General features: G+C 34.8%; 11 protein-coding genes and 2 non-coding genes across 29 annotated transcripts; 4 read left to right on the top strand and 9 right to left on the bottom strand.

Moving 5' to 3' along the window:
- Window positions 1–21,997: 21,997 nt before the first annotated feature.
- Window positions 21,998–34,461, top strand: LOC128992280 (2-oxoisovalerate dehydrogenase subunit alpha, mitochondrial-like). Its single transcript, XM_054415771.1, has 9 exons — window positions 21,998–22,419; window positions 23,249–23,434; window positions 23,797–23,992; window positions 25,710–25,871; window positions 26,784–26,928; window positions 27,474–27,677; window positions 32,914–33,082; window positions 33,929–34,023; window positions 34,169–34,461. Exons 1-9 carry the CDS (start codon window positions 22,375–22,377, stop codon window positions 34,245–34,247), a joined length of 1,281 nt encoding a protein of 426 aa, XP_054271746.1. The 5' UTR covers window positions 21,998–22,374; the 3' UTR covers window positions 34,248–34,461.
- Window positions 34,462–47,473: 13,012 nt separating this feature from the next.
- LOC128991836 (single-minded homolog 2-like) lies at window positions 47,474–78,075 on the bottom strand. The gene is made up of 11 exons (XM_054415044.1): window positions 78,053–78,075; window positions 63,484–63,660; window positions 58,505–58,590; window positions 58,284–58,373; window positions 56,814–56,934; window positions 56,187–56,272; window positions 51,986–52,188; window positions 49,947–50,053; window positions 49,420–49,567; window positions 48,694–48,868; window positions 47,474–48,086 (listed from the first exon to the last, which is right to left on the bottom strand). The coding sequence occupies exons 1-11, from the start codon at window positions 78,069–78,071 to the stop codon at window positions 47,802–47,804; spliced, it is 1,497 nt and encodes a 498-aa protein (XP_054271019.1). The 5' UTR covers window positions 78,072–78,075; the 3' UTR covers window positions 47,474–47,801.
- A 27,701-nt stretch (window positions 78,076–105,776) lies between these two features.
- Trnaw-cca (transfer RNA tryptophan (anticodon CCA)) lies at window positions 105,777–105,848 on the top strand. Its single transcript has one exon. It is a non-coding gene; the product is annotated as a tRNA-Trp (tRNA).
- Window positions 105,849–107,489: 1,641 nt separating this feature from the next.
- On the bottom strand, window positions 107,490–107,563 carry Trnat-agu (transfer RNA threonine (anticodon AGU)). Its single transcript has one exon. It is a non-coding gene; the product is annotated as a tRNA-Thr (tRNA).
- Window positions 107,564–111,768: 4,205 nt separating this feature from the next.
- On the bottom strand, window positions 111,769–125,577 carry LOC128992142 (CCR4-NOT transcription complex subunit 2-like). Of its 3 annotated transcripts, none has more exons than XM_054415576.1 (8): window positions 125,016–125,215; window positions 121,284–121,555; window positions 120,871–121,103; window positions 116,871–117,049; window positions 115,619–115,712; window positions 114,118–114,379; window positions 113,517–113,624; window positions 111,769–112,205 (listed from the first exon to the last, which is right to left on the bottom strand). In XM_054415576.1, the coding sequence occupies exons 2-8, from the start codon at window positions 121,541–121,543 to the stop codon at window positions 111,992–111,994; spliced, it is 1,350 nt and encodes a 449-aa protein (XP_054271551.1). In that variant the 5' UTR covers window positions 121,544–121,555; window positions 125,016–125,215; the 3' UTR covers window positions 111,769–111,991. The 3 variants fall into 3 exon arrangements, with proteins under 3 accessions (XP_054271551.1, XP_054271550.1, XP_054271553.1); XM_054415575.1 differs by lacking the exon at window positions 125,016–125,215 and adding an exon at window positions 125,373–125,577 and having other exon boundaries at window positions 111,770–112,205; XM_054415578.1 differs by lacking the exon at window positions 125,016–125,215 and adding an exon at window positions 125,373–125,574 and having other exon boundaries at window positions 111,771–112,205; window positions 116,871–117,028.
- Window positions 125,578–125,662: 85 nt separating this feature from the next.
- LOC128992143 (V-type proton ATPase subunit E-like) lies at window positions 125,663–131,860 on the top strand. Its single transcript, XM_054415579.1, has 5 exons — window positions 125,663–125,796; window positions 127,650–127,825; window positions 128,549–128,717; window positions 129,525–129,617; window positions 130,910–131,860. Exons 1-5 carry the CDS (start codon window positions 125,764–125,766, stop codon window positions 131,117–131,119), a joined length of 681 nt encoding a protein of 226 aa, XP_054271554.1. The 5' UTR covers window positions 125,663–125,763; the 3' UTR covers window positions 131,120–131,860.
- A 2,042-nt stretch (window positions 131,861–133,902) lies between these two features.
- Window positions 133,903–142,218, bottom strand: LOC128992322 (bis(5'-nucleosyl)-tetraphosphatase [asymmetrical]-like). Its single transcript, XM_054415832.1, has 3 exons — window positions 141,919–142,218; window positions 138,577–138,692; window positions 133,903–134,124 (listed from the first exon to the last, which is right to left on the bottom strand). The coding sequence occupies exons 1-3, from the start codon at window positions 142,022–142,024 to the stop codon at window positions 133,927–133,929; spliced, it is 420 nt and encodes a 139-aa protein (XP_054271807.1). The 5' UTR covers window positions 142,025–142,218; the 3' UTR covers window positions 133,903–133,926.
- A 4,922-nt stretch (window positions 142,219–147,140) lies between these two features.
- LOC128992473 (protein ECT2-like) lies at window positions 147,141–180,761 on the bottom strand. 3 transcript variants are annotated; one of them, XM_054416061.1, is made up of 19 exons: window positions 180,455–180,761; window positions 177,867–177,943; window positions 174,582–174,712; window positions 173,871–174,006; window positions 172,739–172,951; window positions 171,527–171,670; window positions 158,569–158,703; window positions 157,327–157,585; window positions 156,650–156,774; window positions 156,111–156,299; window positions 154,377–154,584; window positions 153,780–153,940; window positions 152,893–153,012; window positions 152,538–152,694; window positions 151,478–151,632; window positions 150,693–150,781; window positions 149,648–149,819; window positions 148,561–148,694; window positions 147,144–148,112 (listed from the first exon to the last, which is right to left on the bottom strand). In XM_054416061.1, exons 1-18 carry the CDS (start codon window positions 180,546–180,548, stop codon window positions 148,584–148,586), a joined length of 2,676 nt encoding a protein of 891 aa, XP_054272036.1. In that variant the 5' UTR covers window positions 180,549–180,761; the 3' UTR covers window positions 147,144–148,112; window positions 148,561–148,583. The 3 variants fall into 3 exon arrangements, with proteins under 3 accessions (XP_054272038.1, XP_054272036.1, XP_054272037.1); XM_054416062.1 differs by having other exon boundaries at window positions 147,145–148,112; window positions 157,327–157,555; XM_054416063.1 differs by lacking the exons at window positions 171,527–171,670; window positions 172,739–172,951; window positions 173,871–174,006; ... (1 more) ...; window positions 177,867–177,943; window positions 180,455–180,761 and adding an exon at window positions 164,639–165,416 and having other exon boundaries at window positions 147,141–148,112.
- A 3,484-nt stretch (window positions 180,762–184,245) lies between these two features.
- LOC128993398 (E3 ubiquitin-protein ligase Siah2-like) lies at window positions 184,246–190,853 on the bottom strand. Its single transcript, XM_054417284.1, has 3 exons — window positions 190,837–190,853; window positions 185,839–186,086; window positions 184,246–184,855 (listed from the first exon to the last, which is right to left on the bottom strand). Exons 1-3 carry the CDS (start codon window positions 190,837–190,839, stop codon window positions 184,288–184,290), a joined length of 819 nt encoding a protein of 272 aa, XP_054273259.1. The 5' UTR covers window positions 190,840–190,853; the 3' UTR covers window positions 184,246–184,287.
- An 8,092-nt stretch (window positions 190,854–198,945) lies between these two features.
- On the bottom strand, window positions 198,946–655,613 carry LOC128993297 (TLD domain-containing protein 2-like). Of its 12 annotated transcripts, none has more exons than XM_054417094.1 (22): window positions 655,554–655,613; window positions 654,916–655,097; window positions 373,982–374,088; window positions 328,467–328,555; window positions 304,709–304,952; window positions 289,317–289,453; window positions 288,369–288,556; window positions 287,439–287,630; window positions 285,986–286,127; window positions 285,020–285,176; window positions 282,399–282,499; window positions 281,402–281,608; window positions 280,379–280,527; window positions 279,068–279,262; window positions 276,894–277,024; window positions 273,115–273,277; window positions 272,414–272,618; window positions 271,355–271,435; window positions 208,031–208,184; window positions 203,198–203,319; window positions 201,252–201,421; window positions 198,946–200,210 (listed from the first exon to the last, which is right to left on the bottom strand). In XM_054417094.1, the coding sequence occupies exons 2-22, from the start codon at window positions 654,999–655,001 to the stop codon at window positions 200,075–200,077; spliced, it is 3,156 nt and encodes a 1,051-aa protein (XP_054273069.1). In that variant the 5' UTR covers window positions 655,002–655,097; window positions 655,554–655,613; the 3' UTR covers window positions 198,946–200,074. The 12 variants fall into 12 exon arrangements, with proteins under 12 accessions (XP_054273069.1, XP_054273066.1, XP_054273070.1 ...); XM_054417091.1 differs by lacking the exons at window positions 654,916–655,097; window positions 655,554–655,613 and adding exons at window positions 381,363–381,425; window positions 465,270–465,744; XM_054417095.1 differs by lacking the exons at window positions 654,916–655,097; window positions 655,554–655,613 and adding exons at window positions 381,363–381,425; window positions 411,350–411,407.
- A 64,737-nt stretch (window positions 655,614–720,350) lies between these two features.
- On the bottom strand, window positions 720,351–756,439 carry LOC128992185 (transcription factor E2F3-like). Of its 2 annotated transcripts, none has more exons than XM_054415645.1 (10): window positions 756,116–756,439; window positions 744,525–744,594; window positions 743,961–744,097; window positions 743,239–743,347; window positions 742,287–742,497; window positions 741,318–741,418; window positions 739,009–739,184; window positions 737,892–738,095; window positions 736,684–736,882; window positions 720,351–724,490 (listed from the first exon to the last, which is right to left on the bottom strand). In XM_054415645.1, the coding sequence occupies exons 2-10, from the start codon at window positions 744,592–744,594 to the stop codon at window positions 724,345–724,347; spliced, it is 1,353 nt and encodes a 450-aa protein (XP_054271620.1). In that variant the 5' UTR covers window positions 756,116–756,439; the 3' UTR covers window positions 720,351–724,344. The 2 variants fall into 2 exon arrangements, with proteins under 2 accessions (XP_054271620.1, XP_054271621.1); XM_054415646.1 differs by having other exon boundaries at window positions 736,684–736,879.
- Window positions 756,440–760,810: 4,371 nt separating this feature from the next.
- LOC128993277 (E3 ubiquitin-protein ligase Siah2-like) lies at window positions 760,811–768,787 on the top strand. The gene is made up of 3 exons (XM_054417067.1): window positions 760,811–760,882; window positions 762,025–762,278; window positions 767,972–768,787. The coding sequence occupies exons 1-3, from the start codon at window positions 760,880–760,882 to the stop codon at window positions 768,561–768,563; spliced, it is 849 nt and encodes a 282-aa protein (XP_054273042.1). The 5' UTR covers window positions 760,811–760,879; the 3' UTR covers window positions 768,564–768,787.
- A 29,988-nt stretch (window positions 768,788–798,775) lies between these two features.
- On the bottom strand, window positions 798,776–802,869 carry LOC128991686 (probable cytochrome P450 6a13). The gene is made up of 5 exons (XM_054414784.1): window positions 802,698–802,869; window positions 800,731–801,688; window positions 799,893–800,108; window positions 799,406–799,651; window positions 798,776–798,962 (listed from the first exon to the last, which is right to left on the bottom strand). Exons 2-5 carry the CDS (start codon window positions 801,683–801,685, stop codon window positions 798,781–798,783), a joined length of 1,599 nt encoding a protein of 532 aa, XP_054270759.1. The 5' UTR covers window positions 801,686–801,688; window positions 802,698–802,869; the 3' UTR covers window positions 798,776–798,780.
- Window positions 802,870–810,547: the final 7,678 nt, after the last annotated feature.

Here is an 810,547-nt window from a genome sequence, read left to right as displayed (position 1 = left end):
CTTGATTACAAGGCGAGTACAGCAGTACTATAATCACTCAACCACCAAGCTGACATAAAAACCGTCGTCGTCGTCGTCGTCGTCGTCGTCGTCGTCGTCGTCGTCGTCGTCGTCGTCGTCGTCGTCGTCGTCGTCGTCGTCGTCGTCGTCGTCGTCGTCGTCGTCGTCGTCGTCGTCGTCGTCGTCGTCGTCGTCGTCGTCGTCGTCGTCGTCGTCGTCGTCGTCGTCGTCGTCGTCGTCGTCGTCGTCGTCGTCGTCGTCGTCGTCGTCGTCGTCGTCGTCGTCGTCGTCGTCGTCGTCGTCGTCGTCGTCGTCGTCGTCGTCGTCGTCGTCGTCGTCGTCGTCGTCGTCGTCGTCGTCGTCGTCGTCGTCGTCGTCGTCGTCGTCGTCGTCGTCGTCGTCGTCGTCGTCGTCGTCGTCGTCGTCGTCGTCGTCGTCGTCGTCGTCGTCGTCGTCGTCGTCGTCGTCGTCGTCGTCGTCGTCGTCGTCGTCGTCGTCGTCGTCGTCGTCGTCGTCGTCGTCGTCGTCGTCGTCGTCGTCGTCGTCGTCGTCGTCGTCGTCGTCTTCTACATTTTTACATTTTACATATTTATATGTTACATTTTAACATTTTTTATGATCAAGTCTTTCCCTTGCAACTGACCTGGTAGCCTCGTCTAGTATGAGGATGGATGGGATTTTCAGTAGAGCGCGGGCGATAGCTATCCTCTGTTTCTGGCCCCCAGACACGGTAACTCCTCTCTCCCCCAGAATGGTACTGTAGCCATCAGGGAACTGTCGGATAAAACTGTCAGCATTGGCCAGCCCAGCAGCCACGTACACCTGTGACAAAGATTAATTAAATTAGTAATACCAAACTAGTGACAGGTAATACAAACAAAGTAACGTAGAATCAAACCAGCTACCTTCTTGATTACAAGGCGAGTACAGCAGTACTATAATCACTCAACCACCAAGCTGACATAAAAACCGTCGTCGTCGTCGTCGTCGTCGTCGTCGTCGTCGTCGTCGTCGTCGTCGTCGTCGTCGTCGTCGTCGTCGTCGTCGTCGTCGTCGTCGTCGTCGTCGTCGTCGTCGTCGTCGTCGTCGTCGTCGTCGTCGTCGTCGTCGTCGTCGTCGTCGTCGTCGTCGTCGTCGTCGTCGTCGTCGTCGTCGTCGTCGTCGTCGTCGTCGTCGTCGTCGTCGTCGTCGTCGTCGTCGTCGTCGTCGTCGTCGTCGTCGTCGTCGTCGTCGTCGTCGTCGTCGTCGTCGTCGTCGTCGTCGTCGTCGTCGTCGTCGTCGTCGTCGTCGTCGTCGTCGTCGTCGTCGTCGTCGTCGTCGTCGTCGTCGTCGTCGTCGTCGTCGTCGTCGTCGTCGTCGTCGTCGTCGTCGTCGTCGTCGTCGTCGTCGTCGTCGTCGTCGTCGTCGTCGTCGTCGTCGTCGTCGTCGTCGTCGTCGTCGTCGTCGTCGTCGTCGTCGTCGTCTTCTACATTTTTACATTTTACATATTTATATGTTACATTTTAACATTTTTTATGATCAAGTCTTTCCCTTGCAACTGACCTGGTAGCCTCGTCTAGTATGAGGATGGATGGGATTTTCAGTAGAGCGCGGGCGATAGCTATCCTCTGTTTCTGGCCCCCAGACACGGTAACTCCTCTCTCCCCCAGAATGGTACTGTAGCCATCAGGGAACTGTCGGATAAAACTGTCAGCATTGGCCAGCCCAGCAGCCACGTACACCTGTGACAAAGATTAATTAAATTAGTAATACCAAACTAGTGACAGGTAATACAAACAAAGTAACGTAGAATCAAACCAGCTACCTTCTTGATTACAAGGCGAGTACAGCAGTACTATAATCACTCAACCACCAAGCTGACATAAAAACCGTCGTCGTCGTCGTCGTCGTCGTCGTCGTCGTCGTCGTCGTCGTCGTCGTCGTCGTCGTCGTCGTCGTCGTCGTCGTCGTCGTCGTCGTCGTCGTCGTCGTCGTCGTCGTCGTCGTCGTCGTCGTCGTCGTCGTCGTCGTCGTCGTCGTCGTCGTCGTCGTCGTCGTCGTCGTCGTCGTCGTCGTCGTCGTCGTCGTCGTCGTCGTCGTCGTCGTCGTCGTCGTCGTCGTCGTCGTCGTCGTCGTCGTCGTCGTCGTCGTCGTCGTCGTCGTCGTCGTCGTCGTCGTCGTCGTCGTCGTCGTCGTCGTCGTCGTCGTCGTCGTCGTCGTCGTCGTCGTCGTCGTCGTCGTCGTCGTCGTCGTCGTCGTCGTCGTCGTCGTCGTCGTCGTCGTCGTCGTCGTCGTCGTCGTCGTCGTCGTCGTCGTCGTCGTCGTCGTCGTCGTCGTCGTCGTCGTCGTCGTCGTCGTCGTCGTCGTCGTCGTCGTCGTCGTCGTCGTCGTCGTCGTCGTCGTCGTCGTCGTCGTCGTCGTCGTCGTCGTCGTCGTCGTCGTCTTCTACATTTTTACATTTTACATATTTATATGTTACATTTTAACATTTTTTATGATCAAGTCTTTCCCTTGCAACTGACCTGGTAGCCTCGTCTAGTATGAGGATGGATGGGATTTTCAGTAGAGCGCGGGCGATAGCTATCCTCTGTTTCTGGCCCCCAGACACGGTAACTCCTCTCTCCCCCAGAATGGTACTGTAGCCATCAGGGAACTGTCGGATAAAACTGTCAGCATTGGCCAGCCCAGCAGCCACGTACACCTGTGACAAAGATTAATTAAATTAGTAATACCAAACTAGTGACAGGTAATACAAACAAAGTAACGTAGAATCAAACCAGCTACCTTCTTGATTACAAGGCGAGTACAGCAGTACTATAATCACTCAACCACCAAGCTGACATAAAAACCGTCGTCGTCGTCGTCGTCGTCGTCGTCTTCTACATTTTTACATTTTACATATTTACATGTTACATTTTAACATTTTTTATGATCAAGTCTTTCCCTTGCAACTGACCTGGTAGCCTCGTCTAGTATGAGGATGGATGGGATTTTCAGTAGAGCGCGGGCGATAGCTATCCTCTGTTTCTGGCCCCCAGACACGGTAACTCCTCTCTCCCCCAGAATGGTACTGTAGCCATCAGGGAACTGTCGGATAAAACTGTCAGCATTGGCCAGCCCAGCAGCCTCGTACACCTGTGACAAAGATTAATTAAATTAGTAATACCAAACTAGTGACGGGTAATACAAACAAAGTAACATAGAATCAAACCAGCTACCTTCTGATTACAGCAGTACTATAATCACTCAACCACCAAGCTGACATAAAAACTTTTACTCATACCAGTACTCATAACGTTTTTAATATGTTACATTTTAACAAGTTACCTTTAAGCATGTTACATTTTAAAAGGTTACAATTTTACATGTTACATTTTTACATGTTACATTTTAATATGTTACATTTTAACACGTTACATTTAAGCATGTTACATTTTAAAATGTTACATTTTAACACGTTACATTTTAACATGTTACATTTTAACTTCTTATATTTCCACATGTTACATTTTTACATGTTACATTTTAACATGTTTTACGATCAAGTCATTCCCTTGCAACTGACCTGGTAGCCTCGTCTAGTATGAGGATGGATGGGATTTTCAGTAGAGCGCGGGCGATAGCTATCCTCTGTTTCTGGCCCCCAGACACGGTAACTCCTCTCTCCCCCAGAATGGTACTGTAGCCATCAGGGAACTGTCGGATAAAACTGTCAGCATTGGCCAGCCCAGCAGCCTCGTACACCTGTGACAAAGATTAATTAAATTAGTAATACCAAACTAGTGACGGGTAATACAAACAAAGTAACATAGAATCAAACCAGCTACCTTCTGATTACAGCAGTACTATAATCACTCAACCACCAAGCTGACATAAAAACTTTTACTCATACCAGTACTCATAACGTTTTTAATGTGTTACATTTTAACAAGTTACCTTTAAGCATGTTACATTTTAAAAGGTTACAATTTTACATGTTACATTTTTACATGTTACATTTTAATATGTTACATTTTAACACGTTACATTTAAGCATGTTACATTTTAAAATGTTACATTTTAACACCGTACATTTTAACATGTTACATTTTAACTTCTTATATTTCCACATGTAACATTTTTACATGTTACATTTTAACATGTTTTACGATCAAGTCATTCCCTTGCAACTGACCTGGTAGCCTCGTCTAGTATGAGGATGGATGGGATTTTCAGTAGAGCGCTAAGAGCGCTTGTAGCGGCGATAGCTATCCTCTGTTTCTGGCCCCCAGACACGGTAACTCCTCTCTCCCCCAGAATGGTACTGTAGCCATCAGGGAACTGTCGGATGAAACTGTCAGCATTGGCCAGCCCAGCAGCCACGTACACCTGTGACAAAGATTAATTAAATTAGTAATACCAAACTAGTGACAGGTAATACAAACAAAGTAACGTAGAATCAAACCAGCTACCTTCTTGATTACAAGGCGAGTACAGCAGTACTATAATCACTCAACCACCAAGCTGACATAAAAACCGTCGTCGTCGTCGTCGTCGTCGTCGTCGTCGTCGTCGTCGTCGTCGTCGTCGTCGTCGTCGTCGTCGTCGTCGTCGTCGTCGTCGTCGTCGTCGTCGTCGTCGTCGTCGTCGTCGTCGTCGTCGTCGTCGTCGTCGTCGTCGTCGTCGTCGTCGTCGTCGTCGTCGTCGTCGTCGTCGTCGTCGTCGTCGTCGTCGTCGTCGTCGTCGTCGTCGTCGTCGTCGTCGTCGTCGTCGTCGTCGTCGTCGTCGTCGTCGTCGTCGTCGTCGTCGTCGTCGTCGTCGTCGTCGTCGTCGTCGTCGTCGTCGTCGTCGTCGTCGTCGTCGTCGTCGTCGTCGTCGTCGTCGTCGTCGTCGTCGTCGTCGTCGTCGTCGTCGTCGTCGTCGTCGTCGTCGTCGTCGTCGTCGTCGTCGTCGTCGTCGTCGTCGTCGTCGTCGTCGTCGTCGTCGTCGTCGTCGTCGTCGTCGTCGTCGTCGTCGTCGTCGTCGTCGTCGTCGTCGTCGTCGTCGTCGTCGTCGTCGTCGTCGTCGTCGTCGTCGTCGTCGTCGTCGTCGTCGTCGTCGTCGTCGTCGTCGTCGTCGTCGTCGTCGTCGTCGTCGTCGTCGTCGTCGTCGTCGTCGTCGTCGTCGTCGTCGTCGTCGTCGTCGTCGTCGTCGTCGTCGTCGTCGTCGTCGTCGTCGTCGTCGTCGTCGTCGTCGTCGTCGTCGTCGTCGTCGTCGTCGTCGTCGTCGTCGTCGTCGTCGTCGTCGTCGTCGTCGTCGTCGTCGTCGTCGTCGTCGTCTTCTACATTTTTACATTTTACATATTTATATGTTACATTTTAACATTTTTTATGATCAAGTCTTTCCCTTGCAACTGACCTGGTAGCCTCGTCTAGTATGAGGATGGATGGGATTTTCAGTAGAGCGCGGGCGATAGCTATCCTCTGTTTCTGGCCCCCAGACACGGTAACTCCTCTCTCCCCCAGAATGGTACTGTAGCCATCAGGGAACTGTCGGATAAAACTGTCAGCATTGGCCAGCCCAGCAGCCACGTACACCTGTGACAAAGATTAATTAAATTAGTAATACCAAACTAGTGACAGGTAATACAAACAAAGTAACGTAGAATCAAACCAGCTACCTTCTTGATTACAAGGCGAGTACAGCAGTACTATAATCACTCAACCACCAAGCTGACATAAAAACCGTCGTCGTCGTCGTCGTCGTCGTCGTCGTCTTCTACATTTTTACATTTTACATATTTACATGTTACATTTTAACATTTTTTATGATCAAGTCTTTCCCTTGCAACTGACCTGGTAGCCTCGTCTAGTATGAGGATGGATGGGATTTTCAGTAGAGCGCGGGCGATAGCTATCCTCTGTTTCTGGCCCCCAGACACGGTAACTCCTCTCTCCCCCAGAATGGTACTGTAGCCATCAGGGAACTGTCGGATAAAACTGTCAGCATTGGCCAGCCCAGCAGCCTCGTACACCTGTGACAAAGATTAATTAAATTAGTAATACCAAACTAGTGACGGGTAATACAAACAAAGTAACATAGAATCAAACCAGCTACCTTCTGATTACAGCAGTACTATAATCACTCAACCACCAAGCTGACATAAAAACTTTTACTCATACCAGTACTCATAACGTTTTTAATATGTTACATTTTAACAAGTTACCTTTAAGCATGTTACATTTTAAAAGGTTACAATTTTACATGTTACATTTTTACATGTTACATTTTAATATGTTACATTTTAACACGTTACATTTAAGCATGTTACATTTTAAAATGTTACATTTTAACACGTTACATTTTAACATGTTACATTTTAACTTCTTATATTTCCACATGTTACATTTTTACATGTTACATTTTAACATGTTTTACGATCAAGTCATTCCCTTGCAACTGACCTGGTAGCCTCGTCTAGTATGAGGATGGATGGGATTTTCAGTAGAGCGCGGGCGATAGCTATCCTCTGTTTCTGGCCCCCAGACACGGTAACTCCTCTCTCCCCCAGAATGGTACTGTAGCCATCAGGGAACTGTCGGATAAAACTGTCAGCATTGGCCAGCCCAGCAGCCTCGTACACCTGTGACAAAGATTAATTAAATTAGTAATACCAAACTAGTGACGGGTAATACAAACAAAGTAACATAGAATCAAACCAGCTACCTTCTGATTACAGCAGTACTATAATCACTCAACCACCAAGCTGACATAAAAACTTTTACTCATACCAGTACTCATAACGTTTTTAATGTGTTACATTTTAACAAGTTACCTTTAAGCATGTTACATTTTAAAAGGTTACAATTTTACATGTTACATTTTTACATGTTACATTTTAATATGTTACATTTTAACACGTTACATTTAAGCATGTTACATTTTAAAATGTTACATTTTAACACCGTACATTTTAACATGTTACATTTTAACTTCTTATATTTCCACATGTAACATTTTTACATGTTACATTTTAACATGTTTTACGATCAAGTCATTCCCTTGCAACTGACCTGGTAGCCTCGTCTAGTATGAGGATGGATGGGATTTTCAGTAGAGCGCTAAGAGCGCTTGTAGCGGCGATAGCTATCCTCTGTTTCTGGCCCCCAGACACGGTAACTCCTCTCTCCCCCAGAATGGTACTGTAGCCATCAGGGAACTGTCGGATAAAACTGTCAGCATTGGCCAGCCCAGCAGCCACGTACACCTGTGACAAAGATTAATTAAATTAGTAATACCAAACTAGTGACAGGTAATACAAACAAAGTAACGTAGAATCAAACCAGCTACCTTCTTGATTACAAGGCGAGTACAGCAGTACTATAATCACTCAACCACCAAGCTGACATAAAAACCGTCGTCGTCGTCGTCGTCGTCGTCGTCGTCGTCGTCGTCGTCGTCGTCGTCGTCGTCGTCGTCGTCGTCGTCGTCGTCGTCGTCGTCGTCGTCGTCGTCGTCGTCGTCGTCGTCGTCGTCGTCGTCGTCGTCGTCGTCGTCGTCGTCGTCGTCGTCGTCGTCGTCGTCGTCGTCGTCGTCGTCGTCGTCGTCGTCGTCGTCGTCGTCGTCGTCGTCGTCGTCGTCGTCGTCGTCGTCGTCGTCGTCGTCGTCGTCGTCGTCGTCGTCGTCGTCGTCGTCGTCGTCGTCGTCGTCGTCGTCGTCGTCGTCGTCGTCGTCGTCGTCGTCGTCGTCGTCGTCGTCGTCGTCGTCGTCGTCGTCGTCGTCGTCGTCGTCGTCGTCGTCGTCGTCGTCGTCGTCGTCGTCGTCGTCGTCGTCGTCGTCGTCGTCGTCGTCGTCGTCGTCGTCGTCGTCGTCGTCGTCGTCGTCGTCGTCGTCGTCGTCGTCGTCGTCGTCGTCGTCGTCGTCGTCGTCGTCGTCGTCGTCGTCGTCGTCGTCGTCGTCGTCGTCGTCGTCGTCGTCGTCGTCGTCGTCGTCGTCGTCGTCGTCGTCGTCGTCGTCGTCGTCGTCGTCGTCGTCGTCGTCGTCGTCGTCGTCGTCGTCGTCGTCGTCGTCGTCGTCGTCGTCGTCGTCGTCGTCGTCGTCGTCGTCGTCGTCGTCGTCGTCGTCGTCGTCGTCGTCGTCGTCGTCGTCGTCGTCGTCGTCGTCGTCGTCGTCGTCGTCGTCGTCGTCGTCGTCGTCGTCGTCGTCGTCGTCGTCGTCGTCGTCGTCGTCGTCGTCGTCGTCGTCGTCGTCGTCGTCGTCGTCGTCGTCGTCGTCGTCGTCGTCGTCGTCGTCGTCGTCGTCGTCGTCGTCGTCGTCGTCGTCGTCGTCGTCGTCGTCGTCGTCGTCGTCGTCGTCGTCGTCGTCGTCGTCGTCGTCGTCGTCGTCGTCGTCGTCGTCGTCGTCGTCGTCGTCGTCGTCGTCGTCGTCGTCGTCGTCGTCGTCGTCGTCGTCGTCGTCGTCGTCTTCTACATTTTTACATTTTACATATTTATATGTTACATTTTAACATTTTTTATGATCAAGTCTTTCCCTTGCAACTGACCTGGTAGCCTCGTCTAGTATGAGGATGGATGGGATTTTCAGTAGAGCGCGGGCGATAGCTATCCTCTGTTTCTGGCCCCCAGACACGGTAACTCCTCTCTCCCCCAGAATGGTACTGTAGCCATCAGGGAACTGTCGGATAAAACTGTCAGCATTGGCCAGCCCAGCAGCCACGTACACCTGTGACAAAGATTAATTAAATTAGTAATACCAAACTAGTGACAGGTAATACAAACAAAGTAACGTAGAATCAAACCAGCTACCTTCTTGATTACAAGGCGAGTACAGCAGTACTATAATCACTCAACCACCAAGCTGACATAAAAACCGTCGTCGTCGTCGTCGTCGTCTTCTACATTTTTACATTTTACATATTTACATGTTACATTTTAACATTTTTTATGATCAAGTCTTTCCCTTGCAACTGACCTGGTAGCCTCGTCTAGTATGAGGATGGATGGGATTTTCAGTAGAGCGCGGGCGATAGCTATCCTCTGTTTCTGGCCCCCAGACACGGTAACTCCTCTCTCCCCCAGAATGGTACTGTAGCCATCAGGGAACTGTCGGATAAAACTGTCAGCATTGGCCAGCCCAGCAGCCTCGTACACCTGTGACAAAGATTAATTAAATTAGTAATACCAAACTAGTGACGGGTAATACAAACAAAGTAACATAGAATCAAACCAGCTACCTTCTGATTACAGCAGTACTATAATCACTCAACCACCAAGCTGACATAAAAACTTTTACTCATACCAGTACTCATAACGTTTTTAATATGTTACATTTTAACAAGTTACCTTTAAGCATGTTACATTTTAAAAGGTTACAATTTTACATGTTACATTTTTACATGTTACATTTTAATATGTTACATTTTAACACGTTACATTTAAGCATGTTACATTTTAAAATGTTACATTTTAACACGTTACATTTTAACATGTTACATTTTAACTTCTTATATTTCCACATGTTACATTTTTACATGTTACATTTTAACATGTTTTACGATCAAGTCATTCCCTTGCAACTGACCTGGTAGCCTCGTCTAGTATGAGGATGGATGGGATTTTCAGTAGAGCGCGGGCGATAGCTATCCTCTGTTTCTGGCCCCCAGACACGGTAACTCCTCTCTCCCCCAGAATGGTACTGTAGCCATCAGGGAACTGTCGGATAAAACTGTCAGCATTGGCCAGCCCAGCAGCCTCGTACACCTGTGACAAAGATTAATTAAATTAGTAATACCAAACTAGTGACGGGTAATACAAACAAAGTAACATAGAATCAAACCAGCTACCTTCTGATTACAGCAGTACTATAATCACTCAACCACCAAGCTGACATAAAAACTTTTACTCATACCAGTACTCATAACGTTTTTAATGTGTTACATTTTAACAAGTTACCTTTAAGCATGTTACATTTTAAAAGGTTACAATTTTACATGTTACATTTTTACATGTTACATTTTAATATGTTACATTTTAACACGTTACATTTAAGCATGTTACATTTTAAAATGTTACATTTTAACACCGTACATTTTAACATGTTACATTTTAACTTCTTATATTTCCACATGTAACATTTTTACATGTTACATTTTAACATGTTTTACGATCAAGTCATTCCCTTGCAACTGACCTGGTAGCCTCGTCTAGTATGAGGATGGATGGGATTTTCAGTAGAGCGCTAAGAGCGCTTGTAGCGGCGATAGCTATCCTCTGTTTCTGGCCCCCAGACACGGTAACTCCTCTCTCCCCCAGAATGGTACTGTAGCCATCAGGGAACTGTCGGATAAAACTGTCAGCATTGGCCAGCCCAGCAGCCACGTACACCTGTGACAAAGATTAATTAAATTAGTAATACCAAACTAGTGACAGGTAATACAAACAAAGTAACGTAGAATCAAACCAGCTACCTTCTTGATTACAAGGCGAGTACAGCAGTACTATAATCACTCAACCACCAAGCTGACAGTCGTCGTCGTCGTCGTCGTCGTCGTCGTCGTCGTCGTCGTCGTCGTCGTCGTCGTCGTCGTCGTCGTCGTCGTCGTCGTCGTCGTCGTCGTCGTCGTCGTCGTCGTCGTCGTCGTCGTCGTCGTCGTCGTCGTCGTCGTCGTCGTCGTCGTCGTCGTCGTCGTCGTCGTCGTCGTCGTCGTCGTCGTCGTCGTCGTCGTCGTCGTCGTCGTCGTCGTCGTCGTCGTCGTCGTCTTCTACATTTTTACATTTTACATATTTATATGTTACATTTTAACATTTTTTATGATCAAGTCTTTCCCTTGCAACTGACCTGGTAGCCTCGTCTAGTATGAGGATGGATGGGATTTTCAGTAGAGCGCGGGCGATAGCTATCCTCTGTTTCTGGCCCCCAGACACGGTAACTCCTCTCTCCCCCAGAATGGTACTGTAGCCATCAGGGAACTGTCGGATAAAACTGTCAGCATTGGCCAGCCCAGCAGCCACGTACACCTGTGACAAAGATTAATTAAATTAGTAATACCAAACTAGTGACAGGTAATACAAACAAAGTAACGTAGAATCAAACCAGCTACCTTCTTGATTACAAGGCGAGTACAGCAGTACTATAATCACTCAACCACCAAGCTGACATAAAAACCGTCGTCGTCGTCGTCGTCGTCATCGTCGTCTTCTACATTTTTACATTTTACATATTTACATGTTACATTTTAACATTTTTTATGATCAAGTCTTTCCCTTGCAACTGACCTGGTAGCCTCGTCTAGTATGAGGATGGATGGGATTTTCAGTAGAGCGCGGGCGATAGCTATCCTCTGTTTCTGGCCCCCAGACACGGTAACTCCTCTCTCCCCCAGAATGGTACTGTAGCCATCAGGGAACTGTCGGATAAAACTGTCAGCATTGGCCAGCCCAGCAGCCTCGTACACCTGTGACAAAGATTAATTAAATTAGTAATACCAAACTAGTGACGGGTAATACAAACAAAGTAACATAGAATCAAACCAGCTACCTTCTGATTACAGCAGTACTATAATCACTCAACCACCAAGCTGACATAAAAACTTTTACTCATACCAGTACTCATAACGTTTTTAATATGTTACATTTTAACAAGTTACCTTTAAGCATGTTACATTTTAAAAGGTTACAATTTTACATGTTACATTTTTACATGTTACATTTTAATATGTTACATTTTAACACGTTACATTTAAGCATGTTACATTTTAAAATGTTACATTTTAACACGTTACATTTTAACATGTTACATTTTAACTTCTTATATTTCCACATGTTACATTTTTACATGTTACATTTTAACATGTTTTACGATCAAGTCATTCCCTTGCAACTGACCTGGTAGCCTCGTCTAGTATGAGGATGGATGGGATTTTCAGTAGAGCGCGGGCGATAGCTATCCTCTGTTTCTGGCCCCCAGACACGGTAACTCCTCTCTCCCCCAGAATGGTACTGTAGCCATCAGGGAACTGTCGGATAAAACTGTCAGCATTGGCCAGCCCAGCAGCCTCGTACACCTGTGACAAAGATTAATTAAATTAGTAATACCAAACTAGTGACGGGTAATACAAACAAAGTAACATAGAATCAAACCAGCTACCTTCTGATTACAGCAGTACTATAATCACTCAACCACCAAGCTGACATAAAAACTTTTACTCATACCAGTACTCATAACGTTTTTAATATGTTACATTTTAACAAGTTACCTTTAAGCATGTTACATTTTAAAAGGTTACAATTTTACATGTTACATTTTTACATGTTACATTTTAATATGTTACATTTTAACACGTTACATTTAAGCATGTTACATTTTAAAATGTTACATTTTAACACGTTACATTTTAACATGTTACATTTTAACTTCTTATATTTCCACATGTTACATTTTTACATGTTACATTTTAACATGTTTTACGATCAAGTCATTCCCTTGCAACTGACCTGGTAGCCTCGTCTAGTATGAGGATGGATGGGATTTTCAGTAGAGCGCGGGCGATAGCTATCCTCTGTTTCTGGCCCCCAGACACGGTAACTCCTCTCTCCCCCAGAATGGTACTGTAGCCATCAGGGAACTGTCGGATAAAACTGTCAGCATTGGCCAGCCCAGCAGCCTCGTACACCTGTGACAAAGATTAATTAAATTAGTAATACCAAACTAGTGACGGGTAATACAAACAAAGTAACATAGAATCAAACCAGCTACCTTCTGATTACAGCAGTACTATAATCACTCAACCACCAAGCTGACATAAAAACTTTTACTCATACCAGTACTCATAACGTTTTTAATGTGTTACATTTTAACAAGTTACCTTTAAGCATGTTACATTTTAAAAGGTTACAATTTTACATGTTACATTTTTACATGTTACATTTTAATATGTTACATTTTAACACGTTACATTTAAGCATGTTACATTTTAAAATGTTACATTTTAACACCGTACATTTTAACATGTTACATTTTAACTTCTTATATTTCCACATGTAACATTTTTACATGTTACATTTTAACATGTTTTACGATCAAGTCATTCCCTTGCAACTGACCTGGTAGCCTCGTCTAGTATGAGGATGGATGGGATTTTCAGTAGAGCGCTAAGAGCGCTTGTAGCGGCGATAGCTATCCTCTGTTTCTGGCCCCCAGACACGGTAACTCCTCTCTCCCCCAGAATGGTACTGTAGCCATCAGGGAACTGTCGGATAAAACTGTCAGCATTGGCCAGCCCAGCAGCCACGTACACCTGTGACAAAGATTAATTAAATTAGTAATACCAAACTAGTGACAGGTAATACAAACAAAGTAACGTAGAATCAAACCAGCTACCTTCTTGATTACAAGGCGAGTACAGCAGTACTATAATCACTCAACCACCAAGCTGACAGTCGTCGTCGTCGTCGTCGTCGTCGTCGTCGTCGTCGTCGTCGTCGTCGTCGTCGTCGTCGTCGTCGTCGTCGTCGTCGTCGTCGTCGTCGTCGTCGTCGTCGTCGTCGTCGTCGTCGTCGTCGTCGTCGTCGTCGTCGTCGTCGTCGTCGTCGTCGTCGTCGTCGTCGTCGTCGTCGTCGTCGTCGTCGTCGTCGTCGTCGTCGTCGTCGTCTTCTACATTTTTACATTTTACATATTTATATGTTACATTTTAACATTTTTTATGATCAAGTCTTTCCCTTGCAACTGACCTGGTAGCCTCGTCTAGTATGAGGATGGATGGGATTTTCAGTAGAGCGCGGGCGATAGCTATCCTCTGTTTCTGGCCCCCAGACACGGTAACTCCTCTCTCCCCCAGAATGGTACTGTAGCCATCAGGGAACTGTCGGATAAAACTGTCAGCATTGGCCAGCCCAGCAGCCACGTACACCTGTGACAAAGATTAATTAAATTAGTAATACCAAACTAGTGACAGGTAATACAAACAAAGTAACGTAGAATCAAACCAGCTACCTTCTTGATTACAAGGCGAGTACAGCAGTACTATAATCACTCAACCACCAAGCTGACATAAAAACCGTCGTCGTCGTCGTCGTCGTCGTCGTCGTCTTCTACATTTTTACATTTTACATATTTACATGTTACATTTTAACATTTTTTATGATCAAGTCTTTCCCTTGCAACTGACCTGGTAGCCTCGTCTAGTATGAGGATGGATGGGATTTTCAGTAGAGCGCGGGCGATAGCTATCCTCTGTTTCTGGCCCCCAGACACGGTAACTCCTCTCTCCCCCAGAATGGTACTGTAGCCATCAGGGAACTGTCGGATAAAACTGTCAGCATTGGCCAGCCCAGCAGCCTCGTACACCTGTGACAAAGATTAATTAAATTAGTAATACCAAACTAGTGACGGGTAATACAAACAAAGTAACATAGAATCAAACCAGCTACCTTCTGATTACAGCAGTACTATAATCACTCAACCACCAAGCTGACATAAAAACTTTTACTCATACCAGTACTCATAACGTTTTTAATATGTTACATTTTAACAAGTTACCTTTAAGCATGTTACATTTTAAAAGGTTACAATTTTACATGTTACATTTTTACATGTTACATTTTAATATGTTACATTTTAACACGTTACATTTAAGCATGTTACATTTTAAAATGTTACATTTTAACACGTTACATTTTAACATGTTACATTTTAACTTCTTATATTTCCACATGTTACATTTTTACATGTTACATTTTAACATGTTTTACGATCAAGTCATTCCCTTGCAACTGACCTGGTAGCCTCGTCTAGTATGAGGATGGATGGGATTTTCAGTAGAGCGCGGGCGATAGCTATCCTCTGTTTCTGGCCCCCAGACACGGTAACTCCTCTCTCCCCCAGAATGGTACTGTAGCCATCAGGGAACTGTCGGATAAAACTGTCAGCATTGGCCAGCCCAGCAGCCTCGTACACCTGTGACAAAGATTAATTAAATTAGTAATACCAAACTAGTGACGGGTAATACAAACAAAGTAACATAGAATCAAACCAGCTACCTTCTGATTACAGCAGTACTATAATCACTCAACCACCAAGCTGACATAAAAACTTTTACTCATACCAGTACTCATAACGTTTTTAATGTGTTACATTTTAACAAGTTACCTTTAAGCATGTTACATTTTAAAAGGTTACAATTTTACATGTTACATTTTTACATGTTACATTTTAATATGTTACATTTTAACACGTTACATTTAAGCATGTTACATTTTAAAATGTTACATTTTAACACCGTACATTTTAACATGTTACATTTTAACTTCTTATATTTCCACATGTAACATTTTTACATGTTACATTTTAACATGTTTTACGATCAAGTCATTCCCTTGCAACTGACCTGGTAGCCTCGTCTAGTATGAGGATGGATGGGATTTTCAGTAGAGCGCTAAGAGCGCTTGTAGCGGCGATAGCTATCCTCTGTTTCTGGCCCCCAGACACGGTAACTCCTCTCTCCCCCAGAATGGTACTGTAGCCATCAGGGAACTGTCGGATAAAACTGTCAGCATTGGCCAGCCCAGCAGCCACGTACACCTGTGACAAAGATTAATTAAATTAGTAATACCAAACTAGTGACAGGTAATACAAACAAAGTAACGTAGAATCAAACCAGCTACCTTCTTGATTACAAGGCGAGTACAGCAGTACTATAATCACTCAACCACCAAGCTGACAGTCGTCGTCGTCGTCGTCGTCGTCGTCGTCGTCGTCGTCGTCGTCGTCGTCGTCGTCGTCGTCGTCGTCGTCGTCGTCGTCGTCGTCGTCGTCGTCGTCGTCGTCGTCGTCGTCGTCGTCGTCGTCGTCGTCGTCGTCGTCGTCGTCGTCGTCGTCGTCGTCGTCGTCGTCGTCGTCGTCGTCGTCGTCGTCGTCGTCGTCGTCGTCGTCGTCGTCGTCGTCGTCGTCGTCGTCGTCGTCGTCGTCGTCGTCGTCGTCGTCGTCGTCGTCGTCGTCGTCGTCGTCGTCGTCGTCGTCGTCGTCGTCGTCGTCGTCGTCGTCGTCGTCGTCGTCGTCGTCGTCGTCGTCGTCGTCGTCGTCGTCGTCGTCGTCGTCGTCGTCGTCGTCGTCGTCGTCGTCGTCGTCGTCGTCGTCGTCGTCGTCGTCGTCGTCGTCGTCGTCGTCGTCGTCGTCGTCGTCGTCGTCGTCGTCGTCGTCGTCGTCGTCGTCGTCGTCGTCGTCGTCGTCGTCGTCGTCGTCGTCGTCGTCGTCGTCGTCGTCGTCGTCGTCGTCGTCGTCGTCGTCGTCTTCTACATTTTTACATTTTACATATTTATATGTTACATTTTAACATTTTTTATGATCAAGTCTTTCCCTTGCAACTGACCTGGTAGCCTCGTCTAGTATGAGGATGGATGGGATTTTCAGTAGAGCGCGGGCGATAGCTATCCTCTGTTTCTGGCCCCCAGACACGGTAACTCCTCTCTCCCCCAGAATGGTACTGTAGCCATCAGGGAACTGTCGGATAAAACTGTCAGCATTGGCCAGCCCAGCAGCCACGTACACCTGTGACAAAGATTAATTAAATTAGTAATACCAAACTAGTGACAGGTAATACAAACAAAGTAACGTAGAATCAAACCAGCTACCTTCTTGATTACAAGGCGAGTACAGCAGTACTATAATCACTCAACCACCAAGCTGACATAAAAACCGTCGTCGTCGTCGTCGTCGTCTTCTACATTTTTACATTTTACATATTTACATGTTACATTTTAACATTTTTTATGATCAAGTCTTCATTTTTTATGATCAAGTCTTTCCCTTGCAACTGACCTGGTAGCCTCGTCTAGTATGAGGATGGATGGGATTTTCAGTAGAGCGCGGGCGATAGCTATCCTCTGTTTCTGGCCCCCAGACACGGTAACTCCTCTCTCCCCCAGAATGGTACTGTAGCCATCAGGGAACTGTCGGATAAAACTGTCAGCATTGGCCAGCCCAGCAGCCTCGTACACCTGTGACAAAGATTAATTAAATTAGTAATACCAAACTAGTGACGGGTAATACAAACAAAGTAACATAGAATCAAACCAGCTACCTTCTGATTACAGCAGTACTATAATCACTCAACCACCAAGCTGACATAAAAACTTTTACTCATACCAGTACTCATAACGTTTTTAATATGTTACATTTTAACAAGTTACCTTTAAGCATGTTACATTTTAAAAGGTTACAATTTTACATGTTACATTTTTACATGTTACATTTTAATATGTTACATTTTAACACGTTACATTTAAGCATGTTACATTTTAAAATGTTACATTTTAACACGTTACATTTTAACATGTTACATTTTAACTTCTTATATTTCCACATGTTACATTTTTACATGTTACATTTTAACATGTTTTACGATCAAGTCATTCCCTTGCAACTGACCTGGTAGCCTCGTCTAGTATGAGGATGGATGGGATTTTCAGTAGAGCGCGGGCGATAGCTATCCTCTGTTTCTGGCCCCCAGACACGGTAACTCCTCTCTCCCCCAGAATGGTACTGTAGCCATCAGGGAACTGTCGGATAAAACTGTCAGCATTGGCCAGCCCAGCAGCCTCGTACACCTGTGACAAAGATTAATTAAATTAGTAATACCAAACTAGTGACGGGTAATACAAACAAAGTAACATAGAATCAAACCAGCTACCTTCTGATTACAGCAGTACTATAATCACTCAACCACCAAGCTGACATAAAAACTTTTACTCATACCAGTACTCATAACGTTTTTAATGTGTTACATTTTAACAAGTTACCTTTAAGCATGTTACATTTTAAAAGGTTACAATTTTACATGTTACATTTTTACATGTTACATTTTAATATGTTACATTTTAACACGTTACATTTAAGCATGTTACATTTTAAAATGTTACATTTTAACACCGTACATTTTAACATGTTACATTTTAACTTCTTATATTTCCACATGTAACATTTTTACATGTTACATTTTAACATGTTTTACGATCAAGTCATTCCCTTGCAACTGACCTGGTAGCCTCGTCTAGTATGAGGATGGATGGGATTTTCAGTAGAGCGCTAAGAGCGCTTGTAGCGGCGATAGCTATCCTCTGTTTCTGGCCCCCAGACACGGTAACTCCTCTCTCCCCCAGAATGGTACTGTAGCCATCAGGGAACTGTCGGATAAAACTGTCAGCATTGGCCAGCCCAGCAGCCACGTACACCTGTGACAAAGATTAATTAAATTAGTAATACCAAACTAGTGACAGGTAATACAAACAAAGTAACGTAGAATCAAACCAGCTACCTTCTTGATTACAAGGCGAGTACAGCAGTACTATAATCACTCAACCACCAAGCTGACATAAAAACCGTCGTCGTCGTCGTCGTCGTCGTCGTCGTCGTCGTCGTCGTCGTCGTCGTCGTACCTCTAGTAATTTCAGCAATAAAAAGTTTGGGAATTGATATGTAACATAATTTTATTATCCGTCGAATGTTTTCTCGATTTTCCAGAGTGAGCGGTATATAAATGATTAGGGTAACTTTAACCTATTTTCCACCACTTTTATTTTGTTATAACATATGTACACTTTTAGGTTACATGTACCTCAACTAATTTCAGCAATAAAAAGTTTGGGAATTGATAAGGAACATTATTTTATTACCCGTCGAAAGTTGAGTGAGTTCTACAGATTGAATGGTAAGTAAATGGTTAGGGGAACTTTAACCTATTTTCCACCACTTTTATTTTGTTACAACATATGTACACTTTTAGATTACATGTACCTCTACTAATTTCAGCAATAAAAAGTTTGGGAATTGATAAGGAACATAATTTTATTATCCGTCGAAAGTTGACTGGATTTTTCAGCGTACGCGGTATGGAAATGATTAGGTGAACTTTAACCGATTTTCCACCACTTTTATTTTCTTTTAACATATGTCCACTTTTAGGTTACATGTACCTCAACTAATTTCAGCAATAAAAAGTTTGGGAATTGATAAGGAACATTATTTTATTACCCGTCGAAAGTTGAGTGAGTTCTACAGATTGAATGGTAAGTAAATGGTTAGGGGAACTTTAACCTATTTTCCACCACTTTTATTTTGTTATAACATATGTACACGTTTAGATTACACGTAACTCAACTAATTTCAGCAATAAAAAGTTTGGGAATTGATAAGAAACATAATTTTATTACCCGTCGAAAGTTGACTGGATTTTTCAGCGTACGCGGTATGGAAATGGTTAGGAGAACTTTAACCTATTTTCCACCACTTTTATTGTCTTATCACATATGTCCACATTAAGGTTACATGTACTTTGACTAATTTCAACAATAAAACGTTTGGGAATTGATAAGGAACATAATTTTATTATCCGTCGAAGGTTGACTGGATTTTTCAGCGTACGCAGTATGAAAATAGTTAGGGTAACTTTAACCTATTTTCCACCACTTTTATTTTGTTATAACATATGTACACTTTTAGGTTACATGTACCTCAACTAATTTCAGCAATAAAAAGTTTGGGAATTGATATGTAACATAATTTTATTATCCGTTGAAAGTTTACTAGATTTTTCAGCGTACGTGGTATGGAAATGGTTAGGGCAACTTTAACCTATTTTCCACCAATTTTAATTTGTTATAACATATGTACACTTTTAGATTACATGTAACTCAACTAATTTCAGCAATAAAAAGTTTGGGAATTGATATGTAACATAATTTTATTATCCGTCGAAAGTTTTCTCGTTTTTCCAGAGTGAGCGGTATATAAATGATTAGGGTAACTTTAACCTATTTTCCACCACTTTTATTTTGTTATAACATATGTACACTTTTAGGTTACATGTACCTCAACTAATTTCAGCAATAAAAAGTTTGGGAATTGATAAGGAAGATTATTTTATTACCCGTCGAAAGTTGAGTGAGTTCTACAGATTGAATGGTAAGTAAATGGTTAGGGGAACTTTAACCTATTTTCCACCACTTTTATTTTGTTATAACATATGTACACTTTTAGGTTACATGTACCTAAACTAATTTCAGCAATAAAAAGTTTGGGTATTGATAAGGAACATAATTTCATAACCCGTCGAAAGTTGACTGGATTTTTCAGAGTACGCGGTATGGAAATGGTTAGGAGAACTTTAACCTATTTTCCACCACTTTTATTGTCTTATCACATATGTCCACCTTAAGGTTACATGTAATTTAACTAATTTCAGCAATAAAAAGTTTGGGAATTGTTAAGGAACATAATTGTATAACCCGTCGAAGGCTGACTGGATTTTTCAGCATAAGCGGTATGGAAGAGATTAGGGGAACTTTGACCTATTTTCCACCACTTTTTATTTTGTTATAACATATGTAAGGCTACATATTTACAATTAAAGCTTACATATAGACCTACCTCTATATATATGTATATAATTAATGTATATAATTAATATAATTATAATATATAATAATATAGTGTATATTGAGATTTTGAAATAAAAAATTTATTTATACTGAGTTTTTATAGTTACTTTTATATTTCAAACAGTAGCTTTAGATAGAAACGAGTTTATACATTATTTAGGTAATATATGTATATTGCGATAAAAGTAAATAACTATATAATTTTCCACTAGTATACTTTGTCGTAATACATATATTATTTAAGTATATTCACTACTTAATAAATAAGTATAGCGAATTAGTTTTGGTTTGGAAATCTGTAAATTATCCGTAGTAGGTAGTTGCATATGCGAGGTCTCTTTTTTGAACATCGACTGTACTACTCTAAGCTAGGCGGTATCTGATTGGTCGAGAGGGAGAAGAGGGGAAGTCGTTGTGGGAGGGGAAAAAATGTAGGGTCGACAGCTGGCGATAGCTGTCTTCACGGTCGTCCTACGCCAGGGTAATGCAAAGCCTAGCCAAGGCCTAAGTTATTTAAATGTTAGTTAGTTAGCCTAGCCTACACATTTAATTGGCTTAAGGACCATATTTAGTCTACGGCATAGACTTTTTTCCAAACAGATAATGGTTTACAGGCTATAGGTTTAAATGTGTCAACCTAAAGATTAGTAGGCCTTTATACAACTCACCCAAGGGTTTCTAATACAAAAGTTACACCGCTTGGTAACTTATTTTTAAGTGCCTTTTACCACACAGCCTAGACAGTTATATAATTATAAGATTTGTCCTTTTGCAATGTTTATGGGAAATGTCGGTACTGTAGTCCTAACTGTGTGACCCTACAGGGGTACAACAGTTTCTTAACTGGGCTACGCTAATATCGATTGGAACTATCGAATTGAAATCTTGATTAATAATCGATATCTTAAAATATAATGTCTATTATAAAATTAATCTGTCATAACCTAACCTAACTTGTTGATGGTGAAAAAATCGCAGTTTACTAATCGAATCGATAGTTTCAATCGTTATTAGTGTAGCCCAGTTAAGAAACTGTATCCTTGTTTTATTTGGACAACACTTGGAACAAAACACAACAAACACTTTTAAAGACTAGGCCTACAGTATAAAAACTAACTTTAACTTACAAGGGTGCACGGGGATGGCACGGTAGAACGCATAACAATAAACACTCTTTTATACACTTAAATCTTAAATCCGACTTCAAAACATATACGATACTTCGATAAAACCTCAAATTATTAAAAAAAAAAAAAACACAGCTTAAAGACTTTGAAAACTACAATCGCTGGGGCACGGCAGGGGCAGAGAGATGATGACAGAACGACAGAACGAGAAAAGTAAACAACTCTTTTGCTTCAATTTTGTGAGAGTACTGAGAGTCGTTCATTTGAGATCAGCTCAATTTTACGGTTTGCGCATGCGCAGTAGGCTAGTCCAATTCCTGCCCCGAAACGCTCGCCATTTTTTTAGTCGTCACTCGCCTGTCAATATTATCATCATTCTTCTCTCTCACTCACTCCCACTCTACTGAAGAGAAGAACTAAAACTGCGTGGAGCCGCAGAGTGACGCATCGAAATTACTGAGCGCGAAACGAAAACAAGTTGTTTTGGTTTTGGTTTTACTTTCATACTATATTCAACCTAAAATCGTCTGGTTTAAAATTGTCAAATTCAGTGAAATGATGTCAAATAGACTCGCAATTTGAAATCGCGCAGATGAAGTTTAGATAATACTGCCTGACGCTCCCAAACTTTGAATTGTTGTCCATTGACGTGGGGAAATTTAAATTAAAAAGTGATAAAGCAAAATGTAGAGTAAACAATCTCATTATCAGTTATCAGAAGCACTGTGTTATGCAGACACTCGTTATCACCACCGAAGGTCGTTGTGCTCTGACTCTAATTTTGTGGATTATCCCCTTACCTAAGTGTGTTGTACAAAATTATACTTTTAAAGTTATTTAAGCTAAGTTAACTAATTAGGAATCGTTTTCACTTTATTATAATGAACAATATTACAAGAAGAGGATTACTATCCACTGTCACCAAGGTAAGTTTATTAGCCTAAGGCATCTAAGACAATATTCTCAAATTTACATAGGTATCTTAGTATTTTATTATTTTACAGTTACAAAAGATATTATTATGAATTCAGACATTTAAAGCATGCAATAACACATTGCAATCCCTCCTAAAAGTTTAACCTATTTTTGCTGAGAATAGGCTGAACACCTGAATAGGAATAACTTAGAACACGTACCTTTCAATTAGAGTGTTGAACAAAATGTGCAAAAGTACAAAAGAACCTTTCCCTACCACAGTTGATTTTCTTACATTTTGTACTGGAATCACAAAAAATACTTCCTGTTGGATTAAGTTAATTTAATTTACCAATAAGTTACCATCTTTATAGCTGTGTTTATCAGCATTGTTCATGGGAGCCATCCCCAGCCCCTCTCATCCTCATCCCTCCCACATACCATCAGAGCTGGCCTTATAGGCTCGTGCGAAAGGTGCGGCCGCACATGACTCTGCACCTCGGGGCCCCCGCGCTTGGTGAAAATATATAAAAAAATGTAAAATGTCATTGAAGTTTATCTCAGTTATGAAGAAAGAAAAAGGGGAGAGTAAACTTAGCAGTATTAACATTACTGTATACATTGATATAATTTTGTTTTAAGTATTTTTGGGATACAACTTTTTTGGTAGTAAGGGCCCCGCTCTGAATGTTGGCACTGGGCTCCGCACTACCCAAGGCCAGCTCTGCATGCCATCTTAATTTACACCATCTAAATATCTAATCTAAATTAACCAAAATTAAAAATAAATGTATTTATTGAAAAATGTAGGCCTATTTTATGAACAATTTTGTTTGTCAGTTCAGCACTTCGGTATCCGTAGCTTCGCAGCCTACTTCTGCTGTGTCTCCTCTACCAAGCAAAGTTCTAAACACACCATGGACCGACAAATTTGTACTGTTGAGGCCAGAAGACTACACCACGATGCCCATGTACAGAGTTTTAGACTTGCAAGGTCGCATTCTCAACTCTTCTCAAGATCCCCAGGTTAGTAATAGGATAGGCTATTACATTACATTCAAGGTTAAAACATTTGTTTTAAAAGTAGTGAAAATAGTCAGCATGACGAGCATTATTTGTGTTTTCCTATATCAGCAGCATTTGTTACGTTGGGAGGGATCCAAACCCTCTTCTTGTTACTAGCGTTGACCTGCAACTGCTTCTTGGCGGACTGTCAAGTTGGGTCTTCTTGTGTAACCAATCCATCCAAACTTTCTTTGTTTGATGGTTGTATGTACCTGTAGTTCCTATTTTTTAGGCAAAAAACTATTTTATAACACTGTGTAGGTATCACTAATGTTTTACATGCCTAGTTCTATGATTTCCTCTAAACCTGTGTCAAATTTCAGTTGGAGCCAACCACCTACTTGAAGATGTATAAGTGCATGGTGCTGCTCAACACAATGGATCGCATTTTGCACGATGCTCAGAGACAAGGTCGCATCTCTTTCTACATGACTCATTACGGAGAGGAAGCCAATTGTGTGGGCAGCGCTGCGGCTCTACATGACTCCGACTGGATCTTCAGCCAGTATAGAGAGGCTGGTGAGTGTGTTCCAAATTTGTTTTTATATTTGGTTGCTGTCGCTAATATCTCTAGGAGATAGACAAATGAAAGAAGGTGGTGTAAGACCTCTTATTATATGTTATTACTCAAGGTAGACGGTATTGTACATGATCAGGCCCTGCATTCAACGTTGGACTAATAAGACGAGGGTTTTGACCACTCCCTTTTAAAAATGTAAAAAATGCCAGTAGAAAAAATAATACCGAAATAAACAAATGTGGTCTAGGGACTCTGCTTTTGGCTAGCTGGGTAGCAGCTGAGTGGTTATTTATAGTGCTTGCTTAGCAATCAAGAGGTTTTCTGTTCGATCCTGAGTTAGAAAAATATCCTGAAAAATTTGCCTGGCTTTTTGTTATGGTTAGAAACTTGACCCAGCTGTCCCTAATCATTGGGCTTTAATCTATAAGTATAAAAGAGGATGTTTGTATATATATTCGTTTGTTTGTTTGTTTGGGGGTGATAAACTCGGACACCGCTGAACCGATTGCCACGAAACTTGGTACATAAGTGTAGAATGTCATGGAATAGGTTTATACACCATCAATTTCGTGATCCGTCCAATAGGCTCCGCCCCAGTGGCTCTGGAGTTTCCCATGTTAACCTTATGAGAAATGGAATTAATGAATCTTAACAGCTGTTTCAATTAAACAAGTTGGTTCTGTTCTATGATGTTCAATAGCATTAAAGTTACAAGGATTACCAACAGGGTGCAGCACTATTATTTCTTTTACATATTTATGACAACAGCTAATTTGCAACCAAAAAGGTGAGTGAGCGTAGCGAACGAGCTAACCTGAAGGCAAGTGAGCGTAGCGAGCGAGCTAACCTGAAGGCAAGTGAGCGCAGCGAACGAGCTCCAACCTAAAGGTGAGTGAGCGTAGCGAACGAGCTCCAACCTAAAGGTGAGTGAGCGTAGCGAACGAACTTCAACCAGGACGTGATTGAGCCATGCGAACGAGATCATCTTGAAAATTAAGAAGTTAAACGGGGCAAAGCCCGCGGGTTACAGCTAGTTAATTATAAAGAAACATAATTGTATCTTAAAGTAATCATAATGAATTATTGCACGTCAACCTGTTGGCTTTTATTGTACCATCACCTCAAAGGATTGTGTCATCATAAAGTCGAGCTTTATACAGCTCAAGTTAAAGCATTATTCCTTGCTATAGCCAGCTTGCATTCTCTTATGAGAAGTGTTGCAGTTTTATCCAACTGGCCGTGTCCATTTGCAGGTATGAATCTCTTTCTTGCAGCTTGGGTCTTTCTTCTTCAGAGTGAGAAGTTATTTAGATAAGGTTTGGATATGCTTTTGTGTATGTTTATTGGCTCAGTCAGCTTAACTTCTTTTGTCATTATTTCATGTTTCTCGTTATTTCTGGACAGTCTCAACTTTGTTTACTTCCTAGGCTATATTTTGTAGTCACATTTGCAGACTCCCTGTTTTTACAACGCCACACTTACCTAAATTTGTCTTGACCACTTGTCCCTAAAGTAGTTATTGGAAAAGCTACAGTGAACCTTTGATTTTTTCCAGAGTGAATAAGGATATGGAAGGAAAACAATTTCTTAGCACCGACATTTCATTCTAATGAACTTCTTGTGTAGAAGATCTTGTGACACCTTTCTTTTGGGCTTTATGTAGATTTTTCAGAAACTCTGATTTATTAAACATATTACTGTTGTAATTGGTTTCAGGAACTCTGATGTACAGAGGGTTCGATCTAGAGGCATTTATAAATCAGTGTTATGGCAACTGTGAGGACAAAGGCAAAGGTAGGCAAATGCCAATCCACTACGGCTCCAAGAAGCATAAGTTTGTAACTTTGTCTTCTCCCTTAGCCACACAGATTCCTCAAGGTAAGTTTCACTTATAGTCTATATGTATAGTGTAGGTATCTATTTTCTATGTAGTATATGATGTAAAGTATCGTATCTTACTTGCCCGGTAAGCTTTACCGTACTTGCACGAAAATCCCGCTGGTAAAACACCACTTACTAGGCTAGTAACGTAACATACTATTATGAGGTACAAAATGATATCATGTGCAGTTAATTAAATTAGTGACCTGTGGCTTTGCCCATTGTTCCATTTGGAATTTTCTGACTACGGATAAATCAGGCAATTCAATCAGAAGTGATAAAATAGAAGAATTACCTTATCCAACCACAGTTGCTAATCACGCTGCTTGGATAAGGTAATTCTTCCATTTGATCAATTTTATATTCCAACCAAGGTTCACAATGAATAACATAATCAATCAGAAGTTCAATAAATTGTAATAACAGTACATTTTATAGTACAGTAAATGCTGTAGTTGTATAGCTACATCCAGTTTTTATACCCAGGGCTCAATTAAGCTTTTTAGGACCTTTCTTGAGTAATTATTTTAACTATATTTGGTACAAATAATTCTAATCAGATTTTTGTTTTTGTGGCACTATACAGTTTGAATGTTTATGGATAGGAGAAAATTCAAAGGGTTGAAAAGGGAGGATGAAGAGAAACTGTAAGTCTATCTATATTTTTTAGTGTTCACACTATTGTGGCATTTTGGATTAAATACCAACACTTTTAAGAGGTAGCTGTCAAAACCCCTTAGTTTTGTGGACATGCTGGGAATCAAAATCATTGCTCTTTGCACCAAAGTTCAAGTTTCTCAAATTCGATAAATCAAGCTATGGTTATACCTAGTTCACGTGTAGCTTTACTAGTCTATTTTCATTCACACATTGGGTGCTTAAAGATTAAATTGTACCAACTTCCTGCAGCCGTGGGGGCAGCGTATGCACTCAAGAGGTCTGGCCAGGGAGGCTGTGTGATTGTGTACTTCGGGGAGGGAGCGGCTAGCGAGGGAGACACTCACGCAGCATTCAACTTCGCTGCTACCCTCCAGTGTCCCATCATTTTCTATTGGTAACGTAACAAACTGGTAGTTTTTTTCTTTGATAGTATGTAGTATGTTTTGGTTGGTAAAAACGGTATGTCTAGCGTTGAGTCTAAATCCAAAGCAATGTACCAATGATCAATGAATGATCCTATGGCTTTTTGTGTTGGGGAGTTCTCAAATGTGAGGAAGTTCTGTCTTGGGGATCTTTTTCATTCCCTAGATAGGTTTACCTACAACAGTTTAAGGTTTTTTCCGATCTATATGAGGTTACGCTTTTATAACAACTAAAAGTTACAGGTTTGGAGATTGCAGTGTTAATAATCTGGGTGTTTGACATTTAGTGAAGATTTTAAAGAATGTTCAAGATTTAAATGAGAGACAAACTTTGAGCCATTTATCTTCAAGAAATCTGTTTTAATTTAATAATTTGTAACATGTTTGCAATGGATTTTTTACAATTTTCCGTTTTATCCAACCGTTCTGCCAATCAGACTTTGCCTCAGGTAAGATATTATTCAGCAACTGACATATCATTTGATAGCCATAACCTATTTTCACACAATGGTTCCAGCAGAAACAACGGCTACGCAATATCAACCCCTAGCAAGGAGCAGTATGCTGGAGATGGCATTGTAGCGAGAGCCGAGGGCTATGGTATAGCGGCTGCTAGGGTGGACGGCAATGATGTTTTGGCTGTTTACAACGGCACAATGGCTGCCCGTCAGTATGCGATCACGGAGAACAAACCTGTCATTCTGGAAGCCATGACTTACAGGTATTGTTCAGATTGTAGACAGCTTTAAAATGCTAATTTAAGATGCAGTTTAAGATTGTGGCTCATCGTTGATTCAGTGGCGGCTATAGCAGGCCCGCGGTGCGTGGGGGCCCACGAGCTAGGGGGGCGCGTGAGCCTTGACCGGTATTTTTCGGGAAATTTTACAGGGACACGGGTCCGCAATTGTGTGACAGGCTCAGCCACATGGGTCCCCTATCAAAACAATATTTATATGAGAATTACCATACTTTTTATGACAAAAATTTGTTAAACCCAGTACGAGCTCTAGGACAATGCTACAACAGCTTAACTGACACTACTGTATTACTTAGCTGATCGATATCAATTCCCTACCAACCTAAGTAAAAGAATTGTCATCAGTAATGCTGGTTGCATCAACTGTCCTCCTCGTGGACTGTGTGAAGGTGCTATATATAATAGGGCCGTATTTAGAACTAATGTGGCCCCGGGCCGAGGAGGATAAAACATTAATGTTAATCCTCCTAGCCCTTGGCGGGTCATATCAGAGAGGGCCCTCCCCATGTGGAAAAAAATTTTCTGGGCCAGTAAAAAAATTTTCTGGCCCAGGTTCTGGGCACTTCCAAAATTGGCAAGAACTGGCCAGTACTGGCCAGAACCTGGGAAGTACTGGGCCAGAACCTGGGAAGTACTGGGCCAGAACCTGGGCATTACTGGGCCAGAACCTGGGCAGTACTGGGCCAGAACCTGGGCAGTACTGGGCCAGAACCTGGGCAGTACTGGGCCAGAACCTGGGTAGTACTGGGCCAGAACCTGGGAAGGACTGGACCAGAACCTGGGCATTACTGGACCAGAACCTGGGCAGTACTGGGCCAGAACCTGGCCAATACTGGACCAGTATCTGGATCATACAGTAGTGAGAATTGAACCAATATGGAAGATGAATTAATAAGACACCTTTAGCAATAAACAATTTGTATTTGAAAATTACATATGCTAAAATACAAATTATGTTAACAAAAATCAAGGTTAGGTAATAAATTATTTTTTTTGCAAAATTACAATAAAAGTTGTATGAAAAAGTAAAATCACCAAAAAGAATACTATTGATAATACCCTACAATACTAAATTTAATTTTATATTGAAAATGTAAAAAATTAAACAATCAAAATATCCAATGAATCTAATTTGTCGGGGTTATAATTATTAATCAAATTAATAATGTCAGATTTATAGTATTAACACAATGGTCTTTAGAATATAAATGTAGTACAGTAGTTGTCATAAAGTTTTTTTTACCTGAAACAGACAAGTTACAACTATAAAAAATGGTGAGCTGATGTAAGTATATTTGTATCTCCAGAGCTCAGCTTGGCCTTTATGTTGGGTTGTCTTTAAGTTTGGGCTAATTCGCTTTCAATGTACATGTGCAGACTTGAACAACTCCATTATTTTTAATGTATAGCCGCATAAGCTGCGCAGTTCCTAATGCGGGCTAGGCTAGATTTATATTGAATAGAAATGAGATTGTACATATCTCAATAATCAAATTAAAACTTGATTTTGTAAAATAACCTGGCAATAGGCCTACACCATTTAGAATCAATATAGGACCTAATAGGTAATCTAGTTTTATCCCAATTCAGGTTAACTTAAGCGGCCATCTTAAAATTTTACTGTAATAGGCTACGTAACTTATATAAGTATAATGAAAAATCATTTCAAAGGCCATAAATAAAGTTAAATAGGTAGGCCTACTTAAATACTCAGTTATAGGGACTTAAAATAAAAAGACTAAAAAAAAATGTTATAGCCTATCTTTCTTGTTACCGTACTTTTTTCATGTTGGCACTTCCAAGGGTGCAGTTCCGTAGAGAACCTACTATATTCTGTAGTTATATTGTATCGGATGAGTTTGCTTTCATGTAAATATCCATTGTAACAATTGTATCAATATTGTTGTTTCAAGAAGACTTTTTCCACACATTCTGCGGCGGTTAGGTTGTTTTAGTTTAGTTTATGATAGTAGCAATCAAAGTAAAATTGTTGGTAGGTATTAGAGTTGATATTACTTTGGTTTGTTTAACAGATTACAATCACAAAGACATCAATTTGTAGGCCTATTCATATAGTTTTTTAATAAGTTTCATAAACTAAACTAGGTAGGTAACCTAACCTAAACGCCATAACTTACTGTAAACGAAAATCAATATTGAAATTCAATATTTATATCGATTGAAACATGTTAATCGATAGTTAGGCCTAAGTTATATCGAAGTAGACTATTTTAATATTTAATCCGTTAATGTAACCCATCATGGGTTCTCTGCCTTAGGCCTACCTTAGCACTTAAGCTAAGACCTATTTATCATATTATTTACATAATCAGGGCTAACTTAGTAGGCTTCTTATTATAAAATACAACAGCAAACATAACCAAACATCAAGTTAAGTTAAGTTAGTCCGGCCTAAGATAACTTACTTAACGAAACAATCTGTGAATAAAAATAGCCGCCCATTCAAATGAAAAACAATGTTTTTGTGTAGGCTCTAACTTATTCATTAGGTAGTTTTGCATTTTGATGTTTAAGCCTAAGTTACTTTTGATCTAGGCATAAGTTAAGTAGGCGGGTACAGTTTCTTAACTGGGCTATGCTAATATTGATTGAAACTATCGATTCGATTAGTAAGCCTTCATGCGATTTTTTCACCATCAGCAAGTTTGGTTGGTTAGGTTAGGTCATGATAGTTTAATTATAAAATAGGCCTAGATATATTTCAAAATCGATTATTAATCAATATTTTCCATTTGATAGTTTCAATCGGAAACTGTACCCAAATGTAGCCCCAAACGGAACCTACGCTGAACAAAAGTTAGGCTACCGGTACTAAAAATTGACTTAATTGCAATCGAATCTCATCATTAATTTACAAATCCAATCAAGGTTTGCTTTACTTGTAGGCCTAGTCATAGGCCTAGGCTATCAAGGCCTAAACTTACCGTACCGTACACAATTTGTGAGATCAAATAATGAAGTAACATACTGACTAAATACTTCACAACTCCAAATTTAACACTTCAATGAGTAGAAAATCGTTAAAATTGGAACTAGGCCTAGGCTAGTTTATTTTGTTGCACTGAATAAGGTAGGCCTAAGTTAAAGTTTACCTAGGCCTATACTAGGTACTGGACACATAAAAACTAAACCTAACAGCCACCTCAACATATATAATATATATAATATATATATATAATATATAATATATATATATTATATAATATATTATATAATATATATATAACATATATAATATATATAATATATATAACATATATAATATAAACATATATATGGGGTTAAGGCATATTATGAGTTTAATATGACAACTTAATAATATGACACTTATGCTAACCTGTGGTGCATTACTTACAACTTTTTGCTAAAATGAGGCCTGTGAACTCAGTTGTCTATAAACCTGATGGTTTGCCAAGTTCGACCTGATTCTTTGTCGATAATCCATTCTGATTCCACACGAATAGATATTTTTCACAGCAAATTAGGTAGAACGTCGTTCTACGATTAATATTAAGATATAACTAAGACAAGAACACCTTAGTTAGAAATTAACTGTTAATAAAGATGTCGAGACCAAAACTGAACTGACCAACTGACAGGTTGAGATTTGAGGTTAGTTAGTAACAACTCCGCTCCGCTCCGGCGTGCGTCACGTTGGATTGGATCGGATTTGATTTTGGAATGGAATGGAACTCGTACAAAAAAAAATAGTTATCTTCGTCTTTGCTCTTCTCACTTCTGTCTTGTCCTCGTCTTAATTATTGTCCTCTTGTGTTAGATTTTTGTTGGCGATGTGTTGAGCTTAAAAAAACGTTAAATTGTGTATTCGTATTCATTGGTCAAAGGTCAAAGCCATTGCCAAACCCAAACCTTCAATTGGACTAACTGGACTGGATCCAAATCCAGAGAGGTTTAAAACCATGGTGGGGGGGGGGGGAGCGAGTTCAAGTTGAGTCAATATTATTGATGGTAAAAGTTTTTACCCTTGAAAATTATCTAAACATGTAGGCCTATAAATTTTGTCTTGCTTTAAACTTAATTTTTCAATAAATATAGGTTTAACTAATTGACTAGTTTTTACTTCAAATATCTGTATTTTATTACCTTAACCTCGGTTCCTTTATTTACATACTGTACTCTGTCAAGATTGATTATTGGTCTAGAATCTACAAGTACTAGCCAGTTACTGGTAAGTTCTGGCCAGTACTGGCAAGTTCTGGCCAGTACGGGTGAGTTCTGGCCAGTACTGGTGAGTTCTGGCCAGTACTGGCCGGTTCTGGTCCAGGTTCTAACCAGTACTGGCCAGGACCTGGACATTACTGGCCAGAACCTGGACATTACTGGCCAGAACCTGGGAAGTACTGGCCAGAACCTGGGCAGTACTGGCCAGAACCTGGGAAGTACTGGGCCAGAACCTGGGCAGTACTGGCCAGAACCTGGGCAGTACTGGCCAGAACCTGGGCAGTACTGGACAGAACCTGGGTATTACTGGCCAGTACTGTAGCAGTACTGGCCAGTACTGTACCAGTACTGGCCAGAACCTGGGCCAGAATTAGATTTCTACATGGGTCAATGCTGATTCAACTAAATGAACATTTTTTTACTATCAAATCAGTGAATTAATTTAGGTGGCTAAGGCACTAGCTAATAAATAATTCCATTCTTTCATTGATGCTAAAGAAGGTTTCTCATTTAATTTCATTTCTTACTATTAGGAGGCTGCACTTCAGATTTGTTTACTTCTCACTTTAGATTTGTTTACTTCGAGTCAGGTAAAAAATGTTTTTTTACCTATAGGCTTCAGTCCAAGATCGGTTAAAAATCGGGTTGCTTTGTAAACTGTTGATTTCCATACAATGTCGATTTTTGAGTAAATCAGTGCCTACAAGCTTGAGAGATCAATCACAAAGTCAGATAATCAAGCTCGAGCCGATTTTTTCATTTCTCAATACAATAATGACCGATTGAAAGTAAAAGCTTTATGTCAGCGAGGATCACCCTCAAGAAATTGAAAGATTAACCCTACGTTTTTAATTATGAAAAACTCTTATCGCCGCCACTGAGTTGATTGTGTTTTAACAAGTTATTCTAATTCATTTTCCTGTTTTGATGTCTGCTTGTATTCATGAATTTAAGAACTACATAGCTTTGTCTACATTTGGTTTATCTTTGTTCGCAGAGTGAGTGCTCACAGTACGTCCGATGACAGTAGCGCTTACAGGCAGACTGAGGAGATGGAGCAGTGGCAGCTGTACAACCCCATAGATCGTCTACGGCTGTTCCTAGAGGCTCGCAACTTGTGGGACTCTGAACAGGAACAACAGTTTGTGGCGGCCTCTAAGAAACAGGTATTAACAATAATGAAGTTAGTTAAATACTGTCAGAAGCTAAGGACACGAATAAATCAGAAGCTGAGGTGTTTGTTATAGTAGGAAACGTATTTGAGGGTGGGGCAGAATGTATTAAGCAGTATGACTCGCATAGTACTCCAGCTGTAGAAGGCAGACACCATAAGTCATCGGCCACTCAAACCATTTCAGTCCCCGCCATGGATTGAACTGGACAGCATCGAGGATCTGTTGTGCAAGAGTATTTCTAAAACAACTGAATGATTGTCTCTCAAAGAGCTTTTCACCAGCAGTTTTTTATTCAGTGCAACAAAGTTGTTCCTACACAATACTATGTTGTAGAAAAGAGCGCTTGGCTTAGCAACACATGAAGCAAGAAAGAATGGATACACAGCTAACTTACCCAATAAAAGAGTTCCTGGCAGTTTACAAAAATAAAAAGTCCATAACAAAATCAATTTGATTGGCTACTTTTCCCCCACAAGGAGGACTCTTCAGAAGGAGGTGAAAAGGGGAAATGCTTTCTCCTGAAGAAGCAGTTTAGAAATTCCTTCTACCTTAAAGTATTGTATTTCTCATTTTATCTTATTTTATTTTTTAATCAATTTCTAGGTGTTTTTTTTCTACCTGCCTCCATTGCTAAACAAACTCATATGCTTCTTGCTTTCTTCTCTTCTATATATGAGAAAATCTTACCGTAGATTCATTGTTTCTACGATAGCTTTTCTTTTATACTGTTAAATTATTCTGATTAAACCTAACAATTTTTATTTTATAACTGTTTTTAATTGTGAAAATGTTAATCTAGTATTTAAATCTGAATGTAATCAAGAACTCGCTTTTCAGGTTCTCGAAACGTTTATTAGCTCAGAGAAAAAGCTGAAACCAGAGTGGAAAGAAATGTTCACAGACGTTTACCATGAAATGCCAAAGCACATTGCGTAAGTAGTGTACAATGTTATAATATTAAAATAAAATTCCATGTGTTCTTGTTAATTTGAGTAGTGTTACATAAACTACTTACATTACATAGCGTGTAAGTTGATAAATATCACTCCGTAATTATTGTTTCCCTCTTTGTTTTAGGAAACAAATGGAGTACATGGACAACCACCTGAAAACCTACAAGAATAACTACCCTCTCAAGGATTTCAAACAAAACTAATTTAATTCAGTAGGTTGTTTGTAAAATCAGAATCTTTGAAAATATTAAGTTGTACATAACTATTTTTCAGTGGCAGTTCTAGGACCTTGTCAAGGGAAGGCTACCGAGGGGGGAGTGTTATAAGAGAGGAGGGGGTCTGGGGGACCTCCCCTGAAATTTTTTTTATTTTAAAGTAGTTTTGTGTTTTTCTAAAGCCTTTTTAGCGAATTTCCCTATAGGGAAGTAGCTATTACCGTAGGTGGCACGGTAAGACCTAGACCCGGGACCGATTTACTTTTTCATTTTGATGTCCCCAGAGGCCAAAAACACCATTCGTTCAAATTTTTATATATATATATATATATATATATAGACTTATATATATATACGTCCGTGAACGCGATAACTTGAGTAATTTTTGTCCGATTTTGATGAAATTTTGTTTAAAGGTGTAAAGTGGGATAAACTTGAATGAGTTCGCGAACCAGCAAGATCGGACCATGGGAACGGGGCTTTACGGGGGGTTTTATGGGGTAAAAATTGGTTTTCCTCACTTTTGACCCTCAAAACACAAAATTTCCCGATTTCTCTTTAGACCATAAAGAGCATAAAAAAAACAAATATTTTAGTGTATAAAAGTATTTTTGTTCGATTATTAGTAACGGAGAAAATTAAAAAAATTGTAAATTTAAAATTCCCATGTTATTCTTATGGAGAATATTGTCAAATGTTGTAGTTTGCTTGTTTATGGATATATTTTGATCAAACTTGGCAAATTTATTTATTTTGTACTAAGCTATCAATATTTTACTCAAAAACACACTTTATTAGTTTCCTTGTAGCAGCAAACCTAGGTACTCGTTAAACCTAATGTTATTAAAATATATTTAACTGAAAATCAATTCAGACAAATGGAAATTCGCTTAGTCGGCAGGTTTGCTGCGGCGGGGGTATTTTTACATCTACATCTATTTCCAAAAACCTCTGTTACGCTGTTAAGACAAAATGTTTGAATATATTTTGCCAGGGTCCAATGGGGGGGGGGGTTTGACCCCTACAGCCCCCTCCTCCCTACCACCCACTTGGAACTGCTACTGCAATTTCATAGGTATCATTGGTTGTTTAAGTTTTAGATTTAAGTTTTTTTTATTTTGTAATTTGGTTGTTTTACCTATGGTTTTTTAGCACTATAATATTTACAGGGTAAAAGTGTATTGTCTGTGATGAAAGATAATTTAGAATCGTGGTAGAATAAGTAAAAGGTTATAAATAAAAACTTTTATTATTCATTGCACTCATATGTTTGTACCTACCATGTTTTTATTTACCTGTTTGTGTTCATCCCTACCATTATGAATTAAACAGAACAAAAACTTATAAAAAACTGTTTTATAAGATTATTTTTTATATTTTTGTGATGTAAATTACTTCAGTTGTTTAAATCGCTCATCTAAAAATATAAATTTTTTTGTCTATCATTTTAGTGATAAAATTAAATATCATTCTACATAAAACAATTTATCTTTGTATGAATAAGGTATTTGTTAATTTAATAAATAAAAATAATTTCTCTTCTTATATCAAGTCTAGTTAACTGTATCAAAGGGGTTTAAATTTAATTCATAGACTTAAACTACAGTAACGATGATTTAGTATGTGATAATAAGGTATATGGTGTGAATTGAATAAATTTATATTTTTCTACTTTTCCATTATTATTACCTTTATCTTTTCTAAACTGTACAGTTTGCTGGACATAGATCAACAGCAGACAGCTGAGTTAAAAAGTCTTAAAGGATTTAAAAGGGGAAAAAAAGTTTACACATAATAGCTCCCATCGCTAGCTGTAGGCATATTTGAAAGCAATCAACAGATGTCATTAAAAAATCTATACAATTAAATGCCAAAAAAATTAATATTTTGAGTAAAAAAACTTACTTACCGGCAGGCCATTTTGGCCTATCCAACCCTAAAGGGCTAAAGATACATTAAATATAACCCATAGGACAACACTGTAGCATATAATATAAAATATTTTTTGGAAGCTCAAGGTTTATAAAAATTGGATGGAAAATAATATCATTGACTATATCTACACAGTGTAGATATATAAAGTCAATGAGATAGATTTAGTGATAAATTCAGAAGAAGAACTGGCACAAATTAAGTTAAAAATTATTGCTTTGAAAAGCTCGTAGGTTTTGATGAGTATAATAAGTCAGTTAATTTAATATTTTTCTGAATTTTTTTCCTTCACATTAATATCCTCATACAGCATTCAAGCATTTGAATAAGTCTGAAATCATAACAAAGTTAAACATTTTTCTACAGATAAATGTGAGGTAGACTATAAAAATATTTAAAAGATACAATCTATTGTATTGATTTGAACACTGACAAAATAAACACTGTGTTGGAATGTTTATAATGTAAAATTCAAATTGTAAAACATCTTAGAAGCTTAGCAGAGATTAGAGAAGGTAAGTACCTATTTAAACTGCAAAGATAAGGCATGGCAGTGAGGCAGGTACTTGGAAAACATGGGCCAGGTAAGCTTATACTTATAACTTTAAAATAATGTATAAATATTAAATATATGAGGTTTAGGAGTTAATAGTTCAGTTAAAATTAAGATCAATGCAAATAAAGTGGTTTGTTGTAATAACAAGAGATGTAAAACTTCTAGACTACCTACTAGACTTAACATTATTAAGATATTGTTAAAATACTGAACTGTTATTTGTCTACCAAAGTTCTAGTTCAAGTCTGTCAGTTATTGTGGTTTTTTACCCTCATTAATATTCTAGGTCGCCCCCATCCTTGACAACTAGTTTCAAACTCTAGTTTTAGCCGTACACTTATCTTCATTCACATCAGGGTGTCATTCGTAGTTGGTGGGAGTGTCGATTTCCCCTCAAAACGTTATTGGATTCTACAAAGAGACATTTTAAAGGGGTTTTAAATATATTGTGATTAAAAAGTTTTTTGTAAAATACACGATACCACTGATACCAGCAAACCGACACACACTTTCTCCTATTAGCTTGTGAATGACCCTTATAATGGGTAAGTGGTGGGAGTAACTATGCAGGACAAAATCTCAAAAACGCAATTACTTTTGAACCGTAATTTTTATAGCATTGTAATCAAAATCGGCCAAGCAGTTTTGTGAAAATTTTATTTTTATCTTGTGGGAAAATCGCCATAACAAATAAAGTTTCAAAATTGAGAAATACCTGGGGATACCTTGCAGATTAGTACTTACATTCAAAATTTCATCAAAATCTGACCGCGTACACACACACACACAAAAGATACATCACTTCGAAATCCACTTTTTTTGTGGGACGCAATGTTGATATTTTCACCCAAAATTCTGACTCGAAAATTTTGACAAAAACATATTTTCTCCACATACTATGTAAAGGAGGAGAAAGTAAAAAGAAATTGGCCACTTTATTTAGCAGCAGGTTTGTCGATTGCTCCATAGTTCATTTTACTTTAAAACTGACCAGTGACTAAAGCCTTAACATGGGGATGTAATGTACTGTATTAATCTAAAATTGTGCATATCATCTAGAATTCTTGTTGTAACCTGCTCGCTTCTGGTTACAGATCAAGCTGGACTTGCAGATGCAGATGTATGTCCTCGCAGGCTTAGCGTTAGCATCAATTATAATATCCTTCATAACTCTACTGCTCTACAGTTTGTTACTCGTCAAAGTCAAAAGGTACAGTTTCAATTTTACCATCTAAACATCTGGACTGCCCACTAGTGGTTTCATATTGTCTGAGATTATCAAATACTTTCAGATTTTTCCTGCAGGATTAAATTGTACTCCAAATTTATTTTTTGCAAAACATTTTTATATTTCGTTTACCACTAGACCACTTTGGGAAGAAGACATATGCATTCTTCATAAGTAACATTTTTTATATATTTTTACTCTGTATATTAGTAAACTAAAAGAGGATAACATAAATATAATTATACCCATAAATTTTAGACATGATAAACAAAACACCAAATTGTATTAAAACAATTTTTTGCATTGAATAATTGATTGAATATATCACCATTCACTATATGGTATAGTTGATAATTTTTTTGTCAATAATACCATAGACAAAAAGAATTAAATATTAAATATAAATATTTAATTCTTTTTGTCTATGATAATATACAGTACCATTATAATACCACTGGAATGAAACAACAATCTGCATTACCGATGCTGTAACATAGCGCACGTGGTGGCCAATCGTAGAACTACTTGCTAACGTTGAGAGAAGATCAATATTTAGATTGGCTCTCCCGCGACTAGTGCTGCTACCTGGGAGCAATCTGTACAACAATAAAGCACAACAATCCAATGCCTCATTGATTTATGTCAACCAATTTTAACCACATCGATAACTGTGTTTTATTTTCGGGTGTCTCCAAAGATTTGTATAGTATTTAGTGTGTGAATAAGGAAAAAACTGAACTATTTTTTATACTCTCATGTACATTTTTAGACACTTTTTCCTAGTGTATATTGACCAGATTTAAATAAGTATACTTAACTCTGATAATAATTTTTCAAGGGCTAACTGCGGTATTTATATTTATTAAGCTTGTTACATATCAAAATTTAATCGCCAAAACTGTTTGAATGAAATCAAAAAGATGATTTATGGTATAATTATTAACTGATATAATTAGAATATATATTATATTCACCCATGATTGAGACTAAACAATTCTTTTGCGTGGTTGATTCCTTAAGAGCGCACTATGAATACATTTTTTTTTCTGTAGATTTTACAAAAGTAGGCTTTGTAAAATTTTATCAAATTGTGTATGAATTTAAACGGATTGTGTTTTTGGCCTCTGGGGACATCAAAACGAAAAGGTAAATCGGTCCCAAGTGAAGGTCTTACCATACCATGAGACCTACAGTAGCTTACCCCATAAGAAAAATCCCTAATAAGGTAGAAAATAGAATTTTACACACTAGCACTCTGTGAATGGCTCATTCAATTGTGTTCTTTGTAAATAAAAAATACCCCCGCCGCAGCAAACCTGCAGACTAAGCGAATTTCCATTTGCCTAACTGGATTTACACTGAAATGTCTCCTTTAAAATATCACATTTATTCCCTATTTAAATAACATTAGTTTAACGAGTACTTAGGTTTGCTGCAACAGGGAGGGTAAAAAGGTATTTTTTGTAAAATGTAATAGTTTAGTATGAAATGAATGCATTTTCCAAATTTGATCAAAATATGTTCATAAACAAGCAAACTACAACAGTTTACTTATTCTCCATAAGAATAACATGGGAATTTAAAATTTACAGATTTTGTAATTTTCTCCGTAACCATTAGGCACATAATAACGCTTCAATATACTAAATTATTTGTTTTTTAAGCTCTACAAAATGGTTTGGAAAGAAATTGCTAAATTTTAAGTTTTAGGGTCAAAAATTGGAAAAACCTATTTTTACCCCATAAAACCCCCCATAAACCCCTGTTCCCATAGTCCGATGATGCTGGTTCGCGAACTCGTTCGAATAAACGTAGGTTTACACGCGTGTACCAAATTCCATCAAAATCGGATGATTTTTGCTCGAGTTATCGAGCTAACGGACACACATATAAATAAATATATATATATGAATTTGAACGGATGGTGTTTTTGGTCTCTAGGGACCTCAAAACAAAAAAGTAAATCGGTCCTGGGTCCAGGTCTTACCATGAGTACTACGGTAATAGCTTATTCCCTATGGGAAATTCGCTAAAATGGCGACAGCTGATCCATATAGATGGGATGTCTACTTTACTACTTCAGTATCCAAAGTCAATGGTTCTAAGGTTAAAATTATCAGCTGTCTTCCAAAATGACCTAAAACATTTTCTTAGTCTCTGATAAGTCCGCCACTTCTAGGTTGACCCGGAGACTCCAGGCGGGAGTGAATGCCCAGAGGTCGCCGCCGGAGAGGGTCGTGGTAGAACCGCAGTTCCAGAGTTCCAGAATACACCCCCAAGAGGAGTTGGGGATGAGAGGCTTCGTCAAGCTTCCTACAGTCACGGTCAAGGTCGACCGTAAGATTACGTGACGGTCGTGACGGCCCTTCACCTAGGACTACCTCAATATATATAGCAAATCAAAGCTAGAAACTTTGAGGACATTAAGTTTGCGTCATGATGTGATTATAACCGTAAAAAAGTGTTTGATTCTTGAGGTTTTTTATTCAACGATTTAATGCAAAACAGTTTCTATGGTGCATAATAAATCAGCTGTTTAACTCTGCTAGAGACTTGGATTTTTTTATACCACAACATCTCTCAACTTCTATCTGTACAACATCCTTTTTTAACAGATTTTTACGGTTGAGGTGTAATTCTATAGCTTAGCTTATGGTCTAGCGCATCCCCCTTTCAATTATGTCTGTGCCCCTTGAGTTTCAATTAATTATAGTGTTGACTTTGAAAGATTTAGTGTTGCTGACAAGCTTTCTTCAAACAGTAACGAGATGTAATATGAATGTATTCTAACATATTATTCATTCTGATAGCCCTCTATTCATACTATTCATTCTGATAAGTCAGTATTCTAACAGCTGATACTTCAGTTGACAGTCAGACCGTAAACAAAGAGATGGACGAAACAGTTCATAAAAATTGAGGCTATATTTTTATTATTTTGCAACCTACCGATGATCATTAGAAGGTTAGTTTTATGATATAGGTGTAAAATTTAACACAATTTTTACTGTAAGTAGGCCTACCGTATGTTGTTTATTTATTATATTTTTTTAAGCAAACATGGTATTCGTTTTGCCTCGGAAACAAGTGTCTACCCAATTAAAATGCGCAATTTGCGCACTCTTCACCTCGTTATTTATTTATTCTGAGTAACGATTTCGTTGACTTTTCTTTGTATTTTGCAGGAATATTTTTACCCACTGTAAAATCTCAGGAATTTTTTGGTTTGATAAATGTCTCGTGATGATTAAGTGCGCTGATTTAAATTAAATATTTTCTCAAATAGGCCTATTATATTTACATTTTGATTTATTGATACTGACACATCAGCTTTCGTATTTTAAGGCGAAGGGTAAATACGTGATTCATAATTACCCAGGTACATACAACATTAAATACTACAGCATTTTCATACACCCCTCCGCCCTCCAGGACTATTTTTCACAGTTGGCAGCCCTGTAAACAAGCTGTTATCAGCTGACTCCAGACGCGGTAGTTGCCAAGCTACGGCACGCGCCGCGTCGTCTGCCTCCCGCCAATTCCGCATGTACCGTATTGTCTTTAGCAAACGCAACGGAAAATGGCGCCCATTGTTTTCGGCGTGGGAGAAGCCCCGGGATGTCGCTTTTTGAGTTTTGATCTGTAGAACTAATTCCCACAATCGTTTGTGATCAGGATTGAAAATATCCGACAACGTAGATCCCCCTTCCCTCTCTTTTCTTTCTTGATAGGAAACGTTTACTGAGTAGTGTTTCCAAACAACTGAAGTTGCCGATTTTGATAGAAATCAAAATCGATATTTCAACCAATTTAGCACAAGGATCTTTAAACGTTCACTGATAGGTTTGCTAATGCTGTTTTATAATTGACATTTATTTTATTGGATTACCATAACCAACACGTCTGAATGTTGTTTTGGGCCGTGCCGTAGTGATGTCAGGAAACTTTTTACCTCTTTCGTACTGGACGGTTGATGTTAAAATGAACAAATATATCAACTCTAGGAACGCCGTTGAACGATGCAAATACCCATGTTTCAATTATTTGCGGATATCTTTATTGCTAGATACTTTTTTGTAGGGCTTTTGGAGAGGCAGTTCTGCCGTGATCTTCGCCTGGGATTCCTGCAGTTTTATTTACGAAATTACCTATTAATATGGTTTCTGAACTACTGAGTCAAGTCATTATCTATTTCTCATATCTGAAAGCTATTCGTGTTTGCCAAGATTCGAACCCGAGTGTAAACAAGTAGTCAAGTAGACCCTTCCAAGTACTAAGTTCTAGTTTTATTTTATCCACTAGAACAATCCAAGCCAGTCCTATTTCAGTATTACCCCTACTTTTACTGTTCCTTCTTTATCAATATGTATCACTCCCTTCTTTTTCTAAGTCTACTGTTTTAAATATACTTAAAACAAAATATTACATCTACGCACGAAAACGTCGACTATTCTAGCGAATGTTTAGTCTGGTTTACGAGCAAGTAAGGGCGTGGTGGGTCTGCACAAATCAATTTGTCTGTCACAAATATTCAAATATTTCCTTGGTCGTAAAGTTAGTTGTTGAGTGGTTCGGTCACGGGGCAGGTGTTGCGTGGCACAGCTGTTCGGTGTCGGGTGGCGGTCAAAGGTCACATAACCTCAAACTCTCCCGCGCCCGCGCTACGCCGCCACAGAGTATAGTGGCGAGGGTCGGCTGGACTGCAGACATAAATGAACATCTGTGCAGTTTCATGTAAATCGCTCAAAAACTGTGCATTTATGCAAGAGTTTCCTCCTATTATTTTGATAAAAGTGGAAAAATATTTTGTTGCTGCATTTCGTCCTAAAGAAATAATTAAATAGGCCTACCATACTGCATTATGTAATCTTCGTGGCTTTTACGGTAAAATGCTGAAGATTCGTAGGATTCGTGATTCGAGCGACGACCGTTAAAAATTGGTCGATCACTTCTGTTCTACTTTTCTGGTGCTTTTGCGTTGAGACTATTCTACCTAGACCTAGACATTCCGTCGAACATTCCATCCCTATGTTCAATTGATTTAGATTTAGATTAAAAGTAAATATATCATAGGGGAATTGAGCCAAGATCTTGGAATTAAGCAACCAACAAAGTATGAATAACATTTGCCTATTGGGTCTGATGATGATTGGAGAGTCCAATCGAAATCAATCACCACTAACCATCTTTTATGTATTTTAATTGCCGTCTTGTGAGTATAAGCGTAAATATATATTTTAAGTGTTATAAGACGTATTTTTTATTTACTTTCCGTATAGGATATCTTACACTTTATATTTGGTTTTATGAAACAATAAATGATAAATAGACCGACCTCTGCCCAAATAATATGATGTAGAGGTGACGACAGGTCTAGGGGCGGGAAGGGGGAGGTACAAGTCATTAGGGAGTCAACAACGTCCCCCCTCCCCCTCACACCAGGGGGTAACACTAATTGAGCGTGCGCCTTGACAAGAAAATGATCATTGGACAGTTTGACCCGCGGCGGAAACTGGGGGGAACTCGCGCTTGGAATTAAATGCATTTTATCTTTGATCTTTTTGAAAGGTTTGCTCTCTTTTGCGTAAAAATAACTCGAGTAATTTTTGTCCGATTTTGATAAAATTTGGTTTAAAGGTGTAAGGCGGGATAAATTTGAATGAGTTCGCGAACCAGCATAATCGGACCATGGGAACGAGGTTTTAAGGGGGGAGGGTTTATGGGGTAAAAATTGGGTTTTCTCATTTCTGACCCTCAAAACACAACATTTCCCAATTTCTCTCTAGACCTTTTAAAGAGCTTTAAAATACTCCACTAGTTCGTTGGAATTTAGTATATCAAAGTGTTTTCGTACGGTTATAGGCTACGGAGAAAATTCAAAATTTGTCAATTTAAAATTCCCATGTTATTCTTGTGGAGAATATTGTAAAATGCTGTTGTTTGCTTGTTTATGGATATATTTTGACCAAACTTGGCAAATATTTATTTTATACCAGGCTATTTACTAATAATTTATTTTTGTAAAAAATACAACCGACTTCAAAACGCTTAAAAAAGAATGAAATAATATTAATAAATTAAACTTTTATATTAGGCAAGCTCACGTAAGTTATTTTAAGTCGGCGCGGCTCTATGATGATTTTTGATACAAAATTGAAAGAGGGTGTCCATATTGCAGGTGACTATCTATAACTAAAGGTGTTAATCTGCATGTCTTTTTCATAGTTATGCGTTAAGTGTTATTTTATTACCGAAATCAGAGATCGGCATTATAGTGGTATTAACGAGTATCTTCAAAAAGATTATAACGCATTTAAATGTTTCAAACTTGGAAAAGTAACGTTTTAATACTAAACTAGCTTCTTTTCCCTATCATAATATCAAACTAAATTATTTTCCTATTCATATATAACATTTGTGTGTGTTATTTTCATAATGCATTTATTCTGAAGTAAACATAAAATACAAGAAAATATTTCCTTTAATATATAAACAAAAAGGTTCAGTAGGAAACCTAGATACTCGTTAGTTAAACCTAATGCCATTTAAATAGATTTACAATGGATTTAAATTAAATCTATTTAAATGGCATTAGGTTTAACCATAGATAAAACATACTCCCTTAGTCGATTTCTCATCCTAATGGAACAGCTGAAGACAATTTTATTGTTAGTTCTGTACGGTTTATGTTAGAGGTCGTGTTTTGTTTACAATTTGTTTCCCGTTAATACAGTCATTTAAAACCTCGTTTAGCCAAATAATACGATCTAATCATAAACAATAAATTGTCCCCTAGTTATTTAACCAAACAGTAAAGCACAAATCAAGAAATTGACCCTAAAATAATAGAAACAAAATTTCGTCGACACTAGCGCCCAGTGTGGCATACATGAACTAGACATGAAAAACGAGCTTCAAAATTTACAATGGGATGAGAAGTCTACTTGTGTTTGGTTAGTCTATGGTTTAACTAATTATTAGGTTAAACATTCTAAATCTGCTCTTTCTTTTTTAAACTCCCTGTAAGTATGTAAGTAGGGAGACAAATAACATTTGATTTTCTAATTAAATTTGATTTTAATCAAAAGTAAGAAGAAATAATGCATAGAGTTTTTTGTTTAAGTTATGTAGGACTAGTAATCTACCATGCATTTGTGTATTTGTGCTATGTATTGGCTAGAGTAAAGAACAGAGTTTATTTCCCATACCAGCTGATCACCTGTTATTATTTACTACAAAACGTTTATTTATTTTTATTACAGTCTTGAAATTGAAAATATCCCTGCCGCAGCAAACCTGCCGAATAAGCGAATTTCCATTTGTCTAAATTGATTTTCAATTAAATCTATTTAAATGGCATTAGGTTTAACTAAAACATCTGTTCTTTCTTTTTGAAACTCCCTGTAAGTATGTAAGTAGGGAGACATTTGATTTTCTAATTAAATTTGATTTTAATCAAAAGTAAGAAGAAATAATGCATAAAGTTTTTTGTTTAAGTTAGGTAGGACTAGGAATGAAACAAGACAGTAACAAAATAGAAAAATCAATATGTTTATTATTGTACAGTATATATTTACAGGTTATACAATATAAGACTTAAATTCTAGTAAAAACTAATATTAAAAATTTACATGACATTCATTTGGGTTGGAAGACATTTTTACAAAGATATAAATTACTTAAATGATTCACATATGATACGTTGGGTTATCACGACTTTTTTACAAAAATACTGTAAAAATATTTAATAATGTATTATTTTGTTTGGAATTAAGAAAATTTGTTAAAAAAAAAATATAAATATATATATTTAAGTGTGATTTTTTACTACCGATTGATTACACACTTCTATCATAATTTTGAGTATTATATTAACAATAATTAAAAATAATTAACTAAATTAATTGAAAGATTAAAATATTAATTTATTAAAATAAAAAAATAATATATTAAAATCAAAATTAATAAATAATAATATAATTAAAATAGCTTATTCCCAGGGAAACTTGTTAAACAAAAACAAAATTTCTGTGCTAATGAACATAACATTAATACGAATAGAAGTAACACTGTTATAACTTTTTACTTTACACATTGTATTTAAATATTAAATTTGAAGCTAAAAAAAGTTTGAACAAAGTTTAATTATGATGTTAGTTAAGTTTAAGTATTAAGTTTGAAATTTCATGTAAAAATATTTGTTTTATTATTTTTTAAACAAATTAATAGACAAAATAGCATTTTTGAACTGTTGAATTTATATCATAAAATAATGTACACTTTACCATTACAGTTTCACCGAGATTGATTAACACTACGTACTAATAAAAAATAAATATAGTCTTATAGCTTACACAGTTTACCATATCAAAGGTCTTAACTTCGATATGTTAATACAATTTGTACAGTTATTTACAAAATTACAAGTATAGTTATATTAGGTTATTCATTTGTGTTTTCTCGGTGAACACTTTTGAATTTTGTTTATTTCATCATAGTTAAGGTGATTATGTTTTCAACGAATTTTTAACTTCAATAATATTACCTATAAAAAACATAGATTCAAAACGTATCGCCCAATTTTTACAAGAATAATGTTACCCGTTCTTGATTCTACTATAAAAAAAAAACAAATAAATAACCTAATAACACTATTTTACATAATCATTATAACACATACACTATGTCTTTGGTAATATTTTAATACTTAAAATTATTTTCTACTAATTTCGATTGGGCTGAAAGACACATTTTTACTAAAATAACACATAGAAAAATCTATTGTTTCAATGATTCTAGGTAAAAAATAACAGAGATAATAAAAAATAATTACAGTTACGTTTTGTTTTAGTATACATTGTTATTTTGTTTTGAGTACATAATAACTAAATAATCTCTTGTGGATAATACAGCTATTGTGAGTATTTTTATGTCAAAAGTATATTCAAACGTTAAAAAATTGGAGTTAGTAAAACTTAAAATATACAATAAGCATATTGAAAACCTATAAATATTTTCAGTGTCTTTCATGATGGGCATAATGATTAAAAATATCATATTGTTACATGTTTAAAATGTAGGCTACAAGGATTATAAGGATACATAGATTGAGATAAAATTCTAAATTAGTTCTGAGCATTTAAACCTTGTCTGTCTGTTATCTATCACAGTCAATAATCTGGGCCTGCAAAACTGGTGTACTTCGTAAGATGTCTAGAAATAACTTTAAATAAACAAATAAAACTTTTGAAAATGTAAATGTTTTACCGTATTAGAATTTAAAGAGATTTATATTCTTTAAAATGTAAAAAATGCTGAGTTTTCTTGAGTTTTTGAATTATTTAGTAATTTTAAAACTTCCACAGAAATAATCAGGTTGCAGGAAACTTGATAGTACAACTTTTAGAATGACCATTAAACACAATTAACACATGTTTCAAGTAAATTTTTAAATGTGTTGATAAACAAAGTTTTCAAAGGATATACGTTGGCTACTGAGGAAAATATTAACTCGTAAAACTTGTTCTGTTTAATTTTATATATTTTAGAAGACCCTAAAGATTTTCTTTCATGGAACATTATGCAGAAATACACCAGTTTTGGATTTAACAGCTATCGATTTTCTTCATTTGTAGCATTACGTGGCCAGTATTGAATCCATAGCAGTTTTGTGTCAGTTGGAATTTCAGTAGGCTGAGACTGAAGATGAAGATAAGTCTCAGGCTGACCTACAAAGGACTCTTCAACATGAGTGAAACATCGCAGCATTCTCCAACTTGACGCCAAAACCCACTTTGGATCAGCTTGCGAGAATATTTCAGTTACCTCAATGCACATACTCATTGACATACTGCTGAGTGTCGACGATGACGCTGGTGTATCCGGGTCCAGCAGCCACGGTCGGTTCAGCATATTGAGGCTGCTGGGGAGTGAAGGCGCAAGATGCTGCTAGCAGATGATGGTCACTCTCGCTGCTGCAGCTGCTGCTGTTGCTGCTGAAGGGACTCACCGTAGAGGTCGGCTGCTGATACTGGTACAGCAGGTCTGGATAGTGCTGATACTCCTCTGGGTAGTACTGCGGCTGAGCTATACCTCCCATGCCAACTAGGTCCTGCAAGAGAAAAGACAGTTGATTGGTCAATTCCTGACAAAGTTTTCCGGAAAAGGATAGTGATTTAGAACCACTTTAGATGAAGAATTAAATTGACGAAAATTATTTTCCAAAAGCATGAGAGTCTACAGAGGAGAAGTGGGCAATTCAACAAAACTACTGAATACTGATCTGACTGGACTATAATTATTTTAAACAAAGATTGATCATAATCATAAGCCAACCAAGTCTGGTAGATCAATGAAATGTCTGTTCTTCTCCCATCCTGAACTTCCAAGGTTTCAAGGTTTACATTATCTTTGTTTACAATTTGACAGAGTTTCTTTGGTTTCATTTAATTAATTCTGCACTACATATAGTTAATTGAACCAAAAGTAATTCTTCAAAACGAAGAGGTTCCATTTAGTTTTATTCCATAACCAATGGAGAATATGTGACAGTTTACTTTTGTAGTCTTAAAAATACAAATTAAGTGTCTTGGAATATAGTGTAGCTAGCTGCTAAGAAATACGAGTGTATTTTGGTTGGGAAAATTGGTTAGATTGGTGTTTACACAAGTACGCAGTAAAGGCTAAATAAAATCTTAGGTAACAACCTGAAGACATACCACATTTGTGGTGTAGTCGTTGTACAAGGGCGTGCCGTTGTCGCTGTAGTCATCTTCTGGTCTCTGGTATTTGAGCGGAACAGTCCTGGACCTGAGTTTGCTGGCTCCTGAGTCTATAGATAGAGCCTCCTCAGTGCAGCATGTGGATAACAACAACTCCTTGGCCTCCAGGTCACTGAACATCAACATCAGTCAAACTACAGAAATATAGCAGCACCTTGGTGGGAGAAATGAGTCCACTTTGACTTTTCGATACTGGAGTTGGAATGCTTGGATTGCTTGAGATTACTTTTCATAATTTTGAGCAATGATGCAGATTCAAGTTAAAGTTATAATTTTTTTTACTTATCCTTCAATTTTATTGTTGTTGAAACATTGCATTTCTTTCAAAAATTTGCAGGATAATCTAATCTTCTTTATCTAGGAGTTTACTCAAAAGGAAAAGGAAAACTTTTCAGAGGACCTTCTCAACTGGCTTTACCTAAAAGATTAACGTAAAAAAATGATTTAGACTGATACAACAATATATTTCACTCTTTGACCTCCAATTGTGTGCTAAACTACTCTCTCCTACTGTCTAGTTTGATAATAAGTCAAAATTAAACTTCAAGACATGGATAAGATTTTTTTTTAATTTTCAAGTTAAATTTCAAGAAGCCAATTCAAAATCAGATTGTCTTGGATGACATGAACAACAAGCGGTGATTTTGAGCCTAGAATACCCACCTGAGCACATAGTTGACGCTGACGATACAATGAGGCCTGGAAGACCTGCTGTTGTGAACGATGGTAGCGTAACTCTGCATCCACACCCAACCTCCATCTTTGGCCAGGAACCTGTAGTACTTGGTGGTCACCTGACCTTTGTTGAGCACTACAACAAACATTGATGCCAATCAAAACCAAAACAAAAATTGTTTCATGATCTTCTTGCAATTACGTGATTTGTGTTGATAATGATTTTATGAGATGAATTATGTGGTGATGTGTTCTGCTGGACCAAAGCAGAGAAGGGATTCTTTTAGCTAATTTTGAAAACTTTCTAAAGAGCCAGGTAATGATTAAGTAAAATCGAGATTGTTCAAAGCACTAAACTCTAGCATAAAATGCCATGTGCAAGCCCAGAATATTTAGGCTGTTATCCATTACATAAGTTAATTCTATGGCCCAAAACCAATCACCGTGTGACACAAGGGTTTTGATTTTGATGCTGAATTATTTGAATAAAGTTGAGAATTGCAAATGTAACTCACGTATATAGTGGGAGAACCGCATATGCATAATGTCACAGGCATGGATGTAGTGGTAGAGGGTCTTCTCTATCAAGTCTTGAGGTTCGTAGCCTGTCAGCTGAGCCACTCTAAAATAGAAGAAATCTATCAATACAATGTGAGAGATTTTCATTATATAGACCCATCATCATCATCATCTTCTTCTTCTTCTTAAGTTAAACACAGAGGTGAAGACATTTTTAATGAGGAAATGCTCCCCATCATCTGAGAGCTGGCTGACTAATATTGGAGATATTCACTAGTTCATCGCGATCGCGGGATGATTTTGTCGCGACCGCGGAGGAAGTGGAGGAGGATGATGTCCACGTGACCGTGGAAGATGTTCATTATTTCAACAGAAGTTCGCGATTACACCGCGGTAGCAAATGTTCACGATATCGCAGGCGACGTTTACGATTTTACCACTACTAAAAGTAGGCTACTATGATAATTTAATTATCAAACCACAATTACACTAAAGTCAAACATTCAGTCGAGAAAATAATGACAGCGCAAACCAAAAAATTCTCTCAGCACAAATGAACAGTGGAAAATACACAGAAGCGATCTCCTTGCTTCTAGTTCTAGTTTACTACATATTGTTATGAATTTTGAACGAAGTAGAACCTTGTTCTAAACTTCATCATACGATAAAAATCTAAATTATTACAATCGTGGTTCATTCTGGAAACGCTCCAAAATATCTCCAAAATAAAATAATGTAACACGCGTGCCATGCCTCCATTTTAACGCCGCGACATCAACGCCACATGTCCGTTGTAAATAATACGAGTGGGTAGACCTAGAAAAATATACGAGGTCTGAGATCGTGGATATTTTAAAATAAAAATATTACGGATTTTGTTCAATTAGAATCACATGCGATATCAAGTGGTGCCCGTTGAGTCAGCCAGTGGATACTGGAGAGTGGCGATCGGCGTAGATTTACAAAACAAACAGTCAACAGCTGGGCGGGATTACGCGATGCGTTGGCGGGATGGCGGGTGTTTGACGAGACTGGTGCTTCCCACACTGGGATTTGGCGCGAAAATCTCCCAACTCGATGGTTATGCACGGTCCGCAAGTGGAAAAACTATAAAAAGGGAAAATTTATTCTAGTTGAATTTGTAATGTAAGGTTCAAAGGTAGAATTTGTAGAGGATATTTCTGTAAGATGTTTTAACTAATGGAAAATCCTGTTTGTGTGTTCGTTCACAAATTAAAATAAAAAAAAAATTAATATACTAATTAGCTATACCCGATGTATTCAATTTTATGATAAATAACTATTCTCGTAAGGAAGACTATGGGAAATAAAAGATTTTATTACCACTATATATGAGGTTTTGACTAATTTTAAAATATTTTGAATTGACCTACCTACTAATAATTTGAACGAATTTCCAACCAAATCTTAATGTGATTTGAGAGCTATTAATTATTCGACTTCACAAAAATTTATTAACATTTATGATAACACTATAGGTTAAGTTCTCATTCCACTGTCGGACTAAAAGTTATTCGCCGACTGAGAGTGGAAAATCAGGATATATTTTTTTAGAAGATTGAGATAAAATCAGAGCACATTGTTTGCGTGTTAATTAGCTATACAAGGGAAAATTGATAAACAAAAACGGTCACATAAATACGATAAATATCAATAAAGTTGTGAACAATCGATGAAGTATTTAAAATACTCATTCATACAGTATTTGCAAAATCTTATGTTTGATACGAAAATAGCGATCCTTATAAAGACGACAATACTTATGGAAACACAATTAACAATCCATTTTAAACCAGTTATAACTCATTTAGAAATGTTGTAAATCTTATTTGATTATTTTTATCAAATTCTTTATGTGATGCAGTAATTAAAGATTTACGACTTCATAAACATGTATGTCTTATGGACTCGCAATGGATAAATTGATTGGTAATTGTTAAGCTGAAAAAAATCAGTGAACAAATAATTGGGACTCGATCTTTAAATGATGGATAAATTTACAATCATCACTAACCTGGCATCCAGAAAAATGAGCTTGAGATCAAGACTTGCACGAAACATGAACATGTTACAATGTAGCTTGATCTCCGTGATGGCACTAGGAGGTAAAGAGTGACCTACAGCCACTAAACCAACGTTCTGGTAGCAGGCGTCGTAGGGAGTGGCAGGGTCAGCCCCTAGCTGCTTCATCTTGAGATATCCAGAGCAATGGATCACCTACAACATGAACATGTTACAATGTAGCTTGGTCTCCGTGATGGCACTAGGAGGTAGAGAGTGACCTACAGCCACTAAACCAACGTTCTGGTAGCAGGCGTCGTAGGGAGTGGCAGGGTCAGCCCCTAGCTGCTTCATCTTGAGATATCCAGAGCAATGGATCACCTACAACATGAACATGTTACAATGTAGCTTGATCTCCGTGATGGCACTAGGAGGTAGAGAGTGACCTACAGCCACTAAACCAACGTTCTGGTAGCAGGCGTCGTAGGGAGTGGCAGGGTCAGCCCCTAGCTCCTTCATCTTGAGATATCCAGAGCAATGGATCACATGAACATGTTACAATGTAGCTTGATCTCCGTGATGGCACTAGGAGGTTGGTAGCAGGCGTCGTATGGAGTGGCAGGGTCAGCCCCTAGCTGCTTCATCTTGAGATATCCAGAGCAATGGATCACCTACAACATGAACATGTTACAATGTAGCTTGATCTCCGTGATGGCACTAGGAGGTTGGTAGCAGGCGTCGTAGGGAGTGGCAGGGTCAGCTTCTGTATTTGTTAGACAAGCTACTTAATGTTAATATTTATGACCTGATCAGCATCTTTCAATATTCATGACTATATAACATAAAGTGACTAAATTTAAAATATCCAACGATAAAAATTGACGATGTCAACTTTTTTCTAATCATAGTCTAATAACCCCTAGTGTTCATAGTGTTTAACCCCTGCAGATTTATGGTTATCTGTTAAACCTTTATCCACAAAATATTTTAATTTGATAAATGTCATAAAATTCAATTATCACGTCTCAATCTAGATTTCTGTGGCACACAGCGATATGGTCTGCAAAAAGCAAAGCCAACGAACACAATTCTAACTTCTGACCGTAATCAAATACCTTTGTTCTGGATTCCATATTAAATTTTTACAACGCATCTTTCCCAGTCGAAAATCATAAAAAAATCCAATCCAGTGTAAGATGTCAGCCAAGATCTCGGGAAGAAGAAGAAGAAGCACAGACAGTGGTCTCAATTTGAACTTATTTTTGGACGAGCCAAATACCTATGCAGAATGCATTTTCAAAATTCATTCATCAGCATTGAAATTCACCCGAAATTCTAAATCACGTTCCCACCACATTGACTTTACACACTTTACAACCGCATTCCGCCCATTCACCAATACACATTGAATGAAACCTTCCTCAAGTCGGAGTCCAGGAACCCATGAACCTCTGGACAAAAACAAAGCCCGTCCAAACACCTTCGGGCATGGCGAGGAATAAAATGGCCCCTAATGCGCAGGGGCGGCGCGCCGCGGCATATATTACTGGGCTCACCTGTGATTTATCATTCCCACCTTCAATCACTCCCTTCACACAAATATTTCACACGCGCGTGTCATTGTTTTTGGTCACGTTGAGCATTATGTCCCCCACCCCACCCTTGTTTGCAGGGTGTTCTGTTCTATTTGCAGGGTGACGCACGTTTTGTCGAGTTTCGAAAAAAGCGTAGGAGAGAAATGGGTCGGTAATTGATTGGTTTGATTTTTTACCAAACAAATACATTTTGGTTCGAAGGTTGGCGTTTGTAAAAAAAAATGTAAGAGAGACATAGGTTGATAATTGGTTTAATTAATTTCTTAATTTTTAAAGACGTAGCCTACATTTTGCTGCTCTTGGCACCAACATCAGGTTGGTGTTAGTTTAAAACACAGACAATGAATATTATATTGTCTGTGGTTAAAAGTATAAACGTTTTGCAGTTGGGTTGGTGTTTGTAAAAAGGTGTAAGAGTGAAATCGATCGGTAATTGATTGATTTGATTTCTTTATTTATAAACGTTTTGTAGTTTGGTTTATATTGAAAGAAAGTGTAGCGAAGAAATCGGGCGGCGATTGGTTGTTTTAATTTATTTATTTAACGAGGCAATAAAGGAATCATGGTTTTGCTAGAATATGACCGGTGTTTATGTGTATCAAGTTGAAGAGTGTGATTTTAAATTCATATTTTTAAAATCCATAAAGTTGTTTGGAGGCGTTTGCCATAATTGGATAAGAAAATGTAAAACCCACGGTTTACTAATCCAATATAGAAAATGTCCGCAATTAACCTTTAAATAATCCAAATACATAACACATGTGTACATACATATGTTAATTAATTAAAAGTAGTTACATATTTATGTGTTCTACGCCAATGGCATTTTTTGCGGTTTGAAAGGAAATTGCCCTTGTTACGATCTAACGTCGACCTTTTTTGTTAGATAGCATAATTAATTCTTTGTTACTAATAAGAACTGGACTAATGTAAACTTACATTTCTTTGATAGTATTCACATTTTATCTAAAGTTTATTCATGTATTTCCTCAGAGAAATTACTGTACTAATAGTTTAATTGTTTGAATTTAGATGAAGAACATACTTCAAACGTTATCAAGTTGACTTATAAACAAAAAATATATCTCTCAAGAAGATGCATTGACGGTTGTTGTGTTTTTTTTTTGTCGGCTATAGCCTCCGTCCCAAACGACCGAACCTCACTTCAGTGACTTTACATTTTTAGGTAATCAGGATTCTAACCAAGCTAAGGTAAAACGAAACTTATTACATTATTGAAACCAGTAGATTATTCAAAATGCAAAAATACCTTTGAATTGGAATATAAGTTAAGTTTGCATAACAAATTATTAAACCATACGAAATAAAAATGATAATAATATAATTTAAACACCCTTTGTCTATAGGCTCGATTCTAAATAAATACAACCGCTGTCAAGACGCAAACAAAGAATTTATTGATATGAAGATTAAGAGAATAATAATCATCATGATTCACCTCAATAAAAAAAGGAACGTGCATTTAAATGTTCTATCATTTTAATGCACGTTCCTTTTTTTATTGAGGTGAATCATGATGATCATAAATGATTTGAAGTCAAATCATCATTTTGATGAATTCATCATTGATGAATTATATAGTAAAAATACACCTAATTAAACAACTCTCATGAAATAAAAAATCCACAGAAACACCCTCTGCCCTGCTTGATTCGAAGTCAAATCATCGTGTTGTCAAAACGCAAACTGCTATAAATCAACAATAGTGTGGAGAACAATTCACTGATGACAAAGGGAATCACAAAATAATGATGTGAACAATAAGTCCCGTGATATTCTAGCGTGTGCCAAACAATAGCACGGCCGTGGGAGCCTGCCTACTTGATCACGGCGCGCCTGCCCTAGCTGAGGATATCCTGGAGCCTGCCTCTTGGATCATCCCTTGATCCCTTGAAAAACATCACGTTGTCTCTCCAACCGTCGTTAATTACAGTTCGTCTAGAGACTAGAAATTCAAGAGGCAGTGAAAATAGGATTGTCGGTTTGCTAATGTGAACATGTTTTTTCCTATTTACATTCTAGTAATTATTGATGACAATGTTGATGTTTCAACAATAACTTATTGATTTATTGTATCTCCACGTAGTGTTGTTGCAATTAAAAATATTGTGGATGACTTTGCTTACAATATAATGTCAAAATGGGTTATAAAAAGCATGGTTTATGAGTAGTACATGTAGTGGAATCTCGTTATTTTAATAAAATATTATTTGACGTATTTTCGTTCCAAAAATATTTACAACACATGTTAAGCTATTAAATTTAAGTCGATTTGCCTACAGATGTGGCAATAACGGGGTTGTTATAAAGATCATGTTTGAATATAAACCAAGTAGAAGGGAACATTTGATCATTATTTGTATATCTTTTCGTAAAAGGCAATCAAAATAGTGCAATACGGTATTCATAATACTTTATGGAAACCCCTAATTTTGACACTCAATAAATATACAGTACCACATGCACCTCAGCAATTAATAACTTAATTTTTACTAACCAATAAAAGGGTTAGTATGTAACAAAAACAAAGCATTATTCATGCAGTTGTAAAACAATTAAAAACACCATAAAACTCATATAATATAAATAATAGGTTACCTTATATCCAGCTGTTGTTAGCCCTGCGTTTCTTTTCGCTAGAACACATTTCATGCGGAGGAAAAACGCTCTTTCCAGCTCGAACTCTGTAAATACAAACAGAAGATTCAATTTAACAAAACTGATTGAGAAGGAAAGTACGTTATAAAAGAGAAGTGCATTATTTGAGAAAGGTAAAAAGAGAAAATATAACTATAGTAGCTTTTCACGTTTTCATAAAACCCAATCAACTCTCTTAAAGTTTCATCATAGAACTCTAAAAGCTCAGGGACCGAGACATAGGACGATACATGAATGGGAATATGCTTATAGTAATACTCTTAGGTTGGTAAAGTATCTCTCTGTAAAATTTCAGTTGGTACAGGGGTTCACGTGATGGAAAGAAAAATAAATGCCTCATCTTTAGAACATAGCCGAGTATTCTATAACTATTATTCAATTGAGTAAATATTATTAAGCAATTAATAGCCTAATAATAACTGTTATTATTGCGAAAAATTACCTACAACTTGACCAACAAGCCACTTGGTCGACAAGCCAGTTGACCGACACAAGCGATAAACTGGCTTGTCGAACAAGTGGCATGTCGGTCAAATGGTGTGCCTATGCGAAAGGGCAGTCACTAACCTGTAGCCAGCGGGGAGTGTGTGGATGACGGCTGGAGCTGATGGGGATTGAGAACAGCCGTCATCTCGGGGTGATCCTCGGTGTGGATATACTCGAATATAGAGTTACCTGTCAGCTCCACCTGTAAAACAATATAGGGATCAGTGAGGAGGGCGAGCTTTGCTACAGTAAGGTATATATCCTAGGCCGAATATATTAGAAAGTAATTAAAATACTGTAAAATGAAGTTAATCCGCAAAACAGCAGCATAAGGATCAGCTGGGGAATAAGCTTTGCTACAGGAAGGTATACATCGTAGTCATATTATATTTGAAGGTAATTTAAATAACTAACTAAATAAAGAGTACGCTGCGAAAAAACAAGTGTGTTTTATTACATGCATAGGGAGATGTAATGACGTTGTTAAAGGTTATAGAGTTCGCCTAGCAATCAGTAGGACGCCGGTACGATCCTAAAAAAAGTATTTTTTATGGTTCGAAATTTGATCCAGCTGTCATTGCTTATATAAATTATTTTTGGCTAAAGAAATAGCTGTAGTTTATGAAAAATGTTAACAAATCGTCTCACTAAATTCCACAACACCCTGCATTTATAACCTTAGGCCTGGCGCACACGGTCGATTTTTTGTTCGGCTGATAAAAAAAACGGCCAAAAATAAATCGCCCTTGTTTTATGTCTAGGCGCACACGTGGCGATTTTTTAGTCGAGAAATGGATTTTTTGAGTGCGTTTAAGCTATCCTAAAATGGACTTTGTTGAATTAACCTGTGTTTGTGCTCTTCTAATTAGATCAAAGAAGACAACTTAAATATTGGGTTCATCCGATAGTAAGTCAGAGACTTTTAAATCGACAGTTTTATAAACTATACACTTTACGTGATGAAAGTAAAAATTTCTTTAATTACTTTAGAATGTCTGTTGAAAGTTTCAGTTTTTATTATAACAGCTGTGGCCTTTTTTAGCAAAGAAAACAACACAACTCACACTGAAGTTCACTGACTCCTGTGGAGAACAAGCGACTGGCCGATTTTTTAATTAGTCGACCGTGTGCGCGGACTGATAACATTATAGATGTTCTGTACGTTATAGATTTTCGGGCGACAATCGCCTCGCCTATAAATCTGTGGCAAATCCCAAATTTTAAAATCGGCGCAATTTTCCATCGTCTTTGTGCGCGCTTCCATTCAAATACATGATACACAGATCGGCCGATGAAATAGTCGCCTCAAAATAATCGCTCGTGTGTGACTAGCCCAAATGCGTAAGCATAGAACGGAGGACGTCTGTCTTGAAGTGAAATGAAAACGCGTAGTAGGTACCAATCAACTAAATTGTTTCCAAAAATCCGCTGGTCATTTTTAATAATATTTGACCACCAAATAATATCGTGTGCAGCACATTAATTTTTATAGGGGGCAAACAATATTCATACAAACCCTAAACAAAAATGTAATGCGACATTTCGCCGTACCTGAGATAATCCTAAGTGCACAGAGGCAGTCTCAGAGATGTACATTATCTTTCCGTCTGGAGCGACGACGAAAATGAAGCCATCAAGAGTCTGTAAACAAAATATTAACCAGGATTAATTATACACAATTTTAGTAGTTCAAGATTAAGCCGTGAATTTGATTGATTTGTGAGTATTTTTGCTTGAGTCACTATTTTAGGTTTCATGGTTGAAAAGTTTACCTGTAGTAAATGTGATCCAAGTTCCTTGATACAGGCTTCTCTGGGGTGTATGGGCGGCGGCGCAGCACCCCAGGCGTCGCCTAGACCTGAAAAAATAAGAAAATTTACTTAAAACTATTTAATTCCCTGAAACTCATTATTGGTAATGGTAAGTTTATGATATTTGAGAAATTATTGTGGACACTTTCCATTACATCGTTGTTTCAAGATTTATTTCCAGTTGTGATGCAGTTTAGAGTTTTCTATGAGATTGTCATTGCAATTTCAAGATTTGTTTGAGTTTCTGTAAATATCTTGTATGATTCGGAGACTGTATCACATGAGGACGTGATAAATCATATCAAACGTGAAAACTGTTGTAATCGTAATGAGAACTGTCCGCAACTGATGATATAGGCTAACAAGTAGTATTGACTATGTTGGTTATTTGTACAAAAAAAAAAAAACAGTCACCAATTTGGTAACTAGTTTACAAAGAAAAATACCCCCACCACAACAAACCTACAGACTAAGCCAATTTCCTTTTGCCTGAATTTTTAAATTAAATTTATTTAAATAACATTAGGTTTAACGAGTATCTAGGTTTGCTGCTACAGGGAGGCTAATAAAGTTGGTTTTTTTAGTAAAATAATAGTAGCTTAGTATAAAATAAATAAATTTGCCAAGTTGAATCAAAATATTTCCATAAAACAAACTACAATATTTTACAATATTCTCCATAAGAATAACATGGGAATTTTAAATTGGCAATTTTTTTAAATTTTCTCCTTAGCCAATACCCGTACAAAAACACTTTGGTATACTAAATTATTGGTTTTTAAGCTCTTTAAAATGGGCTAGAGAGAAATTGGGAAATTTTGCGTTGCACCTATAAAACCCCATTGTAAAACCCTGTTTCCATGATCCGATCATGCTGGTTCGCAAACTCATTCGAAAGTGTATCCCGCCTTACACCTTCAAACCAAATTTCATGAAAATCGGACAAAAATTACTCAAGTTATCGCGTTCATGGACGTGTATACACACATATGACATATAACGAATTTTTGGCCTCTAGGGGCATCAAAATGAAAAGTATATCGGTCCCGGCTCCAGGTCTTACCGTGCCACCTGTAATAGCTACACCATAGGGAAATTTGCTAAAATATACAATATTGTTGTTGCATAAAGAATAGTGAAGTAGGCCTATACTGTATATCGAAAATTATAGAAAGCCTATGTCACTGGGGCTGGAAGTGTATTTTTTACCTGTGCCTATTTTCGTTGAACTTGACATGAAACTCTAAGTAAAACTTGTCATTGAAATCACTTTTTTACTATCTTTAGAGCCAGTGTTTATAAATACATTACAGTATAAACGTTTGAACGCTAGCTGAAGCTAATACAGCTACAAATAGTTCCAACAGGTCGTTTCATGTTCTCCTTTGTACCGCAGTTACGGCCGTGGTAATGTGCGCATAAAATTACGGTTTTGATGTCGTCGTTGCCAAAACATTATCAATTGTTACATTCTGCGAGATTTATGATTTAGCAACACTGCCATCATAAACCAACCATTACCAGACATTGTTGTACTGTTTTGCTGTCTGTGCCAAGAGCTGGGCTTTGAATGGTGCAAGTAAACCTTTCATCGTAGAGTAAAATCGGAAGGATTTTATGTGTGATTCGTGTTAAGTAACTTGTTGATGTCAACTAAATAGCTCTCTCTAATTTTGGGTGGATTTAACGATTTTTTAAGTTAATGCGGTTTTATTGACTACCTGTGTGAATAACATTGGCTTTGAACAGTGCTAGTCTTACTAATATTAATATTATAAAAAAATGTGAAAGTTTGTGTGTTTGTTTGTTTGTTTGTTTGTGTGTTTGAAGTTCAATCACGCATAAACCACTGGACGGATTGGGCTGAAATTTGGCATGATGATAGTTTACATTCCCGATTAACATAGGCATATTCTTATCTCAAAAATCCTTTCGGGCTCCGCCCCAGTGGCTCTGTAATTCCCCATGTAAACCTTATGAATATTCATATTTAAAGGGAATTAAAGAATTTAGTCAGCTGTTTCAACTAAAAAAGTTGGTTCTATGATATGGAAAAGCATTAAAAAGTTATAAGATTTACCAACAGGGTGCAGCACTATATTTTTTTGCATTTTTTTATGAAAACAGCTAATTTGAACTAAGCAGCAACAAAAAACTGTGATTCGCAATGAGAACTGTCAAAGTAGGATAGTTTACAGTTATGTTTATGTTTTTCATTTCATGAATAATTTGTGATATTTTGCGAATTGTTGATAATTTATTTTTCTCTATTGTTTAGGTGAAGTGGTAGAACATTATGGCTATGGTAGATGTGTAATACTATAGAATACTGTAAATTTAAAAAAGCAAATTTGACCAAACTTTCTCCTCCCCCATTGCAAACGCAAAGCTTGAGTATAACTGCAATAAGCATTTTATACTTATATGCCAACCCCGTACGAAGGACGGGTACTCTGCTAGTAGTTCATAATATTGTAAAATCTTAATTATTTTTGGCGTGTGCGAAGTCGACTAAATTCTTCTTCGCGGTAGATATTACGATTTGGATTTACAGTTTGGCTATAAAACTAGATAACAATTTGTATATGCAGTACACAGTTACCTTTTTTCGATTAGTAAACATTTTTTCAATTGTTTCATTATCAGCAAGTTTGGTTAGTTTGGTTAGGTTATGGCAGTTTAATTCAATTTAACTTAAATTTAACCTACTGTACAAACGAACGATACGTTTTGACAGTGACAGTGATAGAGATAACAATTTGCTGCGAACCGCAAACAGTTTAGGCGCCGTAATATAAAAATTACGTATTTTATATCACCCAGAACTTTACTACAACTACCCCTTAACCGCATACTATTTACACCGAAAAAAACCTATACAAACCCTCTTTCTTGCCCGACGTTAGGCTCTAGTTCGGCATCGTTTTCACATTGATTAGAGCCTAGACTAATATGCGGAATTATCACTTAGATAACACAGATTGGTGATTTTTTGGGATTTGAACCCGGTCTCAAGGACCGAAGTCTCCCGCACAAGACCAGCTCCCCTAAACCCCCATTCTCCAGTAAAACAACTACAGTATTTACGGACGTGTGCTCCCGCTATCTCCGCGTTCCGCCACCTACGAACCCAAATCTGTCCCGCCACCTCCGAATTCTCGAGTGACCCTAAAATCCCGTCATTGCCTTGTTGGTAGCTGGTATTGCATCCACGGCTGCAAAGCCCCGTGGATGGAAGATTTGATGAAAATTTAACCCGTGGGTTAAGTTAGGTTAGGTTAAGTTAGGTTAGGTTAGGTTAAGTTAGGTTAGGACGGAAAGTCTTAACGCAGGTAGTAACCGAGGATTATAGGGGTTACTCTGAAATTCGGAGGTGGCGGGACACGGAGGTGCCGGGACGCGGAGATAGCGGGAGGTAACCATTTACGGATTCCCCGGACAGAACTAACCCTCCGCCCCTAGGGGGTAGTTTAGTTAGAGCACAAATGACGCATGTAAGGGGGTGCAATCACCGTGCAGCCGCATCTATTAATTCGATTCTCTGATTGTTATACGTGTGATTAGCGTCGTTTAGTGTTAAGGGCACGACGTGTCATTGGGGTGTCTGTCCGTCCGTGTTATCACCCTTATCTCTAGGCAGGCTCTGCTGCATAAACATGAGGCCGTGAAAAGGTTACTCGAGACGTTTGGTTTGATTAGGGTGAAGATGTTTGATTGTTATTCATAACCGGGTGAATTTTAGGTTTGTATAGTTTCGTGTTTCTTATTTGTAAAAACACTTAAACTCGGCTAGGATTTGTTGGGGTATCTTTAAATTAAATTTATCTAAACTTACAAAGGTGACAATTAAATTCAATGTATCTCGGGTGATGGTAAAGGAACTATTTAGTCGAAATCAGCCTTAATGATGATGGACATGCAATTTAATAACCTCCCACCCACCGGTTACCGCGTAAAGATGGTCCTAAAAAAATAATATCGTGGCACTATAAAAGTGATTATAGAGTTAAAATAAACTGTAAAATATTCACAAAGATCCTAATTATGAAATGAACGAACTGAAACTTCGTAATTATTTCTTTATGTAATTACAAAACAATTTTGAAAATCCGAAAATTAGTCTTTTTCACATGTGATTTTAATTTCTAAATAATATTTATAAATCAATTTTCCCCATCCACTGTAAGCTCTGTTGTAAGAAAAAAAAACACACACAAACTCAATCATTTAAAACAAATTAGTTTAGAATGTTAAGAGCTTTTACAATATAGGCATGTTCAATCCCGAACTATATGTCCATCCATATAATCCACCATCTTGAATTGAAAATTGAAATTCAGGCTGCCGGGTAGAAACCCTTTAGCTATTTCATAAAAATACGATTTTTGCGCTACTGTTGTCTATATTGTATTGTCAAAATAAAAATTACGTTTTAAAGATAGTTGCCTGCTGTCAATGAGTAAAAAAAAAACTCTTAGTAGTTTAAATCTAGTTCATACAACAATTTTACTTAATCCTCTGAAAAAAATTACTAGTTACAAACGGGCATGAGCATGACTACAATATTATATTTTCCAAACAATATTAGTGACATGCATGAACATAAACATTTTACAGTAATGCTGTACTTATTTTTCCGATATCAGACAGAACCACCATAGCAGAAAACGGAGTTACTGTTTGACAAACAAATGTATAGAGATTTTCGGCATCAATCGTGGCGTCAAAAAGATTGCTGCCAAACTGTTCGCCCTTACTGTACTTTGAAGACACATCTTGGTAGTTTACTTATTCGCATCCAGCTAAGTAAAAGTTGCACTGAGGATACTTCTAGAGTAAGGGCCTAGCAGCAATCCGGAACTGACGCGGTTGACGACAAAACCTCTGGATGCCGATGACTTTGCTAGTGAAATATTTGACATGCTAGGATCAATACTGACCGTCTGGGAAGACATGTCTCATCTTGAGGTAACTGGTCGTCAGTCTGATGATGGATGCCTTGTCCAGCTGTGAGGTGATGGCAGCAGGGAGTGGCAGAAGTTTGGCCAACTCCAGAAACTCTGCGTTCTCCTTCTCTCGCCGACTGCGGGCAGCGTTTTTGCTCTTCTCCTTCATACCTAAACACAAACACAGTAAGTGATAGGAGTTACTATGCAAGTAGTGTAGTGGGACGGTAGAAGAGTTCTTTTTTCGTCCCCTCAGGGAAATGTTGGTCTCAACGCGAGGAACGCGTCATACATTGAGATGAAGAAATTAAAGAACATGAAAGTGACATGTAACTCCACAGAGTTGTTTTGGCGCAAAAGGTCAAATACTGCAGCGAGAGGGACAACAAAGAACAACCTTTTACACTAAAACCGTTTTCCATTTAATTTTGCATACTCTTAGGAAGTGGATTTAGTGTATTTTTAACAGTTTTTTTCGTATAAACGCTGTGTAAATGTGAAAATGAGGCTTGGGATGAACTTTGTTAGACTTCTTGGAATTGTTTGACGGAAAATCGGCAAAGATTTAAGAGTGTGGATATTGTAAAAGGAATATAAAAAAATAGGGTGGCTTGTCAAATTAAAACCAGCCTTTTTGGTATTGAAACCATCCCATAAAGATTAGCTAAATTTTAAACTTTCTACATATATGGTCACATATTTTAAGTGTACCATTCGTCCGCCCAATATGCCAATTATTCACAAAAACACAGTTTAATCTTTCTGACATAACTTCTTTTCCACGAAAAGTATTTGGAAAATCCGGCAGCAAGAGGCAAGAAAACAAAATGGCGGAGTCGAGAGTCGTTGAGACAACAGAGCGTATAATTGACAACATGTTGAATATTTATAGCGACTCCGCCACTGTCAAATGTCGCGCTGAGTTTCTCTGTGGAAATCAGCGTTGCGTCTTACTCTATGGAAATTACAAATTAGCATTGCAGAGTGGCAAGGGAATCTAGGGTAGCCGGGAACATTAGTCTTTTTGAAATACTGTGTTTAGAGTATTTTATCTATTTATTAAGAACTAATCGAATGTATTGTGGTTTTCTCGGTATCTAATACATTTGTTTTTCCAAATCGACGCACCCTCTCTTATGTAATAATTTTATATCAGTGCATATGAAACTAAACCACCTTTACATGTAATAAATAGTGAGAATAGCCGCTAGAATTATGTAAACTAAATACGTGTGTGTAAAATAAACTTTTATGATGAAAACGCTGAGCGTTTTAATTGTTTATTATATACTTACACACGGCTTTTATCATTTATAGCATGTTATAATGAGAAGACGAAAAACGGTGATAACAACGCACTGAGCCCTCGATTATACGGTGAAATTAATTAAAAAAGTGTTTTTCTTAGTTATAACCGTGTACAATTAAGGCCACACTAAATTAATGCATACTCTTCTTCCTCTCTCGTGGGGCTTTTTAATTGATGCTTCAAAGTGTTGCTGGTTTAATTCCGACCGGACCAGATTATGAACTATGCACCACTGGTTATTGGAGTATTTACAAATTAATTATGATGTTACATAAAAAATGCAGATGCCATAGAACAGAGACGATGGTGTAGACCGTTTCCTTATTCAAAGACGTAACAAATTATAATGACGTAGTAAAAAAAAATAATTAATTATGAAAATATAAATCCTAAAAACTTTAACTTTTAAAAAGTCCACCCTGATATTCATTTTCACAACGAACACGTTTCACGTCAATATAATATAGATAAATATAATATAGAAGCGAGACCAGGGTATGGACCCTGCCAAAAGACGTAGAAAATGTCGATGGCGTAGAAAAAACAATAATATTGATAATTATCTATACTAAAAAAAACTCAAATACCATTCACTGATCACTGTATCTCAAAAATTACAAGCCAGAGGCTTCTGGCTTGTAATTTTTGAGATACAAGAACTCAGGAATTGGGCATAGTGATTCCAATCTATCTATAGTCTTAGCATTTTGCCAATGTCCCTGGACGCCAGGTCAGTTCCCTTCACACGCACGCACACTCACCCTCACGAGCAGAGAGGATTAGGACCGACCCTCGCCACCCTAGACCGGCCGCTAATTAGTTCTTTTAGATACCACATGTAATCAAAATGTCTCTTTTTAAAGTTGTAATTTTAAATAGAAACGGTTAACACATTTTAATTCCCCTGAAAATTACAATAAAAATGATACCAAACAACCCATGATTTACTTAAATATTCCTTTACAAAACATAACTGGAATATATTTCAGGCCGCTGATGACTAACGCTGATGACTAATAGAATTATTAGAATCAATGTGAGTCATAAGCTTCTAACGGTTCTAGCCCAACAAATAAGCTCCTCAGTACTACACCGGACTCCGGAGTAAACGGTTGCCAAGTTTTATACAGTTGTTCGTGTTCTGACAGTATGTGAATTAGTTTGTTTTAGTGTATAATAAAGTTGTTGTGTTTTTTACTCGTGCGTTTGTTTGTAGTCATGGCGTCAGTCAAAAAACGCCAAATAATTCATTCACAAGCCAGAAATATGATAGTAAGTGTTATTGATTATTTTGAGCGAGAGAAAAACAACAATGGACCTTTGATCGACGTAAAAAAAATCTTACAACGTACTGCAGACGCATGTGGAATATCTATGAGTACTGTCAAGAATATAAAAGCTGAAGTTCGCGGAGTGATTAGGACTCTTAGTGATGCCGAGAAAGAAGACCCTACGGGAGCAGCTGTGGCCGTTGCGGAAGATCAGTTACCACTTCAACCTATTCAACCCAACGTCAACGTAGTTCTACGTACACCGAAGAAGGGCACACCAAAAGAAAAGCGAATCACAGGTTTGGATGATTTTGACAAGGCAGCAATTAGGCGTCACATTATGGCCTATTATGACAGAAAAGATGTACCTACTTTATTTAAATTATCACAGTCATTGAAAGAAGCAGCTTTGTTCAACGGTAGTTATGGCTCTTTACGGAAGGTTATAAAAGATCTTGGTTTTAGGTACAAAAAGTTTCAAAAACGGAAGATTTTACTTGAAAAATCCTCAGTAGCATTGCTAAGGTGTGTTTTCCTACGAAAAATGCGTGACGTAGATCTATCGAAAACATACTTTTTGGACGAAACCTGGTTAAACCAAAATGAATGCAAAGAAAAGGGATGGACGGATGATTCAATTAAATGTACCCTAGCAGCACCATTAGGAAAAGGGAAACGCCTCATCATCTGCCACGCAGGGAGTTCGAAGGGATGGATCAAAGCCCCGCCGTTGATTTTTCAATCTAAGAAGACTGGGGATTACCACGAAGATATGAACAGTGCAGTTTTTGAAAAATGGTTTTTCAATACCCTAATACCCGTTCTTCCTCGTGGAGCCACAATAGTAATGGATAATGCCCCGTACCATTCGAGAATTAAAGAGAAGACACCGACTTCTTCGTCGACCAAATCAGTAATGATCGAGTGGCTACAAAAGCGGGGATTTGCAGTTTCAGGCGAGCTTAAGAAACCTGAATTGTACGAGTTGGTTCGTCTGAACAAACCTCCAGCACCCTCGTACGTAATAGACGAAAAGGCTGCAGAACTGGGATTTAAAGTCATTCGTTTACCACCATACCATTGCCACTATAATCCCATCGAGATGGTATGGAGTTACCTCAAAGGATTTGTCAGGGAACGAAACACCACATTCAAAATTACAGATGTTGAGGACCTATTCTACGAAGCTTGTAGTACGGTGAGAGCAGATCAGTGGAGCAAATACGTCGAACACGTAAAGAAGGTGATAGAAGGAGATTGGATGAAGGAAGGTCTGGACCAGAATGATGTGCGGCAGTTTCTCATCACCTTACTCCCAGATGATGAAGACAGTGATGAAGACAGTGGCAGTGAAGATGATTTAGGTGTAGATTTACTAGAGTAAGTGTAAGTCTATGATTCCGCTTAGCTATTTTTAATAACACAAGCATCTGTAAATATTTGGCTAATTCTTATTTATGCATATTTTTAACCCGGTCATAGTCTTGCCACAATATTAACAATTAATTATTCTACGATTTATTTTCACACTTTTATTTCATTAGTTTATTTGCATCTTTAAATTTAAATTTCCTACATTTATATTATAAACCGGCCATAGTACGACAATGTTACCAAATATTAATACATTATTGATTTAACGCTTTTACTATAGGTAGTTGTTTTTTTGCATTTGTATATAACAGTTTTCGTGTATTTTTATTTTTAAACTGGCCATAGTACGACAAAGTTACCATAGTAATCCATTATTTTTTTACGCTTTCACTATAGTTGTTTATTTGCATTTGTATAGATTAGTTTTCGTGTATTTTTATTTTTAAACCGGCCATAGTACGACAATGTTACCATATTAATCTATTATTTTTTTACGCTTTCACTGTATTTGTTTATTTGCATTTGTATATAATAGTTTTCGTGTATTTTTATTTTTAAACTGGCCATAGTACGACAAAGTTACCATAGTAATCCATTATTTTTTTACGCTTTCACTATAGTTGTTTATTTGCATTTGTATAGATTAGTTTTCGTGTATTTTTATTTTTAAACCGGCCATAGTACGACAATGTTACCATATTAATCTATTATTTTTTACGCTTTCACTGTATTTGTTTATTTGCATTTGTATATAATAGTTTTCGTGTATTTTTATTTTTAAACCGGCCATAGTACGACAATGTTACCATATTAATCTATTATTTTTTTACGCTTTCACTGTATTTGTTTATTTGCATTTGTATATAATAGTTTTCGTGTATTTATATTTTTAAACTGGCCATAGTACGACAAAGTTACCTTACAGTAATCCATTAATTTTTTATGCTTTCACTATATTTGTTTATTTGCATTTGTATATATTAGTTTTAGTGTGTTTATTTTTTTTACCGGCCATAGTACGACAATGTTACCATATTAATCCATTATTTTTTTACGCTTTCACTATATTTGTTTATTTGCATTTGTATATATTAGTTTTAGTGTTTATTTTTTTTAACCGGCCATAGTACGACAATGTTACCATATTATTCCATTATTGTTTTAACGCTTTCACTATAGTTGTTTATTTGCATTTGTAAATATTAATTTTCGTGTATTTATAGCCGGGTGTAGTCATAATACAATGCCTCCAATTATTCCATTGTTTCTTTTCACACTTTTATCATCGTTGTAAATGTCCGTTTTAATGTATGTGTTTTATAAAATCGTCTTCACAGACTGTTACGGATTATTTATTTATTTATGTTTTACACGGTTTTGTAACTTTCCTTATTTACCATTTATAAACTAAAATTATGTGCATAGTTAGTTGACTTTGGCAACTGTAAATATTTTGGTATTATAATTGTGCCTATAATCATGTAAATAATTTATACTTAATAAATAGTAAGACAATATGGTTTATTCATTTGTATTTCTTGGTATTCCCACTACTATTGTTTTTATAAATGCTACATTGTGTTTGGTATCTATTTTATCGTGTTGATGAGCAGAATCAATTACTGCTAACTGTTTTAATCTTAATATTTAAGTTAACAATTTTTACATTTGATAAAGGAATTGCCACTTGTGACATGCTTGTGACTAATTAACGGAGCGCGGGACAGTATGGGGCCGGTCCTAATCCCCTGTCCTTGTGTGTGTGAGGACTGAGTGTGTGTGCGTGAGCCTACCTGGGGTTCAGGGACACTCCCGAACTGCTAAAGGTATAGGTGTGCAATAAGAAGCATTTTCAAGAAATTCCATCGGACTCTGCCCCAGTGGCAATTAAAGTTCCCTTGTTAACCTCATGAACAAAAGATTAGTTTACATTTGAACTCATGAATAATTTGAATCTGCACTAAAGGGAACAGCTGGTTATATGTTATTACATAAAATGAAAATATTTACATTAGTTTTGTGGCTTGAAAAAGTGTTTTACTGCATAACAGATTTTTAATAGTTACTAGGTGTGCGATGTGCTCCGCGCCTTAAGACAGTAGTTACATATATTTCCGCAATATTTAGTGGTTTCCGCACCTTAAAAAATGTGTTAAAGATATTTTTACGTTTAGGATCGTAGGAATGGTTTAGGAAGGTTTAGAAGAAAAGTCCAGAAAGTTTGGAAATACCCAAATGAATTAAAAAATCAAGAAGTGTAGGCCCTCTTCAGGTTGAACATTTAACTTTTTTAAATTTTCGTGAGCGAAGCCACGACGGGTTTGCTAGTAAACATATAAAAACTAAAAGCTCGAACTTATACGAATATAATTTACCCCAATTTCACGACGAAAACGGTTCCCACGCAGTGACTCATGGAATAAAAAATTTCGCGACTAATAAACCTGTAGAGACCATTGACGGGACCAACGATGCCGATGTGATTTACACCTTTACACCAAGGTCCGCGGTCCCCAGTTCCTCCGCAGTTGCAGTTCTGTTCCGACATTCCCACGTCTAGAACGGTGACCTTGCACTCGGGAACCCCCGTAATCCTGTCCACATGTGTACAACCTCCTACATTGTCACCTGCAGACATCAGGGCTTCCAGGAACTGGACGGCTCGCCCATGGGAATGGAACTCGCATACGGAAAGTTGGCGTTGGAAGAATTGTGTAAAAATGTAGAGTGGAATAACAATTTTTTTACCCGAGATTTAAAGAGGATTTGCTGGCTAGATTGTTAGATATGGGAATTATTTAATGTGTCCACGAAATTGTTAATTTTATTTTTAAGGAAACCCTCTAAAGGTATTGTTACGTAGTGATGTCAATCTTGTGTCTAAAATGCATTAATTTATTGCCAAATACCAAATGGCGGAATTGATCTAGCTTGAAATGGATCTAGCTACCTTCAGATTTGTCTTTTGTTTTATACAGTAAAAATGCATACCTGTTAATGGGTAGACATTTTAGGTTTACCATGACCAAAAATTATTATTTGAAAATGGCAACTTATTGTGTAAAAGAGTGTTTAAAATAACTCCTCAATTACCCACTGCTGAATGCTAAGCCAAGTTGTCAAGTTTCATTTTAATTTAAAACTGATTCATGGAAAAATACATTAACTTATATCCTGCAAAATATAGTTAACATTATGATCAATTGGCGATTTGGGTTCGTGCTGAAAGATAACCAAAATATATTTGGAATAAGGGATATATTTCTGTTAATTTTGGTTTATTTTGGTTAATTTTGGTTTATTTAGGTACTTTAACCCCACTAGAATAAATATGACATAATAAAACGGGTGTTCAAGCATAATAAAAAAATTCTACCTTTCAATTGTTACTGAACACCTACTAAGTGAATTTTACGACAGTTAGTATATTTGGGATAAAATGTACCAAATTAGCGTTTTAAAAATCTTTGTAGTCAAAAGTCGTATAAAATAATAATAATATTGGTTACTAAATTCGTTGTCTTAATAATGTTTATGAACAATTTGTTAGGGAAATTAAGAACCTTTGGCTAAACCATAAAACCATATTTTGGACAAAAAATTACAAACTTTTTCAGTCGTGCGTAATTGGCATTGGTTAAACAATGCATAGGACTGCTTTATTTTGGTTGAGAATCAGAACTGTTAAAACTAGCAGTGTTTCGTATCTGTTAAATGTATTCTAAAAAAATACTTTTTTACAACTGCGACTGTAATACAGTCCAAAACAAAAGCCAACAAAAGAAACAAAGAGTTGAAAGAATCGTCAAGTTCCTAGCTCACCAGTTGCGCAGTCTCTTTATCTCAAGCGTGTTACTTCCAACAACAATGGCATCAGCTGATAAAATGAACAGCTGGTGTTAGTAATCAAGTAGGACTAAAGTGACGTAGTAAATAGGCTGAGTAACCTAGAAAACTAATTACTAAACCCTTGCCATATGATTGCTACGCGAACAATTAAACAGTTAACAGCTGATTATAAGTTGAAGTATCTATGAAGGATATGTAATAGAATTATAATAACACATCTGATCACCCTATTAACATCTCAAATAAGCTGTTTAGTGTTTATATTGATTGTTGAATCATCGTCTATTTCACATGCGTGTAATTGATAGGCCTATCTTTAATCATTTTTGTGTTTTTTGTTTCAAGTGTAAAACGTGCATAGCTTATTATGACGTCACCTCAAGAAGTGGATCATTTTCTTATCCTAAAAATGGCGGAGTTATATAAACCCGCCGAAAAAAATGTAGCAAGCTATGAACGTCACAGCAGTACGTAAAGTTAAGGATTGTATGACAAAAAGGTACGTTTTAGACATTATTTGTCGAAATAGATATTAACTCCCAACCAATAATACTAATTTAATACAAACTTACTTTTTTGAACTAATGGAAGGAATATAGACTAGAGACGTTGAACAATGATTGAAGCCAAAACAATGTTTATAGAGGGAAAGCTCTTTCTTTATACAGGGAACCAACGTTATTCCACCATGTCAAAAGAAACAGAAAATGTAATATAACATGTGTCCTATCTCATTCCGTTTTCGGTATATCTGTCTGTATGTGATTTTTACAAAAACATTCATAAATAAGGAGTTTTTCAACAGGAGCTAAAGAGCTGCTTGAGCTTGAAATTTTGTAAAAATGTTTATCTTATTGACCACTATTTTCCTGCAAAATATGAATAAAAATTCTTTACCGTTAAAAAATTGCAGCTTTTAAAAACTCAAACATTTGATGCCAAATTCCATAAAAACCGTTAATTTTACAAAATGTTAACAGAGTTCATGCAACAATGGAGAAATGTTAACATTATTTAAATGGAGAAAACTGTAGGTATGGCAAGAAGAAAAATTAATTTCTTAGTTATACTTTGTCCAAAATAAGCTTATAAGATAGATTTTACATCTCCTCCAGATATTTTGTAAAACTAACTGTTTTCATGGAATTCAGCACCAAATATTTTTAAAAGCCGCCATTTTTAAACGGTTCAAGACATTTTTTCATATTTTGCAGAAACATAGTGGTCAATAAGATAAATACTCTCACAGAATTTCTACTCTGTAGCTCAAGCAGCTAAGGAGCTATGAACGTTTTTTTAAGTTAACCACTCAATGTTAAATTGGTTTCATTACCTCACCGAGTGAGTTTTTTCAACTTTACATCACTCGTGAAGTAAAAAAGATTTATACATCACGCTTGGGATAGGGAAGTTTAACATGGCGGGTTAGGTAAAAATCATAGACATACAGATAGACCGAAAACGGAGAAATTTACGTAATGACATTTTTTGTTTCTTTTGACATGCTGGAATAACGTGACAAAGTTTGTTCATATTGTTGCAAGACATTACTCTAATGCGAAACGTTACCAAAACATTTCAGAGGGGAGAATTTAAGTGTTTAACTGATGTACTGACTTAAGACCATATGTGTATGTGAATTAATGATCACCTGTTATTTTGTATTTGTTTTGTTTGTATTAATTTTTCTGTTTACATTAAAGTATGAGTTTGATTCAACTGAACTAATTTACTTATTATTTGATAATGCAACATTATATCCTCGGTTCCAGTTATCAAAATAATATGTCGAATCTTATAGAACTGTTTATATTGATGTTTTCATAAAAGTGTTTTATTTTGTTTAGCTATTATTTAAATATTTTTCAGCAAATAAGGCATAAAGTATGCTTAGACAATTGTGAACAACTTAGATGCAAAGATACATAAAATCGACTTTTTGAGGGGTGTTCTAATATTTTACCAAGATCGGTTACGTTTTTTTTACTTTAATCACTTTATTTGAAACATGAATGTGAAACAGACAGTCACAGTCAAATAAGTCAAGACAGACATATTAATGGGAAAATGGAAAGATATATTTTATTCTATGAAAAGAATTTTAACGGTTCTATTATTTTGCTTTCTCCGTTATATTACTAATGGCTAGTTTCTAAAACAAGGTATAGTTTACAAAATAATTCATCGATAGTGCTAAAAAAACACTATATAAAAATATTAGCTTAGAAACATTAATTTATACACGTCAGAAATAAAACTAAAACGTTTTTAAATGAGTGGTCAATCGTTATATGTCCTTCAATTTTTACCATGGATATTTTTATGAACTTATTGTTCATACCATGTGACTAATACTTTTTTACATAAAAAATATATTTCCATAAATGTCAATAAATATAAAACCAAGACAAATTATCATTAGCTAGAACACCAACTTACAGAAGCACATTTCAAATAATATGCTGAGGTCAATTCTGATCAATTCTGCAAGTCTAGCACAAAGTTAAAGTGTTAAGTAAGTTTTGACACAAGTTCGTAACAAAAATAGTCCAACGGTAAAAATACATAAAATCGTTGAACTATTAGTTGTACACGGTTCATTACTTAGGTATCACGTACAATACATTATTTAGTATAGCACAAAAGTATATAAAACCATCTTGGACGCATTTATCGTTTCTAAAAATAATAGGAAGTATTATTACGTAGAGTCCTAACATTTGAAGGTATACTACTTCAGGGATGAAATACATTAAAACTACCCTTAACACTCAAGTACTGTTTAAAACTTCAAAATACACTTCCACGTTCAAAGACAAGGCATCGTGTTTAATCTTGATTTTGACGAAAGTATATGAATACTTCAGAGATGAAATATATTAAAACTACCTTTAAAAACTCAAGAAACGTTGAAAATACGCACATAGTGGCGTCCCCATCTTAATTAATTGATAATTGATATAAACTTCAAAATACACTTCCACGTTCAAAGACAAGGTATCGCGTTCAGTCTAGAACGAAAGTATTCGAAACTATCTTTGACACAATAGTAATGTATCGTTTCTACCACATATCAGGAAGTATGTTGCCTCATAAACTTATGTAGGTATCTACTTCAGGGACATATTTTCAAAAATACTCCAAAAATAAAACCAAGTACCGTAAAAGTATTTACTTCTACGACGAAAGACAAGGTTTATAACGAAAGTATTGTAAACTATCGCGGACAAAACTGTAATGTATCGTTTCTACCATATCACGAAGCAAGTAGTCTTATCAACCTAAGGTATATCTACATAGGTATACTTCTACCTAAAAGATACAGAAATCTAGCGATTTAATCAATGATGTATATGATTTGAAAACGATCATATTTGTTGGTGAATAGTAACTGGTGTACTTAGGATTTTCTTGATACTTACGTGTTAAAATACCACAAAACTCAAGTTCCGAACTCAAAATACACTTTCACGTAAAGAAAAGATCAAACAACTCACCTATCACACAGAGCCGCTCCAATTCGCGGGTAAACAACAAGTTGAACACTAAACACACACTAACACAAACACCACACTGGAGATGGACCCTGGAAGTATGTCAAGGAGTGGTCTAGGACAGTGGTCGCTAGACGGCGTGGCGTCGCCCGGGGAAACCCCAGGGAGGATCACAGTTCCGGAAACAGAGGGTGGGATTTACCCCGCCAGGTAGAAGGTTCAGGACTTCCCAGCCCAGACAGCTTGTCGCCAGACCACGGGTGCGATCAGGTGTAAACTTTCTATACACTGTTTGGAGAAAGAGTTATGTAGAAGTTAATTGTGTAGAACACATAGGCTACAGGCTGTTTTACGTGAGAAATAATTACAACTACTTCAATACATGTGTTTTCTTGATTTTATTGCCGACCATTGCATTGTTGCATTGATATCTATAATGTACTAGCAGTTACCCGGCGCGCGTTTCTTCGCTTAACAACTATTATTCAAATGGAAATTTGTTCTGTACGATCAATAATAAAAATGTATACCAAAAACAAAAAAAGAATACCTATTTATTTTGCTTGGTTGTCAGTGGATAAACAATGTTTTTGGTTTTTTCATTAGGTATATAAATATATAACTTTTTAGACGTAAGTTACCCATTTATGTTTATATTTAATAGTGGAGAATATAAAAGTTGTTGAGTGCACAGGTGTGCTGCGATTGGGGCTTAATATATTTAGACTTATCCTAAAGTAAAATAGTTTTCTGTGCTGCATTCTGTGGAAACAGTGTGACACTATTTCACATCATGACTAATACAAAATGTGCTTATTCAAACCTACAAAACAGTTTATAAAAGTAAACATCTGCTTATTATATTTATTTGTAAACATTGTAGTTCCAAAAGTCTGATATTGGACCCCTTAAAACCCTCTGGGGAGCCCTTTTGACGGATCTGCGCCAAACTTCACACAAACCATCCTTGAATAATGTCTAATAATGCCTGAAAGTTTCATTACAATCTGTCGAGCGGTTTTGGAGTCCATGGTACATTCTTACACAGTTCCTCTTTTATAGATATAGATTTTAAGGTTGCTCGCCAATTGTGTAATAGACAAGTTGCTGTAGGAACTGATTAGATATAGCTTGTTTTGTTTGGTGATGCGTTGGTAATAGAACTCTTTCTAGCGTCTTAAACCGATGTTCGATGATGATTAGAGTAAATAATATTTAAATCTCGTTATTGCGTAGTGTGAATCGTGATAGGCTTTGTATATAACGTAGCATTAATAGAAATGCTACATATGTATACATATTCTATAGATGTAGATCTTTGTTTGTCTCTCATAATGTACATAACTATCACTCATCTCTTTATAATCTAAATCTATAAAAGAGGAAGTATGTATTTATGTATCCTATGGACTGTGAAATCACTCGACAGATTGCAATGCATTTCAGGCATTATTAAGAATTATTCAAGGATGGTTTGTGTGAAGATTGGTGCAGATCCGTCAAAAGGGCTCCGCCCCATTGGCTCTGGAATTCCCCATGTTAACCTTACGAGTACTCATATTTAAATGCAATTAATGAATCTCAACAGCTGTTTCAACTAAACAATTTGATTCTGTGATGATCAATAGCATTACCAAGTTACAAGGTTTCTTAACAGGGTGCAGCACTATTAATTGTTTAAATTTATGACAACAGCTGCTAATTTCAACCAAGCAGCTGTGATACAATATGAGAACTGTCAAAGTAGGATTGTTTACAGTTATGTTTATGTTTCTAATTTAATAAATACTTTTTGATAGTGTGCGAATAAGGCGTTTTATTTTTTATGTGCGTGATTCATTAATTTATTGACTTTCTTTTTTCCAAAATGTGTATAAAAACCTGTGTTTGAATGGTTTATTCCCCCAAAATAATGTCTGGGAAACATAGTAGCCAGTTAATACTTTTATTTGATTACTAAAAGTTTATCTACATACAACAGATCTATGGAATAATTGATAATTATTTTCTTTAGCGTTCTCTTCCTGTTGCAAAGCACGGGTATGGCGGCTAGTTTTGTTTAGCATAAATGCTACGTTTCCACTGTAGCATAAATAGTCTTTCCCTTTATAATGTTATAACCTCTTCATTCTGCGCTGACACGTCGAAACGTCCGAGAAACTTTCAGAGCCCAGCACGACTCTTTGAAAACCCATAAAATGCTGTTCTTATTGTCATAACTTCGACACGGACAAAACCCATTCTTGGCGGAGTTCATTGACAGAATGGACCCGGTCCATGCGACAAACGTTACCATAAACAATGCTGTTATTGTGGCTACGCGGTCGACACGAGTCGTAAAACACGCGCGCACGCACGCGCATGCGCAGTGCTTGGTGCGCAACGCCGGGTGTCGTATTGCTTACGCAGTACTACAATAATGACTCACTGAGTGTAGCTAGTGACGCGTCGCTATTGTTTTGAGTAAAAAAGTCTAACAATGGAATTTGTGTGAAAAAGTGTTGGAATAAATGGTTCATGGAATAATTTTATCGGCTAAGCTGTCGGAGAGTTGAAGATTTAAGTTGAAATCTCTATCTCTTCACATGTAAATTGACAGCTTCAGTTTCGCTCTCAACCATCGTCAGTCACAATACGAATACTAGTTTGAGATTACGCAGTTTTATGATGGTGTATACATACAGTATTGTTACTTTCCGAGTAATTTCTGCAAAATTAATATTCTTCACCTAATAGTATTTTTTATATATAAAATGGGAAACTCCAAGTTGATCTACAGATAATGAAAATTGTAAGCAACAAATCGCCTTCTTTCAACATTACAAAAAATTATCGAAAATAATCTACAAGCAAAATAAGTCATCAAACGCCTAAAGAGTCAAGATAGTTTTTAACTGCATACAAAAATGATGGGATATTTAAGCAACCATAATCGGCGTAATGACATAATACATTGTAATTTCGCATGGATAGCAAAGACTCTCCTTTGAACCACACACAAAGGATTTTAAGCAACACATCTGCAACTTAAACCCCCAAAAAGAGCAATAAACTATCCCTAGCAACAACTCTTGCTCCAGAATAAAAAGTAGTCAGTTCAGTTGTGTAATCTTAATTCAGTGATTCAGGCACAACACAATGACGACTGTCAACAACTCGCCACTAACTCTTGCAAAGACAAAAGAAAAACCTCTGAAAATAAACAACCCTCATTAAAAATCTTAAAATAAAATCAATTAAAAACAATAAAATACCTAGTGCACTACCTTGTATGAACTCTGCCATATCGTCTCGGTGCCACTGCCACTACTGAGGTGTCTGTCAGTTTTTGATGATAACCCTGAGTGCAAGGCTGCAGCAGATATGCTGACGCTACAACCTTCTATCAGCACCGCGCTGCCGCCGTGAGTCAGACAACCTAGACATCCGCTCTGCACTTACTTACCGGCAACTTACTCGGTAATCGTAATTTTCAAAAAGAGTGAAAATATGCAAACAGTTCAACAAAACACAAAAAATTTCGGTACTTATCATTTGGACACAGAAGAAGACATCCCCAATAAATGGAACAGCCAATCGTTTTATTTTCTTCTATACATAGTATATGGAAAAAGTCGTTAAAAATTTCGAGCTTGAGTTTTGAGTGGATATATCCGTTTTGGGACCCCTGAAACCAAGAAATGCTTCTCGAAGCGATGTCTGTCCGTGTGTGTGGATGTGTACGTAGCTACAAACCACACCAGTGGTCCGATTTTGATGAAATTTTGTATGTAGGTACTATCCATTGTATCTTTGGTGGTAGGTATGCTAATCCATTGTAACTTCAGGCGTTTTTTCTCATTTTTTTAAAAATTTTGAATTTTGATGGTGATTTTTCCATAAAACCCATAAAATAACGGAAAATCGTATTTTCTCGAAAATGGCCCAAACGATTTTGATAAAACTTTAGTATGTTATAGTCCTTTAAATTCCGAACAAAGATGTACAAATCCCACTTCCGTAAAAATTACGGTTCAAAATTTATTGTAACTTATGTTATTTTCCCATAAAAACCCCATTAAATAAATCAAAAATGGATTTTCAAAATAAAAATGGTTCTGATTGAAATTCCTTATAATTCTAAACAAAATAGTGCAACCCCCCATTGCTGTAGAAATTACTGTTCAAAAGTTAATGCAATTGTTGTGATTTAACTATTAATATCATAGTTAATGGTTTTATCCATCCATAATATGTATGGATGCCTTCTGCACTCTACTTCAGTATCCAATCGTCTTTACAGTGTTTCAGTAAATTAACAAAATTACAAATGTTTGTTGACGGCGGATGTTAATTGAGCAATTTTCACCTTCAGTGTTTCTACACCGGAAGTATGAAAGAACAAAGCAATAACGAGTTGAGTCAACGGTTTGATATCAGTTGTTCCGGTTCCAAACCGTCAGAAATGTATCACTCTTTGTTTCCGTTGTGACAACACCGACTTGACTCAGGGACATGGTCCAACGATGGTTAATACGTTATTTCATACATAGACATTTCCTGGTATAGTGGTACTATTATTATAGTAAACATATTGGGTTGGTTAGTCTTCATCCTAGAACAGCTGATAATTAATTAATTTTAAGGTTAGTTCCGTCCAATGTGTCGAAACTGGTATGGTAGTTTGGTTAACAATTTTCAGTTTTAACCAAATAAAACCCCCACCGTACCAGCAGAATGAGCAAATTTCCTTTTGTCCGATTATAGTGTCCCACAGAAATCCCCTTTAAAATGTCAGAACGATTATTTAAATAAAATTGGTTTAAAGGATATTCAGGTTTGCTGCTACAGGGAAAGCAATAGAGGTAGTGAAATGTTGTTTCGTAATGGATAAATGTTCTAAATTTGATCAAAATAAGTTCATAAACAAGCAAACTACAACAGTTTACTTATATAAGCATACCAAGGGAATTAATTTTTTTTTTCTCCATAACCATTTATGCGTAGCTTTACAAATGCAACAGCAACACATACATTCACTGGATTCATGTCCTTTAGTATTGCCAACGTAACAGATGCATGTACCTCCCATATGTCGTGAGTTCTCCCTTATTCTCGGTAATGTTGGCAATAAGCCTGTATAAATGTCTAGGAGTGACAATGCTAAGCTCTTTACAGTCATAAAGAGAGCTTACGTTAGACAAATGGATCGGACAACTACACTACCGCAGTTTAGCAGAACATTTTGTGAGTCAGTAAAAAGGTTTTTTGTAAAAATGTTTTGAATTTTGAGGGCAAATCTAAATATTTTGAGTAAACTCTTTGAAAAATCAGATTGTTGAAAAGAAACAAAAGATTGATGAAACTCGAAGGCAAACCTCGCTTAACAATAGAAAAATATTCGTAGATAGATATTCTTTATTTACTCAAAAAGCGTAAAAACTCTCTTTTTTCATATTTGTTTGCCAAAAAATATTAAACCCTACGTTGCCTTAAGTATTCACAATTTCTAAGCTCGGTGTACTTTTGTATTGTAGGTATTTGGATGACTTTACACTACTAATTCGATTGCAGGTATGACGTAATAGATTGTCAAAAGTGATTTGAAGGATGAACATACACCATGATGGATATCATTTGTTGACGTTGAACAATTTTACTCCTTTTCCAGACCTTTTTATTTCAATTCTTCGTCTCGTATTGTAAAATATTCACTATCTTTAGTCTCTTGATTTAGTATAAGTGAAACAGCTCTATATAACTATTTTTTATAGTAAAGAGTAGTCGCATTCACATATTTTATTTGTAATTAATTGTTACCTGGCCATCGCTAGATGAATCGCATTCTAGTAATGACAACAACATTTAGTTTGCAACTTAATAAAGAGCTTTAAGCGACTCTTATTACGTATTCTGATCAAAACAAAACATTAAGGGTAGATGAAACACAAGGGTTGAATGTTAAAGCAGACCACATAAATCATATAAACGAAAAAATGGAGGGAAAATCAACCCCTTGGCTCCAATTTCCCGCCGGATTCCAGGCTTTGACAGACGCCATTGCGGCACCCTAGGTGTGAAAGTGTGTTTGCTCACCTGATGCCGCCAAAAGGGCCGCCTCCGAGACCGATTTGGCGCGAAACCGATCTCTTCCTCTAAATTATAAATAATTCGGAGAACATTATTAGCATTGTTTATTTGAAAGGCGGTGGAAATGACGATAAATCTTCGTCGCCACAGCTGCGAGATCACTCACACACGCGCACGTAAAAAACACGCACACACACAAACAGTCTGTCAGTTCGGGTTACGACAGGGTCACTTTGGGGCAGTGGTGGAAATGAAAACGATAGCTTGTTTTTGCCTCACGCTCAACACTAGCAACTGTGTTCCCTTTCGTAAAATTTCCTGATACAGTAATTTAATAGTGATTACTATAAATAATGATGTGGAAACAGTGAATTAATCTATATAAATCTCCGTAAACTACTTTTTGTTTATCCTATGCTATACGCATTTATTTTAGGTTTTACAAGGGAACGGTCCAAGCCCTCTTGTCACAATCTAACGTTGACCTGTGGGCTATTTGATAACCCAAATGGTACTGTATATGAGTCCATAAATGATCTCTCGTGATCGAACCAGCAACCTTAAGATTTGAAGGCGAGCACAATAACCAATCGACTACTCAAACAATATTTTATACAGGATTTTGGTTTTTCAAAACCTCAAAAAGAAGTTTATGTATATCATAAAATGTTATACATTGTCTGGCTGTAGGTGATATTATGGGTGTATATTGTATGCATAACCTTCTCTTCCGGCATTTGTGTACTTAATCACTCGAATTAGGTAAAAATACTATTTCACCCCTATAAGATAAATTTAAATGATATGAACAACGATGTAAAAAACTAACTCAGTTGTTTATATTGTTGTAAACGAGATCCCAGATACATAAACATACATTGAACCTGTGTTAAAATAATATAATACACATTTAAAGGTTCATTAATACATTTCATTGTAATATCTAAGAAACCAAAGTCTACAGGATTGACCATTCTCTATTGAAAGTTGTTGATTCGATTTCAAACGAGAATGATTTTAGGTCCAGATACAATCGTTGGCATGGGGTTAATCAACTAGCAGAGGACATAACGTACGGGGTTGGCATATAAGTATAAAATGCTTATTGCAGTTATGGGAGAGGACACAGTTTAAGAAAAGTTCGTTCTTTTAATTTATACGGAATGCTAAATAGTATAGCACATCTACCATAGCCATAATGTTCTACCACTGCACCTTAACCGTAGAGAAAAGTAAAGTTCTCATTGTGTACCACAGCTTTTTGTTGCTATTTGACTCATTAGCTGTCGTCATAAATGCCAAAAAATAGTGCTGCACCCTGTTGTTAAACCTTATAACTTTTTAATGCTATTTAATATCATAGAACCATCTTGTGTAGTTGAAACAGCTGACAAAATTACTCATAAGGTTAACATGGGAAACTCTAGAGCCACTCACTGGGGCGGAGCCCGAAAGGATTTTTGAGATAACAATACGTCTATATGTTGATCGGGAATGTGAGCTATCATCATACCAAATTTTAACCCTGTCGGTTTAGTATTTTTCACGTTTACTTGTCACAAACATTCATACATCCAAACTTTCTCAATTACCATAATAGTAGGATAATCTTACTAATATTATAAATGTGAAAGTTTGTGTGTTTGTTTGTTTGTTTGTTTGTTTGTTTGAAGTTCAATCACGCATTAACTACTGGACGGATTGGGCTGAAATTTTGCATGATGATACCTCATATTCCCGATTAACATATAGGCATATTCTTATCTCAAAAACCCTTTTGGGCTCCGCCCCAGTGGCTCTGTAGTTCCCCATGTTAACCTTATGAGTATTCATATTTAAAGGGAATTAAAGAATTTAGTCAGCTGTTTCAACTAAAAAAGTTGGTTCTATGATATGGAAAGTATTAAAAAGTTATGAGATTTACCAACAGGGTGCAGCACTATTAATTTTTTGCATTTATGAAAACAGCTTATTTGAACTAAGTAGCAACAAAAAACAGTGATTGGCAATGAGAACTAACTGTCAAAGTAGGATTGTTTACTGTTATGTTTATGTTTTTAATTGCATGAATAATTTGTGATGTTTTGCAAAGTTTTAATTATTTATTTTTCTCTATTGTTTAGGTGCAGTGGTAGAACATTATGGCTATGGTAGATGTGTAATACTATAGTATAGCGTAAATTTTATTATAGTAAACAGTTTTGTTCAAATGTATCCTACCCCATTGCAAAAGCTAAGTTAGAGTACACTACAATAAACATTTTGCACTTATATGCCAACCCCGTACGAAGGACGGGTACTCAGCTAGTGGTATCATAGATAAAACATACTCCATATAGAAAAACACAAAAATAATACAAAAGTAAATAGTATACACAACAGCAATACATTCCAACGCTGTGGGTGGCAACGCGGGTTTACAAGATCAATGAAGGGGTGCACCAGTAACAGCTGTAGCGTTCAGCGCCCCTAGCGACCGCCCCCACTACTACCGGAAGTGGTTAAGTCCTCGTGTTGAGAGGAAACACGACCCCCCGTGTTCCGGAGTGAGTGATGGCCCCAGAGACGTTTACGGAGTGAAATAGCTTCACTCTGGAGCGAATATATTGGAGCGTTCATAGGCCGCTGAAACCAAAATATATCTCTAACGACTCCTCTACGGAAGAGGGGTTAGGTGAGATAAATGGTTTGGTAAGCTAGGAAATAGTACGTGTAGGAATAAATGTGCAACAGCAATGGGGGTTGGACAAAATGGTAGCCTAATGAGTTTTTAGTCTCTAATTTGACAAGAGTTGTAATGAAAAATGTATCGTTTAGGATTCTATCGTTTAGGACTTGGGATACGGTTTTCTAGGGTATAAGTTACATTAATAGGTGTTTGTAATAAATATGTACGAGAGGTCGTCCAGTGGTCGAAACTCGACCAAAAATGTCCAATGTACTGTACTCACTTATCTATTTTTACCCCACACTGTAAATAAAACATGTGATTGGAGTTTCTTCCATTTGTTTTGATTTTCTGTTTATATTTCGTTGTTATTTCGTCACCATGGCAACGCATAAGATCCATGTTAATTTTTTTCAAATTTTTAAACTCATTTTTCGTGCTTATCTTTGAGCCTATTTAAATTTATAAAGGGATTCTGCACACCTAGAGGAAAATAGCTTTCTAACGGTATGCGTAGATTTCACCTACGATGCACACGAGCTGAGAAAAAAAGTTTTAAAGAAACATGCTCGCCTATTAATATATAGATAGATTGTCGGGACCACGTAAGTTTGCAGTTGGTGGCAGCCAATCACAAGACGAGGCTAGTGCGACGTTGCCACATCACCCATTGACAACACTAATAAAAATATACAAAGCTATATTTTCATATCAGCTGGTATTGTTAGATTTGGCAACACTACACCGTTCTCATTGGTTCATTGAAAACCATATGGTAAATAGGCTCCTCCCTCAACTGCAAACTTATGTGGTCCGGACAATAGGGTTCTAGTGGTTATTCGGGTAGCTTTATAACATTTTATGCTGTGATTTAAAACTAGGAGAACATTGAAATTCATTGTTCTTTGAGCCCAGAATACTGTTGTACAACCATTGTAGAATACATCGTACTGTCAAGCTATTTTATGAAGAACTACTGTATATAGTAGCTTTGAAATGGGTACAAGTAGATTCTATTACAATGGCGAAGCTTTTACAACAAATTTGCATGGGGTTTTGAACAAATCTAACCAACGACCTAAGGTAAAATGCCACCATTTTCTGCAGACGTTTGATTACACGCGACCTTGTTTGTACTAATTAGCGTTTGTTCAGGATGCTTAGTTAATTAGTTTTGTATATGTAATCTCTGTTGTTTTTCTCTTGCAGTTTCGAAGCTTTCGAATGAGTATTGTGTATATTCTGGTAGTACAGTGCTCTATTCACCTCCTTACCTAAGGACGGTATCATAGTTCAGGTCTGGAAAAGTGGTGAACCCTTTTTCCCCGTAATGGAAAATGTCCCCAATATCCCTTAGACAGCCTTATACTTGGATCTTCCCTTTCGAAATAAAACAAAACCATCGATTTCGTAAAAAATAAATAACTGTATAACTTCTAGTTTGTTTCCCAAAGAGCAACAAACCCCATGCTCTACATATTGCCAATCAGTATCCAAACAACTGAACTCAGCCACTCTAATCCTATAAACTCAGGTTTCCCACAACGAGAGTCAACAAAAACCGTCTGTTTAAAAGAAACAGGACGATTTGGACGAGTGCCCAACTATTGTGAGTGTGAGGCGGTGTTTGTACAAGGGCGGCAGCGAGAGGGGCTTAAATGGTGGAGAAGCACTTGAAATTAAGCTCCAAGTGCTGTAGGGGTGAGGGGGGGGGTGCTGACGAGGCTTTGCTGACGGTCGATGCAGCATCAAACGAGGGGGGGGGCACCCCTTAGATAAGTTACAGTATTGAACTGAACAAGATCAAAAGTTCGCAATGTGCAAGTTGTAAGCTTCTAACGAGTTTGAAAGACCTCACAAAAGTTGTAGCTTTTGGATAGTGTGTCGGAAATCATTTAGTAGTCTATCATTGACTCTTGGATGGACCAGCTGTTGCCTATCCTAACCTAGACTTTAACAAGCGCGTGTACTAAACTTTTATTTTCTTCCAAGGATTTAATTTTTTGGTTGTTTATCATGAGGTATTTGGCCACGAGAAATCATTGGAGTTTGTCACAAAACTGGGAAAAATCCAGTTACCGTCCTACAGCCCTTCGATACCTTTTTGTAGCTGCAGTTAATAAAAACAGCTGATACAGGTAGTTGCAATAAATGTATTTATAGAGGTGTATTAAAATGATTTCTTTAATTAATCAAAAATTTGTTCTCATTGATTATCGTACATCCTACTAATATTATAAATGAGAAAGTTTGGATGTATGGATGTATGGATGTATGTTTGTGACAAGTGAACGCGAAAAATACTGGTCGGATTGGGCTGAAATTTGGCATGATGATAGCTCACATTCCCGATTAACATATAGGCATATTCTTATTTCAAAAATCCTTTCGGGCTCCGCCCCAGTGGCTCTGAAGTTTACCATGTTAACCTTATGAGAAATGGAATTAATGAATCTTAACAGCTGTTTCAATTAAACAAGTTGGTTCTGTTCTATGATGTTCATTAGCATTAAAGTTACAAGGATTACCAACAGGGTGCAGCACTATTATTTCTTTTACATTTATGACAACAGCTAATTTGCAACCAAAAGGTGAGTGAGCGTAGCGAACGAACTTCAACCTGGAGGCGAGTTAGCGTAGCGAACGAGCTAACCTGAAGGCAAGTGAGCGCAGCGAACGAGCTCCAACCTAAAGGTGAGTGAGCGTAGCGAACGAGCTCCAACCTAAAGGTGAGTGAGCGTAGCGAACAAACTTCAAGCAGGGCGTGATTGAGCCATGCGAACGAGATAATCTTTAAAATTAAGAAGATAAACGTGGCAAAGCCCGCGGGTTACAGCTAGTAATAAATATATCTTATTAAACTAAATAACTTATCTAATAAATTTAATGTTTTATTCAATCCGAGCAAAGCTCGGTCTCCTGGTACTTTTTTATTAAAAAATAACATAATTGAACTACGCATAGGGTGCAATACAATTCTATTATCTGCCTTAGCTGTTATAAAATAGTTTAAGTGAGATGGTGCTAAACTTAGAATTAGTTTTCCTATCAGTTTTACTGGTTAAAAAGTTGACGTATTCTACATAAATCAGTCATTTACGTCAGCGCAATCTGTCGGTGGATGAATTAAAATACGTGAATTTTGATTAGGAATTTGCGATAACCTTATCATGGATGGGATTTATAGTTCTGCCAATAGTCAAAGTTAGTAAACGAAGTAAAAAAACGCAAACTAAGTAGGCCTATGAATTACTGGGTATTAATAACGCATCGTTGGTTAGGTTCTCCATAAAGGCCCCGTTTATGCACCAAGAGCGGGAGCGGTAGCGACAGCGGGAGCGATTTCTAACACCATTGAGTTAAATGGGGCTGTTTATGCACCAAGAGCGATAGCGATAGCGGTTGATCTCCCGCTGCTGTTTCTAATTCGCCCGCTGTGTAGTTAGAAATCGCAGCGGTTGCTTGGGATAGAGCGGTTTTCAACTACATTGAGTCAAATGAGACTGTTTATGCACGGCGGGAGCGGAAGCGGCTGAAGCCAGGGTTGCCAACTTGACCCACGCGCACGTGCACTTAGGACAAATAGTTGTGTTAATTATTTGGCAGAGTTTGAGTTGGCAAGACTGTGTCCCCCTTCCATTCTCCTTTAACCAACCGCTACCGCTATCGCTCTTCGTGCATAAACAGCCCCGTTCATAGCGGGAGCGGGCCCGCTATCGCCCCGCTCCCGCTCTTGGTGCATAAACGGGGCCTTAAAGCTCATAACAGAAAAAGTAACATCTGATTAGAATTTCACTTCAAATATCATCAAATTGACCTTTGTAACACAACCGTACCCAGACGTGGGAGGGAGACTCAAGGTAAAGTGCAGAGCATAAATGTGAATAAGTAAAGATTTTCCACTTGATATACGAGGAAAAGTTGTTCTGTCAGATTGAACTGCAAACGTACAATAAAAGGTTCTCGATCTCGAATTTTGTAAGTGAGTTAACACAGATGCTAACTTCCCAAGTTTTAACAGCAGATTCAAAGTGAGTGTGAAATTATTTAGTGGTGCTGAATAAACAGTTTGAATTTAATGTCCATCCTGTTGTTTAACATGTCTAACATGTGAACAGGGAAGCGATATCATCTAGTCGGGGAAGCTAGGACGTTTATACCTTAAGCCTCGGGTTCAATTCCCACCAACCACCATTTATGTGCTAATGCCACGACGTACTATGCATAACCTAAAATGGGTAAAATAGTTTCCTAAAACCTGTGTGGTTTCGGGGGCGTCCTAGTATGTTGAGATTAGATTAGTTTAGATTAGATTAGTTTAGATTACAGCGACGCCTCACCACCAGTGTCCGTATTTTAGACGAAAATTACTCAAATGAAACACTCATCAAAGTTTCAGATTTCACAAAAAGATCGAACTATATACATTATTAAAAGTCAATGCTTCTAATATTACTTTACTTGCAGTACCCCACAGTGTTGTTGATATGAAGCTTACAACATTGTTTACTTTCTCCCCCTATACATATGGTAAAAGTATTGCTTTCGTCAAAATTTTCGAGTTTGAATTTCGGTCGGATATATCCTTTTTGGACCCCCTGAACCCAAAAAGGGGGTAATCTATTTTATATCAAAGGTTTTTATTTTTTTGAAATTTTGATTTTTGATGATGATTTTTCCATAAAAACCAATAAAGTACTGTAATGGTGAAATTGGATTCTAAAAAAAAGGCTCAACCGATTTTGATAAAAATTTAGTATCTTGTGGTTCTAGTAACTCTACACAAAATGGCGTAATCCCCAATACTGTAAAAATTACCATTCAAAGTTATTGAAACTTATGTGATGTTGAAAGTATATTATTTTCATGATAAGGCAAGGGTTGAGAAGCTAATGGGAGAAAGTATATGTCAGTACTGATACCGTTTATTCCGTTTGACTCCAAACCCCCCCCCCACCACCCCCCCCCCCCCCAATTTCTTCCAATAGAGTCGAAGCCAAGCCCCAAGCCTGCCACACACGATTCTCAGTACTGCAGTATTTCCAACTGACATTTATCTCCAGAGAAATCGTCGTTATACACAATAGGACACTAAACATCCCAGTTTTATCTCGTCACACTTGCAGCTCCATTATGGGGTTCCCCAGGGCCCCATAGGGGCTACCTGCCTCTTCCGGGATGGGGGCCCCACATCCTATCGAACTGTATCGGGTAACATCTCTTGGGGTGCGAATTAATCTTTGATCAAACTCAAATTTGGTCAAGACGTGACGTGAATCGCTGGTGATCGCTATCAAGGTTGTAGTTTTGGACACGTGGAGAGTGAGAATATCAAAATAGATAAGCGAGAGAGTCGCGTTGAATACGTGTAAGATTGAAGTTTTGATTTTATTTTTGGATTATGTCTTGTCCCATTATCATATTCATATTCAGTATTTTCTCTGAATGGTGGTAGACTTGTCATCATATTGTAAATTTTGATCCATTCATCTCTATGGTGATTAGCAGCGTTTTCATAATGCACTATACAATTTTGAGGTTAGCGAACAGAAAAATTGACCATATGTTTTTTCGGTTCCCTATTTGAAGTTGCCCGAAAACCACGATTTTTGCTGACGATTTGGTGAACTAAAAACGGGCGTTTTCCGTTTTCCGACAGTGTGATTAAAAATTTGTTTGCGGCTCATAAATTATATATTAAGTAATGTTTGTAGACAACATAAATGTGAACACTGATGACGACTTTATATAACCTCAAATTATGTGGTATCAACTAACAATAGCTTGTAAATAAATAATTTTATCTGGTTAAACGAGCAGAAACAAATAAATTTTATGTAAATACCTGCATTAATAAAATCTAGACGTTGCAGAAACGTTTTAAATCAATTAAATGCAATGACATGAAGAAACAAATAGCAAACAATAACTGCATCCTCTACATAGCCCAACACATAACCTGACGAGGAGTAAACGGTTAAAACGCATACACAAGTGATCAGGAAGAAAAATATGTTAAAACTTAAAATTTTCTTATTAGATGTCCCAACAGTTCTTAGACAATCGAAAACCCCAAATCTCGAGTTTAAATAAATAATAAGCTACTGTGCTGCATTTTACACATATCTGTTTCCTACAGTAATAACTTGAAACATGACCAGTTCTACAGTGTATGCTTGCGATGTCGTATTGGTCTATTGATACAAAGGTCGGCCCCCAGTCACCAACAATGCAAGTCATATTATCAAACATTCTACAGACTTGACTTGACCTTGGCGATCCGACAAAACATTATTGGAGTAAACCACATAGGGAGTGACTAGCAAAATGGAAGTTGCATTTTGGATTAGCTTTAGAGAGTTGAGCGTGTAGATAAAATTTTAAAAATCATTCGGCTATGCATTTGGGAGTTTTGAGATAGTTATTTGTGTAACTATTCGTGTTTCACATTACATTTTTCCTACAGTTACTATCTAGCATATAAATAATTAGTGTTTCAAACACTATACTACAACACGTTTTTAGGTTAGGTTAAATCCAATCGTACGATATGGGAAACACTGCAACAGCTGATCGTAGTCGTAGTATTTTTAAGTGTTGCCAACCTATTTCTTAGCGTATACGAATTACGTGACTAATAAACACACGTTGTTTTGTGTTATTTGATTGGAATTTTGGAGTGAGGAAAAAAGAGTGCGGCAAAAAAAGAGTGCGGCAAAAAAAGTGTGGCAAAAAGTAAGTAAATTTAGCAATCAGCAGCTTTCTGTAGGCCTACTATTATCAATGCGCGGCTCAAGTTAGTAAATGCAGCAATTCAGCTTTCTGTACTATAATGCAAGGAAACCTACTTTTTCGGGTGTAGGAAAATCTATTTGAATCACATTCCCACGCTACATTACTATGGATAATTTGATAATGAGAAACTACTTAAAAAATAACATTTGTATTGCCTTACACAATACACATAGACAATAAAACACATCAATATAGTAAGATGTAATTTTGAAAATCATTCAACAACGGAAGAAAATAAAACGGGGTTTTGGGGCTTGTAGATAAAATGGGCATGTAATGAGTTTTCAATGCAGTATTGTAGTTAGGTACGTTAAAAAAAATTGTGAATTTAATTATTATTGAATACAGAATAGTATTTTGGAAAACATGCCTTTTGGTGGTTCTAAACCTCGCCCAGCTATCAGTAATTTGGATCGTAACAAATAATTATGGTTAAGAACCAAAAATAACTCATTTAAAATTATGTTATTCATTCACCAATTATCCTTCATTTATTGTAGACTAGAATAAACATCTTTGAAAAATCCACATCATATTTCATCAATATAATAAATCATACTATCAAACAACAAATAAATAGAAAATTATTCAGTGAATATGTTTGTAGTACCGTCAAAGGTTTTCTTACTAGAGAGATTCTAATAATTACTCTTCTATTAAGACTTTTTCACTGTATACATTTCCCCACTTCAAAATTAATTGATTTCTCATGATATTCCAAGTTTAGCCCTTCAATACGTACTTTTATACACGTATTTTGAGGAATGGCGAATTTAATCAATCAATTACACTTACTATTTTATTTAACCTTTATTTACATTTTTCTCCCTGATAATCATGAATCGCTTCCTAATTTGCTATTCAAAATTTGCAGCTCAAATACTTGGTTGAAAGTATATAATCAAAATTGTTTGCTTAAGTAACAGAAAATAGTCATTTCCGGTTGTAAATTTTCACAAAAAATAAAATTCAAAACTGTTATGCGCAAACATGTACAATAATGATCGAGTTGACCGCAAGGTGTAGAGTAGCGTACTATAGAGTATTTATGTTTACAATCGGATCGTCCGCCAAGTTAGCAGAATGTTAGCATAGTCAGCATTGCCAGTTCAAGGTCATCACTATATCACTGAGTCAACAGTTTTATCATAATTGTGATTTTATGCTGGATTTCATAGTAATCGCTTTATGTAAAATATTGGTGAGAGTTGTTAATAGAGCTTTGAAAATTGTACAATATTTATTTCTGTACAACTGTTTGTTTTTGTCGTTCTGTTTGTGCAAAAGTATGGGCAGTAGCAATACAATACTAAAGTTAACATGACAACAATGTAATCAGCTGATCAGCTGAAGTTTACCATAGAGTAAATAAATAATACATTTTCATTTGGAATACAATTGCTTAGGTTTATGGTGACTATAATAATGTAATAGGGGAATTAAAAATGATTTGAATTTTAAAAAATGTGTTTTTGAATGTATAATGTTTTTAATCATTGTTTTTTAAATCGTATCTCTTCAAGTAAATTTTAAAAACGTTTTTTGATATGCATTTTCCTAGAACTCATCATGACTAATGTTTATTCTAACTTACTTATTGGTAAATTGTAAAAGGTGTTGTACCTATCGGCTACAATAACAGTGGATCAGCAATAATTTGCAAGTAGATGGTTAAATTTGGTAAAATAATTTAGCCGATAAAAAGAAAACAGTCTTCAACATTGCAACTAATGAGCTAATAAGAAAATTAGAGCAATTGTGCTTCAGCTGGTCCATGATAAATGACCAATCTACAATTCTAAAAAAAGTTCCAGTCAAATCTACACATTAGTAAAACAACGTTTTAATGCAGATACTGTATGCGGTGCATTGCTCCGAAAATATGTTATTTAAGTATTGCTTTGGAATTAATGACATGCTAAGGCTTTTCTCCGAAAATAATGTCATGCTGAGGCACTGCTCCGAAAATAGTTCTATGTTGAGGCACAGTTCCGAAAATAATATCAAGCTGAGGCACTGCTCCGAAAGTAGTGCCATGTTGAGGCACTGCTCCGAAAATAATGCCATGCTGAGGCACAGTTCCGAAACTAATGTCATGTTGAGGCACTGCTCCAATAGGACTGCTCCGATATATAGTATAATAATTTCTCAAGTACACAGTGCAAAGTTGTGTACATGTAATCGTATATATATATTTTTTTTTTTTACTTTATGCAACTTGACACTTTATGAGCAAAAATGTATTTATACAATACCTCGAGCTTCAGCACCTTCAGCCTACTTGTATTATATACTAATTCCAGTTTCACCTCAAACCGCTTACTCTATGGCGTGTACTGTGTAAACAGCTGATGTTTGTAATGCTAGACTGCACAAGCAGTGTCTGGTGTACTTCTGAGAAGCTGATAACATTGCGACGACTTTGCTACCGTGTTATCACGTGGTCTGCTCCAGCCTCCAGGAGCAGCCCGCGTCCTCGATACCCTACAAGTACACTGGCAACAGTATATCTACTCAGCAGAAGAAGAATTTTAGCCGTATTATGCAGTTACGAAAAAATATCTTACATGTAGAAGGACCTTACATGCCAGTTTGAAAACTGAAAAGTATTAGTGGTGTTGACAGTATTTGGTATAAATTGAGACGTGAGCAGTATCAATTGTCATACTACTGTCATTTCATAATGTATTGTACACTAAAGTATGTGGAGTCGGGTTGTAAGTGTGATGAGCAGTAGTGCCATACTTTCTGAAAATGTATTTGGAGTCAATTTGTAAAACTGATTAAGTATGGTAAGAAGTTATCTTACTTGGAATAAGTACTGTAAACAGTATTGCCATCAATTTTTAAAACTTTGTGAGTCTGTAGAAACGAAGACGTAGGCCTATTTTGAGCAGTAACAACATAAATATAAAAACCAGAGTCGGTAAGAATAAATATTTTAAGTATTGCTATAGTTTGTTGAAAAATATATAGAGAATCCGCTAAACTGAAAAAAATCTAGAAAGCGGTAATGTGACAATATGGTTTTCCTCTGACGCATTCGCAAAATATTTTGAAAAATATTACAAATCCTTAAAAATTATTATTAGACATTAAAGGACATTATATTGTAGTTTTATTTTTTTTTAAATTAACGTAGCAAATTAATTATTGTATTTTTACTGCTTTGAAAGAAGTTGTAAACGGAATTGGGATGAATCTGAAAAACAGCTATTTCTGATATGACTAACATCGGTGACATCAAAAATTTCCCTTCTTTATTTGAAAGTGCACGGAGGAAATTATCACTTAAAAATTGTATATTTAATTGTTACACCTAAGAAATGGGAAATGCTGTTCATTAAACTTATCTAATTTGCAAATATGTTAACTCTTGGTCTTAAAGAATTTTTGTCAAGTCCAACCAATGAAATTCCAACCTAGTGTTTACAATTAATTAGTGTTTTGACCTGTTGTGTACATAGATATTTTTATTTGTTTTCTTTACAAGTTTTTTTGTAAATCGTAGTCATCTCTGTGCCATTTAAATAGTTTATGCATCTATTTTATGCTTAACACATTGTATACTATTTTTTTTCCTTTTTTTTACTTCTGTGTTTCAGCATGTAATAATCTACTATCGAACTAAAGATTGAGCCTGATCCTAAAACTTGTTAGGAAAATTGTTGGACCCTATTATTTTCATCAAGTTTGATCAAGGTTTGATATCTTTGAAAATTATCTTTGTTTACAATTAAAATACGAGTTTTATCAAAATGGTTTAGAATAATAATAAAATCTGATACTCTGGAGTAAGTTAATTAACTTGTTGCGACTCGCGAACGATAATAAAATGACTATTAATATTGTATAGTGTTAAAGTTATTGTTGTTTTGGCATTATTATCCTACATAATTTGCTTGGTTGTAAATCATAGTTAATGTTGTGTTTTCCTGTCAATTAAGCTACTTTTGTTATTGCTTGCTAATTGTATTATATGCTGTTGTATTTATATTTATATAGAAGAGTTATTTACATTTTTGTTAGTTTGTATATTTTTATCCCTTGCTACTTATATTAGGCTATATTAGATGAGTTTACTGTTTCATAATGGTTTTTAATTCACAATTTTTACAGCTACACTGTGTTTTAACTTTGTATGTGTTTATGTTTTTAGTATGAAGCTATGAGTTCCTTGTCTCTTGATAGTTTCAATCTAACACTCTAACAATCTAATATCCCAGCAAATATTAATAGGTAAATGATTATACATGTTGATAGTTATTAAAATTTAAAGTGGAAAGTTTATATTATAAAGGTTATAATCTATGAATTTGATTATCTTTATGGTTCTGTTTTTATTTATATACTACACTTTCAATTACATAATTATTGAAATTAATCGTTATTCTTGAACATGGAGTAATTTTGATTATACAAAATACATGCATATTTTTATGTCTGATAAAGTTCTGACTTCAGTTATTTGTTTGTTATTTATTTGTATTTATCTGTTTTATTTATTTATTTCATTCCAACGGAAAATACCAATACATAATAGGAAGCATTCATACAAAAATAAAATGGTTGCGATTGCAAAAATATCAAGAATAGTTACACAACAAATGCAAAAAACAAACAAAAATAATTACATACAAGAGACTCGTTATTTATTTATTGGTTTTGTTTTACTGCACTGGATTATTTAATAATGGAAGTCTTTTAAAACAGGTGCTTTGTCATTAATAGGTAAAGTAATACCCCCGCCACAGCAAACCTGCAGACTAAGCGAATTTACATTTTCCTGATTGGATTTATACTAAAATGTCTCCTTAAAAATATCACATTTATTTCCTATTTTAAACATAAGTTTAGCGAGTAGCCTACTTAGGTTTGCCGCAACAGGGAGGGTAAAAAGGTGTTTTTTGTATGTTGATAGTTTAGTATGAAATGAATGCATTTTCCAAATTTGATCAAAATATGTTCATAAACAAGCAAACTACAAAAGTTTACTTATTCTCCATAAGAATAACATGGGAATTTTAAATTTACAGTTTTTTGAAATTTTTTCCGTAACCATTGGGCGCATAATAACGCTTAAATATACTAAATTATTTGTTTTTTTAGCTCTACAAAATGGTTTGAAAAGAAAATTCTAAATTTAAAGTTTTAAGGGTCAAAAATAGGAAAAATCAATTTTTACCCCATAAAACCCCCCATAAACCCCTGTTCCCATAGTCCGATCATGCTGGTTCGCGAACTCGTTCGAATAAACGTAGGTTTACACGTTTGTACGAAATTTCATCAAAATCGGATCAATTTTGCTCGAGTTATCGCGCTAACCGCTAACGGACACATTTATATAAATATAGATATTGTATTTGATAATGTTCACGTTTAGGGCTACTGTAATTAATATTAATAAATAATACACCATAGTACCCTTTTTTAATATTTTAATATTTAATATTTTAATAATAAAAAATAATTTAAAAAAGGGTACTATGGTGTATTATTTATTAATAAAAATATAGATATATATGTACTGTATATTTATAATTATTTTTACTATTACTATTTATAATTTTTTTTAAATTTAAGAATATTTAACAAAACGCCAAATTAACGCCGAATGAATTTGAACGGATGGTGTTTTTGGCCTCTAGATACCTCAAAACGAAAAAGTAAATCGGTCCTGGGTCCAGGTCTTACCACGAGTACTACGGTAATAGCTTATTCCCTATAGGGGAAATTCGCTAAAAAGAAATTAAATTAACATACAATTTGAAGAAGTATATTGGAAAAACCCTTCATCCTAAAAATAATAACATGTTTTACAAAATTATCACTTACTCGAATAAATCAATTAATTTTTTGACACTGTCTGAAAGAAATCGAAAAATATATAGCTAATTAATTGTATAAAATTTATTTACACACAAAAATATAGCGTCAACAATTCTTAACCACAAAACAAAAACGTCTGTTAAATTAAAAATATACTGTTACAAAAATCTTGTAATTAGTTCAATGATTCACAATCTTTTTTTCGTTATATAAAAATCATTGACGCGGTAATAGGTAATACTAGTCTAGAGGTTTAAGTAGAACTATAGCGAAGACTCCTACCATTTTATTTATTGATTTATTCTAACAGCAAAAGCCAATTTCCACAGTTCTTATAACACAAATGAATAAAATGATGCAATATTAACAGTAAATTATCAACAATAGTAGGTAGAGGAATTTGTCGAAAATTGTTGAATAAAAAACTAGGCTATGTGCAAAATATTTCTTAGTTATATCGTCAATGTACGTAATATTCTTTGAAATATTACACTTGTAATGGGAGGATAATCAACGCAGAATCAACCCATAAAAAGGAAGAGAAATAGTTAGTTGAATAATACTTGTCATAAATACAACACGATTTTATAATATGTAGGTGGCATTATATCTTAGCAATAATAGGTCTTGACTTCAAATCAAGATATAAACACTTACGCAAATAGAAAGGCAAGTTATTTAATAAATATAAATATATTGTAAGGAATGAGGAGGAGGGCACACCCAAACGTCTTCGGTGGAGGTATGTCCCCAATCGAATTCATTTACGTTGAATTTATTTTTATCACATAAAGTAATTAACTATGTAATATTTAAATCAAAACACACGGACTATTTTGTGCAATTGTCTAAGCTTAATTTAACACGTTTATGAATTTTATTAGCAAAGCCATAGAGTTCTTAATTGTCGAATAAAAAACTACTGTATTAGTTACGTAGTTAGACCTATGTGTGTAACATTCTTTGAAATATTAACTACTTTAAAAAATACACACATTTGACATCTCTTATATAGCCTACTAAAAGACTTTTGCAAATCTTATGACAGCTAGCCTGACTATACTACTACACCGAATTACACGCGGTTGGTACCAAATGAAAGACATTTTCCTGTAGATGTGCAGAATCCTTCTATAAATTAAAATAGGCTAAAAATAGGCACACAAAATTAATTTGAAATTTTAAAAAATTAACATGGGCTATGGGTTGCTATGTTGGTGACGAAATAACAGCAAATACCAAAGAGAAAATCAAAACAAATGGAAGAAATTCCAATCAAATGTTTTATTTACAGCGAGGGGTGAAAATAGAGAAGTTTGCACAATACATACTTTTGGTCGAGTTATCGACCACGGGGCGAGGTCTCTTTAAATTATTCTTTTATCCTACAATGGTGTGTTAACAGTTCAAATATAACCTAAATATACTGACTATTAACGATTAATTTAAAGTAACATACATAACTGTGGTGGGCTACGTTGAAGGCACAAATATAGACACACTTATTATAGACACATTTCCACAGTCAAAGTGACACAAACTCTTCCGGTAGACATGAACGGTGGGCTAGACGCGGCGCGGAAGCACTATCTTGCCAACTAAATATAACTTCTATTAAAAGATCGCGCATACAAGCGAAGGTACGTGCATGCCAAGGAATTGATTAAACTAACTCTATGCTAGACTAAAACAAAGTACAACGTGTACGTGTGTTCCTTAGGGCATGATGGACTTTATGGTCGAAATTAATTTGTGAAGTGTCCACGTACGTGCCTTTGCACTTACCTTTGCCGCTTAAGTAGACCGTTGTCGTCGGTGGAGATTGCCGGAGCACGTTCTAGTTAAATCTGAGAGTCCGAGTCGGCAGCATGCACTGCAGCGGCGGGCGTTGATTGGTCGCGCGGGGCGTGGCCGGCCAATAGCGCGGCGAGGAATGGCTGCGGTTTGGACCAATGGGAGCGCGTGCTCGGCATTGTTGTCCCGGACGCTCCAGTCCCCGGGTGGCTGCATTTGAATAACACTACAGCCACTGCCGCACTTGGTGATTTATCGTGTGGAATAGAAAATGGACACACTATTGTGAAATTTGAGTTATTTTATAGTTGCCAGGTGGTGAAGGTTTGTCGGTGATTGTGATAGTGACGATGATTTAGTGTTTAGCCGTTTGAACGCTTCAATCGTTCTTGCATGTCCAGTCGTACTTGCCTATTCACTATACATAACTATAATATTCCACATTTGAGTAAGATACTACTTTTAACTTAAGCTTTAAAATAGTTTGCTTTTAACCATTGACTATAAACCTCTACTTTTAGAGGTAGAGGTGTATAGTCAATGCTTTAACATATGAAGAGTTAGCCCACAAAAGTCGAATATTTGTTTATTTAGCCTTAAACGGCATCAACCAGTTTATACAGAGAAACAGTTCATAATTTAAAATTCTAAATTTTTCTAACAATCAAAGTGTTAAGCATACAGCAAAAAATACTACAAACAGTCTAATGATAGACTATAAAGAAAAACACTATGTAAATATTTTTAAAATAATGTAACAATATAATATAGTATGGCAATATAAACTAGCAATCTAACAAATGTGCATAAGCAATCTAAAAGAAATAGGGTAATCTAGTTGATGGCACTTGAAGTACAACAAAATCAAGTTGTATAATGCATACATACATTTTCATATTCTATCAATTCATTTGCATTACCATTATACGAATACAATCAATCGGAAATGCGATGAATTGAAGACATATCTACGTACAGTAAATATTTTGATAAAGAATGTTTGACTATGATAACAATATCAAACTGTAGGCCTGTCAGCATTGTTATTCTTACCAGAATTGCTTTCGATATCTTCACCAAATCAGTTCGGTTAATCGTCAGGTTTCATCCTAACCAGTTTATAATTGAAACAAGACTACTTATTGATAGTGGGGAAGGGTGTGGACCTGCATGGAGAAAATAGTCCATAAGTTTAAAACAAGGTATGACGGCAAACACATCTACATCAACAGCCATGTAAAGGTTATTTTCTTTGTGTCGATGGACTGCACAGTTCTAATGATTAGTTTAGTTTTGACTCAATCTATCCAACAACTGCTGGTCAAAGATGAAGAAAAGACGTATGAAGAATACAACAATAAATCTGTAATAAGATAGCAAAATGGTACATTATTAAATACGCGAAAATGGCTAATAATGTCCATTTAAAAAGTGGATTCCATTTAATTTATAGGTACCATTTAATTATGGTACTATGACTAGGGCATTAAAGTCTTATTCCGTTCATTTGGTAGAAATATAAAATACTAAGCTTTATTAAATCTGTCTATATCTATTGTTTGATGGCTTTTCTTACCTTAGCTAATATCATTTAACTTTAATTACTGTATAGAGGTGATGTTTATTAGACCTACTCATTTATAAACAATGGACCAAAGGGACAAATTCTACCAAAACTTTTTGGATACCAAAAAGGTGAAATGCAATTCTTGGTTACCAAAAAGGTGAAATGCAATTCTATCACCCAGTAGTTTTAGGATTTTTATATTAACCTTTAATATTGCCTGAATTAGAAAAACAATGTTTTGTCAATTAGTACGAACTAGTTGTGTTTTCTGCGGACGGGTTTTTTATCAGTTGAAACCTTAATTATCAGATAATCAGTTGGATTGCATATAAAGTTTGCAATTTTCCAGATATGCATTCAAAACTATTAGCTCTATGTGAATATGCTACTCATGACCTTCGCAAACACAATAAACAGTTTCAAGCCAAACCAAAATATCGTTCGCGATTAAATTTCACAATTTTAATTTTAATTACACTAATAGAATGGTCAACACATTTCTAAACGTCACACGAGTTATAATACATTATTTAAATGTTTATCATCTTCAATCTTTGGACATATATTATTTAGTTTATAGTCCTACTATATATTTTTCAAATTACCCATATAATTATCTCTATAGGTATTATAATCGTTGTGTCATTGTATTGCTGGGATTAAGAGTAAAAAAAATCAAATACAAGACGAAATTAGGAAGGATAAATGTATACGAAGTTTACAAAAGATTAACCAGTTTTGTGATTCATGAAAACTACATACTGAAGAGAGATTCTATTCTTTAAATTGCAGGAAATATGTTTAACTAGGAACAAATGTGAAATAAGTAATTATTTATATACAACACGAAAAAACTGTTTAAAACAATAAAATAAACAAGTATAGATGATAAGAAATAAAATAGTAAATGATGAATAAGCCACAGACATTTTTAGCAATATTTTTACTTATGTTGTGTACTAGTTTGTGTTAGTACGTTTTAAAAATAAATATATAAATAATTTCAATAGCAAAATAACTGCTTGGTAATATGGATACCATTGAAATGCTTATAAAGCGGGGTTTAAACAAATAAATTAAACCAGTGTTGAAAGTAGTAACAACATTACTTTCACATCAAACAACACCCAATTGCTATATAGAATAAATTAAAACATTAGACATATTAGAAATATTATACAACTTTTTCAACGAATGGTATGAAAATTGCTACATATAAGTCATAGACATCATCTTAGCGAAGTGGACTACAGTACTAAAAATTGTTTTTGTGCAAAAAATTGTCTCCAACACAAAAACATTCTGCTAAAAATTCTGTAAAAAATTGGTAAATATGATAACTATCCAAGTCAGCTTCGTCAGCGAATCAACGACAACAACAAAAACAAAAACAACAACACCGCCAGCAAGATCAGCAGAGCAGCGTCAGCAACATAACAACAACAGCCAGAGCATAGACACTGGAGCTGCAACTAGAAAAATTAACAATAAATTAAGGCTTTCTTCATTCAAGAGTATCTCAGGATATCTCAGTACACTGACTGAATGCTGACGAAACTAAAACCACACACTTAAACTACTAATCAGAAAACTTATCAGAAATTTTAGTTCATTTTTTTGCGTTGGCAAATTTACTTTATCTAAGATACGTTCTGTATCCACTCCTATACTTTTCTGTCATTCTATAGACATGTCGGCTACAACCAATTAAATCAATCGATACAAGTGGTTGCTTACAATCGAAGTTTACAACTGACATAGCTGACTTAGCATGGACTAAAAGGGTATTTAATCTCTAGGGAGTACAACAGCAACTTTGGACCTGCAATGTGTTAAAACGGCTGCTTTTTCTGCAGTATGACGAAAAAATAGATTTTGTTGTATATTTGTTATATATTCTGATTTTTTTAGATTACTAGCACAGGCTAGTAGGCGGCTTCGCCCGCGAGGGTATAACAATTGACTTTATTTCTATAAAATCAATGGTATAACCATGATAAAATACAACATCATGATTAATTAACATCATGATTCATGACTCCTATAGCAGGCCGTACCCCTGAGAAGTTAGCGTATCGAATTATGTTTTAAAGACCTATGACATTGTACAAAGTTGTTTAGCTCTCCATATATAATGCTTAAAAAAAATATTTTTATCTATCAGACGGATTTTAATTTAAATTTGCTTAGCATGCAGGTCTGCTGCGGCGTGGGTATTTTGTATTTGAATATTCCAGAAGTTCCCCTAACGGCCCTAACTGCTTTCTTCTGCTCTGTGTTGTCAGTATCAACTACAGCTGTTTATATTGAAAATTAATACCAACACTGCAGCACTCTGTTGGTAAACCTTGTAATTTTTTAATTTAACGTTATAGAACCAACTTGTTTAGTTTACACAGCTGTTCAATTCCTTTTAAATTTGAATACGCATAAGGTTTACATGGGAAACTCCAGTCGTGCTGCAGCATGGCCTGTTTTTTTTCCGGGGCCTTGCGCCACTGGGGTGGAGCCCGAAAGGATTTTTCAGATGATGATAGCCTATGTTAATCGGGAATGTGAGCTATCATCATGCCAAATTTCAGCCTAATCCGACCAGTTAGCTTGATGGAACCCCAAACTAACACATAAACTTTCACATTTATTATATAATAATAAGATCTAAGATTGTATGAAGATCTAATCAAACGGGCTTATTAGCTCTTACCCTCCCCCACCAAACAGGTAAAGTTTATTAAAAAAACTACAAGTTTACAAACAAAAACCCCCGGTCGGTAACCACCCCGACTCCGGGATTTCCGCCCCGCCCGCGCACCTGTTAGCCCAATAAATCAAAAGCGCTGTTTAGCGGCGGCAATATTCACGGCACGCAGTGTGAAATATTTCGCCAAAATGTTTCCCACGCACAGGCCTACTTTCGTTTTCATAGCTTCCTGTGTTCAGACAAAGCTTTGGTGGCAGCGAGGACGACTAGCGAAGGTGTCAACAAAGCGAAGGTGTGTAGCCAAGGTTCCTCGAACCTTGTTAGAAATAACACCAAGTGTAAATCTGTAGATTGTATGGGTCGTACACAGACACATGGTCTATTGTAGTCGTATAGATTGTTGCTATTATGGATTGTACAGAAATAATAAACGGTATCAGCATCAGCAAACTGACTGTAGCTTGTCAACAACCCATGCAGAAAGCAGAAGGAGTTGGTATTTTATGGGTAAAATCACAAAGGCTGCAATATTGCATTATTTAATAATATTATTATATTATTTAATATTATAATACAATAACGAGCTGTTGGCCCGTCCTACGTACGGGAATCGAGTAGTCAATTAAAACTGAATATGATTCAGAACAGCTAGTTTACAACTTGTTGGCCGATTCACACACACACTGGCTTTGAGTACAGTAGCTACATACCACCTTCCACTGCATAGGCCTACTATCACTTACCGTACCATATTTTACCACCTTGGCCACTGAAACCTCTAAAATGATCCTGGCCTCCCGTTCTCTTCTATCCCCTGCCATTTCTGGATGACATGAAGACAGGAAGATACCAGTCTGAAGTTGTCTTTCATTACTTGGTCTTCCAAGTGGTCGTCTACCTTGTAGTACTCCTTGGAATACACTTTTAAAAGTTGAAGTATCTTCTCTCCGCCATGCAAAGCCTGCCCAGCCCATCCGAGATCCGAGCCTTTTGGTCTACTTTTGGAATGTACCCCTGTTCTTGTTTTTGTGAAAATCTGATTTTCCTTTATTTTTACTTTCTCCCCCTGGCCCTATACCATAATACATATGTGAAGAACTTATTGTTGAGGACCCAAAAAAGTGGTTTTCGAAGTGATGTGTGTATGTGTGGATGTGTACAGAGCTACAGACTACACCTGTGGTCTGATTTCGATGAAATTTGGTGTGTAGGTTCTAATTCATGGTATTTCCAAGCGTTTTTTTTTTTAATTTTTTTGAAATTTTGATTTTAAATGTTGATTTTCCCATGATGAACGATTTTGATATAAATTTAATATGTTGTAGTCCTTTAAATTCTGAACAAAATGTCACAAATCCCTTTTCCGTAAAAATTACGGTTCAAAAGTTATTGTAACTTTTGTAATTTTTAACTATAAAATATCATATTTACTCTAATCGCTTACCCATGATAAAGGTTGTTGACAAGCTTATGGGAGGAAGTATATGTGTTAATGTGTTAGAACGCTGATACCGTTTATTACGAGTTGTAATGGGAAAATCACCTTCAAACATCTTATAAAAAAATTCTCTGGAAATATTATGGAACAAGTTGCCTGACTTTACATACTAAATTTTATCAAAATCGGACCACAGGTGTAGTCTGTCTGTAGCTATGTAGGTACACAAGTCTACTGAATCATGAACGCCACAATGTGAAAAAAAATCTGCGTTGAATTTTAACTGTCAAACTAATCTTCTTTGATAGGCGAAAATTTGAAGGTCTGGTGGTAGTGCTTTGTGTACAAAGAAAATGTGTTAGGATAATCGGTTTTTTCTGTTAATACCTAAACGTTATTAGATAAACGTACTAGAGCGAGAGCAATTTTGTAGGTGGATAATTTGATTGACAAGGCACTTTCTTGACTTCTTCATGATAAGACTACGTAAGGAATAAGTGCCACTTGCCACTGTCTTGATTGGAAAAAATGTGCTGTGGGTTTAGTGCAGTCTTTTGTGGCATGACTACACAACGTGTCGCACGCATTTAACACTTGTACTCTAAACAAAATTTGATTGATAAAGCTGTTACTGAGTCGCCGTTTCAGTTAAAATTATTTAAAGTAAATTAAAATTATTATAATAACCGTCTGGCGTTTACAGAAACATAATATGTGATGTGGAAAGCGAAAAGGTACCTCTTTTTGGCGATGCAAACTTTTTAGTACGGCCGATATAAGTAATAAATGTCGAAAATATCGAAATTCGGGTTACCTCATTTAACATAGAACAGGACAGTATCGGTTAAAATATCGAATTGATGGTGTAAAAGGTCGAAATGTTGGCCGAAATAAATAACTTTGCTAGCCTCTGCACGGTCTGAGAAAAGGTACCTCTTGTCCTCTTGTCGCTCAATGTTATTTTGCCATAACATGAGGTCGAGGTCCCATTTCTAATATTGACTTTATAAACAGACTTCAACGTCAAAGCTTTAACTTAGTCCAATAAATGAATTGTCCTGCATTCTAGTGGAAATTTAGAAAACTACAACAAAGTTCAGTTTACGGAGAACAAAATATTTTAAATTTCACGGTCCCGACAAGAGGTACCTATGGAGAAACAACTGTACAGCCGACAAGAGGTCCCTTTTCTAAACTGCGAATTTTACGACATGCATGCTACAATAAAACAATTATTTAAATGAAAACTATCGTGAGTTAAGACAAAAATTGGTAAAATGCCTCCAAAGAGGACATTAGGTTTTTTCAAAATGACCCTTTTCCATAACAAAAATACCCCCGCCGCAGCAAACCTGCCGACTAAGCGAATTTCCATTTGTCTGAATTGATTTCCATTTAAATATATTTTAATAACATTAGGTTTAACGAGTACCTAGGTTTGCTGCTACAAGGAAACTAATAAAGTGTGTTTTTGAGTAAAATATTGATAGCTTAGTACAAAATAAATAAATATGCCAAGTTTGATCAAAATATATCCATAAACAAGCAAACTACAACATTTGACAATATTCTCCATAAGAATAACATGGGAATTTTAAATTTATAATTTTTTTAATTTTCTCCATTACTAATAATCGAACAAAAATACTTTTATATACTAAATTATTTGTTTTTTTAAGCTCTTTAAAAAGGTTTAAAGAGAAATCGGGAAATTTTGTGTTTTGAGGGTCAAAAGTGAGAAAAACCAATTTTTACCCCATAAAACCCCCCGTAAAGCCCCGTTCCCATGGTCCGATCGTGCTGGTTCGCGAACTCATTCAAGTTTATCCCGCTTTACACCTTTAAACCAAATTTCATCAAAATTGGACAAAAATTACTCAAGTTATCGCGTTCACGGACGTATATATATATATATATATAAGTCTATATATATATATACAAAATGAAAAAGTAAATCGGTCCCGGGTCTAGGTCTTACCGTGCCACCTACGGTAATAGCTACTTCCCTATAGGGAAATTCGCTAAAATTGAAAATTCCCGACAAGAGGTCCCCTATTCGCTTTCCAATCATGTTAAATTTCTCTAGAGTTCATATTTTTGTTCGACTATTTCTCCTCGGTTTCTCAACCGACCTCGTGGCGCAACGGTAGCGCGTCTGACTCCAGATCAGAAGGTTGCGTGTTCAAATCACGTCGGGGTCACTAACTTTTTATCCGAAAACTTTCACAAATTAGTAAAAATACCCCCGCCGCAGCAAACCTGCAGACTAAGCGAATTTCCATTTTACTGATTGGATTTATACTGAAATGTCTACTTAAAAATATAACATTTATTCCCGATTTAAATAGAATTTTTTTAACAAGTACTTAGGTTTGCTGCATCAGGGAGGGTAAAACTGTTATTTTGTAAAATGTTAATAGTTAGTAAAAAATTAAAACATTTTCCAAATTTGATCAAAATATGTTCATAAACAAGCAAACTACAACAGTTTACTTATTCTCCATAATAATAACATGGGAATTTTAAATTTACAATTTTTTGGAATTTTCTCCGTAACCATTAGGCGCATAATAACACTTCAATATACTAAATTATTTGTTTTTTTTAATCTTTACAAAATGGTTTGGAAAGAAATTGCTAAATTTTATGTTTTTTGGGTCAAAAATGGGAAAACATATTTTTACCCCATAAAACCCCCCGTAAACCCCCGTTCCCATAGTCCGATCATGCTGGTTCGCGAACTCATTCAAGTTTATCCCGCCTTACACCTTCAAACCAAATTTGATCAAAATCGGACAAAAATTACTCAAGTTATCGTGCGGATGGACACACACACACACATATATATATATATATATCTATATATATATATAAAAATTTGAACGAATGGTGTTTTTGGCCTCTGGGGACATCAAAATGAAAAAGTAAATCGGTCCCAGGCTTAGGTCTTACCATGAGACCTACGGTAATAGCTACTTCCCTATAGGGAAATTCGCTAAAAACTGCTAATTTTGTAAGATACTCCAACTCACCTATGATTTTTTATCAAAAAAATTTTAAATTAATATTTTGGAAAACGTTGGTAGTTTGATTGTGTCTAACACAATACTTTATAGCAATACTGTACCTAAGTTTAAGTTACTTAGAAACGTGTGAAAAAATCCAAATATTTTACTAAACTTTGAACAAACGCTAACAAGTTTATTTGTTTGGTTCTGTAAGTTACAAGAGTAGGCTAATCTAATATATAAAATTATTATTGAAGAATGAATAATGACAGCGCAATTGCAAGCCCAATTCCCATACTCCAATTTATTTTAAAGCTATAGTCTATAGTCATTAAACATTAAATGCCCGCAACTACAAAAAAATATTCGTTTAATAGTCTATAAGCAAGACACAACAGATACATCAACATCTTTGTCTTTAAAACTGGGAATAAAAAATACAATTAACAATATAAGTTGACACATTAAATCAAATGTGTTTCTGTATAAAACGTTAATAGTAATAGATAAAAATTAATTATCGTAATTAAGCTAATGAAGGAATTTAAAATCCACTTACAATAAATTACCTATGCACAATTTATTTTATAACGTTGCTTATCAAAAGTTATCTCCGCAATAAAGTTAATTGATATAGTATGGTTGATAAGGCACAATAAATACAGCAATAATCGTAACTTAATCTTTGATAAAAATCTATTTAAATATTTATACATTTATAAACATGAATTATTCTTAAAAATGAATTAAATAAAACCTATTATTGTTTAAACATTTATAACAGCATTTGAATACACAGACTTTCTTGTAGTAAAAATATCGTCGAACAAAAAGAGGCACCGGAGGGATTCGAACCCTCGATCTCCTGTTTACTAGACAGGCGCTTTAACCAACTAAGCCACGGCGCCGTTGGTGGGAGAGGCCGAAATAGCAACTGTTGAGACCGACCCCCCAAACGACGCATTGAAACATAATTTTGAAACGAGTCGATTATTATCAATGTAAAATACAAATTTGGCGGTGTAAAGTACTTGTACCACTATTTTATTCATCGACTTTAGATACTGAATTATACAAATGTGCTTCCTGATTTAAAAAAAATTGTTGGATGGTTACTTCATTAGATAATGCAACCACAACAAACATAATAAAATGTGCAAATGGTGAAGTTGTACTGGTAACATGGTGGACTATTTCAGTTCTCATTACTAGACGCACTGAATCCTTCTCAAATCCCACTCATTGAAGTACTGAAGTACTCAACATAAGTTACAGTTAGTTTAATACACTGTATAGTAAGTGCATCGTTGATTTTAAGTGTGGGTCCTTACTTCAGGAATAGATGTGTGGGCTTAAATTTTAGAAAATTAACTTTTTCAAAATAATGTTAAGTTATTAGCGTTTTTACATGTTTACAGGACCTCTTTGAACACTGTGTTTGAAGTAGACCTATAATAATATGGCCATATATGATTTTTGTGTTGATGGCTTTGCTTTTACACAGAAAGCCACAATCAACTGAATGTGTAAAATGAAACGGGTTGGCACCCTTCCTTCTGTGTCTGTCCATGTGCCTTTTAAAGTCATGGCAAAGGCAACTTTTACAGAAATTCCTTCTTAGTCAGTTTAGTCAGCCAACTTGGCTTTGATAGTTTAGATGCCCAAGTGAGCTACAACCAATCTTCAACCTTTTTAGCATGAGTTTATGTGGTGACAAACCTAAAGGGCTTAATGAGTTCCAATCTCTAAAACTGGATTCTACAGAACGTTCTACGTCCCTTGGTAAAGAACTGAATCAAAATTGTCGGTAACAAATTCGACTATAATTTAAGGTACATACCTTCACGTCCACAGTTCATAAATGAATGGTCAAACCCACTACATGTTTCGCCTATACATAGGCATTGTCAAGTGGTCCTTCAAGAACGTTTCGTCCATTGTAGACTCGTCAAAAAACATTTAAATAAATACACAAAACACGATATGCCTATGTATAGGCGAAACATGTAGTGGGTTTGACCATTCATTTATGAACTGTGGACGTGAAGGTATGTACCTTAAATTATAGTCTAATCAACAGTTCAGGGGCTACACAATGAATTTTAAAACAAATTCGACTCAACATAACCATTCATTGAAACCTGTAATAACGAAAATATAAGAGGTGATGTTTGAAGATGGAATTCTTAAATGTAGATAGAATGGTTGGTAGGTGTGTCAAAAGGAAGGCTATGTGTTAAATAAAGAAATATAAAAGCTAAGTATCCATGTGGTACTTACTTTTGAGTTGATCTTGTTCAGACTTCTTCAAAGTGAATAATCTGATTTCATCCCCAAGTTATTTATTGAAGAAAGCAAAGACAAGTTTGTTGGTCGTCTTGGATGACAAAAACAAAACACTCGTATTTGAAAAATAAATATTCGTTCCTTTTGATTAATTTAATTCACATTTTTCAGCTGATCAAATAACGTAAATAAACATTGCAAGTCTAAATTACTTGCAGAATGATAAAATAGATAGTTTTTACAAAAAACAAGTGATTTCTTATATTTTACCGTTGTAGCGGGTAAAAAAGGCTTTAAAATGATGCCTCATTTGTGAAAATTGGTGAAGAAATAAGGAAGTTATGGTGTACCGGTACCGACAAAGAAATAAATTAGAATGCTTAGAAATGAAATTAGAGCTTTTCAATTAAGATGGTGGGGAAGATAAGAGAAAACCAGATATTAATAAAAAATGGCCCAATTAACAGAGAATAATGTAAAAAGACTTGTTGTCTTAAGGTAATTTGTTTTGGAGACTGTTTTGAAAATTTGTTTTATGTTGGTGGTGACAATTAAGTGTTACAATGTCAACTATATGTTTCCCTAATATTTTAGGGTGGATTTTGATTCGGCGTCACTCTTTAGTTTAATACCAAAGGACAAGTACAGTAAAACCGCAACTCAACAATTTGTAGACCCAGAGGTAGTCGAGTTATCCAGAACATTAAAATGTTTAATGGGGTTTAAATTAATACATAACAGACAAATTTTTACATATATATGTATTACTTACGTGAGCATTTTTACATTGAGTAAGCAATCTTCAAAGAATTGTCAAATATTCAACAATTGGAATTGAAACTACAGTTCTGAAAAAATTGTTTTTTTTGCTTGCACCCTGTCAGCTGTTTAGTTGGTGAGGTTTACTTTAAATGATGTTAAACAAACCAAATTTTGTTATATAGAAAAGAAGAATCATACCTACCGTATTAATATTATAATATGAGTATTTGACCAGCAGACTTTTTACTGTACTCTTACAGTTTACATAGCATATTTCATTTCCCCATAGCTTTATTCGAGTTTCTAAGGTTTTTGTTATTCTGGGCCATGGTACAGTATTCCAACTATATTTCTAAAAGCTATGTAAATGTTGATAAGCTTGGTGGAGGGGGCTTACCAAAATGGTGGAAGACTCAGGGGTAATTATTTGTGAGTTTTAGGCGCGCACTAGCTTAACTACGATCCCAATTGGTCCGATGCGGCCAGTTTTACAATAGGTGTTAATCAGTGCACAATGGCCGACTGGTTGGAGGGCCAAACTCTGCGGATTTTGGTTTGGCCCGACTGTTGTGACAGCGAAAAAATTGAACACATTGAAATGGCGACAGACTGCAGGACCTGATCAGTAGGTAGTCCTGGTTCAAGTGAACGGTTTGCACTTGTTTTTTGTGTGGGGAGCAAAATAACTTCTTTTATAATGTTGTAGTTACATTTTGAATGAGAATTTTGTTACGGCTATTAAAGAAATGTCTTCTATCGTCAGAAGGTTGTGCCCAAGAGGCGCAAAGAAGGCAGCTTGGGAGGATGTTTGTCAACTTCGGGAGATTGACAAAGATACAACTTTCTTGTTGGTGGGTATTTTTCTTTTTCTTCTGTTATATAAAAAATTGAGATGGGGACGGCCCCCAAATTAAAGATCGAAGATAGCTGAGAAAAATAGACCTTTGTGAACATTAAAAGTCAAAAGACCAACAATGAAACTGATTCCTTTCAAAACAAAAGCATGAAACTTCACAGATCTACAACTCAGATAAAATAACATGGAAAAACATAGAAGTTCATAAAAGAAAAAATTCTGACTTCTACTAAAATTCAAACTAAATTCTCCTGGAAATACTAATAATCAGCAAAATCTGTGGCAAATAATCTTAGTAATTAGCATGAAATGTTTTCTGCCTTGTCACCAACAAACTAACTCATATGAATATGGTATTGATGTTTTTGTTGATGGAAAATATGAAGTTAATTATTTTTGAACGAGGATGTACCTTCATTAGACGCGTGGTTTTGGTCTTTACCTTCACCTAAATTGTCTTACGACAAACTCTACTCTTTATGTGGGAACTATCTGCTATAGTAAATACACAACTAGGTCTACATCCAAAAATAACTTCTCAAACGACTCATGGACTATGGCTAAGTCAGGACCTTGGATGTTGAAAATATACACTTGTGGCATTCCCTTGAATTGCTTACAGCAACAAGTTTCAGCGTAATTTTCAAGCTGACATCATCATTGCTGAAGACTGTCAAAGAAAAAAAATAGACCTAAAGTTGAGTCTAGACTCTCTAGTTTTTCTGTCGTCTCCCAAATTGACAAAATGGATTCTCCAGAAAAAATATTTTCATGATGACATAAATTCACTGATTTTATGTGTTGACTTTTGAATGGCTCAGAGAGATAACATAGCCAGATCTTTGCAGATAGGTTAAAACATTGAATCTAATGCACAGTTTGCCTAATTCTTTCAAGCTTTTTGCCAGATTGGTTACAGATTGACAGATTCTCCCAAAGATTGGGCACAGTTTGCCTAATTCTCCCAATGTCATCAATATGAAGTCCTTCAGTCAAAATTTCAGTCGAGTAACCTTAGTAGTGATTGTTTCTTAACTCTTGTTGTACTTCCATAGCATAGATCTGATTACTTAACATAGACGTTTAACATATTCAGTTTCAAAATCACTACTTCGATCATGCACTCGGACTTGCTACAAACAACTACAGTACAGGAAAGAGACAGAGGGCAAGATAAAAAATGTATTACAAAATGTGCAATTTTTATATATAATTATACGTTTTATTTAACTTAAAGAAATTATTAACATATCCTAAAAAGTCTTTTGAACGATAGATCGGTTCACAAATAAAATAAAATAATATTCAACACGTTTCTTAAAAAACTATGAAAATTGATCATTTTTTTACAGGAATGGTAATTCTTAATGAATTTAGAGATAAAAATTAGGACAACAAAAAACCTGAGAACAATTCGTAAACTTAGAGTCTGTCATACAGAATGCAACTGTTGCGGGATGCTGGGCCTGTTCTCTAGTTTGCTGTAGTCCAGGTGAAACTCTTTGGGCACTTTACGCCAGTTCTGTGCGTCGAAGAAGTAGTAAGTGCCTCGCTCGTACGTAGACGTCTTCTCCACAGCTCCGTACCCTGGTGCCTGCGTAATCCACACCTTCTCTTCCATGTGGTACCTCCATTCTCTTGTGTAACTGAAACATCATACTCTGTTTAAACAAAAGATGCGTATGAGAACACCGATGTTAGATAGGCTAAACAAATAAGATTAACCCATTGGTAAAGGTACCGAAGTTGCACTAACTGATTACACACAGGAATTCCTATTTTTTTCTCTTTTAGTGAGTAACAAAAAGAGCTATAACTTCTATATTCATTATTTTGTCTTGAATTATTATCTTACTTCTTAAAAAGATTGGGAAGGAAATTAGCAATTATCTACAGATAGGTCTATTTCACTTGACCATGAAAGAGAGACTGTTGTGTCATTTTGACACAAAACATAACATCAACAGTCCCATTTATTATTTACTATTTTACTTACATATTTGTTTTCCAAAACATGTTAGGCAACCAAGGAAACTGAAAATACTTGCAATAACTATACCAGATTCACGAACAGATGGGCGTAATAGTTCCGTCTAAGAATGTTAGAGTACATTTAGCAGCAGGGCAGAAACGTTACGGCCTAAGGATACCAGTGAGTTAAATAGAGTAAAGCATTTACCAATAAATAACTTTCAGAAGAATGAAAATAGTGTAATGGTGTACATAAAAAGAAAACGCAGAGGATACGCGTCCGGTAACCGGACCTGGATTAGGCGTCCGGCAGTTACTGTCATAACCTAACCTAACCAACCAAACTTGCTGATAATGAAAAAATTCAAATGAAGGCTCAATTCTCTTGATAACATAAAATTACAAATGCCAAAAATTCTAACAAAAGATGTACAGTTAAGAAGGAATTACATTCAAAGCAAAATCTGGGACAAAAAGTTAAAGAAACCGGTAGGAAAGAAACCAAGGACCTCTTGGTTATCAGCCGAGCACTCTATCCACTACACCATGAACAACGCTGGCCGAATATCGTATCGTTGTGATAATGGCGTTCCGGGACCCCACAACCCGGTGACGTCACTACCGGACGCCTAATCCACGTCTGGTTACCGGACGCGTATCCTCTGTGAAAATAAAAATCTGTATATGCGGTCTCCCGCAGTTACGGAAACGTTATTGTCGTCTTGAGAAATCACAGCAATTTTACTATAGCATGATCTTCGCGAACGAGTTGAGTATCGGTGGTATCGATAATTGACACATCCCTACTCTTGATCAAGCAGGGGGCAAACAGCTGCTTTCCCAACGAATTCCTAGTGTGGAAAGTTTACTAAAACTAAAGTAGCCCAGTGTGGCAAAAAATCTCTCCGACACCATCATCTGTATGATTTATAACACTATACTATTTAAGGCTAATAACTAAAATCTCTCAAGCCATAAAAACTTACAGTTCTGCTGCTGCAGCGATTTGAAGTACATCTCCCATGTTGGTATAATACATAAAGAATAAGAGATCATCTTTATACCTCGACAACTTGATTGGGGCGAGTTTTTCCCTGGAACACATCATTTTCTGTTGTTTAGAAAGAAACATGTTGATTATTTCAATTGATAATCAACAACTAAACAATATTGTGAAACTTGTTTAGTATTCTTAGTCCACAAGTAGTGTTATTTTTTTATGTATTTTTTATATTTACATTACTGCTTCTAGTAGCTGAATAATATGACATACGTATTACATTTTTACAAAAAGAGGATGTTGGTTAGTAATTTGCATGTTGTGATGGACACATTTTTAATTTTACAATTAAATGTGCAAAACGGTGTCTAGCTCAGGTTGAAGTAAACAGTATCAGTGTGTTTATTAGTAATTGCGCTCACAAAACCTGTTTTGCTTCTGTTTATATCAGTATAGAAGAGTAAAAGAAACATAGTGGTAAATTAACGGAAACGGTCCAAATTGTTTGCTCATCTCAAAACGACTAACGAAACGATTATACCAAAATTTATTAGTTTAGATATGTTTTTCATTTCCCGTTGTCTCACCGAATGCTGTGGTTGATGATATACTCGGGAGGGACGTGGTAGTCAATATCCTGTGGCCTGCAAGGCATTTCCGCCCAGGGACCACCGAAGGTCGGGTACAGGTTGTCTGGAGAGTTAAGGTTGAGCCCCAGAGCTGTCAGGTCTTGACCCAGCGCTAGAGACACGAGGTTGGGGTCCGTCTCCGCCGCTCTGATGAACGTCAGCAGCCCCACCATGCCAAACTGGTCCTTCACCATGCTGGATGGGATATTCGTTACCTTGCCTGTAACAATTTTACTGGTAATTTATACTCTGTTGCCTTACAACATTTAGTATCAAACACTTGATTTAATACTAGATGTCAAGTTTATAGATTAACACACAATCAAAAAATGGAATGACTTGTCTGGGTGGCAGTGTTGTAGTAATCGCCTTCAATTTTTAATCAGGGATTTTGGACCCAGAAGAAGCCATTTGTCTTTTAGTTACAATCAATGATATTAACTATCAAAAGGTTGAAGTTAAATGGTATCAAGACCAGGGCATGGACAGTTTCCTTACAAATTAAATTAGGCCTACAGTACATACAAAGTTCAAATGGGGGAGAAAAAAATTGATCAGTTTGATTTGATTAGCAAAGTTTTGCTGGGCAATAAGAATTTCATCCAAGGTTACAAGAAGTATTTATCATATTTTATTTTAAAAACAATTCCTTTAGAGAGAAATAGGCCTATAATACATATTTGAATATTTAAGTAGAACTAAAAAATTATAGGTTGGGTAATAACATGTTATTTCACTAAAACACAGAGAAGACATGCACACAAAAAATACAGAGGAAACATGTTACGGAACAACTGTGCGCTCTTAGCTCTGGAATGGCGGGGCGGTAACATACTAGTATCGAGCATGGAAGAGCCCGAACGGCAATTGATTACAACAGCAGTTGTAGCGCACAGGCTTTTCCTACAGTGTGAGCTATGTAGTATGACGGTGAGGGGGGAGAGGAGAGCGGAACGGGGCAATTAATAGAACTAGACAAGACTTAACCTTACTTAAAAATGAGATAATAATGAAGTAAACCATTGAATGTTTCCTCTGTACCGTATCTTACTTCTGTATGACTAAAAACATTTAAGATTAGCAATGGCTATAAAAAGACAAATAATCTACTAAATACAAAATATTGCATTTCACCCAAAAAAATTTTTATTTTAAATTTTGCCCAAAAAACCAAGTAGGAAAAATACAAATTAACTGATTGGTCTTGGACCTTTCTACACAATACACAGCAGAACTGTAGTTCCATGATTCAGGAACAGAACGTTTAATCAGAACAAGAAACAATAACATAAGTTATTCTTCCAAAACTTTATCTAAGGATAATCGTCGGTTTTCAGAGATAAAGGTTTTTCTTAGTTGGAAAAGGTAAGAAAAGGGATTAAAACTATTCAAACTACAAGTCAATTAAGTGACTTAAGCAAATCTTAAGTAATAAATTATTACAATTATGAAGTCTTACCGTCCGGTGAAGTTTGGATGCCTCGTTTTAAAGCTAAGCTCTTGTCATTGCTGAGTACTAGCCTGCTGTTGACCAGGTCTTGACTAGCAGGTGGCTGTGTACAGAATAATACATCATTATACACTTAAATCTAACTGGAAATATAAGCAACACAAAAAACAATAGTAAATAAACAGGAATTACTAAGGAAATTGACAGGAAAGCAGGCTTACCGTTAAATAAGTCCATTGAGACACATAAAATATACAACACAAAAGTTGAAATTTTCCTGGAGAAAGTGGTTTTAAAAAGTGGTCAGTGACAAAAAAAATTCTTCTTTTGTGTTGTACAGTATTTTTTATCCGTCTCTATAGACTTATTTAAAGGTAAGCCTGCTTTCCTGTCAATTTCCTTAATAATTCTTGGCAAATGCCCCATCTTTTAATCGAATAGTAAATAAACAGATTTGATATTTCAGTAGCATAGCAATGTTATACAAAAACAGTATTGGTTCCATTGATGATATAACATGCATTTTGCAAGTTAACTTTGAATGTGTGACCAAAATTTGGCAATTTTGTAAGGATTCAAATTCTGCTTCTAACCTTGTTCAGCAGCTCGCTTTGAGCAATCAGTTTTGAAGTTATTACTGTGTTTATACCACTATTTCAATTGTACAAAAATATTTTCCTGCTCAACTCGATTCATTAATTATGGCTTAATAAACTGCATCATAATCTAACCTAACTTCAAAACCCTTATACAGTCAAAATCTTCAGTGTGAAAAAACTGTAAGTAGACACACAAAAATAATCAGTAAAACTATATTTAGCTTTTGCCCAATCATCAAATATTACTTATTCAGAGTTTTCCATTATCAATTGTCAATTTGACTTATTCAGAGTTTTTAATCATCAACTTTTGCTTATTTAGAAATTTTTATCACCTGCTATTATGATTATGTTACCTTGCATCGTCAAGGATCCTTTGTATACACTACTATAGTTTCAGACTTATGGAGTCCATAATCAGGTGTGATAAATTATCGGATCCAATTTGGTTTGATCCGTCATTACCAATGTAAAACACACAATTCTTACGATAAACAAATATAATACTGAAAAACGGTTATCTTGGGAGACACATGCAGGGAAGCAATTGAAGTCATTTATTGCTTATTCAGAGTTTTCAATCAACTTTTTGTTATTCCAAGTTTTTAACCAACAGCAATTGCTTATTCAGAGTGTGCCAACCACGTAGGCAGGGTATTTACCTGGTCGGAGGCGGGGGTAGTCTTGTCTCCTCCACCACTAACCACAGACCCGCCGGGCGAAGGACCCTCCGTACTGGCCGTGCCGGGTAGTGCGGGGAAGTCCTCACTGCTCATGGTGAACTCACTCGACTCTGACGTCGGCTGCTTCACCATACCCACTGCGACACCAACGGAATTCACTTCAGAGTCATTCAACAATAAGGATTACGTCAAACATGTGTGGTAAATAAGGTTTAACGAAAATAAAAAGTAACAAACTAAAAACCAGTTGATTGATCGAGTTGTGATTTGTCGGTGTAAATGTTAAGATCTGTTACACTCGTTTACAGTGATTTTAGCTACAGCCTACTCCTTTCTATGTTCACTTAGAGTACAGCTCTTATGGGTCATAGTTGTGCTATTAACATAATTAGAAACGTCATGTGATTACTGGTACTAGCACACTTTATCAAATATGGAAAAGTGACCCACTGGGGAGAAGACCACGAGGGAGACCAAGGAAACACTGGGCGGATGAAGTAAAGAAAGATATGGCCAGGATGGAAGTCATTGAAGATACCACAAGAGACAGGGCGACGTGGAGGCAGTGTGTTGGTGAGGCCAAGTACCACTTCAGGTACAAATGGCCATGGGAGTAAGTAAGTACCTAAGTATGTTTACTGGGTACAGGTAAAATATCATAGTCAAGTCATAGTTGTGCTCCGTCATTTTGTACATTACTATCAAAATGTTGAGTCAACTTTCCTTGTGATTCTCGTGAAGGTACTAAAGTCATTTTACATTATGCTTTTTAAAGATTGATATTTTAACATGTAATATGTAGGTACTTTGTATTTTGATATTGGTATGGTAGTAATTATAGTTTAAAAACGTAAGCAAATTAAAAATATATGGAGTAATGCGGGGCTTAATGTTCTTAGTGTCGCGTACTGCCATTTGAAATACATCCTATAGAATCCTACGGCTAACTCTTCAGCAACTCGATTTATTGGTTATTTCTTGGTTAAACTTTTAAACATAAACCTTACAAGCATACATTCTAAGGCAATGTGTAATGGTTTTCAAAATTAAGGATAACTAATGTAAATTAATTTCTATAGGCTACTCATGACAGCACCTTATGTTACAGCACCAAAACCATTAGCTTGCATTGAGTTGGATAAATTTAGTATTTTTTTATGTATGAGCAAACTTAGGTAGGTAGAAATATGTGATGGAAACCTCAATCATTGTGAATTCATAGCTCATTCTTTAAACCTAGGATTAAAAAAGTTTCTTGAAACAACAAATTCAGGCAAACGTGTAGGCAAAGCTCAATCGTACTCATTGATTATTTAAATGCAGATTTATTAATGTATTACCATCACTTTATATAGTGTATTGCATTTAAAATATATGCAACAGTCTAATTCATTGACCACATGGCACCAAGAAACAAATCTTCATTAATCTTAATTGATTGGTTAAGTTAAGATGAAATAAACAAAACAGAATACAGTAATGGTAATACAAACAAATAATAACAGCTGTGGTATTTTTAACATTAGGTAAATGGAAAGTTCCCTTTGGAAAGCAATTACGACCTTATAGGGCAATTTATGAAATAATGGATAATTTTGCGCAAGGTTTCTCGTCATGACGAACATTTTAAGTATATGGTTTATGGGGGTGTGACTTGTAGTTTTCTCAAAAGTTCATGGGTACTTTTGTCTTTATACAGTGTGTAAATTAAGTCTGGCACACATTTTTTATCTTTTTTTCTATAGTAGATAGATAGAAGAAATCAATTTGCAGGACTGATTAATAACAAATGTTAGGCACTTTTTGCACATTTTGAAAATAAAAATTCCCTTAAGGGCAAGGGGGGTGGGGGGTAACTAAAAATTTTCAAATGACAACCCCCATCTTGTGACCCCTCATTTTAAAGGTGTTTTGAAGACAAATTTAACGATGTGTCTGAAAATTTTTTAATATGTTTCAGACTTAATTCACCCGTTCAACCCTAAGTACATTTTAAGCCGCCATATTAGACAGGATGCAAAAAAAAAAACATTTTCAGACACGTCGTTAAATTTGTCTTCCAAATACCTTTAAAATGAGGGGTCACAAGATGGGGGTTGTCATTTGAAAATCTTTAGTTACCTCCCACCCCCCCTTGCCCTTAAGGGAATTTTTATTTTCAAAATTTGTAAAAAGTGCCTAGCATTTGTTATTAATCAGTCCCGCAAATTGATTTCTTCTATCTACTATAGAAAAAAAGATAAAAAATGTGTGCCAGACTTAATTTACACACTGTATATAGATAGTTGAATCTTTATATATAATACATGAAGGTGATTTCTACGAAACACTACTCCTCCGTTAATAATGGACAGATTTGTACAAACAATGTGTCAAAATTAAGTATTTTTTGTTTAGACGCCCCCTTTCACCAATTCCTCTAATAAAAGTCCTCGGCCTTTGCCCCACAGGCCATCAAAATCCCAATGTATTTCTTATGAAAAAAATATTTTGTTTACTTAAACAAACGAATAATTTGTATTGATTACAGCTGTTCATAGTAAACACGTGATACCCACAAGAGCATCCGTTTTCAGAGTGAGTTTGTTTACAGTTTCGATAACTGGAGTGGAGTGATTTATAACATTATCTTTGAGTTGACTCTTCAGAAATTAACTATGACTGTTATTCGTTTTGAAATAACGCCTGTACGGTAATACCATACTTTTCAATTGCTCGAATTCGAGCAACAGGTGCACTCGTTTAATTAAATAGCTGAACGAAGCATAACAGCTGGGTTAGTATATTTTCTTCATAAGAAATGTACATTGGGATTTTGATGGCCTGTAGGGCAAAGCCTGAGGACTTTTATTACAGGAATTGGTGAAAGGGGGCGTCTACACAAAAAAATACATAATTTTGACACGTTGATTTTAAAAATCCTTCCATTATTAACGGAGGAGTAGTGTTTCATAGAAAATTTGTATGCCTTACATGTGAGTTGTATAAAACTGTTCATGTAATTGTTATTAGCATTGAATTAAAATAATATGAAGCATCACAAGTTTCGCCATAGTGAAAACCTCTTTCAAAAATCAAATGACAAAGCTTTTTATGTGTTTTTGTAGGTAAATTCTGTAATTAACTGACAAATAAAAAAAAGACACATATTTTAATCTTCAAGAAGCACTGGTAATATTGAAATGAATATAAATAAAAAATAAAAACTTCACCAATATCTTAAAAGTTTTTGATTTCATGAGGTCTTTTGCCAGCTATACTGGCGAAAGGCCTAATGAAATTAAAAATTTTGAAAATATTGGTGAAGTTTTTATTTTAAAATTATACATATTTTAATACTTAGTGTCTCAGAATAAACAAAACAAAATAGATTAACAGACAAAACTATTCCAAAACTAAGCTGATAAACCGTAGCTTGGTAGCGAGCGATTAAGCTGCTTTGCCTAAAATATCTGTAGGTCGGCCGTTCAATCCTGATAAAGAGACATACAATTTCTGATGGAGTAAACCCCGTTGTACTTAACTATTGTGCTTTTAATAAATTGTGCAGGCTAAAGAATCGCTGGTCTGGGTCAGTAACAACGCTAAACAACAAAGTGTTTTACTTATCCTAATCTCATTGTCTTTTTTCTTGGCACCTTAGTTAATCATCTGCTCAAAATAATGATAGCCTATTGATATAAAAAAATATTTTGTCCATCAAAAAAACATCCGCCGTTAACCGGTAGGCCTATAATAGACAGAATCACTTTACGTAATGTTAAACAATTAATAATCTTTTCAACAATAACTATTAGTGTGAGACAAAATATATCATTGCGTACGTTTTTCACTGACTACTGATTTTTCATTAGCTTTCCTGACAGTTGCATAGCTTTTTACTTACTCTGAAATTCAGGGAAACCACGCATTCAGTCTGATCATATTCGTTGTTTCAAGGTTTGATTTAGTTAGTTGTAAGGAACATGCTGCTACTTACCATAAGGTTGTTTGCCAGGCATGGTGCTAGGTTGTGGCATGGAGTCGCCTTGCCCTCGATTGGTTAACGACGGAAACTCAGAGAGAGACAAGTCTAATAGTGGAGGTGTGCTGGTATCTCCTCCGCCTCCTCCTCCGAACACAGAGTGGAAGTTGCTCATAGCACCTTGAGATCCGAACGTTCTATTCTGGGGAATCCCAAAACTCCCCATACTTCCCATTGGGTTTGAACTCCTGCAAAAATCAAGCTCAAACATTATAAAAATGAAGTGTGGAAGTGAAAAATCTGTGACAAACAGCGCCAATGCAAAATATCTTTATGGACTGACTTTGTATAATATGTACTGAAACTAGCACCTAATTGCATCAATCCTGGAGACAAAAAGATTATTATATTATTTTCGTAAAACTCACCATTCTTGCATCACAGAACTTAGCGCAGGTACAGGCCTCCTCTCCGGAAAAGCTCGTTGGCCAAACAAATTTCTGTTGGTCATTGGAGGGAGGTTTCTGTTCGGAGACAGTTGTTGAGGAGTGAACGAGCTGCTTGAACCTTGGAACATTCCAGACGTAGGCGTAACATGACCAGAGAGAGAACTTGTACCAAAGCCTGTCCTCGAAAGACCTTGGTTCGCAATACTTCTAGGCGGTTGTTGAAAATTAAGGTTGGCCATGGCCACCGATATCTAAAACAAACATTAAACATAAATAAAACAAGCATAAACCAGAGTATCAAGTACCCTGTTAAATAGGCCTACATTATGTCCTATGTATTTAACGTCCGGACTACAAATAATTTTATAAGTTATCGTATGCTACCGTATTGTATCAAAGTGGAGAACTTAGTTATCTTAACTTAGTTTTCCCAATGGAAAACAAGTGTAATCATATAATAAGCTAACTTAACCCTCCATTACACGCGCTGCGGTCTCTGAGTCTGCGCATTTGAAAAAGTGCGCCGAAATAAGTGAATTATTTTGAAATTTATCTATATCTATATTACCTATATTCAAATATAGGTACAGTACCTATATTTGGATTATTTGAAATGTTTATGTTATATGAACTTAGGTATATATAAAAGAGCGTTTCCAGTTTTTAACAATTTTGTAAGGCCAATGAAGTATCGAATCATAAACTGTCACGAACTGGACTAGACTTAGATAAGAGTAGAGTGCCAAAAGCAAATTCATTTGTAATGAATTTCTCTTAAAAGCACTAGAAAGAGCTACACAATCAAATTATTGCACACCCGGAAAGAAATAACATAATCACGTCATGCCAACATGGATTCAGAAAAAAACTTATAGTACCACAACAGCCATAGCAGACCTTTGTAACAAAATTGCGGAAATCTGGGAAGAAAAACAAACGGCCACTGGCAAATTCATCAATCTGCAAAAAGCATTTGACTCCTTAGACTGGAAAATACTTAGGCCTATACGAAAATTAGAAAAATACAAAATTCAAAATCAAGCCATAAAATGGATCAAAAGCTATCTTACAGACCGAACTCAATACCGGTACACAGAAATAAATCATTACAGCCTCAAATCAATCAATATAGTAAAATCATCAATCAAACAAGTGACAAGAGGTGTACCTCAGGGCTCAATATTAGGACCTCTACTATTCCTCATATACATAAATGACTTCCCAGACAAACTAAACAGCACCCAAAAACGTGTGCTCTTTGCAGACGACACTACAATAATAACCCCAACTGTGAGAAATGGAAATAGAAAGTCGCATCATCAACTCAACAATAGATCAAGTAGCCTACGGTAACAACCATCTGTAAACCCTACAACTAATAATAAATAACAAAGCAACTTTGCATATCAACTTCACACCCACATGCACAAAAAATACTGAAACCAACAATTGAAAACTCGTAGAAGCAGGCTCAACTAAATTCCTTGGCATCATAGTTGACCAACACCTCAGCTGGCATCAACACATATAGACCACCTCTGCAAGAAGCTATCCAAGGTGTTATTTGCAATAAAAAGAATAAGAAGCATAACTGATGAAAAAACAGCCCTTATGGTATATCATGCACTGTTTGCCAGTCACATTAGATACGGCATTGTGGCTTGGGGATCTTCAGCCAGAACAAATTAGACCAATTACTCGTGATTTAGAAGGCCATTAGAACAATATTCCGGAAAAATTACCAAGAACACTGCAAGCCGCTCTTCAAGAACCACAAGATCCTGACCATCACATCCACATACATCCTGGAGACCATAATCCTCATAGTAAATTCAAATCCAATCCTTTGATCCAGTCACACAACCACAACACCCACAACAAAAACAACATTCACCTTCCACACCACAGACTGAACAAAACCAGTAAATCACCATCTCACTCGGGATCATCCCTCTACAATCTCCTGCCACAACCCATAAAACAGATAAACAAGCGAAGCATCTTCATTAAGTCACTATAAGGGTACTTAACAGAAAGACCCTACTACTCACTATCAGAATACACTGAAGAACACACACACGCCAACACCTCAAATAGGGCTCATCAAGCTACTTCAATAAAATATTGACGATTCCCCAATCACCAGATTGTGGAGAAGACATCGAAGGTAAAGGTAAAGGTAAGGTAAAGGCAGCATCACTCCAGGCCCTGCATAACTTTTAATCAATTACGTCAGATATTTTGATTTTTGGAAATGTGGAAGAGAAACTGCCTGTCTAGAACACAAATTCTGTTTTTAAACGACAGGTTTATTTTTTTAGGTCTGACCTATTAAATATTGGTAGGTACCTTACACAAGAATTAAACATTAAATTTGCTAACCTAACTTATTAACTTAATGTCATAGCCAACAATTTTTGTAAGAAGGTAGGCCTAAGTTAAGTACTTAGGCCTAGAACTAAACTGATAAGTTAAATGCCGAGGAGATAATAAATAAAGAACCTGAGCGGTCTTAGCTTAGAATCTAACATCAGAATCTCGATGTCTAAGTTAGAACATAAATCTAGCGTTAGAAACTAACTTAAGTTAAGTTACCAACGCTTAGCCAAACGTCTGTGTTGTTGTAACTTTAGTAAAAAACCATAGCCTACAATAAAATATCAAATATCTATGTTCTTGCGCAGAAAATATCGATGATTTCGGTAGGCTACATCGAAGGTTAACTTAAGTTAAACTTAAAACCGACGTTGCCAGTACCGTACCATAAACGGTGAGCATCGAGAGGGTTCCAAGAACTCATCTCTTCAATACAAAACTATTTAAGTTAGGTAAGTACATGTAAGTTTAGGCTACTAACTTTGGTAATTCTGAGCAATTACTTGGTCAACCCAAATTTTTTTCATATTTTGCTACGGTCATACTTAAGGATGTTATCAGAAATCAAGAAACATATAATTCAAGCGCCGCAAGGCCATTGTACAGGTTGCCGGGCAATAAGTTAAGAAGGTTCAAAGTCAAACTTACGCGATAACAGTGGCTTGCGGGAGACGCGCGGAAGGCCAGTTGTGACAGTACCGTTATGTTATGTTAGGTAAGGTTAATTCATACATTAACCTATCATATAGGCCTAATATAATTCATATACCTCCAGGATCATTATGAATTAACCTAAGTTTAACCTAACCTTGCGGGACTTGAATTATAGCCTAAGTTAAGTTATGTTTCTTGTTTTCTAAGAACATCCTAACTTAATGACCGTAGTAAAATATGAAAAAGTTTGGGGTTGACCAAGTAATTGCTCAGAATTACCCTAACTTTTAATGTTTTGTCCTTGTTTGAAAGAAGACTGCTTAAGTTAGGCCTAATCAGATTAAAGAGTCAAATAAAACTCAATATTTTTAATACACCTTCAAATTAATCCAATAATAATTTATTTTGCACTGATAATCAAGATAAAATAATAGGCTGTGGCTCAAATCTAGTCTAAAACTAAACTTACAGAGGTAGCCTACTCAAAAAGAGATATGGACAAAGCCTAGCCTATTTTTTGTCTAGTCCCTGGAATTATTACTTCTTAGGGTTTGAAATCGTACATGGTTGCGTGAGTGAGTTAGATTATAATATGAAAATATCCGGTACATTTTAAACGCATATTGAAAGAGTACATCTATGTTAAGCCCTGCTGCAGTTTTATAAACCTAAGTAACTTACACTTAGGCCTAGGCCTACTCAATGAAATCCTACCACGGTTCTACGAAGAAAATAAAGGTTAAAACTATTTGTGACACCATTAAAATGTGTAAAAATGAAGCGGGGAATTTTAAGAAAATAACCCTTTTTGAACTTTTAAAATTTTGACAGGACTACGCAAATACTTAAAAAGAAAATACAACAATAGCAAAATTATACGCGTATTCTGGACAAGCAGGAAGTCTCAAAGATGGAAGCTGTGTACCCAACCTTTTAGGCTACCCCTCCATTAATAAGTAACAGAACGATGAAACTATATTTTTAATTTAAAATTGAGTCACGCATGATTAAAAAAGCACACTAATACAAAAAACTTACATTATGATCGAGAGTTTCTATTTTCAATTAACTGTTAACTGTAACTCCACATCAAGAAACCATCCATGTTTTTCACTGCTTGCCAAATACCACTGAGTTCAGTTAACTACCAAAAATATTACGTAAAAATAAAAGGTTTTCTTATAACATTTTTAGTTGTAACTTGAAAACTAACTATTATCTTAACTGATTTATTTTTAACAAGCCAATAAAAAATATAAAACAAAATATTGATTGAAACCAAACTAACCTTGAGTACAGTATTCCAGCTCGATCATATGATTTTTCTTCTGCCTGTCTGTCTGTGACATCGTCTTCTTCAGGGCTTGGTCTACATTCTCAGACAATTTTATTTATATTTCTAGAAATTCGTATTTAACTTCAATCAATCATGGCTTTAAGCGATGCGGACGTACAAAAGCAGGTATGTTTTCCAGTTACGCTAAAAATTTTACTAATTTTATATCCAAAATAAGCAATAAATATCCTTTCCCTAATCAGTTGTTCCAACTGGGTGTCTGTACTAAGACCCGAAATTTCAGCTTCTATTTTAGACGCTTTTATCTTCTTCGACTATTCTGGCATTAAGTCAAACACGATTATTTTATGATTACAAAAATAATTTTTAATGGCATTTGTTGCAAAAAGTTAGGAATTTGATTGACGGGGATACTTCTTTTCTAATGGGAAGATAGGCTCTCCCAAGTCATGTGACTGTCAGGATAGTCCAAAGCCACATCATTTTTGTTAGAAGATAAGTTAGGCTACCTACATATCTGACTCCTGATAAAAAATCTCATTATCTTTGTACCCTCAAACATTTGACTGAGAATCAACATTTTAAGTTGCTGATGTTGCATGATTTTTTATATAATAAATGTTAGCCTAATTCAAGCCTACTAAGTTATGATGGCCTTGAAATGTAGGTTAGAGCTTGTATTCTCTATCTAGACCAAAGACTTGAGAATTTTTTGGTTAGAAAAGATTTGGTTTACCACTACTGCGGATACTTATTTTTATCTATGCCCTATTAAAAATCCAATTAGGTAAATTTAATAGGACGGGTCAACATTTATAAAAGCTGATTTTAAACTTTGTGATTTATAAAGTGAACTGTCTTAAAAATCCTCTCATTGGAAAAAGACTGGCTAACTTAGAGCATGGTTGTAAAAAGCGCAGCTTTCACTTAGGACCCGACTGGGGTTTGTGGAAGAACTTAATTTAACTTTATTCACAAACAACGGCTTCTTGACTCTAATTGTGGTTCATTCAAGTTAAAATTGAATCGCTAATGCATACACACTTATAGGTAAGCCGGTTAGAAAACGACCTGCGCGAAATTTTAAGCGCATGTAGGGGAGGTAACGGCGAGGGAGGGTATGTTCCCCCTCTCTGCCAATGGCCGTTTTCACACTGCACGACACCACACCGGCACGACACCGACACGTCGCCGCCCCGGTGTCGTGGGAGTTGGAATCCTGTGTTACCAAATGGAACTGCTTACACAATGATAAATAACATTTCATGATGCTCAATTTCAAATATTGGTGCGATTTTGGCTATACAATATTTTTTGCAGGACCTATTTTTCTCAAGTTATGAAGAACGTAATTGTTTACATTTTGATAAAAGCTGTATAATTTAATTGCTGTTAATATTTAAGGTGTTCGGGAAGGGTGGGGGTGGGGCGGTAGCGGAGTGGGGGAAGAGCCATAGTCTGTCTCACGCCTACAGCTCGGTATCTCTCTCTCTCGCACCAATGCTACGAGGAGGTAGTTTTCTAACCGGCCGACCTATAGCATCCACGATGATAACATTTTATGGAATAAATGTGTTTTTGGCCAGTGGTACCAGTATTGCTGGCCAACACTCTTAGTGTTAAACGGGTAAGTATTTTTTTTGCAACACCACTGTCCTGTGTGGCAGGGAAAACCTATGTGAAATAGGCTATATCTCAAGTTTGCTTAAAAAAAACAGGGGGCATTACAGCCAGCCACCTGAGTGATCAAAACTACAAATTATGTTTTATTATATTGTAATAAATATTAAAATGGTACATTTAATCAATGGTAAGTTAATTTTTAGGTCAAACAGTATATTTTTTATCTTATTTACAGTAGCCTACTACATTTTGTAGACTTTAAAATAACTTTCACTGCAGTCCATTTAAATAGACAGGCTTTTAAGCCATTTAAGAACTTTCTGACTCACTTCCAGCAAAGTTTTTAAGACCTAACAATGTCAACCCCTTTTTAACTAGGCCTATTCTGTTTATAGATCAAACATATGATGGCTTTCATTGAGCAAGAAGCCAATGAAAAGGCCGAAGAGATCGATGCAAAGGCTGAAGAAGAGTTCAACATTGAGAAGGGAAGGCTTGTTCAGCACCAACGTCTCAAGATCATGGAATACTATGAAAGAAAAGAGAAACAAGTTGAACTTCAGAAAAAAATGTATGTTTGTTAACTTCTCAACCTTTCCTAAACCTTTGTTTCCTTCTTTTCCCACCTTCCTGGCAGTGTAAGTGGTTTGTAATATAGAAACTAATAGATTGTTAAGTTTCATTCTATAGCGTAAAAACCTAATTAAGTTATACAACATTTTTCAATGCCTTGGCGATACCCAGTGCTTATTTTTCAGCGGATTGCGGTGGAATTGAATACTGTACTGGTTCATCTCTTTCGAAAAGATAAAACTATTGGCGTAGGCTAAATAGATACAAATCACATTAAATAGGGCCTTGGTTACAGTTCCGGCACATCATTTTTTTAAATCGAGCACTGGCGATACCAAAACCATTATAAATGCTGCTATTGGACAAATGTAGAAGTTAATTTGGCAAAAATATATCAGCATCAATAAATAATGATAGTTGATTAATCATTTATTAGCTTTTGTTTCCAGGATTGATGCAATGACTACAATAGAATAGATTAGAACTACTTAATAGTCCTCGTCACTCAAATTTTTAGTTGTTTTAGTTGTACTGTTCATCTGTTCTAGTCACTTCTTAAATTTAATGTATTGTAGGCCTAGTAATTTAATTAAATATTAATAGATTAACCGTAGGCTTACTCTAATTTTTAGTGCTGAAATGCATTTTAACTAGATAACAAAAACAGTGTTTCAGTGCTAATAGATCTTTTTTTATCCACAAATATGCATTTGGCTTACAGTCAGTCATCAAACATGCTGAACCAAGCTCGACTGAAGGTGTTGAAAGTGAGAGAGGATCATGTTCGTACCGTGTTGGATGAAGCACGCAAGAGGCTGTCTGAGTTTAGCCGCAACACAGCAAAATACTCAGAGGTTCTTAAGGCCTTGACCGTTCAAGGACTGTTACAGGTTTGTAAATTTTCTGTCAAGCCATTTATGATTGCAACTTTTCTTAAGGCTCTTTAATGGACGTAGCTTATTGGTTAGAGCAAGAGAATTCTGTGTCGGATGTCCGGTTTCAAACCCTACCTATGATGATTGATTGTGAGTTACTGATGTAGACATTTCATCTACAAGGACCAACTGTAGAACATTTATATTTAAAAAATAACATTGATGAACCTACTTTATAGTGTTCTAGAGTCTAAAATTCAATTTCTCCTTTAACAACTGTGGTTACTGTAATGACTGGTATGGCATACAAACTTCTACAATGTCATAAGTTAGTAATTAAATAAATTTAATACATGTTGCAACGGTTTTACAATTCTTTGGTTGTAGTGGCTAAGGATAGGCCTATTCGGGATATTGTAAATAAATCAACTATTTTATTTTACTAAAATACCAAACCCCTCTCAGAAGTAGGGCCTATTTATAACTCGACTCTTTAACCTTTCTTTGGCTGGCCAATAAGGCAACACATTTAACTTACATTAAGCATGTAACGTAGAGCACAATGGTCCATTGTTCTTAAGAAACTATAACTGTTAAATATTGAATCTTATTTTAATATTAAATAAAAAAAATCAAAAGAGACCATCCCGGCTCATGCTTTGTATAGGAGTTTGTTCAATATTGGAATGATCAATGTCTCAACCATTTTGAACACTATCTGTAGTTTCAGGGTCAAACTTAGTAACAGTAGAAAACTGACAAAAGTTTACCGTGTAAATTAAACAAATGTTGTAAATTAAATGCTGATTTGATGTTTTCTAGCTGTTGGAACCAAACGTGCTCCTGCGAGTGCGTGAAGCTGATATTCCTTTGGCTGAGAGCATCGTCCCTGCCATAGCTGAAGAATTCAGCAAGGTAAAAGCTAGTAATACCCTATTTGTTGGGTTGGCAAACAAATACGTTTGTATTGTTCTCGTCAACACCTATGGTTAGATTTTGATGACATTTGGTGTGTGCGTACTAATCTATGGGATCTCCAGGCGCATTTCTTCATTAAAAAATGTTTAGTGAGCTACCCATATAATAATAGGGAAAAAAGATTTCTACAAAAACGGCTCTTATAATTTTAGTAAAAATTTAGTAGGTTATAGTCCTTTAGACCCTCAAAACAACGGTATAACCCCCAATGCCGTAACAGTTAGAGTTCTAAAATTATTAACATTTTTGTGATTTTCCCCAAAACAACTCATAGTAACTCCCTCGGTTTACCAATATAATTAAGCAAATGGGAGGATCATATATCAGTATGTTGATCGATACCCTTTATTTAAAATGTTAGGCTGTAAACACATTCTGACTCAACTTTTAGCGAATTTCCCATATAGGGAATAAGCTATTACCGTAGTACTCATGGTAAGACCTGGACGCGGGACTGATTTTTTTTTTTCGTTTTGAGGTCCCTAGAGGCTAAAAACACCATTCGTTCAAATTCATATATATATATATATATATTTATATATATATATATATATATGTGTACGTTAGCACGATAACTCGAGCAAAAATGATCCGATTTTGATGAAATTTGGTACAAACGTGTAAACCTACGTTTATTCGAACGAGTTCGCGATCCAGCATGATCGGACCATGGGAACGGGGGCTTATGGGGGTTTTTATGGGGTAAAAATAGGTTTTTCCCATTTTTGACTCAAAAAACATAAAATTTTGCAATTTCTTTCTAAACCATTTTGTAGAGCTTAAAAAAACAAATAATTTAGTATATTGAAGCGTTATTATGCGCCTAATGGTTACGGAGAAAATTTCAAAAAAATTGTAAATTTAAAATACCCATGTTATTCTTATGGAGAATAAGTAAACTGTTGTAGTTTGCTTGTTTATGAACATATTTTGATCAAATTTGGAAATTTTTTTATTTCTTACTAACTATTAACATTTTACAAAAAAAAAAAAAAAAAAAAAACAGTTTTACCCTCCCTGATGCAGCAAACCTAAGTACTTTTTAAACTAATTCTATTTAAATCGGGAATAAATGTTATATTTAAGTAGACATTTCAGTGTAAATCCAATCAGTCAAATGGAAATTCGCTTAGTCTGCAGGTTTGCTGCGGCGGGGGTATTTTATATTTTAGAAACAATTAAGGATGATCCCACTATTTCTAATCTACTAAGTTTTTACTGTTCTATAGGTTTCTGGCCAGGAGATCAACCTGAAGGTGGACTCGGAGAGTTTTCTGCCGCAAGACAGCTGTGGAGGTGTTGAATTGCTCGCTCAACGAGGCAAGATAAAGATCTCCAACACTCTGGAAGCCAGGTTGGACCTCATAGCACAACAGTTGGTGCCTCAGATACGTAACGCACTCTTCGGCAAGAACACCAACAGAAAGTTTACCGATTAGATTGCCTACGAGAACTTTCTCAACATTCCTTTGCTTTACTCAGAATAGAATCCAGATAGTCCATGCCTAACAATTTTGAGATTTTTAGTTAAAATTATAAATTATATTGATCCATTGGTGAAAAGTCTAAATGGAAAAAGATTAAGCATGGGATAGTTTGACTAGTGTTATTCGCCCTGAATATATTCAGCCTTTTATTAGTTTCCCCTTTTGAGTCTTCCTGCACTTTTAGGTTATTTAAGTTTTTAGTACATTTTATCCTAGTTTCCAGTTTGTTTAGTAATTTTACATCAATTAAACTGCCAAGAAACCACCAATAGACGAAAGCTATTTACTAGTTGCCAAAAAAACTATATTTTAATTTTTAGGAAGTGTGTTTTACAAGTTTACTGTGTTATACACATCTACTCATATTTATTGTATTGTTGATTAAACTGATTTTAAATAGCATGAATTTTATTTTAGCTGTAAATGGAACAGTATTCTTTAACTTATAATCCGTTTAGGGATGTTAAATAGGGTGGTATGAGCTATGCATGTTTGTGATTTAAGTATTTTTTCCGGTTAATTGTAAACCAGAACCAGTGTTAACACAATACTTTATTCAAAAAAATTATAGGTGTTGGATTTGGTGCCATCTTAAAGTTGTCAGAAAATCTGCTTCATAGTAAAATTTGAATTGTATATATGTACATGTCGTAAAGATTTTTGTTGATTAGTAAAAAGTTTATTGGGCACTAATTTTTGTTTTTATTTTCCTTGGAAATATTCTTGGAATACCAGTCCATTGGTTTGACTGGTGATTGTTAGTGATGTATTTGGTTGCTGCGCTACAAGCTTAAGTAGAAGTACTGAAGTATAGAAGTACTGTAGATACTTGATAATCCGGCAAAAACCTTGACATAACAAACTTTAAAAATAAGTTATTATTCATCAATTCCCTGATTACATAAACAGTCTGTGAAACTCAATAGTTATTTGTGTAACTAGTGGGCAAAGTGGCACTTTGCTGCACACAAGAGCAATGTTTACGAGAGGAATGATCTCGAGTGCAGCAAAGGCGTTTTGTCGTGTTACACATTATATTTTTCCTACAGTCACTATAAAGCATATAAATAATTAGTCCTTCAAACACTATACAACACGTTTTTAGGTTCAGCTGGCAACACAAATAGGTGCCCTAGAGAAAGTAGTCCCCGGCCCGTATCACTCCGCTATTTTTCCTCGGCAAGAAATGTGCTACGCGACTTGAGAATATAGTTCCGTATGTTTTTGTAATTAGAAGTGGTTTATGCGCCTAAAAAAAATGCTTTAAAGGTTTTTTCTTGTTTATTAAGATAGTAGGAATGTTTTAAAAACGTTTAAAAGAAAAGTCCAGAAAGTTCAGAAATACCGAAACTATAAACACGAAATGACAGGTTAAATCGTAGTTATAATAGTCAATCAGCTGCTCATAGTATTATTATCAAGTGTTGCCAACCTATTTCCAAGCGTACACGGATTACGTGCATAATAGAACCACGCTGTTTTGTGTTGTTTCGTTGGAATCCTGATGTGTGCCAAAGTATAAACCGTACGACAAAGTATAAATATGCAGCAATTAGCAGCTTTCTGTACTATAAACAGTACAAGGAAGCCAACTTTGTGGGGTGACTGTAGGAAAAAACATTTAATTTGTTTTGGAGTAATCACAAATTAAAGAATTGGCAACAAAGAAATTTTTTTTTCTGAATTATTAAAATATAAGATGAAGCAATACGAAATGTCCACTCAGTCACAGATCTCTGTTACCAGTGGTACTAGGTCAAGGGTACAAGTGTGAGTGAGGGGTCCACAAACTGTGGTAAACGCAGCATGCAAAAGCAAAGAGAAGCAAAGTCAAGTGCTGGCTAGTATCTTCCAAGTTCAGCTGAGGGCAGCAGAACTGTTTGTCTTTTCTCAACCTAAGTCCTATAGGTCAAAACAGGCTATACATTTTACAAAAAAAGAAGAGTCAACTTGGAAAATAGTAAGTCTATGATACTACATGTTTAACAACAATGGCTTCATCACGTAAAATTTCCCAGCTTTGTCACCTCCTACAAAATAATTAAAATGTTCAAATTGTGTTGTGTGTTTTAAATGTGTAATTTTTAAATCTTAAATTTCATACGTTTAACACGTTCGCTGCGGGTCACTCGGTGTGTGCTCTAGTTCGTTTCTGCCACCCTGAGCGCTCGCCCGTGAGTGGTGACATTGCCTACATTCCATTCAATTTCTCCGCAGCAGCACACCGGGAGGAACGGGCATTTTTAAGTCTGCGTTTAGCTAGGAAAGGGTGCTTTATTGTGGTATAGGTTGGTAGTACATTTCCCTGTAAAATCACTGACAAGCTTAGAAATCATTAATCAACTTGTCCCGTCTTGCTACTTCCAATTGGCAATACAATGAGACCGGCTAGTTCCAGACGGTGCTGCTATCTGTGAGTATTTAAGCAATCTACGTTGACTTTCGTCTTAAAGCTGAACATCGTTTGCTATTTGTCAGACTGAAATATTTTAAAGCCAAACTGGTTCGCTCGACTATGCCGTTGTTGGTACACAGTGAATGTGTTAAAGTAAAGGTTGAGCATTTAATTAGAAAGTTTGTTTCAGTACATAAAATAGGTAACAAAACTTAGGCACAAAAACACTAGCTTTCAAACTTGTCCTCCGTGTAGAAATGTTCTTTTTACTTTAGGTTGGTAAATAAGTTTCAAAAGCTGGAAATGGGTATATAAGAATAATTTTATTTAACGTTTAAGGTATGAAAAAATTATTACTAATAAATCACAGGCTTTTACAAATGAACTCCTGACATTCTTTCAGAAGATCGGCAAAGTCCTTGAAACCAGACAACTCGCAAGCTTTTTCCAGAGGCAGCCACTTGAAGTCTTGATGCTCCTTTGACATTTTAATTTCTTTGTCTTTGTCAACAAGCTCAGCCAGCCAATAGATGACAATTTTTGGTTTATTGTTCACATTGTACTGAAAACAGAATAATCCTACTGATATTTTTATTATTCAATAGGTGTCTAAAATACTAAGTGAAAAGAGATATTGTAACAAAATGACGTATGCATCCGGTGATAATAAGACAAAAACATATGATTTACTCCCACTAAATGCTTTAGCAGAAGATACAATAAAAATGATTATTTCGGCAAATTGTGCTGACAAAATACAACTAAAAGTGTATCACCGCCTTCATTTTAATTTCAACAAACATTAACAATAGAAAAAATGACAATGCCCATTGTTTTAACAGATACTATTAAAGAGTCTTCATAAATTAAAGATACAGTATTTAGATACAGATTTCAGTGATAGATTTGTCTGATTTTTAATTTATGCATAAACCAATCTAGCTCAACAGCGCGACTGCTATGTATTAAACACAAAACCAGTAATAGTGCTAAATAAACCATAATAGCTGTATAATAACTCTGTGTGCATACACATCAGATCCCTGAACCGCTTAGTTCTATTATAGCCTTACACATAAACAATAAACTCGGTTAGAAACAACAAAATGTTCTCCATGATCATACTTTATTCATTACTCCTTTCGTATTCGCACATTGATAGACTCAACCCTAAGTATCGTATTCCATTCTAACAGGAGATCTCCAGTTCCTCAGCCGTCAGCGCCTCGGCAAATCGCTTTGGTAAAAGTGCTGTAATCGCCGTCCTTTTCCTGGACATTGATCTCGAGCACGATTGATGTTCCATGGTAACCCTCTTCACTCGTCATTCACTCTTTACTCTTCTCTAAAGTGTTTAACTTGTTGTAGAGACATAGGTATTGTATTCTGTAAAAGGACAAATGAAGCAATATGTGGCAAACTAAAATATGTAAGATTTAAAATGTTGTTGGATGATCACTTGTTTAGTATAATACAGTAATCACAACATTCCAGACAATCGAATGATAGTGATACTATATATTGAATTTGTAAAAACAAGCAAGAACAGCACGAAAACATTCTCAAATTATAAAAGATCAAATATTGTGAAGTTACTGTTCACAAACATAAACATTTATAAACTTTAATGTTGAAATATACCTCCAAGCTTACAAATGTGAAGGAACAAATACAAAGGTCGAGTAAGAGACCACAGCTACTAAGAGTTTGTATTGTTACAAGATAAAACAATAAATGTCAAACGCCATGAAATGTACAAAAGCAATGAGACGTAACAGAAAACACAATATGCAATACGATGAATAGGTGCTGAGTTGCATTACAGCTAGGAAGTATTAGCATTAAACCATACGCATACAGTAGGCCTCCTCTTAACCGACCCAAATGGGACCGGACCTAGGTCGGATAACTCAAAGGGTCGGTTAAAACGGGCAATCCCTAAAATCAATAATCATAACATAATGAAGTGCTATTCATTTGTAATTATATATTCATTATTTTGAAGTCATACTTGCATTATTTATAAAATAAACTACTCTTATCTCCTTTTTCGTATAGATAGAAAAGTCACAAATAAACACAAAACACGGTTATGTCAAATAGGCCTACTTTCAGTGGAATATATTATAATACTAGGCAAGAGTCAATAAAAATTCCTATTTTAAAAACTTTAGTACTGTTATGTATTAATTGATGCTTTCCAAATCCATTGTAATACAGTACAGAACCTTTTGTCGAAATTAAAGATACAAGCAACCATTTTGTTACAAGACAGGATGTTTATTTATAGCCTCTCACTGGAGGCTCCAGGCACAAAACTATCTTGACCTGGAGTTGTTAACCCCTCTTCCCTTCCCTCCCTACAAGTTGCGTTAACAAGATAATCAGTTCTCAAAATCGTAACGCACTTTATGATGTTATAAATTTGCCGCACAGATAACAAATCAGATCAGATGTGCTCGGGCTACGAACGATGATGACAAACTGACATTAGGCTATGCTATATTTTTTGTGACCAATACAAAATAATTTATTCTTAGTCATATCCTGAGGAGATAAGCGCATGGTTCAGTTCTCATCGGCCAGCGTGGGAACGGAAATGCCGAGATTCCAAGAAAGTGGCGGTTAAACCGAACTGCTCTCAAAGCAAGGTCGGTTAAAACAAGGCGGATAATCCGATTGTCGGTTAATACGAGGTCGGTTAAGAGGGGGTCTACTGTAACAGTAAAATGTGTACAAAATGTAACAGTGAATTGTAACTTCAATTTTGAAGTGTTAACTGTTACAACTAAAACAAAAAAACTTCACTGTATTCCTAAATTAAAATAGTAAAATGATTCTTGGCTACAGACACACACACACGAGCAAATGTTCAGAGTAAATATTGCAGATGCTAATAATGGCAAAGTGTGAGCAAGGCCCAGGTACTCACCTGTTCGGTTGCACAGGCAATTTTGAAGTGTTAACTGTTACAACTAAAACAAAAAAACTTCACTGTATTCCTAAATTAAAATAGTAAAATGATTCTTGGCTACAGACACACACACACACACACACACGAGCAAATGTTCAGCGTAAATATTGCAGATACTAATAATGGCAAGGTGTGAGCAAGGCCCAGGTACTCACCTGTTCGGTTGCACAGGCAGTACGGTACTGACACTGGCTATTGGGTGCTAATAAAGCAATTGAAAGGTCAACTTTCCACTCTTGATCATGCCTCAACCTTTTAAAAGCGGCCCTCTAAAACTGCAAAGGCGCATCTGAGCTCCAGTATCATGACACTTGAGGTCTCAACTGAATCCTGAACTGAATGTTTTTTTGTATCTTATTGTGTAAAATCCAGCTCAGCTACAAAGCGTAGTTTTTTATATCCAAGATTCATGTGGCCTTGTTCATCTTGTCGCTGGTCCTATCGATAGAGCGAGTGGCAAAAACTTATCCATAATGTGTATCAACACGGTCTCACACAAGGTGACTGGAATCTATCTACCTTTTTCTTTAATCCCCATCACTTGACTAGATAATTTTTTTTTCTTTGATCACTTTTTCTACCAGACAAATGACAGAATAGTTTTTACATTTTAGACTCGTAAAAAGCACCTTTCACAATGTCCCCATGTTCATCTAGCAAGTTGTACACAGGCAAGGTGTGTCGCACACGGTTAACCACAAAAAATTCTGTACTACCTCGAAGGTATACGCCTATTCAAAAAGAGTTTTATACTTTGATATTCTCACTACATCGTCGAGTGCAAATTTGGGCTTTTTGGTGTTGTCACACATGGTGAGAACCAACATAAGTTCCTTTTTTGGGTTTTCTAATAACGTAATTTGGTCACAATTTATTGTCCTATGTAAACGGGAGTTGTATTTGTCAACGAGCTCCGGTAGCATAGCCTTACTTGGTCATAGGTTTCCTTGTTCGGAAAACCTTCTCCACATCCACCCTTGAATCGTTTGGTTAAACCGTTACATAATAGACACATTCAAATGTGAGAACGTACTGTAGTGAGTTATCCCAATCGTTTCATGAATGGCTGGAACTCCTTTTTGTAAAATCACGTACCAAAATCAGATTGTATGTTGAATGGCTTTCTAGGGGTGCTTGGTTTTTTTAAGACCTTCTTCATTGCAACAGTGATAGTGTGTGTCACAAACTTTTTTAGCAATGAAGATGAAGCAGCTAAGGGTAACAAAAAATCTTCTGATGCGGTTCAACCGTCATGGCAGGACAAAACTTGAATCTGGAAACGTCTGCGGTATCAGGAACCCTTTCACTTGTTAGCAGTTTACAGAAACTAAGAATATTTTTTTAGGATATTTAACTTTTGTTTTCATTTTACCTTTAAGATCACAGTTGTATTTTCTCAAAGCTAGCTGCAAGCATTAGCACCCTCACGCACTGGGTGTCATTACCCGCGGCAGACACGGTGACGAAACAAGCAAGTCGTGCTGTTGAGCTCAAACGATTTATGCATGAATTTAAAAAAAACCAGGGAGATCTTCCTACTGAAGGCTGTTAGTATAGTAATATAGTCTTAATTAAATTTTAATAATGGCTACATGTGTGAAGTAATTGACTCGAGGTATGTGTATACTATTTTCTAAATTCCAGATTTTTTTAAGGGTAGCACAGTGGCCCCAAGTAACTATTAGAAAGTCTACGATTCGATCCTTAGTAAAGTCAGTAGCTTTTTGGTGGTTTGAAACTGGACCCAGCTGTCCCTGATCGTTAGGCTTTCAATACATGATCCTGACTGGTGAAACAGCTGATCTTAGTCAGTAACAAAGCTACACAGATCATCTCCCAACAATCTAAACTAATCCTTTACTCGTATTTGGGTTAAAATATGCAATATGCACCTAGGTGGCGTTCCCATCTCATTTTGATACTGATAATTAAAGTGAAAATGAAATAAAACGTGTTGGAGACACATAATATGTTCTGTCAAATAGTTGAAGTACCAAAAACGCAATACCACGGCATATATAAAACCAGGGTACAACTTACATTCAAAGTTCTTTCAAATTGTTTAAATACTTTTAAATCCTTTTCTGATAAGCCAGCTTCTTCTTCTGTTTCTCTTAGTGCAGTCGTAAAGTCTGTCTCTCCTGGGTCTACATGTCCTGGAAGAAAATGTGACGCATGAGTGTTTAATTTGAATCATTTATGCGTCATAACACTACAATACTTATTAATGTATTACCAATAATCTACTTTAAGAATTCAGCTTAAGGGGGGAGGACTTATGGCAAAAACTTTTATATCCAACTCCATATTAACAAGCATAAAAGTATTGATTGATCAATAGCCTAACCAAATTTAGCCTAGACTAGAACCAAAAACCATACTTCTATATCTATTGAATCAAATATCAAAGTTCTGCCGAAATGTCATCCTTGCCCTAGTAACAAAAAAAGGAGTAAAGTTAAACCTAATCGGTTTCCAGGCCTCAGTAAAAGGTAACTTACTGGGCTATCAACCTAAAGGTAGGGGAAACACCAGATATGATGTTATGAATAACTCCTTAGTCAGCAATCAGCATTGCCCATGTTATTAGTCATTTACTGAAAATACATAAAAATACATCTAATAATACTTGAACCATATGTGACCATTGGGTTTGATAATGATTGACGTGTCCAATCAAAATCGATCATCACTTACCATCCTTAGGCCTATATGTATTTACCACTCGTGAGTCAACAGTATTATGTGAAAATACCGTTATATGTTCCAAGTGGATGTGTTGCTAGCCAAGTGGTTAGCATCTTGGACTTCGGTGCAGGAGGGACGGGTCCAATTACCGCCACATCCACAAAACCTAAATGGATTTGACCGCTTGATTAAGCGTTTGATTTCTTCCGACTTTAATTAAAAATGCCACTGGCGTGGAAAAGAGTTTTATTACACACATTATTATATAGGTAGGTGGTACTTTCAATAATTTTTATTGTACACTTTCATATAGGTCAATGCTAAAAACACCTCTATACAACGTAGTAATTAAGTTAAAAACCTCCATAAGACGAATTTGTTTGTGACATGGGCTAGGACTGATTAACCTCTATACAACGAATATTCTTAGCACAAAACCTCTACAAGACGAACGTGACCTCTATAAGACGAATTTATCATAATCTTAACCTCCATAGTACGTAGTTTTCAAAACAAACAGAAGCTTGTCTCAACATGAAACCCCCACCCATCCCTCCTCCTTCCTCAATCATTGTTTGGAAAAACCTTGGAGCAAGGAGAAACCTCTATAAGAAGAATAACAGCAGCATTAAACCTCGATAAAACGACCCTCTTTATTAAGAATACCTCTATTGTACGAATATTTCCCGTACCCCTTGAAATTCGTCTTATAGAGGTTCAACTGTAGAGCCTAAATTTAGATTTCGTAACAAATTCTAAAGAAAAATGATTTGACGGTTGGAATGAATAAAATAAAATATGTCGAGAGAAAATAAAACTAGCTTACCCGTCAACCATTGCTGCGATTTTAAGAAAGTTAACCATTCAATATTGAATCTCTGGAAGGTCTCTTATATTTCAGAGCAATCCATTTTATGTTAGGCCTACTTTTAATATTATTTATTAACTTATGTTTTACAATTAGAACAGTAAAACGTCACTATACAGTAAACAATTGATGAAGGGCTTTTTTGTAAACAATATTTTTTTTTGTTCAGTTTGGTGCGTAAACAAAGTGGCCTAGGCTAGATTATTTGATTTTCCAACGCGAGAGCATGTCACATAAAGAAAGTTGTCCATGCGAGAAACATGGTTTTTTAAAGTCACATCCACACACTTGCAATGGTTGCCCTTGAGATTTGTTTATGGTTACCGGTATTGCAAATGCGAGTCGCACAGGAAACTGTAAACGTTTGAATTCAAAGGGCACATCTGTAGGGATTGTTGAAATAGGTGGCAAGAGAATTTCTCCTCCCTTAACCCTCCAAGTGTCTCTAGTTTTGATCTTAATGTTTGCCCATTTATTGTGCAATCGCAGGGTTTTATTAAAATGTATCTTAGAAACTTAAAAACAATGTAAAGTATACTGTTTTATATAGGTATAATTTTGTTTGGAAAATTATGGGCTTCAATGTAACATATAAAACATTACACAAAACATGTTCAACAATTTTTGTGGGGTTAACATTTCTCAAAAATTATAAAATAAATGAAAAAAATTTATGTTTGCGCTCAATAAATTGTTATAATTTATAGGTCTACAAATATTTTAAAATAGCCACTTTGTTCAGAATTTTATGAGGATTCCAAAAATATAATAATATAAGGAAGTAACTTAGGTTTGCAAATAAATAAGTTATGGGCAAAAAACAGATTTCGGTACATAGCGTTTTGCTAAGAATGCATAGCCTAACCATAGCTAGGAATCTGGCTGATAATTTACATCAATACCACTACCTACTTCTTCAGGATCATCAACCAGCCCTTCAAAATCACTTAAATCTTCTTATAATGCACCAGGTATATCACTACTTTTGATTTTTAACACTAAAACAATGATAAACGTAATAAAAATAAAACACATCAGTCATCGGTGCGAGGTTAACCAAGCTGTTTACAAATACGCACGTCAGCTGTCTGCTACAATATTTTCGGAATTAAAATGAAAAGCGCATAGAAACAGACATCAGGAGAAAGCTCTGAATCTGCTGAAAAAAAACTATACCTAACTCGATCCAGTTCAATCCGATTCAGTCAGTCCCAGAGCCGTCGCCGTAAACAGTGTTTGTGAGTCGCAAATGCGACACATAACACTACAGCGGATGTGTTATGAATCGCTTTTACGACACATAACACTAGTAGGGTTAAATTTGCCACTTAAAATTTTTGATTCTATTAGATTAGTCATCAGTTTCTTTACTATTTAAGTTAGTGAGTTACATTATTGTGGAAAGTTGAACTAGGCCTAGGTCTTTTCAATTAAAATGGAAAACATTGATATTTCAATAGGCTTACTGGTATGGTACTTTGGCCAAAAACATCCATGTTCGTAAAAACACATTGATATAGGCCTAGGCAGCTAAGAAAAGAACCTGTGCGCTAATGCTTCCTAAGTTGAACTAACAAAATCATTGGTAACTTAACTTAACCTACTATCTATGTAACTTTAAAAACATCGAAAATAGATATATCGAAAACATCATTGATGCTCATTCCAAGCCTAACTTAACTTAGACCCTATGACAAAGTTAACTTTTTAATGGGTTCCGGTTAGACTTACTAGGAGGATTAACTCCTATGACCTGAGCAGACAAGGAATATTTTAAATCTTACAACAGTAACAACTCATTATCAAAAAACTTAAGTCGTGTTTACCTTTCGGTGGAGTCCAATGATGTTTCCCATAAGAAGTTTGCATTAATAAATATTCTATATCTGGGTTTCTGCGAAAAATTACAAATCCTGCTGCTCTGACAGCCATTTTGCAATAAATATTTTTTAAGAAAACCTACAAAACATTGACAATGACAATAATTGACAGATATGTATCTTATCACGGGTTAATGTAAGTTATAGAACTTTTAGCTCATACCCTAAAATAGTGAAAGTGAACTGAAAACTCGTATAAATAAATTAAATTAACACACGCTCGCTAATTTAGGTTATGTTTATGTTATGACGTGACTGAAAAGTGGCTAGAATAATTTAGGTTATGTTCATTATTGGTTTTGTTATGCGTGTTTTTTTTCCAAAATTGTCCGGCTTTGCTGCACATAAAATGCAGCTGTTCAGGTCAATGCCGACACATTAATTTCAGGCTGCATGTCATAGTGCATAATCTTACAGTATCTAATGTGAAAAATGGTTTCATAGTGCATAGATTTTCCTTCCACCATGGCATAGAAAGGAAAAATGTGTCGTACATATATATACAGTGTATAATTTGGTTTGTTAAGTTTAAAATAAATGTATGAATAAACATATTAGTGTGTCCAAAGATGTAGTGATTGTAACCCTTAACACTCGTTAAAGATTTCTAAGAGCTGTATTGATAACATCCTTTTTTATCTGTTGATTCATTCTATTATTAATATTACTATACTGTATATTCTAATAAAGATGGATGTGACTGAGTGTACTAGCTAGTACTTTTAGCTATTGGATAATGTAGTTGTAAAGTTTGAGCTTTAACCCAGATATGAGTAATAGCTATTTACATTACAAGTGTAGTAAGAGCGTTTTTACATCACGCAGGTGAATGTTGTGCAACGAGCGAAGGCGAGTTGCATAATTCACCGAAGTGATGTAAACACGCTCTTGCGTAACGTGTAACGTACAAGATTTTACCTGACCCGACAATATTCAGGAGGTCACGAGCAATATGCTTCATTATCAATTTTACTCATCTTCTAACAGTAACGTTCATTTACAAACAAAAGCTAGGTTAGGAAAATTCTTCAAAGCATAACAATAAAATTCAAACACACAGCTGATTTCTAGCGTTGAACGTCGTTGGCTCCATAGAGGTATATTTTTTCAGTTATCCACTCAATGTTATTTAAATGGGTTTCATTACATCACCGAGTGAGTTTTTTTCAACTTTACATCACTCGAGAAGTAAGGAAGTTGTATACATCACGCTTGGGATAGGGAAGTTTAACATGGCGGGTTAGGTAAAGTATTATTTCAGCCTCGTTGACAATGAGATCAGCTGTTTCCTTATCCATAAGAATGTTTGCAAAACGGCACTTAAAAAAAAAATTGTTAAGTTCAATGTTCAAATACCTTCTAGCAAAACTCCAGAAAAATTTCTATTTGCCAGATTAGATTTTCACAAAAATATCTCCTTAAAAATTGTCATATTTAATACCTATTACAATAATATTAGTTTATTGAGTAGGTAAAATTCGTTCGAATAAACATATGTTTACATGTTTGTACCAAATTTCACCAAATTGTATAACTTTTGCTTGTTTTAACTTACACACATACATATATCCCTCCAAGTGTCAATGGTCACAGAAAACATACACTAAACATAATAATAGTGTGTTTTCTGTGCTAGTTCTTGATGTTGGCCATTGTTTATGTATTGCACATGCAGGGTTTTATCAGACTAAGGAGAATTGGTTTTATCAATGAATACAAAAAAGGTTTGTATTCATAAGTTTTACTAAAATGTAACAGACTGAGAAACTTGTTTTACATATAATTTTGTTTGGAAAATCATAGGCCTCAATTTCATAAAACATAAGCCTATAAAAAATGTTCGACAAATTTTGCAAGGTTAAAATTTTTTGAAGATTATTATAAAAAAATTGAAAAACTTTTAGGATTGCACTCAATAAAATTGTATGGTTGAAAATAGCCAGTGTTTTCTTCATTTTATGAGGATTTCAATCTTAAAGGGAGATAAATTTGCAAAATGCAAATACATAAGTTGTGGGTGAAAAACTTATTTTGCGTAATTTTAACTCCCTGACAAAAAATCTAGCAACGATAGTTCGGAGCCTGAAGGATAATTTACATGAACATCACTTCTCACCACTTCTATCATCAACCATCACTTTAACTTTGGTAATGTCTTATTCACTACAGTAGACTCCCTCTTATCCGAACTCCTAGGGACCGAGGCCAGTCCGGATAACGGGTTTTCCGGTTAAGCCGACGTCCCCAAAAACTCATTAAAACGGACCGTTTACGGTGATATTTGACTTAAATTTAGGAGAGCATTGTATTTAGACATGGGATTACTGTTCTCAAATCTTTCCCACAAGAACAGTCGCTTCAGTACCGGCCACTTCATGCCGATCTAGTCCGGTTAAACCAATGTGCTGATAATAATTGTCCGGTTAAAGAGATTTAATTTCAGTCAAGCTGTAGTCCGGTTAAAAGGTGTCCGGAAAAGAGGGAGTCTACTGTATATGGGAAATTCACTAAAAAGTCACATTGCACACAAATTGCACAGTCTATTCCCAACAGTGGTTATGCAAAACAAAAGAACATTTGGTGCAAATAACACTGTTGTAATTAGACATACATATTATGTTTTATATGGAATGTTTCATAAGGGACATATTAAAAAAATAAGACTTAATTGATGTAAATTTATTTTACAAAAGAAAATACAATATGGTGATCCTACAAATAAAATACAATGTGTATCACACAAATCAAATTTACCCCTAGTTGAATATTGCTGCTAGAAATTCATCTGTTAGAGAAAATCCAAAAATACTAAATTAGGTTAAAGACAATACAACACATAGAGAGCTAAATCTACATCACAAAGGCTGACTTATTTTTTCATCAATATGAAAATGTGACGTTTAAATATGCCCTGTTGAAAACTGACAATTATTTCAAATACAACTAAAGGTACAAGTCTTAATTTAATGAAATGAAAATGTATCTAGAGTGCAAATAAATGAAAACTTGATATTCTAACAAAATTTTATTTCATAAGCGAAATGTTGGCTTGGAAGGTGGGCCTTGTATTGTTTTACAGAAAAGCAATTTTAAAACATGCAAGTCTTCATACTGCTAAATATTACCGCTATATGTGACTTAGATAACAGAGTATACTTTTTACCGTGTAAACATCAATAGAAATTCTGTATGTTTAAAGTTTTAGTTAGGTGGGTAAAGAAAACACAAATATCCTGTTAACAAACTGCCTTCAAATTGAAAAAAGTAGGCTACGTAGAAAAATTGGTTGGTACAAAAAATATAAGAATTAAAATGTATACATATTGAGATTTTGTTTTTGCCAGTAATTAAGGTTTGAAGTATTAATTAATTTTAATCTCTTCTTAAACTATTAATCTCAACCCATTGTAAATATATGATTTAGATTTCAATATACAAATAGGTAAAATCCACAAATACTAGAAAAAAACCGGTATGGATCATGGTGGAAGGAAAATACATAGGTGTGCTATTCCCGTCATATGCTGACGTCACCCAGATTGCAAACAAATGATCACCTGATTGTATTACCATACAAGTAAATTTGTTTTGATTTGATTGTTATTGTTTTTATTATTTTTTTTAATGGTGAATTGGTGTTTGCAATCTGGGTGACGTCAGCATATAACGGGAATTGCATACCTATGTAGTCATAAACATAAATGGCGTTTTTGGCCCGAAAGTAAACAAAACCCCTATACTAATAGCATTAATTAACATATTGTTTTGTTTACTTTCGGGCCAAAAACATAATTTGTTTATGTTTATGATCCATACCGGGTCTTTTGCAGTGTTCGTGGTAAAATCTAAGAATTTTAAATCTAATTCCATCCATATTTAAATCTTAAGAAACCTTTAATATTTTAAATTTCAACTGTTAAAAGTTACAAATAAATCATGATACGCACAAATTAATTTCAATGAATAATCAAATTGTATTGTTATAAAACCATTTGAAAAAGGTGATAAAAAAAAGGTAACTTTCTGTTACACCGAACTCACCCGGTTTTATCTGTTATACCCACGACACCAGGATAGGTTAGGTTAGGTTATTTAAACATAAAAAATACAATTACTTTAATTTAAAAATTCGGTTACTTAACCTAACCTAATGTAGTTAATAAAAGACAAGAGTACCTAAAAAAAACATTGAAAATAACCTGAATACTAAAAAAACGTTTCAGTTTCTCTCAAATCTAATTTCAAAATAGAAATCACATTAACATTATTTGTAAATAAAATGACTAATCCCTTTATCATAAAAAGCTAGAAACTTGACTTAAAATCAACACCAATATCTTTACCGGTATAATAAGTAAATTATATTCAACATAGAGCAACTTGTGGTCAAAGTATACCTACATATACTTTCAATAACAGGTTTGTAAAATATATAACATTTTTTATAATTCTTACTTGATTATGAAGTAGAGAGCTTATTAAAACTACTATACACAGTTAAAAGGTTAAAAATACAACAATTGTCATTAAAATATACAGTAATAACAGTCTATAACTGTAACTCAAATAATTAGAAATAGCTGGTTTTCCCTGAATGGGAAATTCGCTAAAAAGAGAGCAAGGGTTGTTCTTAAATATTTACACAACTAAGAAACTAAAAACCGTAGCATTTTATATACATTGTCAATTATGTTGCATATTATGTAAAAAACTATACCTAGCAACATAGCTTTGGATACAGTACAGAAAATACTGTGTTTTATATTGTCCGTTTTAGTACTAGACTTATTTGCTTTCATATTGTGATTAAGGCCTGTTTGCTGTAGGCTTTTAAAAATGAAACTGAAGAAATAAAACTCATTGAAATAATATGAGAAAAGAAATCAAATCGTAAAAAAAGCCTTAGAATATAAATAACCCATCATAACCTAACAGAGGTCCTATAAATTAAATTATATTTATATATAATATTTCATTAACAGATAAAGCATACTTATGCAGAGGTCTATCTTCTAGTTAAATTGTGAATAATTATGAAGGGTAAATAAAAGATATCCTGAACAAAAGGGAAGGTTATTAAATTAAATAAAATTCAGTAAGAATTCTTACAGTGTAAAATACTCAAAAGAATTGTTTTTATTTTCACACTTTTAAAAATGGCTTTGCTATTCACCAAAAGTTTGAAATGAATTTTTAATCAGTTAGGCTATGTTGGGTTACTTAAAGGCTATACTTGAGAAATTTCTTTCCAGAAATTTGATTTCCGTCTTCAATCATTTATGAGCAGTAACTAACTAAACATAGACAAAACTGTTAAAATCATTATTACCAAAAAACTCTTTTTTTTACTCAGCAATTGGACTAAAAATTAACGAACTTGGTAAATTAACTTGAACAGATAAACAGTTTTGAATAATATATATTTTTGTATACAAACACCTTTGTAAGTTGTAAAAAAATTAAACCACAAACTTGTATAACACCATAATAAAGAACATCATCTAAGTTTCAGATTCTAGATATTAGTCAAAGTTGAAAACATCCAGAAGTTAAAAATACTTTGAAACATACATAAATGAGGTAGATTGAAATACTAATTTGTAATTGCATTGCAAACAGAAAAAAAACATATGCCTTAGGTAAAAGTGGTTGAAAAACATAAAAAACTAAAAAATGACTGCAGTTGTAAGAATTATGACCATAAACATTATCAATATGAAAACCACAGTTATGTAGTTTAAATATCAAGTTGTTTTAATGGAGACTAGTTTTGCACTTTTTTCCAGTCAACTCCTATCCAAATACCTGTTATTCTTTTTCATTAAATCTCAGGACGTATCCACTTTTACAACAAAAACTCACAAACCTTACTTTAGACAGACAATCGACACCTATCACTATAATACTGCATTCCGTACTTCTGGACTGTTCAACTTTAAACTACTATTTACAATAACAGGTATTGCGATAAACTTCTTAGAGAAGCACCGAGAAAGCACTCAATCGGCAGGAACGGTTAAACACAGCACCTAATTGTTGTATTGTCCTTGAACTAGATCAGATCTAGATAGTGGAAGTAGCAAGAACTAGGACGGCCGGACCAATATACATATGTACATTCCGAGACTAACCCACACTTTCTGAAACAAACAATGTATTGTAACGACACATTTAGTGAAGGTCGATGTATTTCAGTGATTGTTATAAACGGACAAGATGGGAAATGTCTGCATTAATCTCTGTAACACAAACCTACTATGCAAATTGTAGAATCATCATTGGATCAGTGCCACAAATGGTAAAAATGTTGGTAACTGCAATACTCAGACTTTCTTTTTATGCACAGGAAAAAATCTCGTCCCAAAAATCGGGAAGGAAATAAAAATCCTGTCCTGTCCCGAACTAAAAATTCAATCCCATCCATTCCTACTAGAAATTTTGGTTTTAATTAAGTTACAAAGGACTTTGCCTACGCTAAGTATTTTAAATAAATTAGGAAATAAGTTCATTTACCTAAAGTTAAAATAGTTATCCTATGCTGAAAAACTGATGTTCAATAACCAAACAGAAAACAAAGAATATACTTACAAAAATGTGGGTCAATAGATGTGTCATAAGCGCCGCAGGGACGCGACAGACAGAGAAGGGTGTTTGTTTCGTCGGGTTGGCTGCACTGAGAGAGGAGGAGCGGCAGGGGGAGGGGGTGTGGCTGATCCTAGCTCCTGAAACCAAAAGTACATACTACACTTGACACTGACTGTAATTGAGAACTTACTTTAGTAAAACCTCACTAACTTGACTATTTGTGGACCCAGAGATTGTCAAGTTTGGTTGTGGACTCTGCGTTGTAGAGTTATCCAGAACATTAAAATGTCAAGTATTATAAATTTAATTAAAATTACCACTACATGTTCCATAAAAGTTGCTTATTTTTGCGTGCGCCCAGTCAGCTGTTGATGGTTGAGTTACACAGACTGTTGAGTTACCGGGTGTTGAGTTAGTGAGGTTCTACTGTACTGAAGTAGACCAGTGGTAGTGAGGTCTATTAGAACCATTTGTAGTTGTAGAACATAAAACATAGTTCAATGATTTAACTTACTCATTAAAGTATTAATTTTTGTATTTATAGTAGAGATGGATGAAATTTTGTGTAACTTTCAGGAAAAACACATTACCGATCATCGGGAAAGATTACATTAAATTTGGGATTTTTTAACGTCAGCGATTTTGCCACGTGGCAAGTGACAATGATGCTGGTATTATGGGTGACGAATCATATCTTGGCAATGGCAGGAGATTTTCACGATGGTTCTGAAACCCAGGGTCATCTATGTGATCATGATATCATTGTGAAAATCTTCTGCAGTCATGGCGCCATCTTGAACATGGCTCGAGGTCACGGCACCAGTGTGAAGATCTCCTGTGATCATGGAGATATCATTATTCTCCTGGGTTCGGAACTATCGTGAACAGCTTTCAAAATCACGGAGATATCATACCACTGATATTTCCGGTGGTTGCAGAAATGTCACCCCTGATGCCATGAGGTTGATGACGATGGAAAAAATCCTGAATCAAGTGCAATCCTGTTTCGATGATCAACATATTATAAACAGAATATATTATTCCGTGCATTCCCAGTTAAAGAAAAGGGTAAACAAAGTATTCCACTCACATTGAGGTTGTTACAACTAGCCAGCCGCATCTGAGCTAACTGTGAGGCAGGTGTCAAGTTACTAGTGCTGCCAAACGGACTCATCATTGTGCTCATCGCCCTCTTCAGCTTGTTAGGGGTCTTGTTGAAGCTGAACGCTCGTCCCACCTTTATACGAGTCCTTGACGCAAATCTACAAAAACAAGACAGGAGATAAAAAACAATACAAGAAAATCTTACAAAAACAATAGGGATGGTCAAGTCTCGAAATTTCGGGAAATTTTCGGGAAATTTTAAATCTTGTTACACGAGACGAGATTTCTTTTTGGCCGAGATTTTGATCGAGACAAGAATTAAAAAAAAAAAAAAAAAAAAAAAAAAAAACGCCTGCAGAAAGTCAATGCAATACCCGCAATACAGGAGCGCGTTGTAGTTGCGTTTCCTTTGCGAAGGCGTTCTTGTTTAATTACTTCTTTAAATGTAAATATTACTTTAATTTTTTTAATAATATTACTTTAATAACATTAGAGAAGTTTTGTTAAGTGTAAGGAATGTTTTATTACTATAAAAAAAGTCAAAACAAGTAACTATTTTATAAAAATTAATATTACTTTTATTTTATGATTTAATTTATTTTAGGATAAGTTGAACTCTATCCTAACTGATATCACTATGTTTCCTAATCGTAGGCATTTATAATATGTTAGGCGTGATTGATAAAAAAAATGTTATGCTGATGTTTTTTAATAAAAGTTTGTAAATATTCTTGTCTATTATCATTATTTTTGTATTTAAACAGTCATCTAACAATGTTACAAAATCAGGTAAAGATTTTCAACGTGTATTTCCCGTTGTGTATGAGAAGGCAAATCCCGTCTCGATCTCGTCTCGAAATTTTATGAGAAATAAAAAAATCTTGTCTCGTCTCGTCTCGAACTAAAAATCCAATCTCGTCCATCCCTAAAAAACAAGATACAAAATAATCTCAAAAGAGTAACGTTAACGTCTTGGCAACTATGTTTTTATTTCTTACAATTCAGGTTGGTACTAATGATAAAACACTTACTTTGCCGCTTTACTTTTTAGTGTTCCCACACCAATATCACTTGTGTCTATGTCCAATTCCTCTTGATTCAAAGAGGCCAAGAAGTTTTCCTGTAAAAGATTAAATAAATAATACCAAAATGTAAAGTCAATTTTAGTTAGCTGTGGTTAACTTACAATAGCTGAATGGTTAGATAGCTTAACGATGCAGTGATAATGCTTGCCGGTTTAATCCTGAGAGAATTCTAGTAGCTTTTAATTAATGATTTTCAGCACAGTTGTCATAGCAAGTATCGAGGTAGAAACATCTGTATTGTTGCGTTGTTTATTACAAGGTCAACACCCTGTGGGAACTCAAATCTACAATTAGTGACTGTTGAAGCCTATCCAGAAAGCTCAAAAAACTCAATGTTGTTAAATGGAAAAACCTTTAGGTAAAAGGGGACTCTTTGTAGGACTGAGAAACAGGGTTGTGGTGCTAGTCTATTTCCGAACATGGCCTGTTTGCTCCTGAAAAAAGTCAATAGCTTTAAGAAGGTTCAAAACTGGAGACAGCTGCTTTAGATTGGGCTTCTAACAAAATGGTCTTATTTCTAAAGCTAATCTTAGTCAATAATAACAGGGTTATTACTCCATTTCCACACCCATCCTTCCTCATATTCAGTTAAAATACAAAACCATTGAGTTCCTGTCTCACTGCAATAATATTGACGATAATGGCTTAAAAACTTACAGGATATTTGGAAATCACAAGGAAGTTTTGAACAGTTCTAAAAGCTACCACACATAGGCTTGAATGAGTCTTACCGCGTCCGGCCTACAAAGTGTGTTGGCCATTTGACGGCACAACGTCCGCAGAAACGTCATCTTGTCCGTCCCCTCGTCTGTGATTCTGAAAGAGTATCGCTTCTCTCTCAACTCTTGGTTACTTTTCACCACCAACGCAAACTTGTTGTGACAATCTGGGAAGAAAATTAAGGCTATGAATATAGTAAGAGCTATCTTCAATGTTATGAACAGAACTCTTAATCAGACAGGTGATTAGGTGACTGAAACAAATAGTTTTCAAAACTATAAAACACTAAAGGACAGTCCATTTGATCAATGATAGAAGTAGAAACGCTATTTCGATGTTAAAGCTGTGTAGTCAAGTGAATTGAGCTCACACAGTGCAGATGTAAACTTTGTCAACAATAGATTTTTTTTAAACCCCTAACTGAAGGGACAAAACCCCCTGTTGATATCATAATCTATGTCATTTTTTACATCATAGGCCTATATGAAAATTACAGTAACAAAAAATAACAGAAAATTTAATTTAGACTTAAGCTCACTCAGGGCTTAACAACCGTTTTCTTTATTGGTAAAAAATTGGCTACAACTGGTCCACATTAATGGTACATGTCGATTGTTGACTTCGCTATCTAAAGTTCAATGCTCAAACCCTTCAACAATAGATTACTTCTCAGACTATTACAGAACCAAAGATGTGTTTCTCATTGGGTTGGCAAAGCTGATAAGGCAAACAAAAAGATTACATTTTTAGCTTAGCATTTGGACAGTATTGATTGGTTTATGCAAAGGTAAGCAAACTCAACTGCTGACCCTTTGACAAGCTAATATCTTCTAGAAAACCAGTTTAAAGCTGTCACTAATGATCATGATCTGCTGACTAATTATTAACATTTTGTGAAAGAGCAAGTACGAACAAGTAAAGGTCAACTTTAGTACCTAGAAAAACATAAATAGGTATTTTTATATAGTAGGTAGGTAAGAGAAAGGAAACAATTTTCAAACCACCACTATATATCTCTATCTAAGATCCAAAAACTATCGTAAATTGAAACAATCATCGTAAATCAATCACCTTCAGTCTCCGTGATGTCAATAACCATCTTGATGTGGGAGAGAGGCATCAGTCGGACGTGTTTGAAGGAAGCCGGGCGAGTCTTGTCTTGACCATTCAACTTGGCTGTGTTTGGACTCTTGAGGGAGTTGAAAGCTTTTGAGCGCTTTTTACATACCTAGGAACAAAAAATCAAGAACTTGATGAAAAGTCTGAAATGAATATTTAGAATAATTATACTCAGGCTTATATCTTATGAGAAAGCTATACCGCTGAATAACGCATTCACTGCCAGTACTGAAGAATTAACTTATTATGAATATGGAAACTCATACTTAACATAATGTTCTATCTAAAGCCAAACTGACTACTTCACCTCCACTATGTCAGAGAAGAGGAAGAACGCAAGTGCATCGCCGCGTCCGCTGAGACCATCACTGAGCTCCGTGATGTCACAACGTGTGATGAAACTGCGATGGGACGACACTAGGTGGGGCTGCAAAATCAGTAACATTCAGGTTATTTTTTCACTTCATCAACCTTTGTCACCCAGACCCGGAGATAACCGGATAATAATGTATATTGTTGTTCTATAGTATAGAAGAGACAAATATCTTTCAACAGTACAATTAATTACACATTCGCTTTGCACAGCTTCAGTGATACCAACAAATTATTGCAAAGCTAAACCTGTGATATATGCAGCTTTTTTTAATTTATCAAATATTGTGAAGAGGAAGAGATTGGCAATGGTGTGCGAGTAGCTGAAAGTGTTGTTAAACAGTAACTTGGTGTGCTGGCTTACAGAAGGCTGTTTTTTAAAGTTGGCCAATTGCACTTGATCAGGGGGTCAGTTTTGTGTGTAGCTGTTGGTTTTTGTGTTGGAGGACTGGGGAAACAGGAGGCCAAGGAATTGTGGTCCTGGGGGGGTGAGGTCATCTTAAAAATCTTTGAAGTAAAGTGATTTAAAAAATTGGGGTTTAGAGTGTTTTTCCAAATTGTGGTTTCTATTTCAAACTAATCAAAATTAATCTTTGTATGTTTTGTGGGGGTTTTTCCAAGGTATTTTACATGATTCAGTAGTTAATTTTAACTCTCCTTTAAGGTTATCTGAAAAGGAATCTCATGTAGGCAGTTAAGAGAAATGTTACCAGGATGTAAAGCAATAAAAATAAAATTAAAGGAGAGTTCCAAACTTCCAAGTTGAAAACACACAATTTCTGTGTCAAAGATCAAACAGATAAAAAGCTACAGTGTACTCACCGGACAGTTTTCAATGTCGTTGAAGATGTCAAACATAACCATCTGGCCTTCCGTGCGTCTCTTGTCCTCGTTGATATGAGTGGTGACCTCACGAATAGACGCGGCTGCTGCTTGCAAGGCACTGTGGTCTGGGTTGCTTTTGTTTGTGTGTTTCAATATGTCTGCCAACAAACATTAAGAATGTGTAACTTCTTTTATCACATCTAACTCAATACAGCCCAGTATATTTTCAAAAAAATAATTTACATGTAGACTATTTAATTGGGAGATCGGGTCAAACCTTTTGTGCACTGGATTCTTTTAGTAAAAATTATTATTTGGGTTAAAATACGCACATAGTGGCGTCCCCATCTTAAATAATTGATTTAATTGATTCTGTGACGTGACTAGATCTTAAAGCTGGACAAGCGATATAGCAATGCAAATGCAAGTTTAAAAGTGGCCGGCAACCTCTTTTCACTTATCCAATTTTGCAGCAGCTGGTTAGGTTGAACAATCGAGACTCTAGCACCCCAAGTTATAGAAATCAAGCTCTAATACCAGTCTAACACCATACAATCACACAATATTTCTTCTAGTTCACTAATTTATGTTTACCATTGAGCAGCAGGTTGATGCTGGGCAGCCGCTGCACTGGTCGTATCAGCAGATCCAGTAGACTCTGCCGGCCACACTCTGGCTTGGTCTGGCCTATCTTGAGGAAGGCGTGGAACCTGGGCATGGTCTGGTCACATCTCAGCAACATCTCTCTGGTGGTCTCGTAGAAGTTGACGTACGGAGGGTACGCCTTCACTAGGTCTCCCGACTGCAGACAAACAAGTTGCTTTAGGGCTGTAAAGTAGACTCCCATCCACAGTAATGAGTGGCTGAGTTGCAGATAACGCAAACCTAACCTCAAAATTCTGGGAAATATCTAATACACGTATAGTTAATAAGGAAACAATTTAAAATGTAATGTATATACCTTGTAACTTTGTTTTACATGCATATATTTCGGAAGCAAATGATATTGGGGAGCCTATGTAAAGGCCTAGTAATAACAAATAATAAAGGAAACAATTTAAAATGTAATGTATATACCTTGTAACTTTGTTTTACATGCATATATTTACGAAGCAAATGATATTGGGAAGGCCTATGTGAAGGCCTAGTAATAACAAATATTAATATACACACAAACTGTAACTAATTGAATCTGTTGTGCTTTTGGAAATGATGTAACTCATCGGTGGTCGTTGAAGATGTCTTCTTGTGAGATGATGGACATTTTCACCCTTAACACCTAGATCGTTACTGTATAAGGTACATTTAATGTGTATAGTATATTTTTGATTTTGATTTTTTTTTGCGATGGTGGCTAATCTACCTGTGAATAGTGTGTCTACTGTAGTTCAATATTGCGATATGATTTGACATTAGCACAGTTGTATATATGCAATGAAGGTTAGTCTTTATAAGCCAGGAGGCCTGCTGGAAGGGTTTTAGACTACCTACCTGAGGTTAGGAAGAGGGACAGTCAGCCGGGGCGGGGTGCCCAATGAACCAAGGAAAGGTTAGGCGAGTACTGGTGACATGTAATTTGGCAAAGGCCCTTACATTAAGTGTTGATTGGAGAAGTTTTGGTCAAAAGGGGCTTTCAGTCAAAAAGTTCTTTATATGTTTAGTTATTGACAGTTAGGCTATTAGTCTTGACAATGTCTGTTGTATTTGTTGAGTGACTAATAAATGTCTTATTGAATCCTAGGGATTAGCCTGGTGTTTATTTTTGGAGCTAAATAAAAGAGTTAGACTCTGAAGGAAAATAAAGTGTTTGAAGGAAATATGATCAATAGGTTGAGCTCCTCCAAAAAGCTTCTCATATCAAATCATACTGTAATCGTACTGTATAACTTAGTGAATTCTAGTTAGGTTAGACAATTTTTTTTTAGGGTTGACAATTTGTTGTGACAAGCCTTATATGAATAAGAATAAGAAATATTTATTTCCATAGATCTTTAAAAAAGAAATAGGACACGTCATTTGTTATACATAGTTACAAGGCGATTCAGTGTTTACAGTACAATATCTAAATTTAAATAGCCACTTACATGAAAATAAAAGCTTTATTTCAACTTACTCTTCAAAATCTAATATTTATTTCACAACTTAAAAAGTCATCAATTTTGTAAAAGGGATTTTTAACAATCCAGTCATACAGTTTATTTTTAAAAATACCGTAAGAAACTAATTTTGCTTCTTCAGGCAGCTTATTAAAAAACGTTATACAATTTAATTACCTACCTAATTCAATTATATTCCTATTACAGTTAGCCAACTCCTGTTACAACTTACAAAGTTGAGTATGATGTTGCCGATGCTCGTGTCCTCCGTCCAGTGACTAGCAGCATGACGAAGTTGCTCCAGCATGCGACAGTGAGTCTCATAGATGGGCGGCAGATGGCCAAAGATGATCTTCACCTCTGTAGGACTCAACAGCTGGTCGGGCGTCTCACACATCTGTTCCAGTGGTTCCTTGTACAGCTGTCAACAACACCTCAGTCTCAATTCATTGTTAGTTAGACACAGATTAAACCATTTTAAATACATTCTTTGAAGGGATAAAGTACCTCATGAGCGGAGGGAGTCAAAAATATCAGAAGTACAATTTTCTCACAAAAAACTTCAATATTGAGAATATTTAACAGCATTGGTATTATTGATTGTTGTTCATCATCAACACATTCTTGTTGGCTTACATGTAATTATGTAAATATTGTGACCACTAACTAACAAGTAACGACCAAACAGTACAATATTAAGGTTATATGTTTATTTACGTTGTTATAAGCTTATCTTACTGAATTAATGTTACCAATCTGAAGTAGACTTACCGTCATGATAGTCTTGAGGGTGTTGACATAGTTGAACTCTGTCTGGACCAGTTCCAGGAACACCTGGTGTCTAGGGCTGAGGTTCTTGAGTGGAGTCTCTACCTTGGTAGGTTCTGCATCTCCTACTGAACACAACAAATCTTTACTGTGAGCGGATCAGCAATCACAATAACTAGGGATTCTGATATTTATTATGAACCAAAGATGAGATGTGTGTAGCTTAAAGTATACACAAAAGAAACAGAAAACACACAACACTTTATCTCCTAGGGGACTTGCCTACATTTTACCAAGTCCCACAATATTGAGTGATTTCTGTGTGTACTACCTGGAATTTTTCAAGCAGTAAGCTAGCTGCTATCCATTTGTTCTAAAACTTAAGCAAGGGCTGTTTATTTAGACTACCACTGTAAGTAAAAATTGATTTCACAATTCTAATAAGTTACAGTTTCGCTCAGTTAAAAATCAGAAAATTGAAAATTACATCACAGTTACATCTCTGTGAGTGGTTCAATTCAAGTTAATTTACACACTAAAACTGGTAACAGCCTCAAAACGGTAATGGAAATCTTACTTCTATCAATAATCAAAGAAGTTAATGATAATAAAGAGTTAATCAATACACAATGGCCAAATAGGTCAGACAACGGTTTAATGAAAAACGTTTCTCAACTCACCATCGGAGAGGTTAGTGGCCGGACTATTGGTGCAGTCGAGGAAGCTGCCGCTAACACTGAGCAGCCCTGCGTCGCTGACTGAGCTCCTCCGCTTGTTGGTGGCCGGTGACACGCCAGCGCCACTAGCTAGCCTGGCCACTGCCTCCTGCAGCCGTTTGCGCTTACGAGCACGTGACGTTGGCGCCAGGGGAGTTGTGCGACGCGACGGACTCACCAGACTCTCCAGGTACTGAGCACACAACCAGGTTACCTCTGTGTTCTGCCCAGGACAGAGGAGTGGGGGATAAGGATACAGTTGGGGTATAGGAGAAGATGGAACAAGGCCGGTGTAATTTAATTTAAACTAGTGTCCCTGTTGCTCGAATTCGAGCAATTGCTAAGTATTACAGGCGTTATTTTAAAACGAACTTCAACCAAGTCAGCAAATATTTGCAGCAACCTGTTTTATTAGCAAACTTATTGACTGTTTACAATTAACCTATGCTCTTCTTCTCACTTTTGATTTCTGACAACAGCTGGAGTTTCATAACAATTTTTGTTTCCCATGTTAATCTTATGGAGAAATAAGAAACTTTAAAGGGCTCCAGGGCCTCACTCTCTCACTATTTCCCTAAAAAGAAAGTTTCCTGCACAACTTCACGCTACGCTCTTTCCAATGACACCAAAAACATGACAATCGGTTCAGTAGTTTCGGAGGAGTAATTGTCACAAAAGATCTGCTTGCGTATTAAATAAGTATATATAGATAAAAGGTTATCAAGCAAATTTTTACATATATTTGTTTCCTTGTTTTATTGTATAAATTCATGACCAGAAGACTAGGCCTAACTAGACCGCATTATTTTATAGATACAACATGTACAAAAGTTCAGCTGTCTCAAGCTTTTCCAAAAGCTAAGCTAGTTGGTAAATTTCAGTCTCACATACATCTAATAAAAATATTTTTTTTTAAATGTATAAATTATTGTACTATTTCGTACTGAGTAGTTTCATTAGAGACACAATCGACAAAATACAAATAACCCACATCCACTTGACCGTAGGCCCCTATGTTAATTTTCAGTGGAGGAAAAATTGAAGGCATTCAAATTAAAATCTGTGACCTTTTTATGATCCAGGTAAAAATTGAGACTTATAGTAAGCCTAATCCTAGTGGACAACGTGAACTATCTATTATACGCCATGTTTAAAAAAAAAAAAACTTAGAAAATAACCCAAAACAGTATTAACGTTAGTACTCACATCTTCGAAGAGGTAGTCTTTCTCATCGACGCAGCCCTCATTCTGTACCGATGCCCAGAACCACTCGGCCTTGACTATGGAAGCATGCTGGGGAGCCTGATCTGGGAGTTTACTGACTGTAGACTCGTCTACGACCTGTCATTTACAAACATTGTCTGATTATGTCAGGATATACAACCGACTACACTTTACTCTTTACTCCTGAGTGTGTACAAATGTTGTAGACACTATGCATAATCATAGCTAAAAGCTTTAGTTAAAATCAGTTACTAGTAGAGCTAGAATACCTACAAAGTAGGCTAGAAAATATCAGACGTTACACAAGTTACATTTAACAACAAAAAGATTGTAAGCGAAAGTAAGTAGACAGAAGATTTTTTGCGGATCTAGCAACACACATAAGCATTTCTAACACAAGCTTCTTTTAACCTACCTGTACAAGGATTTTATAAATCTAAGCTCTATTTTAATAAATAAATGAAATTTCAAAACATCAATTGATCAGACTTAAGGTTACTCGTTGTCATATAATAAAAATTCAAAGTGCAGTCATTAAATTAATCAGTACTTATAAAAGGTCTAAGGATTTTCTTATCTCCAGTCATAAAGCAGTTAAGGAATAAAAGGGTTTCAATAAATATTTTTCAACAAAAAAAACCAAAAACATTAGATACGTTATTTCAAAATTTCAAAAGCTGGACAGAAAAGCAAAAACAAAACTTAAGAACAAATGTTTTTGAAATGCTGAAAAATGAACAAAATAGATTGTACTTTGTACCTTAAAAGGTGTGCAAATTCTTAAATAACAGTTCCGGGCTCAAAGAATAGAGTGCTATTCACAGCACAAAAAGACCCAAGATGCACAACTATTACAGTCTCATGTTCCACAATTAAAAAATTAGTTTTACTGGAACAAAAACAATTTTAATAATGAAATAGTGGTGTCTAAATAAATAATTTACGTAGTGATCATTAAAACAGACAAAGTACCTAACATTTGGTGTATTTTCAGTACTCACATTATCCTATCATAACGAGATAAGTATCCGATTTTCTTTGCCAAAGCAATCCTTGCGTAAAGCACTATCTCATTGATAAAAAATGTTTTACTTAATTGTTTTATATTCTACATTTTCAAGATTTTTTCATAAAGATTTGCCTGTACTGGAACAGTCTAAAAATAAAATACTTCACAACTTTTAATTTTTTTTATCACTCTGTGTTTCGTTCCTCGATTTGTTGTCACATACTGGTACCGAAGTGGTGGTTTTTGGTTTTGAGTATGATTAATTACTGTACATACAATACAATAATACATAGTGTATAGTACTGAATGTATGTGTGTCATTTCATATTGCAGTAAAGTGTAATGTATTATACTGTACTTAAATATGAAATTAAATACCCTAAATTTGTTAAGCATTTTTTTCATAGATGCAATCAAGCCAGATTATTGGAGCGTTTAAGCTATTAAGGGCTGAATTATGTAACTTCTACTTAAATTTAGCTTTTAAAAGCAACTACAGACAGGTAAAGAAGAATAAAAAAAAGTACCTCACAGTCATAAAAAAATAAAAATCAACATACTTTGGACTTCAGGTTAAAAACAAATCTTTGAACCTTATACGGCAAGAATACAGTGCACCACTACATGCATATCTACATATTAATAAAATTAACATTTACAAAAGTTTGGTTTGAAAATAAAGAGAAACTGAATTTAAAGCGCTATTTCAGAGTCTGTAAAATATACTTAACACATAACCAAAATCTTGTTCAAAATTATATATTCAAAATTCTGTCCTAAGTATTTTTTAATTTTCAACATAAATTGACTAATAGAAAAATTAATCACAAGGATTAAAAAAATTGCTGATTGCTATTTTTAATCGGCTAAACGATAGTAAGAGTGTTTCTGTGGTTAAATAGTAGATAATAGTTGATAAATCATTTAAGACAAAGGCAAAATCACCGAACAGCCCTGAGGGCAGCCAGCCAACTGGCACACGGTCCTGACCCCGTAATCTAACATCACACCTTGCACATGGGCTGGAATGTCAACTACCTGTTATCATGACAGGAAATTATTGACAGTAAAAGTACCTATACAGGGTGATCAACTCAAGGAGGCCACCATTGGGATATCGGAAACGGTAAGAATTAGAGAAAACTTTAAATGGGGGACATTCCTTTATTTTTTGTGGCAGTTAAAAATATGATTTTATTTTTTCGAAATTCAGCCGCCATTTTCCAAAATGGCGGCCAACTTTGAAATTTTTTATAGAACACCATATATTTTATGATGTTTTCGGATAGAACAGGCAATTTAAAAACTTTTTTATTCTTGACATTTTTTTGATAAACCCACTCGTTTAGGAGTTACAGTCTATGGAAAAATGACTTCCGGTGTACATTTTACATCATGTAGCTCCTAAACAAGTGGGTTTATAGCGAAAATGCGAAAAGTAAATAAGTCAAATAAGTCTTAAAATTGCATCCACATTCCAAAAAGACCATAAAATTCGTTAAAACTACTAATTCTATTATTTTAAAAATGGCGGCCATTTTCCAAAATGGCGGCAAACTTGAAAAGTGGAAAACTGTGTATTTTATGGTCTTTATGGAATGTGGATGCAATATTAAGACTTCTTTGACTTGTTTACTCTTTGCTATACACAGTTTTCCACTTTTCAAGTTTGCTGCCATTTTGGAAAATGGCCGCCATTTTGGAAAATGGCCGCCATTTTTGAAATTGATAGAATTAATAGTTTTACCGAATTTTATGGTCTTTTTGGAATGTGGATGCAATTTTAAGACTTATTTGACTTATTTACTTTTCGCATTTTCGCTATAAACCCACTTGTTTAGGAGCTACATGATGTAAAATGTACACCGGAAGTCATTTTTCCATAGACTGTAACTCCTAAACGAGTGGGTTTATCAAAAAAATGTCAAGAATAAAAAAGTTTTTAAATTGCCTGTTCTATCCTAAAACATCATAAAATATATGGTGTTCTATAAAAAATTTCAAAGTTGGCCGCCATTTTGGAAAATGGCGGCTGAATTTCGAAAAAATAAAATCATATTTTTAACTGCCACAAAAAATAAAGGAATGTCCCCCATTTAAAGTTTTCTCTAATTCTTACCGTTTCCGATATCCCAATGGTGGCCTCCTTGAGTTGATCACCCTGTATATCTTCTAATTATATTAGAAAATCATCCCGAGTGACTGACAAGGAATTATGTTGAAAAGGTTGTGTTCAACCATACCTGAGAACATTACAGGCTAGGGGCTAATATACAAATAGATCACTAAATATACCACTGATGTTTTGTGTTTACACCGAGTTTTTAAAATATTGGGGTTTAACTAAACAGGTAAACTACCATAGATAAAACCTTTGACTATTAATACAACAACATAGTCCCTTAGTAGATTTCCCATCCTTATGGAACAGCTGAAGCCAATTTTATTGTTAGATCTGTCCGGTTTTCTGTAGATGTTTGTTTGCAATTTGTTTCTTGTTATTTCAGTAATTTAAAACCTCGTTTAACCAAATAAAACTATCTAATCATAAACAATAACTCGTTCACTAGATATATAAGTTATGTAAGTCTAAATAACCAAACAGTGAGACACAAATAATGAGAAACCAACCCTAAAATAATAGAAACAAATTGTAAACAAAACCTGGTATCTACAGAAAACCGGACAGAACTAACAATAAAATTGGCTTCAGCTGTTCTATAAAGATTGGAAATCTACTAAGGGACTATGTTTTATCTATGGTACTACTTCATTAACTGTGACAGCCTTGTTTATTAAATGCCTATCACCACAGAAAACATACTACTATAACCCAGAATGCCAACCGCATGGTAAAAAGCATTAAGTGTTTTGAGAGAGCTTTGCCTGTCAATTGTAGGCAGCGCCACCAGCGTTGCTATGCTGAGTGCATGGCAACGCTGGTGGCGCTGCCTACGATTGACAGGCAAAGCTCTCTCAAAACACTTAATGCTTTTTACCATGCGGTTGGCATTCTGGGTTATAGTAATATGTTTTCTGTGCTATCACATAGCAAAAAAGGTGTTTTTGTGTATCGGTTCACTCAAACTGGATCCGTCATGTGCTAATGTCCACACCCAACATATGCAGTAACATCTAGAATTCTTTCTGAAGTATCCTAGGACGTTTCATTTGACAGCTCCAGTTTGAGCAAACACCAATACACAAAACAAATGTGTATAATAAACAAGTCTGCCACAGTTTATGAAGTAGCCAACACAAGATGCACCACATCAAAACAAAAATCAAAACATGCTCTTTCCATTGTTGGTATCAACAGCTGTTAATCACTAAAAAAAAAAACACACAAAAATATGTGTTTAGTTTAGCACCATTATTTGTTTTCCCCCTTTGAAACATCAATGTCGTGTTTTGTGATCTATTTGTGTATCTTCTAGCCCTTCGACTCTAATTTTCACAGACTCTAAACCGTTACCAACTAATTAAAAATAACCTGAGTTATTATTTAATTAAAAATTTAAGAATTGATAAGAGTACATTGTAGGAAATAAGTGCAATAGATAGTAAACATCGAAAAGCTGTCACCACTATGTTACCAACGAGCTTTAGAAGGCTACCACAGTTAACAAAATACATAGTGCAAAACCAAACATAGTGTTAGTTTTAGAATAAAGTAACATTCCTCTACAAACCAGCAAATAAGAGTAAACTTTTCGTCTCAAGCTAACCTACTTTAAATTATTAAATAAATACCAATAATTCACAGTTAAAATATTGTTTGTATCATATTTCTAAAATGCTACCAATTAAAAATTTTTAATTGGCAAAATGTGCGTTTTAACATGAAAAGTTAAAAGCATTTCTGAAGTTTTGAATATACTACCCAAAGAGCAAGTTTACATGAATTGATCAAATAACAATTCCTAATTTGTAAAATATTTCACCAAACTGTTTACAATTGGGACATGAACTAAAAATAACTCACTACCACAATTATAAAAAATAATATTGAACAATTGACTTTTCAACTACTATTCTGTAACAAATTTAGACAAATTGTATAAGAAAAACAATTAGGGAACAAACAAGTAACATTCAATTACTGAACAATTAACAAACAACATGACATTCACACTAACCAGTTAGAGTTAGAAGTTTCCTCTTCCTTGAAAGCAGAAAACCAGTTTTATAAGTAACTTTACTAACGAATTAATAGAACTCAAATTGTATTTTTATTTGATAATCACTACTTTTCAATGAAAACTATGAAGTTAAATTTCAAAATCAAATTTGATTTGCACACTGCATTACACTATAAACTTTTAAACCCCACACCAAAGCAGAAAATGTTTTAATTAAAAAGTTGTGATAATTTTAAACTTAAGGAAGTTAGTTTTTCCATAATCCAGTGCATTGAACTTAACAGTAGGTTGTAGATTCTAATCCGCATTAGTTGGGAACAATGACAACATGCTGACTAAAATATGACTAAATATGTATTTCTTAATCATATCAACAATACATGACTCAGTCAGTACATAGCAAACTTTCGAAACCAGTCTAGCTCTATACGAATATCACAGTAGATTAGAAAATTCCACTGATACTATAAACTAATTTAGTTTGTAAGATTTTCGTTAGGCTTTAGTAACAACCTTCATATCGAGGCATTTCACTTTATTGAAAGACAATCAACCAAATTCCAACTTTTCCCAAAAAATATTACTCTCCCAAGACAAGTTATTATTGATCCTATAACAAGACCTGGTAACCCATCAAGGTAGTGACAGGATTTATTACAAAATGAATATGAACATTTTATGATATTAAAATATGATAAATGATGGTTAGCATGAGACATTAATGTGCTTTCTACAGACCAAGGTTTTCTTTATCGGTAAATTTCAACATATTGGAACACTCAATGAGCATGCACTGTTATAACACTGTTATAATGTGCATACGTTATAACAGTGTTGAACAGAAAACCTTGATCTGTGGGATGAAATGAACGTTGTGAGATAGCAAACTCAAGATAAGTACCATAGGCATGCCGTGAGACTCCTCTTGTCCAGTGATGTTTCCCAGAGAAGGGGATGAGGCTAGGAGAGGGGTGGGAGGGGGTGGGGGAGGCATGGACTTGTCATTCACTCTAGGAGAGGCTTTCATACAAACATCACTGCTAGAGATCCACCTAGCCAACGTGTGCGTCTTCATTTTGAACGACTTCCGCAGAGAAGAATGAGCAAACTTTTTAAACCCTTGACTCGGGGACTTTTTAAATTTCCGGTTTTGATTCAACTCAGAAGGACTCATCGTTTTCCGCCTTTTTGCATCAAACTTGGGGGAGGCGCATTCGTCATTGTCGGAAAAGTCCAGTTCCTTTTTTGCACAAATTTTATTGGGCGAAATCGTAAGCGGGGAAGATTCCTTGATGGGTGTCAAATCCGTTTTGTTCTTGCGATTTGAAAAAGGAGAATTGTAACCCGGAGAAGTTGGCGTGAGGGACAATCTTCTTCCGATCTTTTCGCTGGAAGTTTTCATCAGTTCGATTTTAGCCTGGGCGATTTCTTTGTGGAACGGATGATCGGGGGAGATATCCATGGCCGAGATAGCCTCGGACTTGGTCGGGGATATGTCCATAGCCTCGCTACAAGGAGTGGATGTTGAGGGGAGAGGGGTGCAGGGGGGTGGGCTTTGAGGCACCCATGCTCCTGCTTTGATCAAGTCATACGTTACGGCACTATCCAGAACCTGGTAGGAAGCAAGCATGGTGTACATTAGTCAGGCTAACTATGGCATCGTCTAGGCCTTTCTTCTACAAGTCACAACTTTCCATGGTATTCTTTTGGGAATTAAAATATTTTACATGTTACATAAAGAGGAGAACCATTATTTTAGTAAAATTAAGGCTACAACGCCTGACACACTTCTTGTGAACTCAGATAATTATTGTACCCATCCCAACGTTAACACTTCTGAAAATTTTACTATGATTTTTAGACTGTTGCAAGTTCAAGAATTAAGATTTAACATTGTAAAAGAAAGACCTTGACGAAAAGCTAAAACTGTTAAATAAAAATAACATTCTGTAGAAATAAAATTAACTCAAATGTCACTGTCATGCATGGGGAAATGCCGGTGGTTCACTAGCGTTTAGGGATGGACGGGTCCCGAAATTTCGGGAAATTTTCGGGAATATTTAATTCCCGATCATCGGGACGGGATTACTTTCAATTCGGGATTTTCTCGGGACGGGATTTGTTCTGTCAGTTTATTTTTTCAACTATGCGCAATTTAATCACGCCACGGTTAAATCAACATTCTGAAGATTCTATTAAACTATTGAGAACTATTGTTGACTATTTATTTTCCCATTTTATCCCAATACTGTTTACATATCCAAGTTTTAATGCATTGAAAGTATCAAGATTGCAACTGATTGAATAACAACAGACAGTAGACGACGAGACGGCATTGAGAGACTGACGACGACAGTTGAGTCTGCTTTGATCATGAAGACGACAAGGTAAGGTTAGTTAGTTACCAACTGTACAACAATGAATAAAAGGAGAGTGGATAACATATTGTATGTATATTTGGATGAAATAACACTCTTTTACACTGTAGTAAAAATGACTGGAGTCACAATTACTTTAAACTAAATATCTTTGATTTAAAGTCTGTTGCCAATTAATTCTTAAAAATTAACATAGTGTTATGTAATTTATGTGAAAATTAAAACTATTATTTTTCTCTGAACATAGTATGAATGACGTCTGCAAATTATTTTTTTACAAACAGTTTTAGTTTACTTTACAGGATTACTTTTCCGTTGTCTTAGATATATAATACATATATATGTATATATATTATGACCAGAGAAAACAGGACACGTTATTTTACTGGGTTGTCTGTCTAAAAACAAAAACATTTATATTGTTATTATTAGGGAGCTCAAACAAGCATTAAAGACACAATTCTCATTTGTAGATATTTTTGTACTTGTTAATAACTTTGATAAGAATACTCAATGCTCATGTAGGCCTACTCACTTTCCACGGCAAAAAGATTCCATTAGTGTTATAATGGTGTTATATAGTCAATGATTCTATGTACGTATCTATTCTCTATGCATGAATTGCTTAAAATTGAGGTTAGTTATTTGTTGTTGTTGATACTAAGGAGACTGCCGACTGATGTGATTATCTTTTGAAGTGTTTAAGGCTGAATTGTTTCGTTTAAGATCCTATTACTGTGATAACTAATACATTTATTTTTTAGTATAGCCTAGTTGAAGATGATTATTTGCTAAATAGGAATAGGCCTAACTAATTTGATGTTTATAGTCACGTTTTGTGGAAGATTCACTAGCGGTGTTTTTATTGAACAACGTCGGATTCATTTGATATTGTTTCACAAGTTATAGAATAGTAATGAATGAAACTGAGGAAGAAACAACTAGGGTTGAAACATCAGCCACCAAAAAGGCTCCCATTTGGGACCATTTCAGGACCATTAGTGTTGCACAATCATCGTCATCATCAGCTCCTGCAGGTGAGGTTGCCAAATGTATATATTGCAATCAGGTAATAAAAACAAACTTTGGGAATACCACTGGAATGAGGAGGCATCTAGAGAATAAACACTTTTCAAAATTCTTGCTGTTCAAAAAGACTCAAAGTGAATATGAGGCGAAAAAATCTAAAACACGACTGAAACCCCTTCCAGGGTCATCTGCAGGCCTAGTAAGAAAAACCCCTGATCAGACTAAACAGTCAAAGCTAACCGACCTCAATAAATGGGACAGAACCAATCCTAAGGCCATTGTACTAACCAAAGAAATTGGAAAATGGATGGCTTCCAGTCTACACCCCTACTACAGCCTTGTTGAGGAACAGGGTTTTAGAAAAGTTCTCGGCATAGCACAACCCTTATATAATGTCCCTTCCTCCAAAACATTTAGTCGTAGAGTGATCCCTGATCTGTACAGAGATGTCAAAACTGTGATCAGCTCTTCAATACAGCAACAAAAATCAGTCTTGACATCAATATCTCTTACCTTGGACATGTGGACTTCCTTGTCAAACAATGCCTATTTAGCAGTTACAACCCATTTCATGGACAAAGACTTCCATATCCAAAATTATTGTTTGGGGTGCTATTCATTTATTGGTGAACATAAGGGCGAACATATAGCTCAGAAAGTTCGAGAGAGCCTGAAATATTGGGATTTGGCAAACCTAGGCATTCCAATGTATGTGATTACAGATAACGCCAAAAACATGAAGTTGGCAGTAAGCCAGTGTAAAGAGCTAACACCCTTGAGCTGTTTTGCCCATTCTTTACAATTGGCAATAGGGGATGCGAAAAAAGAAACCCAAGGCATGGCCGACCTAGTAGCAAAAGCCAGGAAAATAGTAGGCCACTATAAGCATAGTTCTACAGCTTCTGAACGGCTACACCAAATACAGGAAGAGATGGGCAAGGAGGTGTTGAATCTTATCCAAGATGTTGAAACCCGATGGAATTCGGAGTATTTAATGCTCAATCGACTTATCAAGAACAAGGAACCAGTTTCAAGGGATCTAGTGTCATTTGGAAAAATTGATAATTTGACGGTTTCAGAGTGGCGTCTAGCAGAAGCCTATGTCAAAATTCTCGAGCCACTTTATGAAGCAACAGTCGAGATGTGCTCTTCCATAATGCCGACTGCTTCATTAGTTATACCAATTTTATATTGCATCCAGGAAAAACTTAGTGCAATCATTAATGACGAAGAAGGGGTTGGGAAAATGTTTTCACGCCAATTGCTCAAGAGCTTAAGATCTCGATTTCCTAACTCATTGAAAGTTGATCCATATGTGACAGCAATGCTGACTGATCCACGATTTAAGGATGTGGCACTGGAGCCTTTTGAAAGAGCTATTTCATTGGGCTCACTAAAGCAAAGAATCATGACAGCCATAGGACAATCGCCTTCAGAAACAAATCAGTCAAAAGGTTAGTAGGATCTCTCCAATAATAGTCTATAAAATCCACCCATAAAAAAAACTTTTTATTTTAGAACTAAGGTATTTTGAAATTATTGAAAAAATGTTTGAGCTTAACAAATCAGTCATTAGCCTGTAGGCTAATTAAGGCCATATTTTAATATGGGTCTATAAAAAAATTGTGACTATTTTTTAAGGGAACATCCCAACTCTCTTTCAAAATACTGTAGGTGTGTTTTTTTGGCTAAAGTAGGCCTATTGGAATATTTAAACTAAGCTCACCTACCTTTTACAGTGAGATATTTCTGGATATGCTCTGGGAAATGGCTATGGGCCTGGGCTACAATAATTAGGTAGATAGCCAAATTTTCATAGGTGGAAAGAGCAAAGGAAATGTGATTAGGATGTACGCTACATAAAAAAAACAACTGTGATATAAATTGAAACATAATATTGTGAAGGTACTCCAATTCAAAGGGTAAGGCATAATAATAAAACACATATTGCATATTTTTTTAAACAGTGTGATTTATTTTGTTTTTTATCAAAATCTTGTCTTTCTAGCCCAAGATGAAGAAGACAAATCAAAATCGTTGTGGTCGATCTTCAAAAAAGCTGCAGCACAGAAGGCTTCAGAACCACAGGAAAGCACCCAGCTTGAAATCCAGGTGGACAATGAGTTTAAAATCTACTTTGCTGAACAAACCATTCCACCATCGGAGGATCCCTGTGCATGGTGGAGGGAAAACGAAGGACGGTTTCCCCTTTTGAAGTCCATCGTTCGTCAGTACTTAGGAATACCGGCGACAGAAGTAGCAAGCGAAAGGACATTCTCAAGTGCGGGTAACGTTGTTTCACCATTAAGGCAAAGACTTTCGAATGAACATGTAGAGGAGTTGGTGTTTCTACATCAAAACGCGAAACTATTGTATGATAAGTTGAAATAAGTCATACATTTGACCAACAGGCTTACCTCTTTAACAGTCTTATTTTGATATCTTGACTGACAGCACCTACCAAATTTGATAGGCCTACTATGTAAATGACAAATGTGTCCCTCAATCTCTATGAAAACTAGTAGGCCTACAGTCAAACTATTGTGAATGTCAATGTAGCTGTTATATTAATGCTTATAAAATATTAAATATCATTTATGTTCTTTAGTTTTGGTTTTTGAGTTTATTTAGGATAGATATTTTAGCAACATATTCTTTCAGTGTGATTTTTAGTCAGAGCTTGTGATGGAGCTTAAATGATGCGTTTGCTTGCAATAAATGTGATAAAATGCAAATAAAATTAGGTTGTTCAATGTTAATACATTGTTATTAATTTTTATGTTTGCAATCATCTCTTGGTTAATGTTTATTTTTGTTTTGATGCTTTGAGTTTTCTTAGCTTAAGATGACTATTTGAGTACATATTTTAGTGTTAGATTTCTTTTCAGTTGTAGAGTTTGTGGTAATTTGCACTAAATGTGATAAATAAAAGGCAAATCAAATAAGATGGTTTGATCTCATAATATCTTAAGAAGATATATTGTTAATGATTTGTTTACTATTTCTTTGTTGGTGTTTATTTTTTAGTTTTGATGCTTTGAGTTTATTTAGGATAAGTAGGCTAAGTATTTTGACAACATTACATATTCTTTAGTGTTACCCAGCGTGTGATAATTGCAATAAATGTGATATAATGCAAGCCAAATAAGATGGTTTGATCTCATAATATCTTAATATTTAGGCTAAGTATTTTGACAACATGACATATTCTTCAAGTGGTAATTTTTAATCACAGATTGTGATAGTTTGCAATGAATTTGATTTGATATAAATCAAATCAAATAAGATGGTTTGATCTCATAATATTTTAAGATATATTATTATTGCTATTGATTTTTTACCATTTCGTTGTTAGTATTTATCTTTTGTTTTGATGCTTTGAGTTTATTTAGGATAAGTAGGCTATTTTGACTACATGGCATATTCTTTCAGGGTAAATTTTTAATCATAGCTTGTGATAGTTTGCAAAAAATGTGGTATATAAATCAAATTAGGCACTTTGAAATTATAATGTGTTACAATATAGGCCTACTGTTATTGTTATTAATCTGATGTTAAATTTGCCACTACTATTTTAAATTATGTTTCCCTCTTTTGTCACCATTTCATATAAAATAATAAGTTTGGTATCTAAGCTATATTTTTGATGAAACATTACAGTAATTTATGTAAAGTCCAGGGCTTTTAAAAATAAATGATACTTTTAGGCCCTAATGTCACATAAAATTAAGACTGATGCACCATAGTTCAAAAGCATAAAATGTGTACTTTTTCTTTTTATATTTGGTGAACTTGTATTTTTAGGTAGGTATTATATCATTTTAGTTTGCTTAGAGTTTTTTGGTTGTGTTTGTTGCCTAGATGTTTTTACCCTTTGTTTGATTGCATTTAGTACAGTTGAGAAAGACTGATCAATAAAGACTGAACACTGCTTTTGTTTGTCATTGTTGCCTTTTCCAAACATTTTACTTACATTTTAAAGTAAACCAAAGTTTTGATCGTCTTACACAAAAAAATCCCGTCCCGTCCCGTCCCGAAAATTGGGAAGGAAATAAAAATCCCGTCCCGTCCCGTCCCGAACCAAAAATTCAATCCCGTCCATCCCTAAAGGAAACCAAACATTACAACGGAAACTATTCACATTTTACAACAAAACGCTTGTTTGCAAAACCTTTTTTAATATAACAAAACTGTCATGTGTAGATCTAAAATTAATAAAAACTAAACAAAACATTGTGAAATCAAATTTGAAAATCAGGCCAAGCTATCAAAACTGAGTACATTTTCAACATTATTGCCAAATACAAAAATGTGTTCAAATTGTCAAAGTGAACCACTAAAACTCAACAAGATAGACTTGAAAACAAAATGATCAGATTTACCATGTGACTGCACATTGCGTCTTCGTGGTCCGTCAATGTTCCCCCGTTCTGGACGAGTACTTCAGCCATGTGCTTCTGCTCGTCCTCTGGGAACCCCAGGAAGCACACTCTTGCACCTTGGAAAGGCTTCAGTTTGTGACAGGTCTAAAACAGGAGTGAAACAAGGAATTATCTCTGTTTCAGTCAAGCAATAAAATGTAAATACCCCCGCCCCAGCAAACCTGCAGACTAGGCGAATTTCAACTTGTCTGATTACATTTTTACTAAAATATTTCTATAACTAAGACATATTTATTCCCAATTCAAATAATATTAGATTTAACGAGTGCTTAGGTTTGCTGCTACGGGGAAGGTAAAAAGTGTTTTTTGACCATACGTCAATAGTATAGGATGAAATAAATAAATTTGCCAAATTGTATCAATACATATCCATAAACAAGTAAACTACAACAGTTTTCATTTTCTCCATAAGAATAACATGGGAATTTTAAATTACACTATTTTTGAATTTTCTCCGTGACCATTAGGCATACAACAGCGCTTCAATATACTAAATTATTTATTTTTTTTAAGCTCTAAAAAACGGTTTAAAAGAAATTGGAAATTTTTTTTTAGGGTGAAAAATGGGAAAATCCCATTTTTACCCCATAAACCCCCGTTCCCGTGGTCCAATTATGCTGGTTCGCGAACTCGTTCAAATAAACATAGGTATACATGTTTGTACCAAATTTTATCAAACGGATCATTTTTGCTCGAGTTATCGCGCTAACGGACACTTATATATATATGAATTTGAACGGATGGTGTTTTTGGCCTCTAGGGACCTCAAAACAAAAAATTAAATCGGTCCCGGGTCCAGGTCTTACCACAAGTGAGTAATACAGTAATAGCTTATTCCCTATATGGGAAATTCGCTAAAAAAAAAACACTTTATTAAAGTAAAATTTATTTCCTAAAGTAAAAAAAAGTGCAACTTATTAATGCAGTGGAATAGAAAAGCAATTTAACTTAATCCAAACTGATGAATACAGTGCCCATACCTCTGAAATAATAATTAACAACCATCAGATATATTTAGCCTAAAACAAAAACAAACTCTTATCACCCATGTCAAAACCATGGAAGACGCAAAATATGGTCAAAGTAGGTTGAATACTAGATGGCGGCTAAACTGTTATTTAAATAAAGTATTGAATGAGAACCAAAACTTACGATGACACTGGAATCAGCAGCAGAATACTCTGGTTGCGATCTCATTGCCCATGCGTCGTGCACCCAGGTGGCTGCCACGATCGGCACACGGAACGTCATGGCGTACTGGTACTTGGAGCCACCACAGCGCTGAGCCACTAGATGCGTCACCTTACTGTTCATCTCGCTGCGGATACTGCCTCCCATGTTGTGGATCTTCTGTATCAGCCGCTTCTACACAACAATAACATTGGTTTTTTCCTATGAAATTATTTTTAATTATTTGTGGAGGCCTATTTAAGAGAACAAGGGTGTGATAGGCTACAAGGAACTAAGTTTTAAAGATAGTTTGTAAAGATAAAAGGCTTAAATGAATGGAACAGAGTCTGTCCTGGCACAAAAAATACAAAACTTAACACTGTACACAAATTAGAATATTTATTCAATATTTCCCTATCACTGACAATTTTAGTAACAAACATCCAACAAATAATAATAATCGTTTTACTGTCGCAAAACAATTAGCATTGAAAAAATGTTTGTATACCTCTATGAGATGTAATCCCAAAGTATTAAGTATATTCTGGTGCAATAGGAATCTGAAATCTTGTGTATTTTTTCAAAACAACAGTGTGTTCAATGTCATTAGCTGACTCAATGCTTATCCGAAAATACTATGAATAATTTGAAATTTGAAAATACATCATCATTGTTTAAACAATGGTGTTAAGGTCCATTTCCTATCCTGCGACTGATACGACTCTAGCCGCGCGGCTCTAGCCACGCGTCTAGACACACCTCAAAATTCGTATGTATAAACTATAAATTCGTTACAGCCACGCGACTGAACTGCTCACGGAGCAGTCCAGTCGCGCGGCTGTTTTTCAGGGAATGTACTCAAAATATGCGTTTACTCTTTCTTTTTAGATATTCAATAAATAGCAACAGGTTGACTATCATTAAAAAATCATCTCAGAAGTCACTCAGGTATTCCCACCTCCTGCAACCAAGTCGCGAATAAGTCACAGTGACCAAGTCGCCAAGTGTGCCCATAGCCATAGGGTGAAAGCAGTGGAAAATAAACAACAAGGCTTTAAACTTTAAATTAAGTTGGCGGTAAAATAAGTTTTCAAAGGATAATATAAATGTTTACCAGTTCTTCTTTCTTGCGGAAGCCGGTGAACGCCACGATGAGACCCCACATAGCCAGGCTGTATAGAGGCCTGTTGTTGTGGGGTAGTGGCTCCTGTCTAGCAGCCAACTCCCGCAGTGCTGTGGTCCCGAGCAATCTGTCACAAACATTCAACCAATCACTTTCAGTCTGGTTGTATAAAACATCTTGCGAAAAATGCATTGACATCTTTTATAATCAAAATTTTCTAGTATGGACTATTTTCTTGTCTTTCGTAAGTGGGGACATGCAGGCCAAACCTTTTATACAAAAAAACTGTTTGGGTTGTTGTTACAAAAAAACCTTGTGAGAAAAATTTACGTTTGTGTCTCGGTTTAAAATAGGGTCAAGCCAAAATCAGACTGCTTGGGAAAGTATTGATTACTTAAAATGTCAATAGTTAAAATACAATTGGGTTTATAATAGGCTTACATTGTATATTAATCGCGCAATCTTTATAGACGCTTCTGCCATTGCGAGAATAAAAGCTGGGATCCAAAACATCCTTCAATAAATTAGCCAGCTTCAACAAATATAATAAGCTTGAATAAATCAAACAGTCTCTTGGACAGACTGTTGGCCTAAAACGACCCAAAGATTTCAGGGACCCTGCAGCCATACAACTTTCTGGCAGCTCCCTTGATTGCTTGTAATTGTTAGTATACTCAACAAAAGATGCAAATTCTTTCATACCTGTGACCAAGTTTGTGCAGATTATCAAACACATTGCCTTCAAACTCTTCCAGAACGAAGTATATTGTGTTGACAGGTAAATCATGCCATTCAGATCCATCTTCTGACGTCAGCACTTCCAAGCCAAACTCCTGAGACAATTGTTAAAATATTAGGGCATAACAAAAATATTTGTCAGTTAATAAACAAATATTGAGCCTAGAAACAAAAGTTTCAAATAGTTTCTAGTGTGAAAATCACAAAAATGAATATATGTGTAATTATATAGGCCTATATTAAACAATAACTATACTATTTCGAATCACAAAGCTTAAAAAAATTTTTTGCCATGCAGCAGAACCTCGATTACAAGTCTCTCATGGTAATTATTGCAAAATAATTGTTATCACGGTTGACTGCTTATTGAGATTTTTCAATTACACATGTGATTCAGGTAGGGTCTGACTTAGGGGAGGTACGATTGAGGCATTAGTTCAAAATTCCTCCGTGAACAGCGCTGTAGTAGAGAGCATTTTGGCAATGAAGGTTTACTAATCGCAAAAATAGTTCTGTTCATAAAATAAAATTATAAATGCCTCAAATTCAATTTTATAATTTTTTATTATAAAATTACTATCATAACCTAACCAAACTTGCTGATAATGAAATAATAACAAAAAATTTATTAATAGAAAAATAATTCTGATCATTAAATAAAACTAGAAATTGCTCAATTAAAATTTTATAATGACTTAATAATAAAATTAAACTGTCAAACCGAACCAAACTTGCTGATAATTATAAAATCTTAGTCAAAAAGTTAATGCCACCAACGAGATTCAAACCCGGGACTCTTAGCATATCAGCCCGGCACGCTAACCACTAGACCACCGAGGCCTATGGCTGAAATCCGTATTGTTACGGTTATGGTGTTCCCTCTGCTAATGAGAAGCCCACAGCTGTCATCGTAACATCATCTATACCTCCCCTGAATTAATACCATTCAGGTAGTATAAAAAGTGAGAAGGCCTATTTGAAAATGACACCGTTATCAAGGGTCTTCTTATCAAGATTCCACTGTACTGTATTATTCTTTTCCATGCACAATAAGCAATGGTTTAAGATCTTGGTCCTAGAGTAGGCCTATGGCCCTCACAAAAAACACATTTTATTTTTCAACTCAAAATGATACAATATAGAATGTTTTTGTATCATCAGCTGGCTAGAATTGTTATTAATCAAATGATACATCTTTAACTACAAAGAGTGTTTTCTGCCAATGGCTTGTACAATATTTTGTTGATTTAAGCTAAGTAAGTAGGTTTACATAACAATTTTAACCTCTTGTAATTCAGTTAACTTTTTCAAATCTAAAAGATCAAATAAATTAATGGCCTAAAGTTTAATAGTTCTAATAACTCAAGCTTTAGTTAGATTCCCAAGATTTATCTACTAGGTACAGAAAAAATGGAGAAAATCTAATTTTTAAAGAGACTGATAAAAAGATAATTTAAAATAAAAAGAGAATTATTTTCAACAACTGTAACATATTTAACACTTTGTAACTGGAGTAATCTTAATGTTATCACACTAAACAAACATATCGTTTAGCTAAGTTGTGCAATTTCAAAACAAATATGTCATTGTAGTGACAACAGTCTGCACTTTGTGCTTCAACAGAAGTTATATTGATTGTTTTTAATTAGGTTCGTGGAACTGTAACTCATTAGTTCTGACGGCTTCCGTTTGCAATATGTAAAAACAAATGGGACTGTTCACCAAGCAATTGACCGCAACTTTTAGAAACAATCTTGAGTTGAAAAGTAAAGTACAACCAGCCAAACACGAATTGGTGAAAGAAATACCCCCCACGCAGCAAAACCTGCAGACTAAGCGAATTTTCACTTGTCTGATTAAATTTTTACTAAAATATTTCCATAAATAAGACATATTTATTCCCAATTTAAATAGCATTAGGCCTAGCCTAGATTTAACGAGTGCTTAGGTTTGCTGCTACGGGGAAGGTAAAAAGTGTTTTTTGACCAAAGGTCAATAGTATAGTATGAAATAAATAAATTTGCCAAATTTTCCCAACATAACTTATATCCATAAACAAGTAAACTACCTACAACAGTTAAATAATTTTCTCCATAAGAATAACATAGGAATTTTAAATTTACAATTTTTTTTAATTTTCTCTGTAACCATTAGGCATACAACAATGCTTCAATATACTAAAGTATTTCTTTTTTTTTAGCTCTACAAAATGGGTGGGAAAGATATTCCAAAACTTTATGTTTTTAGGGTCAAAAATGGGAAAACCCCATTTTTACCCCCCATAAACCCCCATTCCCATCGTCCGATCATGCTGGTTCGCAAACTCGTTTGAATAAATGTAGGTTTACATACCAAATTTCATTAAAATCGGATCATTTTTGTTCGAGTTATCGTGCTAACGGACACAAACACACACATATATATATATATATATGAATTTGAACGGTTGGTGTTTTTGGCCTCTAGGGACCTCAAAAGGAAAAAGTAAATCGGTCCCGGGTCCATGTCTTACCATGAGACCTACGGTAATAGCTTTTTCCTTATTATGGAAAACTATCTAAAATGATACTAAAACAGTTTATTTCAGCATAATTAATCATTAATCAAAATCAAGTTAACACAAATTATAATCCTTATTATGCCATTATAGTAGGCCTAGTCCTGAAAATACTGAACACCCATTACACACAAATTCTTATCAGGTACCTACCTAAGTTAATTTTTCACAAGAAGCAACAAATCATCAAATAAACTAAAAATACAAAGTTTAGTTTCATTTATACATATGTTCATACTTTTCATGTTTCACCGACCCAAAACACATCTCTATTCTTCATTCACGACAAGAAATATATAAGTCACTGGGCATTTCTATCAAGAAATAAATAAATCTTATTTAGAAAAATCAAATTTGTTGTAGCTTACTTCAAAATTACAAAACAATCTAATTAACTACCCTAATTAATTAAATTCTCTCGTTAGCGCAGCAAAACTACTACAAGGTAAATGTAGAGCGTAACATTAAGCTAACCATGACTGAGCCACATTATGAGTGAGGAATCATTACTGAATCAAACTGCCCAGTAAACAACTTGATACGGAATGCTCACTCATAATAAACCTACTATAAAAAAGACAAGAATTATACAGTAGCCAGAATTATTGTATACCTATGTCTTCATAGTAACATTTATTCATAGAAACAAACAGTGCACGTAGCTTTAGCATAAGAAAGAAGCACAAAATTACCTTTGCTGCTTTTTCAACTTCTACATCCAAACTCGCGGCTCCAACAAGACACAACTTTGATCCTGTTGTTAAGACACCTGAAAAAATAAAAAATATTAACAAACGATAAGCATTTTAGATGCGGTCACATTCAGATAATTTGATGGAATTTTGAGTTTTTTAGATTTCATTTCGTGTGTGTTTAGCCTAACCGTTGGTTCTTTTATGTTCTTCTAAAGGAACAGTTGAACTAGGGTCAACAAGGGTAATTGTGAACGCCAATGACAAATTTTTCAGATAAACGCAATTTACAAAAAAATTGTAAGCAATTTAAAAATGTGGTCAGTGTTAAGGCATTAGGCCTATACATATTTTGGGCTTAATATTTCATATAAGCTGATTTCATACCCTATTTAGTGAAGGAGTTTCACAATTGCCCGGATGGCATTCACAATTGCCTACAATTTTGGGGTAAATGTGAACTCAGTTGAGAAAAATATTAAGTTACATACTACAGCATAGATAGCCTAATTCAAACTGTTCACAAATTCCCCACTTTCAATGGCATGTGACAAAAAATAAGCGTACTTAAATGAGATTTTTACGTGGTACTTTGAAATAGTTAGAAAATCAGGTAGGCCTAGATGTAAAAATAATAAAAACTGGTCAGAATGATTAAAATTAATTTATTTAATGGGTAAAATAGTATTCTTATACGAGAAAATAATATAGAGTAGTTATTTGATACAGTAGACCTAAAGTAAAAATTTAAAGGAAATGACAAAATAATCTCACTTTAATCAACGAAAGAGCACAAATTTGTTTCTTCAAATTATTGAAATCCTACTGTAAAAACAATCAACCTTGGTTGAATAAAATATTAGGCACTTTCCTTTTAGGCTAACACAAAATATTAGTTGAACTAAAAATGTTTTTTTTTTATATTGAAAAAACCTAAAAAAACTACCTAGCCTATTTAGAAATCAAATTACTAACAGATGTACAACTGTCCTGTCTGCCTACATCTCAAAAAATGGAACACAACTGGAAACTTGTAGGTACCGGTAAGTAATCTGTGTTTCTTTTACAGGTGGGGTAAAAGTGAACAGCGTTCACAATTTCCCCAAGATTAGGTTCACAATTACCCCCACATAGTGAAATATTGAAGGGTAATTGTGAATTTATAAAATAAAAAGAGAATTGCTTACAAGATCGTCCCAGAATATCCTTTGGTTTGAGATTGTAATTAGTTTTCACGCTTATGGCATTGATAGATTCAGTTTTAAAGTTAGGGGCCTTTAAATGATGTTAATGAAGTTGGCATAATTTAAAACTTAACTAAATGGACCAAGATGTACATACTCACCTCAGTGGAAGTAAAGGTACCGGTAGCCTAAATAAATTACCACCTAACCTCTACGGTACTGAGAGTGAGGTGGGCTTGTGTAACATTGGTGCATTCAGTTGATTTTAGCTGCACATTTTAAGATCAAGTTTTTATCACGTATGTAGGCCTACCTATGTTTTTTGAGAAGTTCCTTGCATTATTATAAACAAATTTTTGGTTGATAAGTTTGTAACTTAGCACGTTGTTGTTTATCTAGTTAAGTTACCTACATTTGTCAGGCAGAGCTTAATAAGTTAGGTTAGATAGTGATGGTCCAAGATGGGATTTGGAGCCTAAACTTACTCCCACCGTTTATCTATGATAAAAGTTGTTGACAAACTAATGGTGAGAAAGTATGTGTCAGATCGATAATACCGTTTATTTTATAATGGTGTAAAATCCATTCAATGCATGTGTTTGTGGCGAGGGTGTCAAGTTACTAACTTAAGTTAGTTAGGTAACTTAGCCTACTTACTGATATTTGTCTACTAACTTAGCCTATGGCACTCATGTTTGGTTTAAGGAAGTTCTCTAGGTTTAGTTATGTTTCGGTCCAGTACTCTGGTAAAGGATGTTGAAGTTCGCATCGCCAAGGATGACCTATGACTTAAGTTAAGTACCTAGGCCTACGGTACTTAAAGACTCTTGGAGGGTTAAATAAATGGGTAGGCTTCTTAGCCAAGGTGGGCCTACATCAAAATCTAGCATACAAAACCTATGGTTGTTGGGGAGCTTATCAGCACAAAAGAGGTCTTGCTTGGGTGTACGTTTTTAGTCTATTAAGCTAAAACTTATTAACTTAATGGGCCTAAGTTAGGCTATTGTAGTTGGGCTACCTAGGCTAACTTAACTTGTTTTAGCCAGAATGAAATGAAGAACAAGACCAAGCTTAGCTCAAAAGTTGTGGGTTTGAATGACTTGGGACTAGGCCTAATCCAAGGCCAGTGTGTTAGCCTAGTAGCCTAGGGCCTAGTTTCGTTGACAACACTAAACGTAACTAGCCTAGCTTACTTAAAAGTTAAGATCAAATTGACATAGGTAGGCATACGTTGTAGCGAAAACGCGAATAAGCTGTAGGTAAGCCTAAGCCAAGGCCGATCTAATAACACTTTGGAAAAACGACTGTTGGCCGAGGCAGACGGATTATCTTTTGTGTAGATAAACTACATTAGATGTAAAATGTTAATGAACAATAATTAGTACTCAGGATAAGCAAACTTACTATCTTTGGAGTTTTCATCATCAAGGTCGCTGCTTTCAACAGATTTCAGTTGTTTAATAGTATTTTTACTGCTACTATCATTGGCCTCCTCCATCTTGAAAATCGTGTAAAAAGAAACATAAATTGAGACTTTAATGCTCTCAAAACAAAAACACTGCACTTTCCTATCACTACACACTCACTCTACAAATGTAAAACAATAATCCTCCGTTATATTCGCAACATTATCACGTCACCAAACACAACGCCTACTCAAATAAGATAAAAATTTACAAATATTTCAATGCCACATTAATGAATGGAACTGAGCGCAACCGTGCAAAAGCTTCAAAATGTTGTAGAAACATTTTGATTGGTTAGTTGTTGGTTAAGAATTGGTCACGTGATTATAATTTTAAAATCACCTTGGCGGTTGATGACTTTCAAGGACGACTAAACTGAAATGAGTTGAGTAAATATCTTATTTGTTGAATACATGTAATAGCATACCTGTGTATGATGAAAATGATATCACTGAACGTTTGTTGTTAGATTTCACGATTTAAATTGAAGAAGAAACGAGTCAATGACCATAGTAAAATAAATTATCAATGAGTGACTGTGCAAGTTGTTGGCGGCCTGTTAGTACCTGTTGAGTTGACCCATTGTTTATGTATTGTTTTTATTGTTTTATATATATTGAATCTTGCTACATATTCATCTATTGTTGTATTCATTTCTTGTTAAACTTACTGTTATACAGTATTACCTGTTCCTGGTAGACATGCCGCCCCTGTGTTAAAATCGAAAATAACTATAGCAAGCACAAAGAAATGCTACGCTGTATAACTATTTCTTGGATATTTAATCTGTTTTTACTTTCCCAGTAAACTTCCTACAACTGTGGTCAATTGGGAATATCTATTTTTCATAATTAAAAATAATCGTTGAATAATTGGCTCTTTTGGTCTTTTGGTTTTGAAAAGCTATTGTTTCAAAGCGCGCAGATGACAAGAGTTTTTTTCTGTACTGGGAACACAGCACTCAAAAAATAGTTTAATACATAAATATCAGTGGGAATATTTTTTATTATTCCGCCATATTTCAGACAAACATCGTCCAAGTGAGCAATGGGGTGACTTTAGGGTGGCTAATCAATTGTGTTGCATTTGCAGTGGAGGGAAAATTTTAAAACGTACGTTTTCAGGAAAAGCACTTTTAAAATTTTTTGTTCCGTTTTTTGAAACTTTTTTTATTTCAATGACATTTGAAGTTTCATAAAATGTCCATGGTAACGCAATATCTTTGGTGATTTTTTATTAATTAGAGCATCTTTGATGGAAAAACACAAAATTTTGTCATGACCATCACGGACATAAAACTGAATATTAAAAATAGTTAATATTATTTTTATAACAAACTATGTTTTGTTATAAATTAATTTACTTTTATGGCCATTATACAATAAACAGCTCACTAAGCTTTTGGTATATTTGGTCTTTCTAGAAAAAAAATTAATAAAAAAATTGAAAGACAATAAAATCTTTTAAGTTTGTATAACTCCGAAAAAACTTACCTGAGACCCGAAAAATCGTTATGTTTTTATAGAGGTGTGCTTCTTTTGTGTATAAAACATTAAAATATGATGATATTTTAATTTTTGCAATTTTTATGTTAGAAATCATAAACGTGATGGTCAGGGACAAGCGGTACGGTCGTGAATTGTCTGGAATAAACTAAATCTTTCTAAACAATCCTTCAATTATACTGTTAGTTATAATAAAAATATGTGTTTCAATTGAACTAAACTGTTCAATTTACAATGATATTTAAGTAATTGTCACGACCAAACACAGTATAATCCAAAAGGCTGGATTGGTCGTGAAAAAATCCGCGATGGTCGTGAATCTTTGGTCGTGACATTATGTGTTATTTGGCTCTGTTCTGGCTGTAGCCCTGCACCTCATGTTCGAGGATACAAAGTTGACTTCAAGGTTAATGTAGCAATTGAAATATCATATCAACAAAAATTAACACCACATCTACTTCATCAAATGACTGTACGATCATGGACACACCAAAATTACAAAAAAACACAAACTCACCTTTATTAATCTTGTAACTAATTCTTTCAACACAAAACGACCGGCACAACAAACTTGACGTACCAAATTGAGGGACAGACTTATTTTGTCATGGTACCTAGTCAGTTTGCAATGACAATAAAATTATAATATGCTTCTTTTTTGTAAGTTTAATAACTATTGTTAACATAAAAATATGGCTTTATATATTTCGGCATTAATAATTAGTCTAAAAACAGCGTGAAAGTTGGAAAATGTACCCTAGGGACACATCATGGTTGTGAATTTAGAGACTTTGAAAATACAAAAAAAAATACCTAGAACCTATTTAAAACCAAATAAATGTGTGTAACATGTTGCCCCCGTCCCAAAAAATATTAAAATACATAATAATAAACTACAAATCCAGTATCTACGAATTAAAAGGCCAGGGACATAAAAACGTACGTTTTTAAAATTTCACTCAGTGATGGTACCTGTAAAATGATCATCAAGTTAACAAGCCAATTAACCCAGTGTACAGTGCAGAGAGAAGTGAGGTGCAGAGGAAACATTCAATGGGGCGTCTACTAGCACTACTCACTGCGGTGTCTAGCACCAGTCTCGCTTCTCGCAACCCCCCTGGCACTCCTTTCCCCGACCCCACTTGCCATCAGTGGTGTAGTGGGGCAGGAATGTAAAGGTGTTGCCACTCTACTTTTTTTCAAAACAATCTTTATATATCTTCATATTTTTCCTCAACCTTGGTGGGCTTTCCTACAGTAACAAATTTATCACTACCCTGCTCGCCATTAACATGTACATACTACTACAACTCTCATGTTAGAGGAATACCGTTATGCCTTGTGCGATAGGAACTTCTGGGTGCATGAAGATAGAACAGATTACCTTTTTGTAAATTATAATTTAAGTTATAAAATTTACACTGAAAATTGAAATATTTTTGTTTTAAGGCTAATTTTAATATCCTATGTCAAGTTAACAGCATAGTGGATATCTTTAAGAGAGATTTGATTAAATTTTTACATCTATGAATTTTTTCCGTTTCTTTATCAAAATTTACTAATTAATCTAGAGCAAAAGTCAAAGACATTCAAAATTAGTGGTAATGCTTCTCAGTGAACAAATGATTAAACACAAATAATGCAATTTGGATTCCATTTTCAATGCAGTTATTTTTATTGAAATAGTATGATGACATTTTACAACAATTAAAAAGTGCATGAATAATGTAAGTAACTTACAGATGGTACAATAATTAATTGTGAATATTTAAATGCATTCATAAAGAAGGAATGGATCAGTGACCCAACTTAACTCGTCCATGAAAAGTGTTCCAGGTGGTTAACAAAATACAACCTCCTGGTCAACACAATACCTGGAGGATTTGATGTAGTAGGGTGTCAACACAATTATTTTTATATTATTGCGCCCATACAAGGGGCTTCTTCAGAGGAAAGTATTAGAAAATCAACCACTTCCTTCTCCGAAGAAGGCACTTGTAAGGGCAAACTAATCAAATAATTTGTTAACTGCCTGGAACTTTTTTCTTGGATAATTTAGATGTGAATCTATTCCTTCTTAGTAAACCAAGTGCTCTTCTCTACAAAAACTAACCTAACGAATATCTAAGTAAAAAATTCCTTAAAAAGTGATTAGGTACATAAATGTTTTTCATACTAAGAAAATGTAGCAAGGATATCACAAACTCAATCATATCGCTTTCAGTTCTTTTGACCTTGGAAGCACTGAAGCACTCTCACCAACTACCTATTTTTTGAAGATCTCCAAAGTTGACTGCACAAAGCCGTACATAGATTCCAGCTTCATCTTGGTAACGGTGATTCTGTACTCAAACCTGTTGTGAGAAGTAAACTTGTGTAGGATTGATGTCGGGATAGAGATACAGTTTTCTACAGATGCGTTTGCCTCAGGGTCCATGTTTATCTTCACATCTGCCCGATAAGATCCTGAACGGTTTAATTTCACCGAGGCTCTGAACACAGACGTTGTCTTCCCTGAAGGCAAAGGGTGGAATATTGCTGTCAACTTCCCAGCTTCCGGTTCGTTTTTCATCTCTCCCCAAAAGAAATGACCGTCGGCTATGATTGGAGTGAAGACGGATACTTCCTCCATTGGGTTAAATCCCATTCCGAGTTCACCCATGGATTCTGGTGCCAGAAACATATTCACCCACTTCCCATGAGCGTCTGAAAGATGAGCGAGGATAGAGTTTGAAGGCCCTGTCCAGTCACAGTAGCGGCAGCTGGTGCATTTGTAGGGGCAAAACTTCTCATGGTCGTCTTTGGTTTTGACAAAGTAATTGCAGCCTTGATGCCTGAAAAATGTCACATACTTTAATGGTTTAGTAATCTCATAAACTAAATTAATAGTTGAGTAGAATAGGATGATTGAACGAGGACATTGGAAGTATTCCGGGATGTACACATTGAGGCAATGGGCACCATATTTATTTACTGTCTCATGATAAATATTGCAACAATAAATGAACAGCTGATTGTAATCTCAATTAAACTATGGAATTTTAGTAAACATATATAGTGCTAACTAGTCGTGAACACTATGTGTTTTGCTGTAGAAACTTTCTTAAGAATAATGATTGTTTTGCAAAACTCAGCAGAAAAACAGCTAAATCCCATACCTCTAAACATCCCTAAAGTGGTTGTGATGTGTGTAGTTACAACACAGAGAGAATATTTCAAGACCGTTCCCTTTCAAAACGTAAAGAATACCACTGGCATAAATACACACAAAAAATTTCACTTTTTCGAGATAGTGATGGAAACACAGTAACCATAAATTCATTTGAACATGGATACGATACATCTAACACCAATCGAAAGTTTTACCACTTTCTTTCAACTTTTTAACTCATAATTGCATTGTGTTTGTGTAGCGAAGGAAACAAAAACCGTCATCAAAAGCTGTTTGAATCATAATCACTGACTTGTAGTTTTTGAAATATGTACACACAGCATAACCCATAGGTGTTGTGCTGTCCAAACCATGATAGCGACTGAAAACGATATGAGATGAAACAAGACCAACAGTGTTAACCAACCCTCTTAACACTTTGCGAGTGAAACATTTTATTGATACATTCTATTGTATTATAATATATTAAAAGGTTACTGACAAAACACAGCATATGGGTCCAGAGTTGATCCTGGTCAAACTAGCTACTATAGCTACTTTCAGATTAGTGGGTAGGTTCTATCTTGACTAATAGTTCCATACTCGACTACCCAGATAATATTTTAATACTCAGTTAATGTTTAACAATAATTAGAAGAGAATCACCTGCAAGGGTGAGGCAATGACTCGATGACTTGTTGGATGAACACAGACTGGTTGTCGCTGAAGTCTCCTCGACACTGGGGACATTTCTGTTGTGCTCTGGGCAGCGCATCGTGACAGCCGGCGCACACTGGATGTCCCCGCACACACTGCACTACAGCCGGCGTCAGTGTCTCGTGGCATACAGGACATAGCGCTAGCTGTAGCAGCCAGTCCAAGGAATGGCGCAGCTCCTTGGTCGACAACTTATCCTGTACAGTGTGATTCATTCATTACAATTTTAAGCGTTGACCTTTGGATACTGATGTAGATATCTAATCTATATTGACAGATGTAGCCTTGTATTCAATTCTTCATAAAAACAATTCTTGAAATGAAAAAAAAACAAAAACATCTATATATTAATGGGCAATCATGTTTCTTTAAAACCTTTTTTCTCAGCTTGTGTGCATCGCAGGGAAAATCTACGCATACTGTTAGAAAGATATTTTCCTGTAGATGTGCAGAACACCTTTATGAATTAAAATAGGCTCAAAAATATAAGCACAAAAAATGAATTTAAAAATTAAGAAAAAATTAACATGGGGCTTATGGGTTGCCATGCTGGGTGATGAAATAACAACGAAATAAACAACACACAATGCAATGACAAAGCAATGAGTTTGTACAAGCCTCTATAACTTATTTCAACTCCTCGAGGAGTGGTTTACAGTGTAAATAGCCTGTCCATGAATATGGTAGAAACTCAACTAATCCAGTTTTCTGCATCCAATATTAACCAAGAAAACATCTACAGTATCTATCTATATTATTAATAATGCTACATGAAACTTTGTGAACAAAAAGGTTTTTTTGTTTTAAGATTTAACCCCACATATTATATACGAAAATATTCGTCTAGGTGTAGATTTGCAAACTGACCTTACATTTTTGAAAAAGTCCCTTGGGCTCTGCCCCTGTGGCTTTTAAAGTTCCCATATGTTATCCTTATGAAGAACACTTGTTTACATTTTGATCAGCTGGATAATTTAATTTCTGTTAATATTTAGTTGCAATTTTAAGGAAACCTGTGCTACAAACATTTCCTCCACATGTGCAACCCACTGACTCACTGAATGACTAATTATTCAAATTCAAATATACTTCTAGAAGAGCTAGGCTGAAATTTGGTACGGTTATAGGTCTCGGTCCTTCAATCAGAAAACTTCAAAGTGTTACACTTTCCTATTTTAAACCCCCTAAAAAATTCCCAAAAAGCCCCTTAAAAAAAAACATGTTTTCTTAAAACGATTAACTCAAAAACTGTAAGAAATAACAACAATTTGAAACAATTTTAATGGTTAGGAGTTAAATGTTCTACAATACACTCTTCAGCCTTTTATGAAAATGACACCTCTTCACTCCTAAAAAACGCCCTACTTCTTCAACCTGTAAAACTTCTTGGAATTTCGCTGTTTTTAATTTTTTAAATTACTTTTCCGACATAAACTTGTAACGCTAAACTTGTATTTGTAAACTTGTATGCTCCCTACTTTGAAAGAAAATACACAAAAGTTACATTTTAAAACTTTCAAAAAAAAAAAAAAAATTAAAATGATGGATTTTTTAAAGTAAGTCTATGATTAATTAATTTTAGTTGCTGTCTATAATTAATCATATCTATAAACTGAAATGTCTGACCATGGGATTATTCATCCAATGAAGGTTACAGGTTTCTTCCCAAAATATGACAATTTTGGCTCAAAAGCCATTGTACTTGGATCAGTTGACTATTTTACTAACATAAGGTCTACATGTTTTGGAGGAGGTTTTGGACTGTTTTCTTACCAAAAAACAAAAAAAAAACTTGACTGATGTAAAGACACAAAATAATAATAATAAAAACTAGCAACCTGTGTCACTTCGTGACTTCAAAATCCGTGACATATTTGATAAGGGATGAAAACTATTAAGTCTAATCATATCCCTATTATTTGCATTGTGAGCCCTATTTGCATTGCGAGCCCTATTATTTTCATTGCGTGTGCGATCTCTTTGAGACATCTTAGAACAATTACAAATACTATAGTAATAACAGAAACAAAAGAACCCTGGGCCGTTTCGAGCCGCGCAGGTTTGAATGTACCATTCAAACCTGCGCGGCTCGAAATGGAATTTGTAATTTTGTTTTTGTAATTAGCGTACCGCCACACCTACCGGCGCGAACCACGTGATCTTTTCGTTTCTGCGCAGGTTGTTTTGTTTGTGGTATGTCTATAACAAATACTATGAAAACATCAAATCTAACGTACCGGTAAGTGATTTTTTTTTACATTTTACACAACTAACATTACATTATTTTACCTGAATTTCCTTGAACACCAATAAAACCTACTATGAAGACACAAAATCCTCTCACAACACAATATCTAACGTAAGTCATTTTATTCCTTACATTTTATACAGATAACTTAACTTTACAACATATTTTATGTGAATTCACTGAAACACCACCAACCACAGATAACCCCATTTTCGTATGGATGTAATAGTATATTTCGTACCTAGGGCCGAAAATGAGGTTTTGCCGGCTCGAGATAGTTTTTAAGCTCGAGACGAAGTCGAGAACTTAAATCGATCGAGAGCTGCAAAACCATTTCGGTCCGTGGTACGAACGCTACTTTTCACCACACTATACCCTATTACCACTATAATAATGCACACTGATAGTCAACACAACTACAACTTTAAGGTTATGTAAAGAAATAATTTGAGGAATCAGCAAAAATAAAAATAAATAGTTGCTATGCAACGGTGACAATAACACAATTCTATTGCAATGCTATGGATTTTGATTGTGTATTTAAAATGCATTCATGTTTTAAGTAAGTAAGCGGACAGCTGATTTTGCGGCCCCGGCCTGTAAAAACCTGCTCGGTCCCCAAATTACGACGACAGCTGGCATGGCCAGCAAAACGTAACTTTCAGCCACCAATTAACGTATGTAATACAGCCAAAAACATCATAGTGTGGTGAAAACAAAATTGCATTACAACGCTGGTGGCGCTGCCTACGAATTGACAGGCAAAGCTCTCTCCGAGTACTTAACGCTTTTTACCATGCGGTTATCATTCTGGGTTATAGTAGTATTTTTTCTGTGACCTGGGGCAATGGCCCAGGCCAACTTACAGAGGGTCAGGAGACAAGTTCCATCATACAGACTATAATATTACTTCTTACTAATATTATAAATGTGAAAGTTTGTGAGTTTGTGTGTGTGTTTGTGTGTGTGTGTGTGTGTGTGTGTTGCTCAATCACGCATAAACTACTGGACGGATTGGGCTGAAATTTGGCATGATGATAGCTCACATTCCCGATTAACATTAAAGCATATTCTTATCTCAAAAATCCTTTCGGGCTCCGCCCCAGTGGCTCTGTAGTTCCCCATGTTAACCTTATGATTTTTCATATTTAAAAGGAATTAATGAATCCTAACAGCTGTTTCAATTAAACAAGTTGGTTCTGTTCTATAATGTTCAATAGCATAAAAGTTACAAGGATTACCAACAGGGTGCAGCACTATTAGTTTTTTTTTTTAATTTATGACAACAGCTTAACCAACCAAAAGGTGAGTGAGCGTAGCGAACGAGCTAACCTGAAGGCAAGTGAGCGCAGCGAACGAGCTCCAACCCTAAGGTGAGTGAGCGTAGCGAACGAACTTCAACCAGGACGTGAATGAGTCATGCGAATACTTATGAAGTTAAACGGGGTAAAGCCCGCGGGTACAGCTAGTTTGGTATAATTTCAAGTTTAGAGTGACTTATCCCAAGGATTGCATCAGAAAATATGAATATTGAATAACATAACCATTGAAATACACAGTCCTATTTCTTGAAACTTTGCAAAACAATTAATCTTAGTTTTATAAAATTGATAATACTTTACCATTGTTGAAGAGTAGAAATAGAACTTAGCACACCAAAATAATGTCAGACTTTAGTGTTACTGTTCTGGAAGGAAGTGATTCCTCTGTCTGTTGATAAATAATGTCACCATGTAGCTTATCATATAATCATGCAGCCTCCAACATCTCTGTGTAGCTGAACGAGGCTACATAGACTAAACTGTGATGTCACCAACATGGCAACATGAACCAGTTATGCCAATAGAACTTTTAGTGTTTCGTCTTCATTAGTTTAAATTGGATAAACTTGCATTTCTTGGTGTGAAGCTAAATCAACTAATGAAATAAATTGTATGATTTTGGTAAAAAAAATATTAGTATTAGTATTGTTTAGGATGATTTTTAAGTAAAATTGTTTATAAGTGTAAGCAAATAAGTTTTAATAAATTATTTAAAAAATTACTGCTATCTATATAAACAATATATTTTTACGAATAGTAATTTATTAGAACATGGCTTGGTTCTCTAAGACTTTTTATTTTGCGCTAAGTTGTGTTTATAAAACAATTGAATACCAATAAAAAATATAGATATTAAAAAAAAAAAATAAACCTTGAAGAATATGGTAGATTATGGTAGTCCCTTACTGTAATTGTATCTTTTCTCACTACTTATCAGATATTCAAAGTTGGATTTTGAATAATTTTCTTTTCATCTATACATCCATCTTTGATTCATTAAACATTGAATTTTCACAAATAATAATACAATGTTCAAACAATTGTTGCATTCAATTAAGGCAAAAAGGCAAATTTTGAATGTAAACAAAACATGGAAGGTATAAGAACAGAATCATTTTTTGGACAGCCTGAAACTTAATTATGTTATTGTCATTGTTGTAAATTTTGTATAAGTTTGAATTCAAATGGAAACTTCAAATAGGAAATACAATGTTACTTATTCCAACTAAAATTAATATAAATTTAAAATTTTCTAAAAAGGTAGTTCTTAAAATAAAATAAAACTAAAAATCATTGAAAGAGATATTAAATCCTTAAGATAATATTGGTAGATCACACAACATTAATTTTCCAAACTAACCTCCCAACTACACCTACCATGCCACAATACAGTACTGTGTCTCACAATTTGTGTTGGCTGCATTGCAGGTCTCAAACAGCTGATTCCAGGAAAGGCATCTGCTGACTCCACACACTGCAACCCCAGCATATTTACTTGAGACCACCTTACGCCTCTTTCACACGAAGCGGCGCGCGCCGTACGGCGTCCGCCGCGCGGCGCTGCGCCGGACAAGCGTGTGTCTTCACACTAGTACGGTTTCGTGCGGCGCGCGCCGTACGGCACTCCTAAATATTTATTATTTTCTGTTCAGTTATGGCTTTTAAATGAATACTCCACTTAAAAGTTCAAATTAAATGAATAGGATAATTTTAAATATAATAAACTAGTGCACCTGTTGCTCGAATTTGAGCAATTGCAAAATATTAAAGGAGTTTTTTTACGAATAACTGTCACTATTTCCGTTGACGTGTGAGAGTCAACTCAAAGATAATGTAACTAATCACTCCACTCCAGTTATCGAAACTGGAAACGAACTCACTCTGAAAACGAACGCTCACTCCACTCCATCTATCGAAACTGAAAACGAAAACTCTTGTGTGTATCATGTGTGTACTATGAACAGCTGTAATTAATACAAATTATTCGTCCGTTTAACTAAACAAAATCTTGTCTTCATAAGATATACATTGGGATTTTGATGGCCTGAAGGGCAAAGCCCGAGGACTTTTACTACAGGAATTGGTGAAAGGGGGCGTGTACACAACAAATACTTAATTTTGACACATCGTTTGTAAAAATCGGTTCATTATTAACGGAGGAGTAGTATTTCGTAGAAATCATCTTCACGTATTATATATAAGTATTCGTCATATCTGAAAATATTGTATTTTAGAAGTTAATAAAATGTTTCATTACGTATAAATTACTAAATTATTAATTTAATACTAAATATTCTCCTCTAGTTATTAAAGGAAAATTTTTGTTTTAATACTTTAAGTTGGTTGATTTGCATGGGATTAACATAAAAATGTATGTTTTGTAATAACTTTAAATATATTATTTTCCGATACAACGATATATAATTTCTTAATTAACTGTTGCACCCTCTTGGTCAGGTAGTTTGCCTAAAATGAGGCAGCGTAGGGGTTGGGCCGTGCGGCGCGCGCCGCACCGTGTGAAAGCTCCCATAAGAACCAATGCACCTTCACCGAGTTGTCCGGCGAGGACGCCGCGCGGCGCTGTCGTCCGGCTCAAGGTGCATCCGGCGGTAACTCGCGCGCCGTGCGGCGAATTCGCCGCGCGGCGCGCGCCGGACATAGTGTGAAAGGACTCATATACTCCCATAGCCCTACGCCGGATCCGGCGGGCGCCGCACGGCGCGCGCCGCGTCGTGTGAAAGAGGCGTTAGCTTTACCACTTTGCCTTGTACAAAATACTGGCTCGTCTGAACAAAAAATGTTGAAACTGAAACCAATATTTTACTTTCATATGGCTTTTAGGTTTCATTAGATGGAAACGACACAATGAAAATTCTCCATGCATTTGACCCTATGGTACCTTTTTACTTTCTCCCCCTAGAGAAAGTATTGTCATTACTGTATTAAAATTTTTTCTTGAGTCTGAGTTTTGGTGGGAAATCTGTTTTGGGTCCCCTGAACCCAAAAAGGTGGTCTTCGGATGATGCTGTGTGTGTGTGTGTGGATGTGTACAGTGCTATAGTACAGACCACACATATGGTCCGATTTTGATTAAATTTGGTATGTCAGCCTATCAACATACATTATAGTATCTCCAGGCTTTTTTATAATTTGTTTAGAAATTTAGATTTTTAATCCAGATTTATCCATAAAACCCATAAAATAGCTGTAAAATTTGATTTAGATATAAAAACAAAGAAATGCTTGAACGATAATTATAAAAATTCAGTTTATTATGTTCCTTTTAACTCTATAAAAAAATTGTACAACCCCCAATGCTGTAAATTTTACAGAGTTCAAAAGCTAAGCCTTTGTAATTTTACCCAAGATATCATAGTTACGTTGGAGTGATTCTGGATACAAATATAACCTTGGAAAGATTAGTTTTATTTAGTGAGAATAGGAAGTTTAATTTCATTAAAAGTGTTTGTGATTCCTCTTTATTGGGATTTCTTTACTTTACTACTTCTTTACTTACTCAAGATTTAAGACTGCACTTTCTAAGCCCCCCAGATTGACCACTCAAACCATATTGTAAAGCTATTGAATGTACACAGAGAATCAGATTTATCACAACATAGTAAACAAACAGTATCAGAAATCTGACAAATACTATCTCCCATTAGCTTATCAACAATCCAATATGGGTAAGTGGTGGGAGTAACTATGATATTTTCTAGGGAAAAGTCACCAAAGTTGAAGTATTTTAGTACCCTAACTTTTACAGCATTGGGAGTTGTACCATTTTGTTTAAAATTAAAAGGTCTATAACATGCTAAATTTTGATCAATTTGCTCAGATGATGGCATTTTAGTGCAAATCTGATTTTCCATTATTTTATAGGTTGTTTGGGAAAATCACCATTAAAAATTTAAACAAACAAAAAAAACTAAAAACATTCCTGCAGACAGTACTCGCACACATACCAAATTTCATCAAAATTGGACCACAGGTGCAGTCTGTAGCTCTGTATACTGTATACTTATATTTACCTCTATACTGTTGTTTCATAATCAAATTCACCCCTATTAGAGTATCGATGATATTATCTTTTTATGTACATAAAAAATAAAAATAAATTTAGAAATTATGATTTGGGTAAAAACATAACTTATCCTTCACTCAGATACCTAGGTGGCGAAACTAAACCTAGGTGGCTAGTGGGTAAACTAAAAGGTGACTAAAACAGCTGAGACGGTGAGACACGTTCAAGTTTAAGGCCGAGCTAGGCCAGTCCCGCTTAGACTGAGGGTCAGGATACAGCTCCGATCGTATAGACTATATACCATGTCTTCAGCTGAATAATCCATTAGGAGGGATCTATGAGACTATGAGCACAGAAAACGTACTACTATAACCCAGAATGCCAACCACATGGTAAAAAGCATTAAGCGTTTTAAGAGAGCTTTGCCTGTCAATCCGTAGGCAGCGCCACCAGCGTTGCTATGCTATTGCATGGCAACGCTGGTGGCGCTGCCTACGATTGACAGGCAAAGCTCTCTCAAAACGCTTAATGCTTTTTACCATGTGGTTGGCATTCTGGGTTATAGTAGTACGTTTTCTGTGCTGTGAGATGGAGTATGTGCAGTCATTGACTTTTGGATTCTGAAGTAGTCATCTCACTGCATAGACCAGCTGTCACCAGTTCTTTGGTTCAAATCTATATCTATAATACATGAAGCCGTTTTTTGTGAACACTACTACCCTACTCCTCCCTTACTAACAAACTAACCAATTTTAACATTTGAGGTGTCAAAAAAATTGTCTCAATTTGTAGTTTTTCTTGTAGAGAACACAAAAAATAAGGCCAGCTTCTGAAAAATGATAAAATATTTACAAGAAGTGTTTATTCATTATTATAATATCAAAATGTTTTAATAGTGTGATTATTTCCATTAGTTACATTTTGTAGATGAGTCTTTCAAACTCATCGAAAATTATGACTGTTGTTAGTTTTAAAATAACTCCCGTATAATACCGATACTTGACAATTGCTCGATTTTAAGCAATAGGTGCACTAGCAGTAGTACATAATTCATAATTCATATTCCACTTGCAGAGCACTACTGTATAAATTTAATTTTCTCCTTTATTTTTTTGTACAATGACATTTTAGTTTACAGTAAATTTTCTTTTCCATTTAGTTTTGTTAAAAAGTTTGCATATTCAATGAAATTCTGTAATTCACCTCACTTTGTCAGTGGATTAATTCAACTCTATCCATTTAAATTTTAAAATCTAAAATTGGCTACAGTTTACCATTGGAATGGGACATCTACTTCTATCCCGACTGGGACGGTGGTGTCGTTCTGTAATCCAGCAACTAGGAGGTCACGATTTGTGGATATATTTATAGGCACGTACTGTGGATGTGATACTCCCTGGTGTGGTTTAACATCCGCACTAGTGAGTACTATGACTATCCGCAGTGCTATCCTGATAATTAGACCAATTCGTTAATTACAAGGAAAAATTGTTGTTCGGATTCCACTATAAACTGTAGGTCCCTTAATTGCCATTGGCTGTATGGGCTATTGATTAACAGCTGTGTCCAAGGAAAAATGTCGGCCTTAGTCACTAACAAGACTACAAGATCGCGCCACTCCTACACTCATCTCCATTACTTGGCTTAAAATACCTACATTCGTATGGTCGCCATTTCAGATTTAATTATTAAAGTATCAATATTCAATTGTCAATATCTATGAATGAATTAAGGTGGTGTAAGGATAGTAATAAAACAAGACATTACATAATCACCAATATATTAAAGGCCCTCCTGTTGAATATTCTATACAGGTCAGGTTATCTATCAAGCTGACACACAGGTGTAACAGATGCAACGAAAACTCTGTCCGTTTGAGCGAGAATCAGAAGGCATCGTTTAGATATTACACTATTAGTTTGTTAATTTGTAGTTTATAGGGTCACCTTGAATTGGCATCTTTCATTCTAGTGTGAACTGTTTTACTCAGTGTCCAAATATTATCAACACTCGGATAAAAAAACAAAGAAGAAGGTATTACTAGTTCTCAACCGACTAAGTTGGTTTCAGGGTAGAAAGTTTCCCAAAGTTAATTTTTGGAGAAAATAGCCTTGAAAATTGTAGCTAAACATTGTTTTGATTGTAAATCTCAGTTAAGTGTATTTAACTGCATGGATGAAAGTGAAAATTAACAATTTAAAGTAAAGAAACGGTAGGTCAACACAGTGCCGGATTTAACACCAAGCAAAAGGACTCCCCAGCGTTTTGTAAAAAAGTAATAAAGGACGCCCCAGCGTTTTGTACAAAAGTAATTTCTTATAACACATTTCTTTTGTGATAGTGACGCCTCAGTGATCATGGGAAATATTCACGATTTTACCGCGATCGGAGCGAAATTCATCAAAGGAGCCACTGAGGTTATTTCACCTCGGGTTGCAATTACCCTAAATCCGACCCTGGATCAACTACTAGGGTAAATCACATAAAGAAATTCCTATAAACTGTAACTTCTGGTTTAACAGAAATTCAACATTACATCAACTTCCATCAGACCAATTCTATAAGGTCTATTCGAGCTCGTCTTACTATGTAGAACAATATGAATGATGAAGGAACAGAAAGGTAACCAAACAATATTTACACCAAAAAGTAATATCGAGTCTTAAAAATCAAAGATTACTCATTATTTAGAATTTCATTAACAATAACGTCACAAATTGACAAGTTGGAAGACCATATCTTTCAAGCGTGTAAAACGCTCAAATTTCTTTCTTTTCCGCATTTGCTCTAACCTCTCTTTAACCAAGAGGGTAAAGGCAATTTTAAGGCAAAACTTTTAACAAAATAAAATAGTTACTTATGTAGGTGGTATTAAGATCCCACCACGATTAACCGACCAGGGTGAACAAAACAGTAGAAATGCCAATTCAAGGTAAATAGCCTTTATATTGATTATTGCATTAGTCTAAAATACATATAAAATACCTATACAGTTTCAATTGAATGTTATATGAAAATAGACAATCTTATAAAGAAATGGTCATAGGTATACTGATTCTTAAAGCTCGCAAGAAACCACTGGCAAATTTTAGGAAACTTTAGTTCATATTGTCTCTTAGTCTAAGACCCTGTGTGAACGATTCCAGAGATACGTTTTGGATTGTCTTATCTTCTTAAGTGAGCATATTTCTTGATATTACATAGATAACAAGTTATCTTTCAATATTTTAAATAATTACCGCAAATGAACATAAAACTAAACCAATGACAGTCATTTTATTGGATTTAAAACAATAAAAAATCTTGAGACATGTTACACTAAAACACATCATCCTGAATTCAAGAAATAATTCATTAGTATAATGTTAAATGTAGGTTTGAATTAAGCCCTACAGTTAAAACTTACAGCCCATGGTCATACCAACTCATTTAAAATCAAACAAAATGTTTGGTTCCATAATCATTCAACTGACCCTGCACATTAGGTGGTCATCCTGATCCTAAACTTATATAAAATCACTTCAATATTTTTTACCGAAATAAGAGACAAAAAACTTAAAAATTCATATTCAATAAGATTTGCCCAATGGTTTCTTGACAATCCAGTGGATCCCACGAAAACGTTCCAAAATGCTTATTAGATACCTGTAGCAAGTCTAGTATCTGGTTAAAATTCAGCAAACTAGTGAAAGTTTTGGTTCTTTTCAAATAAACATAACAAAACTGTAATGTAAAACGTTCGGTTCACAACCCTTCTTTAACTGAAACTAAACACGGCAAATGCACAACAGCTATGCGTACTACGCTAGAGCAGCTACACAGTTAGGCCTATCCTCTAACATTGGTAAAAATAACATGTATTCGTTGCAAGCAAACTGTTAACTCAAAATAAGGAACAGTTTTGGGAGCTAAAATAAGTTGATATTGAGTTAGGAGATTTTAATCTTATGTTGAATATTATGAGCAAGTACTAGAAGACAAAGCTTATGTGTTTATTTCAGTTTAGTTTAGTTTTCGGAGTGGAAATGTTTCATATTGACTACTGAGGTAACAAATGCTGGTTTTTTGCCTCGTTGAAGATTGATTTTAAGGGCAGTAACGGAGCAGTACATAGTATACAGTATTGCTCCATACTACTATGAAAATGCCCATCAAAGCTAGGCTGAAACGTCAGCTCAAATGTCTTGTAACATTATTTTACCCCGAAGAATTGCAGTTAAGTGTGACCATAGAAGCCTTACTTCTAGTATTTATGCAAGTTAATAAGCATATTTTTTTCAAATGTAAATTATTCACTGAACTGAAATCAGTTTTAAGTTAAATACTCTACTACAATATAATGTGTTTAATGTTTGAGGTACAGTGGACTTCCTTGTTCGGTTCAGACTGTGATCTGGGAAACACACATACTTGGCTAAGAATAAAACACACTTTGCATGCGATTTATACTTAGCCACGTCAACTAACATATTGTTAAATATGTTCAGAAAAGCGTGACACGTAAGTTTTTACTCTCCAAAAGCACACTTGGCAACTTCTGCGGAGGATGTGATCGGAACTGGGACAAGATCACATGAGATGTGGAAATACATGAAGAGAACTGTCGCCGTCACTTGCTCTGCTACAAGTTTGCGCACACCTAGCAACCCGACTGGCATGGCACACCGAAATGAAAATCTTCCACTTCGAATTACCTCCGGCAAATTTGAGAAGTTTTAAACCGTGCTTCCATGAGTTGCCAAGTGTCCTTTAAGCTTTTTTTATTGTATATGTTTAGTTTAGCAAACAAATTGCACATAATGGTGGTTGTATTGTCTTATCATCATTCAGATTTTTTGTAAGGTTTCCAAACAAGAAACAGCCCTCTGTACCTGAATATGTATTAGATTCCAATTAAAGAAGTTAATTATAGTTTGGTATAACATTTACACTTGTTTGATTAAAACATTAAAAATGTAACTAAAAATGTGATGTTAAGTTCACTAAGAATTCAATTAATTAAAAGTTAAAGGTATGGCGTAAATGGTTACAAGACCACAGTATGGATTGCAAAAAATTTAAATTTAATAATACAAGGGCTCAATCTGTAAATTTGACTTCCTGAGGAACCAACATGTATTTACACTATATCTATTCTTAATATATCCTAGCACAAAATGGTTTGAAGTCAGTAATTTATGTAAATGAGCCAAAGGTAATTAATTTAATTTTCAACCAATTAAAGTTTACGTTGAATATCATTATTTAACTGTTAATTTTTTCATTAAAAATTGTCTTATTCAAATGTTTTTTTTTTACTTTAAAAATGTATTTGTAATATTTAAAAAAACCCTAACAATATTAATTCTCCCATCCAAATCTGTTCTTAAATAAATAAAAGTAATAGCTGAATTAAGTAAGCAATAAAACTTAATACAACTTAAAAATAAAACAACCAAAAAGGAAAAACAAAACAAAACATAAACTTTTAAAGGTTTTAATACAAAATATTACGATATATTACATACAAACAGTTAATTAATGAGAGTATTGCAAACAATTTGCGGACTGATGCCGTTTAACAGGTCCGATTAAAGCGCAAACTAGGTTTCGCAACGGTTTAAAAATAAATTACAAATTTCAACGCTAAAATATCCCCCCTACGAATTTAACATTTACTGTTGGTGGGTACGACACTCATACAACTAAACTATGACAACAGATGGCATGAACATTCTATTTTGGCATTACCATTAATATAACCCACTATAAATAACAGATCTCGACATTTTGACCATTAGAAAATATCTTCACCATAACGCAATGACTAGTTAAGATTAACGCAATATTTACATTTACAGCGGCCAAACCCGGTAACACCTACGCTAATCAGTTCTCAACGTCTTGGCCAGGCACACAAACGCAACAACGCCTGAAACTCGAATGTACAACAGTGCGGAAAGCTGGGTAAAGGAAAGGTCATAAATAAGCAATTCAACAATCGTAATCAGTAGAAACAATGTAGAATATAGGCTCAGGGTGGAAAACAATGTTCATGTGCCTGGCTAAAACTATAAATATGCTTTCACATTCGAAAACAAGACAAACTTAATGTGAAAACAGGAGACAAAATAATTTTAGTGTATTTAAAATATTTAAATAATATCGGCTCTAAGAAAATGTATTTAAAAAGTTGAAAAACTGAAATAAAAAATTCCAATCATAATTCTCGGCTATTCAAAACCAAATAACAATGATACATGTTTTACAAAAACATAGTATCCATACTAATTAAAAAAATATATAAAAAGCTTCCGAAACAATAATAAGTGATATAGAAATCCTTCGAATTGTAAACAGTCGGGTCCGAAATTACATATCACACCATACGATTTGGCCGGCCTAAAAACTATCTGACAAAAATATACATCCTATATTAAGATAACAGTAAACTCTAACTATATATTTATATCCTATATCATATGAATTGACTGACGGCTATGCAGCTAAGACCTAACCTACAAATCATTCATCTTCTCAGACTAAACTGTCTATAATAATAAATAATACAACAAATATAGATCGTGTCGGTAACGTCGGTAACTGTACAGGTTATATGAATGCCCAGCACTCGAGTGTTTTGACGACAAAGTCCACGGAAGGCGTGAGGGGATCGTTGCCGTAAGTGTTGCAAGGCTCTGTCCGTCCCTGGTAGAGATCTCCATCCAGCCACAGTCCGAACTTGCCACTGCAAAAAAACAGTCATTAAGTTTGTGTCATTGGCTTTTGGATGGTGCAGTAGAATTCCCATCTACATGGACCAGGTGTTGCAATTTTTTTTAATGAACTTTGAATGAGCCAGTCACTGAGTTTTGATTGTACTAATCTAGTCTACTATAATTCTCCCTTAGTTTTTGTTTCTGTGATAGTTGATATGATAAAATATGTTATTACAGTTGACTCTCGCTAATCCGGACTAATGTGGTGGACATCTGGTCCAGATTACGAAAAATTTGGACTATCGAGAGTCGAGCAAATACAGTACTGTATATAGCCGTTTTTTTCAATTTTGTTTCAGGTCCATAGTATTTATAGCCGGGCAAATGAAGTTCCACCGGTAATAATTTTTACCACCGTGTTGTCCGAGTTTTTGACTATCCGAGATAGTCTCGGTCCGGTTTAGCTCGTATAATCGGACTTCTACTGTACTGTGCCACTAAAAAAAAATCACAAATGCCGATCCGGATGAGCGAGAGTCTATTGTACAACCACTTGTCCTATCAGTTTGGCTTGGTTATAAAGGTTGCTGCGTTTGACATAAATCAGTAGTTTATATCAGTGCACTCTGGGGGTGGCTCGATTTAACACAATTAATTTTGTTCTAAAACTGACCAAAACATAAGAATAAAAACTCTTGTTCTATCTATGATGAAAGTTTGAATTAAAGTTAAAATATTAAAAATAAACAGCAGCTTGGATAACAAATAGTTAAAACCAGGATATGATTTGAATATGAACAAATTAGAACAATGTTCCGTGGCCTCTCTCTTTAGAGAAAATACTTTAAACAGTACTGGCATTACCAGTGGTTTTACTTTGTTTGCCCAATATGGTTGAAATCTATCTAAGCTGGGGTAGTGCATGACCTACCCTTGGTTATTGTGTAAAATTTCATCCCAGTTGGTAGAGTAGTTTTTCCTTAATTCAGAAATCACCTGTATTTTTCAATACCATGCAAATATTGAACGGCTTAAAATTTAGCAAAATAACAGTTTAAGATTTCACTCACTCTCCAGCGCCTATTGACAGGGACTCGTTGTTGCCCTTGATGAAGTAGAGGTTGTCGCCCGTCCAGTTGTACACTTGACATTCGGGGGCGAACCTGAACAGCAGCGACTCCCCGGTGCCGTAAAAGTGGTCAGACATCTTCAGTGCGCAAGACGTCAGGGCGCCAAACACCTGTGAGTCACATCAGATCACGTAGAATCATTGAAATATTGCACAAATCAGAAATAGTCATTTTATATTTTATGTCTTTTATTTGTTGAGTATACTGTATGTTGAGTAATGGAATACTTGTTAGTGTTAACCTGCCAAAATAAATAAATAGTAAAAATTATGAAGCATTGAGTTTAGGTTTGACACTAGGGACGGACGCTAGGTTCTTTACACATCACTTCAGACTATTAGGTGACAGCCATATAGCTTAATACATTTTTGTGTATAGTAAAGTTTTGTGCATATTAGAATCTTTCCCATTCAGATAAGCTTGCTATCTTCACAGAACTTCATATTATGAAAACAGTTGCACAAAAGTGTACGGTGCGGCGGTTTTAGTTATTTTTATGTCTTGAGAATGATTCATCATTTATCATCACAGTCTTAATATTAATTATATTTCAACTTCAAATTTACATTGACCCAACATTTTGCCACACCTTTGCCATTTAAAAGTGAAACTTCACACATGTAAATAAGTCACTGCGCCCATACATTGCGATGGAAGCACATAAAGATTAAGGTAATGCACACAATACAACTACCATTAGCATAAATGGTTTATCCAGTTGTTAAAGAGCCATTACCAATGTAGATGAAGGAAAACCTTCCCTCATTGACCCGTGATGAGTTTGACTCAACAATAATGAGTGCAGACATTCGACAGGTGTTATTGTGTGCAAATATCGATCTGTCAGCATCTTTTTTCCTGTCGAGACTTATTGGTAATATCTCAGTTTGAAAGAGCAATAGCTGCTACTGTCAATTATCCTGTATTCATTACACAAGGTTGTTCTTATTGAACATCCAGATAATGACAACACTCATACATTTCCTCTACAGTAATCATTTGCATTTGCATCACAATCGTGCTCATTTACATTTTAAATACTTAACCATCTACATTGCAGGATGTAAAGAGTGTTTATTTTTAGCCACGTAAAATCAGCCTAAAGAATTCATTTGATTTGAGTTTCAGTGAAAGTTGTTGTCAAAAGTTTCTTATCCAGGATAATACTAGCGACCGCGCTTGTGTAAATACTTTTGCAAATATAGACTATAGTGTTAGTGATAAGAAAATAAATTAAGAAGAACCCTGAAGATGCCACAAAAGCTGACAAAATGCATAGGGTGACACAAACATCTTATCTAGTCAAGAACACAGGCAAAAACAACAAAGGTAATCTAATATGACAAAACAAAATCTCATAACAAATTTAAAATGTTAACAGCGAAAAAAGGATAGGTACAAAACCTTTAGTTAACCTTCCTCAGTTAAATTTAAAATACAATTATTAACCTATAATGGCTGCACAGTAGAGGTTTTAAGGGATATATTTGTGCTGAAAACATCAAGATTATTGTCATGTGGGTTGCTTGCGTAAACTGTTCTCACGACCATCATAATGGCGCTGAATTACATTTCACTTATGTAACTCATGCTTTTTATAGATTGGTTAACTGTTTCGATGATTTAATTTTAGACTTAACTATAGTCAAACTTAATAGTAAAGGAAAGTAGGAAAAGAGTAAATGAACATATTGCGAGTCCTGATGATTTAGGATAGCTAGTATCGTTGAAACTGTTTGAATCAAATGGCTTATGGACGCTCCGTATTGTACGGTGAATGTGGTATGGAGTCTAGTTTCAGTTTAAAAGGTTTAGACTCTGGTACAGACCCGATTTTGTTTCAAGTGCTTTTATTATACAGTTACGTAAAGTTAACGTCAACTTACGTTGTTATCCGTGTCCTGGATGACCATCAGGATCGGACTCTCTATCCTTGTCATCTTGCGGTACATGGAGTTGAGGGAGAAGCCATGCTGTGAGGTGCTGAACACCAACGTCCAGACATATCCTGCAAAATGACAACAACATTTAGAAAACAATTCCAACAACAGACTCTGTATTATTGTATTAACAAATGGACCCCATTAATTTACATTCGGGCAAAATATATGGAGTTTACTGGCAGTGTCAATGTATATTACTTTTTTAAAATGTTGAAAAAGAGGTAGGCGACCTCTTTAAATTTTAAATTAGTCTCTCCACATGGACCTCATGACTGAGCATGGACGTTTTAAGCAAAGCAAGGAGTAAGCTCGTACAGTAACCAAATTAAATGTTCTGACAAATTTTAAGTGTGTTCTACAGGTTGTGAACCCACAACATCACATGGCTTGGTCTTACGTCCTACCATCCGAGGCACCGACCCACAAAACTAACCAATTAAAGCTGGGATAGCAGATTTTGTGACTTGTTTCAAGTTTGCATTAAAGTTTCTATTGATTTCGTAGTATAACACACTTTTTATGTCTTTGATATTGTGAAAGAGTCATAAGCCAATGATTAGGAAGTTGATGTAAGTCTTGTTAAATAACTAATTAAAATATTGATTTAACAATATTATATTCACATTACAGTACTAATGGCTGTAAGTGGCAGAAGCAAGTCACTAGAAATGGTCTCAAATTACATTCTAAACTTGTCTGGCTTCTTCGGAGTTAGTCAATTTTCCACACTTCGAGTGCCAACTCATTAGCAGATGATAAAACAATAACCAACCAATTAATTGGACTTTATCACAGAGAAAATAAAAATAACAAAAAAATTTCCAGGATACCTGACCAGAGATATATGTAAAACATCATAAAACTTTAACTAACTTACGGCTGGTTAATATGAGTTAATATGAAAGTTGAAGTTCCCTTGGAGTTCAAAGAGTGGTATAAATACATTACAAGCAAACTAATAATTATTAGCCTACAGAATTATTTTGTACGAACTAATACACTTTTTTTTGTTTAGACAATGAATCATTAATAATTAGCGAAGGGGAGAGGACAATTTTAATTATTTAGTACACGGCTAAAACGTGGGGCGTTTTTTAATGCTCAAGGTATAATTTGGGAGAACTTTATATCGATTGAAACTATAAAAAAAAATTCCAAACAAATACCTATGCTGCATATTTTTAACTGCTTTCATTGCTCCAATCAGGATTGCCGATGTGTCAAAGGAATTAGAGGATAATTGGAAATACATCTATAGGAGTGGTTAAAGTTCTCGGTAAATTCCACTTCCAGTAATTTAACTTTTAAAAATTTAACCACTCTCAATCAATATTAAAAAATAAAAATAATTCATCAAAGTTTAATAATACACTCAAAGGTATTATTTTTCCATCTCACGTGTGTGATTGCGTGATAGGTGAACAACAACAGTTACAATCGTAAACAACCATGACACACAACGCAGATTGCAACCAACTGTTTACGAACTTAACCCAGCTTCTCGATAATATTGCACCACTACAATTCACTTACATACTGAGTTGAAGATGATTCACTGCAAAATAAGGAATCAAGTTTGTTTTGCGTGTATTTTTGTAATAGGCCTACATAGAATATAATCACAAGATATTAAATATGAAATTATATAAATACGAAAGAATTACAATAAGTCTCGGTTTGCTAAAAACTTTCTGACCAATGTTCGCAACACCTTCACTACTAGTTACAATCGGGTTGGACCTGATTTAGATTCAAGGGCTTCTTTCAATCAAGTTAACTAATTTGTTTTTGTACTTGTTATCCTTACAAACTAATGATGCTGAATAGAAAACGATTAGATTGAAATACACTTTCTAATTTTAATATCCAACTTTGTAAATGGCCATAAGAAGGTTAAATGGTTTAGTTCCCTATTTAGAAATTAGAGTTTGTAAAAACATTTTAACCATTGTCTTTTGAATTATTTTGGTCAGTAATAGCCATGTTTTGTACCTAGATAAGATATATATTTGGATACAAAATATAACAAACTTAATGAAAATATGTAGTTAAAGGTATTAATATTTTGGTTACTCATGACATATATCGATAGTATGTCACTCTTTCCAATTTGTTATGAATATAAATATATTACATTTACACATAAATGTGTTCTCAAACAGATACAACTAAACAACCCGGATATGCAAATAATATAAATAGGTAAGCAATAACACTTTGAATAATAAACTAATTTACACAGCAAATAAGATAAACATGTTTACAACCGGCTTCATGGAAATAAACCAAAGTACCTCCTGGCAATTAAAAACTGTTTTGCAAAAAAATTGGGACAATATCTGTGTAAAGCTAAATTATCGTCCCAACTGAGAGGTCAGATTTTAGGTTATCTAGGGTCAAAAACATATCAATATCAGCACTGAACGGTCTAATGATCTAGCTAGACTCTTGAGTTCACTATCAGATTTACGCTTAGAATAAATAAACAGTATAATCAATCTGACACATGCTTTCTCCCATTAGCTTGGCAACAACCCTTACAATGGGTAAGGGGTGGGAGTAATTTTTGCAGTAATAAGGGTTGAAAACCGTCGCTTTGAAAACCGATATTTAGGATTCAGGGAGATAAAAAACGGATATTTCCAGTCAAAATTCAAACATTCAAAAATGTTGACCATAACAATACTTTCTCCATATACTCCATGTATAGGGGGAGAACGTAAAAAAAAACTGATAGTCAAAGCCTAAGGTACTAAATAACTACAACTGTATATAAAGTGTAATTATCATAAACAGGCTTTGATTTATATTGAGATTGATGAAAATGAAAGTAACCAGTCTTTTTTGTTTTTGTCCAATAATTATTATTGTTCATAAATTTGTTTTCGTGATAAAACTTTAAAGTGGTGACAGTGTATTTCAAGTCATAGATTAGACACATTCCAAACAAATGTTAGTTCACAAATAGGCGTTTGGTAAACAACATTGTATATGCAGAGTCATCCGGTTTCATAAGGAAATACAACTGATATTCTTTGATTAACCTTTGAACTGTTTGTTGCTAACATGAAAGTAATGGGTTACTTGGATAAGGAGTTCTTGAATGACTAGTGATTTTGACTATGGATGGATATTCAATATCTGAACGTTATTGCAAGTGTTGTACGAACTGCAGAACTGGTTATAGCCGTGGATAAGAGTTATTACTTAAGGATCTTTCCATCACAGGTTCAGTAAAAAGTTCAATAAATTTAAAGGCCGGTCCACATGCAAGGATTTCTCGTATGTTTTACCTGCGCAGGTAAAATGTTGCAGTCAAGTCGTTGCATGTGGACAGCAAAACTGCATTTTTTAGAACTGCGCAGAGACGGAAACCGGAGAGATAAAGCTTTTGAGGAGAGCATAGTTTTGACGTATTCAGACAAGTCGTTGCGTGTGTACACTGTCATCCCTTTCGATACTGTTGTCACGCTTAAAACCTCATTCTCCAGTCTTCACGTGCTGTCAGAAGGATAGGTGTTTTTTGATGGCAGATCCTTGCCAATCTTCCTGTCAGTTTATTGTCAAATTCAACGAACTACAGAAGTTTTCTTGTTTATGAAAGGTCAAGAGTAAGGATCATAGTGACCGTAATAAGAAGAACCAGGCTTAGAGTCTTGTTGAAAACTACAGTAGATTCAAACGTGAACAGAGAAACGATTATGAAAATGTTTGTCTTTTTACTAAAGTCTTGACCATAGTGAGCGTCGTCGTCGATCAGACTTATTTATTTGCTTTCTTGCAACACTGACTGCAAAAATTGACCACAACACATCTTCCATGATATTAAGTGCACATAAACTGAAATTATCACAAAACTACTTTAAGGAGGCCTAGTTAAATTATTGTCCACAACTGTAGATTGAAGGGAACTATAACCATAATTCCCAACACCCTGTCCTACAGGGAGAGCTGATCTAGTGGTAGGTACGGGACTTTGGTCCCCTATGTCCTGGGTTCAAAAACTTTCGATAAAAATAGATTTTATCCAAGTGATAATGCCGCAACCTATTGACATGATATACAGTAATGTGGAAATCAATCCCAAGTCTAGTTGAAAAAAAAAAAAAAAAACACCCTGTACTTCAGTCCTATGAACATGAGCATGTTCGCTTATTGTATCGCTCTAATGCCTAAAAATTCGAGCTTTATACAGCTCAAAAAAAGCATTACAATACAATAGACTCCGGAAAACTTTTAACTGGACATCAGCTTAACCCGACTACACTCGGCAGAAATGACATCTCTTTAACCAGACAATTTTTATCAGCCCATCGGTTTAAACGGACTGGATCGGCAGGAAGTGGTCAGTACTGAAACAACTTTTCTCGTGGGAAAGAATTCAGATCAGTGTTAACAGCTTGTGTAAATACAATGCTTTCTAAAATGTAAGTAAATAGTTTTTGATTGATTGATATAGTATGCATTAAACGTTCCTAATATATAGTTTTATGGGACGTTGGTTTAACCGGGAAAACCGTTATCCGGACTGGCCTCGGTCCCGAGGAGTCTAAAGTATGGGTAAAATTTAATGTGTTTATCTCAGAAGTTTCAAAGAACCTACTTCTTGATCGTAGTAGAGCCTCACACTCTCTAAAGAGACTTGTGGCAGTTTCACAAAAAACAGAGTTACTTTCAACTACTCAAGTTACTGTCCGTAAGTACTTCCTAAAATGGCTGTGACCAGTAGTGCTACAAACAACCTTATATTATTTTCTTAGAAATTTGAAGCTTTACCTTCGGCTCTGGCGGGTAGATGGCGACACAGAGACTTGCGATGGTCCTCGGAGAGTATCTCGGTGACTCCGTTGAGGTCGGGAAGGCAAAGCTCGAGGTCAAGAGAAGAACTTGCATACAGCGCCCTCCGCAGCTCTTCACTCATAGACAACACCTGGAGACAAACAGGACAGGTCAGATTGAACGTACTATAGTGGGGTACAGTGTACATGCTGTACATGCTGAAACAGGGGGTACTAAAAGTAAGACTAAAAGTGAACGAATGTCTGGATTGAAAAAGATAACAAAACTTATTTGGATTTGGTGTTACACAAGATTTAGTTACTGCCATGTTCTGAACAGTGATTCCAGATGTTGTAACAATTAAAAATCACTACTAGTGCTTAAAAATTATGCAACGTTATTTGATTCATCTTTGAGTGCCGATTAATATTCAATTTATAATATACAGAATATAATTCAATAAAAATATCATTCAAAGAACCTGTGCAATTACAAAAATGACCATTGGATTTTGAATATTACAAAAAAAGTCATTTTTAATTTCATTACAATGATTAAAGTAGTAAGCACGTAAACTCTTTCATTTACTCCTTGTGTAAGAAATATTTTCAAACACTTGTACAACTCACAATCATCATATACGATTTACCTTACATTTCTCGAGAACCACAACAATCTTGTCTAACCGAAAGAAACAAACAGAAAGCATTTTATGTACAAATTTACAAGTATTTTTCCAGCACAACCAACACACACATCTTGCTTGTAATAACCACATCTTTGCCTGTGACTTGATTATGATTGCGAAGTCTCATCACTTACATATGTGACGATGATGTTGTTATAGTTTAACGTCACCAGTCAACATCGTTAGCCATTGATTATATACTGTATACACAGTACATCTACAGTCAATGGTGTTGCTTTCTTGTTAATTGAATGATACAATTGCACTACTGATGAAGTAAAGTATTGTAGTTGTATTAATGAGAGCTAGTAAAAATAATTTTATTAATTTAGCGACACATTGTTGTGTATAGGCAAAATAAGAGAAGAGGATGAGCCTAGAATGAAATAAGATGATCTTATTCACTATAGACAATCGACAAACATTATGTATAATTTCTTTATGAAACACACTGTCAAAATAAACAAAATATAAAGTAGTTCTTGCTTTACAATCATTGGTTTTATATTATCTTCTAAGATAAAAAATTCCTTTACTGAGTACACTGAACTAAGATAATCCAAAAAGCTCACTGTTATTTTAACTAGGACCTTTCCCAACTAAAACAAAAATTTATTAGCAATATGATAAAAATGTCCATTAATGGACAATCATAAAGCTAATTAATTTATCTAAAATTGTGAATATTTGTTTACAGGACTGGTGTTAAGCTGTGTTTACACGACAGTGGATAACGTTCTGGTATGAAATTACAAACATTATGTTCTTCAGGTATGGTAATTGCTAATTTGTTGTTTTATAATATTTATTCTATATGTTCCTTTAAGAGCGTTGATTAAATTCAAGGAAAACTGCTAGTGTAGAATCATAAATACTTAGTCGAGAATGAAGAAAAACTATGATAAAATCCAGATCAATAATGTAAATATGCATAATGGTACAGCGGTACAGTAACAGATTCCTTTTCTATTAGGACCATCCACAACGATTGAAAAGAAAAAACTTTATGTATTTATTTAGCCACAAACTATGTATAGGTACTTTTATGTTGTTATCTACAAAACAAGGAAGTTAATCAGCAAATGCAACACAGTTGCTCAGCTTATCTGGTACTAATTACTGATGTTGAACACGCATAGAGATAAGTTAAAATAGTAATAACAGATAAAACGGTAACGCTCCATGAGAGCAGGTACTTTTCATTACAGACTAGAGATAATGAACCTTCAGATAACTTCAGCGCAAGTTCTGTTCAACACACGCATAGAGATAAGCCAAACAATAAATACTGTAGTGATATCAGTTGAAATGTTGAAAACCGCAACGACACTCAAAGAGAAGGGATACTTTTCATTACAAATGATTGTTAACTTTGAAATAACCATAATATATATATATAACTACGGTTAACTTCCATACGTGCTAATAAGTTCTTCAAAGAACCAGAAGTCAAAATATATATTATGAACAAGTTTTCAAAAAAATGTGAAAATACACATAAAGGAAACACACCGACAAAGGAAAGCCGGGCAACGTGTATTACAGTATGGGCGTTCCTTTCAAAGTCCTTGAGCCCTCATACTCTACTAAACACCCATGTGGCGTGGCACCGTACGTTGTGCAGTGTGCAGACTGAAATTTATGGTTTAAACAACCAATAAGTAGATCAAATTTAGGAAACCACAATCCATGAATTTTTAAATCGATGGAGTGTGATTTAAAACAATGGTTTATTACTCAATTCAAGTCACCTACACAATTGTCTTTTGTCAATTAAGAATCATAGATTCGTTCGTTATTTAACAAAAAGGAAATTTTACTATGATTTAAGTTCATCATTAAAACACATTTAAGTAATAAGGTTTATGGAAACTAATATGAGAGGATGATTCAAATTCGGCAAAATATGGGAGTAACTTCGACCTATTCAAGTTATGATTTAGTTGTGTTTAGAAAATTCATGCAACAATAAATTCATACGAAGAATTACCAAAACCACTATTTTGAAATTTTGTCCTATACTGTACACATAACCTAACCTAACTCAAACATAACCTAGTACAGTATAGAATAGTTGCGACGAGTTACCCATATAGCTGCGAGATTCTGCTAGAAAAGACGCGAAAGTAATTTCTTGATCGAAAACTGTTTGGTAGGAAAAACCTCGCTGAAAACAGCTTCTTATCTTACTCATATCTTGTAATCGTCAGCTAAAATCTAAACACGTGAATTACCTCCATCTTGCTTTTCGTAGGATGAACCGGTTTGCGTATAAAACTGTCAACCTTCATAAATTTGTCAACAGCAAATTCCTCGAGTTGTCTAAGTCGGAAGCGTCTTTTGATGGATTTCATGATTCGAGACAAAAAGCACTGAAGTAATTTGTAACGTTTTTGCCAAAGTAAACAACAGTGTATCACTAACCAGCTGAGCAATGATTGACAGATGTTTTGTTGACGTCATGATGCCACGGCCAACACGATATCGTGGCAGGTAAATCTATATATCGATTATGATATGACTATTTCACTAGGCCCGAAAAGAGTTTATCTTCAATAATTTAACAATACTACTTTGCATTGTAACATTTTCTTTGTAAATGAAATGTTAAGTAGGGAATATTTAAGATTTTATGAGCATACGAATGTTGCGTGAAGGGAAAACCCCTATTGACATTCGTAGGTAAACACAAATATTTACTGGTAGCATTATTGAATAAGATACGACAAGAAATAAAACCATTGTTAGCTTTTTGCCGATTATCGTCGTCAATGACAAAATATTTATTTAGATAATATGTATTGAAGGGGGGGGGGGTCTTAAAGATGACACGGTGGAAAGTACAAAGATGGACGTAAATTTAAAACAAAGAGAATACCACAAACGAATTTTGTGGGGGTAGCCAAGTGGTTATTGCGCTCGCCTTCAAAACTGAAGGTTGCTGGTTCGTTCCTGAACGATGTCAATTCCGTACACAGATGATATTTGTCATAGGAGTATCAAATAATTTTGCTATCAAAACGCCCATCCTAGATACAATACTGGAGTTAGGACAGTTTCCTAGCAGAAATGTAAATAATAAACGATATCAGCAATCTACCATTAGCTTGTAGTTGTCAACAATCTTTATCACGGCCAAACATCGAATACTTCGTGGTACTATGGAATGTGGATACAGTATTCATTACGTAAATACATTCATAGAGATTAAAATACATTTAAATTCATGCTTAATTGAAGCTAAAAAGAGTTTCGATTACTGGATACAGAATCTCGTGGAGTGAGGGTGAACTTAATATTTGACAAGGGTAGTTTTGCCATTGAAATTCTTTAGTGCAGCGAAAATAATATTCAGTTATATTCACCATTTTCAGTTCGAGGTAGATTGACCTTTAGCTTTGTCACGACTGTGTGTTTGTTGAACATGTACAGTTCAACTCCTTTCACTGACCTATTCTATGCTATGTACAATACTGTATAATCAAATTACAATGTTCATTCAGTATTCTAAAACACCTGATCATCATCATATCTGAGAATGAGTTCTTGTAGAAGTTGATTGAGAGTACAGTAGGCTCCATAGTCTTTTTCGTCGCAATCGCGTCAGACAAAATTCAATGCCTGACATTTCGCTCTTCTGCACTGTAATATCAAGATGTGCACTGTAATTGCCAAGTGGATATGCAAGACTCTTGCATATCCACTACGATATGCAAGAGTATATGCTATTTTACTCTCGCAACAAGAGTAATATAGCAACTGAGGATAGTAATGGTTGATAAATTTCGTCTGGCAACACGATTGAGGCTGAAAATTGATTCTGTCACTGACCGTACGTCTGAAGATGGTACAGAATTTCCATATCGACAAGATGAGAATCATCTGGAATTTTTAATAATCTTTACGTTGAAGCTATCAAACATGCGAATACTAAATACAAAGCAAATTTTAAGGGGTGTAAGAAATTTTTTCAACAGTTACAGTGAAAAAAAAAATTGAGGTATAGAGCCCTACAAGTTATCACGGACGTGAACTGTCGTATGGTGGATTAGTTCCGTGACTAAAACTGTCACGTGCTTGTCAAGCGAAGACGAATTTAACGTAAAAACATGGAAAATACGAACCCAGCAGCTGTAACTTCATATCTAGTCAATTCAGCTACAAGTAGCTTCAAAGATGTAATAATACATGTAGCACACATTTAACTCTTTCAAAATGTACCAGATATTCCTAAACTTCTTAACTGCCCTTTTCGGAAGCGTGTGCCACGTCAGCTGATGTATTTAAAAATTTCACCACTAAGTAAATTGTCATTAATGATTAGCGATTGTTCAGATTTGAACCCAGACGCGCTGTGGACAGAAACTCTGTGCTTTAACCTTAAGATCGACCACGCCTTTTAGTAATGTGTTAATGTGTGGTGTGTGTGGTAATGTGTTTTAGTTATGACATTTAGACCCATTGCGTTCGTATGAACACGGCTATTCCAAAGACTGCCGTTATAGTCTGTGTAATGGAACCTGTCTCCTTACTCTTCGTCTACCTGGGACTGGCCCGGGCTTTGAACCATTGGCAAGTCCCCAGGTAGACAGGTTCCACCATACAGACTATAGTGAGGTGTCCAGCAAGGACGGCAGAAGAGACTCAAATGATGTCCAACGGTTGTTCTCAAGGACATCAGGACTCCGTCTGACTTCTCACTAGCCATCCTTGACACACTAAAGACTGCAGTCATGTGTTGTGTCACATGTCACTGCAATTAACCACTAATGCAAACTCCATCAAACATCACACTTGCGATGATTGTCTTGAAATTCGCACTTTTGCAAGGTTGTTTGCAAGTTGTGTTTAAAAATGCCAAGGAGAAAAAAAATGCAGAAATACATCTGGGAGAACACGTAAAGTGCTCGCTGAAGAATCGGAAGGTTGGCGATTCGATAAAAAAAAGAAAAGAAAAGCCAGTAGAGATTTTTGATAGCTTTAAACTGAACTATGTTGACCTAAAGGTGCACCTAAGGATACTTAGGTAATAATTGAGCACATATATAAAATACATTTACGTTAATGAAAGCGTTAGGTTGTCCATTGACCAACCTAACAAAAGCAAGTGGTGATGTGTTAGAATAGAAAATCTCATTGAAGCTTTTGATCTCAATAAAGAAATATAGCATTCCCAACCCTCATTGTCGACTTTGATGTTCACGTTTACTCGTTTACAGATTTGGAATGGAAAGTCTTTAATGATGGTACAAAAATAGCCCATTTGAGAAACAACAAATCCTCCTACCTTAAATACCTTTCATTGAGCGATGCGTGAACTTCACGAGGTGTTGTGAAGGAATCCGAGATGATCTGTGATGTAAACAAGAGACAGGCCTATCTGCCTCGAGGACAACTCATTATACGAAACACTTTCACTTCTGGAGTTTTCCATTTCCTTCTCATCTCCAGAAATATTCCAAGAATGAATGGTTAACACTTGATGAAAGAAATAGTGTCTGAACCAGTGAAATAGTGTAATCAAATCTTTTTATCGATAGGTAATTCTCGAATGACCAAATGATCGAGTTATCGAATCTAACGCCGGATGCCCGAGGTACTTTTCAAACCCCTGTGCAAGGACGCCTGTCAACCACAAGAGTCTGTTTGTTGTCTGGTTTTGACGAGAGCACTCATTGCAAATTAGTTGTCTTTCAGTTCCATTCATAGAGCCCACAAGGTCGTCTCATCAATCGTCGATGTTATTACAGCCAATAAATAATCGCGAAGTCTCTAAACTCGCAAACAGCGGATGTGGCTATGAATAAGTCTTTTGAGTTAAACACTCATGGCCTCAAGGCCGCGGCGAGAAGTGGCAACGCCGCACTACCGGCCTACCGAAACAGCTGTAGCACTATAATGGATCGTCTCCGCAAGGTTTATGTTTACAAGTTTGTTATTACCATGGCAATATGCCGACACACCACACACCACTACAGTTTTCCTATGATAAATTGTTTACCAGCCAATTTGAAACACTGTATAACGCAGGTCTGTCATTTCGCTGATTGTTTAAAGGAGAAAAACAAGTTACACAGTACTTTCTACTAGCGCTTTGCAACATCTTCTCAAATTAGCTGTTTCTCCTTTTTTAGTTAAGTGTTTGTTCCCAGATTATGATTGATTATAGATTATAGGATATTATCTGTTTTTTTCCCAACGTTATCTTCAGCTTCCTTCTAAAATTCTTAATACAAATTCCGGTAGCATGTTCATAATGCGTCAGTCAAACGGTGTATCTACAACGGTAAAAAAAAAAAAAAAAATGTTCATGTTAACTACAGTATAACTAAATTGAGTTTTGAAAGAGAAAAATGACACGGAAATCGAAAGGGACCGACATTGCAACACGGGGCACGTTTGTAAAGTACAAACAGCTAAATGGGCAATTACTGTATGAATGGGAGGCAACAAGTTAACCGTGCAGCCGTGAATAGGTAGAGGTAACAAACCGGAAGTGGATGATCTGAGCACGACTTCCGGTCACTACTACTGCGCAGCATCCCGCAGCTCCCAACGCAGCATTAGGGAGGTTACAAATTTGCAAAATACATAACAAGATTTTTCTAATATGAAATAGTAATTTTAACACACTTGGGAGTGTGAATGTTTAACCCTGGTGTAGAGATTCCCGTTCCTAGCAAAACCCAAGGGCATGCGTGACATCTCAAGAGCAGCAAGTATAGAAACACAAGCAAAGGCTAAACAGACGAACCGACAGTTGTGAATGGACGAGTATGCATCAAAGAGTTGACTAAATTTCCCGGCTAGACATATGAAAATAGTACCAGGTAGCATACATAAACCTTGTATTGTTTTTATGACATAAAAGCAATAATAATAAATGTAAGTTGGGAGAGCGAACGAGACTCCAAGAATTATTATACTATAACATAAAAGAATCAGCATCTAAGTAGCCTAATTAATCTAAAAAAATTAAATGCACATGATTTTTCTAAAACGCCTGACCCACTCTGTCTACATAAAATGCATTAATTTGCGATAAACGAAACGACAACCCTAATTTAAAACAAAAACGCCCATAGTATTTTAATGCATATGTGCATTTACACATTTACACTCTGAATGAAAAACACTTACTTTCGTCCTTCATCATACTCATTTTCCAAATTCGTAAACGTGATTCATAAATTACATACAACTATTTGTCCCCAATTAGGGTATAAACAAACCTAAGTTGACAAGTGAGCGGAGAGTAGTCCTAATTTCGAAATCAGAAACAGGAAGAAAACATATTGACTTAAAGTGGGAATATTCGGATGGCGCAATAAGGAGGTACTGGATGCTTAAATTGTTTTCTACCTCCAGAAACTCCTGTGCGATGTTTGTTTTCCAACGCGGGTACATCTGATTTAGAAGAATTATTGTGAGCAGTTCAAAACACGTTTACAACCACTCAATCATTCAGAAAATTGATCTTCCATGTTCTTACAAGTAAACACAAGAAACTGCCAAAACTTATCTAGATAGTCCGGCGTAAACACGTAAACATTTTCGATTGGTAAATTTGGTTAATTACTGTTAATCGTAAACGGTCACTAGAGCTGCGGTTATAAGATAGGATTTTGAGAACCTTCAATGATTCTGAAAGATTAAATCCAGAATTCAAAGGCGAACCTAAAATTTTCAATACGAGTTTTGTTCAAACCACCAATAATTTTTCACAATGATAGTACAGTTTTGGGAGATCAAGTTGATTCACTACCTAGATATTTTAAAAGCGTAGACTGAGTTTAACGTGCGTGCAGCCATTTGCCAAGGGCACAACTGCGAGATGGATAGTTCAGATTGTACCTGGCTTGAACGCAGAAACTCAAGGCACAATGCCAAAGGAAAGTGAAACCCCAGACTGTCCAGGAGAATTCGTTATATCTGGCAAGATGTTCATGTTTAATCGCGTGTCTCAGCTCCTTTGCCAGTTAAATGTCAGACGTCGGAAGATGTCACTTTCGCTTTTAGTTCGACTTGTTTTGTAACGGATTCACGAAATGAAATTGTTGACTGAACCTCTTGTGTGTATGTAATGGAACTCCTGAAAAGAAGCAAGGCAATGTCGCTGGATCTAGTGATTTAGAAATTGTGAGGAATGTAAGCCTTGAAATATGGATATGCCTCTTAAGAGATTCTTAGCTAAATTTGTGTTTACTAACAACAAAATTGAGATTTCCACGAGTCATGATGACTTTTACAGGTCCACACGCAAGAGAAGGAGCGCCTAAGGTGGCTGATGCAAGGTTTCAATATCCTTGCAGCAGAAGCTAGTGGGTGTCTGTCTGATGACCAGTACTTCATTCCTCAGCTGTGACGAGTTTGTGAGTAATCACACCCGAAAGTCTAGCTGATGCAATCTTGACGCCTCTTTCTATAGCGAAAACATAATGCTGATAGCAAACATACCTATACGAAATGTGCAGTGGGAGAACGTCAATGAAACTTCCACTATTAGAGACTGAGCAATTTTTATGAGGCGCATTTACCAAAATATTGACGTGCAAATTTTTTTTTTTTTTTTTTAAGAGGTTGGCGGCCTCTTTTAACCTTGCATTTGCCCGTCCACATAGACTAAGCGCCCGTGCGTGGATCGTTTACACCAAAGCAAGGAGTGAGCCGGTACAGTACGAAGGTGAACTGTACTGATAAAATGTTATCGGCAGTGACCAGGATCCGAACCCACGACATCGCTGCCTTGGGCCCGAAGTCCGCGACGCTACCGACTGAGCCACCGACTCACTATTTTTATTTATCATCAACTCTTAGATTTTATTCATAGACGATTTGGAAACGTATTTAATGACCATCATTGGCAATCATTGTTTCTTTTCTGCAAAGGCCATCATGGCCGAAATGATGCAGAATCCTTGCATCAATATTACAGAAACTCGGTTGAGATTCCCAGACACTGTCGCAGCCACGATGGTCACGAACCATCCAATCACCAATCTGGCTCTGCTCCAAAGTACAAACTGGTTTAGCGTGTTAAGCACCAGATAAGCCCAGTTTGGTCTGCAAGTGCTGATTTATGGGATGGAATGTCTCGCAACCCATTAGGCAACGTAGTGGTCTAAATACTCTCTGGTGACATGGAATTCTGAATTCTTCGCAGCATTTAACAAAACACGTCAAACTGAAACATGTTGAGCTCCAAGTATGAAATATCGGACGCCGGTACCGGCATTTCATAACAAAAATTCTAAAAATTTGCTACGACCTGGGAGTTCAGAATTGTTGTGTTCCTTTGAGGGTAAACATGATGAACTAGACATTGCAAAATCACAGACATTCACTGAGCTTAAGTGCTAAGCCTTTGTCATAGGATACCAACCTTTCTCACATCCGATTAATTCTATAACAAACTCTCACAGCTATCAATTCTGCAACGAGTCTACGAAACACAAAATTCCTTTTAAGTCAATGTGTAAACTAACATCCTAAAATAATTTTTTTCCAAAGCTAAGTAGTTGTAAAGTGAGTGAATTTCTTTACCAGCAAAACTTTAAGCATTGAATGAGAGGTTTTATGTAACGTATTCTTTCTTCACCCCCGCATTCCTGCAGTGAAACAGACAGAGGAGTGGACATGACTCAATAGGATCTCGCTAACGAAGATACAGCTGTAAACAACAAACATCTGTCAATTTGTAGATGTTTGTATTCAGTGAACTGTTGCAACATACGTGGCCAGCCTGCAAGAGACGGTGGCGACAGGGCAAAGTTGTCGAAATGTTTCGTCCTTGCCCTCTTTACGTGTCCTTCCTGTATTGTAGAAAGGTACAGTAGCCGGAGTAGCCCCAACTGATTTGGGACGAAAACGTCGGTGTGTGTGCATGAATTTACTTTAGCTTAACACTCGCCAATCCTCAAGACTGGAACTTAAGATAACATTTCCGAGCAGATTAAAAGATATCAGCACGCAGGAGACGGATATACGACCTCAAAGGCCCCTCAAAAGGAACCTCATAGGGTCCCAAAAAAGTAGGGGCGAGTTGCCGGCAGAAGGAAGTAATGTTTAAGTGTCATCATAACATAACCTAAGCTAACCTAACCAAACCTAACTTAACCTACTCGATTATACAGTCAAAAAGGAGCGTAGTTAATGAACGTATAGGGTTCCCTGGAGTACTTGGCTCAATCCAGGAATACCCGACTACCTGTTTCAGGTCAGTTGGCGCAATTAATGCCCTCCCACTTTTAACATTTAAGTAAGTAACCTTGCATTAAGTTATGAACTCCTGTCCAACCGAGGTTTTTATTTATACCCAATCTTTATCTAAAAAGACAGCCAACAATATGAGTTTTCGCTATAGATATGAAGTACAGCAACATTACTAAAATATTTTATACTGTACCAACGTTTTTCATCTATCTAGACATGTCATGAAAACTCCATGGTATTAATTTTGAACAATGTCTAACCTAAATTGCTATATCCAAACAGATTCTCTGCCATGTCCAAACTTCGTATATGGGACAAGGTTATATTTTGGCCAGTTAACATATTGGAATTTGCATTTCTATGGAACGACTGTGTGTAAATTGAGACTGATTGAGGAAACCAGCAAACCATGACCTCCAAGCCGATTCTCGTTTAGGTTTAAATACAATGAAACCGCGGTTGAAATGTCAATCTAATATACTAAATATACAACAGCAAAACGAAACAAAAGTTATTCAAAACACACGTGAATGTTTTAACGAGCGCATCGTTCGGAACAAGAATTCAAATGATCCAGAAACCAATCTAAATCAAGGTCCTACTGATTTCTTAGTTTCAGACTCTCATTGAAACACTAGTACTGCATTAGGTAAAACATGTTACTACCGCAGTGCTTAATAGGTATCATATTAAAGCAGGTAACTTGAGTTGAGCTATTTCAGCCTCCTTGCTGATGGCCATCATAAAAGCGGTAATATGAGGCGTGATTGTAGTATATGTGACTGTTGAAACCATACATTTATGACAACGATATAAGAACAGTGTCTTCTAAAACTCGAAACAAAAGCAAACACCAAGTTGGATCAGGATACACAAGTGGGGGTTTCATTTTGTCTAGAGCTACTTTAATCTCTCATGCAGCAAATTTACACATTGAGGATGAACCATCGAAAGCAGGTACATTGGTATTATACCGATCACACCTAAATTGGTTACAGTTAAGTTAGGTTAGGTTAGGTTATCTTGTGGTTATCTTATCCCAACCTAACCTAAACTTATCCAATTTAGATGTGGTCAGTATAGTACCAAAGCACCGAAAAACATATTAAACATAAAATCGTCATTTCAAACTCGCTACGGTATCGACCTTGACATTGTGTAAACTGACCTGAACAATCCAAACGAGATATTGTGGAAGGCACGCGTTAATTGTTAATGTACAAGCAGTTAATTATCGAAGTGTGAATTACGGAAAATCGCCAAGAATAACTGTGTACGATCTCCGCTCCAATAATAGCCTCAGATCCGGCAACAGTGGAAGCGGGAAACCCTAATGTGGTATCCTTGAAACGAGATGAAGAGGTAAACAGAAACAGACAACATACAGCATCCGTGGGATCTACGTGGCTCAGGTGGCGTGAAAAAGCTTGGGGAATCACGGAGAAACATCGGGACCCAACACGACTGTGGCGAATGTGGTTTTGTAGCAATTTGAATTTCAGGTACCCGTTATAAAACGATTCTGTGAACGCGACTCCGCCGTAGAATTCTACCTGATGAATAAAAGTTTTATATTTTGAAATCCTCGCTTTAAACGATATAATCGAAAAACTATGAATGTAGCAGATGAATAGGTGAGTGTAGTTTTCTAGCAATTTGAATTGCAGAGGGCTGCTACTAAAAAAAAACGTGAACAGCCAAAGGAATTGTACTTAAGAACTTCAATGACTGTAAAAAGTTGATCTTTAGAAAAATAAGCATTAGAACGATCAAATTGAAAAATTGTAAAAGTAGGAGATCGATAAGTGCTTGTGCGGATCAATCAATCAATCAATCAATTATTTGATTAGGGGAGGCCACCTAGGTGCGTATTTAAACCCAAATATGAGTGAAGGATGAGTGTAGAATGGTGTGAGATGATCTGTATAGCTTTGTTACTGACTAAGATACGCTGGTTCATCACTCAGTCAGGATTATTTATTTCAAGCCCATTGATCAGCTGAGTCCAGTTTTATCAAAAAGCTAATGACTTTTCTCGGGATCGAAGCGGCAACCTTTTGATTGTTATGCGAGCAACTTAACCACTCAGCTACCCAGCCAGTGTATTAATACATGTGAGTTCCCATTTCAAATATCATTTGACCGTAATTCTACATCAAATTATAATGAATCGTGAATTTTGCATCCAGCGTCCTAGAAAATGTCTTGCAGTCTCACAGAAAAGCTCTATTAGTGTAGGTTTTGCAGCATTTGGCTGTATCTGTTAAGTTTTTGCGTTGCCACAAATGTGACTGCACTCACAACCAAAGCGCGGTACATCCATCCAAAAGAAGAGTTTTCCACCAATTCCAACGGAAAAGTGGAGAACAAAGATAAATAAATGCTGAAGAAACTTCGGCAACTCGTAAAGATTCCTGGTCAAGTTGGGAAAGGTCATGAGAAGACCAAACAAGCGTGAGAGAACGAGTCTCAGTCCAGCTGAGAGATGTTTACAACAAATGACCTTGACCTTCAACAGTGACATCATTGATAGCCGGAGGTCACTCACCCACCCACTGATAAGTCGACAGCGAACAGGATGATTGATTGATGCATTGTCTATTCTTTGGATATAAGGAATAAGGATTACGTCTTGATGAAGAAAACAAGGAAGAGGATTCCTGAAATGGCAAAGGTGGAATAATTTGAATGGAAGTCTTTCGAAGTACGATTTCGGAATTAAAATCGGATGAATAGTTACAAGCTGGGACATGTGGGACAGAATTGTCTTGAAAACTCTGGAATTCTGAATATTCACTATCCATTCAAACCCTTTGCAGAACCCTGAGCACACTTAATGAAAATCATCCTGATAAACTATAGTTTATTGAATAATATCAACATTACTAGTCGGAAAAGTAATCATGACAACTCTTCGATAGATTTTCCTCTGCTTTGATAAAATTATACTGGCAGCCAGCCAGTTGAAGCAATTTGCAGAGTATTTAAAAATGTGACATTCAGCATCAAACATTACAGGAAATGTAGAAACTGGTTTTGAAAAACTCTATGACCGTGACCTTGACATCTACGATCATCATAGATGGAAACAGATTTGATCAATTTGCATGAACATTGTTGCTATCTATTCCATGCCATCTCGATTTTTGAACAAAGAATACAATAAAATGCTTAAACATTATCACGTGCCAATATAATAATCTTGGGGTTACTTAAAAATATTGTTCAAACATCAGTTAATTGCACTAAACTAATTGCTTAGATGATAAATTAAAAAAGCACATACAAAACTGGCTGTAAAAACTTCCAAGATTTTTTTTCTTTTAGAAGGAAAACAATTACACAATTATGTCTAAGGACACAGAATATTCGGGCGAATTTAGTACGCAAACTAATTGAAGGAAACAAAGGTGTTTACGGAATAAAGGGACTAACGTCCGGAACATGATGCAAACATGTATTGGCTTTTAACTCCAAGGCTGTGGCTAAACCCTCAAACAAATGGGTGCTTATTTAGAGGGAAACCTAAGTGTTTAACAACTCTTTTGGTGATGTAGATAAAACAGATGACCATTCATTAATCCAGGATCGAAAAGTAGATTACACTATAAGTTCTACGAGTTCTACTGAATGGTAAATGGTGTTGCGAAGTCTTTAAATACTGTTGTTAGAATTCTACAAATTTAACTAGGTGTTTAATATAAATAATTAAAGACCGGTAATTGAACTTAAATAATACATATTCTGAAAACATAAAAAATACATTCAGTAACCAACCTAAAATGTCGTATCATCCACGTCATAAAATAATTAAATCGCAAGTTAGTTAATTTAAAGAAGAAAAACAACCAAAAATGTTGTAACTAGTTTGTTTAATGGCCAAATAATGCACGAAAAACTGTATGATAACGTTTAATTTACTGAATGAGTAAACTGTACCCACTAATGTTGGACACATTACACACACTTCCAATCTGGTCCTTAAGGAAAATCGCACAGATCACAAAATACAATAAAATCATACAAAATAAATATCGATATCCCATTTCCAAATACAAAAAACATACCTTAGTCTTCATCTTCAGATATTTCGCCAGTTTCATGATGGCCTGTCCGGGTGTTTTCGGTTTCGGCATGGCGACCAAAAAGCGCACAACACAGACCGAATGGACCAATGAGCGCACAGACTGAATGGACCAATAGCAACACAACACTGGCGGAACTAAATCGTACAGTTCAGATTTCACCGCGATTTTTCGTAACAGGAAAAATAGCCTTATCGCAACCGACGGACACACAAGATGCTATCGTTCAATCTTGACAAACTGATCGTTCCGGTGTGCGATTGTGACAGGACGAAGAACATAGTCACACGGCAGAGCTGCAAGATAACCAACGGATAATGTGTGCTTTGTGGCTGTAGGCTAAACCAACTGTTATTTTTGGATTGTTTAACACCTGTGATTCACTGTAGATATGATTCAGTTGAGCAAACTAGTTTGCAATGTGATAAGGTAAATCTGCATGACCGTGGGAAGTTGTGGCGATGGTGAAATAAAACGTTTCAACATGAGAAAATCAGATGATTGCTGAATAAGCGAAAGTAAACACCTATATTGTACCTAAAGTGTCTGAAACGATACACCAACATATTTATTCTAAACTTTCAAACTTAAAATTTCAAATAGGGACTAATACTTCTAAATCTAAATCCTAAAATGTATTCATTCATAGCCAAATTACCATATACAAATAATAAAAGTACCCAGAAATCAGCAAATTTATCATACTCGAACCTTTTTTTTTCACGAGGTCATGTGATATACCAAGTAGTAACAATTAACTGTGTCCAGCACACACGAAATATTTCGTTAAGTACTCCAAACAATATGCATGCACGATTTCGCCATAGCAATCACTTTTATAGCCAAATGTCCATTTTCACTCCAAACGTCACGTGACCAACAATGGCAGCCAATGAGGGACGTGAGGAGTTGATGAATGGTTGAAACGACCGTAAACGGGGATCACGATTCTCAATCCACTCTCTGAATTCGGATCAGACTGAGTGAAACAACAAAGAAGGCTGCCCAATACGACCAGGAATGCCACAACGTCGCTTTCACAGTCTGTTACTTTCGGTTTTGTCACTTTCGCGGATTTTCTGACAGTTCTCAAAAGTCGATCTTCAAAAACAATTTTTAATTCGTCCAGCTCGTCGGACAAGAAATCGCATAGGAAATTTAGCAGTTTTGATCAAAATCAGAAATGTTAAATGTTTTTAAATAGGTTGCACAAGAAGTTTTAGTAGAAGGAAATGTCTTGGGGTAAAATTGAAACCGAGTTCAATGTCTCTATTATGATCTTTATTACTCTCGAAGAAACGACTTTCCATAATGTCTATATCGAAGTCAATAAGTCAAATGACAGCAACACGAGAAAACTGATGATCCCGAGAAAATTGGAAAAGAGAAACTCATGACCACCAACTCAACAGAACGTTTATAATACTTTACGGTAAGAAAAATATCCCGTAAATTTTACTGGAGATAGTTCAATACTACGAAAACACTCTCAAACCACCAAATCGTAGGTGAAACACATTACATTTGAGTCTTTCTAAGAAGAAGGTCATCTCTGTTAAATTTTGCCCAATACAAGAGGTCAGGTTAGGTTAGGTCAGGTCAGGTTAGGTTTGTTTACATCACCTTCATTTGTATAGAGCACATTCCGACAGTGGCGACCCTCTTTTTGAAAAGACACCTAAATCTCAAGCATTTCCATCCAAAAAGCAAATACATTTCCACCTTACCGTTAGAAACGTAGCCCTCATGGTACACGGTGCGCGCTCCGAGACCGACAGGCACCGACTAAAGCATGACTATGGTTGCCGCTTGCATGGAATAATCGCATACAATTAGCATCAGCAACGCTGGCTGTATTCCCAAGGCCTGATCCTTTATCCCGATACTTTCATGACTAGTCAGTCGATCAACGCGTGGTCCAGACAGGAACCGGGAGCAAAAACTGGAACTTGCAATGCTAAGCTGCGTAGGCAAAAGAAATCCTGGACAGTTGCAATACAACGCAATACTCATTTGAAACCGGTTGGTACAGTCTGCGGTCTGCACTGAGGCAAACGTGATGTTTAGCAATCAGCATATTAATTTTCATACCTTGGTACATATGTCTCCAAGACTTGTAGCCGATTGTCATAAAGAAGGAAAGGAAAAGAAAAATATAACATGACAGTCAATTATTTTACGGATTCCGCTCACTCTTTGCTTTATACGTTCCAAGTCCCAAATCCAATGGGAAAATCGGCGGCAAATCTCTTTAAAATAACTATACTGAAGAGTTATTGAAGAAATAACCATCCTTTAAAATTCCCAAAGAAGTCATTGAGGCTATGTCAAAGAAATTATAATAAAACAATTTTATATACGAAGATAAATTTATACTAATCTGACTATATTAAATTTCGCCAGTCTGTTATGCAAACAAGCTATTCATCTCGTCCAGGGAGACAGCTTCAGCACATATTTTTTTAATTACCAACGGTTAAAACACGAATTGTGCATTAAGTGACCTTCATGGCCATGGAATAATCAACAACACTGACTTCCATCGCAATCATCAAATCAAACCCCACAGCCGCAGTCAGACAAAAGCCAGCTTGAACCCGAGACTACCAGCTGTGATGAACGGTTCTCGGGACAACCAATTGTTAACCTATGCGAACTTGACTGTCGATGAACCCTCGGCGACAATACCGTCGAGGACAACAGAGAGATGTCTGTAGACAGACAAGACCAGGTGACTGAGCAACGAGGTCAGCGAACCCAGAGCTATTTCTGTCCGCCGCTCCAAGCCACTTTCACACAGCCGCGACTCCCGCCCGGAACTTTCCACCCGTGCGTCTGAGGAGAGGAGGAACGGGAAAGCGGAGGCAGGAACAGCTACAGCACCTGTTGGACGACCTTGATAAGATCAGGAGGTTCCCAGGTGGATATCACAGGAGGTGCGAGATGTTGCAGCCATTTTTAGTTTTTCCGGAAGAAAGGTTAGGATTTGTTTTGGGGTGACGAATTGAATTATAGACTTTTAATACGGTTATCTATTTGGAAGGACAATATTGTAACATTCACACTTTGTTTAAGCACGAATTGTTATAAAAACGCACAAACGAAAAGTGTCAACTAAAATTAAGAGCCAAAATCTCGGTTTTGACAAATTTGATAATTTATTGTATGGAAAGAGACTAATATGATTGATCAATTCATATGGATGTTTTATACCCAGTTTATCGGTGCCTAATTTGTTCGTGAGACTCTAAAGATTTGAAATTATAACAACACCATTACGAAATTGGCAACTAATGTTTATGGATAGCTGGAACGACCAAAGCGATTGGAAATACGTTCCAAAAATAATGCTCCTTCTGTAGGTTTTCAGCAGAAACTTTTAAGCCTGCTTTGAAGTAATAATAAAAGCACCTGGCGAGAACAAGTGTAAACGTGAGCTTAATTTATTCCTCGTCAATTACTTGGATTTAATTATTCAGTGTCGGCTAGTTGGAAACAAATGGTGGACGGTCCAATACAATTCACGCTCTGTTTACATTCATCTCCTGTACCCGGAATATTCAAACTGTGAACAGTACAGTGTTAATACAATTTTCTAAAGTGAACTTAATTATAGTAAAAATTCGACAATAGTATACAATGATAGTCACTGCAGTAAAAAACCAACACTTTTTATACATTTTATCACAGCGAAGAGTATCCGAGGTTCTGTGTGTGTCTAGTTAGGATGTAGGTACAAATTGGAAATTTTGTACCTCAAACATCTGTCAGGAAGGACGAGTTTGACGCAACTTAAGTGTTAACTGTCAAATGTTTCCGGGTAAACGTTTTGAGTTTTGACTCAAGGTTTCCCAACAGCAAGAGAACTAAAACGACAGCTGTGTATTCGTTCAATATACAGTATTTGAATTTGTATAATGAACTCAGATTCACTTTATATTGCTCATTTAGATTCTCTCTCGAGGACGGGATCAGATTCCACATCCCAAAACATGAAAACTTGGGTTTTACAAATGGTGATGGCGAATTCCCGCAATGATCCCTCAAATTACATCAGTGTAAGCACATTCCAGACGAGAAAGCTCCTGAACTTCTGACATTACTTTGCAAAACCAACCTCTTTCGTCCAGATATCGTCCTGCAGACCAAGGCCTCAAGGTGATGGCGTATTTTCAACAATATACATTTTGCAACCTTCCTGTCTTCCCGCCCGGCAATTAACAATAACTTGGCTGAACAACACGATGTTCAACGGACGCACGTGTTCGTGAGGACGATCTTCTTCCTTCCAGCCAAGGATTCTGGCGTAAATAGTTTAGATGTGAAGGGCGATTCAAGTAATAATACATTTAGGAAGCTCATTTGTTTTAATTGTCTGAAGAAACCTAAGATTATGTTAATCTGAAGAAACATAGAGATTGTGTATCTGAATAAATTTTACGATGGTGTGACATGTAATTTACCTCTTTGCATCGTTTTTAGAGATAAATAATTTTGATAATGTCAATTGAAGGATTTAGTTTAGAATGAAATTTTAAATGCGACTTGGAAAACACCCCTATTGCTTTTGGGAGTTGTAAAAACGAAGTTTAATATTCATTATCAACACAGTAGGTGCTTAATTATTATTTTTAAGTTGGAGCATGTTTTAGAACAAAATATAATTTAGTTAAATTTTTATGCTGAGACACGAGTACCTCATAAATGTTAGAAGCAACATTAAAAAATAGCAAAATAATATCTGATTGTAATGTACTAATTTGGAAGCATTTACTAGCAGACCATTGTTTATATTTTCACCAACGAAAGTAGCACTAGGCTAGATTTATATTTAGGTCAAAGTGAAATGGAAAGTGAAGTGAACTAGTAGATTTATATTTAGGTCAAAGTGAAATGGAAAGTGAAGTGAACTAGAAAGTTCGAAGAAACGCATTTCAAACACTTTTCACGACATAATGTAAACAAGCCAGCAACAGCACTAACATTGAACATTATTAATAAAATAGATACAAATATCAAAATCACTTACTTTGACCATTTTGACAACTCGTTCAACACAATATAATACAACTGCTCTGCACGGAAGTTTCCAGATAACTACCTATACGCAATTGTGATGCTATGCTGCAAATGTTATCATTGTTGTCTACGTCATACACAGAGCAAGCAAAGCGTATCACGACAATCTGATAGCTGTTCTTACTCTATGATTCACCCGTAGGCCTCAGTCATGGAAAAATACCAATACTACCGTGAGTAAGTTTAGTTTTAACAATTCAATTTTAAGATCCAGCTATCCTTAACCTAAACAAATCAAGCCATGTTAAACCCAAACGGAATTAACTCATCATAGTTTTTGCGTTGCATACATTAGTTGCACATAAACACGAAACAACAGGTTAAGTCGTAGTATCAATACCAAAAGGCGATGCACCAGGTGATCGAGGACGTAGTATCTTTAAATGTTGCCAACTTATTTTCATTTCAAGCGTACACGTATTACGTGCCTTGTAAAAGCACAGGTTTGTGTTGTTACGTTACAATATTGGAGTGCGGCAAAATAAAATGAGTGCGGGAAAAGTAGGTAAATGAGAAATTAGCTACTTTGCGTGCTACAATCAGTGCAAAGAAGCCTGCTTTGTTAGGTAACTGTAGCAAAAAATATGTATGTACTAAGGGAGATTCTCAATACAAATTCTAGTCTGTTTTCAGTTTCTTGTCGGCAGAAATAAGGAATGTAAAAAGTGTAAACTCTCCCGTAAATTACGAAAAGCCGGAGAGCTGAATTTAGAATCTGTAAAACCAAAAGTAAACTAAACGGATATGGGAAACACAATAAAACTCCCTTTTAAACGTCAATTCAAGTGGGACTACGCATTTTTTACGCTAAGTTACGTCGCAAACAATCCATTTAATCTCTGTGTTACTAATTAACCACTAATTAATAAAACAGTCGCACCAACCACTTAAAAATGTAGGCCGATTTTCAAGTTTAGTCACTACATACAGCGTCACCATATCGTCTACGAAAAGATTGACCGCCTAGTGTTTTTCAACACGATCCCAGCGCCAACTGAGAAGATGAAGATGGCAACATCACACACCACGACACTATACCGGACATCCTTGGCTTGGCGAGAGAGAGGGTAGACGAGGCTGCAGCAACGATGCTGATGCACTAACTGTCAACATTCCCGTTATGGCGATGTTTAGTGTCTACTGTTCATCAAAAGTTGGCTGGCGTTCAACAATACACCTAATCGATTATTGGCCAAGCGTGTACATTGCAGCCAAAGGCCAGTAGAAGACGTGGAGTTTTCATAAAGATTCCCTTATATTTTAACCTTGTGAACTCAATAGCTATGCGAAAGATTTGTACGCCTACTGTACTTAAAGTATTGGCCATCGTTCAACAATTGAACAACCCAATTTTCCTATTTGTAAGCAGGTAGCTTAATTAACAATTATTTTTCGCCCTATTGATGTTAATTTTCAACCGATACCCGGTGTTCTGTTAATGTTCCTAGACAAATTTAGTGATTCCAGTGTATCAAACACTGACTAGACACTGAAAATAAAATCGACTACTGTCCACAGATTGCGAATCGTATACTACCGAACTATTTCCGTATCTTTTGTCAAAAACAACCGAAAGAAAAATTATTCGATATATCGATTTTTTAATTCGATATATCGTTTGTTTAGTTATGTACCTAACTAACCAAACGATACATCGAATGAAATAATAGATATATCGAATAATTTTTCATTCGGTTGTTTTTGATAACAGATACGGAAGTGCACCCAAGCCACTGACTACACAATATCGATTGTCGATTGATGTACAATTGATCGAAATTATCTGTTATGTGTCAAATATATATTTAATCTCTTCAATAATGTGCCATTGCGAAGGAGTTTCAACGGACCGGTTCGATTTCGAGTAAAGCCAATAGCATGTTGATCACTCGACACTAGCGCTGTCCTTATAATTGAACGTTTAATGTGTGAACCTGGCTAAACAGCTGATCAGTAAGTAACGAAGTGACGACCTTCTCACCCCATTCAACTCCCATCTTATATATTCAGCAAAACTTAGTTAGGTGGCGTTGCTGTCTCCGAAAGCAATGATAATGACAATGCAGATCAAAACGAGTGTAAACTCACTAAGTGCGGGGGACGGCTCTAGGCGGCGCTAAGTGCTTATGCTAAGTGGTCACAGCAGTGGGTGTGTTTACAGTCAATGTTTGCCTACATAAACAACCATATGTGTGTAGTGTCAGGGACGGTAAGTTGCCGGTCATTGTATTGAGAAACTATTGTGCATAATTGACAGGATTCGCGAAGATTTTCATATGTGACGATTCAGATAGCAAATTTCTGCTAGTTTCAATCAATTGATTGGGACGAATTTGGCGAAACTTGCAATGAAAATACATAAGGAAGACCTTTTCGTTATCCTAACCTAACATAATTTTCAGGAGCACTGTATGTAAATAACGTTTTGGGGGTACTGTATATGGTTTCTTGAAAATTATAGTAGTCTTCGTGAAAATAACTATTCGAGTTTAACTGGTTGTTATCGATTGTTGTTAGAAAATCAACGACATGTGCACGTGTTTGAACGAATATCTACATAAAATGAATTACTTCAGTGGCGGAGGGAGACAGGGGTTCTTTGAGTTCCTTTAAAAAATAGTGGCTCAGAAAACATTTACATAAAAATGGTAGAAATTAGATTTTATTGTGAAATTAAACATTATCGTAAACAGCTCTGGTATGAAGCCTTTAAAGTAAATATATTAGCAATTGAGCATATCAATTCGGTAGTTATGTAAAATTTAGTGTAATTTGAATCTGGATTATTCCACCATTACAACCGTAAGCGTACCACACCATAATGAACCATATGTTATCGATGGATAATCGACAGTCTACTAATTATTAATGCAATTATCTAAATTATTGTCGTTACGAAAATGCAATTGACTTTGGTTATTGCAAAATACACCTAATATATAGTAAATTTTAAGCCCTTTTAGATATTTCCCTATAGAGTAGTAGCTGTTGCCGTAATTGGCACGGTAAGACCTAGACCCGGGACCGATTTACTTTTTAATATTGATGTTTTGAGAGGTTCGTCAATCGGCAAGATTGGGTCATGGGAGGTTTAAATTTTAAAAATGTATTTTTTCAAGTATTCACCCTTTAAACATGGAAGTGCCAAATTACAACCATCGTGTAGAGCTAGAAACAAATAATGTTGTATATTGAAATAACTCGGTAAAACTAATGTTCTTTAAATGGGGAATAAATATGTCTTGTTTATGGAAAATGTTTAGTCAAAATCCAATCAAATTTAAATTTGGTTAGTCTGCAGGTTTGCTGCAACGGGGACTACTCTACTTCTACATTACTGAAGAACTGCTTTAGACGAGTTTTCGCATTTACAGCAGTTAGTTGGGCGCGCCTGCATACAGTTGTTGGTTGGCTGGGATCCAACTCTCCTATCAGAACGCTGCCAACTTTGTCGGGTGTGTTTGTTTTTGTTGGCATTCCTGTGAGTACGTTGCGAAACGTTAACTTGTTAAGCCTGTTTGCAATTTGAACAAATTTTACTTTACCACAACTATATGTAGTGACTACAATTGAGCGCAAAAGTACGGTTCTACGCACAGAGTAAGGTAAAACTTTGGGCATTGACTGAGACACTTCTTTAGCATGCTGGAGCTGTTCCATGTAAAAATTAAAGTAGAATTGACCAACTAGTGAGCTCTGTAAACTAATTTTTTCTTTGTAAGACCAAAATTTTTAACCAGACAAACTTAAATTTGTATATCGCATCTATTTTGTCACACAAACCAACGCAGGAGTAAAAACTAAGGGAGAAAACAGAATTGCTCAATATCTTCAATTTGAATTAACATTCGGCTTAGGCTGGTCTAAATAGATGAGATGTCTAATTATGTATGTAAAAGTCAATGTTACATTATCTTAAGCTACTGGAGGTTTATACTATGATTTATAAATGCGTGTGTCTTTCAACTCATTGAACAACTAAAAGATCTTTTATTGTGGATCTGTAGCACGTCAAAGCAGAAGCAACATATTCAAGTCTGTGTGTTTTTTAATTATTTTCAAAAAGCTAAAAATTTGCCACTGAGCTAGAAATACAACTTGAGGTAGCACTAAAAATAAATTATTTGTTTTTTGAGCTCTACAAAAAGGTTTGGAAAGTAATTGCAAATTTTTAGGTTTTTAGAGTAAAAAAATGGGGAAACCAATATTTTCCCCATAAAACCCCCTTAAACCACCCTTTCCATAGTCCGATCATGCTGGTTCGCGAACTCGATCGAATAAATGTAGGTTTACACGTTTGTACCAAATTTCATCAAAAGAGGGCAACTCTGCTAATAATTTTGTGATACTTCAGTCCAGGGAGCCGAACCCCAATCGGACTGGGGCTGTTACAGGACCAGGTTCTCTTCAGGGAAATCTACACGTTGCAATTTTGTTAGCATACGTCCCAATTAGGGGAATTAGCTTATTGGCTCATTCATTTATGTATGTATGCACAATCCCACAATCCCTTAGTTCAAAAAAGTATTATCTTGTCTAGTACAAATGGCGGCCAACATATCGCAATTCTCAGTGCTACCCCCTAGCTCTAGCTCAGTGGTACACGAAACATACAGAGAAACAATTCATTTGAGTAATTTTTTTGAAGCGCAAACGAACCCTGTGACGTCATATTTCTAGAAGATTCAAGACGTACAAATGGTAATCAGTGTCGTTTGTTTAGGTGTGTCACCAGCTGGCGGCGACTGGCGACTTGTCATTGGTGCAAGTCTGCGACAGTTGGAAGCTGTGGTTCATGTAACTGCACTCTGAGACTAGAAACTGTGCAACTAGGAAACTAGGGACAAAACACCACACAGGCAACTGCATGGGAAGCGTAAAAATAAATACAGGGTGATTCAAAAAGGACTTGACAACTTTGAAAATTCATATAAATCTTATTAAACAAGGTACAGAGCTAGTTTTGGTGTTGTTTTATAGGAAAACACTTAAAAATTTTTTTTTTACCTTAAAATAAGATGTTCTATGTGACTTCCGTTGGATTTGGGGGAAATAATTATTTAGGTATGAAAAAGTAGTGAAAACCGTTAAAAATTTGAGAGAAATTGATAAAACTTTGAAAGTAGGGCGTTTTTTGAAGGTGAAGGAGTGCGATTTTCGAAAAACGCATAGTTGGTGTCTTGTAGGAAATTTAATTCCGAACCTACGTTTTTTCCTCAAATCCTTTATAGCTCTTACCGTTTTCAAGCTATAGCCGTTTGAAAAACACGTGTTTTGTCGTTTTCAGAGGTACGCCATTTTGGACTTTTGGTGGGGTTAAAATTTGAAAATGCGACTTTTTGGAATTTTATGGGTGGTTTGGGACCAAAAACTACTAGTGTGCGAAATTTCAACTCCCTAGCACATCTAAAAAGTTGTTTAGTTGTGGGTGTATCGCACTCCTTCACCGTCAAAAAACGCCCTACTTTCAAAATTTTGTAAATTTCTCTCACATTTTTTACGGTTTTCACTATTTTTTTCATACCTAAATAATTATTTTCCCCAAATCCAACGGAAGTCACATAGAACATCTTTAGTTTAAGGTAAAAAAACTTTAAGTGTTTTCCTTTAAAACAACACCAAAACCAGCTCTGTACCTTGTTTAATAAGATTTATATGAATTTTCAAAGTTGTAAAGTCCTTTTTGAATCACCCTGTACAAATCTAAAGATTTGGGCGTTTGATCAAAAATTAAATTTCCGGTTTTTAAGTTGGATTGATTTTTGCAATGTATTAAAACAAAATTGATGTTTAAGGATTTTTTGTACCAACAATCAAAACAATCATTGGGAATTTGTAGCCTAATGAAAAAAAATCGCCTTTTCAATTTCTTCATGTAAGCAGTGAATAGAAGTATTAAGGAATTTTTTTATTTTACGTCTTGGGGAACTGAAAACTGTACAAAATATGATGCCAAACCTCTATAGGGAGTATTATTACACCTTGCTTAGATCTAATACTATGTGGTTTATGAAATATAGAATAATTTACATATTGCATAAACACGACTGCTATGCCAATTATGTCATTAAATAGAAGTTATTTTAAAAGATAACTGACAACTTATACGTTGAGTATTGTAAGTAAATTTTGCCCTTGTCAAACCGCATCTATCAAGTAGGTCACATTAGAAATATATTTTCCAATAAACCCGGTGACATCCAACTGAACTTTTTACAGATGAGTAATAGTTTAATGATCGTTAACAATTGGTACAGCTCAGCGTAATTACATGACTAAGCGATCAACGAAATATTACAAATTATGTCGATAACAATCTAGATGTTTTGGGAAATAGCATGTAATTGTACTGGTTTGAATATTTTTGACCAACAAACCATTAAAGTAAAATATAATGCTTTAACATTTATAAACAATAAAAATGAGAAGTACAAAAAATTGGTAACTTATTTATGTTCTAGCAAAAAATGGAGTACAAAAATATCATAGTAAATACCATACCGCGCTCTATACATCTACCAAATTAACAGCAATGGTAGTTTCATTGAATTTGGTTGGACTGTTAATTATTTTGTAAAATATAAAGCCATTTTTTTGGTTTGCTATTCTTTATTAAGTCTCTATTACTCTATTATAAAATATTATATTTAGATCGGTATTTGACTGAAATAGTTTCGAATTAGAAGAATTAAAATTGTACCCTATATAAGTTACAATAAATACAGATTTTCTAACAGACACAAACATTGTCTAGACGATCAAAGGAAATATGTTTAAAGCGTGGTTTGTTTTGTAGGTTTGTTGGGAACACGATACTCGACGTTATGTCACATGGTCATGCTTTCTGGGTACATCGGTCACCTACAGACATACAAGCACCCAACTCCTACATTGAAGCGATGTTTAGCTCAACTGAAAATGCACCTTTAATGTGGACCATGAACACTTACTAGTGCGGGTGGTATCCCAAGCCTAAGTGACGTTGCAATAGATCAGCTGTTTACATTGTTACAACAATACATTGTAACAAGACGTTTAACTCAAATGTGAATTGGAAAATAATTTACATCATGAGAGCAAAACTCGAATAATCCAATCTGTACGTCCCATTAAATGTTTCATTTGTGCAACCAATCAATTCATACTGACAGAACAGTTTTTGACCCCTTTTAACTATTAAAAATAATAAAAATATTCAGTGTATTTTTTACCCTTGAATTGGAGGTTATCTGTGATTGTTATTTTGAATAAACTAATTTAATAGCATCTGGAATTTTTCCGAGTTGAAAAAACATTTACGCAAATCTAAAGATTTGCTAATGAGTGATATTAAACTCCCGCGGCTATTCTTAATGGAACTTGGCTGATGTTTTTGTTTTCAAAATGAAAATTGAGATTTTATTTTTACCAAAAAACACCACCACTTAACGTAAAAAATACTAGTGATCGGCACAAATTCATATTAGATGTACAAGTTTATTCAAGTTAACAACTGTAAATCCACAGATAATCTATACATTGATACTTCAATAAAAAGGCCCTCGATAACGAGTCAACCTTGATAGCAAATTTGATAATCCCAATGAAAAGCTTGCTATCGAGGCTACAAACTTTCTATAAATTAATATTTTAGAGACAATTAAGTCTAGCAACCACCAAACGACGCTACACAAGTTAAACAAGGGAATTCCGAACGAAATTCCAAGTTCAAAGTTCATATGTGAACAACAAACACTATCCTGTGTGATTAGGCCCTACTCACCCATGTCAAACATAACATGACTTGTATCATAGAATAAATGAACACCAATGGTGTTTATGGTGTTTATTCTATGCTTTTATTGTACCATTGAGTATAAACCTAACCTCAATGATTGTACGCAGTTGGTCTAGAGCGCGGGATACAATATATGCGTAAACGTATTTATTTCGTTTTTTTTTATTTGTGCGAGTACTGTATTGGTGTGTGCGTGTGTGTGAAACAACTGGTTGCCATTCCGGTATTCGACCAATGGATTCGGATGGAACAGGCAATGAATACAGTATTCATTGGAACAGGTGGCCACGCCAATGGCGACGGTGCGACAACATCACCAAAACCACAACCGAGAGCGTGGATAAAACATAGATCTCTATATAATACATATAGAGATCTATGGGATAAACACTACAAACTAAGTCGACAAGTTTTTTACTCAATATGACAAATATTTGTGAAGTTTGGATTGTTGTAGTATTTCTGTATTTATAACAATGCCGCGTCGGAAATATGATAATATCAGCCACAGTAACCGTGCCCAGCTGATTCGGATAAAAAATGTCGCTTGTTAACATTATTTGCAGACAGCTGACCCGGCTGATACCCGGGTTTCATATTCTCGTTTTCATAAGATATCAAATTGAATATACAATTATATAAGTGTATTTTAAATGAGTTTTTTTTGCCGATGGTGCATAATATCTTCCAAAGATTCGTAAACAGTGTTTAAGATCGGTTGGTTGTCGTGTCAAATACAATTAGTAGTTTAATCACTATAAAAAATGACAAAAGTTGTTAATTGTTCAATGGCAGATTCAAACTTAATTAAGTATCTATCTCTTTCAATAGCTTAAATATCTAATAGACTGTTTTTATACAATACATTATGAAATTACCCGTTTTCTAACTCAATAAAATTCAAGATATATCGATATCCTGTTGCAAGGAGACGCAGCGTCGCCCGAGCAAAGTTTCTACTTTCTACCATAAATATTCAAGCTCTTGGCTTAAGCCTTGGATCCGGCTTCCTCCTCAGCTTGTCATTGTAATGTTAAGTTACTGTACAAGAAGTATGGAAATATGAGCGTGAGTTGTATTGTCGTGTAAAACCTTAATTAAAGACCTTGTTTAAAATACGAATTCAAAATAGTCTAAGTATGAATTATGTTTGTTAATTCGTTCAATCAGATTTATTATTATTGAGATGTGATAGAATTTAAGTTATAAAAAACAAAACATAATAACAAGATATGCCTATTTATCATAGGTAAGTAAATTTGTTGTAGAAAAACCCTGTCGATTTGATATATCGTTTAAATATTGGACAAACAATAAAAAAATAATAAAAAAAACACATGGTCATGCAGAAAACTATGCGTACAGCGTCATAATAATGGGGGGGGGGGGGTTATTGATTCGTCGATCCATTTTAAAAACAAAAGGGTAATTAGAAATTTCATTTAAATATGTAAACGAAAAAATGGTCATGCAGATAAAAACAGAATTGTACGATTAAAGCAAAATAAATTTAAATTAGTTCAATAAAAGAAGGAAACACTGTTAGGTATGTGCCACTTCCAAAAGAAATATCAGAAATGACACATTGTTTTCTAAAAAAAACATTCAATTATGGTAACCACCAAAGTTCACGTGGTGTTAGTCAAAACACACAGACTACTACTCCAAACAATCCAAAACTAACAAAATGGTGAGAATTTCAATAAAAACTACAACGAAAAGTAAACAACAGCCAACAAAAGCACACACACCATTTACCGAAAAAACACTAGCTTCATACACAAGGCACTTTGAACAGAGTAAGATGTAAACTGAACCGTGTTTCGATTGTTGCCACGGTTGTTGCGAGCAGCGCTCAGTGTGGTCGGAACGGGAACTAGCGGCGTGTGTGCTAAAAACAGCACACCGCACGCCTCCATCTATCTATAATATTAAAACGTAACAGGGTTTTTTTATTTCACGATTCTGAATCAACCACTCAACGGATTTTCATGATTTTTGTGTTGAAAGAAAGATAATTTTGAGAACTAGGGAATGTCGAAGCCATAATTTTAATTTAGGGTCCCAGTTTTTTAGAAATTAAGTTCAAATTTTTAAAAAGTCTAGCAGCCGACGCTAACATTCTAAACTAGATTTTGGCATAATATAATTTGCTTAATATAACAGCTGTAAACATTAAGCGTGTGTGACACGAATTCAGCATTTGGATAATAATGACATGCATAGGGTTGACTTATTTATACTATGTGTAATGCTATACTCATTGATTAGTTCATTTATTTGGTAAGAGGATGACAGACTATTTAAATATACATGGTAAAATGCTATATGTTCTAATTTATTTTTTAGAGTTGTCTTTAACATTTTAAGTTTGTTTTAGTGAAATATAATTTGTTTTAACTAACAGCTGGATGAATATAAAAATACTCTATAGAACTATAAGGTTAGTTTATTATTATGTGATTTTGCCATTGATTATAGGAAACAAGTAAGATTATATAACCACTGATGTATACAAATTAAGGCTCTGCCCCCGAGTCTTCAAAGGAAATGTTATGCAAATTATTTTTCTGTTCGACTTTTTAAGGAAAGAATAGGAAAATAACAATGTTTACATATTTGAAGTCATCTTGACAGCTTTTTGTTTACAATAAAAGTTTAACCGCTTAACTTTGCTTGGATTAGAAATGGAAATATTGACATAACTCCAGTTTTAGTTGACTACTAAATTCCCGTACGTAGTACGGGCCAGCAGCTCGTTCTGGATTATTTATTGTTGTTTTCCAGTCCGTTGTATATTGTAACCAGTAAAGGACATTGACGAAATCATGGAATTTGCACTTCTAATGAATTTAATCATCAAACCTATGAGTGGTAACCCTTGAACTAATTACAGTAATGTATTCTCTTATGGTAAGGTTATCGATATCTTAATATTGAAGCAGGGACACAGTTCTCAGTTAAAGTTATTACTACTAAAACAAACGATCAATTATTAAAACTGCAGATTGTCTTATGGACTAAACTCACAGTAAAATTAACCATAACACGAGAGAAAAGTATTAATTGAGAAATCATTAATTAATAAATCAACTATAATAATAATTAATTAATAAATCAACAAATTTAAACATTATAGAATATGAAGCACACCAAAACAGACTTGGGTTTACTGTACTAAGTGGGAAATCTACTTGCTGCATCTAAAGTCAATTATATATAAAAAAATTGCTCGTGCTTTTCGATTATATCACAACTGTTTAATGCTTTTCGTAAACCTTTATTGCGAAAAATGTTTGTAAAATACTACAAGTACATTATGATAATGTATTGTAATAAAAATAGCCGATATCATGAGTAGAATTTGAGCTTTTTACAAATTTAAACGTCAAACCAAAACTTTGTTCAATCTAAAATCATTATAACATTAATTAACAATTATATTAGCAAATATTTTGGTTCATAAGTAATTTTAAAATGCATATTCACGACATTAGACAAAATATTTCCGCTCTCAAAACATTACAAAGTTAATAAGTCCATAAACTGTCAAATATAATATTCTACAAATGGCAAAGGTTTAAAATAACTAGACAATTCATTATATAATATATTGTTTACCAAAATCACGTTGTAAAACCAAATTGAACAAATCGCATAATCACTAGTATAATATTTTATATTCTTTACTAAATTTTTTTGGTTATTTATCCAAAATAATACTCTCTGCAATGATGGAATTTAGAACACAGTTAGCTCAATTGAAATCAAGCTGCAAAATCAAAGTTTGTAAAATTACAAGCGTAAACAACCAATCTATTACTTGTGGGGAAGTGACGCAACAATCTACGCACATTTTTCCAAAACAAGGACACCGCCCGAAACAGGACGCAGGATTTCAGGACCGGTTACGGTGTAAACAGACCAATAAACAACAATTGTGGGGGGGGGGGGGGGAAGGCGCGAAATTTTAAATTTGTCCCTACAACACCTGACTGTACGCACGTATATACCCGTGCGTCCAAGGTAAACCCGTTCACTTCTAGACTTCTAGGTGAATGTCCATTGAAAGGTTGTTTCACGATGCAATGATGAAACTACTTGGTACAATTATTTTCATTTGTTATTTACTGAGCTGCAAATCTGGAAAATCAGATTATCAATACAGAAATAATTCTTTTAAGTAAACACTTGCGTTTAATCACTGTTGACAATTAATTATTCTTGTAGCCTTTCAGCCATGCGATACAAAATAATAAATTTTTAACTGATTATTAAATGGCCCTTGATTAATGAATATTGTATAGTTTACAATTTCTTTAATATGGAGAAAACAGTATAGTAAAAATATGGAAAATCAATAGAACTAATGTGTTTAAAAATACATTATCTAAAGCGGTATCACTGAATAATCTTCCTTGAACGTTTTTGCTTCGGATATAGAGATGATAAGTCGGTCCCTTGTTCAATGTCATATTATTGAACCCTATAACATTGAAATATTTTCCTTTGATATTGAGTTATTACATTGTTTCGATGTGATAAGTTTGTTTCTTGAAACAACAGTTAAATAAGTTGTCCTTGTGGTTAGTTGGATAGTTTCAAATTTAATTTTCTTATTACCTTATAGGTAACTGTAGAATAACGTGTGGTAGATCGTATGTGGTAGTCTCACTGGTTTTGTGTACTAATCTATATTACGTATTAGTAGACAAATCCGTTTACGTATTTCATCTAGGGATTAGATTTCAGACCCCAAAATTTAGCGAAAATTCATACGTATATACGTATGTATGATGTACGTATGTATACATTTCGTACATGTATCCGTGGACACGATAACTCGAGAAATTTTGGTCCGATTTTGATGATATTTGGCTTGAATGTGTAGCACTGGATAAAATTGGGCGAGTTCGCGATCAGCACTTGTCATGGGAACACGGTATTATGGAAAGACAAAATTGGTTAATCAAATGTGTACCCAATTTTTAAAATGCCCAATTATCATGTCAGCCATCGTGTACAGAGTTAAGAAGACAAATACATTTGTATATTGAACCATTTGATGTACGATTACAAAAGGGTAATGGAGGAATAAAACTGTACATTTTAAATTCGTATGTTTTTACCGTTTGCTCCCGCTATCTCCGCGTTCCGCCATCTCCGAACCCAAATCTGTCCCGCCACCTCCGAATTCTCGAGTAACCCTTATAATCCCGTCACTGCATGCGTTGTTAGCTGTCATTGTATCCACGGCTGCGAAGCCCCGTGGATGGAAGATTTAATACAAATTTAACCCGTGAGTTAGGTTAGGTTAGGTTAGGTTCGGACGGAAAGTATTAACGCAGGAAGTAACCGAGGATTATAGGTGTCACTCTGAAATTCGGAGGTAGCGGTACACGGAGGTGGCGGGACGCGGAGATAGCGGGAGGTAACCTGTTTTTACGGAAAAATACGGTTGTAGTTTGCTTGTTTATGGGTGGATTTAGATAAAATTTTGCAAATGTATTTATTTTATCCAATATCATTATTACCAAACCTGTTTTCCTTCCACGTTGCAGCAAACCTAAATCTCGTTAAATCTAATGTAATTTAAATAAGGACTAAATATGACCTATGGAAATATTTTGGTAAAAATCCAATCAGAGTAATTAAAACTCGCTTAGTCTGCAGATTTGCTGCCGCGAGGGTATTTTAAAACTTGTTTCATTTTATTTTACATATCAACGGACATCTCCGTTTTTGACAAACTATACATACAGTATTTTAACTTTCCCAAATTGCCGTACTTGATTATATTTTTTTAGTATTTCGTTCACTCGAGATGAAAAGACCGCAAATCCCTCAAATCAAAGTACGTATAGCCACTGCTACGGAGCACTCTTCGCACACTACCGTATGCAATATGCAATGCAGGGAGACAGCATTGCATATGCAAGCCTAGACATTGCGTCACTCAGCGCGTTGCCAAGTGCGTCGTTGAAGGCTGAAGCTATAAAACGGACAAAAGCGTCTTCGACATAATTAGTACGGTGTGTACACAAAAAAAGCTGCACTTTTTGATTGAGATATGGCACTTTCAGTGGTCATAGCTGATACCAAAAGGGAACTTTTCAGATAGGGAGCCACTTCAAATTCCGTGTAGGACAACAAAATGGCGGCCATTAAAGATGGCCGCCATATGCCCTCGTACTGTTGCACAATATTTGTTGTATCTCAGCTTCTAATGGTCTGATTTCAATAATCTTTTTTTATATCAAAGCTGTTTTGTAGAGGAAACTTTTTATATTTGACATTTAACTGTAAAACTTAATCGTTCTGTAGAATCTTTATAAAAACTAAAAAAATAATATTTTATGAAAGTTTTGGTCAGTAACATTATAGTTGTGCTAAAAATAATCAGATTTTTATTAAATTTGGTATAAACACGTATACCTACATTTATTCTAAACAAGTTTTTGAACCAGCATGACCGGACCATAAGAACGGCGAATTATGGGGGGTTTTACGGGGTTAAAAATCGGTTGTCGAGTGTTTCCTACACTGAGCATGCACGACCCCAAACCTGGCCTGCCCTGATGCTGATTGAAGGCAGCGCTGCCTTAGTGCCTCTCTAGTTGGGGGTAGACTTTGTATATCACGATTCTTTGAGTAAAGAGAAACTTTCTAATACCATTAACTCAAAAATCATCAGCATCTTTGTAGTAAAGCAAGAAGATAAACTTCTCCAGGACTTGTAAAGTTTTGTCATAAATTGACTGTTGTGGTAGAGAGATTGCATGAAAGGCTGTAGTAGCTTCAGTAAATGATTTCCACACAGTTCAAGCTGTCATTTTTCCTTTAATTGAAAATTATGACGTCACATCTGATCCTGTGAATGCATGAAAACCTCTCAATGCAACGGCTTTGTGCTCACCCATACCATAGACAATTTTTTTTGTCCATCCCCATACTCTCAAATATTGCATTAATATTTATAAATCTTTGACTCTTCCCAGCACCAAAGAGAACCCACATCTCCTGAAGTCCAGCAGTTTTGAGGATGTGGAAAAAGGATATTGCTAAAACAACCATCAGTAGCCTATCTGCTGTAAAAATAAAGACATATTTGCTCCATGTTCGACATTGTCTTTGGCGTGGTGGAAAGTCCTGCCGTCAGCTTCTTCCTGTTGCTTGCATTTGACTCCATCAATTGAAGATTCATCAGGCCGAGCCGCACGAATAATGTCATCGATCTCAGTGATGATATGTGTCCTTTGAAAATTGGAAAGTGCATGTTCTCCAAGTAACTTGAAGATTTTTGTCTTATTTTGATCGTAGCCGAGGAAATCACTCCAATTGATTGGTAACATATTTCTTTATGACACTTGCTGACGAATACCAACGCCTCTCTTATTTCGAACATCTTTCTTGAGACAGGCTTTTGAGTAAGTATCCCATGAAATATGTATTCTATTTACATGGAACCTCTCAGCATAATTGAAAATTATGTTTTTGAATTCCGAACTGCAGTATTCTCCAAAGGTGCGTGATGTTTTTGGTGGAATAGCATGTACTAGTGCAGCTCCATCGAAAATAATTGTATCCCCAAATCCTTCAAATTGTGGTTGGTCAACGGTTTCTTCAAGGATTTTCAAAAGCTGAGATTTCTAACATGATCTAAGAACGCCATTTGAAGAAAGCGATGATGGTGCACTGGTATTTTTCGTGTTGAAAAAAGTTTTCCAAATCCAACCTTCTGTTATGGCTTACAATAAAAACCCTAGAAAATAGTTCATCATAATTTTTTAGGTCAGTAATATTGGGCTGTAAACTGTTTTTGGTTCAAAATTGGTTTAATTTTTTTAATAGGAGCAAATACACTTACATTTTATCAGTTGACTGTTAGAGACACGAAAAAAGCGAAATGCCACAATAATTATAGTTTAAGCAATTTGACTATTGACATTTCTAACAGAATGAAACAAATGGTATGAAATAGAAACACCCCCCTGCAGAAAACCTGCTAATAAGCGAATTTCAACTTGTCTGATTACATTTTCACTCAAATTTTCCATAAATAAGTCATATTTATTCCCAATTTAAAAATAACATTAGATTAAACGAGTGCTTAGGTTTGCTGCTACGCGGAAGGTAAATAGTGTTTTTTGACCAAACGTTAGTAGCATAGGATTAAATAAATAAATTTTACCAATTTAATCAACATAAACAAGTAAACTACAACAGTGTCCATTTACTCTATAAGAATAACATGGGATTTTTTTAAATTTACGCTTGTTTTTAATTTTCTCTGTAACCGTTAGGCATACAACAGTGTCAGTATACTCAATTATTTCTTTTTTTAAGCTGTAAAAAATAATGGTTTAGAAAGAAATTGCAAAATTGTATGTGTTTAGGTTCGAGAATGGTAAAAACCGAATTTTACCCCATAAAACCCCCCATAATTCGCCGTTCTTATGGTCCGGTCATGCTGGTTCAAAAACTTGTTTAGAATAAATGTAGATATACGTGTTTATACCAAATTTCATAAAAATCTGATTATTTTTAGCACAACTATAATGTTACTGACCAAAACTTTCATAAAATATTATTTTTTTAGTTTTTATAAAGATTCTGCAGAACGATTAGGATTTACAGTTAAATGTCAAATATAAAAAAGTTTCCTCTACAAATCGGCTTTGATATAAAAAAAAGATTATTGAAATCAGACAATTAGAAGCTGAGATACAACAAATATTGTGCAACAGTACGAGGGCATAAGGCGGCCATCTTTAATGGCCGCCATTTTGGTGTCCTACACGGAATTTAAAGTGGCTCCCTATCTGAAAAGTTCCCTTTTGGTATCAGCTATGACCACTGAAAGTGCCATATCTCAATCAAAAAGTGCAGCTTTTTGTCATATATGGCCCTGTACACAACGTACTAAATGTCCATGTCACAACACAGACAGGTGACGTGACCGCTAACTAGGAAATAGGATAGCATACAAAGTGGAGAATCCTACAATGTAGAAGAAAATCCGGACAAGATTAGCATTAATTCGATAGATTTGGCGAAGTTTGTATAACATGCGAGGGTGGGTGGCCATTTTGAAATTCCAAATTTGAAACAACTACTAACGTACTTCTGTTCTACCTTAAAAGACATACAAAGTTTAATATAGCTCCATTGGAATAATTTAAAGATAAAAATGTTTATTTAAAAAACAAATAGTGGTTAAAGAAGCATTTTTTTGTAGTTCATATTATTTTCTTTATTATTTTAACCCATAGAACCATTTTGTGGTGTTTGGCTGTTCGTTTTTTATGTAGTTCATATTATTTTATTTATTTTAACCCATAGAACCATTTCGTGGTGTTTGGCTGTTCGTTTTTTATGTAGTTCATATTATTTTCTTTATTTTAATCCATATAGAACCATTTCGTGGTGTTTGGCTGTTCGTTTTTTATGTAGTTCATATTATTTTCTTTATTTTAATCAGTAGAACCATTTCGTGGTGTTTGGCTGTTCATTTTGTATGTAGTTCATATTATTTTATTTATTTTAATCCATAGAACCATTTAGCGGTGTTTAAACTGTTAACATACGATACACTCTGCATTTAGTCTATGATATAACTTTCCTTTGTGTAATCGACGTTCTGTACAAGTATCAATGCTTCATCATTCATGATGTTCATCTTTGATATTTTAAGTACAGTAAATAAGGAATTTGTATTTAAGTCCATTGGGGGAAATCTGTAAAATAATAATTGATTATACATTTTTTCACCCAGTAAAGTTACGAGCCGATGTTATAAATACTATGTAGTATAATTATGAGATTGGAACGATTCTTGTGCGCCTTCCAAGTCAAGAATACCTTGCCAGATACACATCCGTATTGTGTGAAGTTAGCTATGGAACTGCGGGCGACGTATATTGCGACTCTGTTTTATGTTTAAACTTTGGAAGTTTTCAAGTTCAGGTAACTTAAACTTGCAATGTGTATTGTCTTATGCCACATTACTCACGTGTATACTGTAATACAACATATAAATAATGAAATATTGCAATTTGTTCACTACATCGTTAAACCAATCGTGCCTGTTTTTAGAATAAAAATCAACTGATTATGTTAGAAACTGTTTAGCCATGATAATCGGTTTAATGACATTTAATATAGTCTATTAAAATGGTACATAGTTTGTGAATTGTGTACGTTGGAGAGAAGTTTCACAAACACTGACATTTATTAGGTTTTTATTAGAATTTTCATTGCATTCAATTAATCAACAGGGAATTTCAATTTGATTTATATTTAAACATTTTCATTGCCTTCAATTAATTATCAGGGAATTTCAATTGGATTTAGATTTAATTTCTCAATGTTAGTAAGTTGTGTGTAAACAATTTAGTTTAAAATATAACACGTAATTTTAAACCAGCTATAGTACGGCTGTTGAATTGTATTAAATAAACTCTCATAATCCTAACTATCTGCTTTTGATTCGTGTTTTGGTGGACTGATATAAAATAAATGTTTTCTAAAGGTATATTTGATAGTGATTGCTTTACTCAATCGCTAAAAGGACAAACGAGAATTCATAAATATATAGTTTTATTCAGGTTTTAACATTGGTAAAATGGCAACAAATAAATAGTAAGATACACTCTTTTATTTAAAATAGAAGCATACTTTAACATATTATGGCATCTGATCCATGGGAAAATATGCAAAAATAGGAGTATTTGGTGTTCCGAGATAGGCACGAATTTTAAGATTACTCCGCGTGTAAGATTTTCCTAAACAATGACTTAAATAGAAAACTTGTAACTGCAGCTTTTTACTTAGCCACGAAAAAACGGAAGAGGTTCGTACCACGCCCTCTTACGCAAAATCCTTGACATTTTGAATGAGAAATGAAATTGCTCTAAAACCCAAACATTACCCTAATCTGAGACTAGTTTCAATCCATATTTTCTCAGTAGTCGATCACAACATCTAACAGATCAGAAGGGAAGATACACACAGTTATGGTTGGAATCATTCGGGCATCAAAGTTTGGTTGGGAAATACAGAAGGCTTAATAATTAATTAAATAGAATAGTAAATGTATTTCGAATCATTTCAAGATTACTGGGGTTTCCTACGTGCCCGGGGGTTTCCCACGGAAGTCGAGAATAACATTAAATGCTTAGAGGTACACGAATATGTAATCTGGGATCTATTGTGGCAGAAAGAACTCCCCTATTAGGAAAGCTAATAAAAACAAAACCAAGTAAGATATGACATTTTTATTGCTATTAACCAAAAACACACATTATGCCATTTTAAAAAATATAAAATTATAGTGCTTTAAAATAAAATGTCGTTTTAATAATCGATAATTTAAAATTATCGTGTTTTAAATAAAATGCCATTTAAAATGGCGGCCTCCAGTGTTAACACATTGGTTCAAACGTTCCCGGTAGTTGTCCATTGCCTTTCGGGTCATGTCGGGTGAGATGGCTGCAACTTCATGCCTTATTCTTTCCTTGAGGGCTTCCAAACTTTGAGGGCGGAACGTTTGAACCAATGTGTTAACACTGGAGGCCGCCATTTAAATGAAATTTTATTTAAAACACGATAATTTTAAATTATCGATTATTAAAACGACATTTTATTTAAAGCACTATAATTTTATATTTTTTTAAATGGCATAATGTGTGTTTTTGGTTAATAGCAATAAAAATGTCATATCTTACTTGGTTTTGTTTTTATTAGCTTTCCTAATAGGGGAGTTCTTTCTGCCGCACCCTTTATTAAAGTAGAGAAGAGAATATATTACTACTTTTAGGACTCCTCTTAAGTATTGTAAACATTGTAGTTGATTTAAATAAAAAATGAATCAAAATTTGTTAACAAATATAACAATTGGTGATCTATTCTACCTATATATACTTGACCTACATATGACGTTGTCGACATAGAGGTTGATGAGAAAAAAAACACCATAAGAATATAGAGGTGAAATATAAAATAAAATAAAATAACGACCTTCAATAAACTTTATCAATAAATAAGTAAACGTGAGAAAAACTCAATTGAAAATACAGACTAGACAGAAATAAATAACAATTTAACAAATATTTTCACATTACAAAGCACAAACGCATTTTTATGTTCACTAGTTGCATCATAAAACTGATTTCTCAAGAGACCGCGCACTACAACAGTTTTATCGTCTTTGTCCGTGCTCAACAAAATCCAGGAGTTTGTCATAAATAACAAAACGACCAAGAAGTTAGGTGATAAATAAAAGAGGAAGTCAAAAGTTAAAACTGCAGTCCAAGCTTAGTCGTACCCGTTTGTTTCTGTAGATATATTTATATTATGACTTCACTTTGTTATAAATACACGTTTTTAACCTTTAAATACCATGTATTATATCTACACAAAATGTACAAAATGTAACAAAATGTACTGTTTATTGTCGACAGACACTAAGCCAAGATAAATTTAAAAGATATAAGAGTCAGTTGCAACTTATTTGTGGTATTAAGTGAAGCAAGTCTTTAATTTTTGCAGCTTTTTACATGTTTTTACCAAAGATTTTTTTTAATAAACGTTGTATTGTTCAACCACGAACTACAAAAAATCACGTTTCTAGAGCTCGACCTTAGTATACAGTACAAATGAAAACCACAAGGCGGAGTCAATTTTGCTCACTAATTATCAACTGACAGCTAACGTCATATATTTGGCATGTTAAACGAAATAATATTTTTACATTAATGTTATCGTACTATCGAACCGGCAACGATGTTTAGAAAAAAATAAACCATTTAACCATTTAAAACTAAACAAAAGTAGAATGTAGTTTTAGTAGATTTGCAGATGTTTCTGAATTTAATCCTCAAAATCATTCAAATTCACTGTGTCAATTTCTATGGTTTAAATCGAACATTTAACGCCAAAACACATTGGGAAAAACGCGTGTTTTTATATACAGAAGGGTCAAGTCCTAAAACAAATTAACGTTATAAATCATGTAGCCTGTGATGTTGAGCATTCAATTATAGTCTGAATGATGTAACCTGTCTCCTCCAACTCGTTCTAACTAAGGACCAATGGGCAGACTACTAGCCCGGGCCACTATCGATAGGAGGTAAGGAGACAGGATCCACCATACAGACTATAACGCCTGCTAGCGCCGGCCGAGGCCCGCACAGCTAGCTGTAGTGTGGGTTGCCGGTGACATGATGAAGGCCCATTGTTGTGTGCAGGTTGGCGGTACTGTAGTGATTATTGTTATCAATCAACTGTATATTCCGTATGCCAACAACTGCCTACCTGATGCTTTCACTCTTTGAATAATGGCACAGTTTATAATGCAGCGTACAAATGAAGTCACTTAGTGTTATGATTTATTTCTCACGTTTAGATGTGAATAAAAACACAATGCTGTTATTTGGTGTTTAATTTGTAAAAAAATGATTTGCTTGACAATTCTGATTGGAATTTCTTTTATTTAGTTAGTTCGATTAGATTCGTACTAGCTAATACAACGGACTACGAAGTACGAATCGACTTCTCTCATAAACAGGTTTTCTATCAAAATAGAAGTTTTTATCGAGATAAAAATGCATTTTTGTCCAGATAAAACGGACTTTTGTTAAGAACGGACGATTTTTAAAGGACAAATAGATCCGTACACTACAAATATAATGTGTCAAATAGAACGAACGGAATTTTTTACCAGAAATAGAATTAATTTTATCAACATCGAATGAATTTTCCCCAAGATTAAACGGATTTTAGTGAACGAATATTTGTCACGAACAGATTTTTGTCAAATAAAATAAATTCTAGCAAGATTGGGCATTTTTTAGACAAGGTTCAACGGATTTTTGTGACGATAAGGTTTCTTAAAAATCTAATTTGCAATTTAAAATTCGTGCGTGAACACCATAACCATCCTAAACATCCATTTATCCTCAGATTAATTCTAAGGTCGATAAAATGGTTAATTTTAAATTTTTAAATTCTTCATCAGACGGCTTCCAAGTGACTAGTCGTCCAGGACCTGCCCAAGGCATATAGGAGTGTCGCAGTCTATCTTTTTACATCTGAACCACGCCCTCACCCGCCCAGCATTGTCCAACAAGATTAAACAAGAACAAAACTAGCAATTAAACATTCAACAGTGTAAACAATGTACGAGTGAAAATACAGGACAATGCGTGGAGCTTAAAACAATCTAAACTTTACAAATTCAGTTATACTATATAGTCTGTGGTTATACCAGATATCTTCTTGATCAGTAAAGTACGTGTTATTAAATTACCTGAAAGTACAAAAAAATTGTCAAATAACACTTTCGAAAGTGTTGGTTGACGTATTTTTGTACTTTCAAGTTATACCAGAACATAAGACATTTTACGAACGTTTCCATTATACAGGGAGTCCCGTATGTAATCCATAAGTTTAATAAAAACGACGAAAATAAAGAGTAATTTTTTTCAAACCCGTTAGCGAGATAGCCACCACTTTGTTTTCTGTATTCTAAATTTATATTAAAAAAACTATTTAAGATATCTTTGTAAAAATTGGTAAGATTTTAAAAAAACTATAAGATGTTGCAAACTAATCATAAAAATATATTTATTGTTTTGAAATGACGACCAATTCAATTTTTATAACCCTAATAACAAAAATGCAAATTTTATGAAAATAATTAAAAATGGCAAGAACATTTAGTTAATTATCAAGCAACACCAAATTCAAAAAGATCAAATAATAAATAGCTGAGCACTCACGATTTTTAGTTGTACAGGCCAAACAAAAGACCAAGCTGTTATGGCGCGCCTCATTTTGCACCTAGGCCCCGTTTATGCACCAAGTGCGGTAGCGGTAGCGACAGCGGGAGCGATTTCTAACACCATTGAGTTAAATGGGGCTGTTTATGCACCAAGAGCGATAGCGATAGCGGTTGACCTCCCGCTGCGATTTCTAATTCGCCCGCTGTGTAGTTAGGAATCGCAGCGGTTGCTTGGGCTGAAGCCAGGGTTGCCAACTTGACCCACGCGCACGTGCACTTAGGACAAATAGTTGTGTTAATTATTTGGCAGAGTTTGAGTTGGCAAGACTGTGTCCCCCTTCCATTCTCCTTTAACCAACCGCTACCGCTATCGCTCTTCGTGCATAAACAGACTCATTTACAGCGGGAGCGGGCCCGCTATCGCACCGCTCCCGCACTTGGTGCATAAACGGGGCCAAGTGACCAATACTACAGGTATTTGATACCTAAATCAATTAAAATAGTTTATCCTAACGTTATTGGCGGCTAAGTGGGAATATAACAGCGTACTCGATTTCTACAAGTCGATTTTGTCCATACAAGGAGGCTACTACGACTTGTAGTTTTTGTGAACTACGGGACACAAGTGTGACCAGTGACCAGTCCAGTGGACGGTGGTGAGTTAATTGTACGGGAAAGTAGCCTTTTTGCGAGCGAAGCCCCAGGCAAGGTCCGGCGAATGTGGAACACTACGCAGCATTCTGCACCAACACATATAATGTACGAATACCACGGCAAATATATCGGGTCTTTGGGGAAAAGAGCTAGCCCTATCCAGGCGATGTTGACATGACAAATAATTTAGCTTACGCATACTAAGCAATAAAAGTAGACTTCTCATCCCATTGTAAATTCTGAAACTAGTTTTCGTGCCTAGTTCATGGTGAAACTTCGCAAGTGTCGACGAAAAGTTGTTTCTATTTTTACGGTTAATTTCATGGTTTGTGCTTTACTGTTTGGTTATATAACTAGGAGACGAGTTATTGATAATAATAAAATCGTTTTGTTTGGTTAGACGACGTTTTAAATGACTGAAATAACAAGAAACAAATTGTAAACAAACCACGACCCCTAGTGCACCGGACAGAACTAACTTGATCAGGATTTGAGGATGCAGAAAGAGGAGCCAACCCACATAAACCAACGGTCGGGAATCTCGTGTGCTCCCACTATCTCCGCGTTCCGCCACCTCCGAACCCAAATCTGTCCCGCCACCTCCGAATACTTGAGTGACCCTTATAATCCCGTCACTGCCTGCGTTGTTAGCTGTCATTGCATCCACAGCTGCGAAGCCCCGTGGATGGAAGATTTAATGACAATTTAACCCGTGGGTTAGGTTAGGTTAGGTCAGGTTAGGTTAGGTTACGTTAGGTTAGGTTTGGACGGAAGGTCTTAACGCAGGAAGTAACCGAGGATTATATGGGTCACTCTGAAATTCGGAGGTAGCGGTACACGGAGGTGGCGGGACGCGGAGATAGCGGGAGGTAACCGAGAATCTACGTAGCCTTACCTAAACAATAAATATTTTGTCACACCTTTCATTAGCATGTGAAAAATTTTAAAGGTGGCAATGTTCTTGAAAATACCCAACTTATTTTGATACGTAGCTTAAAACTCAAGTGAGATTTAAATACCCCCGCCGCAGCAAACCTGCCGACTAAGCGAATTTCCATTTGTCTGAATTGATTTTCAGTTAAATATATTTTAATATAACATTAGGTTTAACGAGTACCTAGGTTTGCTGCTACAAGGAAACTAATAAAGTGTGTTTTTGAGTAAAATATTGATAGCTTAGTACAAAATAAATAAATTTGCCAAGTTTGATCAAAATATATCCATAAACAAGCAAACTACAACATTTGACAATATTCTCCATAAGAATAACATGGGAATTTTAAATTTACAATTTTTTTAATTTTCTCCGTTACTAATAATCGAACAAAAATACTTTTATATACTAAATTATTTGTTTTTTTAAGCTCTTTAAAAAGGTCAAAAGAGAAATCGGGAAATTTTGTGTTTTGAGGGTCAAAAGTGAGAAAAACCAATTTTTACCCCATAAAACCCCCCGTAAAGCCCCGTTCCCATGGTCCGATCATGCTGGTTCGCGAACTCATTCAAGTTTATCCCGCTTTACACCTTTAAACCAAATTTCATCAAAATCGGACAAAAATTACTCAAGTTATCGCGTTCACGGACGTATATATATATATATATATATATAAGTCTATATATATATATATATATATATACATATATAAAAATTTGAACGAATGGTGTTTTTGGCCTCTGGGGACATCAAAATGAAAAAGTAAATCGGTCCCGGGTCTAGGTCTTACCGTGCCACCTACGGTAATAGCTACTTCCCTATAGGGAAATTCGCTAAAACACAAAAAGTATTTTAACCTCTTAAAACTATATTGAGCATTAATTCGGATTTTAAAATGCCCTTTTTATGGCGTGATTATTTGTTTGTATTACTGTATTCTGTTTTGTTTATTTCAGCTTAACTTAACCAATCAATAGTTTTATTAATACTTATAAAGTTTAACGAGGTCAAGTGGGTAATTGCTAGTATTGAATAAATACCCTTCTCAAGTATCAATCCAATAAATAATTAATTGTAATGATTGTTATTTCAGTCGTGTAACGTTCCCTTCTCTATGTTATTACATATGAAACTTGGGATACCTTGAAACAGTAAATTGCCTCGTCCACCTTGGAGTTTTGATGCTTTCATTCATCAGCTGTTATGTCAATTTTACAAAACTTTTCAGACCAAGATAAAATTTAATGGTAGTGATAACATCATGATTGGTTATGTAATAACTTTGTTCCAAAGATAACTACAACTCAGGCGGGTTTTAGTTTGGAGTGATTAATGACTTAATACGCACCCTAAACTTATGTATAAACAAGTTTTCACATAATATGTTCGTTAAAAAATCCTCACAAATGACTTTAACGGGAGGGGCAAAAGTGTAACTATCTATTTTTTAACATCAATTAGGGATTACACTAAATTTAATCATATAGTAACCCTTTCCGATACCTGGTTTCTATGTTTAAATTCTCACTAAACAATTATTATTGTGAGAAAACTTTTGCTAATTCAACTATAAGAGACACGACATTAAGAAATGCTTCAAAATGTTTTTCTTAATCATTGGTTGTTTTTTAAGATGGTTTTGACTGATATTGGGGACATGTTAACTTGACCTAACCATGAAACACAAATTTAGAACTAAATGGTATAGAGTTTTCCTCTTCCGGCACAAAATCGGCTAAACTAAAAACGTAGTAGGCCTGCCTACAAAATTTTAAGTACTTTGGACAACAATATTTCTTAACTTAAATATTTTGTTTTAATGGAAAGAGACAATATTTTTACTTCATTTTCAAGAATATTTTAAACACGTTTGTACACCACTATTATTTATTTAGCCCTTTATTAGACACTTAAGCCAAACTCGAGTAATCAGAAAATGAATAAGAATATTTTAGAACGTATGAAATTCTCACTTATTATGAAATAGAGACTAGTTTTTGTAATATCACACTCGACATTAACATAGTTTAAATTGTGCTGTTGCAACTTTATTTCTAATCACGAAATCAGACCTAAGACCAACAAAAGACCTCAATAAGTAGGGAAATTAAGGAAAATTCTAAACAACCTGAATTACAACTCCCACTTCGAACCACCAATCCACTGACAGCTTATAATCGTATGTAGAAAGGGGCAGAATACAATTAAACCAGTTTGATTGTTGTGGATGTGGACCGCCTAATGCTTGACTCTGTGCCAAAAGCTATTGTATAAGCTGACAATCAGCCGTCAAACAATTGATCGAACACAAATTAAGTCAGCTGTTGCCACTACACAACTTCTGCTACTGTATGTGTCAAAAGAAATACCTATTGTGAAATTTAAAATGTTATATTTTTCGGTATACTGCAGTGAAACAGCTGTTTTGTTTGCTATAGAAATATAAGCATTTATCAGGAGGTCGGTGCGTCAGAGGGTGTTATAATTGTACAAACAAAAACTAAAAAGTCAATATTTTAATTGTTCAAACGTTGGATGTTTGACTATTTAGTAATCGAATAACCTTTGATTTCAAGGCGTAAATGAATCATTGAAGACAAAAGGGGGAAAACAGTGTGATAAACCGGACTCAGCATGGGCACGAAATGTATAGTTTTGAAAGGTCATATGTTAAAATGGTACAAAACTATATCATTTAACACATCCAAAATTTGACCTCATCTCCAGATCTCCTGGCCAAATGAATTGGAGAAACTATCACAGACTAGTCGGCCTTGTGGTAGGGATTAAGAGCAACAAAATAAGATTTGAGTCTCCATGGCATGGTAAACGTTTAAAAATGAAAATCCGAAGACCTTATCAAACAGTCGAGGAAGGATATAAATTCGAGTGATAAGCGTGTTACGGCTTCGTGGTTGACTAATTAGATTGCAGTAAATAATTCAATACCAATCTAGTTTTTAGTATTACAGTACTCAATAGTAAGCTTCTTGCATATTAATGAAGTCTCGACGTATCAAAACTTTGAATATGAGTTAATTGAATTAAATATGAATGAAAACTCTAAAAACGGTCTAATGCGAAATATGAAGCAATTGTCCCAAAAGAAAAACTAATATTTTAAACGAACATATTTATGTTCCATTGATACGAAATAAGTTCTTATTGAGTTTATCTTTGTCCTTACAAGCTGATTTACGACAGCTCCATGTTTGGTGGCTGATTTTCGCATACGGAGTAAAAGAAAGGCGAAACCTTGGCGGGAAATATGCGATTTGGCGGGAGTGACCCAGCTGTAGCCGTGAACACGTAATAGCCATCATCAGAGACATCTAGCGGGGTTGCGAAAACTGTGGTCCTGACAACACAATCTCTACCACTCTAACAGGCAAAGCCCATATGGAAACATAAGATGAATTGGCGGGGATGTGCGATTTGGCGGGAGTGACCCAACTCCGAGCTGTGGCCGTGAACACGTAGATTTTGAAATAGTTGTGTTATTTATGTCTAATACGCCGGCACACTAACAATTAATTTTGTTACAAGATTGCATTAACCATATAAACTATACAATTGACTTTGAATGGTGCAAGTAGGCTAATGGGGCACAAAGTTCTTGTTCCTAAGTCAAAAATTCTAAAAAAATCTTAAATTTGAGCATTTTTTAAAAGCAATACTAATGTTACTACTGTATTAAGAGTCAAAGTTATATTATTAGTTTAGTTTTTTTTTCTATAGGTAAAAGAACGACTATCAAAATAGATAATGTACAGTTTTTTATTGTGTCAAAATTTACACGTTTTTAAAAATACAAACGAATTACAGCTCAACCTAAACACTTCCAAGAACCAAATTAATTACACAATCAACCACCCACGCAATGACGGACGTAGATGTAACTTTGGGTAATTTGAACGACACGGTTTGACCTTGAGCATTGGAGCGATACTGATAAACAGCCTTGATATCAACTCTGGGCAAAGCCTGCGCAGACAATGGTTATGACAACCACGCAAGCGTACAATCAATTCCATCGAAACTGACTGTTTTAGATTAAACAACGCATTGAACAAGGAGAATTTCGGAGCCAATTAGAGAATTTAGGGATATATGGAAAGAAATTATTAATTGAAAGGACTTATCTCAACTGAAGGATAACTTAACAAGTAGCAGAAAAAAAATTGTATCAAGTACAATATTTAACACATTCACTATCAGGTCTCAGGTCTCATAATGCCTCTCATACAGAGGAGTGTGTCGGCTGATAGGGAACGTGTTAAATTAGAATAATGACTATTCATAACGAAAATACCTGTAAAGAAATGACTCGTAATTTAGCTTAAATTTACTCAAAGACTGTGTTAAACATTTTACCCTTTGTTTCTTGTACAAGCATTAATTGTGTGTGATAGCATGTTTTATTTCAGTAAAATTTAATAATCAATTACGTTTATCCTTGCACAGAGCATAAGCTGAGTTATATTAATTTATCATGGTTTATTTTATCATTTGATTCAGATACATTGAGAAATTTAACTTTCATAAACTATGTTGAAGAATACCATAGTCTACTGAAACAAAAAAAATCCCGAACTAGATAAAACTTGGGACACTATTTTTCCTACTAAATTCTGTATGTTTTGATACCCAAATTTATAATAATGTTTGCCTTTCTTTCTTTACAGAAAGTTTTCCATCCCAATTTTTTTTTTTTTTTTAGTTACCGTAACTTTAACTCTTGTGAATATCTATTACTCCGTCATCCAAATGAGCATTGAACGAATTACCTTTCCAACCTCCGTACAAGGAGGTGTATTAAACCAATTTACTGGATTGAGACTGTAAGTGGTGAGGCATGTGATAAATTCCTCCACCACGAGCTATGGAATGGCACCAGTAGCTAAAGGTGCTCCATTTTCCCTTAATCGGCTACCAAGGGCTATTCCTTGACATTTATACTTTCCGAGTCAGGAGGGTCAATTTTCTTGGTGTTCCTTCAATTTTACATTCACTTCCATTCAACAAAAGATTGTATAGTTAATTTGCGAGAAAAAAAGTTTTTAAATGAGTTCTGAAAATTGAATAATAATGACTAATATCTTCAACTACAAACAGAACTATTCCAAGTTAAGCTGTAGCTAGGTTCATAAAAATGGACGTACATACAATTGCATCAGAATTTGTTCGAATACACCAACTTTTATCAAGAACGATAAAAAACCTTCTTGAGTAAGGAAATAAAATGTTTTTCATGTGTATGTAATTTATTACTGTTACAAGACCCAATTTTCTTCGACGTAGATGAGTACAACTCTATACATCCAAAAAGAAAATAAAAATAAATGTTTTGTAGTGACAAAGAAAAATTTAAAACCTTATTAATTGGGTTGGATGCCTTTTGTATATAAGATTTGACCAGTATTAGACTTGTTTCAAAAGTGTATTAATCAAATAATAATTTTCTATAACAAATTATTTTTAAGTTAGGGTGAACTGTTGTAAAAAAAAAAATACTTACTTTGCTTAATCTGTACTGTGTTATCATTATAGATAGACTTAATTAGGTACCATTCATCTTACTAATATTATAAATGTGAAAGTTTTGTGTGTTTGTTTGTTTGTTTGTTTGTGTGTTTGAAGTTCAATCACGCATAAACCACTGGACGGATTGGGCTGAAATTTGGCATGATGATTGCTTACATTCCCGATTAACATATAGGCATATTCTTATCTCAAAAATCCTTTTGGGCTCCGCCCCAGTGGCTCTGTAATTCCCCATGTTAACCTTATGAGTATTCATATTTAAAGGGAATTAAAGAATTTAGTCAGCTGTTTCAACTAAAAAAGTTGGTTCTATGATATGGAAAAGCATTAAAAAGTTATAAGATTTACCAACAGGGTGCAGCACTTTTTTTTTTTTGCATAATGAAAACAGCTAATTTGAACTAAGCAGCAACAAAAAACTGTGATTCGCAATGAGAACTGTCAAAGTAGGATTGTTTACAGTTATGTTTATGTTTTTCATTTCATGAATAATTTGTGATATTTTGCGAATTGTAATTTATTTTTCTCTATTGTTTAGGTGAAGTGGTAGAACATGGCTATGGTAGATGTGTAATACTATAGAATACTGTAAATTAAAAAAAAGCAAATTTTATCAAACTGTGTCCTCCCTTATTGCAAATGCAAAGCTTGAGTATAACAGCAATAAGCATTTTATACTTATATTCCAACCCCGTACGAAGGACGGGTACTCTGCTAGTAACTTATATATCTGAGAGAAAATGAATGTACAGACTTTCAACAGCTTTGCCAAGATGTTAGCTTTTATAAATGCATTACCACACAACCTAATGATCCTTATAAACAGGAATTACATTCATTACCATGATTCATGTTTCCTCTAACCTTGAAAAACTAATGAATAACGTATAATGTAATAATATAACGTGTATAATAAACCTTAAAAACCGTATTATACATTTTAAAAAGCTTGATGGCAAAAATCGTAAGTTGTTCATTATCAGAATTATGGAACAGTTTTACTTTTCCTAAGCTGAAAAATTATCAAATGAATTCCAAGGAGAAATTATCAATTTTAACAACTAATTTACTTACGATGGTGACGATTTTCCTCCCTAGTTCATCCATGTTGACGATGTTAGTTTAGTTACAAAGCACAATCACATCACTGATCACACAAATGTTTTGTTCACTTCTTTACAATGAATCACACTGTAAAATTAAACTTTTAATGGGTTTTCAGTTGGTTATAAATGTAATGGAATAAGTTATTTAAAAAACCGCTAAAGAAAGATTAGTAATGCGTTTCTTCAATACCTTTTAACTACAGAAATAATTATTTTCAATGTTTTACTACATCACAATGTTTAGTAATGAGCTTCCTTAACACGTAAAGCCTATCTAGCTGCTGAATAACTATTGAGAGTGATGTGGATATTATTGTAATTCAGAGTTAAATTCTGTCCGTGCTCTAGTTTTCCTTGAAAGGAGGGAGCTAAATTTCTATTAACCACTGAGAGACCAGGAATACATCATTCACTTACGTAAAAAAAAGAAAAAAATGCAATTCACGTAGATAACAAAATAAAATAAACTTATTTTGTTGTGTTTGGATGAAACAAAAGAAAACTATTTTTTGCCATCCCAGTATCAAGAACTTGAAATATATTCGATTTACCCTCAGAAACAAAAAAGAAGACTACACCAGCTTTACAATTTACAAATTAATATACAACATTGAAATAGACAAAACTGGAAACACAGCAACAAATCAGCCCCTACAGAAAACCTACAGAGATCAAACAAAGAACCTGCCCGATCATAAACCCAGGAAGTCCAAAATACCCTTAACAGTCAAACGGCCCAAACGCCAACACTCCCAGTCCAAGAAATGAAACGGAGGAAGAAAGACAGCCCGTGACTCTACCACGTGTCCGTTGCCATGTTGTTCAATTGAGTCGACCGCGATACTAGTGATCGTGTCTAGACTTTACCGTAATGTTAAAGAAGATGAATTCAAGAAGACCTCCGATGATGCCACACGAGGTGAAGAAATGCATAGGGTGACACAAATATCATACCTAAATAACTCTGGCAACAACAAAGGTAAATCTAACAAAATAATTTAAAAAAACCTCTAAAGAATCCCCCTAACCCACCTGCTTCCAGAGGTGCTATTGCCAACTTTCCCAACACACTATAACTTCACAAACATCGCTCTACAATGTACACCCCTGACCTAGATGAAGTAAGCGTGTTTGCTATGTTTGCTATTCAATAAAACCTAATCGCCTCGTGTAAGGGACAATAGCTTGTTAGTTGTTATTATTGTTATTGTCGCGGTCAAATTGGCCTCCTCGGATCATTAGCGGAACAATACTGTAATAGACAGAGTTATTGATTGTGGTGCTTTTCCAATCAGCCGCGCAGATTGTCTAGCTGACGGCTGAAGATCTGTGCGGAGGCTGTTGTGATTTAGACCAATAGCTGTCAGTGTTGTGAGTGATGGTGTGATGGATGTGTTTGAAAGTGTAGTGTTAGATTGATTGAACATAATTTTATTTGTAAGTGCGAAATCGTGAAAATCGATAATATTATACGATAGACTTGGTTTTTTGAAAATGGTTATTCATAGTCTATACAAAAACTGATGTGGCCTAAAACTTCTAGCGATTCTCAGCAATTGCTACCCTTTGATCTATATTTTGGTTAAAAAGTAAACCTACATAAATTCTCAACTAAATTGTCTCATTTAACTTTAAGAATTCTTTCTATACTTGTTACACTTGTATAACAGTAGATTGACAAGAAACTTTTACAAGGAAAAAGAAAAAAAAACAATAAAACTTTTCTCTTTTATTGATCAACTGGGTGAATTTAGCCAGAAAATATGATTACTTGGCTAACTAAGTCTGTTTTTTTTGCTTAATTTTTATTTACACAGTTGGCAATAAAGATAAAAGTGGTTTAATGTTTCATGACCTGAGAGAAAAAGCACAGGTAAACAACTGAACTCACTGGACTTTCCTTCGCGGAATTCAAGGAACTAACATCATGGATAAAGGGAAAAAGGTTTCAGTGTAACCTTTCCTACTAGAAATTGAATTAACATTGTAGAGGAAACGTAACATCAACTTTTAATATCGCGTTCCTATTGTGTTATTAAATTCAAATTCCGAACATAGTTAGCTCTCTGGATCTGATTCCAACAACTGATTATATTTGTCTGTATTTTTAATAGAAGGACTTAAAAGTCTATGTAGCCAAGTGGTTATAGTATGGTGCACACCTTTAAATCTAAAGTTGGCTGGTTCAATCCTAGCTGTGGTAGATTCCTAACCCAGATACCAGTTTCTGGGCTATCAATTAATGATGCTTACAAACAAAAGTTTACGTTAGATAGGGTTAAGATCAGGGTTTGAATTTTACCCGTAAAATGTAAAATACAAAAAAAAAAACATAAAGTAGCAAAAAGTAATCTTACTTGAACATTATAAGAAAATGACAAACATCACGTTAAGGTGATGAACTTCTTTTTTTCCTAGCATATAAAATAAATAACTGGAGATATCCCAAGTTGTTCATAACTATGATCATTGAGTGATACACATTAGATTGGTATTAAAAGGTGTTGAGTAGTTGGAATGATCAAAAACTAACTTAATTACGACTACTTTGTTGACATAGCTTCAAATGGGTTAGTTAGCCTATCAAGCTATCGACAGATACTAATTCATCAATATTAATGAATCAGGGGCACATGACTAATGACTACCTATATAGGCTTACACTGCTGTAGAAAAGGTGAATCTGATAAGGTAGGTGAACAACAAAGCCAATTAAAGCGTTCATGAAATCACACAGATTGTCAGTGCAACAAGAAACAATGTTGCAACAATATAACACAACTGTAATGCTGCAACAAAGGTTAAACAATACCTTCACAAGCCTGCCCTATTGAAGAGTTTAGGAAATAAAACCAATGAAGTCAACTTTAGGTTTCATATACAGTATATATTACACTGTTGTTAGGGTTGTGTTGGCAATGTATATTAGTTTATTTTCAAGTTAGTTTTTTGTTTTTCTACGCTATAGGCATTTTAACATATTTTTTAAGAGAACGGACCTAACCCCAGTATTGTTACTATCTAATGCCAACCATTTTGTTAGAGAACACCATTATTTGATAGAAAAAGAATAATTGGATCTGGGTGAGGAATCAATACTGTAAAAATCGACCTGGAGTCTTTTTATTTGAAGGCATTTTCTAGCACCATGAGCTCTGCCTTATCCTATAAGCGCTGAACACTGATGTAAATATATAATCGTATTATTCATATTTGTTTGAGATGGAGACGCCACCTATGTCCATATATTAACGCAAATATGAGTGAAGGATGGGTGTAAAATGGAGTGTGATGCCTTGTGGCTAACTAACTAAGATTGTTGTTGTTGTTGTTGTTGTTAGGTTGTTAAGATTGTTACTAACTAAGATAAGCTGTTTCATTAGTCAGGATCATTTATTGAAAGCCCAGAATGATCAAGGTCAGCTGGGTCCAGTTTCGAACCATCAAAAAAGTTGTCAACTTTTCTCAGGATCGAATCGTATCAACCAATTAATTAATTACTAGGCAAGCACTGTAACACTAAGCAGTCCATACTTATTTGTGGGACTTTTAACAATACGTCAGACATTTACAGCAAAAAGGAGCAGTCATTGAAATTCCTCAAGTTACAAGACTATTATCCTAATGTGAACAATTCTGTAAGCCGATCCCTACAGAACCAGAAGTCACTCTGCCTTTTAGCTCAGTCACTGTAATGGGAACTAAGTGAACTTAAAGGACACTACAGCTGGACTTTCCTGAACGTCATCAAATTATATGGTTTTAATAATGCAAAAAACAATCCTAACCTTGAGACTCGACAGTACAGTTTCACAATGTCTTTGACGAAATCCAAAGGAATGTAAGTTATTGCAGGTTATTATGAAATTGTACCTGTGTCTTGTTACTGAGTATAGTTAAAGATAACTATAGGCCTATACCAATTCATAATATAACTGACATTCAAGAGTTGAGCACTTAACTCAATGTAGTAGTTATACAGAATTTTTTCACAAAGCATCCCTTGCTTTTGGCTATATAGTTTCAATTGAATTTTTAGCATGATTAGCATCAAAGCGAAGCACATATAATTACATTTGCCTGAGTTATAAAAACTACTCTGTAAACATAAAATCTTAGGAAATCCTCTCTAAGATCTTGTTGAAACTTCCCTACTGTATTATTTTTCAACTTTGTCAGTGGCCGTTTAACCTGAAGATCCCAAAAATAAACATAACATGATGTAGCTCAACATTATTATAGCTTCTGACAATATAACTTTGATTTCGGGTTTTAAAAAAATTGTTTAAGGGTGAATAGAAATCCTGTACATATTGTGAAAAGGGGAAAACACTTAAGCCGATAGTACGAGAGTACGACATTATTTGACTGAATTAGACAGAGTTGTGTATGACAACAAATATTACTAAAGCAAAGATGTATTTGTAACATACTGTTTTTTAAATAAGATATTCAAACAACAAAACAAAAATGCATCAAATAAAATAATAGGATATTTATCGAAACCCGATCAAAATGGAAAAGTTTCATAGAAAATTATCATTAATAACAAAATAATTATAAATGATTATAGACCAACTAAAATCCAAAACACATGTAACTGAAGGAACTTAAGAAATATGTATGAAAATTAACACAAATCAACACAACAAAACCACAACAATCACAGGAGAGTTAAAGAACACAACTGATAAGAGAGACTGGACCTGGTAGAGGCAATGGTAGAGAGAGAGAGAGGGAGAGGGAAGAGGGGTCAAGAGAGAAGAGTGGCTGGGGAAGGGGTAATAACAGGACACTATGGTAATTACAAACCCACTACATCACAGACTGATCCTGATCACCACAACATGCATGGGAACATACAATCTGCTATCCGGTAACCTACATGTGCTGAAAATCATGAAGTGGTGACACAATCTAAGTAGAATGACCAACCGGTAACATTTATGAGCTGAAAATAATGAAGTGGTGACACAATCTAAGTAGAATGACCAACCGGTAACATTTATGAGCTGAAAATCATTAAGTGGTGACACAATCTAAGTAGAATGACCAATCGGTAACATTTATGAGCTGAAAATCATAAGGTGGTGTCACAATCTAAGTAGATTGACCAACCGGTAACATTTATGAGCTGAAAATCATGAAGTGGTGACACAATCTAAGTAGAATGATGACCAACCGGTAACGTTTATGAGCTGATAATCATGAAATGGTGACAAAATGTGATAGGTAACCTACTGTGCTGAAATGCATGAAGTGGTGGCAAAATCTGACAGGTAACCTACAGTTCTATAAATCATAAAGTGGTGACAAAATCTAAGTACTTAAAGACCAACCGGTTAGCTTCTTGAGCTGAAAATCATGATATAGTGACAAAACCTGGTAGGTAACCTACAGTTCTTTAATTCATGAAGTGGTTTCAAAATCTAAGTAGAATGGCCAAACGATCGATAACATTCATAAGCTGAAAATCATGAAGTGGTAAAAAAATCTGATAGGTAACATACTGGGCTGAAAATTATGAAGTAGTGACAAAATCGCCAGAATTACGTTTAATTTTCAATGATTGAACAACCACAAAACCAATGAAACAATGCCTAAAATGAGCAATATTAATTTTTTTCGATCTATAAACAACTAAACCACTTTTTCTGGTACCTTTACTCCACCACCTTTACTCAGTAGTGGATAGCTAAGAAGTTGTGCTTGTCTAATTATCACAAAGTTGCCAATTCCTGAGAAAAGTCAGCAAGGTTTGGCCTGTTTGAAACTGAACCATGGGAATATTTTATATTCTATATACGGTAACCTACATAAAAAAAATCAAACAGTGATAAAATAACGTAAGAACAGTGATCAACTATCAATTAAAAAAATTAAAACAGACCCCCAAATAAGTTTACCCAAATTAAATCAATTAAGTTTTTGTGGCTCAGTTTTGACGTTTTGTGTATTTGTTACCATTGCCATTGTACGTATTTATTGTTGGTAGGCCTAGCCATTTTAAATTCCTACTGATGGAGTTTTATTTGAGAAAATTAAGGTCAAAATTAACAGCATTGAGGTTGTATATTACAACTGCTATGATATTGTTTTACAAGGCTTAAAAACTGTCTTGAAAAATGTTTCAAAACTGTAAAAACATAACTACTATACAACAATTAGTTAAAGAACTTTTGATGAAAAAAACACTAAATGAAAAAAAAAAACCAACAATATTTAGTCCAGGATAAATAAGGTTTCAAAATCAATTTAAACGTAACACAAGCTGATGCTGACTAGTTTTCTGTTTATTAGATAAAAATAAACACTATTAACTGTTACCTGAAGAAAAGTCATGATGGAAATATATTCCAGCACGTCCAAGAGATGCAAACCCCATTGAATGTTTTGGCAGACTATGTAGTGAGAGGGAGGGGATCAGTGATCTCCGGACCGGTTCTCAACTTGGAATATTCCTACATAGACTCACCGCAAAACCAAAACAAAAGCACAGTAAGTTTCCGAAAAAGCTGTTCCTACCCACCTAGAAAGAAACCGGTTCCAAGTTGTATTACCTTCACAAGCTGAAGGTACTAAGCTTCATTTATATATTTCAAGGGTCGTCATAAGTTCAAATTAGTTTTATATCTTTTGAGATAGCATATAAACTCCTGATCAGACAGCTAAACTAGTTAAATTTCATCATTGACACAGGAATCTTACGACAACTACACTGGATTGGAAAAAACTACATTTTGATTAAAATACAACTCAATTGTGTAAACAAAGAATTATTATAGATTTTTAACAAACACAACGAAATAACAAAATAAATAAGGGAATAAATAACTAACATACTTAGTAAATTAAAGACCTCATCACATTGATGCATTATTAGACATAAGACAAAACTGCTAGGGTGGCTGAGTTATTACTTGCCTTCATATCTGAAGGTTATTGGGTCAATCCTAAGATGCCATTTTTCATTTGGCATTTAACTAATATAATGCTACCTAAATAAAGGTCAAGGTTAAACAGTAACAAGACCCGGGTTTGGACCTATCATATCCCTTACAAAAAAGCAACAAAAGAAAAATAACCTGAAACAATAACAACAAAGTAGAAACACACAACATACCAAAAATATGTCTCCAGCTTTTCTACATGGATGATAAATCTTCATTAAACAAAAGCAGGTTTATTTCCATGATTATTGATTTAACTTGCCAAATCAATACTTTGTAAATATCCAAATATTGAAATACATTTTTACTTTCAATGAATGAATGTTATACAGATTTATAACCCAAAAAGAAAATAACATCGTTAAGATTTGAAGAGAAGTTTAGGTTTTATTTCAAAACGGAGACAAGTTTAAGAAATTTTTCAATTCAATTATCCTTCCTCACAAAGTTGTAGACCTGTTTCTCATGATGCTGTGTCTATAGCCTTGATCAGGGAGAAGTGAGTGTCCATCTGACTACATTCCCCCCCACTCACTCTTTCTCTCCCCCCCTTGAACGTATCCTTGCTACCATCTCTGTGGTTTCAGAATGAGATTATCACTCCACAAAACCTCTCAACCTACACCTTACTCAACTCGATAGAAAGAAATTCACAATACACCGCCAAAAGTTGTACAGTATTAACATTTTAAGTCTTTTTATTACAACACTATAGCTGTAAGGCCTAATGCATTTGTCTGTGTACAAGGTAGGTAGTTATAAAGAAGTGATTAATGAGTGAGTACCAACAAGTTCCATCTTGCATTTGTGTCACAAGCTACATCTTGGCCCACACACACATCTATAGTAATAAAGCAGAACTTCGATTGAAAATCTATATTTTAACCATCACTCTCTCTGTTATCTTCACCCCGCTATAGTAAATGTTATTTTATTTTACGAACATTGAACAAGTACAACACACATATAACTGTTCAGTATTACTCTTGTATATAAGTAATTTAAATATAAATAAGTATTATTCACTTGTACAGAATTTCTGATTATCCGTCTTTTCGCTTAACCGTTACACTCCCGGACCCGAGAGGAGGTGCGGGGGGAGGGGGGAGGCTTAGAGGTTCTACTGTAAGCTGATCTCAACGTTTGAAGTGTAAAATAGGATGTCTTAACTTATGATTGATACGTTTTTAATCAAAAGCAGAGACTCCGTACTGTCGAAGATTTTGCTTCTAGTAATGTAAACAATTAGCGTTTGCGTCATTGTAACTACATGGTCTTCATCATTGCTTTATTTTTATTTTTATGTATTGTCCATTATAATTAGCAATCCATTTAGTGTGTGATCAGCGGTCAAATTGAGTCGTCCTTTATTCTTACAACTAGATTGCACACACAAGTGTGGCACAAATACCATTGGGAACATACCAATTTCAATTTCAAATTCCCAAGAAGGTTTAAAAAAACACACAATCCGGTTGGTCTTTAAGTACTTAGATTTTGTCACCACTTCATGCATTTCAGCACAGTAGCTTAAATGAACTTGATCAGGTTTGGAATCCATTATAAAGTAAAAGGCATAATTTAATTTTGGGATATTAATAGAAAAAATTTTTTGTATCGAAGCCTGTTGCATTTTGAAGCATTAAAATTAAACACTTTTGAGGGGAAAGCGGTAAAGTCATTAAGTCAAGTAAATTTTGTTGGAATGCCAAGGATTTAACTGGTCTTTTCCGCACTGGAGCCCTAGACGCTAACCACTAGGACACACACCCAGGACCTGACACATGGACTTAATTTTATACATAGATTTATTTCAACTATGCAACAAATAGTTGGAAACGTATTGTTTTTATTTTATAAACACCATCAGTAATGTGGAGAAAACTATACGCTTTTGAAGCAAGGAGGTCAGAACCAGCAGATCTTTTTGAGGATACACACCAGTAATCAAACATGTTTATCTTGTTCTAAAGTTCAAAACTACAACCACAAAAAACACATTCTATTTTGCTATTCATATTATTATAACAAAGAGATAACTTCATGACATTCTTAAGTTGACACACAAACGCAGGACTGGGTGACTGTTGAGATAAGATGTGAAAAATGGTGGATAATAGTCTTGTACAGGTTAATTCACGCTGAGGGTGGGTGTTCACGCTGAGGGTGGGTGTTCACGCTGAGGGTGGGTGTTCACGCTGAGGGTGGGTGTTCACGCTGAGGGTGGGTGTTCACGCTGAGGGTGGGTGTTCACGCTGAGGGTGGGTGTTCACGCTGAGGGTGTCAACCCTGGTAATAGATTATTCAGAATGCCCTATTATTTTAGTAACGTCATAAAGTTTAAAGTTTAAACAAACAAATGAAATAATCAAGTCCCACTAATCAAGTCTTCCTATTAACAGCGAGCATCATGAAATAACAGTACCTCAGTAATAGTTTACTGAGTATACAATTATTTTTTTTACCTCGTTTGAACTGTTAGAACGAGCGAGTAAAATAACGCTGATCATGTCTTTCTATACACGTCGAGCAGCACGAAATAATATAGTACCTTGGTAATATGATTATTTTTGCTACGTCGTCTGACCTGTTAGTTTGAGCAAGTAAAATGACTCTGATCGTGTCTTTCTAATAACGCCGAGGATCACGAAATAATAAAGTACATTGGTAATATGATTATTTTTGGAACGTCGTCTGACCTGTCAGTTTGAGCAAGTAAACTTTGATTGTGTGTTCCTATCAACAACAAACCGGCTTAAATGTTCTAGACAAGGAAGTGATAGGTGACAAAAATAATAGTATTATTTCACTTGTAACCGAAAAGCTAAAGAACGATCCTTACTATTATTAAAGTAACCGTGTTTCCTATCTCTAAATCATACTCAAGCTTAGACGTGATAGATCTCACAATAATATCCAAAACTATACACTGCGTTGGTAGACTTCTTCTTGTTATGGATAAAGTCTTGTCCGTACTAAAAAAGTTTGAAAAGTAAAATTTTCAATATTAGAATGAAATGATTCAAAGTTTAAATATACAGATTTGTGTACATAAAATTGTAATTACAGCAGTAAAATGTGCATGTACTAGATGAGCAAGTTGTACTAGTGTTGACTTGTTTGTTTACTTTTCTATACGAAACGTCACCCCAGTCAAATGCAGACGGATGTTTGAGCCATCAACCATCAAAAGTTGTAATCAAACAAAATAAAGTCTACTGTATTTTCTTCGTTTCTGTTTTTCATTCCCTTCAAAATTAGAGAAGTCATTGTATCACTTTATAATTCATATTGTAGGCAATATCATTTTAATATAAGATTTTATTTGAATATCTAGGCAGCTGCAAAAGATGTAATTTAACTAAAGGATATCTGTTAAAACGCCGAGATCAGATGATGTTGTAACTCCACAATAACTTACACATTTACAATCCAAAGGTCAAAACCAACGATTCATGTTTCAAAGATTTTACCTTAAACGTAGTTCAAGTAGGATTGATAATATTTGTTAATTCTAGATACTAATTTCTAACACACATTTCTAATAGTTTTTTCCAACCAAACTATCCACTTACGAATCCGTCTGAAACGATTAAAACATCCATGCAACTCTAAAACCTAACTAACATCAGACAAAGACCTCTAAAACAGAACATCCAACAGAGACTAAAAGTCTAGAGGGTCAGGGGTACCAACATCGGAACATCCAGTGCTACATAACAATCAGGTGCTGTACAGCTACAAGTGCCAACACGACGGCAGGAACAAACGTGTCCACGTACTTTTTTAATGTTTTGGACATTTATGTAGCCTTAATCAAAAGTATTACCAATTTTTAGGCTGGTTAAGTTTTTAAGAATATTTCATTAAACTCCATATTTAAGGTGGCATTAAGAACTTGAAATACAATGAATCTCCAAACGGAAAAGGAACAAGCTAAGTAAATATCGTGGGGAAACATTTATTACAAGGAGAGTTTGTTGAAATACAGTAGAACCCCGTATTTTAGAACCGGATAAGTCCGACCTCGGCTGGTCCGAATAGTTGCTTGATCCGACCGTGCCATCGCTTACCGATGACAAATGTTATCGCAGTAATACAGTGACTATTTGCCATGGTCATGTGGAGATCTTTACCGTCTCCCATTGCGGCAAAATTTTTGTTTATTTAACCGCGATACAGAGACATCATTCTTTTCCGCGATTGTTGTAAAATATTGAACGTCTACCAATGGTCATGGGAAAACTATAATCGTGTTCTATGATCGTAAAACATTCCTTGACAAATACCACTAAAAACCAAGTGTATAAATCTGGTAATAACGACTGTGAAGTCTAAATAAAAAACAATTTTCTGCTCATTGCATTGGTTTTGAAATAATTTCATCACAAGTTCAACAATTTAGTACGTAACACGTTTGTTCCTAGGGAAGGCATTTTTCAGACGAAAGTTTCATGACAGTGCTATACTACACTAATTGGTGGCCCACCGTTTTACTTGTTAAAAATTTTTCAATTTAATTTTGGTATTATTAAGGATAGTAAAAGACTGTTAAATTATCCCTGAACTTGTGTACAAATTATAATTAAATTAGTAATATCAACAGAAACTGAATGTGTATTAAACAATTGATCAACTTTTGACGAAATAATAATTTTAAAAATTTAAAAGTTATTTATTTGTGTTGAGCATGTATTTTCTTATTGATCGAAATGGGCCACCTTCTAGGGGGTCTAAAGCCTCACAACAATCAACCAAGCTCTACTTCTTTGGCCTTTGTTCCTTTTAATATAAAAACAGTTTTGAACTAAAATGATTATATTTATATTCTAATTATAATTATTATTAACTTGTTGGAAAATAAATAGTTCAAAGATTATGAAAACAAAACTACTATACCAATGAAATTTTGTTTCTGTTTTGATGTTGATTAAAATGGGTGCAGGCTATCAGTGGGTTTAGATTTTTTTGTTGGTCCACAATTAAGTGGAACCTCGATAATAAGTGTAATTTTGAAATACCATTGATTTCATATTTTATTCCTAGTTACATACTGGAAACCTCATATTACTATCTGTGTATTTTCTTGCTATTGCTATTGGTTTATTAATGATTGGAGAATCCAATGTAGTTATTTAAGACTTGTTTTGTAACAGTGAGTTAGTTTAGTTTCACCTTTTCACAAAAACTCTATAAATGCAGATTAGAGCTCAAATTAAATGTCAAAGTTTAATTGTTTTGATGTAATATTTATTCTAATTTGAATGAAAAACTTAACTGTCTGCAGTGGTAAAATGAAAATGGGCATGTTTTCTTAATACACATAAAATTAGTAGTGATGCAGGAATTGTATAAATATTTTTTTCTATTTACAACTTTTATTCCTTAATATCTAGTTTAACATAAAAATGCTAACAACTTATTTACAAAATCAAAATAACGCCTTTTAATTTTAGGTCAAAACACAAAACTTTGCGGGAATAAAGGCCAAAAGAAGATTAGAGCCCCACCTCATCGCCTGTTTCAGTGGAACCCATTGTTGCCTGGGTCTTCAATATAGTGTAGAGCTTACAGTACGGCGCCTTGAGAACCTACAATAACACAATAGGTACTGCCAACCGCACAACCGAAAACTACCCTAAAGTCCCTACAGGTAAAAACATTCTCACTTTGTATAGTACCAAAAATAGTGGTTCCATGATAACTCAGGAAATTCTCGGCTACAACCAAAAGGTTTTTGTACAAAGTTTGTTGTACTGAGAAAGAAAATGTTTATGATTTATCTAACAACATTCTTTAGCCATAAAATAAGTATCACTATTCAACCAACTAAATTAGTAGAAAAGATTTCATAGCAAACATTCTTAGCAGTTTAAGATATAAACAACATTATTTCTGGTGTCATCATGAACCTCTTGTAACAACTAATTATATACAATTAAATCTTCAGAATGTATTTCAGCCTTAAAAATACCTTCATTCTATACAACACAAGAAATACTTGGTGGTACAACCATATTTTTTTTGTTAATAGATTTTAAAACCTGATAAAAAAATCTAATAATTTGTGTATTAATGAAGTTAGGAGAAAATATTTATTAAGTAGAGAAAAGAGTTGAGAAATTTAATTATCAATACTTAAGTGCTGCAGTAAAATAAATATACCCACCTTAGAAAAAAATCTTAACTAGCAAAATAAAAGGAAAGTTAAGACAACTGACAACACTTTTTAGAAATATTTGCTGGATTTAAATATTTTTAGTATCCGTCCATATTTTCCAGCGTTAAACATGTCCTCCGATAAGAATTTCACTGTCATTCATTTGGCACTAGCTCAGTGGCATTCAGCAAAATTTGTTGATCACTTGGACTACTTTATAGTAAAAGCTCACATAGCATTACTTTTATAAACGCCAAGTAGTAGTAGTCTTCAAACACCAAGCAGTAAGTTATCTTCCCTCAATATTCACACCGTCCGTACCACAAATTAACTTTCTCCAACAACTTCGCAATGTTGGACAACCAAGCACTCAACTAACCCCACCACCAGTAACAACGCAGTCTCTTACCTCCCAACTCTCGCGTGTGAGGTCCGCGATGTCGTCGTCGTCGCTGCCTCGTCGTCCGTCCTGTCGCGCCGTAGCGTCCTCCGTTTCCCACAATTCCGTGTCAGAGTCAACCAGCTCGTAGCCTCTGTCGGCCACTGTAGTCTCGTCCAGATCTCCGTACAACTGAGGCACCCACACCATTAGGAACCGGTACAAGTCGTCCACCCTGCGAAATAATAGGTTGATATACAATCTTATGACGTTGATGTTTTGTGATTTTATTACAAGTTCCAAGAGAACGACAACAATTTTCCAAGTTTATTATCGTATTAGATAAGCGTGTCAAACCATTCAATAAGTCACTTTACAAGTCACTTTACATCTTCTCATAGTTTATCCCTATTTCTATTTCACCAACTAATAAGATAAGGACATAATTGACAGGACTCTTACAATAGAAACCCTCTTATAGGGATATATTGGCACCAAACTCTCATAAAAAAGTAATTCACTTAAAACCTGAAGAATACAAATATGATACATAGGCCTAATAGTCAAATTCATTTTTCTGACGATTGATTTTGCCAATTTGTCAAAGAGTTTTCTTTTTGCGCTGATACTGCACAAAAGCTTGACAATCTGTAAATAAAGTACCAATTCGTTTAATTCTCCTGAGAAACCTAACCTATAAAATCACTTAAACATCTGACTTGTTCCCTCACCGTTCTCGCGGCACACTGAACCAATATTCAGGCCTCATCTTCTTCTTGCCGTAGGACATGATTGGGGTGCTCTTTGGTATTTTCTTGTCCTTTGGTTTGCCCATCCGCAGCCTCAGGTAAAGTGGAGGGTCATCACATGACTGCGCTGGCCGAGGTATCAGTTCTGCCAACACAACATTCACCGGTCAACAAAATTCCCTTCAAACTCTTTAGATCCAAAAAACTTATATATTAAATCAGTTAATGTATCAATGTATGAATTAGTTTTAACACGGATATTTTAGTTTTGAGTTTATATTCTGAAACTTGTAACTACTATTATTTCGACTACTAGAGGACTAGAGGTAAATCATCTTTTATGTATTTTGAACGATTAAACAAAAAACTGGATCTGAACCACTGTTAATAGAACCAAGCTAATCAGGTATCCAGTCAGAAATACATTTAAACTTATATTTACAAAAGTAACTATAACTGATATTTTTTTGAATTTATAGTAAACCAATCTCCATCTTTACAAAAACGTTTAGCAAGAGAAGAGTTAATTTGTATAATTGTATTACAAGTTTTATAGGTTGTCAATATTTATAATAGGAACATTAAAAAAAAATTAAAAATAGGATTTTTTCTAACCCAACACTCTAACATTTTTTAAAGATTAACAAAACTAGCCAAATACTATATATGAATAATGATTACTCTTAAATGTGCACAGCAGCTATCATGCAGGAAACATGCTTGCATTTAAACTGTCATGTCAGTTTTTGAAAATAAATAAACAGGGTGAAACAAAATTTTGAACAATAATTATTTAAATAAAATTTATCTGAAGCTAATTACAAAATAAATTTCATTCTCAGTAGGCTCCTGGTAATTTAAATAAGCTTCAAGAATAATATTAAATTCGAAAAACTATAAGAAGAATAGTAGCAGTTTTTCTTACTATTGTTATGTATGGATTGCAATTAAGTAAAATAATAATTAAGTGTACTAAGAAAATTGAATTGCTTTTGAAGAAGTCACATTAATTAGGACCGCAAACATTTCAAGTGATTTTGTACAATTTAAGATAGGCCTACTACAACAATTACTCTATACTTTATAAACTAACTTTATAAATTAACTTGACTTTTTATAAAATTGTATACAACACCAGAAAAAGTGAACACTTAGAATCCAAAATTTTGCCGACTTCCCATACAACATAAGAAATTAAATTATTAGTTAAACCTTTAAGAAAAATGTAAACTTATTTTTATATTGAGACAAACATTAAATAACTTAGTCAACTGATTGGCAAACCAAGTTTTAACAGGAAGCACAGTAGTTAGTGTGTGAACTGTGAACGTACCCAACACTTCTAGTTGCGGAAATAGTGGGGCATGTACTGAGGGAGGAATCAACAAAAACATACGTGTTAGTGTATGTATGTCCACACATGCAGTAGTTGCTGCATTTAACTGTACGTTAAACCATTGACTTGGACACTATACTCCGTGCTCAACATTTAGGCGGTTTTAGGGGAAGAAATCTATCCTCTCCACGTGTTGATCCTAACATTAAAACACAGCTCAATAGCTGAGATTTGTCAAAATTTCAATCAGCAGAAAAAAGTGTTTGGGGACCCCTCAACCTGCTTAAATATTATTAATGGACTATAAAAGGGACATCTCATCTATATGGACCAGATTCAAATTTTTTTTAAAGAATATAATTGAATGAAACATTTCATAGAGTGCTAAGTCTAAAATTTTCAATCGATTACCTTCGTTATTGTTACTAGAGAGCGTTGATTATGCAAAGCCCGGTAACCAAAAATAAGAATGAAATACAACATCTATAGTAAAATATAGGTCAAAGTGAGGTAAAACCAGTCTTCGCAATAGAAGTACAAGATAGAAGGTAAATAGTTTACTAAACATAAAACGTCGTTAATATAGATACAAAATAAATGGTTATTTGACTTTGAATTATTATTCTTGCTAAAATATTAGTGTTTAAAAATTTGCAATAAAAAAACTGTATCTTTTAATTTTCTTAAAATAATATTTTTATTAGTATTATTTTTAAGAAGGTTTAACGATAATTTACATAACTTGGTAAACACATTTAAATGCAGCAACCATCAAATATAACACAGTAATTTCAAGCTCTTGTTTAAATAGAGTTGAGCAAATGGAAGGAAAAGGCATTTTGGCATTACCGGTAATTCAAATTTTACTTTCAAAAAAATTTTAGTAGAACTAACAGCACCTCAAGTATTTAAAACAAGAGCTTTAAGTTGTTCCACTCAGAATGTAACAAGATCAAATGGTCGTAAAATGTTAGAATTTGGACATTAAGTAGGGTTTAGATAGTACTTTGAAATCATTGAAATCACAAATTTGCCATTTTCAAAGGTAGAAATGGTGTAGTAAAAAAATGATCTGTAAGAAACCTAATTAATTGTTCTTCAAACCCCTCATCTTAAATTTTAACTATGAATGTAATTGGCAAAAGAATCTCACTATTTATATCATAGCCATATCACATGATTTTAATTTTTTTTTTTAAGAAAATTATCATAAAATTATACAGTTTTCTTGGAAATAAACAACACTTGAAAAACAAAAATAAACAATTTAATTAGTATATAGCATTCTGAGAGAAACAACACACAATAAACAGTGTATATTCAAAGCATCTAAACTACCACACAGCTATAAAGCAGTGATTTAAATTATCCTACATATAAAACTGTTTAGCATTACTAAATATTTTCTAAATGTAATGAAACAAATTTAACCATTTTTTGTTACAGTATTTTGATAACCAGATAAAAATGTCAACAACTACTGTTTTCTTATTGCATACCAATAATTGTCATAATTTTACCAACTGGTTTTAAAGTATCTTAATTTAAATACAAACCCATTTCAATCATGACATTTTTGAATTCCAACAATAATTTGACGCTTGCAAGACGAAGGGGGAGCATATGATAAGCCTAATTACGTCTCATCTTGCGAGCATCAAATTGTCAATTTTATACAAAGTAATAAAGGGTAAAAAGTATTTTATAATTTGTACCCTAAGACATTTTTGTGTTGGTATCACAGTGTCAAACTACTAATTAGTCCTAACTCACTGTTAATTGCTTGTGAATTATTAATCATTACCAATTGAGATGTGGATGAAACTGGGTGTATTTTGTCCCAAATGTGAGAGAAGGATGAGTGTAGGATGGAGAAAAATGTCTTGTGTAAGCAGAACCATTTATTAAAATATCAAGAACAAATCAGGGTGCATCCGGTTTTTAATCCTCAGTTTCTAACTTGGCACCAGAAACCTTTTGATTGAGTACTCACCTATAACTGTACCTATCAGTATAAGTACAGTAGAACGTCAATAATACAGATTAATTGGGACCGGACCCCGTCCAGATTATCAAAATAACCCTAAAAAAGGCCAGCCTGCACTATATGAGAAGAAAAGATTTTAAATTGTATACTTTCTACTAGGTACACTAAAGGGTATAAAACATAAATGAACATAAAGCATTTGATAACCAGCGTTAGTGGTTTTATTTACAGCAAAGTCCTCAATTTGTTTCAAAAGACAGTATAAAGTTTTATTTCTTGCCTGACACAAACCTGGATTGTTGACGGTCCCGATTTTACGTCTGAATTATCGACGTTCTACTGTCGTATGAGCTACCCACTACAAGCAAAGGGTACCATTGTTTTTGTCTAACAACTCCATGGACCAGTATATCAGAGTACAATTTGTGCAATACTTACTGTCAAAGGAGACAAAGAGTTCGGGCATGTCCTCTACGCTGACCATGCTGCGATAGTCCAGCTTGGGGCCGGTCTTGTCTTTGTGATGCGGCTGATGTTGTTGTCTGATGAAGGTGCCGACTGAGGAACGCCTGAACAACACCATCATGATAAACAACATAAAACACAACAACTGAGTACTGAACGATATCTTTATTGATAGAAGTAGACATACTAGTCCTATGTAGCTGTAACAAGTTTTAGAATATAAATGGTTGTAGTTTTTTTTTATTAAATTTTATAAAAAAGAGATTTGCGGCCTATATTAACATTGCAATTGCCCATCCACAAAGGGCCTGAGCGGGTAACGTATCCATCTATTTGGAATGTCAACTATCCTGATAAAAAAGACCACACAATCTGAAGATTTTTAGTAGACAATTAATAGACATCAATTAAATATATTTCATAACAATAGTAGAAAATGGGTTATTAAATTTTTGAGACCATACTTTATGTATGAAGTGTAAGGACTTTAAATATTGTTGAGAATAGGCAAAGACCACTTTTACTCGTGTTTAGAACGTTACTTTTCGCTAGGCAAAAAAGACTCTATTCAAAAAATAAAAAAAAGGACATTGGAAAGTTAGGAACATTTAAAAACCAATAGCATTATTTTTTATAGAAAGTTAGGCCTTCTATTTAAAGTTTGAATTTAGATTGATTGTACAGTTTTGGTTGTTGCAATTTGAAACAGAAAAAAATATTTTGCAATCGGCAAAATTCCAAAAAGATAGAAAACATTCTTTTTGCGAAGTAAACAATGTGATGATGAAGTTTCACAGGTGATAAACATATATAACGATATCAGGTGATTTCACAGTAGTGTAGCAAAGTAGTTAAAGTAGTATTTTTCTAGTCATTTTTTTTCTTTAGTTTAGTCATTTACATTTTGTACAGTTAATTTATACTACCGTGTATGCTTTTACCACATTTTTACTTTTTTTGCATTATGACATTATTTGTTGCTTTGTACATTATCTATAAACAATTTATGTGTCTTATAATATTGAAGCTTGTCCATGCACTGTTTTTGTGTTTATGACAATAAAAAATCTTGAATCTTGTTATTTAGTTGACAGCTAACATATAGACATATACACATACACATTACACAATAATATCTACAAACATAAATTTGATTATTATTTTATTTTTTATTTTTTTTTCAAACACAGTTGAGATTAGTTGTACTCTGGTTGCAAGACTGTATTTCACAAAATTAGCTTATTTACTTATAACCCAATTAGAATTTAGAATTTATTTCCAACCTCAATGACTAACTGATATAGGGTAGGCTACATAATTTACAACACTTACAAAATATACTTACAACGTTTACATATATTGTGAATTAACAAAATAAGTTTGTTATAAAATTGTTTTGTCTGCGGTCGTGTCCACTCTCTATTATCTACCATCTAACATAAAATCTGATCTAACATTAAATTCGTGCAAAAACTTAGTGTTTTACTATTTTTACAGCCACAAAATAAGGTTATGCAATAGTGTATCTATCTGCCAATTAATTATTATAATTTAAAATTTAAAATAGTGATGTTAGATAAAAAATAACAGTAGGCCTACTGCTACATGAAAAGAATTAATCAGATATGTAGTGTGATAATTTTTTACCAAACACAAGAAGTATCACTGTTTTTCTGATTTGGTGGCCGCAAAATAATTTATCGTTAACAGAACTATATTTTCTTTTGCAGCTAAAATATTGTCTACCATTTCCATGCTGTTGTCTATGGCCAGAGCAAATAAAATTAACAGGTTCAAAATGATGATCACTCAAGGAATATGAATGAGTGATACTACGGTAGTAAATATATTTTATTTTACTATGTTACAGCACTTGTTTCAAACACTGGACTAAATTCAACGATTATGCCATTTATATTCACCAGAACTATAGATTTCAATGTGGTAGGAGCAAAATTAACTTTTTAATAAACAATAACACTATCGAAAAACCCCTAAAAATACACACAGTGACCAAAAGGGTAACATAAAAAAAAAACACACACACAGTGTTCACGAGCAAAAGAAAAGTGCGGTAAAAGAAAACTGAAGAGGACAAAACGACGTTAACAATCAAAAACACAATACTCAACACTCAACCGACTTACCCTACGTTAGTAATGGCGCTAGTGATATTTGATGGCGAGAAGCTTGCTAGACCTTGGGGTTTGGAAGGGTCTGCAGAGGCTGGAGTGGGGGGAGGCTCGGGGGTGGAGGGGGGAAAGGGGAAACGACCTCCCTCTTCGCTCGGAGTCTTGGTGAAAAGTCCGGAACTAAAATCCGTCACCATGTTAATGGGAGAACTACTCGCAGTTGGAAGAGAAATAACAGCGAGAAGAGCGAAAAGGGGATGAAAGTATGAAGAGGATCAGCGAGAAGGAAGCGGGGGGAAAACAGAGAAAAAGCACAGAATTAATGAAGATTAAGCCAAGCGTAAAAGTAAGAAGTTAGTAACACATTAGTAAGTTACAACACTAGTAATATCTTACTCAGTTCCAAAATGCAGTTGATTTTGTAACACTTTCTAATATTGTTGGATAACTATATTTATCAGTGATTATTTTAACGTTAACAATACTATGGATCAAATAAAATTAAGTACTGTAGGTTTAGAAGTGAAAAAATATTATTTATTGTTCGTTAATTTTTGATAATTGAAAGTCATTCTAATCAAGTCTGTATAATGATTACGTACCATCAAACAAAAAATAGTTTCAGTTTTTTACTTTTTTGTATAGGAATCAAAGTGGGTTTCTGTTTGGAGTCAATTATCCGTAGTACATTTCAAGGAACATTTTACACTTTTATTATTAGTATTAGGGTGATTTTTGAACTATTTTTTTTGAACTATTGTGGGCAAAAGTAATATGTTAAAAAAGTTCTAATCAAAAGCTACTACAACTGCTAGCATATAATTGGAATGAAATTGAAAATGTCTTTTATTCATTTTGATTTTAAAATATTTTTAAACTATTGTGGGCAAAAGTAATATGTTACAAAACTTTCTCATCAAAAGCTACAACTGCTGGCATATAATTGGAATGAAAATGCAAATTTATTTTATTCATTTTGATTTTAAAATATGCAGATTTGTTAGTTTAAGTTTTCATAAAATGTTGTAAGTTATCATTGAAAGGTGTTTTGGGATCGTTCCAGACAAGAGAAACTTAAATTAAATTTAATTTTGCAAATATCAAATGTATATGTCCCAATTGCTGTAATCATCTAGATTTGTAAAGAATATTTGATTTGTCATTACAAAATTCACATTTAAACAATTACTCATTTGAAATTTCACATTTTCACAAAAATTTGAAACTGCCCACCATTAATTCAAAAGGTTACGTGTTAGTTGTACAATCCCAGTGAGTTCCAAACCTCAAACCCATGCTGCTAGTGTCGAACGCTAGAATGCTTACCTAGAGAACACTTTCGAGAACACACTGGAGGACGCAGAGTGTGAGGAGGGGGGATGGCTCTCGGCGGAGGAGGGGAGGGAATCCTTCTCCTCCTTATCTCCTGAGAGACCTTCCATCCAAGAGAGAGGGTAAGAGAGTCGCTTCAACATCTAAACAGAGATAAAACAAAGTTTGAGTCCCACTAGTCTTAATACGATAATTCTGAAAGTCTGAGCCCTTGTTCCCATATCATAAACTCCAGTCGAGTGAACTGGTCTGGCCCCCATGATCCACCACCCCTATGTCACGGGGATTCAGTGAGCTCACATCCTAATGACCGTAAAGTAAAGTCTGAAGTAATGTGTAAAACAGTACCAGGCTAAGTCTGGTGTCCTAGGGTGTGAAGGTTAACAATTTAAAGAATCCCTACACATACTTTATTTCAGATTCACCAGTACGCAAAATTCATACAAATTTCAATTTTCAATTGGTAGTCTCGGCAATAACATCCTAAAACTATGAAAATCTGTGAAACGCTACATTGTTTAAGAAGGCCGTGAGGACAGTTGACGTGACCAAAATAACCAAATCTTCAAAAAGCAAGATATTTTCTGTGATGTGAATAACACTACAATCTCCCATAAAAATAGTTCGTAAACAATTATATTCGCGATTGTATGGCATATATGGAATTAAATTTAACTTTGTGTTGGGTAGCATTATTAGGTGATATCCAAAAAAAGAAAAAACATCTGGGTCAACATCATCGGACGAAACCAGGAAATTTCAGATTTAAAAAAATAATCATATTGTATCGAGTTAGCAAGAAAAACTAATTTATCTTTAAGAGTTACAATTTATTTGTAAATAGTTGCGTGTTAAGCATGAACATTAATAAACCTGTGCACAGATAAATAAAACAGTATATGTATAGGGGACACCTAACTTTAAAACTATGCCAGAAAGTTTTGAAGCAGTCTTTGACACAGTGCTATAAAAAACACACCTGTTTATAGGAAGCTAACCAACTGTCTCTGCTCATACCTTGTTTTTCTTGGTCTCTTTCTCGTGGTCGTCCTTATCCCTGAGGTTGATGCCGTCGTGACTCTCGGAGACAGATCTCTCCTGTGATTGGTCGAGACTGAAGCTAACGGCGGCACCAGTTGGTCGTAAAGGTTGTATTGGCACCGGTGGCACAAACTCATCACTCAACAACACGTCTGCGTCTGAATATGTCGACTTGCGTGGTACCTAAAACATGTTACAAATCTCAGTAGGCTTTTCAAAAATAGTTTTTGGAAGATAAGATTGGTTTAGTAATCTATAGTATCTTTCGTTAAATAACACATTATTTTTACAAATCTATTTTTAAGATTTTGAACCAACTGATTGAAAGTGAAATGGATAGAGTTTGAGAAATGAGGAAAAAACTAAAGATTATTTTTCTTTTAGTGTTGGAGTCCGATCAAAATTTACTATGAAAGCTAAACTTTAGAATTTTTAAAGAATAATAAAAACAAAGACCTAGTTTGACATGCAACAAAACAGGAATCAGTCTATAATTCTATATAATAAATATATTGATTTGTGCAAAGTTAAAAGTTAACTGGTCAAGTAGTTTATGCGAGACGGAAAGACCTTTTATCAAAACTATATTATATTACTGTCATGTAAATAGTAGTTAATAGATTACATCAGAAATGTGTAAACACATTTGATCTCATCCGTATGGAATTGAATTAATGTTGGATTAACCATAGAGAATTAAGGAACAGAGAAAACCTTCAACAATGCACTACATGTGGTATCTAGCACAAGTCACTTCTCATAACACCCCTCTCTCTCCTTTCCCCCTTGCCATCACGTACTACAATGCTGAAGAAAGACTTTGTGCCTTAAGCAACAGGAGCTTCCGCACAGTGCTCGCCAATCGGGCTCGGGCGCACGCACGACATACTAGAGCTGATAGCGCTGAGGTCGTCCCATTAGCAAGTTTTCCTCTGTACCTTACTTCTCTGGGTTCGCTAAGGTCGACACTGACCTGTGGTACTACAGGCGGTGGGTCTCTGATGTCAATGCCCGAGTCATGGCAAGACAGTTTGACCAGAAGGCCCTCACTGTTCCGTCTATTGTTGTCCATCACTGTCAACAAAGCATTATGCATGTATTACAAGGTCTGGTGGGTTATTACAAGGCTTGTCCAGAAAGTAAGTACCGTTTGTTCTACCACCGGCACAGCGCTAACAACGATGTTACGTGCATGCACACTAGTCTCCTTGGTTCATTGTTGAACAGCTGACGCAATAACGGCAAAATTAAGTTGTGTTTACATTAGTTAGTGTGCACTCAAAATTTTTGAAACAATTTCTGATCCCGCGGATTGTAAAGTGCGTTCTATAATACGATTTTTGAACACAAGGAACGTGAAGCCAGCTAAAATTCATCGCCGACTTACAGAAGTTAATGGAGAAAAAATCTATCTGATAAGTAAATGTTAAGATAATGGGTTTTGACAATTCAATGATGGGCAAACCAATGTTCATGACGAGGCTTCCAGCAGGCAGCCATCTGTTGTGAGTCGGGAATTAATTGAAAAAATTTGTGAAAACAAACATTTCACCATCAGAATGTTTTCTTATGAATTCCCACAAATTTTTGAAAGTCTCTTTTGCATGATAGTGTGGTTAGTCGCTGAATTATCGCAAGATATGTTCCCGCTGGGTTCCAAAAATGCTTACGGAAATGTTTCTCTTCAGTGGCATCTTTATGTGAAGAGGGCATAGAAAAGTTGGTTCCTCCCTACGGCAAATGCCTTTTAAATGGTAGAAACCATGTAGAAAAATAGTTTAAGATATCCTCTTTCTTGTAGAAATAAATTTTGTTGAAAAAATTATCTGAATTTTTTTCTAAAACGGTACCTACTTTCTAGACAAGCCTCGTACAATAGCCAAGATTGCTGTTATTAATTCTTCTCTGATTAATTAAAATGGGATCGGCGTAAGATTGATCACAAAGTGCATATTTTCTGATGGATACTATCCTGTCACAAATGGTTGTGTTTTGTGTCCAAAGGATGCATTATCTCACAAATGGGTTATTATATTAACCCTCCAAGTGTCCATAGTTTAGGCCTTAATGTCCACCTATTTTTGGCGCATTTGCAAGGTTTTATTAAAACGGATCTGAGAAGCTTAAAACAATGTTAATTCTAATGTTCTATATACCATTTTGTTTGGAAAATCATGGGCTTCAATATTATATATAAAACATAAGGAACATTAAAAAAAAAAAAAAATTTTAGGTAAAACAAAAAAAATTTCGAAAATTTTCAAAAAAAATAAGTTCGCGCTCAATGAAATTGTATAAATTATAGGCCTATAAATATTTGAAAATAGCCACTTTGTTCTAAATTTTATGAGGATTACAAATATATAATAATATAAGGAAGTAGATTTGCAAATAAATAAGTTATGGGCAAAAAACAGATTTCAGTACATAGCGTTTAGCTAAGAATGCATAGCCTAACCATAGCTAGGAATCTGGCTGATAATTTACATCAATATCACTACCTACTTCTTCAGGATCATCAACCAGCACTTCAAAACCACTTAAATCTTCTTATAATGCAACACGTATATCACTACTTTTGATTTTTAACACTAAAACAATGATAAACGTAATAAAACACATCAGTCATCGGTCCGAGGGTACCTAGCTGTTTACAAATACACGCACGTCAGCTGTCTGCTACAATTACGATCGGCTCAGAGAACGTACAGCGCTGAGACAGACCTCTGGAGAAAGCTTAGAATATTACGGAAAGAACGATACCTAACTCGATCCAGTTCAATCCGATTCAGTCAGTCATAGAGCCTTCGCCGTAAACGATGTCTGCGTGTCGAAAAATCGACAAGTAACACTACACAAAGTGTGCTGCTTGTCGAATTTTCGTCAAGTAACACTGGGAGGGTTAAGAGTTTGTCTAATATTTTAATCTCATAAAATGTTTAAGGAATTTGTCGGCTTCAGATTTTAACACTTCAGTTTTTATTAAATCAACTGTCAACTATTAGCTATTGTTTTAAATAGATAAAACCGAGAAAAGTATGCGGTGATTGCGCAATAATTTCCTAATTGTAACCAATTTGTTGAATAGATAGCCCCAATAGATTGAAACCAAAATTTACCATCGATTCAAAAGTTTAGTTTTTTGTTTTTTTTTTTATAAAACTTTTAAAACCATAAACTTAATTTTTAAACAAACCCAACAGGCAAGAACAGTTTTCACAGTCAGGCAAAGTGTCACGTAGTGTTCAAACTACCTTCCTACCACAAAATGTTCTTATGTACTAATATCAAATAAGTCCATCTCATCAACTATTCATCAAACAGGAGCTCTTATATCAATTATGGATTATCAATCATTTAACACGGGGAAGCTACTATGTGCGTATTTTAAACCAAATATGAGTGAAGGATGAATGGCTCAATCTTGTAGTCTTGTTAGTGACTAAGGCCGACTAGTTCATTAGATACAGCTTTTAATTACAAGCTCATACAGCCAATGTCAACTAAGGGACCTACAGTTTATAGTGGAATCTGAACCACTTTTTCCCTTGTAAAAATCACAAATGCGTCAATCTACCGGAAAAGTTTACTCACCTTGTGTGTCTGACACACTAGCACTCTGCTCCTCCAGCGACCTGACCTTGCTAGGCACAGCCCAGTGATGGTCCAGGGAAGATTTCCTTCTCTCTTCCAGAGATCTTATCAACGCCACACTCTCGTTTTTGGGCGTAGGGTCTTCTGCTTCAGATTCCTAGAGAGTAATAACAAAAATTGTATTGTACATAATCATTTCGGTCGTAGGAATAATTTTGTCATCCTAATTCTACGCTGATTGAAGCCTGCCCAGATTTACATTCTAAGAAAATCAGCTGATCAGCAATCTATCCGTTGGTCTAACTGTCATGGCCATTATTCGTCATTAAACACTAGGTTTTATATCGGTATTGTTGTTTAAACATTTGGAAATACAGTAAAATGGTATCAATCCTGTGTCAAAGTGAAGTCTGATACAGCTGGTTTGGAATGTGTTAACAAATAAATATATAGTGTGAATGTGTTACTTTATTGTAACCTATTTGAGCTTGACTATGATGCTTGGTAGATGTAGGATGAATTGAGTTTAAATGGATAAAGTTCAGTGTTTGTTTACTCACGGTACGACTTAACTTTGTTTAAAATTTGGTATACTAGAGTCCCGATAGTCCGAAATGGTTGGGACTGAACCCATTTCGGATTAAGCAAAATGTTTGCTATAATGCTCATAATTATGAAATACACAACGTTTAAGTTGACACATTGGCCTACTACAACAATTCTATCTCGCCCGGCCGCTCGGACGCTACAGACTACTTCAACGAGGTACAACTAACTGTGGTCACACAACAAAACTAAAAACAACTGACAAAAAAAAAAAAAAATAATTTTCTGTTTTGAATTAAGCGGACTTATTGGATTACTGAAGTTCAGATTATTGGGACTCCACTGTACGTTATATATTCACTCAAGTTTTACCGTTAATTAGTGTTTTAGGCTAAATGTTATAGAACCTAAACACAATACCTGTTTTTCAGTGGTGGTGGACAAGTTGGTCGGGGTGACTAGGTCCCTGTCAAAGGCCTTAGGGAAGGCGTCTCCCTCCCTCGGCACACTACAGGAGCACAGACTTCCTGCATCCTCCTCCTCCTCATCCTCAGTCGAGGACCTGAAACATGACCAAGGATCTTGGTAAACCTGCATCAATGAGGCAAAAGTGTCTTCAGTGGTGGTTTCAACAACCACCACCCTTACATATTTCTTAGTAAAAAGTTCACGTTTGGTCATAGTAAGTTTATTTCAGATTTTGGATCCTGAAAACGTGTGTTCTTTTTACCAATTGTGAAGGAAAATGTCCATAACTTAACACTTTTAGAAAGTCGGCTATACAGACAAAATAATACATGAACAAAACAATCTAGGGTGATGAAAATCTCGATTTAACTATCCCATCCTAACTACGTAGGTCAAGCACTAATCAAAACTATGAATGCTTGTCTGGCTCTTAAGGTTAAAAGTATTTAAAAATGCAAACACCTAGGAACAACTTAGGCAATCTTTTTGACACATTAAATGTTTAAAATACCTTGATTATTACAGATTAATGATTGCAAGAGACAGCACCAACTAGTAATCATCACTACTTGCCTCTTGCTAATTGATCCCTTCCTAAACCATGCTGTTTTATTAGGCATTGCTTTCCGTTATTGATTAAGTGAAGTACAAATATAAGGTACATTCCTTTAAGTCGACAGTTAATGTTGTAGTAAGTAAAACTCACATGTTTCGCCTATTGATAATAGGTGAACATTTGAACTGTCAACGTAAAGGTATGTACCTTATATTTGTCTAATTAAACAGTTCAGGGGTTATATCATGAATTATAATAAGTGAATAACTTCTTGATCAGAATCGTACGTGTTATTAAATTACCTGAAAAAACATATACGTCTAATAACACTAGTAATAACCCTATAACACTTTCATATGTATTTACCGTCTTGTCAAGAGTATAAGTGTAAATATATTATTACTAGTGTTATTACACGTTTATATTTTTGTTTTTTTCTTAAAATAAGTGTAGTAATTAACTGATAAATTGTCCTTCAGAGATACCTGGTTCAATCTTGAGAATGGTTAATCCTCCTCAAGGTCTATTCTCCTTCCATGTCATTTATAATTTAGTTCATGATTATAACTATAACTACAGTTCCAAGCAAACATTCAACATTACGTTGGTAATAAGGGAAACTTATAAGTTATGACATGAAAAGTACAATGTCAAAGTACAATAAAATTATCTTGTCGGAATATGGTTCCAGGATTGAAATAGACCAAATTTCTGGATGAAATCATTTTCATCGAGAATTCAGGGAAACCTCTCACCTGATTTTCTTAACCATACATCCACATGAGTCACAAGTTTGTAGGATACCACCGTAAGAGGATCCATGGAGCGGAATGCGTCTAAGTGTCTCACCTGAGCTCAGGGAACGTCTCATCCTTGGCCAGTAGAGAGTCCTCCCTAGCGGAGGGCGAGTGGTGAGGATCGCCACTGTCTATCGAGTCTCCTTGGTTGATAGTCAACAGAGTGCCACTGCTGCCTTCTCCGTCAGTGGCGGGGGGAAACGGCTCCTTCAGATGGTACACCTCAGGCTTGGGCCAGTCAGGTCTGCAAGGTCATTGAAATTCCAATGTACAACTATTCAGCCAACCGAGAATAATACATCAATTTTATTCACAAAAAATCAGTGAAATAAGGACTGGAAAGTTATAACTTTTGAATAATCACCGCCAATAACTTATGGTCACACAATTTGCACTAATGTTCTATAAATTCTCTTCCAACATTGATTCGAAGTAAAAAATTTGTAACAGCAGTAAATAATGTCAATATTGCTGCGATTCCAGGGGATAGACACGGATTTTGCCGTGATGCAAGAGTATTTAAGTGTTTCATCATCAGACCGTGCTGTCAATAAGCCCGCCCCATTAAGATATCAAAGTACCGATACTGACGTTTTAACACAGATTTTTTGTAGCAGTACTTTTTCCAAGGACTGGTGATACAGAGAATTTTCTTCAGGTAACATCATATTCCATACCACTACTAAAGAAGCATCTTGAGCCAAAGAAAAAAGTTTCAGACATCTTGTGATAGCTTATTATAAAGATTTTGAAACCTTAAAGTCAATCCAAGTATATAAGTTCTCTAGATGTAAAACCTCACACTTACTAATAGTACCAATAGTACTTCTCTTTCTGTTCAATATCTTCTCTTCTTTCTGTTCTACCTTACTAGTAGTGATACATTACATTACTGCTCTGAAAATGGCCATCTGCAAAAGGGTCACATAACCCGTAGCATAATATGGTTCGCTCCAAAAACTACGTTACTAAAGTTACTCACCTAAACTGGTCGTGTGAGCCGACCCTCATGTGAGCGATGTCATGGTATATCGCTACATTGACAACGTACTCCATAGGGGCGATCACACCGTAGGACTCTGGTCCGTGCTCTATTACCAGCGGGTCCGAGACATTGGGGTCGAACATGACAGCATTGGAAGTCACTAGCAGCACTCCGCTCACAACTCCCTGTACAAGTAATGGATGACAGCTTTCGATTTTATTGTTGGATTATGTTTAAATTTAAGAAGTTGTAAAACAAATATCTAGAAAAAATAATGAAACCTGTTGCAATTGTAGTAATTAAAATTCCCAATCAAGCTTCTTCTCATCGAGAATATCTGGTTAAAGGGTAAATTTAGATATGATATTGCAGTTGATATTTCATTGCTATCCTACATGATTTCTTGTAGTAAGGAAGGGAGGTGGGCAAGCGATAGAAATTTTTTTGGCCCTAGGACGCTAGACACGAGCCCGGGATTGTTTTTCACATTACTGCATGCTAGACCTAGGGGTTGCGACATTATTACTTTGATAAAATCCATTGGTGACTTGGCAGGATTTGAACCTAGGACCTCAGGGACTGAAGTCCCACACACTAACCACTACACCAGCTCGCTCCCCAAGCGATAGAAATGGCATGTTTGTAAGAAATAACAAACAATTTAACCAAGATAAACTTTTAGCTGGTCAAGTATCACAGTTAGAATAAAAAAAGATTTTCAAAGATTTTTACATTTACAATACTATAATCCTCTTGTGTTATTGGGGTGACAATGAAAGTGAGGGGGTAACTACCCACCCTGCTAGGGTTAAAACCGCCAATGGACCATCATCGAAGGTTGGCTTATCATTACAACACCCTTGTTAGTTTGGTAACCTACTTTCTTGCTGGCTCATTCGAAAGTGATAAACAATTGTAGCCTTTGGCTTTTCTATCATTATTCACCTGTCCGTCAGTGATGTGGCGTACGTTGATCTTGAGGAAGCGTTGGTGAGAGGTGTCAGGGGTGGGAGACAGAGGGGTCCGCACTCTCTCTGCATGTCCAGGCTTGGGTGACGTCAGTCTCAGCTTCTCCAACATGTCTGCAACAAACAACATGGATAGTGAACATGGACGCTGAACATTGTGAAACATGGATGCCAAAGGAAAATCATTGCCGACAATATAAAAAAAAATTTCATGGTGGAATGGCCTCTGGATCGTCTGAATTAACTATATAGTGGTTTAAATTACCTTGTTACTGTCAAAACGATCCTTTGTAGTTAGTAGACTACAGCTGTTTCATGCTACGAATGGAGCACATCATCAGGTCAGAAGAATGTCAAGTAGTCTTCATATTCCTCGCAGTGGAGTTTGTCAAATTATTTAACTTATTAAATTACTAAACTTTTGACGAACTCCACTGCGAGGAATATGAAGACTACTTGACATTCTTCTGACCTGATGATGTGCTCCATTCGTAGCATGAAACAGCTGTAGTCTACTAACTACAAAGGATCGTTTTGACAGTAACAAGGTAATTTAAACCACTATATAGTTAAAAAAAATATAAATGTTTGAATAGAAATATTTTCCTATGGCGCATGTGATCACTTTGTCGACTATTAGGGTCGGTACACGGAAGCGATTCTGGTTCCCTTCTCCCGAGGCTTGAGAACTTTGACGACTGTAGTTGCAACCAAAAGGTTAATGCAGGTAGACAAGTAGTTATTACTCCTTCTTTTTCACAAGCAGAAACAACGTAAAAATTTAAAGTGAGCACGTTTGTCATTTTTATTCTTGAAAGTGATACAAAAGGTCAGCTCATAAAATGGATTTGATAACATGAAAAAAGAACATGAATCACAACTGAATCCAGCTCACTTGCATCAGAATTGCTTGTGCCAGGTGCAGCGCCTCCACTCAACATCTCTGCAGTCAAAACGCAGCCTTCCATATCAACAAACAACGAGTAAGGGGCCTTGTGCAGTGTTGACTTGTAGTCGTGTTGCGCTCACGTTACATCCCTAGCACGACTACATGTAAAACATCGCCTCAGGACCGATTTGACCAGTCTTGGGAGTAAGCGACCAAAGTTGCGTCTGTGTGTATCGGTACCAGGCCGATGTTCTAACAGCATGTCAAAGGTGGCATTACCCATTGTGATAATACAGTAGTTGTTACCCTTACTATTAGTAAGAGGTAAAGTCTACAGTGTGACACACTTAAGGCATTGATGTTGTGAGCTGTCAACAACGGCTCAAGGCATGAGTGCTGTATTGGCTCAAACATCGCTTTGTTTATATGTTCCAAGCACAGGCCTTTGAAGCAGGTAAAAGCAAGGTAAGAAGGATCACTAACCTTTAGAGAGGAAAACATCTCAGCATTTTTTCAGTTTATAGGAAAACCAGCCCACTACGTAATCCGCAGATTAAAGATATTGTAGGAAAATTTCCTTGATCAACTATCAATATTCAACTTGATCGGACTGATCTGAGAATTATTTTAAGAGCGATAATGTTTCTACGGTTCATAGCTTGTGTGGGATCTTGTGTGTTTTAACTCCATTTTTTTACATTATATGCGTAAGCCCTGGTATTTTACCACCAAAGATCAACACTACCCAGATAATTTGTGTTGTTATGTACAGATGTTACAGTGCTTCTACCTACAAGGTGAAGAACAAGAACTAAATACAAAGAGAACATATTTCCTCAATGAGTAGTGTGACAGTATGAAGCAGGGTTGCCACCCGTCCCGATTCTGTCGGGACTGTCCCGATTTTGGTTCCTTATGCCCGTATTTAAGCCTATGTTAATCCGGGGGGAGGGGGGCCATGTTCCAATTTTTCAGTGATCTGACCAAACTAATCCAGCACACTCAAACTACCACATGTCACATCACTATTTCTAAGCTAGATAAAACCATTTTTCGGTACCATTTTGTGTGTTTTTTAGCTTTGACAAGACTTGGATTACAAAAATTTTCAGAACAGTAATTCTTAACAAATCACAAATCACTTTGATTTCCACAGTGGTATACATTCAAACTAAGTGTATCCGTTCTGAGCCTACACTTTTAACCGCTAAGTGTACAGTAGTCACAGCCAGTCTGGGCGCGCGGCCGCGCTAGGGCGGGGGGTGTAGAGGGGAGTGTTTATTGCCCTTTTCCAAAAACATCTGGCCCTCACGGCTCTCTGGGGCTGTTCAGCGAGGCTGTGGGGGTGAGCGAGCCGTTACTCTCAGCACGGCTAGTACACAAGGGTCCGCGCGCCCAGACTAGCTGCGACTACTGTAACTATTGCATGATGCAAAAACATTGTGTTTCAAAAACAGTTACTCCTGTAACCTCTAAAGGCAATGCCCAAAAGTGTTTTCACTCAGAGAAAATACCACCACACCACTGTTGAATTTTTAACAATTACACAATATGTTATTTTATTCATTCATTTTCAGTAACAGCATTACTAAGGAAAATGTTGGATCTTGATTGTCCAATAGACAAAAACCTGACAATGAAATTTAAAAATAGGTAGTAAAAAGTAAATGTTAAAGTAATTTTAAATGCATTTTTCGATGCTTACGTTTGAGAATCTTGACGGACAATAAAGATCTTTTCTTGCAGTCATCCATGAGTAAAACAAAGAGGGTCTAATTGAACACAGCTAATTTAACAAAATCAGCTGAATACACAATAAGGGTCACCAATCAAAAGAGGTAATGTACCGAACAGTTACTAACTAGTCTATTTCACTGTAACCAATTGCTACATTAAGTTTCAAACAGTTGCAGAGCAATCGTCAAACTGACGTTGAAACACACTTGTGCAAAACAAACATTGCGTGAACTAGGCTGTGAAAGATTCAAATGTAGTTTTTAGTAGACAAAATTCATAATCTTCCATAGAAAATGTTTTACAGTATGAGTATGTTTTGTTATTGATTGGAATCAAAAGGAAAACTTTATTCTAAGAACTATTTTAAGTGGATTTTCTACATGGAAAATATATCATCGATTGCATGATACATCTGAAGAAAATGTGGTTAAAATAAAGTTTGACAGTTAGGAATGAGATTTTTATCGCGTAATGTACTTCTTGTCGAACGTAACTTCACATTATCTACAGTGGTTTTAGGTCACGAGAAGCTAATGAGTCAGTAGAGACGGATAAAGAAACGAGACATTGCATTAACTGTTTTAAACATACCAAATGAACAGTCTACACAAATAACTATTTACAATGTTTGACGATAGCCTATTGTGATCTAATTTTTAAAAGTGAAGTAAGATTAAAATGTATTTTATGTATAAAATGTTTGAATTTAATCTTTTTCTAAGTTTAAATTATATATTTTGGAATGTGAGGTAGATATAGACTAATCTTCAGCGAAAGTTGATTTGAAAATGAATAGTTAATATTTTTGAATATGTATTTGAACGAATAGTTAATTTATAATATTTTTATACAAAATGAGCCAAATATGTTAGTTTTTGGTGGTAACATATTTTATTGTTTTAGGATGCGCAAATCAAACGTATTTAACTTCGTAGCTCCATAGAAATAATTAAAGCAATTACAAATATTCCAGCAAAATAATTCTTTTATATTCGTGATCTGCTCGTTATTCCGGTTAATTTGCGTATCCACATGAAGTGTTTTCGTAAAAAAGGTTTTTTGGTAGTTTTTCGGGGTTATGTCGTTTTCCGTAAGAAAAGAACGTCATTTTTGGAATCAGCATTGAATTTAGAGTAGAATGAAAACTAATTTTAAAAATCTTGTGCAAATACTTAAGTGCATATTACCAAATTTTCTAAATAGGACTACCGTATAGTTTAAAATTAGTGAGAAAAGTGAGAAAATTAGTTCTCACTTACGACAAATTTCTTAATTTTTTCGATTACATTTATGAGTAAAACCATATGTAAATAGGTAATGCCAACTCATAATAAAAAATATTTGGCAACATCTTTAAGCTAAATCTGACACTGAAGAAGTCCCATTTATTCTCAAAACAACTACTGGCTTTTTATTAACCATTTAACAGAAACAAAAAACACTGAAAATCATTTATGGATGACAGATATTGAAAACCCTTCACAATTAAATATACAAAACACCAACAATTTCAATTGGACATGCTAACCGCGCTGTTGAAGCGGCCTGCTCAGTATGCACATATGCACACATGTTAATACTAAATGGCCCCATTCGCTGAGAGCCCTTGTTGCGGATGGCTCTACTAGTGGATTACAATTCTATTCATGTTTTTGAAAGCAGTTTTGCGCCATTGCGACCCTAACGAGTTCTGCGACCCTAATTTGAAACTGTGTGAACAGGTCGTGTACAAAGGTAACATTTTAATATGCTAATATGAAATTAGTTTGTTTTATTAGTACAAGTAAGATATGCCTAATAGTCAACTTCAACCTTTGCAGAATTAGGTACAGTATATATTCTAAGCTTAGTTAAAGCATTTAATCGTATATTATTTAAACATAGGTGTACGGATCAATTAATAAAATACCATTTACCTACGACCATTTTTTTAAAGTAGCCGTTTCAGTTCAGTTCTTAGAATTGAAAAGTTTCACATAAACAGCATTGTTTACTTTCATAACAGCATAGTTTTACTCATAACAACACGGGTAACGGACCAATGAGGTTCAAGGATTTATAGAGAAGAATTAAAATTGTAATGATTTGAACTTCAACTATCAGCTGTTCAGGCCAATTTAATTGTTGAGTGGTGCAATTAGTGTTTGGTTCAATGTTTCGTTGCATCACTGTCAGTGGCAATGAAAGGTTATAAACAAAAACATAACCTCTCTTAGAAATTATGAGTGGCGATTTTTAGTAAATGAAACTTAGGTAAAGTAGTACGCAACTCACGTAAGTAGTGTTCACGACACTCGTAGAAGATTTTAAGATTCGTACAGATTTTAAGATTCGTACATTATATTTTCTACTCGTGTCGTTAACACTATCCTTAGGCCTACACAATCATTGCGTAAAGTACTATTACAGAACATCATCAAACAATTTTCCCCTAAGGAACATGGAGACAAAATACTTTGTTTTGCATTTTTGGCAGTCGTTTGTATGTGTAAGCTAATTTGAACAGTGAGAAAATGATTCCAAAATCTTTCGGAATAAAAAAAAATAGAGAAATATTATCACGCCGAACCATATTCTGTAGTGAAAATGAGTGAACGATAAGTATTGCATGGATGACATTTTATGGGGTACAACCCCACCACTCTTCCCATATAGTATGGTTAAGCCAGTTCTAAATCAAGTCTATAATTTGGTTAAGATGTTTTGTCCCAATTTCATCAAAATCCAAGAATTTATAAAGTATTGTACTCTTGTGTTCCTTACACAAATGTACAATATCCTGCTCCAAGGTTTTACCGACAGACTACAGTAATAGACACAAATACTTCTTTACAATAAAATTGGCTAATACTACTTACAGCTTGCCCATGCTTGCGTAGTATCATAGATGCTTGTAAATGAAAATATTTCTGGCAGTTGAACACCCCACGACATTGTACTGACACTAACATAGTGTGACTAAGACAGTCTTGTGATAAGCTATCAGTCACACCAGTTGACAGATATACACACTACCTGTCTCAGGTCTACCAACTACTACAAGTGGAAACAGGCTTGAAACTGTTCTAATTGACCAACAGTTGTAGTTGAAAATGCTAAGTGAATGTTAAGTTAAACAAGCACTTTTACATGTAGTGAGTATTTTGGGATCTGTATGTCTAATATAGCTGGGTAAATGAGTTGTTATAGTGCTTGGCCTAGCACTGATAATTTGAGTTCAAAACATTGCTGACTTGATCCTAACAAGATTTTGATGGCTCAAATTGAGCTAACCTATTACCTTGAACATTGAGCTTTTAATAATCGGACCAGTCTAAAGAAACATATAAAGCTATACATGGCACCTTACTTTATTCTATATTCATTTTTCAATTTAACTAGTTTTAAAAGATAATATACAGTATGTGTTATATTATGTCTATCTTTGTGTTTGTTTTAGGCGGATGCATACATTACTGACCCAACTGCACTAACATTTTGAACGAAGGGCATAAACCCAGTTATCATGTAAGCGCATCTTTTTAATATTCTTGGGCCCTTGAATGCCAAAAGATTCATAATAGAAATATTTCCAGTGAATACTAAGAAGTTTGTATAAATTAACTCTATTTACTCACTTTATAGTTTGATAACAATTTATTGATTTGAAATTTACACACAGCTTATTGAAATAAACCAATAAAGATCTTGATTTTACCTAGATAAGCTGTATTACTGTGTATTAATTTTACTTTTGAATAAACGATGGTTGGGGTGTACCTGTTTAGTTTTTACTGTAGATTTTAAACAATTCAATTATTTATTTTTATTAGTTAATAGATTTATACATGCAGATTCTATTATTCTAATATTTTCAAACAACATATTGATATAATAAAACTACACCTAAAATACACTCTTTAAATACAAGAACCTTCCGACTTCCACAAATCGATCCCAAAAACCCCACTTAAAAAAGGCAAGCTTAAAAAACAACACCACTGCATAAAATGTCTCTCCACTAAATGAGTGCTATTCCGCAAATACATAAAACAAGAGTTTTAAACAAAGCGTTTAGCTAACGCAACCCTCACTTGTTTTGGCATCCATAAAAAAAGTACTTGCGGAAAAGCCGTAAACAGTGTTGTTAAACGGGAGCTGCCACAAAGCGGAAATTAATTAAGGCGAGCGATTGCGTAAGCACGGTGTTAAATTTACTACTAGTGACATTGCAGTATAAAAACTAGTTTACCTTGTGAAAATATTGTTTATGAATTTGACTTTTTAGCGAACAAGAATAAGTATTTCCTCCAAAATTTAGATTTAGATATTCATTTTTATATATTTTTCCAAATGAAATATCCACATCATGAAATATTTTTAAATTAACCCCACCACTTTGTAGCTCTGTTTAGAGTTGGACATAGAGACTCAACTCACATTATCATAAAGTAGTCATTCCATATTACTGATTTTGCCTATAAATAAAAGAAATAGTACAATTGAGACACCCACAGAATGTAATTTTGTAAAATACCACTTTTCTTTCTGAAACCAAATTTGCTAAACGGAAGGATCAATAATTTATTGTAAATAACCGTAAGTTATTTTCCCCGTATCGACTTAAATACCCAAAGCAAATTTTACTATTCTGATTACAAATCCTAAACAAATTTGTTTAATCCTTCACATAATTTAAACCAGTACATAAGATTCACCAGGTGTTTTAAAAATTACAAAATAATCTTCACAATCTTCTGAACCCTAAGAGGCGATAGGACCCCAAATAGCAACAAAAATTAAAAACTTAAAAATTGATTTGAAATTTAACTTTCCAAAACTTGTCAACCTTGATAAAACTATTGCAACCCCCTGAGAAGTACTCAAAGTACATTTTCCTGAGAAAACACGGGGTAACTTCATCCTTTTATAACACTCTGGCATGAAGTTGACCTGAATAATATCTGAATGAAAGACTTGCCTCCCTCACCCCCTAGACGAGCTCACACCCTGGGGGACAATTACAACACCTCACCTACCCTGTCACTGCTGTATCTGTCGTCTGCCTTCTGATGTTCTGATCTGATAGGGATTCGTGTGAAGATGATTTGCAAGCGTGATTATTATGATAAAGTAAGAGTAATTTAAAATTTTTAAGAGGGCTGTAATCTATATATATATATATATAAATTTTGACATAATGGCCGAGTAGTTAAAGGCCACACCAAAGATTGAAGGTTCAAATCCCAGCTTCGAGTGAAAGAAATTGTTGTGTTTGGGACCAAACACTTTTTTTAGTTTAGGATGTGTCGGGGATTGAACCCATCCCTCTCGCACCGAAGTATGAGACGCTAACCACTTGGCTAGCAACACATGTGTAAAACTTTAATGAATAGCGTTTGTTGCTTCTGGAGAACCTAAAATAATCAATTACACCAATCCAGGACCTAGATCATACCACAATGAGTAATAAGTACAAGTACAATGAGTAAGTAGTAATAGCTGCGTACTATTAGTGCACATTGACTTTTAAATACTGAAGTGAACATCCCATCTATATGAACTAGTTGCTGCAAATTTTCAATTAAAAACAAACATATTTGAATAAGCCAGAGTGCGCTTGAGTCTAAATTATATTTTAATGTTTTGCATTTTTGTTTATTGAGAGAAGTAGATGTGATATAAAAGACAACAAGTCATCTTACCAGTTTTCCTTGGCTGTAAAGTCTTCATATTACACAAAAATATGTAATTTATATCAGCGCAATCTGTCAGTTGCTTCATTTAACCACGCCAATTTTTATTTTAAAACTGGCAAAAACTTTAATATGGGGATCCATGAAATATCTGTTTCTATTAATATTCAAAGGTACTTGTGGGAAGCTAAGCAGACAATTTTTTTCAAAACTTCCCTCTAAAAAATTTAGTAAAAAGATTTCATAAATTAAACTCAACAGAAGTTAATAACTTTTGTACAGTTAGAAAACAAATCTTGTCAGTGTTGACGACACTAACTCACGAGACTTAAATTTACAGCTGCGATAAATTTTATAGGGAACTGTACCTGGCTTAGTTTGTTGTGACGAAGCGAATATTGCAGCTTTTACAGTAAATAACAATGAAGCGCTAAGTGAATAAAACCTTCAGTAGCACAGCTATGTGTTTTACTTTATTATACTCCAATGAATCAATGTCAGTATTACAACTTGAACAAAATAAAAATGTTAAAGGACATATAAAAAAGGTATGAGAACGTTTTAGGAAAATCAAAAACTGTGAACTTGACTGTATTATCCTTTGCATGATTTTTCAGGAATTAAATTTTCAACAAAACACTCTTGAGTGTTTTCCAAAAATCACACTCTTTCACCTTCAAAAATCGCCCTACTTCTAAAATTTGTAAAATTTCTCAAATTGTTACGGGTTTTTTATTGAACAAGCATGACAGCTACTCACACCATTGAAAAATGCTACAGAAAATGCTAATACAAGCAACAGTATCAATCAAAATTTATCCAAAACCTTATTAAAAGATTAACAGGGACATTTACACCAACTGTCTAAACTCAAAGCTTAGCTAGTGAGTTAACACACACAATGGAGTTGAGCTTGAATTAATTTCCTGTTAATGAGACGCTTAACTCAAACTCTACAACTCTACACTGTTGTTATTCCCAGGTACGGACTTGGCAAGTGTTGGTGTTAAAAGTTTGCCCTCGTATGTGCACTAATTCTCCACACTCACGGAAGTTAAGTGTATGAGCGTGCTAATGTTATATTGAGATCAAAACATTAGTTTTTATGTTGTCACTCATTTGTATGAAATTGTTAATGGTGTTTTAAGAAGTATTTTATTAAAACATTAAAATTTAGATCAAAAGTATTTTAAAATTTTTTTTGTGATTTTACAAAATATATTTTGGTGAAGGGTTTGCCATACATGCAGCAGTTATCCAGGAGGGTCACCAGTTGTCATAAAAATGTTCGATGTCCCAAAAAAGTTCTCAGGAAAGTTAATTCTTCCAATTCCAATAAATTTGTTTAATTGACGTTTTATGTTTATATTGAAATTATAACTGTATACAACAATAGAGTTTTTGATTGTAGAAAACTGCAAGAGTGAGCCATTGTAAAAAAACTTAACTTAGCTGGTCCAAATAGATCGGATGTCTACTTGAGTACCAGTCAATGGTTCCTCGCACATGCTTTTGAGGTGAATTAGGATATGAAGAGGCTTTTAACCTAAAACAAATTCTCAATGGATTTTTATGGAGATTTCTGAAAGACAAACACTTTTCTTATCAATGAAACTTTGTTCTCACATTGCAACAGCCTCTGTATCAATGCAATAAAAAAGATTAACGTACCGTACCTTAAACTTAAAAATTTTTTAAACATTTTTCATACTTGAAAAGTATGCAGAAAATCAACAAATAGTTAGCGTTATTCACAAGCTCACAGTTGCAACAGTGAGAGCAACATATATTGATTTGTAACCAAGGCCGCAGTTTAAAGGCAGGCTAACGAGTCCCTGGGCTATACGACTTGATGCTTTGTTTTATGTGGCAGTGTTGCCAAAACGTGGACTCAAGAGGCTCTTCAACTTGAGAGGTGCGTGCGGTTGGCAGCATTGATTGGCTAAAGACTGACCCAGCATTTTTATTATAATTTCAAGTGGCTTTAGAGATTAAAAATGTGCCAACACTGCAAACTTTAGATTAGGACCATAATCTTTTAACTAAGACTATAATCTTTTAACTACTGTATCACTGTAGAATGAAAAAGTAGGGATTGCCTATGCTCAATTTACTGATAGTGATCTTAACCGATCTCGGATTTTCTGTTGCATGAATTAAACCTAGCAAGACGATAAAGAAATATTAAGGCTAGTTAATCAAATTTTAATTTGCAGCATGATAGAAGTTTGTAGTAGAATTTTAAACATTGGGTGTTATATTTTATTAGTTTGTGGCATTAATCAATTGACTTTGAATGAAAATCAACCTAAAACATTCGATGTAGTACAAACAGATAATCTTTTTTCTCAAGACCGAATAGTGTTACAGTGAAGAAACAATTTAAAGAGTATTCCCTCAAATTTGCAGCTTGAGCCAATATAAACAATAATGCGTTCTTTCACTGTATGTCCTTCTTGATCTCCTCACATTAGGTCATAATGTCAAACAGGTGAACTATAGTAAAAGCATCAAAGATATAATCTAGGAATGTGGCACAAAAACACTTCAGTTGGGTCTTTGACAGAAGGCAGAAAGTGGCAGATCTTACACCCCCATAGAAGTTATGTTGCATTGGGTGGAATGGTGAGGGGGTGGGGTGGACATCCAACACAGGTGTTTGGGTTCTTGCAAATTTTTACTGAAGCATGTCGACCTTTTATTTGTGTTTCATAGCTTTATATTTTTATTCAATTTAATCATTAGGCCTATATATTTTCAAAGAGCGTTTAACTTCATATTAACTGATTAAATGTGTTTGAAAACATATATTTTATTATGAATAATCCTGAAAAGGGGACTCCATTAAAACCCATAAGAAAATTTAACATAACCCAATTGAAAACACTAACATGATTCCCTTATACCCCTTTATGGAATTTCACCAATTGTTCACAAAATTTAGCTGGCTTTAGGAGAAGTTCCCCCACTACTTATTTATTTAATACATATATTGCAGCTGATTGAAGTTTTGACAACAGCTGTTGAGCTATTGTTTGAAATATAGAAGTGAAGGAGATATACTACCACCTGAGTTTTATAAACAAAGTATAATCCTCACAAAATTATCTTCCCAGAATAATACTTCATTTCGCACTATAACTTATCATTGAACATAATACTCATGGTATAGAGCCGGCAATATATAACGGCCAGCCAATAGTCGTGAACTGGGTCAGTGGGGGGAGGGGGGGACGTCAGAATGTAACGTTAACCACCCTGACGGAGACAAATGATGCTCAGGGTACAAGTACAGCTTAATGGATACAAAATGTATGCAACTTTTTGCGCATTGCAACAGAAACAACTAGGGTGGTTATTAATAGGTGAATTTTCCCAGGGGAAGAAGCTATAACCGTAGAAGTCATGGAGAGACCTGGGAAAGATTTACTATTTCATTTCGATGTCCCAAGAGTCTAAAGCACTTCCGTTCAAATTTATACATGGTGTCCGTGACCACAAAGAGTAATTTTGGCCTTATTTTGGTCGAATTTTTTCCACATTTTCCGGCGAATTTAGCTTGCCATTCAAGCAGTCAGGAAAATGGTGCCCAGCAACCTATACTCTCCATTCGACAAAAAAAAAATAACTTTTTGATTTTTGATTTTTTTTTTTTTTGGGTCCTTGTAGGTTGCCATTTTTGAGCAGTCGGCAAAATGGCGGGCGGCGACCTATACTCGCCATTCGACCGCAAAGGGTTACATTCGGCATTAATATGTAGAGCTGGATAAAATTGATTGATTTTGCAAACCAGCAGGTTCGGGTAATATGAACAATGTGTTAATGAGGTTTTCAAACCTTTAAAATATTTGTTTTTTAACATTTTTACCCTTATGGAGGAAATGCCCCCAATTTTTACTGCAGCAATTTAGTAAAACAAAAAATTGTATATTGAAGCATTGTTGTACGATTAAAAGTTACAGAGAAAATTTCAAAGAAACTATACATTTAAAATGACTATGTTATTCTTGTGGAGAAAAACTAAACTCTTCTAGTTAGCTCGTATATGGATATATTTTAATTACATTTTTAAGGTTGTCCCAGGGCTAAGCCCTAAAAGTTATCACAAAATTGATGGTGTATAAACCTATTCCATGAAATTCTACATGTATGTATCAAGTTTCGTGGCCATCGGTCCAGCGGTGTCTGAGTTTATGACTGTCAAATATATATACAAATATACAACCCAACATCCTCTTTTCTCTCTCGTACTAATAAGATATTTTAATCAAATTTATTTATTTTATCCTATCCTATTGACATTGGATCTCAAAAACACTTTTTATCTCTCCGTTGCAGCAAACCTAAGTCTTTTTAAACATAATGTACATTGGGAATAAATAAATTATCTATTGTAATATTTTTAGTAAAAATCCAACCGGACAGATTAAAATTTGCTTAGTCTGCAGGTTTGCGGCGGTTGGGTTATTTTTAAAATTTTTTGTTACGAGGAACAACTAATACATTGTTGGGTTTAGAGTGTATTTCAAAGTTAAATTTCTTTATACTGACATTACCACAAATCCTCCCCAACCCTCACTGAGCAGGACTTGGCTGTATAAACTAAAGCTCAATAGAAAGGGCATATATAACAATACTGTTGAAATAAATGTACTGTACCATATAATAAAAAAAAGCTCATAGTTTGATACAATAATTAAGTTATTGATTATCGATTTTAAAAATTATTCTAAGCAATAGCGAATAATAAAAATAAAATAAAATATTTTACATTTCATTAGGCTGATTTCAAAGCAGTTAACTAAAATGCAACGACTAAATAGCTTATTTTCTATAACAGAGGTAAATACCCTACAAATATAATTACAAGTTTCGCTGGTATCTTATCATCAAGCACTAAGAAATAAACTTTAGAAAAAGCGATTACTTCACTAATTACAAAAGAGACTAATTGCTTTTTACCGCAAAGCCAATTAACCTATTTTTACGTTTGGAGCAAACTAGGTTGAAATATAAATCTGATTTATTAAGAGAATACTTTTACAGTTTGTTGTCAAACTACCTTCATTATTAAAATGAAGTGGTGGTTTTCAGTACTATCTAGAACAGAATGTAATCAGTTCTCTTTATGCACATTGTGGCTCTGTCTTTTTGTTGAGTCTTTGGTGAGTTATACTGAGTTATTATGCTATTGTACTGGTAAGTTATTATAACTAATGGTACCTACTATTGCAACTGGAACTTCTAAAATCGTTCAAATTTTTTGTAAGAATTATTATGTATTACTAGCTGCTGTACTCGTGCTTTGCAACGGGGAATAGTGACTGCACTCTATTATTAAAGCTTGTATCTTTTCCCATGGAACATCATACAACCATGTATTCATTGATAGAATCCAAATTGTTGGTTTATTTGAAACAGCTGTAAATATTGTTTGATTTTTTTTTAATGAATACCCATAATGTAAACATGGGATACTTTAGAGCCACTGGGGCAGAGCTCCAAGGCAGTTTAAGAAGGGGAATGGTATAGAAACCTTTTTGGGGGTGTATAGAATAACTTCCCAAAAATTCATCAAGATCGGATGGCCAGTTTAGTAACACATAAAGGACAAACAAACATAGGACAGACAACAACCGACAAACGGCATAAATTGGATTTTAAATAAATATATAGATGAACAAAATCCACAACAATTCAATATACAGTGATAATTCTTTAACAACAAGGCAATGGTGAGTTTAAGGCATATAAGGGGAAGGATAATCAGAATGAACAATATAACTATGACAAAGATAATGATTTTGTAAAATAAAAACTATTAGCAAACTGATATTTATATTCTATGGGGAAAATCGCATGTGCAATAGCTTTTTATAACTGAATGTTTTTTTGTACTGGTTGTTTGTTCAGATCTGTTCAGAGTTAAAAGAACCATAACATACAAAATCTTTATAAAAATCTTTGAAGCCGATTTTGTACAAAATAAATTTTTTCTGTCATTTTATGGAAAAACCAACATAAAAAATCACTTTAAAAAAATAAAAAAAAAAACGCCTGGAGATACCATATTGGTACTCTCATACCAAATTTCATATAACTCGGACCACAGGTGTAAACTGTTTCTCTGTACCTACATTACAAACATTCACAGGCTTCAAAAACACTTTTTGGGTTCAGGGGGACCAACAAATTTTTAAATAATACTTTCTGCATATAGTATGTGTAGGGGGGAAAGCTAAAGTGGTTAGTGGCATCAATTAATCATTTAATACTTAATACTTTTCTTTGAAATGGCGACCATACAAAGTAGGTATTTTAAGACAAGTAGGAATGGAGATGAGTGTAGAATGAGTGGCACGATCGCCGACATATTCCTTAGACACAGCTGTTAATTAATAGCCCATACAGCTAATGGAGACCAAGGGACCTACAGTTTATAGTGGAATCCGAACCACTTTTTTTCCCTTGGTATATACGAATTGGTCTAATTATCAGGATAGCACTGCGGATAGTCGTAGTACTCATCCGTGCGGACGTTAATCCACACCAGGGAGTATCGCATCCACAGTGCATGCCTATGAATATCCACAATTCGCCCAACTACCTGGGCCCCTGGCCACTTTGTGGAACATAACAAGCAAGGCATGGGATGAGCTGGTACGGTAAAGGGATGAACCTACTGATAAAGTGGTGACAATTAGGGTATGAACCCACAACATTACTACCATGAACTCATAGCCCATTGCACTATCAACTGATATTTATAAATTGTGCTCAATTTTAAGTAACAATAAAATTTTCATCTCCAGATTAGATGCACTTACCATGTGATCCAAATCTGATAAACAGGATGTATAAGTATGACTTTTACCTAACACTAAACCGTTAGCGGTGTAGTTTGGTTCAGACATCATGTGGGAACCACTATAGTCTGACTTAAATGTGCTAGTGCTAGTGCAACAATTACGTTGTTTCACTATAGTGCATTCATGTTTACAAAACTTTCACAAGGACTTTTAACAAAGTGTTATTACAAAATAATTAAAAAAGATAATTTCAACTCACCCATTTCCTCATCGCACACTTCACTCTTGTCATCTTTCTCTTTGTCATCGCCCTTGTCCGACTCCGGGTTGTCCTGTTTGTTCTCCTTATCCTCGGAGTCCTGGTCGCGTCGCCGCTTGTCCGGAACCCGGATGACTTGTCCTGGGAACACAGTCCGGGACGGCAACCGGTTCAGGATGGCCAACTCGGAGGGCGTGATGTCAAAATGGGCCGCAACCGATGCCAAGGTGTCATTTGGCTCGACCTGCAAACAAAGTTGAGTTTTACTTTTGTGATAAAAAAAAGGTTTGATTTTGGAAATTATATCGTACATGGTCATAATTTTAGATATGCTTATAACAACAGGGAAGTAAGGTACAGTATAGAGGAAACTTGCTTATGAGACAATGGTGTTTTTGATCACTAATTTATTGTGTCGGAAATATACTTATGACAAACAAGGAGTGTCCAAGCCAAGAGTAGAGCACTGTGCGGACACAGGAGACATGGTTTTCCTCCACCGTGAGCATTGTAGTACATGGGGTTAGAGGATAGTGTTGGGCTTTTTGCTAGACACTAGCAACTAGTGCGTGGTGTGGCTAGTGGTGTCTAGCGGCTAGTGCTAGACACCACTCAAGTGTACCATTGCATTTTTCCTCACCTTACTTCTCTGTGGTATATTCCAAATTTAGCTGGATAGCTGAGTAATTATACTCGTCTGACAATAAAAGGATGAAGGTTTGATCCTGAGGTCTACAGTTCTAAGCTGGACCAAGCTCACTCACTGTCCTTTTTCATTGGGCTTTAAAGAAATAGTAATAGCTGAAGGAACAGCTGATCAGTCAGTAACAAAGCATAGGTCATCCATCTTTCTGTCACTTATCCTGCATCAATTCAACTCAAATGGATCTTATTAATAGTAAACATTGAAACCAAATAATTTCTCAAAAACTATTTTTTACCACCCTAAAAGTAACAAAAATATTTACATTTGGTACACAAGGACTGCACTGTTGTAAATTGTATTAAGAACAAAAATAAACCAGAAAAAACGGATATGCAAAGAAAAATATAAAAATAAACTGATATTGCATTAGAGATCTTGTGTTTTTTTATTTGTTTTTGGCTTTGATAGTGATATGTTTGTGTTTAAAAATCTATTTATAATTTATTCATAGCATAAATCAGGTTTGTATATAAATTAAATCAATTAATTATATACATAATAAAGTATCAAACTAACACAAAGTAGTATTAAAATCAAGGTTTTGTCTGTTTTCTAAACAAAAATTGAAAATAATTTCATAAATTTGCTAGCTGTCCAAACAGAAAATAAAATACGTAAAAATATTTTGTACAAAAAATATTAAAAAATATCCAAATAAATGCAATACACACAGTCTTTGTATTACACTTGGTAAAAAAGCTGAAATTATAAAAAAATAAAACTAAACACGAAGAAACATTTAGCAGTGCTTGCACTTTGTCAAATAACCTTGCATCCCCCCTTCCTATCTGCACCCCCACGCATTAGGAAATGACTGCCTCGGATCAAAATGCTCTCAACTGTTGTCACTTCTTAGTGCTCTGGAGTTGAAACGCAAGAGTAGAACAAAATAAAATAAATATAAAACAGTTTATTTCAGCATATACAGGGTGTTTCAGAATTCGTGTCGGATATTTTAGGGTATTGTTCCTGGGTAAGAAACAAATACAAATATCATATTTAGATTGACCGGAAGTCCTTAGTTACTCACACAGCCGCCATTTTGTTTTTTCGCTTATTAATTGTTTTCTACAAAAATGGTAAGAGATACGAAATTGTAACCTTGCAAAAACATTTATGATAACTAGACAAAGCTACAAAAAAATTATGAACATTTTTAAGATTCATAAAACAAAATGGCGGCCATTTAAAATTTTGTTTCTTAAATTACTCAAAAACCGTTGAGTTTACAAAAAGTTTACAAGAATAACTTTTTTAAGACAATTTAATTACAAATCGATTGAAACCTTAATCTTTAAGATTAGAAGAATGTTAACTGAGATATGGCAGCTTAAGTAATACGTGACCGCTGGAGGTTAGATGTAGTGCATGCCGAGGCATGCAGCCTAAGGCTTGTCGCACACTACGGCAGACCAGCTCAGGCAGATCAGGTCAGACCGCTCAGGTCCGGCAGTTTTCCCACACACTACGTCCGGTCAGTCCGCTCAGCTCAGGATGGCTTAAAAATTGCACACCTATTTACTGTTTTTAAAATTCACACTAAACGCCCTAATTTTTTAAATGCACTACATCTAACCTCCAGCGGTCACGTATTACTAAAGCTGCCATATCTCAGTTAATATTCATCCAATCTTAAAGATTAAGGTTTCAATCGATTTGTATTTAGATTATCTTAAAAAAGTTATTCTTGTAAATTTTTTGTAAACTCAACGGTTTTTGAGTAATTTAAGAAACAAAATTTTAAATGGCCGCCATTTTGTTTTATGAATTTTAAAAATTTTCATAATTTTTTTGTAGCTTTGTCTAGTTATCATAAATGTTTTTGCAAAGTTTCAATTTCGTATCTCTTACCATTTTTTAGAAAACATGCGAAAAAAACAAAATGGCGGCTGTGTGAGTAGCTAAGGACTTCCGATCAATTTAAATATGATATTTGGATTTGTTTCTTACCCAGGGAACAATACCCTAAAATATCCGACACAAATTCTGAAACACCCTGTATATATATTGTGAGGAATAAATCTTATCAAATGAATCCAAGCCTTCTTAAGTTATCTTGACGGTCATGAACAGTATTCACATTTTATGAGGTCATTCTGTATGCTTATGCTTTCAGCAAGAATGTGCAAGAATTTTAACAGAAAGAATGCTATTAAGCCTTTCATTCCATACATTACATTCTCTTTAAGTAAAAGCAGTTTTCATTAAAAAATGATGCCCCTCATAAAAAAACTACTTTTCACCGTGGTTGCTAAATAATAATAATAATTATTATTATGTATTTCAATAGTGTGAAATCTTCATTCTATCATCATTGTCAAAGTTAAGTACTACACAGTTATGAGATACTATTTTTATAAATTACGGTACTCAAAATTAATTATAATTTGAATGGGTACAAATCTTGGTCCTGATATAAAAAGAAAAGATTGCATACTTTGAAAAAATGTGGTTGAAATTTTTGCTTTTGGAAACTAATAATTTTAATCGGAAAGCCAAATAAATGTTTATAGCCTAGGATATTAGTTTAGAATATGGTATTCACCAATTCAATTTAATCACATATTTACAGCATATACATTTTTATATACATATAAATTTTTTTAACTGTATAATTTTCAGTAACTAACCAAAGGGCAAAGAGTAGACAATACTAGATGCATAAAAATTACTGGAAAACTAAGAGATAAACAACAATAAAAACAAAGGATAAAATCTGTACCAAAGAAAGCTTTTGTCTCTTCAAATTATAAAGAACGTCTCAACTTTCGTACTTCGTTACTTTAAATTAATCCAAAGTTTCTTCTCATTGCTTTTTACTTAATTGTGATGGATGCAATTTGTTGTTTCAAGAAAAGAATTAAATCGTCTATCTTGAGTAATATAAATAGAAACTTTTAACTTTTATAAAATAAAATTTAAATGTTTAGTTCTAGCCTAGGTAGGTTACTATTAAGATAACAGTTTTAAAACGGAATAATCAATTTATGTAATATTTACCGTCTTCTTTTCTTATATGCTTTCTCTTTCCATACCCATTGCCTTTCTGATCAAACAATAATTATCCAATTATTATTGAGAATAATAAGTAAACGCTACAATTCAAAAAGTCACTCTGCAAACCATCTCATTACCAATTGAGATTAGAACCCAACTGGGCATAATTTAACCCCAAATGAGTGAAGGATGAGGGTGAAATAAAGCAATATGATTTGTGTAGCTTATTACCTTTTTCGAGCCAGGACTGTTTATTAAAAAGTCTAAAGACCAAGGACAGCTGGTTCGGTTCAAAATCATCAAAAACTACTGTATATTCTCAGGATTGAATCGGTAACCTCTGTAAGCGCCATCAGAGAGGAGTAAGGAGGCCAAGCCCTCTCCTGGAGCAGTGAAATTACAAAAAAAATAGCTGTGGTCAGATGTTGGAAAATATATGACCGACAATGGTTTTGGTACGCAAAATCTTCTAAAAAATATGTTAAAAACTAAGTACCTAATCTTAAATTTTCCATAGGGGACTTTCAAACCCCCCTTTTTTCTGAACGCCTTAACCCTGGTAAGTGCCCCCCTCCCAATTTTTGTGGTGCCCTTGAACCACTCAATTGTAGCTCCAAAAGTAAAACGGAAAGAACCATGATAAAACCCAAGAAAGAGAGAAAAGAAGAAGAAAATAAAAATTTTATAAGTGTAAAACCGACAAGGCTTATGCCACACATGAAACTACGCAAATCAGCATACTCGAGCATAACACGTTTTACAAAATGCCTTGTCAAATTACGTCTGACCCGAGCTGGCAAGTTGGGACTTGTTATGCGTAATGTGCATCTCATTTGTAGAACCCTTACACAACGTGAACACATTTGGACAGAGTTTAATCGGTTGTGTGTGTTAGTTTGAACACGTTAACATTGTAAAATCATAGTTTGTTATTAGAGGAAAACAATTTGTCATAAGAAAACTGGGGAAATCTATTATCTGGGTAGGCAATTGATGGCCTTTAAATATGAGGGTTGCTGGTTCGATTCTGAACTATACCAACCGATTCTGGACTTATATGCCATTTGTTATTGTGCTATCAATTATTACCTCACAAAGGTAGGTTGAACAAATCCAGGGTTTGGACCGTATAAAAAACGTAAAGTGCCAATATAGAAACCACAAAAATGTTGAATATTATAAGAAATTAGGAAATTTTATTCCAAAATTATAGAAAAACTTATAAAGCGAGAGTGGTTAAAATAACAAGATTTCACAACTTTTATGTTTGACAACAAAATGATTTTGGTATCCATTATTCTGTAAACATAAAAGTGGAAGTGGAATCGAAGCAAAGGCCAAACTGTAACACCTAGAAACACAAAAAGTTGGATTCGTGATATTTTCATAAATAAGCAATAAGAAGGACTTTTTCAAATTCTTGGAAAACGCACTGCTTGTTCATCGTTTTCATGCTATACATATAGAGATATCAAATTAGTTGAATAGACCAACCAACACAAGTCGACTTCTCATAATATTTAAAAATTTGAAGCTGGTTCTACGTGTCCAGGATAGTGTAAACTGAATTTTGTTTCTATTATTTTAGGGTCAATTTGATGATTTGTAATTTACTGTTTGATTAACTAGGAGACAATTTATTAATTATGATTTTATTTTTTTATTGCCCTCGGACGGAACCAACAATAAATTTGTCTTCAGCTGCTGATCCGATGACAAATCTACTAAGGGAGTATGTTTTGTCCATCATGGTCAAATCGTTTGGTAAAATAAATTAGTTCATTTAAACAATTTGAATCAAGCAGTAACAACCATTGCTGGGTTTCAACAGAACTACATTTTAAACATTAGCTCCAGTGATTGCAATTCGGACCTTCACAGACACAAAAGTTATAGATTAAAGTAAATTTCACTGCAACTTTAAATAAAATATGAATTTTTCGAGTTACCTCCACTCAATCCAAAATAGATGACATCCACATAAAAAAAAATCAGCTGATATCCCTCAATAATAAAGTTATCATCTTGTACACTCATCCTTCTCTCCTCTTCTCACAAACTAACCTGCTTTAACACCAAAGTTAATTAACTAATCAATCAAACAATCTAAACGGTTGATTGGACATTGATTTTAGCCCGTAACCATCAAACAAGGCTGCATTTGGGTGTCCAATCTTAAAGCTCGACAAACACTTTAATTCTTCAAAGGAAACTAAAACTTCCTTTGGACAAATTTGACTACTTAACATCTATTACACTAACATCCCTAAACATTTGTGTTTCTTCAAAATTAACCAGGCAGAACATGATAATAATGTAAGTTCGATCAATATTTATAACACATATTTATTCGGTAATATTATTTAGTAACTGCTTTAATGTAATATGGTGAATAATTTAACTTCCTTCTGTATTAAACTCCCACCCTAAGGTAATAAATTGAGTTTCAACAATAAATGTCCGAACAGGAAAAGACAAAGCTTCACCCAAGGGACTACGGGTAATCTGAGCAGACGAAATCAGTTTTAATTTTTTATCTCAGCTTCCAAAGCCTTTACTTTGTTACCATTACTTTGGAAATGAGCAGAGGCTCATCGCTAAACATAGAACGAATCACTAAAACAAAATGGATTAGAGGTAACATTTTATCAAAATGTAAAAATATTGAAATCCAATTTCTTAAAAATAATTATATGTGTTTAAAACGGTTTTAACTTTTATCTAACTTTCGGTTTTCACATTTTGGTTCTGTTTTTGATGAGAAGAAAATGGTAATCGTAGGAAAAAATACATCAGAAATAACCACTAAGTTTATATTCAAGAGCTAATAGGAAAATATTAGTATCAGATAAATTTGATAGGCCTAGGGTCTAAATTAAATTTTTTACAGTCTCACACATTTACCATAATTTCCTATAAATTAACCTTTAACAAATTCTAGATAATAAATGTGCCTAACCTTGGATCTAAACAAGTGCATTCCCTTGTTACAAGTTCAAGATAATTTTGACATGGATTGGAAATCATATATCTAAGCAAATTAAAATTATTTTAATTTGCTATTTTTATTTTAATTTGTAAGATTGTTCACATACAAACTTGTTTATGTGAACAATCTTACTCCTTAAATAAGTTTTCTAGCTAGAATATTTCGAGATAGTAGAACAAATTTGTCTTCAGCCTCTGTAAAAGAACTTTTTCACATGAATACAAGTCGGCCTTTTTCCACTAATTGAAACTTTGCCATTTATAAAACTGACACGAGAATAACACAAAGAAAGAGAAACACATTTATCACAGTCTTGAATTACCTCTCACTTCAACTTTCCAACTTTTATTTTCCACGGTGATTTACTGGTGTTTTCTACTTCATAAGTCTTTTCAAAGCGGGTTTGATCATTGGGAAAAACAATAAGGGCGGAGTTAGTATTGGAAAATGTGTAATGAAATATTTCATCGGTCTAATCGAAGATGAAAATCGACTCCTACCTTTATTAACCTTTGCCTTTTGATGTTTTTTTTTAGTTGCGAATTTATTAACGAGTTGAAATATTTGTCTTTACTATAGAACATAGATTGTATTCTATGAATACTATACAGTAGTGCAATAGGTACATGCCAAGTTTTGTGTATGGTTTTTTTACTATACCCAACTATCTGAGGAATAAAATGGTTTTGTAAACTATCGTTCACCTTCTTTGTGTTGTCTACTCTTAAAACAATGTGTTGATTCCAAAAAAGCCTGATTCGAATAAAAAGTAAAACTCAATTGGTGTCCTTTTATTATGTTGTAGGATTTGTGTGGCAAATTACCCTATAATCTTGCAAAGATGTTTCATGGCTTGGAGATAAGACCTCTTACATTCACTTTTCCCCACTTGTTTTCAGACTTCAAAAATAAAATGCAGCTTAATGAAACTGACCTACATAGTTATTGAATTACACCAAAAATACACCATTTTTGAGCTGTTCCACGTGGAAATCCATTGCTTAAAAAAGGGTTCCACAAATGTGTTGTCCAATATGTCTAGTAAACCTTTTGAAAATGATTTGTTTTTCTAAATAAACTATCGTAATAGAAACATTATAATTTTTGTATACTTACAGAATCTTTCTTACAATAGTTTGTAGTGAACTCCTCAGAAAATTTAAGTTCAATTTAACTTTTAGGAGATTTATCAATTATGTTTCTTTTAACTTACATTTTAATACTCTTTTCCACTAAAAGAGCATTTAAAACTAATTACTTCTATTTGTGACAGTTAATTATTGGATCCAGCTTGGTTTATTGGCAGTTGATTGGAAAAGACTTCACTTCATAACAGTTTGAGTTCTAATATTGCTCGGAGAGTTTGCAAACTCCAATTAAAAATGATTAAACCCCATTAGTTTCAGAGTAATTAATTTGCTAGTAGTCTCAGGCATAAAATTTAGAATTATGTAGTTAACCATCAAAAAAAGTAAATAGATATAAAGTTTTATATTTATAATTTAATAATAAAATGCACTATTTATTCATATTGATTATGAACAGTTATAACCACATTAAGATGAAATGCGAAGTAGTTTTAAGTTTATTATGGAACTAGCTGTGTGTCCGTTCTAGCACGGGAATCTTATAGTAGTCAGTTGAAACCTTCTTATATAAAGAACAGCAGTTGGTTTGTATATTTTAAATTTCTCAGCCATATACAACACTGATTCAAGGTCTTTTTACCGGTTATCAAAACTCAAGAGCAAGTTTATGCACAAAGAATCTCTATTTTCATTTACGGTTACCCTACACATTATTGCACTTGCGATTAATTAAATCCGTTATGTAAGGAAAAAGTTTTGAATTAATCTCACTTGGTTTGGATTTGCTTTCAAAACGTGATCGGAAATGGTTGCGGTATTTGTAAACAACATTCAATGTAAACATATCAGTGACAATAATCTTGATCCGAACAGCTGTTCGTTATTTCATAGATGATTATGTGATAAACATTGGAAGAAAACTTGACAAAAATCGCACAAAATTGGGTTTTATACGTCCGTAATTTTATTTACAAAGTAGTGAGGCCATATTTTAATAGCGAAAGACATTCTCACCAATCCAGTGAATACATTAAAATGATTTGGATCTTGATAGGCACTCTAGTTTTTCAGAAGGCCACATGGCTCTTGGGCCGTGACAGACAGACAGAAATTGAGATGAGACTTGTTTCGGCTTGTTTAATGTACAAAACGTAAAAATAACTTAAACATTTATAATTCTGAGCAATGTACAGACAAAATTCTAATTTTATTTACTAAGGAATAAAATTAAACTATGGAAAATCAGGAATGAAAAATAAGCAACTTTTTTCAGTGATTATAGTGATATTAGTTCCACTCTTCAAGTATTTTTTTTCTTAAAAAACTTGCAGAATTGCATTTCAATCTATTTATGGAAAAAGTCCTAAGGTTGGGGACCCGAACAATTTCATAAAGTAGACTGAAAATGTTTAACAGCTATTGCTTAGATTCCAAGGGACAATCGGGTCTTAAATACCAATCAACTCTGCTCGTGATATCTTTCATCAATATCGGTTTACCCCACTGTCTTCTGTTACGTTCGTGTCTGGCTTTAATTTATGAAACATTTAAAATTTATATGTTTTGTTTTCAACAAGGAGCCTTTATAATCCATGCTGCTTCTTAAATCAACCGTTTTACCACTTTAATCGATATACCTCCTATAGTACTGTAGTAGATTTCAATGTATCGGTTCATGGTGGAAGGAAAATACATAGGTGTGCTATTCCCGACGTCACCCAGATTACAAATACCAATTTTACCATTTATAAAAAATAATAAAAACAAAAACAATCAAATCAAAACAAATATACTTATATGGCAATAGAATCAGGTGATTTTTTGTTTGCAATCTGGGTGACGTCATCATATGACGGGAATAGCACACCTATGTATTTTCCTTCCACCATGGTATCGGTTAATAGCTATGCATTTCAGCACATCTGACTTAGATTATTGTGCTTTTGGATTAATCTTGGTCAAAGAAACAGCTGATTTTATATATCTTATAGAACAGCTGCTATACAGATCATATAATTTTATTCTACATTCATGCATCCATATTCAGCTTAAAATATGTATCTAGTTGTGCACCGTCTTAAAAAGTAATGAGTTAAAGTAAAACACAAAAGACCATGCAAAAAGTAGTTGAATTATACAATTGGAATGATTAGAAAATTGTGACTGAGTACAGTATATTAGGTTTAAAAAAGACACATTTGTTTAAAACATGTTGTCCGTACGGCACTTTGGCAATTTATGCTGCCTACTCTGGGAAAACTAGAGCAACTATAAATAATTAAACTCATGTTTTCCTTTAATCAATAACATTTTAAGAATGTCTTTGGATATTTAAACTGGCCTTACTTATTTAATAACACCAGTTTTTAGCGATATTAGTAGTAGGGCCTATTTGTTTCTTGAGGGATTTTCTTCAAATGTGTAATGATAGTAAATATGCCGGCTGTTTTTGTAACAGCTTGAAAAGTCTTAATTTTGGTAATGTGACTCGAGGCTGATTGTAAAGCAGGAGCAAATCTAATACTGTAATTCAATCATGAAATGTCAGTTGCAAATAAGTTTGAAGTTTAAGAACTAAGATACAGAAGCGTGGGTGGATGCTGAGGAACATTGATTAGCTTAGCAGATTCAGCACTGCTGATCTCACCGCTGACAAGCAGCAAATTAACCTCAGCATGTCGAAGCAGCTAGCGTCAGCCACGTTCACAAAATATTGGTTAAGATGTAACTTTTGAAGCATTCAGTTAGTTGACAGCTTACAAACCTGTAACTCGATACGTATTTTTGATGTTTTTCTAGAAGAAAGATTTTAATTCAAAGCAGTTTTCCTGTTTTTTATTAAATCAATATTGTCCAAAGTGTTTAAAATCATAAAATAAAGTAACTGTTGCTTATAATCCCAAAAATAGACAATACCCCCGCCGCAGCAAACCTGCAGACTAAGCAAATTTCCATTTGCCTGATTGGATTTACAATGAAATATCTTCAAAAAAATATCACATTTATTTCCTATCTAAATAGCATTAGTTTAATGAGTACTTAGATTTGCTGCAACAGGGAGGGCAAAAAGTGTTTTTTTTTTAATGGTAATAGTTTAGTAGAAAATAAATGCATTTTCAAATTTTGATCAAAATATGTTCATAAACAGTCAAACTATTATTCTTCATAAGAGTAACATGGGAATTTTAAAATTACAATTTTTTGAAATTTTTTGTAAGCATTAGGAGCATGATAACACTTCAACATTCTAAATGATTTGGTTTTTAAGCTCTACAAAATGGTTGTAAAAAAAATTGCAAAATTTTATGTTTTTAGGATAAAAAGTGGAAAAAACCCCCATAAAACACCGTTGCTATAGACCGATCATGCTGGTTCGCGAACTCGCTTAAATAAATGTAATAAATAAATTTCAAATGAACAAATTCTAACCACAATGAACGGAATTCACCCTAGCCCTCCTAAAGTAAAAACCTTCCTCTATTACTATTATTCTATATTTTCAGAATTTTAAAATTTAATAAAATAAAGACAAAATTTTTCAACTATAGTCCGTTAAAAAATTTCAGGCAATTTGAGGGTGAGTTCCTCCTCTATTTAATACTTTTTACTTATCTAATATGGTGCAGCTGATTTATATTTTGGCAAACCTCAGCTGTTGAGCTATTATTTTAAAGGTCAAGTGGAGGGAATAGATTTCTTCCCCTAAACCGCCTAAATTTTGTGAAGGCAGTATAGTGATTTATGATGTTGTCCAAGGAAACCTTGTGGTCTAAAAAAAACCCTTTGAAATATTGATAACACTTAAAGTTAATATTTAATTTCCTTTGTATTTTTTATTTGTTTTTTCAGTCTGACTAAATAGCACACTTAAGGAAAGGATTTTTCTTTTATTCAAACAATTATCACACAGGGCAAGTGTTATTTTTATGTTGAGCTAGGTTAGATTAATGTTTATTTTGAGCAAGTAGGCCTATTTGAGCCAACTTGCTTAAGTGGTCAGTTAGTATTTCTAACTACAAGATTGTTTGTACTATGTTAAGTTAATACTACTTTATTAATTATTTATTTTAATACTACTTTATTAATTATTTATGTTAATACTACTTTATTAATTATTTATTAAGGATTTGTATATCACATGACTGATAACAGCAAAGTATTCAAAACCGATGAAGCGTTAAACTTTTTTTTACTTTGATACTTAAACACCATTATATTGAATATGCTAAAGTTTTTGGTGCGTAAACCTCCCAATATCTTTAACAAAAGAATATTTAAGAACACAAAGTAACGACATAAATATGAGAATAAACTGAAGCCGTGTGAGTTATGTGCCGCATAACCAGCCACTTCTCACCGAGGAAACAAATCGTAATCATTTCCGTCAACCTGGAGCAATAGTTGTCGTCAACATTAGTCTTACGTTCCTTCGGAGATTTGAGCACATTACATATTTGTTCACGTCTATTCACCGTCAATTCAACACCGAGCCCTATACAAAATAAAAACTATTAAAAAACACTGCTGGATGTCAGTGAATACAAAATAACACGCTTCAGTAGTGTATGAGTAAATTACATTTTAGCTTCAACATTTACTATACTTATACTTATTGTTTCTTCATAATATTGCCAAACGGCTTAATCATTTTCAAAATAAACTTATCACTCATCAATTAATACTTAAATCTAAAACACCTTCCGGTCTAAATTTGAGATAGTATATATATACATATATATATAAATTTTTTCACTCATCAATTAATACTTAAATCTAAAACACCTTCCGGTCTAAATTTGAGATAGTATATATATACATATATATATAAATTTTTTTCTTTCTTTCTATCAAAACATTTTCTTTTTTACTTCTTCATAAATTATATGTATTTTGGATTTTTGCTAAAACCATATGATTCAGAGTGGTAAACACTTCTATTTGTTATTGTGTTTGTTCCTGAAGAAGGCTAATGCCGAAATATAGAAATTTCTATAAAAGTGTGTGATAAGTTTATATACTTATACTTAATGATTAATAATGCTAGAATTATTTATCAATACCCCCGCCGCAGCAAACCTGCAGACTAAGCAAATTTCCATTTACCCGATTGGTTTTACAATCAAATCTCTCCTTAAAAATATCACATTTATTCCCTATTTAAATATAATTTAGTTTAACGAGCAATTAGGTTTGCTGCAACAGAGAGGGTAAAAAGTGTTTTTTGTCAAATGTTAATAGTTTAGTAAGACATGAATGCATTTTCCAAATTTGTTTAAAATATGCTCATAAACAAGTAGACCAAAACAGTTGACTTATTCTCCATAAGAATAACATGAGAATTTTAAATTTAAAGTTTTTTTTTCATTACCTCCGTAACCGTTAGGCATACAAAAACTTCAATATACAAAATTTCTTTTTTTAAGGTCTACGAAATGATCTGGAAAGAAATTGTAAAATTTTATGATTTTAGAGTCAAAAATGGGAAACCCCAATTTTACCCCATAAAATAATAATTTTCACTATAAACCACTGTTCCCATAGTTCGAACTCATTTGAATGAATGTAGGATTACTCGTTTATTAAAAATTTCATCAAAATCGGATAATTTTTGCTTAAGCTTGAACGGACATGTTATATATAATATATATATATATATGTACAGTATATACATAAATTTGGACGGATGGTCTCTTTGGCCTCTGGGCCACATTTACAAAAAAGTAAATCGGTCCCGGGTCCAGGTCTTACCAAGAGTACTACGGTAATAGCTTATTCAATATATGGGAAATTCGCTAAAAGCGCAATGATCAATGATAGCTGGGACCACTTTTGAACCATCAAAAACCAATAACTCTTCTCAGGATCTAACCAACAATCTTCCACTAGAGAACTATCACTTAGCTGTATGAAAATGACACAATAAAATAAACATTGACAGTAAAATTCAATTTTAAATCATTACACAAATCTTAGAACAAAGGAAACTCATTTAAAACAGATAAAACAAGCAACAGGCAAAGTGTTTTGAATGAATTAGTCCAAGTGTTGTAATGGGGCTTAATTAAATTCCTTTATCAAAAGACTGAGAGGCTAAGATGCTCAGTGATACTACAATAGCTTTGGGCTTTAATATTACAAGCCCCCCCACCCCCACCGTGGTTAAAGACCATCTTGGGGAGGTACATAAATAAAACATGCAGACAGACGGAGTCACAATCAATATCATATGCATGTTGCAAAACCATTTAATTCCTACTGTCTTTCCTTTGAAAATATTATAATCTACATTTTAAAATAAGTTCCAAACCTAAAATATCCTGTCTGACTTAACAGGATATGTATTTTTCTTGTTCCTTGTGAAATTAATCGATCAGATTATTTAGTTGTTACTTTTCTAATTTCAATTCTGAGACAATAGATATTTGTGTACTGGCGTTACGCATTATATTTTTTACACAGTTACTGTAAAGCATATAAAAAATTACAGTACGGTCCACGAGAGTGTGCAGTTGAGGGAGCCTATGAGGACAGCGCGGTGTTGTCAAATCTAATAATACCAGCTGATTTAAAAATATTGTTTAGTATATTTTAATTAGTGTAGAAAAGTAGTGAACGGGTTATGTTGCAACGTCGCGCTACTCCAGTGTAGTCTTTCAAACACTATAAAAATAGGTTAGGTTAAATCAAAACATTGAACGAAATGGGAAACGCTGGAGCAGGTGATCGTAGCCAGTGATCTTTAAGTGTTGCCAGCCTATTTCCAAGCGTACACGGATTACGTGCCTAATAAAAGCACGCTGTTTTGTGTTGTTTGGTTGGAATGGAGGTGTGCGGCAAAAGTAAGTAAATGCAGCAATAAGCAACCTTCTGTATATAAACAGTGCAAGGAAGTCCACTTTGTCAGGTGACTGTAAGAAAACATCTTTCTTTGTTATTTCTTAAATAAATACATAAGCGTCAAAACGGGGAGTACGAGTATGAGTGTAAATATGAACGGAGATGCTTTGTGTATGTTAACTCCTAAGATCAGCTGTTTCTTTAGTCACTTGTTAAAGACCACTGATAAAGAACAGCTGGGTCCAGCTTTTGACCATCGAAATCTACTGATTTATTTCAGGATTTATTGAACTATCAACATACTAATTATGAGACCAGCACTACATAATGTGCACCATAAGATCCGATTATCCTTGATTTATATAAAAAAACTGTAAAATTGAGCTTTAATCCCCTAAGAATGTAAAGCAAGTGGAAATTAAAAAATGGTTTTCTAGTACACTGTAGCATTAACTATTGGATGCTGAATAGGCATCTCTTCTATATGGACCAGTTGTCACCATTTTTTAATTAAAAAGAACACATGGTTGAGCCAGTCACAGATTGGCCTAGTGTCTACAATTCTATTTTCTAACTTATATTTTGTTGCTGATATAGTTGATGGGATAGCTTATAATAAGTCGTTCCATCAGTTTGGCTCCAGTAAAAAGGTTTGAATATTGGAATGCAATCAGTTATTTTCATCAACACAATCTGTCAGTGGCTCACATAAACTACTGTAGACGGTTGTGAGTTAAAAACTGTCGACAACTTTAACATGAGGATGAAATGTCTAGTAGTATCAGTAGTCAAGGACAATATAGCTTTTGTTTGAAAATTGTTGTTATCTTTACAGGACATTAATGTAATATGTTATCAATAGGGAGGAACATTAACTGAATTTGGTAGCTAACCAATAGTTATTCAGAATAACACAGCATTTAGCACAAAGCCAAGTGCAACATCAAATTAAACTAATTGGTTGGAATCACTATAATTGTGCAAAATCAAAGGCTTATGAGTTTCCATATGAATTGGTTCGAGAGTGATCTGATTTATCATTAAGGATAAGTGAGATGTACATCCCAATATAATAATCCATTCATAAATAAGTGGAGTGATAGCAATCCACTGTTTAATTTGACGTTGCATTACTATAATAAAAAAAAACCACACCAATATTGTGGACATTGTGCGAAGCTAGACACATTGCATATTGGAAATCCCATCGTAAACACAACTCCCCATAAACACCATCAGATTAAGCCGTTAACCGTAAACTGTAGTCAGACTGATACATGCAGTGTTAATCACCTGTGGCTTAAAGCCTCAGTTTGATTCATTTATGTTCAGCACAACTTTAATTTCCATGTAAACAGTGTTTTCATTATTGAAAAATGTCTTGTAATAAATTCTGTGTGTTGAAATTCAAATAGCGTTATTTGAGAATTGACAGCTTGGCGAATCACAGTACCCTGGTATTGTTATCAGGTACAGAAAACGAAATTGCAAGCCATCCTTTTAGGATAATGGCTTGTATGTTTCTCCGGAAAAATCTACATAATAATTTGCAAAGTATTCAATCTAAACAGGAAAGTAAACAAAATTTGACTGATAAAAAGCATAACACCATCATGAATAAAAAAAACAGCTTTCTTGATTACCTTAATTCTCTTTTGGGTACCTCGAAGCTATCTTATAGAAAGCTGTGATAACCGAATCAGGTTTTTATGATAAGCCTACCTGTGAATTAAGTGTTTATACATAAAGTGTGTTAACATCAAAATCAGAAGGTCGCCGGTTTAATCCCAAGACAAGCCAAAAGAGTTTTTACGATTCAAAACCGTGTCTAGTTGTCCCTTAACATTGGGCTTTTAGTAAATGGTCTTGACTAATGAAACAAAATCTAATCTTTATAAGTAACAAAACTACACAGACCATCTCCCTCCATTCTATATGCATCTTGCATTATATTCGGCTTAAATAACAGGTAGCATTGATGTCTCTTAAATAATAATGATTATGATGATGATGATGGTTATTATTTCAATATGGTTTTTTTTATGCCAATACAAGGTTGGATACCAACAGATGTTTTACAACACACTTCAACTCTTAGCAGAAATCTGCGCTGAACTACTTTTACTGGTTATTAGTTCCTACTGATACCAGATATCTCTTATCAGTCTCATGACACTCTCATAACAGCTCTCACTGCACCATCAAGGTCACAACATTGACAACATATTTGATAGGAAAAATGAAAGCTGTTGAAAGAAAACCAAATGCATTTTATCTTTGAAAGAGGGTCTTTATCAATTCAATCACTCAACCGAATTTCACTTTGGACCTACTGTAAAGAAGAATGGAATTTCAATGTAGATTTGAAAATTCAAGTTATACTATTTTTTGTGTGTGTAAACATTTTAATTTTTAATGTGAATAATTCAAATTTGTTGTGTTACGTATTTCTTGCCCTACATTCTGTTGAAAAACAACAGATCAATGCAAATCTACATAAAAATAACATGAAAATTTAAACTCGTACAATGCTATTCATGAAGTTTTGAAATTTACTAAGCATTTACAAATTATCTTACCATTACCAATTGAAATGGGGTTGCCACCTAGGTGTGTATTTTATCTCAAATATCAGTGAAGGATGAGTGTAAAATGAAGTGAGGCCTTGTATAGATGTTACTGGCTAAGACCAGCTGTTTCATTATCCAGGATCGTTTATTTAAGCCCAATAATCGGGGACAGCTGGGTCCAATTTTGAATCTGCAAAAAGCTACTAAATTTTCTCTGGAATGAACCAGTGACCTGATTACTAGGTGAACACTATAACCACCCAGCTACCCAGTTATTACGACCTATGTTAATTACAATCAGTGATAATACAGTAACATATATGCTTCTCACCTACTCCTTCAAAATATTTAACCGATCACATTTGTGTTACCGTTAATTGCCATTGAAGATTATAAATAAATAAAAACAAAAGCAGAATGACTCACAATTCTGAGAAGAGTGTTATCCCAAGCTCCTTTCCAAGGCTCAGCAAGCACTGTGGGGATCTTGATAGTCACAGGGACAGTCTGTCCAAGATGTCCGTGAGACCGAGATCTCTGAGTCTTCGCAGGTATCGCTTTCGTCTCAACAGAAACATTTTCATCGCCGGTGCTCAGAGTCCTTTGCTTTTTCGGCGGAAGTTTAATCGGTCCCAAAAACCCTTCTATTACATCTCTGTTGAAGTCATCTCTCTCGGTAAGTTTCAACACAAGACTACTCTGTGACTCCAACCGTCTTCTCGTCGGTTCCGAACATGTACTCTCACTACCGCTGCTGACTGTTCGTTTCCTCTCCCGTCTCAAAGAGTTCCTCAACGCTTTCAATTTCTTGTGAGCAAAAGCCGCCAATACTGCTTTGTTGGTGAAGATGTCTTCGTTGTTGACAGCTCTATCTGATTTCAACTCTTTCTTTGCTTTCATGTCGAAGCCGAAATCGTCGTTTGGCGCTTCAGGACTCACCACTCCTTGGTATGAAATCAAATCGTAAACAACTTTTTTACCTTTGACGTCTATTTGAATAGGTCTGGATTTGTGAACAGAGGGTATGTCGTCATCGCTGATGCTCCCTCCACTTCTGTATCTTGTTTTCACTCGTCCTCTCTCTGATGAGGATTGTAATGCCTCTAAGAGGTCAATACTTTCTGGGGGTTTCTTAAGTTCTTCATTCTGCAGGACATAATTTTGCACCTTTGAAACATAGTCCATTGTTGGTAATGTTTCCATTTTGAAGGAATTGCCTTTATCTGCGGTTTCCAACAATACTTTAGAACTTCCTCCAGTAATACTGGGATTACTTTTAGACTGTGTAGAAACTAACGGATGGTTATCTTCAAAGACAAGTGGATGCTTTTGAATAGGAGCAGAATGTTTTCTGTACCTTCTAGGAATCGGCGAGGGACTTCTACTTCTTCCTTCTTTTTCGTGTTTCTTCATGAAAATACCAGTGCTTCTCCGTCCAACTCGAGTTTCACTTTGGTAATTAAAATCTTCATTAATGGTGTTGTGAGACAAAATGCTACTGGCAATCTCTACACTCGTTTTTGAAAAGGAAGATTTATGCTCTTCTTTGACAATATTTCCAAGTTCGAAATCCTCATCGCCTTCAATGCTAGTAATGGTATCCTCAACAATATTTTCAAGTTTAAGATCATCTTCACCTTTGTTACTAGCAATCGTGTCAAGTCTTCTGAAAACTCTCAAATTGGATTCAACATTGTCTAAGAAAACAGGTTCATTTTCAGGGCTGTGTCTTGCATATTCTTTATTAACGAACATAATAAATTGGGCGCATGTCATTGTTTCATCATTAGAAACAGCACCGACTTGAATCTCATCATTATCCTCATCATCAAAATCCTCAGAACTATTGTTATTTCTGTCAGAGCCATCTGCATTATCCACTTTTCCGTTTCCCAGCAATATTGTATCAGCGATGCCATTTTTTTGTTCTGCATCTCTTTGAAAACCTTCTACCACATCTAGATACTGGAATTCATCATGAATTACTTCTACTTTACCATAGTTGATGTCAAGATCACTCCGCCTACCTGAAGCAGTTCCATGAATATTCATCGCTTCCACTACACCTTCATTCTCTGATCCTCGCATCGCTTCGGCCTCTTCGAAGAACACATCTTCGCCTTTAACCGTCTCCACGTTTCCGATTACATCATCAAACTTATCAGACACAACAGTCGTGCAGGTTGACACTGATATTTCACTTTCACACTCACTTAACATGTCAACACTTCTCTTAGGATTGATCATACCGTCGTTATTAAAATGAATCAAGTGAATATCCTCAGAATCATCTATTATTATTACAACATTTCCCCTGTTAGAAGCTTCTGGGATCAAATTGTTATCTGCGACATCGCCACTACCGGACTCTTCACCAACACTTGTCACTGCTTTTGAATCGTCTGAAGCAGTCGATTCTGCTAGTTTTGCATTTTCCGCGTCACAATCCGCGTCCACGTCCACACTCCGCGTATCCATTCTGCGTACTGACATGTTTTTCTATGACACACAACTGAGCTTATCAGTCTTATCTGTCAAGCGCCATTAATCTGTAAAGCTCTCAATGGTTGATAAGCACTTCAAAGTGGATTCATATCGACTGCAATTTCAATACAAAGTCTAGTCGATATTGAAGAAATTATGTAAAATAACTTGCATACTATAGAAAGTTTACTATGATGCAGTATTAAATCCTGCATTGAATTAAAACCTCTTAAAACCTGTTTTTGTACAAGGAGTTTTAAAGAGGGGATATTCTAATCTAATATGTTGCTTTGTGAATGTTATTATGATAGTAAATTAAACTGCTATCTTCAGAAAAGTATGGTGTACATGAAATGCTTGAATTGCAAATTATGAATTAAAATATATGACAGATAGTTTTTAAAAAACTTTTTACCCCACAACACATCTTGTATGAAAATCACTTTTAAAGCAGTACAGCGTAAAATAACTTTTATATTTGTAACTAGAAACCTTGCTTTTCAATGCTGAAATTAGGTCATGCATGTTTACTACTAAAACACAAAAATTCACCTTAAATTAAAAATCACCTTATGAAGGCAGTCAATTATATTCTACAAATACAGTTTCCTTTGAGCAACACAAAATGATTGTCATGCAAACCAGGACAAAACACCATCAATAACAGCACGTTAAGATTAACGACATTGAGAGAGTGGAGATTGGGGGTGACACTGTTGACATTACAAGGTTTAACTATTGAGTCTTTGCATTTTACCGACTTCAGCGTTAGAACGATGTTAGCCTATGTAAGTTTTTATTTTAGACTAACCAACCAGTTAAAATACCTATTTAAATACAAATTTGAAAGGTGAAAAAAATGGAATAGGGAAATGTGCTGTGTATGAAAATTTTAAAAGAATAGTTCATTTTAGCGAATTTTCCATATAGGAAATAAGCTATTACTGGTCCCCAGAGGTAAAAAAAAAATAGTTGAACAATTAAGTTTTATATACTTACTTTCCGTGTCCGGAAATCAGACTTCGCTTTTCCAAAAATTAGCTACCGATATGGCTTTGTCATTCGCATGTAAAAGATCATCTAATGTGCAAGACTGGTCTAGGCGTGGGCAGATCAGCAGATAACCAGGATCCTCTGCTTAAGTAAGTTTTATATAACTAAACATTAAAAGGATTTTGCATCAAATAAAGTTACAAATTGTGGAGCTACACAATTAAACTCTTCGTAAAAAATATAGAAGAAAAAACTTTACTGGCCACCTACTAGAGCCCCAGGACTCAATAACCTTCTCATTGCTTACTTTTCACTTCTCATTGTTATTGTACCTTGCGGCACCAATGAGATGGAGCTATCGTTACAGTCCTTGTACTTTATAAGTGTATTTTAGATGAGAGAATTGGAAAATGTTAAGATATTATGACATTATCATTATCACTGAGACAGGACAATTGTGTAATCCTTTACTCTTTATGAAATTTTTTTATTTATGTGTGCTTGCACAAAGATCTAGAAAACGGCTTTGACAATTTCTTTCAAATGTAAGTAATTTATATCTGACCTAAAAACGTGTTTACTGCAGTTAAAACTGCCAACAAAAATCTAACTACTTAAAAAATGAAATTGAAAGTCAAATTTAACATTAGCCTTGTGGGTTGCCAAGTAACCATGTTGGTTGAACAAAATAACAAGGATTAAGTAAACAAAAGACTTGTAACATGTGTTTATAACAAGCCATCCACAGTATACCAGCAAATTACTAAATTACAAAGGGAAAAATCTGTTGTTACTATTGAACAAAGATTACACTGAAGATTACTCAATATACGGGTACAATGGAAATGAACTATACCGAGCCATGGCTTGGTCCCCAGGTACTTTAATTTTAATATGAGAACAAGGTGAGAACAAAATTGGGTGATATGCCTTGTGTAGCTTTTAGATCAGCCGTTTCTTATGCCAGGATCAATTTATCAAAAGCCCAATGATTAAGGAAGCTGGGTTCAGTTTCAAACCATCAAAAAGCTAGATTGCCTTTCCTCACGAATTGAACCATTAACCACCAGATTGTTAGGTGAGAAATTTTAAGATTTTTTTATGTACGCGCTTATAAATATTATATATCAAATTTTACCTGAGGAACGTTTTTTCAAACTGCAATTTTCTGTACAGCTCATCTATTATTCTACAATTATTGTTGTATTTTTGCATTCTCAGAAAATGAACAAACAAATGAGCAACTCAGGTAAAACAACCTTGATTAGCCAGGCCACAGAAAATCCATAAGGATTACAAATATACAAGGGGGTAAGCTTAATCGGCACTAGCAAATATGCTATTCCAAAAAATATGATACATATCTTTTGTAAGCTTTTACATTAAATCTACTAATCACAAAGATTTTCCACGGTGAAGCTGAAGTGCACAATGTAACAAAACTGATGTGTGCCGACAGTAATTTCCCTATACAAGGCCCTTGTCTAGGGTAGGAGGGGGGTGAACACCACCACAAGCCTGATAATGTAAGCTAAGAGCTGTTCCGATTAATGACATAGGATTAGAACCATGTTACTACTATCCGATCTGACTCTTGACTCTGTGATTTTGCATTCTTGTGTGTCAGCATAGACAATTTGTGTGTCACCGTGTTTTAAAATCAAAGACACAGACAATGGGTGATTTTCCCATAAACCTACCAAAAAATCAAATTGGCCCTAACGATTTTACTCCTTTAGACTCAGAACCAGATGGTAACCCTTATTGCTTTAAAAATTACAGTTCAAAAGTGATTGTATTTTTTGTGATTTTTTCCATAAAAACCCATTAAAAAGCGGATTTTTTTTGACACAACCTATTTTTATTCATATTGTGTCTATAACATATAGTCATTTAAACTCAAAACGAAATGGTACAACCCCGATTGCTGTAAAAATTACGGTTCAAAAGTTAATTGCAACTTTTGTGATTTCCCCAGTAAAATGTCATAGTTACTCCTCCCCCACTTACCCATGGTAAGGGTCGTTGACATGCTAACGGGAAAGTGTCTATTTTTCTCTTCATGAATGAAATTTTTGCAATAATAGGGGAACAGTATAGTTTTTTTCCTGGCATTACAAGGTTTTGAGGAAAGCCTTGTGATTCAGAAGAGAAGAAGGGATGAGATATTTAAACCTCTTTGTCAATGGCTGTATCCCAACTAAAAGTAAGTTACTTTACTACCTTTATAGAAATGAATTTTATGATGGTCACATATCTTGTCATTCTCAAATCATTGTATATTATAGGTGAGTAGTTTTAGAACTTCATAGCTTCATGTTAAAATCTGACTGTCTCAAATGTCAACATGTTGAAATAGTTATTACGCAGATAGCAATCAAATAAAAATGTACGGACATTTATTTGAGAGATAATACACAATTTTTTGATAATTTTAAAGTGGTGTAACAAAGCTCAAAGCTTGTAATAAATGTAAATGGACAGTGGATTGACAATAACAAGGTAACTATTCTAACAACTAGACATTTAATCCTTATATTGAAGTTGTCCCCAGTTATTAAATCAATAGTCATTTTGATGTGAGCCACCAACAGATTGTGCTGGTGTAAATTATTAATTTCTGTTGAAACACAAACTTTTTTACAAAGTCAAACTGATAGAACTACTTTTTGTGAGCTATAGCGACTGTCATGTGGGGGGGAGGGGAGGACATATGACCCATCAACCATGTCAGCAAAAAAAAATTAAGGTAGAAAATATAATTTTAGACACTAGCCCATTCTGTAACTGGCTCACTCAACTATGTTTCTTATTTAATAAACACATTTTAAAGAAAAGAAATAACATTTTTTATTCCAAAATGTTGAATTTTGTAAAATTAATAGATTTTTGTTAAGGAAAGGTCCAAACAATGATTTTGTCTCAATAAACAGATGTTAGAAATCATAAATAATGTTCTGGATCCTTAATCAACCTTTTTGTAGATATAAATATTACTTTTGAAGGCCAGAAAACCACTTGGTTACTCAGAATGGTTTTATAGGTGTAACAATATAACAAAGGTAACAACATCAGCAAAATTGACGTAACTCACCGTATAAGTGATGGTATTAACAGGTGGTGACAATTTCCCCTGCATTTTCTTTTCGGAAAGGCTCGAATTACTGCCAGTAGTGCTGCCATCTAAAACAAAAAATAAAAACAACGTAAGAAGAAGAAATCACAATCAACGCTTACAGCTGATCATACAATCGTACTTATAAAGAGTACATATCGAGGATATTACGTGACTACATTTGAATGAAACTTAACAACACATTGTCTTCTATAAAGAATTTAACTCATAGTATGAACATTAGAGCAGAGGTAGTATGGATCATAAACATAAACAGATTATGACACTGCCACTAATGTCTATACTATAGCAAAAGCTACAAACAGCTGGTGAATATGGAGGGGGTGTATACACTTGTATCTAGTAACCAATGATTTTATTGGTTTACAAGCAATTTTATCCATGTGTTTGGTAATAACAAATATTACAATTAAGACAAACAATTTTAATAAACCCATTTCAAAACATAATGCTTTAGCAAAAAATTTGACCAATGATAACATTAACAACAATTTACATTGTTTAGATCAATAATTTCATATTGAAATTAATTTACTGGTACGTACTGTACTTAAACATTATGTAAGACTATCATACAGTGTTAGATATTTAAAGTGTTAATTTTGCCATTATATAAAAAACGTTATTACTGATAATATATGGAAAGCAAATTCAAAGGTGATCTTTCATTAAATATATACAGTACCTACCAATGTGTATTTCTTAAAACATGATAGAACTCATTATAACTTGTATTTGAAATTACTAATTAGGAACAGATTTTAACCTTTTATTATAATATTGGGTGACTAAATTTCACTTTACGCTGTGCAGTAAAAAAATCCCACTTTTCCTATAGACTCAATCAAGATAATAACCTAAAATAATAATAGTCACAATGAACACAACTTATCACACATTCAAAACCACCAACGGCAACAAAGTCGACCGAAACAACAACACGAAAACCCAGCTTCGACTGATGTGGTATACGATGACAATATCCACCGATTCTGTGGTCCAATAAAACATCTAACGGATATATAAGAATGGGAAGGGTGGAGAGATGAAGCTATATGACAAGAGAAGATAGATATGACAGCTGGGAAAATGACATACACTGTATTGATGTGGCTATAACACAGTGTAAATATGCATGTTGTTCAACAACCGACTAGAGCTGCGATTTACTGACAGTATTCAAAGTACGTTGGTTTTTTTATGAATAAAAATGCCCTTATTAACCTAGCCCTTCTCAGTTCATTACCACTTTTCAGAACAATGGTTGTATTACAAATAAAAATAACCACAAATCAAATGTAAAAGACAAACGATGAGTTTATTCCCTATCACGATTATTAAAAACAAAGTTTTCAAGACATTTTGGGGTAAGTGTGAATAATTGTGTCCTCTTTATTTTGTTTGTTACCATTATACTGTTGTAAAAGTCCACAATAATATTTTAAAAAACATAAACTCCCCATCACCAAAAACTAACTTAAAAAAAGATAGTTTGAATATACTATCACCTTATAACAATCCATTAATAACCTAACAACCTTAACTTAACAATCAAACAACTTAAGCAAGTAAAGTTCTTTAATTTTTTTCTAAAAAATAAACAAGAACAGTTTTTGGGACTAAAGGGGAAGTTGTTATTAAAATTTGGATCAAAGAACCGAAGTTTATTTAAAAAAATTCAAGTCCCTTTTTTTGTTTGTTCTTTTTCTTTGCCATAAAGTTTTGTGGACGTGCTGGGAATTTAACCTGTCCCTGTCACACCCAAGTCCAAGATGCTAACTACTAGGCTGGCAACACCAATCACACCTACAGAGTGTGACACATACACTATGTCACATATAGTTTTTCATATAGTATAGTTCATACAGTAGTCACCCTTTCTGGGAAGTAAAATGGGAGAATTTAAAGGCGGGTACTACGCTGAGAGACCTCCTCCTGAAATTAGAGCCTCTCAAGTTACTGTGGCTACTGAAAGACAAGAGTCTAGTGCACCATGCATTTGCAGCACTCCATAATCTTAAAACTACTGTTGTCATCCCTGCTGCAGATCTGTATGGAATAAGATGTTTTCGCTGATTGTTTCAACTTTAAAAGTTCAAAGTATTTAGGGCGGTTGGTAATTACTGAAAACATTGGACCCCTTAAAACCCTCTAGGGCGAAGCCCTTTTGACGGATCTGCACCAAACTTCACACAAACCATCCTTGAAAAATGCTTAATAATGCCTGAAAGTTTCATTATAATCTGTCAAGCGGTTTCAAAGTCCGTAAGGTATACATACATACAGGGTGAATTTTAAATGAGTTCCCCCCCTACTTTTTTCTACATTTCTTAAGATATCATCTCCGGACCACGTCAGATCATTGTTGAGTAGTAAGTACTTCATTTTGACTGGGTATACATTTTTGGCCGCCATCTTGGATCCGCCATATTGGATACAAAGTTTTATTTTCAAATGTAAAGGTAGGGTTGTGACCCATTATTTCAAACTAGAATTTTACGCTGATTACAATGCCGCAATTAGTTTTCAAATATCTTGATCCGTTCTAAAGTTATGAGGACTTTTTATAACTTTATTTTTAGCGCATTTTAACATTGTGCATTTACAAACTAAGGCCATAATCTCAAAATAGTGCTAGATAAAGATAAGTATACACCACCATTCATTGTCGACATATTTTCACTTGGTTATAACGGATGTAGTTTTTTCAGCCGCCATCTTGGATCCGCCATTTTGAAATGTGATGAATTAATTTAAATATGAAGGTGGTGTTGTGACCCATCATTTTGAGTTACTTTTTTATGCTGAACTCAATGCCGCAATCCGTTTTTCATTTGCATCTTTGCATTTTGAAATATTGAAATTTTAAATAAGAGTATTTTAATATTTCATCAAGAAAGCTTGATAACCAAAAACGGATTGTGGCATTGAGTTCAGCATAAAAAAGTAACTCAAAATGATGGGTCACAGCACTACCTTCATATTTAAATTAATTCATCACATTTCAAAATGGCGGATCCAAGATGGCGGCTGAAAAAACGACATCCGTCATAACCAAGTGAAAATATGTCGACAATGAATAGTGGTGTATACTTATCTTTATCTAGCACTATTTTGAGATTATGGCCTTAGTTTGTAAATGCACAATGTTAAAATGCGCTAAAAATAAAGTTATAAAAAGTCCTCATAACTTTAGAACGGATCAAGATATTTGAAAACTAATTGCGGCATTGTAATCAGCGTGAAATTCTAGTTTGAAATAATGGGTCACAACCCTACCTTTACATTTGAAAATAAAACTTTGTATCCAATATGGCGGATCCAAGATGGCGGCCAAAAATGTATACCCAGTCAAAATGAAGTACTTACTACTCAACAATGATCTGACGTGGTCCGGAGATGATATCTTAAGAAATGTAGAAAAAAGTAGGGGGGGAACTCATTTAAAATTCACCCTGTATATACATACATACATATGGCCTAGTTCCTCTTTTATAGATATAGATTTGTACAGGTTTTTTATTGTTAAGCTTAGAATAGTATGGCGTAAAATATCGTATGTTACTCGTCCAAAATGTGTTTACCGGACTTGTATTGTAATCCTGAACTTGACTTCGTCTCGAATAGGACGACCACACTCATCCGGGAAACACCTATTTTCAGGACTAGTATCGTATTATACTATTTCGTAACTACTTTCGTTTCGTTTCGTTTTGTGTCGAAAGAGCCAAAAGCCCCTCGAATTCAACCCGGTACTTATAATTAAACATACCCGGGCCCCATGGTGTAGGCCGGAGCATACGCACCAACCTTGGCACACCATGGGCGGATGACTTAAGGTCATCAGGCTCACCGGCTGCCGAAGCACCCCTTCGGAAAGAGGGTTGCCCCTCAACCCTAACCAGGGAAACCGGTTACTTGGTCTTACGTCCCTCCAACTGGGTTCCCCCAGGGCCGAAACCCCCGACAGACCATTATGGAGTCTCTGGACGCAACATAGTGCAAGCGACACTCGGGACCTATCTAATCCCTGACAGGCCATAACCCCCCATCAAAGCCAGGAGGAAGGGGACCGTCGGCGAACCCCAACCCCCTATTTACACCACTACCCGATCGAGGCCATCCCATTCGCTAGGAAACCATGGATAACCAGGGCGATAGATCCCTAGATACCCCCAGCGGGCTTGATCCCAGCACCCGATCTACTTCATTTGCCCATCTTCATTTTGTAACTACTAGGTATTTCTCAAAATTTGAAAGAAACATTAAATAAATAGCTAAATTCCTTCAGCTATGTCCCACCTGTGAACCCTTTGCCCAAGCCACAGCTTGACAAGTGTAACATTTCTGGTAATAGTTATATCATAAGTGAGTCATGCCACCATGTGTCATACCGCCTAATTTATTATGATCAATAGCCATATGGCTGATATACAGTTACACAATTATCTCACTGAACACACATCAGTATTATTCCATGGGATTAAGCAATCTTATGCAATACTTGGTATAAACACTTGAAAACAAATAACACTTTATCATGCCCTAATATTAGTTTATTTTGAAAACACATTGATAAATCTCCTATAAATACTGATATTCTTTAAACACACATGCTTCTCACAGACATTTAAACCATAGTTGAACAAGCTGTAGTTTATATATTTAATAGGACGATTTCTTGTACATTTCTGTACATTAGATGATAGCTGTGGTTATAGAGTTTGTCTAGTAATCAAAAGGTCGACGGTTCTAGCCTGAGAAAAGCCAGTAGCTTTTATTAAATCTTTTCCCACCTGTTCACCTTACCATCCGGCTTTTAACTAATAGTACTGGCTGAAAAAAACAGCTGATCTTAGCCAGATACAATACAGTACACTTCACACTGTTGCATTAATACAACTCCTAATATTTATACTCTTATATGAGCAATGTTTGCTTGTATGTTTGCATGTATGTAAGTATGCTTGCACAAAGACCTTGAAAACGGCTTTGACAATTTCTTTCAAATGTGGTAAATAATTTACATCTCACCTAAAAACGTGTTTACGGAAATTAAAACTGCCATCAAAATCTAATAATGTAAAAAATTAAATTGTAAGTAAATTTTTTTTACATTGGCCTTATTATGCCAAGTAACCATGTTGGTTCAGCTAAATAACAATAACAGTAAAAAAAGGATTTAACATGTGTTTATAACAAGCCATCCACAGTATACTAGCAAATTACAAAATACAGTACAAAGGGAAATACATCAGTTGTTACTATTGAGATATTACACTGAAGATTACTCGATATAGGGGTAAAATGGAAATAAACTTTACCGTCCGTCCCCAGGTTCTATATTTAATACAATAAGGGTTTTCTATGTAACACCCCTTTTCCAGTAACCCTACTAAACCATTTTTTACGATCAAGGTTTAATTTTAAAGTTAACCAATGGAGAGGAATAGCATCTAAATATGTAATTTAATGACCACACAATTTTCACAGCATCCCCCTTGTCATTCATATTTGGGTTAAAATACTAAATACACCTTTGACAGTTGCAACCCCACCTTGAATGTTAACCATGTAAACTAAGATCAACTGTTGGATCTATGGACAGGGTATTTTTTAGTGTAAAAACATACAGACAGCGTAGCGTAGCGCAGCGCAGCGCATGTTTTAAATCAAAACCGTGCATTGAAATGAGGTATGACATACTAGTAGCGTATTTCGGCGTAGCGTAGCGCAGCGCAGCGCAGCGTACGACCGAGGAACAAACTATTTTGTTTTTCTCAGAGCGTATTGGAGCGCATTCGGCTGCAGACATGCTTAAAGTCAATACTAGTCTCTGTTCTGCACCAATTGGTCTCCTCCAATTAGTTGTCAGCTTCTCTCAATCATCCTTCACCAAACTAAATATGTAATCGAACGTTGTAGTCGACATTCTTGTGTAATTCTTAAACCAAGACTCATATTTCCTAAGGTTTGGAAATAAGATGTATTCACCATGTTTGCCCCTGCCTTTACACACTTCATGCAACCCCGACACTTCTCCTACAGATCAAAACTGCCACCTTAAGGTATTTTCGACAAAACTAATACGAACCGTCTTCGACAGAGCCATCGTCTATACTGATGTACCCTATTAAGACCGTCTACAACCTATGTTGCGCTACGCTACGCTGCGCTCTCTGTGTGTATTGGATAACGCTGCGCTGCGCTACGTTGCGCTACGCGACGCTGTCTGTATGTTTCTACACTTACAGAAATTAACCTGGTATAACAGTTACGCGTATAATTGTTTACTAACTGAGAATATTTTAGAGGATGAAATGCTTTTCCAAATAATTATGCATAGCAACAACTCCCATGGGTATCTGCAATACCACGCACTAATTGAAGGGGGAAATTTCCCAAAGCGGTTTTTAACAAATTACCCATCCCCCAGGAATTTTACTTACAAATTGTTTAATTTTATTAAATAAACTTTTAGATTTTCAGAGCCTTTGCCGGGTTTTAGTTTCATGAAACATTAAAGTTTTAACGTCTTTAATAGGCTAAATGAACGGTACAATGTTTTCAGATACATAGCATTCAATCGAAACAATATTGTTATTGTTTCTGTTGTCTGTGCTTCAGGTCCAAACTCTGGTTGTAGCCTAATTTTATTGTTTTACTATTGTAGTAAAAAATAAACGGTATCAGCATTCTGACACATACTTTCTCCCATAAGTTTGTCAACAACCTTTATCATGTGTAAGTGGTGAGAGTAAATATACGCAAATGGGATTTGTACAATTTTGTTCAGAATTTAAAGGACTATAACATACTAAATTCTTTTCAAAATCGTTCGGGCCATTTTTGGGAAAATCTCATTTTTCTGTTATTTTATGGGGTTTTTTTTATGGGAAAATGACATAATTTGCAATAACTTTTGAACCGTAATTTTTACAGAAATGGGATTTGTACAATTTTATTCGGAATTTAAAGGGCTACAACATACTAACATCAAAATCGTTTGGGCCATTTTTGAGAAAATCCGATTTTTCAGGTTTTTTTATGGGTTTTTATGGGAAAATCCCCATTAAAAATAAAAACTTCAAAAAAATTAAAAAAAACTATCAAAATTGTAAGGACCAAAACATACTATGTTAAATCAAAACCAGATTTTTTTCTAAAATCCTATTTTTCGTTATTTTATGGAGTTTTTATGGGAAAATAACAAATTTGACCATAACTTTTGAATTGTAATTTTTACAGAAATGGGATTTATACCATTTTATTCAGAATTCAAAGGGCTACAACATACTAAATTTTTATCAAAATCGTTCGGGCCATTTTTGAGAAAATTCGATTTTTCAGGTTTTTTATGGGTTTTTATGGGGAAATCCCCATTAAAAATCAAAATTTCAAAAAAATGAAAAAAACGCCTGGAGATACCATGGATTAGAACCTACATACCAAATTTCATCGAAATCGGACCACAGGTGTAGTCCCTAGCTCTGTACACATCCAGACACACAGACACACAGACACACACACTGACACACACATCCCCGGTTACAAATCTTTGTCGGGACACCTGTATAAATCACAGTTGTCGGGACTTTTGAACCAAACAGCATTATGTTCCCACTGCTGTTCGTACATTAACTACGTAAAGGTAGATTTTCTTTACACTCCATTTAAATGTCAAAAAATCTTAAAACTGACTGTCGGGATGTCCCGACAAACATACAAGTGTGTTAATAGCCCCGACAATAGTAAAAGTGTGTTTGTCTGCCCGACAAACATATAAATCAAGAACTTGACACTTTCTGTGTGAACCAACTGCAGATGAGTCATTCCAACGTTGCCACATCGCCTGGTTTCTCAGCGCCTAGGCTACGCACCCCTCGCGCGCTTTCATGAGTGGACTGCCGGGCTCACGTTGCATTCTATTTCGCAACGTTTACGATCAACCCCCTCCCCAACGTCCTTGTATACGTCATAGTTGTGTTTTTGCTTAACGCTTTTCGACATGCAGCATCTTTGATTGCTGTCTATATTATGTTAGGGAAAAATTTATGTTTAAAATCGTTCTGTATGTGTGTCATTTTATACATGTACAGGGTGTCCCGTAATTAAACAGCAAAACTCCTGGAAATTGTTTTATGTGTCAAAACAAGGTGAAAATCAAGAATAATTTTTTTTCCAAAATCGCTTTTTGGCCAGATATCTACTATTTTGTATTTGTTTGTAAACATTTGTAGCTTTGGCGTTTTTAACCGATGTTTATGAAACTTGGTATGTACGTTAAGGTATACAAGACCAGTCTGAGATAAAAAATCTATCATCTTGATTTGACGAAAAATAATACAATGGCGGTCATTTTAATGTTTAAAACTCGAATTACTCAAAAACGGCAAATTGTATGAAAAGATGTCACGAATACTTATATTTAGCATTATTAATTTCCTATCAAACAATAACCAAGTTCAAAAATTTGGAATAAGAAATGGCTTAAATATAACGATTTTTAGTGGTAAAATGGGACCAACAGGAATATTTTAGCCTTTTTAACCCATTAAAAGTATTCTTGGCATTTTTCATAAAATGTTTCGTTTTTGAGTAACTTAAGTTTTAAAAATTAAAATAGCCACCATTTTAAAATTTTGAGTTGAATCAAGATGATTTGTTTTTCTAACACTAGTCTTGTTTATCTTAAAGTAAATACCAAGTTTCATAAAGATCGGTTAAAAAACGTCAAAGAAATCAAATGTTTAAAAATACAAAATGGCGTATAGGCCTATCTGGTTAACGAAGTGATTTTGGAAAAAATGTTATTCTTTATTTTCGACTTATTTTGACCCATAGAACCATTTCCCGGAGTTTTGCTGTTTACTTACGGGACATTCTGTATACAAGGTATCCACTGACCGGAAAACTTTGAAAAACATTATGCGCAAATTTGTGTTTCAACAGGGAATTTTCAAATTCGTGATTTGCCACATAAATTCCGTTCTTGATCAAACTCGTAGCTGCAGTAAATTTCGCCGCTATTATATACTGTGTGTTTGAAAAGTCCCGGAACTGTGTAATGCATTTTTTTAAAATATTTTTTCAATGTTATGTTCACTTTTTAGTGCTACTTTGGGGGGTCCATCAGGAGTTAGACAAAATTCACAATGCCACAAACCCAATCCAAGCGGACAATGGAGTAAAAAATTACAGTTGTTCAAAGATGCCTGTGATTTATGCGCCCGCTAGAAGCCGGAAGAAAGTCATTATGAAAGCATAGGTCAATGCACATAAGAGGGGTTGACTCTATTAGTGAATAGACATGCCTCATTTAACTATTAACAAAATAAATAAGTAATTAAAAAGTTACAAAAGAAAATATAGGCCTACAATTAATTGTTGCCTAATACTCTAAGTTTCATAATGTGAGTTGTAAAAAATGTGAGGGAAGAATTTAAAAACTCAGCATAAAAAATTCAGCCATTCAAATGTATGAAACTAGCTAATTTTTTTAAATAAATTTTTCATTATATGACCAAAACAGTCATAAAACCACTCAGAGTTCATTTTCCTACTACTGGATATTGAAGATTTAAATAATAAAATAAGATAAACTTGTTGCCTTGTTTACATAGGTAACACGCAACAAGGTAACAAGGTAACAAATTTATTCTATTATTATTATTTATTTTATTATTTATTATTATTTATAGCTTCAATATCCGGTAGTAGGGAAATGAACTCTGGTCAATTTGCGAGCAAATAAAATATTCCTACGATTACAATACTTAAAGTTAAAGTTACTGAACACTATCGAGAACATCAAATTTAACAAACTATGCCTGAAGAACAAAGTTGTGCCTAACTGCGTTAAAGTGACCATTAACAATAAATCAAAATCAGCACAAATTGCAAAATTAAAAGCAGACATTATGGATTACAGGAGAAATATATAATCACTTTATGGCAAAAAAGACATGATTAATCAGGAACTATATAGAACATCTACTTATCTAGCCAACATGTTAGGTCCTGAGAACACAATAGGCCTAATAGAAAATATTAATGACAAACTGAATAATATAATCAGCAAGAAAAAACAAAGTCAGAAGAACAAATAAACAAAGCTTATCGACAAATACAACAAATTTAACACTAACAACAATACTGAATGCAAACATGAGTTTTTTCCAAAACTTTTAAACAAAACTGACATATTATTTGAAGAGAAAGAGACTAATCTTCTGAATAAAGGATTTAAACATTGTCTGTCGCCTCCCCCAAACGTGAAGAACCTAGTTAACGAAGTCATATATACAATTATGTATAGTTTTAGTAAATGACAAATTAACCAGATACAGTACATAGTCCCCAAAATTAGACAAAATGCAAAACGTCATAAAAACCAAGACCATCTAATAAATAAGCTCCCCCAAACGTGAAGAACCTAGTTAACGAAGTCATAAATACATAGAGTTTTAGTAAATGACAAATTAACCAGATACATAGTCCCCAAAATTAGCCAAATTGTAAAACGTTATGAAAACTAAGACCATCTAATAGCTAAGAATATAAAAAAAAAAAAAAAAAAAAACTAACTGAGAACCACGCAATAGTAACCAAGCTGACAAGAGAAATACAACTGTCACAATGTACGAAAGTGATTATGATATGAAAATAAACCAGTTCATAGCCAAAAACAATATTGAAATTGTAAAAAATGCCCCAACCCCCAAATTTCTTAAAGAAATAAATTCTAACATTAACGGATAGAAACACCTACTTTGTGAAAAAATAAAAAGACAACTCAAATTAACAGCCCTCTACGCACCAAAATTCAAAGGCTTACCAAAGGTTCACAAGCCCATACCCATCAGAACCCTTGTAAACTACACGTCAGCACCAGTATATAGAATAGCCAAGAAAATAGACAGAATAATTAGTAAATAGGGTGAGTTTTAAATGAGCCCCCCCCCCTACTTTTTCTTCATTTCTTAAGATTTCAACTCCGGAACACGTCAGATCATTGTGGAGTAGTAAGTACTTGATTTTGGCTGGGTATACATTTTTGGCCGCCATCTTGGATCCGCCATATTGGATGCAAAGTTTTTTTCAAATTTAAAGGTAGGGTTGTGACCACAATTCGTTAAAAAAAATCTTGATCCATAGTGCTAGATAAAGATAAGTAACACCCCCAGCCATTGTCGACCTATTTTCACTTGGCTATGATGGATGTATTTTTTTCGGTCTCCATCTTGAATCCGCCATTTTGAAATGTGATAAATTATTTTAAATATGAAGGTGGTGTTGCGACCCATCATTTTGAATAGATTTTTTATGCTGAACTCAATGCCGCAATCAATTTTTTGTTATCAAGCTTTCTTGATGAAAAATTATAACTATTTTATTTACAATGTCAATATTTCAAAAAAATAAATATGTAAATGAAAAACGGATTGCTGCATTGAGTTCAACATAAAAAATTAATTCAAAATGATGGGTCATAACACCACCTTCATATTTAAAATAATTTATCACATTTCAAAATGGTAGATCCAAAATGGCGGCCGAAAAATATACATCCGTCATAGCCAAGTGAAAATAGGTCAACAATGACTGGTGGTGTTACTTATCTTTATCCAGCACTATTTTTTTTTTATTAAATGGTCTTGGTTTGTAAATGCACAATGTTAAAATGGGCTAAAAATAAAGTTATAAAAAGTCCTCATAACTTTAGAATGGATCAATATTTAAAAAAAAATTGTGGCATTGTAATCAGCGTAAAATTTAATTTGAAATGATGGATCACAACCCTACCTTTACATTTGAAAACAAAACTTTGTATCCAATATGACAGATCCAAGATGGCGGCCAAAAATTTATACCCAGTCAAAATGAAGTACTTACTACTCCACAATGATCTGACGTGGTCCGGAGTTGATATCTTGAGAAATGTAGAAAAAAGTAGGGGGGAACTCATTTAAAACTCACCCTGTATGTTTTAAGTGTTATAAGATGTTTCTTGTATTTACTTATTGTAAATTTAATAACACGTACAATGCTGATCAAGAAGTAATTTAACTAAGTTAGTAACATTTAACATTGTTTCAATAATTCAGTTATCATTGTTATCTTTCTAATTTTATCTTGTTGAAAACCTTAATTTTTTTTGTTAACTCTACACCGTTTTTCTTTGTTAATGTATTGTTAACGAATTTAAACTTTATTTTTTTTTAAATAAATAAATAAGTAAAACACTTCAATAGTTTCACTTGGGCTACCTAATTAAATAAATAAATAAAAATGCATTTTATTAGCAAGCGCTCCTCAGTACAAACTGTTTTACAGGATGACTCTTGTCAATTAACTAATCCTAACTTAAAACTAAAGACAAAACAAAATACTGATCCCCCTATATACAAGATTTTAGCTATTTACAAAAATACATTTTCTTTAGTCTATATCTAAAAGTTGGCACACCCAGCATCTTTTGGTCACAGGGGAGGTCATTGTACATTTTAGGCCTAAAGTACGAAAAACCTCTCTTTCCTACTTCCAACCTCACCTTCGGGAAATGAAGCTTTTTGTCTTGTCGGGTATTGCGCTAAGACACCCGATCGCGGGTGACCATTCTTTCAATGAGGTATAGATTTTATTAGAGGTAAATAGCTTGGTATATGATTAATTATTTTTCATTATTTTTTAAACTTAATATTTCATTTAAATACATCCCTGTACCTATTAAAATAAATAAGAAAACGACATGTAAGTTAAATAAAACCCTCCTAAATATAAATATAGGCTATTTAATATTTTGGGTACAGTTTCTTAACTGGGCTACGGTAATATCGATTGAAACCATCAATTGAGAATATCTCTTAGTAATGAATATATTTAACCTACTTATATAGGTTTTAAAATGAAACTATAATAATATAACCTAACCAACCAAACTTACCGACAGTGAACAAATCGATTTAAGGTTTACTAATCGAATTGATAGTTTCAATATATATTAGCGTAGCCCAGTTAAGTTAAGAAACTGTACCCAATATTTTATATAACAAATATATGGTAAGATATAATAAATATTTTAACTATAGAAAATTAATTACAAAACTAATTGGAATTAATTACAAATTAATTAAATTGATTGCAAGTTAGCAAGGCCCCTAAGTTTAACTAAATTGGTTCTATAAATTACTTAACCTATCAATTGTATGATTTGCCATAAACGTAAATAACTGAATTTATTTGATTATTTTATTCCACTGATAGTTTTTCAGTATTTGGTGATCTTTTTGTACGGGAATAATCGGAATAACTGACTGAAAGTTATTAAATTCCTCACCGACATAAACAATAACAATAACATAACCTCAACTAACTTCAGTGAGTAGCTCTCAGTGAGTTGAGAGCTACTACAGTAGAAGAAAATATATCGCAATTAGGCAGACAACAGCTCCAACTAAAACGCTGTCTAATTCAGAGGAGCAACCGCATCATGCAAGGTCAAGTCCGCTCCACTCCACGACACGACCACCAGCAGTCAGCACTAGATGATGCAAAAAACGGTTGGAACTTCGAACTGGCAACATTGCATCTCTTCAACATGAAACCTGCATTTGAAGTGAATGTCGGGACAACCACACACTTCATTAGTTCCGCAAATCACCACTGCCGCGCCACCGTACGTGTGAGATATAGGGCCCGACAAAGATAGACATCACTGACTCCGGGGGCGTACATTGACTGTCGGGACATTTACAACAAAATTTTCTAAGTGATACTGGGACCCGATTACAACGTTTCAGGTATTCTTTGCTTGTCGGGACGTGTGTGAGTCCCGACAACCGTGTGTTAGCCCGACTGTCTGGCCGTATGCAGGCGTGTGTCCCGACAATGATATGCAAACGTACGCACACACACACACACACACACACACAGACATCACTTCGAAAACCACTTTTTTGGGTCCAGGGGGACCCAAAATGAATATATCCACTCAAAACTCAAACTCGAAAATTTTGACGAAAACAATACTTTCTCCATATACTATGGTATAGGGGGAGAAAGTAAAAATATTCGTCATTCTTCCTTTTGTCTAATGTAGCAATTAAATGCTGCCGCTGCAGCAAACCTGCGGACTAAGCGAATTTTCATTTGCCTCCTTTGATTTTCACTTGAAACTTGAAACTATTTCAATAACGTTAGGATTTACGAGTACATAGGTTCGCTGCCACAGGAAGGGTAATTAAGTGTGTTGTGTAAAATATAAATAGCTTATATAACTTATATTGGAGATATTGGCATTAATAATGAAATGTATAATTAAATTTACAAGTTCAACAAGGCCAATATATAATAATTTTATTTTTATTCATATATAAAAATAATTTAAATTATAAGTGAATAAAAATAAAATGATTATATATTGGCCTTGTTGAACTTGTAAATTTTACATTTCATTATAAGTAGCTTAAACAAGCAAACTACAACAGTTTACTTATTCTCCCTTTGGACATGGGAATTTTAAATTGACAGTTTCATTGAATTTTCTACGTAACTAATAACCGTACAAAAACACTTCAATGTCAAAATTATTTTTTTTTTTAATCTCTTCAAAATTGTTTAGAGAGAAAATGGGAAACTTTATAATTTCAGGGTAAAAAATAAGAAAAATCCCATTTTCACCCCATAAAACCCCCCCATGGTTCGATCATCTTAGTTCGTGAACTCGTTCGAATAAACGTTTAAGTTTACACGTTTGTATACAATTTCATCAAAATGGGAAATTCGCTAAAACTGCCTTACAGATTTTAGTGTACAGCCTTGTAATTGATAAGCACAGCTATTAAATCTGTTTTTAAATTGTATCATAAAGATTTCAACACTGTACCGCTGGTTGCCAATGAAATATTACACAATGTATACAAGTAAATAACAAACATTGTTTCACAATCAAAAATATACTGCCTACAACATCAGTGACTCTATAATTTCCAACAACAATAATTTAACAATAATTTCCAGCCATCCAGCAGCGCCAGACAAACCGCATAATATTTACGATTCTGTATCAGTAGTGCAGCGGCAAGTTTGAAGGCGTTCTTCAAATTCCAATCTACTGTCGGGGAAAAAGTTTGGACACTTCAGTTTGGAACTTAAAGTGATAAAAGCATACAAATCAATTCATTATGTATGTGTCTATATAGTAGCAAAGTTTGATGAAGATCTGATGTTTAGTAGTCTATACATTGTGCGAATGTTCAAAAGATGGTATTTGAAACTGTATAAAAACAAGGGGTTCCTTTCGTCTGTTATAAAACATTTATAATCGAGGTAAGAAAATTTATTTTATAGAAATATGTCAAAACAAAGCAAAGGGAATTTTGAAATACTCAGTTGTTTTAAGTAGTTTGGTTACTTTTCTGTAGAACTCAAAACTCGAATGTCCAAACTTTTTCTCCGACAGTAACTAGTTCAATGTACCATTCACTATGGCAATTTTTAACATCACAAGCTAAAGGTTACAAATGTACTAAAAATGTATATTCTGGTTATTGTAGTAGGTTTTCTATGCCACGAAAGTGCTATTTGTTAGTATTTATTTAAACAGACTTCCCTACTGTATATTGACCTAATAATCAAGTGAAAATGTCCGATGTCTTAAATTTATATCAATTTCCATTATGAAAATCGCAACGGTGGTATTTTCTGGCCGATCAATTTGGCAGTAAAAATAATATTATTTTGCAGAAACACAGATATTTCATTGTAAATATTGATTTGAAAAAAATTAGCGTGTATACAAGTAGTGGGAGATGATTCTGGAGTACAGTATCTCATGCTAGTCAACTTTAATCTCTCTATCATAGATAACCCAATTAAAATTTTGAAATGTTGCAAATGTTTTAGGATAAAAACTAGCATTAAACTAGATGTCTTACAAATGTTTAGCAAGTGAGATTCTACTTAATACGAATTCCAATACCCATAGCCATTAAACATGTTCAAAATGTTCCCAGACTGAAACTTTATATAGGGCAGTTATAAACAAGATGTGGTAGACAATAAATCAATACAGCACAAACATTCGACCTGGCTGGCTTTGCTGAGGTGATTCTGAACAGTTTTGTGAGAAAGGTTTCATGTTTCAGGGCAGTTTCGGAACTATTCAGTACTCACAACTGAGTGAAACTCAAATCAATTCAGTTAAATTTGACGAAACGTTATAAATTTACTACTGTAAATATTTGACGGCAATATGATCGTTTATGTTCAATTTTACGGCATAAATTTAATGTTAGGGGGTATGTGTACATTTACCATCATACTGATGATAAGGTTTCAAGAGTACCTGCTCAAATCTGAAGGTCGCTGGTTCAATTCCAAGCGAAGCCATTTGTCATTGCGCTATGAATTTGAATTATGCTTAAAAAAGGTTTTACATCAGAGAATAACAAGACCAGGTTTTGGACCGTTCCCTCTCAACTCGTAAAAAATTCCATTGGCGTAGAACAGTTTTTTTTTTTATTGATCCGTTATATAGCCACAATAGAGTACGCTTAATATGATTTTAGTGAATAAAATGATCAATTCAGGAGTCTCACACTACAGGCTCGCCACCTGTGCGAAAAATCATTTTCATTTTCCTCTCCTTATGAGTTAAAGGTTTCAGGTTTTTGGACTTTTGCTGAAACAAACATCCTTTAGAACTTTAATGACAATTCAGTATTTGGATTTAGCTAGACAAAATAAGGATGATATTGTGGTTATACGAAACCTTAGTAGTGGATGGTTTGTGAATTAAACTAAAACATGGTAGAAGGGTCAGGAGTTAAAGAATTTTCAAACCCAATTCGTTTTACAAATTTTGAAAAGTAAACAATGCATTTCAAAATATAGAAGAGAAAAATGCAATTTAATGATTTGAAAAGACAAAAATAATCTGAATCGTGACTAAATATGGATTTGTTAATTTTTTTATCTGTAAACTCAATTAGTTTCAACTTCCACAAAATATGCATAACCTATCAGAAAAACCAATATCGCAATCCTAAAATCTGATGACGTTTTAAAAACGTTTTTCAATTACATATAGAGAATTCTTGCCATACACTTTGATCGAAACTCAACATTATTTCCCAACATTGCGACGTAGATGTTTGAAACATTGCACGTGATGCGGGGGCGGCCGATAGAAGCTGCTAAATAAGAGCTTCCCTTGTGATCGTAATAAGTTTTTAATTGCGCTCCGAGCTAGGGAAGTGGCGGCAGCGCCCTTATCACATTTATTGACAAGGCGGTTATAATTAATGGCTGCCAAAGTTGGGTTCATTAAGTTTACTGACAAAAATTGCCTACGAAAATAAACTAAACATACCATCACTATTCTTGAATGGCAGTAAATGTAATTTGAATTAAAAGTATCACACGTTTATCTAAATTAGGTATACATTTTTTATCACCACAAAATAATGGTAACCATTCACATTCTTAACGTACCGGTACAGTTTAAAATCTCTTCAAATTGTTTTTTTCTAAACAAATAATCAATTCAGTTTGCAAATTTGATTACTGAAAATATATTTTAGTTCCGACATAAATGGAATGTCTTGTATCCCTTCAAGTCAGTGACTTCGTTGTTTTGAAGTAATACGGTAAGTTTTTTTTTCTATTTCAGTATCCCTGACTTGAGCCCAGTTCAGAGCCCTCCAAAAGAATGTGTTCATGCTGAGGTCATAAACCTCAAATGACATAACGTCAGAAAACTATGACAATATTAGGCATAATAGACCGAACTAATTTAAAATCGCAAATTAAAATTTCACAAAAAATCTATAGATCGTTCACACTTCACACATTTATTTTATACTCAAAGAGAGTGCGTGAGGAAAAACAAACAGCAATGACCTCTAGGCTCCGGACAAAAATTCAAGGTCAAACATGGCAAGGATGATTTGATAGAGGCGATGGTGATGAGTAATAATTCATAGTCGTACAGACATAGACTAGGTAGGGCTCCCAAAAATACACGAGAGAGGGAAATTACAAATGTTTTACCTACTAAAATGTAACATAAACGATTTAGGTACGTATAGGCAAAGTTGACCGAAAGGTGGTCTTAAATGTAGGAACTTTGTGTAGCTTTGTGACTGACTAGACTTATATATATATATATATTAAGGTTTTTGTTTGGCTCGGCCCATTTTCTCATCACCAAAAGACCGGCGACAGCTGTGTCCAGTTTCGAACCATAGACCTCTGTCAGGATTGAACCAGGTGACCTTGACCTATCCACCTATCACTCACATTCAAGCTATATGGCACAAACCACAAATTATAAAAAGGCTATGTGTAGGTACTGTATGAATACGGGTACTGTAGTTTGATAGTTTATTTTGTAGCGTTTCAACTGATTTTCTTCCTTCCCAATGTGAACTAAACTCACTGTAAAATCCAAGGTTTAACACAATGTTTAAGACACGCTAAAATAATATGCATGACCTCATAAATATTGTAAGTGTAGTTTTTCTCGTGACTTTGCCTAAGTTACGACTTTTACGAATAACATGGTGATAACAATAACATGATTAGTTTAGATAAAACCTACAGTAACATTGCGGGTGGTTAAACACGTATTAATATTTTTGAAAAATCGTTTCTAATTCAATGTCAGGTAGCGTCAATGTCAAAGAAGTACAAATTCTCGGTAGTAACCAACCTATGTGGAAGACCAGATGATATTAAGGCTTTCACCAAAAATGAACCTTTAAACAAACAAACATTAACACATTCAGTGCTACTGTATAATTTAAATAGCCTACACACCCGAAAACTGAAATTTTTGATTTAATAAAAAGTAACATTTTGATGATAGAAATACATAGCGACAAAATTGAAACCAAGGTCGCCGTGTTCACTCAACAGTGTCTACACAGGTGGCTACAAAGAATTAGTTCGAAATAACGAACGACTGGGCCACAGGAAAATATCTAAGTTTGGGCCGTTCCAAGTATCCATTAGGATACCGTCGCCACTTAGTGATGGACTCCTGATATCCATGTGGATACCGTCGCACTGAAAAATCTAGTAAAATAAAGCTAAATCGATTTCACACCCTATGAAATTTAAGCACGTACACAACTTGGCTATCATAAGGTAAAACTGATTTCAAGTTCAAAATTGTATGTCACCTCGAAAATTAAATTTAGTAATGATCAAATAAACAATAGCGGATATAAATTGCTCACCTACACTGGGGTAGGCAGTACGAATGGGTCCTATAAAAATCAGGCCTTACCTAATTTAAGGTTATTGTTTTGGATCCACACGTCACTTATAACGTTCTAAAAACGTTTTTAAAACTATTCTTTGACATCAACACTACAACTTTGTTAGGCAACCTTTTGGGGGAATTCGAATACATTATATTAATCCCTATTAGCCTAAATCATTTTCATGCTGTGTGCAAAGGTGATGAAGTTGTGAAAGGTGTGATTGTTGTATGAAGTGAAAGAGAATTAAGAGAAAAGAGTAATTGTTTAGTGAATAATTAACGACGAAACAATAAACAGTGAGAAAACCCCTCACACCCAGGGGGAACGGGACGATTGGCACACATTTTTGGATCTTCTGCTCATGGCAGTATTGGCACAATCATTTGAGCGGAATAAGTAGGGTCAACTCGCCTGCTTGGAAAAGGCACGATTGGCACAACCGCTCGACCAGGTAAACGCCATCGAACGAGGGAAAACAGGAAGAATAAAATTCTCCGTCAACTCTGCTACGTCAGTCATTTGCCGGTAATATCGCGTATTTTCAATGGTTAGGTTAGGTTGTTAGCTTAGGCTAGGTTAGGTTAGGTTAAGTTAGGTTAGGTTAAGTAAGGTTAGGTTAAGTTAGGTTAGGTTAAGTTAGGTTAGTTAAGTTTAAGTGAGTTAGGTTAAGTTAAGTTAGGTTGGGTTAGTGTAGTTTTATATGGGTCCAGCTGGGGCAGTGACCGTAGCAGCAGATTTGTCGCTCAAACTTACACCATGGATGAAGTAATTGCTAACTCTAATAAGCACTACAGCAGGGACTTTGTGGGGACAAAACAATTTCCATTTTCCCGCATTCTGGTTACCTGCCTACTACTTCCTTACCGGTCTGTTGTGCCAATCGTGCCTTTCCGAACCTTACAGTTTGGCCCTTCTTAATCCTTTCTAATGATTGTGCCAGTCGTGCTATTCCAAATCGGCTAAAAATGTGTGCCAATCGTTCTACGGCCCACCCAGGATGTGTAAGGTGTTTTAACTTTTCTTGAGAAAAAAATAAACTGAAAAAGTAATTAAGAACCTCATTAAGTTTCACACTTGTATTTTGCCAAGACGCCGGCTAGTAAACAAATAGGCCTACTGGCGCAATTACGTACCTTTGCCGTTTGCCAAGTAGAACACCACGAAATCGTTCAGTTCTGTCTCGTAGATTTGGACATGAGGAGAAGCGTCGTAATACTCGTCCGATTCCATCCTCAGAGGGGGTTTGTAGTCAAAACTGAACATCGCCGAACACAACGCACTGATTTTGGAGGTTATGTTTCTGACAGTTCGCTATCCACAGCTGTCGTTGTCAGCTGGCGCAGTACTGCCAACTCACTGTTATACAAACACTAATTGTCCCTGCGATGTGAAACTGAACATCGTCGAACATGAATCCACTATGCACTGTTTACTTTTGATTTGAGGTTAGTTTGCTACAGCTGCCGTAACCAGCTGGCGCAGTACTGCCAACTCACTGTTCTACAAAACAAACACTAGTTGCGTTCCATATAACAATATGTTCGTAGAACGGGTCAGACAGATAAACATAGCGTATGTTATTGTTTGTAAAAGCTTTGTTGATTTGTTTCACTCAATGTATACAGGAAACACTTGCAGATATCTGATTGAATGACCCCAGTTACATTATCATTAAGATTAGGCCTATATCCTAATCACTATGTTGGAAATAACTCAAGATAACATAACGATACTGTCACCAAAGTAAACTCTATGCTGATATGCTATTGCTGTAATTTACGATGAGCAAATTTGATGCAATAAGAGTATCCTTTATTAATTACTAGCAGAGTACCCGTCCTTCGTACGGGGTTGGAATATAAGTATAAAATGCTTATTGCAGTTATACTCAAGCTTTGCGATTGCAATGGGTGGAGGACACAGTTTGATAAAATTTGCTTTTTTAAATTTACAGTATTCTATGGTATTACACATCTACCATAGCCATAATGTTCTACCATTTTACCTAAACAATAGAGAAAAATAAATTATCAATTCGCAAAATATCACAAATTATTCATGAAATGAAAAACATATACATAACTGTAAACAATCCTACTTTGACAGTTCTCATTGCGAATCACAGTTTTTTGTTGCTGCTTAGTTCAAATTAGCTGTTTTCATAAATGCAAAAAAATATAGTGCTGCACCCTGTTGGTAAATCTTATAACTTTTTAATGCTTTTCCATATCATAGAACCAACTTTTTTAGTTGAAACAGCTGACTAAATTCTTTAATTCCCTTTAAATATGAATATTCATAAGGTTAACATGGGGAATTACAGAGCCACTGGGGCGGAGCCCGAAAGGATTTTTGAGATAAGAATATGCCTATATGTTAATCGGGAATGTAAGCTATCATCATGCCAAATTTCAGCCCAATCAGTCCAGTGGTTTATGCGTGATTGAACTTCAAACAAACAAACAAACAAACAAACAAACAAACAAACACACAAACTTTCACATTTATAATATTAGTAAGATAATTTCTAGTGACTTATGTAAGAGTGTGTAATTGCATTCTTTTTTTGTTAGGGCCTTTGTATGTAAAACTCGATTACATAGTAGAATATTTGGGAAGTCTAATAAAAATATGAAAAGATTAGTTACGTTATCGACTCTCTGTTTAGACTTTTTACACGCTGCAACCATACACTCAACACAACATTCGATTACCACTTACCATCTTTTTTGTATGTTTGTGTGCAACAGTAAGCGTAAATATATGTTTTATGGGAAGAGGTTTCTTTTATTTACTTTCCTTAACATCATTGTAATATGCAATGACCTAGAAAGGGACTAAAAATCAACATACAACACAGGCTCAACTATCAGTAACCTACACAAACATTATCCATCAAATCTCAAGATAGCCAACGCGACGTGCAATATATTGTAGGGAGCCACTTGTAAAATACATATAGAGCATACACACTTTTACACACTGTGGCCACCACTGGGTATGATTGAGAAATATTAAGATAACTAAACGAGACGTGTTTTAAAGATATTTTCCTTTTCATACGATCAGGATTATCGTACATGTACCTATCCAAGAAATCGTTAGTAGGCCTACCTTGGATTAATATGGGAAAACAGTGAACAAATTTAGAACTTGAACACGTTAGTTTAGTCATAGACATTTAGAACTAAAAAACCCGACAGCAGTGCTGCGGTTAGCATAAGCTCTGGCGTCCACTGCTAGGAGTGCCGTGAAGTTAAGTAGAGAGTAAACGGTGACTACACGGCACTCCAAGCTGTGGACGCCAGAACTTATGCTAACCGCAGCACTGCCGTCGAGGGTTTAAATTCTATTTGTCTACGGTTTAGTACAGCAATTCTAATGTAAACCCCGTTGTATTCATACAGCTGAGGCAAAATACAAATAAAGTTAACTTGGAAAGGCGTTACTGGTAACTGATAAGTTGGGAAGAAAACAGCTGATAAGATGTATTTATAGAATATCACATGAAGCAGTAGCATAGCTTCCGGAAGATATTGTTATGATGTTGAACGGGATAGTGATTTAATACGTCATAAACATGAATCACCACAAGCTAGTTTAACCGTGGGTGGGATTTTCTGGTTTACTTATGCAAATTGTAATGAAAACTCTGATTACGTCGACTAACACCTGTCAGTGTACGTATGGAGACTAATAATTTTATTTATATTTATGGGTTTGGATTTTGTTAAAAATACGTATTTTTGGTCGCTGACGCCAAAAATGATCCTATTTACTAATCCTAACTTCACTAGAAACACAAATTAAAGACTTTAATCCTATACCTATGGTTTTTTGTGGTGTTGGATCTAGAGTTTATCTTAGGATGAGTTTTCTGCCGAAATTTAATTAATTTACAACTTAAATAACATAAACTAAAATTTGAAACTTTAAATTATATTACGACATTATAAATGTATCCATTTTAATTTAATACTGAGACGGTTATTCAAGAAGACATAGGTCTAAGTTAATCAATGTAATATTTGCCACTTCGGCAACCAAAACGTGATAAAATTACGTCCAAAACCAAAAGTTTGTGGAGTTAAATGCATTTAATATACTCAAAAAAACTTTTAAGTATTCAACAGAAATTGGAAAAACTTGCAAATCGACTCAGTGAAGCTGCCAAAGAAGATTTAATCTTTTGTCACCATTTGAATGGCAATAATCTCATCAGGACCGGTGAATTTTTAACTGACAGATGGCGACGTTTGATTGCGATGACGTCATACCAGTCAGCTGATTGATCTATTATATCAGCTGTGTGATGGGATAATATCACATATCAGCTGTTAGTGTGTCTACGGAAACTACACCTTTCTACGTTTATGATGTAATTGACTTTATTTTGTACCTGTTCCTGATTGATTTGAATGTTAGTTTTTGGGTTGGTAAAAAAATAAATAAATACCGGTACTAGTGTTTGAAACATACTACTTATAGATTTATTATCGATTCGATTCCGGCTGGAGACAATTTTAACATTCTTTCCGCGGTTAGGCTACTATACTGATTGTTTCTTGTGTTTTTAACTTATTTATAAACAATAAAACGATCTAGTTATGGACAATAACTTGTACAATGGTTCTATATAAAATATACTTGCAATATTAAAATTCAAAGACACTAAACCTAACCTAAATGAGAACGGTAAATATGCTACAGCGTATAGAGATTATGAAAGGAAATACAGTATGAATGAGGATCTTCTAAAACACTAAATTTACTTGTAAATTACATGTTTTGCAAAAATGGATCTCTTTTCCTGGAATTATTTTCTACTCTAACATTTTTTAAAGTTTTTACTAAAATAGTACATCGGTAGTTTTACAAGTACACCAAGGTATTGTAGTTATTATGTTATACCTACTTTTTTAATTTTTGTATTGTCTATTCTGGGCCTAGCCTTTGGTATTGTGATGAAACTGGATTGTGTTTTAGTATTTTTAATTGTCTTTGGGTACGGTATGCATTGTACATTTTTACGGAAAATAAAAGATTTGATTTGAGTTCCCTCTGAATAAACAAAGCGTATCCTGATACCAACTAAACCCGCTGTTTGGTTGAGTAACAAAATATACCCATCTGTTATTTCATTATTACATTATTTCACTAACCGCAGAATTTGAGAACTTCGCGTATCGTGACTTCCTAATTTTTTTTATCATCCAGTTTGGTAGCTCAATTAGGTTTTTTATGGTATTTGCTTTCTATTTTGTCTTCCAGAACGGGTTCTTCCACTTCGCATAAAAATATCCACTCTGACGTCCACTCGTCCAGACGTAGACGGGTTCAGTGGTTGGTATGTCGAGGAAATGCGACGGCTGTCGGCAGAGAAATGCTGACAGCTGATGTGACATCAGTATCAGCTGTTGACTCAGCGCCGGCGCTGATAACCTCTAGGTCAGCATGGAAATACATAGAAACAAACAAGTCACCGATAGTCAACTGCATCATTTTATGGTGCAAGAAACGAGCTCACATTGTAAAAAGATGCGGTCATTATTTATAGAATAGGGGAAATTCGCATTACTGTATAACTAAAACAGAAGGACGATATCCTACTGATATTATAAGTGAGAAAGTTTGGATGTACATACTTTTTGTATGTATGGATTTGAGACTGTTAAAGTAAACGCGAAAAATACTGGTCTGATTGGGCTAAAATTTGGTGTGACGATAGCTCACATTCCCGATTAACATATAGGCCTACACGCATTATTATATCAAAAATCCTTTCGGGCTCTGTCCCAGTGGCTCTAGAGTTTCCCATGTTAACCTTATGAGTATTCACATTTAAAAGGAATAAAATAATTTTGTCAGCTGTTTCAACCACACAAGTTTGATATTAAATAACATTAAAAAGTTATAAAGTTGACCAACAGGGTGCAGCACTATTATATATTTTTTTGCATTAACGACAACATCTAATTTGAACCAAATTGCAACAAAAAGCTGTGAAGAATGAGAATTTCACTTTTTTATTGTTTAGAGGCAGTGGTCGAACATTATTGCTATGGTAGATGGGCTATACTATAGTACCGTAAATTGAGAGAACCAAATTTTATTAAACCGTGTCCTCTCCCATTGCAAACGCAAAGCACCAGTATAACCAGTATAAAATGCAATAAACATTATATATACAGTACCACAAAAAATATACGCGTTTTATATACGCTAACCCCGTACGAAGGACAAACGAAGGACATCTTTAACAAAACGTCAACAATTGCCACTGACGTAGACACAACAAATATGTATTTAGAATCCCGAAAGGAAAATCAATGAACAATTTTACAAGGAAAAACCAAAGGCATTCCATTCCACTACGATTTAAACCCAAACACACACTACCGTCCAGATTAGGTTATTCATGATATTGTTTGAACTAATATTAATCAGTTGCGCGTGTGATATCAAACTTATTGGAGGGATGGTCAATAAATACAACACGTGCCTTTTACCCTAGACAACTTTACATTGCTCATCGCCTGGGGTCGCCCTATGGGAAATGTGTCAAACATTGTCAGACAGTACGAACATTTCATCTCGCAAAGAGGTTGGTACTTCAATTTCACAATTGGACAATTTTATCTTACTACAATCACTTTTAATATTACAAGTCATCGATGTATATAGTCTAAATTAGGCTGGAAGATATATACATCGGTGGTACAAGTAGACTGGGGTTGTCTTTTTGTACAATCTGAAGCCAGTTTATGTTTAATTTGAGTTGGTAACATTTCTCTCGATGTCATTATTTGTGCCTTGAAGTCATACAATTAAAATATGTTTTAATAGTTGCGATATCCAATTTCTACATTAGTCCTTAGACTTTCAATATTACAAGAGGACGAAATACTTCCTTCTGTTATGAAATCTTAAGCATGTTTTGTTTTGTTTTTAAAAAGACTACTGCAATTCACCATGCTTTACTGTTTGTAGACTATCTATATATAAAAGGCAAAGCCCTCACTGACTGACTGACTCACTCATCACTAATTCTCCCACTTCCCACTTACCTAGGAGGCTGAAATTTGGTACACTGATTCTTTAGGCATTAAATAGGAAAACTGAGTGGTTTTTATTCTGATCGGACTCTCGGGCTCCGCCCCAGTCGCTCTTGAGTTTCCCATGTTAACCTAATGAGTACTCATATTTAAATGGAATTAATAAATCATAACAGCTGTTTTATTTAAACAAGTTGGTTCTGTTCTGTGATGTTCAATAGCATTAAAGTTACTAGGATTACCAACAGAGTGCAGCACTATTATTTTTTTTAATTTATGACAACAGCTAATTTGCAACCAAAAGGTGAGTGAGCGCAGCGAACGAACTTCAACCCGGAGGCGAGTTAGCGTAGCGAACGAGCTAACCTGAAGGCAAGTGAGCGCAGCGAACGAGCTCCAACCGTAAAGGTGAGTGAGCGTAGCGAATGAACTTCAACCAGGACGTGTGTGCGCAGCGAACGAGCTCCAACCTAAAGGTGAGTGAGCGTAGCGAACGAACTTCAACCAGGACGTGATTGAGCCATGCGAACGAGCTCACATATGAAGTTAAACGGGGCAAAGCCCGCGGGTACAGCTAGTGTACAAATAAAACTGTTTTCTATGTAACCTACGCTAGTCCTGATCTACAAAGCATATTTAATTTATATTCAAAACCTAGGGTACATTTTAACTAAATCGAATCACTTGTACAATGTGTAATCAACAACACCTAAGAGGAGGATTCGAATTGAAAACAACCTATACAGTGCAACAGACACGAGCTGCATGCACGTGGAGAGAAATACATTGCAATACAACAATACAATACAGCGGAATACAATGGATTCGCTACACGAGGCTGGCGTTATTGACGTCGCTAGTTCGTTACCGTCCATTGCCAGTTTGTTTGTGGTGTATGACGCAGCTCGTTTTGGGTTTGCATAAGGAGGGGTTTCGTTTTGAGGAGGAAGGCGTTTAAAATAAATTTTATTTTAATTCGAACAATTGCACTACCATGTTTTTGATAAAGTGTATATACTCCTCGCCTTGTGATCACAAGGTTGTCTGTTCAATCCTGAGCAAAGTCAATTTTTTAGCACTCTTTGCTCATTGGGTAATAAGTAGCTCTATATAATGAACCAAATTATATTAGCCAGCAACAAAGCTTTCGTCTAATTAATTCAACACGTATCCCTGGTGTTCCGGCATGGTACAAATACTCTCTAAATCTTTATCTTAATGTAATTCGTGGTGATTGTAGAACCAATGCATCTATTGACTTAAATATAAAGAGCAGAAGTCATACAGTATTATTTTAACTAAATTTCATACCTAATTTTTGTATGAAAATTGTAGAAGATGAATTGAGGCGACAAAAGGCACTGCTGATATAATTGACTGAGGTACTGACGAATATCCCTTTATCCAAACTAAACGTATCGGTAAATATTACATTACTTTACCCAAATCGCCAAATATTCGGATAAATTAACTATACAACACGAACTATTTTAGCGAATTCCCCTACAGGAAAATAGCTATTACCGTAGGTGGCACGGTAGACCTGGGCCCGGGACCGACATAGGTAATCTTGATGTCTCTAGAGGCCAAAAACACTATTCGTTCAAATGTTTATATATATACGTCCGTAAACGCGATAACCTGAGTAAATTTTGTCCAATTTTGACGAAATTTGTTTTGAAGGTGTAAAGCTAGGCGCCCACCGGGCAACTCAGCGGGTGACGCGGCGCGGAGAAAAACTTCCGTCCGCTTCTCCAGGGTTCGCGCCCACCAAGCAACTCTAGCGGAAGCGCGGGGCAGCGCTGAGAATTATTCTTTTGGAGGGGATGCACAGTGCACTTCGATTCGGACCCGAACACTCCCGAAGGGCTCACGATACTTTCCGAAAACACCCGAATGAGCGGCAGACGAGGGGCAGACGCCGTTTCCGTGCATATACCCCGCACCCACCAGGCAACTCAACGGAGGCGCCGCAACACGAGAGGAAGAAATTCTCCACCGAATTCTCACTGCCGGATTCGAGAAGAAGTTTTTTTTCCGCGCCGCGTTGCGCCACCCGCTGGGTTGCTAGGTGGGCGTCAGTCCATAAGATAACATGGCACGGATACGTGGCAACTTTTTTCCACGGCGTCGCGCCGCGCCGCGTCACCCGCTGAGTTGCCCGGTGGGCGCCTAGCTTAAGGCGGCATAAACTTGAATGAGTTCGCGAACCAGCATGACCATAGGAACAGGGTTTTACGGGGTTAAAATTGGTTTTCTCATTTTTAACCCTTAAAACACAAAATTTCTTAATTTCTCTCTAGACCATTTTAATGAAACAAACAATTTAGTACACCATCGTATTTTTGTACAATTATTGGTTACGGAGAAAATTCCTAAAATTGCAGATTTAAAATTCCCATGTTATTCTTATGGAGAATAATGTAAAATGTTGTAGGTAGTTTGTTTGTTTATAAAAATATTTTTATCAAACTTGGCAAATTTATTTATTTCATACCAAGCTACGAATATATTTTACTAAACCACTCACTTTATTAGCCTCCCTGTATCAGCAAAATCGTTAAACCTAATGTTTGGTAAATAGATTTAATTTAAAATCAATTCAGGCAAATTGAAATTCACTTAGTCTGCAGGTTTGCTTCGGTGTGAAATTTAGTTACATCTGGTACCTGGTACGGATAGGTATCTAGTCTTGCATCCAAAACTCAATAGGCCTACTACCAACTACTGATTAACCATTGAGTGTGATCATAAACTGTAAACTCAGATACGAAAATGGGACCTTTGGTCTGTAGTCAAAGGTTTTTTACGAATTAACTAAGTGTAAAAGTATTTAAACATTAAAATGCTTAGGCCTACTCTATTTACAGGTGAATTAGGGAGGGTCCGTGTGTGAAGCACCAAAGAGCGGCCAAGTGATGAACAAGAGGACCTCTGTAATGAGCACCAAACTGTGCTTATTGTGACTTAGCTTTGCTGTTATTTTAAATTGAAATACCCTCGCAGCAGCAAACCGCAGTCGGTTAAATGTTCACTAAAATTTATCCTTGAAATATTTTCAGAAATATTCACCATTTAATAAATTATTTAGGTTTAACGAGTACTTAGGTTTGCTGCTGCAAAGAAAGTTTATCTGACAAATTAGATAAAAATATATCCACAAAAAAGCAAACTACAACAGTTTAATTAGGCTATGTTCTCAAAAAGGAATAAGAAATTTTGAATTAGTGGTTTTTAAAATTTTCTCCGTAGCCTTAAGCGCACCAAAACGCTTACATATTAAATTATTTGTTTTCAACATGATTTTTGAAAGAAATTGCGAAATTTTATTTTGTTATGGTTGAAATTGGAAAACCCCATTCTTTTCCCACAAACACTTTTCCTATTGTCCGACCATGCTGGTTCGCGAACTCGTTTGAATAAACGTAGGTATACCGCTCAACATTTTATAAAAATCGGGAGTTTTACTCGTGCCAGCGGCACACACACACAAACCCATTTGAAAGGACAGTGTTTTTGGTCCAGTTCTTATCACGCCATCTACGGCAATAGCTTCATCATTTGTAGGTTTATGGCATTCAATAAACAAAAAACAAAAAAAACACGGGAAAGGACTGCCGGCTAATCAATCTTTTTTACGAAGTTGTATTAACAATAACAAAACACCAAATTATAATCGACATCATCTTGGTTGTTACTCCAAAGGAACTCCACAGAGAAATCTACGTACAAGCACAGCCTCTTGAGAGGGTTGGCAATACTGAAGCGTTATTAGGCCAATTACTGCTGTGCCCCGGGCTGTTACCAGCTTACCGGAACGAAAATCCCTTTGTTTCCGTTTATTACTTAGCTCTGATAAGAGATTTTCTCATCGCCATAGCCTCACAAAAGCTAACGAGATTGGAGTAGGCTATAAGAATGTTTTTAATATGATTCGTATCTACATAATTTGTTGTTATCTCTGCGGCCGAACATTCAAATATCTCTTTCAACACTAATTGACGTTTCTTGTTTATTTTGATCTAGTTTAGGCCTACTAGTTTGTCCAAAAGTTTATTAGTAATGAAACGATTTAAACTTTCTATTGCGAAAAATTATTTGTTTTCATTCGTAGGCTATATTTTCAATATCTATATATAAAGCCAAAAGTACCCATGAACTTTTGAGAAAACTACAAGTCACACCCCCATAAACCATATACTTAAAATTTTCGTCATGACGAGAAACCTTGCGCAAAATTATCCATTATTTCATAAATTGCCCTATAAGGTCGTAATTGCTTTCCAAAGGGAACTTTCCATTTACCTAATGTTAAAAATACCTCAGCTGTTATTATTTGTTCGTATTACCATTACTGTATTCTGTTTTGTTTATTTTATCTTAACTTAACCAATCAATAGTTTTATTAATACTAATGTTGTAAAACGGGGTGGAGCAGCCCGTGGGTAGGTAACAGCTAGTTTTTTTAAAGCTTGTTTTAGTATCCGTAAACATATTATCTACATACATAAATAGACAAACTAGGCCTACTTTTATTAAAAAAAAGACATTACTTGTTTATTTTATAATTTCACGTTGGCAACCGACGAATTATAAACCCCAAAACAGCGGTCAATTCGTAATTCTGCACCCGCCCATTGGAACACTCAACAATGAAACGGCAAACGAGACTCAGAGGCAATTAAAACAACGCGAGTTGCAAATAAATTAACAACTTCCGGTGCGACGTGTATCCTTCACTTCCGGTCTCTCGTTGTTTTGGCTATGTATTTAAACTACAATAATGGCGTTTTTACTCCTTGGAAATACAGTAGCCTCCGTAGCACCTTTCCATGAAATACATATTTGCAAATTTTGATAAACGTCCAAACCCCATAAAACCAATGTGCCCCACATACAGTACCTATAGTTCGGCCGCTTAGAAAACGACCTGCGCGCTAATGCTAAACCAATGCTGGAGGAGGTCGCTTTCTAAGCGGCCGAACTATAGTATTTGAATACTGCATTCCCTTAGTTGATAACAGGGAATACATTTTTGATTTAGGTCAATTTTTAGTATTGTGCGTTTATAATTGCATTTTAGAAATTGTATTTGTTTGAAAAGGATTTGTGCAAACCTTGTTCCCAAATAACTTTGACCTATTGATCGTAAATTTAAGGTGCATTGTCCCTGGAGCGACTCTTGCGATAGTAGCTGAGCGATTGTAGCTCAGCGATAGTAGCTCCGCGATAGTAGCTAACCATGTCATTGTCCCTGAAGCGATTGTTCTAGAGCGATTCTGTTCAGTTTGCTGACTTCTGAGTGAATTGGTGCCATAAGTTCAAGGCAGAAGAAGTTGTTCCTTAAATACCTATTGGTTGAGGAAGTTGACGACGAAGAAGTGATAGCATTTTATTTGCACCACGAGTTGGTACACACGACATTTTTGTAAAAATACAAAGAATGCAAAACTGCTTTTTACCGCTGTAGAAGATGAAAAGTTGTTAGAAGCAATAGAACCTCATTCTGCCATTTACGACTTGAAGAACAGTCTGTATAAAGATCAGCGTGCTAAAGATAATATATGGGTCGTGATAGCATCAGACGTGGGAAGATCAGGTATGTACATAATTAATCACTACTATTATAAATTATAAATAAAAATACTTTTTTAAAATGCCACGTTTTTAAACGCACTAAAAATTAAAAATAATTTATAATTATGTGGAGAGAATAAATACTTGTAAGATTTAAAACGAAAAACGTGGGGTGCATGCAATAGATAATAATAGTTCAATAGGTGAAGTTAATTGTAAATTGGTATTCGCCCCACGTTTTTGTTGTAAATCTTACAGGTATTTATGCTCTTCACATATTTATACATTATTTTGTTGAATTTTTTAAAAGTAGTTTTATTTATGATTTATAATAGTAGTAATTAATTATGTACATACAGTACCTGATCTTCCCACGTCTGATGCTATCACGACCCATATATTATATTTAGCACGCTGATCTTTATACAGACTGTTCTTCAAGTCGTAAATGGCAGAATGCGGTGCTATTGCTTCTATAAGCAATACAGCTTTTCATCTTCTTCAGCGGTAAAAAGCAGTTTTGTATTCTTTGAAGCCATTACGACCAAAACAAGTCTACACACAACACAAATCGCTCAGCGACTGCGACTCTGACTGCCCTCAGAGCAGACCCGCTACAGTCGCTATGTTCAGCCGCTAGCCGCTCCAGTCGCAGTCGCGTCAAGGACAATGGTCCCATTTGAAACAACGCTAACCAGTGCCCAGCTACTATCGCTGAGCTACTATCGCTCAGCTACTATCGCAAGAGTCGCTTCAGGGACAATGCACCTTTATGTGGATGCCTTTTTTAGCACTTTATAATTTTATATGCCACACGACCAACAACAAGACCATTAAAAACTACCATGATGGCGAATAGGAACTATAGGAAGGTGTGGACCCTGCAGGTATGGTTATTTCAAGATACAGCTTCCTTGTTACACATAGACAAATAAATATAATACAGTGCTGATTTATTTACCGAATTTTAATTTTCCTGTGCTTATCTATGAAATCTCGATTATCGACACATAACACAATGACAATGTGGAAGTTGATGAACGGTTTAAAAGCAAATGTTATCGATGTTATCGAACACTCGGCTATTTAGTTCAACCCGTTATCAGCCATTATGTGACCATTCAAATGACCTAATTATTGAGGAAGTTTGTAGTAAGATAAGCAGTAATGGATGTGAATCATGTAGTTACGCGTGACGATGAATAATGTACCAATGAAATTCCTTCAAAACATAATACATTGCATTTATAAAGCTCAATTAGGGCATAACTGAGTAACACAATGTAGTATGCTTTAACTATTTAAGGTAAATTACTATTTTTATTTGAGCAATAGCAGATTTTAGAACCAGTGACAGAGCTTATGCCAATTACCAGTACTGATTCGAGATTTTTGTCGAATAAGCCAAGTTAGTTATTACTGATTTCTGTCGAATACGCCAAGTTATTACTGATTTCTGTCGAATACGCCGAGTTATTACCGATTTATGTCGAATACGCCAAGTTATTACTGATTTCTGTCGAATACACCGAGTTATTACTAATTTCTGTCGAATACGCCGAGTTATTACTGATTTATGGCGAATACGCCAAGTTATTACTGATTTATGTCGAATACGCCGAGTTATTACTGATTTCTGTCGAATACGCCGAGTTATTAGGCCTACTGATTTCTGTCGAATACACCGAGTTATTACTGATTTCTGTCGAATACGCCGAGTTATTAGGTACTGATTTCTGTCGAATACGCCGAGTTATTACTGATTTCTATCGAATACGCCGAGTTATTACTGATTTCTGTCGAATAGGCCAAGTTATTACTGATTTCTGTCGAATACGCCAAGTTATTACTGATTTCTGTCGAATACGCCAAGTTATTACTGATTTCTGTCGAATACGCCGAGTTATTACTGATTTCTGTCGAATACGCCAAGTTATTACTGATTTCTGTGGAATACGCCGAGTTAATTAGGTACTGATTTATGTCGAATACGCCGAGTTATTACTGATTTATGTCGAATATGCCGAGTTATTACTGATTTCTGTCGAATACGCCAAGTTATTAGCCTACTAATTTATGTCGAATACGCCGAGTTATTAGCCTACTGATTTATGTCTAATACGCCGAGTTATTAGCCTACTGATTTATGTCGAATACGCCGAGTTATTACTGATTTCTGTCGAATACGCCGAGTTAATACTGATTTCTGTCGATTACGCCAAGTTGTTACTGATTTCTGTTGAATACGCCGAGTTATTAGCCTACTGATTTATGTCTAATACGCCGAGTTATTAGCCTACTGATTTATGTCGAATACGCCGAGTTATTACTGATTTCTGGCGAATACGCCGAGTTATTAGCCTACTGATTTATGTCGAATACGCCAAGTTGTTACTGATTTATGTCGAATACGCCGAGTTATTACTGATTTCTGTCGAATACACCGAGTTATTACTGATTTCTGTCGAATACGCCAAGTGATTAAACCAAAGCAAACTAAAAAGAAAAAATGATTGTTAACCGTGTCATCTGTTATGTGATTTAAACAATCCCAAAACAAATAAGGTAAAAATATAGCCTATAACGAACTGGTTCGAATAAGAACAAAGTATCCGAGTACCCTAGCAAGAGTCAATATTGATAGGCCTACCATTGATTTTACAAATAGTTTGTGTGTTTAACGTCATTTGTATTTTCACTTACAGTTCTTTGGGTCTAAAATTAAACCTATAGTTAGAAAATCATACGATGGCTTAAGCACGAACACGGATAAAAACTGTTTGAAAAGATACCGTAACAATTTTTCGGTTAACTGTAAGAAAATTAATCACTTCCACTATAGAATACGTATTCCCATTGTAAATTCAAAATAGAATCACCGGAAATGAAATCTGCAAACCGGAAGTACCGGAAACCTTCACGCACGGTGAGTAGCCGGTTGACATTGAAGAACTGCAAACTCCAACCACTTAACAGACTACATGCCTTAAACGGTAAGTGGGTTGTTAGATAAAAGCTGATAAAATTCCTGACATTTTTGCAATCTGACCCGCCCGTCTGGTAATGTATGGTGGAGCAGGAACCAGCTGACCTTAAACTGTATCGAGGCAATGCAAACAATAAAACTACGTGTTGGTACATCTTAGGTTGGATACCGTACTATAGGTACAGCCTTCAAGGCCTGAGAAAGTGGTCAAATAAATCACATTGTGTGTGTCAGTTGATGTCATAGTTGTACACTTATGTACATGTAGGTAGTTCATGACTTGCGACTTGTTTGTTTCATGTAGGCGTGGTAAATAAATAAAAATGCCTTTAGCAAGCTTTAATACACTTAATACTTTAATAATTTTCAATGAAATGGCGACCATACAAAGTAGGTATTTTAAGCCAAGTGTTCCTCAGTACACTCTGCTTTACAGTAGGCCAGGTGTGATGTCACTACCACCATAGAATGGGCCCATTACACGTTATGAATGCCAGAGAATTGCTCCAAGTGAAAGTTATCATACAAAAAATGTAGGGTCTGTATTGAAAACTTGTTAGGCTTTAGGCTACGTTTGTTCGTGTAAAAAAATGTTTTATCCGAATACAGTTTTGAAGTAGAAAATCAATGCCACTTCAGCTAAATGTTACTCGTGTCTGTTGTTATAAAAAGATATAATGTAGGTTCTGTGTTGAACGGTTGAACCCCTGTTACTTATATGTCAATATTAAGTTAAAATGTGATGTTAGTAGACCTAACACTAAATAAAAAGACCTACTGACTTTATAGCAAATGCCACTACACAGTTTGAATGGCAGAGAAAGTGTTGCAAGTCAAATGTGTGTCAGCTGTTGTCATCTGTATATCATATAGACATGTAGTTGAAACTTTGTGAGAGTGACTTGTACGGCTATTTTATAACAATACTTGTAAGTCAATTGCTCATTCAAGTAGTAACTTACAAACATTTAGAATGTAGATTTCAGTAAAACCTCTCATAGGCTAGCTGATGACGACTAAAGTTCATCTCTAGAGGGTCTACTCTACAGTGGGTTATCGATGAAATAACTAGATATAATAATTTAGCACACCATTAAACGCTATCGATCAGATTAGGTAGCCTTCCAAAAAACTCTACGAGGAGATGTGCTATATTATCTTCTGACAAAACGTTTGCAGAATACTACTTAGCCTATGGAAAACTAAAACTGGTTGTGAAAATGTTTAAAAACTCAACTTAGCGGGAGATTGTACACCCTCCGGGATAACTTAAGTGCTGCGTGACCTAAAAGTGAGCAGGGACTTTGGGATTAGAAATTAATTACTTCTGAATGTTTTATACCTTCATTCAACTCGCAATTTGAGATATTGAAGGGGATAAAGGTCTTTTACAATTCGAAAGCTATTAGGCATGACATCCATTAATATTCTAAACTAGTAAAGAGGTTACGCTCCTTTTAATCAGATACTACCAATATTGTTTAAAATTTCATGTGCCGTTACTGTAACGTTATGCAAAAACTAGTCTTTTAGAACACAATTACAAAAGCTATAAAATTCAAGCCTACCTACGGTGACAGTATCGTTATAAACAATGAAACCAAGAACTAACCTATAAAACTTTGATTTCCACACTAAACTTAAACAAACACAACAATGAATTAACACTTGTCACTCAACACGAAACGTTAACCACTGACACCAAGTATCACTTTACTAAAACTTGAAAACACACCACGCCAAAAGAAAGTAATAACAACATGCTTTTACGACACAGTGATAAATGACCGAGAACGAATCACTCGAATCAGCTGGAACGGAACTGGAATGGCGCAAAAACATGGCAGGCAGACAACTGATTGAACAATGCTGCCAACCTACAGAGACCGTAGCGGCGAATAATGGCTCGTGGCCTGCAGTAGTACCAACTGTGGCACAGCAACCGGTCATGTATTTGTGGGGACATATCTGTCCCCTGTTAAGTAATATCATAGATAAAACATACTCCCTTAGTAGATTTCTCATCCTTATGGAACAGCTGAAGACAATTTTATTGTTAGTTCATGTACGGTTTATGTAGATGTCGTGTTTTGTTTACAATTTGTTTCCCGTTATTACAGCCATTTAAAACCTCGTTTAACCAAATAATACGATCTAATCATAAACAATAACTTGTCCCCTAGTTATATAACCAAACAGTAAATCACAAATCAAGAAATTAACAATAAAATAATGGAAACAAAGTTTCATCGACACTAGCGCCTTTGTGTCACGTACACGAACTAGACACGAAAAACGTGCTTCAAAATTTACAATGGGATGAGAAGTCTACTTGTGTTGGTTAGTCTATGGTAATATCACGATTACTAGAAAAATACCGGTATGGATCATAAATATAAACAAATGACGTTTTTGGCTCGAAAATAAAACATTATTTAACATTGCTTAAATGGAACTGCCCAACAACGTCATTTGTTTATGTTTATGATCCATACCGGTATTTTCTAGTGTTCGTGAGTAATATCATGGATTTAAAACATTGTAATGACATAAATTAAACATACTCCTTAAAGGAGTATGTTTAATCAATAGATAACTCTGACTGTGGTTAAAACTAACTACTGTACTGAACGTCCATTTTCGTTCAACAACTGGTCAAAACTTCAACATGGGATGTCTGCTCAGTCAATATTCACAGATTAAACCTTCTAAAAGTAATGATTAAACATATCACTTAACTTATGATCCTTATTGGTTAGCTGAACACAGTTTCAAGGTTTGATTAGTCCTGATCCAAGAATATGCTTGGGTTAGGTGTATGCATCGATGTATAATAACTCCACAAATGCATAATGTAGAGTTATTATACATCGATGGGTGTATGTTTAATCAATTGTTGTATGCTACACAGTAGAGATGGGCAAACAAGTGTTAACATATTCAATGGTGTGACCTTGGATGGTCGATGTTTATCAGTGATCTTGTTATGGTGTTATCACCGTTGGTTAAGTAACAAATCGCACGCAGGGCTTCCTCGTACACCGCCCGACCGCCTCCGCCCTCCAAACATCGGGATCTTCCAGCGCGGGGACAAGCAAAAATCACACTGTTCCCTACCCTTTGCCATAGTAAAAAATCCACGGCAACTTCTCAGGATTATAGGGATCCGCGGGACCAAACTATTTCTGTTTTAATTGGTATTGACTTGATATAAATTAAACGTTGGCACACTATAACGAATAACCTTTAAAGTAGAGATATGAAAGATTGTAAGGGCTATAAAGGATTTCCTCATTCCCATTTGCCAAACTGACCTCTCCTCTAAGGAACCTGCTGTGGCTATTTGACTACTTCTGCGGAACTATTTCTCACTATTTGACTATTTCTCACTAGTGCCGACGTTAATCCACACCAGGGAGCATCGCATCCACAGTTCATCCCTATAAATATCCACAATATCCATAATCCTACCTAATTCAATTGCCGTAGCTTTTTTACTACGGATTATGGCCATAAGACGGTGTGGCTTTTACCACTAAGTTCTTTAACTTCTGTTATTGGCCATAAATAGGAACCAGTTAGAGTTTTAAAAATCATAAAATATATCCAACCGAGTTTTCAAAATGGAAATCAGATGTACCATTTTCTCTTTCATCAGTCTTAGCAATGCCGAAGTCGCAGTGGAAGACAAACGCATTCAATAATAGTTTTTTATGTCCCATATTTACATTCTAGGTCCCTACGTTTTAGCCCAGAACTAATTTTCGCATTACTTCAGGATAGTACTACAGGATCCCATAGATAAAATCTATTGGTGATTGGCGGGATTTGAACCCTGGACCTCGGGCCGCGAGCACTGCTAATAACCCTATCAAATATTTAGTGATTTTTCCCAAAATACCATTCCCATAAAAGTAGAAGGGATGTTCACTGCAGTGTCCCCCACAACATTGTAAAATGATACAATATTAGACAACCAAATAAACATTGCAGAGGTTTATATAAAAACTAAAAAACTTTCCAAACTTTTGAGTCGTTAGAGAGTATTAAAATTAAATTTTAGAGTGTACGAAGCTTTTTTCAAACTAGTTACGTCGATTACTGATGTTTATATTTACTGAACGACACAATGATATTTTAGTAAAACATATCAAACAAAGAGATTAGATAAAGTAAACAATAACAAACAGCTGACTATCAACAGTAGAACATGACACAGACCACGAAGCTATCGTTGAATATAATTTATCTCAATATACCTCAAAATATGAATATATTCGCACAGAAAATAGTTGCCACTGATTCAGTTTATTTTCTAAATAAAATCTTTTGGTACAGTTTTCTAAAAAAAGGAACTTTTGGAGAATCCACACAACTTGCACGAGCATTTTGTTAATTTTTAAAGCACAGACTGACTAACATAAAATTAGTTATGCATAATACAGTACATGGAAAAAGGTAAACGCAATTTGTCTGAAATTATGAGAAATCAAATTAGTTTAAGAACTGAGAACCAAAAGGCGCAAAGCTGTCTGTATGTGTCGTGTGAGTGTGTAAGTTTGTGTATGTGTGGTGTTTCTCACACGCACACAAACCCCTCTTTTTGACTATTTAATGGCCACCGCTCAGTCCCAGATTACCGACCTAAAGAGTCCAACTCTTTCGCTTGACCTATATTGTTTTACAATACAATTTTCAGCTAAAAGCTTTTTAACTAAAAATGTGTTACAGCTAATCTTACAATAGTTTTTTTCAAGCGCTCTGGAAAAATGCTGATCTCGGTGCATTTTGTAACAATTTTCTAAGGGTAATCGAAACCATTTTTACGCAACACAAAGTACAATTTAATATTGTACTCAAAAGTGTGCACTATATTAGTTTAATTTCTTAATCTACATGTTTTACCCACGAATTTATATGTACGGAATATACTGTACTGTTATTATTCTATAACCTTAATAGTGGATTTAAGTACACCACATTTTTCTGACTAATTAAATAATCAAAACCGGAAAACCACAATTACCTATTTAAATTATCGTTTAACATTAATTCTAACACTGTCTACCGACTTATCGACCGTCGATTAGGGTGTCAATGAAACTCATAAAAACTTCTCTTGTGTTAAAATTGACTTTCTCATGTTTGTATTTCGTCTACAAACAAAAACAAATATATAAAGAAAATAATATAGGCTAACATTGTGATATAATATTTTCCGAATATTTGTGGGATGCGTGGCCTCACACAAATTATGACAACCAAATTAAACCAATCAATTTTGAATGATGTATTCGAACTAATTCTACTTATAAATCCATTAATCGACAACACATGTTTGAAATTAATCTACGCGATTCTAAAACAATACATTTGAAACAAATAACAAGCAGATTCAAAACTAAATAGATAATCTCAAACTGATAAATGATTGGAGCTCACAATATAATGCGATAGCTTTGAATAGAAGTTCTATGATAACGTATTTATAATAGGCATAATACAGTAATAATAACAACAATAACAATTATGACGTAGGCTTAACTACCTTGGTGCCTGCCTAGTTGAATCCATAGTTGGGTGGAAATTAATGTTTTCAACGATATTTACGTAGCCCGCTAATAAGTTTACATTCAAAATCTGTGTCATACAAATATTGACAATATTTTTAACTTCACTTGCAGTGTTTTAGCAGTTCCTAACAATCGTTGAGGCCAACCGCAGTACGCTAGTGTTTGGCGTTGTCGTATGAGTGTTTCGGGGACTATATCTCTTCTTTTTAGCGAATTTCCCATAGGGAATAAGCTATTACCGTAGGTCTCATGGTAAGACCAAGACCTACTGTCGGGGAAAAAAGTTTAGACACTCGAGTTTGGAAATATGCAGAAAAGTAACCAAAATAAAAAAAAAACCACAGAGGATATCTAAATTTCCGTTGTTTCATTCTACGTATTCCTGTAAAAACCAAAATTTTTAGCTCATTTAGAAATTTTTAATGACAGTCGGAAGGTAAAATATCCCTTTTTTCAGAGTACCAAAAACCATGTTATGACTTTGAAAATTCGCCAATATAAACTGAACGTTAGTAGTCCTGGGCAGCATCAAGCGGCACGCGTTCACTTCAAAGGAGTGGGCCAGCCCTTGTATGTTAGTAGTCCTGAACTGAACGTCAGAACTTCATCAAACTTTAATACAATATAGATACATATATAATGAGTTAATTATGGTTTCAGAATTTTTATTCTACTCAAAAGGTTTTTGTTGCTAATTTTCTAATGATAAACTCTTTCTCAAAACCGGCAAACGCCAGGAAAAAATTCCTAATTAAATGTTAATTGATAGAAATAATATGTGTAACAATGTGGTAAAGCCTTATAAATATTTCAAATACAAAAACAATCAGCAACAACGAGCTTTTACATTTTTTCCTAGCTTTTGCCGTTTTTGAGAAAAAGTTAATTTAGAAAATTAACAACAAAAACTTTTTGAGTTGAATAATAATTCTGAAACCACCTACCGGTACTGCAGTTATTTTGACAGGACAACTTCTAAAAATTCCAAAATTACTTTCATATAGTTCATATAAGCCCATCATTACAGTAGATCAAGTTAGTAACGTTTAGTAGTTCGAGTGACCTATTTCATGTCGAATCTTTATACGTCTATTGTACAATTACTGGGCAAAACCACAGAAAATATACTTGGCAAAACCAACGATGTTAAGTATATGGTTTATATCATTGGGTAAACAGGTCGAGTTAAACAATATCAGAGTATTATCAATGGTGGCACAGAAAAATATGATAAAACTAAGTTCTATGGAGCTGCTATAAATGACTTAGGTTTCTTGACAGTTTATTGGATACCCGTATTGATTTTAGCTACATGCTCCATTGCCAAAGATGTCACAACGCCAAGGAAAGAATTTGATGAGCAAAGTATCCACCGGAAACTGCGCCATCACAACGGTCGACTTCCGGTAAACCTGAGAGTTGCTTGTGTTGACATGATCAGTTATGACACGAGAGTACGGTACAATCATAGATAAAAGGAGTATAATGTCTACTTCTTTTAATCTATGGTTCAATATAGGAAAACGATACATTATAAATAAGCAATTAAACATTTGAACATCTTTTTTTCTAGCTAACTTACTTACCCAAATAAGTGTCAACAAAATACTACTGTTTAATATTATTTATCCGATGGTTTGTGGCTGCTTGGGCGGGTTTATGACAAGGATGGTAGATCGAAAGCAATTTCGGATCAGCTGATAAAGCGGTGGGGGGGGGGGGGGGAGTGATAAAACAGCACTGAAACGGCCCCTGCCTTTGACCTGAGCTTTATGCACTGACTTTATTGGCCTGGAGGTTTCAAGCAATAATTAACTTTCAGCAATTGTTTTTAAATCAAATGACGCGATTTGATTTTATACGATCTAGGCTACTTGATGGGTTAGAAGAATTGACCAGAATGTTCTTGCTAAAATAAAACGTGCTGAAAGTTTAACTAAAATACCCCCGCCGCAGCAAACCTGACGCCTAAGCGAATTTCCATTTGGCTGGATTGATTTTCAATTGATCTATTTAAATAACATTAGGTTTAACGAGTACCTAGGTTTGCTGCTACAAGGAAACTAATAAAGTGTGTGTTTTAAGTAAAATAATTATTGCTTAGTATAAAATGAATATATTTGCCAAGTTTGATCAAAAGATATCCATAAACAAGCAAACTACAACATTTTACAATATTCTCCATAAGAATAACATGGGAATTTTAAATTTACCATTTTTTTAGTTTTCTCCGTAACCAATAACCGTACAAAAACACTTTGATATACTGAATTGTTTGTTTTTTTAAGCTCTTTAAGAAGGTTTAGAGAAAATTTGGGAAATTTTGTGTTGTGAGGGTCAAAAGTGAGAAAAACCAATTTTTACCCCATAAAACCCCCCATAAAACCCTGTTCCCATGGTCCGATCATGCTGGATCGCGAACTCATTCAAGTTTATCCCGCCTTACACCTTCAAACCAAATTTCATCAAAATCGGATAAAAATTACTCAAGTTATCGTGTTCACGGACACATATATATATATATATATATATATATATACATATATAAAAATTTGAACGAGTGGTGTTTTTGGCCTCTGGGGACATCAAAATGAAAAAGTAAATCGGTCCCGGGCCTAAGTCTTACCATGAGACCTACGGTAATAGCTACTTCCCTATAGGGAAATTCGCTAAAAACGACATATATGAAGTTTCAGAATGGCCTCTCTGTACAGGCTAGCTATAAGTCTACGTCATTTTAAGTTAAATCGTACACGTTGGTTTTAAATTACTTGATAATTTTATTGGGCTGATTCAGCAGTGATTGCAAACAAAACAAACAAGCATTGTAAGATCTTATAGTCTTATTTGCCCTGAGTAAGGTAAATACACAGGTAAGTAATACATTTTTTAAAGGGTAAACGTGTGTCGGTGCAAACACGTAAGTACCCCAATTATTCAATTTATGTTTATTGGAATTGACATACCGTACTTCGGTACTTCATAAGCAAAATTGTTACCTTGGAGATAATTATCTTAAATCTTTGACCTCTATGACAAACCGAAGAGGAAAACTATTCACTGGCTATGCAAAGATATAATGCTGAAGCATCAGTAGGCAGCTTACGGAATATTTGCCAATGGTATTGAATTTGCAAATTTTTTAAAAGCTCCACTTTTTAACTAATCATGGTCCTTTTATTTGCAATGGAGGTCGACTTCCGATAAGCTTTTAAAACCCATTCTGTACAATAAGTTAACTAAACTATCATGTATAATCTACATTGTAAGTAATCTTCGTACATTTATGGCTACTTGAACGATTTCTTTAGGAAGTTGTTCTCAGTTCCGATATTTTCTATTGTATGCCTAAATGTTTTAGTCGTAAACAACTGAAAGCCTGATTTGGAAGACTGGATTATTATATCAGATCGTGGGATCATTAAGTTATACAAAGGAAGTATTAAATTCAACGAGTGCATAATCTACTTTTACCAAATATCGACCACTATTGAAGATATCCTCAAATAATACCTTTAAATTTTTCATTCTTATCATTCTGTTATGAAAATGTTTTCACAAAAGTCGTTAAGAACTGTCAGCTGACTTTGACCTATGTCATATCGTAGGGTCGCGGGGAATAGTTTCAAGGTCAGATCGATAGACAGAAACATCTGTAGAATTTTTAGGTCGATCTGAATAACTGAAACATAAACCATTCGACCTTGAGGTTGACGCGTGCATTCACACGTAGACTCGGTCTCGTACTACGCTTAACACCCTTCGCTAAAAATCGATACCGGCAGGAGAGGGCGGGCTAGGCCTATCGAATGTAGGTTAACCCAAATATAAAATGCGCAGAAACGAGGTGACAATATTTGGAGTGTATCGTAATCCTCCAAAAGCAATTATATAGCAAACATAATGGGTGACTAGCAGGAATCAAAGATATAGGAACCGTTACTGTAGGCTATTGTTTTTATGTGACAACAACAAACAGAAACAACTTGACTGCAGGTGATTGCTATCGATTTATGAATGAAAGATCGATGCGAAATGTGTGATTACGTGATAAATCAACGGTACATACCTAAAGAACACTCCGAAGAAGTAATCCATGGTGACACAAACGCACAACCCTAAATTTGACACAATTATTGACTGAAAACAGCTGAGCTCCCTAGAAACAATCCGCCATGACAGCTGAAACACTAGCGCTACCTGGGGGATCGCGGTGAAACTGACGTGAGCGCCGGGCAAACGCAGCACGCTGTACTGGCCAACTACAGCTGTAAAACGAGTTAAACTCAATTGACCTCTTTGACCTGTGCATTCAATTTATCTCGACGATTCAATAGGTCGAAATGGTCTCCGATCTATTTTCACAACGATAACGTAGATGGTAAAAAAATTGCTGAAGATATGAATTCAATAATTTGTTTATATGGTTGAAACAACATGTTGTGAGTGGAAGTGGTCAATAAGAAAGAGGATTTTGCATTTTTATGTTTATATAGGAAGTGGAAGTCCGACAGCAAAAGTATTTTTACATGTCCTGTTTTATTTATACTCAATCAAGTATGGGTCCCGATAACTCACAACTAATAAAAATATAAATTGTATGAACGAGAAAATTTGAACAAAATGTAAAATCCCAAGGTAGACAAAGTAACAGACCTACAAAATATCCATAACATACAATAGAACCATTTGTATAACACTCACATTACTTTGATAATCAGTCTTAGTTCTTCGTGTGTGGTTTATTTGTGATTTAGCACCTCTGGGTTTAGTATACCAATCCATAAATCTTGTTATGTGTTTTCTTTCTCAGCTTCCATATCCCAGAGATCAAGAGAACAAGAACAGATTCCATATCCCAAGAGGTTCAAACATTTAATCTTTCCGAATCGAGAAAAGAAATGTCCGCTATGATCCAGTAAACATAGTTATAGTAGCCTAGGACTGTCTAGGACTATGTTTTGGGGCATTTTAGGTGTGTAAATATTATAAATAAAAAGTAATGACTCACCCCTGGACAGACGGTCGACACTCTCGAACCTTCCCTCCACCTTGCTACGGAGCGAGTCCAAGTCAAAGGGGGAACTGAACCCATGGTCTACGGAGCGACTTTTGCTTCTGGAATAGAGAAAACAAAAATTATTTTCATAATTTTCATAAATAACATGCTTGGACTTACATGTTTCCAGACGTATCTTGCCTGTAAGTAAACATTTATTAGACAGATGTCAATCAGTGTGATCTAAACTAACAAACCCCTAACATAACCTAACAAAACCTAACAAACCCCTAACATAACCTAACAAAACTTTAATACTTTTCGATGAAATGGCGACCATACAAAGTAGGTATTTTAAGCCAATGGAGATGAGTGTAGGATGAGTGGCGCGACCTTGTAGTCTTGTTATTGACTAAAGACCGACATATTCCTTAGACACAGCTGTTAATTAATAGCCCATACAGCTAATGGCAACTGAGGGACCTACAGTTTATAGTGGAATCCGAACCACATTTTCGCCTTGGTATATAATAAACCTAACATAACCTAACAAAATCCAACATAACCTAACAAAACCTAACCTAACATAACATAACCTAACCTAACCTAACCGTAACCTAAACCTAACCTAACCTTATCAAACCTCTTACTAGCATAAGAAAAGTGCCAAGAAAATATTAGTGGCCCTATTCTTGATAAGATCCAAATTTAAGAAGTCAGTAGGGGTAACTAGTGGTTATGTCGAATGGGTTGGCTGCGATGTCCACACACAATGTAGGTAAGTGATAACAACCCTAGCAACCCTACATCAACAAACACACCGTCAACACATCATAAGGGATACAGTGCGACTAATCAGAATCAAACCATTAAAGTGGATCAACCCTACTACGGTTACAGCCCTTGATTCATATACTGCAATCCATGAAAGATTGATTCATATACTGCCAGTGAAAGCGTTTGTAGCGCACATGTCTAAGGAGTTGAAGACTACTAATTTAAGTAGTAGGCCCCTTTACTCCATCAGGGAATTTTTTGAAACCCCTGACTCAGTTTGGACATCATGATCCACCGCCTTGTATATAGTGTATATAGTGTATATAGACAGAGTTTTAAAGTTTTAATTTTTTCATTTAACGCAATCTATCCAGCTATGGCTGGGCAACGATGAAGAACCGGTAAAGGTAAAGGTAAATCATTTGATTTAACGTTTTATTACTCCGAGATTTAACTTATGAAATAATATATTGCAGGGATTAGAAACGCATCAAATAACACTGGATTCTTATAGTGTTTTCTTCGGATATAAAGACTCCATAGTATGTAAAAATCTAATAAAACTTGTTTTTAAAGCCAAATTATGGATGGTTCTGGAATTTAATTGAATAGAATAGATTGTTTTCAGCTAACCATTGCATGCAATTGAATGTACGGTCACATTTCACTTTGTAATAGAATTTGTTAGATTTGAAATTTGAAAAAAAAATACTTATTGAGTGATCACATTAAATTTTGCAACACTTTTAAGTTTTGTTAACCATATAATTGTGTGAAATGTTATTAGAGCCATTGGCTTTTGACATTGACAATACGCAGAGTAGACTTCTCGTCCAATGAAAAAAAATTGAAGCCAATAAAATAGATGAAGTTCAGTACCATCTCACCAGAGGGTACCAGTGTATAAAATATTAATTAAAAGCCGTGCCAACAGCTGATTGATATATCACTTGTCACAGAATATTGGCAGACCATCTCAACAGATTGCACCAGGTTTTTTTGCTTCAAATTTTTACATTGGTTGGGAAGTCTAATTAATCGTCAATGCTTTCGGATACTGGCGTAAAAATTCCATCAATATTGGTCAGCTGTAGCAGAATTCAGCAAAACAGCTGTGAGTTTATTCCCTTAAAAAGTGAGCTACAGAAAAAATATATTTTACCTAACCCGCCATATTAAACTTCCCTAAGTTTACAAAGTTGATGTATACAAGTTCCTAACTTCTCGAGTGATGTAAAGTTGAAAAAAACTCACTCGGTGATGTAATGAAACCTATTTAAATAACATTGAGTGCTTAACTTAAAAAATATACCTCTATGCATCGACGTTCAATGCTAGAAATCAGCTGTGCGCTTGAATGTTATTGTTATGCTTTAAAGTATTTTCCTAACCTAGCTTTTGTTTGTAAAAGAACGTTACTGTTAGATGATGAGTGAAATGGATAATGAAAAATATTGTACGTAAACCCATGTATATTGTCGGGTCAGGTAAAATCTTGTACGTTACACGTTGCGCAAGAGCGTGTTTACATCTCTTACTACACTTGTAATGTAAATAGCTATTGCACCATCTCTTTTATGCTATGATGCTTTTTATGAAAAAAAATGTATTAGAAAAAATGTATTAGAAATAAATGTATAAAGTGAATAAAGATAATTTGATTTGATTTGATTTGAGTTTTAGTAAAAAGGTGTTTTGCTTTACAACAAGTTTACCTTCTAGTTGGCATGGTAAAAAGATAAAGTATATAATTAGTAACTGTTCCCAGTGATCTCTGTCACTCATTTTTATTTTAAAAATAGGTATAGCTTTAGCATAGGAATGGATATTGAAGCTTTTTTTACATAGCCACAGGTTGAACAAGGTATGGTGAAATTAACTCACAAACGGAGCTCTAAAACAGTAGTCTACAGGTGAAAACATGAGCTGCACAGATAAGACGGAAAGTTTCAACTTGAGGAAATGTTTGCTGAAGATAGCCAAGTCGGCGGGTACATTGTCTTGAACAGCAAGGCCTATCGTGGTTATGATATGATTAAACTTTTACGAGAAAATAGAGTGGTAGAACATTAAGTTATGTTTTTAAAAGTAACTTTAAATAGTGTTCTATAAACGCTTAAAGTATATTCTTAAAGGTAAAGTTACGTAAGTTAAGTTATATGGAGAGGATGATAAAAAATATTGTTACTATTTATCCGCGAAAAGAATTGTTGTTTGGATTAGTTTCGCAGTGTTACTTCTGTCTTTAATTAACAATTTTGTAGTATATACTAGCCGTTGTATCCGTGCTTTGCAACGGGGAGAACAATAAAAATAATAGTTCATACCTACACTCTGCTGTTAATCCTTGTAGGATACCTTTTTAATGCTATGAAACATCATTGAACCCAGCATGTTGGATTATTTGAAACAGCTGTCAATATTCCTAAATTCTTTTTAAATATGAATAACCATAAGGTAAACGTGGGATACTCCAGAGCCACTGGGGCGAAGCTCCAAAGGAGTTCAAGAATGGGAATGGAACAGCAAAATTCTTGGGGGTTTGTAGAACAACTTCCCAAAGTTTCATCACCATCGGATGACCAGTTTGGTGCCGCATAAAGGACAAACACACGTACGACAGACGACAAAATCCAAACGAGATACATTGGGTTTTTGATGTCAGAAACTTAAATTTATTTAAAATTTACACTCTAATTTCATTATGCTCTTTTTGGTTGTAAATAGGACTTTGATGAGACACATTCTTCGATCAATAACAATTTTTTTCTAAACCAACGAACATAATCTAAAAATTTCAGGCAACTAAAAGTTCACTTATCTGACAGTTTGCTGCCAAGAGATGGTTTGAAAATATTCTATTTTGCCCTTGTGTCGGCTAGACGCGGAAACACACTTATCAGTAAAAGAGTGATAAAATACAGCAACTGATAAAACAGAAGTCATCGACTGTAGAGACCTCACGTGGGGCCTTGAGGATGAGTCAAGTTTGAGGTTGTATTCTACTTTCACTTACACTTATGGAACACCCTGAACACATTTCAGAGCTATAGACCACTCCTGTGATCACATTTTGATTAATGTGAGTTTGCGAGTACTACCTTCAAGAGTTTTCAAGAGAACATGATATTAAAGTCTACTGAGACAATTAAAGTTCTTGGTCTCACAATTGACGTGGAGTTAAAATTTTCAAAACAAGTAAAATCAATCGTTCAAACTTTGCTCAGGGCGTTTAATAGATTTAGAAAAATACTGGCAGAAGATGTAAAACTACAAATAGTGAAGTCTATGGTAATGTCTGTCATTAATAATGCTTTGCCTGCATTTGGTTTCAGTCTGTCAATTGAACAAACTAATTTGATAAATCGTTTACAAAACAATGCTTTCAGATTTGTATATGATTTGAGAAAATTTGACCACATATCTTCCTTCAGAAAGCAAAGTGGGATGTTGCCTGTGCAGACGGAATGTTTGTTAGAGACTGTGGCTATTGTTCATAGGGTCACCAACACTAGCAGACCGACTTATCTGAAAGATAAGTTGAAAAGTAGGAGAGATGTGAGAGAGAGGAGCACAAGACAGGATGGCCTGCTGCACTTGCCTTACGTCCAGTTAGAATATGGTAAAAAGGGATTTTTTTTTGCTCCTCAGAAATACAACCAACTGCCAGTAAATGTAAAAAAACTTAGTTATAAAGCTTTTCGACTGAACTCCAAAAAATGTCTTTTGTAAATATAAGTTAAGGTAGGTATTGTTAGTTAATAAGTCATTTATTGTTATTGTAATATTTCTTTTGTATGTATTGACTTGAGTAGTTTTGAAAAACAGTATTGTTACTGAAAACCGCTTGAAAAAAAGACGTTTTATTATTATTATTATTATTATTATTTTCCACTATTTTTTGACATTTGCATTTTAAATAGGAATTCGCCACAAAAGACCCATGAAAAAACGGTAAGAACCAAACGATAATAATGGGTTAAAAATTATTACTAATTTTGTGATTTTATCCATAAATACGCCAACCACTTACCCAATAACGGTTGTTGTTGACTAGATAATGGAATGTATCACACTGCTTATACCGTTTATTAATTCAGCGATGCTTCCTAACGAGTTGGTGTTGAGTGGTCAAAATATTACAGTTTGAAACGGCACCATACCAAAAACGTAGAATATACAAATGTTAAAAACGAAAACACGATAACTTTTTTAAAAATAAGTAAAACATCCTAATTAAAACAAGGTTTTATTTCATTGTGACCCTTAGTTGGAATGTATTATTGATCAAATTAAAATATTACCTTATCCAACAACACTTGTTGGTATTACGACTAGTTTCGTTCCTTAGAACTTCATTAGCATGATCGGACCATGTGAACGGGGTTTTATGAGGGGTTTAAAAATTGAATAATTTTTTTTAAGAGCTTAAAAAACATATCATTTAGTATATCAAAGTATTTTTGTTCGGTTATTGGTAACGGAGAAAAATTTAAAAAATATTTTTAAATTTTAAATTCCCATGTTATTCTTATGGAGAATATTGTAAAATGTTGTAGTTTGCTTGTTTATGGATATATTTTGATCAAACTTGGCAAACTAATTTATTTTACACTAAGCTATTAATATTTGACTAAAAAACCCACTTTATTAGTTCCCTTGTAGCAGCAAACCTAGGTACTCATTAAACCTTATGTTATTTAAACATTTAATGAAAATAAATTCAGACAAATGGAAATTCGCTTAGTCAACAGGTTTGCTGCGGCGGGGGTATTATACTAAGCTATTCATATTTTACTAAAAAACACACTTTATTACCCTCACTTTAACAGCAAACCTAGGTACTTGCATTGACTTTATATCTCAACACGTGTAGACATATAAAGTCAATGGTACTTGTTAAACATAATGTTATTTAAATAGATATCAATAAAAGTCCAACACTGTTAAATGGAAATTTGCTTAGTCTGCAGGTTTATGTTGGTTGGGAGTATTATATTTTATAACGGGAATGAAATACAAACTTCCCACCTATTAAACCATTCTGTAAACCAACCTACGGAGATATAAACCTATTATTCAAACGAGTAACGAATTCAGAAATTCAGCTGAAAAAATAATCCTGAGTAACGAATTCAGAAATTCAGCTGAAAAATTAATCCTATGTCAAAATCGAATAGATTGACGTTCTACACAACTCATCGTTTCAATCCATCCAAGAACCTCGAAGTTGGATCTTGGGGATTTGTAGCAAACATTTCAAAAGTGGGGATTAAAAATCGTCGCGTTTATCATAAGGTCGTCAAAATAGTAGTCATACTTTGGTAAAACCACGGATAAGTAGATTTAATTGAAATCACGAACAATTTATGTAATATATGATTAAATATAAAAGGTCGTGAATATTGTTTACATGCAAATAGTAGGGATTGTGTACAATTATAAAAGATACCTTCATAAAATTTAAAATTCACTGAGATCTGTAAAAATTTGATGAATGCTATAAGTTAGGGTTGACTTTTTAAATTAGATTAGTAGTCAAATTATTAACTAAAAAATATATATTAAACTAACCCTATACATACTGTGCAATTTGTAAATTCAAAATACCCCCGCCGCAGCAAACCTGCCGTCTAAGCGAATTTCCATTTGGCCGAATTGATTTTCAATTGATCTATTTAAATAACATTAGGTTTAACGAGTACCTAGGTTTGCTGCTACAAGGAAACTAATAAAGTGGGTTTGTTAGTAAAATATTGATAGCTTAGTACAAAATAAATAAATTTGCCAAGTTTGATCAAAATATATCCATAAACAAGCAAACTACAACATTTGACAATATTCTCCATAAGAATAACATGGGAATTTTAAATTTACAATTTTTTAATTTTCTCCGTTACTAATAACCGAACAAAAATACTTTCATATACTAAATTATTTGTTTTTTTAAGCTCTTTAAAAGGGTCTAAAGGGAAATTGGAAAATTTTGTGTTTTGAGGGTCAAAAGTGAGAAAAACCAATTTTTACCCCATAAAACCCCCCATAAAACCCTGTTCCCATGGTCCGATCATGCTGGATCGCGAACTCATTCAAGTTTATCCCGCCTTACACCTTCAAACCAAATTTCATCAAAATCGGATAAAAATTACTCAAGTTATCATGTTCACGGACACATATATATATATATAAATCTATATATATATATATATATATATACCTATATATATATATATATATACATATATAAAAATTTGAACGAATGGTGTTTTTGGCCTCTGGGGACATTAAAATGAAAAAGTAAATCGGTCCCGGGCCTAAGTCTTACCATGAGACCTACGGTAATAGCTACTTCCCTATAGGGAAATTCGCTAACAATAGCCAATCGTAAAATATGAAATGGGGAACCTACTTATTGCATCATAACATAAGAACAAATTATTGTCATATAAATAAGCAAGCTATAAACAATGAATTTATAACACACTTTGTCTTGTTAAGATTTGATCGATGTCACACGTTAAGGTTTGGTTTAACATGCTAAATTAGGTTAGTACAAAAATTAACAATCAAAAAATATTAAAATAACCCAAAACCAAAATAAAACCCTAAAACTCACCTCACAAATCGTATTGGTTCCTCAGCCGCCGGTCGTCCTACATCGGTCGAAGATCGCCGAGCCCTTCAAAACCAAAGTCAAAATAAACAAAAGGTAAAAGAAAAACAAAAATCATAAATAACAAAACACAAAAACAAAGCAAAACATGAAACTAAGAAAAGAAAAACTAAAACCCATCACCCTAAAGAAAACGTATAACTTAGTATAATTCTTAGTTTTCGACAGTGATCGAATTAAAATTACTGTAAGACTATGAGCAAACAAAAAATAATCTAAACCGGTATGAAAATTATTGTTGTTTCAACAACCTATTACAAAAAAATACACTATTTGACGCTCAATATTTAGTTTCAAACAACAATAGTATATTTTTCATTACTAGGGCTATATTTCTCATCATATTGCACCATTAATTGATACCGTGTTACAAAACTAAAATAGTTTTCATTTAAAGATAACATCTCAAAAATACTTCTAATTTGTATTCAATTTAATTTGCTAATGGAAACAAGCAGCTGTTTAGTAATTTATCCAATCGTTCGTCTATTTCGATTGTGTTAGTGTATTATACTATCGATATGTCGAAATGTTGAAAATAAGATGCAATAACGCAAAAATTAACTACTGTACAGTCGATTATACAATCGACACATACTTTCCATAAATGCAATTTTATCGAAATTTCCAACTGAGTTGGCAACAGCTGATTTAGGAGAAACAGCGACTGTTGAAGCTTGTAATTACAATAAAATACAATACAACTCACTGCATTATTGTACAATTTTGCTTTCTGCAGTCGGTCGTAACAACAATAGTCATAAAATACAAGAGGGACAGATGGAATCTTCTATACAATGTCGTATGCATGGAGGAAAGACCGTAAACGTTGATGTAAGATGTTTGGAACGGTTTACGATACTTTATACGGACTATTTACGTGATGGCCCGTTTTACCTTCAGATTGTTCGGGTTTACATGTTCAGCAAGGTTAAATGTGATTTTATCGAGTTAATTTTATTAGATGAGTAACAGAAGTTGTGTATGTCAGAAGCAATAAGAGTCACGTATATTTGCACCACAACGAAATGAGAAATAGTTATTTGTGCAACTAGTGGGCAATTGCACTTTGCACTCGAGTTGCACATTATATTTTTCCTACAGTTACCATAAAACAAATTAATTGGTATAGAAACGTGACATATTTTTACACAGAAGTGAACTTTTAATATGACATTTAATGTGAAGTGACAAATACAACAGTACATCAGCTGACCAGCTGATTTACAGCCAGTGCTGCCAACGTATTTCGCGCGCATACGACGTTGCCTGCATTTACGCGCTCACTATTTCGTGCCTTCATGTTGCAAATCTGGAGTGAGACAAAGTAATTAGAGTGTGACAATGTTAACATTGTCTCACTGATGAGCGAATTGGCCACTTTGCTTTCTCAAATCAGTAAGAGAACATGTACATTGTTAGGTAACTGTAGGAAAAAATAAAATCAATTACAGCAGAAAAAAAATTAAAGCCTATTGGCAAAATAGGAGTTTAAAGGTTTATACATCCAACTGTTCTTGCGAAAAGTAGTTTAAACAGTTAAAGTCTAATGAAATAAAGTTGAACCCCTTATTCTATTCAATGATCATTACCAAAATGGATCGCTATCGAAACATAGTTTTACACATTTTTGGCGTATAAACATGAGTTTATTTTTTATCTCCCACCTTCACATCCTAGGATGTTAGGTTCTAGCCCAAAACTGTTTTACACATTACTTCAGGCAAGTCCTAGATGGTTGTGGCATTATCACATACAAAATACATTGGTGATTGGCAAGATTTGAACCCGGGACTTTTGGTGTAAGTGAGTCGACTACCGTTGTAAGATTCTTGTATTGTATGCGTGTAATTACACCAACGTGTACAACCCTAATCAAGAATTTATCTACGTAATTTAAAAAGCAATTGAATTAATTCCCGTCGTAAAATCATTTATTACTTATCCTTATATATAATACGTGAAGGCGATTTCTACAAAACACTACTCCTCCGTTAATAATGGACGGATTTTTACAAACGACGTGTCAAAATAAAGTATTTTTTGTGTAGACGCCCCCTTTCACTAATTCCAATAATAAAAACCCTCGGGCTTTGCCCCACAGGCCATCAAAGTTGGAGTTTTTCCCATAATATTAACATGGGGGAATCTAAATATTTAATTGGAAACTTTGTCCCCACTAATTTGAGAGAACGGCTGGGCGTAGAAACTTGGTAGAGGTGTCCAAAGAAAGGTCTTGGTCTGTAGATGAGTTATCAAAATAAAAACTAAGCAAAATCCCTTAGGACTCTGCCCCAGAAGCCATTGAAGATCACTCCACAGAGTTGTTTACATTTTGGCCATGTGAATAATATTTTTTAATGAAACAGCTGTTCATTTTTAAATTGTATTTCAAACAACACACATTTATTGGGGGTTACTGAATTCTACCAAATAAGTATTTGCAATGTTATTTTCTGATTTTAAAATTGATTTTCTTCTTTATCATGTCATGTTTTGCAATATAACGTTCCATTACGAAATCAGTGGAAAATCCTTTAATCACAGCAATTTTTAAATTACTGTATTTCATATTGAACTTATATCTTATAATCTATTGTACGGGTTGGTGTCTGCCTTTTTCACCACTATTTCCTAAATTTTATCATATTATTCTACACATATCAAATATTCATGTAGAAATATCTGCTCTTATCGTGTCTAATACAATCCAAACATAGAAACCTTGCCAAAAATGGTACGCATCTTGACAAATTATTTGCACCTGCCTATATTACGGACTTTGGCGCACTGGTTTGGCAGGCCTAACATTATTGAAAATAACACGACATTTTGACTGTAAAATATGGTACAAAGAGAAAATACCATTTAAGCAGCTCCTGTCATGACAGAAAGGTCATTATCCTTTTAAACTAGATCACATAATCCTTTATAAGATACGTTGATTAACAATATGTAAACGTCAATATATACGTATCAGCCAATTTACAGTATTTTTGATTTTTGGAAATGTTCCATTGCTATGTCATTTGCATTATTTGTTGCCAATGAAGCCGCAAGACCATATGAACGAGGAGGCCCCTAACAGTTCAAGAAAAAGAGCCAACTTCACTTCAAGTATTCCACTACACCTAACATTCCGTAGAGAGATTATATTGAAAACTTTATGTTATTGATAAGGCCGAGGCCGAGACAACTAACTGACATCCCCCATGTCAAGGAATTCCAGCTTTAACAGTAACCCCACAATCAGTTTCTCAAAACTATGCTAGAGGGTTCATTCATTGGCACAGAAGTACGATATGAACAGACGCGATGTGACGAAGGAAAAATCAAACTTACACTGTAACGGATATACCTAAAATATGTCTTCCCTTTGAAGTTAGAATATGTCTTCCCAAAAAAATATTTTATTTAAAAAAAATCATATTACTCTGATGAAATCACGGAAGTGTTTAACTACAAAAGATCCACCAATACGATTTTAATACTATTTAAAGTTTTTTCCAAAGGAAGAGATACCATAACATAATAATTATAACTCCGATGACGTACGGTATGGGGAATATTTTATTCATTGAATGATCAACCAAATTTGGCAACTAACTCAATTAATATCATTATTGTTTTTACACCTATTACTCTTTAAACAATGCTAAATGCTCAAAATATGTATATTTCACCCAATTTATCGCAGTTAAATGAATTAACGTAAGCCCTGAAAGTAACCGTCGAATTCGACGGGTTTCACCTAGTTGTTAAATATTCTCGGTAGCCTGTTAACCATTTTGTTAGGTATCTCTAAAACATGTTTTCTATTGCAATAAACGAATCTCTCTTAATTGGTGACTGTAAAACTAGCATGGTACTGTTGAATTAGATTCCAGAATACAATACAAGCATTTATGAATAAATATATTGCAGCATTTCGAGTCAAAATAGTATTTTAAATTGGTTAAAAACACACAATAAATAATAGACACCAATACGCGGGCTGTATTATCCAGACATAACCGTATACTGTAAATTAACGTTCATCATGTGATCCATAAAGATGACAAATGTTTGAGGAGGTATTTTTTTAAATTATAACAGAAACGTTGTGTATCATAAAAATAAACAAACGACGTCAATGGCCCAAATCAGCTGATTTGCACGATTTCACAGTTCCATAACGCAAAGTAATTTGTAACATGTTTAATTTCAGGGCAGTGTTTATGTTTCAGTTTGTTTATGTTTATGATCCATACAGTTTCTGTTCTAATACCCGAGATTATCTAGTACGTGACAGCAGAGTGTACTTCTAGTCTAGGATTACACAAGATTACGCACGTACATAGGCAATGGGAGAACGCAGCATGGCTTGTTGTTTACTGTATGTAGCCCTACAATCCCAGTTTCTTCTATTGGAAAAATATTACCAAGAGTATTATATACTTCGATTTATTAATTACTTTAAATATTTCAACTGGACTTGTAATCGTAGAATAAAATCTTAGGCTAACCATTATATGATTAATTCTTTATGTATTTTAATGATTAATTGTGTTTAATATTATACGATGGTTTTATGTTTGTGACGTTTAGTGCGTCAAAGTAGACTACATGTTTTTAGCGAATTTCCCATATAGTGAATGATATCACCGTAAGTGGCACGGTAATACCTAGGCCTGGGGCCGATTTACTTTCTCATTTTGATATCCCCATAGGCCAAAAAAATCATTCGTAATAAACCAAATTTTTATATATGTTTTATATATCTGTTTTATATATACGTCCGTGAACTTGAGTAATCTTTGTCCAATTTTGAAAAAAAAATTGGTTTAAAGGTGTAAGGCGGGGTAAACTTGAATGAGTTCACTAACCAGCATAATCGGACCATGTGAACGGGGTTTTCCGGGGGGTTTTATGGGAGTAAACATGGGTTTTATCATTTTTGACACTCAAAACACAAAATTTCCCAATCTCTCTCTAGACCTTTTCAAAGAGCTTAAAAAACAAATAATTTAGTATATCAAAGTGTTTTTGTACAGTTATTGGTGCGGAGGAAAATTCTAAAAAATTTAAATTTCCAAATTCCCGTGTTATTCTTATGGAGAATATTGAAAATATTGTAGTTTGCTTGTTAATGGATATAGTTTGACCAAACTTGGCAAATTTATTTATTTCATACTAAGCTATTAATGTTTTACTAAAACACACTTGATTAGTTTCCTTGTAGCAGCAAAACTAGGTACTCGTTAAACCTAATGTTATTGAAAGAAAATTTAATTTAAAATCAATTCAGAAAAATGGAAATTCGCTCAGTCGGCAGTTTTGTTGCGGCGGGGGTATTTCCTTTCAGGGTAGATTTTATGAGAGGTGCTTTAACGGTGAAAGTACCAGAGGAAAAGCAATAGTCTAGAAATGTATTAATTTTACTTGGTTGAAATAGTTTTAAAATGATTTGATATCCAAAAACAAATAATATACAAACATTGCCCTAAGAAAATACCGTGTGGAACTATAATTAAATTGTCTTCTACTGATTTCTAAGGATGATAAACATTCAGAATACACCCAACCTCTGATTTTATTGATGGAAAATAAACTAGGTGTTTTCAAAATTTGTTTAGGATTTTTTGATTTGAGTTAAAAGCTTAACTGAAATCAAACATACGAACGACCGGTATTCACCGTGGATGTACGAAATATCTGACCCAGATGGGAAAGTTATTTCCATCAAAGTCAGGTCCCCTGAAAGGTACGCCATTGTTACGGCAAATGCGACAATATTTGCCGACAAACAGTTTTAGCGTTAGTGGTTGGACTCTTTACATCCACCTCCCTGACTTTTACTGACTACATTATCCCCCCCCCCACGCTCTATCTAATGTTTGACCCCTTGAGGAAATATCGTGAACTATGTTTTCCGTGTAGTGAATAGACGAATTTGAACCTTTTGGGTTAGGAAAATTGCTGTTGTGTCAATAAAGAAAAGTTGAAAAATAAAGAAACCTTTTGGAGAAAATTAATATTGAGTCAAAAGAAGACTAAGTATTTCTGACGTAATTGAAATAGATCCTGTCAAAATGAAACGTTTCCTACAGATAATACATTTTTGTTTAAAATTAAAGGTATTATTTTTCAATTTGCTTTTTTTAATAGTGACATGATATAAGAGGAAATACGATTTTGGCGATTATTTAATTAACTTTACCAAAAACAATTACTTTTTAACTTATAACAATACTGATAATTTAAAACACTCGTTTTTTATAATTTGGTTTGAATAAAGTTATTGTGAAAAAACCCAACGATTTAATTAAAATAATCGTTTTGCAGTTTTGAATCCCATAAAAAGGCAAAATCGAGGCCTAAAGTAGATTTTTTTAAACTTGTCCTTAAAATAAATATCATAGCTAGAGCATGCTACTTAGTTATTTGGAACACAGTAGTTTAATACAGTAAAAATTGAGTTTTTGACGCATTTTTTGTGACATACACAACCGGTATAATAAAATTAGATAGAGTTAAGACATAGAATTCTTATAAAAATAACTGATTTGTCAAACTTAATTTAGTAGGTTTAACCGACGTTGGCATTTTTACAGGTTTTTCTATTGGATTAGATTATACCCTGGCAATTGTTTTATATAACCACGATATTTTGTTACATATCAACAATAACTGATACCCCAATGATTAGTTGCACCTTCATAATCGAATCACCTTCAAGACTAAGGCTAGCTGAACACCATAACCTCTCGGGTATTAAAAAAATTATGAGTAATTTGATTGACATCAGTCTTTCACAAAAGGCTAATAATAAATAAATAAACTAGTACACAAAAATAATTACAAAATTAAATTTAGTATTTATTTATCATTGTGAGTCTTGTAAATTTTCACCCCACCAGGATACTATCACACCAATATATACACGGACACCCTGATATATATAAACCCCCCCTCTTCCCCATCTGTTGTACGTGTTATCTAATGGCTTAACACTCCACCTAACATACGCCCACTGTAACAATACGCTAACTTCTGAGAGTTTACAGCTGATTTCACCCTACGGAACAGCTGTTGGCAAATTTATGTGCATCCTTAAACCATCTGGTTTATCTTTGCTGTAACGTACGATAGAATTAGATTAGATCTATACCACGTCGAAGCATCATTCGTAAATTAAGGCGAAGATAAGTGTCAAATGAATGATAACTTTGGTAGTAGTAGATCAGTGGTTTAGTAGAAAGTTTCATTTATTAAAAGCTCATCAATCCTAAACAGCTTGGTCGGGATTCGAACCACCCAAAAGCTACATTGGGCGACATTGGTTGGGAAATGTAAAAATGTTGATTGGGTAGGATAATTAATTAGTCTGAGATCGACTAGGCAAAGGTTTTTTAAGCATCACTCATGGCAATCTTAATTCATTGCTGTTCTGTACGAAAAATCATCCAAACAAATAATAAACTCTTCAAAATATTTATTTTTATTTTTAACGAATATTTGGTAAGGATATTTTCTCCTTTCGTTTTTTGTCGTTGTGGTACACAAAAGATGATTCAGATTAAAATAAGTTGTCATTATGGGGGTTGGTTATAAGGTTGGCGTATTAGACCGACATCAGTAATTGATATTAGTCCACTTTCTTGGTGGTTCAATTAAACCTAGTCAATTTTAGTGAATTTATTATATATCTATTAGCTGTTATGCTATTATTACCGTGGTCGATACGACTAGAGCATTTTTGATCCGATTTTGATGAAATTTTTCAAGAATGTGTAGAGGACAAACTTTAATGAGTTCGCAAACCAGCAAAATCGGGAGGGGAAAATATATTACGGCCGGGATTTCGAATTGATTTAAAAAAATTGATTTTACAAATTTTTACTCTTAAAACGTGAAAATGCTTAATTTATTATTACAATCTTCGTTTAGAGCTAAAGACACAAATAATTTATACATTGAAGCCTTATTGTAGGATTAAATGGTTATACAGGAAACTCAAAAACCTTTAAATTTAAAATCTTAATTAAGTAAATGTAAATTTACTTGGTCTGCAGGTTTGCTGCACCGGGGGTATTCATTATAAATATGGCTACAACCATGCGCGTATATTGTTTAGGCGATGGTAGCCTTTTAGATCGATTAATCTCAAGTCTTAACACAGATACACGTTGTTTTTAACATTATTTGTGTATATTAGTACATTTTGAATCTAGCGAATTAACACATGTATGAAGCAAAACTGCTGCAACTATTCCTGCAAAAATAATCCTCGATAATTCATTGTAAACAGTTTAATAAATCCAATACCATACGAAGGTTAATTATAGGATTGTATACATAATATTTCAACTAGATTTATGTTTAATGAGAGTAAATTGTCAGTAGTTTTGCAAGAGACATTTCAACGTTCCGCACCATCCATAAACATGAAGCTTACGTTGAGCTTAGAAGAAGAAGAAGAAGAATGTGCATCAACTGGGATGACGTCACTGCTTTATGAAGATATAAAGTTGCCAAGTGAAATAAGTTTAGAATAGGAATACAAGGAATACGTGCTTGAAAAGTTTTTTTTTTATAATTTAGATTGTGAATGCTGGAAATTAAAGACGCTGCTATTAATAATAGGGCTCGTAGTATGATTTAATTGGTTAATAATCAGTATGTTTGTAAATCAGCAATTATTCTGACGGATCATAGGTTAGAGACTGTATTATTGTACGATTTTACTGTATATTTGGATAACCATACTATACAGAATATTTTAAACTCCCAATGCATCACAGTTATTTAAATTTAACCGCTTGAATGAATTTACTAGGTCTTTGGTTTTTTGGAATAGTTAAAATATTGTTTATTTTTATGATTTTGTAAATTGTACGTATATCTAATTTTATTTATTATAAACCGTTTATTAGGTTTTGCATTATAAGTTCTTTTTACTTCAAATCTTGTTGTAGATTTTTTTGTATCTTATAGGACAGTTCAGATTTAAAGTTAAACTAGTAATTCCAATTAATCAGAGCATCTTCACAGACTAACATGCAGGCGGGAAAGAGAATAACGATTTTATTTTATCTTGTTGATTTAGAAATGGTTTGTTCTCACATAACACTATTTCTAATCTGCAACTAATTTTGAGAAGTAGAACCATTTTGTTTATATTTTCCACAACACAACACACTCACTCAAGAAAATCAGATATTTAATCAAAATTTACTTTTAATTTAAATTAATGCCACTTAGAAAAATACAAGCTTATGGACTACCACCATAAACCACAGTTAAAAACCATTAGGCCTACATACAAATTTCACCGCGCATACATACACATAAACAAATGACGTTGTTGGCCGGAATCCTATACTAATAGCATTGAACATATGTTTTGGCAGTTGCATTTAAGCAATGTTAAATAATGTTTATTTTCGGGCCAAAAACGTCATTTGTTTATGTTTATGATCCATACCGGTATTTTTCTAGTATTCGTGATACATACTGAACAAAAACGTTTTTCGATATTAAGATTTACAGTAAGTAATCCCGTTTATCCATTTTTATCCCTCAAGACATCCTAAAAAATCCCACATCGGGATAAAAATACACCAGCACGTGCAGCGGCGGGTACTGTAGTCCCTCGTCCTAGTTCACCTCCTCGCCACAGATGGCTCTGTAGGTCATATGAAGGTTGCCTTGATATTGTATGGACCTGTTGTTATAAATTAGGCTGCAATTCGACCGTTAGGTCAAAAATTAGGGTAGTTTTAAGGAATACAGCCCCACGACATTGGCCATTGACTTTGGATCATCTCATGGCGTGTGGTGACAATAAGTAATACATTTTAATGACATATTGGTAGTAAAGAACCATAGACAAATTAATTTAAATCTTTAGTCTATGATAATATGTTTGTACACCTTGATTGCAACCCAAATTACAATTACCGGAAATTACTAACGATAAAACAGGCTCATCTGTTGGTATCCTTGTTTCCTATACTTCATTCTCGATCAGATGATATGCATTATTTTTCCTCAAACATTTCAGAGTTGTGTTTTCGCAAGTTAAAATATAGTATTGTTTAATCAAATGTCTACTCATAATTGTTAGGTACTAAAACCACACCTAGAAACTTTCAAAAATTTCTTTTCCTACAGTTACCTAACAATGTACATGTTCTCTCACTGATTTGAGAAAGCAAAGTGGCCAATTCGCTCATCAGTGAGACAATGTTAACATTGTCTCACTCTAATTACTTTGTCTCACTCCAGATTTGCAACTTGAAGGCACGAAATAGTGAGCGCGTAACATGCAGTCAACGTCGTATGCGCGCGAAATACGTTGGCAGCACTGGCTGTAAATCAGCTGGTCAGCTGTTGTACTGTTGTATTTGTCACTTCGCATTAAATGTTATGTTAAAAGTTCACTTCTGTGTAAAAATAGGTTATGTTTCTTCACCAATTTATTTGTTTTATGGTAACTGTAGGAAAAGTATAATGTGCAACTCGAGTTCAAAGTACAATTGCCTCACTCGAGAAACCATTCGTGAGTAAGGATTTCTCTCGAGTGAGTCAATTGCTCACTTTTCTCACTAGTTGCACAAATAACTATAACATAAAACTCATGATTTACTTTTAACGCATTCTTCTACATACGACACATACTCTTTTCAGTTAAATTTAATCTATATTAACTCGGGTGATAAAGTAAATAGAACGGACCAAAACCTAGTTAAAATTATGTTCAGATCCGGAAAAGGAAGCAGATAAGAGTACGAAGAGATGTTTGTTGTCACTGTAAAGGAGTACACAAAAAGAATGCTCGATTTCAATAAACTTAATCAGAAGTTATACTGTACTTTGACAAGCTAATCATGAAACTACATCTCCTTTGATATGATGTTGACAGAATACATACATGATGGTCTTGGTACCAACAGCCTTGAGGTAGCATATAGCTACTGCTAATACAATATCAGTATGAAATATTTGCTATGCAACTATTTACACTGATTATCAATTTGTTGTAGATTATGATACATTACATTATAAAGTGCCCATTAAATTATATTCTCTATTGTACTCCTTTATGTTCGAAAGAGTATTACAGCGCTGGATGAAAACGGTATGATAGTTTTTTACAGTTATTTATTGATTTGGAGAGGAAAAGACATTGAGATACTGTAAAAAGTATAGACACGAGTTTTAAATGGACCGAGCTCCAGTTAAGCTTTTAGTTATAAAATAATTTAATTACGTGAAAAGGGTTGGAAAACATTTGTTCCATAACTTCAAAAATGGTGTTTATAAAAACCCGTAAAGTATAAAAGTATGGAATTCAAGGGGAAATAGTATTTTGTGTACGTTTGTACCTATGCCAATGTACTTTATGTTCTAGAAATGTTACATGTAATATTTTGATGATAAATTATTAAGAATTTTACCAACACATATCGGGCTTATTTTTTTTTATAAATTGATATTGTTTCCAAATTGCTATAGGCTTATAATAAAAAAATGCAAAATGACAAATCAAAGTTCTTAGCTTATGGACGTTAAAAAAATCACACAAAGTTAATTGCGTCTTAAAGCGTGATTACTGTATTGGTCTGAATAAAAACATGTTTGTTTGTAACTTTTTTATCATGGAAAACAAATAAATTTTCGTCGATAATAAAGTTAAAATGGAAGAGTGGTGTGTTGTTAGTAAACAGGCATTGTCATTTATTGCATATATTTATGTTTTGCCTTAAATAATATTATATGAGTTTTAATTCGACACAGTATATTTTTAGGATAGCTTTAAATAAAAAAATTTCTTTGACTGAAATTATAAATACCCCTAAAATTAAAATGAAGAAAGAAGGCCATTTAAAGGTTTTATAAATTACTACACATACGTATTCTTTAGAAATTATCAAATATAGAACGTAAACCATTTCTTATCTTTCACAAACAACAAAACATTACTATTTTAATTTAATTTAAAAACAAGAATTTTAATTTTAGTATTTGTTTTGGTAGAACATTTTATAATCTTACTATTAATAAAAACCCTTAGTGCGAAATCAATATCTATGCTAACAACCACAACATATTTAAATAAGATAAAAGCTGATATGTCATTTCTGAAAACATACTAGAAATCCATTTGCCGGTTTGATTGACATTTGAAAATAGAACATCGAGTTTTGATGACCAATACACATATGTTCCGATCAAACGCTTCATTCCACTTTCAGCGTTTGAAACGGAAATGAAATTTCAGTTCAGCTTCATATGTTTGAGCGTCAATCTTACTAATATTATAAATCTGAAAGTTTGTGAGTTTGTGTGTGTGTTTGCGTGTGTGTGTGTTGCTCAATCACGCATAACCTACTGGACGGATTGGGCTGAAATTTGGCATGATGATAGCTCACATTCCCGATTAACACTAAAGCATATTATTATCCCAAAAATCTTTTCGAGCTCCGCCCCAGTGGCTCTGTAGTTCCCCATGTTAACCTTATGGTTTTTCATATTTAAAAGGAATTAATGAATCTTAACAGCTGTTTCAATTAAACAAGTTGGTTCTGTTCTATGATGTTCAATAGCATAAAAGTTACAAGGATTACCAACAGGGTGCAGCACTATTATTTTTTTTTAATTTATGACAACAGCTAATTTCCAACCAAAAGGTGAGTGAGCGTAGCGAACGAACTTCAACCTGGAGGCGAGTTAGCAAAGCGAACGAGCTAACCTGAAGGTAAGTGAGCGCAGCGAACGAACTTCAACCAGGACGTGAATGAGCCATGCGAATACTTATGAAGTTAAACGGGGCAAAGCCCGCGGGTACAGCTAGTAAATGAATAAATTAAGATGCTTTAAATTGAAATAAAATAGTCTAGGCCATCGACTTGAGATAAACTAAGTAGAAAATAATGTTAACTCAATCCTAGGGCAGCCTTTATGCAGCCAGCGAACACTGTAAAATGTGTCAATTTTTATTTGTGAAAAAGGCGCTGTCAATGTTTCTAGAATCAATTTTCCTCCTGATTTCCCACTTACGTGGTAACGTTGCAGAATAGATTTTCCAATTTTCCTATTTTCAGCACATTGTACAGGGTAAATAGGTAGGAAAACAAAGTTTCATATTGTGAGAGTTTATTTATACATAAACTGTTTTTGATTTATGCTTTCATTAAACAATTTCCGCACTGATTAATCTATATATATATATAATCCAATGTATGTATGTATGTTTGTTTATTTGTTTGTTTGTCCTTTATGGACTCGGAAACCGCTCGACAGATTGTAATGAAACTTTCAGGCATTATTAAGCATAATTCAAGGATGGTCTGTGTGAAGTTTGGTGCAGTTCAGTCAAAACGGCTCCGCCCCAGTGGCTCTGGAGTTTCCCATGTTAACCTTATAAGTACTCATATTTAAATGGAATTAAAGAATCTTAACAGCTGGTTCAATTAATCAATTTGATTCTGTGATGATCATTAGCATTAAAAAGTTATTATATTTTTTTTATTCATGACAACAGCTAATTTGCAACCAAAAGGTAATGAGCGTAGCGAACGAGCTAACTTGAAGGCAAGTGAGTGCAGCGAACGACCTCTCACCCAAAGGTGAGTGAGCGTAGCGAACGAACTTCAACCAGGATGTGATTGAGCCATACGAAGGAGCTCATCTTGAAAATGAACGAGCATTGACATAAAACCACATTAGGACAGGACGACGTCTGTCGGGCCAGCTAGTTTAAAATAAAATATTCAGATGCATAATGACATGTTTACAGCTATAATCACATTAGGTTCTATTACGAATGTCGTTTACAAACAAGAGTCTAATTATATGTTTAACGTATTCAATTTAGAGTTACGTTCTATTCAGTTATGCATACAAGATATATTAGTAAGTGCTTATAAATATTTTCAATTTTTTTTTCAACCCTCGAACAACTCAAATTAACCTTTGAAAAGGAAAAACAACACTTATATAACACCTCACTTAAGTCGCTACAGTACAAACGTTGTTTTAGTATAAAACAAGATGAATGAATAAACTCAATGCAACGTAAGAGGTATGTCGGAAGAGGTATAGCCTATGTAAATTTACCGACAAATTTCCCTTATGTATAACTATGCAAATGAGTGTGATAAAGTAATTGGATTTACCATCAGGATACATAATGACGGTATGATTAATTTGTTAAAAATCCTTAAATCGGATTTATGTCTCTTTCTCTACATAGTCGCTGAGGATCTACTTTTTAATTCCATTTTCAATTCCAAAATGATTCCAAAAGTGTCGTAGTGTTTGTCGGGCTTACCCCAACTCCGCGCGGTGGTCAGAAATCTGTCAAATCTGACTGCCCAACTCCGCGCAGTGGTCACTTCGGGTCCCTCGCGGCACATGCCCAACTCCGCGCAGTGGTCAATTTTGGCTCTCACAGCCCTGACGAATGAGAGTTTGCGCTCTAAGTTTGAAATTATGATATATTTTCATAATTTATAAGAAAGGGAAAGTAAAAAGGTATATGCCTACCCAAAACAGGAGACAAAGCTTAAAAACCACTAACATAAGAAGTTTTAAACAGCCCGTGAGAAAGAGTAACTGTAAATTTATATGTTCCAAAGTCTACAATACTCTATCATTCATACTAGCACTGGGTTTATGAGCTTGCTGATAAACTTGAGTACCAAACTCAAAAATGTTAGTCTTGTAAACAACCACAGATTGCTTCAACAAATTGGCTGTAATCTCTGTTTCATAAAACTGTTAGCTATATTCCTCAAATTGGGGAAAAAATTGGCTGAAATTGGTTTACGAGCATATTTCTTTTATTTACATCTTATTAAAATTGGCGAATTTTACGTCTATGAAGAGGGTTTTCATTGAATCCAGACCCAGACCAATGTTTTAGCGAATTTCCCATATATAGGGAATAAGCTATTACCGTAGGTCTCTTGGTAAGACCTGGACTCACTGATTAAATTTTTCGTTTTTATTTCCCAAAGGCCGAAAACACCATCCGTTCAAATTCATATATATATATATATATACCGGTATATATATTTTATGTGTATATATGTAAGTCTGTTTCTGTTAGCACGATAACTCGAGCAAAATGATCTGATTTTGATTCAATTTGGTGTGAACGTGTAAACCGTTTATTCGAACGAGTTCACAAACCAGCACGATTGAACCATGTGAACGGGGGCTTATGTATATATTATGAAAGTATAACGTTTTGAAATTTCTTTTGAAACCACTTTGTTACTGAATTATACAACATGCTTATTGTTTTTAAGCTTACAAACAAATAATTCAGTATATCGAAGCGTAAAAGCACCATAATAGTTACAGAAAAAATGCCAAAGAATTCTTATTTTTTAAATTCTCATGTTATTCTTATGGAGAATAAGTAAACTGTTGTAAATTCCTGTAAAAGGAACATATTTTGATTAAATTGTCAAATGCATTTATTTTACACTTAACTATTGACATTTTACACTTTTTACCCTGTCTCAAACACTTTTTGATGGGTCTGTAATTGACGGGTAACCTTATTATATTACAAGTGGCCACCGCGCGGAGTTGGAATTGGCCCTAAAAGTGACCACCGCGCGGAGTTGGGCTGAACCCTTTGGGGGCCATAAAACTTTTCCTTGGATTAAATTTGACCACTGCGCGGAGTTGGGCAATCCCCTGTTTGTCACCACAGTATATCAACCTTGGCCACAGTGCAGATTTGCCGCCCCACAGACCTCAGGGTCGCCGAGGACGGCTATTGCAACTTTCGGGGCTTCCTCAAGGCGGCTTGATAGCTCCAGTTTTTTTTTATTTCCGCTTCCTCACACTTACGTAACTGGATGACCACGTGGGAGGAATAAAAACAACTGAAATACTTAATTGTACCGAAATATGAACATGAAAGAAATTAAGCATGTATTTCTCGTGCCAACGTTATTATTTTTTCACATTTAGAAGAGGATAAAAGAGACTAACAGTGAAGAAACTTAAAAAAAGTTGATGTGAAAAATGTTGAGAAACATTAAATGGACGTAAAATTTATTAGCCTCGTTCTTCAACACATAAAATTTTCGTTTCGGCTGAGAAACCTTTTTTGCAGATTTTATGACAAAACTAAAAGTATACTCCGAAACAACCGTCAAGCAACTTTCTCACAGGTAAAAAAAAACACTGGCGATTGAGTGGGTGTTAACCAGGGACCTCAAAACAAAAATCCTGTGCTATAACCCCTCCCTAGCCCAGCTGAGTTCCCTTATTTACATTATTTCACAAGAAGAATGGAATATTACAAAACTCTATCTGAAGAAACATTGACAAACAGGTAATTTAGCGTTGTGACATCTATGATTGTAGTATTCAAAGGGGAAGGGAAACGGAATCAAAATTGCTGACCCTAAACACATGACGTTAGTCTGACTTGTAAAATGAATATTGTAATTCAATCTTTCGGATGCCTGATAGTTACCGTTGTATTTTAGTCGTAGTGATTAACAATTACTAAGCATGGTTCAAAATTAAATAAACTAAACGTTTAAACACACTTTAATGCTCTTGGTCGTAACTGTGCTACCAAATGGGGGCGTTTTGGTCTAGTGGTAGAGCGTGGGACTTCGGTTCAAATCCTTCCAATCACCGATTTTATCGCAGCAATGCCACAACCTCAAGATGTAGCCTGATGTAACGTGGCAAACAATTCCGGGCTAGAACCTAGCTAAAGAAAATTCTGCCACAATAACATAAATAAATGTATGGAAAACATTGACAGGGAATGCCTGCTTCTGCACACCAATGTATTTGAAGTTGTATCCATACAAATGAGCTGCAATCTCATTTCGAGTTGCATTTTTGCATTTTACTCACGTTTCTTTTATTATGCAGTTCTAAGTTGTTTTGTTCTATGTTTTATTCAATTTACTTTCTACACTCACACAGTAAAATCAACAAGTGAAACAATGGGAAGTATTAAATGTGAGAAAAAATGTGTTGATAAATGTACTAATATAAATACAATAAAATATCATACGTTTACATATGAAGAAGAAGAACTAAGTAGAGTTATCGCATTGGTTTTCAACTGCGAATCGCGGTGTGGTAAAAAGCTAATACGAACTGCGTATATTGGCATTCGCAGATGTAGGGAGCGAGCTGGTCTAGTGGTTAGAGAACGGGACTTCGGTACCTGAGGTCCCGGGTTCAAATACCGCCAAAGCACCAATTAATTTAATATAAGTGATAATGCCGCAACCCCTAGGTTTAGACTGAAGTACCGTGAAAAACGGGCTCGTGCAAACACATGATAAACGTGAAAACGGGCTCGTGCAAACACATGAAAAACGTGAAAAACAGGGGTGCCCGTTTTGCTCGTCCTAGGACAAAAAAATTTGCATTTGGAGATTAGAGTTATCCCATCAGTATGGACCAGCAGTCATCGATTTCTTATTTAAAAATAACAGTTACCCAAGTCTAAATTCTGTTATCAGTATTTGATCCTGTGATGACGCATGTGTCAAAAATATGATTAGAATGAAAATTAAGCTATCATATAAGTTTAACATGGTCAAAACTTTACGTAAAGGACATAAATCAGTAATTTACATCTGTACTCTATCGGTAGCTCACTTCAACTATGTGGGCTACAACTTGGGAGTTGGATGGGTAATTCTATTAATAGTCCAATGTGCCACACAATGACCTTTGATTTCAGCGCAAGTTTACTCTGATTCAGTTACTGGTAGCCAAGCAGGATCTCTAGGTCAACAAGTGATAGCCCTGAACAGCCACCGGAGCAACGTGCACTTCCTGTCAAAACTGGATCCGCGGGGTTCCGCCAGTCCAGGATGTAACGATAAAACCAGAACCATCTTGGCAAAGGCTGCCTCTCAAGAGCGAAAAATGTCACATTCATTCTAAATTGATATTGATAACTTAAGAATGGTAATATACAAACTAAAACTGTAAGCTATTTAGTTTGGTTTGCCTGAATACTTTGTCAGGATTTGTTTTGTTCAAAATGGATTCGTCACTTTTATTTGCTAACTAAAAAGAAATAGTATTAATCTAAATACATAGTTTTACTATTGATTCATTCATGCTAGTTATTGCCAGTTTATAAATATGAATTTAGCCACCAACAGATTGTACTGATGCTAAGTCGAATCTTCCAACTAAAAATAAATGCGTGCATTAATTGCGCCCACTGATCTGAATCCGGTAGGCGGGTATTCCTGAATTGCGCCAACTACTCCAGGGGGCCACCCTATACTGTACGTTCACTAACTGGCACCAAGTGGCGGCCCTCTTTAACTGTATAATTGAGTAGGTTAGGTTAGGTTAGGTTGGGTTTGGTTAGGTTAGGTTAGGTTAAGTTAGGTTGGGTTTGGTTAAGTTAGGTTAGGTTAAGTTAGGTTAGGCTGGGTTTGGTTAGGTTAGGTTAGGTTAGGTTAGGTTAGGTTAGGTTAGGTTAGGTTGGGTTTGGTTAGGTTAGGTTAAGTTAGGTTAGGTTCCGATATGTTAGGATGACATCTAAACAAGGACATTCCTTCTGCCGGCAACTCACCCCTACCTGGCTTAGCGCAATTATGGAACTCTTGAGCGCAATTAATTCACGACCATAAATAACCCAACTGAAAGAAAACAATATTACAAACCACAGCATCCAGTGTCAAGTCAACTACCAAATAAAAAAAACATTCTTCAGAATAAATTGTATTAAGCGTTTGACCGTATCACACTTTGCGCGTGGAACCTTCAATAATGCTACTTTTTCATTAAAACTTATACAGCTAGACCATATAAATGTGGCGTCTACTTCGGCATCCAAAATACAATACAGTAGGCATTTTTGAAAACCTACTAAACCATAGACAAAGGAATAAGTCTTAATCCCTTATCTGTGCTAAAACGTATTAATCTGATCCAGTAATCCAGTATATACACCTACATTTGCTTTGTTTAAACTGAATTAGTCATTTTTATTGCTAAAGAGGAATTAGGTTAATCTGTTGGAGTAATCTAATAAAATACATTGCCGCCAGCTGGTTCTAAAATGTGTAATATATCAGCATTATTGCGTTCTCTTCTGCTTTTGAAAAGCATTGATAATTCCTTTTTAATTAAGTTGACCGCGTATTTTGATATTGCGACCAAGGTTGTATGAGACTTACTGTACTTCTTTGAAGATGTACTGAAGTTAGAGCTGCTTTTATAAATGGTTGATAGAGTATATGTTACTGTTTTTTTATTTTTTTAGAATTAATATTAGGGAAAGCTGTCCAAGCACGTTGAATCTTTATAGTTATGGGATTGAGCCCGTCATTTTGCACCAAGGTCCGATTACTATAGCTTTTTGACGGATTCAAAAGCCCTCTCAAATCTTATGAATTCCTCGAAACCTAAATGATCCCAATGATTCCTAATGATTTTTGTGTGCAGGGAGAATACCAATAATGACTTTACTCCTTAGAGAAATTAAATAGCTTTAATTCTAATGCAATCCGAGAAGCAAAATTAAATTAAAGATTCAGAAACACAATGTCGTTATCATACTCAACCACGGAAGGGAAAACAATTTCAAAAAGCGTTACTAAAGACAGCCGTAAATAAACGGTTAATCTAGCTTAATGAGAATATGGTAATGAAACGCAAAAAGCAGGTGTTTTTATTCGGTGGGCGGTGGAAACTGGAGACAATGAATGGTAATTTAGCGGTGTGTGGAGAGAAGACTTGTTGCAGTTTGGCAAAGTTCCAGCAGAGCGCTCCACTAGTTGGTCAATACCAATACGGTCACACTGACTGTAGATGGTAAAATTGACAACTTGGTAAAGTAATTGAATTTAGTGGTTTAAACGAATTGGTAAAAGAGGACCCTTCATTAGAATTGGGAAAATTCTAATATGGGCGGCCCCCTCTTCTCTGATAATCCCAACCAAATACTGAAACCAATCCATAGTAAAACTATTGTTAACTATGTAATCTTGTATGTCAAATAATTAAAAACAAAGTGAGAAATTTGAAATTTGACAGTTCTTAATCAGTGGCTCATTCAACCGTATTAAAAAAATTGCTAAAACTGGTCCATTTAAAATGGATGTACATCCCTGCATCAAGTCGTCAAAGTTGTACCCATGAGCGTTTAGCGAAGACCAGTAGTGTTGTTCCCAAACACGCTAGCTAGAGTAGGGCACTACGCACAGGCGTGGCCAGTGTTGTACGCAGGTGCTAGAGTAGGGCACTACGCACAAGCGTGGTCAGTGTTGTGCACAGGCGCTAGAGTAGGGCACTACGCACAAGCGTGGTCAGTGTTGTACGCAGGTGCTAGAGTAGGTCACTACGCACAGGCGTGGCCAGTGTTGTACGCAGGTGCTAGAGTAGGGCACTACGCACAGGCGTGGTCAGTGTTGTGCACAGGTGCTAGAGTAGGGCACTACGCACAGGCGTGGCCAGTGTTGTACGCAGGTGCTAGAGTAGGGCACTACGCACAGGCGTGGCCAGTGTTGTACGCAGGTGCTAGAGTAGGGCACTACGCACAAGCGTGGTCAGTGTTGTACGCAGGTGCTAGAGTAGGTCACTACGCACAGGCGTGGCCAGTGTTGTACGCAGGTGCTAGAGTAGGGCACTACGCACAAGCGTGGTCAGTGTTGTTCCCATACACGCTAGCTAGAGTAGGACACTACGCACAGGCGTGGCCAGTGTTGTACGCAGGTGCTAGAGTAGGGCACTACGCACAAGCGTGGCCAGTGTTGTACGCAGGTGCTAGAGTAGGACACTACGCACAGGCGTGGCCAGTGTTGTACGCAGGTGCTAGAGTAGGGCACTACGCACAGGCGTGGCCAGTGTTGTACGCAGGTGCTAGAGTAGGGCACTACGCACAGGCGTGGCCAGTGTTGTACGCAGGTGCTAGAGTAGGGCACTACGCACAAGCGTGGTCAGTGTTGTACGCAGGCGCTAGAGTAGGGCACTACGCACAGGCGTGGCCAGTGTTGTACGCAGGTGTTAGAGTAGGGCACTACGCACAAGCGTGGTCAGTGTTGTACGCAGGTGCTAGAGTAGGGCACTACGCACAGGCGTGGCCAGTGTTGTACGCAGGTGCTAGAGTAGGGCACTACGCACAAGCGTGGTCAGTGTTGTGCACAGGTGCTAGAGTAGGGCACTACGCACAGGCGTGGCCAGTGTTGTACGCAGGTGCTAGAGTGGGGCACTACGCACAGGCGTGACCAGTGTTGTACGCAGGTACTAGAGTAGGGCACTACGCACAGGCGGGGCCAGTATTGTACGCAGGTGCTAGAGTAGGGCACTACGCACAGGCGTGGCCAGTGTTGTACGCAGGTGCGTGCGCTAGTATTGCGCAACAAGACACAACACCTAGCCTAGAACGCTCGCACTACTCTTAGGCCAGCTCAGCCACATTCCACGTTCCACCTTCTGCCGTGGCCCACAAACTGACGACCTCCAAGACGACCCACGACCACGGTAGACCACTGATCGCTTCCCTGGACATCCACCTACGTTCATGAGCTACACCGCTCAAGGGAGATGGTGGGATTAAAGTTATAACTTACAATCAAATAACTATGTATGTGTATGTAGCTAGGTATGTGATTCAAATGAGCTCTGTCATCAACATTATACTGAAGTAGTTATTCCATCTGTATGAACCAGCTGTAGCCGATTTATGATAAACAGAACGTAGTTAGGCAAGCATTTCACACAGGATACCCAGTTTTGTTACTGATATCCTAATCACTCAAAAATCATAATTCATAGGTATAAATAAAATATAGTTTGGAGAGAAACAATATTATAAGCTTAGAGTTTTTTATTCGTATTTTTTTTTCAAAGTATGCGTTCTCTTCTTCTCATAATTGACTATAAAAGTATTTGAAAATACACCTTTAAACTGGTTAGTTTAAGTGAGTTGAAGGTAGAAAACGGTAATCTAGATTTAGGCTTTTCGTAAGCAAAGTAGAACGCAATAATAATGCTAATACAGAACACATTGCTAGAAACAGAAGGCTGCTATGAAAATAATTAGTTGACTCCAACAAATTAACCTAATTCCTATTTAGCAGGGAAAATACGACTCAGTTTGAACGAAGTAAATGTTAAATGTGCTGTAAACCTCCAAATGGCTAAAATTGGTGTATATAAATGAGACATGTTTAGTCCTTGTAACAAAACGTCAATTTTGATATCTATAAGGAAGTACCTTTAGACGATTTACTTTAAAGACCCTCTGGTCTTATCTAGGCCTGAATGACTGAGTAGACTAAGCCTAATGTGTCAATGTCATCCTAGAGACGTGTGGCATTGACCTGAATGATTTACTACGAAATGTGTTTTGGCCTAAGGCACTTTTACTGATATATCTCATCCATGTAGACCAGCTCACGAATACTTGAACAGGACCCTTTTTACGTAACAAGCTACAACCACAACTAAAACATGAGTGGATCTTTAGTCAATTGTGATGCTACTGAACTGACCATATTTTCAATCTGCGTCTGCTGCATCTGCTGTGTAATCAATCATACCATGTAACGGACGCCAAAACTATAAGTATGATAAAAAACTTGTAAAATAAATAAATAATGACAAATCTATACTGACTGAAGATTTATTGTTTTGATAAAATAAAAATCAATGACGAGGAACAAATTAAAAAATAGGGTAGATTAAAACTTCAACTTCACGATTCAGTTGTTAAGAAATCGGAGATTTACGTAAATCTTGTTAACAATAATGAAAAATGTAAGACTAGCGTTATTAAAGGTAATTTAGATCGATAAGGTTGAGTGGGTGGGCATTGAGCATTAAATGCGCCAACTGATCTGAGTCAGGTAGTCGGGTCACAGACAATATAATACTTTCCGTAGTCTGTAGTCGGGTATTCCCGAATTGCGCCAACTACTCCAGGGAGCCACCCAATACGTTCAACTGCACCAAGTGGCGGCCCTCTTTGACTGTATAATTGAGTAAGGTAGGTTGGGTTTGGTTAGGTTAAGTTAGGTTAGATTAGGTTAGGTTAGGATAGGATGTCATGTAAACAAGGACATTCCTTCTTTCGGCAACTCACCCCTACTAGGGAAATTTTTTTGGGACCCTTTGAGGGTTTGACACAATTAAGGATCTCTTGGGCGCAATTAATGCACGACCGGTGGAGTTGATTAGTTACGGTGTAGTGCTTCAAATCATCTTTTGACCGTCGGAAATCAATTCTGTCTTAGAAATATCTTAGATCTTAGAAAATTATCTTAGATATTTCTAAGACAAAATTGATTTCCGACTATCAACAGGATGATTTGAAGCACTACACCGTAGGCCTACCTGTGCAATAGCACAAGCGTATAGCAAAAAAATACCTAAAAGTACCTAAATTAACAGAGGAATCACTTTATGAAATGAAATTTATGTTCCAGATACTAATTACATGTAGTTATAAAATGTACTCTTTTACTTCTTAAGGAACGTTCATGAATTCCGCTCCTAGCCAACCGACATTATTGTATCTCATACCTCACGTCGTACTGAATCAACATTGTAAACCCACCAGCTGGGCGTTATGTGTTGTTATGCACCGACTTGTTTGAAGTGAGCCTCCTGATAACAAAACTTGTAGACCGACCTTGACCTTGACCTTGGCCCTAAATGTAAATTTCCCTTTGATAACGGACGGCGCCGCGTCGTCTGAGCCTGGAGACTACGTAATTTGATCCAAGCTCGCCTTTCACCACAAGTCTTCCTAATCAAAGTCTGTTGAGCTAGTCTAGTGGTTACACCTAGAGAACTTTGTCAAGAAGTTCTGGGTTTAATTCTGGCCAATCACCAATGGAATTTAGCTGTCACAATGTCGTGAAGCGGGAGGTTTTAGTTGTGAGTTTACAATGTGGCAATGTATTATGTTACAATTGTAATTTGGTTTGTTTGGTCCGTTGGGAGGAAATAAATAAAAATGTTTTACGGTACGATTATTACAGGTTATGTGTGTCAGTTGAGAATTTTTTTAAATAGATGATGAAATGACTACTTATATAATTTTATTTACAAATCCATCAACAGAGAAACCTTTCCTGGGGGTTGACAACAATTCGTAAAATACACAAGATTTTTCCTACCGCCATAACTAACTTACAGTATAATAACACAAATTAACATTTTAGATATATATTTTAAGGTTACGATATTTTAGGTTGTTAACTAACGTGCCGGATACGCGGCTGTTATTGATGTAGAAATGGCAACTGTGAAATCAGCTGATTGGTGAGCGGGAATGAGCTATTTTGCGTACTTACAGTTGTGGCAATGTGATCATGTCCATGCAGTGCTCGGAAAATATATATAAAGCAGTCTGGTGTAACAAATCTTTATGTTAATTATTATTTTTGGCCGATTTCAAGATCAAACTAACATAAATTACGTGTAGAATTTACGTCCCAAACATTTGCTGTTTTAACTAAATGCATTTTTTAAATCAATGTCAACATTTTTAGGTGTTCAAAAGTTTCAAAACAATATTGAAACAGAAACACGGTCATTACGATCTTAACCAACACACTTACGGTTATATTAATAAATAAATATCTTTGTTAAATTTAAAAAGATAAAATAACAAGTAAAGTTGAGAACAAACTATATGGATTTTAAACACGAGTGAAAACTTTTTGATAATATTGTTTTAATTTGGAGAAAGTTCAATTGAAATAATTAACTTATGGTATTTACGAAATTATCTTTGGCTATTTTAAGAAGAGTTGCGAATCATAAAAAATTGCTCTATGCAAGTTAGGTTTGGTTAGGTTAGTTTACATCACCTTTATTTGTATAGGACAAATTTGAATTGTTATTTTTTCATATACTCCTTATTTTTTATAAAGTTACACATGAATGTTTTGCTTTATAAAATAATAAAAAAAAAACTACTAAAACTGCTTCAAAGCGAATTGATATAGCTCACTGAACACTAAAAATCTTTGCTGCTGCCAAAACCATTGCTCAAACCTTCATTTGTTCCGGGTGTTAAAAATATTAATATTGTGTTGAACAAAACCGAATCAAAAGGAAATTGAATATGCTTACACCTTGTGAAATACAATTCCGACACGGTCGTAGAGCATCAACAAAAATCCGACGAAAAATATCCACTTGAGAGAAAAGTGGTGAAAATCGTCGTGAAATCCAAGACGACTTGTATCAATTAGAAACTTGATTGCTCCTTCTTGATTTCGCCCGGGAAACATTCACTTTGATAAGTTCCTGGAAAATGTTAAATTATAACAGAGGAAGCTTATTAAACGCTACGAGACATTTTAGAACTTAAGGCAAATGTCAAACGATAGTGTATTTTTGTTTCACGTATGGATAGGTTGAAGATTTTTCAGAAGAGGGCTGCCACTATTTAAACTGCGGAAAGACCAAAGTTTAGGTTAGGTTAGGTTAGATTAGGTTAAGCTAGCTTTACTAACACGGTTTTCAATAGCAAGGTACTCATTTGAAAACAATTTAATTGTGAGGAAACTTTAGTGGAGACCTTCCTCTGAAAAAACCCCGATAGGTTAAATATTTATTTGTTTATGGCTCCTTTAACTTTTTTTTCAATTATTGTTTATTTTGGCGGGCTGGATCGTCTGTAAGTAGGTCAATGGCTCAGTGGGAGAGACCCCATCGTCTTCACAAGGTCAAGGTCAAATCGTGAGTATCACCGTGGAATAATAATGCTACATTTTATTCCGGTTGCTGTTTACTCCATAAATACTACTGAAGTAGAAATCGCTTAGTTATGGATGTAGGTTAGTGTTCGCTGGTAGGTTATGCCATAAACTAATTAAACGCTTAACCTATTGGTGTGGTAATTTTTTTTAAGTAAGGTAAGCTGTTACTTTCGGTTTTAAAAAGCAAACCAACGGAAAAGTCTGTAGAACAACGGTTTAGTGGGACTATAATTAGTGAAACAATCCCGAAATTGCTTGTAAAAATAATATATATTTTAGTTTTACATAAATTCGCAGAAATATGTAGGCCTAACGTTTTTATTACACCTACCAACACCTTCGTAAAAAACACCGACTTTATAGAATAAAATTGTATGAAGAAATTAAAGAAGAAATGATGAATAAGAACTAACGGAGATAAAAACAATTATTTTTTGATCCAGAAGAATGCAATCTTTTCAAGAAGAGGGACACCACTATTGAAATTTCCTCTACGATACTGGAGGTAAAATTATGAAATAGTCAATGAACATAAAAAACTGAAAATAATTGATTTAATTACAATAACCAATTTCATAGCGGTTTGCGTTTAACAATTTAGAAACTTGCTTAACCTAACCTAAAATGTGCCCCCTTCCCCCGGATAATGGGCAATAAACTTTGGTTGACATTTCTGGATCTACAGTTCGTCCCTTTCCAACCTAACCTAACAACACCTAACCTAACCTAACCCCATTAACATACATTGGTTTGCATAGGCTAACTTAAATATCGAAGGCCCTCATTTTGTCAAGAACCATATTACGTTCGATTATAAAAATTTTATATTATTATCCGAGAGACTATCAAAGAAGTATTTCAAACAAAATAGTTTGCAAAGATAAAGTAATATAAATGCGACATCCACCCCTTTCTCAATCGAAACTTCAGAACCCTCAAAGAGATTGACGAAGAATCTTCCTAGTAAGTTTTCAAAGCAAAGCTTGGTCCTCAGGTAACAACAGAAAGCCTTCAGCAAAGTTCACCATCTCATTAGCATCATAAGCCAGTCACGACGCCGCTTTCCCCAGTGAAACCCGCGTTTTCACATGTTTTCAATTTTCTTTAACCGTGTCACTGTTGAGTCACTGAGGCTCCACTAAACGATGTTGTGTTGTTGTTTTGTCCCAAGAGTGACCAAAGTGTCAATATATTGTATAAAACAACTATGCAGTAGCTTGTCTAGTGCCTTCCTTGCCACATGGCTTGGGCCACGATTGAAAACAATATTGTTCAGAGCTAAAGAAAATTACAGCTAGTATTAGGGTATAAGGATCTTACGTAATTTTTAGAACCAATCCCCAAATATGTGTCCTATTCTTTCAGCTTTTTTGCCGTGCAAAATGTAACTAAAGCAAATGCTAGCTAAAGAAGGTAACTTTGTAACTTGAAGGTAACTTGATTATGGTAAAAAGAAGGTACCATAATCAAGCTTGACGTGGTAACTATGGAAAAAAGGGACTGAAAAAATCCAACATGGGAATAAAACCATGCCAGGAATAAATAAAACAAAGCTATCAAGCTTCTCGGTGAAAGGACGTTTCGACGCATAAAGGACAAACTTACAGAAAGTTTAACATTTGATTAGGTTAACTTAAATGTTAATGTTATGTAAACTTATGAACGAAGACTTGACGGCAAGATTTGCACTCTTTGTGAAACCAATTCATTGATTGTATTTAGCTTGGAGGTCAAAGCATATAATTTTGCACAAAAATGCTCAATGATGAACTAAAGTAAAATATAAACCAACGTTTTTCTCAAGCCAAACGGCAATTTTCTGGTTTTCCGTGATTAGATATAAATACATGTTGTCACAACCACGGATGAAAAAGTGTAAACAAATTGTTATCGAACAATCAAACGCACATTTTTTCATAAAAAAAAATAAACAGTTCGTTAGAAAATGCCTGCATCAATAACTTAATTCCAACACTGTATGGGGCTTTATTCCTTTATTTATCCCCCCTACTTAATTTTAATCCAAATTTTCTCCACACTGAACACAACTTTCAACAAAAATGCACACATAAAAATAGTTGTCAAATTCCATCGTATTGTGCCATTGATTATAATGATTGGGGTCAACGAGATAAACGATAAGCCCGACTGACCTGTGCTGCGATCTGATTGGTGATTGGTGGATGAAGGAGGGGAGAACTAAGTTGCAGTCAATAATCGATCAGCTGATCTGTACCACGTAACCATGTTTATCCCAAACAGCTGTTTACTTTCACAATACGTCTTATCACCCACAGCTGTTTACATTAACAGACATTTCCTCTTTCTATTGTGTTTGGGCGGTAAACCGTGTTATCAATATGTGAATAAATATTGGCTCGGGAGGATACGTTGAAAAATATTATTTTTCGAGGTTCATAATGCAAAGAAAGATTATATCATTGCCTACGTCATATGATGGATGAGAAATTATTACTGTTTTCAGTTATTAATCCATTCATACTTACTTACATACTTACATACTTGGTGTGTGAAAATATATTATACTGAAGAATTTAAGCTTGCTATCTCTTAGCTTTAAACACGCCTTTTTTGTGCTGCATTAATGCAACTACAACACTACAACAAACTGACCAGCTCTGAAAATAGTTCAACTGTAAATAGTTTTGAATTAAAACGTCAAAAACATTGCAGGCGTTTCGAAAGAATCATTACTTATGACCGAACTGTACACTGTGTACCGTTTCGAACACACATCTACACTACAATGAACTTTAATTGGCATTGTTGGAAGTAGGACAGACTCATTTAGTGAACGTGAACGCTCCTTCGGAACAATCAAGTGTAGCTAAAAGCGTAAAAGTATAATTTCAAAACTGTTTCTCCCTTTGGTCTCTTACAACTTACGATTCTTTTTAACGGCAAATACTGGGACGCACTTAGAGGTGGAATTAAATCAGCTTATTATTAAATCAGCTACTTATGTTTTGAGTACGATATTTTCCCGTTGTCTAGTACTGGGAATGTGCTATTAATCTTGCTAAACGTGACGATTTTCTACCGGAAACGTTAATGTCCAAAATTCTGCACATGTCAACATTCAGATTTCAGTTTAGCTTAACGTTTTATCATGCCCGTTGTCTAGAGTACTTGGAATGTGCTATTAATCTTGCTAAACGTGACGATTTTCTGCCGGAAAGCGTGAATGTCCAAAATTCACATGTAAACATTCAGATTTTAGTTTAGCTTAACGTTTTAACGTTTGAACATTAAGAGAGAACTTTTAAGAACACTAATCCAATACTTCATAAGAATTTGTAAGTACGAAATATATTCCACAAACTTGAACATTAACAGAGTGTTAAAATTGTCAGGCCTTGAAGTTGTATGGCTCAATGAGGTTTTTGTTCTGTCAGTTAACTTACAGTGTATATTGACACGTGTTGAACGAACACCTTATGAATTATAGGTTCGAAAACTCTTCAACGGATTTAAACATATGAAATAATTAGTAAAATATTTTCTTTGCAAGTATTTTCAACGTCGGCAAGTTCTGTAATGTAATAAACAAGTAAAAACCAGAATTCTCAGTAGCTTTGAACAATTCAAGTTTTAAAATCTAAACTTTAATCATAGGTTAGAATGGGAACTACAATAGCTTTTATGACAATGGTAATATTGGGCGAGTTTTAAATACCAGTTGTGTGCCCGAGAACTTATAAATAGGCCTAAACTCAAAACATTGAAACCCTATATTAGTCGTTTCTCACATAGTTGTGTTCTTATTTGCATTGTTTCGTAAAAATAACTGTTTTTGGGAAAGTATTTGAGCAACACCTCTATAGAGGGTGGTGTACCTACACTAAACATTAGTAACACTTCAAATATTCGACCAATCCGAAATTTATCAGGATTTTGAAAGTGTATACTAAAGAATTTTCTATGAAAGTACTTATGTTTGGTAAAGTAGGTAGTATTTAAATAATTTAATCTACACTATATCTAGGTCGAATAGAATGTGCTTTACAAAATCAAACGAAAACACAAAGTTCGTGGTAAGAAGAAAGGAAACGAGAGTACAGCGTCTTTGTACAGCATCTTCCGCAACCCCCGAAGACAACGCAAATCTCACACGGTCATAATCTACCTTACCCTTCCTCTATAGGTATTTCTAAAGCGTAGAAACAAAGCCATTTGAAGACATACCAGAACCGCTGCATTTTACGGAATTTCACAGTCACAACACTAAACACACGGCCATACTCGCGGCGCGCACAGACACTACTGTCAATGTGGGGGAGGGGACGTTATCACTGGTGGGGGCTGCTGATAACGCAGAACAGACAAGCATGTGTGTTTGTTAGCAGATTCAATAGTGAAGATTATTGGCTGTTGACCTGCGGTTAAGGATCTTTTCAGTGGGAATTATTGAGAAGAATTGTTTCGGGGTTTTGAAAATTGTGAATATACAACAACGTTGTTGGCAATCATGTGACATACGACAGTATTTTCTAAAAAATTGTCGAACAAGCTGCAGCATGTGGGTAGGCCTACTTCCAAAAAGGGTTCGATACAAACTACAGTATGTACTTGAAAATTGTTATATAACTACAAGTATGATCTGAAAATTGTGGATCAAGGTACTGAAATTCAGTCAGTGTTGAAATTTGGAGAACAAATAACAAATTTCAATATCTTCTTAAAAACTTTGGAACATACTTCAATAAACGAATGTTCTTGAGCATTGTTGGACAAACTAAAATAAATTCTTGAAAATTATTAAACAAACTACAATATTATTGAAAATTTTAATATAAACTACAAGTATGTTTAGAAAACTGTGGATCAAAGTACAGAACAGTACAGTAATTAAAATTGGAGAACAAACTACAGTTTATTCAGTTTATAGATCAACTACAGCATAATCTTGGAAAATATTGAAATAACTACTGTATGTTATTGAAAATTGTGATAAAAACAATAGCACTTTCGTGATAACTGTGGAACTATTGAACAACGTACTCTCTTGAGTTCTTTTGTCATAGACAAAAAGAATTAATTATAGACTGTCAGCCGTGCTGTGGTACCAAAGATTCTGTTGCACACCGCTTGGAGCGCCATGTAGTTACAGCGTACGCGCTACGTAACTACACGGCGCTCCCAGCGGTGTGCGCCAGAACCTTTGGCAACCCTGGTAACTGCAGCACGGCTGACAATCTATATTTCATTCTTTTTGTTTATAATTATGTTTTAAAAAATCCAAATCAAAAACATTACAATGCTGAATTGCAAAATAAAAATCAGCAAATAGGTCAGAGCAGGAACCGTCTATATTACATAGTCAGAAAGGGTCGGGGCGTTATATTAAACAGGTGTCAGGTTTCAAAAACAGCTGACGACACGACCCTAATTACGACAATGAGTTTGCAGTTTCCCAGTTTAAAGGGGAGGGTTGTACCCCACCCCCATACAATCTATGGGGTTTTGCATAATGGCCCGGGCTAATCAGAGAGTTACCCGTGAAATGATTTCCCCATTCGGGTCAGGGCGGTCGTTTGGCGCCAAATTGAATACAGTTGATTAAATCAGGTGTGTCAAAGTGTTCCGTGCAGTAATGCCAACTGAGCTTCCTTGTGACTCTGTATTTCCATATTTGATATTTTTTTATTAAGTAAAAAGATTAGCGTTTTTTTTTTTACAAAATAGTAGTTTTGTATAATCTTATATAGGTACGAATCACTATTACTATTCAGTTATTTTTTCTTTTGAGAAATCAAAATTAGGGTGGTGCTATGGAGAACTTATAAACTAATATAGAAATTGATATTTTTTGTAAATGTTCTAAAAATGAGTTCTCATACATAAGTTTCTTATAATATAGGCTACATATGACAAAAGTCTAAACTTAAGTGACAATCGTGTTTGACCTGCAGTACTTAATATCAATATTTTTTACAACAAATACAAAAGATTTTAGTAAATAACCTAGTTATTTTACACTGTAATGGAACATGATCATCCCTATAGAGCCATTACCAAATCCATTCCTTATTGTATCTGTTTGTACAATATGAAAGTATTTACCTAATAGTGATGTACATTGATATATACAGGGTGTTTGGTAGTCAGTGTCAAATATTTTAAGGCATTATTAAGCACGCAAATTGCGAGAAAAATACATAATTTGGATATTTATATCTCACTCCTACTTCCGGCAACAGCCATTTTGAGATTTTTCCAAATTTCTTTACATTACTATTTATAAAATTCTCTAAACTAACCTGGTATTCAATCATTCAAAGCTCTTTGACTATGTACTATGGTATACAATGTGTACTAAAATTTTAGATTTTACAAGTTTACTTGGGGTATACTTAATTATACAGATACCTTTTGCACACAAATTTAACTAAATGCGTTCTTGTAATTAATGAGTGCAGTTAATGAAAAAAGTATAAATTTTATGTTTAACGCAATATTTCTCCCAATAGGCTGACATAACGTGTCACATGTTGCGTTAATTGTGAAGATTAATGTGGAGATGTTTTTATACTATTTGACAGTTTTTAACACGACTTTATAAAACATTTTCTTAAGCGCCCTTTTTATCGATTTGTCCAAATTTGTTATTTAAGTCGATTTTACAAACTTTTGAATGGGTTAAGCCGTACCATATTATACGTGTTCTGATAGAAAATTTAATGAAAATTCTAAAAATGCAATTGAAAATATCATTATGTAGGTTAAAAGTTAAGGAAAAAGAGATTTTACTAGGCAATGTCAAGAAATTTGGAAAAATGGCTGTTGCTGGAAGTAGGAGTGAGATATAACTATCCAAAATTGCGTATTTTTATCACAATTTGCGTGCTTAATAATGCCTTAAATTATTTGACACTGACTACCAAACACCCTGTATATTACCATTGAGTATACATACACGTAACTCTATAGCATAACTCTTGAGTAGGATCCCTGATTTAAAGTACTTGAAATGGCAAAAACTGGAATTGAAAAAAAAAAAAACATAGAGGATCTTGTGAAATTTGATTTTTTCGTCATGCATATTTTATACTGTCGATAATCAATGGGCTTGAAAATAAAATAAGGCCTAACAAACCGGAATACTAATTTCATACTAATAGCTAAAATTGATTTGACTTTTTTTTGGTACTTTTGTAGTAACCCGACCACGCCTAATAATTAAAACCTAACCTAAGGGTGGACTATGTTTTAGGTTAGGTTAAGTTAGATTTTATTGTTTAAACTAATTAAAATCTTATTTGGAAGTCGATTAATCGGTGTGGTCGGTATGATAACAACGTACCCATTTTGAATTCGCGTATTTAAAAATGACAAGAAAGGTTACCGCTTTACTGCACTTTTGCACAATAATTGTCCTCTGGCTCAATTATACAAGAGTATGGTACAAATTGAAAAAAACATGTAATTTTTCATCAACTGTTAATTTAACGAAAGTCATTGTACTTTCGGCAGAATCGCCTTCAAATTGTCCTACGACAATCAGACGTACTTTTTTCCACCGGGAACTGACGTAATTTGTTTACGGCATTAGCAGCACTGTCGCCGCCGAGAATGGCAAAGCCGCGTTCCGCGTTTATGGACGTTTTTACTCGGCCTTGCGACGAAAGTTTACTTTCTACGGTCGACGACCGCCGCGACGGATGTACCACAGATGAATTTTCCGCTGGGAAATCTCGTTCTCCATGGTTGGCAAGCCTGGGAAAACTACTAGCTGGGTCGAGGTCTGCGGTGTTTCTTTCGCACGGTCTGAAGTTGATGACCTGGCTTCAACGGAGGTCACTGCTTTAGGTGAATTTTGGTAGGGAACTTTGAAATAGATAGGACTATTCATAGAATCAGATATACAATTCCCATGTCAAAATGTGTCCAGTTTAATTAAATTGATCAACAATCAGAAAGCGTTTATACTTATTACTATTTTTTTTATTTAACACGCTATCTTATTGACCAAGCCAAACAAAACTATTTACTCTCTTTAGTTTACAGATTAACAGTTAAACTTTACAGTCTTTATTTAAATATTTTTGAGAAGATAGTGACCACTATTTAATTTGTCCCTATGAACATTCAAAACCTAACCAAACCTAACCCATCCAACCTAATGCCTAACCTCACTTATAGACAAAAATTGTATAGTGGTGGCACTCTTTTTGAAAATACCCGTTTACAAATATACACGGTATTCATGGTTTTGGTCACATGAATGTTAAGAATGTAAAATTTATGTGGAAATAGGAGTTTGACGTCGGCATAATCTATTTATTTATTTTATTTCTGATTAAACACTGGTACAGCTTGTCCATACCGACGTGTGACCTGTACGTGAGCATACAAAGCCAATTGAAATAGCCTTTGACAACCTTTGGGACGTAAATTAATCTAAAATGCATTTGTTATAACGTTAGGCTTGAATAATCATCCCATAGCCATTGACTGAAAGCTGACTTCCTATCGCCATAGAGCTATAATTTGATAGCAGTACCACCGGATATAAATTCAGTCGGTGATTTCTTAGTCTCATTTAGGAAGCGGTTGCTTGGACCAAACTTGGCGAATATTGTAAAATAGAATATAAATCTATTTGTGATGTAACCATCTTTTTTTAGGTGTACTTTCTATTTCAGAAAATGTGCCTACCCTACCTTCAACAACACAAACAGCCCGTTCACGAGACAGGGTTACATGTTTCCCATTAGGAATGGAAATCCCTTTCACTCCTTAACGAGCACAATTTGTACCATACAAACTGCATATGATACGACCTGGTATGACAAACAGACATGGACGTCGGTGGAGCACAGCAGTCGTGGAGAGAGCTTTTCCACTTCCGTCTATACGTAATCACGTCACGAACTATACAACGGGACACGAGCCAGTGCATGGTTATGGTTGAATACGATGGGAACCAATTAAAAAATTCCATTGCAATTACATGTAATGTGCAATAAGAGTGCACTAGTAAACAGAACTTTAGCAGCCTACAAACAACCGTGGCAACTATGATAACCAGGGGCGTCGCATGAAAAAATAATTGGAGGGATACTATTTGAATTTCCCAACTATTTTAAGTAGATTTCCCAACTATATTGCTCATATTTTTCAACTATATTACTCAGATTTCCCAACTAATTATATCAAGTTTTAACATTAAGGTTAAAATTTTAACTTTCCTCTTTATAGCTGACAATCACAAATAATAATAAATATAGGGGTTTTCTCACATTATTGGTTTACCAATCTTTATTGTTGATTGTTTCTTAAGTGTCTCAACAAATGTACACATGTACACAAATTTCAATATTTGGGTTACCTATTCTATGTATCTTTCTTGACCCATTCATTGAGTAGATACTATCGACCACCATGCAACCTACATTTGCTTGTCCCCTAAGAGCTTCCTTGGTCAATACAGGCCTAATAAGTTCAATTCTCAACACACATGAACAAGAACAACAACTAATTTCTTTAAAAAAGTTTTCCCCAATAGTCGCAATTGTCAATACTGTACATATGATTTTAGGTAAAGATAGAATTTTATTTAACTTTGGCCAGTTGGGGATTACCAATCTATATCCCAGGTAGTGGAAGAATGATTAGAATAGGTAGAGGAAGAGGTAGAAGTAGCAGCACCTCTATGCGAAACATTGTATCTTATGGGCACGCTCATAGAGACCACATGAGGTCCCAGTGGGGGTTACCACGAGGTTTACATGGTCTAACGTCCGCACTAGTGAGTACTACGACTATCCGCAGTACTATCCTAATAATAAGACCAATTCGTTAATTACGAGGAAAAAATGTGGTTCGGATTCCACAATAAACTGTAGGTCCCTTAGTTGCAATTAGCTGTTGGCTATTAATTAACAGCTGTGTCTAAGGAACATGTCGGCCATGGTCACTAACAAGACTACAAGATCGCGCCACTCATTCTACACTCATCCTTCACTCATATTTGGGTTAAAATACGCACATAGTGGCGTCCCCATCTTAAATAATTGATAATTAATAATTGATCTAATAGTCCTCTTGGAAAACATGGTTGTTTTACCATCGTACTACATAGAGGATTTGTCCAAATTGGTCCATTCTATGCCGTATTCCCCTAATAGTTCACTATAACATTACGAGTTGTTCGTAATATACTAGCACATGTTAAAGCATCATAATCCAAAGCTGAAGACCACATACAACCTCCCAAACAAATTCTGTTTGATCCTTAAAAGGGTGGTCTGGCCAAAACTACAAAATTCAAGCTTGGTAAAATCTATGGGAACGGGACGATTGGCACACATTTTTGGATCTTCTGACCATGGCAGTATTGGCACAATCATTTGAGCGGAATAAGTAGGGTCAACTGGCCTACTTGGAATAGGCACGATTGACACAACTGATCGACAAGGTAGACGCCATCGAACGAGGGGAAACGGGAAAACGGGAAGTTTAAAATTCCCCGTCAACTCTTCTACGACAGTCATTTGCCGGTAATATTGTGTATTTTCTAAGGTTAAGTTAGGTTAGGTTAAGTTAAGTTATGTTAGGTTAGGTTAAGTTTGGTTAGGTTAGGTTAAGTTAGGTTAGGTTAGTGTAGTTTTATTTGGATCCAGCTAGCGCAGTGATCGTAGCTGCAGATTTGTCGCGCAAACTGACACCTTGCTTACTCTTATAAGCACTACAGCAGGGAATTTGTGGGGACGAAACAATTTCCGTTTTCCCGCATTCTGGCTACCTGGCTGCTACTTCCTTCCCGGTCTGTTGTGCCAATCGTGCCTTTCCGAACCTTACAGGTTGACCCTTCTTAATCCCCTCTAATCATTGTGCCAGTCGTGCTATTCCAAATTGGCTAAAAATGTGTGCCAATCGTTCTACGGCCAAAATCTATAACCAAATAAGATACAAGAGATTTGTTTCAACTGGTAGTGGAGTACCGCGAACTCTCTTGACCCTGCTTTTGTTTCACTGCTCGACAATGGCAATGCTAGTGTGTCAATGTTACCCAGCCTCAATGATGGGCTTGTTCTACTGACAGGCTACTAAACGCAAGGTAAATGTTACGTGAGAGAGTGACTTGCTAAATATATCCTCACAAAGAATTCAACTGTGTGGGATTTCTCGGAGTAGAGTTTTTCTGTGCGCGATTTCTTAAGTTCAAACATTTGGTTTGAATTTGACAACTTTTGAATAATTCAATACCTAAAGCAAGAAAGTTGATTAACACCAAATATGAGAGTGAAGGACAAACTTTGTTTGAAAGTTAAACCTTGATTGTAAATATTGTGAATATTAACGTATGGTTATTATATTACGGAAATGTTAACGAGAATAATCTCAATTTGTTTAGAAATTAGCATTAGTTATCAAAACCCAATAAATTAAGCTCTTAATTGTCATTACTAAGCACTAAATGGTTATTGGATTCTTTTTTTATAAATAAAATAACTGTCTCAACAAATTTATCACTAATTAAGTCACCATAAAGGATGATTTGTGACTTTACAGATTGTTTAAAATCTTTCTTTTAACATGATCTTTTATATACCACAATACACAAAAATAATTATTAAATTAATATACAGGGTGAGTCTTCTAAGCTGTCCTAAACAGATTACAGGTGAACGGCTTGACACACAGAGATGAAACAAAACTTTTCCCCACTAATTCATACCCAAGGAACAACGTAAAAATATTTTTACCATTTTTAAAATACAGGGTGTTCAAGAAACTGGGGGTCATGGGCTCGAATCTCAGAGTTTTCAAATGTAAACATATGTCATGTTATGCATCATTTTAATGCTCTAGACTAAACAAACAATTTAGTGAAAACAGAACTCATTTATCTTTGTCCATTTCAAAATGGCGGCCATTTTTATAGAAAATATTGATACTTACGGAATACCCTGTATCTTGAAAACCACTAAACATATTTTCGTTCTGTTTAAAAATTCTTAATCCTCGTAGGTTCAGCTTTAATTTGATATACAACAAGTCAACATTTTAAAAACTAAAAATTTTTTCTATGATTTTAATTTTTTTTAAGTTGGTAGCCTTGTAAATGAAAATTTTTAAATGGCAACATATGTAAAATTGTGTATCATTTTTAGGGTCTTGTAAAAACAAACAACTTTTGAATTTAAACCTAACTCTCAGCTGGCCATAGTCTTAGAATAGTCATTATTCATCTTTGGTCGTTTTCTAGTTACTAACCAAAAACTCCAATTGCCCATATAAAACCCATGTTAAACGTGCAGTACTGAAGATTAGTGGATGCAGATACACTATTCCCATGATACTGTGCGTTTAACATGAGTTTTATATGGGCAATTGGAGTTTTTGGTTAATTACTAGAAAACAACCAAAGATAGACGGTTGGTGTAAATTTAAAAGTTGTTTGTTTTTACAAGACCTTAAAAATGATACACAAAATGACATATGTTGCCATTTAAAAATTTTTATTTACAAGGATACAAAAAAAAAAAAAAATTAAAATCATAGAAAAAATATTTAGTTTTTAAAATGTTGACTTGTTGTATATCAAATTAAAGCTGAACCTACGAGGATTAAGAATTTTCAAACAGAACGAAAATAAGTTTAGTGGTTTTCAAGATACAGGGTATTCTGTAGGCCTAAGTATCAATATTTTCTATAAAAATGGCCGCCATTTTGAAACGGACAAAGATAAATGAGTTCTGTTTTCACTAAATTGTTTGTCTAGTCTAGAGCTTTAAAATGATGCATAATATGACATATGTTTACTTTTAAAAACTCTGAGATTCGAACCCATGGCCCCCAGTTTCTTGAACACCCTGTATTTTAAAAATGGTAAAAATATTTTTACGTTGTTCCTTGGGTATGAATTAGTGGGGAAAAGTTTTGTTTCATCTCTGTATGTCAAGCCGTTCGTCTGTAATCTGTTTAGGACAGCTTAGAAGATTCACCCTGTCAGCCGTGCTGCGGTTACCATGGTTACCAAAGGTTCTGGCCATGTTGTAGTTCTATGGTTATGGCGCACACCGCAGGGACCATTTACACGCCTTAACTACATGGCGCTCCCAGCGGTGTGCGCCAGCCCCTATGGTAACCGCAGTACGGCTGACGCATTTCCCAAATTAAACTGAAGACAAACGCTTTTCACTGCAGTTTACTACGTCAACGGCTCAATTATAGTATTGTTTTTTAACGCTGTTATTTGCTACAACCTCAACAAGGCAGTTTTTAGATATAGCTAAAAAACAAAACCTAATTGAATTGAAATAGGAAAATAAAAAATCTTACTTAAGATTACCACTAAATGTAAAAACACGTCACCACAATCTAGAAGAACGTAGTTTTGTATTTTTGGTAAAACCTAAAACTGAATAGATTTATTTATAATGGTTTAAGAAACTGCATTCAGTAATCCACTATGTGGAGGTAAATATCCTGCACGACAGCTTTTACGGCCTGAAGATGGTTCCTAGCTGAACTGAAACTATAATTGCCACAAGCAACAGTATGGATTACTGAATGCAGGTACTTAAACCATTATAAATATTCAAACGTAATCCGGAGGCTAACAACTCTTGAAAATAAATAGATTATGATACATTCTAAGAAAAATATAAACTAAACGACCCAGACATTTTCAGAATATTTGAACTTGTCCACCACCTACGAAATCGATCGCCTACTAGACATATGTATGTATTGGCACGTCAGTCATACCTTACATCTACATGTGACACGAATATATTGTATTGTAAGTCATATCTTGACGTATCCAATTCTTGACCCACTTCTTTTATTGATCCAATGCCTCACAAATCAGTTCAATCTTTCTTATCTTTCCACATTGCATAATTCATAACATTCGGCGGGGTAGATTTGTTGAAGATATTGCATAAATTCTTGTACTTTTACAATAAAGTGTAGGCGAACTAATTAATTTGGATAGCAGATTTGTCTTAATAAAATGTAAACCAAGATTTTATGTGTGAACGTTACAGTGTTCTTGTGTATGACTTTGTGTAATTCCATTTTAAGGCGTGTTAAACTGTGGATTTCTATATCTTTGACTATCTACCATAGGAAAAGTATATAACACAAATGTACTATTTTGTCTGTTTCAAATTGTTTTTAGTGGTATAAGAAAAAAATTCTTTAAACAAAGTTACTGTAGATTTGGTAAATGCATTCTTTAACACTGACTTCTAAATTATAAGAATTATTAATTTTCAATGAAGCTTCAATGTATGTGTTATTTTCATAGAAGAATGAATGCAAAATACTCGCGGTGTCAAATGAATTGGAGTTTCGGTTCTCCAAAGTTGCGCCTTAGAAGTTTTCGTAAATTTTAACAGACGCAACCTAAATATAGAACTTTTGATTATAAGAACGTGAAGCTTAAGCAAAAAAGAAGCAATTCCGAACGGAATGGCTGAAATGTCATCTAAAAAAAGGCCGTAAAACGTTTACTAAAGGTAATATTATTGATTGATGTTTGAAATGAGTGAAAGTTGTAGAGATAATTTGTAATTTTGTTACATAAAATAGCACGGATATACGAAATAAGATTGAAAAAAAAATCTAGGGTTCGAAACCCTAGAATATCTTATATATTAAAACACTTTTGCAAAACGTGACGATATTAACTAAGTTGTTTTATTTACAGCTTGGGGTGAAAATAGAGAAGTTTGCACAATACATACTTTTGGTGAGTTTTCGACAACGGGGCGAGCTCTAATATTACTAGACCGAACTACACGCGGGTTGTACCAAAAGAAAAGCTATCGGTCCTATATGTACAGGTTTTATCTGTATTTTGAAAATATTTATGTTAATAGGGTCAAAAATGGAAATTAAACTTTTCATATGGAGATTTAACATGGGGCTAATTCTATATATTAAAAGAAAGCATGTTTATTGGAAAACTTTTTTCTCAGCTCCTGTGGATCGTAGAGCAAACCTACGCATACTGTTAGAAAGATATTTGCCTGTAGATGTGCAGAATCCCTTTATAAATTTAAATAGTTTGAAAATAATCACAACAAATTAATCTTAAATTTTAAAATAATTATAATGGGCCTTATGTGTTGCCACGTTGGTGACAACAAAATATAAACAGAAAATCAAAACAAACGAAAGAAATTCCAATCGCATATTTTATTTACAGCGTGGGGTGAAAATAGAGAAATTTCCACAATACAGACATTTGGTCGAGTTTTCGACCACGGGGCAAGCTCTAGTGTTCTACGAAAAATCTATTTAAAAGTAAAAAAAATACCTATTCCACTTCACTCACTAATTTGTAAACCCAACACATCTGACAGTTTTACTCGCGAACCATTTGTTTCACACCAAAATACGAAGCAAATTTACACCTGTGAATAAATCTTGTGCATTTTGCGGTGTTAGAAGTAGTCAATTAATCATGATATTGTTTGTTCGTATTCCAAACAAATCGTCCCGACCAATTGATGAATGACCGCGAGCTAACGATCTCACTGATTAATACCACAACACCGAACACTGGAGAAGGCTTTTGTTAGAGACAATCAATCGCCTTTCGACGTTGTTCACAAGTGGATAATACAATATTTAAGCTCGTTTTGTATTTATATGATAAAATATGTTAATTGTACGTATTTTCTATATTAGGAACCGAAACATCAAGTTTCAAAAGATATGTAAGGGGATGCTTACACAACTCGGAGCCATTCTGAAATCGTAAGTTATAATGAAAAATACAACTCTACAGATAGTGTATTTTTCTACGAAGCTGGTGAATTTCGTTTAGGCTTTTACGAGGGAAATCCGTGGTTTAACCATGCAGTAGTACTTCAAAAGACGTGTATGCAGTCCAAATTGGACTTTGATAAAAGACAACCATATCGGACTAGAAATTTCTTTTTATTGAATGGTTTGAATTCCGTTTGCTGGCATGGATATACATGTAATATTTCAAAGATTTTTTTTTAAATCAAATTTTGCATTGTTTATAACATACGGGAATTTAACCAGTGTCCAATAACCTTTTCGAATAGCCACTCCAAAAGAGCAGAAAATTATAGACAATTAAGTAAGGAAAATCGCTTTCAAAGTATTTAAGAAAGCTTGATCCGGTCACGGTGCATATTTCTGCTAAACAAATTTCAACCTCGTAACTAATTACTGAAACCAATCACTCCTGATTACGCAGCTACATGTTTCAAGGTTGTGCCGGCCCGTGTGTAGTGTGCCCGCCAAGTCACACGTCCAAAGACCTCCACATGTAAATGTAAACGATCGCCATTCAGCGTTCAACGAGTTGTAAACCTGTAAACGTGTGAGAGATAACACACGTAAACCGGCTGACCGTGGCTGAACAATGGCACCCGTACGCGCACACACGCACACAAACATACACAAACACATACAAACCGTTTCGTAACGGTTCAAGATGTAGAATTGTCCTTGGGACCCAACCTATTGCCGCTGCTTATACTATGTATGTAGATTAAACACAAGCTTACTAACATTCTCTTTTAGGTTTACCATGATTATTGCTGAGACAATAATTTTATGGTAAGTTCTGTCCGGTGTAGATAGATTTTGTTTACTATTTGATTATGGTCATTTAAACTAATTTTGTATGTATAAATCATTTAAAAACGGTATAGTTACAAAACTATAGATTCCGATTGTCTTGTGATTTTATCACCAACAACTAAGGAAAATCGTACAACCTTCCCTAAATATAGAGAAAGATTTGGTCGACAACAGCAAAATCTATACGTCACACAAATAATCTATCACTCATGGAAACAGGCTTTAGATTTACTGTAAAAGACTTGCAAAATTCAACTACAGAAATATAAACTACATTGTGGCCATACACATAGGGGGCCGCCGTATGGATTGTAAAGTCAGCCATTTTAGCATAGATAAAAGGAGTATAGACAATACTCCTTTTATCTATGATTCTAGTGCCTAGTAAATAAAATAAAATATAAAGTTATCATAACGGTTTGTGTATTTGCACCCCCGTAGGCTAAAGAATAATAATACAATATGCAGGCCTACAACATAAGAATAAATTTCATCTCCAAAGCAAAGAGTAACAGTCAACACGTGAGATGGTTTAAAGACTAAAAAATGTCTTCAAAACTAAAAATAAAACTAACTAAGCCGTTTACACACCAACTACATTTTTTCATAGACTAATTAATGTATTTTTTTTATCATTGAAATAACAAAACAATAACAAAATTTGGATTAAAATTGTATGTGAGGATTTAGAAATTTTCTGTAGGAAAATAGGCAAAAGTAAATTTAAATATTAAAAGAAACCGATTTTTTTTTCAAAAATCTAAAGACGATTTTTTTTAGCTAACGCTCTCCTGCACATCCTCATCCATAAGTAACTCTCTCTGTGTGTAATTTGCAATTCATGGCTTTCAATCACTTGCGCTTTCGTAGCAAAGGTCGATCCTCCCATCCGGTCAGTCGACTTTGGCTTTCGTCCGTTTGTTTGGCTGTATGTAAATTTATCAGCAAGGTCCGATGTTAGCTTTCTCAAAGAATAAGGATCTAGTGGGAAATATATTTGATTAATGTCAAATCTTAAACATGCTATAAAATTTATGTTTAGCCTCTCATACATAAAAAAACTAAAAAAGGCTTCATCTTGTTCATTAAGGGGATATGGCAGTGAAAATGCTAACTTCCTTTAACATTATCATTAGGTCTTTCAAACTTATACCATGTGTTTTATAGGCTTAAGGAATAGGTATAAATATAGTTAAAAGTAATTTTTTTCGTTAAGTACACTCGTAATATTTTTTTAATTTTTTTTAGGTAATTAACTAAATTTGATATAACTTCAGTTCTAATTATTTGATTTTAATTATTTACTGCAAACCATCAGTTTGCAGGGAATAATGCCCTCTAAATATTTAGGTAGAATTATAACAGTATCTTGATTTATTACTTTTTTATGGGTCATTTTGTAATAAAAAAAATTGGTTTTCTGTGGAAATAAAAAAATATTTTTTCACTTTAGAATAGACCTACATTTACAATTCTACCTAATTATTAAGATAATAACATTCTAAACACTTGTTGAATCATGTAGCATAAACCGTTTTGAAGATATATCAAATTTAGTAGTAAAAATGTAAAAAAAAATGATTAGCGGGAGTCGCACGCTAAAAGTAACACGTGGTAGTGTAACCATGGTGATACTTATTGTTGAATTATGGATCAATTTTTTGTTTATGCAAGCATTTTATTATTATTTATTATATTATTATGTAATTATTACTTAATTATTGTATTATTATTAATAATAATTGTTATTATTATTATTTTTATGACTGAAATAAGTCCATGGCCGGATATTTAAAACTATTTTCCATATTTTTCTTAATATAGCCTAAGCACAAAAAATTTTTTATTTTTGACCAATGTTTCTTATTTTTAGCATTATAAATAATAAATAATAGACAAATTCAAAAAATCTCTTTTTTGAAAAAAAAATCATTATTTCGCTGCCATATCCCCTTAACAACCCAACAATTGACATAACTTTGGTAGAATATTTTTTTTCCTACAGTTACCTAACAATATACATGTTCTCTCACTGATTTGAGAAAGAAAAGTGGCCAATTCGCTCATCAGTGAGACAATGTTAACATTGTCTCACTCTAATTACTTTGTCTCACTCCAGATTTGCAACGTGAAGGCACGAAATAGTGAGCGCGTAACCTGCAGGTAACGTCGTATGCGCGCGAAATACGTTGGCAGCACTGTCTGTAAATCAGCTGGTCAGCTGTTGTACTGTTGTATTTGTCACTTCACATTAAATGTTATATTAAAAGTTCACTTTTGTGTAAAAATAGGTTATGTTTCTTCACAAATTTATTTGTTTTATGGTAACTGTAGGAAAAGTATAATGTGCAACTCGAGTTCAAAGTACAATTGCCTCACTCGAGAAACCATTCCTCACTCGCCTACGGCTCGTGAGTAAGGATTTCTCTCGAGTGAGTCAATTGCTCACTTTTCTCACTAGTTGCACAAATAACTATTGCTCGCGTGAATCAAACAAGAAATATCTAAGTATTAAAATAAGAAATAATAGAAACTATGAAAAACTAACTAGTGTATATGATATATGATTCATTAGGTGCACAGGTGTTTTTATCAACATGGTTTATACTATTTCCTCGGTTTTTGTTTTAGTCAGTAATGTAATTAATAAAGGATTATTTGATTTAAGTTAGCAGCAGGGTTTTAGAAGGTTCATTTTACAAACTCTACAATTATTACAATTTCTTCACTTGACTGTACCACGGGTGTTAATGGGCGAAACAGTTATATTCCGTATTATTATTTCGTTAACCGTTTGTTTTTCATAGACAAATACAGAATTTTCTACAAATATATTGAACCTAACGAAATTTAATATGTCTATTGTAAATATTTTACATACATAATTTTTAATTACTTGAAAGCAGCGTTTGGTTTTAGACTGGATCAATACTTGAAAATCAATCCAAAACTCTTACGAAACCTGTGGACCAGAAAAGGAAAGAAATATTTTGATTTTGATTTATCTAAACACTAAAGTGCCAATGAGTTTATCGTGATCTCAAATTCCCTATCAACATTTTCTTTACGCAACACTGATTCAGGCAGCATTTAATGATAGTTTGTAGGAAATCTTATTAAAGGAATTGCACGACTCTTGACCACCAGACTGTAAACCAGGGCAAGGCTACCAAACGTGGGTGTTCTCAAGGAGATTATTTAGTTATTTAGATGTTTCAAAAACACAAAAGTTTGTAAAATATAAACACAAAGATGATTAGGCCCTAAGGTAAATGCACCAGTAGCTGACAGTGCTCCAGAAGCTGACAGTTTGAGTTTCTTAACATTATAATGTGGTCTCTTAAAAATAATTACACAAGATTGCATTGTTAGAAGAACATATGTTTATTCTTGATTTGTTTACAAAAAAATCAGTTAAATTTAGCCCATACTTGCGGAATGGTGGTGGTTTGAAAGCGACCCTGTCCGTACACATCACATTTAGTCGATTCCCTTAATGAAATTGTTAAGAAAGTTAGTTTAGTTTTTTGTCATTTCGCTAAATTTCTTAAATAGTATTAATGATTAGGCTCATTATTTTTATCAATTATACCTTTGTTGACAATTTCATGAAAAAATTGGGGCGTTAGGGGTTTTGGAATTAAAATTATATCAATGTCAGGCTTTGGTACACAAAAGCCATACAAGTTCCACTAGCTGACAGGGGATATTTGCTACTTGCACAATATTAAATTGGTTTCACCCATCGAAATTTGCATGCTATTTATAATTTATGTGATCTCACATTTTTATAAAATGATTTTAATTTTTTAATTTATAAGCCAAATTATCTTAAAAAATGTATATTTTTTTAAAATATATATAAAATATATACAGGGTGACAAACAAGTCTGGAAACGGTTTAATATCTTTTTAAATAAATCCGTTAGAAAATTCAAACCTTTCACATCAACTTACATGTATGAAAACTACTTTTTCCAAGCATTATCATTTTTTTACCTCTACCAGGGGACGGCCTACGAGGAGTAGGTACATAATCTTTAATGTAAGCATATGTTGATATGCACATCATTTTAAAGGTCTGGTCAAGTGGAGTTCATTGCCAGAAACTGCGTCAAAAAAGGTTCATCCGTTACAAAATGGCGGCTGTCCAAAGTTCTTGTGGAATATACCCGCACAGGCCTTAGTATTGGTAAATACTCGTATTAAACATTAGCTTGAGAGCTGAAACTGTATTTTTAAGTCAACTAGCTCATAGATTAATATTATAAAATCTTCAAAACAAATTTTACCGAGTTTCAGATTTCCCGGCTAATGTTGAATATGAGTATTTACCAATACTAAGGCCTCTGTAGGTATATTCCGCAAGAACTTTGGACAGCCGCCATTTTGTAACGGATGAACCTTTTTTGACGCGGTTTCCGGCAATGAACTCCACTGGACCAGACCTTTAAAATGATGTGCATATCAACCTATGCTTACATCAAAGATTATGTACCTACTCCTCATGGGTCGTCCCCTGGTAGAGGTCAAAAAATGGTAATGCTTGCAAAAAGTAGTTATCATACATATAAGTTGATGTGAAAAGTTTGAATTTTCAAACGAATTTAGTTAAAAAGATATCAAGCCGTTTCCAGACTTTTTTGTCACCCTGTATATATATTTTAATGTAAATATTATTTATTTTAAAATATGTAAAATAAATTTTCTTAATAACGTTTTATGTGATTTTATAATTAAATTATTAAGTTAGATTTTATTCGTCTTATAAATTATAAAACCTGTAGGTTTAGCAGCTAATACATTTAAGTTCCAGTGTCAGCTACTGGGACAACTGACTGTCAGCTACTGGTACAAGCACTTTTTTCACTGTCAGCCACTGGAACACGTACAAAGGTTGAATTAAGTTTAAAAATGTTATAAAATATATTTAAAAACCCCTTTTTGTATGACAAATTTGAAAACTACACTAAATTTAGAATCACATAAAATCCGTAATATCTCTTTAGTTCCTATTTATTCAAAACCACGGATTATTAAGTGCGTATAGTTTCTTATACTGTCAGCTACTGGTGCGTTTACCTTACATGTTCTGGTTTTTATTTGTAGGTAGAATATGCTTGTCTAAAATATAAATGCTAAGAAAACTGTTTGATTGTTATCCACACAATTATTGTTTTTAGTGTAAATTAAACAAGTAAATGGATTTTTCCCGAAAAATTCTAAAACTTTCACCTAAGGTAAAAGGCATATTATAAATGTTACTATGGTACATCGTTAGTTTTTTATTCTGTAAAATGCTGAAACTGAATTTAAATCAACGTAAAGATCAGTAATCTATACTATCCATACACTATCTATATATACGTGTAATGTACACATTAATAAATTACATAGCTTGTTTTTAAAGCATTTTAAAATGATTTAACTTTACATCCGAACGATAAAGTCAGTGTCTCCGATCCCATAAGGAAGACGGAGTACCACAAGGCATCACATTAGTGCCGTTGCTGTTTCTGTTCTCCCACTCACACGGCCAGACCTACGCACTACAGATGGTCCCTGGTCGAGGATACGACCGTACAAGTCCTGCAGGATCTAGTTTAAACCTCACCTCGTCCACACTTATAAGGACTAAAACAAGAGTGATGTTTTATTCTTTTAAATCACCGTCCTTGATGTAACCGATACCATGTACGATACAGCGACGAAGTGTACGTTACGTGTAAAATGCTGGAAGCAGTGAGTTGTCAAAGGCAATGAGAAAAAAACATGTATTTTCACGACTGGTTAAACGAATATAACGGAATGTTATAGTAAAATATCATAAGAAATTACCCAAAAGGAAATTTTCGCCCTTACCTTATAATTTTTGAGCATTTAAGCATTTTTAAGTTGATTAGTACAAAGAAGGGGAAAATATAATAACCCCTCAAATTTTGAGGGATACACTTGATGTGTTGGACCTGTCGATGAACGCATAGGTAGTGCTGGAAAAATACAAATGGTCCATCGGCTATTCAATTACGAAATTACAAATATTGAAATATTTATCCTAATCGAGGAACAAAATTAATAACAAAATAAGAAACGTGTAACTCATTTAGCCAAACTCATTTATACAAATTACATTCATTCTGTTGGTTACATTAATTATATATCCCACGAATACATATACTTATGTGACACGTTAAATCAAGTAACTATGTGCGAACGTATTGAAACGAGAAAAAATAACAATTTGAAAGCAGAGATTCCGTCTTGAAGAAGAATTTTGCATTAGATATTACTGTATGATCAAATTTAAATTTAACAAGTTTAGAAATGATAATCGACCTACTTTGAGTAGCCGAGTGGTCAAGCTTATTTTCAAATCTCCAGGTTCAATACCAAGGAGATTTTGGAGCCAGATACTATTATTGTTACCAAACTAACAAATGAATGATACTCGCCATTCTCCAACCAAATATTGTTGGATTGTAACAATACTGAGACAGATTCCTTAAAATTTAATAAACATCCCAAAACAGATCTAGCACTTGAAAACACTATGGAAAAAGCAACAAGATATGTTCCGATGCATGGTCGTGATACCCCGGAGCTCACACCAAGGACTTGGTGATAGTGAGAGGATCGAGCTACTATATAGACCTATGTGTATTGTTAGCAAATTACCAGGTGTATTGAACCATAAGTTAAACCATGCGATTTGGTCACGATATTTTGTAAACGATGCAATACAATTGTTAAAATAACAAGATAATTGGGTTAAAATATTAGTTAGATCCAGAATCCCTAATTAAAAACTCAATGATCAAGGACAAATGGGTAAAATTTCGAACCATCAAGTGTCTGAGTTTTTTTCATGGTTGATCTGCCAACCCGAACCTTCTGTTCCTATACTCAGTGGGGAGCGAGCTCTAGTGGTTGGAGCGCGGGACTTCAGTCCCTGAGGTCCCGGGTTCAAATCCTGCCAAATCACCAATGGATTTTACCTAAGTGATAATTCCGCTTAGGTCTAGCCTGAAGTAATGTGAAAAACCATCCCAGACTCGTGCTTAGCGTCTAGGACAAAAACCCCTACTCAGTTATCTAGATACTGTATTCAATGTTTTACACTTGATTGGTGATCAGATAAAAGTAGTATACTGTAATTGCAACTGTACTTACAACTGAATTCATTCTAGAAAAGTAAACAGGTTTTAGAATTTTAAATTTCCTACTAAGGGCGTGAGACCCTCTCAATGGTCGGGGTTTTCCCCATAAGAAATACATAGAACAAATTTAAAAACAAAAACAGCTGTTTATGAAAAGAAACTCATTAGCTTTTTGGGAGTAAATATTAATGTTTGAAATATTCAGTATGTTAGGACCAAGTTAAAAATCTAATCAGTTTTGTTGGAAGAAAAGAAAATGTCTCAAGTTCAAAGAAGAAATATTGAAAACGGGAGGATGAAACAATTAATTAATAATAAGATATGTTATGCGTATGAGGAGAGTAGAAAAAGAGAGGCCTGGTCCAACAGATACCCATCCAGATACACTTGGTGAGATGAATAATATTTGCCAGCTCTGCTATGCAACTTACTTTGGAAGTGATAAAATATACGATAATACGAAGCACATAGCGTTGTCGCGGTGGTAAAGTAAACTTGCCTAATGTCAGATGAAATGAATGCATGCAAGAAATGTTTTCTTCTGACACTGACAGATCGAGATATTTCAAAACATGTATTAGAAACTATAATGCCTTGACTATGATGAGTTCAAGTAGTAAGAGTAAGATTATACCAAATCTTGGCGGACCTAATGTTTTTATTGTTAACTTTTGTATTACTCGCTCTACTCAATTGAGAAAAACGCAAATGGATTGTTTACTTCTAGGTTATGTTTCCAGTTCCTCGGACAAACTTATACAGAGCTTTTTGACTGATTTCACCAACACAATCCAGATATTTCAAGTCAAAAATAAGAAGTTTCAAAAACTCATTTGCTATTGAAAGTTTTAGTGGCAATATTGGAACCAAACATAAGTGAAGGAATGTTTCGGTATTATGTTTCATACTATGCGGCTTATTGAGCCGCACGGGTTCTCTAGTAGTGTTATATTATTAGTAGGCCTATTTGTATAACTAACATTGTAAAATTCACTACCGTGCTTATTTTGATTTAGAGCTGAAATTGGCGTCATGATAGATCATATAGGTGACGTTGGGAGTGAGCTGGTATAGTATAATTGTGTGGAACTTCGGTCCCCAAGTTCCCGAGTTCTAATCCAGCCAAACACCAATGATTTTTTCTGAGTAAAAATACCACAACCTCTAGGCGTAGACAGTCGGGGTAGAGTAAAAACCCTTCAAACTTAACAAATTTTAGATACATGAGGAATACTTATGTGAAAAACAATCCCGGGATACAGCCTAATTAATTAAGACATGTATAAATGGCGTGGGGATTCATTCAAACTATTTACAGCTTAAAATGTATCTGATATTTTATTAAAAATGAATTTTTGATTTCGCAACATTAAACTTGCTCAACCCCCTGGAAGGATTAAATCTTAAAATACCAACCATTCTGCTAATAATTAATGAATTAATTCGTGGTTATTTCAAACACTACAATAATATTTGGACTCATCTGCCATAATAAAGTTATCTTTTGTCAAACTACAGCAAAAAAGCTGTTTTAACACATGTGTTGCTAGTTTTAAGTAGCTATTTTGCTCCCTAGAGAGTAAAAAGCATTTTTAGTCGATAGGGAGTAAAAGTCAGCTGTTGTAAACAAAGTTATAAACTTAGATAAATTTTACGCCAACGCATCTTTCGAAAGTATTGTAACTCGTTATAATCGGTTGTAGCTTATTCATTCTTCTTAACAGTTCGAAATTTCGATGGTATAATGAACTTCTTGATCAGCATAGTACCATCCAATAGTCAATGATAGTACGTGTTATTAAATGTGGTGTTATTAAATGGTATAATGTACACTATCACAATCGTAATAGCCGAAATAAGTGAGAAGTATTTTTTAGAGTACTATTAAAATGCCAGAAGCGTTGAAAAGCACAAAATAAGACCAGTAGCAGTTTACAGCTGATGTTATTACTTTACTGGGTAATAGTAAACATGTAACAGTTACCGTGGAACCGCTTTCACCGTGAAATAACGAATCAACCGCGACTGCGACGGTCATGGAACTGTTACTGTCTCTTGATTGTATACCGGAAAATACTTCCTTTGGTCTAAGTTTAAAATAATACTGTACCGGGTTTCCTTCACAAAAAATGCCCATTTATTTGTATCAGATATATTCTTTTAGTGTTTTAACTTAAACTTTCCTATTTTTGTGAGTAGTATGGAAGAATCCGAATCTTTAATTTCTTTTGAAGACTTTGGTTAATTACTTGTAAAACCAACGTATGCACATTCGAAAAGTTTTGTAGGAAAAGATTAGACTATTGTTTGAGGCGGTAATAAGGTCATCAAAGGTTAATTTGTATATTTGCGTATACTTACACAACTGTCTCTTAGAAGTAACATCACTTACCTGAAAAAGAAAGTTAACATTAGTAAAAGAGACAGTTCATCGAAATAGCATAACAGTGGAAGATATCGTGTGGTAAAACGACATTGCAGCTAAATTAAACTGTTGGAAATCAATTTCTAAAACAGTTGAATGTTAATGTGGTTCAACCTATTGTATGATAGACCGAAGAGGACAAAGTCCTAAAACAGCCACAGTAGGTTTTCAGCATTAGAGGTGTACATTTGGACTTTTATCAATACAATGTCAATTGTTTGGTCAAAAGCTGAAGTCAATTATTGTTTGGTTACTCTAGATTGTGCTGAAATGTAAAAAAAATAATAAACACTATGTTAATATAGAAAATACAAATAGTTGTAGCATATTGAGTAAATTCAACGAATGGTTTAATAATTTAATAGTGGACCCACATTTTTGGCATTTAATAATTAAATATACTCAACCAGTGTAACAATTAAAACTCTTTGACATAGATTCAATACATCAGGCTGTAATAAATAATCGTATTAGGCCTACAATAGTACAATACAGGAAATAACAAAATACATATTTCCGGGGAATGTAAGGGTAATCCCATTGTTTGGAAAATCTCCCCAACAGAACATAAATTTTCCCTGAGGTAGACAGAGGCCTTTACCAATATAAGAGCTAAGAAGGGGTAGTATTGGCAAATTTGAGAAAAACACACATTTTATGACATTACAAGGGTATTTTACGATTTTAATTTTCGTTCGAGAGCTGAAATGATTAAATTTATGTTTTCCCAATTGAATTGGTTTGGATGTTCTTACATGAGCGTAAATTACGAATGGTAGTTAAGCTATATTGGCTGCACTTTAGTTACGTCCTACACTCATTCGAATGAAAATATCGATCAATATATCAATTATTTCATTCGATATATCAAATTTGGCTGCACTTTAGTTACGTCCTACACTCATTCGAATGAAAATATCGATCAATATATCAATTATTTCATTCGATATATCAAATTTGGCTGCACTTTAGTTGTCCTACACTCATTCGAATGAAAATATCGATCAATATATCAATTATTTAATTCGATATATCAAATATGGTAAGTTAACCTAACCTAACTAACCGAATGAAATAGGCTAATCGATATATTGAATAATCTATATATCGATTTTTTTCATTTGAATGAGTGTAGGACGTAAACTAAAGTGCAGACGCTATATTTAACATAACTGTTATTTGATTAACATGTTTTAAAGGGGTTTAAGGCTATATTTTTAACAAGCGACCCGTGAAAATAATTTTGTTTTGCATTAGTTTTTCGTACAAGCAAAGAGCATTTACTTTTTATCTTGTTCTTATACAAATTGAGCTTACAAAAATATATTTCGAAATTAATTTAGCACATGAGTTTGAAAGTATCTTTCATATACTACAGTGTTACATGCTTGGTTAGTTGACATCGTAGTTGATATCTTTACATTTGTCAACTCATACCACGAATATTAGAACGGAAGCGGTATCATAAACATAAACAAATGACGCTACTATCTTGAATCCTATACTAAAAGCATTAATATCTCATGGTTTAGATATATAATATAACACTTTTACCTCCAAACCAGTGACATAATCTTTTATTGATTATAGTCCACACCGTTTCTGTTCTAATATCCGTGACTCCTACTGAACATTAATACTAACCTAAAGACAAAAATTAACTAGATTAAATTACTGTTAGTTCCACTTTTGTACGAAATACTTGAAATCACTGAAGTAAAGAAGGGAAAGAAAATCAAACAATTTGAGAAAGCGCCGAAACACTAGATCCCACCCTTATTGCCAGTAATGGAGTGAAACGAAAAATGAAGCCAATTTGAAAATCTACTCGAGAAATATCTGGGTTAGCGACGTTCAGCTCTTGTGTTAACAATCGAAACAACAATCGAATGCAAATCCTATTACTATAAGCTCTATTAAGTCGTCTTGAGTGGTTAATTGGTAATTGAACAATCGCTAGAAAACTTTTGTGGAATATAGTTAAGACATTAAAGCTTATTTTGTTTCAAATTTTTCTTCTTGTAATTTACTTGAGCCTATACCTGTCACCGTAGACAAGAATGTGTTTTAACGTTTAATACAATAAAGAGCTGAGAGGTATAAGTTGGGTTCTATACGTCCAAGTTTTATTACTAACCGGTTTCCCGAAAAGATGTCTATAATGGATTCTGTAGAGTTATTGAAATAGCTATACTAAGTTCCTACAAACATTCAATATCATATAAATCCTATAAATTCCCATGAACCAAACAATAAAATTTATAACAAATGATGCTGCTTCATTGACCAGAAATTATAATTTCTATTGTTCTACGTGTGGCGAAATAAATTGTCATATTATAGTTGAAATGTGGAGAATCCAGATTACTATTTTGAAGTTGTTACCAGTTTAAATAAAAAAATAACTTAGTTACATTGTTTTTACATTGTTTTCTGTTGTATACACAAATATTTTACACACACCTAACTGAATGATCAAAATAAATATTGTCTGCGGCTTTTTCATGTAATAAAAATTATCATGAAGAGAATGGGATGATTTAACTGGGTTCAAAGATAAGTTTAACGATTTGAGCTCAACAAGCATAAGTAGTTAAGTGACATGTAATCAGAATTTATTGGTGTATTCGTTAATTTTAAGTGAAATAAACTATCGACGTTATGCTGATCGCTATGTAGGGGTGATGGTATGCACAAAAGACAAGTTTAGTTCTCGCAATCAAGTCGTTTGTGGCATGTCGGTGGTTAAGACCAGGAGGTGCCAAACTTTAACTGATGTAAGTTGCTCAAGTACCTATCTGCAACCTGTGATGTTTTTGGGGTAAACGACAATCCTGTAGGAAATTGGAGATTCAATTAAACAATATGCCAATTTATTGATTGGTAAGAAACCACGAAAGAAACCAAGGGAGGAGTGCAAAGTTAAAATGTGCCCATTGTAAAGTTAGTTCAGTGGTAGATTAACACATTTTTAATGTCCCAACCAACTGAATAAAAACCAATAAAGAAAATATAACTTTAATGGTACTGTACCACAATCTATGAGAAGCTAATTAAACTACAGTTTTCCGTTTAAGCCAAAAACATGTAGCCGGTCTATATTGATTTGTCTACTTCAGTCTATAAAACCAGTGGTTGTACATAATTACAATGAAGGTCACATAAGTATGGAAATCCAAAGCTGAAAGCCATCCAAAATACTGAAACACATGATCTCATGATACAGTTTTGACCCAGTCTCATCGGAGATGGTGATCTCATAATCACGTACGACAAATTTACGACAAACTCAGCCGTGAATAACGACACACTCGGCTGTAAAACTGTCGTTAAACTCTCACGTGATTAAAACCAAAACTCGCCAGTTAAAAATAGCGAAATCTCGACGCCATTGAAATAATTTATAGGAACGAAAGCAGCAGAAGAGGGTCGAGTTTTATGCTTGTTTATTTTTACACTGGGAAAAAGTTGGAGCGATTGAGGATGGAGAGATATGTGCAGCTTTTTGACGGACTCTGATCAGTTTCTTTTAGTGAGGGCAATTTTATTAAAGCCAAGGGTTAAGGAGAATTTCGATCAAATTTCAAACTATACAAAAGCTACAAATTTTCTCAAGATAGAACCGGGGACCTCCAGCTATAAGGCAAACACCGCAAAAATTTAGCTACTCAGCTAGAAATCGGTGTTAAAGAATCTGTTAATGAAAATATATCGATATAAATATATCGATAAATATATCGAAAAATATATCGAAAAATTCATCGATAAATATACCGATGAAATATATGTATATATGATACTAGCTGGCCCGACAGACGTCGTCCTGTCCTAATGTGGTTTTATGTCAAAAGCTCGTTCATTTTCAAGATGAGCTCGTTCGCATGTCTCAATCACGTCCTGGTTGAAGTTCGTTCGCTACGCTCACTCACCTTTAGGTTGGAGCTCGTTCGCTGCGCTCACTTGCCTTCAGCTTAGCTCGTTAGCTACGCTAACTCGCCTCCAGGTTATGCTATGTATATGCTATGTATATATGCTATGTATATGATATGTATATATGAAATATATATATATATGTTACTTCAGTATTAAACGGAGGCCACATTTTGTCAGCGCGTTGCGGCGGTTATGTTAGGTTGGGTTATCATAATAGAAAGTATCGTTCGATTCATAACGAAGCGAGGAAAGTCCTACACACATAATATTTACGATAACCCAACCTAACATAACCGCCGCAGCGCGCTGACAAAATGTGGCCTCCGTTTAATACTGAAGTACCATATATATTTCTACGGAACAAAGAGGAGTTATTGTACAGTAAATAGAGAGAATCATAGATGATTTGGCAAGAATATACGAGTGTCGACAATGATAACGCTCATAAAATTGGCTAGAGTCCTAATTAATTGTATATAATGAGTGTTACAATGTATAACGGGTACAAAGTGATTATTTCTTTAAGTTTTCTTCACGACATACACTGTTACCTAATATATTATTTGTGTTAACTTCATAAACGCAACTATTAGCATCCAGCATCTGTAAAAATAATAATAATTTTTTGAACTGTGAGATGACAGGGTCAAAGATTATGGCTGTGTTTGGTTTGAAACTCGTCCAAAAACGTTTCACGGTTTGGAACAACGTTGCACTGTTCATGTGAGGTTAGATGACAGATTGAAACCGGAACGAAACGTTACCGAAGCAAAGTTGCTACTATGACAAATACCTTAGAAACAATAACAAGATAGGATATGCATATGCACTACACAGCAATTCCCTAGCCTTCTCAGAAATATATTGTACCCGTGCTTTTTAACGGGAAGAGAACACGAAATAGAAACATTTTGATCTTTTCGTCTATTGATAAAATAGTTACACATAAGCCTTTTAAAAACATAATTTAACCTTTACGGCCTTTATAAAATAGACTAGCTGTGTGCCCGTTCTACGCACGGGGATCTTATAGTAGTCAGTTAAAACCTTCTTATATTAAGAACAGCAGTTGGTTTGCATATTTTCAGATATGCTGGCAAAACTATTATATATACACCTTCGCAAATACAGTACCTGTCTGACAGTTTCAAGCCAAAACAAACGCTTCGCAATTAAATGTCATGTCACTCCATATGTTAGTCCATATGTTAAATGAAATGATTAAACTAAAAAAGCTTTATAGACCTACTATGAGAAATAGATCTATGAGTCAATAAGTAGGCCTATAGTTGAAAGTTACTTTCCACAATGGTTAAAAGTATTTAAAGTACTACCTCAACCTCACCATTTAACAGTATCAAGAAAAGGAGGTGACCGGTATAGTACATTAATGCAACTTGCTAATTATCTTTGAGGCTGTAACCTCAACACGCATTTTTGCGCGTATTTTTATCTGAATAATGCAAGATGAGTGTAGAATGATGTGACTTGTTCGATCAGCTGTTTAGCCAGGACCATATTAAACGACCAATGATCAAGAACAGCTGGGCCAGGTTTCAAACCATCAAAAATATAGAGACTCTCCTCTGGTTTTCTACTAGGCGACCACTGAGCTGACCAGTGAGTTTATAAAATGGCGGCACAGGAACACCACTCCATTAGTCCCTCCTCGATACCGTGAGAGCAACGGACTAACCAAGGTTAAGTCTATATCTACTATTTCGTAATCCGTCAAAAAACGTTCTATCAGAAAAAAAGTAGATCCGCAAGACATACCACAACTGACAGAAGCAGCCGCAGAAGATCTTCATGGTAGGGCGATGACATGGCGCGGGTCCCGGGTGTACTGCGGGTGTAGAGGGAGCGGTCGTGTCGGGGTCACAGCTGTTGGTAAACAACACGTGAGGAAGGCACAAGCAACCGAAGCGAAACGTGCCTCCAGATCATCGATAAACTCCGGAATCGGGAGTGTTTACTTTTTGGTTCCGCGTTTTTTGTGGCTAAAGTTGACTATCCAGTACTGAAGGAGAAGATTAGGAAGAATATTAATCAATACATTTCAATGACGTTATTAACAGTGTATGGAAATCGAAGCACGAAGCACAAGTGTTGGTGATTATCCAGTATTGCGATAACAAAAAGCAGATAACAATCCAGAACTGTGTGGATAATACAAAATAAGGGTAGGTATTAATGTTTTTTTGTCATCCCACTTTCAAGAACTTGAATTATGATAACTGTACTATACCTTTATTTGTTGCCTACATTCTTGAGCTAGAAGTTTGTGTATCACTCTATGTACATTTCGACAGCTTGTGTGGTATCCAATGGGACTTTATTTTGCCACCTCTGTATCATTAAACACTAAATATTTGTATATTTGTACAGATAGTATTATTAGTAATAAGAGCATAAAATAAGAAACTCCTTGAAGATGCCACATAAGCTGTCAAATTAATGTGCAAAGAATGATACATAAACATCTAGCTCAAGAGCAATGGCAACAAATAAATGCAATTTAATATACTTTTCCGCTGTTGCGGTTAATTTGAATTAGTAAATAATTCTAAAGGCTTAGCCGCGGATCATATTCCTTTCATAGATAAGTACATTCAAACCGTCCACTTTCGCGAGTTTGTTTATTTATACGTATTGAATTTTAAAATCATTTTCAGCTTCAACTGAAATAATATACACGGATTTGTCTCTATTGAAACATATTACGCAGTATTGAAACATTGTAAACATTTAACCAAACAACTAAATACATTTTTTATTATTACACAAAATCCTACAGACCATCTCTCGCTGATTTACCTATCAGGTATAAACATAAATTATTATTTCTGTAAATACTGGTGTAAATAAACAGTAAATTATAGATTTTCAGCTAAAACGGCCTTTAATACAGAGGTCGTTTCCCTCTAAAACATATTTGGCCTTTAACAACGTAAAACTTAGGATATGTTTGTGATTAAAAGTAATCGATGATCGATGATTTGCGGGTTTTGAACCAAGGACCTCAGGGAATAACTCCTGCGCATTTAGAAATCCTCATATCATGCATAACTATAAACACTAATCGCTTACAAAACGTTAAAATGTTCAACAATGCACCAACTTCTAAGCAAAACAATATTTTCGTATACCGAGTAATATTTCTAAGACTTGAGTCAAAACAAACATAAAATTGCACGATCATAGATAGAGTCTAACATGACGTGAACTTAGCTAAGGCGAACTGAAGCACTATTGTATCCAACGATGCTTCATGCTTCGCTGGGTTTTAATCAACAAATATTCCTGCTCGGACGAAACTCTATCTCTACCTTCAGCGGCGATCTACAATAGAGCAACTACAGTAGTGCCTTGTGTGCTACCATAGAATAAACACCATATTTATATTACTTCATCTATGGTACTACTTTTGTTCCCAAGAACAAGTTGTCTAGTTGTTCAAGTGCGGTATTTTTATGGAATCTCAGGTTTTGAATCCGCCAATCGTCAAAGGTTTTGAGAAATTTCATAAATCGGAGGTTCGGTTTAGACTATGCCGTAGGACAAAAAATTTAGGTATTTTAAGTCGATAAGATTTTATGTATACACTAGAAAACTTGTACTTTTAGTTTATTAGTTGATTAGTGTTGTGCGAATTTCAAACATATTAAGGAATCGTGGTAATTCCATCCATTAGTAATTTACTGGGTAATATCATTGACTACGAAACTTAAGTTATTTTGACAAAAGTTAGATCAGTGACTTCGTTCAATAGAGCCACTGACAGAACTGCTATGAATTCAGTCTAATTTGATCACAACAAACTTAAAATACTTTAATGGCAACTTTTTTAAAACAATAGTGCTTTTTATATCCCAACAACAATTAGAGTATGAATAAAGGACCAGAATAGAACCCAAACACACTCATTTTAATATGCAAGAAAAACAATGTCCTTCGAATAAGTAAAATAATGATTACAGCTGGTACATATTAAACATGGGAAGTCTATTTCAAGTTGGTAGTTTAAACAAAAATAAAAATGAGTAATATAAACACGGTCAGCTACTCTTATTTAATGGAATGCAGAAAAGTGGTCCAAAAACTGAAACAGCTGACAAAGCAACAATGTAAGCAGGAGTTGTTGGAAAGTCGCCAACCAGGCCTACTGAATACTGATCAATATTGAACATGGGACATGCAGTACGAGACATCGTGAACAGGTAAAAAAATAACTACCTATCCAATATAAACAGGATGCCTACTTCAGTGTTAAAATGTAATCATATCTTAATCTTCAGATAGTGAAATAGTTTAGCCAGAGGGACACTTTGTACAAACATTTTCGTTTGGACAGTCTGGTAAAATTTGAATGATTGTTTCCAATTAAATAACCATCTAAAATGTTCTTTCCTTGCATACTGTAGCCTCTATATTAGATTATAATTTAATTTATTTACCTTTATATAGGAAGTAAATGTAATTTTTCTTAGTTATGAGTAGTTGGGTTATCATTTTAGTTCAATTGAACGTTAAGGTTCTAATGGAAAAAAACTCAAGTCATTTTCTGGTGATAGTTTTAAATAATTTAACTAAAAATTGATGACAGTATCAAGACTAGTGTTTGGACTGTCCCCAAAATAAAAGAAGCACGAAATGCCGCGATCTTGTCTTGTTTTAGGCCTACATGTTCCTTAGACACAGCTGTTAATTAATAGCCCATACAGCCAATGGCAACTAAGGGACCTACAGTTTATCGTGGAATCCGAACCACATTTTTTCATTGTAATTAACGAATCGGTCTAATTATCAGGATAATACTGCGAACAGTCGTAGTACACACAGGGAAGGAGTATCGTCGTGCATGCATATCAATATACACAATTCGTGACCTCCTAGTAGTTGGATTACAGGACGTCGTTATTGTCCCAGTCTTTAATATGTCTTTATGAAAAAACATTTACTCCAATATTTCGAACAAATAATAATTTTAAGATGAGAATAGTGTTCATCAACGCCAAGTGACCTTGACATACATACGACTAGGAGGTGACCAGTTAGTACATCCAGCACGTACAATCCACAGACAGGGTCAGTTACTGAGGTAACGAGCTGTGAAAAGTAGGAACTGTTAGGAACCGATTTTTGGTTTTCATTACAATTCAGGAAAGAGGGGTATGTTTTTTACGTCAAACAGAAAATGTTACGTTGGCACTAAACCACTTAGCTTCAAGTTAATTAAAAATTAAATTACCGTGTAGTGTTCCTATCCATGGTTCTGATTCCACTATAAACTGTCGGTCCCTTAGTTGCCGTTAGCAGTATGGGCTATTAACTAACAGCTGCGTCTAAGGAACATGTCGGCCTTAGTCACTAACAAAGACTACAAGACCACTCGTCTTACACTCATCTCCAATTCATACTTGGCTTAAAACGCCTACTTCGTATAGTCGCAATTTCAATGAAAAGTATAAAAGTATAAAGTATCATTCTTATTTGAAAAAGTATCATTCTTCTTAGATTGAAACATTATACTGTTAATACTGTTCAATGAAATGGCGACCATACATAGTAGGTATTTTAAGCCAGTATGAATGGAGATGAGTGACGCGATCTTGTAGTCTTGTTAGTGACTAAGGTCGACATATTCCTTAGACACAGCTGTTAATTAATTAATAGCCCATACAGCTAATGGCGACTAAGGGACCTACAGTTTATACAGTAGTGGAATCCGAACCACATTTTTCCTTGGTATATACGAATTGGTCTAATTATCAGGATAGGACTGCGGATAGTCGTAGTACTCACTAGTGCGGACGTTAATCCACACCAGGGAGTATCGCATCCACAGTGCATGCCTATAAATATCCACGATTAATAATACCGATAAGAATTTTGGACGCTCAAGTATTCATTAGTATTTAATCATATGAAATAGAAAGAACGCCTGGGACCTTTATGGTACAGCAAGTGCCAAAATATAATATTTTCCTACAGTTACCTAACAATGTACATGTTCTCTCACTGATTTGAGAAAGCAAAGTGGTCACCAGTAAGACAATGTTAACATTGTCTCACTCTAATTACTTTGTCTCACTACAGATTTGCAACGTGAAGGCACGAAATAGTGAGCGCGTAACATGCAGACAAGGTTGTATGCGCGCGAAATATGTTGGCAACACTGGCTGTAAATCAGCTGGTCAGCTGTAGCTGTTGTACTGTTGTATCATTAAATGTCATATGAAAGTTCACTTCAGAGTAAAAATATGTTACGTTTCTTTACCAATTTATTTGTTTTATGGTAACTGTAGGAAAAATATAATGTGCAACTCGAGTGCAAAGTGCAATTGTCTCACTCGAGAAACCATTCCTCACTCGCCTACGGCTCGTGAGTAAGTATTCAATTGCTCACTTTGCTCACTAGTTGCACAAATAACTATTTCCAGCACAATTTAGAAAAAGAAACGCACGATTATCTTAGATACGATATTTTGTAGCCAACCAAGTGAAAAGAGAGACCATTACTGGTACGGTACATAGCTACTTGTAAATTTTTGTTTCAAATTCCCAGTGCGGTCAAGATATTTCGGATCAATGCTCTTGCACGACTAATTCGATTTTGCTATAACATAACAATAATAATTGTTATTATTTTTAAAACTTATGTGAAGCAAAAGGAAGTGAAGTTTATTGTCATGAAATTTTCAGAATAATATTGGAGTGAAAAACATATCACTCAGGTAAAAACAACTCTTTGTTGATATTTTTGCCGGAGAAAACGGCCCAGTGGAAGAAAAACGGCCCAGTGGTAGAAAAACGGCCCAGTAGAAGAAAAACGGCCCATTTGTAAGAAACGAGGACAAACTTGTGTGACAAACAGAGAAGTAACGTGCGTCAACAACTCGTCTTTCATCAGTAATAGGTCAATATAGCGGCCCTAACGGGTCTCCAGTGTTTTCACTATCTCCCTGCCGAAAATTCAATAACAAACTATTCAATGTAGACTATGTAAACATTTGAAACTCGTGAATAAACGTTGTATAGTTCCTGGGGTGAAAGATTAACGAATTGTGTAATGTATATTTGTTTACATCATACTAGACAGATACAGGTACTTTTCCATCAGTAAAATATATCATAATTTATGTTACTAAATAAATTGTGTTATGAGTTTAAAATGTACTAATTTTTCTGTGAAGCATGATGTAAAGTATCGTACGTTTCTCGCCCGGTGAGCTCGAAAATCCCGCACGTGAGGCGTCACGGAAAACACCACTTAACGGGGTAGTAACGTAATATACTATTGTACTTATGTTCAATGCACTTTTTTAAAATTTGCCTTAAAAGATTAAGTGATGCTGAACAACTTCCTTGTTCCGGAACTTTCTTATTCTTAAAACATGGTTTAAATACAAATGTGAACTATATTTTAAAGTTTCAAAATTGTAAGACACTTTTCCATATAGACAAAGTGTAAAGTGTTTACATTTTGTACAGCTATAATAATTTTTCTGTAATAGGCCTAATGGCAATGAATACTATTGCTGTTTTTCACTGTATCCTCAAATGGCGACCATCTCATACTCAGTACTTGTATTCCGATGCGCCCGTTAGAGCTGCCAATTTATAAATTTTTATTGGTTATGAAGAGTTTAATTACATCATAATTTTCCAAACGTATTTAGTTCCTCGTTATTATTTCTCTTTCATCAAGCTATTTAAACACAGTTTCTATAAACCACAAGCAAATAACATATTCTATAACACTGCAACAATATAATTCAATAGGATAGTTGCAATACTAACTTATTAGCATCAATGGCTGCAAACCATTTGTAAAAGATTACACGTTACAAGATAATGTTTTACTAAGTATTTCAATGAATACACAACTGAATTCAAGAAGAAACCAATTAATAATTTCTAGAAGCAGAACCTATCCCAAGTTTTAAGCTACAGTATAAGGACGAGGACGCCTCTTATCTGAAGACATTTCCTGACAAGTGGAGGACGTTATCATCCCTTGTCAACAGGTACAAGACGAATGACTTCTCTACCTTTGTCTACCTACAAATGGACCATCTCAACCCGTCAAGTAGATAAAGGTACTAAAATGTCACAAACCGATAGAAGAAATACCATCAGAATATTAAAGTACTTTGGACACAAGTAGGCTCCTCCTACATGAAACCTGCTTCGATCGGATGATGATTTTGAGATATGTTTCAGTGAGTACTAAGTAGGCCTATCGAAGGGCACGCAGTAGCTTAAGTAGATGAAACCAGGAATATTATAACACTAGCTGTTACCCACGGGCTTCACCCCGTTTGACTTCATAAGTATTAATAAAACTATTGATTGGATTAAAGTTATGCTGAAATAAACCAAACAGAATACAGTAATAACAAATAATCCTACCCGATTTTAATAAGGTAATACATTGAAAGAATAACATACAAATAGTACAATAGGTATATGGAAAGTTCCCTTTAGAAATGAATTACGACCTTAAAGGGCAATTTATGAAATAATGGATAGTTTTGCGCAAGGTTTCTAGTCATGACAAACATTTTAAGTATATGTCTTATGAGGGTGAGACTTTTTGTTTTCTCAAAAGTTTATGGGTACATTGGGTTTTAAATACAGTATGGATAAATGGTATGGAACATAAACATAAACAAACAATGTCACTGGCCCGGAAGTAAACATTTTAAATAGAGCTTTCCAAACCACATGTTAAATGTTATTGGTATAGGATTTGGGCCAGTTACGTCATTTGCTTATGTTTATACCGCGTCTGTTCTAATTTTCGTGGGTGGAACTATTTGTTGGAATGACGTGAACGAATTCAAATGTCATCGAACATCTTATCTTGGAACAAATTTTGATCTGCTCCTTGCAAAAACGTAATAACTAAAGAAAAGTTACTAAATATTTCCAACTAATTCACGAGGATGATAAACAAATTAGAGAGTGTGTACTCTCAGCTGATACGTTTGACCCAGAGCTTGTGGATTGAAGGACACCAGTTCAAGTTCGGTCCCACCGGGGGTTCAGACGTTTAGGTTTAACAAATGATCATGGCTTACGAATCAGCTGATAGCCAGTATCGAAGCTACTATAAATCAATCATCCTACGAATTACCTTCATTCATTCTCACTTTAAACTACGCATTCAACCTCACTAGTTAAGAGTATTAATTTACTTCAATATATTGAATCTTAGATCGCATCCTCTTGATCGCATTTAAATACTAAAGAATTGATGTAAACACCTGCATTCGGGCGATCAAATTTGTGGCTAAATTGCAGCCGGTATCGACTCACATAGGAGTCATCGTCGGGCCAATACATTTGTCTTCTAACTTCATTCAAATGTTGTCAATTCAAATGAACACAAAAACGAACATTTTCATTTTTTGAAAGTTACTGACTTTTTCTCAGGATCGAGCTTGCGACCCTCTGATTACAAGGCTAACCCTATAACCACTCAGCTATGGCTATTCTATAATGCAACCTACCCACTAACAACAGTATGTTTAAACAATATTTTTTTCATCCTTTCTCTCTGCTCAACTTGTATACATTTTTGGGAATATACCGCAGTATCAAAAATGAACAACCAAGACAATGCAATCATTTAGAGCCATGTGTTCGCTATAATTCCGGCAACTTCTTAGTCTACAAAACGTCTAGACATGTAGTGAATACAAGTGGTGGAATAAACAATCAAACTTTGCCCATTAGTGTCTCAAGTTAAACCTAGCCTCTTGTCGCATTCAAGTGGTTGTTTCTCTTGAATACAGCAAAACTAGACCAACTTTGCGCCTTCTGTTAGTTGTACAATTGACTATTTTGATACCAGAGAAGACATTTTATGTATGTGAATAGCGTGTAAATTTTATGAACTTTTCTAAATTATTCCCTGGTTTGAAAACGAAGTCTAGTAACTGTGGAAGTCCTTACCACGATAAAAGACAATAGTTTACGAAATGTAAGGGGGTGGCGTTGTTCAATTATTTGTTGAGGGAGGTACATATTTAATGATTCTGAATTCCTTTAATATATGGGGTTTTAGTACCTCAGTCTAGCCATCCTCTCAGATGTTAAGTATCTAGCACGTATGTGAATGAGTGGAAGTTTTACTTAGAACAAGTAGTGCCAAAAAAAGATTTTGAACTTTTTGAAAAATCCGCCATTTTAATTTTTCTGAGAGGTGTAAAAATTAAAAAAAAATTGTTGATTTTTCAGTTGAAGTTGTTAGCGTTATTTAAAAAAAATACAAAAACACGCCAAAATTCCACAAATTGTATAAAAATTTTAGAAGTAGGGTGTTTTTTTAAGGGGTGTCATTTTTGAAAACGCCAATAAAGGGTTTTATAGTAAATTAAATTCCTGACCATAAATATTCTTTCAAGTTTTTTGCTAGCTGTTTTGACTGTTGGGTTATAAAATAAAAAAAAACGCGTTATGTCGTTTTGAGATGTCCACAATGTTGGATTTTTTTGTGGGGGGGGGGGGTTAAACTTGAAAGAGGACTTTTGAAAATGTTATGGCTATTTTAAGGTGACGTACATTATTGTAAAGTTTTAATAGTGAAGCTATATTTCTACATGCTATAGTTCATCCAAATTAAGCCTATTTTTACCTGTTTGTGGTCTCGTTCAGTGTTTAATATTGATCTGTATTCAGTAGCCCTGATTGGCGGCTTTCCAACTACTCAGCTTAGATTGTTGCTTTGCTAACATTTATATCTGACCACTTTCCCTCATTCCATTACTTTAGTTGATTGCATCCTGTCTAAATTTTATTCAAACTTTTACTTTTAAGTTTTACATTAAACATCCCATCAACATGGACCAACTGTGACCAAATTACTTTTCAAAATACGTAAACACGATTGAATTAGCATTTCACCAAGCTAACTACTGTCAAACGTATACACTTAATACAATACGGCGTTTCTCTGTACACCAATCTATTATAGATTTTTAGAGTTTCAAATAAAAGAATTTCACAAATCACAAAATAAAATGGTGGAATTCCATAGATGTACAAGAGCGGATTTACCAAATCAAATTATCAGCTTCGCTATGGTTGTTGTTTATTTGTTTGTTTCTCCAGCTTCATTGGTTCAATTAACGAAATCAAATCGTTCATACAGTAAACAACTCATGAAATGGGCGCTAAGAGAATGCGAAACAGTGTTTTTGGATTAAAACCACGGAAACATATTACAGTATTACATACAATATTTCAATTCAAATGGGGACGCCTGGAGTGTATTTTAATTTTTAACCCAAAAATTAAAATCGTTTCGTGGTCGTGGTTCGTTCGTTAATCGTGTTTCGTTTGTTAGTGTAGAACGAAGTGAGATGCTGTGTGTAGCATTGTTGCTGAATTAGACCAGCTGTTTAATACTTTTCGATGAAATGGCGACCATACAAAGTAGGTTTTTTAAGCCAAGTATGAATGGAGGTGAGTTTCATTGTACCAGGATCATTTATTGAAATCCCAATGATAAAGGACAGCTGGTTCCAGTTTTGAACCGTCAAAAAGATACTAATATTTTAGGATCGAACCGGTGACCTTTTGATTAGCAGGCGAGCATTGTAACCACTCTGCTACCCAGCTCTTTGCTTAAGTCGATCTAAATCTAAGTAGTCTACCTAAAAAGTCGATCGAAATCAAAGCAGTCTACGTAAAAAGTCTATCTAAATCTAAGTAGTCTACGTAAAAAGTCGATCTAAATCTAAGAAGTCTACGTAAAAATTCGATCGAAATCAAAGTAGTCCACGTAAAAAGTCTATCAGATATCCAAGTGTTTGTAATGAGACTGAAATGTGCTGTAACAGCAAATCACTTTGACAACATTGAAGTGAAAAGAATGAGTCACTGTGAGAATGTTGTAATGTGAGGAACAATTTTTATCAACGTTTTTATTATTATTTTCAAATGTTGTTAATTTTACATTATTGTCAAAGACTATTTATTACCTAATATACAAGGACGTTTCTTCATAGATTCAAATACTTGTATATTTTGGATAGTTTTTTTAAGATGTAGCTGTAATGACAAAATTGAAATTTATGAGTCTAGTTTAATTTTAAGGCTTGACTAACGTACAACAATTATAACAAGAAAAATAATGCATATCGGGTAAGTAATACAATATTTAAAATATTTACAGAATTTTTAAAGCACAGTCGGTAAAAATAAGATCCACATACAAATTTGGACAGTGAATACGGTTTGAGTACTGAAGATTTAGCGTAGTTAATATTTTTTATTAATTTTTGCTACCCATGGTTGATAATATGATCAAGATGAAATTGTTATAAACCTAGTCATCGTTAATGAAAGATTTTCTTTAATGACTCGGTTCATAGCTACATTACCCGAAGTCATTCTTCGACGATGACAAGCGTATTCTATTTCATCAAGACACTTCTTAAATTGCGTTTCAGTTAGACATTTATTATTTTGAGACTATACAGTTAAAATTGCCAAAACATGCTAAGAGTTTTAACTTAAATCTCCGCGAAGTCTTTCAAACTTTTTTAAGTTCTCACCAACATCCGTGACCTAAAGTGACTGTAAGGACTCCGCGTTTAACGTTGGACTAAAATGCTTGCGATTCTATCGTTAAATTATTTTGAACTTTGTAAGCTTGTTTTTTTATTATCTTACAATTTAATGGTCAATTCTGCCGCATGATTATAACCATTATCATTCAGTAACATTGCTGATGGTTTGATTGCGGTGCGGTTTAAACCACAGACCACAGTGAGTGTAATCACAACCATTGTTGTTTCTATAGTAAATTATGTTGTATTGTATTAATAGTTTTGTGTATTATTACAAACAAGGGAATATATTGCTGTTATTATCATATCGCATAGGTACCTGAGTGGTTAAAACACTAAACCAAGACGATGTACATCTCACTGAAGTACCTTTAGTCAGGTTTTAAGTGTAAGAAATGTCTATGTGGCCCTAACTTAGTCTGAAAAATAAAGAATTTTAAATTTATTTTACTTTTTAGGCTACTGAAAAAATCCAAACCCTGTAAAATAAACCCATGCTATTTTTATGGAGTAAAAACAAACTAACGTCGTAGTTTGCTTGTTTATGAATATATTTTGATCAAATTTGGAAAATTTATTTATTGTACACTGTACTATTAACATTGGATAAAAACTTTTCCCTCTCCCATAGCAATGAACCGAGGTACTCATTAAAGTTTCATTCTATTTGAATGGGGAATATTCTGAAATGTTTAAGGAAAGCCTGCAGGTTTCCTGCGACGGTAATAGGCATATTTTTATATCACACGCTCAATTATGTATAATTTACTACAGATATTGTGCTATCCACAGTTAAGGTTGTAACAATTAAACATAATCTACTATCCGTCATAAATGTTCTGCATCCTTCTGAAAATGTCCTACAACAAATTGTCGACAATGGTTTTGAAATGTCCTCAACAACAATATGAGTAAACCAGTAATTTTATTTATTTACGTACTTATGTCGAAAGGTGCACAAATGCGTATTCTAAATGGACATCAGCTGATATAAATATGCGGAAGTGGTGGTATTTTTAGCAATACAAGTAAAGCCGGAGGAGGAAGACCAATTACTCAATTTTAATCATTCTGTTTGCTTCTTTAACACGCTCAATTGAAGCCCATCTGTTAATATGCATATTGCGAGAAATTCCAAGAGCCTGTTGGTTCTGTAAAGCAGTCTATCACTTAACATGACACCCATTTCACAGCTATTACTGATGGGTGTAACGTGTAACTAATTGGAGTGTTATATACGGTTATCAAGCATGTAGTTAATTAGCTATGTTATGTGAACTTTTTGGAGTTTCAGGTTGAAAACTGCAGTGCGAAGGATGGTTAAATAATTGTAAATAAATCATTTATGGGAGAGTAGAAGAGTGTAGCCTACTGGAGTATGTTATTATGTTTTACAATCAGTGCAAAACAGTTTTTTATAGGTAATTATAAGGGAATATACATTTTCGGTGTAGTTAAAAGAATCGTCAGCATAATATGACGACTTTAACCTTGTAATACAACTTGAGTGTTGTTCTTTCTTTACACTGTAACTGACTAGTTTAGTTGACTGGGACCGTGGTGACATCCTGTTATCCAGCTACTTGGAGGTCACGAATTGTAGATATTTAAGTGAATGCGATACTCCCTGGTGTGGATTAACGTCCGCACTAGTGAGTACAACATCTAAATAAATTAAGGCAAAAATGTGGTTCAAATTTCACTATAGTAGGTCCCTTAGTTGCCATTGGCTATGTGCTATTAATCAACAGTCCTGTCTAAGGAACAACAGGCTTTAGTAAGTAACTAGACAACAAGATCGCGCCACTCATCCTACACTCATCACCATTCATACTTGGCTTAATACCTACGTTCGTATGGTCGCCATTTCAATTAAAATTATTAAAGTATGACTACGATTTATGGATAGACATTTTTAACTATTTACTATTTCATCATGCTTTGCCATCACAAAAAAAGGGAAATTTAGAAACCTTGTTTTTCTACACTGTAGAGTTAAACACTAGAAAAACCTAGATTGGCGGTGAAAGCGTATCTGGGGGAGTTCGCCACTCGTATATTGTTGAGCAATACAATGATGCAACTAATATTACCGGGCTCACGAAATTAACAGTGTGAAAAGAATCGTGATGGCCACTTGAGTAACCTTCTGATAGAACCTCGTAATTATGGTGCAGATTTGACTGTGGATGATCAATAGTTGTGAAGATGAGACAAAATATATCGTGGATATCGCTGATGTACAGGGTTATTACAAATGATGTTCATGATTTCAAACATACATAAAATATAGTTTTATTTGCTATACAAAGAAATAAAATGGTTACAACTTTTGAAAAACTCAAAAAGTTTCTATACAGATACACAGAACTGTAAATGCTCGATACGGGAACCCCTTGTGGTACGACGGATGTCAATAATGTAGTCCAGCTCTTGCTAGACTTTGAAAAGTGTGTCTTGATCTATTGTTTCGATAGCATTGGTAATTCGTTGCTGGATCTCAAGTATGCTATCTGATAATGGTGGTGTGTACGCCTTATCTTTGATGTATCTCCACAAGAAAAAAATACAGGGGGTGATGTCCGGAGATCTTGTAGGCCAGTTCAGGGGTGTGTCATTATTCGGACCACCGAGCTCGGTCCATATGTCAAGCAGCACATTGTTAAGTTCAGCCCTACTACAAGTAACATTCAAATGCAGCCATTTCTCTTAAATTTCAAGGGTCACTTGCCAATATAGTGGGTACTAGGAGGATCATCGTTAAACCTGGTTCCAAAGGGTCGTTGCACACTAATAACAGATTGGTTAATGTAATATTACAACTGGCAAAAAGCTTTCCTGCCTTCAAATTCAACCATTACACAACACTTACAACAATTGACAAACAGCTGATATGCACCCAAACCAATGTAAATGAAACTTTATGAGTTTTTCTTTCCAATGGTACCAACTGAAATAGTCTTGAAACAAATTAACCCAGTAATATTTATAATCAAAATCAGGAACATCATTTGTAATAACCCTGTATAATATTGTTATATTGAAGAAAATCCTTCAAAACATCATACACATTAACCATGAAATATTAGTGAACATTAAACTTATTTAAGAGTCTTCATCAGTGGTAGCCATATTGGATTTTAGCCCCATAAGACCAATGTTAAATTTGACAGAACATACCATCATTTGAAGTAGTATGCCGGTTTTATTTATTAAAATAGTCTTGAAAATTTAAAATTGTACTAGGGAATAAACTAATGATATTTCAATTTTTTTGTATTTTCTCAATAAATAATTTAATTGAAGGATAATTAATAATCACTAACTTATTAAGTGGAGGGAAAATGGCAAAACTAAAACCTTTACTCCCTAGAGGACCACTAATCCTTAATTTGAACACCTCAATCATTATTTTATAACAATAGAAAAAATAGAAAATTATAACAATAGAAATTGGCTGCTGCCGTTGGAAATAAAATAAAATAAAATAAAATAAAATAGGATTTTTAGAAATTTTGTTACAAAGTTGACATTGCTCTTATGGGACTAAAATCCGATATGGCTACCACTGATGAAGACTCTTAAGATAATGATGCGAAAAATATTTGTTTGTTCAAACTTCTTTAAGACGCAATAACCTATTAATTTGGAATATTGCTGCATCTAATTGCAATTGCAAGCATCCTATTGTCCAATCACGTGTTTTGGTGAGTGTTTTGTGTTGGCCTTAATCACAGAAAACATATTACTATAACCCAGAATGCCAACCGCATGGTAAAAAGCAGTTTTGAGAGAGCTTTGCCTGTCAATCGTAGGCAGCGCCACCAGCGTTGCTATGCTGAGTGCATGGCAACGCTACAGCATAGCAACGCTGGTGGCGCTGCCTACGATTGAAAGGCAAAGCTCTCTCAAAACTGCTTTTTACCATGCGGTTGGCATTCTGGGTTATGTTTTCTGTGCCTTAATGCATGATTGAGTGCGCTCACGTCGACTAGTTGGTGCACTTTTATTTAGGTTATGTTAGGTTAGATTTTACAGTTTGAGCTTTTCTATTTGGATATGATTATAAAAATAAGTAACAGTTTCTAAGATTTGTATTGTTAAAATACAACAGCGAACGCCCTGTACAGATACATACTTATTCATTACTGACTCCAGGCTTGATACAATGATTTTAGGTTATCATCATGTACCTTTTGTTTGAACCCAGGCCCACTTTTAGGAAATCCAGTGGCTATTATTAGATTACTATTTTTTTACAATCTTCTGTCATTTGAAAATGAATCTGCGTTGCTCCGAAACTACCAATAGGTTATACCTATAGGCTATACAATAACTGGAATACTTTATCGTGGAATGACTATGACAAAAGGTACGCGACCGGTATAGTAGAAACAGACATTAATATTGTCTATAGCTGATCCATAACATGGATAAACTTATAAGATTGATTATCATGTTGGCTTAACTTGTGGGCAGTAGGAAATTTACATTTCGATAACCTTCTATGCCTTTAATTGTGCCAGATATATTTTCTTCTCACACCTCGTCAACTATCCTTTATTGTAGGACAATATACAGGGTTAGTAAAAAGTGTCGAGACCCCCTGTTATTTTTTTAACGGCCCATACTAGAAAAATTAAACTCGGCATAACTTTATGACATGTTATGAATCACTTTTTGGGCATAACCGACACTTAGTGTACATCCCCAAAATGGGGGATTTTGGGGGAAACTCAAAAATTTCAAAAAAAGACCCATCGAGTGACCCCTTATTTTGAAGGTCCTGGTAAAAGAAAACCAACAATGCAAATTAGAGGTCTTTATCTCAATCCAGTAAAAAATGGCAGCCAATTGAAATTCTCAGAAGTTAAATTTAACTTACAGCTTTCCAAGTCTGGAGACCCTCTGTAAATTTTGTAGTGGCTCACACTAAAAAAAAACTAAACTCTACACACCTTTTTGGCATGTTATGAAGTACTTTTTAAGCCTAATAGCCACTTGCTTACCAAACCCAAAATGGAGGATTTTGGGGGAAACTCAAAAGTTTTAAAGATAAGCCCCATCGAGTGACCTCTCATTTTGAAGGTCCTGGTAAAATAAAACTAACAACGCAAACTAAAAGTTTCTATCTCAATCCAGTAAAAAATGGAAGCTGATTAAAATCTTTAGAAATCGGAAATAACTTGCAATTTTATATTCAATTGGCCGCCATATTTTACTGTGTTAAGATAGAGACCTATAGTTTGCGTTGTTAGTTGTCTTTTTTTATGACCTCCAAAATGAGGGGTCACTCGATGGGGCTTATCATTTAAATTTTTTGAGTTTTCCCCAAAATCCCCCATTTTGGGTTTGGGAACTTATGAGAATTTCAATTGGCTGCCATTTTGTACTGAACTGAGATAGAGACCTCTAGTCTACGTTGTTGGTTTTATTTTACCAGGACCTTCAAAATAAGGGGTCACTCGATGGGTCTTTGTGTTTGAAATTTTTAGTTTCCCCCAAAATTCCCCATTTTGGGGATAAACACCAAGTTGCGAATATGCCCAAAAAGTACTTCATAACATGCCATAATGGTTTGCCGAGTTAAGTTTTTCTAGTATGGGCCGTTAAAAAAAATAACAGGGGGTCTCCACACTTTTTACTAACCCTGTATTTACAAATAGACAAGTTGCGTGTATATTTAATCTTTATAGTTAGACTCTAGTGTCGAGCATTTTCCTACATATATTAACATTAGAAAGGTGTATTCTACCGCTGACACAGCGGTGACACAGTGTCAATTTGATCAATCCGTGTCAACGTCGCTATCGGAGAGGATTGACGCTAGCGATTAAACCACAATCACAACGTTGCTGAGGTTCGTGATCAACGTTCGGTTGATCAATTTGATCAACTAAACAAATTCTATATTCTGTTAAGTACTCACGACAACATTCAAAATTACTTGTAGTCATTTTAAGTTATGGAATCCTTTTTAATCAATTGAAATCTCAAAGCTTTTTAAACATTTAATTAAGAAAATAAATCCAATAAAGTATTACGAAACTCTTTTACCGCAAAAAAGGGTATGTCAGTTATTGGAAAAACCCAATGGGAATGTTGATTAAACATTTGTAATACATAGATATCTATTAATAATCTTACTAATTTTATAAATGTAAAAGTTTGTGTGCTTGTTTGTTTGTTTGTGTGTTTGAAGTTCAATCATGCATAAACCGCTGGACGGATTGGGCTGAAATTTGGCATGATGATAGCTTACATTCCCGATTAACATATAGGCATATTTTTATCTCAAAAATCCCTTCGGGCTCCGCCCCAGTGGCTCTGTAATTCCTCATGTGAACCTTATGAGTATTCATATTTAAAGGGAATTAAAAAATTTAGTCAGCTGTTTCAACTAAAAAAGTTGGTTCTATGATATGGAAAAGCATTAAAAAGTTATAAGATTTACCAACAGGGTGCAGCACTATATTTTTTTTGTATTTATGTAAACAGCTAATTTGAACTAAGCAGCAACAAAAAACTGTGATACGCACTGAGAACTGTCAAAGTAGGATTGTTTACAGTTATGTTTATGTTTTTCATTTCATGAATAATTTGTAATATTTTGCGAATTGTTGATAATTTTTATTTTTCTCTATTGTTCAGGTGAAGTGGTAGAGCATTATGGCTATGGTAGATGTGTAATACTATAGAATACTGTAAATAAAAAAAACAAATTTATCAAACTGTGTCCTCCCTTATTGCAAACGCAAAGCTTGAGTATAACTGCAATAAGCATTTTATACGTATATTCCAACCCCGTACGAAGGACGGGTACTCTGCTAGTATAATATATTTGCCAAAGCTTTAAGTTGTTAAGAAAAATATGAAAACTAATTTGGCAAATTATTCATAATTTCGCAATTCAATGTCAAAAGCTTAAAGTAAATAAGATAATGAAGTAAATAAATACATTAGACAATAAGGTTTTAATTATGAACACTTAGCTCTAGGAAGAAGATAAAGTAAATGTGTTCATATTGTGCACTCATGAAGATGTTTTGAATACATTATTATGGACTTACTGAATTATGCTATAAATTATAAGGTGTACTGTGTAGTACACAATGTAAGTACATGTGGTATAAGAGACAATGATCTATCAATGCGTAAGAAATGCATATTGTGTATATTGTTAGTAACCCTTTGTTCCAATAAAAACAGTTCCGTCGATGCAACAAGAAAACCGTTGTTCTTGTTTGTTATTTTCGTCTTTCTTATTCTTTGATTTCCTCCCGTATTAGAAAATACTCCTTTCAGTGTTTTCACACGGTTATATTCTAATTTTTGAAAAATTACAAGAAAAAAAAGAATACGGTTTGAAACAAACTAAAATTATTTTAGTTTGTTCAACCGCTCATAGTTTGTATACAGTCTTTATTTTGAAAATTGTAGGGGAAAAAACAGTTATCATACAAAGTTGAATGCAGTTTTTAAAGTTATACCGGAATAAAAAAAAAATACTATACTATTAATATTGTTTTACGCCATTGGAATTTGCTAAATTTATTTTAAGTAACTGTCCAAGCTTTTATCTCTTTACCATCTATATTGATGCCAGAACAAAGCAAGAGATACAATAATATGAAAGTAATAAAATCACCATAGTTTGCCATGCAGTTAGTATCTTAGCCCTCTTAGGTTCTAGAGTTTTACTAAATTTTCCAAACTAACTAAAAAAAGGAAAACCCGTAAACGAACTTGCAGGTTTTTCCAATCTGATCCATAGGTTCAAATGCATAGGTTATTTAATAGTGTAGTAGTAGTAGATGTTAGTTTGTATAGGCTGTCCTAAAAAAAATCTTTAACATCCATTAGGCGTAGAAAAAAAAACACGATTACATATAAATAAATCATAAGGGCCATTTTCTATATAAGCTTATAAAATGTTTTTAATTTAAATAGTTATTATTTACAAACCATATTTACGGTTAGGTTAGAACACTTAAAACGAAAAAACAACCTAAAAATTCGATTGTATATTTTTACAAATCTAGCGGCGGTCATACAACAGAAAATGTCCAATACAAATTTTAACTCAGTGTACAACATTTTTGCCAAATTTTATTCTATTTTAATCATAAATTCAGGTTTAAGTGTACAAAAGTGTGGACATCAAGTGAGGACGTTGAGCTAATAAAGATGGAACTACAAGTCTCCCCTGGGGCACACCGTCACTTCTACCAACTTCTTGACAACTTGCTCATCGAGTTGCCATCTTGGTCATCAAGTTGTTATCCGAACTCATCACCCAACTTCTTCACTCTTCGACGACCACAAGTAGCCGTTATTGTTAGCCAACATCCGCAGGGTGATAGTTAATTCGGATACATCCGAAAATGTTGGTAAGTGGTCCTATTTGCTTTCTGTTTGTATAAAAAGTCGATGTGAATATGGAAACAGTAGAGAATTGGATAGTATGTTAAATCCAACAAATTTACCATGGAATAGCTATTAGAAATGTAGTTTACAATTTGTTAAAATATATTGAAAACACCGTTTAAGTGTAACTCAGGAAGCCACCGTGTAAAATTGTATTTTAATACTATAGAATAGTATTTTAGTAGAAAGTTTATCACTGTAGCCGAAAGTAATTTTTTAGAAACGGGAATTAGTTTGACAAGAGTAAATCGAGGATAAAAAACAGACATTTTCGTTCCACGAAAAAAACGTGGTAAATGTTTCGTCATTCAGTAAAACATTTTAATGATAAATAATTCACAACACTAACATTTTGAATATTTTTACTTGTTAATTTGGCCATGTAGGGTTCTATTTAGTTTTTCATGATAAACACGGGCAGTTGTTACCGTTACATAAATGTATTTTTCATTACATCAAATTAATTAAAAAAATTGCAAATAAAATTACTAGACTGTTTACAAACTTTAATTTTTTCTAGTCGATAAAGGGATCTTTGTGAATAGTGAAAAATTCAATATACAGTAACACGAAAAAATATAACAAATAACTGAACAATATAGTTTTGTAACTGGGACTATTTTCTTTGGCGAAATCAGCTGGGGAGTTTCAAAGCCAGAGAATGTACATCTTCGACTCCAGCTGATACTGTATTTTGCTCAATGGCCAAACGGAAGTACTTAACTCCCGTATCGCCTTTTTGAAAATAAATGGCATTTTTCACCACTATGACCTAAAGTGACTTTTTTGACAATAGCTCAAATTTGTAAATGAGCAAGAATTAAAAAAAAAATACCTCTAACCCATGTATCAAACAGTGTTTTAGTCAAATGCACGATTTGGCCTATAAGCTAACTAAATCACAAAAGAATAACAGTGCACCTTGTATTGGATTTCGAAATTATTTCCTCTTTGTAATACACTTGTTGTACACAAACAGCTGTTACCGCTTAAAGAATAACATATATTACTCCACGAATTCAGTAAATAATTCAAATACAGTGGAACCTCGATAAGAAGACCCTCGATAATAAGTGTCATTTTAAAATCCCCTTGAATTTATTTTACCCCAAATCACATGTTATTGCAAACCTCAATAAGGAGTCAACCTTGATAACAAGTCTCATTTAATAATCTCCTAGAGAGTCTTGTTATCAAGGTTCTACTATTCATCTAACTGTCAATAAAAATTAAGTTTCAACATTACAGACGTCAAAATACAATTTAACACGTTTAGAGCACAAAATCGATCGGTACAATTTTCTGTACAGCTTATGTCTTCATCTCTACATCTTTTGCTCTAGATTAAAAAGAACTACTTTAGCTCCGTAACGCATCTTTAAAAACAAAAACAGTATATTCGTGCTTGATTCCGCACCAAAACAAACACTGTAACAGCCAAGACGCCTCTTATACGCAAGATGTGCGGTTTGAGGTTATTTCTGTGCTGTGTCAACAACACAGCGCTGGTCAGCTGATACGATGACGTCATCTGTTAAATAATGCCAACATAACAATCGATCATCTGAATAAACTTCGCCAGTTTGTGGTGGAATATCGTCGGTTTGTGAAATGCAATCATACAGTCATACGATGTTATTTATTGGATCTCAGGTAGATATTGGATTGCATATTCAATGCATATCTATTTTACTTAAATTAAAACTCCAGTGCTCCAGTGGAATTTTGGTTAGTAGGATTTCATTCGGATTTTGAATAGCGTTTTATTAATATTTAATTAATCTGCATTTTCAAATCTTTGGTAAATTTATTCGTTGAGTTTTAATAACTCTTAGGACGAATTGAATACATTTTAAGGTTACAATAGTTCTCTTTAGTTGTTTTAGTTTCAACATGTGAACGGATAAAGCCAACTAAAATAGCAAGTCATGTTTTTTTATAACTATGTTAACCGAAAAAAAATATCATACGCTCTGTTTTGATTTACTGTTTTAGCGAATTCGCCTATAGGGAAGTAGCTATTACCGCAAGTGGCACGGTGAGACCTAGGCCCGGGACCGATTTAATTTTTCATTTTGATGCCCCCAGAGAGCAAAAACAACGAATTATATATGTGTTCGTGAACGCGATAACTCGAGTAATTTTCGTCCGATTTTGATAAAATTTAGTTTAAAGGTGTAAGGCTGGATAAACTTGAACGAGTTCGCGAACCAGCATGGTCAGAGCATGGGAACGGGGTTTTACGGGAGGTTTTATGGGGCGAAAATTGGTTTTTCTCATTTTTGACCCTTAAAACACACAATTTTTCAATTTATCTATAGACCTTTACAAAGAGCTTAAAAACAAATATTTTAGTATATCAATATAGTGTTATTGTATGGTTATTGATTAGGTTATTATATTTTGATTGGTTATTATTTATTACGGCGGGTGTATTATTTATTACTTTTATTTACTCTTAAAGTAGATTTATTGTATATCACTTTTAAAACTTGACGTAATTTTTACTTACAAATTGCATCAATTAATCCAGAAATAAAATCAATTGTACAACGGAAACGCAAAGTTATCTTTTAGTCGTCAGTCAGTTAACACACCTACTTAGAAAACTTGGTAAAACATAATTTCTTCTCAAAAATTACATTCTTAAATTGTCTTTGAAAATCATGCAAATCGACTTAAGAAATCTTTTGTAGAAACACTTATAAAGCGTTTCCGGTTTAATATAATTTCACGATACTCAACGAAGGGAAAAATTACAGTAAACAGAATCTTATCGGATAAAAGATGAAAAGGAATAAACTTGTAATAACTAAGGATAAAGAGAGAGAGAGAGAGAGAGAGATGGTGGAAGGGGCGGGGATTGGTTATCCAGAGTTCTTCGGAGTTGCACGTCGGATAGAGTTCGCTTTGATCATGTAGTTGCAAATTTAATGACTTTGTTTACAAACAATATCAAAGGACTTCGTAGGGACCGCAATAGAAATATGCACTCTTTGATGTGGCACTGTAGCGAAAACTTCACCCTGTAGATTGCATTGGCAACTCTTTTCAATTATTGATTAGATAGATCTATTTTTGTCCTATCTTAATTCTCGAGAATGTAGTTTTAAAATATTTTATGTTGCAGGCGAAAAGACTTGATTGAGTGGCAATGAAGGTGCCATAAAAATTATCAATGCCTTCAAAAAGTAATGTAATTTAACATTAAAAACATACAATTCAATTATATTTAACTCAATTCAATTATATTTCAAAGCTATGAAAGAACACAAACATTTAAAAGAAAACCTTAAGTCGCCTCAAAACCTCAAATGAATGGTCTTGATGAGAAACTTCCTCAAAAAATATTAGTTCTCTCCTAATAGCACATACCCTATTAATGAAAAGAGTTTCATTAATAGTATATTTCATCACTAGGGCGCAAAGTGACTCTTTTTGACCACAGGAAGAGTTGTAGAGTTCAGAAAATAATGAAGGGTTGAAAGAACACGTTTTGCCCGTGCGATGAACTATACTTTTCACCACACTGTCCGGAAAGCAGCAGTTTGTAGCTCTCTAAATCGTCGGCAATCGGCAAAATCATTGTTTTCAGGTAACTTTAAATAGGGAACAAAAAAACATATTGTGGTAAATTTTTCGGTTTGCTAACCTCAAAATTTTATCAATACATTATGAAAACACTACTAATTATATGATTCTTAAAGTTATGTTTGTAAATGATAGAAATATAAACATTGATGTTGACTTTGTATAGCCTCAAATTATGTGGTATAATTTTGGAACGATTAGAAGGTTATTTCCACAGCGTCATGAAAATAGTTGTTCATCACACGGATCAAAACAATGTGAGTGTTAATATGTTTCACAACAAAATCCGTTTCAAACTTAGGTAACTGTTTCATTTACAATTAATGCCACCCTCCAATCGTTGTCAATACGTAAGCAAACTCCAAAGATCTTAAACAAAAAGTACGAAACAAAGTAAAACGTTCGTTCTATAATGCTTAGTGACACAGCCACTACTACTTCCTGTACAGTAGAGCAATAGAATGTGAGCAGGTTCAAGTTTGTAAAGTCACAAACACTAATTAGAAACAAAAGACGTTATCCTGGTCTGAACGCTCTTGGAGTTAGAATCATCTGACTTGCAAATTCTTGCAATTTCCTGTTACATAATTTCGCCGCGCTTCTAAATTATTGAATTTTTGTTTTATGAAAATTTTACATAACGTAAAGAGTCACAAAGTTCAAACAAAAGTCGGTTGGTAAAAATGAGTTCTATGTCAATATGTAAAAAAAAATACTTCTATCGATTTGTATTTTGACTTAGTACATAAACGTGGATAGAATTTGCTAAATGTTTTGAAAGTTGTTCTTGATGTTTCATTATGATTTTAAGTATTGAGTTTGTAATGTTTTTGGTTTTTATATATTTTTTCAACAGTATTGAGTTTATTTTTTTATTTTATCAATTTTATTAATGTGGAAGTTTTACTTTTGTTAGGCGTGTCGTAAAAGTTACACATAGTATTTTGTAAGTTTTCTACGATTGAAAAGGAAATAAATAGAGCAGAAAATCTACTAAATGCTATTTCAACCAAGTAACAAACTATCGTTTTATAATAACGCACCCTTTAAAGATATATTATAAATCTCACTTCTGTGATATGTTTATTTTGTAATAATTTAAAAAATTGGATGATTAAATGAACAAAAATGGTATCAACAATCTGACACATACTTTCTTCCGCTGCTCGTCAACAACCCTTATAGCATATGGGGTGATAGTAAATGTGATAATATACTGGAAAAATCACAACAACTTTTAAACAGTAATTTTTACAGAAATAGGAGTTTTACTATTTCGTTTAGATTTTAAAGGATTATAACAACCACACACACAAAACTTGAATCAAAATTAGTCATCTTGTTTTTTTATCCAATTTATACGTTAATTAATAGGGTTTTATGGGGCTAATCACAAAATGTATAGTAACTTATGAACCATAATTTTTACAGTAATGTGAGTGATACTATCTGGTTCAGCGACAATAGTTATTTGTGCAACTAGTGAGAAAAGTGAGCAATTGACTCACTCGAGAGAAATCCTTACTCACGAGCCGTAGGCGAGTGAGGAATGGTTTCTCGAGTGAGGCAATTGTACTTTGCACTCGAGTTGCACATTATACTTTTCCTACAGTTACCATAAAACAAATAAATTGGTGAAGAAACATAACCTAGTTTTACACAGAAGTGAACTTTTAATATAACATTTAATGTGAAGTGACAAATACAACAGTACAACAGCTGACCAGCTGATTTACAGCCAGTGCTGCCAACGTATTTCGCGCGCATACGACGTTGCCTGCAAGTTACGCGCTCACTATTTCGTGCCTTCACGTTGTAAATCTGGAGTGAGACAAAGTAATTAGAGTGAGACAATGTTAACATTGTCTCACTGATGAGCGAATTGGCCACTTTACTTTCTCAAATCAGTGAGAGAACATGTACATTGTTAGGTAACTGTAGGAAAAAGGATTATAACATACAACACTTTAATCAAAATCGTTCTAGCTAATTTTGAGAACATTTCTTATTTTGTAGGTTTTAATGGGAAACCCACCAATTAAAAATCTAAATTTCAAAAAATTTGAAAACTCTGGAGATACTATAGATTGGTATAGAATTTTAGACTTTAGCACATACTGTGATCAGCCGACATAACTAAGTTCTTTTTAATTAAAAATTGGCGACAGCTTTTCCATATAGATGGGATGTCTACTTCATAATAACCGATATAACAGTGGTATATACATGGTGTGTTATTGAAATGCTAAGCGTTGAGTACAACTGACGTTATGAAAAACTACAGCATTCAAACTACTTTAACAAAAATACAAACTACAAACTAAATGCACTCATCAGTTCCACTTGAAGACTTGCAGTCCTAAGGCATTATTCTTCGTTAGTTTGACACCAGTGCTATTTGTTTGCCATCTCAAAGATATTACCATGACAGTCATTACTGACTAACTGAGTTAAATAACTAAAAGAGGACTCATACCGAGGAATTTATAATGATTGACGCATTTCCTTCTAATTTCATTAAACTAGACATTTTTAATATATGCACACTGTTTACCACAGTCGTAAAACATTGATAGTTTATTTTAAATAGTTAACTAGAATAAAATTTCTTTAACGGTGGTTTACTATTCAATATCTATGTTTAAGTATGTATAATATTTTAGCTTTGGAAAATATCTATAACCTGTTTTTTTTATATCTATAGATCTCTATCACAAAATTCGTAGCATTTTATAGCTTGAAGAAACCATCATCTATAGTACTATGTTAGACGAATTTGGAAAGACCTGTGTGTATGCGTTAATGTCTGTGGATATCAACAATAGATAAATTGTCTCTGTAAAAATTAAAATGATTAGATCTTATAAGACTGAAACTGACACATCAACAATTACTGCAAACACAAATATTCGAGCCGATTGTGTACAACTTACGTTTATAAAAAAAGAGCTATAAAATTAGTTAGGGACTTCATATTCTATTGTTACCCTATCGAATCAATGCTAAAAATTAATGTGCTTGGTTGTATTGCCGAAATGGAACTTATAGAAAACTTGGAATATAGTTAATAGTTGAAACGTGAAATTCTTGATTCTGTTGTTCTGGGTCTTTAAAAGTAACCAGTCGATATTGTTTATGACAACTATACTCTTTTGTCAATCCGTTACTTTTTCTTAGATAACACAAGATCATATATAAACATTAGTTGTGTCGTTATTATATTATTAACACATAGTTCTTCCTAATAAAGCTTCCCTGAGTAACTGTCCATGTTGGCAAATGGCAAGCATCATGAGACATACACATAAAATGTCCCAAGTGAGTTAATTTTACCAAAATTTATAATTTTGTTTGAAAACATTCTACAGTTAATGGTATTATTGAAACCAATTACAACTATAACTTACTTGTTAGATTTGGTGTTGAAGTGTTCAGGCACAAAGATGGTCCACCAAGACGGACGCTTCTGACGATGGTATTTGATATCATCTCCAGCAGGTGAGGTCGGGTCGGTGGAGGCTGCACTCTTGCGTCGTTTCTTCTCAAACTTCCCTATTGTGGGATGCCACGATTTACGTCGTCCTCTCTTATCCTCCAGCGCCTGACGTGACGTAGGCAACGTAGGAAGGTCGTCTTTGGTATATTGGTCCATCGTCTCCATCACTTCCTCCAAGCTCTCCAATCCGGATATGGAGGAGGTGCTCCATTTCTTCCTTACTGGAGGGTTGTTGTTGGTCGCCGAAGGGTGGATGTAGAATTCCGTATCCATGATTTTTGCTTCTCACTTACCGAACTACAACTACTGTGGTCCGGGCACTGATTAGCCGCACTGATAATGGATCTCTCTGCTCGTGATGAACGTGTTCATCGTAACCACACTAAGCACTATCACTGCAACCGCACACGAACACTACCTACCAACAAAACAAAACAAAAATTAAATGAAGAATTAAGCATCATTAAATAAAAATGTAAAACAACTTAAAAATAATAGTGAATAGGTATTTTATCAAAGGAATGGTAAATGTGAAGGTCAATATAAAAGAAAGAATAATGAAACGTGGAATACAAAATAAAAATTGTTCCAAATAAATGTAATAAGCAAAAACAAAATCGCCGTGCTCTTCAATTGTTTTTGAGCACTCGTAAGCATTTTACTTAATTAGTGATGATTAATTTCTCGAACTAGTTAAGCGATTTTATTCTCAGGGCTGGGAGTTTGTGTGGTATAGGTCGTAGCAGAAAAGGGTAGGCCTATATGTATGTTACCAGGCTGGACAGATCTTCAATTCGGTTTAAGATGTTGCATACGTACACCCCGTTGGGCCTTACTACTTGACTGTATAATTTTTATAATGTGCAGTACTTTGATTTATTTATTTCATGGATATTTAGTTGGCAACTATAAAGGAGAATAGAAAAATCCAACACATAAAAAACCGACATTAATCTTAAAATGGGGATCTTCGTTTATCAGTTCTCTGACAATTTCATTCACTAATGATTTAAATCCCAGGTCTCATACGAACATGACCACACCTTTCGCATTATTATTTTAACGTATTTAATAGTTAATGTATTTTTAAACACCAAACTGATTCAAAACCACGACGCTGTAAGACCTTTAAAAAGAACCATGGTATTTATTCAATAAAATTCTATGTAGCTACTTGAAATTAATCTAAATCTGATATTCAGATAAGCTATGTAATTTTAGACAAAAGTGGCAAAACTCAACGGCGTACCAACCGAATAGCAAAACTTATTGAACCATGTCAAACCAAGATATGTCATAACAATTTAATTCATTTAAGTGGAAATCAACAAAGTTGCGTATACATAAAACTTATATTACTAAGCAATTTCTGAGTGGGAAAGTTGTATAGGTTTCGGAGGTAACCAAAATGTATTCAACACGTATCGAGCGAGTGTCAACGTCAGTGACAGCTTCGAGTGAAGCCAAGCGGATACTCGGGTATACGTTACATGTGTATTGCATCCAAACCTGAGGTAGTGGAATATTCTTCGAACATGTTGGATGTAGTCGATTGCTTGAAATTGAGTTTAGTTTGGATAAATGAATTTTGATGAGGCGTCACATTGATGTGTAGTTAAATAGATAAAACTTAATGATACACAAACTGCGAATTCAAAAAAATAGTGTTTAAAACACCTTAAGTGAGAATCTCTTTGACTAAAGGAATCTGACTAAAAAAGTTAACGGACTAGCTATTAGGTGTTCGCCTGACAGTAAAAATACCGCCTGTCAAGAAAATACGGTTTTCGAGTGGTTCGAAACAGGATTCAACCATTCTTCATTATTAGAATCCAATAATAGTCTTGGCTTGAACTAGATGATCTTAGTAAAAAATACGCTGTACAGATAACCTCACCTCACCTTTCACTTATCTTGCAGTCATAGTCATTCGCATAAGAAGATACGCATGCAACACGTATGACTAAAGAATAAACGTTAAGTAAATATGTATTCAATAATAATTAACTATGTGTCCAACACACCATGTCCAAGAAAATGAAATAGATTATTAGCTTTGGTAAACAGAATCCAACAATTACAACTGTGAAATGTATTATGATGTGTTTGTTGTTGATATTTGGTGACCATTATATGCACCAATCTATTACACTATTGTACACAAATCTGTTTGAACGTCTACTCTCTCATCTCCTCTGAAAATGCCTAATACGTAGGCAAGGAAAAAATATAATTATAGACCACACTTTGTGATGAAATGGTATTGAAGTGGCAATAACATAGTAAGCATCCGATAGGAAGGTTCAGTGATGATTAAACCTATTGTTTTACCGCAACAAAAGAGCATAATCGCAAAATTAGATAACAATAGTAGTTCATCATAATGATATTATGATTGCCAACTAATCTGATGCACTACTTGAAAGCTTAGCTTTGTTAACTTTCTGACCCAACATTGTTATTTGGACATTTATTGAAAATGTCTGTTCTTATAATAACTGGAAACACACCAAATAACAAAATGAACATAAATCCAAGCGGTTTACAACAAACCTTGAGTTACCCGCAAACTTGGCCGGCTTACACGTTGTTTGGTTTGATAAGACAACAGGGTAGAGCAACTAGGTTAAGTAAGCTTGGCGGGTAATAAAGCGACACAGCTGTCAGGTGGAAGTCAGCTGTGTTTATCAACCATGAATCAGCTGACTGAACAGAAAACTCTTACAGAAATTGGTCGTAATTGAAGTGTGGCTCAATGCGCGTTTTATGATCGATTGCAGTTACCATTTCTCAAAGGTTAACTGGAAAAATTACATAATCCTACGTATATTTCGATTTTTGAACACTTTAATATAACTTGTTTATGTTCTTACTACTGCAGTTTTATTCACTGTATTTTCCTTGTCATATTCCAAAACGCTCACAAAGATCCTAGAGAAAGTCACAACTACTCATCTGTTTCCATTATTCATATTCAACGTGTTCAAAATTAACCTGGGGTTCTTTGTTTACTGTTAATGTTTGGTGGTGGCGATTCCACATTATTTTAGCCGTATGGTAGTCAAAACATGGTAGTCTAACGGAAACCCATTAAAGAAAATTAGCTCAAATGAAGGTTAGGAGAATGCAATAAACACATATGTTCAAGAAGGTGCTTTACTTATTTTAATTGCGTGTTTAATTTTACAGCCTAAATTGTCTTCGGATGTCATCTTAGCAATCAAAATCACTGTAAATGGTTATAATAACAAAAATTAATAAATAAGTACAATGATAAAACATGATTCTTCAGAATTTGTATTTTATGTTTTTCTGAGGCATTGACTTTTTTACGGCAAAGATCCAAAACCTGATGTGACGTTTTCGTGATATTTCAATGGGTTATGAGCTCTGTGACTGTCCCAGGACTTTGTTCTTCAGCATTAGATGTGGAAAGAATTTTGACTGCACTACGTATAGAAAAGGTTCCCGAACCTTCACTTCATTATTATCGGACCTTTAATAGACAGGAACACTTATTGCCAACCATAGGAGTGAATAAACATTCATTTAATTCTCAATGAATCGGGATTGAACTGGCAATTTTCCGATTTACAGGTGAACACTATAAAGACTTTAAGACTCGCCAATGACAGCAGGTAAAATATCAAAAATACATTACATTTGCATTTATTACTGACAAAATAAGGTTAATTTTGCTACTATTATATTGGGTACATGTGAAACTAAGTTTTATGAATATGCATTTAAAAATACTAGTCTAATAACAACTTTTGAATTTAATTTGTTAACTAACAGTTATCAGGTTTCTATTAATTGACATACAAACAAACTAATGTTTCCACCAATTTCCTCTCAATGGAACCAGATTCTGAGATTGATTTAATTAAATGACAAAACCATCCCTCCCTCTTGCTTCCCCCAACCTCTCCCCATTTACCATAAAACCACTCATTTCGTCCCCCACCCCGCCAACCCAACAAGCAAACAGCCAATACAACCAAGAGGTTTATGACTTTGTTATTAAAATTGTGACCCATTTTCGAAACTCTGAAGCTTTCAATAGATTTTAACTCAATCCTCAATTTAATTTTCTCAGTTGGTCACGAGTCTGAAATGTAACAAGTTTGTTAATCAATTTTATTTTGACCTTTATTGAAACAACAATGACAATGACATGTATTTACAGTCGCCTATTGGGTCTGATGATGATTGGAGTGTCCAATCAAAATCGATCACCACTTACCATCTTTTTTGTATATTTACCGTCTTGTGAGTAACAGTATAAGCGTAAATATATAATTTAAGTGTTATAAGACGTTTCTTTTATTTACTTTCCGTAAATTTAATAACACGTACAATGCTGATCAAGAAGTTATACATTTTATGCACACAAACATATAAAAACAAACGTTGAATATATAAAATTTGTGGTTCTATGATAGTATCGTGGGGATTTTAACTACCAGAAAGGCTAACGGTCCATAAGAATTTATTACGAAACCCAAGAACATCTATTAAATTGAGTTGAAACTGTAAAATTAATTGTTTCAAAATCTAACCATAGGAGACGGGGAAAACACTTGATTTTTTCGATAAACACAGTATTATGTATAGAAACTGAATAGAATAGAATGAATAGAAACGGATTAAAGATAATCTTTCAAATTGACAACCATTAAAAAAGATTTTAATTTACATATTTTTTGTTGATTTTTAAAAAATATTTTTGTATACAGTATAACCCAACTAAAAACTAGTATAGTAACTAAATTATAATGAAACAAAACAATGTTTTATTGAGTAATGAAATAATAACAAAAATATAAAAACTTAAAATGTAACGAAACTGTTGACGAGCAGAGTCGTTCTCATTAAACATTTTAATGTATACAACTCCCGCGGAGACTAGGAGTGGCTTGAATTAATTACAAAGTATCAACTAAAAGTTAGGTCCTCACGAACCGTTTAGCAAGTTGTTTTACTGTAAAAAAACATTAAGTTGGAGTTTGTTTGAATGTTTAATTGTTAAAATATAAAATAAATTGTATTCGTTATCAACAGTGAATTAGGTGAATGCAAATAATTATTTTACATTTTCTTTAAAATTAAGAAACCTGTTTAAATGTGTTTTTGTACGCCTGGAAGCGCAGTTGACTTAATTCTTATGTTAAATTACATAGTGTGTGCTTTAATCAATAACCAAACGAATAATGCAAATATAGGCGTCCATAATTTTACAGTGTAGTAATGTCAATGGAGGCAGGCATAATTTTACAGTGTAGTAATGTCACTGGAGGCAGGCATAATTTTACAGTGTAGTAATGTCACTGGATGCAGGCATAATTTTACAGTGTAGTAATGTCACTGGATGCAGGCATAATTTTACAGTGTAGTAATGCCACTGGAGGCAGGCATAATTTTACAGTGTAGTAATGTCACTGGATGCAGGCATAATTTTACAGTGTAGTAATGTCACTGGATGCAGGCATAATTTTACAGTGTAGTAATGTCACTGGAGGCAGGCATAATTTTACAGTGTAGTAATGTCACTGGATGCAGGCATAATTTTACAGTGTAGTAATGCCACTGGAGGCAGGCATAATTTTACAGTGTAGTAATGCCACTGGAGGCAGGCATAATTTTACAGTTTTTTGTAATTCTACTAGAGGCCATTCTAATTTTACAGTATGGTAATGCCACTACTAAAGGCAGGCATAAGTATACAGTTTCGTAATAATATTAAAGGCAGGCATAATTTTACAGTGTAGTAATGTCACTGGATGCAGGCATAATTTTACAGTGTAGTAATGTCACTGGATGCAGGCATAATTTTACAGTGTAGTAATGCCACTGGAGGCAGGCATAATTTTACAGTGTAGTAATGTCACTGGATGCAGGCATAATTTTACAGTGTAGTAATGTCACTGGATGCAGGCATAATTTTACAGTGTAGTAATGTCACTGGATGCAGGCATAATTTTACAGTGTAGTAATGTCACTGGAGGCAGGCATAATTTTACAGTGTAGTAATGTCACTGGATGCAGGCATAATTTTACAGTGTAGTAATGCCACTGGAGGCAGGCATAATTTTACAGTGTAGTAATGCCACTGGAGGCAGGCATAATTTTACAGTTTTTTGTAATTCTACTAGAGGCCATTCTAATTTTACAGTATGGTAATGCCACTACTAAAGGCAGGCATAAGTATACAGTTTCGTAATAATATTAAAGGCAGGCATAATTTTACAGTGTGGTATTTCTTTAGCTGATCCATAGGGATGATAAACATACACAATTGAGTTGTAGCAATTTCTAAATCATATAGTGAATAATAAAAAGATATACAGGCTTTAAAAATCTAAATAAAGACGTATACAAATATACGTAATCCATTTTAATTAACACTACAAACGGTTCTTACTTCAATATGTAAATATCGATGTTTTAAATTTGTTAATAAAACACAAGTTTAGTATTTGATCTTAGTGATTTATGATTTATATTCGATTAAAAAAAACCTATATGAAAAATTAAACCTATATCATCAATCAATTACCAATAACAGGCAGCTTATTCCTGAACAGACAGAACCACAACTCTGTGAAGACACTAGACCACAAAGACTTATATCCAGACCGTAATTCAGTTTTCAAACAGAAAAGGAGAATATGATTGAGTTGTTTCTCACACAACGTGTGTCGGGACCAAATATGTTTACTGAAGGACTTAAATGGTTTAGTCTTTGAATTCTTTGCGCTTTGTTTTTACTTATAGAGCAAAATATAATACAGTTATCTACAGAAATTGTATTTGACAAAGAAAAAAAGATTGAGGAAAGTACAAGAAACCTGTTTTGTTGTCTTATTTTGAGAAAATGTTTCCAAGAATTCCTATATCCTACTTGGATCTCTTATATCAGCTTTTTGTGAGTTACTATAGTAGCATAAGTTTAGAATCTAAATAAAATACCTTTATCTATTTTAGAATAGGGTTTTTAAACTTTCCTTATAAGTAAACTGTGATTAATTTCACCCCGTTTCATAAAGGCCTCATTTGTGAATTAAGCCTAAAATAAAAGAGAAATACTTTTTATGGGTATCACCATTTACCCTTCTGCTTCACCAGGCATTAAACATTAATAAAACAAACCACAGATTTTACAATAAATTATAAATCCCGTACCAGTGCTCATAGTCAAAGGCAATGCGCTTAGCAAAATTTGGTTGATATAAACGGGTAATGTTATTTTTATTAAAATTTAAAATTCAAACGAACTAACTATTCATAGAGCTTGGGCTCACAAAGTTTACGAAAAACTTGTCGGTGAGGTCCATCCAATTGATCATAGGAAAATTATAAATACAATTTTACACAGAATGAAAGAATATTTCATTAAATTTATTTTATTTTAAAAATATTCTTATTTAAAATATTTTGGAAAAACTATAAATCTAGACAACTACTATTGTGAAAAATTAACCTTGGGTGTTAATATTTCACTGTAAAACTCGAATACTATTTCCAACTATAAAATAATTAACACCAGTAATGTATCGGAGCCGATAACTTACTGTTTTGCAGCTAAAAAAATAAACAGTTTTCAGTTGAAGGTTAAGCAGAGTTGTTTGATAAAAAACAAGTTTCAAGGTTGGACTACATTCTTGTCCATTGATGAAAACATTCAGATCACTTAATGCTTGATACTTGTGATGTTTTTGTTTCTACTACGTTACATAAGGTTACTACAATTACTACACGTTTTGATAATTATAATGTAGAGTAGTTGAAACAGTTTTAGTTTTTATTATGGGTTATCTCGTGTGAAGAAGGTCGCTATGGAATTATCTCAGCTACCAAATTATAAAGGAATGGTTGTTGGTTAATTGTAAATAATGTATACACTATTTCTTATTTGTGTGCCATAGTTGTATTTAGATGATTTTCATCCGTAAGAAGCTCTTGGTGGGCATCCAAAAACATTTAAATTTCATCCATATCCTTTATAAAAAATACTTGTCCTAGCGTTAATTTGAAATATTTAGCAAATCTTTCTAAGCATTTCCATAAAATTACTGAAGCTATGTTTATTTTATTTATAGCGTCATTTTAATACTTTGGTTCACCAAAAGGTACTTTGCACTTTAAGCTGTAAAATTGCATCAAAGTTAAGAGTCCGTTTGATTATTTCTGTGTTCTAATCGAATCCAATAAAAAAATTGTATCAATTAATTAAGATATTTCTTTTAAAATCATATTGTTGCGGATTCTCCAACGGCCACTCAAATAACATTAAATTTTCACTTTTTAAATATGTTTTCAAAACCTTTTGCAAACAAAAACACACTATACATGACTTTTTTGTTTCAAGAACGTTACAATCACAGACTAGGGAATAAACTTTTGATCCCTAGTCTGTGATTACAATACAGTATAGTAAATGTATACAGGCGAAGACCAAACACGACTCAAAAGCAGCCAAAATGATGACTCTGAACTAAAAATAATTATTTATCTTATCTTACTAATATTATAAATGTGAAAGTTTGTGTGTTTGTTTGTTTATTTGTTTGTTTGTGTGTTTGAAGGTCAATCACGCATAAACCACTGGACGGATTGGGCTTAAATTTGGCATGATGATAGCTTACATTCCCGATTAACATATAGGCATATTCTTATCTCAAAAATCCTTTCGGGCTCCGACCCAGTGGCTCTCTAATTCCCCATGTTAACCTTATGAGTATTCATATTTAAAGGGAATTAAAGAATTTAGTCAGCTGTTTCAACTAAAAAAGTTGGTTCTATGATATGGAAAAGCATTAAAAAGTTATAAGATTTACCAACAGGGTGCAGCACTATATTTTTTTGCATTTATGAAAACAGCTAATTTGAACTAAGCAGCAACAAAAAACTGTGATTCGCAATGAGAACTGTCAAAGTAGGATTGTTTACAATTATGTTTATGTTTTTCATTTCATGAATAATTTGTGATATTTTGCGAATTGTTGATAATTTATTTTTCTCTATTTTTTAGGTGAAGTGGTAGAACATTATGGCTATGGTAGATGTGTAATACTATAGAATACTGTAAATTTAAAAAAGCAAATTTTATCAAACTGTGTCCTCCCTTATTGAAAACGCAAAGCTTGAGTATAACTGCAATAAGCATTTTATACTTATATTCCAACCCCGTACGAAGGACGGGTACTCTGCTAGTTGCAAATAAAACCAAGGAATATTCAAACTACTTCTCATTATCCAATCAACGGAAACGTCTGATAGAACATTTATTGTAAAAATTCGCACACTTTTTCAAGTTCCAATTTCATTATTGCAAACTTTATCCGTGTCGAAAGACGTACGTCATAGCGAGATACAAAAAGCCGCTTACCGCAAGCCTAAGAGGGCGCAACGAGCGAGGACAATGGTGAAGACGAGCCTTTGTGCCAAACTTGTGCAGATCACCGGATCTAGCCTACTCGGATGTGCCATGCTTCTAAACGGTCCTCTTTCCACAGAACGTAGGCGTGTAGAAAAATCTTTACTCGCCTTTTGCAAATTTCATCATTAACTTTGGATCCCGTACTACAATACTACCAGATTTCACGTCTCTAGCACGTTTCCAAACGATTCAGATGACCATAACAAAGTCATTAAATTTCAATTTTATTCTCCATAAGAATAACATGGGGCACATAAAAACTTTTCTGATTTTGACATTAAACCCAAGTTTTGGGGGTGAAGGAGTAAAGTTGCGAAGAAATATTACATTACTAATTACTAAAATTTTAAGTAAACCAGAGTCAATACAAAGTATTAATAATAATTGCAAAAAGAATTTACTTAGATTGGAAAAAGTAGTGAAAATCGTAAAAAATTTGATAGAAATTTACCAAAAATATTTAATGTAGGGTTTTTTTTAATGTGAAGGTGTGCGATTTCCGAAAACCGCTTAACAGTGTTTTGTAGAAAATGTAATTTCTGGCCAGGAAAATTCTTTTAAATCTTTTATAGCTTTTAACGTTTTCGAGCTATAACCGTTAGAAAAAACGTGTTTTTAGATGTCCGCCATTTTAGATTGTTGGGGAGGGGTGAAAATTTGAAAATCGGTCTTTTGCATAATTCACCGTTATTTAAAGATCCCATACTACAATTCTACCAAATTTCAAGTCTCTAGCACGTCTCTAAACGAATCAGATGAGCATACCTAAGTCTTTAAATTTCAATGCTATTCTCCATAAGAATAACATGGGGTTCGTCAAAACTTTCAAATGTAGAAATGTAGAAGTAACTGCCTAACCAAATCTATCTTGTAATTTGTGATATGAATCGAAAAACAACCCCAATTATAATTAAAATTATACTGTTTACATAATAAGTGAGAATGAAAAGTTAATTGGTGTCAAAACAAATTACTGTATTTGAATTCACCAACAACGAGGTGTTTGTTCAATATAAATGAATATTATAACAAATTATGTTCCACGACCAGTGAAAATGCGTAATAAAACAGTATTTAGATAATATATTCTTTTGATTTTATTCATGAAATGTTAATAAGGTTAGTTTAAAATTAATGCTAGCACACTTTATGAATCAAGGATGACTTTTGAATACAAATTATTAGACTTGTTTCAGAATACTATTTCAGGTTTATTCAATTGAATCAGCTTCTATTCAGACTTTAAATTAAACATACGAGCAAAATAACACAAAGTTAAAATATAACTGTAACTGTCAACAATTACGTTAATGTATTATGTAACAAAGTGATACAATACAAAACTATATTACTTTCTTATGGCGTTGTTAGTGGTATTTTTTAAATACTGTAATTCGTTTTAGTATAGATTACAGCAATGGATTTTATACAAAGCACACAGATATAAACAGTTCCTAACATAAATAAATAGGTTCTTTTGGAACATTACAGCCTTGAACTAGTTACACTAGCATAAGTCACATTATCGTTACTTTCAAATTTAGGGTCGTAGGCCCAAGTTCCCATTGCTAACAGGAATCATATTAAACGTCCCACAGACCTTCATAATATTATTAAAGGTAACATTCGTGCTAATTACAGCTATCAATTTTTCTAGGAAGATTGTACTAGTAGTTTGGTTGATATTACAAAATTGGGATCTGGCTACTCAAGTAATTTTAAATATTCTAAATGTGTGAGTAGTTCTTTCTTTTTCTCTTTGCAGTTTTAAGTGGTTTTCCAATGGAGTTAATGGAAGCTAACGGCCATCTTGGATTTTCCCGCCATAAAAGCAATGTTAATTTTGTTAATTTCAACCAGCCGCCGAATATTTTACCATCTTAAAATATTTGTTCAAACACCAGGGTGATTACAATTTATATGTCTAGTGTGAAATTAGAAATTTCCTTTGTAGATTTTAATCGTTTTATGAGTTAGAACGTCTAGGCTCCAAGGACTAATTTAGACACTCCTTGTTTTAAATTCCCCAAGTGTGATGCATTATCATCTCCCATAATTGAGGCATATTTTCAGCACCGCTATGTCGCTTGGTAATCATCTTGTTGAAGACAAGTAGTCGCTGATGATCCCCAGTAAGTGCACCAGAGGTGATAAGATAAGCAGAGCACCGCCATTATAAGCCTTTCAGTCTGAATTAGTGCCGGATTACCTTATCATTTCTTATCAAAGTGTCGGTGAAAACATTCCGCTCTTGGCACTTAACTCACCGTTAACGGTTGGGTGAAACGAACTTGTACATCGCAAAAGTAACATAGACATTCGAAGAAATACTAATATTCTGCTGAAAATAAATATAACTCGGGTCTTTTCAGAAAGGCCATCACTATTTTACTATGTAGCGGTTTGATCAATTTAGTCTACGATAGTAACATACAGGATAAAACTTACAAAATTTGCCTTTTTTACACTTGAAAAAAGGTTATGAAAACAAAATTACAAACTAGATCCATCTTTGGACAGAGACTTTATCCTTTGGCTATTGATAGAGTGATAATTCCACACCCATGTTAAAGTTGTCACCAGTCAACGATTAATCTCAACTTCGATTTTGTAAACGTTTTCTAGTTTATAATTAACAACTAAACTAAGCTAACTTAGATAAACTATGTTTCCTATAAATGTTTCCTATATGTTTCTATAAATGTTTCCTAGTTTATCATTAACATCTAAACTAAGCTAACTTAGATTAAACTAAACCAACCTAACCCAATCTAATCTAACCCAATCTAATCTAACCTAACCTAACCTGTCCTAACATAACCTGATCTAACCTAACCTGACCTAACCTAATCTATCATAACCTAACTTAACCTAACCCGTGTTAAAGTTGTCACCAGTCAACGGTTAATCTCAACTTCGATTTCGTAAACGTTTCCTAGTTTATAATTAACAACTAAACTAAGCTAACTTAAACTAAAGCTAGATAAACTAAACCAACCTAACCCGATCTAATCTAACCTAACCTAACATGTCCTAACCTAACCTGACCTAACCTAACCTGACCTAACCTAACCTGACCTAACCTAACCTATCCTAACCTAACTTAACCTAACCCGTGTTAAAGTTGTCACCAGTCAACGATTAATCTCAACTTCGATTTTGTAAACGTTTTCTAGTTTATAATTAACAACTAAACTAAGCTAACTTAGATAAACTAAACCAACCTAACCCAATCTAATCTAACCTAACCTAACCTGTCCTAACATAACCTGACCTAACCTAACCTATCCTAACCTAACCTAACCTAACCCGTGTTAAAGTTGTCACCAGTCAACGATTAATCTCAACTTCGATTTTGTAAACGTTTCCTAGTTTATAATTAACAACTAAACTAAGCTAACTTAGATAAACTAAACCAACCTAACCCAATCTAATCTAACCTAACCTAACCTAACCCGTGTTAAAGTTGTCACCAGTCAACGATCAATCTCAACTTCGATTTTGTAAATGTTTCCTAATTTTTCATTAAGAACTAAACTAAGCTAACTTAGATTAAACTAAACCAACCTAACCCAACCTAACCTAACCTAATATTAGCTACATTGAATTGACGAGGAGCATCCATAAACGAGGTGCGACCCTCTTGAAAATGCTTGATGACTACTCTGTGGTGTATGCGTGTTCAGTTGAACGCGAAACCGTAAACCTGCTGGACGTACATTTCCCATAAAGGTAGGTCATGGACTCAGTAAACATATAGGCCTATTTGTGTGACATATGGGACTATTCGTGTGACATATACACCTATTTATGTAAAATGTAGGTCCATTCATGTAACAAATAGGCTTATTTTTGTCTTTAAAATTCCATCGGAATACGTATTGGACTAAAATGTGTTGAAACAAGTGTTTAATTCAAACATCGACACAAAATTTTGAAAAGCTATCGCAATTATTAAATTTCTCCTTAATTTTAATAATTTAATACACACACCTCTGGATGAAACACAATTTATATACACGTCTAATAAGGCCTGACCCACATTCACAACAGTGTTCTCAAAGTGGAGCCTCATTCGTATTCTCTTGTCGTAGTTTATTTGATTATTGTAATTTTACCCCAACTAATCGACTTGTAGGTGTGAAATATCCAGAAAATTTCCTTAAATTAATTATTGGTTCATTTCAATTCGTATGACACAGAAACAATATAAATCAAAATACCCCCGCGGCAGCAAACCTGCCGACTAAGCGAATTTCCAGTTGTCTGAATTTATTTTCAGTTAACTGTATTTAATTAACATTAGGTTTTATGAGGACCTAGGCTTGCTGCTACATGGAGGGTAAAAAAGTGTGTTTTTTGGTAAATCATTAACTACTTAGTATAAAATAAATAAATTTACACAGTTTGATCAAAATATATCCATAAACAAGCAAACTACAACATTTTACAATTATCTCCATAAGAATAACATTGGAATTAAAAAACATTTTTTTGAATTTTCTCCTTAACCAATAATTGTACAAAAACACTTTTATATACTAAATTATTTGTTTTTTTAAGCTCTTTAAAAAGGTCTGGAGAAAAATTGGAAAATCTTGTGTTTAGAGGGTCAAAAATTAGAAAAACCAATTTTTACCCCATAAGACCCCCCGTAAAACCCCGTTCCCATGGTCCGATCATGCTGGTTCGCGAACTCATTCAAGTTTATCCCGCATTACACCTTCAAACCAAATTTCATCAAAATCGGACAAAAATTACTCAAGTTATCGTGTTCACGGACACATATACACATATAAATATATATATTTATAAATTTGAACGAATGGTGTTTTCAAAATGAAAAAGTAAATCGGTCCCGGGCTTAGGTCTTACCATGCCACCTACGGTAATAGCTACTTCCCTATAGGGAAATTCGCTAATATGCTAGCTTTAGATACATAAAATAGCCGCATTCTGTTGTAATAAACCATATGAATGTTTAACAGATTTATTTAAATACGTGTATGATATTTCAGTGACAATACATGTTTACCGCGAGAATGAAGTTCATTATCGCTTAACACTCAGCTAACGAACATATTTAGAACAGAAGGAGGCACTTTTAAGTATACGTCGTTTTCGAGTAGCTGCAGTCTATAGAATAGAAGGCAAGTGTGATGAAGCTCTCTAAGACGCTAAGAGCTTTTCAAGTCTTAAGACTTTTTTCTGCTGGCTGTCAAAAATTCTCCTTTTAAAAATCAGTTCATCAATACGAACATATTTTAATTTTGCTTATACGAGTGAAAAAAAATCCTTTAATAAATTATACACTTGTGGTACATAAACGATTAAATTATTTGTTGCATCCAATGTTGGCGAAATTCGTGCAAGTAATATGAAATATATTTTATTTCTAAAGGAAATAATTTATAAAATGGTGTTAAATAATAAACTGCAGTTGAAGTGGCTTATCTTTGCAAAATCGCTTATGGGGTAATTTAAATCTTCTATAGGAATTGATTGTTTAATACCACATTATATTTCTGCAATAAAACCTGTCTAACTCCAACAATCACCGAATCGCACTCCTTGAATCCATAATCGAATAATCTCTTAGAAATTTTTTACTTTGTCTTGTAAAAGAAATCTTACTGGATATTCTGGGTCGAAGCAGTGTTTACTAATAAATTAGAAACGTTTTTTTGTCTAAATTAAATTTGATTCCCGTTACGAATACATTATATTCGTTGGAAAATGGACCTGACTATGCTATACATTAATCGCCGATGTTAAAAGGCCAGCAAATAATTTTTAAGCAATGAATGAAAAGTCACTATAACACTATAACTAGGATAAATACATTGAAAAGATGTTGTTCAGCTTTGTAAAACAAAAATGCCACGGTAAAGCCTTCAGGTTTATCTAAAGCTGGGATAGAATGGTATAGCCTCCCAAGCAATCAGCCTTGTTTTGGTACCTATGTGGCTTTAAAATGTCAACTTATCAGGTTTTACGAAATTAACCAAATACAAGGTTCGGTAATAGAATTTTCCTTCATGTTGAAACATGTAATACGTTGTTTCAAAACTGGTAAAAAAAATGTTCTGAGAGATAATTTATAAACGAAACAATAATTATTTTTGCAACTAGTGAGCAATTGCACTTTGCACTCGAGTTGCACATTATATTTTTCCTACAGTTACAATAAAACAAATAAATTGGTAAAGGAACGTGACATTTTTTTACACAGAAGTGAACTTTTAATATTACATTTCATGATACAACAGTACAACAGCTGACCAGCTGATTTACAGCCAATGCTGCCAACGTACTTCGCGCGCGCATACGACCGCATGTTACGCGCTCACTATTTCGTGTATTCACGTTGCAAATCTGGAGTGAGTGAGTCACTGATGAGCGAATTGGCCACTTTGCTTTCTCAAATCAGTGAGAGAACATGTACATTGTTAGGTAACTGTAAGAAAACAATGTTTCAAACTCGCTATTCCATAAGGTTTTGAATTCACATATCCTTGAAATATTCTTGTACCATAGGATTTGGATATTTGGCATGGCTATACTGTCCAGCATTTTAAATGTTGTGTTTTCCTTCCTTAAAACCTGTTACACAAGTATCTTTGAGAAAAATAAGGGATGGAGAATTATATAGTCGATAGAATCAACTCTATTTCGCGTGTATTATAGGTAAACAAGTTCCACGAAAATATTAAAGGATCTTCTTCAGTTTTGTTGTATCCAACAGATATTGAATCATAATAGATTCATTTGAACAGTTGAGATAATTTATATGTGAGTGAACCCAAGTATGAAAATATACCTTTTAAAATATAGGAAAATAACCAACGCTGTCAAAATTTACTACAAAACAACAAAGTAGAAAGGCAAACTTGTAAACACGTCCGGGTTTTGAAAAGACAAGGAGTTGTTCATTTCAACTGCAGTAAAGGAGATAAGATAAGTAAGAGTGCTATAAGCCTCTCCTACTAAAATAGTACTCCACACAAGTTAATTCTCCGTCTTATCATTGCTTATCATAAGCCTTGTGAAGAGTCACTTGAGTTTGTGACATTCTTAAATGTTTATTGTTCACATTGAAAGGCAAACGTATTCTAACTGCCTACTGAAATAGCACTCTACGTAAACTAAATCTTTTCGTCAAATGATTCATCATGATAAGCTTTGTGAAGAGTATTCGCATTGAGAAAGTTCGTATAACGCTCAACAAACATACTAATTATTGTAGCTGACATTAAAGTAAAAAACTTAGGCAAACATTTTCTTATTAAAAATTAGGCCTGCATTTCTAAAATTGGGTTTTTAATATTTTTTAGTTTTGACAGAGTTAACAGAGGTCGTCCAGTGGTCGAAAACTAGACCAAAAATATCGAATGTACCCTATTTTCACCATACACTGTAAATAAAACATGTGATTGGAATTTCTTCAGTTTGTTTTAATTTTCTGTTTATATTGCGGTGTTACTTCGTCACCAGCATGGCAACCCATAAGGTCCCTGTTAATTTTGTAAAATTAAAAATTCTGTTTTGTGCTTATTTTTCAGCCTATTTGAATTTCATGTGCAGAAAAATATTTTTACAACAGGATGCGTAGATTTTTCCTGCAAAGCACACGAGCTGAGAAATAAGGTTTTAAAGAAACATGCTTGCCTATTAATATTATTATTAATATTAAAGGCTACCCACACTATCCAAGACTAAACCAATCTATATTGGTTTAGTGTTGGATAGTGTGGGTAGCCTATAAGTGAATGTTGAAAAACATATGTGGATTCTTACTACTGTATGTATCTATTTAATTAGGTGATCACAACAACAACTGAGCCAACTAGGCCAAACTAAACACAAAGATAGATCATAACCGTTATCTTTCAAAAGATTGGGTCATATCTTGTAAATGTAAAGGTTCATAGGGTTTACATCTTACGTTTTAATTGCAGCAAATACAGTAGCTAAACACAAAAGTGAAGTATAATAGTTTCAGTTTAAACTTTTTAAATGGCCTTAACTATCGTTCCAGTTTAAAATTTAAATGGCTGTAACAGGCGTCCCGTTTAATTTAAGACTGAATAAATGCTAGTAAGTGTTGAACCGTTGACTTTGAGTAGTACAATTACTCTACTCATGGTATTGTCAAATTTTAAGGCCATTGCTTTTGTTTATCATGTATAACAACGCGCTGGTCACTAAATGTTTATTTTGGTAGTTTATACGATGTCTGCTTATGCGTTGGTTATAATATCGAAGGACAAGTAATACTTTACAAATAGAGCATTTTATTTGGTAAAATGGTTTTAAATCTGGTTACATGACAAGAAACAAGTAGTAAAGAAACTCCCGGACTGAGCTAACCCAAAATAGTCGTCCGCTGAGCCATAAAGTTCCCCTCTAAAAGGCCGCGGCATTAGTGTGTGGCTATGGCAACGTCGCACCGGCCGGCCTATCGTCATGGCAATAACATTAACGTTGTGCAGATACTCCATTATAAATTCGTGCAACAGATGTTTCAGTAAGTTTGCTAGGTGATATACTACTCTTTGCAGATGACACCACCATATGCTCAAGGGGTAAGACACCAGAAGATGCAAGTCTGAGGGCAAATGAAATTTTCAACAAGGCAAAGGCCTGGTTTGAAGTTAATAGGCTAAGCCTCAATGCTGAAAAACCCCAAACTATGACATGCAGCCTCAGCCAGGGTTGCCAGCCTGAGACGGTGAAACTGTTGGGCTTCCAACTCGACTCAAGACTAATGTGGAACGAGCATACAGAAAATGTCTGCAAGAAACTGTCAAGAGTTGTGCACCTGCTGCGTAGGCTTAAGCCACTTTTGTTAAAGGAACATCTAACCATAATCTATCATGGGCTCTTTCATAGCCATCTTAGCTATGGCCTGCAGCTGTGGGGCCATGTGTCTAGTTGTGATGCCATCCTCCTTCTCCAGAAAAAAGCTGTTAGGATAGTGTCGTCGGCCGACTATCTAGACCACTTTAGGCCAATCTTTCGGTAACTGGGAATCCTCACTGTGTACAGCAATTATATTTTTGTAAGCCTACTACACGTCAAGGTAACCCCTTTTGTACAGGAGCGGAGATCCATGGCCTGAATCTTCGACGTGGCATCAGATTAAACCACCCGTACTGCAGACTCACAAAAAAGGACTGTTTCCCCCACCTGGCCCTCAAGATGTTCAATAGGCTGCCAGCTGGAGTTAAATGCCTGGATGACAATAGTTTCAAGACCAAAATTAATTCCTGGCTCATTGGTAGAGCATATTATTCATTGAATGAGTTCTTCGAGGACAACTTTAGCGACCTCGTCTAGTCAAACAAACCATTGACGCAATCAATCCAGCAACGCTGGTCAAAGACGAAGACTTCAAGTATCAAGTAAGTAAGTAGGCCGGCTCTGCGGCGTTGCAAATGTAGTCTCGCCCTGGCATTGTAAGTTGACCTTGATAAAGGTGATAGAAGGGTGTATAAGGGTTGATAACGTTACCAAGGTTGGTTGTTGGCAATGTGGATGTAATACTCAACTCCTTTATCATTTCTAAATAACGGATTGGCTATTATTAGGTCTAACACAGATTGATAAAACACCCAGGTGTGTTTAGGCGTTCAACTCGCGTGAGGGACGAAATAAGCCATAATCAACAATAATGCTTTAATACTTACGAAATAGTGACCATACGAATGTAGGTATTTAGGTATTTTAAGCCAAGTGTGAATGGAGATGAGTGTAGGATAAGTGGCGTGATCTTGTAGTCTTGTTAGTGACTAAGGCCGACATGTTCCTTAAACACAGCTGTTAATTAACAACCATACAGGCAATGGCAACTAAGGGACCTACAGTTTATAGTGGGATCCGAACCACATTTTTCTTGTAATTAACTAATTGGTATAATTATCAGGATAGTACTGCGGATAGTCGTAGTACTCACTAGTGCGGACGTTAATCCACACCAGGGAGTATTGTGTCCACAGTGCAAGCCTATAAATATCCACAGTCCATTACTTCCTAGTAGCTGGATTACAGGAACAGGACGACGCCACCGTCCCAGTCAATAAGACAGCAACCCTAAGGAAGCGGGATGTTTTACAGATCAGCCAAACGTTAGACGTTTTTCTAGCACTATTGTGTATTTTCATTTTTTGTACCTCACAATTCCTAAGAAATAAAAAATAAAACCCATACAATAAACAAACAAACTACACCTAACTTCAACCATGTAGTTTTGTGAAGATTGTCCTAGTTACCCCCACTTAGTCCACGTGCAGTGGTTGGTGTAACGCGTGTAAAACGCTAATGAGAATTCTTTGAAACTGGGAAAAATCTGATCAAAGGAAACTTTAAACAAAACGTCAAAGTAAAAGGCCGTTAGCGCAACGTTCATTAGGAGCTTTGTGCGTACATTGCATTACTTTTCTCACCCTTACAACCCCTACATAACAACGCTTTACTATTCATAACTACTTGCTGTTGCCGCATTATTTAACTAGATTCTGTGGTAGTTGAGTGGTAATTTTGTCTTTTGTCAAGAGTTGAGAGAAAAAAATAGGAACACTTACTGTAAATAAGGTTGTTTAATAATTCGATTAGGATTACAAATATCGGTTTACGGGTAATGTCATAACACAATGCTTCAAAAAATGTTTGATGTATTTACATTCATACTTACAATAATACAATATATTATGTAATACTAGCTGTTGTACCCGTGCCTTGCAACGGAAAGAGGACACAAAATATAAACATTTTAATCTTTACATATGTTGCATATAGTTACACATCCGCCAACGCTTTTAGAAACAAAATTCTACTTTTATGGCCTTAATAGAAACGTTTAAGTTATAGTTTTAATTCTGGTAAGTAGTGGGTACCACCATTTCATCTCCCTTAATTACATATCTTTTTATTAATTATTGACATTTTCAATTTCAATTTTGAAGTTACATCTAATTATTAACTTTTAATGAAATTGTTTTTTAAATTTCACTCTTCTTTATATTAAATCACAAATTCTTCCATTTCAGTTTCTTCACTCACAATAAATCATTAGCAAAAACTAAGTCAGCTGTTATAAACTTTAGAAATATTGCTATGCCTTATCAATAGTCTTTTGAAATATTAAAGTAACTATATCTATAGGTACTATAAAAAAATTCAAACAAATAATTTAGCATTAAAGACAGCAGACAAAACTAATATGATTATCAAGGCATCAAGGACTAAACAATTTAACAGCAAATACAGTATATGTTTCATTGCATCTCTGATTCTACTTTACAAAAATATCAACAAACAACTTAATATAAAAACCAGTTCTTTTAATCTGTCCCATCGTCCATTGGCTTTACATTTTCACAGATATTTAATTGATTTTAGAAACAAAAGAACACTGTGTACTGCTTAGTTTTATGATATTTTCCTTGGTTTAATTTAATCAGTGGTGTGGCAAATCACAAATAATAAATTTATCAAATAAAGTTAATGTGAACTGGAAGCTAAATATACATATAAAAAAAAATGTGATGTGCAAGTTATGTTAAGTTAATCTAACACATGTTAAGCAGTTAGAATTTATTTAAAGTAGCCTCCAAATTCATACAAAACATCTATACATTGTAATTGTCATACTGTTTCCATGAAATCATTTTAATAAAATTATTTTCATAACTTATACGCTTTAAAAAAAACCCAAAGCAGAGCCGGAGTTGATAACGGACTAATACAGCAACGGTTATAGAATCTTTTTTTATATAATAATTGACCTAGTTTTAGAATAAATAATCCATGGTGAAAGGTTATATTAAAATAAACCTACCTCATAGTTATGGAAAATATTATATTTAATTTCTTTGTATCAGCTGTCTTTTAGCAGTTATTCTTGTTTACATTTAAATGTCAAAGCAAATGTAAACAAACATTGTTAGTGTTCTCATCGCAGCCATGGAGACCAATCAATATTTACTTTTAAAATCTTCACCTCAGAACTTTTAAAACCAAAGGGGCAAAGCCTACGGTCAGTATCGAAATGTGAATAGTCCTATAATGGTCCTTGGTATGGTAACTATATTTTTGTAAAATTTTAGTTTAGTTTGTTCAGTAGTTTTTGCACCTATTAGTAACACACATACAGACAGACACCATTAGATTTTTATATAATAGTATAGATGTATGAAACATATTAAGAGCCACTGATTTCGATCAGTCACATCGGCCATCATGAGGCCCAATCCGTGACTGAAATAATTAAAAATCAAGTTTTGCCAGATGAGCACAGAATGCGGCGTTACCACTTTTTCACACGGTGGCAGTTTGTATGACAAGTCGAAATCCATAGTAATTTAAACATCTTGTATACGTATTTTTCAAATAGCTTGTTTAACCATAGAAATATTTTAACATAGGCTAAAGAGACATTTCGAAACTACAAAAGTAGATATAATAGGACAATATGACCCCACTTTCGGCGTTTTAGAGGCACTTTTAGGGCACTTTTTATAGGGGAAAAATGAGAAAAAAATGGAAGAGCTTTTTTTGGCCACTTTTTTTAAAGACCCAGCTCTCGACCTATACACCCCTATATAAATTTTCTACTTTTGTTAATACTAAAAATAACGTCTGGAATATGGCTCATTTTTTGGCCACTTTTTTAAAGACCTGGATCTCGTCCAATACAAGCCTATATAAATGTTCAAACTCTATTAAAATTTCAAATCCACATCCATTCCCATGTATATTTTCAAAATCATGTGAGGTTTGTGCGTGAACTCGGGCATGCTTATGGCTATGCGTAAACTATGCCTGACTCAAATGAATGACTGTGAGTGTAACCTAATGACCCTAATCAAAACCAATTGTCAACATTCTCTGCCTGTCTGGCGCCAGTCTGTCTGGGGCAGGTTTAGACAATTGCCAAATATGTTTGATTGATTGACCTCAATTATTCAATTGTTCAATTTCAGTTTGTTCAATTTCCATTGTTAAGTTCTAAATTAATTTAGACAATTTTGTGGTATATAAGGGGGGCATTCTACGGAATCATCACTAACTCTTCCACCTGGATCTTCTTGTTATGGTAAGTCTTTGACATCTAAGCTAGACTAATGTAATATGTTGTCGCGTGTCGGGTCATGGGATCAATTGGTGACGTAATTGATGCTTGTAGGCTACTCATACTCTGTATTTCTTTTAACTTAGGAGTGTAGCTAATTTCCCGAGTCTATTTTTAAAAACTTAGCCGAATTGAGTCACTAAGGAACTTATAAAAATGTATATAAATCTATTTTTAAACACTTAGAGTATTTTGAACAGTCACTAAGGAACTTAAAATGTATATAAGTCTATTTTAAAAAACTTAGCCAAATTTACTCATGAGGGGGACTTTGAGTCAAAAGTTTGCACAAGTTATTATTTAAAAACTTAGCCAAACTTCACGCACTGGGGAACTTTGAGTCAAAATGTGTACAAGTTATTATTAAAAAACTTAGCCGAATTATACTCACTATATAATTTTGTCAAGTCCCTTTTAACATAGGTAACATAGTCTTCTCTATAACTAACACTCACTCTGTATATATGTAGACTCAGTATTCTGAATTGCTAAAAAGTATTTTTATTTAAGATTTTGGATTTAGTTTTGATTTAGAAAATTACAATTGCCAAATCTTATTGTATTAAATTGTTTTGAATATTAAAATTTAAAATTTTGATTTAAATTATTATTTCCCATTAATTGAAATTGTCTAAAATGTAATTTCCACCATATAGAACATGCTAACTTAGTTTTTTTAGTTACATGTCAACTGTGTGCTGCTTCTCTATCCAAAAAAGTAACTTATTTTGTTATTACTATTTTTAAGTGAGTCAAAAATATATACAAGTTATTTTTTAAAACTTAGCCAAATTCACTCACGGGGGAACTTTGAGTCAAAAGTTTGTACACGTTATTTTTTTAAAACTTAGCCAAATTTACTCACCGGGGGACTTTGAGTCTAAAGTGTGTACAAGTTATTATTTAAAAACTTAGCCAAACTCACTCACGGGGGGACTTTGAGTCAAAAGTGTGCACAAGTTATTATTTAAAAACATAGCCAAATTTTATGCACCGGGGGACTTTGAGTCTAAAGTGTGTACAAGTTATTATTTAAAAACTTAGCTGAATTATACTTTATAATTTTGTCAAGTCCCCTTTAAAATAGGTAACACTCACTCTGTATATATGTAGACTCAGCAATCTGAATTGCTAAAAAGTATTTTTTATTTAAGATTTTGGATTTAGTTTTGATTTAGAAAATTACAATTGCCAAATCTTATTGTATGAAATTGTTTTGAATATTAAAATATAAAATTCTAATTCAAATTATTATTTCTCATTAATTGAAATTGTCAAAATGTAATTTCTACTATATAGAAGATGCCAAACTATTTTTTGATTTCATATATAAAAATGAAGACCACATGTCAACATTGTTTTGCATCGCTCTCCAAAAAAAGCAACCTGATTCGCCACTACAAGGTAATACATAAAATGAAGGTGAAACTGTGCAAAGTTTGTGATATAATCTGTGATAATAACATAGCTCTAAAATCTCATATATTACAAACTCATAAGACTTGTAATTTCTGTAAAAGAAATGTTGTTGGTCATTTTAAAAGACACATCAATTCTTGTAACAAATGTCCATATACAATGATTAAATTTGTTGGTGAATCGATTAAAACTGAACTTAAAAGTACTCTTCAGTCTTGTCCTCTACCGATAAAATGGACTTTAGTAAGGAGAATCAAATTTATAAAATATACAATAGATCAAAACGGAAAATTAGTTAATGAGAAAGAATGTATTGCAGATTTTAGAAGCCTTACTACCTTAACCATTGAGAAGAGAGATTTAAAGCCTCAAATTGAAAATGCTCTTTTAAAGATTGATGCTTCCATACACAAATATCAAGCCGAAGGCAGTGGATGGATTTATGACCATACTAAATATTGGCAGTTGCACGTTTACAAGTATAAGCCCCTAACTCCAAAGTCATATATCCCCACACCAAAAAGTATTAAATTGACAAAAGCAGTTTTAAATATAAAGAATGCTGATAATAAATGCTTCCTTTGGTCAATTTTAGCAGCTTTACATCCAAGGAATGCTAAACATGCTGAAAGGGTATCGAAATATGCACCCTATGAAAATCAGTTAAATATGACAAACATAAAGTATCCTGTTAAAATATCTGATATAGATAAATTTGAAAGACAAAATAATATAAGTGTTAATGTATTTGGAGTTGAAGACCAAAAATTTATATATCCATTAAGAAGAACCAAACTGAATAGTAATGCTCACATAGATCTATTATTATTACTACAAGGTCGTAAATCACATTACTGTTTAATTCGTGATTTTGATAGGTTAATGCTACGGTCTACGAAACAAGACCACAAGAAGTATTTTTGCAAGTTTTGTTTACAACATTTTTACACCAAAGATAAATTAGAATGTCATATAACATATTGTAAGAACTTTGATGCACAAAGAGTGGAAATGTCTAAACAAGATACATTACAATTTAAAAATTATAAATATCAACTTAAAGCCCCATTTGTGATTTATGCTGATTTTGAGTGCTTTATAAACTCCAATATACATATTCCATCGGGATTTGCATTTGTCGTAGTAAAAGATTCTAAGATTATTTCTGAGGAGTTATATAGTGGTGCAAATGTTATGGATGTGTTTTTTGAAAGATTATTTGAGACTTATGATTTTATTAAAAGTCAAATGGCGATATATATTCCCCTTGTAATGACTCCTGAGCAAGAGGCATCTTTCCAAAACTCAACACATTGTCATATTTGTGAAAAGCCTCTATATTTTGATAGGGTACGAGAACATTGTCATTCAAATGGCCAATACCGTGGAGCTGCCCACAATGATTGTAATTTAAACTATAAAGTAACAAAGAAAATACCAGTATTCTTCCATAACTTGAAAAATTACGATGGACATTTAATAATGCAACACTTGGGAAAATATAATCGTAAATTAAATTGCATAGCCAAAGATATGGAAAAGTACATTTCATTCTCTGTTGATGATTTAGTATTTTTAGATTCCTATAACTTTCTGTCCCTTCCATTATACAAATTAGCTTCCAATTTAAATACATTTAGATTTATAAACAATCCACTACTACAACGCAAAGGCGTATTTCCCTATGAATATATGACAGGACCAGATAAGTTTGCAGAGTCTCTACCTCCAATTGAAAAATTTTACAGTACTTTAACTAAAGAACATATCTCTCCCATCGAATATGAACATGCAAAACATATCTGGACCCATTTTAATATACATAATTTACAAGAATATCATGATTTATATCTTAAAACAGATGTATTGCTACTGGCTGATGTGTTTGAGACATTTAGAGACCTGTGTTTAAAGGATTACAAACTTGACCCCGTACACATGTATTCACTTCCAGGACTAACATGGGAAGCCTGTCTTAGAATGACTGGCATAAAATTACAATTATTTCAAGATATTGACATGCATTTGTTCATAGAAAGTGCAATCAGAGGAGGAGTCAGTATGATTTCCACACGTTACGCTAAAGCCAATAATAGATATATGGGTGAACATTATGACCCCAAACAAGAAAGTGTCTATTTAGTATATTTAGATTGTAACTCGCTATACTCCACAGCTATGTGTGAGACACTACCCGTGGATGGATTTCGTTGGACGAATGAGATAGACTACAAAATATACAAAAACAATCAAAATGATGAGTTTGGATACATTTTAGAAGTTGATTTAAAATATGATAAAAGCTTACATGATTTACATAATGATTATCCATTAGCACCTGAGAAAATGAATGGCAAATTAATACCTAATTTAAATGACAAAACTAAATATATTTTACATTATAAAGCATTACAAAAATATGAAGAATTGGGTTTGATTGTTACAAAATACCATAGAATTTTAAAATTTAGACAGTCTAAATGGCTTGCGCCCTATATTAATTTTAATATTGAAAAACGCAAATGTGCTAAAAATGATTTTGAAAAAGACTTTTACAAATTGTTAAATAATAGTCTCTTTGGTCGAACAATTATGAACCAACGCAAGTTTCGTGATATATATCTCAAGGATGAGTCACTATTAACTAAATATGTCACTAATCCAAGGTTCGACTGTAGCAAAAAGTTCGATAACAATTTACATGCTATACATTTAAATAAATTAGTTGTAAAGTTTAATAAGCCGATATATTTAGGAATGACCATTTTAGATATCAGTAAAGTAATAATGTATGATTTCCACTATAATTATATGTCAAAATTTAAGAACAAAAGATTTCTTATGACAGATACAGATTCTTTAATGTATTCTATAGTTACAGAGGACTTTTACAAGGAAATAGAAAGTGACTTGCACTATTTTGATACCTCTGGATATAGTAAAGACCATTTCTTATACTCTGATAAAAATAAAAAAGTCACAGGCAAGTTCAAAGACGAATTAGATGGTCATATTATGTATGAATATTGTGGTTTAAGACCAAAGTTATATTCTTATATTCCTCTAAAATGGTTATATGAAGAAGACAAGCAAGCTTTAGAGGTCAAAAAAGCTAAAGGAGCTGATGGTGCTACAGTTAAACATCTCCTCAGACATCAACATTATTTAAACTGTCTTGCAACTGGGCAAGATTATTATGAGAATGTGACAAGAATTAAATCTACAAATCATCATCTTCAAACCTTAACTATGAATAAGAAAGTACTATCGTTTGACGATGACAAGAGGTTTATTCTTGAAGATGGCATCAATACTCTTGCACTTGGTCATTATAAAATTGATCAAACATAAATCTATATTTGCCATTATTCTTTGACCTTTCTTTGTCTATTACAAAAAAGCCATATTTAGTTTTATCCCAACATTGATGACAGAGATTTCTAAATTGGTTAAATGAAAAGTCATTACCAACATGATTGTTATATACATGTTTTAAATTTAAATCATCTTGTTTAAATAATATTAGGAAATTTACATTATCACGTAAATGTTTATGTACTTTGCTGTAAGATTGACACAAGTAAAAACAGTTAATATTTTTATGTCGACCCATTGAAAAAAATTGTGTAATATTTTGACTATTTATGTCATCAAATACAACAACTGACTGTGATTTTACATCATTTGGTGTGATTTCACAGTCAGTAAACGTGTGTAATTTCACTTCGTCACACAAACTAAATATTTCAATTATTTTTTTATATTTTTCTTGTTCTAAAGATTTAGATATTAAATATAAGTTTGTAAATTTTAATCCTTCCTTTTTCACAATTAAATTGTAAATTACAACCGTCTTCCCACTTCCACTTGGACCACAAATAACACATCGAATATTGGTAGGAAATAGACCCAACTTCTTTGGTATATTTTCCTTAGTATGTAGTATTTTAAATTTATGTTTTTGTTGAATAAAAGACATTTTTTATATAATAAAAATGGTGAAAAATAATAAGAAAACATGTAAAAAGGGCAAAGGTTTATTCTTAAAGCCTTACAGGGGTCGAGGGTTATTGAATACTCTTATAAATAATCTTCCATTTCCACTTCACATACCATCATATCGGTACTGTGGACCTGGAACGAATATACGTCAAAATTTAGCCAAAAATGTACCTCCAAAAAATAAGCTAGACTCTTATTGTAAAGAGCATGACATATTCTACATGAATAATCCCGATACCGCTGCTCGGAACAAAGCAAGACATGAGATTAGCAGACTTAGCTTGGACTAGAGTAACGGCAAATGACGCAAATCTTGCTGAAAGAGCTGCAGCTTATGCGGTGACAAATTTGATGAAGGCAAAAGCAAAAATGGGAATGGGATTAAAATTTAATAAAAAAGATGGACAACTACCAGCTGTTAGAGGCCGCAAAAGACGTGCCTCACTTCCGGGGGGTGTACCTAAAACACGAGCTAAAAAATCTAACACCAAAAGTAAAAGAGTGCGGAATAGTTAATTTAGACAGTTCATCTGGCACACATTGGACAGCATATCGTAAAAATAAAGATATTGTAATTTATTTTGACCCATTTGGAATCCAACCTCCAAAAGAAGTAATTAAATATTTTGAGGGACATAAAATATTCTATACAACCGATCAAATACAAGATTTAAATAGTTCTATTTGTGGAATTTTATGTTTATCATTCATAAAAAATTTTTGTTTATAAAAATGGATTCATTTACTATAACATTTTCGGGTACAGAGCCAGAGCTAAAGTCAGTGTTCTTTCCTCCCATAGAATTAAATGATGATTATGTAATTGGATTAGTAGATTTTCAAAGTTATAATTCTATATTTAATGTAAAAAAACCCTTTAATACTTTAACATATTACAAAGTAGAGAAAAAAACATTACCAAAGGGAGAGATCTTAGTTGATGATTTAAACCAGTTATTAGATGGTAAACTTAAAGTTATAATACATAAGAATGGAGAAGCATTAATTAATACTAAAGTCAAACTTTTATTCAAAGGGCTTATTCCAAAATTAAATCAACTTAAAGGCAACAAATTAACCATTGAAGAAGGTGATGATGTTTTCTATTATGACCACAAAGCTCCAGTTACAATAGAAATTTCTGAAGGAACATATGAGGTGGTTGAGCTTGCAAAGGAAATTCAAAAGCAAATCCCAGACTTTTTCCTTACAGCTAATAATAAAACTATGAAAGCGACATTACTTTCTAGCCACGTGTTTGATTTTACAAAACCATGTTTAGGGTCTGTTTTATTGGGATTTAAAGGTGTTTCTACTCCTGGTGTACAGTTTGAATCTACAAATAAAATAAACATTAATAATGTAAATGTGATTAGAGTAAAATGTAATATTGCAAACGGGTCCTATTTAAATGGAAACAAATCACACACCATACATAGCTTTTATCCAGAAGCTCCTCCTGGCTACAAAATTATTGAAGTTCCAAGAAATATTATATATTTTCCTGTAAATAAGAGAAGTTTAGATGTTGTCAGTATTACATTTGCCGATCAGCATGACAAGACAATTGACTTTAATGGAGAAGAAACTACAATTACTTGTCATATAAAAAAGATATGAGAATTTATAAGAATTTATCTATAAGTATACAAAATGCTAGGTTCCTACGATCAATAGGACTAAAGTTAAAATTTTCTATTAATAAAAATGGAAGATTTTCTAGACGTTACAGGGAAATCCCAATTCGACGATAGTGTGGTTAAAATTACAAATCACTCCTATGTTCCCCATAACACTTTAGCAATAAATAATTCTGATGAAATTCGAATATGTATTAATAATCAAGATTTGCTAACTCTCCCATGTAGGAGTTATCTGTATATTAAGGGAGAAATTGAAAATCATGATAAAGGTCATTTTATAAATAATGCATTTGCATTCTTATTTGATGAAATTAGATATGAAGTCGCAGGTAAAGAAATAGACATTGTAAGAAACCCAGGAATTTCTAGTCTTATGAAAATATTGAGCTCTTACAATAAAACAACTAAATTGTCAAATGTGGCATTTGATTCTGACACGAATTTAAAAGAGTTCCATAAAAGTGGCAAGTTTAGTACTTGTTTGCCATTAGAACTGTTAATGGGTGTATTTGAGGATTTTAATAAGGTATTAGTAAATGTCAAACAAGAATTGGTGTTGAAAAGATCCAAAAATGATTTGAATTGTATATTAACAACCACTAGTGCTCCAGCCAGTGGTACTGCTGATGCAATTCCCAAAATTATACTTAACTCAATTCAATGGGTGATGCCACATGTAATACCATCAGATGGGGAGAAGTTACAATTACAAAAGATGTTATTGCAAAATAAAAATTTGCAAATTGCATTTAGAAGCTTAGAGTTGCATGAACTTCCATCATATCCCAATACTACAAGACATACATGGTCAGTAAAGACATCTTCAAGTTTGGAGAAGCCTAGGTATATTATATTTGGTTTCCAAACAGCTAGGGATAATAGTGCACGAAAAAGAACTGATGAATTTGATCACTGTAAGTTAAAAAATCTCAAAGTATTTCTAAACTCTGAATATTATCCTTATAGTGATTTAAATCTCGACTTTGAAAATGGAGATGTCTCTAAAGCTTATGAGATGTTTATGAGGTTTAGAGAGACTTACTATAATACTATCCCAGATCCTATGATTAGTAGGGCTGAGTTTATGAAGAAATATCCACTAATTGTAATAGACTGTTCTAGACAGAACGAGACAGTGAAGGAAGGAATTGTTGATATTAAATTAGAGATTGAAACTGCAGAAAATGTACCAGCAAATACATCTGCATATTGTTTAATAATACATGATAAAGTGTTTGAGTACAATCCTTTGTCAAATGAGATAAATAAAATGTAAATAAAAGATGAAAAACATTCAACAAGAATTGGTTGACTCTGCAAATCAAATACGAGAGAAATATAGAGCTTTAAAACGTGGCAAGTTTCTAGAGGCTGAAGAGAGGTTTCAAACATTCCAACCTTTAATAGAGCCATTACAAGAATTAAAAAAAATCGCCAAAACAGAGAGGCCTCGAATGGAGATTCTCCCAATGACTCCATCTAGAATATCAATGATACCAAGATTACAACCATTACAGCAATCCACCCCACAGAAATTAGATTTTGGTCTTTTAGCATCAGACTATTTAGGAAATTACCTCAGTAAAAGTAGTATGACAGACACTACATATGGTATTAGACGAGAAGCAAATAAATTTTTTATTGGAAATAAGGAAGTTGACATTGCCAATGATGATGTTACAATTGCAAATAAAACCTACAAGGGGACAAAAGGTTTGTGGCAATTGTTAACTTTAAAAGAACCTGAGGATTATACTCCGGCTGATTTGCAAAATTATAAAGAAATTTTGGAAGCTACAAATGGACATTTAAAGAGTTACAAAGATGGTGCACCAATTTCAAGTAATAGACATACTAAATATCTTAATATAATTAAACCTCTATTTAAGTCTGTTGGTGAAGGTTTGAGACAAGTGACTGGTAATAAAATAGACTATATTTATTGGGATGATCCTAATGAGCTTGTAGATAGGTTAAGACTTCTTTGGCTAAGTCGCCAAGCCGGTAACTCAGGAGTGGATAATGAAATAGATTCCATTATTGAGGAATTGAGAGAAAGTGGAATTATTTACTAAATAAAAATATGTTTATAGATAAATTTTATCGTTTATATAATCCATATAATAAGCCTGCAGAACCCAGGGCTAGTAGTGAACCTACTTTAAATTTACAAGACGATAGTTGGAATGGTTTAAACCGTAAAATTGGTAACGTTAAAGATGGGGAGTTTGTAGATGATGTATCAACTTTGGGACAGACATTAACTAGAAAAGGTGATGTCTTCTTACAAGGTAGAACTAAATATGAGTTTTTAGAATCCAAGAATAAAAATTGGAATGCTAAAAAACAGAAAATTACTAATGTGGAAAAGGGTGAAAGTTTAGATGATGTGCCCACTTTACAACAGACTTTAATACGAACAGATGGTGGTACATTTGTACAAGACAATAATAATTATGAATTTTTAGAATCAGAGAATGGTATTTGGAATGCTAAGAAACAGAAAATTACTAATGTAGAAAAGGGTGAAAGTTTAGATGATGTGCCCACTTTACAACAGACTTTAATACGAAAAGAAGATGGTAAATTTGTACAAGACGATAATAATTATGAATTTTTAGAATCAGAGAATGGTGTTTGGAATGCAAAGAAACAGAAAATTAGTAATTTGATGGAAGGTACAGATAGTAAAGATGCTGTGAATGTTTCACAAGTTCCAAAAATGGAAGCAGGCTATTGGAGTTTTAATAGTAAAAGGTTAGTACGTGTTAAACCTGCCATTGATGACACTGACTGTGTTATAAAAGAACAGACTATAACTTTTGATAAAAAAGAAAAATGTTGGGATGCCAAAAAACAATTTATAAGAAATCTACCAGAGGGGGAACATTTGGATGATATTTGTCTAATGTCACAATCTATGCATTATGATGGATCAAAATTTGTATATGGAGAAAAAAAATTTAATTTGATGGAATATAATCCTGATTTATTAGTTGCTGACCCCACATCTTTGAGTGGATTTAAGTATATAGATAATAGACCATATATACCAGAAAACTATGTATTTAAAAGAATGGAAGATAATCTATTGATTGGGGCTAATGGTGATGTATTTAGAGTTACAGGAAAGGATGATGTTATAAAAAATGAATGAAATTGCATACGAACTTCATAAACCTGCAAGAAAGAATTTCATTAGAAGGTCTTTCAAAGTATTAGGTATAAATGAAACCGTACAAATAGATTTAATTGATATGCAAAACTATGCTAGAGAAAATTCTGGCAATAAATATATTTTAACTTTAATAGATACATTTTCTAAAAAAGCTTATGCTGCTCCACTAAAGAATAAGACAGGGTTAGTGGTTACAGAAGCCATTAAAACCATTCTACCAAAGGGGGTTAAAAACATTCAATCTGACAATGGAAAAGAATTTTTTAATCAATATTTTAGCAAACTAATGAAAAAATTAAATATTAATCACTATCACACATTTTCTACAACTAAGGCTGCAATTGTGGAGAGGTTTCAGAGAACTTTAAAGAATTGGTTATATAGGGAATTTAGTGCTCAGGGGAGTTATAAATGGTTGGATTTACTTCCAAAGTTAATTCGAAAATATAATAATAAAGTGCATAGATCTATAGGAATGAAGCCTAACCAAGTAAATGTTAAGAATAGTAAATATGTACATGAGAGGTTGACTTCTAAAGTAGAGCAAGTTAAAAAGCCAAGATATAAGGTAGGTGATAGCGTAAGGATTTCCAAGTATAAACATGTTTTTAGTAAAGGTTATACTCCAAATTGGACAGGGGAACTATTTACAATAGCAGAAGTTAAGAATACAAAGCCTGTGACTTATATCTTGAAAGATGAAAATGGCAATATAATCAGGGGAGGCTTCTATACAGAGGAGTTGTTAAAGACCAAGTATAAGGACATGTATTTGGTAGAGAAGATAATTAGGAAAAAAGGTGATTCGTTGTATGTCAAATGGCTTGGGTTCCCAAGTAGCCAGAACTCATGGATTTCCACTAAGGATGTCCAAGGGAGCACGTCATAAGCCGGGAGCATGCCCGAGTTCACGCACAAACCTCACATGATTTTGAAAATATACATGGGAATGGATGTGGATTTGAAATTTTAATAGAGTTTGAACATTTATATAGGCTTGTATTGGACGAGATCCAGGTCTTTTAAAAAAGTGGCCAAAAAATTAGCCATATTCCAGACGTGATTTTTAGTATTAACAAAAGTAGAAAATTTATATAGGGGTGTATAGGTCAAGAGCTGGGTCTTTTAAAAAAGTGGCCAAAAAAAGCTCTTCCATTTTTTTCTCATTTTTCCCCTATAAAAAGTGCCCTAAAAGTGCCTCTAAAACGCCGAAAGTGGGGTCATATTGTCCTATTATATCTACTTACAAATAATCATAAAAACTATTGTTAAAATATTACAGATACATATTAAATTAAAAGGTCAGAAAATTTTGTTAAGGGTAAACTTTATACAATATTACATTATGGTACTTCAGGTGAAGTCCTTCAGGTTATGATAAAAGGTTCAACTTACCTGAAAAAAGAAAGACATAGATTAAAAGAACGTAAGTGGTGCATGAAATTAAATTAGACACGACGTATGTTTTCCATTAAAATTTATGCCAAAATTATTTAAAATGTTGGGGACAGCGAAAAAATAACCTTACGTTAAATTGCACTACAGTACTTTACTACAAAACTGTATTAACATGTCGTTATTTAAACTGCAATAGTAAACTTTAAAAACAAATGTTTCACCAAAGGATAATGTGAATACGAATCAATCAGATTATTAACGTTCCAATTGCGAACTTTAAATCCCCCCTCATTGCAAAAACAGCAATAGAACTTGAAATTGATCTTTCAGACTTAAGAAAGTAATGAAGATGAAACCCTTCACAAATCGAGAGTGGTTTTTGAAGAGAGTAATCTTTTTATCCGTCCAGAGTCCCAATCAATCTTACACATTTATGCCAAAATTATTTAAAGGGTTGGGAAAAGTAACCTTACGTTAAATTGTACTACAGTACTTTACTAAAAAACTATATTAACATGTAGTTATTTAAACTACAATAGTAAACTTTAAAAACAAATGTTTCACTAGAGGATAATGTGAATACGAAACAATCAGATTATTAACGTTCCAATTGCGAACTTTAAAGCCCCCCTCATTGCAAAAACAGCAATAGAACTTGAAATTAATCTTTCAGATTAAGAAAGTAATGAAGATGAAACTCTTCACAAATCGAGAGTGGTTTTTGAAGAGAGTAATCTTTTTATCCGTCCAGAGTTCTAATCAATCTTCAACGACGGAGAAATATTTTGCAGCCAACAGCGAAGTATCTGAAGACTGAAGAGGCCCTCAAGTCTCTGAAGTATCGACGTTCCTCTCTATATCTCGGCCTCTTGTATTGAAATACTGATAAATATATCAGTCCATCATAATTTGCTCAGAGTGCTTAATTGTTTGTAAGGAGGCTAGAAAATGTTCATTTCTCATTGGTTTATTTATCTGATACCACTAGACGGGTGGTTTCCACACAAATTGAACTCTTTGAATAAATAGCTAACTAATCATATCCTACTGATTGTTTACTAAAGTAAACGTGACGTACAAACTCGTTGATAACGATAGCTTAAACTCTACATTTACTTATATCAACATATAGAGTAAATATTTCACTATTCAACGTATTTTGAATTATAAAACTCACTTTACGTACAGACAAACTGAAAAAATACTTTTCTCCAGTTTATGTGGCGTAGCACAAAAACAAATAAAAGATCCAACTAATTAAAAAATTGCTGCTTATTAGTGTAATTTTACTCAAAAAGGTCTCATCTTTTGTTTTGTTTATCTACACGTGATAAATGAAAAAGCGTAAGTAGTTGAAGTTGAAAAATAACTCGTCTAGTAATCTGTAATTTGTTGGCTCAATTCTGAAAAGTTGGTAAATTTGTGATGATTCAAAAATGGATCCAGCTGTCCTCGATAGTTGGACCTTTGGGTTACTGATTGGTCATGAATGCGAACCAGCTGATCTTAGTCAGTGGCAAAACTAAACAAACTATATATATATATCTCACTCTACGCCCGCTCTAATAAGGCCCCACTAGAAAAACCTACGCCCCCTTCTCATAAGAGAACTATGTTTATGTTAGAAGTAGCTGTTACCCACGGGCTTCACCCCGTTTGACTACATAAGTATTAACTCAGAGTAATAAAACAAAATTTTGTTTTATTACTCTGAGGTATTAATAAAACTATTGATTGGTTAAGTTAACCCGAAATAAACAAAATACAGTAAAACAAACAAATAATCACACCTGATTTTAAAAAGGTAATAAACTGAAAGAATAACAAACAAATAAGTACAGCTGAGGTATTTTTAACATTAGCTATATGAAAAGTTCCCTTTAGAAAGGAATTACGACCTTAAAGGGCAATTTATGAAATAATGGATAGTTTTGCGCAAGGTTTCTCGTCATGACGAACATTTTAAGTATATGGTTTATGGGGGTGTGACTTGTAGTTTTCTCAAAAGTTCATGGGTACTTTTGGCTTTATATATATATATATATATATATAGATATAGATATAGATAAGGATAATTTCAATCATGTAAAATCCCTTTTGATTTTCTTCCTTTTTGAGGGGATAGGATTTACCTGTCCTTAATTATACCTTGAATATACCATTCCACATGTGCATTAAAGGCATTAAAGGAAAATTATCAAGTTTTAGTTCCACTTTACGTTTTTACAGTTCGACCTTGGGGTTTATGGTGGACCTTCCAGTCCATTCTACCAACTCAACACCTATATTCACTTCATAATCTTACGAAATGATGACATTAAACAAAAACCCAGTGGAAAATATATAATTCAATGCAAAAACAAAAATAGGTCAACTCTAAAATATGTTAGGTTTGTTTTTCAAGTGACCGCACTAACGCCACCTCCTACAAGGCCCTAGGATGGTAGACCGTACACCACATCCTCACCACACTCGTAACGCTCCACTCATCACAGCCCCACGGGCCCAGGTCTTCGCCAGCAACAATGCTGCACTACTTGACCTAATTCTGAGCGGTTTTCCTTCACGGCTTTTTACTCCCACGACCAGTATGTCCAAAGGTTGGGTGACATGTTTTTGTTCTAGGGTAACGAAGGTCAATACATATGGTGGGAACCTAGCACAGGGAGTATAGGAGTGTTCGTTTGTAGTATTCCGTTCCTCAATCACTTTGGTAGGAACAATAAACATCACAATAACACCTTTGACTTAGGATAGGACTAGACTATAGACATTCTAATCCCATGTTATAGTTTCTACAATTTTTTTAATAATATAGAAAATTGAGCCATCGACAAAATGTTATTGTAAACTATAGTATATTCAATTTATGTTGTACCTGTGCTTTGCAACGGCAAGAGGACGCGAAATAGAAACCTTTTTGATATCCGTTGTATAAAATATTTAACTTGCAACTCCGCCAACGCTTTTAGAAAACCAAAGTCAACCTAACTACTTCGTTTGATAAACGTGTATGGCTTTCAAATCAGATAAGTAAAGAAAACAGCCATTTTGGTTAGGATTAATTTTAAATCTTAATAGCAGAACGAAACATACCAATAATTTACATAACCTGTTGATTAACCGAAATTGATTGTGTATAAAACCAACTCCATGAAATTCTACATGTATGTTTCGTGACCATCGGACTAGAGGTGTCTGAGTTTATCACTGAGTTTAGACTGGCTTGGTAGCTGAGTTGTTATAGTGCTCGCCTAGTAGGTTCGATCCTGAGAAAAGCCACCAGCTTTTTGATGGTTCGAAACTGGACCCAGCTGTTCCTGATAATTTAAATAAATGACCCTGACTAATGAAACCGCTGATCTTAGTCAGTAACAAAGCTACACAGGTCATCACACACCAATCTACACTCATCCTTCACTCATATTTGGGTTAAAATACGCACCTACTAGTAGGTGGCGTCCCCATCTCAATGATTGATAATAATTGAACTGCCAAATATATTTTTAAGTACATTTGGCAGTGATAAAACTCACACACCTAAAAATATTTCAACGTGTTTTTTAAGTAGCTTTCATTTTTTACTTTTAGGAATGGAAATTATTTGTACTAAAAGAAAATGGTATTGTGCCAACCACAACAGACGGTTTGATAGGCTTAACCATTGTTGATTTATGATTTTAATTAGTATAGTAAATGTTTTTGTGAAAAAGAATGAATTTTTTTCTTTCATTCTTTATTTCACTGCGAAATATATATACAAACCAAAATCCTCTTTTATATTTACAGAAACTCTTTTATATTTTCATAGTATGGAAATCAAGGGAATGAATAGAATTTTAGACTGAATCAAATGCATCCTTTCAAAATATACAACCACCTGCAATGCTACAATTCCATATAGATGGAATTTCTACTCCAGTAAACACAGTCCTAGCTACACAATAGCAAAATCCTTGAGAACTACAGGGTTAAGACTAAGTAATATAAGAGCAGGAGCAGAGCAGTTAGAACCAAACATGTTGTGGTAGCTATTGTAAATTTAAAATTTGATTTAATAATTTATAGAATAATATCTCTGCTATACAGTATTAATAATTAATTAGCGTTCATTCCTAACATTTATCATATAGCTTTAGTTAAATTGCGAAGCATAATCGGTAATTTTATTCAATGATGGTAAAACAAAAACCTAGTTAACGGGGAAGTAAGTTTTTAAGCATTGTTCAATTCTCTTTCAAATTTCACTTCGTTGAGTGGCATTTGTTCGAAAGTCGTCCGTTGAAGAAAATAATTCCCCTTTCAGCATTTTAATTTAATTATTGAACGTGACGTCTTACATTAGAATTACAAACAATTACTTATATTTATTATTGATTACAATATTTATAGATTTACTGGCCATAACTCTTAAGGACTTAAGAGTATATTTAAACAAATAATTTGTAACATTCGAAAGCTCAGTTGTAAATACTCTAGGGTAAAATTAGTAGTTTTCATAGGAGAGAAATAAGCATGTAACTACCAATTTAAACCAATTTAACTACCAATTAAATCAGTTGAGCAAGAAACCTGCCTGTAAAAACGTACATCTAAATTTACACTTTTCCAAATTAAATACCGTACCTAAAATATAATTGTAAGCAAAAAAAACATTGAACCAACTAGGTTTATTTTACCTGTAAATAATACCTCAAAAGTCACCTATCTCAGAAATCCAAAACTCAATAATGCTCGGGAAAATAGCTACACATATGTGTACTTGGAACATTAACGATTAGAAGGGCTAGATTAGCTTTGATTAGGGGAGCGAGCTGGTCTAGTGGAGCGCGGGACTTCGGTCTCTGAGGTCCCGGGTTCAAATCCTGCCAAATCACCAAAAGGACATTTTAGTGATAGTGCCGCTAGGTCTAACCTGAAGTAATGTAAAAAACAAACCCAATATCGTGCCTAGCGTCCTATGGAAAAAAGACCGCTCGTTTAGCACAATAGTTATTACAAATTGTAAAACTCGAACTCACCACCACGCCTGCGTAGTGCGTATCCGCGTGACGTTGCAAGAGTCGACACGCAGGATTTTCAACAATGTCGCACTACTTGACCCAATTGCGACATGCGACAGGACACCAAGGTTGTTATCACACTACATAAGTCCTACCTGTCGTTGATTAGACTGATAGCTCCGTGATAAAGTGAGAACCCTCAAGACAGAGGCTATCTCGACCTTTCGTAAAGTTCATAAAATTGTGTCTCGTCATTTGAGGTTAAAATAAAGATATTCACAAAATAGAAGATGGACATTCTATATTATTCTACGACGATAAAATCTAATTAGTCCGGACAGCTGATTACAATTGGCAATATAAGATCTTCAACCTTTCATTCAAAATTATCAAAAGTGTCCGAAACAAATCTTATGAAGCAACTTTCAATTACTATCAAAAGTTACGTTTTAAAAACGACTAGTGTCTCTGTTGCTCGAATTTGAGCAATTGCTAAGCTGTAATACTTATTATAAGCGTTTTTTAAAAATAAAAGTAATCATTTCTGATGACTTTAAAAGATTCGACTCGACTCAAAGATTATGGAAATACTCAAGATGTACGTAACAGATCGATATAATCAACATTTCTTGAAAAAATATCTTATCATTTTTAAAAAAGCTGATCTTGTTTTTTGTGTTTTCTACAAATAGTAATAACGATTATAAGTTCTAAAAAACATTATTTCTATTTATTTTCCTTGGTGGTGTTCTATGACTTTTCTATGTTTACATAGTTTGCAAATCGGCTCTTTCAATGATTACTAAGAAATAAAGCACAGTGTTCTTAAGAAATTCAGTTTTCTTTTTAGTATATCAAATTATCCAGGCTCTCATCTCGCTTTTTTTATTGTAATATTTACGCCAACCCCAATTTAAATATTAAATATTTCCTTTCAACCAAGTCAGTAAATGTTTCTAGCAAACTGTTAAATTAGAAAACTTGTTGACTGGATATTCTATATTATTCTACGACAATAAAATCGGCAAAAATTCATTTTCCCCACACTTTTCTGTTTTTATAGACATTCCACAAATTACATTAGTCCGGACAGCTGATTACAATTGGCAATACAAGATCTTCAACCTTACATTCAAAATGGTCAAAAGTGTCCAAAATAAATTTTGTAAAGCATCTTTCAATTACTATGAAAAGTTACATTTTACAAAGGATTATTTGTGCCATAACTGTTATAGAAATCATAATGGGTCAGATGTGTTGCAATTTCTAATTACTCCTAACAAAACCAATACAGTATTTGCTAAAGATTTAAGTTTTAATGGACTACCATTTTACTCTAATCCCTAGGATGAATATAATAGTTATAGTTACCGTATAACAGTTCTAGTTGGTAATCGAAACTTCTAGGAGTAAATTGCTACGACCAATGAATAGCAAAACTTCTTGAGTGAAAATTTAGATAGATAACGAACAGATTAAAAGCCTTGATCATCGTTGACGGGGTTTTCTAAAATATTTAGCTAGATAAATAAGCAGGTCAGAAGTATTAGGAAGTTGCAAAATCGATCCATAGAAAAGTCAAAACTTTTTATCATTTGAACCTGGACAAAACTGTCCATGATCGTGAGGCAATGGGCTTTAGGGCTTTTAGTATGCGTTATTTTTTTCATTTAGCAATGGGCTTTTGATTAATGGTCCAGACTAAATTACCAGGTGATTTTATTTAGTAGACATGACAAACTTAAATTAATTAATTCAACATTATTTTTTCATTCATATTAGCTTTGAAATAGGCTCCATAGAGTGCATCACAAAATTCTATTCCTTTTGTAGGTTGTTATGAACATTTCACAAAATATTCACTTCATAATAAGAGATCTGAAATACTGAAATTAATTAATCATTTGAAGTAAACAACTAACATTTTGTTAGTTTGAGATGCTACTTATTTTGTATATATGTTTATATAAGTATATATGTTATAAGTATATATGTTATAAGTATATATGGTATATATGTTATAAGTATATATGTTTAAATAAGTATTGTAATTTTTTTTGTGAGTAATACCTTAACAACAAGAAGGTACACCCCCAGCATCTGTTTGTAAAATTGCATCGTATTCCAGCACAAATAAAGTAAAACTGTCATATTCAAAGCGGGATCTGAAATGTAAGTAATTGTGATAAAGTAAATTTGTATTGGAGAAGAAATGAAACGAAGTCTGTCACGGACAGGCTTCAACTTGCAAAACGTTCTTTTAAAGTGTTTAATTAGCAGTAAATCTTCTTTAATTGATGCAAATATTTGCAATCGATTGATTTTCCTCTCAACCAATACAAATTTTCGCAGAACTAGAATTGATATTTTTGGGGTTAGATAACTAAGCCTACTAAAAAGTCATATTTTAAAGTTAAATGCGATGGTATACAGGGTATCCCGGAACTCTCTAACAATATTTTAGGGCATTGTTCCTGGGTAGCATAAATACATTATAACATTAAATATTCTATTTAAATTGTCCGTAAGTCCTTAGTTACTCACACAGCCGCCATTTTGTTTTTTTCACTTATTAATTTCTTTCTGAAAAGTGGTTAAACATACGAAATTGAAACTGCACAAACATATGACAACTAAACAAACCTACAACAACATTTTGACAATTTTCCAAATTCATAAAACAAAATGGCGGCCGTTTATAATTTTCTTAAATAACTCGCTGGAGGTACTGTATGTTGCATTGCATACCGAGGCATGCGGTGACGTGTTACTATAGCTGCCATATCTCAGTAAATATTTTGTCCAATATTAAAAATTAAGGTGTCAAAAGATTTGTAATTAAATTGTTTAAAAAAATCTATTCTTGTAAAACGTTTGTAAAATCTCCTGTATAGAGTGACGGTAGTTTCACGAATTAAATGATCATGGACAATTATTGGGTCCAGTTTCATACCATCATTAACTCTAAAGTAGCAAAGTAGTCTAAATTTCCCCTGAATCAAGCAGGCGACGTGTTGATAGGTAACCTTAACCAATTTTTAACTAATACAAAATCATATACCTCACATAATATTTAAAAAAGAAGAAGACTAAGTCCTAAAACAGCCTCTGTCCAGCTGGGTTTCGGCTCACTGGACTGGAACGTCACGAAGAAGAAGTATCCAAAATCAACAGTTGTACAAAGCCAAACACTACGTAACTAAGCTACTTATTTCATTGCGCCAAGTAAATAAAGTGGTGCCGAAAGCCAATTTGCAAACTCGGACTAGTTAAACAGCAGTAATCCTAGATATACAGTACATTGAAAAGCTATGATTTCACAGTTAGCTGAATCCACATGGATTACCCCACGTTGAAACACTCAGGAACTTAAATGTTCAAACCTTGGCATTAAGACTTAAGGCTTGGATTGTTTAAGCGTTCGAGTAAAATTGGTCCATTTTATGCCTTATATTGTTGGCTTTAACAGTGTTTTATGGAAGTATAAACGTTGTATAAGCTAACAAATTGCGTAGCTTCTGTGCACAATAATAAACAAAGCAATAAATGTGAAGCATCACATTTATAGTGTAGTATGAAATCAATGTAAATATATGAACATATGAGGCATAAAGGAGAGCGAGCTGGTAGCAAGAACTTCGGCTCCGAGGTTTCGGGTTCAAATCCCAACAAGCACGAATAGATTTTATCCACGTGGAAGTGTCACAACACTCTATACCCATACCCAGCCTGAAGTAATATAAAAGACCGGTTCCAGGCTAGAATCTAGGGGGGGAGCAGGGCCAGGTTCGAATTTCGCAGTTCGCAATTTGTTTTTAAACTGACAAAGCCTTGATCTAGTTTATTTGGAGATAGTTCTGACGTGTCAGTACATCCATGAAATAACTAACAAATCTCTACGCGCCGAGAAAAGACTCCATATTGAACATTTCCCTCCACAAAAATGCATGCAATAGTTTCTTTCTTTTTTTAACTTCCAGCAAAGAGTTGAAAAAGAAGCATTGAAAATAAAATAGGAGTCTTATATCTAATATTTTTTTTTTAAACTAAGTATACATTTCAACATGCACTTCTCTGAAAAGGGTTCAAACCAAATGATTAACCATATTTCAACTGTGGTAATTCATACAGATTTTAACTGCACAGTAACTAAAAAAGATATGAACATCATTGATATTTTTGACTAACCAGAAATGTCGCCCAGTTTTTGCACCGAGTAAATCTAACATCACTTAACTTGTAAACCGTAAAGTGCTTTTCGGAAGGTGAAAACAATTAACATAACACCCTTCCATTAAAACTGTTAGAAGTTAATTGGTTGACTGATGAAGGGGAATGACAGTGACATTAAAGTGGCGAGTTAAACGCTCTAAGCTGTAAATTGCGGCATGATGTTATGTTGTTGCTTCATCGACAACAGAGCACATTTATGGACAATTCGTTAGCAAAGACAGACTTAGAAATTAAATTAATAGTAAATATTTATTTTTTATTAAAAACACTTTATATCATGTCTTTTCTTTGGTTACGATTGGAATAATCTTTCTACACTCATCTCCATTCATACTTGGCTTAAAATGCCTGCATTAGTTTGGTTGCAATTTCAAAGTAAAGTATTAAATATTTACTACCTCAACGGTATTATTATCAACGGTATTAAATCAAACCTATTTCTGAAGGTTTTTTAATAAACTTTTTTGTGAATGTAGTTTGATATTTAAGTGATTATTTTAAGCCCGATTAAAATTATATATTCACTAGCTGCTGTACCCGTGTTTCGCATCGGGAATAAAAATCAGTTTCATAATCATTGACATAGATTTAGAATAAAGAATCCATCATAAAGATTTAGATTAAATGATCCTACCACATAGTTTTGTAAAATATATTTAATTTCTTTGGATAAGCTAAAAATGTTTCTTGAGATTGTGAAATGAGCATTTGGCAGTTCTGGTTGTTTACATTGAAATGTCAACGCAAAGATTAACATTGTGAATTTTCTCATGCTTCCATGGAGACCAATTAATTTTTGAAAACTTCACCTCAAAACTTTGGACATCCAAAGGGAAGTGAATAGGGCTATGACATTCCTAGAAATGTGGAAAATATTTGTGTTTAATTTTGGCTGTATCGGTTTAGTACTTTAGTCTTGACAGCTGCCCAGACAGACAGACAACAACTCAATTTTATAATAGTATAGATTTGCATAGACTTTCCAGTTATTAAAAAATGGAAACTTCAATACGGTTCTTTAAAGATGATCTAGGATATCGTAGTATTTTTTTTTTAAGATTGAATGTCCACTACACTTAACCTTCGCCAGTTTTAAGAATCTCTAAGGTGTTCTGAGGACGACAATCATGGAATCATAACATGAATAAAAGTCATCGGCGAATAGCTAGATTTTAACCCTGTTATTCAGGATAGAAGAACTGTGCTCTAACGACTACCATGTGCACCATCCTTTAAGTGCTATTGACGTTCGATTACGGATATACATGACGTAAGTCGATGTGGTTGATCCTACTTTTGACATTCATATGACACGAGAAAACAAGAGACAAAACAAACAAAAAACAAATACATTCGATCAATTCTCTCACATTTTCCGCACAATTACATTGCATCAAATGTTGACAACTCAGTGAAAAATTAACTGAACTACTTCCTTCGCAGCTTACATAACTCGCCTTACTTAATGGACTCCAACAATCTAAGGACCCGGTATGTGGACGACACTCTGGTATTCCCTGACCACAGGAAGCGGCCGTAGATGGTGTGAGAAGCGTGCCGGTGACAATATAACAGTCGCGTATCAAACTAGAAACTTCACTACTTCCTTAGAGGCACAATCAAACTACAATACGAACATAAGTGCAGACGTGTACAGGTTTATGATTCAGTAAGACAACAATATTGTATTAGTTAAGATTAGATCTCTACTACGAAAAATACACCTAGGTGAATTTTGTGGTAGAGACGAGTATACGATTAGTGTTGAATGAATAATATGTTAGTAAAGTTACTGAATAAAATCTACCTTTTGTGGCCAGGACGATTTATTGAAAGCTGAACAGGTCTTCTGATTTGAAAACAGAAGATGGTGTCAATACGTAATAATAAAGAAACCGGAGGGAAAACAAGATTTTAAAAAACTGTGAAACGATTCTAAATTATGTTCTTAACTTTTATTAAAATGTGATTGATTGATTAAAAGTTATTAATGTTATAGAAATAAAAAAAACAATCATCAAAATATTTGTTAAGTCATTGTTATCGCTGACTTGACTGTTTGACGTTTCTAAACTCCATTTTATGTTTTATTTTGTTTTACATCGAAATAATAATATTGTACACAATTGTAAAACATTATAATATGGATCCTACAATAAAAAGAGAAAGCAGAGAAATATTCAGCTACAGTTAGGTTAAAATAAAACGCTGTTAACTGGTGGCAAAGTTTGAACAGTGAATTTCACGCTCGGCCAAGCTAAACTCGTCAACACTATAGTGTTCTGCCACATCGAACAGCTCTGCCAAACTGACAATCATAGAACTTGTCAAACTCACCGAGCCTCACTTGTCAACACTATTAGTGTTCTGCCACATCGAACAGCTTTACCAAACTGACAATCATAGAACTTGTCAAGCTCACCGAGTCTCACTTGTCAACACTATAGTGTTCTAAAAAAACAAACATCTCTACCAAATTGTCAAACATAGAACTTGTCAAGCTCACCGAGCCTCACTTGTCAACACTATAGTGTTCTGATAAAACAAACATCTCTACCAAACTGTCAAACATAGAACTTGTCAAGCTCACCGAGCCTCACTTGTCAACACTATTAGTGTTCTGCCACATCGAACAGCTTTACCAAACTGACAATCATAGAACTTGTCAAGCTCACCGAGTCTCACTTGTCAACACTATAGTGTTCTGATAAAACAAACATCTCTACCAAACTGTCAAACATAGAACTTGTCAAGCTCACCGAGCCTCACTTGTCAACACTATTAGTGTTCTGCCACATCGAACAGCTTTACCAAACTGACAATCATAGAACTTGTCAAGCTCACCGAGTCTCACTTGTCAACACTATAGTGTTCTGCTAGAACGAACATCTCTACCAAACTGTCAAACATAGAACTTGTCAAGCTCACCGAGCCTCACTTGTCAACACTATTAGTGTTCTGCCACATCGAACAGCTTTACCAAACTGACAATCATAGAACTTGTCAAGCTCACCGAGTCTCACTTGTCAACACTATAGTGTTCTGATAAAACAAACATCTCTACCAAACTGTCAAACATAGAACTTGTCAAGCTCACCGAGCCTCACTTGTCAACACTATAGTGTTCTGATAGAACGAACATCTCTACCAAACTGTCAAACATAGAACTTGTCAAGCTCACCGAGCCTCACTTGTCAACACTATTAGTGTTCTGCCACATCGAACAGCTTTACCAAACTGTCAAACATAGAACTTGTCAAGCTCACCGAGCCTCACTTGTCAACACTATAGTGTTCTGATAGAACGAACATCTCTACCAAACTGTCAAACATAGAACTTGTCAAGCTCACCGAGCCTCACTTGTCAACACTATAGTGTTCTGATAGAACAAACATCTCTACCAAACTGTCAAACATAGAACTTGTCAAGCTCACCGAGCCTCACTTGTCAACACTGTAGTGTTCTGCTAGAACGAACATCTCTACCAAACTGACAAACATAGAACTTGTCAAGCTCACCGAGCCTCACTTGTCAACACTGTAGTGTTCTGATAGAACGAACATCTCTACCAAACTGACTAACATAGAACTTGTCAAGCTCACCGAGCCTCACTTGTCAACACTGTAGTGTTCTGATAGAACGAACATCTCTACCAAACTGTCAAACATAGAACTTGTCAAGCTCACCGAGTCCCACTTGTCAACACTATAGTGTTCTGATAGAACAAACATCTCTACCAAACTGTCAAACATAGAACTTGTCAAGCTCACCGAGCCTCACTTGTCAACACTATAGTGTTCTGATAGAACAAACATCTCTACCAAACTGTCAAACATAGAACTTGTCAAGCTCACCGAGCCTCACTTGTCAACACTATAGTGTTCTGATAGAACAAACATCTCTACCAAACTGTCAAACATAGAACTTGTCAAGCTCACCGAGCCTCACTTGTCAACACTATAGTGTTCTGATAGAACAAACATCTCTACCAAACTGTCAAACATAGAACTTGTCAAGCTCACCGAGCCTCACTTGTCAACACTATAGTGTTCTGATAGAACAAACATCTCTACCAAACTGTCAAACATAGAACTTGTCAAGCTCACCGAGCCTCACTTGTCAACACTATAGTGTTCTGATAGAACAAACATCTCTACCAAACTGTCAAACATAGAACTTGTCAAGCTCACCGAGCCTCACTTGTCATCACTATAGTGTTCTGATAGAACGAACATCTCTACCAAACTGTCAAACATAGAACTTGTCAAGCTCACCGAGTCTCACTTGTCAACACTATAGTGTTCTGATAGAACGAACATCTCTACCAAACTGTCAAACATAGAACTTGTCAAGCTCACCGAGTCCCACTTGTCAACACTATAGTGTTCTGATAGAACAAACATCTCTACCAAACTGTCAAACATAGAACTTGTCAAGCTCACCGAGTCTCACTTGTCAATACTGTAGTGTTCTACCATAACGAACAGCTTTACCAAACTGACAATCATAAAACTTGTCCAGCTCACCGAGCCTCACTTGTCAACACTATTAGTGTTCTGCCACATCGAACAGCTTTACCAAACTGACAATCATAGAACTTGTCAAGCTCACCGAGTCTCACTTGTCAACACTATAGTGTTCTGATAGAACAAACATCTCTACCAAACTGTCAAACATAGAACTTGTCAAGCTCACCGAGCCTCACTTGTCAACACTATAGTGTTCTGATAGAACAAACATCTCTACCAAACTGTCAAACATAGAACTTGTCAAGCTCACCGAGCCTCACTTGTCAACACTATAGTGTTCTGATAGAACAAACATCTCTACCAAACTGTCAAACATAGAACTTGTCAAGCTCACCGAGTCTCACTTGTCAACACTATAGTGTTCTGATAGAACAAACATCTCTACCAAACTGTCAAACATAGAACTTGTCAAGCTCACCGAGCCTCACTTGTCAACACTATAGTGTTCTGATAGAACAAACATCTCTACCAAACTGTCAAACATAGAACTTGTTAAGCTCACCGAGTCTCACTTGTCAACACTATTAGTGTTCTGCCATAACGAACAGCTTTACCAAACTGTCAAACATAGAACTTGTCAAGCTCACCGAGTCTCACTTGTCAACACTATAGTGTTCTCCTAAAACGAAAACTCCACCAGACTGTCAAACATGGAATTTGACAAGTTCACCTAGTCGAACCTGTCAATAATATATTGTCATAGTACAACCATCCAGTTTTATATAGATTTTCAATGTGATTCTTTTTCTTTTTTACTTGATATAACGATACAAATTACTATAATCTTTCATTTTATTGACGCTCTATTTATCATGATTTATTCTTCAACATGTATAATAAGAGTTTTAATTTTATAGGATGCTTCCTAGATATGGCTACTATTCAAATGGTCCAAGTCTAATTTTAATTACCATATATCAAATAATACACAAATAAATAATTATTAATAAATTAATTAAATAACTAAACATTTAGTACCCTTTAGGTTATTAATTTATTGAATAACTAACATGTTTCGGCTCTTAGGCCATGATCACAGTTACGAACAAATATTAATACACAGAAATGTAAATAATAAATAAGTAAATTATCATTATGATTTTAAAGTTTTGTCTTGTAACATAGAAGTCAGGCATTGTTTTCTTTTGATTTATTGTATACGATTTTTTCATATAAAAGGTTTTATTTTTGTATCGGCATTCTATCTGGATTCTATTGAGTATATAAATAAATAAATATGTAAATATACAATTAAAATGCAATTTAAATAAATAAATATGTAAATATACTATTAAAATACAATTTTAATTAATTTTATATTACATGATAATCATATTTACTAGATTTGATCAAACAACTATAAAGTTCGAATAAAATATAATCATTGATCTTAAATATAGTATATGCTTAGTGTCTATTTAGCTGATTATCTAAACTTCACTGTAGTATGTACCCTACTGTTTTGTCCATATATTGTAAACCCTCGTGAAGGAAATTGTAATATAAACTCTCAGGAAGTTATATTAAGAAGGACGAGAAGGATATTTTATTATTGCTGTAGGCAATATTGTAGATTGGTTGTAACATATTGCGACCCATAACAGGGTCCAACTCAACTGAAAATCATGCATTATTAGTTTCAATGTGACTTTTGCATAAATTAAAATTTAATTTAAAATTTGGATTAAAGAGCTCGGACAAGGCTATTTCTACTCGTTGGATTTTTGACGTGGACCATTAAGTGTAAACTATTATGTACAAAAATATTTTGCAATAAAAAGCTGCTAAGCGAGGAGTAAATTTTACATTCCTAGGAATAATATCTAATATCACTGACCACGCACGGTATATTTAACGGAGGATTACGCCAGCCTCGAAGCTTAAGTGAAGTTTTATAATGTTTTACACTTTGATTCTCACAGCAATTTGAAAAATTAAAATGACATTACTTTATGAAAATTAAATTGACCTATACCTGAACATATTAATAAAAAATTACAGCTATAAATAATTTATAAGTGTACTATGTACACGGGGGAGCAAGCTGCTTTAGTAGAGAGTGGGACTTCGGTCACTGAGATCCCGGGTTCAAATCCCGCCAATCACCTATGGATTTTATGAAAGTGATAACGAGGAGGGCCTGTATTGAGGTAAAAACAATAATAACATGAATCACGAGTACTATTATATATTTATACTTCTTTATATTTAAAACAAATTGAATTATGACAGTCGTAAGACATTGGCAAAACGCCAATTACATTTCTTGAAATACGATGGATCCAATTTTTACGGTCTTGATGATAAAATTATTTTGCCTTCACTGCTAGCATTATTTGACAGTTGACAGATAATGGAATTTCCAACTCCCTTAAGACGCTGAAGAACTTCACTTCCGACAGTTTTTTACTTTTTAAATTGCGGAATTACAGTACTTTACGTAATTTCTTTTCAAATTGAATTTATTATTTCAGTATTGTCTAAAATTACAGTATTATTGTAGTATCAGTATTAATCTAACAATGCTTTGTTTTAATATTTAAGTTAGCAAATGTATACACATACTTATAACATTATAGATTTAAAATTCTTAAGGATTTCCCATCTGTTAAAACTGTTTTAAAACATGGTGCTGTCCAGTAAAATAATGTAAAGTGTGTTTTGACGTATTATAATTACTTTTGTACTTTTAATCTCTCCACTTTAATCAAACAATCAGTTTTTATTGTTTTTTATTCCGATATCTTTATATGTAACAACAATATCATTAATTAAGCTCTGTATAGTTACCGTAGAAGAGCTTTACTCGCTCCGCTCAATAATACGAACGCAATAAATCAAAAAGTATATAAACGCAACATCCAATCATTTTTAGGGGTTTCTAATGACAAGAAAGTTCCATCGAAAAACAATTGTACACCAAAACTAGTACACTACGTAAGATAATGATTAGGTATTTGTGATTCAAAAATATGTATATTTCTAAATATACTTGCGGAAAATTGTTACTGCATTTATTCTGCAACTCACCTGCAAAAAACACATACATTATTTAAAAACAAAGTTAATTTAAAGGCTATAAGAAAAATATTTAATCCTAATAAGAAATCAAAAATGATATCCATCACTCTAATACTCTTACTATACCTGAAAATAAAAAAAAAAATATTTAAATTTCCAGCAAAACAATAGCAGCTAGAACACTTATATGGAATCAAAACGAAGTCATGTTTAACAAAAGATGGCAATTTTAACTTTAATTATAATACCATCAAAACATATTTGAGTCATACGAAAACTCGACCAAATGTATTGTGCAAACTTCTCAATTTTCACCCCACGCTGTAAATAAAACATGTGGTTGGAATTTCTTCCATTTGTTTTCATTTTCTGTATATATTTTGTTGTTTATTCGTCACCATCATGGCAACCCTTATGGGTCCCTTAAATAAAATCCCCATAAATCCCATGGGTCTTATGACCCATGTTAATTTTATAAAATTTTAAATCATTTTTTTTTTGCTTATTTTTGAGCCTATTTTATTTATAAAGGAATTCTGCACATCTACAGGAAAATATCTTTCATTTGGTACCAACCGCGTATAATTTGGTCCAGTAGTATGGCCAGGCTAGCTGTCATAAATTTTGCAAAAGTCTTTTAGTATGTAAGATTGCATTTCTAACACATTGGGTATGGTGGTAGCCTCGTGTAATAAAGGTATAATGTAAAGGCCCTAAAGTTATAAAGGTCTTCACGGATTTCAGTGAGAGGTTGACGGGTTCAATCACCAACAAAATCCAATGTTGCAGCCAGGGAGCGAAAGAAAGTTAGTTTATGCAACGACACAGGATGCGCTGACAGTAAATACTAGCGCATGTCTGAATGTCAACTTGAATTAACACTAATGACTAGTATCCTGACAAACTGACAATTAATTAAACTAGATTAGTACGACCCAGGACGCACAATGTTACGTGAAAAGTCAAACAGATTACAGTATCCGACGGCGTTTGTGTGCATCGCAATTGTTTTAGGGTACACTTCCATATCTGTTGGCACAAACAACCAAATGAGTAAAATTGATTATTCGATTGTTTAATTCGATATATCGTTTGATTGGTTAGGTTAGGTTACTCTTACCTAACTAACCAAACGATATACTGCATAATCGATATATCGATCGATATTTTCATTCGGTTGATTGTGCCAACAGATATGGAAGTGTACCCTTTTTTCATACTACAGAAAGTGTGGTATTGGCTCTTTTAAGTGTAGAATTTGCAATTTGAAATTGTTTATACTGTACTCGCATATGACGCATAGGATGCAACAGATAAATAAGATATACTTGGTTTGGAAGTTGCCGTATTCGTCATCTCAGTAATTCTATGATGGCGCATTCTCCTTGGCATTGGAATGGGGTGACATTAATACGCCTAGTTGAAGATATTACCCACAATTGCGCGTTACGCATTTTCCCTCCAAATCGTCGTCGGACTCCCGCGAAAGGTTACCGTCGATGTCGCAATGTGTAATAGCTGAGAGGATCGCAGGATCGTTCCTCGCAGGATCTAGGTCGTGGGAGAACGTCCTGGGATCCTTGTGTCATGTCACTTTCCTTGTCTTCACGAGTCCTGCATCCTGTGTCCTGCGTCGCACGACCGAGTCATTTAAAGGATCGTGCGTGGTGATTACGCAGGATAAAAGGATCAACCGTCTCCCGTTACTGGATCTTTACTTTGATCGCCAAGTGATTCTTGTCATCCAAATAACAGGTTCGACGATAGAGCGTCATTATCAAATCCTACATAAACTTCTTCTAAACCATTTGGTCGCGTCACAGTATTTCCGACACACACGTACAAAAACATTCAAATATTTATTTATGTAACTAGTGGGTGCAGTTTGCACTCGCGTTACACATTACATTTTTCCTACAGTTACTATAAAGCAAATAAATAATTGGTCTTTCAACCACTGCACAACACGTAATGTTAGGTTAAATCCACGTTAAATCCAAACATTTAACCAATTGGGAAACGCTGAACCAGCTGATCGTAGTGATATCTTTAGGTGTTGCCAACTGTACACTCAAACTGTGTGTTTCCAAGCGTACACGGATTACGTGCATATTACAAGCACGCTGTTTTGTGTTGTTTGGTTGGAATGCTAGTGTGCTACAAATAAAAAACTGTGCGACAAAGTAAAAAGTGTGCGTCAAAGTAAGTTAATGCAGCAAATAGGAGCTTTCTTTACTATAATCAGTGCAAGGAAACCCATTTTTTCAGGTGACTGTAGAAAAATACACATTTAATGTAGGCCTACTATTTGTCACCTTAAGAGTGCGCTTCATGTCAGTTGTCGATTTCCAACGAAAACACCAAAATTGTAACCAAGTCAAACTAAACAGATAACGTACTGTAAACTATATATTTTTTATGCAAACCATCACAGAAACAACAATTAAGGGATAAAATATTATTTAGACGCTAGACCACTTTGTGAGTCATTCAACTATTTTGTTTAAATAAAAGATTGTACAGCTGGCCCATGTATGTGGGATGTCTACCTCCGTATCCAATAACCAATAATGTGTATGCACTAACATTAAGATTACTAAAAAAATTCCTGCGTCTGTCCGTTGGACTATGTTGTTAAGAGAAACAACAGGTTTTACGATATCGTTGACAAATATTTGATCCAATAAAATAATCGAGGGACTATTCGACAGATTTATAGTAAAACAAACTTTTGTCTCAGATGTCAAATTAAACTACATAAGAGAACAAAAACACTGAGTTTGCTGGTAAACTTGATAAATAATACTATTTTAGAATGATTTCCAAATAAAATGTTCCCGATGGAAGTCCTATGGAGATGTCAAACTTTGTGAGCGGCTACGGCTCAAGAAAGAACTTTTTGAAACTTTGGAAAACAATTGTTCTCTGAGCTTTACACTGCGACACAATAAATAAATAAATAAATAAATAACGTCTTTATTCATCCAGCGTACATCAGATACAAAGTTCTGTTTTACATGCAAACTTTTGTCATATACAAGTAAATTAAAAAGAAACATTCTTAAAAAATAAAACTAAAGGTGCATATCTTTAACATTCTTCTTAAATACCATTAATCCTTTTTCTTTTACCCCTGATGGTAGAGCATTGTAAACCAGGGGTCCAAAGTAGGAAAAGGCCTTTTTCCCCGACTCAGTTCTGACCCGCGGTAACTGCAACAAGCCTTCCTGACGAGTACTGCGCCCACAGACCTCAGATCTTCGTACCAACTTGGTATTCAGATACTGAGGTTGGTTTGTCAGCAGCGTCTTGTGAACCAAAATTGATGTTTGGAGATCAGAGATTTGCTGTATGGATAGTGTATGAGATTTCAATCTAAATTCACTAATATGGTCAAATTTCTTCAAATTATAAACAAACCTCAGTGCATTATTCTGGAGCCTTGTCAGTATTTTGATTTTTTCTTTCGTTAAGCAACCAGAAAAGGTAGAGAGGCAGTAGCTAATAGATGGATAAACCACTGCTTGCACTATTTGAAGTTTTGCTGAAGTAGGCAATATGAACCTCAACCTGTGCAACCGTCTCAACTTGCCAACAGCAACACGACAGATACGGCTCACCTGCTCAGAAAATTTAAGAGTATCATCCAGATGGACACCAAGGACTCTTAACGAAGAACAAAGTGATAAAGGCATATTATCCAATGAAATCATCATACTACCCCTATTAGAATTCAGTCTGCCTTGCAGAGAAGAATTACTGACATGCAAAACTGGGCACTTATCAGGATTTAGTTGCAGCCCATGATCATCAGACCATTGCTTAACCACACTCAGATCACAGTTCACATCCCTGATCGCGTCAAGGAGATTCGAAGATGGAAAAGAAGCGATAAGATGTGTATCATCTGCATATGAATGAATAGCACAATACCTCAGTTGACTCCCAAGGTCGGAAGTGTAAATCAAGAAAAGGATCGGCCCTAGACAACTACCTTGCGGAACACCTCTAATCTTTGGCAAAAACTCTGACGCTTTCAGATCAACCTTAGTCTGTTGGGACCTATTGTTTAGGTAAGAGGAAACCCAGGCCACAGAGGTTACATCAAATCGGTAAAACCGCAGTTTAGAGAGCAGAAGATCAAAATCCACCGAATCAAAGGCTTGTGAATAATCCAAACCTGTGACAAAACTCTGCCAACCCCTATCCTTAGCAGATAACAGCTCATCCATGATATTCAAGAGTGCAGAGCTCGTACTGAAACCTTTACGAAAGCCTGACTGAGTCTCAGGAAGAATATTCTCAGATTCCAAGAAAAATGTCAACTGCTCAACAACAACCTTTTCTAATATCTTAGACATCACTGGGAGGATAGAAATGGGCCTGAAATGAGAAACAGAAGTAGGATTTGATTGTTTTGCCAGAGGAATTAGTATACTTTTTTTCCAAACATTAGGAAAACATCCTGTAACCAAGGACAGATTTACTAAATGACAAATAGCTGAGGCACAGTACGGACTCAAAGACTTGATCATGTCGACAGAAATTCCATCCGTTCCCACGGCACGGGTGGTGATGTTGTTCATGACTGCCTTGATAATATCCTCAGTCACAGGTTTAAAAGAGAACCCCTTCTTCACATCATTACTACTGTTCTGGTTATAAAAGTTCAATTTGTCCGCACTAATACAACAATTATTGTCATTATTAGTTACCATTGTAGAGAAATATCGATTAAGTTCCTGAGGTGTAAAAGAACAATCTTTATCATCGGCAGACTCCAACACCCCAGTGGCTTTCAGAGATGCCCAGAACTTTTTAGGATCTTTACCCTGTACTTGACTTTCAAGAAAACGTTTTTTTGCCCTTCTTATAGCTAAATTGAGCCTATTTCTTGCTTTGCAATATTCCGCTCTTGATTCACCGTTCCTGTGATTCATAAAAATCTTTCTTGATTTGTTCTTTATTTTTGTTAGAACGGCAATACTCTTGTCTCTCCATGGAGCCTTTTTCTTCGTAACTCGCTTCCTCACGACCGGAGCGCATAAATCATAAATTAGAAGTATCCTCTCATTTAAGGCCAGTACAACGTCATCTACACTATTGAGAGATGAAATGTAGTCCCAGTCAACTACTGATGCGAGTTCAACAAACTGATTTATGTTGATATTTTTCAAATCTCTGTAAGACACAAATTCAATCTTTTTCTTTTTGGCCATTTTATGAGGAAGGTCACAAAATACCAAACGGTGATCAGTTATTTTCTTCCCTCTATAGTCAAGAATAGTTGACGTATCAACCATTCCCACCTCCAGCTTCAGGTCTCTGTCAACAATGATCAAGTCTATGAGGGAGGATGTCAGATGAGTGACACGAGTAGGCTCCTTTATAAGCTGACTCAGATTCATGGACTGAAGAAGAGAAGACAAGTAATAAAATACCCCCAGTGACGCAAACCTGTAGACTAAATTATTAATTCGTTTAAAATGTCAGATTTATCCCCTTTTCAAATAACATTAGGTTTAACAAGTACTTAGGTTTACTGTTACAGGGAAGGTCATAAGGTGTGTTGTTTAGTAAATTGTTAACAGATCAGTGTTAACAATAAATTTACCAAGATTGATAAAAATATGCACATAAACAAGCAAAGTAAAACGGGGTTACAACTAAAACATTGGAGTGCATAGTTTTAGTACGTAAACATTAACCTACAAAAAACTTCAAACTTGTTAAGAAGGAAAGTAAACAATTCCATGTATTGTGTCAAAAATACCCCCTCCCCCAACCCCCACACATAAAACTCCGTGTTCATGATTATCCTACGGTAATAGCTCATTCCCAAAATAAGAATTTCGCTAAAATGACTGCCTGTTTGTAAGTTAACCAGTTTAGTGTTGAAAAAAGTTGCAGTAGCAGTCCTTGTAAATGTCCTGTTAAGTATCTACTGTACTAAGTTATCTATATACTTCATCATGATGTAGTACACTACAGTATGCTCAGTATTATACTATTTACTGGTGTTTCGCAACAAGATTTAAATAGTTAGGACGGACTAGACTAGTTAAGTAGCCCTCCCAAATATTAGCCTGTATTAATTTAAAAACTATTACTGAAAATCAACTTATTAAACATTTTTTTTGTTCTTTTTATCTCTGTTTGTATTTTTTTCATACACACAACAGCATGTTATTTTGACTGAAGACACCATTGCAATTACATTTATTTATGCTGTACAAACTTTTCTTTGCTTTACATCAGCAGGTAGGATTCTAGGTATTTTGAATGACAGATTAAGTATTAGTGGTCAACGATTTATTTGCGATAAATCTGTTCAAATCACTAAAATCATACCAACTAAATCATTACAAATACTGGAACGACGGTCAAATTTATATTGCATGTGCCCTAATTATTACTTTGTTTGAGTCACCTTTCGGCTAAAGTCGACTGATTAAAATTCTCAACGCAGATCAAACTTCCGGTCAAATGTGTTGCATGACCATCGTAGGCTTGCGAAAGTCAAAGATAACGGTTCAACAAATACAAATTGCGAAAGTATCACTTTGAGTTTTGGCGACCTAGTGTAACCCACCTCACCTATTACAATCATGATTACAATCCGTCTAATCTACTTACGTTTGAAATAGAAAAACTATATCAGCTTAATCTGTACTTCATAATAGAGCTACAACCCATAAGAGGAGAGGGTGTCGAATGTAGGTATACTATAGAAAAAGTCCAAATTCAATATGCTGTGAACAGTTTTGAGAAATTCTGGAAAAAAGATGAATTATGTGCGAAGAATTATAATTTGAGAAATGTACAAATATTTTCTTCTACTTTTCACAAAACAACTTTTTATTAAAAACATCTTCATTACAATGGAAGACAATTATTTAACAAATTACTAATTAATATTCGAAACTTAAAGTTAAAGCTGGGTTTTCCTAGGCGTGGAAGCGGAGAGCGGAGAGAGGAACGCGGAGAGCGGAATTGAAATTAATATGGCATTCAGCTCCGCTTCTAGGAAAACAGTAACATTAAATTGCCTTTAATGTTACTTTAAGACAAGTGGAGTCCACTCTCCGCTTCCACGCCTAGGAAAACCCAGCTTAAGGGAATATAAAAAAAATTAAAACAAATCCTTACTGAAGATCCGATCTATTATATTAAAGACTTCTATGAAAAATGCATCAAAATATTAAAATCAAATTATATAGAATTGAAATTAATACTAAACCTAAGTTAAAAATAAATTAATTGTAATGTTGAGGCTATGTATATTATCAAAACAATGAAGTATTTATTGGTTTAATTAAATAGAGCAAGTATGCTTTATAAAAGTCAAAGCTATAAGCAAATAACAGTGCTATAAGCAAAATCTGAAACATATTTTTCTACTTGTTTTTGCAGTTTGTCCTGTATTGCAAAGCTTTTCGTTATTTATTAAGTACATGGCATTAACTTATGATATGGTACACTTTATTTTTACGATTTTCCAAAGACTGGAATTATTGAGATTATCTGTGGTTACAGTTAGCAACGTCTAAGTGAGAATCAACGTTAATAAATGTATTGTCTTTAATTTCAGGGCACGTTTTTACTTTCTGCCCTTATACATAGTAAATGGTTTTCGAATTCATGTATGTGTGTAATGTATGTGTGTGTGCTAATGTACAGTACTCTTAGCTACAGACTCCGTGGCTGGAAATCCGAATTCACACAAAAACGGGTTGCACGATTTTGATGTCATGATCCTTTGAACTCTACAGAAAAAAAGGTACAACTACCAAGGGTTGTTGATAGGCTAATGGGAGAAAGTAAGTCGAATAGCTGCTACAGCTTATTTATTTGATCTGTACTCTTCATTATTACTAGAAGGCAATCAATAGTTTTATTTGGTCACACTAGTTTTAAAACTGGTTTAATAACAAGAAGCAAATAGTCACTCTTCACGTCAACCGGGCTTCAAATTGTCTGCAGCTGATCCAAAATAATGAAAAATGAGTTCAATGAGGTAATGATGAGAATGTATAATTTAAATAATTTGTAGATTTTATCTATGGTTTTACGTTTGCCAAGCTGCAAACTGATTTTTAAAACAGTGTCATTTCGTTTTAACACAACTCTAAATCCCATCCATAATGTTGGTTATCAAACAATAAATCCAGAAGGCGTAAACGCGTTTATCTGTTATGAAATCTCCGCCATATTGCCAGTTACAGGGTATCCAGTTTACGGTACAATGTTGCGCTTTAGTAGCCATTTCTACACAATCTCATCTTTGTGCTCAAAAGGTTCTTGTGGAAATTAATTCTCAAGGTGTTTTAAAGGATTTAGTTTATTCCTTATCGGAACCTATGTCTATTACAATCACAAAAAATATTTTTACTAGGCTCTAGCCAATGATATTTTTTTCAATTACTTCAGGCATTGAGTATAAACGTATTGTTACGTTTATACTCAATGCTTCAGGCTAGGTCTAGAGATCGCTGCATTGTAATTTTTATAAAATCCATTGGTGACTGGTGGGATGGATCTCGGTGACCGAAGTCGCGCGCTGTAGGCCTACTTGTAATATATATTTTTAGGATAATATGTTTCGGCAACGTGACTGGAAGCTTATAACAAAATATTTCAAAATAATAACATGTTACTGTTCAACATTTACTGGAATAGTTTCGACCAATTTGTTTCTTATAAAATAATATCTATGCTATTGAAATAGTTGACTAATAAAACTATAAGGCCTACTTGATCTTTTAAAATATATTTTCTTGTTTTGTTCTATAAGAAATGTTTATTAATTGTGAGGATGAGTTTAAACGCCAAAATCATAGTGTATAAGTAACATCAGGCAAATTTATTTATTTATTGCTCATTTTTGTACAAGTAAGTTTTATCAATATAAAAATTTACAAAATGTATCAATTAAAATATTAATTTTTATAAAAAATAGTGTACCTGTTGCTCGAATTCGAGCAATTGCTACGTATTACATAAGTTATTTTAAAACAAATAACAATCATAATTTCCGACGACTTTAAAAGATACATCTCAAAGATTATGGAAATATTCAAGTTAAACATAACGGATCGATATAATCAACATTTCTTGTACTGTAAAACATCTTATCATTTTTCAAAAGCTGGTCTTGTTTTTTAGTGTTCTCTACAAATAGCCTTACTCATAGCCGCATTAAGTTGTCCATAATAACGATTATAAATTAAAAAAAACAAACATTATTTCTATTTCTTCTCCTTGGTGGTGTTCTATGACTTTCCTATGTTTCCATAGTTTGCAAATCGGCTCTTTCAATGATAACTAAGAAATGCAGCACAGTGTTAATTTAGTTTTCTTTTTAGTATATCAATTTATCCAGGCTCTCTTGCATTTTTCCATTGTAATATTTACGCCAACTCAAATTCAAATGGTAAATATTTCATTTCAACCAAGTCAATAAATGTTTGTAGCAAACTGTTAAATTAGCAAACTTATTGACTGTTTAAAATTAACATATATTCTTCTTCTCACTTTTAATTTCTGATAACAGCTGGAGTTTTATAACAATTTTTGTTGCCCATGTCAATCTTATAGAGAAATGCGAAACTTTAAAGGGTCCCAGGGCCTCACTCTCTAATTATATCCCTAAAAAGAATGTTTTTCTGCACAACTTCACGTTACGCTCTTTCCAATGACACCAAAAACATGTCAATCGGTTCAGTAGTTTTGGAGGAGTAATTGTCACAAAAAACCTGCTTGCGTATTAAATAAGTAATAGATAACATTTTTATTTTAAATACACATAGTTTATACGATGTCCTTACGTAAGGTCCTAAACCCATTTATTAGTGTAAGTATTCACCTACTTAAAGAGGAGCTGATTACGACAAAACAGACTTATTTACTAATTAGACAGGCTTCAAACTCAAGCTATTCCAATTACTGGAAGTGATGTTCTGAATTGTAAATAGGAAGATGATTTTAAATAATTGCGTCCGGCATGTAGTTTAAACTATTCAAGAGTATTTGCGTCTAACTAAATCGAATGGTTGTTTATCATCGCCATCTTTAAAAATACGTTTAGATAATTACCCTTATTTGCAATACAAATCATAACTCGAGTAAACAGCACTATTCTGGTTAAATTTGGAAACGCGTGAACCATTTGGTGCAAACCTTTAAATTTTATTTGATTACCAGCATATCTAGAATAAACGGATCAGCAATCTGACACATACTTTCTCCAATTAGCTTGTCAACAACCTTTGTCATGGGTAGGCGTTACCTATTATATTTTATAGGAACAATCCACAAAAGTAGCAATAACTTTTAACCATAAATTTTACAGCAATGGTGGGTTGCACTATACTGTTTAAACCTATAACGACCATAGCATACGAATTTTAATCAAAACCGACACTTAAAAAAACTCGATTTTCCGTTATTTTATGGGTTTAACGGGAAAATAACATAAGTTACAATAACTTTTGAACCGTAATTCAAAGCAATTCAAGTTAAACCATTTTGTTCAGAATCTAAAGGGCTATAACTTACTACAGTTTTATTAAAATCGTTAGGACCGTTTTGGAGAAAACCCGATTTTCCCGTTATTTTATGGGAAAATCACAATTAAAAATCAAAGTTTCAAAAAAAGTGAAAAAAATAACGCCTGGAGGAGATTCTATGGATTAGAACCTACATAACAAATTTCACCAAAATCGGACCACAGGTGTGGTCTATAGCTCTTTACACATCCACACACGCAGACAGAGATACCCTAAACGGATATATCCACTCAAAACTCAAACTCGAAAATTTTGACGGATACAATACTTTCTCCATACTATGATATAAGGGGAGAAAGTAATAATGTAACTGCTTCATTCAAAATACATCTTTTTTAGGCACTATCACTATCCAAAAAATTTTTTTACTTAATCTATATACATCACTGATATGAAAGTGGTTAAATGTTGAAATAATTTACATACACAGCTTACATTTACCGAGCAATATTCTAAAGCAATAAAATAAATACTCTGCAATACCCAAGCTCAAATACCAGTGTAGGGTCGGAGGTACAACTTTGAAATCCCTCAATTAGACTCGGGCTGGATTTGAAGCAATTTAAACTTACAAGTTTTATTGGCAAAGTTGCTCGCAGCAATGCTAATCAACATTTAGATTGGAGTAATTTTTATGGATTACATTTACAAACAAAACGTAGACATTTACGTACCACACACCTGTAAGGTTTTATTTCAAAGAAGAATGATTATGGTCTTGTGGAGAAAAATTTAATCAAACTGAAACACAGAAAATATAAATGGATACCTGACTGATTATAAAATATACATTTATGTATAGAATTATTTAAAATAACTTTACTACCTTACAGTCCGTATGATAGAGCCTGGTTCTTAAATGTTGAAGACGCTGGTTATTAAAAGTAATTTAAGCTGCCATTTTGTTATTAGTGGTCTGATTGATATTTTCTTGTAAATTGTTTGGTTTCGTCAATATCTGTAAAATCATATGCAAGTCGACTGCATTTCCCCATTTGAAAATTTTTAGCTACCCCCCCCCCCCCCCCCCCCACTACTGTACTCCCCATTTGAAAATTTTTAGCTACCCCCCCCCCTCCCACCACTACCCCTAAGGAAAAAATAACCATCATTTTTGTAGCCCCTCATGTCTAAAAAGGATTTGAATCGTTTTAGGCCGCCATTTTGTTATTAGTGGTCCGATTCCCGTTTTCTTTGTGCCAATCGTTTAGTTTCATCGAGACTTGTAAGGTAGGCTACCAAAGTCAACTATCCTTCCTATTTGAAAATTTCGAGCTAGTCCCTTACCCCTCTAAGGACAAAATTATCCATAATTATTGTAGCCCCTCATATTCAAGAAGGTTGCCACGATTTCAAATAACTCAAATTGTTTAAAAGTTAAGGAGGTGTGAATTACTTTCCAGTCACCCTGTACACTTCTTCATTACGAATGCTCACTCGGTGCTGATTTCGGAACAAGAATCACTAAAACGTCTGATGCTAAAGTCGAAAACAGTTCAAGCCTTTTCAAGCGTGTTGAGAGTGCAGTGCTTAAATCAGTCAAAATATACAAAATTCTTTCTTAAGGCGGTTTCACACTGGCGTCCGCGGACGATAATTTCGTCCGCGGACGGATGAAATGATTCGGATGGATGCTACGCGCCCCCTTCACATTGCGAGCTACGTTTCAAACGTCCACTCATTCGCGCATGCGCATAGGGAAGTTGACCATTCCTACTACAATCATAGATTAAACATACTTCCTCTTACAACTCAGTGGAGGTGTGCAAAATGTCTGAGCCTTCTGTCCCATGGACGGTGTCAACCCGGATTTTCTGTTCCGTGGCTTGATTCAAGCAGTGATGATAGTGACGACGAGGTTGTACTTTTGTACTCATTATCAAAAAGGAGAAAGTGGTTTCATCCGATTAACAGAAAGTGGCAGCGATTTGGTGAATCATTGTAATAATGCAAATAATCATAGTAATACAAACCATTGTAATAATGATTTACTGTACAGTAATTCGTATAAATATACATGGTTATTGGTTAGGATACTTACTATCTCTTTGGAGTGTAGTCGCAATTTCCAACCAAATTTTATATTTCTCTTGCTGATCTCTATAAATTTCTATAGTTGTATCCCAGATAACTGGGTAGGCACGGACAGCCTCAATTAATTCAGCCATAACAAACAACAAGGGAGGACACAAAACAACAACTAGATGAACACTATGACTGTAAACACAAACTACTAAACACTGTGATGCGAAAGACATATGCCTCGCTGAGAGCTAAACGTGGTTTGGTGCTCTGTCTGCGCATGCGCGAGGGCGTGATCGTCCCATCATATCGATGGATCGTCCGCGGACGTTTTAGAAAAATCGCTCCCAGAGCGATTCCGCCATTATTCTTTTCATACATCTTTATGTGAATCTTTCAAAAAAATGTAAGCTCCTCCATCTCATAATGTTTGCCTTTGTCTACCCTGGTGTGAAAATATCCCCATTGTTTTTTTATTAGGTTTACGTACAGTACAGCCCTTCTTTTACAAAAAATAAATGCTATAGAGAAGAGAGGTTATTGTTTGCCAAAAGAGCGATTAGTAGTTTTCTTGCTGAGACAGTTTCGTATTTCAAAACAACGCCACTTCCTGCGACAATAGGTGGTGCAATCGCGTTTGTAAAAAGCTGTGAGTCTGAAAGGAAAATTGATTGCGGCAAAACAGAGAGAAAGCTCTGACAGCGCAGCCGTTCCGCGGAAGTGTTTTGGTCACCGGCGCAACACTCGCAGCTGGTGTATTGGGTGTTCGCATTTTGTACTGTTACTCTAAACAGATTAGTAAAAATATAATCCAAACAATACTAGACTGATTGGGAAAACCGCCATACAATATTCAGATCATAACAGTTTCCCCATTCCACCAGCTAGGGCTAAAGATTAGTGTAGTTCATCGTTGGGGCTTAAAGCACAATGTGACTAAAAGTAAAACGATACGGCATTTATTTGTCGATGACGATATGAGAAACGTTTAAATAGGGGGTTTTCTGATAAACTTGCAAACTAACATTGAGGTTGGAAAATGAAAATAAATCCTCACCGCCAAACCTCAGGAGGAAAAGGGCTACTTTAACCGCAAAACTACTGTATTTAAAACAACCCGCTGCAGTATTACTAAATAACAAATTTGAAGAATGGCGCACAGTGTAGAAACAGTATAACCGAATGTACCAAACATAATCAACACAAGGTGCATATAAATATTTCCCACTTATGTACCCTAGTTTGAATCGCTCCAACTACTCCAGGGAACCACCAGCCACCTAATACGATCCTTAACTGCAGCAAGTTGTGACCCTTTTGGACTGTATAATAGAGTAGGGTATGTCAGGGTATGGTTAGGTTAGGTTTTAAGTTAGGTTAGGTTAAGTTAGGTTGGATTAGGTTAGGATGACATCTAAACAAGGACATTCCTTACTGCCACCAACTCACCCCTAAGATTTGGCGCAACATTTGTTGGGATCCTTTAAGGGCTTAGCGCAATGAAGGAACTCTTGGGAGCAATTAATGCACGACAATTTAGTACATTGCTTCGGCAAAATTTTTATTCGTTATTACACTTTCCGTTATACATACGTTTCTGCCGCAGCTAAAATCCTTTCCCTGGCTGAAGGGAACGTCTCTTAAAACAGCCTAAGTCCGGTAGTATTTCAGCTCTCATAGTAGTACTGTGGGACTTCTCAACGCTTATTGACATGAATATGAATCACAGGAACCCTTCCTAAGCTTTAAAAAGTTGATCTGGATGGCGAAGGTACATGGAAGCTATGAATTCTATGAGACAAGATTAGGTTGGGTTAAGTTAGGTTTTGTTAAATTACGTAGGGCTAGGTTAGGTTAGGTCAGGATAGGTGTTACGTTAGGTTAAGTGCATATATATTTTATCTCCTTTCACCTTTCGCTAAACGACAACCATCACTCCGGACGCTTGAACAGGCGATCCTTACTATCCTGCTACTCTAGGTAGTGGTTAAGTTAGCCAGGGTTACGTAGGCTAAGTTAGGTTAGGTTATGTCAGGATAGGTTGGGTTATGATAGGTTAGGTTAGGATAGGATGTGCTATGATATGTTAGGTTAAGTGCTTAGATATTTTATCTCCTTCAACACTTCACTAAACGACAACCATCCCTCCAGACGGTTGAACTAGCAGACCTTGCTGCTCTACGTAGTGGTTAAGTTAGCTGGGGTTATATTAGGTTAGGTTAGGTTAGGTTTGGTGCAGAGGTTTTTATTCTCCCTCCCCCCTTTACTAAACGACAGCTCTCAACGCTTGGGGTCATGAACCTACTATCAAATATCCAAACAGTCAACCCCTTTACTGTCCTCCTACTCTACGTAGTGATTAAGTTAGCTGGGGTTACGTAGGCTAGGTTTGGTTAGGTTAGGTTATGTCAGGATAAATTTGGTGCAGAGGTCTTTCAATTCTTTTTCTCTCTATATTTGCGCTCCTGTCAAAACGACACCCATCACTCCGCTTAGGTCCACGAACCTACTATCAAATGTCCTACTACTCCGTGTAGCACATCGTCCCATTGACCCTTAGCCGGAAGGTACGGTGATCATAGGCGTGTGCATGTTGCGTGCTGCGTGCAACGCTACACAATCACACAGACACGCACACAAGCGGCGCGGAACAGTGGCGTCACAAGGCCGTTCCAGCTACGTCACAGTTCCGTTACCGGCCACCTTGAACCTGCAACCTGTTATCTGTAACCGCTTTCACATGCCACACTGCCTCGCTGGTACGTGCCTCTCCTCACGTGCAAGCTGTATGCGAGACTATATATACGTTTATGCAAGGTTGTCGTGTTTATGCAAAACTAAATGATTAGCGTTGCTGCATCGACTTGGCAACTTTGTAGTGATTGAATCGCTGTCAGCTGATTATGATGTGGAACTGATTAGTTTTGTGAAGTACTATTGCATAAAAAATATTTCAAGTGTGTTAGTGAGTGGGTAGTAAATCTCGAAATTCGCTATTCCGAACAATAAAACATTTAAATTAAGTATATTTATCAACACACAAATAAGAATTTGAGAGTGTCAATCTATTAGCATAAAGGTAATTAAATCAATTTGTTAGTAAGGCTGTTTATAATTGGGAGGTTTTATAAACTAATAGTTTTATCTATGCTAGTATATAACACTTGTTCAGCAATATACTAATATGTGAGAGCTCTTTTAATATTTTTATGTTTGTTCGTTTTGGATCGTAAACAAGTAATCTGAATTCAGTTTACTCCTGAAATTGTTGACTTTATGTTAAAAAGTTAGTCATATTTGATTAGTACGTCATAGTACAAAGTTTACATAATACGTAATACATAAATACATAATAATAGGACATAATATGAATTAAACCTAATTTTTTTTCCAAAACTGGCACTGTACTACATTATTAGTATCACACAAAAATAAATCGCTTTTAACAAAGTTATTACAGGGGCTCTACTAAAGGAATTCTTCTTCAAATGGACACCAGTTTTTAAACTTCATCAATCATAAATGGATTCCGTGTAATAATTACCTCCCTCCCTAAGTACTTGTGAATCCCCCCCCCTCCCCAACTAACATTCTCGAAGTCTAGTCTAGAGATAAATTAATTTGAGTTTACAATACTAGTATCAATTAACAAATTTGCTAAGATGAAAATTAAATGTTACACTAACCATACCAGAAACACTACTGTCTTCACACTTTTCATATTCACAATGTTAAAGCACTGCGTACATAAAAGGACTCACTGTCGAATTCCAAATATTGTATTGTATCGTGAAGCCATTCAAGAAGAAATTGAAAGGCTCTGTTGAGTGAACGGAAGCCCTTAAATATTGAAACCATTTTTGATACGAATCACATGACAGAAGTTTTTACACTGAAGATGACTTACGGAAATTGAGAGGAAGATGAAACTTTTCCTATTCCATCTACATCTGTCTGTTGAACAGGTGTGCCAACTTGTCGTTGAAGGTTATAAGTGTTACCAACTTAAACAGTTGCCAACAACGTCAGCCAGTTTTAATTAACTTTCATTATGTAAACTTCCGAAATTCAATTTACCTTGGAGAAAACATTGTGACTGGAAAGGTAAAATAATTGTTTTTGGGGATTAACATTGTTAAAACAATGGTAAAAATAGTAAGTACGATTGTGGTAATTAATAAACGCACTTTTACTCAATTACTTTGGATAAAGTATTTTATTGAACATGTGATTTATAGTCTCCTTGAAATGTAGATTACCATAATTATAAATTCAGCTTTTAAAGTTCCTTCAACGTTATTTTACAACCGAGAAAATTACCTAAAGGTAGCAAAAATATACAGTTGCTACCTGTTTAAATTTGACCAATATCAAAACTAGCAATACTAGCGCATAATAAATGGTTAAATGCAATGACATTTATTTATGGTCAAGTATTATATGTAGTCAAGGCTCCAAAAACTGGGTTATTAGATCCTCAATAGCTCAAACATATCAAAGGCCCTTTGAAATTGGATGAAACGTTGATTTCCATGGTATATAATACCATTACATTTGAATGCTGATGTAGACTGCATGGATCTCTATAGGCCCTACCAACGTCACATAATAACTAATAAGTATACATAAGAAAGCATCTGACATTAGTACACTCGTCTAATTACAATCTCTTGACATTGACTAAAACTCAAATGTAACAATGGGGTGCATTTGATGGTAGTAAATCCCAAGTCAAAGGTAAAACTAATTTTATTTCAAACGTGCAACAATACATGCACCTTGCATAGTGGTAAAACTATCTTAAAATCTCCCTGTCTCATACACATTGGTGGGATAAATAAGTTTACTTACATGAACACATTAATATAGAAAGAATAAATATAGAAGAAGAGGCTTGTCACAAGCATATTTTGTGTTTTAGTTCTCGCCTTTTTATTTGAAGGTTGCAGGTACGATCCAGGCTGAATCACAATCTTTACCGGTCCAAGATATTTGTTACAGAACTGTCAATTAATGATGATATCTACCAAAATGTCGACACTAGAGGGGAACAAGATGAGGTATGGTTATAATGGCAATCGTTTATTGCATACAAACAACATAAAACATACAATTGACGTTGAACCCACCTATCTTTATCTCCAAAAGACAAGCGACCAACAACAGTGGAAGTTCCAAAAATATGAGTTTTTCGAGTAGACTTAGCACATTTCTAGGCAACCTTGAAAAACAATTTGGTAGAACCCAACCGCAAGCCCATTATAGAATTAGGCAGAACTACTTCTCTGGGACAGCACAGAAGGACGCCGACGCGTATGGGCGTAATAGCAGTCATTTGGTCTACGATTGTCTAATGTGTTGGCAGCTGAAATTGGGTCAGGACCTGCCTAGTGTGCGTGTGTGTCAGATAACACGGCTTACCATTGTCGCAGTATCTTAAACAAGAGTGGTGCCAAGACCATACCCTGAGTTACTCCACGGTTAATCCCTCATCACGTGATCTGTTATCGCCTCTGTTCGTCCAATAAATTTAAATAGATAGTAAAATAATAGTAATAAATAGTATAGATAGTAAATAGGTAATTCGTTCAATAAATTTGAATCTAGTAGTATTAAATCAGCGGAAAGTAAATAAAAGAAACGTCTTATAACACTTAAAACATATATTTACGCTTATACTGTTACTCACAAGACGGTAAATATACAAAACAGATGGTAAGTGGTGATCGATTTCGATTGGACAGGCGAATCTTCGCCTATTGGGTCTGATGATGATTGGAGTGTCCAATCGAAATCGATCACCACTTACCATCTGTTTTGTATATTTACCGTCTTGTGAGTAACAGTATAAGCGTAAATATATGTTTTAAGTGTTATAAGACGTTTCTTTTATTTACTTTCCGTAAATTTAATAACACATACAATGCTGATCAAGAAGTTATTCATTAAATCAGTTATGTTTGTGAACAGTCTATGTCAACAACTTATAATCCTAGTTGAAGACTGTGTTACCAGTTTAAACTGGTATCGGTACAGTATATGTGTTAATACATTAACCTTTCATAATGGTAAAACCTTCTTAAAATCTGTCTGTTTCGGCCACATTGGTGAAATATATGAAATGAAATGAAAAATGAAATGAAATGAAAAATTCTTTATTTTAACAGGCAAAGTTAGGGCCACATGGCCCTCTCTTACACTTAACCTGACAAACTTAAATATAATAAATATATAAGGTGAAACAAAAAGTTTCCATGTTTAGGTGTGTGTAATCATTGAGTTTTGGATACTTTTTTTGTCCTAGGACCTAGGCACGAGCCCGGAATTATTTTTCACATTACTTCAGGCTAGACCTAGGGGTTACAGCAATATCACTTAGATAAAATCCATTGGTGATTTAGTGGGGTTGGAACCCAGGACCCCAGGAACCGGAGTCCAGCACTCTAACTTTGGATATGGATACTAGAGTAGCAAATGTTTCATTCAAGTAAAGCTTGCGTTTTTAACAAATATGCTACTTTACAAATTATATTTTATCTATTTTTGATCAAAATTAAGATTGGCTAGCCAATGTTTAACAAAATATGCTAAAGTTTCAATGAGTTTAGAAGTTTGGGCTGATGAAAGTTGACTATTTCATTGTAAACATCTAATGACATCCGAGAATTTCGTTGGTTTCTCAATTAAACTACGTTAATTTTTATTGTAAAGTCTGTATTTTGGAAGCTTCGCTTCCAAAGATTATCCGGAACCTTTAAATCAATGGCCAGATAGACAGGTTCCATCATACAGACTTTAGAAGTAGCTACAACCATTGACTTTATATCTACACCTACAACTTTAGCTTGGGAAACGGATATATTATATCTATAATCAAAGATTCCACCCAGCTATACTAATACCCAGTTAGTACATACTTCAATTTATCATTGTTTACTACCCTCGGCAATTGGATTACTTAGATTTATTTATTTAATTTATAATACAACAGCTCAAGCTAACCATTGTCAATACAAAATACCCCCGCCGCAGCAAACCTGCAGACTAAGCGAATTTCCATTTGACTGATTGGATTTACACTGAAATGTCTACTTAAAAATATAACATTTATTCCAAATTTAAATAGAATTAGTTTAACAAGTACTTAGGTTTGCTGCATCAGGGAGGGTAAAACTGTTTTTTTTTGTAAATGTTAATAGTTAGTAAGAAATAAAAACATTTTCCAAATTTGATCAAAATATGTTCATAAACAAGCTAACTACAACAGTTTACTTATTCTCCATAAGAATAACATGGGAATTTTAAATTTACAATTTTTTGGAATTTTCTCTGTAACCATTAGGCGCATAATAACGCTTCAATATACTAAATTATTTGTTTTTTTAAGCTCTACAAAATGGTTTGGAAATAAATTGCTAAATTTTATGTTTTTTGGGTCAAAAATGGGAAAAACCTATTTTTATCCCATAAAACCCCCCGTAAACCCCCGTTCCCATGGTCCGATCATGCTGGATCGCGAACTCGTTCGAATAAACGTAGGTTTACACGTTTGTACCAAATTTCATCAAAATCGGATCATTTTTGCTCGAGTTATCGTGCTAACGGACACATATATATATATATATATAAATATATATATAAATATATATATATATATATGAATTTGAACGGATGGTGTTTTTGGCCTCTAGGGACCTCAAAACGAAAAAAAAAATCGGTCCCACGTCCAGGTCTTACCATGAGTACTACGGTAATAGCTTATTCCCTATATGGGAAATTCGCTAATAATCTAAAAGTATTTAAATTTAGAATTTAACAGTTTTCATATACACAGTGGTTTGGTATAACATTTTAGGTTCAAATATTGAATCAGTAAAAGCAAATATGTAAAGGAAAGATATATTTTGAAAGGCTGTGCTGTGAGAGGCAGAACTCCGTGATCGAGAAGTTCCAGGAACCACAAACATTCTGCGTACATCGAGTATACTCAGCAACAATTCTGCTACAAGTTCTCAACTTTTCTGCTCGTCTGATTTAGTGATTTCTTGTTTGTTAAATACACAGATTTGTGTTCACAGTGTAACTTTAAAACACTAGGAAAGATTTTAAGAAACTGTTTGTTCGAAAAATCTATAATAATATTTAAATTCATGAGTGTAATTAACAGAAACTGAATATTTTTTTAGATATGCCTTGCTGTATAACATTCTTTAAAATTTAATCAATATTAAACACATTGTCTGTATCTATATTTACTACCCAATATTTTTTACTTCCAATTGACGTGATTTAAACTAACTTTCTTGCATTGATTACGATATTCACTATAACACTTTTTAGAGTATAGTTTCGTTTTTGTATTTAACCTTTTAACGTAATACCTTTCAAAAATGAAACCGTTTGGGACATTTAAAACATATTTATTTCCTAACCGTTTGATTTCATTGCTCTTCCAATAATCAGTAGGCTCGGCCTGATAAAAGTCAGTATACATTCAATGTTTCGGAATTAGACCAAATAAAAAGATGATCACAGTTGGCAAAAAAGCCACACAGATCACCCCATTCTAATATACACTCACATTGCTCAGATTGAAATACACACAACGGATACTAAAACAGAAACTGTATGGATTATACATAAACAAATTACGTCATTGGCACGAAAGTATACGATGATAGATCGTTCAACAATCGAGATTTTAATAGTAAAGTTAGCTTAATAAAACATATCGTAGTATCTATATAATTAATACGCTACATGAAACTTTGTCGGTTGAACTCCTCCGCCATTTCTTAACCGATTTTATCCATTGACGTCTCATTGGAAAGAGCGTGTCGCGTAGATTTGCAAACTGACCTTACATTTTTGAAAAAGTCCCTTGGGCTCTGCCCCAGTGGCTGTTAAAGTTCCCATGTTATCCTTATGAAGAACATGATTGTTTACATTTTGATCAGCTGTATATTTTAATTGCTGTTATTTTTCATTTCAAAGTCTTTTAAACTCATCGGAAATTATGATGACTTTTATTTGTTTTTAAATAACTACTTTACTTCTTTGCAATTGCTCGATTTCGAGCAACGTGTTTACTAATATGTAATATTTGTCGAATTTGATTAGTTTAATTACGCTCTTCTCTCTTTCTAAACAATAATATAACCCTGACTTCATAAAAAGTAAACTTGCAGGAAATTGTACACATAGAGTGGAGGGTATTCAACAAACTGCACCAGTAACAAGGTTTGCAGTGCTAATAAGAAGGCGTCAGTTTGTACTGGGTTGTAAGGGTTGGAATAGCGAGCTGCCCTTTCATTAGGGGAGTAACTGTGCTGATCTCGACATACTGGCATACACTGTAGATGTCGCTGTGATTAGAGCTGCTATATTTATAGTTGAACACATTATTAAACACTTGTTCCTTTTGAATTAATTTGATTATTTAACAACTACTTTCTACTGGGTAATAACATAATAATCATGAAGCATCATAAAGAAATATAATAAAAATTCAAGAAACCCAATGTGAATTAAACCCAATAAAAATGAAAACTTAGAAATTCTACAGTATTAAATGTGTAAAAGAAATTGAAATAGTTCAAAATTGGTGACAATCACATGTTGAGTTAATATTGAATTTTGAGACTCTGGATTTCTTCATCGTTCAATTTTGTGTGTATTTAATAATATTTCTATTTTAATTATACCCATTAAATATAAAAATACTGAAGCAAACATACCATCTCGAGCAGCTGTCACCAATTTTGAACTAGTTCAATTTATTTTACACTTTTAATACCGGTACTCTAGAAGTTTTCATTTATACTTTCGAATTTGTAACGTGTTTTTGTGAGATATTATGCAAAGCTTTATTTCATGGCAATTTTGAATTTAGTTAAATTTTAATAAACTGTACAAAACTTTGATGTTCCAAAGGCACTGGATTATTCAGAATAAACTACAGTATTGTTATTGATATTAGTATATCGATAGTTTCGTAATTAAATATAAAAAGTGTGTTAGCTATTTATAAATTAACAATTTTCATCACTTTACTACAACAAATAATTTCACTGTCAGTTTTTTTGGCTTCTTAAATACAATAATTAATTTGAAGAAACATAAAAAAATGTTTCATATCTTAAACCTAAACATTCATATAATCTAATCGTATATAAAATGAAAGCGGGTATTGAAAGTTAAAGGGTGTGACACAAAATAAGAATCAATGTGCTAAGCCATTGCAACTCACAAAACAATAATTCTAGTTACAGTATAAAACATTTAAGGTCAAAGTTCAAACTGCTTCTCGTTATGTTCAGTTCACCGTAGTTAATAATCCCTTAACAGGATTACCCTTAGGTTTTACATTTTCTGTTTGGTTTTAACGATGTCTCGTGTCGTTAAAGGGAAAGAGTAAATTAAAACATCGATTGTTAAGTATAAATATTACGATTAGTAAAACAACTATTTTAAATTCATAAGATTTCAATTCGTATTTCAAATTTTGGACCAAAGGGTATAGCAAAAAGCTATAGCTACTACAGCTTATGCCATAGCTATTGTTTACTGCCATCCTACCTGTTTGACTTAGTTAAAAAGTGACCATATATGTTAGAAATCAGCCATTCACATCAGTGCAATCTGTCGGTGACTCACTTCAACTACAATTTGACTGGCGACAACTTTAACATGGGGATGGAATGTCTATCTAATCTGCAACTTTCTGATTAAAGACAATCACTTTTGTACACCAATTACATGTAACACAAAACTAAATATCCAGCAGCCAAATAAACACAAGATACACAAAATACCCCCACCGCAGCAAACCTGCCGACTAAGCGAATTTCCATTTGTCTGAATTGATTTTAAAACTATTTAAATAATATTAGGTCTAACGAGTACCTAGGTTTGCTGCTACAAGGAAACTAATAAAGTGCATTTTTTGTGAAATATTTATAGTTTAGTACAAAATGAAGAAATATGCCAAGTTTAATCAAAATATATCAATAAACAAGCATGCTACATTTTGCAATATCCTACTAATATTATAAATGAGAAAGTTTGGATGGATGGATGTATGGATGTATGGATGTATGTTTGTGACAAGTGAACGCGAAAAATACTGGTCGGATTGGGCTGAAATTTGGCATGATGATAGCTCACATTCCCGATTAACATATAGGCATATTCTTATTTCAAAAATCCTTTCGGGCTCCGCCCCAGTGGCTCTGGAGTTTCCCATGTTAACCTTATGAGAAATGAAATTATTGAATCTTAACAGCTGTTTCAATTAAACAAGTTGGTTCTGTTCTGTGATGTTCAATAGCATTAAAGTTACAAAAATTACCAACAGGGTGCAGCACTATTATTTCTTTTACATTTATGACAACAGCTAATTTGCAACCAAAAGGTGAGTGAGCGTAGCGAACGAACTTCAACCTGGAGGCGAGTTAGCGTAACGAACGAGCTAACCTGAAGGCAAGTGAGCGCAGCGAACGAGCTCCAACCTAAAGGTGAGTGAGCGTAGCGAACGAGCTCCAACCTAAAGGTGAGTGAGCGTAGCGAACAAATTTCAACCAGGACGTGATTGAGCCATGCGAACGAGATAATCTTGAAAATTAAGAAGTTAAACGGGGCAAAGCCCGCGGGTTACAGCTAGTTCTCCATAAATTTACAATTTTTTGAATTTTCTCCGTTACTAATAACCGTACAAAAACACTTTGATATACTAATTTTTATAAGCTCTTTAAAAAGGCCTTGATAGAAATTGGAAAATTTTGTGTTTTTAGGGTAAAAAATGAGAAAACCTATTTTTTTACCCCATAAAACCCCCGTACCCCGTTCCCATGGTCCGATCATGCTGGTTCGCGAACTCATTCAAGTTTATCCCGCTTTAAACCTTAATAAAAATCGGACAAAAATTACTCAAGCTGTCGCGTTCACGGACGTATATAGTGTAAATACAAATCTGAACGAATGGTTTTTTTGGCCTCCGGGGACATCAAAATTGAAAGGTAAATCGGTCCCGGGCCTAGGTCTTACCGTGCCACCTACAATAGCTACAGTACTTCCGGGGAAATTCGCTAAAAATTAAATATTTTTTCTTCCCTCATAATTGTCTTTGAGAGTCAAACATTTCCTTTAACAAAAACCCATTAAATAACAATTTCAACAAAGCAAAACTATTAGTTGACTGTGTTGTGTGATATATCAGACTATTACCTGTTAGTTAACCACAAAGTAAACACAACTTGACAGTAACCACGACGGGCGTGTCCCAACCTTGACCTTTGAACCTTTACACCTTCCAATGGGTGTGATTTTGGTCACCACGTCTGTGCTAGCTGTGCGTTTACTTTATTTTGATCAAAATGGCATCGGCTATGTTATAGATTAATACACAAAACCAGTCATCAGTTTTATCATCAAAAGTCCTAGATATTTGGGGATTAGTAGAACTGTTTTTGTTTCCTATCAAGGTTGAATTTAAATTGAAGAAAAGGCCACCAGCTCGCCTTAGGTTTTTAATCCACCCAGAAGGTTGTGTTAGTTTTAAGTTTAATTATTGTGTGTCAAGTTTTTAAGTGGTGAGTTTGTCAGCTAAAATTATTGAAAGTAAATTAAAAATACAAATTGGTATTTCCGCTTCGATTTAAATGTTCTGTCTGTCTTAGTTCACTCATCGTCCTCTGTGTTGTATGTTATAAGGGGTTATAAGTTGCAATATTGCTATAATAATTATGATAGGCCCAACTATTATTCCCCTTGAATTACATAGTAAAATTTAATATTAAATAGCAAATGAAATTTATTATAACATAAACCCAATACAAAATTTTATATATCTTAAACACATACGATATAGCAACCACTAGTAGAAAGGGTGGACCAGCAACCAATGCTTTGTTTTTTACAAAATGCGTCAATCAGCTGTTTCCTTGGTCATTGTTGCCAGTAACCAAAAGCTTCGATTATACTTGGTTAGTGGCACACTTCTTCATATGAAATTTAATGGAAGAAATTATGAATCTATCTTATAGGTTACATATAATAATTTTCACACACCAAACATAATTTTACGACCAAAAAGCGATAAACAAAATTCACTAACAACAAAATAACTCAATATAAGTGTAAATTCAAAGTATTTACTTGACGGCTATATATCAAATGGATCACAAACAAATTTCAATTATACAGTACAATGAAATAACAAGGGCTTTTACATTTAATACTCTGTATGGAAGCCTTTTATATCTTAAACGATATCGTGGGGAAAATATTAAATTACATAACCCCGCTTCGAGCTAATGTGTTCGTTTAAATTAAGCAGGAGATAGACCCGACGCTATTTCGTCTTTTAAATTACCGTGTCTCTACATACACCATCCTTTGTGAGTTTAACATTGTATGCTCAAATATCAGGGAATGTTAAGTGATTCTCTTGCAATATGGGATGTGTTGGTTTTTGTTTCGTTAATAACTGTGCTAAAACAAAAATAGATTCAAGTATCTTTCACAGATAATTTTAAGGAAATTGACGGATAATGACGTGAATGTCTGCGTACCGCAACAATTATAGTGCGAAAATAAAATGTAGACACAAATAAGTAGTGTTGATTCATTTTCAGTTTGTTACTTTATATTGGTGTTAAAATATTTTTAAGCCGTGTTTGATTTAAAATGCGAACGACCAGTGTAGTTTTCGTTAAATACTAATTCTGATATGTTTTAGGCATATTTTTTACATAAAATATGACTATATTCCAAATTCCGAAACTCCGTTAAAGCACCTTTTTACCAATCTTGATAGGAATTAATTGCAATAATTCCACAAACAACTTAAACTGTTCATGTTAGGCACTACTTAGCTGGTATGCATCACAAACAGGGAATCTGTTAAAGAAAGCTTGCAAACCTTCTAGTAAAAGCTTATATCCTGAAGACCACCGTGTACACACTTTAATACTTTTAAAATGAAATGGCGACCATTCAAAGTAGTTATTTTATGCCAAGTATGAATGGAGATGGTGTAGGATGAGTGACGCGATCTTGTAGTCTTGTTAGTGACTAAGGTCGGTATATTCCTTAGACACAGCAGTTAATAAATAGTTCATACAGGTAATGGCAACTAAGGGACCTACAGTTTATAGTGGGATCCAAACGACATTTTTTCCTTGGTATTAACGAATTGGTCTAATTATCAGGATAGTTTCTCTAGAGCTTGGGAGGAAGAGCTTCTCATATTTTGGTCCCTCGTTGTACAGTGGTCTACCCGACGGCCTGAAGGTTGTTGTATGTAGCAAAATATTTAAAGAAAAACTTAAGGATATGTTTTTACAAAATATGTAATTATTATATAAGTGTATAACGGCCAAATAGTAGAATAAGATATTTAGCATAGTGACGAAAGTTGTTCTGAAAAGCTGGTGTACCAGAGAAACGATTAATAGAAACATTTTTATTTATTTATTTATTTACTGCGGATAGTCGTAGTAACATTGATAAAAGGAGTAGACAGTGTGTGTAGACAGGGTAGACACTGTCTACTCCTTTTATCTATGGCAGTACTCACTAGTGACGACGTTAATCCACACCAGGGAGTATCGCATCCACAGTGCATGTCTATAAATATCCACAATTCGTGACCTCCTAGTAGTTGGATTACAGGATGTCGCCACCGTCCCAGTCGCAGTATCCATCCTCCCTTGCTAATGAGGGTTGATGAAGGTTCTTACAACCACAAAACCCTAACTCCTTGTATGAGGACTACAAAACTCACGACCATTATACAAGCGTAACGCTGAATCCTAATACTTGTACGAGTGGTATTCTGGGTGTAAACAAATCATAGCAATCATTTGCGGTCGCACGTGACGTTGGGCGACCTTGCAGTCCAGGAAGTCGCCCAGGGTGGCGGGGTCAATGCCGCCCTAGCCGCCCAGCAGCAATACTTCCTCTATCAGCCGCTATATAGAGCACAGGCTACAATGGAGGGTGGAGGCCCACAGCTGTTGAACTCGGTAGATTGAGAGTGGAAATGCGCAGACATTAAAATAACAGTTCAAAAGGACTTGTTATAGTTGGGATATGAAGGTTTTTGAAGAAGCGTTTTGGGTCTGAGACTTGTATGGTGGCATCAATAAGGTTCAACCCTTGGTTAAATATCACAGAATGAAAAATATACAGTGTCTACTTGTACTCTATACCTAAACCGTGTATATAGCGTATAGCCTACTCTATATTCTGTGTTTATATAACCAATAATTGAGATATAGGGAAGCAACTAACGTATGAGTAGAGGATGTGTCTAGTAGAATTGAATGAGATTCCTTCTGTAGTATTGTTACTGATTAGAGCAGCTGTTTAGCATATATTTAGCCCAATGATCAAGGAGAGCTGGGTGTAGGATCGACCCTGCTTCCTTCTGTATGGCAGGAGAGAGCTTTAACCAAAGCTATCACCAATTAGGAGCAAATTGTACACAATAATCCCACCGGTTCACGAACATACATTTCCCATGTTGAATTCTCTTAAGACAATATCCTGTTTCTGGCCAAAACGCAGTTTTTTTACACCTTAAAATACAAATGACGCTACAAAACTGATGAAGATGTCCCAAGTTGTATAACTTGAGTTTGCTTATTTGATGAGTATCTTGGGCATAAAAACTAGAACTTAACAACAAACCAAACAAAATACATTTACCTACGACCGTTTTTTAAAGTAGCCATTTCAGTCCAGTTCTTAGAATTGAAAAGTTTCACTTTACAGCTGTTTACTTTCATATCCGCATAGTTTCATTTCATATCCGCATAGTTTTCTCATATCCACACAGGTAACGGACCAATGAGGTTCAAGTATTGAGAGAAAAGAATTAAAATTGTAATGCTTCGAACGTCAACTAATCAGCTGATCAGCTGATCAGTTGACCAATTTAATTGTTGATCCGACTTGTTCATGTTGATACTCGCGTATTCTTAATTAAGTTGGTGGAAGTCCAAAAATAAATTAAATATTTGCCGAATTGTACCTGATACAATATTATTTATGGTAAGAATGCTGCTAGCAATGTAATATTTAACGAAGGTTAACAAACACGTAATTACAGGAAATCAGCTGATTATACAACAAGTCGTTGCATCACTTTCAGTGGCAATGACAATACACGAAAACATAACCTCTCTAAAAAGTTATCATTAGTGATTGTTAGTAATTAAATCCAGATTGATAGTAATTAAAAAACGGTCGTAGGTAAAGTAGTGTACGCAACTCGCGTTAATAGTCTTTACGACACTCGTAGAAGTTTTTAAGGCACTCGCCAAGGCTCGTGCCTTAAATTTTCTACTCGTGTCGTAAAGACTCACTTAACGCAATCGTTGCGTAAACTACTAATTCTCATTCATTTGGTAGACAAATGTAGTACTGTATTTAGGTACGTTTTGAGCCTCATTTAATGAACAACATGATTATTTTCAAGTGTTACTAATGAATATCAATGGTTTAAGAATGTGCGTTTGAAAATAGCTCACTTGTTAAAGAATATTCCCTGATTCTGCTAGTAGACTGTATATAACAAGATAAATTACATTAAAAACATTAACTAATAAATTACATTTTAAATTATTTTGTGGACGGCTAGAATGCACCCAATTTGCATTTAAATTGCATCGCAAATTGTCAAACTAAACTCATAATGGAACGTCCAGTATAGTTCGATGATGGCCTACACTAACAAAATAAATACACACATAATTGTAAGCTACACAAAAACATTTTTGGAATCAGCGATAGTCTATGATTTCGACAAACATTATTGGAATCAATTCCAGATTGACACTCGTACTGATTCTTAGCAGCTGTGTGTTTATGATAGGTGCTAGTGTGAATGTATATTTAAATAAGCAAGTTTAAATAGCAAGTTTCAATATCTAGGTTATCAAAAGATAAATTTGCAAACAATAACAAATTTAAAACAAAATCTCTATAACACAGGGACATATTTACCTACAACACGTAATATTACTTCCCACATGCAGTATCTCGTAAAATATAGGCCTATAAAAAAATCAATCATCTTTTAGTAGTAAAAGAATACGTAATGTTATTGAACATAGTCCGGTTTAAATAAATAGTAAAAAATTAGAAACGGCTACACTTTATCAAAAATAGTTTTTACTAAAAGCTTAAAAGTTATACCTTTAAATGAAATACATATGTTACTACTTCTATGATGGTGTTTCTTACATAAGACATGGAACATAACATTGTGATTTGCTGAAAGTTAGGAAATAAATTTTCATCCAGGAAAATATTATTTGCCAACAACACGCAAATTTGACGTTTATTGTAAAAAAAATCCATTGTTGTACATAAAAATTAAATCACAAAACTTCTGGAAATGAAAACAAGTGATTATCTAGGTTAAAAATAATAAGAATCGAGGAGAAAAGATATTGACGACAAATAAGCAAAAGGAGCATCGCAAACATGTCACTTGTAAGGGTGTTTGGGGGATAAAATAGGAGGGGACGGGGCAAAAAGTCGACAAACAAAAAACTTTTCAAAATCGGCCGAACTTTTGGCTACTCTTCACTGATTTGCTTCTTAGAACGGAAATATCTTTTGAACATAGAAATACAATTTAAAGTTTCAGTTTTTTATAGTTTTGAGATTCTAGACAGTGCCTGAAATCTTTTCACTTGGGTATAGAGTTCATTGAAATTACTGATGGGAATAACACCATTATGTTTCACTTCGTATATCATAAACATGTCTCATAAGGCCTTACGGTTTGAACAAATGGGGCATTTTAGCATATAAATGACATTTGATACACTAAAATATATCTTGTATGGTTTGTGTGTTATACATTATGATACAATTGCAGATAGATTTGGTTTAATCCCATTGTTAGGGTAATCTAGAGATGATGTTTCTTTCTGTTGCCAATCGACCAAACATATGTATTTACCGTTATCGATTGCGTTTGGCTCGATTTATTCAGATTGTTCGGATGATCAGCCTGTATATGTTACCAATCACAACATCGTGAATTTGTCCAACTTTGTTCCGACAAGTGTAATGCTCGATTTTTTTTCTTTCAACGCCGGTGGCATTTTACAAGAGTTACGAGGGATAAATGTTCAGTGGATGTGCCGGGGATTGAACCCGTCCCTCCCGCACCGAAGTCCGAGACGCTAACCACTAGGCTAGCAACACAACCGATTCAATTGCGTTTCTGAGATTGTAGCCGTAGTTGGTACTTGGTACCAATGTATACGATTAGCGTAATGTAGAATGGGTTATGAGTTGATTAAAATCGGGCATTACGGATTGTATACGACTCGTATTAATTATATTGTTCCGATAAACTGGATGTTATACCAAAGAATATGTAGTATCCACAAGATCATCGTGGTGTTGCTATTCAGCACAAACTATGAGTGGCCCATATTGATTGCTGTGCACTGTGTACAAATCAGTTTAATCACATTGTTCGGATTAACAAGAGCTGTTGCCAATCGTCCGTTTGTGTCAAAGACTAACTCTCTGATCCGTTGCTCTGATTTCCACCCTTTGACAATTCCATTTCGTCGTGTTTATTTGATTCGTGTTGTTTGCGGAATTAAGATGCCTACAGCATTTTGTTGAATGTCGCTTTTATAATAAACTGAAGGATTAATAAGATTTTTTAATTTTTTTCTTGGTTCCGCTTTACAATATTTAAGTACCTACTATAGATTTGTGGCTTTTTAAAACTATGTATACTGATTACATATTGGTAATTTTTGCTCTTCTGTAGTTAGGTACCTTAAATAAAAGTAAAAAATCTTAAATATTGAGCCATAATCTTATATGATAGGACCTATACACCATTTTTTTTTGTAATTTTGGTAGTTTTAAGCGTTCAAGAAAATACTATATGACAGTTCCACATTAGATTAAAAGTAGTGGAAAAATGTGAAAAAATAGTCTTACTCGTGTTACCTACCCAAAATGGATGTCCACTTAAATTATTGCAGTGTCACTGACACAGAGTATTTATTGAAGTCTTCTATCCTAGTTTAAATACAATTTTGGCAGTGCCTTGAAACCAACGATCACATAAGTTGCATTATCTTCACGTAAATACATTACATTTAAGCCCAACCTCAATTAAAACCCAGCCCACATAATTCATTAGTTTTATTCACGTGACACAACCGCCATTAAACTCCGCTTATGCGGGGTTGTAAACCGGGTGTAAATCTCTAAGATAATTAGCCGCATTCGTTGTGTCATAACGTTTGTTTAGAGCTGAGTTATAAGCGTGTTCTAGTTTTAGTGGCTGCCCTTTAGTTGTTGTTCATGCGATCCGCTCGACGTTTCGACCTCATTCTACCGTCTTCGTCAAGGCTGCAATGAATCAGTCGCATCAGGGTCGGCTCCTACCTTCGCGATGTGACTATCGAATGACAGTTCGGTAGTCGATAAGATTAGTGGTACCGTAATTGTCATTCACCTTCGCGATGTGACTATTGAATGAAAATTCGTTCAATTGAATATCGTAGGTCGGTAAATTAAATCACTTACATCAGGGTCGCCTTTTACGATCGAATGACAATCCTGTGGTCGAATAGTTGAAGCAGAGTAATTCGATTGATCATAAGTGCAAACGTCACATGCATATGTGTATTGGTTTGTATTGGAGGTAAATTGGTTTGTATTATTTTTACATAAATTCTCACTAACTGATCCTTTGCAAGTTTGCAATTTGCTTGTAGTGAGTTGAGTTGTACTGCAAGTTTGTAGTTGAGCTTCTAGTGAGTTGAGTTGTAGTGCAAGTTTGCAGTTGTGCTAGTAGTGAGTTGAGTTGTACTGCAAGTTTGCAGTTGTGCTAGTAGTGAGTTGAGTTGTACTGCAAGTTTGTAGTTGAACTTGTAGTGAGTTAAATTGTAGTGCAATTTTGTAGTTGAGCTTGTAGTGAGTTGAGTTGTAGTGCAAGTTTGTAGTTGAGCTTGTAGTGAGTTGAGTTGTAGTGCAAGTTTGTAGTTGAGCTTGTAGTGAAATGAGTTGTAGTGCAAGTTTGTAGTTGAGCTTGTAGTGAGTTGAGTTGTAGTTGAAGTTTGTAGTTGAGCATGTAGTGAGTTGAGTTGTACTGCAAGTTTGTAGTTGAGCTTGTAGTAGGTTGAGTTGTACTGCAAGTTTGTAGTTGAGCTTGTAGTGGGTTGAGTTGTAGTGCAAGTTTGTAGTTGAGCTTGTAGTGAGTTGAGTTGTAGTGCAAGTTTGTAGTTGAGCTTGTAGTGAGTTGAGTTGTAGTGCAAGTTTGTAGTTGAGCTTGTAGTGAAATGAGTTGTAGTGCAAGTTTGCAGTTGTGCTAGTAGTGAGTTGAGTTGTACTGCAAGTTTGTAGTTGAGCTTGTAGTGAGTTGAGTTGTAGTGCAAGTTTGTAGTTGAGCTTGTAGTGAGTTGAGTTGTAGTGCAAGTTTGTAGTTGAGCTTGTAGTGAAATGAGTTGTAGTGCAAGTTTGTAGTTGAGCTTGTAGTGAGTTGAGTTGTAGTTGAAGTTTGTAGTTGAGCATGTAGTGAGTTGAGTTGTACTGCAAGTTTGTAGTTGAGCTTGTAGTAGGTTGAGTTGTACTGCAAGTTTGTAGTTGAGCTTGTAGTGGGTTGAGTTGTAGTGCAAGTTTGTAGTTGAGCTTGTAGTAGGTTGAGTTGTAGTGCAAGTTTGTAGTTAAGCTTGTAGTGAGTTGAGTTGTAGTGCAAGTTTGTAGTTGAACTTGTAGTAAGTTGAGTAATAGTGCAAGTTTGTAGTTGAACTTGTAGTGAGTTGAGTAGTAGTGCAAGTTTGTAGTTGAGCTTGTAGTAAGTTGAGTAGTAGTGCAAGTTTGTAGTTGAACTTGTAGTGAGTTGAGTTGTAGTGCAAGTCTGTAGTTGAGCTTGTGCTCGTCATACAACCCTTTAGACGTTTTATTCCCATGAAATTGACATTCAAATCGTGTTCTACTACCGTGTGTATTAAATTAAACCACATTTTCTGATAACTAATTCCAAACTATAAACGGAATCTTGCAATCTTCCGTATTCCTCAAACCTCTGCAATGTGAATATCGAGTGGCAATTAATTGGTTATGTGTAATCCGACCTCCAGAATGTCAGTTTTGAATGAAAATTTAAGTACTCGATTAGTCGATTGCATGGGGATAAAATAGTCTTACAATCAATATCTCGTCACAACTGAATAACACTCGATTAATTTGACGACCAAAGAGAATAATTTTGTCTTATGTCCATGCAACGTCCCCAAGTAAAATTCGGTACTAAATGTATTGGTCACATTCGATAAATTAACAAAGGATTCCTGAAATCCAATGCTGATATCCGGTAATCCAACAATCGATTAAAATTGAGATGTATTTTTAGACATATCATCTCACACTTCACTCTGGGAATCTAATCTTTCACAATAATTCACCACTCAAAGGAATTATTGTCATATTGAAGCCTCGAGGTGTATAATTGCGTGAACATTGAACATTACTCTAAATTACACATCAAGAAAACACCAATAAGCTACAATGGTGATTTGAAAGCGAATTATATAAGCGTGGAATTCTTGATCAACACCCAAATTGCGACATTACAAAACAATAAGTCTGATTCGCACGTGCCAAGGACGGAACATCTTGTGAGATCCGTGATGTTGAGTATGTAATGTTTGTGATTTACTCACGATGTGATATTGAATGTGATGTACTCACGATTTACATGTTTAGGTCTCACAACTTGCAACAGTATACTGCGTCACTTACCTGTAAAAAACAAAGTTTGGTTAGTACAGGGGTTCGAAATCGAACATAATCCTATTATCTATTGAATACAGAACACAATAGTTTAAATGAATACAAATGGACAGCTTAGTTTCTACTGACTAGGTGGGTAACCAGGACCATTCTATGATAAGTACAGAGGATCCAGCTAAAACCATCACAACATATTCGGAAATATCCAGATGAAGACCATACTTACTCGTGAGTTTCATTGGCATGAAAACTTTGAAAGCCAATGAAAACCCTTGATTTGATGCCAAAATATGAATAGGTAATAAAATAAATAGGACGGGAAGCCCCAACCAAATACTGTAAATTAATTTAATATGCAGATAAATAAACTAGAGACGATGCATTATGCATGTATGATTCTCGAGTGGTGTACCTTTTGGTAATTAACATTATAGCACTTTTAAATAAGTATTTTGCTTGAATAACGAAATACTGTAAATGAAGAGAAATTATATTACGTAGGTGGTACTTAGATAGCACTCCAAATAATTGGTTTTAGTAAATCCGTGTCCATTTGGCACACTGTTGGACCTTTTAATTGTTTAGTTGCCTTGTGAACTAAATAAATTGTTTCTTTCCAAGATCGGATGATTTTTCTGAGTTAATCGTTAAATCTTTGTTTTAGGTATTAAAAACAACTAAACATCTTTAATGCAAAGCTATTTAAAGCTGGCTATGATACAGTTGTCCTCATCAAACTGTCAGATCAAAATGTAAAAATATCAAAACTACGTTGAATGTAAATAGTAGCCTACATTTTTGTACAGCAATACACGTACCCTATATATAGGGATGATAAATTTAATGTATTTTTTCATTTATAATACTACTATGCTCTTCGTAGGTTTTAAGGAAGAAAGACAAAGTAAATAATACAAGGAATTAACTTACGACTTGAGGGATTAACTTTAAAAGTGATAAATTGTATAAGCCACGCAAATAGTAAAACCTTATCGGGTTGGAAGTGTGTGTTTGGAATGTCTCGTGATTATTCAGGTTAACAGCTACATACATATTTGCTTGTTATTTCCGTTAAACATGAAATAAATAGGTTTTAAGTAAATTCCTCAAGTTGTACCGGACGACTAGTTAAAAGTGTCTGAATTCAAATCACCCCACCTTTGATAACAAGTTACGATCAGTATGTTGATGAGGTCAATCAAACGTGCCATCGATCATACGGTAATGTCATTGCCATGATTGCCAACTGCTGTAAGCTGTAATGTATGCAATATGCAATGCTACCAACTGTCAAGCCAAGGGAAGGCCGTGGCGATACTTCCTACGGATGTCCCACTAAAGGGCGTTACTTCCTCCGAAAGTTTGAGGTACGAAATTTGACTACTTAAGTCAAAGATTCAAAGATCTTGGGTAACAATATCGTTGGACGCATCTTACTTGAATAAAGTGTTTTCAAAATTTGAGATCCAACAGTTGACGTCCAAAGTCAAAATTCTTAAGTAAAATAAAATCGTTTAACTGATGATTACGGGTGACGTATGCGTAGACTGAACGTAGACATTTTAACAATTATTAAAAAAGGTATTGTTTTTTATATATTTTGTGGAATGATGGGGTTAAAAAGGTAGAATAATTAATTATTGGGATGTTAAAATGTCGGGTGAATGATTTTTAATTTAGATTGAACGCTGGAAACAAAAAAAGCTTGGGCATGAAAAAAACTATAAAGGTTGATACTGTGAAGTTTACCAACTAATGGCCGAATTATTGTGCCAAGATTGACAGAGAAAGTTTCTAGGGAGAATGCCATATATTCTGGAAGGCTATACCATAGAATATGGAGAAATTATCGTTCATCAAGGAAACCTACGGGGCAAAACCATAGATCAAACCTATTCTTTACTAATAGATTCAAAATTCGTATTTATTTTTGGAGGATGCAGTCATCCTCACACTTCAAGCTTCGACTCCTGAAGTCATGGCTTGTGGAATACTTTGGGCTTTAGCCCTGCTGACAGTGGAAGTGAAGTAGTGAAGTTTCTTCACGTCAAAAACTGCTATCAAAGTTTACAACTGAAAGACAAGTCTATTAAAAATAGCTATATGTCAATAATAACACACGAATTTAACTCCTACTTGGAAGTTTACATTACGGACCAAAGTTGAAATTTTATTAACTTAAGAATCGAAATGTGTAGATCCGGTTCTGAAAGGACCAAAATGTAAACAACGTTTGAAGTATAAAAAAAAATAGCACTCTTGATTATACCGACCTCACCAATTTAGGTTAACCAAACATTTTAAACGAAAGTGTATTTTTAATGTACAAATAACCTAACCTAACTTGGTATGGTGGATACAACAGAAAAACCTGCTGTGGTTAGTATCAAAGAATAATAGCAAAAATGGCAAAATAGTTCAAGCCTCAAACATAGAGGAGGGTGCATCAAAGTCTTTATGTCTGTGGTCAGTTTTTCAAACGTCACCACCCCCCTCCTCTACGTTATGGCACATGTTACAATATTGTTGTCATTGCACAATTCACTTTCAACCGTCATCAGCTGGCCAAAACATAACCGAGCGCCAGCTCTGAAAATATCACAATGGTGCTAAATGCACTTTGGACCCGGTTCAAAACGGCATACAAAACAATCAGAACTATCCGGTGTTATCTACAATCATAAACAATGTGTTGTGGTGAAAGATGTGTTAAATCTGTTGTTATATTCAAGTTGTCTAATCAGTAGACATACAGTATTGAAATAACAAGTTTCACTGTTGGACTATAAAGGCTGATGTTATGTTTTACGTAATATCTCACCTGAAGACGGTATCAGATTCCACAACCCGAAACGTCTTGAAAACTAGCTTTTTTACCAATCGTGGTGGAAATTTTCCGCAATATTCCCTTCCACACAATAAACCCTCTATCTCAAAATATGAAACTCAAACAAAAAATATATTGAACAATTTAATAAACATCATATTATTAATATCTATACTATAATATGAGTAAAGTTTGCGCACAACGATTAAAAACGGCTCCTATGATTTCCTCCAAATTGTTAGAACTATCTTAGTTTTAGGCGCTCTGTTCTGGGAAAATTAGTTTTTCATTAAAAAATTAAAAATGAAATTCTAATATTTTTTACATTAGTCTTATGGACTGTTAAGTAGCTATGACAGTTTTACGCAAATGTAAACAAATGGATTGTAACATATGCTTGTAACAAATAATCTACAGTACAGTAGCAAATTACAAAATACAGTACAAAGGAAAATGACAGTTCTATGAGTGCTATTGAGCATTGGTTATATAATACATTCGGTTTGTATGATGTATTACTAACCAAAGGGATAATTACGACTGTTCAAAAACGATAAGTGTTTTACCGCAAAACATTATACACTATATTTTAGTTCAATATACAATGTATTTTGGAAAAATTACCATGAAGTTATCTTTAATGTTTTTGTAGAAAGAATAACAGCAACAACATATCATCTTCTTCTGACGATTACATGATTTAAACTGAAGAATGTTGTGATTCCTTCACTTTCATGTCGCCAGCACGTGCCTCTTCCCATGGTTGTATTTTATTATATGTCGCAGACATCATGCCCGCGACATCAGAAATATCGGCGACATAATATCCGCGATGTAACCCGCCTAATATTGAACTAAAAGTCTAGGAAAAGGAAAGGCCAAGGACGTTTTGTAGTTTTCGACGATGCGCCGCCAGATTCGATGCGTTATTCCACGATCCCGTAATTATAGTTGTGACGTTCCGCGATCCCAGAGATTAACGCAATAACGGTCAACAGATGTTATGTATCATATTTTTTATATTTAAGTTAACTAGTGTACATGTTGCTCGAATTCGAGCAATTACAAAGTACAGGAGTTATTTCAGATTGAATATATCAGTCATATTTACAATGAGTTTAAAAGAGTCAACTCAAATATTACCATTGTGTAACTCATACCCTGATTATCTTCGTTATTGATAAACCTAAAGCATTCCGGACGGTTCTCTCCTTCTCAAAGAGGCCTCGCTGTACAGGCAACACAGGTCATTAATAGAGGGCCAATTGAGAACGAAAAGTCGTTTTGGGGTAGTGTTAGGGCGCATTTGTAACCTAATAGTTGAGATTGTCCAGGGTCAGGTGCTGACTGTGATGAGACCTATTGCGCGCCACGGTTCTGTAGCTGCGGTCGTTATCACGATTGCGCCTCCTGTCTATGTTTCGTTGTCGTTGCGTCGGAGACATTTAAAAGAAATAAACAACAAATAATAAACAAATTATAGCTACACAAAACAACGATAAATGCACAAATTTAAGTTACAATCATGCTAACACAATCCATCATAGCGTCACAAAACAACGATAAATACACAAATTTAAGATACAACCATACTAACACGATCCGTCTTGGGAGTTATGTTTACACAAACTCAAATAGTAAATAAATGTACTCAATGTGTTTCATTGAATTGAAAAGTAAATAACAGCAATAAAATTATACAGCTGATCAAAATGTAAACAATTATGTTCTTCATAAGGATAACATGGGAACTTTCAAAGCCACTGGGGCAGAGCCCAAGGGACTTTTTCAAAAATGTAAGGTCAGTTAGCAAATCTACGCGACACGCTTTTTCCAATGAGACGTCAATGGGTAAAATCGGTTAAGAAATGGCGGAGGAGTTCAACCGACAAACTTTCGTGTAGCGTATTAATTATATAGATTGTATAAATTTTATAGATTGCTCGTCCACATGAAAAAGTTTGTTAGGCAAATTAAGAATGAGTGAATGTCTACCGAAAACGAATTGGCTTTACAACCTAATTAATCGCAAAACAGAAAAGATTTGTAGGATTTCGGGTTTTATTTTTTTACCCCTTGAACAAATCAAACACCTCGAGCAATGCTCGGTCCCCTGGTACTAGTTTTTAACTGAGACAGAGACTGCCATGCAGCTCTTTGCAATAATACATAAATGTATTACAAACCCCATTAAGAAAGAAAGTCAAGTTGTAGTAGGCCTTACTACTAAATATTTTTGACCTTAAAAACTAGCCTACTTTTATGGCATACACATTTTGAGAACATATTATTATTGTTTAAATAATAATTTAAACCCATCGATATCGATCGCACTTGAACTTCTAAACGTGTTTAAACCTATAATCCACAAGTCATATTTCTTCTTTACCTTACATTTGAGAGGCAAATATTCGTTGTGATAAATGTATGTTTTCAAAGCAGCTTGTAAGCCGTTTTAACGTAAGCTTACATGATATAAAGGTCTTGCACGGCTTCGTTCGTAATCTCCAAAGCAGATCAACAATCTTCAATTCCCTTCTCGAGAACAATCAAACCAGATAAGCTGTACGACTTACCCAATATTGGTAAATATTTGAAAAGATCACCAATTGGGGTTTTAAGTTTAAATAATAATCGATGAGTATGCATACCGTGTTAGTGTGTAAAATGAATTGAATTTACATTTTCGGTATTTCTTTACCATCCAAGATATACACTTAGGTAATCTAATTGTTTCATATAGATTGTGAAACTTTTAAAATTTACAATTGTTTAACACACACACATAAAAAAATAGTCTAGCTTATGTTTTTAACGTATACCATTTAGTGTTTAGATTAGTATACTTTTGATTCAAAGACCGATTGATTGGAAAATTAGCCTTCAAAATGTAACGTTCAGAAAAAAAGTTCATAAAGATATATAAATATTTGACACGAAAATTAAATTACTATTAGTTTTCCACACACAACCTTAATTTGGCACATAAAACAACTAGATATAAATCTGAAAAATTCTAACGAACACAACTAATATCACAGAATACTATTTGTGCTGTTATAAAATTTATTGATTTAACTTTAAACCGCAAAACTAATAGTGTTCAACCACACAACAACATACAATTAACTAGATTTGTACAATGTACGCATTCCAAAGTATAAATGTAGATATTATTGTTGTTGTTGTTTTGCGTTGTACTGTTGCAGTCTTTGTTGTTGTTGTTGTTGTTGTTTTGCGTTGTACTGTTGTTGTTGTTGTTGTTGTCGTCGTCGTTGTTGTTATATTGTTGTATGTTGCTATTGTTGGTAAGAGCCGGTATGAACACAGGGTGCTGAATAAGAAAAGAAATGTTGCTAACTTGTAGATATATTTTTAAGATATATATTTTGAAATATCCGCACCAATGAGCGGAGGCATCAGACCGTACCAATAACAAAGCTTTATTACCTGTTATCAATGGTAATTGCTGACGTGCCCTGATAAGCACATTATGATGAAGTACAACCGCCTCTTCTACACTCTTACCCCACGTGGATTTTCCTGCCTGGGTTTAACTCGTGGTTTAATTTTATTGTTTATATATATAACCATCGTAATTTGAACATGAACTTAACCTATGGCTTATACATCCGACAGAATAATTTCTTAATTTCTGTTGTAAAAAACACATTCAGAAGAATGTAGTCTAAGAGTGGATAATAGTTATGTATATAACTAGTGTGCGAAGTCCCACTTTGCACTCGCGTTACACGTTATATTTTTTCTACAGTTACTTTAAAACACATAGATAATTAGTATTTCAAACACTATACAACACGTTAATAGGTTAGGTTAAATCCAAGAGTTGAACGAAATGGGAAACGCTGCACCAGCTGATCGTAGTAAATTATCTTTAAGTATTGCCCACTTATTATAAAAAAAGAGTGCGCCAAAAGTAAAAAGAGTGCGGGAAAAGTTAGTAAATGCAGCAATTAGCAACCTTATGTACTATAATCAGTGAAAGGAAGCATACTTTGTCAGGTGACTGTAGGAAAAATAAATATATCCTAAGTCATACAAATAATTCATCGAGTTGTAACATGATTTTATGGATCATCTATGTCAATATATTAAGTGATATTAAAAATAAATACGAGTGTTCATAGATATCATACTTTATATTGAATGTTAATTAACTTGAAAACGTTTTTTAAGGATTCACCTCAAACTGAACAACCGTGATTTGATGACAGCTTTTCTCCATTTTGAAATGAAATTATTTAAATCGTGTCAACCCTCCGGTCTTGTTAGGATAATGTTTAAAGAGTAAACACTGAATTTTGTCTACTAATGTGACAGAGAAATCAGATGATATTTCCAAAGGCAACATTTCAAAACCGATTAGATAAAATGATTTAATCTGTAAATATTCATAATCCTTAGATTATTGCCCATCTCTGGTCATTAGATAACGCTTTTTACTGATAAAAGATTGTCATAGTCACTATCGAGACCAACATATTTTAAACACTGAATTTTCCTTTAACATGTACAGAGTAGTAAGTTTTCAATAGAAATCCATGTAAAACAGATAAAAAATCTTTTCTTAGCAGGGAATAAAAAATGTAATTTGAAAGCCAGAAACCCTTGCACCCTACTTTACAGTAAGTCTATTGCTTGCTATGTCTTTTATCTGCATGCTCATAACGAACCACTGTTTTTCTGACTAACATTTTTTCCTATTATTTTAAGCTGTTTACTTGCTTGTAGTCTAATGTATTAGTCATTATTTTTCTTGTGATTATTCTAGAAGATTCCAATTGTTTAAATTAAAATTTAATAAGAAACTTATTATTATGCTTCTATAAAAAACACATCCATTATGACAAAACAGATTGTGCACTTGATATCTTTATTTTGTCTTAACACTAAACGCTTTCAAAAAGTGAAGTGAGAAATGAACAAATTTTAAGCTGACGTTTTTAAAGTGTAATTTATTTTAGAAACGTAAGGTAGCCAATTTTGTTAATTTTTCCCTGTTCAATTATGTACATGTAGGCTGATGTATAAAATACAAATTATCTTGGCGAATTGTAAGGAATGTCATCAGGACTAACTGTAAGATAAACGTTTAGACGTGACAATTTGTGTGTGGTAAACATATTTTATCTCATTATAGTACGAACTCAAACTTAAGCTGCAACGCTTCAAGACCGTAATATAGGCTCACACTAACTGAGGCCTAAATGATGGAGGTAAGATCCCTGCCAAGGTTTATGTTAGAGTTTGCGGTATTTCCAGACTGGAGGGGTAACCCGGTCCCTGGAGCACGTAACGAGATTGAGACAAGGTCCCGAGGAATCGAATTTGTACTAACTCTGTCCCAGACACTATACCTCTTCAAAGGGAAATAATATTGTTTTATACTATGTGTTCAAAACATCCTTACTTTGATAAAGACGTTTTAGTTGTTTTGTGTATTTTAACGACTTTTGCTTATTTTACTTTTTATATAGATAATAGGTAAAATTGTCTTTTTGAGAGATTTTGATTTTAATGGTAATTTTTGTTAAATAATCCATAAAATAATGGGAAACATTGGATTCTACAAAAATGGCTTAAAAGATTTAAATTAAATTTTGTATTTTATGGTCCTTTCTATTTTAAACAACATGTCCATTATCCAACACTCATTGCTGCAAAAGAATCGGTTCAAAAGTAAATGCAACTACTCATTAAATACCATAGTAACTCTAACCTTTAACCCATAAGGGTTTTTGACAAGCCAATGAGAGAGAGTATGTGTCAGTTTGCTGATACCGATTATTTATTTAAGGAACTGTCAAGAATCAAGGCCTTGTTTCTTGTAACGTCGCCCTTTTGTTGCCACCATTAATTAATTTATGGCCAAATGCCAAATGACATTTAGGTCGAAAAAGAATCGATTGGAATTGAATCAGCAGCCCGAAGATATTAAGGGAAGCTCTATATAAAAATCACATTATATTTAACACCCGGACAATGTTGAGTAGCTAATAATTAATTTTGCTAAACACCTAAAATGATTATACGTATAATATTGAGTTTATTTTATTGTTATGAGTTAAAACTATGTATAGCATGCAGTTAAAACGAAAATTTGACACTGAGTAACTATGGGAATTTTTTTGATTTTGAAATATGAAAAAGATCAACAGAGATTATTTATTAGTATTTAGTATTTAGACTAAAAACACTCTTAAAACAATAATTAGCTATACAACTCTACAGACATTCTGTAGTTCTGCATATGCATTATTTATACAATACTTCATTAATTTATTGATAATCGACATCGTAATTACTCTCATATTGTAAAAAACCGGCATAATTTTAAACTACTATCACACTGCACATCTTTACAAAAATTGTAAACACAAACAATAACGACATAATAAAAATACTTGTAAAACGTTGCAACAGTATCTTAATTAATATGGCGTCACTCTTAATATTTGGTAATCGAGTTGATTACAATAAACTATAGCATTTGTAAGCTAAAAATAAGGCTTAAAATAATCTAGTAGTTTTATGGTAAATACAAATAATGATTTAAAAACTTTCAATTTCGATCCATACGAATATTAAAAGCTTACACAAATATTGAATAACCCATTAAACATTCAACGCTGTATTTATCACTACATCAAAGTCCTTTAACAGTTTATCACCCCGTCAAATATTACCGCGCCATATGCAACAGCTGTTTGTACTGTTAACGCTTGTAGCTATGACTGGGAGAATGAAGCTAAGTTTATGAGCTTTAGTGTTAAGGGTTATTATTAGGGCTGTAAAAGATTTTAGTGATTGACATTTAAAATGTTGAGTTTTTTTCGTACAAAGATTTTTGCATTCACTAAGTAAAGGTTTGAAACAAGTTAAATTACCTTGTATCTTTTAGTATAGGTAGTACCTTTGACTATTAACAATAGTCAACGGTAGTAGTGTAATTAAAAAAAGGGTTACCAAATAACTTTGTATATATCTCATTGTAGAATTATACGGTTGGTATTGCTCCCCCAGCCTAAAATTGTTTCAGCTCAAGGCATTGCTGCAGTAGTCACTACCCCTATAATAAAGTTGTATGAACCCCGCCGCAGCAAACATGCATGCTAAGCTTTTAGCATTTACCTGATTTTCAAAAAAATGTTCCATTACAATTGTCAAATTTATTTTCTAAAATTAATTGTAATGATTAGGTACTTGATGAAAGAAGGGAAGGCAATAAAGGGTGTTTTTTTAAATATTAATTGCTTGGTGTGAAATAGGCCTTAATCCATTAACAAAATTTGATCTATTTTTTTATGCAGGTGTATGTGAATTTGGACGGATGGTGTTTTTGGGCCTCTGAGGACATACAAAAATCGGTTACTGGTCTAGATCTTTCCACGAGACCGACGGTAATAGCGTATTCGATACTTGGGGAATTCACTAATAAAACAAAAGCTAAATTAATCCATCGATAGGTAGTGCTTAAAATTTTTGTTAGTGCCTCAGACAATGCCATTTGAAATCAAACTAACGCAAGTAAAAGCGTTTTAATTATTGGGAAAGAGCCCTTTATTTTTCGCACCGAAATCCTAGACCACAAGGCTACCAACTACAGAATCCAAAGCCTAAGTACAGTCTGTCAAATGACCATTGTCATATTATCTGAACATGGGCTTAAAAATTCAAACATTACTAGTACTCGTCTCTTGAACTACAACCTAGTCACATCTTTCTGCAGAAAGGACCACCAGAAAGGTGGAGTCGCCATTTACGTCCATAATTCCTTGAGAAGCAACGCTGAAGAATTTGACACAGGAGACCACACAACTGAACTTGTTTGCGAAATGGCTGGTATTCGGTTACGCCTGAAAGGAGAGAAGTATCTCTACGTGCTTGGTGTTTATCGGCCCCCAGGAAATCAGCTGGATGAAGCCCTTTTGAAAATTTCCAATGCCTTGGAATCAATACCACCTGATAACAGTCCCATATGCTTGATGGGGGACTTAAATGTTGACAGTCTCAACCCAGCAAAAGACCGTGAAAATGAAGCCCTCAGAAATCTGTTGGCGTGTTTTGACATGCACAGGGTCGACCTACCTGCCACAAGAGTCACATCAACATCTAAGACATCAATCGATGTCGTGTGCACCAATCTTGATCCTGAGAAGTTAGCTGCAACAGTGGTACATGAGCACATTTCAGATCACGCCGGCCAGTTCTGCATTCTCAGCCTTCCACGACGAACTATACGCCTACCGACCTTTACTCGTAGGCACCTGAGTAACCACAACATCAACAATCTTAAATCTATTCTGAGAGAGACATCGTGGGATGCGGTTTTTCAGACCGAAAATGTAGACAAATCATTGTCAGTGTTCATGAGCCTGTTTACTCTTGCACTGAATGAAGCATGTCCTTACAAGACTGTACGGCCCCGCCGGTCAGGGCAGAACATGATTCATTATAACCAAGACGTACTTGGACTAAAAGATGATTTTCGAATAGCCCAGGAAAGATATACACTGACTGGAAGAGATGAGGACAAGCTTGATGCTACGCAAAAGAAAAAAGTGTACGACCTAGCGCTGAAAACTATCAGGCGTGAGACCAATGCTCTGGCGATTTCCCAATTTAGCAACCGAATTAAGGGGATTTGGAACATTGTCAATTCCGAGAGAAAGGCTTGTGAGGAGAGGAGGGATGTGGTCTGGAAAATAATGAGCGAGGGTGAAACCATAGATAACCCTAAAACCATAGCAGATTGTTTCAACAGATACTTCACCACTGTTGCGGAGGACACATTAAACGCAAACAGTGATGCTGGCTTCTCAAGAACCATCCCTGTGCTTCAGCCCCTTGACCTAGAACATAACATGACCTTTCTTTATCCAGCCACTAATGAAGAAGTGTTAGCAACAGTAACTTCTCTTAAGTCGTCATCCTCGACTGGAGTTGATGACATATCCTCCAGACTCTTAATTGAAGAACTCTGTCTGCCTCTCACATTCATAATTAACAAATCCTTATTTCAGTCCACTGTTCCACCCGAGCTGAAAATAGCAAAAGTATATCCCCTTCACAAAAAAGGCTGCAAGGAAGATATAAGCAATTATAGACCAATATCGCTTGTCTCGACAATCTCTAAGGTTTTAGAAAAAATTGTCCTGGCACGACTTATGCATCATCTTAAGTCCAACGAAATCCTGCCCAAAGGACAACATGGCTTTATACCTGGAAGATCTACCATAACGGCAATCACCGAGATCGTCGAGTACATCATTGACAATCTGGAAACCGGAAGGACTGTTAGTGGAGCTTTTCTAGACCTGAGTAAGGCGTTTGATTGCCTCGACCACCAGCTTATCCTCAAGAAACTTGAAGCCTATGGGATTAGAGACTCGGCTAAGGACTGGTTTCAGTCCTACCTGAAAGGAAGGCGCCAGGTCGTTGAAATCAGTTCCACGAAAAATGGCAAAACCGTCTCTTTCAGATCAGAGCTGATGAATGTTGCCAGAGGAGTCCCTCAAGGTTCAGTACTGGGTCCCATAATTTTTGCATTGTTCGCTGCAGATCTTCCGAACTACATGGAGGCACACAGTCATACTGTCATGTTTGCAGACGACTCAGTACTGTTAACCGGCAACTCATCTGCCGAAACTTTGGAGATTGAAAATTTCATTTCAATCAATAGAGCCAGGGATTACTGTTTCAACAATGATCTTGTTTTTAACGAGAGCAAAACACAACAACTTTTCTTTGGAAGGCTAAAGAATGAAGTGTCATCTCCTCCAGAAATTGAAACAGTTCTGTTCACCAAATACCTTGGCGTAATCCTAGACGACAACTTGCGATGGGATATGCATGTGGATTTCCTCTGTCACAAACTCAGTTCTTCCCTGTTTGCTCTAAGGCGGATCAACCATGTCGCTACACCTGAAGCTACTCGTTCGGCCTACCACGCTTTGGTCGAGTCCCATATAAGATATGGAATTGTTCTATGGGGGAATTCATCTAAAGAGAATATGAGTCGGGTTCTCACCTGGCAGAAAAAAGCCATTAGAGTTCTCGGAGATCTTCAGTGGAGAGAAAGCTGCAGGAACACCTTCAAGGCACTCAAGATTCCAACTGTTGCCACTATATATATATGTGAAGTAGTTGTGTATGCAAGCAGTCAAAATAACCTCCTCAGGAACGCTGATGTACATCCACACTACACAAGAAATGCTGGAAACTACAACTTACCTGCACATGACACTTCAAGATACTCCAGGAAGCCATCATACGCCGGGGCCAAGCTTTTTAATCTCCTTCCTTCGACCATTAAGAATGGAAACTCCATGTCCCTTAAGAAGAGGATGCTACACTGGATGATCGAGAACCCTGTCTATACCATCGATGAGTTCATTGCACTCTGTGGAAGAGACTTTGACTTTTGTAAAAAATGAATGTTTTATTGTTTTATTGTAATTTTGACACCATTGCTGAGCTTAACGCTCATGTAATAAAGTATCTCTCTCTCTCTCTCTCTCTCTCTCTCTCTCTCTCTCTCTCTCTCTCTCTCTCTCTCTCTCTCTCTGAGTATTATCGTTGACTATTGATACCAGTCAATGGTATTTAGCATTATACATTTATGGGTAAAATCGTTTTCCTCAAGTGATATATTACACGTATATTAATTATACACAATCTTTTTCAAAGCAACGTATCCATAAACCACAAATGACCAGGCTGTAATGCCCCTTCAAACATCTTAAACACTGGTACTACCACTAAACCCAGTTTGTCTAATTCTAATAGCTAATAGCTGTTGTACTCGTACAACAGATCAGTTGCCGATATTACCAGGACAGTTATCGTGTGAGCTATAACTACCTGGTGAAAGGTGTTACCACATAACTACCACTGTGGAGATTGTACTGCGGTCATCTGTGGTACCGAGGTACTTTGGTACTGTGGTACCGTGGCTATACATGTTGCACCACGTCAAGTAGACTATAACTTTCATAGTGATAGCCATGAACCCCATTATGTGAACGCCAGAAGGTAAATCGTGCAGGTTCGTATTAGAAAATAATTAGATAAGGGGAAATTGTCACGACACGACTCTACGATTGATTACCCATCAAAGTAGAGCGGGATTGGAACTGAAGTTGTTTCAAGTTCTTACATCTGAGGGAAAATATTATACAACATATTACTAAAGGACCCGTGCAGCGTTAAAATAAATAATATCCAAGAAATTATCAAATTTATGATTTTTTGATTGAGTAATACTGTAGGTAAACATGCCGATGCTTTATGTGAAATCTTTGTGTGCATGCCTTCAATTTGAGACCTCAATCGGTCGGGTAAAGGAGCCAAACGAACTCGAAAAAAACTAAATTTTTTATAGCATATTATGTGTTTTTTTATGTGTTCGTTTTTATGTGTATCTTTCATTGGAATATAAATTTTAACAGTTTTAGTAAGGTGGCGATTCAAACTAGTTTTTCACTATAATGTCAATCTTTTGCTACATAGTTGACAATTTATTGACAAAACATTCTAGTTCCAGAATGTAACTTCAGATTTGAAGGCAAAACTAGATAATTAATTATATAGATAATATATTGACACCGACATTCCAGAAATAACAAACTCTCTGCACAAATGACTTTATCTTTGACAATGGTAGTAGAGATCAAAATTGTCAGGAGGCGCGTTTCTGTAGTTTGGATTCTGGTTTGATTCCAAGCCAGATATATTCTAGACCCGTAAGCATTTCATTATTAAGCTACCCATAATGATGCCATATATGGACGTTGGATAGCATCTACGCTTTGAACGTCCCCTTAAAAAGTTGAAATCACTGGCGTAGATAATATGGCAAATAAAATCAAATAAATCCAAACATTTTCAATGCACTGAAACGTTGGTTTATGAGACAATCTCCACACCTATGGAAAAGATGGTACAAAGATTCCATGAAGAGCTTATGAATTCTACAGAAACTCTTTGGTGATAGTACTTTTGGAAAGAAAATCCGTTTTAATACACTGAATCTGTAGGTTGTTTAGGACAATCTTTCGCTCGTGGACAGAAGAGTCACACGGAGATTCCATGAATTTAATTCAGCGCATTTGTTGCGTATTAAAAACAGAATATGAATGAAGGAAGTGATTTGCTAAGATTTCCTAAGATCAGCTGTTTCTGAGCCAGAACCGACGACTGTAACAATAGAAATCAAAACAGTTTTTCATTTCACCGAAAAATTCCAGGACACAATCTCCCACGTATAGAGGAGAGTGACACGAAGATTCCAGGAAGAGATGAGCTGAGCGAGCGGAGAAAGCGGCCTTGCTCTACGGAGAATCTTCCTCGCGCAATGCAAGGGAACAGAGCACAGACTGCGACCATGACCTACAAACCGACTGTTTACTTTCATACAATAGTCAGCAGCAACTGCAGCATCTTTTGGTCCAGGTTTGATGATCTTGCTATTAGTAATTTCATGATTGCCACATGTTACACGAAGTGTATATACATTTTAACTAGTGTTATTACAGTAGTTTCAAATAGGATGGCAGCCCACTTGGGCGCCAGAGAACATGAAGAAATATAAATTTCCAATGATAAATAGAGGGTGAGTAAAAGGTGCCTTTAATAGCTTCATAACGGATTAATATGTGGCTTGCTTTGCCAGGACTATTAGTTTAAAGCAGATCAAAATTCAGTCAGACATAGATTTGAACCATCAAAAAGCTACTGCCACTTCTCAGGATCGAACAGGTGAACATTGACTACTTTCAAAACAGCACAGTTTTAACCAGAACAACACGGGTAACGGATTAATGAGGTTCAAGGATTGAGAGAGAAGAAGTAAAATTGCAATGATTCCAACTTCAACTAATCAGCTGTTCAGGCCAATTTAATTGTTGAGTGGTGCATTTGGTGTTTGGTACAATGATTCGGTTTATCACTGTCAGTGGCAATGAGAGGTTGTAAACAAAACATAACCTCTCTTAACAATTATTAGTACTTTTTTAGTAAATAGAACACTGTCGTAGGTAAAGTATTGTACGCTACTCACGTAAATAGTGTTAACGACACGAGTAGAAAATTTAAGGTACGAGCCTTGAAGATAAAATCGATTACGTGGTTAAACTTATGTTATACAACTATGCACCTTCCATTTAAAATACTAAAACTTAACAACGATATACTATGTGATACCAATGATCAAATAAATATTTCTCCCAAATATCCCTCAAAACCTACAAATCTCGTGTCAAATAAAGATCTCGACACGTCTCGCCAGACAGCTACGAGTCCCAGTCTCTCTGAAGATAAATTACAAATCGCCTCAAGACGTATTACATTAATCATCTCAACTTCTCCGGTATAAGAGCCTTATCACAGGAGATACAGGAAGACGCAACCCTAGTTTTATAGCACTAACGCCCTAACATGTTACAATGGAGTTTTGGAGATTGTCTGTGTTCTACAGGCAGTACCTCCTTTCACCCCGGTGATTACATGTGCTACACTTTAGTTACGTGGGTCTACATGAGCTAGGATCAGAAATAATTTGATGTTATTCGACGTTGTTTTTTTCTAGATTGTAAAATGGGTAATTTGGGTTGACGGTAATGACAAGTTTTGCAAGATCCTATGAGTTTTGGAATTTTAGCAGCGATCACAAGATTTACAACATTTTGAAAACTTCTGGGTGTTTTGTACCACACACACAGATGAGAATCATACAAAATCTAAAAAATAACGTGAATATACGTTTTAGTGTGAGTTCATTCGAATGAAACGATTAGCTTTCCACAGAATAATTGCTTAGCACACCTGGTATAACAATACCACCTAATTTACCGATTAACTATTGAACACGTGATATCTGAAAAGAAACGTTGAAACTATCTTGCAATAGTATATACCACTACAAGTTTGCATATAGAACTTTTGTGACAAGTAGTAGGCCTTTAACGGCGCTTTTCATCGTGCGAATAGTTAAGCTCTTAAGTATCGAGTACAATATATTTAAAAGTAAGCTGCTAGATATGTTCTGTGAAAAGAGAATACATACTTCTGTTGAACTGAACTGAAATATACTTCTGTTGATCTGAATTGAAACTTCATTTAGGTTTGTGTAAAGGAAAAATCATACGTTTTAATAGAATGGAAAACGACGATTTAACGACGATTGCTCAGCTGTACGGATATGAGCTGTTTTCGTATGCGGAGTGTGGGAAAATATAATTACAGGTAATTTATGTCACATATACATACATAAGGTATAAAAATATGTCTATATCTGGTACATGAGATGGAATGTTTACCCTTGAATCCAAATTACAACCATTCAACACACAACACGACTCAAGACTCTTCACATTCGTCTCTAGTTAGTTCAAACCTGTGACGTCATTAACTCAACCGATTCAACAGTTACAAGCAGTTACAACAAAGTGAACAACTAATAATCGCAAAGTCACGACTGTCAAACAATCAGCTGACTACAAACAGCTGTTTGTGACTATTGTTAAGTAGCGATTTGATGGTGAAAGTGATGGCATTTAACATAATCATGATAGCATTCCGGATCTCAATGAGCAACTCTGCCAGCTTGCCAGCTCGGTAGCCCGATATGTAAATGAGGATGAGGCAAGTGACGGCTCGTAACTCCTGATCGTCAAGGAGGAATCTTCATTTCGCTACATCTGCAATAAATTGAATAATTGATAATGGAGTTTTCAAAACTATCGTTTATGTTACAGAGTTAGTTAATTAATAGTTACTAATATTTACTATCCATAATGACTTTTAAGACTTTTTCAGAGACGATTTATTTAATCAAATTTACAATATAGCAAATCTCTTAACTTTCAAAAACTTTTCAAGTATTGGTAAGCAAATACTCTTAAGCCCCTATCAACCACAACCCTTAGATAATCCTTAATCGTCCTACTACAAATAGGTACGGATAGTGTGAAAGCAACAGACCCCATTTATCTGTTTGTACGGTTAACAATCGTACGAGCGAAATCGTATCCGGACGATCCGGACAGCATTTAAAAGTAGTTCACGAAATACAGCTAAGCTAGGAATGCGCCACCATAAATAACGCTTTTTTGCACAGTTTGCAGTGCGTTAACTAGTTTACAGGTTTTGAAAATTATAAACACAAGGTCTCATTTTAAAAAGGTTGATGTTGTTCAAAGGTTAATTGCGGACATTTTCCATCACGATGGTAAAAAACAAACCAATAAACGCCACAACCAATAACGTAATAAACCTTTGACAACATTAACTCACCATCACCAACAATGAATTTCAAACAAAGAATTAAAAAGGTTGTTGATACGAAACTGTACACAAACGGTAAATACATGGCTTGCGAACACCCCCACTTCTTCATCACCTCAATTCATTAATCCGACTATTAATCGGACTATTAACCATTAATCATTAATTAATCATTAATCATCATTAATTAATTAATCATTAATCCGACTATTAATCCGACTTTCATAATCTGGAAAAGACTATGATTCCCTATCCGGAACTATTGGCCAACTATTGGCAGTTTTGCAAAATACTGTTCCGATATTTTTTTAGATTTAGCCATTTAGTATGCAAATCGTTCAACTACCATTATGTCCTCAAACATGTTACTCAAATCTTATCAATGAGGAAATATTTCATAGAATCTTTTCTTCTTCATCTGCACACCGTCCAACTACGGTTTGTAATAAGGATGTAGACATGGTTTGGTATGTCTTGATTGAAATATTTATGCAAAGAGTAACTCATTCTATTATAATTCTGCTATACAGTGTATTTTAAGTAATTTATAACTGATTGTACCTGTCTCAAGCGCTGATTGCAAACGTCACGGTCAGAACGTTCAAGCAGATCTGTTTTGTACACGACATTGCAAACCCCACTGAAAACGTAGTTTTACATTCTCCTTTATTTTTAAAAACTAGTACCATTATCAATAGTCAGAGCGAATGCCAGCTGTACACATACCGGTAATACCAAAACCAACTTTCTATTGGTTATTTTCATTCAAATATATGAAAAATGTGTGAAACAAAAATGTTCTGCAATTAATATTAGTGAAGTCATAATACGCTCTTGCTTCCAATGATGACCAGATAGCCCCAATTATTCCCCATTTAAAATCCGAACGGCAAAAAGCTAAATTTAAGTAATATTACTGACGAGCCTAAGAGACCTAAATAGTAACATTGAGTATAATGAACATAAAAATAAATTTTGTTTGTACTAAAAAAATTTGTGTATACTATCATAATCTTACATGATATTTTAAGTATCTACAACATGTGTCCAAAACTGTATCGTGAAAAACTAACTAAATCGTTACGTTCATATTTCATCTATATAAAAAATAAAGTATTTAATCTAAAATAATAATAAAATATCTAATTAAAATAAAAGTGTAAATTAAATAATACAATTGGCAACTAAATAAGAACAATAGTAAAATCTATTTTAAAGAATTATCTGAAATTGTTCTATTTAGGCTACTCAAACAAATCATTTCTCGATTCTCAAAACTTCCACAAAATAAAAAAAAGTTATTCCCACAATTCTACAAAATAAAGAAAACAACAGTAACAGATCTTAAATAGCACAATTCATTAGAACGAAACAGCGAAGGAGGTAAGAGCGGGAAAAATGAAATCGTCAGTAAAGAGCTTACGACGGTGATAATACCCTTAATGGTGACAAATTACTTTTCCCATTTCCACCAGCGACCTTGTCACACAAGCCATTTGAAGGTTAAACCTGTGTACATGAGTGTGAGTGTGTACGCGTGTGTGTGTTTGGGTGTGGTTGTAATGAGAATCTGATGGTCCATTCCTCCTCCTTCGACCTTCTGAAAACAACATCCTTCCATATTCCGGCCTTCTGGAATAACATCACATCCTTCCATATTCTGACCTTGTGGAATAGCATAATATCCATTCATATGTTGGTGTACGTCCAGGCTTATATATAGCTCCGTCGACCTCTTATAAACCTACACACATAGGACTGGGTCCGTCCATGGAGTCTAAAATGAGGTCAGAAAATTGTAGGTGTTAGGGACAGGGTGTGACATTAATTTTGTGAAGAAAAACTGATAATTTGCGAAAGAAATATATTTGGAGTAATTCAATTGTTAATTTACATTTATTAATTACCTTTTATATATGTTAATTTCATTTGAGACAATACAAAATCGGGAGCACCCGAGTATAGTGGTTAGAGCGTCTATATTTCTTAAAGGCCATGGTACAAAACAGGCTAATCACTTGTTTTCTATTTGATCATTCTGTACCCGGTCAGAACCCACCTTAAGGACCTTTTCAACAAATGGACCATTGGCCAGTCTCCATGTATACTGGTCAGGGGATAGGATCCATCATACATACTATAGTGCACTACTGTTAGAAACAAAATATATTGATCTTTTAGGAAAACAGAGCTTTCCATGGAAAAACTCCCTCTATCTAGGATCTAGGACTAAGAGGTTTTATTTTACTAAATGATACATTAATTTTTGTTAATTAACTTAACTGTACAAGTCTTGATATGATATAAATTGGAATATTAAATATTTCTATGAAGGCTCACAACCACTAATCCCTTGATATAACATTGTTGTACATTACAGCATTTTTTAATACTTAAATATTATAATCGTTAATTTGCTATTTCTCATCTCTGAATAAATATATACATTACAATTAATACAGATATTTCACAACGCTTAGCACACGGGTAATCACATCATTCGAGTAAAAGAAATTAAAACACAAAATAATAATAAACAATAACCAAAGAGTAGTGTTCCGTTTCGTCGGTTCCATGTAACATGTTTCCGCGTTACATTCATTACATGAGCTAATGGATGTGTTACACTAATTGAAAACTTTGCTAAAAGCATTCAATGGTGTTACATTTTAAATAGCGAAATAACATTTATTTTGCATACTTCGGCCTGATAAAACTGGGAAACTGTTTCGTTGGCTATTAAGTAAATTTTTGTATACTCGAAATAGGAAATTATTAAACAATCAAATATTTTGTGGTTTTACAATATGCATTACAGTAAAAATACAGTTTTACTAATACTAGAAGTCGTCCGGTGGTCGAAAACTCGACCAAAAATATGTAATGTAGAGACTTCTCTATTTTCACCCAATGCTGTAAATAAAACCTGTGATTGGAATTTCTTCCATTTGTTTTGATTTTCTGTTTATGTTTAGTTGCTATTTTGTCAATTAGCATGGCATCCCATAAGGCCCATGTTAATTTTTTTAAACTTAAAATTCATTTTTTGTGTTTAATTAATAAAGTGATTCTGCAAACCTACAGGAAAATATCTTTCTAGCAGTATGCGTAGATTTTCCCTACGATGTACACGAGCTGAAAAAAGGGTTTTAAAGAAACATGCTTGCCTATTACTATATAGATAATGAGGAAATAAATTCTACCAGTAAGTTTTGCCATTTAAATACTACGAGTTGCATTATCTAGAATAATAGTTCTAAAATTAACTGTTAGTATTTATGATATTTTTATGACCATAAAATGATATTTATGATATTTTTAAAATTATGACCATAAAATAGAATTACAGGTATTACTGAGAATCTAAATATATGAGTGATGTAATAAAAACAATTAATTGTAATTCGTAATTAACTACAATTGGAGTTTAGTTTGGCTGTTTATATTAAAATTAAAACAACCGATCATAATTATCAGAAAAAAGGTAACTGCACTATTTCGTGTTTTGTAACAATTTTTATCGATCTATAATTATTATTCTAGAAAAATCACATTACAACCCAGAAGAGTAAAAAAAATCATGGAAGGCAATAGTTTTAAGGGGGAAATTGTCACAGTGACACCGCTGTTCCATACAATGATAACAGTCCGGAAACCTGATGAACTTCCGGTTGTCCCCCCTCCCCTTCCCCTGCAATAGTCGCAAATCATAACACGTGATATACATATATAAACAGTGTACACACACTCGTTGTATGAATTACAGCTGCAAGTAAAGGTAAATCGTGACAATATAAATTTTGCTGTAAAAAAGGGGAAAAAATAAATCTTAGTTTTATATTATCTCATAATTCTCTAAACAGAAATTCATTAGGATATACTCTGAGCAATCGCATTATGTGCTTTTCATTATAACTTTTCCAATAATTTACCCTTGTCAGACGTTTTTCCCAGCTGCACTACGATAAACCATAGATTAAAGGAGAAACGTAGCAAGATTTCAACTACGTGCTAAATTGCGTGTGGAAACTTAATAGAAATAAGTTTTAGTTAATTTTTAATGAATAGTATTTGATTGAAAAATGAAATGAAATGAAAAATCTTTTATTTTGTCAGGCAAAGTTAGGGCCACATGGCCCTTTTTCACTCAGCCTGACTATTGATTCGGTTGTAGCTTAATTTGTTGTGAAAGATATAATTGTAGTACTCGTGGGAAGACCTAGACCCATGGGCACAGGATTTGGAACAGGGGGTGGAATACATAACACCAATCGGGGCGGTCCGGATTTTTTTCCGGGGGAGGATTTTTATCCGGGACCCGCCAGAAATGTTTGGAAATGTGGTTTGTGGTGTTTGAAAACGATTTTGTTATTAACCATTATGTAATGTACTTTTGTAAATTTCGAATTGATAAAAGTTTTTTGAGAACATTCTAGCTATTATATTTGTTTCTTAAATTTGTTAAGTCAAGGAGTGCAAGAACATCCCCTTGCAGCCCCTTGTGGGCGCCCATGCCTAGACCCAAGATGACAGCAACGTTTTGCTTTCTAACTGCTTAGGGGGCTTTGTCGGCTGAATGCCGTTTACTTTTTCATACTAGTAGCATATTTTTATCAGTCAACAAATGTAAAAAATAGAAAATCAGTTCATCTAATTACTCTCTTGTTCTACGCATATTAAATAATACATGAAATGAAATGTGACGATTAACTAGCTCAACAGTTATGATAGGATAATCTTTTTATATATCGCCCACTAAGATTGCCAAAAACCTGTTACCTTTTTTTATGGTGACATAGAGTCAAAACTGCACTTTTGATTTCCCAAAACTAATTCAGAACGTTTGATTCAGTAAATTACAAATTAATTACGACGTTTTTACCAAAACAACTCGCCTTGACCGGCAAACCGCGGCGGGAAAAGTGTGAGAACTTCAAAAAGGTTAACGCTCAGCGCGGGAAATACGGATAACGGAGGTGACGAATGGGCGACCTTCTGTGTGCGGACAGACTATAGGAGGTGCATGTCACAGCGGACAGACTATAGTTACTTTCACGTCTCGACATCACCCGCGGTGTCTTGAGATGAATGTCTTTCTATCAAAGTAACGGATATCGTACGAGCCAGTTAACTGTTCGTTTAATTAGTTTGTAGTATTATTATAATAATAGAATTATGCGTATGTTCTGTAGAGCATTAGTTCCCAAACACTGACAGATCGAGATATTGACATTTCAATGGGTGTGTGCCAACTTGGGCTGGGAGGACTAAGGGGTTCTTTCAGTTATGGGTAGGGTTGCAGCTTTGACAGATAGGTACTTACAGCAGACCCTCTCTTAACCTCTTAACCTTGGATGAACAACCGCTAGTATTGACGAAAATACAGTTGGTTTTACCGACCCTCCATGGAAATTTATAATTTCCCGTTCCTATCCTCATAAAAGTTGTACATACTAATTAACTCTCCACATACAATAGCCCAGGCAAATTAGACATATGCTCCCCAAAAAATCGTCTAAAGCTGGAAAGTGTTTTAATACCTTTTGGGGGTCCCAAATAAGACTCCTGTGAGTTTGCGACGGATTCTGACGTCTGCTTAAGTTTTGGGAGTCGAAAAACTATGAAAATCTTGCACTTTTTTCAGTTTTTCGCTTATAACTCCTAAATAACGAATCCTAAGGAAAATGTTGTTCAAAGGTGTCTTTTAGTGCATTAAATTCCGCGTCGATTGATGTTAAATACGTCAAAATCGGCCGAGCCGTTTAGCCGCTGTAGGTTGTCAAAGTTGGGATATTTTCATCAACATGGCCAAAAGGTTGATTAATTGACCAGTTTTCGACTTACAACTCTTAAACGACGCATGCTATACAAAAATGCGCCTGTAGTTAGTTTGGAAAACACAAAATTCGGCGTAGATATGATTATGAATGACTAGATAGTGGTTTATTTCATGGTTATCATCCAGAGGTTTATCCAAGAATGTGTGAAGGGAAGGGTAGCAAGACCCCTATGCAATTTTAAATCTTATATTGTTTAGGGGGTTACAAAAATTCTAGGATTCGTCCTAAGCTCCCATTTATACGATCCCATCTCTGGACACTCCCGAATGATGTTAAGCGATTCTAATATACAGACTGTCCCAAAAGTCCCGGACCGGTTTAATATTTTCTAAACAACAACAGATAAATCAATAAGATTTTGCACATCAACACCACACTTAAAAATCTACTTTTTAAGGAACTATCAATTTTCTGTCATATCATGGGGACGTCCCGCAAGGAGTCAGAAGGAAATCTTAAATAGAAGCATAGGTTGACATGCACATCAAATTAAAGACCTTTACTAGTAGATTACAATGCCGTAAATTCAAGCTCAAAAGAACGCCTGAGTAAAAAATGGCAGCCGTTCAAAGATTTACTGAACCTGCCATTTTGAATCTTTGAACGACTGCCATTTTTTACTCAGGCGTTCTTTTGAGCTTGAATTTACGGCATTGTAATCTACTAGTGAAGACCTTTAATTTGATGTGCATATCGACCTATGCTTACGTTAACAATTTTTTTCCGATTCCTGGGGCTGTGCCCCCAAATGCAAATTAAATGAATCTTTGAACCACTGTCATTCTTGACTTGGTTGTCCGTTTGAGTTCAAATTTGCGGAATTATATTCTGCTATTAAAGACCTTTAATTTGATGTTCATGTCAACCTATGCTTCTATTTAAGTTTTCCTTCTGACTCCTTGCGGGACGTGCCCATGATGTGACAGAAAATTTATATTTCCTTAAAAAAGTAGATTTGTAGGTGTGGTGTTTATGTACCAAATCTTATTGATTTATCTGTTGTCGTTTGGAAAATATTAAACCGGTCCGGGACTTTTGGGGCAGTCTGTATAATAAGATATTACAACGAGAAAGATTTTATTAAATATAGCAAAAATGTTATTTTTTAGCTTAATAAACGAAAGATGATAATGGGACGGATGTACATAGTTTAACTATTTATTTAGCCTATTAAAAAAAAAGATTGGGATTTTTCGTAGATTTTACCATATAACTTTTCTACTTCTCATCATTGGAATCTTAAGAATAAGGATTCATTCTTTGCTCTTATTGGTCTTGCCACAAATGGTGACATTCGGTACCATCTTTTTCGTCAGATATCGAATTGAGATAATTGTGCCCCTTGCAAGTCTTTCAGACAGTAGTGCATTATATCCCTGCATTTCATATGGAGCGAGAAAATGTAAACCTTTTTAACATGTACACGATGGTCGAGATAGGTAGACGGAGTTGAGAAGTTTTTGTCGAACTGGTGGATTAGCCGTAGTGATGGGAGTTAACTCATTGACGTTAATTTTCCATACCTATCTCTCTGAATTAAGTACAATTTTAAATGAGCTCTAAAGGATTGGTGGATGAGCGGCCCCTTTTGTTAGAATCAAAGTCAAAATTAGTTGAAAGTGTCCTCTAGAAGAGACCAACCCTCACTTGATTTGGATATTTTCTGCTCCAAACCATGTATAGGGCCAACCTGCTTCTGCAACTTCGCCAAGCGTTGTAACCCGTCAGAACACAGTGAGATCCACATTGATTGGAGTAAACAGCATGCGTAGTTTTAGGCTACATGAATAGTTAGATTTTCGACTCTTCTACATCACGCTTTCTTCATCAAACTGCGCTAGTGGGTACGGACCTATTTTTAATTCAAAGTATGATTCAAATTGAGGCTTGGATTTAATGTGGATTTAATATCACGTGCTGACTGAGGGGGCAGATTCTTCTTTAACCTTTGCTGTTGCCATCACAGCTCGTGATTAATGTCACCACTTCCTTTTATTCTGCACAGTTTATGGTCATTATAGGCTTGCCTATTTACGATTTTCTTGCAAGCTGTGCCTTTCCATTATGCTTTATACACATCTCGCGTTGATGCTATCATATGGACTGATGAGCTGATTGACACGAGCGAACTATTTTCAGTAAATGGGTCGTGATACTGGAACCATTTGATGAATTTCTTTTTGATCCCACCGTATCCGTGGAGTTTATATTGTCAACTGGCTGATAATATGTTGAAGAGGTGATCCCACAATATACCTTAACTTGATGGGTAGCATTCACTGCGATGGGCCTGCCAGCGAACCATCGGGCTAGATCCACATCATTGATTCCCCTATCTCGGAAAAAGCTCTCCACAGTAAGATGTTGCTCTCATGAGCACTTACTTGTTCATAGGCCATGCTGTGCGATCCATGACGTCACACTAGTGGATAGATTCACTGCCATATCCCCTATGTTTTTTGTAATTAGGCTGGTTGTTTGCCAGATTTCAATGGTAAGATTTTAAACTTGACAAGCATCTGATCTGGTGTTAACAATCAATAGCGGTTAAATGGTGAAGCCGATCTTAATGAATTGGAAAACATTCTACGCAGACGTTTATGCTCTTCAAACTAACTACAGGAACATTTTTTCTATAGCATGTGTTAGAAGATGTAAGCCAAAAACTGAAAGATGAATACAGGGATGGATCGTATATAATGGGTGGTTGGGATGAATCCTAGAATTTTCGGAACCTCAGACAACAATATTAGACTTAAAATTACATAGGGGGTCTTACTCTCATCACACCTTATTAGATAAACCTCTAGATGATCATCATGGAATAGACCACTATCTAATAATTCATAATCCATTTAATGACAGGATCTATGTTGTTACCAATTTTATTCAAATTTCCCAACTTTAACTTTAATACTTTTTTTCAATGAAATGGCGTCCATAAAAAGTAGGTAACAATCAATTGCCGATATTGATTAATAAAAAAACATAATACGCAGAATTTTGTGTTTTCCAAACTAACTACAGGTGCATTTTTGTATAGCATGCGTCGTTTAGGAGTTTTAAGCCGAAAACTGGTCAAATAATCAACCTTTTGGCCATGTTGATGAAAATATCCCAACTTTGAAAAGCTACAGCGACTAAACGGCTCGGCCGATTTTGACGCATCAATCGACGCGGAATTTAATGCACTAAAAGACACCTTCGAACAACATTTTCCTTAGGATTCGTTATTTAGGAGTTATAAGCGAAAAACTGAAAAAAGTGCAAAATTTTCATAGTTTTTCGACTCCCAAAACTTAAGCAGACGTCAGAATCCGTCGCAAACTCACAGGAGTCTTATTTGGGACCCCCAAAAGGTATTAAAACACTTTCCAGCTTTAGACGATTTTTTGGGCAGCACACCCTATATTTGATCTAATTTGCCTGGACTACAAAGGATTAGAGGTCTATATTTATTAGATATCATAACCATATGGGAAAATGAAACAAAATACATTAATAGACTGTTTAAAACAAAACATACAGTATCCTTATGCATCAGTATAACTTGTATAACCTGGTAAAAGCAGATAATCTCTTCCAGTGTTTGGGCCATCTCTCTACAACGTTATCAAAATTCAATGTCGGTAGAGCTACGAATCATTCTGATTATCAATGTAGAAAGATTATTCCAAACTTTAAACCGTAGGTCAGAGATTTAAGTTAGATATAGAAACGCCATAGTCAGAAATGCTTTTAAGCAATGCTCAAACGGTATATGGAAATATAATATGTTTATTCCTAGTGCACGATTGCTCAAACTTCTGCGCCAAAATTTAAACATACAGTGTAAAGCGAATTCGTACACTCTTCAGTGCATTAGTGCACTGAACTCTTTATCAATGAAGACATGTTTATAAGATAAAGTTTTGATAAACCGAAATCCTGATTTACTAGAATACGAAGATTGAAATGCACTCACTAAATTGTCGACTATATTAACGAATATAAATATTGTAAAATTGTTTGTTAGCAGGTTAAGACTTTCTAATTGTTCTAGAAGAACTGTGAATACGTATATCTATGATTAACGTTTCTAAACCGGTATTACAGAATAATAAAACCACCTTAGCACGATTTTGGCATCTAAAATCAACAAATTGATCACAATTGAGAGATTTATAATATAAGGTCGTACATCTTATTCTTCTCATTTTTACATATAAATAACGGTCCTATTTAAAATGTTATTTTACTATTTTATGTGCTACGTACAAAGGATTCCTCTCGATATACTTTTTATTTATAGCTGTACGCATAGATACCTTCCTTCACCGACAATATTCTAACTTCAGTAACTTCCACCAGACTTTGAACTTATTTTGAATTGCGAGAATGTTTTTTTCAAACGTTTCCATACTTACAACGCAATCAAAAATAAAGCGAAGTTTTTTTCTCATTTTCTTTGTAAAATGACTAAAACACACAACAACAACCAGTCCTTTTTCCACACCTACTGTATTTCAATTGATTTCAATCTGTGCTCGTATACAATACCAGTTTGAACTTGAACAGTCCTGTTGTATATTCCACAATGACGACACCACTCGTCACCGTGTCCCTGTCAATATGTTAACCTCTGCAGGTATATGACGTCATGTCGTCCTAGATTGCTGATTGGTCGATAGCTAGTGTTAACAGTTACAGTTGCCCTTACCCCCACCCTTTGAGCACGTGCCATGAGGCTTTAACATTTTAAATATCCTTTTATAATAAGGCCGTGAATTTAATTGCGCCAAAGAGTTTCTTAATTGCGCCAAGTCCTTAAAAGGTCCCGAAAAATGTTCCTTGCGCCAAGTCCAAGCCAGGTAGGAGTGAGTTGCCGGCAGAAGAAATGTCCTACACTTATCCTTCACTCATATTTGGGTTAAAATACGCACATAGTGGCGTACGCCACTATGTGCGTAGATGGGGACGTCTACGCATGGGGACGTACCTTAGGATGGGGACGTCCGCATCCTAAGGGTGTTTGGTCAAAAATTTTATTCACTTTCAAACATACAACCATAATATAGAATCGTTTTCGTGTTAATCTTTAGCTGGAGCTCATTAACCGTTCAATTTGCGCAAAAATACTAGGAAATACTAGGAATAAAAACATTTCAAAAATAACTTTTTCTATCTAAATCATCTTCAAAAATTGTCTGTTTTGTAAGAAATATTGTAGTTGTGTCTTTTGGTATCTGTTAATTTTAAAAAAAATCTACTAATTCAGTAAATAGGTTTTTCAGCGCATTTCTTCAACCCTATGAAAGAAATATTAAAACAATACTACTGGAATTTGTTGAAAAAATATTCTACGATATAGTTCAAACGAGTTTTACAGTTTTAGGATTTGACTATGAAAATATCAACATATTTCTATTTCTACATAGATACATTTTGAAAACTTTGCGAAAACCCGTTATAGACGCTTGGGCGGTCTTGCAATGGCGTAAGACACATGATCAATTACACTTGGTATTAATTGACCCCAATAGGGCTCAATAGAGGCAGTGAAACTAAAAATATTGTTTGTTTAAGCTTGAACTTATCACAAGTTTTAATACTCATTTCATCCCAAAAACATAAAATAAAATATGCTTGAGTTTACTGAAAAGGTGAAAAAAACACGTAAATGGACAAAAGACAACAAAATATATAAATACTAAAAACGGTGATTTTTATAAATAAACGTATGGTGGCATTTTAGGCAATAATATTGTCATATTCTAAGTTCTTCCTACTTTAGAGGGGTTATAGCTCCTGATGCTGAAAATATGTATGACTAATCATTGTTGGGAAACAATTTGAGCAAAATAAACGTCATCGCCAACAATAAATTCTAAAGAGGAGTAATTGGTCTTTGGATAAAGTATTGTAATATTGTATAATTCAATACAGTTCATAAGGAGAAAAAACGAAAGCAGTACGTATGCTACACCCTTCTATGCAGTTGTCAACGTATATTATTAATTATACATTGCAAAATTTGTTTTACATTGTTTTGAAAAGTTTCATCATGGGTAACTGTAGCATGGAGACGTGCATATTTTCAACCTATATTAAAATTGTAACTATTTTGCTAATGCTCGAATTCTTTACTGTTTATTAATATTATAGAATAGACCATTGATCTTTAATACAGGCAAAAATTTAATAAATAAGCTGAAAAATACAGACTGACAGATAAAAATTGTCTTTTCAAATACAAAACTGTATTTGAATTTAAACAGTTTTGTAATGAACGCAAACATAAAATATCCCTCCCGATCGTAGCCACCGTTAGAGACATTTCAAACAGGTTTGACTCCACGGACGCTCCGCCAGGCCAGCTGAACTGATATGTCAGCATTGTACGCACAGTTACTGATAAGACGACCTCCAATACCGGTTATGTTATGAGGCATGGCCATTCTTGTCAGCTGACCAAAGCCTAGGTCTGGCTCGGTCTGGATAAGCTAATCGATCTATAAATGTTAGATTGTCGTAGTCCACTGATAGCTGGGTATCGGTTGTAATAATCTTAAAATCAAAAGGTCGCATGTTAAAATACAATGTTATGAAAAAGTTATAATTAATCAAATAATTTTATCCCTCAATATTTCCCCTATAAGTTTGCAATGTTTGTTAAATAAAATAAAGAATTAAATCAAACAACAACTGTCGAATTTTGTTCATATTCTAACCATGGATATCATTGAGCAAAGACTGTCCTCAGAGTATCAATCGGTTCTTTTTTTTCTAAGCAAAGCTCGGTCCCTAGGTACTAAATAATGATTGCAGTTAATAAAATTGTACAATGATTTTACACGAATAAGTAGACGATGTTTTTTTTTAAACCCAACCCAAATTACAAGTACCGTGATACACGTTTTAACGACAAAACAGACACATTTGTTGGTATCCCTGATCTCTACTTCATTGCCAATCAGCTGATAAACGACACATTGTTGGTATCCCTGGTCTATACTTCATTTCCAATCAGCTGATAAACGACAAACGACACATTGTTGGTATCCCTGGTCTATACTTCATTGCCAATCAGCTGATAAACGACACATTGTTGGTATCCCTGGTCTATACTTCATTGCCAATCAGCTGATAAACGACACATTGTTGGTATCCCTGGTCTATACTTCATTGCCAATCAGCTGACAAACGACACATTGTTGGTATCCCTGGTCTATACTTCATTGCCAATCAGCTGATAAACGACACATTGTTGGTATCCCTGGTCTATACTTCATTGCCAATCAGCTGATAAACGACACATTGTTGGTATCCCTGGTCTATACTTCATTGCCAATCAGCTGATAAACGACACATTGTTGGTATCCCTGGTCTATACTTCATTGCCAATCAGCTGACAAACGACACATTGTTGGTATCCCTGGTCTATACTTCATTGCCAATCAGCTGATAAACGACAAACGACACATTGTTGGTATCCCTGGTCTATACTTCATTGCCAATCAGCTGATAAACGACACATTGTTGGTATCCCTGGTCTATACTTCATTGCCAATCAGCTAACAAACGACACATTGTTGGTATCCCTGGTCTATACTTCATTGCCAATCAGCTGATAAACGACACATTGTTGGTATCCCTGGTCTATACTTCATTGCCAATCAGCTGACAAACGACACATTGTTGGTATCCCTGGTCTATACTTCATTGCCAATCAGCTGATAACCGACACATTGTTGGTATCCCTGGTCTATACTTCATTGCCAATCAGCTGATAAACGACACATTGTTGGTATCCCTGGTCTATAATTCATTGCCAATCAGCTGATAAACGACAAACGACACATTGTTGGTATCCCTGGTCTATACTTCATTGCCAATCAGCTGATAAACGACACATTGTTGGTATCCCTGGTCTATAATTCATTGCCAATCAGCTGATAAACGACAAACGACACATTGTTGGTATCCCTGGTCTATACTTCATTGCCAATCAGCTGATAAACGACAAACGACACATTGTTGGTATCCCTGGCCTATACTTCATTGCCAATCAGCTGATAAACGACACATTGTTGGTATCCCTGGTCTATACTTCATTGCCAATCAGCTGATAAACGACACATTGTTGGTATCCCTGGTCTATACTTCATTGCCAATCAGCTGACAAACGACACATTGTTGGTATCCCTGGTCTATACTTCATTGCCAATCAGCTGATAAACGACACATTGTTGGTATCCCTGGTCTATACTTCATTGCCAATCAGCTGATAAACGACACATTGTTGGTATCCCTGGTCTATACTTCATTGCCAATCAGCTGATAAACGACACATTGTTGGTATCCCTGGTCTATACTTCATTGCCAATCAGCTGACAAACGACACATTGTTGGTATCCCTGGTCTATACTTCATTGCCAATCAGCTGATAAACGACACATTGTTGGTATCCCTGGTCTATACTTCATTGCCAATCAGCTGATAAACGACACATTGTTGGTATCCCTGGTCTATACTTCATTGCCAATCAGCTGACAAACGACACATTGTTGGTATCCCTGGTCTATACTTCATTGCCAATCAGCTGATAAACGACAAACGACACATTGTTGGTATCCCTGGTCTATACTGCATTGCCAATCAGCTGATAAACGACACATTGTTGGTATCCCTGGTCTATACTTCATTGCTAATCAGCTGATAAACGACACATTGTTGGTATCCCTGGTCTATACTGCATTGCCAATCAGCTGATAAACGACACATTGTTGGTATCCCTGGTCTATACTTCATTGCTAATCAGCTGATAAACGACACATTGTTGGTATCCCTGGTCTATACTGCATTGCCAATCAGCTGATAAACGACACATTGTTGGTATCCCTGGTCTATACTTCATTGCTAATCAGCTGATAAACGACACATTGTTGGTATCCCTGGTCTATACTGCATTGCCAATCAGCTGATAAACGACACATTGTTGGTATCCCTGGTCTATACTTCATTGCTAATCAGCTGATAAACGACACATTGTTACAGTCATCTGTGAGGATTTAGTTTTATTGGTATTTTATAGTAAATTAGAATCAAAACAGCGCATTCCCATGCTCAAAGGGTACGTATTTTATAAGAATACAGTAAAAAAATCATTGGTTTATGCAAAGAAAGTTTTGAACTTGTTTTTTTCCAAACAGTTTCTTACAGTACAGTACTTGTTTGTAATTTGGGTCGCGTTTTAAAAACAACCTCCGACTTGGAGTCACATAGCCTTTCTATTTCAAACTGCGTAGTTAAGTTACAAATACGATAGATAGATGTATGTTTTAATTGAAAGTATTAAAGCAAAGCATAAATCTAAAATGTAACAAAACCCTGTAAAATATTTTATTGAATATATATATATAAATCAAAGCATTGATTAGGAATGTATTGATCTGATGGCGTTTAAGATGTACAAATTAATTAGTCTGCCACTTTGCGCCTAAGCCCCTAGTTCGACAACAATGGAATAATCAGAAGCCGCTTAGACTTCAACCAAGCGAGTGAGTGCCAATTACCGATCAATTAATTGATTGTAATTATTTCGACACAATTACTACCTGATGCAAGTAGCAATGTTCTCATCTGAATTACCGGTACACTGGAAATGGAATGACATGTCCTGTGTTATTGGATCAGTGTGAATACTGGTGTATATAACGACTATATTTATATTATCTTGGGGACATAACAACGATTGATCATTAGAAACTGTAAAATTTATTCATACCTTTCATCCCATTTTTATGATACGCTACCTACAGTCAATCTTACTAATATTATAAATCTGAAAGTTTGCGAGTTTGTGTGTTGCTCAATCACGCATAAACTACTGGACGGATTGGGCTGAAATTTGGCATGATGATAGCTCACATTCCCGATTAACATTTAGACATATTCTTATCTCAAAAATCCTCTCGGGCTCTGCCCCAGTGGCTCTGTAGTTCCCCATGTTAACCTTATGAGTACTAATGTTTAAATGGAATTAAAGAATCTTAACAGCTGGTTCAACTAAACCATTTTATTATGTGATGTTCAATAGCATTAAAAAGTTAATAGGTTTACCAACACACGGTGAAGCACTATTATTTTTTTTTATTTATGAAAACAGATAATTTGCAACCAAAAGGTGAGTGAGCGTAGCGAACGAACTAAACCTGGAGGCAAGTAAGCGCAGCGTACGAGCTCCAACCTACCAAATTGTCTTAAACCGTGTCCTGTCCCATAACTGTAATAAGCATTTTATACTTTAATGCTAACCCCGTACGAAGGACGGGTACTCTGCTAGTTTAAATATAAACATAGAAGTAGAAATATTAACACAATCGATTTTAATTAAGTGTTCAAGCCGTATTTAAAATTATCAACTTCTTATTTTTTCAAACAAGTAAATAGAAAAAATAATAGGCCTAATTTCTTTGCAGTAAAATAAAATGTAAAAGTATTGTTTTAGAAGCTAAATTACTGAATTTACAAAAGTTTTACTGCAGGGGTCTACAGCTATAGATGAAATTTTTATTGCTTTAGCATCCTAAATCAACGGGTAAAGATCAAAATTAAACATAAAGCTAGGACGTTTTAAAAACATATAGAAAAGCAAATGTCACGTATACCTATATCGGTTCAAAGTGTTAATTAATTAGTCTAATTGATAAATTAATGTAATGTTATTTCAAAAAGCAATCTTTTTATTTATTTTGTTATAACTTACAGTAAATATAATTTTGTTCCCTAATACCTCTATTATTTTTCATTTAACTATTTTTAAATTTATTTAAATTTCACTTTCTCAAACAAAAAAGTGAAAAGTAAAATTGTATTACCACTCACCATCATTACTGCTTTACCCGGCGTCCCTTTGGTATTCAGACATAATACACAGCCTACATAACCCACCCTAACCCCTATGTGCACACAGTAGCGACATGCGGGTACAATCACGTACAAACACAACACACCTATAGTTTCGCCAACTTGCACCATGCGTCACCAGGACACCAGCGACCAGCGCAGTCTACAATCTAGGTTAATGACTGGTTGTTTTGTTATGGCAGATTTATTAGCTGAAATTCATGCTTTCCAAACGCAACTCTAATATGTGGCTACGCATTTTAGATACATTAGGTGTAGGTCCTACATTTGAGAAATATCATTTCAAGCCATAAACGCATTATTAGTACGTTTTTGACTAAAAATATTGCATTTGATAATATTTGCACTACAAATAGTTTTGAGCACATTTATAGAGAACTTTATTGTCGCTACATATGATATGACTTATTTCAGTACAATAACTTTGTAATAATAATTCATTCATTATCAACATTTAATAAAAATAAATTACTTGATTTTAAATCAAAGAATTACAATAAAAAATAAAATGGTATAGCATATTCCTTTACCAGTTCGTCGTTTTAAAATATTATTGAATCACAATATTACGCTTGGTTACCATGTTTAAAAGATGCTTAGATTCAGCAAAGAGGTGAAAATAAAAACCAATATGTTTCCATCATTCTGTGATAACGATTTTCAGAAGTAAATACTAATAATCATCGATTGGTTACGATTTGGGTGTATAACACGTAATTTTTAACAATGAATATTTTAAACAAAATAGTATATTTCGTACCTAGGGCCAAAAACCATTTCGGTCCGAGGTACGAACACTATTTTTCACCACACAAACCTTATTACCACTATTCACCACAATAAATTATGCACACTGATAGTCAACACAAAACTACAACTTCAAGGTTATATGAAGAAATTATTGAGGAATCAGCAAAAATAAAAATAAATAGTTGCTAGGCAACGGTGACAATAAAACAACTCTATTGCAATGCTATTGATACTGATTGTGTATTTATATGCATTCATGTTTTAAGTAAGTAAGCGGGCAGCTGATTTTGCGGTCCTAGGGATGTAAAAACCTGCTCGGTCCCCAAATAATGACGACAGCTGGCATGGCCAGCAAAACGTAACTTTCCGCCACCAATCAAATCAAATCAAATCAAATCAAAAATTCTTTATTCATATTGTATATAAACATACATGAATAGTGTCAGACTATAACTAATTTGTATGCATTTTGATTTCGATTTACAGAAAAGTAGGAACCGCATACAGTTTCATTTTTTTATTTTTTCCATCAGAGCACCTCAACCTTATTTATTTAGTCGTTTTTACATTGAAAAAACTCTTCAAATGAATAATAACTCGTTTGCAACAGATGATTCTTAACTAGTTTTTTGAAATTATTTTGGTTTATTTTACTTTTTAATTTTGTAGGAAGATGGTTTAAAAGTTTTGATCCCATAAAGGTTTCCTTTTTTTTCAAAGAAGCTGAGGTTATGTTTTGATAAATTTATATCATTCTTATTTCTAGTGTCATATGAATGGACATTGTTTCTAATTTCCAAATTGTGTAATTGATTTTTGACACACATAATACATTCTACTATATACTGATCATAGACAGTCAAAATATGTAGTTTTGAAAATTTTTCCTTCACAGTTATTCGTTTGTCCAAGTATAGCATGATTCTTATAGCTTTTTTTGGAGTTTCAGAACTGTATCTAAATTTTGTTTAGACGTTCCTCCATAGATTGCCAGACCATAAGACAGATGGGAATGTATATGCGCAAAATATATTGATTTTAGGGTGTCCAGGCTACATAATAGTGACATACGCCTCAAAACATATAACCCTGAAGAAATGTTTTGTGTTATGAATTGTGTATGATAATCCCATTTAAAATATGTAAAGCCCTAAAAATTTAGTATGCTTTAGATTTTCTATTTATTCGTTTCCAACCAGGATGTTTGGTTCTATTGTTTCTTTTCTTTGTGAGGCTGAAAAAACGATTTGGTTGGTTTTTTGACAGTTTAAAAAAAGTTTATTTTTAAGAAAATATGATTGAACTTGACTCAAATTTTCATTACAGGCCAGTTCAAGATTTTGGTAATTTTTAGCTGAAATAATTAGGTTTGAATCGTCTGCGTACAATAGTAACTGGCTTTTGGCTTCTATGTTTGATTTTAAAATTGAGGGCATTCCACGGACATAGCAGAGAAATAATAATGGTCCTAAAATAGATCCCTGAGGAACTCCATGTTTAATTTTTAACGACTTGGTTTCCTTTTTTTGAAACTATTTCAACATACTGAGATCTATCGGAGAGGTATGATTTAAACCATTTTAAAGGAACATCTGGCAGGCCCAAAACTTAAGCTTCTTAAGTAGTATTTCATGAGACACGCTGTCAAATGCTTTTGACAAATCCATGAAGACACTGGCTACCTTATCCCCCTTGTCAATAGATTCAATTATTGTTTCCGCAAACCTCAATAATTGAATCTATTGTAAAACATCTCCGCAAAATCTATGTAAAACATCTAAAAACATCATAGTGTGGCGAAAAACAGTTTTACTTTCGTGCCAGTGACGTCATTTGCTTCTGATCCATACAGTACAGCCAATGAATACAACAGTTCATGTTCAAATATCCGGTTTAAAACCACGGATACCAGTTCCTACACTAAATTTAAAAAAAATAAAAATCACACGTCTTTCATCTAACTTACATCTCTTATTTTCGGAGATTTCAGTCCTAGATTCAGTCACGTTAATATAAAGATTAGTTTTACCACCAAAAATCTGTTCCACTAAGATAAAAAGTGAACCACAGCCGATAGTTAGAAGTAAATGTAGCACGGTCGTACCATAAAGATAAGAGCGGTGCGCGCCTGACGGTATACAAAGTTGACATTGTATACAGTTATGGCACGACTTTCCATGCGGGAAGTTGTTAAGAGTGGGCGAGCCAAACATTCTGTAGACCTCAGAAGCGACTTGTGGGAATTAAAAACCTATGAAGCAAATTACCATAAACTAAAATATTTTCTGTGAAAGGACTTATAGAGCAATAGTTTACTGACTAGATTATAGTCTGTATGACGAAACCTGTCTCCTGAACCTCCTCTACCTGGGGACTGGCCAATGGCGGGTCGTGCCATCTAGTTCAAGTGCTATTTCGTCCAAGTGCAATCTCGTCCAAGTGATAAGTCGTCCAAGTGCCCCGAACGTAGGGTGGCGAGCTAATCCCCTACTGCCAACTAGTGCTATCTTGTCCAAAGACCCATCCTATTGTTCGCCAGACACGTCTACAAAAAACTATTGAAATGTTTGCAGTAGTCTACTTTTGTAATTAGTATTTACCTCCAGTGCCGTTCTTTGATAATCGTATATATCTTAAGTCAAACAGCTGTTGGATGATACAACTTAACAGTAAAACGTTGTCAAACACTGAGTAGAATGGCAGAACTTGACAACTATAAAACAACCATAAAATACATTGTGTGATATATTCCCCTCTAGAATGTTTTCACTCTATTGCAGCGAACTATAGCCAATTTTCACATTACTATTACTAAACAGGTTGGAAAACACAAACCAAGTCTGGCAATGCAAAAGCGACATTTCATTGTCAAATTGTCTGCCTACTTAAATCTTACAAAGCTACATATCAAATATTTATATACTATACAAAATTATATTAAATATGTACGATATAGCCGCTATTGCTTTGTCATTATGTTTTCAGTTTCTTGTTTCGACATTTTAGTCCCTTTTGATTGAGTAAGAGACATTACTAAGACAACTTCAATATAACTACAGGAGTCACGCGCCCTAACCTAACCTAACCTAACCTAATCTAACCTAATCTAACCTAATCTAACCTAACCTTACCTAACCTAACCTAACCTATATGGAATTCCCTGGACTTACAGGCCGGAGACTACCCGCTTTGCGTTCCATCCGTACACCATGCCAAGTTAAAAATTGGACGAGATAGCACCCATTAGTGCGTTTAATCAACTGTAAATATTCGCTGGACGAGATGGCACGATATCGGCCTATGGACCAGGTAATTCCCAGGTAGATGAAGGGTCAGGAGGCAGGTTTCATCATACAGACTATAGCTGAGAAAATTATTTCATCACTATAGCCAAACGTGATTTTTTTCTACACGAGCTCAAAAATTACTGAATACTGTGGAATATAAATAATAATGATCAAGTACTTAAAAAAAACAACGTTAAATTAAAAATTAAATTAATCGTTAAGTGTTAAAGTTTTTAATGAAGACAAAAAACAGCTGTATTTTACTATGTAACCTGTTTTGCTAGTTTGAAAGGATTTAGATGCAGCGTTTTACTTTGGCTTGCTAACAAATAAGTCATTCAAGCTCAAACTACTCAAAACATTTAAAATTGTAATCAAACTATATTTATAAGAGGGTTTTTATCACATTAACATAATGTAACATAACAACAAATTAACGCAAACATTGGTTAGTCTATGGTAAATAGTGATATGACGGTTTGTTGTTAAACGGAACTATATTCTTTATCAAATCCAGTAAAGAAAGTGACAAATGTACAGCAAATATCCCTAGGCTGATTTATTTTACCCAAAATATAAAAATAATTATTTAAGAACCGCAAAGACAGTATTCAGTATTAAAAACATACGTGGCTGCGGCAGAATGAAAAAAAAATACGAAACTTCTATTAAAGCTACAAATTTTAAATACAGAATAGACTATTAACAATATCCCCTATAGGTTATTAAAATTAGCTGTAAGACAGTTTTGCTACTGACTGTACTATATCTTTATTTATAAATATTCGTTCGTTATCTATCATGAAGGACAGCAATATCGGCATTCAGATTTTATCTGCTATGACTCATCCTGTGTTTTGTTGAGTCAGTCAAAAGTATGACACCACAACTACCGTTCGCTTTACAATTGACAATATCACAATTAATAAACTATTATAAGCCACCACTGAACATCTAGCTTAATATACCGAATTTTTAAACAAACAACCATGTAAAATAAAATACGACTTGTCACTTTAAGCAGACCCCATACACACTTAAATATAAATACGTATAATAAACTACACTGGCCGAATAAATAAATATAAACACCATGTTTCGATTGGTCAACACGGTAATCTAATTAAACATACTTTTTGAGACTTTGACAAATATTTGGGAAACAAATTAAATAACCCTAACCATCTTTTAAACTTAGTATTTTTTATATCCTTGTCCTCATACTTTTATTGACATTTGTATTAAAAAAAATTTCATTATTTAGTTTTCATTTATTCATAATTGTTTCTTTGGGCAATAATACACCAATTTATGGTATAACAGGCGAGTACCATCTGTGGATGTAGTATGTACAATCACTTAGGTTTTTGTATTTTGTATCCAGGATGTTTAAAAAGATTTATAGTTTAAACCATTAATTTACTTTTTTTCTCACATAATTTTTGAAACACTATCTTTTATTATGTTTAGGATGGTATTGGCTGAGCTAAATCATTAAGGTGTTAAACTTAGTACTTTTTAAACAATTCCACTCACACAGTCGATATAAAGTTAAATTCTGCTAACGGAAAGTGAAAAATTCAAAATCGATCGGGACGCTGTTTGCAGCATGTATGCGGCTTGATCGTTGAGCAGCAAACGGCTGATTGCCAACAATCAACATTGCAGCTGCTTGCAGCTGAGTTATCCAGTTAACACAAGTGAAATACTCGGCTTTATTCAGCTGTGTTGACGTCACTAGCCATTACAGTTTCTATTTGAACAAGTTGAATAAATAATGTGCACATGAAAGGTTTCTGACGCAACTACGTTTTAACAGTTAAAGATTTCTATCGAGGTTTATAAAATTGCTCTACAGTTTAAAGTCACTTATTAGTCCACAAGACAAGAAAATATGTTTATTCTAGTAACCTAAATAAAAATATGGTAAAACTGTACTGTAATAGGTTTCATGGTAAAAAATACTCAAAAAATAAATAGATTGATTAATTAGATACATTTAGTTAGGTAATTAACAGATTTTGTGAACTATGTGAAAAAACCTTAAAATTTATTACCGAGTAATATAAAATGTCTCAGTGCTATGTATTTCGAGAAAAATATTATATCCTTGCTACGTGGCCTGCGTTGTTTTATAAAGCTAAACAAATTTGGGATCTTCAAAACAATTTTAATTTTATCTACACAATAATAAATTGTTGAGTATAGTACTGTACTTGACGTAGCTAAACATTGTATTTTGTTCAACACTATTTGGCTTGATTGTATTTCTTTCAACTAACAGCAAATAAATTTATCAATTAATCTGTAATGCTATAAAAATCCAAACAATTTTTTAGTGGCCATCACTTAAATATCTTATTTATTTTTCCTTTGAACTTTGAACTAAACAGTGTGCATAAATCGAAGCTTTCAGGGTGTGCTAAATCAAATGCTTATCGAAACACAAGGGCATCTTTGCTATTCGTTATTATAGCTTTTTTACACAAAACTTTCATTTAAAAAATACTATCTCAATGCTTTGGTTAAATTGCAATAACTACAAGTTATACTGTGCATTTGCCTTGTGCAGTTTAATTTTAGAAAGTAAAAAAATGCATTGGAAAATACTCGAGTGGTTCAACGATTCGGATTGAAATGACCGATAAGAGCTCGATCAATTCTGGAATGTTAAATGTCGGACAACGATGCTAGAATCGAATCTGTGATTGGATTCGGCAATTCATTTGAATCCGGTGATTGAGAATTATCGAAACCGGTTCGCTAAAACAGTTAAATGACTCTGATTCGGTCCAACATTTCGATAAAATATGTATGGGTGACGATTATTTTTATAATTTTAGACATCACGAAGATTGTAAGCAAATGTCTTGATGCACAGCTCTATGGAGATTGTAGAAACATGTATTTTATAGGTAAAATTATGGACGGGTCCAATGACGTTTTTTAGGAAGTTTTCAAAATATAATATTCCTATCATATTTGCATAGTTATCCAAAAGGTTTCAAAACTCAATCAAAACTCAGGTTACTACTAAGTAAAATTTCGTTAAAACTGTTTTGGGTTTTTCTATTACCCCTCCTTAAGCTAAAGAAATATTCATTGACTCAAGATAAACCAATACTAAGTAGATCATATTCCAGTTATGCATATCATTTGCTAAATAAAAATACAGTATCCTGAATCGGAAAAGTGTGTAGTTGTGTAGGTTAGGTTATATTTTTAGTTAAACATGATAACGGTTTGCTTAACTATACTAGAAATGTTGTCAACAAGTAAAAAAAACCCACACATAAACCAACTAACCAAACAAATATTAATAAAAAATGTTTAGTTCAATAACCTAAGAAACTAATAAAAACTGATAACATGTCATGTTAAAACATGCTTCAAAAACTAACATAACAACGTAAAACATTTCTTCCAAATTTGTCATAAGTGACAAACTTAAACACAACTGAGTCAACAAAACTTAAATAGTGCAAAATTAACTCAAATAATATAAAAATGCGCTCACCGTTATAAAAGTGTTAATTAGGTATCCGAAAAACACACTGTCCGCTAACCAAACCGCGCACCAACTGAACGTTCAGGCAGCAACCAGGCGTTCCCCCACCAACAATGGATCAGCTGGTGGAAACAGGTCCACCTCGCAGACGTTCCTCGTACCCAGAGGTACATGGTATAGGGTAGGTTTACCTTGTAGACTTTCCTCAATACACAATACATTTAACGTGCAAACTTTGAAGTATGTAGATTAGGTTTACCTCGCAGACTACCCTCCATGGTATTGCCATAGCCTTCATTATTCTATCTGGTGTTTTATGATCTAAAGGAAAATTATTTAAGTAAGGTTCACCAAATTGACTATCCTCCGTGGTCCTATTTCCATTCCCTATATGTCTCTACTAGATAAAAGGAGTAGACTTGTCTATACTCCTTTTATCTATGCTACTACCCAAAGGGACAATCTATTGTGTGGGTACTAAAAGAGTACATTAGAATTCCTCATTTTACTTCAACTTATTTCGTGAGGTACCGACTCAGTTTAAACTGTTATCCGAAGCAAGCGTTAGCGATTAATACAAAGGTCATTTTGACGTAACAATGAAAAGGAACAAATAAGGTGTTGAGGTAACATATACCAAAACGATATTTTGAAGTTTAATCTAACTATACTTTCGTGTTGCAAACAGTTGTGCACATAAAGATCAGAAAACCAAACGAATACAAATCCCTTATGGTGAAGTTTTCAGAATGTTTTAACCATACAAATTACAACAAACACAAAACCCCTGCTGTTAGGTTGATCGGCAATGGAAGGGAGTTAAATAGATCACACAACAGCTGTGCTATTCTAGTACAATGTTCAGTAACCCGAAAAAGGCAGCAGGTGGATCCAGTTTCTACAAAAGTAGGTCCAAGGGTGTTCCGTATACGGTGTTATCAATAGACTTAGGTAATGTACAATTGTTTTTGTATGAACTCTGTCACCTATTTATTATCACAAATAAACAATAGGTATTTAACCTAAACAGGCGATTAAGATAGAAACAGTCATATGGTAAGTTCTATGATACTGATCTTACATAGTTTTTATAGATTCACTAACCAAAGCCCAACAAGGTTTGTAGTCAGTGGATTTTTATCTCAGTAATGAATAAAATGTCTCGTGTTTTATCCAATAAGTATTGTTTACATGAGCAAATGTTGTGACTGCGACGTTCCCGTGGCTACCACACCACGAATAGAGATTAAGGAGATATTAGAGAATCGGGCACCGATAGAAAATTTAGGTTGTTAGAAGTTTACCTATTTAACGTCCCGATAATAGTAGGAAGTCATTCTCTCATTCACACCCAATTGCCTAATTGTATAACTTACCGGGTAGCCGAGTGGTTGTAATGCTCACTCAAATCTGAAGATTGCTGGGATTCCGAGCAAAATCACAACTGGATATGCCAGTTGCCATTGGCCTATCTCTAACAAAATGACCTACGTTAGATAGTAACAATACCGACTCGTACAAATTCTATGACGTAAATATACAAATAAAACAAAAATATTCTATTAAACCATTCCTTATAGTAAAGGTCTATGTATTGAAAACCACCAGTACACGACGAATCCCTTAGTATTTACCAACATAACATTGATCAAAGTAATATTTGACACTGAAGATTGATTTAAATCAAAGTGTTACCAGAAACATACAACACTAACACTATGAAGATTGCGTAACTCTTCCAGAGCTAACTTACTAATTAACTTCCTGTGATTCATCGTCCGAGAGAAAGTCGCCGGTAAAAACCGTGTCCAACAAGGGAATGTCCGGTAAAAACTGAACACGAACGTCCTTGCCTTGTTAAAGCAATGACCACAGATGGCGGGCAGTCGAGCTGTCTGCAAGGTGACATGTACGCTATGGCAGTGGCGGAGTGATATGTTGAACTAGATCCATCCTGGGTCTGAAAGTTACCACTGGAAGTAATATTTAATATTACTAGCTGTAACCCGCGGGCTTTGCCCCGTTTAACTTCTTAATTTTCAAGATGATCTCGTTCGCATGGCTCAATCACGTCCTGGTTGAAGTTCGTTCGCTACGCTCACTCACCTTCAGGTTGGAGCTCGTTCGCTACGCTCACTCACCTTCAGGTTGGAGCTCGTTCGCTACGCTCACTTGCTTTCGGGTTAGCTCGTTCACTACGCTAACTCGCCTCCAGGTTGATGTTCGTTCGCTATGCTCACTCACCTTTTGGTTGCAAATTAGCTGTTGTCATACATGTAAAAGAAATAATAGTGCTGCACCCTGTTGATAATCATTGTAACTTTAATGTTATTGAACATCATAGAACAGAACCAACTGCAACCAAATAATAGTGCTGCACCCTTTTGGTAATCCTTGGAACTTTAATACTATTGAACATTAGAACAGAACCAAGCTGTTAAGATTCATTAATTCCATTTCTCATAAGGTTGACATGGAAAACTCCAGAGCCACTGGGGCGGAGCCGATTGGACGGATCACGAAATTGATGGTGTATAAATCCTATTCCATGAAATTCTACACGTATGTACCAAGTTTCGTGGCAATCGGTTCAGCGGTGTCTGAGTTTATCACTGCCAAATATATATACAAACATCCACTTTTATACTTATAGATATTCCACAACTAGGGCCTGATGTGAATGTTTCTAAATCCTGATTTGATGCTGAATTCATAATTCCTTCCCCTCTACCAAAGACGTAATCACTTTGACCTCGCCCTACACAAGATTATGAATTTTCTTGACTGTCCGGAGCTACTGAGCAACATGGACTCGTCGCGTCCATAGGAACCAGATCCAGAACCATCTTCAGGAGGAAATATCACCCCACCTACTACGCCTACCATACTGGACTATCGCGTATCCTGGGGATTTGGAGCGATGCTGCATCCCACATTGACTTTTTAACGAGTCAATTGCATCCTTCAAGCATAAACTTTGTATTTGACAGAATTTAGTAATTTAGATCAGAACAATATTTAAAAAAAACTACGACGATTAAAAAAAATCTAGTTACAAATTTAACACGGGGATGGAATGTCTAGTTGTATTGATTGTCAAATGTTAAATACACTTATTTCAGTATTAAACTAAAAATGTTAATTATTGAACAATGTTTCAGCTATCCTTTCTCATTGATTATTTGTTTCTCCTCGCTCTTAGCCATGGGCTATTTAGTCATAATGAGCATTTCACAACTTGTAATTATAATCTGTAAAATTTGTGTTAAATCCGTTGGCAAAAAAATAAAATAAAATAATTGAGCGAGTGTTGCAAAGACACTTACCCGGGCTTGCGATGAACCATTTTTTGTCATGCTACACGGTTATTTACGCTAAGTTACTATTTAGAAACTATTATTTTATATTCATCAACATTAAAAAAAATAGTACTCAGCCAAAGTGTCGTAACATATCATTTAAGTACAAGTTAAACTATGTAAAAAAACATACATACGCTCCAAAAAAACATGTTTTCACCAAGTAGTTTTAGAAATCTAAGTATACGTTTAATTTAAGTTCATTTACTAATGTACATTCCTACATTTATATCTAGAGTTAGTGAATTTTCCTATAGCTAAATCTTTATTTTTCCAACAAACGAATTTAAAGATACATGGGGTAGGAGTCTTTTAACTTGTAGTTGTAAAAAGACAAAATTTTGTTTTTATAAAGGATTTTTCAAAGCCTTTTTCTCTTCAGGAGCAAAGTTAGTTGCATTTTAGAGAATTGACCAATAAAAACTTGTAATTTAGGTCCGGTCAAACTACCAAAACCATATACTTTATGATCGCAGTTTATCAGTAGGCCTACACACAGACAATTTTTATGACTTCGCTTACTATTTATATTTCACTTACTCTGTTCTATACCGAACATACACTGTGCTGCACCACACACTTGATCAAACAATGTAACATACCCCGTCTCTCGTAGCAGCTGATCAAATATCATTCTATGAGTCATTTCTTTTAACTAAATGGGCTACTTTTTGTGTTCTTGTAAAACTACATTTTGTAATTACTTGTTTATGATGAACATTTTGTAATAGTTTGTTGTCTTATATTATTTGTTTTTCTGGTGCATGTATTAATTTGATCTTAGCTTCTTCATGTTTTAAGAGTGGTTTGTTATAAATACATTTGAGTGTAGGTAGCCAAATCAAAGCAAGGTTTGTATTTAGTCTTCTGATGCGTCTAAAACCAGCTGTGCAAACAATTTTAACCCCTAATTATTCAAATTATACTTGTTTTTTATATTGTTTACATTATGTTATATATGCCCTAACTACTAAACTCGAGTATGATTATTAGTTTTAATGTTTGTTTAGGTTGAGTTCACATGGAACAAATTTAAGGATTTGAGTAGAACAAAACCAAATTATATCTGCGTAATTAAACCACACAATTGACTATAAGTCAAAATTATTTTACACAAAAAAACTACTGTTGTATGATAAATCTTAATATGGTCTCTGTAATCTTATATAATTTTATATGACTTGTAAATCGTAATTTTTGGACTGGTCTTTAAATTAAATATTAAATACATCGTGCTAATAGGCCCCAAAAAGTGTAACTTTTCCACCTCATAATCGCAATGTTTGACAAAATAGTTTTGTTGTTCCCCATTTATTTATTCTCCATATATAATTTCCAAATTCTTTGTTTGAATTATAATTTATTTAACTGTTTGAATACCTAAATAACATGAACATTTTACAACTAAATCAATGACAAACACCATTCTTTGGCCAACATTATATAACGCAAGTGGTACCAACTGTAAAACTAACATTTTATAAGCATTATTTATATTTTTCTAGAGAGTTTTATTGTTGCAAGATAGTCTTGCGCCTTCGTACAGTACCGTAGACTTCTATTGCCTGTGGTTGTACCACCATATTACTTCATCTATGGTTGTACTAACGAATGATCCTCACGACAGAGTGCCTACACGAGTGAATACTTCCCGCAGAACTCTCCTACAACGTCTACAGTATGTTCAACTATCTCGTCGTCATTTTGTCTTGACATATATTTAATAAAAACACACAGGAATTAGTGATGTGTAGCTCAAGTTAAGTAAATATGGGATACAGGTACTACTGTTAGGATGATTTTGTACAGAATAACTTGCAAAAATTTTACTAAATTTGAAACAAAGTGTAACACAAAAAATACAGCGTACCAGTGTCAAGTAGAAAAGACTGTAAAAAACCTAAAACCTTATGTATATAACCTTGTATTGCTAAAACCTTGTATTGCTAAAACCTTGTATATAAATCAAATATTCCTTCAAACACTGGATTCAATGTGGCAAGCCTTTAGGTAATATCATTCATACGAGTATGTAACCTATTGCTTGCAGACCAATATTTTTTCAAACAATACTCATTGCCACTCCATAATTTGAAACTCTACTCCACACCTACATAATGATCTCTCTGTTCGCATTAAGCCCTCCAAATATAAAACCCTTACTAAAGGACTGATTCAATTCCAAGCAAGATCGTTTCTGGACCCAAATGCTATCAATTAATGATGTTATGTAACAAAAAGGCCGACGTTAGTAATAAGACCAGGGTTTGATGGTATCCTTTAAAAACGTAAAAAATGCCATTGGCGTAGCAACACAATCTCACAAATAGGAAACCGAATCAAATACAAACTAAACACTTAAAAGATTTAGTAAATTGCTTCCAAAGAAGTTCAACTCACTTTTGCATTTGAGTCAGTTATGCAAGATTTATGAAACCTTTAGGGTGATACAGTCCTATGGATTTAATTTATTGCAGGATTATGGTCCTTTTTAAAATAATACGTTTACATATTGTTGATTTACTAATTGGTACTAGTGTAGGAGATTTGTTTAAATGTTCTAAACAACAAAAACCTACGAATCGTGTAAGTTTTTTAATTACCAGATGTGTCTGAAAGTTTCGTATTTTCGACGTGTTAAACTTGATTCGAATTCAGACATGCAAGATAGAACAACTCACGACAGATAAGCAAACTCATGTTCAAACAAGACTAAAGCCCACTCAACACTTCTCAGAGTAAAATTACTTTCAGTAAATTCCTCCTCGGTTCCTGGAATAACTAGTCGCGTAGTCAGTAACACATCAGCACTATTTGATATTTCATAAAAGTTATATTTTTACAGGCAGAAAACGTAATTATATTTTGTATGCGCCATTGGCAATTTTTACGTTTATTTGAAGAAATCTAAACACATATCTTGTTACTATCTACCATCCGTATTTTCTTGGATGGCGTCAGATAATATTAACTTCTGGGTACAGACCGATTCCAGTAGGATTCGAACCGGGAAACTTCAGATTTGAAGGCGAGCACTGTATCCACTCGGCTAGGATGACAGTTAGGTATTTTTAATTCGTATACATGGCAATTCAAGTATATTTGTATAGTTAACACTGATAGTTTTAATATTAAAATAATATTACAGCTGCAAGAAATATATTTAAAACTCAACTACCGACGGGATCTTTTGAAACGAAATTGCAATAAATTATGTAAGAAGCTTGAAATGACTCAAGTGCTAATACGATTGCAGCTTAGGTAGGAATGTACCATCAGTTTAATTTGAATTTTTCACCTTAGATATATCATGTACAAATGTAACAGCGTTGGGGAACAAGTTAAAAATGCGTGTATTTAGGAAGTGTTGTAGGACGTAAATAATATAATTTAAATTAGTTGTACAGTATAATTTAAAATTACATATATTCAGATTTAGATGCCTCTGACTTTGGATTGATCGTGTTAATAGATATTTGTGTATTATACAATGACTGTGCTCGTAGTGTACACAGGATTTTTCCTATAATTGACTTAAAATAACACACAAATTAACTTTTTAGATTAATAATGTCATTTAGGTTATGTTTGCTCTTTTAAGGTTATGTTATTCGCTTACCGGTTGTTAACTAACGTACCGGATCCGAGACTGTGGTTGGTGTATAAACGACAAATGAAATCAGCTGATTTAGCGAGCGGGAATGATCTATTTTGCGTACTGTTTACAGGTATAGCAATGTGATAATAATTTACATGCAGTGGTAGGCAAAACAAATTAAACAACTTAAGAGTCTCAACAAAAACTACAAAACTGCCTAGACTATTCGAAGTTGTGCGATTTCAAACAAACTACACAAATGCTCTAACATAACGGCACCCCTAATAGAATCACTTTATGTATGTTAACTATCAAAGAGAATTACAATATTAAACACTAAAGGCCGACGGTATTACTCTTTTGCACGACAAAGAATTTTCCATTTTGCTAAAAGCATCAATCCCCCCTCCTACACCTCGTTCTGCGCTTTTAAACACGGGAATCGCATTGGCCATTGCCTTAACTACTAAATCATTGTTCAGCTATGCCTTACGTGAAAAATGTTTGTCTATGGTTCGTGAAAGCTGCAAATATTTTTATATCACCGAAAATTCTAACAAGAAATTGAGAAAAAGTTTCTCCATCTGAGATCTTTCAAGTTCCAGTTTCACAAAGGTGTGAAAAATGTCTATGTTTCTTAACATTAAATGCCGGAACGGTATGGAACCATTAGAATAGTGATAAAATAGTGTATACAACAGAGGATCAGGTTTATAAGTAGAGCATGTGATTGGGTCGCAGCTGGAACAGCTTATACAATACAATATGCTGGAACAGCACAATAAAATAGTGTAGATGGTCTATGAACCAGTTCTTTTATCATGGAGGTTAAGTAGCTTTATCCGGCCACCCCGGAACTGAAAGCCAGACTGGCCGGATAAACCGATGTGCTCCAAAACACATGTCACATGTTATTATGCATTTCTTTATACAGAACTCTAGATCACGTCCGTAGGATCTGTTGCATGGGTATTTTAATTGAGGGAAACATCGTCGGCTTTAATTTCCTAACTCGGATTTAATGGTTAATGGCTGGATGAAACTATGCTGTTAGGTTGTTATCTTTTGACGACCAAGACGGATTAAAACAATGGAAAGGTGGGCTGAGAAGAAAAAATGATACAGTGCCACCGAGCCATATCCATGTTGAATGTTTGGTAATTCATTGTTCATTATGTTTAAATGCACCATGCAACAGCTGAAGACTGTTCAATATCATAACCAGTAGCTAAATTATATTTACTACTGTTTTACTTTTTAAATTATTTATAACTTTTAATGTAGACTTGTAGGTATAAACTAGGAAAATATACGAAATTCCCGAGCAGAATAATCTATATCGCATAGATAATTAACATATTTTTCCATAATTTTTAGTGTAAAATACATATTACCTCAACATATATTGTCAAGCTAAAGTAAAGCAAGATAATCTAACACAAATATTATAACTGTCATTAATGTAGGAAACTTTAAACTACAATCTAGGTTAATTGGATTGGCTTGAAGTCTAGTTTAATATGTTTGGTAAACTATTATACATTTAATATTTCAACCACCAAAACACAATCAAATTCCAATATTCATCAAATATTTTCTCGCTTTCATAAATTTTATTCTTGGAAAATGGAAGATTTAAATAAGTCATTTGAATGCATTTAATAACTATTAGGATAGTTGGAATGCTATTTACTCATATCTTATAATATCTACATTGCGATTTTCTTGATACAATTGCAAGATTTAAAAAAAGTTTGATAAGGACTGAACTTATATAATTTAAAAAATTAATTAGGTTCTATGTACATGTATGCTTGGTTAAAAATTATTATAACTTCTAAAATGTCACTTATTCAATAAACCACTATTGTTAAATTTGACTTTTCCAACGTGTCTTGTGTTTAATAGTACACAAAGTTTAAGGTAGAATTAGTAATTTTCACTTGATAACGGTAGGAGTTAACCCACCTCCAGAAACGTCGTGTAGTTTTAAACAGAAGACAGGTTGGAAAAGTCCAATTTAATAATAGTAAGATTTCAGAACCAACGTCATTATAAATATTCAAACCTATGTTATTATAAGTAAAAATGTCAAAAGCAACATAAATAATAATTATTGTTTCTTCATAATATTGCCAAACGGCTTAATCATTTTCAAAATAAACTTATCACACACTTTTATAGAAATTTCTATATTTCGGCATTAGCCTTCTTCAGGAACAAACACAATAACAAATAGAAGTGTTTACCACTCTGAATCATATGGTTTTAGCAAAAATCCAAAATACATATAATTTATGAAGAAGTAAAAAAGAAAATGTTTTGATAGAAAGAAAGAAAAAATTTTATATATATATATATATATATGTATATATATACTATCTCAAATTTAGACCGGAAGGTGTTTTAGATTTAAGTATTAATTGATGAGCTTGCTCAAGCTGTCTTAATTTCAAGTCTGGTGCGTCTTTTGCCAATTTTCTTATTCCTTTTAATGAATAACATTGTTCAAAATTTTGAGAATGCTCTCTCGCATGAATAGCCACAGGTTTTTGTTTATCAGGATGGTTTACATCATATCTGTGGCCATTCATACGAACTCTTAGAGCATTGGTGGTTTTGCCAATGTAGTCTTTAGGACAATTTTTGCATGAAATTTGGTAAATTACATTAGTAGACTCACAGGTGATGTTACTATTTATGTTATAACATCTTTTTGTTTGCCTGCTTGTGAAAGTTTTTGATGGGATGATTAATTTGCAAGTGGCACATCGTGGTTTGTTGCATTGATTGTTCCTTTCATTAAAAGGAATAAGAAAATTGGCAAAAGACGCACCAGACTTGAAATTAAGACAGCTTGAGCAAGCTCATCAATTAATACTTAAATCTAAAACACCTTCCGGTCTAAATTTGAGATAGTATATATATACATATATATATATATATATATAATTTTTTCTTTCTTTCTATCAAAACATTTTCTTTTTTACTTCTTCATAAATTATATGTATTTTGGATTTTTGCTAAAACCATATGATTCAGAGTGGTAAACACTTCTATTTGTTATTGTGTTTGTTCCTGAAGAAGGCTAATGCCGAAATATAGAAATTTCTATAAAAGTGTGTGATAAGTTTATTTTGGAAATAAATAATAATTAATGATCCTTATTCGATGAACAAAAAACTATATGCTAATGATATCAAAACTGAATTTTAAAAATTTGGAATCCGTAATACCATAAGTACAAACATTTATGACATTCGTAATACTGTGTTTAATATAAAACATATGATATGATGACACATCCTTAAGAGTTCATGGGGCCAAGACGTTCTAATTCATAAATCAATTTAAGAATTACAAAGACAATTTTTAATCTCTCAGAAGACTAGATATTTGAATTACAATAACTCTGGTGTTTAAGAAAATATTTTTGGTCTATAAATAGGCCTAACTCTTCAGCGGCTGTTTGAAATCATAGACAAAATTTGTCTATGTGGAAACTAACGAAATTAACATTGCTCTTATGGCGGGCAAATCTAAGATAGCCGTTAGCTTCTATGGACTCCCTTGGAGAACAATTCAAAACTACAAAAGCACTTTGATCTCACAGTATACTAGATATTTAAATTATAATCACTTTGGTGTTTGGAAAAATATTTGTGGACGATAAACTCTTCAGCAGCTGTTTGAAACCATCCAAGATGGCCGCTAGGTTCCAAGGTCTCTTAATATATTATAATTTCAAAGCTAAGGTCATCCATTGTTAATTTAATTAAAATCATTAAAATCCTCTAAAAATCTTTAAGCTAATGTTTAAGATGAATTGAGAAACCATAAGCTCATTACATACACTACGGATAAAATATTATCCAAAATTGTGTTCCATCTATATATCTAATTCCGTAAGCCCAAAATTTTACAATCTATATATCTAATTCCGTAAGCCCAAAATTTTACAATAAAATTGTGAGCAAACGGGAGGTCGTAGAAAGCTGGGAGAGGTCTCATTTTAAAGGTCTGGGCATGAAATTTTGGGGAAAATTATTCATTTTTCTTAATTATGCACCAAAAGGTTGTTACGTAATAAAATAATTCACATTTAAATATCATGGGAATCTAGGTCATGTCTGCTTTGTTTACCAACTTTAAAACATGTGGTTTAACTTTATTTAAAGCATATGGTAATATGTACTGTACTGTAATATGTATAGACCTTTTCCCAATTTTAAGGGTCTGGATTAGTCAATGGAGTACGATTGGTTGTGTTAGGTATGTCTGAAAAAAGTGTAAAGTTTGAAGTAATTTCTGGAGTAGGCAAAGGGAACATATTTTTCATGCCAAAAATAAAACTAATATCTACAGATCATAATATGCTGTTTAAGTTTACAAGGATTCAATTTTCATTATAAATAAAGTGCAAGGCCAAACCTTCGAAAAAGTTGGCATTCATAAAAAAAACCATTGTTTACTCATGGTCATTTTTGTTGTTTTTAGCCGGGTAGGAAGCGGTCAGATGATGTTATAACTACTACTGTTAAAGTACTACTGTAGAACCAAATAAAGACCAAGGAATCAAACAAAATGGATAGGCTACTATAGGCACAACAAATGTTTCCAGAGAGATTTTGTTATAAGATTAGCATTTTAGAATTTGGAGGATGACATTATCTCTATGTGTTTTATCTAAGTGAATTTGTTTATATTCAAAGAAATTTGTATATATTTAATTAATAGTCATGAAGATTAAACATGTTCCTTAGTTGTAATATGATTTAGTTTGTATTATAAACACACCGCATGAACAGTCCTTTGCAATTTTTATTTTAATCTGAGCAGACATCAAAATGCATTGCAGGTATGTATACATATTACAAAATACAAAAATGTTCAACGATAATTCAAGGTAGGGTAACCCATGAGACTAATAATTTGTACAAAATAATTACTAGAATATAGGGGCAATTGCCCCTACAAGCCACTAGTTAAAACTAAACAATAGAAATCCGCATTGGATGAACGAAACGTCGACATCTGTTATAAATTAAACGGAAAGTAACAGCTGATGTGGGTATTTATCGCGCCAAATGCAGTGCAGAGTTTGTTGATTGATGAATGTTAGCATGTAACTGTCCAGATGCTACAGCGATATATCAGCACGAGACAAGTGTAAGCCTGGATAGCAAGATATGTTGTAATGGCGGCCCAGTGTAATTTATTATAAAATAAATCCACATAGCGTGAAAATCCACAACAATTTACCAAAATAAATTCATGCACAACTGTTTTGACCATACTTTCCGAGGTATGGCCACAATTAAAACGATTATTCGTTAAAAGTGAATCTACGAAGTTATAGTATCACCATTACACATTTCTATAAACGTTAAATATAGATGGTTGGAAAATACTAAATTTCGAATGGTCATAGAAGTTAGAAATTAAACACCAACGCTGTAAACAACCCTCAACTTAACTTAGATTTAAGTATTCAGTAACCGTTTGTAGGAAGAATGGTTCTCGGAGCAGCTGATTAGCATTTTTAATAGTGGTTAATAGCTATTTACATTACAAGTGTAGTAAGAGCGTTTTTACATCACGCAGGTGAATGTTGTGCAACGAGCGGAAGCGAGTTGCATAATTCACCTAAGTGATGTAAACACGCTCTTGCGTAACGTGTAACGTTCAAGATTTTACCTGACCCGACAATATACATGGTTTTACGTACAATATTTTTCATGATCCATTTCACTCATCTTCTATCAGTAACGGTCTTTTACTAACAAAAGCTAGGTTAGGAAAATACTTTAAAGCATAACATAACATTCAAGCGCACAGCAGATTTCTAGCGTTGAACGTCGTTGGCTCCATAGAGTTATATTTTTTAAGTTAAGCACTCAATGTTATTTAAATGGGTTTCTTTACATCACCGAGTGAGTTTTTTACAACTTTACATCACTCGAGAAGTAAGGAAGTTGTATACATCACGCTTGGGATAGGGAAGTTTAACATGGCGGGTTAGGTAAAATAATTAAAGCGAATCGGTACCCTCGAAATATCTCGAGCAATGAAAAAGGTAGCATGGCTGTTGAGAATTTATTGCTTTATGTCCAATGACGGTGAGGAAAATATCAGTGTCAAAAATTACCCTTACTCTGCCCTACAGGCCATCATAGCCTAGTTATTTTTGGATTATTGTAAGTTACTGGATCATTTGACTATTAATACAACCTCAGTATTCAATAGTCAATGTAAATTTCAAGCAAAGCAATAGGTGAGTCGGTACAGTACAAAAGAACGGATAAACTTCAATTGCGACTAGACGCTAAACCGACATCACCTTCCGTGGCCACCGACTAGTCAAATTTATTTATACTATCAATATGCTGGATTTCCATCCGTTCCTCTACGTACAGTTTGACAGTGTTACCCACCTGCTTTGTATGCATTGGAAGGGTCCGTGTGCTCGCATACTGATGTACCTGCTATCACTGTACTATATAGTCGGTGTATCACCTTTACACACCACTCCAGGTGGCAGCAAACTGACACATACTTTCTCCCATTGGCTTATCAACGCCCCTTATCACGAGGGGTGGGACTATGATATTTTCGATAAAATCACAAAAATGTCAATAACTTTTATTCTTACTGCATTGGGAGTAGTGTCATTTTGTTTAAAAGTAAAAAACACCACAACATACTGTTTTTTTTATAAAAATTTATCAAGGCATGTATTAAACACTTTCCAATTATTTTTAGTTTTTGACGTTTGTAGCGTTAGTTGGGAGTTTTCGAAAATATCAATGACTAATTTATAGGCATACTGAAGTAGACAACTGTAGCAAGTGTTTTTTACTCAACTTGTCTAATTGTTTTCTAGTTTAATGATACTCTCACAGGCCTTCTATTGGAATTATAGTTAGTTTTGCAAACTACGACAGAGGCCATACAGATGCTATGATTTTAATAGTAAGTTGCCCTTTAAGTTTGACATACTAAACAGTTCATTCCAACATCACACGAAAGAATTAATTTACAGACAGTAATGTATCTGTCAGTAATGTATCTGACTAAAGTTGACATAGAGAGAAGATACTTAAAATAATCAACTGAGACGGTGGCGTCGTCCTGTAATCCAGCTACTAGGAGATCATAAGTAGTTGTGGACACATATAGGCATGCACTGTGGACGCGATACTCCCTTCATTTATTCATTTCGACGGCAATCGCCATTTTACAAAAACAATCATTAGACAAGATTTACATGCAACAAGATGTAATACAATAGAAAACATCAATAAATGAGTAAGAAGTTTGGTGGTGGTGGTGGACAGTTTGAGTGAAATTGCAACAGTTACAACATTGTGAAAAAAGTGACAATAACAAGAAACAGTGTAAATAAATAACATCAATAACAATAACAAGAAACAGTGTCCCTGGTGTGGATTAACATCCGCACTAGTAAGTACTACGACTAGCCGCAGTACTATCCTGATAATTAGACCAATTCTTTGATTAGAAGGCAAAAATGTGGTTCGGATTCCACTATAAACTGTAGGTCCTTTAGTTGCTATTGGCTGTATGGACTAATTAATTGCCAGCTGTGTCTAAGTAATATGTCGGCCTTAGTCACTAACAAGACTACAAGATCGCACAACTCATCCTACTTACATTCATCTCCATTCATACTTGGCTTAAAATACCTACATTCATATGGTCACCCTTTCAGTTAAAAGCATTTAAGTTGAACATCGTTGTCAACTCATCGCTTTCCAACATTTCTCACAAACAAATCTGTTAAAACAATGTTAGGAAATTAAATCTAACCAAATAAAAATATAATTTTGTTAAACACTACGTTGAAACGGTAATGTTGCTGGAAGTCAACAGTCCCGGAAGATCAAATAATTTATACCTGTGCCGCTAGGTCAAAAACTACAATGTTTGCAGTGTCTGTAGATCAAAAGTCCCAGTAAGTCAAATAATACAGTCCGAGCTAAAAACGTGGTCTATGTTAAAGAAATTGACTTATTGGGAATTTGACCTAATGCAACAGCAGTTTTAATATAACGAAATACGGTAAAATACAAGTTCAGTTTCGCTGAGTCAACAGTGCCGGAAGATCAAAAGCAATAAAAGTGAACGTCGATTCAGTGTAAAGTAGACCTCCTGCAACGCTTACTACACCAACAAAACTAGCTTTTAGTTACTTCGTGTTTTGTCATAATTAGAATAGAGCTAAAATTATCATATTTGGTACATAGCTTATCTATTAATGCTTCTTGCCAACTGTTTGGTCAACACTGTAAATAGGTATAGCCTTTCGTCAAAATTTGTGGCATAAAATACACGCAAGGACGATCTGAAAATTTCTGGTTATTATATACGTTTGTAAAAGGAGATCCATTGAATTGTAGAACTATTTTATGAGTTATAATGTAGTCTACATATAAACTGTGTAAATGTATTACGCCTCGGAAGGGTTGAAACCTGTCCAAACTATCATATATACTATTAAAACGTAAATGGGGTTTTTCACGATTCTGAATCAACCAGACGATGGATTTTCATTAGTTAAATTTTGAAATTTTAGGGTGAATCGAGATGAATCTTTTTTTATAACATGGGTCTCTCCTACCTTAACATGCATACCAAGTTTCATAAACATCGGTTGGAAAAGTGCAAAGATAAATATTTGTATGTAAAAAAATACAAAATGGTGGATATCTGTTTAACGAAACGATTTCGGAAAAAATGTTATCCTTGATTTTCTGTTTATTTTGACCCAAGGAATTACTAGGTAAAGTATCTCCCCGCTTATTTTTAACACCCTGTTTATGATGTATTTCTTATAAGTGAAAAATGTAAGCTGGTAATACAGAAAGATGTTTTATAAATAATATGAATGTACTGGTGATCTGTATATTAATCTTTTTCTTGTCCTTAGAACTGTAAATTAAAAGTCCACTCAGCAGTCGCATCGTACGATGTAGTTCTTTCCATGCGTTGCGAAATGCTAAATTAGCCGTCCTCTTCAACCCAAGTTATCTATTGAACCACTGATTGTAAAAAAAATAAAAAAATATATATTTTACGCATCACACTTTTGGCTACAACTTTGCTACAGACAAAACCTCTCTAACCCAAAAACAAAAAAAATCTCGCATGCTAACTATTTCATGTTAGAAATCACGATTTAAAACTATTTCACCAAACATATCAATTTTTATTAATTAGATCGGTAAATAGTTTAAAGTTCCAACAAAATAGTCATCGAGTAGGACTAACCAAGAAGCTCTGTGCCAATTTTCAAAATTTTAGCACAACTTTAAGTACACCAAAACACGAAATTATTGAAGTCATGCGTCGAGAGGACTATCGTTGTTTTTAACGGATTATACTTTTGACCTTCTGGCACTGTTGACTCAGCGAAACTGAACTTATATTTTATCTTATTTAGTTATATTAAAACTGCTGTTGCATTAGGTAAAATTCCCAATAAGTCAATTGCTTTAACATAGACCACGTTTTTAGCTCGGACTGTACTATTTGACGTACTGGGATTTTTGATCTACAGACACTGCAAACATTGTAGTTTTTGACCTAGTGGCACAGGTATAAATTATTTGACCTTCCGGGACTGTTGACTTTCTGCAACGCGTCCGTTGAAACCCAAACACATACGTTATACTTCAATACGGACTGTAGACTTGCCCTTAACTACAGCCGTAACTACACATCTGGCATTATCATAATCCGACGATAACTAGCGATATCAACCGGTAACTATAAATTCCCCGTTGAAAGGTTCCATTGGCAATTTGCGTCAAAGCGATAAAGGCATTAGAAGGGTTTAATAGAACATACATTACCATTTATGTGGGGCTATTTACATTGTTCAGCGCCTCCTCTTAATAGCAGGCTAGGCCAAGTATCACAAATTGCGTTGCGTTCTTAACCCGGGTTTAAGCAAATTGCTTATTTGTTGATTTGTTTTAGATTCGCGTAGTTTTAGTAGTTAGTTCTCTGTACGGAGACAGTGATACACCGATGTTATGGCTAATAGTAAATAAATAGAGTAAGGTTTAGTCGAGTATCCAGTAAATTGTTAGTTCCGAAACCACTATTGCTGCAATTAAATATTTCTGGTGTCATTAAGGTATCTTCATAGATATTAAACAAAGGTTTTCTTAGATAGGCTATGTTTTCCTGTCTTATTGTTGGTTGGTCGATTGGTAGCCTACTTGTCAGACTGTAGACACTTTGAATGACAGAGATGTCCTGGGTTCGATTCCCGGTGTAGTCGGTTAAAGTTAAAATCAGTACTGTACTTTTGTACTACTTTTTTTTGTAATTTTGTATAGTACTTTTTTGGCTCGCCCAGCAAGCAAGATCGACTCTGGACCCAGATTACATTTTTCATAAGAATGGTTTGAATACATCATTGATACAAAAAAAACTGAATAGTTAAAAAAAAAACTATTCAAAGGTTTTGCGTTGATAAAAACGTTTAAAATGACACTGGAATATAATTCACATTATACAATTTAATTAATGTTTATGTTTCTGTCAATTTAAGGTATTTCATGACATACAAGAGACGGTTCTCATCGTCTTATTTCAGCAAATCACTCGTGTTTAGGAACATATTTGCAACCGAGACACGATGAATGGATCACATGACGTCACATTTGCGTGCAGAAAGAAGGTTATCTCTCATGTTGCGTGTTAAAGTCCATTTGGACGTAAGCTCACCTCACTACTGGGTCCAGAATGTTACCTCCAGCAGACACGTTAGACATTGTGATATAATAATTTCAACTAGCAGAGTACCCGTCCTTCGTACGGGGTTGGCAAATAAGTATAAAATGCTTATTGCAGATACCCGATATTTGCGTTTGCGATGTGGGAAAATACGGTTTGAGAAAATTTGCTTCCTCAAATTTACGGTATGCGATAGTATTACACATCTACCATAGCCATAATGTTCTACTACTTCACCTACACAATAGAGAAAGATAGATTAAAAATTCGCAAAATATCATAAATTATTCATGAAATTAAAAACATAAACATAACTGTAAACAATCCTACTTTGACAGTTCTCATTGTGTATCACAGTTTTTTGTTTAAATTAGCTGTTTTCATAAATAATGAAAAAATAATAGTGCTGCACCCTGTTGGTAAATCTTATAAATTTTTAATGCTTTTGCATATCATAAAACCAACTCTTTTAGTGGAAACAGCTGGCTAAATTCTTTAATTCCCTTTAAATATGAATACAGTACTCATAAGGTTAACATGGAGAACTGCAGAGCCACTGGGGCGGAGCCCAAAAGGATTTTTGAGATAAGAATATGCCTCTATGTTAATCGGGAATGTGAGCTATCATCATGCCAAATTTCAGACCAAACCCGACCAGTATATTTCGTGTTTACTTGTCACAAACATACATACATCCAAACTTTCTCATTTATAATATTAGTAGGATAAGCTATTACCGTAGGTATTGTGGTAAGACCAGGACCCAGGGCGTATAAACCAAAATGTATTCAAACGAGTTCGTGAACAAAAATGATTGGACTATGGGAAAGGGGTTTTATTCCATAAGTTCCCCCCGCCTTGTTAGAAATGGGTTTTCAAATATGTTTCCTATTTTTAACACTAAAAACATAAATTTTACATTTTCTTTCCAAACTATGAATAGACCTTAAAAAATATAATTTAGTATATTGAATAACGATAGTTCTACGATAATTAATTACTGGTTACGTAAAAAACTAAATAAACCTAAATTTTTAATTCCCGTGTAATTTTGTTGAAGTATAAGTAGTAAAATGTTTGTAGCTTGCTTGTTCATTGGTTTATTTAGATCAAATTTAAGAAATTAATTTATTCTATACCATACAAACATTCTTATTAGTGTTTATTGAATCTAATAACAATTAATAAAAAAAAAAAAACACCCGCATATAAAATATATCGCGCTCGAGCCAGCGCGATAACTCGAGCAAAAATGATCCAATTTTGATGAAATTTGGTACAAACGTGTAAACTTAAGTTTATTCGAACGAGTTCGCGAACCAGCATAATCGAACTATGGGAACGATGGTTTATGGGGGGTTTTATGGTGTAAAAATTGATTGTTTCCAATTTTACCCTAAAACACAACATTTCATATTTTCTCTCCAAACCATTTTGTAGAGCTTAAAAAAGAAATAATTTTGTATATTGAAGCGTTGTTGTATGCCCAACGGATACGGAGATAATTAAAAAATAATACATTTAAAATTCCCATGTTATTCTTATGAGAAAAAATAAAATGTTGTAGTTTGCTTGTTTATGAATTTATTTTTACTAAATTTGGAAATTTGGTTTATTTCATACTAAGCTTTATGTGCATTTTTTAATACATTTCAATAAAACACACACCTCAATATCTTCCCTGTACAGGCAAACCTAAGTACTCACCAAAATTAATGTTATTTAGATAGGAAATAAATCTGTCAATTTTAAGGAAATATTTTAGTAAAAATCCAGCCAGGTAAATGGAAATTCGCTTAGTCTGCAGGTTTGCTGCGGTGGGAGGTATTGTTTTGTTACATTAGTTTATTGTTTATTCTTTAAGTTATGCTTTATTCTTTTCGATAGGTAGTAAAGAAAACTGAGTTTGGAATAGACAATAAATAAAAAAAAATATTTCTGTAGAGTTACACGAATAAAAACCTCTCAACAAATAATAGTGTTCAATTATGTTGTTTATAATTGATTAAATAAGAATTATTGACGAGGCTAGGTGCTTTGAAAAGACACTAAATTGACTTCTTCACAAACGAAGGGACTCGGAAGGTTTGCTGGTCTATGAAGGCCATTTGCGTCTAGCGTGGTCAACCCTAATTTTCTCGCAGCCCATAATTCAGTCCTCCGTGCCAGAATCAAAGCTTAGCATCCGAAATTGTTTTGCACACCGCAATCGCTTTTTCATCACCAGACTGAAATATGAAATCCTTAAAGCAAACAGGACATGCACTTTGTCGTATAGGGTCGAGGTTAGTGTGAAATAATTTATTTATATGCTATTTAGATGTGTTGAACGGTCAATTGATTTCTATTTCACTTGAAGTGTTGTGTATCTACTAAGTACTTTCAATAACTGAAATACCACTTAAGCAATTAAGTATACCGATTTACATTATATCTTAAAACGTTTAAGCGTGTGAGCCAAAGCAACATCAAATTTGAATTCAGAAAAAAACACTCAAATCTAAAACATAAAATGTTTAACATTATAAAGATTTTTACCAAATTAGTTATCATTTATTATGTATGCATTCATGTTGTTAATCTGTTCCTGAATATCTTATTTATTCATATTATTCTTTCTTTGTTTTATTCCTCAATTTAGTGTTTGGCCTTGAAATTTCACTCCTTTATTCTCAACTTGAATTGAGTACTCTACCATCTATCCAATTCAATTCAATCAATTGTATTCAGAAATTCCTTCGTAATCAACACTAAACTCTGTATTGTGGAACCTGTCTCCTCACCCTCCGCCCACCTAATCCTCGTGTAGACGAAGGGTCAAGAGACATGTTACACCATACACACTATAGAGAACTACCCACAATACTTAGGAGCTACTTACGAATAATTAGACGCCAAATGCTGGAGTTGGTACTCACCTAAAATAAAAAAACAAATTTGTTAAGCGATTATAATACACATAACTTTACTCACAGTACAAGTGGTGTATTCAAACTATTGATTTAGATTGAAAAACGTTACACGTAAAATGTGCAATTGAAAAAAAACTAGAGGACAAAAATGAAACATTTTATAAACCTTCCTTTTCTCTAAAGGTCCTTCATAATCTCTTAATCTCAGTTGCTCTGGCTGGGGATTAATAGCAGGGACTCAACAGTAGTAAACCTTAAGAGCTATTATTTAAAACCTTCTTTAAAGCACTTTGTCATCCAAGAGTTTTGTATAAAAAAAGGTTTTTTGTACCATTGTCATCCTTAAAATATTGTACGTAAAGTGTATTGAAAGTGGAAGTTAAGTTTGAAATACAATATGAAGGCGTAATATATAGCATGTGCCTAGACTACTAGACTCTATACATTTCTAGAAAATACATAGCAAATGCTCCATAAGAATAACCTAAATACCTTTGATTTAGTTAGCCTAATGAAATAAAAATGTAGTATCGTGCCTGTAAAATCGCTTATCTAGCTGAAGAGTGTGGAACAAAACTTTGTATTCAGGTTACAAAACAAAACAATAACAAAGAACAAAAATAATAAACAAACATTTTTAAAATCAGCTGTTCATTTAAATTATCAAGTTACTAGTATACAATTATTAAAACAAGCAAGCCAGATTTTTATTCGACATAGACCACATAAATGTCACTGCTAGGGAATTCCAAAACCAAGCCACAAAACTAGTAGACCAAATTTTAACACTGCACTAAAAAATAATCTTAAGATGTGTAGCAATTCAATATTTCCACTGTTATTTTTTTATAGAATAATTTAATTTTCACCATATGTTTTTCATTTTATCGAAATGTCAATCCCTTTTCAAACCATGTATAATAATTGTCCACGCAGACCAATAGGTTATCAATTTAATACAATATAATATAGTAAATTTTCAAATAACCTAATTTCATAAATATACAATAGCCTATAATTTTGTAACAAAATTGCTTCAAATTCAATATAATTTTATTTAAATAACTTTTCAAAATTCAAATATAGCTCTATAGCAAATGAAATTTGTTATAATATATATGTGTGAACAGTGGCCTACAATTCTCTGTGATTAAGTCAGCATTGACATATGTGAGTGCAACAATGCATCAAACTTTCATAACTCTCAAGAGAGCTGAGCTAGTATGAAGATGTAAATTGGATACTACCTATTTTAATATCAAAATTTATAAAAAAGTGTCTATATCTGAACTTAAATTATTTAAATTCGATTAAAGAAGAACCATCCATGTTAAGAACATTAATAATTCCTACATCAAGAAATTTACCGTGAATAACACATCAATTTTTGGTGAGATCACTCCAGTAGACATTTTCTATCCTTGGAAGCCATTAAACCATTTTAGGCCTAACTTTTGAACATTTGTACCAGAATTTAAAAGTCAAGAAACACTAATCAAGTCATTAATTCAACCAATCAGAAAATAATTTGAACCTATTTTATATTTCAAAACAAAATTTTAATTAGGCTATATAAAATCACAAGATTAAATTCAAATGCCGCTCGATCACCCCACCTGAGATAAAGATCCATGCAATAAGTTATAACACCTGAACCTAAATTAGAACTATTGTAATAGGCTTAGCCTAAAGCTTTCATTATTAAATTCATTCCCCACTCATTGCAAACTTTATTGTGAACCCCTTATTTTCTTTTACCATCAATTTTGTATTTTAATTAAATAAATTTAAGTTTCGATACTGTACATGGAGTTTCCATTGTATTCTTAACTTTAAGGTTGATTACGATGTGTAAAAATTTGTTTCTAAACAAGTATGAACTCAACAAATAATTCCATTTAAATCGAAAGACACAATGTTATATGGGAATATCTGTTGAGGAATCAGGCCAAGTGCAACGAAAGGTTGAGGAAGAGAATTACAATGCATAGAACTGTTCTACATGACGTAAGCAGTGTTATCTTGATTTACAGTTGTGTGGGTTTAGTGTAATACCACTAGGATGACAACTTGAAAGCTCGGAGAAGCAGTATATGGATATAAAAACTGTACTTTGAATAGGAAATATGTTTTCATCACTCTGTAACGAAAGTTACTACTTTCGATAACAGCTGACATCAATGAAAGTAGTCGTTTCCCAAGCTCTAATTTAGGGCGAGGGAAAATCGATCAGCTGATTTTCCCTCGCTCTAAATTTACTTTCCCTCGCTCTCAATTAGTTATCTATTTATTCACTACGCGCGCTGGTGTTTTGTTATGGTTTAATTTAATGATTTGAATCAGCTGTATGTATTGTTCAAAGTTGTTTTATTCTTTTATTTTGATATTTAAACAAAATGTATTGAGAAATATACGTAGGTTTCCTTTTAGAAAATATTATTTCATTTTTTTATGTTCAATCAAATTAATTGAGAAATAAAATAGTTGTAATATTACTGAGGTCTGCTATTTGGAAAACGAAATACACTGTTTTACTTTCCAGATACATTAATTCTGAGTTCGTCTAAAAAAATTGGAATCAAAAATATAATGGTAATGGTCAATTCTTTGACGAAGGAAGTTGTAGTGAATTTTAGAATAAAAATTAACGTAGCTGAAAAAAAACTGACATCATGTGCCTAATTGCTGATTTTTGGACAGCGATTTAACTAAGCGAATTACGAAATCAACTCAAATATACCTATAACATTTATTTGATGGAATGCCAATGATTATTTAATTTCCACAGTATTTTAGGCTTGCTGCGTAGGCTTACATTCTGGATCCTATAAAATAAATATATATGGCGTTTCTCTGGTACACCTGTAGCTCCTAAACGAGTAAGATTGTAGAGGAAACGCTACGATTAAATTAATATTAAAATTGCATCTACATTGTAAAAAAAAATATTTAGGGATCATTTTACATCCATTGCCATCATTTAGTCTAAAAGAGTGAAATTATGACTTCTGTATTTAACCTAACTTAAAAGTGTTCTCAACGACAAAGGAAGATTTTGTTTGTTCGAGGGTTTGTCTTGTAACTTTATTTCCCCTCGCAAGGGCGGGGTGTTGTTGGCCAAACGGCTGAGTAAGGTGAATTTGCAACCTTGAGGTCGCATTGATTATATGTGGCGCCGAGAAACAGTAAACAGAGGGTAAAACAGTAGACTTCCGAACAACCCTTATACAACCCTTATACAACCATTCGGCGTACATTACCCTTACACAAACAAATACGCACGGAGTTACATTTATTAACATCATATACTTGCTTTTGATTGTTGATAAAATTATTTTTTATTGCTCGTCAATCTGAAGTTCATTTCGATGTATTTGGTGTAGGATGACACTTGTTTCTGATGATTGTGATCAATATTACACTTTAGGGTACGGGAAACATTACAAATGTGAACTTTACTTTTATGAAATATTTTCGACAACAATAAAAATGTGCTACTGTATATACAACAAAAAAATAAGAATTTAAATAGTCTTTACTAACAAAATCATGGATCATAAAAAAGACTAGTATGATAAACCGTTTTTAATCTCCATGGTCTAAAGTGATTATAGGCTAGGGTATGAATTAAGAGTTTGCAGATGAGAGTTAACATGACATCAGTCTCAGCTTTGCCACTGAGTATGCAAATAATAGAATGAGCGAACCGAATTGTTTTGTACATAGTGCAGGGCCTATTTCATTTAAGATGATTAAAATATGTATATTTCAATTTGTGTAAACTGAAAAAAAGGCTACTTAAAGTACTGAAATGTAAAATGTGACACAATAATAAACATTAATGAGTGAAAAATATACAAATGATATCATATACCTTAAATTGGGAATATATTCTTTCGACAAAACCAGTAAACGAATTTTTCACCACATGATGGTGTATAGCTGTTTTACATACGTTAATTGGTGGCTGAAAGTAACGTTTTGCTGGGCCAGCTGTCATCGTCATTTGGGGACCGAGCAGGTTTTTACATCCCTAGAGCCGCGAAATCAGCTGCCCGCTTACTTTCTTAAAATATGAATCCTATACTCTAATATGAGAAATGCTTGCTTGTATGTATGTATGTATGTATGTATGTATGCTTGCTTGCACAAAGATCTCGAAAACGGCTCCGACGATTTTCTTCAAATGTTGTAAATAGTTTATTTCTGGCCTAAAAACAAGTTTACTGCGGTTAGAACTGCCAACAAAAATCTAATTACGTAGAAAAATGAAACTGAAAATCACATTTTTTTAACATTAGTCTTATGGGTTGCTAGGTAACCATGTTGGCTGAATTAAATAACAAGGAAAAAGTAAACAAAAGACTTGAAGTTGTAGCATGTGTTCATAATAAGCCAACTACCCACAGTATACTAGCAAATTACAAATACAGTACAAAAGGAAAAACATCCCTTGTTAATATTTAGCAAAGATTATACTGAAGATTACTCGATACATTGTAGTCAAGGGTAGCAGTGCGAAGTCTGGGATCTGTTGATGACGATTAGATTAAGGTATCTGCAATCCTAAAATGCTATGGGAAGGGAAGGAAACAGGTCCATGACGTAGTAAGTGGTGAAGGAAGTAGTAAAGGCAATCATAAAATGCTATGGGAATAGAGGGAAACAGCTCCGTGACGTAGAAAGTGATGAAGGAAGTAGTAAAGGCGAGCAGTCCGGAGTGTGGGGACTGTTTATGACGATTAGATTAAGGTATCTGCAATCGTAAAATGCTATGGGAAGGAAGGAAAACAGGTCCGCGACGTAGGGAGTGGTGAAGGAAGTAGTCAAGGCGAGTAGTCCGGAGTGTGGGAACTGTTTATGACGATTAGATTAAGGTATCTGCAATCGTAAAATGCTATGGGAAGGAAGGAAACAGGTCCGCGACGTAGGAAGTGGTGAAGGAAGCAGTCAAGGCGAGCTTTCCGGAGTGTGGGAACTGTTTATGACGATTAGATTAAGGGTATGGGCAATCCTAAAATACTATGGGAAGGGAGGGAAACAGGTCCGTGACGTAGGAAGTGGTGAAGGAAATAGTCAAGGCGAGCTGTCCGGAGTGTGGGAACTGTTTATGACTATTAGATAAGGGTATGGGCAATCCTAAAATGCCCTGGGAAGGGAGGGAAACAGGTCCGTGACGTAGGAAGTGGTGAAGGAAGTAGTCAAGGCGAGTAGTCTGGAGTGTGGGAACTGCTTATGACGATTAGATTAAGGTATCTGCAATCCTAAAATGCTATGGGAAGGGAGAAAAACAGGTCCGCGACGTAGGAAGTGGTAAAGGAAGTAGTCAAGACGAGCTGTCCTGAGTGTGGGAACTGTTTATGACGATTAGATTAAGGTATTTGCAATCCAAAAATAACTAATATAATGGTTTTAAATACCTTCAGTCACCAGTTCAAAATAGTCGGCTATTACGACCTAGGTTTCGGCACGAAGTTGTACCATCATCAGGTGGGCCAGTTTTGAGTGAAGGTGACTGAAGGTATTTAAAACCATTATATTAGTTATTATAACCAGTTCAGGGGCAATCCCACATCTTATGATGTCGAAATTAGAAAATAAAAAAAAATTAATCTTAAAATGCTATGGGAAGGGAGGGAAACAGGTCCGCGACGTAGGAAGTGGTGAAGGAAGTAGTCAAGGCGAGTAGTCCGGAGTGTAGGAACTGTTTATGACAATTAGATTAAGGTATTTGCAATCCTAAAATGCTATGGGAAGGGAGGGAAACAGGTCCGCGACGTAGTAAGTGTTGAAGGAAGTAGTCAAGGCGAGTAGTCTGGAGTGTAGGAACTGTTTATGACGATTAGATTAAGGTATCTGCAATCTTTAAATGCAATGGGAAGGGAGGGAAACAGGTTTGCAACGTAGGAAGTGGTGAAGGAAGTAGTAAATGCGAGTAGTATGGAGCGTGGGAACTGTTTATGACGATTAGATTAAGGTGTCTGCAATTCTGAAATGCTATGGGAATGGAGGGAAACAGGTCAATGACGTAGGAAATGGTGTAGGACGTAGTAAAGGCGAGCCGTGTGGAGTTTGGGAATGGATTTATGTATCTCCAATACTAAGACTGCTTTCAGAGTGAACTAATAATTTTCTCCGAGCAAAGCTCGGTCCCCAGGTACTGCATATTAAATACACAATCAGTATGCATTGCAACGCAATAATTGTTTTATTGTCACCGCAACCTAGCAGTTATTTATTATTACGTTTGCTGATTCCTCAAATTACTTCTTCACATAACCTTAAAGTTGTAGTTGTGTTGAAAAAAAAGGTTAAGCATCGTATCGAAGAATTGTCGCAAATGATCCAGTAGGAGTAGACCTAACGTTGCATATTTATAAAACTCTTACTCCCTCTCTTTATAGGTTTGAAGCCCAAAGTTCCAACAGTTCGATGAATGGAGTTGGTCGCGTGCATGCCCTACCTAGCGTGCTGGAGACGATTTGGCGCCTTAACATGTTCCCCTGGTCTTCACAACTAGAATATTTCAACTTCGTCCTCATGTATCTGTCTCCTTGGAGGCCAAAGCGATACAATTTCTTTTAGAGGCATATCTTTTCAGTCCCCGTATTGGTAAGAATAGTAGTTAAAATTACAGTTAAATTGGTCATCCCTTCGAGCACACTCAGGTATTTACCTAAGTAGACCATAGATGAGCCTCTTAGCTGATAGTAGTATGTAGGCAGAATTTAATATGTATATGTATGTATTTAATACGTTTATTACGTAGTCGGCGTGAAAAATAATGTTCTATAGAGAAATAATGTATTCAAAATCATAATGTAGTCAACCAACAGTGTAGCTCAGCTAACTTTTGTGAATTTGAATAAAGTTTCGGGAAGTTTAGCATCATTTAGTTTTAAGATCTATATTAAGCTGTACAGCTTATCTGAATACATTTATTTTTTAACGTTCTAAACTTTAAATTCTGAATGATCAATTACGCAACTACAAAATGACCTGTTTTTATGGAGAATTTAACTAGAGATCGTCCAATGGTGGAAAACTCGACCAAAAATATCTTATGTACAGACTTATCCATTTTACCCCAAGCTAGATAAAACATGTGATTGAAATTTCTTTAACTTGCTTTTAAATTTATTTCGTGATCTGCATGGAAAACCATAAGGCACATGTAATTTTTTTATATTTAAAATTCAATTTTATGCTCATTTTGAACCTATTTTAATTTGTAATGGGATTCTGCTCATCTACAGGAAGATATGTTTAAAAAGGTATGCATAGATTTTCCCTGTGATTCGCACGAGCTGAGAAAAAAGGTTATCAAGAAACATGCTTGCCTATTAATTATATAGGATGAAATTTAAAGAAATAAGTTTTTAGTTAACAGTTTGGTATGGACTACTATCTTCAACGAAAATGTGATCCCACTATTATCAATTGAAAATTTAAGATTTATTTTTTCAATAGGGTAATTTTGTCATCAAGGAAACTAGGAATACATTTTCGTAATATTTATGTGGTTAAAACCCCATGGTAGTAAAAAACTAACGGTCAAAATCGAGCAAAATAAAATTATAAAATGAAAAAGAATACAAGGGTCAGCTTTGCTTTTGTGGGTCGGTTTAAATATAACCCAAGACGCCAAACTTGCCACTACTCTTGTATAATCGATATATTGGCATGTTTACTCCTTCGCGTTGTCTCAGCTACTTTGTTACATATCTAGATTATGTTTTGATAATGCTGCATAACACAGTGGCCAAAGTGCTCACTCGATTTGTCTGCTTATTTATTCCTCCTAATTTGAATTTACTTCTTGTATTTATTTTCGTATGTATAGCATAATTTTTATCATGATCTAGTGGTCAAATAGTAGGACTTTTATTCTGGAGGCGTGTGGTTTCACTCATAACCGTCTCATTGGCCTTTAGCTAGATAATATTTCTTCGCAGAGCAAATATCTACCCAGACATCTTTTCAAATTGATTTGAGAAACAGTTAAAGTTTACTTTAGAACATATCAATTGTATTTGAGATTGGTCAAGTAGATAAGACATCAAAGCTGAGAACAGTCAGTTGTACGCCTTCAATGACACTAATGTAAGTGTAGAGGATTCTAATCAAGAGATTATTAAATACTAGCTGTACCCGCGGGCTTTGCCCCGTTTAACTTCATAAGTATTCGCATGGCTCAATCACGTCCTGGTTGAAGTTCGTTCGCTCCGCTCACTTGCCTTCAGGTTAGCTCGTTCGCTACGCTAACTCGCTTCCAGGTTGAAGTTCGTTCGCTACGCTCACTCACCTTTTGGTTGCAAATTGGCTTTAGTCATAAATTAAAAAAAAATAATAGTGCTGCACCCTGTTGGTAATCCTTGTAGCTTTAATGCTATTGAACATCATAGAACAGAACCAACTTGTTTAATTGAAACAGGTGTTAAGAAATTGCTTTTAAATATGAAAAATCATAAGGTTAACATGGGAAACTCCAGAGCCACTGGGGCGGGGCCCGAAAGCCTGATAAGAATAAAAACTACTTAGTTTTCCTATTTAATGTCCAAAGAATCGGTGTACCGAATTCCAGCCTCCTAGGTAAATGGGAAATGGGAGAATTAGTGATGAGTGAGTGAGTGAGTCAGTCAGTCAGTGAGGGCTTTGCCTTTTATATATTTAGATATTTGAGAACTTATTCATAAAGAAAAACACAATATATAACCTTAATATGAATAATACTCTGAATCATTATTGTATGGTTGTCAATGTCAAAAATAAGCAGTCCTTGCACATTTTATCATTGTATTGTAATAATGTTGTAAATAAAAAAAATTTTAAAGAAAATTAAAAATTCTTAGAACCTTCCAATCTTTTTCCTTCCCTACTTTTTGAGCCCTATTTCAAATTTATGTCCTTACACTTAAATATCAGTTGTCAACTTAATTAAAACTTGAGATAGTAATTGTTTATTTAAGTTGGGGTGATATTTTATCAACACAAACTCACAATAGAAGTAAAGACATTACAAAATAATAACCATAATAAAGCAGAGCTAATTTTAATTGTGTATTTGATATATACAATTGCCCCCTTCTCAAATTCAAAGCACACTTCCTCAAATAAGATTAACTATTTCTCATCACTATTTAATACTTTCTCATATACAATTGACTATTCTCAAATACATATGTCGTTTCATCAAATTGAACTGTTCTCATCAAATTTTGATATTTTCTCAAATACAACTAATACAAGTTATAATTCTCAAATACAACCTTCTCGAATGAAAGTGGAGTTGTATATACACTTTTCTAGGACAACAAAATATTTTCTGATGCAGTTAGAACTTTCTGTTATGGAAAACTCCCTAAAATAAAATACATACGCTATTCTAAGGGTTTATAACAGGTAAGCTTGCCATTGCTATGTACCGTTTGCTCTGAGGCGATTCTTCTGGAAGTATTCGCTCGTTAAAATCTCAGTCCAACGATCAAAGGAATGTTTTTATATAATGCTCAAAGGCAACTTTGCTGGTTAGTACATGTGCTTTTTCACAATTTGTATTAGGTTTTATTGGGAAATGCAAATTTCACAGTATCATACGAGCATATCTATTTAATAGTACTGTATATTTAATCACTAGAGCGTAAAGTGACTCTTTTCGACCCTAGCTCAAGATTAAAGGTCGAGGTGAAGCCGAGGTCGGAAAATGAGCGAAAGTTGAAAAGACACGTTTTTGCACGTGTGATGTATTTTTCGTTATACTGAATTAATTAACAAACTAAGCTAGGAAACGAAAATACTTTAGGTGAAAAGATAATCTTTCATAACTGATTCAAACTTGTTTTCAACTCTGTTTAAATAGGCAGCTGTTTACAATAATTTTAACGATTGTGTTACTGCACATTATACCACCGATATGAGAAACTGTTGATAATAGTGTAACAATAAGCTACAAAACTGTATTACCTAATAAATCAATCGATAAATAATTTAGATCCATGTGATTTCTACGATCGAAATTAACAATTGTTTACATAAACTTAGTAAAAGAGGCTTTATGGAGTAAAAGATTGTACCTTAGACCTGCAACGCATGTATAAAAACCGGCTGATTTTGCTGCAGTATGACGAAAAGTTTAGTTATGAAATGGGTTGTAGTTTATACGTATTTTCAATTTTCGTTTTTTTTTACAGATTTGTCTATTTACGTTTAGGGACCATTCCAATCCCTGGTCTTGTTACTTATCTTAATTCAATATTTTGTTGGAAAGCATCATTTGAGCGGAAATCGATATTGCCACCTTTTGAAAAATAGTAATTAATTTCATATATTAACAAACACGAATAGACTTCTCATCCCGTTGTAAAGTCTCGGGCTCGTTTTTCGTACCTAGTTCATGCTGGTAACACTGGGTACTAGTGTCGACGAAATCTTGTTTCCATTATTTTGGGGATAATCTAATGATTTGCTTTACTGTTTGGTTATATAACTAGAGGACGAGTTATTGATTATGATTAGATAATTTTGTTTGGTTAAACGAGGTTTTAATTAACTGAATTAACAAGAAACAAATTGTAAACCAAAACGCGATTCTAGTGGCATCGGACGGAACCAACAATAAGATTGTCTTCAGCTGATCCATAAGGATGACAAAACTAAAGGAGGATTTTTTAGGTTATCTCGATGTTAATATTGAAAAATGTTTTTCACCACACTATGAGGTTTTTGGCTGTATTACATTCGTTAATTGGTGGTTGAAAGTTACGTTTTGCTGGCCATGCCAGCTGTCATCGTAATTTGGGGACCGAGCAGGTTTTTACAGGCCGGGGCCGCAAAATCAGCTGTCCGCTTACTTACTTAAAACATGCATTTTAAATACACAATCAAAATCCATAGAATTGTGTTTTTGTCACCGTTGCCTAGCAACTATTTATTTTTATTTTTGCTGATTCCTCAAATGATTTCTTCACATAACCTTAAGTTCTATTGTGTTGACTATCAGTGTGCATTATTATAGTAATGAATAGTGGTAATTGGGGGATAGTGTGGTGAAAAATAGCGTTCGTACCACGGACCGAAATGGTTTTGCAGCTCTCGATCGATTTAAGTTCTCGACTTCGTCTCGAACTTAAAAACCATCTCGAGCCGGCAAAACCTCATTTTCGGCCCTAGGTACGAAATATACTATTGATTCATTATTTTGTTTTCATTATTTCGTAATGATAAGCTACTGTTCAAGCTTCTAAACCGTTGCTTAAACCCAGAGCTCCACGACTACTATTGCAATGTCTCCCTCCAGTCCAGTACGGTGTTGTCACTTCGCGCACTTGTAGTGTACTGGAGCGAGTCACAGGACCGAGGTAAGTTATTCATTGCCTATCTACATTACAAATGTCACTGACAAAGTTGTTGGTTTCTAGCCAAGTGTCTGAGTATTGTACTGTACAACAGTATAAGGTCGCTTACCGCCTCCTGTCTCTTGGTGACCTAGATTCAATTATTTGAATTTGTGAAAGAGTATTAGTTCAAGTTACATTTGTTCATAACTTACCCCACTTGTATAGTGCACTTGTTATAGTGCACCCACTTGTAATTGAAACATTTTGTTAACCTCATACTCATTATTTAGAATAGTTTTGACAACACAAAAAATGCAGTAGTTTTATAAAGAAATTGTTATTTTCGTTTGAGTGCTAGCGTCGAAAAATTCTATCCTCTTATTCAGGGAAGTTTTATGGTTTGTGCTTTTATATTTGGTTATAAAACTAACTACTCCAGGGAGCCACCCGATAGTTCATTAACTGCACCAAGTAGCGGTCCTTTTTGAATGAATGATTGAGTAGGTTAGGTTAGGTTAGTATGGGTTAGGATAACATGTAAACTTACCCCTACATAGCTTAGGCTTGGCGCAACTAAGGAACATTTTTTGGGACCGTTTGAGGGCTTGGTGCAATTAATGCAAGACATATACAGGTATATTATCCGTTTGAAAACGTCCGGTTCCTGTCGATCACCCTGTATAATAACGTCAATGTTCGAGCTACAATGTCCTCCTAGACGAAATTAAATACCTAAGTAATTACACCCAATATGATTACTCACTTTCACATAACTATTAATCGATCGATATCAATAAGCGAAACTGGTACAGTTATCGGATCAGCAACAATAGAAAAGCATTATTGTCGAGGCTGACTTGATTAATATTCACATCGATAGATCAATCGTATCGGGTATTGGAGGGAACTTTTCGCGCCAGTTGTCACGAGACTTAACAATACAGCCTCATCTATTGAATCGTTTTCAGTCGTGCTTTTGAAAAAAATCTTTTTGAGATTACACTTTTCATTTTGATTATTGCCAGAAAAAAATAATACTATTTCAATATTTTACTAGCCTTGTTGCTCCACTCTACCCAAAATTACTTCTTTAATTCATTACAAGAGGTTCTACCCACGAATTCATGGGTAAACAGAAGCCTAAATTAATTTAATCAACTTTGACTTTCCCTATTTCATTTAAAGGGCTCAAGTTCAAAAAATTGTCATCTGAAAGAATGTTAAAGGCAGTGGAACCTTCATACCTTACGTCTAAGGTGGCCGAGGTGGGTAGGGTTGTACCTGAACTCGCCGCTCTCTTCCACGACGTCTTTAATACTTTACTTAAATACTTTTCAATGAATTGGCGACCTGTTAAAGATCGGTGATAACCTCTTGGAACGAACAACATACATGGTTTGTATATCTCATATTCATCGTGTTTCGAACACCTTTAATCACTCACTTGTATCAAACAGCTACAAATAGCTTCACTGTCCATTCACCGCACCTCTTTTAAGAACATAAAAGTAAATAAAAAATAAGTAAACAAAAATGTAAACAAACAAACTATATTGTCAATTGCATTGGCCAGCTGTTGTTCACTAAATTAATCGAATGTTAACTTCCAAAACATGCAAGGCGTAGCCCTTTGGAAATCAGCCTGTAGGGCAGAGCCCTTAGGGAATTCGTCCATATAAATACTTTTCGGCAAATCTACACACTCTAAGCTTCATTTTGATATGCCATATGCCTATATTTTTATATGGTAAATGGCCTTAAGCGTTTACATAAAATTTGATTGTATCACTTTAATAATATAATAGATTGGGTTAAAATACCACCTAGCTGCGTCCTAGTCTCATAAAAGTGATGTTTAAGTAAAATGTAGCATAAGTAACCATCACTAACACCTACTTAAATTGAATCTGATTCTAAAAGTGTGTTGCGTTTAATTTCATCATAATATTTCCCATTTCTTATTAGCAATTTAAAAAATACTTTGTTTGAAGTTAATTGTTGGTGATGGTGAGTTAATGTTGTTCAAAGGTTTATTGCGGACATTTTCCATCACGATGGTAAAATACAACACAATGTTTCAGGATCTGGAATCTGATCCCGTCATCAGGTGAAAAAACTCATCTAACACATTTTAACTAACAATACACAAACGCCCAACTTAAGTTGGAATACACTACAGAGAGTTTATAGACTAGAGTGTTTTCTGATTGGTTATTATTTGCATGTTGTATCATGACTTGACTGCTATACAGAGCATATTTTTTTACTGCTACCTTCTGTAGTGTATTCCAACTTAAGTTGGGCATTTGTGTTTAGTTGTAATGTGTTAGTTAAGCTTTTCACCTGAGGACGGGATCAGATTCCAGATCCCGAAACGTTGTGTATTGTTTTTTACCATCGTGATGGAAAATGTCTGCAATAAACCTTTGAACAATAAAAAAATAATTATTAGTTATTGAAACAGAAAACTAAACAAAAATAATTATTATATTCTACTTTACAATTACTTGAATTACTATAGTGATGTATTATCCACTCATTTTATTACTATTCAGCCTACAATACTAAGGTTTTGCCAAATGAGAGTAAATGACAATGACAATGACAAAGTTATTTCAAGAGTAGATTATTCTTCACTCTCTATTATTGCTCATTAAATAGAGGGCCAATTATAATTAAAACACTCTACAAACAAACGTACAATCTAAGAGTGGAAAGTTGTTAGTTTTGATTAGAATTTCACCAGAAGTTTCTAGTTTCAGACATCCCATTAGGCGGATGTTGTTGCTAACTTACTCCGAACGTTGATTCGTTTGTCTCAATTGTCTGACAAAATATTTTTGTGTTTATGCATAAATTTGCATTCATTAATTTCTGCTGATGTGTCTGGATTATTAAATCTACTTGCTTATAAATTTACAATTGTTTACTCTGTTTAAAAAATTATATACTACATTCGTAAACTCGTATATGTTTTGATAAAATGTATTATCTTATGAATTTACATTTGCGTATTTGAGAAACTTGTCTAAAAATTTTACTTCCTAGTGTACAGAGAAACTATTGTTATTGTCATTTTCGAGTTGGAGTTTCGAGTGGGCATTTTTTCATTTGTTTTTCATTTTGATTTTTAATGGTGATTTACAATAAAAACCAACAAACCGACGGAAAATTGAATTTGTACAAAAATGACACAAACCCCATTGCTGTAAAGATTACTGTTTAAAAGTTATTGTGATTTTCCCATAAAACCTCCATAAAAAAGAAAATCGTATGAAAAACGACTCAACCAATTTTAATTAACACTAAGTATTGAATGGTCCTTATGATTTTAAACTGAAAAAAGCTCTATAAGCTGCTGTAAAATTTTGGTTCAAACGTTATTGCAGGTTTTGTGATTTCCCCCATACTCCCATTACTTACCTATGAAGGTTGTTGACAAGCTAATGGGAGAAAGTATGTATAATTTGTCTGAGGAAACTTTGTCTGCCGACTGTCTCCGGAGTGTTGCTATTTTGTCTCCAGTAAGTCGGCAGACAAATTTCGGTGTTTCTGGAGACAAAATACGGTGTTTTCTGTTTCCCGTTCAAATGGGAAACACGGAGACAAGAGACAAAACTTTTGTCTCAAGTCTGCATGTGTGGACGTGTCTGGAGACAGGGACTGGATACAAGCCGAAGGTGTTCAACATTCGTCCTATTTAGTTAGACTCGAAGCGGTAAAATTACGATTTTTGGGCGGTAATAAAAGAGCTGGATTGAACTTCTTTAAGGTTTTGGAATTAGTTTTCAATGATTTATATCATTATATGACATTTTATTGAATTGTTCATCCCTTCAAGTTTGAAATCTTTAGACAAAAAAAAGACCAGCAAAATTTCAAAATCTTTAGAAGCCAACCTCGTGTAGCTCCTAAATCCTCCACCTAATCTGAAGGTCTGATAGAATATTGGGACCATAGTACGAACCTTGCTCGAGAAAATGTTGAGACCATCATCGTCTACTAGGCCCCTTGGTCAGAAAAATGAAGCCCGCACAGGATATAATTAAGTCCTCCTTGGTCACCATGCAACAAACATGGAAACACTGGGTGGCTAGTGTGGACGCAAAACACATCGGAAACTTGTATCTGAAAGTGTGTTGACTGACTGTCCGCGCACAGTCGGCCGACTCAGTCTCCATGTGTGGACTAGGCTCAATCGCTGATATACTGTATTTCATTTTATATAAATATTATTTATTTATTTAGTAGTTGTATTGATTTAAATTTATACAAAAACACATTATTCTAACAACGCTTAACATTAATACATTAATTGGTTGCACTCATTCAGATGAGATTAGGCAGGTACGCAAATAATTTGAATCATAAGTTGCTTTAGGTGTTTCCTGTAAAGCTTTATGAACTGCGATAAATTGTACGATAGCTATGAAAAATTTGAACGAACTCTGAAAATAGTACAGTAGGAATAGTTCTAGGTCTAACAATAAAGATTACTGTAGTAACTACTTTCCTTATGAAAAATTAACGAAAATACGAAGTTGTCAGTTCTATATTGTAATCTTCTCCGAATCCAGAAGCCGGATATTAAAACAGTCAGTTTCTGGAAATCGACTACGAAATTGTTTTGACGGTTGAGGTTTCTTAAACCCATTCTCGAGATCGTCTCCTGCTACTTAAACTGTACATCCCAATGTTATTTTAAATACGAGCTTAACAGTATAACCAAACAGTACACTGAATGTAAATACTGATGTGTACCTAAATGTAAAAAATTATAAATTAAAAGTATTAAAATGCATTGTGTTTAAAGTTTTTATACTACTCCTTACTGCTTTAGGTATTGAAATATTCACTTTTAGGTAGAATAAAACTGACTATAATAGAATAATAATTAATTATTGATCTGACAATCATGTCTACTTATTAATAGGCAAGCATGTTTCTTTCAAACCAATTTTTTCTCAGCTCGTGTACATCGCAGGGAAAATCTATGCAAACTGTTAGAAAAATATTTTCCTCTAGATGTGCAGTATCCCTTTAAAAATTTAAATAAGCTCAAATATAAGCATAAAAATGAATTTGAAATAATAAATAACATGGGCTTTATGGGTTGCCATGCTGGTGACGAAATAACAACAAAATATTAACACAAAATCTAAACAAATGTTAGAAATTATAATCACATGTTTTATTTACAGCGTGGGGTGAAAATAGAGAAGCCTGTACCTTTGACTTACAACTAGACATTCCATCCCCATGTTCAAGTTGTCGCCAGTTTGTTAATTAAATTCGTCGTGGTTGATGTGAGCCACCAACAGATTGCACTGATCTAAATGACACAGTTCTGTCGAATACACAATGTTTTTTACCAAGACAAACTTATGGAATGACTTATTATGAGCTATAGCAACTTTTATTACCCATCAACTTTGTCAGCAACAAAACACAAGGTAGAAAATGTGATTTTAGACACCCATTCTGTGTCTAGCTCACACAACTACATGTTTTAATTAAAAAAATAACGAGATATGGAAAAAATGATATAGATGGAATGTCTACTTCAGTATCAATACATTACATATTTTTGGTCGATTTTTCGACCACTAGTCTACATAAAACCGAAACAGTAAACAATATTTATACAAAATTGTAAGACGTTATTAAATATACAATTACCCAGAAGCGTTTTAAACGTGCTATAATGTGATGATGCTATCTAACAAAAAGGTCTACAGAGTAAAAATACCCTAAAGAGTTTGGACCGCGGCCTTACAAAATTTAAAAAGCCAATCGCAACTAAGACTAACATGTTCAGATGTTGTTCAAACGTTCCTTTAGTCTTATAAACAGCAATCACCAAATCTACACAATACGCAAACCAACACATTAAACTGATATTGTACGCGGAATTGATCTTATCCTCATGACGTTATTGACCTTTCCCGCCAATTAACACTCGGTCGGGTAAGGTTGGCGGGTGATTTGTCACTGTTTAGCTCAGATGTCCTACGCGTTATCCTTGCATTGCGATCAACACTTGGCCTCATTTCCGTTCTTCCTGATCGCATGACTTGACTTGGTTCGCAATTCTGACGCATGATGTAATATTGTGCGATACTGTAATACTGTTTGGAAACATCTATTTTTTATGTTTTATGGTGAAGTAAAAATAATTTTGATAATGATGTGATTATTTCCATTAACTTTTTGATACTGAAGAAGAAGACATCATTTTAAAGGATCAGCTGTAGTGAATGTTCATCAAAATTTAGCATAGTAGAATTAGCCACTACAGTGTCATTATATTTCATCTCTTATTTTGTGATTCCTTGATGATTTTTAAGACATACCTAAATGCCGCATCTTAAACTAAATTTACCATTAAGTTAGTCTTGTTTGAAAATACATTTCCGTCGTATTCATCAGAAATCGATTGACATCAGTGGACTCCGTTGAAGACTCAATTTCAACGTTCAATTTTATACTCTAAAGCTGTTGACAATAATGTTAAAATAGGAATTTTATGACTAGTTCACGGTCCTCTGACCAAGGGGGTTGGACATAAAAATTGATGATAGTATCATCTCAGGTACAGTTCTGGACAATCAACTATACTCTGTACGATCGCATCCGTCTACCTGAGGAGTGGCCAATGGCTTAAGGCTCAAGCCAGTCCTAGGTGGATGGAGGGTCCGGAGACAGGTTCCATTATACAGATTATAGAAAATGGTTAGCATTCCTGAGCTACGTTTACTCCCCTCCCCAATGTTCTCACCAATCGTGACAATCTCTTGGATTTTCAACTTTTGACCAAAGATTAAACGAAACCCCTTGAAAGTTGACAATAAGGCTACTCTCAATGTTTTATTTTTATCAAAATTGGTGTAGTAAATAGTCTTTTGGTATCCCATGTTAAAAATTTCTCCTAAACGTCCAATGATCCCACACATCTCGGTTACATCACAGCCAGTGAGGCAAGGGCAAGTGTCGGCTTGTCGGTGTAGGAAGTGTTGGAAGTGCCTGTAAGTAGGTGAATGTCAGAGGTAGGCTGTAACTTGTGTCCTGTAGTGTGTCATTGGGTGTCATAGGGATTGCTTGTTTCTAAAAATAACTCCATTTCATTCAACCTAACCTGCCAGGATAGAATATAGTCGTGTCACAGAATAAACACAAGTCCTGTGAAATTTTTGATTCCTATTTTAACCCAAAAACGATCAAGGAAACGTCGTTGATTGGTTGACTTGGAGGTTGGGCTCTGAATTGAGCACTGGTCTTCGACTAATGATGAATTTATACGTCTAGACAGAGCTCCATGAACAAAATCTAAACGGTGGACAGTTAGTTGGTGAATGCTATTAGAGTTTCTCATCAAATTAGTAATCTTACCACTCTTCACTTATCCTTATTGTATTCATATGTTAACTAGCTGTACCAGCGGGCTTTGCCCCGTTTAACTTTATAAGTGAGCTTGTTCGCATGGCTCAATCACGTCCTGGTTGAGAACAGAACCAACTTGTTCAATTGAAACAGCTGTTAAGATTCATTATTTCCATTTAAATATGAGTACTCATAAGGTTAACATGGGAAACTCCAGAGCCACTGGGGCGGAGCCCGAGAGTCCGATCAGAATAAAAACAGCTTAGTTTTCTATTTAATGCCTAAATAATTAGTGTACCAAATTTCAGCCTCCTAGGTAAATGGGAAGTAAGAGAATTAGTGATGAGTGAGTGAGTGAGACAGTCAGTGAGTCAGTGAGGGCTTTGCCTTTTATATATTTAGATGTTCAAAACATGAATGAAAATCGTAGGAAAATAGAAACAGTCAAATCAGCAAACAATCCATCGAGCCCAAAGGGTCATTGTTCGAACACTTTACGGCCTGTTACGGTCTTTTAACATAAACGTTAACCGATACAAAGCTTACAAACCCTCTTAGAAAACCATTACAATCTTTATACCAAGACAGTAAACTAAATCTGCCAGTCAACAGCTGTTAAGTCAGTAACCTGATTACATTGTTGCGGTTGTCTGAGATGCGCGATAGCCGTGTACAGTGTTGTACCTGCGTCTGTCACGTCCTCCGTAACACGGTCAAGGTGACAGTAAGTTCCTCCCAGCTGATCTGATTCATTACCAACAGCTGATCGCAATAACACATTGCGGTGGCATTGGTGCGTATGATTAATTAACGCGGGGTTGTAGGAGATTAAATTGGTATTAGCTTTGCGAACTGTTGTTGCTTATCCATGATTACTTGCTATGGGAATTCGAGTGTAGTGCTCGCCTTCAATCTGGCGGTTGCTGGTTCAAGCCTTTTTGTGTTCAATATACTTTTAGAATCAAAGAGTAATAACAACATACGCAAAGACGGAAGCTGAATATAGTTATTTGTGCAACTAGAGAAAAGTGAGCAATTGACTCACTCGAGAGAAATCCTTACTCACGAACCGTAGACGAGTGAGGAATGGTTTCTCGAGTGAGGCAATTGTACTTTGAACTCGAGTTGCACATTATACTTTTCCTACAGTTACCATAAAACAAATAAATTGGTGAAGAAACATAACCTATTTTTACACAGAAGTGAACTTTTAATATAACATTTAATTTGAAGTGACAAATACAACAGTACAACAGCTGGCCAGCTGATTTACAGCCAGTGCTGCCAACGTATTTCGCGCGCATACGACGTTGCCTGCACGTTAACGCGCCCACTAATTCGTGCCTTCACGTTGCAAGTCTGGAGTGAGACAAAGTAATTAGAGTCAGACAATGTTAACATTGTCTCACTGATGAGCGAATTGGCTACTTTGCTTTCTCAAATCAGTGAGAGAACATGTACATTGTTAGGTAACTGTAGGAAAAGATCTTTGCGTGTAATCACCGACTATTCTTCCAAAATATAATCCCACATGTACGAAGTTCAAGTTTTGAAAATATTAATACAGATATCAATTGTAAATGATTGGAAAGTGATACAACAGTTAAGAATCTTTAGACATTTACTAAACTACTGAAAAGAGCCTCATTTAAATACAATTTACCGTCCTTAGATGTAATTATTCTTTTTATTCGAGTGATTAAGTGGCTATCAATTAAGTATGAGCGTTTAAACTGGTTGCTTTCTATTCAGGCATTATTAATACTAATTTTCTCCTCTGTTTTTCTTTATGCTAAAATACTCACATGATTCAAAATATTATCTTAGCAACCTCATTGACTTATGGATAATCACGGATAACTCATTATTAAAACTTTTTTTAACACACTTAAATCCGATTTTCATGGAGTTTTCTACCACTGACGTTCTAATTTTTCTTTTGATTTAAACACTATGATTGTTGGTAGGACAAGTATGTTATGATTTACAACAAGGCCCTTTTCAGATTTCATGGTCATCTTAAAATTACACCACTTTAATTTTTTAATAAATTGACTACTTTGAACATACGAAATTTCATCTTCATGCTAGTGTATATATCGTCAAATCTGAAACCTTCGCTTGTCCAACTGTGATGCAGTAATTTCTACCGGATAAAATATTCTGTTCTGTATTAGTTGTACATTTTTAGACAAGAGAAAGTGGTAATCTAGTACTACAAAATCCCCAGTCTCACCCTTACTTTACTACCAATGTTTGTCGATGTTCCGTTCGATCATCAAGAAATAAATAAAACCAAGCATATTGGTGAAAATAATGAAACCAGCTTACTTTTATTTTAAAAATACACGGTGTGTAAATTGAATATTTATTGTGTTTTTCTTTGCCAGTGGCATTGTTTACGTTATTCGTAGAACACTCCACCTCTGGTTTTGTCAACAGTTATGTAGACAGCGTTATCAATTGATAACCCAAAAATAAATTGAGTCTTCTATACAAAATCGTTTTCACTTGGAATCGTACCAGCGACCTTCCGATTTGAAGACAATCTCTTTAAGTCAGGCACTCTGACCAACAAGGACAACTAACTTTAAAATCTATTCTGTAGCAAAGTCAAGAAACGCGCGTCACACTCAAGGCTGGAATAAAAATGTCTAGATAAGTAGAAAAGAACCTCCCATGATGGAATCTAACTAGACCCAGTTACCAATTAGCCTTTTAGAGCATCGTTGCTGCATAACTTCTCAGAATATCTCAAACAAGATCTTATATGTCATAAAGGAATCAAAGAGTACCACAATCCAACTAGAGACCACCTACTGTGCACATACTTGACCATTATAGCAAGGCATTCCAATTAAGATTTTATGGGATGAAAGTAGGTATGGGATGCATTTTTATGATGTTAAACATAAAAGTTTATAATGTTTTCTTACCTTTCTATGGTTTGGTGGTTTGGTCTATAAAAGATTTTAATATATTCTACTGTGTTTGATAATTGGACACCACTAACAGTTTTGAAGTGGTTTTATTGTCAGTGAAATAACATTTGCTGGGAAAATAATTGACTATTACCTACATAAATATTCCACCAGAGAAGCTGTAAATGTAGGTATGCAGGTACCCTGTGTTTTCAAGTCTGCAAACCTTACCAATGCTTTTTATATTGCGAATTTTTTGTATAGGAATATACCATCAGAGATTAGAGATCTACAGGTATCTCTTCCAGTTTATAAACGTTCGGTAAGCAGTTGGCTGTCGGAGATTGGGCTCGATCAGTCTGAGACACTTATCGGTTCAGTATACAATACCTAACAATAATTAGACACAAGTACACAAAACAATGTACATATATCAGTAACTGCAACTCCATTCACTCGACTACCTTTTATTTAGCATTAACTATTCCTGTGGCTGTCTCATAGCTTAGTTGTAAATAGTATTTTGATTAATTTAGTTTTAATTTTTAAGGATATTTCTAATTTGTAATAGAGCTCGTCCCGCACACAGGTCTTTTACGGCCTATGCGGGACTATTGTTCGTATTTTGTATATGTATATATTGTAAAAATGTTTTGGAAATAATTGGAAATAATAATTGACTATTACATAGCTAACTATCAAAGGCATTTCTCCAAACAGTAAAACTTAACAGTAAAAACACCAATCAGGGAGAATTTTCCTTTTTCTGGATTATAAAACCTACATTTGAACTTCGATAGAGTCACGACAGTATAGTATTACATGGCTAAAAGCCTTAAGCCTTGGTTTAATGTGAAAATTGACCCCCTTCACGACCAAAGGCCCACAGTTTAGGACTACACGAATTTCTTAAATTATAAAAAAATAAAAACTGTTAACTAAAACGTGACCATTTGTCAAGTTATTGTTTTTGTAACTATAGTCTTTGTTTATACAACTTCGGTATCCAATGGGCAGTGTAAGTAAATAACTGATTACGCCATGAATGCACATAGAAGACAGATGGAAGAATATAATATAATAAATACGTATTATTTAGTTAATTCAGCCTGGTTGGACATCTTATTTGAAATGTTTTGTATATATTATGTGTGTCTGTAATTACACGCCATGTTTTCCAAGTATAGCCATGTTAGTGTAGATGAGAAAATTAATCTTTCTTTCATTTCCGACTATATTATTATTTAGTCTTTTATCAGTGAATTTTAACTCATCAACTGCACCTTCACCATTGGAAGATTATCGATTAGCTCAAATCTGTTGGCAATTTTCTTATTTCAACCCGGTAATTTAGCAAAGAACTGCAGAACCAAATCATCCGCGCTCCTATTGTTTAACTGTAGTCCTAACATAGAATTGTACATGTTCTACATAACTCTAATACAAATTTCAAACATAAAATCATGAAACTGCAATAGACCTCCTACCTCTGACCACGTGGTGTTTTATACTCCATCACACTATGATAAGCTCCAATGAGAGCCTTAAACACTCAACACCTGTTACCAGGCAGGGCTACATGATAGCGTGCAGCCTTATCGTGCAACTCCCATTATTTACATGAACAGTACATGTCCCTAATTGTTTGTTGCTGTTTTGACTACAGTCGTGATTGTACCTGTTTGGGCGTGTCCGCACTAAACGCTAGATCTGATCTCCTGCATACCTTGAAGTACTAGACGGCTTAATCAGCTTGTTATTGTCCAAGTAAGCCTCTTTGTGGACTAGGTCATGGTACTTAGCATTCTACCAGTGGTCATTCAATGTCGCACAGTTGTGAAGCTAATTTAGTGTGTTGTGTGAACAATCATTGTTAGCGAATTTCCCCATTTAGGGAATAAGCTATTACTGTAGCTCTCGTGGTAAGACCTGGACCCGGGAACGATTTACTTTTTCGTTTTGAGGTCCCCAGAGGGCATAAACACCATTTGTTCAAATTCATATATATATATATATATCTTACTAATATTATAAATGTGAAAGTTTGTAATATTATAAATGTGAAAGTTTGTGTGTTTGTTTGTTTGTTTGTTTGTTTGAAGTTCAATCACGCATAAACCACTGGACGGATTGGGCTGAAATTTGGCATCATGATAGCTCACATTCCCGATTAACATATAGGCATATTCTTATCTCAAAATTCCTTTCGGGCTCCGCCCCACTGGCTCTGTAGCTTCCCATGTTAACCTTATGAGTATTCATATTTAAAGGGAATTAAAGAATTTAGTCAGCTGTTTCAACTAAAAAAGTTGGTTCTGTGATATTCAAAAGCATTAAAGTTATAAGATTTACCAACAGGGTGCAGCACTAAATTTCTTTCATTTATGTAATGAGAACTGTCAGAGTAGGATTGTCTACAGTTATGTTTATGTTTTTAATGTCATGAATAATTTGTGATTTTTTGAGAATTTTTAATAATTTATTTTTATTACTTTTTAGGTGAAGTGGTAGAACATTATGGCTATAGTAGATGTGTAATACCATAGTATACCGTCAATTTAAAGAAGCAGATTTTATCAAACTTTCTCCTCCCCCATTACAAACGCATTACTGCAATAAGCATTTTAAACTTATATGCCAACCCCGTACGAAGGACGGGTACTCTGCTAGTATTGTTATATATGTGTCCATTAGCACGATAACTCGAGCAAATATTATCCGATTTTTATGAAATGTTGTACAAACGTGTAAACCAATGTTTATTTGAACAAGTTTGCGAACCAGCATGATCAGACTATGGGAACAGGGGTTTATGGGGGTTCCCCATTTTTCACTTTGAAAACAACAAATTTAGCAACTTCTTTCCAAACCACTTTGTAGAGCTTAAAAAATAAATAATTTAGTATATCGACGCGTTATAATGCACCTAATGGCTAAGGAGAAAATTCCAACAAATTTTAAATTTAAAATTCCCATGTTATTTTTAAGGAGAAAATTGTAAACTGTTGTACTTTGCTTAATTATGAGGATATTTTGATCCGATTTGGAAAAAAACACCTTTTTACCCTCCCTGTTGTGATAACAGGAAACATTTTAGTGTAAATCCAATCAGGCAAATGGACATTCGCTTAGTCTGCAGGTTTGCTGCGGCGGGGGTATTTTTAATATGGGGTGAATATTTAATTACAATTATGTTATCTTTCCTATGAAAACGTCTTTCTGAACTACTGTAGCATAATTGTCTTTGAATAGTGTAAGAAGACTTCTCATCTTATTGTAAAATCTGCGGCCCATTGTGATGAGTTCATTTTGGTGCCGTTGGAGTGCGCTGATGTTGACTTACAGTTCCCCTTTTATATAAGGATATATTTATGATTAATTTGGCATTTTCCTCTTTGGTTATAGTACCAAACAACAATATTCTCTCATCTTACGCACAATTGTATATTTCATAAACAACTTAATACATTTTTACCTCTATTGTATGCTGTTACTACATAAATTGAGTACTCTGTAGTGTTATATAATAGTTCAGTTTAACGTGTTCTTCCTGTGATGAATTACGATCGAAACTTACACTTAGTTGACATCCAAATAATGCCCGACCCACTATCTAGTGGTATATTCTAATAGACTCAAGACTGCTATGATATCACAATAAAACGTCCAATGCCTTACCAGACATGTTTGTTATTGAGACACATAGCCTACAGTATGATCTCAATCATGTTATCAGCTACAGATTGGCCTCAGGTGGACTATTACAATCCACATGGCGATATGTCTCTCTAGCAAAGCTTAGCCCCCGGCGTCAATAGCTGCCGTTCGCACATTGTAAATCACTGTCACAGAAAACATAATACTATACTAACCGAACCTTCTTGTCTGGTTTGGTTTGTTTATGCATTCGTAATTTTATTTTCTATCCTCGTCCAATATAGTCCAGGCAAATTAGATCAAATTTAGGGTGTGCTCCCCAAAAAATCGTCTAAAGCTGGAAAGTGTTTTAATACCTTTTGGGGGTCCCAAATAAGACCCCTGTGAGTTTGCGACGGATTCTGACGTCTGCTTAAGTTTTGGGAGTCGAAAAACGATGAAAATTTTGCACTTTTTTCAGTTTTTCGCTTATAACTCCTAAATAACGAATCCTAAGGAAAATGTTGCTCAAAGGTGTCTTTTAGTGCATTAAATTCCGCGTCGATTGATGTTAAATACGTCGAAATCGGCCCAGCCGTTTAGCCGCTGTAGCTTTTCAAAGTTGGGATATTTTCATCAACATGGCCAAAAGGTTGATTATTTGGCCAGTTTTCGGCTTACAACTCCTAAACGACGCATGCTATACAAAAATGCACCTGTAGTTAGTTTGGAAAACACAAAATTCTGCGTATAATGTTTTTTTTATTAATCAATAACGGCAATTGATTGTTACTTACTTCGTATGGTCGCCATTTCATTGAAAAAAGTATTAAAGTTAAAGTTGGGAAATTTTACTAAAATTGGTAACAACATAGATCCTGTCCTTAAATGGATTATGAATTATTAGATGGTGGTTTATTCCATGATGGTCATCCAGAGGTTAATGAAAAGGCCCAGCTTGCAAGAAAATCGTAAATAGGCAAGCCTATAATGACCATAAACTGTGCAGAATAAAAGGAAGTGGTGACTTTAATTGCGAGCTGTGATGGCACCAGAAAAGATTAAAGAAGAATTTGCCACCCTCAGTCAGCACGTGATATTCCACATTAAATCCAAGCCTCATTTTTAAATCATACTTTGGATTAAAAATAGGTCCGAACCTCTAGCGCAGTTTGACGAAGAAAGCGTGATGTAGAAAAGTCGAAAATCTATTCATGTAACCTAAAACTACTCATGCTGTTTACTCCAATCAATGTAGATCTCAATGTGTTCTGACGGGTTACAACGCTTGACGAAGTTGCAGAAGCAGGTTGGCCCTACATGGTTGGGAGCAGAAAATATCCAAATCAAGTGAGGGTTGGTCTCTTCTAGAAGACACTTTCAACTAATTTTGACATTGATTCTAACAAAAGGGGCTGCTCATCCACCAATCCTTTAGAGCTCATTTAAAAGTGTACTTAATTCAGAGAGATAGGTATGGAAAATTAACGCCAATGGGTTAACTCCCATCACTACGGTTAATCCACCGGTTCGACAAGAACTTGTCAACTCCGTCAACCTATCTCGACCATCGTGTACATTAAAAAAAAGGTTTACATTATCTTGCTCCTTTTGAAATGCAGGGATATAATGCTGTCTGAAGACTTGCAAGGGGCACGATTATCTCAATTCTATATCTGACGAAAAAGATGGATGGTACCGAATGTCACCATTTGTGGCAAGACCAATAAGAGCAAAGAATGAATTCTTAAGATTCCAATGATGAGAAGTAGAAAAATAATATGGTAAAATCTACGAAAACTCCCAATCGTTTTTTTAATAGGCTAAATAGTAAAACTATGTACATCTGTCCCATTATTATATTTCGCTCATTAAGCCAAAAAATAACATTTTTGCTATATTTAATAAAATCTTTCTCGTTGTAATATCTTATTATATATTAGAATCGCTTAACACCATTTTGGAGTGTCCATAGATGGGATCGTATAAATGGGAGCTTAGGACGAATCCTAGAATTTTTGTAACCCCAGATAACAATATTAGATTTAAAATTACATAGGGGGTCTTGCTACCCTTCCCTTCACACATTCTTGGATAAACTTCTGGATGATAACCATGGAATAAACCACTATCCAGTAATTCATAATCATAATTCTACGCCGAATTTTGCATCTGATCTAGTGTTAACAATCAATAGCGGTCAAATGGTGAAGCCGATCTTGATGAATTGGAAAACATTCTACGCAGACGTTTATGCTCTACAGGAAACTACTACAGGAACATTTTTTTATAGCATGCGTTAGGAGATGTAAGCCAAAAACTGAAAGATGAATACAGGGATAGATCGTATATAATGGGTGGTTGGGATATGAATCCTAGAATTTTCGGAACCTCAGACAACAATATTGGACTTAAAATTACATAGGGTGTCTTACTCTCATCACACCTTATTAGATAAACCTCTGGATGACCATCATGGAATAAACCACTATCTAATAACTCATCATCCATTTAAGGACAGGATCTATGTTGTTACCAATTTTAGTAAAATTTCCCAACTTTAACTTTAATACTTTTTTCAATGAAATGGCGACCATACGAAGTAAGTAACAATCAATTGCCGTTATTGATTAATAAAAAAACATTATACGCAGAATTTTGTGTTTTCCAAACTAACTACAGGTGCATTTTTGTATAGCATGCGTCGTTTAGGAGTTGTAAGCCGAAAACTGGTCAAATAATCAACCTTTTGGCCATGTTGATGAAAATATCCCAACTTTGAAAAGCTACAGCGGCTAAACGGCTGGGCCGATTTCGACGTATTTAACATCAATCGACGCGGAATTTAATGCACTAAAAGACACCTTTGAACAACATTTTCCTTAGGATTCGTTATTTAGGAGTTATAAGCGAAAAACTGAAAAAAGTGCAAAATTTTCATCGTTTTTCGACTCCCAAAACTTAAGCAGACGTCAGAATCCGTCGCAAACTCACAGGAGTCTTATTTGGGACCCCCAAAAGGTATTAAAACACTTTCCAGCTTTAGACGATTTTTTGGGGAGCATATGTCTAATTTGCCTGGGCTAATAATATTTCTTACGTTTTTATTGACATGAAACTGTCCAATAAACCTTGTTTTTTACCTTCTAGCGTTATTTCTTTGTTAAACAGCATCACTATAATTGGTAACTCAAGGGAAAAATTGGATCTTGGTCTAAAATCGATTTTGGAAAACTATAAAATGAATACATACCGTATTATACTTTATTATCATCAAGCATATGAGAAAATAAATTTAAGGACTGAATCATAAGTTTAATTGAACAAACTGAAAAATCCCTATTTAAGGGAAGACGTTGATCCAATCTTACTGGATCGATTATGTAAAGCCACTAAGTCTCGAGGTTGATAAGGAGATATTAAATGAAGTAAGAAAAGGTCTAGAATTAATTAATCTAAATATTTGCCTTACACAGAAAGTGACATAGGAAGTAAGTAATGTAAACAATAAAATAAATAAAATTACAATATATGCAAATGTGATTTCAAAGAGTGAAAATATCAATACATTCTCCCCCTCATTGCGAGTGGATTTAATCCTTATGATAGACAGTGATGCATATATTTTTATCATTCTACTCCTAACTGTGAATTAAATTTTAGTAGGAATAATTCTGGGATTACCTTGTTGTTATTCACAGAAACTGGCATAGTGGTACAATGTAAACAAACAATTAAACGAACAAGGTATTTAAAATTTGAATGTATAAGTGTAACAAATATCGTCACAGTAAGAAAGTAAACCAGGCACTTCGAAAAGGCGTATTAATTTACAGCCTTGTGTGATTTCTGCTGGAGCTAGAGATGGACTGTAGAGGCTTAATTGGCTCGTGCAAGCATTCCGCTCACCTTGCTGGCTCCAGTCTAGTCAGTGAGAAGGTCAGTAAGGTCACCACGTAGTGTGGTCACTAATCAGTGATCAGTGACAGATATATCGTCACTGTCACTGATGGTCAGGTAGAATAAAACAATATAGTACAAAGGTCACATTAGCGAAAAAGCCTAACACACCTAGTAGAGTAACTTAGAAAAGTAACACAGTATTAAGTAGTTCAGTTAGCAATTAGCCTTTCAAATCCATTCCTAGGTAAAATCACTTCTATTGCAATTCAAATATCTGTCATCAATAAATGTTACTCATAGCATTAATGTGGTCCATAAGGATTAGTAGCCTTTTCAATGAAGGGACTACGAACAATAAAATATGTATTAGAGTTAAAGGACACATGACCTACGAAGAAATCCAAATTGATCTTATAATGTAGTGATGGTATTATCACAAACAGATGTCGCTTTTTTCAGGAAAGCCAAGCCTCTTTCTTTAGGGCTTTCTTTCTTTTGAACCATCTTCTGTAGGGTATCATTTTGAGCTAATTTCAAATATTTGCCATAAGAGATTTGCCCATTCATTCTCACACACATTTTCACCTAATTTAACCTTTTTAAATTTCTACATGCGAATCATGAGTATAGCATATTTTCATAGGACGATGAGCAGTTATACAGTATTTATTATGTCTATATAGTATAGAACTGATGATTACACACAGCACTTTATACTATTTCAGCAAAGCATTGCTGACATTCATGCAACATTGCGAACCTTGGCAAGCTCAAGCTCGAGGAAAGGATATTCAAATCCGCAACAAACCTCTCGAAGGATATTCGGTTCCGCGATATCTATTTAATTTATCGCTGATGATTGCGCAATGTCATAATAAGTCAAAAGTCACCTTGTTCCTGACAATGAATTAGCGAACTTCTTCAGCGCAAGGTTGGACTTGCAGATCTGTTATCGCAAGGACGGGGCGGGGCGACACGGACGGTCAACCAACTTGAGATGTGCCAAAAAGAACGACTCGTTCAAGTGAACTGTTCCTGGAAGTGATTCGTTGAATAAGAAAACTGTCCTTTAAGGAATTTACCAATACTTGCAAGTTATTTCACACTCCTTATAGATGTGTATTCCATAAAGCTCAGTTGAAGACAACGTCAAGATTTGTTCAGTTAATTTAGAGAGAGAGTGTTTAGTTGTTTACTATTTGTTTCTTGTTATTTAAACTATTTTAAAACTGTTTTGGATAAACTATCTAGTATAAATGAATAGCTTGTCCTCTAATTTTATACTGAAATAGTAAAGTATTAATCATATTAGGTTATTGTTGTCACTATGTTAAACATACAAGACCTGTTCAAGGAGCCAGATATAATTGCAGAGGCTAAAAGCAGGAGGCTTCGCTCGACGGGCCACATCATTAGAAGAGAGGAAACTAACACACTTTATCAAATATGGAAAAGTGACCCACTGGGGAGAAGACCACGAGGGAGACCGAGGAAACGCTGGACGGATGAAGTAAAGAAAGATATGGCCAGGATGGAAGTCAATGAGGGTACCGCAAGAGACAGGGCGACGAGGAGGCAGTGTGTTGGTGAGGCCAAGTACCACTTGGGGTACAAATGGCCACGGGAGTAAGTAAGTAAGTATGTTAAACATACAATAATTTACATAGCTCTTAGAAGATTTAAAAGAAATACATGGACCATTCATTTAGTGTCTACGCTAGTGGCATTTAAAATTAAAGTAACTCGAAAGTTTTTTTAATGAAAGCTGTCGAACCCCTCACAATTTTGTTGGTACGCCGGGGACAGAAACGTTCCTCCCGCACCAAAGTCCAAGACACTATCCATGTAAGCAATCCACCCCATTTGTCAACATATAATAACATTTGGTAACAGTCACTTGTTGTAACAGCTACAATAGTTGACCGGGAACAGTTCCGCAGAGCAGTTCCTGACCTGAGTCGTTGGCACGTCCTCACTGTCGGCGCCCTGGCGACCTCTAAGACGACCTCGGCCGTCCAGAGGTCGGACCGAGGCGGTGTCCTAGGATCACCCACGCAGGATCACTCAGGATATAGTATCCGGGGCAAGGTGGAGTATGCAGAATTAATTAGCCGAATGGAAATCACATCGCGAATATCCCAAAGGCCACGCCTATCACAGTGTCAAGGTGATATATTCATCGTATGGATCTATGGATGTACTTATGGTAATACGCCACGATTTGCTCTTGTAATGTTGTATTGTTTCTGTAATGCGTTTCACGTGGAGATTGTTTGATTGGAGTTAGATTATACAAAGTCATCTTTGGATACTTCATGTAGATCTCATACCGTTCTCTACGAGTAATGTATGTTTACAACAATTACATCGAAATCAAGAGGAATTATGTTACTGAAGACTGGAAAAAGGTATGATAATGGCTAGCAAATCTATATCAACAAGTACCTCAAAAAATATGCCTTAAAATAATAATAATTTGAAAAGGGGCTTTTGGAATTTTAATTTAAAAAATACCACAGATATTAAACATTTCCCAGTGTATTGGCTTTGACATGTAAAACATACTATTTACTACCACTGCGTGGAAATGGTCACATTGCCGCTCCTCTAAACAGTACGCAAAATAGTTCATTGTTGCTCTAGAGCGGGAATGGACCATTTCCGTTCGTTAATCAGTTGGTTTCACAGTAGTCGTTTTTACGCCAATCCCAGCCACGGACCCGGTAGTTTGTTAACAATCGGTAAGAAAAAAGCATACATAACATAAATTACATTCTATATACATCTAAAAAGTTTATCTGTATGAGGTTAATGATGCTGGTAGGAAAAGTCTTGTGTGTATTACGAGCACAAACAGTCATTGGTGCCCTCGAAATGTACAGCTTAGCTCGTGCGGCCATATACAGTTCTAGAGCGGCAATGACGTACTTCGCGCTCTTTCACAATTAGTTTTTGCATCTTATTGTAAGATCAGAAACGCGTTTTGATCTTCGTGTCGTGTCCGGCTACGTTTGAGTGCGCTGATGGCGACTGAAAGTTTCATTTAAGGGCGAGTTTTACAGCTTTAGTTATTTATCTGTAATACCTAAGGATACGCAGTAGTATGCAGTAGTATATACGAGATCGTTTAATTTGTTTGGAATAGAAGTTGGTAATAATCATAATACAAAATAACTATGATACAAATTACATGCTATATAAAAATGCACTCTACATAAAAGAGACAAATACCTATAACACCTTCCTCAAAGCTCGATTTCCAACTAAGCCCGACGAATTTCCTAAATATTGTCACCACAATGTCCTCCTCTCGACATCTGGTAGGACATGGGCGACTAACACCAATATCTAGACTCAAGTAGGAGGTACAAAACTAGCTGTAGGTCGACAAAACAGTCCGTGGGTTCAAGGAGAATTTATTGTGAAACAAGTTACAAGTTGCGAACCCTCTGACTCATACCATTAACTGACCCACGCTGTAACTGGGCGGAGTTTGGTAAGGATCTACTACCGTGCTGACACATTTATCTACAATTCGCTGTTAATTACGATTAAGTTTCAATCAATTATTTAAGATGGGGACGCCACAATGTGCGTATTTCAACCCAAATATGAGTGAAGGATGAGTGTGACGAGTGGCTCGATCTTGTAGTCTTGTTAGTGACTGCCGACACAGCCCTTTAATATGATGGAAGATGTGTTTTTGTGGTCGATTTCTGCAGCCAGTGTTACAAGAAAGTAAAGAAATAAGTTTGAGAGACGACGGCACCCACTATGGTCAAGACGTTGGTTACTAAAAGACAACCAATTTCATAATAGTTTCTCTGTTCACGTTTGAATCAACTGCTTTGTATTTTTCAAAAGTATCTAGGTCTTTTTCTTATCACAGTCACTATACTCCTTACTCTTGACCCTCCACAAATTAAGGAAACTTCTGCACAGTTCGATGAATTCAACAATAAAATCATGGAAACATTGTTGAAGATCTGCGATCGTAATTAAAAAACACACTTGTACCTCTGACTGCACGTGAAGACAACACTGCATACTGGGGTTTCGAGCGTGAAGACGGAGTTGAAACGGATGACAGTGTCCACACGCAAAGACTTGTCTGAAAACGTTGTCAAAACTATGCACTCCGCAATAGTTTTATCGCTCCGTCTTCCGTCTCCGCGCATTTCTAAAAAATGCACAGTTTTGCGGTACACATGCAACGATTTGACTGCAACGATTTACTTGCGCAGGTAAAACGTACGGTAAATCCTTGCGTGTAGACCGGCCTTTTAGGGCCAATGGCAACTAAGGGACCTACAGTTTATAGTGGAATCCGAACCACATTTTTGCCTTCTAATTAACGAATTGGTCTAATTTTCAGGATAGTACTGCGGATCGTTGTAGTACTCACTAGTGCGGACGTTAATCAACACCAGGGCGTATCAGTGGCGCAAGTATTTACTTTTGGATACTTAAATTAGACATCTCATTTATATGGACCAGATGACGCCAATACTTTACAATTTGCAATTTCAGTTTGGTTTGTTTACACGATGTGCCCTGGACAGGACAGCAGTCCATTGAGAAGTGGAATTCAACAAAGTTAATTTAGATTTTAAAATTAACTTCTTGCGCTACAGCATTAACAAAACAATGAAATATCTAGTTTTATCGATGGTTCAATGTACTAGTGCTAGTGTAGTATCTATATAATCAATACGCCAACACAAAATTTGTCCTTTGAACTCCCCCACCATTTCTTAAACTATTTTCACGTCTCATCGGTAAGAGCGTGCACGTAGATTTGCACATTGTCCTGAAATGTTTTAAAAAGTCTCTTGGGATTTTAAAGTGGCTTTTAAAGGCCCCATGTTATTCTGATGAAGAAAATATTTGTTTAAATTATATTTAGCTGAATAATGTGAATGCTGATATTTAAGTTGCAAACAAGGAAACACGTGATACAAACATTTAATTTTACTGACTTGGTTGAAATTAAATATTTACTATTTGAATTCGGGTTTGCGTACTTATTAAAATGGACAAAAGGGAGACAACCTGGACGATTTGATATACACCAAATAAGAAAACTGAATTGACACAGTACTGTATTTCTTGAGCAATCCTTGAAAGAAACTATTTTCAAACTATGGAAACATGGAAAATTAATAGAACACCACCAAGTAAAATATATAGAGATCTTGTTTTTTGAGAATTTATAATGGTTGTTAGCCTATATGATGAAGAGAACACCTACAAGATGAAGATTCCTACAAACAATGAACGAGGATGTTACCCGAAGTGCTACAATCTTTAGTAGGAAACATGGACTTAACTTTGCAATAATTGTAGAGGAAACCCCTTTAAGGCAGAATGAAACTGGTACGTCAAATACATTTTTAATCTATGTTTGCATATTATGACACATTCAAGAAAAATAAACCTTTACTAAAACTTCATCGATGGATTAAATTTTTATGCACTGTTAAGGGAAACAAAAAACCACCTGAACATCAGGCTTTTTAACTCTGAGTTTTCTCAGGTAAATTGAAGATTGGCGTTATTTTAGCAACTAACATCGAAGCGAATAAAATTGTCACAGGTTTTATTCAGGTAGTCCTTGTTTGTCTTAAGTAATGTGAACAAATGTTATCACCATTTTAAAACATTACTGAAATTTGTAAACATACTGGTGACAATGCTGGTACCATGCAGGCTACATTATCAATAATGAAGGTAAACATGGACAACCTTATGCGGCTATGGGTAAGTCGGGTAACACTATAAAACAAGATCAGCTTTTGACAAATTGTAAAATATTTACAAGAAATGTTGCTTATATTGAACTGTTATGTAGCCTACATTGTGAGTATTTCCATTCGTTACATAGTCTTTGAGTTGACTCATTAGACATTATGACTGTTATTTGTTTCGAAATAACTCCTGTAATACTTTGCGATTGCTCTAATTCGAGCAACATGTACACTAGTGAAATATCATTTGACAACTTGTAGTTTACAATCCAAATCATTTTTTGTATTCAGTGCAAGCACGAATCGTTTTGCATTAAACTCGAGACGCAGAAATCAACACATTCAAGTGTAAATATGGAAACAAACCTTAAAATTGAGACAGTTGATAAAGTTATAAAAATATTGTTTTGAACCAACCTTTCTTTCCTTGGGAAGCTGTATGTTGTATTCCTAAGAAATGTGAGTCTTAACCCTACCATTCCCAGATTTTGACCTACTCAAACAGGTGGTGGGTTTCAGCTAGTGTACAGAACGTTAGCCCAAATGGAGAACTGTTTACGTTCCCTTTGTGGTGTTCTGAGCGAATGTTTGTATAGCTTTTCCAGATAAATAGTGTAACGCTTCCCACTAGGACTACATTCTGCTATTAGGTCTGTATTTACAACCAATAGTGCATTTAATGATCGATAAAAATGTAACATTACACAGCTAGTGTTATGTGAGGTAGTTTCTTAAAGAGAATGGAAGTTAAATTATTATTGTTATCATTGCTGGGTGCGAAAGTTTAGTTTAATAATCAGGATTATTCTAAATTGCGGTGGCATTATCCATGTGACTTATTACTAAGTAAGATCGGTAGATTCCTTGGCTTGGACCTGGTTACGGAAAACTGGGTCCAGTTTTGAATTTCGAAATCAATTTGGCTTTGGTCAGAATCAGAATCGAATCGGTAACAATTTTATTACCAACAAACTATAAACTCTCAGAATCGAAGCTTTCATGAATCACTTCCTAGTATACTAAAAAACTTGAAAATTACAATATTCTTTGGTATGATAAGTATTAGACAAGTTTGTAGAAAGATAATCAGCACGTTCGTAAATACATTTGTATGTCTAACGTGTCGGTTATGGTTTGTAGTAACCTAGCAACAGCTCTGTTTACTTTGAGTTGCGTAATCCTTCTCTACCCCACAACATCGTGTTCATTATTACTTGCTAAGCTTCTAAGGTCGGGTTACATGGCAACACACTACACCTGTTCCATCAATAGAAGGCACATTATTGTAATTAATTTTCATCTTTTCTCGCTGATTAGTTTCGTGGTGTAACTTTTGTTTCTCTCTTAAAATATATTTCTGATACACCCTGAATTCCTAATGAGCATTACGACTTTCGTATTTTTTGTGTCTGAATGTTACGAATGTATTTTATATTTATAGAAAAGTAAAACACAGTAAAAATCCACTGTCCATACACTTCTAACAGATAAAGTACAGGGTTATTCTAAATGATGGACCCATTTTTAATGCTTTATAATTTTTATACTATTAAACTTACCGCTATAAAATACATATCAATCGAAAAAGCAACTCAAAGAGTTTATGCCTACCAAAGACACATCATTTAACAATATCGATCCAGTTAAAAAGTAATCTCCAACTTTTTTTTCCACTAGAAATTTGGAGGTTACTTGACGTTTTTGCAAATAACTTTTAAATGGTGAGGAAATCGACCAAAGTGGAAGGTAATATCCCGAAAGAGAATAAAATTTCCTACAATCTAATATTACAATATCTTGAAAATACTCAAAAATGTAGCCTAAATTTGGCTTAAAATAAAAAAGTGTGAAATTTAATGTTTGCTATGTTTATTGTCTACAATTGAAGACGGGGATTTTCAATTTTTTTTTCATTTTGAGGCAATTTTTGGTACCTTTCTTGAGTATTTTCAAAAAATGCGTAACAGTAGATTGTAGGAAATTTTATTCTCTTTCGGAATAATACCTTACACGTTGGTCGATTTCCTCACCATTTAAAAGTTATTTGCAAAAACGTCAAGTAAACTCCAAATTTCTAGTGGTAAAAAAGTTGGAGATTACTTTTTAACTTTGTACATTTAAATCTACAGTTCTGTTGGATCGATATTGTTAAATGATGTGTCTTTGGAAGGCATAAACTCTTTGAGTTGCTTTTTCGTTTGATGTGTATTTTATAGCGGTAAGTTTAATAGTATAAAAATTATAAAGCATTAAAAATGGGTCCATCATTTAGAATAACCCTGTATTTTAAAAGCCAAAATATAGACTGTGGTTTAAAACCAGGTCAATGCAGAAATACCTGTTTTGTGTTCAGAATCTACGATCAAAGAGTACAATAAACTTGGAAACTGGTCCAATGTTTCTCAGCAAGAGGTCCTCTTGTTCGCAAAGTTTCAAACGAGATTCAAACGGTCACTATAATAATATAAAGCATCATTGTAGCTTTTAAAATGGTTTCCATCATTTTTTTTAACACGAAGACTGGGTAGTGAATCGTTATAGTGCTCACCTAACAATCAAAAGGTCACAGGATCGATCCTAAGAAAAATGTGTAGCTTATCAAAAACTGGACCCAGCTGTTCCTGATCATTGTTCTTTTAATAAACGATCCTGGCTAATGAAACAGCTGATCAATAACAATGCTACACAGATCATGTCACTATTCTACACTAAACCATCACTCATATTTGGGTTAAAATACGCACCTAAGGTTATCTCAATTTATCGATAATGATAATGAAAATAGTGATGTTTATGTCAGTACTCAGAATTAAGGGTTTAAAAAACTTTTTTACTCATTTTCACTCATAGATCACTGAACTAACAGAATATTCTCAAGTACGTACAACTTATCATTGCAATAATTAAATCTTTGTTAATTAATATTGGTGATAAACCTTAAAATCTGATGTAAAATTGGGAAATAGTTTTGATCATAGTGGGAGCCATCGTAGTTTACTAAGTCTCAATTTTGAGAATATGTAAAAACAGTTTTGTAGCTTGTTAGTGATCGGAATCGCACGATCTGTAAAGATTTTGTTTTATATTATGTATAACGATTTCCTGGAAAACGGTTGAATTAAAAAATATCCTGAATGTCTAGTTAATAAATAATGATAACCCTACACTACATCAGCTAAATCTCTACTAAATGTTAGATCAATTGATGTTTCACTTTTAACCATTGACAAATGTACCTACAGCTTTTTGGGAAGCTATTTTGTCTCCTATTAAAGTCAATTACGTAAAAAAAAATCAATAAACTCTACGGGTGGCAACGTCCTGTAATCCAACTAATGAGGTCACGAATTGTGGATATTTACAGGCATGCACTGTGGATGCAACACTCCCTGGTGTGGATTAACGTCCGCACTAGTGAGTACAACGACTATCCGCAGTACTATCCTGATAATTAGACCACTTCGTATATACCAAGGCAAAAATGTGGTTCGGATTCCACTATAAACAGTAGGTCCCTTAGTTGCCATTAGCTGTATGGGCTATTAATTAACAGCTGTGCCTAAGGAATATGTCGGCCTTGTTCACTAACAATACTACAAGATCGCGCCACTCAACCTACACTCATCTCCATTCATACTTGGCTTAAAATACCTACTTTGTATGGTCGCCATTTGATTGAAAAGTATAAAGTTTAAAGTATACACCAACACAATACTCTTAAGTTCATGAATTTAACAACTCTTGCCTATTCTGGAGAGTCTCCGAGCACTATACAATAACCTTATGACTCATTAAAAACCCTCATTGTCAATTGTAGCATTAGGTTAGGTTAGGTCTGCTTGATTGTCGCTTGTCTGCCACAGTTAGTCCTGTCTACATATGCTACCCTCTTCATCTGACTGAATAATTTTTGTCCTCTACATATTTTCGAGATTAAATAGTAAACATTTTCGGCATTTCCTCAAAATCATACATTTTGTTCAATTTGTGGTTAAATGTGAGAGGGGTTCCCGTCAGTTCTTTAGTGTAGAAAAAAATTATCGATTTTCGACTAAATCAAAAGATTGGTCGTTTGCATTGACACACGACAAATACGAACCATACACAACACTTTAGGCAAACCACGGAACGTAAATCGATGTATTTACCGACACGGACATGTGGTGTATTTACCTGACTAAAGCAAACAGGCATTCTATGTGTGTTTTGATTTCGGAAAAGAAAACATGAAAGCTTCTAAATACTGTGTTTTAAATGTTCAAATCTAGATTACGTATGTATTAATATTACTTCCTACATTATGGCTGAGTTTTCTTTCACGAAAGAGTACAATATCTGTCAGAAGCAAAATAACTCAGCTCTACCCCCTCTTTGAACCGTTCATCACCTAGAAGTTCAACCTTCAGAATGGATAACGTCTACTGGGCTCTACTCTTGTAAAATCAGCAATTTGTTTTGACAAGTATTAGTCGTGATTCCGCGTCTATTGTGTGTACAAAAATGCACATTTTCAACAAAACATGACTAAAGTACCAAGTCCAGCCTGAACAGTCTACCACTTCTAACTAATTGGTATCTTTATGCAATTTGAGACGTTAACAGGAATTCTTTACACTAGGGATGAGCATCGATAACCGATGTTTTCTAAACATCGATGATTATCTATCGATGTTCGATAGCCTTTACATCGATGGTACGGTAGGTTACCGAATTGTTGTTACAGCGACGTTTTCGTCAAATATCGATGTTATTGGCCAATTATCAAAATATCAATGTAATTGAATAAAACATTATTACATTTAATGATTTTTGAATGTTGACCTGAACAAGAGATTGAACTTTTGTACTTTATTCATTTGAAACCTTAAATACCCCCAACTGGATTTCACCTATGGAAGAGTAGTGTGAGAGCCCTAAATGTTGCTAAAAATAAATGTCTTTTATTTGTAATCAATTTCAGCCGCAGCACTTCTGCTCCTGTATGATCATAACTGATATTTTGATTCCTGCAGATGTAAAAGAGAAAGTGTCAATCTAGAACGTATAGTTAGGTAAGCTGAGATAAAAAATATACAAAACTCTAAACAAAATAAAATCGACAATCGATGTTTTTGTCCTGTAAATATCGATATGTTTGCAACATCAATGGTTGGTACCGATGTTACCATCGATGGCTGACCTATCGATGATCATCCCTAATTCACACAATTTTCAATACAGTTACATGCAATTTACTTCACACATCAAAATCCTAATGTTGGTTAATTTGTTTCCCCTTCCTTCTACGATATGACTTATAAAATATAAAATCCTCAATGTCTCGTATTAAGAATATTTTTATTAAGCTATGATTAATCCATTCAACAAATAATATTCGATAATCCCCAGTCTATGATGCAGTTAATTTCACATTTTAGCGAATTTCCCATATAGGGAATAAGCTATTACCGTAGGTCTCATGGTAAGACCTAAACCCGGGACCGATTTATTTTTCGTTTTGAGGTCCCCAGAGGCCAAAAACACCATCCGTTCAAATTCACACATATATATATATATATATATATATATATATATATTTATATATGTATCCGTTAGTGCGATAACTCGAGCAAAATTGATCCGATTTTGATGAAATTTTGTACTAACGTGTAAATCTACATTTATTCGAACGAGTTCGCGAACCAGCATAATCGGACCATGGGATCAGGGGTTTATGGGGGGTTTTATGGGGTAAAAATGGGGTTTTCTCATTTTTGACCCTAAAAACTTTAAATTTCTAAACTTCTCTCTAGACCATTTTGAAGAGCTTAAAAAAACAAATAATTAAGAATATTGAAGTGTTTTTGAGTGTTCATTGACTACGGAGAAAATTAAAAAGTTGTATATTTAAATTTCCCATGTAGAATAAATAAACTGTTCTAGTTTGCTTGTTTATGGATATATTTTAATCAAATTTGGCAATTTGGTTTATTTCATACTAAGCTATCAATATTTCAATTGAAAAAACACACCTCAACATCTTCCCTGTAGCAGCTAACCTAACTAGGTACTCACTAAAATTAATGTTATTTATATAGGAAATAAATCTGAGAATTTATAGGGAATATTTTAGTAGAAATCAAGCTGGGTAAATGGAAATTCGCTTAGTATGCAGGTTTGCTGCGACGGGGGTATTATGAATTTAAATGAAACTTACTGCCAAGAGAAGCTGCCAGCGATTCCTTCCCGGAGGCGATCCTTGAGGGACCTCTGTCTGGAAGGGCCTCCACTCCACGCCGCCATCTTGAATATCAACCAGCCATCTTGATCACTCACTCACTTAACCCGCCAAAACACACGTTCTATTCTCTTTATATTGCATGCCTCACATTCTGTATGCTGAAAGTGAATAAATTCATTTAAATTTTTATCTAAATTATTTTAGAAAATAAAAACAACTTTAAAATTATGACCGGTATTACGTAAATTCAATAAAAATCACAAATTTATTATAGTTTAATATTAATACCAACTGAAATCTTTATTCTGATTGATATTATTATAAAAATTACATTTATTTCGTAGTAAATCCCTAGCAGAAAAATTCCTTTTTATTTATTGTTTAAACATTTAAACTATGATATAGTTATTTAAATTAGTCCATTACAACGTAGAGGAAGATTGAGTAAGGCTTACTATTTCAAAAAAAAAATTATAATTCGAATTAATTATTTTAAAATTAAATGAATTTAAATGAGCTGGTGTTAATTTGCTAAGAAAAATATCAATTTTAAGTTTTAGCTAAATAAGTAGGTATTTTTAATTCTTGTACTATTATTCAGTAACGTTGCGTACTTGGTTTTAAGACCAGATGGTGGAAATAAGTCTTTTGTTTGTTGCGGAATCTTGAGTAATCTGAAACAGAAAAAAATATGTAGGTACTCTTATATAAAACCATAACCACATAGCTGACGACTTCTCTAAATATCATAATAAACTAGCTTACTCCGTCGTGGCTTTGCTCATGAAAATGTAATTTAAACATTATATGACTACCTACTTACGTTAAACTAAGAGAGAATAATGTTTTTAGTCGTAAAACTATTTCCGCTGAATCTCCTTCACACGCTTGAACCTAATTTTATAACAGTACTGTCAGCTCTCCCATAACTTTATTGAAAAGTTGCTTAAAGTAACATTAAGTAACATAAAAACCTTGCACGATGTTTTACTGTGTTTCTTATATCCCTCAAAGGTCCTAAATAGTTCCAGGTCTACAGTGTCTATGATGTTTTCACCAAGCGGAATGTACTTCACATGACAGTGGTTTTTCTCACCTCTCCAGTAAAAGGAATTATTAACACTCGATATCATGCATACCTATATTTCTCTACGAACATGAAAAGCGAATATTTTACATAATCCACCAAAAACTCAAATTAAAGTTTGTAGAACAACATAATATTGTTAATATTGTTAGGTTGTTTTGTAGGGGATGGAAGTGATTGAATTTATTGAGAACTTCAGATCATCACTCTTGGGCACACAAATAATCACAAAGTCGTGATAGGAGAAGGCAGGTGACATACCTTAGAATATTAGATGAAACTCGATTGCAAATAATAGTTCCTTTGACATTGATATTCTGAACACATTAAAAATTATACTGTCATTTAGTTGCTGAGAAACTGAGATCCTAAAAACCACCACACATAGTGTACATATCTTGATTTTACACTCATTTAACGAACAAAAAGTGTTAAATGTAGTAAAACACCAATTTTCAAAACATAAAATAATGTAAATATTTTCATACCAACCAAATAAATACAACCAGCTGTTCCATTAGTTAATAGTGTAAAATTCAAAATTATTCATCTGTTCAAATGTAAACAAATCTTTTCTCCATAAGAATAACATGGGAAGGCCACTGGGGCAGAGCACTGATGGAATTTCTTGAAAACACTTCTTATTATACACATAGAGCTTAACTGGAACCTCCATTCCAATTCCTGAGTTCTTATGGCTTGTAGTTTTTGAGATACAATGATTGATTGTCAGTGTTAGCCTTTTATAAGGTTAAATGGTATTATACTGTTTTCGTATTTTACATTTTAACAATGTTTGCCAGATAATTATTGTTGCGTCATGATTGAATATCAAACCATCTTTGATGAGTCGAACTAAAAGTCTCGGGTTCAGGCCTCTATCAACCATAAATTACAAGAAATGCTTGTGAACAGTGTTTCGGTATTTTTTTGTGACACACTGTTCACAAGCATCTCTAGTAATTTATGGTATAAATTACATTTTCTTATGCAATAGGCCAGTTCTACTTATAGGAAGATAATAGGTAGCTCGAATTAATGAGACCTTATAGAAAATGGAAACGAGAACTTATGTATCTTAAGGGAAACCTTATTTTTTCTATAGTACAACTTTCTGTACAAAAATCCAAGCGAACTATCCTCATACGTTATTTATTAAACTTAACCATAGACACAAATTTTCTCTGTTGCTAGTTACAGTTTCTCGTTTGGTGTTAAATTAAATCCTTTGGAACCAGGACCAGACGCAAGTAACATTAAAACTCTAAAACATGTTACACAAAGTGTACCTTATATTAATACAAACAACATTATATTGCACATTGTATTACACTACCATAACGGTACTTTCCTGTTAAAGGGAACATTCATTATTATCGATGATTTATTTTCGATGTATCGATATTTTTGTTTTACTTCACGATTGGTACTTCTGTTTTAATATCTTCAAAAGCATTTAAATTACAAATTAAGTACCAACCTTGTTTTAGGCAAAAATAATAGCCTATATATTGGATTAGGACATGAAACTATTCTAAACTAACCTAACATAACTAACCAAACTTGCTGTTACCGTTTCAAAATTCCATGTGATAACAGAAAAGGCATATGGGGAATAGGCTATCAAACGGAATTTTAAATGTTACAGCAAGTTTAGTTGGTTAGGTTAGTTTAGAACAGTTTCATTTCAATACAATATTTTGTTTAATTGTTTGTTGATACTGAACAATATTTATTTACTGTATCCTATATCGTACTTGTCGGCTGATATGTTTCAATTTGTTACTACCAATATATCGGATGGAAAACAAAAATATCGATATATCGAAAATAAAGCATCGATAATGAATGTTCCCTTTAACAGGAAAGTACCTAACATTGTTGTAATAAAGCCATTGTATTACATTACATTTAATGTGTGATGAAATAGTTTAAAAGGTTTTCCTCATGAACAATTGACCAGTTTGAATTGTTTTCATTTCATTAACTACGCAGTAGTTGGATAATTAAACTACGTGAGGTGATTACAACAGTTTCAATTAACGATTCATCAAGTTGGAGCTTTCCACAGTTCAACATCAAAACTCTGTTAAACTAAAGTGTGCAGAATATATTTTTCTTTTATTCACAAGTAACAATATGTATCTTCATACTGTATCATCGTTTCATAATTTCACATCCTTCAAAATATTTAATATTAAGAATATTTCAAAGAGATTATCCTCAAAATGATTTGTATAGCTCTCGATTACGTTACTAGGAACGCAAATTTTGCTCTAAAATGCAAAATGTAATACTTATTAATAATTTGTAAGCTATATGCAGTTATCTACTTCTTAGACCTGACTTAACTAAACTAATGGTGTTTTTCGTTTGATATTAGCCTCCAGATCTCGTTGTATATCAAAATTGGTTTGAATATGTTTGAGAGGGTTGCTCTACTTTCCCCAAAGCATAAAACGATTATGTAAATTAAAAATACCAACATTATCACAAAACATACAAATCGTTTTTGTTTGATATGTTAACGCTCAACTAATTAATCGTACTCTCCCCGATATATCATCCGTTTTGTTACTTTGATTAAAATAATTAAACGACTAAATCGTTTTCCAAAGCGAGATACTTGGTTACTTTGGAATTCACCAAACAGGAAAAACGTGTTAACAATATGTTTTAAAATTTTAAAATACAGTATCGCGACTACAGTAACTCACGCGTATTTTTAGCCATATTCTGACATCATCGTTATAATTAGATGAACACACACGAAATCTCATTGAATGCTCATTGTGAATAAATAGCTGTAATTATGAGACTATGAATATGTACACCGGCGCCGATGTCTTGTATACTGTGATATGGTATTGTATTGCGACCCAACCAAGACCTAATTAATGCAATACCATTTGTCACCAGGTGCACTTGGCAAATTAACAGTCAGGGCATCTGTACTTGATTGACAATTACAATTAAATTTATAAATTGTATATAGTAAAGCCGTTAAACAAATTTTATAACGTTAATGTTTAACACGTTTTCTCCCAAAGTTGTTTCAATCTTGTTTAGCTATCAACACACAGCTGTAGCCAGAATAAAACTATTAAGCATTCATTTTGGCCGGGAACCAATATCTAATCCAAAGGCGGGTGGATGATTATATTAGGTTAGGGTAACGTTGGTTAAATTGGATCCAAACTTGACCGAAAGCGTATTCATACCGTAATATGCAAACGGGCTGTCAAGTCCGTGAACAGTTCTGCTGCTTTTAATTTTATATTTATTTCAAACCTGCTTTAATGTAAAAATCGTATTGAACGGTGCAAATTAACCTAGATCCATTATAAATCGGGTGGTAAAAACCCAAAAAGTCCCTATATTTCAAAGACCAAAAAGTTCCCTATATTCAAAAAGTTTTGTTATCAATTTTATCGCAATGCTTATCAGATTTATATTTCATAAAACAGGGTTTCCATTTTACCATCTGATTACTACGACGGCCCTGAAGGGACATTCCAGTTTCTTTTTGTCTTTCATTCACTTCGACTTTTATCTCGAAGTACTTCGACTTTATTCTCGAAGTACTTCGACTTTATTCTCGAATGTGCTTATTATAGTTTGTTATAATTTTACGGCAACCACAACCCAACTAACTGTTGATGTAGGGGTGTTTCTGCTGTAGACATATTTTTGATAAGAATTGGCAGATAGAAAGGGGCTGTAGGACACATAATGGAATATGACATTAATGAACTGATTGAACAATATTTTAGTTTAGGCCTTCAACAGCCTGAAATACTTGCAATTCTTTTATTGGAGCATAAAATTTGCATAAGTGAGCGGACACTTAAAAGGTATACCAAGAAGCTCGGACTTCATAGAAGGAAACACTTTTCTGATATTGACTCTGTCAAGGATTTTATTGGGCCTGAATGCGACAGAGTTGAGAGACAGTGAGACGGCAGACAGAGAAAGAATCAGAAACAGAATAGAATGAACGTATTCGTATTGAAGTTGAGTTGAAGTAAAACTAGACTAGATAGAAATGTCGAAGTACTTCGAGAAAAAAGTCGAACTACTTCGAGAAAAATGTCGAAATAAAATGAAAGACAAAAAGAAACTGAGTGTCCCTTCAGGGCCGTCGTAGATTACAAAACATTTTTACTTTGCTTATTTACCATTGGTTAATACAATTTCATTTATTTACTGCAACAAACTTTAAATTCTCTAAGCCCTTGTTTGGTTACATTACTTATGTTTTACTAACTTTTGTACTAATATGTATTTATATCATCCATAGGATATATCCAGATTGTATGTTCTTCATATAAAAAAAATACTCTAAGGCAAGGAGTTTCTTTACTAGGGACTCCCTATTCTAAAAACCGTCGATAAAATGTTTGTTTATAAACCAAAAATAGAAAATCTAACTGACATCCACCAAGATTGGTGATTGGAAAATATATGAAATGGTTGGTCGCATCCCAGATGAAATACACAAACATGATTTCACATAGCGGCAGCACATCAGCAATAGTTATGCATGTGTAGGTATTTATGATGGCCGCGCCGAATAGTATTAATATCTACTGATTTGAATGTCAATTAATATTAAATTATTGAAATCAACGTATGATTAAATTATTCATTGTACTGTAATTGTTTTAGTTGCGATAGAAAATCCTGTATGTATAAATATAGGATAACAACTTTCAATCCAAAAGAGCAGGCCTACATAATATTGAAGATAAAATTAAAGTTGTCTTTTAGTCTTTTTATATTTTGTTTGTCTTGCATTATTATGGAACCAAAATTGGCTACACTTTACTTTAGGTCCTACACAAACAACCGAATGAAAATATCGGTTATTCGATTGTTTCATTCGATATAGGTAGGCCTATCGTTTGGTTAGGTTATGTTAACCTTACCTAACTAACCAAACGATATATCGAATGTAGGACCTAAAGTAAAGTGCAGCCCCAAAATTTACAAAAGTAATAAGAGACAAGCTGATATACCTCTGATTTGCAACGGGAAGAAAATGTGACCTCAATATAATCGATCTCAATAGATCCTAAAGAATATGACATTAGTGTAGCAATAACATCAATTGCTTGATATTGATTCTTCATAAATGAGATGTTTACAATAATTCTTCAATTTTAGTCAAGCCGATTTACATGTAGGTAATAAAATATTTCAGTGTTTCAATTACAAATGAAACTGTAAGCAATACTTACAAAACCTATACAACCTTTCTTTAACAAAACATAACCCATATTCACTAAAAACGCACATATATTTCCTCAATCTAAATAAAGCATCACAAACAATTTTTTAGGAAATAAACAAACACCAGTTAGTTGCATTGGCCAGCTGTTTCATTAAATAAATCAAATTAAATCATTTGAACTTTGGAAGCATGTCAGATACATCCCTTTGGAAAACGGCCTGTGGGGTAGAGCAAGGAGTGGTGCCTTGGGTAGAGCCCCTAAAACATTTGTCCATACCAATAATGTTTGGTAAATATACACACCCTAAGCTTTATTTTGATGTGTCATATGCCTATATTTCTATTAGGTAAATGGGCTTAACTGTTTAAATAAAATTTGATTGCATCACTATAATAATATAATAGGTTGTATACTCTTAATTGAGCTTGTAGTCATTGAGAAAATCATGAAAATAACCGAATATTGATCAATGCATAGCAAAAGATTATTTCATTAATCACACCCAACAATTAAACATATTTCAGTTTTGTTTCTGCGTATTTGAAGAGATAAATTCGTTACCTGGCCAATATTTGAGCGGATTAATATTCCTTAAATCATCCAATTCTATGGTTTAGTGTTGATATTTATGTAAAAATATCTTTTATACAAACTACCCTGCATTATTACTATGTTGTACAGGTTGGTAGCCTCTTTCCGCCTTGCATTAGCCCAGCTTCAAAAACATCTGCAAGGAAAATACTATGCAAAGGGGTGAGCAAATACATTATAGTCCTATAGTTTGTACGAGGGATCCTGTATCCTGACTCTCCTTCTATCTGGGACTGACTCGGACCTAAACTATTGGCCGGACCCCACGTAGACGGAGAGTCAGGTGACAGGCTTCATCATTCAGACTATAGAATAAAATTAACTTATAAATTATAAAGAGTGGCACCTACTAGACATCTCTGCCTTGATCTACAGCCGTTGGGTGGCCAACTAAGCCACCTCGCAATGTGACATTAAACAGTTAATAATTACTATCACTGCTACAGAAAACCTAAGAGTTTGCGTAGTTAGCTATTTTAATTACCAATTAATTAAATAAATGTAAAATCATTAACTTTTCTCCTGTGTTTTTTTAGTTTTTCAAATACGAGATGGATAAAAACTGTGTGCGTGTGTATGAGTGGAATAACACAAACACAAGTAGTGATTATAGGTGAGGAACGCTCAACTGCAGTGATATTAAACACGCCACATTCTCGCATTACCTCTCTCCTCGCATTAACATTTCCACGTTACACTTCTCTTTGTAAGTTTCAACCCTTACATAATCCAACAACCCTGAAGTGGCTGCAATACACCCTCACACAATATGTAACAATACAACCTCGTTGGATACTATTTGGATTTTTCACTCTGTTCACGAGGGAAATGTAAGGGAAATGTTTATTAAATTTAAATTATTTTAAATTTACAGGATATATAATGTCTATATAGAACATCATGATCAATGGTTTATTAGTTATACTAAATTACACTTCACCTTGTTGACAACACTGGAGTACAGCTGTTAATTAACATAAGTTTTTTCTGTAATTAGCTGATTCCTATTTAGTTGGCTGATTCCCATTAAAAATTGTACAAACCAGTGAAATAGTAAGTAGAAAACCTTTTAATAATAAGGCAACTTATTTCTGTGCTGTATATTGTAAATAATATTGTTTTCCATGTTTTTATCTATGATTGTTTGTAGTCATTTTGGATGTCTGTCAGTTAATGACCTTGTAATTGTCAAATATTAAATACTCAACTTTCATGTTAAATTTGGATGAAAAAGCACATGTTCTCACAATGTTTTGTAAATTGTAAAATCGGGGTTCACTTCCATATCTGTTGGCACAAACAACCGAATGAGTAATATTGATTATTCGATTGTTTAATTCGATATATCGTTTGGTTAGTTACCAAACGATATATCGAGTAATCGATATATCGATCGATATTTTCATTCGGTTGTTTGTGCCAACAGATATGGAAGTGTACCCTAAAATCGATTTTAATTAATTATGTTTGCATCAATTACGCATAAAAACTGGTATTACTTTAGTTTACTTGTTATTATTTTTTCTTGTAATTGTTGCAGACGGGTTCATGCATTAGGCCTACTGTACTTGAAGCAAACTTAGTTCGTAGCGGTTGGGAATTACAGCCTATTAAGCCAAGTCAATCATTAAAGTATAACCAAGTAAGATTGTTGCCACTATCTAGTTTACTGAAATAGTAAAGTAAATATTTATAAAGGAAGGTTATGAAGGGTTTCCTCCATTTTTAGAAGAATACATTTATAATTTGTTATTACCAAGCATTTGAGTAATTTGTCCAGCATCCTACCATCTGAGGGAAAACACCAAATGGCAGGCTTTTACAGCAAACCCTCATCTTAGCTTAAGTGTAGCGTTGAGAAATAATAATTCTAAAGCCGGCTTCAGACATGCGCTATTCGCCGCTTGAAAAATATTTGCCGAGCCGCGAGCAATTTATTTTGCTATTTGTCGACTCACGAGCACACGTCTACACACATGTGAGGTTTCCCGATCAGCTGTTCGTCCCAGGAGTAGCGAATATTCGTCAAAACATGGATGACAACGACGCTTTAATAGCTCTCAACGCTTTCATAGTTTTAACTGCACGATTTTTTTTACTTAGAAATAAAAGAAAACCAAGAAAAAGGAGATGGTGGTCGGTGTCCGTTAATCGAAGTAGAACCGTGTAAGTATTTTAACATTCTGTATATAAAATTTGGTATATCCATTTGGTATATCCAAATCAGAAAACTTTTCTATTGTTTTTAATTTTTACCTACAAAAAATATCGTAAAGGATGTTGTATTCGGAAAGCAATATGAAAGTATATTGCTAAATGTTTGTTTTTAGAAAGCTAGTAAATTATAATATAGAATATAATTATTAGACAGAAGTTTTGTAAACAGCCTTTTTTGGCACAATTTTCAACCCGATTATCAAAAACTGTTATACCAATAAATGAATTTCTGGTATTCTTTCTTGAATTTAAAAATAAATGGTGATTGAAAGTAGGAAAAAAAGGCAAGTGCCAACCTTACAATATGTATAAGCTAACCCGATAAGGAATAGTTATATGTTCCTTTGAAATTGATAAGTCACACTTATTTTATGATTTAAAATTTTCTAAGAGCAATAAAACATAAATTTTTGAACAAAACATTTCAAACGTATCATAAATTCATCATTTTGTTGAAACTATAAAATCTTGCCATGCAGTGGAGAATCCATTTACAATCATAAATAATAATGTAAACATTTAATTTTGACAGTTTCAGTAGACCTTTGAATACAATTTTAATATTAACAGCTGGTTCATTAAAAGTAGTGTAAAATTATCCATATGGTCGAAATGTAAACAAAATTGCAGAGTGAACTTTTAAGGCCTCTGGGGCAGAGCCCCAAGGAAATTTACATCGTTTCTCTTTTGAGAGCTCACCTACAGACCAATACCTTTCTTTAGACACCCCTACCAAGTTTCTACGCCCAGCCGTTCTCTCAAATTAGCTGTGACAAAAACCTTGTTTTCCTCCATAAGAATAACATGGGATGGGAATTTTAAGGCCACTGGGGCAGAGCCCCGAGGGAATTCTCCATGTTTCTCTTTTGATAGCTCATCTACAGACCAGGAACTTTCTTTAGACACCTCTACCGAGTTTCTACGCCCAGACGTTCTCTCAAAATAGCTGTCACAAAGAAAAACAGTTTCAAATTAATATATAGATAGATTTTTTTCGTATCCATGGAAACAAAATACCAAAAACTAAAATTTTCACGACTGACACAACTAAATTGCTCTCGATAAAAATAGAAAAATAAGAGTCAAATACAAAAGCAAGACAGGAACAATCAAGATTTCAAACTAAAGGATCATTCCAAAGCACGCCTATGGACTCACGCTCTACAAAGAGGCCACAGAACCCTACTCGGTGGTGTATCGGATACAAAGGAAAATGACTATGAGAATTCTCCTCTCAAACGACACAACGAAGGGAAACTCCATATTCTGAACGTCATCGTTGGTCAAGGATTACCAAACTCAGCAGGGAATTGTTCATTGGCAAGACCAACAGCCGAAAGATAAGTGCATTCATCTGTTTCTTTCATTAAGTAACTTTATTAACACACAATTGTAACGCAGTCAACACATTTGTCTTGGCTAACTGACAACATGTGCAATATTAAGAACCAGCGTCGTAGAACAAAATATTGTTCATTTGTCAGTTATCCAGACAATTACCTCTAGTATAGACACTGGTAGCCAACAATTTTATCAGCTTCCAAAAAAAAAATGCAGCTTCAAATCAGAACACACACACATATACACTTAATTGTAACGCAGTCAACACATTTGTCTTGGCTAACTGACAACTTGTGCAATATTAAGAACCAGCGTCGTAGAACAGAATATTGTTCATTTGTCAGTTATCCAGACAATTACCTCTAGTATTGGACACTGGTAGCCAACAATTTTATCAGCTTCCAAAAAAAATATGCAGCTTCAAATCAGAACACACACATACACTTAATTGTAACGCCGTCAACACATTTGTCTTGGATAACTGACAACATGTGCAATATTAAGAACCAGCGTCGTAGAACAAAATATTGTTCATTTGTCAGTTATCCAGACAATTACCTATAGTATTAGACACTGGTAGCCAACAATTTTATCAGCTTCCAAAAAAAATATGCAGCTTCAAATCAGAACACACACACATATACACTTAATTGTAACGCCGTCAACACATTTGTCTTGGCTAACTGACAACATGTGCAATATTAAGAACCAGCATTGTAGAACAAAATATTGTTCATTTGTCAGTTATCCAGACAATTACCTATAGTATTCGACACTGGTAGCCAACAATTTTATCAGCTTCCAAAAAAATGCAGCTTCAAATCAGGAGGTTGTGTATTTGTTGGTTATCAGGCTTCCGGCTACACTGCAAGATAAGGAATTAGTTTTGTTACATGCATTTTTACAGAGGTCTCATATAATAAGTGTACAATTTACTAATCACTGTGGATTTTCTAGCCCATGGCGAGGAGTGGGAGTTAAGTCCGTCGGATCAAGTGGATAACTTCCAGGGACTCTGTGAAATTACCGCTAGATAAAGAAGAAGAATAAGAAGAAGAAGAAGAAGGAGGAGGAGAAGGAGAAGGAGAAGGAGACGATAGCTATGGTCCATTTCCATAGCATACAACCAACAAATGCACCAGGAATTCTCGTAGCCTACACTACAGGTCTGATGAGTACCACCAGACTGTCCCTTTTCACTGCCAGAAGTTTCCTGCGATGTCGTGAAATTCTTCATCCTAAAGTACTTGCAAAAGAAATTGGGATTTTGGTTCGAAACTTACAACTAGTAAAGAAGTCATTGAAATATGCAGCAAGACTTAACTGCAGATGCCTTGTAGGTAGTGGTACGCTGACAGAAAATACACGATCTTCATTGCACGGGTTACTACTTATTGTATCCAATAAACAATATGTTAAAAAACAACCGAGAACGAAGTATCTATCTATCTACATATATAATTCTGTAAGACCAAATTTTTACCAGAAAATTGTGGACATCTGGTAAGTCGCAGAAAAGTGGGAGAGGTCTTAAATTGAAGGTCTTGACCCCAGTCACTCGGGAAAAATAGCAGAATTCCCATAAAGTTGTCAGAAAACGAGATATAAAGTAAAATATCCACCATAAGAAATGCATGGGAACTGAAAAAACGTCTGCATTCTATCAGCTGTTACTTATTTATATTTGCAACGTTAACATTTATTCCGAAAGTCAATGTTGGTAAATAATGTTTCAAAATGAATTGTATTTAATTTTTTGGTTTTCCGTTTTTATAATGAGTGAAGTAACTAGACAGGGTAGGGGAAGACCTGCAAGACGTATAAGAGTGTCCAGGAATTCACAGACTTAAGAAATGTAAAGAGAACGTCATGTAGGGCCTGTGAAAGAAACTGTGAAAGAAATTCAGAAGCTGTTTTACAACCTGTCTTTAGAAGAACGCTGGAAAATGAGTTGAGTGTTATTTCTTACCATCTAGGTCCTCTTAAAGCACTTGCATGCATTGTGGCGCATTTCACTTCGCAGAGGAGGCCACAAATAAACATTTCAACACATGTTGCCACAATAGACATGCCACAACCACAAGTAAATGAAATGACGAACTAAAAGAACCGTTTTTACATGATTCGAACTTCATAAAAAACATAAGCCAGTGTATAACAGTGTAATGTTTGCGTTTCTTTCCGCTACACAAAAAGAGATTCCGGGAAATGGGCCTTACTGTCTTAAAATTCAGGGACAAATTCATAGATATATTTCTGACTTACTACCACGAAATGGGGAGTTGCCTTCATAATAATTAATAATAATAGTGACCTTTACATGTGGTTCTCAAAATGGAAACTATAACAGAATTCGTAAGATTACAAAACAAATCTTCAATTTTAAACTAGAAAAGATGTGAAATGTTTGGCTGTATGATTTCAGCTCTGATTCGTCGTTCTCCGGGCTCAGGCCAAACCATGTGCACGTTTCCATTTGTTAATATGTTTTGTTATTGATTTTATAATTATTTTACAATTGTATTTCATTGACACATTAGAAGCATCTAATATACGACTCCAACGGAAGGAAAACCAAGATATAAAACAAAAAACACTGTTAATTTAAAGTAACATAAAATTGATAATTTTAAAAACATAGGCCTATTTTGAATATTTGTCATTTTATATATGGTTTTTTTATTATAGTCTAAATTAGGGGCTAGGCCACTAGTTAGTTTTGGTTATACTAAATTACACTTCACCTTGTTGACAGAACTGGAGAACAGCTGTCAATTAACTTCAATTCTGTAATGAGCTGATTCCCATTAAAAATTGTACAAACTCGTGAAATAGTAAGTAGAACACCTTTTAATCTATATATTAATTTGAAACTGTTTTTCTTTGTCATAGCTAAATTGAGAGAACGGCTGGGCGTAGAAACTCGGTAGAGGTGTCTAAAGAAAGGTCTTGGTCTGTAGATGAGCCATCAAAAGAGAAACGTGGTAAATTCCCTTGGGGCTCTGCCCCAGTGGCCTTTGAATTCCCATCCCATGTTATTCTTATGGAGGAAAAACTGGGTTTTTGTCCCAGCTAATTTAAGAGAACGGCTGGGCGTAGAAACTTGGTAGGGGTATCTAAAGAAAGGTCTTGGTCTATAGACGAGCCATCAAAAGAGGAACGAGGTAAATTCCCTTGGGGATCTGCCCCAGAAGACTCTTCAAGTTTGTTTACCATATGCGTAATTCTACACTACTTTTTAAGGAAACAGCTGGTAATATTTAAATTGGTATTTATTGAATTTGTGGCTCTGGAGTTTCCCATGTTAACCTTATGGGAAATGGAATTAATGAATCTTAACAGCTGTTTCAATTAAACAAGTTGGTTCTGATCTATGATGTTCAATAGCATTAAAGTTACAAGGGCCTATTACTTTAGTTTACCTGTAATTATTTTTTCTTGTAATTGTTGCAGACGGGTTCATGCATTAGGCCTACTGTACTTGAAGCAAACTTAGTTCGTAGCGATTGGGAATTACAGCCTATTAAGCCATGTCAATCATTGAAGTATTACCAAGTAAGATTGTTGCCACTATCCAGTTTACTGAAATAGTAAAGTAAATATTATAGGAAGGTTATGAAGGGTTTCCTCCATTTTAAGAAGAATACATTTATAATTTGTTATTACCAAGCATTTGAGTAATTTGTCCGGCGTCCTACCATCTGAGGGAAACACCAAATGGCAGGCTTTTACAGCAAACCCTCATCTTAGCTTAAGTGTAGCGTTGAGAAATAATAATTCTAAATCAAATCTTGCCTACCTACTTACCGGTGATTGGCCTATTCAGGTGCTGGGTAGTGTAAATCGAAAATAGCCCATTTTCATACACCAAAATCAAATAGTGATCAGCTGACTTTTTCTGACATAAACATTACTTTCGCTACACAAACAATACTTTGCCTGACATCAATCAACATATTTTTAAGTTTGTTTATGAAGCAGTTTTCGTTATGATAAAATGTATCGTTCAATAGTCGTCACGAAAGTCCCATTTCGGGGCTAGTAGTTAAATATACTATTTATTTATCCCACCTGAAGAAAAAAATTGAAATCTTCTCATAAGTGTTTCCTGCGTCTAAAACTTATAAACATGTATTTTATTTTATGTTCCCTGTCAAAACTTGTGTGTGTCAAAACGCCAGCAGCATTTTTAATGTGTTTTATATGGGAACCGTCTAAACCCTCGTCTTGTAGACTTTAACCACGTAGATATTTTCTTAATTATTATCATTAAGATTCCTTAGAGCCTAGACGTTATAACTCATAAAACAGTTACAAAAGTAGGATGAAAATGTCTAATCCCACTGTACACTAGATATTTTAATTGCAATCACTTTGGTATTTGGAATAGTTATTTGTGCAACTAGTGAGAAAAGTGAGCAATTGACTCACTCGAGAGAAATCCTTACTCACGAGCCGTAGGCGAGTGAGGAATGGTTTCTCGAGTGAGGCAATTGTACTTTGAACTCGAGTTGCACATTATACTTTTCCTACAGTTACCATAAAACAAATAAATTGGTGAAGAAACATAACCTATTTTTACACAGAAGTGAACTTTTAATATAACATTTAATGTGAAGTGACAAATACAACATTACAACAGCTGACCAGCTGATTTACAGCCAGTGCTGGCAACGTATTTCGCGCGCATACGACGTTGCCTGCATGTTACGCGCTCACTATTTCGTGCCTTCACGTTGCAAATCTGGAGTGAGACAAAGTAATTAGAGTGAGACAATGTTAACATTGTCTCACTGATGAGCGAATTGGCCACTTTGCTTTCTCAAATCAGTGAGAGAACATGTACATTGTTAGGTGACTGTAGGAAAAATATTTTTTTTGATGAAAAGTAACCCTTCAACAGCTGTTTGAAATAATTCAAGATGGCCACTAGTCTCCAAGAACTCTTAATTTGAAGCCCGATATATGGGTCAAGAAGCAGCCCCACTTATGATCTATCCGTACCTTTAGAATATTCAAATTAACCTCACATGACTTCTGGGTTAACATATTGTTTTGTAAATTTTTACCATGTATGGAAACTCTGGTAGTCATGAAATTTGGAATAACTTAACTTTAACTAATCCATATTTTATATAAAGCTCAAATACCACTGACTCACTCACTCACCATGAAATCTCAGAAACCATACGACCTAGGAACCTGAAACTTGGCAGGCATCTTCCTTTTGGGTAGTAGACGCTCACTAAGAAAGGATTTTACCCTCCGACCTCTGGGCTCCGCCCCAGTGGCTCTGGAGTTTCCTATGTTAACCTTATGAGTACTCATATTTAAATGGAACTAGCTGTTGTACCCGTGCTTTGCAACGGGAAGAGGACACAAAATAGAAACATTTTAATCTTTACATTTGTTGCATATAATATTTACACATCCGCCAACGCTTTTAGAAACGAAATTCAACTTTTATGGCCTTAATAAAAACGTTTAAGTTCTGACTTTTAAATCTGGTAAGTTATGGATACCACCATTTTGGTTTTGATTAGTTTTAAATCTTGTGTAGGCTGATATGAGAAAAAATTACCAAATCTTCGAATAAAACTTTGACATACATGATTTACCTTTATCTCTCTTAATTGCAAAAATACTAATTATTGAATTTAAATGAACATTTTTTTTTAATTTCACTCTTCTTTATATTAATTCACAAATCCTTCCAGCTTCAGTTTCTTCACTCACAATAAATCATTAGCAAAACTAAGTCAGCTGTTATAAACTTAAGAAATATCACTGTGCCTTATCAATACAGTTTTTTGAAATATTAAATAAACTATAAATATAGGTACTATACAAAATTTTAAACAAATAATTTTAGTATAAAGACAGCAGACAAAACTAATATGATTATCAAAGACTAAAAAATGTAATAGCAAATACAGTATATGTTTAATTGCATCTCTGATTCTACTCTACAAAAATATCAACAAACAAGTTAATATACAAATAAGTTCTTTTAATCAGTTCCATTGCCCATTGGCTTTACATTTTCACACTTACCATTAAGTAAACATAACAGATATTTCATTGATTTTAGAAACAAAAGAACACTGTGTACTGTTTAGTTTTATGATATTTTCCTTGGTTTAATTTAATCAGTGTTGTGGCAAAACACAAATAATAAATGTATCAAATAAAGTAAATGTGAACTGAAAGCTATGTTAAGATAAAATAAGAGTATTTTGTATTACCATTTGATAATTAAATAACAGATTTTAGAAAATAAAAATCAACGACGTACAATTTAGTTATTGATGATATTCTTTAGTTTAATTTAAGCATAGGTTTAGCAAAACACAACTTATTTACCATATATACATATAAAAAACAATGTTATGTGCAAGTTATGGTTAATCAAACACATGTTAAGCAGTTAGAATTTATTTAAAGTAGCCTTCAAATTCATACAAAACATCTATACATTGTAATTTTCATACTGTTTCCATGAAAACATATCAATAACATTATTTTCATAACTTAAACGCTTTAAAAAATCCAAAGCAGAGCCGAAGTTGATACAGCAACGGTTATAGAATCTTTTTTTTTTATAATCATTGACATAGTTTTACAATAAATAATCAATGATAAAAGGTTAGATTAAAATAAACCTACCTCATAGTTATGGAAAATAATTTCTTTGTATCAGCTGTCTGAAATTATGAAATATGCAGTTTGCAGTTCTTCTTGTTTACATTTAAATGTCAAAGCAAATGTAAACAAACATTGTTAGTGTTCTCATCGCAGCCATGGAGACCAATCAATATTTACTTTTAAAATGTTCACCTCAGAACGTTTAAAGCCAAAGGGGCAAAACCTACGGTTAGTATCGAAATGTTAGTAGTCCTATAATGGTCCTTAGTATGGTAGCTATATTTTTGTAAAATTTAAGCCCAGTTGGTTCAGTAGTTTTTGCACCTATTAGTAACACACATACAGACACCATTAGATTTTTATATAATAGTATAGAAGTATAGATTAATGAATCTTAACAGCTGTTTCATTTAAACAAGTTGGATCTGTTCTATGATGTTCAATAGCATTAAAGTTACAAGGATTACCAACAGGATGCAGCACTATTATTTCTTTTACATTTATGACAACAGCTAATTTGCAACCAAAAGGTGAGTGAGCGTAGCGAACGAACTTCATCCTACGTGACGTGATTGAGCCATGCGAACGAGCTTACTTATGAAGTTAAACGGGGCAAAGCCCGCGGGTTCAACCAAGACGTGATTGAGTCATGCGAACGAGCTCACTTATGAAGTTAAACGGGGCAAAGCCCGCGGGTTCAACCAGGACGTGATTGAGCCATGCGAACGAGCTTACTTATGAAGTTAAACGGGGCAAAGCACGCGGGTTCAACCAGGACGTGATTGAGCCATGCGAACGAGCTTACTTATGAAGTTAAACGGGGCAAAGCCCGCGGGTTCAGCCAGGACGTGATTGAGCCATGCGAACGAGCTTACTTATGAAGTTAAACGGGGCAAAGCACGCGGGTTCAACCAGGACGTGATTGAGCCATGCGAACGAGCTTACTTATGAAGTTAAACGGGGCAAAGCCCGCGGGTTCAACCAGGACGTGATTGAGCCATGCGAACGAGCTTACTTATGAAGTAAAACAGGGTAAAGCCCGCGGGTTCAACCAGGAAGTGATTGAGTCATGCGAACGAGCTTACTTATGAAGTTAAACAGGGTAAAGCCCGCGGGTTCAACCAGGAAGTGATTGAGTCATGCGAACGAGCTCACTTATGAAGTTAAACGGGGCAAAGCCCGCGGGTTCAACCAGGACGTGATTGAGTCATGCGAACGAGCTCACTTATGAAGTTAAACGGGGCAAAGCCCGCGGGTTCAACCAGGACGTGATTGAGTCATGCGAACGAGCTCACTTATGAAGTTAAACGGGGCAAAGCCCGCGGGTTCAACCAGGACGTGATTGAGTCATGCGAACGAGCTCACTTATGAAGTTAAACGGGGCAAAGCCCGCGGGTTCAACCAGGAAGTGATTGAGTCATGCGAACGAGCTCACTTATGAAGTTAAACGGGGCAAAGCCCGCGGGTTCAACCAGGACGTGATTGAGTCATGCGAACGAGCTCACTTATGAAGTTAAACGGGGTAAAGCCCGCGGGTTCAACCAGGAAGTGATTGAGTCATGCGAACGAGCTCACTTATGAAGTTAAACGGGGCAAAGCCCGCGGGTTCAACCAGGACGTGATTGAGTCATGCAAACGAGCTCACTTATGAAGTTAAACGGGGCAAAGCCCGCGGGTTCAACCAGGACGTGATTGAGTCATGCGAACGAGCTCACTTATGAAGTTAAACGGGGCAAAGCCCGCGGGTTCAACCAGGACGTGATTGAGTCATGCGAACGAGCTCACTTATGAAGTTAAACAGGGTAAAGCCCGCGGGTTCAACCAGGACGTGATTGAGTCATGCAAACGAGCTCACTTATGAAGTTAAACGGGGCAAAGCCCGCGGGTTCAACCAGGACGTGATTGAGTCATGCGAACGAGCTCACTTATGAAGTTAATCGGGGCAAAGCCCACGGGTTCAACCAGGACGTGATTGAGTCATGCAAACGAGCTCACTTATGAAGTTAAACGGGGCAAAGCCCGCGGGTTCAACCAGGACGTGATTGAGTCATGCGAACGAGCTCACTTATGAAGTTAAACAGGGTAAAGCCCGCGGGTTCAACCAGGACGTGATTGAGTCATGCAAACGAGCTCACTTATGAAGTTAAACGGGGCAAAGCCCGCGGGTTCAACCAGGACGTGATTGAGTCATGCGAACGAGCTCACTTATGAAGTTAAACGGGGCAAAGCCCGCGGGTTCAACCAGGACGTGATTGAGTCATGCGAACGAGCTCACTTATGAAGTTAAACGGGGCAAAGCCCGCGGGTTCAACCAGGACGTGATTGAGTCATGCGAACGAGCTCACTTATGAAGTTAATCGGGGCAAAGCACGCGGGGGTCAACCAGGAAGTGATTGAGTCATGCGAACGAGCTCACTTATGAAGTTAAACGGGGCAAAGCCCGCGGGTTCAACCAGGACGTGATTGAGCCATGCGAACGAGCTCACTTATGAAGTTAAACGGGACAAAGCCCGCGGGTTCAACCAGGACGTGATTGAGTCATGCGAAAGAGCTCACTTATGAAGTTAAACGGGGCAAAGCCCACGGGTTCAACCAGGAAGTGATTGAGTCATGCGAACGAGCTCACACATGAAGTTAAACGGGGCAAAGCCCGCGGGTTCAACCAGGACGTGATTGAGTCATGCGAACGAGCTCACTTATGAAGATAAACGGGGCAAAGCCCGCGGGTACAGCTAGTTTAAACATATAATACCAATGAAATAATCAACACTATCAAAATATTTATAATTCTTCGAAAGTATTTTCTTATCACACTTTTAACACCCAGTTCAAATAGTCAAGACGGTTTCCAAATATCTTTGAAGTGTGATGACATAAAAGGAGGAGTGAGAAATTGCAAAACAAATACGCTTTTTGCGGTCCAGCAGACGCAGTAAAGGCAAGAATTTCTCCTTCTGTCGGAACGCAGCTTCATGGCATTCCAGTGAAACAAATCTGTGCAGTGTGAAGTTGCGTTTCCGCCCTAGATAAACCAATATCAATTATACAATATGAAGAATTTGAGGTTATGGTTTCCAATCAAACACAGAAAACTCAAAACGTTGTCAAAATTAATCCGTCACCAAACCTTTTGCATAATGCTTTCCGCTGAGAGCTTATGAAACATTTTAACTAAATTAAGCTATTTACGATTAAGCCTTGACATTAGTTCTGAACCTACAAAGGGATAATTTTGGTAATCAAATGCTGATCCAATCTTCGTCATATTACCTAAACAAACTACCACTCTAACAAATAATTCTGTATTATTATATTGGATAACTTCTTGATCAGCATAGTACGTGTTGTTAAATTACCTGAAAAAAGATAGACGTCAAATAACCCTTGTAATAATACTTACACTTATATCTTTGACTATTAAATAGTCAATGCTTATACTGTTTACTCACAAGACGGTAAATACATATACAGTCTAACCTTGATATAACGAACCTCGATATAACGAATTCCTTGATATAAAGATTTTTTTTAATCCCCTAGAACTCTCCATAAGACACAATGTATATTTTACCTCTACATAACGAACAAACCATAGCAACGGCCTTGATTTAACGAATTTTTCGTGATTTCGGCTAAAATAAGACACCTCAATATAACGAATTTATCGTTGTCAGAACCTCTACATTGCGAATTTAACCTCTGCATAACGAATTGTCTACGCCTTTCCCTCGATATAACAAATCCCCCACCCAATTATTGTTTTGGGAAAATCTGTTTCTTTATCAAATTAAATGGAAAGGTCACGTCATCGCTTGCACTAACATCGTCTGCTCCGTTTTACATCTTTGTCTGCTGCCGCTGCGCGCGCTATGTTGCAACGTTGCAACTGAGAACTGATTTCATTCACTGAGGATGAGGACTGATGACGACGTAATGTTTAGTACGCTGTGATTGGACGATATGGGATAACTATGGTGAATTGTACAATTTTTGGATAAAGAGAAACCTAAGAAAGAATATAAAAACAAAACCAAAGAGAAAGAATAGCAACATCGCTATTTTAACATTCCTTTTACGAGTGTTTTTATTATCCTTAAGTTGACTATGATTATACACTTTTATAATTACTTATCTAATAATTCATTGTTTTCAATACGATTTGTTTCAACTAGCAACACCAATGCTATAGTTAATGATTATTATTGACATTCCTCTGTTGTGATAAATCAGTACTGTGTACTGTAAGTAGCCTACCGGCCTATCACGCTTACAAAACTTTCTACTGTTTTGTTTCGTTCTTTACATGGTTTATGACTACGCAATACAGTGTTTGGCTAGGTTTTAGGAGGGTTAGAACAAGCTGTGATTTTAAACTTACAGCTTTTAACCTGTACCAAGGTCAATGCCATTGTCATGATTGCGCAATATTCAAGATCCCTCCCCTTTATTATGCCGGATAATTTAGGTTCTACTGTACAATGTAAACACTGTACTGTAAAGTATAGTAGCCTATGCTACTTTAATTGTGTTTTAATGATGACTAATCCCGACCTATATTGACCGACGCTGGTTCTGAACCTCGACTTAGCGAAATTCCTGCAAACCCAACCTCTATATAACGAACCTCGTTTTAACGAAATCCTTGATATAACGAATATTCAGTTCGGTCCCTTCAGATTCGTTATACTGAGGTTGGACTGTAAAAGACGGTAAATTGTGATCTATTTCGATTGGACACTCCAATCATCATCAAACCCAATAGGCAAATTACTGTATTTACCATCTTGCGAGTCAACAGTATAAGTGTGAATATATTATTACAAGTGTGATTAGACGTATGTAGTTTTTTGTATATTATATGATTTAAGGCGTGTATATTTTAAATTGAAGATTTATTCACCTTATCACCATGTAACCAGGGTGAGATTGGTAAGGTGGTGAGAGGATGTTGGCAACACTGAATGATGAATGTCGATGATACAGTTGGTACACATGACTGATCACTTTGCAAATCCAACCTGACACACATCCCTGCATCGGTTGAGGCTCATTTAGCATTACCAACATAACGAAACTAAATTTCCCTTTTGTTAAAAAATTTGGTTAACCAATCGGGAAAATGTAGATTAATTATAGTTAATAAACACAAGATTCAGTTTAATATTTAAAATTATTTCACACATTGTTAATTTGATTTTAATTTTTAATTTAATATTTTTAAAATATTATTTTAAAACAGAATAAATGTAAAAATTATTAAAATTTGTGCTCTAGTCAAAATGTGAAAAAGTGATCTTATTTCCGATGGCATAAATGTACTATTCAAACCTCATGTTCAACTTTTGAACACTTTTCGAAAGATAAACCAATTGATTACTATTAAGCCATAAAAATAATATTATGCGCTTAAACGGAAGACTAGCAGAATAAAAATAGTCTTAAAATACATAATTTTGTATTAAATAGGAAATATAAAATTTGGAATGCATACAAAGTTCACTTGTTAAAAACTAATTTATATTTTAATATTTTCCACATAAGTCAACGCGTCCTCATATACACATCATTTACAAATTTCCAAACAATATTGTTCGGAATACCCTATAGATGCCAGCACGAAATTAAAGTTGAACATAATAAACACCCCCGCCTAAAACATTTCCATAAACAAGACATATTTATTCCCAATGTATAACATTAAATTTAACAAGTACCTAGGTTTGCTGCTAAGGGCGAGGTAACAAAGCCGTTTTACCTAACATTACTAGTATAGGATAAAATATATACGTTTTCCAAATTTGATCAACATACATATGCAAGCAAACTACAAAATGTATATCCTTCCTTTAATTTTCCACGCCTTGAATTTAAAGTCATTAATTTTGGTCACCTATTAATTTAAAAATACCAATTAATTATGTCAGTTAATTTTTTATCCATCACCTTTGCCTATAATTTTTCAGCCCTTTCTATGTCAAAACCCTCATTATACAAGACAACTGCAACCCATTAGTCAGTTTTTAAGGACTGTTCAAGCAAAAATAAATGGAGCTGATATTGTTTAGGAGAAACAGTCAAAATGGAGCCCGAGAGGATTAAATAACTTTAGATTTTTTTTTAATCGATGATGTAAAACTCTTTTCAATCCATCATTTCCAATTCTACTTGGCATCGGCATAGCCAATCGATCAAACCTAACTTTAGTTTCACCCTTTTATCATAAAGAATTACAATTTTTTACTTGATTAGAAAACTAATGATTGATTGATTATCCATTACATTAGTGTCATTAGTTTCCTGTTTTAGCCATTGGGCTTTGAATAATGTGATAATTAATTGCTTTATTAGAAAAAAAATATATATAGACACAACTAAAAATAAGACGTACTTTTTCCGTATACAATAGGACAAGGACAAAAATCAACTACGTTATGGCAACAGTATAAGAACATTTTTTGCTGGGATGACAGTGAATACGTAAAGATACTTTGAATACAAAATAGTCGTTTCGTAGACTGAATTTAGGTTCAGATATTTATAAATTCAGTGTTAGTAAACTTTTTTGTAATAATACTACCAATGCTACAAAGTGTTAAATTGCGGTCACCAAATATATTAGATACCTATCATAAGGATAATTAATATAAAATATGTTTGGATCACAAGGTAAAAGATCTTTGAAAATAATATAAACAACAGGAAATAAATATTTTAACAATATTACATAGTTTTTTTGTCGCCAAACAATAATTGAGTTTAAATGAAATCAAGCACATAAAATATTAAAACTTATTTAATCTATACCCAGCTAATATTCATAATTATATGCAAATGAAAAACCATTCCTTTCTCATCGTCTGTAGCTAGCTATTTTTTTTATTACAAAACAAATTGCATAAAAATAAAGGCAAAACATGCAAATTTGTTACAAAACATAGACAATAGATAGTAAAAATTATCCCATTCGACAAATTAAAAAGCGTATTTTATAAGTCAAGACCAATTAAATGCATAAAACACAAAGTAAGTGATAATGACTTGTTAAAAGAATATAATAACATCACAGTTTGTGTAAATAACAAGCAAAGTCTAAGAGCGAGCATTTTAAACGAGTCCCAAGAAAACATGACATTCAACTTTTGAACTAAATTTTTATTTAGCTTCAACAAAGTTCGCACAGTAAAAAGGACTAGCGTCTCAGGGAGCTGGTCAGAAACCGATGAGAACTTCTTCTGCGAATGAGTGGGGCATTGTGGGAGAGCCCCTCACGTAGATTTAAGAAAAAATATTAAATAATTTTATAATGTTTTCATTATATAATTAAACTGCCATAACCTAACCTAACTTACCAAACTTGCTGATGATATAAGAAAGATATAAGATAAAAATCGAAAGAAGGTTTTACTAATCAAAATATAGTTCTGTTCATAAAATAAACGCTGAAATCTACATGCTGTGTACTACTGTAGTAGCCTACATCACGTTACCACACTTTTGTTCAAAATTGGTTTCAATATATTAATAATTTTATTTCCTTTTTAACTACAATTTCCTATCTTACTTTCCCATTTCATATAATTTACCTGACAGCTGATAAGTTATTTAATTTATAATGTTTATTTATATCATAAATTTGATAATAATAAAAAATAGTGTGTTTCTTTTTTCATACTATTATCACGCATATAATTTTCTCCCAATTTTATTTTAAAAACACAATCGATTTATGGGATTATCCAGCTAAATATTCATCATTGACATGTGACATGTAACTATACCGTTATGCTGTTCCACTTGTGTTGATATGAACTTACATTCAATTTATCATGAAGATTTCATAGACTTTAACTATACAGTGGTGTATTATGAACTCATTACTAAGTCCCACATGGACAAAGACATTTGAATGTGCTTTTTTGTCAACCAGCAAGTGAACTTGGACCTCATCATTACTCGAGAACCTATTTATGGATCAATCCACCAGGGTCTATGTGTTCCAGTCTAAAATTGTGATTTGATCAACGATTGACGTTCTGAGGCGCCTTGGTGAGTGTTCATTATTCAGTATGTCTCATGGTCAATTTTACTAATTGACTTTCATAATTCTACAAATTGATCATTGTATAAGCCATTTCGGCTGCACTTTACTTGACGTCCTACACTCATTCGATTGTTTTTTCGATTCGATATTTTCATTCGATTGTTTAATTTGATATATCGTTTGGTTAGTTAGGTTAGGTTATATTAGGTTATATCGAATGAAGCAATCGATTTATCGATATATCGATCGATATTTTCATTCGAAAGAGTGTAGGACGTCAAGTAAAAGTGCAGCCTAACACCTCTTCTTGTTTCTGCATGATATCTTTTCATGTAGTTTGATTTTATATGTAAAATATTTAGCTGAAACAAATCCCTGCAATATATATTTTGAACTACTGTACCTATCTTTTATACTTTTCATTAACATTTTCTTTGCCTAATTAACTAGGCTGGTCCTTCGCTCTCTTTCTCTATTTTTTTTTCTCAGCTACTATTAACCAACAACAATACTCGATGCTAAAAGTTTATTGAAAATGTGTGAAACATTATTTTAGGTATTTAGTATGGTTAAATAACATTGTATGAAAAGAGTTTAATGGATAACGCAGAAAACACAATTTACCAGTCGACTGGTTCTAGCTGCAGGATATTAATCAATGATCCAACTCGTTATTCTGAAAAAAATTGAATTCATATAACACTCTCTGTAATCTTATATTCTAAATAATAATGCCATATTACGTTTCACTAAAATGATTATACCATACCAATATACGCCTTAAACCATAATCAGTATCACTTTGTTGTTTAGTAACTGTTTGTACCTACTCTAAAATATTATTTTAAAAAAGTAACAAAAACAAGACTTTCGCACAGTGATTCTACTGATAAATTAATCTATACTATTATAAAATTGAGGTGGTGTCTGTCTGTGCGGCTGCCACAATTGAAATACTAAACCGATAGAGCCCAAAATTTAGGCACAAAGATGGTCCACATATTTAGGAATGTCATAGGCCTATTCACTTCCTTGAGTTCCTCTCGGGCTACACCCCATCGATGTTTATAGTTTTGAGGTGAGGTTTTCAAAATGAAATATTAATTGAACTCCATGGAAGAATGCAAAATTCCCAATATTTGTTTACCTTTGTGTTGATATTTTAATGTAATTAAGTGTAATGTAGTATTTTATTGAACTATGTTCCCACTATATTATCTGTACTTATCACTGTTTTATATTGGCTGTAGAGTAGAGCAAAAACATGAGGTAATGCGTTTAAATTACTACAATGACTCAGTAGCAAGATTAAATTGAGAAAAAACTATCTTACCATAGTTAAATCATTAATTTTAAATAAATATTTATGATGTGAATTCAATTGTAAAAATTTCTTAATGTTTTGTCCACTCTGTGAAACCACGAAATATCAGCACTATACCGGCTAAGGTATCCGAGTTTACCATATCCAGCCGCTACAAGGACCAGAGTGTGTAAAATATGCAGACTTGAAGTCCTTAGTGTTACAACTGCAATAAAACCTCCACATTTGCAAGCTTTCCCCTCCATCTTTTACGCACTTTAAACAGCATTCTTATGCAATGGGATCGCATTACATTGCTGTGCGAAAATGTGTGTGAATGTGTGTAAATGTGTGTAAATGATTCCCTTGTACCGTAAAATATTAACAAAAAAATATCCTTTTTTACGTTTTAAACTAATTTTTAATTGAAACTGGCATTACACTAAGTTGTTATCTATACTCTATACTATTATATAAAAATCTAATGGTGTCTGTCTGTATGTGTATTACTAATAGGTGCAAAAACCACTGAACCTAATGGGCTTAAATTTTACAAAAATATAGCTACCATACCAAGGACCATTATAGGACTATTCACATTTCGATAATGACCGTAGGCTTTGCCCCGTTGGCTTTAAAAGTTCTGAGGTGAACATTTTAAAAGTAAATATTGATTGGTCTCCATGGTTGCAATGAGAACACTAACAATGTTTGTTTACATTTGCTTTGACATTTAAATGTAAACAAGAAGAACTGCTAAACTGCATATTTCACAATTTAAGACAGCTGATACAAAGAAATTAAATATATAATATTTTCCATAACTATGAGGTAGGTTTATTTTATCTAACATTTTATCATGGATTATTTATTCTAAAACTATGTCAATGATTATAGAAAAAAAATATTCTATAACCGTTGCTGTATCAACTCCGGCTCTGCTTTGGATTTTTTGAAGCGTCTAAGCTATGAAAATAATGTTATTGATATGTTTTCATGGAAACAGTATGAAAATTACAATGTATAGATGTTTTGTATGGACTAGTCTACATGTTGCTCGAATTCGAGCAATTGCAAAGTATTAGGCCTACAGGAGTTATTTCAAAATGAATAACAGTCATATTTACAATGAGTTTTAAAGAGTCAATTCAAAGATTACCGTTGTGTAACTCAGACCATGTTTATCTTCGTTATTGATAAACCTAAAGCATTCTGGCCAGTTTTCTCCTTCTCAAATTTTTTGAGAACGAAAAGTCGTTTTGGGGTAGTGTTAGGGCACATTTGTAACCTAATAGTTGAGATTTTCCAGGGTCAGTTGCTGACTGTGATGAGTTAAGCCTATTACGCGCAACTGTTCTGTAGCTGCGGTCGTTATCACGATTACGCCTCTTGTCTATGTTTCGTTGTCGTCGCATCGGAGGCATTTAAAAGAAAAAAAACAACAATTAAACAAATTATAGCTACACAAAACAACGATAAATGCACAAAATTAAGTTACAACTATACCAACACGATCCGTCTTGGGGGTTATGTTTACACAAACTCAAATAGTAAATAAACGTTCTCAATGCGTTTTTATTGAATTGAAAAATAAATAACAGCAATTAAATTATACAGCTGATCAAAATGTAAACAATTATGTTCTTCATAAGGATAACATGGGAACTTTCAAAGCCACTGGAGCAGAGCCCAAGGGACTTTTTCAAAAATGTAAGGCCAGTTAAATACAGTGAATACATTAAAATGACTTAGATCTTGATAGTACTCTGGTTTTCATGGAGAAGATTGCGTAAAATGCCATCTTGAGTGTTACAGACAAAGGGAAAGACAGACAGACAGACAGACAGACAGAAATAGAGATAAGACTCGTTTCTGCTTCTTTAATGTATAAAACGTAAAAATAACCTAAAATTATATAATTCTGAGCAAAGTACAGACAAAACTCTAATTTTATTTATATAGAAGATAAATAATCAAAGAGTCGATATTAAATCTAACTTCTGTTTTGTTTTTATTTTAAATCATATGTTCAAGTTTATTTTAAATGATGTTGTTTTCTTTATATTTCTACACATTTTAAGGTTAAGGTTGTGTTAATATATACAACTAAAATAACCTCTAAATGTTATTGGTTATAAAATGGTGTATTTGCATTCCTTCGTAAATAAAAATTTTTTTGTGCAGTGAATATACAACGTAGAGTAATCATATTCGATCATGCTTTTATAAAATCACCAGGGATTCAAGATGTTTTGGTATGTAGGCTGCTGGATATATATACTTTTCATTATAAGTACTGTAATTAATATGAACGCCAGGGGAAGACCACAAAGGCAGGGAACTGTTCATAGGAATGACAGTGCGCGTAGAAGAGCAAGAGTAGATAATGACGAACTTAATCAAGATATGTCACAACCCCTTTTTAGGAGACCCATGGTAGACGAGAGAAATTTAAATATTCATGATGCAGGATTACTGGACCAAGAGTGCATTCAATGTAGTGCTCTTCATTTTAGAGAAGAACTAACGAACAATCATTTTATGACATGTTGCCATACCGGACTTATTAACCTTCCTCAGCCAAAAACTAATATAGAACTTAAAAAAATTGTTTGAAGAGAGTCCACAACTGTATAAATTCATTCAACAATACAACAGTGCGATGGCTTTTGCTTATTTTTCTGCCAGTAAGAAAGATATTCCAGGAAAAGGACCATACTGTTTCAAAATTCAAGGACAGATTTATCGTTCAATCTCAGATTTGCTGCCTCAACATGATGAAGACCCCGTGTATGGCCAATTGTACATTATTGACACATCAACAGCAACAGAAATTCGTCAAAGGCGTCGAGAAAATAGTGACTTAAAACCTGAAATATTGTCAAAACTAGCTGAAATTCTATTAGAAAATCCATTTGCACAAATTTACAAAAGAGCTTCGGAAGAAATGGTTGTACAAGGTGATAGTGAATTAGAACTTAAGTTTATAGACAGGATAAATATGGATCGTCGTAGGTATAATAAGCCTACTGCAGATGAAATTGCAGGCGTCTTCAATTCATCTGAAGGCGAACCTCCAATTAATTTTTAAAATTCCAAATAGGGAAGCTTTTATTTATCCTCATTAACCACAAGATTAAAGCTACCTTAGTCCTTAGTAAACCAGTATTTATTCACAAACAATGATATGTTTGCTGCCTTTTCATGTTAAGCCACTGGAGTGATTCAAATTATTTATTGAAAATGACATCAACAAAAGCAAACAAAGAAGAACAACAAACTGGTTTTTACCCAAAAGATATGGTGTAGGGATGCCTATTCTGACACATAGATAATGTTATTCTGAGTTTGTTTAAACACCGGAATTGCAATATGTTGTTTTACATTTGAGCTTTCTAGGGACATAAGTCCCTAAAAAGCTCAAATGTAAGTCAAATTATTGTAATATTTAAACAAACTCAGAATCAACTTATCGTCTACCATTGCAACATACAGTATCTTTTCTGTAAAAACTGTTTGTTGTTTGTCTTTATTTGTTTTTGTTGATATTATTTTCAATCAAAAATTTGAATGCCTCCAGAGGTTTAACTCTGCTAAAGACAGCAAACATGTTTGTGATTAAATATTGATTTACTAAGGTAGCTTTGGTCTTTTGGTTAATGATAATAAAATGGCTTCCCTGATTGAAATATTGAAAATTGTCTTGTCAAATATGAAAAGGTGAATAAAGGTGTGTTGAGATAAGCTTAGTTCTTGGTCAAAACCGCTAAATTAGCACACCCACTCAGTTATTATTTCTTAGTTTATACTCCTTTTGTAAAGGTTTAACAAGATTAGTGTAAAGTAAAGGCATCCTATTGACCAAACTTTACTTTAGATTTGTTTCTGATCGTCATTAAAAAAACTACTATTATCCTAGTGTAATACCCGAACGAAAAACAAGAAAATTTTCGAGCAGAGAGAACGCGAATGACATCTGTCACGCCAAAACCTCATTAATTTTAGACATGACATGTAAATGATGGTGTAATAATTATTGAAATTCGTTCACATCTTTGCAAAAACAGTTTGAACGCGGTAACAAGTTCACAGAATATTGTTGATCATCAGTACGACCGTTGCCAGTGTTTCAGTTACAAGCTTTGTTAGCTGCAAGTAAGTGTTCGGTTGTTTTTTGGATAAGTTTTTAGTTAATTACTTAACCAATAGTCCAGTCAATAAAGGGGTTGTAGAGGACATGGAGAGGGGGAAATTTTTTTTCTGCGGGAATGTGTTCGGGGTAGTTAGAAGATAAAAATACCAAAAGTCCCCGACCCTGGCCCTGCTGCTTCAGCGGGGGGAGGGGGGGAAAGACCCCATTTTTTAGTTTTTTACTTCTACACTGAAAACCGTGCATCGTACGAAAAAAATGTAAATTATAAAAAGAAAGATGATGAAATTCTCTACAAGAATGGTCATATTCATTTCTTCCGTATATGCATTGGTTTAAAAGATATTCTCAAAATAATATAAAAATTCTTAAATAAATTTATTTTTCATGCGTTTTTTGTCAAATAAGTTTATATAATTCATTAGCCTGTTGTTGTTTCACATCAATCAGGATAGAAAACAGGTTTTTTAACATTAACCTATATAATATAATATATCAATCGTATATATTGTGTTAAAAATTGTGTATATAAATTTAAATAAGTTATGTATATTTGTCATGGAAACAAGTAATTTTGGCATAATTATTACACTAAAAATTAAAAAGATTATAGTTGTAGCTATTTTTGTCCAGGTTTATTTATATCAATTACCGAAACCAAGACTTCATACTATTGTTTATGGTCTCGGTCTCTCCATAATCCAATTCTAGTTCATTAGACTCAATATCTGCTATTGATGTGAGAGTGCAGTGTATATATTCTTCATCATCCTCATTTATCAGAATTGGCATTCTATTTAAACGGCCCCCTTAGCAGTTCTGGCATAACGGCCAACGAGGAACATTTAATGGACATTTCATTGCATGTACATCTTTCATTGCTACAATCTTTAGTATATTTGCAAAAAAACAAGCCCAATATTTCTCATGGGTTAGGTGGTTCATTGGTTAAAACTGGGAATATATTACCTTTTTTGCGCTCCCAATCCCACATTTCTGAGGGTAGTTGGTTTTCCAAACAGAGATGTCCTTGATTAAATGATACAAATGATAAAATATCAAATATTTCTAAACTGACAGCAATGTTTGAAAATCACCCACTCTTCTCTGAAACTCAAGACATCATGTCAATAGCATCTGGGGTTGTAGGAGATGAATCCGTTAACTGTTACGATGCTGTAATGCTTGTAATCATTTGCAGACAACAGGCTGTCACGGGAAAACATGGCTCTCCCTTTGTCCTCTGTGAGTTCAACCATCGATATCAATGATTAAAACGTTGCAGCAAAACCTTTAATTCTGTTTCAAAGGATTTGTATAAGTTAAAAAAGTTATCAAGATTTAAAGGATTGTTAACGATTTGAACCTGCTCCATTTCCCTTTATTTAATGAGAGTGGTATGAGTAAAGACCAAAAATGCCTGCACTGTTCAAGTTCTTTGGAACCAACCAACAACAGTTTTAACGACTTTTAATTTGGTTATCGATTGGCTATTTCACGCATAAGGTTATATGGCAAACTCAAAGGGGATCTTCAGTGTCTGCGATATGTGATGGATACGTGTGATGGATACCTTGTAAGGTAATGCATTGTTGTTTTTGACGGATATAGCAATTCAGAAAACAGCACGAAGATGGCAGACCAAGAAAGACGCTACAGATTGAAAAAATCAGTAGCAGTGGCGGTCCCAGGATTTAATTTCCGTGGGGGGGCCTACGGTCGTTAACCCCCCCCCCCCCCCCCCCCCGAAAAAATGTGGAATTTAAAGCACAATAATGTATTTTGATATGCATTTGAGCTCTAAAATATCTTCAAGCTAATAGTATTTATGTTAGCTAATAAAATATTTCGGAGAGGATATATACCTCCCACCCCTAAGGGACCGCCACTGGTCAGTAGATATTCATTTGAACATAAGACACCAAAATTATAGTAACCAGGAACTGTTAATCCCTTAACCAAGTATTTTGCAAATGTACTAAAGATTATAACAGTGCCAGATGTGCAATTTGCGCATGCAAGAAAATGTCCAATAATTGTTCTCCGTTATGCCAGAACTGCTAAGGGAACTTTTTACATGAAATGCCCATTCTGATGAATGAGGAAGATGAAGAATATATAGGCCTACACCGAATTCTCACTTCGATAGCCAATATTGAGTCTAATCAACAATAATTTAATGATGGAGATGTCCTAGATGGTGGTTTTCAGTTCCAGATGGCACCAATTTTTGGGAGAAGTCGGACCCTCTCGTCCCAAGTGAGCCAGACCATAAACAATAGTATGAAGTCTTGGTTTCGTTAATTGATATAAATAAACATGGACAAATATAGCTACAACTATAATCTTTTTAATTTTTAGTGTAAAAATTATGCCAAAATTACTTGTTTCCATGACAAATATACATAACTTATTTAAATTTATATACACAATTTTTAACACAATATATACGATTGATATATTATATTATATAGGTTAATGTTAAAAAACCTGCTTTCTATCCTGATTGATGTGAAACAACAGGCTAATGGATTATATAAACTTATTTGACAAAAACGCATGAAAAATAAATTTATTTAAGAGTTTTTATATTATTTTGAGAATATCTTTTAAACCAATGCATATACGGAAGAAATGAATATGACCATTCTTGTAGAGAATTTCATCATCTTTCTTTTTATAATTTACATTTTTTTCGTACGATGCACGGTTTTCAGTGTAGAAGTAAAAAACTAAGAAATGGGGTCTTTCCCCCCCTCCCCCCGCTGAAGCAGCAGGGCCAGGGGCGGGGACTTTTGGTATTTTTATCTTCTAGCTACCCCGAACACATTCCCGCAGAAAAAAAATTTCCCCCTCTCCATGTTCTCTACACCCCCCTTTTGAGCATTCATTGACTGGACTACAAGTAACATCGCCATGTTGGGTGTCTTCTTGTTGGCGATTGTGGTTCCGACGGTGACCTCCGTATTGACTAAAGAGGCACCACAACTTCAAAACTTTCTGAACACGAAATACTTCATTGAAAATCCGGAGGGAATTGGTCAATACGAAAGAGTCATGAGATGTGTGGGCTTGTATACGAAATGGAAGCTGCAGAAATACATAACGAAGACGATCGTATTATGGCTGACCAATGACAATGGGAAACTTTGTATTAACATTTACTACCGTAACAAAATGCTCTTCATATTTGATCAGACTCCTGACAAATTCGTTCTGCCTAATCTCGGTTGGTATACGAAGGTAGAACAACAACGGATCGAAAGACGGTGTGATGGTTTCGACCGCCGCAACCCTTATAAGTATTTTGAGGCAAGATTCGATTTTAAAGATGAAACGTTAACTCTTACTTTGACTGCTGACGCAAAAGCAACAGTTCTGAACTTTGAAAAGGTCACTACAGAAGGATACTGAGGTTAGTGTTGTAATCAGGTTTGCTTTCATCAATAAATAAATTGTTATTCAAGAAAACAATCTGCAGTTGTAATTTTTACAATCTATCTTACTCAACCTAGTTTTGTATTTTAAATATTATTATTATTAACTTCAGAAGAATATTAACTCCGGCTGTAAGACTAATTAGCTTTCCGAATCCCTATGGGTTACTGTGACTTTAAACTTAATTTTTAATTTGGTCCCACGAATATTTCGAGTTTTTTATAAAGGGTGGACACGATTCGCACTAAGGATCACAAACTAACATCACTTATTTGGTTTTTTAAACGATAAAACTATCTTAGCTATTCAAAGCATTCTATCGAATTTTAAAAAGTCAATAAAGAACATGAACCCACTTAGGAAACTACAAACCTTGCACCTGTTAACTGCATATTCGTGTCCGAATTTCCGTAAATTAGCGAATTTCCCTATAGGGAAGTAGCTATTACCGTAGGTGGCACGGTAAGACCTAGACCCGGGACCGATTTACTTTTTCATTTTGATGTCCCCAGAGGCCAAAAACACCATTCGATCAAATTTGTATATATGTACCTATATATATATATACTAGTGGCTTGTAGGGACGTAAGTCCCTAAAAAGCTCAAATGTAAAGCAACATATTGCAATTCCGGTATTTAAACAAACTCAGAATAGCATTATCTATGTGTCAGAATAGGCATCCCTACATCATATCTTTTGTGTAAAAACCAGTTTGTTGTTCTTCTTTGTTTGCTTTTGCTGATGTCATTTTCAATAAATAATTTGAATCACTCCAGTGACCATTTTAGAACTAATAACATTTATAGGTTTTTTTAGTTGTTTAAAACACAACCTTAACCTTAAAATGTGTAGAAATATAAAGAAAACAACATCATTTAAAATAAACTTGAACATATGATTTAAAAATAAAAACAAAACAGAAGTTATATTTAGTTTTGACTCTTTGATTATTTATACAGAATATTTATTCTATGTCGTTTATTCCTTTAACAAAACAATAATGTAAAAGCATGAAAAATGAAACTTGAGTTTATTTAAATATAAACAAAGAATGCAGACTTTTTTCCGATTAATCTCCAAGATTTCAGTTTTATTATAGTATACATTTCATAGTTGACTGGCTAAAAGTAAACCAAATGCGTGTATTGATCACTGTTTTCAAGATATAGCACGATCAGCTGTATTGAAGTAAACAGAAATCAGCAGTAAATGACTTCTAATGCTATTCTTATGGAGAGTATTTTACGTTATATCTAATTTTGTATCAAGATTTGGGGAATTTCAGTATTTTTCCCGCCGTCACGGGGTCGAGACCTTTAATTTGAGCCCTCTCCCGTCCTTCTACGACTTCCCAGTCGCCCACAATTTTGACGCAAAGAATCGGCTTACGTAATTAATATATACATAGATACATAGAAGATTCCATTCAATATTTTATCGTGTTCAGTTGAGTTGGGTATCATGTTTATAATCATATTAATATTATAAACGTGAAGGTTTGCGTTTTTGTATGTTGTTTTTATGGGTTGTATGGTGTTGTATGGGTTTAATCACTCATTAACTACTGGTCGGATTGTACTGAAATGCGGTATAGGTATAATGATAGCTCACATTCCCGATTATCATCATACAGTATAGGTATATTCTTATCTCAAAATACTTTCGGGCTCCGCCGAGTGGCTATGTAGTTTCCCATGTTAACCTTATAAGTATTTTATATTTAAAAGTAGCTAAAGAATGTTGTCAGTTGTTTGGACTAAATAAGTTTATTCTATGATATTCAATAGCATTATAAAGTTATGAGGTTTACCAGCGTTGCAGCACTATTAATTTTTCTGCAATTAGTTGTGACAACAGCTAATTTGAACTAAGCAGCAACAAAACGCTGTGAACACAATGAGAACTGTCAAAGTAGGATTGTTTACAGTTATGTTAATTTTTTTATTTAATAAATATACATATATGTGTGATTTTTAAGTTCCAATTGATTTGGTGCAGTGTTAGAACATGATCGCTATGGTAGATGTGTTATTCTATAGCATACCGAAAAAGTTAAAAACCAAATTTTCTCAATTTGTCTTCCACATTGCAAACGAAAAGCACGATTATAACAGTAATAAGCATTTTAAACCAATACGCCAACCCCGTACGAAGGACGGGTACTCTGCTAGTATGATATAAACAAATTATTTCTGGATTTAAATCCTCGTCATGCAATGAAGATAGAATGAAAACGTTGTCTTATGTAATCGAAACCACGTTATGAACCGAATTGATCGAGGGATTGGCTTACACTAAGCGGAGTTTGAAAGAAGATTGCCTTTTTAATTCGCCGTCACGTAACTGCATTTAAATACCCCCGCACCAGCAAACCTGCCGACTAAGCGAATTTCCATTTGTCTGAATTGATTTTCAGTTAAATATATTTTAATAACATTAGGTTTAGCGAGTACCTAGGTTTGCTGCTACAAGGAAACTAATAAAGTGTGTTTTTGAGTAAAATATTGATAGCTTAGTACAAAATCAATAAATTTGCCAAGTTTGATCAAAATATATTCATAAACAAGCAAACTACAACATTTGACAATATTCTCCATAAGAATAACATGGGAATTTTAAATTTACAATTTTTTTTAATGTTCTCCGTTACTAATAATCGAACAAAAATACTTTTATATACTAAATTATTTGTTTTTTTAAGCTCTTTAAAAAGGTCTAAAGAGAAATTGGGAAATTTTGTGTTTTGAGGGTCAAAAGTGAGAAAAACCAATTTTTACCCCATAAAACCCCCCGTAAAGCCCCGTTCCCATGGTCCGATCGTGCTGGTTCGCGAACTCATTCAAGTTTATCCCGCTTTACACCTTTAAACCAAATTTCATCAAAATCGGACAAAAATTACTCAAGTTATCGCGTTCACGGACGTATATATATATATATATATATATGTCTATATATATATATATATGTCTATATATATATATATATACATATATAAAAATTTGAACGAATAGTGTTTTTGGCCTCTGGGGACATCAAAATGAAAAAGTAAATCGGTCCCGGGTCTAGGTCTTACCGTGCCACCTACGGTAATAGCTACTTCCCTATAGGGAAATTCGCTAAAACCAACCGAATTAGAACATTTTGTAAACTCAAAAAGTAAAATGAAATTCGATTTAAAAGGTTGGATTTTGGAAAGATTAGGTACCAAAAACCATTTACTTTTATTTATGAATTAAGTCTACGTTAAATTTAAATAGTTGTGGATACGGAGGCATACATATTATTATTTACGGAATATGAATCCCTTTTGGGCAATTTTAAAATCGAAGACAGCATGGCGAATTATGTAAATAATGCATTTTTTGTTAAACTGGTTCAACATTTGAAAGCATGGAAATAAGGTGTCCCCTTCATTCGCAACATTTAAATTAAAATAGTACAAACATATAATAATCAACAAACACGAAAAATATACAACACAATGAAAGTTATAAAAAAATATCTACATCAAAATGTTAAAAGTTATAATAACCTAATTATGTTTTATACTATTGCAGACCATAGAAAAACGATTTGTTCCGTAAAGAATTGAACCGATAATCAGTTCCTCATTATTCACAATGAACACAAATATTAGTTGTGTTTAGTAAAAAAAAATACTACAAGTCTATAACAGTTTGTCCATGTTACTTCTACTTCATTCCGTTCTAGTACATTCAATATTATTAATTTATCCTCAACAACGTACGGAAACTGAAATATAATTTATTTATTTCTAACTATAAACTCTGAGATAGCTTTAGTTAATAAATAAACATGTTTTATTATTATTGAAAACAAAATGTCATAAACTCTTTTGGTTCAAAACTGCACAACACAATTTTACCGTAAGCAAAACATACGCTCAGAAGCATCGAGGTCATCTCTTTTACAACAAAATAAAACGAGTTCGAAAAAACAAAACATTAGAGTTTTATTGTAGTATATTGCTATAGGCAGAGCTGTGTTACCGTGTCTGCTTTGTTTTGAACAAGAGCAAAACAATTATAATGCAAGACTTTATGTTTTACTACTTCTTCAATGTAATTTGTTTATAAACAAACAGAACCAGTTCTGCTTATGTATGTACTATCATTTCAAAATACATTTTACGTAAGGTACTGTGTTAGAACCGTTCCTTTTTCACAAAAACGTTAAAATTGCCCAGTGGCGTTGTTCACGAAATACAATAGTAAAAAAATGTATAAAGATGAAACTATTGAGTTGTTATTAAGGGGGAATGCTGGTTGTCCGATAATGCTGGTTCGCAAACTCATTCAATTTTATCCTATCTTACACCTTCAATCCAAATTTCATCAAAATCGGACAAAAAATACTCAAGTTATCGCGCGTATATACATATATACAAATTTGAACGAATATTGTATTTGGCCTCTAGGGACTTCAAAATAAAAAAAAATATATCGGTCCAACTCCAGGTCTTACCGTAGCACCTACCTACGGTAATAGCACTTCCCTATAGGGAAATTTGCTAAAAAAAAAGAGTGGGATTAAGATTAATACATGTTAAGGGCGTTTATAATATTATTACATACAAACATCTCTGGTGATACCTCTAAATAAAAATGTTACATGCCACAAACCAAAACTATTACAATCATTTGATTTTACTGCAAATATTTTATAACAACTAGTTTTACATCAATACTTATTTTAGTATCAATTAATGACTTATTTTAGTGAAATTTTCTCAATAAATCTCTCTAATAAGACAATTTTAAAGTCTAAAATGGGTTTAATCTAAGCGGGCCACAGACAAATGATTCTTTTTGTGACTCGAGAATGTGTTAAATTGTTTGGAAGGTGAAGGGTTTCTTCTTCTTATTCGCTAAATCGGGTGAATCTATCTACCCGTCATGGCCAGACCACAACTAAGTTGAGGTCTGATGTACTTATGGCAAAGTTCAAGGGTCAAATTGGTGACCTTTGCACTTTATCATCTCCAATCACTGTATACTGATAGTTGATGTTATCTACCAATAATTTTTTTCTACAGTTCAAAACCACGTATTTTTAATCATGCTGAAATGTTTTTTTTCGGCTACACTTTATTCCAAGGACATGATTCGATTCAATAATTGAGTACAAAACTACCCTTGGGAATTATTTTGTCAAAAACTTACTAAACTCATAGAGGGTCTATACTTCATTAACATGTAGTGTATTGGTAAACAAATTAAGTTTTGGGTTACAGTGTTTCAAAACATATACTTTCTTTAAAATTTTGTTTACTTCTGAAAGTATTATTTTAAAAATGGAGGGAATGTTTAAAGGTAAAATAACGTCCTCAATTTACAGTTTTCATTCGGATGACATATTGGCCGAAATTGAGGGAAAACTTGTTAATTTCAATCTTAAAGATCCCTTTGAGCAACTCATTTAACGTAAAATAACTGGGGTAGTACAAACAACTATTAATATTGGTTAGTTGGAAATAATTATTTGTGCAACTAGTGGGCGAAGTGGCACTTTTCTGCACACAAGTGGAAAGTTTCTCGAGTGCAGCAAAGGCAGTTTACACTTGTGTTACTCATTATATGTTTCCTACAGCTGCTACAAATAATATAAATAGTTAGTCTTTCAAACACTGTACAACACGTTTTTAGGTTAGGTTAGATCCAACATTGAACGAATGGGAAACTGCACCAGCTGATCGTAGTCGTAAGTGTTGCAAACTTATTTTCAAGCGTACACGGATTACGTGCATAATAAAAGCACGTTTTTTTGTGTTGTTTGGCTTGAATACTGGTGTGCGCAAAACTTGCTGTATTATAATCTGTGCAAGGAAGCCCACTTTTTCGTATGACTGTAAGAAAAAAAAATTAAATTAAATCAAAACGATTATGAAAATAATATATATTCGATTAATTTACTAAAATACATTTTATTCGTCTCGCACTTACACCTAAATATTATTAAATAATTGTATTTGTGTAGACCAGTCGTACTTAAACTTTATACTTTCTCCTGATTATAATCCAAGTCGTGATCCATACAATGACGTCTAGAATGGTACAAAAACCGTCAAGAGAAGTTGCTTCGCCCGGGGGGATTAGGATCTTTCTTCTTCATGTTTCTTGTTCGTTTGTTTTTGTTTCTATTCAAGCTGTTTTTCCAACATAAATTGTGGGATCTCAGTGATATGGTGTTTTTACGCTAAACATTTTGTTTTCTGAGTTCCATTTATTGAAACTCGCTGGGTGTGGTTTAGATTTGCAATTTCTTTGTTAGTTATAAATATGTTGATTATCATAATCATACTTTTGTGTTAAAAGTACGTATTTATTTACACTTCATATTTATCCCTTACTGCTCGTCCAGTGGCCAAAAACTCGACCAAAAATCTGTAATGTACAGACTTCTTTAAACACGCTGTAAATAAAACTTGTGATTGGAATTTCTTCCATTTGTTTTTATTGTCTGTTTATATTTCGTTGTTATTTTGTCACCAGTATGGCAACCTATAAGGCCCATGTTATTTTTCTTTTTAATTTTAAATCCATTTTTGTGCCTATATTTGAGACTTTAATTTATAAAGGAATTCGGCACATCTATGAAAATATCTTTCTAACAGTACGCGTAGATTTTCCCTGTGATGCACACGAGCTGAGAAAAGAGGTTTTCAAGAAACATGCTTACCTATATAGTATATGGGATGTTTATTTACATATGATCAGTGACAGATTCAATATAAATCTGTTTGCTCAATGGTGTAATAGAATAGTAAGTTTATAATTTTACTAATAATTTAATAATAAGAAAGTCAGTGCTATTTCGTGGCCGTTTTTATTTTCCGTGTTTATTATTGCATTTTACAAAAAACTCTTGTATCATCCTCAATATTATAAAAATGTGAAAGTTTGTTTGTTTGTTTGTTTGAAGTTCAATCACGCAAAAACTACTGGTCGGATTGGGTTGAAATTTTGTATGATAATAGCTCACATTCCCGATTAATAGAAATATCCTTAACTCTAAATTAATATCGGACTCTTTGCCCCAGTAGCTCTGGAGTTTAACAAGGTAAACTTATGAGTTTTCATATTTGAATATGAATTGAAATTCATAATTTGAACCAAGTAATAAAAGAATTTAGTCAGCTGTTTCAACTAAAAAAAAATTGATTCTATGATATTCAATGGCATTAAAAAGTTATACGGTTTACCAACAGCGTGCAGCACTAATTTTGTTTCATTTATGACGACAGCTAGTTTGAACCAATAATAAAATCTGTGATACACAATGAGAGCTTTCCTTTCTTCTATTGATTATATGCAGTGGTAGAACATTATAGCTATAGTCGATGTGCTATACAAGGCTATAGCATATCGTAAATTAATAGAACCATATTTTCTCAAAACGTGTCCTCTACCATTGCAAACACAAAGCCAGTATAACTGCAATAAGAATAATTTTATACTTATGCGCTACCTACGTACGAAGGACGGGTACTCTGCTAGTCATGAATGAAAAATACAAAAAGTAGATGTAGGTTATACAATCTGGGTAGCTTACAATGACAAATTCCTAGCTTAGCTTTCAATTTTAACAAGCTTATGTTAATTGGCTGCCCAGATCAAGAAAGTCCGCATTAACAAGATCGTATGAAAAGGTTTCACTGGAATTTTTACTGTACGCCTTTACTTGAGGTGGATTTTCAATAAAGCGAAAGTTATTTTTGCATTTGGGACATAATTTTCGGCTTCTGGCCATGAGCTAAAATTTAAGTATTGGATGCTTGAATTTTAATCAAACTATTATTGCGTGGTATCTTTATTTAGAAAACCTACAACTACCTTGATCCAAACTACTGTTTTTGTATTGTAAAAAATATTTCAGGCATAAAAACGCGGATCCCTAATGATTATAGAGCAGAGTTCCACAACACAAAACAATAGACCGGAATATTTGCACAAGAGCCAGATAATGTCCGCAGACAATGGAAGGAAGCGGCATTTTTAAACACTTTGTATTTTTGATGAGAACAATGCACATATATTCACATCCTTATGTTACCGTATCGTTGATCTTGTTTCATAAAATTATAAAACAAATTTTAAAGTAATACTGGACATGATTGTGCTACAATAATGCAATAAAATAAAATTTTGAAAATATTAATGATCGTTAGAAAACTCTATGGAGATAAAGAATGGAGATATGGAATCACGAGAATAATATTACGGACGAGAAATAGTACTACTACATACTTATGGTAATTATGCAGAACGTTTCTTGATTGCAGAAACGCCGTCTCGCCATAAAATGCAATTTAGCTACACACTAAAACATCTGCTGTGTTTCCTACTACAATAGAATCATGGCAATATTCATACCAAATGTATGAAAAACAAATTCTTATTGTATCACAATGCTTTAAGCAAGTTTCAACGTATAGCAAGAATCTCAAATATCTAATTATGGAAACAGCTGTTTGACTAAACCATTTAATCAATCATCAGTATCTTACTAATATTATAAATGTGAAAGTTTGTGTGTTTGTTTGTTTGTTTGTTTGTTTGTTTGTTTGTTTGTTTGTTTGTTTGTTTGTTTGAAGTTCAATCACGCATAAACCACTGGACGGATTGGGCTGAAATTTGGCATGATGATAGCTTACATTCCCGATTAACATATAGGCATATTCTTATCTCAAAAATCCTTTCGGGCTCCGCCCCAGTGGCTCTGTGATTCCCCATGTTAACCTTATGAGTATTCATATTTAAAGGGAATTAAAGAATTTAGTCAGCTGTTTCAACTAAAAAAGTTGGTTCTATGATATGGAAAAGCATTAAAAAGTTATAAGATTTACCAACAGGGTGCAGCACTATATTTTTTTGCATTTATGAAAACAGCTAATTTGAACTAAGCAGCAACAAAAAACTGTGATTCGCAATGAGAACTGTCAAAGTAGGATTGTTTACAGTTATGTATATGTTTTTCATTTCATGAATAATTTGTGATATTTTGCGAATTGATAATTTATTTTTCTCTATTGTTTAGGTAAAATGGTAGAACATTATGGCTATGGTAGATGTGTAATACTATAGAATACTGTAAATTTAAAAAAGCAAATTTTTATCAAACTGTGTCCTCCACCCATTGCAATCGCAAAGCTTGAGTATAACTGCAATAAGCATTTTATACTTATATTCCAACCCCGTACGAAGGACGGGTACTCTGCTAGTTTTACAATAAAGCAAACAGTTTCAATAGAAATAATTTAAGGTAAAATATGAATTGTTTTAATTTTTTTTATTTTTTTTGTAGAACAGACTTTTCTGAAAACGTAGATAATAAATATTAGGGAAGACAAAAATTATGTTTTAAATTTTCAGCTACTTTTGTTAAATCATGCAGCCTAATGTAGCATGCCCGGTCCTACTACTAATCATGACGCAGAGGGTACGCCGTCAAATATTAAAATTTTTGTACACATTTTTCATTATTTAGTTTTGTAGAACACACTTTCCTGAACACATACATACCAAATGTTATGGAAGAAAAAAATATTTTAAGTTATACAGCGAAGTTTTATACACTCTTACTTTAGCATGCCCAAGGGTCCTAATACTACCCGTGACAGGGGGTACTTTTGTCGTTTTTCCGAAAGTCAAGTGGTTTTTACTCAGGTACACTTTTCTTCCTCAATTATAATCCAATTTCAATAAAAATTGGTGTGTGTGTTCCTCATATGATACGGAACAATAATATGAATCAGTTTCCATGAAAACCAAAATCCTTTTAAATAAAAAAATATTTTTTGTTAAAAAATTACAAAATATTTTATAATTTTTTAAAATCATACTACAAATTTAATTTTGCTCAAAAACTTGTTTTACTTCATATTATTGTTGGTAATAATGTATTAAACTTAATAAAAAAAATTCAAGTTGATAGGTTAATATTTGTAAAAGTTATGTGTACCTAAAAACTGTCATTTTAACATGGGCGGGATAGGGATTACTGTGTCACCTTAAATACATATAGGCATAAATGCATGACATCCATTGAATGAGACTAAATTTCCTAAATATATCTGAAAATCTGTATTTCAAAAATGGTTTTTACTATAGATATAATCAGGAATATATCTAATAATACATGTTTATTGGTTTCTAAGTAGCAATACACATTACAGTAGAATTAATATTGTTTATGGATTAAGTGATTTTTATTTAACTTTATCCCACATAATTGAATGAAATTGAAAAAATTGAGTAAGAACAGTTTGTGTAATATAATAACATATATTGTAATAATAACATTTCCAAAACTTTTCTCGACTACGAATATTGTTATCCATGTTTAACATTTACAAGAGTCGAAAAAATATATGTTATACAGGGTGTCCTGTAAGCAAACAGCCAGAGACTCCGGGAAATAAGAGGGGTTTAAGAGTCAAAGTATTGATAAAATTAACAAAACATTTTTACGATGCATTCGCTCACAGAATTTAAAAATACAATCACAAACTGCTCGTAATTTAAATAAAAAAATTTCAGCAATTTTGAAATTTTAAATTGAACCAAATTACATAGATCCATCCTACTTTAAAATACCAAATTTCATAAAGATCGGTTGGAAAAATCCAAACAAAGAAATTATCATGTACACAAATACAATGGCGGATATTAGGTCAACTAAACAATTTTGGAAAAAAATATCCTCTTTTCTCCATGGAACTATTTCCCGGACTTTGGCTATTTACTTACGAGAAACCCCGTATTCTAAGCGAAAGACAGTTTTTCCATACAAGAATAGACTGTGTAGTCTAAATTGTTCAACTCTAAGCGTTGTGTATCTGCAAAGTATATTTATCAGTCCAGTTTTGTATTCAAGCATAAGGTTCACATAATGTCTTGGCCGTATAGTGTCGATGGGTAAAATTGTATTTACTCAAGAGCAGCTTTGAATATCAATGCCTTCGCGTAACATGGGGAAATATAATAACCGTATCGACAGCATCGCCGGTGTGTCGTCTCGCCTAGCTGTTCGAAGCTTTACATTTAACTGTGTTATGCGTTTTTGTTGTAGTTTTAAAGACTTTCATTTTTACTTTCTACCTCTATATAACGTATGGAGAAAGTATTGTTGGTGAAAATTATTGAGTTTGAGTTATAGGGTAAAACATCTGTTTTGGGTTATCCCTGAATGTCTCTTTGTGTCTGTAGATGTTTGTTAATGTGTACAAAGCTACAGAATACACCTGTGGTCCGATTATGATGAAAACTGTAATGTGCTAATCCATAATATCTCGAGGCGTTTAAAAAAAACTTAAATGGTGATTTTCCCATAAAAACATTATATAAAGAAAAATCTTATTTTCCATAGACAGCTCAATCGATTCTGATCAAAATATAATATTTTATTGTCCTTTTAACACTAAACAACCCCCAATGCTCTAAACATAAAATGCAAAAGTTATTGCACCGTTTGTGATTTTGCCCATAAAACATCGTAGGTACTCCCACCACTTACCCAAGTGATGCTGATAAGCTAATGGGAGAAAGTTTGAGTCAGTTTTCTGATACAGTTTAACTGAAAATTATTTAACATGTTTAATGTTTGGATTGAAAATCCCATTCAATGAAATCCTAGTAACCAACAGGATGCAAACTCAAGACATCTTTGACTGGTCACTCGTGTTTTAAATCTTACTTTTCGCTATACTACAAGGACTAATTATTTTTTTATTTACAACGATACACTGGAATATGTATTTATTACAGTTAGATTGGCCTTTTTAGGTTTTAGCGAATTTCCCTATAGGGAAGTAGCTATTACCGTAGGTGGCAAGGTAAGACCTAGACCCGGGACCGATTTACTTTTTCATTTTGATGTCCCCAGAGGCCAAAAACACCATTCGTTCAAATTTTTATTTATGTATATATATATATATATACGTCCGTGAACGCGATAACTTGAGTAATTTTTGTCCGATTTTGATGAAATTTGGTTTAAAGGTGTAAAGCGGGATAAACTTGAATGAGTTCGAGAACCAGCTTGATCGGACCATGGGAACGGGGCTTTACGGGGGGTTTTATGGGGTAAAAATTGATTTTTCTCACTTTTGACCCTCAAAACACAAAATTTCCAAAAACAAATAATTTAGTATATAAAAGAATTTTTGTTCGATTATTAGTAACGGAGAAAATTAAAAAAAATGTAAATTTAAAATTCCCATGTTATTCTTATGGGGAATATTGTCAAATGTTGTAGTTTGCTTGTTAATGGATATATTTTGATCAAACTTGGCAAATTTATTTATTTTGTACTACGCTATCAATATTTTACTCAAAAACACACTTTATTAGTTTCCTTGTAGCAGCAAACCTAGGTACTCGTTAAACCTAATGTTATTAAAATATATTTAACTGAAAATCAATTCAGACAAATGGAAATTCGCTTAGTCGGCAGGTTTGCTGCGGCGGGGGTATTTTTCTATTTTAAGCTCAAATTGACATTGAATGAGCAGCTTTGCTTGTTGCATATTGAAACAGTTGATGAAACAATGACAAATATTTCTTTGTTTCTATCACGCTGCTGGCTGAGACACAAATTTCCCAATAATAAAGAGCTAACCATATTTAATTTATACTTTTCATTGAAAGGGCGACCATATGTATTTGTAATTTGTTCAACAGCTGATAACTATAAATATTTACGTATATTTCACTGATTAGATTATCATACCTGCATTTACGTTTTAATTTCCAAATAATATATTGTTGGCGAACCACAGCTGATTGGTGACGTAGTTAAACCAATACCACATTCGATGGCGGATTAATATGTAATTAATATGAGATTGGTTGTGATGCAAGATGAGCTGTGCAGCTTAAATGGTTTAAAACGTTATTTTAGTACTTACGATACACTGCCTGTTATACATTATGTCTAAAATATACATTAATCAAGGAAAGGTATCAACGATGGAATATATCATTTGAATTAAAATACAAATAATAGCTGCGTGTCTTTAAAACTCGAATATAGTTTCATGAGCCTATTACTATTGATGTAATATTACTTTTAATTTATTTTTTTATTTAAATTTCAGTGGAAAGTAGAGACTAACAGATCCCATATTGTACAACAACCTTTGAGTATGACATGATTAAACATTTGGTCTATCATAAATAAGCAGGTGCAGTTTTTCACGGCAGTACGCGTCGTTTGTGTCAAAATAAAAATTTATTCGTTTTTGCTAAATGTTTTTAAAAATTGTAACTTAAAAATTTAATGAACTTTACGACAAGAGTGTCACATATATAGTTAAAGGTACTGAACAAGTCACACGACAATTAAATTTAAATTTTGGTTGGTATGTAAACTAACAGATCTTAAATAGAGTAATATCACGGTGGGATAAAAAAATTGAATAATTAAAGTACACTAGAAAGAAACATCTTAACAAAACACCGGTAAAAATCGAATACAGAGTATATGTGCAGTAGTCATTTTACTATTTTATAATCACAGCTTTCCTAACACGCAGGAATCTATAGTGGAAAAATATTTATATTATCAGATCTGAACTAGTTTTACAATTTAACACTACAGATAGAAAAAATGAGCATTCTGTCTCGGCTAGTTCCCTGAGGTTATTAATCTTCTTCAAGATATTTCATTTCTTTCTTTCAGTCTTGCAAACATTTTACAACGCATTTGTTAGAATTTACAGAGTTAATACTTTTTTCGTCCTATTATATTTATTTTTATTCATACTGTTTGTATTAATAATATTATTTAAATCGGCAAATTTAATAACTTATTCTCAAATTAAACATTCTTCTAAATGACTAACAAAACAATTGGTATCCTTATAAATTTATAATAAGTCAGGAGCATAAAATAATCAACAATACTTGCATACACAGAACATGTATCACATCGTATAAATACTTATGATAAACAAAGCAAGAATATAATATTATGAATAAACATGCATACTTCTGCATATTTAACAACAAAAAACATTAATACACTTTGGAATAAAATCCCACTTACAGTTTAAAGACGATTAAACTTCAAACTAATAGTGCTTAAAGGCCCTGAATCACTTACTGAATTATTTTGATTCATCTGTTCGTCGGTGATCCAAATAAAAAAAAAATAATATAAAATAAATAATTCAATATAATGAAAAATAATAAATGAATTATACTTTTGGCAAACTTACAAATATATTTAACAAAATGAATATTTTATACGTTAAATATCACTTATAGATAACAGAATTTGACATTTTCAATTTAAATGTCACTATAAATATATCAATATTTCCATCTCTATTCTACGTGACGGCTGGGTACAAATGTCTCCGATTCCCCAATATCAATACAGATGCCAGGCTCCGAATATTGTCATTCAAGAACTGCTACATTCTCTCCTAAATATTCCAGGATAAGTTTCCAGGCTGTTCGGCGACTATTTGGCTCTAAACACTATTATCAGATCAAGTACTATCATTGCATATGCATCTATCCATCTGTATAGGCCTACTCAATATAATAAATGAGTTTTCTTTGTTAAATTACTTTTCAATCGCCCTGCATAACCAATGTTTACGATTGAGGTGTCATTTTAAAGATTATGATCTAGTAGAGTAACAAATGGTAACGAAACTCCATACAAAACGTAATTTCTTTTTTTCATACAGCAGCAAGAACAGCCGTTTTTAATGCATGCGTTACGGGTCTAAAGTAGCATTTTTACTCTCTAGGGAGTAAAAATCATTTTTAGTCTCTAGGGAGTAAAGCTGGTGTCAACTCAGTTGTAAATTTTGATTGTTCACAAAATTCTATTTTTTATTGCAGTTAAATTTTGCCTTATTGCAAATAGTTGGACCATACGCATATCAACAGTATAATGTACACTGACACAATCGTAATAGACTATGATTGAAAAACTTATTAAACCGCTGCATATTTCGATTTGCAAATTAAATTGAAAAACAATCAGTATCCTCAAATTCTTTCTTTATTCATTCAATTATAACCTTAAAGTTGTAGTTGTGTTGACTGTTGTGCATTATTAGTTTGATGAATAGCGGTAAAGTGTATAGTGTGGTGAAAATAGCGTTCGTACAACGGACCGAAATGGCTTTCGGCTCTATGTACTACCATACTACGTTCCCATTGCATTTGATTTATATCAAGCTCGTATTAAAGTGGTGCTGAACAGTTTTCTTTACAACGTTAAATTTAAATTTAAATCAGAACCGCTGATCTTTCAGCTAAATGTAGTTCCAATGGTAAGGCACCGAACCCAAATAAGGTAACCAACTTTTTGCGATATTATTATAAAACATACGATTTGCTTGAAGGTAGTAAATGCTAATGAAGTAGAAGCAAAACGTAGGGAGTTGACCGAGAGTTTGATCCTTGGTTTACTTAGTAATTAATCAAACTTGGTTTCGGCCTTGACAGGCGGTGATTAATAATTACCCGATACTGTAAACCAAAAAGTGTTCTCGTCAAAAATAAACCTAGTAATTAAGTCTAGTTGAATTTCTATATATTGAAGTGTAATGTTTTAAGTTGCCTTTTACAACTCAAATCTGTGGTATATTACTATCATTTCTATAGAAAGGTCACTAGTTCAATCCAAAGCAGGGCAAATGTATTGCCAAGATATATTTTTTTAGTTTGTATATTACGTTACGGTCTATCAGTTGCTCTACGTTAGATATTTAATTTGGGGTTTGGACATAGACATAAAGAATTAGACCTCCCATCTATATTGACCAGCTGTAGCCAATTTGTTAACAAAAAATAATGTAGTTGTGTGATCCAGTCACAGAATGCTCTAGTGTCTAAAATTCTATTTTATACCTTATGTTTTGTTGATGGCCGGATTGATGGGTAATAACTGTTGCTAATTCATCATAAGTCATTCCCTAAGTTTGACTTGGTTAAAAAGATTGTGTATCTGGCAGAATTTAGTAATTTATATCAGCTCAATCTGTAGGTGGCTCACATAAACTATGACGATTTGATAAAAAAAAGCTGGCTACAAATTTAACATGGGGATGGAATGTCTATTGAGCTGTTACCTTACAAAAAAAAAGAGAAAACAATCCTTTGGTGTTAAAATTTAAAAAAATTAATAGACTTAAGTCACAGCAATTTACAACTTCATTGTTCAGTTTTTAAACCGTTTAAATGATTTTACATCTTTTTCGGTTGACATAGATGGATAAACGTTGTGATTAGGTTCAAAACCACCCTAAAGTGTCATTATAACAAAGTATAAGTGGTTGGTGATTGGTGGGACATAAGCTCGAGCCGAAAAGTCAGGGGTACTGTACACTACTACGTAATTTTGATTAAATGTGGCAAATGTACTCATTTAAATTTCACATATAAAAATACGTCAATTAGTTAATTAATGTTTTTTTGTATACTTCAAACCATTGAGGGAAAGATAATTATGTTCCCAACTCAAAATCAAAAGACGCCACTCATGTTACCACCCAAATTTTGCCATAGTAAGACTCAACATATTTTTAAACAAATTACACTAGGCTTAACGTTGAGCTTTACTTCAGTGGAAGACTGTTTAAGAGTTTTTAAGCTTGAACAAAGGATATTATGCAGACATACTTGGGTAAGAAACTGCAAGTTGGGAGTGCATAACATCTGAATATCAATGTATGAGACAATACACGGGGGAGGGTTGGTACCATATACTCTACCATACTTTATAATGGGACTGGCGTTGTGTTTCTATCGAGTAAGAGTCCTTAGAGGCTGGCGGCCATCTTGGATAATGTCAAACAGCTGAACTACTATTTATCGTCCAAAAATATGTTTTTCAAACTCCAAAGTGATTAAATATTTAGTGTACTGTGAGATTAGAAATGTTCTTTGTAGTTTTGAACTGTTCTCCAAGGGAGTCCATAATATCTAAAGACCATCTTGGATATGCCCACCATTAGAGCAATGTTAATTTCGTTAGTATCAAACAGTTGCTGAAGAGCTATTTACCGTCCAAAAATATTTGTTCAAACGCCAGAGTGATTGTAATATAAATATCTAGTATACTGTGGAATTAGAAATTGTCTTTGCTTTAATTGTTTTATGAGCGCCTAAGCTACAAGGACTTTAAGCGTTGGGTAATAAATATGATTGAATTTGTACTTTGATTGAGTTAGAATTATACATGCACAAGCAATAAAAACATATTTATTTCATCCTATACTACTGACATTTGGTCGAAAACATTTTTTTTTCTTTTTCCCTTTAGCATTAAACTAAAGTAGGCCTAGCCTACTCGTTAAATCTAATGTTATTCAAATGGGGAATAAATATGTATTTTTATGGAAATGTTTAAATAAAAATCCAATCAGACAAAAATATTCGCTTAGTCGGGTTTAGGTTTGCTTCGGTAGGGGTATTTTTGTTAAGTATTAGTGACTTTTGCCCTAAACACATTGTATTTTTGGTAATAAAACAAATATTATTATATACTACTAGCTGACCCGGCGAACTTCGTATCGCCTAAGGCCGGGGCCACACGACGCGGATCATCCGCGCGGACGGTCCGCGTGGATGATCCGCGTGGTCCGACAACACATTGAATCAAATGAGAGTGGCCACACGGGGCGATCCTAAGCCGCCTGGGCGGATTGTCGATTGTCCGCGCCATGTCGCGGATTGTCCGCGCGATCATAAGCCGCGTTGGAGGGGATGACACACGTAGTCTTATGAGAGTGGCCACACGATACGGATTGTCCGCGCGGTTGAAGCTCATTTTCAAGCATTTGTAGTTGTTTTTTTTTTTTCAGTTTGTGCTTGTGCGTTTCGGTTTATAGGTGTAAAATGTTCGATACAGACAAATCAATAGAACTTGTTAAAAAAATGTGGGATTTCTCATGTTGTACATTTCTCATGAGGATATCTTCCTTAGTTATATGCGGTCAAAGCAATTGAAGTAGCTCGTCAAACGATGCTATCTACATACGATAGTAACAATAAAAGAGTCCGAACTATGGTTTCGCATGTGCTCGTAAAAGGTTTGGAACACAAATGGTTTATCGGTTATGAAATGATGGACCCAATGATTTCGGTTTGCCTTAGGCTCTAGTTCACCACACGCTTCTAATGCACAAACTAACATACGTGTTTCCCGTTTACAACGGTAGTCATGGAAGAAACACGAGAAACACGTTCTCGTTAGAACGAGTGAATTAAACCATTTTAGAATCTCAGTACGTAGGCTGGGAAACCTCAACCGGAAGCGGTTCATCCGCTACGTGTGGCCGGGACATCGTCGCGCGGCTTATGATCGTACGATCATAAGCCGCGCGGATGATCCGCCACGTGTGGCCCCGGCCTAAGTTATAGGTTTCCCCTAAGACAGACCGATGGAAAGAAAGTACCGTTACGTTTAATTTTCAAGATGATCTCGTTCGCATCGCTCAATCACGTCCTGGTTGAAGTTCGTTCGCTTCGCTCACTCACCTTTGGGTTGGAGCTCGTTCGCTACGCTCACTCACCTTTAGGTTGGAGCTCGTTCGCTGCGCTCACTTGCCTTCAGGTTAGCTCGTTCGCTACGCTAACTCGCCTCCAGGTTGAAGTTCGTTCGCTACGCTCACTCACCTTTTGGTTGCAAATTAGCTGTTGTCATAAATGTAAAAGAAATAATAGTGCTGCACCCTGTTGGTAATTTTTGTAACTTTAATGCTATTGAACATCACAGAACAGAACCAACTTGTTTAATTGAAACAGCTGTTAAGATTCATTAATTCCATTTCTCATAAGGTTAACATGGGAAACTCCAGAGCCACTGGGGCGGAGCCCTTTTAAGAATTTCGAAACGGGAAATAGTTTACGTCCGATTCGCATACCTACAGAATTTACACACCAAATTTCATAACGATCGGTGAAGTCGTTCCAGAGGAGTTTGCAGACAAACACTGTGACACGAGAATTTTAGATATTAGAAAGATTACAAATTAATCGTATTACTCACATTTCGCATCGAATTTACCCAGCTATTGAAAGGGTGGCAAAAATTACCATAAATGTATATAGAACTACAAGCGGGAGTAGATCAGACTAAAACAATACAGTCAAAGTCTCTTATATACGGTAACACTTTCACGTGCATATAATGCTATGTACAGTATTACATTACTGAGCACACCCAGTACAATATTCCTAAGGTACCTAGGTGTCTTAACAGCGTTTGTTCATACAATCCTCATCGATTCTGTATACATTATCATTGTATCATATCATAGAATATCACAAAACACTTCCACTACATTACTGTGTACTGCTTGAACAAAACTTTACAGCTACAAATATTTTTCTGACCTGTTCTTAACTAAATTGATATTTATTTTATGAATGAGTTACAATGAAATCATCGTAAAGAATATACAATTCCCTTCAATTTGTCTTGATTATGTTTTTGGTTTTGTTAAAACTAATATTGTGATAGCAATATTCTAAAGAGACGTAATATCTTTTAACTAATTACTACTTCTATACAGGGTGTTCAGTAAGTAAACAGCCAAACTCCGGGTAATAGTTCTATGGGCCAAAATAAAGAGAAAATCAAATATGAATTGTATGTTCAATAAAACCCCAATTTGTGGGCCAAATGTCTGCCGTTTGCAGTTTTTACAAAAAAATTTATCATTGAATTTTTCCAATCGATCTTCATGAAACTTATTTTTTTAAGGTAAAAGGGACCTACGTCAAAAACGAACTTGGTCCAAACTGAAATTTCAAAATTGTGGCCATTTTGATTTTTATGACCTAAATTACTAAATGGTTGTTTTATAAAACAACGTCAACATCACTTGTAATGGGAATTTAAAATGTTCTTAATAAACGCCAACTAGTTTAAAAAGATCGGATATTAAATAGTTAAAAAGTTAAAAAGTTAAAAAGTAATAATGTGTACTTTTACAGTCCAGACAAATAAGGGGAAGCTGTCAGGGTGATTACTGGACACCCTGTAGCGACTAATTGGAGGAAAATGTTTTGTTTCAATACTGAGAAAAGACATAAACTTTTTAATGGTTTGAAATTAGACCCAGCTGTCTTTGAAAACTGGACTCAAATTATCTTTAAAGAACCAGCTGATCTTGTTCAGTAAAGCTATTTACTACGTCGTATGCATCTATAAGTATAAAAGAGGATGTATGTGTATATATATTTGTTTGGCAGTGATAAACTCAGACACCGCTGAACCGATTGCCACGAAACTTGGTACATACGTGTAGAATTTCATGGAATAGGTTTATACACCATCAATTTCGTGATCCGTCCAATCGGCTCCGCCCCAGTGGCTCTGGAGTTTCCCATGTTTACCTTATGAGAAATGGAATTAATGAATCTTAACAGCTGTTTCAATTAAACAAGTTGGTACTGTTCTATGATGTTCAATAGCATTAAAGTTACAAGGATTACCAACAGGGTGCAGCACTATTATTTCTTTTACATTTATGACAACAGCTAATTTGCAACCAAAAGGTGAGTGAGCATAGCGAACGAACTTCAACCTGGAGGCGGGTTAGCGTAGTGAACGAGCTAACCTGAAGGCAAGTGAGCGCAGCGAACGAGCTCCAACCCAAAGGTGAGTGAGCGTAGCGAACGAGCCCCAACCTAAATGTGAGTGAGCGTAGCGAACGAACTTCAACCAGGACGTGATTGAGCCATGCGAACGAGATCATCTTGAAAATTAAGAAGTTAAACGGGGCAAAGCCCGCGGGTTACAGCTAGTATATTCTAATGAACAAAGGAGTATAAGGGAGAACCTGGATATTTATTCATGTACTGTACAACAATAATCAACAACCATTTTATATAATTTAAGATGTTATAAAGAGAAAATAATTAAATTCCATAAACACCGACAGTAAAATATTTTTTCCCTCTTGTCGACTTATCATATGAAAACAGCGTATGACTCATCTTAAAAACAATTATTCTATTCTGTTTAATGTTCAATTACCTAACATATTCAGCCTAAAAACTAAAGTAAGTCCACCCCACTAAAAACTGTCGTTGCAGAAAAACTAATTCTTATAACTTTACGTCACAGAAAACTAAACCAAGTTCAACCGAGAACCGAAACAGGTTAATGTAATTCTGTTGGTGCACCGACATTGTTATGCATTTACATTGCACTGACAATGTAGGTAAACTCAATACCGCTGAGTTATAAACTCAAGCTTATCTCCGCTGGGTTGACTCAGCCATTGATAAGAGCTCGCGGAAATGAGGCTGAGCGAGCCCGCTTTAAACTAACATTCTAAAACCCTTTTAGCAGAAAAGTACAGTTTAAGAGTGCGCCATTTCATTCCTTAGTTTGTTTTCCAGGATTGTATTATAGGTTGGACTTTTCTGTATTCCTACAAAAATGCAATGGTCGCAGTTTGTAAAATGATGTTTACTTTTCGATATTTTATCGATGTTCATGGAAACATCTACAATATGAAACATAGTTACGGTTCAGAAAATAGGCATAATCGTAATTCGTTGAATACAATTGATAAACTGTAACATTGAAATTACAGTTAATATTAGACTAATAATGTAATGTTGACACAATAGGCCTACTAAGACAAATTGAATTTATTCATTTTGCTAAAATTTACCATGATATCTGGTAGAACATATTTAATTATAAGCAGTATAATGGATATTCATTTTGTCTACCTAATGGCTGACTCAAGAAGGGGCGTTTTGTGGCTTCCTGGCTTCTTGCTGACTCTCTACCATGTTTACGTAATTTCTTTAAAATATATTTAGTTTACCCTAGCAAAATTTTCCAAGCCTGTTTATAAAACTCAAGTCTGACTTTTACCAACATACTTTCTTACTAAGATGGACACTCAAACTGTAAAAACATTCTTTGTCTCGCCAAGAATTTTCCTCCACCCCAGTCTGCCTTGAATTGTCTCTTAATCTTTAAAATTTTAAACTTTATAGTATTAAAATCCAAAAACTTGTTTTGGAAAATCGAAGTGTTGGTAACTTATCTGAGGTAATAGTAAAGGAAAATATTAGAAGGAAATTTGAACATAATTAGTGTGGAAGTTGTTCTTACGTATAATAAATTTCAACAAGTCATGGGAACAGCGCTTTTTTTACGATAAGATCACAAAGATAGTTATTTGAAACACAGATTCAAAACTGAACAACTATATGGCACAATTTCCTAAGAGCTCACAAAATTATAGAGCCCATCCTTCGACAAGGCTATTATAATCTTTAACCATAGATAAAAGGAGTATAGACATACTTAACTTCTTTTAATCTATGTTTTAACCCATAGTTTTAAATTGCCTTGTTGATTCATTAACTGATTCATTGCACTAATTTAACTAGCTTCGATTTTATTATATTGTTCTAGGCATATTCTCATATCCACTAATGAAACTGACTGCCAGGTGATAAAAAATCGATTTCCTCCCAAGTGACTTGGGTGGTACGTTCGATGGTGGTACTCCTGTGGTACGTTCGATAGAAACATTCTTAAAACTCAAATTAAACTTGCACTTCTATAGCAACATCTGTTACTACTTAAAAACCAATTTCCAGAAAACAGTTTCAATAACTGTATTATTGTTCAATGACTTGGTTCATACCATTTTTCACAAATATCTTACATTGAATAATCTGTTCATGCTCTATAATAATAGTGATCAAAGTTTATCTAAACAAAATCATCTTTAAAATACAGTATAGAAGATTAGAATCTCATCCACTACACTAACGAAATTTTAATTGAAAATTTACTATAATTGACTTTAATTAATGTACAAATTATCATTTACATTCAATTAACAAAGGACAAACAGTTTCAATTTCGGGAATGATATGATAACATTGAGGTATCTAATTAAACTGGCAGAGTTTTGGTTAAATTACAGCGGTATAGCTGACAACAATGCCGATATACGTTCATCTTTTGTTTATTCTACTACAACTAGTATTTATTATGTACTCATTAATATTTTAATCGGGCTATTTCAACTAATTAACTTAATATGTAATACATCCGCCGCAGCAAACCTGCAGACTAAGCCAATTTCAATTTGGTTGATTAGATTATTCGAAAAGGTACTTGGGAGAAGGGAAACTTTTTTTATCAAATTTTAATGGTATGGGATGAAAAAAATATATATAACAAGCAAACTGCAACAGTTTTCTTGTTTTCCATAAAAAATTACATAGGATTTTAACATGTATACTATTTTGGAATTCTCTCCGAGACCTATGAAAAACTGTAATGGATTTTTTACCCTTGATGGTTTTAATGGAAGTTGGTTATTTTCATGTTTAACGGTAAAAATTTCATGGTTAAATTGCTTAAACGGTTTGTGTAATTTGGTCAGTTTTGTTAAATAAGCTAATATTTAAACCTAATTTCGCATCCCGTCGTTAAAGATCGAAATTTTTAGAACATGAGTTAAAATGTTGTTTCTTCATATTTTTTTAATTACTTATTGTGAATGTGTTCAATAGAAGCCAACATTTTTACACAATCCAAACAAACGTTTAAACACAATTTCAAATTACACAATTTTAATATTCAAAGAGATTATCTGTTTTAGTTGTGAAATACGAAACATCACAAATACGACTAAAAATGTATAATATTTTAATATTACTAAACTACTTGCCGAGTAACTCACTTTGATTTATATTCTCATGATACATCTATTATATTATTAAAGTGATACAATCAAATTTTATGTAAACGGTTAAGGTCATTTACCAAATAAAAATATAGGCATATGGCACATCAAAATGAAGCTTAGAGTGTGTAGATTTGCCGAAAAGTATTGATATGGACGAATTTCCTAAGGGCTCTGCCCCACAGTCTGATTTCCAAAGGGCTACGCCCGGCATGCTTCCAATGTTTAAATGATTTAATTTAATTTAGTTAATGAAACAGCTGGTCAGTACAATGAACTGGTGTTTGTTTATTTACTCGAAAAAGATATTTGGGACGCTTTATGTAGATTGTGGAGGGTTATGTTTGGTTTTAAAGTGAGGTTGTATACGTTTTGTAGAGTATTGCTCAAAGTTTCATTTTTTTTTTATTTATATAGTAAGCTACACGTGAAGAGGCTTGACTAAAATTGAAGAATTATGGTAAAATATGTCATTCATGAAGCATCAATATGAAGCAATTGATGCTATTGCTACACTAAGGTATGTTGGCATATTCTTATGGATCTATTGACATAAAAAGTAGGGTTTTGGAAGTAAGTAGGTTTACGCTTTTAAATCAGTTTATATTTTCAAACTAAATCATAGAGTTTCTGTATTTTAAAACACACATCAGCACCACATTAATTTCTCTCTAGGTCACATTTTCTTCCCGTTGCAAAGCACGGGTATAGCAGCTTGTTTTAATATAAATTTAATTTGTCTTCTATTCGCTTTGGTTGAACAAAGAACATACTTTACGAGTTAGTTGCACTTTTAGAAATTGCGAATTATATCATCACTAGCCTTTACAAAAGTCCTTACTGAATTTTAGCAGCGACATTTAAATTATTGTTAGTAGGGCTTATCGGCTTATGCCTTTCTACATAGGGAAGGTTTTCTATTACGCGTTACACTGACTGTATAAGATAAGGTAGGTTCTGTACCTTATGAGTGTGTACTTGATACAATTTAAACTTAATAAATTTAATTCAGTAAAAAATGACCTAGTGGTTTATATTAATCGAAAATATAAATAAAGCTACAATTGTCAATCAAGTATAATAAATTTTATCTACTCAATGTGTTGGAAATGTTAAAATACGGATCTTAGCTGGTATAAAAATAATTAACTCTATGTTTGAAATATACTAACGTAAATTGCATCAAAAACATGTAAGTGTTTACAAAACTGAAATTTTATAAATTATTTATTTACTTTTGTGACAGTGATTCATTTTGCGATCAACACAACGAATCAGGCTCACCAATAAGCATAAAAGAGACTGACTAGGCCTATAACTTATACAATTTAAAATTAATCATGACTGTAAACAAAAGACATAAACAACTTTTCTCACTACATGAATTTAATTTCTCATTTTACTGAATCATTAAATTTAATAATAGATTATGCAAAGAAGTATTCAAACATATAGAATTTGGCCATGATTATATAAGTAATCTATGTTTTAATTAGTTTCAACATTCTTCAATGATTCTTTTTAAGTTACAACTTTAAAATACCTACCATCATTTTTACAACCATTAAATTAACAACAACAAAAATATTAAAACCCAAAATTTATAAATATTTAGTTTATTTTTTATCACACATACATTTAAAAAATTTTAAATTGTATCGCCGACTTACCACGGCAATCAGAAAGGGAGATTTTCACACACACACGCACACCAGGAGGTTCGCGACGTTACTGGCCTAAAAGGGGTGGGATGGCATGGGGTGCGCTTACCCAATACCCACCCCCTAAACCCCCCTGACGACAGTGACCCACTACCAGAGGGTCCTTGGTCAGGGTCATCAGGTGTTGGGGGTGGGAAGGACAAACAAAGTTCTAGGGTCTTCATCTATGGTTCTAGATGAACCTTAGCATGGTATTTTTTTTTATGGCAAAATATAAATAATGAATAACAGAAAATAATACTGTTTCTAGATAAGTGCTGACAGCTAAGAATATTAAATGTCATAAAACTTCTAACTATACTTAGTCATTTAGGTAGGATAAATGCGCTGTCCCCTTCCTTTCCAAGCCTGAGGCTTAACCTAACTGCTATATGACATTAGAAAACTTCCAAGGCAACACACACATAATACCTTACCTTTTGGTACGGCTACAGACAATAACTTTCGAACACATTTATTTTTGTATTTGTGAATTCGTACGCTTAGTTTAGTTAGCTTTCATAATTATTTAAAAATTCTTCTCAAATAAAGCTTTCCAACGACACAATAATTAACAAAATTGATCCAGAAGAACTGTAGATTTAGCTTAACTAAAATATCTAGTCACAGGTTATAAATAGGGCAAAAATGTAAACTCTTAAAATTAAACTATAATTTTATGGTTATTTAAGACTGTAAAGATCAATAATAAAGAATAAATATAAATATATTATTGAAAAGAGAAAATACGTTTAACATCTCGTAAATTTAATTTAATCATTCAACACATAATTGTCTGCATTTAAATTAATTATTTTCTGTTACGAAATGGGTTATATGAAGTGCATTAGTATCATTTAGTACCTAATCATAATGCAGGCAAAAGTAGAATATCGTGAAATAATAACTGTTATTTAATAATCAATAAGTTTCGTACATCAAGCTCAGTAATTGGAAATACTAACCAGAATACTGCAGTGAATCCAGAACAAAGATTCAGGTCATCTCCGGAAAATCATCCTAAAGGATATCACCGTATTCTACTACTTGACACTGACACTAAGTAAATGTACACCAAAACACACTAACGAACACTATACGACACGTACACGTACCGACACGAAAAACATCACACCGTTCCGTTTTACTACACGAACAAGACAACAATGGGAATGAAACCAATCAATCAATAGTCCAGGCGCTAAACGGGTTGAGTATGCACTGAAAGTCTGACAAAATTTGACTTTTGATTATTGTTGGGGACATCTAGTAGATGAAAAAAATCGATGATGTCGCATTTCTAGGGTGGTCACAACTCGGGGGGGGAGGGGGGGAAGTTGCGCGGGTCATTGGTTTACGTTTCCGCGTCTAACTCACAAACGGTTAATGATAGAAAGGTGAATTAAGCGTCTATCTACGCCTAAATATATTCTCTTTTAAAAAGGTTATTACAACCTTTCTTCTATCTCTTATACTTTAGGCGCTAATCAACATTTATTGCAAAAAATAAAATTTAAAAATACTTTAAAATAAAATATCGGAAATATTGCGCTTGTTTAGGGCATGTTACAAACTATTTATGGTTAGAAAAACTAACAAGTAGTACAACAACACCAAGTTTAAAGAAATCCGTGCAAAAACGACAGAGCTACGTTGATTTCAGTAAGAGTAAACGTGGAAAATTCGTAGTAGTACCGAGGCGCGCATGGATGGTACACGTAGCCCACAGTCAATATAGGTTTGATGTTGTAAGTAACTATGGGAAAGCTGAACTTTTCTATGCTGTTAGACCATGTTAAGATTATCATTTTCCCGAAAGTCAACACTCCTCCCCCCTTGTGCTTTCCTCTAACCCCCCTTTTTAGATAAATTTACAGCCTCTTAGCAATTAAGCTATAGCTTTAAAACGGGTAAGGATAATAAAGCAATCTTTTATTAATCATTTTGCGTTACGATATTCTACAAAAAGTGTATTTACCATGGTATCCTAAATATTCATAGTTAAAAAATATCATAAACATAAAAAAATATTTTTACGGATTAATTTATGAAACTTTTCTTTGTAGATTTTTTATACGAGGTCGCACAACAAAATGTTTGATAAAAAATTTGGGGTGCATAGTTTAAATTTTAAAATGATACATCGTTATTAACAGTTTGTTTGGATATTGTGGTTATAGATAGTACAGTATATTGATTTTACAGGACTCTGGCTTTTTTGTGCACCGCAACAATGAAAAAATTACGTATATTATGGTTTTTGTATTTGAATTTGCCGCTTTATATAGATTATATTAATGTTATGTAGCTCATTCAGTACATATACAGACTGTAGTGGATACATATGAATGAATATCGTGCATTTGCTGCTGTACGCCAGAGACTCATTTTATTATACAGGGTGTCTCACCTAAAGTGAACCAATAGATAACTTTTTTATTATGAGATATAGAGTTTACTTCTTATGGGACACCACCCTTTATTTTAAGATGTTTTTTTAGTGGTTTCGAATTTTAAAAATATGTTCGCCATTTTCCAATATGGCTGAAAACTTTGTTAGTCCTATGGAATACCCTGTATTTTATGATTGTTTTAGAATGTAAACGCACAATTTTTAAACCTTTTTATTCTTGACATTTTTCTCTAAAGCTACTTGTTTAGGAGTTACATCGAAGAAGAAATGGTTTGTGAGTACATCCTGCATCCTGTAGCTCATAAACGAGTAAGTTTAAGAGCGGAAATACAAAGAATAAACAAGTTTTCAAATCACATATACATTAAAAAAAAACCATAAAATAAATTGTTCCAATATCAAAGTAAGCTAGCATTTTTGAAAATGTTGGCCATTTTTTAAACAACAAAATCAGTATTTTTTAACGTACTTTCTATATTTTTTTGAACGAGGACTTATATGTGACTTATTTATTCTTTGCACTTTCTCTCTCGACTTACTCGTTTATGAGCTACAGGATGCCGAATGTACACCACAAGCATTTCTTTTAGGTATAACACGCTGTAACTCCTAAATGGGGTAGGTTTAGGGAAAAAATGTCACGAATAAAAAATAGCTTTTAAATTCTATAAGAATACTAAAATACAGCGTATTCCATAAGAAATAACAAAGTGGTTGGCCATATTGGAAAATGGTGGATATATATTTTTATTCGTAACCATCCCTAAAAACATTTTTTACAAATAAAAGGGGTCGTCTAATAAAAAGTTAACTCTATGTGGAAAATAAAATTTATGTATGTTCACTATGTAATCTCAACCGGGATGAAACGTGTACCCTTTTATAGCAGAATGTTCAATTTAAAAAAAGGTACGTCAATTTTGGTCTAACAAGTTATATTTAAATGAATATGAGTTTTTTTTTAATTTTTAAATGGCAAAGATTGGCGGGCACTTGGAAATTATCTTAAAGAGGCGTGGAGTAAAGGGTGGGAATTGATAATGGAGTATAATTATTAAATTTAAGAATTGAGACATCAATACAAAAATTGGAAAAATCTATGTAATTTAAAAAATTTATAAAATATTGTTTGTTAAGTAACTATCAAAGTAAATTGTAAAAGTAACAGGTTTGTTTTATGAATTATTAACTGTTTGTAGGAAAAATCCAGATTCTCAGTAGGCTACATTTAAATTTTATTATTCATTCAATTGATATCTGATCTATTAGTATGTAGTGCTATTTGCGTATGTTCTGTAGTGGAAATCAGTTTATTTTAAGAATAATTGTATGTGATTCATGGAATTTTTTAAAACTGTTTTAAAATATTTTAAAATCAGTGTGTCTAACACAAAACAGACGGTCTTTGATCATTGTTTTTTTTTTCATTTAAATAAAAAACACTGTATTGATATTTTATTACAATGAACACATTTTCATCTTCTTCTTCTTCAGAAATCTATAATAATTTTTTTTAAATATTTATTCATCTAATAATTCTTTTTGTAGAATATCGTAACGCAAAATGATTAATAAAATATTGCATTATTATCCTTACCCGTTTTAAAGTTATAGCTTAGTTGCTAAGAGGCTGTAAATTTATCTAAAAAGGGGGGTTAGAAGAAAGCACAAGGGGGGAGGAGTGTTGACTTCCGGGAAAATGATAATCTTAACATGGTCTAACAGCATAGAAAAGTTCAGCTTTCCCATAGTTACTTACAACATCAAACCTATATTGACTGTGGGCTACGTGTACCATCCATGCGCGCCTCGGTACTACTACGAATTTTCCACGTTTACTCTTATTGAAATCAACGTAGCTCTGTTGTTTTTGCACGGATTTCTTTAAACTTGGTGTTGTTGTACTACTTGTTAGTTTTTCTAACCATAAATAGTTTGTAACATGCCCTAAACAAGCGCAATATTTCCGATATTTTATTTTAAAGTATTTTTAAATTTTATTTTTTGCAATAAATGTTGATTAGCGCCTAAAGTATAAGAGATAGAAGAAAGGTTGTAATAACCTTTTTAAAAGAGAATATATTTAGGCGTAGATAGACGCTTAATTCACCTTTCTATCATTAACCGTTTGTGAGTTAGACGCGGAAACGTAAACCAATGACCCGCGCAACTTCCCCCCCTCCCCCCCGAGTTGTGACCACCCTAGAAATGCGACATCATCGATTTTTTTCATCTACTAGATGTCCCCAACAATAATCAAAAGTCAAATTTTGTCAGACTTTCAGTGCATACTCAACCCGTTTAGCGCCTGGACTACAAGAAGAAACAAGCACATCATGCGAGTAGATGACTTGCTAATCAGCTGTTTGGAATAGGGGTTTTTGGTTAGAATACTAGCCAACATTTTAATACGCTACAACATACTGAATAATATATTATTGTTAAGATACATACTGTATTAATCAAGATAACATAACAACAATTAGATGTCGTGCGGAAATAGTTATTTGTGTAACTAGTGAGCGCCGCGAACTGGCACTTTGCGCTCGCGTTACACATTATATTTGTCCTATTCCTACAGTAACTTTTAAGCATAATTAGTCTTAGAAACCCTGAACACAACACGTTTTAGGTTAGGTTAAATCCAAGCGTTGAACGAAAATAACGAAACAGCCAACAGGTTGAGTCGTAGTTCGTAGTGTTCGTAGTATTAAATAAAATTCAAAAGGCTGTGAAACGCTACACCAGCTGATTGTAGTCAAGGCAGTGTTGCCAACTTTCCTGAAAGCGAACACGTATTACCTGTTTAATAAATGCACACTGTGTTGTGTTGTTTAGTTGGAATACTGTATGAAAAATATATTGTTGTTAATAATTTAATTAAGGACAGTTATACAGGGTGTCCCGGAACTCTCTACCAATATTTTAGGGTATTGCTCCTGGGTAAGAAACATACCTAAATTTCATATTTAAATTGTCCGGAAGTCCTTAGTTACTCACACAACCGCCATTTTGTTTTTTCAGTTATTATTTTTTTGTAAAGAATGATTAAACATACGAAATAGAAACTTTGCACAAACATTTATAACAACTAGACAAAGCTCCCAAAAAAGTTTGACGATTTTTCATAATCATAAAACAAAATGGCGGCCATTTAAAATTTTGTTTCTTGAATAACTCGAAAACCGTTGATTTTACAAAAAAAAAATACAAGAATAACTTTTTTAGGTTATTTAAATACAAATCGATTGACACCTTATTTTTTTAAGATTGGACGAGTATTAACTGAGATATGGCAATTTTAGTGATACGTGACCGCTGGAGGTTAGTTGCAGCGCATGCTGAAGGCGTCACACATCACTAAAATTACCATATTTTAGTTACCTAATACTCGTCCAATCTTAAAAACAAGAACAAAACAGAATATATCAACGATCCTGGTAAGTTTCAAGAAATATTTTGCAAATACAACACTGAATAGAAATGTGAACAGGATTACAAATTATTAGGCAAATATTTGATCAGGTCCATCAAACTCTTTTTATTATTATAACAATCTGTATGTGTACATACAAATGTCAGTTGTATAACAACCAAGAAGTGAATATATTAATATATATAATCATATATAATACTATAAACTAACTGTTAAGGCTATACATCAGTTACTTAATTGCGGATGCTTTTACAAAATACGCTTTTGGCACAGAATCAATAAAAGGCACAACAAACTTATACGTTTGATAACTCATCAGACACAGTATAAAGAGAAACTATACGAACCGCAGAAAACAAACTACAAATATGAAAGTACTAAAATATGCTGAGGGAAACTATCAAGAATTCCTATAGAATTCATTCCGAAATGTTCTGAACCTTCAAATATTACCCTTTAGAATATTCAGCCCTTCCGACGGACACTGAAGAGAGGCACTCGATTCTAAGTCTCATGATGAAAGGCACGAGTTCCAGATGCCGCTTAAAACCATCCACAATTAAGTTAGGTTAAGAAATAAGAAAATCGTAAAATAATATTAGCTACACACTGTAGACTATCGCTATGTACATTCGCTTTGTACTACGCAAGATCAGTGATGTGATCCGAGAACGTGTGATGATGGCAACTAACAACTTATCGATAATATTAACACTCTACAGTTATTATCGATTAATTTTAAAACTCACCACGCTAAACCGATGGTCGATGGCTACAAAGGCACGATAGGTTCAAAAGTCCGAGTGGTTACGATTATCGGTGAGTGGATGTGAAACTTTGGCTCGGTTCAAATACGTGTTCAGCTGAATTATAAGTTTTAAGATTATGGTAATAATAATTTTACTTAACAATGGATACAAAAAAATGTTAGTTGTGTAGAAGATTTTAAGTTTGGTGTTTGTAAGCATAATATTTTTTTATTATTTTGTTCTGAAATCACCTTAGTTAAACAAACTACAAATTTTCAAATAATTTCAGTGACAAATTTCAAAGATATATGTTTACTCAGAGAACACAAAGACAGGGCAGATTTTGGAGGGGTAGCATTATGATAACAACTTTTAAGGGTTGTAAAATAAAATTTGTTAAGGGATAGGTCGGTAAAATTTGTTACAGTTATTTAACCATAAGAAAAGAACAATTTTGCTTAGGCTACAGCCACTTTTGGTGACTTGATCACCGCTACCTGGTTGCCTTTACTCTTTACTTTACTTTTATATGCAAACTGGTGTAAGGAGGGGTCACACTAGTGACTTCTAGCTATAGGAATGAGAAGGACCTGTTAAATTTTTTTTACATCCAAAAAGTAAAAAAAAAAACACGGATTTGTGTGCATCCCCTTCTTGTACTTAGTTTGAAGCGTCATTATTTTCACAACTTATCATTCTTTAAGGATGGCACATTTTCGAATTGCTATTTTTTTGTATTTTTTTCGATGAATATAGCCAGGATTGACAATTTCCTGACAAGACTCTGAATTCCTATTGCACCAACGATACTTGCTTATTTAATTTATGAAAACCTATGAATTAACATACTTTTCAACTGCAAAGTACCACCAATCCAAAACTAAAGAAGATATATCTTGGTACAGTAAAACAGTCCAGGATCTGGTTGTGAGGGAGCGAATTGTTGCCTAGGGTAATCGATTGCCGTTGGATAACAGGGGGAGCTTATTTGTTGCCGCAAAGTTAGGGGTTGTATTTTGACCTGAAAATGCTCCCGAACACATTAGTTTTTCTAATTCAGGTTGCTTTACGTGGCCACCATCATATATTTAATGCTATCAGTTTTCATTCATCGTAGCAACGACCGAGTCTCCACATTTAATTGAATACCGAACCAGAGTTTCTTACACCCACACACCTCTAGTTACAATATAAACATGGGTGAGGTAAGCGTTCGCTGTGGTAGGTGGGTATCGACCATCGACCGACACTCGTACAATTTAAGCGTATTAAATAGCTGGTCACGCTTAGACAATCTACTGCTTAACTGTTGGAAACACAAAAACATTGACAAACGGTTTGGAATAAAAATAGTAAATCACCTCTGGATAAAACAACGTACAATGTCTTTGGTCACATTTTGGGCGTAAAAAAGTGTCAATCTATTCATCATTTAGAGTGAGGACTATTTTTACATGAGAAAATACAACTTGTAACTTAAACATGATTAAATCAAATTGTGATCACTTCCCAAATCTAGAGTTGCTTCAAAACAATTTATGTCAAGCAACATGATAAAAACAAGAACATTTCTCACAGAGACTTACGAAAACAAATACAAACAACAATGGTTGATACAATTATTACAATCACATTTTAAACCATTTCCAAAATATATTTAATTCTTTTTTTGTGTGTAATTTATGAAAAAGAATGGAAAAATAACTTAAAAAGACTTCTTAATAATTAAAAAATTACTAAAAACCGTTAAAATAGTTATGGCATTTATATCAAACCAATTGGTAGATTTGTTAAGGATTGCAAAAATGAATCCATATAAATTAGTTATAAAGTTAAAATTAATTTAAGATAACACTATTAATGCCAACCCAAGCACGTAATTTAAAATTTAAGGCAATGCTTTGATTATTTGTACCTAGATTAAAAAAATTCAAATATCAAATGTTATTTCCCACTGGAACTTATTCCTTCTTTCCAAAAACCCTACATTGTTATGAAACTTAAGTGTAAGCTAAAAAAAATAAAAAACACTTAATTTAGATAGAGTTACCTAAAGTTGAACAATGCTTTGAGCAAGCGAATCAACAACTATTATGTACAAAATATACATAAATGGAAATGATAATTAACGGTTCTTATAAATAAAATGAGTCAAATATACAGTCTTACATACATTAGTGCTGATACAGAAACAGCTGATGAAAACAGCAACACTAACGCCTCTAGTAAAGCTAGTCCTAATGAAAATGTTCAAAAATGTGTAAGTACTAGTATATACAATGTATACACGCTACAAAAATGTTATTGACAGAAATATATCGTTTCAAGTAAACTTTTGATAGAACAAATATAAACAATAAAAACATATATGCACGTGACAGAACAAAAACAAATACAAGATGATGACAACACTTACTAAATACTACAACATTTGCTTTACTATGACATTTGACCAATGAAAATTTGAAATAGAAAGTTGTAAACTAAATATAATAGAATTTAGATTAACCAATTACATATTTTTTTCTTCAAATGGTGGTTAAGCTAACCATCAAATCTATATTTGTGGTGCCATTTAACCATATAACTGGATGTGAATGCTTTACTCTGTTTTAAATCAATTTTACCCTCTTCTTACTAAAGATTATTTTTGAGAATACCTTTAGAATAACTTATCACCTATCTTTAGATTTGCCATCAAGCATCATCATTCAACTATCTACTTTATACCTCAACCAAAAATTTGATTTGTTTTACATTCTTACTTCAATTAAAGATGTATTTCACCAGTTCTTATTACATCATCCTATATGTTTTTGTCTAAGAACCTTAAGTGAAATATCAGATTTCATCTGAGCTATTGATTATTAAGATCGGATGTACCTGAAGCATGTTGCTGAATCACGAATCAACAATAATTATAATTATGTTAGAACTTATCTGTAATCAATGATATGTAACTCCATTTTTAAGTTGATTATATATGTCATGGTCTTAAAATACTCCTCGAAATAAAGGCTTTAATTTGAAGTTTTAATTGATACATTTTTTATACCTAAACATTGTGATTAGACTCACAAGTATTTTAATATTTCTTCATGTTAAGTAAGAGTTTGAAGTAACGTACATACCAATAAAGTTTTAATCAAGTAAGTGATTCTTGTATCATCCTACTGAGTAAAGCAAATGTTGTAACTGATTAGAGTGAATTCTAGAAAATAATAGCAAAAAGGTGAATTAAATTTGGCATTAAAACAAGATTCCTCGATCTACCATGAAAACTAAGAGAAACACCAATCGTGACGAAAGAAAGGAGAGAAGAGGTGTTTTACGAGCATTACAGCGCAGAGCTAAATATATTGTCGAGGAAGAGGTCATTGAAGCCCTCATCATTGTCGAGAGTGAAGGAGTAGTCAGACTCGGAGAGAGGAGGTTCTAGTTGCAGGAACGGCTCAGAGGTGAGACAAGAAAGGTCGTCCGCTTCTAGAACATCACGGCAAACACATCATAACAGTCCTTACAATACTCAAACATTTTATTTAGTTTTTTTTTTGCAGGAAAACACTTGGCTGAGGGATGTATTCAGGATGAGGGAAAGGATTAACAACTAGCTTACCCAAGAAAGTAGTTCCAGGCATTTGAAAGCACAGTAATTATAGTCCGTAAGGTAGGTGAAGGAATCTAAGGGGTTACAGTCCTCACACACAGAGACACACCTACACACACACCGTGTGGTAGGTAGGGCCCTGCTTGCGAGTGCGCGTGCGTTGGTGGAAGGGACGTTAATCCCTCAGAGTCCTTCACCAACCTCACGGACTATAGGCTATCTTTGTCATTCATAATTGGCGAAAATTTAGAAGGCAAAGCCTGGCGAGGTTGTTGGTTGTCGAACATTCACAGACCAAAAAAATCACAACTTGTCTTTAAAAAACACAAAAATATTATCCTGAATAAAAAAAAATACCTTTTCATGATCATGAAGTCATATTAAAAAAATGTTCAAAAATGTCCATTTTTAACCTCTTGTACCTCTGTACAGCCCCCTACTCTCAACGTGTGGTTTGTCAGAACTCCTTGTGTTCTTAATCAGTGGTTCGTATTGACACACACCGTGAGAACAGCTCGTCAGATGTTTGTGCAGCAGTTCGAGGTGGTTCGTTATGGCCCCTTCCCGTCCGAGGTCGGTAAACCTTCAAAGGCCTATGGTTTGTGTAGTTTCGGTTCAGGCTGACTCGGTGCACTGTTCTCATGGCCTGTTCAGTTTTTGAGCTGAGCGCTAGTACATTGAATAAGGTGTGTGGTATCCACAACAAGAAGACCATGGAGACTGAAACAAAGTCTATGGTGTGTGGAAATAAATTCAAGTTTAGCAATTAAACTTCCCTAGTATAAAAAAAGAAATCACAAAACCTATCGGTGACAAAAAGGAATCTTGAATTTGAAGGCGAAGAAGACTAGTTCAACTGGAAGTGCAACATTTCAAGCATACAAGCCTGAATGGTTCGCCTTCAGTAAAATGGTGTCCTCGTTGCATTCACTATACACATTGGGGGATACTAAAGGATAATGGCCCAGCCTATCTCTCCAAGCCCGCCAGTGGCTCTTGAAATCTACAAGCCACCACGTTCCTTGAGAACAGCTGAGTTCACAAAGGTTCGCTACTTCTCTGATAACTCAAAATCCGTTGACTGATCAAGATCAGCGCTTTCAACCTTCCACGTATTGTGAGAACGAGGCTTAACCATTCACTTCAGTTAGGTTACTAGAGGTCCCACTTATAGTACATTATTTGTGTGAATAACGTATTTTGTGCTAAGCCGCAAAGTTTTTTAAGTATTTAAAAAAAAACAAAAAAAACTAAAAATCTTTTATTCACCTCACCAACCTGAGCTCAAAATGGTGTACCTTTTTGCTGAACATACAAGTAAATTCCTACATTCCTACCTTCAAGAATTCCCCTGGCAGACTATCATTTAGAGTCAGACCTACAAATACTTTCCTCTCACAGAAAAATACTAAGCACAGAAAAAAAAGGAGAGGGACATTAAGTATTGAGAGGAACAGCCATTATGCTGATAGGGAGAAAAAGCTGATGCCTTCACAAAATAATCCATCGCAGATGAATCCAAAGTAAGTCTGAAAGTAGAAAAAAATCAGAAAACAAATAGCGGTTCAACATAATATTCCAAGCTAACGATTCCAATAGAAAACGTTCTAAGCCAAATAAACATGCACATGCACGGATCAAGCCACAAAACACAAAAGGTACTCGCTTTAGCTTTAGATACTGAAGTAGACATCCCACCTGTAGCCAATTTTGATTAGAGAAAATTTGAACAAATCATTCACAGAGTGAGTTTTCAAATATTCATTTACCATCTTAGTTTTTGACGCCAAGGTTTTTAATATCTTGCAAAAGGTTTTATAGTTCAAAAGTTGACCTTTCAGTATGCTTAACAAGTTCGGGTACTCAACATAAATCAGCTACTTACATCAGCGCACACTCTAGTGATTCAACTCAACTACTCTCGCTTTTGTTCTACAACTGGCTACGAGGGAATGGCACGTCTAGTTTTATGCATAAACCACTACTAGTCACAACAAGACTACGAGCACACATTAGTTGGATGGACTTACCACAGACAGGCCGGCACGAGACACGTAGCATGCGGCTAGCGATGTAGCGTTAACATGCGGCCAAGCGTTATAGGGCACGAGCTAAGCTGAATGCTATGGTGCTACAACGCTAAGATGCTGAGGCACTCAAGCATCCAGCCCAGCGCGCGCCCACCGCGACGCATGCTGACGTAGACCTACATGTTAGACACAACCCGACGGAAACAGTTACCCAGCTGGTGGAGAGATAAATGATTGGTTATTGTTATTACCAATATCATCAATTGAGAGCAAGTCCCTACAGTGTATTTTAGCAGGTACACGTGAAGTATGTCTAGATCAGAATGGTTATTACTCCTCACAATTTTATAATAATATTTTATAATTTTATTTTGTTAATTTTAACCGATTGAAATTGCCTTGTTTAGCTTTGATACAGGTAGCAGTTTCTTTTACAATCATTTTTAACAAAAGCCATTTGATCAAAGGACGGCTGGGTCAAGTTTCAAGCCATAAAAAAGTACAGTACCTCACTTTGCTGTTTCTCAGGATCGAACCAGAAACCGTTTGAAGGTTAGATGAGCACCATGAAAATTTAAGTTAGGGCTGGGAGTGTTAAACAGCATTTGTTTATTTTGTAGTTTGTAGTTTGATGATCAGGAATGTTAATATCAATAGGAATTTTCAAAACTTGAATTTTTAAGTTGAATTTAATTTGGAGCTCATTTTTAGCTACTTTAGATAATTAAAATAAAAAAAAAACTAAACCAAGGATTAAGTATTACCTCTCTACCAGCAGAGTACAAGCCATTTCACATAAAATAAACACCAGTTAAATTTATACATAAAAATAACTAACAGGTTAATAACATACAGCACCACAAGCATATGAATGGTAACACTGATTAGATGAGAAATAACAACAAGCGATTAATTAGTAAGGAGTTATTAAATTGTGACTTGCGAAACTGTATAATGCCTTAGAAATAATTTCAAATTTGCCCAGATGTTAAAAACCAACAGATGATTTTAGTATAGACTTATAACTATTTCCTTAACTTTTGATAGAATAATACTTTGTGTAACAGCACCCTGCTTAACCAAAACCGGGTAAACCCAAAAATCATTATATAAAGGTCAAATCAATTTCAAGAACAACCGTGGCGCTTCTAGTTGGCCCAGCTTGGTCCGAGTTATTCAAAATAAATTAAATTGAGATAACAGTTGTAGGCCTGCATTTTAAGACAACAGTAATTAAAATAATGTAAAAACCTACTTTTATAGATCTCTATGGAACAAGATAGCGTTACAATTCAAACTATAGAAAAATGGGTTATCCATAACAGCCTTTCCCCTTTTATTTTTGATAGTCAAAGCTTTTTAATGTGTGTGAAAATTGATAATAAAAAAAAAATGGTTTAATAGTTTCATTAGTTTTCATACAAGAAATCAAGTACAATGTGCATTTAAGATTTTCTTTTTCAATATACACTTTCAGTTTAATAACCAAATATTCAATATTCAACGCAACAAACAATACATTTTTTGTATATCTTGATTTTCTACTTGAGATTAAATATTTATTAAATATACTTTAAAAAATTTAATGGCAAAAGCTAACATACTGGTAAATTAAATGTAATGTAATGAAAAGTAATGTCAGTATTATTATTGTTAAAAGCTATGTAAAATACATAAGAAACATTGTATTTGCAATTTTAAGTAGCAATTGATTTAAGGTTAATGGTTGTGTTAACATTAACACATCTTTTATACTTGTTTTTTACAAATTGTGAAAATGAACTCGACAAAGTTGTTTTGTTGCTTATTCTAGCATTACTGTTTACTGGAAATTGGTTACCAATGTTTATATCAGTTGTTGAAAGCATAGTCTTATTATCAACATTACTTATATTTCTAGTATCGAAAAAGTGTTTTTTTTTTCATTCTGTTTGTCACTTTTACACAGTTTCCATTGAACATAAAAATTGGTATTTGCATCGTTGAGTGTCCAACTACAAGAACCAATCAATTCACATGTTTATTTATTTTTTTAAACAAAGACAAAATATTGAAGTATGGCACACTGTGCCGAAACTAGATTTATTAATTCATACATTGGTCATAAAACGATTATTTTACCAGTTAGTTTACAGTTTACACAGTTATTTTACAAACCAACATTTTACTAGACTGACTTTACATGTTTAATTTAACATGGTATGGTAACAATAACATTGGTTAGAATACATTAACTTTAGTATAATACTTATTTAAACTTATTCCATGATTCTGTAACCAAAAAAGTAACATCTTTGTATACTTTTGATTTAGACATATTTTTTAGTCTCATAAGCTAAGTCTGCCATTTGCAATCTAAAAACCAACGTCATCAAGTTTAAAATTAAAAGTGGCCATAGAGAGATAAGTGATGGTACACAACATGTGGTTATTAAGTTGACTTACTGGATTAAAAGTGAGATTTGAATTGAAAGATGCTTGAACTTAAAAAAAGTATCCCATTAAATGAGCAAAACTTTTGTAAGACTAAGGTTTGTCAGTGTTGGACTTCATGCTAATTACATAAGTATACACATGTGTCAATTTTATCACTGAATCATGGACATATTTAGAAAGTATCTTTATGAATTCTTAGCAACTAAAAGCTTAAGGCCAGTTCACACATGGCGACTAAATCGCCACAACTTAGTCCCCACTACTATTAGTCGCAGCTACTACTTCCCAGCAAAATATATAATCTGAGTTCATACTTCACGATTTGTAGCGGCTAGTAGTTAAGACAAATTTGTTTGTGTGTTAATATTTGTGCTGTGAAAAATGTCTGTAGGAATAAAGCGAGAGACTTTGCACCGAGTCTTGCGTATTTCCATCAAGGCACTTGGTGAGGAATTAGTAGATAAATTAAGAAATTAAAATAAAAACGTCAGTGGGTTCAGATAGGTTAGGTGATTCTACCACATTAAAATTGGCAAGTGAAGACGCCCAATTGTAATATGACATTATGATGTTGACCATTGCAAAGTTTAAAGAGTTGTTAGGGTAAATCACGTGAATCTTAAGGTTGGGTACTAGCGACTACTCGCCACAAAAGATAAACACGTCCGACTTTCTGCACGAGTAAATTTTTACTCGCAGGCAAATGCTAAATGCCGATACTTTCTATTCTCACATAGCGATTAGTAGCCGCTACTCTAGTCGCAGCGAGTTAAGTCGCCATGCGTTAACTAGCCTTCCTTACAGGGATATTCTGAGGATCAGCAATCGTCTGAGGATCCGATGATCGATGATGATCTCTGATGGCACATCAGGACTCAGACTGTGATATGAACAGCTACACATTCACAGCCGGAGCCCCGACGGCAAACAGAGACAACAAAGCGACGTCCTGCGTTGCTTCAAACATGTCAGAGCAAGACAGCAATAGATATCAGAGATTATTTCTTTCTAATCTAAACCTTTGATTATAGGACCACCCAAAGTTGGTTGTTGCCTGTTTCAGAATAAAAAATGGTTGAATAGAGCCACAAACAGAGTTTAAATTACTGATTTCTGTCACGGACACCTTTTTTACCAAGCCTAACTAAAGGGACGAATATATATTGTTGTATAATTTTACCCAATGCAAATTCAGTTGTTCTTTACTACAACCAAGGTTTTAACGCTGGTTGCGTTTTCATCATGCAGATACCTTTATCGACAACATCAATTTTCATGGTAAGATGTGCAATCTGTGAATATTTGTGTGTACAACCCTCTTGGCGACCAAATTATGTTGAAGATTGATATTCTCAATAATTACATCTTCATGATCATGACGCAACCAGCGTCAAAAACTTGTGGTAAAGAACGACTAGATCTAGGCTAGGACGAAAATAGAGGCGAATTAATTAAACTACCATACCATATTGTCTTACAAGTTCATGGTGAATCCACAACACTGAGTAAATAAATGGTCAGCTTTTTGTAAAAGGTAGCAACGTTAATGTTACATCAACTAAGGGGAAATATCAAATTAGACTATAGTACACAATTAGAGTGAAACGTTCAACTATGTCCTTGTTAAAATAAAACATTGGCCATATGGTCCATATAGATGGGATGTCTACTTCAGTATCAAAGTCAATGCTTAAATATAATCAAACATAATGAAACTGACTGGCATTCAGGATAAAACAGTAAATATTTTATTGCAATGGTTCAAATTAAGAAGTAAACCTCAATAGTTTGCCTACATATAGTTTTAAAGTGGTCCCAAACGAAAATGTAAAAATATTAAATCATTGAACGGGTAGAAAAAAATATTTACCATCAACATTAAAAATTAATTACATTACAAATTTAAACAGTTACAACATATAGAGCTCGTGCGTTTCCTGGTGAAGCCTGGGGGTAGGTGGTTAGAGTGGCTCTGAACCGGTTTTGTAGGGGCTTCAACCCTACCCCCAGGCTTCACCCGGAAACGCACGACCTCTAGCTTAACTGCACAACACAAGAAGTAAATAAAATTTTGTTGCTATAGAGTCCTTTATTAAATAAAATGTTTAGAGCCTTAAAAAACGATTGCTTGTAGCCAAAAGATGGAGATCATGAAAACACCGTTTAGCCAAAACAGACCTTTTTGTTGAACTGTATAATATAAGGTATTTAACTTAGTGCTTTGGTCCAAATACAACAGCTCAGTTGTAAAACCAGATTTATTTTTAAAACGTTTTTATTAGCTCGATTTCTTGTGCGGTACAAATTTTGCAATCAATTTTAAACTAACTTCCCCATGAGCTAGAGACTTACTTGAAACATAGCTCACAAATGGATGACAATGCAATATTATATCATTTTATTTCCATATTTCCCTTGGGCTACGCCCCATAGGCTGCCAAATTTTCCATGTTTACATTTTGAAAAAATGTAAATATATCAATTGAAGTCAGCTGTAAAAACTAACCCGGTATGCCCCACGGTTTTCGTTTGAAATCTTACAGGTATTTATTCTCTCCACATATTTATAAATTATTTTCTAGTGTTTATAAAACCTTGGCATTTAAAAAAAATCATCATATATATTAAAACGTGACAGAGTTTTTTTATTTCACTATTCTCAATCAACCACTTGACAGATTTTTGTGATTTTTGTGTTGAAAGAAAGATAATTTTGAGAACTATGGAATGTCAAAGCCATAATTTTAGTTTAGGGTTTCAGTTTTTTAGAAAATAAGTTTTAATTTTCAAAAAGTCTAGCAGTCAACGCTAACATTCTAGACAAGCTTTTGGTATAAAACCATTTGCTTAACTTAACAGCTGTAAACATTCAGAGTTTGTGACACAAATTCAGCTTTTGGATAGAAATGAAATGACATATGTAGGGTTGACTTATTACTATGTGTAATGTTATAATAATTTATATATTAATTTGTTTGGTAAGGGAATGACAGATTATTTAAATTTACATTGTAAAATACTTGATAATCTAATAAATTGTTTAGAACAGTCTTTAAAATCTTGGGGTTTTTAGTGCAATATAATTTGATTGAACTAACAGCTGGATGCATATAAAAATATTCTATAGAACTATATGAGGTTATTTTATTTAGTCGTTGATTATAGGAAATAAGTAAGATTAGTAGAGATAAGTAGACAATAGAGACTAAGACCTTTGCCGTATACAAATCGAGGCTCTGCCCGTGAGTCTTCAAACAAAAGAAAAGCCTATGCAAATTATTTTACGGGTTTTATTCGGGGATAAACAAATAGATGACATAGATTAAACACGATTTTATCATTGACCTAGGATACTGCAAGTTTACTTGCCATCCTTTTGTAAAATCTAAAACGTTGTTTGGCGTGTGTTCATGTGTATGGCTATGTTTGGGCGCGCTGGTAAAATATAACTATTTTAAGTAAATACCTTAAAGTTTTAATAAATGAATAAGGGAAATAATGATGTACATAGATTCAATGAGGGTGGTTAATTATCATGGATATTAGAACAGATAACGGTACGGATAATATAGACAAATTATGTCACTAGCTTACTAGCGTGCTTACTTTTTTTTTAAATTCCTTCTACAGGTGATAAGTTCTTTTTTCAAATGAATTATTTTAACTAAACAGCTGTTTCAAATTATACACAGTTTTAACTGACTACTCAATTCCCGTACGTAGGACGGGTCAACAGCTCGTTTTTATTTATAACTATTTCAGACTTTAAAATAGAATAATAAATTGTTTGGTTCAATTTCACTAACTTTACTGAACTTACCGGTTTCAACCTCTGGCCACTTATTGATTGAATGTAAAACAAGGTCTGTTCAAAAAGTATCTGACCTTGTTCAAGAAAAGCATAATTTATTGATCAATTTGTTTCAACAAGTGATCTCCTTCAAAATAGTCTCCTTGGTACTGCGCTAGGAAGCAGTTGTTGAGTTACAAGATACTAAAGTTGGATACTTTTTGAACAGACCTCGTATTCTATTTAGATGAGTATTTAATACCTACATGAAACACTTAAGGTACATTTCCAAAAAATTCAAGGCCTATGTCCACAGCAGCACAAATCTCATTAGGGAATTTTGGAAGTGGAAAAATACTCAAGAATATCTCTTTTGTCGGTATAAGTATTCAGTAAAATCAATAATTGTTTTCTGTTTAACACTACTTGGTAAAAAATACTCTGTAAACAATAACGGCAACAATTGAAAACATTAGCTTATATATTATATTATGTTTATTTCTTTAGCTGTTCCAATTATTGGGCATTTTTATGCTGTCTAGTTTGCAAAATTGCCAATCTGTTTTCAACTGCCTATGACGTTCAGTTGGGCGATTTTGACTAAGTGAAACTGTTATTACAAAATTAATAAACTAAAGATGTAAACTGTCAACTGAGGTATTAACCAATATGTTTTTGTTTCTGTTTTTTTTTTATTTAAAAAAATTAAAGCTTTGACTAACCCGTCCACCTATTCCTGTATCATAGGCCAGTGTATGCCTTAGAATGAAAAAAAAAAGCTGGGTAGTAGTTCTAAGTTAATGACTGGGATTAGAAATTGAATCCACGGCTTCACTGATGAAGCTACACAGATTCCAAATGGAAAGAACATGGCTTTTTGAACAATTATTTATTAAACTCACAATCCTCAAATGTCTAGTGATTTTCCACTAGTTTTCACTAATTTATATATTTACCAACAAAATGTAACATGGAGTATTTTAGGTAAACATCAATAACTAAAAAACAAACTTAACATAACAACTAGGTGGGAATGTAAAAGAAAATGGAGTTACTAAAACTACGACAAGAAAATTGAGTAGGTCTTCATGGAAAATAGCAATACATAGGATTACAATATGAAGTAATTACAATTTTCAAGTTTGCTTACATTGTTAAGTACCCAATATTGTAACAATATTTCATAAATAATCAATTTGCGTGTCATAGTAGCACATGATGCAAAGCTTCAATGTCTTACAACCTCAAATATTCCTCTGTATACGGAAATCTTTGAATGTTTTTTTCAAAAGTAGTTTTTTCACTGAACATTTGTAATTTAGACTAGTAATTAGTAGGTATTTAATTTTTTATTTACTTTGGTATCTGAATATAAGAGCCACTATAAGAGATATTTTGTACTTTTCCTTTGTGCTAAATATTAAAAGGCGACTTCAATATTTAAACATTGAAACTTGTAATTAAGAGCCGGTTTCCCCAAACAATGTTTAACTTAATCATCAGTTTAACTCCCCTATTCACCTGGAGGGTTAACTTAAAACCTAGATTAAACCAAGAAGTTGTTTTGGAGAAAGTGAATCTGCGGTTAAACCTAAAGTTTAAACAAACATCAGGAAGTTAAACTATATTTGCGGAAATCTGCCCTTATCCTAAGACAAAATTCTAATGACTGACTTATACTCTAAAAGGGGAATAAAATAGAAGGATTTTTTCCTACTAGACATTTTGATACACCTTTAAGAGATTAGACGATTTTATAACTGTTATAAGGGATGAAGAGGGTTGCAAAAATACTCCTACTAGCAATTTCTATTGTACTTAAGTTAAGTCTAAATTCACACAACACTCCAAAGCAAAGGTTTTGAGAATAAATAGATGATTTTGTAATTTAAACAAACACAATACAAGGAAATAACAAAAAAATTGTTATTAGCTGAATAACATAATAATTTGCAAAATGCTAAACCTCGAGTATTCTTCTGTAAAGAAGTAAATGAGACCAACAATTAATGTTTCTTAACATATGAATAAACTGCATGAAAACCAAAAATAACAAACTTGTGTTATATTTAAAAAAAATGGAAATATGCAGCCTATATATTTTATTTGACAGCTAATATGCAGCCTATATATTTTATTTGACAGCTCTAAACAAATAATAACAGTAAAGGTAAGACTTAAAATCAATACTTTTTTAGTTTAATATAAAAGTAAAAAATAACTTAAAACTTTGTGAATACATTAATTTTGATTTTTGACTTAAGTGCAAAGGCAGACTTGGTTTGGTAGTGAGTCATTACATGACTTGAGAATTACTTTTCTTCAAGTAATTTAGGTTTGTTTCAACCTAATGTTAAAACAACTAAAATTAGGGTAATTAACGAACTAAATGAGATCCTCAACTAAAATTTTCTTTTCTGCCCAGTATAGGCCTACCTAATTCCTAATTGTAGTAAATACTGTTAAGTAGCCTACAGTCTGTATCGACTAGTCTTAACATTTTTTCTACAATTCACAGACCAAAAAACTTTCATTATAAAACAATGAAATCTTATTACATAGTTCAGGTCTGGTTGAAGGCACATTGTTTCGTAGTTCATGTTGAAAAAAACTACAGTAAACTAACATAAAAATGTAACACATCAGTCTTTTCACAGCTACAATTTGTTGTAGTAAAACTACTGACTAATTATCATAATAGTTTTCACAACTCTAATCAACTGTAACAATTACTTACTACTAAGTAATATTCGAAAGGAAAGCCAAGTAGCTATATTGGATTTTTATGAAAAGAAAGTTTAGCTAGTTTATGCAGGAATAACAGTCCAGGGGCTAATAGGTACACAATAAAAGATAACAAAACTTAACTCTGCTTTTGTACTATCATAGGGTTTTTTTAGGAAGTAGATTGGAAAAAATATTTCATCAGAGGATGTTGAAGTAAAATGATTTTTACCTAACCAAACTAACCCCAATCACAAAAAAATCTAAAATATACTATGCAAATTAAATGTACACATTATTTAGCGACAATTATTTTTAGCTTGGGAGGCCCATCATTTCACAGGCAAAATAATACAAAGTTCTCGTTGTTTACTTGGCCGACCACCGATGAGTGATTACAACAACGAGTTGATAAGTTACATTTTGTGTATTTAATTTCTGTTCTCTCTAGGTGTTAACATAGCCTCCCCAAAAATATTTGTTTTGTAAATAGAATTGTGTGGGACAAAGTTAAAAGGTTTTTATACTGCATTTAATAGCAAAATGTTACGATCTCTTTCTGCAAACGATGACTTTCTGGTCTAAAAAGGGTACGGAAAGAAGCTGCTTACTATGTCGTGTTGTATAAACCAGTATTAAAGCTTAAATGTTACATGTGTTATTCGGTTATTATTAAGCCGCATTTACGAAGCTGGTTGACAACCTGCCTCAGGTAATATGAAATACACTTAAGGTAAGTAACTGTGCCTGCTCCTTGTGTAGACGCAGCTATAGCCATTTCCGGGGTATTTTGGTTAGGCTTGCATGTTAGTCTACAGTATTGTGTATCTCTTAGCTTCTGAACTATCAATTTCTTCATTAAACTAGCTCAACTCTTAATATACTCACTACAAAGTAAGAAACAGTCAACTAAAACACAAAGCCACAACTGAAATCCATAATAACTTATCGATAAATGAATGATACTCGGCAAACAATGAAACAGCAAATGTCTACAAGCGGGTTACGTGAGACTACAGGAATATTAGATGAGGCACTAGATGGTCAAGCACTGCCTAGAGTCTAGTGGCATGCAAGTGCGAGATTTACCAGAACTGTGTTGGTCCTCCGTCTGCAGCTGGTAGGGTTGAAGGTCGTCTGCCTCGGATATGAGAGCGTTGCGCAGACGACGGGTCACCTCAGGTGCCAGAGGGGGTACCCCACTACCTGAGGACGTCTCTAGAGGATAGGCCTCCGTCTTGATCATCAGCTGCAGGTCTGGGTTGAGGTGGTCTGGTAACAGCCCCTGCTGAAAAAGTTTATGATACGATAGTTCAGTGAGACAAGTTTTCAGGAAGATACAATAAAACCCCTTTTATCTGCACCCGATTAAACCAAAACTCCAGTTAACCAACAGCATCTTAAAAAATTTAAATAAATTGTAAGATAAGCTACGCAACGAGAATTATGTCCGTTGTAGTTCAGGTAGTTCATCCGTATTTTAAGATGAGAGAAAATAAAATACCATACATGATTACTGTTATGGATTCCTATGAATAAATATAGCCTTAAAAATTTCTTAAATTGATCAACCGAAAAAATATTTTTCTGAAACTGTTTTGTCCCCTCTATTTTGGTCAATAAGGTGGAGTGAAAATAGAAAACTGAACTATACAGATTTAGCTGTGAGCTTTGGTTTACCTAATGGACGTCAAAGCAACATTAATTACAGTTAACAATGCAGCTATGATTTTAGCTTTGACTAAAAAGAGTGGTATACATCCTGTATATCAAATTCCTTTTATTCCCTATAGTTTGACATTTTGATAGTTCGACATTAAGTCCACAAAGTGTCGAACTATCGAGGTTTTACTGTACAAATTAAATGTAGGCTACACATTATTTAGCGACAACTAAGATTTTTAGCTTGGGAGGCTCTAATGTTATGTTGTAGCCAGTTTCAGACTGAAAATGTGATTTAAGTGAGTCAACAACATTGTTTATTGATGTCAATTACAGTAGAACCCCCCATATGCAACCATCATGAGGCCAGCGGGATATTCAGGCCAGGCAATTCAAGTAAATAAAGTAAGATTGTAAACAAACAAATAAACCGATAATGCTAGAGTCGGGGAGACCAGTGCATGCAACTACGTGTAGGAAATTGGCTGGATAAACCGAGGCCATGAGGTTATACTGTACTGATATCTAAAGTAAATAGAATTTCAGCAATAGAACACTGTGTGAGTAGCTCATTTAAGATGAACAATTTGCCACAGCTGATCAATACGGATGAGATGTATATTTTAGTAACTGACCACGTCCATATCGCTGGAGGAGGTGGAAGGTTTGGGCGGACTGGACGTAGAAGTAGACGGCTCGGAGTGTAGCCTATCCTCCTTGACTATCACCTCGTCCAGTGTGGCCCAGTGTTGGTTGTGTACCCTTTGTTGTGAAGATCTCTCGTCAGGACACAAGAAAACCTCAATCTCTCCTTGGTCAGTCTTCAGATGCATGTTGAACTGTAACAAACCGCAATCATTACTAAGATAATTATAAATATTGATTAAGTTTTGTCTTAAAAACCGTACAACGTTGTCAGTTATTTCGATAATAACAGCTAGGTGTTTTCAAACTGGTTCTTCAAGAACCACACTTTTCTTAAGATGAAAACAACTCTTGATTACAGCAATAAGGAAGCACTTTAAACTCTACGGTTTATATTAGAAACAGAAAGTGATACAAATGCTGACCAACTAAGAATCTAGCTTATTCTGGTTGTCAATTAGGGGTTTGCTTATCCCTGATATGTTCAGGTAAGGTCAACGAACCAGTTTAGGCCAGGAATAATATCTCTGACCTGAGCAACTATATTTGCCAAGCCAAGCCTATCTTTTATTTTTACAATGACAGAAAGTGTCTGCAGAGATGCATGTTTGAAAATTTACGATTTTGAGAGGACTGCGGAAGGCGTTCATGTATACGAGTTGCAACTAACAAAGAACACACCCTTCCTATAAACGTCCTCCCAAGCTAATCACCGTTCGTTTGAGACGGAATTCTCTCACCAAGCTGTCTATGGTACAGACAGGTGAATGCCTCATTTATCTCACTGGCCCCGGATTCAAACCATGAACTTAATTGTTGTCTCCTGGCAAGAGAGACATCTTGCTCTGCTCAGACCGAGTAACACTGGTCTAATAAAGCGTAAAGGCAGTAGTCAAAACTTGACTCCTTGAATACACGTTTATTATTGATGTAAATGAATCTGCTTGGAACCATAGTACCTTCTCGTACATTTAAACAAAACTAATTCTACAAAGTTACAAATTAAACAAAACAATCTTAATTGTACCAATATAGGCAAACAATACTCATCAATCTTGATGATTTAAAGATAAACTCGATTTATTTAAATTTTGGACTATTTATTACCTCAAGCTGTTTGTTCTCTTTGTCGTATTTTCCTTCAGGTGACTCTACATACAGTTTAGACTCAGGAGGTGCCTTGATGACCAGCGACGTCTGTTTGTGAGACAAAAAGCTGCGGAGATCCTGGTAAGTTATGTAGCCGTACCGTTTGTCCTCATTCATTATTTGGAGATCGTGAGCTGGAATTCACAAGGTTACTAAGGTTAAATTGGCCAATCAACATGGTGTCTACTAAACCTGGTTTGAAAAATTCAAGGAGTTTTCCAGGAGAATTCAAGACAAATTCCTGAATTTTAAGAGCTACTATCGGAACCCGTTCAACTAATCGCAGCCCGCTAATAATAATTAATTATTACTATTAATGATTATTTTAATTTAAAACAAAACTTTTCCAAAGAAAAATATTTTTTACAACATAATAAAACAGTATAACTAATAGGTAAGGCGACACCAGCTATCATCTCCTGCGATCGTGGGAATACCGGTGAGCATATCCTGCGGTTTCGGCAACACTGATAATCGTCTCCGGCGAGCGCGAGAATACCCATGAGCATATCCAGCGGTTTCGGCAACACCGATAATCGTCTCCCGCAATCGCGGCAAGACCCGTGAGCATATCCTGCGGTTTCGGCAACACCGATAATCGTCTCCCGCGATCGCGGCAATACCCGTGATCATATCCTGCGGTTTCGGCAACACCGATAATCGTCTCCGGCGAGCGCGGCAATACCTGTGAGCATATCCTGCGGTTTCGGCAACACCGATAATCGTCTCCCGCGATCGCGGCAAGACCCGTGAGCATATCCTGCGGTTTCGGCAACACCGATAATCGTCTCCCGCGATCGCGGCAAGACCCGTGAGCATATCCTGTGGTTTCGGAAACACCGATAATCGTCTCCCGCGATCGCGGCAAGACCCGTGAGCATATCCTGCGGTTTCGGCAACACCGATAATCGTCTCCCGCGATCGCGGCAATACCCGTGAGCATATCCTGCGGTTTCGGCAACACCGATAATCGTCTCCCGCGATCGCGGCAAGACCCGTGAGCATATCCTGTGGTTTCGGAAACACCGATAATCGTCTCCCGCGATCGCGGCAATACCCATGAGCATATCCTGCGGTTTCGGCAACACCGATAATCGTCTCCCGCGATCGCGGCAAGACCCGTGAGCATATCCTGCGGTTTCGGCAACACCGATAATCGTCTCCCGCGATCGCGGCAAGACCCGTGAGCATATCCTGCGGTTTCGGAAACACCGATAATCGTCTCCCGCGATCGCGGCAATACCCGTGAGCATATTACACATAATTATAATACAAGGAATAAATATAATTTCAGATTACCACATCACAAATTGACGACTTTTAGGAACAGCCCTCAATATATGGGACTTAGATTGTACAATGAATTACCCCTGTATCTTAAAAATTTAAATGCTACTCAATTCAAAGATAAAATAAAAGATAAAATAATTGAGAAAGCCTACTATTCACTTGACGAATTTTTGGAGAACCCTATAATGTAGATAAAAATTCTCTGATATCCTACATGAGTTTATTTTAATTATTTTAACTATTAATTTTACTATATAATACATCACTATGACGAAACACCTGTTCTTATGTATGAAATGTACTTTATAAAGAACGTATTGTGTAAATAAAATATGTCTTATGTCTTATGTCTTATGTCTTATGTCTTATGTCATATCCTGCGGTTTCGGCAACACCGATAAGCGTCTCCCGCGATCGCGGCAATACCCGTGAGGATATCTTGCCGTTTCGGCGACACCGATAATCGTCTCCTGCGATTTCGGCAACAAAAGCAATAGTGTTTGGTTAGCCGACGATTCCAATGACCGGGCTGTGGATTCCCGGAGGTTCGGGTGGATTACTGGAGTTTTCCAGGACATTTCAAGGTAAGATAAAATTCCCGGAGTTTTCCCGGTTTTCCCGAATTTCCCGGAGAGTAGACACCATGATCAACCAAAGTATGAATCAACAAAAAAAACGAAGAACATATTCATTTGAATAAACGTTAGGTTTACATGTTTGTACCAAATTATAAATATGAATGGAAGGTGTTTTTGGCCTCTGGGAACATTAAAACGAAAAGTAAATCAGTCCTAGGTCTAGGTCTTACCAAATTATTTCCTACAAGGGAAATTCAATTTAAGAGTGTTCATTTAACAACACTGATTAGCGGTACCCATTTAACAACACTGATTAGCGGTACCCAAATACTAACTGCTACCCTTGGAACTAAAATTTGACAGATATCAAGTTCCTACAAATTAGACATAAACACTAACCTGCATTCCTGATAAGTCCATCTAAAATATTTTCCTGTCGAGCCAGATCATCTATCTCCGCTTGTAGAATGTTCTGTGAGTCCATAGGAATCTGGCCTCCCCTGGTGGAAATTACACAATACAATAAAAGCACATGAACATTCATACATGAATACATAAAAATATCTAACACAACCCATTGTTTCAATTGATAAAATATAAGAAACTTAAATTATTTCATTAAGCTAAAATATGCATGAATTACACAGTGAAAGTTGTTAATTCAAACTGCATTAATCAAATATTTCTTTAGGCCTAGTTCAAAAAATTATCTTGGTGCCTACCCTATATAAGCAGTGTATTTATCATGGATCCTACATAATTTTGGATGGTCAGAATTCTTTGGAGCATTAATACATCATAAACAGGGATAAACAAGACTGTGGACGGCAAAAATCTGTTATCAAAACAGCTGTGTGCTGTTAAAATAGAACCAAAAAGTACAACAATAAACTCACTCGCCACCCTTAAGTTTCATTTTGCTACTGGCCAGACTACCTGTAATGCCTTTTTTTTGTACAGTAGATTGTGCTATTTTGAAGATTTCTTTCAGTGAACCTCAACACTATATTTTGAGTGCTTTTGTTATTTTTAAGTTACAACACTTTTATATAGACATTATTTACAATCATAAAAATCAAGCGACAAATCCCCATCAAATCCAAAAATAACCTACAAATCAGACTGTTGTTGAAAAAGTATAAATATAAGAAAAATGGCCTGAACATTTACAGAGTACATTTCTTTCGATTTAAAAAAAGTTAGATATTCAAAATTGTGGACACCTTTAAAGCCCTTAAGTACTAACCTTAACCAATTTAAGTTTGTGGATGGTTCAAATCATGAACAACACAATAATATGCCACATTAACATTTCTTTCCTAAACACCAATACTCCCAAAAGTTTTCTCATAGTCTGGATAAACTTACTTCCACTGTATGTTGTTTTTCGACTTTTTCTCAAGAATGCCGATGCCTTCGAGCACATTGGTGATGTCGTAGATCCGCCTCTTCTGCACTTCCAGACACTCAGAGGCGACGTTGAGATCGACTACACCTTTGGGTGAGTTCTGCAGCAGTCCGACAAACTTCTTGGTCAACAGTCCGAGAGACGTGTCGTACCTCGTCATTGGAGGCTTGTCTGACAGACAAATAAGAAAGATCGGTCAAAAAACTGTTCCGATATTGGTTGTTATGTCTGCCTAATTGTTTAAAACACCAAAACTAATTCGAACTGATTTGAGCCGGACCCTGTTCAGATCACCAAACTGCTCTGATTAGCCAGAAATGCATTAAAATTGGATGTATGTTTATTATTGTAAATGGATGTACATTGCTTCCGTCATCACGGTTATATCCACGTTCATCCTTTGCGTTTGTGGTAACACCAAGAGTCATTTTTCATACTACACAACCACCTCAGGAAGAGAACCAACAGATTCCATTATGAATGGACATCCATTGGCCTTTGGTGATTATTAATATTCCCGGTTTTATGAAAACTAATATACAAATCGAGTAGTTTTCCTCGATCATCAAACTGCTGGTTTTTCAGTGGGCTTAACTCACTGGTTAGTATTTCAGAACAGGTAGCTTTGTTTTAAATTATTGGTTTACTATGGTTTAATATATGGTCATCATATATTAAAATGTAACCTTTTCCCTCTAGGTGTTTCGGATAAGCTATAGTCAGTTGGGGGTTGGCATTCGCTGATGCACTAACCTGACCAGTACGGGTTTTTGTAACTTAATTACAAAATGTCACTATGTTAAGATTTTAATTTTTTATAATCACAATAATTTTCACAAAGTTAAAGCTGAAAAGATGAACAGTAAAAAAGACTAATCCCATCCATACTAAAAGTTAAGCAAAAAACCTCACTTTTATTAGCTGGGCTAGCGCTCGTAGCTCGAGCTTTTTTGGTTGACTTTGGCGTTTTGAATCCTTCATCTCCTGAAGGGGCATCCAGGTTAAGTCTTCGCTTCACTGCCTGCAAAAGTCATTAGTACTTTAGCAATTGTAAGATTTGAGAATCTAGCTCATAGAAATATTCTATTACATATCTGAAACTATTGGAAAGTGAATACAAAAAAAAAACCTGATGCAGCCAAAATATATCACAAATTGTAAGGGAATAAAACATTAAAGCCAAATAAAATGAATACAAATTTGTTTACAAAGTCATTCAAAATTACAGACATATTCTAAATAAATGAAACATCATCATGGGATTAGGTGTTGCGAGACACAGATAGGTTAAGTGAAAGCAGCTGGTAGGTTGTTAAACGTGGTTGTTAAACATATGCATACTGGTCACCAGGAACCGGAAAAAAAACCTTTCACAGCCTGCACATCGAAGCACCAGGATTGGACCAAATTCTAGAGTCATACAGATATTAGTATTGTTAGGGGAGCTTGCCTAGTGGTAGACTTCAGTCCCAGGTTCAAATCCTGCCATATCACCAATGGATTTTATCCAAGTGATAATAATGCTGCAACCCCTAAGTGTAGCCTGAAGTAATATGAAAAACGATTTCGGGCTAGTATCTAGCGTCCTAGGACATAAAAAAGTGACATACAGATTTGTTGATTCTAATATTTACCTGTGAGCGGGGGGGCTGGGCGGGGGGTCCGGTCATGATCTGGTTCTGAGGAGTCTGGCCATACTCATGATCCAACAGATGGTACGGAGATGGACTCGTCATCACGGACTCCACCAGCTCAGACGAGTCCACGTACTCTGTGGCAAAACAATGTGTCCCCAATTACAAAATGGTACAAATCTATTTTGAAATCAGTATATTTTATATTTAGGATCCTGTTAGGCTACGGACACACAACTTTCCGCTACTGAGGATTGTAGCGAGAGTGTATTTTCAGGTGAAGATGAGTGATCAATGAGTGTTGAGTGAAATGAGACCTTTGTTACTGACAAAGATCTAGATTAGAACCATTTAAATAGACTTTTCTCTAGATTAAACTGGCACTTTTCTGATTAACAATGCACTGTAGCTTGTCTAACTAAAAGCAAATTGAAAACTCCCTAGACGAAAACACTCAGAAAATAAGATGATTTAATATGATAAAATATGATGATTTAATTTATATTACACTTTCTGTTGTATTTGTTTAAAAAAGCCTGCTCTTACAGAATGTGTGTAGCTTACCAAGCTTAACTGTAACTTCTGACACCGGTTCGTCATCTTCCAGTTGGAGAGCCCGCTGCACACGAGACATCTAAAACAGCACATTTATTTATGAATTATCTCACCTAACAGTTACTACCTATGTTATACAATAATATGACATAACACATAGAGCTACACATCCAACAAAGGGAAATAAACATCAGGAAGTATCACAATATGAACTACGGTTGTGACTAACTATATAAACAAATTAATAACAACAAGTAAGAATTTGCAGAAAGAACGATGTAAATACGAAATAAAGGTTTCAAGCTATTAAATATAATCAAATTTAAAAATAAATGTACAACACAAGTCAGTAGTGACACTAATTGGCCTACTAAGGAAGTGTTAGAAATGACAACGGAAGATATAGGAAGTTATTGTTAATCATAAAGCCTAATAGGCTAATCTTGAACCCAAAATGGAATGGACACACAAAAGTTCATATAAGCAGCAAGTTTACTTCCAGACCGGCTAGCTGACATAATTGTAAATAGGCTACATTGAAAAAATTCAAAATGGGAATATTTGAAGCATATTCCTTGTGGTGCATAATGTTCTGTTGAAGATTCAATAATCATCGATACAGAATTGATACAGCGATATTATTGCAAAAAATTATTGATACCAACGATACCGATATCAGCAATATTTTACTAATCCATAGAAGGATTCACTCTTACTAAATAACCAAATATTTACAATTTGAAATAATGTTTAAACTAAGTAACCAAGTTGTACTGTATTATTTTTCTCATGATTTAGATTAAAATCTAGTTGTATGATTTGACAAATCAATTTGTTAGGCTAATATCAAGTAATTTCTTGCAACTCCCTAAATTAACCGTATCTTGAGATTAGATTACCGTACATGATATTATTTTGGGTAGGCCTAAATGGGTAAATAAATAGGCCTAGAAAATAAAAATATGTTGGCAAAGTCATGCATAGGGCATAAGCTATACATACTAAGTTTTAGAATAAAAAGGCACAACAAAATGTATTGATACCTATAGGTTTATTTTTGTCATTTCATAAGCTATGTAGGAATAGGCCTATGCATGAGTATGTTACACTGTTAATAAAATTTTTACCGTTAGTTCAATGTTCATAGACTAGACATTTTCCATACATGTGTGTCATGTTCATAGAAATAAAACATTCATTTCATGACACGATAAAAGTTCCCTTTTCCTCCCACTTTTTTAGGTTAGCACAACATACACCATATGCCATGTCATATACATAACCTATACCATCCTATCCTACAACACAACCCTAACTTAACCTTTTCTTGAGATTAGATTACATGATAATATTTTGGGGATATGAGTAGCTAGTAATGTGGACCAGGCCTGGGAAAATACCCAAATTGTGGGAATTTATAAAACATATAAGAATTCTATCAATGTTTGCATAGTTCAATAGATTTGCCATGTCAAAATGGGTAAAAAATTATGGTAATTTCTTTGTTAGAGGGTATAGTTTGTGATATATAGTGAACATAAAATCCAAAAACCTAGAGAAAAATACCCAAGTGCGGAAAAGAGGTTTACAATTTTTCATGCTTTGGTGTCAAACAGATTTTCTTTTGGACAAATAATAAAAAATAATGATGTTTATTTATTATACTCTCCTACATTCAAAATTCCATTTTTTTTTAACTTAATCATATGTGGAACATTTCTGTAGAAAGTAAATCTAATTTATTGAATTATATAATGATCGTGGATAGTAAAGTAAAATACAAGCAAAAAAGCTTGGCAACACTTAGTAAGCCTAATTTAGTTTTTTTTCTAACGCCTATAGACTGTATTAACAAAATTACTGACAAAATATTAAATAAAACCTTTATCATAGGCCTATTGAAGATTCAATTTGATACACTGTGTCCTTTGGTTTCAAATATAGGTGAATCAATAATACCACTGAACATATTTATGGATATAAAACAATCTATAAAATCCATGTTTGTTTGATGTTTGTTTGTCCTTTATCCGTTACCAAACCGGCCATCCGATTGTGATGAAACTTTGGGTAGTTGTTCTATACACTCCCGAAAAGGTTTTTGTCCCATTACCATTATTGAACTACCAAGAAGCTCTGCCCCAGTGGTTCTGGAATTTCCCATGTTTACCTTAAATGCATTAGTATTTAAAAAGAATCGATGCATTTTGACAGCTGTTTCAAATAATAAATTATTAAGTTGGGTTCTATGATGTTCAATAGCATTAAAAAGTTACAAGGTTAAACAACAGAGTGCAGCACTTTATTTTTTGGTTCTCCCCATTGCAAAACACTTAGGTACAGCAGCTAGACCGAACAAAACCTCTAACTTCAAAAAAAAAACATAGCAACCTATTATAACCATTATATTTAGTTCTATCTGTTACCACTAGCCAATCTAAAGTAAAATACATTAGACTCCCTCTCTTATCCGGACACCTTTTAACCGGACATCGGTTTAACCGGACTACATTCGGCAGAAATGGCATCTCTTTAACGGACAATTGGTACTTTCCTGTTATCTGGTACCTGCGTAAAAATTCTTTCCTGTTATCTGGTACCTGGTTGTACTTTGGTTAGGTTAGGTTAGGTTAGTTTATCAATAACATGAGTATTGTAAGTAAACGAACCTAACCTAACCTAGCCAAACCTAACCTAAACGGTAGTATGTGCTCCGGACTCTGGATCGACGAAGTTGTACTTGTGGTTAAAGAATTTTTTCGCAGGTACCAGATACAGGAAAGTACCGGACAATTTTCATCAGCACATTGGTTTAACCGGACTAGATCGGCAGGTAGTGGGCAGTAATGAAACGACTGTTCTCGTGGGAAAGATTTGAGACCAGTGATCACGTGTCTAAATACAATGCTCTCTTAAATTTAAGTCGAATATCACAGTAAAGAGGCCGTTTTAACGAGTTTTTATGGACATCGGTTTAACCGGAACACCCGTTACTCGGACTCGGACTGGCCTCAGTCCCGAGGTGTCTGGATAAGAGGGAGTCTACTGTAGTGATAGTTTGGGTTCGTTAACAAAAATTAATAAAATGTGAAATTAAAGCAAACCTGCTACTCGTCCGATTCCCAAGAGATTTTGATCAAGAAAGAGATAAAATAATGACAACTAATCAGATGTTACCTACGTTTAAATTTTTGCTCCTGTCAAAACAAAAATTCCTAAATATTTATCTTTGTAACATCTGGACAAAATGTTTTTATATTTGAGAACATTATGTCACAAACATTTTTATGTTACTTAATCCTACTCTAAGATAGCCTATCTAACAATGTTCAATTTAGTAATGAGAAAAACTAAACTGAAGGCTACTATTGGCGAGTGTTGTTTAAGCGTAGAAAAATTGAGAGGAGATAGAACAAGAATAGTATTTTGGGGGAAAAATTATAATTTTGTTCCGGAGAGAGCAGTTTGAAGCTCTCGGTAGAAAGGCAGTTAATTTTTCAAATGAAGAAGTTCTCCCTTAGTTTGATTCCAGTAGTCCCATATGTCTAATTAGCTTCAAGGTAATTAGGCTGGAAGAATAGATTAATCCTTGATAACTGTTACTATACAGAAAAATTATGTAAAAGGACATGTTGGTTCGTAGCTTCAGTCAATTCAAAAGTTTCAGTCAAACTCAAAAGTATGTCGGGCAAAGCCAACGGGTATCAGCTATTATTTTATATTTTGAGAATAACAGCAGTGGAAATATTGAAACAAGAATAGGCCTACTGATACATCTAAACATTGGAACATCCTTAGACGTTGTAAAGTTGATACATCTAAGAGGTTCGGGGCATTAGAAAGTTTCTGTGAGAAGGAAAGATCCAGAACTGGTATCTGTGCCGGTAAAGATTTATCTAGAGTGGAAACAATATGTTGGACATATTATAAAACCACATCCACACCACATAAAAGACATGTTAAAAACCAATTTTTTCAAAAATAAAACACTATTTTCTTTTATCAAAGTAGCCTATTGTCAACCGTTTTTCAACGGTACCAACAAAAATTTTTACAACACCTCGACAAGAGATCAACAAAGATTATTGTAGGCTTTACTTGAGGTTTTTTACTACTCATAATCATAAACCGCACACCTTTTTATACTGTAGGAACAAACAAAAATGTGTTGGACTTTTGTTACCCCAATGGGGGAGGGGGAGAGTTCTTTTTTACGATTTATAAGATTTACTAGATCCAGTACAAATTTTGGGACAACACCAATATCATACATAGGTAGGCCAAATGTGAAATAACAATCCATAAAAGATAGTTAACAAATTTTCTTAAAGAATGCTCTATGATCTGTCGGATGAGTTTGGTTTAAAAACAACAAGTTAATTATTGTTCTACTAATTTTTAATGTTGTAGGCCTAACTAGGTTTTACATATAGAGAATATTTAGAATTTTTTTTTAATTTAGGCCTAACTTACCGTACTCTATTTATTATTAAAAACATAATTGTTGGTTTTTTTTTTAATCCATTCTATAAGTTAGTCCTTGCCACCCTAAGTTGAGGCAGCCCAAGGCCGCACTGCGTATATCTAGTGCAGCCTTTGACTGCCTCAACTTAGGCCCCCCATACACGTAACGATCGGCCGGCCGGCGAGGGCCGGAAGGCCAAACTGCATACACGCAACGATTCGCCTGCCGGCCGGACTGAAATTCCTCCTCCTAGTGGCAAGTGTGCAATCAGTTTTCGTACGGCAAAAACGTTTTTGTTAACTTGCTATAAGCTGGATCTTTTAAGTCCCTGTTGTGGTATGCCTTTGTTTTGACCCTCCGCCGACATTCATGCTTTCTGTATTCTTCTATAAAGGCTAGCACATGCTGATTAGTCCACGTAGCCATATTAGTACAAAGACTGAACAGAAAATAAAGTTAGGTTATGTCAATGACCGTGCCTGACCTTAAAAATGAACGGAAATAAAAAAAATAATGCTACGATTGTACTGTCGGCCTTCCGGCGACCCCATACACGTAACGATCGGCCTGAAGGTGGGGGTTGGCCGGACGACGACCCCATACACGTAACGATCAGCCGGCCGGCGTGGACTGTTCAGGCCGGGCCGGCCGGCCGATCGTTACATGTATGGGGGGCCTTAGGGTAGCTAGGACTATACAAATTATACAATTGAACAAGCTAAACATAATAAACCAAACATCATCTCTATATCTATTCTAGAAACTGAGCTGTGTAATTTCTATGGTAAAAAATACAACTTTCGGGAAATGACAAAAACTCAAACAACGTAATTAATTACTACTCATTTGAAGATACTCAACTAAAATAGCACTCCCCCTCATTAAATGACATTTTGTTATAACTCCGGTGTAACGGGTGCTTAAGAGAGGGATCCAGTAAAGCAAATTGTATTTCAAACATTAGCCTATATTTCATCTACACAAAACAACAAATGAAAAGACCTGATTAATTTAGCCTACATGTTAACTAACATAGAAGAAATGCAGAAAAGAAAATAAGATAAAAGAAATAATAACATAAAAGTTGTGCACAGATTGGTTTGATCCAAAAGCAGGAAATCACAAGGTTTCAAAGATCACAACAGTTTTTTTTTTAGAAAAAAAATTTTGAGCAGCTTATTTGTTTGCAATGTTTTAATGGTTTTATTTAAAACTAGCTATACCCTCGGGCTTTGCCCCGTTTAACTTCATAAGTATTCGCATGGCTCAATCAGGTCCTGGTTGAAGTTCGTTCGCTACGCTCACTCACCTTTAGGTTGGAGCTCGTTCGCTGCGCTCACTTGCCTTCAGGTTAGCTCGTTCGCTACGCTAACTCGCCTCCAGGTTGAAGTTCGTTCGCTACGCTCACTCACCTTTTGGTTGCAAATTAGCTGTTGTCATAAATTTAAAAAAAAAGATAGTGCTGCACCCTGTTGGTAATCCTTGTAACTTTAATGCTATTGAACATCATAGAATAGAACTAACTTGTTTAATTGAAACAGCTGTTAAGATTCATTAATTCCTTTTAAATATGAAAAATCATAAGGTTAACATGGGAAACTCCAGAGCCACTGGGGCAGAGCCCGAGAGTCCGATCAGAATAAAAACTACTTAGTTTTCCTATTTAATGCCTAAAGAATCAGTGTACCAAATTTCAGCCTCCTAGGTAAATGGGAAGTGGGAGAATTAGTGATGAGTGAGTCAGTGAGGGCTTTGCCTTTTATATTATTTAAAATTAAGCTAAATGAGTTAGGTAGTCTTAAACGTTTAAGTCTGATATAGCCTACCAACATTATCCCTATCAGTAAGTTAGTCGTTAATCTCAATGTTATTTACTGTATGCTAGAAAGATTAGCCTAGTGATCGATTTTAGAATTTTAGAATCCTAAAAATTAACAGATAGGTATAGGAAATGACGAAAGAACAGTAGGCTACCAAAGTTTTATAGTAACTTACTTACAAAATTAAAAATAGGCTAGCCAATAGCTTAGGCTAAATGAAAAATACCCCCGCCGCAGCAAATCTGCAGAATAAGGGAATTTTACCCGGCTGGATTTCTACTAAAATATTCCCTAAAAATTGTTAGATTTATTTCCTCTTTAAATAACATTAATTTTAGTGAGTACTTAGGTTTGCTGCTACGGGGAAGATATTAAGGTGTGTGTGTTTTTTTTTTATTGAAATATTGATAGCTTAGTATAAAATAAACAAAATTGCCCAATTTGATTAAAATATATCCATAAACAAGCAAACTACAACAGTTTATTTATTCTCCATAAGAATAACAAGGGAATTTTAAATTTGGAATTTTCTTAATTATCTCCGTAACTGATGGGCCTACAAAAACGCTTTAATATACAAAATTATTTCTTTTTTTAAGCTCTACAAAATGGTTTGGAGAGAAATTGAAATTATGAAATGTTGTGTTCTTAGGGTCAAAAATGGGAAAAATAAATTTTTACCCCATAAAACCTCCCATAGGCTAAAAACCCCCATTCCCATAATCCGATTATGCTGGTTCGCGAACTCGTTCGAATTATAGCGTAGGTTTACACGTTTGTACCAAACTTAATCGAAATCGGACCATTTTTGCTCGAGTTATCGCGCTAACAGACATACACACACATTATATGAATTTGAACGGGTGGTGGTTTTGGCCTCTGGGGATCTCAAAACGAAAAAGTAAATCGGTCCCGGGTCTAGGTCTCACCATGAGACCTACTAATAATAGCTTATTAGTAGGGTAATATAGCCAATATGTAGGGTAATATAGCCTATATGTAGGGTAATATAGCCTATATGTAGGGTAATATAGCCTATGTAGGGTAATACGTTATTCCCTATATAATGAGAAATTCGCTAAAAATCATGAAGGATGGTTTAGAGAAATAACTGAAAAATAAAAAACTTTTTGGAACCTGAAGATTGTAGAGAATGCATCTCGATTATATAAACCATCAACTACATTTCTTACTGACCTGGAGGAAGAAAACCCTAAGCTTTCCTCATCTCCAAACATAAATAATGATTACTTTTATTTGATAACAACATGATAGATTAGTCTCATCTTGCATAAAGGGAGGTAAATAGAAGGATCACATGGTCATATTTCACCCTATCAAATAAACTTTCAGATTGTATCCGCTCAGTATGGTAGCCTAATATTTAAAGTTTATCAAAGGAAAAATATATTTGTTTTCTTTAAAAATAAAAAGGAGCTGATGTTAACCATCAGCTTATAGTTAAGTGTTTAAGTACTGTAGTTGCAACCTGATTGGGCTTAATTACCTGCCTCTGTATTACGAGAGAAATTATAGCAAAAGTTATTAATTTTTGGAAGTCAAGTTTTATGGAATTCACTCTGTAATCCTAGGGCCTACAGCAATAATTCTATCCATGTTCTATGGGTAAAAATTTAAAAAATAACAAAACAATATTTGAAAACTTTCAAAACCCCATTTAACACTCTGTTACCATGACCCGATCTTGCTGGTTCACAAACTCCATTCTAGTTTATCCACCTCTTCACATCCGTGCCAAATTTCATAATTGGAATGGATGGGTCGAATAAGCTAGCTTCATTATTTTTTTCTCAGTTTTACAGTTGCACTCGCAAAAAATTTTAATATATTTAATATTTTAACTACCAACTTTTTTAACATAGAGCCAGCATGGGCTCTATCAAAACATGGATTCACCAGATAAAAACTTTTTAATTAACAAGGCTTAAACTTGGTCATCCAGTATTTTCTTAGGTTCCCAGTTATTTTTGGAATAATTACTTACGGTAACTCAATATATTATTCTTGGTATCACTAGAATAAATTAATCACAATTTAGGCTACTAAAAAATGTGGTTGTATATTTTGAGTTTTCATCAAAACCCATCTTCAGCCTCTGGTAACAACATATCAAGTCTTCATATCAAGACATTAAGTATTCTGTCGCACGAAAAAAACATACCGGAATGAATTAACTTATATAGGATTCTTCTTAATTAGGCCTTAGTTAGTTGGTAGTTGTAGGTACCATAATATTTTAAAGGCCTAGGATAACTACATAATTAATGCAATTTTATGCAGGACTGGTCCATATGTATTTTAAAACTTCAATACCGGTACCTAACTTAGCCTAGCCTATTTGTTTGTGTTTCTCCACCTTCACCTCCTTAGGACACTGGTTCTAGCCTAGAATTGTTTTACACATTCAGGCTAGAGGTTCCTAAACTTAGAGGGTTGCTGCATTATCACATGGATAAAATCCATTGATGATTGGCGGGATTCAAACTTAAAAACCGACATAAAAACTTAGATAACATGTAGGTATACAGCAGAACGTCAATAACATGGCCCTTAGTAATTGCGAACCTACAGTAATTCTGCTTGATCCCATCCCCAATCAAAATCATACCTTAAAAGAAATAGCCCAGTACGGTGAGTATCGGTAACTTATAAGTTTATGCTTGAAAATGAAATTAGGCTACACAATAGACCTACAGGTAACATTACATAGCTTAACTTAACTACTGTACTCTGCACTACTAAATAAATATCAGACTAACTGTGGAAATAGACTACACGGAATACGGAAATCGTATTTAACACACTCCACACCAACTCATAACAAACAAAGATCATTGCTCCTTGACAGAAATTACGTTATTTGTTAACTTCATAAAGAGTGGTTTACCTCCCTCAGGTAAGTTAGTCAATCTTCCTCGTATCAATGTCAAGTCACAAACAAGTCGCTTAGCAGGGATAACCTATGGTTATTTCTTATCCCCATTCAGTTAGTGGAAAGCAGTATTCAAACCTAACCTTAAGTTTTTCGTCTTTTGTAAAATATGCACTGTAGGCCTAGACGAATTTTGTAGGCTACTTGAATTTTTTTTCAGAGCTAGCCTATTTTGTCAGCCATTTTTTTAACATGCTGGCAAAGGCTACTGCCAAGGCTAAAGTGGCATTAAATCAATAAAAACCAAGTTGAACATGTATTCTTGTATCAGCATTGATAGGGTCTATGCATACTAGTTGTTGTAACTTCTCGTTTGGCAGTACCCCCCGATTCAATCGCGAGTTAATTTAGGTTTGAATTTGGTTAACTGTTAATTTACCTCAACTTATTTGTATGCTCATACAAATAACAAACTTTTTGTAATGAAACCATAAGAATTTACATTTTGGCTTATTTCGATACATGCTTCGTTTTATTTGGCTTTTTTTTCCTTTTTTTTTGCTGTTTTCGTCCAACTTTGATGTGGCATATCTTCTAAACTAGATGTGTCTCAATGATCAAACTTAACATACTTATAGTAGGTACCAGTAACTTGTGCTTATGACAGAAATTTGATATTTTTTGGTTCAGTCCTTTTTGTTATAAATATGAGATCTTGAAAATTGAAAAATTGGACAATCCACCATATTTATAGACCTATGAGACAAAAAAGGACAACACTCTTAACTTTTGATTAAAACTTGTGATTTAGACTGTCTCGTACGACAGCTTTAAATTAAAATAATTATCAAAGGTGAGAATTTATTTTTTCCTTTAAAAATATTGCATGAATAACAACATTTTCATCGCTGAAAAAATCTGTGAACGTTTTTGCATTGACATAGGTAGCCTACCTAGGCTACTTAGGCCTATTACTGTAGCCTAAATATTTATCCCATTTAATTATGTATCAATTTGAAGCCCATTTTATGCTAAATATTTTGGTAAACTTATTAATTTGTCCTGATATCTTTAAAAATAAAATAACTTAGGCCAAGTTATTTAACATTGAGTAAACGGCGATTTTTGTAAAAAAAAGTGGGTTTCGCACAAACAAAGATGGCCGCCTAAATTCTGAGGGAAAATAAAGTTGTCAATACTTGCATGACATTTCTATTGATATAGTTAAAACTTTATAAGTTTCATCAAAATTAAAATTGTTGAACGACCATTCAAAGATTCAAAGATTTTATTAGGCCATTAAGTTTACCTAAGTTTGTAACTTAGCCTACAATAGACTGTGTCAGCCACAATAAAAAGAAATAAAACTAAATAAAGGAAAACAAACAAAAAAACTGCAAGTCCAAACAGCAAACCATGCAAAGGACCATGCCTGTAACTTACGGCTTGAAATGATTGAACCCTTATTATTTTTACTAAGTTTACTTCTAGGCTGTCTCTAACTTAACTTAGTTCACTATTTTAAATGAACCTTAACAAATGCAAGAATTTTATAGCCTAAGGCCTAGGCCTAAAGCTTAAGGCTAGAATTAGGTTAGCGTGATGATTTAGACCTGTAACCTATAGCCTATGTTGTGAAAAAACATGGTAGAGACTAAGTTAAGTTAAGCCTTTAACTCTAACTTATCTCTAAATAAATGTGAAGCATAAATCAAATTGGCCAACTTAAGTTAAGTTAGGCCTAAGTTTATTAGGTTAATCCCAAAAAATGATTAAGTACCCTATTGCTATTTTATAGCCTAGACCTAGTCTAACTCTTGAATGGTTATAATATAAGTTAGACCTCCATAACTTATAAGTTAGAGGAGAATGGGAAGAACTTGATGGCTGATAGAAAAAAGACCCTAGCCTAGAGTATAAGCCTGTGACAAGTGAGCAAGGCCTAGGCCTATGTTAATAAGCATCAAATAAAACTTAACTCTCAGTAGGACAAATATAACACTTAAGGAAATTCAGTTAAACATCAAGTAAAAATAAAAAATACAGTCAAGCCTCAAGCCATAAGAAATAGTAAGGGTAATATGAAGCATTTATCTATTTAACAAGTTACAGATTCAGTCTCCAACAAAACTAGGCCTAGGTAACTTACCAAGTTTAGGTAGGCCTAGGCCTACAATTAATATTTATTTGCTCATCCATTTATAACCAAAATAACAAGCCTAACCACATTAATACTCTAAATAAAATAAACTAAAAAAATTAATTAGCTACAGTTACGTATATTGCCTACGGGGACAAAAATAACGACGCATCACATCCTTCCTGTGAGGTCAATTTTCCTCACAAGAGGTGAAATTATAATACCACCTATCTTATTCGTACCAACTTCAACTCCATTTAGATTAAGTAAAATTAAACTTACAATTTGAAGGAATGGAAATAGCTCTTAGATTCCGGTGAGGAAATTCGCCAAGGTGCTACATATTCACCTTTCCCTCAACGATGCCGACATTGAATGTCTAGGGTTGGAGTCTATTGTTTGAGTTCGACTTCGCAAGCCACCGTCACCGCATAATTTTAAAGGTTTACTGTTAACTTACGGCACGAGTTTCACCGCAAATTAACACTCGTATTTAGTGACTCACGGAACCAGATAACCATTACTTGTTAAACAGAATCGATAAACAAGCTTGATCGCTTTAGTAACCGCTATTATGCCACACGACAACTTTCGAACCTAAGCTTGTTGCAGCCATGCCATCTGCAGCAGCTGCTGCTAGGGCTAGGGCCAGTAGCATCAAATCGAAATGGCGCGAAAACGGAATCTTTGTATTTCCCGCAAAATCAAACATACGGTAAGGCCCCGTAACAAGCAGTCTATCAGCTTTATGGCTAAAATAAGGCCCTCGTACACCATTAACTTCGAATGAAGTAGTAATTTATTTTGTTGTTATGTTTTCAATGCATATTGTGTATTCCTTGTCCTAAATATTACCTTCAATTCTCAAAAAACGTCGGTAAACATCAAACGTCTTGCTCCGTTTCGTTGCTAAAATAACAGTGGTTCAGGTAGGCGGCCATTGCTTTTCACTCATTCTAGTACTATTAGACACTGGAACAGCGGAGTAGCATCACTATTACGATGGCGGGAATAGTTTAAAATTTAAATTTAATTAACTATTCTTGTAAATGAAGTTAAAACATTACAAGATTAATATGTTAATGTTATTTGATAAAATGTTGATTCTGCATGTACATTTCTAAGATAACAATAATAGAAAATAGATCATCTGCTTATCTTGTAGCTTCTGCCTAAACCACATTTTAAAATAACCATAACTAGAAATCATATAATGCAAATAAATACCTTACTAAGATCTGATTTGATTTACTTAATAGGGGTTTGATAAGTCATTATTAGAGAAATTAATTAATTAATTAAACTGCAATAATTTTCTCGACAAGTGAACAAATGTGAGGACATCGAAGCAGTGTGCTGCTGAGCGCTGCCAACGCAGACGGTCGCATCAGCGACGCGGCGCTAGTGACCAGGAGGACCCTGTTATATGGATTGGGAGGGTCAGCAGGACGCATTTGCCGCACGACTACTGGCAGAACAACTGGAAGACCTTTTTGGAGTGATCATCGTTTGACACATCGTGTACACATAACAGGCACCCGGCGCTGGTGGGACGGCATCAACATTCAACGCGACACATTTGCCGTCACATAGGCTATGACATGGTCTTTTTTGGGCGGTCTCGACGGCATCTGCGCGACGACAATAGCGCTCTTGTACGGTATGATATGAGCCTAAGAAAAAATTAAACAAAAAAGTTTCAGCAAACCTGCTCATTTAGAAATTTTTACTTTACTTTATCAACCAAATGTGAAAAAATTATATGGGCTTAACAGATCCAGGCATGTTGTCAAAATATCAAAACTCGTGACAAAAATGCTTCACGTCTCTAGTCCAGTGATATATAATAAATAATAAGTTCATCAAAAACAAATATAGTTGTTAAACTTAATTTGAAAGGGTGCAACATTTAAAAAGCCTTGCAGTCCTTGATCATTAAAATTTCAATGAATGGCCCTGGCTAAAGAAACATCTGATCTTAGTGAGTAGCAAAGCTACCAGTGGCGGTTGCAAGGGGGGGGGGGGGGCTACAGAGGCTTAAGTCACTCCCCATTGGACTGTGGAAAAATAAATTAAAACACACATTTTGTCTTAACTACTTAACTACAATGCTTTAAAAAGCCACGAAATGGCTTTAAAAATACCAAGCTTTCCAGGGGAGGATTTCTGAACCCCCTCTTTTCTTTGGGAGTCTGGGACACCCTATGGTAGCCCCCCCCCCCCCCCCCCCCCCCCCGACAAGGACCTAGAACCTCCAGTGAAAACTACACAAGTCAGCTCACTTGCATTCTTATAATATGATTAAAATACACACCTATAGGTGTGTGTCAATGTCTTAAAGTAACTATTGGTCTGTGGTAGCAGAGTTGTTTAGTGCTCGCTACAAATCTGAAGGTCGCTGGTTCGATTCCAAGCTGGGTCCTTACTAGACCCAGATGTCGTTTGTCATTGGACGATCAATTAATGATGCTAGGTCGACGTTAGCATCAATAGTCAAGACGTTGGATGGTAGCAAGACCAGGGTTTGGACCGTTTCCTTAGATTATCAGCTGACTTATCTGAGTACATTTGGTGATACACAATAAAAGGTCATGAAACATAAAACACTGATTTTAAAATCCCTTTTCAGAGAGCATTCCTATATTAAGGCAAAATATCAGTGTTATGTTTGATAATCTTTATTGTGTATCCATCAGCACTTGGACTCTCTTTTTTGTTACACATACTTTGCTATACTTTAAAATAGGTACCTTTTAATACAATAGTAGGTTGGTTATATTAACTTATTTCTCACTGGTTGATCCTTTTCATGTAGTTAAACAACCTGGTTTTGAAGACCCTGATGGCGCTTCATAAATGGACGTCAAGCGTTTTCAATTCGTCCATTCAACATTGAAAATCGTCTAAATAAAACATTGCAACAGTAGTTTTTTAGCTAAACAGTTTTTATTTGAATTCAGTTCAATCATTTTAAATGACCGCCATTTTTATACCAACCATGATATACAAAAATATGTTTTCTTAAAATAGGTCTATGGGTTTATTAATCTGCACCAAATTTCAATTCCATACAACAAACGGTTAACAAATAAAATATAATTTGTGAAGAAAAACATTGGCAAGTGTACAAGTTACTTTTAAGTTTAGGAAATTTAAAACATAATATTTTAGTTTGTCTTTGGTCTACGAATGATTCCCTAAAAGGTTGGTAGAGAGTTCAGAGACACTCTCTAGGCCTATATAAAAATAACTTGTATGCAGTTCAACACATACAAGTGTGTACATGTACTGTTCAGCACATACCAGTTCGTTGTGCTGGTTCAACAGAACTCCAATAATCCAAAACTACAGAGTTTATTTTAGCGAATTTCCCATATAGGGAATAAGCTATTTTAAAACGTTTTTACTAGCTCGCTTTCTTGTCCGGTACAAATTTTGCAATCAATTTTATACTAACTTCCCAATCAGCTAGAGACTTGAAGCTTGAAACATAGCTCACAAATGGAAGACAATGCAATATTATATCATTTAATTTTCATATTTCCCTTGGGCTTCGCCCCATGGGCTTGTTTTTATTAGCTCGCTTTTGCAATTTTTTATACTTTCCAATGAGCTAGAGACTTGAAACTTAAAACATAGCTCACAAATTGATGACAATGCAATATTAAATCATTTAATTTTCATATTTCCCTTGGGCTACGTCCCATGGGCTTGTTTTTATTAGCTCACTTTCCTACAAATTTTGATATCAATTTTAAACGAAGTTCCCGATGAGCTAGAGACATGAAATTTGAAACATATCTCACAAATGGATGACAATCATTTAATTTATTTATTTAATTTATATAATTTAATTTTCACATTTCCTTTGGGTTACGTCCCATGAGCTTCCAAATTTTCCATGTTTACATTTTGAAAGAATGTAAATACATCAATCGATTTAAGTCAGCTATAAATACTTAAATTTGACAGTTAGAAGAATTTAATTTATTTATTTAATTTATATCATTTAATTTTCACATTTCCCTTGGGTTACGTCCCATGGGCTTCCAAATTTTCCATGTTTACATTTTGAAAGAATGTAAGATCAATTGATTTAAGTCAGCTGTAAATACCTACTTAAATTTGACAGTTAGAAGAGCAGAGGTTAAAAGGTACACAGGTTCTGCTCCCGAGATATTCTAAAAATATAAAACAAGCATTTTAAAGTAAAGATAAAACATCTGATTACAGAAAATAAGGTTTTGGTTTTGTATTAACAGGCCATATAAAATATAACATATTTACACATTAAAACTTAAAGACTAAAAACTAAAAAATAATTTACAAATAAAAATATTTTTTAAAAATGCCACATTTTTTAACACACTAAAAAGAATAAAATAATTGATAAATATGTTGAGAGAATAACTACTTGTGAGATTTAAAACAAAAAACAAGGGGCGCATGCTAATTTACATATTACTTCACCTATTGAACTATTATGATCTATTGCATGCGCCCCACGTTTTTGTTTTAAATCTCACAAGTAGTTATTCTCTCAACATATTTATCAATTATTTTATTCTTTTTAGTGCGTTAAAACATGTGGCATTTTCAAAAAAGTATTTTTATTTGTAAATTATTAAAGATTGAATGGTGTGTTTAAATTTTTACATCAGGAAAACCATCAAACCGTTTTGTAACCCTGTTTTAGCAATATCCTTATGACACTTCATGGATTTAAAAATGATTATAATTCATACCAATGATTAATTCAACTAGCTACCATAATTATACTAATTGATTTTTAAAAGTAGCAAAAACAAAAAAGGCGAGGTTATTCCATTTTGGTAAAGTGGAGGGGATAGATTTTTCTTCTCTGTTAGTGTGCCATTAGTCAGCTGTGCTGTTCTCTGTAAACTACTGTATCAGCTGTTTTGCCACATAGTTGAGAAGAATATTTAGACTTATCAACAGTTCAAGTTCAGCTTGATTGTGCTACTGTTACTGTTCACTGAATGTTAGAAAATTCACTATCATTTAACTGTAGGATTCCCTTGGAAAATGGTAATTATTTTTGTATGAAACATATTTTCTGTAAGACAAAATAAAATAATGTACTGTAATTTTAAAATGTGATGGAATTCTGTAAATAAATTAATTAAAAAATTTTAACTCACTCAAACACAAAATGCTAAACTTTAAAAGATCTGTTTTAAATGGTGACATAGTTTTCATTGCTTTGCAATTATATTAGGCTAATTAAGATTGTTTACAAATCAAGAATATTACTGTTCAATTTGATCACATGGCAATTTTATTACATGGCATAACTGTATTTTGTGTGATGTTATGCTTTCAGATATTTTAACAACTTAAGCAATGTCAAGAACATTATATTTATATTGCATCGCCATTGATTGTCTAAGAATGACTAATATGCATTTTATTGTTTAGCTTGTTCTTTAATAGTTCTACTTTGCTATTTCATCCATGGATCAAACTATCTTTCTTTAACTCATCAATTAATATTGTGAATTTAGAATTTTTAACTTTTAGTTTGTTTTTCTTCAGTTGCAGAGAAAAATCAAAATCTAATTGCATACTCAATATGTGTTAGCTTTCAAACCCGTTTAACAATTATCAAATGATTCAACAATGAACTAACTCACTAACTGTAATGAGTGCTAATTCATTGACGTCAAAGGAGTAATCTTTCAAACTATACTAAATCAATTAGTCTTGGTATTCTGGTGTAGTAGGCACAAAGGATAATTAAATCAGTCCCAGGTCTAGGTTTTACGATGTGACCTATGGTAATAACTTATATGGTAAATTTGCTGATATAGAGAGTAAGTAAAGCACAACAGCTACTTTGCGGTGTAGTGTGTCAAAAAACTATTTACATGTTTAATTTATTTAAAAAAGGTATTAGTGAGTGAAAAATAATTCTGAACAGAAATGTTGTGGCTTACAATTGGAGAGTGGAATTACACTTAGATCTCAAATTGAAGCATTTGAAAAATGTGCTAAAATCAAAATGCCATAAAATGCTTCTGAACAAAGCAAGTGACTTGAATAGTTTGACTAGTTATGCCAACCGTGTGGAAGTCAACTCGTCCTGAAGTCACTCCGTATCGATGTCAAAATGTGAATGAAAGTTTTATATCAATTTTGATCACGGATCTACAAAATATTATTGTTTGCAGGAGACTCTCTCTCCGGAAGAGATGCGTAAGACACTCGAGTATTTGTCTCAGCTGGCAGTGTGTCCTGTTTGCCTGGAGACGTTGACGTCCAAAGTGGCACTTTGTGCACGCGGACATGCAGTATGCCAGGGTTGCTTGGAGCAGCTGAAACAACTGCACAAGTCGGAATGTCCTCAATGTAAGGCTGCTTTCTGTCAGAATCAGCCAATCTGTTTCATAAGTCAAGTAATTGAGTGTCTACCTCACACTTGCAGGTATGTGTCTAGACAAAAGTAATACCAATCCATAAAAAAAGTTTTGAAAATTTATAATTTAACTATCGCTCTAGTAGACTATTGGCGAGTCAGTGGCTCAGTCGGTACGTCACGGACTTCGGGCCCCAAGGCAGCGATGTCTGGGTTCGGATCCTGGTCACTGCCAAAAACTTTTTATCAGTACAGTTCACCTGTGTACTGTAACGGCTCACACTTGCTTTGCGGGATACGTTTCACGCACGGGCAGTCCATGTGGACAGGCAAATAGAAGGTGAGAAGGAAAAAAAACTTGTTTGCCCCAATCAATTATTACCACTTAAATTTCATGGTTTAGTAGCCTCCGGATTACTGCTTGTAAACTAAATGGTTACATTGCTTCCTCATACGTCATCTACCGGGCTTTGACATGCAGTTATGACTCATCTTCCAAAGTCGCTGCACATGTCTGCCGGGATAGCAGTGGCCAGGTTTTTCAGTATTATATTCATTAGAATTTTTGTAGTGTGTTTTTGTATGATACTGTTCAATGAAATGGCGACCACACATAGTAGGTATTTTAAGCCAAGTATGAATGGAGATGAGTGTAGGATGAGTGGCGCGATCTTGTAGTCTTGTTAGTGACTAAGGCCGACATTCCTTAGACACAGCTGTTAATTAATAGCCCATACAGCTAATGGCAACTAAGGGACCTACAGTTTATAGTGGAATCCGAACCACATTTTTCCTTGGTATATACGAATTGGTATAATTATCAGGATAGTACTGCGGATAGTCGTAGTACTCACTCGTGCGGACGTTAATCCACACCAGGGAGTATCGCATCCACAGTGCATGCCTATAAATATCCACAATTCATGACCTCCTAGTAGCTGGATTACAGGACGACGCCACCCGTCCCAGTCTATGGTTCTACAATGGTAACGTAATGACAGATATAACCAAATTGGATAGATGTTTTGTCACACCTTATAATGGAGTCTGGGGGAACAAGCTGGTCTAGTGTTTGACTTTGATCCCTGAGTCCCGGGTTCAAATCCCGCCAAATCATTAATGGATTTGGATCTAAGTGATAATGCCGCAACCCCTAGGTATTTCACATGAAGTAATGTGAAAAGCAATTCAGGGCTCATGCCTAGCGTTGTAAGAAAAAAACCTGATAATTGACTGAGTAGTGTACTACTGCAAAGGACCACTTGACGAAGCAAGGTAACATAAACCATTTAGCTTAACATTTGAAGTTCTTAGCCCGAGTAAAGTCCAGGGGTATTAGTTTGCCAAACACATTGTCACGTTCGGCGGACGTTGGCTCAGTTGACTAAGGCATTGAACAGGCAAGTGTAGTGTTGAGGTATTTCTACATGTGCAAGTGCAAATCCCGTACATAAGCAATCCATATTAAGCTTACTAACGTGTGGCTTAGCTGGTGTGGAGGGCGTACTTTAAATAAATGGTGTCAGGCGTAAGCGTAAGTTGATGGTAATAGTGAGTTTACTAGGAATTGCACAAAATAATATATTTTATTCTATAGGGACCTGTTTTGCTTATTTTACAATAGAATAGAGGAGGACACATATTTTTTTGTGCTATTTTATCTTCTTCAAATATGGACATATCATGTCAACATAAATTTATTATAAAGAACATAAAGGAAATATCCTTAAAAAATAAATATTCCCGACATCAATGGGTTAAATTTCCTTCAAAATAGTTTTAGAGCTAAAATCTCGGACTGAGTCGAATCTCTACCACACACTTGTAGGTTTAAGTCATGGCCAAAGTTTTATCAATTCAGAAAAAAGGGTGACAAAGATTTGCCATCAAATCATGGGGACCATAGTACCCATTTTAAGTAAAGTAATTTGCCAGTTAAGTTGTACACCTATTTATATCAGCCTTAATGAAATGTAACATAAATATTAATATGGTTTTAGAGCTGAAGTATAATAGGCATAGTAGTTCAACCGTAGTATTTTTAAGTAAATCAACCGTTTTACAGGGTTTTAAGGATAAATTGGTTATATTACAAGTACTAATCTATATCTTACAAAAATGTTTAGTACAATTTCTCTTCATATCCTTTTTTGATTTAAAAGTAGGTAAAGTTTAACTCAATCGTATCAAGAAAACTATAAACAGAAAGTTGTCATAGGAAACATTTTTTTTATTTAGGAATTGTAATTGAAAGCTGGTGTCCTTGGAAGGATAAATTTTATAGTTTTACAAAAATATTAAGAACACCAGTCACTGGTTAACAGGAATTAGTTGGATTGTTCTTATCAAACCATCCTTTTTAGACAGAATCGTTATCTAAGTTCCTCTGATAATACAATAATATTATTGTAATCTCTTATAGTGGAAAACAATATATTTGTTTTAATTCTTTTTGCCAGGAGTTTACTTTATTGAGAAAGAGTTGAGTATGTCCTTTACTTAGTTTCATCAATCTAAAACCTAATTATATTTGAATACAGCTCATTTTAGTTGAATAATGTCTATTAAAACTTTACCATCAGAAAAAAAACTTGTAATATTTTACTCTTTTATATAATTTAAAAAAATTTTTGTGTACGATACTTTTTTCATAATTACTTAATTTAAGAAACTTAAGTAATCTACCTTTAGGAATTGAAATACATTATTTATTATGTAAAATATGTAAAAAAAAAAAATAATAAAAAAATGACTAACTATAAACAGAAGTCGACCTGCGATTTTAAAGTAGCTACCACAAAATAAAACCGTGAGGGCTTAATATGTGTTGCATCAAGCCTATCTAATAAATTAGGGAATATAGAACAGTAATAAGGAAAAAACCATGCTGCAAGAATAGGATGGTTCTTCTAAAAAGATGAAAGGAAGAGTACCAAAAACTTAATTCAATAGAAAATTGGTGGAAAGAGAAGAATTTAGAGACCACAAAAGAAATGTCAACACATCATAAAAGAGGACTACAAGCGAAATATACAAAAACTAAAAGTAAAATATCAATGACAAGAGGAGGAAGAAAACATTTTGTTTTGAGATAAGGAAAGAGTCTTATCAGCATATCCAGGAGACTGTTCCTATAATTTCTTTAGGATATGACTCAACTAGAGCGATATGTGTAGCCTGCTACACACAGTCAGTTTGGTGCGTTCATTGAACAGAGCGAGTGAGGCTCTTATACTACACTTCCGCTTTTGTTTTACGAATACTCCTCCTGAACGGCTGAAGCGATCCACATGAAATTTAGCAAAATCATAGTAACCAATTAAGGGAAGGTATAAATTTGAAATGGTACAAATCAGACTAAAGGGCTTTTATCTACATGAATTGAAATTTTTTGAAATTTAACATGGGCCTTGTGGGTTTATTGGTCCCCATGACATTCTTTCCAAGAGGAAATAATAATAAGTAATAATCTATACTTATTTAATACGCAAGCAGGATTTTTGTGACAATTACTCCTCCGAAACTACTGAACCGATTGACATGTTTTTGGTGTCATTGGAAAAAGCGTAACGTGAAGTTGTGCAAGAAACTTTCTTTTTAGATAAATAATTAGAGAGTGAGACCCTGGGGCCCTTTAAAGTTTCGTATTTCTCCATAAGATTAACATGGGAAACAAACATTGTTTTGAAACTCCAGCTGTTGTCAGAAATTAAATATTAATAATTGGTTTCCATGGAAGCATTAGAAAATTCACAATGTTTACGTTTGCTTTGACATTTAAATGTAAACAACCAGAACTGTCAAATGTCAATTGCCTATTTCACAATTTCGGACAGCTGATCCAAAAAAATAAAACAACTATGTGGTAGGTTTATTTAATCTTAAACTTTATGATAGATTATTTATTATAAATCTATTTCAATGATTATGAAAAAGAATTTTTCCTACAGTCACCCGACAAAGTTGGCTTCCTTGTACTGTTTATAGTACAGAAAGCTGCCAATCGCTGCATATTTATACTTTGCCGTACGGTTTATACTTTGCCGTACGGTTTATACTTTGCCGCACATCAGGATTCCAACGAAACAACACAAAACAGCGTGGTTCTATTATGCACGTAATCCCTGTATGCTTGGAAATAGGTTGGCAACACTTAAAGATAATAATACTATGAGCAGCTGATTGACTATTATAACTACGATTTACCTGTCATTTCGTGTTTATAGTTTCGGTATTTCTGAACTTCCTGGACTTTTCTTTTAAACGTTTTTAAAACATTCCTACGATCTTAATAAACCAGAAAATACCTTTAAAGCATTTTATTAGGCACGGAAACCACTTCAAATTACAAAAACATACGGAACTATATTCTCAAAACGCGGAGCAAATTTCTTGCCGAGGAAAAATAGCGGAGTGATACGGACCGCGGGTACTACTTTCTCTAGGGCACCAATTGTGTTGCCAGCTGAACCTAAAAACGTGATGTATAGTGTTTGAAAGACTAATTATTTATATGCTTTATAGTGACTGTAGGAAAAATATAATGTGTAACACGAGTGAAAAGGCCTTTGCTGCACTCGAGATCATTCCGCACTCGCCTGCGGCTCGTGCGTAAACATTGCTCTCGTGTGCAGCAAAGTGCCACTTTCACCACTAGTTACACAAATAACTATTCCCGTTGCGAAGCAAAAATTAAAAGTGAGAAGAAGAACATATGTTAATTGTAAACAGTCAATGTGTAAATTGTCTATGTTGTATTAAAAATGTGTATAGTTTTGGATGTTGGTTTGTGTTTAATGATATATAAGTTATTAATCATTGAATTTTTATTTTAAGGATTTGTCATATGAGTAAGCCTATGATAAATAACACCATTTCAGAGTTCTGACAGTTTTTGCTGAACTCTGTTCTGTAGAGTTTAAAGTAGCCTACACATACAAATTGGCTAAATAACTTAGGTATGGTACATTAGGTTGACTCTTTTAAAATCATCGGAAATTATGACTGTTATTAGTTTTTAAACAAGTCATTTGTTTATACGTAACTCCTGTACTTCTCTGCAATTGCTCGATTTCGAGCAACATGTACACTAGTAATTATTATTACTCGAGAAAGGACGAGGAATCATATTTGGACTAGCTATCACACATTTCTCTTTTGATTAAAAAACAAAACGTAAAAAGTGAAACGGTGATGTCTAGATAGGCCTATCCAAGCGACTTCTGCGCGTGCTCATAGAACTTGCAATTTTATTCCCATGTTAAAGTTGCCGAATACGCAAACTTTTTAAACAAGCCAAACTGAAAAAAACTTATTGTAAGCAACAGCATCTTTTATGTTATATAAATCATGAAACACAAATTAAGACAGAAAATATAATTTAAAACTGTGCACTCTGTAAGTAGCACATACAAGTGCTTTTTTTGTTTTTTTTTTATATAAGACAATAGTCCAAAGCTGGTCCATTTAAATGAGGTGGCTACTTCCATGGTGGAAGGAAAAAACATAGGTGTGCTAATTCTGTTATAGGCTGACGTCACCCAGATTGCAAACAGAAAATCACCTGATTGTAACTGCCATTAGTATATACTTGTTTTGATTGTTAATTGTTTTTTATAATTTTTTTATAAATAGTGAAATGGCGTTTGCAATCTGTTTGATGTCAGCATATGACGGGAATATCATACCTATGTTTTTTCCTTCCACCATGGGCTACTTCAGAATCCATAAGGGTGTAAGTTGATTCAGTGTTTATTTTTCAGACACAAAAAATGTGACTTTTTCGTGCGGACTGAAGATGACCACGAGAAGTTTTGTAACTTCAAACTGACAAAGTGTCGCCACTGTGATTGGTCCGGACCTGAGAACGAACTTGTACGCCATATACAATCCAAACACACGACAATCAACAAGTATTTGATTCCTCTGCTTGGGAATGTTGAGAAAGGCATTCCATTTGACCCGAAAATAAAACGTTCTGTATTCACACCGATCTATGTCGAAGGCCACTTTTTCTGGGGAGAAATGAAGAATGAACCAAATATTGAAAAACTTACCGCAGTGTTCCACCCGGTCGGTAATGGGAAGGTGGATATTGAGTTCAAGGGCTCGGTAAAACTAAGTCTTAAGGGATCTTCTTACAGTGCTGATGTTAAACTTAATATGGATCCAGATAAAGATCCGTATGCTGAAAACTGTATTTCCATTCCAACTTCAATCATCCACAAGTACACTGTCGATAATAAGCTTCAGTACACTCTGACTGTGGAAGTTACAATGTTAGAATCTCTTGTGACTTGGGTACAATCAAGGATAAAATCTGGTATTGGTTTCATAAAGTCTTACAGACAATAAAAAAGTATTACTCGAGTACTGTAAAACAATGTATTGAACAATATATTCTAAAGTAATGCACCAATTTTTTTTGGAAAACATGACATTTTTAGGTCATTAACCCTGTAAATATTGCATTGAACACCTGTAAATATCACTCAATTTTCAATACTTTTGCGGAGTTTGATTACAAAATTAATAAAAAATCTAAATTATGACATAGATATATAACATTGTATATTTTCTTAAAGCAAATAAAATTGTCTATCTAAAAATGTGTGATATTTGTGTCTTACCTTGTATAAAAGCAATTTTGTTGTTGGTTCAAATCCAGATGTTCCAAAACAAGTTTTTAATTTTTTACATAACCGCACATGTAAAAAATCACTACATTTACAAAAACTGAGATATACATTTTATTCTACATGTATTAACCCTTTGCGATCGGAAGGCCAGCAGGAGTGGCCACAACGCAGTCTGCAGCCAGTCGGAATTCAATCCGTACTGACTTGGTTCCAACGGTCGGGCGGCCAGCTGTACTGGCCAAGTCCTAGTACACGCCCCCTCGGCATTCATCATGGCGGCTCGCTCCCAGCAGCTCGGAATTGTTTTTACTGAAAACCTGCAATGTTAGCATAGGGGATATAAATTGTAATAAAACAATCGTAATGTTATACTGACAACTGATTTATTAAGTAAAAAAAACAGAAGAGATATTGAATATATACATACATTTGTTTGAAAATGAAAATTCTTTGATATTACGTATTTACTAAAAGTGTAAAATGAACGTATATAGGCTACTCATACAAACAATGAGTTGAAAGTTCTCTTTAATCGTCTCGGATTTTTTTCACTGAATGATATTTTTCGAAACATTCACCCATGTGAAGTCCGGGATTGTTAGAACAAGTTTTACAAAAAAACTTTGACCTTTTTCTTTCTTTTCCTGGTCTTCTATCGCTACACACCACACAGTCCTTTGTTTTACCTCCCTCAAGCGGATAGGGCAGATGAAGTTTTCCATTCAGTCGCTCGTCCTCGACTAAAGATGATGGTCTTCCTCGTTTTCGGACATTTCTTACTTCTCCGACCAGTTCTTTAATCAACATTTTTCTGTAACGTCTTTGGCGAACTACATTTTTCCTTTCTTGATTGGTATTGTATAGAATGAAGGAATTTACAATTGCTGTTTCCAAAAGCCAAAAGAACATTTTCCTCCACCATTTCAGGGATTTCCTTGTAAATGAGTACGAGGAAATGTACTGGTCTGCGATGTCCACACCACCCATATGTTTATTATACTCACAAACTGCAGTAGGTTTTTTTACTAACTCCCCTACTCCCCCTTTTTTGTAGCGCCTAACCGTTTGGGTAGAGTTATCACCGAACAGTGTACTTAAAATAGCCACCAAGTTTTTGTCTTTCCACAACAGAAGAGACACTTCATCATTTTTTCTGTAGATTTTTGTTTCCCCAGTTTTTAATTTCAACTTAGGTTTAGGCAGGTTCTTGTTTGTTTGTTTTTCGCTTTGTCCTTTTTAGGCCTAGCTGGTCTCACTTCTTCCGGCAATCCTTTTCTGTGTAGCATGATAGTGCCGGTTGTATGGGCTTTCCATGCTAATAGTGCCTCTGCCAAATCAAGATTGGAGTAAAATCTGTCAGTGAAAACGTGAAGCCCTTCAACATCTCCCAGTGTTTGCTTAAGTTTGTCCACTAGGTGTAAAACAACACGACTTGTAGCTCCTAAATCAGGCCTAATCAAGCGATCTGTGGTTGTTTTACCAAAATATGGTTCAATGGCACAAATATAGCCCGTAGTTGAATCTGACAAGACGAAAACCTTGATTCCCCATTTAATGGGTTTGTCCTTGTTGTAGGATTTAAATAGGATCCTTCCTTTGAACCCAATCATACTTTCGTCTACACTTACTTCATGCTGTGGGACAAAATACTCTCTAAATTTCTTATCGAGGTATGCAGCAACATTTCTTACCTTTCCTGATCGAGTTAATGTCCCAGCTACGCGGCCAGATGGAGGTGGGGAGACATGAAGATTCCAGAAGATTTGTAAAAATCTTTCCTTACTGAACACATCTTTGAAGAATGGTTGGTAGTCAACCCAATTGTTTGAAAAGTAGTCACCTATCTCTGGTTTCTCATTCATCCCCATGTTAATTATGAGTCCAAAAAAAGCTTTCAACTCTTCCAGCGTAAGGTCTTTCCACGAAAGCCAGATGGATTTCTTCTGGAGTGGTGTATTCTTCTGTATCTTTTCTGCAGCATACCGGTTTGTTTCTTTCACTATCTCCAACATTAAATCATTTATGAAAAAAAGCTGGAAAAAGTCCAAAGGTGTTGTTGGCGTTTGGTCATTTGGTGGCTTATAACCACTATCATGTTTCCACGAAAACTTATTAAAATTATTATCCCCTTCAGACCATACCTTCCACTGTCCCGACACACCCATACCTTCTTCATTATTTGTCCCTTGGGCACCTTCACCATTAATCTCTTCAACTTCCATGCCATCATTATTTCCACTTTCGTGTACTGCTTACGTGGTTAAATGTCCATTAAATTCCACATAGGCTACTTGACCTCCATCACTTCCATAGTCCTCTTCAAAATTTTCTTGAGCTTCATATCCATCATCAACTTCTTCAAAAACCAAGTCCTCATACTCTGCAGCTAAATCAGTTGAATTTACGTCACTTTCGTGGTCGGATCCATAATAAATATCGGGATCATCAGCATCTTCTTCGTCGGCAAACAATAAATCTCTCAATTCGTCTGATCTTAAACGGTCGTCCATAATTACTTACTTAAATATAGGCTTGGAATAATAACAAACATAACCCAATTCACACGTCTAAATGTTTATAAGAGATAAAACAGTTGTATTGTAGGCCTAACTATTATAAAAGTGTAGCGCGTATACGTAGTATATGTACAAATGTTCTTTTAATCAACTTATATTTACATTAAAACTTTAAACTAGATTAAAACTACAAATAAACATAAATCTGTCGAGGAAATAACCAAAAACTCAATTGTAAAACTGAACCAAAACAACGGTTGTTATGACAGCACTTTTGCCAAAACAACAGGTGTTTATTTTTGTTGTCGCCACCACAAATTTTGCTATATAATGTTGCAAACCTGCTGATCGGTTAGTTTATTAATTCCTCACTAGGTTGCAGCACTATACAGGCATCATAACACAGTTTGGAATATTACAAACGAAAACAATGTTGTTGGCCAGTCCTCCTGGACGCCCGAGTGTTCGTTGGATTTCATGTTGGCCAGCACCGCTGGCCGTCCGATCGCAAAGGACAACTGCTGTGGAAATAAATCCGACTTCCGTGCGCTAATGGCGGCGGCCAGTAGAGCTGGCCGCGCGACCGCTGAGGAATGACGGCAAATATTCATTCCGATCGCAAAGGGTTAAGGAAAAGGAAAATATACAGACTGTCCCAAAAGTCCCGGACCGTTTTAATATTTTCCAAACGACAACAGATAAATCAATAAGATTTGGTACATCAACACCACACCTAAAAATCTACTTTTTTAAGAAACTATCAATTTTCTGTAATATCATGGGGACGTCCCGCAAGGAGTCAGAAGAAAATCTTAAATATAAGCATAGGTAGATATGTACATCAAATTAAAGTCCTTTACTAGAATAATATAATGCCGCGAATTTGAACTCAAACGGATAACTGAGAAAAAAATAACCGCCGTTCAAAGATTTCTTGAATCAGCCATTTTGAATCTTTGCACAACTGCATTTTTTTACTCAGGCGTTCTTTTAAGCTCGAATTTACGGCATTGTAATCTACTAGTGAAGACCTTTAATTTGATGTGCATATCGACCTATGCTTACGTTAACAATTTTCATCCGATTCCTAGGGCTGTGCCCCCTGAGGATTAAGCGTATAATAGCAATGCAAATTAAATGAATCTTTGAACCACTGCCATTCTTGGCTCGGTTGTCCGTTTGAGTTCAAATTTGTGGCATTATATTCTGCTAGTAAAGGCCTTTAATTTTATGTACATGTCAACCTATGCTTCTATTTAAGATTTCCTTCAGACTCCTTGCGGGACGTCCCCATGATATGACAGAAAATTGATATATCCTAAAAAAAGTAGATTTTTAGGTGTGGTGTTGATGTACCAAATCTTATTGATTTATCTGTTGTCGTTTAGAAAATATTAAACCGGTCCGGGACTTTTGGGACAGTCTGTATAGTTTCACCCTGTTTTTCTTTATAATAACTTTAAAAATCACGACACACAACAACAGTACAACGTAAACATTCGTTCACTAGCAACCAAAACAAACAATGACATATGGAAAAACTATCACAGAACAAGATAAATAATTCGGGAAACGTCCGTCTTTTATACTCACCATGAAGCCCAGAATCTCCTGAACACGTTAGTATGCCCAATAACCGGGTTTGTTCGATCTTGTGGGATTATATCAACTGAAACCGTAGGCCTGTCATTGACACTTGTGGCAAAAAAATAGTCGCAGTGATTACGTTGATTGACACCTAAAGGGTTAAAGGTTTTCAATATTAATCAATGTTGTTTTACACTCATTTTCACATACCTACTTTTAACAGTTTAAAAACAGTTTTTACAGTAAAAAAAAGATGCTACAAGGAATTGTTTAAGTTGAAAAACATACCATGGAGTTAAGAAATCAGCAAATATTATAAATCATAATAGCAAATAAATCTTCTTCTATACAGTAGAACTTGTGTTCGTTCACTCGTATTTGCTTTTGACACACCTCATAAGCCTCTTCATCCATAGCCATGTAAATCAAATAAACAAGTCAAAATCTGTTTTACTAGCACTGTTCAGTCGTGAGCGGTAAAAAGGGATCTAAAGAATTGTTGTTATGTCCTAAATTGAATGATAATACATTATCATCATAATACAGTTTTACTTAAATATTCGTGTGCTATATAAATTATATTCATATCTTTCCAATGAAAGATTGGAAAAGTTTCATTCCTTATAGTAAATTTGCTAAAAAAATAAACTAATGAATAATAATATGTATACATACATGTTAAAAGTTTGTATTTATTTCTACTGATAGAATATGGATATTAGTAAAAAGGCAAAACCAAAATTGTATGATTTATTAGTATTAACAAAATTTAAAACAATAATATAAAATTTTTAAACTACCTTGGACTGTGAGGCTGCATATCAGTCGGGTCTTCCTAGAGGCAAAACAAAATTATGGTTAAACAATCTACTAAATAAATAAACAAAATACTTCAGCTACATCTGACAACATGAAAACAATCAGATGTATTAATTTAGCAACATAATTTTGTAAACATGTCTGAAAAATAACACTAAATTTTACTTTTTAATGCAATGTCAAAAAAATAATTTAAAGTTAATGAAACACCATCAAGAGAGTAAAAGGGTAAGAAAATAAACATCGCACACAATGTAAGTAATCTTCCAATAAACTTTAAGAGAAAATATAATTTTCTTGAATGGCATATGTTTATATTGCTTGGGTTTGCATACCAGGTCAGTAGGCCTAACCATAGACTAACCAACACAAGTAGACTTGTCATCCCATTGTAAATTTTGAAGCACGTTTTTCGTGTCTAGTTCATGTACACTGGACGCTAGTATCGACAAAATTTTGTTTCTATCATTTTAGGGTCAATTTCTTGATTTGTGCTTTACTGTTTGGTAATATAATTAGGAGACAAGTTATTGTTTATGATTAGATCGTATTATTTGGTGAAACGAGGTTTTAATTGACTGTAATAACGGGAAACAAATTGTAAATAAAACACAACCTGTATAAACCATACAGAACTAACAATAAAATTGTCTTCAGCTGTTCTTTAAGGATGAGAAATCTACTTGGGGGAGTATGTTTTATCTATGGCCTAACTTTGATAAACATTAGACATTTTGATGATTCATAAATGTCAAAAATAGGTTTACAAATATCAGTTAATAGATGGTTTAGCTAACTTTGGGGAAATAAAGGCTCAGCTAGCTCAGATATATCAATTAAATCACTTCTTTTGTTCAGAGTTCATTTTTTTCTAAAGTGAATTTACGTTATTTAAAAGATTATAGTGGTCATTTTCCATTTTAGTTAGTAAAAAAAAAATGATTCAGAAATATACTACAAAATTATGGATTGGTTTGGATGTAGGCTACATGCAATGACAATTTATGCAGTGGTCTCCAATGGAGATAACATAGGTGTAAATTGTTTGAATTTGAAGACCAAGAACTACCTTTTGTCAATTTATTAATAATGTTCTGTATCAATCAAGTTATTTTTATCTATATTTTCAATGATTAAATATACTTTAGTTAAAAAAACTTTACTAATCATGGATTGTTATTCAGATTTTTGAAAAAAGTGAAGAGAACATGATTATGATGATACCAAAGTACTTAGCACGCATTGTAACTTTTTTTTACGAAGTAGCAAAATGTTGTCACCTACTTCCTACGCCCTCACATGACATTTTCCAGACCGATGTTAAAAATCCGATCACTACTGCAGTTTATGTGCATGAACCTCCAGATATTATTTAACCAAAAAATTGTTTGTGATTTGTAAAATAGGTACACTGTGAAGACAACATAAAAAAGCTAAAAAATTATGTCTAATGTTTGAAAAAATAAACTGTCATGATGTGTATGTTGCCTATCTTTGTGATAAAATTACGGAATTTAAAACAAAACATAGTTCAACGCACATTAAGAATTAGTGCAGCGGCTGTTTCAGTCGGTCTTGTATTTTAGGAGGTTATGACAAAAGTCAATGCTTTTATCTAAGTGATAATAAAGTGATCCTCTAGGCCTAGCCTGGTCTTGTTTAAAAAGAATCTAAGCTAGAGCCAAGAACATATCTTAGACTACCTGTATGGCTCACACCACTATAGCTTAAACAACTTCCTGTTCAGTTAGACATCAACATATATTAAACTACCTGTATAGCTCCACACCACCAAAGCTTAATGCTGTCTTCATAACCGTCCTGCGGCCTCTCCAATACAAACTCATGTTCTTCTTCTTCTTTCGCCAGTTCTGGAATATAGCGCTGTCCTGAAGCAGTGGCTACCACAGGTATATACCTGTGAACACTGTGCCAAACGGCAAACACAGCAAAATTTCATTTTGAGACGGTTATTGATTGGCAATAATCTTTGATGCTTGAACCATTTAGATACTTATTTTAAATGCTAAGGAGCTTTAGGAACCCTAAAACATGTTGCTTGATGAATTGGCTTCTTTTGTTATTCAAATTTTCTGGCTCTGCGACATTAAGCCTATAAAAATCACAACATATAGTTTATTTTATTTATAAAAATAAAGAACCATCAATGGATTTGGAATCTTTTATTTAAGACAATATAACAAACGTTAACGATCTGAACCAGGCAACTACAAGAGTTTTGCGTTTAGGTTTAAGATTCGTGATTTGAATTTTTAATGATTGGTTTTGAGAAAATGTCTGCTTTTGACTAAGTCTATATAGGATGGTTACCTGAGTCCATTGACACAGTCGTTGTGTGCCCTCCATAGTGTTATTGGCTCCAACACGTTGTTTTCACCTGAGGTTACTTTGTCTGTTGGTAGTCCTGACTGCAAGTCCCACACTCTTACGTTGCCATCACTCGAACCTAGTTTGAAAAGAATACACGTTTGTATATCATAGCATAAATATTAATTGTACTAGGATTGCTTTTATTGCACTGAATGCCAGTTGAACATTAGTTGTTTTGGGTTTCATGATTTTTAATAAAGCAATAGTAAAACAATGTTTATAGATATAACTATTAAATCAATTTAACTTATCATTTGTCTCAGAACTATCAACATCTATAACAAGTTTCATAAGTAAAGATTACAAATCTGTCACAATTTTCAAGTTTGAGTTTTGAGCAGCATTATACGTTTAGTCTTGAGTTTTCCTGAACAAAAAAAAAAAAAAAAAAAAAAATGGTTTTGAAAGTGATGCCTATGTGGCTGTCTATTTATGTGTGTGGATGTGTAGGCTAAAGACAGAGCTAAGGACTACACATGGACTGATTTTGATTAAATTTTGTTTGGTGTTACTAACCAATGGTCACTCCAGGCGTTTTTTTTTTTTCATTTTTGAAACTATGATTCATAATGGTAATTTTCCCATTAAAAAATCCCCAATAAAGTAAAATAAAAAGGATTTTTACAAAAACCACTAGAACAATTTTTATTAAATCTTAACATGTTGTGGGCCATTTCAACAATAAACAAAATGGTACGACTCTGTTTCAAAAACTACAGTTAAAAAGTTATTGCAAGTTTTGAGATTTCCCACACAAAATATCATAGTTACTCCAACCGCGACTACTGGTTGTTGGCAAGCTAATGGGAGAAAGTATGTGTCAGTTTGCCGATACTGTTATTTATTTGAACTTTACTCTTCAGTATCATACTTCAGGACAAGCGTAGACTAGACAGGACAACTAGATTTTTTGCTTTGGTTACACTAACTTTAAAACTGGTTATTTATATTTTTTCATTTTCCGCTTTTACAACCTGGTCAGAACTGATTTAGATTAGATATATTGAGACTAGACACTAGACAAACATCTTTATTAGTTATTTTATTTTGCTACTGCACAATATTTTTAGAAACACTACAAAACCACATACCTGAGAGTAGATAACGGTCGTCAGTTGAAGTGTCGAAGTATACTCGTTGGTTGGTGGAGTGAGGCCGTTGCAGCACGTACAGGACCTGCCCGAGGTTGCGGATGTCCCAGCACAGGATCTCAGGGTCCTTGCGTCCTGCGGCGTACAGACGAGTCCCGTCCTGGGAGAACTTGAGTTGTGTGAGACCTCCATGTTGGCCCGAGAGTAAACATATTGCATGGCCGTCTACACTGTACATACCTGCAAAACAGTTATAATTATAAGAATAATAAACAGTATCGGCAAACCAACACGTACTTTCTCCCATTAGCTTGTCAACAACACTTATCATGGGTAAGAACTATGATTATTTTATGGGGAAAATCACAAAAGTTCCAATAACATTTGAACCATGACTTTTACAGTATTGGAAACTCTACCATTTTTTTCTTTTAGTTAAAAAGATATTTTAATTTTTAATCAAATCGTAGCCGTTTCTGAGAAAATCTGAATTTCCAATATTTTATGAGTTTTTATAGGAAATCATCGCTAAAAATAATAATTTCTATAAAACAAAGAAAAATACTACGTTTTTAAAAATCTTGATTCATTTCAAAGTAATGAGGGTTTTTTAAATCTTTATTTTTAGCCCATTTTAACATTGTGCATTTACAAACTAAGACCATAATCTCAAAATAGTGCTAGATAAAGATAAGTATACACTACCAGTCATTGTCGACCTATTTTCATTTAGTTATGACAGATGAATTTTTTTCGGCCCCCATCTTGGATCCGCCATTTTGAAATGTGATAAATTATTTAAAATATGAAGGGTGTGTTGTGACCCATCATTTTGAACTAGCCTACTTTTTTAAGCTTAACTCAATGCCGCAATCCATTTTTTGTTATCAAATTTTATTTATGATATATTGCAATTTTTTTGTAAAAAATGTCAATATTTCAAAATAAAAATATAAAAATGAAAAACGGATCATGGAATTGAGTTAAGCTTAAAAAAGTAATCTGAAATGATGGGTCACAACACCCCCTTCATATTTAAAATAATTTATCACATTTCAAAATGGCGGATCCAAGATGGCGGCTGAATAAAATACATCTGTCACAACCAACAGATTTCTGTGTTGGATCTGTCACAACCAAGTGAAAATAGGACGACAATGACTGGTAGTGTATACTTATCTTTATCTAGCACTATTTTGAGATTATGGTCTTAGTTTCTAATGCACAATGTTAAAATGGGCTAAAAATAAAGATTAAAAAACCCTCATAACTTTGGAATGAATCAAGATTTTTTTAAACGGTTTGCGGCATTGTAATCAGGGTAGAAATGTAATTCGAAATAATGGGTCACAAACCCACCTTTAATTTTGAAAAAAATATTTTGCATGCAATATGGCGGATCCAAGACGGCAGCCGGAAATGACCACATTGTCAAAATTAAGTACTTACTACCCAACAATGTTTGGAAGTGGTCTGGGATTGATATTTGGAAAAATGTACAAAAAAGTTGGGGGGGGGGGACAATTAAAACTCACCCTGTATATATGGCTGAAAGCGTCCGTCGTCTGCCAATCTTCCCTGCTTTTCACAACGTACAAAAAATAGTCTTACTAACGATCCCGAGTTTTAGGTTAGGGTTTGTAATTAGTCCTAATCATTCACCACAAGTGTATGGACAACAATGAATTTGGTTGGACAATTTGCAATAACAATTATTAAAGTTCCCCAGGTATAATAGTTTATCTGTAGAAAAAATATACCCCCTTGAAGCCCCCCTCTGGGACCGCCCTTGATGCAGGTATATAAACCATTTTTAAATTTATCAAATAAATACAATTTTTTCGCCCAATGACTCACAGCAGGTTTGCTAAACACCTTTCCTAAGGCAGATAAAAAACGTTGGCGAAGGTGTACAAGTTAGGGCCTAACATAAAAGTAAATAAATTTTACCAACTGTTTTAGCGTAGGATCCAGCCACGAAGATGTTGGGCATGACTGGGTTGAAGGCGAAACATGATATTATCCCTCTCTGGTCACACAGTTCTGAAAATGATTATTTTTACTTGCAGAGTAGTAAGTTATTGGCAAAACGACCATTTGAATGAGAAATATTTTGCACTTGGTAGAATTGTGTTCAATTATTAATTAGGATATTAATCTAAGATTTGTGGTTGCTTATGAGATTTTTGTGGCTACAGAAATTTACAGTCTGAAATTAATAGGCATAGTATCTAAATTGTTTACATTAAATTTTTTCTACTAGGAGAGCCACCTATTGCATTTCCCATCACATACTTACAAAGAGCCTAATTAGTTAAATTGCAGCACAAAAAAAATCTTAATTTAGTGTTCTTCAGACAATTTAAAAGGTAAGAATAAAAACTTGTTTATAATTTTTTTCATACAAACTTTATACTTTTTATCACCTCATTTCAACGCTATTGTAATCTGTCTATTAACGTTTATTCTTTATGGAATATTTTTTTTTTAAGAAATATCATTTGGCTTAGAGATATTGAGAAAGAAGAAATGGGCACACAAGTGATTAACATACAATTGATTAACATACATTCATCCTACTTTCTGTAAAATGTTCCCCTTGGAAAGGAAGGATGTCAATTTACTTGTGTAGGCCTATTGAACTTATGTAGTCTACCAGCAACTGACTGGGCATTTTTCTTGCGTAAAGTTAATAATACAACCAATTATTCTCCCTTGACATATTCTTAAGAATTTCTTTTAATTATTACGGTACAACAAATTGTAAGATATGAATACCTTTGGTAGACAAACTCTGGTAGTCTCTGCCGGGCGTATCAATGTTGAATATCTTGATGTGATCTTTGTATCCACAGAGTATCAAGCCTCCGCAGGGACTGAACTCAACACTCAGTGCAGCGTGCAGTTCATCCTGTCTGATCAAGCCAACATTGTTAGCAGCATAGTTGAAAAAGTCATCAAGCAATGTAGTGATTGGAACTTAGTAAATTTCAAAACAATACTACTTTCTTTTAAATGACAAAGGTTCTTAAAGAATTAACCTCTCATCGAGATGCGGGCTGGTTCAAACCTGACACCAACCCTGTTTCACCAAAGAAATTATAGCCAGTTCCCATCACTTGGCAATGATTGGCCTTGTTGCCAATAACAATCAATGTAGTAGAGAAGGAAAATCAACCTCTTTACAATCATAGATTTTTTTCCAAGGACGCTAGGAACGAGTCCAGGATTGTTTTCCATGTTACTTGAGGCTAGACCTAAGGGGTGCGGCATTATCACTAGGATAAAATCCATTGGTGATTTGGCGGGATTTGAACCCGAAACCACATGGACAGAAGTATCACGCTCTACCACTAGACCAACTCGCTCCCCAATTAAACGGAGATTACTCAAACTGTTTGTTGCACTTATGAACAAATCCAAGATTACTTCTTCACTCAGTTCAAGATCTAAATGTTTCATTCGTAGTTGTCTTGCTGATTAGTGATTATACTGTAGCTTGGTTTTCTTTGAATTTGAATGTTGGCCTAAGCAACCCAAAGCTATTTGAAAAGACTGGGTTTAAACCATTTCCAAGCAAAAAATACCAATGGTGTTAACATACATACATACATAATACAGTAGGCCTAGAGACCATCATCAACAGACGACAATATCAAACTGCGGTAAAAATATACATAACTTAGTTGAAAAAGTCACGTGTTTTACAATTATACATAATCTAAGATGCAATAACATTATCTGAAAAACAGGAAACATTCGAGGCAAATACTCACGGATTGAATCCTCTATAGGAGCAACGAAGTTTGCCTGAGAAAGCGTCCCACAAGTGTACGGGAGCACTAAAACTGGTGGTTATAAAACTGAAACAAACAAAAAATACCAACTTAAAACCCTTTCTTTGTAAATCGTGTCTGACTCTAAAAACTGATCAGCAAGAAATACCCTTTTTAAGGCTGGCAAGAAATAACCCCAACATATTCTCAACAAAAAACGTTGTTCGAATCAGAAGCAGTCTCATACATTATTATTATTATTATTATTATTATTATTATTATTTGTCATGAGAGCCGAAGCCCCCTGACTACGTACCCGGTACCTGTCGTGAGACTTACCCGGGCCCCACGATGTAGGCCGAAGCTTACGCATCAACCTTTAGCACATCATGGGCGGATGACTTTAGGTCATCAGGCTCGCCGGCTGCCGAAGCAGACCCTTCGGAAAGAGGGTTGCCCCTCAATCCTAACCAGGGATTCCGGCTGCTTGTTTAAGCGTCACTCCATCTGGGTTCCACTAGGTCGGGACCTAGAGGACCATAATGGAGCGCCCCGACGCATTTAGTGCAAGCAACACTCGGGACCTATCTAATCCCTGACAGGTAAACCCGCCATCAATAGCCAGAAGGAAGGGGACCGTCAGCACGCTGACGGGGGGAACCCCAACCTCCCATTTACACCACTACCCGATCGAGGCCTTACCCAGTTGCTGGGAAACCAGAGATAACCAGAGCGATAGATCCCCAGATACCCCTGGCGGGCTCGGACCCAGCACCCGATCTACTTCGTTTGCCCGTCAGACCCAACATCACTGCCAGGCCATCAGGGTTTCCCAAAAGGAGGCAGGTATAGAAGTGGGACCCACCCGGATGAACCTATCCACCAGAGGTGGCGACACCCTTGACTCAATTGAGGTTCCGGGAAGAACCCCCCACACTCAAGATAACCATACCGTCCGTGCTCAGAGACAGGGATTGGTTTGCATAAGTGCCTACAAACCGTTACCCTCACACTGCGGAAAGTTACGTTGCCCTTGAGTGTCCCCGTGAGCTACGGGTACTTGCCCGATTTCACCTCCAGGAAAGGTTACTTCCAAAGTCGAGGATTTGCCACACTGAATGCTGGTCGCACACAACAAGCAGGCCGAAGCCCAAAGAACCACAGACACAGGTAGGTTAGAGAATATGATGCACTTCCATCTCTCCTAGAGCTAAACACCCCTCCATCCTGGATAAAGGAATGTCACTGGGACCCAATGCCCAGTCGTCCATGTCTGTGGCCTACTTGAAAATGCCGATACCAACACCGAGCAGTTACCTCCCCTTTGGGGGCTAGGTATTTCACCTCCCAGGACGAGGCTACTTCCAAAGTCGAGGATATGCCTCACAAAATGTCAGTCGAACACAACAGGTAGGACGAGCCCGAAGAACTCAGTCACAACCACAAGCTACAGGCAGGTGAAAGATCTATGAACTTAATCAACACTAGCAGAGCTGAACACCCCACCACCCTGAATGGAGGGAATGTCACTGGGTACTCTCACTTTGGGTACAACCCAAAGAGGCTGGCTTGTCCAGTCGTCCATAGCTTGTGGCCTACCTGAAGTGCCGGTTCCAACACCGGGCAATTACCTCCCCTCTGGGAGAGCTAGGGTCCGCGTGGTCGCCCAGGCCACGTACCCACGCAAGCGTGGGCCCCTTGCGGGTGCCAATGATTACATTGGCAACAAGGTATTTGACCTTTAGAATAGTATTATTGCAGTCTCATACATAAAGAAATGATTAAAATGCAATATAGCTGATAACCACGGACCTGCACCCTGAACCTGTGCGCGCCTTAATTATTAATTGTATGGCCATATAGTATTCTTTTGTAAAACTGTTTATTTATGTGTGTGATTGGTGTATGTGTTTTGAAGACTTCTTGCCGACCTCCTAGAAGTGATAACCACACGTCTATACCTTAATGACACCTTAAGGAGTGAAACCGGTCGCCATTCATATGACCAATGATTACATTGGCAACAAGGTATTTGACCTTTAGAATAGTATTATTGTTAGGTAATCCGGAATGCAAAATCTCAAAAACTTGTATTCAATAGGTCTGAAAGAAATTTGATTTTTTTGCAATCTAATTATGCAATTTATAAACTAAAAAGACAGAAACTGCAGGAAAAGGTGATTAGCTGCAGTGTCAAAGAAACAGTTTGACCATATTGGTACAGTAGCAAACAAGTATAACAGTTATATAATTTCATAATGTGAGTAGGAAAAACAAGACTAAGATTATTTGAAATTCAAAAGGATTTAAAAAAAGGATATCTAGAAAATATATTTTACATTTCTTTAAGGAATCTGGTCGAAAGGAAGACCTACAATATTATACATTTAGTGAGAGGGATGTGGAGAAGAGAGTATGATAGCAAATAAATAAAGAAGGAAGAAGGATAGGAGAAAATGACGTCCTAGCCAACACCCACTTCCAGGAGTAAGCTATCTAAATACTGTACTCTGATAGCCGGGAGAATATGTAGCCTAATATCCACATCCTCACCAGCAAGTAGAGAGATTTCCAGCTTATCAGGATGAGTATATAATGATTTGACTGATGGCGGAGAAAGATAAATCATGTAGGCACAAGAAAACCTAGGAAGAGGCCTAAAAGGCACAAGAAAACCTAGGAAGAGGCCTAAAGGACGGTGAAAAGTATGTTGGTATGATAAAATCTTTAGAACTTCACCAGCAAATAGAAAGGTCCTGTAAAGATCATGAGGACGATCATAAGGCTCTAATGAGTTGGCTCATGATGGAGAAGGAGAGGGATTAGAGAAGGTAGAGATACCTTGTTGACGTCCAGATGAGGAAGATAATGTGTAAGTAAGTAAATATTAAGAGCCTCACCAACACGTAGAAGGGTCACTGGAGTTCATGAGAGGATACCAGCAATAGTCATACACCAGACCCCCCACCTTGGTCCTCACAGCTGACTGTAGCTCTGGGAAGTCTGTCTTGTGCAGACACTGGCAGTTGTACAGGTCTAGAGGTAGGTCAAACAGTCTCATGGTGGCGTCTCCACTGTTAGTCAACAAACACGTCCCATCTGGAGACCTAACAGACATGTTACAAACATAAGTAGTTAACACTAACAGCTGACTGTAGCTCTGGGAAGTCTGTCTTGTGCAGACACTGGCAGTTGTACACGTCTAGAGGTAGGTCAAACAGTCTCATGGTGGCGTCTCCACTGTTAGTCAACAAACACGTCCCATCTGGAGACCTAACAGACATGTTACAAACATAAATAGTTTACACTAACAGCTGACTGTAGCTCGGGGAAGTCTGTCTTGTGCAGACACTGGCAGTTGTACAGGTCCAGAGGTAGGTCAAACAGTCTCATGGTGGCGTCTCCACTGTTAGTCAACAAACACGTCCCATCTGGAGACCTAACAGACATGTTACAAACATAAATAGTTTACACTAACAGCTGACTGTAGCTCGGGGAAGTCTGTCTTGTGCAGACACTGGCAGTTGTACAGGTCTAGAGGTAGATCAAACAGTCTCATGGTAGCGTCTCCACTGTTAGTCAACAAACACGTCCCATCTGGAGACCTAACAGACATGTTACAAACATAAATAGTTTACACTAACAGCTGACTGTAGCTCTGGGAAGTCTGTCTTGTGTAGACACTGGCAGTTGTACAGGTCTAGAGGTAGATCAAACAGTCTCATGGTAGCGTCTCCACTGTTAGTCAACAAACACGTCCCATCTGGAGACCTAACAGACATGTTACAAACATAAATAGTTTACACTAACAGCTGACTGTAGCTCTGGGAAGTCTGTCTTGTGTAGACACTGGCAGTTGTACAGGTCTAGAGGTAGATCAAACAGTCTCATGGTAGCGTCTCCACTGTTAGTCAACAAACACGTCCCATCTGGAGACCTAACAGACATGTTACAAACATAAATAGTTTACACTAACAGCTGACTGTAGCTCGGGGAAGTCTGTCTTGTGCAGACACTGGCAGTTGTACAGGTCTAGAGGTAGATCAAACAGTCTCATGGTAGCGTCTCCACTGTTAGTCAACAAACACGTCCCATCTGGAGACCTAACAGACATGTTACAAACATAAATAGTTTACACTAACAGCTGACTGTAGCTCTGGGAAGTCTGTCTTGTGTAGACACTGGCAGTTGTACAGGTCTAGAGGTAGATCAAACAGTCTCATGGTAGCGTCTCCACTGTTAGTCAACAAACACGTCCCATCTGGAGACCTAACAGACATGTTACAAACATAAATAGTTTACACTAACAGCTGACTGTAGCTCTGGGAAGTCTGTCTTGTGTAGACACTGGCAGTTGTACAGGTCTAGAGGTAGATCAAACAGTCTCATGGTAGCGTCTCCACTGTTAGTCAACAAACACGTCCCATCTGGAGACCTAACAGACATGTTACAAACATAAATAGTTTACACTAACAGCTGACTGTAGCTCGGGGAAGTCTGTCTTGTGCAGACACTGGCAGTTGTACAGGTCTAGAGGTAGATCAAACAGTCTCATGGTAGCGTCTCCACTGTTAGTCAACAAACACGTCCCATCTGGAGACCTAACAGACATGTTACAAACATAAATAGTTTACACTAACAGCTGACTGTAGCTCTGGGAAGTCTGTCTTGTGTAGACACTGGCAGTTGTACAGGTCTAGAGGTAGATCAAACAGTCTCATGGTAGCGTCTCCACTGTTAGTCAACAAACACGTCCCATCTGGAGACCTAACAGACATGTTACAAACATAAATAGTTTACACTAACAGCTGACTGTAGCTCTGGGAAGTCTGTCTTGTGTAGACACTGGCAGTTGTACAGGTCTAGAGGTAGATCAAACAGTCTCATGGTAGCGTCTCCACTGTTAGTCAACAAACACGTCCCATCTGGAGACCTAACAGACATGTTACAAACATAAATAGTTTACACTAACAGCTGACTGTAGCTCTGGGAAGTCTGTCTTGTGTAGACACTGGCAGTTGTACAGGTCTAGAGGTAGATCAAACAGTCTCATGGTAGCGTCTCCACTGTTAGTCAACAAACACGTCCCATCTGGAGACCTAACAGACATGTTACAAACATAAATAGTTTACACTAACAGCTGACTGTAGCTCTGGGAAGTCTGTCTTGTGCAGACACTGGCAGTTGTACAGGTCTAGAGGTAGATCAAACAGTCTCATGGTAGCGTCTCCACTGTTAGTCAACAAACACGTCCCATCTGGAGACCTAACAGACATGTTACAAACATAAATAGTTTACACTAACAGCTGACTGTAGCTCTGGGAAGTCTGTCTTGTGCAGACACTGGCAGTTGTACACGTCTAGAGGTAGGTCAAACAGTCTCATGGTGGCGTCTCCACTGTTAGTCAACAAACACGTCCCATCTGGAGACCTAACAGACATGTTACAAACATAAATAGTTTACACTAACAGCTGACTGTAGCTCTGGGAAGTCTGTCTTGTGCAGACACTGGCAGTTGTACAGGTCTAGAGGTAGATCAAACAGTCTCATGGTAGCGTCTCCACTGTTAGTCAACAAACACGTCCCATCTGGAGACCTAACAGACATGTTACAAACATAAATAGTTTACACTAACAGCTGACTGTAGCTCTGGGAAGTCTATCTTGTGCAGACACTGGCAGTTGTACAGGTCTAGAGGTAGATCAAACAGTCTCATGGTAGCGTCTCCACTGTTAGTCAACAAACACGTCCCATCTGGAGACCTAACAGACATGTTACAAACATAAATAGTTTACACTAACAGCTGACTGTAGCTCTGGGAAGTCTGTCTTGTGTAGACACTGGCAGTTGTACAGGTCTAGAGGTAGATCAAACAGTCTCATGGTAGCGTCTCCACTGTTAGTCAACAAACACGTCCCATCTGGAGACCTAACAGACATGTTACAAACATAAATAGTTTACACTAACAGCTGACTGTAGCTCGGGGAAGTCTGTCTTGTGCAGACACTGGCAGTTGTACAGGTCTAGAGGTAGGTCAAACAGTCTCATGGTGGCGTCCCCACTGTTAGTCAACAAACACGTCCCATCTGGAGACCTAACAGACATGTTACAAACATAAATAGTTTACACTAACAGCTGACTGTAGCTCTGGGAAGTCTGTCTTGTGCAGACACTGGCAGTTGTACAGGTCTAGAGGTAGGTCAAACAGTCTCATGGTGGCGTCCCCACTGTTAGTCAACAAACACGTCCCATCTGGAGACCTAACAGACATGTTACAAACATAAATAGTTTACACTAACAGCTGACTGTAGCTCTGGGAAGTCTGTCTTGTGCAGACACTGGCAGTTGTACAGGTCTAGAGGTAGGTCAAACAGTCTCATGGTGGCGTCCCCACTGTTAGTCAACAAACACGTCCCATCTGGAGACCTAACAGACATGTTACAAACATAAATAGTTTACACTAACAGCTGACTGTAGCTCGGGGAAGTCTGTCTTGTGCAGACACTGACAGTTGTACAGGTCTAGAGGTAGGTCAAACAGTCTCATGGTGGCGTCCCCACTGTTAGTCAACAAACACGTCCCATCTGGAGACCTAACAGACATGTTACAAACATAAATAGTTTACACTAACAGCTGACTGTAGCTCGGGGAAGTCTGTCTTGTGCAGACACTGACAGTTGTACAGGTCTAGAGGTAGGTCAAACAGTCTCATGGTGGCGTCTCCACTGTTAGTCAACAAACACGTCCCATCTGGAGACCTAACAGACATGTTACAAACATAAATAGTTTACACTAACAGCTGACTGTAGCTCTGGGAAGTCTGTCTTGTGCAGACACTGGCAGTTGTACAGGTCTAGAGGTAGGTCAAACAGTCTCATGGTGGCGTCCCCACTGTTAGTCAACAAACATGTCCCATCTGGAGACCTAACAGACATGTTACAAACATAAATAGTTTACACTAACAGCTGACTGTAGCTCGGGGAAGTCTGTCTTGTGCAGACACTGGCAGTTGTACAGGTCTAGAGGTAGGTCAAACAGTCTCATCGTGGCGTCTCCACTGTTAGTCAACAAACACGTCCCATCTGGAGACCTAACAGACATGTTACAAACATAATAGTTTACACTAACAGCTGACTGTAGCTCTGGGAAGTCTGTCTTGTGCAGATACTGGAAGTTGTACAGGTCTAGAGGTAGGTCAAACAGTCTCATGGTGGCGTCTCCACTGTTAGTCAACAAACACGTCCCATCTGGAGACCTAACAGACATGTTACAAACATAAGTAGTTTACACTAACAGCTGACAGTAGCTCTGGGAAGTCTGTCTTGTGCAGACACTGGCAGTTGTACAGGTCTAGAGGTAGGTCAAACAGTCTCATGGTGGCGTCTCCACTGTTAGTCAACAAACACGTCCCATCTGGAGACCTAACAGACATGTAACAAACATAAATAGTTTACACTAACAGCTGACTGTAGCTCTGGGAATTCTGTCTTGTGCAGACACTGGCAGTTGTACAGGTCTAGAGGTAGGTCAAACAGTCTCATGGTGGCGTCTCCACTGTTAGTCAACAAACACGTCCCATCTGGAGACCTAACAGACATGTTACAAACATAAGTAGGACTTTAACTGGTGGGTTACAGGGTATTAACACGTTCGCTGCTACGGACGTTCCGGAACGTCAGCCGGGCCACGGCGCCAGGAGCTAAGAACGTTCCAGAACGTCACCGTTCATTGTTGTTTAACGTTGCTATGGATAAGCCAGCACGTCACAAGCGTTCTATATTTCTTTGCAGCTCGTGGGGACGTACTTTTCTGACAATAAAAAATATAGTTTCCCAAATCACCACCAGGGTCGTTTGGAACAGGGCTTTGTTTTACCTCTTTCCTGCTAGATAGCGACACTACTGTAACGACTGTAACCTGGGTAGTGCTGCTATCTATCAGAATCACTTAGTACTATATCCAAAGCCAGTTTTATTGCAGAACATTGCCATCCAGTATAACTACTGTTGTTTTAATTGTAAGTCAGTGTATCGGTGGCAATGTCACGCAGCGGCCGAGCGTTAGTTCAGCAACTGGCGCCGTCCCGGCATCTAGCGCTCAGCAGCGAACGTGTTAATTGATAATACACAATTAACTACACAAGACCAATTTTAATTTCAAAATGCAAAGTAAAGGGGTTTTTTAAATGTGTAAATATTGTTGGCATACTAACTAAACCGTCGTAGTTTATTCACACACTGATACTTTGTGAAAGTTACAGGCTACTTTTTCAATGAGTTAAATTTGACATAAACATGTAAACTAACATTTTTGTATCTGATTCTTAGAACAGCCAAATTCAAATGGAACTCGGTTATCTAAGTAACACTTTTTTTATTCTTCCCTTATATTAATTGTAAACCTGTTTTTAAGAAATATGAATGTTTTACACCGTTTTATGCGTCCATCTTCATATTTGAAGATACTGTAGGCCTACTCAAAATATTATTACATAGGTAAACTCACTTATTAGGGCTCACTTTGGCATCATCAGGCGTTAAAAGGACAGGATCGTTTCTTCATATGAAAGTCATCATATTTCAACTTCACAAACAGTTAAAACCAAAAACAAACACACAACGTGCATTAGTAGAATTTTTACCGGCAAGAGTTTATGCATAGAAACTTAAGTTTACACCAAAAAATTAAGACTAGACGTAAGCCACACATTGCCTATTGTGTTTTAAAAACTCTAGTCATGCATGTTTGTAAAATACAATGACCATCAGAAGAAGCGATCTTGTCCTTGTAACGCCTGATGATGACTCCAAAGTGAGCTAAAACTTATTACCATAGCAACCAATTGGATTACCAATAATACTGTATAGGTATTTAAACCACTAATAACGTATCTCGTTAATACATAGGCTACCCATCTTGAAATATAAAAACGTATGAAAACTTACCATTTACAACCTTTAAGAAATATCTCTTTATGGTTATTCTTTGGCCTAAATTCATCCCAAGACCCTGTGATGAGTTTTGGTTGATTAAAACTAAGAGTTGGAAAGGAAATTCCTGTTGTTACGTCAGCATTCTCCTCTTTATCCTTAACATTTTCATTTTGCTCATCTATCTCTTTTTCACTACCTTCTGGTTCCTTTTGAATCTCAATATCTGGCAACATCCCACAAGTATTGCTATTAGGACATTCTTCAATCTTATTTTCTTGATCCATAACGTATATTTCTGATCGACATGGAGAGTTAGCTGGAAAAAATTCACTGACCTATTAACAGATATTTTATTGTTTGTTATTAACATAAACTAAACTAAACTGAACTAACTGCCACAGCACAGTGTAAAGAGTTCTCTTGAGAAGACCTCAAGTTTGACTAAAAATGTTCGAATGTTACATACAATTGATCCGTGAAAACGATAAGTTGTGCGATACAAGATGTATCGAAGTTATATTTATTTTGCTAATATATCATCTAGGTTCTCTGTGGAACTGTAACTTTAAAAACTGTAGGCCTAACCTTTCTAAAATATATTCTAATGATTTTCTTGATAAAAATATCATTTCCCCAAAGTACTTGGAGACGCTAGAAGGTTTCGCCAAAACCACACATCTGAGCCATTTATTGGCCTATTCCCAAAGTCTATGAGACATCTAAGATAACATAAGTTAACCCTTACCACGTTGTAGACTAATATACTCGCCGAAATTCTCTTTGCTCAAAATGCTATAAACGACTATACTCGACCTTTTAATACAGAATGCATTGGCTGGTCTTGGTAGTTCCCAGTTTTGACGATAGAGTGCGGCAGCTATTGGGTAACATCTCACGTGATGGAAAATCATAATAACAACGTTCCCTGCCCTCTAATGTTCTCCAGAATGTAAAAATGGTGGTGCCGGGAAACTTTAAATTTGTTCTCCGCGTGCGTTTGTTATTATATTGTCTTGGTGATAATTATCAACAAAAAAATCAGCTTTGACTTTTGGGAAAAAATATTTGTTGGTATATGTAGCCTTACAGGCAAGCCTATCCAAACAAATCTGTAGCGCGGTAAGGGTTAAGTTTAACTTAATTTGTAGGTAAAGAAAAAAAGATGGTTCTTTATAGGCCCTAACTCAGGGAAAATGTACTATTTACACTCTTGGTACAAAATGTAACTTAACTCACTACGGATTAGGGATGAGCATCGATAGTCTTCAATGTTTTTAAAATATAGGTGTTCGATTTTACATAGGCCTAGGCTAGATGGTAGGTTAACCCTCCGAGTGTCCATAGTTTAGGCCTTAATGTCCGCCTATTTTTGGCGAATTTGCAAGGTTTTATTAAAACGGATCTGAGAAGCTTAAAACAATGTTAATTCTACTGTTCTATATACCATTTTGTTTGGAATATCATGGGCTTCAATATTATATATAAAACATAGGGAACATTTGTTAAAAAAAAAGTTTTTAGGTAAAAAAAAAATATTTTGGAAAACTTTCAAAAAAAATAAGTTTGCGCTCAATGAAATTGTATAAATTATAGGCCTATAAATATTTGAAAATAGCCACTTTGTTCTAAATTTTATGATGATTACAAATATATAATCATATAGTGAGGTAAGTTATCAAATAAATAAGTTATGAGTAAAAAACAGATTTCAGTACATGGCGTTTAGCTAAGAATGCATAGCCTAACCATAGCTAGGAATCTGGCTGATAATTTACATCAATATCACTACCCTACTTCTTCAGGATCATCAACCAGCCCTTCAAAATCACTTAAATCTTCTTATAATGCACCACGTATATCACTACTTTTGATTTTTAACACTAAAACAATGATAAACATAATAAAACACATCAGTCATCAGTGCGAGGTTAACCAAGCTGTTTACAAATACGCTCGTCAGCTGTCTGCTACAATATTTTCGGAACTAAAATGAAAAGCGCTTAGAGACAGACCTCCGGAGAAAGCTTAGAATCTAACAAAAAGAACAATACCTCACTTGATCCAGTTCAATCCGATTCAGTCAGTCATAGAGCCTTCGCCGTAAACGATGTTCGTGTGTCGAAAAATCTACAAGTGACACTACACAAAGTGTGTCGTGAGTCGATTTTTCGACAAGTGATGCTCGGAGGGATAAACCAATATTTATGTGATATCGATATTTTTGTCAAAAATCAATGTTTTTGCCAAGTACTTTTTGGAGATATTAATATCATTACGGTAACTTAAGTTAAGTTACTGGAGAGTACAAAAAGTAGACAAAAACTGAAAAACGTAACTTAGGTCCATTATCCACCATTATAGGTTTATTATCCACTGCAAGTAAATATAACACACGCTTTCAAATTAACCTTCCTAGACATAATTTAGAATTCTATACCAAAAAACCTTCATATGCAGGCTTAAAATTTCTTCAAAAATTACCGATTTCACTTAAAAAAGAAAATAATACAAACCGATTCAAAAGCCTACTAAAAGACTTGTTGATAAGAAACCCATTTTATTCCATCAAAGAATTTTTAAATTGTAATCTCGAAACGACCATTTGAATTCCAGTTACTACCTAGTTTTACTCTAACGTAACCTCCGTAATCAGGATTTTGTGATTTTTTAAAGTTATAGCACTCATTTTTAGTTTTACTATATAAATCCTTTGTGAATGATTTTAATTATTTAGTTTATAATTTTTTGTTTATGTTAGTTTAATGACGCTATTCAAGACATATTGTCTAAACTTTGTGAATAAAGAATATTTGATTGATTGATAGGTCTGAAAACCGTTTTTGCAATCCCGATGTTATCAGTACATCGATGGTTGACGTCGATGTTACCATCGATGGTGAACATCGATGTTACCATCGATGGTAAACATCGATGTTACCATCGATGGTAAACATCGAGGTTTGACCTTGTTGGTGAAATTAAAGTTATTGAAAGAATAAATTTGTTGTAAACTCTTTTATTGTCTTACAAACACAACACTACACAACACTGAATTATTTATAGTAAACAACTGCATATGTAAAATATAAAAACATGATGGTCCATCACTAATCCAGACTAGATGAGTTGGGTTGCAATATTCAACAGACCATTCGATGCTCATCCCTACTAGACCTACGGATCTGTACTCCTTTCCTTGTAGTTTAAAATATCCAGTAAAAAAGTGCCTATAGGCCAATTACTAATTTGATATGTTATGTAATCAGATGAAATGGTGTTGACCGTTGATTAATAAATAAATAGATCCGGACTATACAATTAGCCAAAACCTAGGCATATTAGGCTACTTACCACCACATAACTTGACCTATCCTAATTACCGTAACTTCAGCCAATCAACAAAATGTACTGGAGAGCTAAATAGAAAATAATTCAACTTAAACCGATTTTAGTAAAAATAAAACAATACATCATACAAGACATCACAAACTTAAATCACAGAAATCGTTTTTAATGAAAATAACAAACATAGCATAACCTCTCCTCGGTCGGGTCGGGCCGCATCGACATCGACTTTGTTTTCTTTGTTTTGTTTACTAACTAAGCTGTTTTTCGTTCCGCATGCTTGCCAACTATTTTATCCCAATTTATTTAGTCATGTAACTGTTAAGTTCATAAATAAAATCAAATATAATAAAATAAATCAGAAAAAATTTCTGATTTCTGAATAATATTTGGCCACTATTATTTTAAAAAATATTTTATATTATATATAACAATTATATAAATAAACTATTATCATAGATAAAACATACTCCCTTAGCTATTATTAATAGTATATTTAAGTAGTTTACTTTAATTTTAATTTTGTTAATCTTCGTTATTTTTATTTCATTCTACATCATTCTTAGTTTTGTTTATCAACTATTTTTAAGTAGGTAGGAACCAAAATTATATAGAACTATTCAAGAAACTGTGTTTTTGGTTTACATTATTGACAATATCAGTTTGAATTTTTTATTGTTTATTTTTGGTCTGGAACTAATATTCTAGTTCCAAAACAATTCCTAGCTCTGATCTTAGACTAAAGAGTGTTTTATCTATGACAGTATGTTTTTATTGTTTTATCTATGCTCTGATCTTCCAGTCATCCTACTAATATTATAAATGAGAAAGTTTAGATGTATGGATGTATGGATGTATGTTTGTGACAAGTGAACGCGAAAAATACTGGTCGGATTGGGCTGAAATTTGGCATGATGATAGCTCACATTCCCGGTTAACATATAGGCATATTCTTATTTCAAAAATCCTTTCGGGCTCCGCCCCAGTGGCTCTGGAGTTTCCCATGTTAACCTTATGAGAAATGGAATTATTGAATATTAACAGCTGTTTCAATTAAACAAGTTGGTTCTGTTCTATGATGTTCAATAGCATTAAAGTTACAAGGATTACCAACAGGGTGCAGCACTATTATTTCTTTTACATTTATGACAACAGCTAATTTGCAACCAAAAGGTGAGTGAGCGTAGCGAACGAACTTCAACCTGGAGGCGAGTAAGCGTAGCGAACGAGCTAACCTGAAGGCAAGTGAGCGCAGCGAACGAGCTCCAACCTAAAGGTGAGTGAGCGTAGCGAACGAGCTCCAACCTAAAGGTGAGTGAGCGTAGCGAACAAACTTCAACCAGGACGTGATTGAGCCATGCGAACGAGATAATCTTGAAAATTAAGAAGTTAAACGGGGCAAAGCCCGCGGGTTACAGCTAGTAGAGAACATAAAAGAAGAATGGATTCGGCCATCCTCTGTGTTAAATGCGATGGAAAATAAGATAAATCCACAAAAATATTAGAACAGAAAGCAGTAAGGATTATAAACAAATGACGTAAAAAACTGATACCCTTCCCATCCCATATTTTAGTAGTGTCAAGATCTACAACTCACTACCAAGGAACATAATTCAAGAGCAAAATATCAATAAATTTAAGAAGATGTTAAAGGAATATCTATGTGAAGCGGCCAATTTTAAATTAGAAGATCTGTTCAATTAGGCCTATTATGTGTTTTCTACCCATTTTTTGACGACCACGTCGCAAAAGCGATGCTAGTGGGACATCATGAAGTATCAAGTAAGTATCCTTATAACAGCTGAAGCCAATTTTATTGTTAGTTCTGTCCGGTTTTCTGTAGATGCCGTGTTTTGTTTACAATTTGTTTCTTGTTATTTCAGTAATTTAAAACCTCGTTTAACCAAATAAAACTATCTAATCATAAACAATAACTCGTCCATTAGAGGAGTATGTTTTATCTATGCTATAACCAAACAGCGAGACACAAATAATGAGAAACTAACCCTAAAATAATAGAAACAAATTGTTAACAAAAGACGACATCTACAGAAAACCGGACAGAACTAACAATAAAATTGGCTTCAGCTTCAGCTGTTCCATAAGGATGGGAAATCTACTAAGGGACTTTGTTTTATCCATGCCTAGACCATAGACTAACCTCTCATCCCATTGTAAATTTTGAAGCATGTTTTTCGTGTTTAGTTCATGTACGTGACACATGGGCGCTAGTGTCGACGAAACTTTGTTTCTATTATTTTAGGGTTCATTTCTTGATTTGTGCTTTACTGTTTGGTTATATAACTAGGGGACAGGTTATTGTTTATGATTAGATCGTATTATTTGGTTAAACGAGGTTTTAAATGGCTGTAATAACGGGAAACAAATTGTAAATAAAACACGACCTCTACAGAAAACCGTACAGAACTAACAATAAAATTGTCTTCAGCTGTTCCATAAGGATGAGAAATCTAGTATGTTTTATCAATGCCTATACTAACAGCATTAACAAGGTTTAGATAGTTTCATCGTTTCATCCAAGCAATGTCAAATTAATAATAATGATTACTTTTAGGCCAGTAACATAAACTGTTCAATATATTAATTATCCATACCGTTTCTGTTCTAGTATTCGTGGATAAATCTGAATCTTTCATTGTTAAATAAAATACATAATGTAAATTTCATTTAGAAGTGCTACAAACGATATGAGAAGTAGTATTTATATTAGCATGCAATTACTGATTTGTTTTTTTAATAAAGTTTTATTGTTAATGTTAATCTGTTTATTGCTGTGTTCAAATAATGTTTAAGGTACGATCTTAAATTGTTTTTTTTATTGATAACAATTTGTTAAAACAATGTTTTACTTCAAGAGAAATTTTCACCTAGATTTCATACCAACACAAAACCTTGAATAAAGTATCGCTGACAAAATTACGTAGGGGGGTGGTTTATTTATGCTTCTGTTATGCAGTGTCACGTGGGCCACGTGGGTGAGGAGGGATGGTATAGCCAAGACCCCACTACACTACGTATAGCACCAAGCTACGGCCACCTTTAACTCCAGGCCGCGGCCGTTGAAGTGGCAACGTTGCAAGTAGTGTTGTTACAGCTATGTTTTGTTTGGAGGAAGCTAAGGGATTTGTGTATTTTTTAAGAATACAAAAGCTTAGTTGAATGGGGTATAAAAATATTAACTCCATTTTATATGTACAGAAATATATTTTCAATTTATTGATTTCGTTTTCAATTCTATATGTTTTATTTTCAACCTTTTAATCAATTTATATTCATAAATTTATATAAATAATACGCGCGTGAATTAATGAGCTGGTGTCACCTATCTGCCATGTTATCTTATGGGACGTATGGTCGCCATTTAATAAGAAAGTATTTAAGTATAATGTACAGTCATAACCAGAAGTAAAATTTTACATTGTGAACATGTGAAGTAATCTTATGAAATAGACTGTCCGTTTCCCTTTGGATTTTCCGATCGTAGTTGGGTTTGAAGATCTAAAATGCATGTGTCAGATCGGAAGATCCAAAAGATATATTATTACGTCTCTCTTATTGAAGGCGTTTAAATATACACGCCATCATCAGCCCCGTGCCTTCTTATTTGTTTTCTTATGTGATGTTTTTAATTAATTATCACTTTCTCCCCCTATAAGTGTATTTGAACTCCTTTCAATCTGAGAGACACAATAGTACATACTTCTCCTGACCCAACTACGATCGGAAGATCCAAGTGAAACATAAAAACTTACAGTCTATTTCATAACTTTACTTCAAAATGTAAAATTGTAGGTACTTCTGGATATGACTATGTACTTTTTGGACCTACCGATCTTTGGATCTACCAATCTTTTGGATTTTCTGATTGGGCATATAACTATTGGATCTTCCGTCGGCAATACATATCAACTTTGGATCTTCAGATTTTGGATCTTGTGAAGATGATCCGTTAAAGGTAACCCATACCAAAAGTATCATATCAAAAGTAGCTGCGGGTTGGTTGGGTATCATTATCTTACTGAGGAAACTTTGTTTATGGAACACATGCGCTTTCATCTCTAAAGTATGTTGTGCCAGAGAGAAAATATACATGTGACGCGTGTGAGTGCCTGTGCAGAAACTCAGTAGCACTACAATACGTATACAGTGCACTATTCACTATATTAATGCCAGTTTGCACACTGCACAGAAAAGAAGGCTGAACATGATATTGTATATAAAATCGATAGCTTTCATTTTTTATTTATATACACGAGCAGTAGCAGTAAAAACATTTTCTATCTTGTTTCCTTTTGCACATTAAAGTAAAAATTGCCATTAATCACAATATCATCAGCTTGGATTAAATAGTGTTTTAAACTGTGGATACTTAGACTGTTTTGTGCTGTATGTTAAATATTGGGACAGGCTTTGTAAGATTTAATATCTATATCTATAAAAGAGGAACTATGTATGTAACTAAAAATTGTCAAATGACAACCCCCATCTTGTGACCCCTCATTTTAAAGGTCATTGGAAGTCAAATCCAAAGATGTGTCTGAAAAAATTTTTTTGCACCCTATCCAAGATGGCGTTTTAAAATGTACAAAGATAAAATTGTGTTCCAGACCCCACCCGTTTAACCCCAAGCACATTTAAAGCCGCCATCTTGGACAGGATGCAAAAAAAAAATTTTCAGACACATCGTTAAATTTGTCTTCCAAATACCTTTAAAATGAGGGGTCACAAGATGGGGGTTGTCATTTGAAAATTTTAGTTACCCCCCACTCCACCTTACCCTTAAGGGGAATTTTTTTAAAAATTATGAAAAAGTGAAAAACATTTTGTTCTTACTCAGTCCCGCAAATTAATTCCTTCTATTTACAAAGAGTAAAAAAGATAAGAAATGTGTGCCATGCCTAATTTACCCGTTCAACCCTAAGTACATTTTAAACCGCCATCTTGGATAGGGTGAAACAAAAATTTTTCAGACACATTTTTGGATTTGTCTTCCAATGACCTTTAAAATGAGGGGTCACAAGATGGGGGTAGTCATTTGACAGTTTTTAGTTACCCCCCACCCCCCCTTGCCCTTAAGGGAATTTGTATTTTCAAAATTTGTAAAAAGTGCCTAACATTTGTTATTAATCAGTCCCGCAAATTGATTTCTTCTATCTACTATAGAAAAAAGATAAAAAATGTGTGCCAGACTTAATTTACACACTGTATGATTTTAAATAGTGCCACAATGTTTCCACAGAAAGCAGCACATAAAACTATTTTACTGTTGGATAAGTACAAATATATTGCAGCACACCTGTGCACTCAGCAACATTTCCTCCAATGTTAAATATGTAAACATAAAAACCTTTATAAAAGTATTATAAACAATAAAAGGGATGGAAAATAATAGTTGTTAAGCGCAGCAACGCGCCGGGTAACTGCTAGTACAATAACGGTATAGCCAAATTCTTTTATTCATTTATTTTACAAAGCCTTTTGTTGAAATCCAACCAAATTCCGCCCAATGCATTGGGGATGAAAAACCGAGGATCATACTGAATAGGCTGCTGAGTCTTAGCATTCACGCTGATGGAGAAAGAAGACAATATCCGAGCCAAACAGACTTTCATCTCCAACACGGCAAATCTCATTGCTAGAAACAAAAATGTGAATATGGTTTAAAATGTGTTTAACCATAGAGTAGGAAAATAAAAGGGTAGGTACTCAGACTTCATTAATTTACAATAGAGGATATTGGGCAACCTTCTTTACAATGATTTTTCACTATTTAATTAAAAACGCTACCTACATGACTAGACACTGAAAAAAATAGGGTGCTAGACATTTTTAAACACGTTTAACAGTACTTGGTCACTGTGCTTACCCTCACATTAAACATTGAATCGAGAGATACATTAATAGGAGCTTGGGTCTGGGAGCATTAAACAATATAAGCAGATTTACTTCATTATATGTAACACACTGCCACTTGTAAAGAATTACTACAACTTTCCAATACTTAATCCTTACCTCATCTATAATTATAATTTTTTCGCATGGATGTAGGTGTCCAAATTTTAGTAAAATTAATGTTACCAATGCATATACGAGGTCCATCTCCAAAAGGCAGGTAGGTAGGAGATGGTTGGTAGTTGTTGCCCAGGAATCTCTCGGGTTTAAAGACAGTAGGTTCCGGATAATGTTCCGGGTCCATATGTATAGCCGGAACTGGGATCAAGACTCTTTGTCCCTCCTCAAGTATCACGTTAGTATCTGGTAGTTGGTAATGTTCTGTACAGTCTCTGTTGATGAAGGCTGCGATTGGGTACATCCGCATACCCTCTGTAACCCGTAAAAATAATTTTAAAATTGATATTATAATCAAGAGCTACAAACTTAGTCTTAAGGGTCTGACTGAGTTACAGAACTGAACACTGATGTTTTAGACTTGTTGCAAATGCCATCATCAGATTAGTGTCTAGCTCTGAAGAATAGTTTCCTATATTATTCAAAACGTTTGGAATGATGTGGATGACTTGTCAATTGTTTTGAACTATAAACATATTAAGTTGCTCGGTTGTACCTTGGATAACTTGGTCCAAGTACGTCAAATCCCTCATCGCCTCATAGGTCCAACCCTTGGCGGAGAGGACTTTGTCAACTTCACCTTGTGCTTGTTTCTGAATGTCGGGATGTTTAGCGATTGCATAGAGTATAAAGCTGAGAGCTCCAGCTGTTGTGTCGGACCCAGCGACCAGAAACACAAATGACTGAGCTGCTATACACTCATCCGTGAACACTGCAAGTCACCAGCAGATCATATTATAAGGCGGTTTCATAAATCAAGATTGTACGTTTAACTAATTATTATTAGACCTGTATGTATATATAGAAGCCTGTTTCCCTGACCTCTAATTTCAAACAACTGTAACCAATTGGTTTAAGTAAACTTTTAAAATAAAAATGAAAGGAATAAAATCTTTAAATGAAATCTAGTTCTTGTTGAGGTGCCTTTTTTATCGTTTAAGCTTTTTCAGTGTTTTATTGTCAGCCAGGATTTTTTATTTAACCCATGAATACTTAAACAGAACCGGTATGAACTGAACAGAATTGAACAGAACCGGATCATGAACATAAACAAATGACGTTGCTGGCACAAATCCTAATGTTAAATTATGTTTTTTTCAGGCCAGTTATACATTATTTGCTTATCTTTATGATCCATATACCGGTTCTCTTCAAGTATTCGAGATTTAACCCAATAATTAATTAAGGACAGCCGACAAAAAACGACGTGGATATCACAACAAAATGCAGTTTCAAAAATATATTCATAATTCAGACACAGTATATGGTAAAAAAATTAAATCCTTCACAAAAAGAGTTTAGAATTTAAATAAGTGCTTTAAAGATATACTTACATTTCTCATTACTGAATTTAATTTTCTCTGATGTTGTATACTGAAGCTGGTCTATTAACGAGTCACTATCCCCTTCTTGACTATTTTCAGGACATTGATTTTCCTCTTGCTGTCTCAAATTGATCAAAAGTTGAACAAAGTCATTCCTTTTCACACCATTCTTTTCGCGATACTCTATCGTAGCTTTCGAAAGATTCAAAAAAAAGTTGTTCATGTCCTTCCCTAATGCAGTGATGCCAAGAAACTTGGCAAATTTAGGAAGAAGAAACATGAAATTGAGTTTGATGACTTGTTTCAATGATGGAGTGAACACTTGGCTGGCCATCTTTCTGAACTCATCACCTTCTGGACTGTCCGCCTTGAGCTGAAGACCAAAAGCGCAGCTGGCGATAACATCCGTGGTGAAAAGCGAAACAATTTGTTTAGCCTCAACGTCATTCTTACTCAGCGCGTGTGTTTCCAAAATTCTCACCAAATCTTCTCCGCAGTTGCTGATCTGTTCAAACATGCTCTTGAGTTTACCAGAGGTGAATGTTGGGGTTAACTTATACCTCAGTTTTCGCCACTTCTGTCCTTTGGCTAAGAACAAATTGATTGCTAGAGGTTCAGAATCTGGATCAGCAGGCATTCCCCGATCGATAAAATGGTTAAAATCCTTAACAAGAATCTTCTCAATCAAAACTGGGTCTCTGATCATTAGTATAGGCCTTCTGAATACAAAATATCCAACAAACCTTTCTTTTCTGAACTGGTTGTAAATACACTTGTGATTATCTACTGCGCTTAATTGTCTTAGTATAGGTTTTCTTATGTTTCCGAAGAAAAATTCTGGTTTAGCGAAGGGAACTCCTCTATCTTTCCAAAACCTATAGGTCGCTGTCATGTAATAATATACACAAACAGCTATTACAATTGATGCAGCCAGAAGGTCAGCCACTCCTAATTCAATCATCATAATCTGAAATGGAATGATTGTTGAATCACACAAGCATGTTAGTTTGAAACATTAAATAGGATATTTTTCTAAGAGTTAATAAAAAGGCAGCAGTAGCATCGCATCCAGTGAACTCGGTAAATTTATTGATGCAGTTTTTTTGACATAATTTAAAATCTGAAGGCCAAATCGATACCAAAAAATGAATACAGAGATAAACAAAACATTATCATTAAACCTGCCAAATAATGCTTTCTGTTTCTCTCGTCAGGATGCAAATGTTAGAATCTATTAAGACAAAGGTTTTGTCAATTATATTTCAAATATTTAATTCTTCTCTGATTTTAGAGGACAATTGAAGAAAAATTAATCAACAATCAACAAAAAATTGAGTTGGGTTTAGTTACAATGAAAAATTACTCCTTAGTTTTCCCCTTGGGCTGTGGACAAAAAAGAAAACATATCTTTAAAACTTACCTGAAAAAAAAACTAAAAATAGTTTTGTATTACACACAAGCTACAAATCCATCGCTCACAATCGTTTACAACTTAGTTGAGAGTTGAGTTGTATAATACCGGATGGGAAGCGTTGCAGTGATGTTAGATAACCAACATAAATATAGAGTTAATTATTTTGGTGCTCAATTTCAAATTCAATTGCTGCAATTTTAAATTTTGATTATAAAGTTTCCACGTGTGGCTAGCAAGGTTTTACTTTTACTTTGATGCCAGGCTTTAATCAAAATATATCCAACGATTTTGATCAACTGCTTCTACGTTTTTAAAAGTATACAGTTACTACATGATAAGCAAGAATTTCATTAATATTTGTTGCTTGAACTTGTAACTTATTTAATCAATCATAGAGTTAATTTCATGAGTACCACACAGTCTTAGTTACAATTAATTTTAATAAACATTTACCTTACACAAATTAAACAACCATTATATTTTTCTAATATGTTTGTTATTTAAAAATTGAATACTTAAGGCACAGTATACATTCAAAAAGCTTATTTGAAAAACACTTTACCAAAACAGTATTGTGAATTTACAGAAACACTTTAGACTGATCACATGTTGTTCATCACTTGATCACTTGTATTATAATTGTACATTATACTGTAATATTCAATCTAAACTCTGACAGAAAATACAATACTGCAAGTTGGGTTAGACATGGTGGACTGCACTGTAAATGCAACAGCTGATTGCATTTCTGATGAAGATGACCACAACAATTGAGCCAAGCCAGTTTTATTCACCTTGAACTGCTTGAGTGCCCCCCCCCCCCCAACACAATTTTTTCTTCTCCCCCCTTATCTGCCAGTCTCTGTGCAGAATTGTATTGTGGTATGTGTGTCTGTATGGCTTAAGATATTCTACAGTTAAACATTGTATTTGTGTAAGTTGGTAAAATCAAATTTTTGCTCAAATTGATAGTTTTAAAAAGTTGAAATTTATATAGAACCTCCTCTTCCCAACAAAACTGGAAATTCATTATTGGAAAATGTCAGAATGATATTCAGAGCAATGCCATTTGTAAATTTATATTTGTAGGGATTTTTGTTACTCAAATATTGTTCATTGTTGTATATCAGTGATTTTTCTGTTTTTCTTGAATAATGTAGATTGGCAAACCTTTAAACTCTCAGAACACCAGTAAAAGATTATCCTTAAATGGTTGATGTGTGTTTCTATTTTATTATCATTTTTTACCAGCTTAAAATGTTCTTTCTGCCATCAAAAGTTAAATTTAGCTGTGACTGATATCTCCAAATAGAGTATTTCTCAATTTTAATTACTTATTCTATTGTCTTAACAAATATAATACCTTTATGACACAATAACCTTTCTTTGTTCCTTACAATCTTGCCTGATTGTGATTTAGTCCTCATATCAGATCTCCATTCTTTCAGGAAATTGTAATATAAGAAATTCATTTGTTGCATACAACAATTAATAATAATTAAATCTGTTGATTACTCTATGAAACTAATATCAACAGACAAAAACAAGGTCGTAAACAATAAACAATGGAGTAAGGAAACGTTGCTTGGAAAGGGTAAAATGAGTTCAAAAGATTGCTAAGCAATAATAGCATATTGATTCCAACATTTTATTTCATCAGGATACAATAGAAAATATATTTAAACTTTTCACAAATGTGTTGAAGTCGTCGAGTAGTCAAAGTCCTACTTCAGATAAAAGTCAGTGAGTTCTGTTACGTCAGGGCCCAGTAATGATACACTATTCTACATGGTACATTACATGTCAAATACTAATTACATATTCCTATGGAAACGTTTCTACACGGGGTCTTGGTACCGTCACGTATATTTACAATCAAAGGAAGTTCCAAATTATTCCCTCAGGCTTAAAAAAATACCAAATATTTTATTAATCCGCTCGGGATTTTAAAAGTAACTATTTACATTTACTGATAGAGGAAATAGTTCCTTTCGACGGCAAACAGTTATGGATAACAACGATTCGGTATTCAATGTCAACAAAAGGATCCACAGATGTACGGAGCATAACTGTTTGCGGTCGTGACATCGTTTGTGCAAGAGGAGGCGGAAGCAGCTATCCACATTTAGCGAGCTTATTTTATACAGACCATCACAATATCAGCTGTATGAGGTGAGAGTTCTCACACACGCACACACACATTCACACACACAGTAGTAAAATATATTATAGGGCCACGTTGATCCCACCGCTGTACAAAACTATTCTATGATAATTAGCTTAGATTAGTTTATATATAGAAAAAAATTATTTAACAGCTCAACCGCAGAACCGACAACGGAAATAGACAATTCGAGTAACGACTGACCACCTATGAGGTAACTCATTACTGAACTATGAGGAAGACTTAAATAGAAAACCGCATAATAAATTATATATACAGAACTGCCGACTTACGTAATGTATTGACGGTGGCACAAAAATAGACTAGAAGCAAAGCTCAAAAACCCACATCGATCGTGTAAGCCTTCGTATTGAAATTTTATTGTCATTTTGTAATGTTACGAGGCGTGGAAAAATTGCAGCTATAAGTACAGTAATACGACAGCAGAGTTTGGAATGAATAAGCATTTTAAACTGTAAAACGCTTTAAAATTATATAAGTATACAATGAGAAGATTTCCTTTATTTTAAGTACAAAAAGAATGATATTTTTACTAAATCTGCATTTTAATCAAACCATAGTATTTGCTTTTTAAATAGACATTATGTATAATTTTTGTTTACACACAAATGCAACGATCGCCTCCTAAATAAATCAGTGAATTATAGAAACAATTTGTTTATGCAAAAAGCTGCTACTATCTGGATAAATATTTTGTAGAGTTATATCAGTAATAATGGAAGCTTTGAGATAATTTGATTACAATTATATGATAATAGATAAGAAATTCACAACACAATTTATAAGTGGCAATATTGTGGGTACAAAATCTTCCGCAAGTGATATTGTGAATAATAAATTCAATCGTGGACAGCCACTATGGATACAAATTTTCATTACATAGTCTCTGATTGATTTTTTCTGGAGTTTTCTTCACTTTTCTAATTAAATTTACAAATGTTTACATACAATGGACATCTTACAACGTTTAACTGTGTTCAAATTCTTTCTGCCATTTCCAAAAATAACTATAAAACAGGACAGTACCTAATAAATGACTTATACTTACAATAATATATACTGATTATTTAATGAATTGAGGTATAAAATATAACTTACATTATTAAGTACTATGTGTGGATAAATAACATATGGTAAGCCCTAGTGGAAGAATCACTAAGCAATCATTAAAAAAAAATTTAGTGATACGTAGTGAGATTTGGGACGAGTAAAAATCACTAGAAATCAATCACTAAAATCAATAGCGCAACTTAGTGATACCATTAGAAATTTTTAATGATATCACTAAACATGTTAATGGTATGTACTGATATCACTAGGCAATTTTAATGATATCACTAAAAATTTTAATGGTGTGTACTGATATCACTAGACAATTTTAATGATATCACTAGACAATTTTAATGATATCACTAAATATTTTAATAGTGTTTACTGATATCACTAGGCAATTTTAATGATATCACTAAACATTTTAATGGTGTGTACTGATATCACTAGACAATTTTAATGATATCACTAAACCTTTAAATGATGTGTACTGGTATAACTTGTTATTTTTGATGATATTTAGTGATATAACTAAATACTTTTAATGATAATTAGTTATAACACTTTGTGTTTTGTTATACAGCTAAACAAGTTTACTGACCTTTGGTGATGACACTTCATGTTTCTAACGAAATCACTAGAAACCCCTATTGAAGTTTAGTTAGCTAGATAAATTCTAAAAGGTGGAAAACAAAATAGACATAAAAACAAATAATAGTTTATTATTTTTAAAATTTACATTGAGCTAACTATAAAATTTTAACTTCAGTTCACTTAAACATATAATAAATTAACACACATTTCAAGACATTAGTGGATTTTGGAACTTGCAACATATACGGCACTTCAGCTGCTTCAGATCCCTTAAAAAGGAAATGCAAATTAAAGTTTATTATTTTTAAATTGTGGATTGAGCAAATAAATCCTTAGACAATCATTGCTTCTTTAAAAAACCACATATTCCTATAGTATAAAGTTCTAAGATAATATTATATAGAATACCAACATTGGAATCACAAATAATATTTTATACTTACCCTAGTTAAACTAAACAGAATATTCATAGTTTACTATTTTAAAATTGTACACTATTCAATTAGTTTTACAATTTAAACTTTAGGACTCTTTTATACTATAGTAGTACATTTAAACAAAACAGCACAAAATGGTTTCAAATGGTAAAAATACTAACTTTTAACCCAAGCTGGATTTGAGAGCTTGAAATATAATTTTTAAATCATGTCAGTAATTAAGAGACGTAAAAAGAGCAAGACCTCATACCTAAACCTAAACTTGTAATTTCAAATGAGTGGTTAATTAACAAAACTGAAATTAATTAAAAAAAAAAAAACTAGCAATGAAAAACAAAAATGCAATATTTTTACATCTTACAACAAGTCATGAATTAAATATTAACTCATCAACAACAATGCAAAAGAAATGTTATAACCTATATATCCAAAGAGGAACATGTTACGAGGGTTGTGTTTTAAGTTAGGGATTTTTATTGTGTATAGCTTCATAGTTCATCACAACAAGGCACCTTGCCGCTTAAGCCTGATTTACATTGGTCAAGTAAAAGAGCGATTAGACAGGCGAGTCAGTACTCTACCGTCAACTTGACCAGTGAAGACAATTTCACGAGTCGATTGACAAGCAAGACGAGTGCCAGACCCAGCTGGCGGACAAGTCGAGTAGTTTTGGTCAGGAGACAGCCACTCGACCAATTTCGAGCACTTGCCCTTCCCCCACCACTCTCAGTCTGCTGTCTCAAGTCGCATTTTAGCAATCTTATACATGTTATTGTTATTTTAAAGTTGATTTAAAAAATATTTTAAAATTAAGTGGACAGAAGAGGAAACATTAAAGTTTGTTGAGTTGTATCGAGATGCAAATTTTTTGTTAAATCTCAAAAGCACTTCTTAGAAAAACAAAGAAATGCCACAAACAGCAATTGACAACCTTGTAAAAGATATGGGAAGTAATGGTTTGGTGTAAGTACAAGAAGCGAAGCAAAGAATTAAAAACACAAGGTCATCATTGAATTAAGAACAACTAATGATGATTTTAAAATCTGCCCAATTCCCTATTCATTTTTTTCTTTCACCAATGCATCAACTTCCTTTACCAACAAGTTGTACACCCTTTTCAAGCATTTTTGAAATGTAACACCTATATTACGGAGCATTTACATATAATTTACACAATAACTGTACTAGTAATCATCAAAACTTAAGTCGTCAACTCAGCCGAATTAACTTTACTAATGTAAACCCACTTTTCTAAAACATGACAAGTAAGAATAGCCGAGCCATTTCGGCCGAGCTTACTCGACCAATGTAAACCAATGTCTTCCCTCCCTCTGGATCCGCCATTGTGAAGCAAGAGGTTTGACAATGAAACTGCGGTTTCAAAACTGGCCGCCATCAGTTCTGCGTTTGTAAATGAGCCTAGACGCAAGTTTTTTTTTTTTGGGCGCAAGCAACAGAAAATATTTTCTGAATCTATAGAATCCTCCTCACTCTTGGTTCCCTCCCTCATGACTCATCACTGCCACTGCTTACATATGTCACTACTTGATCCGCCTTAAATCTTTATTTGTAATTAATTATCAATGTCATTTTTTTCATTACTCACCAATGTCAGTTCTCTTTGCTCGAGTGAGAAACATATTATCAGTTGGTTAGTGAACTAAATTTACTGTCATGTTTTTGTTTATAATTTTATTTTTATTAAACGAGATATTTTATTTTTACATTCACACACTGTTTGTGTGAAATGAGCAAAAAACCAAGTTTAGCAGTGGGTTTATAAAGAGAGTGGAAAAAAGCTTTTGGGCAGTGAAAATATGTTAAAAAAAGCCTAAAATAAGTAGCCTATTTAATTTTTTATGAATTAAAAACTGTGCCTGCAGGAACTGTCGGATTAGGTTAACACTTTAACAGACTAAACCAAACCATTTAAAATCTTGTGTACAGAGAGTGATGTAACTCTAAAAATGAACTTTGACGATGTCATTAACGAGTGTGCCAAAAAATTTTAGAAAAAACCAGTCAAGTTAAGTGTTGAGTGTTTAGCATTATAAATGTTTGTAGGCTTGGCCTAGTTACATCTTAAATTTAAAAAAATATTACTTGAACAGTTCTATTTTTTAACTTAATCGATTTGACTTGAAACGTACTGTTGGAAATATAAATATGAATGAAGCCTAAGTAAATATGAATGAGGCCTAAGTAATTGATAAACCTATTGTATTTAATTCATGATTTATGTTTTATTTTACTTGAGGTAAATTTTATTAACAATCAAAAGTAAACAAAATAAAACGATGAGAGTGCAAATCGTAAAATGCCTACTGAACAGTTAACTTACCAAAAACTTAATTGTTTAACCCAAACTAGAATTTCTTTGTAAATTTCTAAAAAATGCTAGAGTTATAGTATACTTATATTTTGTCCGAAAAGTGTTATGCCTGACACGGGGGCTAAATCTAGTGTGCGAGAAAAATCGATAATGTATTCAAATGTTTCATCTCAAAAGTGCTAAGGAACTATATATCAGGCCTCAATCGTATGAGAACTGAAAAGAAACCATCGCTGTTTCGAAACAACAACCGAGTCAACCGATATGCCCATTATTTATACTCACACGATCAAAAGTCACACCGGCACGATATATATCATCGCATAGCATATTCGGATGAAACACGAACAACGATATATCGTTCCATAGTACTCTTCGGGAAAAAGATGGACAATGATATATCCCGCATAGCACTGAAAGAGTTAATCAGGCCCGTTTTGGACCCTCTAAGCACCCTAGGCACAACTAATAGTCTTAGCGCCCATTTGCAATATATATTACAGGGTGTCCACCGACCAGGAAATCCAGGAATGATGTGTGACTTTTTTTAACCGAGAATTATGCGTTAATTTTGTAGTTATAGCTGGAATTTTCAATTTTCCCTGATTTCACATGCAAATACAATCACCAATTTGTTTTATTTTTCAATTCTTGGCGCCCCCCAAAAAAGCCATTTACCTCGCGCCCTAGGCAAGTGCCTACCGTGCCTATCCGGTTAATCGGCAATCGGCCCTGAGTTAAGTTATTAATGGCTAGCCATATAACAAGTCACAAGCAAGGTAAGCTGCTTGTAAACTTAACCTAATTTACTCCCAATATGTTGCTTAGCCTAAAGCTTTTTAAGATCAAATATAGGTTTCTCCACAGAACAACAGTAAAATAAATTAACATTTGTGATAACTTAGTTTGTATTTTACTTACGGTACTTGCTTTTTATCTAACTTCTCGCAAGGCCTATAGGCTAGTTCCCTCGTCAGCATCAACGGCAAACTTGGTGCTTGTGCACCTTGTTCTTGTTTTGTCTATCTTCTCCTCCATCTCTTCTTCTGTGTCTAGAAAAATAATCACCTTATTTGGGGTACATATTTTGATATTTAATAGCCATTAATGGCGGGAGATTCTGGTTCATACCTACCTATAGACCAATCACCTTGCCTGCAGATGTTTTAAATGTCTAAGTACAATAAGTTCAATAGCAGGTAAGTTAACTAAAGAAAAATAAGTTACTCAGAAGCAATTTATGTCCCTGAGATAGGCTAGGTCTAGGCATGTCAAATTTTATGATTAAAAAGCCAGTCAAAACAAAACTTTATGACTTCCTTAGAAAAACTACCTTTCAAATCAATTAAATCATTGTCTGCTTGGTAGGCCTGCTTATACAATAGCCGAATAACAGAAAAATCTATCTTAAAAGGCAAAAACTTAGGAAATACACATTCATTCTTAGCATTGATGGTTACAGGCTAACTTAGTTGTTCCTCTGGCCGGAGCTATCCTCAGGCTTAGCCTCTATTGTGAGTCAAATTGTATAACTCACCGTAACCTAGGCTTTAGTGATGTGATGAGTCGAGTTGACTCCAGTCAACTCATCCATAACTTAACTCGAGCTCAAGAGTTTATGCCTAACTTACTGCCAGCCAGAACAATGCGGAGCGAGTAGACCAAAGACACAAACTCGTACCGAGAAAGCCAAAACTGCAACAACTCGGAACGTAATGCGTCGACTCAACTCGTTAACTCCCAAAACTTAACTTAAACGCTATTGGCTCAAAGTGAGTCAAAATCGAACTTGTACAGAGAAAACCGAACCTGCC

This window comes from Macrosteles quadrilineatus, unplaced genomic scaffold (genome assembly GCF_028750875.1).
Source record: "Macrosteles quadrilineatus isolate MER2022 unplaced genomic scaffold, UCM_ALF_1.0 Scaffold_4__1_contigs__length_99947679, whole genome shotgun sequence".
Lineage (NCBI taxonomy): Eukaryota > Metazoa > Arthropoda > Insecta > Hemiptera > Cicadellidae > Macrosteles > Macrosteles quadrilineatus.
Note: the sequence above shows the minus strand (reverse complement) of the source record. Positions and strands in the feature narration are given on the sequence as shown.

What these genes read in the sequence shown, in the direction of transcription:
- LOC128992280 (XM_054415771.1), top strand. Translation starts at nt 22,375, where the DNA reads ATGAACAATATTACAAGAAGAGGATTACTATCCACTGTCACCAAG. An exon ending in TACTATCCACTGTCACCAAG is followed by an intron (nt 22,420 to 23,248) that starts GTAAGTTTATTA and finishes TTTGTTTGTCAG; the next exon opens with TTCAGCACTTCGGTATCCGT. An exon ending in GAAATGCCAAAGCACATTGC is followed by an intron (nt 34,024 to 34,168) that starts GTAAGTAGTGTA and finishes TCTTTGTTTTAG; the next exon opens with GAAACAAATGGAGTACATGG.
- LOC128991836 (XM_054415044.1), bottom strand. An exon ending in GAGACATGTCTTCCCAGACG is followed by an intron (nt 58,591 to 63,483) that starts GTCAGTATTGAT and finishes TTATTTTTTCAG; the next exon opens with GTCTAGGCGACGCCTGGGGT. An exon ending in GCGGTTCTCCCACTATATAC is followed by an intron (nt 49,568 to 49,946) that starts GTGAGTTACATT and finishes TGTTTGTTGTAG; the next exon opens with TGCTCAACAAAGGTCAGGTG.
- LOC128992142 (XM_054415575.1), bottom strand. Translation starts at nt 121,543, where the DNA reads ATGGCCAACCTTAATTTTCAACAACCGCCTAGAAGTATTGCGAACCAA. An exon ending in CTACCCCCGCCTCCGACCAG is followed by an intron (nt 115,713 to 116,870) that starts GTAAATACCCTG and finishes TTCTGTACACAG; the next exon opens with CCACCTGCTAGTCAAGACCT. An exon ending in CATCCAAACTTCACCGGACG is followed by an intron (nt 114,380 to 115,618) that starts GTAAGACTTCAT and finishes AAATTGTTACAG; the next exon opens with GCAAGGTAACGAATATCCCA.
- LOC128992143 (XM_054415579.1), top strand. Translation starts at nt 125,764, where the DNA reads ATGGCTTTAAGCGATGCGGACGTACAAAAGCAG. An exon ending in ATGCGGACGTACAAAAGCAG is followed by an intron (nt 125,797 to 127,649) that starts GTATGTTTTCCA and finishes TTCTGTTTATAG; the next exon opens with ATCAAACATATGATGGCTTT. An exon ending in GTTGAACTTCAGAAAAAAAT is followed by an intron (nt 127,826 to 128,548) that starts GTATGTTTGTTA and finishes TTTGGCTTACAG; the next exon opens with TCAGTCATCAAACATGCTGA.
- LOC128992322 (XM_054415832.1), bottom strand. Translation starts at nt 142,024, where the DNA reads ATGGCTGTCAGAGCAGCAGGATTTGTAATTTTTCGCAGAAACCCAGAT. An exon ending in TCATTGGACTCCACCGAAAG is followed by an intron (nt 138,693 to 141,918) that starts GTAAACACGACT and finishes ATTTTCTTCCAG; the next exon opens with GACATGTAGACCCAGGAGAG. An exon ending in AATTTGAAAGAACTTTGAAT is followed by an intron (nt 134,125 to 138,576) that starts GTAAGTTGTACC and finishes TTCTGTTTTCAG; the next exon opens with TACAATGTGAACAATAAACC.
- LOC128992473 (XM_054416061.1), bottom strand. Translation starts at nt 180,548, where the DNA reads ATGGAGGAGGCCAATGATAGTAGCAGTAAAAATACTATTAAACAACTG. An exon ending in ACGCAATGTGCAGTCACATG is followed by an intron (nt 158,704 to 171,526) that starts GTAAATCTGATC and finishes TGTAAATGACAG; the next exon opens with GTCGTAGACGAGTCTACAGT. An exon ending in CACTTTGTAGGCCGGACGCG is followed by an intron (nt 150,782 to 151,477) that starts GTAAGACTCATT and finishes AATCTTTTACAG; the next exon opens with GAAAACTTCTTGGCCTCTTT.
- LOC128993398 (XM_054417284.1), bottom strand. An exon ending in TCATTGCCTCACCCTTGCAG is followed by an intron (nt 184,856 to 185,838) that starts GTGATTCTCTTC and finishes GACATTTTTCAG; the next exon opens with GCATCAAGGCTGCAATTACT.
- LOC128993297 (XM_054417091.1), bottom strand. Translation starts at nt 465,631, where the DNA reads ATGGATACGGAATTCTACATCCACCCTTCGGCGACCAACAACAACCCT. An exon ending in GAACCAATACGATTTGTGAG is followed by an intron (nt 374,089 to 381,362) that starts GTGAGTTTTAGG and finishes TCTCTATTCCAG; the next exon opens with AAGCAAAAGTCGCTCCGTAG. An exon ending in GAGACGTTCCCTGAGCTCAG is followed by an intron (nt 286,128 to 287,438) that starts GTGAGACACTTA and finishes GTCATGTTTCAG; the next exon opens with GTCCTCGACTGAGGATGAGG.
- LOC128992185 (XM_054415645.1), bottom strand. Translation starts at nt 744,594, where the DNA reads ATGTCTCGTGTGCAGCGGGCTCTCCAACTGGAAGATGACGAACCGGTG. An exon ending in TGGACTTATCAGGAATGCAG is followed by an intron (nt 739,185 to 741,317) that starts GTTAGTGTTTAT and finishes TGTGAATTCCAG; the next exon opens with CTCACGATCTCCAAATAATG. An exon ending in GGAGGACCAACACAGTTCTG is followed by an intron (nt 724,491 to 736,683) that starts GTAAATCTCGCA and finishes GTGATGTTCTAG; the next exon opens with AAGCGGACGACCTTTCTTGT.
- LOC128993277 (XM_054417067.1), top strand. An exon ending in TGTCTACCTCACACTTGCAG is followed by an intron (nt 762,279 to 767,971) that starts GTATGTGTCTAG and finishes TTTATTTTTCAG; the next exon opens with ACACAAAAAATGTGACTTTT.
- LOC128991686 (XM_054414784.1), bottom strand. Translation starts at nt 801,685, where the DNA reads ATGATGATTGAATTAGGAGTGGCTGACCTTCTGGCTGCATCAATTGTA. An exon ending in CTTGGACCAAGTTATCCAAG is followed by an intron (nt 799,652 to 799,892) that starts GTACAACCGAGC and finishes TACGGGTTACAG; the next exon opens with AGGGTATGCGGATGTACCCA. An exon ending in TGGACCTCGTATATGCATTG is followed by an intron (nt 798,963 to 799,405) that starts GTAACATTAATT and finishes TTTTGTTTCTAG; the next exon opens with CAATGAGATTTGCCGTGTTG.